Genomic DNA, 1,153,433 nt, shown 5'->3' on the forward strand with positions numbered 1-1,153,433 from the left:
TCCGTCATGTGGTGGAGAACTTCTCTCTGAGTCGTAACTGCGCAGTGGACCATTGTGTCTGAAGTTATTCTGTCTCCCGCGATAATAGTTTCGGTTCCCATAATGTCTGTTTCTATGGTTGTCTCTGTCACATTCATTACTATGGAAATGCGATCTTTCTCTGTAATTATTACTACTCTGCCAACGGTTGTCATAAAGGTCGTGTCTGTTTTGGTCACGATTTACGTTGTAAGAATAGCCTTGTCATATCCATTTATTATTTCTGTCATCGCGGAATTGCGACAGATGTGAATTGTAATTGTTGTGCTCCTGTTTTCGCGTCCCGCGATTGTCAGTATCAATTTCCAATTCTTGTAAGAGTCCCTGAAAAGCTTCAATGTCGCCTTTGCAACGTCCTGCCAAAATAATATGTCGTAAATGATCAGGTAATTTTATTAAGCAAATGCGGATGAGTTCTGAGGGGCTATATGGGTTTGACAGGTACTGATTCATGTGCAACATGTCTTCAAAGTATTTGACAAGACTGGAAAATTCAGATTGTTCGAAATGTTTCATCATTACGATGCTATGTTTTACTCGGTCTTGTGTAGCTTGAGACCAATATGCTGAGAGGAAGGCATGATAAAATTCCCCTTCACTCTGACAATCGTGAATGACGATCGCATTCTTTCAGCTGGTTCATTCTCTAAGTAGCCACACATAAATTCTAATCTGTGCTCTAATGACCAGTTGGGAGGAAAACAATGAGAGAATTGATGGAGTCATGATTGTGGATGAATGTCGTTGCCAGAATTCTTAAATGTTTTGAATTTACGTGTAGTAATGAACAGCTTATATTCAAAATCATCGTGTCGGCGAGTAGCATATCTGTCATTGTTACTTCGTTTCGGCGGTTCGATCTCAAAATTCGGTGCACCTTGCCATTTTCTTTCATAATTTCCGAAATGCCCTGTGTTATTATTTTCCGGCTTTTCCGTATTTCTAAGTCCCCCTTCCCGTGTTGGAGCCCGAGTGTCCTCTGAAATATGTAATTTTTGTATTACTTGTGCCAACTGATCTTGTACTTCCCAGACTTCTCTTTTGTGTTGCGTATTAATTTTATTCTGATTTTGTTTGATTTTCTTAATTTGTTCATACTCTTCTCTGTCAGTGATGGCTACAGGCCTTGTGTCATTCGGATTATCATCTACCTTCGTAGATAAATTATTTAGCTGATCCGAAAGTTCGACTACCTTCTCTGATAATGAACTAATTTCCTCCATGTGTCTTTCTGAACCAATTTTCAGAATATCTACTGTGTCCTTTAAGTTTTCCTGAGTTTTTTCAAGTGGCGTAACCGAATCGGTAGATGCAACTGAGTCAATTTTAACCCACAAGGTCTCATGATTTTCATGAACAATGCATTTTCATACCGCGAAAAAATAGGTTGAAAATGCTCACAAATTTGTGTTTTTACGTCATTACAGACTTTTTGACATTTCGATTCAATGTTATGTAATTTAGTAGTTAAATCTTCTCGTGTTTGTTCAAGTGTGGTGTCTAACTTTTAATGCTTTTGCTGTGTTTGTCTCTGATTTTGTTCCATTGTATCTAACTTTTGAAGCTTTTGCTGTGTTTGTCTCTTATTTTGTTTGTTGCATTAATTGCAATAATAATGTATTAGTGTCTGGAATCTCTTCCTCTATGCTTTTCGGCAGTGCATTTGCACCGGCAACATTCACATTTTGATAAGCAGAAAAAGTGCCTTGACTTATCTGAGACAACGGTGAGGACGCAAAACCTGAATCTACAGTATTTGCAAGATTGTGTCCTGTGATTTCGGATTCCTGAGGAGAGCTGTTGCCGACCGATCGATCGATTATGCTTCCCTGTTCACTAATTGTTTCACTGCTTACACCATTATTTGCAGCCCGCTATGCACAATTACCAAATTACTACTGTGAACATTAGTTAATTCATTACTTGGCGACGCTAATACACTGCTTTCGTCTTCACTGTTATTTCTCAGTTTACTTTGGAGCCTAGTATTACGTTTTTCACACGCCATTATTGTCACAATATTTCACACGACAACACAGAAAGGCACAATTTGAAGAGCAAAATAAGAAAACACATTAACATAGCATTGAAAATAATATCTCGTTAATTGCAAGCGCAGCTGCGAAATACTTGGTGCCAATCTACATGCAGGCCACAACTGTTTTACTGTACAAGAATGAAAAACTACAACTACAAAGGAAATTCTCTCTACAATTACGCCTTGCAATAAACAAAGTCTACACTAATTACACAAACTACAAGAAAAAATCAGAAGATTCCAGTGACGTATCCTCAGCTAAAGGTCGACATACGTAACGTCCCCTTAGAAAAATTAATGAATTACTGTGCTGATAAACCTCTTACACTATTTGATTTTCAAACAGCGGAGCAGAACTGAACGTACTCAGACATTTCACTCTTTACCTATTCTGATCAACACTAAACTGACAGCCAATATTTTTAGCGCAACGGAATCTGACTTTCAATAATCCCTACAAGAGAATGGCCCTGACTAACGTTAACCTATACCTTTCACAAATCACTTACCTCACAAAAATCTTCGTTACTCGAGCTACTGCAATACAGCGAGCGCCACTACTGCCAGCTAAATAAAAGATTCAAACTACTGAAGGCACTAACTACTGATAGGCATAGTTAGCAAATGAAAGATTTTGATAGAGAACAAACAATGTATTTACCTTAATAGTGTTCAAAAGTCATAATATATATAGCAGTTCATGACATCCAGTCTTACAAATTTCAAAGCACCGCCATTTCTCTCCCCACATCCACCACTGCTGGCAGCTCACCTCCAACTGCGCAACGCTACGCGCTGTTAACAGCCAACTGCCCAACACTGCAATGGCAGACAACAATGCAAACTAGCCACAGACTGCACACAGCACAGCCAGTGATTTTCATACAGAGCGCTACGTGGCGTTACCAATAAGAAAACCTAAACAGCCTACTTACAGTGTATGCAGTCTCCTTAGTAGGTCTGTTACATTTTCTAAGTGTCCTGCCAATTAGGAAAACAAAATATTAGTGAGTAGCTATTTTTTATCTTTAGGTGCTGCATCTGCTGGTCTATATTTGCTTCTGAGAACATGAGTCCAGCAGACACAAAACAACATGATGAGCTTTAACTAATTTATTTTTATTTCAGGGCAGGTCTCACTTTGCATTCTTATGAGGAGACAGCAGCCAGAATTATCAGGTGTTGTGCTAAGCAAGCAGATTAATTTACAGTGAGCAGGGTAGGTAATTTGAAACTGTTATTTCTCTTCTGAGTACAGCATTTTTTTTATTTTTGTAGACGTTTCAAGTCAGAAATTGCACATCATGTCATGCAACTTTCATAAAATACTTCAGTACTGAGTTTCGGCTAAGTAGTTTTCTCTGAGCACACATTTAGTTACTTTTTGCACTTAATTAGCTTAGTTTCCATTATTTCAAATTCCCTATTTCATTAATTTTAAAGTTCTGTATCACTGCGCTGTTAACATGCGCGACATAGAGCCAACCAATAGTCAGTATTGCTCAGCAGTCGAATACGATATCTAAAGCACACGTTACACGAGAGGGAAGTTTTGTTATTTTTAGGTAAATTTTTGTAGAAGGCTTACAGTCTTCGCCGTCAAATATTGAGGACTCGCTCTCAATTAATGAGATATCTGAAGGGGTTGAAACGGTTGTTTTGTACATGGGAGTTCGATTCTTTAAAGGCTACGTATCTAGCACTAGTATCCAGCACACAACGCAGAAAATGAAGGGAAAGAGTGTGTGGGAAACGAAGGGAGCAGATAAAATGAAGACCTAGGTGCAACATGGTGGTTTATTGTTTCCGCGGAATCCCAAGTTCACCATAACATTGGGATACTACTGATTTCATATTGATCTGAATGACTAACTGCTTCGATGCAATGCGGCTGCTTTGTTCACAGGACACAATAAGAGCGCAGTCGAAACGTGCTTTTTGTGTGGCTAATGTTGCTTTCGCAGAAGTTTCCAGTTTCTTCCTCTGTGCGCCTTGTCTATAATATGTTTGTATGCTTAAAATAACTCTGTATGACATGTCAAACACTGTGTGAGCAGCCTGCAACAGTACTAATTTTACCGTTTTTTTTTGGAACAACCTTGGTGACGTAGCGAAGCCTGTCTGCCCTGTGACCTTCTGAAGCGAATCTCTGCTCGTGTTCTCCTTCCCTGCAGCACTGCACGACTAGACAAGCCTTGCTCACATTCCCAACAACCGTGCACAGTTCTGCTGCGGGCGTCCAGAGCGACAGCACCGCCAAGATTCCACGGATCAGCTCCGGCTGGCGTACTCTGGAATGTCTCTCATTCAAATTCCTGCCAGAGGAACGCGGCTAAGGCTTCCCAGAACCTGGAAACAGCTCAGTTTGTCGCTTTAATTGAACATTCTTCCTTTAGCTGTCTTCTATTTTGTGGGGGTTAGACGTAATTCGATACGAGGGGATGAAACACCACCTGCTAAGGAAGCTTCACAGCAAAATATACTCTAAGACGAAAAAAACGACGCACCACGAAGGAATTATCTGAATGGGACTGAAGTCGGTAGACATGATGTACATGTACAGACAGACAAATAATTACAATTTCAGAAAAACTGAAGGATTTATTAAAGAGAAAGAGCTTCAGAAATTGATCACGTCCCATTGATACACCTCTGGCCATTACCCAAGCAGTAATTCACCTTGGCATTGACTGATTTTTTTGGATGTCCTCCTAAGGGATATGGTGCCAAATTATGCCCAACAGGCGCGTTATAGCGTTAAGTTCCCGAGCAGGTTGGAGGGCCCTAACCATAGCGCTCCAAATTTTCTCGTTTGGGGGAGATCAGGTGACTTTGCTGGCCAAGGCAGGGTTTGGTAAACAAGAAAACAATCAGTAGAGACTTTCGCCATATGTGTCGTGCATTATCTTGCTGAAATGCAAGCCCTTGCCATGAAAGACAACAAAACGGGGCATAGAATATCCTCAGTGTTGTAAGGGTGTCACAGATGACTACCGAAGAGGTCCTGCTATGAAAAGAAATGGAAACCCGGACCACCACTCGCGGTTGTCGAGCCGTAAGGCGGGCGATAGTCTGATTAGTTTTCCACCGCTGTCTGGGGCGTCTATAGCGTCTTCGGCCTGCATTCTCATTGACTGGAGCAGAATAGACTTCAATGATGAGTGTTGCTTCGAACTGCGTCCCGATGACCGTCAACGTGAAATGTCACAATTGAAACGGCAATTCCGAAACTAATGCTCCCTTTTATTTTCATGGAAACTACAACTGGTACACTCGTTAAAAACTGAATCACTCGAGGCTAGTCACAGTATCTGAGTCGCCCACGTAGTTCGTCCTTCATAGGTCCAAAGAGATGTTGGTCTGGAGATGCTAAATCAGGATTGTACGATGGATGTGATAGCCTAGTCCATCCAAGTCCAACAATGAGTTCCATCGTTGCAAGACCATTGTGGTACCTGGCGTCGTTGTTTAACTATTTATCTGGCCGAACACTGGAAATTCGGCCTTTCAGTCTAGACAGTATCGTATTGTAGTGTCCTAAATTGACGGTTATCTTAGGCTCCCAGAAATCCAAAAGAGCCACACCCAGGCTGTTCCCGAAGACTAGGAACTCACTTTGCGTGCTGATGGCTGTGTCTTGAACTTCTTTGTCGTAGAGATTACATGTCACCACTTCATGGACAATCTTATGGCTCTGGCACGTAGTAAGGACACGATGTGATGATGGTGATCATAACATTGTCACGTTCAGCGTCGTATTGATCCAACAGGCTCAGACAAATTCCCATTCTATGATTTTTTTGTCTCTTTTAAGCAATAAAATGAAAATGCTATGTGGCTAAGGCCTCCCGTCTGGTAGACCCTTAGCCTGGTGCAAGTCTCTCTAGTTGACGCCACTTCGGTGACTTGCGTGTGGATGGGATGAAATGATGATAAGGACGACAAGACACCCAGTCCTTGAGCGAAGAAAATCTCCGACCCAGCTGGGAATCGAACCTGGGCCGTTAGGTATGACATTCCGTCGCGCTGACCACTTAGCTACCAGTGGCGGACGTTTAAGCAATCACTGGAACCAACTCGCACACACTTAGCGAAAACCTAGATTTTGTAACATCTTGTCGGAAGCATTACATTCCACGTCATGAGGGCTGACAGCTAAACAGAGACGACTAGGATGTGGCGTGTCGCGTTCACTCCCGTCTTACCACTATTAAAACACATGTTACACACGTTTACTATATAGTTTCCGTTGAGCTTTAGCATTCTTCGATTGACATAAACTGATGCAGTTTATTAACCAGTGACGAATCCAGTGACATAGCTCTGTTCCACACACACTTCTATGTCAGATGCCGTGTGGAACTCTTCCCTGTTGCTGCTATTTGTCGCAGGACAACGAAACGATGTGGTATTTATAAATGTAATAAAGAACAGACGCAGGCAGTGTTGACTGATGAAGTGAACATACTAAATGAGGAGGCCTTATAGTCACGTCCAAACCACATTGAATACCAATAGTTAGAGCGTCCTCCCAGGTGTACAAAAAACGAGAGTCATAAGGAATTGATCATGCAAATAGACGCACCGATAAAATACTCGTTACTAGGATCTGAAAAAAATTACTTAGATTTGAGTCTGTGCTGGAAAAGGAAGGAAATACCAGATGAATGGAAGATATCGCAGATCAAACCAATCTTCAAAAATGGTGATAGACCAAATGCAGAACATTATAGAGGGATTTCGTTACTGAGCTCTTTCTATAAGATACACGCTAGAATAATAACCGAAAGACTGGCGCCCGTAATTCAGTGCATCCTACCAGAGAAACACAATTGTTTCGGAAGAGGGAGAAGTTGTTCAGACAATACATTTACACTACAACAACGTATAGAGAAACACAAAAAATACAGTAAAAAAACGCATATCTTTCTCATAGGTTATGCAGATGCATTCGATAAAGTAAATAGACTGTGATTATAGGAGACGTTAAAAACGTACATACCAATACATCTTACACACGTAATTCAGAAAAGCACTCCGTCTTCAGGCCACGAATGGCTTAAGGGACCATCCGACTGCCGTGTCATACTCAGTGGAGCATGCAGATAGGAGGGGCGTGTCAGCACGCCGCTCTCCCGGTCGTAAGATGGTATTCTTGACCGAAGCCGCTACTATTCGGTCGAGTAGCTCCTCAATTGGCATCACGAGTCTGAGTGCATCCCGAAAAATGGCAACAGCGCATAATGGCCTGGATCGTCACCCATCCAAGTGCCGATCACGCCCGACAGCGCTTAACTTCGGTGATCTCATGGGAAGCGGTGTATCCACTGCGGCAAGGCCGTTGCCAGGTAATTCACAAGATCTGTAATAATACAGGAGTCCAAATAATTGAGGACAGGTAGAAAAGAACAAAGGATATTAATTTAAGAGTTCGACAAGCTTGCAGCCTTTCGCCATTGCTGTGTAATATATGCAGTGAAAAAATTGTATGGCACTGGAAGACAAAATACGGAATTACACATAAGATTTTACCAACAAGTTAATATAATGATGGTGCTGTCTGCAGATGACCAAATTTTTATCTCGAACACAGAAGATGGACTACAGAGAGCTGCCTATGAACTACATGAAATATGTCAGATATATAACATGTCGATATCAATACAAAAAACAAAAACCATGGCTTTCTCTGCGAAAAATCCAATAAGGACAAAAAATAGTAGAAAACAAGAACATAGATCAAGTAGATAGGTTTAAATTTTTTGGGAACATACTAATGTACAGGAGACCTAGATAAAAAAGACAAAATTTGGATGTTTATTAGAAGATCTCGCTAAAACAAAGTACGAACAGAAACTTGCCTTAAATATTACAAAGTTATGTCGATACCAAAGTTGCTGTAGCGGAGTGAATCTTGGTCTTCAGCAATGAAAAATAAAAGATAAAATAAGATTACAGGTCAACGAAATGAAATTCCTTAGAAACATAGCAAGACACACAAAATCCTATTGCAAAAGAAACACAGATATTGGGAAGAAACTGAAAACATTTGACGTAAACGGAAGGTTGAAAAATAGGCAAAAATGAATATCCCGTCTGTTGCGAATGGAGGAATCAAGATTACCAACACATTTTTGGAAATATATTCCGCAAGGTAAAAGATGCATTGGAAGACCAGCAGAAAGATGGAAGAACAAAGTAGCTGCAACACGCCGAGCAAGTCATAATACACGAAAGGAGAAGAATAAGAAGAAGATTACGAGACCAACAGGACATTAGCGGGAAGGTTCAAACATTAACTCTATACAAACATAATCTGGTTTGGGCACACACAAAAGGAAGCATTAGTCAGAATGACCGTTGCAATTGCAGGATACGCAGTGAGCATGCGCATTTATTGAACGAGACATTATTCAGTTCTGCACGCGAAAGAGTAAGACGAAGGCACGACAAACAGTCTGGGATAGCAAAAAAAACAGTTAATTGGAAAAGTCTGAAAGTGAAACACACAGTTTTGGCAAATGTGGATTCTCGTTCTACACGTACATATAGTTTAATAATGGTTAAGGTTTGTGGTCACGACGTCACCTAAACCATTAACGATCGTATCCTACATGAAAGGTTACCACAGAGCCGCATAGCATTCTAGTTGGTTATCTAATAACACTATTTTATCACACGCAGTGACATTATTGGTAAAATGAGCCATCTATAACTACACCTAACAATCGACAGTCGTCAAATATACACTCCTGGAAATGGAAAAAAGAACACATTGACACCGGTGTGTCAGACCCACCATACTTGCTCCGGACACTGCGAGTGGGCTGTACAAGCAATGATCACACGCACGGCACAGCGGACACACCAGGAACCGCAGTGTTGGCCGTCGAATGGCGCTAGCTGCGCAGCATTTGAGCACCGCCGCCGTCAGTGTCAGCCAGTTTGCCGTGGCATACGGAGCTCCATCGCAGTCTTTAACACTGGTAGCATGCCGCGACAGCGTGGACGTGAACCGTATGAGCAGTTGACGGACTTTGAGCGAGGGCGTATAGTGGGCATGCGGGAGGCCGGGTGGACGTACCGCCGAATTGCTCAACACGTGGGGCGTGAGGTCTCCACAGTACATCGATGTTGTCGCCAGTGGTCGGCGGAAGGTGCACGTGCCCTTCGACCTGGGACCGGACCGCAGCGACGCACGGATGCACGCCAAGACCGTAGGATCCTACGCAGTGCCGTAGGGGACCGCACCGCCACTTCCCAGCAAATTGGGGACACTGTTGCTCCTGGGGTATCGGCGAGGACCATTCGCAACCGTCTCCATGAAGCTGGGCTACGGTCCCGCACACCGTTAGGCCGTCTTCCACTCACGCCCCAACATCGTGCTGCCCGCCTCCAGTGGTGTCGCGACAGGCGTGAATGGAGGGACGTGTCGTCTTCAGCGATGAGAGTCGCTTCTGCCTTGGTGCCAATGATGGTCGTATGCGTGTTTGGCGCCGTGCAGGTGAGCGCCACAATCAGGACTGCATACGACCGAGGCACACAGGGCCAACACCCGGCATCATGGTGTGGGGAGCGATCTCCTACACTGGCCGTACACCACTGGTGATCGTCGAGGGGACACTGAATAGTGCACGGTACATCCAAACCGTCATCGAACCCATCGTTCTACCATTCCTAGACCGGCAAGGGAACTTGCTGTTCCAACAGGACAATGCACGTCCGCATGTATCCCGTGCCACCCAACGTGCTCTAGAAGGTGTAAGTCAACTACCCTGGCCAGCAAGATCTCCGGATCTGTCCCCCATTGAGCATGTTTGGGACTGGATGAAGCGTCGTCTCACGCGGTCTGCACGTCCAGGACGAACGCTGGTCCAACTGAGGCGCCAGGTGGAAATGGCATGGCAAGCCGTTCCACAGGACTACATCCAGCATCTCTACGATCGTCTCCATGGGAGAATAGCAGCCTGCATTGCTGCGAAAGGTGGATATACACTGTACTAGTGCCGACATTGTGCATGCTCTGTTGCCTGTGTCTATGTGCCTGTGGTTCTGTCAGTGTGATCATGTGATGTATCTGACCCCAGGAATGTGTCAATAAAGTTTCCCCTTCCTGGGACAATGAATTCACGGTGTTCTTATTTTAATTTCCAGGAGTGTAGTTAACCAAAATACTGAAATATTGCACCTCGACAATGAACTAACATGGAACCTCACCTACTAATTATTGAAAAAAGACCACCGTACACTAAAAGTACTGGCCAGCCGAACCACTGTTCTCAACACATAAAAATGCTTGATTTGAGCCATTCTCACCCTTGTCAAAGTCGCCTGGATATTGAATGTACGTAGGTATTATCTGTCTCTGCAAGGCCTTGAACGCAATGCATTCCGCCTGACTTAGCGCGTGAGTTTACCCTCCCTTACACAAAGTCTTCACTAGCTCAACAAAGCGGGCTACCTCATTACCTCATTATCTGCATTCAGCAAATATGTTTATCGCTGACATCCCTCAAACCTGACTGAAATAATCCTATCGTTTCCCCACTGGCTACTAATCCTGACATGCTGCCGCGTCTGCACCAAACACGTCTCACCGAGTCTACGCCTACGCATCCTCAGCGCCCCCATCCAACGAAAATTCTATAAAAAATGACATGGTCAAGTTTGTGGAGTAGGCGATCTTAATTTGCAATACAAAATATATATCGATCAAACATTTATAAAATGGTGACAGGTTTAGATTGCTCAAGGGATCATATTTCAGATGTATAATAGGAAAAGTATTAGTTGCGAAAGTTCTACCTATTTAAAATCTGTATTGTATGAAAAGAAAAAAAAAGAATGTAGAAAATATACCATTAAAATCTCGTTTCATTAAGTAATTCATCACATGCAGTACCTACAAACACATACTGTGTCATTAAAGCTACTGAGTGTTCTATGAGCTTCCACAGAAGTAATACAGAGACAGACGCATTTTCGCTAGGGTGTACAACAGGTGTGCTCAGTCAACGATTAAATGTATCGAATAGAACCAAATTCAATCAAAATCCAGCGAGTAATAGTGTTGGAAGTTTAACTGAAGATACTAAAAGTATCCCACAATTGATAATCATGTAATACGAAGTAATTTAAGAAATAAAGTGCAAGGTATAAGAGGATAGCGAGAGAACGTTACACCGCCGATGATGTTATTCCAGCCATCGGGGGTCGCGTTCTTCAGGTGCTCTCTTACTTCTTCTTGCCTGCAATCGCTGATGTGTTGTGGGCGAGCGTAGACGGGCCATGCGGAAACGGTCTCTCTGTCTTATTGATTTCACAAGGGGCAGTAAGCGTCAGCACCACTCTTGTTTCTGTATATTAATGCACCACATTTTCACACGCAATGTCAGTACATCAGGTCACTAAATAATCTCCTCAGAAATGTTACAATAGGCTAACTAACCTCGTACTGTTCGTTTAAAATACGTTCTGGAGAGCGCTTTTTGTTGCTAAAGATTTCAATTTCCTCTGGAACACGAAGCAGTCTTTCCTTGTTTGCTTCATGTAGCACTTCAGTGTTCAGTTTTACGTATGTCATGGTGCGCTTACTTTCAGCTATCTGTGTACCACAGGCCGTTTTATTTTTGAAATATGTATGCTCTTTGAAATGTATTTTAAATGTCCGTGTTGTATGGCCTATGTAACACTGATCACAATCGTAGCACTTCATCTTATCCGTACCTGAGTTCTGGGACTTGTCTCGTTTAGGTGCAGTTTTATGGCGAAGACGGAACTGGAAGCATAATTTCTTTGAAAACCTATTGTAATGTTTGATTTTTCAAACATTGTTCAGTTTTTTGATATTTTGCCATTATGCGTCATAGCAATATACTTATTTTTTGTTCTTTTCGTAACAGGTTTTCCTCGTTTACATACATTTCGTTCCTTAATTTTTCTGTAAGGCCAATCCCACAGCCTTCCCCTCCCAGACAGCGGAACCCACCGTGACATGTAACCCTTCTATCAGATCTGACATGAAACTTCATGGCAGATTAAAACTGTGTTAACGGACCGAGACTCGAACTCGGGACGTTTGCCTCGAGTCTCTGTCCGGCACACAGTTTTAATCTGCTAGAAAGTTTCAAATCAGCGCACTCTCCGTTGCAGAGTGAAAATCTCATTCTAGATCTGATCTGTTTCCCATACCTGTGTTGACTGGGCGGTGTTTAAGATTAAGGAGTATTGGGAAAGTACAAACAGGGGTACAGACTGAAATGGTGTAGGTCAAACACAGGATGAGGGTAGACCGAGGAACTGGTAGTTTAATACTGTGTGCCGGACCGAATCTGGAAACCTTTGCCATTCGGAGACAAGTGCTCTACGGGCTGAGCTCCTAAGCACGACTCACTACCTGCCCTCACAGCTTTAGTTCCGCCAGTACCTCATCTCCTACTTTCTAGACTTCACAGAAACCTTCCGAATGTCGACCACATATGGCATAAGTTCAGAGAAATAGTGTTCAAAGAGTTGAGAGCTTTGTACCAAGTAACTTAATAAGAGCGGATTAGTCCCACATGAAACACAAAATAGGTCAGGGCATTGTTGCAGAAGTAACGAAAAAAATGTGCCATGTTTAAAAAACACAAAATTTCCAGGATTGGTGCCGGTTTTAAGATCCTCCAAAACTTAGTGCGGACTTCAGTGCGAAATGCTTTTAGAAGATGCCACAACAAAGGGCTGTCTCTGGCAGAAAATCCCAAGAGATTTTGATGATATGGAATGTACATCAGCAGCAAGCCACAAACTTTCACTACGTGATAGCAATAGTAACGTTAGCGACGACAGCGCCACTAAAGCCGAGTTATTGAACATGATTTCCTTAATCCCTTCACCAAAAAAGTTGCAATAAATATTCCAGAATTCGAATCAAGGGCAACTGCCCTTAGGGACTAGATACACTCGGTGTACCAAAGCAGCGTAAGTCACTTAATAAAGGTACTAATTTTCGGAGTTTACTGTTAAAACAGAACCATTTCTAGCAACTGCTTACACGTCCAAGGATCCTTACTAAAGACTGGGAAGTTGTACAGGTCGTACCTACCCGTAAGAACGTAAACGTAAGTTAAAATTTTTGAAACAATTGATCGCATTTGCATTGTTTATTTTTACTTTTTAGGTGACCCGTTTCGGTCTTCTAAGAGATCATCATCAGATCTACATTCCTTGGTGACACTGAGCAGTATTCTCAACACCAGCACGGACGGACCTGCTCCATGCCGACGATCCCTACTGTCATCAAGAAATGTAGATCTGATGATGAGCTCTTAGGAGACCGAGACCAGTAATCTGAAACATAAAAATTAACAGCATAAATGCGATCACGACTGTGTTTATGAAATAGGAAACAGAAGTAACTCGCTGAATTATAGTCCCATATCACTGACATCAATCTGCAGTAGGACATTGGATCATGTGATTATACTGAGTTCGAACATTACGAAAGTACCTCGACGAAGTCGATCTATTGACACAGAACTAGAATGGATTCAGAAAATTACTTATTTCGAAAGGAGGTTGCCGCCATATTGGTTGCCCAACAAGGGAAGTTCATGTAAAAATCTGATGACGCCCCAAAAGGGTGAAATGAGTCATTGATAATAAATAATATCGCAACCAAGATGGTTTTTACACTCAAACCAGAAAATTTAGTTTTTGTGAAACACAAATGGCTGTTTATTCGCACGAAGTAATGAGTGCTATCGACAGAATATGTCAAGTTCATTCGATACTCTCGTATTAGTGGAGGCTTTTGACATCATTCCTTACAAATGGCTTCTAATTAATCTGCGTGCCTATGGAGCATCGTGGGTTCGTAATTTCCTGTCAGAAAGGTCGTAGGTCGTATTAACTGTTGGGAAATTATCTAGTGATACAGAAATGATATCTGCGTTTCGCCAAGGATGTGATAAAGGCTCTCCACCGTTCTTAATACACAGTAACGAATTACGAGACACATGAGTAACCATCTTAGATTGTTTGCAGATGGTACTGAAGTTCACCGTTTAGTAAAGTCATCAAAATATAGAACCGAATTACAAAATGATTCGGACAAAATTGTATGGTGTGAAATGTAGCAATTAACACTAAATAATGAGAAGTACGAGGGCAGTTCAATAAGTAATGCAACACATTTTTTTCTCGGCCAATTTTGGTTGAAAAAACCGGAAATTTCTTGTGGAATATTTTCAAACATTCCCGCTTCGTCTCGTATAGTTTCATTGACTTCCGACAGGTGGCAGCGCTGTACGGAGCTGTTAAAATGGCGTCTGTAACGGATGTGCGTTGCAAACAACGGGCAGTGATCGAGTTTCTTTTGGCGGAAAACCAGGGCATCTCAGATATTCATAGGCGCTTGCAGAATGTCTACGGTGATCTGGCAGTGGACAAAAGCACGGTGAGTCGTTGGGCATCATCGCCGCAAGGTCAAGCAAGACTGTCTGCTCTCCCGCGTGCGGGCCGGCCGTTCACAGCTGTGACTCCTGCAATGGCGGAGCGTGCGAACACACTCGTTCGAGATGATCTACGGATCACCATCAAACAACTCAGTGCTCAACTTGACATTTCTGTTGGTAGTGCTGTCACAATTGTTCACCAGTTGGGATATTCAAAGGTTTGTTCCCGCTGGGTCCCTCGTCGTCTAACCGAACACCATAAAGAGCAAAGGAGAACCATCTGTGCGGAATTGCTTGCTCGTCATGTGGCTGAGGGTGACAATTTCTTGTCAAAGATTGTTACAGGCGATGAAACATGGGTTCATCACTTCGAAGCTGAAACAAAACGGCAATCAATGGAGTGGCGCCACACCCACTCCCCTACCAAGAAAAAGTTTAAAGCCATACCCTCAGCCGGTAAAGTCATGGTTACAGTCTTCTGGGACGCTGAAGGGGTTATTCTGTTCGATGTCCTTCCCCATGGTCAAACGATCAACTCTGAAGTGTATTGTGCTACTCTTCAGAAATTGAAGAAACGACTTCAGCGTGTTCGTAGGCACAAAAATCTGAACGAACTTCTCCTTCTTCATGACAACGCAAGACCTCACACAAGTCTTCGCACCCGAGAGGAGCTCACAAAACTTCAGTGGACTGTTCTTCCTCATGCACCCTACAGCCCCGATCTCGCACCGTCGGATTTCCATATGTTTGGCCCAATGAAGGACGCAATCCGTGGGAGGCACTACGCGGATGATGAAGACGTTATTGATGCAGTACGACGTTGGCTCCGACATCGACCAGTGGAATGGTACCGTGCAGGCATACAGGCCCTCATTTCAAGGTGGCGTAAGGCCGTAGCATTGAATGGAGATTACGTTGAAAAATAGTGTTGTGTACCTAAAAGATTGGGGAATAACCTGGTGTATTTCAATGCTGAATAAAACAACCCCTGTTTCAGAAAAAAAAATGTGTTGCATTACTTATTGAACTGCCATCGTATGTCATCCTTATAAAAATCCGTTGAATTTCTGTTACACGATAAATTGTTCAAATGGCTCTGAGCACTATGAGACTTAACATCTGAGGTCATCAGTCCCCTAGGACTTAGAACTACTTAAACCTAACTAACCTAAGGACATCACACACATCCATGCCCGAGGCAGGATTCGAACCTGCGACCGTAGTGGTCTCGCGGTTCCAGACTGAAGCTCCTAGAACCGCTCGGCCACACCGGCCGGCCGTTACACGGTAAATGAGATAAGTTTTTAAGGTTGTCGATTGAACTAAATACCAAGAGAATACTATTACGAACTACTTAAACTGGAAGCAGTACATAGAAAATTTTCTAGGAAGGTGAATAAAGACTATTAGTCGTAGAACTCTTAGAAGATCCGACATCTACTTAAAAGACGCTTATTCGTCCTCTTCTGGAATATTTCCGTCAGATATGGGAGCCTTACCAGATAGCGTTCGTGGTAGATATTGAAAAAGTTGAAAGAAAGGTAGCTCGTTTTATATCACCGCGAAGCAGAGCAGGGAATGTGACGGATATGACATGCGAGTTGCAGTGGCAGTCAATCAAACGAAAACTCATTTGTTGCGGCGAGATCCTTTCTCGAAATTTCCATCACCAGTTTTCCCGTCCGAAAATAATCATTCTATGCATACTGCATCCCCATTTTTATGTATAAATAGATTGTATGTAATTACAAAATAATAAAAGTTATACAGTTACAAAAACGCAATTGAGCGAATAAGAGAAAAAAAATGAAAAGTGTGTTGGAAACAAGTGTCCCTGAATTACTGAATATGTTAAGCAGGGCCAGTCACCTCTCACTTACCTTTAGAGCCGCGCGGGATTAGCCGAGCGGTCTTAGGCGCTGCAGTCATAGACTGTGGGGCTGGTCCCGGCGGAGGTTCGAGTCCTCCCTCGGGCATGGATGTGTGTGTTTGTCCTTAGGATAATTTAGGTTAAGTAGTGTGTAAGCTTAGGGACTGATGACCTTAGCAGTTAAGTCCCATAAGATTTCACACACATTTGAACATTATTTTTTTTAACTTTTAGACACGCAGTGCTGTTCCATAAATTAGCAATGTTAACTATTCACATTAAATGTAACTCTACTTTGGCCAGAGTGTTTGTCAAGGATAGGTGCGTATTTTGTTGACATCCACCCAAAAGAAGGAGAAATGATCGTCATAATATCACACAACTCGAGTGGAGTAATTGAGGCTTTCATTTTTCCCTCGCGCTATTAGAGAGTGGAAAGATAGAAAAATAATCACGGAAGGTGGTACCACGAACCCTCTGACAAACATTGAAGTGTGAATCCCAGAGTATTCGTTTAGATGTTACGTCCATATTTCCTGTCTCACCTCCAGGTTCCCTAAGGTTCCCTGCACCACCCTTTCTCCTGTCCCCATGGCCTGTCTTGCATCGCAGTTATTCCTTTTCAAATCACATGTCTCACACAGTATCTCGAGCTGTATGTCTCCATGTAGTAATTTCTCCTCTCACTCACTCCTCAAAGCACAGTCTGAAGTTCCTATTCTTATTTGTCGGAGCAGGTCCTCCGTACAGTTTAGAATAGTTCAGTAATGGGCTTCGTTTTTATTTCAAAGAGTGAAAGCAAAAGGTAAAACAGTCCTCAGCCAGATGGTTGACTGGAATACCGCAATGTTTTCGTAGGCATTGACCTATTTGAGGCAGCAAAATTGAATACTATTCTGAATATATATTAGGGTGTGTGTGTGAGGGTGTGTGTATGTGTGTGTATGTATGTGTGTGTGCGTGTGCGTGCGTGCGTGCGTGCGTGTGTGTGTGTGTGTGTGTGTGTGTGTGTGTGTGTGTGTGTGTGTGTGTGTTTCCTTAAATGGAAATTCTCTTCATCTGTTCGTCTGGGTTGTTGTATCACAAGAACTCTGTAAACTAAAAAATCTCTTCGTAAATAGTCTCTGTAGTTCATAAAGCGTCTCCCTCTGTGCAACGACACGTCGCTTAAGGGGCTCCGGAAAGGCTCAAAATCATGAAAATTTCAATTTTTTACTTTTTTCGTTTTCTGAATCTTCAGACTATTACCTTTTAATAGATATATAATTTATTCAATTCCGAAGACTACAACTATTTTTAATTTTTTTTTTTGAAATGTGTTCTACATGGGCGTGACCCAATGTGGCGCTGTTAAACTGCTGTCAAATGGTGTTATTATTAACGTCCGTGTTCATCAGGTACATTTTAGTGATGTGAGATAAAGTATGTGTTGTGGATAACCTGTGATGGTTCAATATATAACGCTTGTGTGATTGTCGATTGTTTCATGTTTATTTACTCTGTCGTATCTCGAAAATATTCGTAATTAATTCTGTTTCTTGAGTCTCTGTTTTGTTGAAGTATAATAATGAGTAAAAGTAAAGTTATTAGAAATCCTCTGAAGGCTTTTAAGAAAAGGAGAAATGTTGGAAAGCCAAAGGTATGTGTTATTACTGTAAACAATAAAGACGATAACCAAGTGAGTGAACCTAACCTCTCAAGTACACCTGCCCATAGCAGTCAAAGTGGGAAAGAAAATACTTCACAGAAGAAGCTTGGTTCAATGAGTGAAAACTATGAATGTTTTATGGGCGAATCGGATGTGAATGAAATATTTGATATGTCGGTTCTCAAAGGGATTTTTTCAAAGTGTGTAAGATGTATTCATTGTAGTGAAGTTGGTCTGGAACTCTCCATAATAAAGCACGTAGGACTTGCTAGTGAAATACAACTGAAATGTGATAAGTGTTCATACATGACCACCTTTTGGAACAGTGTTGCAGTAACTGCAACTGAAGAAAATGGTAGCAAAATCTACGAACACAACATTAGATTTGTTTATTCCTTGCGTTCAGTTGGTAAGGGTGCTACTGCAGGTGCAATTTTCTGTGGCATCATGAATCTTCCAAATCCCCCAACCAAGTTTACGACCTATAATAAATTAATAGGGTCTAAAGTAGAAGATGTATGTATAGAATCTATGAAGAACGCTGTGGAAGAGGCAGTAATGGAAAATAATGGTAACAGAAATATGACTGCAGCGTTCGATGGTACCTGGCATAAACGGGGACACACATCTCTTCATGGTGTAGTATCTGCCACCAGTATGTATACAGGGAAAGTTTTAGATGTAGCAGTAATATCAAAGTATTGTAGATGTCCACAAAAATATAAAGGTACACATGAAAATAATTGCAAAGCTAACTATAGTGGCAGTAGTGGAGGAAAACCTATTTTCAGAGACTTAGCAGCACCTGAACTGTTGAAAAAGTGTATTCACGGAAAAACTCAAAACCCCAATGAAAGTGTAAATAGTGTTATATGGTCGAGAATCCCCAAGACTGTATTTGTTGGAACAGAAACACATCACTTTGGTGTGTATGATGCTGTTGCGACTTTCAATGATGGCAACATTGTAAGGTGCAAGGTATTTAGAAATATGGGAATGAAGATAGGTTCTAACATGGTACGAGCGATGCTTGCTTTAGACAAGGAACGCCTTCGGGCTGCAGACAGGGCTGTAAAGAGTTTAGAAATACAAGCAAGAGCAAACAGGAGGAGGAACAAGAGGAAGCTGGAGGAGGAGTTTGCAGAGGATGAAGATAATCCATCCTATGGACCTGGAATGCACTAAAATGTTAATCCAATCTTTGTCGCTCGATTCCCAAAACTTTTATTTTCTCATACTAATTACATGTTTTCTAAGGATCTTCCAAACATATTTGTTTCAAATTTTCAGTAAATGTTACACAGTACCTTCCGCATAATTTAACACAGCCTTTTTCCAAAAAACTGTATATTTTCGAATATATAAATAAAAAATTGCAAAAAAATGTTGTGAATTTTCATTACAATTGAAAAAAAATCATCTTTAATAACTGAACTAAAATTTTGTAAAATCCCTGTGTTAAGTTGTAGCCCATATTCCAATAAATAATCTGTAAAAAGTTCAACTTCCTACCTCAAATACTTTGTGAGGAAAGATGTAATTTATAAGCGTTTTTTTAACATTGCAAGTATAGGGCGTTCCGGAGCCCCTTAATGAAAACTGATTGATACGTGCGGAAAAATAGTAAAACACAATTCCGTAGAGAAAAATAATCTTACTTCTATGAAATCGTATCCTGACTGCTAGTCCGTTCTATCGAACCAATGTTCATCATCAATCAGCAGTTGATGATATGATGATTCTGTGAATTCCTTATGGGGAATACTGACTACAGACGTAGTTTCACAGAACAATTTTCATTACTGCTGTGGAATTGGTGTTTGTGATTCCACACCAACCTCTGGCTCGTGAGAGCAAGAGAACTTGCTTGGTCCTCTATGGATCCTCGATTATTAATGGAAGAGAAAGGAGGAAAGACTGTCAGAGTAATCGCGGCAGTTAATGTGGAAGTTAATACAGTGATGTTTACAAGGTGATTAAGCTGCACTACCAATAGGTTTTATGCAACCCAAAACATCGTCAAGTACATGTACACGATTTTCATATTCTCTACCTTGATCAAAAAGGATTCAAATGGCTCTGAGCACTGTGGGACTTAACTTCTGAGGTCATCAGTCCCCTAGAACTTAGAACTACTTAAACCTAACTAACCTAAGGACATCACACACATCCATGCCCGAGGTAGGATTCGAACCTGCGACCGTAGCGGTCGCGCTGTTCCAGACTGTAGTGCCTAGAACAGCTCGGTCACCCCGGCAGGCTCTACCTTGTTACGTGCAAACTATCAGTCCTACAAAAAAATAAATAGGACCTTTTCGTAGACAGTTTAATTCAGTTAAATTTTGTACCAGGATGCGTTTTCGATAGACGCCGTACTTTTCGAATTATTGAAGAAAAACTAACAAAAGTGACCTTCAAACGCGATTTTCTCGGGTAACTCTAATTTAACTACATTAAAATTTAACTACATTAAATTTCCTAAAAAATGGTCCTATACACTTCTTCTATAGGACTGATAATTTGCACATAGTAAGCAAGAGAATATGAAAATGTCGTGTGTGGATTTTGAAGGCACTGCAGGTACCATAGAATCCATAGATAGGGGCAGCTGACTCACTCTTCATATACTTATCCGAATCAGCGTGTGATCGTGTTGCTGGCGCTTAAAAACTTAATTGCTTTAGAAAAACTAAGTTTACATGTGGATACAATAGACAAAAGGGAAAAACCACTCCTCTACACTCAAATAAGGACACCAAAGCATTAGTTGCTTTGAATACAATTGTTTTATTTCTGCCTCCATTTCGATGTCATGACTTATTTAGGAATTAAGATTAATATTTTGTAAGTAGGTTGTTTAGGTTTTTATATTGGTAACGCCACGTAGCGCTCTGTATGTGCTGTGTGCAGTCTGTGGCTGGTTGCCATTGTTGTAATATTCGCTATTGTAGTGTTGGGCAGCTGGATGTTAACAGCGCGTAGCGTTGCGCAGTTGGAGGTGAGCCGCTAGCAGTGGTGGATGTGGGGAGAGAAATGGCGGAGTTTGAGAGAGGATGATCTGGACTTGTGTCCGTCAGAGAGAGTAAATCTGTAATACTGGATATCATGAACTGATATATATATTATTAGTTTTGAACACTATTAAGGTAAATACATTGTTTGTTCTCTATCAAAATCTTTCATTTCCTAACTATGCCTATCAGTAGTTAGTGCCTTCAGTAGTTAGAATCTTTTATTTACCTGGCAGTAGTGGCGCTTGCTGTATTGCAGTAGTTTGAGTAATGAAGATTTATGTGAGGTAAGTGATTTGTGAAAGGTATAGGTTAACGTTAGTCAGGGCCATTCGTTTGTAGGAATTATTTATTGAAAGTCAGATTGCGTTGCGCTAAAAATATTGTGTGTCAGTTTAGTGTTGATCAGAACAGGTAAAGAGCGAAATGTCTTGAGTACGTTCAGTTCTGCTCAGCTGTTTGAAAATCAAATAATGTAAGAGGTTTATCAGCACAGTAATTCATTAATTTTTCTAAGGGGACGTTTGAAGTTAACAGTTACAATTACTGTCAACATCGATATGATAGTGATTAAGGATGGAAGCACAAACACATAGCCGGCCGGTGTGGCCGAGTGGTTCTAGATGCTTCAGTCTGGAACCGCGCGACCGCTACGCTCGCAGGTTCGAATCCTGCCTCGGGCATGGATGTGTGTGATGTCCTTAGGTTAGTTAGGTTTAAGTAGTTCTACGTTCTAGGGGTCTGTTGACCTCAGAAGTCCCATAGTGATCAGAGCCATTTGAACCATTTTGAACAAACACGTACGACGAGCAAAGGATTCCAGTGTCAGAAGATGCATGAACTAACCACAAGTGTAAGGGAATCAGTACCATTCTAACGCCCAAGCTGTCACTTGGGGCGGCAAGCTGACAGGGGCGACAGGAGTGACCAAGTACGAAATTTGTATAGAGAGTACCATGGGGGGCGGCATACAACTATAGAAACAAAAACGTTCCGCTGAACGTGGTCAGAAAACAAGTCGTTTGTCAGATAATAGCGTATGCGTGGTAATTAGTCTTTACGGACTTTATTATCAAATTGCCATAGTTAGTATAAATGTATCTGAAATTTAAACGTTTTAGAGCCCACTTTGATGCCCTTGTAATTGGGTTCAAAATTCACCCGAGGCCTACGTTATGAAATAACACGATACTGCTTCAGATCATGACATGATACAATTTGTGTTGTGTGTCATCTTCACATGATGTTATTAAAAAGTTGGAATATTTTTCTTTCTTGTCACACACTCTTGTGTATTTTCCTTTCCAGTTGGATCTATAAAACTTTTGATCGCATTTATCAATTTTCAACTAATTTCATGAAAACTCTTCTGAAATATAACTACTTAAATGGAGAATTTTCGTCACGTGTTACAAACGTTACGCAGCTGACCATGTCAGTATAAAACGGGATTACTTTGTTTGAATTCTGTTCCATTTTTCCGACAGAACGTGACACAATTAGTAAGTTACATTACTAAAATAAAAAGAAGGTGACAGAAAAAAATTTTACATTTTCATTCTCTCTATTCTCTTTAATAGATTGCACATTTTTATTCAATCTGGAACAATACGGTAATTCTACTTCTACAGCTTTCCCTAAAAACTTTTAAAGATATCGTAAGTTACCTTAAATGGACTCTGTTTCTTCCTTTAATACTGACCACTGGAATAAGGTTAAGAAATTTATTTCTGTTGTAGAGGATTGTCTATCTAGTACAAATTTTAAGAGACAAAGAAACTTTTAAAGATATCGTGATTTACCCTAAATAGACTTTGTTTCTTCCTTTCATACTGATCACTGGAATGAGATTAAGAAATTTTTTTCTGTTATAGAGAATTGTCTATGTTGTACAAATTTTAAGAGAAAAAAACAGCCCTTTTATATCATTTTAAAGGTCGGTGGCAAGAATTACCTGAGGGGTGGGTGGTGGGGACTGGCGTGGAGCGTGTTGGGAGGAGGGGGGGGGGGGGGGGCGAAGGAGAGAGGAAGCGCCCAATGTGCGAAAAAATTACTCTCGAACAGGCCCTGAAACCAATTATGTTTGTCTAAAGTTTGCACAGAAAGAATTGCGAGGGAAAGAGAAGGGTAACTGGCGATCTGCTCATCGTGATAAGCATTTAGCCAGTCTAGTTCTTGTATCAAATCCCACTGGACAGCCTGTTCAAATGTGTATGAATTTCTAAGGGACCAAACTGCTGAGGTCATAGGTCCATAGACTTACACACTACTTAAAGTAATAAACTAACTGAAGCTAAGGACAACACACCCACCCATGCCCGAGGGAGGACTCGAACGTCCGGCAGGAGGGGCCACGTAATCAGTGACATTGAGCCTCAAACCGCGCGGCCACTCCGCGCGGCACAGCCTGTTTCACTGCGCTTTATTTATAGTAAACCTATTTACAAAATTATAAAATAATTTGCTAAATCAGTGTGGAAAACTGTAGAGAAAGAGGCAGTTGAATGTTTCAATTTGTACTTGGAGTATGTAATACAGTACTTGTTTCGCTACACTGATGTCTTTGAGTCTCCAAAAACTGAGATCCATCGCTAGGAAACAGGAATGAAAAATAGGAACAGAAAAAACGGACGATTATTTCCGGAAAGCGAACTGAAAGTAACTCACAAGAAATATGGTGTGTTGTAAGTGTAGTTTTGTAAATAATTTCCACTTACTGGCCCCTAACGCATATATAAAGCACTGATCTTTCAAACGTGATATCAAGAGTTTCTCTTGTACTCAGTAAATAGCGGTTTCCGGCACAGACAGGTGTACTTTTGGATTGTCTGAGTGTGCCGGTTATCTGTTTTATCTCAGGCGACATTAATGCTGATACTCGAGAATTTGCTGTGTTTTCGATATCCTAGTCATCACGTTGTGCTGTTGGGGAAAACGGCGAGTGCGAGTGCCTACCGTGTGACGTCAGCCACCTGCCCCCCATTCCCCCCCATCGACGTCCCGATATCCACGAGAAAGACAGCCCGATGCGCGTACCTCACAGCACGTGACACTGCAGCTCTTACAACTGCCATGTAACCACTCTTATACACCCTAAGTCATAATTTAAGTTTTTTTAATAACAAAAATAATAGGTTCATATACTTTACCAAATATTTGACGTTTAGTATTAATAATGGAATAATTAGATTCCTAAGAACCCAAAGGCTAGAGAAGCTAAAGATGTGACGTTTTTTATTTTGATTTTCTTATAAGTAGCAATGTAAACTTTGTTCCTCATCTCTCTGTTCTTGTTTCATGAGTGCTTGCGTGTTGCTCTGTTGAGCACTGACGTCTGTTATGGTACTGCAAAAGTTCTGATCTGTGGAAATACGTTGAAAAGGATTTTATTTAACAAAGCTTCAAGCTGCGAAAACCTGTGCATATAACTGGACAGATGATCAATATTTTCAGGTTTTAATAGAAGAGATTTAGTTGAAAAGGAGAGATAATTAATCTGAAACAGTTTTGTGGACATTAATAGGTAGTGACTTTAGTAACTGAAACTATTCAGTAATATTTAACTGGCAAATTTACGCTAAGCATGTAGGCGTAGTTGATTCGTGTATCAGATTGCCGGTTCTGGCGTTCTTATGACATCTCTGTACAGCATTGTTTCCGACGATACTGAAATTTGAAAAATGAATTAAAAGTCTTTAAAAATCTGGTCATTTACTAGAAGTGACTATATTTATGAGATGTCAGTGATGGCACCAACACTCAAATATTGATACTGTGTGAGTAGGCTGTTTAGGTGTTTATGTTGGTAACGCCACGTTGCGCTCTATATGAAAATGACTGACTGTGATGTGTGAAGTCTGTGGCTGGTTTGCATTGTCGGAATCTTTGCTACTGTAGTGTTGGGCAGATGGATGTGAACAGCGCGTAGCGTTTCGCAGTCGGAGGTGAACCGGCGAGAGAGATGGCAGAATTTTCAGAGCGGACGATCTGGACGTGTTTCCATCAGAAAGAGTAAATTTGTAATACTGTATATCATGAACTGATATATATATATATATATATATATATATATATATATATATATATATATATATATATATGATGACTTTTGAATATTATTAAGGTAAGTACATTGTTTGTTTTCTATCACAATTTTTCATTTGCTAACTATGCCTATCAGTAGTTAATGCCTTCAGTAGTTAGAATCTTTTATTTAGCTGGCAGTATTGGCGCTCGCTGTATTGCAGTAGTTCGAGTAACGAAGTTTTTTTTGAGGTAAGTGATTTATGAAAGGTGTAGGTTATTGTTAGTCAGGGCCATTCTTTTGTACGGATTATTGAAAGTCAGATTGCATTGCGCTAAAATATTGTGTGTCAGTTTAATGTTGATCAGAGTAAGTAAAGAGAGAAATGTCTGCGTACGTTCAGTTCTGCTCAGCTGTTTGAAAATAGAATGAAGTTTATAGGCACTGTAATTCATAAATTTTCCTAAGGGGACGTTTGAACTGCATAGTTAATTAATGTTTAGTCTCCTGTGCAAGATAATCCAAAACCCTACACATCCCTGAGAAATTAAGGTCAAGGAATAACAAATCGTGAGCGCGGCTTCGTACACGCAGCACCAGAGGCCACACCACACCCAGCTGTCGTCTCCGGTAGAGAGCGAGTCATTATTTGAGACGAGTTTATTAATTCTTAACTATGCCTTTAAATGCATGAAAGCTCTCGGTAGCAGACGACAAAGTTAAGGTCTCCAGTGGGTAACTTTTCATTCACGCAGGTACATGTAGCGGCTGCCTGCCGGACGAGGCGAGCTGTCGGCGCTACTACGAACAAGTGCTGGCGTTTCGCTGCGTCGGCTGCATGTGACCTTGTAGCGGCTCTGAAGAGCTGCTGAAACGGCCCGGCGCTCGCATTTGTTTCGACAGCGGAGATGGCGTCGAAGGCGTGGAGCATTATTGGCCGCTACCAACCCAGCACACAATAGTACCATTCATCCTTGCAAATAGCGACCTCCTGCCGCGCTCTTGCCTCTACATCCCAGTTTCAAATTTATCTCCAAGCAATCCCCTCAATTACAAACCCATATTACTGACGCCGAATTACAGTAGTGTTTTGGAACATATGCTGCGTGCGAACGTCATGACATCGAAAAAAAAAAAAAACGATCTGTTGACACACGACACAAATCTCTTGTGAAACACAACAGACGCTATATTCACACGAAGTGAGGTGTGCCAGCGACAGGGAATCTCAAATTCGTTCCACATTTCTAGATTTCCAGAAAACTTTTGACACTGTTTCTATCCATCGGTTTCTAATCAGACTGTGTGCCTGTGGAGCGTCGTCGAAATTGTGCGTCTGGATTCGTGATATCGCGTCAGCAAGTTCACTTTTTGTAGTCGCCTGCGCGAAATCATCGAGTAAACCAGAAGTGATATCTGGTTTGCCCCGCGCAAATGTTATAGGATCTCTGTCATTCCTAGTCAGCACTGGAGTGCAAAACAAAAGTAATTTCAGTGTGGTGTGTCACTGCCAAGTAACATAGGTCGATGAAACTTGGACAATACATAGAAAGGAATGATAACTTGTATTACAGATGATTGTTGTTGTTGTTGTTGTTGTTGTTGTTGTTGTTATTGTTGTGGTCTTCAGTCCAAAGGCTGGTGTGATGCAGCTATCCACGCCAATCTATCCAGTGCAAGTCTCTTCATCTCCGAGTAACTACTGCAACCTACACCCTTCTGAATCTGCTTAGTGTATACATCTCTTGCTCTCCCTCTACGATTTCTACCCTCCCTGTTTCCCTCCAGTACTAAACTGGTGATCCCTTGATGTCTCAGAACGTGTCCTACCAACCGATCCATTCTTCTAGTCAAGTTGTGCCACAAATTCCTCTTCTCTCCAATTCCATTCAGAACCTCCTCATCAGTTACATGGTCTACCCATCTAATCTTCAGCATTCTTCTGTAGCACTCCGTGTCAAAAGCTTCAATTCTCTTCTTGTGTAAACTGTTTATCGACCACATTTCACATCCATACATGGATACACTCCATACAAATTCTTTGAGAAAAGACTTCCTGATACCTAAATCTATACTCGATGTTAACAAATTTCTCTTCTTCAGAAACGCTTTCCTTGCCATAACCAGTACACATTTCATATCCTCTCTACTTCGACCATTACCAGTTATTTTGCTCCCCAAATAGCAAAACTCATTTACTACTTTAAGTGTCTAAGTTCATCTTATACCCCCTTTCAAGACACTGTCCGTTCCGTTCAACTGTTCTTGCTACTCCTTTGCTGCACCGACAGAATTACATTGTCATCGGCAAACCTCAAAGTTTTCATTTCTTCTCCATGGATTTTAATACTTACTCCAAATGTTTCTTTGGTTTCCTTTACTGCTTGTTCAATGGACAGATTGAATAACACCGGGGTAGGCTACAACCCTGTCTCACTCCCTTCTCAACCACTGCTTGCCGGCCGGTGTGGCCGTGAGGTTCTAGGCGCTTCAGTCTGGAACCGCGTGACCGCTACGGTCGCAGGTTCGAATCCTGCCTCGGGCATGGATGTGTGTGATGTCCTTAGGTTAGTTAGGTTTAAGTAGTTCTGCTGATGACCACAGATGTTAAGTCCCATAGTGCTCAGAGCCATTTGAACCATTTGAACCACTGCTTACGTTTCATGTCCCTTGACTCTTATAACTGGCGTCTGGTTTCTTTAAATTGAAAATAGCTTTTCGTTCCCTATATTTTATCCGCGGCACCTTCAGAATTTGAAAGAGAGTGTTCCAGTCAACATTGTCAAAAGCTTTCTCTAATTCTACAAATATCATACACGTAGGTTGGCCTTTCCTTAACATAGGTTCTAAGGTTAAGTCGTAGGTTCGGTATTGCCTCGCATGTTCTACATTTCTACGGAATCCAAAATGATCTTTCCTGAGGTCAGCTTCTACCTGTTGTTTCATTCGCCTATAAACAATTCGTGATAGTATTTTGCAACCGTGACTTATTAAATTGATAGTTCGGTAATTTTCACACCTGTAAACAGCTGTTTTCTTTGGAATTGGAATTATTATTTTCTTCTTTAAGTCTTGGCCACCAGATGGAAGAGTTTGGTCTTCGCTGGCTCTCCCAAGGCTATTAGTAGATCTAACGGGATATCGTCTACTCCCGAGGCCTTGTTTCTACTTAGATCTTTCAGTGCTCTGACACATTCATCACGCAGTATCATATATCCGATCTCCTCTTTATCTACGTCCTCTTCTATGTCCATAATACTGCCGAAAAGTGGATTGTGTAGACCCTCTTTATACTCCCTCCGCCTTTCTGCTTTGCCTTCTTTGCTTAGAACTGGTTTTCAATCTGAGCTCTTGATATTCATACTGGTGGTTCTCTTTTCTCCAAATGTCTCTTTAATTTTTCTGTAGGAGGTATCTATCTTTCTCCTAGTTTTACACGCTTCTACATCCTTACATTTGTCCGCTAGCCAATCCCTCTTAGCCGTTTTGCACTTCCTGTCGATCTCATTTCTGAAACGTTTGTATTCCTTCATGCCTGCTTCATTTACTGCATTTTTTTAAAATTTTCTCCTTTCATCAATTAAATTCAAAATTTCTTGTGTTACCCAAGGATTTCAACCAGCCGTCGTCTTTTTACCCACGTCATCCTCTGCTGTCTTCACTATTCCATCTCTCAAAGCTACCCATTCTTCTTCTACTGTACTTCTTTCCCCCGTGCTTGTCAGTCGTTCCCTAGTACTCTCTCCGAAACTCTCTACAACCTCTGGTTATCCAGGTGCTATCTCCTTAAATTCCTACGTTTTTGCAGTTTCTTCAGTTTTTATCTATAGTTCATAACCATAAATTGTGGTCAGAGGCCACATCTACCACTGGAAATGTCTTACAATTTAAAATCTGTTTCCTAAATCTTTGTCTTACCATTATATAATCAATCTGAAACCTTCCGGTATCTCCAGGTCTCTTTCATGATTCATGGGGGAGGGGGGTGGGGGTTGGGGGGGGGAGGGGTGGTACAGAAGGTAACTGAAAGAAATACGTAATGACACGAACAAAAATTACACTTTTATTAAAATACAATAATTACATTGAAGTCACCATGATTAATGATGGTGTCCCGGACATTATAAAAGGCTGGACATAGTTCTTAATAGAGTGTACCATCGTCACAGATAGCCATGCATGTTCTGAAACATGTTCCCATTCTGGTCACAAGGTTAGTAAGGAGTCCCCTGTGGCAGGGTGTTCTGTTGCTCCACTAACGCGGTTGGCAACTGTTGGCCGATCGTTGGTGCATGTGGACGTCCTCTCCCCAATGGGAATTTGGGGAAACGGGTTGAACAGTCCATTCGTTGAGTATATTCTCCCCCGAAGAGCTCCTCCACTTGTGCTGTTTGATACGGTCGCACATTGGAATCCACAAAAACGAAGTAAGGGGCGAATGCAGTCCCGAAACTACGCACATGGGAAACGAGTACAGTGCCACAGTAATGTTGATCAGTGAGTGTGGCGTGTGCAAAGATTTGCAATGGTACTGAAAGGATAGGGACTGGACCAGTGAGGATTGGGGCCGTGTGCTCTTCTCGGATGAGAGCAGATTCCGTCCGCTTAGTGATTCTGTACGTACCCTCATACGGCGAGAGGTGCGACCACGTAATGCACCCATGAATGCTGTCGAACATGATTTTCGTGGGTGACTATGCGCGACCCCATCTAACAGCGCAGGCGCAGGAGCACTTGGAGCGACAACATTTACATCTACATATACATCTACAAGGATACTCTGTTAATCACATCTAAGTCCTTGCAGATGTTTCATCGAACCACCTTCAGAATTCTCCACTATTCCAATCTCTTATAGCGCTCAGAAAGAATGAACACCTATATATTTCCGTACGAGCTCTGATTTCCCTTATTTTATCGTGGTGATCGGTCCTCCATATGTAGATCGGTGTCAACAAAATATTTTCGCATTCGGAGGAGAAAGTTGGTGATTGGAATTTCGTGAGAAGATACCGTCGCGAAGAAAAACGCCTTTCTTTTAATGATGGCCAGCCCAAATCCTGTATCATTTCTGTGACACCCTCTCCCATATTTCGCGATAATACAAAACGTGCTGACTTTCTTTGAACTTTTTCGATGTACTCCGTCAGTCCTATCTGGTAAGGATCCCATACAGCGCAGCAGTATTCTAAAAGAGGACGGACAAGCGTAGTGTAGGCAGTCTCCTTTGTAGGTCTGTTACATTTTCTAAGTGTGCTGCCAAGAAAACGTAGTCCTTGGTTAGCCTTCCCCACAACATTTTCTATGCGTTCTTTCCAATTTAAGTTGTTCGTAATTGTAAAACCTAGGTGATTAGTTGAATTTACGGGTTTTAGATTAGACTGTTTTATCGTGTAACCTAAGTTTAACGAGTTCCCTTTAGCACTCATTTGGATGACCTCACACTTTTCGTTATTTAGCGTCAACTGCCAATTTTCGCAGCATTCATATATCTTTTCTAAATCGTTTTGCAGTTTGTTTTGATCTCCTGATGACTTTATTAGTCGATAAACGGCAGCGTCATCTGCAAACAACCGAAGACGGCTGCTCATATTATCTCCCAAATCGATTATATAGATAAGGAACAGGAAAGAGCCTACAACACTATCTTGGGGAACGCCAGAAATCACTTCTGTTTTACTGTTACTACGAACTGTGACCTCTCTAACAGGAAATCACACATCCAGTCACATAACTAAGACGATATTCCATAAGCACGCAATTTCACTACAAGCCGCTTGTGTGATACAGTGTCAAAAGCCTTCCGGAAATCCAGAAATACGGAATCGATCTGAAATCCCTTGTCAATAACACTCAGCACTTTATGTGAATAAAGACCTAGTTGTGTTTCACAGGAACGATGTTTTCTAAACCCATGTTGACTGTGTGTCAATAGACCGTTTCCTTCGAGGTAATTCATAATCTTCGAACACAATATATGTTCCAAAATCCTGCTGCATATCGACGTTAACGATATGGGCCTGTAATTTAGTGGATTATTCCTACTACCATTCTTGAATATTGGTGTAATCTGTGAAACTTTCCAGTCTTTGGGTACGGATTTTTCGTCGAGCGAACGGTTGTATATGATAGTTAAGTGCGGAGCTAATGCATCAGCATACTTCGAAAGGAACCTAATTGGTATACAGTCTGGACCAGAAGTCTACCGAGCGAGGTGGCGCAGTGGTTAGCACACTGGACTCGCATTCGGGAGGACGACGGTTCAATCCCGTCTCCGGCCATCCTGATTTAGGTTTTCCGTGATTTCCCTAAATCGCTTCAGGCAAATGCCGGGATGGTTCCTTTGAAAGGGCACGGCCGATTTCCTTCCCCATCCTTCCCCCACCCGAGCTTGTGCTCCGTCTCTAATGACCTCGTTGTCGACGGGACGTTAAACACTAATCTCCTCCTCCTCCTCCAGAAGTCTTACTTTTATTGAGTGATTTCAGTTGCTTCACTACACCGAGGATATTTACTTCTACGTTACTCATATTGACAGCTGTTCTCGATTCGAATTCTAGAATATTTACTTCGTCTTATTTTGGTGGATGGACTGACCTGCTCGTCCCGCCGAATTAAATCCCATCGAGCACATGGGGGGTTATGGGGAGACATATCCCACCACGTCCACGCTCACCCAAGAGCATCCAGTGTTGATGGAGGAATGGAGCGCCCTACCACAAGAACTCCTCACCAATCTTGTGGCCAGCAAAACATCACTTGGCAGAGCATACATTGCCGTCTGCTCTAGTCACACACCCAAGAACGATGTCCCGCTTTTTATGATGTCAATAAATTACATAACGTCAGTTTCTTTGTTGTCTTTGAAGAGAAGTGTCGTTTCTGTTCATCTCATTGCGTCTTTCTTTCAGTGACCTTTGCACTACACTGTAACAGTTCTTTCTATGTACGGTCCAAGTTTCACTGACCTATTTTCCTTGGCAGTCACACATAGTGCGAAAGCTGCTTTTATCCCTAAGTATTGCACGCCAGTGACTATAATCAATTTTATGCGACAGTGAGAATACTGAAAGGAGTTCGTTAAATTTCGGTTACACGATGAATCACACACATTTAATGACTTGCAATTAAACTGAATTCCTAATGAGAATAATTACGAAAAAGGTATGTTGGAACCATCAAGTACGAAATGTTGTGAGGAAGGTGAACCGAAGACTGAGTTTTGTTGGCAGAACACGTAGAAGATGCAACAAGTCTACAACAGGGACTGCCTATATTATGATTTCCGCCTGCTCTGGAGTACTGCAGCGCGATATGGGGTGCTTGCTGGCAATGACTGAAGAAAGATGTCGAAATAGTTTAAAGAAGAGCAGATCATGTTTTATTACAGAGAAAAAAGGGGGTGAGTGCGACGGACGTGATTCGCAGTTTGGGTGTAGTCATTAAAATACAGGCGTCCCTCGTTGCAGTGACATGTTTTCGCCGGCCGGGGTGGGTGAGCGGTTTTAGGCGCTACAGTCTGGAACCGAGCGACCGCTACGGTCGCAGGTTCGAATCCTGCCTCGGGCACGGATATGTGAGATGTCTTTAGGTTAGTTAGGTTTAAGTAGTTCTAAGTTCTAGGGGACTGATGACCTCAGATGTTAAGTCCCATGGTGCTCACAGCTATTTGAACCATTTTTTTTTTGAGATGTTTTCACGAAATTCCAAACTTTCTCCTCCGACAGGGAAAATATGTTTTTGACTACCACCTACATAGGGAAGAATGATCATCACAACAAAATAATCGAAACCAGAGATCACACGGAAAATTTAAGTGTTCGGTTTTTTCAAGTACTATTCGAGAGTCGAAAGTCTGAAAGTGATGCGATGAACCCTCTCCCATGCACTTAAGCGTGAAGTACAGCGTTGTCATGTAGGTGAAGATGTAGATAAATCCATGTCCTTTCCCATGACATTTAGACACCTCTATTTATCAGACCACGAATTAATGTCTGCAGTCGATATTTGAGTGTAAAAAATGTGGAGACTTGAGAACAACTAGTCGCTGAACAACTAGCACAGTGTAACAGAAAATTATTCATGGTAATCCCGGTAGCCCACTCCTTCATCACCGAATTCGCGTCGACTCGACGTGGCTATAACACAGCCGCAGAACGCTTTTTATATTTCAACAGTACGGAGAACAAACGCACTGGCACCTTCATGTCTCAACAACGAGCTACATCAACGGCGGATCGGCGCTACATAAACTATTAATCTCGCGTTGCACCATTGACCTACAAAGTCACCAGATGTCATGACATTTGATTCTTTTGTGGGTGTTTGTGAAAGACTCCGTCAATGTGCCTCCCCTCCCAGTTCTTCGGGGGAGCAACCACTCCCGTAGGAACTACAGTTAACGATTATAGAACTATGGGACGAGTTCAAATATCGTCTCGATGTCTGCGGTGCGTCCGTCGGAAGGTACATTGAATATTTGTGGAAGGTAAATGAATAGTTTCATTCCGTAAAAAGTAACCAAGTGCTGTATGTGTATTCATGTAGGAGATATACCCATATAGAATCAGATGATTGTTTTGACAGTAAAAACTTTGTAGCCATAGCGCAAGGTCCTGTCTTCATTCATGTAGATGGTACAGTCGTGTGAATGCGAATGAACCTCTTTGAAACACCCTGTTATATTACTGTTTTATTTCATCACCCGTTCTTATACTGTTATCTGCAACCTACTTTGCACAGAGATAGAATGGTGAAGTCTCCGTTGCGAAACTGATGTTCCTTTTGTATCTCTTGATAATGTGAGTATTGTGGCTTTGAGTGTCGGACTACTGCGTTGTGGATACATCAAAATGATACACCGTGTTGACATGTTATCACTGCAAAGTACGCACCTTGTTCCATTCCGCTATGTTTTAATTACTTCAGTGAAATTCTACATTCTGCAAGGGATAAGTCCCTGCAGACGCGCTATTCATCTGTGTGCTCTGTGGTTCAGATGGATAGAGAGTCTGCCATATAAGCAGGAGATCCCGGGTTCGAGTCCCGGTCGGGACACACGTTTTCAGCTGTCCCCATCGAGGTATATCAACAACACCTGTCGGGGGCTGAGGGTTTCAGTTAATTCACATTTATTGTAGAGAAGCTGCACACTCATCAATAGTATCTGTTCTTTCGAGAACAGTTACTATCTACATATATATAGGGTGGTCCATTGATCGTGACCGGGCCAAATATCTCACGAAATAAGCGTCAAACAGAAAAACATTCATATTTTTTTCGTACTACACGAATATGTAATAAAAAATGGCGGTTCCTATTTTAAAAAACGCAGTTGATATCCGTTTGACCATGGCAGCGCCATCTGGCGGTCTAACCATAGCGCCATCTGGTTTCCCCCTTCAAACTAAACGAGTTTCGTTCTTTGTAGTTTTTTCGTTTGATGCTTATTTCGTGAGATATGTGGCCCGGTCACTATCAATGGACAACCCTGTAAATATATAGTTAAAGGCTACCCAGCCATTGACCTTTGTGCGAATGCGCACAGGTTGCCCGAACCCATACGGGAATCGTCACCTTAGTGTGGGCGAGTAATGTGTGGATGGGCAAATATCTCTTAGGTACATGACGTATGTAAATTATGGACAGTTGGGAATGTGGGTCTCACGGGAAGCGTGCACGGGATAAGTCCCTGCAGTCGCGGTATTCATCTGTGTGGTCGGTGGCTCAGACCGCCGGCACGGTAGCTCAGCGTGTTCGGTCAGAGGGTTAGCAGCTCTCTGCAATAAAAAAGCTGAGTTAATAGATCAACAACGAACTTAAACGGATATCTTACGACGTCCGCCCGGAGCAGTTGCAGCGAACGAAAGCGAGCAAAATGAGACTAAAAAATAAAATAAAATAAAAGATGGATAGAGCAGCTGCCATGTAAGCAGGAGTTCCCGGGTTCGAGTACCGGTCGGGGCATACATTTTCAGCTGTCAAAGGTATATTAGCAACACCTGTCGGCAGCTGATGGTTTCAATTAATTATCATTTATTCTACATTTGAACTTCGTGGACGAAAAGAGAAAATCATAAGGCAACACAGCAACTTCTATTTTATGAAATTTGACGTTGTGAATGTAGCATATGTTAACATATATTGTTCCAAGCAAACTTTTTTAATGCGCCACATATCTTCTGACTTGTTTGAAACGGGCTGCCACGACTTCCTCTCTTGGGCACTTGCACGCAGCGTCCTTAATTACTGTTAGATCTATTCTAACTTTTGTTTTCGCCTACAGCTTTTACCGTCTACATCTCCAGCAAGCAGCGCGGAAGTTATTCCCTGATTTTTTAACGCATATCCTGTCAGCGTGTTCATTCCCTTCCACTTGTCAGTGTTTTTCACAAATTTCTTTCTTCGCCGTTTCTTCTGGGGACTTCCTCACTTCTTATCTTATCCTTCCACCTGATTTACAACATTCTTTTGTGGCACCAAATATAGTATGCTCCGTATCTCACCTTCTCCAGTTTCTCCGCAGATGCTGATTCACAACCATACACTGCTGTACACCTGTACTCCTCAGAAATTTGTTCCTGAACTGAAGAGCTATGTTTCATACCATTAGACTTCTCTTAGCCAGGAATTTCGTCTTTGACCCTGCTAATCTGTTTTTTTATATCCTCTTGGTTTCCCTCGTCGTGTGTTATTTTGCTAAGATAGTAAAATTGCTTCAGTTCGTCTACTTCTTGGTCCCCTGTTTTGATGTTAACTTTATCGCTAATATCATTCAAATGGTTCAAATGGCTCTGAGCACTATGGGACTTAACATCTGAGGTCATCAGTCCCCTACAACTTAGAACTACTTAAACCTAACTAACCTAAGGACGTCACACACATCCATGCTCGAGGCAGGATTCCAACCTGCGACCGTAGCGGTCGCGCGGTTCCAGACTGAAGCACTAGAACCGCTCGGCCACTCAAGACGGCGCTAATATCATTTCAGCCACTTCTCATTCCTTTCGTCTTTCTTCGGTTTACGCTCATTACGTGTTTAGTACTTATTAAATTGCTCATTCCATTCAGTAGGGCCTTTAGTTCATCTTTTGCTTTTACTTTTACTTTCATTTATAGCTCATTTACATTCATCACAATCTGAGTTTTATTCCTGTCAGTTAATAAATATTTAATAATGTTATTAAGTAACCTCAGTGATTGCAAGGATTAACCAGCCCACTCGTCTTTTTGCTGGCACGATTTTTGCATTAGACTTTGTCTGTAGAGGAGCGGCATCATGATTTTCCAGGGAAGAAACAGACAGCTGGGCAGTGACTCGGAATCCGGTCAAGCCTCCTGGGAGTTTCGACTCGCCTTTCTACATCTGCATACATAAGCTGCAAGCCACCACATGGTGCATGGCAGAGGATACCTTGTACCACTACCAGTTCCTTTCTATCCTGTTCCACTCGCTAACAGGGCGCGGGGAAAACGACTATCTGCATGCTTATGTATGAGCTCTAATTTCTCTTGTCTTCGTGGTCCTTAGGCGAAATGCACGTTGGTGGCAGTAGAATCGGTCTCCAGTCAGCTTCAGATGCCGATTGTCCGAATTTTCTCGGTACTTTTCATTGAAAAGAACGTCACCTTCCCTCCAGGGATTTCAATTTGAGCTCCCGAAGCATTTACGTAATACTTGCGTGATGATCGGGCATACCAGAAGCAAATCTGGTAGCCCGCGTCTTAATTGCTTGGATGTCTTCCTTTAACCGACCTCATGGAGATCGAAAACACTCGAGCAGTACTCAATATTTCCATGCGGCTTTTTGCGGATGATGCTGTAGTACACAGAGAAGTTGCAGCATTAGAAAATTGCAGCGAAATGCAGGAAGATCTTCAGCGGATAGGCACTTGGTGCAGGGAGTGGAAACTGACCCTTAACATAGACAAAAGTAGTGTATTGCGGATACATAGAAAGAAGGATCCTTTACTGAGTGATAATATGATAGCGGAACAAACACTGGTAGCAGTTACTTTTGTAAAATATCTGGGAGCATGCGTGCGGAACGATTTGAAGTGGAATGATCATATAAAATTAATTGTTGGTAATGTGGGTGCCAGATTGAGATTCATTGGGAGAGTCCTTAGAAAATGTAGTCCATCAACAAAGGAGGTGACTTACAAAACACTCGTTCGACCTGTACTTGAGTTTTGCTCATTAGTGTGGGATCCGTACCAGGTCGGGTTGACAGAGGAGATAGAGAAGATCCAAAGAAGAGTGGCACGTTTCGTCACAGGGTTATTTGTTAAGCGTGATAGCGTTACGGAGATGTTTAGCAAACTCAAGTGGCAGACTGCAACAGAGGCGCTCTGCATCGCAGTGTAGCTTGCTGTCCAGGTTTCGAGAGGGTGCGTTTCTGGATGAGGTATCGAATATATTGCTTCCCCCTACTTATACCTCCCGAGGAGATCACGAATGTAAAATTAGAGAGATTAGAGCGCGCACGGAGGCTTTCCGGCAGTCGTTCTTCCCGCGAACCATACGCGACTGGAACAGGAAAGGGAGGTAATGACAGTGGCACGTAAAGTTCCCTCCGCCACACACCGCTGGGTGACTTGCGAAGTATAAATGTAGATGTAGAAGAGTGGGTCGTATTAGTGTTCTATACGCTGTCTCCTTTACAGATAAATCACGCTTTCCTAAAATTCTCCAAAAGCAAGTCGATATCGACCACTCGCCTTTCCAACTGCTCTGGTTCCATCTGATATTATTTTGCAACGTTACACTTTGATATATGGTGGCCATGACAGTGTCAATCAGGACATCACTAATGCGATATTCGAACAGTACGGGTCTATTTTTCCTTCTCTTCTACATTAACTTACATTTTTCTACATTTAGAGCTACCTGCCATTCATGACACCAACTATCCTCCTACAGTCAGATCAGTTATGTATATAGAGATCAAAAGCGGTCCTGTCACAATTCCCTGATAACTCCTGACGATACCTTCGTCTCTGACGAACACACGCTGTCGAGGTCAACGTACTAGGTTCTATAATTTAAGAAGTATTTGAACCATTCACCTATATGAGAACCTATTCCGTGTGCTCGTACCTTCCTTAACAGTCACCAGAGGAGCTCGTAACAAAGGCCTTTCGGAAGCATGGGAATACCCATCTGTCTGTTGCCCCTAACCCGTCGTTCGCAGTAAATCCTGTGAGAAAAGGATACTTTCTATAATAGTCCTGATTTTTTGGACAATGGCTTTTCCATATCAAGGAAATTTATTATATTCGAACTCAGAATATGTCAAGAATTCTGCAGCAAACAGACGTTAATGATATTGGTCTGTAATTTTGCAGGTCCGTTCATTTATCCTTCTTATGTAGTAGGAGTCGCCTGCGCTTTTTTCCACTCGTTATGGACCTTGCACTGGGTGAGAAACTTACTGTAAATGCAAGCTAAGTAAGGGGCCAATGCCGTAGAATGCTCATTGTAAGACGAAATTGAGATTCCATCCGGACCTGGCGACTTGTTTTCAACACTTTCACTACGCCAGGTATGTGTATTACCATGTCTTCCACAAAGAGTCTGTGCGATGGTCAAACGGCAGTGTGTTTGTACGAACTTCCTGCCTGAACGATTTCTTAAACGCGAAATTTTAAATATCCTTGTGCTATCTTAATTCACTTACTCAGCACATACTTCTCCAGATCTCGATTTACAGTCCGCCTAAACTCTGTCCATAATTCCCCTACTTCCATCAAACTGCAACTAATTGATGTCCCTTCATTGTCTAAGTAGAATGCTAACAACTGGTTATATGCTCTTCCTGGAAAAAACGCTCTCCTAGCCTTCTTGATTGCTTTATTAACTTAAGTAAATACAGTTTCTATTTTGAAATCACGATCTGTCTCTATACTGACACCGTCGTTAAGGCAGGCAGGCTACAAGTTCTAAATATTTCCACTGCTTGTGGGCTCTCGAACCAGATTCCTAAGACAGTTTTCGGGAAACCCGTTCAGAAGCACTTCACAAACTGTTTCTCTGTACCCCTTGCAATGAATCCATAAACTTCCCAGTCTATACTCAGTAAGTTAAAATCGCCTCCAACTAGTATCGGATGATCTGGATATCTCCCCACTACTGAACGTAGACTTTCTTTGGATGAGTCTTAAAACTATCACGGCAGAATCGGGTGGCTTGTACAAACATTCAACAATTACGTTTATTTCGCCTAGGCCTGTTATACGCGTCTAGATAACTTCACATGCACTCTCAGATTTGGTAATAGAGACAATACTTTTGTCGACTGCAATATACACTTCCCCTCCAATGGTGTCTATGTTCCATGACTCGCAAATTATTTCAGCGCTTTCTGCTTCGGGTTTCAGCCAGCTCTAGGTCCCATGAATAATTTCAGTGCGAGAAATATCCTGGAGGGTAGTAACTTCGGGGACTTTATTACGGATACTTTGGCAATTTACTGATAAAATTTTGACAGTCGCAGTGTCTTTACTCTGAACACGGTCTGATTTTGCTATCTGTGTATCAACTGGCGAGGGTTCATCCGAGTACATCAAACTAGCATTTAGCCTAAAAACAACCATGTGCACTTCACAAGCACTTTTTTTACCTGCTCTGAGAGGTGAAAATGAGGGGATGGGGGAAGCGTGCACTCGTGGTGGTATAACGCTACGAGCCAATCACCGTGTTGTTAGGCTGCCTGGGAGTCGCGTTCTGCCAGTTTTTTCTCATATGCGGACTGCACAATATGAGCTCCCGCAATATGAGCTCCGGGCCTCTACCAAAGAAAGTCATATAACATGCCATGAGGAGCACCTGGACTTCTGCACAATCTTAGCTTATACAGGCTGTGGCATGCGGTGAAAACACGTATCAAAACAACCTTGTTTTTGGACGACACGTCGCCTTCCTAGAACGCAGTGGATTGGGACGTCAGTGGCAGATACAGATCTCTTTGTCTCATGAGAAGCGAAGAATGTGCATTTTATTCAAGCATTGTTTTCTGTCTTTCTAATAGCGATGGGCCGACATTTCGGCGCTGCTCCTCGTAGGGTGAACACCCTCTTGCCTCAAATGTTGTAAGAGGGCACTTCTTTGGTTAATGTGAAAAAGTAGCAGAGAAGCGGAATTCAGGACACCAGTTTCCGAAAAATTCAGATGTGGAGGCAAGCATATTGGCTGAAGTGAAATCTTAACTGTAGGGTGTGAATTTAACACAGAATGGTTTAAGAACTGCGTATGTAGGAGATAAGACGACTGTACAACGTTTGCTGGGTAAAGACTGAAACGTCCCCTTAGAAAAATTTATGAATGATTGTGCTGATAAACCCCTTACGTTATTTGCTTTTCAAACAGCTGAGCAAAACTGAACGTACTCAGACATTACTCTCTTTACTTATTCTGATCAGCACTAAACTGCCACACAATATTTTTTGCGCAACGCAATCTGACTTTCAAAAATCCCTACAAAAGAATGGCCCTGACTAACAATAACCTATACCTTTCATGAATCACTTACCTCACAAAAAACTTCGTTACTCGAACTACTGCAATACAGCGAGCGCCACTACTGCCAGCTAAATAAAAGATTCTGAGTACTGAAGGCACCAACTACTGATAGGTATAGTTAGCAAATGAAAGATTTTAATAGAGAACAAACAATGTATTTACCTTAATAGTGTTCAAAAGTCATAATACATATATCAGTTCATGATATCCAGTATTACAAATTTACTCCTTCTGATGGGCACACGTCCAGATCGTCTGCTCTCAGAATTCTGCCATCTCTCTCCCCACATCCACCACAGCTGGTGGCTCACCTCCAACTGTGCAACGCTACGCGCTGTTCACATCCAACTGCCCAACACTACAATAGAGACTATTCCAACACTGCCAACCAGCCACAGACTTCACACAGCACAGTCAGTGATTTTCATATAGGGCGCTACGTGGCGTTACCAACATAAAAACCTAAACAGCCTACTTACAAGATTAGTTATTTTGTTAACAACAATATCATTGGTCATCATTTTGCAGAACTTTTTCATTGGTGCATGCGAACTGCGCGGGCTTTGTGGGAGGGGAGAGAGTACAGTTTCAGTTTGACGTTCTTCGTTTAAGAATTCTGAGTAAAACATATCGGCTGGCGGTACTGAGACAGGCACTTGGTTCTCAGAGGGTGAGGAGAACGTTTTGCCCATACATGCAGAAAATGGACGTTGTCGCAGTCAGCAGCTGAGGGGTTACAGAGAACAGCAGATCTCGGCATTCGCAGCTTTCTACATCACAGTGTGCATAGTTTGGTGAGGAATTACAACTTAGGCAAGCGGAGCATGAAAATTATTTATCGTTCTTAGGCATCTTGTACTTTACTTGAGGGGTCATTCATGACGCTACCAGTGATGCTGTTTGCATGTAAGAATGTTCAGTTCTTCTGGAGCGATCAGCCAATCACTGTCTATCCACTGCGCATTTATCTTCCCAAAAGTGATTTCTAATGAATCACCTATCCAACGTTTGTCAGGTCATTTAAATGGTATATTAGAACTTGTATATTAGAAATTGTCAGTATTCGTGTTCTATGTATTTTTCAGTCTCGGACAGATCCTATGGTTAATGCTTGTACTAGCATGCATTAGCAAAGAACTTTGTATCTGTATCTCCATGGATACTCTGCAAATCACACTTAAGTGCCTGGCAGAAGGTCTATCGAACCATCTTCTCAGTAATTCTCTATGATTCCGCTCTCGAACAGCGCGCGGAAGAAACAAACACCTACATCTTTCCGTGCGAGCTCTGATATCCCTTATTTCATTATGACGGCCGCTTTTCCCCATGTAGGTAGGTGTCAACAAAAAATTTCACATTCAGAGGAGAAAGTTGGTGATTGAAATTTCGTGAGAAAATCCCACCGCAACGAGAAACACATTTGTTTTAATTATATACGCCCGAAATCCTGCAGCACGTCCATAACAGTCGCTCCCCTATTTATCGGTAACATAAAGCGTGCTGCTCTTCTTTGAACTTTCTCGATTCCTCCTTTAATCCTATTTGGTAAGGATACCACACTGCGCAGCAGTACTCCAAAAGAGGACGGACAGGCGTAGTGTAAGCAGTCTCTCCCGTAGATCTGTTGCATCTTCTAAGTGTTCTGGCAATAAATTGCAATCTTTGGTTCGCTTTCCCCACAATATTTTCTGTTTTCCTTCCAATTCAAGTTGTTCGTAGTTGTAATTCCTTCGTATTTAGTTGAATTTACGGCCTTTAGATTTGTTTGATTTATCGTGTAACCTAAATTTGACGGATTCCTTTTAGTACTCATGTGGATGACATCACACTTTTCATTATTTACAGTCAACTGCCAATTTTTGCATCATACAGATATCTTATCTAAATAGTTTAGCAGTTGTTTTGATCATCTGATGTCTTTACTAGACGATGAATGACAGCATCATCTGCAAACGACCTAAGATGGATACTGACATTGTCTCGTAAATCATTTATGTAGATAAGGAACAAAAGAGGGCCTGTAACACTACCTGGCAGGACGCGTGAAATCACTTCGGTTTTACTTGATTACTTTCCGCCAATTAATATGAACTGTGACCTCTCTGACAGGAAATCATGAGTCCAGTCGCATAACTGAGACGATATTCCATAAGCATGCAATTTCACTACAGATTCCCGTATGGAGGACATAGTGATAGACATCCCTGGGATTGTGAAGCAGCTGAGTGGGTTGGAAATAAATAAATCGCCAGGTCCTGATGGGATTCCAATTCGGTTTTACACAGAGAACTCTACTGCATTGGCTCCTTACTTAGCTTGCATTTATCGCGAATCTCTTGCCCAACGTAAAGTCCCGAGCGACTGGAGAAAAGCGCAGGTGACGCCTGTATATAAGAAGGGTAGAAGGACGGATCCTCAGACTTCCAGACCAATATCCTTAACATCGGTTTGTTGAAGCATTCTCAATCATATTCTCAGTTCGAATATAATGAATTTACTTGAGAGAGAGAAGTTGCTGTCCATGCATCAGCACGGCTTTAGAAAGCATCGCTCCTGCGAAATGCAACTCGCCCTTTCTTCACATGATATCTTGCGAATCATGGATGAAGGGTATCAGACGGATGCCATATTCCTTGACTTCCGGAAAGCGTTTGACTCGGGGCCTCACTGCAGACTCCTAACTAAGGTACGAGCATACGGGATTGGTTCCCAAGTATATGAGTGGCTAGAAGACTCCTTAAGTAATAGAAACCAGTACGTTGTCCTCGATGGTGAGTGTTCATTGGAGGTGGGGGTATCATCTGGAGTGCCCCAGGGAAGTGTGGTAGGTCCGCTGTTGTTTTCTATCTACACAAATGATCTTTTGGATAGGGTGGATAGCAATGTGCGGCTGTTTGCTGATGATGCTGTGGTGTACAGGAAGGTGCCGTCGTTGAGTGACAGTAGGAGGATACAAGATGACTCGGGCAGGATTTGTGATTGGTGTGAAGAATGGCTGCTAACTCTAAATATAGATAAATGTAAATTATGTAGATGAATAGCAAAAAGAATCCTGTAATGTTTGAATAAACCATTAGTAGTGTAGCGCTTGACACAGTCACGTCGATTAAATATTTGGGCGTAACATTGCAGAGCGATATGAAGTGGGACAAGCATGTAATGGCAGTTGTGGGGAAGGTGGATGGTCGTCTTCGGTTCATTGGTAGAATTTTGGGAAGATGTGGTTCATCTGTAAAGGAGACCGCTTATAAAACACTAATAGACCTATTTTTGAGTACTGCTCGAGCATTTGGGATCCCTATCAGGTCGGATTGAGGGAGGACATAGAAGCAATTCAGAGGCGGGCTGCTAGATTTGTTACTGGTAGGTTCGATCATCACGCGAGTGTTGCGGAAATGCTTCAGGAACTCGGGTGGGAGTCTCTAGAGGAAAGGAGGCGTTCTTTTCGTGAAATGCTACTGAGGAAATTTAGAGAACCAACATTTGAGGCTGACTGCAGTACAAATTTACTGCTGCCAACTTACAATTCGCGGAAAGACCACAAAGATAAGATAAGAGAGATTAGGGCTCGTACAGAGGCATATAGGCACTCATTTTTCCTTCGTTCTGTTTGGGAGTGGAACAGGTAGAGAAGATGCTAGCAGTAGTACGAGGTACCCTCCGCCACGCACCGTATGGCGGATTGCGGAGTATGTATGTAGATGTAGATGTAGATGTAGAAGTTGCTTGTGTGGTACAGTGTCAAAAGCCTATCTAGAAATATGGAATCAATTTTAAATTCCTTGTCAATAGCTCTCAACACTTCATGTAAATAAAGAGCTAGTCGCATTTCGCAAGAACGATGTGTTTCTAAATCCGTGTTGGCTGTTTATCAATCTACCGTTCTCTTCGAGGTAATTCATGATATTCGAATACAACACATGTTCCAAAATCCTGTTACAAACTTGCGGTAATGATATGGGCCTGTAATTTAGTATATTACTCCTACTGCCTTTCTTGAATATTGGTGTGACCTGTGCAACTTCCCAGTCTTTGGGTACGGATCTTTCGTTGAGCGAGCGGTTGTATATGATTGTTAAGTACGGGGCTATTGCATCAGCATACTCTGATAGGAACGTAACTGAAATACAGTCTGGACAGGAAAACTTGCTTTTATTAAGTGGTTTAAGTTGTTTCACTACTCTGAGGTTATCTACTTCTAAGCTGCTCTTGATTCGAATTCTGTCCTTGGTTCGAATTCTGCAACATTTACTTCGTCTTCTTTGGTGAAGGTTATGTTTAGTAACTTTGCTTGAGCAGCTCTGTCATCGATAGTCTCTCCATTCCTACCGCGCAGAGAAGGCGTTGATTGCGTCTTGTCGCTAGCATACTTTACGTACGACAGGAATCTCTTTCCATTTTCTGCCAGGTTTCGAGACAGTTTCATTCTCGAAACTATTATAATCATCTCGCACTGCAGTCCGTGCTAAATTTCGAGCGTCCGTAAGAGATCGCAAATCGATCGCAAATCTTGAGGATTTTGCCTTCGTTTGGACTAGGCATGTTTTCTTCGTTTTCTGCAACAGCGTTCTGAACCAAAGAATATCACCTCCGTCGTTTGTTAATTTATTTCGTATTAATCTCTCAATTGCTGTCGATACTATTTCTTTGAATTCAGACCACATCTGGTCTACGTTTACATTGTTAAATTGGAAGGAGTGGAGATTGTCTCTCAGGAAGGTGCCAAGCGAATTTTTATCTGCATTTTTGAATGCGTACGTTTTTCGTTTGTTTATGGAGGATTTGGTAGTTCCGGTATTCATTCTCGGTACGACAATCCTGTGTTCGCTAATCTCTATATCCGTTTCGATGCTCACTATTAGCTCAGGATTATTTGTTGCTAAGAATGAGTTTAGCACAATTTCAGAGGTGTTTTATGCGTACCTCCGGATTCAAATATGAATTTTCGCCTACATATCGAGGGTAAATTGAAGTAACCACCAACTATAATTGTGTGAGTCTAATGAGTGACTGAAATTAGACTCAAGTTTTTTTTTAACCTTTCAGCAACTGTATCATCTGTGTTGAGAGGTCGGTTAAAAGATCCAGTTATTTTATTCCGGTTGCCAAGAATGACCTCTATCCATACTAACTCACAGGAACTGTCTACTTCAATTTCGCGACAAGATAAAACTACTTGTAACAGCGACAAAAACGCCAGCGACAATTGTGTTTAGTGTGTCCTTTCTGAACACCGTTAGGTCCTTCGCAAAAAATTTCGGCTGATCTTATCTCTGGCCTTTGCCAGCTTTCAATGCCTATAACGATTTGAGCATCTGTGCTTTCAATTACCGCTTGTAGCTCTGGTACTTTCTCAACACAACTACGACAATATACAACTGTTACACTGATGGTTCCTAGATCTATGTTCTTCCTGTGTTGGAGCTGCACCTTTTAAGACTGAAGTCCTTTTATGTATTTTACCGAGACCCTTTAAACTAAAAAACGGCTCAGTTCACAGCTCACAGCCCCAGCTACCCGTGTAGCCGCCTCCTGGGGTAATGGACTCCTGACTTATTTAGGGGAACTTGAATCTCCACCACCCTGTGGCACAAGTCGAGGAACCTACAGCTTAAATGATCGCAGAACTGTCTGAACCCCTGGTTCAGACCATCCACTCGCCTCTGTACCAGAGGTCCGCAATCGGTCATGTCCCCTATGCTGCAAACGGCGAGCTCTGCTTTCATCTCGCATGCAAGACTGGCAGCCTTTACCAAGTTCGATAGCCGCTCGAGACCAGAGAGCATCTCTTCTGATTCGAAGCGACACATATCATTGGTAACGACATGAGCCACCACCTGCAGCTGCCTGCACACTGCGCTCTTCATGGCATCTGGAAGGACCCATTTCACGTCTGGAATGACTCCATCTGGTGTGCATACGGAATACACATTGGCTTTCTTCCCTTCCTTAGCGCCATGTCTCTGGGCCCCATAAAGCGCTTAACATTGGAGCTGCCTACCAATAATTCAACCTCTGTGATTGTCCGGATCTTGCAGGCTGAGAGCTTTCCTCTGTAGCAGCACAAGCAATTGCATCTGGCTGAGGGACAGAGGCAGCCACAGACAGCACCTAGAACCTGTTGAGACACTAACTGGGGAGGCCTTACGTTCGGCAACCTAGAACGTCTTTCGCCACCTGCCACGCCATGAGGTGACCTCCCACACGACCATGGGTCAACCCCAGTGCGGGCAGTAACTGGCTGGTCACCGGTGAGGACCGATCGGCGAACTCATGGGTCGTGCTGGATGTCCGTTGGATCCCCATGGCCGGCCCACAACAGTGGTGCCCATCCACTGCAGCCTCAAGCTGTGTAACCGAAGCCATCACAGCCTGTAGCTGAGAGCGAAGTGTCACCCGCACACCCCAATCACAGTCCCTGTCCACCCTGAAGACCGTGGGAAGCTACACTACACAGACAAACAGAGCGCTATCGACACGAAACTCTGCTGTAGGCACTGACGAAAATGCAAGAACTGTGTCCAATAAATTAGTTTAAAATAAAGAGATCCAAAATCTAACCGTGAGGAAGCAATTCGTAGTACACCCAACCCCATTGTTCCACCAGATGCATAACATTATCTTTCGTGGATGCGCGCAGGGGAGTTGCTGCGCTTCATTTAGGCTCAATCGTTTCTTTCTTTTACTTACGTTAGCATAAAGACAGCATTTCTCGTCAGCAATAACGGTACAGGATACCAACGATCGGTGTTGTTAACGAGCCAATTAATGACGAGCAAACAGAGATGTACGTATGGCCATCCTCTAATTTTTGTACTTTTGGCTTAGAGCAAGCGGTACGCGTAAACTTGATTTTTTTAAATTTTCCAAATAGCATGAAAATGTCACACGATGATGAAATGATCATAGTTCATCACATCTGCCAGTTCTCGAGTACACTGAGGTGGATCATTGTGGATTAACGCGTTTAAACACTCTTCAAAAATGGTTCAAATGGCTCTGAGCACTATGGGACTCAACTGCTGAGGTCATTAGTCCCCTAGAACTTAGAACTAGTTAAACCTAACTAACCTAAGGACATCACAAACATCCATGCACGAGGCAGGATTCGAACCTGCGACCGTAGCGGTCTTGCGGTTCCAGACTGCAGCGCCTTTAACCGCACGGCCACTTCGGCCGGCTTAAACGCTCTTCATCAAACCCCGAAGGTGTTTATGGACGTGGAGAGTCACTACTGTCAAAACGATCCTTCTTATAACGAGAAAACCATTTTCTTGCCGTGCTCTGTCCATTGGCATTACCCACATATATGGCACAAATGTTTCTGGCTGCCTCCGCTGCTGTCACCACTGTGCTGAACTCAGAGAGGAGAATATGTCGGAAATGTTCCGATTTCTTCTCTTGGCACTTCATTTTCTAGCGCCCACAGTTCACTCACTATCTCCAAATGACAATATGTAAACATAAATAGCAACAGTGAATTACAAATTATGGTCTATCAATAAATCCGTAGCGAAAGGAATACCGACATGGAAAACAAGGAGCTACGAACTTATGCACCAGCCTAATAAATTGGAGTTAATCTGGACCATTGTTTCATTTCATAGATGATCCCGTTTCCATTACCTATTGTAATATACAACACCTATTTCTCATATTTGCTAGGCTCATCCTTTTCCTGTCATTAATAAGTTTCGTTAACGTTATTTTTATTAAATAATTTGATCCATAGGGGAGCGATGTGCTATCAGTCACTTCAGTTGATGCGGATGATTGTGATACCCACAGGGATATGTCAAAAGCTCAGTTGACGCCTTGCACAGAATGGGCGACTCATACGCAGCATTTCGATCACAATGGACATTCTGATCCGCAGTAAATAGTATCCACAGTATAAAGTTCAGAATTCTGTACGGATTCACTCTCCGATATTTTTCAGAAGTAATTGAGTATTTAGCGTCACTGATCGCAATTCGTTTGGATGAAATTTTAATATGGTTTTAATTATACTTTTGGTAAAGAACAGAAAGCTGGAAAAGGTTTAGTTAAGCTGTTTGAAGAGGGACATTATTCCACTAGGATGTGTTTAAAACATTTTATTTGCGCTACTGTATTAAGCTGGTTGCATACTAAATTGATCCATGTATTTCTCTCGCAGCATTCTTCTGATTCCTAGCCCATCTTGATGTTGCCAACGTTGTTGTTATCCATGTTGCACTGTTTTGGAGGGTAACTGTTTCATGTGTGAGGTAACTGAATTAATGACAGCTTTTTACTTTGGATTTTTACTGTGCAAGTGACGGGTGTGTTTTACATATCAGTATTTGTAGCCTTACTAGATAATGCCTAGGTTGACACGCGCAAGAGAAAATAGTTTAGCTGGAATGTGTATAGTTGAACAGGATACTAATGATTTGGAGAGCTCAGAAACTGAGGGAAACATAGAGAGCCAAAAGGAAATTGATCAGCAGGTTAGTATTAACGAGATGCAGGAAAACAGTGTGCAGAACTCAGACGGTGAGCAAGCTGGTATGTCAGGAACACAAACTGTTGGGGGACAGTCTAGGGTTCGGTTTGGTGGTTAACGAGAACCGTGGCTAGGCCTTCCCAGGAACGTCAGGACCTGCAGGTACTATGTACGAGAAGACGGCTCACAGCCCAGTGGGTAATGTGTCGACGCTTCCTGCACCTACTGCATTTGCATTTTCCGCCCTTCAAGCATTTTTAGTATGTATGGATAAAAAGAGTTCTGAGCAATTTCGGGACCTAAGCAAAGAGAATAAAGAGCAGAGCAAAAAGCTCTAGGACAATTTGACAAAGAAAATTGAAGAGCAGGTACAACAATTTAATCAAAAATTAGAAACGTTTGTCCAAGAGAGCAAAGGTACCACAAATGAAATAAAAGAAGTGGTCTCAGATTTGTGTACGATTCTTGAAACAGTTACTATATGGCAGGATGAAGTTGCAGAACAAATGACAGTGATTAGCAATGGACAAGTCATTTTAAGTGAGTGACTTAGACATCCAGTGTCCATGCCAAAAGAAGTGACTATGATAGGTTGGGATGTCTTAACAAGATGACAGAGCAGGTTGGAGTGTTATCTACGTCTGTGGAAGAGCTCTCGTTATAATGTGATATAGAGTATGATCGTATAATTCAATTTGAAGAAATAAATGAGTTATTCCTATTCAAAGAAGCTCAGGCAAACATGAATCGAAGGAATCTGGAGATGTTGCTCCAGTACACCTAAACAAGCAGCACAGTGATAATTCGGATAACAATGTGAAAGATGTATGGTCAATATGAGTGAGACAGAGATGAGAACACGAAAAATTAGGTAACCTGACTGATAGGCTAAGATGTATTAGGGGCACACCGCTGCAGCCATCTGCAAATGATTACAATGAAGATGTGAGTTGCAGGCATTCAGTTGGAAAGTACTCACTCCCCCCAGACCCATCAAACTATCTGCATCCTATGATCTGAATCGATACTTTAATTACTGAAATCATGGTCAGATGCTCCAGAGATTAATTCTGTGCGTGGACACGAGTGTGAAGAAGCTGCAACACACAATAAATTTAACTGCGGAAGGATGATACGTGCTCTTCTGGCCGAATATTGTACAACAGCAAGACAAGATCAAGTGACATTAGGGATACTTGCGACGGAAACGTATAGCAACTCCAGGCGGCAGAATACTCTACAATATTTTAAGGGACAGTCCATCGCAGTCAATTCTTGGATGTGCCACACGTTCAGCTGGAGCTTATAAGAATTTACCTTATGAAATAACTGTATTTACTGAAGCGTGAAATTATGATAGCAGGAAGGAACATGCATGATGCGAAAGCCTTTCAGGCCTTGTTGTAGGAACTAGGTTATGTTCGTTGTGCAGAGGCACACTAATCAGTGCACATTGTGCAAATTAACTTCCAGTCATAATGGAGAGAATCTTGTAACTAGAGAGTCAGGCATCATCCAAGGTGAAATGGTGCGCTGTGGGATAGACAGCTTCAACGAAGTCTTTGGTCATTGCATTACAGGCAGGACGCGCATCAGTACCGTGAAAGAAGAAACGACGGTTTTTGAGAAAGAATGGACATGGCAGAGATTTGTAATCCAATTCCACAACATAATGAGCGGCACGGCGATCGGAATTAGGTGCCAAAAAACTGACTAGTAAAGGCGGCTCCAGATAGGCCTACGGAGAGCACAAATCCACAAGGAACTTCATATGTCAATTCACGAGCCACAAAAGACGTTTCTAGGAGGAAGTGAAGAAGTTAGTTATCTTTAATTAATGTAAATATTAGGACGTGAAATGTATTCGCAGTTGCGAATATGAACAACCATCAGCTGTATATCGGAATGACGACATTGAAAATTTGTGCCGGACCGCGATTCGAACCCGAATTTCCTGCTTAACGCGTACGGTCGCCTCACTTTTTTGCGTGTTCTCATTTTGTTCGATGTTGTTCGTTGCATTTGTTCGGTGCGGATGTCCCAGGACACCCATTCAAGTTCAGTGTTTAGCCGTTAACTCAGTTTTTTTAATACGGAGGGCAGCTAACCCTCTTTTTTTTTTTTAAAGCCAAAATCAAATTTATTTTTCATTTAAGAACAAATTATGAGGAATAAATAAGGAAAAGTTTTTTTTTTAATTAAAGTCGTCGTGCGACTTGTAGTTCAGTTCTTACAGGAGCTCCTGAAGTGTCTCCGCCTACAGCATGCCAGCTCGTCCAAACATGTCTTCTCATGGCGTAGGCGTAGGTTCTGAGTAGCAGATCTATTCAGTTCGGTTCGGTTAATACAGTTTTCAGCTTCTCAGGGCTTGGACGTTCCAGCTACTTGGTGGGTCATCGAAAGTGCTCCGTAATAAATTGGAAAAATATTGCTTATAGAGTGGGTTGCGTATCAGGACGCAGTGTCGTTCGTTGAGATAAGTCCAATATCCTAGCGTAGACTTGACGCCAGAAGTAAAAAGATAGCGGATCGTGTGGCCACAGATCCAATTCACAGAGTGAATTTTGGCGGAGGGGTAGAAAGTCTTATCGGGGTACAAAAGCATGTGAACGTCGATCTGAGCCGGTGTCTGGCGAGTAAGAAACGCCAAAATTCGCCGCGCAAGTATCCAGACGTCGAACGCTGTGCCACAGTGGAACCGGTGGACATCCGTGTCATCCACTCCACAGTGGGTGCAGAGGGATGAATCGGCGAGATGGATGCGGTGCAGACGATCTCGGTTAACTTGTTTACCATTCACGGTGATGTACCACGCTGATTGAACGTCTGATTCGAGAAAACGCGAATGGATCGCCTTCCATATGTGTCGCCACACGTAGTGTGGATACTTACGTTCGATGGGGTTGGACGGGCGGCACTGTTGTAACAATTCGGAGAGTGTTTTCGTGTGGTACAAACGTGTAAGTGGTAAGGACCGGTAGATATAACTGAACTCCAGGAAAAATCGTTGGATGTAATAAAAGGGGGTTGGAATGGTCGATACCAGTACTGGGGCGGACAAGGAGGCCGGTGCAAAGTTGTGAAGCAGGAGGCTAGTAAGGCTCTGCGGGCAACGATGCCAAAGTTTTAGTTGGGAGCCGACGTATAGTGCCTTGACACGAGTCGGCACGTGGATGAGTCCCACCCCGCCACGATCTCGTGGCAGTGCAAGGGATTCATACTGCAGTTGGACTTATCCCTTGAATAACATCCCCAAGCTGACGAAGGAGCCGAAAGCCATCAACAGTCGTCGCGCCAGGAGATTTGGGACTGGTAGTACTTGAGCCACGTGAGGTATACGGGAAGCATGATACATGTTCACGTATTGCGCACGTTGGATAACGTCGAGAGCTCGTAACCGGTGATCTGCGAGATTTGCTGTGATTGTCTGTAGCAAGCGTCTACCGTTGATAGTCGCTGAGCGGCGCAGATCTGCTGTGAAATCAAGTCCAAGACATCGTATGTTGGCGGTGACACTAAGGGGGGCAGCGCATCTCTCCGGCAAGCCCTCACCAATGAGCAGGACCTTTGATTTTGACACGTTGAGGCAGCTCCCCGACGCTTCGCCGTAAGTCGCCACCCATGTCAGTGCTGCTCGTACTTCATCGTCACTGCGCAGATATAGTACTATGTCGTCTGCGTAGTCTGTACAACAAAAACGGTGGCCATGCACTGCCATACCTTCCAAACGTTGGCGCATGCCCTGGAGCAGGGATTCCAAGGCGAAAGCATACAAAATCGTGGAAAGAGGGCAGCCTTGCCGCACAGATCGTGCGATGACCAGGGGCGGTGTTAGGCGACCATTGTACATGATTTTAGATGTTGCACTACTCAACAGGCGCATAACCACTGTGACAATACCGCCAGGAAAACCCATATGCTGAAGAACTGTCCTTAAATAGAAGTGGTCAACACGGTCGAAAGCCTGGCTAATGTCCAGTGAAGCCAAGGTGCCAGGGAGACGCTGATAATGCACTAATGTTATCATGTCTCTGTAACGGCAAAGGGCCGTACGGATGTTGTTGTCGCCTCCTAGGGAAGTCTGGTCGCAGGATGTGACGTAGCGTGCGACCTTCTTGAGTCGCGATGCCAGTAGCCGTGTGAATATTTTCATGTCGCTGTTGAGCAAAGTAATTGGTCGATAGTCCTGGACCCTCGATAACCCGCGCGGTTTATGTACGGGGATAATAATTCCTTCTAGAAAGGCGCTCGGGACCACTGTCATCGGTGACATCAGCTCTTGTGCGATTGCCGTCCACGTGGAAGCCAAGAAATAGTGAAAACTTTTATAAAATGCGATGGGTGTACCGTCAGGTCCAGGTGATCGGTTAACGGAACCCGCCTTGATAGCATCTACCACTTCATCTGTGGTTAAGTCGTCTTGGAGGTCATGCACTGCATCCTCCGGAAGAGTGTTCGTAGTAAGCTGAGCGACTTCTGTGATCAGTGCAGCAGGATGAGGTACGGCTGCATATAGCCCGGCAAAATGAGCATGGAGGATACGACCGATGCTTTGTTGGGTGTCGTGCCGGCGCCCTTCCACATCAGTGAGGACTTGAATCAGAGCTCGTCGTCGTCGTTGTCTTTACTGAAGGAGGTGGTACATCGACGGACGTTATTGAGGGATTCGATTAGAAGCTCGAGAACGGACTACAGTGCCTTCCAAGTGACGACGCATGATCAAGGAGATCTGCGCCTTCGTGCGATGGACCATCGACTGCTGGGCTGGCGAGAAATGCATCGTCGTACAGTCACATAGTATGATGTAGTAGAAGTGCAGGGTATTAGTTTGCCACGTCTTTAATTCCTTCCCATAACTCATCAGAGTCTTCCTGAGGGTCGGCTTTGCACAGGAGAGCCACCATGATAAGGTGGAGTCATAGGCTTCTCGACGATGGTGGCAGCGTGCCCACGCTTCTTCGACCATACGGCGACAGTCTGAGGTCAGGTGAGCGACATTGAGTTTCCACAGACCACGACTATGCCACACTTGCTGTCGGGCGTGAGTGACGTCACAGAGGTACGCATCATGGTCTGAAAAGGCCAAGGGCCAGACTTCCGCATGACGTGTGCCATCAGCAAGGGAGCGGGTAACGTAGATGCGATCTATGCGGCTTGACGAGTGAGAGGTGTAGAATGTACAGGCCGGTTGAATTCCGTTGAGCTTCTTCCATGTGTCAACAAGTCGTAGACGGTCGATGACCACTGAGAGAGATGCACAAGGGGAATGTCGCGGGAGTTGGTCCGCGGGCTCTTGTGTTGAGTATCCCCACCGAGTACCAAATCGTCCTGTGGACTGGTGAAGAGGGGTGTGACGCTTTCGGAAAAAAAAAGTTGTCGGTCATGACGGCGGCCAGTGCCGGACGGAGCGTAGATATTAATGATACGCACGCGAACAGTGTGAGGGCCATACCTCGCGCAGTGGCGAGGTAGATGTCCTCTGCAGGGAGTCCGTCGCGTAGCAGGATAACGACGCCGCTACCGGTGTTGGATGCGGGGGAAACATGGGCGTTGTATCGGGTGGGAACTAGGAAGTCAGCCACAAACACCTCTTGTAAGAGTGCTATATCCACATCCGCAGAGTAAATAGTGTCTCTGAACATGGCCATTTTATGGGGGGCACGAATGGTGGCAAGATTCATTGTGGCGATACGATATTGCTGTGTACGGCCATCCTCAGTATTTGCAGAACGTGCGGTAGAAGTAGCCGGCAGGTGGAGACCCGCCGGTGGTCCCGCAGTGGTGATAATTACTGGCGGGGCGCCAGACCTAGTGTCGCCGTGGTGGACTCCTGTGCAGACACGCTGGCAGTCTGTTCCACTTCTTCTTCAACGTCATCGGCCCAGAAAGCTGACGACGTGGACATGTGACGGTCACGTACTTCCGGAACGGGTGTTGTGGATTCCGCAACATGAGTGGCAGGGGGACCGCCGTCATCATTCGTTGACAACGTCGAGGACACGTCCCGAACCGGGAGAGGAGGCGTCACAGGAGGGGCGCCTGTTGCTGCTGCATCGCGTGACTGGACGCAATGCGGGAGATCACCGTCAGACAACAGGTCGACATCTCGCGGGGCCGTCTGAGAAAGGGCGTCATCGGAAGGCGTTCGTCGTCGTTTCCTGTGTTTGCGAGGCGACCGCTGTTTTCTGATGTGGCCTTCTGAATCAGAATGTGGTCGCCCGTCGTCTGACGCCGAACCCGTCTGGACAAAGGCAGACGTCGGCACGACACCGAGGTCGACGTCCATGGTTCCAACTGGAACATCGGTTTCGGTCTGCAACCCGGACGGTCCTGAAGCGAGCACTGTAGGCGACGCCGTGCTTGTGTCGTCGGCGCGTTGTGCTGCGGCGGGTGGCGTTGACGATGCTGCTGGCGCAATCGGGATTGGTACGACGGGGTCCTGTGCGACCTTGGCGCAGGTGATGGGTAAGGACGTGACCGTCGAAGCCTGGGTCTCTGCACGTAACGGCGTCTGTATTAAACGGCGGTGTAAGCATTCGGAACGTACATGTCCCTCCTCGCCACATCCTGCGCACGTTCGTGGCTGTCCATCGTACATGACGATGGCCCTCACACCGCCAATCAGCAGGTACGATGGGACATGTTTCGTCAGCTCAATTTTTATTTGCCGGACGCCATTTAATACGGGATAGGTCGTAAATGTTTGCCACTTCTCCGCGACATGACCCAAGACGGTGCCATATGGTTGGAAAGCGCCAATGACCACATCCTGGGGCACCTTGAAGGGTAGCTGAAACACCCGCAATGTCCGGAGACCGAATCCAGCATGGGCGACTGTCACAGCACCCATATGTCCATCAGAGTGTTTAAACTTTAGTCCGGTGGCATGACGGTGAATTATGTCATTGCAAATTTCCTCCGTCGAAATCTTGATGTAGACAACACTTCCAGTGATGGAAATATGTATGCCGATTACGTCCTGGGGGTTCAAACGTAGTTCCTCACGTATGAACTGTTCGACTTCGAAAGCTCTGGATCGTGGATGCTCGGCCTGAAACGTTACTTTGATAGTCGCACGGCGGTACGAGTGCGCCATGGAGTACGTTAGTACTGGACTCGATAGACACTAACACCGCGTCGCGGAAGTAAACACCGCCGAGAGCGGAGCGTCGGACGGCGCGCGGAGCAGCTCCGCACGCTAGCACGGCTGCTAGCCGACGAGCGCTCTGACCGAACACGCACTATTAGACTGCCCAGACACGGCTCACGACTTCACCCAGACTTTCATATGTTATTAACTATGTGTATACAGCCTGCACTCGTATATCTATGTATATTCTCGTACTTCTGAACAACGCAGGTACTGCAATATCGTATTTATCCGCTGACACCGAGCAAGCGACTTTCAATGAAAATGTCTCCTTCTGTACATATATAATGGATGTACGACTGCAGGTTGTGGACACATGGCTGACAATAAATGGAAAATTGGGCCTAGCCGCAGAGCGTGCTTGGATAGCGTAATGGTAAGGCGACTGCTCACGGTAAGGTAGATTTGCAGTAAATTATTTTATATTTATTTTGGTTTCTGGGTGAGAAAAGTGATGCATGATAGCATTATTAAACTTCGAAGTGGCAAGTCGAAAGGTAAACAACATATCACGAACATCAAGTAGTTCAGAGACGAGGAGCTGTATTGATGTCCAGAGACACAGCAACCTGCCTCATTGTCCATGATAATAAATGACAAAATCTGTGAAAAATATATGTATTCTTGTCCTTGTTTTAATATTAGTGGCGATTTAACTTTGGTAAATATTTCTACGTGGGGCAGACTTCTGTCATAGTTAGGTTTAATCTGTGGATGCAGAATGGTGGAAAGAGAAGTATTATCTTAACCATTGATCGAAAATTCATAATGTGAATGTGATTTATGGGTGCTGCACTGATGTTACTTTTAATGATATGACATGTGAGGGATACTGACAATGTTTTCGGTGCCACATCCGCTGAATCGTCAGAGGAAGGGATTAATGAAGCCAGCTGCGACGAATGAACAGTGCCTGTGGCGAGGCAAACTTATATTAATGGGCTAATGCGAATTTGAAGCTGTAAGGTCTATTGCTGCAGTGGCGAAATGATGTTTCGTTTGGAAATATGACTGATCATGGTGTTGACGGGAAGAGAATCCACCTGGGGAACCAACCCTATTCCGCAGTAAACGAAGGCGGAAGGATATTCCAAAAACGATATTTGTACACGAAGAATGAGGACCAGTAACAAACAAATACCGCCTTGAGAATTACGCTGACAGACGAAAGTAAATTACGGGACCAAGTATTGCGTAATAAGCTCAGCCCAGGTAATAACGTGATAAGAGTAAAATGTTCGGTGGGTAATATAATATGTATGAAAGAGTTTTGAAAAGCAGTTGAGCACTGAGTTTTGTCGACAGTGTTTTTGTGTTCTTCTGGTATGTTGCAGTAGACAGGTGAGACGTAACAACCGATTGAATTAATGATTCATTAATGTGAGGTATTTATTAAGAAGAGAAATGATCGTTTGATGCTTCGACCAGAATCTGGACGACAAGCTGAGTCAGATATCTCTGGAATCTAAAGAGTGGGTTTAAATCTTCTTGTAAATTGTAGCATCCATATATATGTTTTTGCTTGCGCGTTAATTAGTAGTGCCATGGCCAACGGAGACGATAAGAATCTTGAAGAGGTAGTAGTGAGACGTCTGTACCATTATCTATGGTTATCTCATGTCAAGCACTTCCTGTATGTCGTAATTAATAGCATGATAGCAATAACTAATGATAGATTTCGAAACCTTTATCTACTTACAAATTTTCACCTGAGTTTCCACTGATTTCGATAAATTATAAATATTACTACAGGATTAAACTACAGCTACTCACAGAGGTCCAGTGTGGGATATAACTGTCGTGTGGAAGCAAAACTTGGTAGATATTCTAATGTTTTAAAGCGAAACCGATTTACCCCAGAAAAAAATCAGTTCCAACTTTGGACGCCAGGTGCCAACCTGGCGCTTTGAGTGCGAGAAAGAGGTATAGAGAAATGTTCTGATATGTACTGGATTAGGAACGGGACAACTGCAGAAAAGCCGGCCGAAGTGGCCGTGCGGTTAAAGGCGCTGCAGTCTGGAACCGCAAGACCGCTACGGTCGCAGGTTCGAATCCTGCCCCGGGCATGGATGTTTGTGATGTCCTTAGGTTAGTTAGGTTTAACTAGTTCTAAGTTCTAGGGGACTAATGACCTCAGCAGTTGAGTCCCATAGTGCTCAGAGCCATTTTTGAACTGCAGAAAAGGGAGAACAAGTGGGAAAGGCATAATGTTGATTTCATTACTAACTGCCGTTCACAAAATTTATTCAGTATGAAGACGTCAAAGAGACGCTGAGAGTGTCAATTTTGCACCTGGTGGCCGAAATTTGAACTAATTTTTTTCCATCGTAAATGGGTTCCACATTAAGGTATCAGCGGATCTACAAAGTTTCGCTTCTATACGATACTTACAGCTCACATTGGTCCAGCGTGAGTAACTGCACATTAATTATTACCATCTGATACTCGGTTTATTTGCGAATTGAACTAAAACCATGATAGTCCAACTTCACTACAAGAAAAGACGAATGATGAACAATGGATTGTTATTAGTAAGGTGTTGTAGAGTCATTATACATTTGGATATTCTATGTGGTAAATTTTCTGTACCTGTATCGCGGTTATCGTCAGCCATTCAAGTAAAAGTTGTATATTACTTGAAAAAAAATTATGAATAAGTGTCATGTTCTTCGTGTAAGGTTTGGAACTAATGCCTATTAGGATTCCATTATTGATGTCATTTTATCTGTTTTCGTAATAATGGTAGATTACAACCATTCTCCCACACTGTTTGAGGAAGTGCGAGACCAGAATTGGAGACGAGACACGCGTGGAAGTTGTCGTTCGGGCGTACCACTACCAAAGGCAGCTTCGACGTCCCTCTGCATCATCAGCTGATTGTGAAAGGACGCACGTCTCTTGCCTCCTTCCCTGTTGGGTAATGTGTGTGGCATTCCAATGCTCCGCAAGGCCGACTGACGCCGATTGCAAATTATTTCATTTCATTTCCCCTTTTTATTACCTATTGTGAGGTGCAACGCCAATGTTTTGCGTTTGCGTGGGCCATCCTTTTCCTATCATTAATCCGTTGTGCTATAGTTCTTTATCAATGCACATGAGCCGATGGGGAGCGATTTTACTGTAGGACATATAATACCAATGTAAGCTGTGAATCTTATCAGTGATATTCTTTCACCTTTAACTTGTATCCTACTCTTGAACTTTTATCTCAGTCATGCATTCTCAGTTCTGCAACCATTTTCATCCGAACATTTCGTTCTTTGTCTTCTATTCTCATTTTCCCTCTGAAAGGGGTGTTGGCATTTGTTGACTATCAGCTTCACTTAGAACTTGGATACACAGACGGCAGTCACGCTTACTTTGTTTCTCAGACAGCGTGCAGTGTCATGTACGACACAGCGGATGCTGGCCGCGGAGACAGTCAGTCCGCATTGGGTAATCCTGAAGTGAGCCACGGCCGAGGAATTGGCATGGCAAGAACGGAGAAAGTTTGTCTCTGCACTGCATTGCACAAATTCGCGGACTGTCACCGAGTCCGGTGATAAGGGAGGGTGGCTGCTGTTCTTCCGTTGACTTCTCGGGTGGTCTTATGGCCTCTCGTTCGAATTGGCATCACGCTACTTCCTGAGGTTTGCGAAGTAGTCTACGGCTGCTCGGTTCCCTGGGGCAGGCTTCCTCCTGCCGGAGCGCCACTCTTCCTTCACTCACTTCTCCGCGAGTCGGTAAACACGCTCCCACTCGCGGGGGGTGTAACACGTCCGTATTTTATGTATCCCTCTCGATCGGGATCTAATAGCAGCTCAAATGAATAATTAAATAATGTGACCGTGTACCTAATGGGGCTGGCAATCGGAATGGACTGCTACGGAGTTGTTACATTCCATTTTGTCCTTCTCAAATGCTGTAATAATGAAATGTCTGGTGACAAGAATAACGCCAACACAGCTTCACTAATCAAGACCTATATTCGTCTCAAGAACACAAGAAAAAGGAGACAGCCACTGCCTTCGTCATACACTTTTAATAACGGCTAATCTCGGCACAGGCTTCTTCGTTATTTATATTCGTCACACGCTGATACAATCACTGCAATCCAACACTGCAATCCAACACTGCAAATCCAAAATAATGCCGGCGCGGTAGTCGCGAAATCAAACTAACGGCACAGAAATATCACTGATCACTCTCGTAATTATACTTTATCAATTTCCCGTATTATTCTAACACAAAGGGGTTAAACCGCGGCGATGACCACTCCCTTTGTCGGTAAAGCTGGCATTACCACAACTGCTGGCTTCCGCACAGCTCGGCCCGCCACACGGGAGCAACTGACTCAACTCTCCACTCGCTCTCGCAACGCGACACACTAATCGATAGCTTGCCCTGTCGACCTGTGCCGAGTGCAAACCTACAGTAAGGGCCTACGGACCCCTTACAGGGGGCGTTGAGAAGGCGGATCTCCTTCCAGGCCACCACCTCGTGCAACAGGCCGCGAGTGTGGCGAAGATCGCACGGGTGGTGGGGAAGGGGAGACTTGGGCATCTCCGGAGGTGTGGAGGGATATGGGTTGTCCCAGTGCGGGTACGACCCATCCCTTATCGACGCCGCAATCATCTAGAGAAAGGGCTGCGCACTGCGCTCGTCTGGGAGCGGCAGGCACAGGGCAGCTCGTCCTCCTCTGATGCCTCTTCCTCGTCATGTGAGGAAGCGGGAGCGGGCGGGGCCGTGGACGTCTGCGTGGTGGCGTCCACCCGCAACGGCCACCTCATGGTGCGGGCACAGGCGTCTTTTCCTTCAGAACCCGCAGCTCCTCGCGCAGTTGTTGGAGCTGGCGATGGACAGGTGCAGGTTGGACCTTGATTGCGGCCCTTTCGGGCGCAGGGGCGGCTTGGAGGCCGGACACGGCGTCATCGGCGGCGGGGCGGGGGTTGGGACGGCTGTCTTGGCGCCAGAGCGCCGCCGCAGGGCGTGTCTACATCTACATCTACATTTATACTCCGCAAGCCACCCAACGGTGTGTGGCGGAGGGCACTCTACGTGCCACTGTCATTACCTGCCTTTCCAGTTCCAGTCGCGTATGGTTCGCGGGAAGAACGACTGCCGGAAAGCCTCCGTGCGCGCTCTAATCTCTCTAATTTTACATTCGTGATCTCCTCGGGAGGTATAAGTGAGGGAAGCAATATATTCGATACCTCATCCAGAAACGCACCCTCTCGAAACCTGGCGAGCAAGCTACACCGCGATGCAGAGCGCCTCTTTTGCAGAGTCTGCCACTTGAGTTTGTTAAACATCTCCATATGCTATCACGGTTACCAAATAACCCTGTGACGAAACGCGCCGCTCTTCTTTGGATCTTCTCTATCTCCTCCGTCAACCCGATCTGGTACGGATCCCACACTGATGAGCAATACTCAAGTATAGGTCGAACGAGTGTTTTGTAAGCCACCTCCTTTGTTGATGGACTACATTTTCTAAGGACTCTCCCAATGAATCTCAACCTGGTACCCGCCTTACCAACAATTAATTTTATATGATCATTCCACTTCAAATCGTTCCGCACGCATACTCCCAGATATTTTACAGAAGTAACTGCTACCAGTGTTTGTTCTGCTATCATATAATCATACAATAAAGGATCCTTCTTTCTATGTATTCGCAATACATTACATTTGTCTATGTTAAGGGTCAGTTGCCACTCGCTGCACCAAGTGCCTATCCGCTGCAGATCTTCCTGCATTTCGCTACAATTTTCTAATGCTGCAACTTCTCTGTATATTACAGCATCATCCGCGAAATGCCGCATGGAACTTCCGACACTATCTACTAGGTCATTTATATATATTGTGAAATGCAATGGTCCCATAACACTCCCCTGTGGCACGCCAGAGGTTACTTTAACGTTTGTAGACGTCTCTCCATTGATAACAACATGCTGTGTTTTGTTTGCTAAAAACTCTTCAATCCAGCCACACAGCTGGTCTGATATTCCGTAGGATCTTACTTTGTTTATCAGGTGACAGTGCGGAACTGTATCGAACGCCTTCCGGAAGTCAAGGAAAATAGCATCTACCTGGGAGCCTGTATCTAATATTTTCTGGGTCTCATGAACAAGATATTTTCTGGGTCTCATGTGCTCGGCGGAGCTCCGTAAGCTAGCCGCAGCTACGTGTATTGGCGGCGTCGGACCCGTCGCAGTTCTGGCATCTGCAAGCCACTACACGTGGCTTGGAGCACTTGCGGGTGTAATGTGCTGCTGCGGACGCGGCGGTGCCCTTGCATATACCCGCAGCACGCGCCATTCGCGGGCAATTGTGGCACTGCAGCATCGCGGTCTTTCGCTTTGTCTGTCATTTGCGGCCGCGTTTACTCCCCACCACATTGATGAGGTCTTCTCTTCATTCAGGAAATTGATCTTGTAGTGTCGTTTTGGATAACTTACTGCGAGAAAGAATGATTGTTTGACTGATGTGATGAAGGCTTCATAATAAGGTAATTATTAATTTTCTGTGCTCTAACTGTGCACGAGCTGCTGATTGCACACCGTTATAACAATACAGTATCCAACACTGAACTCTCTCCTCTTCTTCGTGAGATAACATTAGAGACAATTCAGGGAAGATTAACTCAGTTAATGAAACCTATTGCAGTCTACGATGAACATACTTACTTTTAGAATTCTTTGAACGTGAAACTGTTGGACTAACAACTTTAAAATATTTTCAGAAACTGTCACTTCCTTGCAGTTCTTGATCAAAATGAAGAGTACATTTGCAAAGTGACATTTCTTCTTCTTTTCACAATACACCGTTTAAAGGAATCATCATTAAAATAATTTGCCGCATCATCATCCATTTTCCTATCTTTTTTATTCATTAGATAAAGTCTTGCAATCGCAATTTAACGTACAGGCAGCTCAGTACCCGAACTCATTGCACACGGAGCTCACATGTAGTTAGTTCGACGCCCAGTAAATGAGAAGAGCCATTTTAGGAGCTTTCAATAGCAGCAGTTTCCAGAGCACGGTTGCCCGAAGGTTATTCACTGCCACTGCTAAGCCAAAACAAAAAACTCACATTTCAGATCTCAAGGGATTGCCTTTCATACGAGCGGAGTCAGTCACACTTTTGTCAGATTTCATATCAGAGCAGTAAACTGTGTTACAATTTTTGATGGGAACGTGGATAGAAAGGTATTTTTTTATTAGGTGACTCAGTACACTGCCTCGAAAATCACGCAACCATATTGTTAGCAATAGACTACAACCTTTCAGACAATCCAAGCAAAGAAATTGCCAATACATGATCAACAAATAGAATCTATCAGTAAACCTAATAGTGATTTTTTAAAGAATCATTTGGTGAATCTGCTCAAAGGAAGGAGTCAGTGGATTTTTTGTAAATTTTGTAGTCAGATTTAGGTGCACTGCTCGCGTCTAGGATTCTTTTTAGTAAATTTCTGATGTATTTGTGCTGTATTTGTAGTATCGCTTCTCCATTTACTAACTATTTGTGTTCTTTTTGTGGCCTAGAAGGAATAGTTTCAATCTTTTAATTATCTATACTTCGTAAAAATGTATCTCACCAATATCCCTAATACTGAAAGAAATATTACACTACAGACGCGAAATTTAACCTACAACGTGCTGACATGAGGAAAGTTTCCAACCGATTTGTCTTACACAAACAGCAGTTGACGGGCGTTGCCTGGTGAAACGTTGTTGTGATGTCTTGTGTAAGGAGGAGAAATGCGTACCATCACGTTTCCGACTTTGATAAAGGTCGGATTGTAGCCTATCGCGATTGCGGTTTATCGTATCGCGACATTGCTGTTCGTGTTGGTCGAGATACAATGACTGTTAGCAGAATATGGAATCGATGGTTCAGGAGGGTAATACGGAACGCCGTGCTGGATCCCAACGGCCTCGTATCACTAGCAGTCGAGATGAAAGGCATCTTATCCGCATGGCTCTAACGGATCTTGCAGCCACGTCTCGATCCCTGAGTCAACAGACGGAGACGTTTGCAAGACAACAACCATCTGCACGAACAGTTCGACGACGTTTCCAGCAGTATGAATTATCAGCTCGAAGACCATGGCTGCGGTTACCCTTGACGCTGCGTCACAGACAGCAGCGCCTTCGATGGTGTACTCAACGACGAACCTGGGTGCACGAATGGCTAAACGTCATTTTTTCGGATGAATCTGTTTAAAGCATCATGATGGTCGCATCCGTGTTTGGCGTCATCGCGGTGAATGCACGTTGGAAGCGTGTATTCGTCATCGCCATACTGGCGTATCACCCGGCGTGATGGTATGGGGTGCCATTGGTTACACGCCTCATTCACCTCTTGTTCGCACTGGCGGCACTTTCAACAGTGGACGTTACATTTCACATGTGTTACGACTCGTGGCTCTACCCTTCATTCGATCCCTGCGAAACCCTACATTTCAGCACGATAATGCACGACTGCATGTTTCAGGTCCTGTACGGGCATTTCTGGATACAGAAAATGTTCGACAGCTGCCCTGGCCAGTACATTCTCCAGATCTCCCACCAACTGAAAACGTCTGGTCAATGGTGGCCGAGCAAGTGGCTCGTCACAATACGCCAGTCACTACTCTTGATGAACTGTGGTATCGTGTTGAAGCTGCATGGGCAGCTGTACCTGTACACGCCATCCAAACTCTGTTTGAATCAATGCCCAGGCGTGTCAAGGCCGTTATTACGGCCAGAGGTGGTTGTTCCGGGTACTGATTTCTCAGGATCTATGCACCCAAATTGCGTGAAAATGTAATCACATGTCAGTTCTAGTATAATATATTTGTCCAATGAATACCCGTTTATCATCTGCATTTCTTCTTGGTGTTGCAATTTTAATGGCCAGTAGTGTAAGTCCAGCAGCATGACCAACAAGCAACCACGACCAACAAGCAACGTCACTATCAAAATTCTTCTATTCCCACTGCAGCCAAGTCTTCCGATGAGTTAGCAGATAATCACAGTGTACGCAGCCGTGACGTAACAATGCAAGACACGACAACATTCCACACTTACAGTCAGTTTCCGCTCAACATAGGCACGTTGCAGAGTGGTGAATGCACCATATTTTCCAACTTCAACATTTAATTCCCAGACAATTTTCGTAATTCTAGAGGACAAACAAGGATTCCATTGCAGCGGACACTAATTCTAGTCAGATGGTGCTGAATGCTGTCGTGACAAAGTGCTAAATGGAGAATCCAAACAACAGCTAATTCCACCCCCGCGTATTCCACACGTTCCTTACATGACACTGACCTTATGCAAATGGCATAAGAAGTTCTAAAAACAGGAGAAGAATTAAAAACACATTTCACTACTCAGTTTGACGAATTTATCAAGAATCGGGAGGAAGGCATTAAATCTTTTGAAACGGACTTGAGGAAATTCCTGGTGCAATTCTGAAAACGGTAAAACTCACAGAAAAAATAAGTAATGACATTAAACCAAAACTGACGAATTTATCAGCTGCAATCGAGGAGATTTCTGCTACCCAGACACGTTTAGATGAACACATCAAGCAGAGCAAAAAATTAGTTCAAAAAATGTTCAAATGTGTGTGAAATCTTATGGGACTTAACTGCTAAGGTCATCAGTCACTAAGCTTACACACTACTTAATCTAAATTATCGTAGGGACAAACATGCCCGAGGGAGGACTCGAACCTCCGCCGGGACCACCCGCACAGAAAAATTAGGAGGCGACAGATTTAAGGACCTCATTAGCATCAAGGATAAAGAATAGTTCAGGGCAAAAATAAACAATCCAGCACACTAGTTACAAAATTACCAGAACACTCACAACAGATACAATAATTAGAAAAGACAGAATCACTACACACACAAACGAAATACATGGACATGCAAACTAAAGAACAGTACCACACTTTAAAGGAATATGTAGATGAACTTCCGCAGAGAATGCCATAAATTTATTTAAATTCCGACGCTCACGCTGACGATACACATCCGATATATTTGCCGAGACGGAAGTCCTCCAATCACTTGAACAATTGTAAGGGCAGATGGCGATATATGATAAACGAAAACATGAAGTTAACAGATTACAGCTCAGCTCGCTGATACACAAAAAAGGTTAACAAGGAAGACACCATGCATGACTTTGAACAGATAATATCTCAGTTGCGAACAGGAACAATTATACACATATCATCCAGGCAGAATTGTTAGAGAAAGTGATTACGCCAATGGAACGGAATTCCCAAACTCTTCTTTCAACAGGTGTCACAATTTTGGGACACAAAAACACTGAAGTTTTGATTACAAACACTTCCCCTTTAAACGAAATTTCAAAGATTTCATGAACAATACGAATGACTTGCATCCATTAGAATGAGTTCAGTAATTTAGCTTCTCTTTACCACCTATGTGGCCGCTCACACACAAACATGAATTCGTTTGCAGTTTTTATAAGGTGGACCTACCACGTGAATGAGACCATTCACTAGGCAATGTTACACACTAGAAGAATTTCAAAACGCGTTTATTGCTTCATACTGGTCAAAAACGACATAATGTGGAGTAAAACACAAATTAATCAGCTTACCCAATTCTGAAAATTCTCACTTTGCAACATTGACTCAATTTTCCGAACAAATGATACAACAAAATCAACATCTGACAAATTATGCAGCCCTTCTGCTTTAATAGAGCTATGCATTTCGAAATTATCTAGACGCTACGAATATCGTTCCTAACAGGACATCAGAAAGCTAACATCAATGATTTCTGTGAAGTATTACAATTACTGGAATTAGAGAATCGAGGCAGTCAACTTAATTACAATGACTGATAATACAAAGGTCGATATAGACGACACTCTGTCGAGGAGTCTATCGCCACAACAATCATAGACAACCGCACGATCGTACTCAAGCTCACTCAAATTACCGACAACATTGTTGAACAATTTAACTCAGATAGAAACATCAATAATGGCACAACTCGGCAATCGCATAAGCAAATATACAGGCATACACAGGGAACAATTACGTACATCTGCGCTGATACCAACGACGACCATACCATCCAAATCATTTCAATTCGGGCCACACAATAATGACCACAGAGGTCACGACAGGAATAGATTGATCAAATTACGGGGATGAACAGCTTTCTTCATTAAACAAAGCGGACAGGAGATTTCATCCAGGACAAGATAACTTAGACAGTTCGCCACCGCAACACTCAGTTCAAATTGCTGAGCCTCGTCCACAACGTGGTAGCACTCATATATGCGACAGCGTGGGACATCAGTAACTAAAAACGCAGCCTCTAGAAGATGTGCTCGTACTGTGAGCACAGAATATCAGCTCATTCCAAGAACATTACTACAAAAATGATCAGTCTGGAAGACATCAGGGAGACGTTACTACAAGAGAAAGAAGAAACTAAAGGAAACGTGGCTCATCATGTTATTAATAAACACGTTAGGAAAACATTCTGTATCTTCAGTTTTCGATTCAGGCTCTCACATATCAATAATCAGTGACACTGTTTTCAACAGATGTAATGAAGATTAAACCTGTCCAACACTAACTTTACAGAGTACTAAAGTGGGAGGTGCTATTTCAGGAAGAGGAGTAAATGTTAAAACGCAAACATATTTAGAATTCACTGCAAAAGACCACACATTTTTTTGCAAATTTCTTAATCGCTCCGTTACATAAACCTAAGTTCTACTTGGCATCTATTTCTTGAGTAGACACAAAGCTATACTTGATTTAAGTAATTCTTACATTTTTCTACGAAATAACGACACTATGGTCACATTATATTTAGATCGCTGCATGACGAGAGAAGAACAAGATATCAACATTCTTCACTTTTTGACTTTGACTCTGTAATGCTGGAAATGCATACCCTCCTATTTCCATCTATTGTACTATAAATTTTTTCCTTATCTTGTTACGTGAAGATATGACATTTCTGTGTCTTTATATATTGTAATTGTTTTACAATTGCCCGCATCTCGTGGTCGTGCGGTAGCGTTCTCGCTTCCCACGCTCGGGTTCCCGGGTTCGATTCCCGGCGGGGTCAGGGATTTTCTCTGCCTCGTGATGGCTGGGTGTTGTGTGCTGTCCTTAGGTTAGTTAGGTTTAAGTAGTTCTAAGTTCTAGGGGACTTATGACCACAGCAGTTGAGTCCCATAGTGCTCAGAGCCATTTGAACCATTTTTTTGTTTTACAATTTATATATATATATATATATATATATATATATATATATATATATATTACTTGGATTTTTACGCTGGGTCTAGCCTGGGGAAAACTATGCTATCGAACGATTACATCGATAGGTCGTGTGGAGAACCAAAGTGTTTAGGACCTTGGATAGCGTTAACTCCTCTGCGTGGAGCGCGGGCAAAGCAGAGTCTGGCCGGAGTACGGCGGTGGAGCAGGTGTGTTGTGTGACGCTCCCGCGAGTTGCCGCGCTTTCGGGGTTTGGCAGCATGTAATTGCGCTCGACTTGCTATGATAGTTTCTGACACGGTGTCGCGGACGGGAAACATTAGCAGGCACACATCAAGAGCCCGTTTCGCCTGGTGACTGAGTCGAGAAGAAGGCGCGCCAACATCCAGCTTCTGCAATAGCGACGGCCGACAATGAGTGACTGTCGCCACCTCCTCGATCGACGACTTCAAACCTTCAATTAACCAACAAGAAAGACTGAAAGCACGTAAAGTTTTAGAACTGTACGGCAGGCCTCAGCTTTTCAAACTGTTCCGTTTGCATCACTAAAATATAGCAACTTAGCATGAACCTTTGTTGCTCATGTTGCCAATTGCATTACCAAGCAGGGTCCCTTCCTTTTCCGAAATGAACCCGAGTGTCGTTGAAATTCAAACTCTAGCACTGAAGTAATATAATTAACCAAACAGAACTATATTTAGATTGCACAAGCACAAATAAGAGTGCGAGTTTTGTTACAATATTTTAGCTTACCTGTGACTGCAGCTCAGCTTGGTACGTACTAAATTTTACTATTGTTAATTGTTCAAAATCATTTAATTCAAGTTCAGAGTTAAATCTCTTATTTCTAAATTGCATAGATTCAAGTTGATTTTGAGATGATTGTTGAGGTAGCCCAAGACTAACCTTATTTTATTTTATTTCGTAGTGCTTCAGAAACAAAGTTCACTATTAATTTCAGTCACTAAATTAACTTTCAATTTTCCGGTTTTATTAATTCTTTTGCTAAATTAAGTCAGAGTGTAGCGAAATTTATTACTTCTGACAAACATTCAATTTTCACACAACACGTGTCAAACTTCAGTCGCCACGCTTTTAGTGCTAATTATATGTGCATTAACCTATCTTTTTCAGTTATTATAGTAGTTGTCCATAGGACTGGCGACCGTAATTTTCCCCAAATCTCAAATATCTAATTAACGCCAGTTAATTGTTAACGTAACGACTGTACATTTACTTTCTTTATTAAATTTACCCTTTTTCAAAATTAATTTCCACCAATTTCATTTGCATTTTTCCTTTCAGTTAGATGTAACCCTTCCTCCCTCTTTACCGACAGATTAACTTCGGTGACGATTGCCTTTCCCAAATTTCCATTAGGTACATGCGGTTTAATTTTTCACTGTCATTAAGGTCGATAAGTGACGGGGGGGGGGGGGGGAGGTTACAACTTCACACAGTAAAATGAATTTGTACTCATGTTTTTATAGTAATGTAAAAAATTTCCATATCAACGAAGACGACGAATGTGACATAGATCTTTTTCAGGTAATTCAGAAGAAAGCAGATGAAGACGAAGCTGTGACAGATAGTGAAAACCAAGAATCGCACCACATTTTACAGTGTCAATCTCATGTTTTTGTAACATTCTAGGTATAATTGGAGGATTTGTGTATGAATTCCAGGTATAATCGCATCGTGAATTTACTGTTCCGCCACATAATATTCCACTCACGTACAAAAAATAGAGTCCAACAGGAGACTGAATATATGGAACAGCACGGTGTCATCAAACCTGCAGTCAGCTCTTATAATAGCCCGTCTCATATCGTTGAGAAGAAAGGTCGTTAGATGAGAGTAGTGTTGTATTCCCGAAAAATTCTTATAGAAACTGATAGACTTCAAATACTAGACGTATTTCTATCACCGTATTATCCATCCCTAATCTAAAATCGACGTTTCAACAGACTGAGTTGCACTCAGACTGTCGTAAATACACAGCATTCTTACATTGTGGAAATCGCTCCAATTTTGGAAACTATTTTTTGGTTTAAAAATTATTTAGCTGCATTCATTAGAAGCTTGAATACCATTCATCGAAACTATTTTAAAGACAGAATCACATCTTACGTCGATGATACTCTCATTGCGGAGAGAAACATACTGGATGGGAGGAATATAAACATATTTTTCAGGAAATCATAAATTCCTTGCCAAACGACTTCACATGGCTTTCTCCACATCTAGGGTTGACAAACACGCTGCCACCAGATGTCATTAGATAAATTATTCATTTTCCACAGTAAAGACGTTTACGACATAATGACATCATTAACATTTTTAACGAAAGCATAAAGAAACAGAAGAGAGAAGGAAATGCACGCAGATATCGAAAATGAGCAATAAAGAACTTCAGGTAGGTCAAAAGGTTTTAGTTTTCTCACATCTTCTATTTCAAAAGGTACGTGTCAGAAATTCATTCTCTTGCATGATGGTCCTTTTCGCATTCGCGAGATCACCCATCCCGATGTTGTTCACGTAGTAACATTGCAAACCAGGAAAACTACAGGCTTGCACGACATTTCCAACGTTAAGGCATTTATCGATTGAGACAAGATTTTACAGGCATGTCAGACGATGAAATTTTGTTGAGGAAGATAAAAGATTTTATACATGTTTTACCACAGTTTCTTCTTATGGTATTCAATTTTGATATTACGGAGGAACAACATGTACTCAGACATGATTTATTAGAAACTGTTTTTACTTGCGTTTTTGTGAACAGTATTTTATGAAAGTTTTTGCTTAGGCTTAGGTAGATAATCAACAGAATTTAGCTTTTCTCACATATATGACTACTAGAAAAAGCTAGATCTGGCACAATTTTTTCACAGTCGGTTCCCATATTTATTTAGATGCATTTTCTGTTGCAGAGAATGAACATACTTTTGCCAACAACGAAGATTTCTGAACCATTTTAACTGAAGACATAATCGAACGGGTATGCTATCTACTAATGAAGTTTTCCATATGGGAAGAGATAACATCCAATATTTGGCAGAGACGGAAAGAATCACAGCTTCTCTGTCACGTGAGTCTGTTTAGATTATAGTGTCTGCTGTGTTTAGAATTTCAGATATATGATTGAAGAAGTTAATTTTCTATTCAATGAAGGACATTGTAACAGAGTAAGACACGGTCGACACTGCGAGCTGAGATTCATGAAGAATTATTTTTACTAAGTAGAAATGATTATTTTGAATTTGTATGATTTGGACAGATATAATGATGATGATGCTTATGAGGATTCCATTATCAAAGATTTTGCCAAGAAAATTTATATATGATTTTGAAGTTACATAACGATATGTTACTGATGATGAAACATATGAAGCTGAGTTAGCGGTTTATGGAATTTATGATAGTTGATTTGTAGTAAATACTTTGAAACACAATGAAGCAATATTCTTTTCAGGTAAGGGGAAGTTTTCTTTAGTTATGCTGTTTTTTCTTTTTACCGCCTTGCTGTTTGTTCTACTGTAGTTGATGCGTGATTTTCATTAAATGAATTGAGAAATAATATAGTTTGATGTTGCACTTCAGTAATAAGTAATTTTTTCTTTGTGCAAGAAAGCTTTATAGCGGATACATACAAATTGACATCAAGGAAAGTAGTATGGTTTGCCTGAGGTGTTAATTTTTCTTGTGATTTTATCTCCGTTTGTTCTTACATCCTTTTTCGCCTTGGTAGCTACGGCACAGGAACAGGAACAGTGGACAACATGAATAACATGAAGTAATGCATCAGAATGTAACGTCTTCTTTTTCTTACAGGAGGGAAATACCAAAGAAATTTTAACATATGATATCAGATAGCCTGAAACAAGAAAGTTTTGGACGTGTTAGCCCATAATTAGTAACATCTTTTAGACATTTTTTCTTATTGTGTGCTTACTGTTAGATAGTGAATTAAGTGAGTCATTCGGTTAGTGGGGGGTGTACATATTAGTTCACAAATCAGCTTCCCTTGTAACCTGAGTACACAGACGGTAGTCACGCTTACTTTGTTTCTCAGACAGCACGTAGTGCCATCTACGCATGTGCGATAATATCTTAGCGTCGGCCTCTCCTCACGGGTGATGACTGCAGAGACAGGAAGGCTGCATGGCATACTACTGAAGTGATCCATTACTACGAAAGCAGCATGGCAAGAATGATGAAAACTTTCGTTTATTGAGGAAGCTGATTTTATTATATGGTTTTCGATATCTTTCCTGCGAGAGAGAAAGATTTTTTAATTTAATTCATTTAGACTTCATAATAAGGTAATGATCAATTTTCTTTGCTTTACTTGTGTGTGAGCTACTGCCTGCACGTCATTATAACAATTTAGTATCAAACACAAAACTTAGATCCTTTTCTTGATCGGATGACATTAGCGACAATTCAAGAAAGTTAACTCAATGAATATTCTAATGATTATTTGAACATGACGCTGTTGAACAAACAACTTTAAGTCAGTTTTCAGATTTCGTCATTCTTTGCATTTCTTGATTATAATGAAGAATACTTTTGTAAAGTGACTTTTCTAAATTTGACAATATAACTTTTAAAGGAATCAGCATTAACGTAATTTACCACATCATTCATTTCACAACCTTTGGTATTCATTAGATAAAGTTTCACAATTGCAGTTCAAAACGGAGACGCGTTACGTGGACTCAACGCACACGGAATTCACCTGTGGGTAGTTCGCCACAGAGTAAATGAGTTTCGCCCTTCAGTAGCTGTCCACAGCAGCAGCAATTTCCAGGTAGCAGTTTCTCGAATGTTATTCGTTCCCATTGGTAGTGCAAAAGAGAAAAATAAAAAATTACATTTCAGATGTCAAAGGACTTCCTATATACGACCAGATATCAGTTAGGGTTCTGTCAGATTTCTTGTCAGAGAAGAAAAAGAGTATGAAACAGAATGTCACGATTTTTAATCGGAACTTAAGTAGAATGTGGTTTTCGTTATTAGGCGACTATGGACACTTCCTTGGATATCACGCAGCCATATTAACTTCTACTTTGACTCACTGTTTTCGATAGAGGCAACTTCTCAAACAACCTTCCAGACAATACACGCAAAGTAGTTGCCAACACAAAGTCAATTAACAGAAGCTATCTGTAAAATTAATAATAATTTGTTTTTTAAAGAAAATTTCACCTATTGTTCCTTATAGACACTATGTATAACCCGCCTTTCGCTGAGAATTTCTAGCATCTTGCTCCATTTTACATTGTTGGACGCTTTCTCTATGTCAAATCCCATGACGGTGTCTTGATTTATCTGTAAGTCTTGCTTCCACTATCGAGCACAACGTCAGAACTGCTCCTCTGGTGCCTTTATCTTTCCTAAGGCGTCTCTATTTGTTTTCCATTCCTCTGTACATTATTCTTAAATAGCCTGGCATCAGCACTATTCGCCACATAATACGTAGTTTATAATTCCTGTTCACGCGCTGCAGTTAACTATCTCTTGCATTGCATTGTTTATTGAGTCAGTTGTACTTCTCTTGAGTTTAAATTCACCCGTTTACAGATAAATAATGTTAATGGGTGGTAGAACAGACACACCTCTGCCTTTCAATATCTTTTTTATTCTGTTTTAGGAGTTCGCACGATAAAACTTCCTTTGATAGGAATAGTCATTAATTTTTCATATGATTGGATCTACGTGAATATACATGAAGTGTGTGAGAAGAACTCTCACAAAAGGAAGATCGAGCGAGGTGACGCAGCGGTTAGAACACTGGACTCGCATTCGGGAGGACGACGGTGTAATCCCGCTTCCGGCCATCCTGCTTTAGGTTTTCCGTGATTTCCCTAATCTCTCCAGGCAAATGCCGAGATGGTTCCTTTGTAAGGGCACGGCTGACTTCCTTCCCCGTCCTTCCCTAATCCGATGAGACTGATGGCCTCGCTGGTTGGTCTCTTCCCCCGAACAACCCAACGCAACAAAAGGAAGGAGGGACAGTAGGGTTTCACTCCGAACCTTTACAAAATTTGGAGAGTTTCCTCATCGGAAAATAACAGTTTATACAGACTTAAAACATTTATTTCACAGCACAAAGGGTCGTCAAGCGTCCGGCTATCCTGCACCAAGTGCCTATCCGATGCAGATCTTCCTGCATTTCGCTGCAATTTTCTAATGCTGCAACTTCTCTGTATACTACAGCATCATCCGCGAAAAGCCGCATGGAACTTCCGACACTATCTACTAGGTCATTTATATGTATTGTGAAAAGCGATGGTCCCATAACACTCCCCTGTGGCACGCCAGAGATTACTTTAACGTCTGCAGATGTCTCTCCATTGAGAACAATATGCTGTGTTTTGTTTGCTAAAAACTCTTCAATCCAGCCACACAGCTGGTCTGATATTCCGTAGGCTCTTACCTTTTTTATCAGGCGACAGTGCGGAACTGTGTCGAACGCCTTCCGGAAGTCAAGGAAAATGGCATCTACCTGGGAGCCTGTATCTAAATTTTCTGGGTCTAATGAACAAATAAAGCGTGTTGGGTCTGACACGATCGCTGTTTCCGGAATCCATGTTGATTCCTATAGAGTAGATTCCGGGTTTCCAGAAATGACATGATACGCCAGCAAAAAACATAAATTCTACTACAGATCGATGTCAGAGATATAGGCCTATAGTTTTGCGCATCTGCTCGATGACCCTTCTTTGAAACTACCTGTGCTCTTTTCCAATCATTTGGAACCTTCCATTCCTCTAGAGACTTCCGGTACACGGCTGTTAGAAGGGGGGCAAGTTCTTTCGCGTACTCTGTGTAGAATTGAATTGGTATCCCGTCAGGTCCAGTGGACTTTCCTCTGTTGCTTTTCTATTCCTTGGGCACTTATTTCAATGTCAGCCATACCGTCAAACCAATGAGTTTGAAAGAGAGCGCATTATTGCCATGAGAGAATGTGATGCATCCGTTTGGGAAACTGCTGCTCGTGGGGGCGGCAGTGTTTCGGAATGCAACGTGTGTTTGTAAAGTGGTTCACACAAGGCCGTAGAACCGGACGAGATGGGTCAGGTTGCACCACTCAGACCATCCCCCGAGAAGATCCACACCTCATCCGAATGGCACTGCAAAACAAATCTGTGTCCTCCTCGGTTCTACCCCAGCAGCGGAATAGTTGAATATATCGTACACCATCAGGGGTGACAGTCCGTCGCCGTTTATTACGGCTTCGTCCACTTCTCCACCTACTTTTGACGAATGTATAGAAACACTCTAGACGGCAATGGTGTATGTAACGACGTCACTGGGGACAATATCGTATCAGATAGTGTTTTCGGACGAATCCAGGTTCATTCGTTTGAAAATGATGGCCGCGTTTTGGTTCGCAGCAGGCAGGGTGAGTGGCATCACAGTGACTGCATTCACACAAGACGTACAGCGCCGGCTCAAGGCCTTATGGTGTGATGTGCTAATTGGGTACAATCACAAATCGCAGTTGGTGCATGTCCAGCGCACAGTGAACCGTGACATACATGATCGACTTGTGGTGTACAATAGTGATCGGCCGTGGTCCCCAAGACCGCCATTCAAAAGGATGGACACACGAAAAACTTCACGTGAATGACATCGTGCGACTTGTAGCCATACCCTTTCTGCACATCACGCCAGGCGCCATTTTTCAGCAAGACAATGCATGAGCACATGTTGCTGTAGGAACACGTGCCTTCTTGGTGTCATAGGATGTCAGCGTTTTGCCTTCGCCCGCCAGATCACCAGACCGTCAATTGAAAATTTGTCGGATATGGTGAAACGCTATGATCCAACGCCAGCCAACACAGACGAACTTTGGAACCAGGTGAACGCACCATGGATGGATATATCACAGGACGCCATTCGCACCTTATACACGTCGATCCCATCACGCACGGAACAAGCTATCAGGGTCCAAGGCAGACTCTATGCCTGTCAGGCAACAACACACACTGAACCGAGGTGACTGAAATGTTAATCATTTCTGCAGAACATACTAATGTACATGTCCTGTGAATGTGAACGTCCTGTTTCCAGTAGTTCAAGGTGTACTGTGCTTTCTGAACATGAGTGTACTTCTTATACGACACAGTGGTAATTACTGTTCGTTCATATTTGGAACCTACATTATGTCTCCAACCTCCTGCAGGGCTACGGTTTTTTCACACTTAACTCTCACTACGTTAGTTAGGTGTCATTTCCGGTTCTCACATTAGTGTACAAATGGTTCAAATGGCTCTGAGCACTATGGGACGCAACTGCTGTGGTCATAAGTCCCCTAGAACTTAAAACTACTTAAACCTAACTAACCTAAGAACATCACACACATCCATGCCCGAGGCAGGATTCGAACCGGCGACCGTAGTGGTCGTGTGGTTCCAGACTGTAGCGCCTTTAACCGCTCGGCGACTCCTGCCGGCATATTAGTGTACACATATTGGTTCCAACATGCTATTGCGTGAAATATTAGGTATGATGTCTGCGCACTGTTATTTGTAGATGTTAAAGATGTATTACTCGTGTTAATACTTGCTTCATTAATGTTTATAAAAAAGCTACAACTACTACTCACACCTCCCCTTTTGTTATCTGCATCTGTATGCTACTTTGTATTATTTTTACTCTGGTCCTAAGACGTTACTATTTGTCTTTCTTTCATTGTAATTTATTAGAAGTGGCTTATAATCTTCTCGTAAAATTTTTATTTTGTTCTCGCGTGTAGTACCAATGTTTTATGTTTTGTGCTAAGTACGAACATTGCATGCTTAAAGAAGCATCAGTTACATCTTTGGCTGATATTTTCTCCATAATATTTGTAAACGTATGCAGCTGCATACCACTTTGACATATGTATACTTCGCTGATGATCACTTGTAACAGTGATTTCAAATTGGGCACACCGCCTTTTCTATAAGGATACTTGTTGCTTCTCTATATGTTTCGCAGTTCGGATCAGACCATAATTATATGGTTTTCCTCACTGATATAAGCTGTGACATATGTTTCGTATTTTATCTGTATTTATATTCTTCTACGTATAACTGCTTAGATTTTTTGCATTTCTATTTCTTACATGCTTTGCTTGAATGTATACAGATATGTTTCAATAAAAGACAATTAACCAGCTCGCTAACATGTATTTTTTTTAAAAAAGTCGCAGAAACACTGGCTGATTAAAGCAGAAAATGGCGGCCATGAAAACGTATGTAAATTGACTGAATATTTTACGATATAATAAAAACACTATCTGATTAAAACAACTGTGGTGGTGGTGAATCGTAACTTTTTTTAAATACCTAAGAGCTGTGCGGCACTACTTTCAGAAAATAATCAACGCCGTTCTTCACTTCATCATGCTGGGGGAAGATCGTTATCCGACAACAGGACCACACCTACTCGTCAATACCGATACCGTCCAAATTTGTGGGATATGCCGGACTTAGCTAGAAATCAAAGAGACTGAAGTGAAATCTCCTGATGGCCAAGGATAGCATTTTTAGCGCCGGTTGGGCGAGGCATGAACCCTTATATTAGTGTAGTTTCCACACAGCAACTGGTGCAGTGGAAATAGTACAGCGTGGTAATTCGAGGGCCGCGGGTTTGATGTCCTATACATAAACTTTTTTTTTTACTTTTAATTTTTACGTTACTGACACTGCAAATAAAGGGAAATAATGCTTATTAGACTGTGTTTATTAGTATTTTCAAGAAGGAAAAGGAAAGGAAATTTGAGATAGTAAGTATATTTCCAGGAATGAATTGTAACGGATACACCAGAACATCGCACACAAAATTGGATCCTATTTTTATCGTGCTACTTTTAATGATTTACACATGCTGGTAAAAACAGTGCAGCAGTTATTTTCCCGGCATCTTACACTTGCTGTAAACGTCACTTTTCCGCAATGTCGTTTTGTTTTGAAGTTTCTATTTCTCCGCCTTGACAGCTGTGCGGCCAGCGCTGCGCATTGCTATCCGAAGGGGTCTGGGTTCGATTCCCGCCCGAGTAGGAGATTTTCTCCGCCCCGGGACTGGGTGTTGTGTTGCAGTTACGTTACAGGCCACTGAAGATGCTTCATAAATAAAAGAAGCGAAACACGTATGGCAAAGAACCAACTGCCTTTCATTTTGCTGCGTAAACGGAACATACCTCCATGGAGTACAATATCTGTACCACTTTTTCGCCATCTCGTCAGAAAAGTAAAACCATATACTATGCAAAAAACGCTGAATAGTCTAATTTTGGAGTACTAAAATAAGTGGCAGCGAAAAATATGTTTTAATTTTTTCTGTTCCACTGATTCATGTTGTTGAATCTGTTCTAATTAATTGCGTTGCAATGACACTGTATAGGGAGCTGTCTGATGCAGACATACTTAGATACACACAAGAGTTTGAGAACCTGTGTAAATGAAAGGAAATTAGTCAAACTGTCATGTATGAAATTTATCTGCATATGAACATAGCACCAATATGTATATACTGAATGGCAGTTTACTCAGCCACACCTGCAAATTTATCCGGCACTTCTGTCGTAAACAAATCGTAAAACCGCAGAAGTTATCTGTAAAAATAAAATACTAAAATACCGTTTTTGGATATTTTTCGACAAATAAAGTGCCTCAAATCAATATGACATATACAAAATGGTTCAAATGGGTCTGAGCACTGTGGGACTTAACTGCTGAGGTCATCAGTCCCCTAGAACTTAGAACTACTTAAACCTAACTAACCTGAGGACATCACACACATCCATGCCCGAGGCAGGATTCGAACCCTGCAACCGCAGCGGTCGAGCGGTTTTTTTTTTTTTTTGAGTGATCTTATTTTGTTCTATATTGTTCGTTGAATTTGTTAGGGGGCCGATGTCCAATGTCATCCGTTTAGGTTCTTCGTTGACCTATTCACTCAGTTTTTTGTTACAGAGGGTAGCTAACCCTCTGACCTAACACGCTGAGCTACCGTGCCGGCAAGGGCTCGGCCACTACGACCGTCTGACATTTACAGTTACACATTTGTCATACATATGTATGAAAAGCAGCTAGTCCTCCTTTCACATACTTCTCTTTGCGACCGTAGCAACGCACAATAGCTGCCACAAAAACTCAAACGTGTAAAAAGTATGTAAAACAGGGCTAATATAAGTAACATTCAAGCTACACTATTACTGCAAATTGTAGACATGCAGTGTCGTCCCAAAATCATGTGATCAGCCCGATCTAATGTTGAGAACAGGCGCAGTAGGCTACGCTCACTCCAGAGATATACATACTCCATGTGAGCGACGTGATATCATGTTCCCGCGGCAGCGCGGCACCCAATAGCGCTCTCGTTGAGTCGCAGTCACCGCCCGCACACGCGTTATCTCTGCCCTAGACACCCACAGACTCAGCTGCGCGCCTGATGTAAGGCGGTCACGTGACGTGGCGGCCGGCGCATTCAGCGGGACACGGCCCGCTCCTCGTCCAGTGCGTCTCGCGCGGTCTGGCGGTGCGGTGCGCATGCGCGCGGCAGCTAACGGCAACAACAACAGCTGAGCAGCGCTTCTGGCTTCTGAAAGCCCGCTGCTTGTCCGCCGCTGACAATAGGTACAGTGCGTGCTCGCTTAGCGCCTCACAACTCTGGGACTCGGAAAAAAAACATTGCCTCTTACCTTCTCGCACGGTCTTTTCGTTATTATTAGGTTGGTGCGTAAGTTCGTAGCGTTTTCTCATAACTTTAATAAACACAACAGATTCACATAGCAGACACTTTATTGACCAATAAAATATTCTCCTTCACTATTTACAAATGTCTGCCGACGCCGGGGCAACTTTGCGAAACGACTGTAGAAATCACCTAGCTTTGAGGCGAAGAACTCGTCGATCCATGTTCGGAGTGCATTTTCATCTGCAAAGGAAATTTCTTGAACGTTTTTCAATAGAGATCGGAAAACGTGAAATATCCGAGGGTGTAACATCAGGTGAATAAGGTGGGTGAGGAATGACTTCCCAACTCAACTCTAGCATAGTGTTTACTGTCAGTCTAGCGGAAAGTGGGTGGGCGTAATCGTGGAGTAGTATCACGCAGTCTTCCTGGTCGTTGTTCTTGGATTGCGTCTACAAGACGTCTCAGTTTTTGGCAGTAAATGTTAGCAGTGACGGTTACACCTCGGGGAAGCAATTCGTAACACACCACACCGACGCTGTTCAACCAGATGCATAACATTATCTTTTGTGGATGCGCGCAATTCTTCTGCTTTGTTTGGGCTCAGTCATTCCTTTCTTTTCCTTGTGTTAGTGTAAAGGTACTTTTTCAAAAATGGTTCAAATGGCTCTGAGCGCTATGGGACTTAACTTCTGAGGTCATCAGTCCAATAGAACTTCGAACTACCTAAACGTAACTGACCTAAGGATATCACACACATCCATGCCCGAGGCAGGATTCGAACCTACGACCGTAGCGATCGCGCGGTTCCAAACTGTAGCGCCTAGAACCGTTCGGCCACCTCGGCCGGCTAAAGACATTTTTTCTCGTCAGCAGTAACGATACGGGATAGGAATAGTCGGTGTTGTCCATGAGCCAATTGATAGCTGGCAAGCAGAGATGCTCATATGACCACCCGATGATTTTTGTGATTTTGGTTTAGAGCATGCAGTACTCATACACTCGATTTTGGAACCTTCCGCATTCCTCACATATATCGCGCGATTGTGGAATGATCACAGTTCACCACATCTGAATTCTCGAGTACCCTGCTATGGATCATTGCGGATTAACGATCTTCATCAGACCCCGAAGATCTTCCTGAACATGTAGTGTCACTAACGTCAAATCGAGCCTCTGCTGATGGCATTATCCCAATACACGGTACAAATGTTTCTGGCTTCCTCCGGTGCTACCACACCACCATTTCACTCACACAGAAGAATACGTCCGAAATGTTCGGATTTCTCCATTTGGCACTCCATCTTCTAGCGTCCACAGTACCACTCGCTATCTCCAAATGACAAAATGACACTATGTAAACTGAACAGAAACAATGAACTACGAATAGAAAAGACAATCGATAAATAATTCCATAGCAACCGGAATACCAAAATGTAACACGGAAACGCCACGAACTTATGCATGAACCGAATATATTAACACACCCAGCAGGTATTGCAATATACTCATTATATGCTGCGGCTCATATTATTGACAGCAATGAATTTACATTTATCAATTTATGCTCGTCACACACACGCACACACACTCACACACTAATTCGTAAGTCATGTACAACAACCGGCATTTCAGAATTCTCTTCCAGCCTTTCTGTGTGTTCATATTACTTTCATTGAGTCCTGATGGGATTTCTTTTCTACCCTCAGACCAAATGGTTACTGCCTTCTGTAGTTTTTCTTCCTGGCCGTTGATCAATTCGTGAATACTTATGCAAAATATTTGAACTTGTTTTCCTACTGTGTTATCGCCTGTAATATTACACCTCCTCCAGACTGAGAGGTAGATTGATCGGTTGAGTTTCGTTCTGACGTATTTTGCTACATATTAAGAACTATTTTGATCATTTACATATTTAATACCCCCTCAGTTTCTCTCGCCATCAAAAGAGGAAGAAGAAGCAATGTGAAGACGATGCACAAAGCTGAGTCAGTAGCTGTGTGGTCAACAGCGAGACTGGCAAGAAGTCGAGTACCTTTATAACATCCTTTGTATAACAGTTAATCAAATTACAGCGAAAAAATAAATATAAATGTAAATTAAATAAATTAGTCAGACTTGTCTGCTTTACTTCAGGGCAATATTTAATACTTCAAATGAGTTCCACTTGATCCAGCTTCGCAGTGCATCAACACAGAAATGAGTTTGTCTAGCGAATCCGAAGAAGCCACAAGAAAAAAAATTTCTCTATCAAGGGCCGTGGTCACCAAAAGAGAGACTAATATTAAAGGCTACTTCTTTTTAGGATGTCTTTTAGTGGTTCATAGAACTCTACAACTTATCTCTATTCTTTTCATACGGCCATAGAATTTTCGCCTGCGATTTCTTTAAAAAAAAAAAATCCGAAAATCTCCGTATACTATTGAATTGGCGTATTTGTTCTTTATAGGATGTATGTTTCTTCTTCACTCTCTTCTGGACACAAGATTTTCCTCACTCCTTTGGGATCTTCCTGGCGGTTGATCTTATGTCTCTCTTTCTATTTTAAATGAATGTTTGAGCCCCATAAAACAATATGTTTCATGTAAGATGATGTAATGATCTAGTTTTGCGTATCTTGCGCTGCAGTTTTTCATTTTTTTTTGTAAAAATATATAATAAATTCTTTTTCTTTGTAATGCATTTTATCACAACCGTCAGAAACCATTGTAGAGATGCCTCCACGTGGATCAACCGCTTTACAAGGTCTGTGGTCAAGGCCTTTCGATTATTATCCGACTGGATCATCACGGGACAGTGTGTGTGAGTTCGATGTCAGCTTGCACTAACACAGGATGTTCCCTGCCGTAGATACAATGACTGGCACCCGTGACTGGCCGCGTCTTGTTTCACTGACAGGAGAGAGCAACGAAAATATTGGAAAATCTGAACTGGTTGAAGCTGGACTAAAGACCCCTGATATCCAGAGCAAGCTTAGATCGTTGCAATACTATTTTTCAGACATAACCTACAAAAACTTTTACCCACCTTCTATTAATCCTACTGTGGCCACAATGATGACAGTAAATATTTCCCACCGGTAGCGCACAAGTTCTAATCCTTTCCATGGTCCATCCATGACTGGGACTAGAGGAAAGAAAATGTACGTACTGCCATGGTACTTTTATACTAATTTGTGCAGTATAGACGTCGATCTAGATTTTTTCATTTGCTCTGATCGTGTGGCCGTCGTCTACTGCAAGAAAAAGGCGTTTGATCTATTAAATGAATATCTTGTGGGCAGTATTCGTACGTAGGAATTTAACTTGCGCTTAACAGATTCGTCACTCGCTAAGGAGTGAGCTGCACATCTAAGCGGGTTAAACAACAAAGGAAGCTGAACTTGAGGGAGTCAAAGAAATTAATTCCTGAATATATATTTTAACATGTGCCACAGAAGGAACTATAGTCCCGAAGAAGAGCTTTGAAGCATTACGGAATGTGGACTTAGAAACTGATACAAGAATGGGACAAATATAATGACTGACAAGGTAATGTAGAACATCTCTGTAGAGGTAGGTGGCTTGGCGGAGGACCAGTTTTAGTTGAAGGCGCTATCTGAAACGTATCTCTTTCTAAACGCCAAAACTCGGCCCGATTGGCTACGTTAAGGTCGTTACACACATATAGTCCGAACCTTTATGAAAAAAGGTTTGTGGTAAGGACTGTAGGACCAAACTGCTGAGGTCATCGGTCCCTTGGCTTACACACTACTTGATATAACTTAAACTGACTGACGCTAAGGATAGCACACACACACACACACACACACACACACACACACACACACACACACACACTCATGCCCGCGGGAGGATTCGAACCTCGGACGGTGGGAACCGCTCCGACCGCGACAATGCGCCCAAGACCTCACGGCTACTCCGCGCGGCGAATCTTTACGATTTTGCCAGGGACTCTAGGGAAGTTTTCCAATCCGGTCGTGGGTTTGAACAGTTCACAATAGCGCAGCTGGGAAACCCTTTGGTGTCTGCCCCTGCGCCAGTGATGTACGCTACAAAGCCTCCTCCATGAGACCATATGACCCACTTAGTCATACAATATAGATTAATGTATGCCAACTAGAAAGTTTATAAACCAAGAATTAAATAGTAGAACGCGAAACAAACAGAGAGCATACGAATCAACAACACACTGCAGAGAAAAGTTCTCAACAAATGTGAGGAACTCGTGTACAGAATAGAAGGAATGAGCCATAAGGAATCTATTCGACTTGGATTTGAATACTTTTTTTCAGTTTTGCTGGCAGCTTACTGAAAATGAAACTGCTGAATAATACACGCCATTCTGCACAACGCTGAAGGAAGTTTTGTCCAACTGCACATCGTCTTCCCGTCCAATGTTCACTGAATGAATGTTCTGTTTTTCTCTGAGTGAGTTAATACTGTCAAAAACAACTTGTGTGATCCAGAATGAGATTTTCACTCAGCAGCGGAGTGTGCGCTGATATGAAACTTCCTGGCAGATTAAAACTGTGCGCCGGACCGATACTCGAACTTCTGTAAAGTTTGGAAGGTAGGAGACGAGGTACTGGCAGAAGTAAAGCTGTGAGGACGGGGCGTGAGTCGTGCTTGGGTAGCTCAGTTGGTAGCGCACTTGCCCGCGAAGGGTAAGGTCCGGAGTTCGAGTCTCGGTCCGGCACACAGTTTTCATCCGCTAGGAAGTTTCAACTTGTGTGATGAAATTATACGTACGGGGATGACATAGTTGCAATTCCAAGACACATGAGCAACAACATACACGAATTTCGATAACTGATACAGATCAGTCTGACCACCCTATTCTGAGCAAAGAATATTCTTGGTGTGTACACAGAATTACCCCAAAATATAACAGCACGCTCAATGATAGGGGCTACTGTTCAAGTTTCTCTCGCCTTTAAGGTAATGTTGTTTTTTGTCTTCCTGTTGTCACTGAGTTTGTGACCAGTGAATATCATAATGTTCCATCGATTAATGGAACGCTTTATAGTCAGATATGAGAACGAGCCCTCATTTGGCAGGTGACGAGAAGCGAATATCTCGGTACAAAGTAACTGATACGTAAGGCTGTTAATAAACCAGAGAACCTGAGCCAAAGGCCACGCGAAATTATTTACTGTAGAACACCAAAAAAATCAGATCAGCACGCATATCGAAATGATAGAAAGGGAAAAAAAAAGGTTTAACGACTAATTGAAGTCAGAACCGTACAGCTTACTACTACTCGAAATTTTGATACCTCATAAATTGTGAACGAAACTCTTTGTCTAAGTAACTTCCTTTGGTCTTAGTTCTTTTTCCTTTGCCTCTGCATGACAAGGGTAAGTGGTTACACCCATAACTGTGTCTGTTTATCGATCGAATCTTCTCAGATTGCACAGGAAACGAGAAATACGTTTTTGTTACTCGAATCTAAAATTATTTTTCGCTTGCATGTCCTACAAATACGCCTTCTCTCACTTTTTCTTCTGATAGGCGAGGAAACTTGTCGCTCAGCTACTTGAAAACCTCTTTTATTACGGCCAACTTCATTTATAAAAGTGTCAACAGGATTTTTTTTTTACAAGTCAAAGAGGGACCTGCGCAAGACGCACTCAATCATTTTCTTGCTGTCCAATTTATTCTGGGTCAATGTTGCCCTATTATCTCATTCACATGTATGTTTTGTTGAGGTTTTCAGTACTGAGACTGGTTTGATGCAGCTCTTCATCCTACTCTATCCTGTGCAAGCTGCTTCATCTCCCAGTACCTACTGCAACCAACATCCTTCTGAATCTGCTTAGTGTATTCATCTCTTGGTCTCCTTCTGCGATTTTTACCCTCCACGCTGCCCTCCAATACTAAATTGGTGATCCCTTGATGCCTCACAACATGTCCTACCAACCGATCCCTTCATCTAGTCAAGTTGTGCAAACTCCTCTTCTCCCCAATTCTATTCAATACCTCCATACAAATACTTTCAGAAACGACTTCCTGACACTTTATTCTATACTCGAAGTTAACAAATTACTCTTCTTCAGAAACGCTTCCCTTGCCATTGCCAGTCTACATTTTATATCCTCTCTACTTCGACCACCATCAGTTATTTTGCTCGCCAAATAGCAAAACTCCTTTACAACTTTAAGTGTCTCATTTCCTAATCTAATTCCCTCAGCATCACCCGACTTAATTCGACTACATTCCATTATCCTCGTTTTGCTTTTGTTGATGTTCATCTTATATGCTCCTTTCAAGCCACTGTCCATTCCATTCAACTGCTCTTCCAAGTCCTTTGCTGTCTCTGGCAGAATTACAATGTCATCGGCGAACCTCAAAGTTTTTATTTCTTCTCCATGGATTTTAATACCTACTCCGAACTTTTCTTTTGTTTCCCTTATTGCTTGCTCAATATACAGATTGAATAACATCGGGGATAGGCTACAACTCTGTCTCACTCCCTTCCCAAGTACTGCTTCCCTTTCATACCCCTCGAGTCTTATAACTGCCATCTGCTTTCTGTACAAATTGTAAATAGCCTTCCGCTCCCTGTATTTTACCCCTGCCACCTTCAGAATTTGAAAGAGAGTGTTCCAGTCAACATTGTCAAAAGATTTCTCTAAGTCTACAAATGCTAGAAATGTAGATTTGCCTTTCCTTAATGTAGCTTCTAAGATAAGCCGTAGGGTCAGTATTGCCTCACGTGTTCCAACATTTCTACGGAATCCAAACTGATCTTCCCCGAGGTCGGCTTCTACCAGTTTTTCCATTCGTCTGTAAAGAATTCGTGTTAGTATTTTGCAGCCGTGACTTATCAAACTGATAGTTCGGTAATTTTCACATCTGTCAACACCTGGTTTCTTTGGGATTGGAATTATTATATTCTTCTTGAAGTATGAGGGTATTTCGCCTGTCTCATACATTTTGCTCACCAGATGGTAGAGTTTTGTCAGGACTGGCTCTCCCAAGGCTGTCTGTAGTTCTAATGGACTGTTGTCTACTCCCGGGGCCTTCTTTCGACTCAGGTCTTTCAGTGCTCTGTCAAACTCTTGATACAGTGTCACACCTCCCATTTCATCTTCATCTACATCCTCTTCCATCTCTTCCTACATCCTCTTCCATTTCCATAATATTGTCCTCAAGAACATCGCCCTTGTATAGACACTCTATATGCTCCTTCCACTTCTTTGATTAGAACTGGGTTTCCATCTGAGCTCTCGATATTCATACAAGTGGTTCTCTTTTCTCCAAAGGTCTCTTTAATTTCCCTGTAGCTCATTCACATAACTGACATTAAATATCAAATTTACAGAGTTTATCATAATTATTGGTGTAAACGTATACAGTTGAATGTACAAGATACCTTAAGTAACGCAGGTCCGCAAACGAACCGTTTGCGAGATATTGTAACTTTGTGGTTACCAGCCATCACTGACTTGATTCTGTGGAAACGTCATCTCATTTAGGAAAAGGCCACACTACTGCACAACATCAAGGAAAGTTATTAGAGATACTTTTACAGAATTACAGGTGTTTTGAACGAACACGGCAATAGTTACATGACTGTACTCGCAGTTAAAGGAAGTGTTCAAAGTGTCATCCTTGTACACGGAGGCAAGTTTGTACCCGTCGCCACAATGAGTTTCGAATCTTCCAACAGACCTGGAGCGTTTACAAGCTTTTGACATGCGTCGAATAGCCTCTGCTGCAATTTTTCAGCCGTATTAACCAGAGTGGTGCACATTACGTCTTTAAAATGGCCCCAAACACAAAGATCCATGGGATTCAGATCAGGTGATGTTGGACGTCACGGTACAGGTCCTCCTCGCTCAGTCCAGCTTTGGCCTATCGGTGACTCAGATGTCTCACAATAGCTGAAAAATGTGCCAATACTCCATCGCGCATGTACCACATCCAGTGTCGTTGCTCTAAGGGAACATCCTCAAGAAGTGTTGCAAGATGATGTGGCAGAAATCGAGGGCAATTCCGTCCATTGAGTCTTTGGTAACATACGTGGCCCAATAAGTCGATCACATTGTACCCCTAACCACACATTCAATGAGAAACGTGGATTATGCGAAGACTCATGCAGAGCATGCTGGTTGGAGCCTAAGTGACTCCAAACGTGAGAGTTATTTTAACTGAACACGCCATCACAAATTAGCCCTGCATCATCAGTAGAACAATGTTAGTATTAAGTGTAGGGTTGCCCAGAACTTGCTCTTACACGCACTGATAAAACGTTAGGCTTTGACCAAAGGCCGCCTCACTAAGACACAGAGCTCGTTGGAGACGGTAAGTGTACATTGCACTGCGATGTGTTACTCTTCAAACACGACTTTGGCTCGTTTCATAAATTCGTGTGGAGTGTCTCCTCGTCGAAGTTACTAGAGAGTGTTCGACTGTTTCCAGCACATCATCTTCAAGTACAGGTGTAACTCGTGCAAGTCTCCCCGCTCCCGCGTTATGTGCAAAGCTTCCAGTTTCTCGGAAGCGTTGATGCGCCCTAGTAAACGTTGGACTCCCGGGGTGCTTCTGGCAGCGTATGCTTGTTGGTACAAGCGCGCAGCCTCCCGTATATTGCCGTAAGCCCTGCCATACATGGGACGCATATCCGCATACGCCTCGGTACAGTAGTGTTCCATACGAGGCCCACGAGAAAGACAGGCTCGCTCAACTCAGCAGACAAAATGCGTTTCTAAACCTTTTAACTCGCAGCTTGGCGTGTTAGTACTAACGAGAATTGCATCTTCCACTGGACTCTGCTATTATGAAGTCTTACAGATTAACAGCACCACAACAAAATTTAATTTAAAGTCAATACTCGATATAAATTGTGTAACGGCTTGTTTATAGCATTTAGTCTCTTCTGCTTAACTGTACTCATTACATGCTGGAATTGGTACCTTATGCAACTGATAATCATTTTAGCATGATTTTATTTTTTTGTACGCCAATACAGCTGTAACAAATTATAAGTAGTCCCATGAACTACCCATAGTTATAGGACTAATAACAGTGAGATTACATAATAGCGGATTCCAGTAGAAGATGCAGTTTTAGTTTCTACGGACACGCCTAGTTACGAGTTAACAGGTGTATAAAGGCAGTTTGTCTGCTGATTTGAGCGAGATAGCGAGCGCAGGGCAGGATTACCTTCGTGACATACGCGCCGCGGCCTGTCTTTCTCGTAGGCCTCGGTTCCATATTACCACCAACACTCGTACGAAACAGCTGTCACTCCGCAAACAACGGACGTGGGTGTCACTCGGACTGTGTACTAAGCTGTAGTATCGATTCTGTTTACAACTTTACGTCTCGAAAATGTAAACAAAAATCAAACGATGGACTGGCGTGCGACGTTTATACGGAATCACATCAGCAGTGGCTGGTAATCATAAAGTCACAAACGTCTCGCAAACACCTTATTTGCGGACTTACGTTTACTGAGACTGTATTCTCCTAGTATCGTGTCCTTTCGCCTGTACGCGCCTACATAATTAATTATGATTGGAAAACAGATATGTACATGAATAAATACTGTTTGCTCATAGATAAAAAACTATAATTAATACAGAAATTCCCGAAAGAGCACACTCAAATCGTATACGAAATTCTGTTTTACATTAAAATACATAATTATTTATGTATTTTAATAAACATTTTAAAAACTACTGTTAAAAACATAATTTTTCAGTTCTCTTTCTTTCAATTTTTAAATTTAACAAAAAAAATCTCGAGCACAGACATATTATCAGAACGGAATTTGAATGAACTTCATTCGCAAATGTACTGACTTCCACTACACGTGGATTGATTCACTCAAAGGTCCGAAAATGGAAGCTGTTAAACAGAAAGAATTTAGAAGTGTGTTCGAAAAAGAAATCGGCGGACTTCATACAATATGTGAAATTGCCAAGGTTTTGGGAACAGTAGTAGAAGTTAGTGAAATTGAAAATGTGTGCACCGGAGACGTTCCTTAGATGAAACGCGAAAGACTACCATCGTGTGACCCCTGAAAGGTCCAGCTCCCAGTGTCGTGCATTGTTTCGAGGCAACCGACATTGGTTTGCAGTGGAAAACTTGGAGAAAGTATTCGTGATCTACTCCAATAGCTGATTGTTTCAATCCACTACTGCGTTAGCATGACTTGTAAGTGATCTTTCAAGGAAAGTATGTAAATTTTGCAATAGTGAGACAAAATATTTTTGTATTTTTGTGCATATTTTTATGTTCTTCCTACATAAAAATAGCATATTTTTCAGTTTTTTAGCACTTAAAAATCCTTTCCGTAATTATAATACATTTTATATATCACAAAGATTGATAAAAATTAATGTTTTAAATATTGAGTTTTAATTATGAAAAAGTAATGGAAGAGACGCCTTTTTACTTATCAAATTTTGATTCTAAATTATCATTTTATAATTTTAAAAATCACAAGTATGTGTCACTTTCATTAAAAGTTTTTTTCATCTGAGGCCTACGCAATCGGCTGAGTGCCATCGTTATCTGAACCAACATTTCAACGCATGTCCTACACGGCATCTTCAGGCGATTTCAGCTGACACTTGTTTAATCCTTGCATCTAGACGAGAGTTGTGAACCGGGTGATAGCGTCACATGAAAGCAACGTTTTAACCACTGCTCAAAGAAATGTCGAAGATAAGGAGTTGAAACATTACTGCAAGATAAAGTTGTCTCTATGTATCATTTATTTTTTTCCCCACGATTCGTTTACGGGGAAAACAACGTTCATGAAAGAAAGTTAGTATGATAGAAACTGTTTCTGTTAAATAGTCGCACTATTCACGAAGATTTTGCGCGTTTTCACACGAACAGAGACCTATAGTTCAAATAGTTCAGATGGCTCTGAGCACTATGGGACTTAACGTCTAAGGTCATCATTCCCCTAGATCTTAGAACTACTTAAACCTAACTAACCTAAGGACATCAATCACATCCATGCGCGAGGCAGGATTCGAACCTGCGACCGTAGCGGTCGCGCGGTTCCAGACTGTAGCGTCTAGAACCGCTCGGCCACCCCGGCCGACAGAGACCTATAGTATCTTACCATATTACACAATTAGTGAAGGACATTTGGAGTTGGTCACATCATGTGAGTGGTTACGGGTAACACTAAAGAACGAACACATAAAATGTGTTGTAGGAAAGACGATTTGTTGAAAAAGTTTCAAAATGTTCTGCAAAACTACGGTGCATCTGCAGCGTGTAAGATGGTATTGCGATTAGTTCTAGAGCACTATTCCACCGTTTGGAGTACTTATTAAATGTATGTGACTGCAGGCACTAAACGAAATCACAGACCTGTTGCTACGACCCTAACAGGTCTGCACAGCCCCTATGGAAGTGCAACGAATATGGTCGGGATACTTAAATGCGAAAATTTGGAAAAAAGAACGGAAGGAAGATTCGGTTTTAAAGTACCGTCGATGACGAGGTCATTAGGGACGGGACACAAACCCGAATTTCCGTTCGGAGCGAAGTGGTGCAGTGATCAGCACCCTAGACTCGCATTCGGGAGGGAGACGGTTCAAACCCGCGCACGGCCATCCAAATTTAGGTTTTCCCTCATTTCCCTAAACCCCTCCCGGCAAACGCCCGCGTATTTCCTTCCCCATCCACAAAACAATCCGACCTTCTGTTGCAACACTAATGACCTCGATGTCGAAGGGACGTTAGGGATTAATCCTAATGTTCCTTTTTTCTTGTTCGAAATTCGGTAGGTAGGGGAAGGAGATGAGCAATGTACTTTAGAAAGAGACTATCCAGGCATTTGCTTTAGGAGATTTAAGGAAGCCACTGGAAACCTAAATCTGAATATCTGGATGGCTGGGGATGGGAATTCGAACCACCATCCTCTGAATGCGATCCCATTGTCTTAACGCTGCTCTATCACGCTCGGTTTTGGGTTGAAGGCGACGTTTCTCTCGCGAAACATTGCTAGGTTAATTTGGAGAACCTGTGCTGGAGAAAAACCGTGAGACAGTGGTACTGCGTGGGGATCATTAAACTTGGCCACCTACAAAGGGATACAGATAGGTATTTTTCCCTCGCTCGGTGAATGAATAAAACAGGACCGAAAAACTCTAGAATTAGTACGAAGTATTCTCCGACAGGAAGTGTAGTGTGGTTTTCGGGATTTACACTATCAGATCAAAACATCCGGACGCCCCTGTATAACGCACAAATGGGCACTAGATGTTACGAGACACGGACTCGACAGGAGGTGGAAATACTGTGTTACTAGCAGAGAAACAGAAACAGTAAAATCGGTCCCTAAGAAGTCACAAGTTGGACAGTCAAACGTAGATACAAGGAAGGTAACTGCGAAGAAACTTTGAATAACAAAATAAATACTTCGTCTGATCAACGAAAGAATGAAGTACAAAAATTATTAAGGAAATGACAGGAATACAGAACTACAGCTCCGAGCGAGGTGGCGCAGTGGTTAGACGACTGTCATATACAAAATATGAGACTGGCGACATACCATCAGACTTTCGGAAAAATATCATCCATACAATTTCGAGGATAGCAAGAGCAGATATGAGAACTACCACGCAATCAACTTAACAGGGTATCATTCTAGCTAGTGACAAGGATTATATGTGCAAGAATAGAAAATAAAATTGAGGATCAGTTAGATGACGATCGTTTGGATTTAGGAAAGGTAAAGGCACCATAGAGGCAGTTCTGCCAAGACGCTTGATAGTTGAAGCAAGACTGAAGAAAAACCAAGACTCGTTCATTGGATAAGAAAACACGTTCGACATTGTGAAATGGTGCAAGATGTTCGCAATTCTGAGAAAAGTAGGGGTAAGCTACAGAGAGAGACGGGTAATACAGAGTATCTGCAAGAACCAAGAGGTAAAAATAAGATTAAAAGACCAAGAGCGAATTTAATGGGTGGAGTGTATGGATTGAGAATACTCCGGAAAAAGACTAAAGTAAGGAGAAGCTTAACATCAAAATTGGTGGTCGCGAAGTAGACGCAGTTAAGAAATAGTTAAGAAATGTGCTACCGTGCAAGCAGTATTACTTATGACGGACGAAGTAAGGAAGACGTAAAAAGCAGACCATCAGAGACAAAGAGAGCATTCCTGGCCAGCAGAAGTTAATTAGTTTCCAAACAAAGACCACAATTTAGGGAAGAATGTAGGTTTGGAGCACACCATTTTATAGTAGTGAGTCATAGACAGTAGGAAAACGGAATAACGGAGATTCGAAGCATTTAAGATATGGTGCTACAGAAAAATGTTGAAAATTAAATGAACTGACAAGGTATGGAATGAAGATGTTCTCCGCAGAATTGGCAACATATGGAAACACTGATAAGAGGAAGCGACAGTGTGACAGGACATGCGTTAAAACATCAGAGAATAACGTGTAAAAATAAGTCGGGCACGAGAGCTCATTGACTTGGAACATCTGCTAGTCATTGGATGTGACCTGTGTACCAAAGCCGTTAGGGACGTTTCAATGATTCTGAAGCAGAAACAGCAAGGAACAACAACAGCTAAATCAAGAGAAGGCAGATCTCATGTACTGACGGGAGTTCCGCAGTGCTACCAACAGCCCAGCTAGCACAGTGAATGTGTGTACGGAGTTGAAAAGAATGGGGTGCAGTGACCGAGCACCTGTGCTGAGCGACGCCACTGGAAAGTGGATGACAATAAACGAGTGCTTTGGTGTGATGAATAGCCTTTGGTAATCCGATAGAAGGGTTTGGGTTTGGCCATCGGCTGGAGAACGTTACCACCCATCATTCGTAGGGCCAACACCGAATTACAGAGGAGGTGGTATTAAGGTGCAGGAGGGCTTTTCGTCGTTAGGGTGCGGTCACCTTGTGGCGCGTAAGGGAACTCTAAATGCTGAAAGATATGAACACATGCTACAGTATTGTTCACTGCGTGCAGCAGCAGAATGACAGTTCAGGGGGACGATGACAGTGCACTCTGTCATAAACTGTCATCCCTGAAGCAATGGTTTGTGGACAATAAACTTCGTGAAATGTGTGACCCGCTCGGAGTCTCGACATGAACCCAACTGAACATCTGAGGGATGGGTTAGAACGTCTGTTTCTCTCTAGGCCTCAATGTTCTTCACTACTTTCTCTCGTTTCAGCTCTTGGGAAAGAATGGGCTGCCATTCCTCCACAGAAACTCAGACACCTCACTGAAAGTATCGCCAGCAGAATTCAATGTGTCACAAAACCAAAGAGCTATTTGTAGACGTGGAGCCTTCACGTACACCTGAAGGAAGCTGCCGTCAGCAGATAATACTTCTTAATATGAAGTACAGGGGATAGGCAAAATAATGTGATCACCTGTACTTACTTGGGAATGGTTTATTAATAAGGGGTGGAACCCCCATTTGCCCGTGATACAGCTGCGATTCTTCTTGGAATACTGGCATACAACGATTGTATTGACTCCAGTGGAATATTATATGTCAATAATCGATCAGAACCTCTTCTTACTCCTGTAGTGACGACGGAGGCGGAAATCTGCTCCGGAGTCTGCGCTCCAATACCACCCACAAGGGTTCAAAAAATGGTTCAAATGGCTCTGAGCACTATGGGACTCAACATCTTAGGTCATAAGTCCCCTAGAACTTAGAACTACTTAAACCTAACCAACCTAAGGACATCACTCACACCCATGCCCGAGGCAGGATTCGAACCTGCGACCGTAGCAGTCCCGCGGTTCCGGACTGCAGCGCCAGAACCGCTAGACCACCGCGGCCGGCTCACAAGGGTTCGATAATGTTCAAGTCTGGGGACTGTGCTGGACAGTGAAGACGTAGCAATTCAGTTGCATGCACCTCATAACACGATTGTACTGTCCTGTCTGTCTGAATGGGAGCATAATCGTCCTGAAATATGTCGTCATTGTTGGAGAACATCACTGGAATCATGGCGTGCACCTGATCACCTAAAATGCTCACTTATTCGTTGGTTGTAACACGACGTTCACACTTCCACCTCCACGCTTAACCGCTTGACTCAAGCAATCAGGATTGAAGGCTTCTTTTGGCGTTGTCCAGACGTAAACTCAGCCCGACGTTGGAAATAACGAAAATGTTGACACCTCGGACCATATGACGTGTTTCCACTGATCGGTTGCCCGAGACGTATGCTACTGACACCATGTTTTACGCTTCTTCGTGTTGGTTGTCACTGAAGTTTTCGGTACAGCAGCTCGTCTATGAATATTCGCTTTATGGAGTTCTCGGCAGACAGTGTCGATAGATACGGGGCCTCGAAGATGGCTATTGAGCTCTGCAGTCACTTTAGCAGCCGTAGTTTTGTGTTGTTTTGGGGGGTTGGGTTGATTTGGGGGGAGGAGACCAAACTGGTAATCGGTCTCATCGGATTAGGGAAGGATGGGGAAGGAAGTCGGCCGTGCCCTTTCAAAGGAACCATCCCGGCATTTTCTTGAAGCGATTTAGGGAAATCACGGAAAACCTAAATCAGGATGGCCGGACGCGTGATTGAACCGTCGTCCTCGCGAATGCGAGTCCAGTGTGCTAATCACTGCGCCACCTTGCTCGGTCCGTGTTGTTTTGACACAATTTGTGTTAGCGTATGGCGATCTCTGTCATTTATTTTTGCCCCCACACGATGATGTCATGCCATGTTGTGTGTAGGCTATCATTACTGTTGAAACAGTTACTCTTGAAACATTGGCTGTCTTGGTTACTGATGCTCCAGCTAATCGGGCCACCATAATCTGCCTTCTTTGGAACTCTTGTTAGGTCTTTCATTGCACGTCGAACTGACATGAACACAAATATGAAGTGTGCACTACTCGTAAACAACCTGCACTGATTCCTAGTCCCTATTGAACAAGCACAGTCCAGAGCGACACTTACCTGCGTTGTTGACAGTCAGACACAACCATCTCGCTACTACTACTGTTAACATTATTTTGGCTATCCCCTGTAGCCATCACCGAATCTCACAAGACCAGAAAAATCGCAACGTTAAGCTGGAACGTGTGTAACGGTGTAGTTAAGGACATCCTCAGCGTCTAGCCTACAGGCATTTTTCTTGGGCATTACCTCTGCGAGAGGAGATATCTGTTGTTTAACAGGGTAGAACACTCACTTATTGAACGTATGATCGGTATTGTTATGACTTGTATCTCACCTACCGGAGAAGATCATCATTCGGAACGTATGTGGTCTTCTTACATTCACAGATTACGCTTTTGTAGTAAAGATCAATATCTTTACGTTGGGTAACAGCTTGCACCGTACGTTGTTAGTCACTACCGTTTCGATTTTTATCTGAAATGGATTGCCAGCCGTGGTGGCCAAGCGGTTAAAGGCGCTACAGTCTGGAACCGCGCGGCAGTTACGGTCGCAGGTTCGAATCCTGCCTCGGGCATGGATGTGTGTGATGTCCTTAGGTTAGTTAAGTTTAAGTAGTTCTAAGTTCTAGGGGACTGATGACCTTAGAAGTTAAGTCCCATAGTGCTCAGAGCCATTTTTTTGAAATGGATTTTGCATAATAGTTACGTTACAATACGAAATTGGCGATAGTAACGTTATTAACCTTATGCACAGCTTTTAGACTGCTGTCATTGTCCAAAAGATACAAGGACAACAAATAACAGTGATAGTTAACGGAAGCAAATCGTACGCCTCGCTAAGAAATGCGCCCGTACGGATTCACGGTTCATAATTGTTACCTGCATAGATTACGTCGTAAGGTATAAGTCAGTGGTCGTTTATGAAGCAGAGGCCACAAAAAAATGCGTGGAAGGCTTTATCGTCTCAGATACGACTGTTCGTTGTTGATTTCGGATGAAGAATGCTTAAACCAGGCCACCACAGCGCGCAAGCATTCAGGAGAACAGCGCGAGAAAGAATTCATGAAATGGAGCAGTAGGTTGTGCAGTATGTGCGAGAGAAACGCAATTAAAGTTCGACAGCACATGAGGAGTTATCAGAATGAAGACGCCGAGATAAGAGGAATTTTCCAGCGGCAGGCGGCACAGAATTCAAAGCGAGAACGAACTCAGGTGTGCCGGTGATAAAAGGGGACAGGGATCACGTTGCGGAGTAAAACAACGGTACCTCAGAAAATCCTCGCGCCGTTTACAGCTTCACCTCATATGATCAGTGTGAATGATTCTGCAGAGCCGGCTATTGTGACCGAGCGGTTCTAGGCGCTTCAGTCCGGAACCGCGCTGCTGCTACGGTCGCAGGTTCGAATCCTGCCTCGGGCTTGGATGTGTGTGATGTCCTTAGGTTAGTTAGGTTTAAGTAGTTCTAAGTTAGGGGACTGATGACCTCGGATGTTAAGTCCCATAGTGCTAAGAGCCATTTGAACCATTTTTGATACTGCAGATCATTAGTTTGGATAATTACTTTAAAAAATTTAAGATCAAAATACACCGACATAAAATAATGTTCAATAAGAAAATTTCGGGAATACGTTTGTCTAGGTAACATATTTCAGTGATCAACATGGCCGGCCGCGGTGGTCTAGCGGTTCTGGCGCTGCAGTCCGGAACCGCGGGACTGCTACGGTCGCAGGTTCGAATCCTGCCTCGGGCATGGGTGTGTGTAATGTCCTTAGGTTAGTTAGGTTTAAGTAGTTCTAAGTTCTAGGGGACTTATGACCTAAGATGTTGAGTCCCATAGTGCTCAGAGCCATTTGATCAACATGGAAAGATAGCAGGTTAATGAAAGCGCTAAATAAGCCACTGCAAATGTGAAATGCTGGTGCATTAATAAGCGGTGTAACTGCCAGAATGTTGAACGCAAGCATGCAAATGTGCATGCATTGTGTTGTACAAGTGTCGGATGTCAGTTTGTGGATGAGGCTGGAGTTGTCGTCAGATGATGATTCATACGTCCTCGACTGGTGACAGATCTGATGATCTAGCAGGCCAAGGCAACATGCCGACACTCTGTAGAGCACCTTGGTTTACAACGTTAGTATGTGGGCGAACGCTGTACTGTTGAATACATTCATGACTGGCAGCACTACAGGTAGAATCACCACACTGACATGAGAGTGCTTCTGCTGTCGTACAAGATCGCGCCCCAGACCACACCTCCGGGTGTAGGCCCAGTGAGTCTAGCACGCAGCCAAATTGGTTGCAGGTCCTCAGCCGGTCTCCTTGGACCAACACACCGCCCTCACTGGCACCAAAAATGGTTCAAATGGCTCTGAGCACTATGGGACTTAGCTTCTGAGATCATCATTCCCCTAGAACTTAGAACTGCTTAAACCTAACCAACCTAAGGACATCACATACATCCATGCTCGAGGCAGGATTCGAACCTGCGACCGTAGCCGACGCGCGGTTCCGGACTAAAGCGCCTACAACTGCTCGGCCACTGCGGCCGGCTCACTGGCACCGAGGCAGAACCAGCTTTCATCAGAAAACACAACAGATCTCCACCCTTTCCGGCCGATGATTCAATGGAAAATTCTACTGGGCTTGACGTCCACCATCCTGATGTGAAGTTATTATGACATTTTTTTTTCCTTTGAATAACATCGGGGATAGGCTACAAACCAGTTTAACTCCCTTCCGAACCACTGCTTTTCTTTCATGCCCCCCTCCCATGAACCATGGACCTTGCCGTTGGTGGGGAGGCTCGCGTGTCTCAGCATACATATAGCTGTACCGTAGGTGCAACCACAACTGAGGGGTATCTGTTGAGAGGCCAGACAAACGTGTGGTTCCTGAAGAGGGACAGCGACCTTTTCAATAGTTGTAGGGGCAACAGTCTGGATGATTAACTGATCTGTAACATTAACCAAATCAGACTTGATGTGGTGGTACTGCAAACGGCTGAAAGCAAGGGGGGACTACAGCCGTAATTTTTCCCAAGGGCATCCAGCTTTACTGTATGGTTAAATGATGATGGTGCCCTCTTGGGTAACATATTCTGGAGGTAAAATAGTCCCCCGTTCGGATCTCCGGGCAGAGACTACTAAGGAGGATGTCGTTATCAGGAGAAACAAAACTGGCGTTCTACGGATCGGAGCGTGGAATGCCAGATCCCTTAAACGGATAGGTAGGTCAGAAAATTTAAAAAGGGCAATGGATAGGTTATAGTTAGATATAGTGGGAATTAGTGAAGTTCACTGGCAGGAGGAACAAGACTTCTGGTCAGGTGAATACAGGATTATAAATACAAAATCAAATAGGGGTAATGCAGGAGTAAGGTTTAATAATGAATAAAAAAATAGGAGTGCGGGTAAGATACTACAAACTGCATAGCGAGGGCATTATTATAGCCAAGATAGACACGAAGCCCACTCCTACCACAGTAGTACAAGTTTATATGCCAACTGACTCGCAGATGACGAAGAGATTGAAGACATGTATGATGCGATCATTCAGATGTGAGGGAAGATGAAAATTTAATAGTCATGTGGGACTGAAATTCGAGAGTAGGAAAAGGAAGAGAAGGAAAAGTAGTAGGTGAATATGGAATGGGGGTAAGGAATGAAACGGGAAGCCAGCTGGTATACTTTTGCATAGAGCATAACTTACTCATAGCTAACACTTGGTTTAAGAAACATGAAAGAAGGTTGTATACGTGGAAGAGGCCTGGAGACACTGGGAGGTTTCAGATACATTATATACTGGTAAGACAGAGATTTAGGTACCAAGTTTTAAATTGTAAGACTTTTCCAGGGGCAGATGTGAACTCTGACCACAATTTTTTAATTATGAACTGTAGACTAAAACTGAAGAAACTGCGAAAAGGTAGGAATTTAAGAATCTGTGACCTGGATAAACTGTAAGAACCAGAGGATGTAGAGAGTTTCAGAGAGAGCGTTAGGGAACGATTGACAAGAACAGGGGAAAGGAATAGAGTAGATGAAGAATGTGTAGCTTTTAGAGATGAAATAGTGAAGGCAGCACAGGATAAAGTAGGTAAAAAGACGAGGGCTAGTAGAAATCCTTGAGTAACAGAAGAGATATTGAATGTAATTGATGAAAGGAGAAAATATAAAAATGAAGTACATGAAGCAGGCAAAAAGGAATACGGAATTCTCAAAAATGAGATCGACAGGAAGTGCAAAATGGCTAAGCAGGGATGGCTGGAGGAGAAATGTAAGGTTGCAGAGGCATGTATCACTAGGGGTAAGACAGATACTGCCTGCAGAAAAATTAGAGAGACCTTTCGAGAAAAGAGAACCACTTGTACGAATATCAAGAGTTCAGATGGAAAACCAGTTCTAAGCAAAGAAGGGAAAGCAGAAAGGTGGATGGAGCATATAGAGGGTCTATACAAGGGCGATGTGCTTGAGAGCAATATTATGGAACTGGAAAAGGACGTAGATGAAGATGAAATGGGAAATATGATACTGCGTGACGAGTTTGACAGAGCACTGGAAGATCTGAGTCGAAACAAGGCCCCGGGAGTAGACAACATTCCATTTGACCTACTGTTAGCCCTTGGAGAGCCAGCCCTGCGAAAACTCTACCGCCTGGTGGGTAAGATGTATAAGACAGGCGAAATACGCTCAGACTTAAAAAAGAATGTAACAAATCCAACCCCAAAGAAAGCAGGTATTGACAGGTGTGAAAATTACCGAACTGTCAGTTTAATAAGTCACGGCTGCAAAATACTAACACGAATTCCTTACAAACGAATAGAAAAACTGGTAGAAGCCGACCTTGGTGAAGATTCCGTAGAAATGTTGGAACACGCGGGGTAATACTGACACTACGACTTGTCTTAGAAGATAGATTAAGGAAAGGCGAACCTACATTTCTAGCATTTGTAGATTTAGAGAGAGCTTTTGACAATGTTGGAATACTCTCTTTCAGATTCTGAAGGTGGCAGGGGTCAAATACATTGAACGAAAGGCTATTTATTTGTTTAGATAGCAGATGGCAGTTATAAGCATGGAAGTAGTGGTTGGGAAGAGAGTGCGACGGGGTGTAACCTATCCCTGATCTTATTCAGTGTGTATATTGAGCAAGCAGTAAAGGAAACAAAAGAAAAATTTTGGGTAGGAATTAAAATCCATGGAGAAGAAATAAAAACTTCGATGTTTGCCAATGACATTGTAATTCTCTCAGAGATAGCAGATGACTCGGAAGAGCAGTTGAACGGAATGGACAGTGTCTTGAAGATATAAGATGAACATCAACGAAAGCAAATTGAGGATAACGGAATGTAATCGGATTAAATCAGGCGGTGCTGAGGGAATTAGATTAGGAAATGAGACACTTAAAGTAGTAGATGAGTTTTGCTTTTTGGGGAGCAAAACAACTTATAAGAGAGAATGTAAAATGTAGAATGGCAGTGGCAAGGAAAGTGTTTCTCAAGAAGAGAAATTTGTTAACGGCTAGTATAGATTTAAGTGTCAAGAAGTCTTTTCTGAAATTATTTGTTTGGAGTGTAGCCATGCATTGAAGTGAAATATGGACGATGAATAGTTTAGACAAAAGAGAATAGAGGATTTAAAATGTGGTGCTACGGAAGATGGATAGATCACGTAACTAACGAGACGGTAATGAAGAGAAATGGAAAGAAGAGGAATTTGTGACACCACTTGACTAGAAGAAGGGATCCGTTGGTAGGACATGTTCTGAGGCATCAAGGGATCACCAAATTAGTATTGGAGGACAGCGTGGAGGGTAAAAGTCATAGAGGGAGACCAAGAGATGAATACACTAAGCAGATTCAGAAGGATGTAGGTTGCAGTAGGTACTTGGAGATGAAGAAACTTGCCCAAGATAGGGTAGCATGAAGAGCTGCACCAAACAAGAGTCCGGACTGAAACCACAACAACAACACATGTAAGAGTTGGTGGGGTGGTTACAAGCGACTGTGAATTCCAACTATATTAGTTCTCTCAGTTTTGGCTCATGTTGATGATAGACTCACTTCCAGTTTCGTTGAAAAGCTCGTGTGTTTCATATGTCGATGACAATTTGATGACTAAGACGCTTTGTTCGAAGTTGAAGCCGCCGCCACATGGTTCTTTCTTTATGTACAAGCTTCCTGTCGCTCCTCGGACGACATTGCAACATTATTTTGTTTAACTACAAGTAGATTTGGGCAACTATTAACGTCGTAGTAATCAGATTAGGTGCACTGAAATGAACTGAATAGATAAAAATGTAGAAAATTGCGATTACACAAAATAATATCGCTGAAAACACGTCAGAAATGCTGTAACTGCAGTGTAATGAACATGTTGCAGTTAATGGAAAGTGTTTCCAAAACTTGGACTATAGCCCAGTGAAAGAAAGTTTGAGCCAGAGCTGGAGGCGTGGTCAGATAAACTACAGGGTTGACGGAATCACTGGCTACAGTTATCAATAGATACGACACATTTGTCTCAAGAAACTTCATCGCCGTTATGTTTCTCTTGCTGTGCACTCTTCATAGCACAGACATTTTTTGGTTATAATATGAAACTATTCTCTATAAGATGGTTGAATTGTTCCTCTCAGTATGTTGCTATTTCACGAGCTATGCTCTTGTCTTCCTCTGACCTCTGGACAGCCTTACCCATCAAATTGAGAGGTAATATTTAGCAATAACTTTGAGCCATACTACAACTTGCGATTTTTAACGTTTTCAAATCATTGCAAGAGGTGAGAAATGGGCAAGTGAAAAAATTCTAGGAGCGACTGACGTTTGACCACAGGCCTTCCGATTTTTAGTCAAACTTACTCACTAAGAAGTTGTGTATGTTTAAAGTATGCGGTACAAAAATTTCACAAACGGTTAAATCGTTTATTTGTTTCCGGGTGTCATCGCGTTTACTAGTCGCAGAATGTATCAGTGTATTTACGGTAGACATAAGATTCCGTAAAACTCACGTGACAAGTGTGTGTGTACGTGGTTTTAAACGTAGGAGATAAATTATTTGATATGCAGATGCTTCTGTTTGTATATGGTTTGGTTCCATATTGTATGTGGAAACCTAACGTGGCAATCGGCGGATCGAGCGAATAAGTCCCGCCTCCCTGTCGCAGGGCTGGCACATTACGTCCCTGCTCAGCAAGGAATATAAGAAAGGCGACCGGCGAGAGAAAAATCCCCAGTCGTCTTTGGGTGCTCTGACATCAGTCGTAGGACAGTGGTGGATCTGCATTCATTCTCAAACGGAAGTCGTGTTGTCCACCAAAGGAAAATAACTCGGTTCGTGTCAAATGAGCAAGGGTGAATGTAATTGCGCAGCTGCACAATCCTTTAATATTAATAGACGGATGACAAATGTTATTTACATAATTTTCCCAAAATGAACACTTGCAACTTGAATGAGTAGTTCGACGCGACGAAGGAACTGTTTCATAGGCTAAAGAAAAAAATAATATCATTACCCTAAGCTGGAGTATACCGTAGTGGTTAAGACACATTCCTGATATGTTGAAGGTTGTAGGTTTGAATCCCATCAGATGCTTTTTTCATTTTTATTTATATTCAGTTAACTGGCTTAAATTTAATTTTTTTATTTTCAGTATTTTGCTGTATCAATTTAATCATTGTAACTTCTTATTTACTGTCTTTTCTCCTTCCTATCATTCCTCTTACAATTGGAATCTATGTACATGCTATTTTAATTATGTTGCTTGGCTATCATAAAATGTAAATATTTACTGATCTGTCAGTTACAATGAGATAATCTATTTAAACTGGCTGTGAAGTAGTGTGAAAATGTATTTTTCATTGCAAGGTGTACATTTTCGAATGACAATCGTCATAAAAACATTTGAAACATAATTTATTGTTGCGCTATGGACAAAATAACACAGCTGAAGATTTAAATTAAAGAATGAATTATAAATATACCAAAAATCAATCTACAGGAGGAATATAAGTAATTAATGTAATAACATTGACGAAAATATAAAATGTTACAACAAGAGAAACTAAATCAAAGTTAATACGTAAAGAGAACAAAAATCTCATAGACAAAAATTCCAAAGGAAAACAGAGAAAATAAAAAGTTATTATGATGCTTAAAATTCTACAGCAAAGAATTATGAATAAAAACTTCCATTAAAACAATTAGTAGAATGAAAGTAATGATCAAAGTTTTTTGATAAAGATTCCAAAATAAATAAATTGAAATCACCTGATAAAATACGAACCCACAACCTTCAGCACACAAGGAATGAATCATAACCAATATGCTACACGACCACTCAGTGTAAATAATGTTGATGAATTACAGGTATGAAAAGTGCTAGCAACTGTGAAATTTCAAGGAAATTCATTAATTGATGTGGTAACAGTGTTCGATGACTCTGAAATATGAGGTGGTCTTCTAAATGAGATGAAATACGTTGCAGGCTATACTGAAATTAGATCCCACAGTATTAATAAATAATTGGGGTCTCCTGCAGCAAAAACTGAACCTTGCACAGACAATATCAATTATTTCTCGTGAGGGTTACCTCTGTACAGCATGGAAAAACAACGTATTATACTTTGAAGCAGAATTTGCAGCTTTTCAGGGAAACGGAGTGTACATACGAACAAAAAAAGTCTTAAAATATCTGCGGTCCATTTTGAAACACAAGTTTTCTGACGGTCATGACACAGTTATTGTTCTTTATGTAAGAACAAGAACATTTTTAAGAATTAGGTATCTAAGTCAAGAAGCTAATTGTAAGCCATGAAGAAATGTGGCAAAAGGAGGAAACAGCTGACTATTGCTTTTTCATTTGATAAATGGCAATAGAAATATGGAAAGGCACACATTTCTTCGTAACATCTGCTTCGCCGTAAGTACAGCCCTTTCTTGTAAATTTATTTGTAATCCGAAATTTTCCTTTACCTCTCTTTCTCAACCTCTAACCGACCGAGGTGGAGCAGTGATTAGCACACTGGACTCGCATTCGGATGGACGACGGTTCAAACCCCGGTCCGGCCCTCCTCAATTAGGTTTGCCGTGGTTTCCATAAATCGCTGCAGGAAAATGCCGTGATGGTTCCTTTGAAAGGGCACGGTCGATTTCGTTCCCCATCCTTGATACAATCTGAGCTTGCGATCCGTCTCTAATGATCTCGATGTCAACGGGACGTTAAACTCAGTCTTCCTTCCTTCATTTCAATCTTTTCATGGAAATATTAATAAGTACAATATATTTAGCATTATTTCGGTTTATTTGGAGTGTAAGTTCCGCTAGAAAAAAAAAGATCCGGCTCTACGATGTACGGATTACAGTGCACCACTCTTTCCGCTGCGCAAATCGCCGCTGGAAACTACTCTTAACATAAAAGGCTCATGGCTCACCCGACCCTCGCTAAAAAATTTTGTCTTTCCAAACGCTTTGCCATCTTGTCACTTTCACTTCTGGCCAAGTCCTATATATACTATTGATCTGGACGAAACTGATGATAGTAAGCGATGGAAAAGAAGAGCAACGGCCTTGAGAACAACTGGTTCAAATGGTTCAAATGGCTCTGAGCACTATGGGACTTAACATCTGTGGTCATCAGTCCCCTAGAACTCAGAACTACTTAAACCTAACTAACCTAAGGACATCAAACACATCCATGCCCGAGGCAGGATTCGAACCTGCGACCGCAGCGGTCGCGCGGTTCCAGACTGTAGCGCCGTTAACCGCTTGGCCACCCCGGCCGGCGAGAACAACTGGACAGAATATTCTATTCTATTGGGTTCTTGTAGGGGTAAAGGCACCTCATCAGCTCGAGAGGGTAACTTTGCAAAGTGTACACTCCGATGTTGGCGACAGTGTCTCGGGTGTTCTCATGCCGATACATTCGAGGACACAGTCACACGCCACCTGTTGCCGTCGCCGCGGATGAGGCAGAAGCACAACACCTCGCTGTTACCATCTTCTTGTTGGTGCACCGCTGTCCCGTTTGGGAAGCAGTTACCCTTTGCTTTTCTTAAACCTCTTCCCGCTGCCGATAGCAACTGGTAACCCAATATAATCAGTAAATCTGGCGTTACCTAAGCAGAATTCTCATGGCTTGTAAGAGAAAACTTCGTGGCAGATGAGAACTGTGAACAGGACCGAGACTCGAACGTGTGACAGTTACCTTTCGCAGGTAGGTGCTCTAACGACTCAGCTACCCAAGCACAACACACGACGCCCCATCGCAGTCTCAATTCTGCCAGTATGTCTTCTCCAGTTTTCTCAACTTCACAGAATTTCTCACACATACCTTGCGGGACTGTTATTTCTGGAGGAAAAAATATATCGGAGAAGTCGTTTAGGTGTAGTTTTGATCTGCCAGGAAGTTTCAGATCAGCGAGCACTCTGCTGCAGAGTTAAAATTCATGCGGAAACAAATCGATAGTCTGTGGCTAAGCCATTCTTTCTTCCAGTAGTGCTAGTCCAGCGAGGTATGCTACAGAAAATGTGCGGAAGTCTCAAAATGGGAGGAGAGGCCCTGGGGGTGGGTCATGAGTCGTGTCTGGGCAGCTCAGTCGGTAGAGCACTTGCCCATGAAAGGTTACGGTCACACGTTCAAGGCTAGGCGCTGTACACAGTTTTCATCTGCCAGGAAGATTCAAAACAGCTCACACTCCGCTGCACTCAAGTTCAAAACCATCCCACCACCTAAAACTTGGTTCAAATGGCTCTGAGAACTATGCGACTTAACTTCTGAGGTCATCAGTCGCCTAGAACTTGGAACTAATTAAACCTATCTAACCTAAGGACATCACACACATCCATGCCCGAGGCAGGATTCGAACCTGCGACCGTAGCGGTCGCTCGGCTCCAGACTGTAGCGCCTAGAACCGCTCGGCCACTCCGGCCGGTCACCTAAAACTGCCACGTTTAAATGTCCGCATGATACTGATGTAAGCACTGTGCACCATAAGTCTGCAGCTGAAAATTCATCCTGGCCATGAATATTTGTTTCCCTGTTAGTCACATAATTGTATACAATTCGTCACTTGGTGTAAGCCTAGTTGCAGCATTTCGTACACAGCAACGTCAATGTTTCGCTGCTGACACCCCACATTTCCAGATAACATTTGCATTGTTTCCCACCAGAATTGTGTGCTAACTGTAGCATATTTTAAGACTTATATCTTCCTGCCTGGTGCCGACTTCGGTGAATTAAATGAACCCTTTAAGCATAAACTAACCACCATAAAAATTGCTCATCCTATAAATTCATGTCTCAGTGTGCGTTTTGTTGGATCAGATTTGCAGACACAACAATTTGGGGCCACATTTTTTTTGGACCTGAGATATCACAAACGAGAAGAAGGGGAGCATTCAACTAAGAACTGAAGTCATAACACGATGTATAAATAGAGCAAATTATCCGGACTGAAACCTTCATTTCTTAGAATAGTGTCTGCTATTTTGAAAGTTTCTAGCAGACTAAAATTGTATGCTGGATCGGGATTTTAACCGGAAACCTTGCCTTGTGCAGGCATTGCTTTCACCGACGTTTCTCCATTTTTAATTCTTTTTTCCCGTATGGGTCTATCTTCCGTTGTAGCCTGCCTCGGCGGAAATACTTCCTATGGCTAGCTCCTCACGTTGTATTCCTCAACATTTTAAAGCGTAACGTGTAATATTCCTCTTCAACGTAACATAACAATCACGGTTCCTCTTCGAAGCAACAACACGAAGATAACGTCTTTCAAAACGCAAATATGATATTTATTCCAAAATTAACAGGAACCCTCTTCCAAAGTAAACAAAATTCATAAAAGAAGCAACATTCGCCTTTTATGAGAAACAAAACTCCCCTTCTAAAAGCAAACAAGACCCCTCTTCAGGAATGATCATTGCTCCTCTTCTAAAACGAACAAGTCATCCTCTTCGGTAACGAAGATGCCTCTCTTTTAAAACAAACAGGGCTTCTCTTCTTTGTCTAAAGCAAGGCTCCTCTTCTAGAACAGCAAACATTTTTCTCTTAAGACAACAGAACTCTTCTTTTAGAATAAATTTCCTCTTCGAGCACGTACAGACTAATAAACACCTCTTCTAAAACAAACCGTTCTTCTTGTGGAACAAACAAAAGTACCTCATCTTTCAACGCATTTTGTTCTCCCTGAAACATACAGGGCTCCCTTCCTAGATACACCATACTTTTGTCTATTGAGCCCGCAGCTTGTGGTCTTGCGGTAGCGTTCTCGCTTCCCGGGTTCGATTCCCGGCGGGGTCAGGGATTTTCTCTGCCTCGAGATGACTGGGTGTTGTTGTGTCGTCTTCATCATCATCATTCATCCCCATTACGGTCAGAGTAATGGCAAACCACGTCCGCTAGGACCTTGCCTAGTTCAGCGGTGCGGTTCTCCCGCATCGTCCCCTACGCTCCTCGGAGTATGGGACCTCATCATTATCATCTATCTCTGAGCTATAAAAGTATGACTCAAGATCCGCCCTCACTGCTTGAATTCTGCCCAACTTTCCAAACCTTACGTAAGTCATCCTGTTCACTTGCAGGACTAACAGTCCCATGAGAAAACAAACTGGCGGAGAAATGGCTTAGGTCACAGCTTTGGGGCTTCTCTGAAGTTTGGAAAGTAGTGGAGAGCTACTGGCAGCCGTAAAACTGTGAGGGCGAATCGTAAGTCGCGTCTGGTTGACTTACTTGCCTGCGGGAGGCACGATTCTGGGTTATGTTTCCAGTTCGGCATACAGTTTAAATCTGAGTGGGCGTCTTAGGCACAATGTTTCTCGTGATTCAATGTGGCTGGAATGGACGCTAATGTCGGTAATCTGCAAATGCAGCGTCTGTGTTTTGCAAATATTCAACCAAGTATTTGAATTTCTTGTGGGTTTGTCACAATTTCAGACGGGCAGATAATGTACGTAGAGTTAATGACACCGAATCAGAAAATGAAAGCCAGAGGAGTGAAGTGGCGTCTTTGACGCTCTAACACTAGATATGTTCGCAGAACAGATTACACGGAGAACTAGTTTTCCCACTTACATTCAGAACAAAGATTCTTTTCACCTTACTTTTCTCACCAAAATTCTTTCCGGCATATTTGTGGCAGCATCACTGGGGCCTTATTTTACTGAAATTTTAAAATTTAATACTTTTTGCTGAGATTTGTGAGTAAAAATTGTACCTGAAACATTTGTTATCAGTTACTGTCTTTTACCTTAATTAGTGATTGGTTAGGACCCTTATGAACTGATCGGATAATTAGTCACCTACAACAACACTATATTTTTTGTGTAGGTAGTAACGAGAATCACTTTTTTCGCTACAATTTCGTTGCTCGAATTTCACAACAATAATTCGCGAGTGTCTGCAGTTAGTTTCAGAGTTCTTGTCATGTATATGTGCCTCCCGAGAAGATGGAGACGCAAAGCCAATGCGTATGATGTTTTTAGTAACAGTATGATGTCAAAAAGTTGTGTTTAGGTTATTAACAAAATTCACATAGGCTGCCTACATCTGGTTTTATGGTGTGACGAAAAGTACGTAAAACTATAAATACATGTGGCCAGTTTGAAAACGAGTATCCTTCTGCTCTTTTATTCGATTGTCTTTTATTTTCATGTTTCATCCAGTACATTTAACGCCTCCATTTTGTTTCTATACAATTTTGTTAATAACCATTTACATAAGTGATCAATCAAAGCACATCAAATAGAAAATTGGCGATGCTCATATACTAGGAAGAGTAGGACAGACTCTAGGAAACCCATGCTCCCTTTATACTATGTGTAACTGTGCATCTTTTATAATATTACCACAAACTTTTAATTAACTCACATGAATTTGTTATACACGTAATGAACGGAAAGTAGATCGTAGTGGTGTTTTCTGGATTGTCAGCTTTCATTTGACATTTCATTTCATCAGGTCCCTCCAGTAGTTCAGTTGTTATTAATTTATCAGCTATCACAATTAAAACAATTTTAATTTGCTTAATATTTATTCGAGAATAATGCTTAAAACTGCAATGAACTCGTCCCATTGCAGCGATTTTTATGGAGTGCTTGGTTTTGATAAATATTATCTAAGCATTTCAAGTAAGTAAGAACTTAGCAAACCACTTCTGCCTTCACAACCTGTTCCTTAGCACAATAAATTTCACACAAAGCGAGTATACCTGCAACAGAGTACAACAAAAATGCAACATTCTGTAAAGTAAGGGATAATTACCCAGCTGGTATTCAGCATCACTAATACTTTCAAATCAAATGCAAAATTCCATTTCCATTGTCTATCAAACAGTTATCATTACTAATCGTGTCAACAAAACCCATTAACTTCTTTTCAGTATGACAGTGAGAACTTGTGAACGGATTGTTTATTTCTGTCAGCACAGATCAGATCCCAGTTTGTCAGCTGTTTTATTAAATATATTACAATACTTGTATTTGCAGTAGATACAGTGGTGATGATGTTTGGCTTGTGGGCCGCTCAACTGCGCGGTTATCAGCGCCCGTACAAAGTCCCAACCTTTTCTCAGTCCAATCTTACCACTTGCATGAATGATGATGAAATGATGAGGACAACACAAACACCCAGTCATCTCGTAGTAGATACGTTCTCCCCCCCCCCCCCATCGTCTCTCCCTTTTCTTTCACCACATCTCTTACTTTCCTCCTTTTAGGTACGTTTAATATAGAATACTTTCATGTTTACGGGTGAGTAGGAAATTGTTTTAGATAATGTAGATAAGTCTAATTCACAGTGCGAATATGCATCATTTTCACTTTGTTATAATCAACAGAGAGAGATCAAAAACCTATTTACCACTCATGAGATCATACAGATTGAGTCACTTTAACTCCCAACGCCTAACTCATGACTGAAAATAGGCACCACACATGCCGTCCATATTGCGTGTATCCCTAGGCATATTTACCGCAGTTTAGTTTAAAGCCGGTCATTTTTGCTACATTTTGTGGGCAGATTTTAATTTTACACGTCAAATTTATCAGTGTCTGACCACACTATCCATTTCAGGCTAACGTGGTCACTTCCACATTGGCAGTCCCCTGCCGTGCATCCGAACAGGGACTAACCCATTATGTTTTGCCAATGGAGAGATCATCATGAAACGTTTTGAACTAAAGGCCACACGTCGTGTGGATAACCCTTGTGTGGCCGGCCGTGGTGGCCGAGCGGTTCTAGGCGCTACAGTCTGGAACCGAGCGAACGCTACGGTCGCAGGTTCGAATCCTGCCTCGGGCATGGATGTGTGTGATGTCCTTAGGTTATTTAGGTTTCATTAGTTCTAAGTTCTAGGCGACTGCTGACCTCAGAAGTTAAGTCGCATAGTGCTCAGAGCCATTTGAACCATTTGAATAACCCTTGTGTGCCTTCAAAGCAGTGGTTCCCATTCCGTTCTGCTTCCTCATGCCGTTGATAATTGCTGATTCTTCAGCCTTTTAGGTACCTTTTTCCCACAACAAGGGCAAAAGAGAGCCCAGAACCTCTTCCGCCTCCTTCGCCCTCTTTGGCAAGGCAGTTGGCAAAACGAGGGTGACTTCTTACGCCGGCAGTCTTCGGCCGCCGTTGCTATTGATTTTCATTCAAAAATTTAAGCAGTTACCTGGGTTCACGTCCAGTACTCCGGGCGTATTGATAACTGGTCAAAGACGCTACCCCTAGACCACGGGTTTTGCTGTCTGGCCTCTTTAACACTCTCTTATTGGCTCTCCGCTATCTGGATCATATTATCTTCTTGGCCGGTAATGACATTTCTCGTAAATACCACGTGTCTTTTCTGGGTGATAACTTGAGATAAAGGGGTACAGCTCGCTCTCTTTACGAAAACAATGATCCTTAGCGTGAGAGGGAAATCCAGGCAACGCGGAAATCCCTTATTGCCGAAGCTGGCCATTATGCTTCCACCTGTTTTCGTGTTAGAAGTAATTTCTGTCTGGACGGCTAGATAAAAGTGTCCCTTGTCTAGACTTACTTCGTAGAAGGATATACTGAAATGGATGAATACTTTTACCACGACTGTAGGTCGTTTGTCACACGCTAAATGCCATAATTTATTTTGCACTCGTCCTATTGTAAGCTTCCGTTTGCCAAAGTAGTTTTTATTCTCCCCTGAGATCTAAGTATACTTTATTATAAATGGTATTAATTCGAGTCTCCACTAACAGCGTGGGCTTCCAAATCCACAACTGCCGTACATATACTTACGTTGTTGTTGTTTCTTGTCCATAGTTGCTGCTCTATGCCTCATATGTTGAGTGGGGTGGTTTTATTAACTTTATAAAAAAACGAATAAAAAATTTGGGTATGTTTGTTTCTTATTGTACTGGGCAAAGACAATAGCACAAATTGATGCACTGAAATAGCTCTCTGTTCAGTGGGTCAGACTTAGGTAATTGAAAAGATTCGAAATACTGCTCAATAAAACGATGTGTTCCAATGAGATACCAGAACAGGATTGGCTAATCGATTTGAGTGGTCTGCTCCGCCCACCTAAACAGACGACCAAGAAACGACAGTAATGTCTCATTACAGTTAGTTACAAGTTCTGAACCTTTTTTGGTAATATATAATAACTTGTTTCTAGGTGTCTCTCGCGGCTCAATATCGACATTTCCCGTCATTGTCACAAACGTACAAGGAAACTGTTGCTGAATGGCATCAATACAAATATCAATTACCATCACTGTAGGCAAAGCAATACAGAGCCATTTTGGAGACATATGCACATCAATGGCTAGCAAAACGCCTGCTAGCTACATTCGACGATATTGCGTCAAGACTGTCACCACAACCGCCGAAGTACCCCCCCCCCCCCTTCAACTGAAGATGCTGATTTCATTCTAGTGGCCTCTGATGTCATTTGTATCGCATGAAACAAGACCTACGCTATAAATACGTCGTATCGTGTGATAGAAATTAAGGTTAAAGTAATTTAAAGCTATGTTGATGGCTAATTACACAGATAACTCATTGCAGCCAAATTACATCGCGAGTGCCTCACAAATTCCCATTTCTGATTGTAAGAAAATCATATTTATAACATACGTGAATAACGCACGCAGCTACAAGTTCTTATGAAATGCCTTTATTTCAGAGCCATAGCCGGTTTCGGACATGCCCAACTTCAGGCGGCCAACGTTTCCAGTTACATAAATGTTTCCAGCAGCAGCAGAATGTCGTCAGATCCAGCACTGCACAAGAACAGCTTAATATGTAGTGCTACTCTTACGTTGTTTTGAAGATAAAAGCACTCTATTACGACTGAACATAATTCAGTTATAAGTCGAAACAGCTGTATACACTTACTTATACTCCAATTGACGGCGCTTCGTCTTGCCATACTCCGTATTCTCTTCCAGGATGACGTATAAGCTGTTGCATTGTAAACAGCACACAAACAAATCGCTCTGCCATGTAAAACACACTTCAAAAAATTTGGTATGTCAATCTGGTCTTGACATATAAACATCTCAGTCGATGTTTTTATTTACAAAACAAGTATCATCCATTAAGCAAAGATACCTTTGATTTCTTATTGAGCAAAGATCTAAACTGAGCAAAGAAAATGTGTTAGAGATGCAACGTGTTAAAGCCCTTAAGTAATTTATTCTTCAAGTGAAAATTTATTCTGTTTTTAACATGTTGCGCCTCTAAATTATTTGCTTTACTTAGTTTAGATCTTCGTCGAATAAGAAAACAATTATCCCTTCGCTTAGTGAATCCTCTTCGCTTGGTAAATAAAAACATCGAGTATAAAGTGCATGATGACGCCGACCCACGCAGGGTGGCCGCGCGGTTACAGGCGCCATGTCACGGATTGCACGGCCCCTCCCGCCGGAGGTTCCAGTCCTCCCTCGGGCATTGGTGTGTGTGTGTGTGTGTTTGTGTGTGTTGTACTTAAGCGTAAGTTAGTTTAAGTAGTGTGTAAGTCTAGAGACCGATAACCTCAGCAGTTTGGTCCCTTAGGAATTCACACACATTTTGCAAAGCCGAGACTAACATAATGAATATTAAGAAGTGTGTTTTACGTGCCCCACAGTTTGTCTCTGTGTTGTTTGCAATGCACAGCTTGTACATCGTCCTGGCAGAGAAAAGGAACCATGACAAGACGAAACGGCATCCACTGGAACATATGTAAGTCTACGCAACTCTTTCGACTTAAATCTAAATAGCTGCAGGCATATCAGCGTATCTTTACCATCGAAACAACACAGAAGTCTTACTAAATACTCAAATAATCTTGCGCAGCACTGCAGCTTGCGACATGCTCCTACTGAAAACATTTACGTAAAAGCTTCCCATCTGAAGATGGGTACGAATGCCCGAAACCGGTTATGGCTCTGAAATAAAATCGTTTTACATGTATTTGTAGCTGGTTGCGTTATTCGCCAGTATTCATTAACAGCTGCAGAGTTTACGTGGACCAGTATGGTTAATTTACTGTTTATAATTACTGAACCATGTTGAAAGATGGTGGAAGGGCTCAAAAGATACGAAAACAAAACCCACTAGAAAAAGGGCAAAATAAAAATTGAATAGAATCCTATCGTGCTATATAGCAAACGATTCTGTTTGATCGGAAGACTACGAATTTAAAATTGGGTACTGTCTTGGCAAAGTATTAAGAAAGTTATCGGTTCATAATTAATGATAATTGAAGCGACTCTTAAGGTTAAACTATCAAATTTGAGGTATTCTGATTTCCTGCTTCGATTAAAGTAATCACCTGCTTTAAATAGCTTTTCTCAAAAAGTGTCAAAATTATGGTGAACTGTTTTCTCATATCATGGAAGCCAGCCCCCACAAAATGTGTAACGTCACTACGAATAGGAGGCAGTTCTTATTTGGAATGCATATTAATATATCTGGAGATGTTTTCTGAAACAGCAACAAAATACGAAAACTTGAACCACATGAACGAAGCTGAAAACGTGAAAATAAGTAGAAAATATCGATATGGAAAGGGATGGAAAACTTCAAGAAATTTTACGTAGTAGCCGGAAGTGTGTGTCACGTTACATCAGAACCAACTTTTCTTACTTAGATTTTAGGTTATAAGAAGCAAACCAGTTTTCATCTGAAGCAATCGATTTAGAATAGATCGAATGGTCACAATCGTTTCTGGATCTGTGAAAAGAGCGACCAGCTGAACAGAAATACATCACACTATCCATTTTTCCTCGTCTACTTTGTTTCTTCCTCTTCGCATGGGTCCACGTTGTTTGTACCAACCCCCTGTGGCTATACCATGATAATTACTTCTTCTTCTTCTTTGGAAACAAATTGACATAATTTTTTACAGCTTGGTAGTACTCAATACACATAGAGCACAGTTGGCATAACGTGGTAAAACTGAAACGATTCAGTACGACAAACACTACTTCGCATACCTAGTAACTGATATCAGTGACCAGTCACAAGGATTCTGTATAGACACTTACTAATGTTCCTGTGTACGGAGACAATCGTTATTTCCATCTCTAGAGAATCCATTATCTTTCAGCGCTCTCTTTTTGATTGTCTCTGATCACGCAATACCTGTCTGCTACGAGCACTCTGGGATGTGATTTCTCCTCTAACCTTGGTGGGTTACTCCATTTTCTTTTTTTTTCAGATTAGACCAGAATAAGATAGTGGTATCTATCGATCTATCAACGATCAGTGGCCCTGAAACTTTTAACAATGCTTTCGTAAACACTTCGGGGCTATCTATCGACAACGATCGCACACAGAGTGCCGGCGATATTTGCTGGGGCCATCCGATAAGATTCGCCTTCGCGTTCAAATATAAACGTTTACTTATCATCATGGCTGGTATCACAGTGGGATTCCTAACGGTTCTGCTAATGTTTGTGGGCTGCTAAGCGACATGTAACATAACTTTGGTTCAAATGGCTCTGAGCACTATGGGACTCAACTGCTGTGGTCATAAGACCCCTAGAACTTAGAACTACTTAAACCTAACTAACCTAAGGACATGACACACAACCACGCCCGAGGCAGGATTCGAACCTGCGACCGTAGCGGTCGTGCGGTTCCAGACTGTAGCGCCTTTAACCGCTCGGCCACTCCGGCCGGCTAACATAACTTTAAATCTCGACTTGGATACCACACAAGTAGTCTTATTTCTCGCCAAAGTTCGTCTTTCAAGGGAAAAGAATTAAGAAAACACGAAGAGAAACTGAATCTTCGTGACTGATTAAAACTGTGTGACGGACCTAGACTCGAAATCAGTACCTTTGCCTTTGGCGGGCAAGTGCACTTATCCAGTGAAAATTTCATTCTGGAAACGTCCCCTGGGCTATGGCTAAGCCATGTCTCCGCAATATCCTTTCTTCCAGGAGCGCTAGCCTTGAAAGATTCGCAGGAGTGCTGCTGTGAAGTTTGGAAGGCAAGAGATGAGGTACTGGTGGAACTGAAGCTGTGAGGATAGGTCGTGAGTCGTTCTTGGGAAGCTAAGTCGGTAGAGCGCGTGCCCAGGGAAGGTAAAGTTCCCGAGCTAGAGTCTCGGCCAGGCACAGAATTTAAATCTACCAGGAAGTTTCATATGAGCGCACACTCCGCTGCAGAGTGAAAATTTAGTTCTAAGAAGAGAAATTCCTTTCACGGTAATTAAAGAAAAAAAAAATAAAACAAAAATGCGTCGTTGGAGAAGTGTAATGACGAGATACAAAGATCAAGTAATATCGGAATAAAAGTTAATGGGAGAACATTAGTCGATTAAGAACAATCTGAATAGCGACAGCGAAGGTATTACATTCCTTGTGTGTGAGACATTTTCTTTCTCGACTGTTCAGCTTCGTGTGCCATCTGTCGAAGTTCAAATGGTTCAAATGGCTCTGAGCACTATGGGACTTAACATCTGAGGTCATCAGTCCCCTAGAACTTAGAACTACTTAAACCTAACTAACGTAAGGACATCACACACCTCCATGCCCGAGGCAGGATTCGAACCTGCGACCGTAGCGGCAGCGTAGTTCCAGACTGAAGCGCCTAGAACCGCTCGGCCACACAGGCCGGCTGGAGGAGAAAGTATGACACAGATTGTCAAAGCACCTGGAAATGAGCCCCCAGTGCTCGAAATGTATCGTGCACTGAAATAACATCACGATTTGACCGGAGGCGGTTGTCCATTATTTTACGAAAATGATACAGTCACGGAAGAAACATCGGGAGCAATAGATAAAATTAAAAGATATATCTGTCTGAAAATTGATTTGTGCTCTTGCGAAGAATTTTACGCCAGCACTGTGTGCGGTAATCTCTACAAGTATTCCCTATGGAATAAAAGCAGCGACTTTCCGAAATAAGTTGCCGTGCAAGGACGAAATCAGAACACTTCTGTGAATAGTCTCATTATTAGACTAAAAGGATACACATTTATTGGAAGACGTGTCACGATCGACTATGTACATTCCTACGCACAGTTATTAGCATTTCAGAACTAATAGTGGTTAGATGAGTAAATCTACTGCCACATATCTTAAAACAGTAATTTATCGAAAAATGGAAGAGAAATTGAAAACACTTTTGAAGTTGACTCGTCTGCTTTTTGAAGAGAAAGGCGTACTCGAGAAGGAATTTGGTAATATAGTTAATAAAAGAGAGCAGATTTAGGAAAAAGTAGGAAACGCACTTCGAATTGGTTCATTTAGAGATGATGTTTTGATACTGTGTAACTTTATGCGACGCAAACTAGAGTGGTCACCGGTATTGGAATGCTACAAAAAGTCAAACTCAGAGAAGGAATGAGGCAGGGTTGGTCATTGTGACCACTGATGTTTAATCTGTAAACAAAAGAGATAATGAGGGAAGTAAAGACGTATCTCGATGTTTTCTGTCAAGGACAGAAAATCAGCACGATATAATTCGCTGACTGCAGTGTTCGCTGAAAGTGGACTGGAGTCGAGTTAGGTTGTTAATGAACTAGAGCGAGAGTTAGGTTGGGCTATAATATGCACATTGACAAATGGTTCAAATGGCTCTGAGCACTATGGGACTTAACATCTGAGGTCATCAGTCCCATAGAACTTAGAAGTACTTAAACCTAACTAACCTAAGGACATCACACACATCCATTCCCGAGGCAGGGTTTGAACCTGCGACCGTAGCGGTCGCACGGTTCCAGACTGAAGCGCCTAGAACAGCTCGACAACACCGGCCGGCCTGCACATTGACAAAAGAAAAAATAATGTGTCTGCAGCAGGTGGACATGCCAGATGACTAAACATTAATCTTGGACAAGAAATTTCTCAATAGGTGGAAGAGTTATGTCACTTCGTAAGTAGAAAAGGTAAACAGGGAACATGCAAAAGAGCTTTGGCGCAATGTACACAATATAAGTTGGCCCTTGTCATTGTAGATGATGTGGTAGGGGAGGGATATCGCTAGTGGTGGAGCCTTCATTGTGAACTAACATGAACAGTGTTGTAGGAGAGATGCATATCGCCAACTGTAGTCAGTGCAGAAACACATACCGAGCACAACTTTTAAGCTACGCTAACGAGTCTGCATCCGATCGTATCAACAGGTTACGTCAGTAGGACGAGTAATTTGACAGATACAGGGTGAATCAGGAGGAAAGGAACGTCGTTTTAGGAGTGACAGTATTGGTGATACAGAACAAAAAAGTTCAAAAGAACGTATGCCTTTTTCTTAATCATATCCGACATACAGCTGTTTGAAAATCACGAGCTTCAGTCGCATGTTCTTCATCATCAGCACTCACACGCGAATACAACCAAAGCTCATACTTCCCCTCACACACAGATTAGAACAGCCAGTTACAGTACTGAGTTCCAGCAGCAATGCGTCAGTTGCACCCATTCAACTTGACGGCATCCCAATAAAATATCAGAAAACAGCGAAGAACTTTGGTGTAATTTTGGATGAGCATTTAAAATGGGCAGAGAATACTGTCGCCATCTGCCGGAAGACTGCCGCTTCCCTATATGCCCTCAAAAAGTTTCGGAACGTATTTCCACAGGATGTGAAACGCAGACTCACGCAATAACTCTTTGTACCCAACCTCCGCTATTTTGAAGTAATTTAACATGATGTAAGTAGTGAAAACACAAGTCGGTTGGACATAACTATGAACGCTTATGTATGTTACATCTGGGACATTCGTGGATTTGACTTCGTCAGCGCTTTATATACCCAGTTGCGGTGGTTGCGGCCAGGCGCAAGCACCCCATTACGCCGCCTCAGGGATTAAATATCTTTCGGGTAATCATAATGTAAACACAACGTCTCACCTATCCGGCATCCTAGCTGCACCGATTCATAAAATAAAAAACATTAGCAAACTCCTTCGCTGACGCTGCTGTCCGCCCCTCCACTCTTCACGTAATTCGACGTCTTGCTACGTTTAAGAAAGATTCGAAGAAATTCCTCCTATCATTCCATAGCAGTTCCTCAAAACTGACGTATATGGCCAGCTTTCTCTCTGTCAAATAGCAGCCGGGCGTTGTGGCCGAGCGGTTCTAGGCGCTTCAGTCTGGAACCGCGCGACCGCTACGGTCGCAGGTTCGAATCCTGCCTCGGGCATGGATGTGTGTGATGTCCTTAGCTTAGTTAGGTTTAAGTAGTTCTATGTTCTAGGCTACTGATGACCTCAGATGTTAAGTCCCATAGCACTCAGAGCCATTTGAACCATTTTTGTCAAATAGCAAAGCCAGTGTTCCTGTCTTCTCCCAATTATGCTTCTTTCTCTTTTCCTTTGTCTATGAGTCGCGCCACTTCTCTTATATTCTTTAACTGTGTGTTATCACATTCATCTTCCTCGCTCATTTCTTTCTCCACGCCCATTCCTGCAAGCACTCATAATTATATCCCTACCTTATTGTAATTTCTAAATATTGTTGTATTTACCAGGTACAGATATTAACTGTGTGTACGTTTTTCTTATCTGCGCTACTGCAACAGAAAAAAGAGTGCAAAGGACGACGGGGTACCTCTCCTCTCCCATTTGCGAGGGCACTGCCAGAGGGCGGGCGAAGCGAGTTGCTCCAACAGTAGACTTTCTATGACAGCTGTTTCTAACTCCACACCATATGTGAGGATCTGTGAATGTTTGATAATTGTGATGCTTATACAGAAGAAATATTCAGTATGCCGTAAAATACGAAACCACATCGATAAATTCAATCGGCAGCGTCATTATGCCCTAAATTAAGCGGGAGACTACGACAAACATGTCGACAACTAGTACAAGACAGTAATCCTTGACCTGAAGGTCTGCGTTTCATACGAAGTAAGTTACCATTTAAAGTTCAAAATAGAGGCAAATTTTGTAGTGTGACAACATTAGGGCGAAATACGGCAATTTTCACTTCAACAGCAATTAGTTTGCCGAGCTGCCTCTCCTTGCTGGAGTGATCTACGGATTGTTGCGTGAAGACACAGCGACTGTCAGATGTTCGTGCCGGAGACGCTTATCTGGAGCGAGCTAGAGTCAGCACAAATGAAGCGACATTCACTTCCGGCACAAACAAACGTCGCGCGACTGCATCCTTTGTTCTGCGTCTTGTTACTCACCATGAAGCTACAATAATGGCTGACGCAGCAAAACCATAGTTCCCGAAGTACGAGTAGATCGTTCACACAAATGTTGTGGACGTTAAGGATACTACGTGGAATTTTTTCTGTAATGCAACAGTTGAATAGCTTACAAACGGATGTGTGAGCGACATTTAAATCATCGTCAGCAGCAATAATAACCGTCATTAGACGTCCATTCTTAGCCTCACTTGCCTCGGTTGTACATCACTCTTCCCTAACTACCGAACATAAAAGTCCTGTCACGGGAAAAGCCAGGTACAACACTAACCTACCGTGACATAAGCTAATGTTACCCTATAAGAGGATTTTGGAGCCGGCCAGAGTGGTCGAGCGGTTCTAGGTGCTACAATCTGGAACCGCGCAACCGCTATGGTCGCAGGTTCGAATCCTGCCTCGGGCATGGATGTGTGTGATGTCCATAGGTTAGTTAGGTTTCAGTAGTTCTAAGTTCTAGGGGACTGATGACCTTAGAAGTTAAGTCCCTTAGTGCTCAGAGCCATTTGAACCATTTTGAGGATTTTGGAATTTTGACCTCGTGTTTTTCTAACGGATAAGGGTCTCAGACTACAATTTTGATTATATTGCAATTAATAGAAAAAACTAAACAGGCTATAACTTTTGGGTTCCATGAAAGAAGAAAAGTTCATACGAATGAAACAATGAACGGTCGCCAGCCCAATTAGGCACATTAATATGAAAATATATGCTTAATAAAATTAAATGTTAGTTATTGAAGTTAATTTCATCAACATTTCCCTTTCGCATGGCACACAGAATACAAACGGACACAGGGCACTCTGAGCTGTGGGTGGCAGCAATTACCAATAATGCACAAACTAGTAATCATAGAAAGCAAAATTGTAACCAACTCATAATAATAACAGCTACAATCACGATCATAACGTGACTCAGTACTGAGATGATACTGCAGAAAGCACCGAACTAAAGTTGAACATGGAGGGGATTCTAACTTAACTGACATATAAATACCACAAATAAAAATAAATAATACCACAATTACACAGCCGGCTTGGGTGGCCGAGCGGTTCTAGGCGCTACAGTCTGGAACCGCACGACCGCTACGGTCGCAGGTTCGAATCCTGCCTCGGGCATGGATGTGTGTGATGTCCTTAGGTCAGTTAAGTTTAAGTAGTTCTAAGGTCTAGGGGATTGCTGACCTCGGAAATTAAGTCCCATAGTGCTCAGAGCCATTTGAACCATTTTTGAACCACAATTACACTGTTTATACTCCCATGTATAGAAATATAGCTTATCAAATTTCCTTAGTAGTAATAACAGTCCTAAATGAAGATGGTATCTGTTCTTTCGGACATCTTCTGTGCCCTCGGTGGCTTAGTTGGATAGACCGTCTGCCATGTAAACAGGAGATCCCGGGTTCGAGTCCCAGTCGGGGCGCACATTTTCAACAGTCCCCATTGCTGTATATAAACGCCTGTCGGCCGCTTCGGGTCTTGATTTAATTATCATTTAATAATAGTCAATTTATTTTTCTTATATGAGAAGAATATGGTGGGGATCCAATAACTGATATTGTATCATTAGTCAGACTCTACGATTATTTCAGTAGCAAAATTCAGTGCAACTAAATTTTATTCTTAGCTTCACTTGGAATAGTTTATGGTTTTACTCTTTTCACGGCAAATTATTCAACACTGATGCTCAATTAACTTCAAAAATTCGTTCATGATAGTAATCAATTCTAAATTAAGTTTCAAATGAGAATAACGTATTTGCTTTTTTTCATCACCTGTGAAGCAGGTGTTTTAGACAGTAATATTTACACAGCCTGGCACCGAATTTTTGCAAAACGATACTTTGCAATAAACTGTGATCACTTTAGCAATATTCTAACTAACTTCCACTCTTGCTAATCCTTGCACATCTGACAAACATAAATAAATCACTAGTTCATCCTGCATAGGTTTATGATTAGGATAAAAAATATGGTTCTAAACACAGGTTTATAGCACTTGGATTATTATTAAATCACTCACACAAATTGACTGGTCCATGCTCTGATACATATCTGTATGCATGAAGTTGGTGGAGCAGTGGCGAGTTGTGGCAAGCGACGTGGCGGCTAACTGTACTCACAGCTCTTGATGTTCGAATGATCTATACAATTTCTTCTTGGCGACAGATTTTTAATGTGTTACAGCAATTCCTTATAGTCGAGAGTACCATGCAAAGCCAAATCCACATCGGAGGCAAAATTCCTTGCAAACCAGCTTCCGATTGCCTCCTTTGGCACCGTCGATGTGTACCGTGCAACGGCTACCCACTGATAGCGTACCGTTCCCACCAAGGAACCGCCCAGTTCGACCACCAAAACCACTTCCGTTGCGGAGGGACTTCCCTACATCTTTCACATTTTGTAATACAAGTGCCCTAAGCATGAACTAGTTTCCAATAACATTGTTTTCCTTTAAAATACACACATTTAAAATGTCATTATTTTAAATATCATTTAGCTTTTTCTATACATACATTACAAACTTTAAATTTCCTGCCACAAATCAATGACCTAACTAACAAAGAATAAACACTTCATAATTACAGACACAAAGTTACATAGTATAAACCTACTTCTAATCGATGTAAGTGTTACAAGCTCTTCGCCTAGACGCTTATCCTACACGCATCCGCCGGCCGGTGTGGGCGAGAGGTTCTAGGCGCTTCAGTCTGGAGCCGCGCGACCGCTACGGTCGCAGGTTCGAATACTGCCTCGGGAATGGATGTTTGTGATGTCCTTAGGTTAGTTAGGTTTAAGTAGTTCTAAGTTCTAGGGGACTGATGACCTCAGATATTAAGTCCCATAGTGCTCAGAGCCATTTGAACCATTACACGCATCCACAGCGGACCTGCACGTTTTCTGGTCTAATCTACCTACCTGCCATTAAGTTGTCCTTTCGATGTTTGTTCTCATGAAGTCCAGTAAAGAACTTCCTTGGTCGATCTCTTGTCCTTCCGCCTGTTTACAACACCTGCCCACCTCGATCTGATATTCAAACAAGGGGAACTCCAGGTTGGAATAAAAGCAGTGTAAGGAATAGGATAGACTGCTACTCACCGCAAGGATGACCTGTTAGTTGCAGACAGATGCAAAGAAAAGATGTTACACTGGTAGCTATCGGCCAAACCTTTCCTCAGCAAAGAAACGCACGGCATTGTTCAGGCATCTTAAAATTTAAACTCTGCCGTCCCTGTACATGTACTCCATCATTTGTTGCTGACAACACTGACTCAGCAGAAGGAAAAATGCTCCTATCATAGCACAAGAAAGAGTGTAAAGGAAGGTAACTATCTATTCGACTTATCAGCCAACTTTAAAGTCTTTTAAATCATGGCATCTTAATATATTCTCGTATTTTTTACTTGTTAGTATTTTCACTAATGTCATGTAATATAATGCATTGTATCAAGTCATGTCGTGTCATGTCGTATAACACGATACACATCGTCATGTCATCCAAAATGGTATTTGTCACGTATGACAACGTCTTCATTAAAGTTTAGGATGCATGCATCCCACCCTAGGATACTTCCCATTACAAGATGCACCACCACTCTCGGATATTACCTATTTTAGATGTAGCTCATTCCCTAGAAGCTACCCCATCTGGAAACCAAAAAATGTTTTACCGTCCTCCCAGGAACAAATCCATCCTCAGAGGTTTTATGACCCCAGCTGTTACATGTATGCTCTTCAGGCATATGATATTATATATTGTCTACTATGGCTGGCGAATCTTCTGGATAAGGAACTGTGGCCTAGAAAGTGGAAGATGCAGGTGTGCCACCACCTTGCAGCTGAGAGAGCTCACTGCGCTGCTTAAGTAGTGTTAACTCTTCAAAAAGCTGGAATATGTCGAGAGGTTTCGATTTTAATCACTTTGAAGCAGCCAGATAAGTTGAAGAGCTAGTTCCCTTCTTTTACATCCCTAATTCTGTCCAGGGATATTCACCTCTTTTCTGCCATGATAGGAATATTTTTCATTCGGGTTCCCAATTTTTACTCTACCAAAATTTTGACATTAGAACACCATAGCTCGGCAACCAATGTAGTTTTTTGTTGGCTCGGGCTGTGACTGATCCGGTATAGGATTTTTTACTGTCTTTCGAACCATGTTGCGTGAGACGGCCACCGTAGCATGGCTCCTCTACGGTTACCTGCCTGATATCTTTGAACCTGTCCAGTGTAACGCACTGTGTCCTCAGAGCACACATGCGTCACCACCACATCAAGGCTACATGCCCATGGGAATTTTCTGTTTACATTTTTCAAATTTTTTGTTTTTTATTATTTTGTACTTTTGTTTTACATTTTTTAATTTTTGTTTAGCTTTTATTTTTTAATTTTTTATAGTTGCACACATTCATTACTATGCAAATGAGACTGTATATGCAAAGAAGAGAAATAACAATAAATACTTAATACAGTGTACAAATTAACAGCAAACATAAATAAGACATCGAATGAAATATTAAATACTGTAAGTGAGTAGTCTTTACTTCTGTGTGTGTTATCGTAAGTACAAACCTCGGAATGTGAACTGACAACTTAAATGTACTACTGAGCTCAAACCCACATCACTTACATGAAACTGAAAAGAATCCTAGTTGTGTGAAAAACAGTCTCATCCTTAAGAAAATACATAAATAAACCAATAATTTCACGCTCAGTAGACTTGGCCAGTGCGAACCGTTTGAAAAAGAAAAAAAAAAACAGTTATGTCGACCTGTATAAGAATGTAATCTGAAGGACACGAAAATTTATGCGCTGACATTTGGCCCTGGTAAAATAAAGGTAAAATAAAGAAACTGACAGAACGTAAATTGCGCAAAGCAAACAAAACAATCACTTATTGTGAATCTCATCTGCAAAATGAAGTGCCAGCAGAAACAGCAACACAGCAAGACTCTGCAACAGCTAAGAAAATACTGCTAAAAACTACATAACTACAGTTGGTCCAGGGAAATTGGGTTCATAATCTTGACACAGATTGCCAATGAAACACAAGATCCAGATTTTAAGTTCTGAAATTTCATTTGGGAAGGAACTTACAAAAAGCAATCATACAAATATGCAAAAAGCACTTAATCTAATAACTTTCATTGTACAGTAAATTAACTCAGAAGATCAATCAGTAAAATAATTGTCAAAAGCCCGACAGTGACGAGGGTGAAGTGAACCAATGGTCCAAGTCAACGAAAATAAAAATAAACTTTTTACATCAAATAATATCTCGTTCTTAATTTTAAAACCTTTTTATGTCCGTATGCTACCCAAGCATCGTTCTGAGTCATCACTCCTCCTCGTAATAAAACTGCAACTGAAATAGTCCCAAAAGTGCGTCCACGCATTACACTATACACTCGACGAATCCCCGCCTGCTCACACCGCAGTTATCCACTGCTGACTGTCAAAGTCTCTACAAATCCACAGTGCTGCCATCGCAACACAGATAGTTTAGCCTACCAACTGTTTCTCTGACCACAGTTCTTCAAATATATCATTTTCCTATACAAATCTTAAAACATCCAATAAAATCATCAAAAAAAGCCATCTTACAATACAGTGCAAAGCTTTTAATAGTAATATATGTAAATACTTTACGTTCTCGCTTCCCACGCCCGGGTTCCCGGGTTCGATTCCCGGCGGGGTCAGGGATTTTCTCTGCCTCGTGATGACTGGGTGTTGTGTGCTGTCCTTAGGTTAGTTAGCTTTAAGTAGTTCTAAGTACTAGGGGACTGATGACCATAGCTGTTAAGTCCCATAGTGCTCAGAGCCATTTCAACCATTTGTAAATACTTTATATTATGCAGATAACCTACGATACGACTATATTACACAGGTGAACTTACTTAAAAGCTTACTATATCGCAAGCTGAATGAATCGCGCAACAAATAATAAACTATTGAAGAGCATATATCTTGTGATCTGTGATCTTGTGATCTGTTATCTTCAAAAATTCTTGTCATTGCTTATTTAAAGAATGCAGTAATAAAAACTGAAAATTAAGAAACCGCCGCTAGAAAAACTCCCGTGAATAATTTTGGCACGAAATGTTGCAACAACCATTCCGAATTAAGTATGAGCACTATTGGATGAAATACGCAGAAGAACTGCGAAAAATGTATGCACGGCAAAATACTATCGATTTTTCCGTCGTGTGCGAAAACTGATGAACTTAAGTTTGTTTTGACCCTTAAATAAATTTTCTATAAGATAGCACCGTAGTTTTTGAAGAGAACGCAGTAAAACATATTCTATTGGGTAGAAATAAGGAAGCTATTTGTCTAAAAATTATTTTTATAGTAATTATCGGGATAGTTCAATTTTCTGCGTGGCCATCCATAAAGTTTTAAATGGTCATTCAAACAGTTTTTCATTTTGTACAGGGCTGGACATAATTCTAGTTTGTTACGTAGGTTATTTTGTACATCCAAAGATTTTTTTAGTGATCTTAGGCCACTGGTCAACAAAATCTTTAAGGTATAAACAAGGAAACGATAATCAACACTAATAACCAGTTTTTTCTTAATTATAACCAAATACAGCGCTTAAAATGCAACGGATTTCTGGGAAAAACAGTTTCATGTGCAAACGCGTGCTCTTCGCTCATAAAACCCGAACGCTGAAAGATCTTTGCAAACACTTCTTATAATTGCCGTACGAAAATATGTTTTATTGACCTATGTATCACTTTGAATCGTCTCAGCAAGTGCGGTTCGGTTAAAACTGGATTTTACGTGCATTTTATGTGTAACTTTAGACTGCTGTATTGTGGCAAAGGATAAAGCTTTCACGAAACAACAGAACAACCATTAATTACATGTATTTGGCTACGTTCGTACAAAATTTGAAGCAGTTCGCACAAGTCTGAAACATAGAAGTGCATACGTAAAAAGCTCACAAAACGTGTTTTTTGCACGTAAAATCCGAATTAACGAGTTTTCACTTTTATAGTAAGAATGCACTTTTTATTTATTTGATCCAATTTAAACCGTTTCTGCTCATTCAGTAGACGTAAGAATAAATTTTACGTGCTGCATTTAGCTCGACTTTAACCATCGTATCTCGACAACGGATAAAGATTATTCGATAAAAAAAATTAGTTTTGAATTTACGCATCTATCTACCTTCATGCAAAGTTTGAACCAGTTCGTACAAGTATAAAGTATAGAAGTAACGCACTTCAGAAATACTCCAGTAAAATGTGTTTTTTTTAGACGTAGGCTAAAATGCAAATGCAGCCAGATTTTTGGAAACGGTTAAAATTTTTCTTAGAACAAGGTCCGATACTCCTGTGGAGCATATTTAAACTATCAGTCTCACTCCAGTCCGGAGTTATTTAATGGTCACCATTTTACACGTGAAATCCGAACGGTGTACATACAAATGGTGCCGCAAATTGATCATTAACTTCAGCCAAATTAAAGTATTTTGCAAAAGAAATTAATTTATTCGTACAAATTAGCTGAGCGCCAGCTCCTTTTCGTCGTCTAAACCGTGATTTATACAAAGCAACATAGCTGCAGTAAGACAGACGTTCGAATGGCTGCACAAATGGCCACTGGTCTGGGTTAAATCTAAACTGTTGACCCCTCGTTCCTATCTTAAATAGGAACCGAGCACCAACTCCTTCCGAAACTGCCATTCTGCGCGCTGCCTTTTTATACACATTTATTAGAGTGAACACAACGCGGAAAAAACTATTTGCACTTGGAATCACTTAATTAAGAATTATACAGAAAGGTGTACAGTATCCAACAGGGTTCGTTTTCGTAAGGATTCCAACCGAATGACAAACATCCAGTATTTAAATTCAAGTTAAAATGTTTGCTTGTGACACAACCCTTCCATTTCATACAGCAGTTCCTCGCAATAGATGAGAATTTTCCCCTATAGTGTGTTATTTATTTTTACACTAAGGTAATTTTTAACGTGTTTTGTCTATAGTGGTTTCCTTTCTCTAATCAACATGATGTAAGCTAAGTTTTTGTGTGTCAATCCTTCTGACTGAAGGTTTGAGGGACTTCGGCCATTCATTTATGTAGTGAAATAGAGCGCCTATAGCCATCCTTTCGGAGTTCTTTATTATATGGTTCATCGTTGGAGACTCAATATCATTGTTACAGTCTACGGAAACCAGTTCATAGATGTCGGCCATACACGATTCGAGTTAATCCCTTCAGCGTCAGTTAAGGCTTGAAGATGATGTACTGTCATTGAAACTGGTAGCCATATAACAAATAACACAGAATGGACGACTGCAGGTATTCCATTTCATTACAGCATGTAAACTATGTACGTGGGGTGGACAAAAATGATTGGCATTATAATTTTTTGGTTAAAAAAATGGCTCTGAGCACTATGGGACTCAACATCTTAGGTCATAAGTCCCCTAGAACTTAGAACTACTTAAACCTAACTAACCTAAGGACATCACACACACCCATGCCCGAGGCAGGACTCGAACCTGCGCCCGTAGCAGCCGCGGTTCCGGACTGCAGCGCCAGAACCGCTAGACCACCGCGGCCGGCTATATATATATATATTTTTTTTTTTGTGCTCACATGAACCATTTACCGAAGAAACAATTAGAGGAGGAGGAGGAGATAAGTGTTTAACGTCCCGTCGACAACGAGGTCATTAGAGACGGAGCGCAAGCTCGGGTGAGGGAAGGATGGGGAAGGAAATCGGCTGTGCCCTTTCAAAGGAACCATCCCGGCATTTGCCTGTAGCGGTTTAGGGAAATCACGGAAAACCTAGATTATCTTATAGGTATTCCCCACCAATGTCTACGCACTCTGCCATCGTCTTCGCGTTTGCGTAGCACTGGTGGACAACTGCATGAAGTTCGTCATTCGTGGTGAAGTTCTTACACTCTTACACTGCATGACCTCTTTCCCTGCCGCCGGAGATTCGAGTCTCCCTCGGGCACGTGTGTGTTGTGTTATCTTTAGTGTAAGTTAGTTTAAGTAGTGTGTAAGTCTAGGGACCGATGACCCTAGCAGTTTGGTCCCTTAGGAATTCAGACACATTTGAACATTTGACCTCTTCCCTTACGTCCAATAGGGCATAGTTGCTAGGAATTAGATTCGGCGAATAAGGAGAATGGGGCAACACAGGAAACCCTATTTTACGCACGGTGACAATGTTCTGGACACTGGCATGTGCTTGCGTATTTTCGCGTTGGGGCAGAACACCACGGCCCCGTTTCCCCCGGCGGCGTTGTTGACTGCATCAGCTGGAGTAGTGAACTGCAGTGCCGATCGCTGTTGAGGGTCGTATTGGGAGGGAGCCATTCCACCAGCAGTACCTGACTCCAAGAAACAGTCGCCATTTGTTGTTGCAAGAATAGTCCCGCCCATGACTTCTTAAGACGAGGGCTCCAAGTATGCTTCCACACCATAGACTGGCGTTCGTTTTCTGGACTCTCGTGGAAGAACCATGACTCGTCGACGGTGACCGGACCATCAAAGAACTCCGGTCGATCTGCACTGTACTATTGCATAAAATGATGCCTTATCTCGACAAGCCGCGCGGGATTAGCCGAGCGGTCTTAGGCGCTGCAGTCATGGGCTGTGCGGCTGGTCCTGATAGAGGTTCGAGTCCTCCCTCGGGCATGGTTGTGTGTGTTTGTCCTTAGGATAATTTAGGTTAAGTAGTCTGTAAGCTTAGGGACTGATGACCTTAGCAGTTAAGTCCCATAAGATTTCACACACATTTGAACATTTTTTATCTCGACAAGCATCTGTTTCTGCGCAGTGGTAAGAAATTGGGGCACCCAGTGTGCACACACCTTATTTATCTTGAAATTCTTGTGGATGGTGGCGCTGAGGGTTCTCCGTGATAGGCTTGATGCTTTCTCTTGTTCATCAAACATGATTCGCCTGCGCCCCATTATCAATTCATTGATACGCTAGACATTGTTTGGTTTGCGTACGTTTCTCAGTAGCTGTCTGTGAACTCTGATACCCAACGAAAAACACGGATCTGCGACTTCGTGCTGTTTTTCCCACGTATGTCTACCAATCTCCGGTGGGCGTCTGAAGCGGTCATTTCTTCCCTCCAGAGAAATCACACTGTTCATCGTTGCCCATCCTTGTCTGCTTCCTTTTGTCTTATCGATGTCCACCAAGGTTCTCGCAAGCCAGAACAAGTGCTGCTGCAAACCACCATCTGTGAGAAGCAGCAACATGGTAGACAGTACTATAGTCTGTCTTACGCATAGTCGACAGACACTTCAAACTGCTACTTTTCAAAAGCTGTAAGCGAAATAAAAGCGAAATACCAATTACTATTGAACGAACTAAATACTTACTTGTTCCATGACCATGAAGTTTTGCCTCACACGAAGTATTCTAAAACAAGTAAAATTTGTAAAGAAAGTCTAGTAAAACAGTAATATAAGAAAATTGAGTCCGCCTTCATCCAGAACACCTTCTTATTTGTTTATTTCCGTATTCTCCCAAACTAGTTTCGGCGACAAATATCACCACCATCATAACAGGATAGAAGAGCTACACAGTAACATCAACACAGTACACCCACAAATCCACTTCACAATGGAAAAAGAAAACAACAAGAAACTAAATTTCTTGGATCTTACAATCACAAGAAACAACCACCAACATGAATTCTCCACCTACAGAAAGCCCACATCCACAGGCACTGTTATCCACCGCTCATCCAACCGCCCGACAGTGCATAAATATGCCAGTGTCACACACCAGAAAACTACACACAGGAACTAAATATAATCAAACAAATTGCTGTTGAAAATGACAACAAAACAGACATCATAAACAAATTCAACAACAAGGTAAAACGGAAACATGCAGTACACACAAACAACACAGCAGACCACACCACTTCAGAAAAAAGAGAGAGATGGTACACACTAACATACAATAACAAAATATCACATAGAATAGAAAACATTCTGAAAAAGCAAGGGATCCCAGTAACATTCAGAACAAACAATACAGTTCAGAAAAGACTAAGACCAGTCAGAAAGACCTCAGACAAATTCAGCAATGCTGGAATATATCAACTCACTTGCAACTCCTGTCAGGCCCAATACATAGGACAAACACGCAGAAATTTCCGAACGAGGCACACAGAACACATGAGAGCTCTAAACAGTGACAGCACACATTCAACTTTTGCAGAACATCTAATGAACAAAAACCATCACCCCACTGATATCGAAAACGATCTACACATTCTGAGAAACAGCAACAGTCTATACCGACAACTAACAACAGAAGAAAATTACTACATACAAAAGGCTATAGTCGAAGGGAAAAATGTAATAAACGAAAACACAACACTTTGTAACAACACACTCTTTACCGCTCTGAGGGAATTGACCAACGACCCAGAACAGAAAGCACACACACGCAAATGAATCACTCCCCATCACACACGGAGACATAAATAATGAACAGAAGTCGTCGTAATTCGCGCCACAGTTTTTCATAGCCTTATTCGCCACATGCGATACACCTCTCGCGACGCACACGAACAACAAGATGCCGTAATGTTCTGGATCAGAAACAGAGTTCGAAAGTTTTGTTTTTCTGTGTATAAAAGCAGCCACATACCATCCAGCGAACGTGAGTACACGAATAGCTAAGTAACAGCTCAGTACACACCAAATAACTGGTTTTCCACAACGCTACCACAACCCCAAGTATATACTGCTGACATACGAAGTTCACCTTTAAGTATTTTGTTTACTAACAGCCGCTGACAAGTTTGCAGATGACATGATGTTCGCTAAGTAAAAAAAGGCAACAGAAACAAAAAGCGCACAGAAAATGTCGCAGGCAGCGACAATAATTGCTTAAAACATGCTGTAACAATCAATAAGAGTATAAAAGTGTCCATAGAAAAATATATTTAAAAAAACGAATAGTAAAAATGTAATAACGTGCTACTGTGTTTGTATAGCCATGCTATTTTCTGCATGTTTTAGATACAAAAAAAAACACTGATGATGATGATATTTGTCGCCGAAACTAGTTTGGGAGTATAAAGAAATAAACAAGTAACAAGGTGTTTTCCATCAAGGCGGACTCAATTTTCTTATATTACTGTTCTTCTATGCAAACACGGACCAAATGGAAGAGTTCCAAGATAAAATCAAAGTCTAGTAATTCACAAATTCATCTTCCACAAGGGATGTCATAAAGCTGGAACGGCTAACACTGAATAAAAATACATGCGTTCTACAACCGGTTCAGGTCATTTATCGGCGAAACTGCATTTATGTCCAATCGACGTTTGAAGATTAACGAATCTGGAGACTACAGAGGCATAACACCTTGCCACACAGACTGTTGTTATTATTCTTTTTCTATGCCTCGTGATGACTGGGTATTGTGTGATGTCCTTAGGTTAGTTAGGTTTAAGTTGTTCTAAGTTCTAGGGGACTGATGACCATAGATGTTAAGTCCCATAGTGCTCAGAGCCATATTATTCTTTAGGCGGTATACTCTTTCTCCTAGACGTCTTGTTGCATTAAAATTAACGCGCGGTAGATGACGCTATGCGACTGATATTTCATCATCCATCTTCACTCTGCTATCTGTATGCAACTTTCTGCGTCGAGATATGGATCTGTGTTAACATACACGTGACAAAGAGTTGCTTTCGAAGTTGATGACACTGTTGTATCAGTTGATAACGTGATCACAGTGCCCTTTGATATTAGATGATTGTAGATACACCGTAAATGATGTGGCACGTCTACCTATGGCCCTTGAGATCTTGCATACTGTTCCACTCCACCGTGTTTCACTCATTTCACGCAACCTCTATACTTGAACTTCGATGACGAATAAGGGAAGAATGTACGACAACATTGCAACTTCTGTTTTGTGAAATATAAAGCAGTGATTACAGCACTTGTCAACATGTATTGTTTCAAGCAAATGTTTATCTAATTGTCAAGTAATATATCATTTATGAGTCTTGTGAATCTTCTGATCACAGCTGACTACATTCTGCCTTTAGCGGCTTGTTTTTCAACCGTCTTTGGAGACTTTAATCTTCAAACATAGGCTGTACACAAATGCAGACTCTTGCAGATAAGTGTCCTTCATGTCTGGTAGAACACACGCACTTCTATATTTTAAAATCATTTTTATTCGGTTTCAAGTCGTCCGAATTGGTGTAGTGCTCACTGAGATAACACATGCTGATTGCATGCTGGCCGTCCTACACACATCAGAAACTTACATTTCAGACCCTAGTTTAGGTTTGTAAACGAATGGCAACGCAATTTTTGTGTAGCTTCTGAGTTACAAGAGAATTTACTTACGAAGTAGCACCTTCGTTGATTATTTGATTGCTTTGCGTATTTCACAACCATTGCCAGAATCCATAACTACGTATGTTCTACAGTAATGTTAGGAGCTGAATCAATGAATTAAAATTTGCACCACAGCTAGGATTTGACCCACATCTCCTTGCTTACAAGGCAGGTGTGCTAGCTTTTACAGCACTATAGAAGTGTCTGAAACTCAGCTGCACAAACTTCAGTTGACGTCTTCAGCTTATTTTCCCCTTCTTAAATCGTTACTATTGCCGTGGCTCTCTGATATTGGAATAGTACCTCAGCTTTGGAAGTAATTGGGAAATATTGCCTGTACCTCAGGCGTAGGTGATCTATAGATCTCACTTAATTAAATTTTCCTTGAGACATATGAGTCTCAACTTTATGTACAGTAATATGAGAAAGTGAAGAAATGAATTAAAATTTGTGCCATAGCCAGAACTTGAATCCAGGTCTCCTTATTTACAAGGTAGGTGTTCTAGCAATTACACGACCGCAGCAGTATATGAAATACAACCTAATACAAACTTCAATTCAATCTTCGTTGATCCATTGTGGACATGAGACAGCGGCTGGTCAAATATTTAACAGTGAAATTCGCCCTGCAGTTGAGATGTTATTATATTTTATTGTCGCTACCAGCATCGGCAGTTCATTATGCCATCTTCAGGTCCCGTGTGCACCTCTAAAAAATAATCGACATTGGCATTTTGGGGCCATTTGTTACTGGATGTCGTAAATTCGTAGCTCAAGCTCGAATAACTGACTGCAACTGACAGTTCTCTCTCTCTCTCTCTCTCTCTCTTTCTCTCTCTCTCTCTCTCTCTCTCTCTGTCTGTCTCGATACGAGCAGTTTTAAAGCTTTCTGATCAAATTCTCTACCTGACGGCAAAAACGGACTTCTTAGATTCGCACTAGCGGAGTGCATTTGGGGAGAGTGGGGGGTATACTTCATTACTGCACGATGGCAGTCCTTTTTCGTCTTGAGGAATATCGTCGTGTGTGCGCATGTGGATTTATCTGCCCTCCTCAAGAGTCAATAAACATAAGGAAAGAAGGAATGTTCTTCTGCAAATATTTATGGGTAATATAAGTTTCACAGATTTTGATATGGGTACGACGACATTCCTATATCTTGCCTTTGCTTTTCACGCCTTTTATGAAAATATTAATAAATACGATATAGCTAGCATTATTTTAGGTTGTTTACAGTGTAAGTAACGTAAACACTGAATATAAAGAAAAGATAAAATTATTTCCACATATGGAGTCGACCCCGCACCCCTCGTGTCTCCGCGCCAAACGCTGTTTAGAAGCTACGCCAACTTTAATGGTTTGCGCCTCGCCCGACCCTAACTAAAAATGCTATTTTTATCTGAGCGCCTGCCCATCTTGAGCTCTCACTTCTGTTACTTCTATTTCTGGCCAAGCGCTGCACGTACTATAAATGTGGACGAAATCAGTGATGAGCAGCAGACGTGATCTCCTCGTTAAGCGCACTGCAAATTAAGAGAATATTACACGAGGCACACTTCGCTTTTATTGACAGAGCATCATCAGTGGTCGTTCTGCGTACATAATAAGTTTTGCATTTTTAATACTTATAGATTAAAAACACTGTTTCTTTGATAATTTGGCGTTCAACATACTTATGATCATTATTCCTCCTTTATAACTACTACGAAGATGACAGATTTTTTTTTCTCTTTGCTAGCAGTAGCTGTAGACGAAAGAGCTCGGAATACTTCTCGTTTCTTCGGTTTTTAGAAAGACGCTTTTCGTTTTACTGCACTGGTATTCTTTGCAATTCTCTTCATTGTTGCAAAATTTCGCACAAGCTATCTTTATAGAAATTCTATTGCGGCCGCACTTGTTTTGCATTTACCACAGTGTTTCTGTCTGTTCATCTGCTTTTTGTGTGTGTCCTGCCAAAACTGCAAATTCGGCGTTTTTAAGGATACTTCCATATCCATTAGTATTTGTGTGCGTGTGCGTGCCAGCGCGCATGCATGTGTGTGTATGTGTGTGTGTGTGTGTGTGTGTGTGTGTGTGTGTGTGTGTCTGTGTGTTTGTGTGTACTGCTGAAGTTGGCCATTCACTCAAACATGTTACATTTTATTTCGCACATTTCGTTTCGAACCCTGTAGCTTCATCGTAATACGCAGGTTACTGGAATTACATGTTTGTTCTGAAAAGGAAAGAGTCGTTTAGACAACAGCACACTGTGGCAGAACGCCAGAGACGAAAAGCCTCAAGAGCACTTACTACACTCTATGGTAAAGAAAGTAGGATTGTGTTATAACGCCCCGCCAACGAGCAGGTAATTAGTGACGGCACGCAGGTTGGGAAAATAAGTCTGCTGTCTCCTTTAACAACTAACCAATCAGGAATTTACCTTATAGGATTTGGAGATCAATACTACAGGATGGCAATCCTTTTTCATCTTGATGAATCTCGCCATGTGTGTATTTGTCTGGTCTCTTCAGGAGTCGATAAACGTAAGAAAAGAAAGAATGTTCTTCTGTACGCATTTGTAAGTGATGTAAGTTTCCCAGATTTTGATAAAGTAGTGACGACAAACCTATATTTTTCCTGTGGCTGTCCATTTCATGCCTTTTATGAAAATATTAATAATTTAATATTGATAATTTTATTATTATTATCTTCATTTCGAACCTGTGGCTTCATCACCATACGCATGTTACTGGAATTACATATTCGTTCTGCGAATGATTGAGTCGCTTAGTTCACACTACAATGTGGCAGAACGCCAGAAACCAAAATCGTCAAGAGCACTTACCACTCTCTATAGTAAAGAAAGGAGGATTGTCTTATAACGGCTCGTCAACAAGCAGGTAATTAGTGACGGCACACAAGCTAGGTTGGGAAAAGAAGTCTGCTGTCTCCTTTATGAACGAACCCATCAGGAATTTGCCTTATTGGATTAGAGAAACCACAGGAAGCCTAGATTCGTAGATTCGTCCGAACGAGAGTTTTAACCTCGTTCACCTCACTTGCACTTCCAGTGTCTTAACCATTGTGGTACTTTGCTCCGTGGATGTACTTAGTGCAAAAGCAAATTTTGTATCATATTTTGTCGTGTAGCGCCATCATACGTTAAGAGATTTTAGCTAAGGAAGCGATTTTCATAGCGTAGCGCAGCTCTAGTTAGGAGCATCATTACTGGAACGTCAACCGTTTGAAGCTCATTGCATCCCAGATGTTCTTTTAACATTCAGCTACAGTTAAGACATACGCAAATACACTTCATACGTAGACAAACATTTATACAACATTTTAATTTTTACCTGGGAGAATGAATGATGTTGTCCCAGCAACAGTCGCAAGTTCCGTAAAGAAAGGAGGATTGTCTTATAACAGACGGGCTAATCAGGACAGCCTGAACGCCATGCCATCCTCTACTAATAGCGTCATACGGATGTAGTATGGAGGCCGCGCCGGGAATCGAAGAGGGTTCCTCCGCTGATAGTCAGCCCCTCAGCTACAGATAAATACGAAACTGAAAAACCTCTCCCGTTTATTCCCAATTGGGAACCCGCTATGTCCCACTACCACCTCGCTCGTAAACTGGCTGAAAAGAACCGTTTTTTAATAACGAGCTGGATCTAAAACAATCCGCTCAACTTCTTGGAGTGGAGAATCAAAACGAGAAAGTAGATTTCGACAGCTATCCTTTAGCTGTAAGGCAAGTACCGGAATTGAAAAACCCAAACAACTGTTCCTATTTGGGTATCCATGCACCTTGCCACCAGCTCTGGTGACAAATGGCTGAACAAAAAAAAAGGAGAGAGAAAGAGAGAGACTCCATAACGCTCGGCTCTCAACCAGCTCGATCAACGTTGTGGAGAGTAACTTCACACGTTTGCGTTACGTATAATTCATTACAACATAGGTATACATCTGTTGCGATTAATAATGGAAGAAATGGTTCAAATGGTTCTGAGCACTATGGGACTCAACATCCATGGTCATCAGTCCCCTAGAACTTAGAACTACTTAAACCTAACTAACCTAAGCACAGCACACAACACCCAGCCATCACGAGGCAGAGAAAATCCCTGACCCCGCCGGGAATCGAACCCGGGAACCCGGGCGTGGGAAGCGAGAACGCTACCGCACGACCACGAGATGCGGGCAATAATGGAAGAAAATCTAGACACGTGCACAGGATTTGTCAATCTGGAAAAAGCATTCACCAGCGTAAAATGTGACAAAGTGTTGAACATTATGAGAAAAAAAGTTGGGGTGAACTACAGGGAAAGACGGGTAATGTACAACGATGAGCGAAAACATTATTACCACTGTTTAATAGCGTGTTCCATATTTCAAACACAGTACAACAGAGATTCTGCTTGACATCGATTCTACAATTCCCTGACAGGATTTCAAATGTACACTCCTGGAAATGGAAAAAAGAACACATTGACACCGGTGTGTCAGACCCACCATACTTGCTCCGGACACTGCGAGAGGACTGTGCAAGCAATGATCACACGCACGGCACACCGGACACACCAGGAACCGCGGTGTTGGCCGTCGAATGGCGCTAGCTGCGCAGCATTTGTGCACCGCCGCCGTCAGTGTCAGCCAGTTTTCCGTGGCATACGGAGCTCCATCGCAGTCTTTAACACTGGTAGCATGCCGCGACAGCGTGGACGTGAACCGTATGTGCAGTTGACGGACTTTGAGCGAGGGCGTATAGTGGGCATGCGGGAGGCCGGGTGGACGTACCGCCGAATTGCTCAACACGTGGGGCGTGAGGTCTCCACAGTACATCGATGTTGTCGCCAGTGGTCGGCGGAAGGTGCACGTGCCCGTCGATCTGGGACCGGACCGCAGCGACGCACGGATGCACGCCAAGACCGTAGGATCCTACGCAGTGCCGTAGGGGACCGCACCGCCACTTCCCAGCAAATTAGCGACACTGTTGCTCCTGGGGTATCGGCGAGGACCATTCGCAACCGTCTCCATGAAGCTGGGCTACGGTCCCGCACACCGTTAGGCCGTCTTCCGCTCACGCCCCAACATCGTGCAGCCCGCCTCCAGTGGTGTCGCGACAGGCGTGAATGGAGGGACGAATGGAGACGTGTCGTCTTCAGCGATGAGAGTCGCTTCTGCCTTGGTGCCAATGATGGTCGTATGCGTGTTTGGCGCCGTGCAGGTGAGCGCCACAATCAGGACTGCATACGACCGAGGCACACAGGGCCAACACCCGGCATCATGGTGTGGGGAGCGATCTCCTACACTGGCCGTACACCACTGGTGATCGTCGAGGGGACACTGAATAGTGCACGGTACATCCAAACCGTCATCGAACCCATCGTTCTACCATTCCTAGACCGGCAAGGGAACTTGCTGTTCCAACAGGACAATGCACGTCCGCATGTATCCCGTGCCACCCAACGTGCTCTAGGTGTAAGTCAACTACCCTGGCCAGCAAGATCTCCGGATCTGTCCCCCATTGAGCATGTTTGGCACTGGATGAAGCGTCGTCTCACGCGGTCTGCACGTCCAGCACGAACGCTGGTCCAACTGAGGCGGCAGGTGGAAATGGCATGGCAAGCCGTTCCACAGGACTACATCCAGCATCTCTACGATCGTCTCCATGGGAGAATAGCAGCCTGCATTGCTGCGAAAGGTGGATATACACTGTACTAGTGCCGACATTGTGCATGCTCTGTTGCCTGTGTCTATGTGCCTGTGGTTCTGTCAGTGTGATCATGTGATGTATCTGACCCCAGGAATGTGTCAATAAAGTTTCCCCTTCCTGGGACAATGAATTCACGGTGTTCTTATTTCAATTTCCAGGAGTGTATGTGGCACCAGATATCAAAGAACAGGTCAGGAAAATTACGGGATATTGGTTTACGGGCACGCAGCTAGCGCCCGATATGTGCTCCAATGTGTACAGATTAGGTACACCAAGACATCAATGTGAGTTCACTGTAACATCCCTAAAACCATTGCAGCACGATTCTGACCTTGCAACACGGAAGAAGTCACAACTAGCAGCGCGGCTATATAAAGTCGAGGCCACATGGACGTGGCAGTCATTTACCACTTCCCAATGCTCAAGAAGAGCTTCCTCGAAAGGTCGTGGGTTTTTAACCACCTGATACGGCTGGAAGCGCGAGAAGATTTTATTAACACGATGGTAGTTACCACTTTGGGTTGCTCTACTGCGTGGTCAAGCTTCCTAACACATTTTAATTACCAGTTCTTGGCTAGTCTTTGCTAGTCTTTCCTGGTTTAAATTCCAAACCTCTCCGCGGTGGCTTCTGGAATGACGGCTATTGTGTGTGTGTGTGTGTGTGAGAGAGAGAGAGAGAGAGAGAGAGAGAGAGAGAGAGAGAGAGAGAGAGTCTGTGGCTGTGTACGTGTGCTACTTCCGTCAGACTGATACGCTAAATGTATTGTTGTCTGTTTTATTTGACCATCATCAACATAACAAAAACAACAGTGGGCTCCCAATGAAATTGACAGAGTCACATTCAACATTCAACTTAAATATACCTACACCTACAGTCCACAGGCCACCTTACGGTGACGGAGGGTACTACCGCTATCACTATCTGATCCCCCCTTCCCTGTTACATTCTTTGATTGGGAAGAATGATTGTAGTTAAATCTCCTTATTCACTCTAATTTCTCGGATTTATTATCGTAATTTTGCGAGACGTATCTGGGAGAAAGTAGAATATGTTGCCCTCTCTCCCCGCAACGTACTCTCTCGGATTTTCTGCAGCAAAACTATCCGTGAAGCACCACGCCTCTTTTGTCTGCCACTGAACTTTGTTGAGCATCTACGTAATATTTTCATGCCAACTGAACTGTCCAGTGACGAAACGCACGGCTCTTCGTTGGATCTTGTCTCTCTTTTATTGATCCAGTCTGTTTAGGGTCCCAGTCTCATGAGCAAAAATGGTTCAAATGGCTCTGAGCACTAAGGGACTGCTGTGGTCATCAGTCCCCTAGAACTTAGAACTACTTAAACCTAACTAACCTAAGGACATCACACACATCCATGCCCGGGGCAGGATTCGAAACTGCGACCGCAGCAGTCGCGCGGTTCCGGACTGAGCGCCGAGAACCGCTAAAGCACCGCGGCCGGCCTCTCATGAGCAATACTCAAGAATAGGTCGAACATGTGTTTTGTTAGGCATTTCTTTCGTGGACGAATTGATTTCCTTAAGATTCTCCGTATGAATCTCAGCCTGGCACCAGGTTTTCCTGCAATTAACTTTTCGTGATCATTCCACTTTAAGTCGCTCTAGATGGTTGGTTCTAGATACTTTATTGTAGTTACTGTTTCCAGTGATTTGTTTCCAATAGTGTAATAGCATAGCAGTAGATTTCTTCGCCTATTTATGCGCCATGTGTTACATTTATTTACTTTCGAGGTCAACGTCCGGGCCCAACACCAGTCAACAGTCCTCTGCAAGTATTCCTGCAGGTCGCTACTGTCTTCTACGTTATGGAGTTATTCACTACATCATTTAAATGCGCAGGTTGTGTCAAAGTCTTTGCGACGAACTTTTGTTAGAGACACAACGTTCCTTAAAAAATTCCTCCAGGCATTAGGTGTCGTTCTGGTTATATCCGTCAGTGGCAACTGGGTATAGGTACTCTGCGCATTTCTATGCAATGTCCGATGCCTGTCATCCAGTCATCTGCTTCACGTGAAGGGTGGTAGGTTGGGCAAAACTGAAGTTCCTAAATCGATGCTAAAATACCTTTCTCTGCTTAATGATAGTCTTAATGTTTTCTGTTGAAAACATATCAGTTTACTAGGATGGTTACTATGCTACACAAATGATAACTAGACCCGCTAGTTTGGTTAAAATTCGTCGTCCCAGGACCAAAAAATACAAAAGGACGCCTAGAGGTGTTGGGAAGAGTAGGCGAACGTTTTGTCTCGAACAAATGTTGTTCCCCATGACGTAATCTGTCACTCGTACGTTCCATCACAGAGACTTTGAAACACCCTTTAACCATCGTATAGTTCTTCCTTCGAGTACTCCTGAAATTATCTTTACACTTGTCGATTTTGTTCGTGCTATTGTGTATGTTTCGAAAAGGATGGTTATTCTACGGATGCTGGTCCTATTGAATTCTTTAGGGTTTTTACGCAACGGTAAGTGAACCCGCTAGATACGTCCTGGTTCCTATACTGACTCGGCGTGCTTTTTTCCAACCCAGCAAAAGCGCTACGGACATTTCATTACAACGCTGCCACGTTGCAACTTCGTAATGCTCAAGACGAAGGAGGGGGGGGGGGGGGTGCAAGATAAATGCATTAAATTATATGAGCATTGTTATGTTAATGGGACGGTAATTTACATCTGCTTTATATGAAAATGCAAGGCAGCAGAAGACACAAGACAAAAACTTTGTCTCTCGAGAAAAGATGCAATAAATGAGCGAAAGTGTGTGTTCATTGGCGTACATTAACTTGTCACGTAATTTCTAAAAATTTCTGCCTTAATTTACCATAAATTTTCTTGACCTGGTATATTAACGCAGTATATCACGCATTCTCAAGCGTTCCTCGTACAACAGGCATAAAGACTAGTGACTCCCTCATGACATCACACTGTTGACTACATAGAACTCTAATAGTGCGTAGACATCATGGAAAGGTATCTTCGTTGAATGACTAGAAGAGAATTTCTATTTTCCTACACGTTCCAGTGTTTGTTCGCACGACGCGTTTCGACAGCATGCCGTCGTTATAAGGTGTCTAACTCTTTGTAGTGCATCAGCGGTTAGTTATTGATGCATTTGAAGTGGCGAAAAGATTTTTTTACTGGGTTTGCCAATGAGATTATCTTGCGAATGTTATATCCCCTGCCCACAAAGATTTATTTTATTCCGTACTGTTATGTATGTGGTACGTTTAAATAATCTAGATGATATCATTACTTGCATGTTTAGGGAATGTATCCTTCTCTAGCACACGAAGCGTAGTAAGAAACTCAAGATCATTATTTCATTCAGTTGCTTATCTGTCACAGATCCGCTGTGTAATGTAATACGTACGTTAACTGCCAAGACAATAGATGCAACACAAGAAAGGTACTTTTTTTCTGTACAAGCGGATTTGCATCATGGAACATGTAACACAGTTTTATTCAGTAGTTATTAAGGAATTCAGTATCATTCAAAATTATTTTAGTGCCGCTAGCTGTTCGTATTTACATTTCTTTTTATCTTATTTATTGAGATGTTCCTCTACACCAAGGTTTTTCTTGAACATCACAATTACCCGGAAATTGTTACATCTGTTACATAAGATCTTAATTTATCTCCTCAGGATGTCCCTCCAGGTGTTTCGATTTTGTATATCTTCTTCCTCTTCGCCAAGTCTTCTCATTATTAACAATACTTTTTGAATCCAGGCGGTCATATGGCGTCTTCTTCTCTTCTTTCCCTCCGGTTCCCATTCCAGGATCATTTTCAGTATTCTGGCTTCTTCCATTCTTCTTACATACACGTACGATTGTAAATTCCATCCATCCATCATGTAATTTATTCTTTCTCTTACTTCCACTCCCTTTATTATTTCGTCGTTTCTTACTTTCCGTTTTCTAGGAGATCTTACTGATTTTCTCCAGAAGTCCATTTCTGCCGCTTGCATGTTTATGTGCTTCAGATTAGTAATCCATGTCTTCACTTCATACATAACTATGCTTTCAAATATCGATTTACATATGATTCTTTTGGTTTGGTTTATTACATTTCTGCTCCAAAAGCTTGAGTTAAGCATTCAAATGACCTTGCTTCCACTGATAATTCGTTTATTAATTTCTACCTCTGATTTTCCCTTCATCCCTAAAATGGAATAATAGAAAGTATTGACCTTATTAATTCTCTTTCCCTCTATGTGTAATTCATGTGGATCGTTATTCAGATGTTCTGTTTTCTGATAATTAATCTTCCTGTATTCCTTTTCTGATTACACATATAATTTACTTCCTCCACGCCTTGTGCTATAACTACTTGATCATCAGCGAATAGTACATGGTGTAAGCAAATTCCATCTTTAATTCAAAGTCCCGGCCCATTGAATTTACGAGACATGTCCTAAGACTAATGTCTGTAAAGATTTTAATTAATGTTGGTGACAAGGGACAGACTTGTAACAGGCCCTTGCTTGTTCTCAATTTCCTTGAAGCTGTATTACCAGTTTTCATTTGACGTATGTTATCTTTATATATTTCTTGTATTGTCTTAATTAATGGACCTTTTATATTCGCCATATTTAATGCTCTCCAAAGTAGTTTTCTCGTGACAATATCGTATGCTTTTTCTAAATCAATGCAAATTAATCCTATGTTTTTTGATTTTTTCCCTATTTTTCTCTGCAACTTTTCGTGAAACGAAAATACGGTCTACGCATTATCTACCAGCTGTGAAGCCAGAGTGTTCTTCCTGGATTTTAAAATTTATTTTCAGCTTGTTTTTATTTATTTTCCCAAAAATTCTCATTAATGTAATTTATAACACAAATTCCTCTGTAGCTCGAGCACCTTTTGCGATGCCGTTTCTTAAATATGTTATTAGTATATCCTATCTCATTTTTCTTGGATACTGAATCTCGCATGTAACATTTTAATGAATAACAATGTCATTAGTTTCACAATGTTATCACCACCATATTTTAAGAACTCCGGATTGATACTGCCTGATCTCGGAGGTTTACCATTTTTCCCTGTTCTTAATACCGTACTCAGCTTGCTTTTTAAAATTTAGATATCCTTGTTTTCCTGTTTCTTTCCTTCCACTGTTCCTTCTTCCAGATATTCTTCTCTATCCTCATATTTAATAATTACCTGAAATATTCTTTCCATTCCTTTGGTGTTATCAGTTGAAGATTGGTTTTGGCTTTCGTCTCTTGTCGAAGGTCTTTTAATACTCACCAATGCTCTTTCACTCTCCTAAATCCTTGTTTTCTATTGACATTGGCACGTGTCCTTTCCCATGCGTCAATCTTTGCTATTCTTATTTTTTTCATCGCTTCATTCTTCTTTTCCTTGTAGATTCTTATTGTTTCTTCCGATTTATCATTCAACCACTGATTGAATGCGTTCCTCTTTTCTTTGATTGTCACCTTTGTTTCCTCCGATCACCATTCTGCTGTACTGCTGTAGATGTTTTGCTTTATGCCCAGCACCTCTGTTGCTATATTTATAACATCGGTTTTTTCTTTCATATATTTCCTCTGTACTTCCTTCAAACCATTCTTCCAATGTCCTTTCCATTGTGGCAGCAAAGAATGTTCGTATACTTTCATCTTGTAGGCTATCAATACTGAAGTTCAGTTTCTGAGCGTTCTCTGCACAGTTCGTTTTAATGTTATTATCATCATTCTTTGCATTGTTCCATGGCCAGAAACTAGGCAATGATCTGATCCACAGTGGTCTTCTCTATAAGATCTAACATCTGCTGCGTTGAAATTACTAGTCTGTCTAATGAAAAAGTAATCTATAATAGAACGAATTTCTCTAGTATTCTGTTGCCAAGTATTTTTATGAATATCCTCGTGTTCAGTAGTTCTCCATTGTCACTATATTCTGTCTCTCCATGTTTTCCCACTATCGTACATGATTCTCCAATTCCTACTCCTCCGTTCATCACCCATGATATTCGATTCCTTCCTCTTTCTCTGTAGTCTTTCTAAAGATTGTCTAGAAAGTTTGTTTTTCCTGATCTCTTGTATCATTTTTGGGTGCATATACTCCAATACTTGCAACTTCCATGGCAAGTGGGGTCATTTCCACCATAATAATACGTTCATTAATAAATTCCCAATTTGTGATTCTTTCTTTCCACGCTTTCTTTATCATAATGGAGACTCCTGCTTTGGCCCTTTACCGCTTTGGACACTCCCAATATGCACATAATTACCAAGTTCGTCTTCTCCTTTGCCTTTCGTCTTGGTCTCAGTGCGTACAACAACATCCATTTTGAACCTGTCGAGTTTTGTTGGTAATATATTCAGTTTTATGGAGATACCTTCACATTCCAACATCCAAACGTCATTTTCCTTTTCTCTTCACCAATCCGTCGTAAATGAGTCCAGTTTTTTCTGAGACTTATTATTAGGCTTTTTCACTTGATTGAGGAGCTGGTCCACTGCACAGCCCTCAAAGTGGGGGACCAGGTGATTTATACTCAACATTTTCTTCCTTTAGGATTTGATAAGCCAATATCACACTTCAAGGCAGCAGCCACCCAGGGTAGTTAATTTGCCCGGTATCCACATATCTGGCGAGTATTCCCCTATCCATCACCTGGGGAAGTGCCTGATGAGAGACTAGCAACTCCACACGGGATTTACCTTTCTTCTTACTGTATAAGCATTCCGTACATTTCTGTACTATCGATGGAACAACCATTCAGCAATGGAGAAAGTTTTATTTAAATGTGCAACATTACTTTCTAATCTTTCATTAAACAACTTGTTAGGGGAATTGCGGCATTGATGAAAATCTCAAGTTCTTCATATACATCCATTAGGTATCCCTTGTCCGCTATGTGTAATGTACGGGAAATCATCTCTGATACTCTGAAAAGGATGTCCAGAGTCCTTAATATGGGTAGCTGCTGCTGATTTAATGTAACTATTTATGTTGTACCTGAACAGAAATATCCTGATACCCTTGTGTGACGCGAACTAACCTCTGGATGACACGTCGGTATAAAAGGATGCGGGGAGTTTTGTGTTTTCAGTACAGAAGCAGTAACAGCAGAAAGAGTCTGTCACTAGAGAGAGTTCTATTGACAAGGGAGTTCAGATCGATTCCGCATTTCTGGATTTCCGGAAGGCTTTTGGCACTGTACCACACAAGCGGCTTGTAGTGAAATTGCGTGCTTTTGGAATATCGTCTGGATTTGCGATTTCCTGTCAGAGAGGTCGCAGATCGTACTAATTGACGGAAAGTCGTCGAGTAAAACAGAAGTGATTTCTGGCGTTCCCCAAGGTAGTGTTATAGGCCCTTTGCTGTTCCTTACCTATATAAACGATTTGGGAGACTGTCTGAGCAGCCGTCTTCGGTTGTTTGCAGATGACGCTGTCGTTTATCGACTAATAAAGTCATCAGAAGATCAAAACGAATTGCAAAACGATTTAGAAAAAAAAATATCTGAATGTTGCGAAAAGTGACAGTTGACCCTAAATAATTAAAAGTGTGAGGTCATCCACATGAGTCCTAAAAGGAACTCGTTAAACTTCGATTACACGATAAATCAGTCTAATTTAAAAGCCGTAAATTCAACTAAATACCTAGGTATTACAATTACGAACAACTTAAATTGGAAAGAACGCATAGAAAAATGTTGTGGGGAAGGCTAACCAAAGGCTGCGTTTTATTGGCAGGACACTTAGGAAATGTAACAAACCTACTAAGGAGATTGGCTACACTACGTTTGTCTGTACTCTTTTAGAATACTGCTGCGTGGTGTGGGATCCTTACCAGATAGGACTGACGGTCTACATCGAAAAAGTTCAAAAAAAGGCAGCACGTTTTGTATTATCGCGAAATATGGGAGAGAGTTCCACAGAAATGATACAGGATTTGGGCTGGAAATCATTAAAAGAAAGGCGTTTTTCGTTTCGACGGAATCTTCTCACGAAATTCCAGTCACCAACTTTCTCCCCAGAATGCGAAAATATTTTGTTGACACCGACCTACATAGGGAGGAATGATCACCACGATAAAATAAGGTAAATCAGAGCTCGTACGGAAAGATATAGGTGTTCGTTCTTCCCGAGCGCTGTATGAGATTGTAATAATAGAGACTTGTGAAGGTGGTTCGATGAACCCTCTGCCAGCCACTTAAATGTGATTTGCAGAGTATCCATGTAGATGTAGATGTAGAGATCGGAAATATCGAATATCGACTAGTCATTGTATGTCACATGAGTTTCAGATTCACATGAATTTCAGATTCACATGAGTTTCAGATCCATTCATTTCAACAAGCTGTCCAGCCGACAGATTGTGATGTGATTATGAAGTGGAAACGCAAAGCAAGAAGCACACCTAACCCAAGGCAAGTCACACCAGATGTACAGAAGGGCAGGGACTGCAGAGCATTGCCGGGGGTGGTTGTAAAAAGTAGCATGAGATTAGTGGAAAGAATCATCCGCAAATTCCAAAGTGCTACCAGCAGCCTATGTAGCACAACGCCTCTGTGTGCCGTGTAGAGGGAATGGTGTACAAAGGACGAACAGCTCTTCATAAGATACAGATTTCTGTAGGCAGTGCTAAGCGAGGCTTAAGTCGGTATAACGAGAGACGGAAATGGACAGTAAACGGCTGGAACTGAGTGATTTGAAATGGTGAGTCATGCTATTGTACTCTCTGGCAGTCCGCGGGAAGGGTTTGGGTTTGCTGAATGCCTGAAGAACTTTTACCTGCTATCATGTGTAGTGCCAATAGTCTAGCCGGTATGGGGCGACGTTGCAGTTTAGGAGTGTTTTTCGCGGTCAGGGGGTGGTCTCCTTTACTGTGCTTAAGAAAACGCTAAATCATAATGATATGGACATATTTTACAGCATTGTAGAGCAATAGTTCAGAGACGACAGTGGACAGTGAATGGCACAAACCAAGTGATTTGAAGAGAAGAGTTACGCTATCCCCTGTGGCACTCTGATGGAGGGGATAGGTGTCTGCCGAATGCCTGAAGCATGTTACCTGACGTTACGGTATGGCGGTATTTCTCGCGGTCACGGGGTAGTCCCCTTACTGCGCTTAAGAAAACGCTAAATGCCTAACGATATAAGCATACTTTACAGCGTTGTGTACTGCGTACGGTAGGGCTTTAGTTCGGAGACGAGGATTGCTTGTATCAGCACTTGTATCAGCATGACAATGCAACCAGTCATAAAGCAGAGTGTGAGAGACAATGGTTTGTGGAGAGTAACATTCCTGAAGTATACAGCGGCCTGCACACAGTCCCCCTGCAGCCAGTGGAACACCTTTGGAATGAATGTCGACGTAGATCCAGGCTCCAGCGTACAGCATCACCTCCTCTGATTTTGGCTCATGAGGAAGAATGGGCTGCTATCCCTCCACAGATATTCAGATACGTCATTGAATGTGTCACCAGCAGAGTTCAAGCAGTCAAATAGATCGTGACTGTGCTCACTCCATATAAATGATCGATAACATGTAACGGAAATAAAAGAAATTTTTTTCCAAAGAAAATTCTGCACTGGCTGTATCAATGATTTTTATTAAACCTGTGACTGGTTTCGCACCACTTATCGGTGCATCTTCAGGGAATATACACTACTAGCTGGCCCGGCGAACTCCGTTCCACTTTAAAGCCAATAAATAATCAGATTTTGGATGTTAAGTTCAATTTTTTATTAGGAAATACAAATAAAGAAATTAAGTATTTTAATGATTCTTTATTCTTCATGTTTTTTGGTGCATAGCTTCCACTCTTCACTTAAGTACCTTGTGTTACACGACATTTTTTGTTTTATTATCAGGCGCAAGAACAAACAACGCAGATGGTCTTCCGACCCGTGAACATGGCACACATAATTTGACCATGTGAAAAACATGGATATTCCAGATTTAAACCACACACTTTCAAGGATTGGCCTTGTGATTTGTTAATGGTCGTGGTGAATGCAAGACGATCGGAAACTGAAGTCTTTTAAACTTAAACGGCATATCGGTTGTGATCATCGGGATCCCTCCCATGGAAACGCAAGGATGCATGCAGTAATCAGTGCTGCAATCGTATCTAAACGCTGCTCGATTGAACGATTGAAATCATCACGTGGTAAATCTCTTCTTGTGCGTCGAAAATTATCTACATGTTGGTCTCTGTTGTTCACTCGACGATTTCGGATTGCCAACCGAGCCGTTTCACGGGCTGCCTCACTTTGCTCTTGTGATTGAGAAGCACGAAGTCGAGCCATATTAACGCGGCGCTCTTCACGGGCAATTTGTTGTTCTTCTTCAGTTCTTTCATTCGCAATATGTTGTATGCTTCTTGCATTACGGCTTTGTCGATAAATATTCGATCGTCTTGGTCGCGGCATTGTTAATGATGATTCAAAGAAAATACAAATTATTTCTTTAAATTTTTAATTAATGATATATACTGATACTTAACCATAGACGTTTAGCTGTCATTTGCGTTTTGTTATTCCATGTCAGATTCGTTTTTGTTATACCACGTTTTATAGTGACGTTTAACTGACACTTGCGTTTTGTTATTCCATGCCAGATGCGTTTCTGTTATACCACGTTTTATAGCGGTCAACGGGATAAAACGTATCTTGTGTCTGTCTCCTGGTTCTAAGCTACCTCTCCACCAATTTTCAGCCAAATCGGTCCAGCTGTTCTTGAGTTATAAATAGTGTAACTAACACGACTTTCTGTTATATATATAGATTTATAACATGGTAACATTGAACATTGCCCTGTGGCCACTCCCCACCATTCACGTCCAATATACCGTCATCTGGTGAAAGCGGTAGTTACATTTAAAAATCATTTTTTTAAAGTTTTTTAAATGATGGGAGCGGCAATGACCGTGGAAGCTGAGAGGAGCCGCGCAGCAGCGGACTCGCTTTCACCAGAATACGGTATATTGGACGTGAATGGTGGGGAGTGGCTACAGGGCAATGCTCAACGTTACTATGTTATAAATAGTGTATATTCCCTGAAGATGCACCGATAAGTGGTGCGAAACCGGTCGCAGTTTTAATACAAATCATCGATACAACCATTGCGGAATTTTCTTTGGAAAAAAGTCGAAGTTTAGCTATGGTTGCCCGCCCTACAAAACAACATGTTAATAAAGGAAGTGTTCAGGAGTGAGATTAACATTCAAGGTGAAAGGATATCAATGGTATAATTCGCTGATAACATTGCTATCCTAAGTGAAAGTGAAGAAGAATTACATGATCTGCTGAATGAGATAAACAGTCTGATAAGTACAGAATATGGATTGAGAGTAAATCGGAAAATGAACGAAAGTAATGAGAAGTAGCAGAAATGGGAACAGCGAAAAACATAACATCATGGTTGATGTTCACGAAGTACATGAAGTTAAGGAATTCTGCTACCTAGGCAGTAAAATAACCAATGACAGACGGAGCAAGGAGGACATCAAAAGCAGACTAACACTGGCAAAAATGGCATTTCTGGACAAGAGCAGTCCACTACTGCTGCAGTTCCAGAGGGTGTAACTGAAACTACTGTCTCTTTACTTGGTTTTATCATTCTAACACTGACGCACGGAATTTTCCCTGACAAATACAACTAAAACGTAACCTATTCGTTTATTACCCACAATATACAAGCCCATCGCAATCTGACTGCTATACATTTACAACATAGCTTCAAATAATTAACACAAAAGAAAGGCCCTGAATTGCAAGAAATCCGAACAATAGCATATACTTACCACACAGAAATTCTTCACCACACGAACTACAGCAATTACAGCAAGCAGCAACTGCAGCCAACTAAATAAAAAGATTCTAACTACTATAGACGCTAACTACTAGGAGGCATATGGTTAGCAAAAAAGAAAGATTTTGTTGAAGAGCAAACAATGTATTTAGAAGATTTTACCTTATTCATGTGACATCCAGTTCCAAAAGTTATATGAAGATAGTAACTGTCGAAAGAACAGATACCATCGATGACCGAGCATCCTCTCTAGAATAAATGATAATTAATCCAAACCCTCAGCTGCCGCAAGATGTTGTTGATATACTTCGATGAGGAGCGTGTAAATGATAAGTCCCTGCAGTCGCGGTATTCATCTGTGTCCTCGGTGGCTCAGATGGGTAGAGCGTCTGCCAGGTAAGCAGGAGATTCAAGATTCGAGTCCCGGTCGGAGCACACATTTTCAACTGTCCCCATCGAGGTATATCAACAACACCTGTCGGCAGCAACCAGTCGCAAATTCATGTTTTATTTATTCACTTTTGCAAATCGATTTCAACTGATTAACAGCCATCATCGGTGCTTTCAACCAATATGTGCTCTGAGTAGTAATACTGTCTTAAGCAGAGGTCAAACATAAAGTGATCACTCTGCGCTGTCAGCGATATTAATACAGTCTATAGCGCTGCCAACATACAAACATACAAACAGGCTACTTACAGTATCACATATAGGCCTTAATTTGGGGAAAAAATTCAGAGAATGTTCTTTTGGAGCACAGCATTGTGTGAAATATGGCCTGTGGGAAAACTAGAACAGAAGAAAATCGAAGCATTTGCGATTTGGTGCTGCAGAGGAATGCTGAAAATTATGTGGACTGATAAGGTAAGGAGTGAGGATGCTCTGCGCAGACTCAGAGAGGAAAGGAATATGTGGAAAATACTGACAAGGAGAAGGGACAGGATGTTAAGACATCAGGGAATGAGTTCCATGGTACTAGAGGGAGCTATAGAGGGCAGAAACTGTAGAGGAAGACAGAGACTGGAATAATCCAGCAAATAATTGAGGACGTAGGTTGCAAGTGCTACTCTGAGATGAAGAGGTCGGCACACGAGAGGAATTCGAGGTGGGCCACATCAATCCAGTCAACAGCAGTCAAAAACCGACGACTCGAAAAAAAAGAAAAAAAGAACAGGTATCTGGATACTTTTGAGCAGATAGTGTGTCTGTTCACTGCATCGTTTTTGGAAGTCTCTCCCACCTTTGCCCACGCCGAGGGCTGTACTAGAATGCTTGGTTGTCGATACAAATCTGAGAGTTTGTGTTTCGTGCAATGGTAACGACTTGCTTTAAACGTAAATAAAAGTAAGGTTATGCGAATGGATAGGAGAACAGTCTTGTAATGCTCAAGTACACTGCCATGTCTGACTTATTCGCTTCGATTAAATACTTCGTCGGTTTATCAGTCTATCGTCTTTACGATAGATATGTTTTTGTATTTTATGTTATTTTTTATACTCACGCTTTGTATCTTGATCTTCACTATCGCCATAGAACTGTTTTAGGGTATATTAACCGCTTTCTGTTCGATAAAAAATTGAAGCTCGTTTTGTATTGTCCCTCACGTTCGTCTCGTTTAAAGGCCATAAGAACAAAGTAAGGGAGTTGTATTGATATATACAAACAGTCATTTTCTTTCCTTCGCGGAATCTGCGAGTCGAACAGGAAAGGGAATGGCTAAGAATGGCGCAAAATACACTTCACCATGTACTGTATGGAGGTTTGCGGAGTATGTATGTACATGTACAACGCAGTGTCCAGAACTACGGACTGGCAAATGGCGGACAGGTCTGAGCAATAGTGGCGACTTGCGGATCAAGGAGATTCGCGAGAGTAGCCATCGGGTTTGAACAGTGACGTAATAGTAATTTATGCTGTGGCGTCCCTTCTTGTTGTGTATTTCGAAAGTAACTTCGTTACAACGGTATCGTTTGTCATTTTTCTGTTGGTTTCGACAGAATTTGTTTTTTAATCTCTGCTATGTATGAGAACAAAATACTGTCTCTTACGTTTCGAGGGATTTCTAATATTTCACTGACTTATCAGTGTTATCACCTTTACGATAAATATGTTTTACTTTTTATTGGCACTGGTGTCGTGATCTTCACTACGGCTGCATAAAGTTTCTTTTGGATAAAAAACTGAAGTTCTTCTTGTGCTAACTGGATCGATGTACTATTCATACAAACATAATACTTATATTTGTGACTGCATATTGCAGGTTCCTTTGAGATATTTACCTGAAATTTATTTTGTGATACTTGCTGTGTTTTTTATCATTATGTTTGTTTCCTTTTTTAAAATACTTGTGACATACTGTATAACTATCATGTATTCATCACACCTGTAGAGATTCCTTTACGATGTGTTATACACATACTAATCGTACAGGAATGAATGAGGTATCGTTAACCGGCTCTGACATTGCACACCGATTTTGAGCTAAAAATTACTATTTGTGGACAATTTTAACACAAAAGAGACTTTTAATCATCATAGACAAGGGGGCATCATGGATACTTAGCTTCATACTTATATTTTACGAAGGTAACTAATTATTTACGGATAAGAGACTCCCTTTTCAAATTGCCTTATTTGCTTTAAAGTACTTACAAACCGGAAAATTCGTCTTTAGAATTCTCATAGATAATAGCCATGACCGTTGCGGTAGCCCGTCAACTCTACCCCTCGTACAAGCAGTGTTTTATAAAAGAATATACTTTCCGAGACGACAAGCATATTTGTCACTGTCACCTTGAACTGTGATATACGTATTGCTGCTACAATCTAACTAGGTTACATAAAATACTAAGTGCAATTAAAATCTCAAAATACAGTTAGAGATTACTGTCGAATTAGCGAAATACCAGCTAAGGAGCCGACACTCCTTCCTAACTATATATTTTCCATTTATTTACTTCTTTGTATTTTTATTCGTATTTCTCATTAAATGTCTCTTCAGAAACAGGTAATTGTAAATATTACGGTTGAATGTTAGAAATTACAAGCAGTTGATGGCAATCAAGTAGTGTCAAGTGCAGTAAATTACGTTTCCTTACTTCTTTTACCTTTGTGTTTGTATTTTCTCTTTAGTTATTAACGTTTGTCAACAACAGGGTAGTGTAAATACAACTACCATAAATTGTAAATGACAAGTTTACCATACCAAGGAAAAGAACATTAGAAGCTGTCAGCGAGAAGCGTCTCACCAAAAGGGCGGCAGCAGCTCAAACACCTGCTTAGAGAGAACTGCCCTTACGATTATACTTATTCCGAATATTATCCCCTGGTTTTATTTAGTCCCGATAATTGTTTCTGTTATTAAAATGCGATTTTGCATCAAAGTTATAATCCAAAATATTTCTTTTATTTCTGAGTATTTTATTTACGTTACAGTCTCAATGTTGTTAACATTACCTAACCCATCTTTATAACGTATCTGGCCAAAGTTGAGGGGTAACATCGCCGTTCCCACTGTATCGCGACCTGCTAAGGTATCCAGGGAGCAGCGCAAAAGTTATTGCCAGCAGATAAACAATAACTGCAGCCGACGCTGTACTTCCGGGTGTTGTACCGAGCTGTTCACATTTTACGCATAATACGTCGACCCTTTTTTCTTCAGGTACTGCGAGATCTGCTGTCATATGCTATCACTGTCTGCTGCTGTCTGAGAACCATTTATGCTATTGACAGCTGGGCCGCTCTCCGAAATATTGTGCATAAAATGGAAAGAACCACGCGGCTGGGTTCCCGGAAACACACTATTAATCACACACGACGAAAAAACCTGAGATATCAAGTGACACTGATATCACGTAGCATTTCCCGGAGAAGCAGTCATCTTTGCTTTCTGATGATGAAGATTAATGAAAACCGCCTCAGCTGTATTATTACACATTTACTGTGTTATGATCAATTTCGTTTCTTTGAACATCTTCAAGTTGCCTGCAAGTAAACAAAGCAAGAAATTATGCTAAAGCTACAGCATCTTAACGAATAAAACAACCGACTCGCACTGATAACAATCTTATACTGTATCCTCACGGTGTTATGCTGAAATCTGGTTATCGTACGTAATCTTAAATACCAAATCCAAGAACACTGATCGTAAACATTCTCCGACTGCTTGGCGGAAGTATGGCGAGCATATACGGCATGTTGGGGATTATTGTTATTATTATTATTATTATTGCCGGCCGGTGTGGCCGTGCGGTTCTAAGCGCTTCAGTTTGGAACCGCGTGACCGCTACGGTCGCAGGTTCGAATCCTGCGTCGGGCATGGATGTGTGTGATGTTCTTAGGTTAGTTAGGTTTCAGTAGTTGTAAGTTCTAGGGGACTGAAGACCTCAGAAGTTAAGTCCCATAGTGCTCAGAGCCATTTGAACCATTATTATTATTAGAACAGTAAACTGCATAGACAAGACTGTTCCTCGATTGAGGTAAACATCTAAACACAGTATTTGGCCTCTGTCGAGTGCGAAAGGCGATTTTGCGATCATAATTATTACAAACAATGATGAAATATTAAGTACAAAATTAATATTAAAAGGTGCACAATTAATGCAATAAATTGAAAAGTAGAACTGAAAAAAATTAACTACACAATTATGCACAATAACAAGGGAATAAGTGACTGTGCCTATATCAAACCACATCGTCGTTTGACAGCTATGGCAATTAGTGAATAATTATACAGTTGCAGAATAATTACGTAAATATATAATACGGAATTTAGAATTCACAGAACGATCGTAAGTTATTAGTAACGTTGTTACAAGAATGTTTGTCTTTTAAAAATGTAAAACAGCTAAGGTAACTAAACTCTTGGTTATCGTATACTGTTAATAATAACATCTTGTCACTGAACCTATAAATAATTGCAAATAGCTGAACAGGGTAGGTTTTGTTCGGGGTTAATAAATTAAAAGCGAACTGTGCTTAATTTGCTACATGTGTGTACAATAAATGAAAAGGAAGCAAATATTTTGTGCTCACATTCGTAGACTTCAAGAAAGCTTATCATTTAGCATACAGACGAACACTGTTCCAAGCTTTAGAAGAGTTTGGATATAAAATCCAGTGAACTAATTAAACGGACTTTGAGCAACGCAGTATCCAAGTTCAAGTTTAGAAGAAAGCTGTCAGAGGTATTTAAGATTAAAATTGGAATAAGACAGCGAGAAGGACTCTCCCCCTTTGCCCTTTGTCCTTGATAAGATGATCAGGGAATGATGACGAGAAATGAAAGGAGTAGGTGGAATACGACGGGTAGATTGTCTAGGATTCGCAGGTCATATTTTGATATTGTCGGAATCATTAGAAGAGGCGGTTAAACAAACCACGCAAATACAGAGACAAGCGGCTAAAGCTGGCCTTCAGACCTGTTTAGAGAAGACGAAGTGTGTGACAAGCACCAAGGCAGCTCCAAGATGGGTGATAATAAGAGGAGTGAAAATTCAGAAGCCGTAGAGATTTAAATTATAAATAAATTAAATATTAATTTAATAATTAAATATTAATATGTAACGCAGCCAATGAGATTTCTGCTAACGTAGAACCTTTTCTCCTCGCGGATCACACTCGCGCAGTGATACATGAACGCGCGAGGTATTATAACGAGTGTTTAGACCTCCATTTGGCCAGTCTGCATTTGTCTACAACAGTCTGTACGAGTTCTACATTTGTCTGTACCAGTCTATAGTCAAGTTTCAGTCTGCGCCCAATAAGATTACCATATTCCTGTACATAGCCATGAAGTTAAATGTATCGACACTTTTGTCAAATATTCAAGATATATGTGAGAATAAGATTAACGTACCAATACCAAAGGAACTTCAGATTGTCAATTGTAAATAGCATCCCGAACCAAGTTAAGTAATTTTATGCTAGTTATTGTTTTAATAAAAGTGTGTGTGAAATTTAATCAAGTTCTGTTTAAAGTTGGTCACCGTAAAACTGCAACTCTAAGCGTGCAAGTGGCATTTCTATCGTCTGACTTAACGGCAGAAGATAAACACGCCACAATAAGACCACGAGACATATTGCTGACACTCGCCTACTTCGTTAGAGCGACAAGTCAAATAATCTGATGGTGTGTGTACTGAAGGTGTTACAGTATGCTCACCACAGAACATTTGTCCAGAAATGGACGGTGTGCGTGAAACGACAACAAATCATCCACGTCAGAGCAGATGTTCTAAGTGACCTCCATGGAATGCAGTGCACGAGTTCACACGAAGCATCATGGATTGGCTTACACCATGTTGGCGGGTTACTTCCATGCAGCTTGTACTAGGGTTCATCTCAATATCCAGTACAACCCGGTCCCTCCAATCTGGTGTACCCACAGCCCGCCGCCTCCCTGAACGTCGCCTGTCAGAAAGGACCCATGATCACACCAACGACCAAAATGGGCTTGAAATATTGTGTGATGTGGTTGGTGTGTGTAGGGTACTTGTTTAGGTATAGCTGTGCCACCTCTCGACCGTTTCCATCGACCTGTTGCCGAGATGAATATCGGACCATGACGCTGTATCCAGTTCAAAATGGTTCAAATGGCTCAAGTATCATGGGACTTAACATATGAGGTCATCCGTCCTCTAGACTTAGAACTACGTAAACCTAACTAACCTAAGGACCTCACACACATCCATGCCCGAGGCAGGATTCAAACCTGCGACCGTAGCGGTCTCGCGGTTCCAGACTGCAGCGCCTAGAACCACACGGCCACTTCAGCCGGCTGACCGTAGCAGCTGCGCGGTTCTGGATTGAACGTGTAGAACCGCTCGGCCACAGCGGCCGGCCTGCATCCAGTACGCTGCGTCAATTACACAACCTTTAACACACAAGGAACACAAGGCGCGTGGTCAGAGAAACTTTCATTCGTCAGCGCCATCTACTGCGGCAACAGTGTGTTTCCGGACACTTCTTCATAGGACATTTTTTTCCTACATTTCCAGTCAGGAATCAGTCCTTGCAGTTTGTCTGTGTCTATTAATGTGCACCATGTACAGTTACAGAAGACGCATTGTTATCAAAAATGTAAAGGAGCTAAAGCTTTGCTTTCACTGAATGGTGACGTTGCCCATCTGCACTTGTTTTTCAGCGATCTCATGTGATATCAATATTTCTTCTCGATTCCTCACGTAGAAGGCAAAAAGGAGTAATGGTGCACCTGAGGTGCGATTTATGTCGTGACTGCAGCAGACGCGCTCCCATATTGGAAATGTGAGAGCGTCAGTTGTTCTCGCGAGCTCTCTGGCGCGAATATGCCACTAGAGAATACAGCAGCTTCGTCGGCGCGGCTGCGATCAGATAATAGAGAACGAAACTTAGGGAAATAGGCTCGTATTTATGATGTCCGAAGCGGTGACAGAAATATTTATTTGTGTAAAGATCAGTAATGCCGCCAACTAAGATTCTTCAAGGAATTGAACTCTCGTGTACACAACACTTCCAGAAATTTAAAGTTTTCTGGGAGCTGCTAAATGCTCTCGTTGTCAAACACTGGACGAATGCAATGTCGATAACTTGTGCTCCGCGTTCGTAAAATCTAGTTTTCACGAATCTCAGTATTTAGGACGTCATGTCTCCTGAACAGTGTGTCGTACAGTGACATAATTCTGCAGTGGTATAGATGGATACTGCAAAATGCACTGTGAACAGAGCAAGGAAGTAATAAATTCTAATATCGTGCTTGATACTGAAGTTTTAATGCGTGGACAGCGAAAACGTAGTAAGAGATAAGCCTTTTTTCCTTTTATTATTTTTAAGGGGCTTTCAGGACGAAAAAGTGTCATAAGGTTTGAAATTGTTTGAAATTACGTGCAAAGTTGTTTGGTAGTCGCAAATTACTCATTCTCAAATACTGGGTGAGTATATTCTGGGTAATTTGCAGACCATGTGTTACACTGCCTGAGACCATGTACACAGTTTCTGTCTTTAACAGTTGTCTTATTGCGTTAAACCTTCAACTTAAGACTGTATCTCTTAACGGGCAGATCATAACCGTATTTGAGATTTTCAAATTCAGTCAATAATGGCATGAAATACTTGTAGTCTCTTTGCTGAACTTGTTCTGAGTCATCCATAGCCGTTGGATGTAATAAGCTTGGGTTTAAGCATAATTGTGTGTTTGTAAAAAATTACATTGAAGCCAGGTCTGCGTTCCCATGTTCCATTCTATAATTTCGTATCGATACTGAAACATGTTAACTAGAGGGACCAGTTTTGATGATGTGTGCTGCAAGAATAACACGACTAGTTGTTGAAATACCATCGGTACTGAATAAATATCAATTAATCTCCACCCTCGACTGATTACTTGCTCCCTCCATCATAAAAAAGGTGAAAGTCAGTACCACATTCCAATTCTGGGTCATGAAAGCAAATAAAAGCTATATACTGCCTATTACGCCCTGGATATGTGCCTTCTGTAGTGGTCCAAAAAATATATTGCGTTATCCGTTTCGTTCAAATTTTTACTGGTTGGTTAAAAACTTCCGCTAGAAATTATCAGTACCCTGCAATAACTCGCAGGGGCCAGTAATTTCGTGGACCACAGGAATTTAAGAAACCATTTACTACAGACGGTAGCTTGCAGGACCCCTAAGACATGACAAAGCGACGGTAATCTTCCTGCTTAAGTAGAGTTTTACCACCACCAATACTGGATGGATACGTTGCAATGTGCTGTGAATATCGACGTCCTATCACTAGTCGTTCAAGACGTTTCCTTTTTCTGAGCATGAGTATATATTAGATCATATGTTTTTGCACTGCATGCTGATTTTCTTACTGTCACCTATGTAGTGGTAAAACATTGTTCTAAACACCGTAGGCAAGTCCAAAATTTTGTATTATCTCACCCTTATCCGCTGACTCACAAAAAAGTGAAGCACATAGTACAAGAAGAGGAAACATAATGGAATTTCATGGTTTGGGTTGGCATGCTATTTCACTGGCCACAGACTTGAGCAAAACATGTCTGAGCGATGTTGCATCCTGTCTGGCCGGAAAGTATGCATTGATCCGGTTCAGAAACGCGTCATAAGCCGTGGTATCCTCCCCTGACGCAAGCTGGCGCACAGCTATTGTAACTGGTCCTCAGTATCCTGGATACTGGCACAGCGATGAAGGTGACGCCCAAGCTCCCACCCACACAGTCCTACCAGGGACAGATCTGTGGATCTTGCTGGTTGTGGCTGTGGTGTCAGCGCCAGACGCCACACTTGCTAGGTGGTAGCCTTTAAATCGGCCGCGGTCCGTTAGTATACGTTGGACCCGCGTGTCGCCAATATCAGTGATTTCAGACCGAGCGCCGCCACACGGCAGGTCTAGAGAGAGTCACTAGCACTCGCCCCAGTTGTACAGCCGACTTTGCTAGCGATGGTTCACTGTCTACATACGCTCTCATTTGCCGAGACGACAGCTTAGTATAGCCTTCAGCTACGTCATTTGCTACGACCTAGCAAGGCGCCATATTCAGTTAATATGTCTTCTGAACAGATAATACTGTGAATCATGTACCGTCAAGAGCGACGTTCATCATTAATGGATTAAAGTTAAGTATCAAACTAGCTACGTCCGCTTTCTGAATTCTAATTCCTTGTCATGTTCCAGACCTCACGTCAGTATAGTCCATCCCTCCTCACGCCAGCCTGCGTGAGCTAAACGCGTGCATTGCGGCCTCCTCTACTAACACGGTGTTGGCTCTCCTGCCAACACTACAGTGGCAGTACATCAGTATCGCGCAGACAGTTCATGGAGACACGGGCCATGTGTGGACGAGAACTGTCCTGTTGAGGAAAGGCACCATAATACCGTCGTGTGTGAAGTAACGCAGGAGGACTCAGGATGCCCGTGATTTCAGAGTTCGCTCAGTCGTTATCAGACGTAGCGTGAGGTCATACCCAGTGGCTGTCCACATAGTGGTATCAGGAGTAATACCGCTGCGCCTCCCCAAAAAACTGGAAGAAGGGCAAAATTTCCCGAGGTCACCATGACATTTGCCTGCTATAGTACAGGTCCATGATTCTTCGTTGAACACAATGCGACGCCATCCGTCAGCATTGCTTACTTCCGGGTCACAGTACCACAACAAACGTAGCAGTAAGAATGAGAAAAAGTACTACCTCAGCTGTATGTTGAGAATGTCTTTATTCTGTCACGTGACTAGTCGGCGGCACATTGCACTAGCACATATGGGCTAGTAACAAGGATCCTACAATAAATGCACCAAGGAAATCGAATACACTTTTGACTGTCGTGGGGTCTGAGGATGGTGGTAATGTGTCGCCGAAACTAGTCGTATGATAGAATGAAGACATTCTCAAGATACACCTGTGGTGGCACTTTTTCTCATATATATCAACAGCTGAAGTCCCTCATCGATGCAATAAGATGGCCATTCATAAGCAGCAGTTTGTGCTGTGGTGTTAACATCTGTCTACGCATGGGACAGTAGTTCTCTAGACTGGGTGCTGCGAGTGTCCGACTAATAGTGCGGGATGACACAGAGGGGGTCCGTTACTTGTCCACGGATGGCGGGAACAGATGTAATGGTGTGACACTGTGCTCGGTGCATATCACGGCGATCCTCCCCTGCGGTGGACCAGTATACCTGCACTCACGTTCCCACGCAGACCGACATCGGACCACTTTCATATCCGAATGCCCCCCAAATCTGGATACTGCACAGTTCGGACAGCCTGCTATATGGCGACTCACGGTGAGTCCCCTTTCGAACTCTCTTAGGTGCTGATAACAGTCTCTTACACGAGTCGTGTACGTGTCCTTTACATCTGACGCTAGTCCCACCCTTACACAGGGAGAATCACCTAAAACCTGCAACGCAAATACTGCGAGAATGGAAAGAGCTATTGATGTGCCGTTTTCACAGAATGGACTGGTACTCAGAGGCTAGTATTGCTAGCCTCTTAACAGATTTTAATAATACTTGGGAAGTGTTGTTTTGTGCAAACATATTCTTTTTAAACGTAACAATGCCTATCGACAATAACAGATTAAAAGTAGGATACATCAGAATGTCATTGGCGTTTACTGCAGAATTCTAGTGAGAGTCGTTTACGAGGTATCGTATTTTGAAAAGTTCCCACACCGACACGTGTTCAATATTTGCGGCAGCGCACAATAAAGAACGACACAAGTGCATATTAGTTGTGTGGATTCTGACCAGGTTGTGTTCAAAATGAACATCGGCGTCGGCTATACACGCTTCCAATCTGGTATTGAACGACTGATGCACACATGGTAGCATTTCAGCAGAGATGTTCGAGAAGGCTGCAGTAATACGTGATCGCATATCTTTGGACGTAGTTGGTATGTCCTCATAGACAGTGTCTTTCAGTCTCCAGGCGTCATTTCGGGAAATGGGCCGGCCAAGGTAGCGGTCATCTGCATCCAATCCAACAATTTGGAAACACTTCATGAGGACATGCTGTAGTACTTCGTGCGCTATGGGCTGGACCGCCATCATATTTGTACCACAGATTCTGCAGCGGAACTTCTTCTAGCATCCGTGGAAGATGGTCTGTTAGGAGGCTCTGATACATGAAAAACGGGCCTATGGGCTGATGGTTCACTATCCCACACCACACGCTACGCTCCATGTGTAAGCAGCTTGTTTGTATGTTGGCAGCGCTATAGATTGTGTTAATATCGCTGACAGCGCTCTGTGCCCTCGGGGAAGAGATTCTGTGGTTGGTCGGACTATTAGTTAGCGAGTGGATAGGGAAGTGTATGGACATCATTATTATTTTTTTTTTAATGGAGACTCTTAGTTGGTAGGACACGCAATATAAAGCGAGATGAAATTATGTATTTATAAGAAAATACGCAGGGAAATGTATGACGATGGATGTTGTTGATAATGTTTGGGTAGTGGAATTATTGACAACTATATAATTTTTGGAACTGGAAGTCACATGAATAAGGTAAAATTTTCTAAATACATTGCTTGATCTTCAACAAAATATTTCTTTTGGTAACCACATGCCTCCTAGTAGAGTCTATAGTAGTTAGAATCTTTTTATTTAGCTGGCCGTTGTTGGGGTTTCCGCTATCGGGATTCGTGATTGAATTGTAGGTAGTTCCATATTTCTTTAATTTCATGTTTTTTGGATTTGTTTTAGTGTCAGGATTTCTAGCAATTAAGGGCCATTCTTTCACGTTAATTATTGGAAGTCATGTTGTCAATGTGTTTGCAATCAGTTTACGTTGAGCTTGTGGCTTGTGTATTGTGGGTAATAAATGAATAGGGTTAAGTTTGAGTTGTCTTTGTCACGGAAAATTCTGTAGGTCAGTATTTAAAAAGTATAATAATTAAAGAGGTAGTTTCACATGGACGCTGATGTTCCACCTGACGAAGCCAGCGGGCATTGTCAACAGACCAGTAGTGCATTTTTTAAGGTTTACCTCGCCATGACTGGTTATACGGCATCCTCACTAAACAAGATACGTGACGAAACTTCCTGACAGATTAAAACTATGTGCCGGACCGAAACTTGAACTCGGGACCTTTGCCTTACGTGATACATCCGACGTTTCCTGTCTTAACGCCCATGTGCAGAAGTTAATACGATTCTCGCAATCGTTTCCATACAGATCTTGACGGAGAGAGATGTGATTGGGATGGAGCACTGAACTGGAAATGAGTTTCACTATAGACGCGTAGCGGCAGAAATGCGTACTGTACAAGCTCCGCCCACGGCAACTTTATTCCGTTTTTTTTCTGTTCCCCGTCGTCTTTTACGTTAACTCATTCCCGTTTGTCTTCATTTTGATCGTATGATTTAAGATGATCTTTTACAGTTTTGGTCGGGGGCGAATTCATTAATACCTTATGTAAGGCCGTTCAAGTGGGGAAGCTGTGCCACGTTTGGGATTATTCAGATGCATAACGGCGCGAAGTTTCGTTTGCTTCACCTGGCGGACTCTTGCCCATTACGAGCTATGCGCTACAGTGAAAACCAAGTATGTTGCATGCTGTCCGCTCACGTCACGCGTATAGGATGCCGGAATTTGAGCACGGCAGCTATTCGGTAGAGAAGCTAACTCCGAATCCAGGTTGCCCGATTGTGTGATCTGTGGAAGGTTACAATGTTACGTACTCAGACTGCTTCCGTCCAGGTAGAAAAGTGTTGTGAAAATACTTCCAGAATATTGTGGCGAGTCTGGACTTCAACGCTTACGGATAAGTTGAACTTTCAGTTTGAACTGTTACATCGAATCGGATTTGTAAACAATCTTGAGTAGACGTATTACAACAGTGGCAGTCTCATCATTTCCGCATGCATTCCGCTCCGTACTGTAAAAATAGCGCGGCAGTAGTAACACGGTTAGTACATGTGAGAGCTTTCGTGTTTTAAGTCGAACAAATATTTATGAACTTACGCAAACTTTTTTTTCTTGTCCGCCTGCTTAGCTGCGTGGTTACGTGCTTACCTCCCATGCAGCGGGCCCGGGTTCGATTCCAGGCCATGATGGGGATTTTTCACCGCTCGTGGTGTGGGTGTTGTGTTGTCCTCATCATCATTTCATCCCCATCACCGGCATTCCAGTCGCCCAGTGTGACTTCGACTGGAATAAGACTTACACTTGCCGGCCGAACTTCCTGGATGGGGCCTCCTGGGCAACAATGCCATACGCTCGTTTCATTGCTATTTTTCATTCTTCAGGTGATGCGGTTTGTGATTTTAGTAGATTTCATATTGGCTTGTTCAGACTTGCATTCTATTGAAGAACATATAAACATTTAGACCATAAATTACAAGGGTTGCCCAGAAAGTAATGCACCGCATTTCTTTTCTCAGCCTAAAACAATGCTACGAATGCGGAACGTTACGTATGTATTATCTGAAGTCTCCTGAGTGAGCGCGCCAAGTCTCCGTCACTTCCAACAGATAGCATAGCTGCAGAACAGTTTCAAAATGGCGTCTGACATTACAAACAACGTGCCGTCATTAGATTTCTGGCTGGTTCAAATGGCTCTGAGCACTATGGGACTCAACATCTATGGTCATCAGTCCCCTAGAACTTAGAACTACTTAAACCTAACTAACCTAAGGACAGCACACAACACCCAGCCATCACGAGGCAGAGAAAATCCCTGACCCCGCTGGGAATCGAACCCGGGAACCCGAGCGTGGGAAGCGAGAACGCTACCGCACGACCACGAGATGCGGGCTTAGATTTCTCACTGCAGGGAAAGAAACTGGGGGGAATAATGATACACGCTTGTGCAAAATCAATGTAGCATTTGCTGTCGACGTAAGTACAGTTTCTCGCTGGGCACGGAGGGCGAGATTATCAGAAGGCAGTTCGGCGGAGCTCCACGATTTGCAGCGTTCTGGGAGACCATCCACGGCTTTCACACCTGACAGGTTGCAGCCCTCTCGGACTTCCAGTTGTTTGGGCCATTAAAGGATGCCATTCGTGAAAGACATTTTGAGGATGATGAGGAGGTGATTCACACAGTGAAGCACTGCATCCGCCACCAGTACAAGGATTGGTACGGACAGGGCATAAACGCCCTTGTTTCGCAGTGGAGGAAGGCCATAGAACGGGATGGAGATTACGTGGAAAAATAGGGTGTGTAGATAAAACACCATTCGTTCGTGTGTGTAATTTCCATTATATTCAATGAAGAAATGTTGAAATTAATGCGATGCATTACTTTCTGGGCAACCCTCGTATGTTAACAGTTAACAGCTTTACGTCATTGTCCAAATGCGATGTAATAGCTTTAGTCCAGGCATGGATCTTGTGCCTAGGCATAATACTTTGCCGATTCTTCCTATAACTTTCGTGAAAGCTAGGCAGCATACCTATGGAACACTGAAAATTAACTGAGAGGATATCATAATTAGAACTGCATCCCGCTTCAGTACGGAACCGCGCGACCGCTACGGTCGCAGGTTCGAATCCTGCCCCGGGCATGGATGTCTGTGATGTCCTTAGGTTGGTTAGGTGTAAGTAGTTCTAAGTCTAGGGTACTGATGACCTGAGATGTTAAGTCCCATAGTGCTTAGAGCCATCTGAACCATTTCTTAACAGCACCCAAGTAATATGACTGTTCTAAAAGAGTAAAACAGGTTTAGACTTAAATGTGTATCAGCTTCAATGGACTGGAAATAACAGCCAACGAATTGCAGCCGGCCGCGGTGGTCTAGCGGTTCTGGCGCTACAGTCCGGAACCGCGGGACTGCTACGGTCGCAGGTTCGAATCCTGCCTCGGGCATGGGTGTGTGTGATGTCCTTAGGTTAGTTGGTTTAAGTAGTTCTAAGTTCTAGGGGACTTATGACCTGAGATGTTGAGTCCCATAGTGCTCAGAGCCATTTGACCCATTTTTTTTCGAATTGCAAAATACAGGTTTATTAAAGATTGATCATGGTTTCGACAGCCGGCCGTGGTGGCCGTGCGGTTCTAGGCACTCCAGTCCGGAGCCGCGCTGCTGCTACGATCGCAGGTTCGAATCCTGCCTCGGGCATGGGTGTGTAGTGTCCTTAGGTTAGTTAGGTTTAAGTAGTTCTAAGTTCTAGGGGACTGCTGACCACAGCAGTTGAGTCCCATAGTGCTCAGAGCCATTTGAACCATGGTTTCGACAGTTTTCAAACTGTATTGGATATAATCTATAACCAATGTGGGAGTCGTTGACATTGTCTAGTAAATCCATCGTTTAAAAGACATGATTTAAAAGTAGTAGTTCTCTACTGTAGAGCTTTGTCTTAAGACTTTTTTTTAAGTATTACACATTGGACGATGGATCCAACAACGTGTAGCGTGCCACTTGAAAGGTTTATAATGACATTTAAATATGAAACGTGGCGTCGAATCCTACAAAGGGTAAGTATGCTACACACAGAACGAGACCCACGAGAGAGACGGGCCGCGGCACCTACGTCACGAAGGTAGTCCTGAACTCGCTCACTCGCTCGCTCGCTCAAGTCAGCAGACGAACTACACTTCTGCACCTGTTAACTCGTAATTGCGCGTTTACGTACAAATGAGAATTGCATCTTCTATTAGAATCCGCTATTATGGAGTCTTATTCTTTGTTAGTCCTACAACGATCGAAAGTCCATATGCCTACTAATAATTTGTTACCGTTTTACTGGGTACAATAAAATTTTGTCGGTTGGATGAGGTACTTCACCTTGTATGGAATGAGTACTGTTAAGCAGTAGGAACTAAATGCTATAAACGAGCTGTTATACCACTTATACAGAGCATAGATTTTAAAGTACAGATGCTGCAGAGTTGTGTATTTTGTTGTAGTAGTCAGTAAGACTCTATAAAAGCCTATTTCAGTGGAATATGCAATGCTCGTTAGTATGTAAGCACCCAGTTACTAGTTAATGCTATCAGAAACGCATTTCGTCCGGTGAGCTGAACGAGCGAGCTAGCTCAGGCCTGCCCTCGTGACGTACGCACCGCGGCCTGTCTTTCTCGTAGGACTCGATACAGAGCTAGTGACGCCAGCGCATGTCACTTGCTTTGTACGCAACAGAATTACGTTCTGTAGGATCCGCTGCCAGGTTTCATATACACTCCTGGAAATGGAAAAAGGAACACATTGACACCGGTGTGTCAGACCCACCATACTTGCTCCGGACACTGCGAGAGGGCTGTACAAGCAATGATCACACGCACGGCACAGCGGACACACCAGGAACCGCGGTGTTGGCCGTCGAATGGCGCTAGCTGCGCAGCATTTGTGCACCGCCGCCGTCAGTGTCAGCCAGTTTTCCGTGGCATACGGAGCTCCATCGCAGTCTTTAACACTGGTAGCATGCCGCGACAGCGTGGACGTGAACCGTATGTGCAGTTGACGGACTTTGAGCGAGGGCGTATAGTGGGCATGCGGGAGGCCGGGTGGACGTACCGCCGAATTGCTCAACACGTGGGGCGTGAGGTCTCCACAGTACATCGATGTTGTCGCCAGTGGTCGGCGGAAGGTGCACGTGCCCGTCGACCTGGGACCGGACCGCAGCGACGCACGGATGCACGCCAAGACCGTAGGATCCTACGCAGTGCCGTAGGGGACCGCACCGCCACTTCCCAGCAAATTAGGGACATTGTTGCTCCTGGGGTATCGGCGAGGACCATTCGCAACCGTCTCCATGAAGCTGGGCTACGGTCCCGCACACCGTTAGGCCGTCTTCCGCTCACGCCCCAACATCGTGCAGCCCGCCTCCAGTGGTGTCGCGACAGGCGTGAATGGACGAATGGAGACGTGTCGTCTTCAGCGATGAGAGTCGCTTCTGCCTTGGTGCCAATGATGGTCGTATGCGTGTTTGGCGCCGTGCAGGTGAGCGCCACAATCAGGACTGCATACGAACGAGGCACACAGGGCCAACACTCGGCATCATGGTGTAGGGAGCGATCTCCTACACTGGCCGTACACCACTGGTGATCGTCGAGGGGACACTGAATAGTGCACGGTACATCCAAACCGTCATCGAACCCATCGTTCTACCATTCCTAGACCGGCAAGAGAACTTGCTGTTCCAACAGGACAATGCACGTCCGCATGTATCCCGTGCCACCCAACGTGCTCTAGAAGGTGTAAGTCAACTACCCTGGCCAGCAAGATCTCCGGATCTGTCCCCCATTGAGCATGTTTGGGACTGGATGAAGCGTCGTCTCACGCGGTCTGCACGTCCAGCACGAACGCTGGTCCAACTGAGGCGCCAGGTGGAAATGGCATGGCAAGCCGTTCCACAGGACTACATCCAGCATCTCTACGATCGTCTCCATGGGAGAATAGCAGCCTGCATTGCTGCGAAAGGTGGATATACACTGTACTAGTGCCGACATTGTGCATGCTCTGTTGCCTGTGTCTATGTGCCTGTGGTTCTGTCAGTGTGATCATGTGATGTATCTGACCCCAGGAATGTGTCAATAAAGTTTCCCCTTCCTGGGACAATGAATTCACGGTGTTCTTATTTCAATTTCCAGGAGTGTATATACAAATCTTTCAAGTGGTGCAATTTATTTAGTTGGATCCACAGTCTTAAGACATAGCTCTACAGTATAGAGATCTTACTTTAAAATCATATTTTAAATGGTGATTAAATGGATTTACTAGACAGAGTCAACGACTCCCACATTGCCGGCCGGTGTGGCCGTGCGGTTAAAGGCGCTTCAGTCTGGAACCGCGTGACCGCTACGGTCGCAGGTTCGAATCCTGCCTCGGGCATGGATGTGTGTGATGTCCTTAGGTTAGTTAGGTTTAATTAGTTCTAGGTTCTAGGCGACTGATGACCTCAGAAGTTAAGTCGCATAGTGCTCAGAGCCATTTGAACCATTTGACTCCCACATTGGATATAGATACTGTGATTCTACGTACAATACCATCTGAAGAATACAGTTTTAAAATTAACGAAACCATGATCAAGCTTTAATAAACCTATATTTTCCATCTGGCTGACTTTTATTTCCAATCCATTGAAGCTGTTGCATGCACAATTGCTGAAGCGCAGCCATGCAACGAAATCTTAAATTTGTATTGTCACATACGTTACCAACTGTCTCTACGATATGCGAAATCACGGGTGAAACCCAAGAAGCTACCAATAATTTAAGAGTTTTTAGCTGAGTCCTCCTGTGATTGGCAGGCTATATTACTGGGTAAGTGCCACGAAGGCAAGCACGGCGCTCGTGAACCTCCAGCACGCCTCTACCAATGCCCTATTGTGGAGTCATTTCGATTCAGGTGACGCAGCCGCCTTCACGTCGCGAGGCCGTGTGTGAAGCACGTCCGACCTTTGTCTGCCTCCAGACCTTACGTGACACCGCCTCCAGAGCGAAGAATTCCGTTTGCTAATGTCTGTTGTGGGGTTACTGGAGGGAATATCTTACATAGTTTGTGAAAGCTCGACTTTAAGAAAGCAGTCCCAGTACATTTACTGCATTTTACAAGTTTCTGTTGTTGTGATCTTCAGTCCGAAGACTGCTTTATTGCTAGTCTAGCCCGCGTAAGTCTCTTCATAACTGTTGCAGTCATCTTAACCTGTGTATCCGCTTACTGTAATCAGCTTCGATATCTCTCTGTAATCAGCACTCACCCCTCCTCAAATGGTCCAATGGCTCTGAGCACTATGGGACTTAACTTCTGAGGTCATTAGTCTCCTAGAACTTAGAACTACTTCAACCTAACTAACCTAAGGACATCACACACATCCATGCCAGAGGCAGGATTCGAACCTGCGACCGTAGCGGTCGCGCGTTTCCAGACTGAAGCACCTAGAACCGCTCGGCCACCACGGCCGGCCACCCCTCCTCACCTTCCTTCCATTATGAAAAAGACTATTACTTGATGTCTCAGTATATGCTCTGTGAACCGATCCCTTCGTTTTAGTCAAGTCGTGCAATAAACTTCTTTTCTACCAAATGAGATGCAGTACCTCCCCGTAAGTTACTTCATCTACTGGTGTAATCTTCAGCATTCTTCTGTAGTACCACATTTCAATAGCCTTCATTCTGTTCTTTTTGAACTGTTTATCCTCGACGTTTCACTTCTGTACAAATTTACACTCGAGATGTATATACATACATAAATCATTTATATTCCTCTTCTTCAGAAATACTTTTCTTACTGTTGCCATTTTATGTCTTCTCTCTTTCGCTCATCGTCAGCTTCTTCGCTTTCTAAATAAGAAAAATCATATACTACTATTAAACCTAAGTTCTTAACGTAATCTCTCAGCATCACCTGATTCAGTTCGACTACCATCACATTACCTTTGTTTTACTTATTTCTGTTTAGCCCTTTATCTCCTTTTCTCGAGATAGTATCCGTGTTGTTCAACGGATCATTTTAGTCCACTGCCGTCTCTGACAAAACTGCAACGTAACCGGCGTGCTATCGTTACTGGGATATAGCTATCGCAATGCTGTTAATAATATCACAAAATTCACTCTCCTGTATGTGATACTGCTGTTGATATTGACGCGCAAGTTGTAGTGAAACATTTTACTTTTGTGTTTTTATTTAACCTGATGAGATTAGGCTCTCTTTTACGTCGGTCCTGGTATTCACACATGCCGTACTAAAAAATAACAATAATTTAGTATGAGAAATAATAATACCATAGTATTAATAGAATAAAAAATAATCTGGATGTATGTAGAGACGATGTGAACGAGAGTATTGACCATGAACTAATAAAGTTAATACTAGCATTACTTCTACTACTGCTGCCGGTGATAAATAATACTAATAAAAAGATGTAGCACAGCAATCATTCTTCCTTTTCTTTCAGGTTTTATTAAGCAAATCTAGATTTCGGCTAGTGTCTAGCCATTATCAATGATCACAGTATCAATGCATGTCCTAGGACGTCAGTCCCCTGTTCTTCGGGCTTCTTGACCGAACTGTGACAGAGGAGGGGATGACGTACTAGGACATGCATTGATACTGTGATCATTGATAATGGCTAGGCACTAGCCGAAAACTAGATTTGCTTAATAAAACCTGAAAGAAGACTGAATGCTGTGCTCCATCATTTTGAAAATCGTACCGCAGTCATTGAGTGCGTCTAGATTCCTAATGGAAGGTAACTTGAATAGTAATAATAATAGCGATAGTGGCAGATTTAAAACTTTTATTTCTGCTACCAGAATTTTGAAAGTTGCTGACGTTTAAAACTGTGAGTCGAACCGGGACTACCCGCTACAGAACCAAAAATACATGCTGGAAACAATCCCCTAGGCTATGGCTAATCCGTATCTATGTCACATTCTTCTTTCCAGACGTCCTCGTGCAGTTAGATTTACAGCAGAGTTTCTGTAAAATACGGAAAGTAGGAAAGATGTAAGGGCAGAAGTGATGGCTGGTTCTGAGTCGTGCCTGGTTAGCTCAGTCGGAGAGAGTATTGCACGAGTAAGGAAACGTTGTGGGTTCGTGTCCCAGATGCGCACACACTTTTTAAATCTGTCAGGGTGTTTCATAAGTATTACGTTTAAAGTGAAGTGTCTGACAAAATGAGAAGCACATGAAAAAGAAGCAAGGGAATCGAACAATATTTTTTATTGTACGATCCAGTAAACACATCTCCTTTCAATTTCCCTTCTTACAAGCGCGGTAACACCTCGCTAACATACGTGAACCATTCTCCGTCTTTCAGCAGGGCATCCACAAAGTATTCCCTGAGGTCCAACGTGAAGTGTGGAGGTGTAAACAGATCGTCGTGGGCACCAGGACGTTCTTACTAAAAACAAAGAACAGCCAAACCACTATTTCCATAATTTCTGTTAATATTATTACTATTTTAAATATAAAATTAATAATGTCATTCAAATCGTTAAAATATGCAAAATAAGCACTTTATTGTCCTTCTGTCTGACTGTTACAAAACCCTGTTTCTCAGGAACGGAAAGACGTATCAACTTGAAATTTATGTCACATTCTAAGGTCTACGGTCATTTGGCAGCGTAAAGCATCTGAGTTAATGCAGTCAAAAGATACGGCCATTTATGTCACATATTCTGATACACGCAAACTCATACAAACTTATAGCGTACTTCCCGCTCACTCAGAATCACGAAATTTGGCAAGCAGTAAGTTCTCACAGTAAAAGCAAAAGAAAACAATTCGGAAATTCTAAATTTGTAATTACATGATACGAAGAAAATATTTCTTTTGCCATTGTTATCCGACTTCAAATTTAAAACGTTCTCGAAAGTTTTGGACTTTCCGGTACCGGTATCTTGCCATTATCAATGTCGATAATAGGCAACCATCGTCTGTATTCTCTATTCCCAGGATGGATAAACTTTCTATGAACATAATTAGTTTTATACGGAACCCAAAAGTGCTAGTAATTCTCGGACATGGTCAGTTTTTCAATAAGGGGTGAAAAAAAAAGGTTGTTGACAAAGCGTTTGTTATCATATTAGGATTCAGCGCATTGAAAATGTTTTTCGTCATTAGCCTGTGTTATCGATCAATATTTCAGCGATGAATAATATAAAGCAAGTATCTCTGACTTACTAAAGGCGGTGTTTGCCAAGTTTTACAAAGCAGAAAGATAGAAGTTAGGTCTTACGTATGTGTTGAATCCTGCCTAGTCGTCAAGTGTGGGGTGTCTAGGGAACCTGCTTTCTCGGATCGCTAGACAAACAGTTCAAATAAACCGTATTAATGAGTTTTATTACGAAAAGTATTAACTCTGAATATTACACAGATGTGTCGAAGCAAAGGGCGACAGACAAAATAACCGAGTTTCTTCAGTATAGACAATGCTAAATAGTACAAGCGAAATGACTAGTCTTGAAGCTATTGTAGAACTGGACCGCGACCAGACGGCTCGGCGTTTATGTCCTCTTCGCATAGAGGCCTCTGATGTTTCGTTGTCGTCCTGGAGAGGGGTCGGTCAGCGTGCAATTGGCTGACGTCTTCTTCACAGCCCTCTCCGCTCGTTCCCGACTGGCGTGCCGGCGCTTGCATTTACGCCCTAACAGTATCATTGTTTTGAAATCGAAAGCAGTAAGGGAGTCAAAAGGGTCAGATTTTCACTTCTAACCGAAAACGATCTAACTGCAGATCGGCAATGAGGATAATGGAGATCCAATCAGCCGTGCCTTCGTTAAAGCAACCACACCAATATTCACTTGAAGAGGTTCTGGAAAAAAACTATAAATTTGGGTCAGCGTTCTGAGGGACTTGGACCCTGGTCCTCGCTGTCAGGGTAATTACTGCGCCTAGCTGGACGGTGTTGTGAAGCCGGAAACAGAGGTGGGCAGGCCATAATGGCAAGCGAGCTGACCAGTGTCGGTATAAGGAAATTGTATGGCGTTTTCCTCGTGATTAGAAATGACTCTTGACGATTGGCTTGAAGAACGATGGGTACAGGACACGAGGAGAGCTGACGATCAAGTTGTGTGTGTGAGAAATCTGAAAGATAAACAATGAATTTTGTTGCAGTATCCTTAGCTATAGCGGCTTCGACGTGTCAGTCATTGTCAAAAAGTTAAGCGTTTGATGCATTACATATAGATATGCAAAGATACTCCATTGTTTACGAAATACATCGCTGATTACACTTCCGGCCTGACTGCACCATGGAGAGAGAAACTGTCAGTTGTTTGCCGCGCGGAGTGGCCGAGCGGTTCTAAGCGCTACAGTCTGGAACCGCGCGAGCGCTACGGTAGCAGGTTCGAATCCTGCCTCGGGCATGGATGTGTGTGATGTCCTTAGGTTAGTTAGGTTTAATTAGTTGTAAGTTCTAGGGGACTGATGACCTCAGCAGTTAAGTCCCATAGTGCTCAGAGCCATTTTTTTTTTGTCAGTTGTTTGTCCTTGTAAATTACATTGTCTGATAAGCCAACGATGAAAAAAGATTTTTTTTTTAAATGAAAGTGGCTTCCTCTTGAACTTTTTATTTCGCTCAATCGTAATATGACAACAGATAAATCCATATTGTCCACTAATTTTTTACCAATTGGCACTTAATAGTTTGAAAACGAGTTTTAGCTAATTTAATTTTCGATAAAAATCATTACAGTGCTATTACAATAATAATCATAATAATAATCAAAATAATAATCAGTTTTCAATGGAACTGATATCGTGAAACTGCGACTGTGTGAAAATGCATGTTAATTCTTGAAATAAAAACAGCAACAAGACACCGTTAATCATGCTGTTTATTAGCGTCGTTACCGGTTTCAAACCGACAGGTGCATCTTCAGACCTTTGAACTTAACATTATGATTGACGTACATGTGATGTCCACTGATTGTGGTGAAAGTTCCTTTTGGTGGTTGTGCCCTACATCAAAAACCGATTCAAGAAAAAAGATGGACATTTTTTTGGGAAGCCACGCAATACTGAATTATAATAACATAACCCACTTCTTAAGGTAAGAACTGAAATAGTTTTGTGTTATTTACAGCGAAAATCTTACGTCTTTTTATTGCACTCTTTACTGCATATTTCACGGAATTCCAGACAAGACTTAACAGTTTCTGAACTTTGAAAACACGGATAGTGTAGAGTACTACACACGCGCCAAAGTATTTCGACCGTACTGATCCTTATATACAACGATAGCGATTTACAAGGGCAGAATTGCACCAAACAAATTTCATGTGCCGTTTCACTTAACAATTGTATGAAGTTTAAATTTCTGTGGCAGTGGTTGCAGTGTTGAGTGTACTGTACATCGTAACTGCTATGACAAACTCTTTTTACCTTCTGTGATTTTTTTTTAAATTCTATTTGCACCACTACTTATTAAGTTAGCCGTAAAGAAACAGTTTGTGAAAGCCTCACCTAAAGATGGAGAATGTTGAAAGCATCTCTGCGAGAAATTTTCTCGCGAGTCAGAAGCGAAACTGAAAGAAGGCATGTTTGTTGAAACGGATATTCGAAAAATTGTATTCGATTTCAAATTTAAATGAAGCCTGTCGCAGAGACGATGATTGGGGTATCATGCAAGAACTTTGTTACTACGTTCTTAAGTGGCAATAAGGGATCCATATTATACTTGTGTTGCAGCCAACAAGGTGGTAAAGTTTGTCATGCTGTTCGACGAGTTACAGGATTCACTTTCTGAATAGTTATCTTGTACCTTTACCTGATAATTTGGGTGATATCAGCGAGGAGCGAAGAGAGTGCTTTCATCAAGACATCAAGAAGACAGAAAGATGGTATCAGCTTTTCCTCGGCCTATGAGCAGCAACTTAGGGCTTGCAGTTTAACTTCTTTGGAAATGAAACAAACGCAGGTTGTCGCAATGAAGATTCTGCGATACGTAGCGGGTTGTAAACTGCTAGACCCCAAAAGAAGGCATACTGCAGCGATTGTGAGTCCGGAGCATCACTAATGAACTAATGGAGTTCTGGAGCAGGTTACAGCACCTGCAGCGCACGCTTGAATGTAGGAAAGCACAGAGAGCTGGGCAATAAAACCAGCAGAGCAACCAAAAAGGGACGGACAAGGGAGAAATATCTTCCATCACGCTCCACTCCTGCTTATGTTGTTCGTGGACCGTAAACGAAAAGTAAATACCTTTCATGAAGAAGTCGTACGATGTGCAGGGTACTCCTTATGCACTCTAACATCGAACCAGCTGACTCAGGAGCTTTCCTCTGTAACGATATGATCAGTTATTGACTGCAAATTTCTTCGTGCGTTTTGTGGGACAAAGACCATTTTTAAATCAAACTGGTCACACACCTACATTAATCTGACTTCATTGTCATTTCTGAATCCTTCGCAGAAGACCGAACTACGTTATTTACCTTTTTGCTACAAATATTACCACTGAAATTGCCCACGGGGACCACATCCTTTTTACTCCACTTTGTAAAAGCGGGATCGTCAGTCTGTGTAGAGACGCATCTTGTTTGTGCGCAGTAATGGATTTTTAAAACACAGTGCACCTAAGAAGAAACATTAAAAGGTGTACAACGCATGTAGATGACATTACTAAAACGGGTGATGTAGATTTTCAAGGTGACCGCTGTGGTATGGATGATGGTGGTGCTTCTGTAGATCAGCTGAAGGATGATGTCTGGTGGCTTGATGAATAGCTCTAGATAGACGAGTAAGTGGAGTGGGCCCAATAGTGGTAAAAGAGGAAGTGGGACGAAATGGAGGAGCACATATAGAGACTTGGAGAAATTTGTCATATTTTAATACTAAGGTTCGGGTAATAGGACCGAAACTGCCAGAGATTGTGATAGGGATTTGCTCCAGAAGACTTGTAGACGCTGCACGTGGTAGTCCAGGAATAAAATCAAGCTGCGGTTGTGCGATTCGCTTATGAATTGCAGAAGCAGAGTTTGTAACTGATCGCACGAATCCGTGAAATCTGTTGGCAATGTTTATGGTTCTTTCGTGTTGTTACTCTTATACATGATGGTTTTGGTAACAATTTTCACCTAATTTGCAATTATTTTATTTCTCATTTTTAATAATAATCGTTGCCGAAACTTTTTTTTTTTTTTTGAGGTACAGGAATTTGAAGGAAATATACTCCTGCCTTTCACTCAGTTTGATCAGTTTGTTTGTTTTGCTGTCTCCTCATTCTCGATACATTTGGCACTCATGTTATTGTTTTCCTACCTCTAATCATAGTGATATACTCACATTTATAAGAAATTGTGTGTGAGCATCTGTTCTTTTTCAGTTGTTGAAAGTACACAAAGTCATCAGTTCACCCACCAGCGTCAAAGTCTATTTTTACTTTCAGCCAGTGAACATACTTGAAACAGACTATCTTGCACATATAATATTTTGTCCTACAGATTTCATCCAGTCTTTGTTACAGGACATTTCAATCAAATAGCACAAATGTAATACTCAGATTCGAAGATGGTTCAGATAAGATACATTGCTGTTTACTCCACCTTTATCTCACTTCACTGATTTAACAAGTTTTCTCAAGGCTGCTGATAACTGAAGATAATTTCGGAGAAATTGAATCGCTTTTCCTAAGACATTATTCAGCTCGATATGCTGACCTTGTCGCATGTGAAATAAAATACGCAGTGAATAATAGACCACAGGCTTGAAAAGATTATAACATTTTTTTTTTCATTTGGACACTGCATTCAATATTTTCAGTTTTCGTTGTTACTGTTGCAGGCACCACAACGTTCAGCACCAACCACCAGAGCGCCGCCAGTTTGTGGGTGAATACTAGAAGACTACAAACTTAAAACTATTCTCTGTGAGTACGGATTTTATTTTAGATTGTAAAGTGTCTGTAGTGTCCTTGCAACTTATAGAATTATGATAAGTATTTGGCTAAAAGTAAACAAAATTTTGGAGTACGTTTGGGTACGAAGACTGTTAGGGCGAGGTCGGGTAAGAGTACGCGTCTGGTAAGAGTTCGCAGAATCGTTTTCTCTGGATTGGCGACTCTGACCGACAACAAAAAACTGCATTCAGCTTTGGTTCTGAAGCGACGCCATCATGTGTAATCTTGAAGAGCTCTGCCAGATTTTGAAACGATAATTAAATCAATGCCGTAAGCTGTCGGCAGGCGTTGATATACATCAACGGGGACAGTTGAAAATGTGTGCACCGACCGGGACTCGAACCCTGGATCTCCTGCTTACATTGCAGCCGCTCTATCCACCCGAGCCACCGAGGGCACATAGGATAGTGCGACTGCAGGGATTTATCCCTTGCAAGTTCCCCGTGAGACCCACATTACCTACTTAATGTCCACACACTACATTCGTAGTGCCCCTGCCCATTACACTCATTACTCGCGGCAGACAATCTTACCGGGCAATGCGTGTGCATCCGCACAGAAGAAGAAGGTCATTGGCCGGTTAGCCTTAACTATATGAAGATGGTATGTGTTCTTTCTGGCATGTCCGAAAGAACAGATACCATCTTCATATACCGTCAGATTTTGGTTGTAGCAGGTAAATATAGGTTTTTGTTTCAAGTAATGTAATCTTTAAGCTGTACATAGTAAGCAAAAAGCACTGTTTAGGTATGCAGTAGAAAATAAAATTATTTGCCAAAAAAAATCACCCTTATGCGAAGAACAAACCACGGCATGACAAACAGCGGAACCAAGGAATGACTGCCATTTGTGTCATTTTTTTGAACTGTGTGGCGCATGGGTTAAGTGTACGCTGTAAGATAGCGGGAAAATCTACACGCGTACTCTTAGTTTCTAACGGTCAGAAATGTAAGAAGAACCATTAGGCGGACAGATGTGAGTGTTTTGTTTCGAGCTGCACATTCTACAATAGATGCAATTCAAACAGCTGAGGAAACCTTCGAGTCGACTGGTATATTGCCATTCAATCCGGATGGCTTCACGGCATATGACTTTGCTCCATCAGAAATCACAGAGAGAGCCAAACTTCCGACAGTTGAAGAAGGCAGATGAGTTCGGCACAAACCCACAAACAAATGCGGCTCCTGAGTAACAGATGATTTGTCTGTGCGTTACCAGAAAAAATCAAGAACGTGATACAAATGAAGTACAGAGCTGATGTACGAACACGTGTACGTCTGTTCAGTATTTTTCCACTGCCAAAATATGATCGACCCACAACAAAGAATAAAATGGCAAAAGATCCGAGATTTTTGTCTAGATTTCCGTTCAAAAAGCTATTGTTTGACAATCAAGATAAACGAAACAAAATCAAGAAGAAAGAAAATACCAGTACCAAGAACGCAGAATCGCTTTGGTTAACCGAGCCATCATCTTCAGGAACAACGAAGTCCAAATCTAAGGAGGGACTTGATGTTTTGAATTGGCCAGCCTGTGTTGAAGTCTACGAGAAGCCTACCGCGGATGACTGGATTCAGTGTGATAACTGCTCTCAATGGTGGCATGAAGAATGCACACTTTTTGAAGGACAAGGTGAATTTCCTTGTGATTCGTGTTAGTGAGTACTCTTTGACTACTTAACAGGATATGTGACAAAACGTACGAACGAGTAGTGTCTTACATTTTTTGACTTTTCCGTTTGTGTTCACAGATAGCAGCTGTACGTGATTTATGTTGTTCCCAAATAAACCAGCAATAATTAATTATTGCTGGCTTATTTGGGAACAACATAAATCATTAATTATTATATAATGGTAAGACAGAGATTTAGGAACCAGGTTTTAAATTGTAAGACATTTACAGGGGCAGATGTGGACTCTGACCACAATCTATTGGTTATGACCTGTAGATTAAAACTGAAGAAACTGCAAAAAGGTGGGAATTTAAGGAGATGGGACCTGGATAAACTGAAAGAACCAGAGGTTGCTCAGAGTTTCAGGGAGAGCATAAGGGAACAATTGACAGGAATGGGGGAAAGGAATACAGTAGAAGAAGAATGGGTAGCTTTGAGGGATGAAGTAGTGAAGGGAGCAGAGGATCAAGTAGGTAAAAAGACGAGGGCTAGTAGAAATCCTTGGGTAACAGAAGAAATATTGAATTTAATTGATGAAAGGAGAAAATATAAAAATGCAGTAAATGAAGCAGGCAAAAAGGAATACAAACGTCTCAAAAATGAGATCGACAGGAAGTGCAAAATGGCTAAGCAAGGATGGCTAGAGGACAAATGTAAGGATGTAGAGGCTTATCTCACTAGGGGTAAGATAGATACTGCCTACAGGAAAACCAAAGAGACCTTTGGAGAAAAGAGAACCACTTGTATGAACATCAAGAGCTCAGATGGAAACCCGGTTCTAAGCAAAGAAGGGAAAGCAGAAAGCTGGAAGGAGTATATAGAGGGGCTATACAAGGGCGATGCACTTGAGGACAATATTATGGAAATGGAAGAGGATGTAGATGAAGATGAAATGGGAGATACGATACTGCGTGAAGAGTTTGACAGAGCACTGAAAGACCTGAGTCGAAACAAGGCCCCTGGAGTAGACAACATTCCATTGGAACTACTGACAGCCTTGGGAGAGCCAGTCCTGACAAAACTCTACCATCTGGTGAGCAAGATGTATGAAATAGGCGAAATACCCTCAGACTTCAAGAAGAATATAATAATTCCAATCCCAAAGAAAGCAGGTGTGGACAGATGTGAAAATTACCGAACAATGAGTTTAATAAGCCACAGTTGCAAAGTACTAACACGAATTCTTTACAGACGAATGGAAAAACTAGTAGAAGCCGATCTCGGGGAAGATCAGTTTGGATTCCGTAGAAATACTGGAACACGTGAGGCAATACTGACCTTACGACTTATCTTAGAAGAAAGATTAAGGAAAGGCAAACCTACGTTTCTAGCATTTGTAGACTTAGAGAAAGCTTTTGACAATGTTGACTGGAATATTCTCTTTAAAATTCTAAAGGTGGCAGGGGTAAAATACAGGGAGCGAAAGGCTATTTACAATTTGTACAGAAACCAGATGGCAGTTATAAGAGTCGAGGGACATGGAAGGGAAGCAGTGGTTGGGAAGGGAGTAAGATAGGGTTGTAGCCTATCCCCGATATTATTCAATCTGTATATTGAGCAAGCAGTAAAGGAATCAAAAGAAAAATTTGGAGTAGGTATTAAAATCCATGGAGAGGAAATAAAAACTTTGAGGTTCGCCGATGACATTGTAATTCTGTCAGAGACAGCAAAGGACTTGGAAGAGCAGTTGAACGGAATGGATGGTGTCTTGAAGGGAGGATATAAGATGAACATAAACAAAAGCAAAACGAGGATATGGAATGTAGTCAAACTAAGTCGGGTGATGCTGAGGGTATTAGATTAGGAAATGAGACACTTAAAGTAGTAAAGGAGTTTTGCTATTTGGGGAGCAAAATAACTGATGATGGTCGAAGTAGAGAGGATATAAAATGTAGACTGGCAATGGCAAGAAAAGCGTTTCTGAAGAAGAGAAATTTGTTAACATCGAGTATAGATTTAAGTGTCAGGAAGTCATTTCTGAAAGTATTTGTATGGAGTGTAGCCACGTATGGAAGTGAAACATGGACGGTAAATAGTTTGGACAAGAAGAGAATAGAAGCTTTCGAAATGTGGTGCTACAGAAGAATGCTGAAGATTAGATGGGTAGATCACATAACTAATGAGGAAGTATTGAATAGGATTGGGGAGAAGAGAAGTTTGTGGCACAACTTGACCAGAAGAAGGGATCGGTTGGTAGGACATGTTCTGAGGCATCAAGGGATCACCAATTTAGTATTGGAGGGCAGCGTGGAGGGTAAAAATCGTAGGGGGAGACCAAGAGATGAATACACTAAGCAGATTCAGAAGGATGTAGGATGCAGTAGGTACTGGGAGATGAAGAAGCTTGCACAGGATAGGGAAGCATGGAGAGCTGCATCAAACCAGTCTCAGGACTGAAGACCACAACAACAACAACATAATTAATTATGAGAAAAGATTGTTTTAACCTTCTCATCTACTAGATATGAGCGGTTAAGTACTAAGTGCATACTCTTACCCGACTTTCCCCTACTTACATTTTACGCATACTTTAAAACGTGGAATGAAATACTTAACTGCTGCAAACTAACTATGAGAATTGTCTAGAAAAGCTAAGTCGGTGATAATTAGAGAAACATGTTTAAATAACCGGAAATTGTCCATGTCGCAGAAGAAACTGGTGATGATTGTTTGTAGGGCACTCAACTGCTCGGTCATCAGCGCCAGTACAAAGTCCAAACTTTCACAGAGTCCATGTTTTTTACATTACAATCTAACCACTGTCGAATGATGGTGATGATGAAATGATGTGGACGACACAAACACCCAGTCCCCGCGCAGAGAAAATCCCTGACCCGGCCGGAAGTCGAACCGGTGACCCCGTGATCCAAAGGCAGCAACGCTAGCCACTAGACGAGGAGCTGCGGACAGAAAATGGAGAGAAATTGTACCTCACTATTACTGTCTGACCAAAAGTGTCCCGGCGAATATTAGTGGGCATTAATATGGTGCGTGTTCCCCCTTCGCCTTTATGACGGGTTGAACTCTGTTGGGAGCACTTTCAATGAGATGTTCTGAATGTCTGTGCAGAATGGCAGCCCATTCCTGCTCGAGATGTGAAACCAGAGAATGTGGTAATGTTGGACGCTAGGGTCTGGAGCGAATTCGACGTGCTAACTAATCCCAAAGGTATTTCATTTGGTTCAGGCCGTAACTCCGTGCAGAATAGTCTGTTTCAGAAATGGTATTGTCCAAAAACGTTGGTTCGTACATGCTGCTTTATGGCAGGGTGCATTTTCATGGTGACAGAAACAACTATCGTCTTTGAGCTCTTGCTCTGCTGCGAGCACTACAAAAGGCTGTAAGACGTGTTGATATCCTTCCGCGTTTAGCTTTCTTTAAACCGTGACAAGGGATCACACCTTAACCACGATAAACGTCCCCATACCGTAACACCACCTCCTCCGTACCTCACTGTTGACTCTACACATAATGAAAGGTAATGTTCTCCGGACATTCGCCACACTCATACGGCAGGACAGCGGGTGAGGGGAGCGTTAAGGTGCTGGTAGAAACAAACAATTAACAACGCAACAACGGACATTTATTTTGCTGTCAACACAATGTTCACAACGCACAGTTTGCCAAATACCAATCAGCACTTTCAGACAAGTTAAATGTTAACAAATTATAATTTCAAAACAAATTCAGAAGGTTTCTATGCTTTGATGAACAGGAGAACAGTCTAGAACAGAAATCAAGATCTACAAACAGATTGTCTCGAGGATATAAGTTCAGTGATAACAGAAAACTGAGTTTACCTGGAATCCTAATTGGTTCAAATGGCTCTGAGCACTATGCGACTTAACTTCTGAGGTCATCAGTCGCCTAGAACTTAGAACTAATTAAACCTAACTAACCTAAGGACATCACACACATCCATGCCCGAGGCAGGATTCGAACCTGTGACCGTAGCAGTCCCGCGGTTCCGGACTGAGCGCCTAGAACCGCGAGACCACCGCGGCCGGCGGAATCCTAATTCCTCAACCAACCTCAAGGTAAAGGAACAACCTCCAAAATAATACAAAAAACTGAAGAGCGGCCTCACGGCACAGTACACAGCACAGCCACTGTATCTCACAATAACGATCCGTATACCTACATTCACTGACAAAGCTGAGCATTACATGCAGCAAAACACTTTGTTTTAATTACCATCATGGAGACAGAATATATCAATACACAAGACCATCAAAGAACTAAATAACTATAGGTGTTTAGCATTGCGTCACAACAGTGTAATTTTCTCTGTGGCACTGATTAGTACATGACAGCTCAGTTATTAAAAATTAATACTTTTGATTGAACTGGAATGCTCTATTATATCAGGGTAACACTGTTTTGAAAAACAGTAAAATTACCAAGTCCGATTGGTCACAAATTCCGGAATTGCATTTGCACAGGTTCAGAGTTCGAATTACATTTATATTTAAAAAAAGAAAAAAGAAAAAAAGCAAGATTACCAACTCAGAATTATACATATAACCTAATACATGTGTCTCGAGCAGACTGGCAGAACTCATTTAAATGAGTTACCATAGCGGAATCAATTACTTGTAACGCAAGTCACGCCAACAGTTAACAGATTTCAGAAAACTTTTCTTTAACTAGTTCTTAGCCCTCATGTCCGTAGCTCGCGGTCTTGCGGTAGCATTCGCGCTTCCCGCGCATGGGGTCTCGTGTTCGATTCCCGGCGGGGTCAGGGATTTTCCGCGCCTCGAGATGACTGGGTGTTGTTGAGTCTTCTTCATCATCATCATTCATCCCCATTACGGTCGGAGGAGGGCAATGGCAAACCACCTCCAAGAGGGCGTTGCCTAGTTGGCGGTGCTGGTCTCCCGCATCGTTCCCTACGCTCCTCGGACTATGGGACCTCATTTCGTTCATTCATTAGCCCTCATGCACAGTAAAACAGAACGGCTCCAGTGGCTCGTACTGGTACGAAAAATAAAACCACATGGAACACTCACTTATGCTAAGGCCATCAATGACCTATTTGTGTGACACCAAAACTAATACTAGCAGTAACGCAGATTATCACATTAACTCGAGCCAAAAGGATCTCATGGCCAGAATCATAAAGCCGGCATTGAAGCGTTCACTGTAAATTGCTTTAAGTACACATAAATGACAGTATATAGTAAACAAGGACAGTCAAAATTAATCGTCTTTTCCAATATGATATAATGGGCGCCTTTCAATACACAGACACATTAAGTAGCAACTATAAGCCTTAATTGTTGCCAGGAGCATGAAACGCATCCAGCCACCACAGTAGATTGGACATTATCTTTAGGACTGTATGAATAAGCGTCACCTGGAACTTACGACAACCGTCAGTACAAAACACTTCAGTACCACTGGTCACAAGAGGCTGCATTCCGTTTTAAGCCGAAAGTTAGCTTAACTGAAGTATAATGTAATTATGTGATAAGAGTCATGGATTACCGATATTTACCCATACAGATGACGCAAATATCGCGTACACGAGGTATGAAACAGCAGTACATTGGAGGAGCTGTCATTTATACTCAAGCAAGTTTTTTGAAAAGGTTTCCGAGGTGATTGTGGTCGCACGGCGGGAATTAAGAGACTGTGAACGCGGAGTAGTTATTGGAGCTAGACGTATTAAGACATTCCATTTCTGAAATTGCTAGAGTACTCAATATTCCACGATCCTCAGAGGTCAAGAGTATGCCGAGAACACTAAATTTCCGTCATTACCTCCCATCACGGACAACGCAGTGGCCGACGTCCTTCACTTAACGAGAGAGAGTAGCAACGTGTGTGTAGGTCAGTGCTAAAAGACAAGCAACACTGCGTGAAATAACTTCAGAAATCAACGTGGTACGTACGACGAACGTATCCGTTAGGGCAGTGCGGCGAAATGTGGCGTTAACTGACCATGACATTAGACCGACACGAGCGCCTCTGCTAACATATATGATATAACGGGCGCCTTTCAATACACAGACACATTAAGTAGCAACTATAAGCCTTAATTGTTGCCATGAGCATGAAACGCATCCAGCCACCACAGTAGATTGGACATCGCCTGCAGCGCCTCTGCTGGGCTCGTGACCATAGCAGTTTGACCCTCACCGACTGGAAAACCGTGGCCTGGTCAGATGAGTCAAAATTTCAGTTGTAAGAGCTGATGATGGGGTTTGAGTGTGGCGCAGACCCCACGAATCCATAGACACAAGTTGTCAACAACGCACTGTGCAAGCAGGTGGTTGCTCCATAATGTTGTGGGCTGTGTTTACGTGTAAAGGAATGGGTCCTCTGGTCCAACCGAACCGATCATTGAGTGGAAATGGTTATGTTCGGCTACTTGGAGACCATTTGCAGCCATTCATGAACTTTATGTCCCCAAGCGACAATAGAAGTTTTATGGATGACAATGCGGTACGTCACTGGGTCACGATTGTTTGCGACTGGCTTTAAGAACATTCTGGACAGTTAGTGCGAATGATTTTCCCTCCTAGATCGCCCGTCATGAATTCCATCGAATATCAGTGGGAGGTAATCTAGAGGGCAGTTCGTTCAAAAAAATACTGGCTCATTATTTCTGCGGGGGACTTCCAACAACATACTGAGTCCATGCCACGTCGAGTTGCTGCACAGTACCGGGAAAAATGGGGTTCGACACAATATTAGGAGGTATCCCATGACCCTTGTCACCTCAGTGTAATGTTCCTCAGCTGATCAACACAATGGCTGTGCTGCACCTGACCTCAAAACAGACTTAGGCTAGGCAGCACTAGGTCAGATTTTGCTGCCTTCAACATCCAGCGACAAAATGCCTCAGCGATTCTTAATTCTGCATGCGAACAGGAACGACGAACTAGCCAAGCACGATCACCGGGAAGCAAGGCCAACAACACGTATCACTGCAGCCTGGTACACAAATCTCAGCCACGACTGCTAACTTCCCCGTGGCCCTTTCTCTCTCTCTGCCTCTTTCTGTACCTCTCCACGGTCTTCCGGGAGACCATGCCACAAGTAAACATCTCCAGCCCCGCTGCTCTCGACGGCGCTCACCGCTCCCGAGCCGGACGCCAAAGACCTTCCTCACTACGGATATATCGATACTAATTAAACCATCGATGTACCCGCTGTACAATACAGCAACACTTCCATCGGATGGCGACAAGGTATGTGTCGTTCATCATTCTAAAACACTCGTTTCGTACTTTTGTTCAGTGAAAAATATACAAGCCAATCTGGAGCCACAAAAACTATTGAATTTTGAAGAAGAGAGGGAAGCTATAATTTGCGGAACTGATACCAGTTGTGTAATTCAAACAACGATAATCGTTCAGTTGGACGCACAGCATATGTAGCGTAACACACAATATTTGAGAAGGGTGGGCTTCGTCCACTGACCAACTACCACAGCGGTGCTAGGAAGCATACTGGCTTCTCTCAGTGCACTGTTGGAAGCTAGGACGTGGCGGTCAGTCTTTAGCTGCAGTATGATATGTGTACCCATGACTGGACTTCGGAACGAGGAGGTAGGATTTTGGGTGAGGGGCGGAAGAAATCTCCCACCACTCCCTCCACTAAATCTAGGTTGCCGCCAGCCCTACTTTTAACTTATTACAGATATCAACGATTTTAATAACAGCAATAATAATAAAATGTATAAATGCTGTATTTTAACCACAATAAAATGCCTAAAACGTTTTACCATAATAACAACAACAAGAATAATAATTACCTGTAGATCGTTCACGACGTTCATATACATCTACATCCACAACACTGAAATTCACAATTATGTGCCTGGCAGATCTTTCTCTACCCTTCCAGTCTTGAACGGCGCGCGGGGAAATCGAGCACTTGAAAGTTTCTGCGCGAGCTCAGATTTTTCTCATTTTATCGTGATAATCATTTCTCCCTACGTAGGTTGGCGCCAACGGGACATTTTCGCGATAGGACGAAAAAGTGCCTGACTGAAATTTCACGAGAAGATCCTGCCGCAACGAAAAACGCCTGTGTTTTAATGATTGCCATCCCAGTTCACGTATCATGTCTGTGGCACTATCTCCCCTATTTCACGACAATACGAAATGAGCTGCCCTTCTCCGAAATTTTTCGATATGCTCTGTCAGTCCATTCTGATGCGAATCCCACACCGCACAGTAGTATTCCAGAAAAGGGCGGACAAGCGTGGTGTAAGGACTCTCTTCAGGGGACTTGTTGAAGTTCCTGAGTGTTTTGCTAATAAATCGCAGTCTCCTGTTTGCCTTCCGCTAGCATTATCTACGCGATCTTCCAACGTAAGTGGTACGTAATTGCAATCCTTAAGTATTTAGTTGAATTCACGGCCTCTGGATTCATGTGATTTGTCGTGTAACGGAAATTTAGCGAATTTTATTTAGTGGTCAGGAACCACGTTGTTGCTACGGTCGCAGGTTCGAATCCCGCCTCGGGCATGGATATGTGTAATGTCCTTAGGTTAGTTAGGTTTAAGTAGTTCTAAGTCTAGCAGACTGATTACCTCAGAAGTTAAGTCCGATACTGCTTAGAGCCATCTGAATCTAATTAGTGGTCATGTGGACGACTTCGCACTTCTAATTATTCAGATTTTTCGCACCATACAGATATCTTGTCTTAATCATTTTGCAATTGGGTTTGGTCATCTCACGACTTTGTAAGACGATAATGACTGCATCATCTGCGAAGAATCTAAGAGCGCTGTTCAGATTGTCTCCTATGTCGTTTAGATAGGTCAGGAAGAGGAGAGAACCTATAACACTTCCCTGGGGAACACCAGATAATACTTCTTTTTTACTCGGTCAGTTACTACGAAGTTTGACCTTTCTGACCATAAACCATGAATCCAGTCACGCAACTGAGGCGATATTCCATAGGCACACAATTTGATGAGAAGAAGCTTGTGAGGAACGGTGTCGAAAGCCTTCTGGAAATCTAAAAATGCGGAATCAATTTGACACCCCTATCGATAGCGCTTATTACTTCGTGGTACGCTATTTCAGGTTTACGTATTCGTTCCTTAAGTGCTTCATAGTCGAGTTCCTTTTTCATAATGATATCATCCAAGTACCTCAATTTGTCTGATACGCTGATGTCTTCATATTTCGTCCTCAGTTTTGAAGGGGCATCTTTGATGGTATTTATTATTCCGTCGTTTTTTTCCTCAAAGTGATATCTAAAACAAAAAATGCCTTTCAAAAAACATTAAGATACGTCAGTATGAAAGGGATTTGAAGGCAGTAGTTACGTCTGAAGCCGAGTTCCTGTCCCAAAAAATGCAAATGACGGCCACCGCGAAGAACTGGAGAAAATAGAGCGCAGAATCAGTACGAAAGTCGTGGGATCCAATTACAAGAATAGCATCCACCAAAAATGATCCAAAAAGGAAGTCTAGGCAAAATAGAAAAAAATTACAGACACATTCCAGAAAAAACGCGTACGATTTTACGGTCATCTCAAAGGAAAGGACGGTAATGGTTGACCAAGAAGCTCTTTTTTTTATTATTCAAACCCTCCAAAACCACATTGCCCTAGTTGAGAAACGAATGAAACACAAAGGTGCTGCGTCAGGGATATCTTCCGTAAGAAGATAGTGACGAACGAGCTACACCGAGAGAGCAGCGTGGTTCTCCTTGGACGGAATCTGGGGATCGAGGGAAGGCATGTCGTCTGTGAAATTTAACAGGGCTTAATGCGGTCCTGGATGGCCCAAGTGAAATAACAAGAATGATATCACATTGTTACATCAGGGCTTAGTATATCGCTTTAGCACAGAGGTGGTCAGCCGGGCGCCCTTTTGGCGTAGCCCGGTGCAGCCAGGCAGACGTGACGTGACGTAACTGCGGTCAGCTCACCAGCTCGCACACGTCACAGCGTAGCGGGACCACGTGGGAGGGAGAGCGGCCGGACGCAGCCACGCGGTGGAACGTTGCGCGGGCCTACTGCGGCTGGAGGTCTGAATCCTCTCTCGGGCGTGTGTTTGTGACGTTCTACGTTACATTAGATTAGGCACATTCTGGACATACAACACAACCTTGCGGTGATTAGGATTCATCGGCAGCAGGTTAAATGTACCGTAATACTATTTTATTACTTACAATATACAGAGTGTAAATTTTAAGTCGACAAACCATAATAACTCGGAAAATAAGCTTCACGAATCCAAAGTTGATTATTTTCGAGGGGGACATCTGCTAGTGCTAAAATTAGCCCGCCACCCCAGCCCCCTGGTGGTGGGGCGGGAGGCAACTTTAAAATTTCAAATGGGAACCTCCATTTTCTATTGCAGAATCAGATTCTACATAAAAAACTACGTACATTCTGTCTTAAACATTTGTTTTGAGTTTTTGTAGTTGGCTCTGTAATTCAAGAAAATCCATGTTCTCATTTTTGCGTAGAAAATGGTTACGGATAAACAAAAAGCATTTATTTACTCCGTACATTTTGATTTGCTAAAACTAAAACTCTCCCTCTCTCCCCATAGGGTGGGATTTGAGAGAGGGAAATTAGAGTTTTACAAATGTTGACCCAAATATTAATTTTTTTGCGCAGATTCGAGTAAGTTTTGTTTGTTTCGTGGTCATGAGGCCACACAACTTTTAATTATCAAACAAATCATCTGACTAGCTAACTAACTAACCGCACATCCTACTTACTAACGAGTGAACTCATTAACTCACAGAGTAAACAATGTAAAAGACTAACTGAGGAAAAGACTAACCCACTCGCTAACTAAAGATGAACGTTTTCCCGTTTAAGATTTGGTGGTCCTGAAAAGGAGCAATTGGTATCGTTTTATTGTTGATTATTTGCAAATACTTGCAAATATTTCTTATTTATCCGTAACTATTTTCCACGCAAAAATGAGAACATGGATTTCCTTGAATTACAGCGCCAACCACCAAGAATCAAAACAAATGTTTAAGACAGAATGTACGTAGTTTTTTATGTAGAATCTGATTCTGCAATAAAAAATGGGGGTTCCAATTCGAAATTTTAAAGTTGCCTCCCGTCCAACCACCAGGGGGGGGGGGGGGGGGGGGGGTAGCGGGCTAATTTTAGCAACAGCAAATGTCCCCCTCGAAAATAATCAACTTTGGATTCTACACATTTTTTCGTGTGAAGCTTATTTTTCGAATTATTCTGGTCTGTCAACTTAAAATTTACACCCTGTATGCACCGATGAGTCAAGGAAATTGGTGTACCTGCATAATATCGTGTAGTGCCCCTACGAACACGCAGAAGTGCTGCAACACGACGCGGCAGGGACTCGGCTAATGTCTGAAGTAGTGCTGGAGGCAACTGACATCATGAATCCTGCAGGCCTGTCCATGAATCCGTAAGAGTACGAGGGGCTGGAGATCTCTTCTGAACAGCATATTGCAACACGTCCCAGACATATTCAATAATGTTCATGTCTGGGGAGATTGGTGTACAATGGCACTGTTTAATCTCAGAAGTGTGTTTCTGGAGCCTCTCTGTAGCAATTCTGGATGTGTGGGGTACCGCATTGTCCTGCTAGAATTGCCAAAGTCCATCGGAATGCACAATGGACATGAATGGATGGGGGGTGAACAGACAGGATGCTTACGTACGTGTCACCTTTCAGAGTCGTATCAGTGGTCCCATATCACTCCAACTGCACACGCCCCACACCATTACAGAGTCTCAACCAGCTTGAGCAGTCCACTGCTGACATGCAGGGTTCATGGATTCTTGAGGTTGTCTCCATACCCGTACACGTCCATCCGCTCGGTGTTGACGGACCCATGCCCGACGCAAAGCTTGGTGTCGTGCAGTCATCAAGGGTACACGAGTGGGCCTTCGGCTCCGTAAGCCCATATGGATGATGTTTCATTGTAAGGTTCGCACGCTGAGACTTGTTGATGGCGCAGCATTAAAATCTGCAGCAATTTGCGGAAGGGTTGCACTTCTGTCACACTGAACGTTTCTCTTCAGTCGTCGTTGGTCCTATTCTTGCAGGGTCTTTTTCCTTCCGTAGCGATGTTGGATTTGATGTATAACCGAATTCCTGATATTCACGGTACAGTCGTGAAATGGTCGTACGCAAAAATCCCCACTTCATCGCTCCTTCGGAGATGCTGTACCCCATCGTCCTTGCACCGACTACAACACGACATTCAAACTCACTTAAAACTTGAGAACCTGCCACTGTAGCAGCAGTAACCTATCTAAGAACTACGGCAGACACTTGTTGCCTTATGTAGGCGTTGCCGAACGTAGCGCCGTGTTCTGCCTATTTATATAACTATCTATTTTAAAACGCATGCCTATATGCGCTTCAGTGTAATTGCATCACATACGAAACTTCAGACACTGTTGTATTACATTTAGGTATGTTATGACCCATATTTCTCACGTTTACTGCAAGCTAGGGGTTGCCAGGACGGATACAACTTGTGGTGTTCAATCGAAGAACGGTCCTCAGATGGCTATCTGTCATTTGTGATCTATGTTTCGATTTTCAAAGCTTTAAGACCGAGAAAAGTTGTTCACATAAATAAGCAGAACCAAACATGCACACTATAGCTGCTGCTTTCACTTGTAATTAGGGAATGTATCCCGTGGAACGCAAGAATAGAACTGAAAGATGTCATTCGCCATTCTAAACTTCTCCGTAATGAAGCGGTCACTATGCAGATCTATGAATTGTAGCTGCACCTCTGCGGACACAGTTCTAACGTCCACCGAGCATAGTGACATCTGAAAATCTGGCTTAATCTTCGAACCTTTTTCCGAATGCTGCATCCAAATTATCAAGAGACTGAACAAGTGACGCAACAAGGTCATTATTAATGTAAACTGCAAACCGTTGCACGTTCGGAAAATGCGTGAAATTGCGGTCCTGGGACTGACCTCTCCATATCTACAATTTCATTTGCATAGCGGAAATTTTAGAAAATAGAGATACAATTAATTAACTTTTCTCCTGCAACGAAGCATTGAGACTAATCAAAGGAGTCGTTATGTCGGTAATAGATGCTAGGTTAACAACCATTGAGGGTCAGAATACTCAGGAACCCACCTTCCTTTCATATCCATAAAAAGATTTAACCGTTCAGGCAAAAGGAGGAAACGTTCAAGGTTTATACCCCTACTCAGCTACCTTACCTGACAAAAACAGTGTGTATCATTGAAGTCATATTCTAGTGAATCCATTAACTCTCGAAATTGTATGGGATTAAAGTCTGCAGAGCGTACAACATTTGCAGGCCTAATAATGACATTCATAACCCTGCCATATAGTACAGTCTTCGCACAAAGTGCCTCTTCACGAATTACACTATTCACTGAGTGAAACTGCGGTCCTGGGCTCAGCTTAGTTATTAGACGTCCCATAAATCCCACTCTACAGGCGACTGAAACGAGCTTATTCCAAGGCGGATTGAGTTTCGTAACAGCATGTTGAACAGCACTAAATACATATTCGCCGGTACATGTGTCTCTCATTGGAACTAAATCAAGAAGCTCTTCTGTGATATTTAAATCTATATCCGCCCTTCGGACGAATATAACCAATTGTGCTGTCTCAGTAACGTTGGTACTGCCGGCACGGTAGCTCAACTTGTTCTGTCAGAGAGCTGGTTGGACTCTGCAATAAAAAAATAAAAAAAATAAAAATAAAAAAAACTGAGTGACAGCATCAACAACGAACTTGAACGGATGTAATGTGACGTCCGCAACGACCAAACAGAATGATAAAAAAAAGAGGTGGTCAGCGCGACAGAATGTCAATCCTAAGGACCCGGGGGGCGATTCCCGGCTGGGTCGGAGATTTTATCCGTTCAGGGACTGGGTGTCGTGTTGCCCTAATCGTCATCATTTCATCCCCATCGACGCGTAAGTCGCTTAAGTGACGTCAAATCGAACAACTTCCCCCCGGTGAACGGACTACCCGTCGGGAGGCGCTAGTCACACGACATTTACATTCAACATCATGAAACAGATAATATGCAAAAAATCGTTGTTCTCTCACCGTTAGCTGCCGTTCACCATCTGCACTGAGGTCTTCCAAGCGGCGTGCAATTGTGCGTCGAGACAGTCAAGGTGCACGAAATTTTGTTGTCCTTAGATGACATACGGATTCACTAGCACTGTCGAGACATTCTTTCGCAAACGGCCCTGTGGAGAATGGTCGAAACTTCCCGAGCAATTAAATGGGCAATTCTAAAGCTAGCCCTCATTGCACCTTCATTTGTAGCTTCGAATGCGTAGAAATAAAATTGTCCTATAAATCCAATTGCAATATAATTTGAATAATATTAATAGTTGATGGAAGATTAATTAAGATAACTGAGCGTACCTCACTGCCGAAGGAGTCTTTTAACTTTGCAGTTGACAACAGACGCTCGTCTCCCTGAACACTGTTATATACGTCGCAATGTTTGGAAATGTAGTGTCGCTCAACATTAGATTTTGTTGGCATAACAGAATGCTAACATAGTAAACACGTGGCACGTTCTACGATATGCACAAAAAGTCACTACAATTCCCACTGGGATTCTTGCTGCACGCAATTTGCACTAGAATTCGGTCTCTTTTCAGCTGAATCCATATTCATAGCATGAGCTGTCAACGCCAATAGGTTTGTTTACGCAGCGAAGACTGACAACAACAACACACGACTGCCGTGCCTGTTCGCCGGCCGTGTACTAAGCGGGCTCCCTCTAGCCAGAAAGCCCCGTGTGTACAAGCCTGCTTTAGCATAACACACGAGAAACTACAGTTCGAAGATATATGTCATTTGAAAAGCATATGTCTGAAAATTTGAGAGGTATTTAAGAGTACATGCATGCAATTAATTTAAGAACTATAGTGTCATAATTTATGCAGGACAAAATCAAAGTTTTCTCCCACTACTATCAGAATTTCACTTAGCACTACGGTTATTACATACGTCTAAAGCATACTATGGCTGTGCAAGTGGGTGCAGTAGGGAAATGAAGTTCCCTTCAGTCGTCTCCACCTACATTCGGAAGTCAGCCTTTATTTTTTCGAGAGTGGACTGTCATTATCTATCGTGTTGCATACATTGTTGACAGGAGGTACGGTCAGCCTTTACATCGCTGGAATGTTCACAGGTGAGGATGCGAGACCTGCCGTGTGAGTAGACCATTCCCGTTTACGTATGATGCGTACTGGTCAGCACGTACATCAAGCGCGTGACCTTCGCAGCTGCTCGGGCAGCGAGAAACCCGTGGCTCAAGTATAAGAGGTGACAATTTTAGGCGATTCGTAGCGGAATCGAAATAGGCGAAGTGTACTAATGAGTGATCTGCCATAGATACCGAACGCATGATGAGCACACGTTTAATGAGCACAATATTTAATCATTACAATATTTCGACTTTTGTATTATCTTCCCCTCTCGCTTACAAGCAAATATTCAGTCATTCCAGACAAGCAGGAAAACGAAACATAACATAACTACAACATGGCGGTAGAAACCTTACGTTTTGCTGGTAAGACAGATGAAATTCGTGTGTAACAGGTGGACACGATAATAGCAAAAGACGTACGTGTTTACACACACGCACACATCATAAAGAAGAGAAGCAAGACCACAGGCTGAAAAAAAAATTAAGTAAAACTCTAAATAACGCTGTATAATATAACGATTTTCAGTATGAAATGGACGAAAAACAGAAAACTGGAAAACGTTTCGTTATTTGCAGGTGACAAGATGCAAAAAGCCTGTTAGTTACGTAACAATCATCATACATAACTAATAGCGTCATGTGAGATCTGGGCACAAATGTATAACCGTTTTATGTCCGAATTAGTATCCTAGACTTATTTTTTTCAGCACAGCGTAAGTGTAAAAATTGTAATGCCTTAACTCGGTGATAAGTATCTTTAATTATATTTGCAAAATAAGGTAACGTAACATGTCTGCGAGGAAAACTTTTAATGTGATGTAAGGTAAAGTTTGATGTCTAAGTATTCTCCTTTGTACATGTTAATAGCTTCAAACCAGAAACTCATATAACTTCCACAAGATGTTAATATATGACAGTAACAATTTTCAGAAAGGAGAAAAGTAAAAATCCATTGACGATAGCGTATAAAGTATGGCAACACTTTAGGTAAAACAAAAGTAATCAAACGGTGTCTTGCCTAAGGTGGACTTCCTCTCCAATAGGAAAAACACCGATATTTGTATGCTAGCGAAAATATACACATGCAAACACGTCGAACACGTTTGTGAGGCAATACCTTAAGCATTTATGCTCTCTCCGTTGTGCTTCTTTCTCTTTGTAGGTACCAAGAAATCAACTGTATTTTTTACATCCAACAGAGCTGATGCTTCTGCTTCCTGATGAAGATTGCATCATGATTTTATTTTCCTATGTGCACAGTGTATGATTTTCCTGTCTAGGCGTTGTAAAACCTAAATCATTTTTCAGTTTCAGATTTCAGGCCTCTCTTGTTGAGGAACATTAATGGAAAGAATATCAAAGTAGTCATCGAACATTTTCAATGTGACGCGAGAACGAAACAAAATTTTAACGACTAAGAAACTACAAAAGCTCAAAAATCCACTACTTTTATCTGTGATTTGAGTGGACATGGCGAAAATAACTTGACTGTCGACGTTAGCAGAGGACGACACGTACGCGCCCCCCCCCCCCCCTCTCAAATCGAAAATGTCGAAACTTTTTTCTTCATACAAACCTTAATTTCTCTGTCTTCGTTGTTCTACGCGATATGTATGTTGACGGCAGTAAAATCGTTCTGCAATCAGCCATAACTTCCGGTTCTCTACATTGTCACGAAATGAACGTCGTTTTCCCTACAAGAATTAGCATTTGAGTTCAAAAAGCATCTCCGTAAAGCGCGTTGATCGAGCCTATCGCTAAGAAATCTAGCAACACGTCTCTGTATTGCTGTGACGTCTTTCTACAATCCGACCTGGTGCGGTCCTTAAGACTCGAGCAGTACTGAAGCATGGGTCGCACTAGTGTTATGTACGCGGTCCCCTATGTAGATGACCTCAGGTTTGCTACAGTCCTCTCAATAAAGTGAAGTCGACCATTAGCCATCAGTACCACCGAAATTATGTGCTACATCCATTTCTGCTCACTTTGCAGGATTACGCCTAAAGATGTAACCAACGGGACTGTGTCATGCAGCACGCCAGTTATATTGTATTACAAGATAATAGGTTTTTATCATTTTCACTTGAGTTAACTTACATTTTTTTCTACTCAGAATTAACTGCCATTGATCCCACCAAATAGAAATTCTAAGTCATCCTATATCGTCATACAGTCACTCAACGACGACATTTCCCTGGACATTTAAGCGTCATCAGAAAAACAGTCGCAGATTGCTGCTAACCATAACTGTTCGATCATTTATGTACATAGAGAACAAGAGCGGTCCTATCATAATTAGCTGGGTCACTCCTGACATATCTCTTGTCTCTAATGAACACTGACCGTGCAGGACAACATATTGGTTTTTATTACTTAAGAAATTTTCGGGCCATTCACATATCTGGGAACCTATTTCGTACCATCGAACGTTCTTTAAGAGTCTGCAGTGAGACAATATGTCAAACACTTGCTGGAAATCTAGGCATACGGAATCTGCCTTTTGGCCTTCATCCATAGTATGCAAGATACCGTGCGAGATGAGGGCAAGGTGAGGTTCGCACGAGCGATGCTTTTCCAATCCGTGCTGATTTGTGGACAGTAGCTTTTCTGTCTCGAGGAAATTCACAATATTCGAACTCAGAATATGCTCAAAAATTCTTCGGTAAACCGATGTTACGGACACCGGTCTGTAATTTCTTACATTCAGGAATAACATGCGCTTCTTTCGAGTCGTTTGGTACTTCGCGCTGCACGAGAGACTGCGATAAATGCAACCCAAGTAAGCGACCAATTCTTCCACCGTAAATATACGCGCGGCTGATTAATATGAAAATTGTGGGTGTTGTTGACAGCATGATTATTTCACACCGGCAACGATGAGCGCAGGTATGGCAGTGGAGATACTTCTGTTGGTGACTGAGGACGGTGTACTAAACAACGTTACTCAACATTTACATCATTTGCAAACTAATAATTATAGCTATTACAAGTCATATATTTTTAGGTTGGTTTGTACCTCCCAAGTACACGCGCCAAGAGCAGGCCATTACTTATTGTTTTCCCTGAGCAGCATGTCAGGTGTTGAAGTGTGCAGACATGGATGCAAAACGGTTAGTCTATACTGCCATGCGTAGTCCACTTAGTGGCGCAGTACGATCATGCAGAAACCATGAGATCGTAAAGTTTGTGACTTGTTTGTTACAAGGTTGTTAGATGCCGAGAAAAAACAACCAACACACTGTACACGGGGAGAGAGAGAGAGAGAGAGAGAGAGAGAGAGAGAGTTCTGGCGAGCTTCAGATGCAGCCATGGTTGGTTAATCGGCCGGCCGATGTCGGCGACCGGTCTGCTGGGTTGCGCCAGTGACTGGGGGGATAGCGCAGCGGGCGTCCTTGACAACAACATGCGGTACGGAGCGTCGTTCTGGCGTTGGCTCAGTTGCCGCAGGTCCGCGCTCCGGAGCACGCTACCAGCCGTGTTTGCCACACAGGACGCTACTTGACGCAACGGCGGCTCTCTGTGTGAACCAGTTCCAGCTGCAGCCGATGCAGCTGTGCTGGCTGTGCCTGTGTGCCATCTCACCGAGCTCTGGTCATCCGTCATTTTGCCAGCGTACGGAGGGTTTAATGTTGCCGAGTGTTTCGCGCGTTTGTGCCGAATTACTATTCTGATCGGATTTCTCTGGAATACGCCGTAAAGTCCCGTCACTTCTTGTGCTGTCAGAGTGCATAGCACTGGTGATGCATCGGTCCAATTGAAGGATCACTGCTGAACACCGACACCTCCCGATTACAGGTATGTTAAACAGCCTTCAATAATTGGGCTGGACTGTGATACTGATTGCTTTCCCACCGTCCCCTTGGTCGGTGTGGCAGATCTTTAGTGTGGCCCCACGCCTAGATTAGGTTAGAAGATGACAGGTTGCTTCAAATGGCTCTGAGCACTATAGGACTTAACTTCTGGGGTCATCAGTCCCCTAGAACTGAGAACTACTTAAACCTAACTAACCTAAGGACATCACAGACATCCATGCTCGATGCAGGATTCGAACCTGCGACCGTAGCGGTCGCGCGGTTCCAGACTGTAGCGACTAGAACCGCTCGGCCACCCAAGCCGGCCTGACAGTTTGGTTGAGAGTTCGCGAACTCAAAGAATATGTAGGCGAAAGATCAAGAGGTATGTTCGATACAAGTCGTTGGCTTTGGCCAGTGACGTAATGTTAATCGTTGTTGTCACGTCACTTTTCTGTGCGTATATTTGTTGATAGTTGGTGGAGCCAACGTATATGAAGCAAATAATCCTGGTTGTTGTGACAGATTGATCTGTAGCTTAGCCCGGGGTATAGGTTAGGATGGAATGTAACAATCTGATTGAGAGTTGACGAAGCCAACAAATTTGAGACTAAAAAAAAGGCTGTGGTGACAGACTGATATGCAGGTTTGTCCAGGTTTGGTGACAGAAGTCTAATCTGTAGGTTTGCCTGAGGTCTAGATTAGGTTAGAAGATGATAGTTTGGTTGAAAGTTGGCGAAACCAAAGAATGCGATACTTAAAAAACATTGTTGTGGCTAAGCCGACGACTAGTATTGAAAATTCCTCTATTTTCGTATGCGAAATGAACCTTGTGACGACGGAATCATCTGCCTTGTGACCTAATGTCTACGTTTGCGTAATATTTAATGTAACTAATTGGCATATGCAACTGCAAATTTCGTTATAACTAAAACTGCAAGATGTAATTAGAAAAGTGTCAGATAATTTATAGTCTCCCATAAGTATGTGGGGTACATATACCCTACGTAAACCACAGTGCGTTAACTATAACAGAAAGCCGGGGAGGTCAGTGGAGAAGGCAAGCTCGATCCCCATATAGACCCCACCAACAGGCGCCCGTAAGGGGGAGGGGCCTAGAAACGGCACTTGACCGCCTCCCTTCTGCAATCTGGAGTACAGAGGTTTTCTTCATACAGTGAGTGGATAACCATCCATTCTCTAGGATATAATAAGTTTTTTGTGTTACCTATAAAATTAGTTCTTGTGGCATCACATGTGTCTAAACTAACCAACTCATTTATACCAATTTACTAGTTTAGCCTCCGACCCCTGTAAATACTTCTTCGGATGCCTATGGCGCTACGAGGTGAGAAGCTGTGCGGGGGAACGAACCACGCCTGCCCCTATGGTAAAACCATAAACTGCCGTTAGTTCCTCTGCGGGACAGATCAATCTCGAAAGTAAAAGGCGCATACATGTTATTCATAAAAGAAACTGTTTTGCGTATTGACATGCTTAGTAAAAATCCAGCAATTACGTTCACTTATCGCAAGCAAAGGGTACAGTACTAAATACAGAGAGGTACAACAAAATGACGTAAGAGACAACAATGGCTACATGAAACAGTACTGTCAGCTTGCTAATGTTGACTGGAGCCAAAAACAGATTACAGCCCGAAATCTTCCGAATTTTGCCGACTTACACCGATTCAGGTCTAGGAAGTGAATCGGCCAACTTAAAGTCAACACATTATAATAAAATGCAAGAGGGAGGTGGGGCACTACGTAACTCGTACCAATATTTGTACTTAGGACAGTATAGCACTTCTAATTGGCATTATCTCAATAGCTAATAGTTTTAAACCACAGTGTCCAGAAACAGTTCTGAAGTGGAACAGACCAATATTGGTCTATGCATAATGTTATTGTCGTGATGGTGATGGTTAGTCTGTGAATATCGTTGCACATTGACAACACATAAAAAAGCCAGAATTGTTAATAATTATGGATTATGGATGACTGAATGATCGTGAAACCGAAATCCAGCATGGCGCACTTCCGTACAGCAGCATCTTGGTTTAACATCTCCTCCTTCAGAACGATAGACAAAGCACTCACCGTAACTAACCAAGGCGTTTCGGAACGATTTGCCCCGTTAACTCAGAACAAAGGCGCAACGTCTGGTGACCAGCACCTGACGCCACCACCTCGCCATTCTGGAAACACGCATCCCATCGTACTTCGCGCTGTAGCTGTCCTATTAAACAAGAATAACTGCACTCTTGGTAACAGTTACAACATTGCTCGTTCATCAGTTGACATTCGTGTAGTTTGTGGAAAACCTTTACATTAAATGTACGCGTAAAAATGCGGACAGGAATTTCCTGGTAGATTAAAACTGTGTGCCGGGCCGGGACTCGAAAGTGGAATCTTTACATTTTCCGGGCAACCGACTGAACTCTCCAGGCACTGGCAGTCCTCACAGCTCGATTTTGCTAGTGCTATCTTCTAAACTTCCCCAACTTCAAGAATCTCTCATGTATTTCTCACTGGAGGAGCACACCTGGAAAGAACAACAGAGCACAGAAACTGCTTAACCACAGTTAGAATACGTTTTCTTTATGTAATGGCTGTTCCTCAGTTACAAAGAATGAGGAGGTGCGTAAAAATTGGTTGTATTGTAGCGGCAAAATGCCACCACGTCGATGCCCAGGTTTCTCTACTTAATTAAAAAACGTTTTATACCCTGAAGTTAACATTAATTTACGTCCGGGATACGCTTTCTCAATGTTACAAAGGACAGCGTCAATCGAGGAAATTATATTGTTAGTAAAAATTATCATTACACTCTTTTACTCGGAGAGTATTGATAGGCCGGTTGGTGGACCGCCGAACATTAAAAGGTGATATCCATACGTTGCTAGTTCGAAACTAGCCTGCAACAATATTTTGTTAGTAAAACAAATCGACAGTACTTTCTTATTGGAAGTTGTTGTTGTTGTTGTGGTCTTCGGTCCATAGACTAGTTTGATGCAGCCCTCCATGCCACTCTATCCTGCGCAAGCTTCTTCATCTCCAAATAACTACTGGAACCTACATCCCTCTGAATAAGCTTAGTGTATTCATCACTTGGTCTCCCTCTATGGTTTTTATGCTGCACGCTGCCCTCCAATACTAAATTGGTGATCCCTTGATGCCTCAGAACATGCCCTACCAACCGATTCCTTCTTCTAGTAAAATTGTGTCACAACTTCCTGTTCTCTCCAATTCCATTCAGTACTTTGTCACTAGTTACGTGATCTACCCATCTAATCTTCAGCATTCTTCTGTAGCATCACTTTTCGAAAGCTTATATTCTCATCTAAACTAGTTATCGTCATGTTTCACTACCATACATGGCTACACTCCATGGAAATACTTTCAGAAATGACTATCTGACACTTAAATCTTTACTATGTTATATACTCTCTAATTCGACCATCATCAGTTATTTTGCTCCCCAAATGACAAAATTCATGTGCTACTTTAAGTGTCTCATTTCCTAATCTAATTCCATCAGCATCACTTGATTTCATTCGAGAACATTCTATTATCCTCGTTTTGCTTTTGTTGATGTTAATCTGATATCCTCCTTTCACGACACTGTCCATTCCGTCCAACTGCCTTTCCAGGTCCTTTGCTGTCTCTGACAGAATTGCAATGTCATCGGCAAACCGCAAAGTTTTTATTTCTTCTCCAAGGATTTTAATTCCCATTCCAAATTTTGCTTTTGTTTCCTTTACTACTTGCTCATTATACAGATTGAACAACATCGGGGATAGGCTACAATCCTGTCTCACTCCCCTCCCAACAACTGCTTCCCTTTCATTCCCCTCGACTCTTATAACTGCCATCTGGTTTCTGTACAAATTATAAACAGCCTTTTGAAGTTTCATCATCTTGAACGAAATTATGTTGGGTCTGCTTCTGACATGACGTTAGTTTAGACTCACAAACAGCACAGCCCTTACGTTTGTGTTACTTGTATGTTGTACATGCTTTATATCTCTCCACATACAAAAACCTCATCGTCATACACCTCGATGAACTGTGGGAGTGTGGAGATAGCCTCGATACTAGCAGTGCTTTCCGAAAAAGATAACTATTTGTAAGCGAAGTTGGTGCATGTACCCTCAGTTGTCCATTTCTCAGACTAACATTAATGTGAAGCTGTATACAACACATCCCACCATCGAAACAACTGCTACAATGAGTTCTTGCTGACTCTTTTTTCATATTTCGTGCAAAACTTTTAAAAATTTATGACCCTTTCAGGATTCGGACCTCTTTTATTCTTTTCGCAATCACCTGCGCTACCCGTTGCGCCACAGAGCGCGTGCTCCTTGTGGCATCGCTACTGCGGACATTGTATACCGGAAATAAGCACTAAGATTTTCCACAAGAATAATTTTATTGTGCTTTGGGTCGTATTTCATTACTGATAGACGACAATCTAGATATAAGATACGGACCCATTTGCAAAAGTCCCACGTTTCCTTAGTTTTGAGCGGGTCTAATATTGTTGCATGGAGCAGGGAAAGGAATGTCCGCCCTTGCACATATCGCCACTCTAAATGAGTGGATCACATACGCATCAAATTTCGTAAGGTTTCCACTATAGCGCTCACAAAATTCCTTTCTATTGTTATTTAAAAGATGCAAATGCGTTTCCCATCATTAAATAGCTTAACTATTTGAAGAAGAAGTACGTAAAAACCTAGTAACATTGGCTAACACACCTGTAATACACGTACAGCTTCGTCTTACTTCTGGTCTGTTACGTCGCCAGAGCTTCAGCCAATAACAGAGCGTTTTCGATTACGTGACCAGATCTTTTTTAAGTCTTAATTACATATACATATGTTATATTTTGCGAGGATATCGACCGTAAATGCGATCTGAATGTTATAATCGCTCCGAATAACAACAATCCGAATCATATTTTTGGCACAGCCCATTGGCTGGCAGCTGGCCCCTGCCGCTCGACTTACTGAAATGTCATTCACAGAGTTGTTTTAATAGAAGAGTGTATCTTTGGAAATTGCACTGAAAATCGTTTGTAATATGGTGTAGCCTTGCAGATGCCTGGCATGGTCTTCTAGAGAAAAATGAGCCTGAACCAAAGTTTGAACAGCGTAAAGAATTTGAAATTAATATTGGAAAACAGAACGTGTGAAGTCTATTAATAATGAAGACATGAATATGGGACAGATCCAGTCACGCGGGCAACAACGTAACACATTAGTGTTAATTTTTGGTACTCAAGATACCTGACATGTTACGGGAGTCATGCTCCGTTGGCTTTAGTGCAGGAATATTTTACATTCTCACGAGAAACACACCAGAAAATTTGCCCCTGAGAGTTCCCTTACCACAGTATGGCTTACGCAGCGTTCTTAACAAGCGCATCCGCAGTAGTCGCAGTCTGTAGTTCGACAAGCGCTGCTTAGGATGCAGCTGGCCGTAATTGGAAATGGTAGGGCGCTGGTGACGATTATTATGAGTAACTATCAAAAATGTAGATAACTGATACGCATCTTGTTTTCTTCTATGAACTCAGATATACCGAGTCTTTTTCCGCTTCCCTCGAATATACATACATTTTTCTGAAATGCACTGTACTTACCGGTCCACGTCACTTGCTGGAAAGTAAACACTATCGCTTTCGTCTGTGCCGAAGACTTGTAGGCTTTTGTTGAGTAATTGTAGTGCTGTGATGTACTGTATGTACTGATGACAAAGCCTCTACGTGTGACATAGTAAAACTTACACCAACTGTAAGCTATTCGACCAATGGCCATGGACATGTGTTAATAATGTGTTATTGTAATCAGAAACAGTGAATATTAAGAAAAATTTCGTCAATTAACACTTCTTACCAGTAGAAATGCTATAGTCTGAAGGGATCCATCTGACTGACCTGTCGTGTGCTCCACATAATTACAGTTCAACTGCATTGAGGCTGCCACTTCCTACAGGACAGCTCGTTTCGTACCTACATCACAGTCCACATGTACTGGATGGCCACCCATTTATTGGAAGCAAAAATTGCCACTGCAACCATTTCGTGTATGCATTCGATCATGAACAACGAAGGGAGAAAAGACACAGAGAAATGATTGACATTAGCTGCTAGTGGACATTGATTTAAATTAATAGAAAGACTTGAAAATTTATGCTTAACCGGGATTCGAATCCGGGTGTCCTGCTTGCTAGGCAGATGCGCTGACCACTGCGCCTTCTGGACAAATTGGTAATCGCAACTGCGTGGACTACCTTAGCACACCTCCCATCAAACCAAAATTCTTGACTTACCCACACGCAACTGATGTAGCACCCTTTGCCGTTTAACCTCTTTACTCGCGGCACTTCAACGATTCCCGTGAGAGTTAGTGCGTGGTGTGCAGCTGCACTGAAGTGATACATTGGTCGTCCTCACTTTAATTATACAGACACCACATATACTGAAATTACAGGAATTTATTATCAGCAAGGCTTCATTCATGTTGATGATGTTAACGAGGGCTCGTGGGCGAAGTAGTTTACTGAGACATTGAATAATCCTTCCCCAACGACTGAACAATCTTTTTGATTCATTTATTCACATGAAGTGCTTAGATATATTCAGCGTGATTCTCAAATTTTACGTGGATCGTTATGTCGGATGCCCAGAAATGAGGCACAGTGTACTGCTAATTTCTGGAAGTCTTACATCAAGCTCGACGTAACGTTTGGTACTCCTTTTTCTTGGTGTTATCCAGTGTCTTCACGGAGTCGACATATTATTCTGGATTTTCCGGTTGTAGGGGCAGCCCTTCCTGTCGCCCTCCCCCCCTCTCACCCCTGCCCCTCACCACTTTAGGGGACGGAATTTGTGACCCCCATCTACCCATGTCTAGTGTCTAAATGTTTCCGAATCTCGTATCTGCGGCGGGACGAGGGTACCAGCCCGGCAGTCGCCTAGACTGGCGTGGGAAACCGCCTAAAAACCACATTCAGGCTGGCCGGCACACTAACCCTAGTCGTTAATCCGCCGGGAGTATTCGGCCTCAGCCTATCGTGCCTCCCCTAATTTCAAGTGAGGCTCCTAACGCACGCGGTTATCCGGACATGACCATGTAACACACACACACACACACACACACACACACACATATATATATATACCAACACATTCTGTGTTCGCTAATATTTGTTTTACTCAGTCACCCGCGTCAATCGTTACGGCTATCATCGGATTGATCGTTCCCTATGAAGTTAATAACAGAGACAAATAAAATTTATAGCCTCAATTGGCAGCGTCACATGGTATAAAAACATGGTAAAATTGAAATAAATGTAGTGCCATTGTTAACACACTGTCAGAGTTGTTGTGCATGGTCTTGCCTTCAACATCTGGTGTGAACTTACATCGTAAGCGAGGCACTAGTCACGCTGTCAGTATGACGCATCCCAGAGCATTCACCTAATCTTCACGAATACTGTTTTCCTTGAGATGAAATTTGAATCCAGGCGCTGCGCCCAGTAAAGACCGGAAAAAAGTTTAATGGTTATGTGGAAACAGATTACTTATTCGCAAGAAGTACTGATCTCGAACGCTTCCTGGTAAAATAACTAGTTACGCAACATCAAGAAACCGCATTTCTTTATCTTTTGTGATGAAATACATCATATACGTCGAGCAGTTTTAATAACTTTTAACGTAGTTCCGAGAGATAAGCATCATATATAGCTGAGAGCAAGGAGTAATTAACGCGGATAAAATCTTATCAATACTCAGATCATAGACCTCTTCTTTGTCACCAGTCTTCTGACTGCTTTGATGTCCTCCACGAATTCATCTCCTATGTTAACCTCTTCCTCTCAGAGTAGCACTTCCAATTTGCTGGATGTATTCCAATCTCTGTCTTCCTCTTCAGTTCTCTCCATCTACAGTTCACTCTAGTACCATGAAATCATTCCCTGATTTCTTAAGAGGTATCCGATCAGCCTGTCCCTTCCCTTTGTAAGTGTTTTTCACATATTCCTTTCCTCTCCGATTCTAAAGGAGAACTACTTCAGTCCTTACCTTATCAGTCCACTTAATGTTCAACTTCGTCTGTAGCACCACATCTCAAATGCTTCGATTCTTTCCTGTTCCAGTATTCCCTACAATGCTGTACTCCAGATGTACACTCTCAGAAATCTCTTCCTCAAATTAAGGCCTATATTTGATATTAGTAGACTTCTATTGTCCAGGAATGCCCTTTTTGCCATTGCTACTCTGCTTTTGATGTCGTCCTTGCTCCGTCCGTCATTGCTTATTTTACTGCCTAGGTAGCAGAATTCCATAACTTCATCTACTTCGTGACCACCAGTTCTGGTGTTAAGTTACTCGCTGTTCTCATTTGTGCTGCTTCTCATTACTGTTCGATTTACTCTCAATTCATATTCTGTACTGATTATATTGCTCAATCCGTTCAGCACATCCTATAATTCTTCTTCACTTTCACTCAGGATAGCAATGTCATCAGCGAATCATATCATTGATATCCTTTCACCCTGAATTTTAATTCCAGTCGGGAACCTTTCTTTTATTTCCATAATTTCTTCTTCGATGTACAGATTGAACAATAGGGGCGAAAGACTGCATCCCTGTCTTAACAACCTTTTTAATACCAGCACTTCGCTCTTGGTCGTCCTCTATTCCTATTCCCTCTTTGCTCCTGTACATATTGTATATTACCCGTCTCTCCCTATAGCTTATCCCCATTTTTCTCAGAATTTCCAACATCTTCTACCACTTTACATTATCTAACGCTTTTTCCAGGTCGACAGATCATATGAACTTGTCTTTAGTATTGCTTCCATTATCAGTCGCAACATCAGAATTGCCTCTCTCTGTGCCTTTACCTTTCCTAAAGCCGAAATGACAGTCCTTTAACACATTCTCAATTTTCCATTCTTTTGTGTATTATTCTTGTAAGTAACTTTGATGCATGAGCTGTTAAGGTGACTGTGCGATAATTCTCGCACTTGCCAGCTCTTGCGGTCTTCGGAATTATTGATATTTTTCTGAATGTCAGATGCTATGTCGCCAGACTCATACATTCTACACATCAACGTGAAGAGTCGTTCTGTTGCCACTTCCTCCAATCATTTTAGAAATTCCGATGGAGTGTTATCTGTCCCTTGTGCCTTATTTGATGCAAAGTCCTCCAAAGCTCTCTTACAGTCTGATTCTAATACTGGATTCCCTGTTGTTGTTGTTGTGGTCTTCAGTCCTGAGACTGGTTTGATGCAGCTCTCCATGCTACTCTAACTGGATTCCCTATCTCTCGGAATCGATTCCTGTTTCATTTTCTATCACATCAGACAAGTCTTCCCCATCATAGAGCCCTTCAGTGTACCCTTTCCACCTATCCGCTCTCTCCTCTACATTTAACAATAGAATTCCCGTTGCATTCGTAATGTTATCATCCTTGCTATTTTAATTTCGCCGAATGTTGTTTTGACTTTCCTCTATTCTGAGTCAGTCCTTCCGACACTCATTTCTTTTCAGATTTCTTCACATTTTTCATGCAGCCATTTCGTCATATCTTCTCAGAACTTCCTACTTTTTCCTCAGCGACCTGTGTTTCTGTATTCCTGAATTTCTGTGAAATTCTTGTGTATTCTTTTTTCATCGATCAACGGAAATACTTCTTCTGTTACCCATGGTTTCTTCGCAGTTACCTTCTTTGTACTTATTTTTTTCTTTCCAACCTCTGTGATTTCCCTTTCTACAGATGTCTATTCCTCTTCAACTGCACTGCCTACTGAGCTATTCCTTACCGCTGTATCTATAGCATTAGATAACTTCAAGCGTATCACATCATTCCTTAGTACACCTGTATCCCACTTCTTTACGTATGTTTTCTTCCTGGTTAATCTCTTAAGCTTCAGCCTACTCTTCATCGCTACTACAATGTGAGCTGAGTCTGTATCTGCTCCTGGGTACGCCTTACAATCCAGTATCTGATTCCGGAATTTCTGCCTGACTATGACGTATTTTAACTGAAATCTCGTATCATTCGGCCTTTTCCATGTGTACCTTTTCCTCTTGTGATTCTTGAACAGAGTATTCGCTGTTACCAACTGAAATTTATTACACAACTCATACTTTGTCCCAAGCCCATACCGTTCTGTAACATTTTCTTCTACTCTTTCCCCTCCAACTGTATTCCAGTCTTAGCCGAGCGGTCTACGGCGCTGCAGTCATGGACTGTGCGGCTGGTCCCGGCGGAGGTTTGAGTCCTCCCTCGGGCATGTGTGTGTATGTGTGTGTGTGTGTGTGTGTGTGTGTGTGTGTGTGCGTGTGTGTTTGTCCTTAGGATAATTTAGTCCGGAATCTTTTGCAAACGAAAAGATCATCATGACACTTTTTTAATTACAGGCCACATGTCCTGTGGATACAGGTTGTGTCTGTAATGCAGTGCTTTCCATTGCGTTCTGCATCCTCATGCCGTTGTTCATTGCTGATTCTTCCGCCTTTAGGGGCAGTTTCCTACCCCATGGGTAAGGGAGTACCCTGAACCTCTATCCGCTCCTCCGCCCTCTTTGACAAGGCCGTTGGAAGATTGAGGGTGACTTCCACAGGTGGTTTTCTACAGGACAACTCTCATACGCACATTGCCCATGTTTCTATGAACTCTTCGCGTCATGTCGAGGATCAAGGACTAATTGCTACAGCTGTGGGCCAGTTTGGCTCAGGAGAGGATACGACGGCTTATGATACCCGTCCCAGTCGAATCAGTGCGTGCAAGCAAGTCAGATGAAATGCAAAGTCATACTGGTAAGTGGGGTCGTACTGCCAAGTTCTTCGCTATTTCCACCCACTTTTGTAACCACTGAAATAACAGCACTAATCCTGTCAACCCGTAAAATTTCATTTCCTTTCCTACTCCCTTTCTGCGTGTTTTAATCCTTTTTGTCAGGTAATGTAGATATATTTGTATGCTACTTCTTACGCAGTTCTGCATGATCATCTTTGAGCAATGTCATGAGCGTCTCTGTTAAAGGGTCGGGTACTGTTGGCAGTCGATGTTTAGACATCGACGATGAAATCGAAGTCAGCATCGATCACTTGCCGACATCGCACTTTTCTAAGAGGAAGACTCCGGAGCCAATTTATGGACGCCATAAAGGAAGGACCATCTCCCCACCAAATCATGAAGATGACATTTCAGAACCAACTTTAGGTCTGAGGAGAAGGTACGAACAACAGTGCTCCGAGAAGCTGTGCTTCAACAGTTTACAAATGTGCCTGAGCTGAACGATCGCTGCGCTAAAGGTGTCTCAGTGAAGGTGCTGAGTTAATTGACGTAATATGCAGTTTGGGTAAGCCGCGGCAACAAGGAAGCAACAAGGGCGGGCATTACGTAAGCACAGCAACCGACTGCCTCGTTAGCTGCGTTACATCGGCCTGTTGCCTTCTCACGGCGAGGGATCGGTTTCCCAGCCTTGTGTACTGTTAGCCTTTCTCTCTTTCCGGCATCTGCACACCCACTTCCCGTCTCGCTCTCTACAGTCCCGCTACGAGAGATGCCGTCGTGTGGACGTCCAAGGGTCCAACCAGCACACAGATATCGGTGACAGTTTCCTACTAACAATGGTGTCCATTAAGAATAGTCAGAGATCGGTGGCTCAAGTGCAGGTCGCCACTCACATATCTGCATTTGCATCCACATGACTGCTGTGCCGTTCACAGTTAAGTGCCTGGCCGATAGTTCATCGAAGCACCTTCAAGCTATTTCTCTACCGTTCCACTCACGAACAGCGCGCCGGAAAAACAAACATTTAAATCTTTCTGTGTGAGCTCTGATTTCAAATATTTTATTTCAATGATCGTTTCTCCGTATGCAGGTTGGTACCAACAAAATATTTTCGCATTCGGAGGAGAATGTTGGTGATTCAAATTTCGTGAAAAGAACCTGTCGCAATGTGAAACGATTTTGTTTTAATAATTGTCATCCCAGCTCGCGTATCGTATCTGTGCGGCTTCCCTTATTTCGCGATAATACAAAACGAGCTGCCCTTCTTTGAACATTTTCGGTGTACACCGACACTCCTTCTCAAGAAAGAGGACGGACAAGCGTGGTGTAGGTTGCCAGCTTTGTAGCCCTATTGCACTTCTTAAGTGTAGCGCCAGTAAAACGCAGTCTTCGTTTCCTTTTCCCCACAACGGTATCTTAGTGATGTTCCAATTTAAGTTATTCGTAATTGTAATCCATATTTAGTCGTAGATTTGTGAGTTTTATCGTGTAACTGAAATTTAGTGGACTCGCTTATACTACTCAGGTGAATTACTTATTTTCGTTATTTAGTGGCAATTGCCATTTTCCGCATTGAACAGGTATCTTGTTTTAAACCGTTTTGCAATTGGTTTTGATCTTCATTGCAGCCTCAATGTCTTGGTGGATTGGCAGGCTTCGATTTCCCGTGATGTTTCTGTAGTCCGGACTGACGCGCCTAGAACCGTTCGGCCACAAGGTCCGGCAGCATCATATTACACTGGATAAAATGACTTCTGAGTCATCGAATATATTACTTCAACAGATTCAATCATTTTTTAATAATTATGTAGCAATATAGGTTGCAATGTATTTCAAACACATTTTAACAAAAGAATAATAGCGGCAAATATCTTACTATCTAAACCAATAAACATAATTTAACTTAAAATGGGCATCTTATTATTTATCAATATACACTGTATGTATATCAATGTGCGTGTCCCACTTACAATAATCAGTAAAGTTAAATATGCCTGGTATGCCTACCAACATTCAAATTGCTGACCCCAGACAAAAATAGGAGCCAGCCGCTGTGGGTGAGCGGTTCTAGGCGCTTCAGTCCGGAATACAAAAACATCACAGGAAATCGAAGCCTGCCAATCCACGAAGACATTTAGGGCTGGAAACACTAATAGGCTTCGATCTAGGAACACGCCAACAAGAACAGCAAGGACCTGTGTACAAGAAGGTTTCAGTATAACAAACGCATGGTCTGAAAAATGGAACGCATGGCAAAATCATAACATGTCTTGCATCACACAAAAGCCACCTAGTTTGGACCTACCACGCAAAACGTGGTCCACTCTAAATAGGATTCGAACTCGTCATGGCAGATGTGCTTACTCCCTGTATAAATGGGATAAAATACCATCCCCTCAGTGTGACTGTGGATGAAGTCAGACCATCAGCCACATTGTTGAAGAGTGTTCCAGAAGAGCCTATAATGGGAGCACCGACGACTTCCTGCTCGCAACTCCAGAGTCGATAGATTGTATTAATAAACTTGATGTTTGTTTGTAATCCTTAAACTTTGTTATATTAGTAATGTTTGTTTGCAATTATTAACATTTTTTGTATTAGTGATTTGTCTGTTTCTTTCTTATGTGTCTGCATTGCCACACGATGAATAAATAAATTGCAAAAACCGTTTATCATTGTGATGCTAAAAGAGACAGCCAGAGTCGCAATTAAAGTTGTAGTGGAGAAGGCGTCAAAGTCGAGAGTAAAGTTGCGTCCTCGAGCGTGAGCGGGCGAAATTTAAAGCACACGGAACTGCAGAGAGCGGAACGCAACGTGTACTGTTTACACTAGCACGTTTACAAATTCGACATACAGTTACGAATATCCGGAACAAATATACGTTATCAATAACGGCCCGGCAGATGGCCAAGGAACTGGCGTTTCATAGTGTGTGTCTCAACAACATACTTATTCTACCCTGAAGCGCCAGAGAAACTGGTATTGGCATGCGTATTCAAGTACAGAGATATGTAAACAGGCAGAATACGGCGCTGCAGTTGGCAACGCCTATATAAGACAACCAGTGTCTGGCGCAGTTGCCACATCTGTTACTGCTGCTCCAGTGTCAGGTTACCAAGATTTAAATGAGTTTGAACGTGGAGTTATAGTCGGCGCACGAGCGGTGAGACACACCATCTCCGAAGTAGCGATGAAGTGAGGATTTTCCTATAATACGATTTCATGAGTGTACCGTAAATATCAGGAATCCTGTAAAACATCAAATTTCGACATAGCTGAGGCAGGAAAAAGATCCTGCAAGAAGGGCACAAACGACGACTGAAGAGAAACATTCAACGTGACAGAAGTGCAACGCTACCGCAAATTGCTGCAGATTTCAACACTGGGACATCAACAAGTGTCAGCGTGAGAACCATTCAAGGAAACATCGTCGATATGGGCTTTCGGAACCGCAGGCCCACTTGTGTAACCTTGATGACTGCACGACACGAAGCTTTACACCTCATCTGAACCCGTCAACACCGACAACGGGCTGTTGGTGACTGGAAACATGTTGCAAGATCGGACGAGTTTCGTTTCAAATTGTATCTAGCGGATGACCGCGCAAGTATATGGAGACAACCTCATCATGTCAGCTGCTAGTTGCTCTGTAATGGTGCGGGGCGTGTGCAGTTGGAGTGATATCGGACCTTCTAGAAACAACTTTGACAGGTGACACGTACGTTAGCATCCTGTCTGATCACCTGCATCCGTCCATGTCCATTGTGCATTCCGCCGGACTTGGGCAATTCCAGCAGGACGATGCGACACCCACAAGTCCAAAATTGCTAGATAGTGGCTCCGGGAACACTCTTCTGAGTTTAAACACTTCTGCTGGTCACCATACTCCCCAGACATGAATAGTATTGAGCATATCTGGGATGCTTTGCAACATGCTGTTCGGAAGACATCTTCACACCCTCGGACTGTTACGGATTTATGGAGAGCCCTGCAGGATTCATGGTATCAGTTCTCTCCAGCACTACTTCAGATGTTAATCGAGTCCATGCCACATCGTATTGCTGCTCTTCTGCGTGCTCGCGGGGGCCCTACACGATATTAGGGCGTTCTAGCAGTGTATATATATGACCTTCGGTTTTTGTCTCTTGTTGTTAAAAATATTTATGTAGCCATCATATTATACATTAACAATGGCAACGTCACATCTACTTGAAAATGGCCAGATTGTAAAGACCGAAGCCAGTTGTGGACTTAATAAATTTCTCATTAGTAAAAGAAACAGCTATTCGTTAAAAGAATCTGTCAGGAAGCCATATTGCCAGACGCAAGTAATTTGTCGCGTGTAAGTTATCGGATCCATTGGGAATTTCGAGCGATATGCAATCTGCTATTTGCGCGTACAAGTGCCATCTACAGTGAAACTCTGCGACTTTCAGACACGCTGCTGTGATCCTTCGGTTGTAGGTTGTGATGTCTACCTCTAAATGATGGCTGATTTTGTTCGTCTATCTTTCCTTTCTTCTCCGTTCATCGTTCAGTTGTGCGGCAAGCAGTGGGCGTGTGTGTGGAACGAACTCGTCGATGTTGGTCAACTTGTGTCTTAGGCTTTGAGAAAGCTGCAAATATTCGTTGCTTGCAGCTACCTAATGGCGACGGGACACCAGCAAGTTCGCATTTCACGTCAGTTCTGGTCTCCGTAGAGTAAGAACAGGTATGAAATAAGCATTCGTATAAGTGTAATGTAGATTTTATTGTCAAAGCACATTGCCTGGTGACTATGGCGCGGCGTGATGTTGGTCCGTTAGCAATTTGCAGATTATGAATGTCATTTTATCGCTATTAGATACAGATGCCGCTTAAAATTAGTGTGGAATTTATACAAGCGTTTCACACGCAACGTAATACTTCACATTCAATATCGGGAATGAACTTCTCTTAAAGTCTGAAGAAGCAAATGCATCTGCTCTGTTCCTAAAGAATTTAGAAATGTTGCTCTCACAGGGGGCAGATACCGTACTAATAACCTGAAATATTTGTTGTTATAAGGGGTTTGTTTTTTATACTTGATACTTCTATCCACTTGCTGTGAAAGAAGTGTGATCATTTCATTTTCAGTTCGTAGTTCGTATTCACTTGAGGGAAATGTAGTGGTTGTAAGTAGCTAAAGTATCGGTTGATACTGAGTGAACAGCTTATATTTCTGGCCTTTAACATAGGTGTCACACGTAGCAAATACTTCATACAACACAGTATCCCAGTTTAACAAGCACAGGTGGGAAGATGCTAACTCCACGTAAAAAAAAAAAAAAAAAAAAAAAAAAAAAAAAAAAAAAAAAAATGCGTCGAAACTTCCCTGTGTCTTAAATGCGGTTACATGTTTCAAAAAGTAATAACTTTGATGGAATTTTTGATAGCTACAAAAATGTAACTTATTGTGAAGACTGCGGTTAGAATTGGCTTATTAAAATCATAGTTTATTTTAGCAATGATTCTAAGAGAAAAGTGTAGACTTGCGTGGAAAACTAAAGGACGAAAGTAACGTTTGCATGAGGTGCCACAGCCATGTAACACAGCACAATGAAACTTGATCTTACGTAGAAAGAACTGCTACAGTATAGTACAGAAGATAACTGAAAGAAATGTGCAATGAGAGAAACAGAAATGACACATCTGTTCAAAGACAATAGCTACACTGTAGTCACCGCGACTAATGATGGTCTCATGGACATTACGAAAGGTGGTACATGGTTCTTAATAGGGTGTATGATCACCATAGATAGCAGTGCAACGAGGTCCCATGCTGGCCACGGGGTAATACGGAATTCTTGTGATAGGGCGTTCCATTTCACCACCAGCGCGGATGACTATTGCTGGATGGTTGTTAACGGACTGTACGTGCTGCAGTTCACCTCCCAAACGCATACCACACGTGCTCGAGTGATTGACTGCTGAGTGTACCGTATTCAAACATCTGGAGGTTAGTATTTCCATGCTACATTGTGCCTTCCCCCACCAAAACACACAGACCATAAAAACTATGACGTTCGGCTGTGTTCCTATGTATGTTACCTGTTCATAATTCTCGCCATATGACTGTACATACAACATTGTACTTCACAGTAACCGTGCCAGCTTTTTAAGTCCAAAGAAAATACCGCACAACGGCGATGTTAACAATTACACTACTGGCCATTAAAATTGCTACACCACTAAGAAATTCAGATGATAAACGGGTATTCACTGGACAAATATATTATACTAGAACTGACATGTGATTGCATTTTACGCAATTTGGGTGCATAGATCCTGAGAAATCAGTACCCAGAACAACCACCTCTGGCCGTAATAACGGCCTCTCACGTTTTCAATTGGTGAGAGATCTGGAGAATGTTCTGGCCAGGGCAGCAGTCGAACATTTTCTGTATGCAGAAAGGCCCGTACAAGACATGCAACATGCGGTCTTGCGTTATCCTGCTGAAATATAGGGTTTCGCAGGGATCGAATGAAAGGTAGAGCCACGGGTCGTAACACGTCTGAAATGTAACGTACACTGTTCAAAGTGCCGCCAATGCGAACAAGAGGTAACCGAGACGTGTAACCAATGGCACTGCATACCATCACGCCGGGTGATATGCCAGTATGGCGAAGACGAATACACGCTTCCAATGTGCGTTCACCGCGATGTCTCCAAACACGGATGCGACAATCATGATGCTGTAAACAGAACCTGGATTCATCCGAAAAAATGATGTTTTGCCATTCGTGCACCCAGGTTCGTCGTTGAGTACACCATCGCAGGCGCTCCTGTCTGTGATGCAGCGTCAAGGGTAACCGCAGCCATGGTCTCCAAGCTAATAGTCCATGCTGCTGCAAACGTCGTCGAACTGTTCGTGCAGATTGTTGTCTTGCAAACGTCCCCATCTGTTCACTCAGGGATCGAGAAGTGGCTGCACGATCTCGTTACAATCATGCGGATAACATGCCTGTCATCTCTACTGCTAGTGATACGAGGCCGTAGGGATCCAGCACGGCGTTCCGTATTACCCTCGTGAACCCACCGATTCCATATTCTGCTAACAGTCATTGCATCTCGACCAACGCGAGCAGCAATGTCGCGATATGATAAATCGCAATCGCTATAGCCTACAATCCGATCTTTATCAAAGTCGGAAACATGATGGTACGCATTTCTCCTACTTACACGAGGTATCACAACAACGTTTCACCAGGCAACGCCGGTCAACTGCTGTTTGTGTATGAGAAATCGGTTGCAAACTTTCCTCATGTCAGCACGTTGTAAGTGTCGCCACCGGCGCCAACCTTGTGTGAATGCTCTGAAAAGCTAATCATTTGCATATCACTGCATCTTCTTCTTGTAGTTAAAATTTAACGACTGTAGCACGTCATCTTCGTGGTGTAGCAATTTTAATGGCCAGTAGTGTAAATAGGGCTATCGTGCTTCTTTAATCACACACTCGTTTGTTTCATTAATTTACACCGCATCTGTGAATCGTAGCATAAAAATGTTCAAAGAAAAGAAATCTGTTGCACCAGCTACAGGTAAAAAACACGCACTCTGACACAGTGAACAAAGCAAGTTTCCCGTGTATTCGTAAGAACAGTGTTCCGCGAAGCTGTTACTCACTTCACTGTACAACACTTCGCGCTCAGGTATTAAGCGGCTGCCGTGGGGCGGAACGAGTGTCAAACAACCGGTGCGTACAAAAGGTTAAAAGCCGTACTATCAGAATTATGGCCCAAATTTTTGTGAGGCGTCGATTTCTGCGGTCGGTATCTTGCTACTGTGCTTTTTTCTCCTTAAAATAAGAGGTCATGTTGTTTCCTTGTCAGAGTAGCCACCAAATATCTAAAATTGTAGACGTTTTATTGATCCAATTAAAGCTCCAGAAGAGCGGAATATCTGCATCCATACTGCGAAAAACTAAGGCAAGTTGAAAAAGACAGATGGAGAGAGGGTGACGTATACGTCCGTGTGATAAACCGCTCCCTCCAAAATTTCTCTCCCTTATACCTCCTCCGTGTTACCACAGCTGACGCGTCGCTGATTTCATTTGTACTAAGACTGCAGTATACGCGAGGTGCCTATTTGCTTCCACCGCCCTGAGTGAAACGCGTAACTTCTAATTAATATTTACCAACCTGCAGTCTACATAGTTGTTACCCCCTGTGCAGAAAACAGCACATAGGTCGTGAATCCGTTACCATGAGATTGTGAAAAACTCTTAGCGAGGAACATATTGTATAAATAATCAAATCTTCAATCAGATTGTTTATACAGGATGCTACACGTAATTTTTATTAGCAGAATACGAGAAACTGCACAATTATATTCGCTTTACGAATCACAAATAATTTACAATCTTCACACTTTCGTAAAAAAATAATCAAAACAATGACGGCGTGCCGGCAGGTGTGGCCGAGCGGTTCTAGACGCTACAGTCTGGAACCGCGCAACCGCTACTCTCGCAGGCTCGAATCCTGCCTCGGTCATGGATGTGTGTGATGTCCTTAGGTTAGTTCGGTTTAAGTAGTTCTAAGTTCTACGAGACTGATGACCTCAGACGTTAAGTCCCATAGTGCTCAGAGCCATTTGAACCAATGAACGGTTTATTTACATAATTACTATAAAATTCTTCTCAATTACATATCCAAATAACTAGAGAACGCTGATTAAAGGCCTTAACCGATACCGACGAAGGTCGACATCCACCTGACCCGCCATCCAAGTTAGGCACGATCCGAAGATCTCTGTAGTGCTTCGTTTGCCTTTTCGTTTAGCAGCTGTTTCCTATTCTGCAGGTAATTAACACTTTTGAGATAATGGAATAATAGTCTGCTATTGAGATACGCTTTTACATGAAATGCAAGTAAATGCACTGCTTAGATTTTTCTAAGAGTAGTAAGTTGATCATTTTGGCGTGCAACTTCCGAACGCAGAAAACAATTGCGGAGGAGAACCAACATTAAGGGGGCTTTCTCACGAAACACATACCGAACAAATCATCTGTTATCTATACCTCACACCACATTGCATCGTCTTGCCACTGCTGCTTTCTGAACTGCTCTAATAAGAGCTTCTTGTAGCCTAATATGATGCCTGTAAAGCCACAAATATTACAAACCAACTTATAGTGTGAGGTGGAGGTCCCTTTGAGTATCACTGGCACCTAAACCCTTCCCTGAATCAGTCGATAGTAGCACATGGGAAGAACAGTTGCTGGTAGCCCTCTGTGTGAGTGTAATGTCCCTTATTTTACTTTCATTATCTTTCCGATAGACAGATAGATAGATAGATAGATAGATAGATAGATAGAGAGAGAGAGAGAGAGAGAGAGAGAGAGAGAGAGAGAGAGAGAAAGAGAGACAGAGACAGAGAGGGAAAGAGAGACAGACGGAATCAATATGGTGGTTGACTTCTAGGAACATACGGGGTGGTCCATTGATAGTGACCGGGACAAATATCTCACGAAATAAGCATCAAATGAAAAAACCTCAAAGAACGAAACTCGTCTAGCTTGAAGGGGGAAACCAGATGGCGCTATGGTTGGCCAGCTAGATGGCGCTGCCATAGGTCAAACGGATATCAACTGCGTTTTTTTAAATAGAAACCCCCATTTTTTATTACATATTCGTGTAGAACGTAAATGAAATATGAATGTTTTAGTTGGACAACTTTTTTCGCTTTGTGATAGATGGCGGTGTAATAGTAACAAACGTATAAGTACGTGGTATCACTTAACATTCCGCCATGCCGACGGTATTTGCTTCGTGATACATTACCCGTGTTAAAATGGACCGTTTACCAATTGCGGAAAAGGTCGATATCGTGTTGATGTATGGCTATTGTGATCAAAGTGCCCAACGGGCGTGTGCTGTGTATGCTGCTTGGTATCCTGGACGACATCATCCAAGTGTCCGGACCGTTCGCCGGATAGTTACATTTTTTAAGGAACCAGGAAGTGTGCAGCCACATGTGAAACGTCAACCACGACCTGCAACAAATGATGATGCAGCTGTCGCAGCTAATCCGCACATCAGTAGCAGACAAATTGCGTGAGAATCGAGAATCTCAAAAACATCCGTGTTGAGAATGCTACATCAACATCGATTGCACCCGTACCATATTGATATGCACCAGGAATTCCATGGCGACGACTTTGAACGTCGTGTACAGTTCTGCCACTGGCCACAAGAGAAATTACGGGACGATGACAGATTTTTCGCACGCGTTCTATTTAGCGACGAAGCGTCATCACCAACAGCAGTAACGTAAATCAGCATAATATACACTATTGGGCAACGGAAAATCCACGATGGCTGCGACAAGTGGAACATCATCGACCTTGGCGGGTTAAAGTATGGTGCGGCATTGTAGGAGGAAGGATAATTGGCCCCCATTTTATCGATGGCAATCTAAATTGTGCAATGTGTGCTGACTTCCTACTTAATGTTCTACCGATGTTACTACAAGATGTTTCACTGCATGACGGAATGTCGATGTACTTCCAACATCATGGATGTCCGGCACATAGCTTGAGTGTGGTTGAAGCGGTATTGAATAGCATATTTCATGACAGGTGGATTGGTAGTCGAAGCACCATACCATGGCCCGCACGTTCACCGGATCTGACGTCCCCGTATTTCTTTCTGTGGGGAAAGGTGAAGAATATTTGCTATCGTGATCCACCGACAACGCCTGACAACATGCGGCAGCGCATTGTCAATACATGTGCGAACATTACGGAAGGGAATTACTCGCTGTTGAGAGGAATGTCGTTACACGTATTGCCAAATGCATTGAGGTTGAAGGACATAATTTTGAGCATTTATTAAATTAATGTGGTATTTACAAGTAATCACGCTGTGACAGCATGCGTTCTCAGAAATGATAAGTTCACAGAGGTACATGTATCACATTGGAACAACCGAAATAAAATGTTCAAACGTACTTACGTTCTGTATTTTAATTTAAAAAACCTACCTGTTACCAGCTGTTCGTCTAAAATTTTGTGCCATTTGTTTATGACTATTACAGCGCCATCTGTGGTCCAACTAAAACATTCATATTTCTTTACGTACTACACGAATATGTAATATAAATTCGGGTTCCTATTTAAAAAAAAAAAACGCAGTTTATATCCGTTTGACCTATGGCAGCGCCATCTAGCGTCCCAACCATAGCGCCATCTGGTTCCCCCCCTTCAAGCTAGACAAGTTTCGTTCTTTGTAGTTTTTTCGTTTGACGCTTATTTCGTGAGATATTTGGCCCGGTCATGGTCAATGGACCACCCTGTATGCTCCTGAAATTTCAGCGCTGAAACACAGTGTAATGCACAACACGTCTCTTGTAGCGTCTGCCAAAGGAGTTTATATCGAGTATCTCCCTTACGCTTTCTCGCTGACTAACCAAAGCTGCTCTTCTTTTGATCTTCCGCATTCCTTTAGTCACTTCCGTCTGGTAAGGGTAAGAGTGTTTCGTAAGCTATCTCCTTTGTGGATGGACTACACATCCTGAAGATTCTTCCAATTAATATAGCTGGCATTTCCATTACCTTTGATTAGCTTCATGTGGTTGTTATACTTTAAATCGCAATGTAGTATATTCCCAGATATTTAACTTGTGCGACTGCCCAAGCGACTGTTCGGCATTCACGTAATTATACGGATCTTTCAGGCTGCATTTCGCTACACTTTTCTAACATAGCGACTTTAGTGTACACAACAGCCTCGTTCACGAACAGCCTCATAAAGCTTCCCACGTTATGCACTAGACTGTTTATACAGTATGTACCGTCTCACCAAATGTTGCGATAGTCGATTAACAAAAAGAGGAGAAACGTTAATATGGTGGTTTTAATGCTTCAGGTGTTCTAGTCTTTCCGCACTTGAGTTCAGCGCACAGAGCGTTCACGCAACCATGAGAAACTGTCAGAACTTTCGGATGTTGTTCAACTCGCGCGACACATTCGCATTTTACACTGTATGTCTTTTTGTAAGTTCGTATTGATAACACCATGTCTCGACACCCGTGACGATTTATTTCCGGAAAAGAACTGCCCGCGTTTTTCATTTCAGCCAAATCTCGGCAAGCGTCGAAGCATCTTTGTTTCTTGTTAGAGAGTCAATGTGCTATGCACAGACTTTTAGAGCGCTTTCTCATTCTGGAGACTGTCTCGAGCACTTCATTTAGAGAGATGTTGCTGCATTGCAATTTTGTCACAACAGCGGTGACACAATACGTTCGCCCTTTCACTACTTGGCACTGCCTGCTCACTACTGACTGGTCGAATGCACATCTATTGTTTGCAGATTTTAGTTCAGACCGCCACCGTAATTACGCTGACGTCACTTTTTGCACGGACGGTTTACATTGAGACTGTAGGCTGTCTAGATAGTTGTTGATGTTGGGGCGTAACGGGACAAGGTGCAGAGAGCCGGCTGACTTTGTGGTTAAGAAGAACGGCCGCGCCGTGACTCAGAGTGGACTTCATTCCGGATGGCGGACGGCCTTGCGCAGCCTCCGCTCTGTGTCAGCTTCCGGAGTGATGGCGAAACCGTGACGTCACCTGCAAAAAGCCCAGTCCAGCATCGCGAAAGCTCTCCACCACGTCGCTAAGCAGGTTTGTTGTTGTGACACCGCGCGCCAGGGACTCCGTAGTTCCCAATAGTAATCTCCAGCGCTGTTCGATGCAACATCCGCTGCCGCTCTGCAGCCATTCGAAGGAAGTCCGACACCGCTCGAGTGTTTGATGTGCGTAGTTTCCACACGAAGCTAAAGTGACGTCACGGCAAGTGGCAAGACGGTTAAGACAACAGCGCCGTGTGCTTCTGTTACCCAAATGGCATTAGAATTGAGCTAAGAAACCAATTAGACCCAAAGAAAGTATCATCGTTGAATTTGGAAGTAGAACAGCGCGGTTTGTTTCAGGTTCACTTAGTAAGCGCGAAAGCATCACGGAGATGCTCAGCGAGCTCCAGTAGCAAACGCTCCAAAACAGGCGTTCCGTGTCACGGTGTGGTTTACTGTTAAATTTCTGAGAGTGTTCGTCTCTAGAAAAGTCAGCCAATGTGCTGCTTCCCCCTATCTCGAGATAAGACATGCACCTAAAATTAGAGAGAGTAGAACTCATACCGATGCTTACCGACAGTCTTTCTTCCCTCGAACCATTCGCGACTGAAACAGATCGAGACTAGAGTTGCCGAGTCCAAAGCTAGAAAAGCCCGACTTGGTATTATATTTAGCCGGACATTTTGCAGTACTGCCTGCTTTGAACATACATAGAGCCAGTTTGGTTATTTTCAATCGTTTATTAATAATCATTTAGCTTGTTGAGAGATTGAAACGGGCGTACGTTAAACAAAATCAAAAACAAATTCAGTAAACAGATTATACAGTAAAGCGCCTAAGAAACTGGGGTAGGCATGCGTATTCAAATACATAGACATGTAAACAGGCAGCATACGACGCAGCGGTCGGTAACGCCTATGTAAGACAAGTGCCTGGAGCAGTTAGACCGGTTACTGCTGCTGCAGTAGCAGGTTATCAAGATTTAAGTAAGTTTGAACGTGGTGGTGTAGTCGGTGCAGGAGCGGCGAGACACAGAATTTTCGAGGTAGCGATGAAGTGGGACTTTTCCCGTACGACCATTTCACGAGTGTACCGTGAATATCAGGAATTCGGTAAAACATCAAATCTTCGACATCGCTTCGGCCTGAAAAAGAACCCGTAAGAATGGCACCAACGACTAATGAAGAGAATCGTTCAACACGTCAGAAGTGCAACCCTTCCGCAAATTGCTGCAGATATCAAGGCTGGGCCATCGACAAGTGTCAGCGTGCGAACCATTCAACGAAACATCATCGATATAGGCTTTCGGAGCCGAAGGCCCATTATTCTGCCCTTGATGACTGAACGACACAAATCATTACTCGTCGCCTGGACCCGCCAACACCGAAATTGGACTGTTGACGTCTGGAAACATGTTGCCTGGTCGACGAGACGAGTTTCAAATTGTATCGAGCGGATGGACGTGTACGGGTATGGAGACAACCTCATGAATCCATGACCGCTGCATGTCAGAAGAGGACTTTCAAGCTGGTGGAGGCTCTGTAATGGTGTGGGGCGTGTGCAGTTGGAGTGATATGGGACCCTGATACGTCTAGCTACGACTCTGACAGGTGACAAGTACGTAACCATCCTGTCTCATCACCTGCATCTATTCATGTCCATTGTGCGTTCCGACGCACTTGGTCAGTTCCAGCAGGACACTGCGACGCCCCACACGTCAATAATTGCTACAGAAAGGCTCCAGGAACACTCTTCTGAGTTTAAACACTTCCGCTGATCACCAAACTCCCCAGACATAAACATTATTGAGCATATCTGGGATGCCTTGCAACGTGCAGTTCAGAAGAGACCTCTACCCCGTGGTACTCTTACGGATTTATGGACAGCCCTGCAGGATTAATAGCGTCAATTCGCTCCAGCATTACTGGAGACATTAGTAGAGTCCATGTCACGTCGTGTTGGGGACCTTCTGAGTGCTCACGGGGGCCCTACACGATATTAGGCCGGTGTACCAGTTCTTTCGGCTCTTCACTGTAACTTCACATGATAGTAACTGAGTGCTCACTCTTCTTAATTGTTTACTCTTCTTCGTAAGGTACTTTTATGTCAAATTGAACAAAAAGTTCTTCATTATGCAGTATAAACACCTATTATTCTAGGACGAAAAATGAAAATGGTTTTAATGGCTCTAAGCGCTATGGGACAACCTCTGAGGTCATCAGTCACCTAGAACTTAGAACTACTTAAACCTAACTAACCTAAGGGCATCACACACATCCATGCCCGAGGCAGGATTCGAATCTGCGACCGTAGCGGTCGCTCGGTTCCAGACTTTAGCGCCTAGAACCGCACGGCCACTCCGGCCGGCCGACCGTAGCAGCAGCGGCTTTTCGGACTGAAGCGCCTAGAACCACTCGGCCACAGCGACCGGCTCGAAAAATGAAAATACATTCAATAACTTCGGCGTTTCAATCAGATTTATAAATAAATAACAATAATCTTTGCTTAGGTATTTAAATTTCTCATCTGAACAGACTTTATCAAGAACATTATCATTTTGTCCGGGAAATCATTTCTTAGAACTCTTATGAAAGAAAACTCTTATGAAAGAGAACAGGCATATGGCGTTAGCATTGTAGGATGATGTTACAATGTAATATACAGTCAGTTTCGTTATTTCCGGATAACATTTTTACTCATGCTGTCATCTGATATAAGCTGTCCACTTTTTATGTGCCATAAGCTTTTAAAGGGAGAGTTCTCTCTTTTTTGCTGCACGAATTTCGTCAGATTTTGCTAATGATTGAAAAATTTACTGTCGTTCATGTGGCTTTTACGGGCGGTTTGGTATCGGCTGATCAACTCGACACATTGACTTTGCCTCTACGTGTAGCGTGGTAATGACGCTGTGCGTTACGCTCTTTCGGCTTACAAACAGAAACGTAGGACCAGATATAAGAATATCATTGATTGGTATACCTGAATATTCTCCTTATATTTATTTCTCGCGCTAACAACAGTAGCTTGGGTAAAATATAAATAAATGTCCATGTGATTCATTTTCTCCAACCGAGCCCATTTCCTGACTCCAACCGAAGATAAACAGTGATCTCGGTAAACCACATTCCTAGCGTTGTCGGACTGGAGACGCGTCTCTCCTTCTTAAGTGAGGCATTACCAACTACTTAATATTTAGATAGTGTTGCTCGTACGTACTTCGTAGGGCTTCAGTGAAGAGCTAATCGTATGCATATGCAAGCATGCAGTACACTGTATGCCAATTTCAACCATGTTGCACGTCGTCTTCACGGTGCTGCAGTTTTATTGGGGAACAGTGTGCACGCAGAGATCAGCGCCCAAAGATACAATTTCCTTTTATGTGTGTGTGTGTGTGTGTGTGTGTGTGTGTGTGTGTGTGTGTGTGTGTGCGTGAAGCTGCTCTATGACGCCATGAATGCCCTCAGTGGTGCGGAGGCATCCGTTAGCCGGGTTAGAGGTTTATTATTGAGGGTGGTACTCACGGCTTCCGTTTGATCAGTGACGCAGAGGGAGGAATGTACTGGCCGACCTCTCATGTCAATTGCGTACTCTGGGACAAAGATGGGTCCTCCTCCACACTTCTCTAACAGCGCATAAAATCCTCTCCACGTCCTGAAATATCTTATACCTAGGAATCGTGAAGTTCCTCTGTAGAACCTCATACAATTATAATCAAAACGGCGACTTATTTTCTAATTTTCAATTTTTTAAATTTTTTAAATTTTTTTTTTTTTTTTTTTGTCATCAGTCTGCTGACTGATTTGAAGCGGCCCGCCACGAATTCCATTCCTGTGCTAACCTCTTCATCTCAGAGTAGCACTTGCAACCTACGTCCTCAATTATTTGCTTGACGTATTCCAATCTCTGTCTTCCTCTACAGTTTTTGCCCTCTACAGCTCCCTCTAGTACCATGGAAGTCATTCCCTCATGTCTCAGCAGATGTCCTATCATCCTGTCCCTTCTCCTTCTCAGTGTTTTCCACATATTCCTTTCCTCTCCGATTCTCCGTAGAACCTCCTCATTCCTTACGTTATCAGTCCACCTAATTTTCAACATTCGTCTATAGCACCACATCTCAAATGCTTCGATTCTCTTCTGTTCCGGTTTTCCCACAGTCCATGTTTCACTACCATACAATGCTGTACTCCAGACGTACATCCTCAGAAATTTCTTCCTCAAATTAAGGCCGGTATTTGATATTAGTAGACTTCTCTTGGCCAGAAATGCCTTTTTTGCCATAGCGAGTCTGCTTTTGATGTCCTACTTGCTCCGTCCGTCATTGGTTATTTTACTGCCTAGGAAGCAGAATTCCTTAACTTCATTGACTTCGTGACCATCAATCCTGATGTTAAGTTTCTCGCTGTTCTCATTTCTACTACTTCTCATTACCTTCGTCTTTCTCCGATTTACTCTCAAACCATACTGTGTACTCATTAGACTGTTTATTCCGTCCAGCAGATCATTTAATTCTTCTTCACTTTCACTCAGGATAGCAATGTCATCAGCGAATCGTATCATTGATATCCTTTCACCTTGTATTTTAATTCCACTCATGAACCTTTCTATTATTTCCATCATTGCTTCCTCGATGTACAGTTTGAAGAGTAGGGGCGAAAGGCTACAGCCTTGTCTTACACCCTTCTTAATACGAGCACTTCGTTCTTGATCGTCCACTCTTATTATTCCCTCTTGGTTGTTGTACATATTGTATATGACCCGTCTCTCCCTACAGCTTACCCCTACTTTTTTCAGAATCTCGAACAGCTTGCACCATTTTATATTGTCGAATGCTTTTTCCAGGTCGACAAATCCTATGAATGTGTCTTGATTTTTCTTTAGCCTTTCTTCCATTATTAGCCGTAACGTCAGAATTGCCTCTCTCGTCGCTTTACTTTTCCTAAAGCCAAACTGATCGTCACCTAGCGCATTCTCAATTTTCTTTTCCATTCTTCTGTATATTATTCTTGTAAGCAGCTTCGATGCATGAGCTGTTAAGCTGATTGTGCGATAATTCTCGCACTTGTCAGCTCTTGCTGTCTTCGGAATTGTGTGGATGATGCTTTTCCGAAAGTCAGATGGTATATCGCCAGACTCATATATTCTACACACCAACGTGAATAGTCGTTTTGTTGCCACTTCCCCCAATGATTTTAGAAATTCTGATGGAATGTTATCTATCCCTTCTGCCTTATTTGACCGTAAGTCCTTCAAAGCTCTTTTAAATGCCGATTCCAATACTGGATCCCCTATCTCTTCTAAATCGACTCCTGTTTCTTCTTCTATCACATCAGACAAATCTTCACCCTCATAGAGGCTTTCAATGTATTCTTTCCACCTATCTGCTCTCTCCTCTGCATTCAACAGTGGAATTCCCGTTGCACTCTTAACGTTACCACCGTTGCTTTTAATGTCACCAAAGGTTGTTTTGACTTTCCTGTATGCTGAGTCTGTCCTTCCGACATTTTTCGATGTCTTCACATTTTTCCTGCTGCCATTTCGTCTTAGCTTCCCTGCACTTCCTATTTATTTCATTCCTCAGCGACTTGTATTTCTGTATACCTGATTTTCTCGGAACATGTTTGTACTTCCTCCTTTCATCAATCAACTGAAGTATTTCTTCTGTTACCCATGCCGGCCGAAGTGGCCGTGCGGTTAAAGGCGCTGCAGTCTGGAACCGCAAGACCGCTACGGTCGCAGGTTCGAATCCTGCCTCGGGCATGGATGTTTGTGATGTCCTTAGGTTAGTTAGGTTTAAGTAGTTCTAAGTTCTAGGGGACTAATGACCTCAGAAGTTGAGTCCCATAGTGCTCAGAGCCATTTCTGTTACCCATGGTGTCTTCGCAGCTATCTTCTTTGTACCTGTGTTTTCCTTCCCAACTTCTGTGATGGCCCTTTTTAGAGATGTCCATTCCTCTTCAATTGTACAGCCTACTGCGCTATTCCTTATTGCTGTATCTATAGCGTTAGCGAACTTCAAATGTATCTCGTCATTCCTTTCTAATTTAGGAAGAAGCAATGATTCTACGTAGTGTATGTAATACATTATTCTGTCACTGGGACACTAAATTTTTGTTTGTGTACCCATCTTCAGTTAGACAAGGGGACTCCAGTTTTTACCTAGTTTTTATTGAAGTATGAAAGAATCTATCAGCTTTATATAGAACCGTTGCTTTGTTTGCTATCGATTTCGGCCCTAAAATGCACCACCTTCAAGGTCCTCTGTGATAAACTGGGTAATCTTGCTGATAACAGGGTAGGTGGCATGATACACCAATGTAGACGCAATCAAACTGATGCCCGCGTTGATGAATTCTTCCCTTTGTGGTTGTGGTACTGGCAACGCCAGAGTGATTTCGTCATTTCAGGCTTCTAGAACATCAGAAATGTCTCCCAAATCTTCAAATGTGTGTGAAATCTTATGGGACTTAACGGCTAAGGTCATCAGTCCCTAAGCGTCCACACTACTTAACCTAAATTATCCTAAGAACAAATAAACACCCATGCCCGAGGGAGGACACGAACCTCCGCCGGGACCAATGTCTCCCACTTCGGGAGTATTCGCTACCATGTCTTTTAGTGTAATAAATAAGTGTACGTATCATATTTCCTAAATGTTCGAGAAAGCAAACCACCGTTTTCGGTAAGTGTGACTATTCTGCTACGTTATGATTGAGCCGATCGAAGGAAATGCGGCTTCGTAAAATGGAGTAGTGACACATTATAACAGCAATCGATAGCTATGTACAATCTTTGAAGTTGAAGGCTTGTTGGTCATCACTGGCAGATTGGTTGCCAGACACATGTTACTTTCGTTCAGTAGTTTTTTTTTTTTTTTTTTTTTTTTTACATCGTCAGTCTTGCGACTAGTTTGACGCTGTCGTCCATCTTATTCCACTGTAATAAATTTATGGAAATTAGTCTGCAGATGTCCCCTGTGTTGAGTACCAAAAACGTACTTATCCAAGAGTTTGAGATATAATCATTGAAATTAATATTGAAATCAAACTAATTGAAACATGGAAGCATATCTGTTTATTATAATATCATGGATGCAAAACCGATTTGACTGGGCATAGGCATGACGCAGTAATTAGGCAAGAAGACGGATTCCACCACTCCACCGGCAGACACTGTAACAACCAGTGATGGTCTCACAATCCACCATAGACAGATTACCATGAAAACATGTGCACCAGATATGAGGTTAGCATGATGTGTGGGTCAACTCGTTCTTGTGGCAGCGGGTTGACAGCCAGTAGCTGTCATCTTCCGTGCTGTACTGGCCTTCGCTTGTGTCTTGCAGAAGCGGAATTAGCATAATAAAGCAAAATAATGCGAACAGTGGTAGTAATGGGATGGTTGTGTCTCACGGTCAACAACGCAGATAATACTGCTGTCGCGCTGGACTGTGCGTCTTCAATACGGAGTAGGCATCAGTGCAGGTTGTTTACGAGTAGTGCACACTGTGTATTTGCATTCAGAGGCCGAGGTCGACGTGCATTGGAAGACCTAACAGAGGTCCGGAGAGGGCAGATTGTGGGGGCCCGATTAGCTGAAGCATCAGTGACGAAGACGGCGAACTAGTTGAATGTTTCAAGAGCAAATATTTCAACAGATATGACAGCCCACACAACGTGTAAACGTATTAGTGTGCGCAAATCGAAACTAAATGACAGGGATCGTCGTAGGCTAACACGGATTCTGTCAAACAACACAAAACTACGGCGCCTAAAGTGATTGCACAGCTCAATAGCCATCTATCGACTCTAGTCTGCCGAGAACTCCATGATGCGAATATTCATGCACGAGCTTCTACACCGAAACCGTTAGTAACGACAACCAACGGAAAGAAGCCTAAATCATGGTGTCAGGAGCATAAATCCTGGTCGGCTGATCAGTGGAAACGCGTCGTATGGTCCAGCGAGACAACGTTTCCGTTATTTCCAATATCGGGCCGGATTTACGTCTATAGAACGCCGAAAGAAGCCTGCAAAACTGATTTCTTGATTCCAACTATTAAGCATGGAGGTGGAAGTGTGATGGTGTGGGCAGTCATATCAAGGTATTCTGCTGGTCCATCATTACTCTATGCCAAGTTCTTTCACTGTTTTTTGAAACGGTAATTGTATTCTGTTGAGAAGTACTGAAGGGACTGTTTTACGGAAATTTCCACTCTTTAACTTTCGGTGAGACATAAGGATATCCTTTGACTTCTTACTTTTTAGTTTAAGACCCAGATTCGTGCCCAGTGTTTGTCAGACTGAACAAAGATACCTGATAGGACAACACAAATGGTTTTTGGGCTGCAATGTAGGTACGGTTGGATATTGCCAGCATGTAAATCTTAGTTACAAAAGTATACATGAAGTGTCATTGACGTAGAACTATAAAAACGATGGACGAAGGAGGGAACCCTGGATGGACTCCCGAGAACACTTTTTTCCATTATGATTTCTTCGACGCACAGACGACTCGTTGACACCTGTGTTTGGAATACCTGTCGAATAACAATAATAATAAAAACAATAATAGTAACTGCAAAAATGTGGAGAAGCATCACTAAATCATAAAAAAGTGAAGAACAAATGTGACAGAAGTTCACAGGTAGCAAGAGACATTACGTAATTAGGCGACCGAGCGAGCGACCAAGCGAGAATGAAAGAGAGAGAGAGAGAGATTGACTATTAGTGATACAGTCTTAGTATATTTTGTCGACACCTGAGCGACAACATGGTTGATTTCGAGGCACGGTGATCGTATGTTCTGCTACCATCGCTTACCATCTGCTACCACTGCCTTATCGCGACTGGCAAGTAATGAAGCTAACGAAATGATTTCTCTTCAGAGTAGATGCTTTTCCTATTTTTGAAGTTTCAGCATTGCATGAAGCTTCTACCAACTTGATGCCTAATTCGGATGTCTGTGTGGCCTGCCGACAGATTATACAGATCGTGAAGGTGCGTGTTGTGAAGGTAAATAGTGATGATGGCTCTCCTTTGTGGATTCTATTTAAAGGCCTTTATCCAGAGAAACATACTCCCTGATGAAAGTGTAACTGCATTTTGTGAGCAACCTAACAGGATCTTTTTGCAGCAGATTCTGAAGGAACCGCCATATGATAGGATACCAGGCTCCTGCGACTTTTACCGCCAATTTCGCGTTGCAGGTGGATCAATCTACATAAAGGCCTCGTTTGAATGGAAATCGCCATCTTGACTTTAATTTGTGACTTATTAATATCAGTATTTATTGAGCTGTAAAATATGGGAAGAGTACCTCGATACCGGAGGATTATCATTACGGTATCAAAAGAAATATTCACATTTCAGTATTTGCAAACCAGCTGTAGTTTCCTGTAGAATTTTAGCTTTCATCACTTCTTCAGCTTGTTTCTGTGTGTAGTTTAAGTACGTCAGTCGGCCGCTGTGGCCGAGCGGTTCTGGACGCTTCAGTCTAGACCCCCACGACCGCTACGTTCGCAGGTTCAAATCCTGCCTCGGGCATGGATGTGTGTGATGTCCTTAGGTTAGTTAGGTTTAGGTAGTTCTAAGTTTTAGGGGACTGATGACCTCAGATGTTAAGTCCCATGGTGCTCAGAGCCATTTGAACCATTTTTCAAGTACATCACAGTGCCTTAAGGGTTTGGCACCGGATAAAGGTTTATATGCGCGTATGTAGTATCACCGTTGCACTGAAGTCTCTTTATGTCCATCTTTACAGAGATGGTTGCACGACCTGGCTGTTCGCTACAGGATGTCGAATCAAACACCTTTCAGCCGTCTGATTTCCAAACTTATTTTATTTGGCTACCAGTTTCGGTGATTTACCACGCCATATTCAGGCCCCTGACCGACGTGGAGGGAGATTCCACCTCGGCTCTGGTCAAAATAGGGGGCAGCATTAAAATGCTGGTATCTGTAGATTTCTGCTTGCTATAGCGATCAGTTCAACCATCATCTGCCGACTGTTGCTATAGCAAGCACAAATCTACAAATACCAGTATTTGACTGCTGGCCCCTATTTTGACCAGAACCGAGGTGGAATGTCCCTACTCGTTCATCAGGGGCCTGAGGATGGCGTAGTAGATTGCCGGAACTGGTAGCCAAATAAAATAAGTTTGGAAATTAGACGGCTGAAAGGTGTTTGATTTGAAATCGTATCGCACTGACGCGTCAGTTGTTTTGTAGGAGCTATTACACAGAAGATATGTCATGTGCCGTCCACATTCTTGGACGAAGAGATCATTGTCCTTGACGCACTCTGCTCAGCGTAGCGCGTGAAGTATGTGGTTGCGCCAGAGGATGCTGAATAAAGCATCCAGCAAACTGAACAGAGCAGTGCAGGCGTCGAATTAACGAGTGCAGTACAACTTTAGCTATCCAAACTCCAGCTATGCGTATCACCAGTTATACATATCGCTTTTGAGGAAAAATAAATTTGTACTGTATGATTAAAATTGTTGGTTTTGTTCTCTGGTTTTTACAGTATACAATATACTGTACGTTTCTCCAACGTTCTAAAATCGGTCTTCAACGAATGTATTAAAAGACAAAATCTTCCAGTTAACAATGAATACAGTACGCTCATTATTGTACCTGCAGTACGCGTATTTTGTTTGTAGTGCCCGTCATGGAGTGTAGCATACATACGTCCCATTTTCCATATCTTTTGTTTCGTTCTGTGCGTGTGTTTTAATTTACTGTGCGGCGTATATCTTCTGCTAATGGCATTGCCGCAGTGGTGCACCGTCTCCCATCTGATCACCGAAGTTAAGTGCTTTCGGGCTCGGCTAGCACTTTGACGGGTGACCGTCCGGGTCTTCTGGGCGCTGTTGGCCAGCGGGCTACACTCGGACCTTGTGAAGCCAATTGAGGAGCTGCTTAACTGTGAAACAGCGGCTACGGACACGAAAACTGACAACGGCTGGGAGAGCGGTCTGCTGACTACATGCCTATCCACATCCGCATCCTGTGACACCTATCGAGCCGGCCGGAGTGGCCGAGCGGTTCTAGGCGCTACAGTCTGGAACCGCGCGACCGCTACAGTCGCAGGTTCGAATCCTGCCTCGGGCATGGATGTGTGTGATGTCCTTAGGTTAGTTAATTTTAAGTAGTTCTGTTCTAGGGGACTGATCACCACAGTAGTTAAGTCCCATAGTGCTCAGACCCATTTGAACCATTTGAACCGGAAAGGGCCCGGTCCCGAATCATCCAGGTAACTGTAGTTGTACTGTACTTGCTTCGCCAGCACGCAAGTGAAGCGTGCGTTGCTGGTGCTCCTACTAGAACGTCGTGACACATCGTTGCACAACGAGTATACACAAACGACATTGCACACAGAAAACCTTGTTTTTCCGACGGGGAATGTGTATCTTGGAGAGAGGAAAAATGTCTTAAAAATGAACGACATTGAAATACACAGGGTGAACCAAAATTCGCACTATTCCTTGCATGCCGACTATCAAAAAATAACAAATCGTTCCATGCACGTTGCCGGCAGAAAATGGACATCGAAGAAAGGCAGTTTGGCAACACTGTAAGCATATGTAGGACAAGTATCTTCATTCATTAATGTATATTTCTTCTGATTAGTTAGTGGAGCGGTACGTTTTATGTTGGAATGCTCGAGTTACAGTGTTCTAGCCCGGGTCTAGGTGTATTTTTTATTTTCTAGTTTTGGCTTCTCGTCCGTTACACAAAAAATTACACTAGGTCTTATACACAACACAATCATTAACACTAATACAGAAACGAGAGTACAATGAAACACACGCTGTCTCTTCAAATGGCTCTGAGCACTATGCGACTTAATTTCTGAGGTCATTAGTCGCCTAGAACTTAGAACTAATTAAACCTAACTAACCTAACGGCATCACACACATCCATGCCCGAGGCAGGATTCGAACCTGCGACCGTAGCGGTCGCTCGGTTCCAGACTGCAGCGCCTAGAACCGATCGGCACGCTGTTTCTATTTAAGATGTAACATATGACCGCTATTATTCAATATGATATCTATGTTAAACAATTGCACATTAAATTTGTAATTATTTCTGCCCTGTGAAAGTATAATGCATCCCCTTTAATTCAGTATCTTACGAAGCGCTATTAGTATGCTGTAATAACTATTTCATAGTTTATACAACGTTTAAATAACGCACTGTGGGAAAATGCATTATATTTACAGATAAATGATACTTTTCTTGCGAAGTTGGTCTCTTCGCAAGTGCTCGTTCTTTTGTTCCTATATAACTTATTTAAAAGAAGTGTGTCCGGGGTTCTTTTTAAATGCTGTTTATAACCATGTTTTTCTTTAGTTGCCTGTCCTAGGAACACAATTTACCATTAGACATTTGACACTTTTCAAATATACATTTGCAACTTGCTTGTGCCATACAAAGAACATGTACCAAACGAAATAGAGTGTAAACCCACTCTCCTTTGTCTTATCCAACTCTGACGCTGTCTGAAATCACTCTGAAGCTACTCTGAAGTACTTGGCGCTAAAAAAACATTATATATTACGACTCTAGCTTCCAGTAGCTTCTAGCACAGGATATAGTCGAAATTAATATTAACATGACTGTCGTGATTGCAACTGTTTTTTAGACTTAATTTATATATTGTTTTCCGAACATAATTATTTAAGTAAAGATTTTTAGCCCTAATGTTGAATAACGAAGGTCGCAAATGTTGAAAACATGAAAAATAGACGGTTCTTGCTATTTTATAAAATCGATAGTAAAATTTAAAAAAATTGTAAATGAAGACCGAAATTTTGTTTACATGAAAACTGAACCATAAAATATTATATTTACTGTAAATTTTTGTTTCAGATCATTTAAGTTGACAATTTGTTATCACTAATTTTCGTGTTTTCGCAATTAATTGTGCTCAGAGATATCTTTAGATGAGAAGTATATAATTTAATTAAGAAAGATCACCCAAGTCTGGCCACAATATATACGGAATCGAACATTTTGCTTAACGTGCGACTATTGAGGAGGCTAGATTCGTTGCAACAGGTATTTCATTTTTAACTGTTTATTACTCTTCATGTATATTTTTTCAATGTGTGACCAATAATTTTTACGTCCGGCCTTCCGATTGGAGGTTTGAGGGACTTTGGCCGTTTATGTAAAAAAATGGAACACCTAGCTACAGCCGTCCTTACGATGTTATTTATTATATGGCTACCAGTTTCGGTGTTTCAGTACATCACCTTCAGTCCTTAACTGACGCTGAGGGAATTAATAACTCAAATCGTGTTAACTTCTACCGTGTACAAGATTCACCAGTGACCAACACCTAAGATCACCCGTAACAAAGCTGTTGCGTCTCCAACCATCAACTACCAACCAGTTGTTGTTACACTAGTCTTCTGTGTAATAGATCCTGTAACCGTAACAAAACTGAAGCGTCAGTGCAACGGAGATACTATATACGGCATAGGAGCCTCCGTATGATGCCACTCCCTCAAGGCGCAGTTGTGTACTTAAATTACGCACAGCTGCAGGCTAAATAAGTGATGAAAACCAAAAGTCAGGAACAAACCAACAACTTGCGGGTTTTCAAGACTAAAAAAATGAAAGATGTGATATGGTGGCCCTCAAATACGTACCCTCCGACTCAGAGTTGAAATATTCAAAGTTTTGGCTGGCTTCGTTGTCTAGGGGCTGGGATACGTAGTTGCCGCATTACAGGCCAAATAATGCTGAGTCTACTGCATACGATAAGAATACACACATGAATCGAATGGTCGAAGGTTCCTATCACTCGGCAATTGCGAATTTTCGACGTAATATAGTAATTTATAAATGAAAGATTGCAATTAAATAAAATCTGCAGGTACTATCTTAACGACTTTAAATGAAGAGTACGATAGTAGAAGTACTTTTGAGAATGCGGTATATTTCTGCAAAACACTTATTCGTGTCGATGATCCAGCAATTAAACAAAATGTAAGTTGAATAACAGGGAAACAATAGATTCCTACTTCACGTAATTAGTTATGAACAACGACGTAGCTCGCGAGATATTCACTTCCAAATGCGTACTACGTCTTCAGTGCAGAAGCCGCGGAAATCTCACAAGTACACAAGTCGACACTCCGAAGTATTTCTATCTCTCGCGTTTACGCGCAAACTGCTCCACTGTCCAAGTTTTTCCCGCGACTGTCTTTTCCAGCCTGTCCGTGTCCTGTGCGACTCCCCCTCGCGCCGCACAGTCCAAACTCTTACGTGTCCTCTCCGGAAACGAACCTCCTCCGCCACTTCGATACAGTCTCTCCACGGGTCCTTTTTGGAACGATCGCTGTGTTGGCTAGAGCGCTTCCGCCCTGTCTCCAAGCCGACACACACACAAACCTAATGAAATACATACGAAATACTGGATTTACATTTAAACAACTGGAAATTAAATAAATATTCCTACGGCTGGACCATAAATACCCTCTAACACACAGCATTAAATACATAAACAAATTAAATAACAAAAGGTAGGCCAGGAGCATAACGTCTCTGGCTTTCTAAAACACAGTAAATATTTAACCAATTTCTTCATGAATAGTATATACCGGATATAAACAAAGATGAATAAATATATTTCTAAGCATGTTGCTACCGTTTCTTCGTGTAACTTTGGAGTACTTATGGCTTGACGCGGTCGATAGTAATCGGCCACTTTGACCGCCAAACCGGCCGGAGTGGCCGAGCGGTTCTAGGCGCTACAGTCTGGAACCTCGCGAACGCTACGGTCGCAGGTTCGAATTCTGCCTCGGGCATGGATGTGTGTGATGTCCTTTGGTTAGGTTAGGTTTAAGTAGTTCTAAGTTCTAGGGGACTGATGACCTCAGCAGTTAAGTCCCATAGTCCTCAGAGCCATTTGAACCATTTTTTGACCGCCAGTAACTCACGTAATATTCAAGTTACATGCCTGTAATTTACACCACTTTACGTTTACGCAATAGCTTTCTAAAGACATGTCGATCGACGAAATCGCATGAAGCGTTTAGATTTTGGAAATTCGTTGCTGGGTGTTAGTTGTATAATTTACTGACAGGTACTAAAGTTTAAACTATTAAAGATATTGAAAATCTGATTACACCATCAGAATCGTCGTGCAAATAATGGTAATGTCCATGTTTCTTTTCGAGGTATCATGATTCCTCTGGCTACTATTACTTTTTGTATGAACTGTGAAATGTCTGCCATTATGGTCTCATAAAGTCCGCCATCTTTGCCTCTCCCGGCGTACAAGTCTCTTTCATCGACCGAGCGTCACCAAGGAATTCCCAGCCACGTGCTCGATGGACCACGTGGTCCGGCCGTAACGCGGCATCACGTGGTTACTAACGAGCCGCGCCTTGCCGAGCGTTCCGAACGGTGGCCGCCAACTCTGAACTTTGAATATTTCCAGGGCGCCGCAACCCGCTCTTTACCTCACAAACTAGCAACTAGCAGATGGTTGCATACACAACATCGTTGTTACACGTAGCCTGCAAAAACCAGTTCATAGACGTTGGCCACTGATGAATCGTGTATACGATTGGAGTTAGCCCCTCAGCGTCAGTTAAGGCCTGAATATGGTGTACTGAAGCACCGAAATTGGTAGCCACATAATAAATAACACCGTAAGGACGGCGTTTAGTTTTCAGAAAACTGTAGTTGTAGGATATGTATAATTTAAGAAACAATGGACTGTGCGGCTGATCCGGCGGAGGTTCGAGTCCTCCCTCGGGCATGAGTGTGTGTGTTTGTCCTTAGGATAATTTAGGTTAAGTAGTGTGTAAGCTTAGGGACTGATGACCTTAGCAGTTAAGTCTCATAAGATTTCACACACATCTGAACATTTTAAGAAACAATGTATACTACAGCAATGTCGAGCAGATCAAAATTAAAAAGTAAAAGAACTTCCTCTAACAATTAGTCGCGGAATCTGACTCCTGCAGTACTCTGTCGCAAAACATTACCCACAACACTAACTTGACAGTAATGCCAGATATTACTGAATGAAGATACACTCCTGGAAATTGAAATAAGAACACCGTGAATTCATTGTCCCAGGAAGGGGAAACTTTATTGACACATTCCTGGGGTCAGATACATCACATGATCACACTTACAGAACCACAGGCACATAGACACAGGCAACAGAGCATGCACAATGTCGGCACTAGTACAGTGTATATCCACCTTTCGCAGCAATGCAGGCTGCTATTCTCCCATGGAGACGATCGTAGAGATGCTGGATGTAGTCCTGTGGAACGGCTTGCCATGCCATTTCCACCTGGCGCCTCAGTTGGACCAGCGTTCGTGCTGGACGTGCAGACCGCGTGAGACGACGCTTCATCCAGTCCCAAACATGCTCAATGGGGGACAGATCCGGAGATCTTGCTGGCCAGGGTAGTTGACTTACACCTTCTAGAGCACGTTGGGTGGCACGGGATACATGCGGACGTGCATTGTCCTGTTGGAACAGCAAGTTCCCTTGCCGGTCTAGGAATGGTAGAACGATGGGTTCGATGACGGTTTGGATGTACCGTGCACTATTCAGTGTCCCCTCGACGATCACCAGTGGTGTACGGCCAGTGTAGGAGATCGCTCCCCACACCATGATGCCGGGTGTTGGCCCTGTGTGCCTCGGTCGTATGCAGTCCTGATTGTGGCGCTCACCTGCACGGCGCCAAACACGCATACGACCATCATTGGCACCAAGGAAGAAGCGACTCTCATCGCTGAAGACGACACGTCTCCATTCGGACCTCCATTCACGCCTGTCGCGACACCACTGGAGGCGGGCTGCACGATGTTGGGGCGTGAGCGGAAGACGGCCTAACGGTGTGCGGGACCGTAGCCCAGCTTGATGGAGACGGTTGCGTATGGTCCTCGCCGATACCCCAGGAGCAACAGTGTCCCTAATTTGCTGGGAAGTGGCGGTGCGGTCCCCTACGGCACTGCGTAGGATCCTACGGTCTTGGCGTGCATCCGTGCGTCGCTGCGGTCCGGTCCCAGGTCGACGGGCACGTGCACCTTCCGCCGACCACTGGCGACAACATCGATGTACTGTGGAGACCTCACGCCCCACGCGTTGAGCAATTCGGCGGTACGTCCACCCGGCCTCCCGCATGCCCACTATACGCCCTCGCTCAAAGTCCGTCAACTGCACATACGGTTCACGTCCACGCTGTCGCGGCATGCTAGCAGTGTTAAAGACTGCGATGGAGCTCCGTATGCCACGGCAAACTGGCTGACACTGACGGCGGCGGTGCACAAATGCTGCGCGGCTAGCGCCATTCGACGGCCAACACCGCGGTTCCTGGTGTGTCCGCTGTGCCGTGCGTGTGATCATTGCTTGTACAGCCCTCTCGCAGTGTCCGGAGCAAGTATGGTGGGTCTGACACACCGGTGTCAATGTGTTCTTTTTTCCATTTCCAGGAGTGTATTTGCCCTAAGGTACCATTATATTGCCGCCGAATTCCCTTTCTTTCCGCCCAGCACGACGCCAGAAGTAACACCGCTGTGTTTCTCCAAAACATAAGGGATATCTGCACAGGTCGTCGCCATACTCGCCGGCGATGATCGTCTAGGGTAATGCAGGACCACGATTCGTTGCTGAACACAACACGACGCCATTAACTGGCAGTCCATGTTTCCCAACCACAGCGCCACCCTAAATGCAGCCGTTTGTGTTGTGTGGACGGCAGCCTAGGCATGGGACGATATCTCCCTACTGCAACTGCTGGCAGTCTCAGGTCAGTTGTGTGGGATGATGGAGAATGTAGCAGAGAGGGCATTACCTGCTCTCGGATGACAGTTGCAGATGGGAAGCGATTATGATGTGAGTAGTGCATTAATATAGCGGTCTTCCCTTGTGGTGGTCAGACCGTCGAGCGGAACGTTGACAATAAGTACACTTAGGTGACAAAAGTCATGGGATAGCAAATTGCAGATAAAAAATGGCGGTGGTACCGTTTACAGAAGATATCGAAGGGCAGTGCATTGGCGGAAGGTTTCCGACGCGCTTATGGCACGACGGAAATGATCAGACTTCGAATGTGCAATGGTAGTTGGAGCTACACGCATGGGACTTTTCATTTCGGGAATCGTTAAGTAATTCAGTATTGCGAGATCCACAGTGTCACGAGCGTTGCGGCAATACCACATTTCAGGCATTACCTCTCAGCACGGGCAGCGCAGTGGCCGACGGCATTCATTCAACGATCCAGAGCAGAGGCGTAGAGTTGTCAGTGCTAACGGAGAAGCAACAGCGCGTGAAACAATGGCAGAAACCAATGGGGAGCGTACTCGAACGTATTCGTTATGACAGTGCGGCGAAATTTGGCGTTAATGGCCTATGGCAGCAGACGACTGAAACCAGAGCATTTCCAAACAGTACGACATCGGCTGCAGCTCCTCTCCTGGGCTCATGACCATATCGAGGACCATAGGTAACTGGAAAACAGTGCTCTCGTCGGTTGAGTCCCGATTTCAGTTGGTAAGAGCTGATAGCGGGGTTCACGTGCTGTGTAGACCCCCCACGAAAGCCACAAACCCAAGTTGGCTCCATCAAGGTATGGTCTGTGTTTGCACGGAATTGACTGTGCCCTCTGGATCTTCGGCTTCTAGGTAACTACTTGAAACCATTCAGGACACTCGAATGATGGAATTCTTATAGATGACATGCGCCATGTCACCGGGCCACAGTTGCTCGATAGGTTTGAAGAACGTATTGGACAATTTGGGCAAATGGTTTGTCCACCCCGATCGCCCTGCATCGATTCCACCAAGACATCAGCTAGTGCATGTCGTAACTGCGACCGGAACAGTCGCGGGGTTGCCAAGAACGAAGCGCGGCGGGACCAAACGACGGACGATCGAGCAAGACCTTATGACAACACGCAAGAAGCAACGGGGTCACAAGCGACAACCAAACGAATGCATAACGTCCACTCGTAAACGAAAACAAAGTATGCTAAACACGCTGTCTGTAGCCGAGATGCCGATAGACTCACATGAATATCAGACTGCTTAGCTGAGCTTTACTTTTTTTTCTTTATTGAGGTTCGATTCCCGCCGAAGGGGGCGGGCTGGCAGCAGCTTAGTACGCCGCTCTTCAGCCTACAGAATTAGTTTAAAAAAGATGAAGATAATAACTAATAAAAGCAGGGGATAAAATCAGTGACTTAAATGGTAAAACCGTGGAAAATTGTGGAACTTAAAACATAAATCAAAGGGTTGATGATGCTAATAAAATACATATGAAGCAGACAGGTAAAAGAATAGACATAGCCGGCCGCGATGGTCTAGCGGTTCTAGGCGCTCAGTCCGGAACCGCGCGACTGCTACGGTCGCAGGTTCGAATCCTGCCTCGGGCATGGATGTGTGTGATGTCCTTAGATTAGTTAGGTTTAAGTAGTTCTAAGTTCTAGGGGACTGATGACCACAGCTGTTAAGTCCCATAGTGCTCAGAGCCATTTGAACCATTTTTGAATAGACATACAATTAAAAGAACACGGCAACAGTCTGGTTTCTGTTCGCAAGAGATATAAAATTTACACCCAGCGAGAGCATGGATCCTATTCGCAACACTTTGGAAAGACGAACAACACTGAACATTCACTTGAACACTGCACTAAAAAATTGGCACAAACATGATATTCGACAACCGATGGCAAGATGGGGGGGAACATGGACAGATGACCGGAAAGGAAATGGGGGAAGGAGAGGGGGGAGGGGCGAAAGGAGCCAATGCAGGGCGATGACCCATAAGACGGGGGGCGGGTGCTGGGCAGACACTACAGGGAGTGGGGATTGGCGGAGGAGGGGTATACAAAAGGACTCGGGGGAGAGAAGGGGGCAGAGAGAGGAGAGGTGGGGAAAAAAGAGGATGGAAGGGGGGGAGGGGGCGCCTGGGAAAATGACAGAGGAAAGGAGGGGGAGTGAGGATAGGAGGGATAAATGGAGGGAGAGAGGGCATCATCTGGGAGGGGGAGTTGATGGAAGCCACCTTGGGAAAGGAGATGAAGGGTGTAGAGATGGAGGGTAGGGGGGACACAACAGTGAAGAGGTGGCAGGGGGCGGGGATGGGAGAGGAGAGGAGGAACCAGGCGGTTTCCCTCGAGGAAAGACTTGAACCAAGGACCTCTCACTCCGCAGCTGCTCACGCTAACCACGGGACCACGGCGCTCCTGAGCTCAGATTATCCTTGATGTTGCCTATCTTCCACATGGACTACTCAGTTTGTACATTTTGCTTATTTTTTCACAGTTCCACACAACTTCTTCCTGTTTCTCGATTGATCTTTGTTCAGTTTATCAAGGCCTATCCACTGTGCCAACTTAGAACTAAATCTGAGGGGGGTGCGATGGGAAGGTTCGCTTGTAGGTTCTAGGGGACAGATGACCTAAGATGTTAAGCCCCATAGTGCTCAGAGCCATTTGAACCATTTGAATGTTATTATAGTATTCTGCTCGGAAACTGTATCCACGTAGTAAACCACGCTAGTCAATCCTGTGCAAAGGTCCCCGTTTTTGCATAAATTCTGCAACCTGCGTCCACTTGAAAAGTTTTACTATGTTAGAGCCTTTGCCTCTCTAAGTTGCTTTGAGATCCGACATTTCCTTCCATTACTAATAAACTATTTCTTGAAAATACTCTAGTATTTTTTTGAACACAAAATTCTGAAGGTGATTGAGATCGAACAAGACACCATTTATTTGAATCTGCTATCCAAGACTGGAATAAATATACTTTCCAAATATGATTTGAATTCCCACGGTTTTTCCAAATCGCGTGAAGCACAAACTATGACAGTTACTGCTAAATTTACTGATACCTTGCCTTTTTCTTGCGCATTAATAAAGTCTCTAAAATCATTGCACTGCTTGTTGTTTTCGTTGTTATTCACTATTCGGTCTGCTTCAAGTTTCCATATTTCAACACAATAATTTATTTCGTTAAAGTCATTGATGTATTTCAACGCATTTTATAGCCCTTTGTCATCCATACAAAGATCCATCTAAATCCATACGTATTAAATTGCTGTGGGGGTAAGAATCACCTACCTTAAGGAGATACGACGTCACAAACAGTGAGAGGGGTGAGAAGGTGCCGTATCATGCGTGACGTTTAAATGTTACTTCGATGCTACTAATTGTATTCACAATAAATTTCGCACAGTGTCCACATGTGTCACAACAGGCATCTACAAAAGCATATCATGGCACCACACATAGGTCAGGAGATATAACGTCATAAAGAACGAGTTACTTGAAAAAATTGTGTATTGTGCGTGGCGTTTAAATTTATTGCTTCTTTCCTACCAACACTATTCTGAATATATTTTGCTTGCAGTATCCACAAAAGCCACTGAATGTCTAACAAAAGTATATCACTGTATGACACACACATCAAGAGATGTGTCATATGTTATGGCGTAAAGTCAAGCGCCGGCACGCCAGTCGGGAGGAATGGAGCAGAGGGAGGGCTGTGACACGACTTCAGCCAATCGCATGCTGACCAACCCCTCTCCAGGACGACAACGCTACAGCAGCGGCCCCTATGCGTAGAGGCCATAAGCGCCGCGTCGGACCGATTGCGGCCCAGTCGAAGAGTAGCTTCAATATTAGCGAGTTCTATAAAGCGTCAACTCCGATCACTTGCTTGCACAGTCTATGTAACTAGGGAATTGTTCTTACTTTGTCTGTCGCCCTTTGCATGCGACACATCTGTGTAACACAAAGTTATTATAATCTTTTCCTTTAGCAACAAAACTCATTAATACGATGTATGTTTGAATGTTGTCTAGCGATCCAAGAAACCAGGTTTCCTAGATATCCCGTATTCGATGACTGGGCAGGATTTAACATCTTAGACACTGAGATGTTTAAAAAATGCCACACCGTGCATGATATTTTAATGCATTTATTTTAACTACTAAGACACTCCTACAGTAGAGTCAAATCAAGGAAATCTGGCAGCACTTTTGACACCTTTCAACAGCGAAGCGGAAATGGTTGTAGGCGAAAACAGCAGCCGTCTATGGAGCAGCGAAAAGACGTTGCCATAGAGACGTTTACAAAATCACGTGGTAGACACGCGAACCAGATGCGCCCAGCGCACAGAAACTGTCCAGGATCATGTTTCCTAATCTGGATACTCCACTTACACGTTTGTACGACTGTTCCATTACTTCGAAGATTTTTTCACGAATACATGGAAAAGAAATTTTTCCATACTTCTCTAGAAGCACAGTTAACTTTTTTGTTTCGCTGCTTATTGAATGTTTTCAAAATCAGTACATGCCCGTTTGGTCTGCTAGTAATTAAATAAAAATTACGTCTTCACCTGTGGTGTTACGTTCACACTGCCAGCTCTGTTCAAGAACGAGTTGTGTTCATTTAGTACTGGCGCACAGAGTGACGTGTTTAGACACATTCCGTTTTCGAACACATTCCTTTCGCCATGCGACTCTGCTGAATGAGCGGCACTGATTTACCGTGAACTCGTGCGAAAAGTGCTCACAAGTCGTGCGCGGCAGCGTCGAGAGAGTAACAAGTGTTTGAGAACCTGAGGTAGTCGGTTACAGTATCAGTGCCGTTTCCTCAGCAGTTCGCCGTGCTTTCTGACCACCTGCGCCAGCGTACTGCGCAGAAACCCGGCATTAGCTATCTTCCATTTTTTCTTGGCACAGTTTTAAATCTTCCCTCTTGAAGTTTTAATCGGATTCCGAAGTTTTACGCGACAAGTTCGTTACAGAGGCAGAAGCGAGTAATCTCTGCTGTTGCTGTGTCGTTCGTCTGCCCAGCTGTCGTCTGTCATCAGGAATCTGCCGAGCGAAACAGTCGTGGACTCAATAGCAGCTGCAACGAAGCGTGACGGCCCTCCTCGCAAGACAGATCAGCCGTTGTAATTACATGTAATGGCTGTTTCGATGTCACTTAACAGTGACTGTGGCGGTAGACGGTTATTCATACAACGCTGGTTCCGCACAGTTAAATAGGATAAAGTTGCATTTATCCGCATGAGATTTTATCATGGAGCATTTCGCAGTCATCTCAGCATCTACATAATAATCCTTGCTGCGAACGTGAGAAGTATAAAACACATTTTCTTCTCAAGTAGGCCGCGTGAAAAAACTGAAAATAGAATTTTTACATCGATAGTTACGTATTTCCCTTTCATAAAAATGACACATTTATTCTAAAAATATGAATACCTTTTTTAAATATACTAGCTGACAAAAAAAGTGAAGTATCCAGGAGCATTGGGGGGACGTCTGTGTAACTTCGCACCCGTGCGCACCATCGGCAGGTATGTAAATGATTTAGAGTTGCAATTCTCCGTGACAGGTAGCAAGACCAAAAGCGTGCGCGTTTATTGTTGCTACCAGACCAGATTTGGTACATACGGGGCCTCAACAACGCCAGATGTTGAGTGATCACTGGAAGGTCATGAAGTTCAGGCTTACTCCTATGCGATCAGTGTGAAGAAACAGTCTGCAAAGCTCGCAGCGTCCAGAAGTGGTCTTGCCAACACGAGGGTGAATTGTCGTGTCTACACTGGGCACCACAGTCACCAGATCTCAGTATTATGGAGCCTTTGTGGTGCGCCTTGGAGGGAAGGGTGCGTTGTGGCTAACCATCGTTACCTCAACTTGCCATTATTTTGCAGGAGGAATGCTGTAAGAGTCACTTGAAAACCATACACACCCTGTGATTACCCATTTCGAGACGACTGGAAGCGGTTTTGAATGCCAAGAGGTTTCCTATGGATCTGGTTTCAGTGCCCAGGAAAAAAAGATTCGACTAACCTATTATGTACCAAAAATAAATATTTGTTCTATGGCCTCGGTAATCACTGAAGAAAAGCGACTCTCGCAAAGTTTCACAAAGGAAGCGACCTTAGAAGACTGGGCGAAAGCATGTGGAAACTTAACAAATACTGAAAAAGAACGCTAATATCGTAATGATTTAATAGAGTGGGAGCCTCGAAAGGTTGTTGTATTGGTAATGAGAGGGAGAGAGAGAGAGAGAGAGAGAGAGAGATAGATAGATAGATGGGAATACAAACTTCATCTCATCTAACAGACCACTGATACTGTTGATGAAAGCAGATTTTAAAGACCAATGATCTACTACAAAATTCCATTGTGTATGTATATGTTATTCAGTAGGACGCGTTGCTACTGAGTAAATACTTTCTAAGATTGCGTTTCATCTGTGTTGTTGTTGTTGTTGTGGTCTTCAGTCCTGGGACTGGTTTGATGCAGCTCTCCATGCTACTTTATCCTGTGCAAGCTTCTTCATCTCCCAGTACTTACTGCAAGCTACATCCTTATGAATCTGCTTAGTGTATTTATCTCTTGGTCTCCCTCTACGATATTTTCCCTAAACGCTGCCCTCCAATGCTAAATTTGTGATCCCTTGATGCCTCAGAACATGTCCTACCAACCGGTCCCTTCTTCTTGTCAAGTTGTGCCACAAACTCCTCTTCTCCCCAATTCTGTTCAATACCTCCTCATTAGTTATATGATCTACCCATCTAATCTTCAGCATTCTTCTGTAGCACCACATTTCTAATGCTTCTATTCTCTTCTTATCTAAACTATTTATAGTCCATATTTCACTTCCATACACGGCTACACTCCGTACAAATACTTTCAGAAACGGCTTCCTGACACTTAACTCTATACTCGATGTTAACAAATTTCTCTTCTTCAGAAATGCTTTCCTTGCCATTGCCAGCCTACATTTTATATCCTCTCTACTTCGACCATCATCAGTTATTTTGCTCTCCAAATAGCAAAACTCCTTTACTACTTTAAGTGTCTCATTTCCCAATCTAATTCCGTCAGCATCACCCGACTTAATTCGACTACATTCCATTATCCTCGTTTTGCTATTGCTGATGTTCCATTCCGTTCAACTGCTCTTCCTAGTCCTTTGCTGTCTCTGACAGTATTACAATGTCATCGGCGAACCTCAAAGTTTTTATTTCTTCTCCATTTATTTTAATAGCTACTCCGAATTTTTCTTTTGCTTCCTTTACTGCTTACCCAGTATACAGACTGAATAACATCGGGGAGAGGCTACAACCCTGTCTGACTCCGTTCCCAACCACTGCTTCCCTTTCATGCCCCTCGACTCTTGTAACTGCCATCTGGTTTCTGTACAAATTGTAAATAGCCTTTCGCTCCCTGTATTTTACCCCTGCCACCTTCAGAATTTGAAAGAGAGTATTCTAGTCAACATTGTCAAAAGCTTTCTCTAAGTCTACAAATGCTAGAAAGGTAGGTTTGCCTTTCCTTAATGTTTCTTCTAAGATAAATCGTAGGGTCAGTTTTGCCTCATGTGTTCCAACATTTCTACGGAATCCAAACTGATCTTCCCCGAGGTCGCCTTCTACGAGTTTTTCCATTCGTTTGTAAAGAATTCGCGTTAGTATTTTGCAGCTGTGACTTATTAAACTGATAGTTCGGTAATTTTCACATCTGTCAACACCTGCTTTCTTTGGGATTGGAATTATTATATTCTTCTTGAAGTCTGAGGGTATTTCGCCTGTCTCATACATCTTGTGCACTAGATGGTAGAGTCTTGTTAGGCCTGTCTCTCCCAAGGTCGTCAGTAGTTATAATTCACTTCTGTTAATGTTTTTGAAAAGGAATGTTCCACCTGATTCGCCATCTGTCTTGTATGTCAGCAAACACCTGGGCTCTCGACGCCCAACGACAAAGCTATACTGGAGAAGTCTTATCGAAGCACTTTCCAAAGAGCCCTTCTCAACTACTGAAAGTTTCTCGTTGTAGCTCAGTCGCTCCTGTATACATTCCCGCGAAGTGTGTGTTTTGGCGTAACCTGAGCAGCAAGGTCACGTCCCAGCTGGGAGTCGTAACAAAAAGCTTGTGCGTGGCCTGCATGTGCTGTGAAACTGGGCTGTGAGCGCTTTAGCCCCTTCATCATAAACGCCGCACCGCTACGTTCGTCACGGTAGACCGGCACACTGTACTAGAGCGTGTCAGCAGAAGCTGGCGCCGTCGCTACGGTCTGAACTACGAACATTGGCCCAGTTATTTCACTGACAGTGAGACCTCCTGACGTTAGCCGCTACGATCCTGGAACTGTCATCTCTCCTCTCTGACGGCGGACTATACTAGGAGGCGAAGTAGTCATGCGCTGGAGCAGTGGCTTCCAACTTAGACAACATTACCGCTGGACTCGACCAGGTGTCAGTAAACACTACGAATTAAGTGCGGTACCTGTCTAAATTTTAAAGCGAACGTAAAAACCTTCTTCTGCGCTCCTGTTTCGAAAATGACGAAAGATAAGAAACATTTAGTTGAAGTTCAAACAGATAATATTGCAACGATTTGGAAACAACAAGTAACTGGTCAGTTAAGCAATTTGTACTGTGTATTTTTTAGTCATTTTGTATTCTCTTTGGTCGCTGCCAATGCATACTGTAAGTCGTGTGGCCGAGCGGTTCTAGGCGCTACAGTCTGGAACTGCGCGACCGTGCTACGGTCGCAGGTTCGAGTCGTGCCTCGGTCATGGATGTGTGTGATGTCCTTAGGTTATTTAGGTTTAGGTAGTTCTAATTTCTAGCTGACTGATGACCTCAGATATTAAAGTCCCATAGTGCTCAGAGCCATTTGAACCATTTGTAAGTCGTGCTCCAAAATAATTTGATCTCACACTTTTATTTTCATCGATGACGTTGCCGAAAATCCATTTTCACACCTGTCAGTTGTGGCGAATCTATTCAGTATTTGAACACTTTCTCTGATAGTGGACACTAACAACCATCGTTTCATCAAAATTATGCCAGTTCCTCCAGAATTTACTTCTTTGTGTTGTCTTTGGGAGTCCAAAAAACTTTACTTTGGCTCAAATTTCCCTACTGACAATATTTCTTTTTTCGCTGAAAATTTTCTAGCTAGAACCCAGACATTTATTTGGCTATTTCTCAAATCATGAAAGTAGTTACTAATATAACTTATAACTAGTGTAGACTTACTCCATCTAAGAATATACATTTTTCATTTCTTGCATCGATCATCATTAACAGTTGTGTGACGATCTGAAAATCTTCGAATTCAGCCCGACGTTGGCGAAGCTCCAATTCGTATAGGAAACTGACGGCTTTATTTTGTGTTGTCAGAATATCCATCGTATTTTCTCGAACGGCGAGGTTAAGACAATTTGTTACTCCGAAGACATCTAAGAGACATGTCAGTTTGGCAATAAGTACGTTATCCACATTTTGGCTTGGTCGACAAGCAAACACCTGACTAGCAAAACAATGAGCTACAATGTTCAGATCTCCTTGATGACATTGGTTTTGTGGGCGTTAGGATATGGCATGTTTTTCTTCCACGACGTATTGCCCATAAAACCAGTTTCGACAAAGATGTTTACACAGGTGGTGGATCGCTGCATTGTATGTCAATGTTCAAGTAAGTTACGGGATTGCAGGCAAGTAACGTCCACGTAAACCACCGATATTTCGACAGGTGCATATATTGTCTTTTTCAAGATAAAAATGAAACGAGACGTCACTGTGCACGGCAATTTGAACCTTGGTGATACTGAAACCAAAGAAAAGCAGTTACAGAAAGACAACAGGCTCTATAAAAAAACTAGCTCCGCCACACAACCCCAAATGGCCATCAGAATGTCGACAATGAAACATTTAACCCACAACACATGAGCAAGTAGAGCTTCCTCTGTCCCTCTGTTGTTTGACCAGCAAGAGAGAGAAAGAGAGAGAGAGAGAGATTCTTATCAGAATTTAGGCAAAAACCTCTATCTCTTTATAAGGTTAATTACCAATGTAATCACAACAGATTGCTTAATAACACTATCCCGGTAACTGGAAGTGCATGCCTAAATGTCTGTGCTCACACACCAAGAGATGACTATTAAACTGTTTTATGCAGTTGCAAATTTGCCTGGTTACTGTAAGCAAATTAGACGACCCTCCACAGTTGGTATGTGAGTGTTCAAGGACATTTTTTCTTAGAAGACTTTATGACAGCTTTTTGCAGATGATGCATTTATCTACAATGAAGTACTGTCTGAAAGAAGCTGCTTAAATATTCAGTCAGAGCTTGATAAGATTTCATTATGGTGCGGAGATTCCCAACCCGCTTTAAATGTTCAGAAATGTAAAACTGTGAACATCAGAAAATGAGCTATAATATCAGTGACTCACAGTTGGAACCAGTCAACTCATACAAATACCTGAGTGTAACACTTCGTAGGGATATTGAATGAAATGATCACGTATGCTCAACTGTAGGACAGGTTGTAGACTTCGGTCTAGATACTGGCAAAATGCAGTCAGTCTACAAAAGCCGATCATCTACAGATCGCTCGTGCGATCCATCTTACGTACTGCTCAAATGGGCGGGACCCGTATTGGATAGGACTGACAGGGGATATTGGAGGTATACAGAGAAGGGCACCACGAACAGTTGGTTTGTTTGGCCCATAGGAGACTGTTGGAGATATGCTGAAAGAATTATACTTGAAATGCCCAACGGGGCGGAATTATCAAGTAGCTATGGGTGAAATGAAGTGATTATTTCGAAAATAAAAACAACCCACGCAGGAAAATGACTTCTCCCAAAATCGAACTTTTTTTTTTTTTTTTTTTTACTCTCAGAAGGTTTCCTTTTTAACACCCCTTGGGGTTTCTCCCTGGTTGTGAACCACCGTGATGGAACGAGCTGTTTTTAGGGTTCCGTACCTGAATCTGTAACAACAGAAGTCTTATAGGATCAATTTGTTGTCCGTTCGTCTGTTTGGAAACTTTTTTTTTTTTTTTAGGAACGGGTAGACGTATCATGTTGAAATTTATATCACATGCTAATGTCTATGGTCCCTTGGCGGTTGAAAAGAGAGAAGCTTGTAGGTCAGTGCAATCAAAAGACACGGCAATTCATGAAAAAAATTCTAATGCCCCCAAACTCACTCACTAAAACTTCCCTGTGGCCTGGGATAATGAAATTTGGAAAAAAGTCTTACATTAGAGATAAACAATTTCACACGAAGAAAAATTTTTCTTTTGTCATTTGTTATCTGCCTGTATGTCCGTCCGTCTGTTAAAATCCTATTTCCAAGTAACGAATTGACGTATCAAGTTGAAATTAACGTCACATACTAAGATCTTCAAATTCAAATGGCTCTGAGCACTATGGGACTTAATATATGAGGTCAACAGTCCCCTAGAACTTAGAACTACTTAAACCTAACTAACCTAAGAACATCAAACACATCTATACCCGAGGCAGGATTCGAACCTGCGACCGTAGCGGTCGCGCGGTTCCAGACTGTAGCGCCTACAACCGCTCGGCCACACCGGCCGGCCGGCCATTCCGGCCGGCTACTAAGTTCTATGATACTTTGGCGGTATAAACAGTAGAAAATTCTAAGACAATGCAGTTAGAATACACTACCGTTTATGTTCACGTATTTTGATGCTTGCAAACTCATCCACCAGAATCTGCAAGGTACTGCACGGTAAGCTAGAATCACGAAATTTCGCGTGAAACTTGGTTTTACAGTCAATCAGAAAACTGGTAATATGCAATGTTATCACACAAAAATATTTCTTTTGTCATTTGTTATCCGACTTCAGACTTAAAATTAAAACATTCTCTAAAGTCTTTCAATTTCTGGGACCGATGTGTTGCCAGTATCGATGTCGGTAACAGACAAGAAATTCTCGATTCCCGTGACAGTAAAGTATGTATATACATAATTACATTTGACCGAAACTCTCAGTGCGTGAGTCCTACTCGCACTTACACAGATTTTCTTTACTAACCATCGTGTTTGTTTGTTCGGTCGACGCCGCAGGAGGATTATCTGTGTTTGCGCACAGCAGTCTGCTGATACGCAGCGCGGCTAGCAGCGGCGAGGACCCTGCAAGGCCGCGGCGTGCGACCTTGACCCACGAGGCGGCGCTCAGCTGGTGCACAGTATTCCCGGTAGAGACCCGCGCGCTCTTGACGCTGGACGCGCGTGTGGCAGCCTGCCACCTCGCCGCCCAAACCACCTGCTGCTGGGGGACGCGCCTCCATCTGTGGCACGCGCCTACAGGCCGTCGCGAATGCAAGTCCCAGTGCACTACGCAAGTCTGCTCGCGCCTGGTGTAGCTGCGTTTCGTTGAGCCTTAGGCTCAGGGGATCGCGCCTACTCCTCATAACCAATTGCGTGTAAATTTATGGTACGCTGCCTGTTCCCAGCCAGGCGTTGCTGTGGGGCAGTCAGTGTAAACCGAAAAGAAAGAGAAGAGAAAGAACACGTTTCTAATACGTACGTCCAAACGTCCTTCTCTTCCCCCTTCCCTGTTTCTGTCCATCTCCTCCTCCTCCTTCTCCTCTCCCTCCCTATGTCCATATCCATCTCCTTTCCCTCTCTCTTTTCCTTTTCCCTGTCTCTGTCCATCTTCTCCTCCATCTCCATCTCCCTCTCTTCATCTCCTGCCTTTTGCTCTCTTCGTCCTTGTCCTCTCACCACCACCCCCCCCTCCCAAACTGACCTTGAGCCTTGTTTATTGCCACTGAAAATTCAGATTCTGTAATATTATTCTAACAATAAACCTGTAAGACAGATATACAACTTTCCTCTCTTCTATGAAAACAGCCCAAGAGGAAAAAAGCAAAATAATGCAGAGAGAAAGAACATACATGGGAGGAACAATTTGTCTAATCGCTTTATCACTTGGGGCAACGGCCTTGCAGCAGTGGATACACCGGTTCCCGCCAGATCACCGAAGTTAAGCGCTGTGGGGCGTGGCCGGCACTTCGATGGGTGACCATCCGGCCCGCCATGTACTGTTGCCATTCTTCGGGGTGCACTCAGCCTCGTGATGCAAATTGAGGAACTACTCGACCGAATAGTAGCGGCTCCGGTCACAGAAAACCATCATAACGACTGGGAGAGCGGTGTGCTAACCATCCACCCCTCCGATCCGCATCCTCAACTGAGAATGACACGGCGGTCGGATGGTCCCGATGGGCAACTTGTGGCCTGAAGACGGAGTGCATTTTTTATCACTGGCCGTGAGAAAAAAAAAAAATCTCAAATTTTTACAGGAGAGCATTCTGTTTGTCGCAGTCGGTTTTAACAGAAACTCTTTACAATGTTGTTTAAAAACTCAGTAGTATATGCCCGTCTGAATGTTTAATAGCACATAGCATAGTTTAAAATTTAAAGTAAATCGGTCTAGAACTTCTCGAGATCTTTTACTAGCAACGTTCCACTATACATTTTAAAAAATATACATCCTATATTCGTCCAAACGTTTGTGAGAGTAACGCCTTGAAATTTTAAGTAAACTGACAAGTACTCTTTGTATACTTCATATATATTAAGATATTATATGAATTAAAAGAGCCGGCCGAAGTGGCCACGCGGTTCTGGCGCTGCAGTCTGGAACCGCGAGACCGCTACGGTCGCAGGTTCGAATCCTGCCTCGGGCATGGATGTGTGTGATGTCCTTAGGTTAGTTAGGTTTAACTAGTTCTAAGTTCTAGGGGACTAATGACCTCAGCAGTTGAGTCCCATAGTGCTCAGAGCCATTTGAACCCATGAATTAAAAGAATATGTAACCTACTGACCATACGACTCATCACTCGAGTACCGTGAAAAAATTTGAAGTAAATTGGTCAAGAAATTTTCGAGGTTTTTGATAACAACGTTTCCCCTTTACATATTTATTTACATTTTATACATAGTAAAAATACCCATATAAGAAGCCGTTCCATGAAAAACGTTTGGAGATTTAAGGTTTTAAACAAACGAATATTTCTGTTTCTATTTATATAGCTGCAGGGCTTGGCCAGAAATGAAAGTGAAAGAAGTGGTAGCCCAGATTTCTAAGCGTTTATGGTAAACAGCAGTTCCGGCACGGGTTGGGCGAATCGTGAACTATTTATGTTTCCAGACAGCGGCTGGAGCAGTGGAGTGAGTGCAGAGCGATAACCCGAAGGTCGAGGATTAGAGTATCTATACGGAAACAATTTTTTTAATTTCAATTTTACGGTACTTACACTGCAAATAAACCGAAATATGAACAAAGAAACCAAGTCAATTCACATACAGCGCAATATGCTATAACCCTTTCTCAAATATTATTACCAACGATCTGCAAGAGAGTGCTGGGTCTTTCGAGCCGAGGATTTAAAATAAACCGAGGGTGGGGGGGGGGGGGGGGTGAGAGAGAGAGAGAGAGAGAGAAACATGGATGACTACGTGACAAAATGTACTCAGTCAAAATCTGGGGAACTTATAACAGCCTTATATGAAAATGCTTCGACTAACGTGATGAAGCCCTACGTGTGGGAGAACAAATTTCTTTTGTTATTTGACTTTTGGGACAGAAAATCCACAATTTCAAGACGAGATTTTTGAAGATGAAGTGCTGAAGTGATTCATCCCTCCCCCTCCCCCAATTCACTACAGTAGTGCGACCTGCAATCTCTATTTTTATCGTCAGGTAACGAATTTATCTCATAGACAGAGGAAAAGAAATGACTTTCCCAAAACACTGCATAAAAATACATTCCCTTTGACATCACAAGCTATCATCACCAATATTTGGCGAACTGATGCGTTACGCGTGTCTTCCTGCCAAACTGTGCGACAAGAACGAACCAAGCTTTTTATTCTATAGAAATGTACTTGTAAAAGCGCGGTTTTATAACGAGTGGAAGATGCCGAGAAAGTTACTGCTTCCTCTCTTCTTACAATGAATATCATTCCTGCACGTGTAAACTGCCACTGTAAAGTAATGGAAGTATCTAATTTTATACAGGGCGTTCAGAAGCACTATGAAAAGCTTGTTAGGCGCGCGGGATTAGCCAAGCTGTTTTGAGTCCTCCCTCAGGGATGGGTGTGTGTGTTTGTTCTTAGGATAATTTAGGTTAAGTAGAGTGTAAGCTTAGGGACTGATGACGTTAGCACTTAAGTCCCATAAGATTTCACATACATCTGAACACTTTTGAAAGGCTTGTTAGGGTGTTGCCGGATAGGTATGGCGGGAATAAAACCGCCACAAAAAAATTTCGATACGTTGCGCCATTTCCGAGGTAGCATTGAAGTTAGCCAATCAAGCCGCTGCGCTCCCAAATTAAAGTCACTGTTGCCAGTGATTGAGTGAACACCACACAGTTCCTGCACCCGCATACACTGAAGGGCTAAAGAAACTGGTAATATGGTGTAGGGCCCCCACGAGCACACTGAAGTGGCGCAGCACGACGTGACATGGACTCGACTAATGTCTGAAGTAGTGCTGGAGGGAACTGTCACCATGAATCCTGCAGGGCTGTCCATAAATCCGTAAGAGTACGAGAGGGTGGAGATCTCTTCTGAACAGCACGTTGCAAGATATCCCAGATGTGCTGAATAATGTTCGTGTCTGGGGAGTTTGGTGGCTAGCGGAAGCGTCTAAACTCAGAAAAGTGTTCCTGGAGGCACCTTGTAGCAGTTCTGGAGGTGTGGGGTCGCATTGTCTTGTTGGAATTGACCAAGCCCGCCGGAATACACAATGAACATGAATGGATGCAGATGATCACACAGGATGCTTACGCGCTTGTCACCTGTAAGAGTCGGATCTAGACTATCAGGGGTCCCATATCACTCCAGCTGCACACCCCACACCATTACAGAGCCTCCACCAGCTTGAACAGTTCCCTGCTCACATGCACGGCCCTTGGATTCATGAGGTTGTCTCCATACCCGTACACCTCCATCCGATGCAATTTGAAACGAAACTCGTCCGCCGAGGCAACATGTTTCTAGTCATCAACAGTCCACTGTAAGTTTTGACGGGACCAGGCGAGGCGTAAAGTTTTCTGTTGTGCAGTCAGCAAGGGTACACGAGTAGGTCTTCTGCTCCGAAAGCCCATATCGATGATGTTTCGTTGAATGGTTCCCACGCTGACACTTGTTGATGGCCCACCATTGAAATCTGGTGCAATCTGCGAAAGGGTCGCACTTCTGTCACGTTGAACGATTCACCTGAGTCGTCGTTGGTCCCGTTCTTGCAGGATCTTTTTCCGGTCGCAGCGATGTCGGAGAATTCATGTTTTACGGGATTTCTGATATTCACGGCACACTCGTGAAATGGTCGTACGGGAAAATTCCCACTTGATCGCTACCTCGGAGAAGCTGAGCGCAGACTAAAACACCACGTTCAAATTCACTTAAATCTTGACAGCCTGCCACTGCAGCAGCAGTAACGCATATAACAACTGTGTCACATACTTGTTGTCTCATATGGGCGTTGCCGACCACAGGGCCCTATTTTGCCTGTTTACATATCTCTGTATTTGAATACGCTTGCCTATACCAGTTTCTTTGGCGCTTCAGTGTATATTACCTCTCATGCGATAATATCGCCGTACCATTTTTCAATACGACAATGCACGTACACACATGGTATGTGTGGTGTTAGTACCCACGTGGCCACCTAGATCCCCATATCAGTGTCTATGAATTGGCTACTTAATGTTGAGACACTCTCTCAGCCGGAACGATCCTAGATAGCACGTGTGTGGGACCTTTCCGGACATTGTACCTAGAATGTCGAGGACCAGGTGCAACAGTTGTAGGCCACCTTGTCTCAGGAGAGGATTCAACGGCTTTGTGGCACCTTTCCTAACCGCATCAGTGCATCATAAGTGGACTAATACTGCCAAGTTCCTTGTAGATTTAACCTGACTTTGTGACCACAGAAACAACTTCTTATACCCTCTCAATCCGTGACATTTCATTTCATTTCCTTCTACCCACTTTGGTTGCTTCACTTTTCCGTCAGACAGCGAACTGAAAACAGCCATTACAGTTTGAAGATATTTCGTAGAATTTAATGACAATTTGAAGATATCTCGTAGAATTCAATTTTTCCACTTCTTATCTAGTAAGTGATACGTTTTTGTGACCTGCTGATACCATCATGTGCCCCACTGCTGTTTTGTAGTTCATTTGTTTTACAAATTCTTATGTAGTGTGAAAGCCGCGCGGGATTAGCCAAGCGGTCTAAGGCGCTGCAGTCATGGACTGTGCGGCTGGTCCCGGGGGAGGTTCGAGTCCTCCCTCGGGCATGGGTGTGTGTGTGTTTGTCTTTCCGATAATTTAGGTTAAGTAGTGTGGAAGCTTAGGGACTGGTGACCTTAGCAGTTAAGTCCCACAAGATTTCACACACATGTAGTGTGAAAGAATGTTTTTGCTGTGAATTCTAGTGAGATTATGTTCCGAAATATTGTTGCTCACGTTATCCTTATCTGGTGCACTGAGGACGAGAACAGATGCACTCCACCATCACTTCACGCTTCCTCACATAGTTGTTTGTAGTGGAATGTCAGTCTCGACTGCGTCGCAGCAACTTTTGCTGTGCTCGGAAGTGAACGTAAATCGTCTGTGCTGTACTCCACTTTTTTGTCAAAGCAACCACCGTACGCACTGCGGTATGTGCCGAAGGCAGTGCTCTGCTCGCAGCTGCAAGGTGCGGCAGTCTTTGATTCATCGTGCACGCCGAGCGCATGACAGGCCGTGGTACGCCGGGACTCGGAATGACCATTACGAGTCTACTTGGAACAATCCCAGCGCTACGACGCAGCGACCCGGTGACCTCGGAGATACGCAGGAGCCTTGCTTGTCCGCGATACGAAGCCCTGACGCCACTTTCTTACGTGTCTGGTTCTACGGCAACTAACACGGTGATACTATAACGTTCACGCACCTTTTCTCTTTTTATGACACAAATGGAACGCCGAAAAATCATTGCTCCGTTTTTTAATTTTTTTATCAGTAGCCGATAAACTGCAGAGTGGGGTAGAGTCACTTGCTTATTTTAATTTGGTGCCCTGATGCGATAGTTGCTCTAAGGAGGGTGGGGTTCGGCACATTCGAGAGTGCTGGGGGTAAAATTGTAGCTGTCGAGGCATAGTTTCTGACAGTCGCGCAGTCATCTACACGTAACATTTATTCCGTACCTATTTCAGGTACTGCGTCTCGTGGTCGTGCTCCTCGTCAGAAGTCCATTGTTTAATGGGTGAACAACGTCAGAGAAACTGGTGATGTTGTGCGTAGGCTGTTTAGGTTTTTATGTTGGTAACGCCACGTAGCGCTCTGTATGAAAATCACTGACCGTGCTGTGTGCAATCTGTGGCTGGTTGGCGTGGTTGGAATATTCGCTATTGTAGTGTTGGCCAGTTGGATGTGAACAGCGCGTAGCGTTGCGCAGTTGGTGAGCCGCTAGCAGTGGTGGATGTGGGGAGAGAGATGGCAGAGTTTTGAGAGCGGACGATCTGGACATGTGTCCGTCAGCAAATGAAATTCGTAAGACCGGATGTCATGGAGTTTTGAACACTATTAAGGTAAATACATTGTTTGTTCTCCACCAAAATCTTTGATTTGCTAACTATGCCTATCAGTAGTTAGTGCCTTCAGTAGTTAGAACCTTTTATTTAGCTGGCAGTATTGGCGCTCGCTGTACTGCAGTAGTTCGAGTTTGTAGGGATTTTTGTGAGGTAAGTGATTCATGAAAGGTATAGGTTATTGTTAGTCAGGGCCATTCTTTTGTAGGGATTCTTGAAAGTCAGATTGCGTTGCGCTAAAAAAAAATTTTAAAAAATATATTGTGTGTCAGTTTACTGTTGAACGGAATAAGTAAAGAGAGAAATGTCTGAGTACGTTCAGTTCTGCTCAGCTGTTTGAAAATCAAATAACGTAAGAAGTTTACCAGCACTGTCATTCTTAATTTTTCGAAGGGGATGTTTCAATGTGAAGAAAAAAAGCTGACGAACAGCAATGACACCCCAAAACTTTGTCACGGTAGGGATTTCTGTTTCGCGATCAACATGCAGTTGCATGTCCTGCACGTCCTGTGAGGCGAATCCTTCACGAAGAACTAAAATTTCATCACTACAAATTGACTGTGGTGCCGGAATTTTACTCGAGGAAATGCATGCTAGCTTCCATCTTTCGGGATCTGTAAATAAGCGGACCATGCGGTATTGGAGCCCACATAATCCCTGACAATTTCATCAGCACCCCTACACTCACAGCGTATTACTGTCTGGCCGCAGCAAGCAGCAAGCTGCATGAAGTGTGCCTGCATGTGTGAATGGTGTGTGTCGCTGTTTTTCCTACGAAGGCAATGGCCGAAAGCTTATGTGTAAGTGTCTTTCAACTGTGCCTGTCTGCAAACTTAGTGTGTTATCTTTACGTTAAGCAGCAATATATCTTCTCCAACATGGTTACATTCAAAACCCATGTAGTTGGCAGTGAACGGTACAACAAACAATTTATACCACGTTTTCTGATGTCGTACCCGTTGAAGAGACCTGAAACGATTGCACGTGAAGATGACAACGGTATTGTGGTGCTGAAGTGGAGGGATGTTCGCAATGTTAGGATGTTATTAACAAAAGATGCACCTATGATGACGTCAAGTTCGGATTCTACGCATCGCGGTCGTCCTCCGAAATAGAAACCTTTGGTGACACTGGCATATAATAATGGAAAAACTGGCATCGACAGAAGCGACCAGATGGTGTCATATGCCTCAATGATACGGAAGGGTGTAAAGTGTATTCGAAATTAGCACTACTATTTGCTTTAGGAACAAGTGTAGTAAATGAACACATTGTGTACCACAGGCCACAAATACAAAAATAGTAATAAGAAAATTTTGGGAACGTCTTTTTACCGTATGATTGTCCGCGAAAAATGCTATCTACATCTACACCCATACTCCGCAAGCCACCCGACGGTGTGTGGCGGAGGGTACCTTGAGTACCTCTATCGGTTCTCCCTTCTATTCCAGCCTCGTATTGTTCGTGGAAAGAAGGATTGTCGGTATGCCTCTGTGTGGGCTCAATCTCTCTGATTTTATCCTCATGGTCTCTTCGCGAGATGTACATGGGAGGGAGCAATAAACTCCTTGACTCCTCGGTGAAGATATGTTCTCGAAACTTCAACAAAAGCCCGTACCGAGCTACTGAGCGACTCTCCTGCAGAGTCTTCCACTGGAGTTTACCTATCATCACCGTAACGCTTTCGCGATTACTAAATGATCCTGTAACGAAGCGCGCTGCTCTCCGTTGGATCTTATCTCTTCTATCAACCCTATCTGGTACGGATCCCACACTGCTGAGCAGTGTTCAAGCAGTGGGCGAACAAGTATACTGTAACCTACTTCCTTTGTTTTCGGATTGCATTCGCTTAGGATTCTTCCAATTAATCTCAGTCTGGCATCTGCTTTACCGACAATCAACATTATATGATCATTCCATTTTAAATCACTCCTAATGCGTACTTCCAGATAATTTATGGAATTAACTGCTTCCAGTTGCTGACCTGCTATATTGTAGCTAAGTGATAAGGGATCTTTCTTTCCTTGTATTCGCAGCACATTACACTTGTCTACCCTGAGATTCAATTGCCATTCCCTGCACCATGCGTCAATTCGCTGCAGATCCTCCTGCATTTCAGTACAATTTTCCATTGTTACAACCTCTCGATATACCACAGCATCATCCGCAAAAAGCCTCAGTGAACTTCCGAAGTTATCCACAAGGTCATTTATGTATATTGTGAATAGCAACGGTCCTAAGACACTCCCCTGCGGCACACCTGAAATCACTCTTACTTCGGAAGACTTTCTCCATTGAGAATGACATGCTGCGTTCTGTTATCTAGGAACTCTTCAATCCAATCACACAATTGGTCTGATAGTCCATATGCTCTTACTTTGTTCATTAAACGACTGTGGGGAACTGTATCGAACGCCTTGCGGAAGTCAAGAAACACGGCATCTACCTGGGAACCCGTGTCTATGGCCCTCTGAGTCTCGTGGACGAATAGCGCGAGCTGGGTTTCACACGATCGTCTTTTTCGAAACCCATGCTGATTCCTACAGAGTAGATTTCTAGTCTCCAGAAGAGTGGTTATACTCGAACATAATACCTGTACCAAAATTTTACAACTGATCGACGTTAGAGAGATATAGATCTATAGTTCTGCACATTTGTTCGACGTCCCTCCTTGAAAACGGGGATGACCTTTACCCTTATCCAATCCTTTGGAACGCTACGCTCTTCTAGAGACCTACGGTATACCGCTGCAAGAAGGGGGGCAAGTTCCTTCGCGTACTCTGTGTAAAATCGAATCGCCCGACAGTAATAGAAATAAAACAGGCAACGTGTCCCACCATTCAGAGATTCGTAAGAATCAGCTGGGCAGGTATATACGGAAGTTCTCCACGGACTTGTCTCCTTTAGCGGTGTCTTCAGTATTGTCTCGATCGTCTTTACTCGTGGAGCATCGACAATGGCTTTCGCTTTTCCACTGACAAAACCGTTTCTATGAATTTCTGGCGACGCACTGGGTTTCTTCCACCGTATTTACTTCTCGGGCCGGTTGCTCTTCCGTTCGTTGAAACTCCGAAATTCCTAGTCCTCTTGCTCGATGTGAAACTAGCTTGGTCCTCCCAAGCAGCCCTGGCCGCCAGCAGTACGCGACCCCTCAGTGTCCCATGTTTCCTCAGCAGTACTTCCTAGGTCACTGATGGGACCACCCTCCTTTGTTTGTACCGGTACCTTGTCTGTTGGAAACTAGACTATCGGTGTTTCGTTTTTGTATCTGCACGTCTATCCATCTTAAGCCGTCTCAATACAATCCACCCTCGTGACATCCGTTTGGCCACTGGAGCCTTTCACACTAGCCCGGTCGAGAGTCTGTATGCCGAAGCTGCCGACCTACCGCTATCATACCGCCGTGATTTACTTCCCAGCATATACGCATACCGTCTGTGTGCCTGGCCACCCATCCTATGCCTCATTCTCGTTAGATCCCCCAATATGGGGCGCGTCCCTCTTCTCTGTTGCCGCCTGGAATTCGCTTTCGGCTATTGCTCTGGCAGCATAACTTCACGCTACTTGCCACTTTCCCACTGAGTGAGAACCCTGCATCAGCTTGGCTTCGAGCGGCGGCCCGTGTTCACCTCGGCCTTCATTCGCTTGCTAAGGACGCTTCTCCAGCCTCACTCTATCGCCGTAAGTTTCTCGCAAGGAACTTCGCGATGGTGCCTTTGTGTACACTGATGGCTCTCGGACTGACCGTGGTGTCGCATCTGCCTTCGTCATCGGCACGACGGTTTTCGGTACCGGCTTCTGGAACACTGCTCAGTATTTACAGCGCAGTTCTTCACCCTGGATCAGGCCACCGAATACATGGGGCGACACAGACTTTTCACTAGTGTCATCTGCTCCGACTCTCTCAGTGCTGCCCCAGAGCCTCTGTGTGCTGTACACCGTTCGTCCCTTAGTCCAACGGGTCCAGGAAAGCTGTCACTCGCTCACTCTCGATGGAGCCACCATAATGTTTATGTGGGTTCCTGGTCACGTCTGACGGGAAACGAGGCCGCTGACGCTGCTACCAAGGTTGAAGGCCTCATAACTTAGCGCACTATTTCTTCCATTCCCTCCGATGAACTTTCTGTTCCCGCCTATCACCAGGTGGTGTCACTTTGGCATTACCACTGGCCTTCCCTTCATGAGAAAAAGCTCCGGGAATTAAACGTCTCCGGCGGCTTGTACGAGCTCCTCTTGGCCCTCTCGCCACGAGGATATCATTTTAGCTAGGTTGTGTATTGGACACTGTCACTCAGTCCGGAGCCGCGCGACTGCTACGGTCGCAGGTTAGAATCCTGCCTCGGGCATGGATGTGTGTGATGCCCTTAGGTTAGTTAGGTTTAAATAGTTCAAAGTTCTAGGGGACTGATGACCATAGACGTTAAGTCCCATAGTGCTCAAAGCCATTTGAACCATTTTTTTGACACTGTCATTTTAGCCATCGCCATTTGTTAAGTGGCGATTCCCCGCCACTTTGTGCTCATTGCCCTCAATCCTTGACGGGTCTTCATTTCTTGACGGAATTCCCTTTTTTTAACCACTTACGTTCTCATCTTATGTTTGCCGTTTTAGCGAACGACGCGCGGGCTGTCGACCGCGTTTTACTTTTTATCCGTCGCGGAAATATGGCGAAAGACATTCAATCCTTGATTCAGGACCTCAGTTGTCTTTTATGGACCTTTCTCCAAGTCTCTGTTTTTAGCTATCTTTCCTTCCGTCGATTGGGCTTAACGTGTAATCGTTTTTAACTCCTTTTTCGTCTTCTTGTTCTACGATTCTGACATGGGTGTGTATGACCCTAGTGTTTTTGCGTCCTAAAGCAAAACAGAACAAGGCTATACGAAGGACGAGCCCCCTATCTTACCTGAAGAAGGATCAAACTGCCGAACGCAAGAAGTGACAAAGAAGAAAGCTGACATATTGATCCAATTGTCCAAAATCTCCTGACATGTGTTCAGCGTGTTTTAACGGTAGCCACACAACACAGTGTAAGGTAATATGTATCCTAAATATCAGTGAATAAACCGTGTAGTATTATGTGTATATCTTTGTATGTTTACGTTGTGTAACTTATAGGTATCCTATAGGTATATTTCAGTGCTTATTCCGTTAAATTCTTTGAAAATTCCAAATGTATGCAACAAGAAGAGCGTCACCGATATGTGGGTGACGGGGCCCCCACGGAAACTTACTCGTCACTCAGATGTGGGTGCCATGGTGACGAACGTGTCAGACCTGTGGGCCACAGCCTGCACTTAGTATGGGACAGTTCCCGCAGAGCGGTGCTGCCTTCCGGCACGCACAGTATAGCGCATGCGCGCTGCCCACTTCCGCTCCACGATACCGGAAGCTGACAGTGAGCTGGCGAGCACACGCCATATGAGCGAGGCCCGCCGGCCTGCGACCGCGTCCACAGCCGCCCACGCAGAACCAGCTGTTGCTGCCGCAACGCTACGCCCGCACGTTTGCAGCACCGGCAACAGTTACACACACAACTGGCTTCGCCGAAAGCTGCTCTGTCTTCTACACTCCTGGAAATGGAAAAAAGAACACATTGACACCGGTGTGTCAGACCCACCATACTTGCTCCGGACACTGCGAGAGGGCTGTACAAGCAATGATCACACGCACGGCACAGCGGACACACCAGGAACCGCGGTGTTGGCCGTCGAATGGCGCTAGCTGCGCAGCATTTGTGCACCGCCGCCGTCAGTGTCAGCCAGTTTGCCGTGGCATACGGAGCTCCATCGCAGTCTTTAACACTGGTAGCATGCCGCGACAGCGTGGACGTGAACCGTATGTGCAGTTGACGGACTTTGAGCGAGGGCGTATAGTGGGCATGCGGGAGGCCGGGTGGACGTATCGCCGAATTGCTCAACACGTGGGGCGTGAGGTCTCCACAGTACATCGATGTTGTCGCCAGTGGTCGGCGGAAGGTGCACGTGCCCGTCGACCTGGGACCGGACCGCAGCGACGCACGGATGCACGCCAAGACCGTAGGATCCTACGCAGTGCCGTAGGGGACCGCACCGCCACTTCCCAGCAAATTAGGGACACTGTTGCTCCTGGGGTATCGGCGAGGACCATTCGCAACCGTCTCCATAAAGCTGGGCTACGGTCCCGCACACCGTTAGGCCGTCTTCCGCTCACGCCCCAACATCGTGCAGCCCGCCTCCAGTGGTGTCGCGACAGGCGTGAATGGAGGGACGAATGGACGAATGGAGACGTGTCGTCTTCAGCGATGAGAGTCGCTTCTGCCTTGGTGCCAATGATGGTCGTATGCGTGTTTGGCGCCGTGCAGGTGAGCGCCACAATCAGGACTGCATACGACCGAGGCACACAGGGCCAACACCCGGCATCATGGTGTGGGGAGCGACCTCCTACACTGGCCGTACACCACTGGTGATCGTCGAGGGGACACTGAATAGTGCACGGTACATCCAAACCGTCATCGAACCCATCGTTCTACCATTCCTAGACCGGCAAGGGAACAATTACACTGTTCCAACAGGACAATGCACGTCCGCATGTATCCCGTGCCACCCAACGTGCTCTAGAAGGTGTAAGTCAACTACCCTGACCAGCAAGATCTCCGGATCTGTCCCCCATTTAGCATGTTTGGGACTGGATGAAGCGTCGTCTCACGCGGTCTGCACGTCCAGCACGAACGCTGGTCTAATGAGGCGCCAGGTGGAAATGGCATGGCAAGCCGTTCCACAGGACTACATCCAGCATCTCTACGATCGTCTCCATGGGAGAATAGCAGTCTGCATTGCTGCGAAAGGTGGATATACATTGTACTAGTGCCGACATTGTGCATGCTCTGTTGCCTGTGTCTATGTGCCTGTGGTTCTGTCAGTGTGATCATGTGATGTATCTGACCCCAGGAATGTGTCAATAAAGTTTCCCCTTCCTGGGACAATGAATTCACGGTGTTCTTATTTCAATTTCCAGGAGTGTAGTTAGCAGCGTCTTTCTTCCAAGCCAATATTGGCAAAGTAGGCAATGGGCTCTCTGACGACTACTTATCATTCTGTACTCGTAATGTACAAAACGCTTATTCAAAAAAAAATCCTGTTAGATAAAAGTAATTTAACACACATATCACCACGAAATCTTTCGCCCCGTCTCTGTTGTAATAGGCCGCGTTTACAGTGGCTCCATCTGCTGTCGTCAGACGCCAGAGGTCGTGCGATCATAACTTGTTAACTGCAGAGCGCCCTCTCTTAACACACCGCCGTCCGGCGACAGCACAGTGGTGTCGTCAGCGTAGTATCGCGCAGCGGCCGGCGACAGCGCTTTAGTATCTTTTGCATTCTGTTGGTGTTTTGTTTAGGTAACAGTAAGTTACACACGCCAAAAAAGAAAAAAAAACATTCAAATGGCTCTGAGCACTATGGGACTCAACATCTAAGGTCATCAGTCCTCTAGAACTTAGAACTACTTAAACCTAACTAACCTAAGGACATCACACACATCTATGCCCGAGGCAGGATTCGAGAGGTCGCAGACCGTAGCGGTCGCACGGTTCCAGACTGAAGCGCCTAGAACCGCTCGGCCACGGAGCTTGGCCCACGTCAACAAGTTTTTTTTTATTTTTTAAAGTAGTTGTGCCCTTGCATTATGGCAGACGAAAGAGACGATACGATTATTTACGATGAATGTACGGAGCAAAACTTAGCGGCTGCCACTACGTCGCGTACATCCCATCATGATCCGGTTGACACACTTTCCGGCCATATAAAGCAACAGTAACTAACAGGCCTAAGTATTTCCGAAACGAATAAACGGAAACGAAAAAACTGCCCTGTATGTTGCAAGAACAAAAAAATAATAACAAACTTAATGTACAAGTCTTGTGGAGTTGCATTACATCCTGGAGGCTGTTTTGCTGCAATCATACGAAAGAGAAATACTAAGTACCGAAGACCATGCAAATAAACAATACATAATAAACAAACAAATTTTGAATCTGAAACATCCTTGCAGATTAAAACTGTGTGCCCAACGGAGACTCGAACTCGGGACATTTACCTTTCGCGGGCAAGTGCTCTACCATCTGAGCTACCGAAGCACGACTCACACCCGGTACTCACAGCTGTACTTCTGCCACTACCTCGTGTCCTACCTTCCAAACTTTACACAAGCTCTGCTGCGAAACTTGCAGAACTAGCACTCCTGAAAGAAAGGATATTGCGGAGACATGGCTTAGCCACAGCCTGGGGGATGTTTCCAGAATGAGATTTTCACTCTGCAGCGGAGTGTGCGCTGATATGAAACTTCCTGGCAGATTAAAACTGTGTGCCCGACCGGGACTCGAACTCGGGACCTTTGCCTTTCGTGGGCAAGTGCTCTACCATCTGAGCTACCCAAGCACGACTCACGCCAGGAAGTTTCATATCGGCGCACACTCCGCTGTAGAGTGAAAATTTCATTCTAGAAACATCCCCCAGGCTGTGGCTAAGCCATGTCTCCGCAATATCCTTTCTTTCAGGAGTGCTAGTTCTGAAAGGTTTGCAAGAGAGCTTGTGTAAAGTTTGGAAGGTAGGAGGCGAGGTACTAGCAGAAGTAAAACTGTGAGTACCGGGTGTGAGTCGTGCTTCGGTAGCTCAGATGGTAGAGCACTTGCCCGCGAAAGGCAAAGGTCCCGAGTTCGAGTCTCGGTCGGGCACACAGTATTAATCTGCCAGGAAGTTTCATATCAGCGCACACTCCGCTGCAGAGTGAAAATCTCATTCTGGAAATTTTGAATTTATTTACGCATGTATATCTTCGAAATTTCGTGAAAATAGGGGAACAGGGTTGAGAACTTACGAGAACTAACATTGAGATTAGTAAAACATAACAATTAACAATCTTCCGATAATGTCAAGAACGGCCGGCGACAAGCCTAGTAATCCGAATAAGCGCTGCCGGCGCCAAGCGAACAAATCTGTACTAGACGTGCGGACGGCGATGTGCTGCGGACAGCGCTAAAAGGAGGGTATGTGCACTGCGGACAGAGGATTAGTCAGCCAGTCATCGTTATCCTGTAGACTCCACGATAATCACCTTAGCATTCTTTTTATAACTTTGATTTGATATAAAGATACCTGTATACTGTCATTTTTATAGCTTCACTTACATTGACACTTAGATATTGTTGATGCTGTCCTTATACAAAGGCTACTTGCGCATAGATGCATATTCATTTGGTTTACTTATTTCTGACATTGAAGTTTCTTTCATACACCTATCATTATCTACAGTTAGTAGGTTAGTAGTTTACTTCAGGATTTTGCAGTTCAATGTATCATCCAACTGACTAGTTTTAGTCATGTAACATTTGCCTAGTGATTTTATTAACAAACAGTACATTTTTACAATGTATAGAGTAGAAATTCGTTATGGTATACTATATATAATGCTACAGGGTGACAACTGAACGCCGGCCGGAGTGGCCGTGCGGTTCTAGACGCTACAATCTGGAGCCGAGCGACCGCTACGGTCGCAGGTTCGAATCCTGCCTCGGGCATGGATGTGTGTAATGTCTTTAGATTAGTTAGGTTTAATTAGTTCTAAGTTCTAGGCGACTGACGACCTCAGAAGTTAAGTCGCATAGTGCTCAGAGCCATTTGAACCATTTTGTGACAACTGCACTACATAAAAAAAACGTGGATTTTTTACAAACTACAGCGCGCACGGACTTCATTCAACATGTAAACGCCACTATAGATATTCGGATTTAAGTTATGACATGTTCGATATGACTGCCATAATTGACGATGATGTGGCGCAGACCAGTAGCGACATTCTGCATGAACCGCTGAAGTGTCGCAACATCGATGCTGTTGGTGACCTCCTGACTGCCTGTCTTCAGCTCAGCAACGGTTTTGGGGTTATTGATGTACACCTTGTCTTTAATACAGCTCCACAAAAAGGAGTCGCATGTGTTCAGATCCGGAGAATATGGCGGCCAACCGAGGCCCATGCCAGTGGCCTCTGGGTACCCCAGAGCCAGAGTGCGGTCCCCAAAGTGCTCCTCCAGCACATCACTCTCCTGCTTCGATGGAGTCGAGCTCCGTCACGCATGAACCTCGTCATGTCGAAATCAGGGACACTTTGGACAATGGGGGTGAAATCATCTTCTAAAACCTTCAAGTGCCGTTCCGTAGTCACCGTGCCATCAAGAAATATCGCACCGATTATTCGACATTGCACACTACACAATCACACAGTGAGAGTAAAGAGACTTCTCGATCGCGAATTGCGGAGGCTCAGTTCCTCAAATGTGACAATTTTGCTTAGTGGCGAACCCATCAAGATGAAGGTGGGCTTCGTCGCTAAACCAATCGCTGTATGCACGTACTAATTCCTTTCATGTCTCGTGGGTAACCGTGCAGTTTGAAGGTCCTAACGCAAAGGTCAGAAGTTATTACGATTTTAGTTCATGTAGTTCAATAATTGTCACCCTGTGTGTTTGGTAGGTGACAGCGAATCTACCTATTAATTTTTATCAAATGGTTACCGTAAATTCACCAGCATTGTGTTGTCCTAGATTCTTATTCTGCTTTTAATCTGTCTCTGTATTTGCTATGTTGGTAAATTGATGATGCTATCATTACTGTGCATTAATGCAGGCCTGAAGATGGTGTATTCACTCACCGCAGCCGGTTGCAATATAATAAACAACACCAAAACGACGGCAGCAGGTGCTTCACTTATTACCCAACTTTTAAACGGCCTGGGCTCTTACCTGTTCTGAATTCATCCCCAGCCAATGCGTGTACTCATCAGTTTTCTGTGCACCCTGTAGCGATAACCACGCTTGAAGACACGGTTCCGTTTCGTTGTTGTCATTGTTTCCATTACTCTCTCTGTATAACACTCAAGTATCTTAGGACTAAGAAATTATACGGAAATGAAGGCTGTCGGCGAAGGCACTGCCTGACTGACGGCGACAACGAATCCGCTGTTAGTGAATGACTTAGGTAAATCAGCAGTGTGGAAGGCTCTGGTCGGAAGTCCGACGGTGCCTGCGGACCATCAAAAGGGTCGGAAACGCCGCTGCCAGAAAGCCCACGCAACCGTACTGCGGAGTAGGTTATCTCATTTCCGCAGTTCTCTACGAAAGGACTCTAATTGGCACGAGAGTCTGATGTTTTCCACAAATCCTTGCACTTCGATTGAGTAATTCTTCCGTAATTACCTGCCTGCCGAAAGTTACTGTACCGAATTTGCATGAATGCTGCCAGCCTTTAATCATCTCGCTTGAGTGAGTAATTAGGCGATAAGTTTTGTTTTTCTCACACGTATTGCTTCAATAACATTATTTTTTCGTTTCACACTCATCCAAGCTGTGGTGACTGTCCTATTCAATTAATTATATATCTTCTTTTCGTTTTCGTAAAAATACGAAACGGTGCCTCAAGACTGAAAATCGTAGATTAATCTCACTATTTGGGCAGCAAAATAACTGACGATGACCGAAGTATAGTTAGAGTCAAAGTAGATGGCCCCTGACGTTTAAGGGGGAAACACAAGGCGACGGTCGAAAAAAAACATGAATCTTTTTGAATTCGAATGTAATTACATTGAAGAATTATTCCCAAAAATATTATGCACGAACTCCAAAAAGTAACGATTCTGTGAGCGTTTGAAGCCGAGCGTGGACAGCTAAAAACGCCCTTGCCACAAGTCGTAATCGATGCCATCAAATGGTTCAAATGGCTCTGAGCACTATGCGACTTAACTTCTGAGGTCATAAGTCGCCTAGAACTTAGAACTAATCAAACCTAACTAACCTAAGGACATCACACACATCCATGCCCGAGGCAGGATTCGAACCTGCGACCGTAGCGGTCACACGGTTCTTGACTGAAGCGCCTTTAATCGCACGGCCACACCGGCTGGCTCGATGCCATCACCCCTGTTTCTACCGATTTGAGGAAACCTGATTTCCTGGAGCATTGTCTGGGCGGTTTTACGCAAAATGTGAACGGAAGTTTCAGTAGTCACATTTAAAGATACACTCCAAAAATAACATCTAGCCGAAGCGAATTTGTCAACATTGTTTCGAATCTAGCCCTATGTCTATTCAGTAGATATACTGTATTAATGCACTTGGCAAGTGCTCTTTCCTGCATGCTGTCCTTCTGACAATCATTTCTTTTTCGATTTCTTCACATTTTTCATGCAGCTATTTCGTCTTAGCTTCCCTGCACTTCCTATTTATTTCGTCCCTCAGCAACTTGTATTTTTGTTTTCCTGAATTTCCCGGAACATTTTTATACTTCCTCTTTTCATCGATCAACTGAAGTATTTCTTCTGTTACTCATGTTTTCTTCGCAGTTACCTTCTTTGCACCTACGTTTTTCTTTCCAACTTGTGTGATGGCCCTTTTTAGAGGTGTCCATTCCTCTTCCACATTACTACCTACTGAGCTATTCCTTATTGCTGTATCTTTAACCTTGAGAACTCCAGGCAGATCTCGTCATTCTTTAGTAGCTCCGATCCCGCTTCTTTGCGTAATGATTCTTCCCGGCTAACATCTTAAACTTTGGCCTACTCCTCATCACTACTACATTGTGGTCTGAGTCTATATATGTTCCTGATTACGTCTTACAATCCAGTATCTGATTTCGGAATTTCTGTCTCACCATGATGTAATCTAACTGAAATCTTTCCATATCAACCGGCCTTTTCCAGGAATACGTCCTCCTCTTATGATTCTTAAACAGAGTATTGGCTATTACAGAACTGAATGAGTCTTTTTCGTTTCTCATTTCTTGTCCCAAGCCCGTATTCTCCCGTAATGTTCTCTTCTATCCCTACTTCTACAGCTGCATCCAGTGCCCAGTGACTGTCAGATTTTCATCTCCCTTTACGTACTGTTTTAATCTTTCAACTTCCTCAAATACTCTTTGTCTGTCTTCATCTTCAGATTGCGACTTCGGCATGTACATCTGAACTATCTTTGCCGGTGTTGGTTTGCTGTCGATTCTGATAAGAACAACCCTATCACTGAACTATTCGCAGAAACACACTCTCTATCCTACCTTCCCATTCATTACGAATCCTACTCCCGTTATACCATTTTCTGCTGTTGTAATATTACCCTATACTCATCTGACCAGAAATCCTTGTCTTCTTTCAATTTCACTTCACTGACCCCTACAATATCTAGTTTCAGCCTTTGCATCTCCCTTTTAAGATTTTCTAGTTTGCCTACGATCTTAAAGCTTCTAACATTCCACCCTCCGAGTCGTAGAATGTTATCCTTTCGTTGATTATTCAATTTTTTCTCATGGTCGCCTTCCCTTTGGCAGTCGCCTCCCGGAGTTTCGAATGGGCGGCTATTCCGGAATTTTTTTACCAATGGAGAGATCCACATGACACTTTACGTGTCTTTAATGCAGTGGTTTCCGTTGCCTTCTGCATCCTCATGCCTTCGATCATTGCTAATCCGTCAGCGTTTAGGGTCAGTTTCTCACCGCTAGGACAAGAGAGTGCGCTGAACCTCCGTCCTCTCATCAGCTCCCATCGACAAGTCCGTTGGCAGGATGAGGGTGACTCGTTATGCCTGATGTCTTCGTAGATGTTTATGCTCCAGATTACAAACGACGCTCACTGTGACGACCACATGCATCCACGACAGCCTGGAACCACTCTAGGGTTTGCCTTACTGCTACGCGGAACAACAGTGGACCAAGGAATGTTCAGCTGTCTTGACGCAGGTCATGCACTGTTTGAAGATCGCACTAGTCAAGAAACCATGGGAAGCTAATGAGTGCGTTCAACAACGAACGAGATATCGTCAACCATTGTTTTGAAATGGAGAAGCGATTTTACTTACATCGAGTGAATTATATATGGAAATCAGCTTTTCAGATGGCAGGTGTAATTATCTTAGAAATCAGTTTCCAGTGTCAACATGTTGCGCACGAAGCAGTAAAATAACTGTTAACTTTGGGCTAAGGGAAGTTCAGCGTCAAACGCTTCCAGCATCCGCAATGACGAAACAATGAATCTGTGAGACACTTCCGCCATATAACGAAATTCTCTTTTTTATCTCTTCTAATAACGCTACAAATTTGTATACGCAGCTTCTTTACATCCTGAGTACCAGCCTCCGTCTTCTTCTGAAGATTTACGTTCTACAGGTCGCTCAAATACCGTGGAAGTCAACCCCTCACGTTTTTACACAAGCCCTATTACCTGACCCTTCTACCTGTCAATTTTTTCCACATGTCCACTCTTCACCTAGTCGACAGATACTGGATTGTAAGGTGTTCCCAGGGAAAGAGGTAAACTTAGATCACAGTGCAGTAACGATGAAGAGTAAGCTGTAGTTTAAGAAATTATTCAGGAGCAATCGGTACGCAAAGTGGCATACGGAAACAATAAGGAATGGAGAGATACACTCGAAGTTGTCTGAGGTTATAGGTACTGCAGTAAGGAATAGCTGTGTAGGCAGTTATGTTCAAGATGTATGGACATCTCTAAAAAGTGTAATCACAGAAGTTGGAAAGAAAAACATAGGTACATAGAAGTTAAGCAAAGAAACCATGGGTGACAGAAGAAATACTTCAGTTGATCGAAGAAACACGGAAGTACAAAAATGTTCAAGGAAAGTCAATTTTATAATAAAAACAAATTAGTTAATCTGATGCCTGTGTCTGCATACCTCTACCTGCTAGCGGCACTTAGAAATGGACAACTTAACACGAAAAACAGAGTTCTCCAACCTTAGTTTTCACTCTTTAACGCTGACTACTCGTAATGCCTAGATAGTGGTGTGTGATCCTCTATTACAACGTTATTTTTTCACATAGATTTAAATCAGTGGAAAATATTGGTGAATTTTTTTGTACACTGCCCCCTGCCGCCACCCCCCTCCCCTTTGCGGGGCCGCCCGCATCGCCACCCACGCCGCCCCCGCCAGTCAGCCCGCACGCTATTCGTTCGTTTCTTCCGTCAGTCGACTTGACTGAATAGAATTATCGATTAGTTGTACTTTCTTTTGTAGCATGCGCGTCCGCGTCATCGTATTTTATACGTTTCTGTCAGCCACATAGATGGCTAACACGTACTTACGAGAAAAGTCGCGTCCATTCTAGTGCTCTCGATACTTTATTCTGTCTGGCATTTGTTCGAGAAAAGTCGCGAATATTCTACTGTTTTCTTATACAGGGAATCTTCGATACGTAGCGTTATAAGCACGAACGATTCGCCGAATAGGAAGCTAGTTTACATTCAGAAACAGAAATATTAAGATTGAAGAATGAATAACTAAAACATCCTAGTTATAGCAAATGCAAGGTGAAGATTAGTCAAGAGCGATAGTGCTCAGTAGATTGTGAAGTATTAATAATAGTAATTTATCAGTAAAAATATTGTTACGAGACTTGTAACAATATTTTTATTGATAACGTAACAATAGTTTCCAATATCTAACTCGTAATAGGATCATAAACACCCTTAGTGATAGTGATTCTGTTACTGTTCGTCCTAGATCTGACTACCTACTTTGCACACGCTGAAAAAAAATTTGCTTTTCTACCTTTATCTGTTGCTACAGTAGAGGGAAGTTTTTCAACATTGCGGCGTACAAAGACATGACTGTGCTCGACAATGAAGCACTAAATGGCTTAGCTCTGTTGAACAGTCATCCTGACATAGACTGTCATATTGACGATGTAATTAACCAATTTGCCAGGAAGAATAGGCGCATACAATTCATCATTTAAGGAAGAGAACCACAATTTTAACTTTTTTATATCATAAGATGACACAGTCATGTATATTTGTATAATCAGTTTAAATAAAACTTTGTTAAACTTTGCATGTGGCTTGATTATTTTTTATTACAGTAAAAGAAGAGGTAGCTCAAGATATCTTTACCGTCCTTTCCTTGAGGTTTTTCTATAGTCGCCGCTTGTACAGGCTGTTTTCTTTTTTTATATATATATTTTAATTGATATTTTGAGTCTTTGTATATTGAAAAGTGTAACGCAAATGACTGAGGGAGTCGTGGAATTTTTTAATCGTTTTGCGACGTCCATGTTTATTGTTGGAAATAATAGCAATGAAAACAGAAAAGCCGGCCGGTGTGGCAGAGCGGTTCTAGGCGCTTCAGTCTGGGACCGCGCGATCGCTACGGTCGTAGGTTCGAATCCTGCCTCGGGCATGGACGTGTGTGATGTCCTTAGGTTAGACAGGTTTAAGTAGTTCTAAGTTCTAGGGGACTGATGACCTCAGATGTTAAGTCCCACAGTGCTCAGAGCCATTTGAACCATTTTGAAAACCGAAAATCGGTTATTTCACAAATCCGTTACTTTGATCGCTTTTAGTAATCAGGTTAAACTGGATACTAAATAGCCAGTGTAGCCAAACATCGGTTTTTTCAAGGATAACCGCGATACCTATCTCCAAATACGGTTTGTGTTTATGGAACGGAGAACTACAGCAATTGCCAACGCCCACTTATAATATGATAGGAGCGGCAAAAGTCAGAGGGAGGAATTAGATGGTTTTCAGCCTCAGTTCCATTCAAGACAGGTACAAAAAAGAAAGTCATGCCTCGTGGGATTCTCGAGGGCCGCCGAGTCTGGAGCAGATTAACGACCTGTGACGACATCGGACGCCGAACGCGTAGGAAGACTTTGAGGAGTCGGGCCCAACCCGCGCGGTCTCTGGCGGGATAACGAGGCAACCAGCCGGCGACGCGCCACGGAGCGGCAACGGGCTTGACGGGTAGCAGGAGTAGTGGGGGTTGGAAGGGGGCGGGGGCTTGGGGCGGTTGGTGAGGGGAAGGGTTGAGTGAGGGTGGCCACATCGTAAATCGCGGGGGGGGGGGGGGGGGCGGGCTACGGGGCCGCTCGTTACCGCCATGTGGCGGAAGGGGCGCAGATAACGCCCGCCTTGCCCCAATATCCAAACGCTTCTCCCGCCACATCCACATTCCCTCCCCGTTCGACAGCCTTACCAAGCACGAAGAGCGCGGGTTATACTCGTAGGCCACAAGGAACTTCCTGCAAGCTGTAACCTGCCTAACCACATTTTCCTCGTCCCTCATTACCATTCTCTTGTGTCGTCCTGGCCCACTGACTTTATCTCCGCCGCGCTGTTTAACGCCTAGAAACGACCCGGCTTTACGCATACGGTACGTGTGTCTCGACGAGATACACGCGATCGCAAAGCGCTCCGGCGACAGTTGTCGCTTGTACTTGGATCGCATGTCACACAGTTTGTTTGGAAAATGGACAGGCGTAAAATTCGTACATTAGCTCTATTAAATCACACAACTTGCCATTCATATCCCTGGATAAACACTTCGTTGTGTTTATGCGAAATTTTCTGGTAGTGTTTACAGGTTCTTCATGTTTGATTACACTCTAATCGAGTTAGCCGAGATGTGTCTTGTTTATGGGATGGCATGATGCAACATACGAGCACCAAAGCAGAACTATATCAACGTGGGAGGTAAAACACGATCGTTTCGACCACTGATGGACTCTGCAGTGTGCGAAGTGTTGTGTCTGAGGAAGCTATGTTACGGCGAATTTAGGATAACCCCCAACAGAAGCACCTGATCCATTGCTAAGAAACTTAGTACCACGAGGTTATAATTAAAGTACAACAACTTTCGGAGGTTCAGTGTGGATTGTAATTATCGTATGCCAGAGAAACTTGGTAGATATGCTAATTCCTTAACGCAGAATCGATTTATGCTGGAAAACAAACTGGTTCCAGTTGTGGCCACCAGGTGCAAATCTGGCAATGTAAGCTGCTTGTATGACAGTATGACAACCACGCTGTCATTTGACAAGCCTTAACGTGATTGAACAGTGTGGCTATCGATAAGAGAGACCACCTCGCTTTAGTGAAACTGTTTTATGTTAACGGCAGCAATTACAGTGCTGCACTGAGAGAGTGTCGCAGACTGGATGGTTTGACGAGAGGTCCTATGTCATTAAACGGTTTAAAGAAGACGATAATGAAATCAGAAAACACTGGTGAGCTTAGTGTGACACCTGGAAGAGGAAGGCGTCCAATCCCGGTGGTTGTTTCTGATGAGGATGCTTTTGTTTTAACTGACCATGCAGCACTTCTTTGGGTTAGTGTTAGTGCTCGTGCAGTGACACGAGAATTGTTCATCGCATGGTCAACAATACAGAAAGTTTTTGCTCTATTTCCCACTGGTACCCGCACAAGATCTAGCCGGTGCAGCAAATGACACCTCAAGATCCGCAGCGACGTTGTGAATGTGCTCTTCCGTTATTGACGGGGATCGATGACAAGTGCCGCTCAGTGTTCTATGGACCGACGACACACATTTTACACTACAGGGTGCAGTTAATACACACAACTGCCGAATTTGGGGTAAGCTACCGTCAAAGCGCGTGTAGCGCATGAAGAGCCGTTGCACTCGCCATATTTGAATGTATACATATGGATATGGTGTCTGCTCTTTCGGACATTGAAACGTCCCCTTAGAAAAATTATACATGAATGTGCTTAAACTGACACACAATATTTTTAGCGCAACGCTATCTGACTTTCAAAAATCCCTACAAAAGAATGGCCCTGACTAACATTAACCTATACCTTTCGCAAATCACTTACCTCACCAAAAATCTTCGTTACTCGAACTACTGCAATACAGCGAGCGCCACTACTGCCAGCTAAATAAAAGATTCAAACTACGGAAGGCACTAACTACTGATAGGCATAGTTAGCAAATGAAAGATTTTTATAGGAACAAAGAATGTATTTACCTCAGTAGTGTTCAAAAGTCATAATGTATATAGCAGTTCATGACATCCAGTCTTACAAATTTCAAAACTCCGCCATCTCTCTCCCCACATCCACCACTGCTGGCGGCTCACCTCCAACTGCGCAACGCTACGCGCTGTTCACATCCAGCTGCCGCTGCCCAACACTACAATGGCAGACAACAATGCAAACTAGCCACAGACTGCACACAGCACAGCCAGTGATTTTCATACAGAGCGCTACGTAACGTTGCCAATAAGAAAACCTAAACAGCCTACTTACAACATGTCCGCAAGAACAGACACCACTGATGACCTGCAGCCATCTAGAACGAAATTGGAATTATATTAATACCTTTAGCTGCTGACGGGCGTTGATATATATCAACGGGAACTGGTGAAAATGTGTGCCCAGACTGGGACTCGAACCCGGGATCTCCTGCTTACATGGCAGATGCACCATCCATCTGAGCCACTGAGGGCACAGAGGATAGCGCGACTGCAGGGACTATCTCGCGCACGCCTCTGCAGGAGATCCCGGGTTCGAGTCCCCGCCGGGGCACATATTTTCACCTATCCCCGTTGATATATATCAACGCCCGTCAGATGGCTGCAGGTCATCAGTGGTGTCTGTTCTTTCGGACATGTCCGAAAGAACAGACATCATATCCACATGTATATAGTTCTGGCAATACCGGCCATGACCTTCTGCTTCTTCTGTGGGGATGCACACACGTTCCCCGAACTCTTGGTAAGAATGTTTTCCACGAGTAATGAGTATGTTGGTTCAAATGGTGCAAATGGCTCTGAGCACTATGAGACTTAACATCTGAGGTCATCAGTCCCCTAGAACTTAGAACTACTTAAACCTAACTAACCTAAGGACATCACACACATCCATGCCCGAGGCAGGATTCGAACCTGCGGACGTAGCGGTCGCGCGGTTCCAGACTGAAGCAGCCAGAACCGCTCGGCCACATCGGCCGGTTGAGTATGTTGGAGTGGGACACTACGAAGGTAGTGTGTGGACATACAAGGTGAGAATGTGGCTCTCGCGGGAGGCGTGCACGGGATAGTTTCTGTAGTCGCGCTATTGACTGTGCCCTCGGTGGCTCAGATGGATAGAGCGTCTGCTATATAAGCAGGAGATCCCGGGTTCGAGTTCCGGTCGGGGCACATAGTTTCACCTGTCCCCGTTGATATATATCAACGCCCGCCCGCAGCTGAAGGTATTAATATAATTCCAGTTTCATATTTGAATGTGTCGTGTGGATTCACAAGCACCTTTATTCCCGGTCCGTTCTTCTTCAAAGAGAGCACATCCAGAGGGCCTGTCAGGTGAACCGTGACGTCTGCAGTTTTCGAGGCCACCTTGTACAGGACGTGATTCCTGCTTTGGAAGAGTGGATGTGTGTGGAGATCACTGTTTCCATGCAAAATGGTGCAACACCTCACGTCGCTCGCCCAGTGAAACATCTGCTTCATGCAACCTTCCACGAACGTGTTATCTCCAGAGCTTTTCAAGATACATGGCCTACAAGATCACCTAATCTGAATATATGTGACTTCTGGCATTGCAGATATCTAAAAAGACGCGTTTATCGGGGACACGTTCGATCTCTACCTCATATGAAGGTGTATATAGAAATACGTTGCTGAGGTTCCACAGAAACTGCTGCCAGCCACTGTTGATCAGCATCTCGCCAAAATAATGGAAAAAACATTGTGCCTTTGTTCCTTGTTTGACATTTCCTGCCCACGTCCCCTTCCTAATCCATTAGATATGGAAACCCATCTATACGTCTTTCTCGCTTTCACAGCGACAGAGTTGCAACTGGTGCCCAAAACTGGGCCACATTTTTTTCAGCGTAAATCGGCTTCACATTAACGCGTTAGAACGTCTACCACACTTCGTCCGCCATGGAGTCTGTTACGACCGCACTGTAATTATAACCACCCGGTACCTCGAACGCCAATGCGTGGAACGTCCCGCACGAGCCGGATATGCACCCATTCAAGTTTCTGGAGGTACAAGATGTATCAGCTGACAACTTACTCCAGGGCTTGGTATTCTGCCAACGGCATCTATGGCAGTTTGTAAACATCCCATTAAAACGGGCCCCTCATTTACTGACGAGGCTGCCTTCACAAGGAAAGGAATACTCAGCAGCAACGAAGCCATGTCTGTCGGTTGGAAAATCCTAAGGCAGTTCGTGTGTACCACCATCAACAGCGATTTAACAAGAATGTGAAGGGTGGTATCGCTCACGACCGTCTGACTGAACCGGACCTCCTCCTAACGGGATCGACGAAGGAATAATTCGCTGTGAATTACTACCTGAAATGCTTGAGAATGTGTCGCTTGCACCCAGGCAATGATGATTGTTCAAGCACGGAGGGACCACACCACACTTTGTTGTTGTTTTTAGGGAATATTTCCCCAGTTGTTGGATTGAGAGAGGTGGACCAGAACCGTGGCCACCTCATTGTCCCGACCTCACTCGTATGTGTTTTTTGTGTTGGGGGGGGGGGCGAGGGGGGGGGGAGGGAGAGACCATGCGTTTGGTGTACGAAACACGAGAAGATGTGGATGCCCATTTGTCTGAAGTCGCTGCCGCTATTATTGAAACATCTGGGTATTTCCAGAATGTTAATCATTAGTGCGCAGATTCCAGTTGTGCATTAATGTAAACAGACGACCTGTTCATCAACATTTCTAAAACAATATTCATCACAGCGCAGAGTGAACACTAACGTCAAAGCCTTCAAAGAATTCTTGCAGGAAAACGGTGCCCATGTGACGATTTTGTCATATAATAAAGTATTTCCTTCTATCTCGTGGAAAACACTCTAAATTTTGTGTGCGTAGTTTTTTTACGCCCCGTATATCTAACAAATACTTAAGACGCTGCCTGCAAGTGCTACTCTGAAGTGGTTAGCACATTTGAGAAATTCCTGGCAGACCACATCAAGCCAGTCAGAGGGCTGACGGAAAATAAGGAACAGCCCAGTAATGTCAGTCGGTTGATGGAGTAGGAGTGGGAAAAGGCACCAAATGATATGTCTCATTTGCGGAAAAATGTTCTCCGTGCAGTTGTTGGAAGAACAAGCAGGATGATGTGATCTCTGACTGCGTCGATGCTGCTCACCAGGATAGTGGCAGGATGGCATCTGCTGCTTCTTCTAACTTTATAAATTCACAAATAAATATTGCTCTCTAACCTGCAGTTCCAGAAATGAACGCAGTGGCAAGAAATCTTGTTATCTTTCCAAAGAAAATTGCTGGATGAGGTTTAGTGGAGGTGTGGCACGAAACACGTTTTATGACAACAATACACATAGCAGATGTAATTCACAAGCGAAGTGAACTTCAATTTCCTCATGCTCGTACTATGTTCCTACAGCAATTTAACGCTAGTTATAAATAGTTACTTGCTAACGGAAGTCCATGTAATGTACAAAAATTCTGATAAAAACAGATTGTAAGTCTGCTACAGCTTGTCTGTACTCCACAGTCTAAATAAGCATTTCACCTCGTTAAACAATAAAGTTTAAGTAACTTCGCTCTCGGTAAAACACTGTTCATTCACCTTCTGTTAGACAGGTTCAGATCAGAATCCAGTTAGTTGTCCAATCACGCAGGGTCTGTCGTCTGGCATTAAGCGAATCTTCTATTCTACTCCTTTTCTTTTCCCATTACATAACCCGATCCTCCTTTAACGTACTTTTACGTCTGTCGCCATCTTTACGCTCTCCGATCTTCTCTTGTTTGTGACACCACAGGTGTTAATTTTATCCTAACGGGCATAGTACTTTGTTTATATAAACCACAAATTTTACATTAATATTAAATAAAACTATAAGAAAATTGTAGCGACCGGAGTTTTTATTACTTGGCTGTAATGGGATGTTACAGTGATCGTCGCTGTTATCACGCCACTGGTGAGCTAGATTAAAAGAATGAAGGGTGACTTACTACCTTTTCATTATCAGGCACCGAGAATATCACTAATCTGCTGACCTTTTGTCCCCAGACAGATAAGGCTTACATCTTCTACTCGCAAGGGTTTGGTCGCCTAGTCGGTAACATAATAAATTAAAAAAAAAGGAACACATGCGAGTACGAGTCGCGCTTCGACGCTCCCGGTAGTACTGTATATAGATGACTCCGGGAATCGAGAACCTCGAGGGTGTTTACCAGTATCAATGTTGATACTGGCAAGATATCGACCCGGGAATGTTTTAATTGTCAGCTTTTAGTTCCATTTATTAGTTTCGTATTCACTAATGTAATATTCTATTTATTTTATTAATTTTGCTACATTACTGAGCAATTGCAAATGCGATGGCTTCGTCTGCTCTCCTCCTCATTAGAATTACTGGTAACATTTGATGGAAGTCTTCAGAGAAAAATACAGTACAGCCGGGTGTAGGGCTATTGTTACGCGTATGTCGAACTGTTCCGTGGAACGCTTAAAAGGATATTTTATGGGAAATTGGAACCTCATCCCAAACAATGGAGGTGCAATTCTGCATTAGTTACCCGTATCACTTCGCTCTGAAACATTGCAGATGCTGTACGTGTCGCATGCATAGACTGTCAGGGAAAGTTTGTATGTAGAAATCAGTAGTTTAAAGGCCATGGTATGGTAGTCGGGAGGCCTTAAGCCTTTCACCGCTAGATGGCAAAGGTATCGCTTGTACGGCCTCAGGGGACTTACGGTAGCTCAACCAATCAGCACGAAATATTTGTAGATTACATACACAAACCTTCCATGTAAATCATACTACCTATTACTGAAAACAAGATCAAAATGCTGGCAGTAGTTCCTGAGATCTTTGACAGTTCACGAATGATGTATTCCTTTACTTGTACTGTGAAACCTTGCATTTTGTTAATTTTATGATTCTAGGTTACGGGAAGAACTCCAAAGGTTTTGATTTGTGAACTTGTATCAAAAAATTACCATATCTGTCAGTCAGACAGAGAGATGAACAATGAAGTGATCATGTAAGGGTTCCATTTTTACTGACTGAGGTACGAAACTGTAACTCACCATGTAAAGTATTCATAATTAATCAAGCTGAACGCACTGCTGAATTGATACACATTAATTACACGTGACGAAAAATCTTGGTACCTTTACGTTCCTAACTGAGACACTTCCAAACAGTTTCTTCTCTTGATTGCGCTGCTTCCTCGCGGCGTTATTCACTTCGATACTTTCGCAGCAGACTCCTGTCATAAAACTTCATTAACTGAGACCCTACATATTAAATAGTAATCAACGAATTCCGAAAATAGGTCATATGGAAACGGCGTACTTCTCGCTGTGACTCTCGCACACGGCTGTCAGGTCCCAAAATTGCGACTAGAATCCCCTCCAGCTCTCCCTCCATACCCCCCCACCTTTCCACAGCCTGCTCGGCTCCAGCACTCAGGCTTTCAGCTTTACTTGCCGCACGAGAGAGCACGTGCTTGCTCCGTCCACTGCTGACAGTGTTCGAGCACTCTCTCTGTTGCTGTTTGGTCCAACACCCATCCTTCCACTTCCTTGCAACGCAGCATTTGCAATCCTGTTTCATCCGCACTCCATAATAGACTTTCAACGTTATGGTCACTCTGCCAACACATACTCCCTCCAGTGTCATCTTCACGTCGTCCGCATTGTGAGTGGAAAACGTCGCTCTTCGCCGTTTCTCTTATAATTTGCGCTCTATTTGGCCTATGTGTAATGGAAAGGTTGTTTTCGTAATGTTCTCGATTTTGAAGTACTAAAAGTTGGCTCCCAGCTGTGGCATAATCACAGCCCACGTAAGAGAAAAAGCGATTGTAAAGTTACTACGGGAAACAGTACTGAAGTACTGTCACAACTTGTGCTTCGAAATATTTTTCTGTAGAGCAGTGATACACTTAAACGTCAGCTCCACCACTCAAAAGCCCTTGTAACTTCTGGTAACATTGGCAATCGGACTGTTCGTAGATAGCATTAAGTAAATACATTATAGGCAGTGTTACTGAACGAAATCAGTACATATGTAAATTTATACCTCACTAAATACCGCAGTACCAAAACACCAAGGATAGTGCAATTACAAGTTTCATAGGCAAGGATGCACATCACGCTTACTTATAAGGGCAATCAGATGGAAACGAGACGGATTGACAAAAAATTGGCCAGGTGCGAGTAGAACACGCCTAGTGAGGTTTCCGTGCAAACTTAATTGCGTATACAGACAGCTCATCCATTCTGGGAATATTGACCATTATTGTCTGTTACCGTTATTGATACTGGCAAGATATCTGTCCCAGTGATTCCAAAGACTTTCGAGAATGACAGTACTATGAAATGACAATACTATGTTTACAAATTAACAGTTTAGGATTTTTCTCTTTAATAGTACTGTGAAACCTTGCTTCTTGCCAAATTTCATGATATTACGTCAACAGGAAGCACCCTCTAGGTTTTGATGAGTGAGTTCCCGAATATCAAAGTGTGTGGTATAAATGATCGTATCTTTTGACTGCGTTAACTTAGAAGCTTAAAATTTTTATACCGCCAAGGGGCAATAGACCTTTTAATGTGACATAAATTGAAACGTGGTATGTTTCCTCGTTTCTGAGAAAAAGGGTTCTTAACATTCGGACAGACAGACAGAGAGACAACAAAGCGTTTTTACAGATTGAAGCAGAAAGCTCTGAAAAGCAAGTTATTATTTGTTATTTCAAAAGAAAGCGCCGTAGAATTTAATACATTACCCCACTGCGAGACAAGACAGACGCCTTCATGAAAAAATGTGGCAGCTGCCTACGCAGCCATGACTGTAGTCAGGTCACGAATGTATCCCTTCAGGACGCCAAATGTAAGGAAATGGAGTGATGAGAGATCAGGTACTGTATGGTGGATGTGAAAGGGCTTCTCAGCGAAACGTCTGCAGCCTAGTCGAAACAGCCTTGACAATATGTGGGCGATACCCTGCAACAAAGTGTCCACTTGGAAGTGCGGCATAAAGTAACAAGTCAAGGAATGCCGCCGATGCGTTCCATTGGAAAGGAAGCGGCCATCATTTTTCCCATATTCTCATCCTTGTCTAACCCGAGCTTAAACTCGAGTCATATCGACAAAACCTTGGGGAGAAGGAACCTGCATTCCCAGTAGCATACACGATTGCACTGCCATGAATGGATCAATGACGATTAAAGAACGAAGCTGCAGTGACATGAAATTACAGTCCCGCTAACCCGAACCCTGGTAATCCAAATGTTCGGTTAATCTGAACATGATAAATGTTGATCTAAGTATGGAAAGCTGTACGGTAAACTGCTGTACATACACATTATTTTAATTTACACAGTGCAGTAAACACGTATTAGAAAAATTGGCAAGGAAACAATAGGTTTAAACAATGCATAACAATGAAAGAAAAGCTGTCAAACTTACTAAAATACAGCGGACATTTTATCCCTACTTTTTAGATGACAAAAACACAGTCATTGCTTTTTGGCATAATGAAGACAGTCTCTTATATGACACATAGTTTCTCCATCGCCTCATAAACATCAAATCAGCAGGTGTAGCAGTGGACTGTTGCTCCAAATAACGTAGCGCGAAATCAAGGGCTTCTGCTGCGTCACTGTGTGGCACCATCTCTCCTTTGTCGCTTTCAGACTCATTGTCACTTCCGTCACAGCAGTCCACTTCTGCCTGGTCTTGAGTCACAGCAGCAACTAAATCAGCGTCAGTAAGGTTCTCCACACATGCCCCATCCGCTGCCATCCACTATTCTACGTCTCCTTCACTAGCTTCTTCACATCCAGGGATTGTCTGTATCATTTGTAGTAGATTTTCCTCTTCATTTTCAACTAGGTTGTCCTGAAATTCAAGAGATGCCCACAGTTTTCTCCACGATTTTCTCAGAGTATTTTCTGAAATATTCTGCCATGCCTCAGCAGCCCAATAAACATCCTTCACATTGGTCTTTTTTATTTTGTCCACTAAAGGAATGCTATCATCTTGGATCAGCATTCTTAAAAATTGTTTTTTGTAAATCAGTTTTAATGTTTGCAGTACGCCCTGGTCCATCGGCTGTAGAAGTGGTGTAACAATCGGCGGCAAAAGCTTTGCAATTTCTCGATCGCATAATTCCTCAGTGCTGGGGTGAGATGGCGCGTTATCAGTAAAAAGGACTGCAAGGGGAGACAAAACATTTTCCTGAGAAAACCGTCGAACAGAGGGAACAAACTGGTCGTGAAACCATTCTTTGAACAGCGTACCATCCACCCATGCTTTATTCTGGTTGCGGCAATATATGGGCAGGGACTTCATGTTGCAAGTTTTTAAAAGCTCTGGGCCTAGCAGATTTGCCGATCAGCATTAAAGGCAGCTTGTGATTACCAGCAGCGTTGCTGCACACTAATAAACTCACACGATCTTTGCACATTTTAAAAACAGGAGCATGGTCTTCTGCTTTTGATGCCAGGCTTTTTGTTAGCAATGCCCTAAAATTAAGGCCAGTCTCGTCAGCGTTATAAATTTGTCGGGGAGAATACTTTTCCTCTCAACTCACCCAAGTATTCCTTCGCTGCATCACGGTCAAAAGAGAACTTCTCTCCAGTAATTGTTAGCTGACGGATTCCACGATGTTTTTTGAATCTGTCCAACCAACACGTACTCGCACTAAAAGACGCATCAAAATTCATTAACTTGTTCAGGTAAACAGCCTTCTCCTGAACCAGTACTCCACTCAAAGGAGTTCCCCTATCTCTTTCATGCGTAAACCAAAGTAAAAGAGCTTCAAAAATGGCTCTGAGCACTATGGGACTTAACATCTATGGTCATCAGTCCCCTAGAACTTAGAACTACTGAAACCTAACTAACCTAAGGACATCACGCAACACCCAATCATCAGGAGGCAGAGAAAATCCCTGACCCCGCCGGGAATCGAACCCGGGAACCCGGACGCGGGAAGCGAGAACGCTGCCGCACGACCACGAGCTGCGGACGTAAAAGAACTTCATCCACTTTACTGTACTAGGACTGTTTCAAAGCCTGCCGAATTTCGAGTGTTTTTTCCGAAGACGTTGCACAGGAATGTTCAAGTTTCGCTCGGATCTTTTTCCAATCAAATATGGTTGCTTTACCAACACCCAGTTCCGTTGCCAGTTTAGATACATTCTCATCATTGTCTATCCGCTTCAAAGCATTCAGTTTTTCTTTGAGAGTTAACGTTGGGGGTTTCCGTTTCCTAATGACGAAAATACATACACCACTACATCTGAACGAATGCAACTGTTACGCGTGCCAGCGATCGATAACTAACATAACCTAGCGCTTTGCGAACAAACTGGCAGTACACTGACCTCAGAAGAATACAAAGGCCTCAACAATGCACAACAACAAGGGCAGGGAGTGAGAGTGAGCCGTTGTTCCCACACTTGTTCCCATTTGTTACCATGGTGTACCTACTTATGTGCTTGGTATACTTCATCCTAGAAACGCGTCACCGTAATTTCGCCTAATCCGAACAAATAGGTAATCGGAACAAGGTCCGGTCCCAATTACTTCGGATTAACGGGAGTGTCCTGTATATCAGAGCAAAACATTCACACGTACTGAACCTGCCATACAATCAGTAAGCACAGGAAAACAAAAATTTTTGCCGGACCGGGATTCAAACGCAGATTCCCTGCTTATTGGGAGTAGTCGCCTTAATCATTAGTTTTTTTCCTTCGACGTTTTAAAATAACGTCACTGCCGTAGCGGCATACGTACGTATTCATAAAAACTCGTAGAATATTGCACAGAACGTTGCTCGACCCGGTTTGATTCGACAAGACAGTTACAAAGCTTTGAGAATACGGAACGTTGCTCTCGCTCGTGTTCACTACGACAGGGGTTACGTACCAAAATGACAGATATACATTTCTGTACATCCACAACGAGTAATGGTGTACATTCACGAGTATGGGAGTAAACACATAAAAATAACAAACTGCCCTTCTGTACAAAACTGAAGGACGAAAGAAACTTTCGTATGAAGTGTCACTCCCAAATAACTTTAACGATACTTGCAACGAACTGCGACAGTGTTCTAGCGATTTTCGCACGTCTTCAGACCTGACGCAAACTTTCATTGTCACTGAGGTTCTACCTATCATTTTCGAACACTTAACAGGAGAAATTCCCCGTCGACTCTTTTACCTCAGTCGTGTTATTACCACGAATCGCGAAGTAGAACCTCTGACAGTAGTGTACAGAAGCCATGGGTAAAAATATAAATGAAAATGAAACTTTGCTTCACGTTTGGGTTCTTACTCCGATAGCACGGTCTTGTATTGAGAGGTCGGCGCCAAAACCGTGAATGTAGTTAATGTTGTCTGCTGCACAGTTTGGCACTAAAATGAACAGTGAAAGTGATGCTATGAAGGACCGTCCTCCATAAATAATGTCGAAATACAGTAACAGAAAGAATATATACATACAAACCCACCAAATAATATTTTGAAGTGAGAACATATTGCCTTTGAAATTGAAAGAAATGGTCATGGCTGCTGTGCTCGCCACGATCAGGAAATTTATATTTGAGTCGGGCACTGGAACTGATATTCAACTGTCACTACATATTCAGAAGAGTAGCCGTTTAATGACGCACTTTCACGAGTGTTTCCTTCCTCTTTATCACTTTTCCACTTTTTGCGGGTTACCTTTGGCTTCTGTACTTGTGATGCCACGCACGCCAGGGGTGGCAAAGCGTTATCGCCACATCAGACATGGATTAACTAAACAAGCCTTTGAGGCCAGCACTGACATTCGTATATGAACCAATTAATTTTGACTATGATCTGATTTGTGATTTTATAAGTGTTGCGAGAATGGAGGAGCGATACCGACTGGGCACTAATGATGTCCCAGTGTAGAGGTATTCTCCATAATTTTTATTAGTCTAAAGTTAATTCATAAATTAGTGACGTTCTCCAAGATGACATTTTCAGTCTTAAGGGAGTCGTCTGCGCCAAGTTTGAACGGTCTTTTGCGCGTGACTACGCCAGAGACGTTCGGCTGTTAGAAGAAGTCGATGTCTGGCGACCTAAATTACAATGATTAGCCTGCCCAAAACTGTGAAAATCAGCACAGTTACGTTGGCTGTTAAAAGCATAGCTATCTGCGCAGTCGGTCGTTTTCTTCATAACCCTGGGTTTGCCTTCACAGCAAGAGTTCTGCCCTAGTCGAACCAGAATTCTTCTACGGTCAAGACGCGATTCCGTGGCTGGTAGCGTTACTCTCATTTGCTACGAATCGTCAATAATTTCCTCACGCGTAATAACTTTTTTGTGTTTATAAGGTTATGATATTCTTTTGCTATTCGATAAGTAGAAGAAACACCGTACAAGGGAATATAAACAAACATAAAATTTAAATTGTTGCAGTGTATTTAGTCAATGTTGATTGTGGTGTCGAACGTTACACGTTAAGTATCGGTGTGCAATCTGATTGTATTTGAGATCAACAAGATTCTAGACATTCGATCGAGATGTTCCTGCGCCCATGTGCAAATCTCTGGTAGGTGGTCTGAGCAGAGGTCCCATTTCTGTACTCCATAACTAGGAGGTGCTACTGGATGATACTGGCGCGTTCTCTGATTTTAATTTTCGTCAAGCATTGACTTGGGGTGTAGTATGTACATTGAAGTTCGATTTTCCATCGTTCAATGCGCGACAGTCAAATTATTGATCCTCCTGATTTACACCTTAGCCAACCATATTACTTAAAATGCGCTTAAACGCACAAGCAACACGGCAAGTACAGTAAGAACGTACATTTTACGTTACTTGATTTTTTAAATTTCTGAACTCTGCACTGTGCTATTAAAAGAAAATTATTTCCTGTCACACTTGTTTATTAAAACATTCATTTTCACTGGAATTACCAAGTTGCGGGGAGGCGGGAGGGGGGGGGGGAGGGAGGGAATCATAGAGGGAGACCAAGAGATGAGTACAAATTCAGGAGGATGAATGTTGCAGTGGTTATTCGGAGATAAAGAGGCTTGCACATGGTAGAATAACAGCATGGAGAGCTGCGTCAAACCAATCTTGGGACTGAAGACCACAACAACATCAGAGTGAAAGTTGCCTATTAATTCGCCAATTCCAGTGCTTCACATTCTAGTAGATCGCAACAGTTATTTTTGCAATCTTCAATCCTTATTTTCAGCTTCGATTAAGCTCTTCGAGCAACCACTTTGCATGGTTGCTGAGGCGACGTCACATCGTTGGCTAGTCAGTTTATCTGTTGCAAAGTCTTCGCTGGTTAAAAGCCACGACGAAGTCTTTGTTTGAATTAACATTCCCATTCTGTGTTGTGATGTTGATGATTTCCGCATTTGGATGGGTTCTGTTCGGTGTTACGACTTCGAAGAAACATTGGGTTTGCCTGGAAACAATCTGTGCTGGTGTCGAGATTCTACAGTTGTTATAGAGTTGGGTGAGATTATTTCAATTATTTGCTATGTACGTTATTTAGAGGACTGTTGGATAAATTTCTGCACCTTTTGGTCGCGATTACACTGCGTTTAAGCACGCGTTATTCATCCGCCCGGTAAAGTGGAATCTCATAGTTGCGAAAACTTGGTTGAATAGAAGCTGATTACAGCACCTCATATCATTTTTCCAATCCTTCGGATTCAAAGTACCCATCATCTCACCAGTTAAAAACTACATTAAATCTACTTTTTTTTAATTAGCACTCCGGGAACGTATTACTCCGATTACTGATTGTGAAACAGAGTTTTTATCTGCGGTTTTGAGGACGCAGATAGACTTGTAAACTATATATATCATTATATATGCTTACGAACCAAATTCTTTCTGCATAGTAACGATCAAACCAAATCATTCTTTCTTACTTAGACATGATGTAGTGCCACGTTCTACGGCCTCCACTATGTTGTATCATTCGACACAAAGTCCGTGAGTACTTTGGCGTATACATATTTAGTCGCAGGTATAAAACATTAGTAAGAAGGAGTTTCTTTTGCCATGCTATCGGGTTACAGACGCAGACAGTTCGACAGGTGCTTTTTCGACGGCCACTGCATACTAAAAATTATGCGGAGTGACGTCTCACATTAGTGTGGCGTTAAGTGAAAATGATACAGCTTATGATATCATCCTGATAGCTTAATTCTTCTTTTGTGTTTAAAGTTTACAGAACTGAGGAAACATCGTCATTCAGACAGCTAGGTGACGTAAAAAAAAGCTAACACTTGTTAAATTCTGGATCACTATATTGGTGAATCATTATTTGCTCGTTAACATTCAAATGACAGCCGCTCTAAGCTTATTTTCAATTGCGCTATATTATGTAAGTGTGTGTGTGTGTGTGTGTGTGTGAGAGAGAGAGAGAGAGAGAGAGAGAGAGAGAGAGAGAGAGAGAGACTACTTCTCAAAAAATGGTTGAAATGGCTCTGAGCACTATGGGACTTAACTTCTGAGGTCATCAGTCTCCTAGATTTAGAACTACTTAAACCTAACTAACCTAAGGATGTCACACACATCCATGCCCGAAGCAGGATTCGACTCTGCGACCGTAGCGGTCGCTCGGTTCCAGACTGTAGCGCCTAGAAACGCTCGACCACCCCGGCCGGAGAGACTACTTCTCCTAAACTTTACAAGTGAGGTAGCGTATCCAAATTGTTTTATGAGGCATAAAATTTATACCAATTGCATAGGTTAATGGTTCAGGACTCAGCTGTCACTAACCACAGAAGTAGTACACTGTCTTTTCTGTCGCACATACAGCTTTAAAAAGGTAATGTAAAAATTGCTCCCGGGGTATGCCAGAGAATTGTTACAGGGGCGTTGCTGTTTACGGTAGACCCGTCCAACCTCTTACCTTACCTGGGCCCTGTTGGAAGAAGACGAGTATTTTTGGGGCGCACTTAACACTGACGATAACCTCCGAGAAACAGAAAGAAAGGTGAGGGTGGGGGGGAGGGGGTGGGGACCAGTGAGCAAATAGCAGCATCATGTGGCGGGAGTTTCAATTAGAAAATATTCAATTTATCGTAACTTAACATAAAAGGAGAAGGAATTTCAAGAAATCCTTTTTTACTGATTGTGTGATACGTGCTCACTTCTTGGGCGACATTGATATTTGATTTGTGCTTCGGGTTGTACACCCCTGGTTTACAACGTACACTGGTGTGCAACACTTAACCGACAAAGTAACTTTGGTAAGATGCGTCACTGTCCCTGGACATGACTCCCACTACACCATTTTCTGCTGCTGTTGATATTACCCTGTCTGTTCTCATGTGACCAGAAATCGTCGCCGTCGTTTCATTTCACGTCACTTATCCCCACCATATTCAGATTGAGCCTAAGATTTACCTTTTCATATTTTCTAGCTTTCCCGTTACTCTCAAACTTTTCACATTCCACGCCTCTACTCGAAGAACATTACTCTTTCGTTGGTTATTCAGTCTTCCTCGTGGTCACCTCCCCCTTTGGCAGTCCCCATCCGAAGATCCGAATGGGGGACTAGTCCGGAATGTTTCCCCTATGGAGATTGCATCACGACACACTTTTTCAGTTACAGGCAACATGTCCTGTGGCTCTCCATCATGTGTCTTTAATGCAGTGGTTTCCAGTTCTTCTGCATCCGCCTTTTAGGGGTAGTTTCCCAACCCAAAGGCACGATAGCGCCCTGAACTTCAGTCCGCTCCTCCGCTCTTTGACAAGGTCGTTGGCAGAACCAGATATGTGTAATAATGTGGTATGGCCGCGCAAAACAGATGTCAGGCTAAGATTCATTGGAGGAATCTTAATAAAATGCAGTTCACTTACGAAACAAATGGCCCACAAAACACTAATTCACCTGATTCTTGACTTACTACTTGTCAATCTGCCATACGTACGAAGCTGGATTAATAAAAGAGATAGAGAAGGTCCGGCGAAGAGTGGCGCATTTCTTGACGACATCTTTAGGAACCGCGGGAGCGTTACAGAGATTGTCAACAAATTCCAGTAACAGAGGCTACAAGAGAGGCTTTGTGTGTCACAGAGAGGTTTACTATAGAGAAGTCGAGAGCTTAAGTCCCAAGAAGAAGATGGCAACATAATACCTCCTTCCTGTTGCATCTTGCGAATTGTCCAGTTCGAGGAAAACAGAGAAAAAGTCAGTCGTTCTCGCCGTATACCATTCACAAACGGAACTAGAAAGTTGGAGACTAATATTGGTTTCAGAAGTACGCTCCGCCACACACTGTCAAGTGGGTCGTGGAATGTATATGCAGCAAGTTGCGTTGAAGCATTTTAAGAGGAAAATCGTGAAAGTTTTCAATAGCTCGAGTTAATTTTATTGTTTCTTCATCGACTTCTATATATCTCCAATATAATTTTCCATCATGGAGACAATCGTCGTTCAGAGATATGAGTCTTTCCCTTGTAGCACTGAGTTGTTCAGCTGCACGTGACTTTTCTCAATGACAAGTAACAATTTTATTTTGAAAACTGAAGTATCAGTTCATCGGGAAACTTGATCTGCGTCACAATTGATAAGGTTTTCGCGTCCACTTCTTGGGAAATTACGTGTTGGATTCTGCCTCGAGTTCTTCGGATGACGATTGTCTGATGATTTTCTGACGTTTCGCCAGCACGAATGGCTGGCATTGTCAAGGCTCCTATCTCCGTTACCGGTGGCGGGGCTGGAGTCGAGCTGACGGCCGCAGATTATCTGCACGTGGCGTGCCAACGTCCAAAGGCTTTTCCGTTGGCATTTCCAGTGCGGTCCTCCCCTTGCTACCTACAAACGATCAACAATTACCCTTTGTAGACGTGTTGGTTACGACAGACGGTGAAAACATAGGACACAGCGTATTTAGAAAACCGTGACATACAGACCGATTACTGCACAAACTGTCGAATCATCACCCGAACCAGAAACGAGGCACGGTTACCACGCTCGTAATAGGCGCAAGACGAATATGTGACCCGCAGCATCCCAGGGGCGAACGCAACACCTAGGAAACGTTCTGAGCAGCAATGGGTACTTTACAAGTTACATGAAAAGAGTCGCGAACTCACATATCGGAAGAAGAAATTTCGAATAGGGCCTTTCTGCCAGACATTCCCCAGAGTGACGAACAGAATCGGCCGTGTGTTGCGCATATCCGACGTAATGACTATTTATAAACCGGCAAAGAAGATCTAAGAGTGTCTCAGATCGGCAAAGGAGAAAAAGAATCCACTTGCAATGTTGGGAGCAAGCCGTATATGAGGTTCATGTGAAAAAGTCTGTTGGCATGAATAGACGATAAATTGTAAGTCGGTTGTTTAGGTTTTTATGTTGGTAACGCCACGTAGCGCTCTGTATAAAAATCACTGACTGTGCTGTGTGCACTCTGTGGTTGGTTTGCGTTGTTGGAATTCGCTATTGTAGTGTTGGGCAGTTGGATGTGAACAGCGCGTAGCTTTGCGCAGTTGGAGGTGAGCCGCCAGCAGTGATGGATATGGTGAGAGGGATCGCAGAATTTTGAGAGTAGTTAGTGCCTTCAGTAGTTAGAATCGTTTATTTAGCTGGCAGTAGTGGCGCTCGCTGAACTGCAGTAGTTCGAGTAACGAAGATTTTTGTGAGGTAAGTGATTCATGAAAGGTATAGGTTATTGTTAGTCAGGGCCATTCTTTTGTAGGGATTTTTGAAAGTCAGATTTCGTTGCGCTAAAAATATTGTGCGTCAGTTAAGTGTTGATCAGAAGAAGTAAAGAGAGTAATGTCTGAGTACGTTCAGTTTTGCTCAACTGTTTGAAAAGCCAATAACGTAGAGGTTTATCAGCACAGTAATTCATTAATTTTTCTAAGGGGATGTTTCAAAATCAACACCAGGATCACCGAACGTAAGTGGCACTGCAGGTTTGGGCAGGTGAAGGAATTGGCTGTGGCGGGAGCCGACACAAAAGTTCTTGCTGTAGCGAAAGAGCCACCACACCTAGTTGTTCAGGGAAGCTACAGGTATCATGGTCCTGAATTCCTGTGCTGCAGCGAACGACCGTTGTAGGTAGTAAAGGGAAGAACCATAGCGGTAATAACCACGGAGAAACCCTCGGACTTGGGGCGCCGGGTGCGTACAGGGTGTTACAAAAAGGTACGGCCAAACTTTCAGGAAACATTCCTCACACACAAATAAAGAAAAGATGTTATGTGGACATTTGTCCGGAAACGCTTAATTTCCATGTTAGAGCTCATTTTAGTTTCGACAGTATGTACTGTACTTCCTCGATTCACTGCCAGTTGGCCCAATTGAAGGAAGGTAATGTTGACTTCGGTGCTTGTGTTGACATGCGACTCATTGCTCTACAGTACTAGCATCAAGCACATCAGTACGTGGCATCAGCAGGTTAGTGTTCATCACGAACTTGGTTTTGCAGTCAGTGCAATGTTTACAAATGCGGAGTTGGCAGATGCCCATTTGATGTATGGATTAGCACGGGCCAATAGCCGTGGCGCGGTACGTTTGTATCGAGACAGATTTCCAGAACGAACGTTTCCCGACAGGAAGACGTTCGAAGCAATTTATCGGCGTCTTAGGGAGCACGGAACATTCCAGCCTATGACTCGCGACTGGGGAAGACCTAGAACGACGAGGACACCTGCAATGGACGAGGCAATTCTTCGTGCAGTTGACGATAACCCTAATGTCAGCGTCAGAGAAGTTGCTGCTGTACAAGGTAACGTTGACCACGTCACTGTATGGAGAGTGCTGCGGGAGAACCAGTTGTTTCCGTACCGTGTACAGCGTGTGCAGGCACTATCAGCAGCTGATTGGCCTCCACGGGTACACTTCTGCGAATGGTTCATCCAACAATGTGTCAATCCTCATTTCAGTGCAAATGTTCTCTTTGCGGATGAGGCTTCATTCCAACGTGATCAAATTGTAAATTTTCACAATCAACATGTGTGGGCCGACGAGAATCCGCACGCAATTGTGCAATCACGTCACCAACACAGATTTTCTGTGAACGTTTGGGCAGGCATTGTTGGTGATGTCTGGTTGGGCCCCATGTTCTTCCACCTACGCTCAATGGAGCACGTTATCATGATTTCATACGGGATACTCTACCTGTGCTGCTACAACATGTGCCTTCACAAGTACGATACAACATGTGGTTCATGCACGATGGAGCTCCTGCACATTTCAGTCGAAGTGTTCGTACGCTTCTCAACAACAGATTCGGTGACCGATGGATTGGTAGAGCGGACCAATTCCATGGCCTCCACGCTCTCCTGACCTCAACCTTCTTGACTTTCATTTATGGGGGCATTTGAAAGCTCTTGTCTACGCAACCCCGGTACCAAAAGTAGAGACTCTTCGTGCTCGTATTGTGGACGGCTGTGATACAATACGCCATTCTCCAGGGCTGCATCAGCGCATCAGGGATTCCATGCGACGGAGGGTGGATGCATGTATCCTCGCTAACGGAGGACATTTTAAACATTTCCTGTAACAAAGTGGTTGAAGTCAAGCTGGTACGTTCTGTTGCTGTGTGTTTCCATTCCATGATAATGGCGAAACGTCGGACAAGTCGTCAAACAATCGTCAGCCGAATGAAGAACCTAACAGGCAACTGAAGTATATCCATTACACCCACTCTTACACACAGCTTTACTCAGCGACGTCAGCACATGATCTGCTAATTTATACTAACGATTATGTTTGCTTTTCTCTTTTTTAGAGTCGAGATGATGCAGGGACGCACACTCGTGGTGTTGGCAGCACTGCTGTCCACGTCAGCTGCTTCGTATATGGTCGGAATTGGGATCGCTGACATCACAGGGCCACCGGTGGAAGTTACTTTCGTAAGTACCCTCTTTCCCTATGTGCCAGCGAAATTTCTAACAGTCTCGAACTACACGTATTTCAAGCCAGTTTCGTACATTAACTTTCATTTCTCGAATATACTCCTACGGAGAAACTCCTAAAAAAATGGCTCTGAGCACTATGGGACTCAACTTCTGAAGTCATTAGTCCCCTAGAACTTAGAACTAGTTAAACCTAACTAACCTAAGGACATCACACACATCCATGCCCGAGGCAGGATTCGAACCTGCGACCGTAGCGGAAACTCCTACGTTTTACTTTTATGTGCCGTATGAATAAGTGTCTAAATGGACTTCCGAAACCGTGAATACGACACTTGTTACTAAAGTTATTAATCTATTTAAAAAGCGGTTAAGAAAGAAACTAACAGCTACAGAGGATAACAGGGCTTGATAGGCACACAGTAAATTTCTTAATAAAGGCCTAAAAACAGAGGGAAAGGCGTTAACTTCTGTTGAACACTGACTTTAGAAATGGTCTAACTGTTTACAGCTTACTCCAGTGGAGTAGAGGAAGTCCAAACGAACAGTTTGATACGGGACACTTGTGCCTTACCAAATCGGGAAAGAACTTCAAATAGACCTACGAAAATATGAAAAACATTTGCGTAGCGTGAGATTTTCAGTATTCTCTCGCTCTCTTCGCACAAACTACTAGTCCTTGAGAAAATATGATTAGGGCCTTTCTTGTAGCAACTTCAGGCTCATTCCCCAACCAGTCAGGATTTTTAGTATGTTTTTCATGGCACTCCCACCTACCACTTCACAAAAATTTGCGACTGCACAATTTGTGTTCCACATTCAACATTTTTGGTCATCATTGATTGCGATATTACTCCACTGGCTTAGTCATGCACCACAAATTGTAAAACATTCGTGTAAATTTTACCTGTTTTGTAAATTTTAACACGATAAAATTAACAATTATATCGTTTTGTTTGTCTGGCCTTCTTACTACGAAAATTGCAGTGCTTGCACGGGTTAAGTTTAGATAGAATTGTAAAAGTAGTTAGTTTTTGCGTGATACTTACAAAAGGCTTTTTTATTTCATTACCCTCATGGGAAATTTTAATAATAATAATAGACGTGTAAGCCGGTGGTGTAATAACTCAGTCAATGAACACCAAAAAAAGTCGAACATGGGAAACGATTCGTGTAGTAACAGAATTTTGCGCAGCGGTAGCAGAGTTTGCCATGGAGGACATACTAAAAATCCTGACCGTTTGGCGTGTGAGAGAGGGAGGGGTGCAGATGCGTTTTTGTTGAATAACTCTAATAGGCCGGCCGGGGTGGCCGAGCGGTTCTAGGCGCTACAGTCTGGAACTGCGCGACCGCTACGGTCGCAGGTTCGAATCCTGCCTCGGGCACGGATGTGTGTGATGTCCTTAGGTTAGTTATGTTTAAGTAGTTGTAAGTTATAGGGGACTGATGACCTCAGATGTTAAGTCTCATAGTGCTCAGAGCCATTTGAACCATTTGAACTCTAAAAGCGCGGCCTCTGGTGGGAACGTATCGCAGTAAAAATCAAATTAAATTAAAATTGCTACAAAGGAGACCCTATTCATGTTTTTACCTGCGACTAATAGTTCGTGCGAAGAGAAAGAGAGGATATTGAGAAACTCGCGCTACGCGTATGCGTTGTCATTTATATGGGTTTCGTAGCCAAATTTGAGGTGGTTGCCTGACTTGATAGACTACAAGTTTTCTGTATCTCGTCTTCCCATATACTACTGTGGTACACTGTAAACAGTCACCGTTTACACCCATATTTTCATCGTTAAAATGATCGTTGGAAAACAGAGAAAATATGTCGCAGAAACCCATTTACTCTTCTTACACATAATAAAAGCTTTCGACAACCTACATACCATAAAACTTTGGAAGGTGCTACCATAATTTCAGAAAGAAAAGAAACTGGTAAACAAATCTACAAAGTCTGCATTGGGGGCGTATCATGTACAGTTTTTGACATTGTACGTAGATATAATAAAACGCTGGAAAGCGATGGCTAAAGCAGGCTGTGTGCTGTTTGCTAATGGTGCAGCAGTTTTGATAGGAAATGAAGAAATTTTACGAAGGTTTAATTTAATCTGTAGGCAAAGACTACTTCGCAGCAACTCGGTTCTACCACAGTGAAAATTTAAGAAGCTTGGAATTATTGCACAGATCTTGTCGCTTACGTAATTTATCCATTTACACAATGAATTTGCTTCTAACATAAAAAAATAAAAACCAACATAGTTATTTCAATAAATGCAGTATTGAGAGCCTAGCCATGATATTGGTCAGAAAAGATGTAGTACACTTTTAACACCCACTACATTATGTTATTTTGCCTCATGGGCACTAGAACACTGGAATAGGTACAATAACAGATAAAAAATATGGTTCAAATGGCTCTGAGCACTATGGGACTTAAAACGTCTGAGGTCATCAGTCCCCTAGAACTTAGAACTACTTAAATCTAACTAGCCTAAGGACATCACACACATCCATGGCCGAGGCAGGATTCGAACCTGCGACCGTAGTGGTCGCGCGGCTCTAGACTGCAGCGCCTTGAACCGCTCGGCCACCCCGGACGGTAACAGATAATACTGTTCAAATATAAGCACCACAAGTTCACTCGAATGCGTTATCGTTATCGTAACTCAATAAATTAAACAGGAAAGGTGGGACACTGGTAGTTTAAAGAGGTTTCTGGTTTGAACCTTCCTTGCAGATTAACACTTTGTACTAGATATGTACTCGAACCCAGAACGTTTGCCATTCGGGGGCAAATGCTCTGTTGACATAGCTGTCCAAGTACGACTCACGAGCTACACCCACTTTCCAAACTTCATTGTCCTGCTTACCTTGCGGGGCTAGCATGCGTGGAGGAAAGGATGACATGCAGAAATGCCTTAGTCACAGCTTTGGGAATTGTTCCCACGTTTCAGGTCAGTTTGCTTGTTCTCTCCGTATTGATGTATAACCTGATTATCCGCCTAGGTTATAACGAAATGCGAGGACAGCTCCTAATAGTCCTACATGGATGCACCTTTCCGAACAACTGGACGAATCTCGCATATGACGGTTGGTCTCTAGTTACGTTTGTTTTTTATAATGTGTGGAGAAGATTCCAGTGCCCAATGGTCTACAGATCCCAAGCAAATAAACATTTTTTGCGGGAGCATGATAGCTACAGTGTAGTGTTAACAGAATTGATCAACAGTTTTACATTTCCGATGACTTCTCCTCGTTCAAAAGTGCTATCGTGTCTTTTACACATAAATTGTTTACGCTACGAACAGAAAATTCAGTGCTCTATGGTGACAGCTTACATCGCAAATCTTACTTATACATACAGTGATGTACTTTGTTTCGTGAATTCCGTGTCTTGCGCCTACAGAACTGAGTTGCAGATATATATTCTGACTTGCAGTTTGTTTGCAGACTTTGTTCTGATGTGTTTCTGCCGCTTGTTATCTCTGTAGAAGATCATCGTATCTCGGATGGCTTTGACCTGACTTTATCTGGTGTTCACAGCCGCGATACAAGAGGCCTAGGTCGCCTCGGGCGAAATCTGCCGATAGGTGTCATGAGTGCGTGCAAACCTATAGGCCGGCTCTATGCATAGAAAGCAGCACTAGGCTCCGCTTTTCGCATAAGGAGGAAGAGACGCCGGAGAATACGTGCTATACACTGATAGTCTGTAGTATACTGCTGAATCTGTGCCGGCCTCTTATCTTTCGATCATGTTTTCCTTGTTACTGGTGAGGAACTGGAGAGAACGCCTTTCTCTTAACAGTAAAGTTCATTGCAGTCAAATACTTGCAAATAATATTTCAGTGGCTTAGCCAGTTGGGACTTCTCACTCGTTTTCAGTATCCTACAAAGTACAAGGGCTATCCGGAAAAAGTATAGGAAAAAAATAACTTTTTCATTTCAAAGCGATGCTTAAATATTTCTTTTCAACATAATCTTCTCACAAATTTAGGCACTCACAATAGTGGCGAACGAGGTTTGAAATTCCATTGTCAGTCACGTCCCCACCTTGCACCGAATTTTTGTCAAACTAGCTTCTGTTCAACGATTTGCTGCAACCAACAAGGTGAAACTTGTGGATAGCTAAACGAGAGGTCTGTTATGGTGAATGGGCGGTCTTCTTCTCATTGACTTTGCGACCAGTTCATCAGTCACAATGCTAGTTCGTCCACCTCGCTCTTCATAGTGAACATCAGAACATCAGGCAGGAAACTTCCAAGCCTAATGCACTACTGGCGCACTCCGCCGTCAGTGATTACGTTGTTTCCGTACACTTTACACAGTTGCCAATAAATTTCAAGTAGTTTATGTTTTTTTTTTTGCTAACAAAAACCTTACTACTGAGCGCGCTGCACAACGGGCGGGATTTTCAGTTGCAGCAAATATGTAAAACTTTTATTGTGAAACAACGGGAAACGGCACGAGCTTCACGCTGCCAAGGCAGGATGCCGACTGAATGAACAAACGCTCAGGGTTGCCAGATCCTTCTGTTCTTCTTGTAGCCAACTGCTGAACAAAAATAGTCAAATCATCATCAAAAATGGTTCAAATGGCTCTGAGCACTATGGGACTTAACATCTGTGGTCATCAGTCCCCTAGAACTTAGAACTACTTAAACCTAACTAACCTAAGGACATCACACACATCCATGTCCGAGGCAGGATTCGAACCTGTGACCGTAGCAGTCGCGCGGTTCCGGACTGAGCGCCTAGAACCGCTAGACCACCGCGGCCGGCTAATCATCATCAACTTTTTATAAATAAAAATAGGCAAACTATCATCATTTTCATCATTAACATATTTTTCCTAATTCTTGACTGAACTGTCATATGACTCGACAACGACAATCCCGAAATAAGTTCACTGAGGTGGCTGGTCATTCAATAACCGCTAAAACACACTCCAGCACACTCAATACTCACACGCGCCAGACTGGACGTAACCGAGGAACCTTCGTCTTCAAACAAACACTTCGCTAGTCCAGCCGGGAATTGAACCAAGTTACTCTAACGAGAGAGCTGTGAAGCCAATCAAAATAAGAGGGAGAATCTGGAAGGTACAGTAGTTACTAAATTATTGTTACATTTAAATACCACATTAATTAATTTGAGAACTTGTAACACTTAGATATGAAATGCTTCAAGATTCAGTATATCAAACTTGTGCACGGGATATTCTAAGGGCAGCCTCGGTTACAAGAAACCACTTTCATCTTCTTCAGTATTGCTGTTTCCAGTAACTGAATAAGTGGAGCTACTGAATTTGTAAACATGTCTTTAATACATACAAAATCGTTACAGCACTTAAAGATGTGATGGCCTTTAATTTGTAAAGTGCACTAAGCATTTTTGTTTTCATTCTATTTCGACTTTTGTTTTCGTTGCATTCATAATACTGAATACTCTTTCCACTACAGCATTAGCAACAGGTTGTAACATCAGCAATAACGCGAATGCTGCTAACTCTTTGAAAATTGAACAGCCTCCACCATTTCTGTGGTGTAAAACTGTTGGCCAAAATTTGTATGAACTTCTCAAAATGTCGCGTCCATAAAATTTAGACCAACTAACTTTATCAGTAGAGTTACGCTGATTATCAATAGTATTCATACCATTTGTTACGTAAATATTTATTAAGGGCAAATCTTTGAAATTCACTTTTGATGCTCGTGACAGACGTATCTTATGGCTGAAATATTGGAGTTTCTTAAAATGATTAAAGTATGTGGGAAACATTTTTAGAAGTTGGTAAATTAACATCTTACAACAATTTTGACAACACACGATAACATTCTGAATCTATCTCAATAATTCTATTTTCTAGGTATGCTAGATCGTTTTCAATGGACTCACTTATTTCGTGTAAATCATGGTGCACAAAAACAAGTTTGAAAACCATTCTACCTAGTAATAACATGATCAACATTTTACCGTCATTATAGAAAAGTCCAGTTTCGATACTTGTGTGTTGACAAATTAGATTCGCTTTATTTACTTAAAAAAGAATGTGTTTCATAAACGTTAAATATACATAGTTGGCATCTTCTTGCAACATATCTTTCAGTGTCTTTCCTATAAACTAGTTTTTTTTCTATGTCTGCTATAATACGAAAATACACTTAAAGTTCTTCATAGTGTTATAATATTACTTTGCTGTATTACTCCTGGTTAGCCACCTGGTCTTGCTTAGCTGTACGAAAGTGAAATGTTTTTCGTTATTATTGAAAATTTTAAATAACATTTGCCATTCTAGTTTCGGTTATGGGCTGGAATGAAACCAGTTGTATATTTCCCTGCACATCAAATATTTTTCAGAATGTACTTCAGATGCCTGTGATGCAGCATTATCAATTGAATGCCAAACGCACAGAATTTCGGAGTTTTAACATTATCATTTCTGAACAGGGAAAAAACTTAATTCTGTACCCCAAATATATTGCTACCGTTGTTCGTTTCAATCTGTACCATTTTATTTACTTCCAGTGATAACTTTTGTAGGTGAAACTTAAGTGTTTCACACACAATCACTGCCCCTGCTTTGTCAAAGTCTGTTAATTCAAGAAAGTAGACGGTTACGCCCGTTTCACCTTGCTGTAGTCTCTCATAAAAATACAAAGGTATTTTATGTCCACCACGTCGGTGCTCTCGTCAGTAATTAATTAGTAAGGTTCGTTAATATGTCAAGCAATAAAGGATCAAGTAAACACGGTGTAGTAACGTGTTTGGTGAGAGCACAGCATTTCGTCCTGTGAATTCTTACAGTGCTTTCATTAGTCATCATATTTTTTAAGACTCCTAGATCATCAACGGTTTTTATCAATGAGTGCATTGCTACATGAAAACAGCTACTAATAGCTCTTCCTCCTTCCCTACTTCATTAACGACTTGCACAAAATTATTTGATCTCTGATGTTCCTTTTGTGACCACCGACCTTTCATTTTTGAAACACGAGATTTCTGTTGATCCTTCTTGTGGAGGCGTAGATGTTTCCTACAAACTCTTTAAAGGGCTTCTTCGAAGCTGATAGCATCTTTCGAACGGTCCATCCTAAAGTACAATAGTATATATTATAGTTGAAATTAATGTTTATTATTATGACCGTTTAGTTTAACCCTAATTACGTAAGAGCACGTCGCAGTGTGGGTAACACACACCTTCCGCCTACTCCCTTGCTTTCCATTCTCGGCTTGCATGCATTCGGAAGTTCCCTAATCATAAACCACAGTCCACGATCTCTTCTCTACTTGAGCCCGTACAATTTTTGACTTGTGGATTAGCTCAGTAACAATAGTTGACGACAGCGATATCTGGGATAGACTGTTACTGCACCATGAAAGAATGTAAGGCCAGCGCAAGTCAGAGGGGAGTACCACTCTTTTGGTCTGGTGTTGTTACGTCTTGAAATAAAGCTACACCCAAGAGGAAGACAGGGAAATTATAGTATGTTCAACCGGTATCGTTAACAGTGATGTCCCAAGAGGAATTATAACGGTTTTATTTGGTTTTATTTGCACTCAAGTTAAAAAAATAGCTATTAAATCGCCGACTAATTCCCTTAGTAGCCAAATTTGATTGCCAATCGCCAGAGAGTTACAGGCTACTATTCCAATTAAAAAAAAAAGAAACGAAGAATGCGACAAATCGCCGTACCTGGCAGTCCTACTAACGCTGAGACGACAATATGCTGTTGGCGAAAATATAATCTACTTCCTGGATAGCCCCCATAGTACAATACGCTGTCAAAAATGACTGATTAGTAGGAATCGGATTGGACACTGAAATGTTGTATGAGAGTATGTGTGAGATAGGGGAAAGAAAGGTAGATTCACAATCTATTCGCACCGTTTCACGAAATGCAGTAATGCCCTCCATTCTGTAAGAATTGTCACAATAAAACTTTCTGTATACTATTTAAAGTAATTCAGCTTATCGTCTGGCACGGGATGAAGATCAGTTAAAAATGAACGTTTTGTGACTCGACACACTTGCGTTGAATGATGATATAAGTTTTGAGACAAGGCAAACTATGCTCTTTTATTTCGTGGACAGCCTTACATCACAGAACATTCATTTTATTATTTTGTAACAACGAGAACTAGTGTATTGTTATATGGAGAATTCATCGTCATTCGCTCCTAAAATAATAACTAGTTATATTTTTTATCAAGTAATTTTTTAATTTGTTGTTTTTTTATCATCAAGGGACGGCTGATTTTGGATAACATCGGCACCTAACGTGATGGGAGTCTGTTGCTCAGATTATCAAAGGAGATTAAGGTTTAACGATCTTTTCGTCTAGACTCTGAGAGACCTTACATAAGCTCGAAGTCCACAAGGATGCGGAAGGAATTCGACTAATCTCTCTGCAAAGGCATCAACGCAGTGTTTGCTCTAAGCGATTTGAGGGAACTACGGAAAATTAAATCTACATGATAGATCGGGAATGTGAAAGCCATCCCCCTCGTGTCTTAATCCCTGTGCCACTTTTCTGCGTTCAACCGGCAATAGTGCTCTATTTGATTTTTTCCCTACACTTCCCGTTTTACATCTACGTTCCACGTAATAGGATTCTCTGTCGTAAACACAGCCTCTAGAGTTCTGATATATTACAGACAAATACAGAATAAAAATCTTTTGAAATATGCTGCTCCAGAAGAACGCTACATGTGTGTAGATGGAAATTAACTTGAATGCTGTATTGTATGAAGGGAAGATGTCGTAAAAGAAGATGAGAGAGGAGATACGAAGCAGCGAGAAAACTTAAGTGGAAATAAGGTCCACACACTGAAATCTTTGCGACAGCCAGCTATAACAAACCTATTCCACGTGCGACGCAAGACAGATGAGACATGGGAAATATCCTCAGTCTTCAAGAAGAATGTAATACTCCAAATTCCAAAGAAAGCAGGTGCTGACAGGTGTGAATAATACCGAATTGTTGGTGTAATAATTCATGGTTGCAAAACACTAACACGAGTTGTTTAAAGAAGAATGGAAAACTGGTGGAAGCCGATCTCTGGGAAGTTCAGTTTGAATTCCGGAGAAATGTAGGAACACGAGAGGCAATACTGAGCTTGGGATTTACCTTAGAAGATAAGACAACGAAAATCAAACCTAAGTTTATAGCTTTTGTATATTTGGAAAAAACTTTCGACAATGTCGGCTGAAACAAACTCTTTTAAATTCCGAAGTAGCAGGGATAAAATACAGGGAGCGAAAGGCTATTTACAACTTGTGTAGAAACCAGATGCCAGTTGTAAGAGTCGAGGGGTGTGAATCGAGAATAGTGGTTGAGAAGAGAGTGAAAAGGGTCGTAGCCTATCCCTGATGTTATGCAATCTGTACACTGAGCAAGCAGTAAAGGAAAGGAAAGAAAAATTTGAAGGAATTAAAGTTCACCGAACAGAAATAAAAACTCCGAGGCTTTCTGATGAAATTGTAATTACGTCAGAGACAGCAAAGGACCTGGAAGAGGAGTTGAACGAAATGGACAGTGTCTTGAAAAGAGGGCATAAGATGAACATTAACAAAAGCAAAATGAGCGTAACAGAATGTAGTAAAATAAATCAGGCGATGCTGAGGGAATTACATTAGGAACCGATACTTTAGAGGTCGCAGCTGTGTTTTGCTTTTTGGGCGGCCAAACAGCTGATGATAGCCGAAGTAGAGAATGTCAAGAAAAGCATTTCTGAAGAAGGAAAATCTATTAACATCGCATGTACTTTTAAGTGTTCGGAAGTCTCTTCTGCAAGTATTTGTCTGGAGTGTACCGATGCATGGAAGTGAAACGTGGACAATAAGTACATGATGATTCAAAAAGAATATAGGTATTTCGAATGCATATGTTTTCTAAACTTGAAGACATACGAATGTGAAACCTTACACACATATTTACGAACCTCTCAAGTTCAGATTACAGATGTTCAGTATGTCCTCCATCAGCGACACGAACAATATCACATCGATAGTGAAATTCCTCCAATACTCGGTCAAGCATGTCCTATATCAGTGATGTTATGGCAGTACGGATCCGGTTCTTCAACTCTTCCAGGTTCTGTGGGAGTTGTGGTACATAAACGTTGTCGTTAACCAAACCCCACAGGAAGAAGTCAAAGGGTGTCAAAGCCGGTGACCGTGGAGCCCAGCTGAGACATGCTATGTCGCCAGCTCCTTGACGACCAATCCAACGGTTCGGTAGAGTTTCATTCAGATATTCACGCACTTCGCTACCCCAGTGAGAGGGGCCCCGTCTTCTTGAAAATGGTCTTCGTGCAGCCTCGGAAACAACTAGTTTTGTAACATAGCGAGATACTGCTGACCGTTAACCGTGTTTCCATCAAAGCGCACAAAAGACATTTACTTTTGGCGAATCTCGTATATGTTCAATGCTGCATGCCAGTGTGCTAACAACTGCGCCACCTCGCTCGGTGTGATGGTGCGGGGGGGGGGGGGGGGGGGAGGAAGGTGAGGGGGATGGTATAAATTATTGAGGGAGACCAAGAGATGAATACAGTAAAGAGGTAGGTTGTAGTAGTTATTCAGAGATTAAGAGGCTTGCACAGGATGGAGCAGCATGGAGAGCTGCTTCAAATCAATCTGAAGACCACAACCACACAATAATAAAGATTCGTAGAAGCTGAAGCTCTGTGAAACAGCCATCCTTTCCAGTCACTCATCTCTGTACTATTAAACTTCAACGTTGTTCATCTTCATAGACTTCCGTTAGAACTGAATTACGTTCCAGTTAATTTGTTTTCCTTCCATTGATGTGTTAAACAAGGCCCTTTTTTTGATAATTTTTATTTATTATTTCTTCAATGGATTACCCTTTAATCCGAAGTGTTACTGAGGCTCTTTTATTTGTCTACATACTTGTTGCATATTTTCCTTTGCAATATCCCTAATCTCCGCGATTCATTATCACAACTTAAAACTGCTGAAGTAAACTCTGTGATAATGTTCGTTATCTCTACAGGAGTTGGTCATCCTATAGAATATAGTAATAAAAAACTGTTAGCAGTATATGTGATGCAAGAGGTTTTTACAACTGTCACGGAAACATTCAACAAATCCACCACAGATTCACCATTCTCGTGAAGTCAGACCTCAAACTGGCTACAAAGGTATGAATGGGAATTATACTGCCTTTATTGTTTCGCGTACGTATCGACCGTTTATCTTCGCTTTTGTGATGTGATTGAAGAGCGCAAAGGCTTTTCCGTGAAAATCGTTTGAAGTATAACAAAGCAGAATATTTTGCACGTATACTGAGCTCGTAACACTGTCGCTGGCATAAGTAATCTACGTAGCGGAAAGCGATTTCGGAGTACACACGTGTGTGTGTGTGTGTGTGTGTGTGTGTGTGTGTTCATTGTATTCAGGGGAAGGGGCGGAGATAACGTGCATGCAAGTTCAGAAATACGCTTCCGCTCCGCCACAATACATAGAAGCAGCGTTTTTAACAGGGCAGCCGCATGGGGAATGCATTTATTGTTAGACTCATCCACAGATTTATTTGTGCAACGATTGCACCATACTCTTTCTTAAAAGTGATCAGTGAAATGAGCTTGAGTAGTATCTCTTTTTTTAATATCGATTTTGGAGAATCTCTAGATGGTTTTCTGTTTCACATGACATTAAACTCAATGGTTGCAGTAAAGTATTTAATTCCTTAATTTTTCATTACTACTGTTCTTGATGTTATTACAAATATACGAAAGATATCTGAAGTCCTACAAACATTCAGTAGCGAAATTTACAGAAAAGATGTAGGTAATTTCTCTTCTATCCAAATAAAAGGGGAAAAAATATAGAGGAAACGATGCTGAAGATGTATGTGGCTATCTTGGACTTTGATAATATTATGTTGGTTTAAAAGGCATAACATTAATACAGGACGGATTCGTCCCACATGAATATACACCACGTAAGTCTCTGTCACATTTAATATTTTATTAACTTTACAGTCATTGTATGGCTGTTTCTGTGAAGGTTAAAAAGAAAATCATATCTCGGAAGGCTATCGATTTGTGAACGATAAACTTCGTTTATCTTGGCACACTAAAGCACTAACGAATACAAAACAAGGCCCCAAAAGGAAAGCGAGGAAGTTTGTGGGAGCCATCTGAAGGTAGATTCGTTTCAAAACCGAAAGCGGTAATGGTTTGATGTAAATAATTGTTTTAAAACCATACTTGTGGTTGGTTGCTGTTAAAATCATGAACAATATAGTTGTACTACTGCAACGATTCCCAATATGTCTTTCGACAAGACAGTGTTAAGTAACTTGCACAGAAGCTTTTAAGCAGTCATTCTACCCACGCTCCACGCGCAAATGGAACGAGAGAAGCCCGTAATGCGCAGTGCAATTTGAAGTACACTTCACTGTTTTCCCGACTACAGAATTAGCTTGTAAGATGCCCCTTAGGTTCAAGACACATTTTATTTCCTTAATTTTTACGGTTTTACAAATTTGTATCGCGTCTGTAGATACCAAGTAGCGCCGGTCGGTGTGGCCGTGCGGTTAAACGCGCTTCAATCTGGAACCGCGTGACCGCTACGGTCGCAGGTTCGAATCCTGCCTCGGGCATGGATGTGTGTGATGTCCTTAGGATAGTTAGGTTTAATTAGTTCTGAGTTCTAGGCGACTGATGACCTCAGAAGTTAAGTCGCATAGTGCTCAGAGCCATTTGAACCATTTACGAAGTAGCATTCAGTGAGTATAGCGGTACTGCAAAACGCGCACAGTAGGGGGTAAGACTTCAGTTCCCACGCTGGCTGAAAGAGTCCGTGGACCATATGGCGTTGCCAGTGGACGATGGTGCGAGACGCTCCGCTTAGTAGGGTTTGATAAAATATCGATATATCGGTATAAAATATATTTTCAAACAATATAGATAAAGTATGGCGATATTTTCTTCAGCGATATATCGGTATCGAAAGGGCAATATCGAGTGCCGCTATTTTTATTGTATATTATATTTTTTCGCCATTTTCTGTAAATATTTGCAATTGCTCTTTTGAAATTGTTATCATAATTTATTTAAACTGTGTGAAGGAGTGTTACTACTTTTGTAGCTTTTATCTCGTGTAGTCTCTCTCTTTGACTGTGTGAAGCAAGTATAGATGGCCCATAGAAGTTGTCCACTTGCGGTAGGAGGTGGCGGAGCGAATGAAATAACAACATTTCCGATGTGAAGAAATACCACACCAGTTGAGTTAAAAAATAATTTTAAAGCAACTAGTGTGCTGTTTCTTCACATCGGCATTCTTTAAAAACTGTTGCTGAAACTGATCAACAAAAACCTGAATGACGAGTTTGGTCTTCGCTGTAGGCGGAGGCGTGTCAGGGGATATGCTGACGTAATCGGCGCTCGGCGCTCGGCGCTACCAGCAAAAACTGCAACTTCCACCACGAAATTTTGATATTGCGGCTGTTAGTTCGTTGGCATTTTTAGAAATTAAAAAAAAAAACAGGGAAATCGACATGAAGTGTTCCGGACAAATCCGATATGTGAGGAAACCGAACGACGAATCCATGAGACAACTTTTACTGTGCCATTTACACACAGTTACCATTATTAGCAATGTCGTTGTCACAAAGCATGAACGTCCATCGTTTTCCTTTCAATTTTTGGTCTAAGGGGGATAAGCAGCCTGATAGCTTGATGATCTGGAGAATATCTAACAATAAATCAGATAAAAAAGTAAATCTAATAATAAATCGAAATATACAGCTCTAAAACTGGTGTTACATTTGCAACGTGCAACCGATATTTTTTTTGCGCGTTACCTCGTTATTTCTTCCGTTGATATGTGTCTGACTAATTTCGATATATCGAGGGCAGATATCAATACCTTCCGATATATCGATATGTCGCATAACAGACATTTTTAAAAATATCAACAGTTACGCCAGCAACGAGATACGCAGGAATAACAGATTTATTCTGGCGCAAAGCAAGTGATCTTGCATAATTAAAATTTGCTAATAGAAGTTGCTTTTCCAATACAGATATTAGGACAAGCCTACATGTCACAAGTAATTCTTTACAATAAAAATACAGCGCCAGAAATGGAGCATCTTAATGAATAAATGAGTAACGTTTAACGTTTAGCTAAAATGTACGACCATTACGAAATGCCTCAAATGTGAGTACGAGGTACAGGCAATAGTCAACGCCAACAGGATCCCTTCCAATCTGATTTCCAGTTAATCATTATTAATTGTGTCGATGTTCAACACTTCACAGGAAGTATACTTGCTCTTTACAGAGAACCCGACGGCGCCGATACTGCTTTTGCGAGGGACATTAAGTTCGAGAGCTTCTCGGTAAAACAGGTAGAAAGAATCCAGCGCGATGACTCACTAAGATAGTCCAAAGACGAACTATCTTAATTTGGGCAAAGCTCGGTTAGAGAAGCACGGTCAGTCGTATTGTGCGCCTCTTATAACGTCCTTAACGGACTCTCTGGCTAAACTGAGACATTTAAGGTGGTTTAGTACAAGTGGAGGGGGGGGGGGGGGAGGGTGTTTCTGCAACCTGTACCTTCAATAGGAGTTCCCACCCTGAAATTACAGATTGCACGGTGTATTAGGAAACAATATGCAAATAGTAATTAGAAAAAGTGACCTTCGTAATAAACCCCCAGTACATCACAGTGCAAAGTCCAGCCTTAACTACAACCACACTCTGCTTGCTAAAAGACTCATTGGGTGGTCGATGCAACTAGCGCCTTGCATCATTTCAAAAGGCACGAAGTATACTTGTTGGACCACAGTACACTCTTCCAGCCAGCTATTGCCCGCAAACTTCGGACAGTACGCGTTGATATACCAAGAAAACAGGCAACTTCATTCGCTGCTTGGTCATGGATGGTACGAGGGTCACTACAAAAGAAATGAACAGTATTTTTGTAAAAATACAGTTTTCATTCTGCATGTGGGAAAGTTTTACAGTGTGTAGATACATCCTTCCCTCTTGTTTTCAAACTTAGTTCAACCTGTTCCCGTGAGTGGCGTGGTCACAGCATGTCTTCAAGATGGTTGCTACACTTGACGTTCGTCAGAAGCAAAGTGGTGTCATAGAATTCCTGTGCTGTGGAAACGAGACAGTGAGAAACATCCACAAGAGGTTGAGAAAGGTGTATGGAGATGCTGCTGTCGATCGCAGCACACTTAGTCGGTGGGCAAGCAGGTTAAGTGATGAAAGCTGGCACGGCAATATTGAGGATTGTCCTCGCAGCGGCAGGCCTCGCACTGCACACACTCCAGACAGTGTGCAGAGAGTTAACGAATTGGTGACGTCTGACAGACGCATCACAGTGAACGAATTGTCGCGCTATGTTGGGATAGGGGAAGGAAGTGTTGGCAGAATGCTGAAAGCGTTGGCGTTGAAAACGGTTTGTGCAAGGTGGGTTTCCAGGATGTTGACAGTGGCTCACAAAGAAACAAGAAAAACGGTATGCAGCGAACTTTTGAAACAGTACGAGAATGGTGGAGATGAGTTTCTTGGAACAATTGTGACTGGTGATGAAACATGGCTCCATCATTTTTCACCAGAGACGAAGAGGCAGAGGCAATCAGTGGAGTGGCATCATGCAAAGTCACCCAAGAAAAAAAAAAAAAATTCAAAACCACACCTTCTGCTGGAAAAGTTATGACTACGGTGTTTTTCTATTCCGAAGGACTCTTGCTTGTGGACATCATGCCAAGCGGAACCACCATAAATTCTGATGCATATGTGACGACACTGAAGAAACTTCAAGCTCTTCTGGGTCGTGTTCTACCACATCGGCAAAAGCAAGATGTTTTGCTGTTGCACGACAATGCACTGCCACATGTCAGTCAAAAAATCATGGAAGCGATCACAAAACTCGCATGGACAACACTGAAACACCCGCCTTACAGTCCTGACCTGGCTCCATGTTACTATCATCTCTTTGGGAAACTGAAAGACTCTCTTCGTGGAACAAGGTTTGAAGATGATTCCCTTGTGCACGCTGCCAAACAGTAGCTCCAACAGGTTGGTCCAGAATTTTACTGTGCGGGTATATAGCCGCTGGTTCCAAGATGGCGTAAGGCAGTTGAGAGGGATGGAAATTATGTGGAGAAATGAAAATAGCGTTCTTAAAGGATGAATCTACACATTGTAAAACTTTCAAACATGTAGAATAAAAGATGGATTTTAAAATAAGTGTGCATTTCTTTTGGAGTGACCCTCGTAAATTCGAACACAATACTTTAGCTCCTTTTTGTCATTCTGTCAGATCTCCACGTCGATCCATCTTACTGCGCTGATTCCACACAACCAACTTGCTCCGACGCACCACTTCACTGTCGTGATTTGCACGACTTCGTGGTACAACCTCTACACCATCTACAGCACTGCAAAGCGGCCAGTGTGCTTCTTTAAGAAGTTGACTAATATTTAGTTGGTGAGCTAATTAAAATGTCGCTGAGATGACTGGTGCACATGCTGTGTGTTGTACCGGACGAAAATACACTCATCGGTACTACGGTGGATTCTTTACTTTGCTCCGGAAGGCGACCGAGTGGATACTATAACCCCGGCCTGGCCGAGACTCGGGCTCCGGGAGAACGCTCGCACTCTGCCCAGCGCTCCGGCTTCCCTAACAACTACTACGAGAGTGAGGTGACTATACGCTGAGAGCTGCATATGCTGGAAAGTTACAGAATTGTTTGCAACACAGTGTGATTACTTCCAACGTTTTATTTTTTTGCCAAAGCAATAACTCTCATTATTTCATCAAGTAAGAAATCATACATTATATGGTGCTAATATGGTGAGAAACTATGAAAAGCTTTACGTACGGACAATGTAACATTGTAGCATTCTATTGGGACATTTGCAACTTTATAAGACATTTAGATCTCACATTATGTGTTATATATGGAACTGTGGTTTTTCATACGGTGACAGAATTATTCAGATCAAAATCTTATGCAGATTACAATCTATTATACCTGAACGTTGGTGGAACGTTTTGTCAGTTTCATGGAAGAAGAGAAAACATCCACACAGATGTGTTGAACCAAACACTGAAATAACTTCAACGGTATGGTTAAAAAAAATGGTTCTGAGCGCTATGGGACTTAACATCTGAGGTCATCAGTCCCCTAGACTTAGAACTATTTAAACATAACTAACCTTAGAACATCACACACATCCATGCCCCAGACAATATTCGAGACCTGCGACCGTGGCAGCAGCGCGGTTCCGGACTGAACCGCCTAGAACCGCTCGGCCACAATGGCCGGCTCAACGGTATGTCTGTGCGGTCGAGAATATTACTTTTTGGGTGACATTTTAAAAAAATCTTGTAAATTCCTGAAATGGATAAACGGGTCATCGAGTTGGGTATTACACTGTATGTCTATCAATTCAAGGTGGAAGTAGTGAGGTACTTTAGCATCCAGAGGTGATATGATCTGACAAACAAATCGAAATTCATATTCAGTCGTGTGGTATCCTGCAATCTCTTTGAGAACTCATGATGAAATCTTTCAATTACTCAAAAAATGAGAGCCTAGAGTTCTGGGAAATGCCGTGAACTTGAAGCCGACTTTCCCATAGGATTCATTCTAGTTCGATAGCAACAATTTTATACGGCATATCTGTTCAAAAATGGTTCAAATGGCTCTGAGCACTATGGGACTTAACATCGGAGGTCATCAGAACTACTTCAACCTAACTAACCTAAGGGCATCATACACATCTATGCCAGAGGCAGGATTCGAACCTGCGACAGTAGCGGTCGCGCGGTTCCAGACTGAAGCGCCTAGAACCGCTCGGCCATATCACATGATCCTTCCCTCTTCTTAAGACAATTAATGATTTCAGTTAATTGGTAAGGTCGACCATAAAAGATTTTGTCACCACTCTACTTACACCCAACTCAGTTTTTCCCAAATGTCCACCTTTAGCCATCATTCACTGTTGTTCACCAGAAGACAAAATCATCATGTGTTCTATGTGGTTGGAGCTGTGACATCTGTTTTTCGAGCCCGGCCTATTGAACACTTTGCATGGCCTTTAAACGATATGAAAAATACAGCATTTCCATTCGGTATTGAACGTTGTGGCTTCTCTACTTTTATCCTTTTCTGGACAAGTGTGCAGATGCCCTAGTATTCCTAATGCAGAACGTAAATCTGACAGAAGAAAACTGCTTGGCACCTGACAAGGCGCGTGCTTTGCTATAGCTGTGGTGGGCTGCAGCCTTCATTATTCTCTTCCCACTCGCCCCTCACCTCGGTGGGGCCATTGTGCTTGCACTCGCGGAACGCTGTTTGGCCTGACCAGTGCAACACACATAGCAGTAGTGGACACGAAAAGATCCTGAGGAAGATCGAGCAGAGGGGTCGAAACGTCGAACATTTTAGAAGAAACATGACGCGGCCTAATAACCCAGAAGATTTTAACTTCAGCGACAACAGCCAGGAAAGCCTGCAGACTTACATATAATATTAGTTCTTTCTACTGTAATACAGCCAACAGGATTGCCGCAGTGGTAATACCGTTTCCCGTCAGTTCACCGATGTTACTCTCAGTCAGGCTGGGCCAGTACTTGGATGGGTGACCCGTTTGCCGAGCGCTGTTGGCAAGCGGGGTACACTATGCCCTTTTGAGGCCAATTGAGGAGCTACTTGACTGGGAAATAGCTGCTCCGGCCGGGAGATCAGTGTGCTAACCACATGCCCCTCCATATCTGCATGCAGTGGCGCCTGTGTGCTGACTATCACATGATGGCGATCGTTACCATTGGGCCTTCACTAGCCGGCCACTGTGGCCGAGCGGTTTCAGGCGCCTCAGTCCCGAACCGCGCTGCTGCTACGTTCGCAGGTTCGAACCATCCTCGTGTATGGATGTATGTGATGTCCTTAAGTTAGTTAGGTTAAAGTAGTTCTAAGTCTAGGGGACTGATGACCTCAGATGTTTAGTCCCATAGTGCTTAGAGCCATTTGAACCATTTTTTGGGCCTTCCCATCGCCTGTTCGGGCGGAGTTTACGTTTTATTGTAGCGCAGTTGAGCAGAATTACATAGCTTTGTACAATCCATTTCCACGAACCCAGAGTTATTGTGCGGTTCGGCCTGCGGTGTGGATCCCCCAGGGAACGTCTCTCACCAGACGAGTGTAGCCCCTATATTTGCGTGGTAGAGTAATGGTGGTGTACGCGTACGTGGAGAACTTGTTTGCGCAGCAATCGCCGACATAAAGTGTAACTGAGGCGGAATAAGGGGAACCAGCCCGCACTCGCCGAGACAGATGGAAAACCGCCTAAAAACCATCCACAGGCTGGCCGGTTTACCGGACCTCGACACAAATCCGCCGGGCGGAATCGTGCCGGGGACCAGGCGCTCCTTCCCGCCCGGAAAGCCGTGCGTTAGACCGCACGGCCAACCGGGCGGGCGGTAGGGTTCCAAATAATACATTGATCAAACAGCTAACCTACTAGAAGAGGATATTATCATCTTAGTCGGTGAGCGTGGATTATGTTGAGTGGTGTTGTGCGCGGCTGTAGTGGAAGATTGGTTGCGTCGGCGTATCAAAGCGTTTCTGGGCGTGACTATGTCGGTGTCGCTCATTCGTCTACGTGGGTTGCAGCGGCTATCTTCTCTTGTGGTTGCTTTGCGAGGTACCAGCCTTGCTGTGGCACCTCTACCTTCGGACGACACTGCACTATAGCCCGTATGAATTACCTTGTATGTTACGTGTGTTGCCAGAGCTAGTGTACATTTAGACTGTTGAATTCACTTGTATAAACGTTCGATTCAAGAGATTTCACAAGTGAAAAGTTTTTTGGTCTGGTGTTGTGGCTAGTCAACCTATCAGGCAACCGCGATCACTATGTTGCTGTCGCCTGCTGTCTTACAAGTAAAGATTACTGGTATGCTAGAATGCGTGATCCACATGTTACTCATGGATCCAGAGTCACGTCTTCAAATAACTGTGGCAAGTCGACGGCATGATGCGCCGATGGAAGTATCCAAATTGGGGAGTGGGAAAAATTTCTCATTAAAGTTCCCAACGATAATGCATGTCCAAACGTTCTGCCAAAGCATTTGACGGTTGGACACAAAACGTTCTGACTGCCAAATCTGACATTTGTCAGGAGAATGAAACAACAGTGCAGCCAATGTGTGTTTCTCTGTAACTTATTTGCATTCAATAATTGGGAAGGTATTCTGATGCCACATAGTTAAGCAGCTCTCCACAACACCGTGAAAAATAATGAAACAAATTAGACAATATTTTATTAAGAACCTTCTGCGTTCCATGGCAGGAAATTGGTTCGATGTTCCAATAAGTTGATTCTTGCGAATAAGAAAACAGTAACCAGCCACTGGTAATAATGCTATTTATTTACAAAAATATAGCCACTTCTGATCTGGAACCGACAGATTCTTCTTTAGACGGATCTCGCTTATATTACCCATGTGTTGCCTTTTTGTGTGAGCTTTTTTTTTTTTTTTTCTTCAACGACTAAGCTAAACAACTGCAAATCCAACATATTATAAAAATTTATATATATTCCTCATCTCCTAGTAAACAAAAGGACCGATTTTAACCAAATCTGGTACAAATACCTGGTACAAGATCTACTTATCAAAAGGGCGAGGGTGGCGGTCAAAGAGAAGCATAGACCACGACGCGCGAATACCTAGACTTTAGTCAGTCAGTATTTGAGAATGAGAGCACTTAGTGGCTTGCAACAAACTGTACACAACCTTTACGAAACTTTTTCTCGCTGGTAATAGAGAAAGGGAAGGGGAGATGGAAAGAGAGAGAGGGGAGGAGGAGGAGGAGGAGGAGGAGGAGGAGAAAGAGGGGGGAGATGGAGACAGGGCGAGGAGTAGATAGAGGGACCTGGAGGAGATGGACTCAGAGGGGGAGGAAGAGATGGATGAAGAGTGGGGGTGAAGGTGGTGAACAGAGAAAGGACGGAGAAAGAGACGGACAGAGAGGGTCAAGGAGATGGTCTAATTGGAATAAATACATACACGTGCAATGTCAGACATTCAGCTAGTGTGGCAGAAACGTTTTCAGCCATCTTAAGATCAACCTGTCGGTTAAAAGCCAGTAACGACGCTATTTCTGTAAGTAAATAGCATTATTAACACTGGCTGGTTACTGTTGCTTAGTCGCCAGAATCAATTTGTATTTTGTACAATTCCACGGTCTCAAAAATGACAGTCTGCGACACAATAGCAGGAAGAAAAGTTTTGCCCCAAGGGCAGTTACTACTTACCACCACGTTCTATTTGTGATTACTGAATTAGGTTTTTAAATAGTAGAAATGTAGTCAACAAAAATCTCTTTCGATCATTTAATTTGTAAAATACTGAGGAACGCACAGTTAGGCGCAAAGACGATTCGCCAAGTCCCACGCACATTTTAAAACTTTCTCCATAATTTGGCACCTGGTGCGAGTTTAGGGACATACAACAGAGTACCGAAAACACAGCAGCACCGAAAACGCATTTTTTTAAATAATCGCCTGTAGAACTTTCCCCATTTGCACTTTTCATTTGTGGGGATTTCTGCACTAAATGTGGATTAATGTGCTCGGTAAGGGCTTCTAAGACAATTTGTTTACTAAAAGGATTCATGCTTAATAGAAAAACCTAGCATTAACGCGCTTCGAGTCCAGGGTTATGAAGTTCAAAGCAGTTTATAGTGAGAAGCACTTTTTCATGAAATCAGTATTACAGTGTCCGTAATGTATACTGTGAACTTTTGCTCCTGTGATAGTTTCCGTTGCTTTACTGCTAGCGGTTTGCGATCTGCCGTCGAATAACACATTTCAACACCGGTCGTGGCCCCCTTGTAAATGACATTTGACACTCTGCCTGCATATGTTTCCCCATTTATTTGCCCCAACGAATCTGCTCCCGGCGCAGTCATGTCACAATGAAACACCCTCTGTATATTCATTTTCTGCAGTGGTGCTATTATGTCAACATCCGTTTAGTTTTATTCACTTACGCAGTCACATCCAAATGTAGTGTAAAATAGTGCATGCAATATCTGTCATGAATAGTTAAATAACTTCATACGATTTTCCTGGTCTCAACATGTCGTTCAAATGTAGAGCACTTTGTTTTTCAGAGAGACAGATAGGAAAGTAGGATGAAAATAATGGAAAGGCAAAAACAACGTTATCGGTTTGATGTCAACTGAAAGTGTATATGCATTGTGTGTCGTGTGTGCGTATGCGTGTCTGTAGTGAAAGTAGTGACCAGTAGAGTTCAGTGAATACTAGAATCTTTTGTAATTGTTCATTAACTTTATAAACACGAGTGTATATACAAGAAAATATTATATTCAGTGTATGAATCCTTCATCAGCTAAATCCCTCTGCAATAATATGACTGTACATTTGAGTTAATCAACATCTTAATTTTTATTGTTTTGTATTAAGCTGACATGCAAATTTTGTGTAAATTGTATGTGGGCGAATGCACTAACTTAAAACGTTGTCAGAGGTATAAGAGGTATATATTGGTGAGTTTTGTAAGGAAGATTGAAGGAGGACATCGAAAAAGTGCAAAGAAGGGCAGCTTGTTTCGTATTATCGCGCAATAGGGGTGAGTGTGTCACTGATATGATACGTGAGTTGGGGTGGCAGTCACTGAAATAAAGGTGGTTTTTCTTTGCGGCGAGATCTATTTACGAAATTTCAATCAACAACTTTCTCTTCCAAATACTAAAACATTTTGTTGACATCCACCTACGTAGGCAGAAATGATCATCATAATAAAATAAGAGAAATCAGAGCTCGAACGGAAAGATTTAGGTGTTCCTTTTTCCCACGCGCCATTCGAGAGTGGAATGGTAGAGAAGTAGTATAAAAATGGTTAGATGAGCTCTCTACCACGCAATTAAGTGTGAATTACGGAGTAGCCATGTAGATGTAGATGTAGAGGCATACAATTTTAGAATCTAACAGAACAGAGCTGTAAAGTATGCAACAACAGTGACGGACTGCGTACGGGGATGGGGGAAAAACTGCATTTCATTTGAGACTTCCTGGCAGAATTAAACTCTGTTTCCCGGATGATTCCTCGACCATGCGATCTCTGCGTTTCCATCATAATTGCTGTACCGACTGCACACACAGCCTCACAGCTTTACTTCCACCAGTACATCTACTACCTTCCGTATATCTCCTACCTCCCATGTATCATATACTGCTGTTTTATCTGTAGGTGGGACAACAGTTATAGAAAGGAACGGATGGAAGATCTCAGAGATAACGCAGTCAGGAAATGAAAACGTCCTTCGTGTGCCTTTGATTGAGGGTAAACACTTCATATAAAGGCGGATTCCTGAAGAATCGCACAAAGAAAAGTACAACAAGTTTTCGGAGTTGAGTTACGCGGAAGTGAAAGCAGGTGTGTTTCTAGTAGTGAAACAAGAGACAGGGCAACCAGCCACAGAAAAGGATAACGCCACTATTGAACGGGATGGAAGGGCTATAAATGATGAGTCACAGGTAGCAGATATATTTAATAATAATTTCTTAAATCAAGTAGAAAGTATACGGATAAACTGGTCAATAAAAATTCGCAGCAGTATGTTGAAGAAGTAACTCTCACAAAATTCAGTCATATGAATCTGCCAAGAACTTCTCCTTCTGAAATTAAGAAAATTATACATTCTCTCAAAAATAAAAGCTCATCTGCTTTTGATGGTGTTTCCAAAAAAGTACTAAAGATTGTTCCCATATATTGAGCTCTGTCTTATCTGGAATAGGTAACGCAAGATGATAAGAGGAATATCAGGCTACCGACAAGCTTCAATGCTGACACCATTTTCCAAAAGTTTTGAGAAGGTGATGTATTCTAGAATAGTATCTCACCTCAGCAAAAATAATATCATCATCAAATCACAGTTTGGTTTTCAGAAGAGTTTCTGTACCAAGGATGCCACTTACATGATCACTCAGCATATTTCATAGGCATATATATTAGCGCCGTTTGCTATTTTCTGCGACCTACCTAAGATATTTGACTTTGTGATGCTCAGCATTCTGCTGGATAAAATGAAGTTTTATGGAATTTATGGTCTAGCCAATCAATGGATAATATCAAATCGAGCCAGAACAATGGCATAACTCTGACTGGGGAGAAATCACATATGGGGTTCCCCAAGGCTCAGTCTTAGGTCAACTATTGTTCCTCATATATGCAGACGATCTTCCATGTATTATATGAGCAGAACAGTTCTTTTTGCAAATGACACTAGTAGTGTAGCGAAACCAAGCATAGATACAGAAATAGTAAAGAATGCTTTTGGAACTATCACTGACTGGTTTTCTGCGAATGGTCTCACAGGCAGTTTTAAAGAGACACAACATATTCAGTTTTTCACATCTAGGCGTACATTTTGGAGCTGCTATGACGATTTAGCTCAGCCAAACTTCCACTTGAATCATGGCACATCTTTGGGGATTCAAATCAGGAAGTTGGCATACTTTTACATTTCATTCAATAATGTCATATGGAATAAGGTTCTGGGGTAACTGAGCTTTAATAAAGAAAGATTTCGTGCTGTAAGAACAATATGTGTCGCTCACCCACGATCATATTGTAGACATCTGTTTAATGAGTTGGGCATTCTGACTACAGCTTCAGAGTATATTTATTCCCTCATGAAGTTTGTTGTAAATATTCAAGTTCAAAAGGAACAACGATGTACACAATTACAATACCAGAAGGAAAAATTGGCATTTATTACTCCACATTAAAGTCGTCTTTCGCACAAAAAGGGGCCCACAATGCTGCAATACAAATGTTTGATCTTTTCCCCAGGAACATAAAATGTCCGACAGAACGCAAACTAAAACTTGACAACAAACGAAAAAGGTTTTTCTTAACAACCCCTTCTATTCCTTATAAGAATTTCTGTAGTTGTAATGTGTAATAGGTGGTGGATAAGAATTACTACATCATATATTAAAAAAGGCTTATAAATTTGCATCATGTAAGCATGTTCACAAATTTCCGATGACATGTAAAATGACTCGTTCCGCATCATTACGATTTATCGTGAAAAATGATTTATGGAACATGAAACTAACTGACTAACTAACTAACTAACTAACCAACTAGGTCCACAAATAAGGAATGTCACTGCTGACTGCCACTTCCGAGACATATTGAGTGATGATTCAAGATAAGGGTGGGTGGCATCGAAGGTAGTCGTAGCTAACGTCCTTGGAAATTCTAAGCCACCTATCATGCGAATGTTGAGCAGAAGCGTATTAGTGTGGGTAGGGAAGTAACAACTTGTCTCTCAGAATCCTTCTTCTCAGTCCATTTCCTTTCCAAGAAGTTCGGTGAGTGACTAAATGATAACAATGATCAACTTGCCAAATAATTTACTGAATAATTTTATTTCACAAAATGTGTTTCTTTTACTTTACAGCTGTATGTAAACATGTACATAGTTATTACAATGTGGTAGACGTACATTTTCGGCAAGATATCGATTCTGTCGGCACAAAGAAATTAAAACATTATGATTCTGTCAGAGACAGAAAAGGACTTGGAAGAGCAGTTAAATGGAAATGGACAGTGTCTTGAAAGGATAAGATGGACATTAACAAAAGCGAAACCAGAGCAGTGAAAATCAGCCAATTTAATCTGATGATGCTTAGAAAATTGGATTTGGAAACAATACAGTAAAGGAAGTGACGAGTTTTGCTTTTTAGGTGTGGAAATGACTCATGATGGCCGAAGTAGAGAGGATACAAAGTGAGGTAGCAAAATAACTCATGATGGCCGAAGAAGAGAGGATATAAATTTAGACTGGAAATGGGAAGATAAACTTTTCTGAAGAAGAGAGATTTGTGAACATCGCATGTGCATTTAAGTTTTAAGAAACATGTTCTGAAGGTTTTTGTCTGGATTTAGTGTCGTATGGAAGTGAAACATGGACGATAAACGGTTCAGCCAAGAAGAGAATAGAATATTTTGAAGTGTGACGCTGAATAAGAATGCTGAAGATTGAATGGGTAGATCACGTATCCGATCTGGAGGTTGTGAACGGAATTGGGAAGAGAAGAAATTGGAGGCATAATTTAACTAAAAAAAGGATCAATTGATAGGTTTGAAACGTTGAGGGATCACCAGTTTAGTATTTGAGGGAAGCGTGGGAGGAGGGGGTAAAAACTGTGGAGGGAGACCAAAAGATGAATACGGTAAGCAGGTTTAAAAGCATGTAGGTTGCAGCAGTTATGCGGCTTGCACAGCATAGAGCAGCATGGAGAGCTGCTGCAAAGCAGTCTTCGGATTGAAGAACGCTATAAAAACACAAACTTAATGTGTTCCATAACATGTTGTTGTTGTGGTCTTCAGTCCAGAGACTGGTTTGATACGGCTCTCCATGTTACTCTATCCTGTGCAAGCTTCTTCATCTCCCAGTACCTACTGCAACCTACATCCTTCTGAATCTGTTTAGTGTGTTGATCTTTTAGTTTCCTTCTACAATTTTTACCCTCCACGCTGCCCTCCAACACTAAATTGGTGATACCTTGATGCCTCAGAATATATCCTACCAACCGCTCCCTTCTTCTAGTCAAGTTGTGCCACAAATTTCTCTTCTCCCCAATTCTATTCAATACCTCCTCATTAGTTATGTGATCTACCCATCTAATCTTCAGCATCCTTCTGTAGCCCCACATTTCGAAAGCTTCTATTCTTGTCCAAACTATTTATCGTCCACGTTTCACTTCCATACATTACTACACTCTATACAAATAGTTTCAGAAACGACTTCCTGACGCTTAAATCTATACTCGATGCTAACAAATTTCTCTTTTTCAGAAACGCTTTCCTTGCCATTGCCAGTCCACATTTTATATCCTCTCTACTTCGACGATCATCAGTTATTTTTCTCCCCAAATAGCAAATCTCATTTACTACTTTAAGCGTCATGTTTCCTAACCTAATTCCCTCAGTATCACCCGATTTAATTCGAGTACTATCCATTGTCCTCGTTTTGCTTTTGTTGATGTTGATCTTATATCCTTCTTTCAAGACACTGTCCATTCCGTTCAGCTGCTCTTCCAGGTCCTTTGCCGTCTCTGACAGAATGACAATATCATCGGCGAACTTCAAAGTTTTTATTTCTTCTCCATGGATTTTAATACTTACTCCGAATTTTTCTGTTGTTTCCTTTACTGGTTGCTTAATATACAGATTGAATAACATCGGGGATAGGCTACAACCCCGTCTCACTTCCTTCCCTTTCATGTCCCTCAACTCTTATAACTGCCATCTGGTTTCTGTACAAATTGTAAATAGCCTTTCGCTCCCTGTATTTTACCCCTGCCACCTTCAGAATTTGAAAGAGAGTATTCCAGTCAACATTGTCAAAAGCTTTCTCTAAGTCTACAAATGCTAGCAACGTAGGTTTGCCTTTCCTTAATCTATTTTCTAAGATAAGTCATAGGTTCAGTATTGCCTCACGTGTTCCAACATTTCTACGGAATCCAAACTCATCTTCCCCGAGGTCGGCATCTACCAGTTTTTCCATTGGTCGGTAAAGAATTCGTGTAAGTATTTTGCAGCTGTGGCTTATTAAACTGATAGTTCGGTAATTTTCACATCTGTCAACCCCTGCTTTCTTTGGGATTGGAATTATATTCTTCTTGAAGTCTGGGGTATTTCGCCTGTCTCATACATCTTGTTCACCAGATGGTAGAGTTCTGTCGTGGCTGGCTCTCCCAAGGCTATCAGTAGTTCTAATGGAATATTGTGTACTCCCGGATCCTTGTTTCGACGTAGATCGTTCAGTGCTCTGTCAAACATAACATAACAGATATAATATCCGATACCAGCAGTATTTTTAAGCAGGTTGTTGTCGGTAGCTTATTGTGTTTTTAGTTATTGTGGCTGACGGTTTTTTGTTGCAGATGGGCTACGCGCAGCTGGAGCAGCGGGGCACCGGCCTGCACCTCCGACAGTTCTCCAGAGCCTACATCTTCCAGGACGATGACGGTAGCAGATTGGTCTTCACCTGCATCGACGCCGCCATGATCGGCAATGGGCTCCGCAGAGACGTGAGTGCACACCATCCTATTTTACTGCCGCATTACTTTCTCGAATTGTCTGAAAAATACTGGGACCGTGTAAGAAGTAAGGCAACCTATGCCTCTGTACAGGAGAAAACGCACACTTACGGGGAGACATACGAGGAGCGTTCAGTAAGTAAGGTAATAGATTTGTTTCTGAAAGCAGGTTGGTTTTATTCTGGATTTCAGTACCCCACTCTTTCGGCTATTTTTCAACATGATATTCGTTCAGCCGTTCAGTGCGACGACCATACGCCACATTAACAGGAGGGCACATGCTACCATTCTACTGGTCAACGCTGGAGCCAGCGTCTTGCTGCATCAATTCCCCCCCCCCCCCCCCCTCTTGTGTCAACACCAACGCGATGCTTCCGTTGGAGTGCATTCATTATTGGGCCAAACAAATGGTTCTCGGAAGGTGGGAGATTGGGGCTGTAGGGTGTTTGAGGAAGAATACACGTTTCAGTCCCCCAACTGGCGTCTCAGCACTATTAGTTGAGACGTCCAGTTAAGCAGCTAGGTGTTCGATTGTGACCCGTAGACCACCTGGAATGAGAGTGTCGGCACTTTCCTATGTTAGAGCAGTCACAGCAGTGCGTGGCTGACCGTGACGCGGGAGACACGCGATGATGGTAGACGCCTCGCCCAACGACCCACCGTGCTTTTGTTCAGTGCGAGGTGTCCGTAGACATTCTGCAGGCGCCTATGAATATTTGCGATGGTCTGGTTTTCCTTCAAAGAAAACTCAATAATAGCTCCTTGCTTGGAAACCGCTTCCGCTACAGACGCAGTTTTAATGGCTACGTGTGGCGCCGCCGTCTATGGCAACTTCATGAAACTATAGATGCTCAAGCGGGAATATTCTACGATGTCCCACAAAAAATTCCGCATTTTTGCAACCTAAATTGGCCGAGAAAAAAAGCGTTGCATTATTTATTGAACGTTCCTCGTATTCACGAGAGTTAATCACAAAATTTTAATTATCACCTCAAAAATGAAGTTACGTAACTAATTTTTGTTACTTTGCAGACTCAATCCAGACTGAAATCCCCGCGCCACGGTATCGTAGCATCCCGCTAGAGCACTGAAAACAAAATGGCGCAACCCATTGGTAAAATCATGCGGAAATTGGGTCCTTGCAGTGACGCAGGAGAACGGCGGAAGTGGAATGTGGCGGGGGATTTTCTAAGCGTAGACTCTTAATCAAATGCAGATCTCTTTTATTAAACAATTCGAACAACGTAATTAGTAAGAGCACTTGCATGAGAAGGCAGGAACTGGCGCTCAGTTTATCAAACGACCTTGATATCTAGTACAGTAAGATAATTCATACATACTATAAAAATGGAAGTATATAAATGTGTGATGTAGAAGGACATGGGGAACATAAATACTGGGTCAATTACAGTCAGACTTGTTACGTACATCACTTACTGCCTCAAAAGAATCACTTTGGGGAGAAGAGCGTACCAAAGGGTGAAAAAGCAGTATAGCCAGTTACGCGCAAATACCAATATTTTATTCGCCCAGTATTTCAGAATGGGAGTATTTAGTGACTTGCAAGAAACATTACACATCATTTCAAACCATTACGAAACCTTTTCTCTCTGTCAACCTGCACAAAATAATATCGGATATTACATTTTCGCTGTTCATGTTTCACTAAACTGCCGCATTAGGATATGACTTATTACTTCTTTACTTTTCATTCTTTCTCAACACACTGCACAGACCGTATTGACATACGCCGCTGAATGTACCTGGAACAATATGTTATTTTACGATAGTTGAGGAGATATGACGTCAAATACTGAGATGCATGAAAACCTGCTGCATTATGAGCGACCTTTTAATTCATTACTTCTTTGCTACTAAATCTGTTCACAACATATTTCGCAGACAGTAGCCACATATACTGTTGGATGTATCGGGAGATAAACACCGAGAGGGGATAGGGAGGAACGTGACATGGAGAGGGGGAGGTGGAAATAGACAGAGGGAGGGGAAACAGGAAATGGCCAAAGAGGGGAAGGATGAAATGGACAGGGGGAGGGAACGAGCAGATGGACAAAGGGGAAGGAGGCGATGGGTAGCTAGAGAGGAAGGAGGGGGTGCAGAGAGAGAGGAATAGGTGAAGATGTACAGAGAGAGAGAGGAGGAAGAGAAAGAGAGACTCACGGAAGATTGGAATAAATACCCAGCCAGTACTCTATAAAACCCACGCCGCATGGGAACGATCAAATTTACAAAAGGGGCAAAAAATACAGAATCGGAAAGCTTCAACTTAATACACTGAGAACTTCCAGCATGCTTGGGCTAGCAACTTTTATTAGTCAGCAGAACGAAAAACCAGTCCAGGCCGCAACTTTTTTTTTACTTTTTGTCTATTCAAAAACTACTTTCGGGCCGAGACCCATTTTCAGATCATCGTAACAAAGTCGAAAATTGCATTTCCGAAGAGGTCAACAATGCGCATTGAACATTTACAATGCATACAGATACCTGTGTGCAGTTGTCTGTATGCACAGTTATTTGCATGCACTGTGAATCTTCACTGCACATTCTTGACATCATCGGAAGTGTCATTTGCGACACTGTTATTATGATCTGAAGATGGGTCACGCCCCGAAACTAGTCATCGAACGAATAAAAAGTAAAAAAAAAATTGCAGCATGGACTGGGTTTTCCATCTATTGATTAATACACAGGTATCAATAGTTCGCTCCATTAGATAGAAACGTAGCACGAATTACACTACTGCCATTAAAATTGCTCCGCCAAGAAGAAAAGCAGATGATAAACGGGTATTCATTGGACAAATATATTATACTAGAACAGACATGTGATTCCATTTTCACACAATTTGGTTGCATAGATCCTGAGAAATCAGTATCCAGAACAACCACCTCTAGCCATAATAACGGCCTTCATACGCCTGGGCATTGAGTCAAACAGAGCTTGGATGGGTGTACAGGTACAGCTGCCCATGCAGCTTCAACACGATACAACAGTAGTGACTGGCCTATTGTGACGAGCCAGTTGCTCGGCCACCATTGACCAAACGCTTTCAATTGGTGAGCGATATGGAGAATGTCCTGGCCAGGGCAGCAGTGGAACATTTTCTCTATCCAGAAAGGCCCGTACAGGATCTGCAACATGCGGTCATGCATTATCCTGCTGAAATGTAGGGTTTCGCAGGGATCGAATGAAGAGCAGAGCCACGGGTCGTAACACATCTGAAATGTAACGTCCTCTGTTCAAAGTGCCGTCAGTGCGAACAAGAGATTACCGAGAAGTGTAACCAATGGCAGACCATAGCATCACGCCGGGTGATACGCTAGTATGGCGATGACGAATACACGCTTCCAATGTGCGTTCACCGCGATGTCGCCAAACACGGATGCGACCATCATGATGCTGTAAACAGAACCTGGATTCGTCCGAAAAATGACGTTTTGTCATTCGTGCACCCAGGTACGTCGTTGAGTACACCATCGCAGGCGCTCCTGTGTGTGATGCAGCGTCAAGGGTAACGGCAGCCATGGTTTCCGAGCTGATAGTCCATGCTGCTACAAACGTTGTCGAACTGTTCGTGAAGATGGTCGTTGTCTTGCAAACGTCCCCTTCTGTTGACTCAGGGATCGAGACTTGGCTGCACGATCCGTTACAGCCATGCGGATAAGATGCCTGTCATCTCGACTGCTAGTGATTCGAGGCCGTTGGGATCCAGCACGGCGTTCCATATTACCCTCCTGAACCCACCGATTCCATATTATGCTAACAGTTATTGGATCTCGACCAACACGAGCAGCAATGTCGCGGTACGATAAACCGCAATCGCAATAGGCTACAATCCGACCTTTATCAAAGTCGGATACATGATGGTACGCATTTCTCCTCCTTACACGAGGCATCACAACAACGTTTCACCATGGTCAATTGCTGTTTGTGTATGAGAAATCGGTTGGAAACATTCCTCATATCAGCACGTTGTAGGTGTCGCCACCGGCGCCAACCTCGTGTGAATGCTCTGAGAAGCTAATCATTTGCATATCAGAGGATCTTCTTCCTGTCGGTTAAATGTCGCGTCTGTAGCACGTCATCTTCGTGGTGTAGCAATTTTAATGGGCAGTAGTGTATCACACTAAATTTTAACAGGCATATAAACAGGAGAACACACGGATACATAATCAACGACCTAGTTCCAGAAAATAACCATAAAATGCATCCCACGAGAGCCAAAACCTTAAGCAAACACCAGACAGACGACACAGTGACCTACAGTAATACATTGACCACATCACATCCTGTAGCAAGGACACAAAGGAAAGCAACATCAGTAGCAAGCAAACATAGTCCTAAAATGCAGTTCAGTCATATAAACCACTGCTCTATAAGGTCGAGGCCTAACAGCGACCTCATCGCGTTTCATCAATATAAACCTTTGTGTACTTAAGTATGTTAGCACAGGCTCAATTCGCTGCCTTCCATTTGTCGTAAAGGAGACCTTACTTGAGGTAACACTCTGTCGCTTCCACCTGCACCGTGTCCCTTGGACTTTCAGAGGCAAACATCGTCCGTTGCTCCAATCGGAACGATGCCTTGTGTCGAAAAAGCACATCCATCCTTGGCCACCCATTAATGCAAATGCCATGCTGCTGTGCTGTGCTTCTAGCTTCGGATCTCGAGCTTCACCATGCTGGCCGTTTCTTCTCTGGCTGGCCAGTTGGTGCTGCCTCTGCTGCACCGCGACTGTCTTACGCCGATGGTGACAGCAGCCACACGCCCTCCCTCTATGCAGAAACGCGCTGGCACTGGCACACTATGGATCAGATGCGCCCATACCCTAACAGGGTCGGACTTCATATCATGCATGGCCCTGGCGAGGCACCGAAAACTTGGCAACCGCTGCGCATGGCTGCCCGGCGCCGGCTCCACGTTGAAGGTGCTGCTTTGGTGTTGTACGCCATACTCCAGCCCGCTCTCCCTGGCTGCATGCCACATCTCGCCTCACCGTGGCGTTGCACTTGCCAGATCCCGCCACGAACATAGCTGGCGTGAGTTGATGGGCATGCATCAATAGATGCGCCGTGAATCTCCTAAATCACGGCACATTGCATTTAAGGGCAAACAAGTCCTTGCTGAAATTGTTTCTTTTCTTCGGTGACCATCTTCAGATCTGGTTAAAACACATCCTAATGTAATAACGCAAAAAATTTTTTTATACTGATCGTTCAGTTTGTGATATTCATGCTAGTCTGGTGAAAGCGTGTGAAACAATGCACTATCATACGACACAATGGTTAGCCGGTGCAGGCGCATCTGTTGAGGTGACGTAAGTGTAAACGACGGGAAAACGAATTGACTGACCAAAGACCTGTCGAATCCGTGTGTAATGGTACTTGAATTACGTAACCATTACGGCACCTCACCTCAACCTCTCGATACCAGCAATATTCTACTGTGTTTCTGTAAAGTAGTTAACATATTTCTGAGACAACATTCAGATTTGATTTCATTAATGTAGAGGTACTTTGATACATCGATATGTTTACATTGCAATGATATTATTCTTATATGAATTCTTTCTTTTGTCACTATGATCTTTGACGTACTTGTAACTCTGATTTTTTGGCGCGTAAGCGGTTATTAGAGAGTCAAATCTTGGTCGTCATGCTGAAAAGACGCAAATTGCAGTCAGTTTACGAAATGTGAACTTTAACAGTGAGGAAGATATTTTCAAGTATATTTTATATTGTGAAGTGATGTTGCAACAAAAGTAATAAAAAAGAAGTGTAACTTAAACTCGGAGTGCTAATAACTTTTGTACATCACCATTGTCCTAACTTGCAAAAGTTTAATATTCAAGAATGGTTTGTGAAGCGTATCTATAAAACTTTTGAATATCGCAGAATAACACCTAGGCCTCTTTGCATCCGAGCGTGGAATCATCACTACCTAAATTTTCGACGATTGAGGCATGAGTTCACAACGAGACCAGCGTGGGAAACACGAAAAGATGAGTGCCTAGTTTATCCATTATTTCATGAAATGACTTTATTAACTGTGCTCTAATGACAACTGCCACATAATATAACTTTGTTGTTGCCCGAAAATGCAATATTTAGCAGCGTGAGCAACACTACAATCATAATTAATTTTTGACCTTTGTCGTGGTAAGGTTGTTAGACGTGTCACACAAAATCGCTGCTGTATAGCCTTCCAACGGCGACCAAAACGCGGTTAAATCACTGGTCATCATGTTTTGGCTCATCAATCTTTGTTGAGCGCTGTGCCGTATGCGAGAGAGTACTTGGGAATCTGCATAACGTGTACATGGTAGTTATTAATTAGTTTAGAAGAAATAGCATTTAGTTATTAAAAGGGTAAATAACTTACAGAAATCTTTGATACAGCAATGGGTGCAGTATATCTTCAAGTTTTATTCTCACGTGACCCTGCGAGGCCGCGACTTTTTCGCTAGGTGGGAATGAGTTGTTCCAACAGCCATCATGGAGTCGTATAATGGTGCAGAGCGTGTACAGTGTTAGACATACAATTAAGCTTTCACGTTCGGCGTCTTTTTCAATTAAAACATACGTTTCATCTCTAGTCCGTATGTTTTAACTGAAGAAGTGCACAGTATTTTTCATGGTTTCATAAATCCATGAGAGACAATTCAGAACTAACTTTCGCAAGCCACCAGCTTAAAGACAAGCTGTTATTAATTGGTACAGTTGTTTCATCTAAACTGGCTGTGTACACACATGGGACACCGGATCGGGGGAGGTCAGCAGTTGAACAAGTTTGGCATTCTCGCATTCGCAGTTCGGGTAAATCAGTGAGACGTGTCAGATTAGAATTGAGTGTGCCTAGTGTTGCAGCGCGGAAGGTATTCCGGAAACCCCAGTCATTCAGAACTTATAAAGTAGTACTGTTGCAAGCCTTAACAGAGAGTGGCAAAGAAAAACGAGCTGAATTTTATGTAGAAATGTTAATGAAAACGCAGACTGAAAAAGATTTTCTTAATAAAATTGTGTTTTCTGACGAACCCGTTTTCCATACTTGCGGTAAAGTGAATCGACATATTGTTTAGGTATGGCATCAACAGAAACCACGTCACGTTGTCGAAGATGCAAGTGACTTCCTAACGTTCTGCGCTGTAACCTGTAGTAAGATATACAGTTCTTCCTTGTTTGTCGACATCCTCGAACATTATCTGGTGCCTCAGGATACTGGCACAGAATTTATTTGCCTGTAAGATGGAGCACCACCACAATATCATCGTGAAGTTGTCGCGTGTCTCCGAAGGAATGTGCCGACTTGGATTCGACGTAGTGGATCAATATAGTGGCCACCACTGGCACCTGATTTAATCCCAGTGGACGTCGGTGTATGTTAAAGACAGTGTTTCTTTCTCCGCTTCCGGGAAACCTCGACGAGATGTAAGAATTGATACCACAAGCAGTTGCCACCGCGCATCAAGAGTTGGTTCATAGGAATTTACAGGAAACTGATTACACATCGGATACTTGTCGTGTTACAACAGATAGTCACATTGAACATTTGTAAATAAAACTACACTACTGGCCATTAAAATTGCTGCACCAAGAAGAAATGCAGATGATTAACGGGTATTCATTGGACAAATATATTATACTAGAACTGACATGGGATTACGTTTTCACGCAATTTGGGTGCATAGATCCTGAGAAATCAGTACCCAGAACAACCACCTCTGGTCGTAATAACGGCCTTCATACGCCTGGGCATTGAGTCAAACAGAGTTTGGATGGCGTGTACAGGTACAGCTGCCCATGCAGATTCAACACGATACCACAGTTCATCAAGAGTAGTGACTGGCGTATTGTGACGAGCCAGTTGCTCGGCCACCATTGACCAGACGTTTTCAGTTGGTGAGAGATCTGGAGAATGTGCTGGCCAGGGCAGCAGTGGAACATTTTCTGTATCCATAAAGTCCCGTACAGGAGCTGCAACATGCGGTCGTGCATTATCCAGCTGAAATGTAGGGTTTCGCAGGGATCGAATGAAGGGTAGAGCCACAGTTCGTAACACATCTTAAATGTAGCGTCCACTGTTCAAAGCGCCGTCAATGCGAACAAGAGGTGACCGAGACTTGTAACCAATGGCACCCCATACCATCACGCCGGGTGATACGCCAGTATTGCGATGACGAATACACGCTTCCAATGTGCGTTCACCGCGATGTCGCCAAACACGGATGCGACCATCATGATGCTGTAAACAGAATCTGGATTCATCCGAAAAAATGACGTTTTGCCATTCATGCACCCAGGTTCGTCGTTGAGTACACCATCGCAGGCGCTCCTGTCTGTGATGCAGCGTCAAGGGTAACCGCAGCCATGGTCGTGTGAGCACGTTCTAGGTGTCGCCATCGGCGCCAACCTTGTGTAAATGCTCTGAAAAGCTAATCATTTGCATATCACAGCATCTTCTTCCTGTCGGTTCAATTTCGCGTCTGTAGCACGTCATCTTCGTTGTGTAGCAATTTTAATGGCCAGTAGTGTAGAAAATTATACTGCTTTCACAGTTGTATCAAACATTTCTGTAAGTTATTTACTTGTTTCATAATTTAAGGTTAATTTTGTATAACTAGTTTATAATCACCCTATCCTATGCACCTCTTGTGCCGAATGATTTACTGAATTTGCCTTGGTCAGCGAACATGCTGGATATACCAGAGATTTTTAACCGTGTTGTGGTTGTCATCCGCAGTCTGACTTAATGCAGCCCTCCACGCTAGTCTATGCCGTTAAAAGCCTCTTCATCTGTGACCTACTTTTGCTTGTACTGTTAGCGAAGTCGAACTTCGGCCTTCGTTACACTTCTCTTCACAACCATATTGACGATTGCTTGGCCTCCAATCAACTGATCCTTTCTTTTTGTCACGCGACGCCATACTCTTTTGTCTGTACATTTTACCTCAGTACACCTTCATTAGTTATCCGATTTACCTATCTAATCTTCAGCATTGTTCTGTAACACCACATTTCAAAAGCTTCTATTCTCTTCTTGTCTAAACTGAGTATCGTCTATATTTTGCTTTCCTTCAAAGCTATATTCCAGATATCTTTGGGAAAAATTTTCTAACATTTAAATTTATGTCAGATGATAACAGATTATTATTTTTCATAACTGCTTTCCTTGCTACAGCCAGTATAGATTTTATATCCTCTTCACTTCGGCCATTATCAGTTTTTTGCTGCCCTATTGACGAAACTCACCTGTTACTTTTAAATCTCGTTTCCCAATCAAATTCACGAGGAGTGTAATTTAACTCGACCTTAAATTCCATTATCTTTTATAACGTCTTTTCAACTTTCCCAACTTATTTGTGCAATACACTAGCCATTCCGCCGAGCTAATCTTCTCTGACGCAAGTATAGTGTCATCGGCAAACATTAAAGCTTTTATTTCTTCTTTCTGCACATTAATTAACTTTTCAAATTTTTCCTTCGTTTTCTGTACTACTTTCAGAGTGAACGCTTGGAATAATGTTGGAAACTTGCTACAAATCTCCTACACTGCCTTCTCAACTACTGCTTCCCTTTCGTATTGTTCGTCTTGTGTAACTGCACTCTACTTTCGGTGCAAGCTGTGCACAATCTTTCGCTTGCTGTGTGTTATTCCCACTACATCCAGATTTTCAGAGAGTGTATTCCAGACAACATTGCCAAAGTCATGCACTAAATTTACAGACTGTGTAAACATAGACCTTACTTTCTTTAACCTAACTTCTAAGAAAGGCGTAGCATCAGTATTGCCTCATGTAGTCTTTCATGAACTTCCATCTCTCTTTCCATCCTCCTGTCTACAATACGTGACAATATTTTGCACACATGAGTTAATAAATCGACGGTTCTGTAAAATTCATTTTCTGTCAGTACTTGTCTGCCTTAGAATTAGAATTACTCCATTCTTAAAGTGTGTAACTATTTAGCACTTCTCTTTAACCATTAGACGTTGGTTTTCCACCTCGGTGGTGCCTTATTCCTTCTTAATCAGACCGTCTTTGAAGAGATGCTGCCGTTCACTGTTCCAACGGCCTTCTGAGAATTTCTTGTACGACTTGCTTGATCGTGGCGTCAGCCAATGAATCTTACAAATATAAGACCGAGTTTCAACCGGAGGTAAGTTCTGTATGCTGCAAAAATTTTCCACATGAGTAGTCTCCCGCTCGGCGAGAGAAAGAGTAAGTGTTGTCATTTCCAGTTGTTGCAACAACGATATTGCGTGCCCTCAGGAAGTGCCAGCTGCCAAGTATGATAGTCGCATCCTGCCTTTGCTCACGTGCTGTCTTGAGAAATCTTTTCCAGCGATGCTCCTCGTAGTCGTCGTGTAATATCACTTGAAAGACACTGACTTATTTTCTCTATTAGACTGACACATTCTCTTGAAAATAAAATAACATCTCTGCTTCTTATGATTTTTAGAAATTGCTAGGAGATTGGTATCTATATCTATAAGATAGAACTGGGAAGTCCACGGGATATTGCCCATACAGATTTTTCTATTTTATCTTTTAGTCTATCGACTGGTTTAATTCTGCTCTACAACTTCTCCTTTCTTTAGCTAGTCTGTTTCATCTCTACGCTGCTGTTACAACTAAATCCGCTATAATCTATATACTTAGTGTATTCTGTCTGCCTGCTTAGTTGAGTGGTAACGTGTTTACCCACCATGCAGCGGGCCCGGGTTCTATTCCCGGCCGGGTTGGAGATTTCCTCCGATCTTGGACTGCCTGTTATGTTATCATCATCATCACCGACGCGCAAGTCGCCCATGTGGCCTCGCCTGAAATAAGACTTGCAACCCTGTATCCGAACTTCCTCGGATGGGGCCTCCCAGCCATCAATGGCCTTAAAATGAACTTCTGTTCGTTGGCCTTTCATTTCTGATACTGCACGATCGTTTTTTTTTTTTTGTGTGTATTGTGGTTTCCATCCGCAGCTCCTAGAGCCTACTTGGTTCCTCCTCTGTTCTTTTTAATATCTGTTTATTTCGTATCTTCGATTTGTTTGTAAGTCATATTCTGTGTTAAATACGTTGTCCGTGCCATTCATCTGGCTAAAAGAGCTATGTCGTCTGCGGAACTTAAACACTATCTGCTGCTGTAGTAAAATCTCTTCAGAAATTTTGTTTCAGTTTTATTATTGCTTCTTTGACGTATAAGCACAGCCTTGTCTTGTACCTTCCTTGAAACGAACTTCTCTTCGTTGGCCTTTCACTTCTGACACTGCACCCCCCCGCCCCCCCCCCCCCCCACACACACACACTCTGCGGTAGCGTTCTCGCTTCCCACGCCCGGGTTCCCGGGTTCGATTCCCGGCGGGGTCAGGGATTTTCTCTGCCTCGTGATGACTGGGTGTTGTGTGATGTCCTTAGGTGAGTTACGTTTAAGTAGTTCTAAGTCCTAGGGGACTGATGACCATAGATGTTAAGTCCCATAGTGCTCAGAGCCACATACACACACACACACACACACACACACACACACACACACAGAGAGAGAGAGAGAGAGAGAGAGAGAGAGAGAGAAATGGGTTGGGGTGGGGTGTGTTGGGATGGGGTGGAAAGGGGGACGATATCGTTCTGCGTTGGCTGTCAAGCAGTTTCGCAGAACCGACGTCATTTACATAGGGACGGAGTATTAAAGGCGGTAGACGATGCGTGATAGACTACACCAATTTATTTATGCCATCTACGTGTATTTTAGACGGTGACGTAGCTGAAAACAGATGATCTTCTGATTACATGTGTTCCGTTTGGATTATGTCTAGGTCATTTCCTCAAAGGAAGAGGCTGTACGCGGGAAAATGCTTAAATATACGGTTATGTATGAAAAAACAGGTCTCATCAAGGTGGTCTGTTTTCTAGTTAACATGACAACGCTAACAAATTTACTCATTCTTAAGGGGACTGCACTAAGCTCTGTACCTAGTTTCTGCTTATGTGTTGAGTCCTGGGCTAGTAGCGTTTTTGAATGTTGGGCTAATAACAAATTGAGATATACGGCTTCTTTTGAGAATGACACAAAATCGAATATATTTTTCAAGAAAATACTTTCCGTTAGTCATTACATGTGACTTTGTCAGCAAAAGAACTAGATCATGCTTCTAACTTTATTTTATGCATAAATCGTCAAACTCTATGTTCAAACCAAACTTAGAATCGTTCTAAGTGTTTCTCCGACAGAAAACCCCACGGTCATATCCTACTTGAAAATTTTTCTAAAAAGTGCACCTACAGGCTTCTGTACTTAAATTCCACTTACTGAGATTTAGTGGTATGGAACATGGTGCTGATCAACGAAATAGTCGAATGTTAAGGCGTCTTGCATAATGAAATTCGTCGTTGCGTGCATGTGATACATAAAAAGAGAGAGGAAAGAAACTCACAGTACGTGTGCCATCCTAATATATTGAATATTCCGAAACTGAAGCCATGGTTGCTCTAAATCATTTTGAGATACGTTGGAACAACAGCCGTATTTTAATCAAGGATATATGGCTTTCGAAAGGACCCTTCTAGTGATTTGTGGAAACCATGGAAGACCTAAATTACGAAGTTCAAACGGGTGTTTGAATCTCACTTTACCTGAATACATGAACAGTGCCTTACCTTTGTGCTAATTCTGTCTGTGGTTTTCTTACAACTAGGTCTGTATCTGAAAGTGATTTTAGGCAGTCGGACGCTGCTTGCTCATAAAGTGCGCCTGCGACATCGCTTGAGAGGCAACCTGCCTGCCTGCCCTGTCTTGCGAGTCACCGATGAAAGGCGTACAGCCCGCTAACTCTGTAAAATTACAACCACATACACAAGGAAATATCCTATTCCAAAGTTTATACCTCTCTCTGAGTAAAAAAATCAGGTTTGTAAAACGAACTGAAAACAAACATACATTGCAGAAGCAACATGCTGTCTTGCACGTTGTTTATTAGTACTTACGAGATAAAAAGTTTGTAACTCTTTTAAAAACACGAGTGCTCTCTTTTTTTAAAGGACCGATCGATTAACACCGTAGTGAAAATGCGATGAAGCTTTACGTAGTGTCTCTAGTATGCCGTCCATCGCGTGACGTCGCGAGGATATAAAGAGCACGTAAAGATGCCTAGAACAATAGTCAAGTGGGAAGTGTATGCTGTCATTCGATTTCTACTTAGTTAGGAGTTCTGCCCGATTTCATGCAGCCCACGTAACGTAGCTGCCATGCATCGCAGTAAAGTGTGGCTGTGTTGCAAGAACTTCGAAACAGAACTTAAAGCCGTTCGTAATACAGGCAGTCAGGTAAGGAAGTGAATGTCAACTGATGATCTTGTTCAGAGAGTGACACAGGCTTTTCGAGAAAATCATCTACGAAGGGTAATCCCATGCTGTCATAAAGCATCGTCCTTCGTCATGACAGTGCTCGGCCGCACACTGCAGGTGCAACAAAGACTTTCCTGTAGTGTTTTGGATGGGAAGTGTTTGACCACCTACCTTACAGGCCGAACTTGGCTCCCTCTAATTTTCATCTCTTCGCTTACATGAACCGGTGGCTGTGAGGGCAGCATTTTCGCACTGACAACGAACAGCGACCAGTGCAGAGAACTGGCAGGAAGCATAGGCGAATGCCTTCTATGGCGATGATGTTGGAAAGTTGGAACCACGTATCGACAGATATCTAAGTCGGAGTGGCGACTATATTCAGAAATATCTGGAAAGTGTAGCTACGTGTCCGAAATAAGATATTTTTGATTTTTACTGGGGTCTCCATTTCGGTAGCTTGAAGAAAAAATAGTCTCACTGAGTGTAGCGTAGCAGCCTTATGGTAGTACAGTTACTGGTTGAGTCTCGAAACTATCAGCAACAATTTTTTTAATTTAATTTGAGCACTTTACTTTCTAACATCTAGAAATATAATTAAAAGCATCGAAATATAATTTTAAATAAAAATAACATATTAACTACAGGTAATATGAAATCAAATGAAAATTTTATGCATACATGCGACTATTAAACGAAAAAAAATTTACTTCAGTAATACCGTTCATTCTCTGATAAAAAGTATTATGTTTTCTGTTTAACGTTTTGCATTGTTCCACCAAATTATAATGTACTATGAATATTGCCGTATTAATGTAAGTAATTTTTAAAGATAAAAATGTCAATTAATAAAAATATGATTAATTGTTATCCAAATAAAATTTCTATTTGTTGATAAATGTGGAATTTAAATAAAAGAAAACTGTTGCGACTGATGACACAAGAATTAGTGTCCTTATTACGATCGAAAGGTTTCTACGCTGTTTACTCAGATACCAAAACTTACAAATTTTTTATGATTCAGCGCTCGGAAATTTTCAGGTTTTCAAAGGCGATTTTTTTCGACTTAATTTGAGAGCTGCATCGTACTGCTTTATAAAATTCGTGCTCGGGCCCTGAGCTTCCAACCCCACGACTGTGAAGAAGAACTAAGAATAACTTTGAAGAAAAATTAAGAATAACTATGAAGAGAAACTAGAAATAACTATGAAAATAGTTACGAAATAGAAAACCTAAGAATAACTATGGAGCTTCTCTTACTAAGGACACATTCCGATGTCTAGGTTTTTGACTACGAACTATAGAATGTGAATAAGGATGCGCGAGCAAGAATCAAAGCGTCCTGGATGGGATTCAGGACCTCACTGGTATTCTTTGTGATAGGAAGATGCCTGTGCACTTAACTCAAAGATACAACGCACAGTGGAAGACCGGTTGATTATGTGGTAACAAGTGGTGGCCCACATCCAGAGGTGCTGGGCACTTACTGCATGTCATAGAAATGCGGATACTGAGTATATCGTTAGGCATCTCCGTGATCGGCCCTATCAACAATAAATCGGCAACTAGCTGGAGTGGCTCCAGTCAATGAAAAGATACAAGAATGGAGATTCCGGTGGTATGAATATGTCATACGGGCGCCACATACTTCAGCCATCAGTTCAGCCTTTGATCTCACTGTCGAAGGGCAGAGACAGAGTGGAAAATCTAAATTACGGTGGCTAGACACTATAAGCGCAGATGTAAGATGAAGAAGCCTGAATCCATAAGAATAGTAATAAGAAGAAGAACTATGAAAAAACTAAGAATAAGTACGGCCCCTCTCAGTATTATTTCCCTCTCTTTGCCAGTGATCCGTCATGCTGCGTCCGTTTGTTTCCGTGATTTGATGAATTTATATTATTTTGTTTTTGTGGCATGATGCTCTTGCCATCGCTACAATCAACAGTTGATCTAAGGGAGGGAAATCATATGTAGTATCCGTCTGTGACTCGTGTAAACTTTTTTCTCTGTCTTGTCATATTTTAACTGTTGGTGTATCGTGTTTTCTGAGCCGGACCACGCTGAAGCTGACCGGTGTACTAAACCACCGATCGTTACTCTTGTCATGAGAGTTCGAGCAAGGTCTGGTTCACCTTCCCGTCTCACAAGCTGCGGCGCTGCACGTTAATCTATACGAACAACTTTTTTACTGTATGTGCATAACGGGCACTATCAAGGAAGCCCCACGACAGTCGGGTATTTACGATATTTTTATATTTATAATGCGTTAAGTGCAGAAGGCAAGTATAAATCACTAAAAGCAATACGATGCAACTCTCAAATATTCTCGAGAAAATCGACTTTGAAGTTTTCGGATCAATTTTAAAACACTACAGTCAGATCGGCCTTTCAACAGGCAGTATGGTGCTGTGCAATAATAGCGGCGTGCCATGTGGGTGGCCTGCGTTCGATTCCTGGCTGTGGAAAATTTTGAAATAAAGCTACCTTTCTACGTGCGTTTCCGTGAAGAGCGAAATGCATCAATATGGAAAAAAATTAATGTTCATGCTTTTCTGTAATTGGAACAAGCCTTATTAACAGCTTTTCGTAAAAGATTGGTAATTAAGAGTTCTTGTTTGCAATGAAAACCGGTTTTTTTGTGTGTGATACGTGATCAGAAATAAGCTTATGTGCATTTTTCATAAAAATATCAATTAGGTATATCTTAATTAGCATATAATTGAGGAATTTCATATTTGTATTGAACTAAACGAAAAAAAAACGAAAAAGTAACGACCGAAACGAGACTCGAACCATCGATTACCAGTCTCGAGCGATACCGATTTTTTTCAAACTGCATGCATTTTGTTTTTTTTGCGTAAATGCTCTACCACAGAGCCATACTGCCTATTGAAAAAACGACCTTACATTAGAGTACTAAAGAAACTCGGAAAGCTTCAGAACTTCGAAGTCAGTTTTCTCAAAGTGTTTGGGAGTTGCATCTTAGTGCTTTGAGTGTTTGATATTTGAGTTCCAAACTTCATATACCATAAATATGAAAAACTACAGAAAACAGATTGCTGAGAGGTCTCCTTGTACGACGAGAACAGAAAGTATGTAAAGGCTTTTTTTTTTAATTACCTCTACCAGTCACAAACTTTATCAACTATTGTATTAAATTATTTATTTAGCGACACGTTTAGATGGTTAAACCTCATCTTCAGGCTAAATGGCATTACAAAAACGGCTTTACAATAAGGCCATACTGAATTTACATGTTCTTGTACATCCACACTCCGCAAGCCACCTGACGGTGTGTGGCGGAGGGTACTTTGAGTACCTCTATCGGTTCTCCCTTGTAAATGCTGTGGTCATCCTGTGGAAGAAGATAAAACTTAGTAACAGGCGATGTCACTTTGGAAGCTGGACTAATGTTTGCACGAAAATGTTTTGTAACAGTCACTCACTTTGTTCTTCTGGCGTGGCAGTTTCGTTGTGATGCGTTGCGGTGTTTCCATTTCCGTGACTCTCTTGGTCACTGTTCACAAATTCTCACTAACATAGCAGTAACTTGGAAACATGATCACAAACAGTTCTGTAATACAGTGGACAAGATGGCGGTCGAAATACAGCTAGTTTCGATTTGACTGTCGATTTGGCGATCTGTGTGGTGTGAGATGTTTACATGTCTTCTGCACGACTTGTTATCGTATTACAGATGTAGGTTAACGAAATACCTTACAGTTATTCGGCTTTGTACTGATTGACAGAGTAGTTGCATATCCTCCTGAGGCCGGCCGTGGTGGCCGTGCGGTTCTAGGCGCTACAGTCTGGAACCGCAGGAGCGCTACGGTCCCAGGTTCGAATCCTGCCTCGGGCATGGATGTGCGTGATGTCCTTAGGTTAGTTAGGTTTAAGTAGTTGTAAGTTCTAGCGGAGGATGACCTCAGAAGTTAAGTCCCATAGTGCTCAGAGCCATTTGGCCTCCTGAGGGATATCGTGCCAAATTCTGTCTATTTGGTGCGTTACATCGTCAAAATTCCAAAGCATTTGGAGGGCCCTGTTAATAGAACTCCAAACGGTCTCAATTGCGGACAGATCCAGTGATCTATCTAGCTAAGGTTGGGTTTTACAACCACGAAGACAAGCTGTGTGCGAGCGCCTATTATCTTGCTGAAATGCAAACCCAGGATGGCATGCCCTGAAAGACAACAAAACGCGGCTTAGAATATCGTCTGCATACCACTATGCTGTAAGGGAGCCGCGGATGACAACCAAAAGAGACGTCCCATATAAAGAAATAGCACCCCAGACCGCCACTCCTGGTTTTCGCGCCGTATGGCGGGTGATAGGTCGGTAGCTCGCCGCTCTTCTAGGCGTATCCAGACATAAAAATGGCTCTGAGAACTATGAGACTTAACTGCTGTGGTCATCACTCCCCTAGAACTTAGAACTACTTAAACCGAACTAACCCAAGGACATCACACACATCCATGCCCTAGGCAGGATTCGAACCTGCGATCGTAGCGGTCGCGCGGTTACAGACAGTATCGCCTAGAACCGCTCGGTCACTCCGGCCGGCTATCCAGACGTATCTTCGGCTTGAAATCTCACTTACGTGAATTGTCTTCAGCGATGAGTCCCGCTTTGAAATGAGCCCCGATGATCAGCAAATGAAATCCGCATGAAATACTGGCACTATGGTGGCTACCTTAACTGCGTCCTCCATGACAAGGACCAAACCCCGAACTTTAACACAAGCCCAGGTTTTTCGACCTTAGTATCTGATCTCCTCTTTCACGCTACATGGAATCCGTTTTTGTTCCTGAGTCATCAGTCTTCTAACTGGTTTGATTCGGCCCGCTACGAATATTTCTCCCGTGTGAACCTTTTCGTCTCAGAGCACTTGAAACCTACGTCTTCAATTATTTGCAGGATGTGTTCCAGTGTGTGTCTTCTAAAGTTTTTGCCCTCTACAGCTCCCTATAGTACCATGGAAGTTATTCCCTGATGACTTGACAAATGTCGCATCATCCTGTCCCTTCCTCTTGTCAATGTTTTCCACATCTTCCTTTCCATACAGACTCTGTGAAGGACGTTATTACCTAATTGTCGCCGGCCGGAGTGGCCAAGCGGTTCTAGGCGCTTCAGTCTGGAACCGCACGACCGCTACGGTCGCAGGTTCGAATCCTGCCTCGGGCGTGGATGTGTGTGATGTCCTTAGGTTAGTTAGGTTTAAGTAGTTCTAAGGTCTAGGGGACTGATGACCTCAGCTGTTAAGTCCCATAGTGCTCAGAGCCATTTGAACCTAATTGTCAACTGAAACCTGGTAGTCAAGGATGGCTGGATTCGGTTGCTATTGCGGACAGGGCCGTAATCAGTTACTATTGGTTGGCTTTACTTTTAATCACACACAGTTTATTTAAAATCAACAACAAATTGAAATAATGGCAATAATTTAAGAACTGTTTCACGGCTGAAGGCCTTACACGCCAAGAATGGCAATTATTAAAAAAATTTATCAAACACACATAAAATACAGACACAACAAGTAACCACAGTCACGGGTGAAGGCCTTTAACGCCAAGAATGGCAATTATTAAAAAAAATTAACAACATACTATAAAACAGCAAAAATAATAACAAAGGTTAATTCAAAAGGACAAGCAACTGATCACCAAACAGGTGAGGCAAATGATGGTAACTTGGTAATACAACAATAAAATACTAACACAATAAAAAAAACACAACGGTCAGTCACAGACGGTGCTCCGGGAATCGGCGTCTGAGTAGATCAGGCCAAAACACTTTAGTGAGCCAACGGTTACATGCACACCACAAGATGGTAACTCAGACCAGTGGCAGTCTAACCAGTGACCAATGATAATCTTGGTGAGGCTACTTGACAACAAATAAACCAAATGCAAAGACGTCAAAATACGCCAAAGCCGGAACCGGCAGTCTGGACTCCACCCGCAGAATACTGTGCTTGGAGCGCCCGTATCAAGAAAGTAATCACTACCACCAAGGTAGAAGAATCGCCAACCAACCTACAATCAAGAAAACTGTCAAACTTACACGCCTCACCGCAGAGCGGCGGCAAGGCGAGGAAACATACACTGTCGTTACATACACTAACCCACAGGGCAGGTAACTGGGGCGTTAGCGGCCACCAGGCAGGAAAATACCGCTGGCTGAACTTAACAATTGTAATAAGCTGAAAATAGTAAATACACTCCTGGAAATGGAAAAAAGAACACATTGACACCGGTGTGTCAGACCCACCATACTTGCTCCGGACACTGCGAGAGGGCTGTACAAGCAATGATCACACGCACGGCAAAGCGGACACACCAGGAACCGCGGTGTTGGCCGTCGAATGGCGCTAGCTGCGCAGCATTTGTGCACCGCCGCCGTCAGTGTCAGCCAGTTTGCCGTGGCATACGGAGCTCCATCGCAGTCTTTAACACTGGTAGCATGCCGCGACAGCGTGGACATGATCCGTATGTGCAGTTGACGGACTTTGAGCGAGGGCGTATAGTGGGCATGCGGGAGGCCGGGTGGACGTTCCGCCGAATTGTTCAACACGTGGGGCGTGAGGTCTCCACAGTACATCGATGTTGTCGCCAGTGGTCGGCGGAAGGTGCACGTGCCCGTCGACCTGGGACCGGACCGCAGTGACGCACGGATGCACGCCAAGACCGTAGGATCCTACGCAGTGCCGTAGGGGACCGCACCGCCACTTCCCAGCAAATTAGGGACACTGTTGCTCCTGGGGTATCGGCGAGGACCATTCGCAACCGTCTCCATGAAGCTGGGCTACGGTCCCGCACACCGTTAGGCCGTCTTCCGCTGACGCCCCAACATCGTGCAGCCCGCCTCCAGTGGTGTCGCGACAGGCATGAATGGAGGGACGAATGGAGACGTGTCGTCTTCAGCGATTAGAGTCGCTTCTGCCTTGGTGCCAATGATGGTCGTATGCGTGTTTGGCGCCGTGCAGGTGAGCGCCACAATCAGGACTGCATACGACCGAGGCACACAGGGCCAACACCCGGCATCATGGTGTGGGGAGCGATCTCCTACACTGGCCGTACACCACTGGTGATCGTCGAGGGGACACTGAATAGTGCTCGGTACATCCAAACCGTCATCGAACCCATCGTTCTACCATTCCTAGACCGGCAAGGGAACTTGCTGTTCCAACAGGACAATGCACGTCCGCATGTATCCCGTGCCACCCAACGTGCTGTAGAAGGTGTAAGTCAACTACCCTGGCCAGCAAGATCTCCGGATGTGTCCCCCATTGAGCATGTTTGGGACTGGATGAAGCGTCGTCTCACGCGGTCTGCACGTCCAGCACGAACGCTGGTCCAACTGAGGCGCCAGGTGGAAATGACATGGCAAGCCGTTCCACAGGACTACATCCAGCATCTCTGCGATCGTCTCCATGGGAGAATAGCAGCCTGCATTGCTGCACTGTACTAGTGCCGACATTGTGCATGCTCTGTTGCCTGTGTCTATGTGTCTGTGGTTCTGTCAGTGTGATCGTGTGATGTATCTGACCCCAGGAATGTGTCAATAAAGTTTCCCCTTCCTGGGACAATGAATTCACGGTGTTCTTATTTCAATTTCGAGGAGTGTAGTAATTAGAAGCCCAGCAAAGCTAATAAGATCCGCCTTCCCCAAGCACTCCACTCGCTGCTCTTCGCCTCGGCGACACTACGAGCAGCAACACGAACCCAAGTCACTGGAGAATCGCGAGATTTCTCAATGGTGGAGCTTTATCTACTCGAATTGAAATGCACTCAAAACTTGAAGGATCCGGTTTCGACGAGGTCGTGCACCCTCGTGACCACAGCCCTTCGATCCGGTAGTTCATGCGTGCCGCCAGCGGTCCCGGCGTGTTCACACTGTACGTGGACTTGGCTCCTCCTGCGTCCCCAACCGAACTGCTCACTCACACGACACGAAAGAACAACGACGTCACCCCAAAGATAGGGCCACAGTTACTACTGTAACAGTTCTGATACTAAATGTAACTGGGTTCTCTCTTTTGATGCTAGTCAATTGTCAGGATGAGCATTCTAAAGCATTATGTCAAGGTGAAAATACTAGATACATTAATTTTTCTCTCTTAACAACATGTGGGCAGGGTGGGTTCTTCCTTGGCTCGGGTATGAGGTAGAATGAAACAGCATTTTTACATAAGATAACTTTTTTTTTTAAAGTTTCGTACAACTGTATCTTATTGGACGCTCTGGTTCGGAGAGCGGCAGCCGTGTCGTTTGCGTAGCCTTCTGCTGCGGCAGCGGCGGCGGCGGCGGCGTCTGATTACGCATAGCTTAATTATTGCGAGCGAAGTCGTGCATCGGATGGTGATACATTGAATGTGGCGTCCCAGTGTTTCTCTTCTCTAAGCGGCCGCGTGTGTTGTGCGTCGGCCAGCGGAGCGGTGCGGCGGGGGAAGGCCAGTGTCCCGGACTCGAACAACGGACTCCCGCTTGCCAGTCTTCGGCTGTCAGATCTTCATCCCAGCTCACAGGTGACTGCTGATGTGAGGCCGTCTCCTTCCCGTCCTCACGAGTCACCCGGGTGCGTAAAATCAGACTTCAAATACCTTTTAACTTCTGTCTTCTGGCGCTGAGGCTGCTACTTGCTATTCCATTACAGCGGCGGACTTGGTGCGTCTGTGCATGATGTAGTCTCTTCTTGCATGACGGTCTTCAGCACCGAAACTGACTTAAAACAACTGCTACGCTTCTTCACTTCTTCGTCTTCTTCGTCGCTCGTCTCCGTCTCCGTCTTCGTCTCCGTCTCCGTCTCCGTCTTCGTCTTCTTCTCGTCTTCATCTGTCGGGCCCACCGCGTCTCGCGTATTTATTCACTTCAGTTCACTGGAGGTGAACGACTTCATGGCCATTGCCTCTTCTGTCACGTTGAAAAGCTTCTCGAAGAATTTTCTTAACGTCGGTCATTGGCTCTTGGGATGTAGGCGAGGGCCTTTGCTCACATGTGACAACTGAGAAACACGTGAGCCGGTCATTGCCTCTTCTGTCACGTTGAAAAGCTTCTCGAAGAATCTTCTTAACGTCGGTCATTGGCTCTTGGGATGTAGGCGAGGGCCTTTGCTCACATGCGACAACTGAGAAACACGTGAGCCGGTCGGGCGATGCCCTGACGGCTGAATCGACAGCGCCCGCTTATGTGGAACTTGCTGACTTCACGGTCATTGTCTCTTCTGTTCTGCTGTTCTGCCCACTGAATGCCAGTATGTAACTCTCTAAACTAAACCAAGTTTTTCATTTATATTCTAATTTATACTTCACTTTGATTTCACTAATTTATTTACTTAAGTATCAACCGAACTGCTCACTCGCACGACACGAAAGAACAACAACGTCACCCCAAAGATAGGGCCACAGTTACTACATATCAATAACCCCGCTGCTGCCACTAGCGGACAGGCAGCGCTTGCGAAACCAAATGGCGCCAGTCAACACAAGAAGAAGACAAACAACAGCAACCATGTGAACTAAACGATACAGTCTGGCCTCCAACAGAGGATGGAAACCTACAGCAGCACCAACGCGAGCCGGAGCACGGCTTATCAACATTCGTCTGTAGTACTCTGTTCCGGATGTTCCACCATCGATGTTTCACTATCATAAAATGATATGCTCCAAACGTTCACTCTCAGAAATTTCTTACTCAAAATAATACGTATGTTTGATACTCATAGAATTCTCTTGGCCAGGAATGCCGTTTTTTACCAGTGCTAGTCTGCTTTGTGTCCTCCTTGCAGCGTCCATCATGGGTTACTTTGCCAGATTTTCGTAACTTCCTCTGCTTCGTGAGCCCCAATACTGATTTTAAGGTTCTCGCTCTTCTCACTTCTTCTGCTTCTCATTAACTTCGTATTACATCGATTTACTATCAATTCATATTCTGCACTTACTAGACTGTTCGTTCCATTCATCACATCCTGTAATTCATCTACACTTTCAGTGAGAATACCACTGTCATCAGCGTATCTTATCATTGATATCCTTTCACCTTGAATTTTAATCCTTTCTTTTACTTTCGTCTTTGCTTCTTTGATGTTTACCATTTTTAATCTGAGTACTTCGTTCTTGGTCTTCAAGTGTCGTCAATCCCTGGTGGTTCTTGTTCACATTGTGTATTACCCGTCATTCGCTATAGCTTACCTATATTTTTCTGCACTGGTGAAAAAAGTGAGTTTTTCGCATTATGGACTCTGCAGAACGCCAGTAAAACCTGTATTTTAGTTACTGTGTTTTTTAGTCACTGAAAACCGATAATTTACTGCTGTTAACTGGAGCTTTCATAAAATGTGGGGTTAAACTTCTGCCTGCAGCGCTCACACGTGGCAGAGGTAAATAGGAAGAAATTCGAGCAAATACAGTATGGAAAAGCACATAATTCGCAGTCGTACAAGGAATATGTGCTGTTGTATGACACATTTTGCAGCTGCTGGAACGAAAAACAGTTCAACTGTAAATTGTCAGTAATTTTCATGTTGTATGAACAGCAGGCATACAAACGTTTAACACTGCGGGTTTTCTAAATTTAACCCACAGATCAGCGTTTTATTGGTTTGGAAAGCGAAAAAATACCTTACTGCAGTGTGCAAACTTAACGCAAATACTTTTGCATACTGCTCGTTGGAAAGGTTCATATAAAAGCAATTTTACGGAGGTGCTGACATGAAGAAAAAAAGGTCACTTTATATCACATTCTGAGGTCTCTACAGCGAACATTGGGTTTACGGAAGTGTTTGTTGATTCATAACGAGTAGACGACGAGGTAGCTTCTGCCAAGCGCCAAATACTGTTTGCTTCCTGCGTCATGCAAGCTTTCTCTATATGTGAAGGTTGACTGAGCGCTCCTGTTTTCTAGTTAAACAAGTCCATGTTTCGGTATTGTGTCAGCTACTGACGTCATATGGCTCCAGCAGGTAGCCTTTACTGAATTGATGTTTCATATACTTTAAAAAGTGTCCACACCATAAAATCTCTTCAGCTGTGGGGGTAATCTCAGCTGTTCTCTCGAAAGCATGCAATGGGTATGGTTATAAGCTGAGGTAATTAATTTTCGTTTCCACTACGTTTAGAAAATTAAAAATATTTGTCATCTATCGTTTTCCTGATGAAGAATCACAAAAGGCTCAAAAACAGTCATCAATGTGCTTTAGGTACCTTATTTGTCGACGAGACACAGACCATCGTCGTCACTGTCGTCTTCATCGCGGCATCATCAACGTCACCAGTGCTCCTCTCATAGCTTGTGCTCGAACCTTTTCGCATGTTAACTCACCATGTTCTGCTGTCTTCTACCATCCTGTTCAGATACACATAATTTCCGATTCCCTTGATTTTGTCTATCAATTTATATATACTCCTTCCTCTCAATCTCCTTCCACAAACTAGACCTTCCAGAGCGTCTGTTAGCAAGCACTTCAGTCTCAACTAATCTCTCATCCAATTCTCTCTCATCCAGTGCTTATAACCTGCAGCAGTCTTCTCCTCTCACCAACCCCTACCAACACATTTTCGTTACTCACTCTTTCCCATCAGCTTATCTTTTCCGTTCTCCTCCACAATGGCGAGAGATGAAAGTTCTATGGAGGTTACGAGGAAACACTTTTTATGTAGCAACTATGGCAGAGATACACCGTTCGTCCGCTATGGGCCAAGATAGTTTTGACTCTAGAGACGTTCGGAGTTGCTATTCAAACTGTGGTGGGATGAATATTGTTTAGAAGATGTTGCTGAAAGTTTGATACTTTTACAATTGGCATGACACGTTCAAAACACGCAGGTGTTCCAAGAAAAATGGCTGTATCTCCAGCCAAACGAATAACTAGTTCTTCTGGAGAGCCTACCGGTGGCTAGTACACCAAACGATTCATCTCCACTCCTTACAAAAAGAAACCCGTAGGTGCTCAGCAACAGCTATAGAACAATGTTCGTTACATACAATTTTCTGAACACCGCTTCTAAGCATCACTAGCTTCAAAACCGTCAAACCAAGAAACTGTGCACGTCAAACATTTTTGTGCACATAAAAATGTGTTTGGTTTTGCTTCCTCTAAATACTCTAAAATTTCACGTAAGTAGTTTTTTTAAACCGTACATACTGTTCGCGCAGATCAAGTTGACACTCGGTGCAGTGGCTGATGTCAGCGACCGTAAATGGAAAATGCCTTTACGGTGACTCTCATCAGCCACTGCGCCAAGTGTCAACGTCGTTTTCCCGAACAATACAGTACGTCCCAGGAGAAGTCGTCAATATTCAGTGGTATGACAAGAACGATCATTTGAAGTCTAGTAAACATGGGCTCTAAGATGTGTGCCTTAACAGCTATGAGCTCTTCTAGATCTTCGACACTATGAAATGAATCTCTTCTATTGCGAGGTCTTTGCTTTCTATATTTTGCACAGAGATGCTATGGCCCAAAACAAGCAAAAAATGCCAAGCAAGCATGGGCTCTGAAGTGCATATCTTAAGAGCTGTGAGTGTTTGTTCATCTTCGCTGCTATGAAATACATCCTCTCAACTACGTATGTTTGTACAGGATGAGTTAGGAGAAAGATAGTTGCTTTTAACGATGACAGTATTGATGATTTTGAACAAAAAACTTCAAATGAATATAGGCTTTTTCTTAACCGTGCCCCACATACAGCTGTTTGAAAATCAGGGGCGTCAGTCAGTACGAATCGATGTCTTTCAAAATGTGTTACCAGAATGCTTGGAGGCTATTCCTTTTAAAACACGACTGTCAGCACAACGGAGCTCGTGCACGTTCCATACGGCCAGTGACACTACACCTCACTGGAAAGTATCCTGGGCGTTTCTATCCGTCGCCATGGAGTCATTCCTTGACCACTGAGCTCACCCCGTCTTACTAGATTAAATTACTGTTTGTGAGGTTGGATTAAGAGAAAAGTCTACAAGCGCAAAGTAGACATAAAGGAGGAACTTCTGACTCGTATTTTACATGCGTGTGAACAAATAAAGCACCATGCGAACGATCTCACATCAACTACGTAACAGCTGTCTACAAGAACTGCAAAATGCATTGCAGTTTACGGTGGAATTTTTGAACATCGTTTGTTGGAAAATGTACACAGTTAAGCGACACATTATATCACAATGTTTCATGCACAGTCAGCTGCATGTGTTCTGCTCCCCTTTGTTTTCATTAGTTACCTCGGAAATAAGAACACGACATATGGTCATATGACTTTTTTGTTCAGAATCACTAATACTACTAACCCTCGAAGCACGCACCATTCCTCCTGACTCATCCTGTATGTAACAGAGCGACAGGAGTCAGATTATGAAGCAAAGATATCCGGAGAGTTTTCGGTGATTGCATACAGTAAAAGCGGAGGCGTGAGACAGCTGCTGGTACGAGGAAAGACTGTGTACATGTACTCTGAAGCGCCAAAGAAACTGGTGTAGGCATGCGTATTCAAATACAGAGATATGTAAACAGGCAATATGTAAACGCCAATATTAGAGAAGTGTCTGGCGCAGTTGTTGGATCGATTACTGTTGCTACGATGGCAGGTTATCGAGATATAAGATAGAGATATAAGAGAGTTTCAACGTGGTGTAGTCGGCGCACGAACGATGAGGTAAAGCGTCTCCGACGTAGCGATGAAGAGCGCATTTTCCCGCGCGGCCATTTCACGAGTGTACCGTATCAGGAATCCGGTAAAACATGAAATCGAAATCGCTGCAGCCGGAAGAGGATCCTGCAAAAACGGGACCGACGACGACTGAAGAGAATCGTTCAACGTGACAGAAGTGCAATCCTTCCGCAAATTGCTGCAGATTTCATTGCTCGGCTATCAACAAGTGTCAGCGTGCGGACCATTCAACGAAACACCATCGATGTTGGCTTTCGGAGCAGAAGGCCCACTTGTGTACCCTTGACGACAGCGCGACACGAAGCTTTGCGCCTCTCTTGGGCCCGTCAACACCGACACTGGACTGTTGATGACTGAAAACATGTTGCCTGCTCGGACGAGTCTCGTTTCAAATCGAGCGGATGGACGTGTACGGGTATGGAGACAACCTCACGAATCCATGCACCCTGCAGGTCAGCAGGGGACTGTTCAAGCTGTTGTTGTTGATGTGGTCTTCAGTCCTGAGACTGGTTTGATGCAGCTCTCAATGCTACTCTATCCTGTGCAAGCTTCTTCATCTCCCAGTACCTACTGCAACCTACATCCTTCGGTATCTGTTTGGTGCATTCATCTCTTGGTCTCCCTCTACGATTTTTACCCTCCACGGTGCCCTCCAATGCTAAATTTGTGATCCCTTGATGCCTCAGAACATGTCCTACCAACCGGTCCCTTCTTCTTGACAAGTTGTGCCACAAGCTCCTCCCCAAATCTGTTCAATACCTCCTCATTAGTTATGTGATCTACCGATCTAATCTTCGGCATTCCTCTGTAGCACCACATTTCGAAAGCTTCTATTCTCTTCTTGTCCAAACTATTTATCGTCCATGTTTCACGTCCATACATGGCTACACTCCATACAAATACTTTCAGAAACGACTTCTTGACACTTAAATCTATACTCGTTGTTAACCAATTTCTCTTCTTCAGAAACGATTTCCTTGCCATTGCCAGTCTACATTTTATATCCTCTCTATTTCGACCATCATCAGTTATTTTGCTCCCCAAATAGCAAAAATCCTTTACTACTTTAAGTGTCTCATTTCCTAATCTAATTCACTCAGCATCACTCGACTTAATTCGACTACATTCCATTATCCTCGGTTTACTTTTGTTGATATTCATCTTGTATCCTCCTTTCAAGACACTGTCCATTCCGCTCAATTGCTCTTCCAAGTCCTTTGCTGTCTCTCACAGAATTACAATGTCATCGGCGAACCTCAAAGTTTTTATTCCTTCTCCTGGATTTTAATACCTTCACCGAATTTTTCTTTTGTTTCCTTCACTGCTTGCTCAATATACAGATTGAATAACATCGAGGAGACGCTGCAACCCTGTATCACTCACCTGCCAACCGCTGTTTCATTTTCATGCCCCTCGACTCTTATAACGGCCAGCTGTTAGGAGCTCTGTAATGGTGTGGGCCGTGTGCACACGTCCAGAAATGCTATAGAGTGGCTCCAGCAACACTCATCTGAGTTTAAACACTTCCGCTGCCCACCAAAGTCCCCACACATGAACATTATTGAGCATATCTGGGATGCCTTGCAACGTGCTGTTCAGAAGAGATCTCCACCCTCCCGTATTGTTACGGATTTATGGACAGCGCTGCAGGATTCATGGTGTCATTTCCCTCCAGCACTACTTCAGAATTCAGTCGAGTCCATGCCACGTCATGTTGCGGCACTTCTGCGTGCTCGCGGGGGCTCTATACGATATAAGGTAGGTGTACCAGCTCCTTTGGCTCTTCAGTGTAATTGTACGAAAATGGAAGCATGTCGCCTAAGCCCCTGCAGATGTTATCAAAGCATCTACCCCTTCCAGGACATTGCACACTGAAGGTAAAATGATTAATATCAGTTACTTAAAACGGCAATAATTATTACTATCGATCGTACGTAATGCAAAAATATGATACTCGTAATACAGACACTGTCCTTTTACTTTTAACGACGATGTTATTATTGCGAATATCAGCAGCCGCACATTTGTCGAGAAGAAATTGGAGCTACATGAGGAGGAGAAGGGCCTCGCAAGCCCTTTGTAGCTGCGGTACGTTAAGAACCGACGAGAGGAGGAAGCTATATAGACTGTCATAAGCGTTACGAGCTGCTAGTAGCAAGTAAATTATTCCGGCCTCGAGTGATATTCCTCGCGAATTTGGGACAGGAGGAGGTGGGCGGGCTTTTTCAGCGCTCCGTCTGAAGGCAGAGGGGGGGGGGGGTTACTGTCCCACTCCGGCTTTTATTAACTCCCCGAGGATTTGCCGGCGCTCATTTACAATGGGGCTTAAGCCGGCGAACGGCCCCCTACAGCGAATTCAGGCCGGGCCGAACAGACCAGAGGCGGGCTGCAGTATACGTAGCTACTCGCCGCTGCCTGTCGCCTCCGAAACTCCAGCGGTTTTTCAGGCGCGCATGGCCCTTGTGTGAGGCTTGCTGACCCGTGGCTGGTTACTGCCACCTTCTCAATATCCCGATGGTTCTATCAGTGGCCACGTCACTGACGGTAGGTTGTGGATGGAGGGGGGTCAATACGCGCATGAGTGCTCTTGTCACTCGTGACCATGGCAGCTGCTCGACAAGTGGGGCGGCCTGAAACACGTTGTATGCGACAGCATGCACACCTAGGATGTTCCAAAAGGCCGCTCGTAAAAGTGGGACTCTCCGGTGCTTGTACCTCGGGTTGTACTGGTAATAAAAAAGGTAGGATCAGATATTTTGAATAGCCCTTGAGCTAGGGTCCGCTTGTAGGATCAGATATTTTGAATAGCCCTTGAGCTAGGGACCGCTTGTATACACAGCAGAAGAATTGTCTTAGTGCCATTGTCGGAGAGTACAAGGTCAAAGTATGTATATACACAGCTCCTTCTGCTCAGGAAAATTGTAACGTCCCCCTTCCCTTCTATCGACAATGTTAAAAATATATGACCGTGTAAGCATGTGCCTAAACAACTGGAATAAAATTCTGAAAAGGCTATCGTTGCGAAAATTCAATATAAAGTCGATAAGTGAGGGAGAGGTTAACAACAAGATGCCTTCTAGGACAACTTATTCCGCCTACTTAATTACTGTAAAATTTAGTATGGTTTTTCGAAAGGTTTGTGCTGTCATTCACGTACTGTGCCAACGAGAAGGGGTACCACGTGGATCGGAACAGAATAATAAGAGTTACTGAAATAATTATAGCTAAAAGAAATGCGGTCGCCAGCCCAATTGGTCAAAATTTCTGTTCGGTAGGTGAATTAATGAGCCGAACCGTCAATGTCAAGAATTACTCGAACACGCGCGGCAACATAGGGCTGCACGCACTGTAGTAAAAACAATTGAAACATTTACGTAATAAAGCGAGAAAGAAAGTAGTTTGCACTCGAAATATCATTAATTAATAAAGCTGAAACTTTGAAAACATACAAAATAACACTTAGATTAATAGTTACTTACTGTTGTAAGTGACAATGGCGCTACCTCACAATAACGTCTACTATTTTCATATGAATTTTGGAAAATGGCAAAAAATTATTAAAAGAAACTCTATTGACATCTGAACAGGGAAGTAGAAATTGATAATTACTGTATTAAAAGGTAATTATTATACTCTAGCACGACTGCAAGTCAAAATGTGAACCAGAACTTTACTAACAACAAATTACAATAATCACTGATATTTGCACTCACTCATTAATTCTAGTTACTGCTTTTGTTCATAGTGCCAGGAATCATTTTAATTTGATCAGTTGATTTACTATTTGCAACAATAGCTCGACTCAGATTAAAGTTCCAATTTAAAGATAGTGAGACTGAGATTACAGAATGCTTTAAGTTCAAATCTTTAATGTAACTGAATCATTTAGTTCATAAGCAAAATTAACTGGCACTGCAATTTTCATTTTTCATAAACGGTACTTGGATTATTGTAACAATACTTGGTGAATGATTTTAGGAGAATCGCGGGTAAACGGTTTTGATTAAACTATGGTAATTATTCACTCGCAAAACACCACAAAGCTGGGTAACGGCTTTACAAAACTAGTTGACAATAAGCTGTGATACAGCAATCTTACGTCAGTCCATTCTCGCCGTAACGAAGTTGCTGACGACGATACTGCTGCTGGCTCGTTTCCATAATAATTTGCGAGCACGGGACTTATTGGCAATGATATTGGCGTGGCGGGTTCTTGACGTTGCTGCAACCAATATTTCCACCGGTCACGCTCATCACTTGCCACGTGCCGCTAAACAATCACTCCTCCAGTACAGTGCACGCCACCCATGCGTCCGCACTTCACCAAGTCTCACACCAGAGTTCTCTTTATGTGTAGCGCGCGCTCTGACGTAACATCTTCCCGCGTCCAGAGACGCCGCTACTCCAACGATACTTATTCGTTGACAAAAACCTAACGTTTCCCTAACATTCCCCAGCGATTACTCAGCGATATTTACATAATATATATAATTGATTATACAGCAAAATAAACAAATTAATTCATACATCGTGTACATATAAATTTACATAAAGATAAAAGCAAGTATATATACAATAATAAATGCTCAAAGAGCACAACGGCATGAAAGTGTTACGAAATGAAACCTACGTCTACAAATCTACTCCGCAAGCCACTGTACTGTGCGTGGCGGAATGTACCCTGTAACTTACTTGCCATTTCCATCCTGTTCCACTCGCAAATATAGCGAGGGAAAAACGATTGTCTGTACGCCTCCGTATGACCCCCGATTACTCGTATCGTATCTTCGTGGTCCTTACCCGTGATGTATGTTGGCGGTAGCAGAACAGTTCGACAGTCAGCTTTGAATTCCGGTTCTCTAAATTTTCTCAATAGTTTTTCTCGACAAGAAAAGAACGTCACCTTCCCTCCAGGGATTCCCATTTGAGTTCCCGAAGCATCTTGTTCTGACCTACCGGTAATAAATCTAGCACCTCGCCACTGGATTGCTTCGATGTCTTCCTTCAATACGACCTGGTACGGATCCAAATCACTCGAGTAGTACTCAAGAGTAGTTCTCATCAGCGTCCTATGCGTGGTTCCCTTTACAGTGAACCATTCTTTCCTAAAATTCTTCCAGTAAACCGAAGTCGACTACTTGCCTCCCTTACCTCGGTCTTAACATGCTCGTTCTATCGCATATCGCTTTGCAACATTACGCACAGATATTTAAACGACTTGACTGTGTCAAGCAGGACACTAGTAATTCTATATCCGAACGCGAAATATTTATTCTTCCTACTCATCCGCATTAACTTACATTTTTCCACATTTATGGCTAGCTGCGATTCATCACAGCGACTGGAAATTTTGTCTAAGTCGTCTGATATCTTTCTACAGTCACTCAACTTCGACACCTTACCGTACACGACGGCATCATCAGCAAATAATCGCGGATTGCTGCCCACCCAGTCCGACAAATCATTTATGTATACAGAGAACAACATTGGTCCTATCACACTTCCCTGCGGCACTCCTGACTATACCCTTGCCTCTGACGAACACTCGCCGTCGAGGACAACTTACTGTGTTCTATTATTTAAGAAGTCTTCGAACCACTCACATATCAGTGAAATTATTGCATATGCTCTTACCTTCGTTAACAGCCTGCAATGGGGCACCGTATCAAATGCTTTCCGGAAACCTGGAAATATGAAATCTGTCTGTTGCCTTTCACCCATTGTTCTCAGTATATCATGTGAGAAAAGAGCAAGCTGAGTTTCGCACGAGCGATGCTTTCTAAAACCATGCACATAAACCTGCACATAAACTTCTCAGTCTCAAGAAAGTTTATTATATTTCAAATGAGAGTGTGTTCCAAGGATTGTGCAGAAAACAGAAGCTACGGATATTGATCTGTAATACTGCGGGGCCGTTCTTTTACCTTTCTTGTAAACAAGAGTTCCCTGCGGTTTTTTCCAGTCTCTAGGGACTTCGTGGTGGGCGAGAAATTCACGATAAATGCAAGCTAAGGAAGGAGCCAATGCCGTAGTGTACTCTTTCTAAAATCTAACTGAAATTCCATACGGATTTGGTGATTCATTTGTTTTCAAATCTTTCAGCTGTTTCTCTTCGCCAAGTACGCTTAATTCTATGTCGCCCATCGGGAGTCTGTCCGACGGTCAAATGACGGTATGTCTGTACCGTTCTCCTTTGTGAACGATTTCTTCAACTTGAAGTTTAAAACTTCCATTTTTCTTTTTGCTATCTTCAACTGCCACACCAGACTGGTCAACAAGGGACTGAATGGAAGCCGTATTTTACATACGATCATAATCTTCTCGTGTTCTCTGCCAGGTCTTTTGCTAAGGTGTGACGGTAGTAGTTGTTGTTGTACACTTCGCACATAGATCTTTTCACGAATGCACGAATCTCAACCAACTTTCGCTTGCCGTCATTTCTGCGTCCCCCTGGAGTGCAGCCGCCGAATTTCGTTATTAAACCAAGGTGGGTCTTTTCCAACCTTTATCCTCTTACTAGGCATGTAACTCGCCAGACCACGATTTACAATTTGCTTAAGCTTTGCCCATCTTACTGGAAGTAAGTGATGCCAGTTCACTGTCTACGTGAGATGTTAATGACTACTTATTTGCTCTATCCAGCAGAAATACTCTCCTAACCTTCTTCACTTTCGTAATCATAATTGCTATAATGACATCACGACCGCTAATCCCCGTTTCTATACTGACATTGTCGATAAGGTGCGACATGTTTGTAGCTACAAGGTCTAATATATTTCCGTTGCGTGTGGGCTGCTGAGCTATCTGCTCAAGACCATTTTCAGAAAACGTGCTCAAAAGTATTTCGCATCATTATCTGTCTGTACCCCCACGATGAGTCCATAGACATCCCAGTCTATACTCGGTAGTTTAAAGTCGCCACCAACTAGTATTACCTGATCTGGGTATTTACGCGCTATTGAGCGTAGACTTCCTTTGACTGACTCTAGAACTGAGACAGCGGAATCGGTTGGCCAGTAAAAACATCCAGCAATTAACTTAGTTTCGCCTACACCTGATACACGCGACCAGATGACTTCACTGTCACATTCAACTTCTACCTCAATAGAGACAATATTTTTGCAACTGCAGTGATCTCTCCCTTTCTATGGCCTCTAACCTGTCTTTCCAATACACGTTCTACAAATCGCTAAATAACTCAAATATTTCCACTTCGGGTCTCAGCTAGCTATCGGTCCAGCAGTCTTCGCCACTTCCGCCAGCTGCCTGTACTACCTGAGGAACCCTTGCAGATGATTGCACCCAGCACGCTCGATAGTCACTGCGGCCAGCTCCTCCAGCGTCCGCACACAGCGTACATACAAACTGTCCAACCTAGCAAGACTAACTGAAGAAGTGAGCTACAAAAGCAGACAATTCTAGATATGCCACTTACGATTTTCCTGATGTGTCACCAACAGACGTTGATGCGTTAAAGAACTACGTAGCTGGCTGTTTAGTGAGCAACAAATTGGTTGGTTGTTCTTGCATTCAATGTGGTCTACGGGGTGGAGGGAAATTGATGGGATTTATGGAGATAAAATCAGTTCATGAGCGGTTGCTTCAGAATCCCACAAAAGGGATTTTTACTGTATTTTCGTTGTCGCCAGCGCACCAAAATCCAGCCGAGGACTCCAAGACGGCTATGAACAGCAAATAGCTGTAATTTTTACAATGTACCCGGTATTCCAAAGTTTCCGATCTCGAATAACATTGGAAATTTTCTTCATATCTTTATTCGTTTCCGAGATACAGAGGTTCAAAGTTATCCTTCTTTTACACGTAAAATATGCACGTAAAATCCTGTGTGAAGCGAAAAGTTAGTTAATAAAGTGACGGGGACAGAGGAACATGTTGCAAAGGGTCCATTAACATCTGGGAATCCCATATTGCCGTGCTGAAGCACATGCAGAATTTTTTGCACCTAAAATCCGGTCTGAGGTGTAAAATTATTTATACTTGATTTCAGTTTCTCTTAAGCAAACTATCTAAATTTTACTGATAGTTACACGCCCTGTCGCAGCGGAGAAAAGAAGGGAACTAGCGGAAAAGCGCTCCTATTGGGGCACAAAAATGCGTAGGCCAAAATTTTTGGGAAAATTTGTAAAGGTGCTGAGTAACATAAAATAAGGCACTTAGTACTCCAGTTTTCAGTCAGAGCCTTTTAAATAAAAAGGAACGTATATGCATTTTTTTGTTCTCCGATAGGAGCATTTTTCCGCTGGTCATAAAATAGCATCGCTTCTCTCTCGTTGAGCAGGCACTATTACTGTATTCAATATATGAAGTTCCCTCATGACTGTTCAATGTGTTCAATGAATATTCTTAAAGGTATATCAAACAAGTAACACTTCGCATCCCTCCCTTTTTTTCAGCCACTCACTGGAATCAAAAATAGCATTAATAAACTTTTTGTTCTGTCGAATTCAGTTCCCTATCTCGTTCTCTTGTCACTTAAAAAAAAAAGGTAGGAAAAACGCAAAGGTAGAAATATGCTGATTATCCCCATATTGGTCCAAGCTGAAACTTGGTGAACATTTCTTTCCATAAATCATAAATATTGCTGAAATTTTTAGACAACATCAAAGTAAAGCTTTTTATAAATCTCTTATCAAAATTTATTCAACTTACAGCTCCTACTTTTAACTTCTTTTAACGCGGCATCTGCCGATATTCCTGAACCTTCTGCCGTAATTGAAGTTTTTAGATTTATGTGGAACCAAGATAAATTCAATAAGACGACAAGTGAAAAATATGGAGCAATTTTCATAAATGTAGCACTCTACTGTTCAGACTTCAAAAAGTATGAAAATAAACTTGGCCACTGTCGTTGTAATGTTTAATAATTATGTATCGTGTCTCTGTATCGTAGTATTCGCTGGCGGCGGATATTGCCTGAGCATTACGAAATAAAATCTGATGGTCTTCTGCCTGCAGAGCGTGCTCCGATATTGCTGAATTTTTTCCAGTCTACTGATACCCTTACCTTTTCCCAGTAGTTTCCACCTTTATTTGTGTCGTATCCGTTATATGGCAACCGGCAGTATTACTTTAATCACTAGTGAGCCAGAATATGAATCGAACCTTACAGCACTGAACAACAACTAATCGACATACAACAACGAAACTTACGGCAGCTACACATTAAACACAGGCGTGTGCATAGATGTCAACTGCATTTTGCTGCCGGCCGCTGTGGCCGAGCGGTTCTAGGTGCTTCAGTCAGGAACCGCGCTGCTGCTACGGTCGCAGGTTCGAATTCAGCCTCGGGTATGGATTGTGTGATGCCTTTAGGTTGGTTAGGTTTAATTAGTTCTAAGTCTAGGGGACTGATGACCTCAGATGTTAAGTACCATTGTGGCTTGAAATTGCGAACGTTTCGTAATTTTTTTGAACATACCTCGTGTAATGCTAGTGCGGTCGTAAATGTTTTGGAGAACGACCTTCAGCGACGAACATTTCTGCAACAGACGACCTCTATGCATTCCCATGTGGAGCCAACGCCATCGGCAATTACGATTCCAGTGAGAACAGTATCACAGAGCTGAGTTCGTAGATCAGTGGTAACATGCCACCAAATTCTCCTGATCTGGCACGATGGAACACATCTTGTACACTATCGGGAGCCATATTTGCGCCCACATGCCACCGGCACATAATTTTCGGGAATTTCGTGACCTGTACTTTGCATAAATGCTGCCGTATTGCGTTCCAAATGACGACCAGAGCGGTGTTTAGTGGGTGGATGTAATGTTTTGCTTTGTCAGTTTAAATCACGTGGCGTGCTGCAACAGTTTGTTCTTCCTAATTTTGATCCTCGTGCGCTACTATGCCCAGATCCTTTACTCGTTTTCTGAAACGCTAGTTGGAGACCGTTAGGAAGTATTGGGGGGACATAACCTTTCGCTGTGATGAGGATGTGTTAGATGACGATAAGTTTGGCTTTAGGAAAGGTAAAGGCGCAAGAGATGCAATTCTGACGTTGCGGTTCGTAATGGTAGCAAGACTAAAGAAAAATCCAGGCAGGTTCATAGGATTTGTCGACATGGAAAAAGCGTTTGACCATGTAAATGTTTGAAATTTTCAGAAAAATAGGTGTAAGCTATAGGGAGAGACTAGTAATATACAATATGTGCAAGAGCCAAAAGGGAATAATAAGAGTGGACGACCAAGAACTAAGTGTTCGGATTCAGTAGGGTATAAGATGGGGATGTAGTCTTTCGCCCTACTATTCAGTCTGTACATCCAAGAAGCAATGATGGAAATAAAATAAACGCTCAGGAGTGGAATTAAAATTCAAGGTGAAAGGATATCAATGTTACGATTTGCTGATGACATTGCTATCCTGAGTGAAAGTGAAGAAGAATTACATCATGTACTGAATGGAATGAACGGTCTAATGAATAAAGAATATAGATCAGGAGTAAATCGAAGAAAGACGAAAGTAATGAGAAGTAGAAGAAATGAGAAGAGCGAGAAACTTGACATCGAGATTGATGATCGCGAAGTAGATGAAGTTAAGGTATTCAGCTACGTAGGCAGTAAAATTACCAATGACGGATAGAGGAAGGAGGACGTCAAGAGCAGACTACCACTGGCAAAAAGAGCATTCCTGGCCAAGAGAAGTCTACTAATATGAAATATAGACCATAAATTGAGGAAGAAATTTCTAAGCACAGCATTGTGTGGTGGTGAAACGTGGACTGTGGGAAGACCGGAGCAGAAGAGAATCCTAGCATTTGACATGTGGTGGTACAGACTCATGTTGAAAATAAGATGAACTGATAAGGTAAGATGGTTCTGCGCTGAATCAGAGAGAAAGCAATATGTGGAAAACATTGGGGTCTCGGCGGAGGTTCGAATCCTCCCTCAGGCATAGGTGTGTGTGTTTGTCCTTAGGATAATTTAGGATAAGTAGTGTGTAAGCTTAGGGACTGATGACCTTAGCAGTTGAGTCCCATAACATTTCACACACATTTGAATATTTTTGAAAACTCTGACAAGGAGGACAGGATGATAAATGTTAAGACATGAGGGAATGACTTCCATGGTACTATGGAGAGCTGTAGAGGGTAAAACCTGTAGAGAAAGACAGAGATTGGAATACATCCAGCAAATAATTGAGCTCATACGTTGCAAGTCGTACTCTGAGATGAAGAGGTTGGCATAGGAGAGAGATTCGTGGCGGGCCGCATCATACCATTCAGAAGACTGATGACTCACAAAAGAAAGAACACATGAGCTCTAAGTACTTAGCTTAAGACCTGGATTTTTTTCCAACGGTGATACTGAACGCTGATCGTCATTCAAACCTGATACAGCAGCAGGGCTGCCACTTTGCTAAAATAGGTTATCAGTGTTAATTACAAGAGTGAAGCACAGATGATACGTCATTAATGTACAACGAGAAAAGCGATGGACCAGGGACTGAAACATGGGGGAGTCCAGAGAGCACTTATTTCCCGCCGGCCGGTGTGGCCGTGCGGTTCTAGGCGCTTCAGTCTGGAACCGCGTGACCGCTACGGTCGCAGGTTCGAATCCTGCCTTGGGCATGGATGTGTGATGTCCTTAGGTTAGTTAGGTTTAAGATGTTAAGCCCCATAGTGCTCAGAGCCATTTGAACCATTTGAACTTATTTCCGCGACGGATTACTCCAACACACTAGCCACTGGCCTCACATTCAGCAGGTGGCCCCGATCGGTCATGCATATTTACTGTTCCTGTAAATTACTCAAGACAGAAGAGTGGAAGGCTCCTTCAAAGAGAGCACCACAGCCTATGCAATGCCCCAGTCTGTGCAAACCTGAGTTTATGCTTCGTCTCCAGTGACCTCGTCGTCGGTACGTCGACCTCGTTATTTTGATTTACCACTCCCTTTGTGACAGCGAGCGCGCATTTTATGAGGCAGACAAGGCTGGTCAGATGCTGGGTAAGCAACAGGTGGAGCGTGGTGCAGCAGCCTTTGCGCTCGTGTCACTGCACCGCGTTTCGCTCTCTCTCTCTCTCTCTCTCTCTCTCTCTCTCTCTCTGACTGCCGCAGCGAAGTCGAGACGCACAGGCAAAAGGCTTCCCAATTATCGTCCTGACGTCGCTCTCAGATCGATAGCAGCGTAACTGGCAGCCAGGGCATCTAGTTTTTGCACAGGGGACGAAATGGTGTGTCTCGCAGCTTGGGAGGAAAATTTTCTGCCTTCTGCGTTAGGGTCGTCGCTTTCACACACGATACAGCTCCACCACCTTGACTTGCTCTTTTCCATTTTTAGATACAGCGCAGCAGATAAAGGTGAGAGAATCAACTTTGTTGTCCGACCAACATAAGTGCGTGATGCGATCTGCTGCAGAATTGCTTAAGGTGACATGTTGGTCTCCATCGTCTTCTCGTTTAGTTACATGACACAGAGCTATATAAAGGATTGTAATACATTGTCGTGCGTTATTAACAGGATTTTAGTGAATGTCTCTGATACAGACTCATCAAAAAAAGTTTTGCATCACCTCGGCTTCGAAAGTTCCGGAAGCAGTACGGAAAATTGGAAAAGAGATCAACATGAACATCATTTCCGTCCTTAGCAACAAACCACACATTGCGTGTTGTACCATCATACAGCAGGTCCTTATGAGGTGTTGGGCCAGACTGCTGTACACAGTGCGGTATTGACCGTCGAGGCATGGTTGAACTACAGACAACGAACCGTGTTCCTCCTTCCTGGTGGAATGACTGGAACTGATCGGCTGTAGGACCCCCTTCGTCTAATAGGCGCTGCTCATGTATGGTTGTTTACATGTTTGGACGGGTTTTGTGACATCTCTGAACAGTCAAAGGCACTGTGTCTGTGATACAATATCCACAGTCAACGTCTATCTTCAGGAGTTCTGGGAACTGGGGTGATGCAAATCGGTTTTTAACGCGTGTTGTAGTTGTAGTTGTTGTTGTTCTTGCGGTCTTCAGTCCAGAGACTGATTTGATGCAGCTCTCCATGCTACTCTATCCTGTGAAACCTTCTTCATCTCCCAGTACCTACTGCAACCTACATCCTTCTGAATCTGCTTAGTGTGTTCATCTCTTGGTCTCCCTCTGCAATTTTTACCCTCCACGCTGCCCTCCTATACTAAATTGGTGATTCCTTGATGCCTCATAACATGTCCTACCAACTGGTCCCTTCTTCTTCTCAAGTTGTGCCACAAACTCAATTCTATTCAATACCTCCTCATTAGTTATGTGATCTACCCATCTAATGTTCAGCATTCTTCTGTAGCACCACATTTCAAAAGCTTCTCTTCTCTTCTTGTCCAAACAATTTATCGTCCATGTTTCACTTCCATACATGGCTACACTCCATACAAATACTTTCAGAAACGACTTCCTGACACTAATTACTCTTCTTCAGAAGCGTTTTCCTTCCCATTGCCAGCCTACATTTTATATCTTCTTTACTTCGACCATTATCAGTTATTTTGCTCCCCAAATACCAAAACTCATCTATTACTTAAAGTGTCTCATTTCCTAATCTAATTCCCTCAGAATCACCTGATTTAATTCGACTACATTCCATTATGCTCGTTTTGCTTTTGTTGATGTTAATCTTATATCCTCCTATCAAGACACTGTCCATTCCTTTCAACTGCTCTTCCAGGACCTTTGCTGTCTCTCACAGAATTACAATGTCATCGGCAAACGTCAAATTTTTTATTTCTTCTCCATGGATTTTAATTCCTATTCCAAATTTTCTTTTGTTTCCTTTACTGCTTGCTCAATATACAGATTGAATAACATCGGGGATAGGCTACGACCCTATCTCACTCCCTTCCCAACCACTGCTTTCCTTTCATGCCCCTCAACTCTTGTAACTGCCATCTTTTTACTGTACAAATTGTAAATAGCCTTTCGTGCCCTGTATTTGACCCCTGCCACCTTCAGAATTTGAAAGAGAGTATTCCAGTCAACACTGTCAAAAGTGTTCTCTAAGTCTACAGATGCTAGAAACGTAGGTTTGCATTTCCTTAATCTATCTTTTAAGATGAGTCGTAGGGACAGTGTCCCAACATTTCTACGGAATCCAAACTGATCTTCCCCGAAGTCGGATTCTACCAGTTTTTCCATTCGTCTGTAAGGAATTCATGTTAGTATTTTGCAGCCGTGGCTTATTAAACTGATAGTTCGGTAATTTTCACATCTGTCAACACCTGCTTTCTTTGGGATTGGAATTATTACATTGTTCTTGAAGTCTGAGGGTATTTCGCCTGTCTCATACATCTTGCTCAGCAGATGGTAGAGTATAGTCAGGGTGGGCTCTCCCAAGGGTATCGGTAGTTCTAATGGATGTTGTTTACTCCCAGGGCATTGTTTCGACTTAGATATTTCGGTGTCCTGTCAAACTCTTCACGCATTTCATCTTCATCTTCATCTACATTCTTTTCCATTTTCATGATATTGTCCTCAAGTACATCGCCCTTGTATAGACCCTCTATATACTCCATCCACCTTTCTGCTTTCCCTTCTTTGCTTCGAACTGGGTTTCCATCTGAGCCCTTGATATATAAGTAGTTCTCTTTTCTCCAAAGGTCTCTGCTGTAGGCAGTATCTATTTTACCCCTAGTGAGATATGCCTGTACATCCTTACATTTGTCCTCTAGCCATCCCTGCATAGCCATTGTGCACTTCCTGTCGATCTCATTTTTGAGACGTTTGTATTCCTTTTTGTCTGCTTCATTTACTGCATTTTTATATTTTCTCCTTTCATCAATAAAATTCAATATTTCTTCTGTTACCCAAGGATTTCTACTATCACTCGTCTTTTTACCTACTAGATCCTCTGCTGCCTTCACTATTTCATCTCTTAAAGCTACTGTGGGGTTTGATGTGTATATAATGTAAACACAAATATGGTAGATTACATACGAACCACATCCGCTCGCTATCCTGCTCTGCACCAAATGTCAAGCAGAACTTCGTAAAATTTTAACAAGAAGTAAAACACTTCCTTGTTACAAGAACGAAGCGTAACCAACGCGCCCATACACACTGAGACCGCACAACACTACAGCAAAATGTTTGCCGATAACCAGGATGGCGGAAGCGTAAGGCAGAATACAGGAACTTTCCAGAATTCCCTTTCCCAGCACTTGTCTTGCCGCTGTGGCCGAGCGATTCTAGGCGCTTCAGTTCGGAACCGCACGACTGCTGGGGTCGCAGATTCGAATCCTGCCTCGGGCATGGATGTGTGTGATGTCCTTAGGTTAGTTAGGTTTCAGTTGTTCTAAGTTCTAGGGGACTGATGACCTCAGAGGGCGCAGAGTCATTTGAACCCAGCACTTGATGGCTGTAAAGCAGATCTGCAGCGTAGTTTCCAAGTTGTTCCTGTATGAAATTAAAACTACCACATGCTCCCTGTCCACCAGTCAAGGCAGAGTATTCAGGAACTCGGACTTCAACCGGCGACTCGCCGCTGCCAGAGTAGGAAGCAAACACCCATTTCCAGCAGCGTGGCTGCCCTATTAATGGTCAACTTCCACCTCGATATTCCAAGCGAACACGACTGCCGAAGCCAGTCCCACAGCCGAGAGTAAAATGTAGCCCACAGATCGCATTACTGTAATAGACATTCATCCAACTTCTTGCTGTAGGTCATGGGCGAGCTTTCATTCTCGTAAAGCAGTACGTCGCTGCTCCTTAGCGGGACGCCCGAGCCGCAGTTATCACACAGTGGGTCAAAGATATTACGCTAGAGGGGCATGTATCAACACTCTCGCACGGCTCACTAGTGTAGGTTGGACGGTGACACTTTGGTTGTCAGCTGCTCAGAAAACGAATGTGTGTGGGAAGTCTTAGGTCAGGTTACGTACTGATATGTATGGTAACTCGAGGTCTAGGTTAGGTTGAAAGGGGGCGCTTTGGTTGTGAGTTCGGGAAGCGGTATCAAATGGATGTGGGTTACAATAATCAAGCAGAGATCAAGAGGCCAGTCCAGGAAGTACTAGCATGGAGAGCTGGGTGAAACAGGTATGTGGACTGAAGAGCACAGCACTTGATAAAATGGCGCAGAAGCTTGTGGTGTGGCTGTATCATAGTTTTGACACGCAAATAACAAGTATCCGAGTCAGTCTGACCTGTGCTAACATGTCTAGCTGCCTAGCTACGCTCTGGAGGGCGCGCACACAACTCGGAAATTCCGCTTTTTCCTTTGGCGCCTCGGCGTGCTTCTACAACATGGGGACTCACCCCTCTCAGCTTTGCCTACGTATTTTACACGAGATTTCCTATCGATATACACTGATGAGCCGAAACATTATCACCACATGCTTAGTAACTTGTTTGTCGGTCTTCGGAACGAAATATATCAATGACTCTGCATATTAGGGATCCGACAGTTTGTTGGTAGGTTTCTGGAGCTATATCTACGCACGGGGCCGGCCGCTGTGGCCGAGTGGTTTTAGGCGCTTCAGTCCGGAAACGCGCTGCTGCTACGAGGGTCACTCCAAAACAAATGCACTCTATTTTTGTAAAAATACAGTTTTCATTCTGCATGTGTGAAAGTTTTACAGTGTGTGGATACATCCTTCCCGCTTGTTTTCAAACTTAGTTCAACCTGTTCCCGTGAGTGGAGCCGTCACAGCATGTCTTCAAGATGGTTGCTACACTTGACGTTCGTCAGAAACAACGTTCTGTCATAGAATTCCTGTGCTGTGAAAACGAGACAGTGGGAAACATTCACAAGAGGTCGAAAAAGGTGTATGGAGATGCTGCTGTCGATCGCAGTACAGTTAGTCGGTGGGCAAGCAGGTTACGTGATGAAAGCGGGCACGGAAATATTGAGGATTGTCCTTGCAGCGGCAGGCCTTGTACTGCACACACTCCAGACAATGCGCAGAGAGTAAACGAATTGATGACTGCTGACAGACGCATCATAATGAACGAATTGTCACGCTACGTTGGGATAGGGGAAGGAAGAGTTTGCAGAATACTGAAAGTGTTCGCGTTAAAGGTTTGTGCCACGTGGGTTCCCAGGATGTTGACAGTGGCTCACAAAGAAACAAGAAAAACGGTATGCAGCGAACTTTTGGAACTGTACGAGAATGGTGGAGATGAATTTCGTGGAAGAAATGAAACATGGCTCCATCTTTTTCACCAGAGACGAAGAGGCAATCAATGGAGTGACATCATGCAAATCCACCCACGAAAAAAAAATTCAAAACCACACCTTCTGCTGGAAAAGTTATGGCTACGGTGTTTTTCTATTCCGACGGACTCTTGCTTGTGGACATCATGCGAAGTGGAACCACCATAATTTCTGATGCATATGTGACGACACTGAAGAAACTTCAAGCTCGACTTGAGTCGTGTTCGACTACATCGGCGAAAGCAGGATGTTTTGTTGTTGCACGACAATATGTCAGTCAAAAAACCATGGTAGCGATCACAAAACTCGGATGGACAACACTGAAACACCCACCTTACAGTCCTGACCTGGCTCCGTGTGACTATCATTTCTTTGGGAAACTCAAAGACCCTCGTCGTAGAACAAGGTTTGAAGATGATGGCTCCCTTGTGCACGCTGTCGAACAGTGGCTCCAACAGGTTGGTCCAGAATTTAACCATGCGTGTGTACAGGCGCTGATTCCAAGATGGCGTAAGGCAGTTGAGAGGGATGGAAATTATGTGGAGAAATGAAAATATTTTTCCTAAAGGATGTATCTACACACTGCAAAATTTTAAAACGTGTAGAATAAAAGAAGGATTAACAAAAATAGTGTGCATTTCTTTTGGAGTGACCCTCGTACGTTCGCAGGTTCGAATCCAGCCTCAGGCATGGGTATGTGTGATGTCGTTAGGTTAGTTAGATTTAAGTAGTTCTAAGTCTAGGGGGCTGATGGCCTCAGATGTTGAGATCCCCGGCCCCATAGTGCTTAGAGCATTTGGACCATCTACGCACGGGTCATCGCATAAACAACGGGCCGCTGATGTGCGTCCGCGGTGATGAGCCCAACAACGACCCAGATTGGTTCCATAGGATTTACATCAGGCGGATTTGGTAGCCGACACATCAACGTGAGTGTAGCCTAATGTTTCTGAAACCACCATAACACGGATCTGGCTCCGAGACATCGCCGTCGGGAAAGACATCAGGTATGAAAGGATCCAGGTGGTTCGTAGCTGTCGGCGTGTCTTCTATTACTACCACAGATCCCATGCCAGAGCAATAAAATGTGTTCCATAGCATAACACAGCTTTGACCAGCCTGCGTTTGTGGCGCGCTTCACTTTTCAAGCTGCCGTTCATTCTATTGGCGGCGTTTCCTAATGTACGAGAAGTGTGACTCACCCAATGAATACTTCACGTTTGCATTGATAGACGGTCGAATACCGATGGTCCTGTGCCCACTGCAATCGTAACTGATGTTGTGGCTGGGTCTGCATGTGAACATGTAGAGGTGGTCAGCTGTGGAGCTCCACGTTCAACAGTGTATGATGAACCGTGTGCTCCGAAACACCTGCGCGTGCACCAGCATGGTATTCCTTTGGAAGAGATGTCACAGATCACCATGTATCCTACTTTATAGAGCAGACAAGCCTCCAAACCCCACGTTCTGCGAAGAGTCGTGGACGTCCAACCATTTAGTGCCTAATGGTAGTTTTACTGGCCTTCCACCTCTTTCCGTAGATAGTTCAAATGGCTCTGAGCACTATGAGACTCAACTGCTGTGGTCATAAGTCCCCTAGAACTTAGAACTACCTAAACCTAACTAACCTAAGGACATCACACACATCCATGCCCGAGGCAGGATTCGAACCTGCGACCGTAGCGGTCGTGCGGTTCCAGACTGTAGCGCCTTTAACCGCTCGGCCACTCCGGCCGGCCTTTCCGTAGATGCTCACGATAATAGCGCGTGAGTATTCGACCAGCTTCGCCGTTTTAGAGTTACTCGTTCACAGGCTCAGTGTAGTAATAATCTGCCCCTTGTCAAAGCTCTTATCTCAATGGATTTCCCCATTTTCAGCTCATGTTTTTGCTAGGGTGATCCCCGGCCATGTCTGCTCCGCTTATATACTTCTGTTAGCAAGTCACGTACCCGCAACGCCACCATGCGGTATCCAACATCACGGCGGGCAGTGATCATAATGTTTTGGCTTATCAGCGTACATAAATCAGTTAAACTGTTTAACAAAGTACATTAGAGCCTACACATCCGCATGAAAACTGGAATCTATTACAAAATTAAGTTAAACATTCGGTTGCAAAATCTATTATCACATATAGCCTATACGTGTCACTGAGTTTTTGTGTTACAAATTACCGACCGATCATATGCATCCATCTATTCACACACAGCTCTGTGTAGGCGACCTGTATCTTGTGTGCAACATTGCATCAACACATCGCTCTCAAATTACATCAATATACAGTGCTGGTCATTAAAACTGTAGCTCTGTGACGGCTACATGCAAGGAATGTCCAATTGGCATGAAGTGTATTCATGGCTGGATATGCAAATGGTTAGGATTTCAGCGCAAATTACGTAGTAAATGCGCCGTCTACATTATGTACGTAAGTAACGATTACTCTGCAGGCTTCTCATTAACAAATTTGATTTGCATATGGATTGTTTGTGTGAGATCGTATTACGTCGGAATTCGACAGCGATAGCCTTGTGGCTTTCGATACTGCGGTTTATTGTTCACTGATATTCCTTCTCGAGTTGCTCGAGATACTATAACTGTCACGCAAATTGTAGTCAGTGGGTTAAGGAGGGCTGTAATCAGCAACACGCATGCAGGCGTCTCTTGGCCGTATGAGCTGTAAGAGACGAAACTGCAGTGCTGCAACCAGCAATAACAATGGACAGAGAAATCTTTTAAGACGAAATCCGGTTCGGTGTATATGATATCTGTGAGGCTCCGACTGTAAAAAACGTTGTGATATTGGTGTCGTCATTATGGGCACAGTGTTTGGAGAGATGATAACGGCAGCCATTGGGTGAACAACACGATCACCACTGCTTCACGTAACCTGTAATTTGAATCGCCGCCATTACTTTTCTGACATGTACATTTATACTCCGCAAGTCACCCAACGGTGTGTGGCGGAGGGCACTTTACGTGCCACTGTCATTACCTCCCTTTCCTGTTCCAGTCGCGCATGGTTCGCGGGAAGAAAGACTGCCGGACAGCCTCCGTGCGCGCTCGATTCTAAATTTACATTCGTGATCTCGGGAGGTATAAGTAGGGGGAAGCAATATATTCGATACCTCATCCAGAAACGCACCCTCTCGAAACCTGGCGAGCAAGCTACACCGCGATGCAGAGCGCCTGTCTTGCAGAGTCTGCCACTTGAGTTTGCTTAACATCTCCGTAACGCTATCACGCTTACCAAATAAGCCTGTGACGAAACGCGCCGTTCTTCTTTGGATCTTCTCTATCTCCTCTTTCAACCCGACCTGGTACGGATCCCACACTGTTAAGGTCAGTGGCTGTGTCTTAGCTTCGAGGCTTCTGTCACGTTGCCTCTTAACAAGATAACACAAGACCCCATATTGCCTATGGTGTCATGACCTCGATACAAAGGGTGGTCGACTGTTGCCCCGGCGAGCACGCCTTTCACATCTCCCATGCACTGAAAACATCTGTACATAAATTGCCCAGAAAGTGGCAAGCCATCACCAATGTTACGAGGGTGTAAGTGTGGCTGCCATGCTCACGTGACCTCAATCCAAGTAACCACAACTGGGATACTTCCAATGGGCAGCTCGCGTTTAGGGCCAGCGCTGACCGACCGCTCTGAATTGTGGCTGATGTTTGAGTGACTTTGACCAATTATTTATCCTAATGCTTTCGGTGTCTCATGGAGCCTATACCACGAAGCGTCGCTGCCATCTAGACGACAGATGGTGCCACAGGGTGTCCAGTTCAGTTGCTCATGGCTAGCTGTTTTGTGATACTACTAATCATGCAAGTGTTACATTAAACTACATTGGCTGACCAGAATGTGAAACACCCAGATGGGGAGGAAAAAACGAAATGGAAAATTAACGAGTTCAGCGGGTATGTGATGCATTTCAGTGACTACAAGGAACTTTGCTGTATGAGACCACTTATCAGTGTGGTGTCTCACCTCTTCTGCCCTGGATGCATGCACCGATTCGATTGGGAATGGTGTAATAAAGTTGTTCTCTCATCTCCTGAGGCAAGCTGCCCACAACTATTGTAAATGGTCCTTGATATACTGGACTGGGACGAAGCTGATGTCCGAGCTGAACCCCCAAATGTTCCTTCAGCACAAAACTGATCTGGGGGTCTTGCTTGTCGTGGGAGAACCTTTTCATGCAGACAGGTCATAGAAACAATTGGTATGTATAGACGAGCGTTGTCCTGTTGAAAAATGGTATTAAGGTGTGAGGTAACACATCAGGTCGCAGGATGTTCGTGATGTGTCGTGCCATTAGCACCGTACCAGTCGTGACTTGAAACCGTACCCGACGGCTGCCTACGGCATCACGCCAGGAGTAATACCACTGGAAGAATGGCTCCTCTCCCTTGTTCTGTGCTTGGTGTCAGACTTGTAGACTAGAACGCTGATGACGAATAAACCTGCCCCTTAGTTCCCTTGCAGTCCAACACGGAGCCACTATAACATCCGCCATTTTCACCGGCGATGCTCGTCTTGGGTTGTGCAGAACCTTGATCCATCGCTGAGTACAATGCGATATAATTCATCAGGAGTCCATGTTTACCAGTCATGGACCCACTCGAAACTCCTCAGTTTGTGTTATGGGTGTTTACCCTAGAGTAAGCATGGGACGATAACCCTATACTCCGGCTGTTGCTGGTCTCCAACCAATGGTATGGCGTGACAGACACTTGCAGGGAGTCCATTACTTGTTCTGTGCCTGGTGTCAGATGTGGTAGACCGGAATGCTGATGACCAATTTGCCTTCCCTTGCGTTCCCTTGCTATCACATGGAGGGACACTGTAACATCTGAGACACTGTAACATCTGAATTCTCCACAAATCTGGAAACAACATGATTCGATCAGTCGGCCAAATGGATATCCACAGTGGTCTTTCAACTCTGTCATGTACTGATAATGCTGTCACACACTAGTATGCGGCACGTCCGTATCCTTGACACTGATCACTCACCATACGACGTTGTTCACTACACACTAAACACAGACGACACTAAAGTACCCCTTGAGTAATGATAATAAACCAGCAGCTGTACTGAATATCGTTTATTCTTTTTGACACATGCTACCAGTTTCGACAGCACATGGTGTCATGTTCAGGCCCCAAAAGTAACCTGCCATCCACAATCGTTTTCATGTGCAATGAACGGAATCGTATGGAAGCGGGCCAAAATTAACTGGATTCCGTACCTTCCGTAGTAATAACAAGTACAGCATGCTCATGGTCGTTGGGGCCTGAAGATGACACCACGTGTGTCGAAACTTGCAGCATGTGTTAAAAAGAGTAAACGAAGCGAGATTCAAATACAGCCGATGGTTTTGTTGTCATTATTCAAGTCCTACTTGTCCGGCTGCAGTCCCACTTTATCTGATGGCCCCACTGGCCGCTCTATCTGTCACAAAGCATTGCAACTCATTTACACATTACCGGTGATGTTTACAGTTACGAAGTTTCATTGACATCGAACGATGTGTTCCGTGTGCTTCGTTTTTAAACGGAAACGTACATGTGAATTCGGAAACGTACCTGTGAATTCATTCAACCATAACAACGGTGACGTAATATCACGACGAAAAGAAGGATAAGAGACAATAGGAAAATATAGAAACGGAATTGAAAAACTTATTTTGAAAATAATCTATGTCCCCGTTTGCCACCGACACGTAACCGTCCATCTTTGGATATGACTGTACCGCAATTTTTTTTAACAAACATTTCAACGATCAGTAACATCTCCAGTATGATTAATGCATTGTCGTTTCCAGAAGTGAAAAGGCGAGCAGAATAATGTGAGTTGTGTTAATAGTCCAATGAATAGCCATGCCCACTGTACTCCTCGCCCTCATGCTTGCATTAAGTGCTGCTCCGTTCTGTCTCGGGTTCGTTTTCTCGGCAATTTACGTTTACTTTTGAAGAATTAGCTTATATACACAACGTGGGTACAATTAAACTTTCGCCAAGAGAATCAGTGTGGACGGAAAACTATTTACCGTATGAGTATCCAACTTTATAACACTGATGTTCAGGCTGTGTGCTGCAGGATTAACATCGTTAGTAGAGATAATCTCATGACTTGCCGTTTGGCACCAGCACCGATACGGTAACGTGATGTAGAAACACAAGCATCAGCGTGCAATACAATTGCTATCAGTCAATATGAGTCTGGACAAGGTGAGCAGGGTTTACTCCCGAAACTGTTTTTTCAGAACAGTAGCAATGGTGAAACTTTGGTAGGTAGGTGAAACTTTGGAAGATAGGAGACGAGGTGCTGGCAGAAGTAAAGCTGTGGGGACGGGGCGTAAGTCGTGCTTTGTTAGCTCAGTTGGTAGAGCACTTGCCCGCGAAAGGTAAAGGTTCTCAAGTTCGAGTCTCGGTCCGGCACACAGTTTTAATCTGCAAGGAAGTTTCATATCAGCGCACACTCCGCTGCAGAGTGAAAATCTCATTCTAGTAGCAATGGTGCTGCTGCCCTGCGCGAGTATCGACGCATTAAAGGAATACGGAGGGACTTCTTTCCGCATTGGGGTTGAAGAACATGATTCGAGGGTTCGAAGCAACTTACGATTTGGGAATTGCACCTGGGAGAGGCCGATGGCCAATTGCACCACACAGTGTTGAAGAAGTTACTGTTACCATGGCTGGGAATCCTGCACACAATGTGTGGTCTTCAACCAGTGCGCAACATCTGAGCGTTTCATGGTCCACCGTTGTTTCGGGCAGCAGTTGAGCATACTCTAGTGCGGTTTCAGGTTGTGATGAATGCAAATGGTCCTCACAATGAGCAACGTTGAAACCTGGAGAGTAAACATGGTATGCAGTTACTCTCTCTTTTGGAAAAAAACACTGAAGAGCCAAAGAAACTGGTGCACCTTCCTAAATCGTGTAGGTTGCCCGCGAACATGCAGAAGTGTCGCAACACGACGTGGCATAGAGTTAAATAATGTTTGAAGTAGTGCTGGAGGGAATTGATACCATGAATCATGCAGGGCTGTCTATAAATTCGTAAGAGTACAAGAGGGTGGAGATCTGTACTGAACAGCACTTTTGCGAGGCGTCCCAGATATGCTCATTTATGTACGTGTGTGGGGAGTTTGTTGGCTCTGTAGCAATTCTGGACTTATGGGGTGTCGCATTGTCCTGCTGGAATTGCCCAAGTCCGTCGGGATGCAAAATGGACATGAATGGTTGCAGGTGATCAGACATGATGCTTACGTACGTGTCACCTGTCAGAGTCGTATGTAGACCTATCAGGAGTCACATACCACTCCAACGGCACATGCCCCACACCATTACAGAGCCTCTACCAGCTGGAGCAGTTCCCTGCTGACAAGCAGAGTCCATGGATTCATGAGGTTGTCTCCATACCTGTACACGTCCATCCGCTCGATACAATTTGAAACGAGATTCGTCCGACCAGGCAACATGTTTCCAATCATCAACAGTCCAGTACCGCTGTTGACAGGCTCAGGTGAGGTGTAAAGCTTTGTGCAATCATCAAGGGTACACGAGTGGCCCTTCGGCTCCGAAAGCCTATATCGATGATGTTTCGTTGAATGGTTCGCACTCCGACCGCTGCGACGGAGCGGTTCTAGGCCCTTCAGTCCGGAGCCGCACTGCTGCTACGGTGGCAGGTTCAAATCCTGCCTTGGGCATGGATGTAAGTGATGTCCTTAAGTTAGTTAGGTTTAAGTAGTTCTAAGTCTATGGGACTGATGACCTCAAATGTTAAGTCCCATAGTGCTCGGAGCCATTTGAATGGTTAGCACGCTTTGTTGATGGACCAGCATTGAAATCTGCAGAAATTTGCGGAGGGGTTGCACTTCTGTCACGTTGAACAATTCTCTTCAGTCGTCGTTGGTCCCGTTCTTGCGGGATCTTTTTCCGGCCGCAGCGATGTCGGAGATTTGATGTTTTACTGGTTTCCTGATATTCACGGTACACTCGTGAAATGGTCGTACGGGAAGATCCCCACTTAACCGCTGCCTTGGAGATGTTTTACACCATCGATCGTGCGGCGATATAACGCCACGTTCAAACTCACTTCAATCATGATAACCTACTGTTGTAGCAGCGGTAACAGATCTAACAACTGCGCCAGTCACTTGTCTTATATAAGTGTTGCCGACCGCAGCGCCCTATTGTGCCTGTTTACATATCTTTGTATTTGAATACGTATGCCTATACCAGTGTTTTTGGTGCCTCAGTGTGTTCCTTTCAGTGGTTTATTCGTTATATCTGTTTCGCATGTTCTTACAAATCCTTACACAAGTTTCGTTGTTCTACGATCATTCGTTAGTCATGGCGGCTCTCTCAAGTAGCGATGCTTAATTAAAACCATCCTGTACCTCGCGTGCGGATTTACTGAAAGCAGTGAAAGAGCGGAATAGCAGCACTATGTCGAGCTTTACCTGCTGCAACAACAATGACCTAGCACTGCTTTTGTCTGTAAGTAGGCGCTTACAAGAAACCGGATCCCCCGTTGGTGGTGGTGGTGGTGTTTAGTGCTTAACGTCCCGTCGACAACGAGGTCATTAGAGACGGAGCGCAAGCTCGGGTTAGGGAAGGAGCGGGAAGGAAATCGGCCGTGCCCTATCAAAGGAATCATCCCGGCATTTGCCTGAAACGATTTAGGAAAATCAGGATGGCCGGAGACGGGATTGAACCGTCGTCCTCCTGAATGCGAGTACCCCCCCCCTCCCCCCCCCCCACCGTTGGACCAGGGAAGTTCCCACTTTCGCCTTTGAGGGATTCTAGCGGCTCACTGAGCCACACGAAATTACGGCAGTCCACGTTTATTCCAACCCGCTTACTGTAAAATAACCTCGGCCTCCTCCTAGAGTTTCCACCCACTCTTCCTTTCAGTACCAACTGACAATTCCTTGATACCTCAGAAGTAACTGGGGTAACAATCTGAATAAATCTTATTCACATTATTACTATGTAACAGACAACGGTGGCCACAGGTCCCTTTCGACATAATACCTGGAAAATATCCGTAGAATACCTTGCTGTTTTGTCGGTAGAGTTCACGTTCACCTTGTGTTTGTTTGTACAGAGAGTCAGAGTGAAGGGAATGTTTGATGCAAAACGTAAATCTCGTTGCCACCGATCACTTTTTAGTGTGAAACTGGTACGTGCCGTTGTTTAGCCGTTACACCATATAGGCGTAATTTCCTGTTCTGGAGTAACAGCCCAGCAATGTTATTACGGAGAAAATAAGTCTGCAAACGGCGTGTATTACCCTACAATTATTGTTTATATTTCCCATTTCATACTCCTGTATGCACAAAAATGTATTTAATCGTATATCTGCTATTAAGTAAATTTATGTATGAGTATTTTTAATTTCATAGCGATACGAAATAATAATTACAAATTAATTTACAGTAGATATATTTTTCATATCGTTTTACGTTCATCTAGTGTTGGCGTCATTCATTCAGATAGATTTAATTGTCTCTAATTTATCACTGTTTCAAAAATTAATTTCGTGTTTGCATCGATGTACATATGGTTCACGACACCGTGCTTACGGCTTGCAGTGTTCAAAGAACGCTACTGCAGGGACATGGTGAACTTTGTCAAGTTCTTGTAACTATGTGGGAAGCAGGTGCTGTGTCCTCATTTACAGGTACAGAACAACCGAGATATTTGACAGCATCGATTCGACCTTGAGACACGGGCTGCGGCTTGTGTACCCAGATTGTCATTGCTGATGTCTTTGGGAGCTTCTAGGGGGCACTTGAGAATGCTCACATTGGAATTTAGACACCCATTTCACGGATATTTAAAATTATGGAGGACTAATATTTATTTGCAGTCAAAGACTCGCAGAATACAACTGTTATAACAGGATAACAGTGCTAAAGTTCGGCCGGCCGGGGTGGCCGAGCGGTTCTAGGCACTGCAATCTGGAACCGCGCGATCGCTACGGTCGCAGGATCGAATTCTGCCTCGGGCATGGATGTGTGTGATGTCCATAGGTTAGTTAGGTTTAAGTAGTTCTGAGTTCTAGGAGTCTGATGACCTCAGAAGTTAAGTCCCATAGTGCTCAGAGCCATTTGAATCTTTTTGCTAAAGTTCGCAGACGACACTGAACTTTTGGAGGAATGTAAAGAATACAAAAGTTTATTGCAGGGATTGTACTGCATGCTTAACATGGAATTGGGCTTTAGAACAGACAAAGCAAAGACGAAGTTAACGAAAATTTGGAACAACGTAACAGTGGAAGGATGTTGAAAATTAGGCGGACTGATAAGAAGTGAGGAGATTCCGCTTAAGTCGGTGAAGAGAGGAACGCGTGGAAAACATTGACAAAAGAAGGGACAGGGTGCCAAGGTATGTGTAAAGACGTCAAGGATAAATTCCATGGTGCTTGGGAAAGCTATAGAGGATAAAATCTGTAGGGGATGGCAGAAACTGGAACATACCCAACGGTTCAGAACAGTGGGTGCAAGGGCTGCTCTGAGATAAAAGGGTTGTCACAGAAGGGGAATTCGTGGCGGGCGCTTCAAGCCACTCAGAAGAATTATGTACCTCACAAAAAAACAAGAAAACACAAGAAATAGCGGAAGAAGTGAAAGAATTAAGGTTGTAGCGGATGGCCGAAGAAAGGCAGTTGTCAGAAGCAGACTTGCGCAGGCGAAGAAAGCTTTCTTCAATAAAACAACTCTGCTGGTATGAATGGACATGGGGAAGAAGGTCCTGAAAATGTACGTGTGGATGACAGCATCCTACTGAAGTAAGATGTGTATAATCGGAAATCCGGAGAGGAAGAAATTTGCAGCATTCGAAAAGGGTGCTGTCGAAGAAACCGTTGAAATTTATGGTGTAAACCTCCATCTGTATTTTAATTTGCACAGTGCTGCTAGTTGCGGTCATAGACCGTTTTCAAACTTAGCCGGCATAAATGGCAGGAATGTTATAAGCTTGAAAATGATCTATTACCGAAACTAGTAGCACTTTGCAAAATAGCCGGCCGCGGTGGTCTAGCGGTTCTGGCGCTGCAGTCCGGAACCGCGGGACTGCTACGGACGCAGGTTCGAATCCTGCCTCGGGCATGGGTGTGTGTGATGTCCTTAGGTTAGTTAGGTTTAAGTAGTTCTAAGTTCTAGGGGACTTATGACCTAAGATGTTGAGTCCCATAGTGCTCAGAGCCATTTTTGAACTTTGCAAAATAAGTCAGCTGAAGGTTTTCACCATGAATTTCAGCGATTATTTAGCAGCTGATTTTCCCCATATATACGCATACTATCGAAGAAAGTTAAAAATTAAGTGGACAAATGAAGTAAGAAATGAGAAAGTGTGAAAAAAGAATGACGAGTTGTGGGAAAATGCCTATGGACGAACCTTGTTAGAAGAAGAGACAGATTAGTGGGACGTCTTCTATTGCATCCAGGTACAGTTAACTCGCTGCTAGAATGAACACCAAAGGATTAAAAAATAGGTTACAGAGCAGAATGTCTGAAACAAGATATAGACGTTGTTGCGTACAACAGTTACATTGCGATGCAATGGAACAAGAGGGGAATAGTAGAAGGGTTGATGACTAAAATAAGTTTGTTTGAAGAGTATCATATATCTCTCGGATTCTAACAGAATAATACACGTGGTTTACTTGGCGATATATAAATGCAGCGTCTTACAAACGCAACGCGGCTGGTAAGGAGAAAAAAGCAGACCGTGTTATCAGGACCCGCCTCCTTTGGTACGAAAGCTGTGATGGCACCGAAAAAGGGAGTCGAACCAAAATTTTCTTCCCAAACATCGACCAAAGGGTGGAATCAAGAGATCTGCACAGCTCAAGATGACTGATCAACTTTCTGATAGACTACGATCCACAAGCGGCTATGTTGCGCCCAATCATAAGGTGGGAAACAACGGAATGTGCTTGCAGTATATAGTCTGGGGACGCCCTTAGTATGTGGACGTCGCTATACTCCGTTCGTCATAAATATAAACATGATGTAAACAAACACAAACGCGATGACTGGTCAGCAGCCGTAGCTCCCGAACACTGGTGTTCTTCCGCTCTTGAAAGTAGGTCCAACTTACGTATTATAAATTTTAGTACTATGTCACTGTAAATGAAAGTTCAAGACATTTTGATGTATTAACAGCCATCAACGATTTTCTTAATCCTACTTTCGCTGCTTAATTTATATTTCAAACAGTACGTACAGTCAGAGACACAGTAAGCGCTACATGCGCTCTGTTTGTCTCACTGTTCATGCGTACCGCGAAAATGGATGACACTGCTTCGTAGTGAAACACGCGCGCCGATCACCGTTACTGGCTACAAAAAAGTTGTTCTTAATGTTTTTCATAACAATACAGAGAGAAATGAGCTTTGACGTTTATTGAGAGAGACGATCTGATAAATATATGAGACGTATGTGATTTTGAAATGCTGGCGTAATCAGAAGCGCCGTTACTTGCCAATCGGACGGGCTAATAGGCAGTGGTTCGAAATTCGTTGTAATCAACACCTTTTTCGTTCCGTTGAATGCCTAAATCATGTACACATGAAATTTACACTATGTGGTAATTAACTCATACTAAACCATCACTGTTTTTTTCAATTAAAATGCTTGTCTTCTGGTTTCCTGTTACATATCAGACGCATAATTCTGGTTTTCATTGCAAATACACATGCTTAATTATCAATATATTATACAAGATTGTCAGAGATTCTGAAGTTAAGAAAATATTACACAATTAAATTTTCTGGAGAAAAATGAAAAATCAAATAGTCTTTGTTTGAATATGCCTACTGTTTTATGGGACAGACGTGGTCTCACACGAGATAGTGATAAGCGTCACAGAAACAGGAAAACAATTTTCACGGCGTCGAAAAAACTGTACAAATGCTGCATTTTTACAGTTGTCACCGTACCCTTGCTATCTTAACCCAACTGAGTTGATCTGGAGCCTAGTTAAGGGATTTGCCGCGAGAAAAAGCAAGAAATTTAAGCTGCCTAACTTACTGGAACTAATGCACTAAGCTTTGTGACACGTCACTGCCGAACGATGGCGAAATGCAGAACAGGACGTCATAAAAGAGGAGGAGAAGGAAATGTGGACTTTTTGGTGGCTTGGAATTCTGTTGTTGATCTCCTCGGTATCAGCGTAGCAGTACTGAAATGTACCGCTTTCCTGGCATCCCGATATGGAAGAAGTTCAGAGATTATCAGACAACTGGCTGTAATACTTTCAGTGGCTTCAATATTTAACTACATGGTAAAATCCCAGCATGCGCTTTTACGCCGCACATAGCCCCTGCAGAAAAATTACCCTTGTTAAAGTCACGAATTTCCGTCAACATCGTTTTTAAATTACAATGCTGCGTTAGCTAAAATCGAGGTCATGTTTTACTTCAGATCCCCTAAGAAGCGTATCGCCTGAGTTTTACCATTATTTCCTTCTGTTTAAAAATTTAATGACATTCAAGGCTATACTGTTCTCTTCTCGTCTTCTCTTTCCTTACTCCTTTCCTACAACTGGGTACTTCACTGCAGGCTAGCTGGATCAGGAGGCCGGCCGTGCTTTCCAAGATAAATCGCCAGTAAAGCTGTTGTCGCGTATTATCGCTGAGTCGATGTAAGCGTAACGCACAACATAAAACATATCCTCATGATCGTACTTGACTATACTCGAGACAGATTGGCGTCTGCTCCACGTCTAACGAAATCGACTGAGGTTCCAGCAAACGCGGAAGAATACGTAGTGTAGTGTTTAGATGAGGTTTATTCTTATGATGAAAGGAGTACAGGGTTATTACAAATGATTGAAGCGATTTCACAGCTCTACAATAACTTTATTATTTGAGATATTTTCACAATGCTTTGCACACACATACAAAAACTCAAAAAGTTTTTTTGGGCATTCACAATTGTTCGATATGTGCCCCTTTAGTGATTCGGCAGACATCAAGCCGATAATCAAGTTCCTCCCACACTCGGCGCAGCATGTCCCCATCAATGAGTTCGAAAGCATCGTTGATGCGAGCTCACAGTTCTGGCACGTTTCTTGGTAGAGGAGGTTTAAACACTGAATCTTTCACATAACCCCACAGAAAGAAATCGCATGGGGTTAAGTCGGGAGAGCGTGGAGGCCATGACATGAATTGCTGATCATGATCTCCACCACGACCGATCCGTCGGTTTTCCAATCTCCTGTTTAAGAAATGCCGAACGTCATGATGGAAGTGCGGTGGAGCACCATCCTGTTGAAAGATGAAGTCGGCGCTGTCGGTCTCCAGTTGTGGCATGAGCCAATTTTCCGCGGGCTACGCGTGAAAGTTGCCCGCACGCGTTCAACCGTTTCTTCGCTCACTGCAGGCCGACCCGTTGATTTCCCCTTACAGAGGCATCCAGAAGCTTTAAACTGCGCATACCATCGCCGAATGGAGTTAGCAGTTGGTGGATCTTTGTTGAACTTCGTCCTGAAGTGTCGTTGCACTGTTATGACTGACTGATGTAAGTGCATTTCAAGCACGACGTACGCTTTTTCGGCTCCTGTCGCCATTTTGTCTCACTGCGCTCTCGAGCGCTCTGACAGCAGAAACCTGAAGTGCGGCTTCAGCCGAACAAAACTTTATGAGTTTTTCTACGTATCTGTAGTGTGTCGTGCCATATGTCAATGAATGGAGCTACAGTGAATTTATGAAATCGCTTCAAACATTTGTAATAGCCCTGTATAGTACTTGAGCGGTAACAACTTTTCAAGAAATATACCAGGCGTTAAAGAGATCGTGCACCACGAGCCAAACTGGCAGATCCGCGGCAACAGTGTCCAAAGATTTATCCGAAACAACCTCCCTACACTATTGGGACAGTGGAGCCGCTGAAGTTCAGTTCTGCATACTCCAGAAATGATGCGGGACCGGGCTCACGAGGTTCGTTACGCGGCGACGGTTTACGTTGGATACCACGTCACGCCGTAGGACCAGTTTAAAATACCCTGAGACCGTTGAGCACTGGAGGAAAACGTGCGGGCGAGGACTGCTTTATAAACTGAAACGGACCAAGGCCCGAGATTCCTCCACAATGCATCTGTGAAGTTCACGGAGACAGCAGTGAACCTACAGAGCGGGGTGCCACACACTGGCAATGAGGAATTTCTGATGCAGAAGATTGTTAAACAGACAGTTTTCTGGGGTTACACATGATAATTGATAATGCTTGCAGTCGACATGATATAAAGTGAAGACCTTCAATACAAAGAATAAGAGTTTCTTAAAAATAAAAATAAAAATAAAAATTGTCAGCATGCTATACAAACACAGACGCTAGGAAGTCTTTCCTGAAGGTACGTGTGTGGAGTGTAAGATTGTATGGAAGTGAAACGTGGACGTAAACAGATAAGAAGAGAAGAGAAGCTTTTGTAATGTGCTTCTACAGAAGAATGCCGAATATTAAATGGGAAGATGGAATAACAGATGAGGAGGTACTGAAGCAAAGATTGACAGCTGGCTTTAAAGCTGAGAAATGTAAAATTTTTCACTTGACAAAACGAAAAACGCAGTAGGGTGCAGAAAAATTTCCGTTACTAGTCACAATAAAAGATTATTTATTCGTCACACGACCGAATTGTGCCCGTCTTCAGGCGTCTATACATTCATGTACATGTTTAGATTGCTGGAGATCACAGTTTAAATACAAAGAAAAGTATCTGCTGGTGACTAAACAGATACAGGTGGAAGCAATTGTAAGTGGCAAGGCAGCATTTCTGTCTGCAAGAAAGTCTTAAATCTTGCCGCAGATCTGCTCCTAGATTCCCTGAAGTCAAGGAATCCACCTGAGCGAAATTGTCCCTGACGCTGTGGATGTCATGGAGCAACAGAGCAAGCTGAGTTTCGCAGGACCTATGTTTGTAGAAGCCATGTTTATTTCTATAGAGGAGAGTTTCCTTCTCCAAGAACGTCATAGTTCTTGAACATAACACACGTTCCATAAGTCTACAACAGACCTACTTCAACGATATAGGTCTATAATTGCGTGCATATGTCCTATGGCTCTTGTTAAAATCGGGAATGAGCTGCACTTTCTTCCAGCCACTAAGTACCCTCCTTTGATCAAGCGATCTACGGTAAATTACTGCTAGAAGGGGAAGAAGTTCTTTCGCATAATTCTTGTAGAATCTTATAGGTATCTCAGCTGGTCCTGACACCGGTCCACTACTAAAGGATTGTAATTGTTGTTCTATTCCGCGATCGATTATCTCAATATCTGCCAATCGTACTACGATTGAAAGGAGGGACATGTTACAGTCTTCCACGGTGGAACAGTTTCGGAATACCGAATTCAGTATTTCGGCCTTCTCTCTGTCATCTTTCGTTTCGGTGCCAGTATGGTCACTGAGTGAGTGAATAGATGATTTTTGACCCGCATGGTGATTTTACTTGCGGGCAAAACCTCTTAGGGCTTTATTCGGATCAGTTGCCAAACTTTTACTTTCAAAGTCATTGAACGGTTCTGTTATTGCTCTCGTTAATCTCGTGTTTGCTTTGTTCAACTTTTGTTTGTCAGCTAGGTTTTTACCTCTCTTGAATCTTAGATGAAGTTCTCTTTGTTTACGTAGCATTTTTCTAACACGGCTACTAAACCACGATTGGTCTTTCCCAACCCTTAAGACTTTTTTTTTAAAAAACGAAAACTTATGGGACTTAACTGCTAAGGTCATCAGTCCCTAAGCTTACACACCACTGAATCTATATTATCCTGAGGACAAACACACACACCCATGCCCGAGGGAGGACTCTAACCTCCGCCGGGACCAGCCGCGCCGGGACCTTTCTCTGAACATATTTGACTAGAACTATTGCACAATTCCTTTGAATTTCTTCCATTCGTCTTCCACATTGTCCTCGTATGTGTCCATTATGACAACTTCATCGAACCTCATATAGCCGCCGAGCGGTTCTAGGCGCTACAGTCTGGAACCGGGCGACCGCTACGGTCGCAGGTTCGAATCCTGCCTCGGGCTTGGATGTGTGTGATGTCCTTAGGTTAGTTAGGTCTAAGTAGTTCTGAGTTCTGGGGGACTGATGACCTCAGAAGTTAAGTCCCATAGTGCTCAGAGCCATTTTGAACCTCATATAGCCATAATATTTAGCATTTCTTAAAACGGCAAACATAAAAAAATTGTTTGTAACTTCTACAAGATAACTAGTTAAAGAGCCACCAGAAAAGCTACTATGGAGATCAGCTTCACACCTGAGTTACGTTACTGTGTTACATGAGACCATCGAAAAAATTTCGTTCGTCTTATATTGGTGCACGTTGCTTCCGGCGGAGGCCGAGGCATTTTCACAAGGCCTTCGCCCAGCCACGCTGTAGCAGCTAGGTCCGTTATTGATAGCCGGTTCTGACACAGAGACGTAAGCGCTAGTGGTATAATGTCGTAATGTGCGGACCACGATGCGCCGTATCGACCACGCAGTGCGTCAGACTCCCGGAAGCTGTCTACACTGCTCCAGTGCAGTTGGTTGGGCGCAGGTGGCGGAAGTGGCGAAGCCGTATGGCTTGTCGCTGATTGGCTGTTACGGTTCCACCGTACCAGTGCTGACGTCAGAGGCAGGACGCTGCTCCAGATTGCGAACCTCTGCGTCGAAACCCTCGCCTCTGCCCTACACCTGTCACCGAAGCAACGCGAAGTGTTCCGGTAATAGATTACTTTCTCGAGTGTTTTCGAATTATTTTACCCTAGTCTAAGAGCTTTTTATCCCTATGTTTAAGTCAGTGATCGTTCTGCTGTTTAAATGTTCCTCTCTAATACTTTTTCCAAAAGTTTATTTATTTTTTCTCTTAGTTGCTATATCAGTCTATTGAGTGATGCGAGGCGGAACGACTGCCACTCCTGTACAAAGCTCATCATCTCAAGGGAGAGCTTACACAAACTGTCCTCGATTATTTGTTATAAATAATCCAATGAATACCTTGCCCTACAACGTTTGCCCTCTACGGCTCCCTGCAGTACCATCAGAATCATTTTCTTATGTTTTAGTATATCTCCTATCATTCTATCCCTTCTTCTAGTTCCAGTTCCCATATTCCTTTCAAAAATGATTCAAATGGCTCTGAGCACTATGGGACTTAACATCGGAGCTCATCAGTCACCTAGAACGTAGAACTACTTAAACCTAACTAACCTAAGGACATCACACACATCCATGCCGGAGGCAGGATTCGAACCTGCGACCGTAGCAGTCGCTCGGTTCCAGACTTAAGCGCCTAGAACCGCTGCGCCACCGCGGCCGGCCATATTCCTTTCCTAGACGATTCTGCATAGAACTTCCACTTTTACTATTTTATGAGTACACGAAGCTTTTAGTATACTCTTTGTACCACCATATTTCAAATAATTCGATTCTTTTCTTTCCCAGTTTCCCGATAGTTCGTGATTCACTTCCATACATCAGACATACATTCTCAGAAATTTATTCGTCAAATTGAGGCAAGTTTTTGTTACTAAAAGTCTTTTGTGGCGAGTGACGCACTCTTTACGTAAGCTGGTCACCTTAATTTCTAGTTTCGTCCACCATACGTTACTTTACCTTCAAAATAGCAGGATTTCTTCACTTCCTCTACTATGTGATGCGCTATTCTGTTATTATGTTTGTCGATAATCTCACTGCTGCTACTCCACACTTATCTCTAGTTTCTATAGTTTATTCTTAATGCGTATTCTCTGTTAAGTGGAGTGTTTATTTCTCTCAACAGATCCCAAATTCCTTCCTCACTTTGAACGAGGATGTCAATGTCCTTAGTGAAACTTAGAATTGACATCTTTGTTTCCGGTATTTTAATACAACTTACGAACCTCAATTTCATTTCCTTTATTGTTTATTCCATATGCAAGTTAAACTACACATAATTCACAATAAATCTAAGTAAATTGAGGCATGTCGAGATATATGTTCTTATCTACAGGGTAAGTACGGAGAACCTTAGCATATTAAAAATAAGAAACGTCAGATAATTATACATGTAAGTAAGCAGTCTATTTAAGATCATTAAATGGATGGAAGGTTTCTATTCAGTCGCTCGGAGACCATCTATTATCGCAATAGGAGACAACAAAAGAGTTACTGAAATCTCAAATTACACGTTTAGAAAATTATTCACGCGAAAGGATAATGCAGAAATAGTATTGTTTGGCCGCCACAAAACTCCCGTATGAAACGGAGTCACTGGCGCTGAAAAGCAGCTGGAAGAGTTGAAAACAAATCAGTCACCAGGTCCAAATGAAATCAAAGTTCGGTTTTATTGAGAGTACTTTTGATAATGGTCCTTTGCTTAGCTTGTATTTATTGAGAATCTCTCTCCCAGCGGAAAGTCGCAAGTGACTGTGTAACACCATAACTTAGACACTACATACCTTTTGTTGATTCATTTAGCTTTCTATTTTTTTCAACATCTCATCTTTGAACTTCAGTAATTAGTTTATAATATTACTTTAAAATACAGCTCTTCGGTTGCACAGGTAAAAAATTTTCAACTTTACCTAGGTTTCAACTGCTCTATGGCAACCGAAGAGCTGTTTTTTCAAGTAATATTATAAATTTCGTCTACGGTTGCTGCATTTTCGGCCAGGTTCAAAATTGTCTGTAATTAGTGTACGATTAATTCGATACTGTAATGAAGTATAATCTCTGTAATGATCTTTTGTCTTCCACATATAACCTCTTTGGTTATCTTTAAAATTAAATAATTTTATTTAAATAATTTTGTTTAGAACTACCAATATATGCAAATGTTCTGTTTTATTTAAAATGTTAGTTTGCTGTTATGTAAACCGCTGACCTTCACTTAGGGTTCTTAGTTATTTTGTGTGTAAAAGGTATTGTGGTTCGTCTCGGGAACGGAACTGTGTAGCGCGCGCAAATTGTGGCTGGCCAAGGTAAAAAAGGTGGAACCAAGAGTCAGTCGGGGACGAGCTACGAAACTATCACTGCTCATGTAAAAGTTGTGTATTGTGCTGGTTCCAAGAGAGGCTTTTCCTGACGCTTTCCAATGCCTCGGATGGATGGATAAAGAGCTGGAACTATTCTGGAATTGGTATCCATCATAGCCACCAAGAAATGACAGAGTCCTGCAATTATACCTGCAAATCCACCTACCAGCATGCAATCGCCACCACATTGCGCAGTCACTGTAATGGAACACTATAATAACGTACAGTGAAGGATCAGCTCACTGGATATTTTAGTGTGCACAAATATAAGGTAACTTGAACTCTCCTCAGGGAGTCACACCTAGTGATACGAGGCTGGCGACCACGGGGCCCCGAGCTGAGTCCTGGCATTGCTTCCACTTACTTATGCCAGGCTCCTCACTTTTATCTTTCCTATCTGGTCACCCTCGGCCAGCTCTTGCTCTTTTCCGACCCTGACGCTATTAGGTTTCGAGGGCTAGGGGTCTCTCATCTTCCAACCTATACTTCTCATGCAGCGTCTGACCCGGAGCGGGCGGCTGCAAAAGGCGTCTGTATCCCATGTTAGGAGTGGCCTCCAGAACTGCGGAAGGCAACGGAATACCACCGCAGATTATCTTCCCTGCGTAATGCAGTCTCCATTTTATGCACAAAAAATGGCTTCCTCTCATGTTAAATCAGTGTCCGGAGGTAAAATCGTCCCCCATTCGGATCTCCGGGGGGGAACAACTTGAGAGGAGGCAAAAAATCAAAACGAGAATTGGTACCTGGAATGTCAGAACTCTGCTACAAGCAGGAAAACTAGAAAACCTTAAAAGAGAGATGGAAAAGAATCATATGGACCTCGTAGGAGTTGCTGAGGTAAGATGGAATGGACATGGAGAGTTGCAGTCAGATGAATATGTATTCTACTACTTAGGAGAAGTAAAAGGAATTAATGGAGTAGGAATGATTATGACAAAGGAATTGCCTAAATGTGTGGAATATGTAGACTATGCAAATGACCGGGTCATTGGTGTAAGGCTGAAAGGAGCACAAAAAGATTTACTGATTATCCAGGTGTATATGCCAGCTTCAGAACATGATGACCAAATTGTAGAGGAAACGTACAATGTAATAGAGAGAATAATGGACGAAAATAAAAAATGCTGCAAAATAGTAATGGGAGACTGGAACGCCATTGTGGGAGAAGGGAAAGAGGGAAACATAGTAGGCAGTCATGGTCTTGGAAAGAGAAATGACAGAGGTGAATGGTTAATTGACTTCTGCAGGGAAAGGCAGCTGATAGCGGCAAACACATGGTTCAAGAACCACAAGAGGAGGCTCTATACTTGGAAATCACCAGGGGATAAATACAGAAACCAAATCGATTTTATACTGGTAGAAGAAAGATACAGGAATGCAATCAAGAAGGTGCACACATTACTAGGTGCAGATATTAATAGTGACCACAACTTACTTATGGCAGAAAGAGAAATAAGAATGAAAAAACTGAAGAAGGCGACCATGGTGAAGAAGTGGGGTTTAGAGAGATAAAATCCAACAAAGAACAAATTACAGAAATGCTGTCTCGGGACTTTCTAAACACATTACGAGACAAAGAAGCACCTAATAATGCCAACGAGTACTGGAATATGCTGAAAGAAGGAATCATTAAAGCAGGACAGCAAAATATAGGATATGTAAAAGGGAAAAGGTCAAAAAAACCATGGGTCACACAAGAAATGATTTCCAAGATGGAGGAAAGAAGAAAATTGAAAAAACAAGAACACTGAAGATGCAAGAAAGATATACCGAAGGTTAAATAATGAACTGCAGAGAAACAGAGCAGGCTAGGAAAAAATGGCTAAAAGAGGAATGTGATGAAACTGAAGAACTGGACAGGAAGGGAAGATACGACTTACTATACAACAGAGTAAAGACTATGACATGGGAACAAAACAGAGCAGGAAGTGCTACTATGGAAATTTTGAGTAAAGACGAAGGGGTAGTGTACAAAGATCGTGACGATGTCCTTCAGAGATGGGAAGAATATATAAAAGAGCTATATGACACAACTAGCAAACCAGAAACTCTGGAACTTGAATCACACAACAGTGTAAGTGATGACGAGAAAGGACCGACCATCATAATGGAAGAAGTAAGGTCTGCCATAGCGGCAATGAAAAATGGCAAAGCGGTAAGTACAGATACAATACCGGGAGAAATACTAAAATGCTTGAACCATGATGGAATAAGAGATATACTGAGGTTATGTAATAAAATATATGACAGTGGTGAATGGCCTGAGGACTTTCTGACAACAGTAAAGATTCCACTACCGAAAAAACAAGGAACCAAGAAATGCAGCGAGCACAGGACAATCAGCCTCATTTCACATGCAGTCAAAGTGATGTTAAGAATAATTAATAAAAGACTTGAAAAAGTAATGGAGGAGAATCTTGGCGAGGAGCAGTTTGGCTTTAGACGGAATACGGGCACCAGATATGCAATAGGGCTCCTACGAATCTTGGGAGAAAGGTTTATCGAAAAAGGAAGAGACCTATATATGTGCTTCATCGATCTAGGAAAGACATTTGACAATGTGGTTTGGGACAAGTTGGCGACTATAATGAGGGAAAAGAGAGTGGACTGGAAAACCAGAAGACTTATAAACTCATTATATCTTAATCAAAAAGTTTCAGTTAAAGTGAGAGGAGAAAGTACAAACTGGATCAGACTAGGAAAAGGAGTAAGACAAGGATGCTGTTTATCACCTACTCTTCTCAACCTCTACTTGGAAAATATGATTGACCAATGCTCATTAGATGACAAAGGAGTAGAAATTAGAGGAAGAAGAGTAGGGTGTTTGAGATTTGCTGATGACATGGTCCTTCTAGCCACAGGGGAAAAAGAATTACAGGATTTGGTGGACACCATTGCAACTAACGGAAAAAATATGGAATGAAAATTAACACAAATAAAACAAAAGTATTCGCACTAGGAGGAAATAAGGAAATAAAAATTATGCTGAATGGAGAAACACGAGAACAGATGCAAAATTTTAAGTATCTTGGAAGCAGGATAGACACCGACTGGAAGTGCACCACAGAAATTAAAACAAGGATAGCAATGAGGCGTTTTATAAGAAAACGAGAATCTTCTGCAGCAGTCTGGACAGAGAACTCAGAGACTCATAAAATGTCTTGTATGGAGTGTTCTTCTATATGGCGCTGAAATATGGACTATGAGGAAAAAAGACAGAGAAAGGCTGGAGGCTTTTGAGATCTGGACATGGCGAAAGATGGAAAGAATAAGTTGGATGGACAGAGTAAAAAATGAAAAGGTACTGAGAAGAGTGGGAGAGAAAAGACAGTTACTAGATGTAATAAAGAGAAGAAAAAGAAATTGGATTGGGCATATATTAAGAAAGAATGACGGACTGATAAAAACAGTTTTAGAAGGTTATGTAGAAGGGAAAAAGAAGCGAGAAAGGAAGAGATTCCAGATACTGGATGACATGATGGACGGTACAACGTACAGCAGCCTTAAGAAGGAAGCAATGGATCGCAGAAAATGGAGAGGCACAGGTCCTGCTAATATAGCAGATAACTGATGATGATGATACTCGAACTCTTATACCTACCTTGACTTGTTGTCCCTAGTCATACAACCACTTAGGGTCCTTCCCATGCTAAAGTGATTACCGAGTGTCTTTATTGAAAGATCATTAAAGCTCAGTGTTTTGGCAGAACTGAGTAATATAGTGAATAACGCTTCCTGAAAATAATTTTCCTATTAAAACTGCTTATTAAAATTTTGTTGTCAACTTCTAAAGTGAAAGTTCTCGAAACTGAGGCTTACGAAGTTTTGCTTAGTAAGTGATCACAGTGCAGTCTGTTGAAAATCAACCAAAGGTGAGCTATTGTCTTATACCCACATCAAGTTGTGTTCTACTGCAGTAAGAGTTGAGAACTAATACTGTTAAAGGTTACATGTTCATACTTGTTAAGGGCTTGTTTCTTTAATGTATTGAAAGTGTGTTTAATATGCTCTGCTACAGTGGTCAAGATTAAGGGTCCCTCTCTACTGAAAGTAGTTGAAATGCACAAAGTTACTTAATTATAGCAAGTTTCAATTACCCTTCCTATTCAAGTGAACTTTTGTACAATTTTGGACTCCCCTTGTGCATTAAAAGCGCATATTAATGGTGTAACAGGATCAACAGTTGGTCTATTGTGCACATGCTAGATAACGATTAATAGAAAGACGACTATCTATGAAAACAATAATTTCTTTATTCAAAAGACAGTGAGAAGTAATCTGTTAGTGAATTCCATTTAATTTTCATTCTCAGTAGAAAAGTGTTTAGTATTGAGAGCCTTAATCTATGTACAATAACTAATTTTGCAGTGAACGATATCCATATTCCATGTCAGAAAGGAATATGTTTGAAAAGTAATATTGAGCCTATGTCCAATTTACGATCCTGCAGTGAATATTAATAGTAACATTATTGAGAACATTCAGTTCCTCAAGGTAATAGTGTGTTTCGTTATCTGTTATATTTTTGCACATAGTTTGTGCTGCGCTAGCTGTTAGTTCCTACCTTAACGTTAACATATACAGGTGTCAGAGTTCTTTGCACTCGCGCGTGGCAAAGTATAGGTTGTGTTTGTCCGTTAAAGTTACTAATAACTATTTTCTTGAACAAGAATGTTAATCATTCTTACGCCTAATTAGGCTGCCGACCGTTTTCTTTATTATCATTTGGACGCTGTAGATAAGTAAATTATTGTTTGTTACTGTTTAAATATTTACGTAATTCTGACTTTCACTTCCGATAAGCTACCTCCGTTAGGTATTTCACGGTCAACGCAAACAAAATTCCTCTCAGAGGGTAACACTGCTCTGTTGCTTTACACCATAATTACTTTAACAAAATAGTTCCATTTTACAAACTGCCTCCAGATTTGAGGTAGTGTTATACGTGGCTTTTTCGCGATAAGACTATATGTTCTGTTAGTACATAGTACGCAATAAACCAAATTTGGTATTTGATTGCTCAAGTTACGTAAATGCAGTTGCAGTGTTATAACTGGAATTCTATTAATGAACCTAACTCGACCAGTCACGTTCCCTACAACAGATCTTACGTGCTCGCTCTATTTCATCAAACTGATTGCAGTGAAATGTTAGCGAAAGACTCCGTGACGTGCAGTATTTATTCTGGAGCACTGAAAAACCGTAGTCATTATACGATACTGCAGCACCTGTGTTGTTAAGAAGAACGACGCAGTGTGCGAAGGAACAGACACTGCGGTGATTACAGCTGTTACGAAATAAAGGAAATGCATTCGGAGTTGCGAACATCCATCATCTGTGTAAGTAAATGACTACAATGAAAACTTGTGCCGGGACCGGGACTTAAACCCGAATTCCCTTAAACGCTTTGGCTATCCGTGCACGACCCATGGACAGACCTAAACTTCAGTATCTCGGCGTTACTGCATCGTGACCTGTACTGGTCCACACACATTACGTAATTTCTGTATAGGGGAGGACACTTTAATTGGAAATCGCTGCCCACTATTGGCGGATAAATACGACATGGCAGTGCCTGTCTTACTAAGAAGAACCATGCAGTATTCATTCGGACACGTATGCAAGTGAATTAGTAAAATTTACCACGAGTCTAGGGGCGAAACTGAAATTCAGTGAATACGGCACGCAGTAAAAGTGAAATTGACATGAAACGTTCTAAGGACTTGGATGTGAAAATGACAACACAAAGGAGAAAAGATTAGTCATCTAGTAATCGGACTTGAGTGGTGGTTTTATGTAAGAAGATATTTCATGCAACAAGGAGAAAAGTCTTATTAGAAAGAATAAGGATTACAAATTAGAATAGAGGAGGCCACGTTAAATGCCGGGCAGGATCTTAGAGACCTTGCACGACCAGCGCTCGAGAGGATCGACTTATCATTTGCTCGACCATGCAGACCCGTGCAGCCACGTCATCTTGAGTCAGGAATTGGGACTTTTTGTTTTGCAGCAAACAATACAGAATTTAAGAATCGCTTATGTTAGTGGCTACAACTAATTTAAAAAAAAGGAAATGCTACCATTTTGAATATAAATAAAAATGAAAATTCAGTCTTTGATGTATCAAAGTTTTATAACTGCTTGTTGCAGGTAACGAACTATGTTAATATTGATGTTATCTTCATTCATTAATGTTTTAATATTTTCTGGCGTGAGAATCTTCATTTGTACGAGGTTTACGCACAGATTGTTTCGATGTGGAATGTATTTGGAACATTCCAATATGATGTGATCATGATCTTCGTCGTCTCCTGAGTATTCGCTGCATAAGGGAGACCCTATAGCTCTACTGCTTTAGAAATGTGCAGGGAAACATGCGTGTAGCAACCTTATTCTAATAACTGATGTTATATAATTCCTTGGGACATTTTTAGGATTGCGCCATGGTTTTCTTGATATAACATGCTGACGTGAAGCGAACGAAAATACCTTTTTCTACTGCGATACTTGCCACTGAGTTTTCAGTTGATCGTAAACTTCATTCTTTGGTACGCCTGGAAAGTCACAAAGTGAAAGCTGTGTAAATAGTGGGTGCCTTTCTTTGATACTTACTTTAGCAAGACCATCTGCTACCTCCTTGTACCAAATGCCTGAATGTCCCTTTATGAACGAATTTATTTTGTTTGTTGGCTTTCGTTATCACATTGTTGTAGCACACGGTAAATACAGCTGTTATCAGCTTTCCACTTCCACTATTCTAGACGCTCGAAAGCACTGTTACAGTTAGAAAGATGTGTTCCGGGGCTCTGAAGTGGTTTACACCGACGGCTCATTGGCTAGAATGAAATTTTCACTCTACAGCGGAGTGTGCGCTGATATGAAACTTCCTGGGAGATTAAAACTGTGTGCCGGGCCGAGACTCGAACTCGGCCCGGCACACAGTATTAGTCTGCCAGGAAGTTTCATATCAGCGCACACTCCGCTGTAGAGTGAAAATTTCATTCTGGGAACATCCCCAGGCTGTGACTAAGCCATGTCTCCGCAATATCCTTTCTTCCAGGAATGCTAGTTCTGCAAGGTTCGCAGGAGAGCTTCTGTGAAGTCTGGAAGCTAGGAGACGAGATACTGGCGGAATTGAGGCTGTGAGGACGGGGCGTGAGGCGTGCTTGGGTTGCTCAGTTGGTAGAGCACTTGTCCGCGAAAGGCAAAGGTCCTAAGTTCGAGTCTCGGCCCGGCACACAATCTGCCAGAAAGTTTCGGCTCAGTGGTCACGTAGGATTCGCATATGTTCATGGAGGACATATTGAGCAGCACTCCTTGCCAGTTGGCTGCAGTGTTTTCGCTGCAGAGCTGGCGGCCACATCTCGTGTCCTTGAGTACATCCGCTCATTCCCTGGCGAATCGTTTCTCCTGTGTACTGACTCATTGAGCAGCCTGCCTCGCCACCTTCTGGTAGCGTCCATTCAGGAGTCCACCTATGCCCTGGAACAGTCCCGCCGTTCCGTGGTGTTTGTGTGGAACCCAGGACACGTCGGAATCCGCGGCAACGAACTTGTCGACAAGCTGGCCAAACAGGCGACGCGGAATCCGCTTCTGGAGATAGGCATCTCCGAAGCTGACCTGCGTTCTGTCTTAAACGCCGCAGGATTTTCCGGCTTTGGGAGACGGAGTGACACAAAAGCACGCACAACAAACTGCGTGTCATTAAGGAGACTAAGAATGTGTGGAAGTCTTCCATGCAGGCCTTTCGCAGGGAATCAGTTGTCCTCTGCCGGCTCCGCATTGGCCATACGTGGCTAACGTATGTTGACCTACTCCCTCGCGAGGACCCACCTTAGGGTCGCTGTGGCTCCCAAATGACAGTCGTCCACCTCTTGCTAGACTGCCCACTTTTAGCCGCTCTGCGGAAGACTTTTAACTTCGGTGTTGGGCGACAATGCCTCCACAGCAGCTTCAGTTTTACGTTTTATCCGCGAGAGGTGGTTTTGTAATTCTATCTAGGTTTTAGCGCATGTCGTTTGTCCTCCACCCTAGTGCTTTTAGGGCGGAGGTTTTAATGTACTGCAGAGTGGCTGGCTTTCCCTTTTTATTGTCGAGGTTGGCCAGCCACTGTAATCTGCTTTCATGTTTTACTCTCTTCTGTTTCTAGCGTCTATCTGTTGTTTTCTTGTCCTCTTTTGTTACTTTTAGTGTTCGTTGCTTTCACCTTCGTTCTTGTGGCTTTTCCTTTCTTTCCGTTTTGTGTTACATATTTCGTCCGTTTCATTCTCACACTTGCCGCATTGTTTTATTAGGACCAAGGGGACGATAATCTCGTAGTTTGGTCCCGTCTCCCGTCTCTAAAGCAACTAATCTGAACAGTCAGAAAGAAACTGTGTCGCCGGGGCATGCAATCTCAGAATTTCTGGGTCTGAAAGGCTGCCTATAAATGAATCTTGTTTCTGGGCTCCAAGACCGAATACCTGCAAATGTCCAAACCTGACTGTTCAAACCCGAACATCTGACTGTTCTGCTCTGCGCTCTATGCCCCAATCTTTGCAAATGTCCCAAAATGCACTTTTCCACTCCAGACCACTGTCTTTTGCAATTTTTTGGGCCAGCCAACTATTTGCCAACGGTGTAAATTTTCGATGTTTTGTATCTTCCCTTCAGAGGCACTGTAAAAGCCTTTTCCCAACCAAATTCTTTACCGTTCTTCTCAGACTAAAAAGTAATACTCAGGACCTAAGTCAGATGTCGTTTACCAGTGATAGATTGTGCATTCCCCACCAGTGCGATTTCGGTTTTACGTACCACTAGGCAGTCGGAGGAGGTTTGGTATGTTTTCTAGATATGTTACCTGCAGCAAGAGCCTGTGCATCATTTGCACAAACACAGTGGTGCCTCTTTGACCCCCTCCCTGGTCTCGCACTGGCCCAACCGGGCAAGTTTTCTCGTTAACCTGAGGTCAGGTATTGCAGCCTGCAGGTTAGACTGGGGGAACAAGGTGGTGGTGCTCTTAGCACCGTGACTCCACCGCATTGTCCTTGACCCTGGAGGACTGCGACACAGTGCTTGCCCTGGTGAGACCGGCACAGAGCCGCAGTCTTCCGCTTTCCATCGGCCATGAGCTAACTGTTCAGCTTGTAAACGACCAATATAGTGGCCCTTCGCTATCCCTAGCGTTCACCAGCCCCTCGAGTGCCAGTGACCGTCTCTACATAGCAACACACAGCATGTGTTGAGTCCCATCAGAGTAGAAAAGCACAAAGTTATCACTGCCCCTTCGATCACTATCGTATCACTGCTTCTACATCTACATCTACATTTATACTCCGCAAGCCACCCACTGGTGTGTGGCGGAGGGCACTTTACGTGCCACTGTCATTACCTCCCTTTCCTGTTCCAGTCGAGTATGGTTCGCGGGAAGAACGACTGCCGGAAAGCCTCCGTGCGCGCTCGAATTTCTCTAGTTTTACATTCGTGATCTCCTCGGGAGGTATAAGTAGGGGGAAGCAATATATTCGATACCTAATCCAGAATGGCACCCTCTCGAAACCTGGCGAGCAAGCTACACCGCGATGCAGAGCGCCTGTGTTGCAGAGTCTGCCACTTGAGTTTGCTAACCATCTCCGTAACGCTATCACGCTTACCAAATAACCCTGAGATGAAACGCGCCGCTCTTCTTTGGATCTTCTCTATGTCCTCTGTCAACCCGACCTGGTACCGATCCCACACTGATGAGCGATACTCAAGTATAGGTCGAACGAGTGTTTTGTAAGCCACCTCCTTTGTTGATGGACTACATTTTCTAAGGACTCTCCCAATGAATCTCAACCTGGTAACCGCGTTACCAACAATTAATTTCACATGATCATTCCACTTCAAATCGTTCCGCACGCATGCTCCCAGATATTTTACAGAAGTAACTGCTACCGGTGTTTGTTCCGCTATCACATAATCATACAATAAAGGATCCTTCTTTCTATGTATTCGCAATACATTGAATTTGTCTATGTTAAGGGTCAGTTGCCACTCCCTGCACCAAGTGCCTATTCGCTGCAGATCTTCCTGCATTTCGCTATAATTTTCTAATGCTGCAACTTCTCTGTATACTACAGCATACCCCGAAAACCCGCATGGAACTTCCGACACTATCTACTAGGTCATTTATATATATATTGTGAAAAGCAATGGTCCCATAACACTCCCCTGTGGCACGCCAGAGGTTACTTTAACGCCTGTAGACGTCTATCCATTGAGAATAACATGCTGTGTTCTGTTTGCTAAAAACTCCTCAATCCAGCCACACAGCTGGTCTGATATTCCGTAGGCTCTTACTTTCTTTATCAGGCGACAGTGCGGAACTGTATCGAACGCCTTCCGTAAGTCAAGGAAAATAGCATCAACCTGGGAGACTGTATCTAATATTTTCTGGGTCTCATGAACAATTAAAGCGAGTTGGGTCTCACACGATCGCTGTTTCCGGAATCCATGTTGATTCCTACATAGTAGATTCTGGGTTTCCAGGAACGACATGATACGCGAGCAAAAACCATGTTCTAAAATTCTACAACAGATCGACTTCAGAGGTATAGGTATATAGTTTTGCTCATCTGCTCGACGACCCTTCTTGAAGACTGGAACTACCTGTGCTCTTTCCCAATCATTTGGAACCTACCGTTCCTCGAGAGACTTGCGGTACAAAGCAGTTAGAAGGGGGGCAAGTTCTTTCGCGTACTCTGTGTAGAATCGAATTGGTATCCCGTCAGGTCCAGTGGACTCTCCTCTGTTGAGTGATTCCAGTTGCTTTTCTATTCCTTGGACACTTATTTCGATGTCAGCCATTTTTTCGTTCGTTCGAGGATTTAGAGAAGGAACTGCAGTGCGGTCTCCCTTTGTGAAACAGCTTTGGAAAAAGGTGTTTAGTATTTGAGCTTTAAGCGTGTCATACCCTGTTTCAATGCCATCATCATCCCGGAGTGTCTGGATATGCTGTTTCGAGCCACTTACTGATTTAACGTAAGACCAGAACTTCCTAGGATTTTCTGTCAAGTCGGTACATAGAATTGTACCTAAGACTGAAAGTGCAATTACCACGTTTAATTGCCAATGTCACACTAATCTATTCCTTCACCGCTTACATGGATTATATGTGGCTAGCCAGAAAGGTTAGCCATCTCCCATGGCGGATAGTTGAAGCAGCAGTTCATTTTGACTCGGCGCCCAGCCAGGTTAGAGACACTGTGTGCTACCTCGTGCACCCTGTGCACCCCGGATCACCTGTAGTTTTCATAATACATTCCTCCTGCCACGCTATGTATCCAACTCTTCATTATTTGTTATCATTCCTTGAGCTGCAATTTTATAGGCCATCAGTGTACGCAGCGGGCCGACATCTTATGCGCCCGTTTGTTGCAGGTCATCTCTAAGCTGCGGAAGGAGTTCGGTGACATGTACTCGGAGCGCAACGTGATGATCAGCGCGACGCACACCCACTCTGGGCCCGGGGGCTTCATGCAGGACTTCCTGTTCGACATCAGCAGCCTCGGCTTCGTCCGGCAGACCTACAACGCGCTGCTCTCCGGCATCGTGCAGGTCTGTCCGCAGCCTTTGACACTTATCATTACCCCGCAGAATTAACTCTCACGAGAAATAACCATTAGCCTTTGGTAGCTGAAGTTGCAGAGTAGCCCATTGGCCCATTTGACTGTCTAATGATCAAGTGCAGTGCTCCTCACAGTCGGCGGTGTCCTGTTTCAGAGCATCAGACGGGCCCACCTTTCGATGCAGCCGGCGCGCCTCTTCCTGTCGCAGGGGGAGCTGTTGGGGGTGAGCATCAACCGCAGCCCAACTGCCTACCTCGCCAACCCCGCCTCAGAACGTAGCAGGTAAGCATATGGTAGTGCCTGTACAGCCTGTGATTACTTGGCCGCGAAATATTATCTCTTCGCCGGGATGAAATCTTTTCTCCTTAATGTATCACACAATCCTCTGGACATCTACAAGCTTCAGGGAAATGAAAGGCTGTAGTCAGAAGTATTTGCACAGTCGTTGTTTGGAAATATTGCTCAAAATACAGTTTTCCTGGTTCAAACATATAAAAATATAAAACGTAAAATAATTAAGATACACTACTGGCCATTAAAATTGCTACACCAAGGAGAAATTGCAGATGAAAAATGGGTATTCATTGGACAAATATATTATACTAGAAGTGACATGTGATGACATTTTCACGCAATTTGGATGCATAGATCCTGAGAAATCAGTACCCAGAACAACCACCTCCGGTCGTAATAACGGCCTTGATACACCTGGGCATTGAGTCAAACCTAGCTCGGATGCCGTGTACAGGCACAGCTGACGGCACGTGCTGACCACACGCACCCCCCCCCCCCCCCCCCATATCTGCATCCAGTGACGCCTGTCGGCTGAGGATGACACGCCGACCGGTCTATACCGTTATGCCTTCCGAGGCCGTTTCGGAAGGAAAGAGAGTACATCTATGTACGCACGCCTTAGACAGACATCTATTCTGTAACCCACTTCTCTCCATGGCTGCACGAATGCGATGGCGCAGCTGTGGTACATCACGAACTGGTGGTGTGTGATGCATTTCATTCTGTATAGATTACCGCAGAAAACAATTCAAGTGGGGAAAAGTTTGAGGTTCTTGGGATCCAGACAATCGATGGATCTACTTCTCCCAGTCCAGCCATCTGGGAGCTCATGATCCAAGAAATCCCTCACAATTTTCGCCAAATGTGTTGGTGCTCCATCTTGTTGGAATATCACGTCACGAGGAAGTTGTGGACAGCATATATCTAAAAAATGGTTCAAGTGGCTCTGAGCACTATGGGACTTAACTTCTGAGGTCATCAGTCCCCTACAACTTAGAGTTACTTAAACCTAGCTAACCTAAAGACATCACACACATCCATGCCCGAGGCAGGATTCGAACCTGCGACTGTAGCTGTCGCGCGGTTCCAGACTGTAGCGCCTAGAACCGCTCGGCCACCCCGGCAGGCAGCATATATCTCCAACATGTCGACGTACATTGCTGCATTAACTGCAGGCTCCAGGAAGAAGAATGCATCAGTCCTTCAACCATCTACACCACACATTCACGTTTGGAGAGTCGCGTTCGCACTCTGTTATTACGTGGCAGGGTTCATTTCCCGATATGCGGCAACTGTGCGTGTTTACCATGTCGGAAGTGTGGAATGTAGACTCTTCAGAGAAACAGATGCAGTCGAGAAATGCCTCGTTTTCATCCATTTATGCTCGAATTGTCTCTGCGAATGCCTTCCGTCGCGTCCTTTCCTAAGGCTTGATATTGTGACGAAGCTGCAATTTGCAGGCCCTTGGACACGATATTTTATGGGCGTCATCGTGTACGGTCGAACGAGGTAGCTTTGACAGCCTACTTGCTTGTCTGATTGACTTACGAGGACTCCGCTGGAAGGAAGTACGGATCAATTCAATAGTAGCATCTGGAACTGTGTGTTTGTCGTGGCGAGGCTACAACCATAGCAAACTTCCAGTTTCCCATTTCTTGAGTGTTACATAAGTGAGAACGTTAACAGTTGATCGTAGTTCATTAGCAGTATATGCCTTCCGATCATGGCGCCACTCCGCACTCAGTGATATACGTATTGTGGTGCTGACGGCAACCTACGCATGGGACGATAACTAGCGAGAACGGCTGCCGCTGCTATACGATCAATGGCGCGGGATGACAGAGAGTGTTGCAGGGAATCCACTACTTATTTTCGGATGCCATGCGCAGATGTGAAGGGGTTACGATGCTTTTGGTGCACAATACGGCCATCCTCCTCTGCTGTGAGAGTCTCTGTTGACCGAAACCGTGACGGCAATTATGCATGCCATCGCGTTTCCACGCAGTCAAATATCACGCCACCGTTACATCCGAATTAAAGCTGTTGACGATAAATCGATGTATCGACATATTGATTCTGCACAATAATACCGATACATACCGATGGTAGTTTGTTCCGAAAATATATCCGTACCAAAATGGCAATATCGAGTGTCGATATTTTATTTTATTTTTATTTCACAACTTTCGGGAAATATTTGAAGTTGTTTTTCGAAATTTTTGTGGAACATAATTTTACTTTCACTGTGTGAAGGAGTCTTACTACTTTTCGAGCTTTCATCACATCCAGCCTTTCTCTTTGACTGTGTGAAACAAGTATAGGTGGCACAAATCAATAGGTTCGATTGCAGGGGGGGGATCGTAGCCGTGTGAATAGAATAGCAAAATTACCTGTGTGAAGAAATACCACACTAGTTGTGTTAAAAAACCATTTTGTGGCACATATTTCTGCACATCAGCGTTCTTGAAGAACAGTTGCTGAAAATAATGGAAGATATTTGTTCATTATTTGCTCTGGACGAAGACGTATAAGGGGAAAAACTGACGTAGTCGGCGCTCGGCTCTATGAACAGAAAGTGCAACTTAGTTTCAGCAGCAATTTTGACACTGGAACTACTAGGTCGCTGGTGTTGTAAAAAATGAAGGAAAAAACCAGGGAAGTCGATATAAAGTGCTCCGGACGAATCCGATATATGTCGAAACCTAACTATGTAGCTATCGGATACCTTTTATTGTGCCACTTACATGCAGTTACCAATATTAGCAAAGTGGTTATCGCCAAGCGTGAACATGCATCTTTCTTTTTTTTTTTTTTTTTTTTTAATTCTCGCTCTAAGGAGCATAGACGGACGGCTACCTTGTTGATGTACGGAATATTTTTAAGAAATCAATACTTAAATATACAGCTCTAAAACTAGGAGTACATTTACTGTGTGCAGCCAATACCTTTCTATGCTCCAACATCGATATTTTTCCGTCGCTATATCGATAATTTTCTTCGGTATGTCGATTATGGCATTATTTAAATATCGATGTATCTGATTCCCAATATTTTTAATAATATCAACAGTCCGAAACCGAATGGCCCACAAACCAGAATATTAGCCGGAGCGGCCAGCCAACATATGGCCCCACAATCAGGTGCTCACAACGGCCTCACACGGGTACTCCGTAGTGCCCACTCAACACCCGACGCTGATCACGCCTCATGTCTGCTGTACCAGTCCTGGTAACAACACTGAAGACGAGCAGCACTGGTGTACTTTGGTGGCCGTTCCACTTATCACTGGGAACTGCAACTATTAATCATTTACATTTCCGCTGATTGTGTGTACCAATCTTAACTCTGTTGGACAGTTAAACTGACTACGAACTGAAGATCTTCAATTTGCACAAAATATTACACGTTTCGGGAATAACTTATGTGGTTTCTTATTTTCGTGACCATGTCAGCTTGACTGTATTCAGTGCACCAATATTGTTCGCACCATAAATCGCACTTACTAAAGTAAGAGCAAGCAGGTCGTGAATAGTTATTACATTTCGTGGCGATTTCAGTAAGATTACCATAAAGGCGCTTAAGAAAACTTCGTCCAAGCCGATTATTGCCGTTCGCGTAGTAGGACTCACCCACATTTCGTTACAGAACCTGTTAATAACAAATAAAATTGCTGTAATTACTAAGAAATAATGAAGTACTGCAAAATGTGGAAAATAAAATTGATCGTTATGTTCAAACGCACTTAAATTAACATTTACGTTTTAACTGTGCAGCAGCCGGCCGCGGTGGCCGTGCGGTTCTGGCGCTGTAGTCCGGAACCGCGGGACTGCTACGGTCACAGGTTCGAATCCTGCCTCGGGCATGGGTGTGTGTGATGTCCTTAGGTTAGTTAGTTTTAAGTAGTTCTAAGTATGTTGAGTCCCATAGTGCTCAGAGCCATTTGAACCATTTAACTGTGCAGCGCCAGGAGGAGGAAAGGTGAAGAGGTAATTAACCGGTGAAAGGTGTCAGAGACAAGACGAATAGTAATTTTAGGTAAATGGTCTTGTTACACACTCCATTCCTCCGAAGTTTAAATGATAGTAATTATACGATTTTACGTTTCGAACCCTTGAGTTCTTTTCTTGTTGTAGATAACTTATTATGGATAGCATATTCTACAGGCAGACAAATTTTATCTGCTCTAAAAAGAAATAAAATTCATTTAAATAAGAAAGTAAAGAAAAAATTGTACTGCATCTCTGAAGTTGCAAAGATATCCGACCATGTCTTCTGGATGCTTAATTTTTTTGTTATTGTACCGGGTGATCAAAAGTAAGTATAAATTTGAAAACTAAATAAATCACGGAATAATGTAGCTAGACAGGTACAAATTGACACACACGCTTGGAATGACATGAGGTTTTATTAGAACCAAAAAAATACAAAAGTTCAAAAAATGTCCGACAGATGACGATTCATCTGATCAGAAAAACAATAATTAGCATAACAAAGTAAAACAAATCAAAGATGATGTTCTTTACAGGAAATGCTCAATATGTCCACCTTAATTCCTCAACAACAGCTGTAGTCGAGAAATAATGTTGTGAACAGTACTGTAAAGCATGTCCGGAGTTATGGTGAAGCATTGGCGTCGGATGTTGTCTTTCAGCATCCCTAGAGATGTCGGTCGATCACGATACACTTGCTACTTCAGGTAACCCCAAAGCCAATAGTCGCACGGACTGATGTCTGGGGACCTGGGAGGCCAAGCATGAGGAAAGTGGCGGCTGAGCACACGATCATCACCAAACGACGCGCGCAAGAGATCTTTCACGCGTCTAGCAATATGGGGTGGAGCGCCATCCTGCATAAACCCCATGTCATTCCAAGCATGTGTGTCAATTTGTACCTCTCCATCTACATTATTCCACGATTTATTCAGTTTTCAAATTTATACTGAGTTTTTGATCAACCGGTAGTTACGCCAGCCTGCATGGTACATATTTTTTCTTACGGCGTCCACAAACAAATTTGTGTTAGCTGGCGACGATCGGATGATTGAAACTGATATCAAAAAACTTTACTTGAGTAATATCTCTTGAAGAGGATTAAATGTGACTTCCTTCAAGTATTTACTAGCTGCGGGCCATCACTTGCACAAAACAAATCGTACTTACTCAAGTCTGAAATTACTTCAGTAGGAATAATCACACCGCATCTACGAAGTGTCACTATCATGCTGCTGCTTCAAATCCAAAGTGATGTCTTGGTGAGAATTGATTTACTGAGTGTCGAAGTAAGCATCTCTTAAGAAGAGTGTTCCAATAATTACATGGAGTTCCCGATCGGAGTTCGCTACTTTGCGTAGGATTGTCTTCTCGCAACCTGCATCGATGTTACAAACATTTCTTCCTTAATGGAAAGCTAGTGTGGGACTGAATGTGGCGATAGTCCCAATCTTATTGCAAACAGTTTGAAAGGCAAAGAAACGCAGACGTTGTGTTTGTTCCCCTCTGTCGATTTTCAGTGATTGCCTGCCACTAGAGAAGGAATGGTTGCGAACGATACCTTCGGCCTGTAGACAGAGAATTCGTCGCCGGCAGGTCGCTTTTTACTCTCTCTCTCTCGAATCGCTTCTCTCGAAAAGGGGTTGTCTTGAAGCAATTATAGGCATCCCGGGGAACGCTGAAACAGCAGTTTCCCCCTCGGCTTCCCGACCTGTCACAAACGTCCTCCCGGAAAGCTGGCTTCTCACTCGGCCGTCTGTATTTGGCCGTCGTCTCTTTCAGCAAAAAAGGAGAATTTCCCTGAGCGGAAGGCCACTGACCTCCACTCTGGGCGACCTTCCCCTCCACCGTCCACTCAACTTTGTTGTAAGAAAAGAAAGACAACAAGAATTTTTACCTTAGTTACGACAGAACTCAGTTAATTAAGCTTGAAACGCTGCTAGTCCTTAATGGTTGACTGAAACGAATTTCATTATATTTTCAGTATTTTATTTAAGTGAAAAGCGGAAATGTCAAACACTCTAAGTGCCATTTTGCCACAAAACACGTTTTCAATGCTACTGTGTAGCCTGTATTCTGTTAAAATCCCTAAATCTTTTCCAAGCCCCAAGTCGTGGACAAAATGTTGCTAACATTTATTACTAGATGGAGTATGGTCTTTGTGCCAAGCAGTGTTTTCTTTCGGAGTTCCATGCGTCAAGGTCTCCTGGTCCAGTTAATGCACATTTTGTGTGCTAAGCCGAGGTAATGTAAGCTTTTGTTTCTATCAGTAATATAATGGATTGAGATAATATGGATCTCAAAAAAGTAGAAAGAGTAAGAAGGAGTGTGACCAAAACCGTTTCCTATGCATCTATCTGCAAGAGGTATTGAAAATTTTTACTTTTTGGAAGATTAAACTAGAAGAGTGTCATTGTATTCAAAAGAGGAAAGGCCGTGGCTGATGTATGCCGTGCGGTATCTCCTCTGAAATACCAGCATTCTTTTATCTGATGCTAAACGGAGTGACCTGTGGACGATGCTGCATGTCATTTCTTCCCCAACAACACAAGGAGTTCCGCTGTACATTTTGCTACATCTGGCCCTCAGGAATGGTAAGGAAGAGGAAATGATAACTTTCTACTAACGGGCGCGTGGAATATGAGAACTTTGGATGTGGTGGGGAAGCTTCAGAATCTGAAAAGGGAAATGCTAAGGCTCAGTCTAGTTTTTAATGTGGTTCATTGGTGTAGAACTGAAAGAAGACAAAAATTTCTGGTCGGAGGGATACAGGATAATACCAACAGTAGCAGAAAAGTGTATAATGCGAGTAGGATTAATTATGAAAAGGAACATGGAACACAGAGTGAGTACTGTGAACAGTTCAGTGGTAGCGTTGTTCTCATCAGAAACGACAGCAAACCAATACTGACAACAATAGTCAGAGTACACATGCCAACATCGCAAGCAGAAGATGGATAAAGTATATGAAGATGCTGAACGGGTAATTCGGTACGTAAAGGGAGATACAATCTCTAAGTCATGATCGACTGGAATCCGGTTGTGGGGAACGAGTAGAAGAAAGGGTTACGGGAGAATATCGGCTTCGTACTAGGAATTAGTTGTATAAAAACTCGTGCATATTCGAATGAAACATTGTATCAAAATTTGAAAGCAATCTATGGACAACTTTCAGAGATATAAAAATTTGAATATGGGCTTAAGACAAGAAATGAGACAGGAGAAAGGCTCAATAAATGTCAACTAGTAATAGCGAATACTCTGTTCAAGAAGCACAAGAGGAAGAGGTATATTTGGGAGAGGTCGGGTGATACGGTACGATTTCAGTTAGATTACATCATGGTCAGACAGATTCCGAAATCAGATACTACACTCCTGGAAACTGAAATAAGAACACCGTGAATTCATTGTCCCAGGAAGGGGAAACTTTATTGACACATTCCTGGGGTCAGATACATCACATGATCACACTGACAGAACCACAGGCACATAGACACAGGCAACAGAGCATGCACAATGTCGGCACTAGTACAGTGTATATCCACCTTTCGCAGCAATGCAGGCTGCTATTCTCCCATGGAGACGATCGTAGAGATGCTGGATGTAGTCCTGTGGAACGGCTTGCCATGCCATTTCCACCTGGCGCCTCAGTTGGACCAGCGTTCGTGCTGGAAGTGCAGACCGCGTGAGACGACACTTCATCCAGTCCCAAACATGCTCAATGGGGGACAGATCCGGAGATCTTGCTGGCCAGGGTAGTTGACTTACACCTTCTAGAGCACGTTGGGTGGCACGGGATACATGCGGACGTGCATTGTCGTGTTGGAACAGCAAGTTCCCTTGCCCATCTAGGAATGGTAGAACGATGGGTTCGATGACGGTTTGGATGTACCGTGCACTATTCAGTGTCCCCTCGACGATCACCAGTGGTGTACGGCCAGTGTAGGAGATCGCTCCACACACCATGATGCCGGGTGTTGGCCCTGTGTGCCTCGGTCGTATGCAGTCCTGATTGTGGCGCTCACCTGCACGGCGCCAAACACGCATACGACCATCATTGGCACCAAGGCAGAAGCGACTCTCATCGCTGAAGACGACACGTCTCCATTCGTCCCTCCATTCACGCCTGTCGCGACACCACTGGAGGCGGGCTGCACGATGTTGGGGCGTGAGCGAAAGACGGCCTAACGGTGTGCGGGACCGTAGCCCAGCTTCATGGAGACGGTTACGAATGGTCCTCGCCGATAGCCCAGGAGCAACAGTGTCCCTAATTTGCTGGGAAGTGGCGGTGCGGTCCCCTACGGCACTGCGTAGGATCCTACGGTCTTGGCGTGCATCCGTGCGTCGCTGCGGTCCGGTCCCAGGTCGACGGGCACGTGCACCTTCCGCAGACCACTGGCGACAACATCGATGTACTGTGGAGACCTCACGCCCCACGTGTTGAGCAATTCGGCGGTACGTCCACCCGGCCTCCCGCATGCCCACTATACGCCCTCGCTCAAAGTCCGTCAACTGCACATACGGTTCACGTCCACGCTGTCGCGGCATGCTACCAGTGTTAAAGACTGCGATGGAGCTCCGTATGCCACGGCAAACTGGCTGACACTGACGGCGGCGGTGCACAAATGCTGCGCAGCTAGCGCCATTCGACAGCCAACACCGCGGTTCCTGGTGTGTCCGCTGTGCCGTGCGTGTGATCATTGCTTGTACAGCCCTCTCGCAGTGTCCGGAGCAAGTATGGTGGGTCTGACACACCGGTGTCAATGTGTTCTTTTTTCCATTTCCAGGAGTGTAGATTGTAAGACGAACCCAGAAGCAGATATAGACTCAGATCACAACGTAGTAGTGATGAAGAGTAGGTTGAAGTTATTTAAGCCATTACTGAGGAAGAATCGATATATAAAGAAGTTGGATACGTAAGTACTAGGGAATGACGAGATATGCTTGAATTTCTAAAGGGCTATAGATACAACAATAAGGAGTATCTTAGTAGCCAGTTCAGTTGAAGAGGAATCAATGTCTCTGAGAAGGGCTATCACTTAAGTTGGAAAGAAAAACATAGGTACAAAAATGGTAACTGCGAAGAAACCATCGGTAACAGAAGAAATATTTCAGCTGACCGATGAAAGGAGGACGTACAAAAACATGATCAGGCAAATTCAAGAATACAGAAATACATGTCGCTGACGGATGAAATAAATAGGAAGTGCAAAGAAGCTAAATCGAAATGGCTGCATGAAAAATGTGAAGAAATCGAAAAAGAAATGACGGTCGGAAGGACTGAATCAGCATATGGGAAAGTCAAAAGAAACTTCGGTGAAATTAAAAGCAACGCTGGTAACATTAAGGAGCGCAACGGGACTGCTAAATTCAGAGGAGAGAGCGGATCGGTGAAAAGAGTACATTGAAGGTCTCTATCAGTGGGAAGATTTGTCTAAGGTGACAGAAGAAGAAGCATGAGTCGATTTAGAAGAGAATCCAATATCGGAATCAGAACTTAAGAGAGCTTTGGACGACTTAAGATCAAATAGACTAGACGGGATAAACAACATTCCATCAGAATTTCTAAAGTCGTAGGGGGAAGTGACAACAAAACGACTATTCAGGCTGATGTGGAGAATGTATGAGTCTGGGGACGTAACATCTGACTTTCGGGAAAATATCATCTACAAAATTCCGAAGACTGTAAGAGCTGACAAATGCGAGAATTATCACACAAAAAAATAACCTTAACAGCTCATGCATCCAAGTTGCTGATAAGAATAATATACAGAAGAATGGAGAAGTAAATTGAGGAGGCATTAGATGACGATCAGTTTGGTTTTAGGAAAGGTAAAGGCGCCAGAGAGGCAATTCTGACGTTGCGGTTGATAATGGAAGCAAGACTGAAGAAAAGCCAAGACACGTTTATAGGATTTGTCGACCTGGAAAAAGCGTTCGACAGTGTACTCGTAAAATAGAGCTAGATGTTCGAAATTCTGAGAAAAATAGGGGTAAGCTATAATGAGAGAGGGGTAATATACAATATGTACAAGAGCCAGCAGAGAGTAATAAGACTGGGAGATCAAGAACGAAGTGCTCGGTTTAAAAAGAGTGTGAGACAGGGGTGTAGTCATTCGTCCCTACTACTCAGTCTGTACATCGAAGAAACAATGATAGAAATAAAAGGTAGGTTCAGGAGTGGATTAAAATTCAAGATGAAAAGATACCAATGATAAGATTCGCTGATGGCATGTCTGTCGTGAGTGAAAGTGAAGAAGAATTACATGGTAAACGGAATGGACAGTCTAATGTGTACAAAATATGGATTTAGAGTAAATCGAAGAACGAGTAAAGAGAAGTAACAGAAGTCCGCAGCTCGTGGTCGTGCGGTAGCGTTCTCGCTTCCCGCGCCCGGGTTCCCGGGTTCGATTCCTGGCGGGGTCAGGGATTTTCTCTGCCTCGTGATGACTGGGTGTTGTGTGATGTCCTTAGGTTAGTTAGTGTAAGTAGTTCTAAGTTCTAGGGGACTGATGACCATAGATGTTAAGTTCCATAGTGCTCAGAGCCATTTGAACCATTTTTTTGAAGTAACAGAAATGGGAACAACGAGAAACTTAACATCAGGATTGATGGTAACGAAGCAGATGAAGTTACGGAGCCGACCGGAATGGCCGTACGGTTCTAGGCGCTGCAGTCTGAGCCGAGCGACCGCTACGGTCGCAGGTTCGAATCCTGCCTTGGGCATGGATGTGTGTGATGTCCTTAGGTTAGTTAGGTTTAATTAGTTCTAAGTTCTAGGCGACTGATGACTTCAGAAATTAAGTCGCATAATGCTCAGAGCCATTTGAACCATTTTTGAAGTTATGGAATTCTGCTACCTAGGCAGCAAAATAACCAACTAGCACTGGCAAAGAGAGCATTCCTGGCCAAGAGAAGTCAACTAATATCAAATATTGGCCTTAATTTGAGGAAGAAATATCTGAGAATGTACATTTTGAATACAGACGGTGGGAATACCGGAACAGAAGAGAATCGAAGAATTTAAGATGTGTTGCTACAGACGAGTGTTGAAAATTATGTGGACTGATAAGGTAAGGAGCGAGGTGAGTCAGCGCAGAATGGGAGAAGAAAGGAATATGTGGAAACCACTGAAAAGGCGGAAGGACAGGATGATAGGAAGTGTGTTAAGACATCAGGGAATGACTTCCATGGTACTAGAGGGAGCTGTAGTGGAAGACAGAGATTGGGATACATCTAGCAGATAATTGAAGAGATAGGTTACAAGTGCTACTCTGAGATGAAGAGATTGGCACAAGAGAGGAATTCGTGGCGGGCCGCATCAAACCAGTCAGAAGACTGATGACTTTAAAAAAAAATAGATCTAGCAGACTCAAAAGCTCATTGATATATTCTCTATATAGGGGCTGCAGTCGTTACGAGACACCCTGTTGCTTCAACGTTGAAAAAGATCTAGTGGAAAAGGGCGTAATACAAGAAGAAACACAAAACTGGAACATCTTTTGAACAGCTTTAGTGACATTTGGGACCTCCCGAGACGATGAACACACAACGTGTCTCGAAATATTGGACGAACATTGTGCATGACATGGTGAGTTGATGAAATACATCCGGTTTAAACGAAAGAGCGATAAATGAGATCAGCTTATCGTGGTCCTTCGTTGACGTTGCTCTTAGACGGATGAGTAATTAAATAAATAATTAATGAAAACGACAGCGTTCCGTTACTTATTACAGCACAGCGCTGAGAATAGGCGCATTTTCTGCAACCCGCAGCACAGTTGTTGCTTTATAAACGCAAGGAAGGCAAACGCTAATTGGGGGCATTGGCTTCAGAAGCCAGATCGCCTCCTCGATGGTGGTATTGGAATATTACGGACTCGCTCTGGAGTCTGTGCTGTTCAGTCTGTGAGGCAAAGACAATGTGTGTGTGTGTATGTGTGTGTGTGTGTGTGTGTGTGTTGGGGGGGGAGAGGGTGAGTGGGGGGGGAGTGAGAAGGAGGAGAAGGATGGAGATGCTACACCGCCCCGAGGGCCAATTCCGCTCTGAGTGCCGCCGAGGAATTGCGTGGTTGACGGTGTCGCGACGCAAGACTACCTACCTCTTCCAGACGTATGCCTTTTCCAAGCCTGAAGACTGAATTCACTCTTAAGAACAGTTCAGGCGGTCAGCATTTTTAGAACTCTTTGATGTACCGTGCACTCGATAAGAAAATGAAGATAAGAACTCCACGATGGATAAAACAGCACAAGTTCGCTTGAATGAAGTGTAGCCGACGTTATATCTAGAGAGGAAAAAAAGGAGGAAATAGTTCCAACCCCTCAATGCAGAATTGGATGCATTTACTCATTAAAATAATCCATATATTCAGCAACAAAAAGGTAACGTATCTGCTCGGTTTACTATCGAACTGCTCGAACGGCTACAACTGAGTGGCAACGAGTGAGCAGTTTTATTACAGGTCTGTTTCTTCGCTTCGCTGGAAACCGTAAGTTGGCTGCAACCTTCGGTGGAAGGGGGATTCGAAACTCTATCCAGTCATCCGGATTCAAATGTTCCTAGTTGTTCCACGGTTTCACCAACAGTATTCAATAAATAACTGTCGTGTTGCTACATGACAGTTCTGAACATCTGACTTCAGGCCAGTAGTTATACAGGGTGAGTCACCTAACGTTACCGCTGGATATATTTCGTAAACCACATCAGATACTGACGAATCGATTCCACAGACCGAACGTGAGGAGAGGGGCTAGTGTAATTGGTTAATACAAACCATAAAAAAATGCAGAGAAGTATGTTTTTTAACACAAACCTACGTTTTTTTAAATGGAACCCCGTTAGTTTTGTTAGCACATCTGAACATATAAACAAATACGTAATCAGTGCCGTTTGTTGCATTGTAAAATGTTAATTACATCCGGAGATATTGTAACCTAAAGTTGACGCTTGAGTACCACTCCTCCGCTGTTCGATCGTGTGTATCGGAGAGCACCGAATTACGTAGGGATCCAAAGGGAACGGTGATGGACCTTAGGTACAGAAAAGACTGGAACAGCACATTACGTCCACATGCTAACACTTTTATATTGGTCTTTTTCACTGTCGCAAATGTACATTACCATGAGGGGTGAGGTACACGTACGCACGTGGTTTCCGTTTTCAATTACGGAGAAGAATAGAGTGTGTCCCGACATGTCAGGCCAATAGATGTTCAATGTGGTGGCCATCATTTGCTGCACACAATTGCAATCTCTGACGTAATGAATGTCGTACACACCGCAGTACATCTGGTGTAATGTCGCCGCAGTCTGCCACAATACGTTGTTTCATATCCTCTGGGGTTGTAGGCACATCACGGTACACATTCTCCTTTAACGTACCCCACAGAAAGAAGTCCAGAGGTGTAAGATCAGGAGAACGAGCTGGCCAATTTATGTGTTAAAAAACATACTTCCGTGCATTTTTTTATGGTTTGTATTAACCAATTACACTAGCCCCTCTCCTCACGTTCGGTCTGTGGAATCGATTCGTCAGTATTTGATGTGGTTTACGAAATATATCCAGCGGTAATGTTAGGTGACTCACCCTGTATAAAGCTGCTTCAACTCTGGCCACAGTTAGTCGGCTTCAGGTACAAGACTCACGTACCCCATCGCATGTCGACTGGCCCACTAAATCATCTTCTAATGATACACCAGTTGCGCGGGAAACATAGCAATCAATATCCGCGCACTTTTATTATCTCTAAGGCGTCACATTGAATATGGCATACCGGGCAAAACTCATGGGCTCTCTTGTCACCGCACTGAGGCCCTTCATCGAAGCTAGAGGCAGCGTTGTGCATTATTTACGTGGTGCCTCCTGATTGTGACCAATGTCTCGTCTGGTGTGCTAAAATCTGCGTTGGAGAGAGTACGAAGTTAACTTAGCGGGGCCCATTCAATTTAAAGGAGCCCGTGCTTTACTCAGGGTGCCAGTTACTGCTAAGAGGAAGTTATGACAGACAATCTTATCAGCAAAGCGACGGAACAACACGGACCAAACTTAGTACTGAAATATCTAGCTATATCAAATGCCAAATATTGCAGTGCGGCTGACCCACTGCTAAGAGTATATTGCAGGTCTCTGTGAGGGAAGCCACATAAGTCAGTGGGAAGCACTGACAGGTACCGCTGGATGGCTTTGGCTAACTGATATTAGAGTTCTGAACTTCATGCACAATAATTAATACAAAAAATTTCAAAAATCCTGTTGTCATGTGGTCTCCTTGTTAGCATGACAATTTTGTTGTCATAGCTCTATAAAAGTAAATGTGTTTAGATGTGACATCAAATCATATAGAAGTTTTAACTTTTATTTTTAATTCTGAAGACGACTCTTTGAAAGTATCGAAACTGGTCACGTTAAAAGATAATTCTGATGTGTGGCAAAAGATTAATAAAAATTAACCATTTTTGGCCAGCTTAATTTTATTACACTGGGTGTTTTTGCTAAATAGGGTGAAACTGCAGGAACCAGTCCGTCAGAGGATAAGGAGCAGAAATGGTCATATTAACCTAAGGCCGGAAATGCGTTGCCAGGTAGGTACAGCCACTTGAGTTGGAGATAAAAGATCTTTGACATTCGAGGTCTCACTGATGGAAATAAGACATGATAAGAAACCAGGCAAGTTGGAATGTTCTGTCTGTAGCATTGTTTTAGCTCCACACCCAAATAGGCAGTAGTGTTGTCCATAATGGTGGCGCACTCACACGTCGGTACTTGGGGGCGTCCGCTTCACTGCTGTTACCAATTCTGTGCTCATGGGCAACATTACTGCTGACGGTGGAACTAAAGCACTAAAATAGACAGCACGTTCCTACTTGCCTCGTGTGTTCTCATGTGTGCTTTCAGTCCTTGAAACCTACACTGTCAGAGATCTTTTATCTCCACGTTCAAGTGAGTGTAAATCCGTTGGAACACGTTTCCGACTCTACGTCCATATGATCTCTTTTGCTCCTTATCGTCTCAGGGGCCATTTTCTGCAGTGTGTGCACGCTTAGCAAAATGAATCTATATTGGTGACACCTGTGCAACATTTTGTTCAGTTTGGAAGTGATCAATTAACAACTACTGGTCCACTTGATGTGGAATGATTCCTTAAGAAGTTTGCACTGATCATGACAAGTTAGGTCAGTTAGTGACGGTTGTACCCTTTGTGACACTGTAGCTTGAGCGCGACCCTGGTTGTGTGTTTGAGCAGGTACTCTCACGACGTGGACAAGACGATGGTGCAGCTGCGGATCGAGACGCTTTCCGGCCGTCCTCTGGGCGCCATCAACTGGTACGCCGTGCACCCCACCTCCATGAACAACACCAACACCCTCGTCTCCAGCGACAACGTCGGCTACGCCGCCATACTCCTGGAGAAGCAGTTCAACGGCGGGGCCATGCCTGGCAAGGTGAGCTAGCACGCCCGCTTAACTTAGGGTGGTGGACCACTGAAGCACATGGCACTAATCGCACTATCGCGATCTCTGCGGCGTCCACAGTGAAATGGCGTGAGCCAGGTTGCATTTCGCAGTCCGACCATGGGTTTTTAATGGATCCTGGCGGCACTCTCTTTCTGCCTTCCTATATCGATCCGTCAATCCACCGACATTTAACAAGCTTCAGCCAGCCTGATGAGTCGCTCTGCATCTCCAGGGCGCCTCTGGCCAACCACATTTAGGTTTCTCCCCGACTCCTACTCAGTAGGTAGGGGTGCTTCAAGTCTTTACATTAAAAAACTCGGAGTTTGGTATCAACAGCCTTCAGCTGAAATCTGAACTCACTGCCACTCCTATTGTGCCCAAAGACAACAGTATTTTACGTCATTTGGCCCCGCCGTTCGTTCTTTTGTAATTGTGAGCTGCTGTAGTAGCGCTCTAACCCACACAAACCCACAGACGTTGCAATTCTAGGAGCAAGTATCAAGCTTGCTGCCTCTGACTAGACGTACCTTTTTATGGACATCTTCTACTGTGACGCCTTACAACAGCTTCTAGAGGGCGGACGGAGTTACCAGTTAATTCTCTGAAGTGAAATTTCTCCCCTAGACAGCTGCTCAGAGTGTCAGCAATTTGTAGGGCTCTAGCGTTACTCTTTAGCTTCGGTAACCTAAACGCTGCACTTTTGCCTGCTCTCTACATTGTGTCTCTGATTTCCTATCTTAGAGTGCCCTTGATGGTTTCCAACAGCTTTAAGCCTAACGACGTGCAGGTCATTAAGTCATCAATATGTGAGACATAGCCGCGCGGTCTAAGACTCCTACGTCGGAGGTTCGAGTCGTCCGTTGGGCACGGGTTTGTGTGTTGTCCGTAGCGTAAGTTAGTTTAAGTTAAATTGAGTAGTGTGTAGGCTTAGGAACCGATGACCTCAGCAGTTTGGTCCCATAAGACCTTCCCACAAATTTCCAATTTTTTTGTGACACGTACGCTACAGAATACTCTGTACAACAATAACAGTGGGAATATAACGAATGCCGCCCGTTACCCTCACGGAGGATAGCTGAAATACAAATATTGTGCCATGAGCATGGAACAAAGTCTCTCTCATTGTGCAACTGGAATTAAGTGTGCACACGGCCGAAGGTATGAGTACGTCTTCAGTGCTGGAAGCATTACAAAGTAATATTACGCCAAGCTGCGCGAGCACTGGCACGACCTCACCATAACCCTCGTAGTTTACACCATGGAAATAGTAATCGGAACAATACCTCAATTCACAAGAAAGCGTCGCTGATGTGACCTTATATTTTAAGCAGAAAAAAGCCCACTTGTAAGATATTAGCCCCAGCAATCGACAAGCAAGAAAATTTCTGCCACAATTCTGACAGTACACAGTTGCGACATTCTGAAGGCACAGATTCAAATACGTGGATGCGCGCCAGTTGTTCACAACTCGCTCCGACCCGCAGTAGCGGCTTAATGACAGAGTGCAAAGCACTGTACAATGGAGTGAGTAAGAGGCTTACGAAATACTGTTTTGACACTGGTAACAGGCTTCGTTCATTGTGTCGGAATGCTTCGTTTCTAACCTGCAGCTGGTGGCAGAGATCGTTTCGCCCCAAACAGTATTGTGTTGCGATTCACAAATGCTGCGTGAATGAATGAAACGAAAAAGTGTCTCATTGAAGGTGTAGCGTCGCCTTTTCTTAATCATTAACATCGCTGCTGTGCGTTATTTAATTTGTATTCTAAAGTAGGCACTGTTAAAATGAAGCACGATTGGCAGGAGATGCGCTATTCTTCAACGTGATTCGCATGTTTAAATTTTAAGTCGAAAGCCGCTGCCTCCATTTCATAATAATTCTTCAGCTACGTAGGTTTATTCATTTTAGTTTTGCAGCGTATATATAAGTGCACAATTTCAATACGAGAGTAGTATTAAATAATACTGAACGCATATGGGGGTGAGGCTGACATATCACGTACCCATTTTCGTGATCAAGATATCTAAATACATTGGGCAGATGTTCCAGTGACACCGCTTCCCCTCCCCCTCCCCCTCCCCTTCTTTTCCTCTTCCCTCTCCTTACGCGTCCTATACGAATGAGAGGACTCTGGTTGTCAGTCTGCAGTACAGTCTTCAGGCTCAGGCATTAGGCGGCTGAAATTGGCCGGAGCGAGTGACAAACAATAGGTGCGCGCTAAAGTTCAAAAGCTGTACTATCAGGTCATTACTGGACGCTATCAGAATTATCGCCCAAATATTCGCGCGCGATTACTGGGACTTATTTCTTGCAAATGTACTTGTCTTCTCCTTAAAATATGAGGCCAGTACGCAGCGTCCACAAACACGCTGTGACGTGCTTGAAGAAAGAGAACATAAGCACCGAATTCAGCAAACGGAAAGAGGTCATCAGAAACCCAGAAACAGAGTGCCTTTGCCTTGTTTCCAACGGGGCAAACTTCATCTCAATTCTGCCGCAAGGGAATGTCGTTTGTCAGCCAACTATGCTTCCATGTATCGACTAAAGACATGCCTTCACTTTACCAGCCAAAGACTGTAGTATGCTTAGGACTCGAGGACCCACGTACGGAATGTCATTGCTATAATTTAGCGATTCACAACTCACCTAAAAATAAATAACTCGAAAGGCGACTTTTATTAAATGGCTTTCAAAGTCACGATTTTTGTAAAAGGAGCTGTATGTTAATTTATAAGGTATCATAATACTTTGAAGAAAAAAGTACTTGATCGCGATTAAGTGAATAGGTTATAGGGACAAATAAACAGTCAGAAAGCTTTACATACTGATGGAGCTAGGTACGATAGCCCCTACGTAGTGGTGTTTATAACGCAATAGACGATTCAATTTTAACAAATTTCTTGGATGTCTTTGAGAAAAGTTATACTACTGTACTCATCTTTTCAAGAACTTCTTCAAACACTGCTAAAAATACTGTGTCGTCCACTAAAAAAATCTTAATTCACTATCACGTGTGATTTGAGACATCAGACCATTGTCTCCACAGCATAATTACGGGGCCGTCTACGTACTATCATTTACTGAAAACTTCTTTTCGTTACCTTGAACAGATCCTGAAGGAAAATGCTTGTTACGCGTTACGTAACTTATTCCGTACTCTTGTATATATACATAATTTTCTTGATATATTTTATGAAGGTGATGGCGCACAGCTGGTAAGTATTTAAAAAACACAGTTCCACTACCAAGGGCTACCAATTAATATTTCTTTATTACAACCACTTTCAATTCTCAGATCATTATCAGATGTCTTAGTGTCACTGAAAACAATTTGGATGCCAACATTAAACCTATGACGTTGAATAGCATAAAATATATACTGTGTTATTAAAGTTAAAAGTACGAATCATAAGGTAATGGGGTTGACAACTTTCACATATATAATTAAATACTTAAATTCGACGCTTTTTTGTAGTGTTATGTGGTGTCAAGTAGTAAAATAACTTTCGTTGTCAATAATAAAATGTACCAAACATTGTTCATATTTGCTCTGTATTCGTATGGGGTTACTCTATATCCTGGGGACTACATAACTGATTACAAGTCTAATCAAAGATAATACGGATGGTCTACATAAATCGATACTACACTATGATTCCAGTACTAATATCCTTACTGTTCTACCTGTTGCATATCATATGCAAATATGAGTATTTCTGACAGCGATGTAATATATAAACTAACGAGCTGTAGGCTGTATACAACAGCATATTGGGTATTACAACATTAGCTGCAAATAAACAATGGCCTATATTTATGCATTTTCGTCTGTGTGAAATAATCCACAACATTAGTTTTATATGAACGGTGTTTGTTTTAGAGCCAGCTTTGAGGTGTACAGTGCATTTCAGTTTTAGTGTATGTGGGGACAAGAAAGTACATTATACGCATGAGACTTCGCTGGTTTAATTTGAATTGTTGCTTCATTAACAGGTTTTAATTCATTAGGAAAAATATTAATGATAGTCAGTCTACAACAGTAGGCAGTCAATATATAGAATACTACGCTGATCGGCCAGAACGTTATAACCACCTGCCTAATAGCCGGTATGTCCATCTCTGACATAACAGCGGCGACGCGTCGTGAGGTGCAAGCAGTGAGGCCCTTGGAGGTCGCTGAAGGGATGTTGGCACACTTCTGAAAACATAGGTCACCTAATTCCTGTAAATTTCTGGGCGGGGGGGGGGGGATGAGCCATATCCCAGATGTGTTCGATCAGGTTCAGATCTGGCGAGTTTGAGGGGGCCAGCGCGTCAACTAGAACTCGCCACTGTGTTGCTCGAACCACTTCATCACACTCCCGGTCTTGTGCCATGGCGCATTATCTTGTGGGAAAATGCCGTAGCCATCGGGAAAAATGATCGTTGTGAAGAGGTGTACGTGGTCTGCAAACATTTTACGACCCTCCTCGGTCGTTCTGGTGCATTGCCCGAGCTCCCTGGACCCGTGGCTGCCAACAGGAATGCATAATGGAGCCACCACCAGCTTGTCTTCGTGCCGCAGTACAGGTGTCAATGACCTGTTCCCCTGGAAGACGACAGAGTTTCACCCATTGGCTTCATGGTATCGGGATTCATCAGATCAAGCGACGCTCTGTCACTGCGCCAGCGTCCAGTGCTGATGGTCACGTACCCATTCAGTCGTAATGACGTGGTGTTCAGATTAGCACATTCATGGGTCGTCAGCTGCGGAAGCCCAGTTTTAGGGAGTGTTCGCTGCACTGTGTATGGCGACACACTTAAACTGTGCCGACCATTAAAGTCTTATGTCACAGTTCGCGCCTATCCTGTTTGACCTGTCTGCCCAGCCTACGACATCCCGACGTCAGACATGGGTAGTGAGGGGTGGCCGCCCAACACCACATTGTCTGGAGGTGGTTTCACCAATATTGAAGAAGACGCTCACCACAGCTCTCCTCGAACACCGGAGAAGTCGCGCAACTTTCGAAACGATCGTGACAAGCCTCCGGGCCATCATAATCTGCCCTCGGTCAAGCTCAGACAGATGGCGCGCCTTCCCCATTCTACACAGGGGCAGCACTCTCAATGATACTACATGAACCGTGCGTGTGTCTGACTAGCAGTCGTTCCTCACCAGGTGACGCTGCTATCGCCTGCGTTTATATCGATAATAGTAGGTCGGTGGTCATAATGTTCTGGCTGATCAATCTACTTACATGCATAATGTTTCTAATGATAAGAGACACAAAGCGTGGGTTTAAGCAATGGCTCAAACCACATCGAACGCTTGTTGATCAAAATAATAGTTGTATAAAGTTTACAATTAATGTGACGTCTCAGAATGTTTTACAACAGAAAGATTTGGCTCTTAAAAAATGCAAGCAGTCCATACTAATGTAAACTGTCTGAATAACGGACAATATTACAGCTGGACATAGCTCGCTTATGTAACCAGATCGTTCAAAGTACAAAATTCAAATGGCTCTGACCACTGTGGGACTTAACTTCTGAGGTCATCGGTCCCCTAGAACTTAGAACTACTTAAACCTAACTAACTTAAGGACATCACACACATCCATGCCCGAGGCAGGTTTCGAACCTGCGACCGTAGCGGTCGCGCGGTTCCAGACTGTAGCGCCTAGAACCGCTCGGCCACCCTGGCCGGCGTTCAAAGTACATTAGCACCAGATTGCGTCCTTGGTGACGGAAAATCTACTCTATAGAGATCAGTGATGGTGTGAACCCAGCTTGCTCTGTTCGTCCACGAGACGCAGGAATAGGCGTAAAGAACTGCTATCACATGGTTACGAGATTTCCGAAGAACTATTCACATCATTCAAATATCTTACTGATGCGTCCTGAGCGATTTGAAGTGGGACGATCACATGAAACTAATCGCAGTAAGGCAAGTGGCAAACCGATATTCATTGGAAGAATGTTCAAGAAGAACGAAGAAAGTTGCCTACAAATCCTTCATTCGACCGATACTTTATTATTATGCCTGTCTGGAATAGTTAACGGGTCACATTACTAGAGAATGTACAGGGTGTTCGACAATGGGAAAAGAGTAAGTAAACTGTTTATTAAGCCCGCCCGGTTGGCCGTGCGGTCTAACGCAAGGCTTTCCGGGCGGGAAGGAGCGCCTGGTCCCCGGCATGAATCCGTCCGGCGGATTTGTGTCGAGGTCCAGTGAACCGGCCAGACTGTGGATGGTTTTAAGGCGGTTTTCCATCTGCCTCGGCGAATGCGGGCTGGTTCCCCTTATTCCGCCTCAGTTACACTATGTCGGCGATTGCTGCGCAAACAAGTTCTCCACGTACGCGTACACCACCATTACTCTACCACGCAAACATAGGGGTTACACTCGTCTGGTGTGAGACATTCCCTGGGGGGGGGGGGGGGTCCACCGGGGGCCGAACCGCACAATAACCCTGGGTTCGGTGTGGGGCGGCGGAGGGGTGAAGTGGACTGCAGTAGTCGTCGTGGGGCTGTGGACCAATGCGGCTGCGGCGGGGACGGAGCCTCTCCGTCGTTTCTAGGTCCCCGGTTAACATACAATACAATACAAACTGTTTATTACTTCAAAAGTAATCGCCATAGCTGTTAATACATTTATTCCACTGTGAGACAAGTCAGTGAATGCCTTGATGGAAAAATTGTTTGCGACTACCTATGTAACCATGATTGTATCCAGACATGCATCTGTTCGTCTGAAGCAAATCGACAGCCACGAATGTCGTTCTTCAGGGGACCGAAAATATGGAAATCAAAACGGGAGAGATCGGGACTATATGAAGGACGTGTAAGGTCTTCCGAGCGAAACTTTTTCTGCGTAGTCGAAACAATCTTGTCATCATGTGGGCTCTCCTGGATACAGTCATTTCTCCACGAAGGCTTCCAGTGGGATTAATGTATTGACAGTCATGGCGATTACTTTTGAAATAATAAACATTTCACTTACTGGAATGAGATTTTCACTCTGCAGCGGAGTGTGCGCCGATATGAAACTTCCTGGCAGATTAAAACTGTGTGCCGGACCGAGACTCGAAATCGGGACCTTTGCCTTTCGCGGGCAAGTGCTCTACCAACTGAGCTACGACTCACGCCTCGTCCTCACAGCTTTGCTTCTGCCAGTACCTTGTCTCCTACCTTCCAAACTTTGCAGAAGCACTCCTGCGAACCTCGAAGGGCTAGCAATCCTGAAAGAAAGGACATTGCGGACACATGGCTTAGCCATAGCCTGAGGAATGTTTCCAGAATGAGATTTTCACTGTGCAGCGGAGTGTGCGCTGATACGAAACTTCCTGTTAGTGAGTCGTGCTTCGGTAGCACAGATGGTAGAGCACTTGCCCGCGAAAGGCAAAAGTCCTGAGTTCGAGTCTAGGTCCGGCACACAGTTTATATCTGCCAGGAAGTTTCAGTTCACTTACTGTTTTCCCTGTCTGTCACGTTTTCATTTGACTATCCCTTATAGGTGCGATACGAAAGGGACGAGTGGAGGACAGTGAAACAAGCAAATAATCCTTATAAACATGAGTCCGGAAACCAATGGTTTTCCCGATACGACGCATATAGATGAGCAAGGGATGACCACCTGTTTAATAGCTTGTCCCACGTTTCAAACACAGCGCAACAGAGATTCTGCTTGGCAGGGATTATACAAGCCCTTGACAGGATTTCCGAAGTATGTGGCAGGAGATGTCTCGCAAACTATGGGATGGTGGTTTATGGGCACGCAGCTGGCGCCAGGTATGTATTGCGATATGTACAGGTCAGGCACATTTGCTGGGCAAGACATCAGTGTGAGTTCACTATAAAGCCCCTCAAACCACTGTAGCACGATTCTGACTTTGCAATACGGACAGCTATCCTGCTACAAGACGTCATCGCCGCAGGTGGAGACTTCAAGTATGAAGCGATGCAGGTGGTCCGCAATATTCTTCACATAATTCACTGCTGTCATGATTCCTTAGATTACCACCACAGATCCCATGGAAGCCCAACTCAGTGTACCCCATAGCACAATTCTGTCCTCACCGGCCTGCAGCTGTCACGGTGTGCATGTTTCTTGTAGCCATTCGCCTGAATGACTGCGTGTAAGGACCCACCAATGACCTGGAGGTACAAGAATGCGATTCATTTGACAGGCGACAAGTTTCCATCGATCCACGGAAAAAACTCACTGATGCTTTACCCACTGCAATCATAACTGACGCGGTCGTTCGATCAACACAGGAACACGTAGGTGTCGTGTGATGTGGATCTCTATGTTCAACAATGGCCTTTGAACGCTGTCTTCCGAAACACTTGTGCCTGCACCAGCGTTGTACTATGTCGTCAGATCTGCCACAGATCCTGGATTACGCAGTGGACGATCCTCCGACCAATACGTTTTGTGGTCAGACGTGGTCGTCCAATACCATGCTGCCTGCTCGTTATTTCACTACCCTTCAACCAAAAGGTGATCAGCTTCTCCTTTTCAGAGATTCTCGTTTTCAGCCGCAGCGCCACATCAATGTACCATTTGATAAAACCGCTTACATCAGTGGATTTCCCCATTTTCGGCCCATGTCTTCGCTATAATGACTGGCGATTTGTTTCTCTTTCGTTTACATTCTTTCCTTACTGCGTCACGTGCCCGCAACATCACTAGGAGGCATTCACCCTCGCTGTAGGCAGTGGTCATTATGTTTTGGCTTATCAGTATATGCACAAGGTGCAGTCATGCCAATGTTGTTACACTGTTAATGCTTAAGGCTACAATTTGGATCTTGGTGAAAGTATGGTTCAAATGGTTCTGAGCACTATGGGACTTAACATCTGAGGTCATCAGTCCCCTAGAACTTAGAACTACTTAAACCTAACTAACCTAAGGACATCATACACATCCATGCCCGAGGCAGGATTCTAACCTGCGACCGTAGCAGTCGCGTGGTTCCAGACTGAAGCGCCTAGAACCGCTTGGGTGAAAGCATGCATATGTGGTACATACAAGGTGGTGCATTGGCACACTTTCATTGGTTATTCGAGAATACGCAGCTCAAATCTTTGACAGATTTAATAGTCGTGGCTCTCCAATACCTTGGCCTCCCAGGGCCTCAGATGTGAACCCGTTGGAATTATTTTGTGTGGGGATAGCGTCGTTGAACTCTGGGAACGCATTAAGGATGGTTTTCAATGCATTCGGAACAAGCCTGGACTTCTCGAACGTACTCTACTGGCCATTAAAATTGCTACACCGCGAAGATGACGTGCTACAGACGCGAAATTTAACCGACAGGAAGATGTTGTGATATGCAAATCATTAGCTTTTCAGAGCATTCGCACAAGGTTGGCGCCGGTGGCGACACCTACAACGTACTGACATGGGGAAAGTTTACAACCGATTTCTCATACACAAACAGCAGTTGACCGGCGTTGCCTGATGAAACGTTATTGTGATGCCTCGTGTAAGGAGGAGAAATGCGTACCTATCGCGATTGCGGTTTATCGTATCGCGACATTGCTGCTAGCGTTGGTCGAGATCCAATGACTGTTAGCAGAATATGGAATCGGTGGGTTCAGGAGGGTGGTACGGAACGCCGTGCTGGATTCCAACGGCCTCGTATCACTACCAGTCGAGATGACAGGCATCTTATCCGCATGGTTGTAACGGATCGTGCAGCCACGTCTCAATCCCTGAGTCAACAGATGGGGACGTTTGCAAGACAACAACCATCTGCACGAACAGTTCGACGACGTTTGCAGCTGCGCGGACTATCAGCTCGGAGACCATGGCTGCGATTACCCTCGACGCTGCATCACAGACAGGAGCGCCTCCGATGGTGTACTCAACGACAAACCTGGGTGCACTAATGGCAAAACGTTATTTTTTCGGATGAATCCAGGTTCTGTTTATAACATCATGATGGTCGCATCCGTGTTTGGTGACATCGCGGTGAACGCACATTGGAAGCGTGTATTCGTTATCGCCATACTGGCGTATCAGCCGTTGTGATGGTATGGGGTGCCATCGGTTACGCGTCTCGGTCAACTCTTGTTCGCATTGACGGCACTTTGAACAGTGTACGTTACATTTCAGATGTGTTACGACACGTGGCTCTACCCTTCATTCGATCCATGCGAAACCCTACATTTCAGGATAATGCACGACCGCATGTTGCAGGTCCTGTATGGGCCTTTCTGGATACAGAAAATGTGGCACTGCTGCCCTGGCCAGCACATTCTCCAGATCTCTCACCAATTGAAAACGTCTGGTCAATGGTGGCCGAGCAACTGGCTCGTCACAATACGCCAGTGACTACTCTCGATGAACTGTGGTATCGTGTTGAAGCTGCATGGGCAGCTGTACCTGTACATGCCATCCAAGCTCTGTTTTACTCAATGCCCAGGCGTATCAAGGCCGCTATTAAGGCCAGAGGTGGTTGTTCTGGGTACTGATTTGTCAGGACCTATTCACCCAAATTGCGTGAAAATGTAATCACATTTCAGTTGTAGTACAATATAATTGTCCGATGAATACCTGTTTTTCATCTGCATTTCTTCTTGGTGTAGCAATTTTAATGGTCAGTAGTGTATAAGGGGCGTTCAAAAAGAAACGATCCAGAGTCTGGAAGGCGCAAACCGGTGATAGGAGGGTAATATCGTGGTGTGTGTCACGAGGTGTGGTTCCGACGACAGCATGGAAGTTCACAACCCGTCGCTAGAGGGCAAGCGTGCACGTCACGTCACTATAGACAGCTAGCAGTAGCATGCATCGGTCGTTCAACGCTGCCAGTCGCATTGCAAACAATGACATGGAATGTCAAAAGAACAGCAGAGAGGAGTTGTTTGTTTTCTGACAGCGGAAGGAGTAGGAGGAGCGGACATTCATCGACGAATGTCACAAGTGTACGGCGAATACTGCATGACCCTTGCAAGGGTCAAGGGGTGGCACAAGCGCTTTGGGACAGGACAGTTGTCGTTAGCCGATGATGCACGGTCTGGAGCATCACACTGCATTACCGAAGACATCGTCCGGCTGATGGATGCACTCATTACCCAGCACGGCCGAATGACGGTGAATGCAGTAGCCGCCGTGGTCGGATTTAACGTCGGAAGTGTTCACACCAGCACGACTACACATGTGCAAAGTCTGTGCCCAGTGGGTACCCCACAGTCTTCAACCACACCAGGAAGCATGTGGAATGGCCCACTATCTTGTTCACCTGCAGCGCCATGCTCTGGAAGGGAGTACGTTCCTGGACGAGGGGTTCCTGGAGAGGAGTCATGGTGTCCACTTTGAACCATAATCAAAACGACAAAGTCTCCAGTGGAAGCATCCTAGGTCACCATCACCAAAAAAAGCCAAGGCCATCTGTACGACTGCAGGAAAAGTTATGCTGACGTTCTTTTTTGACCAAGATAGCTCCCTTCTGATTCACTTTCTGCAGCGTTACTCGCAAACTTTGACCACCCTTCGCCAAACAATCAAATCAAAACGACAAGGCAAACTCACCCGTGAGGTCATTCTGCTCCACATCAATGCAAAGCCTCATACAGCCAACACAGTCGAACTCCTGCAGAAATTCAAATGGGAGGTTCTCAGCCACCCTCCATACAGTCCGGACCTCTCTCCCTGTGATTACGTCATTTTTGGTCCCCTTAAAAAGGCTCTGAGGAGCAAACGATTCACCTCGGACGATGACGTGCAGCTGTACGTGCCGAACTGGTTAGCATCGCAGCCCCAGGAATTTTATGAGACAGGCATTCACCGCCTGTTGTCACACTGAAACAAGTGTCTCAAGAGCCAGGGTCAATACTTCTAACATACAGGTACTGGTTTCTGTAATTATGCCTCCAGCTCGTTTCTTTTTGAACGTCCGTTATGTATGGATATCAATAAGGAATCGTCCTGAAGCCTGCCTTCAATGAACGGTGGCGATATTGAACACTTGCTGTAATGTGTCTGTCCTGAAGTTCATACCTGCAGTATAGATCCTTAGGGAATCTGTTAGCCGGCTGGTGTGGTGGAGCGGCTTCAGTCCGGAACCACGCGGCTGCTGCGGTCACAGGTTCGAGTCCTGCCTCGGGAATGGATGTGTGATGTCCTTAGGTTAGTTAAGCTTAAGTAGTTCAAAGTCTAAGGGACTGATGACCTCAGATGTTGAGTCCCATAGTGCTTAGAGCCATATGAACCTTTTTTTTTCTTTTGGAATCTGTTAAAAGGTGTTCATGTAATCAGTCGTAATAAGTTGTTTCGGTGAAACCATTGGGTTCCAGACCTCTGTTTATTAGGATTGGTTTCACAGTGCTGTACTCACCCCTTAAATTTATATCTGTCACAGCGAAACTTCCTGTCGGTAAGATCGAAATAAGAGGAACGCGTTCGTCACATGTTCGTTTAGTAAACGCGGATGCTTCACGGAAAAACTTATCCAACACCTGTGGCAGACGTTACAAGAGAGGTGTGTACGTCAATCCTGATAGTGTACTTTCCTATAAGAGGCAATCAGTATATTCCTTCCTTCTGCGTATATCACGCGAAAATCTCATGAAGGGAAAAGTTGAGAGATTCAAGGGCACGTGAAGGCTTACCAACAAACGTTCGTCCCGTGTATCATTCTTTATCGGACCAGCAAAGGGGAAGTGAGTGACAGTGGTATACAAAGCAACCGTGGCCACACACCACAAGGTGGAGTGTAGATATAGTTGTTTAAAGCAGTACAGGGTATTAGGGGTACAACTACAGATATTGTGATCGTTGGTACCTTGTTATGAAACCACTTCAATGTGTTTGTTATTCTTCTTTGCGACTAACAGTCTTCCCGGAGAAACACTACAAAATTTACTAGTTCATGTCATCCGCACGGCGTAATTACACTACTAACTGGACGACGTCTGTCGGTAAAGACTGACAGTCTTGCATCCATGCGTCAACATCTGACTTGCTTCCATGGAAAAATAAGTACTAATGGCTTACTCTTGCCGCATGTAGTTGGAGATACAGTACTAACCAACCTAAAACATACTACATCTAATAGAATTCCATTAATACAGGCCTTGAAATCTCGATGGTATCGAGCGACCGCTGTGTCATCCTCGGCCCATAGGCGTTACTGGATGCGGATGTGAACGGGCACCTGGTCAGCACACCGGACTCCGGGCCATTGGCAGTTTACGAGAAGGGAGTCGCTATTTCTCAGCCAAGCAGCTCCTCAGTTTACCTCGCAAGGACTGAGCGGAGCCCGCTTACCGACAGCGGTCAGTAGACCACTGCCGTCACCAATTCAAGTGCTAGCCAAATCCGACAGCGCTTAACTGCAGTGATCTGCTGTGAAAAGGTGGTGCCACTGCGGCAAGGAAGTTGGCAATACCTCCCATGGCTATAATAACTACTCTGCTTATGAAGTAAACAGTGATGTAATGTTGTTCAGTACACTGTCATCAGTCACTAATAAAAATAACTGCACTTAAATTCCTAACACCCCATATATTTCACGATGTAGCGAAACGGAAACAAGTGCTGAATCAACGGAGGCGCTATTCGGTTTTTCCGTGAAGGGCTGGAAGAGAAACGTACAAGGGATAATTTATTACCGCAGAGCCAATCCAGCTAAAGATTGCAGAGAACGCTGAAATGAAGTTTCAGCATTGGGGAGCACATCGTGGTCGTGCATCATCAGTTTGCCAATAAATTTTAAATTAGACAGTTCCATTGTGAGCTGCTGAATACGAGGGTAGACACACCGAATCAAAAATTAAGGTTGTGTGCAGAAGGGCCGTAATGGAAAGACCGCAGTGGCGGCAGTGCGACGTTTCCTCCGCCAGTGAGTGTTATTTCATCTCCCGTGGCGGTGGCTGAGAAATGCTGCAAGTCGAGAGGTGGGGGAAGAATATAATGAGTCGTAAGGCGCGGCTGGCAAGTTCATTCTCCGTCAGATGATTCATAACTGTACATTTTGTGAGCAGCCTCTTGAACTTGTTTTATCCGATACTATTTCACGTTTTCTGCGGGCATCAAAATTGCAACGGCGTGAAAAGGTCATGCTACAAACGTCACACAGGCATGAAGTGTAGTACGTACTTGGATATGCAAATGATCATCATTTCAGTGCAACCGCCCAAAGTACGTATGGGTCCGATTCAAATACTCAAGCTCACAGGCCGCTCTGTGACGTCATACGATAGCAGCGCTCCTAGCGAGTTAAGTCATAAGTACATCGTTCGCTGACGGTAATATTTGCGAGATAACTCACCGTCGTGCAACGCCATAAAATTATGCCTCAAAACACTCGTTTTTGAGAGTCATTTTATGTTAACCGATCTTCATTAGTTTACGTTTTTTCACACGTAGTGAACATGGTTTCTTTACTTAGACGTTTTACAATAGCTGACTTATATGAGGGTGCAGAATGAGATTTTCACACTGCAGCGGAGTGTGTGCTGATATGAAACTTCGTGGCGGATTAAAGCTGTGTGCCGGACTGAGACTCGAAATCGGGACCTTTGATTTTCGCGGGAAAGTGCTCTACGAACTGAGCCATCCAAGCACTCCCCTTGCCCGCGAAAGATACTCGAGTTCGAGTCTCGGTGCGGCACACAGTTTTAATCTGTTAGGAAGTTTCATATCAGCGCACACTCCGCTGCAGAGTGAAAATCTCAGTCTGGAAACATCCCCCAGGCTGTGGCTAAGCCATGTTTCTGCGATATCCTTTCTTGCAGGAGTGCTAGTTCTGTAAGGTTCGCAGGAGAGCTTCTGTGAAGTATGGAAGGTAGGAGACGAGGTACTGACAGAACTAAAGCTGTGAGGATGGGGCGTGAGTCGTGATTGGGTAGCTCAGATGGTAGAGCACTTGCCCGCGAAAGGCAAATGTCGCGAGTTCGAGTGTCGGTGCGGCACACAGTATTAATCTACCAGGAAGTTTCTTATGTACGGTTGGTTATAATTAAAGTGCAGCTACTCAAAGAGGTTCAGTGTGGGCTGTAATTGTCGTATGACAGTGAAACCTGGTAGATTTTCTAATGCGTTAATGCAGAAACTATTTACGCTGGAAAAAAGTTAGTTCAAATTTTGGCGACCATCTGCATATCTGGTGCTGTGAATACAAGAAATACGTATAGAAATTTACCATGTGTGATGCATTAGGAACGAGTCATGCGCGGAAAACATCAAAGAAGTGGCAAAGGCATAATGCTGATTTTTTGACGCTTACACAATTTGTTCAGTTTGAGAACCTGAGACGTCGACGAAATGCTGACGTCGACGAGATACTGCAGCCGTAAAACGACGTAATCAACAGTGGTTCGCATCAGTCCGGTGGAATCTGAGCATTGCGCTCCTGTATATTGGACTTCAGATCAGATAGAGACCGAACTTGTACCTGGTAAACTCTTCCTTTTAGCTATCCACAGAGCCAAGAGCCACATAGATTCAGAACAAGCTATGCATCTGGTAAATATCTGAAGGGGGTAACACTTCGTAGCGTTAAGCATATCTTTCATTGGGCGAGTAACATGACGTGTTGTTCCATCTCGTATAAAACTTTAGTTTCTACACAGTTGCACTCATGATCCATCTCGCATAAAACACAATCGCAATCTCACAGAACAGAAATCACTTGCTGTGTAAGGTCGTTTCGATAACGTACAGGCCTTCTGGGTGTATTCTCTTGAACGGACCGAGTATAAAGGTGCTTGTGAATCCACGCGACAGAGTCACATACGGAGAGTGTGACAAACCTTCGTGCACAGCGCTTGGTTCAGGAGTAGCTCAGATTCGGCAGTTCTGTGTGTTCACTGCACCCTGTAGCGTAAAATGCGCCTCGTCTCTCCATAGAATGTTGCTCAGCCACATGTCGTTAACTTCGAACCATGCCAGAAACCGAAGGGCATATTCAGAACATAGCTGCAGATCGCGAGGTTTCTGTTGCTGCACCGTTTGGATTTGTACCAGCGCCAGTGTAATATAGACCGCAAAACTGTCGTACTGTTGCTCATGAAAAGATCAATTCTCGTGAAACTGCACGACCACTAACACCACTAGGGACACGTGCTGCACGATCAGTTATAGCAACAGCATCCCGTCCCCAACCTCCATCGGGATAGGACGCCTTCTTCTTCTTCTAGGTGTCACATCAAGCTCACCCGCGTTTTAGAATTTCATTATCACCTTTTTTTAAAACATATAGTGATATGGGACCTATTCTCAGACCTTTCAGTGGGCGATGCTCTCTCAGTGCAACACTTTTATTGCTGCCATTCATATAAAACAGTTTCACTAACTGAGAACGGTTTTGTTTTTCGATAGCCATACTATTCCGCCACATTATAATTTACCAAATCACAGCGTGGATGTAATAACCTGACACAGTGTGCAGCGCCAAATTTGCACCTGGTGCCCAAATTGGAACTAATTTTTTTCCATCGTAAATCGGCTCCGCATTAGGGTATTAACATACATACGATTATTGCGTTCCACACAGGAACTCCGGTAGTAGCTGCACTTTAATTGTAACGACCAGTACTTTCGTTGCGAAATTCTGCAATGCCATTAGTAAGGAAACAATGTTCCTTTCCGTGGCTGTAATGCTAATAATTCTTCCGTAATGTTGAACTCCACATCAGCAACAGGAACAAAAATTGCTGACTACGCCTTACTGTGCCTGACTGGTCTTGTCTAAAGCAATCACAAATACTTCGAACGTGGCAGCTCAAAAACACACTCTGTTTTTGGTGTCATCAGCCAATTCTGCGAACAACTGTTCGTTTTGACGAACTTATTTGTACAGACTCGTTTCTTATCTTCACATAGCACATCAGTAATCTCAAAGAGGCATTTCTTTACGAATTTGCCTTAAGCAAAAGACTTTGACTATTTAGCAATTTTTGCAGTCACTATACATCTACATCTAAATGTACATAGATACTCCGCAACCTACCGTACGCTGGGTACCCTGTACCTGAGCGAGGAAAAAACGAATGTCCATATGCCTCCGTACGAGCTCTAATTTCTTGTATCTTATCTTCATGGTCCTTAGGCGCATTATATGTTGGAGGCAGCAGAACTGTTCGGAAGTCAGCTTTAAATTCTAGTTCTCTAAATTTTCTCAATTGTGTTTCTCGAAAAGAAAGTCGCTTCCCTCCACGTATTCCCATTTGATTTCCCGAAGCATCTCCCTAACACTTACGTGTTGTTCGAATCTGCCGGTAACAAATCTAGCAGCAGGCCTCGGAATTACTTAGATGTCTTCCTTCAGTCTGACCTGGTACCAATCCCAAACACTCGAGCAGTACTCAAGAATAGGTCGCACCAGTGTCCTATATCGGTCTCTTTTACATGTGAACCACATTTTCCTAAAATTCTCCTAATAAACCTAAGTCAAGCATTTGCCTTCCCTACCACAGTTCTCACGTGGTGGTTCTGTTTCATATGGTTTTGCAACCTTACGCGCAGATATTCAAACGACTTGACCGTTTCAAGCAGGACACTAGTGGCACTGTAACCGACCATTACAGGTTTGTCTTCTTACTCATCCGCATTAACTGACGTTGTTCTACATTTACAGTTAGCTGCTATTCATCTCACGAATTAGAATTTTTTTCTAAGTCGGATATTCCTACAGTCACTCAATTTGGACAACTTACCGCACACCACAGCATTATCAGCAAACAACGGCAGATTCCTGTCTATCCTGTCTGCCGAATCATTTATGTATGTAAAGAACAGCAGCGGTCGTGTCACACTTTCCTGGAGCACTCCTGACGATATCCTTGTCTGTGATGAACACTCGCAGTCAAGGACATTATACTGGGTTCTGTTATTTAAGAACTAATATGAGTACTATGAAACCAGTTTTAACGGAATTGTCGCTCTGTATCCTCGGTTTGGCATACACATGCTGCTGTTTGTGCAAATGGGAAATGAATATTTTAATTTTTCAATTCATAGTTGCCCTGTACGTTATCGTTGAGCAATATATGTCGTAGACACGTGCCTTTTCGGATTGTAACCGGTAACCACAGATACCGATTCAATAAACAATAAACAAACAGGTTTACTTTTGTATATGGTAAAGAAATAATCCTGCGTTCATTTCTTCTGGGGTTGTCGTCTTTCAACACCTATTATCATCTTGTTAATGCCAGACTTTTTTCGAATAAAGTTATTAAAGATGCGCGGAAATACTTAAACGAAATTAACGTACAAGCAACACAGAACGTTGCTTGTAAACCAACAGATAATTGGTTTGTTCAGCAAGTTATAGACCCGGGTATAATCGGCACATTTCGTGACTAGTTGGTAATTTTCGTGCTGTTGCCGCCCAACATTTGCGATCTATCAATGTGTAAAACACTCGTAGGTGATAAGCAGTAGCCGGCCGTTATGACCGAACGGTTCTAGGCGCTTCAGTCTGGAGCCGCGCGACTACCACGGTCGCAGGTTCGAATCCTGCCTTGGGCATGGATGTGTGTGATGTCCTTAGGTTAGTTAGGTTTAAGTAGTTCTAAGTTCTAGGGGACTGATGACCTCAGATGTTAAGTCCCATAGTGCTCAGAGCCATTTTTGATAAGCAGTAAATAGTGTGTGTGTGTGTGTGTGTGTGTGTGTTGTCAGCTCTGATCCACAAGCGAAAGTATTTCCACCCGCACCCACACACTGTGCACGTACAGGACCGCCTTGTCCTCTGTTCAGATGAGTCCTCCTGCTACCTACAGCTACCAGTGGACGTATCCGTGCGTGGAAACTCATACGAGCGCAACGTCTTGGGTGATCGTTTGAGGGGCCTATGAATACACAGCACAGTCACCTGTGGTTCACATAGCCAATAACTTACAGAGCATCCCTTATACAGAGTGGCTCAAAAGAACGGGAAGTTTGGAATGGAGATTAAAGAATGAGCACAATTAATTTACACAGATTTATTTATGTCATTGTATAGTAAAGAGTGCGCATTTATGAATGTCACAAACACTTTTATTTCTTTGATATCATATCCGAGAGATGAACTCCCCCTCGGCGCACACATTCCTGCAGAGTGATAGGAATGTTATGCACGACTCGGCCAAACACTTCAGTGGGAACTCTGGAGATTTGCTCTCTTATTGCTTTAAGCTATTCGGTGATAGCAGATCGTGTTTAGTAAACAGCGCTTTCTAGGTGGCCTTCCAATAAAAAATCACGTGCTGTCGAATGATCCGATTTTGGGGAGCCATCCAGTGTCGACGCACCTTGAAATGCCACGCTTACCAAACAATGGTCACACAGCTTCCATTGATACCTTAAAAAAAGAAACAGGAAATTAGTCCAGCTGTACTTAAATAAAAAATCTTAAGTACAGCTGGACGAATTTCCTTTTCAATGACAACTGTACCAGCTGTGTACCACTTTCATCTAGTTTAAATATGGATGTACGAAGATTCCATTGATATCTGTGCCGTATGCGTCGTTGTTCCGTCACTCTGAAACGAACCTTTGGCAGGAAAATGGGTCACATGACGTGCAACAAAACTTTCACTCATGGCAACATACCGAACACACGTACAGTGGTTGGGAACCCATCATCATCATCAAAAAAAGGAGGGGCCCATGACAGCACTTGCTGCTGTGCAATGGACGCTCTTACAGTTGCTGTACTTTTTGCTGACACCAATAGCAAAAATTCTGTCTGCTGATAAAACCGCTGATGTGGAAGGGAGTTTCGTCAGAAGTCCATAGATTGTAAGCAAAATTGTCGTTGGTGGAAGTGAGCTTCGTCCGAAATCTACAGAATGTTAGTAAAATTGTCGTTGTCGTGCGCTTTTGCTAACACGAGTTCAACAAACCGTCGACGCATTAGCAGACCATTACGTTGAAGTTGCTGAACTATCTGTAGCATGTTCGGATGGAACTCTAAATCCGCATTCAGTATTCGTTGTACACTGGAACGATGCAACTGCAGAGAATCTACGTGACGCCGGTCGGAGTGGCCGAGCGGTTCTAGGCGCTTCAGTCTGGAACCGCACGACCGCTACGGTCGCAGGTTCGAATCCTGCCTCGAATATGGATATGTGTGATGTCCTTAGGTCAGTTAGGTTTAACTAGTTCTAAGTTCTAGGGGACTGATGACCTCAGCTGTTAAGTCCCATAGTGCTCAGAGCCATTTGAACCGATCTGCGTGACGTCGAACAGATCATTGTGGGGTTGACGCGAAAGTAGCTCATGCTCGATGTCGTCTCCCTCTCGTGCTAGCGCTTCGGGTCTCCCTTGCAGGTTGAAAAATCAATGCAGAAACCGTTGCTTCAAAATTGCAGACCCAGATGTTTATTGCATACAAATTGTTCAAATGGCTCTGAGCACTATGGGACTTAACAGCTGAGGTCATCAGTCCCCTAGAACTTAGAACTACTTAAACCTAACTAACCTAAGGATATCACACACATCCATGCCCGAGGCAGGATTCGAACCTGCGACGGTAGCGGTCGCGAGGTTCCAGACTGTAGGGCCTAGAACCGCTCGGCCATTCCAGCCGGCTATTGCATACACCGAGGGAAGAAAATCATGTATTCCGATGTTGAAATGACGCCGAAGTTCTCCACGCTTCGCCTCCACACTTCCATTCTTGCAATAGGCTTTTACTGCAAAGGCACACCGTACACCGTTCCATTGCCCCATGTTAAGTGTTTACTAAATGGCAAGACAGTGCGAGCAGCATTCTATATATTACTGCCGTATTATGGCCGGTGTCTGTGCCCCGTGTTCGAGATCTCTTTGACATAAATAATCAACAAGAAGACAGATTGTTGTCCATGCTGTCCTGACGTATCTCGATACGGAAGATATCGAACTGTTGCCATGGCCAGCACGTTCCACAGGTCTCTCATCCAATGAAAACATCAGTTCATAGGTTGGGATAGACTGGCTCGCTACCACTTCGAGTCACTACGCTTTATCAACAATGCCTTATTGTCGAAGTAGCATGGAATTTCCGTCCTGTGTTTCTCCTCCGAGCACTGTTCGTGCACACAGCCACTTTAGAGCCATTGCGGCGGCCTGTGGTAGAAGCACGGTGTCCTCAATTTCGCACCCTATACAGCGCCATATCATCTAAAATTTAATAATTTCCGTCTCTACTCTAGAAGTAAAACGTAAAATTTCACTATTCTCTATGCTTCCTACTTTGCCATTTTGATGACCAGTTGCTCAGTAATTCCTCTCTTCGCTTTCCACATGAAATTTGAACTTCCAGGCGGATTATTAACTCGATGGCTGAATTTCTGTATATTGCCACCAGTTCCAATCTTACGTGTAATATCTGAAGGCAAAGTTCACTCACTTTAGTAACTGCCACGGCGATGAGCTTCGCAGATGAAGCGACACGTACAGTGGGACAGCTGGCAGACAAAACGTGGTGTCGAATTTTGCCACGCCCCAAACCGCCCTCTACACTCCACCAGCCCCCACTTCTAACTGTTCTCCACTTACCAAGCGGATCTAGTTTCCGTGCCGGGTTAACGACCGATGTATTACGCGGTGAACAGCATGGGTGTGGCTTCCAGACGCCTTTCCACACACTTGTTCACGTAAATGCCAAGATACTTATGACAACAAAGACTCAAATACTCTACACACAATACGCAAGCTCGTGAAGATCAACGCTTCCAATTCTCATTTCGTACAGCTTCCAACACACTGTCGCATCATTTTTAAAATACCTCTCACAGGCCATTGAAAACTTACCTTGTCACACGTGTAAAGTGGTAAGTAGGATGTAGTCCGTAATATGTTAACCAGTAACAACAGTAATACAATCATTACAAGTATTTTGGCACACAGCCGCTATTATTACCAACTTAATTCACAGCAGAGCGCTTTCGGAGTGAAGCCTCCAGCATCTGGCTGTCTAAGTTAATCCTACGTAAAATTCGGTTCTGGTGTTGCCATTTTTAAAGTAAAACGAGGACTTCACGTCCGAATAATTTTAGTTGTTTACATAGTTTTCCCTTGAGTGCTTTTGAAGTGCATTGTAAGTAGGGTTGGTTTAGACAGCCAAATGATGGGAGCTTACCTTCAGAAATGCGTTGTTGTGGATTATGATCTAATAATGGCGGTTATATGCTAAAATATTTATAACTGTTACGTTAACAAACACTACTTCCGTCCTTGAGATGAACAATATTACAATAATAGGATCACCAACAGTTTTCTTTAGAGGTGTAAAAAGTGAAGTGACAGATAAAATATATAGGATCAAATACAGACTCACAAAAAGTGGTCGCAGGATGTGGAAGTGAAATCAGAATTAACTATTTCGTGTCCCAGACAAGCGCAATAGGACTGCTACACAGCTAGCAGTTAAAACTGGAACAGAAGAAACGCTAGTTTTACTTATTGTAGCTGCACAGCAAAGCAGAAAGAATACATAATTACTTTTTGATACGTGGTACTTACAGGAATTAAGGTAAACGTGGAAGGGAGGACCCACCGGTATAACTTCCTTTTCGCATAACCTGTTTATTTAACAATATATAAACTGTGTTTTACAGATAATCGAAGCATTTAACCATAAAATTTCCTTTAACAAAATGAACAAATTTGCAAGTTGAATAAGCTTTTATTCTTTGTAAAAGAAATCTGAAGTGCTGCATTGCAAAATATGACAAGGATTACAAGACAGTCGGCCATGGTGGCCGAGCGGTTCTAGGCGCTACTGTCTGGAACCGCGCGACCGCTAAGGTCGCAGGTTCAAATCCTGCCTCGGGCATGGATGTGAGTGATGTCCCTAGGTTAGATATGTTTAAGTAGTTCTAAGCTCTAGGGGACTGATGACCTCAGAAGTTAAGTCCCATAGTGCTCAGAGCCATTTTTTTTTTATTACAAGACAGCCAGACCTGCAGCCCGCCCGTTATCGGGTAAAACACAGGTTTTTACTACAGCGCTGGACACAGTCTGTCTTATTAAATGCTCTCTTGCAACAGATGAAAACTTTATAAGCACCATTGATGACAAGAGTGATTCAGTTACTCAAAACAAATGACTTGACGTTTAATTTGAAAGCTGTATGTCGAAAGTTGCCACCTGTGCTTAAAGGATAAACAGTATAACAAACAATACGACAATGATTAGGCTTACTTCAAAGCAACCAACCTGTCAATTTCAATCGGCAACTAAGGTGCGACTTGATCCCAACCCGTCCGTTCTGACAATTTTATTTTGACTAAAGGCCTGGTGACAGTTGGCTGTTAATATTTTCAAGTTTAAATCAATGTCACTTACTAAGACCCTCTGAAAGAAAGTCTTAAAACATCGCTTGTGAACGCTTATTACAACAGAACTCACTCGACGGAACCACAAGACACAGCTAGAATACACCAACAATGACAGGGTCTTTCAAACACGGAAACGAACAGCTTAGTACAACAGGTTGTTCAGATTGTAACTAATGACTGAGAAATGCAATTACAATCAAAGAACTGAACCAGTTAACGGCAAATCTAACCACATGGTCCCTCTTTTGTTTAACGGCAACCTGTGCCTTAGTACAATTGTTCAGGCTGTATTTACGACCAAGAGCTAGTTAGTTAGAACATTAATGATCGGGTACAAACCAGAAAGGAAAGGCCATATAATAGCGGGACAAATTTTCAAACGAGAACTAGTGTCTTAGTACAATACTAATTCCTACACGTACGACCAAAGAGCCAACCGAGTAAAACTCTGAGGGTCGGGTACAAACCACAAAATAACAAGGAGGGCAGGTAGACAATGAAACATATCACCACGAGCATTACAGAATGTTACTCCCCTTTATCTGCAAGCAGTTCCATGGATATACTGTGCGTCGCAGCGGTTACTGAGCGGTGCCGATCAAAGCCAGGTAGAAAAGGGCAGCCAGGCCACGAGCGGTCGACCGACAGTAATGCTGCCAGTTAACCGACGGAATGTCTGACTGGTACTTGTAGCCGATGCTGACCCCGGTGAAGTACTCCGGTATCTTCGCCCTGCGCAGGCCTTCCTTGCACAGCTCGTGGTTTCGGGCGCTCGAACCTCTTGAACACCTCTTGTCGCGACGGTACCGCCAATCCCCAGACGTCGTGCCTCTCTCTGGGCCAGCGAACCCCGTATATATCTCGGCATGCCAAGAGCTTCTAAGGACGCAACCGACAGATACCAACTCTTCCTCACAGATATTGGCAATGGGGGCGCAAGAGGGATAGTCAACACTACACCTGAGCCAATGACGACAGACAGAACAGCTCGCTAATTCAATGGCGCCACAACTCACTTTTGATTGTGGTGTGGATTTATACAGTGCGCGTAATTCAGTACACAAAGTAGCCGCCTGTGGCAGCTAGAATGACTCCAACTCCAGTGGGCAGCTTGCATGGCCGATATGGATAAGTCAACTCCATGCTGCTTCCCCTTGAGTTCATTAGTCAAAGTGGTGGTAACCCAGTATCCCGGCAATCCGTGACAATTTGTTTTCAGTGCGTGGAAGGTCTGGAGAAGTGCTGTCGAAGGTAACGGTAGAGCACCCTCTGTCTCGAGATAGATCATCAAGGGCAGCATGTGATCTTAAGTTATCATGTTGGAAGATAACATCAACATCTCTAACGTTGGGCCACCGGCATTAAGACGTCACAAGTGCAATTCTTGCTATCTAAATTAACAGCTATAAGATATACTGGTGATTCAGTTGTGTACCCAAGAGCACTCTACATGTACATCGTCTGTATCAATACTCTGCAAGCCACCTGACGGTGTGCGGCGGAGGGTACTTCAGGTACCACTGACTGACCCCCCTTGCCCTGTTCCAAACGCGAATGGTGCGTGGAAACGATTGTCGGTAAGCCTCTGTAGTACCTGTAATTTCTGGAATTTTTTCATCGTGGCCTTTTCGCGAAATGTATGTGGGAGGAACTAATAAAATGCCCTACTTTTCCCTGAAGGTCTCTCTAGACATTTCATAGTAATTCTCTCCATGATGCTCAGCGCATCCCTTGTAACCTCTGACATTGTAGCTTGTTGAGCATGTCTGTAACGGTCTGGCGCCGAGTAAACGATTCCGTGACGAAACGCGCCGCTCTTCGTTGGATCTACTGTATCTTCTCTGTCAGTCCAACCTGGTAGGGGTTCCAGACATATGAAAAGTATTCAAGAATCAGTCTAATAGCCGCCTTCGAAGCCACTTCTTTCGTTCATGAGTTAAATTTTCTAAGGATTCTTCCGATACATCTAAGTCTGATGTCTGTTTTTCCTACTGTTTGTTTTATGCGGTATTTCATTTAAGGTAGAGTAGTTACTCCTAAATATTTTAGGGTATGTAATGTTTCCAGCAATTTGTCATAAATAGTGTATTTGTGTATTAAAGGATTTTCGTTTCCTACGAAAGAGCAATGAGTTATATTTATTTACCTTCAGGGTCAACTACCAGTCCTTGCTCCACCCATCAATCCTCTGTAGCTCACTTTGTAAATCGATAATGTCTTCTGGCGTTGCTAGTTTCTTATAGACAACCCTATCATCTACGAACAGTCCTGAAGACCTTCTGCGCTTCCTGCTACTGCTAAAAAAATGGTTCAAATGGCTCTGAGCACTATGAGACTTAACATCTAAGGTCATCAGTCCACTAGAACTTAGAACTACTTAAACCTAACTAACCTAAGGACATCACACACATCCATGCCTGAGGCAGGATTCGAACCTGCGACCGTATCAGCAGCGCCCTGCTACTGCATTTATATGTAATGTAAAGAGTAACAGTCCTATCACACTTTCTGGGGCTTCTCCACAAATTACTTTCGTTCAGCTAGCAGCGACGTGCTGAGTTCTGTCGGCAAGGAAGTCATGAATCCAGTCGCAGATGTGGTCCAGTACGCGGTAAGATCGTATTTTTTGCACTAGACCGTAGTGCGGGTCGCTGTCAGATGCCTTCCTGAAGTCGAGGAACACGATATCAACGTGAGCGACGTTGTCTACAACAGTGCGAATCTAATGGAGGAACATATTGAGGCGAGTTTCTCAAGATCTCTGTTTGCGAAATCAGTGTTGATAGAGGAAATTTTCGTTCTCCAAAAACGTCACAATTCTTGATTATAAAACATGTTCCATAATTTTGGAAAAACGACATTTTGTCTATGGAGTGCATGATTGAATCTTTTGTACATTTTTTTTGTTTATTTATAGACGTGATAACATGTTTGATACAGTCATAACCGGTTCCGCCCCTGCAGTGACCATCTTCAGATTCTAAAACAATACAAAAGAAAATTTATATTAAAACCTAAAACTAAGTGCAATATGTAACCACGTTTATTAGTAATGTAACTGAATTTATGCGAAATACATATAGTTCATACCTAAAGGCGGCACACACTTTACACAGGTTCGTGCGTTGTCAAACTAGCTATAAAATGTAAAACACCGGTCTTATACGGGGTGGTCCATTGATAGTGACCAAACCAAATATCTCACGAAATAAGCATCAAATGAAAAAAACTACAAAGAACGAAACTCATCTAGCTTGAAGGGGGAAACCAGATGGCGCTATAGTCGGTCCGCTGGATGGCGCTGCCACAGGACTAATAGGAACCCCCATTTTTATTACATATTCGCGTATTACGTAAGGAAATATGAATGTTTTAGTTGGACCACTTTTTCGCTTTGTGATAGATGGCGCTGTAATAGTCACAAACGTATAACTACGTGGTATCATGTAACATTCCGCCAGTGCTGACGGTATTTGCTTCGTAATACATTACCCGTGTTAAAATGGACCGTTTACCAATTGCGAAAAAGGTCGACATCGTGTTGATGTATGGCTATTGTGATCAAAATGCCCTACGGGCGTGTGATATGTATGCTGCTCGGTAGCCTGGACGACATCATCCAAGTGTCCTGACCGTTCGCCGGATAGTTGCGTTATATAAGGAAACAGGAAGTGTTCAGCCACATGTGAAACGTCAACCACGACCTGCAACAAATGATGATGCTCAAGTAGGTGTTTTAGCTGCTATCGCGGCTAATCCGCACATCAGTAGCAGACAAATTGCGCGAGAATTGGGAATCTCAATAATGTTGGTGTTGAGAATGCTACAATAACATCTATTGCACCCGTACCATATTTCTATGCATCAGGAATTGCATGGCGGCGACTTTGAACGTCGTGTACAGTTCTGCCACTTGGCACAAGAGAAATTACGGGACGATGACAGATTTTTCGCAATCGTTCTATTAAGCGACGAACCATCGTTCACCAACAGCGGTAACGTAAACTGGCATAATATGCACTATTGGGCAACGAAAAACCCACGATGGCTGCGACAAGTGGAACATCAGGGACCTTGGCGGGTTAACGTATGCTGCGGCATTATGGGAGGAAGGATAATTGGCCCCCATTTTATCGATGGCAATCTAAATGGTGCAATGTATACTAATTTCCTACGTAATGTTCTACCGATGTTACTACAAGATGTTTCACTGCATGACAGAATGGCGATGTACTTCCAACATGATGGATGTCTGGCACATAGCTCGCGTGCGGTTAAAGCAGTATTGAATAGCATATTTCATGACAGGTGGATTGGTCGTAGAAGCACCATACCATGGCCCGTACGTTCACCGTATCTGGCGTCCCCGGATTTCTTTCTGTGGGGAAAGTTGAAGGATATTTGCTATCGTGATCCACCGACAACGCCTGACAACATGCGTCAGCGCATTGTCAATGCATGTGCGAACATTACGGAAGGCGAACTACTCGCTGTTGAGAGGAATGTCGTTACACGTATTGCCAAATGCATTGAGGTTGAAGGACATCATTTTGAGTATTTATAGCATTAATGTGGTATTTACGGGTCATCACTCTGTAACAGCGTAATAAGTTCACAAAGATACATGTATCACATTGGAACAACCGAAATAAAATGTTGAAACGTACCTACGTTCTGTATTTTAATTTAAAAAACCTATCTGTTACCAACTGTTCGTCTAAAATTGTGAGCCATATGTTTGTGACTATTACAGCGCCATCTATCACAAAGCGAAAAAAGTGGTCCAACCAAAACATACATATTTCTTTACGTACTACACGAATATGTAATAAAAAATGGGGGTTCCTAATTTTAAAAACGCAGTTGATATCCGTTTGACCAGTGGCAGCGCCTTCTTGCGGGCCAACCATATCGCCATCTGGTTTCCCCCTTCAAGCGAGACAAGTTTCGTTCTTTATAGTTTTTTTGTTTGACGCTTATTTCGTGAGATATTTGGCTCGGTCAAGATCAATGGGCCACGCTGAATAGACAAAAATTTTGTTAGATTTTGTTCACCCTCTTTGCGCTAGATGCGCGCGTCCTTTATAGGATAGTCTTAACTTTTCAAAAGCCTAAAATATACAAATTGACTATTAATATTAGGTCAGTTATACATAAATTTTAAGATTACTGAACAGATCGTTCAATCAGTAAAATAACATTTCAGAACAGGGTGAAAACATTGCTATAGACGAAAATAGTAGTAAGACTCGTAGAGTGTATTTCTGACGCCCGATGGCTCTGTACTCCGGCTATTGCCTGTTTATACCGTTGTCCATTGGTACGACAGGGACGACACGGGGAGGACGACGTGTGTAGTTCCATAATTCTAAAACAGACCGATGTCAACCATATAAACTGAAGTGACAGAAGTCGTGGAAATGCGATATGCACTTATGTAGATGGCGGTAATATCGCGTACACAAGGTATGTAAGGGCAGTGCATTGGTGGAGCTGTCATTTGTACTCAGGTGAATCATGTGAAAAAGTTGCAGATGAAATTATGGCCGCACGACGGGACTTAACAGACTTAGAACGCGGAATGGTAACTGAATCTAGATGTATGGAACATTTTGCTCGGAAATCGTTAGGGAAAGTGTCAAGAGTGCGGCGAGAATACCAGATTTCAGGCATAACCTCTCACCACGGGAGACCCAATGGTTGATGGCCTTCACTTAATGACCGAGAGCAGCGGAGTTAGTGTAGAGTTCTTATTGCAAACAGACAAGAATCAATGCGTGAAATAACCGCAGAAATCAATGTAGGACGTACGATGAACGTATTCGTTAGGACAGTGAGGCGAAATTAGGCGTTAATGGGCTGTGGCAGCAGACGAGCGACGCGAGTGCCTTTCCTAACACCACGACATCGCCTGGAGCGCCTCTGCTGGGATCGCGACAATATCCGTAGGACCCTAGACGGCTGTAAAACCGTGGCCTGGTCGTAAGAGCCCCGATTTAAATCGGTAAGAGCTGGTGGTATGGTTCGAGTGTGACGCAGTTCCCACGAAGCTATGGACCCAAGATGTCAACAAGCCACTGTGCAAGATGGTGCTGGCTCCGTAATGGTGTGTGTTGTGTTGACATGGAACGGACTGGGCACACTGGTCCAACTGAACCGATCGCTGACTGAAACTGGTTATGCTCTGCTACTTGGAGACCATTTGCAGCCATTCATGGACTTTGTATTCCCAAACAAGGATGGAATTTTTATGGGTGAGAATGCCCCGTGTCACTGGACCAAAATTGATCGAGGTTGGTCTGAAGAATATTTTGGACAATTAGAGTGAATGATCTGGTGACCTATCGAACGTTTCCGAAACATAATCGAAAGGTCAGTTCATGCATAAGAGCCTGCACAGGTATCACTTTTGCAATTATGAACGGCTGTAGAGGTAGCTTAGCTCACTACGGATCTTCCAACGACTTGTTGAGCATGTGCCATGTTGAGCTACTGCACAGCGCCAAGCAAAAGAAGGTCTAACACAACATCAGTTATTATTCCAAGACTTGTGTCACCACAATGTAGTTCTATCCACACCATCACGTCAGGTGCTGAGCTCTTTCGACGATGACGAATGAAATCTGCAAATGTTCGTTCTGCTCCTAGCCATCACGTCCTAGTGGTGGAATACACAGGTCCGGGAAGACATGGTGCCACCGCTGTGCGAGTGTTGTCATTGGGCGAATCACTGTCGACGTGCCTCTCTCACACCAATTTCCTGATTCAAAGTATATGTCGTGGCTGTACCCTCCTATAGGGCCCAGTGAATAACACGACTATCCTCTCTGGTGCTCAGTGTGTGGGGCCGTTGAAATCTTGGATGACGTTGAGTCGGCTCTCTTGAGCCCACATATTCTGGATTAGTATGAAAGTAGTGTGATCTCTACCTATGCGAGCAACAAAATCGTGCGAAGTAAAACGCTTCCTGTATAGACGACAGAAATGACGCTGTCGAATTACCTCTCGCGCTGGCAGAGGTTTCTGCGTTTTACACGACGCATAACACAATCTTCACACATATAACTAACATTCAAATACGGTTACTGAATATTGAATGAACTATAAATGAACTGCATAATAGGCCTAATCCGTATCACTTCAGTCAGGGGGGTTACCTTCATAGTCTCGGATGTTATTGGCTTTAGCATATGTCAAAATGCAGGAGCAAGTAAGAAACATGATTATTTTTGTTTTCTCCAAAAAAATTCCTGCCTCGAGATACAGACCTCCAAAGATGACACTGCGAGCACCATTTTGAAGATGCGAATTTCGGAAAAAAATTTTACAATGCTGTATCTCTGGAACAGTTGTACATATTATTTTTTTATTTGGAAAATAATTGCTTTACGATTACAAATAAATCCTCCATTCGGACTTACTTTCCACACTTCTTTTACTATGGCGTTCTAAATTTTTTATACTATGTGGAAAAAACTTTTTTTTTCAAAAATGTCAATCCATAAAATTTTGATTTTGTTTCTGTTGATTAGTACCATATAGTTCTACATTCCCTGAAAAGGAGAGTTTCCACTTTTGAGTTTGACTGTTTTTATTTTAAAAAATCATTGTTTTTAACTTTCAAGGGCGATGTACGTTTTCATTCAAGTTGTTTCTTAGTAATTTCTTTGTTACAATGTTTAGTTCTATTGTCTTCGTTGAAGTTATTTCTTATCACTTTCTTTGTTGCAATTATTTCTTTTCACTTTCATTGTTGCAGATATTTCTTACACTTTGTTATAGTTTCATATCTGTTTCTTTGTCGTGGTTGTTCATTGCAGGTTTCTGTATTGTAGTTGTTCGGTGCTAATTTGTTTACTGTAGAGGCTTCTAAGAAATCTGATACCATCCAGTGAGTTCTGTGTTTTCGTGAGGAATTTGCCGGTTGACACAGTTGCGGTGTGTTTTGTGAAAAGAACTGTTTGAAATGTCTTCTGACTGGGGCCACAGGAGAGTGAAGTATGCTGAATGTTTGCATATCCATATAAGAGTGACACATAAGACGAACAAAAAAACAGACTTTGTTCAGGTTGGGAATAAGTGTTCTCATTTGAAGACTCTGTTTCAAAGTGAAAATGTTCCAGTGACGACTTTTTGTGTTTTAAATGTTTGGACACAGTAACAACAATGATAGTATCTGAACAAGGTGAAGCCTTCCATGGTCCAGATGATGTAGATTTTGCATCAATAGAGGAAGAATTAAATACCCTGTATCAGTCAACTACAGAGGTAGGTGTTAGTCCTGTTAAGAAACCGTTGTCAGTGAAGACGTGACATAAGCTCTGTGCATCAAGAAACCACAGAGAAATTACTAAAGCTATGGATGAATACACTACAGAAAAACTGACCACACTCTTCAAAGTAGAAATTCCATCTTCAGAAGAAAATGAACCAAAGCACTCTTGCACCTCTTGCCAGGACATTTTCACAAATATCAATTCAGCTGTTGAATATTGTGCATCCTACAGTGAAAAGGTGCAAGTTTTAACTATTATTTCAGCGACATTTTCAAAGAAAACACTTTTGAACCACGTTCCATCAGTATCAGAGTACATGGTAGACAAATCAAGAAATGTGAGGTCCGTAAAAGGAGTCTTTGGAAGACTAGATTCCTATTATGGTCATCCTGTAGAAGCAGCTCAAGTTCAAATAGCGCAGTCATTTTATCTGGAAGATGAATGGGACTGTTGTCGCCAGAATGCAGAAAAAAGACACTATGACTGTAACAGTTGAAGGTCAAAAAGTTGTGAAAGTGAAGAGGTACAAGATTCGCAGTGTTAAGGAAACTTTTGCAATTTATAAGAGCAACTATAAAACTTCACATATTGGAAGATCAAAATTTTATGCTCTACGACCTAAGTGGGCAGTTTCACACCCACCTAGCGATGTCTGTTTATGTGCATAATGCGCGAATTTTCTGAAGAAATTGCAACAACAACACATTACAAAAGTGGAAGGGTGTGCACAAGCTGAAAAACTATGTTTAGTGCTTCACTGTGATTTTGCTGAGAACTGGTCTGTAATTCTCCCACAAGAAGTACAAATGTATCATTGGAGTAATGAGCAGGTTTAAGTTTTTACAGGAGTGACATAGTTTCAAAACAAGACCACAAGTGTTGTAGTTATAAGTGATGACACAGGACATGACTCAGCACATGCTTCGCTAGCAGTGCGCAAAATTCTTCAACTGAAAACAGGGGTACAGAAGATCATCATTATTTCTGATGGTGCTCCTAGCCATTTTGAAAATCGTTATCAGCTGTTTGAAGTGAATAAGTCGCTTGTGCCAACTGATGGGATATACAGTGCTATTGGTCACGGGAAGGGACCTTTTGATGGTGTAGGAGGCCTACTGAAGCACCATGGTACAAAACATAATCTTTCCAGAGCAAATACAGCTGCGATTGTTAATGCTGAGGATTTTAAGAGAGTCGTAAAATCTTACAGATACACAGCCCTCATTCATTTGTCCAAAGAGGAAATCGAAGAATTCCGTGAGCAACAAAAAAAAAAAAAAGGTCCAAACAAACTACTCCTGTGAAAAGAATTCAAAAGACACATTTTTGGACTGAAAGTGATGAGCGAACTCATACTGCACTCACTTTAATGAGCAAGAAAGAAGAAATTTCGTTCGTTCGGCCAACACCTCAGAAACAGCAGGTTAATATTTAGATTCACAACCTGAGAAGGGGGATGTTTGTGGCGTATGTGTATGACTGTGACTGGTGAATTGCAGAGATTGTAGACACCAGTTAGGAGTTAAACGAAATGAACTTTATGCTACCACATGGATCAGCTGCTGGAAATAGTTTTCCAGCTGAAGGGCAACAACAACGCCATCAACGCTCACTTCCTGTTCACAATCTTTTGGAGATTGTAAGTGATCCAGTTCCTGTTGATTCAACAGGAAGGCATCACTCTACATGAAAGGAAGATACTGAGTGAATGGAACAAATTTTTAATTCATTGACTGGCTAATTTCGGTACAAAAACGAGTACTTAGAAGTTGTATAAATTGAAAACTTTAAGTCTTTGGACCTTTCTTATACATTTTGGAATCATTTAAAATGCTTGAAAAATGAGTCCCTTGCTTATCTTTAAAAACTAAAATTATGTTAAATAAGGCTAGGTTTTGATTTTTATGAGCCTGATATGTGATAATGTAGAAATAAAAGAGGTTTTGTGTGTGGCAGTAATTTCAATTGTTAATAAAACCTGTTCAGCCTAAAAGTGGAAGCTCTCCTTTTTGGGGAATGTAGAACTATATGGTGCTAATCAACAGAAAAAAATCAAAATTTTATCGATTGGCATTTTTAAAAAAAAATGTTTTTTCCATAAATTATACAAAAAAGTTCAGAAAGTTATAGTAAAAGAACATTGACAGATAAGCCCAAATGACGGATTTCTTTGTAATCATAATTATCTTTCAAATAAATAAAAACCAACAAAATATCTAGAACTATTCTAGAGATGCAGCATTTTAAAATTTTTTCCAAAATTCGCATCTTCAGAATGGTGCTCGCAGTGTGGTCTTTGGAGTGCTGTAACTCGGATGAGAAATTTTTTTGGGGGAAATAAAAAAAATACGTGTCCCTTACTTAGTCCTTCATTTTAACATATGCTAAATTCAATAACATCGGAGACTATAAAGGTAAGATTTTTCCTAGCCTGGCTGAATTGATATGGACTATGTCAGTACCGATATATCCCTATAACCAGAACGGATATCCTATTCGCAGTTGCACTGAAACGCTAATTATTTGCATATTCAAACAATTTGACTATTGTTGCATGCCATCTTCACGGTGTTGCAATTTAAGTTGCTATCTGTGTACTGTTCATCATGTAAATAAACAATGTAGCAGATAGGACGAGCACTATTCTCACACTGATTGTTCGTGACACCGATGTCTGCTGCGTATTAGCAGTCTGGATTGTAAGAAAATGTTAAATCAGACATGTGGTGGCTTTGGTTGAAGATAAGCACCGTGAGTGTTGACGCAACCACAGTGATAATAGAATGTCATCATTGTCTATGTTGCAATCACCTGTCCCAAAATTGATCTGCTGTTCTCCTCGCTAGTCTGTCCTGTGAAACTGTTTTCATCTTTGCATAGGCACTGCGAGCTATATTCTGCTTACCATAAGCAAGCCTTGCCACTCCCCTAAAACTTCTGTTCCCCACAGTGCCCTTCATAACCAAAGTGACTGTTTCTTGCTGCCTCAGTACGTTTGTTAACTTCTTTTAGTCACGTCGTGCCTGAAAATACTCTTTCTGACTAGATGCAGTACCTGTTTACTAGTAATAAGATTTACTCAGCAAATATTCTGTTTTTACCTGGAGCACCGCATCAGTGGATATTTTCGTGAAGCGAAGCCAGTACTTCTTAACTCTATGCTATGATTAAAAAAATAATAAATAAATAAAAATTAAAGAAAAAGTAGACGGACAAGTGCGAGTGGGACTTGCGCTCTTGAGGGTTCCGCACAAATAACTTGCATTATTATTATTGTAAACAATAACTAATATTATTATTATTATTTCTTTTCTCAGACGTTATGTCTGGTCAAAAATAAAAGTCACGCGGACCTTGATCAAGCGTGACTTCCTTTTAACTGTACGGTATATGTTACATTGCATTTAGGAACTTTCGGGTTGTTGAACATGAATCAATAATTACGGAATTCTGTAGTTGTATATATACGTTTGGATGTAGCTGTATTGCGTTCATGTACTGGTGGATATTGTGCGGTATGACTCCTGTAGTTGATAGTATAATCGGTATAATGTCAACTTTATCCTGATGCCACATATCCTTGACTTCCTCAGCCAGTTGGATGTATTTTTCAATTTTTTCTCCTGTTTTCTTCTGTATATTTGTTGTATTGGGTTGGATATTTCGATTAGTTGTGTTAATTTCTTCCTTTTATTGGTAAGTATGATGTCAGGTTTGTTATGTGGTGTTGTTTTATCTGTTATAATGGTTCCGTTCCAGTATAATTTGTATTCATCATTCTCCTGTACATTTTGTGGTGCTTACTTGTATGTGGGAATGTGTTGTTTTATTAGTTTATGTTTTATGGCAAGTTGTTGATGTATTATTTTTGCTACATTGTCATGTCTTCTGGGGTATTCTGTATTTGCTACTATTGTACATCCGCTGGTGATGTGATCTACTGTTTCTATTTGTTGTTTGCAAAGTCTGCATTTATCTGTTGTGGTATTGGGATCTTTAATAATATGCTTGCTGTAATATCTGGTGTTTATTGTTTGATCCTGTATTGCAATCATGAATCCTTCCGTCTCACTGTATATATTGCCTTTTCTTAGCCATGTGTTGGATGCGTCTTGATCGATGTGTGGCTGTGTTAGATGATACGGGTGCTTGCCATGTAGTGTTTTCTTTTTCCAATTTACTTTCTTCGTATCTGTTGATGTTATGTGATCTAAAGGGTTGTAGAAGTGGTTATGAAATTGCAGTGGTGTAGCTGATGTATTTATATGAGTGATTGCTTTGTGTATTTTGCTAGTTTCTGCTCGTTCTAGAAAGAATTTTCTTAAATTGTCTACCTGTCCATAATGTAGGTTTTTTATGTCAATGAATTCCCTTCCTCCTTCCTTTCTGCTTAATGTGAATCTTTCTGTTGCTGAATGTATGTGATGTATTCTATATTTGTGGCATTGTGATCGTGTAAGTGTATTGAGTGCTTCTAGGTCTGTGTTACTCCATTTCACTACTCCAAATGAGTAGGTCAATATTGGTATAGCATAAGTATTTACAGCTTTTGTCTTGTTTCTTGCTGTCAATTCTGTTTTCAGTATTTTTGTTAGTCTTTGTCTATATTTTTCTTTTAGTTCTTCTTTAATATTTGTATTATCTATTCCTATTTTTTGTCTGTATCCTAGATATTTATAGGCATTGTTTTTTCCATCGCTTCTATGGAGTCACTGTGGTTATCCAATATGTAATCTTCTTGTTTAGTGTGTTTTACCTTGACTATGCTATTTTTCTTACATTTGTCTGTTCCAAAAGCCATATTGATATCACTGCTGAATACTTCTGTTATCTTTAGTAATTGGTTGAGTTGTTGATTGGTTGCTGCCAGTAGCTTTAGATCATCCATGTATAGCAAATGTGTGATTTTGTGTGGGTATGTTCCAGTAATATAATATCCATAATTTGTATTATTTAGCATGTTGGATAGTGGGTTCAGAGCAAGGCAGAACCAGAAAGGACTTAATGAGTCTCCTTGGTATGTTCCACGCTTAATCTGTATTGGCTGTGATGTGATATTATCTGAATTTGTTTGGATATTAAGTGTGGTTTTCCAGTTTTTCATTACTATGTTTAGGAACTGTATCAGTTTAGGATCTACTTTGTATATTTCCAATATCTGTAGTAACCATGAGTGGGGTACACTATCAAAAGCTTTTTGGTAATCAATGTATGTGTAGTGTAGCGACCTTTGTTTAGTTTTAGCTTGATATGTCACCTCTGTATCTATTATTAGTTGCTGTTTACATTCTCGTGCTCCTTTGCAGCAGCCTTTTTGTTCTTCATTTATAATTTTGTTCTGTGTTTTATGTGTCATTAATTTCTGTGTAATGACTGAAGTTAATATTTTGTAGATTGTTGGTAGGCATGTTATGGGGCGATAGTTAGCAGGGTTTGCTGTGTCTGCTTGATCTTTAGGTTTCAGGTAGGTTATTCCATGTGTAAGTGTATCAGGGAATGTGTATGGGTCTGCAATGTAACTGTTAAATAATTTGGTTAGATGTGAATGTGTTGAGGTGAACTTCTTTAGCCAGAAATTTGCTATTTTATCATTTCCAGGGGTTTTCCAATTGTGCGTAGAATTAACTGCTCAGGTGACTTCATGTTGCAAAATTATCACTTCAGGCAATTGTGGTATCATCTTGTATCCACCGTGCATGTCTGTTATGTTGTACCGGGTTTGACCATATGTTGCTCCAGAAGTGTTCCATGTCTGTTATGTTTGGTGAATTGTCTATTTTAATGTGTGTGTTATATATTGTCTGGTAAAATTTCTTTTGGTTTGTGTTGAATGTTTGGTTCTGTTTCCTTCTATTTTCACTTTTTTTGTATCTTCTAAGTCGTTTGGCCAATGCTTGTAATTTCTGCTTCTTTTTCATCTAATAGCTCTATTGCTTCTTGTTGTGAGATTTTACCTAACCTTTTTCGTTTTTTGTCTGATATTTCATTTCTTATAAATTGTGTTAGCTATTTGATGTCTTTTCTCAGTTTTTCTATTCTGATCTGTAGCCTGTGTTGCCATGCTGGTTTTGTGGGTTTCTTCTGTGTGTTGGTTGGTTATGATCTATGCCTAGTGTGTATATTTAGTGTAGTGAGTGCTCCTACATAAACCAGTAGTTGTAACTCTTCCATAGTTGAATTTTCATTTATTTTGTTGTGTATGATTGTGTTGATAGTTGTTATTGTTTTTTCGACTTGTGGGTTATTTGGTGGTCTATGCAAGAATGGTCTAATGTCTGTATTTGTGTCTTTGTATTCTATATATGTAAACTGAAATTTTTCTTCTATATCTAATATGTGTGTCACTTCATGTTCTATTTGTGCTTGTTCTGGTGGCTGTCTTAAGATTTCGTTTTTCTCTGATTGTTTAATTGATGCGTTTTGTTCTTTGTTTGTTTTCTCTGGGAAATTATTATTATTATTATTATTATTATTATTACTATTACTATTATTCGGGCCGGCCGGAGTAGCCGAGCGGTTCTAGGCGCTACAGTCTGGAATCGCGCGACCGCTACGGTCGCAGGTTCAAATCCTGCCTCGGGCATGGATGTGTGTGATGTCCTTAGGTTAGTTAGGTCCAAGTAGTTCTTAGTTATAGGGGACCTGAGAAGTTAAGTCCCATAGTGCTCAGAGCCATTTGAACCCATAGTGCTCAGAGCCATTTGAACCATTTTGGACTATTATTGGTGTTGCTCCAGAAGTTGGAGTGTCTTCCTATTGGACGCCACTTCGGTGACTTGTATGCCGTTAACCTATCCCAGTTACCCAACCAGGTAAAAGAACCTGCAGTTTAAGGTGGAAATTGAACCACGTGCTGTGCGATCCCTCACACCGTTGAGACGCAGAGGCTAGTTTAAAGCGAATACGGGAAATTCCGTAGCGCAACCGAGCTCCGAGCCCAAGACCTCTAGATTTCCAGGAACACGCCCTACCACTAGACCGCCAGGTCCGACATCTATGTACAGAGTACATCTATAGCTGTCGATTAGTGAGTTCGCGAGTGTCAATACATGTGACGTAAGTGGCTATGTCTTTTGATGGCATTGCCTGCCGGGGTGGCCGAGCGGTTCTAGGCACTACAGTCTGTAACCGTGCAACCGCTACGGTCGCAGGTTCGAATCCTGCCTCGGGCATGGATGTGTGTTGTCCTTCAGTTATTTAGGTTCAAGTAGTTCTAAGTTCTAGGGAACTGAAGACCTCAGAAGTTAAGTCCATAGGGCTCAGAGCCATTTGAACCCATTTTTATGGCATTGATTTCATTTTTATTTTTCATTTATTTTTGATCTTTTTTGAGCCATCAGTCTTCTGACAGGTTTGATGCGGTCCGCCACAAATACCCCTCCCGTGCCAAGCTCTTCATCTGAGAAAAGTACTTACTCCCTACATCCTGAATTATTTGCTGGATGTATCCAAATCTCTGTCTCCCTCTACAGTTTTTAATCTTCCACAGTTCTCTCTGCTACCATAGAAGTTATTTCCTGATGTCTTGATAGCCATCATGCCATGCTGTCCCTTCTCATTGTTAGTGTTTTACATATATTCATTTCCTCGCCGATTCTGCGGAGAACCTCCCCATTCCTTGCCTTACCTAATTTTCAACATGCTTCTGTAGCACGTCTCAGATGGTTCGATTCTCTTCTGTTCCGCTTTTCTCACAGTCCCTGTCTCACTGCCATGCAGTCCTCCGAACGTATATTATCATTATGTCATCCTGAAATCAAGACCTGTGTACGATAGCAGCAGGAATGCCTTTTTTTGCTAGTGCTACTGTGCTTCTTATGTCTTCGTTTCAATGAACAAATACTGGCTCTCACACACACACACACACACACACGCAGGCGGACGTTTACAGCTAAATGCAGTTCCGGCATATATGCCCGTTATTGGGATTCATACCGTCTTGAAAGGAGGATATAAGATGAACATCAACAAAAGCAAAACGAGGATAATGGAATGTAGTCAAATTAAGTCGGGTGATGCTGAGGGAATTAGATTAGGAAATGAGACACTTAAAGTAGTAAAGGAGTTTTGCTATTTAGGGAGTAAAATAACCGATGATGGTCGAAGTAGAGAGGATATAAAATGTAGACTGGCAATGGCAAGGAAAGCGTTTCTCAAGAAGAGAAATTTGTTAACATCGAATATAGATTTAGGTGTCAGGAAGTCGTTTCTGAAAGTATTTGTATGGAGTGTAGCCATGTATGGAAGTGAGACATGGACGATAACTAGTTTGGACAAGAAGAGAATAGAAGCTTTCGAAATGTGGTGCTACAGAAGAATGCTGAAGATAAGGTGGGTAGATCACGTAACTAATGAGGAGGTACTGAATAGGATTGGGGAGAAGAGAAGTTTGTGGCACAACTTGACTAGAAGAAGGGATCGGTTGGTAGGACATGTTCTGAGGCATCGAGGGATCACCAATTTAGCATTGGAGGGCAGCGTGGAGGGTAAAAATCGTAGAGGGAGACCAAGAGATCAATAGACTAAGCAGATTCAGAAGGATGTAGGTTGCAGTAGGTACTGGGAGATGAAGAAGCTTGCACAGGATAGAGTAGCATGGAGAGCTGAATCAAACCAGTCTCAGGACTGAAGACCACAACAACAACAACAACCGTCGAGTGGTTGATTGCGTCCCACATGACTACCGCTGCCTCATTTCTGCGATTGGGCTGAGCCCCTTTCCCACATGCCCTATGCCTCTATGCTGCCACGATAATTTAGAAGACGCGGAGTCAGAGAGACATTTACAAGGAATTTATTGGCTTCGGACTTGGAAAATCCAATTTCATGTAGTTTGTTGAAGCTTCCTGTTGCGTTCTGTTATTGTTGTGATGCCACAAAGAATGGTCGAAAACTTCGTTATAAACGTGAAAAAACAAAAAGATTTGTTATACGTTTATTAAATTCTTCGCTTAGTGTATGAGTTGGGTGGAATGTTCTTCAGGAACGGAATCGTGGCAAGGGAACGCAACGTGATTGCACTGCGAATGCTGTGCTTGCAGTTCAGTTTCATCTGTGTTATCCATTTAAATCAGATTTAGCAAACGGCATTTAAGCTTACTGCATGCCATAGGTTTTCGAAACATTGCAACTCAGTATTTGACTTCGCAGAAAGCGCAGCGCTTGGAAAGACACGGATTCGCAGAGATAGTAAAGTGTAAAATTTATGAGTATATTCTTGGTATACGGCAAATTTCATACAGGACACGGAATGGATATAACATAGAATAAATACAGAATGCATCAAAATTTAGACAGAAAACGTACACGGTTCAAGCATAGCACGACGTAAACAAGAACATTCCGGTACACAACAGTACGCAGACGAACCGATTAATTGAGAATCTGCGGTTATGACCCAGTGCTGATATCAGGCTGAAATACTAAGTTCGTGCAAACGTACATGACGTGTAAACTTCCATTCAGGTCCACATAAAACTGGACTCAATTTTCACCCAACGTCTGTTGTTGGGAATTGTGGAAAATGAATGTTGGCACCGTGGCACATTTTCGTGCTGATATAAGATGAAACGTAACACATGGTAAATATGAATGTACCTTGGCCTCCAAGATCAACTTACCTCAGTCTCTGATTTTCCTATCGGGGTTCATCTTAATTCTGAAGTTTACAGCACTTCCATTGATGCAGTGAAAGTACTAAAGCAGCGAATTCTACAATCTTGTAAAGATTTACGAGGTGATCCGTGCATGTCTCAAGAAATCGTGACTGACTGCAGAAACCCATTCAGTACTGATCCAAATCCGAGTACGACACTTGCTACATCTCTCTGAAAAGGCGCGAGTGTACAGTTACTTCTGACATGTAACGTACTGAAATAGGATTACATTGCTTGTTATGGTAGGCCTTAAGTGAAACTTGAGTCCAGTTAGTTTCGGACTTTACATTTCAGATAGATAAGTATCATTCACGACAATATTTCAACAGCGCAGAGTGGCCGCTCGGTTTGAGGCGTCATGTCACGGACTGCGCGGCCACTCCCGCCGGAGGTTCGAGTCCTCCCTCGCGCATGGATGTATGTGCTGTTCTTACCTTAAGTTAGTTAAAGTAGGTACCGATGACCTAAGCAGTTTGGTCCCTTAGAAAATCAGACGCATTTGAACATTTTGACAATATTTTATATTGAATCCTCATAATCTCACAAACGGTTTGTTTGCGGAAAAACATTTTCACGAACGTTTGTACATTTACTGTCGACTACTTTCACCTTCGTTAGTTTTCGCTTTTATGATATGCCCTGCATCCAGGCAAGCTTTATGTTGAATGTTGAGAAAGCAGATAAAAGCCTAACTGAGAATTTAGGCATCTTTGAAAGGGTGTGCAGTTACACTACAGGAAGACATACAAATCAGTTCATCAAAGAAAATAGTGTATTTTCCGATTTCATAATCTTATCAGTCTGGGATCCCAAAGTCTTTCATCAATACGACGCCAATTTTGCTATGAAGAGAAATATATCTTGGTCATTTTAGTGACTGTGGCCTATTTTTGTGATTTGTTGTCTCCTACATCATAATACGGTAACAAAAAAATCCTTATCACCCAGCATGACTTATAATTAACACTCAGTGATTAAAGAAATGCATTTTAGCCATAACGTTAAAATACACTGTCCAGTCACGTTACTGTGGCTACCTGTCAGAAGCCAGAATAACCACCCTCTGGAGTACGACCTCTGCGAGATGTTCAGGAAGAGTGTCACTGAGGTTCTGGAAGGTATCGACAAGGATGTGTAGCAAAAAAATGGTTCAAATGGCTCTGAGCACTATGGGACTTAACATCTGTGGTCATCAGTCCCGTAGAACTTAGAACTACTTAAACCTAACTAACCTAAGGACATCACACACATCCATCCCCGAGGCAGGATTCGAACCTGCGACCGGAGCGGTCACGCGGTTCCAGACTGAAGCGCCTAGAACCGCACGGCCACACCGGCCGGCTGATGTGGAGCCATTCCGACTCCAGTGCTGTGGCCAGATGCACTAGGTTTCTCGGCTGAGAATCCATGGCACGAGTCGACTGATCTAGGTGGTGCCAACCATTCTCAATTGGGTTTTAACCCTGGGAGTTTGATCGCCAGAGGAGAATGGTAAACTCATCCAGCTGCCCATCGAGCCAGTCACGTTAACTGACAAATGTATGACACCTTCCATTGTGGATATGGTCTCGAGAGATAGATGCATACGTTGTTGATCCACTGTGCCTTCCAGAACGGAGAGATTACCCGGGGAATGCCACGAAAACGTTCTCCAGATCATAACGCTCCCTCTTCCTGCCTGGACCCTTCCAATGATTGTTACAGGGTATTTGCTTCCACGCCACACGAGCCAACGGCCATCTGTTCAGAGGAGCATAAAACATGATTCGTCTGAAAATGCCACCTGTCACCACTCAGTGGACGTCCGGAAGTGTTCATCGGCGATGAACAGCAGTCAGTTTAGGTGCATGAACTATGCGCCTGATACAGCGTCACTCACGCAGCAACTTTCGATGAACGGTCGTTGAGGGACTCTGTTGGTGGTTTCGTGGTTGATCTGGGCGGTCTGTTGCCCAGAAATTGCACATCTGTTCGTCCGCACATATCTTCGCAGCAGTCATTCACCCTTGACATGTATGGCACGTGTTGCACCATAGTTGCCTTGGTGCCGGTTTTGGATAGCGCCATTTTGCCATGCACGATATACTTTAACGACGGCGGTGAGCGAACAATCTGCAAACTTAGCCGTTTCGGAAATGCTTCCACCCTTGGTCCAAACCCCAGTGGTCATGCCCATTTGGACGTCAGATCACTGTTTTCCGCAGCTCCCCCCCCCCCCTCCCCCACACGCTATGGATACCCTCCACTACTAGTGCTGCCGCCTGGCGTCTGCTGTGAGTGGTTATTGCACGCTGACGTCTAGCATAGGGTTGAGGTTGGGTTATTTGGGGGAAGAGACCAAACAGCGAGGTCATCGGTCTCATTGGGTTAGGTAAGGATGGGGAAGGAAGTCGGCCGTGCCCTTTCAAAGAAACCATCCCGGCATTTGCCTGGAGCGATTTAGGGAAATCACGGAAAACCTAAATCAGGATGGCCGGACGCGGGACTGAACCGTCGTCCACCCGAACGCGAGTCCAGTGTGCTAACCACCAAGCATCGGCGGTGCTCACATTAAAGTGACTGGGCAGTGTATTAGGGCGACGAGAAATTATTATGTCATGTTTTATATTAAATTCAAACGGATAAACTGTTACAAAGTTATTATTTTTAATTAATGATCTAATCACCCTCGCCGCGCGGGTTTAGCCGAGCGATCTAAGGCGCTGCAATCGTGGACTGTGCGGCTGGTTCAGGCGGAGGTTCGAGTCCTCCCTCGGGCATGCGTGTGTGTGTTTCTCCTTAGGATAATTTATGTTGAGTAGTGCGTAAGCTTAAGGACTGATGACCTTAGCAGTTAAGTCCCATAAGGTTTCAGATATATTTGAACTTTTCTTTTAATCACCCTCGATGTCATGAACCATTGTCCATCTTGGGTGCAAATTTTCTGTTGATTTTGGAGAAAAATATTTGGGGACATCATTTTGGACATCATCCATATTTTCAAATTTTTTGCCACTTAGAAAAAGTTATACTGATTGGAATAAATGGAAATTCTATGGCGCAATATTGGGCGAAATACTCCTATATTTTTCCAGGGTTCTTCTTGCGCAGTGCGGTCTTGCACTATACTGTTGCGGAATAACGGTTTTTCTGTTGACAGTCGTTGGCTCTTCTCAATTAAAGATTGATTTACTGGATCCAGTTGTTCATAGTAAAGGCTCAAAATGGCTCTGAGCACTATGGGACTAAACATCTGAGGTTATCAGTCCCCTAGACTTAGAACTACTTAAACCTAACTAACCTAAGGACATCACATACATCCATGCCCGAGGCAGGATTCGAACGTGCGACCGTAGCAGCAGCGCGGTTCCGGACTGAAGGGCCTGGAATCGCCCGGCCACAGCGGTCGGCTCATAGTAAAGGTCTGCATTCATAGTTTGTCCAGGTTTCAGCACTTCAAAATAACGACCCCCTCCGAATACTCCACCAAATACACAGAAGCGCCTTTTTGGGATGTACACTTAGCTTAGGTGTAATTCGTAGCGATTCTTTCGGAGAGAGCCACTTCCTTTTCGCGTTTTGAATTATAACAGAGGACCCATTTGTTACCTGCAGTGATCAAGCGATCAAAAACCCCTTCTGTATTGTTCGCTGAAGCAATACGTTTCATGTACGAGAATTGTTAGCTTTGTCATTTACCGATATGCTCCAAATGTTCTTGGATGTCGACCATGGCTGGTTAAGAGTGTTTGACAGTCGAGTCGGACTTGAGCTTAGAAAACCACCTTTGTCTATCACAAACCTCTAATGTACTTGGATAAACATTGCAAATATTTTTCGTAGCAACTGTTACGTTACTGAACTTGCGAAACTCAAAATACATACGATGACATTTCACCATAAACTGAAAAAAATTATAATTTTAATCACATACGAGTAAACAAGTCATTGTAACCTTAAAATGTCTTTGGCACGACTGCGGAGAACACAATGAGCTGATAAATGACAAAAGAATATGGACAAAGGAAGAAAGGATATTACTTTCCGGTTCTCCTAATACGTATATCTAATACGTATATCTCATTTACTAATTCGATTAATAACGTAAGTAGTATATGACATTAGAGGGCAAATGATTGCCATTGGTCCAGAATATACTGGTCTGCAAGAACATCTTTGAAGCCTGATGAGAAGAGTCCTTAATGCAAGGGCCTAGTGCTTCCGAAAAAGTTTCTGTTACCACCACTGCACTTTAAGTTTTACCTAACGAAAATATTTCTGAAAGTCTTTCTCAAAGATGGACAAAATTGTAATTACCTGTGCGAAAATGTGCTCATAAAACGGAAGCTAAATGGAAAGTAGATTTGTTTTTCGGAATTCACATTAGAAAACTATTAAAACTTTAAACAAAAATGATTGAGCTAAAGGGAGGTTGGTTCAGAGTTCTTTGGAAGCAAAATTGCTCCGTCGTGGTCGTACAGGAAAAATGATGAAGTTAGGGGTTTGGATGAACCACAAAATGTACTGTTTGAAAACTCACTTTATTTGGCCTAATAATTTCGGTGATCTCAATGAAGAACGAGATGAGCGGTTTTATCAAGACATCAAAATGAAGGAAAGGCGATATCAGGGCCGCTGGAATACTGATTTGATGGGTGTTAACCGCTGGTCACACCACTGGGTCGTACAAAAGGAAATTCATCAGAGAGCTAAATTTTGTAGTTTAAGGGGAAGGGACAAAGGATATACAAACCAATGAACAGACGATTCCTATGTGGTAGGTTAGCACACTGGACTCGCATTCCGGCGGGCGACTTTTCAAATTCCCATCCGCCGATCCTGATTTATGTTTCCTGTGATTTCCTAAATCGCTCCCGTCAAATGCCGGGATGATTCCTTTGAAAGGACGAGGCCGATTTCCCTCCCCCATCCTTTCGTAATCCTAGCTTGTGCTCCGTCTGTAATGAACTCGCTACTGGTGGGACGTTAAACGCTTATATTCCCTCATTCCTGTGTATAACTAGGCGTTTCATGTTTATACCTCGTCAAAGCTTTGCTCATACTGAAAGGTTAAATTTTCGGTTATAATGAAGTCACATTACTTCTACAGGGCGACACTATGTGGGAGTAATACATGCATGAAAATAAAATGAAATGTTAAATAAAGTTTTGTCTGAAATTAGTTTATTTCCGAGTTACGACGTATTATGTCATTTGCGGTAGGCATTACATCATGGGCCAGTACAGGCTTTTGGCGTGTCGTGATCGCTTTCGTATCGACTCAGTTGCTTTGTGCTCCCCTCTACACAGCTCGGTTGATTCTGGCAATAAATGCCTTTGTTTACTTGACTTGGGGGTGTGGTCTGTTGTAGCGTAGCGGCACCATACGTCTTATGTACATACAGGGTGTTTCAAAAATGACCGGTATATTTGAAACGGCAATAAAAACTAAACGAGCAGCCATAGAAATACACCGTTTGTTGCAATATGCTTGGGACAACAGTACATTTTCAGGCGGTCAAACTTTCGAAATTACAGTAGTTACAATTTTCAACAACAGATGGCGCTGCAAGTGATGTGAAAGATATAGAAGACAACGCAGTCTGTGGGTGCGCCATTCTGTACGTCGTCTTTCTGCTGTAAGCGTGTGCTGTTCACAACGTGCAAGTGTGCTGTAGACAACATGGTTTATTCCTTAGAACAGAGGATTTTTCTGGTGTTGGAATTCCACCGCCTAGAACACAGTGTTGTTGCAACAAGACGAAGTTTTCAACGGAGGTTTAATGTAACCAAAGGACCGAAAAGCGATACAATAAAGGATCTGTTTGATAAATTTCAACGGACTGGGAACGTGACGGATGAACGTGCTGGAAAGGTAGGGCGACCGCGTACGGCAACCACAGAGGGCAACGCGCAGCTAGTGCAGCAGGTGATCCAACAGCGGCCTCGGGTTTCCGTTCGCCGTGTTGCAGCTGCGGTCCAAATGACGCCAACGTCCACGTATCGTCTCATGCGCCAGAGTTTACACCTCTATCCATACAAAATTCAAACGCGGCAAACCCTCAGCGCCGCTACCATTGCTGCACGAGAGACATTCGCTAACGATATAGTGCACAGGATTGATGACGGCGATATGCATGTGGGCAGCATTTGGTTTACTGACGAAGCTTATTTTTACCTGGACGGCTTCGTCAATAAACAGAACTGGCGCATATGGGGAACCGAAAAGCCCCATGTTGCAGTCCCATCGTCCCTGCATCCTCAAAAAGTACTGGTCTGGGCCGCCATTTCTTCCAAAGGAATCATTGGCCCATTTTTCAGATCCGAAACGATTACTGCATCACGCTATCTGGACATTCTTCGTGAATTTGTGGCGGTACAAACTGCCTTAGACGACACTGCGAACACCTCGTGGTTTATGCAAGATGGTGCCCGGCCACATCGCACGGCCGACGTCTTTAATTCCCTGAATGAATATTTCGATGATCGTGTGATTGCTTTGGGCTATCCGAAACATACAGGAGGCGGCGTGGATTGGCCTCCCTATTCGCCAGACATGAACCCCTGTGATTTCTTTCTGTGGGGACACTTGAAAGACCAGGTGTACCGCCAGAATCCAGAAACAATTGAACAGCTGAAGCAGTACATCTCATCTGCATGTGAAGCCATTCCGCCAGACACGTTGTCAAAGGTTTCGGGTAATTTCATTCAGAGACTACGCCATATTATTGCTACGCATGGTGGATATGTGGAAAATATCGTACTATAGAGTTTCCCAGACCGCAGCGCCATCTGTTGTTGAAAATTGTAACTACTGTAATTTCGAAAGTTTGTCTGCCTGAAAATGTACTGTTGTCCCAAGCATATTGCAACAAACGGTGTATTTCTATCGCTGCTCGTTTAGTTTTTATTGCCGTTTCAAATATACCGGTCATTTTTGAAACACCCTGTACATTCATTCTGTCGGTAGACCGCAGAGTGCAGTCGTTGTGTACGGTACAGTGGCGTGCTCAGACTGTGAATACGCGGATGTGCACCCCTTTTGTGGCGTAGCAGAATGCAGTGTGCTAGCAGCAAGACGACAGTATATGGAAATGTTTCCAAACAGAAGAAGTGAGAAAGGAAGATTAGTGTTTAACGTCTCGTCGACGTCGAGGTAAAGCTCCGTGCCAAACAGAGGAGTACCAAATGATCCGACTTTCACAGCTGTGGACGGGCCTTTAAGGGAATACATCATTAGTGGTGCACCACGGTTAAGTTGGTCTCAACCGGATAGAGTGGGTGTTGAGAACATCCTGGAACTGGCAGATGAAGATACGACCATAAGTACCCGCCGTATAAACGCCACTGTATGGGTTCCTCAATCAGTTGCATTGCGCCTGCTTCGAAGGGAGAAATTCCGCCCATTCCGCCTGAAGCAGGTACAGGATCTGACACGAATGGACTATCCTAGACGTAAGAATTTACTCGAGCACCATGCTGCTTATCCATTGTTCGGTCGTCGGGTACTGTATGCGAATGAGAGTTTCTTTACCCGTATAGCTTTCGTGAGAGCTCTTAAAATGCGCGTGTGGGCGTGTGAAAATCATCGCATAACTATAGTACGAGGATATCATTATCTTTTTGCTTTGACCGTTTTGTGTGATGTAATGAAAAATCAGTTAATCGAACGGGATGTTATTCCACAGCTACAGACTGTCAGAATGTATCGACAGTTTTGGAACATGAACTGGGTGTTATGCTTCATAAAGTAGCACTAAACGAACCAAATTATGGTTTATGCCCCTTCAGATTTCAGTAGGGAGGCAAGAGAGTATCTCAGTGTTGTTTGTCCCGATAAATGGACAGGCCGTGCAGGACCAGTTTCTTGGCCCACCAAATTTCCGATCTTCACCCGAGGGACTTCTAATTTTTGGAACCGTTTTTGGTGTCGAAAATGAGAATGAAACACAACTACAGAAGCGAATTGAAATTGACTGTGCAGACTGAGACGAACAGAGCCTGCAACATTTAGAGAGCGACAAGGGCCTTCGAGCGCATCGTTTTGAACATGTTCTGGTGTAAATGTATAGTACATAGTTCTGTAGAATTTCGGATCCCTGAGAAGAATTAACATTGTATTGTTTTATGTTGCATTTCACTTTTTCTACGTCTACATCTACATCTACATTTATACTCCGCAAGCCACCCAACGGTGTGTGGCGGAGGGCACTTTACGTGCCACTGTCATTACCTACCTTTCCTGTTCCAGTCGCGTATGGTTCGCGGGAAGAACGACTGCCTGAAAGCCTCCTTGCGCGCTAGAATGTCTCTAATTTTACATTCGTGATCTCCTCGGGAGGTATAAGTAGGAGGAAGCAATATATTCTATACCTCATCCAGAAATGCACCCTCTCGGAACCTGGACAGCAGGCCGGGCGCGGTGGCCGAGCGGTCCTAGGCGCTTCAGTACGGAGCCTCGCTGCTGCTACGCTCGCAGGTTCGAGTCCTGCCTCGGGCATGGATGTGTGTGATGTCCTTAGGTTAGTTAGGTTTAAGTAGTTCTAAGTTCTAGGGGACTGATGACCATAGTTGTTAAGTTCCATAGTGCTCAGAGCCATTTTGTGAAAGGTATAGGTTAATGTTAGTCAGGGCCATTCTTTTGTAGTGATTATTGAAAGTCAGACTGCGTTGCGCCAAAAATATTGTGTGTCAGTTAGTGTTGATCAGAATAGGTAAAGAGCGAAATTTCTGAGTACGTTGAGTTCTGCTCAGCTGTTTGAAAATCAAATAATGTAAGAGGTTTATCGGCACAGTAATTCATTAATATTTCTAAGGGGACGTTTCCATAGAGCCATTTGAACCTGGACAGCAAGCTACACCGCGATGCAGAGCGCCTCTCTTGCAGAGTCTGCCACTTGAGTTTGCTAAACATTTCCGTAACGCTATCACGCTTACCAAATAACCCTGTGACGAAACGCGCCGCTCTTCTTTGGATGTTCTATATCTCCTCTGTCAACCCGGCCTGGTACGGATCAGCATCGTTGTTTATGGGGCAGTAAATCAGAAGGATTTTAGTGACAATATGCAGTAATCTTTATATAGAAAACTGACATATAACGAAAGAAATGTCATTTCGTAAGGATAACGCAAAAGTGCTCACAGCCAACGCGTCTCTGATAGTGTTACCGGTATCATACTGGACTGTCGGCAACAATTTACATTCCCCACTGATGTTCAGTACAAAGGGTCAAGTGTGAAAGGAAAGCGGGACTGTCGCTTCCCACGAAGCTGTCGCGAACGTTGCTCAGCAATCACTCAAATTAAAATGGCTCTAAGCACTATGGGACTTAACATCTGAGGTCATCAGTCGCCTAGACTTAGAACTTAAACCTAACTAAACCAAGGACAGCACACACATCCATGCTCGAGGCAGGATTCGAACCTGCGACGGTAGCAGCAGCGCGATTCAGGACTGAAGCGAGCAATCACTTTCTGTTCATCCATTCTAGGCGTGGGACAGCTGCTCTTTATCAATGCAATTCGCCAACAACGGTGAAATTGAGATTTTATTTTATTTTATTACGCCTGAAGATGGAATAATGGAATGCGGAAACTGGTAGTGGAAAAATTATAATAACATTTCAACTGCACGGCTTTTGGCGAATTTCGGTATTAACAAAAAAGATTTTCTCGGTATTGTTGCTTTTTGAGGCGCCCTTTTGCATGTTTGCACGATGTCGTAATTATCTTCGCAGAGGTAGCCACTCTTGGTTTCAGGAAGTTCTTCGACAACTATGTCACAAAGGCTTTTGTCCCTGGCGCCTGCGGTAATTCGAGTTTAGTCTTCCCACTAAAACTTCCCTCTCCTCGAAATTCATTCAACCACGAATCCATCAAGAAGTTCCCGAAATACCTTTAAATCTCCTTCTAGCGCCTTTAGCAGCAAAAACAACAGAAAAAGTGCCTGAAATTCCTCGAGAGACGGCCGGCAAATAACAGCGGAATGAGGGGCCACCTACAGGAACTCACTTTGTGCTCCTGTAGTCCAACGCTCACGGTTGTAATAATACCTGTCACGTGGGTTCTGGAGGAAAAGAGAAACAGCAGCCGCTAATGCTAATTATTCTGTTGAGTAAGAAATACCTATATTGTCCCTTTTCAATTAGCAGTTCTTTCACTAAGTTATTTACGTAATATTGAACGCATGACGCAAATGATCCAGTACCTTATCGAAAAAGTACACTACTGGCCATTAAAATTACTACACCAAGAAGAAATGCAGATGATGAACGGGTATTCATTGGACAAATATATTAAACTAGAACTTACATGTGATTACATTTTCACGCAATTTGGGTGCATAGATCCTGAGAAATCAGTACCCAGGACAACCACCTCTGGCCGTAATAACGGCCTTGATACGCCTGGGAATTGGGTCAGACAGAGCTTGGATGGCATGTACAGGTACAGCTGCCCATGCAGCTTCAACACGATACCACAATTCATCGAGAGTAGCGACTGGCGTATTGTGACGAGCCAGTTCCTCGGCCACCATTGACCAGACGTTTTCAATTGGTGAGAGATATGGACAATGTGCTGGCCAGGGCAGCAGTCGAACATTTTCTGTATCCAGAAAGGCCCGTACAGGACCTGCAACAAGCGGTCGTGCATTGTCCTGCTGAAATGTAAAGTTTCGCAGGGATCGAATGAAGGGTAGAGCGACGGGTCGTAACGCATCTGAAATGTAACGTCTACTGTTCAAAGTGCTGTCAATGCGAACAAGAGGTGACTGAGACCTGTAACCAATGGCACCCCATACCATCACTAGTAATACGAGGCCGTTGGGATCCAGCACGGCGTTCCGTATTACCCTCCTGAACCCACCGATTCCATATTCTGCTAACAGTCATTGGATCTCGACCAACGCGAACAGCAATGTCGCTGATACGATAAACCGCAATCGCGATAGGCTACAATCCGACCTTTATTAAAGTCGGAAACGTGATGGTACGCATTTCTCCTCATTACACGAGGCATCACAACAACGTTTCACGAGGCAATGCCGGTCAACTGCTGTTTGTGTATGAGAAATTGGTTGGAAACTTTCCTCATGTCAGCACGTTTTAAGTGTTGCCTTCGGCGCCAACCTTGTGTGAATGCTCTGAAAAGCTAATCGTTTGCATATCAGAGGATCTTCTTCCTGTCGGTTAAATTTCGCGTCTCTAGCACGTCATATTCGTGGTGTAGCAGTTTTAATGGCCGGTAGTGTACATATACTGTATGCAAGGAACGATAATTTTCGTGCTTTTACTTATGAGTTCAGTCTAGGTCACAAATATGCATAAATATATGTAAATACAGGGGTTTGACAACAATAAGGAAACACCGCGAGAAACACTTGCTTGAACACAAATGCAGACGCCGGCCAAACCTGCAGGTTGTTGTATTTGACCACGAACGTCATCTGCGCAATGTCCTCAACACACTCAATACATTGAAATGGTCAGTCGTGCTCACAAAAGTGTTCTGTGTAGTTGTGAGTGCATTACGGAATTTCCATGAATTACAAACATCAGGTGTGTAAGAGTCGAGGAGAGTTGAAAATGTGTGCCTGACCGGGATTCGAACCCTGGATCTCCTGCCTACGAGGCAGGCGCTCTACCCCCCTTTTTTCTCATTTTGTTCGTTATTATTCGTTGTATTTGTTCGGGGACGGACGTCTTCTGACACCCTTTCAGGTTCATCGTTGAGCCGTTTACTCAGGGTTTTTTTTTCTTTTTTTTTACCGAGGCCAGCTAATGTGTCGTGATCGCACACCCCAAAAGTCACCGAGGACACAGGAACTTTCGCGCAGCCCCCACCACACCTACCCTCAGCAGACCCACAATCTCAACCTACTCCTCACACTAGGAAAGGAGTGCTCCCTGCCCATTAATCTCAGTGCTCGTGGCAAGGTCTATTCCCGCATGAGTTCGAGCATATATGTCCATCCACACAGAAATGATCCTTGGCTCGTGGTCGCCGTAATTATATGTGTATGGTGTCTGTTTCTTCGGACATTTCCGAAAAAACAGACACCAAACACACATGAGTGCATTACGTTGGAGCTAAGTCACTTCGAACGTGGGTAAATTGTTGGTATACTCGTATGGTGAGTGCCTTCATAACCAAGGTAGCCGAAGTGTTCGGTGTTTCACGTGGCACCATACAGTAGATTTATATCACATACGGGGAAAACGAAAAACATAATTCGCTACGTAACAACCCGGACGAAAGTGTGTGTTGAGTAACTGTGACTGATGGTCATTTAAGAGGATTGTGACGAAAAAAAAAATACGATGACATCCGCTGAAGTTACTGCAGAACTGAATGTCGCACCCGCGACCCCTGTCAGCACTGAAACAACATGATGGGAGCTCCAAAGGCAGGGAATTATGGGGAAGGCTGGAATTCCAAATCCTCTCATCAGTGATAGGAGTGCCCGTAACAAACAAACGTAGTGCCGAAGCCATAAAACCTGGACTATGGACCAATGGAAGAACTTCACTTGGTGGGATGAGTCTTGTTTCACACAGTTTCAAACCTTTGACGGAGATTACGTTTAAAGAGTGAAACATGGTCGGGTTCCGTGAAGATATTGGCAGCCATATCGTGCTATTCCACGGGCACATGGTTACTCTGCAAGGTCGCACTACTGCGAAGGATTATATGACCATTCTGGCTAATCAGGCCCAGCCCATGGTACAGTGTCTACTCCCGAATGGCGATGTTGTGTCCCAAGACCACAAGGCCCTGTTCACACAGCTCGAACCTCCAGGACTGTTTTGTGAGCTCGAGGATGCAACGTCGCATCTACCCTGGCAACCACAGTCACCAGACCTCAGAACTAATGAACCTTTGTGGTCTGCTTTGGAGAGGACAATACGTCATCGCTATCCACCTCCCTCTTGTCGCTATTTCTTCAGGATGAATGGTATAATATTTCCTTGAAAACCATCCAAGACTTATACGAGGGGCGTTTGAAAAATCCGTGCAAAAAAAAAGTATTCTTACGTGTTTGGGGTAAACCTTTTTTATTTTTCGACATAGTCTCCTGTAAGTCCTATACACTTCGTCCAACGCTGTTCTAATTTGTTGATCCCTTCCGAATAATAGGAATTGCCTAAGTCTGCAAAATAGCTAGTAGTTGCTGCAATCACCTCCTCGTTTCAATAAAATCTGTGTCCCGCCAGGCATTTATTCAAATTGGGGAACAAATAGTAGTCGGAGAGAGCCAAGTCTGGAGAATAGGGGGGATGTGAAACGAGTTGGGACACTATTTCCACTAATTTTGAGACCACAACTGCTGAGGTGTGTGCTGGTGCATTGTCGTGATGGAAAAGGACTTTTTTGCGGTCCAATCGCCGGCGTTTTTCTTGCAGCTCGGTTTTCAAACGGTCCAATTACGATGAATAATATGTACCTGTAATAGTTTTACCCTTTTCCAGATAGTCGATGAGGATTATCCCTTGCGAATCCCAAAAGACAGTCGCCATAAACTTTCCGACCGAAGGAATGGTATTTATCCCTTTCGAGACGACTGCTCTCAGAGCGAGTTTATTTATGTCCCATATTTCATTGTAAGCAAACCGGACAAAAACTACCAGTACACATCACGCTAATGGCAACACCAGCATCAGGTCGGAGAGGAACAATTCACGAGGGTTTAGAAAGTATGCCATATCCCGCTGTAGCCTTTCATTAATGAATAGATCCAGATATCAAACGGTAGGATGATCGATTGCTTCGCTTCACTCGCTGTTACAAACAGCCTCAGACTTTTCATTGGGATTAAGATTTCGGTGATTAAGCAGGCCAGTGCGGGTGTGATACGGTGATATGAGTGTCTGTCAATGTATGTGTGCAGCCCGATGAACGCGCCTGTTGTCGAGTTGGAATCCGGAAGTGTGTACAGCACTTCTTGAAAACGGTCAGCACTTTCTCACTGATGCTGCCGAAATAAATGTTCTGGTTAACATGACTGAATGTGCCCAATTAGTGGTATTAGAACCACCTGAACCCACGTCTGGCCTGAGTTACACCAGTAATTGTAGAACAGATTGGCCAGGATAGCTCAGTGACGTGGTCCATTCATTCGATGTCACCTGAATAACAAATCCATCATGGTTGTTACAACCTTTCTGAAGCAGCCCAACTCGACCGTTGGTGACGTGGTCGTGAAGTGGAAACGTGAAGGAACCACCAAAGCTAAGCCAAGACAAGGCAGACAGCTTGTTCTAATGGATAGGGACCGTCACGCTGAACATGGCATAGGTGTTTGGAAAAATCGCGTGAAAGTAGCGGAAGGAATCACACGTGAGTTGTAAGTGCTACCGGTAGTCTATCTGGCAGTTCCTCATAAGCCACATATTTATGCCACTGCCGAGGGGATGACTGGAAATGAGAGATTTTGCAAGACTGAATTACGTACTCTACTGCATTGGCTCCTTACTTAGCTTGCATTTATCGCGAATCTCGTACCCAACGTAAAGTCCCGAGCGACTCGAAAAAAGCGCAGGTGAAGCGCAGGTGGCGCCTGTATATAAGAAGGGTAGAAGGACGGATCCTAAAAATTACAGACCACTATCCTTAACATCGGTTTGTTGCAGGATTCTCGAAAATATTCTCAATTCGAATATAATGAATTTCCTTGAGACAGAGAAGTTGTTGTCCATGCATCAGCACTGCTTCAGAAAGCATCGCTCCTGCGAAACGCAACTCGTCATCTTTTCACATGATATCTTGCGAACCATGGATGAAGGGTATCAGAAGGATGCCATATTCCTTGACCTCCGGAAAGCATATGGGATTGGTTCCCAAATATGTGAGTGGCTCGAAGATTTCTTAAGTAATAGAACCCAGTTCGTTGTCCTCGATGGTGAGTGTTCATCGGAGGTGAGGGTATCATCTGGAGCGCCCCAGGGAAGTGTGGTAGGTCCACTGTTGTTTTCTGTCTACATAAATGAACTTTTGGATAGGGTGAATAGCAATGTGCGGCTGTTTGCTGATGATGCTGTGGTGTACGGGAAGGCGTCGTCGTTGAGTGACTGTAGGAGGATACAAGATGACTTGGACAGGACTTGTGATTGGTGTAAAGAATGGCAGCAAACTCTAAATATAGGTAAATGTAAATTAATGCGGATGAATAGGAAAAAGAATCCCTTAATGTTTAAATACTCCATTAGTAGTGTAGCGCTTGACACAGTCACGTCGATTAAATATTTGGACGTAACATTGCAGAGCGATATGAAGTGGGACAAGCATGTAATGGCAGTTGTGGGGAAGGCGGATAGTCGTTTTCGGCTCATTTGTAGAATTTTGGGAGGATGTGGTTCATCTGTAAAGGAGACCGCTTATAAAACACTAATACGACCTATTCTTGAGTACTGTTCGAGCGTTTGGGATCCCTATCAGGTCGGATCGACAGAGGACATAGAAGCAATTCAGAGGCGGGCTGCTACATTTGTTACTGGTAGGTTTGATCATCACGCGAGTGTTACCGAAATGCTTCAGGAGGAAAGGAGGCGTTCTTTTCGTGAGTCGCTACTGAGGAAATTTAGAGAACCAGCATTTGAGGCTGACTACAGTACAATTTTACTGCCGCCAACTTATATTTCGAGGAAAGACCACAAAAATAAGATAAGAGAGATTAGGGTTCGTACAGAGGAATATAGGCAGTCATTTTGCCCTCGTTCTGTTTGGGAGTGGAAGAGGGAGAGAAGATGCTAGTTGTGGTACGAGGTACCCTCCGCCACGCACCGTACGGTGGATTGCGGAGTATTTATGTAGATGTAGATGTACGTTAGCAAAATAACTCTTGGTTGAAAGCGAAATTTCACTCATTCTTAATTAATCATGAATGAGGCACATGCTTGACGTTCAGTGTTGAATTTAATGTACGCAGTCGATTTACTAACCCTCTGATTGATTTAGGCTCTAACAGTAAATTTGAAGGAGGGCGATCGACATAATATTTGTGATTAAAAGGAATAGAATATGATGATAAACTCAAGGTTTATGTATGCTCGACAGTTTATTACAAAAGACAACTGGAGTTTTAATGCATTAAAATGTACTGGTGTTGCCTAATAATCGTGTATCTGACTATAAACTGATTTGCAGCTTGACTATGACGATCAAAGTGCGTCTTTGTTTACAATAAGAACAGATTCCCAAAGATCTGTGGAAGCCCTGTGTAATATGAAACAGTGGAACGTATCTAGAATCTTAACTACAATACTCTCGCCTCTCCTAATATATCAGATCTGTAAGCAACACTTGCCAAGGGGCTTGCCGCAGTGGTAACACCGGTTCTCGTCAGATCACCGAATTTAAGCGCTGCCGGGCTGGGCTAGCACTAGGATGGTCGACCATTCGGTGATGGGTGACCATCTGGTCTACCGAGCGCTGTATGCAGGCGGGTTGCACTCAGCCCTTGTGAGGCAAACTGAGGATCTGCTCGACTGAGAAGTGGCGGCTTCTGTCTCGTAAACTGACATACGGCGGCGAGAGCGGTGTGCTGACCACATGCCCTTCCATGTCTGCATCCAGTGACGCCCGTTGGTTGAGAATGACACAGCGGTCGGTCGGTATCTTTGGGCGTTCATGGCCTGTTGGGGAGGAGAGAAGCAACACTTACCGCAGCCGTCAGTGTAATGTGGGTAGAGTGGAGACACCATGACTCCCTTGGCTGAAGTTCAGTGCTACAGACGACTCTGCCACTCAAGAGCGCAGCCACAACCCTTACCACTGTCCGCGACTTGTCTGCACCTAATACGCTTATTTTATAAGTCTCTGAAAAGCAGATTCCTCCTTTCATCCCCCCCCCCCCAAAAAAAAAAACGCGTCCATCAGCCAATAGTCAGTACAGCCTGCCAAACTGTTTCTTTGAAGAAATATTGCGCCAAGAAGCGGCGAAAAGTCAACAAGCCAATTAGTTGAATTTCTTTCCCTCTTTTCTAAAAAACGAGCGGAAAGTGTTGCGACCTCCTGACGTCACTGCTAACTCACCAATTGGTGGTCATGCAGCCAGCAGCTAGCCTCGCATTATAGCTCCTGTGTAAATGCTAGAAAACTGTTCACGAGGCTAGTCGCCGACTTTGCTTCAGCTTCTGAACGTTGAGTAGTTCAGCGCTGTTTTGTCGCGTTTTAGGAGGCCAGGAGATGGTTATTTGCTCAAGTATTTCCTTTAACAAGCTTCTAGCTTCTACCGTCCGCTGACAGAGTGCAGTCTTGTAGAACAAAAGCTTTTCAACCCAGCGACCTCACAGGCCGTACTAAAAACTGGATAATGGCCTCTCCAACTGTTCAACGTCAGCGAAGTAACTTTCACCTCCCGACATGTCGAGGACACTATACCTGCTCTATTTCTCCCCATTGTTCGTTTCGCCGGGCCTCGCTACAAGTTGCCTGTCTCATATTCACAGCACTCCTCCCTTTCAAAGCTCGTCCATGAAGGAAACTGATATACTCATTACCATGGTAGTTTAAGAAGAAGAACTGAAATAGCTCTTAAAATAGCTGTGGTAACATTACTCCCATTGACCCAATACAGCTCACCTCCATTTCCATAATTAGAGTAAATCAAAAGACGCGAGCCAAAGTGTTTGCCAGCTATTATACTATACCCTACAGCATTCCGTTGAAAGGATTTGGCTTTGGCGGATGATTGGAGAACTTTGTCAGCGTCATGGGCCGTGACAACTGTAAAGTATGGAGCAGGTAGTGTTACGGTATGGGCGTGTTTCTCTTCATTATGGTATAGTCCCATTATTGCGCTTAAGAAAACAGTAAATGGGGAAGGATATGAACACACATTGCGGAATTGTGTATTGCATACAGTAGACTATTTGGACGCGACGATTGTTTGTATAAGTATTGGAAATGTTACCTGTCATATAGCACGATTTGTGGACGGTAACTTTTCTGAAATGAATTAGCCTCCATAGAGTCCTGACCTAAACCCAATGGAACACCTTTGGAATGAATTAGAATGCCGACTTCGCTGTAGACCCCAGCGTCCAACATTACTACCCTCTCTGGTTTTGGGTCTTAAGGAAGCATGAGCTGCCGCTATTCCACAGACATTCAGATACTTCGCAGAAAGTGTCCCCAACAGAGTTCAAGCCATCATATAGGCAAAATGTGGACCCATTCAGTTAATGATCAATAGATGGCCAGATACGTTTGACCAGCTAGTGTAAACTGAACATTTGTCGCCTAACATTTCTTAGAATTTTTAGGAATGGTGCTCTCTGCAAACCATCATTTTATGGGCCTAAATGATAATGTACTAGAAAATTTTCGTCGTTTTCTAGCAGATATAGGTTGTTATTTGTCTTTCGTTGGTTTCAATTCTGGGACACAAAAAGGCGAAACACTTTATTCTTTATATTCGTGGTTCTTAGTTGAACAAGCTATAATACAGGGTGATTCAAAAAGAATACCACAACTTTAAAAATGTGTATTTAATGAAAGAAACATAATATAACCTTCTGTTATACAGCATTACAAAGAGTATTTAAAAAGGTTTTTTTTCACTCAAAAACAAGTTCAGAGATGTTCAATATGGCCCCCTCCAGACACTCGAGCAATATCAACCCGATACTCCAACTCGTTCCACACTCTCTGTAGCATATCAGGCGTAACAGTTTGGATAGCTGCTGTTATTTCTCGTTTCAAATCATCAATGGTGGCTGGGAGAGGTGGCCGAAACACCATATCGTTAACATACACTCCATAAGAAAAAATCGCAGGGGATAAGATCAGGGCTTCTTGGAGGCCAGTGATGAAGTGCTCTGTCACGGGCTGCCTGGCGGCCGATCCATCGCCTCGGGTAGTTGACTGTTTATACCAACGTTTAATACACCACCTATCAGGAGGTTTAACACCATACGTCGTTCGAAATGCACGCTGAACAACTGTCGTCGATTCACTTCTGCCGTACTCAATAACACAAAAAGCTTTCTGTTGAGCGGTCGCCATCTTAGCATCAACTGACGCTGACGCCTAGTGAACAGCGCCTCAAGCGAACAAATGTACAACTAAATGAAACTTTATAGCTCCCTTAATTCGCCGACAGATAGTGCTTAGCTCTGCCTTTTGTCGTTGCAGAGTTTTAAATTCCTAAAGTTGTGGTATTCTTTTTGAATCACCCTGTATTTTGGGTAAATCAGGTCAATGTTTGGAGTAATTTGTGGGTAATAATTCACCTACAGTGGGGCCATACTTGGTAAAACATCGTTGTGTTGATGGTAATCTAAGGGTTGAGAACAGCTTTCCTTTACTAACATTTATATTTTGCGGAGTGCTATGCTTTAGTTGTAACACTGGAGACCATGAAGAGGCGCTACTTTGCAGGGCCCGTTCATCTCGGCTTTCTCGTCGAGCAACCTGGGGGACGTGTCGCCCAACACGGCGGGCCCTCGCTGCAAGGAGACGGGCCGCAGCTGCGACCCGCTGTCCAGCACCTGCGCCAGGGCGCCCGACGGCCGCCAGGAGCACTGCTACTCGCCCGGGCCCGGCACCGACATGTTCGACAGCACCCGCATCGTCGCCAAGCGACTCGCCGGCAAGGCTTCTGTGAGTGTCCTCAGTCCTCTGAGTACCACTGTGTACATGGTTGAGTTAACGTTACAGATCCCCCGTGTCACCATCCTCTTGGGATTCCACGACTCGATAGTCAAATGGGGCACAAAGAGGTGAAATGAAAGTGACATACATTTGCATGTTTGTAGTAATTAATCAACATATGAGATTGCAGGTGAAGTTTCCTTAATCTGTTTGCTCTGTACTGTTCCTAACACTACTTTTGACAGACTGTGTCACAGGTATTAAACTAAGTTAAGAGTGGGGAATGCAACATGTGGGTCCCACAAGGTACAGTGTTGGGTCCACTTCTATTCTTTGTCTAAATAAATGATCTTTCTGACTTGAGTTGGGGTGGTACTGGACTAACTGAATACGTGTTTGATCCACTGTATCGCTGTAAAATTGAGCCCCCCCCCCTTACTTGGTTACCAACTGAAATAGAATGGGATTAAATGAAAGTGACACTGATGTCAATACAAGTAATAATTAATGAACGAAGGCGCTAAAAGCTGTTTTCACTTAAGTGTCAGATATCGTCATTTGCGATACTTTCGACATTACTGTGTCTCCATTATAAAAACATCCTTACTCTAGGAGAATATAACATATGGGTCCCACAAGGTTCCATCCTTGGTCCACTCTGTTCTTAACGTATATAAATGATTTTTCAGTGATTTTAATGGGGATAGTACTGAACTGGCTGGACTCATATTAAGAGATATAGTGAATTACCATATACTTGGGATCCAGTGATGTCGTAATCAAGTGAAGTAGAAATGTGTGTAATAAAATTGACATTGTCATGCAGATCAGTATCAGTCAATCAAAAAATTGGTTGAAATATCTGTAATTTGTTGCAGGAATGAAACTAATGCCAAAATGGGGAATATAACATATGCCCTCCCCCCCCCCTATTTTGTTCAGTGCTGGGTCCATTCTTGTTTTTAACACACATAAATGGTCTTCCAGTGATGGTGATGCTACTGACATGTCTGAACACATATTAGGTCCACTGTGTCAGTGTATAATTAGGATCCCACTCTTTGGTAGTGAAATGAAGAAAAGAATGACTTAATAGCGTGATGCTACATGTGTATCAGCCATAAATAAATAACAGTGGAATTCCAAATAAATCCTCTTGTAGTTTGGGTGCCATTCACTGTTATTAGCGACATTTTTGTAAGACAGTGTCACGAATGAAATCATATCAGAATGGGGGAATACAAGAATGGTAGTGGGGAGGGCGAGGATGGGGCAATGGTGGGGCAAGGGAAGGTCACACAGTGTTTGATACTCGTTCTGCTTCTGTTCGTAACTTTTATAAATGATTCTACAAGGGTTTTTGTTGTTAAATATGATGTTTCACACACCTACTAAACACGTACTCAAACTGGCAGATACAGCCCAAATGATAGCTGCACATGTATAAAACTTATACATAGCAAACAGTTCTTCTTAATCCCAGAAAGACTCGTATTGTACAACTCGAAATGAGCGTAAGTAACCTGCTGGTACCACAACACTACTTATGTAGCCGTGCACAAATAACTGATCCCTTGGAGGCAGACGAAGTACATTAGAAGTAATAGACACTCATAATTCCAAATGTTACTTATAATACAAGAGACGTGATTTTTTGTTATTTCGGGTATTCTATTAATATATTTCGTGGGATTTCTTCGTTGTTGAGTTTGTAAACCTGTCTTGAAGGTATCTATGCAGAGTTTATCCGACATTTAGGCTGTTGTCAGCTGTTAATAAGTTTCATGTACTTGGTGGTATCGTCGATTATTTATTTTATAGAAAAATGGACCAGAGAATTTGTTCTAAATTTGGAAATTCGACCAGAATAAAATTCGGTAGAGCTTCATAAATATTAAATATTGCCCATGGTTTATGAATGATTACAAATTTTTGTACATCCCTGGAGCAGCAACAGTAGACTGAAATCTTCTTGCAGAAATCGAAATAGTTCATTGCTTTTGCACCAAGATAATGCATCAATTCACACCGCGGAGATTATTCGTGAATTGTTGGCCAAAAAGAATACTATAATGATGCCTCACCCTTCATATTCTTCAGACGTGGCCATATGTGTAGTTTTACGTTAATGGGTCCCCGTTTTTACAAAAGTACATGGTATTGAATACGGCGAGAGAAAGCTATCCCAAAGATCGAATTTCAACAATGTCTTGTGGGGCCTATTTTGAAGGGGATGACACTGACGTAGATGAATAAATGAAAATGCTTAAAAAAATTCTCTTTATATTTGAATGCAGTTCGTAAGTTAAATTACAGCGGCAGATCAGGTCTATACTGTTCTCATTGTAAAGCGTAACTACTGATTTTCAGACAAAACTGCTCAAGATTTGTTGGTCCTGCAACCATAATTTTTAGATTTTAGGCACTGCTGAGTGTAAACCATCATCATTTGTGTTTGGTGTTTACAGGAGCTGTGGCGTTCTTCGGATGCCAGAGAGGTGACTGGTCCAATTGCGTTCGCCCACCAGTGGGTCGACATGCCGAAGCAGACGGCTGACTACGTCGACCCCGAGACTGGAGCTACGACCACCGTGAGTTTCTGCATCGATGTCTGTGTCGTTTGTTTACCTAGTTATCCACCAGGATAGATCGTTGGTCACGGAAATTTCACTTACTCGGGAATCTCGAGGTGAACAGCCAATTGCTCGAGAATCTCATGTAGCATCTCGAAAGGGAACAATTCTGCACTCTCCTCAGCAAGTACGGAAAGCACAACGTACTGTTTCTGTCAGAAACACTGTTTAGCAAAGTTTTCTGGGAAAGAAAATGAAGGAAGCGAAAGCATAAGATAGTAATTCCTGCTGGCCAGAATTCACCTTTCTTCGCCAATTCTAGTTTGTGAAAGGGGATGCCTGCTTTAAGGGACTTCGTATTATTGTTGCCTGCCAGTTCATCATATTCGAGGGTTGTCCAGAAAGTAAGTTCCGATCCGTCGCGAAATGGAAACCACAGTGAAAACCAGAAACGTTTTATTTGCAACAGTTAGGTACACCTTCCACCTAATTCTCTACATGCTCCAGCTTAGAGTTTTGTCGTAGCGTTGTACCAACTTTCCAATATCCTCGTCATAGAAAACAATCGGCTGTGTTTTTGGCCAGTTATCTGCACTGGTCTGCAGCTCGTTGTGGGTGGAAATTTTTTGTCTTCACAGCCAGCGGTTCTTGTGAGCAGAGATGAGAGTCTGGGGGACCCAATTACGGACTGTATTGTGGGTGACCAAACACTTCTCATCGGAAACGCTGCAGGAGCGTCTTCATTGCCCCTGCAGTGTGCGGCCGAGAATTGGCATGAAGAAGGAAATGCTCGACAGTTGTGTTATGTGGGCTGCATGACACAGGCGAAATCTCTAACCAGGCCCTCATACTTGGCGGGAGACGCTATTCTCTACGCATCTTTACGTGCTCACTGTTCACTCAAAACTGAAAAGAGCGACGCGACACAGTCGATGGGCAGACTAGAGACACTGCCCCAACACATCTGTGCAAAGCTTTACCGGAGTTTCCCAGTGGCTTCCATTTCGCCACCGATCGGAACTTACTTTATGGACAAAACTCGTATTACGACTTCTCTGATCCCCTTCTTATTGGGAAATGGCTCTATTGAATCCGGTGTTGTCTCGGGTATCAGCCCTCCTACGTAGAGCCATGCCATCGGATGTGCTGCTTGTAGATTTGCGTCTCGTGAATCAGCACGAGTCAGTGCCTCATTTTGCTTAGTTGGTCGCCTCTATGGATAACTTCACTGCATTACTCTTCGTTTACATTCGTTTCCATTTCAGGTCTTGTGCCATATCTCTTGTTCTAGGTGTTCCTCCTTCGTTCCTCATCATGGTGCTGGGTCTTTTTGTGATTTAGGCGTCTTTTGTCTCTTATTTTACATTTCGTTCTTTATGAAAATCTTAGTTCTACAAAACATGCTCACCTTCTGTACAATAAAACATACAATCCAATCACGCTCATGGCGCGTACTAAAGAGAATCAAAATGGCTCTTGCTTTGAGAACACATTCTCACGTCCAGCGTGCCATCACACAACAACCATAACCGTTGCAATATGACCACGGACTTTCCGTGCATAATATTACTTGTTAATCAGTAAACTCAATGCTCTGCTTGTACTCTGCACGGTACTCTACATTGGATCATTCAGCGACCTGCCGGCCGAAGTGGCCATGCGGTTAAAGGCGCTGCAGTCTGGAACCGCGAGACCGCTACGGTCGCAGGTTCGAATCCTGCCTCGGGCATGGATGTTTGTGATGTCCTTAGGTTAGTTAGGTTTAACTAGTTCTAAGTTCTAGGGGACTAATGACCTCAGCAGTTGAGTCCCATAGTGCTCAGAGCCATTTGAACCATTTTTTCAGCGACCAATATGTAGCTACCGACTCCTGAAATTCAGAAGTTCCTCTCCCCGCCACCACTGGAATCGCAGTCTTCTCGGCCTCGAGAAAGTAACCGACTGCTCCACAACTTTGTTTGTGAGCACGTAGTAGCCACGCCGCTTGCTGACTCTTAGTGACGTTCCGCAGATTGCTCCTCGGCATACAAACTTGGAGGAGGCTCTCGTTCTTCGCTGTACGTCAGTTGACTCCCACTTGCTCGCGGAAATTACGTTCATGTGCTGTCCGCCATCTGTCGGTGCAATCACGGCCAGGTGCCAGCATGACTGGCCACAGGCAATACAAACGTACTGCTAGACATGGCACAGTGCTATGAAATAGTGGGGGCATGTCGGCGGGAATTAGATACTACTACATTTTCACCAGATGATCTGCATGTTGGTTGCCATTAATAATGATCCGTAGAGCAGCATCATGTGATTCGCCTCCAGTGTTGCAAAGCACACTATGTGATCAAAAGTAACCGGACACCTGGCTGAAAATGAAGTTCGTGGCGCCCTCCATCGGTAATGCTGGAATTCAATATGCTGTTGGCCTCCACTCTCACAGGCATACGTTCAATCAGGTGCTGGAAGGTTTCTTGGAGAGTGGCAGCCCAGTCTTCACGGAGTGCTGCTCTGAGGAGAGGTATCGATGTCGTTCGGTGAGGCCTGGCACAAAGACTGCCTTCCAAAACATCCCAGACGTGTTCTGTAGGATTCAGATCAGGGCTCTGTGCAGGTCAGTCCATTACAGGGATGTTATTGTCGTGTAACTACCCAACAACAGGCCGTGCATTATGAACAGGTGCTCGATCGTGTTGAAAGATGCAGTCGCCATCCCCGAATTGTTCTTCAACAGTGTGAAGCCAGAATGTGTTAAAACATCAATGTAGCCTGTGCTGTGATAGTGCCACGAAAAACAACAAGGGGTGCAAGCGCCATCCAAGAAAAACAGGGCCACAACACCACCGCCTCCGAATTTTACTGTTGGCACTACACACGCTGGCAGATGACGTTCACAGAGCATTCGTCATACCCACAGCCTGCCATCGTATCGCCACATTGTGTACTGTTTTTTCCACTACTCAATCGTCCAATGTTTACGCTCCTTACAACAAGCGGGTTGTCGTTTTGCATTTACCGGCGTCATGTGTGGACTATGAGCAGCCGCTCGACCGGGAAATCAAAGTTTTCTCACCCCCCGCCTAACTGTCATACTATTTGCAGTGGATCCTACTGCAGTTATGAATTTCTGTGTGGTGGTCTGGATAGATGTCCGCCTATTACACATTACGACCCTCTTTAGGTGTCGGCGGTCTTGTCAGTCAAGAGACGAGGTCGGCCTTGTACGCTTTAGTGCTGTACGTGTCCCTTCACGTTTCCACTTCACTATCATATCGGAATCAGTGGACCTAGGGATGTTTAGGAGTGTGGAAATCTCGCGTACAGACGAATGGCAAAAGTGACACCCAATCACCTGACCACGTTCGAAGTCCGTGAGTTCCGCTGAGCGCTCCATTCGGCTCTCTCTCGATGTCTACTGAGGCCGCTGATACGGAGTACCTGGCAGTAGGTGGCAGCACAATGCACCTAACATGTAAAAACGTATGTTTTGGGGGGGGGGGGTGTCCGGATACTTTTCATCGCATAGTGTATCTACAGTGTTGAAAGGTATCTGCGGTTTCTCCTTCAGCTTCCCTCGTAAGAGATTATAGGGCACTTGCCAAGTCTATATTAGGACTTCGTTGACTCTTAAGTCAACTATGTAACTAACTGCGTGGTAAATTTCAAATAACTACGCAATTAATGCCGACGCTTCTGTAGATAATAAGGCTAATAACTTCGTAAGAGCGTGGAAACTTTTTTTGAATGTTAGAATAAATATATTCCAAGTTATGGACATGTTCAAAATTGAAACTTTCTGATGACAACTTACACGAATTGTTGTTCTTCTACTGTATCAAAAGCGTTCTTAAGTAATTTTTTTTCTAGAAGAGAGGGTGTAATTGTCGTCGTTGATATATACATTACGCATAAGGAAAGAGAAAAAAGCTTCATATCTGTGCACTGGAAGACGATTCCTAAACTGACACAGAAAAAAACCGCATTGCAATGAATGTCTAACGTTGCTGTGCAGAACGTAGTTACCGGGAGATATGTCTAGGATCAGAATGACGCCGTCATCGTGGGATTCCGCCGACGACCGGGATCGACCGAAGAAGACGGCCGATCTTTTGAAATCAGTATCCCATTGCGTCTGCGGTCTCGGTGCACCCCATTTCGCTGCCCGATCGTACAGGCTTCGGACGACGGTCGGCGCAATTCAAATAAGTTTTTTTTTCCTTCGGTCAAATCGGCCACGTTTCCATACACGCGTCGCGGATTATGAGTTAAATAAGTTCAGAACAAGAAAGGAGTAGTTTGTGGCATCCCGAGAATGAGAGCTATAACAACAGGGATATGTCTCAGAATCTTTGTTCTGAAATTGCCACTTTTTTGGGATCCCCACAGTTTTGGCTGTCTAGCCATTTCAACCCGTGTCTGTATTTCATGCAACCTATCGTCTGCGACAGAGCTAAGATCTGTATCAGGAATCCTAGGCCTAGATGATAACCTCAAAAAATTATGTTTGAAACTATGAAAAGTGACGTATGTCAAATCTGACGCTGGAAGCTACTGTCTGGGTCTTTTTTGGATTGTGGTAAGTGAGCATTACGTCTCTACGAATTAGTATTGCTGCTTGCTGGTGAAATCACCTCCAAGAAGGCGGTGATTTTGTTGTATGTGCTCTGCAGATGTGTTTTGCGTGTATGTGTGTTTCCAGTTTTCAGTGCTTTAGGTCTTCAGGGTATATTATTGTAACAGTTCTATTTATCTTACACACATATGGTGAATGACACTCAGTGAAGGTTGATATGTCTGTTTTGCTGAATTTATTTGAAGTTGTGCAAAGTGTTTGAAATCTTGCTTTTCGTTGCCACCACGAATGATTTCATAGTCACGACGAATGATCTCGAGTATGTAACGGGCCCTCACACGGTCAGTGTTTATTGCACAATAATCAGTATTACGCAATGATATTGATCGTCTGAGAGCGGTGTTAACGGTTTGCGCAATGTACTGGAGGCGATTCGGCGTAGATCCCTCAGAGTGGTTGGTGGGTCACGTCGTCCATAAACAGCCCTTTTCAATCTATCCCAGGCATGTTCGACAGGTTCATGTCTGGAGAACATGCTGGCCCCTCTAGTCGAGCGATGTCGTTATCCTGAAGGAAATAATTCACAAGTTGTGCACGATGAAGACAAATGCCTCGCCAGTATGCTGCCGATATGGTTGCAGTATCGGTCGGAGGATTGGATTCACGTATCGTACAGCCGTTACGGCGCTTTCCATGACCACCAGCGGCGTACTTCGGCCCCACATAATGCCACCCCACGACACAAAACAGCAGGGAACCTCCACATTGCTGCATTCGCTGGACAGGGTGTCTAAGGCGTTCAACCTGACCGGGTTGCCTCCAAACACGTCTCTGGTGAAGGTGAAGAGAACGCGATGCCAATCTTGAGTGGTCCATTCGGCATTTTATTGGGCACATCTGTACGGCGCTGCATGGTGTCGCTGTTGCTAAGATGAACCCCGCCATGGACGTGGGGAGTGAAGTTGCGTATAATGCAGCCTATTGCGCACAGTTTGAGTCGTAACACGACGGCCTGTGGCTGCAGGAAAAACGTTGCAGTCAGGGTTTCTCCGAGCCATAATCCGTAGGTAGCGGTCATCCAGTGCAGTAGCAGCCATTGGGCGGCGTGAACGAGGCATGTCATCGACAGTTCCTGTCTCTCTGTGTCTCCTCCATGTCCGAACAACATCGCTTTGGTTCACTCCGAGACGCCTGGAAACTTCTCTTGTTGAGAGCCCTTCCTGGCACAAAGTATGAATGCGGACGCGGTTGAATCGCGGTATTGACCGTCTAGGCATGGTTGAACTACAGGCAACACGAGCCGTGTACCTCCTGCTGGTGGAATGACTGGAACTGATGGGCTGTCGGACCCCCTCCGTCTAATAGGCGCTGCTCATGCATGGTTGTTTACATCTTGGGGCGGGTTTAGTGACATGTATAAACAGTCAAAGGAACTGTGCGTGTGATACAATATCCACGTTCAATGTCTATCTTCAGGGAACCGGGGTGATGCAAAACTTGTTTTGATGTGTGTATATTTCGCAAGAATATTGTGCCGTTCTTGGACTCATATTTTCGCTCGGTTCATCGGAACAATAATATTGAGCAGTAAATATTGAGTGGTTGAGGGCCCCTTACAAGGGAAACTCCCACCGCACGCTTCTCAGATTTAATGATAAGAGGGCTCAGCGGACAGCCCGTCAGATGGAGCACATATCAAGCAGGAAAACAGCAAGAAGGTGTATTGCTCAGTGAAAAGGTAGTAAAAATAGAAACAGTTAACGGTCCAAAGACAAGATGTACAACATGGCGTCGTGGTTAAGTGTTTACGACGTTGGACTGCAAAGTGGGCGAGGTTCAAACCTACCTCGTGCTAATATTTTTCCCTCGCAGTTCGCTTTCAAATGGTTCAAATGGCTCTGAGCACTATGGGACTTAACTTCTGAGGTTATCAGTCCCCTAGAACTTAGAACTACTTAAACCCAACTAACCTAAGGACATCACACACATCCATGCCCGAGGCAGGATTCGAACCTGCGACCGTAGTGGTCGCGCGGTTCCAGACTGTAGCGCCTAGAACCGCTCAGCCACACCGGCCGGCCGCAGTTCGCTTTGTGCAAATTTGTGTCTGTGTCGTAGTTATAATATAATAAAATAATGTAATAGATGATAATAAAATGCGTGGCTTTTTAAAATGTATTGAATTAATGAGATTAATTTTTCGGCATGAATGACAAGCCTAATAAGCTGAGCTATGCCTGGAAATAAGTTCGTATTAGTTCATATTATTTTGCAGGGCGAAGTAGTTTCTTTCTCCGCTGTAGATTTGTGCTTACCATTCTTTATAATGCTACGTTTGGTTCACCTTTGAAGTCTTGACCGTGTTCCCATTAAGCTTATCGGATCTTCGTAATTTTCCAAAGTACACAGGTGGGCTTCAGTTCTTGTAATTATTGTACTATTTGAAATAACAACTCACACGACCTTTCTGTTAATAAAACCATACTGTATTTTTCTAAACGGTGCACATATGAAATACATACTCCTCACTTATTCATAGCGACCCCAAAATGGCGGTCAACAATTACTCGCTAAAAATGGTGTGCTTCTCACTCGTTCACTACCTGAGCGCGAATCCTTCCTTCCTCCTACTGGTACCAGAAAAAATCCTCTGTTTTTTAACAACTGAAAGTCAAAAAATACATGACGGTAGGCATAGGCTCTATGATGGGCTACCGCTTCATCTTCTCTCTTTGCCTTTAAAGAAGACGAAAACATAAAGGAAATGCAAAAGGTTTATCACATAGTGTAATGTCCGTTTGCAACAGCTAGGTGTAAGGTAGGGTCTATAATGACAGCTGATTCTACATAACTACTAGCAGCGGAAAGAAAGTGGCTTTCGAATGGGAACCGTAAACGTTTGATAACAAGGCGACAAGTCAACAGAATCTTCCACCGGAGAACGTCTGGTGTTTCGTACGCGGCATTAGTGACATTACGTGTGTCATATGATAGAAATCTCTTATCGACGCACCTAATTTGTACGCCTGGTGTGTGAGTGCGCGATGTAGGTGTTCGTTAATAAGCTGCAACAAATCAACGCTACAGTTTCACAATCTGTCAGTTTCTCTATGCTGTCAAAACATATGTTTTAACATTTTCGAAGCTGCGTTCCGCTCTGGAAGTCGTGACTCTTTGCATCGTCCCCTTAGAAAGATTTATAAATGACAGTGCTGGAAAACCTGTTACCTTATTTGATTTTCGAACAGCTGAGGAAAACTGAACGTACTCAGACATTTCTCTGCTTATTCTGATCAACACTAAACTGACACGCAATATTTTTAGCGCAACGCAATCTGACTTCCAATAATCCCTACAAAAGAATGGCCCTGACTAACAATAACCTATACCTTTTATGAATCACTTACCTCACAAAAATGTTCGTTATTCGAACTACTGCAATACAGCGAGCGCCAATACTGCTAGCTAAATAAAAGATTCTAATTACTGAAGTCACTAAATAATGATAGGCATAGTTACCAAATGAAAGATTTTAGTAGAGAACAAACAATGTGTTCAAAAGTCATAATATGTACATATATATATCAGTTCATGACATCCAGTCTTACAAATTTTCTTTTTCTGACGGACACACGTCTAGATCGTCCGCTCTCTAAATTCTGCCATCTCTTTCCCCACATCCACCACTGCAGGCGGCTCACCTCCCCAACTGCGCAACGCTACGCGCTGTTCACATCCAACTGCCCAACACTACAATAGCGACTATTGCAACAACACAAATCAGCCACAGACTGCACACAGCACAGTCAGTGATTTTCATACAGAGCGCCACGTGGCGTTACCAACATAAAAACCTAAACAGCCTGCTTACATCTTGAATTCCTTTTTTGTAACATGGTTCACACCCGTTCATTTTTTTTTTTTTCATTTCTGTTAGACGTCTATGTGGTATATCGCCCGCTGTCACTATTCATGACGTTTACTTGCAACGGTGACGTATTGTTGCCACATGACTCATATTCTACATCCAATGTACAATATTACAATTACCTAGACAACAAAAAGAGAAGAAACATTTTAGTGACCGGACGGACGGTTCATAATGTGATGAGAGCGAGTTTTAAACATTGCGCGCCCGCTTGACAGTGCATCACCATGACCACTTAACCACGACGCCGTTGCCGTTGCAACCTGCTCTTTATCGCCCTCCTTGTTTTTGGAACGTTCACTGCTTCTATTTTACTTTTTTTTTCGCGGTTCAGTACACCTTCTTCCTGTTTTCATGCTTGATCTGTGTTCAGTTTTTGACGCGATATCCAGGGAGCCATCTTACCGCTAAATCTGAGGGGCGTGCGATTGGGAGTTACCCTTGCCAGCAGAACTTTGCTGCCTTCGTCTCATACATTCATAACATCTGTTCAGCTATTGCAATAAGTGAGGAAAGAGTGTACAGTGCTCGCTACGTTAGAAAGATTATAACCTCATAGACAGAGTGGATTCTAACTTCCTTTAAATTACCAAATATGCAGCAAAAAGTCGCAAATTCATGTTTTATTTATTCACTTTTGCAAATTGATTTCAACTGATTAATAGCCATCATCGGTGCTACAAACACAAGAATAAAAATAATTAATAACAGTGACCAAATGAATAAATGTACATAAAGCAACGTAAACCAATTAAATGTATATAGACGCATTAAACCATTTAACATGAACATATAAATTTACCATTCAACCAGTATGTGCCCTGAGTAGTAACACTGTCTTAAGCATAGGTCAAACATTAAGTGATACATCGAGAATTGAGTATGACAACGAGAAACTATAAGGGGGCGCTGCAAAGCAAACCCTTCCTCTAAGCGAAAAGATACAGCTAAAATAAAAATGAGAAGAAAAAGAAGAAGAAAGAGGTATGACATACAAAGTGAGGTAAAATATAATGATATAATACTAAAATATTTACATGAAATGGTTATATTGACAAAGATTTTGTCAACCACATAGTACAGTTATATACGCCAAAAAGCGATTGTACAAATTAGTAAAAAGGAACAAACATAGGTGAGAAGCACACCATCGAAAATATTTGAAAAATTTTTAATTTTTTTTTAAATTATCGTATTTTTATCCAAGAGCAAAAGTTAGTCATAATGGCAAAACGTAAAACGGTGTTGGCATCCATCTAGCATACAGTGATGACATTCAGGAAGATCGGACATTTTTTCGGCAGATGGCGCCACATTGCTGAATGCACATCTAATGTAAACTAAGTTGAGATAACAAAATTACGGACATGAACGAAACGAACGTATTAATGAAACAAGGCCAAATGCAAAAATAAATTAATTGGGCTTTTGCTGTCATGTCGGCTGCACCAACAGACATATGGGGTATTTTTTTTTCTTTATTGTGATTTCATTCCCCTGCCCCATATGGGCAGGGGAGGGCTGTCAGCGGCACAATCCGCCGCTCTTCAGCCTAGTGACACGACAACTAAAACAAGAATAAAATGATACATGCATAAGGAGATAAAAAAGGGGAACGTAAAACAGAGTAAGGGGAGAAAATGGAGGTAAAAATACACTGACATGTAGAAGTTCATGGGGGACAGTTAAAAAACACAATTGGCGATTCTTAAAACACAGAGAAGACACTGAATGCGCATGCACAGGTTAAAAGTTGGCCACAGTGTTAAAAACATTACGAAACCATATGGGGTAGATTTATGTCTCATGATACACGGGTACACCGTAAGAGCCCCTACGAGTTCTCAATTTATCCTATCGAGCCAGTGTTAATTTTCCCATGTATGAAAGTGTGCTTGCACTTTATTTTTGCATTTGGCCTTGTTTCATTAATACGTTTGTTTCGTTCGTGTCTGTAGTGTTCTTATCTCAACTTAGTTTACATTTCACGTGCATTCAGGAATGTGGCGCCATCTGCCGAAAAAGGTCCGATCTTCCTGAATGTCATTAACTGTACTCTAGATGGATGCCAACACCGTTTTACGTTTTGCCAATATGATTAACTTTTGCTCTTGGATAAAAATATGATAAATAATTTACATTTTTTAAAAATATTTTTAAAATTTTTTCGATGGTGTGCTTCTCATCTATGTTTGTTCCTTTTTACTAATTTGTACAATCGCTCTTTTGGCGTATATAACTGAACTATGTGGTTGAAAAAATCTTTGTCAATATATCCATTTCATGCAAATATTTTAGTGGGGTCTGGACCCCTCCACAATCCTCCACACCTATAAATCCCTCATCCGCCCTATCCTTTGTTACGCCCATCCACCCTGGATCTCCGCCCCCCCTACCTTTTATAAATCCCTCCAAATCCTTGAACGCCATGCTCTCCGCCTTGCCTCTCGCATCCGTCTCCCCTCCCCCACGCGGATCCTGTATGATCTCATCCCCTTCCCCCACCTCCTCCTTTTCCTTGAAAGGATACGGATCCTGTACACCTCCCGTAAACTTGATCCTCCTCACCCGCTCATGTCCCCGATCCTCTCCCACCCCCCGCCTGCTGCCGTGCCTGTATTCCCACGTCCCACCCAGTCTCCATCTCTCCACCCTCCTTACCCTCTCCCAAGGTGGCTTCCGCCAGCTCCCCCTCCCTGATGATGTCCTCATCCCCTCCATCTACCCCTCATATCAACTTTGACCCTGCCCCACCCCCCCACTTCCGGTCCTTTCCTTTCGGCACCCTGCTCCCTTCTCTTCTCTTCCCTTCTCTTTCCTTTTCCCCGTCCCCTCCCTCCACTCCTCTTCTCCCGGGCTTCCCCTCCCCCTTCCTCCCTCCCCCTATCTCCCCTGCCCGTGGCATCTCTGCTCTCCCCTCTCGCTCTCCCACTCCCCTTCCTCCTCCTCCTCTCTTGGCAGGTCCCCAGACTGGCACACACATAGTGAACATTTGCGCGCCAGAGATCATTGCCATCTCTGTCTCATGTGTGTGACGTCGTTTTGTGTTTTTAGTGTCCGCCGTCCCGCTACTACGTTCACTTGTGCCGTCTGATTCATCAGTGTTCTGTGCGCCGTGTCAACGTGTTTTCAGTGTTGTTATCGCTGCGTGTGTGCGGCTCCGTGTTTTTTGTGTCTATGTGACCTCTGTCTTTTGCCCGTCACTATGTTCATTATCCTTCTCCATTCTTGTACTATTGTCAACACTATGGCTGAAGAGCGGCGTAGTGTGCCGCTGACAGCCTACCTGATTGTTCAGGTATTTAAATTACAATAAAGTAAAAAAAAGCAAATATTTTAGTATTATATCATTATATTTTACCTCACTTTGTAGGTCATACCTCTTTCTTCTTCTTCTCATTCCTATTTTAGCTGTATCTTTTCGCATAGAGGGCGGGTTTGCTTTGCAGCACCCAATTATGGTTTCTTGTTGTCATAGTCAATTCTCGATGTATCACTTTGTTTGACCTCTGCTTACTACTCAGGGCACATATTGGTTGAAAGGTAAATTTTTATGTTCATTTTAGATGGTTTAATTCGTCCATATACATTTAATTGGTTTATGTTTCTTTATGTACATTTATTCATTTGGTCACTGTTATTAATTATTTTTATTCTTGTACTTGTAGCTCCAATGATGGCTGTTAATCAGTTGAAATAGGTTTGCAAAAGTGAATAAATAAAACATGATTTTCCGACTAGTTGCTGCATAGTTGGTAATTCTATGGATTACAGTCGCTGCACGACTTGGGAACCACATGGAGCCCGCCATTTCTGACTTCCTTACTCCCACGAAAAACTGACGAAAGTGGTCCAACGCACTGTGATCAAGCTTGGCCGATAGTATCAGACGGCCCTGGGGACTGCGTCTCGCAGCCGCTGTGAGTGGCCGTCTGAGCCCAACTGAAGGGGAAGCCACAACAAGTAGAATGTTCCCGGCGGGATGCCACAGCAGGGGGCAGCCGCAGCTCTGCAGTTAGGGGCTGTCTGGAGCACCTGAGGCTGCCTGCGCAGCTTTTGTCCAGACGATCCGATGTCTGCTGTGCACTGCGCTATTTAATTGGGCCGTAGAGGAACGCACCGATTCCACGTAGCTCTGGCTCGGAGCGCCAAAGTTGTCGGCTCGCTGAGGCGTCGGTGGGAGCCGCACTCACCGCCCCCCCCCCCCCCCCCCCGGCCGGCGGGCATTCCACAGCTTCAGGAGCATCGAAACGGCACAGTGCGTGTGCGCCAGCGAGGTGGTCGTCACAGAGCTTTAATTACCGCCTCGGGAAAAAATCGAGCTGCTACCGAGAATAGGGTGGGCGGGTATGCTGTGTTAGCCGGACATGTCCGGCTTTTTACGGTCGTGTCCCGCTAAATATTCACAAGCCCGCCCTGTCCACCTTTTGTCAGATTTTTTGCGTTGAAGCGGAGAGCGTACAACTGAGGCCCGTTCCAAGTAAACGGCGTAAAAGCGAGGAATAAGTATGACGAAGCCATACATATTATAATAATGTATGTACTTGAGTATGTATGTTCTGCATTTCCTTCTAAACCACTGGACCGATTCCAACTAAATTGTCTGGAGAGAATCGCTGTGGGGATAAGAGCAACTTACCCATCGGTAGGGTTTGGGAGGAAAAGAAATGTAGCCCACGCCGCACGAATGCACAGACTTCGTTCCTCCAGTTTTCAATAACGAGAGCACTTAACCATATCAGGAGACTTTACCTGTAATTTCCAATATTTACGAAACTTTTCCTCACTGACAACACCCACAAAATAATGAAAGGATAATAAATTCGTTTACTACGTTTTCGCTGTTCAAGAAGTAAATATGCCACATGATGCATGCCGTTTTAATTCATTATATTCATTCATTCATTCATTCATTTCATTGTTGCCCTTATGGACAGTGTTTGAACTCGAAAATCACATGATGACACAATTTTCACTTCTTTCCTTTCTTCCTCTTCTCTTCCCAAAATCTCTTCATCCTTTGGCTGTGCTCCTGTTTCCTTTGTTCTGTCCATAATGTTCCTGTCTTCTTTCTCTCCTTTACAATAAATTTTGCACTCCTAACTTTGTTTCTGAAGTATTTCCTGTCTCCTATCATTTGCCTGTTGATCCCTATCTGGCTTAAGTCTTCGTCTGTTTCATGATACCAATTTGTTTTCTTGCTTGAGCTGTTTACTACATCAAAAATTTTCTTTGTAAGTCGGTTGTTGTCCATTCTCTGTATGTGCCCATAGAAAGTTAATCTGCGTTTTCTGATCGCGTCTGTTAGTCTGTCAGTGTGCTGATATAGCTCTTTGGTAGGTCGCTTCATCCATATGCCATCTCTGTGAATTGGTCCAAATATTTTTCTGAGAATTTTGCGTTCTATTTTTTCTGTGTCTATGATGCCTGATGCTCCAATTGTGGTTGTTTCTGACGCGTACAATGCTTCTGGTAATACAACTGTTTTGTAGTGCCTAAGTTTGGCCTGCCTCGATATGCTTTTCTTATTATAATGTGACCATGTGAGTTTGTATGCCTTCTGGAGTTTCTTCGTTCGTTCCATGTTAGCCGCCTTGTTTTATCCTCCAATTTGTATGTACTCCCCTAAATACTTAAATTTTTCGACTCTTTCTACGGATCCATATACAGTATGCATGGTGTGTACATTGTTGGTCTGTCGTTCCATATATTGTGTCTTCTCGTAAGATACCTGCAGACCTGTTTTGGCAGCTATTTCATGCAAGCATTCCAGTGCTTCCTTTGCCTCCTGTGTATTATTGCTGAGTATGGCTATATCATCTGCAAATGCCAGACATTTTATGATTGTTTTGGTTTCACGTGTTCTTCCCAGCTGTATTCCTTTAACTTGTTCCTCCCACTGCTTGATAATTTTGTCTAACACCATGTTGAACAGGATTGGTGAGAGCCCGTCTCCTTGTCGGACACCTGTGTGTATGTGGAAGGGTTCCGAAATTTCTCCCATGAACTTACTCTTGGAGGTAGTGTCTGTAAGCGTCTATTGTATAAGTGCCCTGGTTTTTCTGTCGATACCATATTCTTCCAGCACGTCAAAGAGTGTCTGTCTGTCTATGGAATCATATGCTTTTTTAAAGTCCACAAAGGTAACTACAGTGTTTCTTGCCTGTCTGACTTTCAAAAGTGTTCTCAAGTTCCAGATCTGTTCGATGCATGATCTCCCTTTTCTGAAGCCTGCCTGGTATTCCCCAATTTGCAGATCTGCTTGTGGTTCTAGTCTGTTTAATAGCACCTTAGAGAAAATTTTGTATGTAACTGGTACTAGCGAAATGCCTCTGTAATTGTTTGGATCTGACTTATCACCCTTTTTATGTAATGGATGGATCAATGCACATTTCCATTCCTCTGGCACTTTCTCTGTGAACCAAATTTCGGAGATAATCTTATGGATTTTTTTGGTGATGTTTTCATCTTGGAGTTTCCAGATCTCGGCGATAATACCATCTTCTCCGGCAGCTCTGTTATTTTTCATTTGTTTTATGATATCCTCTACCTCTTCTATTGTGGGTGGATCAGAATCGGCATTAGGTGTGGTCTTTTGGAATGTTAATTTTCCTATAGGTTTTTTGCAATTAAGAAGTTTATCAAAGTAATGTTTGAGAATTTTACAGTTTTCTTTTGTGTTTGTTTCCAGGGATCCATCTGTTCTTCGGAAGCAGAGGCTAGGGGGTTGAAAGCCCTTAATATTTTCTTTGAAAGTTCTGTAAAAATTTCTTGTGTTATTTCTTTTGAAATCTTCCTCAATTTCTTTTAGTCTGTTATTGTCATATGCTCGTTTTTCCCTTCTGATTTCCTTTGATGCTAGTTTCTGAACTTCGTGAAATTCTTTCCATGTTTCTGAATTTCTGTAGCTACTGAACCTGTCCCATGCTTGCTTTCTTCTCTCAATGGCTTCATCACAATTTGCGTTCCACCACCTATGTTTGCGTTTTCTAGGTGGTTGTCCCCAGCACATAGTCTTCTGAACTGCCTTCGCCAGATCTGTCCATGTGTCTATTGAATGCCTATTAATTTCTTCAACGATTTTATCCCTGTTTATCTTCAAGTATTCCGGATCAGGTTTGACTATTTTGTTTTGCGCTGTCTGTTTCAGTCTTGGGATTGGCCTAATCTTAACTTGTAGCAAATAATGATCAGACTCGAAGACTCCTTTACGTGTTCTGACATTTAGAATTTCCCGCGAATTTTTCTTGGATATGGCCACATGATCAATCTGAAATTCTCCCCACACTGTGTTGGGTGCTTTCCATGTTGTAAGTTTTCGTCTTGGTTTTTGAAATTGTGTTGACATGATTTTGAGGTTAAAGTTTTGACAATATTTTATGAGGTGTTCCACATTTCTGTTCGTGCGAATATGTGCTGAGTATGGGCCTGTTATTTCTCTGAATTTTCTCTCCTTACCAAGCTGCGCATTGAAATCACCCATTAGAATTTTCACATGTCTTTCTGGTAAGTTGTTAGTTACTTCCTCCATGTCTTCCCAGAAGCCTTCAATTTCTTGTGGCTTCTTTCTGTTATGGTCATTTGTAGGTGCATGTGCGTTGATAATTGTGTATGCTTTATTACCTGATTTGAAGGACAGTGTCGAGATACGTTCTGATATTGAATTGAAGTCTACGATGTTATCCATGACTGATTTGTGTACTGCAAACCCTGTACCAAACAATAATGGTGTTCCTCTTCTGACAGCAGGTTTACCTTTGTAAATCCTGTAATGTTCTGTGTCGAAATGGTTTTCATCTACGAAGCGCGTCTCTTGAATGGCAAGAATTTTGATGTGAAATTTATCTAGCATGTCTGTCAGTTGTTTTAGTTTTCCAAGTTTGAACAGAGTGTTTGCATTGAGAGTGCCAAGGTAGTGCTTGCGAAGAGGTTTTGAGAAGCTCCGACTCTTCTCCTCATGATGTTCCTGGTCCCCCAGAATCCGATGACCAGGAAAGTCCAGTCCGTTGACTGGGGCCTGGGGTAGTGGATTTCTTTCCATTTGTTCCATCATGATTACTTCAAGTTGAAGTTGGTTGTGGTGACCTTTAACAAGATCACGGTAATTGCAGACTTGATTGTTGAGATCAAGCCATATTTCACTGCCGCACCAACTAGGTAAACAGACGCAGACCACTAGTCGCTGGATACCAGAACAGACACTAATGGATTTCTTGATGTTGTGTGTTTGGTCCGCGAGAGCTATTTTATTTCGCTCAAGTCCGCCGGCAAGCCGGTGAGGACCCCCCTATCCGCCACCTGGGACGCGCCACGTCGGAGTATCACCTCTCCGCCTGCTACGACACCGTAGTAGGTTCATTATATATTTATTGCTAGCAGCATTCGCAAGACATTTTGCAGACAGTATCCACATGTACTACTGGATGTACCTACAAAGTTATATCATTGTACGACACATAATTCTTATTATATCACGTCATAAACATTCACCTGCTTGAAAGTGAAACTGCGGGGCGAAATTCACAAGAGATGCATATGAGGTACGTGTGGAAATACGTGTGAAAAATGTGAAATATATGTGACATGTGTTTACGTGGTTAAAGCCTCTGGTAAAAAGCTGCTTCTAAAATCCTGGAACGAATTGAAGCAAATGTGGTGCACGGATTACTATGTGTAAAAAAAATACTTTGAGGGTAAGAACCTGTTGGGGTGGGGTGATAACGTGGAGAGGGAAGGGGGAGAGAGGAGACGGAAAGAGAGGGAGAGGGGAAATTGACGGAGAAAGGAAAGAGGAGGAGATGGACAAAGAGAGGAGAGGGTTTGATTGGTTCAAATGGCCCTGAGCACTACGGGACTTAACATTTGAGGTCATCAGTCCCCTAGAACTTAGAACTACTTAAACCTAACTAACCTAAGGACATCACACACATCCATTCCCAAGGCAGGATTCGAACCTGCGACCGTAGCGGTCGCGCGGTTCCAGACTGAAGCGCCTAGAACCGCTCGGCGACATCGGCCGGCCAGAGGGTTTGAGATGGACAGAGAAATGAAAGAGGAGAAGATGGACAGAAACAGGAAGGAGGTAGAGATGGGCAGAGAAAGAAGGAGGTGGTGGTGAACAGAGAGAGGGCGGAAGAGATGGAGAGGCAAGAGAAGCACATGTAGAGAGAGAGTGGCAGGAGGAAATTGACGGAGAGAGGGGAAAGGGGGAAAGGAGGAGACTGAAGAAAACAGGAGGAAGAAGGAGATGGGCTAATAGGAGGTCGAAATAAATTCGTACCTGGGCAGCGCCAGGTACACAGCTAGTAAGGAGACGTATCATAAGGATATACACGTATCATAAGGATATAGAGCAACAGGTGCTATTCATACATCTATGTGCTACGTCTCTGTTCGGAGGCCGAACGAGCGTAAGACACGGTCACCCAACAGCACTAGGCGCAGAGCGAGCTTGGCAAAGCGAATCTACGACCAGCCAAAGACAACCCGCTGTGCCCCTCTAAGCTCGCTCGTTGCACTCTCCACTGCTTGGACACGCATGTGCGAACGAGGGCTAGGCGGCCCTGCACCTTCGCTATTCTGTTGTTATTTCTTTACAAGCAGAATTGAAATTATCAAAATTATTGAATATCTTTTGGTGTTTTCCGCCCTATAAGAACAGATAATTTGTTTTTTGAATGATTTCTTGAAGCTTTGAGCTGCCATTTTCTTTATTTCCTGTATGCTTGTACAATTTCGGCCTTAGGCCATTTTCAAGTATTTCATGGATGATTTTTTGGTAACAGATTATGTCATATACGTCGCTGCTCCTATGACATCATGTTATGCTCATAAATTAGTTCGAGGTGTTCACACTGTTTTAGGAGCACGTTACTTTCGAGCAGTCGTTGCAAAGCCCTTGATAAGAGCAACTGCGGACCCTGTCGCATTGAAAATTATAGATAATTTGTTGTTTTATTTCATGAAAAACTTTTAATTTACTCTGACTTAGGATTATATTAGCAAGAAGACAGAGCAGTTACGGAAATTTAGAAAAATTGTAAAGAATAGTCAAGAAAAAAGTTACAAGTATGAGTGTGTGAAGCGTTGTTTTCTTTCTATTATGTTCGAGACGTTCATTCCCTACTCATCAGAGTTGAGAGGGTCCTTGTAGAACTCTGTTCCGTTCACATGAATACGCTATCTGTTCAAAATTATCTGGACACCTATAAGTGGACATATATATATCGGTTGTGTCCTTCATTTACCTGTATGACTCTCTGCTGGGGACACTTTCAGTGAGGTGCTCGAACGTCTGTTGAAGAATAGCAGCCCATTCTTCCACAAGAGCCGAAACCAGAGAGTAGTGATGTTGAAATTGAGGTCGGGAGCGAAATCGACGTTTGTAAGTTCCCACTGGCGTTTCATTGGGTCGTAACTCTTGACAGGCGAGTCCATTTTGGGAGGGGGTTATTGTCCACAAACAACTGCATCAAAGATACTGCGTGACATGGTAATGTTGACGTCAACGATCATCATCTCGAAACAGTTCATCTGCTGTTTCCAACAAACACTATGCTGTAAACTGTGTTCACATAGTTCGACATTCAGCGTTTTCTTAAGCGCAACAAGGTGGCCACATTCTCACGACGAAAAACATCCCCGTATTGTAACACTATGTCCTCCGTACTTCGCCGTTTGCACCAAATGTGATTGCAGGTAACATTCTCCAGCCATTCGCCCAACCCAATCCCTTCCAACAGGTTTACTTAAAATGTAGCGTGACTTATCACACTAAATCACTCGTTTACACTCATGCACTGTTCGATCGTGTCGCCCTTTACACCACTTTCAAGTGTCACTTAGCACTGACTGCTGAAGTGGTTAACTTAAGAAGAGGTGCTCGGCCATAGTATCCAGTTATTTTTAACTCTCAATATGTTCAGTTACTTTGGTAGCTGGATTGCTGGTAACGCTCTGCAACTCACGAGCGCTTCCTTCCGCTGATCTCGTGCTACGTTTTATAACCACCCTCTCCAAGGCTCGACAGTCCGTGTCCCTTAGTACATGAGATCTGCCTGGTTTTGGTTGAGCTATGTTGGTTCCTTCACATTTTGACTCCACAGTCACATCACCAACAGTCACCTTTGGCAGGTTTAGAAGCGGGTGAAAGTTCCCTGGTGGATCTGTTACGTAGGTGACGTCCAGTGACTAGTCCACATTCGGAGTCATTACGCTCTCATCACTAACCCATTCTGCTTCTGTACTGACAACACAATTCTCCCCGCCACCTTTTATAATGGTTACTGGTCAGTTTTACGCTACATAGTGGAGCGCAAATACTTTTGTATATATGAAGATTGTATCTGTTCTTTCGGACATGTCCGAAAGAACAGATACATGGACAAAAGAACAGATACCGTTGGTGCTGTTCATTCGGACATATCCGAAAGAACAGATACCATCGGTGAGCATGCAGCTCGTTAAAGTACAATGGAATGAATACCCGTAGCTGCATACAAGCGTTGATGTAATTGAACGGGGACAGTTGAAAATGTGAGCCCCGATCGGGACTCTAACCCGGGATCTCCTGCTTACATTGCAGACGCTCTATCCGTCTGATCCACCGAGGACACAGAGGAAAGTGCGAGTGCAGGGACTTATCTCTGGCCACGCCTCCCGTGAGACCCACTTTCCCAACTTATTGTCCCGCACTATATTCATAGTGCCCCCGCCCATTATATTCATTACTCGCGGCTTTTTGCCGATTCCCGTAAGAGTTCGGGCACTGTTTGTGCATCCGCACAGAAAAAGATGGGGGCACACATTTTCAACTGCCCCCGTTGCCTTATATCAACGCCTGTATGCAGCTAGGGGTATTTATTTCATTCTACTTTGATTCTAACGAGCTGCATGGTTACCAATGGTATCTGTTCTTTCCGACATGTCCGAAAGAACAGATACCATCTTCATATATTTATAGTTAAGCCTCACCGGCCATTTGACCGTCTTCTTCTGTGCGGATGCACAAACACTGCCCGAACTCTTACGGGAATCGGCAAAAAGCCGCGTGTAATGAGTATAGTGGGCAGGGGCACTATGAATATAGTGCGGGACAATAAGTTGGGAGTGTGGGTCTCACGGGAGGCGTGCCAGAGATATGTCCCTGCAGTCCTCGGGGTCCTCGGTGGGTCAGATGGATAGAGCGTCTGGCATGTAAACAGCAGATCCCGGGTTCGAGCCCGGTCGGGGAACACCTTTTCACTTGTCCCCGTTGACTTATATCAACGCCTGTATGCAACTGTTGTTGTTGTTGTGGTCTTCAGTCCTGAGACTGGTTTGATGCAGCTCTCCATGCTACTCTATCCTGTGCAAGCTTCTTCATCTCCCAGTACCTACTGCAACCTACATCCTTCTGAATCTGCTTAGTGTATTGATCTCTTGGTCTCCCTCTACGATTTTTACCCTCCACACTGCCCTCCAATGCTAAATTTGTGATCCCTTGATGCCTCAAAACATGTCCTACCAACCGATCCCTTCTTCTAGTCAAGTTGTGCCACAAACTTCTCTTCGCCCCAATCCTATTCAATACCTCCTCATTAGTTACGTGATCTACCCACCTTATCTTCAGCATTCTTCTGTAGCACCACATTTCGAAAGCTTCTATTCTCTTCTTGTCCAAACTAGTTATCGTCCATGTCTCACTTCCATACATGGCTACACTCCATACAAATACTTTCAGAAACGACTTCCTGACATCTAAGTCTATATTCGATGTTAACAAATTTCTCTTCTTGAGAAACGCTTTCCTTGCCATTGCCAGTCTACATTTTATATCCTCTCTACTTCGACCATCATCGGTTATTTTACTCCCTAAATAGCAAAACTCCTTTACTACTTTAAGTGTCTCATTTCCTAATCTAATTCCCTCAGCATCACCCGACTTAATTTGACTACATTCCATTATCCTCGTTTTGCTTTTGTTGATGTTCATCTTATATCCTCCTTTCAAGACACTGTCCATTCCGTTCAACTGCTCTTCCAAGTCCTTTGCTGTCTCTGACAGAATTACAATGTCATCGGCGAACCTCAAAGTTTTTACTTCTTCTCCATGAATTTTAATACCTACTCCGAATTTTTCTTTTGTTTCCTTTACTGCTTGCTCAATATACAGATTGAATAACATCGGGGAGAGGCTACAACCCTGTCTCACTCCTTTCCCAACCACTGCTTCCCTTTCATGCCCCTCGACTCTTATAACTGCCATCTGGTTTCTGTACAAATTGTAAATAGCCTTTCGCTCCCTGTATTTTACCCCTGCCACCTTCAGAATGTGGAAGAGAGTATTCCAGTCAACATTGTCAAAAGCTTTCTCTAAGTCTACAAATGCTAGAAATGTAGGTTTGCCTTTTCTTAATCTTTCTTCCAAGATAAGTCGTAAGGTCAGTATTGCCTCACGTGTTCCAACATTTCTACGGAATCCAAACTGATCTTCCCAGAGGTCGGCTTCTACCAGTTTTTCCATTCGTCTGTAAACAATTCGCGTTAGTATTTTGCAGCTGTGACTTATTAAACTGATAGTTCGGTAACTTTCACATCTGTCAACACCTGCTTTCTTTGGGATTGGAATTATTATATTCTTCTTAAAGTCTGAGGGTATTTCGCCTGTCTCATACATCGTGCTCACCAGATGGTAGAGTTTTGTCATGACTGGGTCTCCCGAGGCCATCAGTAGTTCTAATGGAATGTTGTCTACTCCCGGGGCCTTGTTTTGACTCAGGTCTTTCAGTGCTCTGTCAAACTCTTCACGCAGTATCTTATCTCCCATTTCATCTTCATCTACATCCTCTTCCATTTCCATAATATTGTCCTCAAGTACATCGCCCTTGTATAAACCCTCTATATACTCCTTCCACCTTTCTGCTTTCCCTTCTTTGCTTAGAACTGGGTTGCCATCTGAGCTCTTGATATTCATACAAGTGGTTCTCTTCTCTCCAAAGGTCTCTTTAATTTTCCTGTAGGCAGTATCTATCTTACCCCTAGTGAGACAAGCCTCTACATCCTTACATTTGTCCTCTAGCCATCCCTGCTTAGCCATTTTGCACTTCCTGTCGATTTCATTTTTGAGACGTTTGTATTCCTTTTAGCCTGCTTCATTTACTGCATTTTTATATTTTCTCCTTTCATCAATTAAATTCAATATTTCTTCTGTTACCCAAGGATTTCTATTAGCCCGCGTCTTTTTACCTACTTGATCGTCTGCTGCCTTCACCACTTCATCCCTCAGAGCTACCCATTCTTCTTCTACTGTATTTCTTTCCCCCATTACTGTCAATTGTTCCCTAATGCTCTCCCTGAAACTCTCTACAACCTCTGGTTCTTTCAGTTTATCCAGGTCCCATCTCCTTAAATTCCCACCTTTTTGCAGTTTCTTCAGTTTCAATCTGCAGTTCATAACCAATAGATTGTGGTCAGAATCTACATCTGCCCCAGGAAATGTCTTACAATTTAAAACCTGGTTCCTAAATCTCTGTCTTACCTAGTATGCAACTAGGGGTATTCATTTCATTGTGCTTTCAAATACTTTTGGTCTAGTACTTAATCTTGGTAATAGGCAGAAGCGGTTCGCAATTGGGATATTTGGGAGACGATTACCAGTTCCGACCCTCGACTGATGATCAACGGAAACATCAAGAAAACTTTGACAGAAGCAGGTGGTGGAGGTGGGAAGGGGGGATGAATTTATGTTCAGTTCATTTCTAGGACAATATTGTACATTGTTGAGGAAGAAATTAAAGTTGCGTGTGTGTAGAATAGGAGATATGCGCGTCGGCTTAATCACCGGTCTCCAAAGTTCCGTCTGCAGGGCGTGTCGTTTTTGATTAAAAACCACACCAGCAGTGGCGCTAGGAGGGAAGGAGCCAGTGGAATGCATCGCGTGTGGTCCCCCATTTGGCGCTACTCGTATGATCCGCGCTCCAGCGTCTGTTCCGTGCACATTCCTCGCGGATAACTGCTGGCGGAATGCAGTAAGGGGATCTGGAGTACAGCTGGAGGAACGCATCACGGAACAGGAGTACTGGTGGCGCACGGCATTCCTGAGCGCCTGCTCCGCATGCCGTCTTAAGCTGCGTACACGCTATGCTCCCCATTTTCTCAACTTCGCGCATGCGCCTCACGATTTCCGCAGGTAGCATAACGCCCGTCGAAGGGCTTACCTTTCCGTCCTTACCAGGAATCTGGCCAAGCGGAATGGTCTGATTCGTCTAGTAGGGTGTACTGTCGTGTCCTGATATAGGTAGGAGAGAGAGAAAAGGGGTTACTGGTTAGTCTGCGCTCCCGAGCGGTACAGAACAGAAGGCAGAAAGACAATTCGCAGTGAAGGCATTTAATTGTTTTCTTCTATCTGAGCCAACACTGGTACATGCATTTACTAGAAATGCAGGTGGTGAGATTCGGTATGGAACTCGTTGTGCAAACAGGGTTTTGAAATAGTTGTTCATTCCAGACAGGACTAACTAATACACTAGAGGCTAGTTCTAGGGTTAGAAAATGCATGAATAATACTGTTACAACAGAAGCCAGTGCAGAAGTCCCAGGAGTGGATGCTAACCACAGCAGCAAACACTAGCAGCATCGTAAGGCAACTACTTAGTTGCAAAACAAAACATACTGAAAGTGACACTGTTCACTAAGCCACTCCAAGTGAGAGCAGACTTACGCGGAGCTGGACCGAGGCTGGAGTCGACGGACGCGGGTTCGGCGCCCGAACGTCTGACTGAGAAATCCGTCAAAATGCGGAATCTAGGGGTTTTAAAGAGTCGCCTGGGGGCACTGTTTTTCCCACTTAAGCCACCCAGACAATACCGCAGGTCTCTTGCAGGCGCCTGCCAATCACGGTTTAGTTCTGTCCCCTCTACTGCTCCTAAGGCGGGGATGTTAATGCAGTTGCACTAAGTCCGTATTTGGTATCAACATTGCTCAGCTGAAAGCTAAACGTAACTGCTCTGCCAAATAAGGCTTGCTACATTATTGTTATACGTCATTTAGCCCCGCCCCTCCGGCTCCCCAGAATAGGGACTGCTAGGTGAACAGCTTTTTTGGCGTTTTCGCTCTCTTTCTAAACCTTGTGAGCCTACTGACGTTGCTGTTCTCAGGGCTGCTATCAAGCTGGTTTTATCGCTAATACGTGTCTGTTGGTTACAAAGTTCTTCGGTGGCAACCTACCACAGCGTCTAGACGACGTATGAAGTTACATGTTAATTACTTGAAGAGCAACTAGGGCTCTGGGACCGCGTTTGGGGGCGCCTGCATTTACGCAAGCCTCTCCCCTTAATGTTTACTTAATGTAACATCTATCCTAGTTTCGTCTGCCCTCAGCATCGTCTCTGCTTCCGCGCCTTGGAGCGCCTGTCCTCCTTTCTCACAGCTGCAAAGTAACACTACAGTAGCAAGGAATAATCAGTATATTACAGTACTTGTAGAACTCTGACGGGAATATAGTTTTTTGAAATTCCGATCTTAGCTTGCTGTTGACGAGCTGCCACTAAACGTACCACTCAACACAGCCAGGTACCTTGTCAGCGCACTAATTCATTATAAATTCGCATAATTACCCGTTACCGAACCTTGCTTTCTTTTTTCAAATTGATCGATCAGCGTGGCACATTGAAATTTCGAGAGTCTGAGAATGTCACACGCACACACTTCCTTAAAGACACTCACGTGTGTCTTCATTCATAGATCAGCCAGTCGATTCACCACCTGCAATTTAATTACAATACTCAAGTCGAAGGCATGCTAAATAACGTTCCACGAGTCCCGTATAACCCGTAGTATTTACTCGACGTTCCATATATAATCTGCAAGAAAGAAAGGCAGAAAAAAGCGACGCACGAGAAAAGGAATTTTCCGAAAGGGACGGAAATCGGTAGCTGTGATTTATATGTACAGACAAATAAATGATTACAAATTTAGAAGAATTGGATGACTGATAAAAAAAGAGAGATTCACAAATTTAACAAGTCACAGACGCGCTGGTACATCTCTGGCCTTTATGCAAGCAGTTATTGACAGACTTATTGGATGTTCTTCTGAGGAATGTGTGCCAAATTCTGTCCAATAAAAGAATAAATTGTCAGTTGTAGGCTGTGTTGTGCTTTATTAAAATCGTGCTATTAGCTGATTTAGGCCGTGAGCCAATTATGAAACACATTTATTATGTCATTAATTACATATCGTGCTCATCATATAAAAGAATTTGATGCGCACGATATGTAATACATGACATGGGGAATGTTTGATAATAGCTCACTGCCGAAATTAGCTAACAGCACGATTCAAAGAAAACGCAGTACAGCCTACAGTGGGCAGTGTATTCTTTTATTAAACACTTAGAGGCTGTGGATCCCCACGGAAGCAAAATCTTGAAATTCTGTCCAGTTGGCGCGTTAGATCGTCAAAATCCCAATCTGGTTGGAGGGCTCTGTCCATAATGCTCCAAACGTTCTCTGCTGGGAGAAGAGTCGGCGATGTAGCTGACCAAGGTGGAGTTTGGCAAGCAGTAAAAACTCTCACCCTTGCGGGCGGGCATTATCTAGCTGGAATGTAAATCCAGGATGGCTTGCCATGAGGGCAACAAAACGCGGCGTAGAATGTCGTCGACGTACCGCTGTGCTGCAAGGGTGCCGAGGATGACAACCAAAGGAAATGACACCCGAACCATCACCCCTGGATATCAGGCCGCCTCCAGACACGTCTTCGACCTGGAATCTCATTGACTCGGGTAGAATTGTCTTTAGTGATGAGTGCCGCTTAGAACTGATCCACAACGACCAGCGGAAACGTGAGACGTGTAATCGAAATGGCAGACGAAGACTTGTGGCATAAGACAACCCTCATTCCGCCAAAGGCTTTGTCATAGAGGGCGGAGGAGCGTACAGAGGTTCAGGGCGCTCTGTTGCCCTTTGAGCCGTAGTTGTGTCCGGCTCTTCGAAAAGCGCGCCAGGCGGAGTGCTTTCGCTTCACGTCTAGTGTTTGCGGTGGCGCTTTCGGTTTGGCGCGCTGTTTGGATGGGTACCGCCTTATGGCGGGAGGTGGTGCAAGTGTACGGTCACGTGACGATCGAGGAGTACGTACTGGACGGTGACCGAGAGAGGTGGTGGCGCAAGCGGGGCCCTGTTGTTGGGGGTCGTCAACTGCTCGCCAAGTGCTTAGCCCGACCTCTTGGCTGTCAGGGGCTAAGTCTGCCTTACCAGCATGTACGTGGCTTACGAAGATTAGAAGCCTTGGTGCAGGAGATCAGCGTGTGGGACCGTATGTCTTCTTATCGACCGTTTAAACCATTGGCAGCGGTTGGTTCTGACGAGCATAAGGAAGTGCAACGTGTTCCCGGCGCTGTGGTGGAGTGTGAGAAGTTGAGTACTGTTTTCATATAACAAGAGTTAGTTATATAAAAGGGGTTTTTCAAGTTCTATTGAAGTGTATGAGTTTCTTCACCAGTGGTTTTGTTGGGGTCTTCCCATCACAGTTTTCGTTTGCCTGTCCGCGGGAATGTGGGAATTGCTTGGTCGGGCCGTTTCATTCACATCTCGATTGGGTGAATCAGAGTCGATGTCGCGTGTCTCTTTGGTTCGGAGTCTGTGCAGGCACCACCCTTGCTACATCTTCTGGTTTTGACTAACTCGGGGAGATGGTGGGTTGTAATGCAAGTTTTGGGGCTGATCTGCTGTGGCCCTGTAGAGCACCAATAACTACTCCGACTATTGTGATCTGGGCCCCTTTAGACGTGTCACTCCCTCACCGAGCTAAGGTAAACTTTTTTTGGGAACTGCCTTTAATGTGAAGCTTTGTGTGCTGGCTTATTCACATTTATCTTGTAACAACTGACAGGTGTAATATAAGTTATTTAATTCGCAAGAGACAACTATTTTAACTTTAGTGCAAACTAGCTACTTAAAGGTTTTTTAAAGAATTTTTCTCTTAGATATATGATAAGTTTAAAATCTTATTATTGGGAAGTTGTTAACGTCATACCTTGCAATCTCCTTTTCATAAAGAAAATTTGTCAGCTATTGGAAATTGTTTTTCAAATAGTTTTTTTTTAAAAAGCCAGACTTAAAAATTTATTATTGAGAAAGTCTTTTAAAATAAAAAGGTATCTTTAGCAGTGTGTGTTATTTCACCAGCACCTCCTGGCCACGATAACGTTTTGGAATAAAATGTGTAAGCCGGCCGGTGTGGCCGTGCGGTTAAAGGCGCTTCAGTCTGGAATCGCGTGACCGCTCCGGTCGCAGGTTCGAATCCTGCCTCGGGCAGGGATGTGTCTGCTGTCCTTAGGTTAGTTAGGTTTAAGTAGTTCTAAGTTCTAGGGGACTGATGACCACTGATGTTAAGTCCCATAGTGCTCAGAGCCATTTTTGAATAACATGTGTACTTGAGTTGTTGTCTGTGAACCGCTCTAATTGATGGTTCACCCTTGGGACAAGAAACAGCTTCTAAAGGGATGAGGATGCAGAAGGCAATGAAAACCACCGCACTGAAGACAAATAATGTGTACCCACGGGACATGTGGCCTGTAACTGAAACGTTTTATGATGATATCTCCACCGCAGCAAGATTCTAGTCTAGTCTCCCATTCGGATCTTCGGATGGGGACTGCCAATTGGGAGGTGACCGTGAGTAAAATACTGAATGGCCAACGAAAGGATAATGTTGTACGAGTCGAGCCGTGGAATGGCAGAAATTTGAACGTGGTAGGGAACCTAGAAACGCTAAGGATCAATCTGTATACGGTGAGGATAAGTGAAGTGAAATGGAAAGACGGCAAGGATTTCTGGTCAGATGAGTATAGTGTAATATCAATAGCAGCAGAAAATGGTATAATGGGAATAGGATCCTTCGTGAATAGGAATGCAGGGCAGAGACAGTTACTGTGAATAGTTCAGCGACAGGATTGTTCCCATCCGAATCAACGGCATTCCAACACCAACAACAATAGTTTTTCTGTAAATTTCAGATGCTAGCAATGAATAATCTGTTCAAATGTCACATGAGGAAGAGGTATACTTTGAAAATTCCGAGATACAGGAAGGTCTCAGATTACATCATAGTTAGGCGGAGATATCGAAATCAGATATTGGATTGTAACGCATATCGAGGAGCAGATATAGACTCAGCTCGCAATTTAATGCTGATGAAGAACAGGCTGAAGTTTAAGAGACTAGTCAGGAACAATCAGTGCGCAAAGAAGTGTGGTACAGAAGTAGTAACGAATGAAAAGATATGCTTGAAGTACTCTAAGGCGATAGATACTGCGATAATGAATAGCTCACTAGGACTTTCAGTTGAAGAGGAATGCCATCCCTAAAATGGGCAATGAAGGAAGTTGAAAAAAAAGCAGAGGTACAAGGAAGGCAATTGCGAAGAAGCGATGAATAATAGAATAAATACTTTAGTTCCGCGACGAAAGAAGGAACTGCAAAAATGCTCGGTTAACTTTAGGAATACATAGATACAAGTCACTTAGGAATGAAGTAAACAGGAAGTGTAGGGAAGCCAAGGCAAAACGGCTGTATGAAAAATGTAAAGAAATCGGAAAAAGAAATGGCCATCGGAAAGACTGACTGAACGTATAGAAATGTCAAAACAAGCTTCGGGGAAATTTAAAGCAAGGGTGGTAACCTTAAAAATGCAATGGGAATTCCACTGTTAAATGCAGGGGAAGAGCAGATACGTGGTAAGAGTATATTGAGAGCCTCTGTGAGGAGGAGGAATTGTCTGATGACGTGACAGAAGAAGAAACAGGAGTCGATAGGGAAGAGATAGAAGAGACTTTAAAAGCGCTTGGGAAGAAGGCAGAAAACATGATAAAATTTTATCAGAATCCCTAAAATGATTGGGTGAAGCGAGAAAAACAAGACTGTTGATGTTCGTGTGTGGAGTGTACGTAACTAGCGCTACACTACCGACCTTCCGGAAGAACGTCACCGACACAGTACCCTATTTTGATTGAAAGAGCCAATAAGTGCGAGAATTATTGCACAATCAGCGTAACAGTTCATGATTCCAAGCTGCTTACAAGAAGAATATACAGAAAAAGGAAAAGAGAACTGAGGATCTTTTATATGACGATCGATTTGACATAGGAAAGGTAAGACACCAGAGAGGCAGTTCTGAAGTTGAGGTTAATAATGGAAGTAATACTGAAGAAAAGTTAAGTCCTCGTCCTTAGGATTTTTCGACATAGAAAAAGCCTTTGTCCATGTCAAAAGACGCAAGATGTTAGAAATTCGGAGAAAACGGAAGCAATAGACAATACGGACAATAAGAATATAAGAACAAGAATTAAGTGCCCTGAGTCCGCAGCTCGTGGTCGTGCGGTAGCGTTCTCGCTTCCCATGCCCGGGTTCCCGGGTTCGATTCCCGGCGGGTTCAGGGATTTTCTCTGCCTCGTGATGACTGGGTGTTGTGTGCTGTCCTTAGGTTAGGTAGGTTTAACTAGTTCTAAGTTCTAGGGGACTGATGACCATAGATGTTAAGTCCCATAGTGCTCAGAGCCATAAGGCTCATAAGGTAGGGATGTGGTCTTTCGCCCCTACCGTTCAATCTATAAATCGAAGAAAAATTGACAGAGATAGAAGGACCTTTCAAGAGAGGTATTGAAATTCAAGGTGAGATGCTGTGAATAATACGATTCGCTGATGACATTACTATCCCGAGTGAAAGTGAACAAGAATTACGTGATTTGTGAATAGAGTGAACAGTGTGAGGACTACAGAATATAGATTGAGAGTAAATCGAAGAAAGACGCAAGTAATGAGAAGTTGCGGAAATGAGAACAGCAGGAAACGTAACATCAGAATTGATTATCACGGAGTAGACGAAGTTAGGGAATTCTGCTACCTAGACGCAAAAATAACTCATGATGGACGGGGCAAGGAGAACATAAAAAGGGCGTTTCTGACCAAGAAATCTGCTAGTATCAAACATAATCCTTAATTTGAGGAAGAAATTTCTGATGATGTACGTCTGGGGCATAGCATCTGTGTTTGTGAGCCAAGAACGGTGCTGAGAGTGTAAACGTTATCTGCCGCCTGATATTGAAACTGAAGGGTAGCGTTAATGACGTGAGACTACAAAGCTGTGCAACGCTATCGGTACTATTCCGTCCCTCTGTACCGGATGGAGTTAACTGCCCCGAAGAGAACCTCAGAAAGTCGGTCGAAACATCCGTAATTCAGTTGCTTTAGTGTTTTACATTGACGCGACCTAATTTCAAAACTATTTTATTCGAAACGACATCGGCCGTGAAAGCTTACAAACTTGTATAATGGGGCAGTCTATAATGTTTCACACATCTGTCGATACTTTGCGCTATAACTGCAGCGTTGCCCCGTTTCTCGTCACATATCGTGCAACATCTGTCTCGTGGTCTGTGACTCGTAGCGATGGGACAACCTGTATTTGTTCGTCTGTTTAACTATTGAATAAGCCAGCAGGTCCATCCGCCAGTTCATTTGATAAGCTACTTAGTATATAACGGGTTGAAGTGTGTAAAGTTGTGTAGAGACATTGGCTTCATTTGAAATTTAGTGTCCGTGTTTTACTACCGCCTTTATTCTTCTTTTTAAAAACAATGTCTCATAATGACGTACGAGGAAGTCTAACCGTTCATGACACTGTTTTTGTAACTCTTCGCTGAAAAACACAGTAAAAGAATTTCGCTACACGTGGGCCACTGCGTTCCTGTTAGACAGCGTGGACAGTGTGTAAACTAGCATTGCTGTACAAGTTGACGGGGAGGGCGTAGCACAGTGAGAGAGGTGTTCCTGATTGTTGACTTTGCAGGTGCGGGGCTGCCTGCCTGCCATGGGCTACAGCTTCGGCGCGGGCACCACGGACGGCCCCGGCGCCTTCGCCTTCCAGCAGGGCACCCGCTCCAGCAACTCACTCTGGGACACGGTGCGCGACTTTCTGGCCACGCCCACGCAGGATGACGTGGCCTGCCACGCCCCCAAACCCATTCTCCTCATGACTGGCAGGGTGAGTACACCGCAGTGTTCTGTCGAGCTCTGGTCACCACCTCACGGATCAAGGCACGCTGCACAGATTTTGCTGCCACTTCACATACAGCAAAAGGGAAACAAGTGGGCACGATCTTCCGTTTGTATCGTAGGATCTATTCTTCCCATTTTAGATGTTATTTAGTAAACTTCCTAAGAGACCCAGTGTTCGCCTGATACTTATTCATAGTTGTAACCAAGACTTCGTACATGTGGAACTGATTATTAACTTCCAAAATTTGTTTGTTTACAACATTTGAAGTAGTATGATTGGAGACATCAGAGAACATTTTGCTTCCTTCACTGACACAGAGGAGAGTCACATAGAGCTGCCCGTGCAGAAAGCAACTGACAATAAGTTCAACGCCCGCAACGTGCAGTGTCAGGCCTTGTGCTCTGTTTACCGCCATGACATAACATAAGCTCTCTGGGCATTGTACGCGTTTAATGCGAAATGGTAAACTGTAAGGAATAAGTGCGATTCGGTATATGAATTCGAGTCTAGAGCCTGCATATTCTTGAGTCTTTTAGCCATTCTGGTGCATTCAGAAGAACCCGACTATCTTCTAGGCATTTTTATTCATAAACAAAACGAAATAAAAATATAATGAGCAGGCACCCAAATCGCAAAGCATACTTAATAAATTCATTGTCCCTAGGAAGGACTATAATTCTTATCTATCAAAGAAAAGCAGTATCGCTAAGTTTTTAATACCCAACGCAAAATCAATAAATTCATATATCCTAGCCAAGTACATTCAATGTTGGCTTGTTTTCATAAACATAAGATTATGGTGCTCAATTCCGTCACTGTTGTAAACTTTCGGAAATAGATCTGAGTTTAAAAATAGCTTTCCCAGGACAGAACAAAAATTCCAGTAAAACCTTCAAAAGAAGTGAAGCAGTCCCACTGAATTTTTAATACACAAAAACCGAAGTAAGTCCTTATATCCTAGGAAAATAAATTCGCTCAATTCCTACGTTCCAAACTTCACAGAAGATCTCCTACGTAACTTTACGGAACAGCACTCCTGGAAGAGATGATATTGAGGGATATGGCTCAGCCACATCTGCGGGATTGTTTCGAGGATAAATTTTCACTCTGAATTGTAGTGCGCGCTTATATGAAATGCCCTGGAAGATTAAAACCGTGTGTCAGATTAAAGTCCAAACCTGGTATCGTTGTCCTACAAGTTATCCAGAGGACGTCTGTGAGGTTTGCAACGTACTGGCAGTAGTCGTATTCGGGTAGCTTGGCTGATAGAGCACTTACCCGGAAAGGCCCAGTTCAGCACGAAGCTTTAATCTCCTAGGAAGATCATAACAGCGTGTAACAGAAAGAAAAACGGTAGACGTGTTGAACATCAATTTGTATTCGGGAAAAGTAAACATAATAGCAAAAATAACAGATATTCCGAATTTACGATTATAATTGTTAGCAATTTTACTGCTATGGTTCAAATGCTGTAAGTGTTTTTTTTCTTTTAGGACATTAGCCGTAGAAATGCAAAACATATGATGTCGACAGAAAAATACCTTTGACATAATCTAATGGTTGTACTTCAAGTACTCTAAATTTTACGATTTTTTTAAATTTTAGAATATTTGCCTGTAAACTTTGTTGTCTCTTCAGAACAGTGGTAATAATGGACAGAAGGATGGCTTAAAAGAGAAGTGAACAGCAGCGAACTACTAAATTCACACTGGATTGTATATCGTCAGTTCACCAGACGCCAGCGGAGGCGGCGTATTTATTGCCGTGTAGAATTCGGTAACTAGTGATGTTATAACACAATCCGAACGTGAAATAATCTGGTTTAAAGCAAGCAACGTGTGGATAAAACAATGTAATCGAATGCTTTTATAAAGCACTTGCCTCAAGACCACGTCAGAGAATAAGCACCCTCCGCCATGAACTGTAAGGTGGCTTCTAAAACATCGATGCATATGTGGAAACAATTTTTACTTTTCAGCTTTAAAATAATTTGTCTTTACGCTGGTGTAAAATATTACAAAAGTGGTTCGTTGGATGATAGCTGAGAGCAGCAACTAGGTAATCTCAAAATGTCATTCGATTCTGTAGAGTAGAGTTTGACGACATGTATCTTACAAAAGCACTATGAAAGTTGCTGAAAAAATAAACAGTTATTGACAGAAAAATATACGGAATTCATACTATATTGGATGGTTGTAAAAAGCGTCATATATTCCTATAAGAGGCAGTATTGGTCAAAACTAGTATAGTGATATGTGCGGAAACTAATACTTGTTGAGATACGCCTGATTGAATATCCACAATTCACGGCCTGCATTTTATTTACAGATCACACCAGAGATGGCATAGTAAATTGTCACAAAATACGCACATATGGAAGATGGAAATCCTCGAGCAGTCGAGATGGTGCTGCTCAGGATCGCTTCGGTATGGGCACGAATTGTCAGTGACAGCCTCATAGGGCCACACATTTTACCAAACAGAGTTTGCGTATCACAGATTTCTGCGCTATGAATTATCAGTGCAGCTGAAGAATGGTACTCTTTGGGGACAACGGCTATGGTTCATGCACGCCGAGACACCACCCTATTTTCTACAGATCGCCCGACAATACCTCGCTGCAGTGTGTCATTGGCGATGAATTGTTAGAGGGGGCGCGGTAGCATGGACTCCTCGTATGTCGGATCTGAATCGTTTCTTGTAGTTGTGACCAATGCTACCTTCTGTAGGAGTACGTGATACTTTTTTAAACACATTACGTTTGAACGTACGTGCTAAGTCATGGAAAATTTGTAGTCCATTTATAACACGGTGTTTTTTTTTGTTTTCTTGCCCTTCATGCTTCTTTTTCTGGTTACTCTGGGTATCTTTTTTTTCTTTCTGCAGATGACCACAAAATTGGTATCACATTTATCTATACGCTTAAATCAAGGTTTTAAAGAGTTACAATGCACCAAAACGCTGCTTCAGCACCCACCATGTCCAGGATTAAAGTGGAAGATACGTAACCATCAATGAAAGGAGTGTCTGCATCCAACATACGAATAAATGCGAGAAGAGCGGAAAGGGACCACATAATTTTCAGAAAAACAAAAAACGTTCGATAATGTCTAAAATATGTGTTTTCGTTTTTGTGCATATTGTAGTAATTTAATTCATTCTGTACATGCTCGTATCGATCTGAAAGTTGTTGCAATACAACAGGAGTCAATAACATCATTGAAAACAATCAATGCCAGTATTCTGAAACAGGACTTCTTGTCGTTTTGGGGAAATAACACCGGCCTGGCAAGAGGCCCCTTCTCTAAATCTCACAGCTGTGTAAAATAGTATCTCCTAAATTTTATAGGCATTTTCATGAACTCGTAATAGCTTAGTATAAAAGAGGAGCGTTTTGTGAATACAATAATGTCAGGCAAGTGGTCCCTTTTTATATGAGAGCTATAAATGCCTACATATGTTACTAATTTGCTGCTGGTAGAAGTAATACGACAGCTGACAGCTGACGTTAATGTAGCAACGAAAACCTACAAGACGTGTTAACTCTGCTGTGGATGCTAGAAATGAAAAAGGTGAAGCTGCTGTGAATACATATGACTGGCCAAAAGTCTGAAAGGACAGTAATGCCAACAAAGTACCTCATCTAACTAAATATATCTTACTTTGAGTTTATCATTAGCAAAATGGACATTGATGGAAATGAATTTGCCGACCGTATCTTTGTCAAAGGAAATGTGAAAAAGAAGCCGTTGAGTTTCCGGTTGCAGTAATTCCAGCAGGGGCGACAAATCAACGAAACGATTGTCTTTTTAAAAACATCAGGACCTATTGCAAAGAAGAGTAAAAAGACATTGTGTGTCCTGAAGTAGAACCAGAACCTGAGTCAGTGACATTGGGGATTCTGAGGAAGAAGAGGAGGAAAAGCTATTAGGAAACGGTCTTCAACCCCTTCTGATATATGTGCCTTAGAAGTAGAAAATCAGATCCTTTGGGCACTATAAAATAACGGGTATCAGAAACCATTTTTGGATTTTTTGTCAATTGAAAATTTTGGGTGGTTTGGGGCCCATTAATGGAAATAAAATCAAAAATTTTATCTCAAAGGTGCCATAACACTGAGTAAAAACACAATATTTTGCTAAAAAAAGAGCTGTGCCTGGTACGGTAATTTTCCTCAATTTGGGGACAATTTATCTGGTTTTAAATTTTTGGATATTGTGATATACGTCTGAAGGGGTTAACCACTTAATGTGTGATCTCGGCTTTAAAAATGCGTACCATTTGACAAAGGACTTTCTGAGTATTGTTTTGTTTCTTAAATATGTTAAATGAAAGAATGGTAATAAAGTGAAACTTCAAAATGCAATATCTCAAAACACCCATTTTCCAACGGAAATATTCAGCCTGTCAAAACTCACTCAAATTTAGAAACAGGAATCTATTTTTTTAATTGTTCAGAATTTAACGTTGAACATAGAACTTACAATAGCTGAAAATACAAAATTTTCAGCCCCCTTTTCGCTTTCCGTCTCACAAATACAGATCTTTGGAAAATATTTGTACATTATTGCACCTTTTTCATATGGCTGCAGTGAGTGACTCATTAGTACATTGTGTTTTACCATGCAGACGTTTGTTTCCTAGTTCCGGATATTCAATGTCTCTACTGATTGATTTCATAGTGCCAGTAACAATTTATTGCAAGTAGTGGTCATATTTGTAAGGGTTTTTAGGATCCACAAGGCTGTTGACATAAACACGTCAACTCTGAGGTCGAGAAGGAAAGAGGTAACTTCATGCATTTGGGTCAGTAGAAGTCGTGTAAAGGAATATACTACTTGCCTCCTACCTTCCAACTCTTCAGTACTGGTCTTAATAGCAACTTCTTTGGAAGCTCGGTCCCGTCTGATAAGTTTGTGCCCTTAATGCCGTCGCTCAACCCGACACCCATTTTGTTGTGTTCGGTACATTCAAGTTTTTCTACTTGAACATTTTTACCATGTGTCTGTTTTTACAAATTAGCTCTATGGTGTGCTAATCGCCCATGCACTTTGTACGAAGCGTTCTTGCTATCGGATTGCCACAGGGGATAGCATGATACACCACTTCAAATCACTTGTTCCCAGTCATCAAAAGTGCAGCGTTGACCACAAGAAATGTGTGGTTCATGAGGAGCTGCCCGCTACGAAAATTCGTTATGCTAACTGGAATTCTGGTAGCACTTTGAAACAGATGAGAAATTCCTTTCCCTAACTTCATTAGACTTTTTAAAACCTCTATCCGCAATACGCGACGGTCCCTCTGCATCAGTACATGAAGTCTGCCTGGTTTAGCTACGATTGTTCCTTCACATTTCGACTTCACAGTCAAATCACCGACAGTCGGATGTGGTAGTTTTAGAAGGGTTGAAATGTCCTTGATGGATTTGTTGCTCAAGTGACATCCAATCACTAGTCCACGTTCGAAGTTATTGAGCTCTCCTGACCTATCCCTCTGCTGTTAGTGATAACACAATATTCTCCGCCTGCTTTTATACAGGGCTATTACAAATGATTGAAGCGATTTCATAAATTCACTGTAGCTCCATTCATTGACATATGGTCACGACACACTACAGATACGTAGAAAAACTCATAAAGTTTTGTTCGGCTGAAGCCGCACTTCAGGTTTCTGCTGCCAGAGCGTTCGAGAGCGCAATGAGACAAAATGGCGACAGGAGCCGAGAAAGCGTATGTCGTGCTAGAAATGCACTCACATCAGTCAGTCATAACAGTGCAACGACACTTCAGGACGAAGTTCAACAAAGATCCACCAACTGCTAACTCCATTCGGCGATGGTATGCGCAGTTTAAAGCTTCTGGATGCCTCTGTAAGGGGAAATCAACGGGTCGGCCTGCAATGAGCGAAGAAACGGTTGAACGCGTGCGGGCAAGTTTCACGCGTAGCCCGCGGAAGCCGACGAATAAAGTAAGCAGGGTGCTAAACTTACCACAGCCGACAGTTTGGAAAATCTTACGGAAAAGGCTAAAGCAGAAGCCTTACCGTTTACAATTGCTACAAGCCCTGACACCCGATGACAAAGTCAAACGCTTTGAATTTTCGGCGCGGTTGCAACAGCTCGTGGACGAGGATGCGTTCAGTGCGAAACTTGTTTTCAGTGATGAAGCAACATTTTTTTTCTTAATGGTGAAGTGAACAGACACAATGTGCGAATCTGGGCGGTAGAGAATCCTCACGCATTCGTGCAGCAAATTCGCAAATCACCAAAAGTTAACGTGTTTTGCGCAATCTCACGGTTTAAAGTATACGGCCCCTTTTTCTTCTGCGAAAAAAAGTTACAGGACACGTGTATCTGGACATGCTGGAAAATTGGTTCATGCCACAACTGGAGACCGACAGCGCCGACTTCATCTTTCAACAGGATGGTGCTCCACCGCACTTCCATCATGATGTTCGGCATTTCTTAAACAGGAGATTGGAAAACCTTGGATCGGTCGTGGTGGAGATCATGATCAGCAATTCATGTCATGGCCTCCGCGCTCTCCCGACTTAACCCCATGCGATTTCTTTCTGTGGGGTTATGTGAAAGATTCAGTGTTTAAACCTCCTGTACCAAGAAACGTGCCAGAACTGCGAGCTGGCATCAACGATGCTTTCGAACTCATTGATGGGGACATGCTGCGCCGAGTGTGGGAGGAACTTGATTATCGGCTTGATGTCTGTCGAATCATAAAGGGGCACATATCGAACATTTGTGAATGCCTAAAAAAACTTTTTGAGTTTTTGTATGTGTGTGCAAAGCATTGTGAAAATATCTCAAATAATAAAGTTATTGTGGAGCTGTGAAATCGCTTCAATCATTTGTAATAACCCTGTATTTTCAGGTCCGCTCTCGTGGCATGTAGCGGTCAACTCCGCAGTGCACAAGGATGTCCGAATAGTTTTGAGTTTGTACAGTGTTCCAGAAGACCGCTATGCATGGAAAAAATCTTGAAAAGGCAGTGGGTGCCAAATAGCTGCTTCTGATGATAATCATAATGATCACGACGCTGATAATGAACCATCAAAGACAATCCTTTATTGAACGATAGCCATATGCCCTCGATTTTGTGGAATATCTTCAGTGTATTTTAGCAGTGCTGCTGGTCTCGAAATTTCATGGCCCATTACATCGTTGGGGAATGCACGCCACACCGATTTTTCTCCATCTCTTGCGAATTTTCCACTTTGCCACCGTTTCACGTAATTGTTCTGCACATCACTCTGCACGTGTGTCGCTTCCTCTGCGTGTGGAACCTCGACCACATTCTGTCCTGTTCACACCTCTGCATGCGGTGTCCTACTCTACGGGTTCTGTCACTACGAAGAGTTATCTCATTTGAAGATGTTGGTGTGTATCCTGCACACATGTGCTGTCTTACTGTATTTTCCTGTGTAGGTGCAAGGAGTAGACGATAGCACCTGGATCTCGATCGAGCTCCCCAATGGCGGGCAGAGGAGCGAGAAGGTAAGGCGTCGAGTGCGTTGCACGTATGGGCCTTTGACGCGTAGTGCTTACCAGGTACGGAAGCTGTGCTGGTGTGACGCATTTTAAGTACATGTAGAGATAAACGTGACGAGTACAGGAATATCCATCGGCACAATGGTTATACTAGATTGTTTTTCGTAGCCGTTTGCATTGCCCAGTCTCGTAGGTACGAAGATGTAGCATCTGCATACCGAAGACTGGTTTTAGTGTCTAGTGTGCAGTTTTGTTCGTCTCTTTGCAACGACTGTAGCCTATCTTAACTTGAAATTGTTTACTGTAATCTTGCCTTCACTGCTACTGTAAAATTTTACTTTCCTCACTTTACTCCCTAGCCAGTTTATGAAATTCTTGCCCGCCTGAAGTTGCGTCCTTTTAACATTTCCTTTCTGTCAAGTTTTGCCACCAAGAGTCGTCAGTAGCACCACACATCTAAAGCTTTCATTCCCTCCTTGTACGTATTCTCCGTTTTCGTATAAAACTGTATTTCAGATAAATATCGTCAGAAAAGATATCCTAACAAACTTATTTCCGTTTTTGGCATACTTCTGTTTTTCATAAAATAGTTGCTTGCGATTGCCAGTTTCCATCTTACATCCTGTTTATTTATGCCATCGTCAGGTATTTTTCTTATCCAGATAGCAAAACTTGACTACTGTTTTTAGTGCCTCATTTCTTAATCTAATGTAACCCCCTCAGCATCACTTGATTTAATTCTGTTTCACCCCATTACCTCTATTTAACCTTTTTTGACTGTCATCTTTCAACTTCTCGTCGAGATCCTACATTCCGTGCCACTAATCTTCCAGGTACTTCGTCGTCTCTGACAGAATTACAGTGCCACCGACAAACATCGAACTTTTTATTTCTTATCGCTGGTCTCTAATTTTTTTTTTTTGCAAATATCTCCTTGGTTTAGTTCAATACCTGCTCTGTCTATAGACTGAACGAGATAGGGCATAGACTATGAGCCTGTTCTATCTTATTCTCAGCTGCTTCTTCCCTTTCATGTACTTCGATTGTCACAGCTGCAGGCTAATTTCTTTACAAGTTGTAGATAATCTTCCGGTCCTGGTGTTCTAACTATGCTGCTCCCTTCAGCATTTAAAAGAGTGTAGCCCAGTCAGCATTGTCAAAAGATTGTTATACATGCAGTTCTCAGAATTAAAAATGGCTAAAATACTATTTTGAACTTACAGGCTACTCCTTTAATAGTCAGTGTGTAACGACTCTTTCTGATCTTTTCTCATGTCATTAATGTACATACCGAAATTTATTTTTCAATGTGACTGTTTTAATTAATTCTTTAAACAAGGCTTGTCAAGTTGATACAATTCTGCAGTAATAAAACTACTTTAGTGTTTGTTTCTGGTTGTGGAAATTCAACGGCGAAGTTATCTGCGCCCTATTACTCTGATACGTAATATCATGAAATTGTTGCAGCATGACATACGTTAATTACTACGTACCAGGTGTTATTGAAAGGCTTAATGAGGTAGTGTATCATGTTACCCGGAACGTCTGTTCAGTAAATGTTAGAAGGTGGCCGTCGTTACAAACTGACACTCTTGACGAGCTATGTTCCGCTTGTTAGCAAACTTCTGTAGAAAGCACCGACGTGTCTGACCGTATCTCAGGCGAAATACGAAGACGTTTATTCGTTTGATACGAGGACGAAGTGAGAAAAACAAAATCAAATCTCTTTAAAATGCAGAATTTAGATTGCCCGACTCACAAATAATACTCAGAAATGATTCATGACCAAAATTTCCCGGCAGCGTTTTTATCCACAAACAACGGAACGCGGGTCGTCTTATACTCGACAATGACTGATGATTCACTTTCCTTTCGGAAAACGAAATTTCCGCTCAGAAATCTTCTGCCAAGCAGGAGCAGTGTAAGAGATGGAGACAAATCTTGAATGTCGACGCGTTGTCGAAAGGCGCAGCAAGTAAATTTCAACGACAGCTGTGATTAATGAAAAGAAAAGGAGAAACCATAGTAATATCAGTTAACTGCTTAACTTAAATGACTGACAGAAGAAAACTTTGCGATGCCATGCAAAGATAGAAATTTGTGTCGTTAAAGTGATGAGAAATTGGTTGGTGGTTGCAAGCCTCTTTTTTGAGACCTTCGTCAATTAATGCTTTTAAATGATGATTACGACGTAACAAATGAAAGCCACTACGACTCTTAATTAGAGACTATTTGAAATTTTTATACGTTTAGTAACGATCTGTTGAGCCCATTGTTGGATACTAAAGAGTGGCCGAGAAGACGCAATTTTATGTAAATAATAAAACCGATGAGCAGTTGATTCAACAATCTCCTGCACTCAGTGAAATAATATCGTTCAGAAGGGGAAAAAACGTAAAAATTGGTGATAGAACTTTTCCACTGAATAAAAGAAATTTTCGTAGAGAATCTGTCAACTTTTAAGGTCAAAATGAACAGTTTGCTAAGTATCGTAAACCCTATGCTTTGAGATAGAGGATCGGTTGTTTTGAAATACACATTTAGTTTCTATTGACCGGAAAAAGCGATGACCACCAGGCTCAGTGCACGTTTCACTTAGTGCTCTACAAACATTACAATAGATGTACCGAATAAAGAATATGTTATAATCAATTCAACACAATCGACTTCTTCTTCAGCAACAAAGGAAGCATGTATCGTTCTTCTGGGTAGCAGGGGAGTGGGAATTTGTACGTGCAGAGCATTTCTAGGGAACGAGCAACCTCTGCGGAGGTGTGTGTGTGTGTGTGTGTGTGCTGTGTGTGTGTGTGTGTGTGTGTGTGTGTGTGTGTGTGTATGTATGTGTGGCGGCGTGGGCGCATCCCTACCTTGTCATTTCCCACCTCATCGGTAACCCTATTTTCGGTATTGACGAACCACCATTACTATTGTCAGATGATACAGAGTATATTGTTTTTGATTGACACACTGCAAGTAATGAACTGAGAATGTCAGCAGCAACATGCTATAGGTTCCCCGTGGGCAATGAGATGTCTACGATACCAGCAAGGTGCTAGCAGCGAAGCTGCTGCATAAAAGTACCCTTCGGCCCGTACACGTGGCGAAATGAGCAAGCAGACCAAGGAGCCAAAAAGGCGTGCAAGGAACAAGAGTATACCGCTGTAGGGTCGGTGAGCCATGCACACACAGTTAAAGTACGATAATACACTGAACAAGGTTTACTCGATACGCAGGTAGATGGTGCACGCGACACTCGTCCCTTAGGTTGTTGACTGTACCGACGGAAGGGCTCAAAATAAAAATAAATTTGGCAAACAATGAATACAGCAGACCCCTAACCTCGAGATAAAAAAATGGCTCTGAGCACTATGGGACTTAATATCTGAGGTCATCAGTCTCCTAGAACTTAGAACTACTTAAACCTAACTAACCTAAGGACATCACACACATCCATGCCCGAGGCAGGATTCGAACCTGCGACCGTACTAACCTCGAGGTAACGTAAGTAAAGAAGGAGCCGGTTTGCTAACAATGATATATATGTTAATGTTCGTGTAGCATCGTGACACGGCAGATATAAAGTCTCCCTGATACACGTGTCTTTACCGGAGCGGGGTGGCGTATTCGGAAGGATAACGGTTCAAACTCGCTTTCGGCCATCCAGATTTATGAACCATTTTTGGATGGTTTCTTTGAAAGGACCCGACCGATCTCCTTCCGCATCCTTGACACAATCCGAGCTTGTGCCCCGTCTCTAATTACATGACAGGGCATTAAACCCAGGCTTCATCTTCTCCTTATATTCAACAGATGTTCAGTTTAGTTAATGAAGAATCCTTGCGTCCACGTGTACGGGCCGAAGGGTACTTTTATGCAGTTTTATGCAGCAGCTTCGCTGCTAGCACCTTGCTGGTCTCGTAGACATCTCATTGCCCACGGGGAACCTATAGCATGTTGCTGGTGACATTCTCAGTTAATTACTTGCAGTGTGTGAATCAAAAACAATATACTCTGTATCATCTGACAATAGTAATGGTGGTTCGTCAATACTGAAAATAGGGTTACCGATGAGGTGGGAAATGACAAGGTAGGGATGCGCCCACGCCGCCACACATACATACACACACACACACACACACACACACACACACACCTCCGCAGAGGTTGCTCGTTCCCTAGAAATGCTCTGCACGTACAAGTACCAAGTTTGATGTACATTCTGGTACCACATATCTCTTCCACTGCCTCGCTTAATGACTCTAAAGCCCCACGGAAAACATATGGTGTTATATGGAAAAGCCGGTGAAACACAGAGACTAATGTTCCTGGAATAGGGAAGCTCTACGAAATTTAACCGTCAATGAGTGGCTTCATCTGGACAGGGTATACGTGTTGTGGCGGAGCTTTCTTCCTCGCCTAATTGAGACCGTTAACAAAACAAGAGGCGTTGTTACACAGTATTAGCATGACGTTTCCTGGGGTGCCAATTTTTTTGTGCAGTGTGCTTACAGAATATGGGGTTAATCTTGCCCCGTTAAAAACTAACAAGGCTCACTATTATGCGACAAGACGGATCAGATGAAACTATAAGACATTTTTGCTTTTTTAATGTATCCTTCCCTCGGGGCATATAATAAACTGACAAAAATAATTAAATCGAGCAAAAAGTATGCAATGCATGAATAAAGGCTTGCCTCCGAAAAAGACACGTCACAAATGCCATGGGGCGATGCGGTCGCTGTTACAACACACATATATAGGTAATCTATTGTCTTGTTATACTGTATCAACTTCATTGTATTTTGTAGGCAGCCTTTTGGGTTTTGAAACCGGTTCCGAAAAATAACTCGAGTCGCTTACTGATTTCCATTGTAAACAAAAAATTAGTAGCATTTGTAGTCGTAAGACGGTAGAATACAACCTTAATAAGTGACCACGAGTGTGAGGCTTCCTTTGTTATTCGCGCTTTCTTCAAACGAACAAAGTGATGTGTGAAGAACTTACAAGTTAGCGGAGAGTAGGTCAGAGTGACAGATGAGTTGTATAGAGGTATTAGATTCTTTTCCAAGTTTCGCGAGATTCTAAATAAGCTACGATGTGGCCAGGAACGAAATCTAGCTAGCTACTATGCACTTGCACGAAATGCAACGCTTCACACTATGAAGTTGCGCGAAATCAAACGCGGCAGATTGTCTTCTGAGTACACGTGTCACTAAACCTAACGGTACTGGGATTACAAAACTCAAGCTACGACGTAATCATTGCCTGCCATTTTATGCGTCATTGTAGCACTATTCCGTAAGCTGCTTGTCATCGTTAAATGTAAAGTGTGCGTTCATTAGTGTAGTCTTTCCAGTTTCAAACTTTGTGGAGACTTTCTAGCCACAACGACCAGTTTTTTTGTTTATTTTTTGTATATGCCTGCCTGTTACGTACTTGGATGAAAATTTTTAAAATTACGATTCTGGGGCGTATGTGTACGTTTCATAACTGCTGCAAGAAAATCAATCGGTAGCAAGGGGATCCATGCCTACTTTGGCTGTAGATAAAATATCCCTGCGCGGGATTAGCCGAGCGGTCTGATGCGCTGCAGCCATGGACTGTGCGGCTGGTCCCGGCGGAGGTTCGAGTCCTCCCTCGGGCATGGTTGTGTGTGTTTGTCCTTAGGATAATTTAGGTTAAGTAGTGTGTAAGCTTAGGGACTGATGACCTTAGGAGTAAAGTCCCATAAGATTTCACACATATTTGAACTATTTTTTTTATAAAATATCGATACACCGATACACAGGAAGACAGAAATTGGAATACATCCAGCAAATAATTGAGGACGTGGGTTGCAAATGCTACTCTGAGATGAAGACGTTGGCGCAGGAGAGGAATTCATGGCGGGCCGCACCAAACCATTCAGAAGACTCATGACTCAAAGGAAGAAAAAAGAATGAAGGGTACAAAAGTGTTCGCTGTTCTTCTCAGACAGTAGCGATCATCTAGCGTCCCTTCAACATTTGGTGAATCCTGTTTTCATATCCAGTAGCTTCCCACACCATGGTTCCAGTAATTGGAGAGATGAGGATCCCGACAGTTGCTGCTTCCTATGACGTTTCACCTGGTCGTCTATGGACACATGGCCATCGGTCTGAACACCAAAAACTGAAGCGAGGATCACGTCTGGAAGCCACAAAATACTATTCATTGTCCCACTTGACTGTTAATTTTGCAGGTCTGTGTTGTTCGTACTGTGGCGCCAATGATAAATATCAACATGAAATCTGAGCCCAGATTCCACTAACTTGTTCCCAACGGCTCGTGATGGTACACTACCAGTAAACTCTGTCCGGATTTCTGTAGTTGTCATCTGTCCATTCGTCGTTGCCACTCGAGCAGTCCTACGATATTTTCCTGGTATACTCCTGTGCCTGCTCTCCTCGCCACGTTGTTGTCCTAACTCATCACCATTCGTTCTGCAGTCATTGCACTTCTGTCAAATGTCTCTGTGACCTGTTGGATGATGCTACAGTGTCCCTCACACAAATGCGACAAACCGCACGTGTATATCCCCTGGGCACAAGGTGTGCTGGTCCCTACCTGCAAAGTTTAAGTAACGTTTCACACACCCAACTGCCAACAAGTACTCCAACCATTCTTCAGCTGCAGGAATAGCTAAAAGTAAGCTCAAACGCGGATGTGTTTTTAATCGGTACGCATACGACAGCATACGCTATCCCAATGTTTCAAAACTTCGCACATATAAAGGGATTTTTCCGGGACTCATAGCCCGAGTTCTGCTTGTGATAGAAAGGAAGCGTCAAGTGTTTTGGACAGCTATTGGGTTAGGGACCGTTTGTATACGCTGTAAAAGGATGTCTTACTATAACCATCCTACATCACATGGACAACGTTCGGGTATTACACACTACCTCTTGCTTAGGTAAATGGAGAAAATCAGTTGCTTCTTTTTGCATTTTATGTAGTCAATCGTGCACCTTAGGGGCTTGTGAAGGCACCATTTAGTTCCTGGGCAGTTACTGAGAAAAACTGAAAAGCGTGGTTTTTGGGTGCCAAAATCAAGCCATGGGTTGCAAGACGACTATACAGAGAAAATGGTTGAACTGTTTGTAGTATTGTATTCCTAAGATCCCGATATCGAACAGTCTTGATACCTTTACGCGTTTCCGAACAAGAGAGGTTCGAATTTACACTAGTTGTACGGATAAAATACGCACGTAAAATGCGGTTGAGGCGAAAACAAAGTTTATGAAGCCGCGTAAGAAGGTAAGATGTGCTGCAAAGTGTCTCCGTAGCGATCTTGTAGTACTGAAGCCCATGCAAAATTTTTGTGCACGTAAAATCCGGTGTGAGATGTAAAATTACTCATAAAATTCTTTTCATATGAGCTATGCGCCCTGCTGTGTCTAGGAAAACGTGGGAAACAGCTGAAAAATGGTCCTATCGGAGCATCAAAAAGGCGAATATATCCTTGTTTAAAAGACTCTCACTGAAAGCGGAGTTACAGCTGCTTTCTTCTACTTTCCTCAGCACCTTCAAAAATTTTTCCAAGAATTTTGACATCGAACATATTGGCGCTTTTTCTCACTCAGAGGGAAAGAAACACTAGGAGCGCGAAAGAGATGGAGAAGTAATAAATATTGGAAGGTAGTAGACATTGGTTGTGATAGAGAAAGAGCAAAAGAGGTAACGCCAGTGTGAGAGAAAGAGAGGGACACTGTGGCAGTGAATCTTAGTTGACTGAAAGAAAAGTGGCAGCGGGAGAGGAATGAAGAGAAAGAGGGAGTGTAAGTTGGTGAGAGGGGGGGGGGGGGGGCGGGGTGACAACGAGGAAGAAAGAGATAGTGACAGTGAGCGACGTATAACGATGGAGCGAGTAGCAGTTAGGGGAGCTTGTAGAAGTGGGAGGTGAGCTACATGTTGAAAGGAGCGTGAATGTGTTCGCATGTCAAAATTTTTGGGAAAATTTTAAAAGTGGTAATCAAGGTATAATGAGACAGGTGGGACCCCACCTCTCAGATTCTTATAAACAGGGACATATTCGCCTCTTCGGTGCTACGATGACAGCACTTTTCCGCCGATCTTTCAATAGACGTGAAAATAAAGGATAGTTACTTCAGTATTGTTCGATCAAGGTGTTTATGGTTCTCATTTCCTTCATTGTAGATGTCTACGAACTTCGAGGCTGTTTCTACGCTTGCGCGAAAAGCCATAAAGCCCGTTTCCTCCCCTACAGACCGTCTTCGGGACCATGTCGAGAGATCCATCTGCAACAAGAATATAATGTAGAGTCGCACAGTTCCACTCATGTGAAGTGTTTCTTCGTACCTGTTCGAATCGCATCCTATATCTAACCTTGTATCAGCTCAACAGACCGAAAAGTGTGTCGAAAAGTTTAACGCAATCGATAAAGAGGGAAAAGGACCGATCGAGGAAAGTCACTGTAGATGACGTAATGTATCACTCTTGGTCCTCATTATGGGTTTAGTAATTTTTTTATTTGTCTATGAGAGTATATTGTTATCCAAGAGAGGATTCACCGCATTGCTGATAAGGAAAGAAAACATGTAATCATAAAATCGGCAGGAAGGTATTGCTTTTCCTAGTGTTTTCTGTCTGCGCAAAATGTGTCGTACTCATCGGCATTTACTTTTTCATGCAACGATTAGCTAAAGACCAAACAGTCGTCATTGAAAATCAACGGGATTGGTGACCCTAAATCTTATTATTGTTAGTCGCTAACGCTGAAAGTTAAAGTAATCAAATTCGGACTTCGTTAAGAACATAGGCTGCAAATTCGACTCACAAAGGTTGAAATGGGAAGACGCTATCACGCTTAGGGTGCATGATCGTCGCGTCACCGAACTGACTGCTTCCAACTAATTTACAGGCCAAGAATTATACAAAACCAAATTAATTAGTACGGGAAAACTGTATTTTGTACTATGCTACTAAAATAAACAGAAAATAATTCAAAATGGCAGTATTATTTAACATAAAATAGAAGTTAAAGGAATGGTACAACCTTATCTCATCGATACTCGAAGAAGAAGAAGAAGAAGAAGAAGAAGGAAGGTGTATCAGTTAAAAAAAAATTTCGAATATGTGTTTCACAGATAACTGAGATACAAAAGTAAAGTTGGTGTTCTGAGACTTAATTACCTCTAATATCGAAATACTGAGTTCAGTCATGGAGACTGCTTGAAGCATAATGTTTTGCTACTGTCTCTAGACTTCCTTTTAGTATCTAGTTTTTGGGATATAAGCTGTGGAGAGAGCTACCTAGATCCCCCACAGCCTTAGACGATCTCTCCGGCAACAGCAGACGAAACTTTGGGCAGAAGAAAGTGCTCAGACCACAGCTAAAACTCCAAAAGTCAGAAATAGCCAAAGAAATAAACTCCCATTCTGAACGACTGTATTGTAAGACTCAAGATTTCCCACTGCGTGCTTCGATTAAATACGTAATTCGAACAGAAAAGTTCACATGAAACATAAAGTGCCTCAGTCGCGTTTGAACTTTTAACTCTTATAGCCGGATATGTCTGGTAAAGCTACAAAACAGATTACGATAAGGGAGAAAATTGACATTTATCTGTGTATACATACGCAACCAGACGCTTTTTTGAATTTTAGTTACGATTAGTTGTACCATTAACTAGTTTTCGAGTCACTGCAGACTCATCATCAGAGTGAGGTGTTACAGGAGCATTATGTCGTGGACCAAGTGTAGCTAGACGCTGTGGTGATGGGGAGTGCACTGCACCGTGGTTTCCTTAGTAATTCCTTTCCCATAACGTACATTATCAGGTGTATTCACTAATATACACACTGTTTAGCTGCACTTGGTTTCACAGTTAGTCACAGAATGTAAAGACTGGATGTCAAATACTGCATTGGTACAATACAAATCAATATCCAATGTTTAGATTCTGTGATTAACTGTGAAACCAAGTGCAGCTAAACACTGTATATATTTGTGCATACACCTGATAATGTACATTATGAGAATGGAATTACTGTAGAAACCACGATGTTGTATACTCCCCATCCCCACAGCGTGTAGCAACACTTGGCCCACGATATAATGCTCCCGTAACACTTCTATCTGATGATGAGTCTGCAGTAGCTTGAAAATATGGTAATCATACAGTAAATCGTATATGAAATCCAAAAAAGCAGGTGGTAGCATATGCACCCAGATAAATCGCCAATTTTATACACAGTTGCAGTTCGACGTGCATATTGCACGTACTGAAAAAAGGGGGAGAGAATGTCCACAAATTCTCAATTCCTTGCCCTGATCCACAAAATACGACTCAATACAAAACTCAGTGTCTACAGAAGAATTGAAGGGCCAGTTAATACTTATGGACCATACAACGTTTGACCATAGCCAGCCGGAGTGGCCAAGCGGTTCTAGGCGCTACAGTCTGGAACCGTGCGATCGCTACGGTCGCAGGTTCGAATCCTGCCTCGGGCATGGATGTGTGTGATGTCTTTAGGTTAGTTAGGTTTATGTAGTTCTAAGTTCTAGGGGACTGATGACCTCAGAAGTTAAGTCCCATAGTGATCGGAACCATTTGAATTTTTTTTGATTGACCATATTCAGTATAAGGGAAACACTGATACGTTATCGAAAAGGAGATGTCTGTGACTAATACAAGCTTTCATTTTTATAGTAGTTACATACACACAGTCACCTCACACATCGAACAACCAACCCTAGGCCATTCGGAGATATTTTTCTTTCCAACTTCTCTGGTTACTCTTTTTAGAGATGTCCATTCCTTTTCAACTGAACTCCCTACTGTATTATTCATTATTACAGTATCTATAGTCTCAGAGAACCTCAGACGCACCTTGTCATTTCTCAGTACGAGTACTTCTGCATATCACTTCTTTGCGCATTCAGTCTTCTGGACGAGTCTGTTGAACTTCAGTCTACTTTTCATCATTACTAAATTGTGATCTGAGTCTGTATCTCCTCCTGGGTACGCCTTACAACCCAGCACTCATTCGGAATCTCTGTCAGACAATGATGTAATCCGGATGGATTTTCCCACATTCGTAAGCCTTTCCCGAAGTATAACTCTCCCTCTTATTAGTTTTGAACAGTGCATTGAAATTGTGGCTACCTAAGTTACCGCTAGACGTCGGGTCTGAACTAGCTCGTATACGACACGCCAACATCAGCAACATCCGTAGCCATTACCGATAGTTTGCGTACTCCGCTTAACTGTGTATTGTGTGTTGATCGTTGTTATCAGTTATAATTTTGGAATGAGCGCCGCGACACTAGAAGGTATCTGCGATCATTGTGGTCATGACGCACTTTTGCTTTCGCACATGCACACAAGTTAAGGATGCAGGTTGCTGCCAACCGAGCGAAAGGTTGCTGGAGCTATTTCCACCCACACCGCTACTCGTCCTTCGGGCGGTTAGGTTCTCGTTTGTTTACGCTCGTGGCCGACTGCCACGTTAAAGCGTCAGCACTACGCCCTTTACTACTGTTTGTAAATAATAATGAGGCAACTAACAGTTAAACAGAACACCTATGTAAATAGGCGCTTGCGGATAACGGGGCGGAGTTCTGACTGTCTCCCAGGTCGGCTTCTCTAGTGCACAGCTACACAAGTTTGTTCGGAGCAGTTTGTACGTAGTTGTTAACCAGCAGAGCTAAGTAATTCATTTTTAGGACTGGCACATAATTTATTAAAAGGAATATGGGCACCTGGATCTACCTTAATTTATTTCATTGAGTTAATCTTGCAAAATAAAATAAACGAAGAGCATTTATGCATTTATTATTTGGCGATCGTAATGTGGTGGTAAGATCGCTTTAACCGTTTCATGTATTCTCCTTCCCCTCTCGCCTGTTCTCTTTGTAGAACGTCAGACTGATTGCTTCGTGATACATTCAGTATTGTATGCCAGAAACAAAATTTTAATTTCGCCTTTTCTCTGAAGTGGAATTTTGGTATTATCTCGCTCCTTACAACAAAGAAAGATCACGACACGACATGTTTTACGGAGGCAATTTTGATCTTTTGCTTCGATACACTATTGTAAATTCTGAGCAGTAGCTGTCTCCCTTTGTGTGCTATGTGTCGTAGCATTGGGTAGTCAATATAATCCGGGCCGGGAGCAGTATCATTCCGTTGAGAGAGAGCAGTCTGGAGTTATTCCAGCGAAAAGGGTTTTTTAATGACACTGTTGTCCTCTTCATATTCTGCCTTGTCTTCCTTGTCCAGTGCATTTGGTGGAGCTATCATAAAGAAGAACGATTCTAAAAGTTTGTCGGATAGTGGAGGTGTATGCAAATCGGGTTTTAAATTGGAGGCATTTCCAGGGGCAGATGTGGACTCGGACCACAATCTATTCGTTATGAACTGTAGATTGAAGAAACTGCAAAAAGGTGGGAATTTAAGAAGATGGGACCTGGATAAATTGAAAGAACCAGAGGTTGTACAGAGTTTCAGACAGAGCATTAGGGAACGATTGACAAGAATGGGGGAAAGAAATACAGTAGAAGAAGAATGGGTAGCTTTGAGAGATGAAATAGTGAAAGCAGCAGGGGTTCAAGTAGGTAAAAAGACGAGGGTGAATAGAAATCCTTGGGTAACAGAAGAGATATTGAATTTAATTGGTGAAAGCAGAAAATACAAAAATGCAATCAATGAAGCAAGCAAAAAGCAATACAAACGTCTCAAAAATGAGATCGACAGGAAGTGCAAAATGGCTAAGCTAGAGGACAAATGTGAGGATGTAGAGGCGTATATCACTAGGGGTAAGAGAGATACTGCCTACAGGAAAATTCGAGAGCATGGGAGAAAAGAGAACCACTTGCATGGATATCAAGAGCTCACATGGGAAACCAGTTCTAAGCTAAGAAGGGAAAGCAGAAAGGTGGAAGGAGTATACAGAGGGTCTATACAAGGGCGATGTTCTTGAGGACAATATTATGGAAATGGAAGAGGAGGTAGTTGAAGACGAAATGGGAGATATGATACTGCGTGAAGAGTTCGACAGAGCACTGAAATACCTAAGTCGAAACAAGGGCCCGGGAGTAGACAACATTCCAGTAGTTTAGACAACAAGAGAATAAAAGCTTTCGAAATGTGGTGCTACAGAAGAATGCTGAAGATTATATTGGTAGATCAAAATGGTTCAAGTGGCTCTGAGCACTATGGGACTTAAGTCCTCAGGTCATCAGTCCCCTAGAACGTAGAACTACTTAAAGCTAACTAACCTAAGGACAGCACACAGATCCATGCCAGAGTCAGGATTCGAACCTGCGACCGTAGTGGTCGCGCGGTTCCAGACTGTTGCGCCTAGAACCGCTCGGCCACTCCGGCCGGCGGGTAGATCACGTAACTAATGAGGAGGTATTGAATAGAATTAGGGAGAAGAGAAATTTGTGGCACAACTTGACTAGAAGAAGGGATCATTTGGTAGGACATATTCTGAGGCATCAATGGATCACCAATTTAGTATTGGAGGGCAGTGTGGAGTGTAAAAATCGTAGAGGGAGACTAAGAGATGAATACACTAAACAGATTCAGAAGGATGTAGGTTGCAGTAGGTACTGGGAGATGAAGAAGCTTTCACAGGTTAGGGTAGCATGGAGGGCTGCATCAAACCCGTCTCTGGGTTCGAACTTCAAATAAAAGCACAGTCGAAAGTCTTGGAGTCCCTGGGACCAATATCTTGCCGGTACCAATGTATATAACAGACGAAAATCGTCAATATCATATTTTCCGTGGGTGGATAAACTGTCTGTATACGTAATTAAATTTGTACAGAACACTCAGTGCGCGAGTGCTACTCACAGCTTGGCAATTTTTTTTATACAATACAGTTTTGTTTACATAAAATATATTGCAACCTGTGGAACAAATCTTCTTGCGATATGTGTATGTAAATAAAGGAAGCTTTGGAGTCATAGACGTGTGATGTGTCATTTTCATGGAATGCTTTTGTCGACACCTGGTAGGTAAAACATTTACTTAATGAAAGCTGGAATTAATAACAAAGAGAATATTTAAGATAATATTGAAAAACCCCAGAGTCTCGTAGGTTTCATAAATGCTGAGTGCTAATTCGAAAAAGAAGGGAAAATATAAATTTCCTTGTTCACATATTCAGCGGAAACAGGTTAAGCAGGTAAATTTACTTTGGCTTTTTATGTGTCCGATTTGTAAGGGAGATAGCGATGAGATTCCCCTTGTGTTCACACAGATGCCTTTCTGTACCTCCCGGTTAAGAGATTACCTTCTTTTTGAGCAAAAGAGAGCAGTATGAACTGGCTGATTGGAAAAGTTTGTGATACATTTTAATGAACTCGTTGCTGGTACCGCAGTGCAATTAAAAGATAAGCGCTCAAAATTCTTGTTGAAAGGCTCAAGTTAATCGACCTCTCCTTAAGCAGTATCTTTTATATTGTCTCCAGATTTGTTCAGCACACCATAATACTGAAAACACTAATTTGGAAGCAATTAGCTGCAACGCATCAGTTCTTACGAGCGGCGTGCTTCTTTACAGGGCTAGACTTCTTTGAACGCATGAAAACTAGATGATTTTCCTGAGTTGTTCTAGTAAAATAAAAGTAATGCTAAATTTTATAATATAGTTTTATTCCTTACACTTTTGTCTTCAAGAAATCATGGACTGTGCGGCTGGTCCCGGCGGAGGTTAGAGTCCTCCCTCGGGCATGGGTGTGTGTGTTTGTCCTTAGGATAGATTAGGTTAATTAGTGTGTAAGCTTAGGGACTGATGACCTTAGCAGTTAAGTCCCATAAGATTTCCCACACATTTTTTTCTTCGAGAAATGACTTTTTTTGTGCACATCGGACGCTCCCTGTGACCACTGCACCAGGTGGAAGGACCCCTTGCATCCGGAACATTGGTCATCGGCGGGGAATTTCCGAAGCCCTCTTAGTAGACCTGTAACAAAATAATTTTTTTTTGGAGTCATTTTAGATGTATTTTGTATCATCATACACAGGATAATTTAAAAACAAAATGGTGACGTGTTGAGAGAAATGACATCTTCTCCACTTACAAAATCGAGGCGAAAGCGTGGCAGAAAGTAGATATAGTAAAACGGCTACGTACGCTGATAGGGAATTCGGATTAGAATTCCAGAATCGAATTGCGATCAGAATCATGTGTACCGTACTTAGGTTATGTTTCCCGCAAATATGAAAAATACGGTTTCGAGAAAAACGCTTTTTGATGTTTTGGGTTACATTTTTTGTAGTTGAACGTATCTCTTGCCAGCGATCCCTGCACCATACAGCAATCCTGCCAGTGTCAAAAGGATGTCTTCCTTCTTCTTCGTTGCCATGATTATTCTATGGACCACTTTGGCAGCTTCCGTCATCCGCTGCTCTGCTCCCTCAGTACGCTTTTCGTCCTCTTTTGTGCGGAGGCTGTGACGGATTGGTCCGATATCAAGTTAGATTAATTTCATAATTTCCGTAATGCCTGTTAGGCGATCGTCAAAATTACATTTCGATTATATTTTCCAGCTTGTGAATGGTTTCCGGAGACGTTTTTTGTAAATCGCCTTGTAACTCGATAATGGTGCTTTTGGCGATCGTGGGATGAACACTACAATAAAGTAGGTATCACAGGAAACATTTTAAGTAAACAAATTGCTTTTCCTAAATTTTCAAGTCTACCCCCTCAAGTTGGTAGCTCTTCAGTATATGTGAATTGTATCGAATGTGTGCAGTTAACTTGCATATGCTCCAGTTTCCAGAACAATATGCGTTCTTCATTTCTGGTGCTAATTTTTCTGATGTAACAGGGACAACTACATCCTATACTGCGAAACCACCCTACGTCGTATGGTGGATGGTACGTAGTGTACCACATTCGCGTTCTCCTCTTTCATATTTCGTTATATAGTTTTAGTGTCACAGGCATTACGCGAGATGTGTGTTGGAGGAAGTGTGTTCGTTCACTCGCCAAGCAGCGTGGGCAATCGGAATTTTGCGAATGAGTTTCTGCGCGATGCACAATGTTTTTCGTGTAACGCCTCGCATAGTAGTGTATTGGCCACTTCTGTGGTACTGTTACGCTGATTATACAAACCCACGACGAGCTGTGTAGCTCGTCTTTGAATCTATTCCATTAAATGTACTTGGTTTTTATTGTTGAAATTATTACTGCTATAGGAAGAATAATTCTTGATTTTTGAGACTTTATCTTTATAGATCATGAATTTTCTGTGTACGATATAATTAGGGCTGAGAATCTAATACGTATGTAATAATAAAGTGTAATTGTAGTTAATACAACCTAAGGATCCAAGAACGACGAACTGTACTGAAGGAGGGTGGTTGTAAATGACCCATTTCGTTCGTGAATTGCAGTTCCTTAGAACTGTTCCACTAAATACGTATCTACTGTACCTAGATATCTGATTCTAGTGCCTGATTTTCGAAAGGATAGTTCAACGACATTGGAGCTTTTCGTGCGTTCACGCGCGTTGCGTTATATTATACAGGGTGTATCAAAAAGAGTCATCCCATTTGGCACGTGTATATTTCTGAAACTAATAAACATGTACAATTAATTTCCTTTTTTGATGAACGGAAAACTAAAAAAAATCTTTTCATACATTTTCATGTGTGTTCAATACGCCCCCCTTGAGATGCGCAGCAAATGTCGATGCGGTATTCAGATTGTTCCCACACTACAGCGAGCATGTCTTGACTTACAGCTGCCACGACTGTTGTTATGCGATGTATCAGTTCATTAATTGTTGTTGGTAACGGAGGCACATAACCAGAGTCATCTATAAACCTCCACAAGAAAGAGTCACATACAGTCATGCCCGATGACCTTGGAGGCCAGAAATGTAATGCTGGATCATTTGGTCCAGTGCGACCGATCCATCGTTGAGTAATCCTTTGATTTAAAAGTTCCCCCATTTCCAGATGCCAGCGTGGCGGTGCCCCATCCTGTTGGTAAATGAAATCATTCGGATCAGTCTCCAAATGTGGGAAAAAAAAAGTTCGCAAGCATATCGAGCGTATGTGCTTCCCGTAACAATGTTGTCGGCAAACAAAAATGGGCCATACATCTTTTCCTGTTAAACTTGCAGAAAACATTAAATTTTCGAGAGTCCCTCTCATGTTGTCCAACATCATGCGGTTGTTCCGTACTCCATATTCTCACATTGTGACAGTTCCTCTTCCCATTTAAATGGAATGTTGCCTGGTCACAAAACTCTAAGTGTGGAAGAAAACTGTCATTCTCCATCTTGCCAAGAACGAAATTATAGAGCTCCACACGTTGTTGTTTGTCACCTTCAAGAAGAGCTTGCAGTAGCTGAATTTCTATGGTTTCATGTGTAAACGTCGAAGCTACACACGCCAGACGGACATCGGGGGTATGTTGAGCTGTCGGGCTGCACGGCATATCGATTTCTGCAGACTCACCGTGCAACTACGGCGGATGCCTTCGACGTCTGTGTCAGATATTTGGGGACGGCCGGCGATTTGCCTTTACACAAACAACCAGTTTCTCGGAATTATTCATGCCATTGTGTAATGCTCTGTGCTGTATGAGGATCCACTCCACACGTAATACGAAAGTCACGCTGAACAGTTACTACTGATTCGCAGTGCGTAAAATGTAGAACACTAAACGCTTTCTGTTGTCCCGACACCAGTTTTACTAGAACCGAAGTTGGCTCCCACTGCTCCTGCATAGCGCGAACCATGTAAAACTCTTTCCAACAGTACGTTGTTCGTGCATATATCTCAAATAACATAATAGTTATGATTTTTGTTACACTCCGTACAGTATTTATCTATATTGACGGTCAGATAGTGATGGTCTCTCTCTGCATTTCGTTAACAAGTTCCTAGGAGTGATACCACTATCGGGTTCGATTGAACTAGCTACATTATAGGCAGGGTTTAGGATTACCATTACATAAAGGAGATATATTGTTACTATTAAGTAAAAGATTTATGTGATTATTTTTATTTTACTACAATCCCTTTTTTAAATACTCGCTACAACATTCAAACAGCACATTCATCGAGTCTCGCCCTTCAAATTTTTGAGCCACGATAGCCATATATCCTGTCAATTTTTGCATTGACGACACTTTATTTTCTGATTTATTTGTTTATTTATTTATTCCGAGATCGTCTTACGATGCTATTTGTCATCGTAGTACAATGAAATGAAATAACTCAAAATGTAAATGCAGTCAGTATATATGAATCTGCTTTCATTAGGACAGGACAGGTGGTGAGCCTTGGCCTTGATGAAGGAACCCCCTCGGCATTTGCCTGAAATGATTTAGGAAAACTACAGAAAAAATCAATCAGGATGGCTGGACAGAGAAAACTTCATCCTTTCGAATATGAGGTCATGTTTTTACGAAAGCACAGTCTCATTCGTTTGGTCGCTATTGTACAATGCTCTTAGATTTGCAGACAATTTGCTCCAGGTAGCTTAAGCATAAAATATGGTTTTACACTGCATCGCTGTACACACCAACTGCAGTCTGTTCGGGAAACTGACCCTCAAAGTCGAATACATGTAACTATGCTGCATGTATGTCTCCTGTCCATTTAAAAAACCGTAATCTTCTCTCCCTGATGAGTTATGTGTTGAACTCAGGAGAATGACAAGACATTACTATCGTGCACTGTGGATCTTGGCACATGATTTTCTTGTAACAGCATTATATTGTGATCACGTATTGCAATGTGACAGCGTGTTGTAGTTACCTCTTTTCATTATTAACTGCTACCATGAAGCTTCTATGTAAGCTTTAATTGTGTGGCATGCATTACTTACGAATAATGTTTCAGTGCCGTTTTAAACAGAAGCGATGTAGAAATCTTTATCTTTTCTTTGGTCAGTTTGTTATATAATCTTATTCCTTTATAGAAAATGCTGTTTTGTTCGTGTTTCTTTTTCCATAAGTGTAATACCAAAATAGTTATTGTTCCATGGTTATGCATAGAACTGTTAGTGAAATGCTTAGTACTGTTTTCCTTGATATCCACGACGTTTGGTTGATGTACTTACTTGATGCTGTAAGGACACTCATCTTTCTAAGCAGTTCTTTACAATGAAGCCAACAGCTACTTCTAGTTCGTATTCTTCCAGTTCTTTTCCGCAGAAAAGGATCCTCCGGGCAAGGATTCAGTATATGTATGCATAGTATGTCACCACAAGACAATGTCTGTTACAAACTGTCGACAGAATTCTAAGAGCACAACATGTCGATGACACTTTTTTCCCATTATATATTCGTGTTCATTCCAGTTCCCTGTTCTTGACTGTAGTCTGTCTTGGGAACAAAATAAAACACCGCAAATTCCAGATGACAATTCCTGCGTGCTTCTTCCGCGAATAGAACTCAGTCTTTCTGCTTCTTTCCTTCGTTGTTTGTCAGATTCTCTATTACGGTATGAATATTCTCTCATTATCGCCTCTTCTGAAATATCCTTGCTCTGTTCTTCAGTTTGACCTTATTCGTTGATCTCGAAATATAGTAAACAGCCTTTCTTTGTCTTCTTGTGTTTCGTTCATCCGTGCCCCCTTACCGGTTAATAATTTAGCTTCAGTTATGTAAAGAGTTTCATACGTTTTGTACTAACAAGAAACAGGGACAGAAGGGCAGGACATCCGATAAGACGTAAGGAAATGACCCCTTAGTACTAGCGGGAGCTATAGAGGATAAAAGCTATAAGGGCAGTCAGAGACTAGAATAGATCTAAGAAATAATTGATAAAGTAGGGTGCAAGTCTGCTTCGAGATGAAAAGGTCAGCGCAAGAGGTGAATTCGTGGCAGGCCGGATCAAACCAGTCAGAAGACTGCTGTCTCAAATATATTAATAAATTCAGAATTTTAGAGGAAAACTAGTTTTTTATTCGTTGGTAAAACAAAACCTACGCCTAAGTGCCGAACTTTGTCTTATACATCCTCAAGGATGGAAACAAGTAGATCGCAGCATGTCGGATGTAAAATCTACCAAACTCGGTTTCTTTATGACAGGCATACACATTCCAATTTCATGCTCTGCCCACAATTATGTAATGCACTATTGTAATTTGAAGGAAAAAAAACATTTCAGAAACATATCAAGGTTTTGTCTGCAGATAATACGGGCCACAGAATATAGAACCTAGTCATAAGCCATGTTTCCGTTAGTTGGCAACTATTTGGTCACTGCAGGACTCTTTTGAAGACGTCGAGTTAGGCTACCTGTCCGAAACTAAAAGCAAGCGAACTTAAAACTTTTCCTGCTTGAAGCTGATGCTCCTCCTTTACCACACGCAAATATGACGTACGAAGTTTAACCACTTTAATGAAGATCAGGTGATCTCTCACATATGGGATAATTTCTCCTCTCTTTTATTTGAATACGGATCTCCAGTTCCCATACGGAGCAAAATGGCACAGTGTTAAGCATCCAGATTTATATTTACTGCAGGTTTCCTAAGACGCCTAAGCAAATGCCGGAACGGTACCTTTTAGTGGCCGATTTCCTGATTTTCTTCCTCAGTCGGAGTTTCTGCTCTGTACCGACCTTTCCGACGGTGAGACATTAAAACTTACTCTTCCCTCCTAACAGCTTTCACCTTGTTCTCTTCTAGACTTTTTTTTTTACCTAAGCGCTGATTCACCCCGTATACAGTGCTGTATTCTGTTTCACTAGCTGTTTGCTTGTCGGTGATGCGAAATTAACGTATTGTCGCGTATCTTCGACTTCTTATTCTTCTTGTATTCTTCCTTTTCTTCATTAATTAACCCGCATATTGGTATTCTGTAGCCATCCTCTAGCCTTTCTTCAACGAGTTGTTATTGGTGCAATATTTCCTCTTTAGGGGTTGCTCAATGTTCTATAATCTAGGTCGGCCTCTGCTATTCTTTCCCTCTATTGTCCTTTCCAAAATTGTTTTCATCAGTCCTTCATGTCTTATATTATGCCAGATCCATATATTCTCCTTTAAAAAAGTGTTACAGTGTACAGTTTTTATTCCCAACCGTGCCAGTATTTCCTTGTTGATAACTCTGTCAATCGTGTCCTCGATGTATTACACTGATTTCAAATTATTCTATAAAGTCAAAATTTTGGTCTTCTGTAAAGAACGGAAATATCGATGGGCATTTCGACAAATACAGGGCTGACAGTCAGTGGTTACTTACAGAAGCCATGGTCGATACTGCATTGAATGTGACGTTCTGCGAGTAAGTCTGCTTTACTTACCGGTTTCCTAACCGTTCAATTATTCATATAATGTGAGATAAGGTGAAGATGTACATTTAGTAGTAGTAGTAATAGTTGTTGTTGTTGTTGTTGTTGTTGTTGTTGCGGTAAATATCCATCCGCAGTGATCTATATTGCGCAAGCTTCTTCATTTCTGAATAACTATTGTTGACTACATCCACTTGAACCTGCTTATTGTATTAGTGCCTGCGTCTCCTTCTTCAGTTTTGCCCTACACACTCCCAGCCCTTCGCCGCCGCCCCCCCCCCCCCTTACCAAATTGACGCTTTCTTGATGCCTCATGACGTGTTCTATCAACGGACAGCTTCAAATTGTTCCATAAATTTGTTTTTCCCCACTTCAATAGCCAATAATTGTGAAGCGTTAAATTGCACCACTCCGTCTTGAATGGAATGTGGACATAAAGAACCTGATATGAGCGGTATTCTGCTAGCAGAAACTATAAAACTTCCGTGTGAAGTCTCTAAAGAAGCAATTCAAGCGGCAAAACTGCTTTAAACTCCTTTCGTTCCACAGACATCTGTAGTAACACAAAAGCGGCTCCACACAACATAGGCGCTCAGAGGTCATGCATGTATGTGTTACCATCGGACGTTTGAGAGGTTGCAGGAAAGTAATGGAAAGCCCAGAAAGCGACTTGCAGATCTCACATTGTTCCCAGTTTATCTTGCTTTGCCAGTTGTCTAAAGCCACACGCAATTTCTAGTCAGCCACTTTCATTCAATGTAAAAAGTCATCGTGAACAGATACACTAACAGCTGCTTGATTAATTTGTTTTATTTGACAACAAGTTCGTTCTTGAAGACCGTCTTGAGGTAAAGAAGCATCACCACAGTGCACACACATTCAACATAAGATTTCAAACATGTTTATCAGGTCTGTGTCAACTGTCCTTCCAAATCCCATGAGTTGACCTTATAAACTTGTGATAATATTTTTGTCCTACAGATGGTGTGAAACATCAACGCGAGGTTCCGAAATAAAACTGTTTCACCAAAAACTGTCGATGTGTGTATAAGTGACATGTATCACATGTAGCAACACTTAGCGTATTTCGTCTGACACCGCTTCATCACGAAGTGGTTACGCTCAAGTCAGTTAAAGCACATATGTTCTTTAATAGATTAAAACTGTGTTCCCGACCGAGACTCGAACTCGGGACCTGTTCCTTTCGCGGGCAAGTGCTCTACCAACTGAGCTACCCAAGCACGACTCACGCCCCGTCCTCACAGCCTTACTTCTGCCAGTACCTCGTACTGGGTAGCTCAGTTGGAGCTGCCCTCTGAAATAAAAAAAACTGAGTTAATCGGTCAACAACGAACTTAAACGGAGGTCTTACGACGTCCGCCCCAAGCAGATGCAACGAACAGAAGCGAACAAAATGAAATAAAAAAAAAAAAGTTGGTAGAGCACTTGCCCGTGAAAGGCAAAGGTACCGAGTTCGAGTCTCGGTCCCGCACACAATTTTAATCTGCCAGGAAGTTTCATATCAGCGCACACTCCGCTGCAGAGTGAAAATCTCATTCTGGATGTTCGTTAATAGCCGAGTTTTTAATGGTGCTGTAACCGATCAATTACTAAGCGAGTTTTCACGTGTTTCTCAGTTTGACAGTGTGCCGCATTCTTTGTCGTTCTCGTCTATCAAAGACTGTTTGATGCGTTTGTGAGAATGTTCGAATAACGGTTGATTTGAGAAGAGAATTTGTCAAAACTTTTTTTCTTCTCAAAGTTTTACGAAGGTGGACCTTGGCAGTAGATGCATGCAATTTGACCGAAACGGAAGGAAGTGTATTACAGTTCATACCTTTCTGTTCTGAGTTTATACAGTTACGTACATTCAGATCTCAACAACACTTGAACGAAAATAAAAGATATCTAGCTGCTATAAAGATATTAATTTCTCGTCCATGTATAATCTAGGCACATGTTGAGAATTCAGAACACACTATCATTGACCAGCTGCAGTACATTTACTATATATTTATTGCCAACACGACGGTAAATTAATTCTATTAAGTCGTAAAAAACTTGACCGTTCATTGAAGAAAATCGGTGCAGTCGTTAAGTTCTATGCGTAATCTTTCCTTCAGGTTTTTTTCCTGGATATATTTGTCTTTTCATCTAAATTATTTCGTAGACCAGTATATTCCTCTCTTTGTCTTCATACGCAGTGCTAAGATCAATGGAATAAATGTCTCATCTACTCTGGGATAGATTCCCAATTGTGATAATATACTACAGGACGGTATACGAAAGCTGCTTGAAAAGTAGGTAAAGTTTGAAAAATACGTGTAGTACACCGCGCTCTTGCCTGAGAAATCTGGGAAAAGCAAACAGAATTCTGAAAAAACAATCTTGATCGTTTACAGCAGCCTTCGCTAATGGAGGTCTAGCAAGACGATATTGAAGACCCTGATTTTCTTGTTCAGTGACCTAGATAGCTAGTGTAATTTATTCTTGCCGTAACAGATGATTTATGACACCGAAGGATATTCGTAGTGTGGTAGAGGTCGCTACGTAATTTAAAAACATGTTCCTACACGTTGTCAAGCTTATAAATTGTCTGAAGGTTATGAGCGTTGTGGACTCTTCATATTAATTACAGCATGTTTTTGAGAAGCTTCATGCTTACGTCGAGAATCCAAGTGTGGTTGTTACACACTTCCCAGTCTCCTGCCCTTAGCTGCTTACTGGTTCTTCACGAGAAAGGTCGTTCAGAATCAGTGATAAACGATTTCGATAGAGAAGGAACGAGCGAGAATAAAAGTTTGCGATAATGCACACGTAAGTTAAGCTGTCCTCAGCTCTTCCCTTCCTCCGTCCTTAGAACTGATTTACTCAATCAGTTCTAGGAGAACCTAAAATTTAACAGGGACTCTGAACTCCCCTTCCTGTCAGAGGAACTACGTAGCAATTTTCTCTCGAACTCGCATCCCTCCGCACAGACTGCGGAAGACGCGCCAGGACGCTAAACTCGCCTTCAAACCGCTCTCGTAAAAATGTTTTCACCCAGTTATCCGCACCACGTTGAACAATGGTAGCTGGTTCCTGGAGTTACCTGATTCGAGGTTTTCCAAACAACCTTAACCAAATCTTTGTGTGGTATATCACCTCTCAGTTCTTGCACCCATTCCTGTTGGTTATAGCATTCAATCTGTGAGTACCATGACGCTGAAAGACCTAAACTCAAATGTGTCTTGGGATTTGATTCTTATTACAGTTCTAATGCCTTAACCTTTGTCCATTCTTGCGCCATCGGTGCTAATGTTAAAGAGCCACTGTCTCCATTATTTTAACTACCAAATTTATATAATTATGTAATGGGGAGAACACATTCTCAGCAGAGTCTCTCGTTTTATTATCATATTTACGTTTTAATATTTATGTGTATGTCGGTAAATATATTCTCCATAAATCACTTCTGCTTTTTATACATTTGCAGTGATTATTATATGCCAAAACCACAGATGCATGAGAAATTTCTTTCTTAATGAAATCGCCCCTTTATTGAACATTTCAAGTGATGTGCTTGCCTTATGTAGTAATGCATCTTGCGTGGGAGAATTATATGGAAACCTGCAACTAGATAGGACGAACTCTACAATTTTAAATTTAAATGTATCAACCTTGTACGGATTTTTTTGAGGTTAAAGACTGTGTTACAATATATATATATATATATATATATATATATATATATATATATATATATATATATATATATATTCTGTTTGTCACCTTTTACAAATATTTGTTAGCACAACATGTCTTATCAGCATGCTGTCATTATTAACTGCTTAACAGTTACATATTGATTAATTTATAATGATTGTCAATTACTTTTGACCTGTTGTGAGATCTATTTCCTGGGTGAGTGAGTGAGGGAGATTATGTACAGAAATTTATCCGTGCACAAAATATTAATTTCCTTTAGTTAATACCTTAAGTGAGTAGTATGTTTAAATCATCTGACTGATGTCTTCTCAATTTTGCTGAATGTGTACTTATCTGCCACACACAAAGTAAAAGAATAAACACAACACCATGATATAATACTTTAACATTGAGTTTTGTACATCCCACAGATTCTTAAATTATAAGATAAAATTTCAGCTGCTAAGATAATAAAACCAATAAAATTTCTATATTTGTTATATAAGACAGTGAAAACTAAAAAATACTGTAATACTGTAATAGGTTTATTTGTTTGGTATTTCTAGATACTTCTGTTCTGATAATTTTTTACAGATAACTAAATCTCTTTCTATTAATAAAACAACATTCCACATTGGAAAAGGTTTACAAGAAATTTACTTTCTCTTGTGCAGCTTAACATTTAGGAACGTGTTACCATGTACTGTGCTGTGAATGAAAATTCCTAGTTCTTCATACACTACTGGCCATTAAAACTGCTACACCAAGAAGAAATGCAGATGATGAACGGGTATTCATTGGACAAATATATTATACTAGAACTGACATGTGGTTACATTTTCACGCAATTTGGGTGCATAGATCCTGAGAAATCAGTACCCAGAACAACCACCTCTGGCCGTAATAACGGCCTTGATACGCCTGGGCATTCAGTCAAACAGAGCTTGGATGGCGTGTACAGGTACAGCTGCCCATGCAGCTTCAACACGATACCACAGTTCATCAAGAGTAGTGACTGGCGTATTGTGACGATCAAGTTGCTCGGCCACCATTGACCAGACGTTTTCAATTGGTGAGAGATCTGGAGAATGTGCTGGCCAGGGCAGCAGTCGAACATTTTCTGTATCCAGAAAGGCCCGTACAGGACCTGCAACATGCTGTTGGGCATTATCCTGATGAAATGTAGGGATTCTGAAATGTAACGTCCACTGTTCAAAGTGCCGTCAGTGCGAACAAGAGGTGACCGAGACGTGTAACCAATGGCACCCCATACCATCACGCTGGGTGATAAGCCAGTATGGCGATGACGAATACACGCTTCCAATGTACATTCACCGCGATGTCGCCAAACACGGATGCGACAATCATGATGCTGTAAACAGAACCTGGATTCATCCGAAAAAATGACATTTTGCTATTCATGCACCCAGGTTCGTCGTTAAGTACACCATCGCAGGCGCTCCTGTCTGTGATGCAGCGTCAAGGGTGACCGCAGCCAAGGTCTCCGAGCTGATAGTCCATGCTGCTGCAAACGTCGTCGAACTGTTCGTGCAGATGGTTGTTGTCTTGCAAACGTCCCCAACTGTTGACTCATGGATCGAGACGTGGCTGCACGATCCGTTACAGCCATGCCGATAAGATGCCTGTCATCTCGACTGCTGGTGATACGAGGCCGTTGGGATCCAGCACGCCGTTCCGTATTACCTTCCTGAACCCACCGATTCCATATTCTGCTAACAGTCATTGGATCTCGACCAACGCGAGCAGCAATGTCGCGATACGATAAACCGCGATGGGCTACAATCCGACCTTTATCAAAGTAGGAAACGTGATGGTACGCATTTCTCCTCCTTACACGAGGCATCACAACAACGTTTCACCAGGCAAAGCCGGTCAACTGCTGTTTGTGCATGAGAAATGGGTTGGCAACTTACCTCATGTCAGCACGTTGTAGGTGTCGCCACCGGCGCCAGCCTTGTGTGAATGCTCTGAAAAGCTTATCATTTGTATATCACAGCATCTTCTTCCTGTCGCTTAAATTTCGCGTCTGTAGCACGTCATCTTCGTGGTGTTGCAATGTTAATGGCCAGTATTGTATAAGTCCATTATGTGCGCCTCATTAATATTACATAATACATGAAGATCATAGCTGACATCCTAGGGTACTTAATGTATGTGGATATTATTGATTTAGTGATTTAGTTTAATTACATATATGAACATAAGCATTTATGTGTTCATAGTATTTTATTTGGCCATTATTCAAGAGACAGATATCGAATAACGACTTTGGTCGTTTAGTGTGCCTGATAGAACAGAAACAAGAGCAAACTGTTATTTCGTTCAGGTAAGTCATCGGTCTTCCTTAGCAAAACAGGTATCATACAAAAGCTAAACATTTTTATGTCAGAAGGAGAACTGCATTATGCATGAATAGTAAGTATTTACTTTGAAGTCCGTTGTCTTATTTAACTGAACTATATAGTCAAATGTACCTGCCGTCAATATAATGTAACTTATTAATAGGAGCAAGGTAACGAATTATAGCATAAGTCAACAGGTGACTTGTTGTAGCTGTGTTTGGGGAAACATTTCATCCTTGGTCTATGTCAAGTCATGTGAAAAACAATTCAAGTTAATTTTTTTTAAAAATGGGTCAGTTACCAAATTACATAAAGGTATAGAAGCAGGGTGGAAGTTTGAACATAAGGGTGTCATAACAATATTAGTGACAGATACACTGTTACATACATATGCAGTAGGGGCCGAAATGTTGCTTCAGCATTTCATAGTATGAATCAATGCATAACACAGCTGAATTGCATGAAAATGTAATGATCTTAAACAACGTAAGAGGTATGTGCATCGTGCATATTATTGAGAAAGGTTTTACAGCAAACTTTCATTGCCATACATCTTTTTCTACAGGCGAAGGCAAATACAATATATAACAGGTACTGTGAAAGCTTTTACAGGATAATAACGCTTTTAAAATTTTATAATTGCCATCATTGGCATGCCTTTTCATTTCCAATATATGAAACAGCTACTACATTCCTTTAACGGTTATGCAAGAAACCATGGCAGTCATGGATAAACCATGATTTGTGACTGAAACCAGATATTTATTTTAATATCTTTCGGTTATATAGATAGACTACTGTTTCAGAAATCGCTCTTCTGTAATTTGACGTATTATTTTTCGTTCTTTGGAGATATATTTAACTTTATCACCATGTATACACCTTGTTAAGGCTGCATCATCATTCAGTCAATAGAGAACACTTATCAAACACATAGCTAGCTTATAGATGGTTATTCGGAAAGCTGGACCACGTTTAGTTAGGTTTTCTTTCATAAAATCTTAATTACATGTGGATTATCAGATTACATGTGGATTTGGACAGAAGAGGGTCTGAGGTTTCGACTACCACCTCTAAAGCTCGCACCAACAGGTACGTATTTCGTATCAGTGTAAGTTGGCTACCATACAAAATAACAGTCTCTGCTTGATTTCGAAAGAAGTGATGCAGAAGGCATTTCGTCTCCTTTTCGGCATTGAACCATCAATAGGTAATTGAATTAAGCTATTTTAACGAAATGAATGTCTGCAAGGAATGAGCATGAACTGACCACGTACACCAGATGAGAACTTAGATGTGTGCCATGCATCAAGAGAGGGATACATTGAACATTTATAGCTTGTGCTTGTGAACTTCAGTGTTTGGTGTTCCCATCTGCGTACAAATAATTGAATGCCAAATTTTAATTTCTTGAAATAAAAATTAATTACGTTGGGTACATTGTTTTGAATAACCTGTATTAAAGAGAATACAGCCACCGAGAAGGTGCTGTATCTGCTGCATCGAAAAGTAAGCCTGCAGGCCTGTCCTGAACCAATATTGAGTGCTTCGTGCAATGTGGCAGATGACGTTCCCCTTCGAGTGGCAGCCCCAAGTGGTGTCGACGCACCTGGGACGCGTGGGAAATCTCGTGCTGATGTGCGTGCCGGGGGAGTTCACCACCATGTCTGGACGGCGCATGCGCGACGCCATGCGGCAGGTATTCGGCCAGGACACGACGCCGGTGCTGGCCGGGCTGTGCAACACGTACAGCGACTACGTCGCCACCCCGGAGGAGTACAAGGTGAGCCCACACAACCTGCTGCACTCGTCACCTCAGCTTGGCTCTGTGCGAGGGCAGAAACTACGATCAAAAGTAGACTCTATCAGCTGCAATGCTGCTCGGGAATCAGTTTGACCCAACCGTTTAACTGGTACGTCAGGAATTATTTATTTCGATTTCAGGATTGGTGCTTGATGAAACATAATTATATTTGAAAAAAAGAAAAAAAACATTCGTATTTGACACCTTTTTCACTAATTACTTGTTTTTGCGACCGGGTTCTGGCTAATAGCACACTGTCTAGCGTTACTGACAAAGATATTGTTGTGCATAGTAGTATAAATGTTAACCCCAAAGAATTTATAAGTATGAAAAAAGTTGATTACTAATACAAAATATACAAAATAATACATTCATACGAGCAAAGTGAAGAGCATGATCATCGTTTTCTTTGATACCAATGGAAATGTGCACAAAGAATTCGTCCCACCCAACCAGACAGTGAATTCTGCTTACTACTGTGACGTTTTGCGACGGCTCCGTGAAAACCTGCGGTGACTACGGCCCGAACTTTGGCGTCAAGGGCACTGGCTGCTGCAATCACGACAACGCGCCCTGTCACACGTCCCTGTTCACCAGGACCTTTTTCGCAAAAAACAACACGGTGGTTGTACCCCACCCACCGTACTCGCCAGATTTGGCACCTTGCGACTTCGCGCTATTCCCAAAACTGAAACCCAAGTTGAAAGGCCGTCGGTTCGACACTCTATAGAGGAATCAAGAAGCATCGCTGGCGGTGATAAACACCCTCAAAGAACAGTACTTCTAGAAAACGTTTGACCACTGGCAGAAGCGCTGGGATCGGGGTGTACATGCGGGTTGGAACTACTTCCAGGGTGATAGTGACGAAAATTTTGGATAGCTCCTCGTAATCACATAAGGCTATTAAATAAATAACTGAAGCACAATGGCAATGAAAGTTGGAGAGGTAATCCATCAGGTTTAGGAATAAAAAGAAGTGAAGAGTATACGATAAATGTTCGTTCGGCAGCTGTTCAAGATGGTTTTTGTGGAGACTCTTGATTTTCAGTATTTCAAACAGATGCAAGTGTTCATTTTTTTCCGCCCGCTGTTCGAGAGTGGAACGGTAGAGAAATAGCTTGAAGGTAGTTCGATGAACCCTCTGCCAGACACATAACTGTGATTTGCAAAATAACCACGAAAATCTAGATGTAGTAATAGTTTCTGCCCCATGCACCCAGAGTGCTCTCGGTGAAATATTTGAGATTACGAGGTTCTACAACAGCTGCTGATGGAGTATGTAATTACCCGTGTAACTTTTGTTAATTTGTGCCCAACTATAAATCAGTGTCCCTATTATTTATTTATTTCACTATTCTATGGTTACGAAAGTATTACTTCATGTATTTAGTATTACTGTACAGTTCCAGAGTTATTCTCACGGATCACATTCTTACCTCCACAATCCCCACCCCAAAGTGTGCTGAGGGTATCCAAGTTCCACAGTTTTGATTTTCAGATACCAAAGCATTTGTGTATGTCCTCCTTTAAGATGAAGTCATGAACACTGAAGAGAATATCATAGTAGACCCCAACACGCCATTCACAAAACTGATGAATTCTCTCTCTCCCTCTCCCTATCTCTCTCTCTCTCTCTCTCTCTCTCTCTCTTCTCTCTCTCTCTCTCTCTCTCTCTCTCTCTTTCTCTTGCTTTTACCTTGCAGACAATAAATGAGAAGACTGATTATGACTTGAATGCACTGAAACCTGCCACTCCTTGAACTAACCACAGGTGTCCTTATAGGAATAATATAACCACTGTTCATGCCCTGGTATATATTCCCAAACAGAAAATATGATTCATGGATAACACGATCTGACTATTGTGTAGCGACAAGGAGACGACAAAGCTTTTGCAACGCACGATAACGGGGTACTGCATGAGCATCGAACTTACTTTAACTGCTGAAAACCACTTACCAAAACACGAAGTTCTAAGGAAACACGCGTTTACTTCGCGGCCCCTTAAGAAAATTGCAGCGTATATTCAGTATATACGTATACCCATGCCCGAGGGAGGACTCGAACCTCCGACGGGGACAGCCGCGTGGGCCGCGACAACACGCCTCGGGCCGTGACAACACGGCTCAGACCGCGCGGCTATCCCGCGCGCCTTCAGCCCTGGTGGCTATGAATACGTATTCGAAATGGACTATATTTAAATCCCCTCGTATGCAGTATCTTAGAAACACCCTTCACTACATACATCATCGTATAAAATTGAAAGAACTTCCTATAAGTTACTTAAGGTTACGAACACCAGTCAATGAAACAGAATCAGATCACCACTTGATGTAAAGTAAATACGTTGGTGAACAAAGACGTAGATTTCGCACGCAATATTTCCGCATTAATAGTTCTGCGAAAGAGTGACGACTTTTTCAGAACCTTGTAGTACTATGCAGCCCTTTCGTATGAAAACAATTGCAATGCGTGCGACTATACGAATGCTTCTCTCCATTTATATCAAAGTGAGGTGGTCACAAGCTCCCATCTCGAATACAAAACAAACTTGTGAATTACTAGTTGTTACGAGAGGACTCTTCAAGTGGAAGAAGCAATAAAGTGTCGAATCCTTAGTAGTGCAAATAGCATGCTGGAACGAACCGAACTTACAATCGCCATGTGTTCCCATTGGCCGACTGCAGTCACTGTCTTTAGAGTGACGGTAAGAGATCCGTACATTTCCGTCTTTTACAAAGACACATCGCGTGAACGGACAGGTCGACGAGTGAATCTAATTTATGCTGCCACCAAGTTACCGACACAGAGCACGTTGCATATTTATGATACACGGAACAGCGCTCGTAATGAAACAGCCGCCTTTCAATATCGTGTTAGAGAAATTAGTCTGTGTGCTGTGCTGTTGACAACACATAAAATTACACAGATGAGACTCTTCGTGGTCAATGAGATAACCTAAAATATATGTTTCATCTTTGCAATCGAAATTTTCTGCTCTGTTGTGCGCTTGGAGTCGTTGGATGAATGCGTAACAAACCGGTAGAGGGTTGTCGATGGACTCCAAATTAGTTTTGACGCGGAACGGCTGCAGAGAGAAAATCCGTTTCCGGTTGGAATGCACCTAGCCGCTTGCGGGCCTCCAGCGGCGCGGAACAAGTAACTGTGTTTGACGTGTGCAATGGCCCATTGTGATCGCTCTGCAGATCCGCGGCGCTTGGTGTCACGTGCTCTAACAATTCAGATGCAAACCCGGACGCCACACCTTATCTGTGCAGCGTAGCCATTAGTTTCCACTGGAGCTTGTGGTTCGCTTCACGACCTCTGAAAACAGACCTATACTTTGCTGTAAAACCGTAAGCTGAATCGTCACACGATGTTGAAACTTAATGCCATATTTCCTAGATCAAAGCGAGCGTCACATTTCAGACAGATGCCTGTCTCTGACGCGCGAAAAATACCCACCGCGCTCTCTTTTCCATACCGCGCACTTTGCGGTATGAATATAAGCTGCTTCTTTACACGACAGTGAAAATGAGTGCCATTTTACGAGTAACTAGATCAAAGCGAGGTTTACACTTGCGGCAAACCCTTACTGACTCGTGAAAAGGATCCAGCGCCATTTAGTATAGTTCTCGTGTATTTTTTGAAGAACAGCAATATCCACTAAAAGAATCAAATTGGATTTTCGTTCAGATCGTATTTTTGACATTACGTAGAGTGGTGGTGGGACGACAAGTATCTATTTCCACAGATTCGTTAATTCAAAAGTTCTAGTGTCTGATGACGATCAGTAATAATGGAAACTGCAAGTGATACGCGACTGTCATAACATTTTATGGGGCTACAATATGATATTCCTTAAACATCTGTGATTTTAATGTTATCAATTTAGCGATTGCTATGCTTTATCAGCAATAATTATTCACATTTAAACGTTTTAATGTAACGAAATGCACTTTAAGTGAAAGTGTGAAGAGTCATTGCTTTCATCACCTGATTGGTGGCATTTAGTTTGTGGCGTTCATGAAATTGAAATGAACTAAAGGAACACACTGGTCTGTGCGTGCCTCGTCTAACAGTCAGCCTCATACGTCGCTATAAATATAAAAAAAACGAGCAGTAAACGTTGTAAATAAATTATACGCCACATTCAGGGGCAAACACTTTTTTCAGTCAATTGAAATCAAAATTTAGGAACGTATGACCTGTTCAATGTTTACAGAACTGCTGATGTTCCTGCTTTATATAAAATCGAAACACTTTAGGTGGAACACACTCTTAAACAACAACACTCCTAAGACAGAGAGAGAGAGAGAGAGAGAATAGTGACTACGTCCGATATGTGTGAACAAGAGACAGGGTAGCGGTGATTATTATGAGCTCCAAGCTGTATGTTCGATGGTCTGGTGCCAGGTTATTATGGGTACATTTGGACAGGAGCTTGCCGTCCAGTTCTTCCGGAGGAGTGCCCTATCAATTATTTTAAGTTAAAATCTAAGTCCACTGCAGGAAAAGAAATACCAGAGCTTTTCCTTGACATCACTGCCCACATTTCAAGAATTAATGACAAATAACCTCCTTCATGTTGGAATAAGCCGTCTGTGTGCAAAGAACATCCCAACATGACTAGAGCAAATGTTACGCAGTTCCGCCCATAGCACGTGGCAACGATGCAAGTAGTTGAAATGTTGAGCAGAAGAATAACATAATTGATATCTCCGAGCATTGAGCATATTAAATTGTGCCTTAACCCTTTCGTTACAGTTTTTTTTAATTGGTACCGTTAAGATTGTGGCGGTGATGACACAGCAACAGCCCCTGAGCGGAGAAAATCTCCGAAACGCACAGCAATCGAACCCGGGACCGTTTGGATGTCATTTACCAACCGGGGCTACCTAGGCGGTCATTATTTCCCAGTAAAGTGATTCACTGTTTTGAGCATTAGGACGGCTATTTTCCTAATATGTCTAGTGATACCATCTAGTGATGCGCTTTCGGAAGTAGGAAAAATTGCTACAGATGATGAAGTGGACGTGAGAAGACTGTGAGAGATCAAATGGGGCCGCGCGGAGTGGCCGTGCAGTTAGAGGCGCCACGTCAGGGATTGCACGGCCCCTCCCGCCGCAGGTTCGAGTCCTCCCTCGGGCATGGGTGTGTGTGTTGTCCGTAGCGTAACTTAGTTCAAGTACGAGGTGCATTCAAGTTCTAACGCCTCCGATTTTTTTTCTCCGGACTGGAAAGAGATAGAAACATGCGCATTGTTTTAAAATGAGGCCGCGTTCATTGTCAATACGTCCCAGAGATGGCAGCACCGTACGGCAGATGGAATTTTACCGCCAGCGGCGAGAATGAGAACTGTTTTAAATACTTCAAATGGTGACGTTTTCCTTACTTCAAAAGCTTGCAATCATTCGTTTTCTGAATTTGCGTGGTGTGAAACCAATTGAAATTCATCGACAGTAGAAGGAGACATGTGGTGATGGAGTTATGGATGTGTCGAAAGTGCGTTCGTGGGTGCGACAGTTTAATTAAGACAGAACATCGTGTGACAACAAACCGAAACAACCTCGGGCTCGCACAAGCTGGTCTGACGACATGACCGAGAAAGTGGAGAGAATTGTTTTGGGGGATCATCGAATGACTGTCGATCGCCTACAGAGTTGGTATTTCTGTGAGTTCTGTGCACACAATCCTGCATGACGACCTGAAAATGCGAAAAGTGTCATCCAGGTGGGTGCCACAAATGCTGACAGACGACTACAGGGCTGCCCGTGTGGCATGTTGGCAAGCAATGTTGACGCGCAACGACAGCATGAATGGGACTTTCTTTTCGTCGGTTGTGACAATGGATGAGACGTGGATGCCATTTTTCAATCCAGAAACAAAGCGCCAGTCAGCTCAATGGAAGCACACAGATTCACCGCCACCAAAAAAATTTCGGGTAACCGCCAGTGCTAAAAAAATGATGGTGTCCATGTTCTGGGACAGCGAGGGCGTAATCCTTACCCATTGCGTTCGAAAGGGCACTATGGTAACAGATGCGTCCTACGAAAATGTTTTGAAGAACAAATTCCTTCCGGGAAGGGCTGCGCGTGTGCTGTTTCACCAAGACAACGCACCCGCACATCGAGCTAACGTTACGTAACAGTTTCTTCGTGATAACAACTTTGAAGTGATTCCTCATGCTCCCTACTCACCTGACCTGGCTCCTAGTGACTTTTGGCTTTTTCCAACAATGAAAGACACTCTCCGTGGCCGCACATTCACCAGCCGTGCTGCTATTTCCTCAGCGATTTTCCAGTGGTCAAAACAGACTCCTAAAGAAGCCTTCGCCGCTGCCATGGAATTATGGCGTCAGCGTTGTGAAAAATGTGTACGTCTGCAGGGCGATTACGTCTGAGAAGTAACCCCAGTTTCATCGATTTCGCGTGAGTAGTTAATTAGAAAAAAAATCGGAGGCCTTAGAACTTGAATGCACCTCGTAGTGCTTAAGTCTAGAGTCCGATGACCTCAGCACTTTGGTCCCTTAGGAATTCACTCACATTTGAACATTTGATCAAATGGGGTGGCGCGGCGCGTTTATAGCTGGTGTGTCTGTTTCACAGGAGTCACATCGAAATCACCATCGTGTCCGTTCTAAGACTGAAGTAACTGACTGTATGTCCGTATACATCGTAGACTATATCCGAGACGTTACTGCATTCCTCAGGAATTCTGTTGTATTTTACGAAATTTATATTTAGTATAATGGGCAGCAAACTTTGTAGAATGTGGATAATATTGGTACGTGGTATGTCAAAACCATCTACAAATGTTAAGCTAAATATTGGTGTACAATATTTCATTACACAGGAATAAATGCGTTTTGGTACTGATTTGTCATGCTTTTTTTCATATTTGCCGTAGTGACATAATCACTCTACAAACAAAAAAATTCACTTCGAAAATCCTAGGGTCATATGGAAACATGGACCAAGTTAATTTGTGGAACGTTACCTGTCAACTTAAAATTTTTTTACAGTGAAAATCGGTTATAACAGTAGACAATTTTCGACTTTTTATTTTTCAAATATATGTATTATAAATTTTAGGCAACTAACGTGAATTTTAGGTTTAACATTGTAATTATCACAGATCATAAACTTATGCCCTCTACAGAAATCTTTATTATTAAAACATTGTATCGAAATCCGTTGCCAGTTGTAGGTTTCCTATTTAAAAGCTTTCAGGAGCAACAAAAATTCGATTTTGAGTACTTCGCGTGATTATTGACCGAATATAGAAATTTAAAATTCTGTCATAATCTACTCATTAAGGGGTGTAATCTTATGTTAAAAGTTTAACACAATAGCACAGATATTACGGTTATGAACTTTCTGTGTCTAGAGGCAAACTTCATCAGGCATGACGCCTTAATTTATTACTTTCTTAGTACATTATTCGCAGCAGAGTTTCAAGACGGTATCCAAGTATACAACTTAATATACCTGCAAAATTGTGTCATCGTACGACACATAGTCCAACAGACATGACATCATAAGAGTTAGATGCATGAAAACGGAACTATTGCTTAAAATAGCGCGAATTAAAATTTTAACATCAGGCATGAGGTTTTAATTAGTCACTTAATTACTACGGGGTCTATTCGCAACACACTTTGAATGAGGTAACGACTTACATCACTGAAAGTAACTGCACTGAAAGTACCTGCAAAAATAGATCATGTTCAACACACAAATCAGGAGGTATGACGTCATAAACACTGAGAGGGGTGAGAAACTAACTTTTGCTTAAAATGAAGCGCAGATTGTCTAGAGCATAGTCAGCCATTGTTTCATAGCGAGAACACTTAGCGACTTCCAACAAACTTTAAACATAATTTTAAACCTTTCTCAAATTTTTCTCGCTTACTTGCTTAAAGTCAATTTTTTAACATTAATTCACTTGTAAAAAGGTTTAGACGTTTGAAGCTGTTTAAGGCATGTGATTCTCTAAGGGTCAGGTGTTTACTGGTATGTTTATAATCCAAAAACCTAAATGAGCACAAAAAAAATGCGAAAGGTGTTTGAAAAAATTTTTGTTGTGCAATGATTAGCTTAATTTGTTGTTACTTTCTGTGAATCACTACAGCGCTAAACTACCACACACTGTGATTCTGTAGGTTGCTCTCTATCTCGTTCTAGAGCTTGGTGACTAGAAGGGCATGTTTTGGTGTTACAGGTGCAGAGGTATGAAGGAGCCTCAACCATCTTCGGTCCACACACGCTGACCCTGTACCTGCAGCAGTACCGGAAACTAGCTCAATCCATCCTGAGTGTAAGTTTTACAATGCGCAAGCTGTTTCAAAGACTGGTTTGGTGAGGACCGGTCAGTGCGATGTTGTGAATTTGTTCAACTTTTGAAACAAATTTGGAAATAAGTTTTCATAATATATATTATGGGAAGTGAGACGCCTGTTCAACAGGTCAATTAAGAAAAGGGAATCTGACAGTCTTTGTTCACGAAAGATTTTTTATTTTTTTAAATTTTTTTTCAGTCTTGTGATGGGTTCAATGGGGCCTGTCACAAATTCTCCTCCCTAGGCATGCTTATCATCTCAGAGCAGCGCTTGCACCCGAAGTACTCCGTTACTTCTTTCTGTCTTCCGCTACAGTTTTACCCCCTACAGCTGCCTCTAGTACCATGGAAGTTATTCGTTGATGTATCAGATGTCTTATTACCCTATCCCTTATTCTTGTTAATGTATTTCACATGTTTCTGTTCTCGCCGATTCGACGGAGAAGCTCTTCACCTCTTATCCTGATGTCCACGTAATTTTCCACATCCTTTTATAGCACCATACCTCAACCGCTTCGATTCTCTTCTTTTCCGGATTTCCCACAGTCCATAAACACCTCCATACAGTGCTGCGCTTCAGATGGATAATCTCTGAAATTTTTTCCCTCATATTAAGACCCATGTTTGGTGTTTGCACACTAATGGACATTTGCCTCTGAAACCGAGAGACTCCATTTTCCGTACAGATATATTCATGGTGTATGCCGAGCAGGTATGTTGAAGATAGCAAACAGATTTCTTAACGCAAATTACTACTTTAAATTTAGTTTTTTATGAACTATAATAGCAAATACTAGTAAGGAAGTTGTAAGTTAACTTCATTATTAGTATTTGCTGTTATAGTTCTTCCAAACCGCCGAGCCTCCGGAATGGTTTATTAGTAATGGGGCTTACATCCATAGATCGAATTCGTAACTAGTGACAGTATGACAATGTACTCTGAAAAATACTATCGTGGTTTAACGTTCAATGAAGACAATATTCTTTTAGCGAGGGAAAGATTTACGATAAAAACAGTTCAAAAACTAAGTTGTTTGTGTGGATAAGGTCATACTAGAGACATCAATTTTTTAATTCTGTCAGATAAACTAGCGTCGTCTAAATCAGTCGTACGAGCAAAATTTATGTACTAAAACGTAATGCGCTCGCTTAACAGTTGTATCGGTGTGTTGAGAACGCGCGTCTCGGCGGAAGTCTTGTAAATTAAATCCAACAAATTTATATTCTCCTGGGCCCGCAGCATTGCATATGGCTTTTAAAAACATTTTTTAATTATAATTCCAAGTATGCTGCTCTCTGATTGCATTTACTTTTACAGTAGGCCTAGCTCGGGTGAATTGCCACCATTATGTTATTTCTAACTAAATGGTACACAAATCGGTGCATTATTACTAATTTTATAAGCAATTATTAAATGGAATTCATTCTTATACATTTTTACAAACGTCTTATAGGTTTGACATCTACCCAGTATCTGTGGTTCTGTGACTCTCTCTTTATATATTTGGTGGTACTGGAGTAATTGTTGTGGATTGGCAAGACAGCCAACCTACTATGAGAGGAAGCCGAAAGACACGCGTTTTAGCTCACGCAGGCTGGCGTGAGGTCTGGAACAGGTCAAGGAATTAGACTAGCAAAAAAAGGACGTAGCTGTGGAATACTTAACTTTAATCCATAAATGGTGAACATCGCTCTTGACGCTACATGTTTTACAGCATCAATAGTAACTTGTAATGGCGCCTTGCTAGGTCGTAGCAAATAACGTAGCTGAAGGCTATGCCAACTATCGTCTCGGCAAATGAGAGCGTAATTTGTCAGTGGACCATCGCTATCAAAGTCGGCTGTGCAACTGGCGCGAGTGCTAGGAAGTCTCTCTAGACCTGCCGTGTGGCGGCGCTCGGTCTGCAATCACTGATAGTGGCGACACGCGGGTCCGACGTATACTAACGGACCGCGGCCGATTTAAAGGCTACCACCTAGCAAGTGTGGTGTCTGGCGGTGACACCACAGTAATAATGGTTCGCTATCACCTTATCTAACTTGCTACTTTATGTAGTTGTCAGATTATTCTTTGTATCAGTATTTTCGTAACAGCTTATTTGACAGATAATCCAGCGACGTTGTATGGTTACAGGCAGTTCTCTTTATCATTGCTGTTAGGTTTGTAATTGATCATTGCTACTACTGTCGTTTTCTTTTTCTGTATGTTACAGGTATGTGTATATATTATTCTTTTTTACTATTATGCGTATTTTTAACTAAGAAGGAATCAAACTTAGCAGCGTACTTTGAATTATATTTATACAAATCCAACAAAAATTAACCTGTCTATAATAATGGGCAATGCTCCAAATTCTCGACATTTTCGAAGCCACTGGCAATATTACATCTTGACAAAAGTCAACTTTTATAGGAACCCTTGCGGTTCTAATAGATGTTTGTCCTATATAACAACCGCCTACAACGCAAGTCCACTCCACAGATTTCACTTCTGTGACCACGAGCCACACTCTCCTAATCCCACATTCTAGTCCCGCCCTGCGTGAACGTCCACTTCGCAGTGTCAGTGTGGTGTCCGAAGAGAACTACCGACGGGGCGAAAGGGTACAACGCCTCGAATGAGAGTGAATGTTCACTCAACACCTGGCCATACTACTTGACAGCATGCTACACCCTCATGGTGATCTTGTTGCAGAGGAGCACCATGACACCCGGGCCGACGCCGCCAGACCTGTCCAAGGAGCTGATCCAGCTGACCCCAGGCGTGGTGTACGACATGCCATCCTGGCGGTCTCGCTTCGGCTACGTGGTGCAGCAGCCACCTGCCACAGCCAGGCCAGGAGACACGGTCACCGCCACTTTCGTGAGTACCCACAGCATCTATGTGGTCAGCTAAGATGTTTCTAGAAACATCCGCCAGGCTGTGGCCAAGCCATGTCTCCGCAATATCATTTCTTCCAGGAATGCTAGTTCTGCAATGTTCGCAGGAGAGCTTCTGTGAAGTTTGGAAGGTAGGAGACGGGATACTGGCGGAATTAAAGCTGTGAGGACGAGGCGTGAGTCGTGCTTGGGTAGCTCAGTTGGTAGAGCACTTGCCCGCGAAAGGCAAAAGTCCTGAATTCGAGTCTCTGCCCAGCACACAGTTTTAATCTGCCAGGAAGTTTCATACCAGCGGACACTCCACTGTGCAGTAAAAATTTCATTCTAAAAAAAAAACAATGTTAAAAAATCAGAAGAGGAGGTGTATTTGGAAAAAGGCATGTAGATACAGGTCTTCAGCTGACAGAGGCTCCGAACTCAAATATTGGATATAAAGGCGCACTGAGGCGCAGATCACAATTTATTAGTGACAAAGAGAAGGCTAATGCTTAAGAGAAACTTGCGGAAGATTTTATGTGGAAAGAAGTGGTATATTTACTAAGGAGTAATGAGATGTGTTTGAATTTCTTTAACGCTGTAGATTTTGCTGTAGGACATACCATAGTAAGCAGTTAAGTTGAATGGAATAGTGATCGTTAAAAAGGGCAACAACAGACTTGGGTGGTCGAAAATAGGAACGAGGAATGTAACTTTGAAGAAATCTTCGGTAGAACTCGAGCTGAGCGAAGAAAGGAAGAAAGAAGTACCAAAAAGTGCATAAAAACACGCTTAAAGTAATTTGAATCCGTGATGAGATAGATCGGGTGCAGGGAAGCCAAGGCAAAGTGTCTGCAGGAAACATGTCAAAAAATCGAAAAGATGGACTGATTCAGCGTATAGAAAAGTCAAAGTAACGTGCGATGAAATTAAAAGCAGCAACGTCAACAATGAGAACGCAATGGGAATTCCCATGTGAAACACAGGGGAAAAAGTGGATACGTGGGAAGAATAGACTGAAAGTCTCAACGACAGTGAGATCTTGCCTGGTGAGGTAGTAGCTTTGAAAGATTTGTGATCCCATAAAGCAGAGTGGATAGATAACGTTCCATCGGAATGGCGACCAAACGTCTATTCAGTGTGGTGTGTAGAATCTATGTGACTTGAGATTTCATTAGAAAACAGAAATGTATACACACAATCCTGGAGATAGCACGGACAGATAATTACGAAAAGTACTGCTTAAAAGCAAATGCATCCAACTTGCTGACAAGAATTATACACAGAAAAATAGGAAAGATAATTGGTAATGTGTTAGGTAACGATCAATTTGGCATCCGGAAAGGTTAAGGCATCAGTGAGACATCTCTGAGACTGCGATTGCTAGTGGAAGCAAGACTCGAGAAAAATCAAGACACTTTAATAGGATTCTTTGACCTAGAGAAACCGATCGACAGTGTAAGTGGTGCAAGACATTCGAAATTCTGAAAAAAGTAGGAGTAAACTATAAGGAAAAATAGGTAATACACACTATGTCAAGAACCACGTGAGAAAAATAAGAATGGAAGACTAAGAACGAAGTATTCGCATTAAAATGGGTGTAAGACAGAGCATACAATCTTTCGCTTTTCAATCCGTGCACCGACAAAGCAATTAATCAAATGAAAGAAAGTTTCAAGAGTGGGGTTAAGATTCAGTATGAAAGGATATCAATGATAAGATCCGCTGATGACATTGCTCTCCTCAGTGAAAGTGAAGACGAATTACAGGATGTATTGAATGGAATGAACAGTATGGCGAGTACAGAATGTGGAGTAATTATAAGTCAAACTAAGACGAAATTAATGAGAAATAGCAGAAATAAGATTAGCGATAAATTTGAAGATTATAGTCTGTGACCACGAACTAGACGGAGTTGCGGATTTCTACTGCCTTGGAAGCAAAATAACATATGATAGGCAAAACAAGAAAGACATACAAAGCAAACAAGCACAAGCAATGACGGCACCCATGGTCAGAGGAATACTAGTATCTAGCATAGATCATAATTTGAGAAAGAAATTTCTAAGAATTACGTTTGCAGCCCTGTATTGTATGGTAGTGAAACATGGACTGTGGAAAAAGCCGGAACAGAAGAGAATCGAAGCATCTGAGTTGTGGTGCAACAGACGAATGCTGAAAATTAGGTGGACTGATAAGGAACAAGGACGTACTCTGCAGAATTGGTGAAGAAAGGAACATGGGGTAAACAATGTCATCAAGAAGGGACAGGATACCAGGACATGTGTTAAGACATACGGGAATGACTACCATTATGGAGGGTAAAAACTATAGCGAAGACAGAGGCTGGACTCTACTCAGCAAATAATTGAGAATACAAGATGCAAGTAATGTTCCTAAATGAACTGCTTGGTACAAGAGAGGAATTCACGGCTGCTACGTCAAACCAGTCAGAAACCTGATGACTCAAAAAGGAAAAAAAGTGTTGGAGGAAGGCAATGGCAAACCATCGCACTAGGAACCAGAACAAGACAGTATGTGACTTTCCCTTTTATGCTGATACTCAAATAGCACCTGCAATTTTTCCTTAGGCGAACACCACACTAAGCTTAAGGAAGAATATCAACAAAGCGGAGGTGTTTTAAACCCTACGTGGATGGCACTTCGAAGTTGTCAAAACAGAAAGAGAGTGTGTTCGGAAAGGCAACACAGACAATAATCAACTAGCTCCTAGACTCAACCAAGAAAGACCACTGTCGGAATTCAAACTGAGGAATTAGTGACAAGTATGTTTTTTAACGAGGGACAGACGTCATGATTCCAAGGAGAATTACTCAACCAAGAAAGACCACTGTCGGAATTCAAACTGAGGAAGTAGTGACAAGTATGCTTTTTAACGAGGGATAGAGAGCAGGATTCCAAGGAGAATTTAGGCAGAAACTTTATTGCGCTAGCTGTTTACTGCTTATGTGTTTCTGCGTACGCTGTCATTTGCGTTCCTCCTGCTCACCGCGTACTACACGCGTCGTATACAGATATCTCTCGTTTCTGTCGTGCCTTGATCATCTGTTGAAGTATCGACGACTGCTGAGCACGCTAGCCTGCTATATTCTCGTAAGTTATTTTAACTTTCGCTGTGCAGGGAGAAGCTACTGTTTCATTTTGCTGAGTAGTTGAAGACGGAGCACGACTAACGCTACTGGTGCAGTTACGAGGTTAAATATGCTGCAGCAGATGTAAATGACCGCGTATAAAGATTGTCACAAGGATCTCTGTCAGATATTTTGCCAAGAAGCCTTCCTCGTCACCCCATACTCTTCTCATTACGCGAAGAAGGCCATTTTCATCATTTTCCTACTTCTGCTTCAACGACCGTAGGACTGAACACCGTTGATATCGAGAGCAAACAAATCTTGGCCAACGTTTCGGTGCTAAACACTGTAATTCCGTAAGATTGTGTGTCTTATGATAACACTCGACCATACTTTCGGAATGGCACTATTTTCATTTGTTAACTGTTCATGTTTCTGGTACACTTTGAAACTGTAGAAATACGGTGACATAAAAAGGGAAGCATCCAGTAGGAAATGAAACTTTCATGATCATATTTAAATCATTAGAAAGGATTTGGTAGTATAAGCCCTCTTATCACTACTGCATTGCACCTGCTTGGATGCATGTGCTAGTTTGGTGTCATAAAGCCATTGTATCAACTGTTGAGGCGAGGTGGTGCACAATTGTTTTAATTGGTTCTTGATATCTTGGCTACTGTCACTTGGACAGAGCTGACGTCCGATATGATCCCACACTAGTTCCATCAGTGGCAGATGTGGGGTCTGGCTGGCCACAGGAGTACGTCAGCACCACGTAGACAGTTTATAGAGGCGTATGCCATGTGTAGACGAGCATTGTTCTGTTCTGTTATAACATTACGAAACCCAATTTTGTTTTCTGTCCCAGACATGTTTCACTGCAGTTGCAGCATCATCAGTGGATCTTCTATATTGTTATGGCTGTTAAACATAAGGAATATTCTTTACTGCTTAAACACATACAAATATTAGTTCTAAATCGTAATTACAGGTTACTGAGGAGCATATAAAATTCTGTATTCATACCTCCTTACCACATGGTGTGGTTTTTCTCCTGTTTGTCTTTACAGTTTGTCACCTGCAGCTATATACAACTTAATGTAGGCAAAACATTTACGCAAAAATTACGATTTCTAAACTGTTGTGGCTATGTCTGAGATTAATAATTTATGTGAAAGGTTTTGTGTGTGTGTGTGTGTGTGTGTGTGTGTGTGTGAGTGTGCGCGTAAAGAAAGTGGGGGAGAGAGAGAGAGAGAGAGAGAGAGAGAGAGAGAGAGAGTAGGTTTGAGGATTTATCATTATTGTTATAATTATATATTTATTTAGTTTTATGTGTGTGTATGTATGTACGTATGTGTCTGTGTGTGTATGTGGGGGGGAATCCTATAGTTTGGTATTATCTACTAATTCTTTGAGGTCAGAGAACAGAGTTTCATTGCAGAGAGCTGTGTATTCATTTATTACTTGCGTTCCTTAAGTTATTCCTTTTTGTATTTGATAATTTTCTTCAGTTATTAGTTTTTGTGGGGGGCTGTTGCTGCATTTGGGAATTTTCAAATCAGTTTTGATGTCTGTCAGGATATGTTTATTGTCCGTAAGGCATTCAGCATATGTGGAGTGACAGCTGTTACATAAAACTAAAAATAAATAAATATATATAATTATAATAATAATAATGATAAATCATCAAACCTACTCTCTCTCTCTCTCTCTCTCTCTCTCTCTCTCTCTCTCTCTCTCTCTCACACACACACACACACACACACACTCACTCACTCACTCACTCACCCTCTCCCTCTTTCTTCACAGACACACACACACACACACACACACACTCTCTCTCTCTCTCTCTCTCTCTCTCTCTCTCTCTCTCTCTCTCTGAGAAATTCAAAACACCGCCAATGACATCTTCAACTGTTCGACTGTGTGCAATCTTGTTTTCACACCTTCTACTGTTCCACTGTCCGCCATCTTGTTATCACAGCTGATAGACAGTGACAGTGACAACTCAAAAACACTGAACTTGACAATGAAGAAGATGACGAGAAACGAAACCGTAAATGAAACATAATGAAAATAGATACACACACACACACACACACACACACACACACACACACACGCGCGCGCGCGCGCGCGCGCGCGCGCGCGCGCGCTACACACACACACACACACACACACACACAACCTTTCACATAAATTATTAATCTCAGACATAGCCACAACAGTTTAGAAATCGTAATTTTTGCGTAAGTGTTTCGTCTACATTAAGTTGTATATAGCTGCAGGTGACAAACTATAAAGAGAAACAAGCACTATAAAAACGTAATACAGCAGGAAAACCACACGGTGTGGTAAGAAGGTATCAATACACAATTTTATGTGCTCCTCAAAACCTGTAATCACGATTTAGAAACTAATATTTGTATGTAATTAAACCGTAAAGAACTTCCCTTATGTTTAACAGCCATAACAATAAAAAAAACACTGATGATGCTGCTACTGCAGTGAAACGTGTCTACGACAAAAACAAAATTATGTTTTGCTAAAGGCGCACCCCACTCAAAGACATATGTTATTGTTAAAGCAAACACAGACAAAAGAGCTTCCACATCAAGATGATAATTTACGAAACTTCCTATGAGGCTATCACATGACTGCGCAGGGTGTCCATCACCAACTGTTGTGCTATCAGAGATCTCTCTATCACAACCAACCGTGACCCTATGGCTGCCCATATTGTAATGCCAGTAGTAACACCACTGTGCTCTTCAAAACATTGGAAAAGTGGGATCTCTCTCTCAGGTTGCTGCCACAATCGCCATGGCATAACCGGGATTGACCACTGTACGCAGTGAAACAGTAGCAGTCCGTGCTTCCCGGTTACGGCACCACTCCAGAACCCGCTGTTTGTGTTGTTGTGTTAGTGGAAGCCCACGCATGGGACGGTAATTCCCTAGTCTGGCAGCTGCTGCTCCTCGACCAGTTGTGAGGGATGGCAAAGAATGTTGCAGGGAGTCCATTACTTCGTCTCCAATTCCAGGCTCAGATGCGAGGGAGTTGTGCTTATTGCACAGCACGGTCATCCTTCATTGTGGTGGTCAGGCGTGACCGACCAAAACCTTAGCTGCCAATATAACTACTCTCACGTTCCCATGGAGCTCGTCTGGGTGGTGCAAGATTCGACCATCTGGCCAAGTGGAGAACCACAATGAGACCCATATGAAACTTCCTGGCAGATTAAAACTGTGTGCCCGACCGAGACTCGAACTCGGGATCTTTGCCTTTCGCGGGCAAGTGCTCTACCAACTGAGCTACCGAAGCACGACTCACGCCCGGTACTCACAGACGAGGTACTGGCAGAGGTAAAGCTGTGAGTACCGGGCGTGAGTCGTGCTTCGGTAGCTCAGTTGGTAGAGCACTTGCCCGCGAAAGGCAAAGGTCCCGAGTTCGAGTCTCGGTCGGGCACACAGTTTTAATCTGCCAGGAAGTTTCATATCAGCGCACACTCCGCTGAAGAGTGAAAATCTCATTCTGCAAACATCCCCCAGGCTGTGGCTAAGCCATGTCTCCGCAATATCCTTTCTTTCAGAAGTGCCAGTTCTGCAAGGTTCGCAGGAGAGCTTCTGTAAAGTTTGGAAGGTAGGAGACGAGGTACTGGCAGAAGTAAAGCTGTTAGTACCGGGCGTGAGTCGTGCTTCGGTAGCTCAGTTGGTAGAGCACTTGCCCGCGAAAGGCAAAGGTCCCGAGTTCGAGTCTCGGTCGGGCACACAGTTTTAATCTGCCAGGAAGTTTCATATCAGCGCACACTCCGCTGCAGAGTGAAAATCTCATTCTGGAAACATCCCCCAGGCTGTGGCTAAGCCATGTCTCCGCAATATCCTTTCTTTCAGAAGTGCTAGTTCTGCAAGGTTCGCAGGAGAGCTTCTGTAAAGTTTGGAAGGTAGGAGACGAGGTACTGGCAGAAGTAAAGCTGTGAGTACCGGGCGTGAGTCGTGCTTCGGTAGCTCAGTTGGTAGAGCACTTGCCCGCGAAAGGCAAAGGTCCCGAGTTCGAGTCTCGGTCGGGCACACAGTTTTAATCTGCCAGGAAGTTTCATATCAGTGCACACTCCGCTGCAGAGTGAAAATCTCATTCTGGAAACATCCCCCAGGCTGTGGCTAAGCCATGTCTCCGCAATATCCTTTCTTTCAGAAGTGCTAGTTCTGCAAGGTTCGCAGGAGAGCTTCTGTAAAGTTTGGAAGGTAGGAGACGAGGTACTGGCAGAAGTAAAGCTGTGAGTACCGGGCGTGAGTCGTGCTTCGGTAGCTCAGTTGCACTTGCCCGCGAAAGGCAAAGGTCCCGAGTTCGAGTCTCGGTCGGGCACACAGTTTTAATCAGCGCACACTCCGCTGCAGAGTGAAAATCTCATTCCACAATGAGACCCGTTTGAAACTCTGTGAGATGTTGATAATGATGTCTCACGCGATGGCTCTGAGCACTAAGGGACTTAACATCTCAGGTCATCTGTCCCCTAGAACGTAGAACTACTTAAACCTAACTAACCTAAGGACATCACACACATCCATGCCCGAGGCAGGATTCGAACCTGCGACCGTAGCGGTCGCGCAGTTCTAGACTGAAGCGCCTAGAACCGCTCGGCCACCAACGGCTGGCTGTCTCACGCGAGTACGTGGCATTTGTGTCCTTCATAGTGATCAGACATCATCTGCCTCCGTTCACGCCCCTTGTATACCCTACCAGGTTAGTAACAACACTATACACGAACAGTAATGCAGCCTATTGGCCGTTGTGCCCGTCACAGAGGATTGCGACTTTAATCATTTACAAATTGGCTGAAGGTGTGCACATGAACGAATTCACACTATATGACTATGTGTTCTGCGTGCTTCACTTTCTTCAGCATCCAATATGTTTAAAGAAATTGTATTAGTTGATATGCAGTCTACAACCTTAACTGATGGAATCTGCTGTCTAGTCGACATAACTTTGCTTTTTCTTACTTAATAAATAATATACAATAAATAACTGGAGTAGCAGTTGTTCATGAACAGCATGGAGGGTGAATAGAACAGGAAGAGCAAATAAAACTGTCTGGACTGTAACGAACTTGAGAGTCAGAGCTCAGAACATAATTTACGTTTACAAATATTTTGCGACGCCTGCTGGTTTGTTCTTGTGACGACAGTACGTTTTCATTCCACAGGTGGCAGGGAACCCTCGCAACAACTTGCAGCATGGGGGCTCGTACCTGGCTGTGGAGAAGAAAGACCCCTACACCGGCAACTGGTCCGTCATCGCCACAGACGCTGACTGGGAGACCAAGTGAGTCAGTCTGTCCACTCTGCTGACTGCACCATGCACAGAAACCGCTCACTGCGTGGGTGTTGTAAACATACTCGTTCTCACCTAACCATGTATAATTTGTCTGTTTCTTGTGCATTTAATTCGAATCTGACGAATCTTCGGCACGTTCTAAGAACTAGTTGAGATCAAGAAGTGCAACTAATTTCTCACTTACGTAGTTTATCTTCCTGCTCACGATACTTCATTGCAATCAGTTGTTGAACTCCATCCTCAGGTAACTCGTGCTCAGCTCTTTCCTAAATGCATATCTACGTCTACATTTATACTCCGCGAGCCACCCAACGGTGCGTGGCGGAGGGCACTTTACGTGCCACAGTCATTACCTCCCTTTCCTATCCCAGTCGCGTATGGTTCGCGGGAAGAACGACTGCCGGAAAGCCTCCATGCGCGCTCGAATCTGTCTAGTTTTACATTCGTGATCTCCTCGCGAGGTATAAGTAGGGGGAAGCAATATATTCGATACCTCATCCAGAAACGCACCCTCTCGTAACCTGGACAGCAAGCTACACCGCGATACAGAGCGCCTCTCTTGCAGAGTCTGCCACTTGAGTTTGCTAAACATCTCCGTAACGCTATCACGCTTACCAAATAACCCTGTGACGAAACGCGCCGCTCTTCTTTGGATCTTCGTTATCTCGTCTGTCAACCTGATATGGCACGGAAACCCACACTGATGAGCAATACTCGAGTATAGGGCAAACGAGTGTTTTGTAAGCCCCCTCCTTTGTTGATAGACTACATTTTCTAAGGACTCCCCCAATGAATCTCAACCTGGCACCCGCCTTGCCAACAATTAATTGTATATGGTCATTCCACTTCAAATCGTTCCATACTCATACTCCCAGATATTTTACAGAAGTAACTGCTACCAGTGTTTGTTCCGCTATCATATAACCATACAATAAAGGATCCTTCTTTCTACGTATTCGCAATACATTACATTTGTCTATGTTAAGGGTCAGTTGCCACTTCTTGCACCAAGTGCCTATCCGCTGCAGATCTTCCTGCATTTCGCTCCAGTTTTCTAAAGCTGCAACTTCTGTGTATACTACAGCATCATCCGCGAAAAGCCCCATGGAACTTCCGACACTATCTACTACGTCATTTATATATATTGTGAAAGCAGTGGTCCCTTAACACTCCCCTGTGTCACGCCAGAGGTTACTTTAACGTCTGTAGACGTCTCTCCATTGAGAACAACATGCTGTGTTCTGTTTGCTGAGTAAATATTACATATTCAGATAAACACAATGTCTAATTACATTGTCAACACACAGATTTATTTCTGTCCTTCGAAATAAATTACTTCGACATCTTCCGACCGGCTCCTGCCCAGTATACTACTCTACTCTGACTGAGCAAAAGGCATAGTGTGAAAGCCACAGATATATTGTGATACCAGTTTAAAATAATTAGTCCTGTTGCTTAAAGTTTACACTCTGACAAAAGTAAAGGTACAAAATAAAAGAAAAAAAAAGTCCAAGTGTGAACAGATGTTGTGCTCTGAGGCTTACGTACAAACTTAATTATGTACAAAAAATGGTTCAAATGGCTCTGAGCACTATGGGACTTAACATCTCAGGTCATCAGTTCCCCAGAACTTGGAACTACTTAAACCTAACTAACCTAAGGACATCACACCCATCTATGCCCGAGGCAGGACTCGAACCTGCGACCGTAGCGGTCGCCCGGTTCCAGACTGAAGTGCCTAGAACCGCACGGCCACCGCGGCTGGCTATGTACAAACACAGTTCATCCTTTCTAGCATCTCCACGATTTTTGCCTGTTATCGACTTTGATACTGGCAACATATTGGCCCCGAATATTCCAAGACGTTTTAATTAATTTTAAATTTGATGGCTGATAACAGATGGCTGCCCACATAGAGGCTGATCCCTCACCTGTGGTAGAGTGGGAGGTCGTCTCCAGGTGTGGCAGGGGGTGAAAGACATTCCGGAGGGCTGAATGGAAGGCCTCTCCAGTTTGTCTGACGAACCGGTTTCAGGCTCTTTCTCAGGCTGATACTGATCTTCGTCCGGACATGGCTGCTTGTCCTGTTCCAGAGGTTGCCCCTCAGTCTGCAAGATCCGGGCGGTCGCAGAGGGTGGGCTTACTGGTAGTTGGGAGCTCCAACGTCAGGCGCGTAATGGGGCCCCTTAGCGATACGGCAGCAAGAGAGGGGAAGAAAACCAATGTGCACTCCGTGTGCATACCGGGGGGAGTCATTCCACATGTGGAAAGGGTCCTTCCGGATGCCATGAAGGGTACAGGGTGCATCCATCTGCAGGTGGTCGCTCATGTCGGCACCAATGATGTGTGTCGCTATGGATCTGAGGAAATCCTCTCTGCCTTCCGGCGGCTATCTGATTTGGTGAAGACTGCCAGTCTCGCTAGCTGGATGAAAGCAGAGCTCACCATCTGCAGCATCGTCGACAGGACTGACTGCGGACCTTTGGTACAGAGCCGAGTAGAGGGTCTGAATCAGAGGCTGAGACGGTTCTGCGACCGTGTGGGCTGCAGCTTCCTCGACTTGCGCCATAGGGTGGTGGGGTTTCGGGTTCCGCTGGATAGGTCAGGAGTCCACTACACGCAGCAAGCGGCTACACGGGTAGCAGGGGTTGTGTGGCGTGGACTGGCCGGTTTTTTAGGTTAGATGGCCTCGGGCAAGTACAGAAAGGGCTACAGCCTCAAAGGGTGCGGTTCAAAGTCAGGACATGCGGGGACCAAGCAACAATCGGTATTGTAATTGTAAACTGTCGAAGCTGCATTGGTAAAGTACCGGAACTTCAAGCGCTGATAAACAGCACCGAAGCTGAAATCGTTATAGGTACAGAAAGCTGGCTGAAGCCAGAGATAAATTCTGCCGAAATTTTTACAAAGGCACAGACAGTGTTTAGAAAGGATAGACTGGATGCAACCGGTGGTGGCGTGATTGTCGCTGTTAGTAGTAGTTTATCCTGTAGTGAAGTAGAAGTGGATAGTTCCTGTGAATTATTATGGGTGGAGGTTACACTCAACAACCGAGCTAGGTTAATAATTGGCTTCTTTTACCGACCTCCCGACTCAGCAGCATTAGTGGCAGAACAACTGAGAGAAAATTTGGAATATATTTCACATAAATTTTCTCAGCATATTATAGTCTTAGGTGGAGACTTCAATTTACCAGATATAGACTGGGACACTCAGATGTTTAGGACGGGTGGTAGGGACAGAGCATCGAGTGACATTATACTGAGTGCACTATCCGAAAATTACCTCGAGCAATTAAACAGAGAACCGACTCGTGGGGATAACATCTTGGATATGCTGATGACAAACAGACTCGAACTTTTCGACTCTGTAAGTGCAGAACAGGGAATCAGTGATCATAAGGCCGTTGCAGCATCCCTGAATATGGAAGTTAATAGGAATATAAAAAAAGGGAGGAAGGTTTATCTGTTTAGCAAGAGTAATAGAAGGCAGATTTCAGACTACCTAACAGATCAAAACGAAAATTTCTGTTCCGACACTGACAATGTTGAGTGTTTATGGAAAACGTTTAAGGCAATCGCAAAATACGTTTTAGACAGGTACGTGCCGAGTAAAACTGTGAGGGACGGGAAAAACCCACCGTGGTTCAACAAAAAAGTTAGGAAACTACTGCGAAAGCAAAGAGAGCTTCACTCCAAGTTTAAACGCAGCCAAAACCTCTCAGACAAACAGAAGCTAAACGATGTCAAAGTTAGCGTAAGGAGGGCTATGCGTGAAGCGTTCAGTCAATTCGAAAGTAAAATTCTATGTACCGACTTGACAGAAAATCCTAGGAAGTTCTGGTCTTACGTTAAATCAGTAAGTGGCTCGAAACAGCATATCCAGACATTCCGGGATGATGATGGCATTGAAACATAGGATGACACGCGTAAAGCTGAAATACTAAACACCTTTTTCCAAAGCTGTTTCACAGAGAAAGACCGCGCTGCAGTTCCTTCTCTAAATCCTCGCACAAACGAAAAAATGGCTGACATCGAAATAAGCGTCCAAGGAATAGAAAAGCAACTGGAATCACTCAACACAGGAGAGTCCACTGGACCTGACGGGATACCAATTCGATTCCACACAGAGTACGCGAAAGAACTTGCCCCCCTTCTAACAGCCGTGTACAGCAAGTCTCTAGAGGAACGGAAGGTTCCAAATGATTGGAAAAGAGCACAGGTAGTCCCAGTCTTTAAGATGGGTCGTCGAGCAGATGTGCAAAACTATAGGCCTATATCTCTGACATCGATCTGTTGTAGACCTTTAGAACATGTTTTTTGCTCGCGTATCATGTCGTTTTTGGAAACCCAGAATCTACTCTGTAGGAATCAACATGGATTCCGGAAACAGCGATCGTGTGAGACCCAACTCGCTTTATTTGTTCATGAGACCCAGAGAATATTAGATACAGGCTCCCAGGTAGATGCCATTTTCCTTGACTTCCGGAAGGCGTTCGATACAGTTCCGCACTGTCGCCTGATAAACAAATTAAGAGCCTACGGAATAACAGACCAGCTGTGTGGCTTGATTGAAGAGTTTTTAGCAAACAGAACACAGCATGTTGTTATCAATGGAGAGACGTCTACAGACGTTAAAGTAACCTCTGGCGTGCCACAGGGGAGCGTTATGGGACCATTGCTTTTCACAATATATATAAATGACCTACTAGATATTGTCGGAAGTTCCATGCGGCTTTTCGAGTATGATGCTGTAGTATACAGAGAAGTTGCAGCATTAGAAAATTGTAGCGAAATGCAGGAAGATCTGCAGCGGATAGGCACTTGGTGCAGGGAGTGGCAACTGACCCTTAACACAGACAAATGTATTGCGAATACATATAAGGATCCTTTATTGTATGGTTATATGATAGCGCAACAAACGCTGGTAGCAGTTACTTCTGTAAAATATCTGGGAGTATGCGTCCGGAACGATTTGAAGTGGAATGACCATATACAATTAATTGTTGGTAAGGCGGGTGCCAGGTTGAGATTCATTGGGAGAGTCCTTAGAAAATGTAGTCCATCAACAAAGCTGGTGGCTTCCAAAACACTCGTTCGACCTATACTTGAGTATTGCTCGTCAGTGTGGGATCCGTACCAGATCGGGTTGACGGAGGAGATAGAGAAGATCCAACGAAGAGCGGCGCGTTTCGTCACAGGGTTATTTGGTAAGCGTGATAGCGTTACGGAGATGTTTAGCAAACTCCAGTGACAGACTCTGCAAGAGAGGCACTCTGCATCACGGTGTAGCTTGCTGTCCAGGTTTCGAGAGGTTGAGTTTCTGGATGAGGTATCGAATATATTGCTTCCCTCTACTTATACCTCCCGAGGAGATCACGAATGTAAAATTAGAGAGATTCGAGCGCGCACGGAGGCTTTCAGACAGTCGTTCTTCCCGCGAACCATACGCGACTGGAACAGAAGAGGGAGGTAATGACAGTGGGACGTAAAGTGCGCCACACACCGTTGGGTGGTTTGCGGAGTATAAATGTAGATGTAGAAATATTTTTTTCGTGTGGTATAATTACAGATTAACATATTTCCGTTTTTTTTCTTTTACGTGCACTATGAAACCTTGCTTCCTGCAAATTTTACGATTCTAGGTTTTAGGTTTTAATGAGTCATTTTGCGTGTATTAAAATACGCGGTATAAATAACCTACCTTTTGATTGCATTGATTTAGTAGCTTAACTTTTTTACACTATCAAAAGGACCATAGACCATAGTGTGTGACAGATTTCAACTTGATACATCCAACCGTTCGTGAGAAAAAGGTGTCGTAATAGACGTACAGACAGACGAGGAACAAAATTATTGTATAGGTTATGTTTCCACCCACTGAAGCAGGGAACCATAAAAAAGACTTGGATAAGAGAGAACGAAACATCTGTAGTTCCAACTGAAACATCTGTAGTTGCAATAAGAAAGGCTTCTAGAAAATATAACTGAACAAAGTGAAAGCAACGGGTCGAAACTAAATAAAAAAAAATGAATATATCAATACCGCATCGCAAAAACAAATGAAAAGTCCGATAACCAGAGTAACGAAAGCACATATCCCTGGAAACTTCACAGCGCGCCGGTCGATATCCTCATCTTTGTGGGTTGGCCGGATTCACCAAGTTTGTCCCGTGCTGAAAGTTGCTGCTTTTGGAACGACTTCAGACAGTTGTCTTAAGCCAGACACTTAGCGGTATCTCGTTTAGAATGTAATTGTTAGCAATAGCGTGATGCCAATATAATCATTCTCCAGTAACTACTTGAGAGCTAAATGTCTTATACCTTCGGAACGCTATGGACAAAGAAGCATTCAAAAGATACGAAATCGCGCGTAGCACTCGTCATACTGGGTCGACTTTATGAAACATGGACGCCAGATTAATAGCTACACATTATTAGTGTTATTACTAAGCACAGACTCCGAACTGAGAACGGACCAAATAAAGACGAAAGTATTAAGAATCTTTGGAACTAGAATTAACAATTTGAATATCGAAACTGGGGTGGATGCGATGTACATAGTAAAGAAATTCTTTTACCCTCGAAACAAAACGGAAGATGCACAAAAAAGGAGGTAGGATGCAGGCACAAACAAAGAATGCGTTTCTCGCCTAAAGAAGTCTGCATGCATCACACACTGGCCTTGACTTGAAAAAGAAGTTTCTTCTTTTGATAGCTATGGATTGTGGCAAAGCATCATACAAGATGCTGGACATTAGGAGTGATTCCTCTCAGAATCCATGCTGAAAGAAATGTGATGAAAAAACTACCTTGAAATATAGTTAGGAGTCGGGACATACGTTGAGAAATAGCTTCCACGGTGCTAGAAGGAGCCATAGGATTTAAAATCTATAAGCTACTCGGAGATTGGAAGATACCCGAAAAATAATTGAGGACATGAGTGCTACTCTCAGATGAAGAGGTGAGCACAGGTGGAGGTCTTGGCGCATCAGGTCAGTCACAATACTAGTGGAATGGTGGCCGAAGAAAAATTAGTAATTCCGATCATTCATTGTAGAGTTATTGTCGTTATTATCGTTTACTTCAACATAATTATGTTAAATATGCTGAATACGTCCCATGTGGGCCTAGTTACAGTATTATGGGAAGTGTTTCGTCTGAAACTGATGTTAACAGTGACATAATCGTAAGATCCATAAGACAGAAAATATCCGCATGCAGGTCGAAGGCTAGTTCCTCGACTTCGGGAAGGCGTTCAGTACGGCTCCGTACTGTTGCCTAGTGAAAAAAAAAGATGATGCTACTTTTACAAGATATCAGACCATCTCTGACTGACGGCATCCTCACGAATAATATTGAACACGTTCTTAGCGGTGCGAAATCGACAGATGTAGAACTATTATAGAAGTATCCCAACGCAGTATTATAAGGTCTTTACTGATAGTGAGGAACATGAATAGTTTTTAAAAGAAGTCATTTTAGCTTAAACCCCACTAGGACTTTCTTTTATTGAAGAACATAAGACCTATAGCCGTAAGCTGAATAATGACGTCCTTAAACAACACATACAGGCAGCGGACAAGAATCGAGAAACCGTAAATAGTGGACAGCGCCGGAAGGACCGTAATAGTTTGCATGGCAGACGCTGTTATGTGTGAGAAACTCTGATCGCCAGAAACAATAGAGGTATACAGGAATGTGTGCTGACAGTGTAAGTAAGTATAATGTGTTAACGTATAAATTAGCACGAAGACCCACCATTATTATTCTATTAAATGGCTGCAATCAACACACTCAACCGTACAATATCATTGACTAACCGTCGGAAGTGACCTAAAACGGAACGACTACACAAAATTGTAGGAGGTTATTCGTAAGAAGAAATAAAAACTTTGAGGTTCGCCGATGACATTGTAATTCTATCAGAGACAGCAAAGGACTTGGAAGAGCAGTTGAACGGAATGGACAGTGTCTTGAAAGGAGGATATAAGATGAACATCAACAAAAGCAAAACGAGGATAATGGAATGCAGCCGAATTAAGTCGGGTGATGCTGAGGGAATTAGATTAGGAAATGAGACACTTAAAGTAGTAAAGGAGTTTTGCTATTTGGGGAGCAAAATAACTGATGATGGTCGAAGTAGAGAGGATATAAAATGTAGACTGGCAATGGCAAGGAAAGCGTTTTTGAAGAAGAGAAATTTGTTAACATCGAGTATAGATTTAAGTGTCAGGAAGCCGTTCCTGAAAGTATTTGTATGGAGTGTAGCCATGTATGGAAGTGAAACATGGACGATAAATAGTTTGGACAAGAAGAGAATAGAAGCTGTCGAAATGTGGTGCTATAGAAGAATGCTGAAGATTAGATGGGTAGATCACATAACTAATGATGAAGTATTGAATAGAATTGGGGAGAAGAGGAGTATGTGGCACAACTTGACAGAAAGAAGGGACCGGTTAGTAGGACATGTTCTGAGGCATCAAGGGATCACAAATTTAGCGTTGGAGGGCAGCGTGGAGGGTAAAAATCATAGAGGGAGACCAAGAGATGAATACACTAAGGAGATTCAGAAGGATGTGGGTTGCAGTAAGTACTGGCAGATGAAGCAGCTTGCACGTAGCATGGAGAGCTGCATCAAACCAGTCTCAGGACTGACGACCACAACAACAACAACATTCGTAAGTACTTACGGAGCTTCAGAACACGACTGCTCGGAAACTACAAGACATACAGAAAAATAACACACATCAGGGAATGCAAGTTTCGAAACGCAATACGCGGTGTGGCGTAGTCACACAACGCACAGCTCTAGGACGCAGGTGTGTGAGAACATGTAGGTAAATCATCCACTCCTTATTGTCGGATTGAATCACTTCGAGCCCGCAGATGATCAGATTTCTAAAGCACCTGCTCTCCTTGAGCCTTCCCGGGCTGGTAACAGTGGGTTCAATGACTGTCCCTCAGGTATTGACGTTTTCCGTATCACAAACGCTGAACATATTGAACACATGTAATGAGAGTTCACAACTTGTAGAGTTGCTCTCTCCGCTGATGTGTGTCTATTTGCACGTACCTTGTAGATTTCGCGCAGCGATCTTCGGAAACACCGGAGGTACTTACGAATAACCCTGTAGAATAAGTAAATAACAAGCAGAATTTAAAGTAAATGTAATTCACTGACGAAGGTGGTATGTTATAACAAACCCTTCTACAACAGCTTCTTGAGTAATGCTTGTCATTCTGGGCAAGGTGCCGTTTAGGATTAATACAGGAGATGAGGGAAACCGGAAATAATGTGAATACTTTATGTTCAATTAGTTAGCTCGATACTGTTATGCAGATGCTCATCAAAATCCAGTGACAGAAAGAAGTTAAAAAAGAGGCGTTGTGTACCACGTTATGGTTTATTGCTAAAATTCCGAGAGCGTAAGTGGAAAGAAGAGCCAAGCAACATATTACTCACTCACTCACATTACTCGCGAAATGACCATGATGGGAAAACTGAAAGAAATTAGCGATCATGAGCAGACACACGAACTATTCACAATTCAAATAATAAAGGGGAGTCATTGAAGTAACCTCCGCCACGTATCGGAAGGCGGTGTCTTGAAGAGTATAGGTGTAGATAAGAATCCTGTTGACATTCGACAATTTACGCAAGTATTCACTTACCCTCCCGAATGAAATATTTTGAAAACAGTCTCTAAACTGTAGCTAAGGTCTTTCTCCACAGTAGCCTTTCTTACAGGCGTGTTAATCTCACAAGTTTGCAGCAAAACTTCTGTGATACGAGATAACTACTGGTGGATGTAAGATCTGAGGACGGGCCATGGATCGTGCAGGGACAGCTCAGGCAGTAGAGAATTTGCTCTCGGAAGGCAATAAAGTTCTGGGTTTTAGTGCAGCTGCGGGACAATGTTTTAGACTTGCAGTGACTTTTATCAGTTTAGTCCCGGTACACAAGCAAAAACGTCGTCGCATTTCTCACCAGCAACTCTCACTTGTAAAGGTTTGCAAAAGACTGGAAAGAATGCAAGCACGGCTTAAATCACGTAGAAGTTTCATTGATTCAGCTCAGACATGTTTATCGCCTGAAAACAGCTCTCTGGCGAATAGCTCAATAGTGCGCCCAGGAGAGGTTGGGCCCGGCTGTTGAGAACAGTCTAATGAGGGTTATTGCGAAAAGTTCGTCGGCCATCCTACACGACGAAGTCGTGTAATCAGTAGAAAGGCTTTAATGCCATTGGCAGATGGGAATCAGGCTGGATAGTGCATTGGCAGGCAGCCATTACAACGAAAGACCACAAAAATCCTACTCGTGCTAGTGTCCGACTGGGTGGTGTATTTAATGTAGTGTGTCATGATGAAATATATAATACATAGCTTAGTGCCCGCTGATGGTCTGCATAGTTTTTTATTTTTAAAATTTTTCTTCAACTGATTTTTTGTGTTGTTGACAAATTGCAATACCTTCTACACTTTTCACTTTAACTGAGGGCATGTACTTCTCATCAAAAAGCGGTTCTGGTAGATGGAGTACAAGGTTTTGGTTTACCATGCCTTTTACGTTCTTTTGGTGGTATTTTCATAGAAACTTTCATCTAACACATATTTCTTTATATCTGAGAAGCGAAATACCAATTTCCATAGATTTACCTTAAAATTATTTTAAGGTAACGAATTATTTCCTTAAAAATGACACCGTCTATTTCACCTGCGTAGGAACTGAATTTCCAAAAACAGTGGAACGGACATTTTTCTCTTTCTGACGGACAAGTCAAACACCAATTTTCATAGATATAGTTTTAAAACTGCTTTATTAGTTCTTTAATAACGATTTACTTTAAAAAAAACTTCCTTCCACTGTCTCACCCCCTTAGAGGTTTAATTTCCAAAAGTGCTGAAACAAGTGTTCTTTTTTTTAATTTCTGACTGAGAAACCAAATACTAGTTTCAGTAGGTCTAGCTTCAAATCTGCCTTAATAGGGCCACATTTTCAAAAAACCTTTCATCCGCTATTTCACTCCCTTAGTAGTGGAATTTCGAACAGTCCCTTCTTAACGATGTATACAGTATAAGACGAACGCTCTCTGCAAATTTAAAATTTATATCCTCAAATGTTTGGACTGGAAGATAATAAGCCAGTCAGTCAGTGAGGACGTTGTTTTGTACCGCATAAATAGAGGGGATATGGCCGAGTGAAGTTTGTAATTGTGGCACTGTTAATTCTGTGAGTGACTTATGAAATAACACAAGATAAGTAAACGTTAAGCAACTATATCGCCTCAGTTGCTTACGAAGTATGTGAACTTCTAACTGTAGGAGTTAGCGTGCACTACTCATCACTTATTGTCGCTGATTTTTAACCACTCATTTTTTTAAATAAAATTTTAGTACAACGTTATTTAGATGGGTAAGATATTCGTTATATACGACATAATTGGGATTAGTAACTGCGAAATTTTATGAAGCACTCAAATTGTAACGAATGTGAATATCAGTTTAACATTAATGTGAGCACTATAAAACACAACTGAAAATTATTCCAGGCAAAATATTTATTAATTATTAACAGATACTTCGTCAATGGCTCGCCATGACTGTAACGTACACGTTAGGAGAGCCGTACGTCACTTCAGTCTTACTTGGACGCTGTTCGGAGGCGCAACTTCATTTTAAATGACTACATGCACATTTTTTGGTGTTACATCTGATTCAGTTCATCACCTAGCCGTAAATAAATAACATAATTATTATTTCTAAGCCAAAACCATATCTGACGGGATAACTGTTAGCTAATTAAAGTAGACGTCACGCACAGAAAACGTCAGTGTGATCCTTGAAAAAGGATTTGTAGGTCCTAAATGCGTTGCAATAAGACACGACAGTAAAATATAAGAAGTAAAAGGGACTTTACCGAGTGAGGCGACGTAGTATTTAAGCTGGATTCACACCACACTCCGGATATTTAGATTCAGTTTTCCCTAAAGGTGATCAAGGTGAAAGTTGGAACGGTTCCTATGACCAGCTCGCGGCGGATCGCATCCCTGGTTTTTTTCCTATCGAAACTTGAGTTCTATTAGCAATGATCTCGCCATGGACATGACTTTAAACCCTAATTTTCCTTCGTGAAATTCTTTCTGAATCATCCTTCGCAACTTTGGCCATTCTGCTGAGCACAGTGGGAAAGCAAGCAATAGTATTCGCTTACTACGTGTGCAAGAAAGCGGTGAGCGGTAGCGGAGATGCGATTCCCTCCCCTCTTTTCCTGTCGTGGACCAAGCGCGCGATCCAACTTGACGTGTGTGCAGTTAATGATTGCGCAATAGCGCATTTGAAACCTCAGACCACTTAAAATTCTGTAAGTTATAAAATATATTGGCCCTGTATGTATACAACAATTGAATCCTGTGTTCAGCTATGACTCCTTTCTCAGTTTACGTAAATATTAATGTTTCCGTAATTCTGAGTGAAGCGAGATTTGAAGTTGCAAACATGAAATTTTCACAGAAGATGTATATTATCACTAAACCATCATCTTTTATGATATTTTTGTTTAAAATTTGGTCCAGACTTATCACAAAAGTAGATTATCTATTATTTAGAGATAAGCTATCAATTAGAAATTTCAGCACCACGTCATAGATTCAGGAAGCTATACTGATTTTCAAGATAATAAGTGTAATTTCTTTAGTGTGTTATGGAGACTGTGCTCTGTATTAGAAACAAAAATTATATTAAAAGAGAATCCCAATTGGGAAGGGCACCTGCGATTTCTTGTCGTGTGGCGCAGTGGTTAGCACACTGGACTCGCATTCGGGAGGACGACGGTTCAATCCCGCGTCCGGCCATCCTGATTTCGGTTTTCCGTGATTTCCCTAGATCACTTCAGGCAAATGCCGGGATGGTTCCTTCCAAAGGGCACGGCCGATTTCCTTCCCCATCCTTCCCTAATCCGAGCTTGTGCTCCGTCTCTAATGACCTCGTTGTCGACGGGACGTTAAACGCTAATCTCCTCCTCCCCCTTTCTTGTCGCTCAGGTGTGGTTACTGAAGAAGCCGCTGGAGGCACTAACGATGAAAAGTCGGGTGTTTCCAATTGCGCCAGTACCGAGTGACGTAAGCAACATCGTTACAGGCAGTGGACACAGCCGGCCGTAGGCAGTTAATTAGTTAGTTAGAAGTTAAATGTTACATAGCTCATCTGAAAAAAAGACTTTGTCGAAATGATGTGGAACGATTCAAAGGACCGTGTCAGACCACCTTTCGCCTGGTATAGTACAGTAACTCATCGTGGCATGGAATCAACAAATCGTTGGAAGTTCTCTGCCGAAATAATGAGCCATGCTGAATGTATAGCTGGCCATAATTACGTAAGTGTTGCCATTGCAGAATTTTGTGCGCTAACTGACCTCTTGATTGGGTCACGCAGATGTTCGATGGGATATTTGTCGGGCGATCTGGGTCAATAAATCATTCGGTCTAATTGTTCAGAATATTCTGACATCCATAAAAATTCCACTCTTGTTTGGGAACATGAAGCCCATGAATGGCTGCAAATGGTCTCCAAGTAGATGAACATAACCATTTACAGTCAAAGATCGGTTCAGTTGGACCAGAAGGCCAACATCATTCCATGTGAATACTACAATCCAAACCATTGTGGACCGACCAACAGATTGTACACTGCCTTGTTGACAACTAGGATCCATGGCTACGTGGTGTCTGCACAGCACTCGAACGCTACCATCAGCTCTTTTTCAGTCGTCTAGGGTCCAACCGAAATGGTGACGAGCCCAGAAGAGGCGCTGCATGCGATGTCGTGCTGTTAGGTAAGGCACTCGCGTCGGTCGTGTACTGCCATACCCCATTAACGCCAAATTTCCCCGCACTGTCCTAACAGATATGTTCGTCGCACGCTTCACATTGATTTCTGCGGATATTTTACACAGTGTTGCTTGTCTGTTAGCACTGACAACTTTGTGCCAATGGCGCTGCCGTTGTGGCCGAGCGGTTCTAGGCGCTTCAGTCTGGAATCGCGCGACCGCTACGGTCGCAGGTTCGAGTCCTGCCTCTGGCATGGATGTGTGTGATGTCGTTAGGTTAGTTAAGTTTAAGTAGTTCTAAGTTCCAGGGGACTGATGACCTTAGCTGTTAAGTCCCATAGTGCTCAGAGCCAATGCCGCTGCTCTTGATGGTTAAGTGACAGCTGTCGGCCAAGGGCCTTGCCCATGGTGAGAGATAATGCTTGTAATTTGTTATTCTCGGCACGCTCTTGACACTGTGTGTCTCGGAACATGGCTTTCTGTAACGATTTCCGAAATGGAATGCCCCATGCGTCTAGCTTCAACTACCATTCCATGTTGAAAGTATGTTAATTCCCGTCGTGTGGCCATAATAACGTCGGATATCTTTTCACATGAATCACCTGAGTAGAAACGACAGTTCCGCAATGCACTGCCCAGTTATACCTTGCCTACATCATACTACCGCCACCTGCGTGTGTGTATATCGTTATAGTGTGACTTTTGTCACCTTAGCGTATACCGTCATTAAGTAATACTTTCTTTCCGCTGGTGAAAACTGAGATGTTAGTAAGTAGAATATGGTTTACAGATGAATCTTTCAGACTATTTGAGCTAGCGGAGTAGTTTGCATGTAACTGTTGCGTGGTTAGATTAAAGATTTTTTTCAACATATTGTCATTCTGTTAAGCCGAAACAAAAAGAAAGAATTATGAATACAAAATGTTTCACTCAACACCACACGACAGTATCTCGTATTACAGTTTCCTTTCTGATCAGACGCGCCTTCGTCTCGAAAGTACTGAGACGTAAGCTAAACAGAGAAAAATAACTGTTCGCTGTCGGTTGGTCAATTATGTAGCTGCAGTGCGAATATATGATCTGTGACGACTGGAAAATTAGATTCTGCAACAAGCCGACGACATCTGTGAGCCGTTCGTCTCGTTGCAACAGTGTTACAGATTGAGTCCTTCAGGAGATGGGATTGAGCTGATGTTATTGGCAACTTCTGCGAAGTAATTTAAGTTACTCAGAGAAAGTAGAAAATCCGGTCTAGCAGCTGGTGTCGATATAAGCCGTCTCTAACTTTTTGCGGACCATTCGCCACCCAAGCAATTACGTTTGGAAAAAAAAGAAGCAAGGGATTATTTTCATGCGGTTGTTTTCTTACACTGCAGCTCTTTTGATTACTTACTAGTGAAAAACGGAAAAGTTTCCCTGTTACAAACAGATCAGTCTTATTATATCTATTCCTCAGATAAGCGAACTGGAAAATAATGCGCATACTTCTGTGAGTCTGAGCGGAAAAGTTTTCAGCGGCTAAATATCGAGGAGGTGGGCAAACAGGATTTCGATTTTATGTACAAAATAGAAAAACCTCATGTCGTAATTAGAAGGCCCACGCATACTATGAATCTGAGTAAAAAGCGATGCTCAAACCAGAAACCGAAAGAACGGTAAAAAAATTTTAAAAAAATCCACCGAAAGTTGCTGTGATCGGAAATGGAAGAACCTTGTGTTATAATTAAAGTGGACCTATTCACGGATGTCCAGAGCGGGCTGCAGTTAAAGTATGGCAGTGAAACTCGGTATAAGTTAATGAGGAGTTGATTTATGATGGAAAAATATAGTTCGAACTGAGGCCACCAGGTGCAAATCTGGCGCAGTACAGCTGTTTGCATGACGGTACGACATCCATGCTGTTATCTGACAAGCCATATCGTAAGTGGCCAGTATGGCTGTCGGGAAGAGAGACCGTGCACTGTTAGTGGGGCTGTTTTACGTGAATCGCAGCAATTACAGTGTTAAATTGAGGGAGTATCACCGACTGAAAGGTCTGGAGAGAGGCTCGACGTCATTCAATGGTTGAAAGAAGATAATAATGAAATTAGAAATCCGAGGTGAGCTTGGCGTAGCACCTAGGAGAGGAAAGCATCCTATACTGGTGGAAGGTTAGTGACGAGTTTGCAGTTGCTGTAACTGACCATGCAGCACTTACCGCTGGTAATTCTAGTGCTAGTGCAGTGTCAGGAGAACTGTCCATCCCATGGTCAACAGAGCTGGAAGTTTTGTTGTCTATTTCACACTGGTACCCGGACAAGGTCTAGACAATGCAGCAGCTGAAACTTAACGATCCGCACCTACATTCTGAAGTTTCTCTTCGGTTTCTGCCACGGATCAAAGTTGTCGACATGTGACCGGGCAATATTCTGTCGAGTGACGAGGCACATTTTACACTATAGGGTGCAGTGAGTACACTGAACTGCCGAATATGGAGTACTGTTAAACTGCGTGTGATGGACGAAGAATCACTGCACTCTCCGTATGCGACTGTGTTGTGGTTTAACAAGCACCTTCTTTCTCGATCCGTTTACCCAGAGGACCTGCGACGTGTACCGTGACGTTAGCACGTGATTTCTGATTTGGAAGAGTTCAGTTGTGTGGAAAGCACTGTCTTCATGCAAGGTGAGGCAACACATCACGTCGCTCGCCCATTGAAATATCTGATTAACGCAGCCTTCTACGAACGTGTTATCTCCAGAGCTTTTCCAGATGTACCGCCTGAGAGATCACATGATCTGAAAACATGTGACTTTTGGCTTTGGGAATATCTAAAAGAAAGTGTTTACCAGGGAGACGTTCGGTCTGTAACCGATCTGAAGGCCAGAATACAGGAACACGTTGCGCAGATTCCACCTGAACTGCTGCAAGCGACTAATGGTCATGTCGTATAAAGCATACTGAATCTTGTCGCCGTCTCCGGTGCTCATAAGGAACGAACTGTGTTGGCAGTGGTTAATAATAGAATCAAAATTATGCCTTTCTCACTTGTTGAACATTTTCTGCCCGTGTCCTGTTTCTAATACATTACATATAGAAACATTTATTTACGTCTTTCTTGCATTCGCAGCGCCATATTTGCACCTGGTGGACAAATTTAGAGCACATTTTTTCCAGCGTAAACCGATTCCACATTAACGCCTTAGAATATCTGCCACGTTTCACTGCCATAAGATAATTACAGCTCACACTGGACATCTGAGAGCAGCTGTATTTTAGTTATAACCAACCGGATGAAAGACTAAGCTTTGCCCCGTCGACTATGAGATCATTAGAGACAAAGGCAGTGCAGTGCAAGGACATCCTCATAGGTGCCTTCTCGGTATTTACCTTACCGAATTTAGGAAGAGCACTGGGGGATTAGGACTGGGTGATAATGTGTCAAGAGCCTTACTACTGCATCATTTCTATCTCATGTTCAACCTTCTGGTAAACCACGATTCTTTTCCATTTGAAAATATGAGAAAAAAAGAAGAACGGCAGATAAGACTTCCAATATTTCGATAACGAAGAGAACAAAAATAAATGGGAAACGTTTCTTTCGGTCGTACGGTGCATCTTACGTAGTGTCACTCGAAATTACGGTCACTATCGCTGCCGGAATCGACACACTCTTGGCGATTGCGGGGCGTGAGACAAATTACGCGACGTATTGCTCCACAGTTTTAATTGGAAACGCTTATTGCAGGACCCAGATTAATTCTCTGCGACGTGCCATACGTGTGAAATCTGTATAAGGTTCGACATCCTACTAGTGGCTATGACTCGCGAGTCGTGGTTCAACTCCTCCCTACTCCAGTCGTAAGAAACCGTGCAGCTATACAACTCTTTTTTTTTTCTTTTGAGGCATCAGTCTTGCTACTGGTTTGGTGCAAGCCGCAACGAATTTCTGTCCTGTGCCAACCTCATCATCTCAGTGTAGCACTTGCAACCTACTTCCTCAATTATCTGCTGGATGTGTTCCAATCTATGTCTTCCTCTACAGCTCCTTCAAGTCAATGGATGTCAGTCCCCGAAGTCTTAACACATGTACTATCCTCCTGTCCCTTCTCCTTGTCAGTATTTTCCACATACTCCTTTCCTCTCCTATTCTGTGCAGAATCTCCTCATTCCTTACCTTATCAGTCCCACTAATTTCCAACATTCGTCTATAGCAACACATCTCAAATGTTTCGATTCTCCTCTGTTCCGGTTTTCCCACAATCCATGCTTCACTACCATACAATGCTGTGCTCCAAACGTATATTCTCAGAAATATCTTCCTCAAATTAAGGCCTATGTTTGATATTAGTAGACTTCTCTTGGCCAGGAATGGGCTTTTCAACAGTGCTAGTCTGATTTGATGTCCTCGTTACTCCGTCCGTCATGGATTATTTTGCTGCCTAAGTAGCAGATTTCCTTAACCTCACCCACTTCGTGACCATCAATCTTGATGTTTCTCACTGTTCTAGTTTCTGCTACCTCTCATTGCTTTTCTCTTTCTTCGATTTACTCTCAGCCCATATTCTGTACTTATTAGACGGATCATTCCATTCAGCGGATCATGTAATTATTCGTCACTTTCACACAGGAAAACAATGTCATCAGCGAATCGCATCACTGATGCCCTTTCACCCTGAATTTTATTTCCACTCCTGAACATTTCTTTTATTTCCATCATTGCTTCTTCGATGTACAGATTGAACATAAGGGCGAAAGACTAAATCCTTATCTTACACCCATTTAAATCCGAGCATTTCGTTGTTGGTCGTCCACTCTTATTATTCCCCGTTGATTCTTATACGTATCGTATATTACCCGTCTCTCCCTATATTTTTCTCAGAATTCCAACATCTCGCACCATTTTACATTGTCGAACGCTTTATCCAGGTCGACAGACCCTATGAAAGTGTCTTGATTTTTCTTTCGTCTTGCTCCCATCATTAACTGAAACGTCAGAATTGCCTCTCTCCTGCGTTTACTTTTTCTAAAGCCAAACTGATCGTTATCTAGCTCATATTAAATTTTCTTTTCCATTCTTCTATATATTATTCTTGTAAGCGACTTGGATGCAAGGTCAATCTGGTACATAGGCTGATTGATCTTGTAAATTTGACTTTAAATTGTATTCAGTGCAATTTCATTACATATCTTATCATGTTAAGGAACTATGAATATGGAATAGATCTACTAATGACCTTCCTGGATATTGAAAAAGCATATGATAGTATATGTAGAATCAAAGTGTGGAAAGCCCCGGAGAACAGAGGAGTAGGAAAACAGATTATTTGGAGGATAAGGGAAATGTACCATGGAAGTGTGAGTTGTGTGAAAGTGGGAGAAGAGAGATCAGCTTGGATTGAACAGAAGATTGGCTTGAGGCAGGGAGGTGCACTTTCCCCATTAATCTTCATTCTAGTGATGGATGATATAATGAGTACAAGAGCACAAGTAATTGGTGAATGGAAGATGAAAGCTATGGTGTTTGCAGATGATCTGGGGGAATAAGGAGGAGGAAATACAAAAGCAGTTGGAAGTATAGGAACTAACAGTAGAAGAATGTGGGATGAAATTTAGTATAAGTAAGAGTGAGATTATTATCACAACAATAAAGAAGGAGAGAGGAACAACGGGAATAACAACTGGTTGGGAACAATTGAGGAGAGTGGAGAGTTTCAAGTACCTAGGAAGCCTGATAGATGAAGATGGAAAAAACGATAGAGAAATAAACCAGAGAGGGAGAAAATCAGAAGCATTTCAGAACACTGTCAGAAGCCTGATATGGATCAAGGATGTACTCCAAATCAGTATAAAGGTTATATACCAGTCATACTGTGTCCCGATCCTGACAAATGCATCAGAAACCTGGGTTATGAAAGGAAGAGAGAAAAGCAAAGTACAAGCTAGTGAGATGAAATTCTTGAGAAACAGTATTGGAGTGACAAAGATAGACAGGTTAAAAAATGAGAGGATCAGAGAATTAACGAAGGTTAAACCATTACAGAAGGACAGAGAGAAATCAAGGTTGTGATGGTATGGACACTTTAAGAGAATGGAGGAAGAGAGGATATCCAGGAAGACACATGAGGTGAATGTAGAAGGAAAGAGACCAAGAGGAAGACCGAGAGACAGATAGCTGAAAGGAATAGATGAATGCATCAAGAAGAAAGGAGAAGACTGGACCAAGGTAGAGAGATGGTGGCAAGACAGAGGACGATGGAGAGGCCTGTGTTCCACATAGACCTAGCCAGAGGCTAGAAACTGTCCAGCATGATGATGAGGACCTTTTGAACCGATGAGGTTTCATTTCGTTTCCACTTCCCCTTCTGGTTGCCTCACTTCCTTTGTCTGGCACTGTATTTAATTGTTTTACAGATCTCTCTCAAATGGTTCAAATGGCTCTGATCACTATGGTACTTAACTGCTGAGGTCATCAGTCCCCTAGAACTTAGAACTACTTAAACCTAACTAACCTAAGAACAACACACACATCCAAGCCCGAGGCAGGTTTCGAACCTGCGACCGTAGCGGTCGCGCGGCTCCAGACTGTAGCGCCTAGAACCGCTCGGCCACTCCGGCGGCGATCTATCTCCAAAAAGGAATTATAGCCATTTACATATTCGATTTATTATAGTGTGTGTATTAAACTCAGTTATTGATTTCAGGTGCCAGTGATCATCGGCTGCAAAGTATTCTACCACCAAACACAGTTTATTATTTCTGCTGGCGCTTTTTCTCATTTCTCCTTAGCACTTCATCACCCTTTCTCTTCATACTCTTACCTGTTCCTCAGTTCAGATTCTTCTAATATGGCTGAAACTCGTTTACAAAGTGGTTTATCGTCCGGCATAAATACATTAAATTTAATACTGAACTTTAGATCATAAGAGGAATGATTGCCAGTATCAAAAAAGAATCTTTAGATCATAAGATAATCAGTTTAGTTTTCTCACTGTACTTGTGAGTCAATTACTGCCTCCTCTTACGATGTGAAGTTGGCTAGCGATTCCCCCTATAATTCAAGTTTTAGATGCAGTGCAGTTTTGCCGGTTAATAGCACCATTTTAACATGAATCTTATCAGTCACTGACGTCTCCAGCATGACGTAACGCCGTTCTTGCCAAAATGCCTGGAAGCATCTGACTAATTTTTCTGTACATGTTTTTTTCTTTATCTAGAACGTCTTTCCCTTGTACTGTCTGAAGAGAAGTATGGTTCAATGTCACTGATCCATTTGAAACAGATCATCTTTCTATTCTCACCTGTGTGCTCTTCCTGTGGCGATTGTCTACGAACTGGGTAGGTGTCTGGGTGAAGAAGGCTTGCTTCAGCCTTGAGTTGAGGAGACGACTAGATGCATCTCAGAGGTGATTAATTCCGGTGACGGTTTCTGTTTTTTCGCAGAGAAAGTCGTAAAAGTCCTCGTCACATAGCAGCACCCTACACAAGCACCATTACAGCGAATTGACAAAGGCAGACGATATTACTTGCATGCGGCTACTGGGTGTTTGGCCGCTAGCCTTGGATGCTAAATAATTACGTGAGAGGTTTCCGTGACGATTCCGAGCGGCAGTGTGTTTGGAATGTTTTCTTCTGGCACTCCCAAGAAAAACGTTGGATTTCAAAGCTCTGCGTTACGGATCCAACCTCCAACGGAGAGGCTCAAAACAAGGGGTGAAATTTGGGTAAGAGGAGCTTTGACAACCTTCCCAACGTGTAATAGGTCCTCGGTGGCACTTGTGTGAATTGTTACGAAATTTGGTGCCAATGTGACAATATTAATCCATCTTACACGTCAAATAAACTTATGAGCTGTGGCTCTTTTTGTAGCGCCTGTCCTTGAGTCCGGGGGTGGCGTCGCAGGACGTCACGCTTCTGCTCCGTTACAGAAGAAGTCTGTACGCACCCCTGAGGCACATTCCAAATTTAACCGCTGAAATGGCTGACAATAACGGAGTTTCGAAAAAGTGATTCTTTAATTCTTTTGGGCAGTATAGTTGGCTAGGAAGTGCAGGGAAGCCAAGACAAAATACCTGCATGAAAAATGTGAAGAAATCGGAAAGAAATGATAGTCGGAAGGTTTGACTCAGCATAAAGAAATGTCAAAACAACCTTCGGTGAAATTAAAAGCAAGGGTTGTGACATTAAGAGTGCAACGGGAATTCCACTGCTAAATGCTGAGAAAAGAGCAGATAGGTGGAAACAATACAATGAAAGCCTCTATGAGGGGGAAGATTTGCAAGATGTGGTAGGAGAGGAAACAGGAGTCGATTTAGAATAAATAGGGGATCCAGTATTAGAATCAGAATTTAAAAGACCTTTGGAGGACTTAAGTTCGAATGAGGCAGAAGGGATAGATAACACTCCATCAGGATTTCTAAAATCACTGAGAGAAATGGCAACAAAACGACTATTCACGTCGGTGTGTAGAATGTATGAGTCTGGCGACATACCATATGATTTTCGGAAAAATATCATCCACACAATTCCAAAGACTGCAGAAGCTGACAAGCGCGAGAATTATCGCTCAATCAGGTACAATCAATGTACCAGATTGACCTTGCAACCTGTATGGCGAAGATGTATGCACTGATCCCATTGGGAATGCTACCATAAAGCTGTTGTGTCCTCTCCTGAGGTAAGCTGCCCCCCACCTCCCCCCAACAACTACTGTAAATGGTCCTTGATATCCTGGATATTGGTACTAGCATGGAATTGTTGTTCAGGTTGGTTCCACCGATCCTATCGGGACAGATGTCGGGATTGTACAAGGTACAGGACTCAACACCACACAGACAGTTCATGCGATGAGTGGGCGAGCATTGTTCTGTTGAAAATGGGCATTGTTGTGTTGAAAAATGAGACTATGATACTGTCTGGATGAGCATTGTTGTGTTGAATAATGGAACTATGATACTGTCGCTTGAGAGGTAGCACATGAAGACAAAGGTTGACTATGACATCACAGTTTCCTCAATCACTACCAGCCATAACTTGGAGTCCTACTCGATGGCTCCTCACTCTTGTGTAGCAGGCACAGGTGTGAAGGGGTTACGATGTGCTTGGTGCAGAAGATGATGATCCTCCCTTGTGGTGGTCAGACGTGGTCGACTGTCGATGAGTATGCCTGCACAAAGTACCCATGTCATGCCTGAATGCCACACAAATTTGTAAATCGACCATCCAACCAAATGGAGAGCCAGAATGAGGCCTCTTTCAAAGTCTGTCTCAGACGTGTACACGATATCTCCGTGTCCTTCAAGCGATCACTTAACAACTGATCCTGTTGACGCCCCTTACATACTCTACAAGGTCTGGTAACAACAGTAAAGACAAACAACAGTAATGCATTCTCGTGGCTTTTTTGCCTATCAAAGACACTTGCAGATCTAATCATTTACATACGTTCTGATGGTGTTTATATGTAGAAAGTTATATTGTCACGCGACCATGTCGTTTGAGAACCTCACTGTCTTTGTCAGGTAGTGAACAAACAAGTTAGCAGAGTGAGGTGAGGTGTTGCGTGAATGAAGTTCTGGGGTACAAAGTGAAATTAAGATGGACAGCGAGTTTAACGATAACGACAGTGACTGTTATGATAAGAATGAAAGTAACGTTATTGATGACTAAAGTGAGGCAAGGATGGTGAGCATAAGGAGAATTAAGAGACTGACGAGGTTGAGTACGAGATGAAGAAGACATGAATGGTGAAGAAGGTAAGAAGGGTGAGGATGAAGATGGTGAGGATGATGATGGTGTACGTGTGTGAGATGATGATATTAGACTGAAGTGCCAAAGAAATTTGCATAGGGATGCGTATTCAAATACAGCGATATTTAAACAAGCAGAATACGGCACTGCGGTCGGCAATGCCTATATAAAACAGCAAGTGTCTGGCGCAGTTGTTAGATCGATTACTGCTGTTGCAATGGCAGGTTATCAAGATTTAAGTGAGTTTGAACGTGGTGTTATAGTAGGCGCACGAGCGATGGGACACAGCATCTCCGAGATAGCGATGAAGTGGGGATTTTCCCGTATGACCATTTCACGGGTGTACCGTGAATATCAAGAATCTGGCAAAACCTCAAATCTCCGACATAGTTGCGGCCGGAAAAAGAACCTGCAAGAACGGGATCAGCGACGACTGAAGAGAATCGTTCAATGTGACAGAAGTGCTACCCTTCCGCAAATAGCTGCAGAATTCAGTGCTGGGCCGTCAACAAGTGTCAGCGCGCGAACCGTTCAACGGAACATCATCGATATGGGCTTTCGGAGCCGAAGGGCCACTCGTGTGACCTTGATGACTGCACGATACAAAGCTTTACGCCTTACCTGCGCCTGTCTACACCGACATTGAATTGTTGATGATTGGAAACATGTTGCCTGGTCGGGCGAGTCTCGTTTCAAACTGTATCAACCGCATGGATGTGTACAGGTATGGAGACAACATTTTGGATTCATGGACCGTGCATGTCAACAGGGGACTGTTCAAGCTGGAGGAGGCCCTGTAATGGTGTAGGGGGGCGGGGGGGGGGATGAACTTGGAGTGATATGGGATCCCTGATACGTCTAGATACGACTTTGACAGGTGACACGTACGTAAGCATCCGGTCTGATCACCAGTATCCATTCATGCCCATTGTGCTTTCTGACAGTCTTGGGCAATTCCGGCAGGACAATGCGACACCCTACAAGTCCAGAACTGCTACAGAGGAATACTCTTTGAGTTTGAACCCTCCCGCTGGCTACTAAAAACCCCAGACATTAACATTGGCTCTGAGCACTATGAGACTTAACTGCTGTGGTCATCAGTCTCCTAGAACTTAGAACTACTTAAACCTAACTAACCTAAGGACATCACACACATCCATGCCCGAGGCAGGATTCGAACCTGCGACCGTAGCGGTCATGCGGTTCCAGACTGTAGCGCCTAGAAACGCACGGCCACTCCGGCCGGCAGACATTAACATTATTGACCATGTTTAGGATATCTTGCAACATACTCTTCAGAAGAGATTTCCTCCCCCTCGTGTATGGACAGCCCTGCAGGATTCATGGTGTCAGTTACCTCCAGCACTAAGTCAGACATTAATCGAGTCCATGCCACATCGTGTTGAGGCACTTCTGCCTGCTCGCGGGAGCCCTTGTGTTAGGATTTTAAGAATGGTAGGCTGTAGGATGGAATGTGTGTGGGTCAAATAAGCGCCACACTTTTAATGTCCAGGTTAATTTCATGTTAACACCTTATCACATGTGCTTGCTGACAGGTTCCTCTGGCGGCGGACGTCGACTCCGCTGGGGATGAGCGAGGCGACAGTGGTGTGGTCGGTGCCCGAGGACGCGGAGCCGGGCGTGTACCGGCTGCGACACTCGGGCCACTCCAAGTACATCCTGGGCGGCGTCTTCCCCTACTCGGGCAGCACGCAGCCCATCACGGTGAGCCCCCACCTGCCGCGGTCGCAGGCGCAGCCGCCCAACGTTCGGCTGGCCTGCGTGGCCGCCGGCTCTTGCCAGCACGTCCACTCCTCGCTCTGAGCACAGGTTGCAACTCCCGCCGCAGCAAGGTAACAGAGGAGCGACACGCCCTCTGCGTCGTGTCGTGCCGTCTCGTCCAGTCTGCTCCGTGTCGTCCGCTTCCGACCTCAGCTTGCGTCTGTCATCGGTGTCTCTGTTTCCTGATCTCTCGTGTATAATGTTATTCCACAATGAATCTGCCAAGAAGTTACAGTGCCTTCTTTATTTATTTATTGTGATAAGGTGGTGACTGCCACATAGAGATGAATGCAGCAAGCTCGCGGTCTTCAGGGTAACCCAAGCAGTGAAGAAAATGAAATGAGCGTATGGCATCGCTGGCAGGGAGGCCCTATATCCAGGGAAGTTCGGCCCCGCCAAGTGAATGTCTTATTTCCTTCGACGCCACATTGGGCGACTCGAGCGCCGGTAATGACGATGAAACGATGATGAAGACAACACAACACCCAGTCCCCGAGCGGAGAAAATCTCCAAAGGGGCCGGGAATCGAATGCGGGCCCGCTTGCATGGGAGGCAAGCACGTTACCACCCAGCTTATTAGGCGGACACCCAAGCAGTTTGTGACAGTTATGACACTTGTTCAGAGATGGAATGTATTGACATTTCTGAGGAGCCCAAGACATTTCAGCTAGTATATTGCATTCACATCCATTGGCTTCACTAATTCGCGCCAAGAACAGCCGCATTCAAACCGCCGACTCTTGACAAGAACTATGATTCGCTGTGACATAAGTTCTACAATGTTCTGGATGTAGGAAATGTCAGTAATCAACAGTCTCTTTTACCAGACAGCTCAAATGCCTGCAAGAGGTGAGGCAGTGATGGAGAAATAGCCCTTCCCTTCGCTCTCTTCCATGCCACGACTTCCCATGCTCTTGTGTTACTTGTCCGGAAAATAGACTTCACTGACAGCTTGGTTGTGTTCCGTCGTTCGCCAGGTATAGTCTCTCATTTTGTTAATTCTTTTATTTTTTACTAGTTGAGTACCCAGCGTTGCTCGGATATGTATTCCAATTCTGTTAGTCCAGTTCCTCCTTCCCCTCTGTCTCCACGTCCCCATTCTGTTTGTCCATCTCCTTCTTCTCACTCTCTCGGTCCATCTCACCCTCTTTCCTTTCTCGGTCCACTTCCTCTTCCTCTTCACCATGTACACCTCCTCCTTCACCAGTCTTGATCCAACTCCTTAGGATACAGTCTGCGATATTTGTTGCGAACAGTGGTAGTAGTAAAGATATAACAAGTGAAAACATAAAGATGGGGCATTTTTTCAGGCATCTCAGTGTTTTTTGACTTCGTATCCCTTGAACTATGTTTCGTACAAAGATGTATTTCTATAGAAACATTCAGTGGCATATGTGGATAATGTCTGCGACATATGTTGGGAATAGACTTAACAGAAAAAAAGCAAATTTAAAGCGTCATTCATGATGCGACAGTATTTCATGCATCACATTGTACAAGACGTCATTGCTTTTGAGCTATGATAAGTAGCTGCTTGTTATCCCCACAGCGATTGTTGCCTAACAGTAAGGTATATGTGCATCAAGTGTAGTTGAAATAGATCCAATGATTTAGAAAGGGATGTCGACCATACACATACATGGCCATTTTTATGATGTGTTTGGATGTATAGCGCCAGTGGCGAATGATAAAATTATAGCGAAATGTGTATGCAGGCATCACATGACCATTGTGTTCAAGAATTCCATACTTTGGCGATGTTTGAAATCAGTAAATCATATGTGTATCGTGGCTTAAAAGAAAAAAAACCGGATTTCGGTAGTGGTATACACGGTACCAGATTTAATTAACTATTTATACAGCAGCTATACATACAATGGCCTCACAAATGAATAATACGTCCAATATTATTCCGGAACTATCTTTACTCTGAATGGCTGAAACGATGTAATACATACATCACTTGAGCCTCGTCAAGTCTCTTACAGTTAAAGTGTTCACGTAATTGCGTTGATGAAAATGTCATTAGAGCGACATTGTACTATTCTATTCCAGAGCACATCATCATGGACACCTGACTCACTGCTGCATTTCTGTCGCGCGTGTTCTTCTGGGCACTTAGTTCTCACATTAGTTCATTGGCCCTGCGGCTCCTAATTTTTCAGAAGGCTTCAGATCCGTGAAATCTTTTGAGCCAGTTAAAATTTCCCTTGAATCTCGAATGATCCTCATACCGACCAGCCACAGTTTTAGCCCGCTTTATGGTTTCATCTTGGAGGGTAGGGGTGATAATTTTACGGTAATAGTCCTCAGTAATACCAGGAACAGGTTCTGGTTTAGCAGCGGCTCCATGTAACCGTTTCAACGTACCTGTCACCCCAGCCTGATTTCTAAGCACCATCAAAGTGTGACCGGGTAAGGCGACGTCAGTCCTTCGCGATCCACTGTTGGTCTCTCTTCACCCACTCTACGTTAGCATCACAAGCTACTGTATAGAGCATGAAAGAGGATACTGCGTATTTACACTAACTATCCCTGTCTTAGTACATCTGCCTTCCAGTCCTACACTCCGTGCTCTGCTATTTTTATATCTCCTGTGGGAAATATACGATAGATATCAGAACCGTCGCACAATGTACCTCGAATGCCGGTACACTAAGTTCTTGAGTAGGAGTTCTCGAGAACAAGCACATCATTTTTCCAAAGAGTTCAGTTACCGTTCATTCAATAGGTTTGTTACTTTTCCATATGGGTGTCAGCAATGACTGCGACAGTCTCCTTCAGGGCGCCTCAACAGAGCCCCACCAATCACTGTACCAGATGTCTGGGATTTAGGAATCGTAGTATGACGTAGTCTCGACATACTGATTATTTCCACTTCTGTAGAACGAATAACTTTCTTCTATAATGAAACGTCCCTTCTGCCACCACATGTCTTGAAGTCACACTTTCCTGTATCCATCATGTTAGCCAATGTGAAAATTTTGTAAAGTTAAAGAAGGAAAATGGTAAAGGAGAATAGCATTAAAGGTTGAAAACAATTAACAACAAGTTTACTTGTTGCGGAGACGTGTCACCTGTATACTACCTTACATGTTTGTAAACCATTGTTACGGCTCTCTTGTATTCCATTGTTGTGTGTCCCAGTACTATTGCACAGTGAAATGTGAGGTGGTTGTTTCTCGTTGTTTAACTATACATAAAATACTTATAGATCTTTTAATATAAACAATAAAGTTTATAGCATAGATTAGCTGTGCCAAGTTTCTCTGGTATTATTCTTAAGTATTACGGACAGTAATATTACTCTGACATAATAATGGGGGTATATTGTCGGCTGGCCTTTCCTGTATCTCTTTCTCAGTTGATGGGTCACATTTTTGTAGCAATTTATGCGAATTTTACTCTTTGTAATTTCAAATGTCGAAATTTCACCCGTTCATTGGACAGTTTGTCATGAGAAACAGAAATGTGTACTGCAACAGCGCTGCAGCATAATTGTACGAACACCAACGTAGACGAGTCACAACATATTGGTACGAACTAGTTACTACGTAGCGAATCTGATGATGATTTTCGTCCTATGTTGCAGGTGGGTCCAGACGCACCATCCTCCCGTTTCTCACGCCGGCATCGGAAAAGAATCATCAAGTGACGCCTGTTTGATACACATACAGCTAGTGCATCGCACCACATCATCATTAACAACTGGCCTCGTTGCCTGTACCCATGAAATTTGCCTTCCAGGTGCTGCTTTCTGGAAGGTCCCATCCAGTGAGTTGGAAGGGGTTGCGAAAGAACCGTACGGATTGTTCACATGACATAAAAATTAGCTTCTCCATGACATTTGATTGCAGCAGTGTTACGCAGCAGGCTGATTTGATTGTTCCTAACATGCCTTCCTGCTTATAATATGTAAGTTCTTCCATAGTCACTTCAATTTTGAAACTGTACTACAGTTAATTGTAAATGGAAACAGATCAAGCAGCAATAATTACTAAAAGAGATCGTTTTTCTGCAAACTGTCAGTCTTTCTATTTGTATAGGAACTCCTGCCAGCTGCAATACCAGCATTAATTTGAATACTCATCAAAACTTATATGAACTATTTATTCCTATTTCTTACTCGATTGCAAACAGGTGTATAGTAACTTGCGAAATGAAGCGTCTGTAAATAATAAAACAAAAACGGAAATCAAACTGTGCTATAATGACGTTGTGGTGGTCAGTTTCGAGGACGTCGCAGAGTGTGTGATTCCAAGTATGTATTTTATCACAGATTGTAAAAAAGAAAAAAATATGTTGAGAAGTACTCACATAAGGCACTGTGTGCAATGTATCGTGTTTATTCGTGTCAGTACAAATGTTGTTCCTATGTGAAGGAGTTATACTGTTTTATCCGCACTGATTTATATATAAACATTAGACAAAACTATGTACATTGTTTGAATGAATAAAAAATGTGTTCATTGCAATTTTGTTTCTCACTATTACCGTATACCCCAGTATTAAATGTGTACATGTACTTGAATGCATTCAGACTAATCTCATGGACAAAACTTATGATGGTAGATTTATTTAGACGTTCCCACACCACACTGGATATTCAATTATCTAGTGGTTAAATCAGTGATTTGTTGAGTCAGTGCGGCTTTTGAGACTATCTGTGAAGGAATCAATCCTTTAACAAATGAACGTGGATCAGTATGACAATTCACAATGAATTTTTAGCTTCCCTCCGTCTGTGCTAATCGCTCATCCACAATCCCTTCTCCAACATGAGACTTCTCAACAGTAATCTCACGATGTTAAGATTTGAAATTTAATTACGACAAAGAAGAAGAGAAAAACAATTGCAAACTAGCAATGTGTCAAATATATGGGAAGAGATTATTGTAATGGAATTGGCAGTATCTTGGGTACCCTGCAAAAATTCAGCAGTCACATTCCCACCATTATTTCTGTACCCAATCCAGCACTAACAGTCTGAGTGCGAGATCCGAGAACCAATGGTAAATCACAGTTTACTGTTGGAATCAGTGTCCTTATACAGAACGGTGTGCCATTGGAAGGAATTTAAAACTGAAAAAATAAATTTTAACTCAAGTAGTCTTCAGTATATGAATTTTCGAAAGAGAGGTGGACATACTAACCACTTGTCCACTTGCGTCGTCAATAAAAACCAATAACAATCATTTAAACACTAAAGCAGCTTTTGACATATAATGACTAGTTATAGGTACTGAACAGGTTTTGCGACAAAGCAAATACCTAGGTAATATTACCAATTAAACACGTTTTATATCTACACTTTTTTAAAATTTACCTTGCAGTTTTTATTGTTCTACTGTAAATATTAGCAAATGCTATGACAAAGGGCTGGTACTTAGGTGCATCTAGAGAAGGGGGTGGAGTGTTAATTCATGAATACCCTCCACCCCTTCCCAAAGAACATTTTGCTAAAGACTTCTATATTTTTTCTTGTATACATTTCCAAATTGTTTTCTCTTTCGGGGAATAAAGTGGCACGAAAACTGAGAGCCTCGATAGTGGCAAGGAACTCTGTAAAATTACAAACTGTACTTAACACCGGGTACTTTTCAGCTTCTTGCTTGAGTCCTGAGCCACACGGACAATTTTGCGAACTGATTGCTTACAGAAAACATTCCAGAAAGAAAACGGCGTCCATTCGCAGGCTTCTATGGAACATAATGGAGTACTATTGGAAAAAAATGGAACAGAGAACTTGGCTTTCATGAAAGTAGGTGGAAAGAAGCAGAATTCATATGTATTTACACTTTTGCATTGTCGTAGTTTGCAGACCTGACGTAAGAGTCGCAGTTCTAACTGAAATACTGAATACTGAGGAACACACACTTCTCATTCAAGTAGCTGCTCAGTTGGTCTCCTGGCGCTGAGTTCAAATAGCTCTAGTTGTCCCATTAAGGATACATCTCTGACAGCACCGGAAATTAATCCAGATACGTGCATTGCTGCAACGCTACTACTGAGCTTTACTTCCACCTCTATAGCACCAACTAAAGATCCCAATGGAAAGATTGTACTTTATCTAATACTTTTCCTTGAGGAATTTGCTCCATAAATTAAGAAAAAGTACTCTGGTTTTTTCCATTATATCTTTTAAAAATTAAATTCTTCTTGAAAGAAGAATAAAAATCTTCAAGGAAAATATGAAAACAAATAATGTCAGGCAATACATTTCTCTAAATAAAAACTTCATTGAAGAACAATAAATCCTGAACTTGTAACCTAAGATACTTCACAGAATTGAATTACTTAAGCCGTGTGGTTCTAATCTCTTGGTTGCATCTGTCTCCGGTTTCTTCTCTCTCTCGCATATCACGTCTTGCGTAGGTTGTTGTAGAACGTATAACTGAAGATGGAATTGTCTGGTGTGTTTTTCTCCTACTTTTTACCGTAAGATATTGTGCTGGGTGATTTTATGAACTGAAATATCATGATGATCCGGTATCTGAACTGAGATATTGTAATGAATGAAATGTGCCATCATCAATCGTAGAACTGCCTTTCAAATCACCTGCGGCCAGGTGTGCAGAAAGCTGCCACCGTATTCCTAGAGCAGAAGCTGAAAGAGTCCTAGCTGGCATGACGGCAGTTTGCACCCTGGCGGCAGACCGAGTCTGGTTGACGTACGACTGGCTCCTCTGAGTGCTGCTTTCGGCGTCTGGAACATTGTTTTCACTGCTGTGTACAGGGGCCAGAACATCGCACAGGTACCTGGAGCACACCACGTCGATCCTCTAGCTGCGCCCATTTCGGGGTCTAAATGATCGAAACTAACGTTCTGTTACAATAGGATAGTCTTGAGTGACAATAAATAGTGCCTGCTCCAGCAAAGCATGATCTGTCTTCCTCCACCGCCAGCTCTGAGAACTACTCTATGCCAGCAGGTCATCTCGCCTATATCCTACAAAACGTTGCCTCCGTTAGCTGCAGGTCTACGAGCACCTCGTTCTGATGTTGCTGTCGCATTCCACCTGGGATTACATCTGCTCCCGGATTTCAACCGACCCTATGGCACCTTTCCGGAGATCCGTGGTTTTCAAACTGTGCTCAGATGCCACCCACACCCGATTATTACCAAGACATTGCCTGCCCTAGATGTATTGACTATAGTACAGCTACGTCGAGGTCGTGGGCTCGCCACTGCACTCAGGTGCGTCTGGTACTGAGGCCAGCACATACTGCTCGTATACTTGCTCTAAACGGTTCTGGCCAGCTTAAAACGGAGTTACGCTGCTGCTGTATGCCTGACACAGCTCTACACTGGCCGAAGTGCTGATACCATTTCTTGTGCTGCGACCTGTCTGCTGGGTGCCTCGTACCACCGGTCGCCTCTAGATGCCGTGTGTCGAGCTAGAAGGTGCCGGCGTCCAGCATATGCCACTGGGAGCAGACTGCAGCAGTATATCACCATCGGCTGCGGTATTGACCGTGATGAATAAAAATATTGTTATTATTGTCCCGCCACTTCTATAACTCTAATACATTCTGCGACCTGGTTACACGTACCTCCTGCTCTTTCAACCATCGTGTAAGGTCCACGCAATGTGGTGCAAGGTCAGTAAATACTCGTGACATCATGATCCTACTGTAACTGGTGTTAGAGGTGAAAAATAGCATCATCAGTAAAGTAGGGCGTGAAAAAACTGTCTTTATGGTTAGTGAGTCAGTTGAGTGTGACGTTCGGTGAACTGAGACATGTAAAGGAAGACTGCACTGGTATGCGTTCAGTTAGGTGCACATGTTGTAATTTATTACGTCATAATATATACTGTATCGAGTCAGCTGCAGTAACATATTTCACATGGCGTAGGTACATGGCTAATGATTAGGCGAAAAGATGGAATTGTATTACAGTAGTGTTATATTTAAATGCCCTTCTCATCGTCCCATTTTTGTTTCTCCTTTTGTTTGTCAAGTAGTGGCTTCATAATGAGACAGAAATACAGGCACTTACCACTCAGAAAGCGGCTCAGTCTTTGTTATATCAGGTACCTCAGTTGAGAGAGGTTAATGTAAACCTACTTAAGCGGTTAAATACTCTGAAGCAGGACAGAGCTTCGTCCCGTTTAGCTGTTCCCACTCTAAATTCAGCCAACGCTAGTCTGGTTAAGACAGTAAAATATGTGTTAGCATCGACAGAGAACTTTTTGACAGCTACAAAAGTGGTATTTTGGACAGATAAATAGTTGTTACGAATTAGCAGATTTCTGGTAGACATGAGGACCTACGGAATGCTCCGCCATTCGAACTAAAGAGAGGCCTGAGAAAGCGACGTAGGAAACAAAATAACTGTAGATATTATCATATGCAGTTGAGTAAAGTATCACAGGAGCAGGATGAGTTTGCAGACGGGTTTGTGTACAGGATATGGAAAATTAAGTACACACGTTCGAATTAGCAGATAGTGATCAAATAAGTATGGTATTTCTGCAGGAAGTGGAACAAAGGGTGTTAGATGCATTTATTTGGCGACTGTCACTCGATGTGTGAAGAAAGGTACAAGCAGAATTTTCTAAAGACTTGGCTAATGCCACAGCTGGCGTTATGGCTTTGGAGGAACTTTAAGCTGCAATAATAGAGTGTATTTTCTACTTACGTGAAGGACTACTGTTGTGGACGTTCAGGTTACGATAAAGGCAGTATAGTCAACCACACTGTAAGAAATTTGGTGAGGTGGTACCCGGAGATCGAGATTTATGGAAGTGAAGTGAAGAGCATAATGAAATACTTCGGAATGTAGACAATTAGCCATTAAATGGGGAATAGATGCTGCAAGTCATCTGAGATGTGTTACCAGTGGCCTTTAATGCCCATAACATATTCCGCTTGATTGGTATGGTAGATGGTAGAGATCAATGATTTTTGTTAGACACAAGTGTTCACATATGTGTATAACTCTGGAACTCATGAGAAAGAGGCGGTTAAACACTTCACGTTATAGATTATATGGAGTTGAGACTAATGATATACAGTCCATAAATGCAGTGACGATAAGTTTTCAGGTAGGAACAAAGCAGTTCTGGGAAAATATGGAAGTTTCCCCCTACATAGCAATCCTAAGACTACTTATCCTGTATAAGCATAGACTTAAAACCAACCTTACACAATGCATTGAGAGAGTTAGGGGGAACATTGTCCCATTTGCGAAAAACTATTGTCAGTGACAGGTTTTTCTTTCACGAAAGACAAACCGATTAAACTACATACAAGATCATCATCCGCAGGATGAAGTACTGCAAGGTGGGGGGAACCACCCATAAATATATTGTGGAATGAATCCACTGGACAAATGGTGAGCTACATAAAGGACAGTGTTTTGTGTGCAGGAGCATTAAAAATTAGACAGTGCGCCCATTGGTGTGGATAATTTTGGAATCACAGAAGTAATTTTAAATACGGGTTTATTGGTAACAGTTTTTGATGTTGTAGATGAAGATGATCTAGACAAGATGGATTTAGACAGTAGCCACGAGCAAACCACCAGTATAACTACAGTATGTGAGAGGGTGAAGAATTTACAGAGAACATAGAGAATAGCAATAGAGTAGTTAGTGTTAGAATTCGAGGATCTATTTAATTCTCAATGGCGACTCTGATGATGCTGCATAGGATCACAACTGGGAATCAATAACCCCTTTACCATAAGCCATACAGAGTAGGTATTCACTGACCAACAATTACATGATAGTATCTCTAAGGAAAGTGCTACTCCAGGGGGTGCACCTTTGGTGACATGAGCAATGAAGAGTTGAAAGGGATGAAGAACTATCGAATCAGCTGCGTCTTCAGAAACCTCAATGGTCATCCAATAATTGGCTCAGAGTCGATACACCACCTATGGCCTCAGGATAGTGTCTATTACTACTAATGAAATTGTTCCATATTTGAACCTTCCACAGCTAAAACTGAATAAAAATCATTAGCAATGGCGGTCAAATTTTATAAATTTGTGGTAATTTCTATGGGACCAAACTGCTGAGGTCATCGGTCCCTAGGTTTACACACTACTTAATCTAACTTAAACTAACTTACGCTAAGTACAGCACACACACCCATGCCCGAGAGAGGACTCCAACCTCCGACGGGGGGACCCGCGAGAACCGTGCCCAGGCGCCAATGACCGCGCGGCTACCCCACGCGGTAATGGCGGTCAAATACTTCTGGTATAAGAAGTCACACTAATTCTGCCAACGGCTTTGTTAAAGAGGTTGGAGGAGCGGACAAAGGTTCAGAGCAATCTCTTGATATTTAGGCGGGGAAACTGCCCCTAAAAGGTGGAGGAATCAGCCATGATCAATGAAGTAAGTATGCAGAAGGCAATGGAAACCATTGCTTTAAAGATACATAATATGTATCCACAGAACATGTGGTCTGTGGTTGAAAATTGTCATGATGCTCTCTCCATTGGCAAAATATTCCCGATTAGTCCCCATTCAGATCTCTGCGAGGGGACTGCCATTGGTGAGGTGATCACCAGAAAAAGACTGAATAACCAACGGGAGGATAACGTTCTCTGTGTCGGAGTATGAAATGTCAGAAGTTTGAACGTGGTAAGGAAGGAAGAAAATCTGAAAAGGGAAATGCTAAGGCTCTACCTAGATACAGTGGGATTTAGTGAAGTGAGATGGAAAGAAGACAAGGATTTCCGGTCACACGACTATAGAGTAACACCAACAGCAGCAGAAAATAATATAACAGGAGTAGGATTCATTATGATTAGAAAGATACGGCAGACGGTAAGTTGCTGTGAACATTTCAGTGATAGGTTTGTTCTCATCAGAATCAACAGGAAATCAACACGGACTGCGAAATTCAGGTTTGCATACCGACATCGCAAACAAGAGATGAAGAGGTAGAGAAAGTCTATGAGAGAGTACTGAAAGGGTAATTCAGTACATAAAGAGAGATGGAAACCTAATTGTCGTGGGAGACTGGAATGCAATTGCAGGGGAAGCAGCAGAAGAAAGGGGTCCTGAAATTAAGGGCTTCGCAGTAGGAATGAGAGAGAAGAAAGACTAATTCTGCAATAAATTTTAGCTACTGAAAGCAAATACTGTGCTCACGATACTTGTAAACGACCAGCAGATATAGGAAGATTCTAGTGACAGTACATGATCAAGCAGAGATTACGAAATCCGATATTGGAGTGTAAGGCTTACCCACGAGCCGTATAGACCAAGATCACGATTTAGTAATAACGCAGAGTAGGCTGCAGTATAAGAGCCTAGTCAGGAAAATCCAGTGCGCAAAGAAGTGGGACACAGCGGTACTAAGGAATAAAGAGAAACGCTTGAAGTTCTCTGGAGCGTAGATGGTTTGACAATGAATAGCTCAGCAGGCAGTTCAGTTGAAGAGGAATGGACATCACTTCAATGAGCAATCTCAGAAGTATGAAAGCAAAACATAGGTACATGGTAGATAACTGTGAAGAATATATGGCTAACAGAAGAAATACTTCATTCGATCAGTGAAAGAAGGAAGTACAAAAACGTTCAGGGAAACTCAGAAATACAGAAATACAAGATACTGAGGAATGAAATTAATAGGAAGAGTAGTTCTCACACTGCGGCTGATAATGGAAGCAAGACTGAAGAAAACTGAGGACTTGCTGACCTAGAATAAGAGTTTGAGAATATAAAATGGAGCAAGATGATCGAAATTCGGAGAAAAACTCGTGTAAGCTATGAAAGACGAGTACTATACATTGTGTACAAGTCCCAAGAGGGAACAATAAGACTAGAAAACCAAGAACAAAGTGCTGGAATTAAAAATAATGTAAGAGATAGATGTTGTCTTTCGCCCCTGCAGTTGAATCTACACATCGAAGAAGCAGTGAAGGAAATACAAGAAAAGTTCAGGAGCAGGATTAAATTTCAGGGTGAAAGGATATCAATGATAATATTCGCTTACGACAGTATTACAGGGTGTGTTGAATAGAGTGAAGATTCTAATGAGTACAGAATATGTATTGAGAGTAAGTCGAAGAAAGGTTAAACTAATGAGTAGCAGTTGAAATGAGGACGGTGAGAAACTTAACATCAGTATTGACAGTCACGAAGTAGATGAAGTTAAGGAGTTCTGCTATCTAGGCAGCAAAATGACCCGTGATGAATGGAGTAAGGAGAACATCAAAAACAGACTAGAACTGGAAATCATGACATGGCATTCCTGACCAAGAGAAATCTGCTAGTATAAAATGTAGTTCTGTATTTTAGGAAGAAATGTTTGAGTTTGTACGTTTCGAGGACAACGTAGTGTGGTAGTGAAACGTGGACTGTGGGAAAACCAGAAGAAGCATTTGAAATGTGGCGCTACAGAAGAATGTTAAAAATTAGCTGAGCTAATAAGAAAAGGACGATGATATCTGCAGAATTGGCGAGGAAGGGAATGTGGAAAATTCTGATAAGAATAATGAGCAAGATGATAGGACATCTGCTAAAAAATGAGGGTATGGTACTGTAGGGGGCTGTAAATGGTAGAAACAGTTGAGGAAGACAGAGATTGGACTACATCTAGTAAATAATTGGGGAAATAGGTTGCAAGTGCCACTCTGTGATGAAAAGGGTGCTATAGGAGAAGACTTCGTGGTAGGGTATATCAAACTCGTCAGAAGGCTGATGAAGCCAAAAAAATTCGACACATATTGGAACAGAAACCGTTGACAGGGTGGGACAATGTGGGTGCTTTTTCTCTATAGATAAAATCAGAGGTTTTCATCAGCCATAACTGGTACAAAAGAACTGACCGAAAACAGCATTCATGGTTGCTTGGGGTCACTATCAGCACCAGAAATTGCCATTTGATTTAAAAAAGCACTGCCCACTTCTCAGTGGTCGTTTGACAGGCTTAAAATCGCTTCAATAATCCACTAGGATGCCCACTCCCCCCACACCCCACCCCACCATACCTCCCAGCAAGATGACATGGAGGCGACCGTTAAGGAACAAAAGCTACGAGATACAACCTGCAGCAGAAATGTATACGAATACATAGATAAGTTGTGTTTTAAGGCATGAGGTGCATGGTAAGGAACATGCAGTCACATATGCACTATGACAATTGAACAAATGCGGGAGGAACTGCCCTGCCAGAGAAAAAGATATATGGTGTCCCATTTATCTTGACCACCCTAAATAACTGTTTATCCAGATGCAAATTACAAAATGTTTCATGCAAATGTTCTTTAGCCGTTATGGGGACATCAATCACCATGATTGCCTTCGTTGTAGCTTTGTTTTTTTTACAAAGATATGAACAGCTGTAGGACATTTTTAAGTGGCACCCTGTATATTTTAATCGGTAATTGATTTCCTCTCCTAAATATCTATTCAAAAATATATCACAGTGTACCATTCACTGAAATACAACGTTATTAATTACATAATAAAACACTGACTTCGAGGCTGGCATCACCTAACTCGTCCATTTACTGGAGTTGTCAGAAAACGAATGAAAACCAAGTTGAAACATAACACAAACTTAACTTCGACTCTCCTGTACCATTGCCCAGGAGTAGAATATTCAAAGGTGCTCAAAATAGTGAACCTGGTCACAGATAAACTGGTGCACTCGTTGAATGAAAGAATTATTTACTGCTTCCAGTGTTGCCTGCTGAAAAGAATTACAAGCAAGCACGATACGTTCCTGCATGTCCTCTGGATTTGTTGTGTCGCGATAGACAAGGTCAGTCCCCCCCCCACAAAAAAAGTTCGGAGGATTTAAATAAGGAGACCCAGCAGTCCAAGTAACTGTTCCTCCTCGACCAATCCATCTGGCAGGATACCTTCGGTTCAGAACACGACGTGCACGCAAGACATTATGTGCTGGACATCCTTGGTGTTGATACCACACAAGCATTCTGGTTCTTAGCGGCACTTCATCCAGAAGAGGAGGAAGAATTCGGCTGAGGAAGTTGGCACACGCAGTGCCGTTTAAACTGCCATTGTTGAAATTAGGGTTAATAAATGTAGTACCAAGCATCCCACACCAGACGTTACCTCTCCATTGACGCTGATGTTCCACCTGTCTAAGCCACCTTGAGTTGTCGTTGGGCCAATAATGCATGTTCCTTGTATTTATCTGTCCGTTGTTTGAAAAGGAACAGCCGGCCGGAGTGGCCGAGCGGTTCTAGGCGCTTCAGTCTGGAACCGCGTGACCGCTACGGTCGCAGGTTCGAATCCTGCCTCGGGCATGGATGTGTGTGATGTCCTTAGGTTAGTTAGGTTTATTTAGTTCTAAGTTCTAGGCGACTGATGACCTCAGAAGTTAAGTCGCATAGTGCTCAGAGCCATTTGAACCATTTGAAAAGGAACATTCATCGGTAAATAGAACTTTGGAGAAGAAGTTCGGATTGGCGAGGATTTGCTGCCGTGCCCACTGACAGAACTATACACGATTCTGGAAATCATTCCCATGCAGTTCTTGATGTAGGTGTATATGGAACCGGTGACGTGTAAGAATGCGATGTACACTGGTTTTAGGAATGCTAATCTCGTGTTCAAGCTGTCGTGTGCTCACATGTGGATTCATAGGAACGGAAGCGAGGACAGTAACTTCGGCGGCTTCGTCTGTGCGAGTGCTACGACGATTGCGTTGTCGTGGGTTGAAACTTCCCGTTTCCTGACGAGAAAACATATGTCGGGAAGGTGGGTTCTCGTCAGGATATCGCTCTCTGTACAGTTCCGCTGCCTGCGTAGCATTTCGCCTACCTTCAACAACAATAATAAGACAAACGTGATGTCGATGCAATTTGAAGGAAGGACAGCCTTTACTGTATGCCTACTCTACACAACAGGACTTAAAAGGACTAAACTACTGTACTAAGTGTGACCATACATAAGAAAACAGTATCGCAATTACTGTTCTGCTTTACTTACATTCCCTATAGATGAGTAGCATTTCTACATTCTCTTCTTTGGTGTACATTTTACTCACACAACTCTTCAACTGACGATGGTTGACGGAATGACGGGTGTGCATTCTACTCATGTTTACATTTGCCCTCTGTCAACATCAGCACGTGGATGTGTTCCATTACCCCGAGTACCTGCACTAAGTGCTGGGAGCGTCAACGTCAGTGTTGTGTTACGTAATTAATAGCGTTGTGTTTCAGTGAAGGGTACACTGTGATACATTTTTGAATATAATATGCACACCCGTCATTCCGTCAACCATCGTCAGTTGAAGAGTTGTGTGAGTAAAATGTACACCAAAGAAGAGAATGTAGAAATCAAGCGAATTCATGTCCCCCTGACGCCTAAAGAACATTAGCTTGAAATATTTTGTAATTTGCATCTGGGCAAACAGTTATTTAGGGTGGGCAAGATAAATGGGACATCCTGTTCAAAATGTGTGTCAATTCCTAAGGGACCAAACTGCTTACGTAATCGGTCCCTAGACTTACACACTATTTAAACTAACTTAAAATAATTTATGCTGGGAACAACACACACACATGCCCGAGGGAGGACACGAACCTCCGGCGGGAAGGGCCGCGCAGTCTGTGACATGACGCCTCAAACCGCGCGGCCATTTCTTGTGGCCGGGACACCCTGTATATTAAGGTTTATATACAGCATGACATAATTCTGCTGCTGTTTGCTTGGGAAAAAATTGAGGTGTTAACAGATCGCACAGCACTGAAGCGGTAATTGGGTTCAAAGGATCCGTTCGTGTAAAGTGTCGGGCGTTGAAATTGAGTGAGTTTGATGATGAAGTTCTAGTTTCTAAACCTGGCAAAAAATATAATAATTCAGATGGCCTTAACAGAAAGATTGGTGTACTACGGACGTTAGGTCATAGCATTGCAGAGTGGCAAAGAGCAGAAGCTGCTGGTGCGGACTACAAACTATTTGCAACGCAAGCATAGTTCACTAATCTTCTGCAAGATGACAAGCCTGGGGCCTCCCATAGTGGTTCCTGTTGTGCTGCGAGGAGAAGTTCTGAATAATCACATGATAAGATGTTATGTGGTCAAGAAGGGCTTACAATCGTGAAAGCTACTGGTGGGGAAAGCTTAGATAAGAGGTAGAGCAGTATGATAAAAACTCTGACCCATGTTCACCATGCGCAGAATTAAGCCTCGATGTGCGGTAGTGCAGAAGTTGCTGGAAGTTAGCGAAACTTTCATTATGCTTCAGATGATCATCTTTGGACCGTTCTGCCATACATCAACGGGAAGGCGTAATGTTCTGAGTGCTAGAGACCATTTCTCGTGATTTGTGCTATCCCGAATCAATAAGCCGACATGTAGCAAATGTAATGGTAAATAAATGGTTAATAAGTTTCGGTGCTGTCAAAACGATAATCAAGAAACAGGACATCAAGACTGTCAGAACTGACGATGCAGCTATGCCATTTGTTACGTATGTACATACTGAGAAGAAGCAGACTCATCCACAGGCCAAAAGAAGAATAGAACGTCTACATCGAACACTCTGGAACAGCCACAATAAAGACTGGGATACTTTGTTGACATGTGGTAGCGGCGAAGAATTTCAAAATGTATGGTAGTGTTGGCCTTTCACCACAAAAGGCGATGTATCTTCCAAAAAATGTCATTCTCATTTGCAATAATCAAAACTAAAGGTGGGGAAAACGATGAACCAGTACAAAATTTCGTGGAATCATCAAAAGAAGTGTGGAAATGAGTGCAAAAATTCAATACCAAGGCACTTGAGCTTCAAGGAAGAGTCGGACAAGGCAAGACTAAGCTGCTAGAATATCGTGTGCGTCGGTGGATGATGATGACCAAAAGGTACCAAAAAATTGTCACCTGATATCAAGGTCCATAACTTATTGAGATAAGGGAAAAAGAAAAAGGAGAAACAAGCTGCGTCTGCCCAAACTGCGTGCACGATTCCGTGTATGTTAAGCTCACAAATGTAGTAGCATATTAAAATGTTGATAATTTTTTTTATTCTTATTGTGTCACGTATTATGGAAAACCAAAATACTTGAATCTTGTGCAAGGTAGCTGTGGTGGTATTGTAGACATTAATTATGAATGATATTGTGTGGGGATAATAACAAGTGCTGTCTTAGTATATCAGTTATTAGTTTCTGGAAATTTTATGTAGGTATTCAGGTAAGATTAATTCACTATGTAATTTGGGGGTAGTTATGTTATCGGAGAACGACGGAAGACAGGAGGTCTTTTTTTGTTATTTTGTGGGGCATATAGTTATGGATGTTATTTGTAGATGATACACCGACGACAGAGGAGTGAAGTATTTGTTTACTTACGACCTATTTTCTGTGTGTATGAATTTTGCTTAAGATTTCAATTTCAAATGTTCATTTTTGTAAGATAATGATTTTCCATGGGTGGATATGTTTCTAATCTATGGTTGGTTTGCTTTGTAGGCACTTTGGTGGTCTGAGTGACTTCATCTTGTGGTATAGTCAGCTGGTGCGATAGTGCGAGATTGATTCTTAATTTTTTGTGATACTTAGTAAGATATTCACAACCTTATCAGTACTTTGAGGCTCTCAGAGAGATGATGGGAGATGCTAGTCATGTGCAAAGCAGAACTGGATTATGGGTATCATTGCTGACTGCTAAATAATTTATTCAGTGTTTGAGGAACAGCTGTATTTCCTTTGGTGAATATTTTTTGCATGGAATATTGTTTATTTGTCTTGTAGTGTAGTAAAATGAGGGTTTGATTTATTCTGGTGGCAATATACCTGAGAAGAAATTTGTTTTGTTGCAGATAATTATCGGTTTACGATGGATATGTTGGAATCCATGTAGCATTGTGAAGACGGAGGAATTGAACTGTTCTGTGTAATGCTCATTCCAATTAATTCAGACTGCCACAAGAGCATGTGAGATGCTATTATTATTGCGAGGTGCATAGCGGAAGGATGCCTATGAGACCTCCTATCACAGATATCATATTCTCAGGGAGTTGCTCCACGCTGGACGTACTCTGTTATGAACAGGCAAGACAGAAGGGCACAGAAGGGTTGGAACTGCGTGTTTGCGGCATGTAGGTGAACGGTACAGTAGGTTGATTGGTTGGTTGATGTGAGGGAGGATCATACAGCGGTGTCATTGGTCTAGTCGGATTATTTATTTGGGGAAGGAAGTCGGCCGTACCTTTCAAAGGAACCATCCCGGCACTTTCCCGAACGATTTAGGGAAATCAAGGAAAACCCAAATCAGGATGGCCGGACGCGGGTTTCAACCGCCGTCCACCCGGATATGAATACGGTGTGCTAACCATTGCGCCACCTCGCTCGGTATAAACGGTACGATTTGTGATGCAGCAGGGCCGCCATCATTTGATCTCCAAGCAACGATAACAAGAGCTACGATTTTAAATACAACGTCTCTACTATGCTAACATGACGAACGATTGGTTTAGTACCTGACAAAAAACTTGACCTTCCTGAAGAGCACAATGAACCCAGCCTCTTTAAATTTCTAGAGCAGCTAATAACAGCATAGAAGTAACGTATTACTGCGGAGCAAATGCTTCATCGGTAATTACTTCCGCAAAGTTGTAGCAAAACGCCTTTCAACTTCAGGTACCATCTTGAGTTTTGCTCTCATCTGTAAAGCCTATATCCGTTCACGGCGTAATACTGACCAGCAGCCTAAACTTCCTGTACACTATGTACCGACCAAGTGGGTTACTCTCACCCAATAATAAGTGATGTATCAGCCATTGAACATTGTAATTGCCCGCATCTCGTGGTCGTGCGGTAGCGTTCTCGCTTCCCACGCCCGGGTTCCTGGGTTCGATTCCCGGCGGGGTAAGGGATTTTCTCTGCCTCGTGATGGCTGGGTGTTGTGTGCTGTCCTTAGGTTAGTTAGGTTTAAGTAGTTCTAAGTTCTAGGGGACTGATGACTATAGATGTTAAGTCCCATAGTGCTCAGAGCCATTTGAACCATTTTTTTTTTTTAACATTGTAATTCTGGCTGAAACCACGAAACACAAACCGGACTGGACGTATAAAAAATGTAAAAATATAAGTATGAGAAATAACGCCAGTCTGCAATCCGATGGACTGCCTCTGAAATTGTCTTTAGTAACTTGCGACGAACTGAGCAGAAAACTGTCACCACATTGCTAGACCAAAAGCTGAAAGAACGAGATGACATAACGGAAGTTTCTGCCTTGGTAGTAAAGCGAGTCCGCCTGCGACATGACTAACCCAGCTGCGTGCTGCTTCTGAGGACTGGAACACTGTCGACGCAGCACAGAATGAGGGCCAGCGCGCTGCAGTAGTGACCTGGATTACACCGCATGCGAGACTGCAGCATTTCCGGTTCTTGTGTGACTAAAACTGACATTCTTTCACAACAGGGGAGGTTGAGCGACCACAAATACCACACGCTGCAGCAGTGAATGATCTGTCATCATCAGCCACCAGTTCTGATAAACCCTCCACTCCAGTCGTCAGCATGATGTGGCTCATCCGGCCTACCTCCTACTAGATGCGCATTCGCTAGATGCAGGTCTGTACGCTGCACATAGACCTTGTACTGCCAGGAACTGAAATGGTGCCTTCCACCCGGATGTTATCCACCCCTGACTTCATCTAAGTCCAAGGCGTCTTCCCAGAAGTCTGTTGTTCGTAACCTGTGTGAAACACCCTGATAAACACGCAGGACAAAAATGGTTCAAATGGCTCTGAGCACTATGGGACTGAACTTCTAAGGTCATCAGTCGCCTAGAACTTAGAACTACTTAAACCTAACTAACCTAAGGACATCAAGCACATCCATGCCCGAGGCAGGATCCGAAACTGCGACCGTAGCGGTCGCGCGGTTCCAGACTGTAGCGCCTGGTAGTTGGAACTGTGGAAAGGGGCCAAAATAAGCGGCTGTCAGTTACACTCGAACACATATAACTTTATTTATTTGACCAAACTTTACAGTACAAATTCTTGAACTTAGTTATCGGCTGAATACGCCACACTATCTTATACCTTAAGGGCGCAACCACTTTAATTAAAAGAAAATGGCTAAAAGCCATTAACTCAAAAGAGAATATTTAGAAGGCAGAAGGCCTCACTTAGTAAGTTCTATAATTTGGCTGAAGGCCCAAAAATCTAACACATGAAAAGGAACAACGTTAATTTAAAGACGGCTGAAAGCCCATGATTTAAGACTCAAGGTAAAAATAAAAAATAAAAACACAAGGCAGAAGGCATTATCTTTAATTTGGCGGAAGGCCCCAAACAGTCTGATGTTCGGAAGACAAAGATCTTTAATTTTAAAACGTCTGAAGGCACATGATTTAAAACACAACTAAAATAATTTTTAGTGGGCAGAAGACCCAAGGATTTATCTTTAACCAATATATTAATCAGGCTGAAGGCCCACATAGCAAGACAAGCAAGAAACTTTAATTTTAAAACAGCTGAAGGCCCATGACTTAAAACACAACTAAAATTATTTTAATTAGGCAGAAGGACCAAGGATTTATCTTAAGAAAAAATATTTTAATCAGGCTGAAGGCCCAAACAATCTAATACTTGAGAAGCGAGGAAATTTAACTTTAAAGCGGCTGAAGGCCGATGACTTAAAACAAAAAAAAAACAACAATTTAACTTTAATTCAGAACCATCGGCTATGAGCCATACAAATACATGCAACAGAAAATACGAAAAGGCAGTGCAGCTAACAGCGCTCAGTAGTTTCGGGGGTCGGCCAGCGCTTGAAATACTAACGATCACTTAGGTGAGACAGGCAGTCGGCCCAACGCTTCTCGATCCGACGACAACCCGACCAACAGACAGTCAACGGACCCACCGACAAGGTAAATCGAGCTCCTCTCGACCAGCACACAACCGGGAGTTCAATGCAAAACGTAAAAGGCATGGACGCCGACTACCAAGCATACATTAAGCTGTCAAACTAAACACTGTGCTGGACAGCGACAACACGGTGAGGAAAGGACACTGCCTGAATTTACAACGGTAAGGCGGGTTTTCCAAAAACAGACATCATGTCTTATGGGATAACAGCAATCAGTGATTTTATAATGTTACTTAAAATCCGTCTTGATTGCAAATTTTTTATTATTCATATGACCGGTTTCGGTTCATTCAGAACCGTCTTCAGATCTGTAAAAATAATTGTACTAATTTACTATTTCACGGAAGCAAATCTTTTTCATCCTATCTAATCAACATCAAATGTACCAGAACGTACCTGATATTTCAGTTACAGGAGTAACCCGTCCAAATCCAGCAACTATCACATGCTACGTCACATAAAATTGGTTGGCAGAGTGCACGTCATTTATATTAATTATAACACTATTACCGGCAGGTGGCGTCTGGTACATTTGTTACATTCCATTTGCACATACTGTATTCAGTAGATCTTTTTTATATTAAAAATATTTAATTAAAATATGTAGATGTCAAAGTTAAAATCTGTACTTGTCAGGATTAAAAAACAGTAAAATTATCATTTTATACGATCTAAAAAGCATAGGGCGATTTATATATCTATGGTGCTGGTGTGAACTTGTTTTCCTCTACGGTCTGCTTCCGTGGTTCCCGCCATTTCGGTGTTGTGCCGCGGTGCGCTCAGTCGTCTGATGTCCATCGCCGCGGGCAAGAGGGCCGCACAGGAGGGCCCCGCCAACGACGCCAGGCGCTGCACGCGTCTTCCGGCTTCTCCACCGCGCACCATCTCTCATCCCTCGGCCTGGATCTCCACACGCAACAGTTGTCATCTTAGTAGGTCGTCATAAATGCTAAAATAGGCGTTAAGATTGAATTCGCTTTGCTCGTTGAGGAATAAATCCGGATCTTTATTTTTGTGGGTGTATATTTCGATCTCTTCCAAAATGTTAAGAAACCGTCCCTTATGAGCTCTATGCAGGATGTCTGCAGGATGCTGCTGCCGCTCACGGGCAGGCAAGGTGGCAAGGCGGGTAACCGGAACGTTAACGGCCACAAGGCAGAAAATTCCGCTGGTGCACTTCAATTGCAAATAACCAAATACAGTTAGACTCCACCGGACGGTGGCTAAACCTTCGCAGACTCGAACACACACGTTGTTGCTCGCGGGAATCTCCCAACAGTCAACAACGAGAACCAAACGGCACAATGTAAACAGTTTTGACTTGCTGGTAAATTAAATCCAAACTCGATTTCGTGTCCAGGGTGGGTTAGCCACGGACCTCATAGCAATGGGAACAGCCGCACACACTCCGACACTGCCTCGAGACCGCCAGCGGGCCCGGCCAAACTACGCCCCACGGAGATTTCCCCGCTGCTCCACGCCAACCGACCGACTGCCGCACATCAGCACGGAGACAGCACTACAGTAACTGAGCAGTCGACATCACAAGCTGCACACAGTTTCACGAACACTTGCACGAAGGACTAGACAATACTAACGGCAGCCACTGTGCAATAACAAGGACGAATCACGAGTTGGTACACGTAGGCAACCCATAAGCTATCGCCGACCAACTCACTCCCAACACACGACAGCCGGGAAATAATAGCAGTCAGCAACCATAATACGCTAGGGTTTATATCGATAAGCGCCGCTGCTGCCGTTCACGGGCAGGCAAGGTGGCAACTCAGTGACACCAGTATTTGAAATTAACACAACGAGGTGGTAGTACAGAGAAAAACAGGCTGTCAAATGAGATATGGTATGAACACGAGCCATGCATGGCTCACTGTGATCAGGCAGCGCCTACACCTGACTACTTCCAAGCCGCTGCCTGATCTGCTTCACCAGAGTCTGCAATCTGATAGGCAGCTGCTGCTATCTCCTGCGTTGGGGGTCCTTGGATCGCCGCCCCGCTCAGGTACCTCTCCCACCGGATCCACCAGAGGCTGTTACTTCATCGTGCATTTGCGAGAATGGTGTGCTCAGTGTTCACCGGCGTTTTGCTGCCGCTGCGTGCCTGTACCCAGTCCTGACGCAGCTTAAGCTACCTGAAATGTTGACATCATTCCTTCTGCTACCACCTACCCGGCTGGAGACACCATACCGCTGGCCGCCTCTTGCTGCCATCTGACGAGCTATCAACCACCACTGGGCACTGACCGCAACAAAATCCTTCGACTGTAGTGTTGTTATGACGATGAATAAATATATTGTTATCATTTTCTCACTTTTTATATGACGACGGCCTACCACCTGGCTGTAACTACCTGCTACCATGGCAGCCATCCTGCAATTTCAGCGCAAACTGCTGTGAGGTCAATAAACACTCGCGTCATGCTGACTGTGTCATGCATCCAGTGGTTGATCCTTTGCCTTTTTAATGAATTTGTTCCAATCTAGTAGAGCTCCTCTTCCAGTTCCATTTAATTCACCCACAATTTTTTTCATGAACGCCACCTTGAGTTGTTTCATGTTCCAGATCTACGGGTTGATTTTTTCCACGTTGTACAAGCTCTAGGGATTGATCGACGAGACAATACGGAACAAAATAGGTCTAGTGTACTTAAGTCTAGAAATGCATGCTTTCCATGCTAGAGGTCATTTATTCAGTCATACATTGTTACGGAGACTGCGTTCTAACACGCGTTGTACCATGCGGTCACAGTTACAGTATGTGCTGGAAATGGTTTCCGTGCGCCTCAACGCATGCGTGTACGTGCCGTAGCATGTTCTGTCTCACACGTGTGCATCGACAAGGCTGCATATGAACAGTGTCAAATGCAGCATGAATACACTACTCCAGTGTCTCCAGATCTGGATCAGGCTCTGCATACAAGATACTTTTGAGACGGCCCCATATTGCACGGATTGAGATCCGGTAAACGAGCAGGCCATGCAACTTGACCACCTCGTCCGATCCATCGAGCAGGGAAGACAGGATTGAGATGAGATTGAGATGAAGTGGGCTGGAGTACTATCATGTAGCAGCCACATAACCCCTCGAATCATCAATGACATAGCAAGGGAGGCGAAGTCACCCATAAGGAACACCCATAGCTCCGGCCTGTTAGCGACGTGGAAAGACGACTGGTCCCAAAATAGGGTCGCCAGTTATCCCAGCCCACATGTTCCAGCTGCACCGATGCTGAAGATCTGCTGTCACCAGACCATGGGCGCTTCGCATACTATCCCACAGATGACTGTTATGAAAGTTGAAGTACCACTCCACGTAACGGTGGTCTCATCCTGTGAATTGCATGAAATCCCGGAATCGGGGTTGCCTGGTGAAGAAGTCAGTGACAAAAGTGCTCCCGATGTGGAAAATCTATGGCCAGTAAGTCGCGCATACGCTGTAAGTAACAGGGGCAGTAACAGTTGTCATTGAGAATGTTCCACACGGTCGTCTGGCTTACCCTGTACTGGCAGGCCAACTGCCTGGTACTGACACGGCGGTCGCCAGTTCCACAGTGTTAATCACGTTTTCACCCAGATCTGGTATCTGAACATTTCTGGTACGTCCTGCATGATTTCCTGCTCCCTGAAACGATCATGTCTCACAAAAAACAGCGAAACGCTGTTGCAAACATTGAATGCTGTTGTTGTTGTCGGCAGGGATAGGTTGGGTTGGGGTTGTTTGGGGGAAGAGACCAAACAGCGAGGTCATCGGTATCATCGGATTAGGGAAGGACGGGGAAGGAAAGCGGCTGTGCCCTTTCAAAGGAACCATCCCGGTATTTGCCTGGAGCGATTCAGGGATAGGTCTCGTGATGCAACCTCGCTGCCTTCCGTTTGTTGCCAGTTGCTTTTCCGTAAGTAAATACTATGTCGACAAGCTCTCGATTAGAATATGGAACCATTGTGTACAACACTGTATCACTTTCACTGCAAGGAGAGCCAGCAAGAGAACTAAATCGGACTCAACATTACCAATTACTATGGGGAGAGAGCGCTAGGACATGACGTATGAGGAACAGTAGCACCCTCTAAGAGGAAACAATGCATACTGTAAATCTGACTGTATGGTACAGCACGTATTAGACCACAGTCTGTGTAACAAATTATGACTGAATAAATGGTCTCTAGCATGGAAACCATGGATTTCCCGACATAAGTTCATTAGACATTTTTTTCCGTATCGTCTCATCGATCAACCCCTGGAGTTTGTACGCAGTGGAAAATAAATCACCCTGTATATTGCTAAAACCCTATCCCGTTATTTTGCCACTGAAGAGAGGTTATCAATGTAACGTACTCATGTTGTCTCTTACACGTTAAACAACGTAACACTAGTTCTGTGCCGGCCGCTGTGGCCGAGCGGTTCTAGGTGCTCCAGTCCGGAACCGCGCTGCTGCTACGGTCGCAGGTTCGAATCCCGCCTCGGGCATAGATGTGTGTGATGTCCTTAGGTTAGTTAGGTTTAAGTAGTTCTAAGTCTAGGGGACTGATGACCTTAGATGTTGTGTCCCATAGCGCTCAGAGCCATTTGAACGGGAACCTGATACCAGATGCGCCACGGGGGCAACACAAATTCGGTTTTCAGTATTAGGCGTGATTATTGACCGAATTTAAAAACTCAAAATAATTTAATAATGTAGCCATTAAGAGGTGCGATCTTACGTTAAAAGTTTAGCACAATAAGGCAAGTACTACAGCTAGTAACTGTGTTTGTGTCTTGAGACGGCTTATCTGTCGGCGGGCAAATGCAAATGGTGCAAATGGCTCTGAGCACTATAGGACTGAACTTCTGAGGTAATCAGTCCCCTAGAACTTAGAACTACGTAAACCTAACTAACCTAAGGACATCACAGTCATCCATGCCCGAGGCAGTATTCGAACCTGCGACCGGAGAGGACGCGCGGTTCCAGACTGTAGGGCCTAGAACCGCTCGGCCACTTCGGCCGGCACAAATACAAGGACTTCATTCATACACTGTTTGAGAATGAGGGCACCTAGTAACTTCCAACAAAATTTACACGTAATTCGAAACCATTACGAAGCTTCTTCTCTCAGAATCCCTCCACAAAATGATGAAAGGAAAAAAGTTTCCCCCTTATTACATTTTCGCTGTTCATCCAATCAAACTTCTGCGTCAGGTATCACCTAGTTATTGCTATCAGATTTCTCATAAACCTTTTCTCGCTTACAGACTTCAAGACAAAAATTTAACACATTAACTCTTTTGTATAGGAATCAGACTCTTGAAGCATTTTTATACATGACCGTTCGATTCTTTAAAGAATTGGGAGTTCATTGTTTCTGTTCTGAGGAAACGGAAATGTGCATTATTGCAAATACGGTTGCGAGTTTTGTCCAGAAATGTCTCCTTCTGTGGATAAGTCAGTGATATAACAGAAATTTTACAGTACAGGTAAGTTAATCTGTGCCTCAGCACATCGTTTCCTAGTCAGTTTGCACTTAAGTAGTAGTGGGATGTCTACTATAATTCAGAGTCCTGTAGCATGTAAATTGGTACAGTCATGTGATTCTAGTTGGCAGTGGTAATGGAGGAAGACGGCTGTCTGCTGCTTCTAGAGGTCTAGACGTCGTGGGCCATTGAAGCATTCCATTTACCGTAAGCGTACGCATGCGTACCTGCATTTGCAGACGCCTAGTGTCTATCCCCCTTCACAGACAATGGGTGCCCCACGTCAGAGACAGCCTTGCAAAGGGTCCAGAACACCCATAATCAGCATTCAAAGATAATTGATATCCTACACATCTAATTAACACATATTTAACGAGGAGCCGGGCGGAGTGGCCGTGCGGCGCTACAGTCTGGAACCGAGCGACCGCTACGGTCGCAGGTTCGAATCCTGCCTCGGGCATGGATGTTTGTGATGTCCTTAGGTTAGTTAGGTTTAATTAGTTCTACGTTCTAGGCGACTGATGACCTCAGAAGTTAAGTCGCATGGTGCTCACAGCCATTTGAACCATTTTTTTTTAACGAGGAATAAAATCATAAGATACTGAGGAGAAAGATCTGTGCAAGTCTAGGGCATTCCTTACATGCGTGGGTGATATAAAGAAATATAAAAATGTTCAGATTTGGCGTAATATTAACGGTAAATTGATTTAAAGTTATCTTCCGGGTACGTACAAAAACCTGTGGCCTTCACGGGTGGGTAAAGGACGATCTGGGTTTGCGTAGGCTGCAGTCTACAACATGCCATGCCAAAATGGCAATGCCTACATTGGTCAGATCACAAGCACGATACAGAAAAGATACGTGCAACGTAGGACGATCATGTCGCGATAAGTTATGGCGCACGCGATACGCGCCAATGTTTGCGTATAATGCTAGCGACATGCACGATCTCTGGGTAAAACTCACCTCAAGAATGATCGTGAACCGAAACATAGCGGGAAGATGTAGAAATTATCCCGCTGTAATCGCGAAACTTTATGGAAGAGTATACTCATACTACCAGTCAGCATGTCTCGAATAATTCTCGTATGTATTTCTCAAGCAGATTGATACCGGTTAAAGTGCAGATCAGAATGTCTTACTTAATCCAACTCCCACACGACAGCGGTTTGCGTTGTTAACTTACGCCACCGTAAATTTTTTAAAGCAGGAGGTACGACATCTCGCTCAGGCACAAGTCTTCCTGTCACTGAACTTCGAATCGGAAAGTTCGCTAATGTATGCTGCAATTTTGCTTGACATATGTATTTTACAAAGACCATTCTTCATGTCCTGGCCAAATAACCTATACTGTGTGTTCATAATATACTCCTAAAACACAGGCACCGCCTGCAGGGAACACAGTGAGCATTTGGAATTGTGATAAAGTAAAACCCTTTATAATGAGCTGATTTATAGCCACTTGACAATCTGGCGTGAGGTTCAACGTGAAATGAACACGTTTTACAACAAAGAGATATTCAAGACTTGAAGATGACAGAAAAGGCTTCAACATTAAGAGTGCCAGAGGAATTAAACTGTCAAGCGCAGCGTAAAGATGGAAATAATACATTGAAGGTCTCTACGGCGGGAGGGAACTTTTTTGATTGCGTCATAGGTGAAGAAAGTGAGTCGAGGCGCGAAGTGTAGAGGCTCTAGTGCTAGTGTCTGAATTTCAAGGAGCTGTGGAGGACTAAGTGAAATAAGGCGGAAGGCACTGACTGCGCTCCCTCAGAATTTCTAAAAACATTGCAACAAGTGACAACCAAATGATTATTCACGTTGGTTTGCAGACTCTGTGAGACTAGAGATATATTATCAGACACATTCCGTGTCGATTTACATTTCTTCAGGTATGACGTAATTATAAAAGATCCATTCCTTCGTAGAGGCCTAAATTTTAATATTTCTAGCTGACAGCGGCGTTTAACAGCGTAATTCCTCAGTCGCACTTCATGCCGAACCCGTTGCTTTTAGTTTCTCAGAACGTAAGGATTTCTTTTATTTTTCTTTGTTCTGAATCGATCGGTCCGATGACATTTCTTTTTCCGTTTCTTTACGTATTCCGCGCGGTCATTTCACTCTAGATACTCTGCACTTCCTTTTTATTACACTTGTTAGTGAGTTTCAGATTTGTATACCATTTACTCGGAATTTTTGTACTTGCTTATTCGAGTTGTTAGTCGTTGTGACTTACAGTTATTCTTTGTTTATTTAAATTAAACCCTCTTGCAAACAAAGGTATGGTCTGCCACTGGACATATGATGCATTGCTCAACCTGTTACACGTTAGTTAAACAACGAAACGCAGAATAAACTTATAATAAAGCACAATTTCTGAACAGGGGTACTTTCTCAAAGCTCAATTATAGTACTTTTTATGTATCATTAAGTCTGTTAATAACTTACGAGGAGAAAATAAAATTTCTAGTTACTATAAAGACTAAACCAATGCACAGTGCCTGCCATAAAAAGAAGATATACATTTCATCTTACTTTAAATATTTTTGAAACTTTATACAATTTTTAAATTTATTTGCAACAATGATAAATATGATCTGTATTACGCAGCTTTTTTCAGAAGTATGGTACATTTTAATAATATTTTTCATTACTACTTCATTTCAGTTTGAAAGAGGATGATTTGAAGGAGCATGAGGGACAGCCTCATCTTGGTACAGCGCTGGCACAGCTTCCATCTTTCGTACTGCCTTTTGTTTTCCCACCAAGATATGGTATCTTCTTACGATTGTACCTCGGCTCATTTATCCCGCCAACAGGTTTGCAGTAGACATTGCGTTTGTCGATGTCGCTGAATGTAGCCATCAGGCGATGAGTGTAAGTTACCATTTCGGAGAATGAGTTTTGTAATCCACGTCTGTCTTATGTTGCGTGCAGGAGAAAGTGGTAATAAAAGAAACTGCAAATAATGTAAAACCTGTGTTGGTCTTTCTTTACTTTAATAGTCGACACTTGGCAATTTGTTTAACCAGGATACGATTCTACGTGGATGCCTGTTTCCTGCTTCTACCAAGAAATGTTGAGGGCGAATTCCTCTAGCGAAATTGAAAAATTCTGACTTATTTACAATATTGCCCACTGTAAAATATACGTTGTCCTCGATGGTGATTGTTCATCGGAGGTGAGGGTATCATCTGAAGTGCCCCAGGGAAGTGTGGTAGGTCCGCTGTTGGTTTCTCTCTACATAAATGATCTTTTGGATAGGGTGGATAGCAATGTGCGGCTGTTTGCTGATGATGCTGTGGTGTACGGGAAGGTGTTGTCGTTGTGTGACTGCAGGAGGATACAAGATGACTTGGACAGGATTTGTGATTGGTGTAAAGAATGGCAGCTATCTCTAAATATAGATAAATGTAAATTAATGCAGATGAATAGGAAAAAGAATCCCTTAATGTTTGAATACTCCATTAGTAGTGTAGCGCTTGACACAGTCACGTCGATTAAAAATTTGGGCGTAACATTACAGAGCGATATGAAGTGGGACAAGCATGTAATGGCAGTTGTGGGGAAGACGGATAGCCGTCTTCGGTTCATTGGTAGAATTTTGGGAGGATGTGGTTCATCTGCAAAGGAGACCGCTTATAAAACACTGATACGACCTATTCTTGAGTACTGCTCGAGCTTTCGGGATCCCTATCAGGTCTGATTGAGGGAGGACATAGAAGCAATTCAGAGACGGGCTGCTAGATTTGTTACTGGTAGGTTTGATCATCACGCGAGTGTTACGGAAATGCTTCAGGTACTCGGGTGGGAGTCTATGGAGGAAAGGAGGCGTTCTTTTCGTGAATCGCTACTGAGGAAATTTAGTGAACAAGCATTTGAGGCTGACTACAGTACAATTTTACTGACGCCAACTTATGTTTCCAACTTATGTTTCGCGGAAAGACCACAAACATAAGAGAGATTAGGGCTCGTACAGAGGCATCAAGGCAGTCTTTTTTCCCTCGTTCTGTTTGGGAGTGGAACAGGGAGAGAAGATGCTAGTTGTGGTACGAAGTACCCCCGCCACGCACCGTATGGTGGATTGCGGAGTATGTGTGTAGATGTAGATGCAGATAGGCTACTTTTCATATTCAGCTATAATTTGACAAGTGCTGGGTACACCTTTTGCCTCCCAGTATGACGCTAACATCTGCATACACCTGCAGTGAGTGTTTGGTGTCTCTAACATAGCCTTTGAAGTAGAGAATGTCTTCTTCATAGTACGGTCTCCATTTCTTTAGGATTTTTGGATCAGGTTCTTTTGGGACAATACACAGTCAAAATCCCATCTAATACGGCTGCAGTGACAAAATTACGCTGTATTAAGTCTTCTACAAAAGTGTTTCACACTCTTCTTTCCTACTCGTTCGTCTAAATGTTTACCAGGAACACTGTCACATAACAAAGTGAGCCCTTGTCTGGAGACGCTTTCCAGCAGTTTTTTCTAGTGTAGGTGACGCCGACAGACAGTCCCGGTGGCCCCGGTGGCCACCGGGGCGTGGGCGAGTGCTGGGACACGGAAATAAATTTTCCTTTCAAGTGCTCCCGACAAACACTGTCTTCATTTCCAGACATGACGCCCGAGTGCAGCCTACGTCTGCATGGTCTCGGTTTGCTGTTTTCCTACTCTTCTCATAGCTTTTCGGTCTCAATAATTATCGTGTAGTGGTCACATTCTACAAGCAGATTCGATCGATGTACCTACTGCCCTAGCTCATGGGCATTGCATTGCCCACATATGCGACACCTCCCTCCCCAGGGAAAAATTTATAGATGCTATCCTCGGAGAGTGTTAGCTGAAAGAAATACATAATTACTTTACAATGAATGATATTTCCTGTTCTGATTACAGACATATTGTCTGAACGAGATAGACATATACTTTACAAAGACTAACCATTCCTACCTCGATTGCAAATCTTTTACCTGGAAGAGTTAACTGGCCACCTTTTCTGTTACCGTTTAACTATCTTAGCTATGACATTAGTGGCTGTATTGTATTTTGTGTGCGTTTCTCAAGTATCTAATTTCACTCCACACATGCCTACCAGGCTTACTTAATCTATCGAAAAAAAATTTTCGCTCACTGTCAACAACCATCTCCTCAGCCCCCCACCACTCCTTCTTGCTTCTTAGAAAGTTTGAGCAACTGATTTTATTGCCCTTCTAGCGCATCTGTCTTCGCGTTAAAGTAAGTGGCATCGTCTTCGTTTCCATAAGTGAGTAAGAGCAAAAATATTAGCTTACAGATTCGGAGAATTTGATCTCCTGTTTTACGCTGCACTTGATCGCTACTCAACCTTACTTACTACTGTCTTGCATCATTCATTAGCAGTAGCTCCTTTTCGCGTGCAGTGTCTACTTCCGACGACAACTGCAGCACTCTGTAGCAGTTAAGCACATTATCTTCTACTAACAGGACGCTTAATACGTAACTTAGAAAGTTCCCCGCTATAAAAACTTCCAGATCTATGATTAGCATTAACTGGAAACCGCTGTTTCACATGAACTGGTCAGATACGGTTCTAGAACGCACTTCTGAACGTTCTGTACTGCTGACATTAAGAAGTCGTATTCCCAATCTAATTAGTTGAAAATGCCTGCTATCGATATTAGTTGTTCGTTAACAGTGATCAAAATTACCGCTCTTTGCGACTATATGTCAGTGTCTTTTCATGTATCTCCTCAGTTGTTTTATTCCTTGTGAGAATTTTTTTTTCCATTTTTCCCTATGAAGCTTACTATTCGATTGAAACTAATTAAAGTTACTTTATTTATCATTACTTGCTCCTTCGAAAGTTTGAGCAACTGATTTTGTTCCCCTCTAGCACATCTGTCTTCACCTTAAAGTACGTGGCGCCCTCTTCGTCAAATATTCCAAACAGGATTTAACTGATTCAAGGTTCCGCTATCCAAGATTCGTGATTCACGTCATGCTAATTGTCCAGTTAGAACCTGTGAATTTTCAGTCTTACTCACGTGCCAAAGTAGCACGTGTTCTGCACTCATGTTCAGTAAAGCCAGCAGTTCTTTATAATATTCCGCTGGCCGTCTCACAAGAACCTCAGTTTTCTCAACATTCTCTTTCAGCGCCAGCACATTTAAATAGCTTACTATTCTCGAAGCTACACTATAGATTTACACTTCTCCCCTGCTGTCATAGTAGAACCCGAGTGACAAATGGAATTTCGTTGTCTGCATGTACGATTTTTCGCCAGAGGATTCAACGCCCTCTAACAGGAAAGTAATGTCGATATTGTAGTACGAAGCCGACATGTCTAATTACGAAAACTCCTCGAAAATGGTTCAAATCTCTCTGACCACTATGGGACTTAAAATCTGAGGTCATCAGTCCTTTAGACTAAGAACTACTTAAACCTAACTAACCGAAGGACATAACACCACATCCACGCCGACGCAGGATTCTAACCTGCGACCGTAGCAGCAATGCGGTTCCGTACTGAAGCGCCTAGAACCGCTCGGCCACAGCAAAATTCCTTAAGTCTATCGGAATGATACTTATTTCATTTAGACAGATTACGATGTTAGTCAAATCATTCCTAATGCTGTGTACATCTGGTATGTAATTTACGAGATCTGCCTCATCGTATACACTCATCGAATGACAGAAGCTTATGACCAAAACCGAATTGCTTGCATTTTGTGCTTCATAGTAACAATCCTGTGGTTCATGGTGTGGGTTCCTGTAGTCATGTCCTAGTTCATGAACCACGGGCAACGTATGAGTGGCCAAGTAAGTGGTCCCGACAGTCGGGATACCAGTTACTTTGGAATAAGGCTGGGCATCTCGGACATATTCTGAGTCGTGGTCACCTTTGTGCTCATACGACAAAGACTACCAAACCACCGGTTAGTCCCTCAGCCGTTAGGGGTAAAACCCAATGGGACTCGGGGCAAGTAAGGCTAGCAACCTGCTTCCCTGGTACTTTAAATATGATGCTGGCAACAATCAGAGCAAAATGCCTCGGACCTTTGAAGGTGACGGAGTCCCACCTCTAACTGACAAACCAGGGACTCCAAAGATATGACTTGGCAAGCAAATGGTAATGAGATGGGGAGCTATTAATATCAATGAGGGCTACTCTGGGAAGAAGGTAGAGCTGGCAGAGGCTGCAAGTAAGATGGGGCCGGACGTTTTAGCTGTTAGTGACATTCGGGTAAGGGGTGAGAAAGAAGAGGAAGTGGGAGACTACAAGGTCTACCTGTCAGGAGTCAAAGCAGGAATAGCACAATGGGGTGTAGGGCTTTACATCAGGAAAGAAATGGAACCCAGCGTAGTTGCAATAAGGTATGTAAACGAACGACTGATGTGGATAGATTTGACAGTGTCTAGCAAGAAAATTAGGATTGTCCGTATATTCGCATTGTGAAGGGACAGATCAAGATAAGATGGATAGTTTTTATGAGGCACTCAGTGATGTAGTTGTTAGAGTAAAGGACAAGGACAGTGTTTTGCTCATGGGGGATTTTAACGCCAGGATTGGAAATCGAACAGAAGGGTATGAAAAGGTTATGGGTAAATTTGGAGAGGATATGGAGGCCAACAGGAACGGGAAACAACTCGTGGATTTCTGTGCCAGTATGGGCTTAGTAATCACAAACTCCTTTTTTAAACATAATAACATTCACCGGTATACTTGGGAAGGCAGGGGAACCAGATCTGTCATTGACTATATAATAACAGATCAGGAATTCAGGAAGGCTGTGAAGGACACACGTGTATTCAGGGGATTCTTTGATGACACTGATCATTATTTAATCTGCAGTGAAATTGGGATTGTGAGGCCGAAAGTGCAGGAGGTCAGGTCCATATGTAGGAGGATAAGAGTGGAGAAACTTCAGGATCAGGAAATCAGGCACAAGTACATAACAGCGAACTCAGAAAGGTACCAGTTAGTAGAATGTAGTCAATTACAGTCATTGGAAAAGGAATGGACAAGGTACAGGGACACAGTACTAGAAGTGGCTAAAGAATGTCTTGGAACAGTAGTGTGTAAAAGTAGGATGAAGCAAACAGCTTGGTGAAATGATACAGTCAAGGCAGCCTGTAAAAGGAAAAAGAAGGCGTATCAAAAATGGCTACATACCAGAACCCAGGTAGACAGAGAAAGTTATGTTGAAGAAAGAAACAAAGCCAAACAGATAATTGCAAAAAAAAAATGGTTCAAATGGCTCTGAGCACTATGGGACTCAACATCTTAGGTCATAAGTCCCCTAGAACTTAGAATTCTTAAACCTAACTAACCTAAGGACATCACACACACCCATGCCTGAGGCAGGATTCGAACCTGCGACCGTAGCAGTCCCGCGGTTCCGGACTGCAGCGCCAGAACCGCTAGACCACCGCGGCCGGCAGATAATTGCAGCATCCAAGAAGAAATCGTGGGACGATTTTTGAAGCAGGTTGGAGACTATGGATCAAGCTGCTGGAAAACCATTCTGGAGTGTAATTAGCAGTCTTCGAAAGGGAGGTAAGAAGGAAATGACAAGTATTTTGGACAGGTCAGGAAAACTGCTGGTGAATCCTGTGGATGCCTTGGGCATATGGAGGGAATATTTTGAAGAGTTGCTCAATGTAGGTGAAAATGTTTCAGATTTCGAGGTAGAATGGGATAGGAATGATGATGGAAATAGGATCACATTTGAGGAAGTGGAAAAAATGGTCAACAGATTGCAGTGCAATAAAGCGGCTGGGGTGGATGAAATTAAGTCAGAACTCATCAAATACAGTGGAATGTCAGGTCTTAAATGGCTACACAGGATAATTGAAATGGCCTGGGAGTCGGGACAGGTTCCATCAGACTGGACAAAAGCAGTAATCACACCAATCTTTAAACATGGAAACAGAAAAGATTGTAACAACTACAGAGGTATCTCTTTAATCAGCGTTGCGGGTAAAATCTTCTCAGGTATTGTTGAAAGGAAAGTGCGAGTATTAGTTGAGGACCAATTGGATGAAAATCAGTGTGGATTTAGGCCTCTTAGAGGTTGTCAGGACCAGATCTTTAGCTTACGGCAAATAATGGAGAAGTGTTATGAGTGGAACAGGGAATTGTATCTATGCTTTATAGATCTAGAAAAGGCATATGACCGGGTTCCTAGGAGGAAGTTATTGTCTGTTCTACAAGATTATGGAATAGGAGGCAAACTTTTGCAAGCAATTAAAGGTCTTTACATGGATAGTCAGGCAGCAGTTAGAGTTGACGGTACTTTGAGTTCATGGTTCAGAGTAGTTTCAGGGGTAAGACAAGGCTGCAACCTGTCTCCACTGTTGTTCATATTATTTATGGATCATATGTTGAAAACAATAGACTGGCTGGGTGAGATTAAGATATGTGAACACAAAATAAGCAGTCTTGCATATGCGGATGACTTAGTTGTGATGGCAGATTCGATTGAAAGTTTGCAAAGTAATATTTCAGAGCTAGATCAGAAATGTAAGGACTATGGTATGAAGATTAGCATCTCCAAAACGAAAGTAATGTCATTGGGAAAGAAATATAAACGGATTGAGTGCCAAATAGAAGGAACAAAGTTAGAACAGGTGGACGGTTTCAAGTACTTAGGATGCATATTCTCACAGGATGGCAACATAGTGAAAGAGCTGGAAGCGAGGTGTAGCAAAGCTAATGCAGTGAGCGCTCAGTTACGATCTACTCTCTTCTGCAAGAAGGAAGTCAGTACCAAGACTAAGTTATCTGTGCACCGTTCAATCTTTCGACCACCTTTGTTGTATGGGAGCGAAAGCTGGGTGGATTCAGGTTACCTTATCAACAAGGTTGAGGCTACGGATATGAAAGTAGCTAGGATGATTGCAGGTACTAGTAGATGGGAACAATGGCAGGAGGGTGTCCACAATGAGGAAATCAAAGAAAAACTGGGAATGAACTCTATAGATGTAGCAGTCAGGGCGAACAGGCTTAGATGGTGGGGTCATGTTACACGCATGGGAGAAGCAAGGTTACCCAAGAGACTCATGGATTCAGCAGTAGAGGGTAGGAGGAGTCGGGGCAGACCGAGGAGAAGGTACCTGGATTCGGTTAAGAATGATTTTGAAGTAATAGGTTTAACATCAGAAGAGGCACCAATGTTAGCACTGAATAGGGGATCATGGAGGAACTGTATAAGGGGGGCTATGCTCCAGACTGAACGCTGAAAGGCATAATCAGTCTTAAATGATGATGATGATAATGATGATGATGTAACAATCCTTGCTCTTTATTCTGATTTGCGCATTCTGTTCTCTGAGACATTGGTGTACACCTTTCCTGTGCTGGAATGTTACACACTCTTCCAAAGGACAGATCGTTTGGTGTATATACAGGAGTATCGGAATGTACACAAAAATCTCGTACAGGACCCAAACTCCGTGTCCATTTCGGCTCTATTTACATTATGTTACAGCGTCTCTGTTGCGATGAAATATTTTTAGTGCTCCATTCATTTGAGGGTGGCAGCCAGTAGACTCTACTTTCTCAATGCACCACAGTTTGCACATTGTTATCATGGTATCACTTAAGAAATTCTTCCCATGTCACCCAATAGTACTGATAGAGTTCCATACTTAACTACAAGTTTTTCAACCAGTACTTGAACTAACGTATGGGCAGCTTGCCTTTCGATCAGTTCTGCTAATGTAAACTCGGTTAGCGCGTCCTGAAACTGAAGAGTATACTAGTTTCCTCGGAACATCTGGTTCAAAGGACCGAAAAAATCAATATCACACCTCTAGAACAAATGTTACGGAGCCTTAGTGAGCTCCAGAGGCATCTTATTTGGTTTGTAGTGAGTTTATGTTTCTGGAAGCTTTCGCACTTCCATAATGCTCCATAATTAGTACTTTTTATGCATTCGTACGTTTCCCCTGTACCTTGGTGGTCTCCCACTGGGGAATCGCGACACTTTTTTAGTATCTCCTTTTTCTTCCTGATTTAATTGTTCCATTCGTCCCGAATCAGCCGTCCCGTGTTTCATTTCTTCTGTGTGTGAATGTGTGTGTGTGTGTGTGTGTGTGTGTGTGTGTGTGTGTGTGTGTTTGTGTGTGTGTGTATGTCCTCAGCGGCTGGACCTCGACTCAAGAGTATCAGCTGACATTCTATCGTCGTCTGCCTGAGGGCCGCTGACCCGCACAGCTGTTCCCTCTTTGGTCACCTCCTGGCCTGCCCTTCCGTCTCCTTCCCGGCTCACGTTGGCCGCTCTGACGTTTTTCACTCGCGAGGTTGGGTCGGCCACTAATTTCCCTTTTGTGGCGTTATACATTGTTTGGTCGTCATACTCCACCTTCAGTCTAGATTTCATTAACCTTGACAATAGTTCTGATAATTTAGCTACCCCAGTTAAGGGTCAATGCACATCAGAAACTTTTTGCTAAAGACGTAAGTTAAAGTATTTCACCGTCCAACATATGACAGACATCTTCGTCTCGATAGTACTGCGCCCAAATTCTGCTTTGTTTAGTGTCTTTCAGGCGTACGCGATGGATACGTCGCCTCTGATCCTTGCTTGTCATAGTAAAAGCCCTTTTCTTGCTCAACACCCTAGCTGTAAGGTATTTTCTCCTTTATTAATGCATGTAGCGGCTTTGTGGTTCCCTGAAGAGCGTTAAGTATCACCTATAGTATCCGACAATACTTAGGAAAGTCTTCAGTTGTTTCTTGGTTTTAGGTTGCGGATATTATTTTGTCACTTAGGCATACTTTGCGTCTGTCCTCAAACGCATGGCTGACAGAATGCGGACAAAATAGCCCACGTCTTTTAGCAAAAATGGACATTTGTCAATGTGTAGTTTTACTTTGGTTAACGGCACGTTGTGTTCCCCCAATCGGGAGCCGAATATCACTACGCCATTCACGTACGTGATAGTTTGTGGCGCTGAAGCTCTGTCAAAACAGCTGATTAGTTCCTGAAACGTAGTTTAGAGTGTTTTAAAGCCCATGGCCACACATTTGTATTCATAAGGCCCGTCTCCTCTCGATCCTTTTCGTCTAATAAGACATCGTAATAGCCTTTTTCACCATCACGTATTTCTCCTATCCTCAGCTAAGGGTAAACTGAATTTATCTAGATTTTATTCAGTTGTCTGTAGTCAGCGACTACACGTCATTTTCCCATTTCAGTGCCATCCATTTCTTCGAAGTCATTATCGATAAAAAGTTCCATCCACTTTTCATTTATAGTGTTATACCATACTCCAAAATTTTTTGAATTTCCTGCTGCAACACTTACCTCTGTGTGTGCTGCAATCTATAGGGCCGCGAACTATCTCCCTACCTTCTGCTTCTGGAAGTAATTTTATTTCGTGTCTCATAGTAGTTCTATAAGGTAACTTGTTTTCCTGCAAATGGAAAACAACGCTCTTTAAAAGATGCTTTTCCTTCTGTGTTTAAACGACTAACACGTCAATAACACACCAATATTCAAGAAAGGAAATAGGAGTAACCCATTGAGTTACAGACCCATATCAGTGACCTCAATCTGCAGTACGATTTTGGAGCATATACTGTACTCGAGCGTTATGAATCACCTTGAAGAAAATGACTTATTGATACATAACCAACATGGAATCAGAAAATGTCGTTCTTGTGCAACACAGCTAGCTCTGTATTCCCATGATGTAATGAGTGCTCTCGACAAGGGATCTCAGATCGATTCCATACTCCCAGATTTCCAGAAGGCTTTTGATACCGTTCCACACAAGCGACTATTAATCAAACTGCATACATATGGAGTATCGTCTCAGTTGTGTGACTGGATTCGTGATTTCCTCTCAGAGAGGTCACAGTTCGTAGTGATAGACGATAAATCATCGAGTAGAACAGAAGTGATATCTGGCGTTCCGCAAGGTAGTGTCATAGACCCTCTGCTGTTCCTGATTTGCATAAATATCTAGGTGATAATCTGAGCAGGCCCCTTAGATTGCTTCCCGCGCCCGGGTTCCCGGGTTCGATTCCCGGCGGGGTCAGGGATTTTCTCTGCCTCGTGATGACTGGGTGTTGTGTGATGTCCTTAGGTTAGTTAGGTTCAAGTAGTTCTAAGTTCTAGGGGACTGATGACCATAGATGTTAAGTCCCATAGTGCTCAGAGCCATTTGAACCATTTTGAACCTTAGATTGCTTGCAGATGACGCTGTGATTTACCGCCTAGTAAAATCATCAGACGATAAATTACAATTACAAAATGATCTAGAGAGTGTTTCTGTATGGTGCTAAAAGTGGTAATTGGCACTAAGCACAGAAAAAATGCGAGGTCATTCACATGGGTACTAAAAGAAACCCGATAAATTTTGGGTATACGATAAATCGCACAAATCTAAGGGCTGTCAATTCGACTAAATACCTAGCAATTACAATTACGAGCAACTTCAATTGGAAAGAACACATAGATAACATTGTGGGGAAGGCGAAACAAAGACTGCGCTTTGTTGGCAGAACATTTAGAAGATGCGACAGACCCACTAAGGAGACAGCCTACATTACACTTGTCCGTCCTCTGCTGGAATATTGTTGCGCGGTGTGGGATCCTTACCAGGTAGGATTGACGGAGGACATCGAAAAAGTGCAAAGAAGGGCAGCTCGTTTCGTGTTATCGCGCAATAGGGGTGAGAGTGTCACTGATACGATACGTGAGTTGAGGTGGCACTGAAACAAAGGTGGTTTTCCTTGCAGCGAGATCTATTTACGAAAGTTCAATCACCAACTTTCTCTTCAGAATGCGAAAATATATTTTTGGCACCCACCTACGTAGGGAGAAATGGTCATCATAATAAAATAAGAGAAATCAGAGCTCGAACGGAAAGATTTAGGTGTTCCTTTTTCCCACGCGCCATTCGAGTGTGGAATGGTAGAGAAGTAGTACGAAAATGGTTCGGTGAACCCTCTGCCAGGCACTTAAGTGTGAATTGCAGAGTAACCATGTAGATGTAGAACACGTTCTTACAGTGTAGTTATTCGCATATTTAGCTGTGGCTTGTTCTTTCTGATGTGGCACACTGTGAACGATTCCTGCTTCGGTACTGCTTCTGCTATTAGCAGTGGGAATTTTAGTTATACATTCTCAGTTGTAGCGCGCAGTAAAGTCGCTATTCACTCTCCTGACTTCGCCTTTGCCAGTGTTTCTGGTAGACACACGCCCTTGGCAGTTTCCTGTTTAAGAATGATAGCCCCCTCATCTATCACTTTTTAACTTCTCTCCGGCATTTCGCTTCCCGTCTCTACTAGGCTTGAGACTTTTGTCTGCCTTTTGCTTCACGCCCAAGCCTGTTCCAAAAGAGCTGTATCTGTACTGTGCAGAGTTTGCACTTCGGCTTCTTTTTCATTTTTATCTCTCCCCACGCGGATCGACAGACTTTCGGTGCCGTAATTAATTTTCTTTGAATAGTTCTCTCGCACCAACTTATCAAGCGGAAAACCTTCCCCTACAAATTGTAACAAGATTAAAATATGATGGCACATATGCCAGCACATTTTAATCTTGTCACTATTTTCGATTTTCATTGTCAGTTGTGGTCTTCAGTGGTAGTAACTTATGTCAAAGTATGAATGACATTTGATACATCTGTGATAATTCTGCGACAATTTTTCTGCCATTGATGTTGGTTTAGAACCAGCAGAATAAATAACATTATCACAGACAGCTCCGTGTTAGGCAATTTTAAAAATTTGTACGTGCTGTTGACCATCGCCTAAGCAAGATGTTCAGTTTTCGCACTAGGATTATTTGCGCCTCGCTATCAACAAAATGAACAGTTATTGTGTCTTTTAACAGGAAGTAATTCTCCACGGTTATTTCATATATATATTGCGTTTCATTATTTCGACGAGCCTCATAATTATTTTAAAAATAGAATATGGTAATTTCAGATGTTCCCACCAATTGACTGACTTTCGTAGGTTTGATAGCTTGCTATTTCACGATCATTGACACGTAACACCATTCACAAGGTAGAGATTACTTGTTCTGACATTACAACTACCTTGTTACTTGGAATTTGGGCGATGACTTGCTCTTAATGAACTGAGAATTGTGGTATCGACCTGTTCAATATGCTTTCTAATATCGTCTGTTACGTTTCAGTGGAGATGAGTCAACATTAGCAGAAGCGGACGGCGAAAAGAGCAATAGCCCCAGGAAGAGAAAGGATAAATAATCGGAGTGGTCGTGCGGCAGTGTGAAATGAAAAGAACCCGCTGAACTGTTTCACTTGAAGTAGGTCAGATAACGTAGGACGAGACTGTCGCTCCGATAAAGTAGTACGGAAGATACGGCGAGATATAGTGCGAAAGGAAGGTGATAACAGAAGTGTGCCTGTGACGACGGCCGATACCGTTGCGTTTCTTTGTGCCTTCCTGGTACTCCATCTATAAAAATTCATTTTCGTTTTCGCAGTCAACATTTCAGCGGGCAAGGCGTAACGCGGCTGCTATCTGAAGCCCTGCTTAGTGCTCGTGCATTTGCAATCTGTGGGTTTCTCTGCCACTGCTGCGGAACCCGGTGTGATCGGTATCGGCCGTCGTCACAGGCACACTTCTGTTGTCACCTTCCTTTCGCACTATATCTCGCCGTATCTTCCGTATTACTTTATCGGAGCGACAGTCTCGTGCTACGTGATCTGACCTACTCAAGTGAAACAGTTCAGCGGGTTCTTTTCATTTCACAATGCGGCGCGACCACTCCGATTATTTATCCTTTCTCTTCCTGGGGCTATTGCTCTTTTCGCCGTCCGCTTCTGCTAATGTTGACTCATCTGCACTGAAACGTAACAGACGATATTAGAAAGCCTATTGAACAGGTCGATACCACAATTCTCAGTTCATTAAGAGCAAGTCATCGCCCAAATTCCAGGTAACAAGGTAGTTGTAATGTCAGAACAAGTAATCTCTACCTTGTGAATGGTGTTACGTGTCAATGATCGTGAAATACCAAGCTATCAAACCTACGAAAGTCAGTCAATTGGTAGGAACATCTGAAATTACCATATTCTATTTTAATTAACATATAATAAAATCGTGTTGTACGCGGGTAAGTCAATTATTATCCGCAAAGTAGTTACAAGAGTTTATTGCACTCAAATAGGAAACTTACAAGAACATCATTGTTCGACATAGACTCCTCGAATTTCAACGCACTTGGTCCATCGTTGTACGAGCTTCCTGATGCCCTCATAAAAGAAGGTTCTTGGTTGAGCTGCGAGCCAGGAATGCACAGCTTCTTTCACTGCTTAGTCCGAGGCAAATCGACGGCCCCTTAAAGCCTATTTGAGTGGACCAAGCAAGTGATAGTCAGAAGGGGCAAGATCGGGACTATATGGAGGATGATCCAGTACTTCAAATTTGAGTTTCTGCAGCGTTTCAGCAGTGTGGGCAGCAGTATGCGGACGGGCATTGTCGTGCAACAACCCAACACCTTTTGATAGCAATCCTCGGCGTTTACTTCGAATTACAGGCTTTAGCCAGGCAGTAAACATCTCACTGTAACGCACACTGTTTATTGTTGCGCCGCTTTCCCCATAATGTTCTAGTACTGGACCTTGTGCGTCCCAAAAAATCGTAAGCATCAGTTCTCCTGCGGACAGTTGGGTCTTGAACTTTTTCTTGCACGGCGAATTTATATGTTTCCGTTTACTCTCCGGCTCGTAGTGATGGATCCATGTTCGTCACCAGTACTGATCCTGTCTAAGAAGCTGTCCACTTCGTTATCACAGCGATCCAAATGTTTTTTGCAGATGTCCACGTGCGTTTCTTTATGCAACTGTGTGAGTTGTTTTGGGACCCATCTTACACAAACTTTATGAAACCCAAGTCTGTTGTGGATGATTTCGTAGGCAGAACAGTGACTAATTTGCAGACGATGTGCCACTTCGTCAATAGTTAATCGTCTGTCGTAGAATCATTTCACGTGAACGCTCAGTGGTTTCTTCATTTGTGGCGGTAAACGGTCGTCCGGCTCCTTCATCGTGCGTAACTCTACTTCGGAATTTTTCAGTCCATTAGTAGACACTGCGTTGTGGCAAAACACTGTTCTCGTAATGTACTGAAAGTCGTCGATGAATTTCGGCCCCTGATACGCCTTCCGATCACTGAAACTTGCTCTTCTCTGGTGCAAATAGATAGCGGAGCAGCCATAATTAACGGCACGGCAGCGATACTGAAACTAACCTAACAGTTTGGAAATGGCAAAGATGTAACAACAAATAAACAGAGCATGCGACATCAATGTAAAACGACAGTAGTACCAAAAAAAAATACAACTGCATTGCGGATGATAATTGACCTGCCCTCGTACCATATTGCTTATTTTCGTTACGTCGGCCAAAATACTTGTTGCAATGTTTGGAATAAGATGAGAACTGCTAGTATCCATCTTTGAAACTGATAATTCTAACAAAATTTTTAAAATAATTATGAGGCTTGTCGAAATAATGAAACGCAACATATATATGAAATAACCGTGGAAAAATACTTTCTGTTAAAAGACGCAATAACTGTTCATACTGGCCAAAAGCTCTAATCATATGTACATCGAAAACATGGGAGGAAACCTGTTCTTTGTTTTATTATTGTGTAATTAATGAAATTGTTAAGATCACTGTACGGTCTAAATATCTGATAGAAATTCAAGTGATACGATTGTTTTCTGGCAGATTTGTAAGTTTGAAACGAGTATTAGTGATCAAACGCTTCTGCACGTATTCAAATTAACTCAATGAATTACTTTTCATTTGTAATCGCTAAAACTTGTAATATCAATGATGAAGTAATTGTCTGTGTGTATGTATAAGAGCGCGTGTTGTAGAGTTCATGGTTCACTTTTAATCTGATATTCGTGACAGACCTCCCATGTCGCTCTGAGTAAAAAATGTAGTGAAAAGTATATCGGTGTACCTTGTACTAAGTAAAGTACATGAGTTACACCACCCATCTAAATTGTCTGTATTTCGTCGAGTCTTAATTGCAACAAGCTTCCATAATTTTAACCGCAAAAAAAGATATATTGAGTTGCAGAAGTAACGTAGCACCTTTTTGCTACACTATTTATTGAGTTACAGAAGTAACGTAGCACCTTTTTTTTTTTTTTTTTTTTTTTTTTTCCTTTATTGAATTTCAATTCCCCCCGAAGGGGGCGGGCTGGCAGCAGCTTAGGACGCCGCTCTGCAGCCGACAGATTTTCTGATAAAAAGCAGGAGAATAAACAATAATAAAAAAACAGGCGATAAAATCGGGGACTTAGTGAGTAAACAGGTGAAAAGAAAATGGGGAAATTAAAACAAACAACAGAGGGAGGATGAAGCGAATAAAAATACATACGGAGCAGACAGGGGAAACAATAGACAATTAAAAAACACGGTGACAGTCTGGATTCTGTTCGCAAAGTATATAAAAATGCACACCCAGCGACAGCATGGTTTCTGTTCGCAACACAACACTGAATAGTCACTAGAACACAGCACGAAAAGTCGGCAAAGGTGACACCACAGTCGAGAGCAGGTGGGGGGAAACTGGACAGGAGATGGGAAAACAAAAAGGGGGGGAAAGGAGAGGAAAAGCGAAGGGGGGGGGGAAACCGGGAAAGGAGCTGATGGAGGATGAGAACCCATAAGAGGGGTGGGGGGCAGACGCGACAGGGAGGGGGGTAGGCAGAGGAGGGGAATACAAAAGGACTGGGGGGGAGAAGGGAGGTAGGGAGAGGTGTAGTGGGGAGGAAACAGGACGGAAGGGGGGGGGGGAAGAGGGAGCCCAGGGAAAGGACAGAGGAAAGGAGGGGGAGGGAGGATCAGAGTTGATAGGAAGGATAAATGGAGGGAGAGAGGGCATCATCCGGGAGGGGGAGTTGACGGAAGCCACCTTGGGAAAGGAGATGGAGGGTGTAGAGATGGAGGGTAGGGGGGACACAACGGTGAAGACGGGGCAGGGGGCGAGGATGGGAGAGGAGAGGAGCAACCAGGGGGTGAGGGGGTTCAAGACGGCGGGAGGTGTCGAGGATGCGGATATGTTCGAGGAAGAGGAGCAGATGGGGGAAAGGAATGAGATCATAGAGGATCCGCGTGGGGGACGGGAGGCGGATACGGAAGGCGAGGCGGAGTGCATGACGCTCAAGGATCTGGAGGGACTGATAGAATTTGGGGGGGGCAGATATCCAGGCAGGACTGGCATAACAGAGGATGGGACGGATTAAGGATTTGTAGGTGTGGAGGATGGTAGAGGGGTGCAACCCCCATGTCCGGCCAGAGAGGAGTTTGAGGAGGCGGAGGCGGTTGTGGGCTTTGGATTGGATGGATCGGAGATGAGGGATCCAGGTGAGGTGACGGTCAATGGTGAGGCCAAGGTAGGTGAGGGTGGGGGTGAGACGGACAGGACGTGCGCAGACAGTAAGGGAGAAATCCAGGAGCCGGAAGGAGCGAGTGGTACGACCTACGATGATTGCCTGGGTCTTGGAAGGATTGAGTTTCAGGAGCCATTGGTTACACCATGCAGCAAAAAGGTCAAGGTGATTCTGGAGAAGGCGTTGGGACCGTTGGAGGGTAGGAGCGAGGGCGAGGAATGCGGTGTCATCAGCATATTGCAAGAGGTGCACTGGAGGGGGGGGTTGGGGCATATCTGCTGTGTACAGGAGGTAGAGGAGAGGGGAGAGGACAGAGCCCTGGGGCACACCGGCAGAGGGGTAGAAGGTGCGAGAATTGGCATGATGGATGGTAACGTAGGAGGGGCGGCGGGAGAGGAAGGAGGCCACCAGACGGATGTAGTTGATAGGAAGGGCGTAGGTTTGGAGTTTAAACAGGAGACCGGGATGCCAGACACGGTCGTAGGCCTTTTCAAGGTCAAGTGAGACAAAAATGGCGGAGCGACGGGAGTTAAGCTGGAGGGAGAGGAGATGAGTGAGGCGGAGGAGTTGGTCATCAGCAGAGAAGGAAGGTCGAAAGCCACATTGGGTGTTTGGGAGGAGGTGGTTTTGGTGGAGGTGGAGATGGATGCGCCGGGAAAGGATGGATTCCAAAAGCTTGCTGAACACCGACGTGAGACAGATAGGACGATAGGAAGAGGCATCAGATGGAGGCTTATTGGGTTTGGAGAACATCAGGATACGGGAGGTTTTCCACAGGTCGGGATAGAAGCCAGTGGCAAGGATGACATTGTAGAGGGCGGCAAGGAGGGAAAGGAGGGAGGGAGGGCAGTGTTTGAGGTGGCGGTAGGTAACGCAGTCGTGGCCGGGAGCAGTGTTGCGTTTAGTGCGGAGTGTGAGGCTGATGTCCTGTGTAGTGATGGGAGTGTTAAGTGCAGATGGTGGGGTGTGGCCCAAGTACTGGAAGCTAGGAGCAAGGGGAGGAACAGAGGTATTCGTACGGTCCATGACATCAGGGAAGAGGGAATAATCAAAGTGGGGATCATCTGGGATGGAAAAAACATCAGAGAGGTGGGAGGCAAAGTGGTCGGCCTTACTGAGGTTGTCAGGAAAGGGACGGTCATTAAGGAGGAGAGGGTACTGGGGGGTGGGGCGGTTCCCAGTAAGGCGGTGGAAAGCAGACCAATACTTGGAAGAGTTGATGGGGAGCGTGGTGTTGAGGTGTGTACATGTCTGGCGCCAGGCTCGGCGTTTCTTTGCAACAAGCAGGTTGCGGATGTGTCGCTGTAATTGCCGGGGGCGGGTAAGTGTATCCCGGTCACGAGTGCGGAGAAAAGAGCGGTAGAGGCGGCGGGACTCCCGAAGGAGAAGGACGGCCTGTGGAGGCAGGGCGGGGCGGTGAGGGTGGATGGCTTTGGTGGGGATATGGGTGGCGACGGCGTCAGACAAGGTCTGGTGCAGGAAGGCAGCAGTGCGAGAGATGTCATCAGGAGACTGGAGGGGAAGGTCGTGGCTGTCAACCTGGGTGTGAATGGAATCCCGGTAGGCATCCCAGTTGGCACGGGAGTAATCATGGACAAGTTTAGGAGGGACGTCAGGGCGAGGAGCGTGGCGGGGATGGCGACCGTTAGAGATAGTGAGGAGGACAGGAGCGTGGTCACTGCCAATGAGGTCAAGGACATCCGCGGTGATGCGCCCAAGGAGGTTGGGAGAGGCAAGGACTACATCAGGAGTGGTGTTGGATTCGGGCCGGGTGTGCTGGGGCAGGGGAACCAGGCCTCCCTGGAGAGTGGTGAGAAACTGATGCCACCGCCGGAGGTCGGCAGGATCACGGCTGTGGATATTGAGGTCGGCGGCAATCACGTAGGTGGAGAAGGTGCGGTCAATGTGGGCCAGGAAATCATATGGGATGGGGGTGCGAGGGCGGACATAAATGGTGGCACAGGTGATGGTAAGGGCGGGGAAGAAGAGGCTGAGGGTGAGATGCTCGGCAGGATTGTTAAGGAGAGGTTGGGGCCGGACAGGGAGGTGCTTGAGGTGGCCTATAGCAACTCCGCCACGTGCCAGAGGGTACGGGTTATCGGTACGATGTAGGGTGTAAGGAGCAGTGGAGACGGAGATACGGGGCTGAAGGAAGGTTTCATTGAGGACGAAGGCATCCACGCAGTGCTGACGTAGGGTGTGGAGGAAGAGGAGTTTGTGGGTGGGCAGGGAGCGAATGTTGTGGTACAGGATACGGTACGGTTGTTGTACCATGGGAGTGGAGAGTTAGACGAGGGTGGTGAGGGGGGTGAAGGTGAAGTGGGCCTGGTTGTGGGAGTAAGTGGCATAGGTGGTAAGATGGAAGATGGAACGGGCAGCGAGGGCGATTTGGGAAAGAGTGTGGGAGCGCTGGAAGGGGTGGATGTTTTGGAGCACAATGGTGGTGAAACGGATGATGTCCTCAGCAGTAGGGGGAGGGCGGAGCGAGTTGTTGGGGTGGATGGGGTCATCAACAGGACGGACAGGGACGGTGAGCTCAGGGGTTACTGGTGGAGGTTTCGCTTTACACTTCGAGGAGTAGGTAGGATGTGGTTCATTACAAGTGTTGCAGGAGGGGGGAGAGGTGAGGTTGGGGCAATGCTTGAGGAAGTGGGAGGCTTTGCAGTGGGGACAAGTAGGGGGGTTCTTGCAGGCAGAGGTAACGTGGTCATTGTAGGTGAGACAGCGTTGGCAGCGGTAGGATTGGACTGGGGAACGGGAGGGGTCCACCTTATGGCGCTGATTGTAGATGAGGGCTCCCTCGGTGAGGAGGCGGTCAATGGAGGAGGAGGATTCAGTGAATATCCGCATGAGAAAAGTCGGCCCGGCATCATTGAAGATGCGACGGGCCGAGCGGATTTCGATGTCGGGCCGGGAGTTGAGTTCCGCCAACACCTCAGCCTCCGTGATCACGGGGCTAAGCTTCGTGATCACAGCGGTGAAGGTCGGCGGACGGCGGGGAGGTTGAGGCTGACGGGGAGAGGACGGGGTGTGGTAGGGGGTGAGGGTTGCACGTTGGCCAAATTGGATACGAGGGATGCGGGAGAGGAGGTCGGTGTGGAAGGAAGCATTGGGGGATTTTATGAGGACCGAGTCCTTGCGAGGAATCAGTTGGGAGATGGGAGCATTGGGGCAGTATTTCCGGATGGCGAGAGTGAGGGAGCGGGCATCAAGGAATTGAGGGTCAGGATTGGAGAGGACAAAGGTGTGGGTGGCAGGCGTGGCGGGGGTGGGGGTCGGGGCCGCGTCCATGGGAGTGGGTGGGTCACGGGGATTGGGGGTTTTTTTGGAGGAGACTTCGGGGGAAGGGTCAGCATTCGGGCGCTTGGAAGGTTTCGTGGACACCACTGGGTGGGGAGGGGGCAGGGGGACGGGTTGCAGGGGGAGATGGCGGGGGGCAGGACCACCCTGAGCAGCGGAAGACGCAGACGGTGGGGGCGTGGGTGTCACTGAGACTGTGGAACGTCGAGCAGAGACCCGTGCTGGCTTGGAGCCTGTCGGAGGCGGTGCGGGGAGCGGCGGAAAGTCTGTAGCTGTCGATGGGGCGACAGTGATAGGGGAAGAGGAGTTGGGGGTGGGTACAGCCGAAAGTGGCGCAGGGGTGGGGTGGACAGGGAGAGAAGGAAGGACGGGAAGTGGGGTGGAGGAAGAGCTCCATGTGATGGTGGTTGGAGCAGCGGAGGGAGAGGTGAAAATGATAGTGGTAGTGGTGGTGGGTTGGGACATGGTGGCGGCGCGCGAGAAGGGCGGCGGCGGCGACCAGACGGCGGCGGCGGTGACCAGACAGCGGCGGCGGCAGGCGGCGACCAGGCGGCGGCGGCGGCAGGCGGCGGCGGCGGCGGCGAGCACCGGCAGGCGGCGAGCACCGGCAGGCGGCGAGCACCGGCAGGCGGCGAGCACCGGCAGGCGGCGGCGGCGGCGGCGGCGGCGAGCACCGGAAGGCGGCGACGGCGGCGGCGGCGGCGGCGGCGGCGGTGAGGACCGGCAGGCGGCGACCAAACGGCGGCGGCGGCGGCGGCGGCGGCGGCGGCGGCGGCGGCGAGGAGGAGGACCGGCCGGCGAGCAGTAGTGACGGTAAGCAGACGACACGGCAAGGAAACGGTGGGGATCTTCCACCTCGAAGTTGCACCCTGAGTGTAGCCCAGGCAGTGAAACTTTGATGAAGAAGAGAGGGAATCCAACCCTCGAATGTAACGTAGCACCTTTCTGCTGCACTATTTATACTGTCATCAAAAACCCTTTTTAATGAGCACAGCTCTACTTAACTTCTAAATCGCAAAGCTCCCTCCTGATAGAGATTCTCGCGCTGTACCTTGGACGGCGTCTCTAAAATGTTGCTGCACTGCATCTAGCATTGAGGCCCACTACGTTATGCTATGACCGCGTTCCCGCTGATCCACTGTGTTTCCGGCAACGTCCCCTAGCGCAGGTAACGCTGACGGACATATTAGCGCCTTGTGTGCCAGCGGTTCCCTCTCGCTGTGCGTGCTCTATATGCTATGACACAGAAGCCGCTGTTTCCTTTCAAGTATTCCTGACAATAGACGATTTCATTTCCCGCCATGGCACTGGAGCACAGCCTATGTCCGCATAGCCTCGATTTATTGTGTTCCTGCTCTTGTTATAATCTTTCGATCCCGATAAGTAACACGTCGTGCTGCTAACCTGCAAACAGTTTCGATCGCTCTGGCCTCTGTCCTTGAATACAGGCGTGACATTGCCCGCATATGTGATTGCACGTTATTTCACTGCTTGCCCTACAATGGTGAGCCCAACTTCTTGAAAGAAGTGCGGACCAAACGTATACATCACAAGTTATACTCGTGGAAATGTAAGTAGGTCCCAACATTTATTGTATCCGTCGGAAATGGCTCTGTTCAGTACGTACATCATCCGAAGAACAATACACGGGCGACGAAAGCTTACGCAGGTAGCCGAATAAATCCAGGGTGTTTCGGCAAGAGCGTGCAAAAATGTAACATGACATAGAGAATGCTCCACTGAACATTTGAGATAGGGAACCTGGGTGGGGTCAGAGAAGCTAGCTTAAGGAGATAGGAAAGTAAACGTTTCTACCGTTTTGTCTGAGATTACTGTTTTCCAGCTTATTTACAACTAACATGAGTTCAAGTTTACACTTACTGTGCTGTTTATATGCATGTACATTCTTTATTTCCTGCAAGGAAACAAGAACGACGAGCCTTATTACCAGGAACTCTTGATCCAGCTTTTGTTTACTTTACTTGTCCTTAATGTGGCTGTATTGTATCATATTTACATTTTCCCATGACAGAACGTGCTATAAATGAACCACAGACCCATTCATTCCTCAGTGCTACTCAGAGGCGTACAATAAAATACGATGGAGCGGCACTGGTTCAGTATATTCTGGTTACTGGATTGGACAGGAAGGTCCTATTCCATGGGATGCGAGGTCACCTGACCTGAATCCCCATGATTATTTCCTATGCGGATATCTAAAGTCACTTGTGTATGAGACCCCAGTGGATACGGAGATGGAATTAGTTTCCAGAATTGTAGCTGACTTTGATGTGATTCGAAACGCACTAGGGATATTTGTGGGGTGCGTGAGAATCTTGTTCGCTGATATCATGTTTGCGTTCAGGTTGATGGCCGTTAGACCAGCCCATTACATAGTAACGTGTTTTTATTCCTGTTATCTCCTTAAGCCGGCATCTCCGAACTTAGGTTCCCTACCTCAAACTGTTCAGTGTTGCATCTCTTACGTCCTGTTCAATTTTTGCACCCTCTATCGGAAACATCCCGTGTAGCAGAGGTAATCTTAAAGCATGCGCAACTGCCGGACCACGAAAAGCGTGGGAAGCCATCACTAGGAGAAACGCATCTTCGTCTCCGAGCCCAATATCGGGCCCATTTCCCAAAACATTTCAATCCGACAAACACCACAACGCTTTCTGAATTACCAAACCGTGCAGAACTGCTTATTTTTCTGAGTTATACGCATTTTACCGTTAGAAATTCATTCAAGGTCAGTATTTTTTCATGTAATTATATTGTCTGATGACAATATCTGCTTTTAGGCGTCGTGTTATTACATTCCTTGAGAAGAAGTCACACGTGAAGACACCCAAGAAGATAAAAATTTCTATCAAAGTGTTGTTTTAATGTAAAAATTTATTTTTACATTTTTAAGTATTGTTTGAAATATTTTGTTCTCTGGGGTGATAAAAGTCATGGAATACCGCCTAATAAGGTGGCGAATCTTCATTTGGCTGGCGAAGTGCGACAACTCGACATAACATGGACTCAACGAGTCGTTGGAAACCCCTGCGGAAATATTGAGCCACGCTGGCTTCATAGCCGTCCATAATTGCGAGCCGGCCGCGGTGGCCGTGCAGTTCTGGCGCTGCAGTCCGGAACCGCGGGACTGCTGCGGTCGCAGGTTCGAATTCTGCCTCGGGCATGGGTGTGTGTGATGTCCTTAGGTTAGTTAGGTTTAAGTAGTTCTAAGTTCTAGGGGACTTATGACCTAAGATGTTGAGTCCCATAGTGCTCAGAGCCATTTGAACCATAATTGCGAAAGTGTTGCCGGTGCAGAATTTCAAGTACGAACTGATCTCCCAATTGTGTTCCATAAACGTTCGATGCCATTCATTTCGGCCTGTATTGTACGGCAAACCATTCGCTCTCGTTGCCCAGAAGATTCTTCAAATGATCGTTAACAATTATGGCCCAGTAACATGGCACATTGTCATCTACAAAAATTCCATCTTTCTTCGGAAACATGAAGTCCGTAAATAGTTTCCAAATAGCCGAACATAACCATTTCTACTCAATGATCGTTTCAGTTGGACCAGAGGGCTCAGGAAATTCCGCATAAATGTGAGTAGGCTGTTTAGGTTTTTATGTTGGTAACGCCACGTAGTGCTCTGTAAGAAAATCACTGACTGCGCTGTGTGCAGTCTGTGGCTGGTTGGACTCATTGTTGGAATATTCGCTAGTTTAGCGTTGGGCAGTTGGATGTGAACAGCAAGTTACGTCAGAAAAAGGAAATTTGTTTAATTGGATGTCACAAAATTAAACAGGGTGAGTCACCTAACGTTACCGCTGGATATATTTCGTAAACCACATCAAATACTGACGAATCGATTCCACAGACCGAACGTGAGGAGAGGTGCTAATGTAATTGGTTAATACAAGCCATAAAAAAATGCACGGAAGTATGTTTTTTAACAGAAACCTACGTTTTTTTAAATGGAACCCCGTTAGTTTTGTTAGCACATCTGAACATATATAAACAAATACGTAATCAGTGCCGTTTGTTGCATTGTAAAATGTTAATTACATCCGGAGATATTGTAACCTGAAGTTGACGCTTGAGTACCACTCCTCCGCTGTTCGATCGTGTGTATCGGAGAGCACCGAATTACGTAGGGATCCAAAGGGAACGGTGATGGACCTTAGGTACAGAAGAGACTGGAACAGCACATTACGTCCACATGCTAACACCTTTTTATTGGTCATTTTCACTGACGCACATGCACACAACCATGAGGGGTGAGGTAAACGTACACACGTGGTTTCCGTTTTCAATTACGAAGTGGAATAGAGTGTGGCCCACTGGAAACGCGTCGACGTATGTGGTATCAGCATGATGGTGCACCTGCATATTCCGCAATTAACACTAGGCTGACGCTTGACATGATGTTCGACGGGAGTTTCATAGGACGTGAAGGACGCATAAATTGGCCAGTCCGTTCTCCTGAACTTACACCTCTGGACTTCTTTCTGTGGGGTAAATTAAAAAAGAATGTGTACCGTGATGTGCCTACAACCCCAGAGGATGTGAAACAACGTATTGTGGCAGCCTGCGGCGACATTACACCAGATGTACTGCGGCGTGTACGCCATTCATTACGCCAGAGATTGCAATTGTGTGCAGCAAATGATGGCCACCACATTGAACATCTATTGGCCTGACATGTCGGGACACACTCTATTCAACGCCGTAATTGAAAACGGAAACCACGTGTGTACGTGTACCTCACCCCTCCTGGTAATGTACATGTGCGTCAGTGAAAAAGACCTATAAAAAGGTGTTAGCATGTGGACGTAATGTGCTGTTCCAGTCTCTTCTGTACCTAAGGTCCATCACCGTTCCCTTTGGATCCCTACGTAATTCGGTGCTCTCCGATACACACGATCGAACAGCGGAGGAGTGGTACTCAAGCGTCAACTTTAGGTTACAATATCTCCGGATGTAATGAACATTTTACAATACAACAAACGGCACTGATTACGTATTTGTTTATTTGTTCAGATGTGCTAACAAAACTAACGGGGTTCCATTTAAAAAAACTTAGGTTTGTGTTAAAAAACATACTTCTGTGCATTTTTGTATGGTTTGTATTAACCAATTACACTAGCCCCTCTCCTCACGTTCGGCCTGTGGAATCGATTCGTCAGTATTTGATGTGGTTTACGAAATATATCCAGCGGTAATGTTAGGTGACTCACCCTGTATATATATATATATATATATATATATATATATATATATATATATATATATAATGACTTTTGAATGCTATTGTTAGTAGGCTTTTAGGTTTTTATGTTGGTAACGCCATGTAGCGCTCTGTATGAAAATCACTGACTGTGCTGTGTGCAATCTGTGGCTGGTTGGCATTGTTGCAACATTCGCTGTTGTAGTGTTGGGCAGTTGGAGGTGAGCCGCCAGCAGTGGTAGATGTAGGGAGAGAGATGGCAGAGTTTTGAGAGCGGACGATCTGGACGTGTGACTGAACACTATTAACATAAATACATTGTTTGTTCTCCATCAAAATCTTTCACTTGCTAACTATGCCTATTAGTAGTTAGTGCCTTCAGTAGTTAGAATCTTTTATTTAGCTGGCAGCATTGGCGCTCGCTGTATTGCAGTATCGTATTGTTTTGTATGTTAACCGAGGACCTAGAAACTACGGAGAGGCTCCGTCCCCACCGCAGCCGCAGTGGTCCACAACCCCACGACGACTACCGCAGTCTACTTCACCCCTCCGCCGCCCCACACCAAACCCAGGGTTATTGTGCGGTTCGACCCCGGGTGGACCCCCCAGGGAACGTCTCACACCAGACGAGTGTAACCGCAATGTTTGCGTGGTAGAGTAATGGTGGTGTATGCGTATTTGGAGAACTTGTTCGCGCAGCAATCGCCGACATAGTGTAACTGAGGCGGGATAAGGGGAACCAGCCCGCATTCACCGAGACAGATGGAAAACCGCCTAAAAACCAGCCACAGACTGGCCGGTTCACCGGACCTCGACACAAATCCGCCGGGCGGATTCGTGCCGTGGACAAGGCGCTCCTTCCCGCTCGCAAAGCCGTGCGTTAGACCGCACGGCCAACCGGGCGGGCTGTATTGCAGTAGTTCAAATAACGAATATTTCTGTGAGGTTCAAAGAAATGGCTCTGAGCACTATGGGACTTAACTTCTGAGGTCATCAGTCCCCTAGAACTTAGAACTACTTAAACCTAACTAACCTAAGGACATCACTCATATCCACGCCCGAGGCAGGATTCCAACCTGCAACATTAGCGGTCACGCGGTTCCAGACTGCAGCGCCTAGAACCGCTCGGCCACTCCAGCCGGCTTTTGTGAGGTAAGTGATTCATGAAAGGTATAGGTTATTGTTAGTCTGGGCCATTGTTTTGTAGGGATTATTGAAAGTCAGATTGCGTTGCGCTAAAAGTATTGTGTGTTAATCAGAATAAGTAAAGAGAGAAATGTCTGAGTACGTTCAGTTTTGCTCAGCTGTTTGAAAATCAAAGAATGTAGAAGTTTACCAGCACAGTCATTCATAACTTTTCTAAGGGGATGTTTCATATGTCGACACTTAGCCAAGGATACATCACTGGTATCTTCTGATTTTTTCTTGTAGTTTGTGTAATTAGTGTAGCTATTGTTTATTAGTTCAGATGGCTCTGAGCACTATAGGACTTAACTGCTGAGGTCATCAGTCCCCCATAACTTAGAACTACTTAAACGTAACTAACCTAAGGACATCACACACATCCATACCCCAGGCAGGATTCGAACCTGCGACCGTAGCGGTCTCGCGGTTCCAGACAAGCGCCTAGAACCGCCCGGCCACAATGGCCGGCTGCTTGCGATTAATTAGATATTATTTTCAGTTCTATTTTAATATGTTTTCTTATTTTACTCTTCAAATTGTGCTTTTCTGTGTTGTCGTGTGAAATATTGTGACAATTATGGCGTGTGAAAAACGTAATACTAGGCTCCAAAGTTAACTGAGAATTGACAGTGAAGACGAAAGCAGTGTGTTAGCGCCACCGCGTAATGAATTAAATAATGTTCAACTTAGTAATTTGGTAATTGTGCGTAAGGAAATGGACCAGGCGGCAAATAATGGTGTAGACAGTGAAACAATTAGTGAACAGGGAAGCATTGTCGATCAATCGTTCGGCAACAGCTCACCTCAGGATTCCGAAATGACAGGACAAAATTTTGCAAATACTATAGATTCAGGTTTGGGGTCCTCACCTTTTTCTCAATGAAGTCAAGACACATCTTCTGCTTTTCAAAATGCGAATGTTGCCGGTGCAAATGCACTGTCGAAAAGCATAGAGGAACAGATTCCAGACACTAATACAATATTATCGCAATTAATGCAACAAATCAAACAAAATCAGAGACAAACACAGCAACAGTATCAAAAGTTAGACACAATGGAACAAAATCTTCAAACGTTAGACACAATGGAACAAAATCTTCAAAAGTTAGACACAATGGAACAAAATCTTCAAAAGTTAGACACAATGGAACAAAATCTGCAGAAGTTAGAAACAATGGAACAAAATCTTCCAAAGTTAGACACAATGGAACAAAATCTTCAAAAGTTAGACACCACCCTTGAACAAACACGTGAAGGTTAAACTTCTGAGTTACTTAAAATCGAATCGAAATATCAAAAAGTCTGTAATGACGTAAAAACACAAATTTGTGAGCATTTTAACCAATTATTTCTCGTCATGAAAATGCATTACAGAATCACGAAGCACCCATAAAGGAACTGCAAACTATTGTTCATGAAAATCATGACATCTTGCAAGCTAAAACTGACTCAGTTACATCTACCGATTCGGTTACGCAACTTGCAAAAACTCAGGAAAACTTGAAGGATACAGTTGATACGATTTCAACACAAATGGACACTCTGAAACTTGGTTCAGAAAAACACACTGAGGAAATTAGTTCATTATCGGAGAATATAGCCGAACTTTCGGATCAGTTCACTAACTTATCTACAAAGGTAGGTGATGATCTGAATGGCACAAGACCGGTAGCCTTCACTGACATAGAAGAGTATGAACAAATTAGAAAATTTAAACAAAATCAGAATCAAATCAATACACAGTAAAAAAGAGAAATCCGAGAAGTACAAGATCAAGTGACAGAGGTAATACAAGAACTACATATTTCAGAGGACACTTGCGCTCTAACTCGGGAAGAGGGACTTAGAAATACGGAAAAGCCACAAAATAATAACACAGGGCATTTCGGAAATTATGAAAGAAATTGGTAAGGTGCACCGAATTTTGAGATGGAACCGCTGACACGGTTTAACAATGACCGATATGCGACTCGCCAACACAGCGACTTTGACTATAAGCTGTTCATTACTACACGTAAATTCAAAACATTTAAGAATTCCGGCAACGACATTCATCCACAAGCGTGGCTTCATCAATTCTCTCATTGTTTTCCTCCCAGCTGGTGATTAGAGCACGGATTAGAATTTATGTGTGGCTATTTAGAGAATGAATCAGCTGTAAGAATGCGATCCGTCACTCACGATTGTCACAGCGATGGAGAATTTTATCATGCTTTCCTCTCAGCATATTGGTCTCAAGCTACTCAAGACCGAGTAAAACGTAACTTCATAATGATGAAACACTTCGAACAATCTGGATTTTCCTTGCACGTGCGTTATTAATTCAGCAAGGGACTGGTTAACAGCACTGCTGGTTCTAAAGACATTCCAAAAAGTTTGTGAGTGCACAAGTGGTGGTTTATGGACTTGCTATATTGTCCGCAAGACGCTTCGATGGTGATTGTGCACCTGCACTGCCGCAACAGATGGCTGCTGGCCGTCTCTACAAGGACTGCAGTGGGTCTGCACCTTTGATGGCCCACCAATACCATACTCTGTACCAGGACTACGGTGGGTCTGCTCTGTGATGACCTACCTACCAATATTCGTCAAAACGTCGACTGACTCTGCTGTGGATTTGCTCTGTTGTGGCCCATTACCTGTCTTCATCTCAAGAGTCAGCACTGTCTTTCTGTTGGAAGGACAACACTACTTCTTCAAGACTGCATGGAAATCCACTACTTCCGTGTGCATTTTCTTTTACTGCTCGATTTTGAGGAAAAAGAACTGCAACTACTGCTGAGATGAATGATCAGGACTGTCTTTATGGACTATGAGAAAATCTTTTGCTTTTGACCAACATTATATCGATAAGTTTGTACATTTGATATGTTCGTTAGCGTTAATATAAAAAACTTTTAACAAATATGTATTGGCCAGTGCCCAAAACAATCTGTAAAACGTTTTGTGGGGATCATGGGGGCTATGTAAGTAGGCTGTTTAGGTTTTTATGTTGGGAACGCTACATAGCGCTCTGTACGAAAATCACTGTGTTGTCTGCAGTCTGCGGCTGATCTGCATTGTTAGAATATTTGCTATTGTAGTGTTGGGCAGTTGGATGTGAACAGCGTGTAGCATTGCGCAGTTGGAGGTGAGCTGCCAGCAGTGGTGGATGTGGGGAGAGAGATGGCAGAGTTTTGAGAGCGGAAAATCTGGGTCTGTCAGAAAAAGGAATTTTGTGAGACTATATGTCATGAACTGATATACTGGGTGATCAAAAAGTCAGTATTACTTTGAAATCTTAATAAACCACGGAATAATGTAGATAGAGAGGTAAAAATTGACACACATGCTTGGAATGACATGGGGTTTTATTAGAACAAGAAAAAAACCACCCCATATTGCTAGACGCGTGTAAGATCTCTTGGGTGCGTCGTTTGAGATGATCGTGTGCTCAGCCACCACTTTCCTCATGCTTGGCCTCGCAGATCCCCAGACCACAGTCCGTGCGATTATTGGCTTTGGGGTTACCTGTGTGCAAGTGTATTATGATCGACCGACATCTCTAGGGATTCTGAAAGACAACATCCGACGCCAATGCCTCACCACAACTCCGGACATGCTTTACAGTGCTGTTCACAACATTATTTCTCAACTACAGCCATTGTTGAGGAATGATGGTGGACATGTTGAGTATATCCTGTAAAGAACATCATCTTTGCTTTGTCTTACTTTGTTATGCTAATTATTGCTATTCTGGTCAGATGAAGCGCAATCTGTCGGACATTTTTTGAACGTTTGTATTTTTTCGGTTCTAATAAAACCCCATGTCATTCCAAGCATGTGTGTCAATTTGTACCTCTCTATCTACATTATTCCGTGATTTATTCAGTTTTCAAATTTATACTGGGTTTTTGATCTATTACGACTTTTGAACACTGTTAAGGTAAATACACTGTTTGTTCTCCATCAAAATCTTTCATTTGCTAACTATGCATATCAGTAGTTAGTGCCTTCAGTAGTTAGAATCTTTTATTTAGCTGTCAGTATTGGCACTCGCTGTATTGCAGTAGTTCGAGTAACGAATATTTTTGTGGGGTATGTGAGTCATGAAAGGTATAGGTTATTGTTAGTCAGAGCCATTCTTTTGTAGGGACTGTTGAAAGTCAGACTGCATTGCGCTAAAAATATTGTGTGTCAGTGTAGTGATGATCATAATAAGTAAAGAGAGAACTGTGTGAGCACATTGAGTTTTGCTCAACTGTTTGAAAATCAAATAATGTAAGAGTTTTGCCAGCACTGTCCCTCAATATTTTTCAAAGGGGACTTATCATGAATACAGCCCATTATGTGGCCACCACCAGCTTGCACAGTGTGTCGTTGACAACCTGGGACCATGGCTTCGTGGGGTGTGCGCCGCACTCGAGCCCTGCCATCAGCTGTTACCAACTGCAATCTAGGCCCATCTGACCAGGCCACGATTCTCCAGTCATCTGAGGTCCAATCGATATGGTCAAGAGCCCATGAGAAGAGCTGCAGGCGATGTCGTGCAGTTAGCAAAGGCTCTCGCGTCGGTTGTACACTCACATAGCGCATTAACGCCAAATTCCGCCACACTGTCCCAACGGATACGTTCGTCACACGTGTCACATTGATTTCTGCGGTTGTGCCACGCAGTGTTGCTTGTTTGTTTGCACTGAGAATTCTACTGAAACGCCGCTTCTCTCGGTCGTTAAGTGAAAAGTGGTATTAACTTCTACAAGATCAGCGAAACAAATAAGCGTGTACCTACACCACATTTAGCCACGCGTAAGCCTGTACAAAGAAGGTAGCTGCGAGGAAACCATGGGTAACAGAAGAAATACTTCAGTTGATTGATGAAAGGAGGAAGTACAAACATGTTCCGATAAAATCAGGAATACAGAAATACAAGTCGCTGAGGAATGAAATAAATAGGAAGTGCAGGGAAGCTGAGACGAAATGGCTGCAGGAAAAATGTGAAGACATCGAAAAAGATATGATTGTCAGAAGGACAGACTCAGCATACAGGAAAGTCAAAACAACCTTTGGTGACATTAAAAGCAACGGTGGTAACATTAAGAGTGCAACGGGAATTCCACTGTTAAATGCAGAGGAGAGAGCAGATAGGTGGAAAGAATACATTGAAAGCCTCTATGAGGGTGAAGATTTGTCTGATGTGATAGAAGAAGAAACAGGAGTCGATTAAGAAGAGATAGGGGATCCAGTATTAGAATCGGAATTTAAAAGAGCTTTGGAGCACTTACGGTCAAATAAGGCAGAAGGGATAGATAACATTCCATCAGAATTGGGGGAAGTGGCAACAAACCGACTATTCACGTTGGTGTGTAGAATATATGAGTCTGGCGATATACCATCTGACTTTCGGAAAAGCATCATCCACACAATTCCACAGACGGCAAGAGCTGACAAGTGCGAGAATTATCGCACAATCAGCTTAACAGCTCATGCATCGAAGCTGCTTACAAGAATAATATACAGAAGAATGGAAAAGAAAGTTGAGAATGCGCTAGGTGACGATCAGTTTGGCTTTAGGAAAAGTAAAGGGACGAGAGAGACAATTCTGACGTTACGGCTAATAATGGAAGCAAGGCTAAAGAAAAATCAAGACACTTTCATAGGATTTGTCGACCTGGACAAAGCGTTCGACAATATAAAATGGTGCAAGCTGTTCGAGATTCTGAAAAAAGTAGGGGTAAGCTATAGGGAGAGACGGGTCATATACAATATGTACAACAACCAAGAGAGAATAATAAGAGTGGACGATCAACAACCAAGTGCTCGTACTAAGAAGGGTGTAAGACAAGGCTGTAGCCTTTCGCCCCTACTCTTCAATCTGTACATCGAGAAAGCAATGATGGAAATAAAAGAAAGATTCAGGAGTGGAATTAAAATACGAGGTGAAAGGATATCAATGATACGATTCGCTGATGACATTGCTATCCTGAGTGAAAGTGAAGAAGAATTAAATGATCTGCTGAACGGAATGAACAGTCTAATGAGTACACAGTATAGTTTGAGAGTAAATCGGAGAAAGACGAAGGTAATGAGAAGTAGTAGAAATGAGAACAGCGAGAAACTTAACATCAGGATTGATGGTCACGAAGTCAATGAAGTTAAGGAATTCTGCTACCTAGGCAGTAAAATAACCAATGACGGACGGAGCAAAGAGGACATCAAAAGCAGACTCGCTAGGCAAAAAAGGCATTTCTGGCCAAGAGAAGTCTACTAATATCAAATACCGGCCTTAATTTGAGGAAGAAATTTCTGAAGATGTACGTCTGGAGTACAGCATTGTATGGTAGTGAAACATGGACTGTGGGAAAACCGGAACAGAAGAGAATCGAAGCATTTGAGATGTGGTGCTATAGACGAATGTTGAAAATTAGGTGGACTGATAAGGTAAGGAATGAGGAGGTTCTACGCAGAATCGGAGAGGAAAGGAATATGTGGAAAACACTGATAAGGAGAAGGGACAGGATGATAGGACACCTGCTAAGACATGAGGGAATGACTTCCATGGTACTAGAGGGAGCTGTAGAAGGCAAAAACTGTAGAGGAAGACAGAGATTGGAATACGTCAAGCAAATAGTTGAGGACGTAGGTTGCAAGTGCTACTCTGGGATGAAGAGGTTAGCACAGGAAAGGAATTCGTGGCGGGCCACTTCAGACCAGTCAGTAGACTGATGACCAAAAAAAAAAGCCTGTATTGCGACTGACCATTGACCCGTTTCGCACGCGTCGATTCGAATCGCTTGTGTAGGTATTTCGTCGAAGTATGAGGTATGCCAACGTTTAACGTGGCACTTATTGTGCCCCCGGATGGGGGCTTGTAATGTCCACCTGTGGAAAGTACGGCTCATGCTTTCTGTCTTAAGATTAAACAGCAGCCCAAAACCTCGAATTTACGTAACATTTACGGTTGCCGCGTCCTGCAATAATGAGATGTCTATGTCAGGCTCAGGTAAGCGTTGTCGGAGTTCCGGAAATACTAATGGTGCTTTTGTATGGTGCGTAATTAACGGCTGTATGTATCACCTCTACCGGATTGTCAGCATATCATTAAAGATGTTGTCTGACCATTGCTGACTCCAGTGAGTAGTCGGGCGTCGCATCCACGGCAGCACCTGTTGCATGTGCAGTATTTTCGGACTCTTAGTTATTCAGCCGTATTAAGACTCTTCCCATCCTTACAACATGTTTTTCCTAATTTTGATGTCCGCCCCCGTTAACTGAGTGGAATGCCACGCCAAGGGGCCCGGGTCAGATTCCCGGCTGGGGGCAGGAGATTTTCTCCACTCAGAAACTGGGTGTTGTATTGTCCTTATCATCATTTCATCCCCATCTCCGACGCGCAAGTCACCCAATGTGGCGTCGAATACAATAAGTACTTGCCCTCGGCGGCCTAACGTCCCCGAATGGGGGACTCCCGGCCCACAATGCCGTTCGCTCATTTCCAATTCGTGATTTTGATCTCACTGTATTAACAATCTTTCTTCAGCTCATCCAGCGTCCTCCTTCTTAGATACATAGCCTGATCCACGTTAAGAGCAGTTACATTAGTTTCGCAAAATAAAGAAAACCGCCTTTTATTTACAAAAGTAATACAGTCACGGATGAAAATGTAGAAAAAGTAGTTACATCACTTTGCGATACAATTCTTTTGATGGACAGACTGGTCTGTGACAGTAAATAGTGCTGTGGTTTGAGCGCTAAATACTTTCCTCACAAGCTGTATTTACTTTATTTCCCTGAATACTCTGCGGTTGTGTTTCGATGCGTATTTTAGTAAGGAATGGAGTCTGGTCCCAACTGAGAGGAGTTTGTTGTTGTGCTGGTAGATGTCATCCCTTTATTTGGGGCTGGAAAAATTGGGAACGTTGGTCACACTGTGTACCTTCCACAAATCTCTAAACTACGGGCGGGAAACAATCTGTCCCCTCACGAGAACTACGCTCAAAAGTGATTCGTATCACGGCCCACCGTAGGCTGTCCCTCATATAAGTAGAGGTCTCTCGTCCTGATATCATTTACATGATTGTTAAAACCTCGTGTACCATGGGTCTTGCCGAGATGAGGTGGATTGTGTGCCTCAACTACACAGATACAAGCAGGTTCAACGTCAGTGGAGGGATAGCTGTGGATAGACCACACAGGTTTGTGATTTCTGAAAAGTCAGCAGTCCTTCTTAGCAGCGGCCTGGTTGGAGGGACAACAGTCTGGATGATTTACTGATGTGCCCTTGTACAATTCGCCAACACACCTGTCATATGTTGCTGCTGCAAACGTCCGGAAGACGTAACTTTTCGTGTGTATTGGAATGTGGGTAAGCTATTATGAACAGTACAGTGATCGCATTATCGTATCCAAGACAGACAGCACACGAACAGTACCACATATAATGAAAAGATTGAATGCATGTGTGATGAGATAAAAGAAATTACTCAGAAGATTCAGACACAAAAAGTTAACTCTGGTGCGTTACCGATTCGGTACTGCTAAAGGAAGAGAAGGAAAAACAGCAATGTAACGTTGACTGGAAGAAAGGAAAAAAAAATTGAAATCCGTGTGTAATTTATTTATTTCAGAACTATGCTTTAAGAATCAGACTTCAACAAGAATATAATACTTCCACTTCCTACGAAATCAGCTGCTGACTGGTGCGAATGTTACCGAAATGTCAGTTGAAAACGTGATGATGGCAAAATACTGGCAGGGACTATTTACAGAAAAATGGAAAAATTGGTAGAAACAGAGTTCCATATAGATCAGTTGGAATTTAGGAGAAATGTAGGAAAACGCAAATTAATACAGGCCCTACAACTCCCTCATCTTAGAAGATAGTGTAAACATTTGTGGATTTAGAAGAAGTTTTGACAATGTTAACTGGACGACACTATTTGAAACTGTGAAGGTAGGAAAGATAAAACTACAAGAAACAAAAGGTTATCTGCAACTTACACAGAAACAAGCCTTGCGTATATTGGAGACGGGGATTACGGCATATCGTTGGAGACGAATAAGGTCCTGTGTTGCGCCAGCAGCGACGCACATTCGGCTTCTCCACGGCAGAGCCATCTGCACGACAGCGGCGTTCACCACGGCTGTGAATGAATACTTACAGTGAACGTAAGCAGCTGCACCAGCGTCATACAGCATATTTTGGTCTGCACTGGCAAACATCTGTACGGTTGCCTGTCTCAGGTCCATTATTATTGTTATTAACCCTCCAGTAGAAAGCCGGAGTGCAGTATACCCAACGGACCGCACTTTCGTGTATAACAACGAGATGGAGACAAGGGCAATGCTGAGGCTCGGAGCAGCATTTATCCAAGTCCCCTCCACGCGTTTTCCTCATTCGTGCCATAGAACTTGACAGGTAAACATCTTCGTTCTCTCCGCTGGGGGTCTACTGCACTCCATCTTTCCGTGCTTGTTGCCTGGATTCTCGGCACTGCTGCGCCAGTGTCATCAGAATCCATTATTACAACAATCATACTTTCCGACGTAAAGGACAATTGTTGTTTTATGAGTGGGCTACCGGTCTTCGTCTGTTGTATTATGTTAAATTACCATTATTTGGCTATAGTATATTACAATTATGCTTATTACATTATACTTGTGTTGTCGTCATATGGATGGGAATGCGCTAGGCTGAAGGAGCAGGGAGGAAGAGGAAGCCGAGAATATGATCACCAACTGCACGAACCGTTACTTATTGATGATGGGGGACGTGGAGTCTGATGGTAAAATTGCAGAGAGTGAACATAACATTGCCTCAAATGAGGATGTCAGCGACAGTGGAACCAACGGCCATAGCAAATGGACAACTTCTACCTCGGAAAGGATGGCGTCACCAAGTGGATACAGCATCCTCCAGGCCCGCAGAAAGTCAGGACTAGATCATGGCCCATCATCAAAGAATCTCCTGGACCGACGAGATACGCAAGGAATGCGAAGTCTCCCGAGGAGGGCATTAGCCACGACGTGGAGAGGATAAACTCTGTCCAATCCATGACGTCTTCGACCAGTTCAACAAGAACTGCCAGGACAGTTACATCCTCGGCAGCAACGTTACGGTCGACGACAAACTGGAGAGTTTCCGTGGCCGATGTTCTTTCATTCATTACATCCCGACAAAGCTGGCCAAGTAAGGCATCAATATCTTCGCCATGTGCGGCTCCGAGGTGTTCTACACTTCGTGCATGGAGGTGTACGTCGGAAAGCAATCTGAATGCGTTTCCCACAAGAGAAAGTCACCATATGATGTGATTGAAGGCCTCATAGCCAAGATATCTGGACCAGGGGGAAACCTAACGTCGGACAACTGGTACACCAGCATTCCGCTGGACCCACACTCTTATGCAAGCACGAGATGACCCTGATTGGAATCGCTATGTAAAACAAAAAAGAAATCTCTGAGGATTCACTGAGACCACTAGCCGCCCCGTCTAGAACAGCATGTTTGGACTCTGTAACCAGATCACGGTGGCGTCCTTCGTTCCAAATAAGAAAAAGGTTATGATTTTTCTCTCCACGTTTCACCCCGATGATATATAAACGAATCTAATGGCGACAAGGAGAAGCCTGAGGTGATTACCTGCTACAATCAGACCAAAGGCGGTATCGACACCATCTTATCAGTTGTGCAGAACTTTCGAAGAGAGCCGAACGTGCAAAAGGTGGCCACTGAGGATCTTCTTGTAGTTACTCAACGTCGTTGAAATCAATGTGCAAGTGATCCTCCTCTGCAACTTGCCTCGGGCAACCCTTACACTGCTCTAAACCCTCGTCCTTCTTCGAGGTAAGCTTTACAAGCGCCAGGAGACATCCAGGCACCTGCCTAAACCGATGCAGCACCGCCTCAAGGAGTTCGTCCCTAGTTCCAGCAGCCAAGCCGTGACACCTCCTCCGCGAAAAAAGGTGAAGAACAATTCAAAATGTGGGCCGTACAGCCGTAAGGACAGAAAGACGAACAACATGTGCAAAACCTGCGGTCAGTACATTTTTCTCTCGGAACACGCGACTTCTTTTGCTCCGATTGCGATCCTGAAGCTGAAACACATCCATAAGTAGTTCTTCACACGATTCACGTAGTTGTAGACGTTAATTTGCAACTGAGCACACATATTTACATAAATAATTGCTCAGTCATGAAAACTTAAGACCAGAGATTATAGTGACTGTAATAAAAAATAACAAAAAAAACACGGGTTACGTGAAACTAGTTTCCAGATTTAAAGATATCGAACCTAATGCGGATTCTGAAAGGTGGTAAAGAAAATTAAGAACCTCTGAAGCACGTACAGGAGAAAATTTTCGAAGGTTAGACGGTTGAAGCACTCAAGATCTGGAAGTGATGAGGTGTATACTGCAGCGTTGTAGTGGTTTTTGTGCTTCCTAAGAAATCAAGAATTTCCATAGCCATCGATATTAAACATGAATGAGCCATCACAACATACGGTAAGTGAGTTAGTCTGTGTACATGTGACACACACATTTCAGTCAAAAGTGCTGTAGTTAAGTACGATCACACTGCTAATACTGCTGTACAAAAGAAGGCCAATTGTATAATTATTGTTGTTTTATGCCAAACACATAACGATGTATAATATGTTAAAAACTTTCCATTTTCAAAAACTGTCCATAAGAGAGTTTAAATCATTGAGTGTTATTTATAGCTCAGAAACACAAAAAAAATGTTTTTCGAAGAACATAGGCTCTGAAGAACAATCTTGTATCCTATTCGTAACTGTGCAACAGGAATGTCCTCGCCACAGAAGCTCCCACATCTGTGCCAGTACTGTAAGCAAAATCACATTTTCGTCACAAGAATCTGTGGAATACATAGATGCCATTACAAAGTTAACTATGTTTTCTGCTTTCAATGCCACTGGAGTATGCAAAATTCTGAATCTGGCGGATAAAATTACAAAGGCATTTTCCACAGCTCTTCGAGCCCTTGACAAGAAGTAGATGTTAATTGCTAGTGTCCTCTGTCAAATTCTTCTGGCTGATTGGGTTTCATGAAGTCCTCTCGCAGTGTAACTACTTTGTCCCCGATGAAAACAAACCGTAGCTTTTCACTAGTTTCCAGTTTCGGAATGTTGGGTATTTCACTCTTCAGCCTTCTGTAGAACTAGGAACTAAAAGACCATAATAGATTTATGGTTGGCGTTAACGATACCTAATGAAACTAATGTGCGGTATTCTTTTTGTTGAAATAAAATGAACTACTATCTGCCGGAGGAGTTTTCCATGGGTTCCAATGCATTTGAGAATTTCCATTTGTTTTCGCACTCCGTTGCAGTTTCCCTCAGTCGTCTTCAGATTTTAGAAACAAAGGTAAGCGAAATACAACAGAATATTAAAACTTTAGATGAAAATTTCAGTAAGTAGATTAAAAAATGTGATGTTTCAGTCTCAAGTGTAAACAAAAAAGGCGATGAAACTGGGTTAGCTTTGTCTAACAGAATAGATTCATTGGAAACTAAAACTAAATGTAGCTAGTACTCAGCAGAAGCTCCGTGATTTTACAACGGAGGTACTGATTTATTCGCTGTAAGGGTAGAAAAGAAATTAAATTAAAAGTTAAGAAAGCTTACTGCAGTAAATAGCAATAGAGGAAATGGTAACAAATAATATCGCTATGGAAGAATAGTTACTTTCCACAAATTTGCTTCGAAAAGGGAACAGTACACAATAGAAGAAAATGTAAATGTTGTTAATAAAGGCCACTATCGGAAAGTACGTAGGTTACACAAGGTTTTTCCTGAAGAGAAAAGTATGCCACATCGGAAATAATAGGAAGAAACATGGGAATACTTTGAAGGCTTCATTTCAATTGTTTGCTTTGGCAGAAAGGGCAACGAAAGGTAACGGTTTGCAGGGCGCAAGGTGGAAATCTAAGAATAAGGGGAACGAAGAGAATCATAACATAAGCAATGTTCCCATCAATAAAAACAAAACATAAGGTAATGGTTTTCCCAGAAAAGATACGGGTGGGAACCGAGGGAGCTCGGTTTTCGTGGCAGTAAACAAAATAATGATTGTGACAGAGAAAACACTGATAATTTGCGTTTGCATGGTTAAGGACAAAATAACGATTTTGACAGGGAGTACCTTGGTGGGAATTCAGTATTTCATAGTAAAAGACGATGTAATAATAATGTCAAAGAAAACATGAATAATAGGGTCAAGGGACGAGAAGAAAGAGAATCATCAGTTTATTGTGAAGGCTGAAGTTGGTAGTATTGCAACAGCAGCGATCATTACGGTAGCTAGCAAGTTACGTGCCATTATAAAAGGAGAATCTTATGGGCAAACAACAGACAGAGAGAAAGTACCAGTGTCATCAGTGAAGGGAGGAGGGATTTAAGGCTGTAGATGGTATTGGAATAAAAAAAGAATATTACTGAAAATGAAGTATAAAGAAAAAGTTGTGAGAATTATTGACATGGTGGTACCAGATGAATGTATCAGTTTGATTATCGGAAAGGATCTGTTGGTAAAGGAAATTAATTTGATAACAAAATGGTAAAAGGAACAGTAAAAGATGTGATTTTCAAGTACCTGAGTGTATTTTCAAATAGTACATATATGATGAAGAATGACCTATAGGTATATCAATTTATAGACAGAATAAAAGTAATTTACGAAGCTGTAAAGGAGGGGTTACAGAATTTGTTTTCTAGAAAACAGAACGTATTTTCAAACTGCACAAGAGTAAGGGAAATGAAAAGAAGTCATTCAATACTAAGGGTAGAATAGAGATGTATGGAGCGTTTTACAAGCTCAGTGTATTATGAGCAGGGTACATAGCCGAAAAGTAGTAGAAGTGGCACATTCGGAATCTAAAGTAATAAGAGGTATATACAATGTAGTTGGTGTCAAGAGGCACCATGGTAATTAAGGGGAAGCCATCCGGCTCTGACAAGTTTGAATACGAGCTACCGACCAGAAAGTCTCTCCAGTAAACAAATACATGAAGTGTATTTATATTCATTAATTAGCAGGGGTTGAACAAACTGCGCGAGGAGATTGTTAGACGTGTTGTGACGTCAGAGAAACAATTTAAAGAGCCAGTGCAGACGGTGTAATGCTAATTACCTCTGAAAGGCACTGCTACCTCAGCCGGGTGAGTGAATGAACTGACGCCGAGACGTAATAAAGGATGCGTCCTGGTAGGTCTGTTAGTAAACGGAAGAGGTGAAGGGTATTAACCCCACGGAAGGGGTATAAACGAAATTCGTAAACACAGATTTCTCGTGAAGGGGATTCATAATTATTCTTAAATGATCAAATAAAGATTAACATAATGAAATAAGTGTTCAACAGACTTAGAATTGGAAAATCAGTTTACGGAAGTAGCGAAAGTAATAGCGTTTAACCTAATGAATTAGTTGTAACTTCCTGGCAGATTAAAACTGTGTGCCGGACCGAGACTCGAACTCGGGACCTTTGCCTTTCTCGGGCAAGTGCTCTACCAACTGAGTTACCCAAGCACGACTCACGCACCCTCCTCACAGCTTTACTTCCGCCAGTACCTCGTCTGCTACCTTCCAAACTTAACAGAAGCTCTCCTGCGAACCTTGCAGAACTAACACTCCTGAAAGAAAGGATATTGCGGTTCGCAGGAGAGCTTCTGTTAAGTTTGGAAGGTAGCAGACGAGGTACTGGCGGAAGTAAAGCTGTGAGGAGGGTGCGTGAGTCGTGCTTGGGTAACTCAGTTGGTAGAGCACTTGCCCGAGAAAGGCAAAGGTCCCGAGTTCGAGTCTCGGTCCAGCACACAGTTTTAATCTACCAAGAAGTTTCATATCAGCGCGCACTCCGTTGCAGAGTGAAAATCTCATTCTGGTAATGAATTAGTTGTTTATTGTGGGCTAATCAGCTAAAAAAATATACTTATACATAAAGAATTCACTAATTAATAAACCTAGCAGATTGTTTGATTTTGCCACTTGGCAGATTAAGAAAAATGATATTAAAATGTCCACTGTAAGGGAAATGCAAACTTTTGTTCTTATTTTGCTTCTATAACATATTTTCTTTTTGCATGTATACTAAGTGTAATGATGGATGGAAACTCGCGAAAATTTGGTGCACACATAACCAAATGATATGCTCTAAGGGCTGAATTAGATGAACAATCAGAAACAGAGACGCAATTGGTATACACGCAAATGACGGCTATCATCAGGGAAATACAGTGAAAATGTGTCGCCTAGGACCGTTACTTCGACCGGCGACTAACAGCGTTTCACGCAAAATACAATAAAGTAGAGTGTCGATTATCCGAACGTCGGTCAACCGAACGACCTCTTAGCCGAACTGTGTACTCGCTCGCACCTGTTACTCTCCCACCCAACCGTTCATCATCCCCCTCACTCCCAAACCAAGCAATAGATTGCCACGAATGTGATGAAGAAGACATTCATGAATGGATGAATATCGATGATGCAGATCCAGGACACCAAATCATGCAGGACAGCGAGATTGTAAACGTCGTCACTGATAAAGATGACGCCGCCAGCATCTCATCAATCAGTGCTCCAGAAAGTGAAGACGAAAGTATACCAACAGCTTCTCAGGCGTTCACCTGTTTAGATACTGTCTTACGATGGTTTGAAGCCCAAGATGAAAGTGACCAGTTTCAGATATCTCTAATGAAAGAAGTACGTGACTTAGCTGCTCGCAAGCGTGTAGGCTTGCTTAGACAGACCAAAATTTTTTTTAAACGTTAATTTTGTATACTGTGTGTATTGTTCATGCAAAATGCGCATGTAATATGTATATATTTTTGTTTAATAAACTGTGCCACATACTATATATTCCTACTGAAGTTGCCTTTGTATGTTACTTTGTAATACTAAAAGAGATGCCTGTTTTTACGAATAAATTTACTGTACAGTACTTCTTTTTTGCAAATAAACATGTACAGTTCGATTATCCACCCATGTCGCCCAATTACCTCGGATAATCGACGCTCTACTGTATTTCAGTGTCACGACCTTCAGTCGTACGTGCTTCTGAAAAATGTGTTATGGTGAGCAGTAATGTTCCATAGTAAGGTAAACCGGGATAACTTTTGCGTGTGTATTGTGTATGTGTTAAACCGGGGACCTAGAAACGAGGGAAAGGTTTCGTTCCTCCGTAGCCCTCAGTGGCTCACAACTCCACAACAGGCCACATCAGTCCACCCAGCGAACCCAGAATTATTGTACGGTTCGGTCCCCCCCCCCCCCCCCCCCCCCAGACGAGTGTACCCCAAATGTTAACATGGTAGAGTAATTATGGTGCACGCGTACGTGGAAACGGTGTTAGTTCAGCAGTTGCCAGCACAGTGTAACTGAGGCGGAATAAGGGGAACCAGCTCGCCAGGCGGATTCGTGCCGGGGACCGGCACGCCTTCCCACTCGGTAAGCAGCGCGTTAGACTGTGCGGTCGTGATGATGATGATGTTTGGTTTGTGGGGCGCTCAACTGCGTGGTTATCAGCGCCCGTACAATTATCCAATCTTTGCTCAGTCCAATTTCGCCACTTTCCTGGATGATGATGAAAAGATGAGGACAACACAAACACCCAGTCATCTCGAGGCAGGTGAAAATCCCTGACCCCGCCGGGAATCGAACCCGGGACCCCGTGCTCGGGAAGCGAGAACGCTACCGCGAGACCACGAGTGGCGGACACTGTGCGGTCGTGTATTGCGTATAATGCGTTTGTGTATTCTGTCTATATTGCGTCAGTATAGTGTAAATTATGAAAAATAGCTCCGGCGGATTTCTTTGGGATGGTCAACTAGCGGCTGGAAAATGTGAGCGAAATGTTTTTATTATTTTTCTAGAAGCATGTGAAGTCAAACAATATTTTGCTGACGTTCTGAGTATGTGGACAATCGATATTCTTCACCTTAAGTGTGCTACTTTTGTTCTTGTATTTGTTGTATTAAATTTGATATGGTATTGGCGTTCAGCGACTTTTTGTGAAAGAATGGTGATATTTAGTTTTACGAGGGCATGGGAGGTAAAATTCAAAGGTTCTGTTAATATAATTATTCTGAAATCTAAAAAAGCTGTTAGTTACCTGCAAATGCAACAGCACCTCATCAACAGTTATATTCCGTGTTTAAAACGTGTCATAACGAAACACTAAAACTAATTTTATGAAATAAAGAGAAATACGTAAAACTTGTGTAATAGATGAAAGACCTTGTTCCTAGTGTTTACAATTACGATTCTGTTAAAAAAAAAATCACACGCTTGAAAAGAAAATGCTGACAGGGTGGTGTAAGGTACCCCTACTGTTCAAGCAACATTTTATTTAATCGTTTTCCATTTTTACAATTTTGTATCGCGTCTGCAGATATTATGCAGCATTCAGTGAGTAAAGCGGTGCTCCAGAACGCACACAGTCGGGAGTAAGATTTCTGTTCCCACGCTGGCAGAAGGAACCAGTGAACCATACGGCGTTGCCTCTGGACGGTGGTGGGAGGCGTTGTGGTTAGACATGAGAACGCCCGTTGTCAGCTGCGAGATGGGCAGGGAAAGCACAGTTGTTCTGGCGCGAAGCAAGTAATCTTGCTTCAAAAATATTTGCTAGTAAAAGTCGCTTTTTGAGTACAGATATTATTAGAAACCTACAGGCCATAAGTAGTTAATTACAACAATATTACAACACTAGAAATCGATCACCTTAATACATAAATGAATAATGTTTAAGCTAAAGGAAATGTATGAAAGGCTACGGACTATCACCAGTGTAGAAAGACTCATACACGGCGACTCTGTAAGACAGTCCAACGGCGGATTGTCCTGATTTCCGCAAAATTCGGATGCAAAAGCACGGCCAGTCATACTGTATGGCTCTTGCATTATCGTCTATGAACTCGTTGGCTAAACTGAGACATTTCTGGAGGCTTAGTACAGGTGTGTGTGTGTGGGGGGGGGGGGTTCCCGCAATCCCACAGCGTTTTGTAGTCCCCTTTTAATTGTTGGCGAGATATCGATATAACCAATTCTGGGTCTTTCAAAACAGAAAGAGAAACAAAAGCACATCGTGCTGAGAAAAATTGCTACGTCTATTGCACTGCTGCGACTGCTTATGGCTGTTGACTTCGATTAGGGGTTAAATTCTAGCCGCCGTTCCACCTCCAGTTTTTGGCGTCTCCTTTCCCCCATTCAGCCCCACCTTACACTCGCCATGTAAAAGACGCCTTAATCGGCTCACGTTTGTCGCTTGTGTGATATTTTCTTCACGGAATTTGCCTTGAAACGATTTCCACACTGCGTAAGTATTCACCCCCGAAAAACAAAGAAATAACATTAATAAATTCTTCGTGTTGTAACACCAGAGCTCCATAGCTCTACTGACATAAAATTTTCCCTTTTGTCTGTTCTACCTTCTGTCATTTTAAACATTGTTTGATTGTACTGATAGCACAAGAGTGTTCGCTTTTTACTTTGTAAAAACTTTGATGTCATGGTCTGATTCTATGTAATGTAGTGTAACTATCATTTAAATTTTTTGTCTCATTTGGAGGGAACAAAACTTAATGTATATAATTGTAATTTTGTTTAAATAATTTTTTATAGAAATACCAATATGTGCAAACGATATGTTTTGTTTAAAGTATCTACTTGCTGTTATGTAAAGACTGATCCTCACTAAGGGCTTTTAGTTATTTTGTATGTAGAAGGTGGTGTGGTTCCCCTCGGGAACGGACCTTTGTAGTGCGCGCAAAATTTGGTTGGCATGGATAGAAAGGTGGAAGGGACAGTCAGCGGGGACGAGCTACCAAACTATCAAGTGCTCATGTAAGAGTTGTGTATTGTGTTGGTGCTGAGAGAGGCTTTTCGTGCTGTTTTCCAACGTGCCAATCCCTCGGATGGATGTATAAAGAGCTGGAACTATTCTGGAATTGATATCAATCATCGCCACCAAGAAATGACAGCGTCCTGCATTTCCGCCTGCAAATCCACCCACCAATACGCACTCGCCACCACGTTGTGCCATCACTGAGAAGGAACCAAGGAATTGTAGAAATGTACAGTGAAGGATCAGCTCATGTGGTTGATTTATTTATTTTCAATTATAAGGGAAACAAAAAGACTATTTATTAAAACTTACCTTGATTTATCCTCTGTCACATTTCCACTTAGGGTCCTTCCCATGCCAAAGTGATTGCCGGGTGTCCTTATTGAAAGAACATTAAAGCCCAGTGTTTTACTAATCAGTGCCTCTTGAACACAGTGAAAAGAAAGTTAAAGTTAATGTGGCAAAAGAATGTGCTAAAGTAAATAATGTTTGCTGAAAGTAAATTTGCAATTAAAACTGCTTATTAAAAGTTTGTGGGCTTGCTGAAAAAACTAAAGTGAAAAACAGAATTTAAAGTAACAAAGTAGTACAATTAGGTCTTAAAACAATTTTCTATTATTTCAAAGCTAATAGAATACTTACTCATACTGAGGCTACAAAATTTTGTTCAGTAAATAAATAAGACACTTTGTTGTCCACTGTACCAGGTGAGTCAATGCCTGATGTTTTATGTTAACTTGTGCCTTACTGCGATAACAGGTCCAGTTACTGATGAAAGTTTCATGGTTATGTTTGCTAAAATAAGGATCCCATGTGTATAGGAAAGTGCTTATAATTAGTGTAATAGGACCTACAGTTTGTTTATTGTGCTTACTAGTAGGAAAAAATTTGTTGCCTTGACTTCCTTACACATCTAAACTCCATACACCCCAACATCAAATTCACTATGGAGACTGAAACGGAGGGTAAATTACCTTTCCTTGACGTCTAGGTCAAGAGAAGGGCTGACGGCACCCTAGGTCATGGGGTGTATCGGAAGACAACGCACACTGATCTGTATTCGCACGCAGACAGCTGCCACCACCCTTCACAGAGGAACGGGGTATTTAAAACTCTAGTACATAGGGCGAGCACTATCTCTGACGCAGAGAGTCTACCACAGGAATTGGAACACCTGAGAACTGTATTTCGAAAAAATGGGTACTCAGAGTGGCAGATTCAACGTGCTTTCCGCCCAACCACTGCAGCACAACCTGTTGAGATGGATGAAGTCACGAAAGAGGAGGTAGGCACTGCATTTATTCCATACACAGGCGCACTCTCGGGAAAAATCGCCCGCATTCTGAAGAAACACCAGGTCGGAACCGTGTTTTGTTCTCCAAATAAAACTCGTGCACTGGTGGGGAGCGCCAAAGATGACCTCGGTTTGAGGAAGGCCGGCGTGTACCAGATTCCGTGTCAATGTGGCAAGTCGTATATTGGTCAGACGATGCGTACCGTCGAGGATCGATGCCGTGAACACCAGAGGCACACTCGACTGATGTATCCGAGCAAGTCGGCGGTCGCTGAACATTGTTTGTCGGAAAATCACGCCATGGAGTATGACCGCACGAGGATTCTGGTACAGACGTCGAGATACTGGGACAGCGTTGTTAGAGAGACCATCGAAATTCGCACCAATGACGACCTCATAAACCGTGACTGTGGCTATAATCTTAGCAAGGCTTGGGAACCAGCGATTGGGTTTATCAAGAGTAAATCGAGCAAACGTATAGTTGTGACGACCACGGCAGACAGAGCCATCACACCGACCTCATCTCAGACGCCGTCGCAATCTGTTCCACCACGCGACCGTGGTGCGGGGCGCGGACGGCGGAGGGAGCGCGCCGCGGGCGGAGGGTATTTAAATCGGCCGCCGCCGCGACCGAACCCAGTTCCCTCTGAGCAGCCATAGCGTACGGATCTCCGTGCCGGCACGTTCACAGGAGCTCAGTCCGTCAGTTCACATGATGATGGTGACATGTATGATCGCCGAAATATTGTGCCCGTTGTACACTATAGACCGGCAGCACACCCGTGGATATTTTGGTTATCAAATACGCCGGGAGAAACTCAAGAATCACAGTATAAAAGTGTTTGTCAGTGCATTTCATTTAAATTTTATTCTAAATAGAAAGGTATTTAGCTGAGAGAGATTTAACCTATGTCCAATTTATGATTCTATGGTGAATAGTAATAGTAATATTGTTGATACCATCCTGTTTGACTAAGCACTGAAGACACTAGTTTGTGTCAGTATCCGTTGTACCTAGGCAAATAGTTTGTTCTACTCTGTCAGCTCCAACCATAACGTTAACATATGACGTGCCAGATTTCATTGCACTCTCGTGTGACAAAGTGTAGGCTGTGTTTGCCATTGAAGTTATTTATTTTCAGTTTCGTGAACAAGAATGTTACTCATTCTTATGGCTAAGTAGGCTGGCGACCGTTTTTATTATTATTTGGACAGTGTGGATAGGTAAATTATTGTTTGTTACTGTTTAAATATTTACGTAATTCTGACTTTCACTGCCGATAAGCCACCTCCGTTAGGTATATCACGGTCTGCTCAGCAAAATTCACTTCAGAGGGTAACATGGCACTGTTACTTTAAACCAAAATAGGTTTAACAAAAATAATTTCGTTATACGAACTGCCTCCAGCTTAGAGGTTATGGTATATCTGTAGCAGAAGGTAGTGTTATAATGTAACGAATAAAATAAAATCTGTTCTATAAAGCTTTAGGATTGCAGCAGAAACACGTCGATGTCTTGTCACGATGTTTCGGCTAATAACAATTCAACAAATCAAATAGGGATCATGCAGGAGTAGGTTTAATAATGAATAAAAAAAAGTAGGAGTGCGGGTAAGCTACTACAAACAGCATAGTGAACGCATTATTGTGGCCGAGATAGACACAAAGCCCACGCCTACTACAGTAGTACAAATTTATATGCCAACTAGCTCTGCAGATGACGAAGAGATCGATGAAATGTATGACGAGATAAAAGAAATTATTCAGGGAGTCTAGGGAGACGGAAATTTAATAGTCATGGGCGACTGGAATTCGGTAGTAGGAAAGGGCAGAGAAGGAAACGTAGTAGTTGAATATGGATTGGGGCTAAGAAATGAAAGAGGAAGCCGCCTGGTAGAATTTTGCACAGAGCACAACTTAATCATAGCTAACACTTGGTTCAAGAATTATGAAAGAAGGCTGTATACATGGAAGAAGCCTGGAGATACTGGCAGGTTTCAGATAGATTACATAATGGTAAGACAGAGATTTAGGAACCAGGTTTTAAATTGTAAGATATTTCCAGGGGCAGATGTGGACTCTGACGACAATCTATTGATTATGAACTGTAGATTAAAACTGAAGAAACTGCAAAAAGGTGGGAATTTAAGGAGATGGGACCTGGATAAACTGACTAAACCAGAGGTAGTACAGAGTTTCAGGGAGTGCATAAAGGAACAATTGACAGGAATGGGGGAAAGAAATACAGTAGAAGAAGAATGGGTAGCTTTGAGAGGTGAAATAGTGAAGGCAGCAGAGCATCAACTAGGTAAAAAGACGAGGGCTAATAGAAATCCTTGGGTAACAGGAGAAATATTGAATTTAATTGATGAAAGGAGAAAATATAAAAATGCAGCAAGTGAAGCAGGCAAAAAGGAATACAAACGTCTCAAAAATGAGATTGACAGGAAGTGCAAAATGGCTAAGCAGGGATGGCTAGGGGACAAAAGTAAGGTTCTAGAGGCTTATCTCACTAGGGGTAAGATAGATACTGCCTACAGGAAAATTAGAGAGAACTTTGGAGAAAAGGGAAACACTTGTATGAATATCAAGAGCTCAGATGGAAACCCAGTTCTAAGCAAAGAAGGGAAAGCAGAAAGGTGGAAGGAGAATATAGAGGGTTTATACAAGGGCGATGTACTTGAGGACAATATGATGGAAATGGAAGAGGATGTAGATGAAGATGAAATGGGAGATACGATACTCCGCGAAGAGTTTGACAGAGCACTGAAATACCTAATTTGAAACAAGGCTCCGGGAGTAGACAACATTCCATTAGGACTACTGACAGCTTTGGGAGAGCCAGTCCTGACAAAACTCTACCATCTGATGAGCAAGATGTATGAGACAGGAGAAATACCCTCAGACTTCAAGAAGTATATAATAATTCCAATCCCAAACAAAGCAGGTGTTGACAGATGTGAAAATTATCGAACAGTCAGTTTCTGAAGCCACAGCTGCAAAATACTTACGCGAATTCTTTACGGACGAATGGAAAAACTAGTAGAAGCCGACCTCGGGGAAGATCAGTTTGGATTCTGTAGAAATATTGGAACACGTGAGGCAATACTGACCCTACGACTTATCTTAGAAGCTAGATTAAGGAAAGGCAAACCTACGTTTCTAGCATTTGTAGACTTAGAGAAAGCTTTTGACAATGTTGACTGGAATACTCTCTTTCAAATTCTGAAGGTGCCAGGGGTAAAATACAGGGAGCAAAAGGCTATTTACAATTTGTACTGAAACAAGATGGCAGTTATAAGAGTCGAGGGGCATGAAAGGGAAGCAGTGGTTGGGAAGGGAGTGAGACAGGTTTGTAGCCTATCCCCGATGTTATTCAATCTGTATATTGAGCAAGCAGTAAAGGAAACAAAAAAAAAATTCGGAGTAGGTATTAAAATCCACGGAGAAGAAATAAAAACTCTGAGGATCGCCGATGACATTGTAGTTTTGTCAGAGACAGCAAAGGACATGGAAGAGCAATTGAATGGAATGGATAGTGTCTTGAAAGGAGGATATAAGATGAACACCAACAAAAGCAAAACGAGGATAATGGAATGTAGTCGAATTAAGTCGGGTGATGCTACGGGAATTAGATTAGGAAATGAGATTCTTAAAGTAGTAAAGGAGTTTTGCTATTTGGGGAGCAAAATAAATGATAACGGTCGTAGTAGAGAGGATATAAAATGTAGACTGGCAATGGCAAGGAAAGCGTTTCTGAAGAAGAGAAATTTGTTAACATCGAGTATAGATTTAAGTGCCAGGAAGTCATTTCTGAAAGTATTTGTATGGAGTGTAGCCATGTATGGAAGTGAAAAATGGACGATAAATAGTTTGGACAAGAGGAGAATAGAAGCTTTGGAAATGTGGTGCTACAGAAGAATGCTGAAGATTAGATGGGTAGATCACATAACTAATGAGGAGGTATTGAATAAGATTGGGGAGAAGAGACGTTTGTGGTACAACTTGACTAGAAGAAGGGATCGGTTGGTAGGACATGTTCTAAGGCATCAAGGGATCACCAATTTAGTATTGGAGGGCAGCGTGGAGGGTAAAAATCGTAGAGGGAGACCAAGAGATGAATACACTAAGCAGATTCAGAAGGATGTGGGTTGCAGTAGGTACTGGGAGATGAAGAAGCTTGCACAGAATAGAGTAGCACGGAGTGTTGCATCAAACCAGTCTCAGGACTGAAAACCACCACCACCACCACCACAACAACAACAATTCAACCATCTTCAAGTGAGTGTTTTGCACTGGAGATTGCTGGTGCACGTCGCTAAGTGTATACAAGAAATTGGTGCGCGGGAGCATGCGCATGGGTTACAGCCGTAGGAGTTGAGTGCCGGCAGGGGTAAAGCTGAGGTGTCAACATAATAAAATTGTCACTAGACGCGTCACAAGGCGTGAACTGTTTTCTTTATAGAGATATTAAAGAAATCATTAGGTCCAACGCCTAATCCAACTGAAAGCTGCCATCACGGCCAACACCAACTTTCGCTAAACGTATTTCTACAGAATCTTTACTATTTGAATTCATGGGGGATCTTGGTGGGGCCAAGATTTCCGCGGCGGAATAATCCATAGCATGTCATGTGGACATGTGACTCTGTGAATAATGATGGTACTGTTTGCTTCGCGATGCAGTATGAGTTACATTTATTTTGTTTCAAAAGCTGGCAATACTGACTCTCTGGCGGTGACTGAAAAGTTCTTGCTCGAAGTTGTGGGTTTCAGGACATCCCAAGTCTTCTGTGAGGTTCCAGCGAGACGACCTTCCTGCTGGTGGGTGTAATTCTGGGAAGCTGAAAAACATACATCGATATGCTACATGTAATGTGAAGAATATTCAGATAACCTACAGAAATTTAAACATTTCACCGGATACTGGAGGCAAACGTTCCTCACAGAAAACGACGATTGGTGAACGTGACTCATACTTCTTCCTGCTTGTTTTGGGTCTGTTGACGCGTCATGTGACACACAAATACTCAAAGTGTCTTCATATCTCGATCACGAAGAAAATTAAGCAACACAAAGGAAATTCTTATAATATCTTCAGCAAATTCAGGAGATACAGTCAACGGCCTGTGACCGCTCGGCTACACTGAGCGGCTCGCACTTCGGTCTCCGTCTGTTTGGCCCAGTGAAGAATGCACTCCGTGGGGAGCACTGTTGAATGATGGGGAGATTATAGACGCAATAGCTATTGGCTCCAGTAGAGGTGTACCATCCGAGTATATAGGCTTCCCAAGTATGGTGGTGCAAGGCCGTCATATTGAACGGAGATTATTTTGAAAAATAGTTGTTTGTAGCCAAAAGAGTGGGAAATAAGATGGTGTATTATAACCCTAGGCAAAACCAATAGGCTGTCAGAAAAAAAGTCCCTCGTATACGTTTACCATTTGTAACCGCCACGCCGGCCGGGATGGTCGAGCGGTTCTAGGCGCTACAGCCTGGAACCGCGCGACCGCTACAGTCGCAGGTTCGAATCCCGCCTCGGGCATGGATGTGTGTGATATCCTTAGGTTAGTTAGGTTTAAGTAGTTCTAAGTTCTAGGGGACTGATGACCTTGGAAGCTAAGTCCCATAGTGCTCAGAGCCATTTAAACCATTTGTAACCGCCACACAATTGGGGACATTGGTTGCCTCTCTAGTAATCTTTAACTACTCTTCCTCCGAAAAGAAGAACCTCTTTTTGATTAGCTTATTCTGTGTAGGAAGTAAAAGAAAGGCGCCCTCATCAGACTCAATGACGGAACCGAAACGCTGCGGCAGCGGAAGATCAAAGCAGCTCAGAGCGACGACAAAGGAGCCGCTACTCTTTCCAGTAACGCCACGCTGGGCAGAGCCTTGTGAATAGTCGGTGCACCGCAGAGGAGCAATTCACGGCACACTAACAGCGACATTCTTGAAACGTATTATTACGAAGTCATAACACTACACCTTCACTTCCGTTTTTCATTTTCTTTTCTTTTACTTTAATTTTATTTACAGACGTTTCGTTATGTACACCAGTTTGCATTTAGATCCAATAAATAGTTCACATATATTTCGAGGGATATTGAAATTAACGCTGGTATTGCAGTTGCCGTAGGAAAAGGAAGACGAACATAATGTACTTTAGTAATGAGATAGTACTGACATTTTGAAAAGCATAATTTACAGCCTGTCAAACGAATATAGTTGGCTCAAGAATAGAAGCATATCTTGATTTCGTGAGGTACGTAGAGTGTGTGCAGCCTTCGTAAAGTTGCTTTAGTAGTTTGCATATGGTTTCAAAATTGAAGGGGCTGTGAACGAAGTTATCTGCTACTGGAACGCTACCAAGGCGAAAAACACGTTACAAACAATAAAATCATCCTGTTGTGGAAGAGTTTTGTAATCAAATGTCATCGAGGAACTACCTATGTCACGTGGATGAGCCACATGGTACTTCTCAGCCTGTTTTATTTCAGTTGTTGGTCTTTGTAGATACCAGCACCTGGAGGACAATTTCAAGCTTACGACGCTACGAGGCCACGTGTTAACGCCATTGCGATAAGATGCAGTGACTGTTTATGCCTCAAAGCAACGAGAGGATGGCGCATCTGGACCCACCTGCAACATATGCAGGAGGAAAACCATTATCAGATGTGCTGCATGGTCGTGCAAATGTGTCGTGACTCATGTATGTCGGTGTTCGTAGAACATGCTGCAGCGCTGTGACAATATCCATTCCCCTTTCTCACAGCAAAATGTGAGGTGAACTGGTGAAATCGAGGCACCTTGTGAACCATAAACTCAGAAACATATTCACAAGAGGACAGGTTTGGCAAGTTATCACCATCAGCATGTCAGAATAATACTGTAATATAAACTACAGTTTCCACTCTCACTGTGCATTATAACATAAAATTAATACCAGTGAATCTTTTACATTATCCAATTGAGAACAACCTCACATTTCACTATACGGTAATACTGCACCATACAACAATGGAATACCAACTACCGATAACAACGGTTACTGACATTTAAGAATTAAGTTCACAGCAACTCTGCAACACGTAAACCTATTTTTTTAAAGATTTTTGACTATACCTAACTTCTTCTTGGGAAATCTAATAGCTACAAGCAAGTAATATTTCAAGAAATCTGGTGACAGAGACATATCGCTATAGAAGGTCGAAGTTATTCTATGCTAGCAGCCCCATAAGTCAAACAAATCAGTAACAGCTTGCACTGTACGTACTTTAGCTTGTCCTGCAAAATGATAGTCAGATCCTGCAGAAAGTGTCATCGCTTCTGTCTCTAAGCTAGTCGTAGGTCGTGTTCCGAAAATGAACAGCATAGAGACAGAAGTGGTGACACTTTCTGCCAGGACCTGACCATTTATTTTGCAGGACAATGCTCAAGCACGTACAGTGCAAGCTGTTATTGATTTGTTTGACTGATGGGGCTGCTAAGTGCTATACCACCTACTGCACTCCCCTGACTTAAGCCCTCTTGAGTTCAACTCGATTTCTAAACTGAAGGAAACACTTCACGGCATTCGCTTCAGAACTGCTACAAATTCGTCGGGCAGTAGACCACGCTACTCGAACTGCCAACACAAATGGCACTGCTAAGACTATCCTACGACTTCCACATCGTTGGCAACGGGTTATGCACAATGCTGGTGACTACTTCGAAGGTCAGTAAAACTTTGAAACACGTATATATTTTGTACGAGCTGTAAATAAATAGTTGCCACTATTAAAGTTCCAACGGGCGTATTTCCCTTTCAGACTCGAAAATAACACATAGTACAGGTAGGCACATTAAAGCATTTTGTTTACGTCCACTGCATGGTCAAGTGTAGCAGGATGGGCACTGAGCTGGCCGCTGTGACCGAATGGTTCTAGGCGCTTCTCGTGCATGGATGTGTGTGATGTCCTTAGGTTAGTGAGGTTTAAGTAGTTCTAAGTCTAGGGGACTGATGACCTCAGATGTTAAGTCCCATAGTACTTAGATCCATTTGAACCATTTGGTGGGTACTTACTAATGTAAGTAAGAACTGCCCTGTTACATGCTATGTGCAGTAGCTTGTGGTGTTTATAATACTTGTGGACCGCCTACAATGAACGAAGACATCAACAGTAGATCTCGCTGGACTGAAGTCTTACCTGGTCACAGTTTGATGTTTTAAGCTTCGTGGAAATCAGTGTGACAGGTATTTTGAATTAAACTGTTACACAGAACCAAGACACAACCGCAGAATGCTGCAGGGTATTGCCAAGGACGAGAGAGAACGGTAACATTCGAGAGGAGAACTGAGTTACTCAAATAATTCACAGGTCTGAAGCCTAATGAAATACTGCTGTATAGATTATCCATTAATCCTCATATACTTTATATAGCTGCTATATTGACTTTTTTCATTCACACTGCTTTACAATTTTACCATAAAAAACAGGAATTGATTCTAAGCTTAGCGAACAACTAAAGATAGAAAAGCTGACAATGGAGCCTAGGAGTAAGCAATATTTTACAGACAGCCAATAACACAAGAGCGCAGGCAGTCGTCGCTCAGGTGAAAACGAATGGATGGACTGTTTCCCCATCCACAACTCACTTACTGCAGACGCTGTTTGGTGCCTACCACGCTACTTGCTTAACGAAAGAGAGACTGTTAATTTCCTAGATCCAGTATGTGGTAGAGTCTGTGTTACAGTGAATGACAACTCTTGGCAAGAGTGGTAAATATATCAATGCTAATCGAAGCTTCCCATTCGCCTGCCCAAATACTATTGTTAATTGACTGGCTGATGTCTTAAAGCATTTTAGTATTATTCTAATTTTTAAGCAGTTTAAGTGCTCAGCATGTTTAATACCAATCTTGTAATCGTATACTATCGGATCCTTTCCATCTTCATGGGCTTTACCTGGAATTTATCTATATTTATAGAGAATCATTTACCTTGTGAATAACACTAAAGTACAATGTAAATCTTTTCCATTTTCCTGTTCTCTCGTTTTCCTTGTTTTCTGTTTCATTTTCTTGGCAGATTGGAAGATTTATTTTGGGATGAGTTTCGTAACTTTGTTTCTTTGTGCTACCTTGTTTTTGTTTGCGTCTTCGAGCTGCTATTTTCATTTCTTTCTAATTCTGTATGTTCACGCATTTATTAACATGTTATCTAGAATTATTTACCATGAGGAGAGTAGTGGGGAGTGATAATTTTGTATGAAGTTGTAAATCGATGTGCTCGTAAGATTATTTACTTACAGCTGCAAATTTGGAGGGTGATGAGGGCGGGTTGGGGAGGTTAGAATGACGAGAAATTATTAAGTATGGTTCGGTTAAAGTTGACAGAGAATGCTAGGGAACATGTGATGTGCCATGAGAAGTTACGAAATGCTCAAGCTTCCTGGGACCTGCAGGGAGAATTGTTGGAACGGTATAGGAGGGAAAATATCTCTACGTATTAGGTGTGAGCATAACTCAAACTCGAGGAGACTAATGAAAACTTTTGTTGGCCGAATTAGCAATTCAGATACACAGTGGCAGATAACGATAATGCCAAGAAGGCCATTATTCAAGAGGCAGAGCAGGGGGCGATGAAATTTCCTGTAAATTGCGGGTTGAATTTCCAAAGATTTCAAATGAAGCTGTATAGACTGCAAGAACTTTAACAGAGATAGATAGAGTAATCATAAGTAAGGAACAAAAGTAATTTTAATCCCGAGATAATGTGCTATGGATATGGTCAGTCCGGTCACAGTCTGCGAAATTGTACGAAATCTTAGTGTGGGAGATGTAAGCGAACTGGACGCTTAGAACAGGAATATCAGTGAAATTTCAACAGACACAGGGAAGCTGGGCATAGGTTAGAGCTTGCACACTGCTGTTAAATCAGAATGGGAATGATGTGCACTGTACAACGTCCCCAGGAAATCTGTGTACAGGACACCCATGTGTGGAATCAGTGGCAGATATTGTTTGATCAGATATGTAGGAGTAATTTCCATTGAATGTGGAACAGTAGGTATCTGCAGCGATTCAGGATATACTTGGAGAAAGGAATTTGCACATGCATCAGTGTAGACTAAATAGAATATGTAGGATTAATATTCATTTGCCCAAATTGGCATTGATATACTGTTGTGGGGAATTGAAAGACTTCTGTGCTTGGGTGGAAGTACTTCCTCTAGTTGGCAACAGCTGTGAGGGCGTACATGGAATAAACAGTCTGTGTAGACATCACACCAAAGTTGATCTGAAATGGCACACAGTACAGCTAGTTGGGACATAGTTCCCTTTAGATTTTACTCCAGGAAAACCGAAGTGATGCAATGCATGCACCAGACATCTGGGAAGCAACCTAAATGATGTGCATGTTTTTACAGAATCGACTTGTTGGATAAAATTCAAGGACACTAGTCTGGATAGACGATGAAGCAGATTTGCCAGTTACTACTTTGTGTATATTTCAGCCCTTGGCAGAAAATGATGAGCAGGACAACGTACAGTGTCTATTTATGCCATAGTTTGTGATATGTGTAAGAGGTTGACGGTAGAGGAGTAGCGCCTCTAAGTATGGATAATTCTGGTTCAATGGAAATGGAGTCATCATGAATTACAGTGACAGAAAACCAACAAAGGCTGTAGGAAGAAGACTTGGGGAAGGATTTCAATACATAATGCTCTAAGCTGGGAAATTTTGCTGATGTAGTCACAGACAAAATTGTCACATTTTCGAAGAAGTTTGAGGGAGTACATGGAAATGTTGTTAATAGAATATGTGTCATTGTTTAAGCCTTCCAGATCATTACCAACTACATTCTCAATGCAGCACAGGATGTCCACTGAGGCTGAACTGCCAGTATACAGGAAATCGTCATGAGTTCCACATCACATTCATATGGTGATGGAGGAATATACCAGGTAGTTACAATTAAAGAACAGTTACTCACAGAGGTACATTTGGACTGTAATTATCGTATGGCAGCGAAACTTGGTATATATTCTAATGTGTTAATGTATAACCGATTTATGCAGTAAAAAATGTTAGTACCAATTTTGGCCACCAGGTGCAAACCTGGCACTGTAAATGCAAGAAAAAAATTAGAAATATTTCTATATATAATGAATTAGGGACAGGACGTGGGCAGAGAAGGCCCAACAAGAGATCAAGGCATAACTTCGATTTTATTATTAACTGACACACAATTTGTTCAATATGAGCATTGGAAACATCGATGAGACGCTGGATTCATAAAACCCTGTGATCAATAGTTGATCACAGCAATTCGAATGAAATCTCAGCAACATGTTCCTGTATACTGGCCTTCAGATCAGTTAGAGACCGAACGTGTCTCTGGTAAACTCATACTTTAGATATTCTCAGGGCCAAAAGTCACATAAATTCATATCAGATCTTTCAGGTCATGTATATTGAAAACGTCTGGAGACTACATGTTTGTGGAAGGTTGCGCTAAGCAGATCTTTCACTGGGCGAGTGACATGTTGTGTTGCCCCATCTTGCATGGAAACAGTGGTTTCCACACAGTTGTGCTCTTCCAAAGTAGGAATCACAAGGCGTACAAGGAGGTCTTGATAATGTGCAGACATCACGGCACACCTTCAAAGAAGAATGGACTGAGAATAAAGATGCTCGTAAATCCACACCACACAGTCACATACAGTAAGTACAATGTCTCTTCATGTGCAACGCGTGGTTAACGGTACCCAAATTTCGGCAGTTCTGTGTATTCACTGCACCCTGTAATGTAAAATGTTCCTCGTCACTCCATAGGACATTGCCTGGTCACGTGTCATGAACATCGGTCTATGCAAGAACTGAAGAGCAAATACCGAGCATTGCTGTGGATCATAAGGTTTCAGTCGCTGCTCTGTCTGGATCTTGTATGGGTACCAGTGTAAGATCACAAAATTTTCCTTACAGTAGACTATCGGGTGGACAACTCTTGTCACACTGCACAAGCACTAGCACTTCCTGGTAAACTTGATGCATGGGTAGGTACAGCAACAGCAACTGTGTAAATAAATTCCACTGGGACAGGACACCTTCCTCTTCCAGGTGCGCAACTATTTCACCCGTGTTTCTGAATTTCATTACCACCTCCTTTAAACCATTTAATGACATCAGGCCTCTTCTCAGACCTTCCAGTTGATGATATTCTCTCTGTCATTACCGTCGTTCACATAAATCAATTTCACTAAGAGTGCTTGGTTTATCTTCCAAACAGCCATACTTTTCATTCAGGTTATGGCTTTTCAGATGACAACCGGGATGTCATACCATCATATAAACAATGTGTACCCCCAGATGTGTTCCTGGTGGCCACAACTGGAACTAATTCGTTTTCCAGCACAAATTTCTTCCACATTAACGCATTACCATATCTACAAGTTTCGCTACCATAGGTTTATTACAACCCACACTAGACGTCCATGAGTACTGGCATTTTACTAATAACCACCCAATATAAATCCAAAACTCTGTGACAGGATAAAGAAGAGAGTAATAGCTTGTAGGGCGTACCAGTAGTAATTTTAAAGAGAAAAAAATCAGATCACAGTAGGATTCTGTTGTGGCTGTCACTATTTACATCAGTGTGTGGTCACAGATTTGTACCCAGTGCCAAAGCTACAGATGCCTTAGATAAATGGTGGCAATGTTATTGTTTTACGACTACAGGTTTGCAAAGTGGTCCAGTGGAGGTAGTGCTGAAGGATCGAACACGACCACATTTACATTTGCATACAGTCACTGACAATACAGTTGAACGTCATTTGATTTTAAGAACGTGTTGGCAACATTTAAATGCCTATTAGATGAAGGCATGAAATCAGAGCAATGTATGGTATATTTAAATGATATCATAGTATTCTTAAATGTCATGTGAGAGCACATGGGACATTTACTGGATGTCTTTAGTCGATTACAAGTGGCATGACTGACCCTTAGTTTGGAAAAGATTGATTTCATCTTGAAGGAGATACTGGACAGGATGGTGTAGGAATGGTCCCCTGACACTTGTAAGTCATGCAAGAACTTCCTTCTATTACAGAAAAAGGGGTGCACGTGTTTCTCAGTTTGGTTAATTATTACAGGAATTTTGTGCCAAAATTTGCAGAAGTAGCAAGACCATTTATACAAGGACACCAGATTGAGAAGAAGCTTTTGTGTGATTGAAGGATATATTAGTCACTAGTCCAGTCCCGCTTTATTTATTCTTGATAATTATAGCTTATCGTCTGTGAAGCTTAAATAGGCTGTACTACTCACACTTATATGGACAATAATAAATGTGTATATTAGTCTACTTATTTATTTCTGGTATGAATCATTGCTACCCCAGATTATGAAATGCGATTTATATTATATTTTTGTATCAGCAACCATGTCTTTAGACTGGTACTAGGTCAGAAAGTGGACATAGTAGAGCACTCAAAAGCATGTTCCTCTAAGCAACTATATATGGCGGAAAATAAATACACAACCACAAAAAAAGAGATGCTTTTCCTGATTTATGTTATCAGTATTTTTGTTGTTAGTTACATGCCACGCACGTCAAAGCTATAGTGAATTATAAACCGTTAAAGTGTTGATTGGCCTTATAGAGCCAACTGGCGACTTGACATGATGGGCGTTAAGGGTTTGACAATCTGATTTTCATGTGATACAGCACCCTGGGGAAACTTATGGTAACAATGATGGATGGGTTCATAAGGTACATGTAGCGGAATGTGTTTGCATTTCTGCAGACAAATGACAAAGCCACAGGCTGCTGATCAAGAAAGTGAGCAGTCCACGAAACATGCCCAGTTCAGTACTAATGATGAAGTATGTTAGACACTGACAAACTGTGGACGACATGTGGTCGTATTGGCATGTTTACTCGATTAGATGTGAAGGCAGGCCCACATCGTAGCAAGGTGTGGAGATGATGAACTACAGAACGAAATGTGCGAGCAGGTCTTGGAACAATATGTGAAAAGCTTCGTACACTGTTCTCAAAGACCTACGATAGTCAATAGTGAATTTCATTCTAGAGATTACCAGAGGCCAGCAAACCATTATCAAATAATTGATACGGATAATCTTGGATTCTCTGCACGAACACCAGTGGGGAATCGTTGGTTTTGACTGTAACTGATCACTTCTCCTGTTATTTATCTATGACTGCTGTGCCACAGATAATGGGCCAAATTGTGAGCTGTGGCCCTCCCAGCCACCAAACCAATGGGTGTCCACCAATCCGAGATGCCACTTGGCCCAAATTGAGACAGGGGTTCTCACCCTGGAAGTTCTACACTTTCTTCACTCAATATTGCTGGGCAATTCCCCCATCGCTCTATTAACGGTATTTCCAGCTCCGACAGACATGCCAGAACCTGATACAGTGCAAATGCCGCCATTCTAGATTGCATACACCTTAGGGTTACTCTCTTCCTGAGTGTAAGTCACACTAGACATAGTGTGTGCAGACATCTTCACTTCTATGGATTAATTACCATAGTCCATGGGTTTGAAGCACAACACACTGCACCACCTGACATGGACAGGAGTCTACACGAATAATATGCAAGGAAATAGAGGTTTCAGGTATTTTGAGCAGCCCACCTACCTCTGCTAGTAAAGACATGGAAGTAGGTAGTGGTTTCTGGTACAATAATATGTATTTTGGATTATCCATGTCTTTCAGTTACCACTGCAGTCTAGTGTCCTCATTAACACGGATGATCGAGAGCCTGCTACATACATCATCATGTGACCACCATCAGCTTGTCCACACAAAGAAAACTAACACCACTATATACGAGATATCAAGAAGCAGGGGCACTGAAGACAGACGCAGGCTGGGGGTACAGTGGTCTGCAAAGTCGAAAGCGGTTGACACAGAGGAAACTGGATGCAACCAGATGGCACAGAGGATGGCTCGCTCCTCTGTTATCTTGTGGTGGTGGGAGTTGACACTTGTGCTCAGAACAAGGAGTGGACTTGCTGGCAGGAGCCGTCAGCCACACAAACCAGCCTAATGGTGGGTGGCCTCGCCTGCGCCTGTGGCAGATGGGGGCTCACTGTGAAGGGCTCCGAGCTGCCTGAATACGGGAAGGCGCCGCCAAGGATATACTTGTAGTGGCCCGAATGCCGCAGCCGGTACACGCCGGGCTCCACGTCCTCGGGCACCGACCACACCACCGTTGCTTCGCTCATTCCCAGTGGAGTGGACGTCCGCCGCCAGAGGAACCTGCCGGCAACCGCATGTTGTAACTTGTTATCATTAAAGTAACGTGAACAGAAAGGAAAATGCTTAGTGCATACTTAAGCCACACCCACTCCAACACATCACTCTGCCTCACCTTGCCTGAAATACCCAACAGTCAGATCTAATAGCCTGGACTTTCGTATACACTACATTACCATAATCATTCTCACCCTCACCATCCCCTTCATTATTATCGTCATCCATACCGCCCTCATTCTCGTTATTCTTGTTGTCTCCACATTCACGTCTTCCTCGTATTATCCTCAGCATCGTCATCCTCATAATTCTGCTGATCCTCAAGATCCTCAGCCTCACTGTAATCATAAATGTCCTTCAAGTTATTTTCGTCCTCGAAATCACAAATGCTATCGTTGCCATCATCCTTTCTGATCGTTCTAATTCCACTTAGTATCCCAGGAATTCATTGATGTAACACCTCGACTCAATCCCCATTAAAGTCTCTTTCGTTTAACTGTTTTTGACAGCTATGTTGAAAAAGAAGTTATAGACATGCTTGACTTACTACGTGCTGCATGTTGCATTTATCACACACACACACACACACACACACACACAGAGGAAAAGAAACCATACATGTCAAACTTAATTAATGATTTCAGGTGCAATTGGTCCTCCACCGAAAAATGTTCAGTCACTACAAAGAGATGAATTATTTATGTTTTCCGTTATGACTTTTTATTCTTTCTTCTTAGCTATCACTCTTTCTTTCTGTAGTCTCTCAGCGAAAATTTCTGAAATGGCTGCTGGTGTCGCGCACAATAACATAAAATTTAATACTGAAACTGCTGATCTAGAGCATCACGGACCATCTTTAAATCACAAAAGGAATAACTGTCAATGCACTTTTCTCTGTGAACTTGTGTGTAAACTACTGCTTCCTCATATGATGTTGAGTTGGTCAATGACAGGTGAAATCGCTAATTCTAGTTTTACATGTTATTCATTTTAAGATTAATTTTACCAAAAAAAAAGGGGGGGGGGACTCGTCCCGACTTATACAAAAGCCTACATCAATTTTTCTGTATGTAAGAAAAATCCAAAATCTTGTAGACCTATCATTAAGAATATTATTTGTAATAGGATAAAAGAGCTGTACGCTAAAAAAGACTGTCTTAACGAAGAAGCGTACCATTTGTACTTAAATATCACAAACATTTATCGTGTTAACTATAATTTTAATGTTGACGACATGTGGACGCAAATTAACGAACATCTAGAGATTTGTAAAATAGGTATAATGCAGAAACACGAGAAGAAGCTTAGCAATCTTTTTGTCTGCTTTCTAATGAAAAATGTCCTCAGAATACATTTCAAAAAAGCAGTCACGTCTTTCATGAAAGAATTTTAAATAAAACCAACATCGTCTTTACTCAGAATGAAAAAGTCCTGTTAGGAAAAGGACTAAAATACAATGTCAGGCCTAACCTGTCAGACAGAAATGTGAGAGAAAATATACTTGTCGATTTAAAAATAGGTCTCGATTATAATAAGATAGATAATGCTTCTGAAGCCAGAATTGCGTATGATGTAACCCGCATGCTAGAGGAAAATGCAGCTACTTTGCCTAATGCTACGCATAACGACAGAATTTTAGTAACTTCCATTAATAATAAACTTAAAACAGCAAATGCTTCAATGACTAAATCCGATAAAGGTTGTTGTCTAGTCATTGCTTATATTTCTGAGTATATTTCTAAAAGTGAAAATTTCTTCAGTGAAAACAACATATCGGAGCTGCATGATGATCCAACTCCTAAATTACAGAAAGAAGTGAGGTCAGCCACTAACAATGCGAAATTTCTTATAAAACCTTTCCAAAAGAAACTACTCATCAATATGAACCCCCAGCCCCCTAAACTTCGGCCCCAGTTCAAAATTCATAAACCTAATCATCCAATACGTCCAATCTCCAATAGCATGAATAGCGTATATCACGATTTGGCCCGATTTCTACACGAAACTTTGAAAAAATCTGTCGTTTTCGAAAACAATTATTCCGTTCCTAACAGCCACGTTTAGGTCCAAAATACACTCCTGGCAATTGAAATAAGAACACCGTAAATTCATTGTCCCAGGAAGGGGAAACTTTATTGACACATTCCTGGGGTCAGATACATCACATGATCACACTGACAGAACCACAGGCACATAGACACAGGCAACAGAGCATGCACAATGTCGGCACTAGTACAGTGTATATCCACCTTTCGCAGCAATGCAGGCTGCTATTCTCCCATGGAGACGATCGTAGAGATGCTGGATGTAGTCCTGTGGAACGGCTTGCCATGCCATTTCCACCTGGCGCCTCAGTTGGACCAGCGTTCGTGCTGGACGTGCAGACCGCGTGAGACGACGCTTCATCCAGTCCCAAACATGCTCAATGGGGGACAGATCCGGAGATCTTGCTGGCCAGGGTAGTTGACTTACACCTTCTAGAGCACGTTGGGTGGCACGGGATACATGCGGACGTGCATTGTCCTGTTGGAACAGCAAGTTCCCTTGCCGGTCTAGGAATGGTAGAACGATGGCTTCGATGACGGTTTGGATGTACCGTGCACTATTCAGTGTCCCCTCGACGATCACCAGTGGTGTACGGCCAGTGTAGGAGATCGCTCCCCACACCATGATGCCGGGTGTTGGCCCTGTGTGCCTCGGTCGTATGCAGTCCTGATTGTGGCGCTCACCTGCACGGCGCCAAACACGCATACGACCATCATTGGCACCAAGGCAGAAGCGACTCTCATCGCTGAAGACGACACGTCTCCATTCGTCCCTCCATTCACGCCTGTCGCGACACCACTGGAGGCGGGCTGCACGATGTTGGGGCGTGAGCGGAAGACGGCCTAACGGTGTGCGGGACCGTAGCCCAGCTTCATGGAGACGGTTGCGAATGGTCCTCGCCGATACCCCAGGAGCAACAGTGTCCCTAATTTGCTGGGAAGTGGCGGTGCGGTCCCCTACGGCACTGCGTAGGATCCTACGGTCTTGGCGTGCATCCGTGCGTCGCTGCGGTCCGGTCCCAGGTCGACGGGCACGTGCACCTTCCGCCGACCACTGGCGACAACATCGATGTACTGTGGAGACCTCACGCCCCACGTGTTGAGCAATTCGGCGGTACGTCCACCCGGCCTCCCGCATGCCCACTATACGCCCTCGCTCAAAGTCCGTCAACTGCACATACGGTTCACGTCCACGCTGTCGCGGCATGCTACCAGTGTTAAAGACTGCGATGGAGCTCCGTATGCCACGGCAAACTGGCTGACACTGACGGCGGCGGTGCACAAATGCTGCGCAGCTAGCGCCATTCGACGGCCAACACCGCGGTTCCTGGTGTGTCCGCTGTGCCGTGCGTGTGATCATTGCTTGTACAGCCCTCTCGCAGTGTCCGGAGCAAGTATGGTGGGTCTGACACACCGGTGTCAATGTGTTCTTTTTTCCATTTCCAGGAGTGTATTAAAAACTTAGTATGCAGTTCAGACCCCAAGCTCTTTTCTTTCGATATTAAAAATCTTTATACTACTGTTCCGGTACATGAGACGCTCATCATTGTGGAAGAAAATTTATATCAATTTAAAAAAGATCTATGAGATGAACAGATTACGGATTTTATGAATCTCGTTAATGTCGTTGTCAAGTACAACTACTTTGAATTCAACGGAGAACTGTACCAGCAGTCTGATGGGCTCGCTATGGGCAACCCGTTAGCCGGCATCCTTGCCGACATCTTTATCATTTGCTTGGAAAAAAAGCTGTTTAACCAGGTCTCAGCCGCTTCTTTAGGTATCCTTTCTTTCACAAGATACGTTGATGATATTCTAGTTATCTATAACGGACCCGCCGATAGAAGTGATCATATATTTAAACTTTTTAACGACCTCCATGAAAAAATTTCTTTCACTACTGAACTCGAAAACGAAAACCGCCAATTATATTATTTAGACTTGAAGCTTACAATAGAAGACAATAACATCACTTTCAATATTTTTCGAAAGGAAACGCATACTGACCAAATCGTGCCTGCTTCCTCTTTTCATCCACAGTCTCAAAAAAAATGGCCTTTTTTCACTCAGCCGTTCACCGAGCCATCTCTATACCACTTTCAACAGAAAAGTTTAATGAGGAGATTAATTTACTTAAAACCATAGCAGTCAATAATGAATATACGCCTAACATAGTGGACGATATCCTAAAAAAGAAAACTACAAGAACTACCACGCTCAACACCTCATGCACTGAAATTAACCCAAAAAAAACGTTTTTCTATTCCTTTCGTAGGACCCATTTCCTATCATATTCAGCGCATGCTTCGCAACAAATACAACTGCAATGTTGCCTTCTCTACTAACAATAATCTGAAGAGAAACTTCATTCATAATTTGAAATCCATTCGCTTCCCCACAGAAAGTTCTGGCGTTTATAAGATCATCTGTGATACCTGCTCCTCCTATAATATAGGGCAAACTGGACGTGCTTTCGCCATCAGATGTAAAGAACATATTTTGAGAAATAACGGCACCAGTCCCCTAAATTCATCCTTTGCTCATCATCTCTTAATTACTGGACACGTTCCTAAAGCCATAGGCGATAGCAATATTCTGCATACAGAAAAGAAGGGGTGTAGGTTAGATGTTTTAGAGGAATTGGAGATTTTCAAACATCTCTCTCGTCATGATGGTCTCATTCTCAACGAACAGCTGCAGCTGCGAAATAAAAACTTATTCGACTGTATAAAGCCATTGCTTGATCTTTGATTAAGATTTCCTCATGCAGTTTGCCGAAATGGTGTTTTCCTGTTACATCTTTGCTGTTTTCTTGTATGTCATAACTGACGTCTTTTTACGTTACAAAATGTATCTCTGTTTAAAGCAGATAAATATGTGACTTCATCCTATTATTATTATTAGTGCTTACGTCATGCCTGAATCAGCTTCATCACAATTTCATGTGTCTAAGTTTGAATGTACAGTAGCCTAGTTGTTTCTGCGGCTACTAGATGGCGCTCGTAGTAACACCATGTTTACTTGCCCACAGTTTCTAACGTGGGCACCTCAGTCTTGTTGCAACCCTTGTTCACTCAAGTACGTGCAGCCCTTAGCGGCTCGCCATCTTATTTACAACTATTCATGTCGTCGCCTTTCCGGCTTAGATTTTTTAAAATGTGACTTGTAAGTACTGCATCTCTTTCCGGTCAGTACAAACTTTAATTTTATTAATGTATTATATACCTAATATGTTTTAGAACAGTTAGTTTAATTCTGAAGACGACGCTCATAGTAGCGCCGAAACCTGGTCAATTTTGACTTAATATTTGTGACCGAGGCTTATTTGTTCTAATATAATTCTGACACGGTCACTGAACCTTAGCAGCTATGTTCAAAGTTTTACAGGTGAAATCGCTAACTCAAGTTTTACATGTTACCCGTTTTAAGATTAATTTTACCAATCCCTGATGGCTGCTTCACGACTGAAACTTCTTTGTTTCCAAAATAGCTGAAATGGTTTGATTTTCTTGCTCTGTAATTATTATCCGGCTAGAATATCTTCAATATCTGAAGAGAGGTACTTTTCAGTGCCACTGGTCCATTTGCTTTGTTCTTTTCATTGTTAAAATACTGAATAATTTATTTCGTGGACCGGTTTTCTCTGATCTTTTTTTCAATAAGTGCAGTAATATGAGACTGGACACATTAGGAAGATGGGAGCTTCAAATGACAATCCATTCACCCAGCTCTAGGTGCTTCCTGGTTTTCATAGATTACGGAAGGTAAATACTGAAAAGGTACCTTTCATAAAGGACACAGCGATTTTATTGCCTGTCCTTGCACTATATTAGCTTATGTTTCGTCTCTAAAGCAGTCCTTGTCGGCGTAGTCGATGGGAAAAATCTTCCTACCACTGTCCGGTTCCGATTCCAGCGGTTTTCGAAGAAAATTTCTTTATTTCGTTTCTTCCTTCGTCATTCCTCAGTTTTCCTCTGGTTTGAGCGTCCATTTTTACTGAATTGCATGGAGTATCTGGGTCTTATAATTTCAATACTTGCTTTGTATATCTTGCATATTAGCACTTCATGAAACTTAAAATAGAAAGCCTATTTTCCCACGTACTCGATATTTCACTGCTAAAAAAAGTTTCTGCTCACACTCATCTATTTAACTTGCAGATTAATTTTCATGCAGTTCCTCTCAGCCTAATTTTCTATCCACATCTCTGGCTTGGAATATGCACGTTTGCCACCAAGCTTCAAACTTTCAGCTTTCATAAATTGTGTCGCGTGGAAATTTGCCGCGTATAGTGTTTCCTCCGACTGCATCACAAAGGATGCCAGAAAACTCTGGACTGCTGTTAAGTCTCTCTTTCCCTTCACGTCACTGCAGACCTGCTTTAGAGAAGGATTTTTTGACAGTTTTTCTGCTGAGGTTGGAACGCTGTTACAGGTACAGGCAGAAATATGTGAGTACGAAAGAAAATCCGCACTCTAAATTTAGTTTCCATGCCTTTAGTAGGTGCTGACATGTAAATCGAGTGTCGGACAGCGACTGGAAAGTGGTTCTAATATATCTTTATATTCGATGAATTATTCTGATACAATTCTACCCTTGAATGACGTTTACTAATTTTCTATGTTCATACTCGCAGAATCCATGCCCAAAGTAGTTTCATACAATAGCTATGCCATGAGCGCATAATTATTCTTTGTAATACTCTCTCTGGTGGTTATTAGAAAAAAGATTCCGAGATTGTCTTCGTGCCGATTAGCCTGAGCATTGTTTGAAGAATTGTAATCTGAATATTGAGATTTATGACAAAAGATAACTGATACGAAATTGTACGTAAAAGGGATATATATATATATATATATATATATATATATATATATATATATATATATATATATATATATATATATATATTGCTTCTTCATACAAAAGGTGTGTAACAATTTACATTATTTGACATTTGAGAATTAATGATATTCATCGATATATTGCGTAGTTGTTAATCAGAAGGGATCTTCCGAAAGACTGGATACGAACCAGCATTTAATAATCCAAGAGCTCCATTACTTCTTCGGAGGGTTAAACTTCATCAAAGCCAAATATCCGCTTGATCTGAGGTTTCCCGACTGATTATAAAACGCTCCCAAAAATACGAGGCATTTTATTTGTACAGATTAGCAGACTGCCGCAAAGCACGAGCCTGCAGAGAAGAAGAATCATCGCCTGATTTCATTCTAACAAGTAAAATTTCGGAATCATTTTGAGTGACTGAGTTACGACTGTGTTTCCTATTATGAATGATTGATTACTCGAACGAATTGAGAACTACATAACTATATAATTGCATAGATAGGAGGAAAAATTTCGTGGTACACTACGCAAACAGAACAAATGAAAGGATGAACGACATTCCTTGCTGTTCTAAGCCCGAGTAGTCAATATCAGTTAAAGTTAACGCTGGATTCAGCGACGTGAGTCCGTCCACTGTTTGGGAAATTGCAGGAGCTGCGAGCGGCTGTTAATACCTTGTTGTTGGTGTCGGTATGAAAACAAGATGTATTTTCATCAAAGCTACTGACAAGTTGGTGAGTGGAGGCCTTTCTAAAATCCATGAAGGTAGCATCTTTCTGGAAGAGCTTGCGATGTCCACTAACGCTGACACATATCACCTAGCGGGGTCGCAAAATATTGTTACGATTTTTATGTAATTCGGACGACATGAAAATGATCACAAGTTTGTGCGACCCTTGGGAGAGCTCGACGAAGGTGTTGAAAAAACATAAAAAAAGCCTGGGGATAAGCCGCCAACTGTCTCGCGAATTACTTAAATCAGATATCTAGTAAAATACTACATCCCTCACGCATCACTCCGGTAATGCCCTCTAAGACAAGGTTAGCGACTACGGAGTTATTTCAGCAGTATTTCTTCCCGTGCTCTACACACTAACGGAACGAGTATTAGAGACATTTAAGCAGTTTTTCTTCCCGCACTCCGCACACTAACATAACGGGTGTTTGTGTGGTTTATGATTACGAACCACTTTTCTTTCATGAACTGTCACAATCTCTTTATATGCGCAAATGCTGGAAAAGGCTGCAGTTTTGCAAAACCGAAATCGTAGAGCAGATATACTTGTATTGCTACGCAATTACTTTATCAAGCAAATATATACAATGATACCGATTTTTAATAGAGAAACTTTAATTTTGTGCTAGTAAATAATAAATAAACCTGAAGCTTAAAATGACGTCTCACTAAAATAAAGTTTTGCTGTTTCAGCAAGCTAACAGCTCAGATGTCGAACTGTCTTCAAAAAGCGAACACTTACAGTGATATCAGCTACACGAACGGATATTTTCCATTCAGTGTGTAACTTAATTTCCGGAAGCTGCAAGAAACACAGGCTTCGACCCCATCTCCTGAAGAACCCCGACAATACATAGCTCGTCAGTTTTATTACTGTCTCTGTTTAGCCGCGCGGGATTAGCCGAGCGCTGCAGTTATGGACTGTGCGGCTGGTCCCGGCGGAGGTTCGAGTCCTCCCTCGGGCATGGGTGTGTGTGTTTGTCCTTAGGATAATTTAGGTTAATTAGTGTGTAAACTTAGGGACTGATGACCTTAGCAGCTACGTCCCATAAGATTACAAACACATTTTTTTTGTCTCTGTTTATTGTTATACCCAAGAAATTTATTTGCTTTTGTGTTTCTTTTTCCACGGTGAACTAAATATTTTTATATACATTGTTTATGTCTGCTTGAATTTTATCTATTTTCTCTCTGGTTTCATCTACCATACAGATATGTAGTCCACATATCTGTACCAGTGAAAAAATTTGTATCCTTTCTTTGTGACGACTGTATCGAAGATTGTGTTTTCTATGTGGTTGAAGAATATGTCTGCCAATGTTCCTGATACTGCGGATCCCGTTGGAAACTCATCTCTTTTAAAATTGGAAGTAATTTTGGGATGTGGTTGCTTTGAGAGCTTTGGTTACTTCATTAATATTGTCTGCAGGTAGTTTTTTGTGTGTTAGTAAGTTTCCATCAACTAGTTTTATTATGTATGCAACAGGTATAGAGGTGTCCATGTTCTCTATGTCGAAAGAGATGAGTGATGCTGTTTGTGGAATGTGTAAGTCTTTTATTTGTGTTATGAGTTCATTTGTGTTTTTTACTGTTCTACTGTTCTTCATTTCAAAACGTTGCATTATGATTTTTTTCATGTGTATTGCCACACGGTGTAATGGTCCTATCATGAAATTAATCACAGGCCTTAACGGAATAAGGAGTTTGTGACCTTTGGGTTGAGTCCTGAGTGTTAGGAGTTTTGGGTTCATCTGTGTAACGTGTTGGTTTTGTTTATCTGTGATTATGTGTTTGATGTGATTTAGCTTGTTTTTCATGTATGTCTGGAAACGTGCTGTTGCATCATATTTCAGTTTTGAGATATTGTTAGAGGAGATAAAATCCTTAGTTTCTTCTATATACTTTTTCTCTATTGATCAGTATTGTGCTGTTCTCTTTATCAGCTTTTGTGACTATAATATTGTTAGACTATAGTTTTTCTTTTAATTTCTTACAGCTCTTGTGACTATAACATTGTTAGACTAGTTTTTCTTTTAATTTCTTAATGATGTTGTTTTCTGTTTGAACTTTCCTGTTTTACTCCTTCGTTGACATGGTGAATGTGTTGTTTATTTCTTTATTCATAAGTTCTCGTGTTAGTCCAATATTTACAGCGTTATTTTCTTATTCATCTTCCTCTTTTATGATGCTTTTCGTTTTTAGAATCAGATTTTCTATGTAGTGGTTATCTATTTTTGTACTGATGCTGTGTTTCAGCCCTTTCTGTAATATCTGTGTCTATCTCTTTGTTAATTCTGTATCTGTGACGTTTATTAATTTTGGGTAAAATCTGTGGTGATGGGTGTGTTGTACTTTGTTGTGAACTTCTTTCTGTTTTTTTTTGTTTATGAGTGTTCTGATTTTTCGTCTGTGCCTGTTCTGTGTATTTTGTAGTGTTCTCGCTGTGATATGTTCAATTTGTTTTGTTATGCTGATCACCACTACAGGGTTGTTAATAAATGCAGATGATAACTCGGGATGTATATCATAGAGCATTCTATTAACCACGAATTTCGTAGTATAAAGCGATCTGATTTACTTTTTAACCAAGTCTTTTCTGCAAATGACTTTGTTCTTTGAGCTATCAAAGAGTTGTTTCTGACCTGACATAACATTAATATAACTAGGAACTACAATATTTATTTTGCAAGTTTGAGTGAACAGGACATGAAAATTATTAGAGTGAACAATCACAACAAAAAACTCCTGCCAATACAAGAAAACTTTCACATACAAAGAGTCCTTGCAATGAAAAAGAAAGTAATTAACGACCAAATCAATATAAGGAGTGACTCCCTGATCATGTTAACCACAAAAGTTAAAAAAAGAAATATGAAGCAGAACCAGAGTATATAACTAATGACTCTCTCTCTCTCTCTCTCTCTCTCTCTCTCACACACACACACACACGCACACACGCACACAAACACGCACACACAAAACAAATTAAAAATGTCAAACCACACACACAACACAAACAAAAGACGGGAGATAAACCCACTTCGACAGTTGGCAACATTACACTCTATAAACACACACACATAGATCACAAAATACGAGTTAGAAGTGCAAGTGATGTCTTATAATAAATGTGGGTGAAAAAATGACGGAAATCGGGTGACTGGAGCATGAGGACCGAATGAACTTATCTCCAGAATCATCGACTAACAACTCTGGAAATTGTAAGTAACACCAAACAACAATTTAACATCACGATATTTGTACTACAAAAGTTGTCTCTGAAGAACAAGAGAAAAACATGACAAAATCAAACATACTGTAACTACTACGTAATATATTTATTATATGTATAAAAGGAAACATGTATTACAGGCCACTGAAGATACTTCACAAATAAAAGAAGCGAAACGCATACGGAAAAGAAAACGGTCTTTCATTTAGTTACATAGACCACACCTCCATGAATATTTATTTTAACAAGGCCAATGGCTATTAGGACTGTTGGTTTTTTGCAGAGCCTAATTTTCCAACTGTTTGAGACAGTACATTTTCGCTGCATCTGCCGTCATACACATCAGAGGGTGAACGATTATTTTCCTCTCTGTAGTGTTTCGAGATGAAAGGGTCTCTGAACAAAAAGGACATTTGGATATGGAGTACCGTGGGGTGACGTTAAGCAAAACACGCTGCACGCCAGAATTCTGAATTTTCATTTTGTCTTAACTGTGTGAATGTATCTTGCATAAATTAAAAAGTCTTTAATCCACTCTCTCAAAATGCTTTGCAAACTGCTCAGCTAGCTAACGTGAAAATATTAGTTTCTACATGTCTCGACCATAATGCTAAACCAGAAACAGTTAATTAATTACACCCCCCCCCCAATGAACCATGGACCTTGCCATTGGTGGGAAGGCTTGCGTCCCTCAGTGATACAGATAGCCGTATTGTAGGTGCAACCACAACGGATGGGTATCTGTTGAGAGGGAAGACAAACGTGTGGTTCCTGAAGAGGGGCAGCAGCGTTTTCAGCAGTTGCTGGGGCAACAGTCTGGATGATTGACTGATCTGGCCTTGCTGTTCTGGTACTGCAAACGGCTGAAAGCAAGTGGAAACTACAGCCGTAATTTTTCCCGAGGGCATACAGCTATACTGTATGGTTAAATGGTCATGACGTCCTCTTGGGTAAAATATTCCGGAGGTAAAATAGTCCCCCATGCGGATCTCCGGGTGGGGAGTACTCAGGAGAACGTCGTTATCAGGAGAAAAAAAACTGGCGTTCTACGGGTCGGAGCTTGGAATGTCAGATCCCTTAATCGGGCAGATACGTTAGATAATTTAAAAATAGAAATGGATAGGTTTAAGTTAGATACAGTGGGAATTAGTGAAGTTCGGTGGCAGGGGGCACAAGACTTTTGGTCAGGTGAATACAGGGTTATAAATACAAAATCAAATAGGGTAATGCAGGAGTAAGTTTCATAATGAATAAAAAAATAGGATTGCGTGTAAGCTACTACAAACAGTATAGTGAACGCATTATTGTGGCCAAGATAGACACGAAGCCCACGCCTACCACAGTAGTACAAGTTTATATCCCAACTAGCTCCGCAGATGACGAAGAGGTTGATGAAATGTATGATGAGATAAAATAAATTATTCAGATAGTGAAGGGAGATGGAAATTTAATAGTGGTTCAAATGGCTCTAGCATTATGCGACTTAACTTCTGAGGTCATCAGTCGCCTAGAACTTAGAACTAATTAAACCTAACTAACCTAAGTACATCACACACATCTATGCCCGAGGCAGGATTCGAACCTGCGACCGTAGCGGTCGCTCGGCTCCAGACTGTAGCGCCCAGAGCCGCACGGCCACTCCGGTAGGCGGAAATTTAATAGTCATGGCTGACTGTAATTCGAGAGTAGGAACAGGAAGAGATGGAAACGTAGTAGGTTAATGTGAAATGGGGGTAAGGAATGAAAGAGGAATCCGCCTGGTAGAATTTTGCACAGAGCATGAGTTAATCATAGCTAACACTTGTTTCAAGAACCATGAAAGAAAGTTGTATACATGGAAGAAGGCTGGAGATACTAGAAGGTTTCAGATATATTATATAATGGTAAGACAGAGATTTAGGTACCAGGTTTTAAATTGTAAGACATTTCCAGGGGCAGGTGTGGACTCTGACCACAATCTATTGGTTATGAACTGTAGATTAAAACTGAAGAAAGTGCAAAAAGGTGGGAATTTAAGGAGATGGTACCTGGATAAAGTGACAGAACCAGCGGTTGTAGAGAGTTTCGGGGAGAGCATTAGGGAACGATTGACAAGAATGAGGGAAAGAAATACCGTAGAAGAAGAATGGGTAGCTTTGAGAGATGAAACAGTGAATGCAGCAGAGGATCAAGTAGGTAAAAAGAGGGCTACTACAAATTCTTGGTAACACAAGATATATCGAATTTAATTTATGAAAGGAGAAAATATAAAAATGCAGCAAATGAAGCAGGCAGAAAGGAATACAAACGTCTCAAAAATAAGATCGACAGGAAGTGCAAAATGGCAAAGCAGGGATGGCTAGACGACAAATACAAGGATGTAGAGTCATATATTACTAGGGGTAAGATAGATACTGCCTACAGGGAAATTAAAGAGACATTTGGAGAAAAGAGAACCAATTGTACGAATATCAAGAGCTCAGATGGGAACCAGTTCTAAGCAAAGAAAGGAAAGCAGTAAGGTGGAAGGAGTATGTAGAGGGTCTACACAAGGGCGATGTACTTGAGGACAATATTTTGGAAATGGAAGAGGATGTAGATGAAGATGAAATGGGAGATATGATACTGCGTGAAGAGTTTGACATAGCACTGAAAGACCTATGTCGAAAGAAGGCCCCGAGGTTAGACAACATTCCATTAGAGCTAATGACAGCCTTGGGAGAGCCAGCTCCAGAATGAAATTTTCACTCTACAGCGGAGTGTGCTTTGATATGAAACTTCCTGGCAGATTAAAACTGTGTGCCTGACAGAGACTCGAACTCGGGACCTTTGCCTTTCGCGGGCAAGTGCTCTACCAATTTTTTTTTCTCCAACCAAGCCGGGAATCCAACCAGGGCCCGTAGGACAGCAATCCGTCACGCTGATCACTCAGCAATTTTTTTTTTACACTGTGTAATTTTTTTTATATACTTTGCGCCAAGTGCTCTCGATCCCCAGACGTGGTGAGTAAGAACAACACACGCTACCGCTTGAAAAAAAAAAAGACCGGTCTGGAATCGAACCCTGGACCTTTACCAAACGCGTAATCACGAACCTTTTCTTGTTTCTTTTTTTTTAAATTGCCCGCATAGCAGACGCTCTAACCATCTGAGCCACTTTTTTTGTTTTTTAGCCGAAATGTGAAAAAAAATAAAAATTGTTTGAGGCGAACACATGACTACAGGTTAAGAATGCACAACGATTACCTCTTTGTTTTTTTCTTTTTTTCTTTTTCTTTGTAAATATATATATATCACGACACAGACAAAGTTTTTAATGGAGTGAAAAAAGAGAAATAATATTGGCATCAGGGAGGGTTTTTTTATTTTCATTTTATTTATTTATTTATTTTATTAACCAGCAAACCATGAAATGCAATAATTTATCAATCTATCACGCTGCTGATTCCGCAGGAAACACACCGAAATATACACTCAAATGGCAGTGTATTCCTTCAAAAAACGAAAATATTCTCGTTTTTCCAAATCACTTATTGAAGGCAATCAATTAAAATAAAACAAAAGAAGTGATTTCGACAAAAACAAAAGGGTGAAATCAGAAAAACGTATAGGAAGGAATGGGGCGTCAATTTTAACGTTCCCACACGCTCTTTCTTCCGCCACTTCTACATCGTGGAACATCTAAACCCATAGAAGTGTCCACAAAAATAAAATAAAAAAGAGGGGTATGGTAACTGATCCAACGCCTTGGCGATGAAAAACAAGATACAACATATTAGAAAAAAAATCACTATAACGAGGTATCCGGGAAAAACCTCCAGGGCTAACAACCGTGGTTGTAAATTTGTGGCTCGAAGAGTCACCCCTTACATAATACTATCAATCATGGAAGAGTGTAATGTGAAACAAATTACCCCAGGTGGACAATCCACCGCACCAAGGTGCGCAAGCAGACTATCGGATTCTGGGGAGTCTGCAGCATTGCACAGAGATGAATCGGGACATGATAAGACATCAAGCAAATTGAAATGTAAAAAAACAAGTTACATAGCTACTTTCAATGTAAACTCTCTTTTAAAAACAGGAAAATTAAAACATCTTACAGATACCCTCAAACATCATAGAATACTCATAACATCACTACAAGAAACTTGATACATAGATGAAAACAATTTTGATTCCGGAGGTTTCAGAATATACAAAGGAAAGGTAGGCAAAAGAATAATGAAAAACACACCCCACCTCGGAACGGGCTTTATAATAGATAAAAGTATTTTAGACTCCATTATCAGCTTTCAATCACAATTGGAAAGACTCTCCACACTCACTTTTAAATCTGCTAATAGAGTATACACAATTGTGAATGCACATGCCCCCATAAATGAAGACAATAGGAAAAATGAGGAAAAGGTGGAACGTTCTTGGGAACAACTAGATGACGCGGTGCAAAAGATCCCAGACAAACACAACATCATACTTACGGGGGACTTCAATGCTCAAGTAGGAAAAGAGAAGAAATACAAAAATATTGTTGGAAACTACCCAGCGCACAATAGAACTAACCAAAATGGAGTCAGATTAGTAGAACTCTGCCAAGCGCATGGCTTGATCCTGAAATCCACAGCCTTTAAGAGACTACCCAGAAAACAGAAGACATGGACCTCACCAAACCCACACTTGGGTGAATTTCAACTTGATCATGTGGCGATAAAATGGAAACACCATACAGAAATACAAAATGTCAAAGTACTCAGAGGAGCAAACTTGGATTCTGATCACTATCTTTCTAAAATAAAACTCAAAATTATCCCCAAAAGGAAAGATAGAAACAGTAAACCCAAAAGCAGAAGATACAATCCAGAAAAGATAATGAATTCGAAGGAGTTTCCCCTCGCGACTCAAGATATAAGGAACCAAAATTGGGATCAAATGAAGGAAAGCCTACTAACCAAAGCTGAACAAATAGCACCTATAACCAAAATCAAAAAACACGCATGGTGGACAGAGGAATGTGACAAACTTATTGAGCAAAGAAAGAAAGCATGGCAACAGATGCAATCTCAGAAAAATGAATATAATAGGCAAAATTTCCTGAGTGTAAGAAAACTAGTGAGTAAAAACCTCAAAAGAATTAAAAGAGCACAAGAAGATCAACTCCTTTTGCAGATCAACGAAGACTTCAACAAAAACAAGACTAGGAGCTTTTACAGAACTTTTAAACAAAAAATAACCAAGTACAGCCCACCGACACTCCAATTACAAGATAAAAATGGTAATATTGCACACAACAACAGGGATAATTGCAAAATTTTGAGGGAATATTTCAGAAACCTTCTCAACTGTAAAGAACCAATTGAAAAAATGGATTTCAGCAACTCAACTTCAACAAGTCCTAACTCAGAACCACTCACCGTCGAGGAACTACAATCAATCATTTTGAATCTCAAAAACTATAAGGCTTCGGGAGAGAACAAAATTACAGCTGAACTGTGGAAAAATGTCAATAGAAATGCCATAGAATCTCTCCAAAACATATTTGAAGAAATATGGAAAACAGAAAGAATTCCGGATGAATGGAAGATGGCCCTCATTCACCCAATTCATAAGAGGGGATCCAGAACAGACCCCAACAATTACAGAGGGATTTCGCTCCTTGACGTAACATACAAAATACTGTCTAAAGTCCTTTTGAACAGAGCAGAACCCCAGCTAGACTGTCAACTTGGAGAATACCAGGCAGGCTTCAGAAAGGGAAGATCCTGCCCAGAACAAATTCTAAACCTCAAAAATCTTATGGCCTACCAAAAATCGAGAGCAAAAGCGTATGTCATCACATTCATTGACTTTCAAAAGGCGTACGACTCCATAGACAGGGAATCTCTAACCTCCATATTAAAAGAATTGAACCTAGACAATAAAACTACAAACCTAAATAGAGAAACCGTCACCAACACATACTCCAAAATTAAATTTATGGGAGAACTCTCAGACCTATTTGAGATAAAACTGGAGTACGACAAGGTGATGGACTCTCTCCATTGTTATTTAACTGTGCCCTAGAAAAAATAGTAAGAGAATGGAACAAGAAAATCAATAGTGGAATCCGACTAGGAACAAAAAACAAAGGCATCAAGGTTAATTGCCTAGCATTTGCAGATGATATGGCCCTACTAGCTGAAACATGGGAAGAAGCCAAAGAACAGATCCTCGAATTACAGAAACAAGCAGAGAAAATAGGCCTTAAAATTTCTTTTGAAAAAACCAAAATAATCACAAATATAAAAAAGCCAATGAAATATCTTAAAGTAAGAGACCAAAAGATCGAAATTGTTAAAGAATTCAAATATCTTGGTGAATGGATTAGCTGGAACGCCCTTGAGAAAAAAGCAATAGAATTAAGAAGAAACAAAGTTGAACTAGCCTTTCAGCTTACTAAAAATACTTATAATAAAAAGTCCCTCTCATGGAATTCAAAAATAAAACATTACAACACTGTCATTAAACCAGAAGCACTATATGCAGCTGAGACATTATCTATCACTAACCATGGCCCAATTGAAAGGCTAGAGATCAAAGAAAGAAAAATATTGAGAAAAATTTTAGGCCCCAAATTTCATAACGACAAACTAATTCATACCAAAAATGAAACACTCTACAAAACCACAGAAAAACTTTCGGATACAATGAGGAAAAGGAGAATTGAGTTTTATGGGCACATTCTCAGAATGAACCCAAATAGACTTACAAAAAGAATGTTTGACTACTTCAGGAATAAAAAATCCAAACCAAATTGGTTTATCCAAACAGAGAAAGACTTAAGAGAACTACACATCACAGAAAAAATGCTCACAGACAGGACCGCAAAAATGATAAGCAAAGACAGAAAAGAGGGATTCCAGCTCCAAAATAGAAAGAAAAGAACGATTGTCATCTCTGATGAGGAAAGAAAAGCAAGATCAGAAAGAATGAAACAGTACTGGGCGAAAAGAAAGGCACAGAACACACAGAAGTGATTGATTCAACGTACCCCAAAGTTGGGTGAAACGAAGAAGAAGAAGAGGCATCCGGAGCCACGTCCAATGTGCGGTGACAATATACTGGGAAATGTCACACGGATCTGCGTCATATCCACTCAAGTATTGGACACAATGGTCAACAAGCCACATGACGGTATTGTTCTTCGATCGAGGAAAGAAGGTAGAATCGGGACGCCCGAGAATCTCTCCCGTGATAGCCGCCTCCAACGTCCTGAGAAGAAAAGCCAGTTGTCGGCGAAACCATCTCCAATGGTCATGACCGCAGGAAATCAATCGAAGAGATAATGTATCAGTTTCATGGCAACGATTGCAGCGATCCGTTTCACTGAGGCCAATACGAAAAAGCCGCACGTTCGTAGGTACAATACCATGAACAACTTGGTACCACGAGGACGCCACATCCATCGGGAAAATCGGTAGGCTGATGTTAGACCAAACAATCTTCCAGTTCGTTTCTGGCGACAGGGCTTCCACAGAGGGAAGACTATAAGGAACTGGCCAGCGGCTTAACAGCATAACTGACCTCAAGAAAAAATTCCCTGACGTGCCGTAATTTATAACTATCCTACTAATATCAACTGGAGGTGTTAAACTCGCCGGTCGGATACAGTCATAAAGGCGAGCAGTAAGCGACTGGGGGGGGGGGGGGGGGGCGCTGACACATTGACATGGTGCGACGGATGAATAAGGCAGACGCCTTAACCCGAAAGTCAGGAAGGCTCAAACCTCCCTGCAAACGGGGCCGCTCCATAACCCCGTAATGCACGCGAAATACACAGTGGCACCAGATAAACCTGCCAGTTGAACTTTGCAGCTTGCGGGACACCATCACAGGAAGTGGAAAGATTTGTGCGATAAAATAAGCCTTACTTAACACATACGTTTCCATGGCCCGAACCTTATGAAGAAGTGAGAGGGAGCGACGCTCGTGTTCAATGATTGCACCCTGAATCTTATCCGTGACAGACTTCCAGTTTATCGTAGCCATCTTTAGCGGACAGCTGTCAATTATAACACCCAACGATCGATATCGGGTGTCCTTCGAAGACCATGGAATTTCAACGGCGTCAAATCCTCGCAGACTGAGTAAACGACATTTCTGGTCATTAACCCGCGCTCCCGTAAGACGACAAAAGGCAGCCAAAACTTCCTTCAGCAGTGGTATATCATCATGGGTACGGAGAAGAACCTTAACGTCAACAGCATATGCATGAACGGTAAACCTTTCTCCCAGCAGCGACCAGTCACTCAAACGAGCAGCTATAGTTCGCAATAATGGTTCCAGAAACAGCACGTAGAGCGACGTTGATAATGGACTCCCTTGAAGGACGCCCTGACACACCGCGATGGGGGAAGTAAGACGGCCATTTACGTCAATGGACGCCAGAATACCAGTGATTAGAGTGCTAAACAGCCGTCGTGCAGCATTGTTAAAAGCAACAGTCGTCAATACTCGTATAAGGAATCCATGATTGACGCGGTCGAACGCATGGTGAAAACCAAAGAAAAACAAAGCGCTTGGCATGGGAATGGTGGAAGCAATCGAAATTAAGTCTCGACAGCAACTGGAGTTAGGAGAGTACGACCTGGCAGACAATTTTGATGACTCGCGATGATGGTAGTCAACAATACCGATAGTCGGCTATTGACCGCTCGCGCCACTATTTTATAGTCATAGTTGAAGAGGGTTATTGGGCGGACCTGATCCACACGCAAACGTCCCGGATTTTTTGGAATCAGGACTATTTTAGCAAACTTAAAAAAAAATGGCGCAAATGTCTCTGAGCACTATGGGACTTAACATCTGATTCATCAGTCCCCTAGAACTTAAACGTAACTAACCTAAGGACATCACACACATCCATGCCCGAGGCAGGATTCAACCTGCGACCGTAGTGGTCGCGCGGTTGCAGACTGTAGCGCCTAGAACCGCTCGGCCAGCCCGGCCGGCGAGGCAGGATTCGCGCGGTTCCTGACTGAAGCGCCTAGAGCCGCTCAGCCACCGCGGCCGGCAGCAACCTTAAAGCAGGACGGGAGAAGGCCTCCCTGGAACACTTCATTCACCATGGAAGTTATCGTATCTCCCAAAATCGAATATAAAATTCTTTGTGAAGGTCATCGGGGCCAGGTGATTTGTGGGAGGGAGAACGAGCCACAATATCAATTATATCATCGCGATGGAAAAACTCTTCCAGGAGAGCTGGTGTAACAACACGATCAAGGAGGGAGGTGAGATCAAAAGACGGTGGACCGTCTGAATCCACTTCAGCATAAAGCTCGGAATAGTACTGGTAAAGTTCACGCATGATATCAGATTGGGAGGACCACTCACGCCCATCTAGAGAACAAATGGTAGAAAGACACGTCCTTTGAGATCGCTTGTGAAGCCGGAGAAGATGATAGAGAGAGGTTAACCCATCCTTTACGGTTGAACGAGGCTGGGAACGCAGTCGGACGCCATCCATTTGCCTGCGTTTGAGTTGGAGAAGTTTTGCCTTCACGCGGTGGACGTCGGCGACCCTCAAGGGAGCATCACGAGCATTATTGTAAAGATCGCGAAGGACTGCATAATTAAGTTCCCTAGTGAGCCTTATTTCAGCCGCCTTTTCAGCGCCAAAATGCTTGAGTGTATTTCGAATCCGGGGTTTAGCACATGAAACCCACCATTCGAGAAGTGAGGAATAACGCGTCGAGGGCTGGGTTGTCCGCCGCCATACGTCTGCGATGATGTCTTCCAGAGTGTGGTCCGTGAGATGTAGAGTGTTTCGCTTCCATAAAGGGCGCGAGAGATGGACCCGCTGCGGGACGTGGTTAAAAGTCATCAGTGAAACTGGCAGGAATTACATCAATCGATAGAAGCTGACTACATATGGTGGCAGATAAATAAAAGCGGTCCAATCGGCTACTTGAAGTAGCTGTAAAAAACGTAAACCGCACCAATGTAGGATATCTGCAAACCCAAGCATCCTGGAGATGCAAGTACGTCACCACATCATTAAGTAATGTATAATTGGGGGTCTGATAAACACGGCGTAAGACGCAGTTAAAATCGGCCCCTAACAAAATCTTGCGCGGGTTCCGTCGGAGTAAATAAACAACTTCTTCCTTATAAAACCACGCGCGATCGGATGAACGTCCGGATCCAGACGGAGCGCAAAGAAAAATTAATGCGTGGTCATAAAAACTACATCCTATACCGCGACCATCATCTAGCGTTTCGAAGTCCGTCAGCGGGATTCCATCTCGATAAAGCAAAGTCATACCGGTAGAATTTTCAGTCGTGTCACTGAAAAACATAGAATAACCAGGAAGACAAAATACATCAAATAATACCTCTTGTAAACACACGATATCAGCTTGGGAATCGTAAATAAACTGGCGTAACGCAGCAAGGCGTAATTGTGAACGTATCCTATTAACATTGAGTGTTAGAAATAAATACGCCTGCATCCGTTAACACATGTAATGTCAATAAAACAACATTAAGGAAAAAGCAATATCATGTCCGTCCCTCCCCAACGTACGGAGTCGGAAAAAGAAGGTATAATGCTAGTCCTCCCCACCTGACGCCGAGGAATCCTCGCTGTTCTTTTTACGACGCGCCGCGGCGCGGGCAGGTTGAAAACGTTGTTTCACACCGCTCCGTGAAAATATACACTCTTGATGTGGAGGGGTTGGGGGCGCGTCAAGCTCCGATTTGACAGAGGAGCCATCGTCACCGCACTTATCGGAAACCGGGGAAGACAACTCATAACGACCAACAGCAACATCAGGTACAGGAGAGATAGGTAATGCAATGCCGGTGTCGGGTGGCATCTCCTGAACATCAGGAAGAGAACCCGTAGAATCCTGTTACTGGACCGTCTCAGCGTGGAGGAGGGGTGGTACTGCGCTGGAACACTGTAAAGGCTGTCCAGCAGGCGAAGTCTCTGCGGGAACAACGGAACCCACAGGAACCGCCACGTCGACGGGTGAAGTGGGGGACGCAGATTGAAAGCACATTTCAACATCAACAGAAGCAGCTACATCCTCTCTGGTAATACTGGAATCACAATTAACATCAGTAGACAACGCATTACTGCCAGAAGGTGCATCCTCTGTCAACGCCATGTCAGAAGAACGAGACAGGAGTGGGGCGTCCTCGAAATCTGTACCGTCCTCAGTCCGCCGGCGTTTGACGTGCGCTGCAGGAGCCGTCGTCCCCTCGTGGACAGAAGCCGCACTGGTACGCGTCGGTAACGGTGGAAATTCGCGAGGAGTAGGGGTTAATGTTGCCCATACATCGCTTAAAGCTGGAGACTGACTGACAGCTGACAGCGAAGTTACTATGTGTGCTAACGTTAAAGGAAGACGTTTTTGATAAGACGACGTCAGAACAGTAGTACGGCGCGGGCATTCAGATGTGAGATGACTGCTTTCGTTACAGAGAAAACAAGTTCCTTCTTGCCCTGTATACGTAACATGGACGCGGTAACCACGAACAGTTAAATGGGAAGGAATATTCTTTTTAACACACATGTCCACACTGGAAGCGATGTCGTGCTGACCAGCGTTCCCATCGGATATGCCGTATGACTCCAAACGGAAGCAACGCTGTTTCAAGAAATGAATCGTCCACTTCAGGAGGAAGGTTATAAATTCTAACTGGAGTATACTCGAGTGCCGCATTTTCAAGAAGGACTTGACTAACAGAACCATCACGATGTGTAAACAACACTTTAGAACAAACCCGGGAGAGAAGTCTTTCTACTTGAACGACATCATAAAACTTCACAAAGAATGCATACAAATCAGAATCAAAGTAGGCAGTATCTACCTGATCAGGTGTAACACGGATAACGTCAGCCAACCAATCGTGAATTTCTAAGGAGCCAGGTTGAAAACGACGCATAGTCTTGTCAAAACTGAAACGAACAGTAGCTCGACGAGGAACAGATTTAGGAGACTCGACAGACACCATGGCAGAAAACACCGCCGCCAAGAGGAAAACGACAACAAACTCCGCTACGCAACTACGATGTGACTCCGGCCGACTGAGTAGCTTCAACACAGGCGGTGCTGTTGCACAGGCGGAAGTTAACGACAACTTGCCCGCTCGACGCGCAAGGCGACACTGCCAACTGAGCTACCCTGCCACGACTCTTGCCCCGTCCTCACAGATTTAATTCCGCCAGTACCTCGTCTCCTACCTTCCAAACTTCACAGAAGCTCTCCTGTAACCTTGCAGAACTAGCACTCCTGGAAGAAAGGATATTGCGGAGACATGGCTTAGCCACAGCCTGGGGATGTTTCTAGACTGAAATTTTCACTCTACAGCGTAGTGTGCGCTGATATGTAACTTCATGGCAGATTAAAACCGTGTGCCTGACCGAGACTCGAATTCGGGATCTTTGCCTTTCGCGGGCAGACAAATAATTGTTCACGATTTCTTTTTGTTTTATTCTCCATCAAAATACTAACGTCCCACAATGGAAATTTCCAGAACATTTTTGAATATGGTTTCATAACACACGTTGTATGGCTACATATCAGGTTTTATGATGACAATAATAGAGTTTCACTAGAAAGCCTAACAATTTTTAGAGAAAATGTATAGACGACGATAATATTGTCAGAGCTAAAGCCTTACACATTTCCGTACGCCACAACAACAATTTCTGATAATAAAGCATTCACCAGTATAATAATAATAATAATAATTTTTGATAACAAGTCTGTCAATGTCGTCGGTGCAGGATGTTGTGCACGGACTGACGTCTCGATTACGTTCCATCAACGTTCGATTGGATTCATGTCGTGTGATCTCTGTCGCCAAGTCATTCGCTCGAACTGTCCAGAATGTTCTTCAAACCAATCGCGAACAATTGTGGCCTGGTGACATGACATAGTTGTTTGGGGACGTGGAGTCTAAGACTGGCTGCAAATGGTCTCCAAGTAGCCGAACATAACCACTTCCAGTCAGTGATCGGTTCAGTTGGACCAGAGGACCCAGTCTCTTTCAGGTAAACACAGCCAAAATGATTATGGAGCCACACTGAGCTTGCACAGTGACTTGTTGACAATTTGGGCCCACGGCTTAGTAGGATCAGGACCACACTCTAATACTGTCATCAGTCGTCTAGGGCCAAACCGATATGATAATCAGCACAGGAGAGGCGTTGCAGGCAAAGTCGAGCCTTTAGCAATGGCACTCTCGTCGGTCATCTGCTGCCGTAGTCCGCTGACGCCAAATTTCGACAAACTGTCCTAGCGGACGCGTTCGTCAAACGTACCACGTTCATTTCTGTCGTTGTTTCACGCAGGGTTGCTCTTTTGTTAGTAATATGTTGTCTATTGTGAGAGGTGACGCTTTAAATTTGGTATTCTCGGCACACTCTTGACGCTGTGGATCTCAGAGAATTGAATTCCCCAACGACTTCTGAAACGATTGTCCCATGCTTCTAGCTCCAACTACTATTCTGCGTTCAAAGTCTGTTAGTTCCCGTCGTGCGATCATAATCACGTCGGTAACATTTTAAGATGAATCGCCTGCGTATAAATGACAGCTCCACAAATGCACTGCCGTTTTATACCTTATGTACGCGATACCACCGCCACCTGTATATCTGCAAATCGTTACCCCGTGATTTAGTCACCTTAGTGTATGTACAATACAACTACAAACACGATATACAACTTACGTCATGCTGTAGAGAAGGAACATTAAATTATGAGAACAGAACTCAAGTGGTTTGAAAAAAGTTCTTTGCCCAGTGATGTCATGAGAAAAATGGGCATGTAGTAATTATAAAAAAGTACAGCCCGAAAAATATTACCATCTTTACCCTAAAAGAGTTATTTTCTGACCTGTTTCAGAATTGCAGTTACATATTTTTGAAAAAAAAGCTGAGAGTAGTTTTCCGGATTTAATAAAAGTATACAATAGTTGTAGTGGACGAGGTGTCCAAGTACAGCGTCAAGATCCTACCTGTAACGGGTGATATCAGAATCAAGTTTAAAGATTTTCCGAGAGTTCGGATCTGTCGCTAGTTGTTTGTAAACATACTTTTGTAAATAATCGAAGACGCGTACAAGTTCCCAGTGGTTCTAATTTCACTCGGTAGAGGTCGTAAATTTTCACTCGACTTGGACATGTCGTCCATTGCAGCTGTTTTACACTATTATTAATTCCGGATAACTACTTACAGGTTTTATTTTTAAAAACATGCAGTTATGATTGTAAAACACGTCAGAATTCAACTGTTTTAAGGTAAAGCATGTTAACGTTTCTCGGACTATATGTTTTTAAAATTAAGATGTGTCCATTTCCTCATGTCGTTATATGGCGCAAAACATTTTTAAATCCATTTGACTACTATTATTTTTACCATTTGACGTTGTTTGCTTACACCGCAACGTAAATTTGTATGATTTCTGTGCTTGTACTGCGTGTATATATGAGCAATGGCTCACATCTCCCATTATAAAAACAACAATAATTATATGCCCATTACATTATTCACTAGCATTTTGCAGTTTCAGATACACTTGACAATTGCCTAATATGAAGATCGAGACCGGTAGTGCGAACATAATAATGTTTTTAAAAAGCAACTGGATCCAGTTTTTCTTAATGCGAAAATAGGCTGAATGAGATACTTATAGTCTTCATTCCGCTTACTGACATCTCAGCTTTTACCAAACAGGAGATTATACCATATCACGGTGTGTATGCATTATGAAAATACTTCGATAAAATTATTTACACGCAGTTATGACAAAAAGTCTATTTATTATGAGTTCTTTTGATAAAATCGCTCAAAAAGTAAAACCTTATACAGCTGTTAATTTAGTCTTCGGCCCTGGAAATATTGAAATTCGAATAGTGTACTGAATGAGCTCCACGTATCAAATTCACTGCTTACTAAAAATCGACTGGGATAGTGAGTGATAGCTCTGTTACCCCAGAAAGACGATAGTGCTGTAACCGCAGTCCCAACTCCTGTAAGATAGACTTTCCTCCAGAAACGTTCGTTGGACGGTATGCCTAGTCTCTAGGCGCAGCAGCCTTCTACGGAGGTCGCTAGCAGAGTGGGAAAGTTTCATGTCAAGCCTAGCGTGGAGCAAATAGTGCGGAGCTTAGTGTCACTGCGCCGCAAATTAAAACCCGTGCTCAGCGGCTTAGCCGGCAGAGTTCCAGCATGAGCGAGTCGGATTTCCAGTTCCATTTCCAGGTCCCGACGCAGTTGCAGTTACAGCACCTATTCATCGCAGTCAGCTTTCCGAAAAAGGATACGCCGCTCATCAACAATGCAGGATACCACCATGGCAGAGTCTTCACTGGGAAGTTGATAGCAGTGTCCACCAATTGGAATTAGAGCTGGACTGCGACAGGCTAAGACTTCTATAACGATATCCTGTTGTTCACTATTGTGTTATAGGCTTAATGAACGTTTTGGGAATATAATTTGTAGTCAGTTTAACACAGATGGTCATATGCTGCACTCGCGACACGTAATCTTACTACGGATGACATACAAAAATACACAAATACGGAAAATTCTGAGGCAACAACACGAAATATTCTCATTAACGCACTTTTGTTAATTTCAGAAAAGCCTATGACTCAGTTGTGGCGACTCACTCTTACAGATATTAAAATAGAAAATGGTCTACATTTGGAACACCTATAATAGTGAAAAATACAATTTCCAATGTTAAATTAATGAGGAACTGTCAGAACTGTTAAAAATCGAAATCGAAAATTACGAAATGCTAAACTCGGGATCCAGAGTTTTTATACATATTAGAATAATTTTAATTACCACGACTTTTTGAATGTATTTTGGCGCCATCACTAACCGCAAACATGGCAGGGTCGTTTGCGCACTTGGTCCCAGCAGGTGAATGGGAATACCAGTCTCCCTAACCCCTCCGCTACGGTTCCGTGCTCTCTTGCAGATGTAGTAAGCAAACAATAGCCTGTGCTTCTCCACTGTCCCACACAGAACTGTCGTAATTTCGAAAGTGTCCTACAGAAATATTTTAGCATCAAAGATAGTTAAGTTTTAACCTCATGTCCATAAAGAAATTGTTAAAGATGGACCTCACGCTATGACAGGACAAAGCCAAGAAGGCAATCGGCCACCTTCTTTCTAAATGAACTCTCCTATTATTCACCTAGATCGATGCAGAGAAACTGAAGGAAAAGTAAATCTGGATATTTGGACTGTGGTGTGAATACAGCTGGCACCTCGAATTAGATATTGTCCTCCTTATTCGGTAAAAGTGTCAAGTCAACTACTTTTTCTTGACTAGTAGCTTTATCTCATGGTTTTTTCGTCACTGATTTCCAAACTGACCTCAGCTTACTTTCCCTCATGTAAATTGTTTTCACTACTGTCTTCGTCATAAACTAGAAAGTTAGAGAAGTGCATATAATTGGAATGAGATGTAATTTCATTTATTAATGTGAACACAGGTTTTATCGACGTTTATTGAAAAACGCCTCTTTATTACGCACGAATTATGTGTCAAGTAGCTTCCTCCTCGTTAAAAGCATCTGAGCTGTTAGACTCATTCCTCACTGAATTGCCTGTTGTACCTCTCGGTGAAGTGACCTACAGTTGCTTCTCGCTCAAAGGTTCAGCGAAGATGTCAAAGTGGCTGTCGCAAACGTGTATCTGCAGCCTGTCTCATAAGGCTTTCCAGCGTACGAAACATAACGATTTCTTTTCTTTGAGTCTGGAACCAGACAGTTCAACTTTTTCTTTTTCGGACCCAAATAATTTGATTCAATTTGTCTAAGGAGATTTGGTTCTAAATTGCATAAAGAGCGATGCTTGTCCTCCCGCATCAGATGGGATATCGCTACAAACGTTAAGGGTAATGTCCGCAGAAATTTCATATGTGCTCGATTGGGGACAGATCTGATGATCGAGCAGACCAAGACTGTTGTGCTGTTGGAAAACTTCCCCTGGAATGCTGTTCATGAATAGCAGCACAACAGGTCGAATTCCCCCCCCCCCCCCCACGCACAAATTTGCAGGGACAAATGTTTCTAGCTCGTAACATACGTGTCCATATCGCAGATCCAGAAGAGTGCTCCTGCTGTCATAAGAAATCACACCACAGACCATAGCTCCCGGCGTAGGTACAGTAGGTCTAGCACGCACGCAGGTTGGTTGCAGGCTCTCGAGTAGCCTCCTTCCAACCAACAGATGGCCATCACTGGCTCCAAGGTAGAACTGGCTGTCATCCGAAAACACAACAGACCTCCACCCTCCCCTCCATTGAGCTTTCGCTTGACACCACTGTAGTCGCAAATGGTGGTTGTTTGTGGTCGGTGGAACGCACGCTACATGGCGTCTAGCTCGGAGCTGCCCTGGAAGTAACCGGTTCTTAACAGATCGTTGTGTCACTGTGGTACCAGGTGCCACTCAAGTTTCTGCTGCAGAGGCGCCTGAGCCACACGCCAAACACGCTGGTCTTCCCAGTCTGTTGTGCCACTTGGCCCTCCGAAGCCCGGTCTTCTTGAGACCGTACAGTCTCATGACTACCGCCGCCAGGTTTGATGTACAATGGCTGCAAACTTGCCAAATATTTCCACAATATCGCATAAGGAACACCTAGATTCTCGTAGCCCTATTACACGACTTCGTTAATAGTGATCTGTTGACAATGGCGTCTTTCTCGTCTTAATGGCATTCTTAACTAACATCAACTCACTACGTCCAGTCTCAAAGGAAAGTAACGCTCACGACCGTTACAACGTGTATTTAAAGCTAATTTGATTCGCATCCTCATGGTGGCTTTGCTAGCGCTACTCGTATGCGACATCATCTTTCAGGTGTAGAAACACGTCACCAACTTTCCTTTTATTAGGACAACTCCTTCTTGGTATTACAATATTTTTTCCGTCAGAGCGATTAAATAAAATATACTTAAAATAGGCAAAATTATATGTTTTGAATATTGAGTGGAGATTGTAAAAAAAATTGGTGTTTTATGAGTCAGTTTTGATAATGCACCACACTAAAAAATCACAAAAATGCGGCGTATACTTATTAAAAATAGTTTTTTCGTGGTTGATATGTGTATTTTAACAGGATTCTCCTTGTCATACATTCGTCCATACAGAGCTGAACGCTTTTCTACGCGGCACAACTACGACTCTCATTTGTTAGTTCCCATCAATTGATTATTGCGATGAGTAGTTTTCGGTCAGGTAAATTTTTGTTAGTACTACGCCCTCTCCAGCGTTCATATTTTGTTTAACTGTTTTGTTCGACGCGTTTCAAGCAACAGGTCCGTTTTCAAAAACTATACAGAGAAGTTTTTGGCTAAAACTTCCTCGCAGATTAAAACTGTGTGCCGTACCGAGACTCGAACTCGGGACCTTTGCATCTCGTGGGCAAGTGCATTACCAGCATTTTTTAAAATAATAATGCACTGTACTTTATTAATATCAATAAAAATTTTAAAATATCAGCAACAGTCGTATGGAGCTATTGAATTCGCTCTGTTAATCTTATACAGATGACAGCTGAGATTATACATTTGACAACTCCGCCCTGTGCGGAGTAAAAATAGTAAAAAATTGCTGTCGATCTATTTATTCAAACAAAGGAGCGAAAACTGAAAACTGACGCAATGAAACAAACAAAAAATGGATTAACTACCCAGTTCTTTAAACGTGATAATGTTAATACTCACATTAATATAAATAGATTCTGTGATACCACAACATTCAGTAAGTGAAAATGTGTCGGAAAACATAAATAAAATACCTAGTAGTGATGACGCAATCTCAGAGTTGGAGTATTTATCTTTTAATGAAGAGAGTGACAAAATCTTAAGCTACTATGACGTTGAACCTATATCATTAAAGATTGACAGTGGGATAGGAAAACTGAGCCACCCAAGCACGGCTCACGACCCGTCCTCACAGCTTCAGTTCCGCCAGTATCTCGTCTCCTACCTTCCAAACTTCACAGCAGGTCTCCTGCGTACCTTGCAGAGCTAGCACTCCAGGAAGAAAGGATACTGCGGAGATATGGCTTAGCCACAGCCTGGGGGACGTTTCCAGAATGAAATTTTCACTCTGCAGCGGAGTGTGTGCTGATATGAAACTTCCTGGCACATTAAAACTGTGTGCCAGACCGAGACTCGAAATCGGGACCTTTGCCTTTCGCGGGTAAGTGCTCTACCATCCTTAACCTTTCTTCCAGGAGTACTAGTTCTGCAAGGTATGCAGGAGAGCTTCTGCGAAGTTTGGAAGGTAGGGGACGAGGTACTGGCGGAATTAAAGCTGTGAGGACGAGTCCTGAGTAGTGCTTGGGTAGCTCAGTTGGTAATTTCCCGCGAAAGACAAAGGTCCGGAGTTCGAGTCTCGGTCCGGCACACAGTTTTAATCTGCCAGGAAGTTTCATATCAGCGCACACTCCACTGCAAAGTGAAAATTTCATTCAAGTTTTTGGCTGCTACACGTCATTCTGTTTATCAGCCAGCAGTTGTCTCATCTTAGATAATTTTAACGTAGAACTAAGAAACATGTCGTTCTTTTACTGCAAAGATATAAAACGTATAACATGTCACACCATAAAAAGTTCATGAGTTGCTGAAAATCGAGTTGTGTTTAGAACAGCGTGCGACTAAAAGAGGAAAATGAAATACTGCGACCGAAGACTATATATAGTTTTCCTAAGGTATAAGTTACAGCCACGGCGGTTCCTTGTCGAAATGTCTGCTGAAATGAATAAATCTTTTGCTCTGAGTCATTTTCAGTTAGATATATCGTGTATCATAGCACCTGATTTATGTTAGGCGCTACAGTCTGGAATCGCGCGACCGCTGCGGTCGCAGGTTCGAATCCTGCCCTGGGCATGGATATGTGTGATGTCCTTGGGTTAGTTAGGTTTAAGTAGTTCTAAGTTCTAGGGGACTGATGACCTCAGCAGTTTAGTCCCATAGTGCTCAGAGCCATTTTTTGATTTATGTTAACTTAGTTTTCACATTACTTAAAATCTGATGGCTTAACAAAACTTAGAAGGTACTAATTCTAATTCTGTTGCATATACTTGCTGTATTATTCATCTAATCAACATTGCACTAAAATATGATTTAAAAAAAAAACAAAAACAAAGGGGTGGGTATGACGGGCAGTCTACATAATCGGTTAACGCTTACCTTGTCTTGTGTTATTTCATAAATCATCCCAGAATTAACAGTGCGACAATTAAGAACTTTACTCATCTACATACCCTCGGTTCTTATATGTTTCACCGTGAAACTGAGACCTTAAAATGTGTGAGGGTTTTGTGACATTTCTTCTTTTCAAATGGCTGTCTGCCGACTCGCTATCCGGCCTGCAGCCGCATCTTCCACTAGCGTAGAAATATTTCCGCCCAATAACGCGAGTTCCTCGCGTAGGATGGACGACGAACTTTTCGCAATAACCAGTACTGGAGAGTTCTCGACAGCAGGACCCAACCTCAGCTGGGCAAACAACTAAGCAATTCCCCTCCGAGCTGCCGTTTCAGGCGATCAACTTGTCTCATCTAAATCGTTTAAACTTCCGCGGGAGTTGTGATTATGCAGTGGCCTACCTTCATTGTTTGCAGTACATTTCTATGTTGTCCAAAATGACATGCGCAGATGAGACATCCGAGAACGTGTTTCTCAACAACACTAAATGCATAAAACTTCCTGGCGGTTTAAAACTGTGTGCCTCACGGGAACTCAAACACGCTACTTCAGCTTCTGAAAGCAAATGCGTTGTCGGCAGAGTTATCCAGGTCTGTCCTCACACCATTAGATCCACTAGTATCTCTCCCATAATTTTCGATCTCCACGAAAGTATATACACTTTGCGTTCTCGCTTCCCGCGCCCGGGTTCCCGGGTTCGATTCCCGGCGGGGTCAGGGATTTTCTCTGCCTCGTGATGATTGGGTGTTGTGTGATGTCCTTAGGTTAGTCAGGTTTAAGTAGTTCTAAGTCCTAGGGGACTGATGACCATAGATGTTAAGTCCCATAGTGCTCAGAGCCACACACACACACACACACACACAAACGGGCGCGCGCGCGCGTGCAGTACACACTAGCACCGCACTAAACAAAATATGACTAACTTCAGAAGTTATAGGCCGTAATTATTAATTAGTGACGCCTGTGGTAGCAACAAAAGAGGCTGTACCTCTGTTGTTTGAGCAGGGAGACAACAGGATTCCAAGCGGAATTTAAACAAAAATCTGCTATCGTTAGCCGTATGAAATACAAGAATTGTATTCGCACCATATGCACTAGTAATGAGCGTATGGCATTGGTGGCCGGGAGACCCCTCTCGGTGCGGTTCGGCCGCCGCTCCACAACTTCTTTAACGCACCTACGGCGACTTGCGAGTGAATGAGGATGAATGACACATATCACCAGTCATCTCGAGGCAGAGAAAATCCCTGACCCCGCCGGGAATCGAACCCAGGGAAGCGAGAACGCTACCGCAAGACCACGAGCCGCTTCCAAGACCAATATTCGCATTTTCGTACATAGTAAGACTCCAGCTGCACTATTTACTGGGGACAGTGAAAAGTTCCGAACCAGGAATTGAACGCAGATTTCCCTCCTTACGCCAGTGGTCGTTCAAAATGGTTCTGAGCACTATGGGACTTAACTGCTGAGGTCATCAGTGCCCTAGAACTTAGAACTACTTAAACAAAACTAACCTAAGGACATTACACACATCGATGCCCGAGGCAGGATTCGAACCTGCGACCGTAGCGGTCGCGCGGTTCCAGACTGTAGCGCCTAGGCCAGTGGTCGTCTTATACGCTTCGGCAGTCTGAACACGCTCCCAAGACAAGCCCAAGCTTCCACATGTCACCATTTTGTCTATATCCTAACAGGCACTGTGAATCCCGGACAGGTACAGACGTTTTGATTAAAGTCGCGGCGTTGTTTTTAGGCATGAAATACTGTACCGCAATGGCTGTGTTGGTTCAACGTGCTCTGACAGTGTCCTTCATACATGCACGCCACTATATTAGTGTGTTGTGTGTATTAAACCGGGGACCTAAAAACGACAGAGAGGCCTCGTCCCGCCGTAGCCCTCAGTGGTTCACAACCCAACAGGCCACAGCAGTCCACCCACCCCACCGCCGCCCCACAGTGAAACCAGTGTTATTATGCTGTTCAGTCCCCAGTGCCCCCCCCCCCCCCCCCCCGGGAACGTCTCATGCCAGACGAGTGTACTCCAAATGTTTCAAATGTTTGCGTGGTAGAGTAACTATGGTGTCCCCATAAGTGGTGACAATGTTTGCGCAGCAATCGCCGACATAGTTTAACTGAGACGGAATAAGGGGAACCAGCCCGCATTCGCCAAAGCAGATGGAAAACCACCTAAAAACCGTCCACAGGCTGGCCGGCACACTGGACCTCGACACTAATCCGCCGGGCGTATTCGTGCCGGGGCCGGCAAGCCTTCCCACTCTGGAAGCAGCGCGCAAGACAGTGCGGATAGCCGGGCTGGCAACTTTATTAGTACTTCACGCCTAAAAAGAAGGCCGCCACTTTAATCGTACGTTTCTCTCTGCAAAGGATACACAGTATATTTGTTAATATAGGATGTAGACAGAACGATGACGTATGTTAGTTTTGGTCTTTCCGCGGAGCGTGTTCAGATAGCCGAAGCAGTTAGGGCGAGAGCTCGCGCAAAGCGGGAAATGTTTAGAGCCCCGGTCCGTCACAAATTCTCATTGTCACCAATAAATAGTACAGCTGGAGCCTTACTATGTGCGAAAATGCGAATATCATTCTTGTAAGCAAAAAACTCTGTCTCTATAAGGCCACCTGCTAGTTATTAACCTCAAGTGTTTCGTTAAAACGCTATCCGGAACTGGAAATGAAATCCAGAATTTCGATGTTATTATATTCCATAGGATCAACGGCGCCAAGACAGTGTTCTACAACAGCAGTTTTGCCTGGATGCCGTATGCGCGTTTTCACACGTGCTCAGTTCTCCTGTGCTCCGCCGTCCTGATTATGTGACAAAATTATCGCAATGGATGCCGTAGATACCCGCCTTACGCAAACCAAGATCATCCTGTTTTTGGGTCATCAGTCTTCTGGATTGGTTTGATGCGACCCACCACGAATTCCTCTCCAGTGCCAACCTTCTCATCTCAGAGAAACGTTTGCACTCTACGTCCTCAGTTATTAGCTAAATGTATTTCTATCTCTTTCTTCCCTTGCAGTATGTCGTACCATTCTGTCGCTTTTTCTTGTCAGTGTTTCCCACGTGTTCCATTCATCGCCGATTCTGCGGAGAATCTCCTCATGCCTTACCTTATCAGACTACCTAATTTTCAACATTCTCCTGTACCTCCACATCTCAAATTCTTCGATTGTCTTCTGTTCTGGTTTCCACGCAGTACATGTCTCGCTACTGTACAATGCTGTCCATAGAAACGTACATTCACAGTAATTTCTTTCTCAAGTTATGTTTGATACTAGCAGAATTCTCTTGGCCAGAAATGATTTTCACGCCAGTGCTAGTCTCTTTTTTCTGTCTTTCTTGCTCCGTCCGTGACGAGTTATTTTGCTGCCTAGATATAAGAATTCCTTAACTTTGTCTGTCTCGTGATCCCCATTTGTAATGTTAAGTTTCTCGCTGTTTTCATTTCTGCTGCTTCTTATTACTTCGGCCTTTCTGCGATTTCTGTCAATCCATATACTGTATTCATCAGACTGTTCATTCCATTCAACACGTCCTCCAATTCTTCGTCATTTTCGCTGTGGATAGCAATGTCATCAGCGAATCTTATAACTGACATCTTTTCACCCTGTATTTTAATCCAACTCTTATACGTTTCTTTTATTTCCCTCATTGCTTCTTCGGTGTATAGATTGATCAACAGAGATGAAAGACTACATCCCCGTGTTATACCATTTTTAATCTGAGCACTTCGTCCTTGGTCCTGCACTCTTATTACTTGCCTTTCCCTACAGCATAGCCCTATTTTTCTCAGAATTTCGAACGTCTTGCTCCATTTGATATTGTGAAACGATTTTTCCATATCGTCATATCCTGTGAACGTGTCTCGATTTTTCTTTAGTCTTGCTTTCATTAATAGCCGCAACGCTAGCACTGCTTCTCTGGTGCCTTTACCTTCGTAAAGTCAAACTGATCGCCATCTAACAGATCCTCAATTTTCTTTTCCATTATTGTATGTATTATTCTTGTTACCAACTTGGATGCATGAGCTGTTAAACTTTTTGTCGATAATTTTCGCACTTCTCGGCTTTTGCTATCTTCAGGATTGCGCTGATGATGTTCTTCCGCAAGTCTGATGGTCTGTCGTCCGTCTCATACATTCTACACACCAAGACGAACAGTCGTTTTTGTGGTATACACCACTTCTAACAAACACCGAACAACACGCTCCAGTACGCGGCCGCCAAATACATCGCTGGCCGCACTTCTCTGGGCGGCCCGCTGCTTCCATCGCTGGCCGTCTTCACACGCACGCTCCCTTACTTGGCCGAGAAATACATCGCTGGCCGCACTTCTCCGGGCGGCTCGCAGCTACCATCGCTGGCCGCCTTCGCGCGCGCGCGTTGTCAGCACACGGCAATTGGCTACGCCAGGAAACATTGCGATTGGTTTTCCCTTGAAAACAGCGACCCCAGCCGACGGCTCCATTAACTAGCAAGCCTTATATAAACCCGGCTGCCGCTGCAAACGACGATTCTCATCGGGAGGTGCAGTACGCCGTGTGCCAGCTGCTTGTGGATGACTCGCCGCACCACTCGAGGTTACCTGGCTGCTCAGCGGAAAATCTTGCGACTTCACTTGGAGAGACTGAACTTCACTGGACCTGGGAATAATTACGGGACGTCCACCCTACCATTCGGACATTGTGTAAGTAGGCTGTTTAGGTTCTTATATTGGTAACGCCGCCGCCACGTAGCGCTCTCTGTATGAAAATCACTGGCTGTGCTGTGTGCAGTCTGTGGCTAGTTTGCATTGTTGTCTGCCATTGTAGTGTTGGGCAGCGGCAGCTGGATGTGAACAGCGCGTAGCGTTGGGCAGTTGGAGGTGAGCCGCCAGCAGTGGTGGATGTGGGGAGAGAGATGGCGGAGTTTTGAAATTTGTAATACTGGATGGCATGAACTGCTATATATATTATGACTATTAAGGTAAATACATTGTTTGTTCTCTATCAAAATCTTTCATTTGCTAACTATGCCTATCAGTAGTTAGTGCCTTCCGTAGTTTGAATCTTTTATTTAGCTGGCAGTAGTGGCGCTCGCTGTATTGCAGTAGTTCGCGTAATGAAGATTTTTGTGAGGTAAGTAATTTGTGAAAGGTATAGGTTAATGTTAGTCAGGGCCATTCTTTTGTAGGGATTTTTGAAAGTCAGATTGCGTTGCGCTAAAAATATTGTGTGTCAGTTTAAGCATAGTCCTGTATAAATGTTCTAAGGGGACGTTTCAATTGGTATAACCAAACTTTAATTCTACGTTACTTCTGAGTGTGAGCATGGGTAGACGCTTGGCTAACATAATTGTTAAAAAGTGATTTGTGATTTAATAAACCAGACTGAAGAGGTTATTGTTTTATTCCTGGTTATAACAGTTTTGTTGCCACTTCCCCCAATGATTTTAGAATTCCGATGGGATGCTATCCATCCCTTCTGCCCTATTTCAACATAAGTCATCCAAACTCTTTCAAATTTTGATTCTAATACTCAATCGTCTATCTCTTCCCTGTCGACCCCTGCTTTTTCTTCTGTCACGTCATCATACAAGTCTTTCCGCTGGAAGAGGCCTTCAGTGTGCTCTTTCCAACTATCCTCTGCATTTAACAGTGGAATTCCAATTGGACTCTTAATGCTACCACTCTTACTTTCAATTTCATTAAAGGATATTTTGAATTTCCTCTATGGTCAATCCGTCCTTCCAATAATCATTTCTTTTTCGATTTTTTCACATTTTTCATCATCCTTTACACACCCAAAAGGGTGTTCGAAAAACGCATTTCACATCACGATTCCGCAAAATACGAGAAATCCTGTAGTAAATGCTTCCTGCGTAAGGCATGTGGCTGCCTAAGACGTTTCTCATCTCATTTCCTATAAGTTGTTTTGACATTTATCACACCACGAGACATTCGTATATCACCTTGATTGCCTTTACGGAGAGGACATGTATCGTTGTTTGCGGAAGTTGGATAGGCGTCGCAGTTGCTGAATGAGATTGTAATGTGTGTGAAATCTTATGGGACTTAACTGCTAAGGTCACTAGTCCCTAAATTTACACACTACTAAACCTAAATTATCCTAAGGACGAACACACACACCCATGCCCGAGGGAGGACTCGAACCTCCGCCGGGACCAGCCACACAGTCCATGACTGCAGCGCCTGAGACCGCTCGGCTAATCCCGCGCGGCAAGATTTTAATGGTCTCTTTCGTTTTTGTTATGGTGTCGAGACCATGAAACTTTCCATCGTTTCTGAAAGTCATGCACTGTATTAAATCTTCTGCCCCAATCGCATCTAGCAGCGCGCTGATTTAGCTGTTGGTCCTAAAAGAATTAATTTCAGTTGCCGAAAATTTGATTTTGTTTCCAGTGAATTATCTCGGCTTCATTTAATAACTGCACTGAAATTTCAGCATTTTTTCAGAAACGTGTTTTTCGGCCAGCGTTTTTAGGGTCTGTAAACGATGATTATGTTTTGCGAAAGGTTGCGTAAGTCTGATGTCTAGCGTATCCGTTGTAGATGTGGCATGTCACACATTGAGACTGCGGAGGACAGGTGTCTTGCGCTTAAGCGTGACACACAGTTACGACAACCAAATAAAGGTGCTATTGCAGAACATTGCCTTAGCACCGGTTATCCTATGGTATATGCCAGCATGGAGAATCTGGCATGCGCTTTCCTGTATGGGATGGTGTTATGATGGAAGTAGTTTAGATTAAATCAGCAACTGACCTATAAGTGGAGAGGTTTCGCTTGAATTTTGCTTCAGATCTTACTGTCTCCTCGGTCAAAGAACAAGAGAGCAGGGTTAAGGCTAATTTACCCGTTGTAATTAATATTCACTATACAGAAGGAATCACCTAAAAGTTGCACCGCAAATATTGCGGAAACGGAAAGTGTCATTGATTTACAGTTCTCACAGGTTGGATTGATAGTCAGGAGCCCGTATTGTTAGCCAATAAGCAGATTGTAATAATACATAGAAAGTGTATTTTTTTGTGAAAACATACACTTTTCAAATGAAACAACGCCTATTGAAATTAACAAACTGCTGGTGGTCATTTTGAACACAACCTGTGCTGCTCGAATGTCTCGTTACTGGTCAGAATGCACACAACTAGTGTATGCATTTGTTCTTTGGTGTGTGCTATCGGTGGTACTGAACAAGTGTAGTGGTGGGACCTTTTCAAAATACGACCCTCACTAGAATTGGTTGGCTCTGAGCACTATGGGACTCAATTGCTGTGGTCATAAGTCCCTTAGAACTTAGAACTACTTAAACCTAACTAACCTAAGGACAGCACACAACACCCAGCCATCACGAGGCAGAGAAAATCTCTGACCCCGCCGGGAATCGAACCCGGGAACCCGGGCGTGGGAAGCGAGAACGCTACCGCACGACCACGAGATGCGGGCCTCACTAGAATTTTGCAGTAAACAGCACTGATATTTTAATTTATCCTACTTTTTGTCTGTTAATGCCAATATGTGTTGTTCCACTTTAAAAAGTTTATGTTCGTACAAAAAATACACTTTCTAAGTATTATTACAAACTATTAATTGCCTAAAAATAGGAGCCCCTGACTATCAATCCATACCTGAAAAACCGCACATTAATACTAGTTTCTGTTTCCGCAATATCTGCGTTACACGTTTTAGATGATTCACTCTATAGATCTGACGGTGCCTCTGGTATTTACTGTGTGTGTGTGTGTGTGTGTGTGTGTGTGTGTGTGTGTATGTGTTGTCTTTCGGCATATACCACGCATACCGAGGTTTTAAATTTCCTTGTAAGGCGTTCTCTCGTTGCAGTTGTGCCTTGAAAATGACTGGTTGCATCTGTAGAAATATCGGCGGTTGTCGAAAACATTACCAGGCTGCATTGCCGGAAGTTGTGTAAACATTTTATACGCCGAATTAAACTCAAGTTCTGCTTCACGGAATCACATCTGTATAACTTTTGCGATTAACACTCCTGGACGAAAGGATATTGCGGGGAAGTGTCTTAGCCACAGTCAATGAGATTTTTTTCCAGAATATTTCGTTCTGGAAATGAACTGGACATTTGCAAGAGACGTGAAGTAAATTGCCCATCCGTACTCTGCAAGACACCACCCTTTGGCGTGCGGCGGAGATTACGTCTGTGAGTCATCGTTTGGGCGCTGATGACAGCGCTGTCGAGCACCCCACAAACCAAAAATCATCATCACGAGCCCTCTTTCCTAGTCTGACCGCGATCAGTGTGTCGGAAGAGCAATTATCAGTATGCCTCCATATGATTTCTAATTTCTTTGACTTTCCCGGCGGAGCGTCGAGACCTCGCTCGGGCATGGGTGTGTGTTTTGTCCTTAGGATTATTTAGGTAAGTAGTGTGTAAGCTTAGGTAGTGATGACCTTAGCAGTTAAGTCCCATAGGATTTCACACATTTGAACATTTTTTTGACTTTCCCGTCACGGTTAGTTCGCGAGTTTTACGTGGGCCGGCGTAATACGTTGCTTGGCACTTCCTTGAACGCATGCTCCTGGAATTTTAGTAACAAACCTTACCTTGAAGCGCAAAGCCTCTGTTGTAGCTTCTTACACTGGAGTTTGCTAAGGATCTCCACGAAGCTATCACGCTAGCTAAGTGAACCGAAAATGTTAAGATCTTCTTCGTATTTTCCTAACTATCAGGTGGCTCAGAATGACAACCAATTCTCAATAATCTGTGGCAGAAGGGTTTTCTATAAGATGCCTCCTTCGTGGGTGAATTACATTTGCAAAGGATTCTGTTTATTGTTTACTTGTTTTACAGAATGAATCATAAGTACCTCTAGCGTTTCAGAAGACGGCTTCGCAAAAACTACAAGACATACGGAAAACAAAACACGTAGAAGTCGACAGAGGATTTCTCCAAGTTGTTATCTCGTATTACCTCTGTTCAGAACGGTTAACGTCTCTGATGCGCCAAACGTCAATACGTGAGAGAAATTCATCGAAGTCGCTGTTACTAGCTCATAAAGAAGCAACTACGAAAAGTCACTTTGGAAGATCGAAGTCATTCGATGCGATTATAAGGTGCGAATGATTTGTTTACATTATCTTACTTGCCTGCCACCTAGCGGTGCACCGTGCAGCTATTGCACACCGTGTATTACGGATCGAAACTTCTATATCATTGATGTGTGTCATTTTTCTGCAAGTTTTGTAGTTTTCTTGCAGCCGAGTTCTGAAACTCCGGAAGTACTTACGAATAACCTGTACAATCAGTCCTTTACGGTCGTTCCTTTTTAGGTCGCTTCAGACCGTTACTCAGGCATACTGCACAGTTGAGAGGCGTATAGTAGAAGAATAATACGTTTTTCCGCCAGTTTATGCGCAACACGTATATATTTACTTTGAGGGGCACCTAGAAGTCCCTGCACCAAGTGTCGGTCGTCCGCAGATCTTCCTGCATATATCAACTGTTTTATAGAGACACAATCTTCCTACTCACAGCAGCATCATCCAAAAAACTTCCATGGACCTACCGACACTACCCGCTATTTAACGGCCTTTGGTTCTTGTAATATGGGTCGATAGCCTATATGTGTTATTTAAGGAACGTCATTTTTTCCTTTTATAGCTGTACGTGCAAGCGGAAAATGACGTCCTTTAAACACAGTTGACATTTCTCGTTTGGATACTTCTACAGTTACTTTTACATTTGTCGATTTCACCCTGTTAAAAACATGTTGAATTCTACCTGTGAGAGTGGCGTAGCTGGTCTCTTAACTCTTAAGCATTTTGTGTTCATGCTACAGTATCGAACCACATCGAATGCCGTACCGAAGTCAAGGAACATGCGTTCAACACTTGTGCGCATATTTTCTCTCTTCCTCATCTCACGGTGCTTGTAACGATGTACTACGATTCGGTAACTGGTAAAACAGATTTCAGAGAAAACATTTCCCGTAACCCCGCAACTAGCAACAGTGGAACGTATTTAACGTATTTAAAAATGATGCGTAAGTAGAAGATGGCAATGAAAATAAGTATAAATTAATGACCAGTATAATTACAGTAACATATTTTGAACATCAGTCTGGTGATTGGTCTGGGCCGACTCTCCAAGACTTACACTCCTGTGCCATCTTCTTCATGTAAAAGTACCACTAAACACCTAACGTCTTTAACGACATGTTAGATATATTCCATTCTCTGACTTGACCTATTGATTTCGTCCTCCATGGTTCCCTCTAGTACTGTAGAAGCTGTTCGTTAACAGATGTTCCAACACTAACAATTTCTCTAAGTAGTGTCTTCAACATATTCGTTTCAACTTGGATTCTATGGAGAGCAACACATAATCTTCAACATCCATCCGTTCGATTCTGCAGTTTTCCACAATCCATGATTATCTACACACAGGTTTCGCTGAAATGAGGGAGGGCAATGTCTGATACTAGTAGACTGCTTTTACCGAAGAATACATGCATACCCTTTGCCAGTCTGCGTCCTATGTCCTTTTTTAGTGCATCTTACGTTATTTTGCCACTGAAGAGTGATTATCCATGTAACGTACTCTTGTTCTCTCTTATGTGTTAAACGACGTAACAATAGTTCTGTTTGCTAACTGGTTTGACGTCTTCCCACAACCAGGTGGCATACACAACCATCAGGTTTCGTGAGCTCTGAAAACGCACAGAAATGAATTTGTCAACCGGCACGTTACAAAATTCTTAATGGTATAACGTTTCGTTATGCTGCTTATCGAAATTTTAATTTGCTTTAGTGACGCGGAATCGATATGTTCATTTTGTGATTTCCGTTTTTTATTCCTTTCAGTTTGTTCATTAGTATTTTGTAGGAGCAAGTTTTATTGGAATTAAGAGTGTCTATGGTTCTCTCAGATCCAAGTAATAATTTCATCACATTGTAAACAATCGCAACAGATGTATTCTTTCATGCCATATGTTTTTGTTCATTCCGAGTAGGAATCGATTGGAAAATGAAGTTGTAGTTGCAAGAAATATATTATGAATGACAAAAAATTGATGCTGTGTTTGTTGAAATTGTAATCAGCAGTTGCATTTGTAGTTTAAATCTTAAAGATTTAGTGAACATCACATGTGAGCTCTAGTTACCTAAGAAACGAGTTCAGCAAATCACTGCAGTGAAGTACCGTTAGCAACATCATAAATAAGTAGGTGAAGATTTAGATTTACTTCATGATTACAATTTGAGTTTATAATGAAACTAATATTCATCGTACTTGAATTAAATGCATTCAGAATAGATAAATTGTACTCGACTTCGTGTTCGCCTCCGTAGGTGAGTGATCAGCACGGCGTATTGCGATGTGAAGGAGCCGGGTTCGACTCCCGTTCTTCCAGGGATATATCCTTGGTGGGGGTACTGTACAGGGTGGACTTGGCCTCGGAAGGGCAACTGTGGAGCTATTAGAGCTGTTAGGAGCAGTTCCAAGGTCAAGGAATTCGTCAACGACTGGAAGAGCGGTATGCTAATGACGTGCTCCTCCACACGCACCTGATGACGTCTTTGGCAGAGGATGATATGTTGGAACTTATTTTTTCATAGTTAGTTGAGAACCATTAAAGTTACAGATCCCACGTAGTGCGCCTGCACTGTGAGTGGTACTGTCGGCAGAGAGAAAGAGGAACTCACTTCGTCTCCCAGACGGCGTCTGTGGCGACGACGGCCCAGTTTCCGGAGTAGGGGTGCTTCTTCTCCACAGTCAGGTACGACCCTCCGTGCTGCAAGTTGTTTCGCGGATTCCCTGCCACCTGTGGGAAGAGAAACAATTGTTGTCACAAGACCAAGCAGGCCAGTTTTGCATAGGATTTGCGAAATTTGCCTGATTTTGTGGGCTCTGGCTGTCGAAACGTTTACACTGCACATTCTTGTATTTGCTATCCCTCTTAATCTGCTCTTCATGTTCTTCATACACCTGCTACTTCACTTACTTATTCTTAAACGACAAATCAAGGACGAAAAATCAGCAGGTTATTTCGAGCACATGCCATATACCTTCAGTTAAGATTGCCGACTGCACGCTCACAAACAACAAGGAGAAATGGTTTTAAGCAATCCAAAATTCCTTAAAATATTTCAGTAATTGGGAGGTATATCGGAAACACGTATAACAACTACTGAAGCTAGTGCCACTATAGTCGACTGAAACTATGGGACTCAAAGTCTTACGGAATTCCAGTGTTTAGACTGAAACATTGGCCATGACTTGAATACTGTAGATACCTACGGTGTTCACTTCTGCTATAGTTGATGCAGGAGATGGAGAGCAGGTGTGAGACGACGAAACTGTTCTTGACGTAGACAGATAAGAGCATAGGCTGGGGAAAAGGGCTCCTGGGCCAAATAATTGTCGTAGCTTATTGTGACACTCTCTTCACGTGTGTGCATTCACATCTGTTGTAACGTGTTTAACTCCTTAACTGCACCAATAGCTTCAGTCGTCCTCCGTCTTAAGCTACTCAGCAAAATGAAGTAGTTGTAACATATGCCCGAAAATTGAGCTTCTCCCAGCATAGCGGATATTCAAATAACTCACGAGAATGCAATCGGATGTCTTCCTGGACAAACAACAATATTTCGGCAGCTGAAAGTGACGTCGTGGTGCACGACAGTTTAATCCCACAGCGGGCAGGATTGCGCCGATGAACAAAACAAAAGACGGCGTATGTAAGCACTAAACAAATTGCGCCACAAACTTTTTGCCTGAATTCTGCTTGGAGTTACGCTCTCTCTCTCCTTGGTTAAACAACAGAGCTAGAGCTAACTGCTCATTTCACACCGGATAAAGTCTGGCGTTGGTCTTCTATGCTAGGGTAGTGGTGCTAGTTGTTTACTCTGCGTCGTCTTTCTGCATATGCTGTATTTTTGGTTTTGTCAGGAGAGTAATTCCATACACGAGAGGACTAAATCACCATCTTCCTTGTTGAAATTCTGCATTAAGATGAACTTAATGACCGTCTGAGGAAGCACGGGGGGAGGGGAGTGTTATTTGATTTCCAGCATACACGGTTCCAATATCTAATGAGCGAATCCCGAATAGCTGTCCTACACAAGGTGCTAGTGGTGGTGGACTGTCGTTGGCTTCCCCGACCTGCTTTTTTTTAAACTCATCACCTTCTGCCTGGTTTGATAAAGTAGACATGAAATCCTCTCTTGCGCTGACCAGTTCACTTCAGAGTAGCACATACATCCTAAGTCTTCAGTTATTTCCAGAATGAAATTTTTGCTCCGCCACAGAGTGAAACTTTTATTCTGAAAAAATCTCTCCGGCTGTAACTAAGCAATGTCTCCGCAATATCCTTTCTTCCAGTAGTGCTAGTCCAGCAAGTTTCGCAGGAGAACGTCTGTGAAGATAGGAAGGTAGGGGATGAGGTTGTAACCTCCCCACAATACAATATACGGGGTGTTACAAGTGGGTAGGGCCAAACTTTCAGGAAACATTCATCACACAAAAAGAAAGAACATATGTTATGTGGACATATGTCCAGAAACGCTTACTTTCCATGTTAGAGCTCATTTTATTATTTCTCTTCAAATCACATTAATCATTTAATGGAAACACACAGCAACAGAAAGTACCAGCGTGACTTCAAACACTGTTACAGGAAATGTTCAAACTGTCCTCCGTTAGCGAGGATACATGCATCCACCCTCCGTCGCATGGAATCCCTGATGCGCTGATGCAGCCCTGGAGAATGGCGTATTGTATCACAGCCGTCCACAATACGAGAACGAGGAGTCTCTACATTTGGTACCGGGGTTGTGTGGGCAAGAGCTTTCAAATGCACCCCTAAATGAAAGTCAAGAGGGTTGAGGTCAGTAGAGCGTGGAGGCCATGGAATTGGTCCGCCTCTACCAATCCATCGGTCACCGAATCTGTCGTTGAGAAGCGTACGAACACTTCGACTGAAATGTGTAGGAGCTCCATCGTGCATGAACCACATGTTGTGTCGTAGTTGTAAAGGCACATGTTCTAGCAGCACAGGTAGAGTATCCCGTATAAAATCATGATAACGTGCTCCATTGAGCGTAGGTGGAAGAACATGAGGCCCAATCAAGACATCACCAACAGTGCCTGCCCAAACGTTAACAGAAAATCTGTGTTGATGGCGTGATTGCACAATTGCGTGCGGATTCTCGTCACCCCACACATGTTGATTTTGAAAATTTACAATTTGATCACGTTGGAAATTAGCCTCATCCGTAAAGAGAACATTTGCACTGAAATGAGGATTGACACATTGTTGGATGAACCATTCGCAGAAGTGTACCCCTGGAGGCCAGTCAGCTGCTGATAGTGCCTGCACACGCTGTACATGGTACGGAAACAACTGGTTCTCCCGTAGCACTCTCTATACAGTGACGTGGTCAACATTACCTTGTACAGCAGCAACTTCTCTGACGCTTACATTAGGTTTATCGTCAACTGCACGAAGAATTGCCTCATCCATTGCAGGTTTCCTCGTCGTTCTAGGTGTTCCCCGGTCACGAGTCGTAGGCTGGAATGTTCCGTGCTCCCTAAGACGCCGATCAATTGCTTCGAACGTCTTCCTGTCGGGACACCTTCGTAGGGGGACGAAAATCTAATGGTCATGGGCGACTGGAATGCAGTTGTAGGGGAAGGAGTAGAAGAAAAGGTTACAGGAGAATATGGGCTTGGGACAAGGAATGAAAGAGGAGAAAGACTAATTGAGTTCTGTAACAAGTTTCAGCTAGTAATAGTGAATACCCTGTTCAAGAATCACAAGAGGAGGAGGTATACTTGGAAAAGGCCGGGAGATACGGGAAGATTTCAATTAGATTACATCATGGTCAGACAGAGATTCCGAAATCAGATACTGGACTGTAAGGCGTACCCAGGAGCAGATATAGACTCAGATCACAATATAGTAGTGATGAAGAGTAGCCTGAAGTTCAAGACATTAGTCAGGAACAATCAATACGCAAAGAAGTGGGATACGGAAGTACTAAGGAATGACGAGATCGTTTGAAGTTCTCTAACGCTATAGATACAGCAATAAGGAATAGCGCAGTAGGCAGTACAGTTGAAGTGGAATGGACATCTCAAAAAGGGCCATCACAGAAGTTGGGAAGGAAAACATATGTACAAAGAAAGTAGCTGCGAAGAAACCATGGGTAACAGAAGAAATACTTCAGTTGATTGATGAAAGGAGGAAGTACAAACAGGTTCCGGGAAAATTAGGAATACAGAAACAAAAGTCGCTGAGGAATGGAAAAAAATAGGAAGTGCAGAGACGCTAAGACGAAATGGCTGCAGGAAAAATGTGAAGACATCGAAAAAGATATAATTGTCGGAAGGACAGACTCGGCATCCAGGAAAGTCAAAACACCCTTTGGTGACATTAACAGTAACTGTGGTAACATTAAGAGTGCAACGGGAATTCCACTTTTAAATGCAAAGGAGAGAGCAGATAGGTGGAAAGAACACATTGAAAGCCTCTATGAGGGTGAAGATTTGTCTGATGTGATAGAAGAAGAAACAGGAGTCGATTTAGAAGAGATAGGGGATCCAGTATTAGAATCGGAATTTAAAAGAGCTTTGGAGGACTTACGGTCAAATAAGGCAGAAGGGATAGATAACATTCCATCAGAATTTCTAAAATCATTGGGGGAAGTGGCAACAAAACGACTATTCACGTTGGTGTGTTGAATATATGAGTCTGGCGATATACCATCTGACTTTCGGAAAAGCATCATCCACACAATTCCGAAGACGGCAAGAGCTGACAAGTGCGAGAATTATCGCACAATCAGCTTAACAGCTCATGCATCGGAGCTGCTTACAAGAATAATATACAGAAGAATGGAAAAGAAAATTGAGAATGCGCTAGGTGACGATCAGTTTGGCTTTAGGAAAAGTAAAGGGAAGAGAGAGGCAATTCTGACGTTACGGCTAATAATAGAAGCAAGGCTAAAGAAAAACCAGACACTTTCATAGGATTTGTCGACCTGGAAAAAGCGTTCGACAATATAAAATGGTGCAAGCTGTTGGAGATTCTGAAAAAAGTAGGGGTAAGCTATAGGGAGAGACGAGTCATATACAATATGTACAACAACCAAGAGGGAATAATAAGAGTAGACGATCAAGAACGAAGTGCTCGTATTAAGAAGGTTGTAAGACAAGGCTGTAGCCTTTCGCCCCTACTCTTCAATCTGAACATCGAGGAAGCAATGATGGAAATAAAAGAAAGGTTCAGGAGTGGAATTAAAATACAAGGTGAAAGGATATCAATGATACGATTCGCTGATGACATTGCTATCCTGAGTGAAAGTGAAGAAGAACTAAATGATCTGCTGAACGGAATGAACAGTCTAATGAGTACACAGCATGGTTTGAGAGTAAATCGGAGAAAGACGAAGGTAATGAGCAATAGTAGAAATGAGAGCAGCGAGAAACTTAACATCAGGATTGATGGTCACGAAGTCAATGAAGTTAAGGAATTCTGCTACCTAGGCACTAAAGTAACCAATGACGGACGGAGCAAGTAGGACATCAAAAGCAGACTCGCTATGGCAAAAAAGGCATTTCTGGTCAAGAGAAGTCTACTAATATCAAATACCGGCCTTAATTTGAGGAAGAAATTTCTGAGGATGTACGACTGGAGTACAGCATTGTGGTAGTGAAACATGGACTGTGGTGCTATAGACGAATGTTGAAAATTAGGTGAACTGATAAGGTAAGGAATGAGAAGGTTCTACGCAGAATCGGAGAGGAAAGGAATATGTGGAAAACACTGATAAGGAGAAGGGACAGGATGATAGGACATCTGCTGAGACATGAGGGAATGACTTCGATGGTACTAGAGGAGCTGTAGAAGGCAAAAACTGTAGAGGAAGACAGAGATTGGAATACGTCAAGCAAATAATTGAGGACGTAGGTTGCAAGTGCTACTCTGAGATGAAGAGGTTAGCACAGGAAAGGAATTCGTGGCGGGCCGCATCAAACCAGTCAGTGGACTGATGACAAAAAAAAAGTCTTGATACACGTCAGTTCCCTGTTGTTCAGGCGTCAGTGACAGTTCTTTGAAGTATTCAGTCGTTAGTGGTGAGCATGTTAGGTGGATTCGGAACTGTGCAACGGTCTCCTTCAACAGGTTCCATGCATGCTTAATTGCGTTCTTGACTGGGGACTGCGCTGGTCAATGCACTGGGTTGATGTATCTTTGAAAGTACCGAAACCTTGCCTCATCATCGACTAGGATGAAGTTGTCACCGACGTCACGTCAGTAGGGTCTAATATTCGTTCGTAGGACCTCTTGGAGGTATCGGGAAGCAGTCAAATTGCCGTAGTTGGGAAATAGAGGGGTCTGCCGGTCCATCATTATTGCCACTCAGAACATTACACTTCCACCTACAAATGGATGGACTTCCTGTAGCTACGGGCGTTCCTGGTGTCGTTTAGCACTTCTCCAAACCCCAGTACGTCTACTGTCCAGTCGTAAACCAGCCCTGGTCTCGTCAGCAAACATGACATTATTCCACTCTGCGAGTCGACAGTTGGTGGAAACGATCCTGCATTGGTGTTGTCATACGAGGACGACCACTGCGAGGTCTTTCGTACACATTCCCGTCTCTCTGTACATCCTCTACACCTTAGACACACCACTTTGAAGGACCTCAAACCGATCGGCAGCATCTTTCTGTGTATGACCTGATGAAAGTAAAGTCACTATCCCGACTCTATCAAAGTGTTGCATGCCTCTAGTGACATGTTACTGCAACGCTGAACACAAACTGAATGAAGCTATTGTTGATACTGAACTACTCCTGGTATGGTGCTGGGGCAGCAGTATGTTTACGTGAATGGGAAACAGCCGCAAAGCATGCTAATAGTAATCACCTTTCACTATATGGGCTCTAACTGGAAAATGCATGAAGTGCCTACTACAGTGAAACCTCTAATATCGTAGACTGCATTTTACGACAGTACTCCAGACTTTTATTGAAGATGAACCACACAAGCTGTCTTATGAACGGAGGTCACACAAACCAAATGCAGCACTAACAAACCTGAAAATGCCACGAATCTGCGTAATAGTAGATGTCGAACGAAACCAGACGCTCTGCTATGATCATAATAGTTACCTGCCGTGCAGTCACCTGCTGATACTCCCGGTATTGTACTGTAAATACAGTGCACACGAGTATTTCGTTCGGTAGGTGGTGCATAAGTATCTGATGCATCGAATGACATCTACCGGTGTCATCTGATAGTGAAAAGGGTGTGTCTATCACTATCACTGTGGCCTCTTGTCTGTCGTCATGACTGGGGGAGATTACGGTCTACTGGCGTCGCCTACAGTTGTTCAAATAAACAAACAAAAAAGCTTTTCTACCGTAGCACACACACGCTGAATCTCTGGAGTGGGCGGCTTGGATGCTGTAACGATCTTGATGAGTGGCTCAGAGTTCGCAGCTCGTGGTCTTGCGGTAGCGTTCTCGCTTCCCGCGCACGGGGTCCCGCATTCGATTCCCGGCGGGGTCAGATATTTTGTCTACCTCGTCATGACTGGGTGTTGTGTGTTCTTCATCACCACTGACTCGCAAGTCGCCGAAGTCAAAAGGACTTGTAATACGGTGACCGAACTTCCCCGCATGTGCCTCCCCGCCAACAATGCCATACTTTCATTTCATTTCATTTCAGTGGCTCAAAATGTGGTGTTTGTTCAGCTAAACAAACGGTCCAGGCCTATTCTGTCCTACAAAATACTGACCGATGGTCTTACGACACAGGCTTCCTTCTAGTGCAGTCGGTATCTAACATCGTTGTGTCGTTAGCATAAAAGGCAACCTACATCTACGTGTAAATCATACTCAGCAAACCACCTAATGGTGTATGTTGGATGGTAGTTTCGGTACCATTATCTGATCCCTCCAACCTTGTTCCACTCGCGAATAGTGCGCGGGAAGAATGATTATCGGTAAACCTCCGTATAGGCTCTAATTTCTGTACCTGGTCGTAGGTCGTGTTCAAAAAATGAACAGCATGGAGACAGAAGTGATGACACTTTCTGCAAGCCCTGACAATCATTTTGGAGGACAATGCTCAAGCACGTACTGTGCGAACTGTTACTGATATGTTTGACTGATGGGGCTGCTAATTGCTGTACCATCTACTGCACTCCCCTGAATTAAGCCCTCGGTAAGTTTAACTCGGTTTCTAAACTGAAGGAAACATTTCACGGCATTCGCTTCAGAACTGCTACAAATTCGTCGGGCAATAGACCGCGGCGCTCGAACTGTAAACTCAACTGGCACTGCTAACAGTATCCTACGACTTCCACATCGCTGGAAACGGGTTATACACAATCCTGGTGACTACTTCGAAGGTCAGTAAAACTTGGAAACACGTATCTAGTTTGTACGAGCTGTAAATAAATAGTTGTCACTATTAGAGTTCCAAACCTCGTATTAGGAAGCTGTACCGTCTTACAGAGCACACCAAAAGTGGTGGAGCACAGAGCTTGCATCGGATGGAAGACGAGGGATATCCACCTTCACTCCTAACGGCATGACGTGGCGCTGGCTGCTCTAAACTCGTAGGTGAAAGCAGCCTCTCTGTAGGGGTGCATTCAGGCCCGTCAGACGTCATGTGGTGGGCAAGAGAGGGGGGAGGGCGGTGGGAGAGGCTCTGGCGACATTTGCTCTCAGCTGAAGCCAGAGAGTCAGCCCCCACCTTGGCTGACGATGGTTGCAGCCGTGGCGCCCCCCAGCATGACGTGGCTTCGAGTCGTGGCGGCTGCCAATACAACAGCTGATGACAGCGGTACGGTAGTCACTGCGGTCCCTAAGGTTCATGATGTGTATGGAGCAGACCCTCATCTTTATGGTGACTCTTTTAATACTGATGCAAGTTTTCCTATTCTATTACCATTAAACATGATCATGACAACCATACTGGCTGCATCAGTAAGCTACTCAATTATAAAGTTAGGCCAAGTGCCTTAGTTCTGACAAGTAGCAAGTCTCCTAAATTTTAAACTTGGAATAAGTGGAGGAGGAAGTGTTTCAACACCAGTGCCGGCCGCTGTGGCCGAGCGGTTCTAGGCGCTGCAGTCCGGAACCGCGTTGCTGCTACGGTCGCAGGTTCGATCCTGCCTCGGGGATTGATGTATGTGATGTCTTTATGATAGTTAGGTTTAAGTAGTTCTAAGTCTAGGGGACTGATGACCTCAGATGTTAAGCCTCATAGTGCTTAGAGCCATTTAAACCATTTTTTTTTGTAACGCCAGTTGGGTTGGGGGAAATTATTGAAGAACATCAAAAGTGAACTTAGGGGAAACGTGAATGCGACACTTTCAAAGCGAGCTCCAAAATAACTTGTTTAAATCATGATGACAGAAGGGCAGTTGTTTGAACTTAGGGAAAAAGTGCCAAAGGTGTGCTTCCGGTGTTTGAATTGAAATACCATGATGCTATATGTCATATTTTTGGCCGTTTTGAATTTCCTGCCAGATTTAAACTTAGGATAACAACTATTTAAATGCTCACATCAAAGGGGAAAACTCTGGAATTTTGAAAGTGACCTGACTACTGAAAATAGCCACACATGTCAGAGAGAATAATGAAAACTAAAACTAAACTCCTCCCGAACAGGCCATGAAGGCCCAAAGGTACCGACCAGCCGCCGTGTCATCCTCAGCCCACAGGCGTCACTGAATGCAGATATGGAGGGTCATGTGGTCAACACACCGCTCTCCAGGCCATATGTCAGGTTCCGAGACAGGAGCCGCTACTTCTCAATCAAGTGGCTCCTCAGTTTGCCTCACAAGAGCTGAGTGTACCCCGCTTGCCAACAGCGCTCAGCAGACCGGATGGTCACACACCCAAGTTGTGGCCCATTCCGACAGCGCTTAACTTCGGTGTTCTGACGAGAACCCGTTTTACCATTGTGGCAATGCCGTTGGCAGAGAGAATAATAGCTTGAGGTAAATGTGTTAAGTAGGTCAGCAGATTGGTTGCTTCCTTTTGTCATAGCATCTTGGATTCTAACATCGTTGCCCACATCTCGTGGTCGTGCGATAGCGTTCTCGCTTCCCACGCCCGGGTTCCCGGGTTCGATTCCCGGCGGGGTCAGGGATTTTCTCTGCCTCGTGATGGCTGGGTGTTGTGTGCTGTCCTTAGGTTAGTTAGGTTTAAGTAGTTCTAAGTTCTAGGGGACTGATGACCATCGATGTTAAGTCCCATAGTGCTCAGAGCCATTTGAACCATTCTAACATCGTTGAGACTGTGCCAATATTGCAGGCCACATGTCTTGGAGTATATACCTAGCAGAACTATTTTACTTCCGCAGTGGAGTCATTGGAAATCCCAGTGGCCATCTTGAATTCTGTATTTAGCACAAGTGACCTACTTCCACCACACATGGCAACATGCGATCCTGGATTTATGCAAAAAAAATGGCTCTGAGCACTATGGCACTTAACATCTATGGTCATCAGTCCCCTAGAACTTAGAACTACTTAAACCTAATAACCTAAGGACATCACACACATCCATGCCCGAGGCATGGCGACCGTAGCAGTCGCGCGGCTCCGGACTGAGCGCCTAGAACCGCTAGACCACCGCGGCCGGCTGGATTTATGCATTTGCCGCCAGTTTATATTTAGGACAACAGCCCTACCTCCACAGTGTATGTTTTGGGGGAAAACCTTGTAGCACAGTTGGGTTACTTATGAATTTCCTGCCATTTTATACACAGGAACATTGGCATAAATTTCCCAGCAATATGTGATGTTATCAATGACGTCACAGGGTGAGACGAGATTGGGAAATCTGACGACAACGCATCTAATGCCTGAACCTGCACACTGTACCTACGCAGACTGCACATTCTGACCATAAATAATGATGCACAAGTTAGAACCACGTAACACGGCGTAATAACAGACATAAAAGGAACCTAAGTGACAGAAACCGGAGATGATCGACTTCCTTTATGAATGGCAAACGTCCTTAAACCCGACAGGAATTGCTGCTGTCAGTGAATGTAAGTGTCTCTCAATAAGATTCCCAGAGAAAATTGCGAAGGATGTTGCATGCGTTGGACATTTCTCACATTGGGGCACGAAACTGCATGACCTCAGTGGCCCAAACAAGAGTGAAACTGAACAATATCTAACTAGGGGCGTGCTGTGTGGTTCGACGAGTTGCAATTTTGGCTCTTTTCAGATGATGCAATGCGTCTAGTGGAACGACAACTAAATGAATCTTTTAACTTAGGTGTGAAGGGCGCAGTTCAGATCAGAGATTCACTGTAATTTTTGGCGAGGAGTTCTTCATACCACGAATTGGACCCTCTCATACAGGTTACTACGTGCGTGAAGTAGGAAGTTCTTTTCTACATTATCCGTGACTGAGTGTTGCTCTATCTTCCACATCTTCTTGATGAGTAAGCTGGGGACACGCCCATCTTCCAAGATGACAAAAGGCATGTTCACAGGATTGCATACACTTGCTCCTGCCCCGAGGAACCTTCGGACATCCTATGACATCTCGATTAACCCGCTAAATCCTCCTATCGAAATCCCATAGAAAATGTCATGGAGTATTTGGAATCGCGAGCGAAACGAAGCAGTCCAAATCACCGAAATTTGGTAGCGCTGCGAGATCCAGTCTCCAGTCAGTGACTTCAGATTTATGTTGCATAGGTTACCTTGAGAAGCCTGTACACTCTCTTCCTCCGAGTTGAGACGCTGTTCCACGGTACTTGTTGGGGCTAATATTTTGGTCAGTGTGCTTATTAACAGAATGCAACGAGAACGGGAGAAAATTAGTGACACTGTGCTGTTGGGCTTCGTTGGCCAGACAGACTTGTTTACTCACGAAAGTGGCGGTGACGGTGTCTCCGGGCCTGGCTGTGGCAGGTGGCTGCTGCACCACGTACCCGAACGGTGACCGCCACGGGGGCAGGTCGTACACCACTCCTGGCGTCAGCTGGATCACCTCCTTGGACAAGTCTGGCGGCGACGGTCCAGGTTCCAGGGTGCTACTCTGCAACATTTCGAAACTGGAAATTTGTGGTGAGTTCTTATGGGACCAAACTGCTGAGGTCATCGGTCCCTAGGCTTACGCACTAGTTAATCTAACTTAAACTAACTTGCGCTACCGACAACACACACACGCCCATGCCCGAGGGAGGACTCAAACCTCCGACGCCGGCCGCTGTGGTCGAGCGGTTCTAGGCGCTGCAGTCCGGAACCGCGGGACTGCTACAGTCACAGGTTCGAATCCTGCCTCGGGCATGGATGTGTGTGATGTCCTTAGGTTAGTTAGGTTTAAATAGTTCTAAGTTCTAGGGGACTGATGACCTAAGATGTTAAGTCCCATAGTGCTCAGAGCCATTTGAACCATTAATTCGGAGGCGACCATAAAGAACTCGACAGAAACGGCAAACACAAAAGAACTGCGTTGCACGAGAGGCAGTGAGTGTGTCACGCGTGTGATTAGGCCAACTAGATACATTTCGCCTGTACGTAAAGAACAACGAACTCGGTGTTATTTATGTTAAAGGAAACCTGGTCAGAATTATTGTAATATTTTGGTGGAAATCGATGAAGTAGTAGAAATTCGACAGGACCCGTCACTGCACGTCAGTAACATGTACCTTGAGCGTAAACTTCCCTTCCCGTGATGTCACGAACGGTTAGTCCGATGCCTATAACTTTCTACAGCATAATAAACATTTTCATAATCAAACAGGAAGGACAGTTTACAAGATATGTATTAAATCCACGAGAATTTCCGTAAAAGTTCACTTTACTCTAAGTTTTGTATTGTCAATAACTTCGAGAGTATGGAGGGTTTGAACTATTGAGCGCTATTGCAGACACGTCGAATTCTGAATGCACGGTCTCGCGGCGATAGGAATTAATAACTAGTTCGTGGTAATTGAACCAGGTGACGCCGCTGGAGCCTAGACAAAAGTTTATTCATTCACTAGCTGAGTACCTGGCGTTACCGAAGTATTAATTTATTCCAATCTTCTATTAGTCCATCTATTCCTTCCCCCCTCTCTTTCTCTGTCCATCTCCCCCCCTCCCCCACCCAATTCCCTGCCAGTCTCCTTCAGTTCCTCTACCAGTACGTCTCCTCCCTTTTCATTCCTGTGCCCATCTCCTCTTCTCTCCTCTGTTTCTCCACCTCCTCCTCTTTCCTTTCTCTACCCATCTCCTCCTCTCCTCCTCTCGCGTCCATCTCTGTCTATTCCTCCCCCTCCCCATCTTTCCACCTCTTCCTCCTCCTATCTGCATCTTTGTCCTCCTTCCCCCTCATTATCTGTCCATATCCTCATTCTCCATTCTTTTCCCACATTATCGCATTCATTCCAATAGGAGGCTGGTGGTTCTTATGCCCACACTCTTTCCTTCCCGATTGTAACCGCACGTAAGACTTGACTGAAGTCATTCCAGCGGTTCTGGATGACGTTTTACCCATACACGCATGTCAAATAAGTTTCACATGCGTTTAACATATTTCACTCGAAATCGTACACATATTTCACCTGTATCTATAGCCAATTGCGCCCTTCAGTTACCGGGTCAATGTTTGTTAGTCATATCTCGTGAACCGTGCGTCGTACAATAATACAATTTCGTAGATACTTTCATCGACATATTTGGACAATGTCTGTGAAATACACTCCTGGAAATTGAAATAAGAACACCGTGAATTCATTGTCCCAGGAAGGGGAAACTTTATTGACACATTCCTGGGGTCAGATACATCACATGATCACACTGACAGAACCACAGGCACATAGACACAGGCAACAGAGCATGCACAATGTCGGCACTAGTACAGTGTATATCCACCTTTCGCAGCAATGCAGGCTGCTATTCTCCCATGGAGACGATCGTAGAGATGCTGGATGTAGTCCTGTGGAACGGCTTGCCATGCCATTTCCACCTGGCGCCTCAGTTGGACCAGCGTTCGTGCTGGACGTGCAGACCGCGTGAGACGACGCTTCATCCAGTCCCAAACATGCTCAATGGGGGACAGATCCGGAGATCTTGCTGGCCAGGGTAGTTGACTTACACCTTCTAGAGCACGTTGGGTGGCACGGGATACATGCGGACGTGCATTGTCCTGTTGGAACAGCAAGTTCCCTTGCCGGTCTAGGAATGGTAGAACGATGGGTTCGATGACGGTTTGGATGCACCGTGCACTATTCAGTGTCCCCTCGACGATCACCAGTGGTGTACGGCCAGTGTAGGAGATCGCTCCCCACACCATGATGCCGGGTGTTGGCCCTGTGTGCCTCGGTCGTATGCAGTCCTGATTGTGGCGCTCACCTGCACGGCGCCAAACACGCATACGACCATCATTAGCACCAAGGCAGAAGCGACTCTCATCGCTGAAGACGACACGTCTCCATTCGTCCCTCCATTCACGCCTGTCGCGACACCACTGGAGGCGGGCTGCACGATGTTGGGGCGTGAGCGGAAGACGGCCTAACGGTGTGCGGGACCGTAGCCCAGCTTCATGGAGACGGTTGCGAATGGTCCTCGCCGATACCCCAGGAGCAACAGTGTCCCTAATTTGCTGGGAAGTGGCGGTGCGGTCCCCTACGGCACTGCGTAGGATCCTACGGTCTTGGCGTGCATCCGTGCGTCGCTGCGGTCCGGTCCCAGGTCGACGGGCACGTGCACCTTCCGCCGACCACTGGCGACAACATCGATGTACTGTGGAGACCTCACGCCCCACGTGTTGAGCAATTCGGCGGTACGTCCACCCGGCCTCCCGCATGCCCACTATACGCCCTCGCTCAAAGTCCGTCAACTGCACATACGGTTCACGTCCACGCTGTCGCGGCATGCTACCAGTGTTAAAGACTGCGATGGAGCTCCGTATGCCACGGCAAACTGGCTGACACTGACGGCGGCGGTGCACAAATGCTGCGCAGCTAGCGCCATTCGACGGCCAACACCGCGGTTCTTGGTGTGTCCGCCGTGCCGTGCGTGTGATCATTGCTTGTACAGCCCTCTCGCAGTGTCCGGAGCAAGTATGGTGGGTCTGACACACCGGTGTCAATGTGTTCTTTTTTCCATTTCCAGGAGTGTATATTGGTAATAGATTTAGTAGCAAAGAAGAAATAAATTTGAACGATATGTGTGATGATGGAGTTTTTCAAGCACCTAGTGTTTATGATGTCATGTCTCCTGAACTATATGTCGTACAATGGTCTATTTTTCTATGTCCATCCAGCTGCACTGTAGATACTGTGTACGAAATAGAGTTAGTAACAAGGAATTAATAAGTTAAAACGTTACATGTGATGAGTCAGTTTTTTCTAACATTTGACGTGACATGTCCTGAAATATGTGTCATAATATATCATTTTCCTGATACATTTAGTAGTATTTGCGAATACTGTCTGCGAAATATGTCACCAATACATTTTGTCGTAAAGAAATGATAAATTAAAACTACAATTTCATGTGACAGTTTTATTGTAGGAATAGCGAAAACATAGTAAGTAATAAACATATTCCCTTTCATCATGTTGTGGGGCTTGTCAGGGAGGAAAAATTTCGTAAAGGTTTGAAATATATGTAAAGTTTGTTGCAGGTCTCTAAGAGCTCTCATTCTCAAATGAATTAAGGATAGTCTCACGTCGCTGTACCACTTTCTCACCCCACCCCCATCCCTTTGATAGGTGAGCGATTCCTACCGCACAGTGATTATTTCCAGACTGTAAATGATACGTGTACCAGGTTTGGTTGAAATCCAGTGGTTCTGGAGAAAATGAGAAACATAAATACGTACATGCATATGTATATCTATTTTTATAATTAGCATTTATGTCACCGTGAGAGGAGGCAGTCATTCATTACATACCTCTACAGGGAAGAAACATTGCGTTCCATCAAACGCCTCTTCCTGCTACGCGGCCGAGATGAGAACAAGATTCCTCGATTTGCGTTGTGAGCCATCACATCAACACCTCTGCGGACAGAACAATCTAAAGTGCCAGTGCTGCACTGCTGTAGTAGAGGCTACATTTCATTAGGAGGCAGCTGGATTCAGATGGTTGCGAGTTACTGCCTGTCCGCTCACAACTGACAGAGGTATTCTCGAAACTAGACTGGGAGTGGATCGACGTGGGGACTGTAGCGCAACAGGTGTCATAGTAGAAGAAGAGCACAGAAAAGCAGAAAGAAAAACTCATCCAGCTATCTGAACAACAGCATGCTGCGGAATAAAAATCAACAGAACGAAGTGTCATCAATATGACGGAAAGAGATATCGACTTGGATGCTATTTCGGCACTTAAGAAAGCCAGAACGCCTGGAATGCACAAGATAGCTCGTCACTGTAGCTGCTACTACGTCAGCCGAATAGTACGTACACACTGCGGAGCAACGCCGGAGGGAACACAAGAGATGCTGATGTCCAATAGGAAATGATCATTGGTTTTCAGGCCAAGGATGGAAGCATTTCCGAAACAGCTATGTTTGTAAACTGTTTACATGCTACTGTGGTTTAAGTATACCGTGCAAGGCAAAATCGCGCCGTCCAAAACCGGCCCCAAGGCAACTATAGTTCACCATGGGCCATAGATGACAAGGATGAACCACGGCTGCAGAGATGCAGTCCGGCGAATAGACGTGCAACTGTTGAATAACTGACCGACCACATGAGCCAAGGTGCTACCAACGGCATACTATCAACCACCGTTCAGCTAATATTGCGTATGGGCCTGCATAGCAGGCGCCTTGTTCATGCATCTATAAGAACTGCTGTTCATCAGCAATTAAGGCTGGAGTTTGCACGCCATGTACTGCAACTGGACATCAATTGAGTGGCGAGAGGTGCCCCTTTTATGCTCCACCAGACAGAGAGCAAACATCCTGAAACAATCATCTGAAAGCTACAGGCCGGAGGAGGGAGCGTTATGGTCTGGGGAACGTTTCCGTGGCATTCTCTGGGTGATATCGTCATTCTGAAAGGCACAATGGATCAACGCAAGTGTAGATTTATGATTGCGGATCATGTCCACCACTAGGTACAGTTTCTTTTTCCTCGCAACAATGGCATCTACCAGCAGGACAACGCAAGGTGTCATACAGCTCGCAGTGTACGTGAGTGGTTCGAAGAGCAACAGGATAAGTTTACCATACTCCTCTGAACACCAAACTCTCCGGATTTAAATCCAATCGAGAATGTGTGGGATACCTGTCAGTACCTTTCAGGCCAAACTGACTGTCTTTTTGCACGTTTCGCAGGAGTCCACCCGGAAAAAGGTTGTTATTCAGGCTTTTGATAAGTTGTCACATTAATGTAACTGGACAGTGTAAAAGAAGCTACAGAAATAAAAAAATCTGAAAACACCATTTGTAAGGACGGTGGTTTGCAGTTCAGGACAGGCTGGAACCAGGCCCTAGCTAGGATGGAGCGGGCGCGCTGGACGCGTGACGAAAACATTACCATATTTAGCAAGGATGTGAGCACTAGTGATGTCACAACCAGAAATGCGGCTATATAACGGCGACAGCAGTCATTTATCACTTGACAGTGACTGAGGAAAGTTCGGTCGAAACCTAGTGGGGTTTTGACTGTATCATACGGCTGGAAGCCATAGTACATTGTATTAACGTCGAATTTTGTTGGATTTGGTTGATAGTAAGATTTCTTCCAAGGTGTACGTCCGCAGTAGCGCTACGATTGTTGAGCACTCTTACCAATTTTACTGCGAAATACTACCAATGCAGGTGATCAAGATACAAATTATATGAGATAATTAACAAACTCATATCTCTGGTAATGACCTTATACACATAGGAAGGTCTGATGGTAATTTGCGAAGTGAATGTGTGTAAGTTTGACCTTATACGAGCGATTAGCTTTTGTTATCAAAATAATTTAGGAAAAAAAGAAAATAGAGAAACATTATTTTGGAACTGTTCTTATCTCAAATTTTTCCCCTCGCTGGTAGGATATAATTTTGATTTAATGTTTAATTGTGACTAAATTTTTATGGCGCAGCAATGTGCGCAATCTATGTATAGAAGCCCTTCTGCTAATCAATCGTTCTGAGTCCTGAATTTTGTTGAAATAAACTAGTTAATAGTGGTCGAAAGCCTACAAGTGTAAATTTAAAATAGTAATTTGATGATGGACAAGTTATTTTTCACAGATTTGATAAACTGAGAATGACATTGAGAGATCTGCGTGATTTCTTCAATGGATCTGGTCGGAATGAAAATCTCTGTGCGGAATACCAAGGCTCTGGCCTTTAGAGATAAATATCCTAACAATGGCAAATGTCAAACACGAGCCTTAATTACGACGAACAAATTTCTGAGGTTGTACTTTATGAGCCCACCATTGTGTGGAAATGAATGACTGACTGTGGTAAATCCGGAAGATGAGAGATTCTAGGCGTTACGTATGTAGTGATACAGAAGGATTTGGGAAATCTGGTGGACTCATCAGGTAAGAGATGAGGAGGTTCTCGATGGAATCGGCGAGAAGAGAAACCCGTGGAAAACATTGACAAGAATAAACTGGGTGGTAGGACACGTGTTACGACATCAAAGATACTTGAACGAGCCTTAGAAGGTGCAACCTGTAGGGGAAGGTCAGAATATGCTAAAGAAATAATGGAGTAAGATTGGTCCAAGTGCTACCATAAGATGAAGAGGCTAGCAGAATATGAGAATTCGCAGCGGGTCTCAACAAACGTATCACAAGAGTAACAACACAAAAGAAAAGATCCAGTGTGAACAAAAATAAACAGCTCTGTGATAATAGACCTATTGAACAAGTCTCATTTGTAGACACTTGAAATTCGAAAGATTTAACTCGCAATTTGTCTGGCTAGCTTAGCGCACTGGAAACAAGAACTTAAACGCCCAACGTAATGGTCAGTCGTGTCCCAACCAATGTCTCTCCTACAGTCTGAACAAAATACTATTAGTGGCCATATATTTAAATGAAGACCTGGAAGACAGCAATATCGTAGAACTTACAGTAAGAATGGACTGAGCCAGTTTGCGGTACTGCTGTAGGTACAGGGTCAGCGTGTGTGGGCCGTAGATGGTTGCGGCTCCTTCAAACCTCTGCACCTGTAACGTAGTAATATGCACTTCGCGTTACCATATTCCAGAAAAACATATTGAGGTATTTATAGTATCACAGAATCTGGTAGTTTAGCACTGTAACCTAACAATTGACAGAAAGGAACAAGAAATTTATTATTGCATTACAAGCCTATTTTTTGTAATATCTTTAACACATGTTTATTGTCCTTGGCTTAGATTTTAGACATCAAACATTTATATATATATATATATATATATATATATATATATATATATATATAAAGAGAAATATAATCATCTTTCGCAGTAATGACAATGTTAAAACAATAATTCGAGTCATTTAACCCTTTATCACATATCTGAAAAATAAAAGACCAAAATATTTCTCCTGTTATGATCACTAGTACATTTTTTCTTCCAAAATAACTTTTAAAAATTTTGAAAATCGGTGAGGCGGAACACGCATGTCGATGTTTCCATGTGAACCTTGGATTTTCAAAGTTAAATTTTCGTTTGTGCAGTAGAGTCTCGATTATCCGACCTAAACCGGCCGCGGCAAGGTCGGATAAGCGGGAAGGTCGGATAACACGGAAAATAATACAAAAAAACACAAAAATTAAAGGAGGCCAAATGAGTTAAACATTTAATACAGTACAAATGAAATTAGACTGAATAGATATTTACTGTGCGAGGAAGTTAGTAATTGTCTTTTGTTTGCCTGCTGTTTGCCGTTTTTTTTTTTGCCGCTAAATCGCGTAGTCTCTTAAGAAGTAAAACCTTGGTCGACGATGTTTCGTCCAGTTGCTCTACATATTTTAAAGCAGTTTCTAAGGCCTTGTGTCTATCGGTGTGAGAAATCTTGGACGCATTTTCCTCCACTAAATCCACTTCTTCGTCTTCTTCTTTTTCGTTTACCATGTTGACTATTTCTTCAACTGTCACTTCAAATTCTTCATCTTGGACAATCCATTCATTTATGTGATCTTCTGTGGCGTCAGCACATCCCGGAACTTTTCGTAACAATGACAGCAGGGTAGTATTTTCTGGTTCGGTCTGCGGGTGTAGATTTTCATCAGTTGGAGAATTTTCTTCATTTTCCTGTAGCAAAATTTTCCAGGGTTTTCCAATTGTATTTGCTCCAACACTTTCCCAAGATTGGGCCACGTCATAAGCTACGTCTTTCAAAATAATACGGCGTAACTGCTCTAGCATGTCTTCTCCCTTGTCCATATCATTAATTAAAGAGGAAAGCAAGTTTCTGCGGTAGTTCCTCTTCAGTGTGTCTAAGGTCCCTTGGTCCATAGGCTGACATAAGGATGTGACATTTGGAGGCAAAAACATGGCCTGTACATCTTGATCTTGAAATTCGTCTTCATTAGGATGACAAGTGGCATTGTCAAGAAGCAACAGTGCTTTCCGGGGCAAGTTGTTGACTTTCAAAAACTTTTCAGTTTGTGGCACAAACTCCTTAAAAAACCATTCTTTAAAAACGTCTGAGCTCATCCAAGCATTTTTTGTTGTTGTAATATTTCACCGGTAGAGTACTTTTACACACATTTTTAAATGCTCTCGGTTTTTTTGGCTTACCTATCATAGTTTCACTTTCAAATTTTCTGTGGCGTTACTGTATGCAAAAACTGTCACTCTTTTTTTGCTACGTTGCTACCTTTTCGGCCTTTGACGCTAATGATTTTGCCGGTAACATTTTGTAATTGAGACCTGTAATTGATCGCCTGTTAAGTTTTCCTTGTCGAGTACCTTGTGAAGTTTATTCCTAAACAATTGAACAGCTTCAAAAGTTGCTGAAAACTTTTCACCACAGACATTAAGTTGCCGAATTCTGTATCTTTTCTTCCATCTATCGAGCCAGCCTACACTAGCTGTGAAATCAGGTTCATCTTCGTTTAGTTCATTACGAAACTTTAAGGCTTTTTCCTGCAAAATAAGTCATAATCTCGCACCACTTTTAATAAAGTTTCACCATTGTCTATCCTTTTAAGAGATTTAAGTTTTTATTCCATTGAAACGACCACCTTTTTCCGTTTTGAAGCCATCGCCACAAATTTTTACAATAAACAAAGTGCAACACGTCCACTCCACTACAGATCTAAGTTAGCACTGAGGAGTGAGGAGTAGCAGAAGGCGACAATGAACTGAGTATCAACAAACAACACGTTAGTCAGTGACCTGCCGTCGGCTGTCGCACGGCCGGCGCGGTGAAAGGGTCGCATAACACAGAAGGTAGCATAACCGAAGATCGGATAATCGAGACTCTACTGTAGAATGATTTTATCACGATGGAAAATAACAAAAAAATATGACAAATCAATAGCAAAACAATTTTTCCCCACGACAGTTAAAACCAGGAAATATTGCACACATTTTTGCAACGTAAAATGTCAAGATGGTTTTGACATGTCGTATACAAATGTTTTGCACATGCTATGAAATCTGCTGGCTCATATACTAAATACAAACTATGTTCGAACCAGCAGAAATATTGAGGAGTGTAGTACTGTTTGAAAACAATGCGTGTCGTGTATGAGAAACAACAATCAGTTACTTCAGATATTCTTAGAATGGAGAAGATTGTGCCGGCCAGAGTGGCCGTGCGGTTCTAGGGGCTACAGTCTGGAACCGAGCGACCGCTAGGGTCACAGGTTCGAATCCTGCCTCGGGCATGGATGTGTGTGATGTACTTAGGTTAGTTAGGTGTAATTAGTTCTGAGTTCTAGGCGACTGATGACCTCAGAAGTTAAGTCGCATAGTGCTCAGAGCCATTTTTTTTGAGAAGATGGTGACTTGATCCGATTTTCGTGAAACAGACGCACTGTGCCAGCAATAAACACATACCTCCCCATTTGGCTCCTTATAGCTTTCTATGCAAAATGACTCAGCTGACCCTACTGTTGTGTTTTTTGCAACCCAAAAGCCTTCAGATACCAGATACAAGATTTCCATGTTCTCTCACTCGCTATGCACAATCTACTAGACCGACAGCAAAATTAACACGACCTTTTTGTAGAAAATTTAATGTAACTAAATTTTATACTGGGATATGTATTCGCTGGAGGTCACAGTTCTAGAATTATTCAAGAAAAACACATTTGAATGTCATTTTTTTGTTTTTCTTGAATAATTCGAAAACTATGGCCTCTAGCAAAAAACATCCCAGTAAAAAATTTAATTACATTGCTGCGAAAATTGAACTGGCAGACTCTTGTAGATAGACGTAAACTATCTCGAGAAAGCCTGTTCATTTTTTCTCTGTCTAATAGTTTTCATATACCAAGCAAGTGAGTATGAAAATCTTGCACATGAAATTTGAAGTCGTTGGGGGTTGCATAAACCGCAAAGGTAGGGGCAGCAGAATCAACCTGTACAGCCACTCCATGGCCTGCAGTGTTTTTCGCTAAGTTCCGAAAGTTTATCACCAGATGGTAGCACAAGACATTGAGGACATTGAGTACAGATGTTCCAACGATGGAAACTGTATACTACTTTAGTAGGACATAATTGTCCCGTCAACAATGAAAGAGTTAAGAGTTAGGCTAATTTTCTCAACATTCAGGGACATTGACAATGCTATCTCTTGCTCAATATTTCGACTATATGCATTGTTGCCATGACCTAAATGACAAATCGCGCCACCATTGCTCTGTTCTGTGTCTACACCTGTACTCTGAAAACCACTGAGAATCGCACAGAAGTCTGTACGTCCCATTGTACGATTTATTTCTTCCCGTTGCATTCATGTATAGAGCGTGGGAAGAATGATTCTTTACATACCTCTTTGTTTTGCTGTGAGCGATTTGTAGGTGGATGTGGTACGTTCCTAGAGTCGTTTAAAGCCGATTCTTAAAATTTCGTGCGTAGGCTTTCTCGAGATCGTTTACGTCTATCTACAAGAGTCTGCCAGTGCAACTTTTTCAGCATATCTGTGACACTCTTCCACGGGCCAAACGGTGACCATTCGTGTTGCCTTTCTCTGTATAAGTTCAATATGTTGTTCGTCCTAGTGGGTATGAGTCCCACGCACATGAGCAACGTTCCAGAATGCGTCGATGAATGATTTGTAAGCAATCTCCTTTGTACACTGACTACATTTCCCCAGTATTCGACCAATAAACCGAAGTCTACCACCTTCTCTACTGACTACTTGGCCTACGTGGTCATTCCATTTCATATTCTTGTTGTGACGGCCGTTGCACACAAACGGTTTATGCAACATCAAGGAAGTTCTTTGAAATTAAATCTTAAAATGAGGACGATGATATCAAAAAGTGTCCGAATATTTCTTTTCATGTAATGGTTTTGGATTTTTGATAGCATCAGTGAATTTACTGATACTAAATTTAAAATTATTTATAGAGATTTCGGCCTTAGGGATCTCTTCAGATCAGTGCGAAGTTCTTTCCTCATGGCAAACAGGAATTGGACGGCAATGTCCTGTCGAAAAAGAAACCACAAAAACTGCCACCAAACCAACGAACTTTCAGTTTCGAGCTCTTAAAAGTCAACACTCGCACTGGCGCTTCTTCACATAAATTTCTGTAGCAGTTACTGTTCTTTACTTGTTCCAAGCATGTTGTTGTTTACGAGAGAGTCGCACCAAACGCGACTCACTTCTACAAAGCGGCGGTTCCGTAAATAATTCATACATAATACTCTTTCAAATGATTTAAATGACTCTGAGAACTGTAGGACGTAACATCTGAGGTCATCAGTCCCATAGAACTTACAACTACTTAAGCTTGACTAACCTAAGGACATCACACATATCCATCCCCGGCACAGGATTCGAACCTGCCACCGTAGCAGAGGCGCGGTTCTGGACTGAAGCGTCTACAACCATTCGGCCACAGCGGCCGGCATAACACTCTTTACACAAAAAAAGAATGTAACAGAAATCGGTAGATGTGATGTACTCATACATGCAAACAAATGATTACAATTTCAGAAAAGCTTCACAAACTGAGAAAGTCAATAACGCATTAGTCCACCTTTGGCCATTATGTTGTCTCTTATTCCGCTTGAAACTGATTCCGCTTTCTGAGGTATATCGTGATAGATTCTCTCCAACTGGCGCATTAGATCGTCAAAACGTAGAGCTGGTTGAAGAGCCCTGCCCATAATTCTCCAAACCTTCTCAATTAGAGAGAGATCCGGCGACCTACTAGCTAAGGTAGGGTGTGGTAAGCACTAGACAAGCAGTACAAACTCTCACTGTGTGCGGACAGGTATCATCTTGCTGACAGTTCGAAGTGGGAGTGAATATGGAAATGATCGTACGGCATTGTTGGCCGGGAGACCCCATTCGGGGAAGTTCGGTCGCCGTATTGCAAGTCTTTTTTAGCTGACGCCACATCGGCGACTTGTGAGTCAATGATGAAGAAAATGATGATGGACACACAACACCCTGTCCCCTGCCGGGCCCCTTGCGTGATAGGCGGTAACGGTACCGCTACGCTACGGAGGCGGTGGGACTCATCACTGAAGACACTTCTACTTAGTCAATGAGATTCTAGGCCGAAGATGTGTCTGGAGCGGCCCCGAACAGTGAAGGGATACCAACCTGACTGTCTCCCTGCCATTTATTTTAGTAACAAGACCCCTCTGGAGCATTATGAGCAGGGCTCTCGAACCATCTTGGTATTTTGACGTGCTAAAGCGCCTGTTGGACAGAATTTGGCACGATTTCGCTCAGGGGGACATACAACAACTCTAGCAATAAATGCCAAGCCGAATAACTACTTGAAACTTCCTGGATGATTAAAACTGTGGCCGGACCGAGACTCGAACTCGGGATCTTTGCCTTTCACGGGCAAGTTTCATTCTCGAATAACTACTTGCATAACAGCAAAATGCGGACCAACGCGTTACCGACTTTCTCAATTTATGAAGCTCTTTCTCTTGAACAAATCATCCAGTTTTTTCTGAAACTGTAATCCTTTCTCTGTATATACAGGGTGAGTCACCTAACGTTACCACTGGATATATTTCGTAAACCACATCAAATACTGACGAACCGATTCCACAGACCGAACGTGAGGAGAGGGGCTAGTGTAATTGTTTAATACAAACCATACAAAAATGCACGTAAGTGTGCTTTTTAACAAAAACCTACGTTTTTTAAATGCAACCACGTTAGTTTTGTTAGCACATCTGAACATATAAACAAATACGTAATCAGTGCCGTTTGTTGCATTGTAAAATGTTAATTACATCCGGAGATATTGTAACCTAAAGTTGACGCTTGAAACCTCCGACGTTCAGTTGCGTGTTGTAACAAACACGGGCCACGGTCGGCGAGCAGCATCTGCAGGGACATGTTTACGATGACGACCGTGTTTACGAGTGTGGCTGTAGTGCACTGTAGTGGTTTGGTATAGCTGTCGCAGTGTCCGCATGTAGCGCTTGCTGCTATTGTTATTCTGCATTCGTCTCCGCACGCAGACCAACTGTAGTACACCGTGTTACCAGACGTCTGTGATAGTGTAGTGTTGTAGGAACTGTGACCATGGTGTATTCGAACTCTGAAAAGGCGGAGATGATACTCATCTATGGCGAGTGTCGACGAAATGTAGCTGAAGCCTGCAGGGTGTATGCAGAACGGTACCCGGACAGAGAGCATCCCACGTGCCGCACATTGCAAAACATCTACCGCCAACTGTGTGCAACAGGTATGGTCGTAGCACGCAAACTGGTCCGTAACAGGACCGTCACAGGAGAAGCGGGTGCAGTTGGTGTGTTAGCTGCTGTTGCCATGAACCCACACATGAGTACACGGGACATTGTGAGAGCCGGTGGTCTGAGTCAAAGTAGTGTCATGCGCATACTGCATCGTCACCGCTTTCACCCGCTTCATGTGTCGCTACATCAGCAATTACGTAGTGATGACTTTAATCATTGAGTGCAATTCTGTCAATGGGCATTAACAGAGAATGCGTTGCAGTTCTACCTGTTTACCGATGAAGCGGGTTTCACAAACCACGGGGCAGTGAATCTACGGAACATGCATTACTGGTCCGTGGACAATCCTCGCTGGCTCAGACAGGTAGAGCGACAGCGACCGTGGACTGTAAATGTATGGTGCGGAATCATTGGCGACCATCTCATTGGTCCTCAATTCATTGCAGGGGCCAAACAGCTGCAACATACATCGCGTTTCTACAGAATGATCCGCCAACGTTGCTCGAAAATATCCCACTGGAAACGCGTCGACGTATGTGGTATCAGCATGATGGTGCACCTGCACATTCCGCAATTAACACTAGGCTGACCCTTGACAGGATGTTCGACGGGCGTTTCATAGCACGTGGAGGACGCATAAATTTGCCAGCCCATTCTCCTGATCTCACACCTCTGGACTTCTTTCTGTGGGGTATGTTAAAGGAGAATGTGTACCGTGATGTGCCTACAACCCCAGAGGATATGAAACAATGTATTGTGGAAGCCTGCGGCGACATTACACCAGATGTACTCCGGCGTGTACGACATTCATTACGCCAGAGATTGCAATTGTGTGCAGCAAATGATGGCCACCACATTGAACATCTATTGGCCTGACATGTCTGGACACACTCTATTCCACTCCGTAATTGAAAACGGAAACCACGTGTGTACGTGTACCTCACCCCTCATGGTAATGTACATGTGCGTCATTGAAAAAGACCAATAAAAAGGACGTAACGTGATGTTCCAATTCCTTCTGAACCTAAAGTCCATCACCGTTCCCTTTGGATCCCTACGTAATTCGGTGCTCTTCGATACACACGATCGAACAGCGGAGGAGTGGTACTCAAGTGTCAACTTTAGGTTACAATATCTCCGGCTATAATTAACATTTTACAATGCAACAAACGGCACTGATTACGTATTTGTTTATATGTTCAGATGTGCTAACAAAACTAACGGGGTTCCATTTAAAAAACGTAGGTTTGTGTTAAAAAACATACTTCCGTGCATTTTTGTATGGTTTGTATTAACCAATTACACTAGCCCCTCTCCTCACGTTCGGTCTGTTGAATCGATTCGTCAGTATTTGATGTGGTTTACGAAATATATCCAGCGGTAATGTTAGGTGACTCACCCTGTATATGGATATCACATATACTGATTTCAGTCCCATTCGGATAATTCGTTCGTGGTGCGCCGTATTTTGTACTTTTTGTCTTTTATTGTACGCTCCTTCATTTGGATTTGCATTGGTTGATAACAGTTTCTCCTCATGAATATGATGTATAATTTACTTACGATGTTTGTTTCATCTTTACGTTTTTTGAAGCCAACGGGTTTCCCTCGTTGCTAGTGAAGGTTGTAGTGTGCCGTTCATAGTGTGCTCGTTTAGTGTCTCTGCATTTAACTTCACTTACGAATAACTTTGCACAAACTGTCTTCATGGAAATTTGCTGTGGCTTCATCTGGTTTGGATTCAGTATTGTGTCTTTGTGTGTTGACTTTTTTCTTTGTGAATGTTGCCAGTAGTGGCAAAATAGTAACTGCAGTGTTGGAAGTATAGTATTTGTGTGTGTGTGTGTGTGTGTGTGTGTGTGTGTGTGTGTGTGTCTAAAAATTACAGAAGTTACGTCTGAAGTCGCTGAGCAGATGTATGATAATGAGTTCCTAGAGGGGAGCACGTTGATGGAGGTGAGTGCAAGTTGTGGGTGAGTGAGGGGTTCGGAGAGTAAAAGTGATTGTAAAAGTGTGGAATGTGGGAAGGGTAATTGGGGAACGGGAAACGGAAGGAGGGAAAGGTCTATTTCTGTTTTAGACACCGCCTACATAGCGAATGTAGAGTTATTAGTGCACTCTGATATTCGTGAGTGTGTGGAAATTACAGAAGTTATATTAGAAGTTGCACAATAGATGTGTGCTGAGGACTTGGAGAGGGTGTGTGTGTGTGTGTGTGGGGCGGAGGGGGGGGAGGGGGTCCACAACTCGTGAGTGATTGGGGGACAGAGAAGGAATGGTTGTAAAAGTGGTCCCTATTGGGAAGGAAGAGTAACGGTTGGGAACTGGAGGGGAGGGGGAGCTGTCTTCCGAGTAATGAATAAGAAAACAGGCATGCAGGAGATAAGTAGGATATTATGACCCTAACTAATACTATGGCAGCGAGCGAGGTGGCGCAGTAGCTAGACCACTGGACTCGCATTTGGGAGGACAACGATTCAATTCCGCGTCCGGCTATCTTGAATTAGGTTTTCCGTGATTTCCCTAAATCACTCCTGGCAAATGCCGGGATGGTTCCTTTGAAAGGGCACAGCCTACTTCTTTCCCCGTCCTTACATAATCCGATGAGACCGATGACCTCGCTTTCTGGTCACTTCCCCAAACAACCCAACTAATAATATGGCATGTGTGTTATTAATCAGTGTTCGCACTTACACTTCTCTAGGTATGTAGTCAGGACTTTGTGAAAAACGACGGCGGCAAACTAGAGCATCCAAAGAGGTAACCACCTCTCACCTTGCTTTGGCTACCTTTATTTTACACGCCATCCACATCTTCACAAGGTACCGCTAGTGATGGTCTGATGGGAGACGATACTCAAAAGGCCTAGGAACGTCGTCAGATGATAATAACTAGTCGGACGTCATTTTTCTAGATTTATTTACTTCTTTATCTAAAAGTGGTTGCTGCATCAGGCGTTGTATCATTAGCCAATATGACATTTGTATGTTGTTGCTGCAAATGGCTGACAGCAAGGGAAAGCTATAGCCATTATATTTCCCGAGGAGATACATCTGTACTTTGTGGCTTAATGATAATAGTATCATCCTGGGCAAATAATTCCAGAGGCAAAGTAGTCCCCTATTCGGATTTCCATGGCGACTGAGGAGGATGTTGTGATCAGGAAAAACAAAACTTGTGCAGGCCAGAGTGTAGAGTGTTCAATGCCTTAATTGCGTAGGTAGATTAGACAATTGATGCAGAGATACGAATAGGATTATAGGTACAGTGGAAATTAGTGAAGCGAAGTGTCTGGAAGAACAGTGTTTCTGGTGAACATAAAATAAATTACGAGTAATGCAGGGTTCTTTGCAATAACGAATCAGGAAATCAGCACGAACGTTAACTACCATTATCGTAGCGAAGGTAGATACAATCCAAACATTCACCACAGTGGCACGAGCTTATTTGCCTACAGTTCTGCAGGTAATGGGAGACTGAAAGAATAGATGATGGGATAAAAGTAATGATTCGTTGGGTTAAGGAAGACGAATATGTAATTGTTCTGGGGGACTGAAATGGACAATGGACAATAGACAATGGAGGTGAAATAAAAATACGAGGAGCGTTCATTTAGTAATGCAACACATTTTTTTCTCGGGCAGTTTGGTTGAAAATATGCGAAATTTGCTGTAGAACGTCAAAGTGGGGTCTGTAACTGAGGTGTTTTCCAAGCAGAGAGCTGTCAGTGTCTTTCTTTTTCGGAAAACCAGAGCATATCAAATATTCATAGAGTTTACAGAATGTCTGCGGACACCTGGCAGTGAACACAAGCGCGGTGAGGCATTGGGCGAGGCATTTGTCATCATCGCAACAAAGTCGCCCAAACCTCTCCGATCTCCCGCGTGACTGCTGGCCGCACACAGATGTGACTTCTGCAATGCTGGAGCTTCGGACACTCTCATTCGAGGTGATCGATTGATGCAAACGAACTTTCCCTTCTCCATGACAACGCAATGCCCCACGCAAGTCTACGCACCCGAGAGGAGCTCATAAAATTTCTTTGGACTTCTTTCTCGTCCACCCTACAGCCCGGATCTTGCACAGTCTGACTCGCAACTGTTTGCCGCAATGAAGAGTGCACTCCACCGGAAGTAATAAGTAAGTAAGGTTATTGATGTAGCGAGAATCTGGCTCTTACGTCGACAAGTAGAGTGGTACCATGTGGGCGTGGTGGCCCTCTCAGTAATGTGGCGTAAAAGTCGTCCCATTGAACGGAAATTATGTTGAAAAATAAGGTTTTGTTGGGAAAAAAATTTTGTTGACAAAATAATGGGGAATAATGTGGTGTGTTGTAATCCTGAACAAAACCAATCCGCTTTCAGAAAAAAAAGAACTTCTTCTTTACTTATTGAACAACCCCTCATAGCAAAAGAGCTCGAACAGCATGAAAGAAATGAAAGTAGAAACTGCCTGGTATAATTTTGCACTTAGCAAAATTTAATGATTTTTTTTAAAATCCTTGGTTTAGTTTGGTGGAGGGGTAGGGATGATGGAAGGCGTAAAAATTGTAGAGGAAAACCTAGGCTTGACTACAGCTACCAGGTTCAGACTGATGTTATTTGTAGTGGTTATACAGAGATGGTGAGGTTCGCACAGGAGAGACTAGCGTGGGCACTGCATCAAACCAGTGTTGAAACCCACAGCTGAAAAAGAGGACACGTCCTACATCCTATCGCATGGTTGGGGTGCGTGAAGTTGACGACTTGATCGAACTGGAGAACTCATAAGCCAATGCGTTTTTTTATTTTGTTTAATATTATTTAATGAATGGCGCAAACTGGGCGTCAACCACCAGATGATGAGAGTACTGTGTCGTGACACTCTCTGTTGAATTTTATTACATTTTATCAAAACAATTAAATGCAAATAATTATTACTGGTAACGTATAAGAACGCTAACTTACATCCAGAAAATTGATTATACTAAAGATCCGGATATTTATCGAAAATCATATTGCATCGCCATCAACTACTATGACAATCCCTAGTATCATTAACAGTCTCAATTGTTACTAATCATCGGTGGAAACAAGAAGTTTTTAAGTTAAAGTATCTAGTCAACACATAAGTGTCGAAAATTACACTCTAACGTCAAAAACACGGACTATACAACAAAAATCAATACAATCCAGATTGATTCGTGTGTAAATATTTTTCACTCTCAAAAATGGATATAATACACGGCCATAAAACGTGTTTATTTATTTCCACAACAGATTAAAGTCAGTTATGAGCATTTTTCATACTACCATTTCATGGAAACGGGACAGTCACAGGGGCCGCTCAGAATACATGCGGAGCTTTTGGTGTATAGAGTACATTAAAAAAGAAAGAAGTAATTCATCATCGTAAATGGCCCTGGGTGTTTTTCACGAGTCAGAGGGGTAAGGATTTGTCTGAACTGTGAATCTCGCTTTGACCTAGTTAACGTGATATTCATTTGCACTGTCGTGTGAAGAAGCAGCTTACGTTTTTATCTCAAAGTACAGGCTTGTTTTTAGAGCACACGACACGAACCATCAAGTGCAGTGGCAACCAATAGCTATCTCGCACATCTTAAATGTGGCGGCCAAGTTTCCGTCTGAATTCTGAATGCACGCCACAAAGTTGCGCTGCTCTGCAGCGCAATCACAATGGGCCACTGCACATGTCAGACACAGTTACTTCCTCCGCGCCGCTGGAGGTTCCCAAACGCTTCGCTGCGTTCCAACTAGAAATTGGGTTTTACCGCTGCAACGCTGGCACGCTAACCCACTAATTCGGAAGCCATTGAAAATCTTCTTCTGGTTCATTACGCATTCAGCCAGCGCTCCCCACTGCAGAATAGGAAATTTCAATTGAAAAGACGAGATACGTGTGTCAGGTTATTACACTGAACGTGAAAAGGCTCATCTGTGTAATTTTATGATTCGTTTGCGCAATTTACTACTAATTTCTGTAACACAATACTGAATGGAGGCTATGTCATTATGAGCACATTTTCATGTACCTCAGGTCTACAACACCCAATGTGTTTGTCAGTTGTTTCTAGCAGACAGTAGACCCACTCGTCGACTTGTCTGTTTACTATGTCTGTCTTTGTAAAACATGGAAATATAAGGATCACTTACCATGGAACTTAATACTTTTACAGGAATTGGTCAATGGGAGCACAAAGCACACATATGTTTGGCTGGCTCCAGCATGCTGTTTGAACCACAAAGGATCCACCATTTCTTATGTCACCTCCCATTTGGGCAGCACACTAGTAACAAATAATAATTCAGACATCTGTTTTGTGTGCAAATTGGGAGCTTTTGAGCAGCACAGTTTGATGTTAAGTGATGAACTGCATGCGTCGCGCGCATTGAAGTTGTTTTTGTACGCATGCACTTCATAATACAACTAGGTTCTGAAAAAGTCGCCACTATTTCACATAGCTATTCCTGTTTAAATAGCACATGCTGAATGCAGGTCTTTTTTCAAGCTTGTATTTGCTTTAAAACACGTGGTGACCCGAATCTGTTCTGAATTTTTTTATTGAATTATAATGTATATTGTAATATTAGTAATTTTTGCCTCACAAACATTAATATACGCTCAATAGTAAACGCCTGATGGCCTAAAGTTATCGAACAGTTGTAAAGTAAAAGAAATGAACCATCGCATAGCAGCGACAGAATCTTTGCTGTTCTTGCGCGGTGCCTATAGATCTCTGTGTACGTGTATCGATTAATGATACAAAAAAGAATTCTGTTCTTTCAAGACAAATGAGGCATTGGGCGCCTCATCTTTTTTTTTTTTTTACTGTTTGTATTCCATGAAAGGCGGACGCGGACTTCCTGCGTTCCGCATCGATATTTTATATTTTATGTGAAAATATTCATTAAATATGCTAATTGTTATTTTTCCAATCAGAAAACATGTAGTTTCTTGTAACTGATTACTAACAGACAGCGTGAAGGGGACATTTTGACTGTTATGTATAAAGTATTTAACCACAATGGTCATCTGCTGTAATTTAATATGGAAAGCTACGTAGCATTAAAAAAACTTCTGTTAAAGATAAGTGTGTTTATTTTAGTAAGTTAACCTTGAGGCAGGATGAACATTATCGTTTTCCTATTATTTCTGAATCGGCTCTTTTTTTTTTAATTGTGTAGTGTTGCATTTCTTTTAAAGTCTATAAATCTTCCGGTCCCTTAGTGTTGTTCCGGGTATGACTACATCGCGACTATAAAAATGCACAGAAATGATAATGTTTCTTCCGAACGATCTCAAATAAATCAATCTGCTGCTCTTGTTCAAAATAATCCAACCAGGTATTAAATTATCAACCTATGTTATTAGAATAGTGTAATGAATCCCTGATTCTGTTGCCAAGTGGCCCACCAAAATATTAACTTTATCAACATTTTTCAAACAATATAAAATAACAATTCTTTTTCTTTTCGCCCCCCAAGAGCAACGCTACAATATACATTGAAGAATTATTCCCCAAAATACAGGATGTTCAAAAAGAATATACGTATTTCGAATGCATATAATTATTAAACTTTAAGACGTACGAATATGAAACTTTACACACATATTTACGAAGCTCTCAGTTTAAGATGACAGATATTCAATGTGTCCTCCATCAGCGACACGAACAATATCACATCGATACTCAGATTCCTCCCATACTCGGGCAAGCATGTCCTTCTTCACTTATGTTTATGGTGGTACCGATCTGGTTCTTCAACTCTTCCAGGTTCTGTGGGAGCGGTGGAACATAAACGTTGTCTTAGGGTGTCAAATCCGGTGAGCGTGGAGCCCAGCTGAGACCTGCTAAGACGCCAGCTATTTGACGACCAATCCAACGGTTCGGTAGAGTTTCATTCAGACATTCACGAACTTGGTGATCGCAGTGAAGGGGTGCCCCGTCTTCTTGAAAATAAACAACCCTAGAAGCAAGCTGAATTCAGTTCATCGTAGCCGAATGTTTTACGTTGATATTTAGTATTTTTCTCGGCCAAAAAAGAGGGGTCCAAAAATGACCATTTTTTCAAATACCTATAATTTCAGCAAAAAAATGTTTTTTTCAAATACTTACGATGTACTAAAATTACATCTGTAAGGATCACGGTGATATGTTAATTTCATGTTTCAGATAACCACAACCGAAGTCACAGCGATAACCGTGTGCTACCTCCTTTCAGAACTGCCTTTGGAAAACCACAATTACACAGTGAAGATATTATTTTTCAATAAAAATACCAATAAAAATTTCAAAGTGTGATTTATTAATTGCAGCAAACCCCATTTGTCTACTACATTCCAGTATGGAGAAAAAATCCTGAATCTCAGCAATATTTTCTTGCCTTACCCTATCTTCTCCCTTGGAGGTAGCTCATGTAGTGTGATATGTTAATTTTGTGACGTGCTTCTTAGTTACTGCACAAAAGGGTTTTAAAGATAGTCCATTTTGAATGTCTAATCACGGCCATCATGGCTGAAAGCTTTAAAGTCAGCTTATGTAGTGAAGTGTGTTAATTTTGTGACGTGATTCTAAGGTATGCACAGAAGAGATTCAAAGACAGACCACATCGATTGTGTATTCACAATAACCAGAGCTCAATTGTAGATTTAACTTCTCTGTCAGTTATATAAGATTTCAATTTAGCTTACCTAGGAAAATTCATTATCCTGCGCCACATTTCCTGATTTACCTGATGTACCACATGTAGCTGGATCCATGTTGGAATTTCAAAACTTGGCACCCATGGGACTAAGTATCTGTTGAATATTCTCTGCACTTTGTTTAATGGATCACAGTGAACATGTGTGTTCACTGAACATTTATTTTTTGATAAGTGATTTTCACAAGTTGCGGTAATTTCGTTGCTAATCTGTAAATCATAACATTTATAAAAGGTAGTTGTGCTATCAGGTTATTATGTGGTGATAGGCGATAGTGAGGAATATTACTTGGGTTATTTGTGCCTACGAGGTGCATCTTATCATACTCTGAGTTTGTGTAGCGTGGACTTTACGGTTTCTGTTACGTATTCAGTGGTCTAATTGTATTACGACCTGGTAGTTTTTTCCCTTTGTTGTGGAAGCCTTGCCGTCTCCTTAATGCTAGTCAACAGTCCGATACTGTTAGTCATAAATCCTATTTTCTGTTAGGGAGTGGCCGTATACGTGAATGAGCACTTGCTGTTAGTTCAAGAAGGTGTGGCAGCACTCAATGTATAAATTACATAATCAGTTTTCTCATATGTCGTCTGCAAGGTAAAACCAAATAAGAAAACGATGTACACAATGCTATAGCTTCCCAGCTTGGATATAACGTCAAGAGAACAGATATTTCATGTACATTTTACAAATTTACTGGATTCATCAGTTTTATGAATGACGTAATGCTGCCTGCTATCTCTTCCGTGTCAATTTCTTAGCCTGAAAGGAAGACCTACACAAACTATTTAATAGCTGAAAGAAAAAACTGTGGAATCAGGAAACCCTATCGCTTTTTGGAGTGAGGATGGACATTTTTAAGGATCTGGTGTGTACGAATAACGGTGGAACTAATAAATCGGAGGAGACGAGGAATGCTTTCCGGATTAGTTGTGCTTAATCATGTCCTACTACTGCTGCTGCAACGCAAGAATTGCTGGACAAATTTGGAAGGGAAAATTTTTGGGTATTTACCCTGTAATTTTGACCTTTCTCCTGGTGATCTGCACATTTTCCCTAACAATTGAGTCAACACCTGCCTTAATGAACTGCCCAACAAGACTGAGCCGTGGCGTATTACGGGCGCGCCAGCGTATTTCCAAGTATCTCTTATCTTTGCTTGTGACGTGTACTGAGTCTTGCATGCCTTATCTTTGCCGGAGGAGTTAACCGGAAGCTCGCGCGAGGACAGTAGAAGTTCGATGTTACCTGAGGCCGGAGTGCGCTTGTGGTGAAGCGGGAACCGAACACTTCTACCGACGTCCGCTACCTTATTGCCGCCTGCTGTACCCGACGTAAGCCGTATAAGACGTCCAGCGAAAAGTTAAGTGAATTTGTCCGTGATATGTGACTGCAGATTTGTCAGCATTGCTGTAGTGCTTTAAAATACATCGAACATTTTTATTTGCCTTATGTCATAATAAACTTCCTGTGGTGTGATTGCATTCTGTGGATCTACTATTGGGTATATTGTTGAAACCTTGGGTGTATAAGTTCTGAAGATGTCCAGAGTGATGTACTATGTAATAAGCCCTGTATGTAGAAATAGTTTTTTTAGTGAGGGGTGTAATTCTTCTTTTACCATGAAATGTGTATGCTTCATTGTATTGCCACAATTAATCCAAGATTCAGTATTTTTCATTGGAAATACATGCACACATTTGTTAAAACCGATTTCGTGCCTTCATCTGTCAGCTAAGTGATAAGACCTGTTGTACAGTGTGTTTATATTTGGAAGTTGATTAGCTGTGTGTGCATGGTCGTCATTCTGGAGGAGAAATGTTTATAAATGTTAATCGAAACATAAAGTATTTGATCTTAAAGAAGGAAGTGTGCCGTCTTATTAGTGAATAATTGAATCTGTTATTTAATACCTTTTGGTGGTTGTTTACATTGTCTCTGCGGGCCTGTTCTGTGCGCTTGTTAAATGTTACAGATGGGTGGCTGGTATTTTGGAGTAAGCGCTACCTTCCCACCTAGGGATAGCGGGGCTGTGAAGTCCTAGGTAGCGGGAGGTGTCTCCGGGTCGAAGCTCGAGAAGTGGGTCTCGTACCAATTGCTGGCTTCCGCCTTGGCTTCTCCAAGTTATGTTTTCGTTCCGCTTTCGAGCGACCTGGCGTCACTCCTCACTAAATAATTCTGGTGCTGATTATGTTTACTCGGGTATTTATTATACTTATTATATGTATTAAACGTTGCTCAAGAGCAACATACAGTTGTGAATTAATTTTAAGCCGTCAAGCGCATAGTTGTTAGTGGTTTTAAAATTTTCATATATATGAGATAGACCTTGTTTCATAAAAGACATTGGTAGCAGATTAAGATATCGTTGTTTTAAAGGAATTTGTTTATATGATTGTTAAATAATACGAGTGATAAGGGGTCCAGTCCTTTCTATTTGTTTCCCTATTCCCTAGCAGACCACCGTTTCAAAGACCTGCCTTGTCTTATATAAAAGTATCTGACCAGCAAGGCTGGGATGTCGGCGCAACCGGACTTCGAATCGGCGTCTGCTGCCAGCGTCCAACACTCGGTTTCTTGGTGTGGGACACATCTGCTCTTCCAGCAACGACAGGTTACCACATCTGCTACAGTTCTGCCAAGGCATGAAACTGCTTCTTGCCGCCATGGACTGCGAAATCGACATATGAGCATGGCTACAAAACATGGATGTTGTCGTTTGACGCCGGGCCATGCCACTGGATTAGGGCGTGAACCTGTAATTGTTGCATTTTGTTTGAATAACAAAGAAATTTACACCCTCGCCGTGTGTTCTGCTGCAGCCACATTCACCTCCGATGGATCACTGTAGCACCTGCCAATCATCAGAACTACCATTGCTCACGTGCGAGAGGAACCGTTATCCTTCACCTACAAAATGCCCTAATGGGTAGCTATGAAATGTTCTTCACCTGAAATTTGAAACAAGAGTTTTCATTAACTAAGTTCGCTGTGTCAATAGCTCTGCTATATTTGGGACCAAAATCAGCTGTACATTTTTCAAGATAAATTTCAGGACTTTCATTTACGGCTTCTCTCGAGAAGAGATAAATGGTTCAAATGGCTCTGAGCACTATGGGACTTAACATCTGTGGTCATCAGTCCCCTAGAACTTAGAACTACTTAAACCTAACTAACCTAAGGACATCACACACATCCATGCCCGAGGCAGGATTCGAACCTGCGACCGTAGCGGTCACGCGGTTCCAGACTGACGCGCCTAGAACCGCACGGCGAGAAGAGATAAAAGTCAGATGAAATGGTGTGACATGTATAAGACTTTTTTTACATTTTTTTTCAAATACTTTCAAGTACTGTAGCCAAACAATGCCACTCCCCAACCGTCAGAAATCGGCAAAAATCGGTCGCCTTCAGACATGCATAATGGCTTCAGTACGTGCTCGCTGCCCTTTTGAGATCCTACAATACCATACCGAAAAAGCAGCAGAGAACTTTATAAATGAAGAAGTGCTAGTCTTGTAGGCAGAATCTGTGTGAACCAAGCACACTGTTGCCGCAGGAACCATGTAGTGATAGACATGTACCTGCGACTGAGGGTGTATTGGTGCCGGCAATGTAGCTCGGCGTGTCCTGTCAGAGGGCTGCCTACACTCTGTAACAAAAAGAAACTCAGTGACCTATTAAACGATCAGTTTGAACAAACATTATGTGAATTCCGCCCAGATCAAATGCCGAGAATAATAACGATCAGCCGGACATTGTGGCCGAGCGGTTCTAGGCGCATCAGCCCGGAACCGCGTTGCTGCTACGGTCGCAGATTCGAATCCTGCCTCGGTCATGGATGTGTATGATGTCCTTATGATAGTTACGTTAAGTAGTTCTCAGTCTAGGGCACTGATGACCTCAGATGTTAAGTCTCATAGTGCTTAGGGCCATTTGAATAGTTTGAATAACGATGAAAATGAAGAAAGAAAGAAAAACCTTTGTTAGGGTTGCTTCATCTAGATCAGGGAGTCTTGGATTCGATTTCCGGCCAGAGTGAAGGCTTCTTTCAGCTGGTTGACTGAATGTTGTGTTGTCATCATCATTAATTACCATCGGCACGCAAGTCGCGCGAAGTGCCACCAAATAGAAAGATTTGCACTAGACAGCCGAAAACTACGAATGGATTCTCCTAACCAAGAGTGCCAACGATTATTTTATTTTTCATAGACATCTGTTCAGCAGCAGTCATTTCTTTATGATGCTACATCAACAAAATGACAAAGTATACAAGATACTGTGACAACAGCATGCATTCACAATTGCTGAATAAGGTAAAGGCTTCGACATGAAACTTTTATGGGTATGGTACCGCGTCATAATGTATAAAACTACGGCTGCTGATTAGACCTAGAAGGAAGCCGTTGCAACCGTGGCCGAAACGTTGGTTTTTCTCCAGCAGCAGTAGTTTTATACATTATGTGGCGTTGCCATACCCAGAAAACTTTATGTCGACTTACTCTGGCCGCGGAATCCTACCCAATTGTATAAGGTAAAGGCTTCTTTCGTAAGTGTAAAATAACAGCACGAGAGATGTGAGAGCTAATGTACCTCTGTCAGTTAATTCATAAACAGTCTTTTTTAGTCAGATTTGGCTCCCCTTCTGTACTTGCACTCTTGGTGGAACCCTACATCACAAAGGCCACAGAATGGCACTGCTCCCATGCCTGAAGTTAAGCACCACCAGAGGAAAATATCACTAACGAGACGACGCGCACCGACAGTGGCAGCAGACAACTCTCCGACGACTAGCGGTCAGTACGTGTTGTGCGAACCCACCTGGTACTCCTCTGGGGTGGTGACGTAGTTGCTGTACGTGTTGCACAGTCCGGCGAGCACCGGCGTCGTGTCCTGGCCGAACACCTGCCGCACGACATCGCGCATGCGCCGTCCAGACATGGTGGTGAACTCGCCCGGCACGCACATCAGCACGAGGTTTCCCACGCGCCCGACATGCGTCGAAACCACTTGGGGCTGCCACTCGAATGGGAATGTCATCTGTCAGATTGCGCAAAAATATACTATAGATAGAGAACAGGTGGGCCACTTTGTCTCAAAAGTAAGCACATACAATACTTTCTCAATCACACAGTAACCTATCAGCTTCTCAGTCAGCAGCTTTCTTTTTATTTTTAATACAGCTTATAGCAAAAGACGAATCTAATATTATTGCAAGATGTAACATGTGGTCATGGAAGAAGTATGCTTCCATTTCATGAAATTTAAAGTGCTTAACAATGCTGACATGGTCGGTGGATAAATACTTTGTGGCCACTAGATGTAAGGGAACTGCTTTATTGATGCATTCCGAATAAACTCATCTTCAGAATATCTGAAAAGGTTACATAAGTCAAGAGTAAGCCAGTAATGGTAGCTAAAAGACAAACAAGAAAATACAATGAAGAGTGCATGAAAAAGACATACCAAGTCAGAGAAAAGGACTTCCTGCAGGCAATATGGAGTCATATGAATATGGCACATTCCAAAACGTAACTGAGTGCACAAGGTATAAGTAAGCTGTTTAGGTTTTTATGTTGGTAGCTCCACGTAGCGGTCTATATGAAAATCACTGACTGTGCTGTGTGCAATCTGTGGCTGGTTTGCATTGTTGGAATATTCTAGTGTTGAGCAGTTGGATGTGAACAGCGCGTAGCGTTGCGCAGTTGGAGGTGAGCCGCCAGCAGTGGTGGATGTGGGGAGAGAGATGGCGCAGTTTTGAAAGCGGATGATGTGGACGTGTGTCCATTAGAGACAGTAAATTTGTAAGACTGGATGTCATGAACTGATATATAATGACTTTCGAACACTATTAAGGTAAATACATTGTTTGTTCTCTATATAAATCTTTCATTTGCAGAGTATGCCTATCAGTAGTTAGTGCCTTCAGTAGTTAGAATCTTTTATTGAGCTGGCAGTATTGGAGCTCGCTGTATTGCAGTAGTTCGAGTAACGAAGATTTTTGTGATGTAAGTGATTCATGTAAGGTATAGGTTATTGTTAATCAGGGCCATTCTTTTGTAGGGATTATTGAAAGTCAGATTGCGTTGCGCTAAAAATATTTGTGTCAGTTTAGTGAATGTCTGATTACGTTCAGTTTTGCTCAGCTGTTTGAAAATCAAATAACGTAGAGGTTTATCAGCACAGTCATTCATAAATTTTTCCAAGGGGAAGTTTTAAAGGCTTGACATAGAGTAGGTGGACCCAGTGGTATCACACCGTAGCCTTGAATCCAAGAGAAAAATGTATTTTAAAAAACAGGGAACAAGTAAAAGAATGGCCGCACGTATCAACCACAGGAACACAAATAAAATGTAAAAAGTATACCTAAAAGACATTGCACTATGTAATATAGCTAAAAAATTGTAGTATATGCAACTTAAAGTAGGAATCAGAGAGTGGAGAGAAAGGAGGGGGGAAAACACGAATGCAGAATACAAATTTATTTAATTACAGAAATAATAACAGCAAAGTAAAAAAGTATAAATGTAACTAAAACCAAAATTATGCTGTATACAAAATAAGCAATAACAGTAAGGCTAAAATATCATCTCATCTGAATTACATTGAAATGAGAGTGTATGTTTGGCATAGGTGTCTGTAAAAAGATAGCAGGCTTAAAAACTATTACAATTTTTTTTTATTTAAGTACAGCATGAAGGACGAAGGGCTCACCCAAGAGATAGTCTTCTTATTTGTCTTAGAGAGAAGTACATGGTTGAAGCTTGCATATTCCATCATGCAAAAATACAGAATGGCAGAGAGCCCATAGCTGATACCTGCCAAATAACAACGACACTCCTTAATGACAGCAAACACTAAACAAATTGTATTTATCCACCAGTATCAGTAGGCCTCTTATGATGACATTATACTGCAAGTGCATGATGAAACAAACAAGCATATAACGAAATATGATAAGACAGAAACAAACAAAACAGCATAGAAGTTGCAAAAAATCATTAGTTACTAATTCTAATGATGTCACATTTTAGTCTTACTGTTACTGCATGATATACAACATGTTTTAAATATGTTTACATTTTTTACTTTTTTGTTATCTCCTGGCAATGAGAAAAGTTTATCCTGCTCCACTGATATTTCGCCCCGTCCCATCTCCCCGCTAGCTGTGCTGTTTTAGCAATATCATTGTTGACACGTTTATTAAATTTTATTTGTGTGGCTGTGGTTCATCAGACGTAGGATCATTCTGTTACGTCTTCCCTGTATTTTAAATTATATTTTGTATCGTGTGTTCTTCGATACAACATAATACCACTAGCGCCACCTATTGGGCACTCCGTTCTCTTAGGCATTACGTTATGTCTTGGGCATTCACCTACGTTTTGGAATGTGTCAGATTCATGTAACTCCATATTGCCTGTTTGAAGTTCTTCTCCCTGACTTGGTGTGTGTTTTTCATGCACTCTTCATTGTATTTTCTTGTTTCGCTTTTAGCTGCCATCATTGTGCTATTCTTCAATTTTGTGTCCACCCCTTCTCTGAGTGTCCAGCACTTCTCACTGCCATGCGGCGGGCCTAGGTTCGATTCCCGGCTGGTTCAGAGATTTCATCTGCTCAGGGACTGAGTGTTGTGTTGTCTTCGCCACCATTTCATCAGCATCGACAAGCAAGTCACTCAATTTGTCATCCGCTGAAAAGATTTGCAATTCAGTGGCTGAACTTCCCCAAGATGATTCCCTAACCATCCCATCAGTGCCATACTGTCATTTCATCATTTCATTTTTCATTTTGTTAGCCTTTTCCTGGTGTTCTGGAGATGAGTGTATTCGAAACGCATCAATAAAGCAGTTGCCTTACATCTAGTGACTTAAGCATTTATCCAGCGTCAATAGCATGACGGCTCAACATTTTAAATATAGATATAATTACTTTTTATTTCAGGAAATATAAATTTGAATGATCTACACACAGATGGAAAGTGCAAGTGACTTTTTTCACAAATACAAGTAAAAAATGATCAGTGTAATCCCCTCCTGCTGCATCTAAATTTTCACCTGACATGTACATTTGGCCCATGCCTAGTATTTTGTTTGTTCAAATAGCTTTATACAGTGGCTTATGTATTTTCTAATTGTTTGTTCAGTGATGATCAAAGACTCTGAACTGAAATAATCGACTCACTTCTTTTTGGATCAACAACACATATTATTCATATGTGGTACCCGTCTCACGGATGACATGTACTGTCTGTCTGCAGGTACGAGCTCTTGTGGTAGTAACCGGAACTTTAGATCCTCTTCTTGCAACGGTTTCCAAATAATCCACATACAATTAATGTTTTAGAAAATAAAATTAACTACATCGTATCCTCCACTTGGAATAACGCTGTATTATGTTTCTGTTTAGCAGAGACATAAGATACGTGTTCTCTCCCAGTAAAATTAAATATGCGTACAGAAAACGAAAGTAATACGTCAAATTACAGAAAAGTGGCTACTACCGAAGTAACCAAATACTATACCCCCCCCTCACCACACACACACACACACACACACACACACACACACACACACACACACACACAGGCTGTAACATGTGTAGGTACAGATATTTTTTATGTGTGGTGCCCCAATATGTACACACACCAATGTGTTGATCGTTTATTCTTCACATTGAACAGTCTTCCTACAAACACAGCATAAACCTTATGACCTAATGTTGTCAGCATGGTTATACTGTACCACTAAGGGCACTACGCCTGTCAAAATAGACTGACTGTTTTGCGTCCAAGTGTCCTCACTTCAGTACCTCACCAGAGGAAAACAAGAATTAACGGTAACTCTTGCCACATGTACCTGGAGGTACTAACCAACCTAAAAACATACGACTTGTAATTGCTATAATTATTAGTTAGCAAGTGACTTAAATACTGATGTAATTTTTTTCAGTACACCGTCCTCAGGCACCAATAATGTATACGCCCTTACACCCATTACAAATATATTCAGTGACAAATTGTGATTTTTTTTAATTGCTGCCAGTTTCATCCATAGTGATTTAATGAAAACTGTGGCTGTGTCAATATATCACAGATCTATAGAATGGAAAGATATGCAGCTGATGGCAGTTATGTAATTTTAACAGGTATTATCATCCTGTAAACGATAACATAAGAACTGTTAAATTTTATATTTACCATCAACTGAAGAAAAAAATATGTATCCAAGCAATTGAAATGTGAATAATCTCATAAATGTGTTAATATTATTTTTTGACATGGCCAGTTTAAATGAGATGCACAGTATATACGTTATGTAATATAAAATAAAGGCAAATCGGTATTGCAGTTGAATGATGTAGATACAACACTGTCCAAAATCGAACACAGTATATCGATAATTCTTGTGTAACATATATGTTATTGTGAAGTACTGTGTTACCTTTCTGGCAGCCAAGCTAGCGACTTGTGAAGAGGAAGAATATTCGGGTGTCGAGAAGAAATATTAGCCACGTTGTTTCTTTCATGTAGTAAATTAAATTGACTTCCTCTGTGGAATGGTCTGAAAACCTCCGAAACCGGCAAAGGTCGATGAAATACATTTGATAATATTGGTTCGTTGCTGTATATTGTTCCTACACTAATATGTACGACGTATAAGCTTCTTCAGTTTCTTAATATTATATCACTTCCATAAAATTCATCTGTGTTGTATACTCTTTCATAGGGTCAAACGATGCACCAATATTTCAACCACTATTATATTTGTGCATCAAAAGAGTATCTAGCAATAGCATTTAACATATATTGTTTAATATGTAGCTTGACATACATAGAATATGTTATAATAACAGCCTTCTGGATACTACCATCACTTATATAAACGGCCACTGTCGGCAGGAAAGCTTTATTGATGTTGTTAAGAGAATCAATAGTTTTTGGTACAATTTGATATTTTGAAACAAGTCCTGAAATTTGTTGTACATGAAGAATACACCGAACGAAACACTCTATCAATAAATTGGCTGCTAGGACACATGGTGATTATTTGAAAAATGTTGAATATTGCCAAATTCGTAGCTCGCCAAGTGGCTGGAGAAATGTACACAACTATTGATCTGTAACAGACAGTTACCATACAACGTGGGAGGTACGTGTCCCTGGATGACGGCACATTGGTAATCGGATAATATGGCACAACACGATCGTACTTTTTAAAGCGAATTTCGGTTTCTGTTAATACTTCTTCTGACTCAGTGTTTATAATTACTATCCGTTCGAATTTAATATCTACAATTATTAACAATTACCGAGCGAGGTGGTGCAGTGTTTAGCATACTGTACTAGTATTCGTGACAATGACGATTCAAATCCGCATACTGCCATCCTGATTTAGGTTTGCTGTGATTTCCCTAAATCGCTTGAGGCAAATGCGGAGATAGTTCCTTTGAAAGGGTAAGGCCGACTTCCTTCCCCATTCTTCCCTAATCCGATGCGATATATGACCTCGCTGTTTCATCCCCTCCCCCCCCCCCCCAATCAACCAACCTTTGCAGTCTCGCTAAGTGTTAACAACAAAGATGAAACAACAATAATTGTCTTTGTATTTTCTTCCTTGCTAATCGCATCTTTGCAGGTTCCAGGATCACACACTAATGTGGAATGTATTTAATATTTCAGCTTAGTACAGATGAAGACCCACTGAAGTGTTATTTTAATAGTTAATTTCTTGGACATTCATTCGGTCGACCTTTCGTTAGAAAATGCTGTAACATTAGGAGAATCAGGAAATAACTCGGATGATCTAGAGTTGTGGTTTTAATGACGACAGTACCTCCCTAGTCCCATGAAAAATGTACATTAAAGCTTTCATTGACAAAGAAAAGGCTGTAAATATGTTGGTTACACACTGGAGGGAGAAAGCACAAATTTAAGCAGGGTGCAACGCCGGTTTCAAGTCATAAACTCTGAACACGGATTGTAAATGGAAGAAAGATTTACACACAGTACGAAATATGTGCCGAAATGAAACTCATATAAGTGTCAAAGAAAACCTGCTTGAAAAATTTAGAAGTGCTTGTGAGAGTTAATGCACCATTACTGGGGATCATCTAAGAGGCTGAGCCATCTGAATCTAAAGACGAACATTACTGACTTGCAGTCTTCTTCGACGCCATTGAACAGATTCAGGAAATTGTAAGGAAAAGGGAGTCACAAAAGTACAAGGTTTACATGAAGTAAACGTGTAGACGTAGCCACTCGTGTAGTTGATGCAGGCTTTGACACTTTCGTATACAATATTCCCAGTGGTAAGTATCATTTGATAACAGTTTTGCCGGCCGGTGTGGCCGAGCGGTTCTAGGCGCTTCAGTTTGGAACCGCTCTACTGCTACGGTCGCAGGTTCGAATCCTGTCACGGGCATGGATGTGTGTGATGTCCTTAGGTTAGTTAGGTTTAAGTAGTTCCATGTTCTAAGTTATATGTTCTAGGGGACTGATGACCTCTGATGTTAGTCCCATAGTGCTCAGATCCATTTGAACGACTTTTTGACAACAGTCTCCACAGCTGGTATATCTGTCTTCAGGAACCTCAAGGCAAATTAGGATCAAAACATTAAAAAAGCCCTGTTTAGTCGAAAAACTCTTGTAATCTGGAGAAACGCAAGATAACAATTTTCAATATTGCGTCCGAAACGTCTTCTTACCAGTTTCAGGAAATACACTGACGGAAGAAAAATCCCAACATCAAAAAATAGCTAGTGTGGAGTAATGAAATTCCAGGAATGCGTTTGTCTAGACAACGTAAGTGTTTAACAGTGCCAGATCACAGATTAATGTAAGTGCTAGATAAGCGATTACAAATGTCAAATGCTGGTGCATTAATAATCGGTGAACAGCCAGAACGCTGAATGCAAGCATGCAAACGTTCATGCACTGTGATGTAGTGGTGTGGCATGTCAGTTTGTGTAATGGAGTTCCATGCATGTTGCACTTGGTCGGTCAATACAGGGACGGTTAACGCTGGATGTGAGTGACGCTGGTGCTGTCGTTGGATGGTGTCCAATATGTGCTCGCCTGGAGACAGAACTGGTCACTGAGTAGCCTAAGACGACGTGTCGACAACTGTAGAGCGTACTGGATTTCAACAGCGATAAGTGGGCAATCGTTATCCTGCTGGAAAACATGCCCTGGAATCCTGTTCGTGAATGGCAGCCCAACAGGTCGAATCACCAAACTGATGAACAGTTTTGCAGTCAGGGTGGATGGGAGAACCACAAGAGTGCTCCTTCTGCTATACGAAATCGCACCCCAGACAAGAACTCCAGGTGTAGGCCCAGCGGGTTTACAAGCAGGCCCACAACTGGCCTCCTTCTAACCAACACGCGTCCATCACCTGGGCAAAACCAGCTTTCATCAGAATCTGCAACAGATCTCCATCCTGTCCCACAAAGAGCTCTCGCTTGACAGCACTGCTGTCACAAATGGCGGTGGCTTGGGGTCAAGTTACAAGGCGTCTGGCTCGGAGCTGTCTACGTCTACATCTACATCCATACCCCGCAAGCCACCTGACGGTGTGTGGCGGAGGGTACCTTGAGTACCTCTATTGGTTCTCCCTTCTATTCCAGTCTCCTATTGTTCGTGGAAAGAAGGATTGTCGGTATGCCTCTGTGTGGGCTCTAGTCTCTCTGATTTTATCCTCGTGGTCTCTTCGCGTGATATACAGGGTGTTTCAAAAATGACCAGTATACTTGAAACGGCAATAAAAACTAAACGAGCAGCGATAGACATACACCGTTTGTTGCAATATGCTTGGGACAACAGTATATTTTCAGGCGGACAAACTTTCGAAATTACAGTAGTTACAATTTTCAACAACAGATGGCGCTGCAAGTGATGTGAAAGATATAGAAGACAACGCAGTCTGTGGGTGCGCCATTCTGTACGTCATCTTTCTGCTGTAAGCGTGTGCTGTTCACAACGTGCAAGTGTGCTGTAGACAACATGGTTTATTCCTTAGAACAGAGGATTTTTCTGGTGTTGGAATTCCACCGCCTAGAACACAGTGTTGTTGCAACAAGACGAAGTTTTCAACGGAGGTTTAATGTAACCAAAGGGCCGAAAAGCGATACAATAAAGGATCTGTTTGAAAAAATTCAACGGACTGGGAACGTGACGGATGAACGTGCTGGAAAGGTAGGGCGACTGCGTACGGCAACCACAGAGGGCAACGCGCAGCTAGTGCAGCAGGTGATCCAACAGCGGCCTCGGGTTTCCGTTCGCCGTGTTGCAGCTGTGGTCCAAATGACGCCAACGTCCACGTATCGTCTCATGCGCCAGAGTTTACACCTCCATCCATACAAAATTCAAACGCAGCAACCCCTCAGCGCCTCTACCATTGCTGCACGAGAGACATTCGCTAACGATATAGTGCACAGGATTGATGACGGCGATATGCATGTGGGCAGCATTTGGTTTACTGACGAAGCTTATTTTTACCTGGACGGGTTCGTCAATAAACAGAACTGGCGCATATGGGGAACCGAAAAGCCCCATGTTGCAGTCCCATCGTCCCTGCATCCTCAAAAAGTACTGGTCTGGGCCGCCATTTCTTCCAAAGGAATCATTGGCCCATTTTTCAGATCCGAAACGATTACTGCATCACGCTATCTGGACATTCTTCGTGAATTTGTGGCGGTACAAACTGCCTTAGACGACACTGCGAACACCTCGTGGTTTATGCAAGATGGTGCCCGGCCACATCGCACGGCCGACGTCTTTAATTTCCTGAATGAATATATCGATGATCGTGTGATTGCTTTGGGCTATCCGAAACATACAGGAGGGGGCGTGGATTGGCCTCCCTATTCGCCAGACATGAACCCCTGTGACTTCGTTCTGTGGGGACACTTGAAAGACCAGGTGTACCGCCAGAATCCAGAAACAATTGAACAGCTGAAGCAGTACATCTCATCTGCATGTGAAGCCATTCCGCCAGACACGTTGTCAAAGGTTTCGGGTAATTTCATTCAGAGACTACGCCATATTATTGCTACGCATGGTGGATATGTGGAAAATATCGTACTATAGAGTTTCCCAGACCGCAGCGCCATCTGTTGTTGAAAATTGTAACTACTGTAATTTCGAAAGTTTGTCTGCCTGAAAATGTAATGTTGTCCCAAGCATATTGCAACAAACGGTGTATTTCTATCGCTGCTCGTTTAGTTTTAATTGCCGTTTCAAATATACCGGTCATTTTTGAAACACCCTGTACGTAGGAGGGGGCAATATACTGCTTGACTCCTCGGTGAAGGTGTGTTCTCGAAACTTCAACAAAAGCCCGTACCGAGCTATTGAGCGTCTCTCCTACAGTCTTCCACTGGAATTCATCTATCATCTCCGTAACGCTTTCGCGATTACTAAATGATCATGCAACGAAGCGCGCTGCTCTCCATTGGATCTTCTCTATCTCTTCTATCAACCCTGTCTACTATAACCTGCTTCCTTTGTTTTCGGATTGCATTTCCTTAGGATTCTTCCAATGAATCTCAGTCTGGCATCTGCTTTACCAAAGATCAACTTTATATGATCATTCCATTTTAAATCACTTCTAATGCGCACTCCCAGAAAATTTATGGAATTAACTGCTTTCAGTTGCTGACCTGCTACATTGTAGCTAAATGATAAGGGATATTTCTGTCTATGTATTCGCAGCACATTACACTTGTCTACATTGAGATTCAATTGCCATTCCCTGCACCATGCGTCAATTCGCTGCAGGTCCTCCTGCATTTCAGTACAATTTTACATTGTTACAACCTCTCGATATATTTATTTTATTTATTTATTTATTGTTCCGTGGGACCAAATTAAGGAGCAGTCTCCATGGTCAAATGGTTCAAATGGCTCTGAGCACTTTGGGACTCAACTGCTGAGGTCATTAGTCCCCTAGAACTTAGAACTAGTTAAACCTAACTAACCTAAGGACATCACAAACATCCATGCCCGAGGCAGGATTCGAACCTGCGACCGTAGCGGTCTTGCGGTTCCAGACTGCAGCGCCTTTAACCGCACGGCCACTGCGGCCGGCCTCTCCATGGTCATGGAACGAGTCAATACATGAAATTATAACACGATATTAGAAACAGATAAAATGAAATATAAAAAGAAACATATTCAGGTGACAAGCCATAAATTGAAATAAAGAAAATCAACAATGTAACACTGGAATTTGCTTAATTTTTTAGCTCTTCCAAGAGCTCCTCGACAGAATAGGAGTGAGCCATGAGGAAACTCTTCAGTTTGGACTTAAAAGTGTTTGGGGCACTGCTAAGATTTTTGAATTCTTGTGGTAGCTTATTGAAAATGGATGCAGCAGAATACTGCACTCCTTTCTGCACAAGAGTCAAGGAAGTGCATTCCACATGCAGATTGGATTTCTGCCTAGTATTAACTGAGTGAAAGCTGCTAACTCTTGGGAATAGGCTAATATTGCTAACAACAAACGACATTAAAGAAAATATATACTGTGAGGGCAATGTCAGAATTCCCAGACTATTGAATAGGGGTCGACAAGAGGTTCTCGAACTTACACCACATATAGCTCGAACAGCCCGTTTTTGAGCCAAAAATACCCTTTTTGAATCAGAAGAATTACCCCAAAAAATAATACCATACGACATAAGCGTATGGAAATATGCGAAGTAGACTACTTTTCGTGCTGAAGTGTCACTTATTTCAGATACTGTTCTAATGGTAAATAAAGCAGCATTTAGATTCTGAACAAGATCCTGGACATGGGCTTTCCACAACAGCTTACTATGTATCCGAACGCCTAGGAATTTGAACTGTCCCGTCTCGCTTATAATATGCCCATTCCGTCTGATCAAAATATCGGTTCTTGTTGAATTGTGAGTTAGAAACTGTAAAAACTGAGTCTTACTGTGATTTAGCATCAAATTGTTTTCCAAAAGCCACGAACTTATTTCATGAACTACATTATTTGTTACTGTTTCAATATTACACACAAGATCCTTCACTATCAAGCTGGTGTCATCAGCAAACAGAAATATTTTTGAATCACCTGTAATACTAGAAGGCGTATCATTTATATAAATAAGAAACAGCAGTGGCCCCAGCACCGACCCTTGGGGAACACCCCACTTAACAGTGCCCCATTGGGACTGAACATCACTACCACTCTCAATATTGCGGAGAATTACCCTCTGCTTTCTGCTCTTAAAGTAAGAGGCGAACCAATTGTAAGCTACTCCCCTTACTCCATAATGGTCCAACTTCTGCAGTAACATTTTGTGGTCAACACAGTCAAAAGCCTTCGTTAAATCAAAGAAAACACCTAGCGTTCGCAACCTTTTACTTAATCCGTCCAAAACCTCACAGAGAAAATATACCACCGCATCATCCGCAAAAAGCCTCAGTGATCTTCCGATGTCATCCACAAGGTCATTTATGTATATTGTGAATAGCAACGCTCCTACGACACTCCCCTGCGGCACACCTGAAATCACTCTTTACTTCGGAAGACTTCTCTCCATTGAGAATGACATGCTGCGATCTGTTGTCTATGAACTCTTCAATCCAATCACACAGTTGGTCTGATAGTCCATATGCTCTTACTTTATTCATTAAACGACTGTGGGGAACTGAATCGAACGCCTTGCGGAAGTCAAGAAACACGGCATCTACCTGTGGACCCGTGTCTATAGCCCTCTGAGTCTCGTGGACGAATAGCGCGAGCTGGGTTTCACACGATCGTCTTTTTCGAAACCCATCCTGATTCCTACAGAGTAGATTTCTAGTCTCCAGAAAAGTCATTATACTCGAACATAATACGTGTTCCAAAATTCTACAACTGGTCGACGTTAGAGATATAGGTCTATAGTTCGGCACATCTGTTCGACGTCCCTTCTTGAAAACGGCGATGACCTGTGCCCTTTTCCAATCCTTTGGAACGCTACGCTCTTCTAGAGACCTACGGTACACCGCTGCAAGAAGGGGGGCAAGTTCCTTCGCGTACTCTGTGTAAAATCGAACTGGTATCCCATCAGGTCTAGCGGCCTTTCCTCTTTTGGGCGATTTTAATTGTTTCTCTATCCCTCTGTCGTCTATTTCGATATCTACCATTTTGTCATCTGTGCGACAGTCTAGAGAAGGAACTACAGTGCAGTGTTCCTCTGTGAAACAGCTTTGAAAAAAGACATTTAGTATTTCGGCCTTTAGTCTATCATCCTCTGTTTCAGTACCATTTCGGTCACAGAGTGTCTGGACATTTTGTTTTGATCCACCTACCGCTTTGACATAAGACCAAAATTTCTTAGGATTTTCTGCCAAGTCAGTACATAGAACTTTACTTTGAAATTCATTGAACGCCTCCCGCATAGGCCTCCTCACACTAAATTTCGCTTCGCGTAATTTTTGTTTGTGTGCAAGGTACGGCTATGTTTATGTTTGCTGTGAAGTTCTCTTTGCTTCCTTGAAATAACCAGTCTGTTACAGTTCATTGTGGCACTGTGGCGCCAGCTATTGCTCAAATTGCTGCTGCAGATGCAGTGTGATGCACCGGGGCCATACACCGAACGCGATGGTCTTTCCTCGCGGGAGTGCCGCGTGGCAGTCCAGAGCCCGGTTTTCTTGCGACCGTACATTCTCGAATCTACCGCTGCTAGCAGTAATTTACAGTGGCTACATTCCTGTCACGCCTTTCTGCAATATCTCAGAAGAAACATGTAGCGTCTCGTCGTCCTATTACATAACCTCATTAAAACTCAGTGAGGTGTTGATAATTAAAGCTTTGCCGCCTTAAAGACATTCATGACTAAGATCAGCTCACCAAGACAAGTCTCAAAGGCAGCGCTATCGACCGTTGTAGCGTGTATTTAAAGCAAACCTGGACTCCGCCCTCATAGTGGCTCTATTAGAACCATTCTTAAGCGACTGGCGACAAACTTTACATGCATCATCTTTCAGATGTAGAAATACCCCTAGCAATTTTCGGTTGCCTCGCGTTTAATGGTCTAAGAACTTTTTGCAATATACTCGATAACGGAGTAAAAGTCGAAATATATTATTGAAATAATATGCAGTGAAATGACGGTATATGCTTTATGAAAAAGATTGTATCTTCATCCTTGTAGTAAGGTGAACTAATATTTTATATGTTGCAGTTCCCATGAGCTATCTCTCACAGCAATCAAAGAACCCACAATTATGGCCAGATGACTAGTTTCGACTGGTAATAACACCACTGTTGATTGTTACTGAATTACATTTCATTTGATTTCTTACCCTCATTTATCTTCGTATTTGCATTGCACTGAAAATATCTGCACTACAATGCAAATATCGACGATCGCGCAGTGAGACTTGTTTGTAAACGAACTTATTCATTTACTCACGGTACGTGCCACTGACGACAGTACTTACTTACTTACTCATTTACTTACTTTACGCCCTAAGACCCAAAGGATTACGCGCTCCTCTTTCACAGAATTCTGTCTCCTGCTGTCCACCACCAATCTGCAACAAATCCTTATGGATTCCATCTCTCCATCTTTTCTCTGGTTTGTTTAGGGGCATTCTTCTGAAACTCCACAGATCTGGAAGCAAAATTCCCTGCTCATACTGGCCGTTTGGTACGCATCAGGTCTACAATATTTGGTTTCTTGTAGATTTCATCTAGTTCAAAATTGTGCCGGATGCTCCATTGCCTAGTTATCTCTTACAGTACTGCACCACAGATCTTCCTTAAGATATGCCTTTCGAAAAGGATTAGATCATTTTAGTCTTTTTTTTCCGAACAGTCCAAGTTTCACAGCCATACTGGTTGGATCTGTGTTTTGCACAGCTGTAGTTTGCAGTTCCTTGAGAGACTGTGAGATTTTGAAAGCTGACTCACAAGGGAACATTACCAAGTGTAAATAAACTATCTTGATGAAATTTGGCGCGTATGTAGAGTATTTTAATTATTTATCTTACATAGTTTTGTTTTATACTTTAAGCTGCTACTATGTTTTGTGTTCATGTATTTGTTTTTCGGTTTACCGTTCCACATACATATATTTTGTTAATTACAGGACTATTACAAATGATTGAAGCGATTTCATAAATTCACTGTAGCTCCATTCATTGACATATGGTCACGACACATTACAGATACGTAGAAAAACTCATAAAGTTTTGTTCGGCTGAAGCCGCACTTCAGGTTTCTGCCGCCAGAGCGCTCGAGAGCGCAGTGAGACAAAATGGCGACAGGAGCCGAGAAAGCGTATGTCGTGCTTGAAATACACTCACATCAGTCAGTCATAACAGTGCAACGACACTTCAGGACGGAGTTCGACAAAGATCCACCAACTGCTAACTCCATTCGACGATGGTATGCGCAGTTTAAAGCTTCTGGATGCCTCTATAAGGGGAAATCAACGGGTCGGCCTGCAGTGAGCGAAGAAACGGTTGAACGCGTGCGGGCAAGTTTCACGCGTAGCCCGCGGAAAATTGGCTCATGCCGCACCTGGAGACCGACAGCGCCGACTTCATCTTTCAACAGGATGGTGCTCCACCGCACTTCCATCATGATGTTCGGCATTTCTTAAACAGGAGAATGGAAAACCGATGGATCGGTCGTTGTGGAGATCATGATCAGCAATTCATGTCATGGCTTCCACGCTCTCCCGACTTAACTCCATGCGATTTCTTTCTGTGGGGTTATGTGAAAGATTCAGTGTATAAACCTCCTCTACCAAGAAACGTGCCAGAACTGCGAGCTCGCATCAACGATGCTTTCGAACTCATTGATGGGGAGATGCTGCGCCGAGTTTGGGAGGAACTTGAATATCGATTGATGTCTGCCGAATCACTAAAGGGGCACATATCGAACAATTGTGAATGCCTAAAAAAACTTTTTGAGTTTTTGTATGTGTGTGCAAAGCATTGTGAAAATATCTCAAATAATAAAGTTATTGTAGAGCTGTGAAATCGCTTCAATCATTTGTAATAACCCTGTATTTGTTATTATTTTAAAGTAACTTACTATTTTGATGCATGGTCGTTTAAATAGTGACAACTTGTACAGATATGGTTAAAAATAACGTTTTTCTCGCACTATGCACTTAAAGTGAATGAAATTTCTTCACGTAATATGCGCGACGGACAACACAAAAGAAAATACAGTGGGATTTCATATTGTTGCAGGTGGTCCTCTACACATGCTAACTTGTATCAGGCATATTTCAATACATTGGAAAGCTTTGGTGAAGAGATTTTATTAGATACTAGTGACTCCAGCTTTGTTATATTGTATCTCAAGAGGATATTAACATCCTAATCATTCAGCAAAACTAGATCTAAAAATCTTGTCAGAGAGTTCTTCAACATCGAATTCCAGACAAGTCCAATGGCGGTACCTGTCCCGTCGAGCCTTTTGGGATCATCAGATGAACAAGACCTTCGTCCTCAGCTACGACGCTCAAAACGATTCTTTTACATTGACCATCCCAGGAATCTAACAATAATACAGATTTTTCTCCCGCACTGGAAAGAAAACTTCTCTCAAAAATGTTTTTACGTGGTCCGAGTAAGTTTAACGGGTTTCGATCCGCCACAAGGCGGGTTTTGAAAACAATGTTCTCGAATTCTCGGTCCCAATACTCCATAATTTTCGTTTAAAACTATTAAAAAAGAGGTGATCAGTGTGAAAAAATCGTCTTTAGAGGATGACCCGAGAAATCCTGCTGAAGTTCGTTTGGTATTGTGTTGTCCATGGTGTGCATTATATGAAGAAATTTCTTTCATTTTATGCGCTGGTGTGAAACAAGGTTTGCGTGAAATATTTTTTACAGATTGTCGTTATTGCAATGATATTGTATCGTAATAATGAATTACTTGTTATTTTCAGTCAAGAAAATACACGAATGTGAAATGGTAAACTAGAAAACGAAAAAAAAAACATGAATGTATGCATGAAATAAAATAATTCAAATAATAAAATAAATGATAAGAGTAACAATGAACGATTAGATATCATAATTAGGTATGTTGAAAATATTCTGACAGCACATTGTGTGCAGTTTATTTTTCAAAAACGGTATTTCAGAAACCAACTTTATTAGAGATGGTTGGATGTGGCGTGAAAGTTTTCTTAATTTAATTTTACAAAACGTTTCATTTTTCAATCTCAATTAATGATAACGGAGTGATTTGCAAAATTTCGTGTTATTACGAATACTGACTATGCATTTCTCAAGAACGTTAATTACATTTCAACTCATATTCTAAATAAGACGGTTTAGAAGATATTTCCTCTAAGTTTAATACGCCAAATTACGTTTTGGGGTGTGTTTTACCTCTTAAAATTGGTACTGAGCAGAAACGAAAAAAAGCATATTGCATTATTTTGACCATCTACATACCCGCCAAATTTCATAGAAATAACCTATTTACACTTGGAAAACATTCGCTTGTCAGAATGAAGTACGATCGATTTTGCTGTTTGGATCCACGTTTTGTTTTCTGCCTCACGTGGTACGTCCTCTGTAAAGACCACTTCTCCTCCGCTCTAGATATTTAAAATTACGAACCCTTTTGAACGATGGGGTTCCAATTACCAGTGGCTGGGGCTGGTCTCTTGAAGCGAAATAAGTCCTGCTCATCACGTCAGAGTCGATCTTCAGTTCATTCACAAGAAGACCAAGCTTGATTGCTGCCGCCTCCACGCTGTCACTCAACCGCACAAGTTCTCGCTCATACAGCAGAAAGGCCATCCTCGACGACACTAGTGCCAACTTTACTGCTCTCAAGCTTCGATTCAGTACCGCTCAGGTCATTCATGGATTTTTCTTGCAGTGATTATTGTACGTTAGCAGTGATATACGGTAGTATGGATGGAGTGTTGGCCGATATACAACTGGTATTTTTGTTCACTGAATACAAAGGAAGAGCGGGACGACTGTGCTGCAATGACAACCATTTCACAGTACTTTTGTGGGGAGGGTTGTTTCATTGCTCTATGTTTCGAGGTGTACGTTTCGGTAATTGCATATTACAGACTTTTTCAATGGTGTGATTGTATTTTCACAAAAAAAATCAGCTGGGGTAACAATTCAAATAAATTTTAATTATTACTGTGTAATGAGTCATGTAGACGACGCATTTCTTACGCCAAAATACTCGGCAAATACCCTGAACGATCCCTGAAATTTTGTCACAAGACTTTTTCCTGTGTACAAGGTATAAATAATTAATGTTCTGGTTTCAAAACGATGTAAAAAGAGAACTATTGCTCAGAATGACATAAAATCTGAACAGCATGTTACTGGCGCAGGGAGAAGCGTCATGAAGCAAAAACAAAATTTCACGAAAATTTGACCAATCGATGGGGTTGTAAGCGTCAGCGTATGCAAACCAACAAACTCGTGCAATGCGGATATCCCTCAGTTTACGTCCGGGATACCCAACATGACTGTCCACGAAAGGTCGTCGGTAAAACTCTTTTACAAGAACGGTCACTGTGCGCTAGTAGCTCTGCAAAAGTTCCGGACACTCAAGGGTATGAAAATGACGGTGATTTGATGTCTGTTAAGGGTCTGGATAAAATAATACAAAATTGAAAAAAAAAACAGGTTCTTTTGAAGAGCACTGCGGAGATGGAGGACAGCAGTTGACCTGACGTCTGTCGAAGATGTGGCCACAGGATGAGGGGTCGAGCGGTAGTGTGCAAACATGCAGTGCACGGGTAGTTGGCCGAATGTTGGACATGCCTGCAAGCACGGTTCCTAAAATCCTACGAAACATCCTGCACTGCTCTCGATACAAAATCACCCATGTTCACAAGCTGCTTCCTGTAGAACTGCCAGCAAGGCTAAAGTTCCCTTTAGAACTTCTTGCTCTCATTCAAGTAGACAATGAATGGCTATGGGAAATTCTGTGGACAGAAGAAGCCCATTTGTTTCTCCAAGGACATGTCAATATACAGAATTGTAGAATATGGGTAACGGAACATCCGCACCACTCTATGCTGCAAAGCTATGTGGCGCGGGTTGACGGCATCGCTTATCGCAGGGCTACATTTAATCAAGGAGATGAGTCCTCTGGGTCTTGTTACCTGTACCCTCGATGACCACCTGATCTGAATCTCTGTGAATTCTGGCTGTGGAATTATCTGGAAGTTGTTATGATCAGTGCTCCAACTGCGAAGATAGCTGAACTGAAGGCACGCGTTGCGCAACGCTTGCTGAACGTGACACTGTTGTAGAACATTGTAACACGCTGTTTCACGCTTTCAACTTGTGACAGGAAACGGTCGACAGCGTACTGAACATCTCTTGCGCTAGTCTCACCACAATTAGAAACCTATATCGTTTTGTTTTTTATGCAGTTTTTGGCCCCAGTTCAAACCGATATCACTTTGGTTTTTATGCGGTTTTTCGCCTCAGGACACTCAAAAACCGATATTTCGCATCACATGTGGCACGACTTTGCGTGATGGATGGGCTTACGTAACTATCAGTGCTACAGCTGTTGACTGTCGAACTTGTGCGTCATGCACTTTGAACAGTGCGGATGATATAAATGTGCTACTTAAATCACAGCCGTCGTACCGCACTACGTGTGTCCTCTGCAGCCGACATCATATTCGTTAAGATGCTTTTATCACCTGTTTCCCCCTGAGTTAATAATATGCTGTTCATATTTGACGCCATTCTGAGTAGTGGTTCGTTTTCTACAGCACTTTGAAACTGAGGCGCCGGCCGCGATGGCCGTGCGGTTCTAGGCGCTTCAGTCCGGAACCGCGAGAATGCTACGGTCGCAGGTTCGAATCCTGCCTCGGGCATGAATGTGTGTAATATCCCTAGGCTAGTTAGGTTTAAGTAGTTCTAAGTTCTATGGGACTGATGACCTCTAATGTTAAGTCCCATAGTGCTCAGAGCCATTTGAACCATTTTTGAAACTGATACTTTAATTTGCGTGACATTGTGTATTGCAGTGCGCGCAGCGGGTAAAATTAATGAGGTTTGTTATTCGGTTATTTTTGTTGGAAATTTGAATGTTTCTGCAATTTTTAAATACCACTGGCTTTTAAAGAGCCAGAAAAGGATTTCTGCGGCGAGCCTGAAAACGATGGAGATTGTGCTCCCTATAATCTCCAAACATCATGCCTACGCCTCAGCTCGCCGAAACAGAAATAAAATGTTTTAACTCGTTAAGTACGAGGTGCATTCAAGTTCTAAGGCCTCCCATTTTTTTTCTCCGGACTGGAAAGAGATAGAAACATGCGCATTGTTTTAAAATGAGGCTGCGTTCATTGTCAATACGTCCCAGAGATGGCAGCACCGTACGGCAGATGGAATTTTACCGCCAGCGGCGAGAATGAGAACTGTTTGAAATACTTAAAATGGCGACGTCTTCCTTACTTGAACAGCGTGCAATCATTCGTTTTCTGAATTTGCGTGGTGTGAAACCAATTGAAATTCATTGACAGTAGAAGGAGACATGTGGTGATGGAGTTATGGATGTGTCGAAAGTGGGTTTGTTGGTGCGACAGTTTAATGAAGGCAGAACATAGTATGACAACAAACCGAAACAACCTCGGGCTCGCACAAGCTGGTCTGACGACATGATCGAGAAAGTGGAGAGAATTGTTTTGGGGGATCATCGAATGACTGTTGAACAGATCGCCTACAGAGTTGGCATTTCTGTGGGTTCTGTGCACACAATCCTGCATGACGACCTGAAAATGCGAAAAGTGTCATCCAGGTGGGTGCCACGAATGCTGACAGACGACTGCATGGCTGCCCGTGTGGCATGTTGGCAAGCAATGTTGACGCACAACGACAGCATGAATGGGACCTTCTTTTCGTCGGTTGTGACAATGGATGAGACGTGGATGCCATTTTTCAATCCAGAAACAAAGCGCCAGTCAGCTCAATGGAAGCACACAGATTCACCGCCACCAAAAAAATTTCGGGTAACCGCCAGTGCTGAAAAAAATGATGGTTTCCATGTTCTGGGACAGCGAGGGCGTAATCCTTCAAAAATGGTTCAAATGGCTCTGAGCACTATGGGACTTAACATCTATGGTCATCAGTCCCCTAGAACTTAGAACTACTTAAACCTAACTAACCTAAGGACAGCACACAACACCCAGCCATCACGAGGCAGAGAAAATCCTTGACCCCGCCGGGAATCGAACCCAGGAACCCGGGCGTGGGAAGCGAGAACGCTACCGCACGACCACGAGATGCGGGCGCGTTATCCTTACCCATTGCGTTCGAAAGGGCACTATGGTAACAGATGCATCCTACCAAAATGTTTTGAAGAACAAATTCCTTCCTGCACTGCAACAAAAACGTCCGGGAAGGGCTGCGCGTGTGCTGTTTCACCAAGACAACGCACCCGCACATCGAGCTAACGTTACGCAACAGTTTCTTCGTGATAACAACTTCGAAGTGATTCCTCATGCTCCCTACTCACCTGACCTGGCTCCTAGTGACTTTTGGCTTTTGCCAACAATGAAAGACACTCTCCGTGGTCGCACATTCACCAGCCGTGCTGCTATTGCCTCAGCGATTTTCCAGTGGTCAAAACGGACTCCTAAAGAAGCATTCGCCGCTGCCATGGATTCATGGCGTCAGCGTTGTGAAAAACGTGTACGTCTGCAGGACGATTACGTCGAGAAGTAACGCCAGTTTCATCGATTTCGGGTGAGTAGTTAATTAGAAAAAAAATCGGAGGCCTTAGAACTTGAATGCACCTCGTATAGTTGAGAGGAGTCAGGAACAACGATGATAAATAAAAGTCTACTGGCGTTTAACGAATCGGTATATTCTGATAACAGTTCACTCGCTCAAGAAATGTTTTGCAATTAATTACAGTTCTCGTATTGTATTCACCACTCTACGCAGTTCAGAGACGATTTCCACTCGGAGTTCCAAGTATTGCTAATTAACGTTGTGTCTGCTAAGTAAGTACCGTTAACTGCCCACACTGATAGAGGTAAATAAACTACTGCATATTCCACGTGGTTTTCTATTACAAAGCGGGTGGCACATAAGACAAACCATCGAAAACGATACACAGGTTACTCAGTATATCATTAATCTCCGCAGATTAACTTTTACACATTTACACTAAAAAGCGCGATATCTAATGCGATAAAAGAAAAACAAAAATATGATCCGTCTTTAGCGCCATACACGGCTTAGTGGACAAGGCCATGGACAGAATCATGGCACCTTATGTAGCAGAGCAAGACACATCATGCACAATTGACGGTAATCAGATAACCTCCCAAGTGAAGACAGGTCGATCCTTGTACACTCCTGGTGCGGATACTGTACGGAACATCTGCAGCAGGACGATTTCAGCATAGGCAGCAGTGCCCACACAGCGCCCTTTTTGACGAAAAAGTTATTTACAATGCTATTAGTTGAAGACGAACAGTGTTACTAACTTTTCTGTGAGCAAAACTGCATTCTGTTGTTCTATAAAAATCTCAGCTCGGTAACTCTTAAACCGAGGGTAGATTGTCACCTATGAACTGTTTCTTTACTATCGTCTGCACTTTAGTCAAATTACAGTATCATCTTGAAAAATGGTACAACTCCTTCATTACAGTTATCAAAGTTAGTGCGGCCATTATCTTCATTACAAAGGTTAGTTAATCTAAAAAGTCTTTACACTTCTTTGCCTGACAATAATGTTTTGTCTAAGAAGTACAAAAAGTAAAAGGATCTTCATAAAATCACTACAAACATGTTTACGTAAAACGTAGCCCAAATCCTCAAGAACAACTTTATACCTACAGTTTTCGTAAAAAGTCCATTTTTGAAGGAACTAACCTGCGGATTACGCTGATTCTCGAAATGTTTAATATTGGCATAGTTTTATGTAATCTGCCCAAGTCTTATAACATTATTTAAACATTTAATTCCACTTTCGATTATCGAGCAATTCTTTGTCTGTTGTCCACAGACAGCCGGCCGCTGTGGCCGAGCAGTTCTAGGCGCTTCAGTCCGGAACCGCGCTGCTGCTAAGGTCGCAGGTTCGAATCCTGCCTCGGGTTAGTTAGATTTAAGCAGTTCTAAGTCTAGGGGACTGATGACCACCGATGTTAAGTCCCATAGTTCTTAGAGGTATTTGAACCACTTGTCCACAGACGTGCAGTCGACTTTGGCGGCTTGAGCCAGGCCGATTGACTGGGATTCTCTCACCCACCACCATATATACATTGATACAGCGTTTAATTTTCCAGCAACACTATATGACAGCTTAAAAATCGAGAAACAAGGAACAGTTGTAATGACAGGACACCGACTATGTAATATGAGTGTATAAGGCACGCATATCGTTATGAAGTGAAATACAGTGACAGTTGATGTGCATCAAACAAAAGGGAAATATAATCCTCACGGTATTCGTTTAGTACAAATGATAGAAATGAAGTTGATGTTGAGCCGTAGTAAAGCTAGCTTTGAAAAGCGCGCGCAGCGCGTAGCGTGAAGCAGTCGCCCTCTGTTTCCTGGCGGTGGCGCCGTTGTCGCAATTGAAGGCTTCGGTGCCTCCCTCTAGCGGGAAAGGGGAAAAGTGAGCCATTCGCGTGGGTTTGAGAACTGGCTGTATGGGCTCTCGGAGAGAGTTGGCATTCGGGGCATCGAGAAGCGACTTCTCTGCCGGTGCTGGAGGGACAGCACGCCGACCGCGGCATCAGCGTAAGCGACGGGAGCAGCGGCTCCGTGGTATGGGGCGCTAACTGCTCGTCGCGAAAGGAATCTTCTTGTGCGTAGGTCCGCGAGGGTCCTAATCTGCAGTTCGGCCGTATGCTGTCGACCGGCGAGGAGGTTCTGAAAATCGGCGCGCCTTCCTGCGTCCATTGAAACGGCTGGCAGCGGGCGGCTCGGAAGAGCATTTGGAGGTGCTGCGTTGGTTCAGTCCTGGGAGTCGTAATGCACTGGAAGTTGAGTATTGATTGTTAACAGATTTTATGAAGTTTAATTGAATTCAGTATACTTATTCTTGTTAATTATACCAGCCGTTTTTTTTTCTTTTTGGTTTCCCGCCATTCATTCTCGTCTGCCCACCCGCGGGATGGTGGTAATATTAGAAAGGGTGGTCCGTTTGACCCCCTTCGCGTCGCGTTGTACACGTAATTGCTCGCCTGTATTTGCCTTTTACTGGCATGAAATTTTTTATAATAATTTAATAATTTTAAAGTCCTTTCCTATCGTAAATTTTCAATTATTTGTTAAATGATTGTTGTTTTTTTTTAAAAAAATATCGTTAAGTCTTGCACCAAATTTGAATAAAAAGTGTTACTCAAAATTATGTGTAATTTCACCAGTTACTCCTTGGCACCTACTTCCACTCTACATTTTGCTTATTGATTGAGATTAATAACCTTTTACTGCGTGCTCGTGAGGTAATGGCAAAATCTATGCCGTTTCCCTTGCTCCGTGAGGTGGCGGTCAACGGTAGACAGAACACGGCGGTGTACTCACCCTGCCGGTCATGAGGAGGATGGGTTTGGGGGCGTGGCAGGCTACGTCGTCCTGCGTGGGCGTCGCCAGGATGTTGCGCACGGTGTTCCAAAAAGAGTCGCTGGAACGGGTCCCTTGATGGAAGGCGGAGGCGCCGGGGCCGTCCGTGGTACCCGCCCCGAAGCTGTAGCCCATGGCGGGCAGGCAGCCCCGCACCTGCTAACACACAGTCAACAGCCAACAGCACTTCTGTCACCCTGCCCCACCCACCTCGGCACCTTGCAGAGCAACACTTGAGTAAAGACTGGCCGCACTGTCTAAAAGGAACGCAGTGAGCCTCGTAGAGCGAAAATCTTTCACTGCGTTTTTCAGCCACGTGTTACACAAACAGTAATGCTACTGGTTTCGAGTTGTTGGTCATCAGATTTTCTGATGAAAAAGAAAGAGACAGGTCCTAGTGAAGCATCGGGTGGCTACAACCCAGTAGCAGCTACTCGTGGAGGTCCAGCGTGGGCTGTAATGATCGTATGGCAGGGAAACTTGGTAGGTATGCTAATGCGTTAATGCGGAACCGGTTTACTACGGAAAAAATTAGTTCCAATTTTGGCCACCAGGTGCAAATCTGACGATGTACAGCTTAGCGTCGACGTCTCCAGAGCTCACATTGAACAAATTGTTTACGTAGTGGATACTAATAAAATCAACACTACGCCTATCTCACATGTCTCAGCTTTCTGTCCACGCCCCGTTCCTAATCCATTACATATGGAAACATTTTTTTTATACGACTTTCTTCCATTCACAGCACCAAATTCGCATCTGGTGGTCAAAATTGTAACTAATTTTGTTCCACCGAAAATCGGTTACTCATTAACGCATTGGAATGTCTACCAAGTTTCACACAATAAATAAACAGTGAGTTCACTCGCTAGTAAGTAGCATGTTTGGTTAGTTAGTTAGCTAGTCAGATAATTTGTTTGGTAATTAAAAGTTGTGTGGCCTCATGACCACGAAACAGACAAAACTTATCCGAATCTGCGGAAACAATTAATATTGGGATCAACATTTGTAAAACTCTAATTTGTCTATCTCAAACCCCACCCTATGGGGGGAGAGGGAGAGTTCGTTTTAGCGAATCTAAATTTACGAAGTAAATAAGTATTTTTTATTTATCCGCAACCATTTTCCACGCAAAAATGAGAACATGGATTTTCTTGAATTACAGCGCCAACTAGCAAGAATCAAAACAAATGTTTAGGACAAAATCTACGTAGCTTTTTATGTAGAATCTGATTCTGCAATAAAAAGTGGAGGTTCCTATTTGAAATTTTAAAGTTAGCTCCCGCCCCACCCCCAGGGAGGTGGGACGACGGGCTAATTTAGCACCAGCAGATGTCCTCCTCGAAAATGATCAACTTTTGATTCTACACGTTTTGTCATGTGAAGCTTATTTTTCGAGTTATTCTAGTATGTCAACTTAAAATTTACATGCTGTATATCGCGCTACCGCAATTTGTGACATTTACCTTTCTCCAAATCAGCAAGCATACGCCCACTGAGCACCACACAGCAGCTAGATATGACCCATCTGAGCGACAGGTTGCAGACAAATGGCCAAAATCCCCAAGTTCGCAGTCCTCCACTCTCTACTTACAAAAAACTCAACATGGTCGGAAGACTCAATGCAGTTGTCAATGCGGCTGGCGAGAATAATGCTTGTTTCACGGAAACAACAGGGAAATGAATGCAGGCAGAAACTTCCCATTCTTGGCATACAAAGGAAAAAAGGAAGGAAGATTGAGTATAATGTACCGTCGACGTCGAGGTTATTAGAGATGGAGCACGAGCTCTGGTTTTTCCATTTCTGGGGAGGGAAATCGGCCATGCCCTTTCAATGGAACAATGCTGGCAACTGCCCGGAGCTATTTAGGGAAATCACAGAAAATCCATATTTGGATGGCCGGATACGGGTTTGACGATCGTCCTCCAGAATGCCAGTCCAGTGTGCTGACCACTGTGTTAAACCGTTCAGTGGCATACAAAACACTCAGAAACAATAATAAGGTTGGTGCCAGTCTAGAACAGTGTTTCCTCGATATGGCGGGCCCTTCATGCCAAGTGCAGTGGCAGGTCGACTCTACACCAATGGATAACAAAACTTTTTGAGCCAAAACAACCAGAAGTCTCATGTTGGCTGGACGATGCTGTGGTGTCTCGGCCTTTGATGTTCACGCAGGAAAAGAAAAATTGTGAAACTCAAGTTACTCTGTAGGGATATCTGTGGTGCCAGAGCGCCTCCTGCCCACGGTAGGCCATAGCACCAGCTCTGTCCACAGCAGAACGAAGCAGGCAATAGGGTAACTTCGGCAAAAACTGCCTGTCTCCATGGGGAGGAGTGCCTCTACTAACGAGTTTCATTGACTGGTTTCTGCTGGCAACAGGACCCTGAGACCACGGTGGTAGTGCACCGTCTTAGAGCGAAAAACGCAAAGCTTTTTCCCAAAACACCCTAGTGCAATACTCACGAAATAATGACTGTGGGATAGTGGCAGAGAACGAAACAATATCACACAGCAACATGTGACAGTATTGTCATAACTTTTATGATGAAATATGACAACGTAAGTTTTTCATGCGTAAAAATTTTCATTTCAAGTAAATGTTTTCCTTTTCCCATACAATCCCAAGTATATGACTGTTGTTAATCTATTGGTCATCAGTGCCCGTTGCAGCACATTACTTCTACATCCACTTGAGCCTCTATCGCCTTTGGATTATTTAACCTTTCAAAAATCGATTGTACTGTTACATGTAAGGTACCTTAAATGGTTTTAAAACATATACATCTCCTCATTTTAAAATCATTTTTATTCTGATTAAGGCCTCAGAGGTGAGGCCCATAACGAGCAGTGGAGGATCCTGTCTTGTCTACTACATAAATTCTCAACAAAAAACTTCGAAGTTAATCCCGTTGCTACCAGTGTCTATTGCTCGTTTTTAACTTCAGTTGGACTGATTACCAGTGGAATTCACTGACTGCTTATTGTGCATGACATTACGTAACTGCACACAATCGAGCATGTAAGAATTCCTTTCCAGAATACGCATGAACTACTTCAGAAACACACAAAACAGACTGTGGCTCATAACGGGGCACAGTATGGGCAAATAATAAGTCACTGAGCACTGCAATACGATTCTGACTGGAAACACAGACAGATCACGACACGCAGCTAGAGCATATCACCTCGAAATCTTCAAACGGGAAAAATAGGCAACCCATTCATAGAGAAGAATCAGTACAACCTTACTGTACGGTGACACGCATACGCAAATCATAAAACCTAGCTTTAAACAATTAGTGCGATCACATAACGACAGCACAGTCACGATTGTCCAAGAGGCCGCTTATGGATTTACGCGGTATGCCGGCCGGAGTGGCCGAGCGGTTCTAGGCGCTACAGTCTAGAACCGCGATACCGCTACGGTCGCAGGTTCGAATCCTGCCCCGGGCATGGATGTGTGTGATGTCCTTAGGTTAGTTAGGTTTAAGTAGTTCGCAGTTCTAGGGGACTGATGACCTCAAAAGTTAAGTCCCATAACGTTCAGAGCCATTTGAACCATTTACGCGGTATATTTTATGTAAGCTACTCAGTGAAATCTAGCGTCAAACGACATTTAAACAAAGTGCTTTTCATTCACTCAGGACAGAGAAACTGAAATGAGCATGGACAAAGTGGCGATATCGAACACAGTTTCAACTAAACTCAGCTGTGTTCTGCACAACTACTGCTTTTACTATCTGAGTTTCGGCGTCATTGTCAACGTGTTACCGGTGTAGACGTACTGAAGTTGTTGCATTCATTCTCTCAGTCTTTCTTCAGTAGAACAGATGTATTTGACAGCAGCGAAGATGAACAAGTTTTCATAGCACTTAAGGAAAGCATTTTGAGCCCATATTCACCGGACACCTAGTTCTTCCTTCAGTCCGTACTGCCATCTCTCAAACTATAGCACGCAAAGGCTTGCAGTAGAAGAGATTTTTCTCATAATATCGAAGATGAAGTGCTCATAGCTCTTAATGGACGCGTTTTTTTTTTTTTTTTTTTTTTTTTTTTTTTTTTTTTTTTTTTTTTTTTTTTTTTTTTTTGCTTCTAATGATCGTTGGTATCTTATAGCTGAATATTAGTATTCCCTCCAGGAACACTTTGTGTATACAAAGTGAATCACCTGAAATATGCACCGAATTACTTTCCAAAAACTAAATGCGGGCAAATCGAGAGAGATTTGCAGTTCAAATATTTAGGTGAAACCTTTCACGAGACCTATAAAAGATTAGTTACGAAACGCATTGCCTTAAAACTTATAAAGAACGTCTGCAACAAAAAATGCTTCTCCAAATACACAGAGCTGAGACGCTACAACACAGTCATAAAACCAGTCTCTATGTGGCTAAAACACTCGTGTTGAACAGAAAGAGAGACAACGAGGAAACACTAAGGAGGCAACAGTAGGAAAACAGGAAAATTTTAGATTCAAATTGTATGGGGGAAGGAAGATACAGACGAAGAACAAATGAAGAAATTGAACAGTATAACATCATTTATTCGGTAAAGAAAAAACGCAGGATAAAATTCTCTGGGGATTTTAAAAAAGAGTGGAAACAATTACGTTAATGAGACAGTTTTGGAAGTCGCAGTAAAGATAAAAATCAAGAAATAAAACGGATCGGTGCGGTAAAAGTAAACCCGTGGGGAGCCAGAATAATACAGCTTAATGTACCAACACAAAGATTCCTTGGCAGAAATTTCACGGCTGGTTGGTTGTCCTGGCATAAAACGTGGTGTAACAAGCGGAAAAGAGCCTTTTTCTGAAACAAAGAGGATACTATGGGCACAAAGGAGTGGTAAAATAAAACGCATAAAATGTCCTTTGTTGTAACATGTGGTTCAGTAGGGCTGCAAGGAAACAATAATAATAATAATAGTTAAAAGGAAAATAATTGAATACAATGCTGTGATATCACAATTTATTTTGAATATCAACACCTCATTGACAATGAGATCTTTTGTCAGAAAAGGATAAAGCACAATAAAACTCTAGAAATCCTCTGACATTCGCAGACGTGATTCGATAACGTTCTACGAGTCGGGGCGTGGAATGTGGCAGGGAAGCTAGAAAATCTGAAAAGGGAAATGAAGAGGCTCAATTTAGATACAGTGGGGGTCAGTGAAGTCAAATGGAAAGAAGACAAGTATTTCTCGTCAGATGAGTATAGGGTAATATCAACAGCAGCAGAAAATGGTATAACAGGAGTAGGGCTCGTTATGAATAGGAAGGTGGGATAGAGTGTGTGTTGCTGTGAACAGTTCAGTGACAGTGCTATTCTTATCAGAATCGACAGCAAACCAAAACCATCAACGATAGTTCAGGTATACATAGCGTCGTCGCAAGCTAAAGATGAAGAGTGCTCTACAAATCCTATCACATTCGCAGACGTAAACAACCTACGTCATCTAGCTACAGCTTAAGATCGCAATAACTGTTCAAACAAGTGACTGCCAGTCTCAGCACATGCGTTCCGGTGGCACACAAAATCTTGTCATCCTCTCAGAACTGTTGGTGCTGTCTGGTGTACATTGTGATAGTCAGATAAGACCGTACCAACCACTTGCTCTTCATTTTCAACTGGAGTTACATGGAACAACAAATTCATCTTCCTATAACCCTATGCGAAAACATTCACCTTGAAAACATCACAGACAAGTTATTATTTTTCGAGGGAGCGCTACGAGCCTCAAAGCAGGGACAAGAGCAGTTTCTGGACACCTAATAAAATTTGGGCTTAGTTTTGTGCTTGTATGAAAACAAGTTTACTAAAGCTCTGTGTCAGCAACTCCAGAGAAGCAGATAAAGACAGTTACAGTGACAAACGAATGTTTGTGGCGTGTATTTAGCTTTTGTCGCCAACTGTGCACCAGCAGTCTGGGTAGGAGTGGGTCGATTTATACGGGTGTTCCAGGAATGATGCCACAGACTTCAAGGGGCTGTAGAGGGTATCTTGAGGAACAAATCGAGGATAGGAACTCACGTGCAAAAAAGTCATGTAGCGACACAACAAAGCATCGATGTTGCAGGCGCCGGCAACTGCCACTAAGCCAAACCTTCGGCAGCAGCCGTAACTTCGCACGCTGACGGATCCTAAGTGGACCGTCTCGCAATGTCGTTTCTTAAGTGATCGCGACTGACTGTCACGATCGCCACTGGAGAAGCTGTCACCTATGAATTCGACGCTCTGTTGCCTTGGTGGATGCCAGCTCTGGATACGAGTTTTCATCTGCAGTTTATTTTTCTCCTGTGTACTGAAAAGCATTGGAGATTTTAGAGGGTTCCATGAGAGAAATATGAGAGTTGAATGAATAGCGATGCCCCCACCTTCGTTAATAGGGTTTGGATGGAAATTTTTTAATAAATCAAACACAGAAATAATCCTTATAATGTGATCTTTAATTACCAATATTCACTTATCCACATAATCACCAGCCAGTTGGATACGTTTCTGCCAACGATGAACAATTTTCCTGAAGCCGTCACGGAAGAAGTCGACCCCCTGTTTCCGCAACCACAGTCTCACAGTTCTCTCAGCGTCTACGTCGGAAGCACAATGATGTCCCGGCAGATCGTCTTTCACTATTGGGAACAGATGGAAGTCAGACGGTGCTAAAACTGGACTATAGGAAGGATGCCGTGCGATGGTGAGATTTCAGGATTTCAGGAGTCAGCATCCGGCGTACCGGTCGTGCAAAGGTCTTCCGGTAGGCAAGCAAAGCAATAATGTGACCCACACGGTCTTGCGAAATGCCGATTGTGCTTGCAATTTCTCTCTGTTAAAATTTTGCTTATGAAACTCGGTGGTTGCTGTCACACGACGTCCAACTCTTTGTTTGTCACGCAGGTCAGATGCTGCCGCCACAACATCTCTAAACTTACTCGCGCAACGACGCACAGTACTCACATCAACACAATCACCATAAACTGCTTCCATTCTCTGATGAATCTCCTTTGGGGTGACACCTTCTGCTGTTAAGAATTCAATGACGGCACGTTGCTTAAATCGCATTGACCGACCGCCTGTGCAATGTTCCCTGCTTTCCACTGTAACAACAAAACCATTCATTGCTAAGGCTCCCCACCAACTGGAGCTATAGAGAAACGGCTACGGAACTAGCAAGTACCTGCGGCGTACCAGTGCTGCCAACTGTTGAAGAGTTACGAAGGTGGAGGCATTACTTTTCAGTCAGCTCCCGTAAACCGTGGATAGAAACCCGAGTCCGAATACGTCATCCTGTGAGGAAACAGAGTTGTATTCATAGCAGTCGAGGCCTTTCTACACGGCAGCCAGCTCCAGCTTATCTACTGGCCATCATGGCAATCAGTCGCTATCACTGAGTAAAGAACAACATTGTGGAACGTTCCATCTACCATCTGTCAGCGTACAAAGTCACATTTACTGCTGAAGGGGTGGCCTATTGACAGGCGCTGCCAGCTACCACTTTGATGCTTTGTTGCGTCATAGGATGACGTTTGCGGACACGGTGTTCCTATAATCGATTTGTTTCTAAAGACACTCATTATACCTGTAGAAATTTGTCACAACGTTTCTGGGGCTTGTTGTACACTGATATGACAGAACGTTCTGGCCACCGCTTAATAGTCAGCTGGTCTACCTTCGGAAAACACGTGTAGCGTGGATTCTAAAAGTTGTTGATACGACTGGAGACATGTAGCACCAGACGTCTACGTTAATGTCAGGCAGTTTCTTTAAATTATGGGCAAGTGCTTTGTACACATAAAACTAGCACCCGTTAATGCCCCAGATATGACCCATCAGGTTCAGATGGTGGCCATGAATTCAAATTGAGTTCACTATTATGCTGTTCAAAACAATGAAGCATGATTCGAATCTTGTGACATGGACAGTTAGCCTGCTCGAAGATACCATTGTCGACAGGGAAGATATGAAGCATGATGGAATGCAGCTGACCCTCAACAATGTTCATGTACGCCAAAGCTGTCACAGTGCCTTCCATTACTGCCATAGGTCCCATGGAAACTCAGTTGAATTTACACCACAGCATAATACTGCCCCCGATGGCCTACACCCATGGAAAAGAGCAGGATCCGAGCAGCCATTCACATTGATGTCTGGGTATATGGATACGGCAATCGACCTGGTGTAACAAGGGACTTGATTCATCCGAATGACGGCACATTTCCATTGATCCATGGTCAAATGTAGATGATACCATGCTTACTAAATCGTAATTGATTATTTATTTGAATCAGTATAGGAGTCATCTATAGCGAAGACCCATGTTCACTAACGTGCGCGGAACGGTTTGCTTCGAAACACTTGTACCCGCATCAGCATTGTAGGGGCCTACTTTGTAATTGTTTACTTGTATCGATATTCTCAAGTGAGAGAAGTTTCCATCCCTACATGCGAGAGACCAACGTGGTGGACAGCTAGGAAAACAAACGACACAAAAACTCACGGTGGTCGTAGTTCCAGTGTCGGGATCGACGTAGTCAGCCGTCTGCTTCGGCATGTCCACCCACTGGTGAGCGAACGCAATGGGACCGGTCACCTCCCTAGCAGTCGAAGAACGCCACAGCTCCTGTAAACACCAGACACAAATGGTGACGGTTCACACTTAGCAGCGCTCAAAAATCTAAAAATTATACTTCCAAGCCCAATACGTCTTGTACAGTTTGGTAAGAAAATCGCAGGTTATGCTACACAATGCGAACAGTACGGTCCTGATTTTCTGCTCTAGTTTTATTTACGAAGTGTGTTCAAATTTAGAGCGAAATTTTGGTTTTTGTAAATATTTTTATTTGCTCGTCTACATCCGTGGTCTTCGAAGTGTCAAACTGCGGACAGCGCACAGCATGCGGCCCGAAGCAGCTATTGGTTGTCAGCCGTAATTCATAATAACAACTAAACCGACGATTCTGTAAAGAATTTTCATGAACAAAACAGCTTCAAACTTCTCATTACTTTGCATCTGACTTTGTTAAATATTGGACGTTAAGCATACAAGCGATAAAAAATTTAGGAAAGGTTTTAAAAGATAGATAAACTTCGCTGGATGTCGCTATTTACTCTAATTCTGAAATACTATATGAATATAGGTTCGGTATTCGCTAGCCGTGATTATTGCTCGTTCAAGATGTATACAGTTTCTGCGTGCAATACTTGTCTTACTGTGTCATACATGTAACATAAGATTATACCTCTTGTAAATAGGCTGTTTAGGTTTTTATGTTGGTAACGCCACGTAGCGCTCTATATGAAAATCACTGACTGTGCTGTGTGAAGGCTGTGGTTGGTTTGCATTATTGGAGTATATGCTATTGTAATGTTGGGCAGTTGGCTGTTAACAGCGCGTAGCGTTGCGCAGTTGGAGGTGAGCCGCCAGCAGTGGTGGATGTGGGGAGATAAATGGCCGAGTTTTGAGAGCGGATGATCTGGACGTGTGTCATTCAGAGACAGTAAATTTGTAAGACTGGATGTCATGAACTGCTATATATATTATGACTTTTGAACACTATTAAGGTAAATACATTGTTTGTTCTGTATGAAAATCTTTCATTTGCTAAGTATGCCTATCAGTAGTTAGTGCCTTCAGTAGCTAGAATCTTTTATTGAGCTGGCAGTAGTGGCGCTCGCTGTATTGCAGTAGTTCGAGTAACGAAGATTTTTGTGAGGTAAGTGATTTGTGAAAAGTATAGGTTAATGTTAGTCAGGGCCATTCTTTTGTAGGGATTATTGAAAGTCAGATTGCGTTGCGCTAAAAATATTGTGTGTTAGTTTAGTGTTGATCAGAATAGGTAAAGATCGAAATGTCTGAGTATGTTCAGTTATGCTCAGCTGTTTGAAAATCAAATAATGTAAAAGGTTTATCAGCACAGTAATTCATAAATTTTTCTAAGGGAACGTTTCGCTCTTAACGAGTAGATTATGACAACATTTCAATTTTTAAATTCGCTCAATAATTATTTATAATATTGAAATCAAATTTTTGTTGTCTCCGGAAGCCGTTAGGTAGGTAACCTGCAACTGCGACCGGATTAGCCTTTTAGTTCATTATGTATGCATCATGCAATCTAACAGCCGAATTCAACAGCGTCGACTGACAATAGCTTAGGAATAGCTTTCACACTCAATAATGAAAAAAATATACTTGCACAATGTTACATATTTTACGCTGCGTATGATTTTAGTTGAAGTTGGTAGATTCGGCCGTGAACTAAATAAAGTTGCCGACTTATCTCAGGGGCACAGGGGTATGTAGCACGGTCACTGTGGGATTAGAGGGTGTGAGAGGGGGCATGTTTTATTTCTTGTCTCTGAGTACTGACAATTAAACGGATTTAGGAAAAATTTGTGATCGTGTCTCATTTTGCATAATGCATTAAATGTAAGTACACTTACTGTCTTTAATCAATAAGCTTCCGCGCAAGTAAATTATTCAACAACACTTCGTCAGGCAATAACTGTCACAAATCTGAGGTAACTAAGGGTGGCATAAATCTGAAACAAGTAACAGTCGACACGAAGTGTTCCAAATTCTGTCAAATTTAAACAATCAGTACTTGGGGACACTCTAGTCTATTAATGTATGTAGGTTACTACTTATTAATAAGATCGGTAGATATGTGGACCAACGTGCCGTCCCACAATGTCAACATCAGCTCTTGAGAATATTTGACGACCGCAAATCTACATTAACGTTCTCTCCTTTCAAAACTGTCTCCATTACATACTACACACTTATGTCAGTGCTTCTTCCAATCCCCAAACCACTTCTGGAACTCGATCTTTCTGGATAGCTTTTACCTGTGTCAGAGATGCGACTTTAATCTCATTTACATTTGTAGAGCTTTTTTCCTTGTTTTTGATAACAGAAAAAAATTACCTGTGATCTTTTGAATATGGAAGATGAGGCATCATTACAATTCTCTTTTTGCCAAAAATTCACTAACGAGCAACGCAGCATGAACAGGTGCATTATGGCGGTGCAAAAAACATGAATTACTTCCCCACAAATCAAAGCATTTTTTCCGGATTGCTTCAGCAAACGACGTTGAAATTACGATACTCCACAGTCATTGTTAGTTAGATCTTGTACTAAGTACTCATTGTGCACTGTGGCGTTCAAAACGAAGAAATACAGAGACAATAATCTTGACATTTCACTGCATTTGTAGAGCTCTATTCGGACTTGAAAATTCAGAATGCTTCCACTTGGACGACTGAGCTTAGTTTCGAGGTTGTATCCGTAGCAACATGATTCATCAACCGTTGTGAAGCGTTCCAATAGTTCTGCATTGTTATTAACTTCATTTAGCGAGTCCTAAGCAACTTGCATTCGCTGCTATTTTTGATCGAAATTCAACAGTTTTGGAACAAATTTTGCTATCACATATTTCATAACCAAATCAACAAAAAGGTTAATAGCATGAACCATATGATACGCTAATGTAACCAGTAAGTTTTGTGATTGCGAATCGGCGATCGTTGATAACCATTTACTTCACCTTTTCCAAGATTTCATGGGTTGATTATGTACTGTAGCGTCCACGCCTCTCCTCATCTTCAACGATTTCATTACCTGCAGCGAATTGCTTATACCGCTCACAAATCCTTATTTTACTCCTAGTAAAGCCACTAAAGGCAACACTTGAACTTTCCGAAACTGTACTTCACGTTATTCTGTTCTTATACTAAAATTTTATACAAATTCTCAGATCCATTTTTCTACAATATCACCCATACCACTAAAACACATGAAACCTTTAATATGGCAGCTGACGACAGATGAAACAGACAATGTGGCTAACACTGGGTAATGATTTTCAGAAATGTTTGCCCAAACAACACTGAAAAAGTCGCTGCAACACAACAAACAAAACTTCAAAATTCCAGTTCTTGAGAACACCTCGTATATTGTAAGTAAGATCTGGTATTGTCAGTAGCTATTGCTTCTTATGTTCTTAGTCTCCGTGGTACAAAGAGTTTCAATATCCCGCTTGATTCTCAGAATCATTAACATTGTGGTGCTTCTGGTACCAGCAGGTTATTTACACTTTTTTCTATCTGCATAAAATGAGTCTTTCTCAGATTAAGTATTAAACTACTTGCTATGTGCGTATTTTATATCTGTTCACCTATCACCTGGTCCACATCTGGTTGAGTTTTATCACCTTAATTAATACGTTTGTGTGTTCAACAAACATTACAGCTTTTGCAACATCTATTACAATCGTTGCGAGATCATTTACAAAAGTTACAAACTGGAGCAGGGAGAGTATCAACTACTGTGGGATGCCTCATCTTGTGTTCCCTCATTCTGAGGTTAGTTTCGTTCATGTGCCTTTGTCAATCGCCTCACTAGGTGCGGTACCTGGGAACTGCATGACACGAGGTTTTAGTTGCAATTAATTTGTTGATTATTTAATACTAATATTCATGTAAATATAACTCTCATTTACTCCCTTTTACTTCATTCGACAACCAAAAGGTTGAATCCCTAATGTATGGTGATACGGTACATCTAAGATGTGTCCAGCTGGCTCAGTATCACCCTCATTAAAGTCGTTGGAAGATCATTTAGTAGGTTGAGAATAGGAGTCGAAGCTATACTGCACCAAGTGGGAATGTGTATATTCCCCGATCCTTAGTGCCAGTCTGTGATGCAGACCATAAAAGTGCCTTTAGGAATGGTATCTCACATCTAAATTGCAGATATAGAAACGCTTGTGCAGATTATCTGTTATTAATGTCCAAGACAATGTCAATGTTACTGCAAACCTTTTTACTTAATTTTATTAACAATTCATAATATACAAAGTATGTGGCAATTTGGTAGATATCTTAATATGAGAGCAGCCAATACCATTCCCTTTAAAGTCACTGAAAGATCATTTACGCAATTAAAAACAGTAGTGGACCTAGCACTGAACCTTGTGGAACCCATATGTTGTATTCCCCCAGTCTGAGTTTAGTTTCATACCTGTGACAAGTCAGTAAAATACCGTTAGGGACAGTGCGGTGCACTCAGATTAAAAAGGCTTTAGTTGCAGCCTCGTTTGCAGATTGATTGCTACTGATATGCATGTCTATGTCACTTTTATTTCACCTGTTTGTATTTTATTTGTCTATCCCCCCCCCCATGAACCATGGACCTTGCCGTTGGTGGGGAGGCTTGCGTGCCTCAGCGATACAACCACAATGGAGGGGTATCTGTTGAGAGGCCAGACAAACGTATGGTTCCTGAAGAGGGACAGCAGCCTTTTCAGTAGTTGCAAGGGCAACAGTCTGGATGATTGACTGATCTGGCCTTGTAACAATAACCAAAACGGCATTGCTGTGCTGGTACTGCGAACGGCTGAAAGCAAGGGGAAACTACGGCCGTAATTTTTCCCGAGGGCATGCAGCTTTACTGTATGATTAAATGATAATGACGTCCTCTTGGGTAAAATATTCCGGAGGTAAAATAGTCTCTCATTCGGATCTCCGGGCGGGGACTACTCAAGAGGATGTCGTTATCAGAAGAAAGAAAACTGGCGTCGTAAGGATCGGAGCGTGGAATGTCAGATCCCTTAATCGGGCAGGTACGTTAGAAAATTTAAAAAGGGAAATGGATAGGTTAAAGTTAGATATAGTGGGAATTAGTGAAGTTCGGTGGCAGGAGGAACAAGACTTCTGGTCAGGTGACTACAGGGTTATAAACACAAAGTCAAAAAGGGGTAATGCAGGAGTAGGTTTAATAATGAATAGGAAAATAGGAATGCTGGTAAGCTACTACAAACAGCATAGTGAACGCATTATTGTGGCCAAGATAGACACAAAGCCCACGCCTACTACAGTAGTACAAATTTATATGCCAACTAGCTCTGCAGATGACGAAGAAATTGAAGAAATGTATGATGATATAAAAGAAATTATTCAGATAGTGAAAGGAGACGAAAATTTAATAGTCATGGGTGACTGGAATTGGAGTGTAGGAAAAGGGAGAGAAGGAAACGTAGTAGGTGAATATGGATTGGGGCTAAGAAATGAAAGAGGAAGCCGCCTGGTAGAATTTTGCACAGAGTACAACTTCATTATAGCTAACACTTGGTTTAAGAATGATGATAGAAGGTTGTATACATGGAAGAACCCTGGAGATACTAAAAGGTATCAGATAGATTATATAATGGTAAGACAGAGATTTAGGAACCAGGTTTTAAATTGTAAGACATTTCCAGGGGCGATATGGAATCTGACCACAATCTATTGGTTATGACCTGTAGATTAAAACTGAAGAAACTGTAAAAAGGTGGGAATTTAAGGAGATGGGACCTGGATAAACTGAAAGAACCAGAGGTTGTACAGAGTTTTAGGGAGTGCATAAGGGAACAATTGACAGGAATGGGGGAAAGAAATACAGTAGAAGAAGAATGGGTAGCTTTGAGGGATGAAGTAGTGAAAGCAGCAGAGGATCAAGTAGGTAAAAAGACCAGGGCTCTTAGAAATCCTTGGGTAACAGAAGAAATATTGAATTTAATTGATGAAAGGAGAAAATATAAAAATGCAGTTAATGAAGCAGGCAAAAAGGAATACAAACGTCTCAAAAATGAGATCGACAAGAAGTGCAAAATGGCTAAGCAGGGATGGCTAGACGACAATTGTAAGGATGTAGAGGCTTATCTCACTAGGGGTAAGATAGATACTGCCTACAGGAAAATTAAAGAGACCTTTGGAGATAAGAGAACCACTTGTATGAACATCAAGAGCTCAGATGGAAACCCAGTTCTAAGCAAAGAAGGGAAAGCAGAAAGGTGGAAGGAGTATATAGAGGGTCAATACAAGGGCGATGTACTTGAGGACAATATTATGGAAATGGAAGAGGATGTAGATGAAGATGAAATGGGAGATACGATACTGCGTGAAGAGTTTGACAGAGCACTGAAAGACCTGAGTCGAAACAAGGCCCCCGGAGTAGACAACATTCCATTGGAAGTACTGACGGCCTTGGGAGAGCCAGTCCTGACAAAACTCTACCATCTGGTGAGCAAGATGTATGAAACAGGCGAAATACCCTCAGACTTCAAGAAGAATATAATAATTCCAATCCCAAAGAAAGCAGGTGTTGACAGATGTGAAAATTACCGAACAATCAGTTTAATAAGCCACAGCTGCAAAATACTAACACGAATTCTTTACAGACGAATGGAAAAACTAGTAGAAGCCGACCTCGGGGAAGATCAGTTATGATTCCGTAGAAATACTGGAACACGTGAGGCAATACTGACCTTACGACTTATCTTAGAAGAAAGATTAAGGAAAGGCAAACCTACGTTTCTAGCATTTGTAGACTTAGAGAAAGCTTTTGACAATGTTGACTGGAATACTCTCTTTCAAATTCTAAAGGTGGCAGGGGTAAAATACAGGGAGCGAAAGGCTATTTACAATTTGTACAGCAACCAGATGGCAGTTATAAGAGTCGAGGGACATGAAAGGGAAGCAGTGGTTGGGAAGGGAGTGAGACAGGGTTGTAGCCTCTCCCCGATGTTATTCAATCTGTATATTGAGCAAGCAGTAAAGGAAACAAAAGAAAAATTAGGAGTAGGTATTAAAATCCATGGAGAAGAAATAAAAACGTTGAGGTTGGCCGATGACATTGTAATTCTGTCAGAGACAGCAAAGGACCTGGAAGAGCAGTTGAACGGAATGGACAGTGTCTTGAAAGGAGGATATAAGATGAACATCAACAAAAGCAAAACGAGGATAATGGAATGTAGTCGAATTAAGTCGGGTGATGCTGAGGGAATTAGATTAGGAAATGAGACACTTAAAGTAGTAAAGGAGTTTTGCTATTTAGGGAGTAAAATAACCGATGTTGGTCGAAGTAGAGAGGATATAAAATGTAGACTGGCAATGGCAAGGAAAGCGTTTCTGAAGAAGAGAAATTTGTTAACATCGAGTATAGATTTAAGTGTCAGGAAGTCATTTCTGAATGTATTTGTATGGAGTGTAGCCATGTATGGAAGTGAAACATGGACGATAACTAGTTTGGACAAGAAGAGAATAGAAGCTTTCGAAATGTGGTGCTACAGAAGAATGCTGAAGATTAGATGGGTAGATCACATAACTAATGAGGAGGTATTGAATAGGATTGGGGAGAAGAGAAGTTTGTGGCACAACGTGACCAGAAGAAGGGATCGGTTGGTAGGACATGTTCTGAGGCATCAAGGGATCACCAATTTAATATTGGAGGGCAGCGTGGAGGGTAAAAATCGTAGGGGGAGACCAAGAGATGAATACACTAAGCAGATTCAGAAGGATGTAGGTTGCAGTAGGTACTGGGAGATGAAGAAGCTTGCACAGGATAGAGTAGCATGGAGAGCTGAGCTGCATCAAACAAGTCTCAGGATTGAAGACCACAACAACAACAACATCGGCCAATGGATCCGAAATGAATGGTGACACAGTGTATCTGTGACCCAGCCAGGTTCTCATTGGTAGTTGGACTGGGGACACTCACAGCAGCCTTATCAGCGAGCCGCTCGGCAACTATGCGGGTGCTGTCGAACATGTCGGTGCCGGGCCCCAGCGAGTAGCAGCGCTCCTGGCGGCCGTCGGGTGAGCTAGGACAGGTGCTGGTCTCCGGCTCGCAACTGCGACCCGTCTCCTGGCAGAGAGGGCCCGCCGTGTTGGGCGACACGTCCCCCAGGTTGCTCGACGAGAACGCGGAGATGAACGGACCCTGCAAAGCAACGCATCTTCATGTTCTCACACGTTACTACTAAAGCACCGTATTCTGACGCCTACTCTCTGAATGACACACATAAGTATAATAAATGGGTACTCAATCTTAAGGTAGGTTGCAGCACTATGGTGCCTAACTGTTTGTGGTCATGCTGTAAGTGCTTTTCCCTCATCTGACTCCCAACTTTGGACATGTCTTACCGTGCACGTTATAGGGTGACCTACAGCTTAATGAGCCCTCTGCAGCACGAATAGAATTACATAAGTCATCACCTTTTTATGGTTCAAAATCTAAACCAACAAAAGGAGTGGCACGAGCTCATATCTGCCAGACCAGCCAATTATACCAGGTCACTACCCATCACAATCTGCTTGAATACAAGTCGATCAATTGGAATTCTGAAATATCTGTGGACTTTATTGAAGCTACAGGATTGTTTATAGCATTACTTGTCGAATTGTTTCCCATCATTGTCGATACATGTCATCAGATGACCTGTTCCGCTTAAACATACCTGTTTCCGTAGTCGTCTGTTAGAATTAACGGCTTCAAAAGTGTTGTAAACAGCTTCTTTCAAGTCCTCAATTGTCTGAATCTGGCGTTATGTAAAATTCTCTGCACGGAGGTTCTAGAAATACCTGTTCAAGAGATAACTTACGAGCAGACTTTTTAGGGTTCTCGATAACAGCTTGTAAAATTTAAACATTAATTTCATCATTTACTGACGGCCTTCGCGACCTGTGGCAATCCGCTGCAGATCCACTTTTCTCTCACGTTTGCGTAAATTGTAGACAGCCTTCGTTGTAGGATGAACAGTGCTGAAATTATTATTCCCGTCATTCATCATTAAATTATAACTACCTTTATACTACATTTTGTTCTCTAGAAAACATCCTCACAACAGTTTACAGTCAATAATGCACAATGTCATAAATATCTGATTTAATAGCAGTGCACTCTGGTGTTAGTATCACAAACAAACCAGGTTACAATAACGCTTTTTGTGGGTTACGATAGGCAGTGACTTTTGACCTACTCTATAGTTTATGTGGTGTAAGTATGATACATAAATCGCCTCCATAAAAATGGTAGTTCGTGGAGCACATCAGTCGTGAGAAAATTCTAAAAAAGTTAGGTGATTAAAGTTAGATTTCAATACCACTAGTGGAACGTAATTACAACTAGGCTTAAAAGAGATGACATGTGCAGGATTTTAGAGTTAAAAATTTTTCTCTAGCAGATGAAGGTGTACTGCTGCATAAATTGGCCCACAGTCAAATTTTATTCAAAGAGTGAACGAAGGCGACATAATTGGGGAGTGGAGCGCTGGTTTCTTTTTGTCACAAAGTGAGCTGTGGTATAAGAATCTCTTTACTTAATTTCTTCAGGATTAAATGTGTTAGACAAATAAGAACATAGTTTTCGGTGTTATGGTGCTGACACGAATATGGAACACCCGATGACTCCAGAGTGAACCTGGTACCACACGTCAGAACTTGTCCCAGCTCGAACATTGCGATATCTGCAGCAACGACGGCCCCAACATTGAAGCTCGTAAGGGTGGAAGACAAAATGGAAGTTGCAGATGCCCTTGTTCTCAAATCTAGATCTGAATAACTAATGTGATCTGTCGTACGCCTTAAGTTCATTCTCACTCCAATCAACAATGCAACTAGCAGGCAACAAGCGAAACAACCACAAAATAAAAACATTTCATTTACCAATGATTTAAAGGCTTGAGCAGAAATGCATCCAATGATGAACATTTAACAATGCCTTGAGGTAAGTAAAATTCTAGCCTCAATGAATATGAAATAAGAAGCGAAATAGTGCACCACGATTCGTTGCCATACAGTTGGTAATTGGTGTATATCCCCTAGTGAGACTCATAACACATAGGTTACTAATACAACGTACGGTCATACCGGAGTTACTCAGCTACCCAACAAGTATATTCCCATGAACCCCGTTACTAATAATGGTTACTACGAATTGATAAACACACTAGTGACCACTCAAAACGCTACCCCCAAACTAATTCTTAACCTAGAGCACTGATTTGCTACTCATTCGCTATCGTGAAAATAGCGTTACTTAAAGTACGGCAGTAGCAGTTTGCCATAGGATATCACTTACAATAGGCACACACGTGGGTTCAGTAAACAGGAGCAACAATGTTAAAAAAAGGTTCACAAAACAAAGTCAACGAAATCAACGATCGCTCGGATATAGCTTTCACAACCACCCGCCCAAGGCCAATTCAAACAAGAACAGATGTGAAAATTCAAACAAAAATGATACAGCCAGTGTCAATTATGCCAGCCACATTCACTTACAACTGTTAAACACTTTACACATTATAGTAAGCGATACCGAGGATATGCAGATTTCAGTCGAAATGATTAAATCCACTATGTGAATGACAAAATCGCTGATATACAAAATCACTACAAAATACAATCAATTCTCCAACAGAAAGATCTCAATAGATAGTTGGTAGTGTAAACCAGTGTACAACTGAACTATTGGTACCTGAACCTTCACATGTTTCGCACAAAAGAAAAGCAAACACTCAGAGATAGAGTCAGAACCAATTTCCCTAGATCGTGTATTGTCAACCGACCAGAAACACACACACTCACCGGTGCAAAACATCAGACTGACAAATATTAATAACTAATCCTTAAGACAGTTTTCATGCAAAAAGAAAACCCATTATTCCTAATCACCAAACACAAGTCATTATGCAGTTACTCAGAACCGAGCCACAATCAATTTCCGAAGACATGATATCAAATTAACCAGAAACACACACACACACACACACACACACACACACACACTCACACACTCACATGACCGCAGTCTCTGGCTGCTGAGGCCACCCATTTATTTTATTTTATTTTATTTTTAATTTGTGGTAAGTTCCTAATGGACCGAACTGCTGACATGGGTCTCTAGGCTTACACCCTACTTAATCTAACTTAAACTAACTTACACTAACGACAATACACACACCCATGCCCGAGGGAGGGCTCGAACCTCCGACGGGGTGAGCTGCACGGACCGTGGCAAGGCGCCTAGATAGCGCGGCTATCCCGCGAGACACACATTCCGTCCTGGATGTTTCATCGTAATTTATGCGCTTGAGAAAAGCACAGATAACCTTTTAATAAAATACGCTATATCTCATTATGAACTTATAATATTGTGAAACAGCGTTAATTTTTATTACAATTACTGAATTTAATGGAACTAGTACATAAGTAACGAAAATTTACAAAAAGTAAGGTGTAATAGATACTGGAATCGGTAACTAGAAATAAGTTATACAGGTAAATTCACAGCTAAATTCTAATTCCTATTCCTACCTTTCCATGTTACACTATTTAGTTCGTCTTTCCAGCAGGTATGTGCATTGAGGTGTAATAGAATTTCACATTTGTAATTGCTCTCTAAACCTCTGCGTAAAAATGACTAATATTGGAATCGGTAACTAGAACTGACCTATATAGGCTAGTTCTAGTTACCAATTCCTACTATTCCACGGTTCATTATGTATGCCGTTTTAACACCATGTGTGTGAACTAACGTGTGACAGGATTTCTACATTTGTTATTACTCTCTTCACTATTACGAAAAAGGAAGAGAATCTATTGATACAATTTTTATTACTTTTCCGTAGTGCTTCTGAGATTAATAATAAATCTAGAAATCCTACAAAAACATAGTTTACAGATTTACTGGAAAACTGTCCAAAATTATGTATCATCGAATAGTTGGAATCGGTATCTGGAATTGACCCCCAAGATAGGTCAGTTCTCTTTACCGATTCCAACCATTCGATGGTTCAATAATTAGATCTTTTTTCATCAGGTGTGTGCACTAAAGTGTAGGCTAATGGGATTCCGGCACTTGTAACTGCCCTCTGGACTACTGCGAAAAAGTTACTAATATTGGGATCGGTAGGTAGAATTGTCCTATGTAGATGGTCAATTGTAGTTACCGTTTCCAGTTTTTGATATTTCACTGCAGTAGTTTTAGTGGGCAGTTACAAATGTAGAAATGCTATTACGTTTCAGCGCATACAATTCCTGCAAAAATAACGGTAATCGGTAACTGGAATTTACGTACATAAGTTAGTTCTATTTATCGATTACAATATTGGTTTTTTATGGATTTTTTTTAGTTGTGATCTGGCTTTTATTTTAGAATTTAGTGTGTCGGTTTCTCCACATTTCATGGTACTGTATCGTATTTATTGTTACTCGTTTCATTTTCCAGTTTTTCTGCTAAATTTAGATTCTCCCCGCCCAAAACGCCAACTTTCCTACGCTTATCTCGTTAGTTACAATACTTAATGGTAAAATTAACGCAATTTTATAATAATATGACTTCACCATGGGTTTTACTGTAATGCAGTTTAAAAGTGCTCAGTGCTTTCCTATTCGCATAAATTACGAAATGACTCTTATCGAAAACGAAAATTTCTTTTTAATTCTTGTTCTTGTTTATTTTCATTATCTTCAGTTAATTTCAATATCATTCATGACTAAGTACATACTTGCGTAAAACATGGTTGTAATTTTATTGCATGCTGCATTCGTCTCATGAGTGTGATCCGTTGCTTTCATACGTAGCATCTTTGTCTTAGGTATAACGACATTGCTCAAAGCCAACGAGTGGAATCGGACAACAGAATTTATCCGTCTTTCGTTTTTTCTACGCCGTACAAAAAGGACACATTACATATGCTTCGAGACTTAATTACACTATATTTTTTACCGTAACTTCATCTCTCAATAAATAAGTGAGTTAATATAAATATACGACCTTCCGCATTCTTTATTTGTATTGATGGAATCCCACACATTTCATTTTTGTAGAAAATATCTGTAAATAAATCTCTAGTGTCTGCTTTACGTCGTCGCCGTTTTCCTAGAGCATAGTAAATATTTATAAAATAAATATTAAAAATAAATTTTGCAATCTGAAAGATTAGGAACGACAGTATAGATACAGACAGGTATAGGAAGATTAATATATTGAGATACTGTAACTCCTGTTTGAAAGTAAAGGAGCTCTTACATACTGAAGCGTAGGGAATGTAGGTGTAGGGATAGTTAGATAATGTCAGATAAATAAATGGAGATATTATTATTGATCGATTCAGAGTGCTGCCTAGCACGAAAAATTACACAATGTGATCAAAAGTATCCGGATACCCCCGAAAAATACGTTTTTCATATTAGGTGCATTGTGCTGCCACCTACTGCCAGGCACGCCATATCATCGACTTCAGTAGTCATTAGACATCGTGAGAGAGCAGAATGGAGCGCTCCGCGGAACTCACGGAATGTGGTCAAGTGACTGTGAGTCATTTATGTCATACGTCTGTACACTCCTAAACATCACTAGGTCCACTGCTTTTGGTGTGATGGTGAAGTGGAAACGTGAAGGTACACTTGCAGCACAAAAGCCTACAGACCGACCTCGTCTGTTGACTGACAGAGTCCGTCGAAGGTTGCAGAGGGTCGTAACGTGTAATAGGCAGACGTCTATCCAGAACATCATGCAGGAATTCTAAACTGCATCAGGATCTACTGCCAGTACTATGACAGTTAGGCGGGAGGTGAGAAACTTGGATTTCATGGTTGAGCGGCTGCTCGTAAGCCACACATCACACCGGTAAATACCAAACGAGGCCTCGTTTGGTGTAACGAGCGCAAACATTGGATGACTGAACAGTGGAAAAACGTTGTTTGGAGTGACGAATCACGGTACACAATGTGGCGATCCGAGGGTAGGGTGTGGGTATGGCGAATGCCCGGTGAACGTCATGTGCCAGCGTGTGTAATGCCAACAGTAAAATTCGGAGGCGGTGGTGTTATGGTGTGGCCGTGTTTTTCATGGAGGGGGCTTGCACCCCTTGTTGTTTTGTGTGGCACTATCACAGCACAGACCTACATTGATATTTTAAGCACCTTCTTGCTTCCCATTGTTGAAGAGCAATTTGGGGATGCCGACTGCATCTTTCAACACGACTGAGCACCTGGTCATAATGCACGGCCTGTGGCGGAGTGGTTACGCGACAATAAGATCCCTGTAATGGACTGGTCTGCACCTGAATCATATACAACACCTTTGGGATGTTTTGGAACGCCGATTTTGCGCCATGCCTCACCGACCGACATCGATACCTCTTCTCAGTGCAGCACTCCTTCCAGCACCTGATTGAACGTATGCCTGCGAGGGTGGAAGCTATCATCAAGGCTGAATTCCAGCATAGCCGCACGTTATGGATTGTCAAATAACAGCGACAAAAAAATACTATACAGCGCTAGACGTTCACCTGGTTACCAAAATTGGAACTAATTTTTTTAAGTGTAAATGGGTTACACATTAACGCATTAGCACATCTACCAACTTTTGCTGACATACGATATAGCATCTCACACTAGACGTCTGTAACTGCACTTTAATTATGACAACTACGTACTTGCAGGGCTTCAGAACACAACACACACACACAAACACACACACACACACACACACACACACACACACACACAAAATAAAAAAAAGATTCATATCAGTCGACAGAGTATATCTGCATGTTTTTAACCGACATCGAAGATTCTCGTTTTCTCTTTGTGTTTACCTGATAAGATAAATTTGGTAGAATTTTTTTCCTTCTAATACCAGGCTACATTCACTATGATGAGCAATACTGTTATCCTCAAACCTAATCTCTGTTTTTGTAACGTTTTCTTTACGTTAGGAAGATGTCCTGGCATTATTTATTCTGTTATGAGTTCTTTTAATATTCATGTGTCAAGTTAATTTTTCTACTGATATTCTCATTTTTCATTTATTTACATATGTCATTATTACTGTAATACTCATATACATGCTTATTTCTACTCTTTTTGTAAAGCCTGTATTAATACAAATGTTATTTGTATTATCATGTTCTTTACTATAATGATGTCTTCTTTACATTTGTAATTGTATTCTTATGCTGGAAAATTGTAATTGTATAGACACCAGTTCTCCAATTTACTGCACACGTTTTTCTTGTGGTCATAGTATTTCCATGAATTCTCAAATATTATATGACTGTATTAGTGCTTGTATGTGTACTGATAATTCAGCAAGGGACTGGTTAAAAGGATTGCTGGATGTAAAGATATTGCAAAAAAAAAATTGTGAGTGCACAAGTGGTGGCTCAAGAATTTGTAATTTGCATCAATACACCATGGTGGTCCATGGACTTGCTATATTGTCCTCAAAACTCTTCAATTGTGAGTGTGCACCCACACTGTCACAATGGATGGCTGCTGGCCAGTATGTCTGCATCTTCGGTGGCCCACTACTATCATAACACCTACTAAGACTATAGTGGGTCTGGTCCGTGGTGATCCACCAATACTATCAATATTCTTAGCAACTTCGATTGACACTGGTCTGCTCTGTGGCGACCCACCAATTCCACCAATATTCTTCAAGACTTTGATACTGCTGTGGGTCTGCTCTGTTGTGGACCATTACCAATCGTATGATACTATTTCAAAACTTCATGTCAAGAGTCGGCACTGTTATGGGGTGGACAACACTACTTTTTCAAGACTGCATGATTGTGCAATGCTTACTTGTGCATTTTCATACACTGCTCAGCCTTTCTGTGTAAAACTTGGGTAGACTTATCTTTTGATGAATTATTGGGACTGTCTTTAGGGACTGTGAGGAGAATTTTTACTTTATTGACCAACAGCATATTACTTAAACTATATGTGCATCTACTCTATTTGACATTGTTAGTATAAAAATTTTAACAACTTATTCTTGGCCACTGCGAAAAACACTTTGTAAAATTTTTTGAGGGGACCAAGGGGGCTATGTAAGTATCCTGTTTGTATATCGGCAGACCTACATACTGTGTTAATATTACTGATAGTGCTCTACGCCCTCAGCAAGAGATTCTGTGGTTGGACGGACTAGGAGTTAGTGAGTGCATAGGGTAGAGTATGGACATGATATTCTTAGTGGAAACTCTGTATTGGTAGGATATGCATTGTAAAGTGAGACGAAATGATGTGTTTATAATCAAATAAGCAAGTAATGTTTGGGTAGTGGGATTATTGACACCTATATATTTTTTGGAAATGGATGTCACATTAAAAAGGTATTTTCTAAATACATTGTTTACTGTTCAATAAAATCTTTCTTTTGCTAACTATATGCCTCCTAGTAGTTAGAGTCTATAGTAGTTAGAATTTTTTTTTATTTAGCTGGCTGTTGTTGCGACTTGCTGTTATTGCTGACTACAAATGAAGATTTTTCTGTGAGGTAAGTGACTATGAAAAAGAATGGGGTTCCACTATTGAGATTCGTGATTGAAATGAGTTAGGCAATTAACAGAGTTGGAGGTTGTTTCATATTTCTTTATGTTCTTTTGTTTTTGATTTGTATTATTGTTAGGATTTCTTGCAACTGAGGGCCATTCTTTTGTGTTAATTATTGGAAGTCATGTTGTTAATGTATAGTAGTAGATTGCATTCAGATTGTATATCGTGAGTAATAAATGAAGAGGTTACGTTTGAGCTGTCATTGTCATGGAAAATTTTGTAGGTCAGTGTTTAATTAAAAAGATAATAAAAACATTTGTATCAATGGGCTTTCCATTATAGATTAATATCTATCTGAGAGCTTAGGAATTTGAACTGTTCAATCTCGCTAATCATACATGCTAATTCCGTGTAATCAAAATGTCAGTTTTTGTTTAATTGTGTGTTAGAAATACAACAGAGTCTTAATGTGATTTGGCATCAGTTGATTGTCTACAAGCCCCACAATTCCTTCACCATCAAGCTGGTGTCAGCAGCAAACAGATATATTTTATTATCACCTGCAGTACTAGAAAAAATGTCAGTTTTTGTTTAATTGTGTGTTAGAAATACAACAGAGTCTTAATGTGATTTGGCATCAATTGATTGTCTACAAGCCCCACAATTCCTTCACCATCAAGCTGGTGCCAGCGGCAAACAGAAATATTTTATGATCACCTGCAGTACTAGAAAGGACATCGTTTATATAAATAAGAACCAAATTCAGTACTGGCCAGAGCACAGACCCCTGCAGCAATGAAGAGTCTGGAGACACGATATTGGCTTTCAATTGAATCCTATATTTGGTGGGTTAATATAATTGCTATCCTAAGAATATATGCTGTTTCAAAGCACCAGAAAATTTATCTCTCAGAAATTGGTAATTTTTTGATACGATTTTTTTGTGATAAAATAACAGGAAACCTCATATTCGTTGCTAAATAATTTTCAAAATGTAAATTGTGTGTATCGTGAAACTATGCCGTATCCAGGGAAAGGCATATTGACGATCCATGAGAAACAAGTTTTTCTTGGTACGATTTGTTGTAATTAAATGTCAGTTAATAACAAGTCTGTGATTAAAGCTTCTAGAAGATAGTAACATACAAGTCAAGGACGAAAGTTACGGAACTTCAGTGAAGTGTATGTAATAAGTACAGACACAGAGCTACATAGTGATGTATGATGTGTCCCAGGTTGGTGTCGCATTGTATTCAACTTTTTCTTTTTCACTTACCTTCGCTTTTTCTGTTAGGTCCTGAGACTTCCTTGTTAATTTAATAAATATATGTTCTATAGTATTCGACGTTAGACAGATATGTCTTCTCTCCCTCAGAAGTGTTTGTGTTAGATGGTCTTTGTTGTCAAATAATTTGCATTTTCTTGTTTGGTCTTGCGTTTCACATGTTTTCAAGATTCTGCTACTGAATATAAACACCAGTCGAATAAGAATAACCTTAGATTTTTACTAAAAAGTGGGATTGATGAAATACGAGGGTCGTTAAATAAGTAATGCCCAGATTTTTTTCTCAGAGAGTCAGACTTTCGTGACAATATCCATCAACATGTCTTGCCAATGTCCTATTTTTCAACGTAGTATCCATCACGTTCTATGGCCGTACGCCAACGTTGTGGAAGAACATGCATTTCATGATGGTAAAAGCTCTTGTCCCGTAGGTGTAGCCATGTTTCCACTGCATGACTGACACTTTCGTCATCTTCAAATTGTGTTCCCCGTAGAGAATCTTTAAGTGGCCCAAAGAGATGGAAGTCCGAGGGTTCCAGGTCTAGACTGTAAGTTGGATGAGGCAATGATGACCAATCCAATATGGCGATGTGTTCCTGAGTTCTCAGATTTCTGTGTGGCCGTGCATTATCGTGTTGGAGCAAGATTTCTACTGGATTATTGTCCGATCGAACACATCGGAAACACGGTTCTTGAGTTTAATCGGAATCTTCACGTATGCCTCTGAATTTATGGTTAACCCTTTGGCATCACATCCACGAGAATGACCTCATCACAAACCCCGAACACTGTTACCATGACTTTTCCGGCGGAGGATGTTGTCCTGAATTTTTCTTTTATAGTGAATGAGGATGATGCCATTCCATGGAGTGTCTTTTCGTTTCCTGCGCAAAGTGGCGCACCCAGGTTTCGTCTCTCGTAACGATACTTGTCAAACAGGCCTCTCCGTCGTTCTCGAAACACTCTAGCAATTCAGATGAAATGGCCTTTCTTTGAATCTTGTGGTCCACTGTGAGCATTCGTGGGATCCATCGTGAGCACCTCTTTTAATACTCGAGAGTCTCGATCGTTGCAGACGCACTTCCAATGTTGACCGACAAGTGTAGAGCCAATTGTCGAGTTGCGATGCGCCGGTCGGCACGGATAATCGCTTCCTCACGATTCAGCATGTCTGGAGCAGTGACTGTGACATGACGAGCGTGGCTGATCATGGAGCTGCGTTTGTGCATTTCCTGAGGCTAGAACTTTCATTATCCATCGCTAAACTGTACTCCTATCAAATGCAGCATCGCCATATTGTAACCTCCCCACAGATAAAATAATTATATATAACATTCACGTTTAGTGTAACCGCCCAACAGTAAAAAAATATAATTATATAACATTCACATTTAGTATAACCTACCAACAGATAAGATCCGTAACCTACCAATAATAAAATGTGACTAATCTCTCAATAAAATTGTGGCTCACTTACAACCTTTCAACAATTAATTGACTGTGAATCTAAAGTGGTAAATTTGGACGTCAGCAGTGCTGCGTCATGGCCCTGAAAGATCATCCTGAATAAATTCAAAATTCTTAGCTCAATTAAGTCGCTGGATAACGCGTATATATCTGTTCCTACAAGAAATTTTTCTGCCACAGCCCAGTGCAATGCTGGCCGATAGATTTGTCGTATATAAAAAGAAACAACTGATTTTTGTTTGCAATAATCGGGATGACCATGAATTTGAGAAATTAGCAAATTCTTTAAATTGAGATTAATGATTGTCAAAAGTTAATTTTTATAAGAAAGATTCTTATTAAGAGATTTTTTTAAAACATTTCCATGGGATTTGATATAACAATAGTACATTTGCGCGAGGCTTCTTTTACCTAATACTACAACGCTGACGCACCGCCATCGCTCCCCACTACCGGCCCAGCCAATTCTATACAGCAGACCGCTAGCTACATCTTACTCCTACTGCCACACAGTTACTACAGCAGCCAACACTGCTCTCTGGTCTGAGATTCTCTTATAGCTTACATATCGCAGGCAGCGCATGAGCAATCCATCGAAATTACATCTGCTCGAGTGCGCTAGCAATAAATTCCTTAGTCATGGACCTCTTACAATACACTGCACACAAACGTTTATGGATGTTCACGGCGATCTTTTTCTGCACACAAGAATTCAATAAAAGCACAGGTGAGGCCTACGTAGACGCCATTTTGACGCTGTACTACGGCTCTGCCATCTGCCAGGACTGTTCGGAACATCACCGGTGCACATAATAAACATTAAACGTGAAGCACCAACGAGGAGGTTCGTCTACGTGTATTAAAGGCTTTAGAAAAAAAGTGGGACATTACTTATTGAATCACCCTCGTAATTTTTATCTTGTGTGGAAGACTATCGTAAATTTGTATCGCACTATTTGTAGTGGAATTTTTGTAGGCTGATATCCTTACTGCCTCTATAGGGAACTTACCTCTATCCCTTATAATATGTGCATGGATACTGATGGTTTTATTTGAGTATTTTAGTGGCAGAAGTACATGACTAGCATGTGGATAATGGAGGAACTGTTCGTTTTAATAGAGTTGACGTATGAATTCTCTGCACTTAAATTTCATAAATAAACTGTGATTTGGAGCCGGATACAGCCCACGACTTCCGCTGGAGCGTGCTGCGATTGCGTATATCCCGCTGGGACACGCATACCGTATATACAAGCCGCATCGTTTCTGAGTGTGCAGTAGCACGTTAACTAGACGCGCTCGACGTTGACGTTCGAATGCACGGTTGGTGTGCCGCCGGCTTAACGCTTTTCACAAGTTTTCGAATGGAATCACATAGACGCGGTTGTTTTTTAGGTCTCGGTTAGCCTGAGTAAATTCTCGCTCGGTGTGCTTGTTCAGATTAAAAGGGACACAGCTCTTCTTTTGATCAGATGAGAACTTCGTGTTCACCTGGACAGCGATATGTAGTTGTACTTCATTCATTAGCAGCAATTCATAATCTCAATTCCTCGTTCAGTCGATTAAACGTTTACTAACGTTATTTTATAAATATGGTAAATTTTTTATGTTATGTCTAAGGTATAGTAGCCTTTGTATACCTACCTGTTACGCACCTCAGATAGTGAACACTAGACTAACCCTTAAACAGTATCCGAGTTCGTCTACGTAACATGGCTACGTCCCATTTGTTCTTTCTTGGAACCATGTAGTCCGCACGTTCGCGGCCAGGACTAGTCATATTCTAATTCATTGTCCTATTTATATGCTCTGTGTAATGTAGCCAGGTACTCGTTGCGTAATCTCTTATTTGACGTAAAATTTCAGCTTTTATGTAAGTACCGGTGCAGATGTATACTGATAAATGAGATAGATCCGGCATCTCTATTTTCTTAGATCACATCTATCACTACGTTCGTGGAAAATCACCAGATGTTAGAGATTAATATTTTTGGAGAAGTAATCTCAGATGTCTGCCCCAGTTTAAATCTTACAAATGACATAAAATACATACACAGAGCCTGAGTGTTTGTAAGGCGAACCTCTTAACACTAACAATCTACTATCTTCGGAGATCTTCTTTTACTAATATTAACTAATCTATTGCGTTTTGAAATACACCAACAAATGTTAAGCTGCAACAGAGAAAATTTAGCTCTTGTCACTGAACAGCTTGAATTACATTGCGTGGGCTTGCCTGAAAATTAATTAAAAATCACTTGAAAAGGTGTTTCGTTGTTTTAATTAAACGTTCGAGTCTAAGTTTCAAGACAAGTCAGCTTCCAAGACACTGAATCATACGTGTCACATGACAAGTATGACGTAAATAACTTAATACAAAATATGCCGAGTCATTTGAAGACTAACCATTCAGTTCGAGATCGACAACACAGCGATTTCGTAATAAAATAATAAACATTAGCTGGTTGCGGTTTCTTTCTTTCTGCCGGAATCCACGTGACACAAATTACTACAGTCCTCAGCGTAAGAGTACATGTGGGCCACAGGCGGCTTCCGACTAGCAGTTCTCCTCCCGAGGTTCTCTACCTGCCGCCTGCGACACTTTTTCCGCTCCTTTTGGCTGCTAAAGGCGCTAAAAAGAGATTCTCAGGCATCTCAGGCATCTCAGGAATCTCTTGACGGATTCGAGGCTGAATAAAGTTGGAGCAGAGGCAAAGTTTTAATGGAAAGGCAAAACTGGAATTACCGCTCGCTCGAGGAACAAAAGCCTTTGTGAGGCAGCTGTCGAAGAGCTTCCTGCACGCAGGAACGGTTGCGTCAATTCTGATAATTACGACATCGCGCGGACACGCAAAAGGATGCGTCAAAGCGCAGCAACAGCTAGCAACTTTCATGAGAGTTTCGTCGTAAACGACCGTACCATCATTACTGTTCTAAGGAGTCCCTTTCGCAGTCAACGAGAGGAAAGTGGGTTGTTTACATTCCACTATGAAACAGAAAATACCGTCGCATTCTCGCTGGCAGTGAGTACTCTTCAGCTGTCTGCATGAAATAACAGTTGGTCTTTCACTTAGCGGTAGTTTAAAGTTCTCTGAAAAAAAAAAAGGCTCTGTATAATCTCACTAAAATCCTGTATATACGAGGGTCACTCCAAAAGAAATGCACATATTTTTTTTGAATGCATATTTTATTCTACATGTTTGAAAGTTTTACAGTGTGTAGATACATCCTTTAGGAACAATATTTCCATTTCTCCACATAATTGCCATCCCTCTCAACTGCCTTACGCCATCTTGGAACCAGCGCCTGTATACCCACACGGTAAAATTCTGGACGAACCTGTTGGAGCCACTGTTTTGCAGCGTGCACAAGGGAGTCATCATATTCAACCTTCTTGCACGAAGAGAGTCTTTCAGTTTACCAAAGAGATGATAGTCACATGGAGCCACGTCCAGACTGTAAGGCGGGTGTTTCAGTGTTTTCCATCCGAGTTTTGTGATCGCTTCCATGGTTTTTTGACTGACTTGTGGCCGTGCATTGTCGTGCAACAGCAAAACATCCTGCTTTGGCCGATGTGGTCGAACACGACTCAGTCGAGCTTGAAGTTTCTTCAGTGTCGTCACATATGCATAAGAATTTATGGTGGTTCCACTTGGAATGTTGTCCACAAGCAAGAGTCCCTCGGAATCGAAAAACACCGTAGCCATAACTTTTCCAGCTGAAGGTGAAGTTTTGATTTTTTTTTTTTTTGGTGAATTTGCATGATGCCACTCCATTGATTGCCTCTTCGTCTCTGGTGAAAAATGATGGAGCCACGTTTCATCACCTGCCACAGTTCTTCCAAGAAATTCTCTCCACCATTCTCGTACCAAAAGATCGCTGTTTTTTGTGAGCCAATGTCAACATAATGGGAACCCACATGGCACAAACCTTTTTTAACGTCAACACTTTCAGTATTCTGCAAACACTTCTTTCCCCTATCCCAACGTAGCGTGACAATTCGTTCACTGTGATGCTTCTATCAGCAGTCACCAATTCGTTAAATGTCTGCACATTGTCTGGATTGTGTGCAGTACGAGGCCTGCCGCTGCGAGGACAATCCTCAATATTGCCGTGCCCGCTTTCATCACGTAACCTGCTTTCTCACCGACTAACTGTACTGCGATCGACAGCAGCATCTCCATACACCTTTTTCAACCTCTTGTGGATGTTTCCCACTGTCTCGTTTTCACAGCACAGGAATTCTATGACAGCACGTTGCGTCTGACGAACGTCAAGTGTAGCAGCCATCTTGAATACATGCTGTGACGCCACTACTCACGGGAACAGGTTGAACTAAGTCTGAAAACAAGCGGGAAGGATGTATCTACACACCGTAAAACTTTCACACATGCAGAATGAAAACTGTATTTTTACAAAAACAGTATGCACTTGTTTTGGAGTGACCCTCGTAGTACCGCGTCATCTAATGCAAAAGCGGGTGCCCTGACGATGGCCGGTCTAAATGCCAGATATTTTAATATTTTGGCAGTTTAGTATTTTATGTGGCACGAAAGTACGGCCAGAAGGACTGAAATAATGTTGACACTGGTCGCAGGAGCATACTTATGTAGGGAAGAGATGTCTATATAGAACCAGCAACTAATGTGTGCCACTACTATAAAATTCGTGGTGTGCCATTCGACATTTAAAATCACAGCCTGAACTAAGTGCTTCTGGGAGCCACATACTCAATTATGGGTGTTGTATACTGAGGAAGATATCGTCTGAAGGCAGCCTTGATTATGATGTGCCAGCCGGTGTGGCCGAGCGGTTCGAGGCGCTACAGTCTGGAACCGCGCGACCTCTACGGTCACACGTTCGAATCTTGCCTCGGGCATGGATGTGTGTGATGTCTTTAGGTTAGTTAGGTTTAAGTAGTTGTAAGTTCTAGGGAACTGCTGACCTCAGCAGTTAAGTCCCATAGTGCTCAGAGCCATTTGAACCATTTTGATTGTGATGTACGAACCTATATCCGTTGAGATCAGTTTGTAGGAAACTAATAATCAAAAAATGGCTACATCGCCTATAATGTACTGTTACAAGATTCATACACTGTACCAGTACTGTTTGAGAAACTTGCTCTAATAGTGAGCTTTAAAAAAATTCCTTTAGCATTATTAATGCAACATTATGTTTAGAAAAGCCATGGAGAATCTGTTGTGCGTACTTTATCCTAACTTATGTTTTAAACATTCATTTAGATCGGTACGCAGGATACAGCACGTGCTACCTAATATGTTTCACAATGCCGCGAATAAGAACAGGATTTTTCTGGAGCTCATACATCGGGTTTTATTGACAATGGAAAGGTACGATCAAGTATTTTGTACAGCTCTTGGACTAGGGACCATTTATACACACAACAGAAGGATCTTCTTAGTGTAACTATCCTGCAATTAAGAACCAAATTTTGAATATTACACACTTCTCCAGCTTAGGAAAATGGAGAGAATTGCTTGGTCATTTCTGATTTATATGTGGTCTATGGGGAGCCTTAATGGGCTTATGTAGGCACCATGCAGTTCATTGGCAGTTCCGGAGAAAATTCGAAAAACTTGGTTTTTTCGGTACCAAAACTGAGTAGCGGACTCCATGAGGGGTATGCACAACAAATGGCTGAAATTTTTACAATATGTTCCTGAGATCTCGATCTCGAACAAGATCTCGATCTCGGAAAACCTTGAACGTGTTCTTGCCATCTTCATCCGTTTCCGAGATACAAAGAATCAAAGTTACACTTCTTGTACGCGTGAAATACTCACGTAAAATCTGTTGTGAAGCAAAATTAAACAATAAATACCCACAATAAATGCTCTCATTTCAATTCTAACTATCTAGGCATTTTTGCAGAAGTTTTATACTCCAGTTTTAAAAAAATGTTTATCCGTTATCGAGAAACACCCCGAAAACCTGGTTTTTGGATACCAAAACTGAGCCGTGGTTTCCAAGATGGCTAGGTACAGCAAACCGCCGGGCATTGTATCTCCACAAGACATTCTAAAGAATGTTTTGCGACAAAAATCCTGGAAACGGCGAGATCCTTCGGGGATTCAACTATCAAAGACAGCTGAATTGTTGTCTGTCGAAATATCGGGGCGAGATATCGACGTCATCAGGCTTCAAGCCAGAAACCACGTAGAATTTTAGTCCCCTTCCATACCTGTTTTCCTTACAAAAGCGAGTTTTACATTCAAAAGAATAGTCTGCCAATAGATAGCAGCATTGCAAGCCTGCTCTTAGACAAATTTATATATAACCTACAACAAGAATTCTTCTTAACCCTCCGGCAATACAAGGATGAAATAAAGTATTACAAAAGATATGTAGATGTCCGAATAATAATTCGTAATGACCACTAACTCAAAAAGAAACTGAATAACCTAGGATATGAAAACATCAGACAACAGTAAGAATTAATATTCTTGATGACTATTTCCAGTCACGATAACTAGCATGTATTCCAAATGTATAGAAAACCCACCAGCACTGATACTGTCATTAAGAGCACCTCATGCCGGACAAAAAACACAGAATCGCTTTTTTAATGTCAGCCGTGAACTGTATCCTCTTCGTACCCAATCAGTGAGGCAGGTGCACGTAATTAAATGAGGATACTTTTAAAAATATAGCCCAAAATATTGGATGTAAGCCCTACTTCATAAATATACCATTTGAACAAACGAAACTAAACCACCATGACCAACGCGACGAAAAATAAAAGCCAAAATTTGCCTAACTTCGATTCCTGTGTCAAGTGTCATATAAACTTGTTAATCTTTTTAGACCACCTAATACAAAAATAGATTTTCCATACTGACAATACATTACAAAAGAAAATCTATCGCAATTATAAGTTATCCGAAGAGTGGCGTCAAAATCCGGCAAGTAAACTCATAAGCTCTTGTTCTCCCTTCTAACAGCGCAAGTGGGACGAACTTAGCAACCCGCTACAAAGAGCGTATGGATTCTCTCCAACTCAAAAGCGTTGCGTCATACATTGCCCACAGTCAACATTCTGTTGGTGGTGTCAGTAACAACATATCTGCATTATAAATTGTTGACGAAGGTGTACAGATGGATCTAGTCGAACGGTTACAGATTTGGAAGCTGAAGTCACTTCAAAATATTTTCAACGAACGAGTTGAATCAATAAATAACTGTTTCTTCCAAGATATCCCAGGTGCAAAACATCCAAAAAGACCACAAGAAGATACAATTATCGTACTGCATAAAATGTTATTGTCTTATTTATGTAACAGCAGTGGCACTCGGTCTCTTTAGGTGCAATACATGCAAAAAGACAACAACAAGATATAATTATCGTACTGCATAAAATATTATTCTCTGATTTATGTAACAATAATGGCAATCTGTCTGTATAATCGTAACTATTTTACCCTAAACTATTTATGTCGCCAGGAAGTCACCAACGAAAGCTGTGTCACCTTTCATAGTAATTCATTCATTCTTTATGTAGAAAATATTTCACTTTGATTGTTTATATTTTGTGTACCTTTTTTAACCATGTTAAATGTTAGTGTATGAACCCACGAGTAGCTGCAGCTTGCACGGTTTGTTTACATCCATTATTTGTTCTTGCTGTTCAGTGCATCTGAAGACTGCGATGCAATGAAGTGATATATCTGTCGTATTCACATACCTTTGCACTTTCGTTGTGTGTTTACTTACTGTGAAAGAGTGTGAAGCCAAGCAAAATTAAATAATACGCATGTGTTCGTATTCACTGCAAAATGTACGTTATTACCTGCCATTGGTTCTACGAAGCAGTGCACTGTGTGTACCGAAAACTTAGCAACTCTTTCGTTTGATAACCTTTCGTTACCGGTAGCTAAATTTTCATTATTTCCGCTAGCACCATGACCAGAGCATCAAGCTCCACATGGTCTACAAAATAATGTTCATCCATTATCTTTATTTGATGATGAATCTGCAGTGGCTTCAAATCTATTAACGGTTCAGACATTATATCTTCTCAAACATTCTGGTTGCATAGTGAACCCAAATAAAACTCAGATTTACATAATAATTGAAATTCGACATCCGCAATGCATACAGTGAGAGTAACCTCTTTAACTTTTTCAGCGTGTTGGCTTCAAGAGCGATGTAGTAAGAGTTCTTCTAGTTGCGTAACAACATAGCAGCAGCCTCCTCGAATAATACGAGTATTCACGTCTTCCTATCACATATTCTCTTTTTATTTTTATTCAAAGTTGGACTGTAACATCATTTTCCAATGTTAAGACTGAGAAGCACACCTTCCTTCAATTATTCTTGTGATACGATTTTTCTCGCATAGATACTTGAAACAGTCTCCATCTTCCATCGAACTGTTTCATTAGGCCCAGCTTAGAGTGCAGAGGTGACAATAAAAACTATTCGGATAAAAATTTGCTCTATTCCGGTTCAACGACCTTGCCGACCATATTATTCTGGACCATATCCTCCTAAGCAATTGAACCGATTTCAGTCAAACTTGACATACATATCACTTACTGTGTGGAGAGAATCAGGGCGGGATAAAAACAACCTACCTACCAAAAGGGTGAAGCTTGGGGAGGGGGAGGGTGTAGTGCACGACATGCGAAAATGCACACTTTATTCATCCAGAATTTGAGAAGGAGAGCACTTGGTGGGGGCAACAAACTTCAAACTTCACACATACTCTTGGTGGCGGCAACAAACTTCAAACTTCACACATACTTTCAAACCCTGTATGGTTCTTTAATGGACACAGGGGCGAGGAACAGATGCTGATCACGAACAGAGGATTCATATATTAATTTATTCTATATCTAACGTCAAATAATAAATGTATTGCATATTTTTGTTGCTGTAGTTGCAGCGCCTTTTGCGACCAGTAAGTTTAAATGTTGAAACATATACAGACACCTCAGAGTTACACTGAAGCACCAAAGAAACTGGTATAGGAGTACGAATTCAAATACAGAAATATGTAAACCGGCTGAAAAAGGCACTGCGGTCGGCAACACCTATATACGACAAGTGTCTCGCGCAGTTGTTAGATAGATTAGTGCTGCTACAATGGCAGGCTATCAAGATACAAATGAGTTTGATGGTGGTGTTAGGGGTAGTTGGCGCACGAGTGAAGGGACACAGCATCTCCGAGGTAGCGATAAAGTGGGGATTTTCCCGTAACATCACTTCACAAGTGTAACGTGAATATCAGGGATCGGGTGAAACAACAAATCTCCGACATCGCAGCGGCTGGAAAAAGATCCTGCAAGAACGGGACCAACGACGACTGAAGAGAATCGTTCAACATGACAGAGGTGCAAGCCTTCCGCAAATTGCTGCAGATTTCAGCTCTGGGACATCAACAAGTGTCAGTATGAAAACTATTCAACAAAGCATAATAGATATGGGCTTTCAGAGCTGAAGGCCCACCCGTGTACCCTTGATGACTGAACGACACAAAGCTTTACGCCTCGCCTGGGCCAGGCAACACCGACATTGGGCTGTTGATGACTGGAAACACGTTGTCTGGTCTTAGGAGTCTCGTTTCTTATTGTATCAAGCGGATGGGCGTGCACAGGTATGGAGACAACCTCATGGATACATGTTCCGTGCTTGTCAGCAGGGAACTGTTCAAGCTGGTGGAGGCTCTGTAATGATGTGGGACGTGTGCAGTGAGTGATATTGGAATCCCTGATATGTCTTGACACGACTCTGACGTAAGCATCCTGTCTGATCACATGCATCCATTCATGTTTAACAGGGCTAGGGGAAATAAAGCTAATTGTAGGGGGTTATTACCGGCCACCAGGTTACACCGTGATAGTTCTAGAATCATTCAAAGGGAGTCTACATTCTGTATCGCAGAAGTACACGGATCATGCTATATTAGTCGGAGGCGACTTCAACCTACCTAGATGTCTATGGATTCATGACAGGTGGTACAGACAACCCGTCGTGTGAATTACTTTGAACACATTATCCGAAAATTGTGTTGAGCAGCTAAATCGACAGCCAACGCGTAATGGAAATATTTTAGATCTGGAGCCACGAACAGACCAGACCTCATCGACGGTGTCAGTATTGAGACAGGGATCAGTGATCATGATGTTGTCATTACGACTGTGGTTGCGAAAGTTAAAAAGTCGGTCAAGAAGGCTAGGAGAGTATTCTTACTAGAAAGAGCAGATAAGCAGTTGTTAGCATCCCACTTAGTAAATGAATCGACTTCATTTACATTCGGTATGATGGACGTGGAAGAATTATGAGCAACGTTTAAACACATTGTAAGTCATGCATTGGACAAGCACGTGCCGAAAAAGTGGGTTACGGACGGAAAAGACCCACCGTGGTTTAACAGCGCTATTCGGAGAATGCTCAGGAAGCAAAGGCAGTCGCACTCGCGATACAAGAAAGATCGGGGGAATGACAGGCAAAAGTTAGCAGAGATTCGTGCTGCTGTAAAAAGAGCGATGCGTGAAGCATTCAACCACTACCACCGTCATACCTTAGCAAAAGATCTTGCATAAAACCCAAGGAAGTTCTGGTCTTACGTAAAATCGGTAAGCGGATCGACGGCTTCAATCCAGTTACTCACTAATCAGTCTGACCTGGCACGGAAGGCAGCAAAACGAAAGCTGAAATTTTAAATTTAGCATTTGAGAAATCTTCCACGCAGGAGGATCGTACAGACATACCGCCGTTTGAGCCTCGTACAGATTTCCATATGGAGGACATAGTGATAGACATCCCTGGGGTTGTGAAGCAGCTGAATGCGTTGAAAATAAATAAATAGCCAGGACCTGATGGGATTCCAGTTCGGTTTTACAGAGGGTACTCTACAGCATTGGCTCCTTACTTAGCTAGCTTTTATCGCGAATCTCTTGCCCATCGTAAAGTCCCAAGCGACTGGAAAAAAGCGTAGGTGACGTCTGTATATAAGAAGGGTAGAAGGACGGATCCTCAAAATTACAGACCAATACCCCTAACATCGGTTTTTGCAGGATTCTCGAACATATTCTCAGTTCGAATATAATGAATTTCCTTGAGACAGTGAAGTTGCTGCCCGTGCATCAGTACGGCTTTAGAAAGCATCGCTCCTGCGAAACGCAACTCGCCCTTTTTTCACATGATATCTTGCGAACCATGGATGAAGGGTGTCAGACGGATGCCATATTCCATGACTTCCGGAAAGCGTTTGACTCGGTGCTCCACTGCAGACTCCAAACTAAGGTACGAGCACATGGGATTGGTTCCCAAGTATGTGAGTGGCTCGAAGACTTCTTAAGTAATAGAAACCAGTACGTTGTCCTCGATGGTGAGTGTTCATCGGAGGTGGGGGTATCATCTGAAGTGAACCAGGGAAGTGTGGTAGGTCCGCTGTTGTTTTCTATCTACACAAATGATCTTTTGGATAGGGTGGATAGCAATGTGCGGCTGTTTGCTGATGATGCTGTGGTGTACGGGAAGGTGTCGTTGTTGAGTGACTGTAGGAGGATACAAGATGACTTGGACGGGATTTGTGATTGGTGTAAAGAATGGCAGCTAACTCTAAATATAGATAAATCTAAATTAATGCAGATGAATACGAAAAAGAATCCTGTAATGTTTGAATACTCCACGAGTAGTGTAGCGCTTGACGCAGCCACGTCGATTAAATATTTGGGCGTAACATTGCAGAGCGGTATGAAGTGGGACAAGCATGTAATGTCAGTTGTGGGGAAGGCGGATAGTCGTCTTCGGTTTCTTGGTAGAATTTTGGGAGGATGTGGTTCATCTGTACAGGAAACCGCTTATAAAACACTAATACGACCTATTCTTGAGTGCTGCTCGAGCGTTTGGGATCCATATCAGGTCGAATTGAGGGAGGACATAGAAACAATTCAGAGGCAGGTTCCTAGATTTGTTACTGGTAGGTTCGATCATCACGCGAGTGTTACGGAAATGCTTCAGGAACTCGGGTGGGAGCCTCTAGAGGAAAGGAGGCTTTCTTTTCGCGAATCGCTACTGAGGAAATTTGGAGAACCAGCATTTGAGGCTGACTGTAGTACAATTTTACTGCCACCAACTTATATTTCGCGGAAAGACCACAAAGATAAGATGTGAGGGATTAGGGCTCGTACAGAGGCATATAGGCAGTCATTTTTCCCTCGTTCTGTTTGGGAGTGGAACAGGGAGAGAAGATGCTAGTTGTGGTACGAGGTACCCTCCGCCACGCACCGTATGGTGGATTGCGGATTATGTATGTAGCCGGCCGCGGTGGCCGTGCGGTTCTAGGCGCTCTAGTCCGGAGCCGCGCTGCTTCTACGGTCGCAGGTTCGAATCCTGCCTCGGGCATGGATGTGTGTGATGTCCTTAGGTTAGTTAGGTTTAAGTAGTTCTAAGTTTAGGGGACTGATGACCTTAGCTGTTAAGTCCCATAGTGCTTAGAGCCATTTGAACCATTATGTATGTAGATGTGGATGTAAGAGAATTATGTGACTTACGGCTGTGCCACAGTATTTACGTTCCAGTCAGATAGAAAATGTTTACTTCCTCATCCACTGCTTAGAACAAAGGCGTACTTGTGATGAGTCAAAAGCAACAACGAAGCAGTTACGCCTGTAAATACAAATTCAGACATGAGCGAGTTCGATGAGATTTCGCTCACGGAAGAACAGTCTCTGAATTATCCGACTGGGAGAAAGGTACGACAAGTTAAGCAGAAATATGTGTTACGTGATGTGTACTGTATACCATTTTGCGCAAGTCAGCATTTGAATGAGAAAGAGCTTGTAGATTAACTGAAGTCAAAAATTAGGCCACCGACGACAGCTTATAATGTGTATAGGAAGCAGCGTTAAACATTATTCAAACGTGACAGTTTTCTGCGTCAATGAAAAACAAATTTTGGAATCGAAGTTAGTTGAAGTACTCAAGGAAGATGCATGTGAAGCAGCCATGAAGCTCCCTCATACTGTTCCGTCTTGTCACACTCTCACAGAGGAAACCGCACATGTATTTTTAAGAAAAGTGTGTCTATTCTTTTGAAGAAATATAGCCGCCAGACAGAGATCGACGCCACTGCAAAATGTGGCACTACAAGTACAGGCATGAGAAATGCGGTAAGGTTACCTCAGGACGCAGTCACCAGGCAGATAATTTATTTTCTGTATTTTATGTTATGTTAATGTAAAAAGGGCTATAATCTGCAAGGCAAACATAAACATGAGTGACGTTAACATGTAAACAGAAGTCTGCATTTGAGTTTCAATATAGCATGCAGTTCCCAAATACGTCCCTGAGACAAACTGAATACACAGTGATGATGTTTGGTTTGTGCGGCGCTCAACTGCACGGTCATCAGCATCCGTAAAAGGTCACAATTTTTACACAATCCAATTTTTACCCAGTCGAATCTAGCCACTGGCACGAATGATGATGACAATGAAATGATGAGGACAACACGAATACCCAGTCCTAGAATACACAGTGCTGTTACATGTAGAGCATATATTACCTATCATAAGAGTACGAGGAAGTTTTACCTGCATTAAGAGGAAAATAAAATGCTATGATTTCAGTGACGGACTTACGAAAGTCGTCATTTTATTTGCTTTACATTGTTTACTTTACGCACTGTGGTATCACATGCACAAATAGTGCCATTCACTTTTTCGTAAATGAGCATTCAACAGTTCTCTCCACAGCGCTGCTATAAGCGCTCAGGTCCAAAATGACGGCCGCCACCGAGTTACTTTCTTTATTCAGGGCCTTAGCTGGAAATGCATGCAAGAGCTAGGAGCGAACGTAAAATAACGTTGCCGGTAGATGCGCAATGAGCAGGGCACGCGTGGGGAAAGCAGTGGCGGCGGGGGTTGCGGGAAGGCGCTGTAGGGGAAATCCCGAGCACTGGAAAGGAAGTGCCTTTCTAAACGGAACCGTACGCTCTTATTTGGATATATATTAAGTGGAGCCCCTCCACGCCCACAACAGTATGGTGATCATTTAAAAAGATTTACTGTCACCTCCAATATGGTTACCATCTAAACAGAACTTTGCTGAAAATATAGTAAAATCAGCGATTTATTTTCGTCTGGGTTCTTAGCTATTTGTAACTTTCAGAGAAGCGTCATGCGTGGTAAATTTTGAGTAAAACCTACATTTCTATTGTTGTCATGTTAATATTTGGTTGTTTTGCCGAAACACAGCGGGAATTATGCAATATCACCTCACTAACATTATACAGAAGCAGCTGTGACAGAATTCTGAAGCAGGTGTTCATTAAGTGACGAACTGAGGAAAAGTAAGTTCCGTTTCGCATAAAAAACCCTATCTTCGGTACAAAAATAAAATCGTAATGTCTTCACTTACTTCGTTCCAAAGCCCACAGCATTTCTCGGTTCACCTGCTACGGAAGGCCCTTTAAAATTATATTCGTTCATCAAAATAGCCTGTTGTTAGTGGAAAAACACGGTAGATAATGAAGTTTTGCGTAATAAGCATTTGGTAAAATACTCTCCCCTTTGTGTGTTGTCATTTGCCAAATTCCCATTTCGATATCTCTATCTGTTTATGAAATATGATGAATGTTGTGGATATTTAATTCTGGCTTAATCGCTGGAGCGCGCTGTCGCAGATGAGTGTGCTACATCAGATCAATTTTCTCGAGATCGCTGGCAGATAGAGACGACCTCCAAGCAAGTCTAAAGAAAACTTCATTATGTTAGGCAAAACTGATATGCTGCAACATATTATGTAACACGCAGCAAATGCAAAACATATCGACCCCTATTTTTCATTGCAAACATTTTCGAATTTGGTGCAGTGTCTTACGTAAATGCAAATATCACAGTAACTATGACCATTAACGAAATAATGGGCATGTCATCATGGAGCTGACTTAAAAAAACTGTTAGTTAAGCAAAATAGCGAAATGATGGGCACGTCATCATGGATCTGGCTTACAAAGCTATATGTAACGCAAAATGACATTTTTATCCAACAGTTTCTGTAAAATCGTTTGAGAAAGACTGCAGGCCATGCGTCTCGATTCTGTCACCGCAGCACACCGGCCGAAAGAGGGCAAACCAAATCTCCCAGCCCTTTGGACGAAAACTGGTCACTATACATCGGCCACCGTATCTTACAAACACTCTACATGTGATCTATTTATTTAACAGATGACTTTGTGCTGTGGTGGTTCAGTACAGCGCCACCTACCTAGTATTTAGAGTAATACTGCAAATATTTTAACTTCCACTAGATGGATGTACTTCGTAAGGATACGTTATCTAAACCACACTCGGAGATGAAAATGTTCTCGGTCTTTTACTTTGTAAAAATAAATGGTCATTATTACTGGCAGTATATTAAAATTAATGTATATATTGTGAACTACATTTTTTAACAGAGAGGGAGTGAAATGAAGTGTCTCGAGCTTATATAACATATTGTAAAGAATCTGTATTCATTAATTTTCACTGGTAGCAAATGGTACCAAGTATAACTCAACACATAACCTTTGGAAGTTTTGACGATGACGAAATGTTTGTGTGTGGATGTGTGTAGTGTGGAATGGTTACTAGCGTGAAGAATCGTTCTAGTGGTATAGTGTTTGTGACGGATTAATATCGGACTAACCTGAAATGATGTTCGTCTTCAGAATTCAATCTGCTGCAATTGGAGAAGGATAATTTGATCACAACACTACGATCAGAAAGAAGGTTCCAAGGATTTTAACGACTGTGTAGAACAAAAAGTCTCCTTGAACGCCACGGTATGTGTTGCACCTTAATTATTTGGCTACATACCAACCATCTGAGTGTCATGTGACAAACAAAAATCAGTTCGATATTATACTTTGTGATCTCTCCCTTAACGGTGCTTAAAAACCGAACAATAATAGCGATTATATGAAGATGGTATTTGTTCTTTCGGACATGTCCGAAAGAGTAGATACCATCTTCATATAGTTAAGACTAACCGGCCAATGACCTTCTTCTTCTGTGCTGGATGCACACGCATTGCCCGAACTCCTACGGGACTCGGTAAGATTGTCTGCCGTGAGTAATCAGTGTAATGGGCAGGGGCACTACGAATGTGCTGTGTGGACCTTAAGTTGGGAATGTGGATCTCACGGGGAGCGTGCAAGGGATAAATCCCTGCAGCCGCACAATCCTCTGTGCCCTCGGTTGCTCAGATGGATAGAGCGTCTGCCATGTAACAAGGAGATCCCGGGTTCGAGTCCCGGTCGGGCACACAGTTTCAACTGTCCCCGTTGATGTATATCACCGCCTGTCGATAGCTTAGGGTCTTGATTTAATTATCATTTCATAATATCGATTTGTCTTTGCATTCAGACTTCACATTCTTTTGTTGTCACGAACTAAAAAATACCGTTTACCTACCCCTAGATATAGAATATGAGAAGCTACCTACATACATTAATTATTCAGTTGGCAGGTGTGGGAGACAGAGCAAGAGAAAGTGAGAAACGTGTGTCCGGAGCAAGCAGGTAATGTGCAGTCGAGATAAAATTACTATGAAACCATTAGGTATCGTATCAGTGGGCTTAAAGTTGAAGCCATTAGTGCTTTGTGAGAGTGTTGTAGATGGTTCCACATTGTTAGTGCAAATGAAATACATTTTACACATCAAATACTCGCTTGACAAAGAGTCAACATATTGGTTTAATCCACTGAGAGAACTGCTTATTGTAGCGGAGTCATCTGCTTTGTGTTCACACCTTGTTTAGTTAATGAGCAAAAACTGATACTTAATTTTCATACAAGCTTCGTAATAGTTGACTTGGTTGTGATTGTTCCTACTTACAGTACAGACGGCCTGCTAGGACTTAATTAGTTTGCCTTCACTGCCATTAGCACTATCATTATTCACTAGGGTACCAAAAATTGAATACTACTGTCGCTTATTCACACAATGATTACTAAAGTGTAATTTGAGTTGATATGTTAATTACGAAAAATTATGAGACAAATAAGAGCCTAATCCAGTTATTGTCAGGTTGTCTTACATCTAGGTTGACACTTAAACGTTCGGAGTGAGTCAGTATTAAGAAATGCTGAAATATTTTATTGTTTCTGAACGTTTATGTTTTAAGTGACTGGTGAGATAGAAATAGACTGGGTGTCTTGCTAGACGACTGCAAATCTGTGGTTACGAGCCGCCACTGACTGTAGTATGAACTGTTATAATAGTTAGGAGAAATGTGCTAGAAATGTGAATATTTTAACTGAGTTTCCACCTAATTTGGCTCAGATTTCTCCCATGGTCCATGGTTCGAGAATTTAAGCGAATGATAAGGAACTGTCATACATCGCTGCTCATATACGGCATGTAACACACCAAGATTCTAAATTATCATGGCAACAGAGAAGCAGAGTACATGTGAGTAGGTACAATCGCAGAAGTAAGGCTGCCTTATCCACATGGGACGCAAGTAGCTACTCAACGGAATAACATCCACTATTGGGTCAGTAAACACAATCATCGGAAATGTGTTGAGCTTTACCGAAATTCATGTAATTTTCCTATGTATACCAATACTGTCTGAAACGCTTGCTCTCTTAATATAAAGAACTAACTTAAGCACCCGCTGCTTCATTCTCGTAGGCTGTATGGGCTCCACAGATTTTTTTTTTATCTTTAAGCGAATTTTATCTTGTTAGGCTCATTCCTGTTGTGTAAATCAGCCCACTGTAGAAACAGTGTATCTAGCCCACGCAACTTAAGCTGCAGACAGCATATTAAAATTTCATAAAGCAATTCTTCGTATAAGAATTGCACATTTAAAAAAACTTAATTCCATTTACGAATATTGTTCATGTACAAATTAAAAATCTATAACAGCGTACATCTGAAACGGATATGCCTATATGGAATTGCATTTAAATGCGTTATCTATTTCGACATCAATAATGGTTGACTTGACTAATAATTACAAAAATAATGTTATAAACTTATTATAGCCTACTGAAAAATTATGACATTAAATATTAGTTTCTTTTTCTATACAATCATGTCAAAGCCGATGTGTCGTCGTGACTGTTAAACAACTTTCTTTAATTTAGGTCACAAATTGCAGCACCGCCTAAACTCTTCAGTTTAATGAAGTCCATAGAAGCATATTATTGCCCGAATGTACTTCTAACTATAAAGTGATTCAGATAGCTGTTAGTCGGAGGTTTTTGTCAATCCTGCCTTTTGAGTTTTTTTTTGTGGTATTTCCATAGAGACTTCCATCCCCTAGTACATATTTCTTTTCTTTCTAACCGAGAAGTCAAATACTAATAACTTTGGCTTTAAAATGCTTTCATGATGAAATATACATAAAACTTTTCACCCGCTACTTCACCCCCTCAGGAGTCGAATTTGTAAAAATACTGAAACGCGTATTTTTCTTTATTTCGATCTGAGAAGTAAAATACCAATTCTGATAGATGTGGTTTTAAAAATACTTTAGTCGTTCTACAACACTGATTTATTGTAATAAAAATTTTCATCCACTGTTTTAGCGCCTGGGAAGTTGAATTTCAAAAAATACCGAAATACTTATTCTGACATAGAAACTGAACAACAATTTTCGTAGTTACAGCTTCAAAATTGCACTAATAGAGACATGTTTAAAAAACATTCATAACTTATTTAAATACATTCGCGATGGAATTTCGAGAAATCCCGTCTGAAACGATGCCTATAGTATAAGTTAGCACCCTCTCCAAACTCGAATTTCTATCGATCGTGGTTTGGGCTGGGTCATGAGTCAGGGAATCAGTCAGGACATTTGCTTTTACGCACAGAGATTAACTATAAAAAAGTGTTAACGATACTGAATAACCAATGAGAACTGAATAATCATATTATTTAATATGAGCCGGCCCTGGTGGCCGAGCGGTTCTAGGCGCTACAGTCTGGAATCGCGCGACCGGTACGGTCGCAGGTTCGAATCCTGCCTCGGGCATGGATGTGTGTGATGTCCTTAGGTTAGTTAGGTTTAAGTAGTTCTAAGTTCTAGGGGACTGATGACCTCAGAAGTTAAGTCCCATAGTGCTCAGAGCCATTTGAACCATTTAATATGAACCATGACAATGATATGTTTACACAATAAGATTGTATTTTCATTTACTGCCCCAGTTAGAGGTGTTTCTATTGGAATATGCGATATCGGCCACCTTGCCTTTCAGTTTAACCTCTTTTTCGGTTGTTTCTCAGAGAAGTTTCAACGCCACTATTAACAAACATTATATCACAGTACTCGTCGTTTCAGAAGCTTTCGTATGTGATTAAAATTTACATGGTTCCATTTTAGAAGAAATATTCTTGCTGGACTGACAGAGTTTCGAGTATTAACCATACAGTACTGTTACATGCGTACTATCATTTGTCGAAAGCCACGTTTCGATATCCTGAAACATTCACGAAATAAAAGAGATATCGTTTCTCAAGCGGCTCATCCAGTTATTTCGTTATGTCTTTATATTCCCGTTTCTTCTGATGTAATGTTTTGTTTTTATACTCTGTGTGCTCCGTACTTATTGTTTGTTTCATGTTAAGTATGTGATGTGTCCGCGTAAACCTTTTATGATGCTTCTGACTGGAGTTAAATATGACAAAACCATTCTTCATAACTTTGCAGCAAGAGAAAGAAGTATTTCATCGTCCATTTCATCTTCTAAGTAATGCCTATGACTCACGTAAGCGGCCACATTCTTGTCACGAAGTCTGCTGACAAGAATTCGTGTGTGACGCCGCCAAACTACTGGCCTTTTTTGCCGTCCGTCGTATAGGGAGGCGCGACCTAGTTCACGCTCTCGCACAGTGGACGCAACAGAGAGAGCAACGTTTCTATTCGTGCAGTGATGAAAACCTAACATCCCCCGGAAGATGAATAGGCAGACATAGTCACATCTCTTGGCCACTTAGGTCCCCGGACCTCACCCCTTTAGATATTTGCCTGTCTGGATGGTTGAAAGACGAAGTCTACAAAGAAAAAAAAAAGACCCAAGAGAAGAATTGATCATTCGGATTATGAATAGTGTTGGACTTCTAAAAGATTGCCATAAAGACCTCAGAAGATCTACACGTGCTGCTGCCTGGAGAATTCGAAAGTATAGTGAAGAGTCAGAGGCGTTATTTATGAAGCTCAACTTCGAACTCAATTATTTTACCTCTGCTGAACACCTTGTGTGGGTGTTTGTTTGGGCTACATTCTAAAAGCTGTATCTTTGCAAGCAATAAAAATTGAAAACTTTTATTCGAATTTATGTATTCTACCACTTCCTAAAATATTATATATTCATGTGCAACACGCTGTGTATCGTATTTGTTTATACCTTTTAATAAAGTTTCTCACCCGTGTAAACAAATAAATAAAATAAAAAATTTCTTCACAATTTTGGCGAAGAGATGAGAGCAATACATTTATTCGTTGCGTGTGTCACTTAGGGCTTATACTGTATTTTGCACTGGTCGGATCGTCAGACAGTACTTGGTGTACTGTGTCCCAGAGAACGCGGTGATGTCATTCGTGCCTTACCCCTAGTGGTTCCGCACCTCAAGTTAAGCGGACATGCTCGCTCACCTTGCCCGGCATGGCCCCGCCATTGAACTGCTTCTCCAGGAGTATGGCGGCGTAGCCGACGTTGTCGCTGGAAACCAGCGAGTTGGTGTTGTTCATGGACGTGGGATGGACGGCGTACCAGTTGATGGCGCCCAGCGGACGGCCCGACGGCGTCTCGATCCGCAGCTGCACCATCGTCTTGTCCACGTCGTGAGAGTACCTGCTCACACACACAACCAGGAGCACTTTCAATCTATTGTCACCAACAATACATACAACCTTTGCTACCTGACCATCCTGCCACACAAACTTCTTCACGGATCCACACCAAATGGGAGAGTGATCCCTACGTCTCCAACAGGGCTGGAATTTAGAACTTGTTCCCTACGTAGTGTAGCTAATCTGGACAAAATTTTTTAGAATGCTTTTTTATCATTTTTCGACATGTCTACTACTTCTCATTATCTTCGTCTTTCTTCGATTTAGTCTCAATCCATAATGTGTACTCATTACACTGCCCCTAGACCACGGGTGCCAAATATAATAGAAACAGGAAAATTATATTTTATTTTCATTAAAATATCGTCAGATTGGCTCACAAACTCAAGGCATTCCGTCAGTAAATTGTTGTAGGTAACGCGTGTCTGTATCACTCCGCACATCATTAACGACATTCCAGGATGATCCTTGCTTTTTGTCAGATTTCCAGATATGTCTGCCCACTTCATTCCAGACCATTTTAGTAGGATGGCAGTCATGGTTTGTAATGACCACACCACATTTTTATTACCTCCTGTTTTTCCTTTCATGCAATATGCTTCTCATAGAACGCCGACTACTGTTTTGGGTCATTATTCTGTTGTAACGTGAACCCTTTCCCTAATAAGCGCAATCAACATGGTATCGTATGGCAGCGAAGTGTGTGGTGGCAGTACTTCTGATCCATCATCATCATCATCAGTTATCTGCTATATTAGCAGGTCCTTTGCCTCTCCATTTTCTGCTATCCATTGCTTCCTTCTTAAGGCTGCTGTATGTTGTACCGTCCATCATGTCATCCAGTATCTGGAATCTCTTCCTTCCTCGCTTCCTTTTCCCTTCTACATTACCTTCTAAAACTGTTTTTATTCTGATCCATACACCATTCTGTTTTCACAATGTCGCCAACTCTTTACCCTGCAAAACATACCGAAACCATAACAGAACTCCCTCCGTATTTAACTGTCGTAGAATGCACTGTTGGTGCACCCTTTCCCCTTCAGACTGGCGAACAAATGTCCTCCTTCCGGCACCAGAAATCTCTCATTTCGATTCGTCTGTGAATAACACTTTCTTTCACTCTTCATACCTACGCTTACAATGTTCCCTAGCCCATTCAAGTCTCTTTTTTTTATTTACGAGTTTCAGAAATGGTTTCTCCACCGCCGCACGTCCCTTTGCGCCGGCGCCTCCTTTTTACTGGAGCAGCATTACCGAGCGAGGTGGCGCAGTGGTTAAACACTGAACTCGCATTCGGGAGGACGACGGTTCAATCCCGCGTCCGGCCATCCTGATTTAGGTTTTCAGTGATTTCCCTAAATCGCTCCAGACAAATGCCGGGATGGTTCCTTTCAAAGGGCACGGCCGACTTCCTTCCCCGTCCTTCCCTAATCCGATGAGACCGATGACATCGCTGTCTCGTCTCCTTCCCTAAAACAACCCAAACAACTGGAGCAGCAGGTATATGTCTCTAGGTCGGCCTGTGTGGAAGAGCGGTTCTAGGCGCTTCAGTCTGGAACCGCGCGACCGCTAAGGTCGCAGGTTCGAATCCTGCCTTGGGCATGGATGTGTGTGAAGTCCTTAGGTTAGTTAGGTTCAAGTAGTTCTAGGTTCTAGGGGACTGATGACCTCAGATGTTAAGTCCCATATTGGTCAGAGCCATTTGAACCATTTTTTGTGTCTCTTGTTCATTTCTACCAATCCTCTGCGAATTTGTGCTGTTGTTTTGTACCTGTATCTTTAATCATAATTCCGGCGAATTCATCATCATGACTTATAGTTTGTCCTTGTCGTTTTTGTCATGTAGCGTCCTTATTGCTACCTGTTGTCTTCTGGTGGTGAAGAGAGTAATACACGTCACATTGTTTCGCAATTTGGGGCGTGGATAAAACTGCTTGTCTGAGTCCTTCAATTGCAGCTTGTTTTTCTATGGATGTCTCCACGCTTGGAGCCTTAGTAATGATGTGTACTCTGTCAGCTGTCGCTAAGGAACTGAAGTGCAGTAACCATATAACATGTATCGCACCACCGCTTGGATTGAACTGTGGACGTCGCAGCACTACAGCGAAAAGCACACCGGTATGGAACGGGCATTCATTCATCACACAGGTGAAAATACATACCCGTTAGGTATTACCCGGCAAGACGAAGGGAGAATATGGCAGTTAGCAGGAACTAACTGGGTCAGGTGTCTAGGAACAGCCACTCTCCGACTGAAGTAATGCGCATTCTACGTCGCGATGCAAGCACGCAAGACGAACGCGGAAAACGTCTTCTCGGGCACGCGCAACGTTTACGGTTAACGAGATTAAATTTGTTGGCAATGAGAAAGAGTTGAGATTTACCGAATCGACTGAGAAGCTCACGGAACGTGCAGCTAAAATGTCAAAGTTGAGAAGCAGCACAATGGACTGCGAATTACGGAAGAAAGAACACTAAGTTGAGTGGAGTGAAATTCAAGTTTCTGCTCCAAAGAAGATGAAGCAAGGTGCTTACAATAAGTATTCCATTTACGACATGGACGAATGTATTACTAGGCAGCTATTATGAAATGTAAAGAAATACCAACTTCGTGAAAACTTAAGTTTTTAGCGCACGGAACTGAACTCCACGTCTAGCAAGGAAATTCGTAGAAAAGTTGTTCTCTCTAATCAAAAGATGCCAAAATAAACGTGTTGTTACGTGCGAATGAGAGGACGAGTTACAACAGGTACATACTACATTAGGGTTTACGGAAGAAGCATCGGAGTGAACGTAGTCAGTGGTTCACGTAGATGAAACATGGATCCGGACATGTTACACCTTGAGTAAATGTGGCAAAGTGACAGTATGTGAGAAGTATAGTCGAAGGAAAGGTCCAGTTAGTGTTCAGATGTTGTGCATGCAGGCGATGACACGATTTCATTAAGGATTCACATCTTATATGTGACTCAAATAAGCAAAACGACGGATTGAGAAATAGGCCATGAAGCCTTTTCTTTATTTACTTGGAGAGAATCACAAGTCATCTTGATACGTGGTACCTACTGGAGTTAAGAAAAATGTGGAAGGGAGGACCCACTAATATAACCTTCTTCTCACACAACCTGTTTATTTAACAATAAATAAACTGTGTTTTACAGATAATCGGAGCATTTAACCATAAAATTCTCTTTAAAAAAATGAACAAATTTGCAAAATTATTTTGACCTTAAACCCTTAGAAGAATAAGCTTTTAATCTTTGCAAAGAAATCTGAAGTGCTGTATTGCAAAACAGCAAACAATATGGCAATGATTACAAGATGGCCGGACCTGCAACCCGCCCGTTACCGGGTGAAACAGCGGTGTTTGCTACGGCGCTGGACACAGTCTGTCTTACTAAATGTCCTTCTGCAACACGTGAAAACTAAATAAGCACCACTGATGACAAGACTGGTTCAGTTACTTAAAACAGATGACTTAACTTTTAATTTGAAAGCTGTATGTTGAAAGGTTCGGGTTTAAGATGCGCACCTGTACTCAAAGGATGAACAGATTAGCTAACATTATGACAATGATAAGACTTACTTCAAAGCAACCAACCTCTTACTTTCAATCGGCAACCAAAGTGCGACTGGATCACAATCCGCCCCTTCTCACAATTTTATTTTGACTAAAGCCCTAGTGACAGTTGCTTGTTAATACACTCCTGGAAATGGAAAAAAGAACACATTGACACCGGTGTGTCAGACCCACCATACTTGCTCCGGACACTGCGAGAGGGCTGTACAAGCAATGATCACACGCACGGCACAGCGGACACACCAGGAACCGCGGTGTTGGCCGTCGAATGGCGCTAGCTGCGCAGCATTTGTGCACCGCCGCCGTCAGTGTCAGCCAGTTTGCCGTGGCATACGGAGCTCCATCGCAGTCTTTAACACTGGTAGCATGCCGCGACAGCGTGGACGTGAACCGTATGTGCAGTTGACGGACTTTGAGCGAGGGCGTATAGTGGGCATTCGGGAGGCCGGGTGGACGTACCGCCGAATTGCTCAACACGTGGGGCGTGAGGTCTCCACAGTACATCGATGTTGTCGCCAGTGGTCGGCGGAAGGTGCACGTGCCCGTCGACCTGGGACCGGACCGCAGCGACGCACGGATGCACGCCAAGACCGTAGGATCCTACGCAGTGCCGTAGGGGACCGCACCGCCACTTCCCAGCAAATTAGGGACACTGTTGCTCCTGGGGTATCGGCGAGGACCATTCGCAACCGTCTCCATGAAGCTGGGCTACGGTCCCGCACAACGTTAGGCCGTCTTCCGCTCACGCCCCAACATCGTGCAGCCCGCCTCCAGTGGTGTCGCGACAGGCGTGAATGGAGGGACGAATGGAGACGTGTCGTCTTCAGCGATGAGAGTCGCTTCTGCCTTGGTGCCAATGATGGTCGTATGCGTGTTTGGCGCCGTGCAGGTGAGCGCCACAATCAGGACTGCATACGACCGAGGCACACAGGGCCAACACCCGGCATCATGGTGTGGGGAGCGATCTCCTACACTGGCCGTACACCACTGGTGATCGTCGAGGGGACACTGAATAGTGCACGGTACATCCAAACCGTCATCGAACCCATCGTTCTACCATTCCTAGACCGGCAAGGGAACTTGCTGTTCCAACAGGACAATGCACGTCCGCATGTATCCCGTGCCACCCAACGTGCTCTAGAAGGTGTAAGTCAACTACCCTGGCCAGCAAGATCTCAGGATCTGTCCCCCATTGAGCATGTTTGGGACTGGATGAAGCGTCGTCTCACGCGGTCTGCACGTCCAGCACGAACGCTGGTCCAACTGAGGCGCCAGGTGGAAATGGCATGGCAAGCCGTTCCACAGGACTACATCCAGCATCTCTACGATCGTCTCCATGGGAGAATAGCAGCCTGCATTGCTGCGAAAGGTGGATATACACTGTACTAGTGCCGACATTGTGCATGCTCTGTTGCCTGTGTCTATGTGCCTGTGGTTCTGTCAGTGTGATCATGTGATGTATCTGACCCCAGGAATGTGTCAATAAAGTTTCCCCTTCCTGGGACAATGAATTCACGGTGTTCTTATTTCAATTTCCAGGAGTGTATTTTCAAAGTTATACTGATTGTCAGTTATTAACACCGCTCTGAAGGAACGTCTTAAACATGCCTTGTGAATACTTATTACAAGAGAACCCACTCGGCGGAACCACAAGATCCAGCCAAAAATACACCAATAATGACCCGGTCTTCCAAACACATAAACGAACAGCTTAGTACAATAGGTTGTTCAGATTATAACTAATGACTGCGAAATGCAATTACAATCAAAGAACTGAACCGGTTAACAGCTAAATCTAACCATAAAATCCCTCTTTTGTTTAACGGCAACCTGTGCCTTAGTACAATTGTTGTGTTTACGACCAGGAGCTGATTTATTAGAACATTAATGATCGGGTACAAACCAGAAAGAAAAGGCAGTATAATAGCGGGACATATTTTTAAACCACAAGTAGTGGCTTAGTATAACACTACTGCTAAATTTGCGACCAAAGAGCCGACCGAGTGAAACTATGAGGGTCGTGTAAAACCAGAAAATAATAAGGAGGGCAGGTAGAGAATGAAACAAATCACCTCTAATATTACAGAATGTTACTCCCCTTTATGAGCAAGCAGTTCCATGGATCCACGGTGCGTCGCGGCGGTCACTGAGTGGCGCCTATGAAAGCCAGGTAGAAAAAAATGTTTCCAATGGCTCTGAGCACTATGGGACTTAACTTCTGAGGTCAGCAGTCCCCTAGAACTTAGAACTACTTAAACCTAACTAACCTACGGGCATCACACACATCCATGCCCGAGGCAGGATTCGAACCTGCGACCATAACGGTTGCGCGGGTTCCAGACTGTAGCGCCTAGAACCGCTCGGCCACTCGGGCCGGCAAAGCCAGGTAGAAGAGGGCAGCCAGGCTACGAGCGGTCCTCCGACACGAATGTTGCCAACCCACTGACAGGATGTCGGCCTGGTGCTTGTAGTCGACGCTGACCCCGGTGAAATGCTCCGGTATCTTCGCTCTGCGCAGGCCCTCCTTGCGCAGCTCGTGGCTTCGTCGGCTCGGACCTCGTTACCACCTCTTGTCACGGCGCTGCCGCCAATCCCCAAACTTCGTACCTACCTCTCGGGCTTTTTTCTTCCTTTATTGAATTACAATTCCTCCCGAAAGTTGCGGGCTGGCAGAAGCTTAGTACGCTGCTCTACAGCCTACCGACATTTTTAAAAACGGAAGAAGAAAAGAAACAAGAAAAAACAGGCGATAAAACGGTGGCTTAATGTGTAAAATGGAGGAAAATTGTGGAAAGTTAAAACAGAAAGCAAAGGGCTTTGCAATGTTAATAAAATGCACACTAATCAGACAAGTAACATAGTAGACACACAATTAAAAAAACATGGCGGCAGTCTGGTTTCTGTTTGGAAGAGATAAAAAAATCACACCCAGAGATTGGGGAAAAGAAAGGTAGCAGACCACTAGCGAGATCAATGACGTAAAAACGGTCGAACAAATGTAACAGGAATTTGGCGTCAGTCCCAGCACGATGACATACAAATCTTTGGCCAACGAGTTTTGAAAGCTGTGTATCACTCTTAAGAAGCGTCATGTTTGCTTCGACTGCTCATGTAATACGAGGGTTGTCCAGAACGTAAGTTCTGATCCGTCGCAAAATGGAATCCACCTTGAAAATCAGAAACATTTTATTTGCAACTGTTAGGTACACCTTCCCCCTACTTCTCTACATAATCGCCGCTCCAACTTCGAGTTTTGCCGTAGTGTAGTATCAGCTTTCCAATGTCCTCGTCATAGAAAGCAGCCGCCTGTGCTTTCGGCCAGTTATCTGCACTGGTCTGCAGCTCATTGTCTGTGGAAAAAAATTTTCTTCATAGCCAGCGCTTCTTGTGAACGCCGATGAGACACAGAGGGAGCCTGACTGTATTATGGGTGATCAAACACTTCTCATCGGAAACGCTGCAGGAGCGTCCTGATTGCCCCTGCAGTGTGCGGCCGAGAATTGGCATGAAGAAGGAACTGCTCGACAGTTGTGTTATGTGGGCTGCATGACATAGGCGAAATCTCTAACCAGGCCCTCATACTTGGCGGGAGACGCTGTTCCCTACGCATCTTTACATGCTCACTGTACTCAAAACTTAAAAGAGCGACGCGACACGATGGATGGGCATACTAGAGACACTGCCCAACCCATCTGTGCAAAGCTTTACAAGATTTTCCCAGTGGTTTCCATTTCGCGACCCATCGGAACTTACTTTCTGAACAACCTTCATAGAAACACGATTGTAACGCAGCAAAGTACTCGCACATCTGCTTACTGTGACTTACAGATCTGGTATCAGAAGAGCTTTTTTATTGAGGAAGGCCTTGTTCTCTTTTGCTGGTCTGTTGATCCCAGATTTTATGTTAATTAGGTCGTTACTCTCTCCCTTCTTGGCTCCGTTCATCCTTAAAGCTTATTCCGTGTGAAGAGTGCTTTCCATTATTTTAAACTGGTTTTGTAAGTCGTCCTTACATGCTGCCAGAATGACTTTATCCTCTGCGAATATTATCATTAGCGTCTGCTTCGCACCAGTAGTTATTCCTCCTCCGAAATGTTGTTCCAATTCCTTTATTACCCTCTTAATTTGCAAACAACAGTGATGATTTGCTGCAACAACATCTTACAGTCTTGTGACATCCATCTGTAGCTTGTTCTTTAGTTCAGTTTACCAAAGGCGAGAAACCATCAGCAGAATCCCAAATACACACCTCCTGTGGGTGAACGAATCTTAGGATCGTTGACTGTTTTCGAGTGCAGGTCTATGGTAGCGATATACAAGGTGATTGAAAAAAATAGTGACATAGCACATGAGGCATACAACAAGGATCAGTAATCACACACGGACCAGGGGTCGCAAAGGCCAGCCAGGGTACTAAATGAAGTTGCAATTATTTAGCCAGTCACTGCAAATGGACGATCACTACAGGAGATGCTCGAAGTTTTATCCAGTCGCATCGACACACGGCTGACATCGACGCTGCATTGTACAGCTCACCCCCTCAAACATAACCGGTGTATCTCTTGGACATCCTGCTGCTCCAACAGTTATGTCCACAAGATCCTCCGGAGGAGTAACAGATGTTTTCTACACCAGACCCTTCAGGGGACAGATCGGGTGATCGTGGTGGCCGTGCAACTGGCCCATCGTGGCCAATCCAGCGGCCGGGAAAGTTGCCTGCACATGTGCCCTCACTTGTGTGCTGAATCGCGTGGGGGCTCCGTCGTCCTGAAATCGAATGCGGCGACGAATATGCATGGGAACATCATTCAGCCCGACCGGCGGAACCTCTCGCAGGAATACTAGGTAAGTGCGACCGTCAAGTTGGTCCGGGAGTAAGTATGGCCCAATTAAACAGTCTCCGACGATTCCAGCCCACGGGTTAAGGAGTAAAACTGCGTTGTGAGGCATGCGTACTTCTACCATGTAGGCTCTGAACTTTCATCAAACCCAGCAGCCTCATCGGTGAAGAGGACACTCGTGAAGCTTCGGTCTGCAGAGAATTCCTGCATAAACCCCACGCAAATCCCTTGCGCTTGTTGTAATATCCCGGTTGCAATGCTTGTCGCATTGGAAACGAAACAGATGCAGTTCTTCGTCGTGTACAGTCCGCGCCAGGTATCTGAGAGCTTCGTGACCGTTACTCTGAAACAGCCGGATAGCCACTGCACAGAAGTGTGCAGCTCTGCCCAGACACATTCCGCTGTCCTCCGTGCGCCACGTGTGTCCATTGTGAGTACAGTACAAGTTCCACTTTTGTGTTCTTTTTCGGTATTTGTATTACTAGAACGCATTGACTTCATACTGAATATTACGTCTATTAGTACTTCAAAACTAAAAGGCAGAAAACTCAATAGTCAGTCAAGGGAGATTATACATAACGTTTTAATGTTTATGGAGGCTGAGTCCTTTCAGGGGATGAATATTCCTGTGGAGCAAGCTCAGATGAGAGTTGAAGTGGCCACTGGCATTTCGCATAGCACTATCCAGAAAATTAAAAGGGAAGGCAAGCTATCGGAATATTGCGGGGAAAAAACGTAAACGAAAAAGAATTATAGATATTGACAGTTTTGATGAGGCCGTTGTTAGGAGAATTGTTTACAACTCTTATCTGGCTGAAAAACGTGTGCCTACAGTGGAACTAATTAAACAGAAGTTGAAAGAAGCAGTAGACTTTCAAGGCCGCAACACTAGCGTAAGGCGCCTACTAAAGACATTCGGTTTCCGCTGGTAGATAATCAAAATCAAGTAAGCTGATACTGTTAGACAGAAGCGATATTAGAGAAAAAATAATATCATATTTGAAGCAAATAAAAAAAAAGTATGGAAGAAAACAGAGACATTGTTTACGTTGATGAAATTTTTATTTTATCGTCACATGTAACTGGGAAATCATGGAGTGGTAATACTGCTCACGGTCTCCTCAAACTAGTATCAAAGGGACAACGTCTAATAATAACTCATGCAGACGGCGAAAAGGCTTTATTCCTAATGCGCTTGTTATGTGGAAGGCAAATCAAGCAACGGCAGCTTACCACAACCAAATGAACCAACAAAATTATGAGAAGTGGTTGACAGAAAGGCTGATTCTCAATTTATAATGTAACTCTGTAATAGTTCTCGACACCACGCATATCACAATGTTAAAATAAACAAGCTGCAACATCTCACTGAAGACGATGTCAGAAAGTGGCTAACAAAGGAACGTATCCCATTCTCAGTTGACTTGTTGAAGCCCGTTCTCTATTAGCTCGTTCGAAGAACCAAGGCAACGACCGTCGAGTATTCCGTCGATAAAATCCTTGAAACTGCTGGCCACGTCGCTTTACGCCTTCCTCGTTATCATCCAGAATTAAATCCAATAGAAAACCAGTAGTTGTCCTCGATGGTGAGTGTTTATTGGAGTTGAGGGTATCATCTGGAGTGCCCCAGGGAAGCGTGGTAGGTCCGTTGTTGTTTTCTATCTACATAATTGATCTTTTGGATAGGGTGGGTAGCAATGTGCGGCTGTTTGCTGATGATGCTGTGATGTACGGGAAGGTGTCGTCGTTGAGTGACTGTAGGAGGATACAAGATGACTTGGACAGGATTTTTGATTGGTGTAAAGAATGGCAGCTAACTCTAAATATAGATAAATCTAAATTAATGCAGATGAATAGGAAAAAGAATCCTGTAATGTCTGAATACTCCATTAGTAGTCATGTCGATTAAATATTTGGGCGTAACACTGCAGAGCGATATGAAGTGGGACAAGTATGTAATGGCAGTTGTGGGGAAGGCAGATAGTCGTCTTCGGTTCATTGGAAGAATTTTGGGAAGATGTGGTTCATCTGTAAACGAGACCGCTTATAAAACACTAATACGACCTATTCTTGAGTACTGCTCGAGCGTTTGGGATCCCTATCAGGTCGGATTGTGGGAGGACGTAGAATCAATTCAGAGGCGGGCTGCTAGATTTGTTACTGGTAGGTTTGATCATCACGCGAGTGTTACGGAAATGCTTCAGGAACTCGGGTGGAAGTCTCTAAAGGAAAGGAGGCGTTCTTTTCGTGAATGGCTACTGAGGAAATTTAGAGAACCAGCATTTGAGGCTGTCTGCTGTACAATTTTACTGCCGCCAACTTACATTTAGCGGAAAGACCACAAAGATAAGATAAGAGAGATTAGGGCTCGGAGAGAGGCATATAGGCAGTCATTTTTCGCTCGTACTGTTTGGGAGTGGAACAGGGAGAGAAGATGCTAGTTGTGGTACGAGGTACCCTCCGCCACGCACCGTATGGTGGATTGCGGAGTATGTATGTAGATGCAGATGAAAATATTTGATCTATTGTAAAAGGTTGGGTAGCTTCTAGGAACGTTCTCTGCAATGTAACATCTGTGAAAAATTTTTGTGAGGAGAAATTTAAATCCATGAGTAAAGAAGACTGATTCCGTTTTGCGAACACGTCAAAAAAATTGAGCAGGAATACATGCAGAAAGAAATATTTATCGACAATGATATAGATAAAATAATCATAGATTTAGGAGGTGCAGACAGTGATAGCGGAACTGGTTACTGTGATTCTAGCTCTCAAGATGACGGAGAACTGGAAGGAGTAGATGTGCTACCTGTTGATGACTGAAGGTTAAGTGCTCGCATTCTAAGCTGATCAGATTTCAAAGGGAAAAAAACCAGGACACTTTTGTTTATAGTTTATACTTAGCTTCATTAGTGCAGTTACGTCTTACTCTTATTTTTCTTTCCAGGTACCGTGATACACTCCTGGAAATGGAAAAAAGAACACATTGACACCGGTGTGTCAGACCCACCATATTTGCTCCGGACACTGCGAGAGGGCTGTACAAGCAATGATCACACGCACGGCACAGCGGACACACCAGGAACCGCGGTGTTGGCCGTCGAATGGCGCTAGCTGCGCAGCATTTGTGCACCGCCGCCGTCAGTGTCAGCCAGTTTGCCGTGGCATACGGAGCTCCATCGCAGTCTTTAACACTGGTAGCATGCCGCGACAGCGTGGACGTGAACCGTATGTGCCGTTGACGGACTTTGAGCGAGGGCATATAGTGGGCATGCGGGAGGCCGGGTGGACGTACCGCCGAATTGCTCAACACGTGGGGCGTGAGGTCTCCACAGTACATCGATGTTGTCGCCAGTGGTCGGCGGAAGGTGCACGTGCCCGTCGACCTGGGACCGGACCGCAGCGACGCACGGATGCACGCCAAGACCGTAGGATCCTACGCAGTGCCGTAGGGGACCGCACCGCCACTTCCCAGCAAATTAGGAACACTGTTGCTCCTGGGGTATCGGCGAGGACCATTCGCAACCGTCTCCATGAAGCTGGGCTACGGTCCCTCACACCGTTAGGCCGTCTTCCGCTCACGCCCCAACATCGTGCAGCCCGCCTCCAGTGGTGTCGCGACAGGCGTGAATGGAGGGACGAATGGAGACGTGTCGTCTTCAGCGATGAGAGTCGCTTCTGCCTTGGTGCCAATGATGGTCGTATGCGTGTTTGGCGCCGTGCAGGTGAGCGCCACAACCAGGACTGCATACGACCGAGGCACACAGGGCCAACACCCGGCATCATGGTGTGGGGAGCGATCTCCTACACTGGCCGTACACCACTGGTGATCGTCGAGGGGACACTGAATAGTGCACGGTACATCCAAACCGTCATCGAACCCATCGTTCTACCATTCCTAGACCGGCAAGGGAACTTGCTGTTCCAACAGGACAATGCATGTCCGCATGTATCCCGTGCCACCCAACGTGCTCTAGAAGGTGTAAGTCAACTACCCTGGCCAGCAAGATCTCCGGATATGTCCCCCAGTGAGCATGTTTGGGACTGGATGAAGCGTCGTCTCACGCGGTCTGCACGTCCAGCACGAACGCTGGTCCAACTGAGGCGCCAGGTGGAAATGGCATGGCAAGCCGTTCCACAGGACTACATCCAGCATCGCTACGATCGTCTCCATGGGAGAATAGCAGCCTGCATTGCTGCGAAAGGTGGATATACACTGTACTAGTGCCGACATTGTGCATGCTCTGTTGCCTGTGTCTATGTGCCTGTGGTTCTGTCAGTGTGATCATGTGATGTATCTGACCCCAGGAATGTGTCAATAAAGTTTCCACTTCCTGGGACAATGAATTCACGGTGTTCTTATTTCAATTTCCAGGAGTGTATTTGGTGGCGCAGAGGAAAGAATAAAAAACCGTAATCCGAGGGTACTGGGGTAGAGTAAATGTGTGAAGTCACTCTTTTGTATTTTTTATTTTCAATTTTTAAGTTACCTACTATTGACATTGCAAATAAACCGAATTAATATCTTCATAAAACAGGGATCAAGGAAAGTCGAAGGAAAGTTTGAGACTGCAGTGAATTTCCAAGAAGCGATTGTACTTACAGCGTCCACGAAGACTCTGAAAGTACGTTCCGAAGAAGGGATTATAATTAAAGATTACAGTACTTCGTATTCTGTTAGTATGAGTTTAGAGCACCTCTCGGCAGATGCACCTCAGCACAGTTCCCCCGTGCAAAATTCAAAAAAAAAAAATTACTGTTACACCGGTTTTTGCGATAAAAAACGAACAACTTGTGTAAATCATTAACTGTAATATACTAAAAGTATCTAATTTTGTATACGAAGTTCTCGTGTGCTCCTCGCAATCCGTTCCTGAATACTGAATTGCAATCCCAAGTTCCCTTTGGCCATTTATTTTCATGCCTTTTATGAAAATATTAATAAATCCAATATATTTAGCATTATTTCTGTTTATTTGCAGAATCAGTCAAGTAAAAATTGAAAATAAAACAAATAAAAAACCTTTCCGCATAGGGTTTCGACCCAAGACGCCCAGGTTACCGTTCCTTAATCTTAACGGTACGCCAAATTTTCGCTGGAAGGTACGTTGCCGTAAATGGTTCATGTGTCACCCCACCCGCGGCATAAATACTATATTTCCTGACCACTTGACCATTTGAACTGACGCTTCTGGCACTTTCGTTTCTGACCAAGCTCTGCATATGCCATAAACTTGGACATCGTTGATGACGAGCAGGCGTGGTCCCCTTATAAGTCAATCGCAAAGTTAACTTAAACAGCTATTCCAAACCGCATGCAAAATGTGTGTAACACTAACACAGTGAAGGACGTGTTTCAGCTACCGCACAACGCAGCCGGTAACGACTCGTCTCATCGCACGACACTAGGTTTTATGGTTCTAGCGTTTCCTCTGCTAGGTGCAACTGCTCTTATTAATAACAAGCAAATAGCCGATAAACTGTGCGCTCAGAAAGCAGCAGCATCGGAAATTCTGCGAGCTTTGGATGCCATTTGGCTTATCGGAAATTGCGTGCCACTCAGATAGTGAGACACAATATGCGGAAAATTCGGTGTTCACATACAACATTTCCTGTTGTAGCAATTTTGGAACATCACAATAACCATTACGGACCATTTTCTCACAGGTGATGAGTTATAAATATCACATCTTACGTCAAAGAGGAAGCAGAAAGTTGGTGTGAAGGTTCATAGAAATTAAAGGGAGGGATGCATTTATTGCCACCTATCTGAAGTTCCACCTCAAAGTGGACTGAAGACATTGGAGTCAGTAAAATTGATGGCACTTGAGCGCTCGCGAACTGTGATCCGGAATATGAAAGGTTTATATAGCTCAAACAGTGATGAGAAATACTGTAATTTTATTAATATGGAACTACGTGCAAATACACTTCTTGGGTTTGCAGCCAGATTCTATAGTGTAAATCCCACATTATTTCATCGATTGAGCTGCTCGACATCTTCACATGGAGGCAGTTGCTGCTGCCACTGCAGCGAGACGCGGCTAATTGCTGCTGTCACTGCTGCAAGACGCGACTGCAGCTCGAGAACGGTATTTACAACAGATCTGTCGGGAAAGCCTGAAAATAAAGACGTACGTATTTCGAGACTACCTGTCTACTGGTGAATACGACGTTTTTCACAATTATAACACGTAATCGGTACGCATCCGACAGCCACGAATAAAAACGGAATTCTTATACCTCTGGTGCTATTGGTCACAGAAAGGCAGTGTCAAGTGCTGGGCACATCCCATGGACCACTTGTGTGCCCAACAGAAGGATCGTCTTACTGTAACTATTCTGCAGTACAGGGTGAAACACACTTCCTCCAGCTTATGCAAATGCAGCAAGTAGTTTGTTTCTTTTTGCATTATATGAGGTCTATGGTTTACCTTAAGGGACTTACGAAGGCACTATTTAGTTCGTCAGTGGTTCCTGACAAAATTCGAAAAATTTGGTTGTTGTATAGCAAAACCGAGCCGCGGATTCCAAGGCGGCTAGGCACAGCAGATATCTCAAATTTGTACAGTATTTTCTCACCGAAGATTAGGATTTCGAACCATCTTGAAATTTTTCCTGATGCCTTTATCCCTTTTTGAGAGACAGGTGTTTAAAGTTAACCTAGCTGTACACTTAAACTACGCACGAAAAATTCTATACGAGGCAAAATCTAAATAATAAATAAACACAGAACACTGCTCAAATCTTACTGGTATATCTCCAGGCACGTATCTAGAAATGACATCTTGCCTTTTTCAAAAACATTTATCCATTATCGAGAAACACTCCAAAAACAATGTTTTTGAATACCAAACCCGAAACGCTGATTCCAAAACGGCCATGCATAGTAAATGGCTGTAATTATTGAGTTATATTCCTGATATCAAAATGTCGAATAGCCGGGATACACAGCTTCAAAAGTATACTACGTGTACACCTAAAGTAAGGACGTAATACCAGGTGAGAGTCGAAAGTAGAGTTTATGAAGTGACATAGCATGGAGAAATATGCTGCAAAGTGTGTCATTCAGTCAATTGTTACAAGCAGCCACATATTATTAAAAAATACAATCCCTTCAAAGGATCATTCAGAGCAAGTAAAGTTCAAGATTATAATAGAGATGTTCGCAATCTAACGGGTCAAATGGGACTGTTCACCAAGATGAACGGAATGAGCGAGGAACGAATTCTAAGGGACGGTTTTTCATAGTTCACTTCGGTCGCGGTTTTCTACTTGTAGTTCCTGGGAACGGTAAACGGTCGGTCTCGTTCCCGCAGTGGCACGTCGGCCGGTCTCGATCCAGCCCCGGTCCCGTTCCCGTCTGTCTCGGTCTCGGTCTCCCTCGGCCGAACTCGTTCTCCGAGTGGCCACTCGTCGCATTTCCACTGCCGACTGCTCATAGTTAGTTCAGTATCGATTTGTTATTCGTTTCGTTCGCAGCAACCGCCCATTCTAGATCTGTTTCAAACCTTTCTTTGAAATCTGTACCTCTGGTTCTTTTCATATTCTATTCAGCGTCCACGACCGATAGTTAAAATGTATTTTATAATTACTTAAATTACATAAACATTACGTGGTATGGAATACATACATCTTTTCAGGTAACAAAAGGGCACATCACTATTTAGATAAACAGCATAAGCCATACTTACAAAAGACAACTTTTTTTTGTTGTTACACATGCAAAGGATGTCGGCACGGCACACAAAAGTGGCCATTTTCCTTGTTTTTTTGATCCATGGTAAAACAGCATGTTCATTGTTGTGGAAGGCAGACCGACTTGCAACCGAATGAAGCCCGCGCACCATAATCGAGTGTCTGGTGTCACATTTTGTAAAGAGAATTTGACAACTCCCACAATATTATATCAGAGGTACGGGGTGCGCATGAAAAATCGGCCCCGAGTACGAGACTGCTCATTGTCGCCCACCAATCGTCATCTATTGTTTCGAAGTTGTTGTTTGCATTAAGTTATTTGTTATTTCTTTACTGCCTAGTTATTACGAGGGCTATCCACAAAGTACATTACGTTTTGCAATTAAAAATAAATAAAGTATTGGAATTTTTTTTATTATATACAGATGAAAGCCACACTTAAATACTACTTTTCTGCATAGTTGCCATTTAAATTAAGGCACTTACCGAAGCGATGGACGAGCTTGGAAATTCCTTCGTCGTAAAATTCGGCCGCCTGCGCCTTCAACCACGTGGTTACCTCTTCTTGAAGCTGTGCGTCGTATCAAAACGCTGCACAGCCAACTACTTCTTCATTGCTGGGAATAAGTGTAAGTCGCTCGGTGCCAGGTCGGGACTGTACGGCGGATGAGGAAACAACTCCCACTTAAAAGATTCGAGAACTTCACGAGTGGCATTTGCCGTGTGGGCCCGGGCGTTGTCGTGAATCAGCAAGATCTTTGAGCCCAACTTTCCCCTGCGCTTGTTTTGTATTGCTCTTCTGAGGTTGTGTAGAGTTTGGCAATACCTTTGAGAGTTTATTGTAGTGCCTCTTTCCAGGAAATCCACAAAAATCACACCGTTTCTGTCCCAAAAGACAGTCGCCCTCACCTTCCTTGCCGACATTGTCTGCATGCATTTCTTGGGTTTTTGGGGGAAATTTGTGTGCCCCCACTGCATTGACTGCAATTTTGTCTCGCAGTTCACATGCTTAACCCATGTTTGGTCACCAGTAACTATGCGATCGAGTAATGAGTCGCCATTTTTCTCGTAAGCATCCAAAAACGTTAATCCTGCAGCCATTCGCTCATTTTTGTGATTCTCTGTCAAGATTTTTGGTATCCATCTTGTACAAAACTTGTGGTAACCAAACTTTTCGGTAATGATTTAGTGCAACAAACTTCGTGAAATTTGTGGAAAACTCATAGAGAGTTCCGTTATTATGAAATTACGGTTTTCACGGACCGCGGCATCTACTTTTTCGACAAGTTCGGCAGTCACTATGCTGGGTCTTCCACTTCGCTCTTCGTTGTGACCGTTAGTTCGGCCATTTTTAAATTTTATGACCCATTGACGCACTCCACCTTCAGTGATTGTGTTGTCCCCATACACTTCACAATGCTGCCGATAGATTTCTATCGGTGTACAATTTTTTGCTGTCAGACACCTTATTACAGCACGCACTTCACACTTCGCGGCATTTTCAATTAAAGCTGACATTTCAAACTGTCACAGTAACTCAACGGAGTACAGCACGAACCTCTCACTAGCACGGCAGGATGCCGACTGAGCGACGGAACGCCATGACACCAAGATGGCCGCGCTAGCACCGTCCCTAACGGACACAAACTAAAACGTAATGTACTTTGTGGATAGCCCTCGTACATGTTGATCTATGCTGCTCATAGTGGTCAACAAATCGTCCGTAATTGACGAGCAGTCTGTACTAGGGGCCGGTTTCTCATGCGGCACCTTATATTATTTCACAGCGCGGCCGTGGTGGCCGAGCGGTTCTAGGCGCTTCAGTCCGGAACCGCGCGACTGCTACGGTCGCAGGTTAGAATCCTGCCTCGGGCATGGATGTGTGTGATGTCTCAAGGTTAGTTAGGTTTAAGTAGTTCTAAGTTCTAGGGGACTGATGACCTCAGATGTTAAGTCCCATAGTGCCCAGAGCCATTTGAACCATTATTTCACTGCAACCAGCCACGTAACGCTACGGTTGGCTAAACGAGAGGTTTTTCAGGATCACGAAAATTACTTCTACAAGTGTGTGGGAATCCTGTAATGAATAAAAACTCTATACTGCAGGGGGTAAGCAAATGCCCCTTCTTGGCGCCTTCCGTCTTCAGTCACATATGCTACTAATTTTTCGTAAGAACCATATACCATGCATAAATGAAGGGCGATCGAGTAAAAATAAACAGTTGCCAAAAAAGACCGATCACCAGTGAACTAGTTCCCAAGTATGAACGAGTTTGCCCATCTCTATATAACAACAGATTCCTTCAGCGTTTCCCAGCTGCTGGACTTGGCGACCGGCGAGATTTTAATACATTACTGCCTTACTCCGAGCCTTGTTGGAATTTAAACCTCGATCGCTGCTTATTAGGTTTCTTGACGTACTTACGGCAGCACTAAGGAGTACGTGGTTATGAGAGCGTCGGCGATGGAAAGAGAACACGAGAACCTTTCGTCCTTTGGATGGACATTAAGGCCATCAGTTGTCGATTTTACGACCGCCAATGATGTTATCTACGGTCTCATCATGCCGAATTCTTACACCAGGATTCCTGACCTTCGAAAAGAATAATCCAGAGCTGACATCACCTAAGTTGTGTATAGACATGCGAGAAACATTCTCACGAGCAGTTGATGAGAAGTTAGCTGTCCAGGGGACGAGCTATACAATATAAAATTTATGCGGTAGGCAGCTGGGCTAAGCAAAAGAAAGCACGCAAAGGATTCGAACCGTCTACTTGCGAATCGTGAGCCGGTCGTGTGTTAGCGACAGCAGGTTCGGACGGGCTTATTGTAATAAATCGCGCAGATCTTATCTGGAGTGAAATTTACAAACGGTAAATTGGTTTATTCATTTAGCGTGCGGCTTACACAATTCTATTCTACCAGTACAAACATCGAATCTGATACAAGATGAGATAAATGATACGAATCAGTACAAGCAGATAGATCTATGTATAGGTAATAATGGAAGCTGGAGAACTGACAGTAGTAAGAAGATGAGAGAAACATTTTCAATCATAGTTGAATATCCAAAAACTTCAGGCAGTTAACTGCTGCAGGGTTTGAGTCTACAAAGTCTTCCCAGGTGCCTATGAATATTCTTTTCGTGAAGTCGTGGAAAAATTTGCTCCAGTATTTGTTCTGATGTTGTGCAGACGCACTGGCCACCATCGGTAATTCCCTATTTGTGTAGCGTTGCTTTGGTCACTGTGTGGCCAGTTCTAATAAGATTGAGGGAACTCCACATTTTTCTTGGTTGGTTCGCCCCAGGGGCTTGGATGGTCTAACTTCTCATGACTGTGAAAGGACGTCCACTGATTTCTCCACCCATCTCTTAGATTACAGCTTTCTGGGACGAGATGGCCAGTCTTTACACAGATTGGTTTCTCTAGATTTTAATCGGGTGCGTCGCAAGTTGTTCACTGTTTCAATAATTGCAAGTCTGTTGATCCGCCGGCCGGTGAGGCCGACCGGTTCTAGGCGCTTCAGTCTCGAACCGGGTGGCCGCTACGGTCGCAGGTTAGAATCCTACCTCGGGCATGGATGTGTCTTATGTCGTTAGGTTTAAGTAGTTCTAATAAGTTCTAGGGGAGTGATGACCTCAGATGTTAAGTCCCATAGTGCTCAGAGCCATTTGAACTTTGTTCATCTTTTGAGTTTTATTCATTCTTACGTTACAGCTTGTCGTCGGAGATTAGGAGGAGCAGCATTAGCGAGTACTGCTGACAGCCATGGTGTTGGTCTGGATTTAAATGGATACCTGTTTCTTTTGTTTGTTTGTTGTTTTTTTTTTATATCGTTACTTCTACTCTAAACAGCCTACACACATAGCAGGCGAACCAAGCGTGATCGCAGCCGTAAGAATGACAATTACAGGATATTCGGAAATTCCCGTTAGAAACTTCTAGAACGTGTAGTACATAATATGTTGAACTGGAATTCTTGTCCGGAAACGTGCCGTTTCCATGCTACAGCCATTTGAAAAAAAGTTTGCTCTGTGGCTATGCAACAGGGTAGTCATCGTTAGGAGTGCTTATGTCGGATCGGCTGATGTCATTTGACGTCTGTCCTACTTTTCTGACCTGGTTCGAATCTCGTTCATGTGTGAGTGAGTGTTAGAGCAACATGGCTGAGTACACGTTTGCAGAAAACACCGACACGACCCTTCTGAATGGCGAAGCTCATGGTAATGGAAGTTCTGCTCGTCGCCTTTATCAACATCGTTCTCCACAACGTCCGCCTCCATCGCATACTCTGTTCACCACAATTACGCAACGGCTTCGTGAAAGGTTAGCTTCACCGTGACCGTGGTGCTCCAAGGAGACGCCGCACGCCCGAATTGGAAGAAGCCGTACTGCACCACGTTGAAGAGAACTCGTTAACGAGAACACGATCAGTTTATTTAGGCATTAGTGACCGGAACTGTAAAAGAAGTGATCTACATCTACATCTACATCCATACTCCGCAAGCTACCTGACGGTGTGTGGCGGAGGGTACCTTGTCTACCTCTATCGGTTCTCCCCTCTATTCCAGTCTCGTATTGTTCGTGGAAAGAAGGATTGTCGGTACGCCTCTGTGTGGGCTCTAATATCTCTGATTTTATCCTCATGGTCTCTTCGCGAGATATACGTAGGAGGGAGCAATATACTGCTTGACTCCTCGGTGAAGGTATGTTCTCGAATCTTCAACAAAAGCCCGTACCGAGCTACTGAGCCTCTCTCCTGCAGAGTCTTCCACTGGAGGTTATCTATCATCTCCGTAGCGCTTTCGCGATTACTAAATGATCCTGTAACGAAGCGCGCTGCTCTCCGTTGGATCTTCTCTATCTCTTCTATCAACCCTATCTGGCACGGATCCCACACTGCTGAGCAGTATTCAAGCAGTGGGCGAACAAGCGTACTGTAACCTACTTCCTTTGTTTTCGGACGGCATTTCCTTACGTTTCTTCCAATGAATCTCAGTCTGGCATCTGCTTTACCAACGATCAACTTGATATGAACATTCCATTTTAAATCACTCCTAATGCGTACTCCCAGATAATTTATGGTATTAACTGCTTCCAGTTGCTGACCTGCTATTTTGTAGCTAAATGATGTGGATATTTCTTTCTATGTATTCGCAGCACATTACACTTGTCTACATTGAGATTCAATTGCCATTCCCTGCACCATGCGTCAATTCGCTGCAGATTCTCCAGCATTTCAGTACAATTTTCCATTGTTACAACCTCTCGATATACCACATTATCAACCGCAAAAAGCCTCAGTGAACTTCCGATGTCACCCACAAGGTCATTTATGTATATTGTGAATAGCAACGATCCTACGACACTCCCCTGGGGCACACCTGAAATCACTCTTACTTCGGAAGACTTCACTCCATTGAGAATGACATACTGCGTTCTGTTATCTAGGAACTCTTCAATCCAATCACACAATTGGTCTGATAGTCCATATGCTCTTACTTTGTTCATTAAACGACTGTGGGGAACTGTATCGAACGCGTTGCGGAAGTCAAGAAACGTGGCATCTACCTGGGAACCCGTGTCTATGGCCCTCTGAGTCTCGTGGACGAATAGCGCGAGCTGGGTTTCACACGACCGTCTTTATCGAAACCCATGCTGATTCCTACAGAGTAGATTTCTAGTTTCCAGAAAAGTCATTATACTCGAACATAATACGTGTTCCATGTACTGGGTCACGTCTAATCAGTTACTTGTAAAAGTGGTTACGTTACCAATATGTTTTCAAATGGTTGTAGCAAGGAAATGGAACGTTTCCGAACATGGTTTACAGTTCAAAATATGACCTACTCACTCCCCTCTGGAAGTCTTACCAATTCCTGAACACAGTATATACATGCGCTGAATGTTCCAGTGCTTCTGACTAATGCATTTCATTTCCCAGGAGCCTTTGGAGAGATAGAGGATTGTGCTTTACTTTTTGAAGGAGAAATTTCATCCCGCCGAAGATATTTTACTTAATGGGCAAGAAATTATTGCACGAGTACCGGCAGAGTGTTTATGAGCAGACAGAACACAGTATGTTGTTCTCGATGGAGAGACGTGTACGGACGTTAAAGTAACCTTTGGCGTGCCACAGGGGCGTGTTATGGGACCATTGCTTTTCACAATATATATAAATGACATAGTAGATAGTGTCGGAAGTTCCATGTGGCTTTTCGCGGATGATGCTGTAGTATACAGAGAAGTTGCAGCATTAGAAAATTGTAGCGAAATGCAGGAAGATCTGCAGCGGATAGGCACTTGGTGCAGGGAGTGGCAACTGACCCTTAACATAGACAAATGTAATGTATTGCGAATATATAGAAAGAAGGATCCTTTATTGTATGATTATATGTTAGCGGAACAAACAGTGAAAGCAGTTACTTCTGTAAAATATCTGGGAGTATGCTTGCGGAACGATTTGAAGTGGAATGATCATATAAAATTAATTGATGGTAAGGCGGGTGCCAGGTTGAGATTGATTGGGAGAGTCCTTAGAAAATGTAGTCCATCAACAAAGGAGGTGGCTTACAAAACACTCGGTCGACCTATACTTGAGTATGGCTCATCAGTGTGGGATTCGTACTAGGTCGGGTTGACAGAGAAGATAGAGAAGATCCAAAGAAGAGCGGCGCGTTTCGTCTCAGGGTTATTTGGTAAGCGTGATAGCGTTACGGATATGTTTAGCAAAGTGGCAGACTCTGCAAGAGAGGCGCTCTGCATCGCGGTGTTGCTTGCTGTCCAGGTTTCGAGAGGGTGCGTCTCTGGGTGAGGTATCGAATATATTGCTTCCCCCTACTTATACCTTCCGAGGAGAGCACGAATGTAAAATTAGAGAGATTCGAGCGCACACTGAGGCTTTCCGGCAGTCGTTCTTCCCGCGAACCATACTCGACTGGAACAGGAAAGGGAGGTAATGACAGTGGCACGCAGAGTGCCCTCCGCCACACACCGATGGGTGGCTTGCGGAGTATAAATGCAGATGTAGATGTATAATGGAACACTAGCACAATATGCGTACCTGCTACGCTCTGAGGCGGGGTTGGCGAGGTAGGCGGTGGGGCTGCGATTGATGCTGACGCCCATCAGCTCCCCCTGCGACAGGAAGAGGCGCGCCGGCTGCAGCGACAGGTGGGCCCGTCTGATGCTCTGCAACAGGACACCGCCGACTGTCAGAGGCAGTGGACATGGCCGTTAGACTATTAGAATGAACCAACAGCCTACCTTGCAACTTCATTTACCGAAGGCTTAAAGGTTATTTTGCGGTATATGAATTAGTTCTGGTGGATAATGACAGGTGTAAAATGCTGGACTGACCTCTACTATGCCGGAGAGGAGTGCGTTGTAGGTCTGCCGGACGAAGCCGAGAATGCTGATGTCGAACAGGAAGTCCTGCATGAAGCCCCCGGGCCCAGAGTGCGTGTGCGTCGCGCTGATCATCACGTTGCGTTCCGAGTACATGTCACCAAACTCCTCCCGCAGCTTAGAGATCACCTGCAAGAAAAGTGGCGCACCTCACGTCGAGGTGGATGCAACACAAACATCACTTCTCTGATGTCGATGTACGAAGATACAAGGCGACTTAGACAAAATTTCTGGTAGGTGTTATAACACTACCGCCTGCTACTGCTTATACCATAACCTTGAAGTCGGAAGCATATCGTAAAATGGAACTATCTTGTTAAAGCAATTATCGTATAAAGCAACAGAGCAGTGTTACCCTCTGAAAGGAACTTGTTGTGTTGACCGCGATTTACCTAACGGAGGTGGCTTATCGGAAGTGAAAGTCAGAATTACGTAAATATTTAAACAGTATCAAACAATATTTTGCCTATCCACAGTGTCCAAATGATAATAAAGAAAACGGTCGCCAGCGTAATTAGGCATGAGAATGATTAACATTCTTGTTCAAGAAAATAGATGTGAGTAACTTTAATGGACAGACACAGCCTATACTTTATCATATGAGAGTGCAATGAGCTCTGTCACTAGCAGATGTTGACGTTAAAGAAAGTGCGAACAGTTATAGGAGAACAAAACTATTTGCTTAAGGACAACAGATAACGAAACACACTATTGCCTTGAGGACTTAGTCAAAGTGAATGGTCTCATTAATGTTACTATTAATATTCACTGTAGAATCGTAAATTGGACAGAGGTTCAATATTACTTTTCAATCATATTCCTATCTGACATGAAATGGGATATGGTATTAGGACAACACAACACCCAGTCCCTGAGCGGAGAAAATCTCCGACCCAGCCGGGAATTAAACCCGGTTTTTTCTGGGGTTTTTTTTTTTTTCTTTTAAATCTCATTTTGTTCGAAATTGTTCGTTGTATTTGTTCGGGGCGAACGTCCTATGACACTTGTTGAAGTTCATCGTTGATACATGAACTCAGTTTTTCATTACAGAGGGCAGCTAACCCTCTGGTCGAACACGCTGAGCTACCGTGCCGGCATCCACTCAGCTACCAGGGGCCGACATGTGCCACTAATGTACACGTGAAATATGAACTTATTAATCAACGCACGCGTCCTACCAGTCCACGAGCATGCATAGCCACTCACTGTCTTCTTTAAGTTCACAGCACGCTGGCACACACCAAAAACCTTTCTATATTTATTTGACCTCCGCAGTGCGTACTCTACTGAGCCACCTAAGATACATTGTTGCGATGATGGTTACAATGAATAGTGCACTCTATGAAGAGAAAACATAAATGAATATTTACAGATACAAGAGCTCAAGCCTTTTGACTGCAAACAAATATATTGAGAAGTAAACTGTACAATCAGATTTATCAGCTTACGCCAATTATCGAGCATAAGGAAGACGTAAAAGTGAAATATGCATACAACTGAAGCCTACAGAGGTTTATCAGTATTCTTAAGAAAATTAACAGTAACTTTATAAAGGCGAATGCCCTTAGTAAATAAAATATAAAAAGTGTGGTGTCACCACCAAACACCACACTTGCTAGGTGGTAGCCTTTAAATCGGCCGCGGTCCGTTAGTATACGTCGAACCCGCGTGTCGCCACTGTCAGTGATTGCAGACCGAGCGCCGCCACACGGCAGGTCTAGAGAGACTTCCTAGTACTCGCCCCAGTTGTACAGCTGACTTTGCTAGCGATGGTTCACTGCCAAATTACGCTCTCATTTGCCGAGACGATAGTTAGTATAGCCTTCAGCTACGTCATTTGCTACGACCTAGCAAGGCACCATTACCAGTTACTATTGATGCTGTAAAACCTGTACCGTCAAGAGCGATGTTCACCAATTATGGATTAAAGTTAAGTATTCCAGCAGCTACGTATTATTTTTGCTAGTCTCATATCCCTGACCTGTTCCAGACCTCACGCCAGCCTGCGTGAGCTTAAACGCGTGCCTTTCGGCTTCCTCCAAGTGGATTAGCTGTCTTGCCAGTCCACAACAAAAAGCTAGTTGACGGAAGTGGTATCCCATACCATGGGAATTCAAGTCTCCACCTATTATAAATCGAGGTCGAGGCTGATTTAATAAGTACCTACAATCATCTTCCACGATACTACGATGTGGTGCTTTACACATCGAAATGAGCAGATTGTGTGCAACAAATTCGATGTCGTCGTTCCTTACATTGATCGAGCATGGTTGACGCGACAGCGAATTTTTTTACCGTTATAGTAACGCCACTCTTCCCATCATGACGGTCCTTTCTTATTATGAAAAACTTTTGTAGGAACAGTTTCCTGTGACGTGAACATTGTTCCGCATAACAGGACTATATGAGCCGGCCAGTGTGGCCGAGCGGTTGTAGGCGCTACAGTCTGGAACCGCGCGAGCGCTACGGTCGCAGGTTCGAATCCCGCCTCGGGCATGGATGTTTGTGATGCCCTTAGGTTAGTTAGGTTTAAGTAGTTCTAAGTTCTAGGGGACTGATGACCTTAGAAGTTAAGTCCCATAGTGCTCAGAGCCATTTGAATTTGACTATATGAGGATAAGTAATGAACAATTCTATTTCCAAGCTTTCCCTGTTCGAGTTGGCTGATCTAGGGTTCATAATTTTGGTAGAAAGAGAATGAAACGTGCCTGTCACGGAAGTGCTGGAAATCTGTACAGTTTATAACAATGTTTTGACGCGTGTTATGAATGATAATCCCTATTACATTTATTGTATTATCGATTAGTTCAGCGGGAACTGGAGCCTGTTGTTGATTTTTTACTTGTGGATTTGCTAACCTGTGAGCACCAGGCAGATAGGGATTCAGTCTTGTCGGTGTGACTGTATGTTGCGTGGGGCGAAGGAGGCTGTGGTACTTCGGAGACCTCACGTCCATTACTGCGTAGGTTCGTTAGCGGTGTTCGCCTGTTGAGGCACATCCACAACTGAGTTCCGTCCCTATTTCCGCGCTGTTGAACCAGTATGCCTGTGGCTGGCATCGTCGAGAAAATCTGTTTTGTGAAAAGGTGGAGAGCTAAAATTTGTCACAGCAGCAAAGACCGGCGCATTGACAGTGGCGTAGTGTGGCACACGAGCAAATTTCAGCTCATCCTTGAAATCAAACTTATTGAACGTAGCTAGTTGCTGGACTCGTCACCACATATTGTATTCAAAGCAGGACCGATCAGTGGATGGGTGTTGTACCCCACAGTGGGCATATACAGCATGTTTCAAAAGTGATGGTCAATAATTCACACATGGAAAGTACTGACCAAAAGTAGCTAAATAGCTCCAATAAATAAGGTCCACAAATAAACAGCTGTCGAGATACAAAACATTTTCTGTTGCGGTTCGTCAGTGCCTAGCAACACATGGAATATCACAATGTTAAAGTCTGCGGTCTGGCAACTTCAATTGCTTCGCTCCCTACCTTCCTAGTTTAGTGTGAAGAATTTTTTTTCTATAACAACTTTTAGAACATATTACGATTTGGAAAAGCTTAAGCACACGATAACGACCCTCCCTAACTGTGTACATTCTTTTTACTGTTTGCAGGTCTAAGGTAATTTCCAATATCTCATCAAAATTACTCGGAAATATTACGCAATGCGGAATTGACTACTAAATGCCACGAGAGGCAGAGCCGTCAATATAGAAGGAGGAATAGAGTTTTTTGTTGGCAGTAGAGGAGTGGAGTATTGTATTGTCAGTAGAGAAGCATTAGAGGCAGAACGAGGAGGTAAGGAAAGTTCAGTGACTTTGAAAGTTAAATAGTCATTAACAGATCCTTCTGGAACATTTCAAACCCTCTAAATTTGCTCAAGTCGTCTGCTGATGACGTGTAGTGGACACACGAAGGAACAACCACAAGTAAACCATGACCACACACACCTCAAGAACAGACAGACATCGTTGTCGAGCACTACGGAGGCTGTTTGTAGGTAAGCGCAGCAGGAAGCGTTCGTTACTTCCAAAGTGCTACTGGTAGTTCAAATAAGTGTGCCCACAGAGTAAAAAAAGAATAGGGTACAATGGGGCAAGAACACCCCACAAGCATCACATTTCTGTAGACAGTGCTTAATATGGTTAAAGAACGACACCACTGGATCCTGAATGACTGGAAACGACTGATTTGCAGTGATGAATAACTCTATAACCTCTCGTAATACGATCAAAGAATGGGTTTGCGAATGTCTCGAGAACGTTACGTACCATCGTCTGTAGTCCCAACAGTGAAGCACGAAGGTGTCATTACGGTATGAGGGTGATTTTCGTGCTTACTGAATGAACCCGTTTTTGCGCTTAAGAACTGGGAAGGATATGGGCACGTTTTCCACGACTGAGTACTGCATAAAGTAGAGGAACAGTTCGTAGGCTATGTTCTGTAACTACATCCATATTCTGCAAGCCGCCGTATGGTGTGTGGTGGAGGAAGCCATGTGCAACTACTTATCATTTCCTTTTACTATTTCATTCGCAAATGGAGTGAGGAAAAACGACAGTCTGTATGTCTCCTTACGAGCCCTAACTTCCGTGATGTTCTTTTCGCGGTCTTTTCCCGGAATGTACAGTGGCAGCAGCCACAGTTTTCAGAAAAAGAACGTTGTCTTTCCTCCAAGGATTCTCATTTGAGTTTACGGGAGCATCTCCTTAATACTCGACGGTTGATCGAACATTTTTTTTTTTTGTCATCAGTCTTATGATGCGGCCCGCCACGGATTTCTCTCATGTGTCAACATCTTCATCTCATAGTAGCACTTGCAACCTACGTCCTCAATTACGTGCTGAATGTATTCCAAACTCTGTCTCCCTTTACGCTTGAAGTCCTTCTCCTTGTCAGTGTTTTCCATAAATTCATTACCTCTCACATTCTGTGCAGAATCTCCTCATTCCTTATCTTATCAGTCCATCTAATTTTCAGCTTCTTCTGTAGTACCACACCTCAAATGGTTCGATTCTCTTCTGTTCTGGTTTTCCAAGAGTCCATGTTTCACATCCATACAATGCTGGTCTCCAAACGTACATTCTCAGAAATTTCTTCTTCAAATTAAGGCCTATGTTTGATACTAGTATTCTCTTGGCCAGGAATGCCTTTCTTGCCAGTGCTAGTCTGCTCCGTCCGTCATTGGTTATTTTGCTGCCTAGGAAGCAAAATCTACTTCGTGAGCATCGATCCTTATACTAAGTTTCTCGCTGTTCTGATTTCTGGAACTTCTCATTACTTTCCTCTTTCTTCTATTTACTCTCAATCCGTATTCTGTAACCATTAGACTGTTCATTCCATTCATCACAGCCTGTAATTCTTCTTCAGTTTTAAAAAATGGTTCAAATGGTTCTGAGCACTATGGGACTCAACTTCTGAGGTCATTAGTCCCCTAGAACTTAGAACTAGTTAAACCTAACTAACCTAAGTACATCACAAACATCCATGCCCGAGGCAGGATTCGAACCTGCGACCGTAGCGGTCTTGCGGTTCCAGACTGCAGCGCCTTTAACCGCACGGCCACTTCGGCCGGCTCTTCAGTTTTACTCACGAAAGTAATGTCATCAGAGAATCGTATTATTGATATCCTTTCACCTTGAATTTTATTCTACGCTTGTGACTTTCTTTATTTCCGTCATTGCTTCCTCGATGTACAGACTGAATAGTAAGATGAAAGACTAAATCACTGTCTTAAACCCTTGTTAATCCGAGCACATCGTTCTTGGTAGTCCAGTCTTATTATTCCCTCTTGGCTCTTGTACATATTACCCGTCTCTCCCTATACCTTACTCCTACTTTTCCCAGAATTTCGAACATTTTGCACCATTTTACACTGTCGAACGCTTTTTCCAGGTTGACAAATCCTATGAAAGTGTCTTGATTTTCCTTTAGTCTTGCTTCCATTATCAACCGCGACGTCATAATTGCTTCTCTGGTGCCTTACCTTTCCTAATGCCAAACTGATCGTCATCTAACACTTGACAGCTCTAGCAGTCTTCGGAGTTTTGTGAATGATATGTCGCCAGACTCATACATTCTACACATCAACGTGAATAGTCGTTTTGTTTCCATTTTCACCAATTATTTTAGAAAGTCCGATGGAATGTTATCTATTCCTTTTGTGTTCTTTGATCTTAAGCCCTCCACAGCTCTCTTAAATTCTGATTGTAATGCTGGGTCTCCTATGCCTCTAAATCGACTTCTGTTTCTTCTTCTGTCACATTAGACAATTCTTCCTCCTCATAGAGGTCTTCAATGTACACTTTCCACCTATTCGTTGTCTCCTCTGCATTTAAAAATGGAATTCCCGTTGCACTCTTAATGTTACCAACCTTACTTTTAATTTCACAGAAAGGTTGTTTTGACTTTCCTGTATTCTGAGTCAATGCTTCCGACAGTCATTTCTTTTTCGATTTCTTCACATTTTCCATGCAGCCATTTCGTCTTAGGTTCCCTGCACTTCGTATTTGTTTCATTCCTCACCGACTTTTATGTCTTTATTCCTGAATTTCCCTTTACATTTTTATACTTACTTCTTTCATCCATCAACTGAAGTATTTCTCGTGTTACCCATGGTTTCTTCGCACTTACCTTTGCGGGCTTTCAAATTAAAATATGGAAGGATGTGGTCTGATGAATGAAATGAGGTGGTGACCGTCAACTAAGTACCCTCCGACTCAGAGTTGGAATATTAAAAGTTTTGGCTGGTCTCGTTGTCTAGGGGCTGGGATACGTATTTGCCGCATTACAAGTCAAATACTGCTGAGTCTACAGTATATAATATGAATAAACACATGAATCGAATGGTCGAAGTTTCTCGTACTCGGTAACTGCGAATTAATATAGAAATTTATAAATGAAAGACTGCAATTAAATAAAATCTGCAGGTACTATGTTAACGACTTGAAATGATGAGCACGATAGTAGAAGTACTTTTGAGAATACGGTATATTTCTGGAAAACACTTACTGGTGTCAATGGTCCAGCAATTAAATAAAACATAAGTTGAATAACAGGGAAACAATAGATTTCTACTTCACGTAATTAGTTATGAACAACAACATAGTTCGCGAGATATTCACTTCCAAATGCGTACTACTTATTCACTGCAGAAGCCACAGAAATCTCACAAGTACACATGTCGGCACTCCAAAGTGTTTCTATCTCTCGCGATCACGCGCAAACTGCTCCACTCCAAGCTTTTCCCGCGACCGTCCGTCGCACCTTCACGTCCAGCACTCCCGTGTCCTCTCCGGAAACGGTGCTCCTCCCAAACCCCCGTACGTCTCTCTTAGTAACGATCGCTGTGATTGGCTAGAGCGCTCCCTCCATGTCTCCAAGCCAACGTGCACTCACAAACATATTGAAACACATACGAAATACTAGATTTACATTTAAATAACTTGAAATTAAATAAATATTCCTATGGCTGTACCATAAACACACTCTAAAATACATTATTAAATACATAAACAAATTAAATAAACATAAATCAAAGGAATAGAAACGAAATTATGCCAGTAGACTAATGTCCCTGTGCTTTCTAAAACACATTAAATAATTGACCAATTTCTTCATGAATAGTATATATCGGATATAAACAATGACATAGAGGAGTAAATATATTTATAAGCATACTGCTACCGTTTCTTCGTGTAACTGTGGAGTACTTATGGCCTGACGCGATTGATAGTAAGCAGTCAATTTGATCTCCAATAACACATGTACTATTTAAGTTACATGCCTGTAATTCATAGCAATTTAAGTTTACACTAATAGCTTTCTAAAGACACGTTAAGTCGAAGAAACCGGATGAACCGTTTAGATTTTGGAAATTCGTTGCTGGGTGTTCCTTGTATAATTTCGCGTCAGATTATAAACTTCAAACTAATAAATATATTGAAAATCTGATTACATCATCAGAATCGTAGTACAAATAATGGCAATTCACATGTTTCTTTTTGAGGTATCACAATTCATCTGGCTACTATTAAATTCTATACAAACTGTGAAATGTCTGCCATTAAGATTTCACCAAGTCCACCATCTTTGGCACTCCCAGCATGTCTCCCTAATCGACACAGCATCACAGTGGAATTCCTAGCCACGCGGCTGGACCATGCACTGGACCTCTCGTCCGACTAACGTTCGGCACCACATGTTTGCTGCTGGGTCCTGGCTGGCCGAGCGGCCCGTGTGGCCACGCCAACCCCGAATTTAGAATATTTTCAGGACGTCACATGTTACCTCACACCTTCTTTGTACCTATGTTTTCCTTTCCAACTTCTGTGATTGCCCTTTTTAAAGATGTGTATTCCTCTTGAACTGTACTGCCCACAGAGCTATTCCTCACTGTCGTGTCTATGGCCTTAGGGAACTTCAAGCTATCTCATCATCCGTTAGTACATCCATATCCCACTTCTTTGCGTATTGATTCTTCCTGATTAATCTCAAACTTTAGCCTACTTTTCATCTCTAATGCATTGTGATCTGAGTATATATGTGCCCCTGGCTATGCCTGAGTATCTGATTTTGTTATCTCTGCCTGTCCGTGACGTAATATAACTGTAATCTCCCCGTATCCCCCAGTCTTTTCCAAGTATACCTCCTTCTCTTGTGATTCTTGAACAGAGTATTCGCTATTACTAACTGAAATTTATTATGGAACTCCATCGGTCTTTCTCCTCTCTCATTCCCCGACCCAAGCCCATATTCTCCTTTAACCTTATCTTCTGTTCCTTTCCTTACAACTACATTCCAGTCCCCCATGACTATTAGATTTTCACCACCCTTTACATACTGTATTATCCTTTCAATATCCTCATACTTTCTCTGTCAATTCATCTTCAGTTTGGGACGTCGAGAAGTGGACCTGAATTATGGTTGTCGGTGTTGATTTGTTGTCAATTCTGATTAAAACAACCCTATCACTGAACTGTTCACAGTAACACACTCTCTGCAATTCCCTTTTCGGATTTTCTAGCTTTCCTACCTTCCAAGGCCCGACCCGTAGAACGTTATCCTTTCGTTGATTATTCTATCTTTTTCTCATAGTCACTTCCCCCCGGAGATCCAAATGACTGACTATTCAGGAATCTTTTGCCAATGATAAGATCATCATAACACTTTTTCCAATAGAGGCCATATGTCCTGGGCTTACACCTTACGTATCTTTAATGTAGTGGTTTCCATTGCTTTCTACATCCTCATGCCGTTGATCTTTGCTGATTCTTCCTCCTTTAGAAGCCGTTCGCACCCGAATCACAAGAGACTGCCCTGAACCTCTAGCCGCTCGTCCGCCCTCTTGACCTGGCCTTTGGCAGAATGAGGATGACTTTTTATGCCAGAAATCTTCGGCTGCCAATGCTCATTATCGTCGAAATTCAAGTGGTGCCGTGATCTGAAGCCGGGACCGAAGAGGTTTTGATTATGGACCACGGGTGCATCTCGAACTTAGCCGTAACAAATCTAGCAACATGCCTCTGAATTGCTTCGATATTTAATTCTACCTGCTGGGGATCCCAAGCACTCGAGAAGTATTCAAGAATGGGTCGCACAAGTGTTCTATACATGATCTCCCTTGCAGAGGAGTTGCAATTTAATAAAAGTCTCCCAGTAAACTATTCGCTTTCCCTTCTCCCGATCTTGGATGCTAGTCCCATTCCATGTTGATTTGCAATGCTACACCTAGATGTTTAATCGACGTGAATCTGTCACACAGCACACCACGAATACTGTACTTGAGAAACAAGACAGTTTCTCCTACTTAATTGCATTAACTTACATTTTTCTACGTTTGCAGCAAGCTGCATTACTACAGTGTTATCAGAAAGCAGTTGCATGATGCTGCACACTCAGTACGCTAGATCATCTCTGTATATAGAGAACAAAGCGGTTCTACCTCACTCCCCGGTGAAGTCTTCGCGATACCCTTGTCTCTAATGAACACTCGCCGTCAAGGCCAACATATGTGGTTCTCTTATTTAAGAAGTCTTTGAGGGACTCTCATATCTGTGAATCTACTCTGTATGCTCAGACTTTCGTTACCAGTCTACGTTGTGATACCATGTCAAACCTTTTCCGGAAACCTAGGAATGTGGAATCTGCCTATTGCCCTTCATCGGTGGTTCTCAGGATGTCGTGTGAGGAAAGGGCAAGCTGAGTTTTTCATGGGGATTCTTTCTAAACCTGCTGTGATGTGTGGCCAGAAACTTTCCTGTCACAAGAAAATTTATTGTATTCGATCTGAGAACACGTTCGCCGGCCGGAGTGGCTGTGCGGTTCTAGGCGCTACAGTCTGGAACCGAGCGACCGCTACGGTCGCAGGTTCGAATCCTGCCTCGGGCATGGATGTGTGTGATGTCCTTAGGTTAGTTAGGTTTAATTAGTTCTAAGTTCTAGGCGACTGATGACCTCGGAAGTTAAGTCGCATAGTGCTCAGAGCCATTTGAGAACACGTTCAAAAATTCCGCATCATACCGATGTTAAGAATAAGTGTCTGCAGTTTTTGCGAGATTGTTCTTTCACTCTTCTTACACACTTTTCCCAGTCGCTTGGCGCCTAACTCTGGGCGAGTGGTCCACGAAAATTGAAGAAGAGGAAGGCGCCAATATCCCAGAGTACTCTCTGTAAAGCCGAAGGGGAGTACGTCTCGACATTGAGATTTACTTTTTTCCATTCTTTCACTTGCTTCTCAAGGTCAGGGATGCCTATTTCCTCTTTACGGGAGTTTGTGCGACGGTCAAACGATGATATGTCCGTACGATCCTTCTGTGTGAATGATCTCTCAAACGCGAAATTTAAAACTTTAGCTTCCGGTTTCCTGTCTTCTGTTGCCGCAGCAGACTGGTCGACGAGTGACATGGTAGAAGCGTTTGAACCACGTAGTGATTTTAGGTACGAGCAAACATTTCTCGCGTTCCCGGCAAGATTCTTTACTGAGGTAGGACAACTGAAGTTCTATTCGTCGCGCATTGATCTTTTTGTACAAGCGGGAATTAATACTAACTTTCACCTGTCAATATCTGCGTGTTCTTCTTCGAACCAAAATTGCACCAATATCTACTCCATTAGAATTTTCAGAATCTGGTAATTAAACCAGGACGGGTCCTTTCCATCCTTATTCCTCTTACTCGGCACACACGTGTCCAGATCGTTGTTTACAGTCACGTTAAACTTCGACCACAATTCCTCTATGTGCATATATTACAACTAAATGATATCCATTCACTGTCGAAGAAGGATGCTAAAAACTGCTTATTTGCTCTTTCCAGCAGAAATACTCTCCTAGACTTTTTGATGGGTTTATTAACTTTAGTAACCACCGTAGTCATGATGACCTCATTGTCACTAACCCCTGTCCCTATACTGACACTGATGATAAGGTCAGGTCTGTATGTAGCTAAAAGGTTTAAAATATTTACATTGTGTATGGGTTGTCGAAATACCTGCTCAAGACAGTACTCTCAAAAGGTGTTCAGAACTGTTTCCCTGGACTGTCTGTCCGTACAACCTGCAATGAAACCCATTCAGGTTAAAGTAGTAGTCTCGAACTAATAGTGCATGAGGGAAGTACTTACGTGTAACTTTCTTTGCATGATTCTGCAACTTATAAGGCGGAATCGGATGACCAGTAAAAACAACCGTTGATTAAAGTGAGTTCACCTAGGCCAGTTACTCATGTCCAGGTAACTTCACAGTTAAACACATTTCACAGTAAATAGAGACAATATTTTTGTTGACAGCAATGAATGCTCCCCTTCGAAAGACATCTGGCTTAGAATGGTGTTTCTGGCATTTTGGAGCCTTTTACTTCAATGACTGTTTGTGTACCCTGACAATGAACGCTGAGGCAATGGTTTATGGACAACAATATTCCTAGAATCGGCTGTCCTGCACAATGTCGCGACCTAAATGGAATGGAACGCCTTTGCTAAGACTTCGCTCCAAACCCTAGCATCCAACAACAGTACCTTCTCTTGAAGAAGAATGAGCTACCATTTCTCCATAGACATTCAGGCACGTCGCTCGAAGCGTCCGCAGCAGACTTGAAGCCATCCTAGGGGGGAAGGACAGACACGCCTTATACACTTCTTCTTTATCCTTCCCTTATACCGAGTCTTTACGGAGTGAGCATGGATTTGGCAATGTAAGTGGTATAGTGGGATCTGGTGCCCTTCCTATCACCTCCCTAGAGAGGAATATGTATATCCCACCTGCATGCTTCTTGTGTTATCCCCTGTGGAAGTGTGAGAACGCTTTGTAAACGCTCGCTATTCGTGTTACTGAAGTAGGACGTAGGTATCACCTGGGTATTCACCTAACAGATGTGGGAAACCAACTGAAAACCATGTCCACGCACGCTGGCATACTAGTGCTTGTTGTTCAATTTCCATTACTAGTGGTCGATACTTTTGATCAAATAGCGTACCCCATGGGTGACCTCAGTATTTTTCAGACCATTGAGAAAAGTGATGCAGCGGTAACATAGGGTGGGGTGTACTCACGTCTCTGCGGAGCCCGTTGCCGATCATGGCGGCGTCGACGCTGGTGAAGACCAGCCTGCTGTTGTTGTCGTCCTGGAAGATGTAGGCTCTGGAGAACTGGCGGAGGTGCAGGCCGGTGCCCCACTGACCAAGCTTTGCGTAGCCCATCTGAAATAAAAGTTATCAGCTGTCATAACTAAAAACGCGACAAGCTACCAACAAAAATCTGATTTAAAAATAAAAAATAGCAATCTGTATTCGTGAACAGGAGCAGTGTCTGTGTCGACGGAATAAGTAGTTAACACCCTGCCGCAAAATGCATTTTTACCACAGTGGAATACGGATATTTACAAACAAAAGAAAGGAAAAAAATTTGTGTAACGAAACGGAGTACATTGTTCGCCAGCATGCTGAGTATCATGCATTGAGGTCACAAAACTCATGGGATACCTCCTATTATGGTGTCGGATCTCCTTTTGCCGAGCGTAGTGCAGCAACTCGATGTGGCATGGCCTCAACAACTCGTTGGAACTCCCCTGCGAAAGTGTTGCAGGTACAGAATTCCGTGGTCGAAGTGACATCTCGATTACGTCCCATAACGTTCAGTGGGATCCATGTCGGACGATATGAGTGACCAAATCATTTGCTTGAATGGTCCAGGGTATTCTTCAAACCAAGCGCCAACAATTGTGGCCCAGTGACACGGCGCATAATCATCCAGAAACATTCCATCCTCGTTTGGGAACATGAAATCCGTGAACGGCTAGAAATGGTCTTCTAACAATCAATTTTCTAGTTAATGATCGGTTCAGTTCGACCAGAAAACACAGTCAATTCCGCGTTAAAATAGCCCACACCGTTATGGAGCCACCACCAGCTTGCAAGGTGTCTTGTTAACATGGCTCCATGGCGTCGTTGGGTCTGCGCCACACTCGATCACTACCATTAGATCGTGTCTGTTGTGTCTAGACAAGACAGCCTAGACACAATGAGGGGAAGCCGAAAGGCACGCGCTCAAACTCACGCAGGCTGGCGTGAGGTCTGAAACAGGATACGTAATGAATGCTATAAAGAAAAGTACATAGCTTCTGGAATACTTAACTTTAACCCACATTTGTAGAACATCGCTCTTGATGATACATTAATAGAATCTCAATATCTATACTGGTAATGGCGCCTTGCTAGGTCGTAGCAAATGTAGGTGAAGACTATGCTACTATCGTCTCGGCAAATGAGAGCGTAATTCTCAGTGAACCAAGGCTAGCAACGTCGGCTGTACAACTGGGGCGAGTGCTAGTACGTCTCTCTAGACCTGCCGTGTGGTGGCGCTCGGTCTGCAATTACTGACAGTGGCGACACGCGGGTCCGTCGTATACTAGCGGACCGCGGCCGATTTAAAAGCTACCACCTAGCAAGTGTGGTGTCTGGCGGTGACACCACAGTGTCAGCTGAAATCGGGACTGATCTGACCATGCCACGGTTTTCTTGTCGTCTTGGGTCCTACGGGTATGGTCACGAGTCCGGGAGAGGTGCTGCAGGCAATGTCATGTCGTGCTGTTAGCAAAGGAACTCCCGTCTATCGTCTGCTGCCATAGCCCATTAACATCAAATTTCGCTGTATTGTTCTAATGGATAGATTCGTAGTACGTTCCATATTGATTTCTGAAATTATTACATGCAGTTTTGCTTGTCTGTTAGCACCGCCAACCATAGGCAAACGCCGTTGCTCTCTGTCATTAAGTGCAGGAGGTAACGTTTGGTATTCTCGGCACACTCTTGATACTGTGGATCTCAGAACATTGTATTCCATAATGATTTCTGAAACTGAATATCCCATGCGTCTAGCTCCAACTACCATTCTGCATTCAAAGTCTGTTAAGTCCTATCGTGCCGCCATAATCCCATCAGAAACATTTTCATGTGAATCATCTGAGTACAGATGACAGCTCCACCAACGCACTGCCATTTTATACCTTGTAGACGCAATACAGCCGCCATCTGTATATGGGTATATCGCTATCCGATTATTTTTGTCACCTCAGTCCACTTTGTTCGCTGACCAAATCTGTGCTCTCGGAGAAGCGGGTCGAGAATCTGAATTTTGAGGGACATGTTAGCATCTGTCTACCCACACAAATACACGTCTGCACAAAATCTGCATTGCCAGCTGATTTAGAATTTCCAACAAACTCAGCTACGGCTTTTTTGAATGCCATCCATGCGTGCCTTTCGCCACCTCTCTGTAAGTCGTGAAAGTGGCTATCAGCGCAATGATCTTTATTTGCGGACTCATGTACACACCTTGTTTCACTTTCGCATAACCCAACTGTAAAAGCTGGTTGCACTGGTACAGAAAAGTATCTGCCTACTATTTGCCTAGTGCCTTTACGAGTTTCTTCATGAGTTCCAGCTTCATATGAAGTAGTAGTATGACAAATTCACCACTCTCAACCGACGAAGCTCTAAAGACAGTTTCATTTTCTGATTGCCTGATATCTTTGATCGGCCCTTTCGTCGTTACGCAGTGATGCTTTCTAGCTCTGCTGTCCAACTTGGAGATAAAACAAGAATATATGATTTTCCACAAGCACTTTGATCAATTTCAAATAATCAGTTATACGCTAGTTGCACTAAGACTGCGTACATTTTCAAGAAGCGGCAACCACGTATTCATGCGTCTCTTTCAAGTAGCAGAAAAATCGTCCGATATTGACGCATTGTTGTTGTTGTGTTCTTCAGTCCAGAGACTGGTTTGATGCAGCTCTCCATGCTACTTTATCCTGTTAAGCTTCTTCACCTCCCAGTACCTACTGCAACCTACATCCTGAATTTGTTTAGTATATTCATCTCTTCGTCTCCCTCTACAATTTTTACCCTCCACGCTTCCCTCCAATACTAAACTCGTGATCCCTTGATGTCTCAGTATGTGCCCTACTAACCAATCCTTTCTTCCAGCCAAGTTGTGCCACAAACTCCTCTTCTCTCCAATTATATTCAATACCTCCTCATTTGTTATGTGATCTACCCATCTAATCTTCAGCATTCTTCTGTAACACCACATATCGAAAGCTTCTATTCTCTTCTTGTCTAAACTATTTATTGTCCACGTTTCACTTCCATTCAAGGTTACACTCCATACAAATACTTTCAGAAACGACTTCCTGACACTTAAATCTATACTCGATGTTAACAAATTTCTCTTCTGCAGAAACGATTTCCTTGCCATTGCCAGTCTACATTTTATATCCTCTCTACTTCCACCATCATCAGTTATTTTGCTCCCCAAATAGCAAAACTCATTTACTACTTTAAGCGTTTTCGTAATATTATACAGCTGTTTCTATATTTTTTGACCTGACTCTATGAACAGTCACCATGTTCCAACGCTATATTCATTCCAGAGGATTCAGTAAAAATAAGACTCTAGTTGATGACAGCTAAATATTTCTATCTATAAAAAATTGTATGAAAATTGTGGTTGCACTGCGGTTCCAACAATGCGTATTTATGTCTACGCATTAAAATAAACATAACGGTTACCTAATTTCCGACAAATACCGACGTGATGGAACAAAACGGATTTGAAATCGGCATAAAAAGTTCATCATAAAAAGTAAAAGTAATATGAGGTACAATATCTGATCGAATGTATCCGGATATCCCTAGTAATCCGGAACTATTCACGTAGTGTCTGGAGAGGCGGATCAGCCAGCATAAAAGACAGCGGGGAGTATTGTGTTGTCAGCAAGGAAGCCGTAAAGGCTTGAATACCTTCGAACGTGGAACTTAAAACGTGGACAAGTCATTCTATGTCAAGTGAGCTACAAATCCATCAGAGGCATTTCAGCCCTTCCAAAGCTGCCTAGATCGACTGTTGGTGAGGAGACTCTGAAGTGAAAACGCGAAGGAATAAACGCACCTTAACCAGATAAGACAGACCTAGTGAGCTAACGGACAGGGACCTCCGAGCATTCCAGAAGGTGATTGTAGGAAATTGCATGAAATCTTCGGAAAGGATCGCTCTTGGGTTCCAAAGTTCCACTATCAGTCCATCTAGCACAATGACTGTGTTAGAGAGCCCAAAAACCAACTGTTTCGGTAGTCAGTAGTGAGCGATGACTGAGGTGATGTAAAGAGCAACGCTACTGGATGCTAGATGACTGAAGACAAATGTTTTGGAGTGATGAATCACAGCTAATATCGTGGCAATCCGATAGAACTGTATGGGTCTGGCGAATACCTGGAGAACGTTACTGGCAATCATGTATCATGCCATCTATGAATTACTGAGGCTGTGGTCTTACTGTATGGCGGTGTATTTTGTGGTTAGGTTGCGGTCCACACATTGCGCTTAAGAAAACACTGAGTGCGGAAGGATGTGAGTATTTGTATCAGCATGACTCGCGGGGGCCCTAAACGATATTAGGCAGGTGTTACAGTTTCTTCGGCTCTTCGGTGTATATATATATAAATTATACTTTTATTAAAATATAAGAAAATGATTCATTAAATATACATGTTAAAACAGTAAAAAAATAATTAAGAAATAACTGTACCTACGAATTTTTAACCATGTAATTTTTACGTTTTTAAATATTATCTTGAAAATAAAACAGGGTGACATCAAATAAACACAAAAAACTTTTATCCTGCTTTCAGTTCTGCAGACTTTCTGATTGCATCTTTTAAATTTACTTGATCAGCAATTTGCTAACACCATCAAACGATTAAGACGATTTTCTGCAGTCGAACATAAAAAGTTTTTAATTGACTTTAACTTAAACTCCTTGCGCTAGTTGCGTCACCTATTGGCGACGTCAGTAATATTCTCAAAGGACTGGTTAGGTTTAAGGAAAAATTTAACTTTGTAATTATACTCAGTACTTCGGTTAGGTCTTCTTTTTTTGGCGAAAAGCGCCGATACTGCTGAAATTTCTTCTGCTAGTTTTGGACTGAAACGTTCTCGGAATCACCACGAGAGGTCAGCGCTAGCGCAACGAGCAGTGGTTGGCCAAGATGTGTCTCAAATCCAGAAATCATTGCAGAAGTCCACAAAATGGTCAGGGTGGATCGCCGATTGAAAGTGCATGAAACTGCTCACACTTTCCAGATGTCATCTGAAAGGGTATATCACATTTAAACTGAAGAATTAGAAATGGTAGAATTATCTGCAAGATGGGTGCCGTGACTCTCCACGCGCGCCTGCACACATGTGTCGTCGCCATGGCAAAATTACACGAACTAAGGCATGAATTGTTGCCACACCCACCTTTTTCACCTGATATGGATCTACAAGGAAACTTTACTCGAAAATAAAAAAGGTTTTCGTGACATAAGTACTTTTCTTTATTCCGTTCCGAGAACTTTTCAAACCACTGTTGTAAGTCAATAGAATCACCATCAGTGAAAGTAGACTACAGATGCTTACAGTGTGCTAGTAGCACTTCTTTGGATGCGGTATTTAAATCCTGTATATTATATAAGAAAGGAAAATAGTTACTATGATTACTGAGTTGTTCAGACCTGTCATCTAGTGCATCTAGCGCTTGATCGTTAATAAAAAATTTTAAAAAAGTATTTCATATTATTCTTTTGAATCTCTGCTTTGTTCGTCTCGTGTTTCGTATGAGAACATCCTTTTAATTCTTACGGCGAATTCTTATGTGAATGGTGCACAGCTGCCGTTCTCCCTGCCTCGTGCCACGTAACAATTGGCCATTCAACCGCGACAATGGCGTCTCGGAGCGAGCAGAGAAACTTCGCCACCGTAGAGAGCGACGCAAATTAAACTGACGCTCTCGATCGCGCAGCAATAGCGAGTGACGTCATAATGATAATGATTTTAGGTAACCCACGCGACAGAAACAACTCACATGACTACAACTTACATTTTATGTTTGTACGCGGTAATATTACTCTATTACTGAATATTTATAAAATCAATATTTTTCTGACACTTACAGCCAAAATGGCACCCCTAAATTTTGGCTCTTCGGACAAATTTCAGGGATGCCCGCCTCTAGAGCGGGCCCTGGACCGGATAATGTATCTCTAGCTCCTTTATCAGAGTAATTGGATAATTTTTTAAATTTTAGATTAATTGAATAAATTTTATCTCCAAGGAATTATTATTCTGTGTACAAACACATCTGCTTTTGAGCAAAATGTGCTAGCAACATTCACCTTACAGAACTCAAGTCACCAATAAATATACCGCTTGCTGCAGAACGACTACATCTCCACATTTCCTATTTTTACAGTAAAGACGAAAAACTCAATAAAACTGGTTTAATGCAATTTATCTCATAATTCGTCACAGCTGCAAAATACTAACGCGAATTCTTTACAGACGAATGGAAAAACTGGTAGAAGCCGACCTCGGCGAAGATCAGTTTGGATTCCGCAGAAATGTTGGAACACGTGAGGCAATACTGACCCTACGACTCATCTTAGAATATAGATTAAGGAAAGGCAAAGCTACATTTCTGGCATTTGTAGACTTAGAGAAAGTTTTTGACAATGTTGACTGGAATACTCTCTTTCAAATTTTAAAGGTGGCAGGGGTAAAATACAGGGAGCGAAAGGCTGTTTACAATTTGTACAGAAACCAGATGCCAGTTATAAGAGTCGAGGGGCATGAAAGGGAAGCAGCGGTTGGGAAAGGAGTGAGACAGGGTTGTAGCCTGTCCCCGATGTTATTCAATCTGTATATTGAGCAAGCAGTGAAGGAAGCAAAAGAAAAATTCGGAGTAGGTATTAAAGTCCATGGAGAAGAAATAAAAACGTTGAGGTTCGCCGATGACATTGTAATTCTGTAAGAGACAGCAAAGGACTTGGAAGAGCTGTTGAACGGAATGGACAGTGTCTTGAAGGAGGATATAAGATGAACATCAACAAAAGCAAAACGAGGATAATGGAATGTAGTCGAATTAAGTCTGGTGATGCTGAGGGCATTAGATTAGGAAATGAGACACTTAAAGTAGTAAAGGAGTTTTGCTATTTGGGGAGCAAAATAACTGATGATGGTCGAAGTAGAGAGGATATAAAATGTTGACTGGCAATGGCAAGGAAAGCGTTTCTGGAGAAGAGAAATTTGTTAACATCTGGTACAGATTTAAGTGTGAGGAAGTCGTTTCTGAAAGTATTTGTATGGAGTGTAGCCATGTATGGAAGTGAAACACGGACGATAAATAGTTTGGACAAGAAGAGAATAGAAGCTTTCGAAATGTGGTGCTACAGAAGAATGCTGAAAATTAGATGGGTAGATCACATAACTAATGAGGAGGTATTGAATAGAATTGGAGAGAAGAGGAGTTTGTGGCACAACTTGACAAGAAGAAGGGTCCAGTTGGTAGGACATGTTCTGAGGCATCAAGGGATCACAAATTTAGCATTGGTGGGCAGTGTGGAGGGTAAAATTCGTATAGGGAGACCAAGAGACGAATACGCTAAGCAGATTAAGAAGGATGTAGGCTGCAGTAAGTAATGAAGAAGCTTGCACAGGATAGAGTAGCATGGAGAGCTGCATCAAACCAGTCTCAGGACTGAAGCAACAACAACAACGTACTTTGGTTTCTTGATGTAGGTATGCTTGCGTGTTATATACAAGTAAAAGTCAAGAATGACATAGGGGGGGGGGGGGAGACGGGGACGACTTTGTTGGCTTTGAACATATTCTCTTGTAACTTATCCGATATCTGTACCCATCTGCAACGTCCCCAGAGGGGAGATTAGACTGTGCAACAATGAATATGTAAATCGAATAAAAATAGCAAATTCCTATCAATTCAAATGTGCTAATTTCGAATATCAAAAAGACAATTCAAAATTAGCTCTAGATTTTAATTTTACACTGTTTTATTATGGTGCGATAATTATATACGGATTTTCATGTTAAGTTTAAAATCCAATATTATAAAGGTCTGTCAAAGTCGTAATAACTAGTAACAATGGATTATGTTACTGTCCCTGGTCTTACTTGTGTGAACTATTTTGGATATAAACATTCTGATTCCAATTTTAGTGACCTTTTTGTGTCCCTTCTCTTCAACTTCAGTGACTTTATTAATGTATATAATAATTTTTGCACATTTGTTTCCAGATTAACTACCAGTTGTTCATGCTGACTGCTATTGAAGTGAACAAAAATGGCACGAGTTTGTTTTAATAGCACTGCCACATTTTGATGCGTGTGTGGAGGAGTAACATTTACTTCAAAAAGACAGCAAATAACTCCATTGATTAAAATAGCGCACAGTTGTTATTTTGGGTGCAAAATAGGCGAGCAGGATAAACCCTGGGCTCCACATGTGATCTGCAACACTTGTGCCAGCAACCACATTAACTGGATGCATTGGAAAGGACGTTCAATGCCCTTTGCAGCGCCCATGGTCTGGCGTGAGCAAACTAACCATGTCAGCGACTGCTACTTTTGTATGGTTCCTCCTATGAAGAAGGGAATATCTAAGAAGAAGAAGTGGACAGTGATTTCATCTGACCTATGTTCAGTTCTACATGGGGAAGACGGCCAATGCCTGAACCACCAACAGAATACGAGATTACTACTGATGGGGATTCTGAATGTCCTGAACCATGTACATCACAAGATCCAGAGTTTCTTCCAAATATATCATCAACTGATGATCCACAAAAATTGTCTCAAAATTAATTAAGTGATCCGTTTAGAGATTTTGAGCTCTCTAAAGCTAAGGCTGAGAGTTTGGAATCAAGATTGCAGCAGAGCAATTTCCTGGAAAGCAATGTAAATGTTTCAATCTACTGCAGAAGAGAACAACAAGTCACTCCTTTTTTTGACATACAAGATAGTAATGTGGCATGTGTAGACATAATTGGTCTAATGAAGGCTATCAGTATTAATTACAACCCTTATGAGTGGAGACTCTTTATTGAGCAGTGCGTTTACATATTGGTAATGAGCTTCCTTCAATTCTAGTTGGGGAAAGTGTGCATACGAAAGAGTCATACCAAAACATGAAAATTTTACTAGAAGCCATCAAGTATAATGACTCTCAATGGCAGACTTGTGGTGACTTGAAAGTGTTGTACTGCAATTTAGTGTGCAGCTAGGGTATACTAAATATTGCTTCTTTCTCTGTGAATGGGATACCCAAGTTGTGCGTCTCATTATTGTAAACAAGAATCGCCCACCAGAAAAAAAATGTCTCTGAGCACTATGGGACTTAACATCTTAGGTCATCAGTCCCCTAGAACTTAGAACTACTTAAACCTAACTAACCTAAGGACATCACACACATCCATGCCCAAAGCAGGATTCGAACCTGCGACCGTAGGGGTCGCGCGATTCCAGACTTCGGCCGGCGCCCCACCAGAAAATCTCTTCAAACAGGTGTAAAGAACATTAAGAGTGAACCCCTAGTAGACCCTAAAAAGATTCTGCTCCCACCCTTGCACAATAATTTTGGTCTCATTAAAAACTTTGTTAGGGAATGAATAAAGATGGAGACGCATTGAAGTACGTAAGGCAAAAGTTCCCTCACTTCAGTGATGCCAAAGTAAAGGAAGGCATCTTTGTATGCCCACAGATCTGAGATGCTTTTTGGAGGCCATACTTTTGATGGAATCATACAAGGTGATGAGGATCATGCATGGGAATGTTGTAAGACAGTCTGTTTACAATTCTTAGGGAACAAACAAGCAATAAATAACAAGGAGTCTGTAGATAAGGTGTTGTCATCTTACCAAAAACGTCGTTGCAATATGTAATTGAAAACTCATTTCTTACATAGTCATCTTGACTTCTTACCCAAAGATTGTGGTGCATTACGTGATGAGCATGGGGAGCAATTTCATCAAGATAATGCCACATTTGAGAAAAGGCATGCCAGAAAGTGGAGTCCTACTATTTAAGCAGATTACTGCTGGACTGTCATAAGGGATGTTCCCGAGTTTGTTTATAAATGTCAAGCCAAGCGAAAACGGTCATCTTCTGAATTTATCTCTGAACAAAATATGTAATTGTACATACTATATATATGGACATTTAAGATTTGCAATCCTTTATATACATTTGTGACAGTTAATGTATATAATTTCTTTTGTGCTTTACGTAAGTTCTGGTACGAAGTATTTTCATTCATGTAATATTATCTTCACATTTTTTAATATTTTACTTTTGTACTTCCAGAATGGCACTGAAATTTATCAATGCATAACACATAACATAATGCAAGTTATTATTCACTTAAAATTTGTCATACTGAATCTTGGAACATGAATGCATATTTAGTTAGTGAGTTATTTATACAAAAATGTAGATTACTTAAAAAAACTAGAGCTAAATATCTATGAATATGACGATTTTGTGTCATTTTATACTGAAATAAACATAACTAACTCAAAAACATGCAATTTATACACTTTCACTTCAAATTTGTTGTTCGGTGTTACGTTTAAATTGTATATAGAGCAGTGGTTCGCTACGTTTCTAGCAGAGTGGCATTCAACTTTTTCTTTATTTTTACGTGTTTTACTCGACCAGCGCGGCGGCATGACACAGCCACATATTTGTAACGTGTGGCCCTCTGCTACGTAATTTGTGAGGATGCTCGCATTGACCGAGTGAAACATGTCAAAATAGAGGAAAATTTACAAAAGTCTAGAGGCTGCTCTACAATGTCAATTCCTAGGGACTTATTTGTTGTGTATAATGTTTTCTTGTGTATACGTATTTATAGAGGTAACCAACAATCAGAAAAGATGCTGATACACTATGCATTCTGCTTCACTAGACACCACTTTCACTAAACAAAGCCACACACACACACACGTGACACTGCCTGCCAGTTTTGCCTTTCTACACTGCCGGAAATAAGAAGTTATTACCCTTTTAGAGCTTCCCAATTCACTTAAGATTTTTTCTTGCAGCAGTGCATACAGATTACACGAAACGATTACACTTACGGATGAATAGCACAAGCGGTTTTGGGGTAGCAGGTATCGACCCACACTGAAACATCCTTATTGGCACGTGGTGGCAGTACAGGAGCTGACTCAGCATCTAGTCGACTGTAAAAGATGGCGACTACTGTCCTGTGATACGTTACGCCACGCCTGCTCGACCTGTTCACGTGTTTGTATAAGAATTGTTGGCTGTAGAGTCGTATGAGTCACTTCTCGTCCCATCACATACCACAAGTGCTCGACTGGAGACAAATGTGGAGATCGTGCTAGCCAGGGAAGTTCGTGTGCGTCTTGCAGAGCACACTGAGTTTCGCAGGTAGTGTGGGGGCACACATTATCCTGTTGGAGTAACACATCACCTTTTTGTTGCAAAAACGGCAAATGAGCAGGTCCTACAACTTTCTGCACCGAGCGATCGTTAGCGCATCCTCCAGGAAGACCGAAATGTGGACGAGAGTTGTAGCTTAATTCAGCCCAGACCTTAAGACCTGGTGTGGGGTCAGTGTGTCCTGAACGAATACGCTGTGCGAGACAGCGCTCACCAGGTCTACGTCATACGCACAAACGACCATCACTTACGTGCAGGCAGAAGCTGCTTTCATCACTGAAGGCCAGGACACGCCATCCCATCTTCGAAGACAGTGGTCCACTGACAACAGTGTACGTCGATGCTGTGGCGGGAGTGGAAGCAGGGATAGAGGTTTGGGCGCCTGCAGTCCCACTGCTAATAACCGGTCCGCACCAGTTCGTGGTGACATGTCTAGGCTCACAAGCCCTTTCCTCTGTGCTATGGTAACTGTATGACCGCCACTGGGGCGTTACAATGCGGACGTCCAGGACCTCATCCACTCATATTCACATGACCATTGGTTTCAGCATCGTTGCACACCTGACGTAGCACGTCCTACTTGTGTGACAATTCTCCGAACGGACTGTCCCGCCTTTCGGGGGGCCACAGTTCTACCCCTTTCAAACTTTGTCTGTTGTCTATAGGAAGCATGGTTGCCTGTTTGCTTCACAATTTGGCACCACACGGAACCTTCTAGCTGTGAGCATTCTCTATTAAAAGGTAGTCACAGATGGCGCTCTCGCAGGTATGCCACTACGCTATCTGTTGTCGGATGACGTTGAAACCGTTTTCAGTGCGTCTACTATCCCCAGGTGGCATATGCCGTCAACGGATTAAAATCGATCCCGTCTTTCCAAGTGTACTAGTTTTTTTCCCCGCAGTACATTATATTTGTCGCGTTTTTCTGTTTCTCTGAAATAAATGAAAACGAGCGCTCCATATCTGAACGAGACTATGAGCTTGGAAAAACGGAATTCATTTAATATAAGGCCAATCAAAAGAAAACGAGAAAGGTGGGTAAAAAAGTAACTAAACTGTTTAATATTTCAAAAGTAATCGCCATAACTATAATATATTTACCACACTGTCCGCCCGCTTAGCTGAGTGGTCAAGGCGTTTGCCTACCACCCAGTGGGCTTGGGTTCGATTCCAAGCTGGGTTGGAGATTTTCTCCGGTCGTGGACTGAGTGTTGTGTTATCCTCATCATCATTTCATCATCACCGACGTGCAAATCGCCCAATGTAGCGCCACCTGAAATAAGACATGCAACCTGGCATCCGAAGTTCCCTGGATGGAGCTCCTGGCCGTCAATGCCACACGATCATTTCATTTATCACACTGAGATAAGACTGCCAATCTTTCATTGGAAAATGTTTGTGGTTGCTGCGGCACCTCTTCATTCGAAGCAAATAGACGGCGTGTGTTTCTTCAGGACTCCAAAAATAAGGAAGTCGCATGGGGCTTTATAAAGGATGTGTAAGGGCTTCCCAGCGAAACATCTCAAGCGTAGGCGAAACACCCTCGTCAACCACAAAAAATACCCCCGTACTGTACTTCGTATTCCAGTTTCGGCACTATATAATAGCAGGTAACGTTCTCCGGGCTTTCGCCAAAACCAGAGCCTTCTATGGGATTCCCATGCGATACAGCGTGATTCATCACTCCAAATGACTCGCTTGCAGACGTCCTTTGTCCAGTGGCGTCACTTTTTAACCCACCTCGAGAGGCACTTAGCACCGGCTATAAGAATGTGTGGTTCAAATGGCTCTGAGAAATATGGGAGGTTATCAGTCTCCTTGAACTTAGAATTACTTAAACCTAAGGAAATCACACACATCCATGCCCGAGGCTGGATTCGAACCTGCGGAAGCGCCAGGAATGTGTGGCTTACGAGGAACTGCACGACCATTGTACTCAAGTGGAAGTCCGTATGCGATGTCATTCTGATAGCTGCACTAGTGCTAGCACTTTCAAACTCACGAGTGACTCCTTCCGTTCATTTCAGCTGATGTTGGTTCTCCACTACACCCCGCATCCTTTACTACTGGTTGGTCCGCTTCTCGTGAAATCTAGTGGTCAACTCAGCATTACGTAGGAGTTTCCGTATATTTTTGACTATGGGATGGTGTAGATGTGGTCAATTTCTTTCCATTATATGTAACATATTTTTGCCATTATTGCGCTTCGGAAGTATATGTTCTAAGTAGTTTCCAGAGTGTGCATTTACTATTGTGACTGGGGACGTTTTGACACACTCGTCATTTATAAAACTTTAATTATCCATATCGATCATAATTGGTTACAGCCTCATTCAGTGATGACAGTATGTTTGGGGAATATGTGCGTTAGCAAGCTGGGAGTTTCCCAAAAGTTTTTAGTTACAACTGTTGGTGAGTTCGGTAGTCCATTGTAAAGCCCAGTTATGAGTTTATGCTTATCGTTGATACTGAATCCTGTCCAAACAATCTACGTTGCTGCTTCAGTCTCTATTGCAGTTGATCTTAGTTTCTTGTGTACTGGGAGGACTGCACCAGCTCCACTTTTTTATTTCGATGTACCCTCCTTTTTTTTTTTTAGTCACTTCATCTCAAAGCTGAAGTTTCAACCTACTTCCTCAATTATTTGTTGGATGTTTAACAGTCTCTCGTCATCGTTTACAGCTTTTACCCTCCACAGCTTCCTCCGTTACAGCGGAGGTTATTCCCTGACGTCGTACCACATGTCCTATCATTCTGTTCTTTCTTCTTGTCAGTATTTTCCACATGTTTCTATCTTTGCCGATACTACGGAGAACCTCCTCATTCTGCATCTTATCAGTTAGAAAATAATTCTGTTTTGGGCACTGGACAGCTCTCTGCAGCTAGTATTATGTGAGCTAAAGAGTGCTTCAAACACATGGGTTTCGTTACTAATTATTCAGGAGTTTGTTACTAGAATATTAATAACCTCGAAATCCCACGACTAACAGGACAGAGTGGGTGTGGTTATGTTTGTGGAAAGGGGCAAAAATAAGTAGCTGTCAGTCACACTCAACATATAAATTTTATTAGTTAAAACACACAATAACATAAGCAAGAATTAAAAACTCTCAAGTTTCTAACGAAAGAGCTGCTTTTATTTGATTTAAATCGGCTGAAAGCCTCATACGAAAATCCAGGGCCCAAGGCCTAAGCAAGGAATTGAGTTACAGGAGTTCTTCCGGAAGTTTCATTTCCTTCAAAAAAATGATTTTACTTCAATAAATATAGGCTGAAGGCCACTCATTAAGCAAGAACAGTGTTACAACTTAAGGCCGAACAAAGATTTTCAATGTTAATTCTAAATCGGCTGAAACCCAAGGCCGCATATCAAACAAACAATTTAACGGCTTAAAGCCTAGGAAAAAGTGCTTTCAATTTAACAGGTTGGGGGCCTTATCTTAAAACATTTCATGCAAACTCGGCTGAAGGTCTCATACTAAAGAATAACAATCTTATGACTTAAGGGCAAGACAAAGTTTTGAATTTTCAATTTAAGAGAGATTCAAACTCGGCTGAAAGTCACACATCATGTTAAAACAATTTCACGGTTTATGGCCTAAAGAGAAAGAATCTTACAATTTCAGTAAGCTAAAACTCGGCTGAAGGCCACACAGAGAAGACTAGAAGGGAATCACTATGTAAAATACAAGGAGCGGCGATCAGAAGGTTTCAAGGGTCGGCCTGGGAAGTAACACCAACGCACGTTTAGATGAGACAAGCAGCCAGACCGACAACCTCTTAATCGGAACAATACGAAACTGGAATGGAAGGGAGAACCGATAGAGGTACTCAAGGTGCCCTCCGCCACATACCGTCAGGTGTCTTGCGGAGTATGGATGTAGATGTAGAGATGTAGAACCAAACCGAAGGCCAGCCAGCAAACCAACCAAAAAAATCAGTCCTGAAACTTCCTGGCAGATTAAAACTGTGTGCCCGACCGAGACTCGAACTCGGGACCATTGCCTTTCGCGGGCAAGTGCTCTACCATCTGAGTTACCGAAGCACGACTCACGTCCGGTACTCACAGCTTTACTTCTGCCAGTATCTCCTCTCCTACCTTCCAAACTTTACAGAAGCTCTCCTGCGAACCTTGCAGAACTAGCACTTCTGAAAGAAAGGATATTGCGGAGACATGGCTTAGCCACAGCCTGGGGGATGTTTCTAGAATGAAGGTAGGAGACGAGGTATTGGCAGAAGTAAAGCTGTGAGGATGGGGCGTGAGTCGTGCTCGGGTAGCTCAGTTGGTACAGCACTTGCCTGCGAAAGGCAAAGGTCGTGAGTTCGAGTCTCGGTCCGGCACACAGTTTTAATCTGCCAGGAAGTTTCATATCAGCGCACACTCCGCTGTAGAGTGAAAATTTCATTCTAAAATCAGTTCTGCTCCACCCAACCAGCAAAACGACAACCAGACGTCAACAGCACAACGTTCTGGATCCCGGTTCCAAATCCAGCCAAGTCAAAACAATAAGAAAACTACCAACACACCTCAGCTGTCGAACTACACGTCGTGCTGGACAGCAACCACACGAGGAGGGAAATACACTGCCAAAAACTACGTCAACGCCCAGGGCCAGTAACCCGAACGTTAACGGCCACAAGGCAGAACATACCACTGGTGCACTTCAGTAATGAAGGAGTGAATTAAATGAAGTTAAATCCCATGCTAGAAAATGGCTACAATTCTAGCCGACTTCAATGAACACACGTTGTTGCCTGCGGGAATCTCGCAGAAAGCAACAACCAGGATCAAACAAAGACAACTGATAGCAGTTGAGGCTTGATAGTAGGTTAACTGAGCACTCAACTTTAGAGACCAAGATCGGTGAACGACGAACTTCGTAACCCTCGCAAGAAGCGCCTCACAACTCCAGCCGCGCGAGCACGCCGCCAGTGGCTCCAGCCCGACCGCGCGCGACGGGGGCCTCCTCGCTGGTCTGTGCCAACCAGCCGAATCCACCACCCATAAACGGTCGAAGGACCAAACAGACGTCGGCTGATGGGACAACCGACCGAAAGACAAACCAACGGTCGTTCCCGCTCCAGTCTCCTTCAGCCGGACAGTCCATGTGTGTCCCCAGCCGTCGGCAAGTACTGGCTGTCCGCACCTCACTGGTGCTCTGCCCCCGACGTTGCTCCGTCCCCGACTGCACTGCTTGTGCGTCTCCAGCTCACTTCCAGAAACACGAAGACCCGAAAATACTATCTGTCGCTCCAGAGATGGTACGACAGCGCACTATCGGTAAGCGCTGCTGCTGCCACTCATGGGTAAGTAGGGCAGGAAGCTAGTGACACCAGTAAATGGAATAAGAAAACGAGGCGGCAGTACCGTAACAGAAGATGACAAATAATAAATGGAATGACACGAGCCGTTCACGGCTCAAACCTCATCTGAGGGGATATTTTATTGGGTCTTACATTAGTACTTTGCCGGCCGAAATGGCCGTGCGGTTCTAGGCGCTGCAGTCTGGAACCGCGAGGCCGCTACGGTCGCAGGTTCGAATCCTGCCTCGGGCATGGATGTGTGTGATGTCCTTAGGTTAGTTAGGTTTAACTACTTCTAAGTTCTAGGGGACTAATGACCTCAGAAGTTGAGTCCCATAGTGCTCAGAGCCATTTGAACCATTTGAACTAGTACTTTAGGGGTTTCCTAAGGGTATTATTGTCTTAATCCGAAAAATATATACACTACGTGATCAAAAGTATCCGGATAGCCCCCAAAAACATATATTTTCATATTAGGTGCATTGTGCTGCCACCTACTGATAGGTACTCTATATCAGCTACCTCACTAGTGATTAGACATCGTGAGAGCAGAATGGGGCGCTCCGCACAACTCACGGACTTCGAATGTGGTCAGGTAATTGGATGTCACTAGTGTCATACGTCTGTACGCGAGATTCCACATTCCGAAACATCCCTAGATCGACTGTTTCCGATGTGATAGCGAAGTGGAAACGTGAAGGGACACGTGAAGCACAAATTCGTACAGGCCGACCTCGTCTGTTGACTGACAGATACCGCCAACAGTTGAAGAGGGTCGTAAAGTGTAATAGGCAGACATCTATTCCATACAGGAATTCCAAACTGCATCAGAATCCACTGTAAGTACTATGACAGTTAGGTGAAAGGTGAGAAAACTTGGATTTCATGGTCGAGCGGCTGCTCATAAGCCATACATCACTCCGGTAAATGCCTAACGACGCCTCACTAGATGTAAGGAGCGTAAACATTGGACGATTGAGCACTGTAAAAACGTTGTGTGAAGTTACGAATCACGGTACACAATGTGACGATTCGATGGCAGGGTGTGGTTATGGCTAATGTCCGGCGAACATTATCTGCCATCGTCTGTAGTGCCAACAGTAAAGTTCGGAGGCGATGGTGTTATGGTGTGGTCGTGTCTTTCACGGAGGGGGCTTGTACTCTTTGTTGTTTTGCGCGGCACTATCATACCACAGACGTACATTGATGTTTGAAACACCTTCTTGCTTCCCACTGTTGAAGAGCAATTCGAAGATGGCGATTGCATCTTTCAACACGATCGAGCATCTGTTCATAATGCATGGCCAGTGGCGGAGTGGTTACACGACAATAACATCCCTGTAATGGACTGGCCTGCACAGAAACATGACCTGAATCCTATAGAACACTACAGGGATGTTTTGGAACGCCGACTTCGTGCCAGGTCTCACCGACTGAAATCGATACCTCCGTGAAGAATGGGCTGCCATTCCCCAAGAAACCTTCCAGCACCTGACTGAAAATATGCCTGCGACGGTGGAAGCTGTCATCAAGCCTAAGGGTGGGCCAAAACCATACTGAATTCCAGCATTACCGATGGAGGGTGCCACGAACTTGTAAGTCATTTTCAGCAGGTGTCCGGATACTTTTGATCACCTAATATATGTACCATACAAAATAACTTACCTGGCTTGTAGAATCTGACTTGAAGTGCATAACTGATACGTTCAGGGGCCTCCTGCAATTGTCAACTCGATGTCGTAAGCCCCCAAGTCACAGCATAGATTGTCACAAAAAGTTCCAAGTCTATGGTTTAAGTCCTTTACCGGGCCCAGAATCAGACGGTGCCCATCAGTTCTGGGGAAAGCGTACAAATTGTGAGCTTCGTTGAAACTCCTTGAGCAAGGCTGGCATTCTCAGCTTTTTCTCTCATGTGCTGGATTGGCCGCGGTGTATAACCTCGGAACCCAGACGATGGGTATCGTTTGCCGCAACGTGCACTACAGACTGCAGTTGGCTGCGTCGCGTTCCCTAAATGTCTGACGGAACAACGACATGTTTAATGAAGCCTCTAGGCGTACATACAGATTGTAGAAGATTTTTCTTTCCACTCTTGCTGTCATTTCCGCAAAGGGTACCAAATATTCGAAACACATTCTAATTTCCGACAGTTATTGGGCCACCTACCATTAAGCGCTTGCTACTACCTGACACAGCAGAATTGCCACTAGAGGAAGTGTGTCTCACTGCCTCATTATCATTTTCAGTTGGAAATAGTACCTCAGGCTTCGTTGCGGGGACCGTAAGTTTTCATGGGTCACTGATTCCCTTGTATAGTCTCCACAAAGTTACTGCCAGCAGGCCACACACATTAACGATTGGAGGACCTTCATTTTCTGAAGGCTGTACCCACGGGAGAGGGGAGTACTTGACGTAACTTCGATATTTCGAGCACGTAACGCTCAGAAGCTTCCATAGCACTCCCACTGCCAGGAACTTGCTATCGCTTCGTCTGTCCTGTGCAAGCCTCTTCATCACCGCATAATTACTGCAACCCATATACATTTGAACAGCACTCTTTAGTCAAGCCTTAGACTTGCCATATAAGCTCCCCACCCTCCGTTCACATTCCCCTCCATTAGAAAACGTACAATTCCTGCTTAATTCAGGACACGGCGCTTCGTTTCCCTTTCAGTATCTCCTCATTACTTATCCAATAGAGCCATATAACCATCAGTATTCTTCTGTAGCATCCGACTTTAAATCTTGCTAATATCTTCCTAGCTCAACTGTTTATCTTCCACATTTCTCATCGTTAAAAGGCTACAATCCAGAAACATACCTTCACAAAATGCTCCGTAACACTTACACTTATATTCGAAGCGAACACTTTTCTCTTTTTCAGTAATGTTTTCTTGCTACTGCTAGTCTGTATTGCATGTCCAGCTGCTCACGAAGATTGATGTAAAAGGGTTGTGAAAACAAGACCATACGCATATTTTCGTCACTTTATGGCGAACAATGTCCTATTTATAATTGAATAATACATTTCAACTTGCCACCTTTCCGGAGATCTATCTCATTCAAAAGCCATTTGAGACCTATATGCTTTATGCTCTTGTCTGTAGTTGTTTGTACCCATGCTGTCCATTTCTGGCGGGTTTTGCGAACTCTCTCTCTTCTCTACCTTTCCTACATCACATCAGGGCCTCCTATCTCTCGTGTTGTCTCCTTTCTCCTTCTTATCTTAATACAATTCACACACTTCCCCTCTATTTTATTATTCTCTTTTCCTATTAACTCTCACCTACCTTCCTGTAACCCATCGGACCCATCTGTTATTCTCATACCCTATGATGTTTTTTTTTTTTTTTTTTTTTTTTTTTAACAACAGTCTTCTGACCGCCGTGACTACCAGTCTTGTGCCAACCTCTTCATCTAAGAGTAGCGCTTGCTCCCAAACTCCACAATTATTTGCTGAACATGTGCCAGTCTCTGTCTTCTCCTGCAAATCTTACCTTATACAGCACTCTCCACTACCATGGAAGTTATTCCCTGATGTTTCAACACTTGTCCTATAGTCCAGTCTCTGCTTGCTGTCTCTGATTTTCAAATAATGCTTTCTTCGACGATTAAGCGGAAAACTTCTTGATTTCTTATCAATCCACCTAATTTTCAACCGCTTTCCGACGCAACGCATCTCAAACGCATTATCAGTCCTCCTACATTTCAACATTTTTTCTAATGCAACACATCCCAAAGATATCGCTCTCCTTTTCCGCTCCATGATTCACTACGATACAACGCTATCCCGCCAACGTACATTCTCCGAATTTTATTCCTCAAATGAAGACGTGTGTTTGAAATTAGGAGACTAATTTTGATCAGGAATGCTCTCTTTCCCTATGCCATTCTGCTTGTGATGCCTTGCTTGCTTCGTCCGTCATGCATTATTTGGTTTCAATGGTACCAAAATTCCTTAACTTTGTCCAGCACATGGCAACCAGTTTTGAAGTTGCTTTCATCGCTCTCCTCATGTCTGCTACTCCTCATTACTTCCATCAGTATTCGGTTTACCTTCAACCAATATTCTGCATTTATTTCATTCTACAGGCTCTGTACTTCTTTCCGCTTTCACTGAAGATAGGAATGTCAGCGCGGATCTTATTATTGACATTTTTTCATCCTGAATTTTAATTCTTTTATTTCCGTCATTACCTCTTCGATGTACAGAGTGAACAGTAAGAGAGAAGACTGCATCTCTGTTTTACACACTTTTAATTCGATAACTTCCTTCTTCGTCTTCCATTCTTGTTGTTAACTCTTAGTTTCTGCATATACTGCATATCACTCATTTTATACTATACCTTGAAAGGTGGCTACACTGAGTCACAGCGCCAGAGATTGCGACAAGATTATTATTCCCCCGCCACCACTGGCGCAGCAGTAGTTCAGAGGATGTCGAGAGCAGTCGTTGTTCTGTTGGGCAGAGAGTAGACGATCTGAGAGTCGACTGAAATGTTGTACTGTTCGGTTGGTGTAATGTATAGACGGGAGAAGATTCAATAGTCAGAATATATTTGAGAAAGGAGATGGGCTTCTGATTTATGATGCTGGTGTACTGGAATATTTTCGTCAATATATAATGAGGTAAAAAGGTATCACAGTTTTCTTTAATAACAATCCCTCTTGCTCATAGGTACAGTCAACAAATCATCTGGCTCGTGTTCATTTATTAGACTTGTAATTCTGGTTTCTATGTGCAATTATAGTATTTCTGGTTTTTCAATTAGTTCATTGTAAACGGTGTTTAAAATATTTTGTCGTATTGAGAAAGAACCGAGCCAGATACATGTATGTTGAGTCACACTTCCACACACACAACAGTTACACTTGTGTTTTGTTGTTTCGTAGCTTTTATAGTTGCAGGGGACATAATGAATCAAATGTGTTAATGGAAATTCTTTGTCATTCTTTATTTTTATTTTATGCAGTCAGATTGTGTGCTAATAATAGTCAGTGCCAACCGGTTACGAGACTTCGTAACCGGTCACACAGTAAAATTACTACATTTATTCATTAATATTAGTCTTTTCAGTTTAATTAAGCTTCCATGCAACCTTACATTTACTTTTCTCATAAATTCTAACATCTTGCTATTTTTCACATTGTTGTTAACTCTTGGTTTTTGTATATACTACATATCATTCATTTTATTTTATACCTCACATCTATTTTTTTCAGAAACTTTAACATTTTGCTCTTTTTCACACTGTGGGCCCTTTCACTATCTCGACAAATCTTGATTTTTCTTAAATCTTGCTTCCGTCACCAGTCGCAAAGTCAGAACTAACCGTCTGGTGCTATTAACTTCCCTAAAGCCAAACTGATCGTCATGTAACAGATCGTCTATGTCCATTTCCATTCTTCTACATATTATTCTTGTCAAAAACTTTCGTGGGTAAGCTGTTAAGATGATTGTGTGACATTTTCCGCTCCTATCTACCCTTCCTATCTTCGGGATTATGCGAACGATTTTGTTCCGTAAATGTGTTGATAGGATCTACAGACCAACAGGAGTACGCTTTTCGCTGACACTTCCTCCAATGGTGATAAAAATTCCGAACGAATGTTACCTATGTCTTGCACCTCATTGTAGGGTCTTCCAATTTCTATGTTGTAGCCTAAAAGCTGATCCCCTATATACTGCATATCGTCTCCCACTTTCTCTTCTGTCATGACATGAGTGAGTTTCTCCCATTCGTAGAGACCTCCAAAGATATTTTTGTACCTGTCCGATCTCTATTCTTTGTTTAAAAGTGGAGTTATTGTTGTTCCACTGACATGAAATTGTTTTGACTTTAAATATATTGAATGTATCTTTCAACAACTATTCCCTTTTCCATTTCTTCACTCTTTTCCTACATTTAGGTTTTCATTCCTTGACTTACTATTTATTTCAGTCCTATCCCCCCTAAAAGGAACAGAGCACCTCCTTGTAATTCGGAAATTACCACTAAATGTCACGAAAACCTGACACCCAGTACAAAAGGATGCATGGAGTACTATGTTGTCAGAGGATAAGCAGTAATAGCAGCCGTATGGCGTAGTCAGGAAAGCTCAGTGGCTTCTAATGTGAACACTTGTAACGTGAACCAACTATTGGTTTTCACCCGAGTAAAAAATCTCCCAGAGCCATTTCAGTGTTTCTAAAGCTACGCAAGTTGACTCTTGGTGATATCATTGTGAAGTGGAAACGCGAAAGAGCCACCAGCTACACACTTCATGTACTGGACAACAGGAACCATCGGGCATTGCAGAAGATGGTTGTAAAATTTCGCATCAATTCAGCTGAGGGATTCACGTGTGAGTTCCAAAGAGCTACTAGCTATCCGATGACTGTCCGTAGGGAGTGAAGAAGAATATAATGCAGCCGTCATGCATCTCCTTATAAGCCACACATTTCTGTAGCCCCAAATAAGCGACGCTTGTGATGTGTACACGGCGACGCCACTGGACATTGGATAGCTGGAAACGAGTGCTTTGCAATGATGAATCGTGTTACATCCTATGTCAATCAGACGGAAGGGTTTTGCGAATGACTACAGAACGTTACTTGTCATTATGTTCAAATGGCTCTGAGCACTATGGGACTTAACTTCTCAGGTCATCACTCCCCTAGAACTTAGAACTACTTAAACCTAACTAACCTAAGGACACCACACACATCCATTCCCGAGGCAGGATTCGAACCTGCGACCGTAGCGGTCGCGCGGTTCCAGACTGTAGCGCCTAGAATCGCTCGGCCACTCCGGCTGGCTGTCATTATGTGTAGTGCCAAGAGTGAAATGCGGAGGTGATGGTGTAATGGTATTGAGGTGTTTTTCGTGTTTATGGTGTGCTCTCCTTATAACGATTATGAAAGCACTAAGTGCCTAAGGATATAAACAGATTTAAAGCAATGTGTACTGCGTACAGTAGAGGAACAGTTTGGAGACGATGACTGATTGTGTGAGGATGATAATGCACCGCCTCATAAATCAGCAACCCTAAGGTAATGATTTGTGAACAATAACATTCATGAAATAGACTGGCCTGCCCACAAACCCGGGTTGAATCCAGTGGAACACTTTTGACACTAGTTAGATGTCGACTTCTTTCCAGACCCTAGCGCCCAGTATCCCTACCCATCTAAAAGCGTCCCCAGCAGAGTGGAAGCTATCACCATTAATAGCTGTCGGGATACCTTTGATAACACAGTGATGTGACCAAAGACTGCTTTGCAGTTACGTTACTTGTAAGTATTTCTGTCCACCCTTCTTGTGTGATAGCCCTATTTACGGATCTTCATTGCTCTTCACCTGAACTGCCTTCTGTGGTTTTCACTACTGCAGTATCTACAACCATAGAAAACTCCATCGTTCATCATCAGTCCTTAGTTTCTCAGATCCAACTTCTGTCCATGTTGATTCTTCCTGAAGATATTCTTAAGCTCCAGCCCATTCTTCACCATTACTAAATTGTGAGTGGAAGCTGTATCTGCTGCTGGGAACATCTCACAATCGAATATCTGATTTCGGAATCTCTATATATTATATAACGTTGTTGGATTCTTCACATGTATCTAGGCCGTTCCCCAATATCTATCCTCCTGCAGTGATCTTTGAACAGTCCATTCGGTGTTAGGAACTGAAACTTATTGCAGAACTCTATTATTCTCCTCTCTCACTACTACTGCCGAGGCTGCATACTTGCATAACTCTTTCTTTTATTCCTTTCCATACTACCGCGTTTTAGTGCTCAATGATTATTAGCTTTTCTTTTGCCAATACGTAATGAGCTACACATTCAATATACTATGACCTTAACAGACCGTTTAATCACTCCGTTCATAGCAATTATCCTTCCAAGTGCACGTTCTACCAGTCTCAGTAAATCTGCAGTCCTGTTGTATGTAGGTTTCTCACATTTATTTTTATGTATTTTTAAATTTAATATCTAGAGGAGATCATCGATTTGAATATAATTTTTTAATACTGGCATTTATACAAATTTTTAAAAAAGATGTAAATATTGCACTTTCCAATTATGTGCTATGTATTTTATGTTTTTTTAAAAGTCATCGTCATCTAGGCGAAACAACGGCATATGTGGGCCGTGTAAAGTGTAACAGCCCCGCCATTACACCCGTGATGCAAGTGAAGCAGCAAGATGATGAAATCGTAAGTGATTAACTGTCATATAAAAGCCTTTCACACTCTTTTCGTAACTCATAACTGATGCAGATCTATCTGCATCCTATACAGGTTGTGATATCATACACAGTCAACCACAAGGAAGAAAACCCCAAACGACCCACCAGCTACTACAGTAACAAACAATGGACAAAGAGTTCTAGATTAATCTAGTTTGATTATTTTTAAGTAACATTTCTCTGTAAGTATGTATAAACACCTGAAGATGAATAGAACATGTTGGAAACGCGTTGTATTATGCTAGATTAAACATAAAATAAAAAAGTGACTGGTCGCAGAAATAAGAAATAAATAATTATCCCACACAGACACGATTCACAAACATAGCCATTACGGCCGAGAATAATGTTCTAATTGCTAGAATGGATATAACAATGAATCATTCAGTAAAAAATCTGTATTCAGTAGTTTTCTGCATATTTTGTAATTTATTGAGAGATGGTACTGAATATTTGTATGCCTTTATTTATCTCCTCCATAATTTGTAATAACAACAGGAACGATAAAACTGCAAAATTAAGGAGTTCAAGACAGCCCCATGATAATCTGCAGGTTTAATGTTCTGTGAAAGAGTAACGCATTTTATCATTCTTCTGAAATTTCTACTGAAAAAAGGGGAAAAAAGAAAGAGACTCACGCTCATTCAACTGTTCAGTTGCAAAGAAGATGAAGTATATCCAATAGAGGTCGAGGTGTAACAGTCGTAGAAACAAATCTAACAGTGGTGTGACGTGAGATATTCGTAACTGTAATCGCTTTTAAAAATGGTATTAAAGGTACCAATATTATTGTTGTTATTGTTATATTGTCATTATGTTAGTGTTTACGATTGTCGAAGTCACTTTATTGTTGCTGTTATTATTATTATTACTACCACTACTACTATTATTATTATTATTATGAGAAAACCTTTCTCAGACGTTTTGTCTGGTTAAAAATAAAAAGTGACGTGGACCTTGATCAAGCATGACTTCCTTTTAACTGTACGGCATATGTTACATTGCATCTAGGAACTTTCGGGTAATTGAATATGTATCAATAATTACAGATTTCTGTAGTTCTATATATATGTTTGGATGTAGCTGTATTGCGTTTATGTACTGGTGGATATTGTGTGGTATGACTCCTGTAGTTGATAGTATAATTGGTATAATGTCAACTTTATCCTGATGCCATATGTCCTTGACTTCCTCAGCCAGTTGGATGTACTTTTCAATTTTTTCTCCTGTTTTCTTCTGTATATTTGTTGTATTGGGTAGGGATATTTCGATTAGTTGTGTTACATTCTTCTTTTTATTGGTGAGAATGATGTCAGGTTTGTTATGTGGTGTTGTTTTATCTGTTATAATGGTTCTGTTCCAGTATAATTTGGATTCATCATTCTCCATTACATTTTGTGGTGCATACTTGTATGTGGGAACGTGTTGTTTTATTAGTTTATGTTATATGGTAAGTTGTTGATGTATTATTTTTATTACATTGTCATGTCTTGTGGTGTATTCTGTATTTGCTAGTATTGTACATCCGCTTGTGATGTGATCTACTGTTTCTATTTGTTGTTTGAAAAATCTGCATTTATCTATTGTGGTATTGGGATCTTTAATAATATGCTTGCTGTAATATCTGGTGTTTATTGTTTGATCCTGTATTGCAATCATGAATCCTTCCGTCTCACTGTATATATATCCTTTTCTTAGCCATGTGTTGGATGCGTCTTGATCGATGTGTGGCTGTGTTAGATGATACGGGTGCTTGCCATGTAGTGTTTTCTTTTCCAATTTACTTTCTTCGTATCTGTTGATGTTATGTGATCTAAAGGGTTGTAGAAGTGGTTATGAAATTGCAATAGTGTAGCCGATGTATTTATTGAGTGATTACTTTGTGTATTTTGCTAGTTTCTGCTCGTTCTACAAAGAATTTTCTTAAATTATCTACCTGTCCATAATGTAGGTTTTTTATGTCGATAAATCCCCTTCCTCCTTCCTTTCTGCTTAATGTGAATCTTTCTGTTGCTGAATGTATGTGATGTATTCTATATTTGTGGCACTGTGATCGTGTAAGTGTATTGAGTGCTTCTAGGTCTGTGTTACTCCATTTCACTACTCCAAATGAGTAGGTCAATATTGGTATAGCATAAGTATTTATAGCTTTTGTCTTGTTTCTTGCTGTCAGTTCTATTTTCACTATTTTTGTTAGTCTTTTTCCATATTTTTCTTTTAGTTCTTCTTTAATATTTGTATTATCTATTCGTATTTTTGTCTGTATCCTAGATACTTATAGGCATCTCTTTTTTCCATAGCTTCTATGCAGTCGCTGAGGTTATCCAATATGTAATCTTGTTTAGTGTGTTTTTCCTTGACTATGCTACTTTTCTTACATTTGTCTGTTCCAAAAGCTATATTTATATCATTGCTGAATACTTCAGTTATCTTTAGTTATTATTATTATTATTATTATTATTATTATTATTATTATTACGGTCATTATTATTATTGTTACTGTGTTACTGTTTACGATTGTCCGTTATTAGGTCGCATCAAGCCCTAGTGTTACACTGCGTCATGTAGTATGACGTCCATTAAAATACAAGGAAGTGCAAGGCGTAACATCGAAAGAATTAGGCTAACTCAGAGACACCAGGTACTCGGAAAATATCTGTTACTGTAATTACATGAATAAGTAACAAATTTAAAGTTCCGGTAATCACAGTTTTATTCATATTTGAGGTCAATTCTGCCATCCTTCTCGAAAATTTCAATCACGGTGTCGTAGAATGACTCTTGTCGTTTCATAGACATGGGCGATCGTTTTTTCGTGGAACAATAGTTTTTCAGTGGAGAACAAGAAACTCTGGTTGGCGACTGCCTATTTCGTAGATACGTTTTGGTTCTCCTCGACACCGAAAATGATCTTTCTGTCGAAGCACTGGTTGCAGGAATGGTTAAAACTAACTTTATTAGTTTTGATGCTTCAGGTACTGCTTCACGGCGAACACATGAAGTGAGACATTCGTTTTGCCTCAATAACAGCTGATTCAGGAATTCCCTAGAACAAACATCACAGACAGATTCGTTCATAGTTGATGGATATCAAAATGTCTACTTACCACACCGCCAAGGAAGTAAATACACCCCGAGTTGTGTTTTCTATACAGTGGTCATACTCTTCACAATTTGTAAGTGAAAGAAACTCCAAATTACGGAAGTCAGCAAGCCAGTCAGTTAACTAACGTAAGACAGGATCAACAATTTCACATAACAAAGTACGGTACTATGTTTCTCTGCCAGTCACGCCCTCCCATTGCTTCTTTCTTGGAAGCTTTCTTCTGGCTCAGTTTTAGACCACACTTCAAATTTACCGCGTAGTAACTTCATTACAATATTTACTTTGTTAAAAGCACATTGGCCGAAGAAATAGCTATATAGAGTGGCAAAAGAATTATAGTACACCACAAAAAAGAAGGAAAAACATGGTGACCGGTGCTAAAAAGTTCGGAATACCCAATTGCGCTTATGTGTCGGTAATAAAGCGGTAGTGCGACCTCCAGACCAGGTGAGAGGAGACGCAGATCACTGAAAACCGTAATTAATTACTTATTTGCAAAACATATGGCGATGTGAACTGTTTGATACTGTAAAAATAACAAAACTGTATCGTTATAGACCTCACTGCCTTAGACCAAGAAAACCGCGAAACGCGTCTGGGAAAAATAAATTAAGTTGTAGCAACAATAGGCGGTTTTATTTACAAAACAAGTATCAGTTAGTTTAGTTTGCAGTGTTTCATTTACAAAACAAGTATCAGTTAGTTTAGTTTGCAGTGTTTTGAAAAGAGCTCTTAACTTGGAAGGTATATATGAAAAAAACGTAAGCTAGAAATTGAAACTAAATTGATTCAGAGTCAAATAAAAGTCGCTGGCACACGCTCATGTTTCGCCATCCCATGGAACAGGATCATCTTTCGTAGACTTGAAAAGCTCTTCGACTTCATTCTTATAGTTTGTCAATAGTTTTTTTTAACCTGCTCTTGTACTACCATCTTGTGCTGGATACTGAATAAAAACATTTGTTCAATTCATCCAAAGCGTTGGATCTTTTAGCCTATTTGCAGAAAAAGAGGGGAAACCAGTAACTGTCTGAGAAAATATTTTGCACTCTCGTACATGTTCAACAGACTGTTTCAGTACGAGATTCAGTTTATGAGTATAGCAATGTACGAAAAGAGTTGAGGTCTATTTGCGTCTCACAAGTTTTTGTATCTCATTAGGTTGGCTAGTGATGGTAGTAGCACTGCCAACGTGTTTTTGAACTACAAGTTTTCTGCTGCAATCAAATTCCCTTATGAAGCCAAACAGAGTTCCTATCAGCTATCAGCACTTCTGTTATCACTGACATCAACATATCCCTAAAATCTCTCACACTTCACCAACGGATAAAACATACCGCAAAACAGTTGAAAGGTGGAACTCGCTTGATACATCTATCGTTTCATCCATAATAACCGCAAGAAATGGCGTTTGTTTTAGTTCCTTTAGCTCAAAATGTTGAAACTGGAGAGTTTCTCTTAGTTCCTTCGTAATTTTTGTACATAGGTCCTCAGCTATGGATCGATGAGCTCATTCCTTATGTTACTTGGGATATATTGAAAAACGGTTGAAGTCTGCAAGTCATCCGCAATAAATGGCTGAAATCCCTGGGCTAGCAGGACAGAGTGGATGAGTTTATATTTGTGAAAAGAGGGCAAAATAAGTTACTGTCAGTTGCAATCAACATGTAAACTTTATTTGTTAAAATACACAATCACACAAGCAAGAATAAAAAACTCTTTGATTTAATTTAGATCGGATGAAGGCCACATCTAAAACCCAAGGCACAAGGCCTAAGCAAGGAATTCAGGTACAGGAGTTCTTCTGTAGGTTTCACTTCTTTAGAAAAAAAATATCTTCAATATAAATAGACTGAAAGCTGTAGCTTAAATTTTTCCCACAGAACTCGTCTGAAGGCCACTCATCAATCAAGAACAGTGTTACGGCTTAAGGCCGAGAAAAGATTTTCAATGTTTAATCCAAATAGGCTGAAAACTCGGCTGAAGGCCGCTTATCAACAAAACAATTTAACTACCTAAGGCCTAGGAAGAGGAGCTTTCAATTTGAAAAGGCTGAAGCCCTTATCTTAAAATATTTCATGTAAAACTCGGCTGAAGGCCTCATACTAAAGAATAACAATCTTATGACTGACGGGCAAGACAAGGATTCTGACAATTTAATTTAAGAGAGATTAAAACTCGGCTGAAGGCCACATACACCATGCAGAAAACAATTTTACGGCTTAAGGCCTAAAGGGGAGAACTTCTAAATTTCAACTAATATAGGCTAAAGGCTTTATCCTAAAATGCTTCACATAAAAATCGGCTGAAGGCCACATACGAAATCCAAACAATCTCATGGCTTAAAGCCCTGGCAAAGAAATTCCCAATTTTTAATTTAAGCTGGAAAACTCGGCTGAAGGCCACATACAAACTAGAAAATATTTCTTACGGCTTAGGCCTAGACAAAATTTTTTAACTTTGGATTTGAAAAGGCTGAAACTCGGCTGAAGGCCACATACCAAACAAGAAAAATAATTTTCTTTTTACGGCTTTAGGCCTAAGAAGAAAAGCCTTGCAAATTCAATAAGCTAAAACCCGGCTGAAGGCCACACAGAGTACTTTAAGACTAAAAAGGAAATCACTATGTGAAACACAAGGAGCAGCGCTCAGAAGGTTCCAAGGGTCGGCCTGGGAAGTAACACCAACGCACGTTTAGATGAGACAAGCAGCCAGACTGACAACCTCTTAATCGGAAGGCAACCCAACCGAAAACCAGCCGACAAACCAACCAACAAGATCAGTTCTGCACCACCCGACCAGCAAACGACAACAAGATGTCAATAGCATAACGTTATGGATACTGGTGCCCAATCCAGTCAAGTCAGAATTAACGCCCAAAACTACCAACAACACCTCAGCTGTCGAACTACACGCCATGCTGGACAGCATCAACACTACGAGTAAAATACACTGCCGAAAACTACATCAACGACTAGGGCAGGTAACCGGAACGTCAACGGCCACAAGACAGAAGATACCGCTGTTACACTTCATTAATGAAGGAAAGAATTAAATGAAGTTGAACACCACAATGGAAGTCGGCTGTAATTCTATCCGACTTGAATGCACACACGTTGTTGCTCGTGGGAATCTCCCAGAAAGTCACAACCGGGATCAGACGAAGAGATGTGATAGCAGTTGAGGCTTGATAGTAGGTTATGTGAGCACTCAACTTTAGTGTCCAGGCTCGGTGGGCGGCGAACTTTCTAACCCTCACAAGAGGGGCCTCACAATTCCAACCGCGGGTGCACGCCGCCAGCGGCTCCGGCCTGAGAACGCGCCACGGAGACTTCCCAACCAACCGACTGCCAACACCCGAAAACGGTCAAAAGACCAAATATACGTCGGCCGATGAGACGACCGACCGAACGACATACGAACGGTCGCTCCCGCTCCAGTCTCCTTACGTAAGAGAGTGCTTGTGTGTCGCCAGCGGTCGGCAAGTACTGGCTGTCCGCACCCCACTAGCGCTGCGTCACCGACTGCTGCGTTACGAGCTCCCAGCTCAACCCCAGTCAGACGACGACCCGGAAATACTATCGGTCGCTCCAGAGATAGTACGACAGTGTAATTCTCGATAAGCACTGCTGCTGCCACTTATGAGCAGGTAAAGCAGGAAGTTAGTGACGCCAGTAAATGGAATAAGAAAACGAGGCGGCAGTACGGTAAGAGAAGATGACTAACAGTAAATGGGATGAACATGAGCCTCGCATGGCTTAATGGCGTTTCTTTTAGTTCCTTTAACTCAAAATTTTGAAATTGGGGGGGGGGGGGGGTTAGTTCTTTCAAAATTTCTGTACAAACGACCTAGGCAATGGAATCGATGGACTCATTCTTAATGTTACTTGTGTTATCTTGAAAAACAAGTTAAGTCTGCAAGTGATTTGACCAATATTCATCTTTCTGTGTCAGTAAGTGTAGGAGTCAACATAATTTCCCCGATTATCACTGGACTGTGTTTCATGGTGTGCTCTGAAAGTAAGTTCTTGTGCAACTGGGAAACATGTGACATCAATAAGGCAGCTCACAGTGTGTCTATTTTTCGTCACTAGTTCGTTATGTGTCTGAGCATTTAATATCAAGTCATTATTCAAACATAAATCTGTTCCCGTACTGCCATATTTAATGAGCGTCCATACTGATGTAATACAATCCTGGCAATTTTCTTGCCGTTTCCTTAAGTTGTTGAAATTGCATGTCACTCACGTCATTTTTTGGCCGCACCACATCGGAAGAGAACAAATCACATGGCCTACAGTGCAATTTTTGTATCTTTTTACGGCGAGGTAATCGTTTTTAAGAGTAGCACCAAGATACTTGTAAATGTCTGACATATTTTTTTGTTATTATCTTTAAATGTGGAAGATTTTGTGTAGAACAGCCTACACCAAGTCCCCGTCTGATCGCGTCACTTTTCCCCTCAAAACTATGTCCGACAAATGGATGTTTCAACAGAAATTTCTACGCACACTTACAATCTGATGTATTTGTATCTTTTGCACTGCTTCGTCAAAATTGCTTCAGCAGCCCAACTTCACACTTACGCAGAAACTAATTAAAAGCATTAAAATATACCTGTTTATTAAAACTATAATCAATAAATAATAATGTGTACAAAACTCTATGACACACTAAAATATATACCTTAATTTATATCTGAATACTTTCAGCACTGCATCGCGTGAAAGGCAAACGCTCGTGTCTTTAAAATAGAAAGTCATTAATGTCTTACACAGTGTGGATTACTAGTTTGAAGTATGCCGCAACTGTAATCGGCGATTGCAGCAGTTACTAGAACGCCTCACCCCTACAGTCTAACAATAAATGCATTACACGCGCGGATGCGTTGTAAAAGCGCTGCCTCTGTTGGTTATGGCGGAGCGGTTGCGTATTTGTGCCTGCATGCACGTTATCTCTGTTCTTCGTCCCTGAATACAATGAACGCAGACAAACACACGCACACAAGACACACACACACACACACACGCACGCACGCACAAATTCCGAGATCGCTTTTCGCTACATAGATTAAATATGCCACTATCAGTGTTACGAGCTCGGTGTATGTGGAAAATACTCTACTTTGTTATACTTCAAACGATTTCCATACAAATCCTGTCCACCTTTCAGTCACGTCACAAAGGTAGGGATACGATAAACAGTCGGTAAATATGCCAGACAACAGAGGAAGAACAAGTTTTGTTCATGCCTTTGTAGCCTGTTTGAGGTCTGACTTTACGAGACTGGTGGATCAGTGGTGGATTTGCGGAATGTGACCGTGACAACTATAACGTATTTTTACATCTCATATATCGTTAACAGTTTTTATTACTTAATACATATAATTCTAATACACTGTAGCACAAAAAATCGATGCACCATGAAGGAATTACGCGAACGGGATGGAAATCGGTAGATATCATGATCATGTACAGACAAACAAATGATTACTGCCTCAGAAAAATTGGTTGAGTTATCCATGACAAAGAGCTTCAAAAACCTGAACAAATCAATAACGAATTGGTCCACCTCTGACCCTTATGCAAGCAGTTATTCGGCTTGCCACTGATCGATAGAGTTGTTGGATGTCATCCTGAGGGATATCGTGCCGCATTCTGTCCATCTGGGATGTTATATCATGTAAATCCCGAGATAGCTGGAGCGCCCTGCCCATAATGCTCCAAACATTGTGAATTGTGGAGATATTCGGCAACTTTGCAGGCGAGGTAGTGTTTGGTAAGCATGAAGACAAGCAGTAGAAACTCCCGCCATGTGCTAGCGGACATTATCATGCTGATAGGTAATACCAGGATGGCTTGCCACGAAGGACAACAAAACTGGACGTAGAAGGCAACCAAACGGGACTTACTATGAAAAGAAAAGGCGCCCCAGGCCATCATTCCAACACTGTTGGTTGTCGAGCAGTATAATCTGCACCAATCAGGCTGGTATGCCACCGCTGTTTGGGGCGTCTCCAGACACGTCTTCGGCCAGTCATATCGTTGGTTGCTGTAGAACTGTCTTCAGTGATGAATCTCAATTCGAACTGAGTCCCAACGAACAGCGAAGACGTGTCTCGGTATCACGGAGAGTGGTTGCATATCAACTTGCATGTTTCCAGAATGAAATTTTCACTCTGCAGCGGAGTGTGCGCTGATATGAAACTTCCTGGCAGATTAAAACTGTGTGCCCGACCGAGACTCGAACTCGGGACCATTGCCTTTCGCGGGCAAGCAAGTCCTCTACCATCTGAGTTACAGAAGCACGACTCACGTCCGGTACTCACAGCTTTACTTCTGCCAGTATCTCGTCTCCTACCTTCCAAACTTCACAGAAGCTCTCCTGCGAAACTTGCAAAACTAGCACTCCTGAAAGAAAGGATATTGCGAAGACATGACTTAGCCACAGCCTGGGGGATGTTTCCAGAATGAAATTTTCACTCTGCAGCGGAGTGTGCGCAGGAGAGCTTCTGTAAAGTTTGGAAGGTAGGAGACGAGATACTGGCAGATGTAAAGCTGTGAGGACCGGACGTGAGTCGTGCTTCGGTAGCTCGGATGGTACAGCACTTGCACGCGAAAGGTAAAGGTCCTAAGTTCGAGTCTCGGTTGGGCATGTGGTGTCACCGCCAGACACCACACTTGCTAGGTGGTAGCCTTTAAATCGGCCGCGGTCCGTTAGTATATGTCGAGCCCTCGTGTCGCCACTATCAGTGATTGCAGACCCAGCGCCGCCACACGGCAGGTCTAGAGAGACTTCCTAGCACTCGCCCCAGTTGTACAGCCGACTTTGCTAGCGATGGTTCACTGACAAATTACGCTCTCATTTGCCGAGGCGATAGTTAGCATAGCCTTCAGCTACGTCATTTGTTACGACCTAGCAAGGCGCCATTACCAGTTACTATTGATGCTGTAAAACATGTACCGTCAAGAGCGATGTTCTCCTATTATGGATTAAAGTTAAGTATTCCAGCAGCTACGTACGTTTTTCTAAATTCTAATTCCCGTGTCCTGTTCCAGACCTCACGCCAGCCTGCGTGAGCTTAAACGCGTGCCTTTCGGCTTCCTCCTAGTGGATTGGCTGTCTTGCCAATACACAACAGGTCACACAGTTTTAATCTGCCAGGAAGTTTCATATCAGCGCACATTCCGCTGCAGAGTAAAAATATCATTCTGGAAACATCCCCCAGGCTGTGGCTAAGCCATGTCTCCTCAATATCCTTTCTTTCAGGAGTGGTAGTTCTGCAAGTTTCAAAGTAGAGCTTCTGTAAAGTTTGGAAGGTAGGAGACGAGATACTGGCAGAAGTAAAGCTGTGAGTACCGGACGTGAGTCGTGCTTCGGTAGCTCAGATGGTAGAGCACTTGCCCGCGAAAGGCGAAGGTCCCGAGTTCGAGTCTCGGTCGGGCATACAGTTTTAATCTGCCAGGAAGTTTCCACTTGCATGTTGTTCGCCATACGGCCCAAGAGCAAGGTGTGATGGTGTGGGCCGCCTTTTTTCATAGCAGGACCCTTTTGGTTCTCATCCGCGGCACCCGTACAGCACAGAGGTACGTCGGCGATGTCCTACGCCCCGTTCTTTTGCCCTTCATGGCAACCCATCCAGGGCTTATACTTCGGCATGATAACGCCCACCCGTGTGTGGTGTGAGTTTCTACTGCATGTCTTTGTGCTTGCCAAATCCTGTCTTGGCTATCGAGGTCGACTGATCTCTTCTCAACATACACTCCTAGAAATGGAAAAATGAACACATTGACACCGGTGTGTCAGACCCACCATACTTGCTCCGGACACTGCGAGAGGGCTGTACAAGCAATGATCACACGCACGGCACAGCGGACACACCAGGAACCGCGGTGTTGGCCGTCGAATGGCGCTAGCTGCGCAGCATTTGTGCACCGCCGCCGTCAGTGTCAGCCAGTTTGCCGTGGCATGCGGAGCTCCATCGCAGTCTTTAACAGTGGTAGCATGCCGCGACAGCGTGGACCTGAACCGTATGTGCAGTTGACGGACTTTGAGCGAGGGCATATAGTGGGCATGCGGGAGGCCGGGTGGACGTACCGCCGAATTGCTCAACACGTGGGGCGTGAGGTCTCCACAGTACATCGATGTTGTCGCCAGTGGTCGGCGGAAGGTGCACGTGCCCGTCGACCTGGGACCGGACCGCAGCGACGCACGGATGCACGCCAAGACCGTAGGATCCTACGCAGTGCCGTAGGGGACCGCACCGCCACTTCCCAGCAAATTAGGGACACTGTTGCTCCTGGGGTATCGGCGAGGACCATTCGCAACCGTCTCCATGAAGCTGGGCTACGGTCCCGCACACCGTTAGGCCGTCTTCCGCTCACGCCCCAACATCGTGCAACCCGCCTCCAGTGGTGTCGCGACAGGCGTGAATGGAGGGACGAATGGAGACGTGTCGTCTTCAGCGATGAGAGTCGCTTCTGCCTTGGTGCCAATGATGGTCGTATGCGTGTTTGGCGCCGTGCAGGTGAGCGCCACAATCAGGACTGCATACGACCGAGGCACACAGGGCCAACACCCGGCATCATGGTGTGGGGAGCGATCTCCTACATTGGCCGTACACCACTGGTGATCGTCGAGGGGACACTGAATAGTGCACGGTACATCCAAACCGTCATCGAACCCATCGTTCTACCATTCCTAGACCGGCAATGGAACTTGCTGTTCCAACAGGACAATGCACGTCCGCATGTATCCCGTGCCACCCAACGTGTTCTAGAAGGTGTAAGTCAACTACCTTGGCCAGCAAGATCTCCGGATCTGTCCCCCATTGAGCATGTTTGGGACTGGATGAAGCGTCGTCTCACGCGGTCTGCACGTCCAGCACGAACGCTGGTCCAACTGAGGCGCCAGGTGGAAATGGCATGGCAAGCCGTTCCACAGGACTACATCCAGCATCTCTACGATCGTCTCCATGGGAGAATAGCAGCCTGCATTGCTGCGAAAGGTGGATATACACTGTAGTAGTGCCGACATTGTGCATTCTCTGTTGCCTGTGTCTATGTGCCTGTGGTTCTGTCAGTGTGATCATGTGATGTATCTGACCCCAGGAATGTGTCAATAAAGTTTCCCCTTCCTGGGACAATGAATTCACGGAGTTCTTATTTCAATTTCCAGGAGTGTAGAACATTTGGAGCATTATGCGCAGGGACTCTAACCATCTCGGGATTCTAACGATCTAACACCTCTATTGCACACAATTTGGCACGATATCCCTCAGGAGGACATCCAAGAAGTGTATCAGAGAATGCCAAGCGGAATAACTGCTCGCATAAGGGCCAGAGTTGGACCAACGCGTCAGTGACTTGCTCAACTGGTGAAGCTATTTCTCTTGAACAAATCATCCAATTTCTCTGAAATCATTTGTTTGTCTGAACGTATACTTCACATATACCGATTTGTGAACCGTTGGGATAGTTCCTTCGTGGTGCGTCTAATGAGACAACGAAGATTGTCAGGGATTTTACTTGAATTTTTAAGCTATGATAGTGAATCACGTAGTCTAGGGAAATTTGTAGGAAAAAACAGCAATATCCGTATACAAACGAGCCTCAATAATAGATTAGATAAAACACTAATCAAGTGAGCAAATGAGAGCATTATTAAACAGCAGCTTAGAAAGGAAGACAAAGGTAACTGGAGCCTGATTAACTTCATAACGAACATTAATGAAGAAAAACCGCAGGTACAAATGGAATAGTACAGACAACGAGTGACACGAAAGGGTAGCTGTTACACAGGGCTTCTGCTTTTACGAATCTTGACTATTGTCGAGTTGTAGTATGTATTCGCAAAACTGTGCATGCAGCTCTCCACTCTACTCTGAAACCTCATCTCCTCTTCCACGACCTACATGCATCTGAACTTGCTTATTGTATTCATTTCTCACACGAGTACTTCTTTCAATTACATAATGAATTGTTTTTTGATGCCTCAAATGTATATAAACAACCTGTCCCTTCTTTAAGCCAAATTGTGGTATCTGCTCTCTTTTCTTCTCGGTTCAAGTCTTCATGAGTTATGCGATCTACCTGTATAATCTTCGGCGTTCTTCCGTAACAGCAGATTTCAGAAGATTCTATTTGTTTCTGTGTTGTACTGTATCAGACCTCCACAGTTTGTGCTTACGATGAGGCAACGTATGTGGAAAGCACACGTAAAGCGTGCCAGCGTTGTAATTGAGGAAATGTTAGGAAAAAATCAAATAGAGCGCTTTCGTCGTTTGGACAGTGATACACTGGAGCAGCCTGAGGAATTGGTTTCCCGTTGTACTGTATAGATTAAATTTCCCATGGTTTCTTTAAATTGCTTAGGGCAAATGCTGCGGTAGTTTCTTTGCAGAGGTCGTTCAAATGTTCAAATGTGTGTGAAGTCTTATGGGACTTAACTGCTAAGGTCATCAGTCTCTAACCTTACAAACTACTTAACCTAAATTATCCTAAGGACAAACACACACACCCATGCCCGAGGGAGGACACGAACCTCCGCCGGGACCAGCCGCACAGTCCATGACTGCAGCGCCCGAGACCGCTCGGCGAATCCCGCGCGGCTGCAGTGGTCGAATTCCTTCCTTGCAGAGGTCGAATTCCTTCCCTATCCTTGTCCACTCTGAGCTTATGCATCATCTCTACCTTCCCTGTAGTCTGCAGACCGCTAAGCTCTGATCTTTCTTCCTTTGATAATGGGAACAACAGACTCCCATTACATATGTACTGATATTAGGTGCCCCTCAGTCTTTCACTTTAGGATTAAAAAAGCCAACAAATTAAATAGCAATTTAACAGAAAATAAATTGTAATTGCTTGTTTTTTTTAGGAGCAAATGGCTACGGATTTGTATGAAGTAATACACCAGTCTTCTTATTATCACAGAGCAATTTATGAATCTATTACTAATGGAAAGGACATGGCAGCGTTTATGAAAGAGGAGAAGTCGTCGGGACTGCAAGATCTGTTAATCTCTGCCGTCATCACGAAACTGCAGCTGACACTTTTCCGTAAAGGTTGTTAATTTCTTTGAGATTTATAGGCTATTAGAATGGCCATGTGTATGTGAGCCTTGTCTAGTGATTCGTCTCTTACATGGACACGAAACATGTGAGAAGTGGACTTCTACATCTACATCTACATGATTACTCTGCAATTCACATTTTAGTGCTTGGCGGAGGGTTTATCGAACCACAATCATACTATCTCTCTACCATTCCACTCCCGAACAGCGCGCGGGAAAAACGAACACCTAAACCTTTCTGTTCGAGCTCTGATTTCTCTTATTTTATTTTGATGATCATTCCTACCTATGTAGGTTGGGCTAAAAAAAATATTTTCGCACTCGGAAGAGAAAGTTGGTGACTGAAATTTCGTAAATAGATCTCGCCGCGACGAAAAACGTCTTTGCTTTAATGACTTCCATCCCAACTCGCGCATCATATCTGCCACACTCTCTCCCCTATTACGTGATAATACAAAACGAGCTGCCCTTTTTTGCACCCTTTCGATGTCCTCCGTCAATCCCACCTGGTAAGGATCCCACAACGCTCAGCAATATTCTAACAGAGGACGAACGAGTGTAGTGTAAGCTGTCTCTTTAGTGGACTTCTTGCATCTTCTAAGTGTCCTGCCAATGAAACGCAACCTTTGGCTCGCCTTCCCCACAATATTATCTATGTGGTCTTTCCAAATGAAGTTGTTCGTAATTTTAACACCCAGGTACTTAGTTGAATTGACAGCTTTGAGAATTGTACTATTTACTATTAATCGAATTCCAACGGATTTCTTTTGGAACTCATGTGGATCACCTCACACTTTTCGTTATTTAGCGTCAACTGCCACCTGCCACACCATACAGCAATCTTTTATAAATCGCTTTGCAACTGATACTGGTCTTCGGATTACCTTACTAGACGGTAAATTACAGCATCATCTGCGAACAACCTAAGAGAACTGCTCAGATGGTCACTTCCATCATTACATGATTCACGTTACCGTAGACTAACTGAATGAACAGTTTGGAGTTTAGTCATTGTAGGATGTGACATAGGTGCGACCACGCACTTTCAGCTTGATTTGTGGTTGACGTGTACTGCAATCATATACAAAATATTTCGTTCGTCAATGTCACGGTTACTAAAGATATACATCTGAAATTTCATGTACATTACCCACATTAATTAGTAATGACGGTAATTGTTATAGGACGTAGAAAGTTACAATCACGATCAATTTAATTGGTTGTAGAATCATCGCGGTGAACGGAATGCTTCGACCTGTCACATGACTGTAAGGTCATGTGAAGAATCGGAATGAAGAATAATATCTTCTCGCATTTCTAGCCGCGTCAATTTGAAGAAAATTCTCGAGCTTTCGAAAGGAAGCACCGACCGATGCTTAACGCTTGTAGGGAGGCAGGAGAGGCAGTTTCAAACGTGACGCCGGCCTTTCGCACCACTTGACGTGACTCGGTCCCGCGACGGGCCGGAACTGCTAAGTGCTGCCCAAATCACCTTCCACGCACGCCTCGTTTCGGCCCTCTCTGATTGGTGCCAGCGGCCGCAATCGTAGGTATATAAATGAGAAATACTGCCAGCCACGGCCACGAGCCCCACCATCTAGCTTCCTGGAAGGGTTGTCTTATATACCAGAAGGCTATGAAGTCTTCCCGCTCTTGACGAAGGAAACCAAGGACGAATCGCCCACCCCAGCCGTCACGGGACGTACCTATTTCCCCGTCTTACGGGGTAAATCCAGCGACCATCCCACCACTGGTGCTCAGGCGCTGACGCATCTGCGACACAGGAGACCCCTCCAGCTCCATCCCGTACAACCACATTCGTTGCTGCGACTCAGTTTCCTCCTGCTCATCCGTCTTCAGTGACGCATACCAACGCCCCCAGTCTGTGGCCTCCTCCCGCCAGTCTGCTGAAGTGCCCCAACCCACCATCGCGGCGCCTACTTCACCAGCCACCACGCCCACCCTGCCCATCACAGGGTCAAGTAGTCCACACAGAATGCTCCTCCAGTGGTGGAGACAGATGCTTATTTCCGGGATGACGTGCGAGAGATCCTGCAGGTCATCTCTCTGTTCACGCAGCCGCACATCAGTGCTCTCATTCGTGAAACAGCTCAAAAGAGCCGTCGGTTGGAGGATGGGCTCACTAAGGTCATTGCCCTTGTTGAAGGGCTCAGCCAGATTTTGTTATAATGGTGAATCGCCCACCGCACAACCATCAGCCTATTCCGGATCTAGTTGTATGTATTTTCAATGCTGATGGCCTTAAAGGTATGAAGACTCAACTGAACACTTTCCACTATGACCACCATGTGGACATTTTATTTGTCTCAGAAACCCACCTGACACCCGCCGACAATTTTAGTCTCCACAACATGATTTGCTATCGCACTGAGCGACTCCATCGCCGAGGTGGGGGCACGGCAGTGTTTCTGCATAAGTCATTCATCCATAATCAAGAGGTTCTTCAACTACTCGAACATATAGAGGCTACGGTAGTCACTGTTTCTACCAGCCTTGGTGCTATAACTTTTGCTGCGGCTTATTTGAGCCCTACTCTACCACTTCTTGAAGCTGATCTCCGTACGTTGACATCAATTCACAAACTCGTTGTTGGGGAAGATCTCAACACAAAGCATTGGCGCCATTTTCAAGAATACTTTTGCGGTGCAGTTTTTGTTGGAAACACTCCATGAACTGGATTCTGACCAAGATCCCATAGTCGTGCACCTTACCAATTTTGCTCTGTTTTTCGACGTCTGTTCTACCTTGATCTTCACGGATTGGGATAAATTTTCCACGACTCTTAATAACACCACTCAGCAAGATCTAGACCTAACAACAACTCCAATCTGGTTAGTGTCGTTGATTAACACACCACAAAAATCCAAAGGCGATGAAGGCCGCTAGTTCCCTTGTTCCACAGGCTCTAAGACCTCTCGATGACATGCTTCCCCTCTTGCATGAACTCAAAATCCAGAAGAACCACTACCAAATGTGGTGGAAGCGTGTTCGTGATACTTGGGATAAGCACTGCATGAAGCGTCTCCAACGTGAATTCGGCCACCAGCTCTCTGATTTAAAAATGAAACAATGGGAGAACAAGATGTCCGCCTTCCTCCTCCAACATAAATCTGAATGGGCTTTTATCCAAGCCCTGTGGCACCCCACAGTGAAGACCAACCATTCCATCTGCACAGTGGATGGCTTAACTTATGATGCCCTTTGTGTGCTAGAAACTCACCGATATGTTTGAAGCCCAGAACCAATTGCTCATCCAGGGTCTCACGCCTGATGAGCTCCAAGATGACAGTCGGATCCAGGTTTGGATGACATCATTAGCAAACACCTCCACTGGCTCCCCTGCAAGCCGCTGGTCTTATTTACCTGCATCCTGAACCGCTGTCTCACAACTGACCTTTTTCCACCACAGTGGAAGCAGGCCAAAATGATTGCCATCCCCAGGTCCTCAAAGGATCCTATAGTCCCTACCAACAAGAGGCCCATTAGCCTTCTGAATGCGATGGCCAAGGTTCTAGACACAATGATCCTCCATCACATTTCCCAGCCTCTGGTGGTGGCTGGCACAATCTGCCCAGAACAGTTTGGATTCGCTCCCCACCTGTCGGCACCGGCCGTTGTGGGCGAGCGGTTCTAGGCGCTTCAGTCCGGAACCGCGCTGCTGCTACGGTCGTAGGTTCGAATTCTGCCTTGGGCATGGATGTGTGTGATTTCATTAGGTCAGATAGGTTTAAGTAGTTCTAAGTCTAGGGGACTGATGACCTCAGATGTTATGTCCCACAGTGCTTAGAGCCATTTGAACCACCTGTCGGCCAAAGTCCTTAGGATCACAGAACATGTCAGCAAGGGCTTTAACTCCAACATGTCGACCCCAGCGGTTTTCCTGGACCAGCAAAAAACATATGATGAGATCTGGCAGGACAATCTTGTATATAAAATGCTGACACAGACGACCATCCCCGACATCTATATGAAGATCGTGGACAATTTCTCCACGATAGGACTTTCTTGGTTACTCAGCAAGAACCTGCACAATAAGGTGCTTTGGAGGAGTCTGCATGCCTTTCCCCTCACGAGGGCAGTTACCTCCATGAGGAAACAGTAATGGTCACTATCAAGACGTCTATGCGAGAGAAGACAAGGCGTCTCTATGGCAAAGTAGAAGCCCTATGCAACACTGTTGCTGGCATACAAAACATTGGCACAATACCTCCCCAGCACTGGCACTGACACCTTGTTCCTCTCACCATCCTTGGTGAGCCACTAATGAAGCGTTTGTGTTGACTTGACCACTTTATGGGTACTGACCATCTACCACCATTGTTGATACATATTGTAGTTCTTAGTTAGTAAATATTTGACTGAAACCTGAACTTGCACCATCAGAGGGTAGTATGGGACTTCAAGAGCCAGCGACACACCTTCAATGTGCACTCTAGTGATGACTTTGGTATGACATAATTGTAGAATGGAACAGTTTTCGTATCCACCAAGACAGTAACACTCTGAGCCACCAATGAAGCTGCATTTCAACCTCCCACAAAAAAATAAAAAAAATAAAAAAAAGCCACAGCATCAGTCAGGTTGGAGCACTGACAGTATTTACTTGCAGGTACATGTGCGTCATGTGTGATTGTCACGAGTGCTGCTCAGTGTCATTTAGTAGCAGTGTCTGAGTCAACATTGATTGCTCATCTGTATTCTAAGGCACCGTTGTTTTTTCTGTATGCTTCCGTTGTATCAGTCAGATATATAGGCGTCTGCCCAGGACCTGGCTATGTGGCTGAGGCAAAGCGTGAATAGTGCCAATGACAGAATCCGTGGATAGGCAACTCTTCCTTAGCCCCTTCGTCAGGGAATTTGACACGAGCCGCTCGACGGCCGTCCTGGCAAGCTGCCGGAGACGCCAATATTCACACCACACAATGGTCTAAGGACAGAGTGCATCGTGCCTCCCGCCGAAAAAATCACCGGTAGCCACTCACAGTGATACCGATTCAAGTGAATCTGTCTACAGCTTTGCGTAGCAGACCTATTTTCCTCTTCGTCATCTGATGACTTCCTTGGCAGCCTAGTAAAGGACCTCTCACCTACTGATAGTCAAGCCATGTCGCCCACAACACTGATACGCCTGACCATCACGTAGACGCAACGACAGGTGCTGTTTCGTCTACACCACCTCGTCAGCCCAACGGTCTTTCTGGGGACTCCAACACCGTTAGTCCCCCCATGGCCGAAAATCTAAACTGTCTTCCGGTTGCGCCCATTGCAGCAGCCATGATTCGGATTCCGATGCCTCCACATCTGGAGCAGGACATGTTCTTGCTCCAAACTCTTCTCAGAATCCACTTGCACCACCACCAAAGAAGGAGAAAATCCCTCCTATCGAGGTGTACAATCCCATAAACTACATTAAACTGAACACTGAGCTTCAACGCCTTATTGCAGGTCAACTGTGGGCAGTTTACCAGAAAAGCACGTCAAGTACCTGTTTGACACAAAGGACGATTATCTCCAGGTCCTCAACTTTGTGAAGTCGAGGGCTATGGACTATTACACTCATCAGGCTTCTGGCGACAGAAGAACAAAAATGGTCAAAGAAGACTTTCCCTGCAAAGTTACAGAAACAGAAGTCAGTGATAAATCAATCCGCCACAAGTTTCTGGATGCTTTGGTATATCAGTACAATAAAAAGGACCCTGAAACCAAGAGGTTAATCCCTATGACCACCCATGTTGTCGCCCTGATTAGGAGAGAGGACGTCGAACGTATTTGCCAAATAAGGCATCTCCTGTGCACCAAGGTGCGTATTGAATTGTATCAGGGCAGCAACGGCGCCTCCACCTTCCATAGGTGTCAACGTTTGCGCCACACTGGCAATTACTGCTCACTGCCTTTTCAGAGTGCCGTGTGTGCCAGCTCTCCTGTGTCAGAGGACAGCAAACACCCAGCCTCGGAAAAGACCACATACGTCCCCTGTTTGGACACCACTAACGAGCTTTCTGGAAGGGTTGGCCTACACAGCAGAAGGCTATGAAGACTTACCATCCTCCAAGAAAGAAATCAGGAACAAATCAGACACCTCCGCTGTCACGGGACTGCACCCATTTCCATCTTAAGAAGTAAGCCCAACTACATCTCAGAGTAGCACTTGCAACCTACGTCCTCAATTATTTGCTTGACGTATTCCAGTCTCTGTCTTCCTCTGCAGTTTTTGCCCTCTACAGCTCCCTCTAGTACCATGGAAGTCATTCCCTCATGTCTTAGCAGATGTCCTATCATCCTGTCCCTTCTCCTTATCAGTGTTTTCCACATATTCCTTTCCTCTCCGATTCTGCGTAGAACCTCCTCATTCATTACCTTAGCAGTCCACCCAATTTTCAACATTCGTCTATAGCACCACATCTCAAATGCTTCGATTCTCTTCTGTTCCGGTTTTCCCACAGTCCATGTTTCACTACCATACAATGCTGTACTCCAGACGTACATCCTCAGAAATTTCTTCCTCAAATTAAGGCCGGTATTTGATATTAGTAGACTTCTCTTGGCCAGAAATGCCTTTTTTGCCATAGCGAGTCTGCTTTTGATGTCCTCCTTGCTCCGACCGTCATTGGTTATTTTACTGCCTAGGTAGCAGAATTCCTTAACTTCATTGACTTCGTGACCATCAATCCTGATGTTAAGTTTCTCGCTGTTCTCATTTCTACTACTTCTCATTACCTTCGTCTTTCTCCGATTTACTCTCAAACCATACTGTGTACTCATTACACTGTTCATTCCGTTCAGCAGATCATTTAATTCTTCTTCACTTTCACTGAGGATAGCAATGTCATCAGCGAATCGTATCATCGATATCCTTTCACCTTGTATTTTAATTCCACTCCTGAACCTTTCTTTTATTTCCATCATTGATTCCTCGATGTACAGATTGAAGAGTAGGGGCGAAAGGCTGCAGCCTTGTCTTACACCCTTCTTAATACGAGCACTTCGTTCTTGATCGTCCACTCTTATTATTCCCTCTTGGTTGTTGTACATATTGTATATGACCCGTCTCTCCCTATAGCTTACCCCTACATTTTTTCAGAATCTCGAACAGCTTGCACCATTTTATATTGTCGAACGCTTTTTCCAGGTCGACAAATCATATGAAAGTGTCTTGATTTTTCTTTAGCCTTGCTTCCATTATAAGCCGTAACGTCAGAATTGCCTCATTCGTCCCTTTACTTTTCCTAAAGCCAAACTGATCCTCACCTAGCGCATTCTCAATTTTCTTTTCCATTCTTCTGTATATTATTCTTGTAAGCAGCTTCGATGCATGAGCTGTTAAGCTGATTGTGCGATAATTCTCGCACTTGTCAGCTCTTGCCGTCTTCGGAATTGTGTGGAAGATGCTTTTCCGAAAGTCAGATGGTATATCGCCAGACTCATATATTCTACACACCAACGTGAATAGTCGTTTTGTTGCCACCTCCCCCAATGATTTTATAAATTCTGATGGAATATTATCTATCCCTTCTGCCTTATTTGACCGCAAGTCCTCCAAAGCTCTTTTAAATTCCGATTCCAATACTGGATCCCATATCTCTTCTAAATCGACTCCTGTTTCTTCTTCTATCACATCAGACAAATCTTCACTCTCATAGAGGCTTTCAATGTATTCTTTCCACCTATCCGCTTTCTCCTTTGCATTTAACAGTGGAATTCCCGTTGCTCTCTTAATGTTACCACCGTTCCTTTTACTGTCACCAAAGTTTGTTTTGACTTTCCTGTATGCTGAGTCTGTCCTTCCGACAATCATATCTTTTTCGATGTCTTCACATTTTTCCTGCAGCCAATTCGTCTTAGCTTCCCTGCACTTCCTATTTATTTAATTCCTCAGCGACTTGTATTTCTGTATTCCTGATTTTTCCGGAACATGTTTGTACTTTCTCCTTTCATCAATCAACTGAAGTATTTCTTCTGTTACCCATGGTTTCTTCGCAGCTACTTTCTTTGTACCTATGTTTTCCTTCCCAACTTCTGTGATGGCCCTTTTTAGAGATGTCTATTCCTCTTCAACTGTACTGCCTACTGCGGTATTCCTTATTGCTGTATCTATAGCGTTAGAGAACTTCAAACGTATCTCATCATTCCTTAGTACTTCCGTATCCCACTTCTTTGCGTATTGATCCTTCCTGACTAATGTCTTGAACGTCAGCCTACTCTTCATCACTACTATATTGTGATCTGAGTCTATATCTGCTCCTGGGTACGCCTTACAATCCAGTACCTGATTTCGGAATCTCTGTCTGACCATGATGTAATCTAATTGAAATCTTCCCGTATCTCCCGGCCTTTTCCAAGTATACCTCCTCCTCTTGTGATTCTTGAACAGGGTATTCGCTATTATTAGCTGAAACTTGTTACAGAACTCAATTAGTCTTTCTCCTCTTTCATTCCTTGTCCCAAGACCATATTCTCCTGTAACCTTTTCTTCTACTCCTTCGCCTACAACTGCATTCCAGTCGCCCATGACTATTAGATTTTCGTCCCCCTTTACATACTGCATTACCCTTTCAATATCCTCATATACTTTCTCTATCTGTTCATCTTCAGCTTTCGACGTCGGCATGTATACCTGAACTATCGTCGTCGGTGTTGGTCTGCTGTCGATTCTGATTAGACAACCCAGTCACTGAACTGTTCAGTAACACACCCTCTGCCCTACCTTCCTATTCATAAGGAATCCTACACCTGTTATACCATTTTCTGCTGCTGTTGATATTACCCGATACTCATCTGACCAGAAATCCTTGTCTTCCTTGCACTTCACTTCACTGACCCCTACTATATCTAGATTGAGCGTTTGCATTTCCCTTTTCAGATATTCTAGTTTCCCTACCACGTTCAAGCTTCTGACATTCCACGCCCCGACTCGTAGAACGTTATCCTTTCGTTGATTATTCAATCTTTTTCTCATGGTAACCTCCCACTTGGCAGTCCCCTCCCGGAGATCCGAATGGGGGACTATTCCGGAATCTTTTGCTAATGGAGAGATCATCATGACATTTCTTCAATTAAAGGCCACATGTCCTGTGGATACACGTTATGTGTCTTTAATGCAGTGGTTTCCATTGCCTTCTGCATCCTCATGTCGTTGATCATTGCTGATTCTTCCGCCTTTAGGGGCAATTTCCCACCCCTAGGACAAGAGAGTGCCCTGAACCTTTATCCGCTCCTCCGCCCTCTTTGACAAGGCCTTTGGCAGAATGAGGCTATTATCCCGGAAGTCTTCGGCCGCCAATGCTGATTATTTATCAAAATTTAGGCAGTGGCGGGGATCGAACCCGGGACCGAAGGCGCTTTGATTATGAATCAAAGACGCTATCCCTAGACCACGGGTACCCCCTCATCCCCTATGACCACGTTTGCTGCTACAGCTAAGTCTACTCCTGCTCACCCATCTCCTGTGCCGAATACCAACGCACACCAAAGAGAAAAATGGTCTGGATCCCCTCACGCCCACCTGTTGAAGTGTCAGAGGCCACCACTATGGCACCACCTTCTCCATCAGTCACCACTCCCACCCCTGCCCACTGCAGGATCAAGCAGCCCACCTGGGATGTGACATGAGTTGTGGAGACAGATGCCTCTTTCCAGGATGACATGAGAGAGATCCTCTAGGTCATTTCTCTGTTCAAAGAGCCCCACTGCAGGGCTGTCATTTTCAAACAGCTCAAAATATCTTTCATTTGGAGGATAGGCTCACAAAGGTGTTGATGGGCTCAGCCAGATTTTGTTATAATAGTGAATCGCTCACTACACTATCAGCAGCCCCACCGAGATTTAGTTGCTTGTATTTTTAATGCTAAAGGCGTGAAATGTATGAAGACTGAACTGATCGCCATGTGGACGTTTTGCTTGTGTCAGAAACCCTACCTGAAGCCCGCAGACGATTTTCGTCTCTGCAACATGGTTTTGTATCTCACTGACCAACTCCTTCGATGATATGGGGCACTGCAGTGTCCCTACATAAGACTCTCGTTCATATTCACGAGACTCTCCCACCACTAGAGTATATAGAGGCTGTGGCAGTCACTGTTTCTATCCGCCTTCATTCTATAACTCTTGCTGCAGCGTATTTGAGCCATAACATACCACTTCTTGAAGTAGACCTCCATGTGCTGGCATCATTTGACAAACTCATTGTTGGGGCACATCCGGCAGTCTCGCATTGCTAATCCAAAGGGCAGACTGCTCCTTCAATTGGAAGTCCCTGTAGCACTGTCAGTCCATGGCCCCACACTCTCATCAGTATACTAGTTTGTTCTGACTGCCAGCCCGAAGTTTTGGATGTGGCCATTTTCAAGAACATTGTGGTGCAGTTTTCATTGGAAACATTGCACGAACTGGCCTCGGACCATGACACTATACTCATACCCCTTATTGATGTCGCTCTGTCTTTAGACATCTGTTCTATCTAGACCATCACAGGTTGAGACAAATTTACCAGGATCCTCAACAACAGCACTTGTCAAAACCTCCACCTAACAACGTCTACCAGTCTGGTTAGTGCTGTTGATTACCTAATCACAAATATCCAGAAGGCCATTAAGGCCTCTTCTTCCATTGTCACAAGGCCTTTTACTTCACTGGATGACTTGCCTCCCCTGATGAGCGAACTGGAAATCCAAAGAATCGCTACGGCAGGCTATGGAAGCAGTTTCGAGACCCTTGAGATAAGCATTACATTAGGTGCCTCGAACATGAATTCTGCCACTGCTTTGCTGATTAGAAAACAGAACAATAGGAGGAAAATATGTCCACCTTTCTCCACCAACATAAATCACACTAGCCTGTTGTACAAGTCACATGGCACACCACAGTGAAGACCAACCATCTTATCTGCACAGTGGATGACTTAACTTATGATGCCCTCCGTGTGGTTGAAACTCTGACCAATACATTTGAGGCCCAGAACCAATATCTCGTCCAGGGCCTTATGCCTGATGAGCTCCAAGACGAACACAATTTTCTGGCGGCCATTACCACTTAAAGAAAAAGGCTACATCTTTCTGCACCTCACCTTACATTCCCAGTGGAACTCCTGCAGATCCTCTAGCAGAAGCGTGGCAGCAGGCTTCAGGTTTGGATGGCATCTTAAATGAACACCTCTGTCAGCTCCCATGCACCTCATTGTTCTTATTTACCAGCAACCAAAAATGCTGCCTCACAATAGGGCTTCTTCCCCTCAGTGGAAGCAGGCCAAACTGATTGCCATCCCTAAGCCCTCGAATGATCCTATGGTCCCTACTAACAACAGGTCCATTAGCCTTCTGAATATCATGGCAGAGCTCCTAGAATCTTTGATCCTCTACCACATTTTCCAGCCGGCTGAGATGATCCATCCAAAACAGTTTGCATTCAATCCCCACCTCTCGTCCAACCTCCAATTTCTTAGGATCATGGAACGCGTCATCAATGGCTGTGACTCCACCATGGGGACGCCAGCGGTTTTCCTGGATCTGTAAAACGCAAATTTCGAGATTTGGCAGGACAATCTCATGTACAAAATGCTGACACAGACGACCATCCCAGACACGTATGTCAATATCGTGGATAATTTCCTCCGTGATAGGACCTTCTTGGTTACTCAGCGCGGCAAACACTCAAGCTTATATCACATGTTGATGAGTACGCCTCGAGGCTCTGTGTTGTCTCCCATCCTCTTTAACATTTATGTTAATGATATGACACTCATCCCACATTGCCACCTGGCGCAATATGCCGATGATACGGCATTTTAAGACTTTCCAGCTGGTTTAATGGAGACCACTGGCTGAACCGAGTGCTGCAAAGTATTACCTGGTCTAGTCACATTAATGTGACCACCTCCTATGTTCGAAGTCAGCGTGAAATAGCCACTCACAGACGGCAAGTGGCAGCGCCAGCAATGGAGCGGAGGGGGAGGGACGCGGAGAATAGTGCAAGCGCATTATGCTTGGCTTTGGAGGAAAGGATGAAAATGTTCGAGTACCGCCGCAGTTAAAGCATAGCGTGCATGGTAAACTGGTGCTGTCCACTGCCGGAGTCGAGGCTAATGTGGTTCACAAAGAGCAATAGGTGAGACGAGTAAACAGTGGCTGCGGAGATGTGTGTAGGTGAACAGACGTGCAACGGTTGATCAGCTGCCAGCCCGGATGAACCACAGGGGTACCAATAGTGTCTCCCCAACGATCTTCAGCTAACGTGACTGTGTATGGGCCGCCGCACTAGGCGCCTGGTTCATGCACTCATGCTGACTGCTGTTCATCGACGAACGCATCTGGAGGTCGAGTGGCGCTAGGTGACCTTTTCAGGTGAATCACGTTTCATTTTCCGTCGGACACATAGCCACTGCAGCGTACGGCGCAAGCGTCTGAGAGCAAACACCCTGCAATAATCGTCGGAAGAGTCCACACCAGAGGAGAGAGTTTCATGGTCTGTGGAATGCTTTCGTGGCATTCCCTGGGTTATCTCGCCTTCTGGAAGCCACAATGGATCAATAAAAGTCTGCAGCTATCCTTGGGGAACGTGCCTGTCCCTACACGCAGTTCGTTTTTCCTCGACGCGATGGCATCTACCGCAGGCTATACAACGGGTCACACAGCTCGCAGTGAACGTTCGGAGACCACCAAGATGAGCTTATCGTATTCACGTGGCCATGAAACTCCCGGATTAAAAACCAGTCGAGAATCGGTGAGATCACCTCGATCTGACTGTACGCCCCATGGATACTCTGCGGAGAAACCCAGCTCAGCTGTTCACGGTAATCGAGTCGCGTGACTCCACACACATCGGTACTTTCCATAGCCTCATCGAGTCTCTTGCTGCACGTATCGCAGAAGCTCAGCTACTACACAATTATCACGTGTGACACACCCTACAATGGTGTTTCTGTTAACAGCTCCTAGGTTAGTCATTGCTTTCAAGTGTTTCATCATATGCTCTACATACAAAGTGAAAAACTATTCATGAGAATCTACATCCATGCAGATTTTTCTGCGTTTAAGTATCGTAGTACCTACCAAGGTTTAATCCTATTTAAAATGACGAATGCTTTAATGGCGTAAATTATGTTTAATGGGTATTCAGCGACATATTCTCTCTGTTTCCCAACAATCATTTTAACGATGGATATATTGAACTTCCTGGCAGATTAAAACTGTGTGCCTGGCCGAGTTCGAGTCTCGGCCCGGCACATAGTTTTAATCTGCCAGGAAGTTTCATATCAGCGCACACTCCGCTGCAGAGTGGAAATCTCATTCTGGAAACATCCCACAGGCTGTGGCTAATCCATGTCTCCGCAATATCCTTTCTTTCAGGAGTGCTAGTTCTGCAAGTTTCGCAAGACAGCTTCTGTAAAGTTTGGAAGGTATGAGACGAGATACTGGCAGAAGTAAAGATGTGAGGATGGGGCGTGAGTCGTGCTTGGGTAGCTCAGTTGGTAGAGCACTTGCCCGCGAAAGGCATTGGTCCTGAGTTCGAGTCTCGATCAGGCACACAGTTTTAATCTGTCAGGAATTTTCATATCAGCGCACACTCCGCTGCAGAGCGGAAATCTCATTCTGGAATGGATATATTGTCCGCAGTTATTTGACTCCTTCTAAGCCACTTTGTATTTCTGACGTTATTGCACCTACTGCTATTTATAGTCTGTTACTGAGATTAAATGTTTCAAATGGTTCAAGTGGCTCTGACCCTATGGGACTTAACATCTGAGGTCATCAGTCCCCTAGAACTTAGAACTACTTAAACCTAACTAACCTAGGGATATCACACACATTCATGCCCGAGGCAGGATTCGAACCTGCGACCGTTGCGGTCGAGCGGTTCCAGACTGAAGCGCCTAGAACCGCTCGTCCACACCTGCCGGTCTGAGTTTAAATCTCTGAAGTTGCTCTGTCTGTTTCTTTAATCTGTTTCCAATAGATTAGTAACTGTACCAACATGTATCATACTGTCCGTTTCAGAGACCCATTTAGATCACTATTTCGTACGGCACATAAAGGCAGTGCATAAAGTTTTCTCTCTGGGAAAGTATATTCACGAATTCAAAGTTATTGGACGAACTTTCCATGAAGAACACGTCGTTTGAGAATGTTTGAAATTTTTTTGAAACACAAGGTAAGAGAGTACTTACGAAAGTGACTTCTACCGGTGGACCTGTGACGTCAGCAATTCCGATTCCGACCATATAAGCGGCTCCTGACGTGGACAGCAGTCCTGCCAACACCAATAATGTAAGCCCGTGCATCATTTCGAATCTGAAAAACGGAAAAGGAAACATACTGGTCAGCACAAATTAGTACTTCATGAGTTTACGATCCTGAGTACAGTGGTATAACAGCGTGTCTTTAACCCCTGTGGATTATGTTTCCTGACGCACGTAGGGGAGAGTGCTTCCGATCTCTCCGATATTTCGCCTCAATCAAGCTCTGTAATAGACATTTAATGCACGTTCTTGTTTCATTTTCGGATAATGGGATTTACTATTTATGTGCTTTTTCTGAAACTACAAAAATTATTACGGAAAATTATGGTGTTTTTTCAAATGTAAAAACGTGTTCCAGGTTACAATATGGTCATATATCAAGAAGCAAATAGTCTATTGAAGGTTAAAAGCAGTATAATCAAGAGAAAGTTGTTAGTAATATGTTTAATCATCCGTTTGTTACGTTATTACTCGACCTTCACACTAATAATCTATAAGTGAAATGAAATTAGGTGGTAGTATTATCAAAATACAGTTGTAGACAAATATATTTTAAATCTGCAGCTGTTGGAAACCAACACAAATTTCCATTTTCAACACAGGTAACATTGTTAAGACGTTAATTTGCAGACGTCACATTTTCCATGGTAAAATTTTCTTCTATTTCAAGGTACAAGATGGTGCACAACTGATGAAGTATGGCTTTACTATCCACACCACAAAATACTCTAATTCAAGAATGAACAACATATTCTACATAAATTTCATGTATTGTACAGTACTTAAATAGTATATGTAGAAGTTATCATAGCACACTATAGGGAAACAAAAAATTGTGACAAATGAGAGACATGACTGTAACAGTTTTGGAACTGGTCAATTAACTTGTAATATCTGCAGCGCTAGCGATTTTGGAATGACTGCAAGAAATATTAACGTCAGGTACAAAGAACTTGTAAGGGCATTGAAGGATGAAGTACGCATTCCACATAAGCAACAAAATTTAATAAAAGAAAATAATCATCGCACTGAGATGAAACGGACGTGTCAGCCTAATGCCATAGTAAAGAAGGAAAGGGAAAACCGACTCTGCCAGAAGAATGTTTGGTACAGAAGGCCGTAAATATAAATGAAAATATTTGCAATGACCAAAAGAGCAACAAAAGAAGACCAATATTCAAGCTAATGCCCAGTCTACCATAAAAAAAAGCAACCCACACACACAACACACACTCAGACACACACACACACACACACACACACACACACACACAGTGGCCCACCACACACCCCGCCTCCATCGCCATCCCAACAACCCACTTCAGTCTACCCTTCCTCAGTCAGTCATGTGACTAAGCAGAAGAAACATGTGCAGATTATGTACAAAGAGATATTTACTGGAAGAAATTTGTATTATGTGCACATGTAAGGCAACTAATGGACACAAAATGAATTTAAGTGGAAAATGCAACCGTATATTTGTAAATATAAACATTTAGATTTAAAGAAACTGCCAAAGTCAGTACAAATCAAAACATATGTAATTAAATAATTTTTTATGTATTATAGACCGCTAAAGATGGCTAAAATGAAAGGTGAAACATTTCTAGTATACAACAACAAATTTCAGTTGCAAAAAACGGCAATTTTGTTACCTTCATAATGAAGTTTTTGTAGCCACTGAGGAAAATGACTGCAAATATTAACGACATTCGAAGTCTTAATATTCACTAACGCCGAAGAAAACTGTCTCCACGTCTGACAACATTAAAAACGGTAGCAAAGGGCGGAAACTGCTTATGTCGGCCTCTAGTGAGCATTCCTTCATGAGATTCTAAAATCGCTCACTAGACGGAAATACCGACCAAACAACATTGGGTGTTCCTAGGTACACTATTCTCTATGCGAACACTCTCTCCTACAACTTGTTTCTTTTTTTACGAAATACATAATTTTTATTTCTCAATGACAACAGTTACGTGAAATTTAAAAACTCCGTACTGTGAGGAAGAAACACATATCTCCGGATGCTGATTGTCTTCATCAAGGGAAGTTATGTGTGAGGGAGGGGGGATATAGAAGTTGATAAAGGGACAGAAAAATATAACATTCACTTGATATTCTGACAACTTCTGCAATTTCCCACTTCAAATTTAGAACAGATTACGATAAAATACGTATGACTGCAACACCCTGGATCTTCATCTATATTTCACAAGACTTCTTATGCTATACGGTGAAGAGCACCACCACCACTCCTTCCCTTCTCCTCCTCCTCCCTGTTCCATTCACGAGTGATCAGGAGAAGACTGTCGGTTAGCCTCCGCGATAGCTCTGATTTCTCTGTCTTTCTCGTTGTGAACATAACGGGAAACGTATGTGGAAGGAGGCCATATGTTGTCCCACTCCTCTTGTGTAACTATAAAGGTGCAGATGGGCGTGCGTGTGAGGTTCTCAAGTGGAGCTTGCAATGGAACTGACTAATGGCACACTGTTATTATTTAGAGAAGATCTCCATATATCTCATAAATTTACAATAAGATCAGACAAGGAGAAAATGGAAAGCTCACTTTTTAACGATTTTATAAGATTCGAATAATATAAAGAAAGTACTTAGGTGTATTTATGTAAAGGATCTACATTTAAAAAATCTGTAGGTAATACATATTACATTATTCTTCGAAAAACACAATTATTTTATCATATATAATTTACCATATTTTTTATCTAGCGCCATTACATAAAACGCCATTGACGTTAAGAAAATTTCGGAACATATTGTCGAAAAGTGCCTCTTCTGATTATCCTAAAATTGTCTGTGGTACACGTATTATTTTTATGCTTCTTCTTGCTCGCGTTTGTTATTGAGAAGCTTATAAAAGTCGGTTACATGTTGCGCTAAGAAGAACTGAACGTCTTACGTTGTTGCTGTGAATATTTGCTGGAAATATTATGCTTAGAATAGTGACGTAAAAGTGCTGTACTCACTGTCAATTCCTGCGTCTTTTCATTAATAACTGTAGCTATGATAAAAAGAACCCAACATGCTTTTGCACTACTCAAGAACAATGCATACTGGGAGGCACTACGCCGAGACCAAGAAGAATCCATAATGGATGTCGTCAAACAGGAAAAGTAATATAATTCAGCGGCCCTGGGGGTATACACCTTTCGCCATATGAGCGTACGTCAAGTACTGTCGAACACGTCGTTTTGGTGACCCAGATGCTATGGTCTGGGTACGCATAATGTTTAATAGGTGTACTAACCTCCAAATTTCTGAACACTCGCTCTCACCGGCCAGCGATATTGAGACACTGTACTGCTTATATATATATATATATATATATATATATATATATATATATATATATATATATACCTCATTTCAGGGGTATATTCTGCCCTGACTTCATTTTTATGGATGAAAATGCTCTGCGGATTGAAATGCTAAGGTTCAAATGGTTCAAATGGCTCTGGGCATTATGGGACTTAACATCTGAGGTCATCAGTCCCCTAGAACTTAGAACTACTTAAACCTAACTAACTTAAGGACAACACACACACATCCATACCCGAGGCAGGATTCGAACATGTGACCGTAGCGGTCGCGCGGTTCTAGACTGAAGCGCCCAGAACTGCTCGGTCACATCGGCCGGCGAAATGCTAAGGTGCTGGAGCTCTTGGAACAAGAGGATACTCGGTGAATTGACTGGCGTGCCTGTTCCCCCGACTTAAATCCCATGGAGAACGTGTAGGTTGCGATGGGGAGACACTTCCACGTGCAGAAACGACCATTCAGCTGTTGCCAACCACGCTGGTGAAGAACTGAACGCCCTATCACAGGAAGTCCTCACCAAGATTGTGGACGGCATAGCAGCACGTCGCAAAACATGCACTGTCCTCTCTGATGGCAACACATCCTATTAAGAACCAAGTCCCACCTTTTGCAGTGTCAAGGCGACCACTGACTGCAGTGTATTTATTATTTTTGAATAAAAGTGTGATTTGTGTTCGGCTCATTGCTCATATTTTTCCGGTTCCTCCCATACTATACTGCAGTAGCTCTTTCTACGAAAATAATTAACAATCTAGATCGCCAGCCAAATTTATTGTGACCGGTACCGATCTTCATATGATCATCTTCAGACCTACAGCCATTTCGATGCAAAATGGCTGTGTGTGGAGCAGGAATGATAGTCAACTGCAGGAACAGTCGACTACCGTCATTCAGCGGTTTCTGTTGCACACACAGCCGTTCTCCATCCAAATAGTTGTAGGTCTGAAGATGATCATGTGACAATCGAAACCGGTCACCTTTCAATAAACAAGCCTTGTGATCCAGACTATTATTACTACTTTTAAATATTACATTTGGCTCGCTGATGTCTCGAATAATGTTTTCAAAAGTAAATAAGTTCTTGATGTGTGATCTGTGGTTTTCCCGGGGTACAGAAACCTTGAAAATTTCTCGGGTATTTAGCCGGGTAACGTCGTCCGAAAGGTGCGATATTTCGGCAAGCCGACTTCTTGCCATTTTCAGGCGTTCTTGGTGTCTGTTTGATCTCTGATGGATGCCGACTTTATATAATATCCACTCTTCTCCCGTAACCTCCGTCTGGGCGCTTCCGAGCGGTCCGCGGCCGGTGGTGGGGGAAGGGCGGCGCTGGGTGGTGGGGGAAGCGCGGCGCCCCGCGACAGATCATAGGCCGCAGTCCGTCCGCGGCTACGGCCGCTTGCGGAACTCTGCCGTCGTGGTGACAATGCTTCTTCTTCTTCTTCTTCTTCTTCAGGTGTCCTGACAGGAGCGGATTTCCGTGTAGACTGTCGTTGTGTTCTAATCCTACTCGAAGCTGGATCCCAGGCTTTGCTTAACTAGAAATCGCTGTCTTTATTTATTAGTTCGTCATGCAGCCGGATCTCCTCTGCCTCTTCGAGGAGACAATCCCAGAAGGTGTTCGATTGCTATAGCACCTTTGTGCCATCGTAGTTCATGTCATGTCCATGTGAGATGCAGTGCTCTGCCACGGCAGACTTCATCGGCTGTGCGTTGTCTGTGTGGCGTTTATGTCCATTACATCTCTCCTGTACCGTTCGGATGATCTGGCCTATATATACATTTTCCCGCACTAGCAAGGGATGCTGTAAACTCCCGATTTCCGGAGTCCTAAGTCGTCCTTGACTGAAAAATAAGTTCTTTCTATGCATGGTCCAAGTTCCATTGAGTTATATTACTTGGCAATGACAGGCCAGTATATGTTGCAAACAGTAACGGCCCTTTAACACTGCTTTGGTTTATTCTGTCTTTGCGTTAGACTTACGCAGGTCGATTTCTTATCGTCAAGAACGAGTATTAAGTAAGTCAGTCGAGTCATAAATTTGTTACAAGATTCGGTAAGCTTGTATTTTGTTTACTAAACGACAGTGCGTTCCAGAAGTCTAGGAAGACGGTATCTGCTTCCATGTCGTTGTCTACGGCTTAGTCTTAACGAAATGTCTACTCGTTTGTCTTTACGGCAGAAGAATAACTTCGAGTACCACAGCCATCCATGTAGAAACAGACAAGCCATCGTAGGGAACACACGCGTCCTTCATACAGAGAGGGAAGTTGGTGGCAAGTTACGGGTCTCATCAGACTATTGTCAGTTAGATACTGGTATTTCTCAGTTGCAAAAAGTTTCAAGAGTCTCCTACTAACCTGCACAGCAGGAAAGCAGGTGGGTGAAACTATTTGTATCATACGTTGCTGAACTGTTTCTCTGGCCGTTTAGAAAGATGACATACTCGTACAACGCTCTTTGAAAGCTCTTACTCGAAGTAACGACTGTTTAAGTACTACGAGGCACCCTTCAGTTTCTTCTGCACAAATGATACGGTATTTTATAAAGTGCAGCGACTTTAGAAACTTGAGATACGTATTTTAAAACAGAAGTACTGACAACAACTGCTATATTACGAGTTGATACCGATCAGAAAATTAAATTTCATCGGCAGGATCCATACCTAAATCCTATTGTCCTAAATCGTATTTTGTACACTTCTCGTGCTCTGTCGCACTTTAATACAGAGCCATGCTAAGATGTCAAAATTTCTTTCAAATTGTCGTAAAACAAATGGTTAATATACGAGGTACGTAGAGGATTAAACACAGTATGGTGTGACTTCACGTGTGGCGGACAGCTGTTGAAATTGCTCGTCAATATTTTATGAAGTTTTAGTCTTCAGTTACTTATTTTAAAGTTTATTTGCGTTAATATTTGCTGTAAAAGTAACTTATTATTGGATTTTCATTAATATCAGTATTTCTCTCTGTGTTATTGACTAGAGTGGCCTGTTATTCGTGGTTGTGTTTGCGTTGTTCATCCAAGTCTCACTCGTCAGTAGTGTGTTTACATTTCGCGGCGCGTGGTTGCAGCTGTCACGGTTGTAAAGCTAAGTGTTGGGAACTGGCAAGACAGCCAATCCACTATGACAGGAAGCCGAAAGGCACGCGTTTATGCTCACGCAGGCTGGCGTGAGGTCTGGAACAGGACGAGGAAATGAGACTAACAAATAAAGTACGTTGCTGCTGGAATATTTAACTTTAATCCATAATTGGTGAACATCGCTCTTGACGGTACATGTTTTACAGCATCAATAGTAACTGGTAATGGCGCCTTGCTAGGTCGCAGCAAATGACGTAGCTGAAGGCTATGCTAACTATCGTCTCGGCAAATGAGAGCGTATTTTGTCAGTGAATCATCGCTAGCAAAGTCGGCTGTACAACTGGAGCGAGTGCTAGGAAGTCTCTCTAGACCTGCCGTGTGGCGGCGCTCGGTCTGCAATCACTGATAGTGGCGACACGCGGGTCCGACGTATATTAACGGACCGCGGCCGATTTAAAGGCTACCACCTAGCAAGTGTGGTGTCTGGCGGTGACACCACACTAAGTACTGACGAAGTTGTTTGTGCACCGTTATGCAGTTATTAGATTTAATAGTTTTCAACAGTGTTTCGTGCTGTTTGTGGGAAATAACAATATAATAAACTTTTGGAAACGTTCACTCGCTTGTTTTTCAAAGGTTTCTGTGCGTTGAAGTCGTTTAGTAAATTTCGTGTTTTAGTTTTCAGCTGACGCTTTTTATTGTTTACAGTGAAATATTTAAGTAAAATTTTCATTCACTGTTTTAACTTCGTTGAGTGTTCCAGTGGCCGCTTGAATTTTTGGTTTTACCTAATAAATTTTGTGAAATTTTGTTTGTATTGATATTAGTTGTGGTTCAGCAGTATTAATAAAAGTTCTTAGTAGAGAGAGAATTGCGAGGCCGCTATTGTTAGTTCTATAAACAGTTCTACTGGTGTAATTGAACTTAGGTAACGTAGACGTTAGTTTTTTTTAGTAACTGTAAAATTTTATCTTGAATAAGAAATGTGGACTCTGTCGTAGGTTTGTGAGTAGTGGGTTACGGTGAGGAAATTGTTCAAAGTATTTTCAATGGGGGAATGCAGTGGAGAAGCCAGTGGGCTTTCTAGCGAGATCCTCCCCTGGGAATTCAGAATCTGTAGTAGAAATAAGTTGATAGAGGACGAGGAGCGTAAGATTTCTGCCCTTCAGGTGCAGTTACAATACGCAAAAGAGAAACTATACAGGTTGGAGAGGATGAAGGATGCTGGGGAATGGGAACTGGCAGTTGGCAAGAAGGCAGCTAGGAGGTGGAGGTATTCAGACAGTTGCACTGTGCGTATACGCCAGGGCCGGCCAGAAATTCTGCACGCGTGCGGTGCTCCTGCACATGTGCAACTTCCGGGTCACAGCGTGCACGCCGCAGCCGTGAGCGTTCATGTAGTGCATGTTTCTATGCACAGATGTCGCTTTATCCACTTGCTGGGATACTCTGTACCGACGCATTCTAGTGCTCTCTCCACAGCTTGCAAGCCAACCATGGGAAGGTATTTCACGTATTAAACATTTAAAATACTGTCGCAGTCTACTCATCGAGACGTCTACTTTTATGTTAACAGTTTAACCCAGTAAGACAAGTAAGACAAGTAATACAGTTAACAACCGGTGGTTTTTATTAAGGCAGCCTGACTGAAGGCACGTAAATGTTTTTGATGTAGTATTTAAGAAAGAGACCACTTAGCGACTTCCAACGGACCTTATTCATGATTTCAAATAACATTAAACTAATGCAAGGTTTCCTATAACTAATTCTCGGTGCCTATTATTCAGCGGCACAGCAAATACTGTGAGTTTTCACCAACGGCTACAAAAAAGAATTGCAGTTCCCAGTCATTTTTAAACGACTGAGAACATAGATCTCCCGTCCTTCGTTTTTTCACAGTACCTGCCATTTCTCAGTACTTCTCTCTTAAGGTTACGGTCACCAGGGGTAAACGAGACTGGGTATGCTGGGTATGTTGCGCTCTTGCTTGTACCACATGAACAGGGAAGTGGAGCCGCCGCCGTTCATTTAGGATACATGTCTAATAACAGATGTCGCTGTCGCTCGCTGTCGCACACGTGTGCACATGTGCAGCACTTCCGCACGTCTACACACTGTGCAGTGTTTGGCCGGCCCTGGTATACGCAATAGATTTGACCATCTGTCAAAGTTGAGTGGAGAGGTGCCTCTTGTAGCTATAGGTGTAGGGAACATGCAGGAGTCCTCAGTAGTTAGGAGGCCTAGGTCAGCTGCAAAGTCTAACAGAAAGAAGAAGGTTCTGCTGATAGGTAGTTCACACAGTAGAGGTGTGGGACAGCAGTTGCAGAGGTTGTTGGGGAGTGTGTACCAGGTCACCAGCATTGTGAAGCCTAGTGCAGGGTTGGCTTAGGTGACTGACAGCATAGGGGAGTTATGTAGAAATTTTAGGAAGGAGGATCATGTAGTGATAGTGAGTGGAGCAGGGAATAGTCTTGATAGGGACCGGGAATATGTTGCAGGTGTTGACCTGGTAAAGATAGCTACTCAAACTGCTGGCACTAATGCGCATTTCGTGCAACTGTTTCAGCGTCATGGTCGACCTCATCTTAATGCGGTTGTTAGCCGCGTTAACATGGGGCTGGAGAAGGCACTGATGGCAGAGGGCATGGGTTACATTGCAGTGGTGCCAGGGGAGTCTATCAGTAGATTGGTTTCCACTAGGCATGGCCTGCACCTCGATAGATATGGGAGGGGGAGGCTGGCAAAGCTTATAGGTGACAGTGTAGTGGGTGGTGGTCAGATCACTCATGGAAAAATTCCTGTAGTGGTTGTTGTTAGAGCTGCACCTCTTTTAGACTGAAGTCAGCTGATAGTTATACCTGCTAAGTAACGAGGACGTCATGTTTCCAAGTAGAGAACAGCATATTACATCAGAATATAAGAGGAATTAGAGACAAAATTAGTGAACCGCTTATAGATGTTGGCTCTGAAATTGTTGGTATATCGGAGCACCACGTAAATAACTTGACAAGTCAGAGACTTCCTTGGCCAGGATACAGATTAGCTGGCTGTTTTTCAATGAGTTCCTTGCAGAGTGGGGGAGTGGCCATGTACGTAAAAAACAGTTTTCAATTTGAGTCGATAGGCGTATCACTGCAGTTCACTGAATAGACAATTGAATGTTGTGCAGGGGCAGTTGAATTTAGTGCAACCAAACTCTTGATTTTTGGTGTTTATAGGTCCCCTAACTCTGACTTCAGAGCGTTTCTGCTAAAGCTAAAGAGGATTCTTAATTCACTTTATAGGAAGTAACAAAAATATATGGTGACTTCAACATTAATTTTATATATGATTGTACAAGAAAATGGATGTTGGTAGATCTCCTAAATCCACATGATCTGATGTAGTCTGTGCTTTCTCCAACTGGGGTACAGGGGAAGAGCAGCACAGCCATAGACAATATAATTGTTCATTCTTTATTACTAAATGGGCATTCTGTTAGTAAAAAGGTGAATGGCCTTTCAGATCATGATGCACAAACTTTAACACTAAAAGGCTTTCGTACTCAAACAAATCTCACATATTCGAACTAACTATGTGGGGAAGTTAATCGAACGGCAATAGAGAGATTTTTAAAAGCCGTCAAGGAACAAGAGTGGCAGGATGTTAATAGTTCCAATAACATAGATGACAAATATAATGCTTTCCTTAACACATTTCTCACGCTTTTGATAGTTGCTTTCCATTAGAATGTTCTAAACGGCGTACCAGCAGTAAAAGGGGAATAAGGATATCATGTAGAACAAAGCGGGAATTATATCAAAATGTTAGAAGTAGTCACAATCAAGCTACAGTATCCCATTACAGACAGTATTGTAAGGTGCTCAAAATGTTATTAGGAAGGCAAAGCGTATGTGGTACGCAAATAGAATACCTAATTCAATGGATAAAATTAAAACTATATGGTCAGTTGCGAAGAAAGTGTCTGGTCAGCAGCACGAGTTCGACGATATAATGTCAGTTCGTAGTAAAAATATTTCTGTTAGTTATAAATCAGATATATGTACTGTATTTAACTGTCATTTTCTGGGAATTGCTGGTGAATTAAATTAAAATTTAGTTTCTACTGGGAATCATGTATCTCCCATGGCAAATGTCTTTCCAAGCAGTCTGAAATACTCTTCTGTGATACAGACAAACGGGAGATTGAGTAAATAATTAATCACTGAAGACTAAGGACTCTCATGGATGTGATGCAGTGCCTATCAGAACGTTAAAGTACTGTGCTGCACATATTAGCCCCTGTGGTTAGCCATATTTGTAATTCGTCCTTTAAGAATGGTCAGTTTCCCAAACGATTATAGCATTCAATAATAAAGTCGCTTTATACACTACTGGCGATTAATATTGCTACACCAAGAAGAAATGCAGATGATAAACGGGTATTCATTGGACAAACGTATTATAGTAGAACTGACATGTGATTACATTTTCATCCAGTTTGGGTGCATAGATCCTGAGAAATCAGTACCCAGAACAACCACCTCTCGCAGTAATAACGGCCTTGATACGCCTGGGCATTGAGTCAAACAGAACTTGGATGTCGTGTACAGGTACAGCTGCCCATGCAGCTTCAACACGTTACCACAGTTCATCAGGAGTAGAGACTGGCGTATTGTGACGAGCCAGTTGCTCGGCCACCATTGACCAGACGTTTTCAGTTGGTGAGAGATCTGGAGAAAGTGCTGGTCTGGGCAGCAGTCGAAAATTTTCTGTATCCAGAAAGGGCCGTATAGGACTTGCAACATGCGGTCGTGCATTATCCTGCTGAAATGTAGGGTTTCGCAGGGATCGAATGAAGGGTAGAGTCACGGGTCGTAACACATTTGAAATGTTACGTCCACTGTTCAAAGTGCCGTCAGTGCGAACAAGAGGTGACCGAGACATGTACCAATGACACCCCATACCATCACGCCGGGTGATACGCCAGTATGGCGATGACGAATACACGCTTCTAAGAGGTATGTGATGCCTGCGATATGTAAGCTATAAGAGAATCTGAGACCAAAGAGAACTGTGTAGCAGTAGCAGTAAGTTGATGTTAGCGAGCAGTCGCCTGTCTGCGCTTGTCAGTCCTGTCTGGTGTATCATGTTGGCTGGGCCGGTCGCGGTGCAGCGATGCCGGAGCCTGAGTATTATTGTATCAGGTAAAAAAAAAGCAGCCTCGCGCATATCTAGTAATATTATGTAAACTCCCATGTATATCTTTTAAAAATGTCCTAATAATAACAAGCATTCATTTCAATTTAAAGAATTTAATATTTTTTTTTCAATGCATGATCATTCCGATTGTTGCAAAAGAAAAATCATTTGCTTCCTTTCATAAGTAATAAATGTATAGGCCAGCATCGCACAGAGCTACGCCGAAAAATTTTTAGGTAAGAGCAGATATATTCGCCGTTTGTATTGAGGTAAGAATTTTTCCTTTTTTATTCAGAATGATCTTACAGGGCCATGACGCAGCACTGCTGTCGTCCAAAAATTTACCAGGTTACCGAATTTATTTTTTTATTACGAGGTTTAGGAATTTTTCTGTTTCGAGCTTACATTAAATGAGAAAAGAATTTTATGGGTACATTAAATGGGAACCAGTTTTGTTCAGAGGTTACACAAAAAATAGAATCATATTATTATTATTATTAATTAAGTTTTTTGTGAGGTTACAAAAAAATTAGCATCATTAACCAAATAATATTTAAAATTATTACGTGTGGCGAGGTTACCCTTGGCGACAACCGGCCAGGATCGTATTTCTTTGTGAATCTCTGAGAAGTAGTCATATATCTGCTCTTATTTACTTAAATGTAATTTGCATCTGGCGCAACGCATTTACTAATTTGTCACTCTTTCTTTCACAGATCATCGGCAATTTGTTGCTCTTTGTTGTAATTGTTTGTTCCATTTTTGCTTCGTCTTTGTTACATTTGTGCTAAATTTTGATTTGTGAAAAATGCCGCGAAAAACTGTTAACAGTACATCGCGATGTGTAATGAGTGAAATAGCCGACTCGAATAGCTTGACCGATAATACTTGCAACACTCAGTGTAATAGCGATAATCCTCCATTTACTCACAATCAGTGCGTATCGACCACTAGTAATGATTTTAATTCTAATTATGAGGAAACAAATTCAATTATGTCCAGAGTAAATGTAACAATTGATGACGCGGCGCGTTCCGATACAATGAACGCTGCCCAGTTTGACACACCCGGTTTGCAAAATTTACGTAACCAACAGATAAATTTTTCTCACGAAGATGAACAGTGTAGTCAAAATACGTCAGATTTATTTGATTCCGAGGTTGTGACCAATAATGCACATCCAATTGGCGAACCTGTTCAAGAATCAGAGAATGACCAAATGGTTACCGGTACACAAAACGTGACAAATGCATATACACCATCACACAGCACAGAGAATACAGTAGCTAATTTTGGCATGGATCGAGTCATAGCATTAATGCTACAACTTAGTGAAAATCTCAAACAACAACTTTATGAAAACAATGAAAAACAAGACAACAATCACAAACAACTTACTGAAAATCTCAACAACAAATTAATGAAATTAATGAAAAACAAGATAACAATTCCAAACAGTTGAATGAAAAATACGACAACTTAAATGAACAGAACAAACAACTTAGTGAACAGATTACAGCCGTTGCCGTGCAATGTCACGATACCTAAGAACAATTACGTGAGGAAATTAAGGCTTGTGCTAGGAGCAGTAGTGAATAAATTAGATCTGTGGCACAAGAATTAAATAATACACATGCAGCTATAACTAAATTACTTAGAGATGAAATTAGTGCAGTCGCTAAACAATGCTCTGAAAACGCAACACAATTACGCGACGAGTTTAAATTAATGTCAGCAGAACTTTCACGCACACTGGACGCGAAAGTAGACGCGAAATTTGACCAACAGAACAGCCAAATTGAAGAACGTTTTAATCACCACCAACAAAACAGTGAAACGCGTTACCGTAAATTTATACAGGAACAGAATAAAGTAAAGGGACAAGTCATGGAAACAATTACTGCACTGAGTCAGGAAGATAAGCGTAAATTGTTTAAGAAAGCAAAAACATACGTAGACAACAATATTGCTACAATATCAGACGAAATTAATACTATCAAACAGATGAACGCCGAATTGCATGATGAAATCTCCGATCTTAAAACAAAAACAGACACACTCATAGTAGACTTTCAGACAGTGACCGACAGACTTGAATAATTAGAACTAATACAGGATCCCGATGCCATCAAAGCAGACGTTAAAAAATTGAACGAAACCACACATAAAGTATAAAAACAAATTAATGCTTGTGATACTAAAAACGATGATTGGGTAAAAGCACTGACTGAAAAATATGATAAATTGGCCAGTCGTGTTGGCGTTATCGAAAGTAATAATGACACCAAATCAGACGATACGTCACCAGTTCCGCTTAATCAAACACCCGAATTCCAAAATTTACAGCAGACGATCAGTGAGATAGGTTCGTCTAATAATAGATTACGTAGAAAATTGTCAACTTTACAGCAAGGGGTAACAGAGATGAAAAATGTTTCAGCCTTTAACACATCACAGCATACGCCACTTTGCGAACATTTGTCAGACTCACACAGCCAGTATGATTTAGGTAATTAACAGAGAGTACGTGAGTTAGATTCCGAACAGTCACAGACAAATAGATTCTCATACAATCCTGAACCTGTTCAGATATACAGAGACGATAATTTTGATTAAAAGCACTTTCTATCACTGAGAAAATTTAAAGTATTTAAAAATGACAGAACACAGATTCACCCATTGGATTGGATACAACAATTTAGCTTTGCTTTTCCACCGTCTTGGCACGTGACACATAAATTTATTTGCAGTTATTTGGAAGGCGAACCGGCAACTCGTATGAGACCGATCGCGAGAAATTGCTATTCGGTAGAAGAATTTCAGAATGCTTTTCTGTCAGCGTATTGGTCGAAGACGACACAGCGCGGAATCAAGGATCAACTAATTAGTTTACCGAATTATGAGAACTCAAATTTTCCCACTGTCACGCAATTTTTTGAACACATGGTCCAACAAAACCAATACTTAAGTGAGCCATACAGGGAATCTGCACTTATCCAATTATTTATTTGTAAATTACCACGATCATTAAGAGTATCACTTTTAACAGGACAGCAGAAATAAAATATTTCGGCATTTAGAGATCTGTTACAGCTTTTGGAAGTTCAGCAATCAGATTATTCCTTCATAAACAAAAATTTTTGATATGATAACCAAGGTCAACAAGCATACAGCAATTACGATCAGCCACGCTATTTCAATAGCAAAGGTAATAGACGCTTCAGGAACGACAACCACCAGAACTTTAATAACAGACAAATTTTTAATTATCAGTATCGTCAAAATTATCAGCAACAGGAACCACATTTTGGTAACAGTAGAGGTTTTTCCCAACAACAGCAACAAAACCAACCGGTTAGCATACCTAACCAACAATGCAGTCTTCAAGGTCAACCAAGCTTTAATGTTTCGCCGCCTACGCGTATAGCGTCGGCTCCACCAAATAGTAACGCACAGCAACAAAGTAATAACTACGTACAGAAAACACACCATTTCAATTCTTATCGCAATGCACCGTATAAAAATGACTATCATGACAGACGTCAAAGTAATGAGCACAATTTTCAGCGTACGTTTAATAACAGTCGGTCTTACCAGCAACAAAATCATCCGCAACAACATATTATCATGAATGAACCAGACAGTAGATATCATCCCGAATGTAATACGTCAGGAAGAAATAACAGAACAGTACAAATAGTGGAAATGCCACAGCATCCTCCTGAAAATAATAGCACGTCAGATAGAATGTGACTAGATACAGTACAGGTTGCATCTTCCAGCAACGCAAGCAATACTTCAGATACGCAGAATCTTGTTCATGAAAATGTTATTACTTTTGACGACACACTTTTGTATGAAAAACCAGTTGTTCAAAAAACCATTTCACACCCTGTCATTGAAGTAAAGATTGGATCATCTAAATTTTCAGCAGCAATCGATTCTGGATCACCTATGTCAGTTATAAATGAGGAAACTTTCAACGAATGTAACAATGAGAATACCTATCCTACGTAACCATTAGGCAAAACTAAAATAAAAGGAGCAGTATCTGGTAAAGGAGTAAATGTAAAATTACAGACACATTTATCATTTTGTATTGCAGGTCACACATTTCACTCAAATTTTTGGGTTGCTCCCTTATTGACAACAGACGTTATTTTAGGTACGAATTTTCTGGTACAACACGACGCAATTATTGACTTTCAAAACTCCTATTTAATGTTAAAGGATGAAAATGTACAACTGGCTTTAGAATTTCAGCACTCTTTATCTGCAGAAGAACAAACAATTAATTGTACAGAGGTTATTTCCGCATCACTAACATAGACTGTAATTCCACATTGTTCACAGATATGTACGTACACAACTATAATATTCCACACGAAGCTGACTGTGACGTTATGCAAATGATTTCCGATAAAGTTAAACAGAGCAGTGAAAATACAGATGACGAACGCATGCAATTACGCAAAATTCTTTTACAGCAAGCTCCAGTTTTTGACAACGTCCCTGGTACTATGTCCGGTTTTATGTATGAATTTCAAGTTAAACAGCACGACACAATTAAAGCCAAACATTATCCCATTCCGTATATTCACAGAGAACAAGTTGGAGAAAGAATTGCAAGCTATGCTTGACCAAGGAATTATTGAACCGGCAGTTAGTCCGTACATAAATCCACTCCATATTGTTAAGAAAAAGATGGTTCACTTCGCCTCGTACTTGATTCGCGTCACATTAACGACATTATTATTAATGAAACAGATCGCCCACAGACACTAGAAGAACTTCTACAGAAATTTCATGGTACTGTTATTTATTCCACGTTAGATTTGAAATCGGGACTTTGGCAAATTCAGCTCCATCCGGACTGCAGAAAGGACACGGCTTTTCTCTGTTTTGGTGATTGTTACCAGTTTTGTAAATTACCGTTCGGTTTAACAATTTCTTCAGCAGCATTTATTCGCGGTTTGAATACTATACTTCCGACAGAACTTAAAGATAGAATCACAACGTATGTAGACGACATTCTTATTGCAGAAGCTAACTGGTCTGAACACAATCTGATTCTGGAACAACTGTTACGAACTTTACGTGCACAAGGACTCACAGTTAATCTTAGCAAATCGCACTTTGGCAAAACTTCTATAAAATTTCTTGGACATGTAATTTCAGCAGAAGGCATTGCGCCTGACCCGGAAAAACTTCAAGCTTTACGTGACATTACTGTACCTACGACGAAGAAACAACTACGCAGCTTTTTGGGTTTAATTAACTTTCTTCGTAAATTTATTCATTACTCTGATTTAGACACCCCTAGATTATGTCAGTTGACGGGTAAAAACACTATTTGGTCCTGGGATAGCCAAGCACATTCTGAATTTGTGAATCTGAAAGAAGCTTTGCATTACTAGAAATTTTTCTATTGCTACCGACAGTTCTAACACCGCTTTAGGCGTACACATTTTTCAGGAAACTGAAGAAGATGGCACTACAGTAATTAAAAACATCGCCTTTGCGAGTCGCATTCTGTCACCTGCTGAACGCAATTATTCTGTTACAGAACTTGAAACATTATGTGTTGAATGGGCATTTACGAGATTTAGGCGTTTTCTTTATGGAAGACACACTACCGTTAACACAGATCATTGAGCTATACAGTTTTTACTTTCCGCTAAATTTACACATGACAGAGTAAGCAGATGGAGACTTTATTTACAAGAATTTAATTTTACAATTGTTCACATTCCCGGTACACAAAATATTGTAGCAGACGCACTATCCCGTTCTCTCAGCAACAATCAGCAAGACATCGCAACCAACTACTGCAAAGCAAATTTCAGCGTCATGTACATTCAACAAGTTGCATTTGAAAATTTCATTTCGTCGTCATTACCAGACATAGCACAAGAGCAGAGTAAAGACAACGTATGGAAAGAAATAAAACACCTTTGGCAAGATAGGAATAATGTTACCATTAGAAACAATTACACTGTACGCAGTAATATTCTGTTTCGTCGCTCTCACCCTGACAGCAACAACTGGTTACTATGCATTCCTGACGAGCTTGTTAACAAATTAATTTGGTATACTCATTTAAGTTAAGCGCATTATGGAGCCAGAAAATAATACTGAGACAGAACTGTTATTTTACCAACATGGAGAAACGTATTCGACGAGTTTTAGCGTCATGTAAAATCTGCCAGAAAGCTAAGTCAGACACGACTTCACATATTCCTCCGTTACATCCCATTGTACGTGTTAAATTGAGGCACACGGCCGCTGTTGACATTTTTGGTCCGATTCCCAGAACTAATAGAGGTTTTTGCTACATCTTTGTCGCTGTTGAACTCACTTCAAAATTTGTTACCTGCACTCCGTTACGCAAAGCTACTGCTAAATCTGTTTCGAAAGCATTTGTAAAACATTTTTTATTTCATGTAGGGCATGTATTGAAAGTAATTTCCGACAATGGACCACAATTTCGATCTACTATATGGACACGTTTATTACGAACAAGAAATATATCTCCGATCTATATATCCAAGTATGATGCTTCTTCAAACCCTTGTGAACGATTAGTGAAAGAAATTGGTAAACTGTGTAGAATATACTGCCATAAAAGACATATTGATTGGGACACACATATACTCTCATTCCAGGATGTAATTAATTCCATACCAAATGAATCTACTATGCTATCTCCGACGGTTATACTGAAAAATGTTGAACCACCTAACAAAATTAAAGAATTAGTATCCTTTCCTACATCTCGTCGACTACAACACCATGAAATAATTGACATTGCGCTGAACAATATCAAACGTGCCGCAGAGCGCCGGAGAAGACAGCAAAAACAGGTTTGTACACGCCGTGACTTTGACATTGGACAGAAGATATTAGTGCGTACACACTAGTTATCTAACAGAAGAAAGAGTAGATGTAGTAAATTTGAGCTTCAATATGCAGGTCCATATAGAATTCGCAGCATTCCTCACCCCAATGTAGTACACGTCGATACTCTGAGAACCAGAAAAAGTAAAGGCAATCACTATGTCTCCAATATTAAACCCTTTATTGAATGAACATACTTCATGATTTATCACACTGTAATGCCTTTTCCTGATTTTTATATGACCAATGATGCAATTATTTATATGAACACATACTGATGATTATCATATTTTTTCTTGGCAAGTGCCTGGCCAGGTAAGGTTAGCAGGTCGTTTTTCTTGTCGTTACATATCAGACCGTGCACATTTTTCCATATAAACTTACACATTTTATGACCACCTATGCAATTATATCTATGTGATTATTTACTGATGATTGTCATATTTTTTCTTGGCAAGTGCCTGGCAAGGTAAGGTTAGCAGGTCGCTTTTCTTGTCGTTACACATCAGACCGTGCACATTTTTCCAGATAAACTTACATATTTTATGACCACTTACGCAATTATATCTATGTGATTATTTACTGATGATTGTCATATTTTTTCTTGGCAAGTACCCGACAAGGTAAGGTTAGCAGGTCGCTTTTCTTGGCCTTATATATCAGTCCGTGCACATTTTCCATTTTTTATGTATATATGGTTGTTGTCCTGTTTCTTTGTATGCACTATGAAATCTTTAAGATATAACAAACACCTGTTGTCTTTGACATTTTTGCCTTATGATATCTCAACATCGTGACTATTTTACATTTTTTTGCTACTACATTATGATACTCTGTGTACATTTTTGCACCTGCACATTGTCTGTGTTTTTGACATATTACGTTTTCCGTCATGCTATGCTGTATGCTTCATTATATCACTAGAAATCAGTTTTTATTTAATGGGTATATGATTTAAATGCAAGACATTAATCAAAAACAATAACGTGTAAAAGAAATAAATGAAACAAACCACAGTGGATTACTATGAAATGGGAATTTCACCTTCGGAATGAACAAAAGAAGATGCAATACCTCGTCACGAAGAGTAAATGGATCAGAATTAACAAACATTAACATGAATATACTATACACATCGTATGATAGCAGTCTTAACTAATTTTTTCTTTCAGAATACGAGGCGATTGATTCAGGCTGTCCGACAGAACTACACATCTTAGTTTTAGTGATGAAATATGCTAGAAATAAGGAAGTCTATACTATGAATAGTTGTATGAAGTAAATGCTAATATGAATAATGAATAACGAAGTGTCTTTTTGCAAATGATAATGAATGATGATGAATAGTGATGAAGAATATGGTTATATGGATAATGAAGTTTTTCGTTGCAGGTGATTATAGTAATGAAGTTATGGTAATATGAATAATGAAGTTTTTCTTTGAAGATGAGAATAATGATGAAGTTTATATATTTACTGTTAGTTAAGAAATGCTATGTAGTTATTTAAGTATTTGTTGCAGTTCGTTTTGACAGTATGTCTTATGTCGCATGGTATAATGACTGAAGGTTTTGGAAAGGACAGATAGAGTACATATATATTGAATACATATTTCATTACCTGTTAATTCGAAGTTCACTACTTTTCAGCATATTATGCGTTTCTTCTTTCAGCTTAATAATCCACTTTGTATTTTTTGTAGGAGAAGCTATTCACGAAATTAATATGCTATAAGCAGTTAATCATTAAACCTGTTCTAGTACTTGCATTTTTTTACCCATTTGTGTGTGTCATTCATGAATGTGACCACATATACTCTACTTGTTTCATAACCTTGCTACAGCTGACTCATGACGAATGACGTTACTTATCCCCATTTGCAGCAATAAGTCAAAAGCAAATATTTTCATGCCCCAGCAATTAATTATCGATCCCAACGCAATGCATTGCTAGCAAAAAAAAATGTATTACCAGTCCCACAGTCCCAAATAATGCTACCAGTTTAAGAGAGTTCTGAGTAATACTGAATGATGTTTTCTAGTCACAGACCTTGAATAATAGTTACAGTATGTTACATTTTCAATATGTCCTATGTCACTTGAATGATGAATTCTGAGTAATACTGAATGATGTCTTCTAATCACATACCTTGAGTAATAGACAGTGTGTTACATTTTCAATATGTCCTATGTCACTTGAATGATGAATTCTTAGTAATACTGAATGATGCTTTGTAATAATGCATAAATAATATGCCAATAATTTCTGTAAATAATATTTTTCTTATACTCTATAAATGCTATGCCAATAATTAACTCTCATTTTGAATGATAACTTCTGAATAATACTGAATAAGGTTTTATAAAAATATAAGAATACTTTGTAACTGGCCAATGAGTGCCAATAATTATTTTAAATATGTCGTATGTCACTTGAATGATGAAAAATGTTTTGTACTATTCAATACTTGCTATATGTTTTGTAACTGGCCAATGAGTGCCAATGATTACTATAACTAAGTGAATTATGTTAATATTATGCCATTCATTAGCTCCTGTTTTGAATGATGACTTCTGATGGTTTGTAACTGGCCAATGAGTGCCAATGTTCACTGTAATCAGATGATTTATGAACATTGTTCTGTAATACTTCATACATAGTACAGAAGTGTTCAGTAACTAGGCGATGAGTGCCAACAATTAGTCAAATAGGTTGATAGACTAGTGTAATTCTCAATGATGACTAGCAAGAGACCTAATGTCCTTCACCTTCTGACCTAATTACCAGAAATTACTGCAATATACGTTTGTCCGGTCTATCCTTATGATCATGGAGCACTATATTTGGTTTCTGCACTAATTCTACGTTGGTGAATGAGTGTGGTATTGACACATCATGGTGTCCACCACCTTGAACAATGGAGATGTTACTATGGTTCCACTGTTTGGTGTACCTAATGTACTACCAAAATGATAACATGGAATATTAATACGACATTTCAGTGTCTTGGCTACACTGATTAATACTTCAGGGAGGAGAACTTCAGATTCTCTCACTTGATGTTGTGCTTCTGTAGAAAGATATGGACTTTCAGTGCAGCTACGTGCAACCTAATGTGCTACAACCATGATGCAATCCTTCCCTTTCCTATCCCAGTTCTAGTAAAATGGTAACAAAAAATACTACACTGCATATGCACTTTATGTCATTTGTTAATATGTTTTGTACACATTTTGTCATTGCTTGATATGTTTTGTACTACAGTGCGTATGCACTTTATATCATTTGTTAAAATGCTCATTGCGTATACATTTTGTCATTGCTTGATATGTTCTGTACTCAGTGCATGTGCACTATATTTCATTTCATGTTATGCACTTATATATATGTATATACTCTGTGACTGTAAACTTAGTTAATTAAGAGAAATTGCGTATATATTTTGTGATTTCTTGATATGTTCTGTACTCAGTGCATGTGCACTCTATTTCATTTTATGTTCTGTACTTATATATATGTATATACTCTGTGACTGTCAACTTAGTTAATTAAGTAGATTTTAGAAAAATTTGTTGCTCACGGCAAGTCCAATTGACTCACCATCGCTGCCAAATTTTTGCCCCCCCCCCCCCCCCCCCCCAGTGGAGGGTTATGTAAGAGGTATGTGATGCCTGCGATATGTAAGCTATAAGAGAATATGATACCAAAGAGCAGTGTTGACTGCAGTACGAACTGTGTAGCAGTAGCAGTAAGTTGTTGCTAGTGATCAGTCGCCTGTCTGCACTTGTCAGTCCTGTCTGGTGTATCATGTTGGCGGGGCCGGTCACAGTGCAGCGATGCCGGAGCCTGAGTATTATTCTATAAGGCAAAAAAAGCAGCCTCGCGCATATCTAGTAATATTATGTAAACTCCCATGTGTATCTTTTAAAAATGTCCTAATAATAACAAGCATTCATTTCAATTTAAAGAACTTATTATTTTTTTCCATGCATAATCATTCCGATTGTTGCAAAAGAAAAATCATTTGCTTCCTTTCATAAGTAACAAATGTATAGGCCAGCATTGCACAGAGCTGTGCCGATAAATTTTTAGGTAAGAGCAGATATATTCGCCGTTTGTATTGAGGTAAGAATTTTTCCTTTTTTATTCAGAATGATCTTACAGGGCCATGACGCAGCACTGCTGTCGTCCAAAAATTTACCAGGTTCCTGAATTTATTTTTTTATGACGAGGTTTAGGAATTTTTCTGTTTCGAGCTTACATTGAATGAGACAAGAATTTTGTGGGTACATTAAATGGGAACCAGTTTTGTTCAGAGGTTACACAAAAAATAGAATCATATTATTATTATTATTAATTAAGTTTTTTTGTGAGGTTACACAAAAATAAGAATCATTAACCAAATAATATTTGAAATTATTACGTGTGGCGAGGTTACACGCTTCCAATGTGCGTTCACCGCGATGTCGCCAAACACGGATGCGACCAACATGATTCTGTAAACAGAACCTGGATTCATCCGAAAAATGACGATTTGCCATTCGTGCACCCAGGTTCGTCGTTGAGTACTCCATTGCAGGCTTTCCTGTCTGTGAGGCAGCGTCAAGAGTAACCGCAGCCATGGTCTCCGGCAGTCATGGTCTTCGAGCTGATGGCCCATGCTGCTGCAAACTTCGTCAAACTTTTCGTGTAGATGATTGTTGTCTTGCAAACGTCCCCATCTGTTGATTCAGGGATTGAGACGTGGCTGCACGATCCGTTACAGCCATGAGGATAAGATGCCTGTCATATCGACTGCTAGTGATACGAGGCCGTTGGTATCCAGCACGGCTTTCTGTATTACCCTCCTGAAACCACCGATTCCATATTCTGCTAACAGTCATTGGATCTCGACCAACGCGAGCAGCAATGTCGCGATACGATAAACCGCAATCGCGATAGACTACAATCCGACGTTCATCAAAGTCGTAAACGTGATGGTACGCATTTCTCCTCCTTGCACGAGGTATCACAACAACATTTCACCAGGCAACGCCGGTCAACTGCTGTTCGTGTATGAGAAATCGGTTGGAAACTTTCCTCATGTCAGCACGTTGTAGGTGTCGCCACCGGTGCCAGCCTTGTGTGAATGCTCTGAGAAGCTAATCATTTGCATATCACAGCAACTTCTTCCTGTCAGTTAAATTTCGCGTCTGTAGTACGTATCTTCGTGGTGTAGCAATTTTAATGGCCAATAGTGTATAACACAGTAATGCCTATTTACGCGAATAAAAGTAACAAAAACGAGGATGAGGCGTTCTAATATATCTCTCGTCTAACAAAATACTGCCCATCACAGCATTCTATGCCACTGCACACGTTTTCATTCGTTATTGTGTACGGCCAACAGCCGCTACCCCTAACCCTCCCACTATTCCAGCCGTTTACATATCCCTTCTGTATGCTCGTTCTATTGCAGAATGGCACGCAGATTCAGCTTTCTCTCAGGCGCACTGTGAAAACGCTGTGGTTGAAAGCTATCATATTGTTCTGTCTCTGATTCTCTGTTTTCAGTCGTCTGCCTACACACAGCTCCCTAGACAGAGAATGCAATAAGTAATTACATTTCTGCAGCAGCCGATTTCGGGGCGTATTTCGCTTCCCCAATTAATTTGTTCTGCAACAGTCCAGGGCAGTTACTGGCAAGAGTAAAATACTTGGCTAGATACACAGATATCAGGGCCCTCCATCACATGACACACTCAAGACCAAATTATGATCAATCATGAGATGCAGATGGTGGTAAGTACACTGATAAATATACAAAGAAAGTCGAAGGATATCTTTGGATCCAGTACTCTTTCTAAATCAACTGAAACATGCTAATCTATAATACGCAATAAATTTCCCTCGTTCTCCCACTTTGAGAAGTGCGATATCTTCCTCCCATGTAGAGTTACATCAAGGCAAACGACAAGCAACCAGTATTTTCAATAAATCGTAAATGGAGAACAGACAAAATACATAAAAAATAACTATATAGTCGTATGGATTATCTTTCTTTACTCTAAGGGTGTTTCGTTCCGTGCACGTCTGCTAAACTTTTAGCACATTTCGCTGAAACAGTATTCAGGCAACACACTGCACTTCATAAACCTCCCCGAAGATCCTAATGGAAACGCTCACTGCACTTCATAAACCTCCCCGAAGATCCAAATGGAAACGCTCACTATGGTCATCGTTGACAGAACTTACAAGGGGAAGCCACGACGTTGGGATCACGGATTTACACCAAACATTGTACACCTTTAGCAGGCCATTAAAACAACATAATGTGCAAATAGTAAGGTGCATAACTCTGGCAATTCAGAGATAAAGGAAAGAGAAGTTTTCAGAGATAAAGGAAAGAGAAGTTTTACGCGTTTATTACGTATCAGATTTATCCGTGCGAAGGAGCCGGCAGTAAGAAGGGACTTCCTACGGATACATCAGTTACGTAATAGGGGCGTAAAACTTCTCTTGTGATTTTCTCGAAATCGCCAGATTAACGCACCTTACTACTCGCACATTATGTTGTTTTAATCGCCTACTAAAGGTGTACAAATTTGGAAGTAAATCTGTCATACCAACATCGTGGCCTCCTACTGTTAGATTTATAAGGAAGAAGCCAGGCTGTGAATCGAGGACGTGAATTTTGCTGCATATGTTACAGTTCAGCTGTCACTGAGCACTGGCAGACTCCTCCATTACCTCCAAGATAGTTTACTTCAACCTTGAATCCTACTCGTCCATTTCTTTCACGACCAGTCAGTAAAGTTTGGAAATAACTGTCGATATTGATATTGCTTATTTGCGGGCCTTCAAATATATCTTCTCTCATTTTTCTATACCTGAACTCCGAATACTTGTGGCACTGCTATCATAGAAACACAGAGCACTAATCAGGTCTGTAGCATTAGTTCCGGGGCCTTGACTCAGTCCATAGAAACTTGGCTGTATAACTGGTGCTAGTAATCCAAATATAGTTTAACATACATGCGATTGTTATGGAATGCTATCATTTGTTTCTGGGAGACTTGGACAATATTATAGACCTGTGTTGTAAGGTATATGATAATGACACAAATCTCTGAGCATATATCCACATAGGGATGGGCTCCCATCATTAACGAATGCATACATATGTAGCAAGTGATATTTCTTATATAATATTAATATGCGCTTGCATGCATTAATAACGAGATATTCTTGTTTCTTTCTAGGTGCTGCCGATGACTGTATGGCCATGGGTGGGTGACTCGTCAGCACAGTTGTGGAGTTACACCTGAATGACCCATCGCTTTTTCCAGTGCGAGTTTGTCAGGAATGGTGCAAATCGTCAGAGGGCTTATATTTAAGTAGTAGTACCTCACTATTGTTTCTCTTCTACGATGATAATAATTTACATGCTTGCATGCACTGCATGAGTTTTTGTTTGTTTGTAGGTGTGCACTCTACGACAACATAGAAAAGGATAATGACAATGATATGGAAAGAGTGCTAAGGGCATTACGCCAGTATATAACGAGATGAGAGCTATATGGTTTACCAGTCATGACGCTGATGATTGTTAGCATGAGTACAATCATTATCATTATACAGGGTGTTACAAAAAGTTACGGCCAAACTTTCAGGAAACATTCCTCACACACAAAGAAAGAACATATGTTATGTGGACATGTGTCCGGAAACGCTTAATTTCCATGTTAGAGCTCATTTTAGTTTGGTCCACCTACGCTCAATGGAGCACGTTATCATGATTTCATACGGGATACTCTACCTGTGCTGCTAGAACATGTGCCTTTACACGTACGACACAACATGTGGTTCATGCACGATGGAGCTCCTGCACATTTCAGTCGAAGTGTTCGTACGCTTCTCAACAACAGATTCGGTGACCGATGGATTGGTAGAGGCCGACCAATTCCATGGCCTCCACGCTCTCCTGACCTCAACCCTCTTGACTGTCATTTATGGGGGTATTTGAAAGCTCTTGTCTACGCAACTCTGGTACCAAATGTAGAGACTCTACGTGCTCGTATTGTGGACGGCTGTGATACAATACGCCATTCTCCAGGGCTGCATCAGCGCATCAGGGATTCCATGCGACGGAGGGTGGATGCATGTATCCTCGCTAACGGAGGACATTTTGAACATTTCCTGTAAGAAAGTGAAGTCACGCTGGTACGTTCTGTGTGTTTCCATTCCATTATTAATGTGATTTGAAGAGAAGTAATAAAATGAGCTCTAACATGGAAAATAAGCGTTTCCGGACATGTCCACATAATATATCTTCTTTCTTTGTGTGTGAGGAATGTTTCCTGAAAGTTTGGCCGTACCTTTTTGTAACACCCTGTAGACATCTGCATAGAATGTATGTTTTCAGAACATTTACGTACAAGATACTTATAAATATCATTTCCTGATTTTCCTTTTCGGGATTACAGGCACTGTCTGGAGGCAGACTTCTGCCAACAATACCATGACTAGACCTGTTGAATGTGCTTTTACTGTAGACTGGTCTGTCGATGTATTCGCCATGTTCACCAATGCCTCGTTTGTCTGACTTTAACCCTTCATCCTGGTACAGACTGTCAACCCCATTGTGTTTGATACTGTCTGCGCCATATTGGCATCGTCCTGGACCATCTATACATCGCCCTGAACATAGCTGCAGCCTTCCAGCCCGTCCTGTTAATGAGCACCAGCCAAACCACATGCCCATTTTGGACTCCTCTGTGTTTGCAGATGCTTTTGGGGACCAGATATCACAAGCCCACATAGACTACTCTATTGCAGGGTACTGAGACACTGTTAAATCCATGTTGCATTTCAGCGCATTTTAGAGAGGGAGGTTCCAAACGATCTGCAGTATTCTGCCATTAAGTATAGTGTAGTTCTATGCTATGAGCTCACATGCCCCTCTCAAGTAAGGTAGTGATGGTGCTGAAGTAAAGATCATTGTCCTATATTTGGGGGATAATTATGTAAAATTGTGGTTGACGCAATTACAGTTTGGTTCAGAACTTTTCAACGACCGTCACACTGGATCATTTTTCCGGAATGCAGCAAATAGGGCCCATTAAGGCACTCAGCCATGTACACCACTTCAATGTGTTGTTGCATGTCTACGATCATATACATAGGGAGTCCAGTTTTATCCAGTCCACAAGATATTGTCACTAGAAAAGATGTATTAATTTCTGAAATATTGCTAGGGTGGTGAATTCTACTTTGCATGGTCGCTTCTGTCCTACAATAGCAATTACCAGAAAGATGCACATCATACAAGTGCATATTAAACTCTAATGTTTGCATGAATTATAACTTCAGTGGCTCCTTATGCCCCATTAGACTTCAGGACCCACCAGAATTTGAGAGGGATGATTCACATAATTCAGTTCACGTTTATCGCTTGGCAGTAGATGAAAGCAAACCAGACAAAGACAAAGAGCATTATGTGCAGGACAAAAGAACAATGTGTAACATAAGTTTGTCAGACCCCTATATTTTTAAAAAGTAGCCAGTCCGTGCACAATACACATAGATCTTAGTTTTTTTCTCAGGGTGAGAGAGCAATACAAAGACAATTCCTGCCTACTTTCTGCCCAGTTAAGTAAAGATGGTCATAAGTAGCATGTTGGTTTGGATGCCTAAACTCATTTACTACAAGAAAGTATTTGTCAAGGTATCTAACTGATTGCTCTGGTCAGGGTTTAGTGTATGTTGAAATGCTTACTGAGAGAAACAAGTTCTTAAAGTTTAAGACTGTCCACTACTAGGAGCACTGCTCTTTTTCTAATATATGTGAATTTAGGTTTCCTCCTAGCTCCTACGGCACAATGTGAAGGTGATGCCTCTGCCTACCAATTACCTTCAGAAAATGGCATGTTCCAAATGCATGTGCATATCAAGTTGTATGCTCATATGACTCCAGTTGGTACCTAGTAGTTACTACTAGTTAGTTACTCTTCGAAACAACATCTCATACAAGCAAACCAGTTGTATCTTTACCTGTAGTTGATTGTAATTTAGGTACTTTAGCTATGCACTGCTCTGTTTACGGATAATAGCTTGATGCAGTCATAGGGTCGAGTCATGCATAAGTTCTTTATTGCCATTCAGCTAATTTGGTGCAAATAATAACCTGCAGCTGTGAACCAGCAGTCAAATATCTGCGCATTTTAATTTAATAACAAGGGTTCTATTCTAATGTGTAAAATTGATATAGATGACTGAAAATTATATTGAATAATGTATATTCAAAAAAGGACATCTCAGATAAATGTGAAGTGGTCTTACGATATTCAATTAAAATTCAATATACGTTGAGAGCTCTACGAGAATGGTAGCAAAATCCCCAAATTAAATCTTCATCAAAGAGGTGTGTAAACAAAGTTCATTTTTTATCACGAAATATTCACTAGCTTAAAGCAGTTAGGAGTCTAACAATATGATTTACAAATTAACACCCTTGATATGATGAAACTCATACACTGTTAGGTAATACAAGCAGAAAATGTTAGAGAAATTAAAGTATAATAGTGACCACTCACTATCAAGATTCTATCACTGACATGACCGAATGTCACACGTTATCACAGGAAGGTTTGGCTTTTTCCAGAACGAACACCCCAGTATCCAGAATCGCTCTCTTGATCACTTAATTCGAAAAGTCCCCAGTCTCCACTTCATTGCTGTAGTGTTACGCTACTGTCTGCTTTCCAATGGCTAAAGTTTGGCCCCACCAAAAATAAATCGTTTGTAAGTTCTCTTGTCTTCAAATAAAACAGAAGTTAATTTTTCAGAGGAAGAAAGCCTAATTTTACAAAATGGTTTAAAGTACAGTGTAGCTCCTAGGCTTAGTGAATGTATAGTAATAGACAACTTTTTGTTAGATCTTAAAATTGGTCTAGACAGTGCTAAAGCAGATAAGGCCCAACAAGTTAGGATAGCCCACGAATGTAACAACATCATGGAAAAGAAAGGGTAGCTATGAGTAACATTTACAATAAAGAAAGGAAAGTGATTAATAAGATTAATCGTACATTGAAACAGTTTTCATTGCCTACGACTATGAGTAAGTAGATAAAACTTTGCAATTATTTGGAGGAAAGTGGCATCACCGAAAATAGAACAGATTCCACTCTAACCTGCAAAAAGATATTCGAAACAGTTTAAATAATACTGAAAACATGTTCAGGAAAATTCAGAAAAAATGTTGGTGAACATGAATTCAATGCCTCACGTTTCAAGAAGTGAGATTCAGCTTCGTAAGAACCAGCATCCGATCCACCCAATCAAAAGTAGTATAGTGAGTGCTCACCACAAGTTACCTAGGCACTTACAAGATAAACTCAAGGAGTCGTTTACTTTTGACAGCAAGCTTTCTGTTACAAATAGGCAGGATCTGATTAGTAAAGTGAAAACGCTCAGCTGAACCCCTCATACTACGTTGTTGTCCATTGACATTACAAACCCTTATACGAACGTTCCTATTGAGGTGACAAATGAAATCATTGAAAAGAACTTATAACTGCATAAAAAAGTTAACTTAGATGCAAATTACAGAAATGATGAGGATGTTAAAGATAATGCTCAAATACAATTATTTTACTTTTAACAGTAAACTGTGTGTTCAATTCTTTGGCCTTGCGATGGGCAGGCCCTTAGCTGGTATCGTAGCTGCCATTTTCATAAACTACGTTGAAGATGGCTTCTTCAAAGCCAAATCAGGATTAGTGAGTAAACTATGGTATTACGCACATTATGTAGACGACTTAATTTTTGCATTTGATGGAACTGACCAAGAATTAGATTAATTATTTAATACCCTTAACAGCTTCCATCAGAAAATTAAATTTACAAAAGAAATTCAAAATGAGAATGGTGAACTAAATTTTCTTTGTCTTACAGGATTGGCTGTCTTCTCACTAGAAAATACGCTTGTAAAGTTACCTTCTCTACTAACAGTACTTTCAACAAAATTTCTGTATGTACATTAAAAACTGAGCAAGATCTTTTCAGAAATTCAGGTGTTTATAAAATCGTCTTTAAAGATTGTTGGGTTGGGTTGTTTGGGGGACGAGACCAAACAGCGAGGTCTTCGGTCTCATCGGATTAGGCAAGTATGGGGAAGGAAATCGGCCGTGCCCTGTCAAAGGAACCATCCTGGCATTTGCCTGGAGCGATTTAGGGAAGTCATAGGAAACCTAAAGCAGGACGGCCGAACGCGGGATTGAACCATCGTCCTCCCGAATGCGAGTCCAGTGTAAAGGTTGTCTTAGTTATTATATAGGACAGACAGGTAGGGCTATTGAAGCCAGATGTAAGGAACACCTGTTAGGTAAGAAAGGGGGAAACGCTTTTGATGAACATTTACTTATTTCAGACCATTCTCCTAGGGAATTAGACGAAACCATAATTTTGGGTAAGGAATAAAAGGCTGGAAATTGGATATATTAGAAGAACTTGAAATTTATAAACATCTTGCTGAGAAAGACTGTAACATTTCGAACGATCAGCTCGCGAGTAAGCACTTTCTTGACGGCTTTGAACTGCTGCTTACAGTCACATAATACGTTTCTACCGATATCCGCTAACATCGGCGAATATGTCGTTTTCCTCAAAATACTTCGTCTCTACTGTTAAGCTACTTACATTTCATATCGCTGGGTTTTATTTTTCGTGGCCTTTTCAGCATATATTTCTGCTGTAGGATTTGAAAAAAATTGTTTGTAGCAGAACTAATCTTTTATAATGAAATTATTATCTTCTGCAGCCTACATTTTCGGGATGTATCACTCCGCTACAAAATGTTTTACAGATAATTTTGTATATAATGTATATTTCTAGAATTATTGCATTTATTACTGGCCTTCCATAACAGATTGTTATTTTCCTTTAATGTGAAATTACGAGTACTTTGCTTAACACCAGCAAGACGTAGTGCTTACGCGCATGTACACAGGGCCCACTGCATTACAATTTTTCCTTTATCGTTTAAGATTACGCAGTGTTTCTCTTTTTAGTGACGTTGGTTTTGCTCATATTTGGTTTCTCTTTTTAGTGACTTTGTTTCAGCTCATATTTGCTCTTCTTTCCTCATGTATTTGTAACAATGCAGGCTGGATTTAAGTATAGTATTACTCTGCCAGATTTTATACGTAATATGTACCTTTAAATTTATTTTCTTATAAGTAGGCTTGAATAAGAAATTTTCGTTCTTACTTTATTATAAAATCTTGTTACTTAACACGAGCAAGTGTATGTATTTATCGTCCTCTACATCCTAATTTTTCAGTATTTCTTGAGCCTGTACCTTCGAACAGTTGGTCTTTGTCTCTGGCGTGGTGAATACTTACATTATGCAAATACTGTATTTCATTCTTTGGATTCCTGCTGTAATAGTAGAGCCTTTACCAGTGGGCGAATACATTTGTGCATTTTTTCTGATGGACGCTTAATTCTGCTGCTGTCTTGAGCCATGGCATGTGATGTTTCTAATTTTTATATAAATTTTATATATGACAGGAACCACACGACTTCAACTTATATAATTTACCACCATATAATGTAACAAGTGGGTACGCTTACCTCATAAATATTTTTCTTTTACTAATATTTTGTTATGTATGTAAAATAGTTTGTAACCGTTTGCATACGTGTTTAGGGCCCACTTCTTCTGAAGAAGATACTTTTATAAATATCAGGGCTAAATAAACCACTGGTTGGCAACTAGTTGGCTGATTTTTTCAACGCCCTGAAATTTGTACAGTTGCTGAATAGTAGCTATGTTTAATATTACAACAATATTTAAATAAAAAATTTTTGTAAATATTCGATAGCATTCAGATCATTCATAGTAATTATAAATCAAGATTTTTCATAAGTAAATAAGCCAATATTCTTGCACAAGTGCATTCACAATAATTAACAGAATGTCATTAAATATTTTTAATAAATATCTTTGTTTAGCCTACTTGTCAAGAGCATTTTTGGCACTCTTTGGTGTCAGATAACTCATGTGTTTGTCCACTTCTTAATTTACTATCATTCTTTATCAGCACTTACCATCATCATTTAAATAAACTTCATGGCGAAATAGTAAATTGTTCATTAAAGGACTTCACAAGTATGACAATATGTAAGCTATTCATGCTGTATTAATTTGCTGTGTAATTTGGGAGAATACAATGTTCTGTGAAACATCTACATAATAAGAAACACTAAAAGACGTCGTAAGTCAATGGATACGAGTGGTTTTTAGGGATGACAGCGACTATGCAGTGCTATCATCTGAGATATTCTTTGATGTAATCAGTTACTAATTCAGGGGTTCAGTGTGAAAATGTTTAGTTCCTGTGAAATATTAACTTCTGTACTTTTAAAGATATTGAAAACATTATTATGTCCTCGGATGCGCCTCATCCTTCCGAGATCGCGAATATATTCATCCATGCTTTAATACTTGACTATAAATTATTACAGATTTTCAAAGAACTGTAAGTAGCCATTCATCAGCTTGCCTGGCACTCTGCCATTTTTGGTGCAGCTCCTACACCAAAACCATGCGAGAAACTGCTAGCCAGATTCCCGGTTTTGGGGTTCACTTATTTCTGACGACGCTGCTCATCTTTATACATGGATTTACGATACAGGTTACCTAGCCCAACCTGCCGTGGTGCGTCCTGAGCCCTAGTCGAGCTAGCGTTCAGCCGTTATACAACAATTTCACCTCCCATGGTACCACCTCTAGGTGCCCAAGTCACTCGCCTACACGCACATAGTTACACAGTCTTATCCGGCTCGAATCATATGACTGCAATAATCCTGCGAGATGGTTGCTCGTAGAACTCTAAAAAACATACTTGGCTTGTCGGTGCTATTTACCACAAAAACGTTCCGATAACTTAATCGGAGAAGAATGGTGCCTTATATAAGCAGGCAGGTGGCAGTCATATTTGTGGGCTGCGTTGGACAGAAAAGCAAAGGGTTCATGTAGAGACCAGTGTCATCTGACAGGGAAGTTCCACAGTGAAGCACACAATGCATGCAACTTGAAATACCAACTGCCACGACACATATCCCTGTACTTTTCCAGTTTGAGTTGGTATGATACTCACTTCCTTATTGAGCACTTGAGTGACTTGGTTTTGAGAAGTGATGAGGTTAGTGCCCTGCTTGATACCATCGAAAAATACATCTCATTCTCCAAACGAGTCCCCAGAAATAGTATGCTCCACTTCCAGGATTCTCTACATTTTATGCATGCACATCTTCACAAACTTGCCAAGATAATGTGTCAGGAGAACGTGCACATCACTAGAGATGCTGCCTGTATTCGAATGGGAGACTCAATAAAAGCACACTATCTGGAATGGCAACATTCAGCGATAAACTTACAGGCACTGACATAACGGCTGTTGGTAAGTGGGGAATGTTTAGGAAGAGTTGGCCATCCTGAGTTTAGGGGAACATGTTAGACTATACATGGGTACAGACGCATGGTTGCTCGTGGGTATTTTCGAAAAATTTCAGAGTGCACACATCGACACGTAAGCTCTAGATCCTGCCTCCTATTATATCATGCCTGAACTTACGTCGGACACATTATTAGAAAGGACATGTATCAGCATTGAACAACTGATTGAAGTTGATATGCTGATCTTTTCTGAATGTGATAATCGTGGGGACTTTGCTAGTGTGTATTTGAGTACATCAAGACAAATAACCCGTCAATGAGAAACGGTGAGTGCAAAGCATCTGAGATTTAAGATACATCCTATGCTTGGGTCTAAACAAGTTGTTCTGGCATTCCATACAACAATTTATGCGGATGGGAGGATTGCAACGACTCTCCAAGAAGGAAACACTACACTGGATAAGTTTTAAGAAGTGGGTGCAGATTATGGTGAAGTATATGTTGTGGAGACAGAACTGCTACATTATACCAATTTTTACAAAGCACACTGTGATCTGCTGCTATGCCCAGAGTGACTAGTCCTTTGCAATGGTTCCATCCCTAAGCTGATGGCAATTCTGGGGGATAAAAAGATATATATCACTCACCACAGAAACCTTCAGCAGTGCCTCGGTTTTGGGATCAAACTTATTAACGGCACCTGCACAATCTACTTCAAGCAGTCATGCTGATTGAAGAACTATGCCGATTTTAATACCGAATAGAGGGCTCTCAAGTGTGATTTCAAAAATTATTCCTTTAAATTGACGAATAATTCATTATTTGGGAAAACCATGGAAGATTTGAAAGAGAATTGTGAAATTCATTTGCTTTGCTATTTGGATGGGTGTTATGGCGCAAGATATTACATCGCCAGGCCAAATTATTCGGCATTCAGGGTTTAATCATTCTTCAGGAGGCAAAGTTTTGGTAGAGATCACGATGCGTGTCTATGGCAGTATGTGTATACAGAACCCTTTAGTAGTCCACATTTACCGATTTCGCTGTGAGTTTGTGAAATTTAACTTGGCTCATCCGAAGTTACTTTATAGGAATACAGACAGTATCAGCAAAAGTGTAAAAGTGTGGAATCCGTGTGAAACAACAAGGCGCCACCCCAATGCATCAGACACGTATGGATATGTGGCTGAAAATTCTTATGCTATAACGCCTCAAAACAGTACGTCTATCTGCCTGGTGAAATGGGAGGCGAATGTGTCACAGATAGCAGAGTTGATCGAAAATGTACATACACATATCGTACTAGTACGGGCGCCACCCACAGACCTCAATGCTTGTAATGATTGAGGATTACAAGGGTTGCCTGCTCGATTGTGTGAGCAGTGTCCTGAATACCTCGCCTCAGCATGGGCACTTTGTGTGCAAAGTAGTCTTTTGATCACCAGAGATAGAGTATCACAGCTAAAAGTCGGTCATCATCCAACGGCGACAAATGCTTTCTGTGTGGGGAAGGGACTGGTACCCTCCCAATCTCACTCTATTCACCTGAGTGACTGAGTCTGGATGGGAATTTACAGCGGATGTTTGTGTGGGATAGTAGTACGACCCGTTTTTCACAAGTATGTGTGCATTTGTTGGCCTGGGTTAGCTGACTGCATTCTATAAGCGCGATTGTGTTGTATATATGGCGTCTGTACCCTGGCGTGGAGAAAAAAATATTCTGTGTGCATGCCTATGTGACTGTTTGTATGAGAGGTGGTGGGCGATAGAGTTTCCTTCAGCTGCTGCAGTTATTCTCGTTTCCCATGTAGTTTATGTATCGTATAAAGGAATGAAAACTATACAAAAAGGAAAAAAATATACATATGTAATCGACTAGAAAGAATAATCATTAAACTTGAAATGTGTTGTTAGTGTAAAGAGTTTGTCTCTCTCTGTCTATAAAATGTCTCTGTAGCTGGTAATAGTGTTAACGTCTCTATTAGTATGTGTGAATATGATTTCTCTTAAAATTCAACAAAATAATATATGCTAAAATAATTTTCAAACAGTCATCGGTAAAAAAAAAAGTTAAGAAAATGAATTGTAAAAAGCTTCGAATTATCATTGTTACTAAACCAGAAATTTGTTATACAGCTGTTATTATTTACAGAGAAAGACCAGAAACAAACATGATCTTTTCAATATCGAGTGCAGAGCACAAACGACAAGGAGAGGAGAACAGGGAGGGAGAAATTTCCTGTCATCCTATTGAACAAGGTCATTTGGGAGGAGGGAGGGAGGGTGGGTGACCTCGTCTTAGGTCCTTATCTTTGTTAGAATCCTAATGCACTAGCACATCTGGAGGAAAGGATATTATGGAGATACGGCATAGCCACAACCTAAGATAAAGTTTCCAGAACGAATGATGCCCTCTGCAGCAGCGTGTGGGCTGTGAGTGTATATCTAAGCCAGCGAGAACATTCCCTGCAAAAGGGGGGGGGGTTCGAATCCCCCTTCGGATCACAGTTTCAATCTGCTAGGAGATTTCAAAACAGTGAACGTACGGCTCCAGTGCGAAATTTTCATTTTGGGATAAAAAGCGATTAAAATTTAGAGAGTGGGAATAGAAACTTTAACTTATGTCTCGATCGCAGTCTATTTGTATTAAAATATGACCATTTTGAATGCATTATACACCGTCATGAGATATGAAATGCCTGCAACGAATTGCACGGCAATCTGAACAGCAGTATCGTATGTAGGTGACTAAATTTTATTTAGCTTCCTATCAATATTGGAACCGCTATTTCAAAATTACTAGAGCACTATAAAACGTACTTTAATGTCTGGCTTGCATTGCAATTACTGTCTGTCAGAGACGACGGATAAGGAAGACAATTGGACACTAATCGTTTTGGTGCAATGACCTCTTCGATCGATGGAAGACGAAGTGGTCAGTAGAGAGAGAAGATGTCAGTATTACACTATCTGAGCCGGCCGAAGTGGCCGAGCGGTTCTAGGCGCTTCAGTCTGGAACCGCGCGACCGCTACGGTCGCAGGTTCGAATCGTGCCTCGGGCATGGATGTGTGTGATGTCCTTAGGTTAGTTAGATTTAGGTAGTTCTAAGTTCTAGGGGACTGACGACCTCAGAAGTTAAGTCCCATAGTGATCAGAGCTATTTGAACCATTTGAACACTATCTGACACACTCGTATTGTGATTTGTATTCTGTCGCTATCCAGCTTACTCTTAATCGATTAATATCTCGTGCTGCTGAAGCTCAAAAGACATTCTTACATCTTTGTACCTTGTCATTACGCATTCCGACTGATGCACTTATATTTTATTTCTTGATGTATTTACTGTTAATGAAATTTCTATTCACAATTTCTTAATTCTTTTCCTTGAAAGACGAAAATTAGCCGGATATGAATCTACTTGCCAGAAATAAAGTTACTTATGTCCATATTAAGATTTCAGATAATGTTACAAGTCGGCTAGTGTTCCCTAAATAACCGCACTACCGTTAGGAATTCGACTGTGGTGGCGGGCGCGGTGATAAGTAAACGTTTAACCTGATCTCGAAGGTGAAGGTGAATCTTATCAGGTGCCTCTGGCAAATATCACTGGCATTCTAGGGCCGATCGAGATAATCCTCAAGTGTTTACGATAACGCTGTAAAAAATGCTGCAGCTGCTGAAGAGGCATCCGACAGATAACGGACTCGCGAAGTTTGCAAACAACGATTGTTTCCGCACACAGTAACGTTGAAAAGTTCAAGCCACGGCGATAATTAAGGAGTATTATCCGCTGACGGCTGCTTAGTCAAGCGTGCGTAATGGCTCTGCATCTTCGTACAGAGTGACAAATGTTGAATTATATGAGAAAAACGTAAATTAGTTACAAACTACGGCATGCACATACTTTATTCAACATTTGAACGTCACTACAGATGTTCGGATTTAGGTTATGACATGTTCTATATGCCTGCCGTCATTGGCGATGATGTGGCGCAGACGAATAACGAAATTCTGCATGACCCCTGAAGTGTCGGAGCATGGATGCTGTCGATGACCTCCTGAGTGACTGTTAGCTGAGCAAAGGATTTGGGGTTGTTGTTGTACAGCTTGCCCTTAATCTAGCTCCACGAAAGAGAGTCCCATGTGTTCAGATCCGGAGAATAAGGCGGCCAATCGGGGCCCTATGACATTGGCTTCTGGCTTTCCCAGAGCAAGACCCAGGTCTCCAAAGTGCTCCTCCAGAACATCCCTCTCCTACTTCGAGCTCTGTCTTGCATGAACCACTTCTTGTCGAAATCAGGGTCACTTTGGATAATGGGTCTGAAATCATCTTCCAAAACCTTTACGTACCGTTCAGTAGTCACCATACCATCAACGAATATCGCACTGTTTATTTAGTGACTGGACACTGCTTGCAGCACAGTCACCCGTTAACGGTGAAGAGACTTCTCGATCGTGAAATGCGAATTCTTAGTATCCCAAAAGCGCCAATTTTTCTTACTGGCGAACCCATCGAAATGAAAGTAGGCTCCGTCGCTAAAGCAAACCATGCATACACATAGTAACTGCAGTCAAGCCCTGCGGCCAACCGAGCAGTTTAAACGTCCTAACGCAAACCGTTCAGAAGTTCTGGCGGTTTTATTTCATATAGTTAATAATTGTCACCTTGTACATTTTCCATAAACCACAACACGGTTCATGGCAGAGAATACTTTACCAGTTTTCGTGATTTTCAGTCCTGTTCCATTCGCCAATTGAGCGATTCGATCATAACTCTCCGTACCCTTCTAGAGCTCTCCCATCATATCGTACACTAATTTAGTGATCCCTACATAAGGTACGTGACAGTCGCAGCATAACTATCGCGCAGTCTTCCTCTGGTACACGGTCTCCTAATTTACCCAGCAGGTTTTCGGGTGAACGACGTCGCCTTTAAGCCAAACCCGAGCGAAGTGGTGCAGTTGTAAGACATTTTACTTGCGTTCATGAGGATGGAGTTTCAAATCCCAATCCAGTCATCAGGATATCAACATGTCGGCGTTACGTGGCGTCCATCAATCTCGTAAGGCAAATTCCCGGATGGAATCTATGAAAACCAGGCGGAACGTAAAACTCTGACCTTCTTTACGTTCTTTCTTCCATAGTTTCGCTTTCAATTTTACTGAGCATTTTAGTTATATTTTCTTACTGACTAAGCACAGCGGTTACAATCCTGGCATCACGTCTTTAAATTCGGTCGGTATCTGCAGTCAGCTTCGCTAGATACACTGGTACAGTGCTATATAGCACACCGGCTTAGGAGGTGCAGTAGTGAGCGCTGGCGGTAAAATGGGACGTTCTGACGTCATTATGAAGCGCAGTGGAACGGCACATTGTGCTCTGTTTCCAGAGGAATGAGCATGTTTGCCACAGCGTTACGCGCAAGAATATATACTTAATGATGCGGTATTTTGTGTGGTGGGTTGCTCGTTTAAAACTGGTGAAAAGCGGTGTTATGACCAGGTCAGAAACCTGAAAGGCTACGTCAGGCACACAAATATCGGTTTATTACACGTCAGTGTAGGATGGCTAGCTAGTTAAAACCAACAGACCTGCAATGTGACAGGCAGCTGCCTGATGAGTTTCATAATGAAATAAGTTTTGCAAACTCGAGTAGAAATTTTCTTCAAACAAAGTTTCATGACTTCACAAGTTTGCAGCTATTATTATTCCAGGGTTATGACGCTTTTTAGCAGTGAAGGAAAGTTTGCTGTAGTGAACCAGTTCGTAAATGCCTTACCCAAAAATGGACAGGGAATTCACACACGTTGTTCCACGATGGTCCAGCCAGATGCACAACTGTCTGCAAAAAGTGAAACATAAAACCGAAAGTTGTGGTCACAATGAAATTTGTTCCACCGATTAAAAAGACGATACTGCGCAAATGATCAGCATTACAGACCTGTACATGCACTGTGACTGTGGACATTCCGTTTGGAGTAGCGCCTCCACGTGTTCGAATTAGAGCCGCTAGACGTCCTGGAAAAGAGAGCATGAATATGTTGCTGGGGAATATTCTGCCAAATGATGTGTAAGTGCGTCTACAAATCGTCATCTGTGGCTGCAGGAGGAATTGAAAGAAAACGTTGTCGACAGATCATATCCCAGACACGTTCTCTGGGTAACATGTCAGGCGATCAGGCTGGGCAGGGAAGCGATGGTACCCATCATTCTTCGAAAGGGGCTACACTTACAACGCCACAAGAGGTCGGGCGTTGTCCTACTGAAATATGGCGTGTGGAACGGCTGCAGGAGGGGAAGTGCATCGGGCTGTAAGACTTCCCTGATGTCGAGGTAGCTTTTCAGATTGTCCTTGTGATATTCCTGGCTGTGGCCACCAGTATTTTATTTTGCTAGAATCTCGCCTTGATGCAACTTGATACACGTGAAGTAGCATACGGTACAAAAGTGGAGTGAGGTTCGAGCGACAGATGGTACAGTATGTACCAGTTCCATGGGAGAGTCCGCCAATTGACTGAACTTGCTTCTGATTGGTCAGTACGTGCGGATGCTAGGCGCCAAAGCGTCTAACTTCTCTTATTAATTATTTATATACTTTTCATTGCATTTAACCTATTTTCAGTATGACAATCTCTCATGGTTACCCTACGAGTCTATCATGTTTGTTTATTATATTTCACTAGTTTTGAGAAACATAAGAGTAACGATATTGCAAACGAAGTGCTTCGGACTCATCCGGATCGTATAGGCGCGCCTGGGAAGCGAAGTGCTTTGGCTGCGCTAGTCACTCTGTTTCGGGCATTCTTCAGAGCCGGACACGTAACTGTGTCTTGGGCATTTTAGAGGGACGGACTCGTAACTATGTTTCGGTCGTCCTTCAGACCCGGACATGTCGTACTCTATATCGGAAACTGGATGGAACAGTTATCGTACAGCCGGCCGCGGTGGTCTAGCGGTTCTGGCGCTGCAGTCCGGAACCGCGGGACTGCTACGGTCGCAGGTTCGAATCCTGCCTCGGGTATGGGTGTGTGTGCTGTCCTTAGGTTAGTTAGGTTTAAGTAGTTCTAAGTTCTAGGGGACTTATGACCTAAGATGTTGAGTCCCATAGTGCTCAGAGCCATTTGAACCATTTTGAAGTTATCGTACATTTAAGAAAGCTACGTCGAGTGTGGTTAAGGACATTGTAAAATCTGTTTATTTAAAATATAACCAAACAGGATACACTAATGATAGGTGTCGCCTACCATCATTGTCAGTACTAAAGATCTAGCCCTCTGTAGATAGAGAGGCTAACTTGGGCAAGTGGCATCCCCAAAATAGCACAATCACAGCTTCGAGTTAACAGCATAGCAATCTCCGCCGAAGATCACACGACCGACGAGCTGTCTTTTGCGCTGGGGACACAACTTTAGAAGACGACAGGTTGGTGGAGACAACGGTTAGGGACTGTTATTCACGCTCTCCAGATCTCTCCAGCTTCCAGATCTGACTTCCAAAGGACACGCATAATTTATACATGGCATTTCCTTGCTGGGAATCGTGTATTTAAAGAAGAGGCTACTATCTGTTGACGAGAACTGCGTATTGCGTGAGCCGTGAAAATTATTGTGAAAACAGTGGACTGTAATAATTATCATATGAACAGTGAAAAAGATAAAAAGCGACACTATCTGAACAGTGAAATTTTATCCTGTTTGAACTTTTGTGAGTTTCTTTGAGTTGTCTGGCAACAACATTTTTAAATGCAGTAAATTATTCCGCGTCGCGTAGTTGAAAATAAAATGGAAATTCCGTGTGGCTAGGGCCTCCCGTCGGGTAGACCGTTAGCCTGGCGCAAGTCTTTCGAGTTGACGCCACTTCGGCGACTTGCGTGTCGATGTGGGTGAAATGATAATGATAAGGACAACACAACACCCAGTCCCAGAGCGAATAAAATCTCCGACCCAGCCGGGAATCGAAGCCGGGCCGTTAGGAATCACATTCCGTCGCGCTGACCACTCAGCTACCAGAGGCGGACTAGTTTAATGTGAAAACGCAAATCTAAGTGTAAAGTTAAAAGTGTGTGTGCAGTCCAAACGGATTATATTTTATTCCATCTCTACGAGAAACAACGCTTCAGCGAGCAGTTAGCAGAGCAGCGTACAGCAGGCGAGGCTAATGACGTGAAAGCTACACCTGTCGCCCCCACCAGCTGCAGTCTAACGTCAGCGAGCGGCGAATGGCACAGATAGTCATCTGTGGTTGACTGCGGCAGCAGGAGACACCCAACACGACAAAACAATGCGGTGGGCAGCGGCATCGCGCCGGAGAAGAAGGTAGCGGATACGCTAACCATTTTACAGCAAGCGAGAGGAAGGTAGTATTTACAACCATTGGGATTTTTAAGAATATTGTTAAGTAGTTTAGTGATAATTTCTTACGTAACAAAATATCGGCGGAAACCAAAACGCAAAACTATCTTAGAAGTAGAGAGGCAGTACCGCCTGAGGGTAATAAAACTGAAGGGGCAAGGCAATTACAGATGAAATTATTAAAGAGGTTCAAATGGTTCAAATGGCTCTGAGCACTATGGGACTCAACTTCTGTGGTCATCAGTCCCCTAGAACTTAGAACTACTTAAACCTAACTAACCTAAAGACATCACACACATCCATGCCCGAGGCAGGATTCGAACCTGCGCGCCTAGAACCACTAGACCACCGCGGCTGGCTATTAAAGAGGAAAGTGTACAAGTGTACAAAATCAAATGGATGATAGCTATTTACCAGAATCGTATGATGTAGTAACTGAAGTTTTCCAAGAAAACATAATTTCAGATAGTAACAATAGTGAATTTGGAGAGGTGGATTCTGATGTAGGTGACATTAATTTTAAGATAAGTTAAATAAGGTGAATGGTGATGTCAAAGGTGATGACTCCGACAATGCCATTGCTAATGAATGAACAAGTAGAACAAGTAGATTAAGCCATGGAACAGCATCAACTGATGTATTGCCTACACAAGATAATAATAAAAGTGTGGTTGAAATATTAATGGAGCTATTATCTGAGCAAAAACAATTAAAATAGGGCTAGGAAAAGGTTTACGCATTTAGATACCAGGGTTGTTTTCATGAAACTAGATTAGGGGTTTTCGAGAAATGGGAGTAAAGAATGGGATCAAAAATTAGATAAGTATAAGCAATAGTTTATTCATAAGTTTGATGATGAAGTAGCTCAAGATACTTTGGTATTGTCAGTTAGGGATAAAGTCATTAAATTAAGTAATTATCAGAGTAAAATAAACAAAGCTTGAAAAGACACCCATGAAAGGCAAAACACACAAGTCATACACTTAAAGGACGAAAATGCAGTCCTTAGCCATAAAGTGTCACGAATAGAATCTGTTTGTAATGGCAGTAAAAAAAAATTGTTCAAATGTGTGTGAATACCTATGGGGCGAAACTGCTGAGGTCCTCGGTCCCTAGACTTACACACTACTTAAACTAACTGATGCTAACAACAACACACACACCCATGCCCGAGGGAGGACTCGAACCTCCAGCGGGAGGAGCCGCGCAATCCGTGACATGGAGCCTTAAGCCGCGTGGCCACGGAAATACAAATACGACTCAGGGTCTTGTGAGAGAAATAGAACAGACGGTAGAAAATATACCTCAACTAAGTGAGGCGAATAAAAATATAGATAATGTGGATGTTGCGTTAAAACAGAAACTCGAAACGTGGGGCTGAACAGGAAAAACGTAAGGATGTTTTTCATATTAATGAAGTAGCCAGTAATGCCAATGTTTATAATTTTCATAACTTTTCTAGCGAAGGTAGTATGCATCCTGTTGCTTTCATTCGTCAGTTTCGAGCAGCATTACCAGAAAACATGACACAACAGCAGAAAATCAAGTCTCTAGCAAGTCGTTTTGAAGGGGACGCAATATCATGGGCAACAGGAGCCGGTAAAACATACCAAGAATTTATTAGAGCACTCTTAAACCAATACTAGTCCAGAAGTACACAAAACGGTATAAGAACATAAATGTTTGAAGCTAGGAGCTACGAAAACAGTGGCTGCGATAGTTATAAGGTGTTCTTTCAGCACTTCTGGGAAAAGAACCAGTATTTACCTTATCCTCTACGTGAATCTGACCTAGTAGAAATAATAGTTCTTAAGTTTCCAGTGTCTGTACAGGAGAAACTAATTCATGTCAACAAAAGTGAAGTTAACAACCTCCTATATATACTAGAACAGCTAGATGCGCTTTCAGGCAACAGGTAAGTTTCGGAAGGCTGGCGTAAAAACAGGTGGCGTGCAGTCCGCAGCACGAAACTCTCAGGGGGCAATAGCACTCTTTGCCTTGCTGGGTAGCTGACGCCTACTAGGTACCCGAGTTAACTAACAGTTTACTTCCTTCCTTTTCACGCTGTTAGTTCTTCCCTCTTCATCATTCAGAACTAAAATCTGTAATCTATCCTTCATCTCTATTCAAGATAAAAAAGGTATCATTTGAAATAAAAGGCATACTAATTTAATAGTTAAGCAACGGACCATAGACTATTTTAAAGTGTAACAAAATATAACATGCAGCATAAAGTTCGCAAAACAAGTAAGACCTAAAATCATCATCCATACTGCCAGGAGAACACCCTATAAAATATGTACAGAAACTTGATGTATGGTATGAAATACAAAGAAATTAAATACACATGTATACAAAGAAAACAATCTTCTATGTTTCTTTATTTAGTTAGGTTGCAGCTAACGCAGAGAAAGAGGACGGCGTCAACGCAAGAAAGAGGACACAATTGGAACGAACAATATACAGTGGTCCTGAGATAACTAGATTAAACTTTATTAGCAACAATAATGGTCTGCGAGGGATTAAAAGCAGCGATGAGGTTACCGCATGAATATATATATATATATATATATATATATATATATATATATATATATATATATATATATATATAGGCTAGGATGAGTCCAGTCACTGTTAAAATGATGATGAAAGAGTTTTGGATCGACCAGAGAAGTCGACCACTCGTATATAAATGACAATGAAAGAGTTTTGGATTGAGCACAGAAGTCGAGGTATTTCTGCTGAAGCTTTATTATTACTTGTAGCATGACACAGAAATGTTACCCACACAGGTAATGAACACAAGACATGAATCTCACATAGGACACAAACAACAATAAGTAGTGAGATACAAATACATAGAGCACATGAGAAATGTTTGTTATACTAATAGTGTTTACATGTTTGAGCAGGAAAGTCGATAATAAGCTATGAGTGAATTAAAGCAACACGATTTGTTTTTCGCTATTTTGCTCTGTCATCACGATCATTGGTATCTTCAGTTCTCTCAAAAGATCTGTGAATCTTGTTTGAATGCTTAGTTAAGTTATCGAATGGTATGAAAATAAAACCTGAAATATAAAATGAGAGCTATTCTTATACCATTTCCATTTTCAGTAAATAGATGTAAGATAGCAGGCATCGGGTGCAGCGCCGTTATAAACTTCAATGGAAGCAAGCGCTGACTGGGATGACTCATGCATGATGCATAACGACAAAGTATTAACAGTCTTTTCTGAAAGTATTTGTATGGAATGTAGCCATGTATGGAAGTGAACATGGACGATAAATAGTTTAGACAAGAAGAGTATAGGAGCTTTCGAAATGTGATACTGAAGAGTACTGATGATTAGATGGGTAGATCACGTAACTAATGAGTAGGTACTGAATACAATTAGGGAGAAGAGGAATTTGTTTCACAACTTGACTAGAGGAAGGCATCGGTTGGTAGGGCACGTTCTGAGGCATCAAGAGATCATCAGTTTAGTATTGGAGGGAAGGCATGAATACACTAAACAGATTCAGAAACATGTAGGCTGCAGTAGTTACTCAGAGACGAAGAAGCTTGCACAGGATAGAGTAGCCTTTAGTCTCTGAACTGAAGACCACAACAACAACAACAATGCGCTGAAAATCATATACGATATTTTGTTGTAAGAAGAAGTTCATAATATAATGTGTGCTTAGTTGATGTTTTTTGATAGCTTTAAGATGAGAAAGTGTATGTTTAGCATTACTAAGTAAATGGTTTTGGTTAACTGGGATGATGTTTCACGAACAACAACTTCACCATGAATGAGAGAGTAGAGGAGCTACTGGGAGATTGGAAACTTTTTTTTCCAAATTCGGGGCAAAATTTTCTCATTTCCAAATTTGTTTGTTGTCTTTGAGAGCAGGCCAATTTGGGAAATAAGAGAAGGAGGGGGATGTGTGGTATTCCAGGCTGTGGGCGCCAGTATTTTATTTTGCTGGAAGCTCACCTTGATGCAGCGTGGTACACGTGAATCAGCATGTGGTACGAAAGTGGACTGATGTACAAGCGTCAGGTAGTTCAGTGTGTACCACTACCGTGGGAGAGTCCGCCAGTTATACTGAACTTATTTCTGATTGGTTGGCACATTCGGGTGCAAGGCGCCAAAACGTCTACTTTCTGTTATTAATTATTAATATACTTTTTATTGTATTTAATCCAGCTTTTAGTATGACAGTCTATTGTGGTTGCCCTACCAGTCTATCGTTTAAATTTCACTAGTTTAGAGAAACATAAGAGTAACAATATTTGCAACCGAAGTGCTTCGGACATCTTCGGGTCGCTTTGGCGCGCCTGGGAGACGAAGTTCTTCGGCTGCTCTAGTCACTCTGCTTCTGGCATTCTTCAGAGCCGGACTTTTAACTCGTTTCGGGTGTTTTAGAGGGACGGACGCGTAACTATGTTTCGGTCGTTCTTCAGAGCCGGATGTGGCGTACTGTATTTCGGAAAGTGGATGGAACAGTTATGAAAGCTACATATAGTGCTGTAAAAGGCAGTGTAAAATGTGTGATTATTTAAAATATAAACAAACAGGATACACTAATGAGAAATGTTGCCTATCATTACTGTCAGTACTACAGATCTCGCCCTCTGTAGATACAGAGACTAACTTGGGCATGTGGCATCCTCTAAAAAGCACAATCTCAGGCTCAAATTAACAGCGTAGCAGCCTCCGCCGAAGACGATCGCACGACCGACGAGCTGTCTTTTGCTCTGGGAACACAACTGTAGAAGACGACAGGTTGGTGGAAAGTGTCTCCAGATTTCTCCAGCCTGCAGATCTGACTTCCAAAGGACACGCGTAATTTATACCCTCAAGACGTACGGGGCGAGATAGTGTGGTATAGGTGACGGCGCCTGAATCCATCACTCCTGGTATTTGTTCGTTATCCCTCTCAACAGTGCCGTTTATCCTAGTCACCATAGCGGCGTCGAACGCTTATGCGGCCACCGCCGTAGGACATGTTGAGGCAGGACTCGTCCGAAAGCACTACAATTTTCCACTCAGCACGCCACTGTTGGCCTCCATGTGACCACTGCAGTCTGCGGCGTTGCTGGGTTCTGGTTAATGGAAACCGATGCAATGGCGTGCGTACGCAGAACACGGAGTCGAACCGTCGATGTAGACATGTCCATACCAATTGCAGAGCTCCGACGCCTCGTCAACAGTGTGGAGGAAACTGTTTCGTCCGTTACGGCCATGCGGACGAGATGGCGGGCATCTCTGCGCTGGACCTGTCCGGTCACACAGAAGCGGTCGCTTTTGGGCCTACGTGCACACCACCTCTCTGCCATTTAACTCACTTGTTATGGTTCCGCGTCCTCTTATCGTGATTTGTTGCAGACCATTGCTTCTGCGCCTTTTCATTTTTTACAAATAGTGTATCACTGATAAGCCCTTAAGCACGGGACTTGACAAAGGCTTTTTACTGTGATACGGAAAAAATGTATTATGAGGAAAAGATCCAAAGTACATTCTCACAAAAAGAATGAAAAGTTACAAAAAACTTCATCGCCATACCTTCGCCATCAAAACATAATGCTTTTAAAGAACTAAGACATCCATTTTATCAGAAAAGGAGGCATTAAGAGAGGGCTTCACAACATACGTGCTCGCAGAGCAAGTTGTGAGCAGCAGGGCGTGAGCACGGAGCAGCGCGAGCACGCTACCCCCACTACCGGACCAGAGTGGAGAGTGGGGAAAGTCACGTGGGGCACACAACAGCTGCCGCCAGTCAATGTAAATCGGCGGCCACCTGCAGGGATATCACTCACTAATTATTATTGCGACAAATGAAACAAATAAAGGAGAATGTACACATGCCACATAATTTTATTAGCTTAGTGTATGCCTCTACATTCACATTAATTTGTGAACTGTTACACAATAAAATGTGTCACTGAAGTGTGGGATTCTCGGTTATCTTGTACTTTTTTCCCTTTACAATTGCGTCTATGTTCGGAGTAATTGTTCTTGTGCACCGTAGGCGCAGCGTGCAGTTTAAATTTCGATCAGACAATGCGTTTCTCAGGTGCATCCTGTTACATTTCATTGCAGAGAACAGTTGTTCACAAACATACGTGGAACCGAACATTGATATTATTGTAGCAGCCAGTTTGTGCAAACGAGGATATCTATCCTGAGGGAAGTGTCTGTAGAATTCCAAAATGTTTTTCTTGTTATGAAATTTGTCTCTGTATTCTCTGTCACACTGCAGGTCAATAATTTCTTGCTGCAGCTCACGACGAATCTCTTAAATATTAGCTGAATATGGAGAGAACAGATCAAAATCACTGTCTAGTGCTGTCAGATCTTGAAAGCGCTGATCAACTAAACTATGTGAATAACATTGACAGTCTTTGTGAACATCTTGCATGGATGATAATTTAGGAAAATGAGCTAGGTTTCCTGTTTCCAGCTGACTCACCCAAAGTGTCAATTTCATTTTAAAAGCTCGTATTCGATCTATGAAATGAGTAATTAGCAGATCTTTACCTTGTAGTAAAATGTTCAAAGCATTCAGATGGGTAGTTAAATCTGCTAAGAACGCGAGAACACATTCAAACGTGCGCGCGCATTTCCCCTCCCTCCCCACCCTCCCTACTCCGCGACCTTGCACCTGCTCGCGAGCACGTGCCTGAGCAGACGCGAGTACTCGCGCTCAAAACCGGCCAGTTGTTAAGCCCTGCATTAAGACAACCAGAAGGGCCTGCAGGGGTCAGGCTGCAGTGTAGGTTTTTCGATTATATATATATATAATTCTTCTATACGTGTGTAGGTCACTGAACTCCTCCTACACGGCTGGACCGATTTGAATGAATTTTTTTGTATACATTTGGGTGGTGCCCTGGATGGTTTAGATTCACAAATCAGCCCGGCAAATGGCGCTGCAGTTGGTATCTGCAACTAAACGACTGCATCGACTTGAATGACTTTTTGTGAATGCATTCAAGTGGAGGCCTGGAAAATTTACATTCTTAAATCAGCACGGTAGGTGGCGTTGCATTTTTGTGTGTTATATTGAGCGTATTACATTCAGATATAAGTTACGTGCATAGGTTTCCATTTATTTTTCGACATTTTAATTTTAGTGTATTGTATTGTATGTTTCGTTATTTTGACATTTTAATTTTTTTGTACGGTGTCTTTTGATGTTTCAGATATCGCATTTCAGTGAATTAAGTGTATTATATTCACATATAAGTTACGTACATAAAACAATGCCACGTCTTCGTGGACGAGGAGGAAATATTAATCAACATACTCGGAATTCACAATTAGTCCAGAAGCGTCGGTTAGATAGATCGGAAGAAGATCAGTTGATGGACAATGAAAATTTAAGAACCCAGGCTGCAATCAGACGTGCTAATGAAAGTCAGGAGCAACGCAAAGAACGCCTTCGAGTCAATGCATTGAGACAAAGATTGGCCCGTCAATGAGTCACCGACACATTCAGAACACATGAACAACAGCGTTTGCAAGTGTATCGCACATTGACACGTGCATCACTTCTTCGTCTTGCGTTTTAATAGGAGTCGGACATCATCTATTCGTCACATTCATAAATTGTAATCGGTGCTATGAACAAACAATGCCAACACTGTCATGCACTCAAATACAAAGGAGAATCAGCCGGTTTCTGTTGCGCGTCTGGAAAAGTTGTATTGCCACCACTGAATTCGCCGCTAGAACCATTGAAAATACTAATGGCTGGAGCTACATCTCAATCTAAATTGTTTTTGCGTAAAAATTCGCAAATTCAATTCGTGTTCAGAATAAGGATGGTTGCAATTTTCGATCAACGTTTAAGATTCAGGGCCAAGTGTATCATCAACTTGGTTCTTTAATGCCGATGACTGATACCTATTGAAAATTTCTGCAAATCTACTTCATGGGTGACGAGGAGCACCAAATAAACGCACGCTGCCAGCACAGCCATATCGAGCAGATGGAGGAGCGAGAAATTGTGGGTAATTTAGAACCGTTTTTACAGAGTCACAATCAGTTAGTCCAGTTGTTCAATACCGTTTCAAACAGACTGCAAAACGACAGCTATACGATCGTCATCAAAGCAGACAAAGTACCATCAGGGCAGCACGCTGGCCGATATAATGCACCGACCATTAATGAAGTTGCAGTTGTTATGGCTGGCGACGCATTTGAACGGCGAGATATATGAATCCAACGCAGAGATAACACGGTGCATACGATTGAAAACAGTCATCGCTCTTACGACGCTTTGCAATATTCATTGCTATTTTGGGAAGGAGAAGATCGATATCATTTAAATATTAAACAAAGAAATCCAGAAACAGGTACAATCTACACATGTCATTACCTAATATTTTGTTTTTATGCACGATAAATTTCTTTTTGTCTTCATTATATTTTTACTCTGCACGTGCACAAACCAGCAAGAAAGTGAGCGCGATGAACTTCTACGCAAATCGGTTGCTGATTCGTGCCAATGAAGACAATAATATTCTCCGATCCCGCGAGCTGTTTCATCAATATATCGTTGATATCTATGCGGAAATTAAAAGCGAGCGATTACAACACATCGGGTATAATCAAGCGAAACTTCGACCTGAGGAATACACTCATTTGCATGATGCTATTGTTGGTAACGTAGATGGAATAACTAATATCGACGACATCGGTGCTTCATATATTCTTCCATCATCATATATTGGTAGCCCACGTCATATGCAAGAATATATTCAAGACGCCGTGACTTTTGTGCACGCGTACGGACGACCAGATTTGTTCATTACATTTACATGTAATCCAAAATGGGATGAAATTAAAATTGCGTTATTGTCAGGTCAAACTGCAATAGATCGGCACGATATCACTGCACGTGTCTTCAGACAAAAGATCGTTGATGAAATTGATTATACATTCCTCTGTATTTGGCAAAAAACGTTGCTGGCTGTATTCTGTTGTATGGCAAAAAAGAGGTTTGCCACACGCGCACATTTTGATTAGGTTGGTCGACAAAATACAGTCTGAAGAAATTGATAAAATTATCTCAGCAGAAATTCCGGATCGGAATATCGATCAAGAATTGTATGAGATTGTTACCGCTAACACAATCCTTGGTCCATGCGGTGCTATAAACACGACGGCGCCGTGCATGGACAATCGAAAATGTACGAAATGTTTTCCAAAAAATTGTATAAATAGTACAATCACTAATATCGATGGTTATCCATTGTATCGTCGTAGTGACATTGACCATAGTGGTCAATTACATCAATTACGCATGTCAAACGGTACAACAGTTGACAGTGAGAATCACTGGGTGGTTCCGTATTCACCACTGCTATGTAAAATCTACAAAGCACACATATACATTGAGCTCTGCAGTTCGGTGAAGTCCATAAAATATATACGCAAATATGTCCCTAAGGGCAGTGATATAGCTGTATTTGCTGTTAACAATGTTAACGAAAACGATGAAATAACTGCATGGGGGCTTAATTTAAATATTAATGAAAATATTTTTTTTTTTAGTAGCTGTAAGTCCGATTACGCAAGTCTCGTAAACGGCTGGCCCTGACTAGTTTTAGTACGCAATCTGACTGCTTAGAATGACAACAAAGAATGTAAGGAAATTTCTGTTAGCACAATTAATTAATTAAGTCCCCAGCAACTATAAAACCTACGAAACCAACAAAGCACAAGTGTAGCTGTTCTGTATGTGGTAGTATGACTCAACGCACATCTGGCACGGTTCTTCTTCAACAAGACAAGAATTTTTAAATACCAATTATACTGACGTGATAAAAGAAAATTAGAAATACTATAATTGTGCAAGAAAACCAAAATTACACTCTAATACAAGAACACAAGCCAGATGCTTTGTTGACTGAACCTGTAATGATGCATTATTTAGGTCACTGAAATAATAAAAGAATAAAAGAAAATACCTCCATATATATTGACGAAATGCACTCTGACCATTACAATATCTCCATTAGAACAACATCTACTATCTCTCCCATCAAAGCACTGCATAAAACATGGAACAACACTCTCCACTACCACATCTCACTCTGACTTCACGACAAGCAGTGTCCACCACAACTTCTCGGTAAGAACTGCTTGCCGCTACGTCTCAATAATCACTGCCAGTGGAGGCGGCAGAACAATACTCTCTGGCGCTGTGGCTCAGTGTAGCCACCTTTCATATGCCCCTCCTCCACGGGCTAGAATTTGATGGTATTTTTGCCAGCATTGGTGGTAAAAATACCACCAAATTCGTCAAAAAAAAATACAGACAAAAATAAAAGATAATATTAATACGTAAATATCATATAACTAGATAAAATTTTGGCTTTGCACTGACCTAACAATAGCCTAATATATAAAATACAGTAAGGAATACAAATTCTTCATACATATGACTTTACATAATAGTTTACACAAATATCATGTGGTTAAACAATTCAATCGATAGCGTCAGCAATGACGAATATGAGCAGGTAAGAGTCTTATAACTTTTCACAAACAGTAATACACAAAAAATCAGTTTATACAAATATTCACATAAAATGTTTTCATAACAAGTAGTTGACAGTTCCAGCAGTAGCACCCAGCATTGTGGAACAGGTGCAGACTCCAACAGGTGACATCATTTCAGTAGAAGCAGTTCATCAGTGGCACCCAGCAATGTCGAGTAGGTGCAGACTCCAACAGGTGACATCATTTCAGTAGAAGCAGTCCATCAGTGGCACCCAGCAATGTCGAGTAGGTGCAGACACCAACAGGTGACATCATTTCAGTAGAAGCAGTCCATCAGTGGCACCCAGCAATGTGGAGTAGGTGCAGACTCCAACAGGTGACATCATTTCAGTAGAAGCAGTCCATCAGTGGCACCCAGCAATGTGGAGTAGGTGCAGACTCCAACAGGTGACATCATTTCAGTAGAAGCAGTCCATCAGTGGCACCCAGCAATGTTGAGTAGGTGCAGACACCATCAGGTGACATCATTTCAGTAGAAGCAGTCCATCAGTGGCACCCAGCAATGTGGAGTAGGTGCAGACAGCAGTCCATAATATTCACTACCACTGATCACACTGTTCATCAGCAGAAATTAAACATGTCCTAGTGGCACCAATCATGTAGAAAAAGTACAAGTAACAGTCCATAATATTTACTATCACTGATAAACAGTTCATCAGCAGAAATTAAACAACTATCACTGATCACACTGTTCCTCAGCAGAAATTAAACATGTCCTAGTGGCACCAATCGTGTAGAAAAAGTACAAGTAACAGTCCATAATATTTACTATCACTGCTCACACAGTTCATCGGCAGAAATTAAACATTTCTAAGTGTCACACATCATGTTGAAAAGTGCAGGTAACAGTTCGTAATATTCACCATCACTAATCAGACAGTTCAAGCATGAACAATAGTTTGAATGCACATACAAATGCTTTTACAATGCTCTTACACTAAACATACAAATCATAACAAACACACACATGATATCAGATAATTGTCATATTACTATTACAAATACACAAACATCAGTAAACCTATAATATTTATGGGTGTCAGTGCAAGCCACTACAAACAAATAAAATAATATTTAGGACATAGGTGGGTAGGATTAGGAAAGGAAAACACACAAAACACATTCACTCATCTTTCATCCCCATTAAGTACTACTGTGTAATTGAATAGTGTTAACTGTGTAAATGCACTTCTGTCAAAATTTCATGTTCATCATGTGTATCAAGTAGTAGTGACAGCAATGTATAACGTCCATAATAGTTAAGTCAACGTCATAGTCATCATGTCAAGACCAATGTTTGCCAAGCCAGATCAAAATGTATGGTTGCTGAACAACTGTCAGTGTGCCAAGATATGCAAATGCTTTCTCTCTCCAAAAAAAAGTACATACTGCTTAGTGATTTAACAAAGTGTGTGTAGACAATCTTCCTTCCACTTTAGTGTTCTAGTCTGCTATCTTCATCCTCCTTGTTCCACATAGACCAACAAAAAAAATATGCACCTCACTTATTTTACCTCTTATACACCATAATTCCAATCAACTTCATATAATCTCAATACCTCAATAATACCTCTTCAATACGTCGATACATATAAACCTTATTGCCAGTATCATTTCACTTCCATAACAACTCTTTCCTCTAGTCAGTCTCCTCGAACAAGTACAGATAAAATCCTAATGCAAACCTCCTCATCCCATACAATCCGAAGACACACTGTCAACACACAACCTCTGTGTAATCCATCTGACCAAAATCTTCTACTCATTATGAATTGTTGTTGTTGTTGTGGTCTTCAGTCCTGAGACTGGTTTGATGCAGCTCTCCATGCTACTCTATCCTGTGCAAGCTTCTTCATCTCCCAGTACCTACTGCAACCTACATCCTTCTGAATCTGCTTAGTGTATTGATCTCTTGGTCTCCCTCTACGATTTTTACCCTCCACGCTGCCCTCCAATGCTAAATTTGTGATCCCTCGATGCCTCAGAACATGTCCTACCAACCGATCCCTTCTTCTAGTCAAGTTGTGCCACAAACTTCTCTTCTCCCCAATCCTATTCAATACCTCCTCATTAGTTACGTGATCTACCCACCTTATCTTCAGCATTCTTCTGTAGCACCACATTTCGAAAGCTTCTATTCTCTTCTTGTCCAAACTGGTTATCGTCCATGTCTCACTTCCATGCTTGGCTACACTCCATACAAATACTTTCAGAAACGACTTCCTGACACCTAAATCTATATTCGATGTTAACAAATTTCTCTTCTTGAGAAACGCTTTCCTTGCCATTGCCAGTCTACATTTTATATCCTCTCTACTTCGACCATCATCGGTTATTTTACTCCCTAAATAGCAAAACTCCTTTACTACTTTAAGTGTCTCATTTCCTAATCTAATTCCCTCAGCATCACCCGACTTAATTTGACTACATTCCATTATCCTCGTTTTGCTTTTGTTGATGTTCATCTTATATCCTCCTTTCAAGACCCTGTCCATTCCATTCAACTGCTCTTCCAAGTCCTTTGCTGTCTCTGACAGAATTACAATGTCATCGGCGAACCTCAAAGTTTTTACTTCTTCTCCATGAATTTTAATACCTACTCCGAATTTTTCTTTTGTTTCCTTTACTGCTTGCTCAATATACAGATTGAATAACATCGGGGAGAGGCTACAACCCTGTCTCACTCCTTTCCCAACCACTGCTTCCCTTTCATGCCCCTCGACTCTTATAACTGCAATCTGGTTTCTGTACAAACTGTAAATAGCCTTTCGCTCCCTGTATTTTACCCCTGCCACCTTCAGAATTTGAAAGAGAGTATTCCAGTCAACATTGTCAAAAGCTTTCTCTAAGTCTACAAATGCTAGAAACGTAGGTTTGCCTTTTCTTAATCTTTCTTCCAAGATAAGTCGTAAGGTCAGTATTGCCTCACGTGTTCCAACATTTCTACGGAATCCAAACTGATCTTCCCCGAGGTCGGCTTCTACCAGTTTTTCCATTCGTCTGTAAAGAATTCGCGTTAGTATTTTGCAGCTGTGACTTATTAAACTGATAGTTCGGTAACTTTCGCATCTGTCAACACCTGCTTTCTTTGGGATTGGAATTATTATATTCTTCTTAAAGTCTGAGGGTATTTCGCCTGTCTCATACATCGTGCTCACCAGATGGTAGAGTTTTGTCATGACTGGCTCTCCTGAGGCCATCAGTAGTTCTAATGGAATGTTGTCTACTCCCGGGGCCTTGTTTTGACTCAGGTCTTTCATTGCTCTGTCAAACTCTTCACGCAGTATCTTATCTCCCATTTCATCTTCATCTACATCCTCTTCCATTTCCATAATATTGTCCTCAAGTACATCGCCCTTGTATAAACCCTCTATATACTCCTTCCACCTTTCTGCTTTCCCTTCTTTGCTTAGAACTGGGTTGCCGTCTGAGCTCTTAATATTCATACAAGTGGTTCTCTTCTCTCCAAAGGTCTCTTTAATTTTCCTGTAGGCAGTATCTATCTTACCCCTAGTGAGATAAGCCTCTACATCCTTACATTTGCCCTCTAGCCATCCCTGCTTAGCCATTTTGCACTTCCTGTCGATTTCATTTTTGAGACGTTTATATTCCTTTTTGCCTGCTTCATGTACTGCATTTTTATATTTTCTCCTTTCATCAATTAAATTCAATATTTCTTCTGTTACCCAAGGATTTCTACTAGCCCGCGTCTTTTTACCTACTTGATCCTCTGCTGCCTTCACCACTTCATCCCTCAGAGCTACCCATTCTTCTTCTACTGTATTTATTTCCCCCATTCCTGTCAATTGTTCCCTAATGCTCTCCCTGAAACTCTGTACAACCTCTGGTTCTTTCAGTTTATCCAGGTCCCATCTCCTTAAATTCCCACCTTTTTGCAGTTTCTTCAGTTTCAATCTGCAGTTCATAACCAATAGATTGTGGTCAGAATCTACATCTGCCCCAGGAAATGTCTTACAATTTAATACCTGGTTCCTAAATCTCTGTCTTACCATTATATAATCTATCTGAAACCTGTCAGTATCTCCAGGCTTCTTCCATGTATACAGCCTCCTTTCATGATTCTTGAACCAAGTGTTAGCTATGATTAAGTTATGCTCTGTGCAAAATTCTACAAGGCGGCTTCCTCTTTCATTCCTTCCCCCCAATCCATATTCACCTACTATGTTTCCTTCTCTCCCTTTTCCTACTGACGAATTCCAGTCACCCATCACTATTAAATTTTCGTCTCCCTTCACTACCTGAATAATTTCTTTTATCTCGTCATACATTTCATCTATTTCTTCATCATCTGCAGAGCTAGTTGGCATATAAACTTGTACTACTGTAGTAGGCATGGGCTTTGTGTCTATCTTGGCCACAATAATGCGTTCACTATGCTGTTTGTAGTAGCTAACCCACACTCCTATTTTTTTATTCATTATTAAACCTACTCCTGCATTACCCCTATTTGATTTTGTATTTATAACCCTGTAATCACCTGACCAAAAGTCTTGTTCCTCCTGCCACCGAACTTCACTAATTCCCACTATATCTAACTTTAACCTATCCATCTCCCTTTTTAAATTTTCTAACCTACCTGCCCGATTAAGGGATCTGACATTCCATGCTCCGATCCGTAGAACGCCAGTTTTCTTTCTCATTATGAATTATAAACAAAGAATGCATACATGACCTCTAACAGACTTAGTTCGAATAACTCTCAGTAATTAAGTACGATTACGGGGTGTGAATGATCCTAATTTTTCACAGTGTGTACACCACTTCAAGAATTATGGCAAACAGAAGCAAACATGTGGAGTATTTCTTGTGTCAAGTGTCACTTCCTATTTCAATTGCTCACGAAAAATGCAGTGTAATAACTGTGTAGGTATGTCATGTCGTTAGCTTCCTTCCTATTGGCATACATTTATACAGCTTTCATGAAACCTCCAGCTCATGTGACTTCTATGAAGTTTCTTGTACTAATGTCGTTCGTCGAATTATAGCAGTTCATTTTCTTATCTTAAAAATATAAGGCACTGAGCGTAAGCAAAGCAAGCAATAGCGAGTAAATATACAAGTAGTGAACAGAATGTCAACAAGTGGATGCAGCACGATTCTTACAACGAGGCTCTGCCAAATAAACAATCTATAATTAATACAATAGTGTGACCTAAACTCTATGTTTGTACACAGTATATCAGCATTTCTATATACCAAATTAAAGAGTAGTTATGACAACAAACAGAGATGTATAAGTATACAATCCATACGCATAGCAGCAAACAGGTAATTAGCATCGTATCACCGTAAGCAAATAAATGTTCATATGTAATCTTAATAAATAAACATGAAGGCGCAAGCAGATAAATCACAAAGTATAACTTACATACCTAACCACATCAGCACAAATAATCAGGTGACAATTATAATTTAAATAAATAAACACAGCAGGCACATAATTAAAAAATATGACATCAGTGAAATATCAGTGCAGCCAAGCGATGCATAATATACACAAGTAACAATCCAGTTCATTAATAATCATTGTCAAAATCAGTTAACGTACGCAAGCACGTCGCTTCACAAGTAATTTCATAGAACATGTAATTAGCACAAAGTATGAATCACGTAATCGCGAGTAGTAAATTATGTCTAAAGTACGTACCTAAGTGGAAATATGTTACCTGAAAAATAAACTCAATTAATAGTTACCTTTTTTAGTTTATTAGTTTCTTCTTGGAAATTACATTCTTCCTGGAAATTTCTCGATAGCAAGTCGTCTTAACGTCGGACACGCACAGAATTTACCTGAAGTTCTTAAATATCTTATAGAACCGTATCCTGAAAAATACTGAATGTTAATAACATAATTCATCAAGTCATTATAGCTTTATACTGATTTTATTCGGAGAAAGACTGTGTATTTGTTTACGGCTGTCAGTGCATTCGCACTGAGCGCTCGATCAGCTGTAGGCGCGTGACGTAGGAAGTGATTGTTTGCGGTCAACGACTGCCTTGTGCGGCGCACAGACTTGACTGTTGCTTTGAGTATCTGCCGCCGCCAGAACACGGCGCGGTATCCTTGCATTCTCCGTGTGTTTACAAGTAGCTGATAGTCTCTCAAAAATATGTCATTCCACAAAAATTTTAACGTTTGATATATGATGTATTCCCTTAGAGCGTCGTGATTTAAGAGTTTCTACTTCAACAGTGTTATCATGAATAATTTTGCGAATCCTATATGGACCGTTATAAAGCAGAAAAAATTTGCGACACAAGCCTTTTCCTTTGTGAGACAAACGATGAGACTTAATTAACACTTTCTGACCAACTGACAATATTTTTAAACGACCAGGACGCTTAGCTGATTTCACTCTTCTAGCAGCCACAGATGCAATATTTTGCAGAGCCATGTTCACAACTTCAGAATGCCGCAGTTTCCGTGAAGGCGGAAAAGGAACGATTTCAGATATGCAATTTGTCGGTGCTTTGTTTTTTAATATCAGTATAGGCGGTAAAGAAGTTGAATCATTAGGGAGTTCATTCAGAATGTTTTGAAAAATATGAAGATACTGATCCCACGTTCTGTGATTCTGATGACAATAAAGACGACACAATTTATTGATTTCCTTCATCCATCTCTCTGAAGCGTTAGATTGGGGGTGAAAAAGTGAAATGAAAATTGGTTTAATTTTATGACGCTGTAGAGTACGAAGCCAAATTTTAGACCGAAACTGTGATCCATTATCTGATATAACCTTATCAACATGACCCACTTCTTTAAGAAAATGTTTGATGAAAGCGTTAGATACTGAACGAGCTGTTGCTTTGCGTAACGGTGTAAAACACACATATTTTGATGTCAACTCCACTGCTACGAAAATGTACGCAAAACCATTAGTAGAACGAACCACTGGACCGAACAAATCAACTGCAGCCATGTCCTTTAATTTCGCTGGAATGATAGGAAACAACGGTGCTCTGTGAGAAACTGTTGGCGGCTTAGCCTTTTGACATAATTTGCATTTGGCAAGAACAAATCGAATACGTTTTTCCATATTATTGAAGTAGCAATTTTCTCGTAATTTATGAAAGCATTTTCTGGGACCAAAATGTACATAACTGAAATGCGTATACCAAATCAGCTTATTAACCCACTCATCAGGAATACAAACTAACCAAACAGAGATGTCGACCGATTTTCGTTTAAATAATGCTGTCTAATCGCTACGCTTTCCTTTCTCCTCCACTTCTCCTTAATGTCCTTCCAGATTGGATCCTTATTTTGCTCCTTAGCAATGTCCTGGAGAGAAGACGAAATAAAGTTCTCAAACGCAACACCTTGAATATACATCAAACAATAATTGTTTTCTATGCAGTCCTCTTCAGCACTTTGTTTCAAACCCACAGGTGCACGTGATAAAGCATCAGCAACAATATTTGAAGAACCCTGTATGTAAACAATACTAAAATCAAATTCCTGTAGGTACAACGCCCATCGTGACAATCTGCCATGAGTTAATTTTGTCGACATAAGAAACTCCAGAGCTCGATGATCGGTGTAAACCTTAGTATGTCTGCCAAACAAAAATGTGCGAAATTTTGTAATAGCCCAAACAACAACCAAAGCTTCAAGTTCCGTAATCGAATAATTCTTTTCTGATTTAGAGAGAACACGACTTCCAAATGCAATAGTTTTCTGGACTACAACGCCGTTTTCTTCTATCTCTTGAAATAAATGTGCACCTAGGCCTTTGTATGATGAGTCCGTCGCCAAACAAAAATCTTTAGATAAATCCGGATGTGAAAGAAGTGGAGCAACAACTAAAGCATCACGGAGTTGTTCAAATTCTGACTGAGCTTCCTCATCCCAACACCAATTAGATTTCTTTCCAGATAGTTCACATAAACGAGGTGTGGCCAAATCGTCCAATTTAACAAAGCGTCGAAGAAAATTACAGACACCAAGGAAACTACGAACATCACGTTTTGTGGTAGGAACAGCATAGTTACGAATAGCGTCTAATTTTTCTGGATCAGGAAGAATACCTTCTGTAGAAATAATGTGACCGAGAAATTTCACCTGAGAACGACCAAATTCAGATTTTTCCAAGTTTACTGTAATGCCAACTCTTGCAAATATACGTAACAATGAATCCAAAATTTTGTTGTGCTCACTCCAAGAATGTTTAGCAATAAGAATTTCGTCAACATATGAAGTAATATTGTCACGAAGATAAACAGGTAAAATTTCATTTAAGCTACGAATGAATGCTGCTGAAGATACAATAAGTCCAAACGGTAATTTCCGAAACTGGTAACAGTTACCAAAGGCTAAAAAGGCAGTATATTTTCTACAATCAGGGTGGAGTTCTATTTGCCAAAAACTTGCGCGCATATCAATCGTGGATAAAACTTTAATTCCATGAAAATGTTGAAGAAGTTCATCTAAATTTTGTGGACGGTCAGTTTCAGGAATGATGATATTATTTATCTGTCTGGAATCCAGAACCAAACGAATTGACCCATCCTTTTTAAGAACAACGTGTAATGGTCTAGTATAAGGACTGACTGCAGGCTCAATAATGCCCTGATCTAACATGTATTGAAGTTCATTCTTAACCTTGTCTCTGTAAGCCAAAGGAATAGCGTACGTTTTCCCGCGAAATGGTGTGTGTTCTTTTACTTGAAATAAATATTGTAAGCCTTGTATAGTGCCTGTGTGATGACTAAATACTGTAGCATGTGAAGTCAAAATGTGGTGCAGCTCTTCTCTTGCAACGTCATCTGGCACTTCAGCTTTCTTAACCTTTTCATTAATTAATTCTTCGCTTAATTATATCATCCATCGCGTCTCTGTATCTATTGTCATTGCCATGAGTAAACACACTGTCGTCATAATGCTCAACGAAAACATCAGAAGTAAGAAACCTTAAACATTTTGTATTTGACTCAGATCTTGTTAAACACTCGAAAAATTTCAAACATTTCGGCATTCCCGCAACACTCAAATTCACACTTCCTTCTTTAAAGTTCAAAATTGCCTTATGTGCGTTAAGAAACTCCATACCTAATATAATTTGTGTACTGAGTAATGGAACAATAATAAAATTAGCAGAAAATTCGTATCCTTGACAATTGAAATTTAGGTTGGTCTGTTGTTTAACTTCTACACCTTTTCCAGAAATCGCTCCTCGAATTGTAGTTTTAGAAATAGGTAACACAGGACAGGCAATAGTCGTTTCACATATACAAAAAACTGATTCACTAATGACGTTCAATGGGCTCCCAGAATCTAAAACTGCAGTGAACTTATTCTTACCCACACATACTTCAATAACAGGATGTAAAAATGCGTCTACATTATTTTCCTTTTCGTCTAACAAAATGTCTCTCATGTCTTCCAGGCGTACGTAGTGTAAAGCCGTAGTGTCATTACTTTCTGAACCGTCTATATTGCTGCCAGAAGCCGAAGCTGCTAGTCATTGTCGATTGTTTGCGTCACGTCTTTGATTATTCGCCTCATTTCGCGGATCCATTTCTACGATTTGCACTTGTCTCTCTGAAGTTCTGTCACGTGGAGGATGCCAATTAGGTCCCTCCTGTCTGTTAGATACAAATTCTTGGTTGTGTCTGTTATTAAATTTTCTGTTTTCCTGTCTGTCTGCATAACTACTTCTTGTGTAATTTCGACTGTCACTTCTGAAATTATTGTTGTATCTACTACCCTGGTTATTTCTGTAGTAAGAATTTCTATTACTGTATGAATAATTTCTGTCTTGATGATACCGATTACTGTTTCCATATGATTGATCATTCCGGTACGAATTACCGTTGTTATAATTGTCTGTGTAATTTCTGTTAGAACGTCTGTTATTGTCATAGGGCTGGTATCTATTGTCCTGTCTGTTACGTCTGTCATTCTCAAAGTTACCGCTATAACGTCCGTTCCGATCACTATCCCTTTTCTCTGAAAATCTATTGTAATTACTGTTACTGAAAAAATTACAGGAAGTCCCGTCGTCATTGTCATATTCAAGTTCTTGCAACAAAGTCTTAAAAGTCTCAATGTCGTCTTTACATCTTCCGGCTAAAGCAATTTGTCTTATGGATTGTGGCAGCTTAGTTAAACAAATGCGAATTAATTCAGTCGGGCTATAAGGGTTGGAAAGGAACTGATTCTTTCGAATCATGTCTTCAAAATATTCCGCTGGCGTGCGGAACTCAGACTGTTTGAAATTACGCTGCATAATAAGGCTGTGTTTGACTCTGTCTTGCGTGTTCTCGGACCAATATGCCGATAGAAATGCATGATAAAAATCATTCAGATTATTACAATCTCTAATGAGTGCGCGCATCCGCGTCGCCGGTTCGTTTTCTAAATACCCACACATAAATTCCAGTTTGTGACTTAGTGGCCAATTTGGTGGAAGTGCGTACATAAATTGATCTAACCATGAACATGGATGTATGTCATTCTTAGAATTGCGGAAGATCTTAAATTTCCGAACAGTCAAAAAGTGTTTATAGTAAAAGTTTTCGCCTCGTGGCGACAAAGACCTACGGCGTCTGTCCCAATCCAAATGTCGATTATTGTCAAGTTCGCGCGCCTGGCGCTCTCTTGTTGCATCTCGTAAATGAAATAAATTACTTTCTTCAAACCCTTCTGCTATTTGTGATTCTAAATTTCTTCTGCTGTCTTTTCCTACGATTTCGCCTTCAATTTGTTTGACTTGCTTTCGTAATGCCTCCACTTCCCTTTTAACGCGTTCATTAAATTTTCCCTGATTTTCAACATGTTTATTTATGCTCTGGTACTCTTCGGTTTCTGCAAATGGCAATGGTGCTGTGTCATCTGAATCTTTGTCCCCATTTAAACTAAGACTTGTCAGTGTAACTGAAATCTCCTCAACTCTTTCCGATAAATCACCTATTTGTTCTTTCTGTTTATTTACGTCTTCCGTAAGTGTCGCGACTCGGGTTTCAGTATTAACACATTTAGTAGTTAACTGTTCATACTGTTGTGTTAGGTTATTTAATCTGTCATTTGGTACAGATTCCTCGAGTCTCTCAAATATTTCTTCCTTATCTTTTGCACGTTGTAAATTTAACTCTGAAAATTTCTGTACTATCACGCGATCTCTTTCTTCCTGTTCTCTATCCTGTTCCCTTTGTCTAATCTCTACTGCAACTTATCTATTATTGTGAGCATTCAAAATCGGTTGTACTTCTTCTCTGATTTCTTTCTTTAATTCATCTTTCATATTTTTGAAACATGTCCCTATTCGTGAATCTAACCGTGTTTCCATTGTCCCCATCTGCGTTTTTAATTCAGATCTAAACTGCAATCCCAGTGAGTCTAACTGTGTTCCCATTGTTCCCATATCAGTTTTTAGTTCAGATCGTAACTGTGATCCCAGTGAGTCTAACCGTGTTTCCATTGTTCCCATATCAGTTTTAATTGTTCCTATCTCAGTTTTAATTGTTCCTATATCTGTTTTTAATTCAGATCGAAAATTTAATACTGCACTCATCAACTGCTCCATATTAACTTGTTCGAAATTCTTTTCGCCCCTAACATTTCCCGTAAAACTAACTTCCTTCGTCATAGCAGTAAAGCTATCTGAGTTCGATACTATTCCAGAATCTTCTGTCGTTAATCTCGTATTCTGTGAATTTTCTTATTGAGAAAAATTTTGAAATGGTTCCGGACTATCTTCCCGACTTATTACATTGTTTTCAACTTCATTATTCATCACACTGTTGTCCTGTGTTGGCGAGTTCGCCATGTTAACAATTTCGTCATTCTCACTATTCATCATTTTTGCCTTTTTCATCGATCGCGAAATCATTTACAAAACATATAAAACTCGTCACTATATGAAAATTACACACAATGACTCTTTATCTTCAACAATACCATTCACACGAAATATTTCCCTCAAACACGATTAATCGAACAATTGAAATAATTGCACCAAATCGTCAAACGCGTATGCAAGGCAATAAAAATTAAATTTGAGAAAAAAAATACCATTAGAAGAATGACAATTACCAAATATACACATGCAACATAGACTACAATTACTAAACTACAAATTACTACAACAATACTACTGTCTACTATTTTTACAATCAGAAGATTTCCAAGGGACGATCCTGGCAGGGTCGCCATGTGCATGGGGGCTTAATTTAAATATTAATGAAAATATTTTTTTTAGTAGCTGTAAGTCCGATTACGCAAGTCTCGTAAACGGCTGGCCCTGACTAGTTTTAGTACGCAATCTGACTGCTTAGAATGACAACAAAGAATGTAAGGAAATTTCTGTTAGCACAATTAATTAATTAAGTCCCCAGCAACTATAAAACCTACGAAACCAACAAAGCACAAGTGTAGCTGTTCTGTATGTGGTAGTATGACTCAACGCACATCTGGCACGGTTCTTCTTCAACAAGACAAGAATTTTTAAATACCAATTATACTGACGTGATAAAAGAAAATTAGAAATACTATAATTGTGCAAGAAAACCAAAATTACACTCTAATACAAGAACACAAGCCAGATGCTTTGTTGACTGAACCTGTAATGATGCATTATTTAGGTCACTGAAATAATAAAAGAATAAAAGAAAATACCTCCATATATATTGACGAAATGCAATCTGACCATTACAATATCTCCATTAGAACAACATCTGCTATCTCTCCCATCAAAGCACTGCATAAAACATGGAACAACACTCTCCACTACCACATCTCACTCTGACTTCACGACAAGCAGTGTCCACCACAACTTCTCGGTAAGAACTGCTTGCCGCTACGTCTCAATAATCACTGCCAGTGGTGGCGGCGGAACAATACTCTCTGACGCTGTGGCTCAGTGTAGCCACCTTTCATAACACGGTATCAAATGGGCCGATACACCAGCAGCAATGAAGCAGTTTGGCGTATTTTGGATTTTCCGATACACGAAAGAGACCCTGCTGTTATGCATTTGGCCGTTCACCTTGAAAATGGACAGCGTGTTTATTTCATGGAAGAGACTGCTCTACAACGTGCATCAATTGCGCCAAAAACCACCTTAACTGAGTTTTTCGAACTATGCAACCGACCTGGTATTCCAGCTCAGTTCGCAAAGACATTAATGTATACTGATGTGCCACGATATTTCACATGGAACAAACAGTCAAAAAAGTGGGAATCACGAAAGCGACGTGTTCCGGTTGAAGCATACAACGGCATATTTATGGGAAATACATTAGGCCGATTATACACAGTCCATCCAAAGCAACGCGAATGTTTCTTCTTGCGTATATTGTTGGTTAATGTTCATGGACCGACGTCCTTCCAATACTTGCTAACAGTCAATGGCATTTTGTACTGCACATACCATGATGCGTGTCGCGAATTACATTTGCTGGAAGATGACAACCACTGGAATATTACACTTGCAGATGCAGCATTGAGTTCCTCTCCTCATCAAATTCGCCAATTATTCGCCATATTATTGACGACATGTCTTCCATCTTAAGTTTCTGTCCTCTGGGAAAAATATAAAGATTACATGTGCGACGACATTCTGCATCACATTCGGATCGCTGATGAAGATCACAATATCGATTTTTCGCCGGAAATATATAACGCGGAGCTAATGAAGATTGAAGATATTTGCATTCTGATTTCGAATATGCCACTCATTTATTTTGGTATGTCCTCACCTAACCGCCCAGCAACAGACATCATTAAGAGCGAGATTCAGTGCGAACAACAGTTCAATACTGTCTCTTTCGTTGAAAATAGTGAGCAACTACTCGCTGATGAACAAAAGAATACATACGATAGAATTAATTTGTCAATTGCAGCAAAACAAGGTCTTTTTTTGTTTTTGACGCACAAGCTGGCACTGGAAAAACGTTTCTCATCTCACTAATATTTGCGCGCATTCGATCACAAAATCATATAGCGTTAGCAATTGCTTCATCAGGTATTGCAGCCACTTTGCTTGATGGCGGACAGACTGCGAATTCAGCACTCAAGTTGCCGTTGAACATTCACACAAATCCATATGCAGTGTGCAACATAAAAAAGCATTCCGGTATGGCTAAAGTTTTGCAAAAGTGCAAAATTATTATCTAGGACGAATGCACTATGGCCCACAAGTATTCACTTCAAGCTCTCGATAGAATGATGAAAGATCTCAATAATAACACCAGGCTTTTTGGTGGTGCCTTACTGCTGCTGTCCGGTGATTTTAGACAGAAATTTCCGGTCATTCCACGCGCTACATATGCGGATGAAATTAACGCATGTATAAAACAATCTTATCTATGGCGAAATGTCAGTACATTACGTCTTATCACAAACATACGTGTTCAACTGCAAAACGATCCATTGGCACTATCATTCTCCGAGCAATTGCTCAACATTGGAAATGGAACAATACTATCGTATGGAGACACACCATACATAAAATTGCCAGACAATTTCTGCAACATGGTAAATACGAAAGATACTTTGACTGAATGTATATTTCCAGATTTACAAGGTAATTATATTAAACATGAGTGGCTTCGTGAACGAGCTATTTTAGCCGCAAAAATATCGATGTTGACGCTATTAACTTCAAAATACATCACTCATCGCCCGGCAATGAGATATTGTTCAAATCAATCGACACTGTTACCGATCCTGACGTAGCAGTCAACTATCTCGTTGAATTTTTGAATTTGCTGGATTTACCAGGAATGCCACCACATTATTTGCTATTAAAAATTGGCTCATCTATCATTTTGCTTCGGAGTTTAAATGCATCTAATCCATGCAATGGTGCAAGATTAGTCATAAAAAAATTATGGGCAATGTTCTTCAAGCTACAATTTTGAACAGCAGATTTGAAGGTCAAGTTGTTCTCCTGCCACGAATCCCAGTGATCCCTTCAGACTCAACCATTCCAGTCAGACATCTGCAATTTAGAATTCGCTTGACATTTTCCTTGAATATTAATAAGTCACAAGGTCAAACAACATCGATTTGTGGGTTGGATCTAGAAAATTCGGTCTTTTCACGTGGTCAATTATATGTGGCACCTTCTCGCATTGAAAAACGGTCAAGTTTATTCATTTATACGCCTCAGGAATTGACTAAAAATATTGTTCATCAACTCGCATGAAGATAAAATTAAACAGACATTATCGATTATAACGAATTGTTTCAAAATAAAGAATAATGTAATTGTTAATATTATTTGTCTTTCATTTCATACTTCGTCTAATATCCTAATCGCTTGAAATATCATGCAGGACAACGTCTGTCGGGTCTGCTAGTCCAGTATAACTCTCTGGTGAATTTGTAATATACAGCTATAGTGCGCGTCATTTACGACGGCGGCCGAGTTTAGGTTCATTCTGCGCATCTGACGTCACAAAACACAGTCAGCCAATGAATAGAGAACGACGTTGCCAGAGCTCGATTGCAGTGCAGAGCACGGACGAGTGTCTTCAGTTTTAGAAACGTCTTGATAGCAGACTTTCTTTTATAGAAAGTTTGGAAAAAACATTCTTTACACCAGTTGCTTCATATTCTATTAATTAATTAAACCAAACAAACAATAAGCCTCCTAATTCAGGCGATAGCAAGGAAAGGTGTTTGTATCATTCTCACGAACCACTTTTTTGCAATAAAGAACAGCGATAATTGTTTATTTCCTATTGTACTTTGATGAAACGTCAGTAATTCATAGTCCTACCAACAGTGTTTGTCGGTATTTTGCGTGATGTTTTATAGTCCTCCAGGAGCTCGATTGAAAGACGAGCTGCGTTAGCGTAATGGTTAAGGTGTTTCGCTGCGAAGTGCAAGCTTCAGAGTTCAAACACTGTTTGGTGTTTAATATTTTCTTAATTTACAAACAATATCGAAGTGTCTTAAGTCATGAACTTTACTCGTTTGAATGTAATGTTTTGAAATTTCTAGTGCTTTGTCTCTTCATTATAATCATAATAAGTTTTCGTTTTTTCTAATTTTGTCCTCCAATATTTCTTTTCATAGCAGTTAAAAACAATGAAAAGGCACAAATACAATATTCATGTTCTCTGTTTTGTTTGTATATCTTCTCTTCCGCAGTCGCTGTTTTACCATTCATATTGTGATATATTCGTTTGTGACAGTATTAAAAGTATTATTTAGAGCAGAATTTCGGCTCGTACACTGCCGAGCTACTTGATTGTCTGACGCAATTCTTTGCTTCGCTGCTTTGGCAACATCATATTCATTGTTTTCGTCTACCTATGTGCACTGCGCCTCACTGACAATATGTTTTAGTTTCTATGTTTTATTACGTCCACAGTTCAGTTTTGTGTACTTCGCCAACTTTGTTTTAATCAGAACGTTTTTGAAAAAAGCGAAATGACTCTGGTATACATAAAAGTTCTATTATAGTCGCGAACGACGGAATATTTCTTAATATTACATACGACACCTATCTGGTACTTAAATGAAATGAGATATTGTTGTACAGTAAATTTTATATGAAAGTTAGGTATCTTCTCCACGTTTCATTCTCAACATTGTGGCAACTAAAATCGACCATACGGTAAGTATACGCTATGGACTTTTACCTCTGCAAACTCTTCAAAATTTCGTGCAATGGTTTACTACTTTTAATGCTGCACAATAACTGCGCTGAACATCGAAACAAAATTAAGTCATTTATGGGGGGAAGGTATCAGTCAAGAAGATGTGCAAAAATCAAATTTTAATGGGCCACATAGCTTTTGTGAAATCGAATGATACGTGTGTCAAAGCAGTCGGAACACCATGTGTCTGCACAGACGAGCAGTGCAGTGATGACAAAATCGCGCACAGCGCGGAATGCGGGGAGCACGTCTCTGTAGCAGCGAAAGGGTTAATGCGGCCGTGGTGGCTTTACTTGTTAAAGTGCGCGTAAGTATACTATACAATACTATACGATACTGTGGCGCTGCTTCTCTTGGCGCGTGCGTCGTTTGCAACTGGCAACGCAGCAATCTCCCGCGTCTGGGCGGGCGTGCGCGAGCCGCCAAGATAAAAGAATTGAACTATAGCACAAAGACGGTAGCATCTGTAGATGTTTAACCGTGATGGCCAAAGGAAATACTTATTGCTGAGGAGTACTGCTACAGAGAAATGGAAAAATACCACACACTGAGCCCAAAACAAGAAAATCCAATTTGGTGATCAAAAGTCGAAAGTAATGCTAATAACGAGGAGAAGGTGCAAAGACAAAGCAACAATTTCTATAGCTCTAAATAACAATGTTTTAAACGACTGAAATATTTGGGTATACCTTTAACGAACACAAACAATACATGACTGAAAAATGCAAGGATCTAATTCTTTTTGTATGTGTATCGGCATTGTTCAACTAGCGAGTTCAGGAGAAATGAAAGTAATTTAGATACGAGCTATGTGATACTACCAACATTGATATATACAGTACAGCTCCTATTTGAATCCAGGCACTGACCCTAAGAACAACATATAACCGTACGAAGATTCGAAAAATCAAGCCCCTGATCAAAATTAAGATTACTAAGGCTTACACAAGGACAGCTACTGATGCGTTGTGCATTCCTACAGGCTGTACGCTAGTAAATATCAAACTTCAGGCAACAGCTGAACAACATAAAATTATAAAACTTGAACACACGACCTATTTCATAGACACTCCTTTGGATTATAAATAGTTGTTCCATCTGACAGTTACAGTAAGTTTAGAAGAAAGTTACGAACTGTAGGAAGAGCCAACAGCGGTTTATACCGATGGAAGTTATTAGCAGAATGGAAAAAGTTCAGGAGTAGAAACAATAATTAAGAGCACACCTGCCCAATCAGTTTCATTACTCAGTAAAGATTGGATGCATCATTAACCAGGCAGAACAATTAGAAATTGTGAGCATTAGAGCACCCAGATAACTTCTACGAGGACATGTCTACTCTGCAATTCACATTCACATGTCTGGGAGAGGGTTCCTCGCATCTCCGTTACACTGCTGCGCGGGGTAGCTGCCCCGTCTTGGGCACCTTGCCACTGCTCACGCGGCTCTCCCCCCCCCCCCCCCCCCGGCGGAGGTCCGAGTCCTCCCTCGGGCATGGGTGTGTGTTAGCGTAAGTTAGTTTAAGTTAGATTAAGTAATGGGTAAAAAAGGCCAAGGGACCGACGATCTCAGCAGTTTGGTCCCATAGGAAAAAGTACCGTTACACTGTTCCACTACCGTTCCACTCCTTAATAGAGTGTGGGATAATGAACACTAGAATACTTTTGTACGAGCTCTCAGTTAACTATTTTCTTACGATGATAATCTCGCCCAACGTAGGTTTACGGCAATAAAATGTTTTGACGTTCTGAGGAGCAGGATGATGATTGAAATTTCGTGAGAAGTTCGAGCTGCAACGGAAAACACCATTCTTTAAGTGAATACCATCACAACTTGCTTATCATACATGTGACACTCGCTGCAACGTTTGACAATAAAACAAAGCGGGTTGCTCTTCTTTCAACTTTTCCGATGTCCTTCATCAATCCTATCTGTTAAGGATCCAGTACAGCACAGTACTACTCTAGCAGAGGATGAGCAGGTGTCGTGGACGCAGTCCCTCTAGTAGACCTGTTGCATCTTCTAAGCAATCTGCAAATAAAACGCACTCTTTAGTTTGCTTTCCCCACAACATTATCTATGTGAGGGTTCCAGTTTAGATTGTTTCTAACGCAAGACGCCTCTAGTGTTATGGCTATACTTTGCTACATCAGCTCTTGGTATGCATCGAGTATTTCCACTCGATATGCAAATCACTCCGGTACAATTCAAATAGATGGTAAGGATGTTAGTGAAAGGGAAAGGAAGGGAAACATGGTGCTGACGTATGAACAGTACCTGCGCGTCTTCAAAGAAATTAAGAAATAAATTATAGTCGCTTTGGGGACTGGAATGAAACAGGTATTCAGAAACACTGTGATTTGTTGACAGTTTAGGTCAATGTAGGTTAGAGCCAGAGAAAAAGAATTAAACAAATTCTCTCACTGTGAAGAAATGAGTGCAGAACCTAAGTTCAAGGAAATAAGTACGCTGAAGTGCTGGGGTGATCGGCATGGCTCATAAAAAAAATTGAGATTACTGTGGCAACAAAACTTGTGAAGATTCTAATTGAATCCAATGCAAAGTCCTTCAGATCATGATGAGTCCATCGATTTGGTAGGTGTGGCAGGCAAGCATGCGAAAAAAAGCAGCAACGAAGTCCTGGCCACAGATGACATGAACAAAGCGAGACCGATTGTTCAAAGTGAGTCTATTCCCTCGCGAGTGTGGTTCGTTCGCCACATTGGAGCGTATAATTACACAAGTTAAACAGCGCCAAACTGAAACGCAGTGGACGTGGGTGATGGTCTGATAAGCATCAGCTTCTTTCCTCTGCTGTTTGCTCCTCATTGTTCGTAGTGTCTCTCAATAAGTGCTCTCTTCGGTTCTCCACTCACGATGCCCCAAAAACTGCTGGTAACCCTGTCTAAATGAACGACTCAAACTCTGCCAATCGCAGACCTCGTCAGAAGGATGGCGTGCTCACTATGCCAAACATTTTATCTCATTCGGGAAGCCGCCAGTGCCGGCCAATGGTAAGCCATCATTCCCAGGTATTCCAACGCTGACCAGTCGTAGCTCAGCCTCACTTTCTCTCCAGCACCCCACGAGAACTGTGTTTTGATAGCGGACCCAGCGAGGCGTCCGCATGTTTCAAAGCTAGTCCTGACGGTGGAGTTCTGCTTTTTCGACCTTGTGAAGCGATGTTACATCAGCAAGGCGCCCGGAGTCGCGTGCTTTCATTGCCCGTTGAGCCGGTCACTCCCGCCGTCTATGGCGGTAGTCAATATCAGATTCGTGATACGTATAAAATGTAGCTGCCTCGAGGATGTGCGGAGCGCCGCCAATTCGAGGAAAATGAATCCCCTCAGAGAGAAAACACGCCGGCCCACTTGAAGGACCATGGAGAGACAGCCCGCAGGCCTCACCGATACGCTGGCTTGTGGGCGACCTTCCTCCGGATGCTGACCTGACCTCCAATCCTGTCCTTACGGCACCCCCTGGCCAAAGCTCTGCTATTCTGCCATCTAACTACACAGAGATTCAGGACAGCAATTTATAAAAATGAGGAATGGATAATTTCAGCAATCATCACACATGCCCCTTAATAATCAAGCCCTACATTACGTATACGCTACATTCTAGACAGCAAAATCTCACGTTATTGATTCAATAAATGCGCACAATTAGAATGAAGTAAGTATGAGGCTGACTACAGCCCGGCACGTTTCAGTAATGGTAATTTCTATGTATCTATTTGAATTTCCAGCCTTTAAATTAGTGTTATTTATCGTCTAACCGGAATTTAACGGATTTCTGTTCATACTCATGTGTATGACCTCACTCTTTTCCTTATTCTAAGCATACAGATATGGCGTCTACCATAAGTGATTTTCCTAATAGTTTTGATCTTCTGCTGACGTTACTAGATGTTAAATGGCAGTAACCTCTGCAAATCATCTGTCATATTGTCCCCTAAATCATTATGTAAATTAGGAACGAGGGAAGCGTATATAGCTTCCTTGGTGAACGCCCGATATCACTCCTGTTTTACTCCATTACGTTCCGTCGATCACTGCGTACTGCGGCCTTTCTGACAGGAAATCACGAATCCGAAAGCACAGCTGAAGCGAAACTCTATAGGCACGCAGTATGATTACACATCTCTTAAGGTGAATAAATTCTAAAACGGTAGATGTAATACCCGTGGTGAGTCAGCTTGGTTCGTAAGAAAAATGAAAAACATCTAAGAAGAAGAGATCACAAACAAAATTTGGGAATTGCGTCAGAGGAAATGGGATATTAACTTAGAATGGACAGAATCCCATGTAGGAAAAGTAATCAGGAAAGTCCTAAAGCAATCAGGAAAATTTTAGTTGCAAAACTTTCTTAAGAAAGAATATACTTATTCTAAAGAACAAATAAGGAACTTCAATAGATCCACTAAGACTTTCGGATTCATAAAACGTAGATTAAAATTCTATAGGAATATTAAAAGAATAGAGCTGACCAGATTAGCTAGGCAGATTGTTGAGTTCGATGACACTCGAAGTAAAGCTTAAAATGAGACAATAAAATGGATCGTGGTAATAAAAGGCCGCCTGAAAGAAGTGACGTGTAAAAGTACTTCCTATTTTTTTTTTGACTGTGGCAGTTGATAAAGGCAATGACTTGTGTATTTTTTTAAGGTTTCTTTGGTTTAGTTAGGCATACACATTAAAGCTGTGCTGCTCTACTGCTAACTAGATCTTGTAGAAATGGATTGAAATATTCAGTATTGTCATGAAGTCAAGTAGAGTTTTATTTGATCCTCCTCAATAATTCAATTAAAAGTTGAATTGATTTTTATACAGGCGCCTGAGTGCTTGTTAGGCTCACTTCTTCACACAGTGCGAGAGATAAGTTTAGTACAATCTCTTCGCATGTCTTCTTCTTCCTCTTTTCATCAACAATAAGATAGCAGGAAACAAGTTAAAAAAATTATGCAGGAAAATTCACTTATTACGAAGATAGGAAGCACTTGGTCTAAAGATAGGTGTAAGAGCCCACCCCGAGACACTGAAAGTAATATCGACAAAAGGAAAGGTTGCAATAAAATTTTGAGACACCCGTTGTTCTACTATGTATATATTCGTAGTGTGTGTGTGTGTGTATGATAAACGTGAGATCATTGGTATCAATAATATAAGCTATAAGTAAATCATATAACGTTTAGCTATATTAAAACACCGAAAGAGTGCGTGAATATAATACGGAAAAACAAAATTACGACGCTGAGCGAACACGTACGTATTATGCCCGCCATTCTTCCCGAAAAAAATGGAGTAGCCCCTTTCTTCGGTTCTGTGTACCGCGTCCCCACAATTTTTGTTGGGAAGCGAATAGTTTCCGTACTTTCTCGACAACGTCTTCCTAAATTATAATGAAGAACTGAGTTCTCCATTTCGTGGTTTGAGAAACTTGTCTAGATCGTTCTGTGAACAATGAAGACAGACGAAGTCTGCTTAGTCCAGGACTGGCGGTTGATATGATTTGATTGCGTGAACTAAGCTATTTTGCCTAAAAGCAAATGCACCTTTCTTCCAATTTAAAGGAAAAATATCCTTTCTTCGAAGAGCAAAAGCTTAGTTACCAAGTTCACTGCCGGCCGCTGTGGCGAGTGGTTCTAGGCGCTTGAGTCCCGAACCGTGTTGCTGCTACGGTCACAGGTTCGAATCCTGCCTCGGGCATGGATGTGTGTGAGGTTGTTTAGGTTTAAGTAGTTCTAAGTTCTAGGGGACTGATGACCTCAGATGTTAAGTCCCATAGTGCTTAGAGCCATCAAGTTCACTGTAGAATTCGCAGTGTCATATTTTCTGTTGCACATAGTGGGAACTCGGATAATGTTCGGCATAGTAAATCAAACAAACATAAACTGGCTTCTTCTGCTGCTATAGTAACAACTTCTAAAATGAGTAGCTTCTTCATGAAACAAATGATAGGTAAGTTTGCTTCACACACCCTAAGAAATTCTACTTACGTCCTTTCTATGGAACGTACGTTTAAAAATGTAAAGCATAGTCAGTGTAAACATGCTTTATTGGAGCGCTCTCGAGCTTTCACATTAATGATAACAACCTAGGAAATAAAATTATCATTGAGGGGTGACCTGATACTTCACCGTAATTGCTATAAGACATTTCAATCAAGTAAACTATGTCTAGTGAGAACCACACATATTACAGTCCTGAGCTATAATCTGTGTCAATGTGGAAAGGGTAAATAAAAAATAATTGTGAAATTCCAGGAAATTAAGGGGCTGCATTGGTAGCAGCGAGGAGAAATTCTGAATAAAATATCGTTTGTCATGATCGTAGCCACCAGTTCCATAGACTGCACAACAAATGTCATTAAAAATACTCTGTAATGTCAAGTTACGCTGTAAACGAACCAAAGCTGTAGTCTTTGTTAATAATGTATTAATTCCTCGGTTAACTTCTTAAAGAATATCTTGACCAAGTTAACTTCGTAAGTCTATCCACTGTTACCGGTAATCAAAAAGCAACAAAGTTTCTTCCAGTGAACGTTAATTATTTCATTTCAGGAAAGGGGGTGCATCAAAAAATAGTGGAATTCATATCTACTGAAAATGCAACTTCCACTCTAACACCTTAAACTGTGATATCGATTCTGCTTGATTACTACCTAGAATCAGAGTTCGTGTCCTCATCTGCTGACTATATTAACAGTATGTTTAGCGGAGCAAACAGAAGTGGAGGAGAAAATGTATTTGCCAAATTACAAGGAAACTTTGGTAGGAATTATCTTACAGGTGTTGGTTGCGTGGCACATATTATTCACAACAGTGCAGAAAGAGCTGTTGAGAAGCTGCCAACTGATATACAGGACATCACTTGTGTGTGGTGCGTGCGTAACTGCCGGCTGGCGCCAATGCGATATCGATATTTCCGCATACGTATTCTTTGATTTGGGTGGGCGGGAGAGCAGAGCTGTGCCGGGCGAGAAGCATATTTGGAGGCACGCTGTGCAGCGTCAAAGAGAGGTCGGCCCCAGGAAACATTAGTTGGCATGGCTCGTGAATGGAGTCCTCTGCAGGAGGCTGTTGACACGGAGCAGACCGGATTTGTCGAGGAACGCAGCGGCGTTGCTGTAAGATATGTGTGCGTCGGGGGGGGGGGGGGGGCATTGGGCAGCTGGCGTTCGTACGTGAAGCTGTTACCGCAGCAAACCACCGTTAGGGAATCTTGTTCGTATAATAGCATCCTCGGTGTTTTGGATCTGACTGTATGCCTCTCAGTTACGGCTTTATTACGGAGGGCATGTACCCGGTGTATTTAAGATTAAGCTGATGTCATTGTGTCACTGGACCGAAATTCATGAGTTTAAGAGAAGTGCTACCAGTAAATCAGGCCGGATTGTTAATTTAGGTGTTGTTGTTAAGCTTTGCTTCTCTTCTAAAAATGGCTGTGTATCAGCGGTATTAGGCTCCCTGTTGTAATACTGCGTGATGGGGCTGAAAATCTACCCGCCATGGCCGCCTTAGTTGAACTATATAGGATCTTGGGCACCGAGTATAATTTTCTAAATTAAAGTTCTATGTAACGGTGCGCGCTTTGGGCTTTAGGTTCACTTGCAAGGGCGCGTCTTGCGAGGCGAACCGTGCACGGGTTTATAGATCTGATATAATTAACTTTTTCTTGAGACATACGAGTCTCAACTTTATCTACGATAATGATAGAAGCTAAAGAAATGGATTAAAATTTGTGTCAGGGCAGGGACTGGAGATGCAGGAGACCCGGGTTCAAGTCGCGGCCGTGGCACAAATTTTAATTCATTTCATCAGCTTCTGTCATTACTGTGCACAGGTTGTTTGCCATTTTGTGTATGCAGTTATCAGGTTCCTTAATGAATAGTGTGCCTTATTTGTCATGTGCTCCTAAGTTAAGATCTGCCACACCATTTTGTTAAGTAAATACAGTAAGTCACTCGCAATGATATAAACTCATCATAACTGCTTATTTTGTGTGTTACAAGTTTAAGGTAGTGATACGGGGATGGCTATAATAATCGTCAGAGAGCATTTATTTCTGTTTGACGCCATACCGAGGTCTACCCTGTGGTGTTGTTATTTGTTTCTCATGGATATGGATAGTTCGCCTTTAAAATCATGTGCTTGTCTGTGTGCCTGTGTTTTCGTTTATCGATTTTTGCACTCTTGACGTAGTTTATTCAGAATCACTAAAATCATAATTATTAACAAATGCGAACTGCTAAAAGTGGCCGGTAATTGGTAATTCCTTATGTTTATTGCGGAGAATATTTTGTTTTGGGCCACTTCTGTTAAGTGTATTGAAGTGATAAATGAAATGTTTTTGAGTACTGATATATAATGGTTGCCGTCTCTACTTAAGCTTGGATTTTATGAAAGCTCCCGAGAAACTTTGATTTATTTGATTACTATTCCTTGATGGTTGGGGAAGGGATGCACGTCCTATACGTTTATAGTACAGGTCTATATATGATAAATACCGCGCTATCAAAACTATTGAAATTAAATTACTGGAACAAGTCCAAGGAAGAATTTCATAATAGATCGATTGAAAGTGTGAAAGGAAAAATGTATGAAACTGAAGTCCTGACTAAAATTACAGATCTTGCTCAGTGCATACTCAGGTCAAATACAGGAATCAAGCGTTTGTTTTCGAAAACAAATCACTATTAGTCATGTGACAAAACAGACGCTAACGATACTACAGTTGCCGATGCTCTGATTCTCAAGTGGAACCGAAGTATTCTTACCATATATTTTGGGTCCAGCTCTGGATGTATTACGACATCAACTTTATTTATACAATTGCACTTTTCACTACACATTAATTTTTTCAGAACTGTTTTGTGTACAATTTGGGCTGAACCACCAGTACCTATAATAGGTCTATCTTAATCAGTTTGAACTTTTGTAAAAATATTTTTCTCTCTTCATACCACTAAAATTACAGGTAGTGTTATCAGATGTATCATCAAGTTCATATTTTTTCACACACTGCAATAGATGTTGAGTTGAACTCTGAGCAGTGTCACATGACTTTTCATCGAAATTTAAATGCCCATCTTGAATTACCTTCTCCAGTCTGAAACGTTTCACTTCTGTTTGAGCTACCCACCGTTACTGTTGCATAACTAATGTTTTCCAAAGACATTCACACATAGTCACAAGATGGCGAAATAACGTTAACAATAAGTGCCTCGCTTTTGGTGCCAGAAGGTGAAAATTTTGTGTCGTATAACTTTTGAACGAGTTTAGATATATAGTACATATCGAGAAATGTGGTTTGGAAAATGGCGAGACAAAAAAACGAATAGAGATAAAACGCAGACTATTTCACGCACGAAAACACACATCTGAAACAATAATACAAAAATCCTCGCCATCCATAAAATTTTCAAACTCAGGGCATTTTTGCAGCCCCGGACTCACTAAAAAAATCAGGAGTGTAATTCATTCATTTAAAAATACGCAGAAAATTCTAGCACTGTGAGGCATTTGTAAGCGCTCTTCACTTGACGTATTAATCAACACTGGTCTGATGCGAAATCCATTTATTCAGTACCGTGTTTCCGTTAACACAGTTTCAGAAATTATGTATTAGTTGAACACATCCTATTTATGTGTCCCGTATTTTCATGGGGGAAAAATGGTAGCACAGTACCTTTTGTCAGCGTTGGACAATCGGCGTGCTTTCCGAAGCCGTCAGCGTTTGTTGCCGTTAGCTGCCACGTGCATGCGCTCCACGCCGCCAGACCTCGTAAAACGCACTGTCCGGGAGAGGACAGTGTCTCTCCGTAAGCGTCGATACGTCACGTGACCGCCAACCATCACAAGCACACGCGCAGCTGTGTGTGTGGGTGTTTAGGGAGGCGATAGTGCTGGTTGCTTCGACTCGATGGCTCGGTTATGTGTCGCGCTGTCCAGGAAAAACATCGTGAAACTCAGATAACGATCTGCTAGGAGATAAAGTGAAGATCAGATCACAAGTTGATCTTTCCTCAGCGTGCAATGTAGCAGGTGGTATTGCCTAAGTACTGTAGCAGTTAATATTGCTCTAGCGCTCCTCTTACTTGAGGTCTGAATTTAATGTTGTGTCAACAATGAGGCATTTGAAAACGAGTACCATCTCGAAGTCAGAGGAAATCGGTAAGTTACTGTCCATTTGCCTAATATGATTTGGGTTAACCACGAAAAATATAATTATAGACGGTTAGCGGTGATCTGAACCATTGTATTTAGGAAAGCGAGTGTAGTGCCTCAAAACTGCACCGCAAAGGTCGGTATAGTAAAGTGACTTACCCAACCAGAATAACGATAAGGGAACCTGCAATTTAAAGTGAAATACGAACGACGCCGAAACTTTGAATTTTTCAGATACACTTATCATTATCAGAGCTGAAAGAAGTAATAAGTGACTGGTATCGTAATTAAATATTGTTATTATCTTATTTATTTATACAACCGAAGCAAACCGGAAATATTGGCCAACATGAAGAGATTGTCTTACACGCTCTAAGCCAAAAAAACGACGTACGACGAAGAAATTATCCAAATGCGACGTAAATCGGTAGATTTGATGTACATATACACACAAACAGGTTATTGCAATTTCAGACAAGCTGGATGATGTATTCAAGATAAAGAGCTTCACAAACAGAGCAAGTCAATAATGCGTTGGTCCACCTCTACCCCTTGTGCAGCCAGTTATTTGGCTTGGCACTGATTGTTAGAGTTGTTGAAGATCTTCCTGATGGATAATGCGTTAGGTTATGTCCAACGGCAGCATCAGATCGTCAAAAATCTCGAGCTGGTTGGAGGGCCCTGCCCACATCTACATCTACATCTAAATACATACTCCGCAATCCAACGTACGGTGCGTGGCGGAGGGTACCTCGTACCACAACTAGCATCTTCTCTCCCTGTTCCACTCCCAAACAGAACGAGGGAAAAATGAGTGCCTATATGCCTCTGTACGAGCCCTAATCTCTCTTATCTTTGTAGTATTTCCGCGAAATGTAAGTTGGCGGCAGTAAAATTGTACTGCAGTCAGCCTCAGATGCTGGTTCTCTAAATTTCCTCAGTAGCGATTCACGAAAAGAACGCCTCCTTTCCTCTAGAGACTCCCACCCGAGTTCCTGAAGCATTTCAGTAACACTCGCGTGATGATCAAACCTACCAGTAACAAATCTAGCAGCCCGCCTCTGGATTGCTTCTATCCCAAACGCTGGAGCACTACTCAAGAATAGGTCGTATTAGTGTTTTATAAGCGGTCTCCTTTACAGATGAACCACATCTTCCCAAAATTCTACCAATGAACCGAAGGCGACTATCCGCCTTCCCCACAACTGCCATTACATGCTTGTCCCACTTCATATCGCTCTGCAATGTTACGCCCAAATATTTAATCGACGTGACTGTGACAAGCGCTACACTATTAATGGAGTATTCGAACAATACAGTATTCTTTTTCCTATTCATCTGCAGTAATTTACATTTATCTATATTTAGAGTTAGCTGCCATTCTTTACACCAATCACAAATCCTGTCCTAGTCATCTTGTATCCTCCTACAGTCACTAAACGACGACAGCTACACCACAGCATCATCAGCAAACAGCCACACATTGCTATCCACCCTATCGAAAAGAACATTTATGTAGATAGAAAACAACAGCGGACCTACCACACTTCCCTGGGGCACTCCAGATGATACCCTCACCCCTGACGAACACTCATCATCGAGTACAACGTACTGGGTTCTATTACTTAAGAAGTCATACTACAAACGTTCGACCATCCGGTGTGGCCGAGCGGCTCTCGGCGCTACAGTCTGGAACCGCGGGACCGATACGGTCGCAGGTTCGAATCCTGCCTCGGGCATGGATGTGTGTGATGTCCTTAGGTTAGTTAGGTTTAAGTAGTTCTAAGTTCTAGGGGACTAATGACCTCAGAAGTTAAGTCCCATAGTGCTCAGACCCATTTTTGAACAAACGTTCGGCGAAATAGATAGCCAAAGTAGGGTTTGGCAAACACGAAGACAAGAAGTAGAGACCCTCTTCGTGTGCAGGCGGGAATTACCTTTCTGAAGTGTACGCCTGGGATGGCTTGCCACGAAGGCAACAAAACTGTTCGTAGAATATCGTTGAGTACTGCTGTGCTGTAAGGACGCGGTGGGTGACAAAAAAAGGGGTCCTGATACGAAATGAAATGCTACTGCAGAGCGTTTCTTCAGACTGTCGGGCCGCGTGGCGGGTATCTGTCAGTTTCGTAACCGACAGCTGTTCCAGACATGTTTTCGACCGGGAATCCCATTGACTGGAGTAGAATTGTATTCAGTGACGAATCCCGCTTCGAAATGAGCCCCGACGACAAGTGGAAACTTGTCTGAGGACGCTCCGGACAACAACGGGATACTAAGGGGCCTGACAGCTAGGAGAGATGCTCTGTGGTGCCATTTCATTTCGTAGATCACTTTGGTTGTCATCCGCGACAGCCTTACAGCTCAGCAATACGTCGACGATATTCTACGACCAGTTTTCTTACTCTTCATGACAAGCCATGCAGTACTTCCATTTCAGAAAGATAACGCCCGCCTGCACACTGCGAGAGTTTCTACTGCTTGCCTTCGAGCTTGCCAGACTCTATCTTGGCCAGCTATGTCGCCGAATCTCTCACCAACTGAGAACATTTGGAGCATTGTGGGCAGCGACCTGCACCAATCCTGGGACTCTGGCTATCTAACGCGCCATTTGGATAGGATCTGCCACGATATCCCTCAGGAGAATAAACAATTCTGTCAATCAATGCCAAACCGAATATCTGCTTACGTAAGAGCCAGATGTGGACTAACGCGTTATTGATTTTTTCAATCTGTGAAGCTATTTCTATTAAATAAATCATGCAACTTCTCTGAAACTGTACTTATTTGATGTTACACCATTGATCTAGGGGTGCTCTCTTTTATTACTGTTCAAATACTCTCGGTTCAGGTTTCGAAGCCTGCCACCGCTTAAATTTTGAACAAAAATAAACAACAATGGCGGCCGAAGAAGTTCGCCACAAGAAGTCACCCTCATTCAGCCAACAGTCTCAAAGAGGGCGGAGGAGTGGACAGAGGTTCAGGATGCTGTCTTGCCCCTGGGGTGGGAAACTTACCCTAAAGACGGAAGACCCAGCAATGATCAAAGGCATGATAACGCAAAAGGCAATGGAAACCACTGCGTTAAAGACACATATTGTGTATCCACAGGATATGATTCATGACTACTCCCCCATTCGTAACCCAGCGGGGCTACCAACGGAAGGTGAGCATAAGAAAAAGACTGAATAACTAACGAAATGACAGCGTTCTTCGAGTCAGGGCATGTAACGTCAGAGGTTTGTACATGGTAGGGAAAATAGAAAATCTGAAAACGGAAATGTTAAGTCACAATCTAGGTACAGTGGGGGTCAGTGGAGTGAATGGAACGAAGACCAGGACTTACAGTCAGTTGAGTAAGGGGTAATATCAACAGCAGCAATGAATGGTGTAGCGGGAGAAGGACTCGTTATGAATAGGATGGTGGGGCATAGAGTGACTTACTGTGAACAGTTCGGAGAGAGTTGTTCTCATCTCTATCGACAGCAAAGAAGCATCGACAACGATAGTTTAGGTACATATGAGGACGTCGCAGGCTGATGATGAAGAGATAGAGAATGCATATGGGGATAATTTACTGGAAATTCTGTAGGTAAAGTGATGCGAGAATCTAATAGTAATGAGGGAAGGAAATGAGTTGTAGGGGATGGAGTAGAAGAATGGAGTAATGTTCCCCAAGTGTTAGCGGATTTCGCGACTGTGTGTTTTCGCGCAGTAGCGGTGAGACGACTTTATCGCTGCTTAATAGACACTGCGATTACAATAAAATATCTCTGTGATAAGATGATCTGTGTAATTTGAAACGAAACGGTCCGACCACCTTTTGTTCTCTCTCTTTTTAATCAGCGAGTGTACGGTATAGTCGCAGTTAAGTAGAGGTTCTGTTACTTGTACTCATTTTGCGTAATAATAATAATTATTACTTAATTTCATTGTGTTTGTAATTAAGAATAACCATACCTATTTTCCTCAGCTGTTTTTCATGAATTTTATGAGTAAATATGGCTTACTTTGTGTGGGGATGTCTGTTGGTGAATGACGCATATTAGCGACACCAATCAGTGGAATACGATTGGTTTGCTTTCAAAATAGAACCTGCATCTAAAATTTCACTTTTCGCAAAACAAAGTCCGATAGCTTTTAGGCGTAAATCACGTCCGAGAATGATACCCACCAACAAACAAACACGGTAGAGAAGCCTAGCTAAAAATATGGTGGTATTTAAATTCCAAAATTTCAATATCTAATTTCAAAACGATAATAATAATAATAATATTAATAATAATAATAATAATAATAAACCGCTACCATAAAAATGGCGACCATGACAGGACTTATTTATGTATGTATATGTATTATTGTAAATTTGGTATCTAAAAACAATTTGTATATTTCTGTTGCATGAAAAACCGCTGTAACGAGAAGCGAGACAATTTCAACGAGCTGGGTAATATCAGGCATTGCTGCGGTCCAGTAAGAAAGGAGGTAAGGACATAACTGTTTGCCCTTGTGTGCAAAAGTCAAATAGGGAGTGTTAAATTCTAAAAAACGTTGCTTTCAATAGCCTGCAAATTTTTTCGTGAAATTTGCAAAACGTAATTTCGGCAAGATGGCCGCTTTCTAGAACGACTGAGAATCGTCACTAGATTGTTTTATTGTAAATCGCTATACATTAACAGTAATTCTTACTAAATAACATTTGCCGCGTGTAAATTGAGGAGAATTAACGGACAATTTTATTAAATTCAGTGAGGTGTATTTTTTTAATTCATCGGCGAAGTCGGTGGAAACATTAAAATGGCTACATCGTCCGGAATAGAATCAGAAGTAGACAGTGACGAGTAAAATATCGCGAGTCACGAAATTCAAAATAATGAATTATTGGCGGGTGAAAATGCACCTCCGGCCGAACATACTGAAGAACCCACCCAGGGTGAATCAGTACCTACTAATTTCGCGGAACTGTTCACATTTTTCAGAGAACAGGCGCAAGGTTTTCATCCCGCTGTTAATGAACAAAATGCACACTTTATCGAAGTTCAGGCAGATGTAACAGGTAGTTTAAAAGCAAAACTGCAAAATATGACTGACAATTTAGACGCAAAACTACAAAATGTGACTGACAATTTAGACTCAAAGCTGCAAAATGTGACTGACAATTTAGACACAAAACTACAAAATATGACTGACAATTTAGATGCAAAACTGCAAAATGTGGCCCGCCGGAGTGGCCGAGCGGTTCTAGACGCTACAGTCTGGAACCGCGCGACCGCTACGGTCGTAGGTTCGAATCCTGCCTCGGGCATGGATGTGTGTGATGTCCTTAGGTTAGTTAGGTTTAAGTAGTTCTAAGTTCTAGGGGACTGATGACCTCAGAAGTTAAGTCCCTTAGCGCTCAGAGCCATTTGAACCATTTTGCAAAATGTCAAACTGACAGTTTAAATAGAAAACTTCAAACTGCGGCCTCTGAAATTCAAAATAATATAACAACATTAGTAAACGACAATTTGAACGCCATAGCCCATCAGATACAAGAAAATGTCGCCACACAAATTCGTGACGACCTTGATATAAAATTCAGTAGAACTGAAATTAACTCCAAAAATATTAGTGATGAATTTGACGAACTGCGAAAAACATACAAGCACTTGCCCGAAGCTGTAAATGATGTAACCAAGCAGGTCGCGCAAGTTAATGCAGCACAAAGTACACTAGAAAATTCTGTGCAGCAAATAGCTACACAGGCACAGGCACTCGTTATCGACCAAGAGAAATCTATAGAAGCGAAGTTTATAGAGACAGGCAATCAGTTTACTCTTGACTTTGTAAAGTGGTTGAACATGAAAGACAATCAATTTCAAGAATGTTTACGGAACGAACTGCCTGTAACCACAAAGAAAGCGAGAAACGAAGCTTTGTTTGGAGCAAACATTTTAGGTGAAAATACCGAACATATTTCTGAACGGAAACAGACACTTACACAAGAAGTAGACACATTAAAAATGGAGCTGGCAGCTATAAAAAACGCAGCAGGCGAGGCTGATTTACGTGACAAGAAGTTGCCAGATATACCAGCCCCCGTCTACCTTTTATTTGATTTTGTGTGTGTGTAGCGCATTAGCAGAACTGAAATTCGCGCTCACTTAAAATTATGGCGATGGCAACTGAAATTGTTATTGCTGCTAATTTGGTAGTCGCTGCGCTTGCAATCGGGCAATAATCGACCCTGAGCGCGAACTGGCTTCTTACGAAGCGAAAAGATAAATCGTGTGGCTGTGTTTGCCGTTTAATTACCCTTTCCCAAATCACAAGCAAGCACACGTGCACGTGATATTAATTTTTGTGTCCCGGCTATTTTGAACATATCTTTGGCAGTGGCTGATATAAACAAAAAAATCGTCCAAATGGCTCTAAGCACTATGGGACTTAACATCTGAGGTCATCAATCCCCTAGACTTAGAACTACTTAAACCTAACGACATCACACTCATGCATGCCCGAGGCAGGATTTGAACCTGCGACCGCTGCGGTCGCACGGTTCCAGACTGAAGCGCCTAGAACCGCTCGGCCACACCGGCCGGCCAGATATAAATATTCACGCTCACCAATTTGCATTTAATATTAATAACTTTTACGCAATGAATGGAAATGCGACCGTAGGCTGCCAAGAAAGTTAATCTTTGCCAGTAAGTTTGAGGAATGCTCTAGTTTTCTATCTCTGAACAAAAAACTACTTTTAACTACGTACACTTTAATCTTGCTGATATAAATAATATTTATATTCAGCCCCACGGCCGTGTAATATGAATTTATATTTACTGTTATTTCAAAGGCGTCTAACCGCCACTGACTAAGCAATATTAGAAGCAAACGGCCAACCCGATAATCAATTGATATGATGGGGAAGCGGAAAATGACTTTTTGAAAAAATGAAAGGTAACACATAAATTTTAGAATCTATATTCCGTAGAATTACACTTACATTCTCAGACGAGAGCAAACAGGCATCGTTCTTAAATATTTCGCCACCAATGGCGGCGATTGAGACCTACTTTCATGAATCGAGACAAAAGAAAATCTTCATCCAAAGAAAAGGAACAACGATAATAATATTTTTCCACAGTCAGTGATTTCATTTCAATTACATATAAACACTTTGGTTCTTTTAATGACGTAATGTTTTCGCCACACTTATATTTCAATGTTTGTTTGTCATTACTGTCTTTGACAGTCTCTTTACCTTATTTTCAGTCTTTATTCCGTCACTTATGAAAAACTTTTGTGGCAGGGATGGCACACAGAGCCGCAGATTGTGACATCTCGAGCAGCAACACCAAACAACTGTTCGGCAACAATGCCCAATCCGCAAGCCGTTCACGCAGCTTGTGAACAGGGGGCCGCCAATTCTCTTTCTGATATACTTGTGGAAGAGAATTTACAAAAATACAGACAATTCCAGAGTTTTACACCTGATCGCAAAAACACCCTTTCATATTTATCAGAAGTTTCCGTGGTATACTACCAAAGTCATGGAACGATAAACAGAAAATACAGTTTGTCACTACCCATTTTCAAGGTGATGGAGCCTTATGGGCGAGTGAAGTAATAGATTATTACGATACTTGTGTGGAAAATAAGTATTGGTCAGCAAAAACACAAGAACGTTTAAGGCGTGAGGTATATAATCCCGAGATGTACAACAGTAAAGCAGGTGCAATGCGTAAATACGAGGGTCATTCCAAAAGAAATGCACACTATTTGTTTTAAATCCATCTTTTATTCTAGATGTTTGAAAGTTTTACATTGTGCAGAAACATCCTTTAGGAACAATATTGTATTTCTCCATACAATTTCCATCACTCTCAACTGCCTTACGCCATCTTGGAACCAGCGCCTGTATACCCACACGGTAAAATTCTGGACAAACCTGTTGGAGCCACTGTTTGGCAGGGTGCACAAGGGAGTCTTCATCTTCAAACCTTGTTCCACGAAGAGAGTCTTTCAGTTTCCCAAAGAGATGATAGTCACATGGAGCCAGGTCAGGACTGTAAAGCGGGTGTTTCAGTGTTGTCCATCCGAACTTTGGGATCGCTTCCATGGTTTTTTGACTGACATGTGGCCGTGCATTGTCGTGCAACAGAAAAACATCCTGCTTTTGCCGATGTGGTTGAACACGACTCAGTCGAGCTTTAAGTTTCCTCAGTGTCGTCACATATGCATCAGAATTTATGGTGGTTCCACTTGGCATGATGTTCACAAACAAGAGCCCTTCGGAATCGAAAAACACCGTAGCCATAACTTTTCCAGCAGAAGGTGTGGTTTTGAATTTTTTTTTCTTGGATGAATTTGCATGATGCCACTCCACTGATTGCCTCTTCGTCTCTGGTGAAATATGATGGAGCCATGTTTCATCACCTGTCACAGTTCTTCCAAGAAATTCACCTCCACCATTCTCGTAGTGTTCCAAAAGTTCGCTGCATACCGTTTTTCTTGTTTCTTTGGGAGCCAATGTCAACATCCTGGGAACCCACATGGCACAAATTCTTTTTAACGCCAACAGTTACAGTATTCTGCAAACACTTCCTTACCCTATCCCAACGTAGCGTGACAATTCGTTCACTGTGATGCGTCTGTCAGCAGTCACCAGTTCGTTAACTCTCTGCACATTGTCTGGTGTGTGTGCAGTACGAGGCCTGCCGCTGCGAGGACAATCCTCAGTATTGCCGTGCCCGCTATCATCACGTAACCTGCTTTCTCACCGACTAACTGTACTGTGATCGACAGCAGCATCTCCACACACCTTTTTCAACCTCTTGTGGATGTTTCCCACTGTCTCGTTTCCACAGCACAGGAATTCTATGAGAGCAAGTTGCTTCTGACGAACGTCAAGTGTAGCAGCCACCTTGAAGACATGATGTGACAGCGCCACTCACGTGAACATGTTGAACTAAGTTTGAAAACAAGCGGGAAGGATGTATCTACACACTATAAAACTTTCACACATGCAGAATGAAAACTGTATTTTTACAAAAATAGTGTGCATTTATTTTGGAGTGACACTCGTATTTTGAGAAGTATATAAACAAGAGGAAATATTGGGACGAACTAATGCCCAAACAAGATGTCATATGGCTTTTAAAATCAAAATTACTAGTATCAATAAAAGAAAAACTACTTCATGGACCAGAGTCAGATGTAGAACTTTTCATGTCAACGCTTGGTTCCATTGACCTGTTGCATAAAGAAGCGAAACTGAACGGGGGCAGTAATGCTCTAGTATCGAGTAACAACAGTAATAACTATTACCAATGTCACAATAAAAACTGTAAAGGCAACAAAAATGGGAATAGTTTGCCTCAATTTTACAATGGTAATAATAAGCTAGGACCAAGGGATGGAAGAAATTCTCCTCTTTTTAATAAGAGACGCAGGCAAAGCAACAGGTATCATCCAGGCTACGGTAATTACGATAGTAATAACAGTAATCAACCAAACTGCTGGCAACCGATACCACAGCAGTCAAACAGTAATTGGCATCCTGGCACAGGAACCAATACACAATCAGCTGGCGCTAATGCACCACCGATCAGCGTCGTTGAACGCAATAGTTCTGGACAAAACTGGAGGCAACAGCCGCCAGTAAGAATTATAGAAGTGGTGGGCAACACTACGCCTAGCACTTCACAGGCGTTAAACTAAATGCGACCTCATACAGCCCTCATATGGCGGTCGCGGAAGAAGCAGAGGGCAAATGCCGTGAGAACGTGTATTTAATAGGATATAATCAGGGAAACAATCTGAATGATGAACTTTGCGAAGAAAACCATTTGTGTAAACTAACAGAAAAGGAAACAATCGAAGCTTAATATCACTTAGTAGTAGGTAGAATACCAACCCCAGTTACTGTTGATACAGGCGCGGCTGCAAATTGTATGGGTTCAGAATTTTATAATAAGATTTGTGAACTCCTAACACCACACACGCTGGCGGTACACAATTGTAGGATCGTTGGTGCGTTTGTAAATAACTCAAAGGGAGTACGTATGCAGACTCATGTATTAGTTGAGGCAGGTAATGGAGTTATAAAGAGCAAATTCCTGGTGTGTGAAGCTGCATATGGGGAGTAGATTTCTTGCAAGAAAGAGAAGCAGTAATTGACCTATCTTGTGGTAAATGTGTATTAAAGGTGAATGGGAAGGGGATAGCTCTACCACTGATTAAAACAAGCCGGTTCGCAGTAGGTTATGTCAAGGAGTCCGAATCAAGTACGAGGCGTGTTTTTTAAGCAAGTACCGTTTTCAAATTAAAAAAAGACGGTGAAGGATATCTCAATAATTTTATTTTTACATGAAAGCCTGTACCTTAATATAGTTTTCTACATAATTTCCGTCAATACTGAGGCACTTGTCATAACGTTGTAGCAGTTTTTGAATACACTCCTCATAGAAGTCTGCTACCTGACATGTTAACCACTGCATCACCACTGTTTAGACTTCGTCATCTTCTTGAAGACGCTGACCGCCCCGGAGTTTCTTCAAGTGCAAGAACAGATGGTAGTCACTGGGCGCAAGATCGCGGCTGTACGCCAGTAACAATTTGGTTTAAGAAATCATCACGCGTTGTGGTACCGCTCAAGGAAGGTCAATGCACTGTCTAAACGTTTGGTTTTGTGCACATACGTCAACATTTTCGGTACCCAACGTGCGCACAATTTTCGGTAATTCAAGTGCTCGGTCACAGTTCATACAAAACACTACCAGAAACATTAGGAAAGTCATCCCGCAAGGAGGAAATCGTAAATCGTCTGTTTTCTCTCACCTTATTGTCCACTTCCTGCACCAAACTTTCATTAACGACCGAAGGACGCCCACTCCTTTGTTCATCATGCGCATTTGTGCGGCCATCTTTAAATGCTCTCACCCACTTTCTTACCATTTCATCACTCATAATGTTTTCTCCGTAAACTGCATAGATCTCACGATGAATATCGATCGCTTTTAGGCCTTTAGCACTAAGAAATCTTATAACAGCCCGTTCTTCACAGTCGGCGGGACTCACGATTATCGGAGGCATCTTAAACACTCAGTACGCAGCGTAAACAAGGAAGAATCACACTGTAATGGTGTCAGTGCGTACATTAAGGTACAGGCTTTCATGTAAAAAATAAAATTATTGAGATATCTTAGCACGTCTTTTTTTAAATTTCAAAACGGTACTTACTTAAGAAACTCGCCTCGTACATAACACCAGAGATAATTTTATGTGACAATCAGTTTCCTACTTTGCCAGATCAAACAAAGCCCAGTCAACAGGAATTTGATGTACAGTATTGCAGACAGGAAATACGAAGCAAAGTTTATCAGTCAGTTTATTTAAACACTGTACAAGAAAACGATTAACCTTTTAAACAAATATATATCTGCTTTTGATGAAAAGCCCGGTGTAATTAAAGTATATGTGTATACAATGCAAGTAAAGCCTCACGAAACATTTTGCCACTCTACCTGTTCTGTTCCGTGATCTAAAAGAGGAGCTGTATCGAATGAAATCCGTCGCATGTTACAAGATATAAAGAAATATTTTACTGAGTAAACATTTCCTAGAGTGGATGTACCTATATAAATATTATGAGAATTTGTAAATATGTTAGTATGTAAGACTTTTCACAGTGTACATAGTACTCTTAACACAAATTTATTTTAATTCATGTGTATAAGTAGATCTTAAGTAAACCTTTTGCTGAACAGCAAGCTTTCACATTAATACTATGAAGAAAAAAGTAACATGAATCTTATTTTGATATAATCTTAGTACCATTCTCATGGATGCAATTATTCCATTTCTTTTGCTATGCAATTCTAAGTAAAGAAAGTAAGGCAGAGGCCATGCAGATGATAAAGTTTTTCTGTTAGTAGATTTTAAGTTTTGTCCATATTTTGCAATGATCAGTAGGATAAAATAATTTTCTGTTATGCCTAGCATGTAGTTTTCAAACATAAACAGCAAGCTACAAGCTTCTGTGGGTCGTGTTTTTGAAATGAAATGATAGAACTATTTATACTTTAGTGTGATAGTAGTGAAATGGCAACATTGTGCGATAATTAGCTTCGATTTCTGCACTAATTCTCGTGACTAATTTCAACGGTACACACCAGTTTGTGTGAGGTAAAAACAGTCAGTGATGTCCTTAGCTCCAGTAGTTATGAATAAACTCGCATTACAGTCCGACAAAATACTGTAAAGCTAGGCCTCAGTACAGTAAACGGCCACACAACGAAATTAATATCTCGAAGGATTGTAAGAGGAACAAGTTAGAAAGTTATAAAACATAAACACTATGTAAATGATACAGTTGGTACCAACAACAGAGTACATAAGCTGTGGGATTTTTCTTTGAGCAGATTTGTAAGTAACATGAAACGTACCGACAGGGTCTGACTAATAAGTTGTTCAAAATGGTTCAAATGGCTCTGAGCACTATGGGACTTAACATATGAGGTCATCAGCCCCTAGAACATAGTACTACTTAAAACTAACTAACCTAAGGACATCATACACATCCATGCCCGAGGCAGGATTCGAACCTGCGACCGTCTGGACTGAAGTGCCTAGAACCGGTCGGCCACCGCGGCCGGCGCAATAAGTTGTCAACTGCAAACAGAACTGTCAGTGGTGAAGTAGCGCACGTAAATTTGCATTTCACCGGAGAATTCTTTATACAAGTGCAAAAAGAAATTGTGTTATCAAAAGACGTTATACGCCTGATGATAAAATTTCGCCTGGTTTAATAAACACTGACACGTTGCACTAATGTCGATTGGACGGCACTCTTAGTGGCAAGTTAATTTAATTTGTGTACTCACCCAGAATACAGCACTGAAGTGCTGTGATGATCTGCTGAAGTGGAAAACAGTGAAGTCTTGCTATTTGGAGCTCAGTTAGTGTGTATCGGGCATAAACTGTGGAACAGACTGTAGCACTGGAACTTTATGAATGAGACGTCACGTGTGACTATTACACGCCGACGCAAAGCTAAAAGCTTAAGAAACGAAAACTTTGATAAACACTTTTCAAACATGTGTAATATACGGTATTCTGCGGTGTGTAGAAACCGAAACTAACATGAACTTGTTTGTGCAGTTACGGTGTTGATATCATCTGACAGTAAAGTGCATGAACAATAACCATACATTAGACCTTTTGTATCACAACGCAAATACATATACTATGTAAAACACACCAGTCACCGAAGAAACTGATGCAAATTAGCGTTGCAAGTGATTACAACTGCCTACTAAAAAAAGTCCCTTAGCGAGTGTGTATTAAAAATTATGTTACTGACCCCAATCTACGAATGTTTCATGTAAGCCCGTTTCCTGAGCTGACTGGATCCTGTCGAGCACAGCCGATCCAGAACTCCGCAATCTTCTTCCTCCATCGCAGATCGTCGTGGAGCACACGTATGCAGATTTATCACATTGCGAGCACGCCACCGTGACCACTCTACACCACAGCAACGGCGAATGCTGCAGCACGACTGGCTACGCCTACAATGCGTCGCCTTTACAACCGTCGAGCAAGAATGAATAATGTTCGACTGAGTGATTATTGTAAACTGTTTAAAAAAAAGCCACGAATTTCTATAACGAAAACCCATACGGTGATTTCTAAAAATTACTTCCTTAATGTTTTTTCTAACGATGTAATTTGTTCATCCTGACTAATTGTACTAACTTATCTGATTTTGTCAATGTGTAACGTTTTTAAATTGTATGAGAAAGGAACTGGATACCCATGCCTTTCCTGTCGTTTCGCCAGGTTCCGGCAGGATCGCACCCGAATGGGAAGGCAAATTACATTCCTGGCAAAGCTAAAACAGACTCCCGCTCAAACGAATGGAATGAAGAAAACAAGGACAATTTAAAGACTAAAAGTTAATCAAGTGATATAGATTTTAAATTTTTTTTCTTAAAGACTTGAAAAACTTTTAAAAAATTAGGGGGCTGTGTACTGTTCCTGAAGTGTTAGCGGATTTCGTGACTGTGTTTTCGCGCAATAGCGATAAAGACGCATATTGTGTATCCACAGGATATGATTCATGACTAGTCCCCTATTCGTAACCCGGCGGGGCTACCAAGGGGAGGTGAGCATAAGGAAAAGACTGAATAACTAACGAAATGACAGCGTTATACGAGTCAGGGCATGCAACGTCAAAAGTTTGAATGTGGTAGGGAAACTAGAAACTCTGAAAATGAAATTTTAAGTCACAATCTAGGTACAATGGGGGTCAGTGTAGTGAAATGAAAAGAAGACAAGTAGTTAGAGTAAGTTGTGTAAGGGGTAATATCAATAGCAGCAATGAATGGTGTAGCGGGAGAAGGACTCGTTATGAATAGGATGCTAGGGCAAAGAGTGACTTACAGTGAACAGTTCGGTGAGAGTTGTTCTCATCTCTATCGACAGCAAAGAAACATCGACAATGATTGTTTAGGTACATATGTCGACGTCGCAGGTTGATGATGAAGAAATAGAGAATGTATTCGGGGATAATTTACTGTTAATTATGTAGGTAAAGTGATACGAGAATCTAAAAGTAATGAGGGAATGAAATGCAGTTGTAGGGGAAGGAGTAGAACAATGGTGTAATGTTCCCCAAGTGTTATCGGATTTCATGACTCTGTGTTTTCGCGCAGTAGCGCTGAAGCGATTTTATCGCTGCTTAATAGACACTGCGATTACAATAAAACATCTGTGTGATAAGATGACCTGTGTAATTTGAAACGAACCGAACCGACCACCTTTTGTTCTCTCTCTTTTTTGTCAGACATTGTGTGGTACGGTCGCAGTTAAGTAGAGATTCTGTTACTTGTACTCATTTTCCGTAATAATAATAATTATTATTATTTAATTTCATTGTGTTTGTAATTAAGAATAACCATACCTATTTTCCTCAGCTTTTTTCATGAATTTTATGAGTATATGTCGCTTACTTCGTGTGGGGATGTCTGTTGGTGAATGACCGCATATTAGCGACACCAATCAGTGGAATACGACTGGTTTGCTTTCAAAATAGAACCTGCATCTAAAATTTCACTTTTTGCAAAACGAAGTCCGATAGCATTTAGGGGTAAATCACGTCCCAAAATTATACTCGCCAAAGACAATCCCGGTAGAGAAGCCTAGCTAAAAATATGGTGGTATTTAAATTCCAAAATTTCAATATCTAATTTCAAAAAGATAATAATAACAATAATAATACACCGCCTCCATAATGGGTTACAGGAGAATGTGAATTTGGCAGTAAAAATAAGAGAGGAGGAAGACTAATTGAGGTCTGTAACAAATTTAGGTTAGTAATAGCGAATACTCTGTTCAAGAATCACAAGAGGTGGAGATGCATTTGGAAAAGGCCGGGAGATACGGGAAGATTACTTCATGGTCAGACAAAGGTTTCGAAATGAGATATAGGATTGTAAGGCGTATCCAGGAGCAGATATAGACTCAGATCACAATGTAGTGGCGCTGAAGAATAAGCTGAAATTTAAGAGATTAGCCACAAACAATCAATGTGCAAAGTAGTAGTATGTAGCAGTATTAAGGAATGAAGAGATACGCTTGAAATTCTCAGAGGTTATAAGTAATACGATAAGAAATAGCTCAGTAGGCAGTTCAGTTGAAGAGGAACGGACATCTCTAAAAAGGGCGATCTCCCAAGTTAAGAGGGAAAAACAACGGTACAGGAAGGTAACTTCGAAGAAACCATGGGTAACAGAAGAAATACATCAGCTGATTGATGAAAGAAGGAAGTAAAAAAAGTTCAGGGAAATTCGGGAATACAGAAATAAAAGTCACTTAGGAATGAAATAAATAGGAAGTGCAGGGAAGCTAAGACGAAGTGGCTGCATGAAAAATGTGAAGAAATCGAGAAAGATACGGTTGCCCGAAGGACTATCTCAGCATATAGGAAAGTCAAAACATCTTTTGCTGAAATTAAAAGCATGGGTGGTAACATCAAGAATGCAATAGGAATTTCACTGTAAATGCTGAGGAGACAGCGGATAGGTGGAAACAACAAATTGATGGCCTCTATGAGGAAGATGGTGTAATGATGTAATAGAAGAAGAAAGAGAGTTGATAAGGAAGCGACAGGAGATCCATATTAGAATTAGAATTTAAAAGAGCTTTGAACGATTTAAAATCAGATAAGACAGAAGGGATAGATAACGCTCTATCGGAATTTCCAAAATTATTGGAGGAAGTGGCAACAAAATTACTATTCACGTCGGTGTGCACAATGTATGCGACTGGCGTTATACCATCAGGTTTTCGGAAAAATATCATCCACACAGCTATGAAGTAGCTATAGCCGACAAATACGAGAATTGTCGCACCATCAGCTTAACAATGCATGTATCCAAGTTGCTAACAAGAATAATATATAGAAAAATGGAAAAGAAAATTGACGATATGTTGAATGATGACTCGTTTATCTTTAGGAGAGGTATAAGCACCAGAGAGGCAGTTCTGACGTTGCGCTTTATAATGGAAGCAAGACCGAAGAAAAACCGAAATACGTTCATAAGCCCTGTCGACCTGGAAAAAAACGTTTGACTGTGCAAAATAGAGGAAAATGTTTGAGATTATGAGAAAAATAGCAATAAGGTATAGCAAAAGATGGGTAACATACAATTAGCACAAGAATCAGGAGGGAGCCATAAGACTGGATGACCAAAAACGAAGTGCTTCGGTTGAAAACGGTAAAACACATGTGTAAAGTGTTTCGCTCCTACTGTTCAATCTATACGTCAAGGATTCACTGATGGAAAGAGGAGAAATGTTTAAGAGTGGCATTAAATTTCAATGGCAAGCTTCGCTGATGATATTGGTATCATGAGTGAATGTGAAGAAGAATTACAGGACTGTTGGATGGAATGAACAGTCTAATGAGTACATAATATGGATTGAGAGTAAATCTAAGAAAGCTGGAAGTAATGAGAAGCAGCAGAAATTGGAACAGCGAGAAACCTAACGTGAGAATTAGGGGTCAAGAAGTACACTTATGATCATAAATTAAGAATAACTGCAGAATCTGGTGCCACACAACGCGGCACGACACAAAACTGGCGCTAACAACAAAGGCACATAGGGAACACACACACGACACAGATCTGTAAGTCCACAGTATTGGTGATAAGTTGAGAAAACCGTCCGGAAACACATGGGCTACAAAGCGCCACTGTTTCCTGCGCATGTACTCCAACATTAATATGGGTTCTGATCACCACGCACACGTACACAGGCCGCACAATGGATTCGCATACTCAGGATCAGGTATTCGAGTAACTGCTGGGGTATAGCCTCTCATTCTTGCACCAGTGCCTGTCGGAGCTCCTGAAGTGTCCTAGGGGTTTGAAGACGTGCAGCGATACGTCGACCGAGAGCGTCTCAGGCGTGCTCGATGGGGATTAGATCTGGAGAACAGGCAGGCCACTCCATTCGCCTGATATTTTCTGCTTCAAGGTACTCCTCCACGATGGCAGCTCAGTGGGGCCATGCGTTATCATCCATCAGTAGCAAGGTGGGACCCACTGCAATCCTGGAAAGGCGGACATACTGGTGTAAAATGACGTCCCAATACACCTGACCTGTTACAGTTCCTCTGTCAAAGACATGCAGGGGTGTACATGCACTAATCATAATCCCACCCCACACCATCAAACGACGACCTCCATATAGGTCCCTTTCAAGGACATTAAGAGGTTGGTATCTGGTTCCTGGTTCACGCCAGATGAAAACCCGGTGAGAATCACTGTTGAAACTATACCTGGACTCGTCCGTGAACGTAACCTGGGACCACTTTTCCAATGACCATGTACTGTGTTCTTGACACCATGCTTTAAGGGCTCTCCTGTGACCAGGGGTCAGTGGAATGCACCTTGGAGGTCTCCGGGCGAATAAACTAATGTCTGTTCAGTCGTCTATAGACTGTGTGTCTGTGTCTGGAGACAACTGTTCCAGTGGCTGCGGTAAGGTCCCGAGCAAGGCTGCCTGCAGTACTCTGTGGCCGAGTGCGGGCAATGATGGTGAGTGGTGAGATGTCGGTCTTCATGTGTTGTCATACGCTGTGGACGTCCCGTACTATAGCGCTTGGACATGTTTCCTGTCTGCTGGAATCGTTGCCGTAATCTTGAGGTCACACTTTGTGGCACACGGGGGTCCCGTGCTACGACCTGCTGTGTTTGACCAGCCTCCAGTCGCCCTAGTATTCTACCACTCATAACGTCATTAGTATGTGGTCTTTGAGCCTTTGAGCCATTTTCAACACACAGTCATCATTAGCACGTCTGAAAACGTCTGCACACTTACTCGCTGCACCGTACTCTGACATGCACCAGCACACCCCTGTGTATGTGGACTGCTGCTAGCGCCACCGTGCGACGACCGCAGGTCAAATTCACCGCATGGTCATACCCATAGGTGATTTAAACCAGCAAACCGCCCACCAGAGCGTTGTCTCGCTATGTATCAACATTATCCTTAATTTATGAGCATGAGTGTAGTTAAGTACTCGGTTACCTTGGCAGCAAAATATCGCATGATGGTCAGAGCATGGAGCTCATAAAAAGCAATCTAGCACTGGCAAAAAGAGAATTCCTGGCAAAGAGAAATGTTCTAGTATCAAACGCAGAGCGTAATTTGAGGAAGAAATGCCTGGACGTTTGGGGACAGCATTGTATGCCAGTGAAACATGGATGTGGGAAAACCAGAAAAGATGAGGATCGAAGCATTAGAGATGATGCTACAGAATAATGTAGAAAATTAGATGGACTGATAAGATAAGGAATAAGGAGATTCTCCGCAGTATCAGCGAGGAAAGGAATATTTGGGAAACATTGACAACAAGAAGAGCAGCGTGGTAGGCTTATGTTAAGACATTGTGGAATAATTTCAATTGGTTTAGAGGCAGCTGTAGAGGGTAAAAGCTGTAGAGGGAAATGGAAATACTTCCAGCAAATAATTAAGTACGAATGCTAATCGGAGACGAAGAGTTAAGCAGAGGAGAGGAAGTCGTGGTAGGCGCATCAAGCTAATCTGAAGATTGATTAAAAAAAAACCATTTGACTGTCTTGAAATCTATTATCATACACAAAAGTACTCAAACGGCTCAATTGCGTTTCACCCGACCTGTATGCAGCCAAGGTAACATAGCTGTCTTGCAGGATTTCTAATCTCTTTGCAGTACAGACGTTTGACTATACGAAATGGATACCACAAGAGATCATTAGAGAACATCGCTCTGTCAGGTAATAAGTCCAGATATAAATAAAAACCACGATGTTGCAAATACTAGAAAACGCATCATTGTAGAACAGACAGTCCTTAATACTTGTAAGTTCAATTTTAAACGACATAACAAATTTTTTTGTTCTGCATATGGATTGCAACCAAGCACCTGTAGTCACTGTATCTAAGGAAAGCTTTCGTGCCTGACCGAGACTCGACCAAAGCAACGTTCGTCACTGGTGACTAGGTGCAGAGAGCCATGAAATATCGAAGTTTTCACCAGTATCAGTTAACACATCTGAAATTGAAAACTGTGTAGAATTCTGCCAAGACCCTTTGTGAGCGTGTGGGTTGCAATTCCGTCATTCTGCGCAGCGGGTTAATCTGAGATGTACACTTTACCCAGTGGCTCCTGCATGATGCATTTTCCACCCCCACACTACTACAGAAGTCAGAAAGACGCTCCTAATGTTCTAAAGAGAAATGCCTGAAAAACTTTCAGCAATAAATATCTTCTGGAGTCGTCCGATGTAAGCAAATGACAATGACACAAAAATTCACAAAATTTCTTACGTAACTAATGGGACACTTGGTTACTGGAGTAGTGCCAGTTAGTGTAAGAAAAACATGAAACTAACGAAAATTATTATTTATTTTTGCTAAAATTCTGAGAAATCACAATGGCACTTTTAGTTATGAACTGAACAAGTAATATACTCGTTCTTTTCGGAATGTGAAGTTACCTCTCAAGGATAGGATTCGCTAATGAAATTTCTATAGAAAGTTTAAGATTGTTATTGCCTTGGCAGAATGGCTGAGAGCCGTGCCTACTCAACTTGAATAATTATCCGTTAGAATGTTGCTAGTACGGTCGAGGCTGACGCGTGTGAAATGCGGTGAAGTGTACTGTTGTGGAGGAAATATGGGGCTCGCAAGAGCTGTAGCACACAATAACATAATCTGGGATGACTGCTGTCTGCACCGCTTGCTGCTGACAAATAAGATAACTCTCGTTCTATCTGGACTGACCTTCGTCAATCAAACTCTCCCTACGCCTTGAATACAAGGACTCCTATTCGCCCCTAGTCTAACTATTGGCGTGGTGCACCGCTCATATAACCAGTCCACGCGATGCCACTCAAAATTCGCTTGCAGGTGTTTAACTATGTTTGTTCACACCGCACAATTAGTGTAGCGGCCAACACAGTGAACAACACTTAATCGCAATTACTCAATATAGAGTCGCATTTCGATTCGCTCTCGACAGAGGTGCTCTCCCAGTGGAGTACTGAGGAGAGACTTGTTCCTCGCTCTTTGAGTACACGTACGAGCGCTCACGCTCTCATTACGTGTTCTCATTCCAAGAGCGACAACGGAACGGCCCCTCTCCACGCCAGACATGAAGGCGTATATCTTTCGGTCTCTTCCATTACTCCTTCAGCTCAAGGCATCAGAAATATTGTCTGCCAATCAGCATTGCTCTTCTAAAACGGGAGAATGACGTTCCGTTTAAGGCGACCAATCCGGAAATCTGTAGTATGAGAATTTGGTGTTTGCTGTCTCCATGGGAAAATCTCTGAAACTGCGTGCTACTTGTAAACAATGCGTAGGCTGGCCGCTCCCACACAATGTAGCGGAATTTGCTTTTAAGCCGAACACGGGGTCGTCCTTTCACTCGGGCAAACGGCGGTCACCAGCCGACGTAGATGGGTCGGGACCGTCCTCCTGGTGTGCGGTTGCCTCTCTCGAACTAAAAGCTCCTGTGACTGTCGTGTCTGGAATGTATGTGTGTATGACAGCCTCGAGTATTTCAACCACGGTGCGCACTTCCGATTTATTAGTTATTTGCATATAGTTTACATGAATTCATACAATATTGACTTTATCTTATCGAGTCTGGGTTCGAATGAAGCGTCTTGATGTGCGGAATATGATTGTGAGTGCGGAATATGTAAGCAATGCAGGTCAGGAGACCACGACGTCTTACACCTTTCCTCCCAGTTAACTAAACACGAAAAACGTTTAACAAAATCGAAAGTATCAAAGCTTGCACGTATTTGGGACAAACGGCTGTGATGTAAAGTTTTGTGACGGGGACAATAAGCCAGCACGTAAACTGTTTGTTAACTAAGTAAAATCAGATATCATATATCGAATTTTTTCACCAGCAGCGAGGTGTCTGAATTTTTTTTTGCCTGACCGGGAATTCATCCTGACACCTACCGTCGTCCGTCGTTGTTTTCTATCCGTGAATTGTTTGCCCACTGGTAATGAGATATGTGCATGTTTGACTGGAAAGAACAGCACCTATCGCTGCTGTTGGCAACACATGAAGAGACTTTAAATATAAGAATTATTTATCACTAGTAATTCGGTGTGGGTATGCTGAGGCTTGAAATGAAACTATCAATGTTTTTTGTATTGGACCAGGACCTGTACCCACGTGTGTGCCTCTCGTGCAGATCCAGAGGAGTTTGCAATCTCGGAGAAAACAACGAAAAGATCGAGGTGTATTGTTACTTGTGGGTCAGGTACCGTGAAAGAAGAGATCCTAATTTGAATCCCAGTCCTGCACCAAATGGTTCAACGTTTCAAGTTCAAATAAAACAAGAGCCCTATGAACTGAAGTGACAACTGCCTCATTAAGTAAAATACAGTTTCTAGTGAATAGAAGGCCATTGGGGACAGAGTTTCTGTTTGCCGCGATGTTGTGACTTCCGTCTCTGCTACGCCCCAACCTAAATCGGCTTTGTCCCTGTTGGTAGTGAAGGCATATGATGTTTAAAATGGTGATTCTGGACTACGATACAGCCGACGTTCATCACTTGGCATTACTGGACGAGAAGAAGCTCTGTTAGTGTTTGTTTAAACTACGTAATCGAAGTGGGAATCGAACCATCAAGTATCAGGTAAAAGACTAGGGTCAGTACACGAGAAACACAGAAGCCCGCATTTTCCACCTTCGTGATTGTGTCGTAACGTACGAAGCGCTTTGTTTACAAATCGGACACAGTTAAAAAAATGCAGTTCAGCAGCTTCTGGGACGGTAACATCGCTAGCCTAAGGTCAGCTGGATCTAAAGACACTTTTAACCTTCTTAGTCTCGATTCAAAGCCATTTGGGATTTTTTTCTATTTCAAGAAATGGTTTATATCGAGAAAGACCATTGCAGCGTACAAAAATAACCAAATACTTCGATCAAAACTGTCATTATCACTAGCCGGCTGCTGTGACCGAGCGGTTCTAGGCGCTTCAGTTCGGAACCGCGCTGCTGCTATTGTCGTAGGTTGGAATCCTGCCTCGGGCATGGACGTGTGTGATGTCCTTAGATTAGTTAGGTTTAAGTAGTTCTAAGTCTAGGGGACTAATGACCTCAGATGTTAAGTCCCTTAGTGCATAGAGCCATTTTTTGTCATTATCGCGGTTAACTTCCTCATTCTACTGCTGCTGCACGCGTGTTTCTTGGTCATTTTTAGAAGCAGTTGTCCAAAAATAGGTTGATATTTAGTTCGTAACAAATGACTGCGGCGTTCTGTGGCAAGTGGACTGTAACGATTAGCTATTTAATTCCTTCCATGCCTAGGATATCGAACATCTCCATTATTTGTAAGTTACATTAAAACCATATTAACTGATGAAGACGTTACTGAGCTGGGACAGCTCGCTATATAAATTTTTGATTTGTTTTTGAAATCACCCGCCTTCTCAATAATCGCCACAATGTCAATATTGAGGTCGCATTGAGGTCTCTGGTCGCCGCTTATCTTTGGCTACTCGGCTTCCCGCGCCCCGTGAGGCGACAGAACGAGGAAGAAGGGGGTCGCTGGGAGTTACTTCTGGACCGTGCGTGAGGAGCAACGTCGGTGTCGGAGGGCAAGGCCTCTTGTTGGTGGGCTCCGCGGAAACACTCTGTCGGGGACGGAACGCCGTGGGCTCGAAAATCCTAGTGTGGAGGACCGGTGTTGTCCCGATGGCGGTCGTCGTGTGGTCATTCATGGGCTGAGAAGTGATTTCTTCGTTCTGCACATGGATTCCGACCAAAAATTACGGCAAAGTTGGAGTATGAGGGGAATATAAGAATTCTAAGAAGGTGCACTTTGGTGACGCGTATATCAGACTTGTGAGTGGTGTAAGCTTTGCTTCGGTACAGCAGTCTCCAGTTAGAGCGCTGCTTGGGAGGAGAGCGTTGATATCGCCATTGTCATCTATTTAGCTGCTTTAAAGTAAATGACTGTTTTGGATCGAGGGTGGATCCAAGTGAAGGACAGAATCATTGCTTGCTGTGGTCGGGTCTCGGTCACGCAAGAAGGCTTTGCGTAGTTACAATTTCTATAAGTCAATCCAGATCTAGAACGAAAAAGTTCGTCACTCCGTTTAAAGTACAGACATGTGGACAAATAACTGCTCAGTCATGATACAGGAAAATTACTGATGGTAGGAAGTTAATTTTGAGGTTTTCTTAAAGTGTTCGCCGCTGTTATTCGTCCTGCTAGTCAACAATAAATTTATGACAATCCACTCGTATCAGAAAAGACGTTGCACTTTTAAAGAGCAAAAATGCTTTCTACTGTCAGAACATTTGGAGTCCAGATACGGTATTAAAATATCTTGTTCATACAAATATTTAATTTTGCCTAAAGGTTGATAAAATGATTCATTTGACGAAGTCAGTTAGCTGAAATTCTGAGAGTGTGGTTGTCATTTTGAACTGTCACTTACAGTAATAAAATTGTGTATACAAGCATTAAGTTTTACCTCGTCTATAATGACGCGTCTCCTGGTTTTTGTAATATCGCGGTTTTGATTTACACCTGCACCGATTATCTTAAAGAACACTGTTCTCTAGTCATCACTTTTGGTATCCATTTAATGTAGTCAAACGACTGTAGTCTAAAGAGCCTAGAGTACCTGCAAGACAGCTGCATTAGGTGGGTTGCATGCACGTCAGGCGCAACGCAATTCAGATCATCGGTTACTTTTGAGGTTTCTTTACAATTTTTTGCGTTATTCTCTGTGTGCAGACACATTAACATGAACTATAATAGTCGGTAAGACACGAAGAGAGTGAAAACTAACGTTATAATCACTTAACAATTTTAAACCAATGACTGATTTCTAAAGACTGCAAGAGCATGGTTAAAGTTGAATGACTGTAATAAATCAAATCATTCATGAGAAAACATGATCTGCGGGGGGGGGGGGAGGGGGGATGGGGCAGGGCACACTCTGACTGATCCGATGTATACCATGGTCATTGATGAGGCCATGATGAAGTGAGCTATAGGTAAAAATCACGGAACTCAGTCCCACTAACCCAACGCACTTACGAATGGCTGACAGCAGACATTTTCGATTGCTGATCCTACGAGGGAAGAGTGGGCTGCGGCGAGTGGCTTCACATAAACCACTAGGTGCTGCAGAAGCTGAAGTGCACGTCTCTGCTGTCGGAAGCTACAGACCAAGAACATATCTACCTCCACATCTACATGGATACTCTGCAAATCACATTTAAGTGCTCGGCAGAGGGTTTATCGAACCACCTTCACAATAATTCTCTATTATTTCAATCTAGAACGGCGCACGAAGAAAGCGAACACCTATATCTTTCCGTGCGAGCTCTGATTTACCTTATTTTATTATGATGACCGTTTTTCCCTATGTACGTCGGTGTCAACAAAATATTTTCGCATTCAGAGGAGAATGTTGGTGATTGCAATTTCATGAGAAGATCCCGCCGCAAGGAAAAACGCCTTTGTTTTAACGATACCCACTCCAGTTGCTGTATCATGTCAGTGACACTCTCTCCCCTATTTCTTGATAATACAAAACGTGCTGTTCTTTGGACTTTCTCGGTGTAGTCCGTTAATCCTCACTAGTAACGATCCCACACAGCACAGCAGCACTCCAGAAGACGACGGACAAGCGTAGTGTAGACAGTCTCTTTCGTAGATCGGTTGCGTCTCCTAACTGATCTGCAAATAAAACGCAGTCTTTGTTTGGCCTTCTCCACAAAAACTTCTATCTGTTTTTTCCAATTTAAGTGGGTTGTAACTGATTTTCCTAGGTACTAAATTTACGGCCTTTAGAGTTAACTGATTTACCGTGTAACCGAAGTTGAACGAATTCCTTTTAACTCTCACGTGGGTGACCACACACTTTTCATTATTTAGGGTCAATTGCCAATTTTCGCACCATACAAATATCTTTTCTAAGTCGTTTTGCTATTTGTCTTTATCTTCTGATGAGTTTATTAGGTGATAAACGACAGCATCAACTGCAAGCAACCTTAGACGGCTGCTCAGCTTGTCTCCTGAATCGTTTATACAGATAAGGAACAAAAAAAATGGCTCTGAGCACTATGGGACTCAACTGCTGTGGTCATAAGTCCCCTAGAACTTAGAACTACTTAAACCTAACTAACCTAAGGACAGCACACAACACCCAGCCATCACGAGGCAGAGAAAATCCCTGACCCCGCCGGGAATCGAACCCGGGAACCCGGGCGTGGGAAGCGAGAACGCTACCGCACGACCACGAGATGCGGGCAGATAAGGAACAGCAGAAGGCCTATAACAGTACCACGAGGAATACCAGAAATCACTCCTGTTTTACTCTACGACGTTCCGTCAATTACCACGAACTGTGACCTCTCTGAGAGGAAATCACGAATCGAGTCACGTAACTGAGACAATATTCCATAACCACCCAACTTGTCTACAAGCCCCTTGTCAGATACAGTGTCAAAAGCCTTACGGAAATCTATCAATAGAGAATCAATTTAAAAACTCATGACAATAGCACTCAACGCTTTGTGTGAGTGAAGAGTTAGTTATTTTTCACAAGAACGATGCCTTCTAAATCCGCGGTGACTGTTTTCATTAGCCCGTTACCTTCGAGATAATTCATAATGTTCGAACACAATATATGCTCCAAAATCCTGCTCTCTACCAGAGGCGAAGCTCAACGATGAAGTTCTGTCACCAGAAGCCATAAGCTAAGACTCCTCTTCTCAGAAGCTGTAAGCTTATCCTTCTCTCCTCAGATGCTGTAAGCCAAGTGTACTAACAAACTGTGTTCTCCCTGCTCCGTACAGGTCCACGTAAAATCAATACCGCCAATTAGATAGGTTTGTCAGAAGTTGTCCCACGATATTCTTTTCAAGAAGCTGCCCTGCTCACGAACTGCTTTACAAGACAGCCAATCGTAATTTTAAAAAGGCAATTTATTCTACACAGTCTCTGGGTTTCATCTCGGTTCATTATACAGGCTGCGAAAAGAAGCATTGGTCATCTGCCGTCGCTCTTGCTCGACCACGGCCTGGGCCGTAACTGCCTACTTGTCTCGGCTTCGGATAAGACTCTCGTTCCCAGCAGTGTGGTATTAACTGCACCTAGTGGAATCTGCACCCACTGAAATTTGCACTGAGAAAAGGTCGTGGATGGGTTCATAAATCTGTCCGTCCCAGCTCCTTGACTTGCCCGGCTAGTAGTAGAGCCGACACTTAGGGACTGTGCTGAGTAAGAGGCCTAGAGATGCTCGAACAAGAACTGCGATGCCTGTTTTCGAAAGTGAAACAATTCTTTTGATTTTCTATAGAATTTTTTTTTTCTTTTTTTAAAATTCGATTAGATTCGCAGATAATACAACTTGAAAGCACTGAAACCGAAATACAAACACCGATTTTAAAAACGGTGTTCCTTCTACTCAAGAAAGTATACTTTAAAATAAAATATGGTCTACACCCAAGGATCGACGTATAGTCCATGAAACAGACGTGAGGGCATTGTCATGCTAATGAAAATGCCGTTATGCATGCTTACAGGATAGATCAGAACTCCACGGCAAAATTTTCGGAGGTTCTTCAGGGATACTGAAAGTCGCTAATTACTTTCTTGTTGCACGGTAATGTATAGTTATATTTACTGGTATTTTGTCTGGCAATGTGAAGATGAACTCGTGATTTGAGAAATAGTTAATCTCGTATTTAAGCTCGTAGGTAGTATTGTAATTCTTGAAAAGTGATGAACAACTCGGAAATTAATCAGGGATGCAACATTAAACTGTGTACTGCAACACTCATGACGAGAGAACTGTCAGGTCTGTTTAATTAAAAAAAACTGTCCTGTTAGCAACAACACAAGCAATGTGACTGCGAGAAAAATATAAATACAGCTGGCTGTAAATGATTTAAAAGTTCGTGGCACCCTCCTTCGCTAATGCTGGAACTCAATGTGGTGTTGGCCCACCCTTAGCCTTGATGACAGCTTCCACTCTCGCGCATACGTTCAATCAGGTGCTGGAAGGTTTCTTGGGGAATGGCAGCCCATTCTTTACGGAATGCTGCACTGAGGAAAGGTACCGATGTCGGTCGGTGAGCTCTGGCACTAAGTCGGCGTTCCAAAACATCCCAAAGGTGTTCTATATGATTCATATCTGGACTCTGTGCAGGCCAGTCCATTAAACGGCTGTTATTCTCGTCTAAACACTCCGCCGCAGACCGTGCTTTATGAACAGGTGCTCAGTCGTGTTGAAATATGTAATAGCCATCCCCAAATTGCTCTTCAACAGTAGAAGGCAGGAAGGTGCTCAGAACATCAAAGTAGGCCTGTGCTGTGTTAGTTCCACGCAAAACAACAATGGGTGCAAGCCCCCTCCATGAAAAACACGGGCACACCACAACACCACCGCCTCCAAATTTTATTGTTCACACTATACACGCTGGCATATGACTTTCACTGGGCACTGGCCATACCCACCTCCTGCCATCGGATCGCCACATTGTGTACCGTAATTCGTCACTCCACACAACGCTTTTCCACTGTTCAGTCGTCCAATGTTTACGGTCTTTACAAAAAGCGAGGCATCGTTTGACATTCACCGGCGTGACGTGTGGCTTATGAGCACCCGCTCGACAATGAAATCCGAGTTTTCTCACATCCCGCTTAACTGCCATTGTAATTATAGTGGATCCTGATGCAGTATGGCATCCTCGTTGGATGGTCTGCGTATTACACATTACGACCCTCTTCACCTGTCGGCGGTCTCTGTCAGTCAACAAACGAGGACGGCCTGTACGCTTTTGTGCTCTACTTGTACCTTCACGTTTCCACTTCACTGTCACATTGGAACAGTGGACCTAGGGACGTTTAAGAGAGTCTATATCTCGCATACAGACGTATGACACAAATGATACCAAATCACCTAAGCATGCTCGAAATCTCTGAGTTCTGTGGAGCGCCCCATTCTGCTCTCTCAAGATGTCTAATGACTACTGAGGTCGTTGATATGGAGTACCTGGCAGAAGGTGGCAGCACAATGCACCTAATATCAAAAACGTATGTTTTTGGGGCTGTCCTGATACTTTTGATCACAAAGTGTAACTACCAAAAATTCCCTTTCTGAAAAGTATGTCACTGTTGAAATGGTAATTGTACTATACGTAAATTATAAATAACCTACCTTTTACTGCAATGAATAAATGCTGTGAGACTGCTACCTCCAAGCTGCTGTGGCTGCTGCTACTATGCTAGTTAAAAAAATAATAAAAATTCAAACTACTAGCAACGCGATGTGCAATGCGTGCTTTAAACTGTGAAAACATCCACAAAACTTCTATGCTAACAAATCTGACTACTACAATTTATCATTGTCAGTTGAAGTTCTGTTACTGAGAAACTCGGGAAAGCAAAATTATACACTCCTGGAAATTGAAATAACAACACCGTGAATTCATTGTCCCAGGAAGGGGAAACTTTATTGACACATTCCTGGGGTCAGATACATCACATGATCACACTGACAGAACCACAGGCACATAGACACAGGCAACAGAGCATGCACAATGTCGGCACTAGTACAGTGTATATCCACCTTTCGCAGCAATGCAGGCTGCTATTCTCCCATGGAGACGATCGTAGAGATGCTGGATGTAGTCCTGTGGAACGGCTCGCCATGTCATTTCCACCTGGCGCCTCAGTTGGACCAGCGTTCGTGCTGGACGTGCAGACCGCGTGAGACGACGCTTCATCCAGTCCCAAACATGCTCAATGGGGGACAGATCCGGAGATCTTGCTGGCCAGGGTAGTTGACTTACACCTTCTAGAGCACGTTGGGTGGCACGGGATACATGCGGACGTGCATTGTCCTGTTGGAACAGCAAGTTCCCTTGCCGGTCTAGGAATGGTAGAACGATGGGTTCGATGACGGTTTGGATGTACCGTGCACTATTCAGTGTCCCCTCGACGATCACCAGTGGTGTACGGCCAGTGTAGGAGATCGCTCCCCACACCATGATGCCGGGTGTTGGCCCTGTGTGCCTCGGTCGTATGCAGTCCTGATTGTGGCGCTCACCTGCACGGCGCCAAACACGCATACGACCATCATTGGCACCAAGGCAGAAGCGACTCTCATCGCTGAAGACGACACGTCTCCATTCGTCCCTCCATTCACGCCTGTCGCGACACCACTGGAGGCGGGCTGCGCGATGTTGGGGCGTGAGCGGAAGACGGCCTAACGGTGTGCGGGACCGTAGCCCAGCTTCATGGAGACGGTTGCGAATGGTCCTCGCCGATACCCCAGGAGCAACAGTGTCCCTAATTTGCTGGGAAGTGGCGGTGCGGTCCCCTACGGCACTGCGTAGGATCCTACGGTCTTGGCGTGTATCCGTGCGTCGCTGCGGTCCGGTCCCAGGTCGACGGGCACGTGCACCTTCCGCCGACCACTGGCGACAACATCGATGTACTGTGGAGACCTCACGCCCCACGTGTTGAGCAATTCGGCGGTACGTCCACCCGGCCTCCCGCATGCCCACTATACGCCCTCGCTCAAAGTCCGACAACTGCACATACGGTTCACGTCCACGCTGTCGCGGCATGCTACCAGTGTTAAAGACTGCGATGGAGCTCCGTATGCCACGGCAAACTGGCTGACACTGACGGCGGCGGTGCACAAATGCTGCGCAGCTAGCGCCATTCGACGGCCAACACCGCGGTTCCTGGTGTGTCCGCTGTGCCGTGCGTGTGATCATTGCTTGTACAGCCCTCTCGCAGTGTCCGGAGCAAGTATGGTGGGTCTGACACACCGGTGTCAATGTGTTCTTTTTTCCATTTCCAGGAGTGTATATGTGAGACCCGAAATAAGGAGACGAAAGCTGACTGATGCGAAAACAATAAAGTAACTGTATTAACAAAACTTTACATCACTAAGACAAAATATTTTAACAATTTAAATATTAAAAACTTTCATTACATTAATAGTGGAAAACTTTAAAAAATTATTTTTACTTTCTTACAAACACCCATACTATCCACCTTAAAAGAAAAATAAATAAATAACACATTGTTATGTTATCATAAAAATCTAATCACTTCACTACTTCGAAATCTTATTAAGATCTTTCTGAATATTTGTGCAGATCTTTTGCTGGTAGTGACACATTATTCACAACTACAATACATTCGAAAAATCTAAGGTTATTAAAATATTTCCTGCAAGGTCATTAATATACAACATGAACAGCAAGGGTTGCAACAACTTCCCTGCGGAACACCTGAACTCAGAATGAAGGCTTTCACGAGAGGATGACATTGCTGCCGGTAAACCTTTTGGGATATAGGGTTGTGGTCCACGAGAACTCTTCTTCTCCCAGCGTTTCGTCCAGAACTGCGCTGGAGATCTTCAGAAGTGTTGCCGACTTGTTAGTTGGCAAGTTCAACGGAGGAACAACTTCTCTGAAGAGGCAGGAACAGATGGGTTTCGTGGACCACTACTTTATACCCCGAGAGGTTTACTAGCAGCAACACCTGAAGTTACTTCCACTTGTGCTGATGATCTCCATTCAACATAACATGTTGTGTCCTTCCTACTAAGAAATCCATAGTCCAGTTGAAAGTTGATTGTAATACTTAAACTACTGTTTGTATGTGTCAAGTTGGTATCTGAAAAATGTATAAAACTTATTTTGATATCGAAATGTGTAAATTACGGTGTAGGGCAACAGAACCATGGGCAAAATTTAATTTTGAACTGAAATACGTGGAGCTCACGTTACATGATGCGAAATCCAGACTACCCAGCACATCAAACAATTTGCCTGCTAGAAAGCTATCTGTTTACAATGAAATTTACATGTGATATCTAAGTGCAAAATAAATGACTCAGATTAAAATGTTGGCCCTGAATGTTGTTAATCTTCATCTTTCTCAGATTAAAATGTTGACCCTGAATATTGTTAGTCTCCATCTTTAGTCTCGAAAACAATCATTGTATCAGAACTGTCATTCTAATTACACAGCAAATGAATATAAAATGGACGCATCTGACCTTCTGTCAAAACTGCTTGAAAATTCACAAGGTCGCACATTACTGAAATCCGCTACTGGTTTTAAACCTTTATACTGATATGTTATTTTCACAAATTCAGTCTGAGACTCACCGTACATATCTACATATCTGCATATATACTTCGCTAGCCACCAAAGGGTGTGTGGCGGAGGGCACAATTCGCATCAAAGTCATATTCCCCCCCTTCCCCCTTCTGTTCCACTCGCGGATCGCGCGTGGGAAAAACGACTGTCTGGACGCCTCAGTAAGAGCTCTAATCATTACTCGATTTGAAATTTGGTGGTAATAATATATGCTCTACATCCTCGGTGAAGATTGGATTTCGGAATTTAGAGAGCAGCCCCTTCTGTTTAGCACGTCGTCAATCTGCAAGTGTGTCCCACTTCAAACTTTCTGTGAGATTTGTAACGCTCTCGCGATGGCTAAATGTACCGGTAACGAATATTGCCGCTCTTCTTTGCACCTTCTCAGTCTCTTGAATCAGACCCAACTGGTAATGGTCCCATACAGACGAACAATACTCTAAGACTGGACGAACTAACGAATTGTAAGCTATTTCAAGGAAAGGACTGTATCGCTTCAGGATTCTACCAACAAACCGCCATCTATAGTTCGCCTTACCCGTTACTTGTGTAATCTGATCATTCCATTTGAGATCATTTCGAATAGTCACACCCAGATACTTGACTGATGTTACCGCTTCCAAAGACTGATTATTTATTTTGTACCTTACAGTGGACATGAACTCTGATCGTAATTACGTTTATTGGCCTACATGTGCGCATGGAACGCTCGTCTGCTCTGCAACTTGTTACTATTATGAATAATGCTGTGACTGTAAAAAGTCAAATTTCGTATTCTGTACTTGCGATGTGCAATGAAAGACGATCTGACCAGTTTCCACAAAATGTTCCTCAGTACACAACTCGCCTTGTGCAATGCGAGTGTGCAGAGTCAAGATTAAAAATGAACATGGGGAACTAATCTTAACGTCTGACAAAAGAGAACAGAGACTTCGTTTAACTGTGTTTCATTAAGCCACGACAACAATACATCCTTTCATAATGTTCTCACACCTGGACAAGTTAGCAAAATATTTCTTAATAACTTTCCTGTGATCAATTACCTTCCATGACATTTGTTTCAACTATAAAACAAAACCATGTGTTAGATTATAAAGTTTCTACAGCGAACTTCAACCATAGACAATATTCGAACAATAAGAAGCTACACAGCTACAAATATAAAAAACTGGAAACCTTAAAACTTGGTTTTTTTCATTCTTCCATTAATATCATCTCATTTCCCCGATATCTTTGCTCGAAACGTATTACAAAATCCCTTTTAAGTAATGCTGCCTTCACTACACGGCAGGCCAGCTTCCAACCTTTTGCAACCAAGTACATTTTCAGACTGCCCAACACGCAAGCAAAGTTAACTTGTCTGACCAACATCTCTGATCTGGACACAGTCTTACAAAGAATTTCATTATATCGATACTACGTGTACATTTAAAAAATTCGCAACTACATTCACATTTTTGGTCAAAACTTCCTGAAAATGGTCGTAACAAGTAAGACATCTCCCTTTTATAGTCAAAAATTTCGCTTCATGCCCTGTACGACTATACTGTGGATAATCGGCGTAGATGTGGTACAGAGGCAAACGCTTTTCGGAAATTGAGAAATACTGCATCTGCCTGACTTCTTTGACCCATGGCTTTCACGATATCATGTGGCAAAACTGCGAGTTGGGTTCCACATGTTCGATTTTTTCGGATTTCATTCCTCATTATGTTTGATCTCAGAATATGTTCGGAGATTCTACAACAAATGTATGTCAAGAATACTGGACGTTAGTTTTATTGTTCACTTCTGATACGGTTCTTACAGGTAGATGTGACCTGTGCTTTCTTCGAACGACTGGACACCGTTTTTTGGTTGAGGGATCTGCGATAGATTATGGCTAAAAGAGGGGCTATCTTAGACGGAAATCTGGTATCGAATCTGATTGCAGATTCCATCGGATCCTGAAGTTCTGTTAAATTTTAACGATTTCAGCTGTTTCTCATAAACCATTGACACTCATACGCAATTATTATCACTCCCCTTTCCAGTGGTGGTAGAATTACATAGGAACAATGCTCCTAGATGATTCTGCGTATCATCGATGTTACCGCGAACTGGAAGATACATGGGCATTATACAATTGTATATCAGGTAAGATAGAATTTACAGAAAACTTTCAAAGGGTGCCTGATGGCGATGTGAAAACAGTACCTTAATTTTAGTGAAACTTGTATCTCAGTTTCGCGAAAATACCCATCACCCCCCAACGAGCCGGCTGGGGTGGCCGAGCGGTTCCAGGCGCTACAGTCTGGAACCGTGCGACCGCTACGGTAGCAGGTTCGAATCCTGCCACGGGTATGGATGTGTGTGATGTCCTTAGGTTTGTTAGGTTTAAGTAGTTCTCAGTTCTAGGGGACTGATGATCTCAGAAGTTAAGTCCCATAGTGCTCAGAGCCATTTCAACCATTTTGAGACCCCCCAAGGACAGTCACTTTCGCTGTTCTGCAGAAGGATATCTGGATTCAAAAGAATCTGTTTGGCCCGTTTTAAACGACAGCCCACGGGTTGACCCTTTTACATAATTTACAATATACTGAAAAATCTCCTCCAAAAATATGATTAAATGCAGGTTACTGTAATGAGATTCTATCACAGAAGATTTTAAATAACAATGTCTGTAAGTGCCATAATAAGGAATTTTGAAGTTTTATGTGAATACCAAGCACAATAATGTGTGAAAGATTCAAATTGCCATGTAAGAATATTTAGTACCAAATGCAGTCAAATGGTTCAAATGGCTCTGAGCACTATGGGACTTAACATCTGTGGTCATCAGTCCCCTAGAACTTAGAACTACTTAAACCTAACTAACCTAAGGACATCACAAACATCCATGCTCGAGGCAGGATTCGAACCTGCGACCGTAGCAGTCGCGCGGTTCTGGACTGAGCGCCTAGAACCGCTAGACCACCGCGGCCGGCTCCAAATGCAGTCAAGAAATGGCATACAGTTTTACAGTCGCTACTGATAACATACGAAAGGCCTACGTTCCGCACGCTTACTCGTCAGTGTTAGATAAAATGGTTAAGGCAGCAGTTTGGTGGTGTGGCAGCAATGAGAAGAAAGTTTAAAAATGAAGTGAATGATTTCATAAGTTCGAGTAATAAATGTATTCCTGCAAAAGCGGTCTAGCATAGGTAAGTATCGTTATTGATCGCTAATCTGTCATAAATGGGCAGAAGATTTATTTTTAGCTACCAATGTATTGTTCCAGAAGATGTGAAAGACGTGATACAGCAATCAAGAGAAATAGTCATTTTCCTTCAGTATAATGGATTATATGACTACTTAGCTTTCAAGAAAGCAGTAGATTGTAATATAAACACAGCAAACCTAAACATATTCAAAGTTCTGTGGCTATTGCTGGACGAACGAAGCCTGAGGTAGTTAGACCTGGAGAATTTTAATTGAAACTGAGGCGTAGAAAGGTATCATTACTTTTAGGAAAGGTGTACGAATTCAGGATGTGAAGAAAGGCAAATACCTACCTGGATGTAACAATACACATCTTTTAAGAAAAGAAAGAGTTGACTGAAGTGATGCAGTACCTGACAAATAATGACCACATACAGTTTTACAAAAGCAGAATGAACTTTTAGTGTATAAACAAAAACTGAAATAATACAACATTTAGTATCGCAATGAGATTTATTAATTTAAAGAACAATTTAATCTCCAGATATTATGACAATATATGTCTGTTCAAATACATGACAAGTAGAACAAGTTTTCACAGGTACTTAGTTGTCTACATCGAAGAGGAAGCCTATCAGATAAATGTAGTTCCCTTTCCTCTATTGTGAGTGGCCCGATTATCCTAACAGAATGCTAATTTACTAAGTTAGGTAACAATACCCATCTAAAGAATCATACACGTAGATTAGATCGGCTGTGGTCACAGTGCTGGGAGGCGCTGTGATGAGGGCTACAAAAATAACTCACTGAGTCCCTCCTTTGCTGAAGACGCGGGGCTGCACTCAGGACTGGTGAACTCCCCAACGAGCTTTGGCTGTGGACAACGTTCCGATAAGTCGTGATATGCTGACTGCCGGTCTGGATCACCACTTGAAAACTGTCTGGGCCACCGAGACAGTGAAAAACATCTTAATCCAACTGAATGTCCAGTCTCTACTTCACCTCTTTTCTCGCCAGCGGTCCGGAATACAGTAACCCCCGCGATAATTCAGCTCCCTACACAAACTCCAAAAAATGGTGATGAGTCGAACGCACAAAGCCACATGGCTGCGAGTGGCCAATAGCCAATCGAGGAGCTTAGCGCCTGTCACTGTATAAAAAATGTTGCGCAACCACCCTCCAGAACATCACGAAAAATACTACTCTAAATGAGGGACTTGCCGCCCAAATTCTAGCGGCAACTTCTTATGTCAGAAAGTGTCGCTGTCTGTGTACCAAAGAGCTTGCTCTTTTAAATCACGGAAAGACCATGGCATGGGAACAGAAGCGACAAGGCCTACTTGAGGTGCTGACTTGGCGGACGACAAGCTCAACAAGCTATTACCAAGACGCGATTCTAAGAACTCACTGATACGGTGCCCGACGGCCTTAGCACAGGTGCCACGGCGACACGCTGTTATAGTCCGTGCTCGCCCGGGGTTCCCGCCTCCAGTTGTACACCTATTAATGTGGCGCGCTGCAGGCACGATCTGTGGTCCACACAATCGTCGTTGTCTTCCATCCGACCGAGAGAAAGCCGGTAGTGTCCTGCTGCCGAGCACACCATTCAAAGAGACGGCCCTCGGCAACAGCCATTGTCACCTGTGCTCGACCTTCCTGGAATTCGGCAGAGGCAGCCGCACACAACTCCCGTATCCGATTTGTCCCTCCCACGCAGTATGTCCACCTACAGACCTACGACAATACAGCAGATTAAACGAGACGCATCAACTGATTTAACTCAAGCGAAGAGTAATTAATGCTAATTAATGCCCTTGAAACTCTTTCACCTTCCTATCGACACCCCCAAGATGGGTTTGACAGATCTCAAACAACGCAAAAAAAGGAGGTAGCAATTTTATATTAGGACAGAGCATGCATCATAAAAGAAGGAAAAGCACGATGTAAACATTGAAACAAGTAAAACCAGTACTATATGTATATATGAGAGGGAATATCATAGAATGTTATGTAGACAACCGATGGCGCTCTTGCTCTTCTTCCGGTAGTAGGATATCGTGTTTACACTGGACATCTGCGTCGCGGTTTTGATACGCCATGGACATATCCACACAGAACCCCAAGACATGCGTAGGGAGTGACTAAGTGAGGACTCAGGTTGTAGGTAGAATGTGATGTAGTGAGCAGATAATTTTCAGGTATAGAAGTGTACTGGGTGCAAATTTCACAAACTTCTGCTTGGGCAGCGAATTTCACTTGGTGTAGTTTTCAGGTATCCGTGAGAGAGGACAAGTTACTTTCTCATCTATTTTTCATAAGAATTTTGTTACAACGTTACACAACTTGTGCGAGACCCCAGAAAGTTAATAGCCTGAGTAGGCATTGATAGAGCTACAAGAATGAGGTACTTTTATGGTTCTTACTTTGTAGAAACGGCATGTTTGGAAGTTGAAAGTAAATGGCGGCGAGCCATGCCTCAGTATATCTTGCCGGACAGGCCCACGGCCGCATAGGGGCCGACAGAGCACCACACAGTCGAGACGGGTTTCCAGCAGGACAATATCCGCTTTACCTGCATCGGCGCCAGCCGAAAGCTGGGCTGGGTGCGACAGACGGAAGGGACACGTCTACACACTGGGGTTGCAAACCGGGCATTGTGGACTGCGACACGCCTAATAAAAATTTACAAGTTTTCGTGTTCGCCGAAACTGCAAAGGGGCCTGTGACCCACTTCCAGTGGCCGCCTTGATCGTAAAGGAAACGCTGACGTCTGGGAAACGTTTAGAGGTGCAATCTATATTACACCTCATAGTTAGGATTAACTTGCTCCAAGGCACATGCAATTAAGATTAATATCTGTATGACCGTATCTGTTCGCTTGTCGCTGTGGAAAGCAACGCGACTTCAGAGAAAAACACCTTCTCACACCGCGAAAACTTAGTCAGTAATTGGCGGTTTCTTTTCTTTTTCCAGAGACGCAGGTCTCTTAGCTCTTGTGTTGGTTGGTGGTGAGTTTGTGCTGGCGTGTAGGAAGGGAAATTTAGCGCCTCTAAAGCTCTGTGGTTGGCTCAAGACGGAGTGGAAGGCGTTGTCGTTCGCTTACTATGCGGAAAGACGGGAATTTTTGTTTATCTGGAGAGGTGCGAGGCACTCTGGTTCTGGAAGCAACTTCCGGTCGAAGCTCTGGCGTGAGGGTTATTACTTGGGACCTGTTCTGAGACTGACTTAACTTGCGAATAGTTAGACTGGGGAGCATGTGATGATGGTCTCACTGTACCGACAGTGTGACTTCAAAACTCTGGGACTACTCGTTTGTCGAGAGCGCACTTATTCGTTTTGCTTGACCAGTCTCGACGTTTCGCATCCTTGTGCGCTCCGCGGTATAAGTGAGCTGAATTGGTCCTTGGTACGACCAGCGAACGGGTGTGTCACACACTGAAATCCACCGTGTTGTCAGGGCTCTGGTACAGAGTAAATTGCGATCCGTCTGCCCGATCGCTAGATCGTGAGATTTTTCATTACTTTCGTGGCAGCCTTCGATTCACAGGTACCGCCTTACTCCTCGCCACCGTCCCAGACGTCTCGCCGGCTGCAAGTTGCATCGCTGCACGAAGCAAACAGGGTAAAGTACTGCTGCTCCGGCCTTGTCTAGGCGTACAAACCCCAATCGCCACTTGCTCTCAGCTGCACCCTGTAGATTTGAACAGCCAAAGTCTGCTCAGCGTCAGATTGACACCAATAGCGTTATCCACATTCTTGGGGCCAGTGTATTTAACTCACCTTTGCCACCCAGGATCCGCGTCCATTGTGGTCTTAAACCGCGTGTTAGTTGTTTACGATATTCTACCATAATTTTGTCTGTTTTTGCTTATTGGAAAAATAAATGTTGTCAGTAAACTAAATTTTGCTTACCTTCTCAGTCAAATAATCACTTTTATATAGTCACCCCAAGTGTTAACTCTCATTATGTACGACCCTGCCAGGATAACTTTCATTGTAACGTCCCCTGCCATACAGATCAACTTTCATTTTTAACGTTCCCTAACAAGTGATATCTTTCATCCGTTCCCAGCCCCTATCAGCTCAATGTTTGCAACACTGAATCGCACTCCCCAGGGTGTACTAAGGGAGCTCGGACTCAATAGCGTCCCCCTCCTCATACGGCAGCTCACGCTGAAGCTCATCAAGACCCAGACATCATGCACAAACACAGATATGGGACCCACGAGCAGTTAACCAGAATAGAGTAATTTTTTAGAATATGAATTGATGGCTCTGTCATTGCAATCAAAGAAGTTGCTGTTTGTATTGTTCTTGGATATCCAGCCAGGTACAGACGTTCTCGTAACACAATAATGATGTCATTTTAACGTGATACCTGTAGAACGAGGATCTTCGCTACATCCCAACTCCACTACATTGTAATCGCTCCCCTTCCGTTCCCCCACTACCCGGTCGCATGCTGCATTGAGTGGATAGGTTCGCATAACGTTAGTGGCGAATCCCGGCCCCTCAGTCCCTCTGGTAGCGCCGTTGTGTGAGGAAGAGGCTCTCGGGTCTCTGCGGATTTTACTTTTGTGAGCACTGGGTCCCATGCTTTTCTAAGGGTGTAGCCGCTATCTTTGCTGGTCATTCCGTCGGACACTGGTATTTAAATAGCCTTCTTCAAAACACAGTGCCAAAACTATGTGGTCTGTCTTGACACTTCCGTTTCTTCATACTTCATTGCCTCCTCTGTGGCTGTCGATTGCTCTGCAACCGCAGTTTGCTTGAGTTCGGTGTGTCTTCTGTGTTCCTTCCGTCTTTGTTCGATTGTCCTCACAGACTGTCGGACGTATACATTACCACACACACGCAGAATACAGTAAACACAAGAAGAGCTAGTCTGTCTCTAGCAAGGGAAAAGGAACGTTATACTGGATGACAATATACTGAATACAGTCCCCCAGCAAATGTGATTAAATTCAGGTTCTATAATTACTGAAATGCTAGTGGGACTGGACAAAACATCTAAGGAATTACTCATAATCGGAGATGGCTTGTCTACTCATGCCCAGCTTTTTAGAAATGCGTTGACATTGTCTCTTGGCCTCATGCGTGCCGATCTCGGGGCAGTGCTAGCAGCAAACTAGTCTGCGATTTCATCTGGCAGTAAGAAAGGAACAACCGCAAGAAGAACAACGAACTGTAATCAAACTCACGTGAATAGAGGTCGATGATACGGCAAAATCAGTTGTGGAAATGGGGTTCAACTGTTTACGGTTCAAAAATGGTTCAAATGGCTCTGAGCACTATGGGATTTAACTTCTGAGGTCATCAGCCCCTATAACTTAGAACTACTTAAACCTAAATAACCTAAGGACATCACTCACATCTATGCCCGAGGCAGACTGTAGTGCCTAGAACCACTCGGGCACTCCTGCCGGCTCAACTGCTTACGGACGCCGAATTCTGTATCTGTCGCAGATCTCATTAGTGGTATAGAACAAGTAATTCCCTGATCCCTAGCGACGATGCTGAAGAGATACCTCGGGAAACATGCCTCGCCCTCGTCGGACACGTTTCACAGAGGACGAACGTAGCGAAAGTTGAAAGATGTGCCTTTAGTGAACTACAGAATGATACTAAGATAGTCATTCTACCGGCGGACAAAGTAAATGCCACTGTACTACTTCCACCGTCGGAGTACAATTGCAAAATGTACAATATTCAAGGATCCAGCCTACCTCAAAGTGAAGAGCGACCCAGCCAACAAAAAAGAAACCCTTAAGAGCTTCTGCTCCAGTCCATACCGAAGGAAATCGCCGAGAAGCTGCTGCATCACCAAGGCTCTACAGCTTCAAACAGACAAGACGTTCCTATACGTCAAGTTGGTGCAAATACATACTAGCTGGCTGGTCGAAAATCTGTTAGCAGTATTAAGTCTCTAAGTCGATAAATGTTAGAACCGCGTCAGGAAATCTGTACATTTCATTTAATGTCTGCAAGAACTACGCCTTCATGACCAGGAATTTAGATGAGCTTTGATGCGGTCCCCCTCTTTACCAGAGCGCTGTCTGCTGATTCCCCCTGGTTAATCAAGGATGAATTCAACCCGACAATGACTAATCGATTCGAATTTGTCCTCACATCAACATTCTTCTCTTCAGTGGCGACTATCAAGAACAAACGGATGGCGTTGTCATGGGATGACGTCTGTCACCAGTCGCAGCAAACTTATTTGGAGAGAATTGGGAACATAAATCTCTGGGAACAGGTGCTTTGAAACTTACTTGCTTTTTCATATGTGTTGACGACACGTATGTGGTGTGGACACCAGTGAGTGCAAGACTTTAGGACTTCCTGTTGTAACATCTGATCTCTCCGCACCAAATTTGCTATAGACCTGGAAGAGTACGGCGAACTGCCCTATTTGGACGTATTAGTCTGGCGCAAAACGGATAGCGCTATAGGACACAGTGCGTCCACCCACGAAGATGTGTATTCCCAAGGTCCCAGATACCATCATCTTCCACAGCGTGAGGTATGCTACGTAAACTGGTACACAGTACGCACAATATCGGACCAAAAAAGCCTGCCAAGGGAGTTTAACCGCCTTAAGGAGGTATTCAGGAAGAACGGGTACGGTGAGACACACATCCGACGTGCTACCAGGCAGAAGGTACAGATCCAGCACACAGAATACGACGGGGAGGACAAAACAATGGCAAAGTATCGAAGACAATCAACAGAATCATGGCTCGACATAGCATTAAATGCGTTTACCGTCCACCTCCGAAAACGTGTCACTATTGTGGACGATGAAAGATGACTTGGCGCTACGTAAACTGGGTGTTTGCTGTATTTCGTTTTGTCAGATACTCCACTTTTCCGGATTTATCCGTTTGTTTTCGTTTAATTCCCGTAGTCTGTTTTTTCTTTCTCTAGAGTCCCTAATGACCCGTTATTTTTGTTTTAAAGTTCATGTTCGTGCAAATACTTTCTCGAATTTCAGAAGAACTTTAAATGCTGGGGAGCACTAACTTGTTTGTTTGTATAGATATACGTGTAATAAATGTTGGTAGTAGTTACAGACATGAGCTGGTACCACTTAGAGCCAGTCACTTCTTCACTTCTTGAGAATTAATGCACAGCGGCTAGCGTCAGACGGAGGCGTTTTGCCCTTATTCTGAGTGAGACTTATCGGGACAGTTTGGTAGGCTTCGTGACTAGAGAGCACAAAATGTTGTTTGCAGCCGATGACGTCTGTAGCTGTCTAACAGTTATTGTATTACAAGAGGTTTCATATTCCTCACTACACATAAGTACCACATATCAACATAAACGTTCCTATAATGCACTTCTACAAAACGTTGTTACGTCAGAGTGTCATTTCCACTGTGGAAGATGATCGATTATGTGGGGTAGGCATTGGGAGCAGAGAAATACTTCCTCCTTTTCGTTCTCGTTGCCTAGTAGCGACAACCACTGTCCCTTCCTTTCTGCTCGTAGTGTGCGGGGTTACTGCAACAGCCACAAACCATTGTTGATTGGCTTGTTATTATTACACGTTATTGTCAGTATTACTAATTTCTGTTCCCCTGTAGACAGAGCGAGAGGCATTCCCTATTCATTGATCTTCTTGCGAGAGCAACTGGTATAAGTACATATTCTCGTATTTTCACCACCGGTATTAAACGAGGCAATTTACGTACCACTGTAATAAAATGGCTGGTTTAATTAAGTTTAGAATGAGTCAACGTAGAATTGAAGATAAGCACAAGACTCTCCCAAAAAAAAAAAAAATGAAATCGAATCACACTCAAGTGTATCTGAAGATTTAGGGAAAGACATTCTCTTGGGTTAAATCGGGCGTGCACGAATATCGGACGTTTTGTGTTTTATAGGGAAAGGATTTTAGCATTTCTGCCGGCTGACAAAACCACTTGCGTCAACACGCAGAATGTAAGGGACATTCATTAAAACAAGAATCAAAGGAACTGCAGAATTATTTCGTAAGCAAAAAGAAGACAACGGAACATCATAACGTCGCTTCAGGTGAACTGCCCTAAGTGTATCATGCAGTGAAACACAGCCACAATTACTCCTCTGTGGACTGCGGATATAAGCTCGTTTCAAACATCTTCTTAAATTCTGAGACAGCTTCGAAGATTTCTTGTGGGCGAACAAAAGGCAAATGCTGGTGAAGAACGTGCTGGCTCCTAACTGTGTGAATGAATTTTTAGACATTTCAAGAGGCTGAGAAAAACCTCCATTTCTATTCATTGGCAACAGGCGCGTCAAATATGGGCAATAGAAAGATGTTTTCTGTTCACATTCACTATTTTGACCCAGTGGAAGGATTACGGAACATACTTCTGAGTTTCATTGAACATGCTGGTAAGACCTCTTCTCGAATGACTGATTTGCTGCTATAAAGTTGAGATATACACAAGTAGAGGTTTCTTCATACAGTGCTGATAAATTTGGAACGAATAAATCAGTTTTTAAGTCATTTCTCAATATGAATAAAAATTTACGAAGGCAAATTGCACTAATCATATACACCACAGTGCGGTTAAGAATGCGACTGATTTAGATATAGATGTGGAAAGTAGAGTTCTAAAAATTTATAATCATTTCACGGTTTCTGCAAAAAGAAGAGAGCTACAGAAATCCTTTTTTCAGTTTGTGGAATTAGTATGGACAGAGATACTGAGACATTTTCCCACAAGATGACATTCTTCGACTACTGCTGTAAACAGGAGTCTTCTGAACTGGAGTGCCATCTGGAGCTATTTCCAAAGTACTGATGAGTGTCCAGAATCTGAGGTCAGCTTTTCTGAATGAAAACCCTGAGCAAAACATCATGCCATACACCTCCATTCTGTGCGCAATGTTGGAAATCTGTTGGTTTTAAGAGCACATTAGAAAGTTGTGATTTGATTGTCTTGGAGACCTTTAAACAAATGCGTCTTCTAACTAACAAGCTTAAATAGAGGCAGGAGGATTATGGCTGCAAGGCTATGGAGCTATTGGAGGACTGAAAATGTAAATGTCGTGTGACCAGGGCATTTACAAAGAAACGTTTCAGCAAATTTCAATGTTTTTTACTGCATTTTAATACAGAAAAATATATATTACCGCCAATAATCGATATGCATGGTTAGCTGGTTTTCCCTTGTAGAATGAAACTGACTTTAAAAACTTTGAAATTGCAGAGGAAATGCTTAACCTCAGAAATTGCGTTTGTGTTGACAGTTTGTGTGAAGAATTCTCTGAATTCAATACAAACTTATGTGGAATTGTAAACGGGGACAGTAGTGATGTATCGAAGTTGTCAGTTTCTTCTCAGCTGTAAAAGAACATAAATAGCCAAATATTTATAAGACAGTGGGATGCTTGTTAGGTATACCAGGATCTAACGCTTTTGTTGAAAGAGTATTTTCATTAATGAGTAATAAACGGAATGAGACAGGAAATAGATGTAGTACTGAACTGATCGAGACAGAGCTCCAAATTGTGGTGAATTTTAATAATTCATGTAAAGAAATTTTTGAATATGTAAAACAAGATGTTACATAATTGAAAGACGGAGAAACTTCTACAACATATCGACAAAAGATGAATTTGTGTAAATGTTTCTCGTATTTGTAAATAAATATCATTATTATAATATGTGGAAAGATTTAGTAGATACACTTTTTTATTCCTCAAAAATCTAGAAAATTCGGAAATACTCTTGCATTTTCCCTCCAAAAACGGAGCAGCTTCGAAAATGCTCCGTTTTTTCCCTCAAAAAATCTCGCAACGCCAGCTGTATTCCACGTAAATATGTTAAGGCAGACGTTGAAGAAAGATGCAAGGAACACAGAAGACACACCGAACTTAAGCAAACAACAAAATCTGCAGTTGCAGAACACTGCATGGCTACAGAGGAGCTGGTGAAGTAGGAAGAAATGGAAGTGTCAAGACACACCACTTCGTTTTGGAATTCTGTTCTGAAGAAGGCTATTGCAATACGAGTGGCCGACAAGCTGATCAACGGAGACGGTCGCTACACCCTAAGCACAGTTTGGGAACAAGCGATCATCGAACTAAAATCACAGCGTCGGCCGAGAGCCTCTTCCGCACCGGCCCTGGGATACAGAAGCACTGAGGGTCCAGGCTTTGCATCCTCCTTTCTGTGACCCCATCACCTTACAATTCCACCTAGCTGTGTAGCGGGGAACAGGTGGGGTGGGATCGCAATATAAAGGAGGCGAGATGTAGCGAAGACGCATCATTACGAAACTTCCTGGCAGATTAAAATTGTGTGCCCGACCGAGACTCGAACTCGGGACCTATGCCTTTCGCGGGCAAGTGCTCTACCAACTGAGCTACCGAAGCACGACTCACGCCCGGTACTCACAGCTTCACTTCTGCCAGTACATCGTCTCCTACCTTCCAAACTTCACCGAAGATCTCCTGCGAACTTTGCAGAACTAGCACTCCTGAAAGAAAGGATATTGCGGAGACATGACTTAGCCACAGCTTGGGGGATGTTTCCTGAAAGAGATTTTCACTCTGCAGCGGAGTGTGCGCTGATATGAAACTTCCTGGAAGATTAAAACTGTGTGCCCGACCGAGACTCGAACTCGGGACCTTTGCCTTTCGCGGGCAAATGCTCTACCAACTTTTTTTTTTTTACTTTTTTTTTTAACTCAAGAAGAGTGTTCAGTTATGAGTAGGTGGAGACAAGGCGGGCAGGGGTCGAAACCCGAGGCCTGGCCGCGATGTCTCCCCCCTCCCGTCCCTGAATCACTCCCTCAAAGTAGCTTTTCGATTGATTTTTGTTTTATTTTTATTTTTTTTAACCAGGAAAAGGGTAAATGAAAAAAAGATCTTTATTGGTACAAACTTAAATACAACAGAAATGGCATCCTTCCGGTGAAAATAACACAAGACAATATACTCGTACAAGGCGAGCAATTTTTTTTATGAACAAGGTGTAGGAAAAAAAAGAATAATAATTCTGATGTAATCTAAGAAGTGTGAAGCAATATACAGTGGAGTGAGGGAAAGGCCAGTGTTTTCTGGGGTAGTGCATTAAAGAAAGGAGGCGCGTGTCCATGCGCCTACTCCACTGTGGGTTGCAATGTAGAAAGTAGCGCGGGGAGTCTCAGATGTTAGCAGGGGGGGCGGGAGTGCTGACGGCGTGTGGCACCATCCAACTGAGCGGGGGTGAAGTAAAGATCGCATGTAGGTAATTGGCGAAGAAGGCGCGGTAGCGCGGTCGCTGTTCGACTTCACTGTGGGCGGTTTGTAAGTACTGCCAGAAATCAAGGCGTGATTTGTCGCCATCATTATACATGTAGGTGATCGTCCATCACTTGACCCATACAATCGCATGATTTTTGGAGGCGGGGAAATAAGTATTCTCAGGATGGATAAAAGTCCGTGGGTCAATCGAGTCCGGCGGAACGCGGAGGTAACAGGCAACGAACTGTCGGGCAAGTTTCCAGACGTCACTGGTGGCAGCACAAGTCAGTTGATGGACATCGTCATCCACGAGGTGGCAAATGGAACAAAGTGGAGAGTCCTTTAGTCCGATGGCGTGAAGGCGATGATTTGTGGCGAATTTTTCATTTGCGACTTGGTACCATGTTGCCCGGACGTTGGAGGGAAGAAAAGGCTGGTGGATGTGACGCCAAACCGTTGGCCACCGCGTGGACGGATGTCTCAGTTCGGTATTGTTGCTGGATATGGAACGAAGGAGTGGGGTGTAAAAATCTTTAGGTCGAGGACAACGCGTGGTCGGTAAGTGTGTGTGAGCATAACTGAAGTCGACGATGAAATCAGAAATGTGCGTCAGATGGTGCTTGATGTGTCCGACTGGTACTGATGGTGTTATGGTCGCGGGCACAAGAATTTCCAGCAAGCTGCGCGTAAGGGAGGTGCCCCCGTGCCACTGCTTGTGCATGGTGGACATGTACAAGGACGCCGCGCGGAGTCGCACATTGACAAGGCCGAGGCCCCCCGCTCGCGGGGGAAGGGTGAGTGTGTCGTAGCGGACCTTAAAGATCGTACCGGCCGTAAGGAAGTATCCGAGGGCAGCCTGGAGGCTGCGTCCAATAGTTGATGGCAGCGGGAGGACCTGTGCGATGTGGACCATTCTGGACGCCACATGTTGGTTGAGGTATTGGACACGTTGTAAAGAATCGAGTCGTCGGAGAAGATTTTGTCGCACCGTCGTGCGGATAGTTTGGAGTGCACGCCGAAAATTGATGGCAGCGGAGCGGCGCACGGTGGAGGTGAAAATGATACCAAGATATCGTAGTTGTTGTACACACGGGAGAGGTGCTAAGTCGTCGTGTGAGAGGCCGCGTCCAATGGGCATCGCCGCGGATTTAGCCACATTCATGTTACTGTCCGCTGCAGTGCCGTACGTTGATATCAAATCAAGTACCGTGTGTGTTTCACTCCGTGAGCGGATCAAGAGGAGGAGGTCGTCCGCATGCGCACGACATCGAAAACTGTGCTCTCGCAAAGTGAGACCAGAAAGGTGGCTCGTCAGACTCCCGATGAGTGGCTCCAGGCTTATGGCATACAGTAGGGTCGAAAGTGGGCAGCCTTGCCGTACGGAACGCCGGATCGCCACTGGTCCCGCCACACGGCCGTTAACCTGAATCAGCGATTCGGCGGTGCCGTACACGCGCCGGATCACGTCGATAAAGGCTGGTGGAAAACCCATGCGGTTCATCACTGAGAACAGAAATAGATGCCGCACTTTGTCGAATGCGCTGTCAAAATCAATGGCAACCACTGCGGCGCGGAGTCTGCACGCCGCTGCCAGTGCAATTAAATCGCGACATTCTCCTGTGGCCGTTTGTATATTAACTGAGCCGTCCGGAGTTGTCTGTTCCGGGGATAGAATTCTAGGCAGGATCTTGCGGCATCGCGTTGCCAGTAGGCGTGTAAAAATTTTACAGTCTGCGTTAAGCAGAGTCAGGGGACGGTAATGTGCTGTCGTCACACCTGGTGCCGGTTTGTGGATGGGTATAATAATTCCCGTGAAGAAGGACGGCGGTACGGCGTTCCCCATCGTCAGCAGTTCATGAAACATCGTTGTCCACCGTGACGCCATTAGTGTGAAGAAAGCGCGATAAAATTCTATCGGCAATCCGTTGACACCAGGTGACTTATTCAGAGCACCTTTTTTGATTGCATCGTGGATTTCGTCACGCGTAATGGGCTCCATCAGCTCGTCCGCTTCGTCGCTGGTGAGGGTGCGAGTTACGTGTGGTAACACAGACTCCTCAGCGTGGTTGTTGGTAGTCTCCTCCTGGTACATTGTGCGGCAGTGGTCGACAAAGGCACTGACGATTTCGGCCTGGCAAGTGACGTGCTGGCCGCGACAGGTGGTGATCTCGGTGATGAGTTGTTGTCGTCGATGTTTCCTATCGGAGGCGATATGATGCATGGTCGGATGTTCTTGTTCCGCCGAATCTTGACGTCGGGTTCGCACCATAGCCCCCTGCAGTCTACGGCGTGTCAAAGTTACAATTTGCGCCTTAATCCTGCTGCGTTCCCTCTGGGTGTCGGGGGTGGGCGGTTGGGCGTCCAGGTCGCGGAGAACGGCGTAGAAATAGTCGGTAGTGTGCCGGCGCCACATAGCAACTTCCTTTCCATACTGAATCAAAGTACGTCGAATGGCTGGTTTGGCACATTCCAGCCACCAGGTCCAGGTCGTGCAGTATTTAGGTAAGCGACGTTCACAGGTGGCCCATGTCTCGGTAACACGTTGAAGACATTCGGGATCATGAAGATGGGAGGTGTTTAGCTTCCACGGTGCACGACTACGCCAGACCACTTGCTTGGGGAAGAGAATGTTGCAGATGTAGGCACAGTGGTCCGAAAAGGCCAGGGGCCAAAGTTCTGCACCTTGGACTGCAGGTGTGAGTTCCCGAGAGACGTAAATTCTATCAAGGCGGCTCGCGGAGTGACTCGTCTGGTAAGTATGTCCAGGCGCGTCGCCGTGCCGAACTTCCCAAGTGTCGCGGAGCAACAGATCTCGGACGACAAGACGCAGTTCTTGACAGGTGTTGTAGTGGGGCACTTGATCTTTAGGGTGCAAGACACAATTAAAATCACCCCCAAGCAAGTAATGGTCGCAGCGTCCAAGAAACAAAGGAGCGATTTCTTCTGAATAGAAGAGTGCCCTGTCGCGTCTGCGGGTGGAGCCTGACGGAGCGTAAATGTTGACGATACGCGTCCCCATGACGGTGACGGCCATGCCTCTGGCAGATGGAAGGTATGTGATATCGGCCACTGGAATGCCTTCTCTGGCGTAGATGGCTACGCCGCGTCCCAGGTGGTCACCAGGAGAAGGATAAGTGTTATATCCCGCGACGTCTGGAAGCGTGGCCAGGTGTACTTCCTGTAGTAGTGCGATATCGACGTCCGACGCCCATATCATCTCTCGCAGCAGTTGAAGTTTCACGGGTGAGCTAATGGTGTTAGTGTTGATCGTCGCTATTCGGTAGGTTTGGAGCCGTACCCCGCCGTGGAGGGGAACTCCATCGGCGGAGGATGAAGAGGGGCGAGCCAACGGCGAGTCGTGCCGCACGCCACCTGACGGCATTATCAGCGGCGTAACGATGCTTCCGTCTGGGGTAACTCTGTCCCCAGCGTGTGGTCCGGGTCCTCATCGACGTCCTCACTCCACACCATTGAAGGCGTTGTCGTTGTGATGGTCGTAAGTTCCACTTCGGTCGTAGGGGCGGAGGACGTCTCGGCGGCAGTCGCATCTGTGGAGTCCATTGGTTCAGGAGCACCTGAGCGAGCCAGTAGAGTAGGCATCGACGTATCCACAGTCGGCGTCATGTTGTCGTCATTCGTATCGTCGTGTAGGTTCACCGAGGCCTCATCGGGTCGGACGGCCTCTGGAGCATCAGGGGGAGGTGATCCGTCTCGTTCCGAGACCGTACGGCGCCTCCTCTTGCGCCTCTTAGGTGATCGTTGTTTGCGGGTTCGTCCCTCCGTGTCGGAAGACGGAAGGGAGTCGCGTCGCTCTGAGAGGAAGGCCGTCGCGGGAACGTCAAATGAAGGGGCGTCCATATGTTCAGGCGGTTGGGTGTCGTAAGTCGTCGCTGTTGGTAGTGGCGCCGGAGTAGCGTCAGGCTTTGAGGGCGACGTGTCGACCCCGGCGGTATCCGTAGCAGCTAGAATGGTCACCGGTACGTGGTCTGATGGGCGGCGGCCGGTGGGAGGAGAAGAGAGCGCCGATGCGTAGGTGATCGGTAAAACCGTCGTCGGAGCCGGAGGTGCCACGGTAGCGGCTGGCAATTGGGTGATTCGTCGCTGAAGACACTCAGATCTGAGGTGGCCTTCTTTGCCGCACCCGGAACAGGTCTTGGGTTGGCCGTCGTATATGACAACCGCGCGGCACCCGCTAATTTGCAGGTAAGATGGCACGTGGCGATGGAGGTCGATGGTGATCTGCCGTACACCGTTAAGAACAGGGTACGTTTGGAATTGCGCCCAGCGTTCGGCAGTGTAGCCGTGTACAGTGCCATAGGGGCGGAAAGCCGCGATAACGTCTTCCGCTGGAAGCTCGAACGGGAGTTCGAAAACTCGTATGGTGCGCATTCCTAAGCCGGCATGGTCGACAGTGACCGCTCCGACATTGCCGTCTGCGTGGCAAAAGCGTAATCCATGGTTGGTGTCACGAAGTATTCTTTCACATACCGCGTCATTGACGACTTTGGCGTACACAGTACTGCTTAATATGGACAAATGGATGCCCAAGATGTCAGAAGCTGGGATCTTAGCAACGTCGCGTAGGAAGCGTTCCACTTCCAAGGCCTTTGGTCGTTCGTAGTCGTTGCAGAAGTTGAATCGTAAAGTTGATTTTCGAAAACGGTTGGCCATGATTCTAGTGCACGTAAGCGACACGTAAGTGACGGCCTCTGAAATGTAAACAACAGCGAGCGCGCGCGCTCCGCAGGCGGAAATAACAACACGTCCGCACTGCACGGCGGCGAAAGCCGGACATACCAACTGAGCTACCGAAGCACGACGCACGCCCGGTACTCACGGCTTTACTTCCGCCAGTACCTCGTCTCCTACCTTCCAAACTTTACAGAAGCTCTCCTGCGAACCTTGCAGAACTAGCACTCCTGAATGAAAGGATATTGCGGAGACATGGCTTAGCCACAGGCTGGGGGATGTTTCCAGAATATCAGCGCACACTCCGCTGCAGAGTGAAAATCTCATTCTGGAAACATCCCCCAGGCTGTGGCTAAGCCATGTCTCCGCTATATCCTTTCTTTCAGGAGTGCTAGTTCTGCAAGGTTCGCAGGAGAGCTTCTGTAAAGTTTTGAAGGTAGGAGACGACGTACTGGCAGAAGTAAAGCTGTGAGTACAGCGCGTGAGTCGTGCTTCGGTAGCTCAGTTGGTAGAGCACTTGCCCGCGAAAGGCAAAGGTCACGAGTTCGAGTCTCGGACGGGCACACAGTTTTAATCTGCCAGGAAGTTTCATATCAGCGCACACTCCGCTGCAGAGTGAAAATCTCATTCTGGACGCATCATTATGGTTGCTGTCCTGTGCTCTTCTCCCTGCCGTTGACACACCACCTCCCCGACTTCTGGTAAGGTATTGTGGCGGTGGGAGGGGGGGGGGGGGGGGAAGGGAGGGGGGAGACACGTGCATAACTGAAGAAGGCCGCCGTCACCTCGCCAGTCACTGAAGTCCTTAGGGCTACGGCGAGAAGTGATGGCAGCTGCCTGTCGTTATCTTTCACCACGCAGGAAGATCTGACAGCGGTGAAGGAGATCCTGGACCACTACCTCGTGGCTGAGGCACCTCCAAAACAAAACAGAAGGTGGCATGAGACAGTGAAGGCCACGTTCTGTGTATTTCCGTGACTCGTGACAACACGTGAGGTCGTCCAAGCTATGAGCGAGCGCGGCTTCAACAGAGTGGTTTAACAGCTTCAGAACACAAACAGAAAGAGGCTGCCGGTCATTTTGTTCGAGGGCCCATCGTGCCACGTGCGGAACGCGGCCATCTTCCAAGTTTGGAGGCTTCTGTGCTTCGACATCACCATCAAACCTACGCCCTCCGAGTTGGACATGGAGTAGCAGTGGTTCCGCTGCCAGAAGCTGGGCACGTCGGCAGGTACTGTCACGACGATATGGCGTGCGTTTATGTGCGCGCAAGCGCACATCTCCCGTGCCTACACAAAGCCACGCGACGCCACACCGACCTGCGTTAACTGCGGCGGTGTGCGTGTGGCGAACGTCCGTGCCTGCAGTTACATCTTGGCCTGGAGCCGCGACAGAAAGAAAAGACGGCGGTGACGTGGTAGCAAGAATAAGAACCCGAACGGAGGACCAGAGTGCAAGGGCAGCCAGGAAGCGCCGGCGGACGTCTTTTCTCCCTGCGACATTTCCACTGGCAGAAGAGGGTGGCGAAGTCGAGGCCGACACCAGCGACGGCTAGCGCTCCTTGGTGCGTGCTGCCGTCGACGGAGTTACCGCCCTCAAAGCCGTCACAGTAGAAGAGCGTGAAGCCCTAATGGCCGATGTGGACGAGTCTGCGGCCAGCTGCAGCAATTCCACAAAACTCTGGCCCGAGAACTGCGACCCACAGAAGAAGAATCTCTCCTCCCTGAAAACATAATTCGTTGAAATTAGGTATTCACAGCGGCAGGATATCTTGTAGAAATACATCACTGTCAGCTTACTAAGATTCCTAATAGTCTGCTAAGGCACCTATGTGCAGTGTAACCTCTGATCACATGCAGCATACCTGTAAGAAACACAATTGCCCATGATAAGAATCTTACACTTACAAACATAGAATCAATTACACTTGGTGGAACTGGTATTTCCAAAAATAGTACGTACGTTAATGAATTCATGAAGTCCAAATGCGTCAATCAATGTAATTTACCAATAGTTCATGTATACAGTTGAGACGTGGTGGGTCCGGCGCCAGTAGTATCTCTGACATAAGTACGATCGATTTCCTAGTACAGAGGTTTGTCATGGGGTTTGGGTCGGCTCGGAATATAAGTGAGTGCCGACTGCGAGTAAAGGGGAACAACGCTTTGAGAACGGAAGGCGGCAGTACGCGAGTCGACGATTCGCTGGCGGGCAGAAGTGAAGACGGCGTGCCTGAGGCCGGGCGGCGGTTATCACGTGGTTAACTGGAGGCGGCGGGAGTTGGCCGGCAGCCTCGCGACCTGTGGATGTGCCCGCTTCCTTGGAGGGACACGCTGTTAAGGTCTCTCGAAGTGATGGTCTAAAATCTTCGCAAAAGCGCCCCAACATCAAACACCCAGTTAAGTAAATTACTAAAAGCGCTTAGTAAACCGTGATTGTGATCGCTCTTGGTACAGTAAGACGTCTCCCGACGCGTGATGTTATGTGTGTTCGATTTCATTTGATGCCTCTTACTAAGCGTGTGCTCTGCTTCCGCATAATATTGATGTATTTTCAGAATGTTAGTTCATTAGCTATTCTTAACAACTGTTTAATTTGCTTGCGATATCGGTAAATCCATGTCAATATGTCCTCTGCGGGCAATCTGAGTTTTTATTTCTAAAGGTTACCGTGTTGAGCTTTGCAGGTCCACTTAAGGTGGTCAATATGTGAATCATTAAGTTCCAGTGAGTATCGGTTCTCGTGAGCCAGTTCATTTCCCACTCTTAACGTTTGTTTATCAGGTACTGTTTCACTTAAAGAAAGGACTTGCGAGTGAAATTAGTTGTTGTTTAGCCTTGATTTTATAATGTTAATTTACTGGTCAATCTTAAATGTTAAAGTTAAGGGAAGTTTTTTTGGCCTACTGTTGCCGGGTGTGGTCTGTGTTTGCGTGAGCTGAGGCAGCGGCCAACCGAAGCGCAGAGATTCCCTTTAGATTACAAGTTTGGCTTACGGACGGTGGACTTCGCCTGAGCTCGTGTGTTCCTCTGTGGTAGCGTTTGCTGAATTCACATTATGGTGGCGTACTCGATGTGGAGTTGCAAACGGAGCCACGTTTTGGTTCGAGGTTATGTATTATTTCCCTCAGTCGGTTCCATAATTCGTGTTTAAACTTCCGCCTTATAAGCTAGGGCTTTACTTCTGTCGTTACACATTTATGATCGTACAAAGTTGTAACTTTCTATGCCCTAAAAGCCCATCTTACAAGCCAATGGGCATTTGAATAATTTCTTGGTTCGCTCTGCAAGGTTCTTTAGTCTGCTAATTTGTAAGACTAGCCTAGTTACGTTTTAATAAACATGTTGTAAGTATTCGTGTTAAAATTGAGGCTGTGTGTCCACTGTTATTTTACATGTAATGTTAAAGTATTGGAATTGAAAGGGTCTTAAATACCTTGCCTTAACTAGAGTTGTTTTGTTCAAGTTATGGTCAGATTCAGCCTTAGTGGCTTCTGTCAATTTTTATATGAGATCGTTGCTAATAGTTTATCAGTTTATTAATGATTTTATGCAAGAGAGAGTTTCTTAAATATTTTGCCTGAGTGGCGTTTCTCAATGTTTATGGGAGATCTTTGGCTAATGATTTATTAACTTGCTTATGAGTGTTTGGTAAATAATCTTGCCTGAGTGGCGTCTGTCAGATTTTCTGTGAGATTGTTTTGGTAGTTAATAAACACATGGAAATGTTCACTTTATTCGGTCAGCCCTTCCACTCCCTTTAGATTTAAAGGTAAACGAAGCAGGTGTTAAGCTATGAACAAACGTCGAATCAGAATATCTAACACATTTCTGAACAACATCTCAGAATCACGAAAGAAGTAACACCACAAACACCCGAAAGCAGAATCGCAAGTGGAAAAGGGTGCTTGTAAGTCGCTTGAATTTGCAGATGTCTAGCATAGAGGCGGATTTCGATCAACATGTGTTCTGAAGCAACTGAAAGCGTGAGCAGAGACCCAGTATTCTGCATGCGAAATCCATGAGTAAACCACAATTTGAAAAGACATTTTACCTTGAACAATAATGTGAAACCCAATCACATGAATTCAGCTGTAATACCCGCGGCCTGATGCAGCTCAGCATCACACCAAAGCTAGCCGGTCGAAAGTGGCACTGTTAAACACAAGTATCTGATGCAGTGATCGCGTCAGATTGGTGCTCAGGGTGGAAGACGAGGGGAGAGCGCCATTTGCTTCAAAGCATAATGAGTCCAAAACGAATTTTGTTACCTAGCTTTCCCATTCGCTGATTCCAGTGAAACGTTTGGTCTTGTTTTGGCAAAGGTGAGTCCTTTCCTTGTTCAAAAGCGGCTCGGTGACAGTCTGTGGATCAACAAGGAATGTACGCCAAGCGTAATGCAGTTCTGCGACTCACGAAAGGCGCTGCATCCGAAACTATCATCTTTCATTGCTCATTCCTTTCTAAGCAATGCCCAGTGTGTTGTCAGCTGAACTCACAACGGGAGACTTCCCTGTGATTTCTACCCAGATGACGTGTCCTGAAAGGGAGTTAGAAAAACAGTGAGATGTGTGACCGAAGACCTTACCTTCGTGGATGGCTTCGATGAGGTTAACTGCTACTTCAATGATGTTGATTCATGTCAATGCTTCCCATTTTTTAAATCCTTCTTATCTGTTCCTGGGAACAAAGTTTTTGTGGTCTTTTAGTTGTAGTGTGTGCCTTCATGAGGTTGTGAGATGAAAACCGTTTCTTGTTTGTTCGTGCACTATTCACAAACTGTCACAAAGAATAAAAATGTGACAAGTCTCAGGAAGAAAAACATTATTTGGTGTGTCATAACTCGTAGTGAATTTTGCATCCTGCGAAATCAGTAGAGCCTGCACCACGGGGGTTTATGATCTGTATTAAAAGATTAAATTCTGGACTTTATTGAAATTAACCACAGCTTGCACACTGATTCCCATGCTGCAGAGCGAGTACGTCATAGCACCCAAGACGACTGCTCCACAGCGTGCAATTGTGCCTCTGATTATTTTAAGAATTTTCACAGTTTGAGACCTCTGGAATTCTGCAGAGCCACAGAGATTTTATTCCAGGTGCAGTAATTAATTTTATACCTGGAAGAGTGAGAGATAACTGTGTGGAAATATTGGGGAAGTGACTTCTCCCGCCCGAGAGTTACCATCCAGGTAATTAAATATTATTGGGCCATATTAATTTAACTTCAACTTTCACACGGGGGGCGAAGTTAAAATCTGATACATGCAGTAAAAAATTTCCATTCAAGTAACTAGATATTCTTCATTCAAATTAATTTGACATCGACTTTAGTACGGAGAGGGGAGATAACTCTGCTACATGGCGTTAAAGAAATAGTAAAAAGGGAAAATAAATACTGCAAAGTGTCCGTCCTGGGTAGAGTCAATTCTGTTATAAATGTTCTTTTGTTGAAATTGGGATATCATGGTACATGCGAAGGAACTCGTCTCAAACTCATTGAGGGAACGTCGGATGAGTGAGACTTATGAGAGGTTAAATTACCAGGCGCCATATAGGCGCAGTGTGCTCATAGACAGAAAGAGGAATGGTAGCCAGCTACATTGGGTGCATTGTGCGTAAGCTATAGACTGGCAGGTGCGAGAGATGAGTTGTGCTCAGGTATTGCCGGCCGCGGTCGCCGAGCGGCTCTAGGCGCTACGGTAGCAGGTTCGAGTCCTGCCTCGGACATGGATGTGTGTGATGTCCTTAGGTTAGTTAGGTTTCAGTAGTTCTAAGTTCTAGGTGACTGACGACCTCAGAAGTCCCATAGTGCCCAGAGCCAACCATTTGCTCAGGTGTTTACTAATGATAAGGTTATTTTTATTTTCTCCAATATCCGTCACAGTTGCGATAATAGTCATTATGTTGAAACTTCATAGAAGTAATACGGCTAGTTCTTTCAGAACCAACTGGCTATTCTGACCTCACGAGAGGGCACATCTCAGAGGAAAAGACGATGTACCCAACATACGTTGATCAAGAAAAACAGAATCGAAAGAACATGGAGAAGTACTCACGAAGGAAGACAGAGGTAATGGAACTGAGAAATGAAAGCAACTACCGCTCATGATTTAAGGAAAAATCTTTGTGGAAATGTAAGTACGTAAGTAAGTGATCATCTAGTGATAAGAGTAAGGTAGATCAATAATGTTGTTTCACTTCTTCTGAAAGGTTTAGATTTTGAGACAATTTTTCACAACTTTGCATGAAAAAACTGTATTACATTATGATAATGTTTCAGAAGTGTAATTCAGAAGATTAGCTTAGTGTAAGATGGATAATGGGACTTGACCTACGAGTGATCTTGATAACATTGAGGAATATGTAGGACGATAGCCACACGTAAAAAAAAGGGAAAACAAAAAAGCGGTCAGGTGCCTAGACGAAAACGTCAAGACACGCCATTATTCTGAAATGCACTTTAATCGCTCAGGGAAAGCTTGATCAAATGATGCGACTGGTGAAGGATTGGGTAGTGGCACCTGTGATACATAGTGATCAGTGGGGAGAAGGGTAAAGGTTATGTATTTAGTTTTCTATGGATAACTACAATTTTAGACGTGATAACGATCGAGAACAGTTGGACTTAAACTGCAGTCCGTCACTGTAACGACGGACGCTGCATCTCTTTCACCGTGGCTGGCAGTAACTTTGACGTGTGCGTATGAACTAACCTGTTTGGTTTTTGGAATCTTACGTTATTCTTTCCCTTCCTAAGAAACATGTGATTTCTCCCAGGTGTTATGTTTAATTTTAATAACATTAATTCGAATATTTTATTATATGTTCCTGTTCTGACGAAGGCAAACCATACAACTTGTAAATATGTCACACTGTAGTGTGACATGTCAGTAATGTTAGGTTTGTTGTTTTGTAAATCGTTTAGTAAGTTGGAAAACAATATCTGTATTGCTCTGCTTGTCATATAATTTCACTTTTATAAATCGTATTTCCAAACGTGATTAACTGTTTTTGTAGAGTCTGGTTTTGCCCAATGCTACCCTTATCACTGTACGTATCTCTTCCTTGTTACTTTTATGGACGAATGGGTAGTTGCAGAGGTTTTTCATAACTTGAATTTACTATTACTTTGGTGCTATGTTACATTCAGGTGACACTTCGCAGCATCAATTCCAGACACAACTGCGTGGCGGCTGCCCCTCCCCCCTCACAGCCATCACTATCGGTGACCGGCCTTGAGAGGAAGACAGACAGCGCGTGCTCGGCTGGATAGCGGTTCTGCCCTTCAATACCAGCCAGTCACCTCGCTCCCTCGCTAAGAGGAACACAAACATTCCGCCTTCACGGCCGGACGTCACTACCTGGTCCAGTCATTGTCTGCGTTCTTGGAAACTGAGTCACGATCAGACAGACACGGGGTCAAGTTCTGACCTGGATATAACCACACTGCAATGCGTCGACTGACCTGTTTGCCTATTCCTCGAGTTACAACAGCAAGGCCACAATAGTGATCACTTGTCTGCCAAATGCACGTGATGAACGTCGCATAATCTGCATAATGAACATTACTTCTACGGTGACAGTGCATTAGCTACACTAAAATCTACGTGACTATTCTGCAGTTCACAAGTGTCTGGCACAGTTTCCTTTCTCTTTATTCGTGTCAAAAGCATGAATTACAACGGAGGTAGCAAAAGGCTTAACAGTTATAAACATGTCTGCATGGACCGTAGACATTAACATATTCAAACACGCAAACAGAACGAAAACGACAATAATGAAATCGCTTTCACCCATTAAATCACTTTCGCGCGTTAGGGTTAGCATGAGGTTCTAAGTATTTATACATGAGTAAAGAGTCATAAATATATTGAAGGATAGACGAACTACAAACATTAAATTAAATTGTCTTCCTCCAAAGGCATCAGAGTGTGAGGCATTAGAGTTGGCCAGGATAACATCTTCTTTGGTGCATGATGACAGGCACAAAAGGCAGTTGCGCAGATGATACATTGCATGCTCCTCCCCATACTCACAGGTTGAAAGTCCACTAGCGTATCCCCTCTTTCCAAGATTTACTTTACATGCCCAACGCCAGTTCGCAATCTGTTGACGGACTTCCATGTGCATCAGCTCTCATTGTGAACCGCAAGTAGTTCTCCAGCCTAGATGAATATTCTCGAGGAATCCATCCAGAAGGTAAGCGCACTTATTAAAAAGATCAAAAATCCGTTTTAATGTTGCAGGACCAAATCTCTTTATTTGCTCGTTCCTAATACTGTACAACCCAGCAGCGTCCTGTTCTACATTTGTTAATATGTATGATGCTAGATTTTGGCTTTCTGTTTTGGTTGTCAGATTTGCATTTCGTTGAAATGTTGCAACACGTGAGGCAATACCGACCCTACGACTTATCTTAGGAGATCGATCAAGGAAAGGCTGGCTGCCTCTGAGCACTATGGGACTTAACAGCTATGGTCATCAGTCCCCTAGAACTTAGAACTACTTAAACCTAACTAACCTAAGGACATCACACAACACCCAGCCATCACGAGGCAGAGAAAATCCCTGACCCCGCCGGGAATCGAACCCGGGAACCCGGGCGTGGGAAGCGAGAACGCTACCGCACGACCACGAGATGCGGGCTCAAGGAAAGGCAAATCTACGTTTCTAGCATTTGTAGACTTAGAGAAAGCTTTTGGCAATGTTGACTGGAATACTCTCTTTTAAATTTTGAAGGTAGCAGGGGTAAAATACAGGGAGCGAAAGGCTATTTATAATTTGTACAGAAACCAGATGGCAGTTACAAAAGTTGAGGGACATGAAAGGGAATCAGTGGTTGGGAAGGGAGTGAGAGAGGTTGGTAGCCTATCCCCGATGTTATTCAATCTGTATACTGAACAAGCAGTAAAGGAAACAAAAGAAAAATTCGGAGTAGGAATTAAAATCCGTGGTGGAGAACTAAAAACTTTGAGGTTTCGCCTATTACATTGTAATTCTGTCAGAGACAGCAAAGGATCTGGAAGAGCAGTTGAACGGGATGGATAGTGTCTTGAATGGAAGATATAAGATGAACATCAACAAAAGCCAAACGAGGAAAATGGAATGTAGTCGAATGAAATCATGTGATGCTGACGGAATTAGATTAGGAAATGAGACACTTGATATTTGGGGAGCAAAAGGTCGAAGTAGAGAGGATATAAAATGTATACTGGCAATGGCAAGATGTCAATGGCAAGGAAAGCTTTTCTGAAGAAGAAAACTTTGTTAACATCGAGTATTGATTTGTGTCAGGAAGTCGTTTCTGAAAGTATTTGGAGTGTAGCCATGTATGGAAGTGAAACGTGGACGATAAATAGTTTAGACAGGAAGAGAATAGGAGATTTCGAAATGTGGTGCTACCGAAGATTGCTGAAGATTAGATGGGTAGATCACATAACTAATGATGGGTTATTGAACAGAATTGGGGAGAAGAGGAATGTGTGTTACAATTTGACTAGAAGAAGGGATCCATTGGTAGGACATGTTATGAGGCATCAAGGGATCACCAATTTAGTACTGGAGGTCAGCCTAGAGGGTAAAAATCGTATAGGGAGACCAACAGATGAATACACTAAGCAGATTCAAAAGGATGTACGTTGCATTAGGTACTGGCAGATGAAGAAGCTTGCACAGGATAGAGTAGCATGTAGAGCTGCATCAAACCAGTCTCTGGACTGAAGACCACAACAACAAGAAGAGTTGATGGCGTTATCTTTGAGTATTAAGTCTGCATATAGGTCACGCTAGTTGGATTGTTACCCATGACTCACAGAGCCACGTTAATACTATTTCTGTACCGTTCTACTCTCGAACAGACCACAGTAAAAATGAACATTTGAAACTTTCCGTGCGGCCTCTGATTTCTCTTAGTTTACTACGATGGTCATTTCTCCCGCTGTAGCAGGGCGCCCCCAAAATATTTTCACACTGTAAGGAGGAAGTTGGTTTCACGAGGGGATCCAGCCGCAAAGAAAAAGTCTTTGTTTAATGACTGCCAACGAAATTCGTGTATTATATCCGAAACACTCGCTGTCCTATTTTGCGATAGTAAAAACGATGTCCTTCTTGATTTTTCTCGATGTTTTCTGTCAATGATATCTGATGTGGATCCCATACCACGCAGCAATACTCTAGAAAAAGCGGACAAGCGTAGCGTAAGCCGTCTCTTTAGCAGACCTGTTGCATTTTCTGTGTTATGCGTTTAAATCACAGTCTTTGGGATGCATTTCCCGCGACACTATTTATGTGATTGCTCCACCTTAACTAGTTCGTAATTCTAGTCCCTAAGTATTTTGTTGAATTGCCAGCCTTTTTACGAGGGTCACTCCAAAAGAATTTTTTTTAATCCATTTTTATTCTACATGTTTGGCAGTTTTACAGTGTGTAGATACATCCTTTAGAAGCAATATCTTCATTTCTCCATATAATTTCCATCCCTCTCAATTGCCTTACGCCATCTTGGAACCAGCGCCTGTATACCCGCATGGTAAAATTCTGGACTAACCTGTTGGAGCCACTATTTGGCAGCGTGCACAAGGCAGTCGTCCTCTTCAAATCTTGTTCCACGAAGAGAGACTTTCAGTTTCCCAAAGAGGTAATAATCACATGGAACCACGTCCGGACTGTAAGGTGGGTGTTTCAGTGTTGTCCATCCGAGTTTTGTGTTCGCTTCCATGGTTTTTTGACTGACATGTGGCCGTGTATTGTCGTGTAATAGCAAAACATCCTGCTTTTTCCGATCTGGTCGAACACGACTTAGTCGAGCTTGAAGTTTCTTCAGTGTCGTCACATATGCATCAGAATTTATGGTGGTTCCACTTGGCATGATGTCCACAAGAAAGAGTTCATCGGAATCGAAAAACACCGTAGCCATAACTTTTCCAGCAGAAGGTGTGGTTTTGAATTTTTTTTTCTTGGATGAATTTGCATGATGCCACTCCATTGATTGCCTCTTCGTCTCTGGTGAAAAATGGTGGAGCCATGTTCCATCACCTGTCACAATTCTTCCAAGAAATTCATCTCCACCATTCGCGCACTGTTCCAAAATTTCGCTGCATACCGTTTTTCTTGTTTCATTGTGAGCCACTGTCAACTTCCTGGGAACCCACATGGCACAAACCCTTTTTAACGCCAACACTTTCAGTATTCTGCAAACACTTCCTTCCCCTATCCCAATGTAGCGTAACAATTCGTTCACTGTGATGCGTCTGTCAGCAGTCACCAATTCGTTAACTCTCTGCACATTGTCTGGATTGTGTTAAGTACGAGGCCTGCCACTGCGAGGACAGTCCTCATTTATGCCGTGCCTCATATCATAACGTAACCTGCTTGCCCACCGACTAACTGTACTGCGATCAACAGCAGCATCTCCATACACCTTTTTCAACCTCTTGTGGATGTTTCCCAGTGTCTCGTTCTCACAGCATAGGAATTCTATGACAGCACGTTGCTTCTGACGAACGTCAAGTGTAGCAGCCATCTTGAAGACATGCTGTGACGGCGCCTCTCACGGGAACAGGTTGAACTAAGTTTGAAAACAAGCGGGAAGGATGTACCTACACACTGTAAAACTTTCACACATGCAGAATTAAAACTGTATTTTCACGAAAATAGTGTGCATTTCTTTGTGAGTGACCCTCGTATTTGTTGGATTTATCGGAGTAATTGAAATGTAGGGGATTCCTTTCAGTGCTCATTACGCTGCTCTAGAATACACTGTCTCATTCCTCAAACTGTGGTAAATGTACATGTCTCACTAGAGCTGCGTTATGCTTATTTGTATTGCACTATCGAACTCTGTCACTTAATAGCAGACTGCGCAAAGCATATCATTTGTCGCTAACAAATATGTGTGGGATATTCATTGATGAAATCGAATGAACTTTGTGGGAAGAATTGTTGTAACGCCAACCACTAACACCTTTGAGCATATTACCTTGAACTCTTCCCACTAGAAGGAATCGTGAACTCCATTATTGGCGGTTTTAGAAGTTGAACTGCATAGAAATCCTTATCAAATGAAGACTTTTGAATGTTGTTAAATACCTGAAAGAGCATATATCTAATAATAAATTTGTTTTGAACTTGTTTTTCATGGACACGCGACAGATTACTGGTAGCTGGATATCATGGTAGGTATCTGCTAATGTAGTCGAACGAGGAACAACCGAATTAACAGTTATCTGTGATGCCAGGCAGTGCGGTTGGACTAATACACGTTTGTATTCAGAAGAATAGCGACTTCAATGCCGAAGTCTGCGGCCCACGTCCTGAGACAGTGGTGCAGAAAAACTTACGCCATCACTTGCACAAAATCTTCGGAGCCATACTTAAGTGATCTTGCATTCAGTAAAGTGCCATGATGAATCATTTTTTTATTTTTGTATTTTTTGGGTACAATAATTATTTCTTGTATTAGTGATCAGTTATTACGGTGAGTGACTAACGATAGTTTTGGTGTCCTTTTACTATTATTGTATATACTCTCCAGGTGAATTTCTTTTCCTTGAATTGTGTTTGTGTTCCTATGTTTGTGAATTTATTTGTGCATGCATTCCTTTTCCTTTGTGTTCATAGGTCGTAATCATGTTCAAGTTGAGACTACTTTGAAACCTGCTTGATTAAGTTGTCCCTCTTTATCGGGCCATTGAGAATTTTATTTGTTTTTGCTTATATTTATTTCATTCAGAGTTATTTCCTTTCTGTTATGACAATGTATGTTTTTAGTGTCATGTTTCTCTTCAACGGACGTAAATAGATGAAACCACATGTTTGTTATCTTTAACTATTACACTAATTGTCACTCATACAGAATTAGTTGTCTGAGCACAGCATTTTTGCACATGTTTTATCATGCCAATGGTGTAGCTATTTTCATCTCTATGTATGGTTTTTCTTTTGCACAATTATAGCTCACAGTGACACAAAATTTGACTATTTTCTCACGCCACTTCACATCGTCGCCTTTTTATGTCCATAATATTCTACCAACTGATCATTTATGGAGTATAATCAGTATCTGTCTATCGTTTTCGTACAATTACTCGTGCTCAGCTGAAGCAGTTTTATCATCATTTTGTTTATTTCATGTCTGTTAGAATTCATTTTGATGTGAATGGACCCCGAGTAATCTTACACATGAATTATTGACATGAAGGGCACCTGGAGCCAATTTTGTTTGGTTTATGATAATAGGTGTTATCTTTGTATTTTTTATGCATTTATGAATAACGTTCCTTGCGGTAGTTTAAGAGTAAGAGTAAGGATCGGATTATGTTGTAGGAGTTGTTTTCCTCCCCCATATATCCCATGATGGATATTACAAAAATGTACTGATCCCCATCTTTGATATACAGTGCAGTCCAAGGGGAACGTTTCTTTTTATGCTGGATGACCAGTTATGGCACGTGTTTTTTACTTCATTCTTTGCTTGTTTCAACCATATGCTGATACTTGGTAGATGACTGCGAGTGGCTGTGTATTTTCTTTGATTAGTTGCTTGAAACCATCTGTGTCAACTGAAGAACCGTCATCCTTATTCAGTTTGTAAATAACCGAATCAAAAGTTTCAACATTGTTTGCATTATACACTGTTTCTTCCAGCCATGGCCTCTACGAGTTACTGAGGGTCTAGATAGAGATGCAGCATCAGACAGCCTTTTTGCCCTTCGAGATTCATTTGTGCACTTTAGGATATAATGAAGGTATCTGGTCACATACTTTGTGTAAAGCATGTACTATACAAATTACATATATCATGTGTGGGCAGTTAGAGCGAGGCCTTCGGCTTCCCTCTTCATATATGGAGTATCATCCGTAAGTAAGTGTAAAACACTATCCAGTTTCACCCCATTCAGCCATAGCAACGGCAGAGATGCATTAAATGAACGAACCATTGATTTCGATGTTGATATTTATTTACGTGCCAGTAGAAAACGCCACTGATCATTAATGACGAAGATTTGGCGACAGAAGGAGATGCCAGAAGAGTGGAGAACTAGTGTACTGATCCCAATATTTAAGGGGAAAAGTGATGTGCAGGACTGCAGTAACTATAGAGGTATTAAACTGATGACACACACAATGAAAATTTGGGAAAGAGTTATAGAAGCAAGATTACGCAAGGAGACTGTGGTGTGTGAAGAACAGTTTGGGTTCATGCCTGGAAGAGGAACGACTGATGCAATACATGCTTTAAGGCGGATAGTGGAGAGACACAGGCAGCTACAAGCCGATCTACATATGGCTTTCATTGATTTGGAGAAAGCATACGACAGAGTTCCAAGGGACGAAATATGGAGAAACATGAGAGAGCAGTGCATGCCAGAGAAGTATGTGACGTTAGTGAAGGAAATGAACAGAGGAGAAATGACACAGGTGAGAAGTAGTGTGGGCATGACAAAGGAGTTTCCAGTAAAAGTAGTTTTACATCAAGGGTCTGCAATTAGTCCCTACCTCTTTGACCTGATTATGGATGTGCTGGTAAAAAATGTGAAGAAGGAAGCGCCTTGGAATATGATGTTTGCGGATGATGTGGTTATTTGTGAGCAGAGCATCGACAGACTTGAGGAAAAGCTGGAGGATTGGAGGAAGGCACAAGAAGAAAGAGGGATGAAAATTAGCAGGGCAAAGTCAGAATATTTAGCACTGAAGGATGGGCAGATGAGGTCTTGCAAGATCCCGGATGGTAAGCTGAAATCGGTCTGCAAATTTAAATACCTGGGATCGTACATACAGAGGGATGGAGGACTAGAAAGCGAGATACAACACCGAATAAATTGCGGTTGGAACAAATGGAGGAAAATGAGTGGAGTGTTGTGTGACAAGGTGAGCATTGGGTTGAAAGGGAGAGTGTACAAGTCGGTGGTAAGGCCAGCTATGATATACGGGCAGAGACATGGCCAATCACAGTAGCCCAGGAAAGGAAGATGGATGTGGCGGAAATGAGGATGCTGAGGTGGATGTGTGGGGTAACAAGGAAGGACAGAATTAGAAATGAATTTGTTGGAGGAGCTGTGAAAGTGGGACCCATGGGGAAAAAGATACAAGAGAGCAGACTAAGGTGGTACGGACACTTACAGAGAAAAGGGGAAGGTTATATTGGAAACAGTTGAAGATATAAAGATTGAAGGAGCGAGAAGGAGAGGAAGACCGAAGATGAGATGAAAGGATAAGATATACGGGGACCTAAGGGAGAAAGGATGGAAGAAGGAAGAGGCAATGGATAGAGAATTATGGAGAAGTGTCCAGAAGAGCAACGCCGACCCTACGTGACGTGGGACAAGGCGATGATAAAGAAGAAGAAGAAGAAGAAGAAAACATCACTTACAAACTATTTCATCGTTTTATAGCACACCTACCACATCATTTCTCACTTTCCTACCGCTAGAGTCTGGTGATTCGTCAGTGCTTACCCGATCTTTTCTTAGATATTCGATTACTACTATGATTTTTCTTAGCAGCAAGTAGGAACGTACAATTTTCATACTGCTGATTCTTCTGGTTTTTCGAAATTATGTATTTCATAAGAAAATTTCTGAGTGCGGAGTTCTCATTTTATATAAAGGAATGTCACACGAAAGAAAAATGTTCCATATATCCGCATAATATTCTGAATGTTTTGAACGCCTAGTCACGTTGGTGTCTAAAGTATGTGAGAGTGGCGATATACTGTCAGATTTTCGGAAAAACATAATCTGCACAATTCCGAAGAGAGCATGAGGCGAAAAGTGTGAGAAGTATCGCACAGTCTGCTTAACGGCTCATGCATCCAAGATTTTAACAAGAATAATACACTGAAAAGCCGAAGAAACGGGTACACCTGTCTAATGTAGTGTAGGGCCCCCGCGAGTACGCACAAGTGCCGCAACACGACGTGACATGGACTCGGCTAATGTATGAAGTAGTGCTGGAGGAAATGACACCATGAATCCTACTGGGCTGTCCATAAATCCGTAAGAGCACGAGGGGTGGAGATCTCTTCTCAACAGCGAGTTGCAAGGCATCCCAGATATGCTCAATAATGTTCATGACTCAGGAATGTGGTGGCCAACGGAAGTGTTTAAACTCAGAGGAGTGTTCCTGGAGCTACTCTGTAGCAATTCTGGACGTATGGGGTGTCGCATTGTCTTGCTGCAATTGCCCAAGTCTGTAAGAAGCACAATGCACATCGCATGTGATAAGACAGGATTCTTACGTACGTGTCACCTGTCAGAGTCGTATCTAGAAGTATCAGGGGTCTCTTATCACTCCAACTGCACACACCCCACTCCATTACAGAGCCTCCACCAGCTTGAACAGTCCCCTGCTGATATGCAGGGCCCATGGATTCATGAGGTTGTCTCTATACCCGAACACGTCCACCCGCTCGATACGATCTGAAACGAGAGTCGTCTGACCAGACAACATGTTTCCTGTCATCAACAGTCCAATTTCGGTGGTGACGGGCCCAGGCGAGACGTAAAGCTTTGTGTCGTCCAGTCATCAAGGGCACACGAGTGGGCCTTCGGCTCCGAAAGTCTATATCGTTGATGTTTCGTTGAATGGTTCGCAATCTGACACTTGTTGATAGCTCAGCACTGCAATCTGTAACAATTTGCGGAAGGGTTGCACTTCTGTCACGTTGAAGGACTCTCTTCAGTCATCGTTAGTTCCGTTCTTGCAGGATCTTTCTCTGTCGCAGCGATCTTTAAATGTTTTCACGGTAGACTCGTGAAATGGTCGTACTAGCAAATCCCCACTTCATCGCTGCCTCGGAGATGCTGTGTCCCACCACTCGTGCGTCGACTGTAATACCACGTTCAAAGTCACTTAATTCTTGGTAACCTGCCCTTGTAGCAGCAGCAACCGATCTAACAAATGAGCCAGACACTTTTTGTCTTATATAGGTATTGCCGACCTCAGTGCCATATGCTGCCTGTTTACAAATTTCTGTATTTGGATAAGCCTGCTTATACCAGTTCCTTTGGTGCTTCAGAGTGTATTGAAGAAGGTCTAAGAAATTCGAGGATCTGTTACATGACAATCAGTTCCGCTTTAGGGCAGGTAGTGGCACCACAATGTCAGTTACGATGTTGCGGCTGAAAATGGAAGCATGACAGAAGAAAAATAAATGCGCGTTCATCGGATCTGACGACAGGGAAAAAGCGTTCGACGGTGTAAAATGGTAAGAGATGTTAGAAATTCTAAGAAAAAATTGTTAAGCTACAGGGAAAGACTGGTAATATGCAATTTTTACAAGAGCCAAGAGGAAATAATAAGAGTGGATGAACAAGAACGAGACGCTTGCATTAGAAAGGTCTGTACTCTTTCGCGCCTACTGTCCAGTCTCTGCATCGAAGAAGCATTGATGAAAATAAGCGGAAAGTTCAAGAGTGGGGTGAAAATTCAAGGTGAAACGATATAATCGATTTAAGATTCGTTGATGACATTGCTATACTCTGTGAAAGTGAAGAAGAGTTACAAGACCTGTTGAAAGGGATGAACAATCTGACGAGTATAGAAAATCGACTGTGAGTAAATCGCAGAAAGACGAAAGTAATGAGAAGTAGCACAAAAGAGAACAGCGAGAAACTTGACATTGGGATTGGGGATCACGAAGTAGACGAAGTTAAGGAATTCTTCTACCTAGGCAGCAGTGATGGCACTACGGTCGCAGGTTCGAATCCTGCCTCGGGCATGGATGTGTGTGATGTCCTTAGCTAAGTTAGTTAGGTTTAAGTAGTTCTAAGTTCTAGGGGACTGATGACCACAGATGTTAAATCCCATAGTGTTCAGAGCCATTTGAACCATTTGAGCAGTGATGGACGGAGCAAGGAGGGCAACCAAACCAGACTAGCACTAGCGAAAAGGGCATTACTGACCAAAAGAAGTCTATTAGTGTGAAGTGCAGGCCTCAGTGAGGAAGAAATTTCTGAGAATGTACGTTTGAAGCATAGTGTTAGGTGGTAGTGAAATATGGACTGTGGGAAAACTGGAACAGAAGAGACTTGAAATATTTGAGATGTGGTGTTACGGAAGGATGTTGGATACTAGGTAACAAATGAGGAAGTCGTCCCCACGAATAGGCGAGGAAAAGGATATTTATTGAAGACACTGTCGAGAGAAAGGGACAGGCTGATAGGACATCTGTTAAGATATGAGAGAATAACTTCCAAAGTGATAGAGGGAGCTATAGAGCGTAAAATCTGTAGACGGAAACGTTGATTGGTATACACCCAGCAAATAATCGACGATGTAGGCTGTAATGGTGACTCTGACATGAAAAGGTTGGAATAGGAGAGGTATTGGTGGCATGCTGCATCAAAACTGTTAGAAGACTGATAACTCGAAAGAGGACAAAAACAAGAAAAGACATACAATGGAATTTCGTCTACATGATTGTCATGAGGATCAGTGTCAATGTCAAACTCGCACTTTCCGCTCCACCACCCCGACCTTCAAGAAGGTGGACGTAGGTGGCATTTTATTATTTGCTTAGTAGCAATTACTTTGGAGAAATTTACGTACTTACTCAGGTGGGGATATTCAGCCGCCAAAGAATTGCTAAAATTCATGGTAAAACCTTCGGCAGTCATTTATATTGCACAGTTCGCTACTAGTTTCGGTCAGTAACCATTATCAAATTTACCTGGCAGCTAGACTAGCTGTCCATCTGGACTTGCTTCTTGACGAAAATTATAGTACGCAGTTATTACTGGGAGAAGTTTTTTTACGTGCTATGGTGGGCTTGAAAGAGCAAATTACTTTTGCTCAAATTATTATTATAACTTTCCGGCCACTTATGCCAGGTAAGATTGATAATGGTCTGAGCTAGTGCGCCGCTGGCGGCAGTCTCCACCGATTGTCATCACGATCGTCTGAGCTGATTTACGATGCCTGCTTGGCTTCGCATCTTTGGCTGATGGCTATTTAACGGCGGCGTGCGCTACCCTGGGTCTTCAGTTTTGGTATCAACTGTGTCAGCGACAGTCACGTGTTTCGTTGTGCTTGAATGCAGAGTGGCGAGTGGCTGTGTCGGTTCGACGAAGGAGCGCGGGCCGTTGCCGCGGCGTGTTTGGCCGTTGAAATGCAGATCCGCTGCCGACGGTGATTGGAGTTTCTTAGATATGTGAAGGACAGATTTCCTTCGTGTCTCTTGCGTGTGATTCAAAGTTAATGAACTGGAGTCGTCGAAGTGTTCATCGGTGGGTTCTGTTCATGATAATTGAATACCCCTGTGCACTGAAAACTATCTTGGCTGTTTCAGTTACCTTTGATCTTGCTGCCTGATATGTTGACGGCATTTAAGGGAGTGCTAGTGACGGACAACCAAAAGACATGAAGCAGTGTTTACTGCATACCAAGTAGTGCGTAAGTTGTGTCTGGCGTTCAGAAGCGGGCGAAAATATTTTCTCTAACTCTTTTCCTATTTTATATGTTGTTTTAGAGGTTGTCTAATCAAATCCACCCACTGTCACGTATGTTAAGTCTGCTTAAGATTCATTTGTGCCGCGTAGAATTAAAATGTTTATTGACAACTGGTTGGCTTAACATACTTGTGTATCTGTTGCGTCAGAATGTTATCTGCCGCTGGTGTGTTTATGTTGCAAATAATTGGCGGTGGTCGACGCGAGCAAGCTCCGATCGGAGTATCACGGTGGAAGAGTCAAAATTAAGGACCTGGATCTGTGTCCGTGGTTACATTGTTAAAGTGCGGTAATTTCATCTTGCCGGTAGAGCGTTGTGGTTTTCCTCAAGTTTACTTCTATATCAAAGTTGACTATATTTTCTTCTTCTGATCCGTGCGTCTCCTGTATCTATTAGAATCTTTCGGTTTACTCGCGTCCGTCACCAATTTATCGTAAAGTTGAGAAGGTCCCATGTTACGACGATTTCACATGTTATTATTATATGGAATTTAATACAATCCTGCTAATTTGTCAGAAATGTTAAGACCAATTGTGGAAAGACGTGAGCTTATTGGACTTAAGTGGATTAATATTTTTATCCAGGTCCTGAGTTACATAGAAACCAGTTTCTATGTTAGTTGAAGCATGTTTGGGATTTGATTAATTGTGGTTCTATCAATATTGTTTTAATTAAGGAAAGTTGGGTTATCAAATTTTGAAAGATTTATATTTGTTGAACGTAATGCACCCCCTTAGTTGTGGAAGTAGTTTTAGAGTTTTGATGTGAATTATATGAAGACCGTTTCAATGTACGTTAAGGAGCTTTTGAGGTTTACTTTAAAAAATGTGTGAGAAATCTTATGGGACTTAACTGCTAAGGTCATCAGTCCCTAAGCTTACACACTACTTAACCTAAATTATCCTAAGTACAAACACACACACCCATGCCAGAGGGAGGACTCGAACCTCTGCCGGGACCAGCCACACAGTCCATGACTGCAGCACCTTAGACCGCTCAGCTAAACCCTCGCGGAGAGGTTTAATTATGGCAGTTATATTTTATCAATAATTCTTTTGTGAATATTGTTTTATTTAATGAAAGTTGGTTAAGCAAAGATCTGAGTTTGTTGGACTTAATGCAATCTTTAGCTATTGGGAGTAATCAGAGTTTTGATGTAAGTCATGTGGAAAACAGTTCAATCTACGAAGTTTGTGTGATTCAGTTTGTTCAGTCATATTTGATTAATTACGGCAGGTTTAATTACGGCAGTTATATTTTATCAATAATTCTTTTGTGAATATTGTTTTATTTAATGAAAGTTGGTTAAGCAAAGATCTGAGTTTGTTGGACTTAATGCAATCTTTAGCTATTGGAAGTAATCAGAGTTTTGATGTAAGTCATGTGGAAAACAGTTCAATCTACGAAGTTTGTGTGATTCAGTTCGTTCAGTCATATTTGATTAATGATGCTTTTATGAACATTGTTTTAATTAATGAAACTGGGTTAAGACAATTTAAAAAAATGTGGTTATATAAGGCAAGCTCCTTTCTATAATCGTTGCTACTGTTAATTTGATAAGAGCAATATTTTTGCAATAAAGAAGTGTGTGGCAACTACAAACTGGTTATGTGTTTAATTTCGAAGCGTCGAAATATTTCCACACATCATGGTCCTTGAAGGAAACTAGTAGCGAATTGTGCAAAATAAATGACAACTGAAGGTTTCACCATTAATTTTAACAGTATATTGGAAAAGGCAGCGTCATGAATGCTGGAGTATGGTGCGTTTGTAGAGCTAGCCGTATCTCGACGGCCACGCCGCACTACTGCAATTTGCAGATCTGCAATAACTGTATGTGCTGCAGGGGTAGGGTAACAGCAGACGCTGTTACATCCAAATCCCTAAAAATATGGATACAGTACGATTCGACCAGCTGGCCAAATGGAGACCCATAATGGGGCCCAATTGAAACTACAAGTATGTCAGTCGCTGATAACGCTCTCAGGAAACTAGGAGGGACCTCTATGCCTTCCTCTGTGATCAGTCTTCTGACACTACTCACATCCCTCATATACCCTCACAGACCTGGTGACGTCACTAAACATGAATAAAACTAATATAGTCACATTCCTGTCCCATCCTATACACTCCCTTCCTTTCCTTTTCCTCCTTGTGATTGTGTGGCAGCAGACACAGCCCCCTAATGTGGACAGCGGAAGATCCTTGGAAACCAGTACAATGTTGATGCACATAGGCCTTACTGCGAAGGGATGGATAGCGTTCTGTAGTCGTGGTGAAGACAAGCCATCTAAGGGGTAAGCCCTGAAATAAAATCTTGGCAGGTGTCCAGGCCGTGAGGTGGCAGCCCCACCAGGACACTTGGGGGCTGTGGGCTGATAACCCGCACCACCAAAAAACACGTATCACAGAAATTAAAAGGATAAACAGCCGGATGGATCTTAAGGATATGACCTTTGGCCTGAAAAGGAAAACCCGTATCGGTTTTTGGAATGTAAGGACGTTGAGAGAGGCAGGGAGGCTAAGACAGGTTGAAATATAGATGGAGAACTATCAACTAGATATATTGGGACTAAGTGAAGGAAGGTGGCCAGACTCTGGGGAATTCCAAACACAAAACGGTGGAGTGTTGCTGTATGCGGGTCAGACAGGTGAGGACGCGACGAATAGGAATGCTGTAAGGCTCTTACTATCTAAAAGCAGCAAGAAGAGTTTACTGGAGTGGAAACCAGTCTCAGAACGGATAATAACCGCACGCTTTAAAATAAATGTGTGATATGTCACTGTAATTCAATGCTATGCACCTACTGAAATATCTAAAGGGGAATTAAAAGATGCATTTTATACAGAGCTTAACGGAGTCCTTAGACAAACAAATTCTAGGGACATAAAAATTTTAATGGGTGACTTGAACGCAAAAGTTGGTTCAGAAAATGAAGGGCTTGAACATATCATGGGCGTGCATGGAATGGGGATCAGGAATGTAAATGGTGAAATGTTGATAGATACATGCGCTGAACATGACCTAGTCATTGGAGGCACATTGTTTCCACATAGTAACTGCCAAAGATAACGTGGGTTTCTCCAGACCACGTTACCGAAAATCAAATAGACCACATAGTCATAAGCCGCAAGTTCCGACACTTTCTGTTAGATGTCAGAAATAGAAGAGGGGCAGATGTTGGAAGTGACCACCACCTACTTTTGGCGGAATTCAGACTGAAGATAGTGGCAAATAGAACCAAGCTCAATCACAGGTGCAAGAAAATAGACGTCGCAAGATTAAAAGACCAACAGATCAAAGAAACATTTGCCCTTGAACTACAAAACAGATTGCAGGTCCTCTCTGAAGAAAACTTTATGGAAGAGGGAATTGAAACATGCTGGCAAAAAATCAAAGACAGTTATTTAGATGTGGGAGAAAAATCTTACGATTTAAGGCACATCAAAGGAAGGAATGGATGTCCAATGCTATGTGGAATGAAATCAGCCACACGAAAGAACTAAAACTTAAGTTAAATTTTTGTAAGACAAGAGCGCAGAAAATCGAAGCGCATAAAGAATACATGGAGGCGAACAAAAAAGTGAAAACATTGCTACGTCAAGATAAAAGGAAATGGATAGATGAGCAAGCAAAATTAGCAGAAGAGGCAGCAAGACAAGGAAATATGAAAGAGCTCTACAATATTACCAAACGGTTGTCAATGAAGAACTTCAGACATGAAGAACCAGTTAAGAACAAGGATGGGGTGATGCTTACAACTCAGCAGGCACAGCTACAGAGATGGGAAGAGCACTTCAAGGAACTATTAAATTGTGAAGACAACCAAGAGGAACAGGTAAGAGATGTTCCAGAGGAAGTCGAAGAAGATCAAGATATAAATTTGCAGTGCCCCACAATGGACGAAATTAGAATTGCCTAGAGAACACTAAAAAATACAAAGGCTCCAGGCCTAGACAACATAGCACCGGAGCTCTTAAAAGCCGATATTGAAAGTACTGTTAAAATGCTCCATCCTTTGCTGAAGCATATTTGGCTTGAAGAGAAATCTCCAAAGGAGTGGAAAAATGGTTTGGTGGTAAAGCTCCCAAAAATGGGGAAATTTGTCCGACTGTAACAACTGGCGTGGTATTACATTGTTGTCAGTGCCCAGTAAGTTCCTCACCAGAATTATTTTAAACAGAATTAAAGAATCCTTTGAAAAGCGACTGCGTAAAGAACAGGCCGGTTTTAGGGCACAACGCAGTTGTGTTGATCTTATTAACACTCTTAGGATCATCTTAGAGCAAAGCAAAGAATTCCAAGCAACCATGTACCTGGCATTCATTGATTTTCAAAAGGCCTTCGATTCCGTAAAACATCAAGTGCTCTGGCAGGTGTTGCGGAAGTATGGCATACCACAGAAGATCTTAATCATCATAAAAGATCTATATGATGGCTACAAATGCTGCGTACTCCACAAGGGAAATATGACAGAGCCCATAAAAGTAACAATTGGAATCCGGCAGGGTTGCATTTTGTCACCAACACATTTTCTACTCGTTCTAGACTCTGTAATGAGAAGAGTCACAGGTGGCAGGAGACGAAGAATCCAGTGGGGGATCCACGAACGTCTGGAGGATTTGGATTTTGCAGGCGACATAGTTCTATTAGCTCCAAGATATGCAAGATATGCAAGCTAAGTTAAACTTGCTGAAAGAAGAAGCAGAGACTGCTGGCCTCAAGATAAATACAGGCAAAACAAAGGAAATGAGAGTTAAATTCAGGGAACATGGAGGTGCCATTGTTAATAGGCGAGCAGCAGGTGGAGACTGTCAACTCATTCCTGTAGCTGGGTAGTATAGTAGCGGAAGACGGTAGAGCTGGAGATGACGTGAAAAACCGCATTAAAAAGGCAAATGCTGCCTTCATACAATTGCATCCAATATGGAAAAATAGGAATATCACGTACAAAACAAAAATCCGTATTTTTAATACAAATGTGAAGGTTGTCCTTCTGTACGCCAGTGAAAGCTGGAAAATGGATAAAAAGATAACATCCCAGTTACAAAGCTTCATAAATAGATGTCTTCGACGCATCATGAATATCTGGTGGCCAGCTCTGACGAATAACAAACCAGATACCTATAGAAGACCAGATACGAGAGAGAAAGTGGGGCTGGTTGGGACACACCTTGAGAAAACCAAATGGAGCCATCGAGAAAAAAGCATTGGAATGGAATCCCCGGGGAACAAGGAAGAGAGGAATACCAAGGGGCACATGGAAGAGGACAGTGGAAGGGGAAGCTAAAAGAGTTGGCAAGACCTGGGCAGAATTGAGGCAAATGGCCAAAGACAGAGACGGATGGCGAGTTCTGAATGCCCTATGACCCCATGGGGGCCAAAGGAATTAAGTAAAACAAGCCTGTTCCACAAGTCATTAACAATACCAGCTCTAATTATTTACACAGCTGTTAATGGTGTGCAACAATAGGAATTTGCATTAAGATCCAATCTTGTCTTCTGCGTGTTGCAATTTTTTGCCAGGCAGAGTATGTCGAAAGTTACACGTTTTGAGTGGAAATTAGTAGGTCGGACGAGAACCAAATTATTTTCGTATTAGTGCTACTAACTGGTACGGAGACAAGATGATGCTGGGTGTATGAAAAGATTTTGAAGAGAGAAAGCGTATGGAAATACCATCGCCTTTTTGTTGAACTACGGTTCATGGACATTGGTTTTCTAAGTATTTCTGTATGTCACATAAACGTTTTGAGGGACTGCATAGCCCGATAAAAGGGACTACCGGTAACTGAACAACGAACTTGAGAGATCAACTTGAGACAGGACAGATACTAGCCATTTGTTTCACGTAAGTTTCTCTATTTGTAGTCTCTCTCTCTCTCTCCATCTATCTCTGCATCACTTCGAAGTCAAGCAAATTGTGCCTTCCAGTTTTGCTGCGTCAAGTTAAGCAAATGACAGTCAGTAAATTAATTACAAACGTCAGGTAAAACCGGTGTTGCAATTTAGTTTTCCACAATATTACTAGTTTGTCATCTATGCTGATACTTATGAAACAATTATAATTAAAAATGTAAGCTATTAATAGTACACATCTTTTTGTTGTCTTCACTCTTTAATATGTCTATACATTTTATCAGCAAAATTTATTTTATCCTTGTTGAGTTATTTGGCCACAGGCAACAGTAGCTTTCACTTTTAGTTTCAGACTCTCAACAGTCTCATAAATTGTGAAGGGAGAATGCCAGGTAACTTCGAATGTTGTACATCCAAAGCATTTACCTACACTTAGAGTAGAGATGTGAAAGGTATTTTAGGAATGATTTTCGCAACATTGGAGGTTTCCGAAGTGCCTTGGGTCGATAGTTGAAAAACGCATAAAACTAAAATGACAGAGAGATAGTTCTTCTGTCATGAACGATTCATTTCGCTCATTCTTCTAAAGGTGGTCTGCCCATACTACAGTTTCATAACAGATAAATATTTCTTATAAGCTTGAAAATATTTCCTTCACTCGTGCACTAACATCTCTTTTGTTAATATTAGTCAAGCATCGAAATAATTTGTTTCGACATCACGAATATCACTTAGTGCTAGACAGTTTTCACTTAAACGAGACACCTAATTGCCACGTATAAACCCGGATTTCAACGAAAGTAGCAGTTGTTTCTCTTTCAATTTCTATTCTACATATTGTTTCCATTTTGATCGCATTGTCAAGAACACACTTGCAGTAAGTTATGTTGTAATATGCACTAATAACTTCCGTACTTAATACTGTACGCTCCTTCTCTACATTTAACATATTACATGTGTTAAGGTTAAGACCACTGTAGAAATGTTCAACATTTTGACACAGTTCAGCAACAATATCCATCTATGCTTGGGCCTTTTCCAAATTTTCTCTTACCTACATCGCTCCTGAACTACTTCGACTTATCTACAGCTGGCGCAAGAAAAGGCAACCACAAGAAACCTGAAAAACATTTATCATCTGTATCACACAATTAATGGCACTTCCTCATCATCAAGTTTCTTGTATGGGTGATTTCCACTGTGTGACTACTTGGCCACGCTCACCGATACGTAAAATCTTCCTTTCGCCCCTGCTTCCTGAGCCAACAGTGTTCAACATCAGTCAAATGCTTGTGCAGGCCGGCGGGCACGGCGGCGGATCAGTAGTCGCCGCTGGCCGCAGAGATAGTCCGATGGCCAACCGCGTCAAAGGTGCCCTTTGTCTGAGCGGCATGATGCACTAATCAGTGTTCCAGTGACGTCAGCTAGCCGCCGCACCACATAAACCGCATGGCATTAGCGTTCTTGGTTAACAGGTGAGCGACGTCGCCAGCTTCAGGCACAAAGGCAGCATTACTTAAGAAGCCTTCACGTCCTCAACATTTATTCCGCAATACTGAGTAACGAGCAATTACTCGTATATTAACTGTCTGCGACCGGTATTGATGGTTCTCACAATATACTGAAGGAGACTGCAGAACTTCAAAATTACTGTCTCCCGTTCAATATATTGCGCAATACGGGGTGAACGAAATAAAACAGACATACTGAAGGGATCGATTCCTGACTTGGAAGGGAAGACGAAAGGTCCTGTCAACATGTGTCCGGAAACGCATCGTTGCCACAGTAGATAGCACTGACGACATGCCATGTGTTTCTTGTGGTTCAAATGGCTCTGAGCACTATGGGACTTAGCATCTATGGTCATCAGTCCCCTAGAACTTAGAACTACTTAAACCTAACTAACCTAAGGACATCACACAACACCCAGTCATCACGAGGCAGAGAAAATCCCTGACACCACCTGGAATCGAACCCGGGAACCCGGGCGTGGGAAGCGAGAACGCTACCGCACGACCACGATCTGCGGACTGTGTTTCTTGTGTATTGCAGGCTGTGTGAATGACAGAGCGTACTGTAACCAGCAGAATAGTTCGGTATCCATTGGGAACAAGCCGAGATGGTGTTCACGTACGACCAAGCAGATGGATATGGTCGAGAGGCAGCACGGCTGTACCAAAACAAGTACCCTCACAGACACCAATCACATCACCCAATATTTCAAGACATACTTGGGCGTTTGTGTCATCATGGGACCTTTCAGACAGACAAACGTGCAGGGAGGCGGTGGACTGTGCGTGCCCCATATTTGGAGTACCGTGTTCTACAAGATATTGGGACGAATCCTAGTACAAGCTCTAGGCAAGTGGTCCGCCAACATGGTGCAAGCCAAAGAACGATTATGTGCGTCCTTCATGACAGCCGCTACTATTCCGGTCACACTCTGTCGCATGGAGGCCACTTTGAACATGTGTTCTGAGTACGATGCAGCTGTCTAGTACGTTCCTGGACGATTTGTTGTCGTTGCACTCTCACCGTCCATTTCTGGACCCATGTTCACAGGATCTTTTTCCCTCCATTTCCAGTCAGGATTCTGTTCCTGGAGTCTACAGGTTTTATTAATGTTAATAGTGCACATTGTATTGTGCAAGGCTGATAACTGTGTAATACACGACAGCTCCCGCAGAGATTTCGTGTTTTGCGGGCATCCCAACAACTGAATATGAATATAAATGCATCAGAAAAGACATTAAATGAATCACCTTTGGAAGTGCATTCGGGGAAGTAGTTTGACTTAATGTTTAATATTTACGATATTGTAGTGCCTGTGTTATTCTGAATTACGAAGCAACGATCCTTTGGACATGAATGCATGTCGAATCATTATAGGGAGTACAGCCGTTATGAAATAAAAGATATCTATTCGCAGCTGCGAGGAAACATCGCACAAGCGTTTTTCAAGTAAAACGCCTCCCCTGTACGGAAACATACATAATGGATGGACGAGTATTCGTTGCAGAGCCCGCTTGGCTAGCCGCGCGGTCTAACGCGCTGCTTCCCGAACGGAAAGGCGTCCCGGTTCTCAGCGCGAATCCGCCCGACGGATTCTACATCTGCATCTACATGAATACTCTGCAAACCACATTTAAGTTCCTGGCAGACGATTCATCGAACCACCACAATTCTCTATTATTACAATCTCGTGTCGCGCGCAGAAAAAACGAACACCTGTACTTTTCCGTACGAACTCTGATTTCTCTTATTTTATCGTGGTGATCGTTCCTCCCTATGTAGGTCGGAATGCACAAAATATTTTCGCATTCGGAGGAGATAGTTGGTAACTGGAATTTAGTGAGAAGTTTCCATCGAAATGAAAAACGCCTTTCCTTTAATGATGTCCAGCGCAAATCCTGTATCATTTCAGTGACACTATCTCCCATAATACAAGATTGCTGCCCTTCTTTGAACTTATACTCCGTCAGTCGTATCTGGTAAGGATCCCACACCGCGCAGCAATATTCTAAAAGAGGACGGACAAGCGTAGTGTAGGCCGTCTCCTTAGTAGATATGTTACATTTTCTAAGTGTCCTGCCAATAAAACGCAGTCTTTGTTTTGCCTTCCTCAGTAAATTTTCTGTTTGTTCCTTTGTAATTGTAATTCCTAGGTATTAGTTGAATTTACGGCCTTTATATTTGACTGATTTATCGTGTAAATGAAGTTTAACGAATTCCTTTTGGCACTCACTTGAATGACCTCACACTTTTCATTATTTAGTGTCGACTGCCAATTTTTGCACCATTCAGATATCTTCTCTAAATCGTTTTGAAATTTATTTTGATCTTCTGATGACTTTATTAATCGATAAATGACAGCGTCATCTACAAACAACCTAAGACCGGTGCTCAAATTGTCTCCCAGATCGTTCATATAGGTAAGGAACAGCAAAGGGCTTATAACACTACCTTGGGGGACGCCAGAAATCACTTTTGTACTCGATGACTTTCCGTCAATTACTACGAACTCTGACAGGAAATCAAATCCAGTCACATAACTGAGACGATATTCCGTAAGCACGCAATTTCACTATAAGCCGCTTGTGTCAAAAGCCTTCTGGAAATCCAGAAATATGGAATCGATCTGAAATCCCTTGTCAATAACACTCAACAATTCATGCAAATAAAGAGCTAGTTATGTTTCAGAGGAACGATGTTTTCTAAACCCATGTTGACTGTGTGCCAATAGACCGTTTTCTTCGAGGTAATTCATAATACTCGAACACAATATATGTTCTAGAATCCTGCTGCATATCGAAGATAATGATATGGGCCTATAATTAAGTGCAGTACTCCTACTACCTTTCTTGAATACTGGCTTGGCCTGTGCAACTTTCCAGTCTTTGGGTACGGATCTCTCGTCGAGCGAACGGTTGCATATGATTGTCCATTATGAAACTAATGCATCAGCATGCTGTAAGAGGAATGTCTGGACCAGAAGACTACTTTTTGGTAAGTGATTTAAGTTGTTTCACTACTCCGAGGATATTTACTTCTACGTTACTCACGTGTCGAGATCTGGTGTGCTGGCCAGCCTGTGGATGGTTTTTAAGGCGGATTACCATCTGCCTCGGCGAATGCGGGCTGGTTCCCCATATTCCGCCTCAGTTAAACTATGTCGGCGATTGCTGCTCAAACACTGTCTCCACACATTCGTACTCCATCGTTATTCTACCACGCAAATATTTGGGATTATACTCGTCTGGTTTGAGACGTTCCAGGGGGGTGGGGGTGGAGGGGGGCTTCACTGTGAGCCGAACCGCACAATAACCCTGGGTTCGGTGTGGGGCGGCGGTGGGGTGCGTGGACTGCTGTGGCCTGTTGTGAACCACTGAGGGCTACGGCGGGACGATGCCTCTCCGTCGTTTCTAGGTCCCCAGTTCAATATACAACACACACACACACACACACACACACACACACACACACACACACTGGTTGTAGACACATGATTGGCGTCTTATTTAAGTTTCGGTCTGTCTGTCACTCGTGCTCAGATAGCCAAATGGTAAGGCTAAATGTGGGGAAATGTGGGTTCGAGTCCCAGCCCAGTACAAATTTCCATTGTTGTCATTCCATAATACAGCTGATGGTTGACCATACTCGCAACTGCAAAGACATTTCTTGTATTTAATACTTAGTCTCTAATTAGCACTAGAAATATTCGACGGAACTGTTTAACTGTAGAGAAATAACCCTGAAACTGTTTATTTCCTCGTTTCTGGAGCTTGAATCATTTGCAGCAGAAATACATAATAGCGCTACCTGTCGATCCTCTACAGTAATGTATCTTACACTTTTCATGTTTCAGCATTGTGGAAATTCAAATCTGAAGTACCTTCTCTGTATAAATAAGATGTTACGATGTTGGCCATTTCGTCGAAAGACTCCACGTTCATCCTTGAAAAATTCCGATAGCCATCTGGCGCTGCTGAAAGTTCTCTTTAGCATGCTAGTACGGTCCTGACTAGAAGGCATTCCAACTACTTTTCCGCCCATCGGCTCTTCCAATTGCTTTCCTTTTTGTATCGACAAGTACTGCTCCCAGTAGCGACGCCACCTAGTTGCCTGTAGTAATGCTGTCTGGAAACGGCCATTGCACAGTAACATTGCTGCAATAGTGAAACAGTTTGCTTTTCTGCTCTTTGGTGGACTGTTGTGTTATATACTGTCTGTAGCAATCCAGAAGTAATCTTTAACATGGTAAACAAGTGTTGTGTTCTTGGTTGTGTCGCTAATTACGACGAGAAGCAGAAGTTCATGTTATTAAATTTACCGTGGCTGACGGTATTATCCACGATCAAGATGAATAATTTTATTCCGAGCAAGCGTTATGCGGTAAACAGCTTTCGCTATAAGCGTTATACACTGATGCAAATAAATTGACGGAGGTACCTTGCAATTTAAAACTGATGTAGAGTACTGACAAGCAGTCAGTATAATTTTCTTGATTTGCTAGACTTTGCACTCGCAATTCTCTGAAGGTCATGTATTGTGGAAAAGAGGAGCAGTAAACTGCAAAACTGTGGCTACATTAACTACACCGATAAGCAAGTCACAACACAGGAAAATGGTTATCCAACCCAGCTTATCAAGTGGCCTTCACTTATTTCTAAAGTGATACCAAGAAACAGAGAAGCACCTCCTGAAAAATATGACACCATGGAAGCCACTGCACTGAGAACAGCCATACACGACAGCACTAAATTGTTGGATGAATGTAATAAGAAATTCTCTTTTAGTTCATTTCATGAACTAATGAAGAAACTTGACTGTGTTACATGTAGTGAAAATTGGTCTACAAAAGTAAATTATTCATATATGTATTGTTTATTATCTAGATACTGAATATACATCACGTAATATTTTGTATGCAATTATTAATTCAGAATTCAATGTAAGAATTTTTGATGATGGTTCTGAAATCACTTCCAAGAGTTTTCAAAACTGCAGCTAAATTCCATGATAGAAAATATTGTAAAGTTTGCAGAATGTTTTAAGTGCAAAAAAGAAGAAAAACATCTTGAACCTAACACAACTTTGTATGTGAGAGCAGAACTAAGGCTGCTGTCAGTTCATAAAAATCCTGCTTCAGCTGAGATTTCACATCTTGGGGAAATTTAAAATTGCTTCTGATGTTTAATATTTGCTTCTTTATTGTGCTTCATTTCGTGCCATGCTTACATACTCACAGATAAAATTGGAAACATTGTTCTGTCTCATTCTAACACTATCACAAACACATGTGCAAACAATGATGTTGATCCTATGATTATCAACTTTCTGGCATACATTAGGGAGAAAGTACCAAATCTGAATCATTATAAGTCTTTTGTGGTACTCTTGTTGGAACAATACACATCAAACCAGCTAAGGATTACAAAGGCGAACACAAATAGTCCTGGCTCATGACACCCCCAATCTTGCATAAGCTGCGCATGTATATCTTGTCCAAAGTGTAATGTCATCATTAAAAGATGATGTTCACATATTTCCTCTTATTAAGATAACTACTGACCAGTTGTTCAGTGCAATGAAACGCTTGTTGCGCAGTCTAGAAAACATAGTTTTAAAAGTTATTTATACTGCATCTGACAATAACTAAGTAAACACAAACGCTGTTTGTATCTGTACAAAAACCTACACACATTCTGCTGTTCATTCCTGGCCCTTGTTTTATATTGCGGTTACTATACATACTTTAATTGCATGAGGAATAACTGAAGAAACTTGAAAGATTAATGTCTGACATTTTATTTCTCCAGATGTCACAACACATCTGTAAGAATGCAAGCTTCCTTTTCTCTACTTAGGTCCATCTTTGATACTGAAAGTAAAAAATTATTCAAATTTTAGAATGGTTTAACATAAAAGCATTAAGGCCTCGTTATTTAGGAAAACAAAATTTAGACCTTTTTTCTTGTCAAATTTTCAGTGACAAGATCAAATGTAGTTTACATGCAGTAGGGTTTAGAAATGTCACTGAAAATTGTAAAGCAACAGCTGAATTTATTTTGTAAGCACATGCAGTAACATTTTAGCTTGATAATTGTCTGTCTGTGAATTAGTAAACCAGTAATCACAGTAAGGAAACACACTTGACACTGAAGGATACAGCATATCAATTGCTACATCTTAGAACCCAATGTGTATCAGAACTTAAAATCTCATGCACATTAACCACAAAATGTCAGGCTGATACACTGGAAGCTATGTTTGGTCAGTATCAATGGTCCTCTGGATTCCAGAATCGTGTAATCAATACGGCAAGTATTTGAGGCAAAGAAAAAGATAACATTTTCAGATGTGTTAGAGTTCTCATTACAAAGTAACTCACAAAAAATGTAATTAGATCTTTACAAAGTTCTTACCACTGTGAATGCCATGACGTAGTCGTTGACAGCTCAGCTTCAAAGATTTGTAAATTAAGTGTGAATCAGTAGCATTTGGAACTTATCAGGCCATAATTACCAGTGAACACAGTCATTGCTGTATGTTACTGATACCGTACACTGAAGAAATTAAAGTGTGGTAAACGCGTTTTATAACAATGGATAATCAACTCCTGTCTGATGCAGATGACAAATTGATGAAAGATCTTCATACTGGTCGCTTGCAGTATCCTCAGTAAATGCGACTGATGATTATGATGTATTCTTTCTGATGGATGTAGAAACACTTTTCATACGAGCACAGTGAGGTCTTACTTGCTCATCAAAACCAATGGTGAGGAGCAAGTAAATCAATTCTTGGTTACATTGTGGCCAATGAAGGTCTTTCAGTACACGTCTGAGACAAGTATTCAGCACTGGAACTATGGAAATCTATCGAATGGACAGGTGTCAATATTTCTCTTGACAACTATTTAAAATAGGAAATTACGTGCCACAAAAGTTATTGTACAAAGAAAACTGAAAATTGTTGCATAAGGCATATTTTAAAGACAGAAAGTAAAACAAATGTATACAATTTTTATTACTGGCTGTGAGTTCTGTTAACATAGTAAGTGTTAAGTGTTTGCTGCTTCTTGCAAAGAGTTTACTTGTTTATTTCATCTGAGTTGATTTTATGAAGCTATGTATCTATTGTGTTACTGTTATATGAATTGTTAGTGTGTGTGTGGCCTGGTTGGAGTGATGTTTGGTAGCAAGAGGTGGCAGATAATCGTCTAAAGTAATAATTGTTTGCCTTTTTACCGCTGTTATTCTCAACCTGTTTAAAAAATACTTCGTTTCTGATATTTACCAGGTCATTTAAGATGTGTACGATTTGTATTATTGCTCTTTGAGTGATGTTTTCCAAAGGGGTGAGGTGTTTGTTGTTTCTGGCATCTGTTACTCCCATAACTATGACTGTTGTTGCTGATGTGAGATACTATGGTTTTATATAGTCTGACATGTCAGAATTGTTGTTTCAAACATCTGTGTCATGCTGCGTTATTTGCTTATGTGTTAGAGGTCCTGCTGCTCATGTACACTGCTCATAAACATCCTTATGACTCTGATATCTACTCTAGTAGATTTCGAATTTAATAAATCTACTTTTCTCTTCGATTTATTGCTTTCTTGTGTTCAATTGTTAGTTTTCTGAATGATTCCTACTTTGTGTATATAACATAAATAAAGCTGCAGACTTCGATTCTTTGTAAAGTCAGGTACTGAAAAGAAATGAAATACGGTGGTATGCTACCCTTGCTTAGCACTGTAAGGATTTGTGAAAATAATAAGTCAAGTACTGCTCTGTATAAAAGGAAAGAAAAAATAGAAAGAAAGAAAAACATATTACTTTCATTGGACATGGCACAGATCACGAGGTGCTGTAATACCTAGAAAAATGTTACCATGATACCGCAGGACTAGTCACCTATGGAAATAAATCCTGAAGTCTAGTAGAAGATTTACAACAATAATGAGAAAAAGTGAGAAAAACTGAAATCAGCTTCGTTTCACTGTCGTAGGTGAAATGGTGTGAATTTAAGTATTGCACATGTAATGTGATTTACTCAGTAGAACTGTTCTGTCATAATCTAGGACAACACAGAACAGTTTTAAATTTCTTTGTAACAAGATTCGAAGTGCCTATCACGTTTTCTCATTTCTGCTGTAATTCTTTGAATATTCATGAAGTGTAATCTTGCTGTGCAATGAGAAATTCGAGTACACTTTATTTGATAGCAATAGCTTACCTCAGTCAACGACTTTTTCTAGCCACAGTTCAAAGTATTTACAATTTTAACTTCTGTACTGTAATGTTTCATCGAAGTACTATTTCATGTGTGAAGTGGGATAAACTTCGTAGAGCTGTTGTCACATCGGTTTCAGTGCAGTATCTATTGCCAGATGCGTATAAGCAAAGATGAAAAACTAGGAAACATCGAATGTATTTGAAATGTTTGCATTCATGAGATTTGTGTGCCCTTTGGAAGTTTAAGGAATCTGTTCGTTAAGCTGTATGTTCTCAGTGTGAAACACCCAAATGGTTTTAATTAAAAAATTATTGAAATAATATAGTATGACGAAAATATTATTCTTCCTAAAATATCTTTCAAAATAAAACAAATTTTATTGCCATGTCAGTGTTCCCACAGGAAAAGAATTTTAAATATTTACTTTCCTAGAACTTCGATCCAGCCCATTACTCAGAAAACCCGTTTTCAGAATGTGTCAAAAGTGAAAAAAGTACAAAATGAATCTACAACTTACATTATTGATCTATTACTTTCCAGGTCAATTTAAGCCTTAAATAAGCCTTTACTTGCTTACATTCATCCAATTGGTATTTGTTAGCATTTTTGCCATTGTTCTGTAATAGAAATTTCGTAATAGTGATTGACGAGTCTTACAGAAATGAAGTAATATGGTCGTTACAAGTAATGAAAAAAAGAACAAAGTAGGATGAGTGTCTTTTAAATAAGGTCCAAAGCACACGTATGGTTAACACTGATACAAATTTATTGCTTTCTTCAACAAAGAGAAAAAAATGGCCCTAGGTCTGTGCATCTAAATCACATTTAGTGTACCTGGTAGATCAGTGACAAAAGATTGTACCAATGAAAACTGCCATGGGGAAAAATATTGCAGCGTCTTCTACTGACTACAAAGAATTCATTAAGTTATAAGTTCCTTTTTTATGTCATACAACAATTGAACAAAATGCTAATCAAAGAAACGAAAGACAGCATTTCTAAACCAAAAAACAAGAATATATAACATGAATACATACAGCCATTTACAGCTAATACAAATAATAGTGGCTGTAGCATACAGTAAACCAAACTGTGTGTGTGTGTGTGTGTTGTGTGTGTTGTGTGTGTGTGTGTGTGTGTGTGTGTGTGTGTGTGTGTGTCTGTGTGTGTGTGTGTGTGTGTGTGTGTGTGTGTCTGTGTGTGTGAGCTCGCGCGCACTTGTGACAACTCTTATCTTTCCACTCTCCTCGTCACAGTCCTACCCTTGTACGCAGGCAACCCAGCATATGTTATACTGCAGAGACAATGGTAAGGAAGATATGACACTAAGCTTTAGACTTTGAACCAGAAACTCCATAGTCTTACTACCGATGCCAGTTGCTTTATTCACAACATTGATATTGGTTAAAGCAAAGGTATTTGAACTTAATTGTTTCAGAAGCTTAGTCACGTAGAAGATGGTGTAAGTAGCTGAACGATGAACACTAACTTCACTTAACGAAGGTTTATTCAGCACTTGCACATACAAGAGCGCGGAGCGAAGTGCATCGGCCAGAAAACATACAGTATGTATACATCTACAGAACATTCCAGTACAATGATGCTTGTCATTTGTACATACTTCTAGAATGTACTCGAACCGAATATAGAATATGAGTTTTGAACTCACGACCTTCCGTGCTAGAGTTTAGTATCATAACCACTACATCACGGTTCAACTCACCTCCTTCTGCCTCATTGCTCCGTCCTTATGCCAACAGCGTCTCGGTGTTAACTCCTCTTACTCCTGCATTCTCCGACTCCCGATGACTGATGCTCAACCTGGCGGTGATCTTCTTAGAACTTCTTTTGCCACTATGCTCTTCGTCACCTTTCCGCTTGTTGCCTGTCGCTGGAACTTTGAATTTAGCCTGGGTTGCAGGATCTTTGTAGGGCTTCATTCGGAGGATGTGGACCGTATCTCTGATCTTTCGTCGTCTTGTGTCGGGGTCGAAATCTTCAGCTTCATAGGTAACGTCTTACAACTGTCTTACAACCTTATAAGTTCCAGAGTAGCGCATGAGGAGCTTCTCAGAGAGACCAACCTTCCGAAGAGGAGTGAAGATCCAGACGAGGTCACGACGTTGGTAGACAACGGGGCGGTGGCTTGCATCATACCTTCCGCGATCGTTTTCTTGAGCCTGCAGCGTGTGGAGTCGAGCTAACTGCCGAGCTTCCTCAGCTCTGGTTAACACCTGGCCGATGTACTCGTCGTCCACGTCATCAGGATGTAACGGAAACACAGTGTCCATCGTCGTAGTCGCCTCACGCCCATGCAACAGGAAAAATAGCGTAAATCCTGTGGTGTCTTGTTTGGCAATTTTGTAGGCAAACGTCACGAAAGGTAGCACCTCATCCCAGCTGCTCTGCTCAACACTGACGAACACTGATAGCCTGTCGGCCAAGGTCTTATTAAGGCGTCCAGCAAACCCCTTAGTTTGCGGATGGTAGGCAGTCATCAGGTGATGAGTAACGTTGCACCGACGGTTTATCTCTGTCACAAGATTCGACTGAAAAACTTCCCTCGATCTGTAATTAACCACCTTGGGGCACCGTGTTTTGATACAATGTCTTCCACGTTGAATTTGGCTACCTCGGATTCTTCGGCTGTTTTCACGGCTTTTGTAATGGCATAACGTGTCAGATAATCAGTGCAAACAATAATCCACCTAGTGCCAGAAGCAGACGTTGGAAATCGTCCGAGGAGGTCAGTCCCAACACGCTGGAAGGCGTTTCGGCTGGTGCAATTGGTATCAGATGGGCAGGTGGTTTCTGAGGAACTGCCTTTCTCCTCTGGTGCTCTCGACAGTGCGACACATAGTGACGGACACTCCTAAATATACCTGGCCAGGAAAATCTCTTGCGGATTCTATCGTATGTGTTAATAAACCCTAAAAGTCCGCGTGCGGGGTAGCCAAGCGGTGTAGGGCTTCTTGTCACGGTCCATGCGGCTTCCCCCGTCGGGGTTTCGAATCCTCCCTAGGGCATGGGTGTATGTATCGTCCTTAGCTTAATTTAGTTTAAGTTAGATTAAGTAGTGAGTAAGCTTAGGACCGATGACCTCAGCAGTTTGGTCCCTTAAGACCTTACCACAAATTCTCATTTCCTCAGGTGTGTCATGGAATTTTTGTAGAATATCTAAGCGCATGTGTTTAGGAATCACTATTAGCCACCTTTTTCCAAACGGATCACAGGTTTTCTTGCAAAGAAATCCACTAACTGCCCTAAAATGTCCTTTGACGTCCCCTGATCGATTTAGGGCAAGCATAATTTGAGATATCTTGGCGTCCTTCTTCTGTTCAGCAGAGAGATCCTGGAGTGCAGCGAGACGGTCACTATCTTCATCAAAGTCTTGACAGTCTTTCACTGGGTTTCTTTTGAGACAGTAGGTACCTTGATGTTTTCTTCCACTTTTGAACACTATGATGATGTCATACTCTTGAACACGTAGTGTTCACCTGGTGAGTCGTCCTATTGGATCCTGAAAGTCTATCAACCAACAAAGTGAATGATGGTCTGTAACAACTGTGAATGGCCTTCCATAGAGATACTGTTGAAATTTGCACATGGCCCAGATTACAGCAAGACATTCTCTTTCTGTAGTTGAGTAGTTTCTCTCGGCTTTTGTAAGTGCCCTAGAAGCATAGGCTGTAACCTATTTTCCATCCGAAATTTGCACCAGAACAGCACCGATCCCATATCCACTGGCATCTGTGTGTAGGTCTATAGGTGCTCTCTCACTATACAGACCAAGTACAGGGTCAGTAGTCAGAGCTTTTCGCAGCACATCGAAAGAATCTTGTTGAGTACCCCCACAGATAAATTTAGCGTCAGCCTTTAACAACTCTTGGAGTGGCCTGGCTTTGATACAAAAGTCTTTGATAAAACGACAGTAATAAGAACATAATCCAAGGAAGCTTCTCACATCTCTAATACTTTTAGGAATATGAACTTCCGTTATAGCTCTCACATTTTCTGGGTCTGGCCACACACCTTCGTTTGAAGAAGGTGTCCAAGTATTTTGAATTCTTTTGCTCCAAAGATACACTTTATTGGATTAAGTTTCAGTCTGCCTTGTTGTAGACACTTAAGAAAGGCCCTCAGTCCTTTTATATGTTCATAAAATGTATCTGAGAACACTATAATGTCATCTAAATAACAAAGACACAGAGACCACTTCAGGTGACTTACAAAATTATCCATCATCCGTTCAAAAGTTGCTGGTGCATTACACAAACCAAACGGCATTACCTCAAACTCATACAGGCCCTCAGGGTTGATGAATGCAGTTTTCTCACGATCAGGCTCACTACTTCGATTTGCCAGTATCCCGAGTACATGTCCATGGTTGAGAATAACTTAGCCCTCTTCAGACAATCTAGTGTATCGTCAGTTTGTGGAAGAGGGTAAACGTCCTTTTTAGTTATCTTATTAAGCTTCCTGTAATCAACACAAAAGCGCCAACTGACATCCTTCTTGCTAAAGAGGATCACTGGTGACGACCATGAGCTCTGCAAAGGTTGTATGACGTCATTCTTCATCATTTTCTGTACCTCGTCGCGAATAATTCGACGTTCCGTTGCTGACATACGGTACGCTATCTGGCGTATTGGTTGATGGTCTCCAGTGCTTCACCGTCGATTTGCCTAATTTGCTCTTCACCTGTGGACTGAAGCATTCAGATAACTTTTGAAGAATGGCAAGTAGCTTATTCTGTCGTTCCTTAGTGAGATTTGGTGATAGTGGAGCTAGAAGATCTTGTTAATTATAAGTCTCATGCTAGCCCACAATATTTAAAGCCACCCCAACCCAAACCCATAAAATATAATTATAAAAATAAAAATATATAATTATCATGTGTTAAAGGGACCCACACAAACACATACAAACACATACACACTTTACCGTGATACATGGTCCTCATATTAAGGAATACTTGGGAACTGGTTAGTTCCCAAAGCAGAAACCAATAGATCTACAACAGGCAGCAATAGTAAAACAAACCTTTGCAACTCGTGTTAGTCAATATCCCTATAGCCAACGAATAATAAAGCAATCTCATACAAAAATTCACTGTGCAAAAATACTGCTCTTTAATTGTAACGATTGGTACCATCAGTCAGAATAAACAAGAAATAAGAAAATCAAAATCACCCATGTAACCAGAGAACAATTACTAAACTCTTCGAAAATATTTAGGTACATCTATACACCGCACGGTGTGCCCAGCATGTTATATAGATCGCTGATTCCATATAAGTAACTAATTTCGTAAATAATTTTTATTTGACCTATGGTTTCCCTAGGGAGACTACTGATATAAGAATTTTCTTTACTTCTTACAATGGGCCACTGAATAGCATCTCAAAACAGGTGAGTATTAAACTACCTCTCGTTTAAAATATCCAGGAAATTTCAGGGCAGTTAGAGAACGGTCTCTGAAGAATCAAAGTGGTTAAATCAGTCAGCAGTGTCCATTTGTTTTATTTTATCGCTGAAAAGGGGATGGCTGCCCTATTGTCACTGTTAAATAATAGTCACAATTTATGGATTTAATCAGGCTGCAATTAATTTTGAACATTATTCAATACACAGAATTTAGTTTAGTTTTAATTAATAACATCTACTCCTTTAATTTCAGTAACTACGGTTATTCATAAAAAAGTAATGGGAACAAAACCGTAATACAAGTCACATCAGGTTACACTTCTGAGGCCCCACTTGGACCGTCTCCCACCTTTTCTTCTATATTCTCCCATGCTCCATTACCACGTCGACTTGTTAGTTAAAGGAAACCTTTTGCTGATTGGTGTTGAAACGCAGCGACGAAACTGGATGTCAAACACGCAAAAAGATATACTTGTAACAAGTATGTTGCAAATTTAATCTCTATATTGAAACACGAAGATTATTTGGATATTCCTTGTGATGTCGCAAGTCTTGTGTGGTTCTCCTGCAACTTTTATGAATGTGAATGATGACGGTTGCACCAGAATATATCTAATGTATTTTCATTTTTTATTTTTAAACACGTCGTTGCGTTGCTGTGTACAGGAAGTGGTCTAAATTTGGGCCACCACTTACTTTTTACGTAGTTACTCACGTCCTGTTGAAAATAAATTTAAGAACTTTCAGCATTCAGTACACTGAAGTGTTATGCGTTAAACCAAGATGGCATAATGTAACATACTCTCACTATTTTTTCATATTTTTGACTTTTAACAACTTACAGATGTAGTCTAAATTTGGGTAAATTTGAAAAATTTTGAGATATAGTTTAAAACATTCAGCAAAATGAATGAAAAACAATTTATTTATCGAATAAAAGATCGAAAAAATTTTGATTAGTAGTTGAAAAATAGTATGGCTTGTATATATATTTTAAACCGCTGTGGTTTATCAATCTTCCTGTTGACAAAAGGCACAAAAATAAATGTTTTTACCAGCACCTGCACGTTCGTTGTGTGCCTAGGTATTACACATGATACACATAGCACATAATCCTCCATACACGTCATCGCGAAGTTTTCTTCAGAAAAAATGCATTTTGTATCATCAGTGTCTGACTTCCTTTTTCCAGCAGGGTACTCTAAACCACTCAAGTCATCAACGAGTGGCATGACCGGTTCACCTACGTGAGAGCCATCTCGTTGTACTTTTCTGTCCATTTCCATCTGTGATTTTTATTTTTCTCCTCTCCATTTTCTGGTTGAGATTCAAAGTCGTTTTAGAACATCAGTTCAAATTTCACAGCGTGTCCTTTGAGAGGACTAGCAGAAATTTTTGTACAGTAACAGCGTTTTGTAAGAAATGAAAGTTATCTGGACAGATCCTCTAGCTCATTTGCCTTTATTGACTCTACTTTCTTCGCCGTAGGAACTGGAGCAATGACGTAAGGGCTAACAGCCGATGACGTAGACCTGTGTGGTTGAGGTTAATGAATTACACGGGCTGACACGTCAGTCGTTGCCAATCTAAGACTACCCAAAATGGATGGGAGGTCTGGAGAAGTGTGTCCTATAGTTTTATCTCTGACAGACCCATAGGAAAATGTCCTTTCTTCCTTTTTCCCTGAGAGATATGTTTTGGCTTTGTTCTAGGTGTTCTAGAGTAAAAACAACATAGGATCGTCATATTGAGAAAGTTGTCCAAATTCGGGCTATAGTCCAAATTTAGATAATACGTAATAACACTAATTTAGAACATAACTACTACAGTAAATTTACGTTCACTATAAATCAACGAAAATAGTAGCTGTTAACACCAAAGATATCCTTAAAGCGAAGATTAACTTTAACTCAACATGCGTGTCTGTGGAAATAGTAGCAGTAAAGATGAGCAAGATTATTCCACAAGTGCCTTGTTCCGATGTGCAGAATCCTCATATTGTCTCAAGATCACTCTCTTAAAAAGAAGAATGTATCCTCTGTGTCTCTTACTTCAATATTCTTCGATTAGTCTCCGAGTGTATTTGAATAGGAACGGACGCTCGGTTATATTATTTACAAGATGTTTCACTATTCAGTAATATTGTGAGTCAATTCTTTCTGATGTGTGCTGAACAAGAGTCTTGCAGTAGTAATCGAGCTGTACGGATGTCTATACTTCTGTAGGTCCGTGATGGTGCCTCCGCCGCGTATAAATCATTTATTAATGAGGGCTGATCTTACTGTGGAAGCATATCAGCGAAGCAAGGCGAATTACTGAGTGCTATTAGCGACGTAATGCTTTTACATGATTTATCCGTATTCCAGGAATGGGCTTCAGTAGGTTGTCTGACGCATGACGACCGTACCGTTACCTTGCAAGACGTATTCTTCTAAGCGCCACGGATGACTGGGAATAAGTGCGTAGATGAGAGCAGAACTTGATAAGTCTTATATAACAATAAACGCACCGTACTTTGACACAATGTTCTCTTTCCTCATCTTTTGATTGAGCTGTAGTTTATTATAAGTACGTGTGTGGAATAAATTAGATAAACTGTACATCTTACTTTTTCAACACTTGAAGTAACCTGATTACAAGAGGTCTAATTAATGGTTCGTTCCTCTAGGTGAAACCAGTCTATGGGGACAAGAGAATGAAAAAGTCGATTAAATCAGCTATAGTTATGAATATTGACTGAATTATTTATTCGTCCTTTTCAAGAGAAATCCGTCAGTAGTTTTTCTCTCGGTTGAACCCTCTGTTCGTTCTTTTAACTGAATCCATCAATTTTCAGTCGACTGAGTTATTGAATGATTCTTTGGAGTTAAACCACTCTGCAATATTTAGTTTTAATGTATAGAACTGGCTACATGGTACATGAAGACATCACGGGGTATGCCTAAAATACGCATTATACACATTCATTTAAATATATACTGAACAGACTAATTCTTCTTTTCATTATTTAAAGCTGATTAATAAGATGCTGTGGGTTAAGTTGATCCAGATGCAACTAACTAATTTTGCTGATGTATCTTTGAACGTACAAAGTTGAGGATAAAAGTTGTGTTCGGAGTATATGAAGAACAAAGGAACATTGCCAAATTCTAGCAAGTGATTGTATTCCGCTTTACTGTAAAGGTGTGATGTTACCCATTAAATGAAACTCAGTTGAATTTAGGCCTTCAACATTTACTCGGCAATTATTTGTGTGGAAGATAAGAAGATTGCACAGAAAATTACGTTCCCAGCTATGTACGAACAAATAGTATCCTAGCACAAAAATCGCTTATATCTTAGATCCTTTGAAAAGTATCAGGTAAATCATTTCAAGGGTATGAAGTAGTACTATTAACATTCACACTTCGATACTTCAGTTGCACTGTCCAATTCATCCATAGCCAACACGGTAAACAGTTTGTGATCGAGTTCGCTGGGAGTGAAAACTGGATTCTTCTGATGTCCGATGCATTCAGTTTTGAGCAGGAACATTGGATCGTTATGGTATTATTAGATCGTTATTGTTGACTGTGCTCTGTTATCTCCTGTCTTCACTGTTATTATCGTTTCGATACCTGCGTAGTATCAAAAAGTAGCTTCAGTTTTTTGTTCGTGTTAGTGCAGTTACTTAGTGCGTTTAGTTATCAGTGGATCAAAACGCCAGTAGACTCAGTGGCAGCATAATGCAATCCAACAACCTACCCACAGGATCCGTAGTAAAACAGAAGAGCAATGCCGCCTCAGCAAACTATTATACAGAGAGCTAAGCTACGAAGTACGGGGCTCATCCGCTACAAGCATATTTCCATAACTAGCGCCGACGACGTACCGTGATGTTAAGACTCTGAAATGCGACCACATCCAGATCAGTAATTGCAGTCAATAGATAACTAAGATCAAGTAACTAATTACAGTGGTGCATCATTATTACATCTGCAAGAATCTAGAACACTACTTCCCGACAAGATACGACTTAAATCTCGTAACAGAAGACGGTATAGCTTCATCTCAAACAACAAAACGAAAGCTACTCAGTAACAACGAAAATGCCCTTTTCGCAAAACATTTCCAAGCTCGTAAACCTCAGAGTACTCAACAAACTCATTCAGAAGCACAACGATCACGTCAGACCACAATACCGCTGACACATAATCATCCAGAAACGAAAGGAAATACACTCCGCAAGACCTACCCCATAACTAACTCAACTCCTCCCGAACAGGCTGTGAAGGCCCAAAGGTACCGATCTGCCGCCGTGTCATCTTCAGCCCAAATGCGTGCATGCGGATATGGACGGGCATGTGGTCACTACACCGCTCTCCCGGCCGTATGTCAGTTTCCGAGACCGGAGCCGCTACTTCTCGATCAAATAGCTCCTCAGTTTGCCTCACAAGGGCTGAGACCCCGCTTGCCAACAGCGCTCGGCAGACAGGATGGTCACCCATCCAAGTGATAGCCCAACCCGACAGCGCTTATCTTCTGTGATCTGACAGGAACCGGTGTTACCAATGCGTCAGTGGCGTTGGCTATCCTCTTACCAATGCGGCAGGACCGTTGGCTACCCCATAACTAGTATCCACATAATCAGTGCAGAAACGACCAGAAACAATAAGTCAAAAGCGTAATGGTCTTTTAGTTTGCAGATGTTCGCAAACAGCCGGCCGGTATGGCCGAGCAGTTCTACGCACTTCAGTCTGGAGCCGCGTGACCGCTCCAGTCGCAGTTTCGAATCCTGCCTCGGGTATGGATGTGTGTGATTTCCTTAGGTTAGTTAAGTTCAAGTAGTTCTAAGTTGTAGGGGACTGATGAACTCAGATGTTACGGCCACAGTGCTCAGAGCCATTTGAACCATTTGAATTTTTTCGAAAACTACGCTACGCGTTCAACGACAGTGGCTAGCAGGCAACTAACTAGCCACTAACCAACCTTCCAGTCACAGTTAGGCCTTACTGGAAATATACCTTAGCGCCATAAAACAGAATCCTTATGGCGGCAGTGTGTCATGTGACGTTCATCTTCTTTTCTTAGAGGTCCACCGTCACCGAGGCGTAACTCGATGATTAGAACATCCCTAACAACTTTTCTGACAACTGTGTCATGGTCTTCAAACACACCAGTGCACGTTCGGGACCAACAACACCACTCAATGACGTGTTACACAAACTTGTGCCTTCTCTGTGGTCGGGCAACGTACATATCACACGTACCGGCAGCTGAAGCAGACAACAAATGTAATTTTTACGATATTTGAGCCACTGGATTACGACCACCTCCAACAGAATCACATTCACCCCAGTTATATGAACACGTGATGTTATTAACTTAATTGATTCGTTTTTATGGGCAATGAATACAACACCTTCAGTGCGGATACACAATTACTTACGATCTCCTGCGGCAGTCTTAAAGTAGCGAGCATGGAGGACATCGGCTGGGACTGCGGATAGATGGCGCTAGGTGGGAATGTGATTCGGGCAGAAGGCGTGCCGAGGAAGTTCGCACAATTGCTATAAACAAGGTGTTCGGATGGCGCAGTGGCCAGTTGCATAGTATGCAGGATATCCGAAGTTCGAATCCCGATCCAGCAAACATTTTCAATCGTCGCTGATGGTTCCGCATGGAGTTCCGATGCAACTGACATCAACCTTTCCTTTCTCTTCTTTTCTCCTCCCTCCACCTTTAGTTTACATAACGATACAGCAGCGCGCGATACTGCCACTGCACAGCCCCTAGACAACGTTGTTATTACAATGAGATTTTCACTCTGCAGCGGACTCCTTCCTCCGCACTCGTGACCGGGATACTCTCACCCGCCACCGGCAATTACAGCGACATATCCAGAACCTCCTTAGAGCAACGAACCACCGGGACTGGCGTCAGACATGCACACGCCTCAACTCCACCCTCCCTGTCAACTCCTCCAAGTACTGGTCAGCCTTCCACCGCCTTACTGGTAGCCATCCCACCCCAGATTACCCCATCCTCCATGACGATCGACCCTTTCCTGACAACCTCAGTAAGGCTAACCATTTTGCTTCCCACCTATCCGAGGTCTTCTCCATTCCTGACGATCCCCATTTTGATTACTCCCTCTTCCCCACCGTCCTTGACCGCACTGACACCTCTGTCCCCCCACTCGCCCCTAGCTTCCAGTAGTTGGATCGGTTACCCCCCTCAGACATCAACACTCCCATCACCACGCAAGACATCACACTCGTCCTACGCTCCATTCGCAACACCGCCCCTGGTCATGATGGCGTCACCTACCGTCACCTCAAGGAATCCCCTCCATCCTTCCTGTCTGTCCTTGCTACCCTGTACAATGTCCTCCTCTCCACTGGATTTTACCCTGACCTGTGGAAGACTTCCCGTGTCCTGCTGTTCCCTAAGCCTAACAAACCCCCCTCTGCTACCTCTTCCTATCGTCCCATCTGCCTCACCTCCGTGTTCAGTAAGGTCTGTGAGGGCATCCTCTCTCGCTGTATTCACCGCCACCTTACCCAGCACCGCCTCCTTCCTCTTAACCAATGTGGCTTCTGGCCTTCCTTCTCTGCCAACGACCAGCTCCTTAACCTTACCAATCATCTTTTCCTCCAACTTAACTCCCGTCGCTCTGCTATCTTTGGTTCCTTGATCTCCAGAACGCCTATGACCATGTCTGGCATCCCGGGCTCCTCTTCAAACTCCAGACCTATGCTTTCCCCATCAACTTCGTCTGTCTCGTTGCTTCCTTCCTCTCCCATCGTCCCTCCTATGTGATTATCCACAATTCCAACTCCCGTACTTTCTACCCCTCTGCCGGCGTGCCCCAAGGTTCTGTCCTTTCCCCTCTCCTCTATCTCCTGTACACTGGTGATATGCCCAAACCTCCCCCTCCTGTTTATCTTCTCCAGTTCACTGATGACACCGCCTTCCTAGCCCTTTATCCTACCCTTCAACGGTCCCAACGTACCCTCCAAACCCACCTTGACCAATTCACTGCTTGGTGCAACCAGTGGTTCCTCCATGTTAATCCCTCCAAGACCCAGGCGATCATCATAGCCTGCACCAACCGCTCCTTCCGCCTCCATGATTTCTACCTCACCACTTAAGGCCGTCCTATCCACCTCACTCCTACCATCAAATACCTTGGCCTCACACTCGACCGCCACCTCACCTGGACTCCCCATCTCCTTACCATCCAAAACAAAGCTCACAACCGCCTCCACCTCCTGAAACTCCTGTCCGGCCGGACGTGGGGTCTGCATCCTTCCACCATCCTTCACACCTACAAATCCATGATCCGCCAAATCGTTTGTTATGCCAGCATTGCTTTGATTTCCGCCCCTCCCCAGTTCTATAAAGCCCTCCAAATCCTCGAACGCCATGCACTCCGCCTCGCCTTCCACATCCGCCTTCCGTCCCCCATGTGCATCCTCTACGACCTCATCCCCTTCCCCCACCTTCTCCTTTTCCTTGAACACATCTGCACACTATACCATGCACTCCACCTCGCCTTCCACATCCGCCTTCCGTCCCCCATGTGCATCCTCTACGACCTCATCCCCTTCCCCCACCTTCTCCTTTTCCTTGAACACATCCGCACACTATACCATGCACTCCACTTCGCCTTCCACATCCGCCTTCCGTCCCCCATGTGCATCCTCTACGACCTCATTCCCTTCCCCCACCTTCTCCTTTTCCTTGAACACATCCGCACACTATACCATGCACTCAGCCTCGCCTTCCACATCCGCCTTCCGTCCCCCATGTGCATCCTCTACGACCTCATCCCCTTCCCCCACCTTCTCCTTTTCCTTGAACACATCCGCACACTATATATTGTCCGCCACCTTGATCCCCTCCCTTCCTCTCCACTCCCAACCAGTTGCCGCACCTTTACCATTGTGTCCCTCCCTCTCTCCATCTCCACACCCTCCATTTCCTTTTCCAACACCACTTCCTCCATCTACACCTCCCGGATGATGAGCTTCGCCCTGCCATCTACCCTTCCTACGAACTCTAACCCCCTCTTCCTGCCTCCTCCTCAGGGCTCCCTCTCCTCCCCCTCCCTCCTCCTGAGCGGCTGCCCCTCCTACTCCCCCTCCATCTCCTGTGCCTCCTTTCAGTGTCTCTGCGCTCCCTCCTGCCCTGTCTTCCCTTTTCCTCTCCCGCCCACATGCTCTCCCCTCCTTTTCCATCCTCTCCTTTCCCTCGGCAGGTCCCACCTGGTAGTTTTACTGTTCGTTGTGTGTGCTCCAAGTGGGTTTTAAGTGTGTTGTTTTGGAGTATTTTTAATACTGTAGCCAACTTTTAACCTGTGCATGCGCATTCAGTGTCTTCTCTGTGTTTCAAGAATCGCCAACTGTGTTATTTTTTAACTTTCTGGTGACTTTTGTAACTGTCCCCCATGAACGTCTACATGTCCATGTCTTTTTACCTCCATTTTCTCCCCTTACTCCGTTTTGTGTTCCCCTTTTTTATCTCCTATTGTACATATCATTTTATTATTGTTTTAGTTGTTGTCTCTCTCGGCTGAAGAGCGGCGGATTGTGCCGCTGACAGCCCTCCCCTGCCCATATGGGACAGGGGAATGAAATCACAATAAAGAAAAAAAAGAAAAAGCTGCAGCAGAGTGTTCACTGATATGAAACTTCCCGGCAGATTAAAACTGAGTGCCAGACCGAGACTCGAACTCAGGACCTGTGTTGTGCTTGGGTAGCTTAGGTGGTAGAGCACTTGCCCGCGAAAGGCAAAGGTTCCGAGTTCGAATCTCGGTTGAGCACACAGTTTTAATGTGCCAGGAAGTTTCAACGTTGATATTGCTCTAGCCGCACTGAGGGCTACCACCCAGCACTCCTCGTCACGTGACCACTCAGATGACAGTGTCACCTGATATTACATCAGCATGCAAAACACGTCTGACATACAAATGGAGTAGCAGACAGAGGAACTATTTCAATCGGTGGCTGCAGCGTGAATTCAAAAGCGCTGGAGAGAATCCAAAAGGCACAGCATTCGTGATAATAGGAACAGGCCCGACTTATTTTTAAGACTTGTAAAGGCGGTCATATTTTTCTCGGCTCAAGTTCCATTATTACCTGATTACACTGAGATGACGAAAGTCATGGGATAGCGATATGAACTTGAATAATTGGCAGCAGTACAAGGTATAAAAGGGCAGTGCCTTGGTGGAACTGTCACTGAATTGCGGAATGGTAGTTGGAGCTAAATGCATGGGACGGTCCGTTTCGAAAACTGTTAGGAAACTCATTTAACTGAGACCCAAAGTGGAAAGAGCGCGCCGAGACTATCAAACTTCAGACATAACCACTCATCACGAACAGCGCAGTGACCGACGGCCGGCCCTTAACGATCGAGTGCAGTGGCGACTGCATAGGGTCGTCAGTGCTAGCAGACTAGCAACGCTGCGTGGAATAAGAGCACAAATCAATGCGGAACCTATGACGAACGAATCCGTTAGAACAGTGCAGAGAAATCTGACGTTAATGGGCTATGATAGCAGAGGTCCGACGCGAGTGCCTCTGCTAACAGCACATCGCCTGCCGCGCCTCTCCTCGGCTCGTGACCACACTGGCTGGACTCTTGACGACTGGGAAACCGTGGCCTGCTCTATGATTCCCGATTTCAGTCGGAAAGAGCTGATGGTAGGGTTCAAATGTGGCGCAGACCTCACGAAGCCATGGACCCAAGTTGTCGATAAGGTACTGGGCAAGCTGATGGTTACTCCATAATAGTGTGGGCACTGTTTAAGTGGAGTTGGCTGGGTCCTCTGGTTCAAGTGAACCAACTGGGACATTTTCGACCATTTATGAACTTCATATTCCGAAACAACGATGGAATTTTTGTGGATGACAATGAGCCATGTCACCAGGCCACAATTGTTCGCGATGGGTTTCAAGAATATTCTGGACAATACAAACGAATGACTAGGTGCGCAGATCGCCCGACATGAATTCCATCGAACATTTATGGGACATAATCGAGACCTCAGTTCGTGCACAAAATCCAGCACCGGTAACACTTTCGCAGTTATGGACGATTATAGAGACAACATGGCTAAGTATTTCTGCAAAGGACTTTCAAAGACTTGAATCCATACCAAGTCGAGTTGCTCCATTATGCCGGGCAAAACGAGATCCGACACGATAATAGGAGGTATCCTATGACTTTTTTCGCCTCGGTGTAAGTACAAAGATTGTTTCTATAAATTCTGTGGTTGTGTCTTAATTTTGACGTTCAGGGGTTAAACGATATATTATCTTTTGTATGTGCAGCACACGTGCATTGATTCTTTATAAATATATCTGCATTTAACAGCGTGTGGTCAGGTGTTCAGAATGTTTTAGTTCTTGTATGTTCAGTTGACTGTTTGTTTCTGCAGGATCTTTAATTTGTATCTGTTTCATAATTCTAATGTGTATCCTGTATTCAGGGTTGTCCACTGATAGTGACAGGGCCAAATATCTCATGGAATAAGCATCAAACGAAAAAACTACAAAGAACGAAACTCGTCTAGCTTGAAGGGAGAAACCAGATGGCGCTATGGTTGGCCCACTAGATGGCGCTGCCATAGGTCAAACGGATATCAACTGCGTTTTTTTAAAAATAGGAACCCCCATTTTTATTACATATTCGTGTAGTACGTAAACAAATATGAATGTTTTAGTTGGACCACTTTTTTCGCTTTGTGATACATGGCGCTGTAATGGTCACAAACGTATAAGTACGTGGTATCACATAACATTTCGCCAGTGCGGACGGTGTTTGCTTCGTGATACACTACCCGTGCTAAAATTGACAGTTTACCAATTGCGGAAAAGGTCGATATCGTGTTGATGTATGGCTATTGTGATCAAAATGTCGAACGAGCGTGTGCTACTTATGCTGCTCGGTATCCTGGACGACATCATCCAAGTGTCCAGACCGTTCACCGGATAGTTACGTCATTAACGGAAACAGGAAGTGTTAAGCACTTGTGAAACGTCAACCACGACCTGCAACAAATGATGATGCCCAAGTAAGTGTTTTAGCTGCTGTCGCGGTTAATCCGCACGTCAGCAGACAAACTGAGCGGTAATCGGGAATCTCAAAAAAGTCGGTGTTGAGAATGCTACATTAACATCGATTGCACCCGTACCATGTTTCTATGCTCCAGGAATTGCATGGCGACGACTTTGAACGTCGTGTACAGTTCTGCCACTGGGCACAAGAGAAATTACGTGACGATGACAGATTTTTTGCACCCGTTCTGTTTAGCGACGAAGCGTCATTCACCAACAGCGGTAACGTAAACCGGAGCAATATGCACTATTGGTCAACGGAAAATCCACGATGGCTGCGACAAGTGGAACATCGGCGACCTTGGCGGGTTAATGTATGGTCCGGAATTATGGGAGCAAGGATAACTGGCCCCCATTTTATCGATGGCAATCTAAATAGTGCAATGTATGCTGATTTCCTACGTAATGTTCTACTGATGTTACTACAAGATGTTTCATTGCATGACAGAATGGCGATGTACTTCCAACATGAAGAATGTCCGGCACATAGCTCGTATGTGGTTGAAGCGGTATTGAATAGCATATTTCATGACAGGTGGATTGGTCGTCTAAGCACCGTACCATGGCCCGCACGTTCACCGGATCTGATGTCCCCCGATTCCTTTCTGTGGGGAAAGTTAAAGGATATTTGCTAACATGATCCACTGACAACGCCTGACAACATGAGTTAGCCCATTGTCAATGCATGTGCGAACATTACGGAAGGCGAACTACTCGCTGTTGAGAGGAATGTCGTTACACGTATTGCCAAATGCATTGAGGTTGACGGACATCATTTTGAGCATTTATTGCATTAATGTGGTATTTTACAGGTAATCACGGTGTAACAGCATGCGTTCTCAGAAATGATAAGTTTACAAAGGTACATGTGTCACATTGGAACAACCGAAATAAAATGTTCAAACGTACCTACGTTCTGTATTTTAATTTAAAAAACTTACCTGTTACCAACTGTTCGTCTAAAATTGTGAGTAATATGTTTGTGACTCTTACAGCGCCATCTATCACAAAGCGAAAATGTGGTCCAACTAAAACATTCATATTTCTTATGTACTACACGAATATGTAATAAAAAAAAGGGGGTTCCTATTTAAATAAACGCAGTTGATATCCGTTTGACCTATGGCAGTGCCATCTAGCGGGGCAACCATAGCGCCATCTGGTTTCCCCCTTCAAGTTAGATAAGTTTCGTTCTTTGTAGTGGTTTCGTTTGACGTTACAAACGTGCCAGTAAATCTATAAACCTATAATTTTTTGGTCGTGCCCACCGAGCTAACCCTAGTGATCGTGCCCCTGGCACTGGGCTAGCCGTAACTGCTGTTCGTGAATATTCAAAAAAACTACTTCCTGCTTAAAATACTACCTAACTACTATTAGTCATCATTGGTGTGCAGGATCAAATCCGTGATATTATCGCCAATCCCCCCTGTTCCAAGACGTGGCAGATTCCGACCGTCACAGCGATCGGCCAATCCACCCCCTGGCGGAGTGTGATGGGTGCGGGAAATGTAGTTTTATGTTCAACTATTCATAGATTTCCCCTACGATATTCTTTCTGGCCTTTTGCTGATATCTTGCTGGCAAGTCTGTCGATGATTCTAAATGTGAATGGATTTCTAATCAGGTGATAAGTGTCTCTATTAGCTAACTGATTTCTTAAATCGGTGGCTACATCATCGAATATGGGACACATATACGTAGTCTGTAGTGCCTATTTCTGCATCACAGTCATACGAGGGGGTAGCCCTCTTCCCGAACCGGCAACGATATGCCAGTACGGCCCATGCCCCGTAAGGAAGTGAAGAAATCCTTTACTTGGTTTAAAGTGCGTGAGGTAGAGCCGTTCCTTGATGTTAGGCAGCAGCTGGTAAGTCCTTCTTCTCGTCTCTTCTTTATCCCAAAGTTCCTGCCACAGGTCTTCTTCTGATTGCAAATTTATCCCCTACCTGCACACCCAGAATATGTTCTGTTTTCAATTTTCCCTCTTTTGACCCAATACCAAGCATCTCGTTCCCTGATTTTTATATGTAAGAAACATAGCCCCATGAGAATCAATAGTGCCCCCCCCCCCCCCCCCAGGAGAAGTTCGGCAAGCTCCAGTCGAACGTAAAAGCATGTTGCGCTGCACTCTCCTTACGGCAGGCGCGACCCTCGTGAACCTGTCTGCCCAGACTCCGGACCCGTAACCCACGATGGAGGCGAGAATGGTGTTATGATATAATTTAATCAGTTCTAGGGGAAGGTGAAATCTCCTATGCCCGATTGTAATGAGATTATTCAATGCTTCCAACGACCTCTGGGTCACCGTTTCGATATGTTGAGCGAAGCTCCATCTTTCATCAATGATGTCACCTAAGTATCGGGCCTCACGAAGCCGAATAAATGGTGAGCCTTGGACCCTCACTGTGGGATTTCTGGCCAATTGGGCCTTGAGTAATAAGTACGTTGATTTGTTGGACTTATTTTCATTTTTGTTGTTTGGCACCATTGTATCAGCATGGTTATTGATCTTTCAATTTTAGGTTCTAGATCCTCGCTCATATGTTATTTTCCCTTTCTTTTTTTTAAAAAAAAACTTTATTCTTGATCTTTATGTTTTATACATAACAACCCACAACCTAACTTGTTTAGTGGGTCCTTGAATGTTACAATAATATTATTATTAGTAGCTAATTTACAGCTGAGTTTACAGTACAGTACAGTGTATTACAATGGACAATTTATTTACTGTTGTTCATAATCTACTTATTCTAATGTCTACTTAATGGCTAGCCACTACTGCCTGCAGCGTCACAGGTGTGTCAGTGAAGTGTATAAACGTGCTGCACGGCCTTGCCCATCGAGCTAATCCCGATGAGCGTGCCCCTGACACTAGGCAGACCAAGGATGCCTTAGTCGCTGTAGGATCCTGTTTTTGTATCCCTACTACCTAGATTCTATCCTGTGTCAAGTCAGGTGCATGTCTCAGTTCGGTATTGTTGCACCTCCTCACCCAGTCCTGCATGTGGCGGTTTCCAAAAAATGGTTCAAATGGCTCTGAGCACTATGGGACTTAACATCTGAGGTCATCAGTCCCCTAGAACTTATAACTACTTAAACCTAACTAACCTAAGGACATCACATACATCCATGCCTGAGGCAGGATTCGAACCTACGACCTTAGCGGTCGCGTGGTTCCAGACTGAACCGCCTAGAACCGCTCGGCCACACCGGCCGGTGGGTGGTGTCCAACTGTGATGTTAATCGACCTATCCACGCACAGGCGGCACAGTATCAGGGTACTGGGACACATTGTAACACCCCACCCGTCACTTATCTGGTTTTGGCGTGTGTTCACCCCAGCTAATTGACTAACAGATCGACAGAGAGTGCAAAACTGCCGCAATATCGGATAACGCAAAGAAAGTAATAAGGCCCTGTGACTACTGATTGAACTGCGATGGCAGTGTTGACATTAATTGATTCAGAATTGATCACTTTTAATTAAAAAGGGGTGCACATTGACGTTATATTCAGCTATTGGACACCAGATGCAAATGTTGAACATAAAATTAATTAAGAAAGTGACTTGGGATTTCAACTATTTGTTCGAAAACAGATGCAGTCGATTAGCACAAATTTATTTTAACTCCCGACCTTCAATCACCACATTGCATGACTCTCTTATCAGGCAGTGGTAATAAATTGCGGTTACGTGGAGTAAAGTGTGATAAATCAAAATTAATTCCTATCGACTGACCCAGGCGTAATGCGAAGTGCGAGAAGAATTCCCCAATACATGGCCCATGAAACCCTCGTGGAAACTTTGTCGACGTCATCCAACAAATTTATCAGTGGCCTAATTCAAGCTGGAGCGGGTGCAATATCACTGAATTCAGCATGGCGGGGCGTTGTCGTTGTGAAGACGTCGGCCGGCCTCGTGGTGCTGCAAGGCTGTGCTCATCTATTCACTCCTAGCTATCTTGCTCAGTACATAGCTGAACCAAAACTTTCTATCTCCAAGCTCAATTGTTCCATTTGCTAAGTCTTAAACTGCAGAGATGCTCACTCTTTCTCAGGCAAGCTGAGTAAAGAATGCCACGTCCACACTTTAGGAAAGCTGGGAATGGAAGACCTCTACTGAGACTTCTTCCAGTCCGCTCTTCACCTCGGTTCCCCTCCAGCAAAATAACATACGCCAATTGCAGTACAAGTTGCGTTAAATATGCATCGCTTCCCAGCACTGACCAATGCCTGCTCCGGGAAGTGAACAAATTCCCACAAAATTTCCCTTCCTCTCAACTTCCGCTATTTAGCTCCTCCCAGGCCACCCATCAAGGTTAGAATCTGCACAAAACAGCAATTGTTCCGGAATTCTGACTCCCAGGAGAGTACTTCAAATTCCTTGGTCCTACATTCCTATCGGAGGCCGGCGTATTTCATTCTGCCGCTCTTCACCTGATTTACATCAGACTCTGCAGACCATGAATTCAGTGTGAAGTTGCTATAGTCACGAACACGCATATTTTGGCTTTTGTTGACCACTCCACCGTAGCTTTGCGCAGCTTTCTCGCATGTTTCACTGAAAAATGGACTGACGAACATTTATCAACAGGCGTACAAGTTCTCCATCTGCTTCCTGGTATGCCAGCATGGGGTCAACCACCCACTCACTGTCACTCATCTTCAGGAAGCTGGAGGCCGCGCCCCGTTACTGCTTTCTCAGAGCTTGAGCCACCCTAAGCTGCCTATTGTCGCTTCCCTTCACCGCTCCCCAGCCAGCCACGGTCAACTCTGAATGCTTACCTGGGATAAACTAGCCTCCAGTAAATCGACACGCTACCACAAAGTTTTCATGTCGTGTGAATTACTTTAAAACCATCACCCGACATTAATTATTCCAATACGTCCAAACTATATACCCTATACTAGATGCATTGTGCCTTGTCAGTCATTTTTGTTCAGCCCTACTGTTCGCTCAACGTGAGTTAGGTGATCTTTAATGACTTCATGTATGGGGCATAGTTATTGCCATCTTACAACATTTGATTGGTTGTTACTGTTCACAAATCGTCCATCAAAAATTCTAATAGAACTTTGCGTGATACATCGTTTTCTAGACTGTTTAAAATATGAAATGTATCTTCACGTCCCAATAGGAAGTATATGTCATTATTTGGCAGTAGTTGTCGTAATGCGGCTGCTACATCATTGAAAATGAGGTACTCGTAAACCACTTGGTCGGGAGTACCCTCCTATGCGCCACAGTCACATGCAGGTGCAGTCCCCTTCCTAAACCGACGTAGATATGTCGGATAGGGCCCATGACCAGTGAGGAAATGAAACTGAGGTGTCAACGCCAGATACCACACTTGCTAGGTGGTAGCCTTTAAATCGGCCTTGGTCCGTTAGTATATGTCGGACCCGCGTGTCGCCACTATCAATGTTTGCAGACCGAGCGCCGCCACACGGCAGGTCTAGTCTAGAGAGACCCCCTAGCACTCGCCCCAGTTGTACAGCCGACTTTGCTAGCGATGGTTCAATGACTACAGACGCTCTCATTTGCAGAGACGACAGTTGAGCATAGCCTTCAGTTACATCATTTGCTATGACTTAGCAAGACGCCATATTCAGTCACTATGTCTTCTGAACAGATAATATGACTCATGTACCGTCAAGAGCGACGTTAATCATTAATGGATTAAAGTTAAGTATCAAACTAATTACACCCGCTTTCTGAATTCTAATTCCTTGTCATGCTCCAGACCTGATGTCAGTATAGTCCTTCCCTCCTCACGCCAGCCTGCGTGAGCTAAACGCATGCATTTCGGCCTCCATTCGTAACACGGTGTTGGCACTTCTGCCAACACAACAGAAACAGTCCCCGAGTGGGCTCGAAGTGTTACATGTCAAACCATTCTTTCATGTCTGGTAAAAGTTGAAATGTTCTTCGGCTAGTATCACCAGCTTCCCAGGATTCCTGCCATAGTTCCTCGCGTCTTCTCCTAATTGCACTCTTATCCCCTACCCGAAAACCCAGAATGTCCCTTTTCTCGATGTCCCCTTTCTTGGCCCAGAACTACGCTGCTTGCTAATTGTGATGTGAAGAGGACAGAGCCCCATTATCACTAGCAGGGCCCCACCTGGAGAGGTCCTGCAGGCTCCCACTGACCTTAACATCATGTTCCTCTACACCCTTCTCACCGTAATGGCGGGCACCACCCTCGTGAGCCTGTGCGCCCAGACTCCTGAGCCGTAACCCACTACTGATGCTAATATGCTGTTATGATATAGTTTTATAGGTGAGGGGGAAGTTGGAATCCTTTATGATCAATTGAGATAGAGTTGTTGAGTACTTGTGGGGCTCTTTGGGTTGCGGTTTCGATGTGCTTTCCAGAGGTCCACCTTCCATCAATGATGACTCCCAAGTAGCTGGCCTCGCGTCGCTGAAGAACTGGCTAGCCCTCAATTCCCACTGTGGGATTCCATATGTGTTGTCCTTTTAGCAAAAGATATGTAGACTTATTCGGTGAAGTTGTCATCTTTGTATTCCAGCACCATAGTTTTAATTTTCCGTGAACCTTTCTATTTTAGGATCGATATTTTCGCGGCTACGGCCGCCGACCAACAGGAGGAGATCATCACCATAGGCTATCACTTCTAGCACCTCTTTGTGTAGGCTATCCAATAATGGCCCCATGTAGATGTCCCAGAATAGGGGGCCAACACGGATCCCTGGGGGCATCCCTTTATCATTTTCCAACTTTCCCGCTAGGGGTTGATAGCCAGACCTCCCGATCTTCGCAATAGCTCCTCAGACAACCGTATAGCGGCCCTGGACACTCTTTCTCCCGTAAACTGGAGTAGAACGAAGGCCACCACAGGTGGTCGAAGGCGCCACTGATGTCCACCATGATACCTACTATGTACTTTTAAGGGGTTGAGTCACTGACCTCGGCCGCCAGGGCGATCGAGTCAGTTGCCGACCGCCCAGGTCTGAAGCCGAACTGCCTGTTTCTCATCCCACACAGCACACGATGTGCAGCCAGTATGTCAGCCAACAGTTTCTCAAGTAATTTCTCAAACAAGTCCAATAAACAGATCGGTCTGTATCATGTAGTTTCAGCTGGGTCTTTGTCAGGTCATTTTTTAATAATTACATTTTCAACTTTCCTGATTTTCGGGAATTTTTCCTGCCTAAGGTACTCATTGAATAGTTGGGTGACTGGTGTCACCCGCTGAGGGGCTAAAAATTGCACCACCTCCGCCACAATGCTGTTTGGCCCAGAGGCTTTCCCTCTCTTTAGCAGTTTTATGTGGGCAGCCACTTCCTCTTCAGAAGAGGGGTATACTGCCCTATCATTGGTGTATCTAACAAAATCTTCATTTCTCAATTGGCCCTGGTTTTCGGTTTCCCCGTCCGCACTGTCGTCAGGTATCGAGGAACGGAGGAGGAACTCGGCAGTTTCCTGCCAGGATTCCGGATCCTGTCCCCATGCCTGACAGTTGATACCTGCATTGGAGAGCGGATCTTTTCTATCACTAGCTTGTGAGGTCCTCCCCATGGGTTTGTAGCTAATTGATTTATTACGTAGCTTTCGCAGCACCTTATCCTTATCGACTGAAGTTCATTCTGGAATCTCTCCTTTGCCTCCCGGTACTGCTGCATCCATTGCTGCCTTTCCCACCAGACGACACTGCTCTGGTAGTGCCTCCTCAGCCTGCTGACAGACTGACGCATATCCTCTAGTTCGGCTGACTGTGGTGACAGGAAGGGCGCCATGGCCTTCCTCCTAGTTGGTACGGCTACTTTAACCGCTCTGGTAATCGCGCTCACCAGCTCTTCGGCATACTCTTTCACGTCTATGTCCTAGTGTGGGTCACCATCCGGTAACGTAGAAATGTCGTGGTCCCTCGCTAGGCGTTACCAATCTGCTTTGTTGTAATTCATCTGAACCTCCCATCCCATGGTACAGTGGCAATCTCTGTCACCTAAAGTGATGAGATTGTGGTGGCATTGTCTTCAACCCTCTAATTCTTTATAATGTTAGCGGCGTTTGGTGTGATCGGCATCACGTCAACATTTGTGCCTCGTCCTACTCCTGCTGTGTAGGTGGGAGGGTTGCCAGACTTGTTGGCCGCCACAAGCTGCAGGTCATGATCGACTCTTCCGCTTTTTCTCATTTTGCATCTCTTGTGCCACTGTACCATTGAGGGGGATTTTGCATTAATGTCAGCAGTTACAATTACTTTTCGTCATAGCAACGCCGTGATTACTTGTAAGATAGTCCAAGTACTTCTCGATATTGTCTCTGTACTGGAAATACATATTTACGAGAGTTAGTACTCTACCCTCTTAAAGGGCGATTTCAATAGCCACCACAGTTTATGGGGCTATAGTGAAAACGATGATAATGGTCAAGCCATACTTGAGTGGGCAGATATTGAAGACCTGCAACTAATATATGATGCTAAAGAGAGACACACCTTCTGGTCAGCTAGATGGCAACGCGGTTTCAATCCAGATCTGTGCTTTGTTATTAGAGACCACAAGGGTAAAGGTTACCCATCAAACAGGAAAGTATTAACTAACTTCCCACACAGCCAGCATAGACCTGTCATTGCCCACATTGGAATACAAGTCCCTCTCATAAAATCAGCTCCAAAACCAAGATGGAATTTTGAAAAGGCTAATTAGGAGTCATACGCAAAACGTGTCGATGCCACCGTTCGGTGGATAAAGCCAATCATTAACAACCATGAAACATTTAGTAAAGCTCTATACCACGCGGTTTCAGGAAAGAATATACACCTGCCTGGAATGAAACAACTGTACGCCTCTATAACGAGTTCAAAGAATCGGGAGACAGGGAAGTGGCAGAGGAACTTATCGAGTCACTTGACAGCGCCCGAAGAGAAAAGTGGAAAGGAACAGTGGAAGGTATAAACTTTAGAAAGTCTAGTCGAAAAGCGTGGGCCCTACTCAGGAAACTAGGATCTGGTGCATACAATCCCCGTGAAAGAGAAAAAACCACTCCCAATGCAATTGCTGGCCGTACAGCCAATATGTCCAGGGCACCTCTTGACAAAGAAACCACCAGAAACATTAAGAAACTAATTAAAACACGGTGGAGACAAGCTGCTGAAAGATCACATCCTGCAGCACCTTTCACAGTGGAAGAACTGAAAACGGGTATCTCGAACATCAAAATTAGGAAGGCAGCTGGACCAGATGAGTTATACCCAGAATTTATTTAGTGGGAAAAATGTTATCAACTGGCTCGTGAACTTCTATAATAACATCCTTGAAGAAGGCCGAGTGCCTAAGATATTCAAAAGATTTTAAGTATTGCTAATATTAAAACCTGGGAAAACACCAGACAAACCTGAACATTTTAGACCAATCTCTCTCCTGAGCACCTGCTTCAAACTCTTGGAAAGACTCTTGTATAATCGTATTGGGACGACTTTAAATGAAAGAATCCCCATCAAGCAGGCTGGGTTTCGACCACAACGTAACTGTTGCGACGAAGTACTGGCTTTAACAACACATATCGAGAACGGTTATGAACGGAAACTTAAAACAGCTGTTGCATTTGTAGATTTAACCGCTGCATACGATACTGTGTGGAGACCGAAGTTCATCTAGAAGGAAAGAAGAGTCGAACCGTTGTTTCAAATTACTTTTCAATGTGTACATAAGCGACATACCAACAACAAATGCGCGGAAGTTCTGTTGCGCAGATGAAATGGCTCTGGCTGTGCAACATGAAAGTTTTGAACAGTGTGAAAACTCACTTAACCAAGACCTCGGAGTAATGGGTAAATATTTCAGATCTTGGAGATTAATTCCTAACCCAATAAAGTCAGAAGTTACAGTGTTTCATTTAAACATCCAACAGGCAACCCGAACCCTTGACGTTACCTTTGCTGGTAGAAAGTTAAAGCATAACCCAAACCCAAAATATCTTGGTATTAAATTGGATAGATCGCTTACATTCAAACCACACCTAATAGACACTCCTGCTAAGATACGTACAAGAAATAATATTATTCAAAAGCTCGCCAATACTTGCTGGGGAGCTGATGTACATACTCTGAAGATTTCTTCTGTAGCGCTGGTATACTCTGTTGCGGAATGTTGCAGCCCTGTTTGGCTTAACAGCAGCCACACGTCTAAAGTGGATACTCAACTAAACAATACCATGAGAACCATAACTGGGACCATTAAATCCACCCCACTACCTTGGCTTTCTGTTCTCTGCAGTATAGCTCCACCACATCTTAGGTGGCAAACCGCGTTAGTTAATGAATGGCGTAAAATCTCCTCCAATACCAACCTTCCAATCCATCAGGACATTGCCCCTAGTCTTTCCGACTAAGATCTAGAAGACCACCATGGGGAACAGCTCAAAACCTTATGGCTACGTCTTACGATGCTATGGATTCATGGAAAAATGAACGGTCTCAGACTGGACTATCCAAGAACTGCAATGAAATATCGCCTGGTGGAAACCTACCTGGTACAGTCCTGCCAAGAAGAACTAGGGTTATACTCAAATAGACTCAGAACTGGTCATGGCAGAAGTGGCGAGATGCTCTGTAGATGGGGCATACGAGATTCACCACAGTGCGATTGTGGACATCCAGAGCAAACGATCCAGCACATCATTCAGGAATGCCCTAAACGTGCGTTTAAAGGATCCATTCGAGAACTTTATGCAGCCTCCCCTGCAGCCGTCGAGTGGATAGAAAAAACAGAACTTTAAAGAGACTCTATAGATTCCATATATGTGATTGCTGAATGACCTTATAGCAACAATTTCTATATGATAATTTTATCTTATCTATGACAAGATACCTTATTGTAACAACCTGTGTATGCCTACTTTATCCTTAATTGAATGTCTATAAGACGAGACATTATTTATGTGTTATAATGTATGTTGATTTTATCTTTATCTGTCTGTATGTATTTAAACATGAAATCATTTGTACTTGAAAACCACATACGCTAAATAATAAATAAGTACTCCCACGGGAGATTGTATTTCCACGACGTTTCAGAGACCGTTTGTGTACTGAGAGAGAGAGTTGTTACCCACAATAATCTGTTTTTAATTATTATTGCCGATTTTGGTTCATCCCCATTCCTGACAATTTGCTATGTTGCGGTTGCAAAAGCTATTTTCCCAGCTTGGGAGTACGGCTCCTGCAAGCAGAGCACGTCTAGTCTCTCCTCCTCTACCGCCTCACGCAGCTCCTGCATCACAAGTCTGTTAGGATGAGTGTTCAGTTGGCCAATAGCTATTTTTGTCATATGGGAAGTATGCGTGTATTATATCATCTGGCCACTTCTTCCTCCATTCAAAAGCGATGCGTCTATTTACCAAGACTGATTGTGTACAGATGTCACCAAGATCGAACTTTTCGCCTCGCCTTTCAAAAATTTTTTTAACCAGATCTCGCAGGGCTCTGAAGTCGGTGGGGAGATTCATCGACGTGAGCTGTATTCTCTCTACAGCCTCCATCACCGAGTAGTTGACCTTTTTGCCATATTTATGCCCTACCGGGACCACATGTCGCAATGCAGTGGTCAGGGTAGTCGGCTTGTCCAGCCTTGCCAATATCATGGCGTTTTCTATAGTAGGGTACACTCTAACAGGGTCAGCATGTGGTATACTGACCAGAATGGTGTCGTGTGTAGCTGGGAGCATACTGGTGCTTCGTATTACATTTTCTTGAACTGGATTTTATGCTCTTCACAGTTTAATTATCTGCATGGTGGGGCCACTACCACAGGATGCCCTTGCCACTCTAGATCTTTTATCGGCGTAAATCCCCGGCTTTGAGAGGGAGGAGCTACAACCAAAGTGGGAAGCTCCGTTTACATACCGATGTCAACCATTTCGATTTTAAGGGTGCGTGAGAGCGACCTCAAGAATTATCTGAATTTACTTGCTCTCATAGCCTCCTTCCTTTCGTTCGGGGATTTTCGCTTTGGCATCCTATTCCTGTTTCTGTTCTCAGCCATAGTCTATTCTGGAAATGAGTCTTTGCTCAAGCATCCAGTAGGTAGGGCAGTTCCGACCAGTGACTCCACATGATCTTTTACCTCGTTTTTTTTTCTTTTTTACATAGGATACATACTCCTGCTGCCTTGTAATCTTTGCGCGTAAAAACCAATATAGAGTTTCCCCATTGTCATCATTACTTTCTCCACATTGTTCCGGTGACCTCGGCAACGTGATGAACGACATCACGTTCCCGAGGCCCCGTTTTAAATCTCAACTTAAAACTCCATTTAAACTCTTCATCTTTATATCTTTAAAATTGTGTCTCTTTATCGTTTCATACAATTCCTCGTCTTACATTACCGTAGGTACATCATACAGAATAACGAAAGGATTTCTTTTCTTGGGTGGTTCGCATTTCACCACCTTGCTTAACTTTTGATAATTAAGAAGTTTTTCTTTATCCTCTTCAGTAGCTACATCTACAATTACGACATATTTGCCGGGTTTAGCCTTGTTGATCTTAATTTTATCATTAACAGGGCTAACAATTGTTGTAAAAGTTCCTGTACTTTTTTGATGCCTTGGCCAGGCAGGAGCCTAAGGAAGACCGCCGTGTCTGGCCGTTTGGTTACATTCGCAATCATGTCTTTGGTATCCCGTGGCTTGAGTGGTGCATGCGCGACCACTCCCGCCCAGGTTTTAACTGGTTGCTTCCTTAATCTCTCGTTTTCTTTCTCCAGTTCCTCAACGCGGCCTTCGAGTTTGGCATTGGCAGTAGCCCATTCAGCCAACTCGTTTTCGTTGGTTAGCAGAGCCGCTTGACTGATTCTGCCATTTTCAATGTTCTGCTCCAAGAGCAGCGTTAATTCTAGCATGCCTCTGTGAAACTTTTCATCAGTCGCCTGTCCCAGCTCGTCCTGTGGAGAGGGATCAGACATCGTAGATGCCCGTGAAGGCGCACTCGCATCACTCGTTTCTATTTCAGCCATCATGAGTTAACGAGTGATAAAGATGGGAGCCTGACTCTTACCCCGGACCGGCTCCTCTGGCAGCTCGCCCACCGGCCTTGCCCCTAGGCCAAGGGCACTCCCGATCTGCCGGGTTCAGCACGCCGTCGCCAATGTACTGGTTCCCCTCGGTGGCTCCGTCATTTACGATTTCACTCTACGATCCTCGGCAAGTACAACCCGCACTCCGGAAAAGCGGATGCACTTCTCGTCCTTCGCCGCCTACTAGCCTGAGCTTCCACCTCTCGGCCAAGGACCCACTCCTACACAGTTGGTGGCTCGGTCACCCAGTCGTTCAGCGGTCTGGACCCGTCCGCAGCTCGTGGTCGTGCGGTAGCGTTCTCGCTTCCCACGCCCGGGTTCCCGGGTTCGATTCCCGGCGGGGTCAGGGATTTTCTCTGCCTCGTGATGACTGGGTGTTGTGTGCTGTCCTTAGGTTAGTTAGGTTTAAGTAGTTCTAAGTTCTAGGGTAACAGAAGAAATATTGAACACAAGAAATATTGAATTTAATTGATGAAAGGAGAAAATATAAAAATGCAGTAAATGAAGCAGGCAAAAAGGAATACAAACGTCTCAAAAATGAGATCGACAGGAAGTGCAAAATGGCTAAGCAGGGATGGACAGAGGACAAATGTAAGGATGTAGAGGCTTATCTCACTAGGGGTAAGATAGATACTGCCAACTGGAAAATTAAGGAGACCTTTGGAGATAAGAGAACCACTTGTATGAACATCAAAAGCTAAGATGGAAACCCAGTTCTAAGCAAAGAAGGGAAAGCAGAAAGGTGGAAGGCGGATATAGAGGGTCTATACAAGGGCGATGTACTTGAGGACAACATTATGGAAATGGAAGAAGATGTGGATGAAGATGAAATGGGAGATACGATACTGCGTGAAGAGTTTGACAGAGCACTGAAAGACCTGAGTCGAAACAAGGCTCCGGGAGTAGACAACATTCCATTGGAACTACTGACGGCGGTGGGAGAGCCAGTCCTGACAAAACTCTACCATCTGGTGAGCAAGATGTATGAAACAGGCGAAATACCCTCAGACTCCAAGAAGAATATAATAATTCCAATCCCAAAGAAAGCAGGTGTCGACAGATGTGAAAATTACCGAACTACCAGTTTAATAAGTCACTGCTGCAAAATACTAACACGAATTCTTTACAGACGAATGGAAAAGCTAGTAGAAGCCGACATCGGGGAAGATCAGTTTGGATTCCGTAGAAATACTGGAACACGTGAGGCAATACTGACCTTACGACTTATCTTAGAAGAAAGATCAAGGAAAGGCAAAGCTACGTTTCTAGCACTTGTAGACTTAGAGAAAGCTTTTACAATGTTGACTGGAGTACTCTCTTTCAAATTCTGAATGTGGCAGAGGTAATATACAGGGAGCGAAAGGCTATTTTCAATTTGTACAGAAACCAGATGGCAGTTATAAGATTCGAGGGACATGAAAGGGAAGCAGTTGTTGGGAAGGGAGTAAGACAGGGTTGTAGCCTCTCCCCGATGTTATTCAATCTGTATATTGAGCAAGTAGTAAAGGAAACAAAAGAAAAATTCGGAGTAGGTATTAAAATCCATGGAGAAGAAATAAAAACTTTGAGGTTCGGCGATGACATTGTAATTCTGTCAGAGACAGCAAAGGACTTGGAAGAGCAGTTGAACGGAATGGATAGCGTCGTGAAAGGAGGATATAAGATGAACATCAACAAAAGAAAAACGAGGATAATGGAATGTAGTCGAATTAAGTCAGGTGATGCTGAGGGAATTAGATTAGGAAATGAGACACTTAAAGTAGTAAAGGAGTTTTGCTATTGGGGAGCAATATAACTGATGATGGTCGAAGTAGAGAGGATATAAAATGTAGACTGGCAATGGCGAGGAAAGCGTTTGTGAAGAAGAGAAATTTGTTAACATCGAGTGTAGATTTATGTGTCAAGAAGTCATTTCTGGAAGTATTTGTATGGAGTGTAGCCATGTATGGAACTGAAACATGGACGATAAATAGTTTGGACAAGAAGAGAATAGAAGCTTTCGAAATGTGGTGCTACAGAAGAATGCTGAAGATTAGATGGATAGATCACATAACCAATGAGGAAGTATTGAATAGGATTGGGGAGAAGAGAAGTTTGTGGCACAACTTGACCAAAAGAAGGGATCGGTTGGTAGGACATGTTCCGAGGCATCAAGGGATCACCAATTTAGTATTGGAGGGCAGCGTGGAGGGTAAAAATCGTAGAGGGAGACCAAGGGATGAATACACTAAGCAGATTCAGAGGATGTAGGTTGCAGTAGGTACTGGGAGATGAAGAAGCTTGCACAGGATAGAGTAGCATGGAGAGCTGCATCAAACCAGTCTCAGGACTGAAGACCACAACAACAACAACAAGTTCTAGGGGACTGATGACGATAGCTGTTAAATTCCATAGTGCTCAGAGCCATTTGAACCATTTGGCCTGGGCCCAGCTAAACTGCCCAGGTGATGTCACCACCTCCTTGGGTTTGGCGGAACACGCCCCGGTTACCGACGGGCGCGGCGAAGCGCCCTCGGCTGGCCAGTGTGGCCGAGGGGTTCTAGGCGCTTCAGTCCGGAACCGCGCGACCGCTACGGTCGCAGGTTCGAATCCTGCCTCGGGCATGGATGTGTGTGATGTCCTTAGGTTAGTTAGGTTTAATTAGATCTAAGTTCTAGGGGACTGATGACCTCAGCAGTTAAGTCCCATAGTGCTCAGAGCCATTTGAACCATTTGAACACCGACAAATCCAGCAATTACACACACCGTATGGCCATGTGCACGGTCAAACACGATTGCCACCTTCTATACGTGCAAACTGGAATGACCAGTTTTTCATCTAGCGAGGTTCTATAAATTCTTGTAAAAGAATTTTAATATGTAGTTCAGTCGTTTGTTAAGGAACATTTGTATCTAAGAGACACTGTATCGATTACATGGACCTTTAGTTCATTAGTCGCGATGTCTTAGTCACAGAATACGTGAAAGATATTCGTAAACTTTCGATTATCACCTCAAAAAATCGTAATTAATTTTTTGTTTGTTTCCACGCTCGTGCCTGCGATCTTGGAACACGCTGCAGTCGGTATCGTAGGGTGTCACTACAATAGTCAAAACAAAATGGTACAGTCCATTGATAAAAAGGAGTGTCGTCCGGTAATTTGTTTTTGGCATCAAGGAAAATAATGGGACTCTCTCAAGCCAGTCGCGATGACTTCTTTAGCCATCTTTATTGGCATTATACTACTGCAAAATTCCCGCTGGTGCCGCAAAACGAATTACCGCATGATACTCCAATTCACGAATGGCCTGAGCCATGTTCTTTGGGCTTCTCTCTGGGGTTCCTCCGGTAATGATGCCCGGGTATGTCGTGCGTATGGGACTGCAGAGGTGGACATGCAAACAAATAGAAAATTAATTGTGCACCTTTGGAGGTGAACCCTCGGAGAATGTATCACACTTATCGACGCAATATAACAGAGATGAAATCACAAGATACTAGAAGCAAAACAGTTATGAATAAACAGTGGTACGCTAACAACCCGTGTATGTGATAACCGCGAAATGATTATCACCAACCAATACTTTCTTCATTGTCTACATATGTCGTTCTTGTTCGGAAATGACAATGGTTAGTAAAAAGTGCTAGATAGTTTGGTAGAAGTTGTAATGATACGTGACCTAAACCATGTGACGAAATATCACCCGCCTTCACGTTAATATTATTATTAATAATATTGTTGATTTATATTCGAAGTATAGTTTTTTTTAGCATCGCTTACAAAGTTTTTGTGTTGTGTGTTTCATGTTTACTGGTGGAGATCTAAGGAGAGTGGGCGGCAAAACTTCACGTAGCTTGAGCATCACACATCATAGGATACAAACATCGCTGTTCGAAGGCCAACAACCGCAAGAAGAAGCCGAAGCGACAAAAAATCTCTCGGGGTGATTGTGGTGTGGCAATATGTGGAAAGTGTGGTGTCACCGCCAGACACCACACTTGCTAGGTGGTAGCTTCAAATCGGCCGCGGTCCATTAGTACATGTCGGACCCGCGTGTCGCCACTGTCAGTACTTGCAGACCTAGCGCCACCACATGGCAGGTCTAGAAAGACGGACTAGCACTCGCCCCATTTGTACGACGACTTTGCTAGCTACTACACTGACGAAGCCTTTCTCTCATTTGCCGAGAGACAGTTAGAATAGCCTTCAGCTAAGTCCATGGCTACGACCTTACACTGATTGTAATTAACCGTATCTGGAGATAGTCTCACTTGTATCGTCAATAGCGATGTACCACAATGATGGAATAAAAGTTGAGTATTAACTTAGATACGTACTTTTCTTATTAGCATTCATTACTTATCCTGTTCCAGACTTCACGCCAGTCGGCGTGAGTTGACGCGTGCCCTTTCGGTAACCTCACCCTGTGTCTAGACTGTCTTGTCTAGACACAACAGAAAGAATTACCACTCAGCAGAGGTATGATTTTAAAATTGTATTCAGTCTCATTTTGAGTGTTATGTTGTACACATATTAATTAGTGAAGTCTGTTCTTGACCGTTTGATAGTTCACAGGTGATCACGTGAGATTTTCACGCCTGAAAAGTAACAAATTTTATTTGCTGTAATTAATGCAGGAGTGATATTGGCGTTAAAACTCTGACAGAAAGTTAATTTAATTGAAAGTTACTCTAAATGCGATATACTTCTCTTGCCCAAATATAATGCAACGACTTAAATTAACTGAAGCGTACATAAGTTTATAAGAACGAAAGTATTACCATGTATTCCAAACTGAAAACAGTATTTATTGCAGATACATTGAAACCACTGTGACTAAATATTTGAAGAGGAAATTTCATTTCTAATGATGTATTAAGACAGAGGTTAACTGTTCTTGAATGTCTGGGTCAAACATAACCGGTCGGAGTTTGGATAAAGGCGGTTAAAAGAGCTGAGAGTATAACAGTTACTGAAAACTTTATTCAAGCTTCCTCCTTTAACTTTATGTACGCTCGAACCAGCTGACTCTGCATAATTACAGTAAGTTAAAACGTATAGAGATATTGAAAACAATAGAATGGTTACGCCTGATACAGTAATCCGTACGACGTGTAATCTGCTTGGATACTAAATTGAAGCGTCGAGGGCGTACGTTATTTATGACCCACTCGAACAGAAGCACATTTTACCCAACGTATCAAATAACAGCGAACTTCTATGTTGTGTTTACAGGGAGCATACGGTCATAAATATTATAAACTCAAGATACAGTCAGTAAAAGTAGCTGAGGCGTACCTAGCATCACTACAAAGCTCAGACAGTTTGAAGTAAACAAGATGCAGGATGCTACGTTCCATGGTACACGTACCATATTTTCTTGCATGTCTAGTAAGGTGTCCAAAGATTTTTCCTGCGATACGCCAACCTGCTTGTGTCTTGACTGGATTTAGAATTTTTATAACACCTCTAGACCATTTCCATGTTGCTGACAAAGTTTCACAAATCTTGAGACATCCTCGCAGAGACCGTATGCCGGACTGGGCCTCGAATGTGGGCCTTTTGCCTTCTGTGGGGAAGTGCACTTTCAGAGAGCTATTTCCGTGCTATTCCTGGAAGGTATGAAGGAGAACGTCTGCGAAATTTAAAATATAGGAGAGGAGGTATTGGCGTAAGTGGAGCTGTGAGGGCAGGTTGTGAGGTGTACTTGGACAGCCTTGTCGGTAAAATACTTGGCCACGGGAGGCAGTGGTCCCACGTTCGAGTGCCGAGCCAGACATGGAGATTTAATCTACGAGAGGAGGTTTTAAATCAGCGCACGCGCCACTGGACATTGAAAATTCATACTGATTCAAAAACCATCATTCCTCTTACTGCTCAAGACACTTTATGGTGACATCATATACAAAAATCCCAAAGATGTAGATCAGGCGATGTAGGAGGCCCAAGTACAGGCTTTTCTCGACACATCCATCGTTGACTGCAATGGCGAATTAGGTGTGGCCTTTGCTCAGTGGTGCCTGAACCACAATCTCGGAAGTTGCACATGGTTAAAATCCTCAACCAGCCTGGGAAGATCACATTCTGTCCATTCAATGGTTATGGAATAATGTGTCCTAATAAAACAATCCCTATTAACTCCCTAACCTCACATCCAAAGGCAAACGTTGCTTATATGGCGACTCAGTCTCAGCAGATGAGTTTAGATACGTTTCCCCTGCTGTTTCTCTACTTTGCGTAGGAGCTTCTTTCTTGGCCTTCCGGCTCCGTAAACAGTATTAAGGCGACCATCATAGACAAATTTTCATACCTTTATTCCCTTTGGTTTTTGTAACAAAGTGAAAGGGAAATAATTGAACACAAATACTACCTGAAAACTTAAACGAAACAAGAAACTTAAGCGTAAACATATATACACGAAGATAAAAAATTTCGCCTTAAGCAAAGGCGAATGAGTTACCCGATAGAGCATATACGCGTTTGCACTTACGCCCAAGGAAAATAGAAATGCGACAGCAACAATGTAGGGTCCTCTTTTCTTACAACTGCGGCATGTAGAACATTGAAGTTCTAGTAACACGCTTAAAAGTTTACTGCCAATTTTGCCCTATGAGGCTCCTCCTATACTATTACATTATCGCAATTTATTCAAAGTCTAATGTCCGTTAATCCTTGTCTGCTCTGAATTAAAGACTTGGATTTCGAATTCCTGCAATATGCAGTCTTCGCATCTGTTTCATATTCTACTCACGTGATTATTGGTTTATTCTGGCAGCTGGTAAGACGAAATCTCATGGAGAGTACAGTTTTTCTAAGATCGAACTAATAATGGTTGTGCATCCGATGTGATTTCGTTGTTAGTGTTTGTCGGGTTAGTTCCTTACAATAGACGTGGCATCCCATACATTTCTGCCTACTAGCAAATTAACCTCTTTCGTCAACTGACTACTTAATGTCCGCACTTAGTTTCTTTATTGTTTCCTTAGAAACTTTTCTCGCTCCAATCGCAAATTGCACGCCACTAACTTACTTCATTTTAACAGCTCCAAAGTCCCTCCGGTCACTTTCTGTCAGGTCACTGCCACTTCTTTATCTTGCTGATTGTCAATAATTTTAATAACGTGAATAATATAACTTTGGCTGAACTTTTCACCGGTTCGTGACGTAAATGACAACAATAATAAATAGGAAACAGTTTCCTGATGTTCTGCAAAATATTGATCAAGAACTGGCTTTCGCCTTCTGCTGCCAGCGTCATGTGACAACTGAGTGTGTGACAACTAAATGTCACGACCAGAGGTGAAACAACGTGCGACCTATACAGGTATTATTTACACACATACAGACATTATAGAAAATGAAGAAGTACGGGCTGTTAACAAAAGAAACCCACATCACGGTCGCGACTTTCACTGCTGTGAAAGTTGCTACAGTCTGACAGCTGAAACGACAGACGGAAACCCGTAAGATTCGTGCTTGTTTTTAATTACATTCCTAATCAGTGAAAAAGTAGTAATTATATTAGTAATTATATTTTTGCATTCCAAGCATCTGCAAATAATCAAGCCATGTTAATTATCATGAAATAAAAGTAAAACGAGCCAAATTTCACTGATTCAGTGACATAGCTACAGTTTATTCATGAAGAAACACTATCGAACATGTGTTAATTCACTTTACTCCACAAAAAGCACGACGATATGAATGCAGTATTTCATTCATGAGAAGCATATATTTCTGTTGCTGTCTGCTCTTATTAAGATAAGCACTTTTCTTGATCCTTTGACAATTTTGAATGGTGCATTGTCACTTTCTTAGAGTCACTCGACTAGTAGACGATTGTGGAGCTGGTTTCTTCTGTGTTGGGAAATACTCTCATTGCTTTTGACGTTTTATTCTCACGTCCGTGTGCTTTACACTTCAGCTACAGCTATTGTGGCTTTTATGGTACTTTAAATAATGAAGGTACTGCATCCCAAACCAGTTTTCTTACGTTCCAAGTTCACTGATTTCACTGGAAACGTAATGAACAAAGCTTCACGTTGTTGAGTAGATAGGCGATGTCTTTTTGCAAAAGGTCAGGTCCTGTGCTGTTTAGTAGCCGTTTTCTGTTCTTAAAAGAAAAGAACAATCTTCAGTAAATATCTGTGGTTTATAAGTGATTCGTAAATAAACTGTCCTGTAATTTACCGTTTCTTATCTCCTCAAGCCCCCATGAACCATGGACCTTGCCGCTGGTGGGGAGGCTTGCGTGCCTCAGCGATACACATGGCCGTACCGTAGGTGCTACCACAACGGAGGGGTATCTTTCGAGAGGCCTGACAAACGTGTGGTTCGTGAAGAGGGGCAGCAGCCTTTTCAGTACTTGCAGGGGCAACAGTCTATATGATTGACTGATCTGGCCTTGTAACATCAACCAAAAAAGTATTGTTGTACTGGTGCTGCGAACGGCTGAAAGCAAGGGGAAACTCCAGCCGTAATATTTCCCGAGAGCGTGCAGCTTCACTATATGCTTAAATGATGATGGCGTCCTCTTGGGTAAAATATTCCGGAGGTAAAATAGTCCCCCGTTCGCAACACCGGGTGGGGTCTACTCAGGAGGATGTCGTTATCAGCAGGAACAAAACTGGCGTTCTACGGACCGGTGCGTGGAATGTCAGATCCCTTAATCGGTCAGGTACGTTAGAAAATTTAAAAAGTGATATCGATAGGCTAAAGTCGGAATTGTGAAGTTCGGTGGCAGGAGGAACAAGACTTCTTGTCAGGTGAATACAAGATTATAAATACAAAATCAAATAGGGGTGATGCAGGAGCAGGTTTAGTAATGAATAAAAAGAAGAGGAACGCGGTTAAGCTACTACGAACAGCATAATGAATGCACTGTTGTAGCCAAGATAGACACGAATCCCACACCTACCACAGTGGTACAAGTTTATATGTCAACTAGCTTCGCAGATAAAGAGATTGAACAAGTGTATAATGCAATAAAGGGAATTATTCAAATACTTAATGGAGATGAAAATTTAATAGCCTTGGGGAACTGAAATTCTGTAGTAGGAAAAGGAAGACAAGGAAAAATAGTAGGTGAATGTGGACTGGGGGTAAGGAATGAAAGAGGTAGCCGTCTGGTAGAATTTTACACAGAGCGTAACTTAATCATAGCTAACACTTGGTGTAAGGAAAATGAGGAAAGGCTGTATACATGGAAGAAGCCTGGAGACACTGGAAGCTTTCAGATAGATTATATAATGGTAAGACAGAGATTTAGGAACCAGGTTTTTAATAGTAAGACATTTCACAGGGGCAGATGTGGGCTCTGACTAAAACTGAAGAAACTGCAAAATGGTAGTAATTCATTTTTGTAGAGAGTTTCCGAGAGGGCATTCGGGAACGATTGACAAGAACAGGGGAAAGTGATAAAGTAGAAGAATAATGGGTAGCTTTGAGAGATGAAATTGTGAAAGCAGCAGAGGATCAAGTAGGTAAAAAGACGAGGGCTAGTAGAAATCCTTGGGTAACAGAAGATATATCGAATTTAATTGATGAAAAGAGAAAAATAAAAATACAGTAAATGAAGCAGGCGAAAATGACTAGAGACGTCTCAAAAATAAGATCGACAGGAGGTGCAAAGTCGCTTAGCAGGAATGGCTAGAGGACATATGTAAGGATGTAGCAGCATGTATCACTAGGGGTAAGATAGATACTTCCTACCGGAAAATTAAAGAGACCTTTAGAGAAAAGAGAACCGCGTTTATGAATATAAAGAGCTCAAATGGGAAACCAGTCCTAAGCAAAGGACGGAAAGCAGAAAGATGGAAGAACTATGTAGATGGTCTATATAACGGCGATGTTCTTGAGGACAGTATTACGGAAATGGAAGAGGACCTAGATGAAGATGAAACCGGAGATATGATACAGCGTGAACACTTTGACAGAGCACTGAAAGACCTAAGTCGAAACAAGGTCCCGGGAGCTTGGGAGAGCCAGCCATAACAAAACTCTACCATCTAATGAGCAAGATGTATGAGACAGGCGAAATAGCCTCAGACTTCAAGAAGAATGTAATAATTCCAATCCCAAAGAAATCAGGTGCTGACAGGTGTGAAAATTACCGAACTATGAGTTTAACAGGCCGTGGTTGCAAAATATTAACACGAATTCTTTACAGACGAATGGAAAAACTTGTAGAAATCGACCTCGGGGAAGATCAGTTTGGATTCCGTGGCAAAACGCGAGGCAGTACTGACTCTACGGCTTATCTTAGAAGATAGGTTAAGGAAAGGCAAACCTATGTTTCTAGCATTTGTCGACTTAGAGAAAGCTTTTGTCAGTGTTGAGTGGAATAATCTCTTTCAAATTCTGAAGGTGGCAGGGGTAAAATACAGGGAGTCAAAGTCTATTTACAGTTGGTACAGAAACCTGATGGCAGTTATAAGAGTCGAGTGGTAGGAAAGGGAAGCAGTGGCTGAGAAGGAAGTGAGACATGGTTGTAGGCTATCTCCGATGTTAGGCAATCTGTGTATTGAGCAAGCAGTAAAGGAAACAAAAGAAAAATTTGGAGTAGAAATTAAAATACCTTGAGAAGAAATATAAACTTTGAGGTTTGCGACGACGTTGTAACGTTGTAATACTGCTAGAGACAGAAAAGGACCTGAAAGAGCAGCTGAACGGAATAGACAGTGTCTTGAAAGGGGGATATAAGATGATCATCAACAAAAGCAAAATGAGGATAATGGAATGTAGTCGGATTAAAGCCGGTGATGCTGAGGGAATTAGATTAGGAAATGAGACATTAAACGAAGTAAATGAGTTTTGCTATTAGGGAAGCAGAATAACAGATGACTCTCGATGTAGGGAGGATATAAAACGTAGACTAGCTGTGGCAAGGAAAGCGTTTCGGAAGAAGAGAAATTTGTCAACATCGAGTATAGATTTAGTGTGAGGAAGTCTTTTCTGAAAGTATTTGTATGGAGTGTAGCTATGTGTGGAAGTGAAACGTGTGTGATAACTAGTATCTACAAGAAAAGGATAGAATCTTTCGAATGTGGTGCTACAGAAAAATGCTGAAGATGAGGAGGTACTGAGCAGAAATGGGGAGAAGAGGAATTTGTAGCACAACTTGACCAGAAGGGATCGGTTCGCAGGACACGTTCTGAGGCATCTACGGATCACCAGGGTAAAAATCGTAGACGGAGGCCAGGAGATGAATAACTAATCAGATGGAGAATTATATAGGTTACAGTAGTTGTTCGGAGATGAAGAGACTTGCACAGGGAAGAGTAGGAAGGAGAGCTGCGTCAAACCAGTCACTGGACTGAAGACCACAACAACACCTTCTCAGGGTCCTTTGAAAACTAATTAGGCGCCTATGTGATGTCTTCTTCTTCTTATTGCAGCAGTTTATTGCGGTACAGACGCTCCCGTTTGTAGAACACATTCTGCAAAATAATATAAAGAATTACGATGCGCTTTCCCTTTCACAAAATCCAATCGAACTCAACGGTATAATTTGTTGGCCTGCTTGGTGCACAGCTATCGCAGCTGCTATGAAAAACGAAATGGAGTGTCGCGACTATTAAGCTGGATTGTAGTACTAGTGTTTTGATTTTATGTTACGTACAGTTCAATAAATTTTACATGTAACAAACGATGGCGAAATTGCGCTTTATTACGACTTATTACGATTTCTTAATAACATAAAAAGTAAGACCGGTACTCTCCTTTGTAAATGTGTCTCATTTTATGTCTTCTTTATATGTGATGAAGGGTGACATGATCGCATTGAACGTTACAATGTTCCGGCGTCTGAGAATATCTGGAAGCCAAAAGAATCTTTGATCACAAATTTATTTTGTTCCATTCAATAACTGATTACTGTCGTAAAGACAATAATAAAATTAATCTAAAAGAAGCTGTAGGAGCGTTATTATTCCTCATTAGTATCAGTCCCTGAGAAGCATCCAACAAAATATAAAGCTGACTCCTTAAAAGGAGCAAGAAATAAGCAAATAGAACTGATGGCCTTAGTTGGCATCGTCATATAGCATGGAAACACGATAAAGCTGTGATAAACACTCACATGGTGTAGGCTCTTCGTTAGTGCTCCACAATCACAGCCGCAATAGAGACAGGTGAAGGGATTTGCCCGCTAGCTGTCGCTGACGGCGTGTTACAAAGCAGAGACGGGGTGTTGGCAGTTGTACGTAAGCTAAAAATTTAAAAATATTAAATAAAATCAAGAACGTAGGTTACACGACCTGGTGTAAAAGAGAAAAAACCTGCCTCCTCCGTTGCCCTGGTTTATGTTCAAACGAAGCTGTTATTCCTTAGCGCCACGGGGACGTACAGGTTCTGCTGCCCTCAAACCACTGATTGTCTTTCCTTTTTTCAAACACTTCACAGAATGGAGTTCTTTTTGCGTTACGTGGTGAAACACGCACAAGAGCTCTGTTTCTCTCTCTGTCTCTCCCTTTCCCTCTCTCTTTCGCCTACAGTGTATCTGGACGTTCTTCTCGCCGCGACCTGTTCGATAGCGTAACACCGTTTTCTGAAGTGTTAATTCAATTTTGCGGCTCTTGTTTTCGTCCCTTACGTCGGCGCGTTCACTTCTATCGCCGGTCCATTTCTTTTCAGCCGCAGAGCTATTGACGCAGCACGCCGACTGCCCTCAAAACGTGCCGCCAGTAAAACTTTTAGGCCAAGCTCGGAGAACTCATTTCTGGCACAGTCGTCGGGGTCTAAAAAGATGCAAACGAAAATCCTCAACGTCTTTCGAAAGGCCTGCGTCGAGCGTCTACTTTGTATCTCCACTGCAAAATGAAGTACGTATTCGGCCTTCGGTTCACCTTGCTATTACTGTATTCTTTGTCAAATACATTGATTAGACGAGTTTGTACTGAACTTTCTTTGTTCACAATTTTAAATGATGTTATCAGCATTACAAGGGTGTTAAAAAGAACAGGACTCGCGTTCTGAGGGTTCTCTGCAAAATTAACTGTGGGTAGACAGTTCATCCATTCCGGGAATAGACAATGTCAATGAATTTTGCTTGGTATCGGCTATAGTATTAGCAAGATATCGGTCCCAGCAATTCCAGGACTTCCGAAAATTTTTATGTCTAAAGCCTGATAACAAATGAATATCTTTTCATGTGATATAATTGTAAATTAAGACTTTTGGGACTTTTTCCCTTTATTTTTCTTTTAAATCCTGATTTTTGACACATTTCATGGTTTTATGTCAACGGGAAGACCCTATAGGTTCTGATGACTGAGTATCAACATAAGTGACATAAATACACTACTGGCCATTAAAATTGCTACACCATGAAGATGACGTGCGACAAATGCGAAATTTAATTCACAGGAAGAAGATGCTGTGATATGCAAATGATTAGCTTTTCAGAGCATTCATACAAGGTTGGCGCCAGTGGCGACACCTACAACATGCTGACATGAGCAAATGGTACAAATGGCTCTGAGCACTATGGGAATTAACTTCTGAGGTCATCAGTCCCCTAGAACTCAGAAGTACTTAAACCGAACTAACCTAAGGAAATCACACACATCCATGCCCGAAGCAGGATTCGAAGCTGCGACAGTAGCGGTCGGGCGGTTCCAGACTGTAGAGCCTAGGACCTCTCGGCCACGCCGGACGGCGATATGAGGAAACTTTCCAACCGATTTCTCATACACAAACACCAGTTGACAAGCGTTGCCTGGTGAAACGTTGTTGTGATGCCTCCTGTAAGGAGCAGAAATGCGTTCCATCACGTTTCCGACTTTGATAAAGGTCGGATTGTAGCCTGTCGCGATTGCGGTGTATCGTATCGCGACACTGCTGTCGCGTTGGTCGAGATCCAATGACTGTTAGCAGAATATGGACTCGGTGGGTTCAGGAGGGTAATACGGAACGCAGTGCTGGATCCCAACGGCCTCTTATCACTAGCAGTCGAGATGACAGGCATCTTATCCGCATGGCTGTAACGGATCGTGCCGACACGTCTCGTTCCCTGAGTCAACAGATGGGGACGTTTGCAAGACAACAACCATCTGCACGAACAGTTCGACGACGTTTGCAGCAGCATAGACTATCAGCTCGGAGACCATGGCTGCGGTTACCCTTGACGCTGCATCACAGACAGAAGTGCCTGCGATGGTTTGCTCAACGACGAACCTGGGTGCACGAATGGCAAAACGTCATTTTTTCGGATGAATCAAGATTCCGTTTACAACATCATGATGGTCGCATCCTTGTTTGGCGACATCACGGTGAACGCACATTGGAAGCATGTATTCCTCATCGCCATACGGGCGTATCACCCGGCGTCATGGTATGGGGCGCCATTGGTTACACGTCTCGGTCACCTCTTGTTTGCAATGACGGCACTTTAAACAGTGGACGTTGCATTTCAGATGTGTTACGACCCGTGTCTCTATCCTTCATTCGATCCCTCCGAAACCCTACATTTCAGCAGGATAATGCACGACCGCATGTTGCAGGTCCTGTACGGGCCTTTCTTGATACAGAAAATGTTCGACTGCTGCCCAGCCAGCACATTCTCCTGATCTCTCAGAATTGAAAACGTCTGGTCAATGGTGGGCAAGCAACTGGCTCGTCACAATATGCCAGTCACTACTCTTGATGAACTGTGGTATCGTGTTGAAGCTGCATGGGCAGCTGTACCTGTACACGCCATCCAAGCTCTGTTTGACTCAATGCCCAGGCGTATCAAGGCCGTTATTACGGCCAGAGGTGGTTGTTCTGGGTACTGATTTCTCAGTAACTATGCACCCAAATTGCGTGGAAATGTAGTCACATTTCAGTTCTAGTATAATATATTTGTCTAATGAATACCCGTGTATCATCTGCATTTCTTATTGGTGTAGCAATTTTAATGGACAGTAGTGTAGCCGTATTTTTTGATTCTGTTGACTTAGTAGCTTCAAACTTTTGCACCACCAAGGAACTATACACCTCAGTGTGCGACGTAAATTTCAAGCTGATACCTCTACCCGTTCCAGAGAAAGAGGTGAGTTAACAGATAGTAGGACAGACAGTCGGACAACAAATGAACAAAGGAATGTTTTCGTATGATAGAATTGCAATTAACATTTTTCAAATTTTTTCTTTTGCTTTTCTTTTAAATCTTCATTCTAGGTCAACGAGAAGAACCCAACAGGTTTTGATGAGAGTTTGCGAGTATCAAAATATATGCTATCAACGGACATAACTTCTGATTGCGCTGACTTGAAAGTTTCAATTTTTTTCACCACCAAATTACCGCAGAATTTAGTATGCGACATAATGAACAATGCGTTACGTCTATCCAGTCCTGAGTAACAGGCATCTTAACAGACTGACAGACAGACACCGAATGACAAAAATATTTTTCATGTTATATAACTACAAATTAACATTTTCGTATTTTTATCTTCACGTTCTATGTCAAAACTCGCTGCTTGTCAAATTTTATCATACTAGGAATTGGGAAGTACTCCGTATGTTTTGATGAGTTAGTTTGCGAGTATAAAAATATGTGACAAATGGCCCTTTCTTTTGATTGCATTGACTTGGAAGCTTATATTTATTACACTTTTAAGGGACAGTAGACTTTAGTCTGTGGCATAAATGTCGACATGTTGCGTCTATCCGTTCCTGGAAAAGCGATTTTTAAGACCCGGACACACAGGTACGGACAGACAGACAGACGGACATACGAACCATGAGGGTCCCGTTTCTACGTTTTGAGATATGGAGCCCTGAAAACAAAGGGGAAACGAGGCTGCTCGCAAAACTGTTCACTTATCTACTGTGGTGTGTTACCGCATGACTTTCTTTACATGTGTGAAACTTGCTCCTACGCTGTGGCAAGTTAATTAAGAGAGATTTCCTCAGTGTTAGGGGGCGAGTAGATTAGTGTAATGCAGAGATGTCCTCGTGTTTCACGGGACGATGCCGTGGTCTGGATTTGCATTCGACGTCATTTATTATTTGCTGAATGTATCAAATTCTAATCAAACAGCGTGACTATGGACTATCGTTGTAGTTATTCGACTGGTTTCGTGATTTCCTCAGAGAAAGGCTACAGTTGGCAGTAACTGACGGAAAGTCACCGAACAAAACAATGAACGTCCACCGTTCCCCATGAATGTTTTACAGGCCTTCTGCTGTAACTGATGTACAGGGTGTCCCAGGAGGAACGGTTTATCTTCACGTATATGACAGGAAATACCATTCAACCAAAAATATCTAGTGAACATGGGCTCTGAGATGCATACCTTACGAGCTACGAGCACTGTTTAAGTAGACGTCACGTGTATCACAATAGCGAAGGTGAGCAAAAGCTATAAACGCCTATTCATCTTCGCTACTGTGAAACACAATTATTCTACTGGAAAAAGAGTTCATACCTCTTAAGGGATGTATTTCTAGCCCATGTTTACTACCCACTCGTTTCTTGTTTTCGCTCATACGACCTCCTCCTGACACACTGAAAGCAAAGAAAGTGTAGTAGAAGATATTTGTTTCACAGTGTGGAGGATAAAGAAAATCTCATAGCTCTTAAGGTATGCAGCTTAGACTCCATGTTTACTAAACATTTTGTTCTTCTTTTGGTATGAGAAACCTGTCTTCAAAGTCTATAAAGGGGATTTAGTTACACCATGTATTTCTTTCTCCACCTATTCCACGAATAAACTCATTTCTAACCAGTGCACTTCATTTTCAGCATGTTATTGTAACACAGAATCTCAAACGCTTCGTTGCTTTCCCGTTTTCCCCACATTGTGAGATTGTACGATTTAACTGGTACGATGCTGTTATCTAGAGATATATTTGTAAAACTCTTACTCTTTTTTTTCAATGATTCTATTGCATTAAAGTATGTCTTGAGAAATTTGCTCCGAAAGTGTGGCCCTTCTTTGCACAAAGTTTTGGCCCATAATTTATTTCGTATTACGAGCACACTTCATGAACATATTCAAGAGTAGAGAGTGCTTACACTGCACAACGGAAGGAAATGGGGGCAGAAATGTATACTTGAGTGACATTTGAGAATACAGTTTTTTGTACAATTTCGTAATCTGATACAGTGAACCAGCATCTGATCTTCTTTGTTGGTAGATCAAATGTAATGAGCATGCGTGGCTCAGTCTGATAGCCTAACACTTATCCACACAAATCCTGAAATACAAATAGGTATAACAATCACGTCGAACATACTCTGAAAAGCAACAAGCAGTCTTGGAGTCTGCACTTACCTTCCAAGCCGTAAAGCATGCCAAGAACAGGAAAAGGTTTCTGCTGATTCCTGTTTTTGAAAAGGATTCTACTCATTACAGTTCAGCTTCGCACTGACCACCGTTCCTGTTGAAGGCAGAATTAAGACTAAAGTTCGTGCTTGACTTAAGTGCAGATTGGAAAACGACTGTCAAGGCGTGTAAGTAGCCATATTTTGGACATGAATTTCATATGTAACCTGGGAGTCAAGGCTTCAGTTGAATTATGATTGTTGGGACTCAATTCAAAACCATTAACACAAACTTAATATATGCGCGGTGGTGCATCACCATGTATGAAAGAAATGAACAGAGAAAAATTCTAAATGTGACAGAAAATCCTGAATACATCGTTCACATTTAAATTAACGGTGGTGTTATATGCTCAGTACGCCCACTGTAGAGATGAACAAGCCAAAAACCGGCACTGTACCGCCTGCGTCGACAGTAATCTACCTCTCTCAGCATCTGAAGTTAAGATTGAACACAAGTAAAGACAAACTTAAAGACATGATAATACTGCAGGCAAATACTAGGCCACACTGCAAAAAGCGTGGTACAAAATAATCATACTCTTGTGAGCGTTATATGAGAATGACGATCAGAAAATCACCTCAGAGCAAGTTACTACACCAGTCGACCATAGCAAAACGTGGAAACCACAACCAAGAAATAATCAGAATTAGAGCAGCATGCCGAAAGCCAGACAGAAACAGGGTGCGGATTCGATTTGTCCCTCTTTCAAAGGCGCTAACAATCTACCCCAGCCTGTGCTGGCCAGTCAGTGACAGGTTGGTACTTACTACTTCCAAAATACACTCCTGGAAATGGCAAAAAGAACACATTGACACCGGTGTGTCAGACCCACCACACTTGCTCCGGACACTGCGAGAGGGCTGTACAAGCAATGATCACACGCACGGCACAGCGGACACACCAGGAACCGCGGTGTTGGCCGTCGAATGGCGCTAGCTGCGCAGCATTTGTGCACCGCCGCTGTCAGTGTCAGCCAGTTTGCCGTGGCATACGGAGCTCCATCGCAGTCTTTAACACTGGTAGCATGCCGCGACAGCGTGGACGTGAACCGTATGTGCAGTTGACGGACTTTGAGCGAGGGCGTATAGTGGGCATGCGGGAGGCCGGGTGGACGTACCGCCGAATTGCTCAACACGTGGGGCGTGAGGTCTCCACAGTACATCGATGTTGTCGCCAATGGTCGGCGGAAGGTGCACGTGCCCGTCGACCTGGGACCGGACCGCAGCGACGCACGGATGCACGCCAAGACCGTAGGATCCTACGCAGTGCCGTAGGGGACCGCACCGAAACTTCCCAGCAAATTAGGGACACTGTTGCTCCTGGGGTATCGGCGAGGACCATTCGCAACCGTCTCCATGAAGCTGGGCTACGGTCCCGCACACCGTTAGGCCGTCTTCAGCTCACGCCCCAACATCGTGCAGCCCGCCTCCAGTGGTGTCGCTACAGGCGTGAATGGAGGGACGAATGGAGACGTGTCGTCTTCAGCGATGAGAGTCGCTTCTGCCTTGGTGCCAATGATGATCGTATGCGTGTTTGGCGCCGTGCAGGTGAGCGCCACAATCAGGACTGCATATGACCGAGGCACACAGGGCCAACACCCGGCATCATGGTGTGGGGAGCGATCTCCTACACTGGCCGTACACCACTGGTGATCGTCGAGGGGACACTGAATAGTGCACGGTACATCCAAACCGTCATCGAACCCATCGTTCTACCATTCCTGGACCGGCAAGGGAACTTGCTGTTCCAACAGGACAATGCACGTCCGCATGTATCCCGTGCCACCCAACGTGCTCTAGAAGGTGTAAGTCAACTACCCTGGCCAGCAAGATCTCCGGATCTGTCCCCCATTGAGCATGTTTGGGACTGGATGAATCGTCGTCTCTCGCGGTCTGCACGTCCAGCACGAACGCTGGTCCAACTGAGGCGCCAGGTGGAAATGGCATGGCAAGCCGTTCCACAGGACTACATCCAGCATCTCTACGATCGTCTCCATGGGAGAATAGCAGCCTGCATTGCTGCGAAAGGTGGATATACACTGTACTAGTGCCGACATTGTGCATGCTCTGCTGCCTGTGTCTATGTGTCTGTGGTTCTGTCAGTGTGATCATGTGATGTATCTGACCCCAGGAATGTGTCAATAAAGTTTCCCCTTCCTGGGACAATGAATTCACGGTGTTCTTATTTCAATTTCCAGGAGTGTATATCCTACCAGATAAGCCTTCACTTGACTAGCGAAAGGCTGTAAACCTGAAGTGATCGATCACCTGGTACAGAATATATTTGCAGTATGCTTGCGATACAGAGGCCGTGGAAGAATGAATAATTTGAAGGTTGACATTTTGAGGGACAGTTTTCATATTCTCATATATTTCTTAATCATACGAAGGGCTATGTTCAAAACTAGTAGAATTCTTTAAATTAAGCATGTTATCTTTGTCTGTCTAGTCTTTTTATATTTTCTTCTTAATTCCTAAGTCACGGTTAGTTCTGTTTCCAACGTAGAAGAATTCCCTGATTTCGTCTGCTAAGTGGTCCTTAATTTTTTTTGTCAAGTTTACCACTAATCTAATTTCTGCTAGTACTCATTACTTTCGTCTCTCTTTGCCCAATTTTGATAGCAAGTTTATCGCCAATGTCATTTATGCTACCAGTGGAGGCTATTTGAATCCATCTACGTCTGAAGTAGTTCCTTCCACTGGTCCGAATTCTCCTGCTCGCGTTCTCCGTGAAGCTACATGAGATTTCCTCTGTTTTTCCCTCCAGTTGTAGCATAAAGTGACATCTGCCAGTAAGTACAAAAATTTTTCTGAGGCTTGTCACCGAGGAGACAGAATACAAAATTTGGGTTTGACGCCTTGTCGACAACGTGTTCATCTGAAGTTGAGCACGAACTAGGGTTGCGAATGGAAATTGGCCGAGACCTCTTGAAAAGAGTTACCCGAGCATTTGTCGCAACCAATCGAAGAGAAAAAAATGTTAATGCTTTCGCGACCATTTCTTGGCGCACGTCTCGGGATCTTGGGGCGACGGTCATTGAACGATTTTCATGAACTTTCGGCATTACGAGTTGCTAGCATCGTCATAAGATTCGCTCTATATTACTAGTGGCGTAGTTCATTTATAGAAGCTCGAAAATGCTGGGAAGGCTGCAACAATTTTAAACGCACACTCCTTTAGGAAGGAGGAATTACAACCACCTCTGCATGCATTCACATCGGACAAAATGGAATCGAGTAGATTTTCAGTGACATTATCGATTCTAAACTAAGTTGAAAAACTTAGTTTGGATTTGATTGAAAGAAACTATATTGACAAGTAATGAAAAAGATATTACAAAGTGTCATTGTACGACACAAAGGGAACTGACTGATACAACAGAATTTTTATACAGTTTCGTGAACATGACATTTTTTATCAAATAATTGATAGATTAAATTACACAATAACTTACTTATAAATAGCGCCAAATGGGTAACTGTCAGACTACAACGCAAAGATTTTTGGTAAGAGTTGCTCCACAGGTGTCATATATTGCAGGAATGAATTTTTGAATAACACCTCCTTCAGTTGTGAATGTAACAATTACCTTATTAACGTAGGGTGTCACTCCATATGATCGTCTTTGCCTACCTGAATGTATTGGCGAAAGAAGTATTCAGTAACAGACACCATTACTATTCGAAAACTGTAAATGTACATTCTTCATTTTCGTTGTACAGTACTCACAAAAAGGTTGAAAATTATATCTGTGTTGAGTGGTAAATCACTATTGCAGGCTGCTTACAAACCGTTAGTAAGCTTCCATATATTAAACATTAAATTGCTGTAGGGACCATGAGTACATTTAGCAGTCCGGTTGCAATCCATTACTAAGTGTCAACACAGTCAACTGTCACACACTGATTGTGCAATGTCATTCCTATTAATTTAATCAAGTCAAATGATGATGATTCAGTTCTTAGTCGGTCCTTAAGTTGTTTCGTTACTTAGCATAATTTCAGATTTGGAAAAATGCCAAGATACAACTCTGTTCAGAGTTTACGCTGAATCGTTGTCCCATTGTGGCTGTCTAGGTAAGCACATCCGTTAGTTAGAATAAGGTAAGGACATACCACCTTCAACAGGATAAACTCTAGTAACGCATTACGCCGCTCAAATCAATCTTCGGGTCGAAGACAAAACTATTTCTTTTTATGTAATGTTACATGTATGATTTACCTACGTATTTATGTGGTTTTGTCAATTCCAAGAAGCGGCTTCGTGAATGAGCGTTCTCGTTTCTGAAAGTAGATACAACTTAAAGAATCCAGTTCGACTTATTATTCGTTAAATGCTCTGAGCAGTGTTACACAGAGACCCTGAATACTGTAGTCTGTGTGACATAGACGTAGAAACCTTCTAGCTGGAGCACTGTGAATGACAGCGTTATTAGAACGTATCTGTAGCGACCATTCACATCTAACCTCACTAAAATATCATTTATCACACTTCATTAGAAGATAAAAATCATTACATACGGTGTCCTAACTATCCAGGCACGTCATATGCTAGGTGAAATGTAGACCGGAGATTCTCAAACTTTTTGACGCCAAAACTGTTCCAGTTGTGGGGTTGCAGCAGCACCATAATGAGTGACATTTATAGCGAAGTAAATTGAAACTTCACTAAATAAATTAAAAACAGACCTAGCGCTCCATATTGGTTTTACGTTAAAGGAGAAGCATAAAAGTGTTTGTGTCTATTATTCCGATATTCGTGTATGGCAGGTGTCGAGAATTACGCACACGAATAGCGATTTCGGGACTTCAGAGTTTTCAAATTCGACAAGTATCCTTGCATGGTAGCATCTTTGAGAAACTAACTACAATATATGGGTGAACTAAGAGTTGTTTGCCGTGTTATAACTCAAAACTGTGAATGAAGTATACTGGGGCGCACTTGTAAGTGGCACCAGAATAAGATAAGAATATTAATAAATTAAAGTGAAACTAGTGTATTACAAACGATGAATGTCTCTGATAGGCCCAATAACGCGCATCGCTGCCTGTGCGCGACCGCACAGCCAAAGATACTGTTCTGCTAGTGTGGCAGTAAGAGAGCGCTGGGCGCTCGGTCGTAAGTAGCTGTCTGTGAGGGAAAGACGATGGAGTAGGCAGTTTCTGTGGTGTGCTGTGTGAAGCCATCAAGAGTCAGATTAATGTAGGTATGTCAGTATTGTTGAAATAGAAGCAGAAGCCTTCATGCAAGCAAGGTAAAAATGTTAAATATTTATGATTTTTGTTTTGCCATCGCGTTAGTATAGATGAGCTGAGTGATAATTTGTAATTGTTGAGTAACCCAGAGTGTACGTAAACAGTTTCGATAAAAAGGCTAGTTAGATACTTTACTTTTGCGATGCTTTTAAGATTTATTAACTGAGTTATGTATAATTTGATGATCTCCATTCATGTTGGATTAATGAAGTTAAATAATACTTGCTGTTTGAATCTCATTGTTTGTGAATCAATTGCGAGTAAAGTCACTTCAATTGTCAGATATTTTTGAAAAGCCAAACTTAACTTGCAATATAATTTTGCTAAAAAAACTGAGTGTTAGTAATTCACAATAATCAGTACCGCGTCCCAGTCCGGGTCATATATCTTTCAAAGAAGTTGGATTTTCTTAAATGTTCTCGTTTATCAGCTAAATGAATTCCATTTGCTTTTCAAGTATTATGCACACTGCTGAGCCTGTAGCATTTACATTTTTTTATGAGGTACCAGAATATATTGCGTTCCACCGTTGCTGCTCTAGAGGTAAGATAATTTAATTTATTTATGTGCACAGGGAGCAAAGGTATCAGTTTTGAACAGGACCAGATGATTCAGTGCCTAAGGGGCTGAATGTATTTTGCAGTGACTGTATTTCTTTATTGGTATTGGGAGTCGCATTGCCCAATCGATTCGTGAAAAGTTTTGCGGACAATAACACAGAGTAAGCACACCGCTTGCAGTTACAACAAGCAACACGACAATTCGAGTTCTGTATCCTTCCACAGATCAGACTTCATTCAACGTAATCGTAAACTTCATTGTATAATTAACAAACAACGCTACAAGTGTATGTCAAAAACTGAAAACAGGTAAAAGACTTGTGCCGTTTATTTCTAAACCCGCAATCTTTTTCCCTGCCACATCACTTAAATTATTATGCATTAGAATGACTCACCTTCAACGTATCAGCAGAGATTTATTAAAGATACAGTCTTCTTCGTACTTCGACTATCGACCTGTCTCGGCTTTGGACGGATTACACTAACGCTAGGACAGCTGGAACGGGGTGATTTGACCTCTGAGATTTCCATTAAAAAATAAGACCTTTAAGTTTTCCATTCATTTTTATGTCATATACACATTTCAATCAACCTTAGCTCGAAGTTCTAACACTTTTGGATTACTGTTCGGGATACAGAAGTTGCATTTACCACCCAGAAATGTGACCTGCTTCTGAACTTCCTAACATTTCTTCATTTATCTCATTGTTTGTTTTTAAACGTTAAATTCGGACATTGCACTGATTTTTGGTGTTTTATGTACGCATTTTGTGCAGAAGGGATTTTCGCAATTTTCGTAAGTACTCTTGATCTTGTTTCCTTCGCACATTCTATTTTACACGTCTATCGGTTGTTTTATTTGTGCGGCTTCTTTCGATTGGCTTCCTCGCTCCTGTCCCGCTCTTTGGTGTTTCCTGTCCGTGACTTTATTTACCAGCTGGAGCAAAAACGCTTTCCTCTTCAGTATAATTTTGGTCATTTGATTGTATATGACCCAACAATTTACCGCCGCCATGTCCAGGGTATTGTGAAATACATGCTTGCAAGCAACCGTAGTTCTCTATTTACGTATCGTTTGATCAATGACGTCCACAGGACGCTTTGTGGCGTTATAGAAAATAACAGTTTCTACTTCAGGATGTGGTGTATTGAGAATGACATTCTTATTCGTCCTCCCGTAGTATGCTGTGAGGGTGCGCTCTACCTTATCAGTCTTTCTCAAGACGATGGTAAAATGTAGTCCAGAATTATTATTCTTCACGCAGTCGGAGATTTGTCGGCGAGTTTTGTTGTTTCCACCAACGACGTTTTCTTCTGTGGAAGTTTCTTGGCAAGGTGAAGGGATATGAGGAAGTTACCTGTAGTTACGTTCTTTCTTCATGATGTGAAGAACGACATACACTATCAATGGTTCGTTGTCTGGTCGGTCTTGCTTGTTACTAAGGTACGGAACGACATTGCAGGTGTATTTGGATAAGAAATTAGCAGCTATTCGAAATCTGAGTCCGTATTTGTCAGGTTTGTTTGGCATAAACTAGTAAATCTGCACCTTGCTCTACTTCGAAGTATCTGTTTATCAGCTGCGGAGAGTTACGACTTAAATTCAGAGAACAAAGTTAGGTAACTGAGTACTAACCCTAAATTCTATTACAACTTAAGTCGTGTAAGTGCCAACGGCATTGCCGCAGTGGTAACACCGGTTTCCGTCAGATCACCGAAGTTAACCGCTGTCTGGCTCGATGGGTGACCACCCGGTCTGCCGAGCGCTGTTGGCAAACGGGGTGCACTCAGCCCTTGTGAGGCAAACTGAGGAGCTACTTGACTGAGAAGTAGCGGCTCCGGTCTAGGAAACTGACATACGGCCGGGACAGCGGTGTGTTTACCACACGCCCCTCCCTATCCGCACCCAGTGACGCCTATGAGCTGAGGTTGACACGGCGGCCGGTCAGTACCATTGGGCCTTCATGGCCCGTTCGAGAGGAGTCACGTTAAGTCATGTAAGTGGCAAACACAAAACATACTTAATACACGAGGACAGTTCTCAGTCGTCAAGACTTAATCGGCAGCCAGTTTGCGTATTTGCATATTTATGAATGATATACACTCCTGGAAATGGAAAAAAGAACACATTGACACCGGTGTGTCAGACACACCATACTTGCTCCGGACACTGCGAGAGGGCTGTAGAAGCAATGATCACACGCACGGCACAGCGGACACACCAGGAACCGCGGTGTTGGCCGTCGAATGGCGCTAGCTGCGCAGCATTTGTGCACCGCCGCCGTCAGTGTCAGCCAGTTTGCCGTGGCATACGGAGCTCCATCGCAGTCTTTAACACTGGTAGCATGCCGCGACAGCGTGGACGTGAACCGTATGTGCAGTTGACGGACTTTGAGCGAGGGCGTATAGTGGGCATGCGGGAGGCCGGGTGGACGTACCGCCGAATTGCTCAACATGTGGGGCGTGAGGTCTCCACAGCACATCGATGTTGTCGCCAGTGGTCGGCGGAAGGTGCACGTGCCCGTCGACCTGGGACCGGACCGCAACGACGCACGGATGCACGCCAAGACCGTAGGATCCTACGCAGTGCTGTAGGGGACCGCACCGCCACTTCCCAGCAAATTAGGGACACTGTTGCTCCTGGGGTATCGGCGAGGACCATTTGCAACCGTCTCCATGAAGCTGGCCTACGGTCCCGCACACCGTTAGGCCGTCTTCCGCTCACGCCCCAACATCGTGCAGCCCGCCTCCAGTGGTGTCGTGACAGGCGTGAATGGAGGGACGAATGGAGACGTGTCGTCTTCAGCGATGAGAGTCGCTTTTGCCTTGGTGCCAATGATGGTCGTATGCGTGTTTGGCGCCGTGCAGGTGAGCGCCACAATCAGGACTGCATACGACCGAGGCACACAGGGCCAACACCCGCCATCATGGTGTGGGGAGCGATCTCCTACACTGGCCGTACACCACTGGTGATCGTCGGGGGGACACTGAATAGTGCACGGTACATCCAAACCGTCATCGAACCCATCGTTCTACCATTCCTAGACCGGCAAGGGAACTTGCTGTTCCAACAGGACAATGCACGGCCGCATGTATCCCGTGCCACCCAACGTGCTCTAGAAGGTGTAAGTCAACTACCCTGGCCAGCAAGATCTCCGGATCTGTCCCCCATTGAGCATGTTTGGGACTGGATGAATCGTCGTCTCACGCGGTCTGCACGTCCAGCACGAACGCTGGTCCAACTGAGGCACCAGGTGGAAATGGCATGGCAAGCCGTTCCACAGGACTACATCCAGCATCTCTACGATCGTCTCCATGGGAGAATAGCAGCCTGCATTGCTGCGAAAGGTGGATATACACTGTACTAGTGCCGACATTGTGCATGCTCTGTTGCCTGTGTCTATGTGCCTGTGGTTCTGTCAGTGTGATCATGTGATGTATCTGACCCCAGGAATGTGTCAATAAAGTTTCCCCTTCCTGGGACAATGAATTCACGGTGTTCTTATTTCAATCTCCAGGAGTGTACACAAACCTTCCTCGGGAATCTGTATGTTTGTTAGTGAAACCCACATCAAAATCCCTACAGTGTATCTTGAGAGTAGCTATCACACACAAAGAGAAAAATGCGGGAAGAGACGTTAACACACAGTAGTAGTAGTGTAAAATAGCTGTGCGATTGAAGTTTCAGTGATCTGAGTGTTAAGAGCTGCTCGTAGCTCAGTCTACCTTTTCGGTGTGTTGCGCGTTCTGCAGACTCTTGAAGTAGCGTGGGGAACCCGGTAAGTGCCTCAATCCGATTTCCCAGAAACTTCACTCAGTGGAGGAACTGTCAGTATAAGCAAACACGTGGCCCGACTTATCCGCAGATACTCGACCGTTTCTGGGACACCACCGGCTGACAAAGTATCTTATGTACATCCTGTGGCTTTGAGTACGCTTCAGTTTCATCGGAAATGGTGACGCAGTGGGTAGTTTCATAGCTCAACAATTTTGCTCCCTCTCTTTGAAACCCGGTTATTGTTCTCATTTCATTTTATTTTGTTTATTTATTTATTTTCACTTATGTATCCATGTCCGTAGAAGATTGCTGCACGAGTTTTTTTTTTATCAAGTTAGGGGATACAAGGGCGTTATATTAATTTTATAAATCTAATTGGATTTCACAATAAGTGTCATACATTTATTATACGTGTGCTTATGGTGTTTCCAGCGTTTCTAATCTTTTTAAATTCTCATATTCCTTTATTTCACTCTCATATCAATTCGTGTATTAATTCTTATATTATGCTCTGATGCTTATGCTTCAGGAAGATCTATTCCATTCTCTCGGATGACACCGATAGTAGCAAGCTTCGAAACACAGAAACTCGAAAACCGTTAACGCCGTGCAAAGACAGGTTTGACAAATTCACATTTCTTCGTATGAATCTCACTCGGGAATGAAAGTCGTTAACATGGCTGAAGATTTCATGCCTTGGCAATAATTTCGCCGCAACCACGAATATCAAATCATTTTTACGAAAACTGGCCCTTGCTATCGATTATGTATCAATGGATGGATTTTTATTGCGTCGCGTTTAGTTGTAATATTCCTTTGCTGTATTACCAGCGTGAAGCAATTCCGCATTTTATACTGCCGGTAAAGGTAGACTATACATCGCAGGAGTAATTACTTTCAAAGCGCAGGCTAGTAGTTCAAGTCCGTCCATGAATTTTTGTTGTCCTGTCCACCTCATGAATCAATAATTAACAAGAATGACTCCATTTTAACTTGCGGTTGCATACCTTTGTCCAAGAGCTGTTCTTATGTTTCTGTTGTCAGCTTCCCGGATTCTCTGGTGTTTGATTACACGTTCAAATGGTTCAAATGGCTCTGAGCACCATGGGTCTTAACTTCTGAGGTCATCAGTCCCCTAGAACTTAGAAGTACTTAAATCGAACTAACCTAAGGACATCACACACATCCTTGCCCGAGGCAGGATTCGAACCTGCGACCGTAGCGGTCGCGCGCTTCCAGACTGAAGCGCCTAGAACCGCTCGGCCACTCAGGCTGGCGGTTGATTACACGTTCGGAAGTTATTCCATTACTTGGTTCATCTCTTATTGTACTCGACAACCGAATTGTCCCCTAACTTCTTGAAGACAGATGGAAACTATTTTTCCAGAAGTGTTATACAGTAGATGGAGGTATATGAATGTGTAATTAGCTAACAGTAAGCACCGTGACTTTTTCACGGTGCGACGACGTTCGTTTACTGCTGATGTGATATTCGCATCCCTTTGGTAACATGTCTCTACCGAATCCTGGCCTTTGCCTCGAAGGTATCACACCACGTTTGTGATGCTTTAGATCCAAACTCTTCGAACTGTAACAAAGCCGGTGCCACCACACCCACTGATGCAAAGTTCAGGTTGTAACCAGACGTTCGTCCTTTCTGGCTTCTTCGAAACGATAGTAAACCCAGACTTCGATCTTTATTTTTTGTGATTTTTTCCAGCCTTTTCCACTTGGTTCTTCCATCGCCATTGGTGTTTATTATTTTTTACTTTGCGTGTGCTTTTTCTCGCGACGATTTCAATGTCCATTTTGGGATGAAGTTCGGCAAGTCTTACTGCGTTTACCTGTCATCAAAAATAAAAGATTGTTCTTATCTCATGGAGTTATTGCCCAGAGTTTTGTCTTTACATGAAACTCTCGCGAATACATTTATAAAAACTACAGATTTCAATTTACCTTCCATTCTAACGGTTAACTGGAAGACTTTTTTTGAACGATTGCATGTGCAGTAAGCCCTTCACCGTCTTCCTCTACAGTTTCGTCTGTAGCGAAGAGTTCCCCCGCAGTTGATAAGATCTATAGTATCACAACCGTAGGTGGAAACATTAGCGGCCAAAGACACTGCTAGCTAGGGCATAACCACCTATGGCAAGCTAACATACACCAGCAAGCGACAAACGTCGGCAAACCACCGCTTATCAGCAACGCTGCCTGGATATGCCAGCTGCTATTAAAGCCGAGGGACCGATGACCTCAGCAGTTTGGTCCCATAAGACCTTACCACAAACTTCCAATTAAAGCAGACCAACAGGCTACAGCACGGAAACCGACGAGCTCGCTCACTGACGCACAGCATGACCCTACACTGTGCATCTGATATATGATCTATCGGACACAAAACGATGATGAACTTGTTACATGTACGCTGACGCTGACCGGGAGATCATCACCGGCATCCAGCGGCAGCCGCCGAGTAACAACACCGCACAACGTCAAAGGTATCGACAGGCATGATACCCACTAGTAACAAAGCCTACCCTTGCACAACCTGTCGCAGACATGAGCTACTACTCTTACTACCGGACCTAACCATCGCAGAGGTTTTTTGCCTTGGCTCTTGACTTGACACTTTTTTCCCCTCTGTCCTTCAAACCCCTACCCTTCTTTCGACTTTCGACCCAATCTATCACTGGATGAGCGCGTATTAATGGCTAACCTTAACCAGACGTACGCGAACATCGCAGTACCCACATCCTGCGACACCTCACTTTATCTGGCCGCAGTAGCCGAGCGGTTCTAGGCGCTTCAGTCCGGAACCGCGCGACTGTTACGGTCGCAGGCTCGAATCCTGCCTCGGACATGGATGTGTGTGATGTCCTTAGGTTAGTTAGGTTTATGTGGTTCTAGAGGACTGATGACTTCCGATGTTTAGTCCCATAGTCCTCTGAGCCATTTTTGAACCTCACTTTAGTGAAAACTAACCCTCATGCAGAGATGGCAGTAGACCTTCTAAGTTGACCATCATGCCGCTGTGGCCGTGGAGGCGCTCCACCTCTTACTTAAAAAAAATATCCAGTTTCTGTAACAGTCTATACGATAGTACACCAGTTATTTCTTCTCTTGTTCCAGGGATAGCAATGTGGTGTCTTACTTGTTTAGAATGTCCACTGATTCATCCGTAATATATTCGTCCTAGCTGTAAGCTTGGTTCCGTTTTAATATCGCAGAAGGCTCCATTGATGCCTGTTCGCTTCGAGAACTAACGCAGAAATGGTGTCTTTCCCTTAGTGATTCCCTCGTGAGGACAAAACGAGATGGTCAGGTCAGAATCGGTTGAATAAAAGAGACAGCTTGCACCCTGCGGTACGATGCTACAAAGGCTTAACATAGGACATATTCCGACATAAAACGAATTTTACGCCCACAGTATACTGAAAGGAGTTAATAAGGTAAAAATGTAACAGAGGACACACAGACAATGTACTGTAACGTTATGCGTTTGTAGGCGAGTTATAGGGCGCCAGGCAGCTGATACGAGGTGAGGTGAATTTGGTTGTGAGGCTGAGCGCTGGCGGATACCCCCGGGCCGCCAAAGCGCCGCGGCCGGTCCAGGGGCAACGACCGCTGTGGCCGAGGTACAAAGGCTTGGTCGGAATTTGGGAAAATCCTGATAAAGAGAATTCGGATGACGCGTCGACCGCTTAACAGGGCCGTCTGTGCTCCAGAATGAGACAAGCTGAATCGTGACCCCTTATAACTCCATGAAATTCGACAATAAATCACAGTCAAATATTGAAGCTAGTCGGATACGTCTGCAGTCTTAGATAAATGAGGCACATCTAATGACACAACAAAAATGTCAATATCTTTAATACTACAGGAGGTAGCTCGTGGTCTTGCGGTAGTGCTCTCGCTTACAGCGCACGGGGTCCCGGGTTCGATTCCCTGCCTCGAGATGACTGGCTGTTGTTGTGTTGTCTTCATCACCATCATCATTCATCCCCATTACGGTCGGTGTAAGGCAATGGCAAACCACCTCTGCTACAACCTTGCCTAGTCGGCGGTGCGGGTCTCCCGTATCGTTCCCTAGGCTCCTCGGACTATGGGACCTCATCATCATCATCAAATACTTCCATGATGAACCTCTGAATGAACAACTTTTAAATGCTCCACAAACGATATCTCAGATGATTGTATTGCACTGTAGCTATCATCTTTGAAAGTTACATATCAGTATCTATTTTATTCCTTAATTTATTAGGTTTTTTATATCTTTTGGTTATGGAAATGATTGTAATAACGTCATCTACACCTACGTCATTACTCTGCTATTCACAAAAAAGTGCCTGGCACACGGTTCAATGAACCACCTTCAAGCTGTCTCTCTACCGTTCCACTCTCGAACGGCGCGCAAGAAAACGAGCATTTAACTTTTTCTGTGTGAGCCCTGATTTCATATTCTCCATAATAACAAATAAAATGAATGAATGCGAACCTCATACATTTTTCATAATTGCTTATTTACTTATGAATATGTTACTATTTTTGCCAGATATTTACTTAACTACTGATAGAGGGGCGCTCAACTGCACGGTGATCAGCGCCCATACAAAGTCCCAAATTTTACACAGTCCAGTTTTACAAAGTCCAATCTAGCCTCTGTCACGAATTATGATGGTCAAATGATGAGGACAACATAAACATCTAGTCCCTGGGCAGAGAAAATCCCCAACCGGGCCAGGAATCGAACCTGGGACCACGTGATCCATAAGCAGCAACGCTAAATTTATGATGAATTGTCTGAGTGTGGCCGAATTTTTGTAACATTTCTTTCATTAAAATACTGTTGCAGTAAATTAGTTTGGTCCAGGAAGTTGTCACATTGTGTCAAATCGAGGCTGTAAACGTTGTAAGTTGTCTGTTTAGGTTTTTATGTTGGTAACGCCACGTAGCGCTCTGTATGAAAATCACTGTGTGTGCTGTGTGCAGTCTGTGGCTGGTTGGACTCATTGTTGGAATATTCACTATAGTAGTGTTGGGCAGTTGGATGTGAACAGCGCGTAGCGTAGCGCAGTTGGAGGTGAGCCGCCAGCAGTGGTGGATGTGTAGAGAGAGATGCCAGAGTTTTGAGAGGTTACTATAAGCGGACGATCTGGACGTGTGTCCGCCAGAAAGAGGAAATTTGTAAA

At 42.8% G+C, this 1,153,433-nt stretch overlaps 2 protein-coding genes and 1 non-coding gene across 5 annotated transcripts; 2 read left to right on the forward strand and 1 right to left on the reverse strand.

The window, feature by feature from the left end:
* The first annotated feature begins 79,953 nt into the window (after nt 1–79,953).
* LOC126161443 (neutral ceramidase-like) lies at nt 79,954–596,855 on the forward strand. 3 transcript variants are annotated; one of them, XM_049917257.1, is made up of 16 exons: nt 79,954–80,091; nt 178,111–178,195; nt 296,198–296,321; nt 324,314–324,460; nt 400,057–400,233; nt 400,399–400,526; nt 415,771–415,969; nt 476,519–476,740; nt 479,200–479,322; nt 510,621–510,815; nt 547,194–547,412; nt 555,657–555,752; nt 558,469–558,636; nt 566,928–567,046; nt 592,171–592,467; nt 595,989–596,855. In XM_049917257.1, exons 3-15 carry the CDS (start codon nt 296,205–296,207, stop codon nt 592,436–592,438), a joined length of 2,178 nt encoding a protein of 725 aa, XP_049773214.1. In that variant the 5' UTR covers nt 79,954–80,091; nt 178,111–178,195; nt 296,198–296,204; the 3' UTR covers nt 592,439–592,467; nt 595,989–596,855. The 3 variants fall into 3 exon arrangements, with proteins under 3 accessions (XP_049773214.1, XP_049773216.1, XP_049773215.1); XM_049917259.1 differs by having other exon boundaries at nt 592,171–592,339; XM_049917258.1 differs by lacking the exons at nt 79,954–80,091; nt 178,111–178,195 and adding an exon at nt 198,509–198,853.
* Trnai-uau (transfer RNA isoleucine (anticodon UAU)) lies at nt 278,570–278,644 on the forward strand. The gene has a single exon. It is a non-coding gene; the product is annotated as a tRNA-Ile (tRNA).
* An 86,061-nt stretch (nt 596,856–682,916) lies between the features above and the next one.
* On the reverse strand, nt 682,917–926,317 carry LOC126152040 (neutral ceramidase-like). The gene is made up of 13 exons (XM_049915981.1): nt 926,199–926,317; nt 873,059–873,205; nt 860,462–860,638; nt 860,166–860,293; nt 836,787–836,985; nt 804,845–805,066; nt 796,805–796,927; nt 788,271–788,465; nt 764,586–764,804; nt 744,300–744,395; nt 737,152–737,319; nt 725,938–726,056; nt 682,917–683,184 (listed from the first exon to the last, which is right to left on the reverse strand). Exons 1-13 carry the CDS (start codon nt 926,313–926,315, stop codon nt 682,917–682,919), a joined length of 2,178 nt encoding a protein of 725 aa, XP_049771938.1. The 5' UTR covers nt 926,316–926,317.
* Between the last annotated feature and the right edge of the window lie 227,116 nt (nt 926,318–1,153,433).

Source organism: Schistocerca cancellata, chromosome 2 (genome assembly GCF_023864275.1).
Source record: "Schistocerca cancellata isolate TAMUIC-IGC-003103 chromosome 2, iqSchCanc2.1, whole genome shotgun sequence".
Classification (NCBI taxonomy): domain Eukaryota; kingdom Metazoa; phylum Arthropoda; class Insecta; order Orthoptera; family Acrididae; genus Schistocerca; species Schistocerca cancellata.

Bases quoted from the DNA above. Each gene is read 5' to 3' on its own strand.
- LOC126161443 (XM_049917257.1), top strand. From the start codon at position 296,205: ATGATGCAGGGACGCACACTCGTGGTGTTGGCAGCACTGCTGTCCACG. The intron at 296,322-324,313 runs GTAAGTACCCTC...TTTTTGTTGCAG, and splicing joins CACCGGTGGAAGTTACTTTC to ATGGGCTACGCGCAGCTGGA. The intron at 476,741-479,199 runs GTGAGTGTCCTC...TGGTGTTTACAG, and splicing joins GACTCGCCGGCAAGGCTTCT to GAGCTGTGGCGTTCTTCGGA.
- LOC126152040 (XM_049915981.1), bottom strand. From the start codon at position 926,315: ATGATGCACGGGCTTACATTATTGGTGTTGGCAGGACTGCTGTCCACG. The intron at 860,639-873,058 runs GTGAGTACACCC...CTTTTCTTGCAG, and splicing joins GCAACGGGCTCCGCAGAGAC to GTGATCTCTAAGCTGCGGGA. The intron at 726,057-737,151 runs GTGAGTAAACAA...CTCTTCCCACAG, and splicing joins ACACCGTCACCGCCACTTTC to GTGGCAGGGAATCCGCGAAA.